Consider the following 902,170-nt stretch of genomic DNA (forward strand, 5'->3'; position numbering starts at 1 on the left):
GGCCTCCCTGTTCACAGTGGGGCTTCCTCATGAGTTCACAGGATGGCTCCCTCTTGACTCCTTCCCAGTAATGCCTTCAGCAGCATCAAGCAAAGCAGTTTCTTCCCCAGCAGAGATGGGGGTGCAGTCGAGGCAGCTGCACATCAGAGGAGAGCAGGGTGGTCTTCCTTTCACCAGAGGTCTTGCACCGGAGATTGGCAGAGTTACCCCCCACCTGCGAGAAGAGGAGACACTGTTAAAATGGGTGTTGATGGTGGCTCTGAAAACCCAGACCAGTGACTCCAACTGGGAGGCAGAAGAGCTTCTGTTGTCAGAGTTCAAATTGCACACAGATGGCCTGTTTTGTAGAGGGTTGGACTAGATGACCCCTTCAGTCCCTCCCAACGCTACAATTCTATTCTATCATTGTAAGAGAGACCTCTGGGGATTTTTTTCATGCACTTGGGGGAATTTGAGTGGGGCTTGACTGCCATACACATTTTTTTCTAATGTGGTTCTTTTTCCTTCTTCTTCTTTTTGTGAACAGCAACCCCAGGAGAGGACACATTTGAGCAGATCATTGTGTTGGTGTGCATTGAACTCTTTCCCTTCCAACTCTGCAATTCTGTGATTCAATAACCACCTGCACAGGGACGTTTCACAGAGGTTTCCTTTGCTATTTGAGGAGGGTCAGTGACTGAGCCCCCACCCCCTCACACCAGGAAGAGCTGTTCTTTGAGCCAAGGGAGGCTAAGGAGAGTTGTGGCTGAGGGGTCAGAGAGCTTTCATGGGGGCAGCAAGGGGAGAGGACAGGGTTGTCACCCTCCAGTGTGCACACTAATATTGTTCACAGTGAATGTAAAGATTAAGAGAGAAGTGGAGTGTGGGGGGGGGGGACAGAGAGATGAGTCACATGCATTGGGGTCATGATACACCGCTGACAAATTTTCGAGGAAAACTAAGATTTGATTTAACTCACCTTAACGGCAACATGCCCAGAGACCACACCGAAAGCGTGGCCTTAGGGGCTGCCGGCACCTAAGAATTTGCAGTATCCCATTCTGCTGTCGACATCTCTGAAAGCAAATAAGTTGTCCTCTGGTGAAATCTGGAGTAGAAAAAAGAAGGCTGTGAAGGCTCTGTCTCTCAGGACTGACCTTCTACACCTTCCACCACTTCTTCCACCATGGCCCTGCTGGCTTGGACACCCGCAGGGCACCAGGTTGGGGAAAGCTGGTGCAAGAAGAATGCAGGGCTGGAGCAGAGAGCCAGTCCCTTCTGCTGCCTCCCTGCACCTCCAGGACAGGGTCTGAGCCAAGGTGGTAGGAAAGGCTGCATCAAAGTCACTGGCTTCACTGGGTGGCCACTGACAAACTGGGAGAGTGATGCCCCCTTGCCAAGGAAACTGGCCCATTCTTTTACCCAACGCAAAGCTGAGTTTGTGGAAGAGCATTATTGCAGATTTGAAAGCAAGAGCTTCCGTGGATCACATGAATGAGGTAATAAGAAGAGCTTGGCTGGTAGATCTGGCCAAAGGGGGCCCATTGAGTCCAGCATCCTCTTCTCCCAGGGTCCAACCTGAAGCCCCATTTGGGAAACTCTCCAGGAGGACAGAGGGGCAAGATCCCACCTTTTTGCCAGTCACAGCAAGTGGTGTTCAGAGTCAGGTTTAAAGTGAATAAAGCTGAGAGTTCTGGAGCATAGAGAAGAAGCATCTGAGAAGAAGGCCATACCTGGAGCCAGCAGCATCAAGAGGAGGATGGCAACTGAGAGGAGGCAGAAGATCTTCATGGCTGGAGGTTGGTGGGAATCCTGGAGGTACCAGAAGCCAAGTGGAAGAGCAATTGCCTGGGGAAGGAAAGATCCCTCTACTTATAGGTGGTTGGAGGACTGATGAAATCTTGTGGGATGCCAACCGTTGTTTGCAGGATGGATGTGGCAAGCTCTGAGTTTTATGTGCCAAGGAGCAGCCAAACACCCCAGAATCATAAACACATAGAGTTACAGCATTGGAATGTACTCCAATAGTCATCTAGTCCAACCCCTGCATTGCAGGAATCTCTGACTGGTGCCCATCCAACCTCTGCTTCAAATCCTCCTGCAAGGGAGAGAGCCCACCATCTTCTGAAGGGGTCTGTTCCACTGTGGAATAACTCAGATATTCCTAATGTTTTGAATCCATTGGTTGGGATTCTCCCCTCTCTCCTCAAGCTTGCTCCATTCTCTACATGGCAGCCTTTGAGATATTGGAAGACAGCTCTCATTTTTCCTCTCAATCTCCCCAATTCCCTCAATCATGTGGGATGTGAAACACAAGAGCAGTCAAGTACAACATTCCTAGAGTGAACATGTTTACACATGGGGAGGAATGTTTGTCCAGCCAGCAGGTAAACTTCCTGTTTCCTTCTGGTCTGGGACAGACTTCCTCTGCATGTGACTAGAGGTGGGCATGGCCTCACCTGTGCAGGTAACGGCAAAAGCACAGGGCAGGGCAGCCATCTCTCTCTCTTTGACTACATGCATTGAAGAAGCAACATCTGCTTAGCCAAAGATGCCCTCTTGGCTTCCAAGAGAGGACAAAGGGACTGCCTCCTTATGAGATAGTTTCCAGGTGTATGTAACTTTTCTAAGCTAAGTCTGCCTTCTGGGATCCGATGAACAGAGTGTGAGTAAACTCTTTTTATACTTTAATAGAAGACTGTGTCGTGTCTTATCTTTTATGAGGGAATAAGGGGAAAATACCAGAACCATTATTATAGAGGCTTTAGCGAGCCTGAGCAAACGCATCCGCTGCGAGTTTTAAAAGGGGAATGTTACTCTGCTAAATTGTGAACTTGTTAACACAAGTTGGAAAGGCTATAACCAAACAATATATCCTCTCCTGCAACCCTGAACATTCCCACAAATCATGCTACTATTACTATTGTTATGTGTTCTTGCCCCTCTGTCTCTTCATCACATTTCCAAAGACATTGTTTCCAACTGCCCCCAAAATTCTGGGACTTTCCCAGAAACCCTTAAGCCACCTTAGCTTCTCACTTTCTCATGATGAGTCCCAAATTCCCACCTTTGTTGAGGTGCGCCAACTTTAAATGTCTTCACGTTGGGGAAAGCAGCAGGAAGAGAAAGGGGGGGTGAGATGGGTGTTGTGTGTCAACAGCATCTGGTGGAGGGTACCACATTGGCTACAGATTCCCCCCCCCTCATTGAATTTGTCTCCCACTGGCCACTGCTGCCCTTTTCTGGTCAATGCTGGTGGCAATACAGAAATATCAGTTAAGGCAACTCCTATCTTCCTGGCAACAAAGGTCCGTATAGTTAAAGCTCTGGTTTTCCCAGTAGTGATGTATGGAAGTGAGAGCTGGACCATCAAGAAGGCTGATCGCCGAAGAATGGATGCTTTTGAATTCTGGTGCTGGAGGAGACTCTGGAGAGTCCCATGGACTGCAAGAAGATCAAACCTCTCCATTCTGAAGGAAATCAGCCCTGAGTGCTCACTGGAAGGACAGATCCTGAAGCTGAGGCTCCAAGACTTTGGCCACCTCACAAGAAGAGAAGACTCCCTGGAAAAGACCCTGATGTTGGGAAAGATGGAGGGCACAAGAAGAAGGGGACAACGGAGGACGAGGTGCTGGGACAGTGTTCTCGAAGCTACGAACATGAGTTTGACCAAACTGCGGGAGGCAGTGGAAGACAGGAGTGCCTGGCATTCTCTGGTCCAGGGGGTCACGAAGAGGCGGACACAACTAAATGACTAAACAACAACAATATCTTCATCTTTTTCTGGACACTGTTTGAGCACTGTACTGCTCTCTATTTGTGTGTTTGTGTTGTGCTGCTTTTGTAGTATTTGTGTTGCTTCCTTGATCCTTCATTTTAATATTGCTAGATGACACTGGTTTAAACGTCTGTGCATTGTAGTGAATATATGGGGGTAACTACAAAAAGTGGGCACCCAAAGGTGAGGGCAAGGCTTTTATATTAAAATTTGGAGATGGGGGAGAAGTATCAGTGCCAGTCGTGAGCTGTTGGTCTGGGCTGTGCCTGTAACATTTGGAAGGCAGTTGCTGGACTTTTGCAATCTCCACAGAGATGGGCCCAGGAGATGTCTTCAGCATCCTTTCCCAAGAGCCTGAAGTGCCAACCCAGCAGGCAAGGTGGGGAACCTGTGGGCACAGGGCTAAGTCCCATTTCCCCACCTGGTCTTGCTTCAAGTTAACGGACAAGCGTTGCTCCATCAGATGCCCACAGGCAGCAAAGTTGGGTGAAGCAACTGCCAGATGCAGCACAGTGAACTTGGGAATGAGCCCAGATCAGAAGGTGATATCGGGGGACAGTGGGTGGGAGTGGGGAGCATCAATGCCAAAGACATCCCTTTCCATGTAAACAGATTCAGGGATGGAGCTGGAGAAAAGGGGCAAACAACACATGTGAGAATTCCTTGAAAATATTCTTACACTGCACCCAAATTGCTGAGCCTGGGGAAAACCCAGGAGTTTCAGTGTTGCCCAGAGCTTGGTTTCCTTGAAGGTGAGTGGAGACTTGGGTGTATTTAGGTGATATGATTTTTAATGAACATATATAGAGAGGCTGAGCATAAAATGGACGAGATCACAACATTAACATCCCCCAAATCATCCTTCTCAGTTTATCAGAGCTTTGGGTCCTCTGCACAGAAAACAGGAATCTGTGTCTCCAGCTTCCAGGCTGCTTCCAACTCAGCTCTCAAACTCCACATGGGCTCAGGACCACAGAATCTCAAGGACAGCCTCTCCCCATATTAGCTGACCTGGACCCTGAGATCATCATCAGAAGCCCTTCTTCGTGTGCCTCCTTCGCAAGAGGTTTGGAGGGTGGAAATGAGAGAAGAGGACTTTTCTCTGGTGGCGCCCTGTTGATATTTGTCCATTGTCTCAAATGTCCCCTCAACTCAGCACACCTTTTCACAACATGAACCAACACAAAGGTTTCCAATGCTTGCATTTATTAAAAAGAAAAAGATAAAGCATTATTGCAGGCAAACCAAATCCAAGCTCCAATCCCGAGCCCACTTTCTAACGAGTCAGGCCCCACTGCCACAGAGGGGCTTACTCATGAGTAGACAGGCAGTCAGGACGGCTCCCTCTTGACTCCTTCCCAGCATCGTCTTCAACAGCATCAAGCAAAGCGGTTTCTTCCCCAGCAGAGATGGGGGTGCAGTCGAGGCAGCTGCACATCAGAGGAGAGCAGGGTGGTCTTCCTTTCACCAGAGGTCTTGCACCGGAGATCTGCAGAGTTACCCGCCCCCTGTGAGAAGAGGAAACACTGTGAAAACGGGTGCTGGTTCTGAAATCCCCAACCAGTGACTCCAACTGGGAGGCAGAAGAGCTGCTGCTATTAGAGTTCAAACTGCACACAGAGGATCTGTTTTGCAGAGGGTTGGACTAGATGACCCATTCAGTCCCTCCCAACGCTACATTTCTATTCTGTGATTGTAAGAGAGAGCTCTGGGCATTTCCTGTATGCACTTTGGGGGAGGTCTGAGTGGGGCATGGCTGCCATACACACTATTTTTCTAATGTGGTTCTTTTCCTCCTTCTTCTTTATGCGAACAGCAACCCCAAGAGAGGACACATTTGAGGAGATCATTGTTTGTGCGCTGGTGTGCCTTTAACCCTTTCCCTCCCAGCCATTGGAATTTCTCTTCCAACTCTACAATTCTGTGATTCAATAACCACCTTCACAGGAACATTTCACACAGGTTGCCTTTGCTATTTGAGGAGGGTCAGCGACTGAGCCCCCACCCTCTCATGCCACGAAGAGGTGTTTTTTGAGCCAAGGGAGGCTAAGGGGAGTTGTAGCTGAGGGGTCAGAGAGCTTTCATGGGGACAGCAAGGGGAGAGGAAAGGGTTTTCAACCCCCTGTGCAGACATTAATATTGTTCCCCTTAAACTGGCTGGAAAGGTTAAGAGAGGGAGGTGGAGGGGGGTACAGAGCGATGAGTCACATGCATTTGGGTTCATGAGACTAATGTTTGGTCACAGCTAAGACTGGATTTAACTCACCTTAACGGCAACACATTAGGACAGATGAACACATAAAAAGTGGCTTCGGGCACCACCTTATGCATTTTCCACCGATACGTTCACATATCGGAACAGCAACTTTGGCTCTGGTGAAATCTGGAGGAGGAAAAGGAAGAGTTTGAAGGCTCTGTCTCTCAGGACTGACCTTCCACAACTTCTTCCACAATGGCCCCGCTGGCTTGGACACCCGGAGGGCACCAGGTTGGGGAAAGCTGGTGCAGGAAGAATGCAGGGCTGGAGCAGAGAGTCAGTCCCTTCTGCAGCCTCCCTGCACCTTCAGGACAGGGTCTGAGCCAAGGTGGTTGGGAAGGCTGCATCAGAGTCACTGGTTTCCCTAGGCGGCCACTGGCAGACTGGGATAGAGAAGCCCCCTTGCCCAGGAAACTGGCCATGTCTTTTACAAAAGGCAAAGCTGAGTGTGCTGAAGCACATTGTATAGTTTGAAAGCTTCTGTGGATCTTATAAAGGATGTAATCAGAAGAGACTGACTGGTGGATCTGCCCAAAGGAGGCCCATCTAGTCCAGTATCCTCTTCTCACAATGTTCAACCTAAAGTCCCATTTGGGATATTCTCCAGGAGGACATAGGGGCAAGATCCCACCACTTTGGGAGTCACAGCAAGTGGTGTTCAGAGTCAGGTTTAAAAGGAATAAAGCTGAGAGCTGTGAAGCGGCTCAGGGAAGAAGCATGCGAGAAGAAGGCCATACCTGGAGCCAGCAGCATCAAGAAGAGGATGGCCACAGAGAGGAGGCAGAAGATCTTCATGGCTGGAGGTTGGTGGGAATCCTGGAGGTACCAGAAGCCAAGTGGACTGGGGAAGGAAGGATGATACAAATTATAGGTGCCTCGAGGACTGTTGAAATCTAGTGGGTTGCCAACCGTCATTTGCAAGATGTATGTGGCAAGCCCTGAGGTTCATGCGCTCTGAGGTTCATGAGGTTCTGAGCTTCAGCATTGGAAGATACCCCAAGTGTCATCTAGTCAAACCCCTGCATTGCAGGAATCTCTGCATCCAACTTCAGCTTCAAAAAGTGGGCATCCAAAGGTGAGGGCAAGGCTTTTATATTTAAATTTGGGGAAGTGGAAGATGTATCAGTGCCAGTTGTGGGCTGTAGGTCTGGGCTGTGCCTGTAACATTTAGAAGGCAGTTGCTGGTCTTTTGCAATCTCCACAGAGATGGGCCCCAGGAGATGTCTTCAGCATCCTTTCCCAAGAGCCTGGAGTGCCAACCCAGCAGGGAAGATGGGGAAACCTGTGGTCACAGAGCTAAGTCCCATTTCCCCACCTGGTCTTGCTTCAAGTTAACGGACAAGCGTTGCTCCATCGGATGCCCACAGGCAGCAGAGTTGGGTGAAGCAACTGCCAGATTCATCACAGTGAATTCGGGAATGAGCCCAGATCAGAAGGTGATATTGGGGGACAGTGGGTGGGATTTGGGAGCAGCAATGCCAAAAGCACCCCTTCCATGCAAACTGATTCAGATATGGAACTGGAGAAAAGGGGGGAATAACACATGTGAGGATTCCTTGATAATATTGTTATGCAACACCCAAATTTCTGAGCATTGAGAAAACCCAGGAGTTCCAGTGTTTGCCCAGAATTCAGTTTTCTTGAAGGTGAGGCGCTCAATTCCTGTTTATGAAACATGCAGTCTTGTATAGGGAAGTTTTAAAAGTTTAATGTTTAATGTGTTTTGATGTTTTTATACATATTTTGAGCCACCCATGGACCTTTCCAACTCTACTATTCCAGGATTCTATGATAAATGCCATTTTGCTCCATTTTGACCTGGCATTGCTGTCCCCAATTCTCACCAACTGTCCCCCCCCCCCACTCCTTCTGATCTGGGCCAATTCCCAATTCCTCTGCATTTCACGGAAGCAGCTGCCTGTTACTTCACACACCTTTTCACCCTGTGGACATTCGCTGATCATGGAGCAATATTTGTCTGCCTTGGAGCCAGACATGGTGAGGAAACAGAACTCAGCCGTGAGACCACAGGCTCCCCACCTTGCCTGCTGCATCTTGCACTTCAGTCTCTTGGGAAAGGATGCTGAAGACATCCCATGTCTGTGTAGGTTGCAAAAGATGAGCAAATGCCCTGGAAGTTTCACAGCACAGACCAACAGCTCACGAACGGCACTAATACTCCTCCCCCAGAATAACATGAGAGTGTGACCCTCACTTTTGAGCCCCATCTCTCTCCCTTGGACCCATAAATTCACAACAGTGCACACAATTTCATACCAATGCCTGCCATTGCCAACAACATCAAAACCAAGTGTTGATTCAGCACTACAAGTAAAATGCAAACAGCACAACACACACATTAAGACCATTTTCTTTGGAAAAATGGATATGGAGTCTGATTGAGGGCTTGGAAGGGCAATGGAACAGTTAGGTGCAGGAATGATTGGGTTGTTTCCAAGGCTGCTGTCCTGTTCAGGAAAGAGATTTCTGCTTGGTATAGGACATTTCCTCCTCTTCCCTGAAGACTCCCCCCAGGCACCTCAAAATCTGCTCTAAAGATTAGAATGACTCTCCAGATCAGATTTTGGTGGTTCCTGGGGCAGAGGTGGGTTTAGGGCAGTGTTTTCCCACATGATGTGTGGGGGGAGGGATGCTGAACATTAGGAAGATTTTTTGATGGAAAGAGATGTTTGACCATGGAATGGACTCCCTCAGAAGGTGGTGGACTCTCCTTCAGTGGAGAATTTTAAGCAGAGAATGGATGGCCATCTGTCTTTAACTTGGACTAGTTGAACCTCAGGGTCCCTTCCAACTCTATACTTGTTGGATTTTATGATGATAATTGCGATTTTGCTCCATTTTGACCTGGAAGGGGATGTGTCTAGCATTGCTTCTCCCCTCTCCCACCAACAGCCCCTCTCAACCTCCTTCGGAACTGGACCAATTCCCAATTCTACTGTGTTGGTGTACAGAAGCACCTGTCAGTTACTCCCAAGTCAAATCAAAGTCACAGTATGGAGATGAAATGGTAGAGCCCCCACCCCAACCCTGCACCCCTTTTCATACAAGGCACCACCACACAGAGGTTTCCAATGCTTGCATTTATTGAAAGGAAAAGCTTAAGCAAATGAGCAAGCAAACCCAATCCTAAACCCAGTTACAAAGATGCCAGCCTCACTGAGCACAGCAGGACTTGCTCTGGAGTAAATGGGCAGAAAGGATTGGGCAGGGATGGATCCTTCCCAGAAGCGCCTTCAGCAGCAGCAGAGAGCAGAGAGGTTTCTGCAGAGGTGCAGTCAAGGTAGCTACATCTCCAGAGATGAAGCGGGGTGGTCTTCCTTTCATCAGAGATGATGTGTGATGGGTCTCCTGTAGAGTTGAACAATAAAGAGAGGAAACACCATGAATACGGGTGGGAGGGTGCTCAAAACAGGCCAGGGACCCCCTGAAGACCAAGGACTGGATGCTATAAGAGTTGGAATTTCATGGGGTTGGAGAGTTGGCTCAGACCTTAGCTCAGCTGGTTAGATTTGGTTAGAGTGTGACTTTCTGAATGTGAAGAGGTTGGGAGAGGTATCCATCCCAAACCCAAATGCCTCGCTGCACTGTCTAGGGCTGATGATAGATATAATCCAAAACATCCAGTCAGCACCTGGTTGACAAAGGCTGCCCTCTAGGCTTCCGAATAACATATTTTACATTGGGCACAGTTCTCTGGCTTCTCTTTTCCAAGTTCCTAGAGTCAAGTAGCTCCAAATGCCATCAGGGAATTCTCAAGATCCCCAAACAGTGAATTTAGCCTTAGGGAGAATCTAGCAAGTGCTGTTAAGGGTCAAAGACAGGGAGAAAAAGCAGATCTGTAACTCTCAGGCCTTTGGGGGTCGTGTCTCTTTGAGATGTCACAGATGTATTTCCAGACACAGGTATGGTTTTGCCTATAACTCACCTTAGCTGCGCTTGCAGCAACGCCTGTCTCCCGAACACTTCCCAATCTCTTTCTCGCCTTTGTTGCAGGTTTTTCTGCAGCTGCCTCCATTGTTCTGGCAATCCTGGGTGGGACGTTGAGCTCCCGTGAAATCTGTAAGGGAAAGCGAAGAGAAAAGCAAACTAAGAGAGGGAGATGCAACTAAGAGCCTGGCTGCTGGAATCAAGTCCATCAACCTGGTCTCACAGTGGCCAACCAGATGCCCCATTTGGGAAGTTCTCAAGGGGGACAGATGGGGAAGAGAATTCCCCACCCATCCCTTTGGGATTCCCTGCAAATGGTATTCAGAGGCAGATTTAAAAGGAATAAAACAGAGAGCTGTGGAGCTCAGAGAAGAATCATCTGAGAAGAAGGCCATACCTGGAGCCACCAGCATCAGGAGAAGGAAGGCGAGAGAGAGGAGGCAGAAGATCTTCATGGCTGGAGGGTGGTGGGAGTCCTGGAGATGCCTGAAGCCAAGTGGAAGAGCAGTTGACAGTGGAAGGAGAGGTCCCTCTACTTATAGGTGGATGGAAGACTGTTGAAACCTTGTGGGAAGCCAAATGTCTTTTACAGGATAGATGTCACAATCCCTGTGGGGCAGAAGAAGATGAGAATTGCCATCTGGATTTAAGTAATGCTCTTGTGCAAAACCACATATGGAAGAATGACCACAAACCAGGCTAGTGTCACTGACTGACAAAGAGAAGCAGAGAGAGTTGTTTCTGAAATTATGGCATTGGAGAATTAATTTCCCAGCTATGCATTGAGTTTACCATGAAGTTAATAGAGGAAAAGCACGTTCTTGGAGGAGAAGGCTATCAGGGCTCCCGGCTCCCAGGGCAATTTTCCTTCCACTGCTTCAGTCTCTGAACTCCAGTTGCTCACAATCACAAGCGAGGGCATGGCTGTTTCTCATATGTGTGTTTCTAGTAGCCTTCTTCCCAACAATGGTTGACTCTTGTAGGCTGCTGGTCTGATCCAGCAGGGATCTCCTTATGCCCTTTGTAGAATTAAGGTTTCTTCAGATAATGCATTTGAAAAAGATCCTTCACAGCACATAGTTAAAGGATGGAGTTTGCGCCTACAGGAGATTGTGGTTGTTTAGTCGTTTAGTCGTGTCTGACTCTTCGTGACCCCATGGACCAGAGCACGCCAGGCACTCCTGTCTTCCACCGCCTCCCACAGTTTGGTCAAACTCATGCTGGTAGCTTTGAGAACACTGTCCCACCATCCCGTCCTCTGTCGTCCCCTTCTCCTTGTGCCCTCCATCTTTCCCAACATCAGGGTCTTTTCCAGGGAGTCTTCTCTTCTCATGTGGTGGCCAAAGTATTGGAGCCTCAGCTTCAGGAACTGTCCTTCCAGTGAGCACTCAGGGCTGATTTCCTTCAAAATGGAGAGGCTTGATCTTCTTGCAGTCCATGGGACTTTCAAAAGTCTCCTCCAGCACCATAATTCAAAAGCATCCATTCTTCGGCGATCAGCCTTCTTGATGGTCCAACTTTCACTTCCATACATCACTACTGGGAAAACCAGAGCTTTAACTATATGGACCTTTGTTGGCAAGGTGATGTCTCTGCTTTTTATGATGCTGTCTAGGTTTGTCCCTACACATAGTGCCACCAAATTAGATGGTTTTGAAAAGCTGTTATTTGTGGGTTATCAATGGCTACTGGTACTCCACTTTATGGGTTTGGGTACCAGTTATGTGACTGGAGAACCGCCTTGGAAAATTCAAAGTTTGGAAGGATAAAGGACTTTAACTGCCAGCTGAATTTAATGTCTCCCATTTACCTGGCAAAAACACAAAGAGGACCCCACTGGCAAGCTATCCATTGAAGAAGAGTGATTTCTTAGCATCCTTTTGAGGTCATGCCTTTTCTTTTCCATATTTGGAGGACAAATAGCAGGAGAAATGAAAGGCATATCTTCTTAGAGATTCTTACAGTTTGCTTCAACATTGCATTTCAATGAGGGCCAAAAAACAATGGGCTTTTTTGTAAATAAATTAATATCCATATGTCGTTCTTCTACTTCCCATTTTTGGTTTATTTTGGATGCTGAAGGTTCTTTGCTATTGCCCCCTCATCAGTGTTGAAGCAATGATTCTCCAACATCAACTTCGTTGGACTGGTCATGAGGTTTAGATGATTATCGTATTCCAAAGCGACTACTCTATTCCCAACCTTATAATGAAAGCGTAATGATGGTGGACAATAAAAGAAATGTCCATTGGGGCATAGAGCAAGAATGCAAGTCTCGCAGTCCTTGTTGGGATGGGGACCAAAGGGGTAAGACGAGAGATCTGGACAGAGGTCGCATCACAGCCTTCACCAACCTAGTGCCCTCCAGATGTTTGGGAAGACTACTCCCATTGCCCTATGCTTGACCATGTGAGGCTGAGGCTGCTGGGAGCTTTTGCCATTCTATGCCGCTTGTTTGTGAAAACAGCCTCTCCTTGGTTTACAAAAGAGAGTGTGAACTTGTGGGAAAGAGCAAGGGGTGCTGGACTAGACAGGCCTTTGGGCTGGTCCGTTTCAGGGCTCATCTCATGCAAAGTCCTTCAGATCCACATCTCATACCATCATTTCCACCTGGGCTTTCTCTCCACCATCTGCAACTCAATGGCTTGTCTCCAAATTCACAAATTGACTCCTGATTCCTCTCCTCTCCCTGGACAGTGGTGGATGTTGGTCTTTCATATTTCAGTGGCGCCAGGTGCAAGGACAAAACTCAGCAGCCTCCATGCACCTCATGTGGGAAAACACTGCCCTAAACCCATCTCTGCCCCAGGAACCACCAAAATCTGATCTGGAGAATCATTCCAAACTTTAGAGCAGATTTTGAGGGTGCCTGGGGGGAGTGTTCAGGGGAGAGGAGGGAAATGTCCTATACCAAGCAGAAATCTCTTCCCTGAACAGGACAGCAGCCTTGGAAACAACCCCATTTTTTCCAGCATCAAACTGTGCCATTTCCCTTCCAAGCCCTCAATCAGACTCCATATCCAATTTTCCAAAGAAAGGGAAGGTTTAACCCTCCTTTTCTGAATTGCCTGAAAGTGTGTGTTGTGCTGTTTGCATTTTATTTGTAGTGCTGAAGCAACACTTGGTTTTGATTGTGTTGGCAATGGCAGGCATTGGTATAAAAATGTGTGCACTGTTGTGAATTTATGTGTCCGTGGGAGAGAGATGGGGGCTCAAAAGTGAGGGTCACGTTCCCATATTATTCTGGGTGAGGAGTATTAGTGCGTCCTGTGAAACTTCCAGGGCATCTGCTCATCTTTTGCAACCTACACAGACATGGGACGTCTTCAGCCCTTTCCCAAGAGACTGAAGTGCAAGATGCAGCAGGCAAGGTGGGGAGCCTGTGGTCTCACCGCTGAGTTCTGTTTCCTCACCATGTCTGGCTCCAAGGCAGACAAATATTGCTCCATGATCAGCGACTGTCCACAGGCAGCAAAGGTGTGTGAAGTAACAGGCAACTGCTGCTGTGAAACACAGAGGAATTGGGAATTGGCCCAGATCAGAAGGAGGTGGGATGGGGGGAGAGGTGGGTGAGAGTTTCGGACAGCAATGCCAGGTCAAAATGGAGCGAAATGGCATTTATCATAGAATCCTGGAATTGTAGAGTTGGAAGGGACCCTGAGAGTCATCTAGTCTAAGCTAAAGAGTCCCTGAGAGGTGGAATCTCTGCTTGATAACCTCCACTGGAGAAGAGTCCACCACCTTTTGATGGAGTCCATTCAACTCTCAGACAATTCTTACCCTCAGAAAGATCTTCCTAATGTTCAATCAGAATCTTCATACATGGAATTTGAATGCATTGGTTTGGGCCCTACCTTCCAGAGCAGGATAAAGCAGGTCTGCTCTATCTTTCATGAGGCATCCCTTGAGATATTTGAAGATGGCTTTCAGATCTCATTTCATCCAAGCTAAGCATGACCTACCCCATTCCTCCATTCCACCATTCCTCATCAGGCTTCACTCCCAGACCCTGGATCCTCTTGGTCACCCTCTTCTGCACACCTTCCAGCTTGACAACATCCTTCTTAAATGGTGATGACCAGAACTGGGCACAGGACTTTAGGTGGGGTCTGAGCAAGTCAGAAGAGAGCGGGACTATGACTTCATTAACACACATGAGGATTACTGATGGAAAACTGGATAGGCCCTCTAGTGTCAACAGAGTTTTGGGGTCCAGTGCCTGCAGGTTCTTGGTGTACCCTCATGGGGTGTGAACTGGTGGTGACTGACTAGCAATGAGACCTTGGAGTCATAGTAAAGAGCTCCAAGAAGATGTGGGCCCCGTGGGCCCAGCTGTGAAAAAGATGGACTTCATGCAAGGGATCATTAGGAAAAGGATAACAGTCTAATATTCCATATACAATTCATTTCACCATATATTCTTGCTTGTCTACGCAGGACTCCCTGCCCCCCCATGTATTTAGCATTACTGCTTTTCAATTGTGCAAATAGTTATTACTCTGTTCTATTTATGTTGCTGCTGTTTAATCGTTTAGTCGTGTCCTCCTCTTCGTGACCCCCTGGACCAGAGCACGCCAGGCACTTCTGTCTTCCACTGCCTCCCGCAGTTTGGTCAAACTCATGCTGGTAGCTTCGAGAACAGTGTCCAACCATCTCGTCCTCTGTCGCCCCCTTCTCCTTGTGCCCTCCATCTTTCCCAATATCAGGGTCTTTTCCAGGGTGTCTTCTCTTCTCATGAGGTGGCCAAAGTATTGGAGCCTCAGCTTCAGGATCGGTCCTTCCAGTGAGCAATCAGGGCTGATTTCCTTCAGAATGGAATGGTTTGATCTTCTTGCAGTCCATGGGACTCTCAAGAGTCTCCTCCAGCACCAGAATTCAAAAGCATCCATTCTTCGGCGATCAGCCTTCTTTATGGTCCAGCTCTCACTTCCATACATCACTACTGAGAAAGCCATAGCTTTAACTATATGGACTTTTGTTGGCAAGGTGATGTCTCTGCTTTTAAGATGCTGTCCAGGTTTCTCATTGCTTTTCTCCCAAGAAGCAGGCGTCTTTTTATTTTGTGACTGCTGCCACCATGTGCAATGATCATGGAGCCCAAGAAAGTAAAATCTCTCACTGTCTATTAAAATCTCTCACTGTTCTATTTATAGTATCTTATATTTTCTTACATCTTTTGTTTCTTGTTACTTTGTTTTGGTTATTAATATACACAAAAATCATTCAAATGCTACCATAGATGGCGCACCAGTGTTATATTCTTGAACATGTCCCATTTTTAAAAATAAAGCTTTGATTTGAGTTGCTTCTCGGTCTGTTTGTCATTTGTGCCATTTCAGCAAACTCTAATAATTTATTCTGCCAGTCTAGTTTCATAATAATCCTCTCCCTAAAAAAGAAAAATTAAAATTAAATTTTAAAAAACAACAACCCGAAACCTGAGGCCTTCTTACTGCGAATTCTAGGCAGTGAGATACCAAAGAACGTAAGAGAAATCTTTTTATATGTAACCACAGCTGCAAAAATTTTGATCGCAATGAACTGAAAAAATATTTGTAATCTCAATACATTCTTGGAAAATTCATTCATCGAGGGCAACATTTTAGAAACAACCCAGTTCCCTCTCTTTGACAGTCAGTGACGCTACCCAGGTTTGTGGTCATTCTTCCGTATGTGGTTTTGCAAAAGAGCATTACTCAAATCCAGAGAGCAATTCTCATCTTCTTCTGCCCCACAGGGATTGTGACATCTATCCTGTAAAAGACATTTAGTTTCCCACAAGGTTTCAACAGTCCTCCATCCACCTATAAGTAGAGGGACCTCTCCTTCCACTGTCAACTGCTCTTCCACTTGGCTTCAGGCATCTCCAGGATTCCCACCAACCTCCAGCCATGAAGATCTTCTGCCTCCTCTCTCTCGCCTTTCTCCTCCTGATGCTGGTGGCTCCAGGTATGGCCTTCTTCTCAGATGCTTCTTCTCTGAGCTCCACAGCTCTCTGTTTTATTCCTTTTAAACCTGCCTCTGAATACCACTTGCAGGGAATCCCAAAGGGATGGGTGGGGAATTCTCTTGCCCCTCTGTCCCCCTTGAGAACTTCGCAAATGGGGCATCTGATTGGCCACTGTGAGACCAGGTTGATGGACTAGATGGGGCCCCTTTGGCCTGATCCCAGCAGGCAAGGTCTTGTGATCTGATTGCCATTCCAATCCTAAAATATGGAATCTTATCCAAAGAAGCTGCTGCTATAGAATTTGTAATGACACATTTCAGTAGATTCAGCTTTGTGGTGGAGAAGAGAGTGGGCCAGTTTCCTGGGCAAGAGAACTTCTCTCTCCCAGGTTTCCAGTGGCCACAAGGACACCAGTGATTGCCTTAGGTCAGCCCTCCTTCTGAAAGTGCAGGGGGAGAGGGAGGGTCTCACTCTCCATCCCAGCCCCTTTCATCCTGCACCAGCCTCCCCCAACCTGGTGCCCTCCAGATGTCCTGGCTAGCAGGATTGTTGAGAAACAAAGGATGGAAGGTGTAGAAGGCCAGTCCTGGGAGATGGAGCAGCCTTCCCAGGTAGATCCTCTCCTTGGTAGTTGCATCTCCCTCTCTTAGTTTGCTTTTCTCTTCTCTTTCCCTTACAGATTTGTCTGTAGCTCAACGTCCCACCCAGGATTGCCAGAACAATGGGGGCAGCTGCAGAAAAACCTGCAACAAAGGCGAGAAAGAGATTGGGAAGTGTTCGGGAGACAGGCGTTGCTGCAAGCGCAGCTAAGGTGAGTTATAGGCAAAACCATACCTGTGCCTGGAAATAAGTCAGTGGCATCTCAAAAAGACACGAACCCAAAGGCCAGAGAGTTACAGCTCTGTTTAATGAAAATGATTTATAGGTGGTACCTGACACCAGTCAAGCTTGCAAAAATTTACAATTTACCTGACAATAAATGTTGGAAATGTAATGAGACGGAAGGAACATTCTTTCACCTTTGGTGGATGTGCCCAAGGATTAAGACATTTCTATAATGAAATGAAAAAGGTATTTAAATATACCTTCCTGAAGAAACCAGAGGCCTTTCTCCTGGGCATGGTCAGCCAATTGGTGCCAAAGAAGGACAGAACTTTTTTAATGTATGCAACAACAGCAGCAAGAATACTCATCGCGAAGTATTGGAAGACACAAGATTTACCCACCCGGGAAGAATGGCAGATGAAGTTGATGGACTATATGGAATTGGCGGAAATGACTGGCAGAATCCGAGACCAGGAAGAAGAGTCGGTGGAAGAAGACTGGAAAAAGTTTAAAGACTATTTACAGAAATACTGTAAAATTAATGAATGTTAGAAAAAGGTTGGAATGAAGTTATATGGCTTTAGTAGAAATGTTATAAGGAATTAAGTATAAATAGATTATTATAGTATTAAAGGAGAAAATAAGGTTAGAATATGTTAAGATCATTATAGGACAGAAAACAGAGGAAGATGGAAAGGAATTGCTGAAACAATTAACAGAAGTGGAATACGAAAAGGGAGGTGTGAGGAGGTCGTTGAAACAAGTGAATGAAAGATAAGATATTGAAATTGTTTGATGTGTTTTAAACTGTCTTTGTTTTGTTTTGTTAGTTTAATGTGTTAGTGTTATGTAGTGTTTTTGTATTGTATTGTTTATTTTTTTGTAGTGTTTAAATTGTTGGAAAAGTAATTATATTATTATTATTATTATTATTATTATTATTATTATTATTATTATTATTATAAAAAAGAGAGTTACAGCTCGGCTTCTTCCCCCTGTCTTTGACCCTTAACAGCCACGGAGTGGAGGGGTGGCACTTGCTAGATTCTCCTGAATGCTAAATTCATTGTTTTGAGTTTGGACCTTGAACATTTCCTGATGACATTTGGAGTCACTTGACTCCATCAGCTTATAAACAGGAGTGGGATAACTGAGCCGCATGTGAAAAAAGGCTTTTAAAAGCCTGGAGGGCACCTTGGTCAACCAGGTGGCCACCAGATGCTTTGGAGTGTATCTCCCATCAGCTCCAGAAAGTGCATGGAGCAGTTTGGGTTTGGGATGGAAACCTCTCCCGACATCCAGCAGAAAGTTTAAGCTGAACCCCACTCCTCCACCATGTGAAATCCCAATTCAGGTAGCATTTGGCTCTTTGGTCTTCAGGGGGTCCCTGGCCTCTTTTGAGCACCCTCCCAAACATATTCACAGTGTTTTCTCTCTTTTTCATTTCACTCTACAGCAGACCCATCACACATCACCTCTGACAAAAGGAGGACCACCCCATTTCTTCTCTGGAGATGCAGCTGCCTTGACTGCACATCTGCAGAAACCTCTTTTGCTCACTGCTGCTGCTGCTGCTGAAGGCGTTTCTGGGAAGGATCCGTCACAGCCCAATCCTTTCTGCCCGTTTACTCCAGAGCAAATCCTGCTGTGCTCAGTGAGGCTGGCATCTTTGTAACTGGGTTTAGGATTGGATTCGCCTGCTTATTTGCTTTAGCTTTTCCTTTCAATAAATGCAAGCATTGGAAACCTCTGTGTGGTGGTGCCTTGTATGAAAAGGGGCGCTGGGTTAGGGCTCTGCCCGTTCCTCTCCATACTGTGACTTTCCTTTGGTTTTGGAGTAACTGACATGTGCTTCAACATCCTATCCTGAGAGGCTGAAGTGCAAGATGCAGCAGGCAAGGTGGGGAGTCTGTGGTCACACAGCTGAGTTCTGTTTCCTCACCATGTCTGGCTCCAAGTCAGACAAATATTGCTCCATGATCATCAAATGTCCACAGGCAGCAAAGGTGTGTGAAGTAACAGGCAGCTGCTTCCATGAAACACACTGGAATTGGGTATTGATCCAGTTCTGAAGAAGGTTCAGGGGAGCAGTTGGTGGGGGAGGGGAGCAATGCTAGACATATCCCCTTTCAGGTCAAAATGGAGCAAAATTGCAATTATCATCATAGAATCCAACAATTATAGAGTTGGAAGAGACCCTGAGGGTCAACTAGTCCAACCAAGGAATCCCTAACAGGTGGCCACCCAATCTCTGATTAACATTCTCCACTGAAGGAGAGTCCACCACCTTCTGAGGGAGTCCATTTCACTGTCAAATAACTCTTTCCTTCAAAAAGATCTTCCTAATGTTCAGTCAGAATCTCCATTCATGGGACTTGAATCCATTGGTTTGGGCCCTACCCCCCAGAGCAGGAGAAAACTAGCTTGATCCATCTTCCACATGACAACCCTTAGGATATTTGAGGGTGGGTATCATATCTCCTCTCAGTCTCCTCTTCTCCAGGCTAAACCTACCCAGCTCCTTCAGCCATTCCTCATATGGCTTCATTTCCAGAACCTTGTTCATCTTGGTCACCCTCAAATTTGCAGATGACAGCAAACTGGGAGGGGTGGCTAACACCCCAGAGGACAGGATCACACTTCAAAACGACCTTGACAGATTAGAGAACTGGGCCAAAGCAAACAAGATGAATTTTAACAGGGAGAAATGTAAAGTATTGCACTTAGGCAAAAAAAATGAGAGGCACAAATACAAGATGGGTGACACCTGGCTTGAGAGCAGGACATGTGAAAAGGATCTAGGAGTCTCGGTTGACCACAAACTTGACATGAGCCAAGAGTGTGACGCGGCAACTAAAAAAGCCAATGCAATTCTGGGCTGCATCAATAGGAGTATAGCATCTAGATCAAGGGAAGTAATAGTGCCACTGTATTCTGCTCTGGTCAGACCTCACCTGGAGTACTGTGTCCAGTTCTGGGCACCACAGTTCAAGAAGAACACTGACAAACTGGAATGTGTCCAGAGGAGGGCAACCAAAATGGTCAAAGGCCTGGAAACGATGCCTTATGAGGAACGGCTAAGGGAGCTGGGCATGTTTAGCCTGGAGAAGAGGAGGTTAAGGGGTGATATGATAGCCATGTTCAAATATATAAAAGGATGTCACATAGAGGAGGGAGAAAGGTTGTTTTCTGCTGCTCCAGAGAAGCGGACACGGAGCAATGGATCCAAACTACAAGAAAGAAGATTCCACCTAAACATTAGGAAGAACTTCCTGACAGTAAGAGCTGTTTGACAGTGGAATTTGCTGCCAAGGAGTGTGGTGGAGTCTCCTTCTTTGGAGGTCTTTAAGCAGAGGCTTGACAACCATTTGTCAGGAGTGCTCTGATGGTGTTTCCTGCTTGGCAGGGGGTTGGACTCGATGGCCCTTGTGGTCTCTTCCAACTCTATGATTCTATGATTCTATGAGTCAACAGTGTGATGCTGCATGGAAAAAAGTGAATGCTATTCTAGGCTTCATCAACAAAAATATAGTGTCTAGATCAAGGGAAGTCATGGTACTGCTCTATTCTTCCTTAGTCAGACCACACCTGGAGTCCTTTGGCCAGTTCTGAGTGCCACCATTTAAGAAGGATGTTGACAAGCTGGAAGGTGTGCAGAGGGGGGGGGGACCAAGATGACCAGGACCATCTTGGACTGTAAACCAAACCTGATGAGGAATGGTTGAAGGAATTGGGTATGTTTAGCCTGGAAAAGAGGAGACTGAAAGGAGATATGAGAGCCATCTCCAAATATCTGAAGTGCTGGCCCACAGAAGAGTGAGCAAGCTTGCTTTCTGCTGCTCCAGGGAGGAGGACCTGAACCAATGGATTTGATTTACAAGAAGGAAGATTCTGAAGAAACATCTGGAAGAACTTTCTGACGGTCAGAGCATTTTGACAGTGGAACGAACTCCCTTAAAAGATGGTGTACTACTTTCTCTGAGGTTTTTAAGCAGAGTTTTGCTGCTATCTTCAAGGCACTGGTGGAGGAACGTGGGGGGGGACGGGGAGGGCACTGCCCCTGGCACCATCGGGGAGGGGGGTACCATCATGGCCGCCCCCCAGACATGCGCCGCACACACACCCCACCACGCCAGCGCCATGCCCCCCCCTGGATGCACGCCAGCCATGCCACACCAGCTCTCCGCCCCCGATGCCAGAGCATGCAGCTTCACCCCTGCTTCCAGGGATTCTTCAGCTGCATTGCAGGGGGTTGGACTGGATGCCCCTTGGAGGTCCCTTCCAACTCTGGAATTGAGGTTGAATCCTGACAAGACTGAAGTACTGTTCTTGTGGGACAGGGGGTGTGGGGGACTCCCTGGTCTTGAATGGGGTAACTGTGTCCCTGAAGGACCAGGTGCGCAGCCTGGGAGTCATTTTGGACTCACAGCTGTCCATGGAGGCACAGGTCAAATCTGTTTCCAGGGCAGCTGTCCACCAGCTCCATCTGGTACGCAGGATGAGACCCTTCCTGCCCGCAGACTGTCTCGCCAGATTGGTGCATGCTCTGGTTATCTCCCGCTTAGACTACTGCCATGCACTCTACGTGGGGCTACCTTTGAAGGTGACCTGGAAATTACAACTAATCCAGAATGCGGAAGCTAGACTGGTGACTGGGAGTGGCTGCCGAGACCACATAACATCAGTCCTGAAAGACCTACATTGGCTTCAGTTTGTTTCCGAGCACAATTCAAAGTGTTGGTGCTGACTTTGAAAGCCCTAAATGGCCTCAGTCCAGTATACCTGAAGGAGCATCTCCACCCCCATCATTCTGCCCGGACACTGAGGTCCAGCTCCGAGGGCCTTCTGGTGGTTCCCTCCCTGCGAGAAGTGAGGTTACAGGGAACCAGGCAGAGGGCCTTCTCAGTGGTGGCACCCACCCTGTGGAACACCCTCCCACCAGATGTCAAAGAGAACAACAACTACCAGACTTTTAGAAGACATCTGAAGGCAGCCCTGTTTAGGGAAGCTTTTAATGTTTGATATATTACGGTATTTTAATATTTTGTTGGAAGCCGCCCAGATGGGCGGGGTAAAAATAATAAATTGTTGTTGTTGTTGTTGTTCTTTAAATTTCCCTGTCCCTTGCTGGGTCACAATTGCTGGAGAGACGAGGAAGAAAACTTCAGAAACACTGACAGCAGCTTAAACTGACCACTAGTCCCTCTAGCTTAGTACTGTCAACCCAGACTGGCAGCAGCCCTCCAGGCTCTCAGGCAAGAGTACCTTCCGCCTGCCAAGCAGATGCCCTACCACTGAGCTATGGCCCTTCCCTAAAACAGAGGAGGCCGAGTCCAAAACACCACCTCTCTATCTCTCCTTCTTCTGCTTCCAAATACCTCCAACGTCACGCCACCCACGGGGACAGCTGGAGAGCGTTGGCTGACAGCATGTCTTCGACGTCCCCTTGTTCTAAGAATAAACCTGCATTCGATATCTTGGATGCTCTGCCTCCCTCTTCCATTTTTTTCTCTGAGCAAGGGAGGCAGCCGGTCTGGAGGAATCGGAGCTGACTCGCCAGCGCCTTTCCCCAAAGTTTACTCCTGGTGCGTGTGTTTGCTTGCCTCTCTTTTCTCCATCGCTGGCAGATGAAGCAGGGGACATGGCCTACTCCCGTTGAACCCCTCTCTCCCCCTGCGGAGCAGAATCCGAGCCTGCGGGAGATGGCCTTCCGCCGTGGATTCACTGCTCGGATGACTGGGTTCCTTGCGTCGCCGAGACCCTGCTGGCACTGACAGCTGCTGCTACCCGTGTCCATGGAAACAGCAGTGGGCAGCCCGCGAGGAAGCAGGTGGGTGTCGGGAGTCTAGGGAGGAACGTGGCTTGACAAAGGAACTCCGTCCACCAGCCTCCTCCCAGCTGGGCACGGTGGCATGCACACTGCCGTGGGCCCAAGAGGCCTCCCACCTCTGCAGCCCAGACTTTTGCACGTGGTACCCTGTTCTTCTGGTTCTCCGTAGTGCCAAAGGAGAAGCGTTTGACCCCCTCAGCAGTGCAGGACACGGGTCTGGCCTGCCACTGAACCAGGTGGCATTTTGCCTTGGTCCTCCGAGGCAAAGCAGATGGGAGACGGGTGTGCCCAGCTAGATCGGTGGCAGATGGGTGCTGCAGTCCACAAACAAGTACCCAGAGGAGCCTGGCAGACTTGAAGAGCGAGTTGAAGAGAGAAAGCAGTCCAGGTTTTCTGAGCAACTTGTTGAAACAGAGCAAGCTGCCGCCTTCTGCCAGCTTTGCCATCTGAGCTTTCCAGGATTTGGCTTCCCAGAAGGTCTCTGAAGCAGAGCAGAGCGAGATCTCTCCCACAAGGCAACAGCAGGAGTCCATCCTGAATCCAACAATGGCAGGTAAGGAGAAGAGGGTGGACCTGGTGGCTGCTGGATGCCAGGGCAGCTGACTCTGAAACCGAGGGGAGAGTCATGTTGGTGATCAATGCATTGACTTGACTTCCTGGGTCTCTTTCTGTGTGAAAGATTCACAGACTAAGGCGACGTCCACAGGTTCAAGGAACCTTCCTCTTTGTGGGAAGTCTGTGGGTGATTTGTGATTTTGCTTAGGCACTGGGTGAGAGCCCAGGTGGATGGATAGAAGGAACTGTAGAGTTGGGAGGAATCCCAAGGGTCATTTAGACCAACCCCTGGAGGAGAAGGAACTGACACTTCTTTTATATGGATTACTGACCTTTGTATCAATGGAGCATTTTTATGTTGTTATTGTTTAGTCGTTTAGTCATGTCCGACTCTTTGTGACCCCCTGGACCAGAGCACGCCAGGCACTCCTGTCTTCCACTGCCTCCCGCAGTTTGGTCAAACTCATGCTGATAGCTTCGAGAACACTGTCCAACCATCTCCTCCTCTGCCATCTGTGCATTTTTATATCAGAGTAGTTTTGCAATGTTTGCTGTCGTACAAGTTGTTTGCTTTAGTTTTCTGTACACCGCCGAGAGATGTTTGTTATGTAGTGTTGTGAGTTTCGGTGGTCGGTCTGGATGGTGCTCTGGGACCAATCCTTGGAGTCCTGTACCCAGCGAGGGAGAGAATCTAAAAGAGGATTCTATTGCTGAACTAGTCAGATGAGTTGCTTTATAAGACAAAGACCTTCCCTGGCCACTTAAGTGTCCCCATCAACGTCTCAAAAGGATGAACCAGGTCACAAGAGTGATGGGGACCTCCAGGATAATGGGGGCTCCACACACACCCTTGTCTACCTGCTAGGTTGAAGAACAAGAGCCAGAGTTCTGCAGGGTGAACAGACCTGGAAGTTGAAGACACAGAGATATATGCTTATCCAAGTTTGGTTTTCTTGGAACAAAGGTTAGCAACAGGTGCACCATCTGGGCCCTCCTGAAAGTGAGCACGCCCCCCCATATTTTCAAGGAAGACCCCAGACCCCCCCTCAGTGGGTGGATGGGGGGTGGCGGGCCAATTCAGCCTGGCCAGGTTGGGGGGGGGTGCACGTGTAATAGCATGCACAAGTGATGCCCCCACGGGGTGCAACTCAGAGTGTCTTGTCAGCAGAGATTGTGCGCAGCTCTGGTCTGCCAGAAGCGGCTTAGTCATGCTGGCCACATGACCTGGAAGCTGTCTGTGGACAAACACCAGCTCCTTCGGCCAGTAAAGCAAGATGAGTGCCACAACCCCAGAGTCGCTCGCGACTGGACCTAGTGGTCAGGGGTCCCTTTACCTTCTTTAAAGACTTCCATATTGATCCTGGCTTTGGGCTAATATTTTTAAGAAGTTTTAAGGAGAGAGCCAGTACAGTGTAGTGGTTAGAGTGTCAGAACTGGGGGACCAGAGTTCAAATCTGCCCCCTCAGCCGTTATGAATCTCAGTGGGTGTGACTTTGGGGCTAGTCCTGCCTCTCCGCCTGGCCTACCCTGCAAGGTTGCTGTGGTGGGTTAAAGGAGGAAGGCAGGAGAGCACCAGAATTCAAAAGCATCCATTCTTTGGGGATCAGCCTTCTTTGTGGTCCAGCTCTCACTTCCATACATCACTACTGGGAAAACCAGAGCTTGAACTATACGGACTTTTGTTGGCAAGCTGATGTCTCTGCTTTTTAAGATGCTGTCTAGGATTGTCATTGCTTTTCTCCCAAGAAGCAGACGTCTTTTACTTTCAAGAGAGTGGGGCCCTAAGCTACAGCTTGTTTAGCTTATACGTAAAACCGGCACTGGTCGGAAGGGACCCCCAGAGTCATCTGGTCCAACCCCCTGCAATGCAGTAATCTCAGCTAGACCATTCATGACAGATGGCCACCTAACCTCTGCTTTACAGCTCCTCCAATCTTGTCCCAATTCTTGCCTCCTGGAGACAAAAACATGAAAGTATTTGTGGGAGGTTTCTCTTATTGCCTTTTTTTATCGCTCCGCTCCTGCCCCATAGTTGAGCCTCTGCCAGGGACGGGGCGTGCGGGCCGGCAAGAGGAGCAGATGCCTCTTCTCTTTCGCACTTGCATATAAATCTGAGCTCGCAAACACCCAGGCACCATGCAGCGCACAGCTTGCCGTTCCAAGTTCTGCAGCTGCCAAGATCTATTTTGAACCTTTGGTGAGGATAATAATAATACACGGTGGGACAATAGTGTTTTGTCACTTATTGTGATCATCTATCTTTAGCCCAAGTAATAAACACTGATACAGGTATTATAAAAAATGCATCTGATTGCAGAACAGATTAATATAGCATCCAGGGCGCCCCCAGACTGCCAGTAATTTTGTGGGAGGAATTAAATCGCAAACCAGTGCAGTTAAAGTGAGAATATAAGAAGCGGCTGCTGAATTAGGCCCAGTGCTAGATTTACATACAGTGGTACCTCTGTCTTCCACTGCCTCCCCCAGTTTGATCAAACTCATGCTAGTAGATTCGAGAACACTGTCCCACCATCTTTCCCAACATCAGGGTCTTTTCCAGGTAGTCTTCTCTTCTCATGAGGTGGCCAAAGTATTGGAGCCAGGTTAGGTTACCAGATTTTTTCCAATGAATCTGGGGACACAATAAATAAATAAACAAACAAAACAAAACAAAACAAAACAAAACAACAAGTTCAGGACATTGATGCTGCAGCGATGGCAGTGGCAGAGAGGCAGTCGTCGCCTTGACCTCAACCGCCATGTTTCCCCTTCCTCCGAGGCTTCTATCTCCTTTCTCCATGAGCCTGGGCAGCCCCTGAGTTGTTGGTTCTTCGGTGGTGGTGGGGAAGTGGTGCGCGGTGGGTCAGGCATGGAAGGCGGAGGAGGGGGGCCGAGAGCAGTAGCAGTGGTGAGACTCAGGCAGCACGATGCCTCCCTTCCCATGGGAGCAGCCCCAATCCCATTCCTACCTGCATGCAAGCAGCAGGGGGCAGGGATCCCTCAGCTGGGAAGGGAGGCTTCCCATTGCCTAACTGAGAGTTCCCTGCCCCCTCCTGCTTGCACGCAAGCTCAGATAGGCAGCGCGAAGCCTCCCTTCACAGCTGAGTTGCTGGGGTCAGGGAAGGTGGAAGCAGCCCAGAAGCTGCATCTTTGAGCCCCTGCTCCACCATCACATGGGGACTTCCAAGCAGCTCCTGAAGCCAGCCAGAGCCAACTGCTCTGGGCTGCTGAGACTGCCGCTGCGGCATTTCCCGGGGACATTAGATGAAATCCAGGGACATTCCGGGGATGGAATTTGTCCAGGGACTTATTTGCAAATCCGGGGACTGTTCCCAGGGAATGGGGACGTCTGGTAACCCTACCCAATGGGAAGCCAGGAAGCAGGATCTGAGCACAAGAGCCCTCTCCCTTCCTGTGGTTTAGAGCAACTTGGATTCAGAAACATAGGTGCCTTCAACTTTGCAAGCACAGCAGAAGCCCTGTGACTAGGAGCCATCGATAGCAGTGGCTTCTTGGTGGTGGCACCCACTCTGTGGCAAGCCATCCCACCAATCTAACTAACTAACTAACTAACTAACTAACTAACTAACTAACAAGCAAACTTTATCTTGGTCACAGAGCAGCATAAGATAAAACATATGGATTAAATGAGCACATAAGACTTAAAACAGGTAAGGGATAAAAACTAGAAGTTAAAAGGTGAATATATCATACACCAGATGTCAAAGAGATGACCTTAGAAGAAATCTGAAGGCAGCCCTGTATAGGGAAGCTCTTTAATGTTTAATTATGTTTTTATATATGTTGGAAGCCACCCAGAGTGGCTGGGGCAACCCAGTCAGATGGACGGGGTATTGGTATTATTATTATTATTATTATTATTATTATTATTATTATTATTATTATTATTATTTCTGTGTCACCCTCATGCAACAAATCCACTTTTTGGAAAAATGGAGGTTTCATAGTGAGGACATTGATGGTAAAATGTAATGTAAGGTGTAGGATGGATGGATTGAAAATGGGAAGACATTCAGGCCTAATTTTCATAGTCATGAAAGCCCATTGCAGACAAACAAGAACAAAAGCTCAGGGGAGGCCAGACATGGTCTAATGTCCACATATGCAAATCAGGATGAATGCTCAATTAAGAGCATCTTCCACATTTGATGGAAACCATGTGATGAGGGTGCCAGTCACACCTCTTCGGGGAGGGACTTCCATCACTTCGGGGCCACCACAGAGAAGCCCCTCTCCTGGGCCACTGCTACCAGAACTTCCAGTGGTGGTATCTTCAAGAGGGCATCTTTCATAGTCCAAAACATTTGGAGGGCACCAAGCTGGGGAAAGCTGTTTTGGATTGACTGATCCATTTGTTTTGCCATGGAAGGTCACCTCTCTCGGGCTTCTCGTTGACTCTGCACCAATGCTACCTTGAGGAGGAAGGGAGAGAGAGAAAAATCCAATTTCTTCTGTGCTCACGTATGTTTGAAGCAGCTTTCATTAACCCCGAATTCTCCCAATTTCTAGGGAAATCAGAGGAAGAAATTTGATCAAAAGCCTGGTTTTAATTAAAGCTTTGAAGTCTCCCAAAGGCAGATTCTGCGTCACTGTGCGATGCTTCACAGACTGCAGCTAAAGAGCAGGACGTTGGTGTGGCATTTGCCTCCTAGGTGGGTCATAAGGAAAGGGTTAAAATAAGGGTGATGTGATTGGCCAGTGGAAACTGATAGGAAGAGTTAGGGTTAGAGGGGGGAGTTGTGTGAAAGTCAGTTGAGAGTTGAGGGTTGGAGAAGGAAGAGGGAGGATATAAGTCTGTGGGTTGGTCGAGTTGTGTGGTGAAAGAGTGAGAGGAACTATTAGGTGGAGTCAGATAGATAGATAGATAGATAGTTGGGATAATCAGTTTGAAGTTGTTTGGAACGATTAGGACAGTTAAGGAACTAAGAATAAGAAAAATTAACTGAAACCATATGCCTGTTCATGCCAATAAAATAAACTTGATTATTCGTTAATGTTAACAATTGTCTGGACTCCGTGTGTACCCAAGAGAAACGGGTTGGTGGCAGCAAAGAAAGCAATTATAGTGGTGGCACAGGGTCAATAGACCGTCAAACATCTGGGGGCCCTGTGTGATTGCCACAGTTGGCATCACGGGAAAGGTTAGAAGCAGAACACCCGTTCCCCAGCACATTTCTCTCCATTCTGCTTTGAGGCTGTAGCTCCCTGGTAGAGCATCTCCCTTGCAGGCATATGGTCACAGGTTCAATCCCCAGTAGCCTCTCTAGATACGACTGGGCTAAGTCTCCTGTTTATAATCCTGAAGGGCCACTTCCAGCCACTCAGACAATATGGGGTTAAGTGGACCAATGGTCTGATGTGGGCAACTTTCTGTGTTGCCATTAGAAGAATAGCTGGTGTGGTTTGTGTGAGAGGGCTGAGCTGGAAGCTGGAGACAGAGAGATCTGATTGCTCAGTTCTGGGTCCAAAGTTGGGACTAACGGAGAAGAAACATTTTTAGTGGGATTTTTCAGGGATCCAACTGTGAACTGAATGTGAGTAAACTTCTTAGTACAGTGGTACCTCGGGTAACGCTTCAGGTTACAGACGCTTCAGGTTACAGACTCTGCTAACGCAGAAATAATGCTTCAGGTTAAGAACTTTGCTTCAGGATGAGAACAGAAATTGTGCTCCGGCGGTGCAGCAGCAGCAGGAGGCCACATTAACTAAAGTGGTGCTTCAGGTTAAGATCAGTTTCAGGTTAAAAACGGACCTCCGGAACGAATCAAGTACTTAACCCGAGGTACCACTGTACTTTTAAAAGAAGCTTCTTGTGTCTTTACAGCCATACCTCAGGTTGAAATAGCTTCAGGTTAAGCATTCTCGGGTTGCACTCTGTGGCGACTTGAAAGTAACAGAGCACGTTACTTCCAGGTTTCACTGCTCGCCCATGCGCAGACACTCAAAATGACGTCACACACATGCATGGAAGTGGTGAATCATGACCCGCGCATGCACAGACGCACGCATGTGGGTTGCGTTCGCTTCAGGATGCGAACGGGGCTCCGGAATGGATCCCGTTCGCATCCAGAGGTACCACTGTATTCTTTTTAGGAGAGATAAAAGGGGGCTTATCAGGAACAGAACCCAATCTGAACAAAGTCAGATTGGATTGCTTAAGTAAAGAGATTCAAACGAATCTACCACCTAGCTTCCTGCTATATACTGGGGAATGTCGCTCTGCCGCTGACTCAAAAGCGTGAGTGAGGAAGGATACTCTACTAGTAGAGGATATATCCTCTACTAGTATCTACAACGTTCCCACATTACTTGCCTTTTCTCTAAACTAAAAAATCCCAAACACTGCAGTCTTTCTTCATAGAAGGAGCATTCCATCCCCTCGATCATTTTGCACGCCTTTTCACAAGCCTTTCCCAACCTTTCAATCCCAGCTTCCGCAGTCTCAGTTGGCTCGCTTGGCCAAACAGGAGTTCCAAAGCAACATCTCTCCTCCCTGGGAACTCTCCATGGTCCTGCAGAGCCTGGCTCTCCCCCCTGGCTCGCTGTCTGCTGCTGGGTGATCCCTGCCTTGCCTCGCTGTCTCTCAATCTGGCTAGATGAGGATTGATTTCCGCTTCCACCAGGAGCTGACATAGTTATGCAAAAATGTCTCATGATGCACTCGACACTCCCAAATTTTCTGCCATTTAAATGTGCCCTCATAAGAGCATAAGAAAAGCCGGCTGGATCAGACCAATGGCCCATCTAGTCCAGCATCCTGTTCTCATTGTGGCTGAACACTTGCCTGTGTGAAACCAGCAAGCAGGGTCCGAGCACAAGAGCAACTCTCCCCTCCTGTGGTTTCCTGTAACTGGTATTCATAGAATAGAATCATAGAATCATAGAGTTGGAAGAGACCACAAGGGCCATCGAGTCCAACCCCCTGCCAAGCAGGAAACACCATCAGAGCACTCCTGACATATGGTTGTCAAGCCTCTGCTTAAAGACCTCCAAAGAAGGAGACTCCACCACGCTCCTTGGCAGCAAATTCCACTGTCAAACAGCTCTTACTGTCAGGAAGTTCTTCCTAATGTTTAGGTGGAATCTTCTTTCTTGTAGTTTGGATCCATTGCCCCGTGTCCGCTTCTCTGGAGCAGCAGAAAACAACCTTTCTCCCTCCTCTATGTGACATCCTTTTATATATTTGAACATGGCTATCATATCACCCCTTAACCTCCTCTTCTCCAGGCTAAACATGCCCAGCTCCCTTAGCCGTTCCTCATAAGGCATCGTTTCCAGGCCTTTGACCATTTTGGTTGCAGAAGCATTGGTAGCCCCCTCCTCCATGAATTTGTCTAATCCTCTTTTCCATGCGACGGTCACCTCCAGGCTTGATTATCGTAACTCGCTCTCTGTGGGGCTGCCCTTGAAGCTGACCCAGAAACTCCAGCTGGTGCAGAATGATGCAGCGAGACTCGTTACGGGGTCACCACTGTGGGATCACATTCATTCCGTGCTTTACCAACTGCACTGGCTCCCGGTGGAGTCCAGGGTCAGGTTTAAGGTGCTGGTTTTGACCTTTAAAGCCCTATGCAGCCTAGGAACCACGTACCTATGGGACCGCCTCTCCTGGTATGCCCCGTGGAGGACCTTAAGGTCCACAAATGACAACATTTTGGAGGTCCCAGGTCGCAAGGTGGTTAGATTGGTCTCAACTAGGGCCAGGGCCTTTTCAGTACTGGCCCCAACATGGTAGAACGCTCTCTCACAAGAGACCAGGGCACTGCAGAACTTGACATCTTTCCGCAGTGTCTGCACAACAGAGCTGTTCTACCTGGCCTTTGGTTTGGACTCGGTCTGGCCCTTATGTTTCCCTCCCCTTATGGTCTTGATTTATCAGCTATTTTAAAACGAGGCTGCATTTTAAATTGCATTTTAACCTGTATTTTAAATTGGTTTGTTTCCCGTTTCCCCCATTTTCTCTCTCCCTCCCCACCCCCCATTATGTTTTTACTTTGATTTTATTGGTGTTAGCCACCCTGAGCCCGACTCTGGCCGGGAAGAGCGGGGTATAAATAAAAATTATTATTATTATTATTTTTATTAAGCCATCTGAAAAGGTGGTTACTCCCTGTCTCCTGTGGGAGTGAGTCCCACAGTTTCCATATCCACTGTGTGAAGGAGTCCTTTCTGTCTTCTGTCCTGAATCACTGGGTGTTGGTTTTTATTTTATTTTAATTTATTTAATCGTTTTTTCAATGCAAACAACGACCACAAAAGACACTACAACATAATAACAACAAAAACACATTTTGACCATTCAGATTTAAATACACTGATATACCTATGACTGCACCCTTTTAACAATATTTCCCCACCTCTCTCTCCTGTCCCCCACTATCCGCCTTATCGCTTAAATATCCATTCCAGGTGTCTTCATATTTATCCAATATTAATTTGTGTCGACATGCAATTCGTTCGTATGTAGCTAATCCGTCCATATTATCAACCCATGTGCTCAGTGGAATCTTTTTGTGGCTCTTCCAATTCATCAAAACAAGTTTTTTTTGCTTCTAATATAGCACGGGATGTTCACAAGTTCTAGTCTTAGGGGAGGGGAAGAAAAACGTTCCTCTCCACCACACCATGCATAATTTTAGAAACCCTATTTTGCTGTCCTGTTTCTCGTTCCTCTCTCCAGTCCGCCTCAGGCTCTTCCATCCTGCTTCAGCACCTCCTGAAAGCTTTCTGGCATCGCTGTCTGTCTTGGAGCAACCTTGCCAGGCGCTTTGACAGCTGCTCAAGGATTTAACGGGTGCCAAATCCTGGCAGGCTGCCCACGCCACCTCCCAGGGGGTGATCTTGGCACATGGAGTTGATCTGCAGCTGAGAACTGAAGCCCAACCAAGGGGGCAGCTGCCCACAGGGGTTTGAGAAGAGAAAGACCTCAGGAGACAGGAGGAAAGGAGAGAGGAGTTGAGGGCTGCTAATGAGAGACGCTCCCAGCGAGATGTAATGCCAGTCCTGTGCCACAGTCCCTGCGCCAGCCTTTGTTGTTATTATTATCTCTCACTCTCACTGTGAGAGGGTGACAGATAATAACAAAGACCCAAAATAGCCTGCAAAGAAGACATCAGGCAGAGCAAGGAAAAGCAAGCCTGATATCATGGACTAGTTCAGGGGTAGGCGACCTGTTATGTACTGAAGTTCTCTCCCTGGGCCAGCAGGGGGATGTTGTTGTTGTTTAGTCGTTTAGTCGTGTCCAACTCTTCTTGACCCCATGGACAAGAGCATGCCAGGCACTCCTGTCTTCCACTGCCTCCCACAGTTGGGTCAAACTCATGCTGGTAGCTTCAAGAACACTGTCCCACCATCTCGTCCTCTGTCGTCCCCTTCTCCTTGTGCCCTCCATCTTTCCCAGCATCAGGGTCTTTTCCAGGGAGTCTTCCCTTCTCATGAGGTGGCCAAAGTCTTGGAGCCTCAGCTTCACGATCTGTCCTTTCGTGCATACATAGATCTAAATTCTAATGGAGAATGCCTTCCCTTCCTCCTGACCTAAGCCCTTTTCGAACATTGTTTGGATTTGTATGTCCAGAAGGCAGTCTCAGTGCCCCTGCGCATGTGCAGAGCCCTTTCCGACAGAGAAGGCAATCAATTGCACCTTCTGCCAGAAAGCCCAGCGAGGAAAGTTCAGGTGTGAGGATTCGACGCAGCTAAATTAAATTGAAGGCAGCTGCCTGGTCACGCAGGAGGAGCCGTCAGAGAAGCATTTGCAATTGCAAATGAGGCCGTGGAGTTAATTAATAAGGGAAGGGCCTGGAAGGGGGAGCAGCGGTGGCAGCAGCAGCAGCAGCAAGGTCACTAAATCACAAAGCTCAAACCTGGATTAATTATTTATTAGCAAGGCACAATTTTCACGGACTTGGCTGGTTTCAGGCTCAAGAAGCACATGCCCAGTAGGTTCTTCTTGCGTCTATCTTTGGGCTAACTCCTAAACACACTTTCTGGAGAGGTGCTGGAGGAGACTCTTGAGTCCCATGGACTGCAAGAAGATCAAACATATCCATTCTGAAGGAAATCAGCCCTGAGTGCTCACTGGAAGGACAGATCCTGAAGCTGAGGCTCCAAGACTTTGGCCACCTCATGAGAAGAGAAGACTCTCTGGAAAAGACCCTGATGTTGGGAAAGATAGAGGGCACAAGGAGAAGGGGACGATGGAGGATGAGATGGTTGGACAGTGTTCTCGAAGCGACCAGCATGAGTTTGACCAAACTGCGGGAGACAGTGGAAGACAGGAGTGCCTGGCGTGCTCTGGTCCAGGGGGTCACGAAGAGTCGGACACGACTAAACAACAACAACAATGCACAGCACCGGGACATGGGTGGTGCTGTGGGTTAAACCACAGAGCCTAGGACTTGCTGATAAGAAGGTCGGCGGTTCAAATTGCCGCAGCGGGGTGAGCTCCCGTTGCTGTCCCTGCTCCTGCCAACCTAGCAGTTCGAAAGCATGTCAAAGTGCAAGTAGATAAATAGGTACCACTCCGGCGGGAAGGTAGACAGTGTTTCCGTGTGCTGCTCTGGTTTGCCAGAAGCGGCTTAGTCCTGCTGGCCACATGACGGCCAGTAAAGCGAAATGAGCGCCGCAACCCCAGAGTCGGTTACGACTGGACCTAATGGTCAGGGGTCCCTTTACCATTACCTATGTACAGCACCACGTTTCAGATCCACATTGTTTGTTTGTTTGTTTTTTTAAAAAAATATTTTTTACTGATTTCTTTTTTTAAGCAGCATACAGAATTTTGCAAAAGGCAGTGTTACCACCAAAGAGGATGTGACGACAAATGTACTCAGTCCTTGCGCAATTATAGATCAATGTGGAAGAAATACAGACATGAAAGGAAGCCAAAATAAGCTGCCGGTATCTGAACGCGAGGAACTATTTTTAGCATAGGTATCATGGTTAAACAAGACAGGGTTACAAAACATGGTATACTCTATTATACCAAGGGAAAAGAATTAAAGATTTCAATTGCCCAGAGTCCCTGTATCAGCCACATTCAATGTTCCTCCTTGCTTATAAATGAAATAAAATCAGGCCAAACAGGTCAAAAGTAATCTTTTTTTCTCTGCTTTGGAATCTCAGCTTATTCACTAGTTTTGCCAGCAGGGCTATATTCCACACCTTAATGTGCTACGTATTAAGATCTGCCCCGTTTTTATAGATACAGTGGTACCTTGCTTCTCTGTTCCGGAAGTCCGTTCCAAAACCAAAGCGTTCCAAAGCCAAGGCACATTTCCCCATAGGAAGCAATGCAAAATGGATTAATCCATTCCAGACTTTTAAAAACAACCCCTAAAACAGCAGTTTAACATGAATTTTACTCTCTAACGAGACCACTGATCCATAAAATGAAAGCAATAAACAATGTACTGCAGTCACATAGTCAATCAGTCAGTAGCTGAACTGGGTTCCACACAGTCACAAAAACATTCGAGGGCTGGAGGGAAAGGCTGTGGGGGTCAGGCTGAGTCCACCCCTCACAGGAAACACTGCTCCATCTGATTCTGTATCGTTGACCTGCTTTTCAGGGGGTTGGGCTAAATGGCCTTTGGGTGTCCCTTCCAACTGTGATTCTATGAATCAGACTGTGGGCCAATATTATGGTGGTGACCAGCAATCGCTCTGCAGGATTTCAGAAAGGGGATCTTCCCCAGCCCTGTTAATTGTGAATTGTTGTTGTTGTTTAGTCATTTAGTCGTGTCCGACTCTTTGTGACCCCATGGACCAGAGCACACCAGGCACTCCTGTCTTCCACTGGCCTTCTGGCGGTTCCCTCGCTGCGAGAAGCCAAGTTACAGGCAACCAAGCAGAGGGCCTCCTTGGTAGTGGCACCCGCCCTGTGGAACGGCCTCCCACCAGATGTCAAAGAGAAAAATAACTACCAAACTTTTAGAAGACATCTGAAGGCAGCCCTGTTTAGGGAAGCTTTTAATGTTTACTAGGTTACTGTATTTTAGTGTTTTGTTGGAAGCTGCCCAGAGTCGCTGGGGAAACCCAACCAGATTGGCGGGGTATAAATAATAAATTATCATCATCATCATCATCATCATCATCATTAATACCTGCGAGGCAGGTTTGGCTGGGAGTCAGCAGCAAGCCCAAGGCCACCCACTGAGCTCCACAGATTTGAACCCTGATCTCTCTCAGGTCCTAGCCCCCAAACACCACACTGCCTATGGAGATGCTTCCATTGAGGGCTGAACCTGGACCCTTCTGCATGCAGAGCACGTGTCCTGCCAGTGATCTCACAGCCCTTCTGCAACCCCCTCCCCTCCAGCTTTCCCTACGCCTCCCATTCACACAGAAAAGACCATTTAGCATTGCTCCGTTTAATTTTTAACACAAGGCAGCCCTGGCGAGCGAGGGGTCCCCTCCTTTCAAGGCTGCCTCCTCCCTCCTGATTTCCTCTCTCGCTCTGATTGACAGCTCTTCAGCCAAGGGTTCAAAAAAGGAGAGGAGATAGAGGAATCCATGCTGATCCATGCTGAGAGATCAAAAGGAAGCCAGCAGGGTGGGGAGCAGGGAGGAAAAGGTTACTAAATCTTTGGCTGAGAAAGCATGTAAACAGAAGCCCTTGAAAAGGGAAGGAGAAAACTGCGAGAAGAAGCTGGAACAGCAGAATCTAGTCCTTGAAGAAGCCGAGGGCTGAGAGCTGCTGATGCCCCAGTTTGCTGTGTCTGGTGCTCCCACCATCATCTCTCCCCCCCTCCCACCCTCCGGCACAGCGCAGCAGTTTTGAGAGGTGCAAGGGAGAGGAAGGAAGGACCACATATTCATTATCCAGGGCAGCTTGCGAGCCTGACAGCGAGCAAGATCTTCTCCTTCGAGGGAGCAGGAGGAGGAGGCACAGCTGCTCTGCCTGCAGGCCAGAGGGAGCATCATGGCCTGCCGGAGAGGCCTGGTGGATTGCACGGCGGCTGTGGACCGACACATTTGCAACGGTAAAGCCGAGAAGCTTGCATGGCCACCGGGGGAGCGTGCAATGAGGGGAGAGCGAGAGGATGGGGTTATGGGGCTGTAGGGGTCTTGGGCTCTGTCGCCGGCCTCTGACACAGGCTCCCTGCGTCAACCTGGGCACTTGTGACGCTGTAGAATTGTAGAGTTGGAAGGGAACCCCCAGAAATCATCTAGTCCAACCTGCTGCAACGTAGATGGCGGCTAACAGATTCAAGTTGAATCCTGACAAGACAGAAGTACTGTTTTTGGGGAACAGAAGGCGGGCGGGTGTGGAGGACTCCTTGGTCCTGAATGGGGTAACTGTGCCCCTGAAGGACCAGGTGCGCAGCCTGGGAGTCATTCTGGACTCACAGATGTCCATGGAGGCGCAGGTCAGTTCTGTTTCCAGGGCGGCTGCCTACCAGCTCCATCTGGTACGCAGGATGAGACCCTATCTGCCTGCAGACTGTCTCACCAGAGTGGTGCATGCTCTAGTTATCTCCAGCTTGGACTACTACAATGCGCCCTACGTGGGGCTACCTTTGAAGGTGACTTGGAAACTACAACTAATCCAGAATGCGGCAGCTAGATTGGTTACTGGGAGCAGCCGCCAAGACAACATAACACCGGTCTTGAAAGACCTACATTGGCTCCCAGTACATTTCCGAGCACAATTCAAAGTGTTGGTGCTGACTTTGAAAGCCCTAAATGGCCTCAGTCCAGTATACCTGAAGGAGCGTCTCCATCCCCATCTTTCTACCCCGACACTGAGGTCCAGCTCCGAGGGCTTTCTGGCGGTTCCCTCCCTGCGAGGTTACAGGGAACCAGGCAGAGGGCCTTCTCGGACCTGCGCATTGTTGGGGTGTTGGGCTAGATGACCGTTGGGGTCCCTTCCAACTCTATGCTTCCATAAGTCTCCTGCATGTCTCTCCCTGCTCTGGAAGCTCTCCTGCTATGGGGACCTCTTGGTCATTTTCTAGTTAGGAGGGGAAGGTGGTGACGCCATGGCAGAGCAGGTGTCTTGCATGCAGAAGGTCCTTGATTCAAGCTGCAGATAAGGCAGGGGCAAGGCCTGTAACCTTGAGAAGCAGCTGCCGGTCAGTGCACCCAGTACTGAGTTAGATGGACCAGTGGTCTAAGTTGGTATCATGCAGTTACACACACACATATATATATACAGTCATACCTCGGGTTACAGACGCTTCAGCTTGCATTTTTTTGGGTTGCGGACTGCCAAAACCCAGAAGTACCGGAACAGGTTACTTCCGGGTTTCAGCAGTTCTGCATGTGCAGAAGCACTGAATTGTGCTTTGCACATGCACAGAAGCACCGAATCGCAACCCGTGCTTGCACAGATGCACAGGGACGGGTTGCAAACGCTGCGGGTTGCAAACGTGCATCCCGCACGGATCACCTTCACAACCAGAGAGTCCACTGTGTGTGTGTATGTGTGTGTTCTAAATTACATTACAAAATATTCATTTAAACATCCTTAAATCAACGCGTTCCCTTCTTCTCTTTCTATGGTTCATTTTGCATACCATACATCCCTGCATATTTTACATGGACTAAACCATTCAGTAATGCATTTTTACATCCATCAAAACTTATTTACACTGTTGAATTTATCTTAATGATGCCACAATTTTCACACACATGTTCAGTAAGCGTTTTGCGGTCTTCTTTAAAGGTGCGTTCTTCTTGTTCTAATATTTTATACTGCAAGCTGTGCGTCAGTTTAAGTTGACTTTCTTCTTTAGCTGGGATCTCGCTCATTTTCCATTTTGGGGCTAACAAAACACGGACCTCAGTAGTAGCATGCATAAATAGTCTTTTTTGACACCTGGGTTGTCATGCAGCTTCCTAAGTTTCCTTCGCCCCCTAGAAACCTTGTGCTTGATGATGATGATGATGATAATTATTCAGCATTGCACCTCTCCGTTCCAGTTAGGACAGCGGTTCTCCTAGTGCAGCAGGAGAGGGTGGCAACTGCAGTGGGAAGGTTTTAGGACAATCGAATAAACATTTAAACATTTCAGTACAGTAGAGTAGAGTACCCAAATAATTTCATTTTTCTTTTCTTTTTTTGGAGGCACAACCAGAAACAGTACCCTCGCCTCTTTTCAAAAGCATTGGCTATTCTTCTACAGTTCTCTACCACATATTGCTGTGAGCGGGAATGTCCAACTCTGACAAATATGACAGATCAGAAAAGAGAAAGGTTTCTTTGTGTTGCTGAGGAGAGGAGAGTTTGTCTCAAATTAGACCTCATACAAATGAGATTATCTGGCAAAAAGCAAGCTCACACCTCTCAGTGAGTTGTTGTTTTTTAATAAGATATTTATTAAAGTTTTAAGAGGTACAAAAAGAAAAAGCAAAAAACATCATTTTAAACAAAAAAACAATACCACACATCCCAATAGGTAAAGAAAAAAGGATAAAATACAAAAGGGGGAAAAAAGAAATATAAAAGAGAAAAAGCAGAGAATTAAAATCCATTAAGCAAAAAAAACAAACAAAGAAAGAAAAATACAGCAAATCTTCCCATTAATTAACTTTCATTTGCTTGTTTCCTTGACCTCCTCACACCTCCCTTTTTTGTATTCTAGATCGATTATCCATTTCAGCAAATCCTTTCCCTCTTTTCAAATTTTTGTCCTGTAATTTATCTTGATATTAATATAGCTTTACTTTCCCCCCTTTCATCAATAAACAGTCTGTTTTTTCCTAAATCTTTATAACATTTCTGCTAAAATCACATAAATTCATTCCAACATCATTCTAACATTCATTAATTTTACAATGTTTCTGTAAATAGTCTTTAAATTTCTTCCAATCTTCCTCCACCGACTCTTCTCCCTGGTCTCGGATTCTGCCAGTCATTTCCGCCAGTTCCATGTAGTCCATCACCTTCATCTGCCATTCTTCCCGGGTGGGTAGATCTTGTGTCTTCCCCTCTCAGTGAGTTTGTATACCTGCTTAAGGTACATATGTAAGAGGCTCGTTTCTAATTATATTTTGGAAAGGATTAGGTAGCTGCATTGTTTCACGCTTTCTGGGTGCCCCATGAGCATATTATAAAGCAGTTGTGCTCTGTGTTAGAAATCAAGCTCTGCCATGAATTGTTTCTTTTTGTTTCCCAATGTATTTCCCAATGAAACATTCAGTGTGGAGCAAGCAGATTTCATTCTGAAAGTGTGGGAAAAGCAGAGGGAAAAGTTTGAGAATCACTGAGTTGGGGAAAAGTTCAGCCAGTGCCAAAGAGGGTGAAAGGAAAGCAGTTGGATTTTTAGCGGTGGGCAACTGCAAACGGGATGTGTGTGTCTTACTTGCTGGGACTTCCAAAACTGGCACAGATTTGTGTAACAGTTTTGCAAGTACCAGTTTATATGCAAAGTTAGACTTTAAGTGTCCTAGAAGGCAAGACAGCTCCTTTCCCACCCAAAGTGCTCCAGATAATAATAATAATATTATAATAATTTATTATTTATACCCTGCCCATCTGGCTGGGCTTCCCCAGCCACTCTGGGTGGCTTCCAAAAAAATATTAAAATACTGTAATACATCAAACATTAAAAGCTTCCCTAAACAGGGCTGCCTTCAGATGTCTTCTAAAAGTCTGGTAGTTGTTGTTCTCTTTGACATCTGGTGGGAGGGAGTTCCACAGGGCGGGTGCCACTACCGAGAAGGCCCTCTGCCTGGTTCCCTATAACTTGGCTTCTCACAGTGAGGGAACCACCAGAAGGCCGGGTAGATCTGTTTGCTTGCCGTTCACCCCACCCCAGGTCATCCCAAACGGGTTCCTCTTCCATTCATTTGCCCCCAGTTAATTTCTCAACTCCAAATCCTCTGAAATTTGCTTTGATTCAGTTTAAGAAGGATGTTGACAAGCTGAAAGGTGTGCAGAGGAGGGCAACCAAGAGGATCAAGGGTCTGGAAACTGAGCCTGATGAGGAACAGTTGAAGGAGCTGGGTACCATTAGCCTGGGAAAGAGGAGACTGAGAGGAGACAGGATAAAAGGTAAAGGGACCCCTGACCGTTAGGTCCAGTCGTGGCCGACTCTGGGGTTGCGGCGCTCATCTTGCTTTACTGGCCGAGGGAGCCGGCGTACAGCTTCCAAGTCATATGGCCTGCATGACTAAGCCGCTTCTGGCAAACCAGAGCAGCGCACGGAAACACCATTTACCTTCCCGCCAGAGCGGTACCTATTTATCTACTTGCACTTTGATGTGTTTTTCGCACTGCTAGGTGGGCAGGAGCAGGGACCGAGCAATGGGAGCTCACCCTGCCGTGGGGATTCGAACCGCCGACCTTCTGATCGGCAAGTCCTAGGCTTTGTGGTTTAACCCACAGTGCCACCCGTGTCCCAGGAGATAGGATAGCCATCTTCAAATATCTCCAGGGCTATCCCATGAAAGATGGAGCAAGCTTGTTTTCTCCTGCTCCGGAGGAGGATTCGAACCCTTGGCTTCAAGTGACAAGCAAAGAGATTCAGACTAAATATCAGGAAGAACTTTCTGACATTAATGGTGGAACAGACTCTCTCAGAAGGTTGTGGACTCTCCTTCCTTGGAGGCTTTTAAGCAGAAGTTGGATAGCCATCTACCAGAAATGCTTTAGTTGAGATTTCTGCATTGCAGGGGGTTGGACTAGATGACCAGTGGTGTCCCATCCAACTCTATGATTCTATGATTTACCCCCATGCATTATCCCGCCTGATCCCCTCTAGATAAAGTCACCTAGGAGTAATTTAGGGCCTAAAATTAATATCACATGCAGTAAGCAATTTTGCAAACACTCCCCTGAAGACCAATTCAATTTCCCTAGAATTTCTTACCCGTCCAGAATCACTCCGACAAAGACTTGTGATGGGGACAAACCTCATGAACTCTCTTTCCCCCGGCCTTTAGCGGGTAGTGTCTACAGAAGCAAAACTGGTCATGGATTTGGGCGAGGACTTCACAAAAGGTTCAGGCAAACTCAAAAAGCAGGAGAGGGCTGCCATGGCTGTTGGCTACGATAGCCAAAATGGAACTTACAAGATCAGAGGCAGTGTATCTCAGACAACCAGTTTGGAGGGGCAAATTCAATGGGGTGGCTGTTGCTGCCATGCTCTTCTTGGGGCTTCCTAGTGTGGGTTCCTGGTGGCCACTGTTGAGAATGGAATGGGGGGCAAGTTAGACCCTTGGTCTGGTCTGATAGGGGAAAGGCTCGGACCGTTCTTGCTTGGCGATTTTGAAAATGCCCTCTGTGCATGCTCAGCGGTGCTCTGGATTTTTGCTCTATGTGGTGCTACAATAAGTTGCTTGTAGGGGGACATGGGGTGGCACTGCAGTCTAAACCACTGAGCCTCTTGGGCTTGTTGATTAGAAGGTCGGCACTTCGAATCCCCGTGAGGGGGTGAGCTCCTGTTGCTCTGTTCCAGCTCCTGCCAACCTAGCAGTTCGAAAGCTCACCAGTGCAAGTAGATAAATAGGTACCATTGTGACAGGAAGGTAAACGGTGTTTTTGTGCGCTCCGGCTTCCGTCACGGTGTCCCGTTGCACCAGAAGCAGTTTAGTCCTGCTGGCCATATGACTCGGAAAGTGGAAAGCTGTCTGTGGACAAACACTGGCTCACTCAGCCTGAAAGCAAGATGAGCGCCACAACCCAATAATCGCCTTTGACTGGACATAACTGTCCAGGGGTCCCCAGAAGCCTGCCCCATGTAATGACCTTTTTAAGGACATTTAAAAAGTTCAACAACTTTGGCTGCCCCCCCAACCAAAATCCTGGTTGTTGTTCTTGAGTCGTTTAGTCATGTCCGCCTCTTCATGACCCCCTGGACCAGAGCACGCCAGGCCCTCCTGTCTTCCACTGCCTCCCGCAGTTTGGTCAAACTCATGCTGGTAGCTTTGAGAACACTGTCCCACCATCTCGTCCTCTGTCGTCCCCTTCTCCTTGTGCCCTCCATCTTTCCCAACATCAGGGTCTTTTCCAGGGAGTCTTCTCTTCTCATGAGGTGGCCAAAGTCTTGGAGCCTCAGCTTCAGGATCTGTCCTTCCAGTGAGCACTCAGGGCTGATTTCCTTCAGAATGGATCGGTTGGATCCAGTGGCGTAGCGTGGGTTGTCAGCACCCGGGGCAAGGCAAGTAATTCGCGCCCCCTAACCTGTGGATTTGCGCCTCCTAACCCTAACCCCCAGATGTTGCGCCCGGTGCGGCCGGCCCCCCCCCTGCACCCCCATGCTACGCCACTGGTTTGATCTTCTTACAGTCCATGGGACTCTCAAGAGTCTCCTCCAGCACCAGAATTCAAAAGCATCCATTCTTCGGCAATCAGCCTTCTTTAGGGTCCAGCTCTCACTTCCATACATCACTACTGGGAAATCCTGGTTACACCCATGCAAAGGAGCATTGCACAACCCCCCCCCCCTTCCTGCTTTGCTCTCACTCGCCCCCCTCGCTCCAGAAGACATCATTTATACATATCATGAGCTGCCCCCCCGCCCGCGCCTTTCCCCCTGCTGTCTTCCAGTTTCTTAGGCTACCTGAGTAAGGAAATCTCTGGTGCGTTTGAACATCCGGCGCAGTCCCTGCTCTCCACCAGCAGATGTATAAATAGCCCTTGCGGTCCGGAGCTGAGGCTGAGCAGATCCTCTCTCCACCCGCCCGCCCCCCAATCTCCCCCCCCCCGCAGCTTTTGCTGACGTCACCCAGTGATGCAGTCTGTCAGTCCCGCCCCCCCCCACCTCGCCTGCAAAGAGAGAGAGAGAATTCTGAAGCAAAAGCCGCAATCCTGCTCCAATTGTAAGTTCCTGTTTCAGATGGGGAATTTCAACAGCAGAGGAAGATGCCATTGAGAAGCAGATCATCCCAATTTATTCAAGGGGGGGGGATACCCCAGGCTGTATAATCTCCAAATTTGAGACCAATTGCAATAATATTTGCTGCTGGATCTGAGCGTTTCAGGAGCAGCAGGAGAGAGGCAATGGATTTTTCAAAATATGATTAACTTAGGAAACATAAGTCGGAAGGTTTAGAGGTGTGGCTTTTGCTTTTTTAAAAAAATCAAGGTTGGTTTTTTTTCAGAAATCCCCCTCAAAATTAAAATTCAGAAGTGATGTATTTTTAAATTATCTGAAATCTGAAATTCCCATTTCACTTTTTAAAATAATAATAAAAAAATAATTTTATTTATCTCCCGCCCTTCCCAGCCGAGGCCAGGCTCAGAGCGGCTAACAACAATAAAAGTAACACAGCATTCCAAAATCAATGCATTGATTTATTAACAAACAAACAAAGTGCAAACATAACAAGAAAAACGAAAACAGAGTCAAAAATGGAAGGACACATGTACAGAGATCCAGGGCAGTTCTGAAGGGATAGTAAGGTATTGACTCATACAAAGGTTCCCTTTACAAAAAAATAAATAATTATAAAAAATAACAGCATTCCCCACCTGTGAGTTACATCACAAAGGAGAATGAAGGTTCAACATAGTCGTGAATGAGTCAGATATTGGCATATCTGCTGATGACGATGAATGAGACTGTGCCATACAAAAAATACATACAAAAACTAATAATAGGCCAATTTCACTTTTTATATCCTGTATATAACGTTTGAGCAGGGGGAGATTTCAGCTGTGCTGCAGTCAATAGAAGAGGAGGGCTTTGAGAGAGATTTCCCACTGTTGATATATGTAATTTTCCCTGACATTTCCTCGAAGTGTAGAGTTGGAAGGGACCCTGGGATCATCCAGTCCAACTCAGCTTGGCAGAAGCCAGGAGGAGAGAGATTTCTTCTGGGCCCAGGAGCCCAATTTCTGAATCAAGGGCTTCTTGAAGGAGCATCTCCACCCCCATCGTTCTGCCCGGACACTGAGGTCCAGCGCTGAGGGCCTTCTGGCGGTTCCCTCGCTACAAGAAGCCAAGTTACAGAGAACCAGGCAGAGGGGCTCCCGCCACGTGGTGGTGGCTCCCGCCACGTGGAACACCATCAGATGTCAAAGAGATAAGCAACTACCTGACATTTAGAAGACATCTGAAGGCAGCCCTGTTTAGGGAAGCTTTTAATGTTTAACAGACCACTGTATTTTAATATTTTGTTGGAAGCTGCCCAGAGCGGTTGGGGAAACCCAGCCAGATGGGTGGGGTATAAATAATAAATTATTATTATTATTATTATTATTATTATTACTTCTTCTTCAAGTCACAAGAAATGAGATTCTCACTAAACATTAGGAAGAACTATCTGATGGTAAGACCTGTTCAGTAGTGGGACGGTCTCCCTCAGGAAGCTGTGGCCTCTTCTAGTTCCTTGAAGGTTTTTAAGCAGAGTTTGGAGGGCCACCTGTCATGGATGCTTCAGCTGAGATGCCTGCATGGCCGGGGGTTGGTCTAGATGACCCCTGGGATCCTTTCGAACCCTACAGTTCAATGATTCTTGGATTTTATAAGATCAACATGGCGATTTCCAGAAATTGCCCCCACCTCTTCCCTCTGGGGGAAGGTCTGGAGGCTGAAGCAGGACAGCAGTTGGGGGGCCATCAGTCAGGGACTCCTGCATCACAGGGGGCTGGACTAGATGACCCCCAGGACCCCTTCCAACGCTTCCACCATCCCTTCCGCCTTCCCTTCTACATGGGGTATCTTTGAAGGCGACACGGAAACTACAACTAATCCAGAAAGCGGCGGCCAGACTGGTGACTGGGAGCGGTCGCCAAGACCACATAACACCGGTCGTGAAAGACCTACAATGGTTCCCAGTACGTTTCCAAGCACAATTCAAACTGTTGGTGTTGACCTTTAAAGCCCTAAACAGCCTTGGTCCAGTATACCTGAAAGAGTGTCTCCACCCCCATCGTTCTGCCTGGACACTGAGGTCCAGCTCCGAGGGCCTTCTGGCGGTTCCCTCCCTGAGAGAAGTCAAGTTACAGGGAACCAGGCGGAGGGCCTTCTCAGTGGTGGCGCCTATCCTGTGGAACACCCTCCCGCCAGATGTCAAAGAGAACAACAACTACAGTGGTACCATGGGTTACATACACTTCAGGTTACATACTCCACTAACCCAGAAATAATACCTTGGGTTAAGAACTTTGCTTCAGGTTGAGAACAGAAATTGTGCTCCAGTGGGGCGGCAGCAGCGGGAGGCCCCATTAGCTAAGAACGGACCTCTGGAACAAATTAAGTATGTAACCAGAGGTACCACTGTACCAGACCTTGAGAAGATATCTGAAGGCAGCTCTGTTTAGGGAAGCTTTTAATGTTTGATGCATTACGGTATTTTAATATTTTGTTGGAAGCCTCCCAGAGTGGCTGGGGAAGCCCAGCCAGATGGGCGGGGTATAAATAATAAATAATAACTTATTATTATTATTATTATTATTATTATTATTATTATTATTATTCCACCATCACTGGAGGTTTTGAATCAGACGTCCACCTGCCAGGGATCCCCTTAGCTGCGATTCTTGCCTTGCAGCCCAGCATTCTCTCCCATCTCAGGGTATCAGAGACCCCCATTCTTCCGACTCCCCCCCCAGAGGAGGGTCTCAAAACGAGGACTCCCCCCCCAGGGGGATGGACTAGATGGCCTCTGGGGATCCCTCCTCCCAAGCCCACCTTTCTTTCCCCGAAGCCCTTCCTCAGGGTACCGGAGACCCCCTCCCCTCTTCCAGAGGGGCGCGTCTAACCGAGGACCCCCACCCACCCCCTCTCCGCCCATGCGCAGAAGACCCCCCCCCGTTCATTCATGCCCGCCTGTCTCCGCCTTCTCCGGGGCTCCGCCGCGGCGGTGAATGAGCGGCGCCGCAGAGCGAGCGGGGGAGCGCGGCGGAGCGGGCGCGGCGAGCCGGGGCTCCGCTGGCGAGCCATGTACGGTAAGGGGGGGCGGTGGGGGGGTACCCGCTTGGCTCTCCCTTTCTCAGACATCACCAGGGACTGGCACCTTGCACCCTCCGTTTGCTGCGGGTTTTGCTTTTTTCTTTCTTTCTGCCTGGTTCTCTCTCTTTTTTTGGAGGGGGGGGGATATTGATCGTGCCATCATGCCCCTGCCCCCCCCCCCCAAATTCCGTCCACGAAGGTCACTTTCCAGCTACACCTCCTAGGGGTCCCCTCGCCCACCGGAGAGATGCTGGGGAACAGGCAAGCATCGCTGCTCCCCCCATCTAAAAAAGAGATGCTCGAGGGATGCGGGGAGCGTTGCGCGGCTGTGTTAGGAAAGAAAAAATAAATAAAGCGGTCTTTCATCAGTTCTGGCCCCAGGAACAAGATCTCCCCAGATCTGCTTGGTTGTTGTTGTTGGGGTGTGTGTGTGTTTTTTTTTTGGGGGGGGGTCTCGCAAAAAAGAGCGTCCCCTCCCAAAAATAATAATCTCCAAGGCCTGATAAATAGGTATCTCGTGGCGTTTCTGCACCATAGCTGCCAACTTTTCCCTTTTCTTATGAGGAATCCTATTCGGAATAAGGGAATTTCCCTTAAAAAGGCGGGGGGGGGGGACGTTGGCAGCTATGTTCTGCACTGAAGCTGCGGGGAGAAGCAGTTCTATGCAAAAGGGGGGGGTCTGGTTGGGAAGGAAAGAGTTAAGGAGCCCCCTCTCCTCCTTGTGCCTCCTCCCCCCCCCCTTCTTAAAATCACAATATCTGCAGCGGCTGTTATTGAAAAAGAAAGAAAGGTGTGTGTGTTTTTTAAAAATGTAACTGGGTAGCGTGGTCCACAGGTCCGGCCTGTGACTGAAATGTGCCCCCCCGCCCCGCCCCCAGCTTCAGATGGCAGTTTGAAATCTGCTCTCCCCAAAAAAGGCATGAAAGGGAATTCCCCGCAGGTAGAAATCAGGCCTGACAGGGGAGCTTCTTTGGTGTTACGGAGCAGGCAGGGTCTTGTTCTCGTGGCTCCACAGGGACACGGAGAAGAAATTGTGGAAATGTAGAGTTGGAAGGGACACCACGGGTCATCTAGTCCAGCCCCCTGCAAGTTGCCTTTTTATGACCGCTCCCCTCCCCCCCCAAAAAAATCAGGGCATTTCCTTTCCTCCAGTTTCCACCCCCCCCCCCCCCAAAAAAAAAAATTCCTGGAACTCCCTAAAGACTACGAAGAACTCCAAGGCTGGAGTCCAGTAGAATAGAGCTCTGCAGAGAATATAAGGGCATCAAAGGGTTAATCTCCCCCCCCCCCCGCGCAGCAAAAAATAAAAATCCCCTGTTGTATTGGCAGCCTATTGAACAAAAGTTGTAGCCTCTGCTGGAGACCAGGGAACGCTTCTGCTGCGCAGGCAACTATATTTTGGCACTGCTCCCTGCACGCCCCCCCCCCAACAAACCCGTGTTGTTACTTAATTCCCTTGGAATGCCATATTCAATGGGTCCCATTCCCCCCCCCCCCCCCAGTTTTGCTTGCAATAACGCAGCCTGGTGTCTGCAGCTGCCTGGGTGCAAATCCAGGAGAGGTTGGTCTGTGGGATTTGGTGTGTGTGTGATCTGTGCAATTGAGGGGGGGGTGTCCTCTATTATCATAGAATCCTGGAACTGTAGTGCTGGAGGGCTCCCAAGGGTCATCTAGTCTAACCCCCCCCCCTGCAATGCAGCATTCGCAGCTGTGAGTCTGTGTTTACAATCTGCTTTGTGTGTGTTTGCAGGGCGTGTGTGTGTGTGAATCTGGGCATGGTTACCCCCCCTCTTGTTCAGGTTTGTCTGGCGAGTAATGCCATCCCAGGGCCCCAATCCTGCAGATAGCAGGTCGGCTCCTGCAGCCCTCTCCGAAAGCCAGCTTCAGTGATGCAACTGGTCTTTCTCCAGAGTTGCAACAGGCAGATGTTTCTGAATCAGGGCTTGCAAAGGCAGTTGTGGGGGTTTTTTTTGGGGGGTGTGATTTGCACAAGGTTCACACACACCGAGCTGCATCAAACTCTGAGATTCCTTGCAAAAGCTGACCCAAGAGAGACTTCTTTTTGAGGCTGATCTCGTCGTTGTTCCCTTGCAACCCAAAAAATAGGAAGGGTCATCTAGTCCAACCCCCGGCGATGCACGAATCTGGTTGGTTGGTGAGCTGAAAATACGTTCTTCTAGGATTGCCACTTCCCCAGTGTTTCGCTGGCTGGTTTTGCCCTGCTGCCCTGAGCCAGGAGCTCTAAAGCCTTAGCTGCTGCATTTCTGCTTGCAGGGCAGTTCTGTCTGTGACCGACTTTTCCTGTTTGAATGTCCATGAATGTTCTGTGCCTGATCCGTGGTGGAGGGAGTAAAGATGAGTTCAACGATTGATGCAAATACCACTGCAACCTTTGGGGTTGTGTTTTCTTCTTCTTCCTTTTTTTGCTTGATCTATTTTGGTTTGCATCCCAGTCATGGGTGAATCATGTTTCGTGAATAAACTGTGATATTGGGGCTGGGCTCGTTTTGGGATTTTGATATGGCTGTGCCTCTCAACTGCAGTACTTGCTTTGTGGAATATTCCATTTCCTTCTGAAGATCAGTCCTTAATATGGAATAGCTACCGAGGAGAGAGATCCCCAGTTAACAAAAGAGACTTGCTGCAGTTTAGCTGGACCAAAGAATCACAGCACTGTAGAGGTGAAAGGGACACCAAAGGGCCATCTAGTCCAACCCCCTGGAATGTGCAGGAACCACGGCTAAGGAATCCCCGACAGATGGGCTTCCAACCTCAGCTCAAAAGTCTTCCTTTAGGATAGTTTGCCATGACAGCAGTGGGCCAGTCCTGTTTCTTAGCCTTGCCTCAGTTCTCCATCTGTAAAATGGGCTCGTTGAGGTTACCCATTTGCCATTTGCCCAGTAAGGGCAGCCGAACCGCCTTGCTGCTTTTCCAGGGAGCATTTGGGAGCCTTCAAGTCGAGCAATGCCCGAGACTTCCTCTTGGCAGTCTCTCTTGGAAGACATCCCATTCATATTTTTAATGCAGTGTGATAGCGACGGTGGGATTAAATTCATTTGAGGGCTTATAAACTTGAGTACGACTTGTCTGCAAGCCTGTGTTTAAAAAGTGCTGCATAAATGAACATTAAAGTTTAACTGGCCTTTTTGTCACCTTATAGACATACTGTATAGCTAGTTGTAAAAAGCTGGCGTGCAATTTGCAAACATGGTATAATTTGCTGGATTCCTTCCCGAATCTGTCTGCTTGACATCTCCGCCGCAGTGACGTCTTTGCGTCCTGTCGAGTGTCGATGGATTGCTGCCTTGTGGACGCTTTGCCAAAATATCTCTCCCTTGTCCTCAGATAATTCAAGGGGAGCTGTGTGCCGACCTCAAATCACAATTTGGAGTGCAATTTACCCAGGAATTTTTTCCTGCACAGCCTCCACTGGAAATGGAAAGCCTCTACGTTCTTGTACAATTCCTACCCATTATTTTCCTTCCCCACTGATCCTGCATTGCAGGGGGTTAGACTAGATGTCCTTTGGGTCCCCTCCATTCTGGAGGAGCAGAACACAAAGCTTTCCGTGTGACAGCGCTCCAGATATCCAAAGATGGCTCTCATGTTTAACATCCCTCATGAGGCCTGGTCTTAAGACCCTTGATCATCCTGGTCAGCCTGCTCTGCACACCTTTCAGCTTCTTAAACTGTGGTGCCCATAGTTGTGTCATCCTTACACAACACCCCTGCGAGGTGGATCAGTGTTGCTAGATTGCGGACGCTGTGTTCGAAACTAGCCAGGCGCATTTTGCACCTAGCTCTCGGCCCTGTGTGACCAAGTGATGGTGCCCAGTTGCCAGGATTGGACACCTGTCGTCTCCACCATCCGGGGATCCTCGAATCTGGGCTGTTTTCGCATACTAATATAATCTCCTTTAGAATTCTATCCGTTATATTTTAACTGCACAAATCACAATGAATTTCAGGAACCCAAACGCTTTTCAGGAACCCAGGAGCAGCAAACAGTGTTATATTGAATTTTTGTCTCTTGCATTCACTTGCCCTGCACACAGTTGGGAAGAATATCCCTACATTATGAATAGTCTGTGTCACCATTAAGAAAAAGAGGTCGGAATTGGCCAGTATATATGTGGACTATCCTTCAATCAAGGGACTTTTCTTCTTTCACTTCTCCAAGTTCTTAACGCAATTCGAGGTCGTCCTCTGAACTGGCCAGATTTATTTATTAATTATTTTTACAATGCAAGTCAAATATATAGATTTATTGATGTAGAGAGATATCTTAAGCCAGAGTAAACACAGAAGCAGAACATCCGTTTAAAGCCGTCAAAGGGGAGGGGGAGAAACTTCTGTAACAATACGTTAAATATACTGGAACCCCTGTAGATCTGGCAGCGAGTGATTTTTTTAAAAAATGTCCTTATTAAGGGTTTTCTTGAGTTACAATAGTACAACCATCGTCTCTATTTTCATATCATAAAGCTCCTTCCATAGATCAGTTATATCCCGTGTGAGACTTTATATATATATATTTCCAAAAGTGGAAATCCGGACAGAAAAGTTGTAGATGTTTTTTTGATTTTGCTAAAAGAAAAAACCCTCAACAACAAAAATAAGACTTTGGAGCCGCCTTGCCCCAAGATGGCAACTAGACATTCCGCTTTGGCGACTCTGACCTTGGATTAAGGAGCCAATGGGCACCTAGCTTATAAACCTGAGTTTCTAACACCGATTGCAGAGTGCCAAGGTCACCCAGAGAGTCTTTGCGGCCCAAGTTCTTTGCCTCTGTTGCTTCCCTTCCTGGCTCATCCCAGCTTGGTGATTTGCAATACCAGCAGGTCTCCCTTTCCTTGGCTCTCATCCTGCAAAACACTTAGTCCGATTGCGTTTTATCCTTTCCTGACCCCGCCGAAAGCCACATTGCTCGCAGAGGCAAATCCCTTACACTTAGAAGGCTGCTAATGTCAAACATCTGGCTGCAGCAGCTGGCGAAAGCCCTCTTTCCCCTGCAGCCTTCGTCGCGCAGGGAGAGATGATTAAATTTGCGCCCGTCCCTTCTGCGTTCTAGAGGGCAGGGGGCATACGCGCCACCAGATCCCGGCCTTCCCGCCCGGGGTGGATTCTCTGCAGAGCGCATTTCAGCTGGGATCCCTTTTACAAGCCGATCCGATCCTGGGGGGGCTCAGATAATTTTCTACCGTGAGCCTTGCAAGGCAGGTACAATTCCAGGTACTGTAGTTATTCCTCGACTTTTCTGCATTTCTGGCCTGGCAATTGCGCATTGATTCATAGAGGTCTGTTTTGTCGCAGCGCATGGCTGGGATGTCTTCAGATCAACCAGGTTTGTGGGTGCAGTCGCCTTAAAGGTAAAGGGACCCCTGACTGTTAGGTCCAGTCGTGGACGATTCTGGGGTTGCGGCGCTCATATCGCTTTACTGGCCAAGGGAGCCAGCGTACAGCTTCTGGGTCATGTGGCCAGTATGACTAAGCCGCTTCTGGCGGACCAGAGCAGCGCACGGAAACACCATTTACCTTCCCGCCAGAGAGGTACCTATTTACGGTATCTACTTGCACTTTGATGTGCTTTCGAACTGCTAGGTTGGCAGGAGCAGGGACCGAGCAATGGGAGCTCACCCCATTGCGGGGATTTGAACCGCTGACCTTCTGATCGGCAAGCCCTAGGCTCAGTGGTTTAACCCACAGCACCAGCCGCGTCCCTTGGGGTGGCACAATTGCCATTCCCTGGAGGTTGCAGGTTTTGCTTCTGGTTTGGCTGTTTGGAACCTTTTGGAGCAGGGCGAATCCCTGCTCCCTGCCATTTCCCTGCCGGGTCAAATTGGGTAGCCCAGCCTTCTCCAGCCAGGTTCCCTCTGGAAGCTTGGCACTACAACTCCCACAGGAGTTGTAGTTCAAAACCACCAGACAGCACCAAGTTGACAAAGACTGGGCCCTATTGGTTTGGTTTCCTAAGTACCGGGGAGACCTTTCTGAGGGCAAGAGCTGTTTGACAGTGGAACCGTTTGCCTCAGGAGGTGGTGAACTCGCCTTCGTTGGAGCTTTTTAAGCAGAAGTTTTATCCTGGATGCTTTCAGCTAAAGATTCCTGCATTTCAGACATTTGGACTAAAGGACTCTTTGGGTCTCTTCCAGCTCTACAGTTCTATTCTCCTAAGGGCTGATATACCCCTGAATATTTGCCTGCAGAGCAAAATAGCTAAAGCAAGTGTCCTCCCAGAGCCACAGATGCAAGAGAACGGAGCCTCGACACAAAATCATAGAATTGTAGAGCTGGAGGGAATGCTGAGCGTCATCTAGTCCAACCCCCTGCAATGCAGGAATCTCAGCTAAAGCACCCATGACAGACGACCATGTTTTTAACATATTAAGTGGTATAGAAATGCTGAAAGTAAATAAATATGGTAGACATCCACCTGCAGTCCAAAGTGTTTGCAGTTCAGACCCAGGTTGACTGAGGTCCAGTGCCAAGGGCCTTCTGGCGGTTCCCTTGCTGCGGGAAGCCAAGTTACAGGGAACCAGGCAGAGGGCCTTCTCGGTGGTGGCACCTGCCCTGTGGAACGCCCTCCCATCAGATGTCAAAGAGAAGAACAACTAACAATCTTTCAGAAGACATCTGAAGGCAGCCCTGTTTAGGGAAGCTTTTAATGTTTAATAGGTTATTGTATTTTAGTGTTTTGTTGGAAGCCGCTCAGAGTGGCTGGGGAATAAATAATATGTTGTTGTTGTTGATGATGATGATGATAGCTTCACCTGCTGATCTCAGAATCAGGACCAACCTTGTGTTTCTTTGTACTGGTAGAGAGAAGCTCAATGCTCCACTTTTGCAAGTGCTCCCCTCGAGGGGGAGATAATTCTTGTTTGCTCCTCTGGTCCATGTTTTGTTTTGTGTGGTTTCAACACCCTTTTAGGTCCACCTTTGAAAAAACGCCTTAAAATGTGCAGTTTGGGGGCTGGGCTTGCAACAGACAACCACCCCTTGTTTTGCCGTTCTGGACTGCGGTGCAGAGAAAACGTCTTGCAGCCAGGATCAGGTGTCGGTGTGTGGTGTGTTTGTGCATTGCAGTCTCTCAGCACTTAGCAGTCCCTTCTGACAATTCCTGGAGAGTGGGGCTGGGGGTGGAAGGCAGGGGGTGGGTCTATGGGGAGATGCTTGCCCCCATGACAGCTGCACCCTGCCTGAGACGCCAGAAGTGAAATGCAATTAAAAACCAGCGATGCTAATTGCTGTGAATCCTGCCAGAATGAATCCCGGCTAAAGAAGTCATTAGCGCAAGGGGATGAGCCACATGTGAACTGCAGAGAGCTTGGTTTGTGTGTTTTTTTAAAACTCCCCTTTTAAAATAATACCACATTCTTTGGGCCAGACAGGCGGAAGAGAGCTAATTTGCCTACGTAGTGCTGCATTCGGCAGAACTGTGTGTCATTGTGCTGCATGTGAAAATAGGCTCACAAAAGCCTAAGAAGAGACTGGGACAGGCCCAGAGGGGGCCCAGATGCTCCAGCACCAATAATAATAATAATAATAATAATAATAATAATAATAATAATGATGTTATTTATATCCCACCCTCCCCAGCTGAAGCACAAGAAGGGAGAGTCGAATCCTGTTTGCTGGTTTCCCACTGGAATCTGGGGCTGAGTGATATCTGGTTTTCAGCATCGCAATGTCTCACCAGCTAAACATCACAATATACCGATATACCGTATTTTTCGCTCCATGAGACGCACCTGACCATAAGACGCACCTAGTTTTTAGAGGAGGAAAACAAGAAAAAAAAATATTCTGAACGAAACAGTGGATGTATGATTTTTGGGGTTCATGCTGTGGCCACAGACATGTGATTTGACGGTGAGTTTGGGGTAGCCCAATGCAAAAATCCTGAGGATCCATGTGGATCCGTGGTTTGTAACCACATTTTTGCGCCACTGCGGCCCCACAAAACAGTGAGTGCATGATTTTTGGGGGGAAGGCTGTAGCCATGGACATGCTACATGATCTGATGGTGAATTTGGGGTGACCCAATGCAAAAATCCTGAGGATCCATGGGCTTTTACATCCCCCCTCCCAGGCAACCTCCTTTATCGCGTCCCTTATCTCTCTCCCGATCGCTTGCCAATTAGCTCCCTTCTCTCTTGTTTGCCTTAGTGTCTTTTCCTTAGCTGGAGCAGTTTTTTGCTCCTCCTTTTCTTCTAATTTCTCTTCTTATAGTCTTCCTGTTTCTGCTTTTTGCCCCCGGGCAATTCAGCTCCAGGGACCACGCATTTGCTCCATAAGACACACAGACATTTCCCCTTACTTTGTAGGAAGAAAAAAGTGCATCTTATGGAGCGAAAAATACGGTATCTGGAAATAACGATGGAGCTGGTTTTCAACTTTACAATATGTCACTAGCTAAACATTGTGATATACTGATAAATCTCAAGGTCTGAAAGAAGGAGGGAGCCTTGTCCACTATTGGGATTGCACTTCGTTTGGAGACAATTGTCCAGAATGCGGCAGCTAGACTGGTGCCTGGGAGCGGCAGCCGAGACCACATAGCACCAGTCCCGAAAGACCTACATTGGCTCCCAGTACGTTTCCAGGCACAATGCAAAGTGTTGGTGCTGACCTTTAAAGCCCTAAACAGCCTTGGTCCAGTATACCTGAAGGAGCATCTTCACCCCATCGTCCAGCCCGGACACTGAGGTCCAGCTCTGAGTGCCTTCTGGCATTTCCTTCCCTGCGAGAAGCGAGGTGACAGGGAACCAGGCAGAGGGCCTTCTTGGTGGTGGCGCCCGCCCTGTGGAATGCCCTCCCACCAGATGTCAAGGAGATAAACAACTACAGTGGTACCTCCAGTTATGAAGTTACCGTAATTCGTTCCAGAGGTCCGTTCTTATTCTGAAACCGTTCTTAACATGAGGCATGCTTTCGCTAATGGGGCCTCCTGCTTCCGCCACGCCAGCGGTGCGCAACTTCCACTCGCATCCTGGGGCGAAGTTCGCTTCCAAGTTAACTTCCAGGTTAGCGGAGCTCGTTACTCAGAGCGTTCACAAGAAGGACGGTACATAACCAGATGTATTACTGTACAGTCATACCTCAGGTTACAGCCGCTTCAGGTTGCGTTTTTTCGGGTTGCGGACCGCCAAAACCCAGAAGTACAGGACGGGTTACTTACAGGTTTCGGCGGTCGCGCATGCGCAGAAGCTCTAAACCATGCTTTGCGCGTGCGCAGAAGTGCCAAATCGCAACCTTTGCATGTGCAGACATGCAGACGCAGGTCGCAAATACTGCAGGTTGCAAACGTGCATCCCGCACGGATCACGTTCGCGACCCGAGCATCCACTGTATCTGACTTTTAGAAGACATTTGAAGGCAGCTCTGTTTGGGAAGTTTTTAATATTTGATGAATTATTGTATTTTAATATTTTGCTGGAAGCCGCCCAGAGTGGCTGGGGAAACCCAGCCAGATGGGCAGGGTATTATTATTATTATTATTATTATTATTATTATTATTATTATTATTACTATTATTATTATTATTATTATTGAAGGTGATTCAAAGTGGACGGTGCTATACGAACCACGGCACCCGTGGTCACAATCGTAAATAAATGGGCAAAAGCTGGCGAGGCAGCGAGTTCCTCTCTGACAGATTCTGGTGCCTTAAAGCCTATCCTCGCTGCCTTTTTAGGATGCCTGTTGGAAAATCCAACGGGTGACAGGCGAGGGGATGAATAGCGCAGAGCTGATTCTCCCTCTTCCACAGATCGCTTGTCATTCTCCACCTCCTCGTGCTATAATTTGAGAGACAGCTTGTCTCATTAACTCCCTGGCAAGCTTGCAGGTGGGCAGGGGCATGATCTGCCTGTCTCGAGGTTGATGGTGGCACCAAGATTTCTGGGTTTGCCTTTCCAGGGGAGTCTAGTCTGAATTACAGGAGGCTGTGATTCACAGCTGCAAGGAAGAGGAAGGGATGGGAGGCTGCAGAGAGACAGTTTTGGCACCCCATCCTTTCTAGCGCTCAGGTTGTCTTTGTTTATTCTCCCCGGAAGGATCACGATCTGCCGCAGCCTGCAAAATCTCTGGAGGAGGGATGAGCCGTCAGGTTAGGAGCACGGAAACCTGCCTTATACCAGAGTCAAACTATTTCTCCATCTAGTTCATAGCTGTCAACGTTTCCCTTCTTTTAACAGAAATTCCCTTATTCCGAATAGGATTCCTCGCAAGAAAAGGGAAAAGTTGACAGCTATGATCTAGTTCCCGACCGTGCACACTTTGCAGGAATGAAAGATCTCCAAGATTTCAGGCAGGTGGTTTCTCCCAGCCCTACCTGTCAGTGTCAGAAATGCATCCCATAATAACAAACAGAAACAATACCCCTCACACAGTATTTTTAAAATTACGTTTCTAAGGGGAGAACTGTGCTCTCGGGAGGAAATTCGGGATAAAAGTGTAAGAGATCCCTGACGCAGGATCTGGCCGACACAAATTACTTCTTAAGCCTCCGGCCATTTGTAATCTAATGAAAACTATCTGTGTGTTTTTAAGAAGCTTATGTGACTGAGATAAATCGTGTGTGTGTGTGGAATGGATCTTCGCCTGTCCATTCGTTCTGGATATATAGTGAAGTTTGCCCAAAATAAACTTGAGCTTCGAAAGGGACTTACGTTCAGTTTGCGTTGCAAAGAACATCACACAAAGATCTCTGACGCCAATTCGGATCGTGACCTCATCTTGCCCAGTTCAGGCTGGTATGTAGTTTTCCTTATTTTCCTGATACCTGGAAGCAGAATACTTTCTTCTGCGTGCAAAATGTTCCTGATTTAATCCCTGGCACATCCAGGGTCTGGAAACCAAGCCTGATGAGGAACGTTTGAAGGTGTTAGAATTCCTGCTCCGTGATTGCAGTCATGGGATTGTTGTCTTTCACATGACGGTGTACGTTTTGGGAAGTGACAGAGACAGGGTGTTTGTGTTACTGTGTTCCGTGAAGTGGGACTATTGTCCTTTCTTCTTTTTTTCTCTTTGCTGTCTGATGCTAGAGAGAGAGGGAGCCATGTTGCAGTGCTCCGTGTGTGTCTATATGTAAACGAAGTATTTTAGCCAAAATGCTGTGCTACTGAGTTCTGTTATGCAAGCTGCGAAGACACTGCTGATCCCTAAGTGTGCCGGTGTCTGTTGACATTGGTGACTGTGATGTTCGGGCTGAAGAAAGCTTTTAAAGCTCCCGAACGATCGGCCAGGAGGGAGAGATATGCCCAGTTGCGCATGTGTATCTGCCAGGGTCCTACTCGAGTGTAGGATGAGGTCCTGACAGAAGGACCAGGGTATGTTTAACCTGGGAAAGAGGAGACACAGGAGATAGATTAGCCATCTTCAAGTATCTCAAGGGCTGTCACATGGAAGAGCAAACAAGCTTATTTTCTCCTGCTCCGGAGGGTAGGACTCGAACCCATGGCTTCAAGTAGCAAGAAAGGAGATTCTGACTAAACATTCAGAAAACTTCCTGACAGACTTCAACAGTGGAATGGTCTCCCTTGGGATGTTGTGGACTCTCCTTCCTTGGAGGTTTTTAAGCAGAGGCTGGGTGGCCGTCTGACAGGGTTGCTTTGGCTGGGACTCCTGCATTGCAGGGGGTTAGGCTAGATGACCTTTGGGGGTCCCTTCCAACTCTACAATTCAATGATTCTATTATTAGCAATGTCCCCAGTCTGAAACTCTATAATGCCACTATTGACAATACTGAGTTGGATAAAAAATGTCATATAAGGCCGCTTCTGAATTAGAATGTATTCATTTTAGAATGTATTTTAATTAATTGATTGTGATTTTATGTAATTGATTGTGATTTTATGTAAAATCACTTATGTGATTTTATTGTTGTTAGCTGCTCTGAGCCCGGTTTCGGCTGGGGAGGGCAGCATATAAATTTGATTATGATTATTCCTAAAATCATAAGAGGAACTTGCAGAGTCAGGCCAATGTCCCATCTAGCCCAGCATCCTGTTCTCACAGCGGCCAACCAGATGCCTGTGGGAGAAACCTGCAGGCAGGACTCGAACACAAGACCAACTCTCCCCTCTTGTGGTTTCCAGTAGCTGGCATTCAGAAGCATCGTTGTCTCTGACTGTGGAGGCAAAGCAGAGCCGGCCTGGCTAGGAGCCCTCGAGAGAGCTCTCTTCCTCCATGAATTTGTCTAATCCTCATTTAAAGCCATCCAAGTTCGTGGCCACCACTGGCTCTTGTGGCAGGGAGTTCCACAGTTTGGCTTCCTTCCAGGGTTCTTATGCCAAGCAGTCAAGTACAACATTCCTAGAGTGAACATGTTTAGACATGGGGAGGAATGTTTGTCCAGCCAACAGGTAAACTTCCTGTTTCCTTCTGGGCTGGGAAAGACGTCCTCTGCATGGGACTAGAGGTAGGCATGGCCTCACCTGTGCAGGTAACAACAAAAGCACAGGGCAGGGCAGCCATCTCTCTCTCTTTGACTACATGCATCGAAGAAGCAACATCTGCTTAGCCAAAGATGCTCTTGGCCTCCAGCCAAGAGAGGACAAAGGGACTGTCTCCTTAAGAGATAGTTTCCAGGTGTATGTTACTTTTCTAAGCTAAGTCTGCCTTCTGAGATCTGATTGTGAACAGAATGTGAGTGAGTAAACTCTTTTAATACTTTTATAGAAGACTGTGTCGTGTCTTATGAGGGAATAAGGGGAAAATACCAGAACAGTTATAGAATCATAGAATCATAGAGTTGGAAGAGACCACAAGGGCCATCGATTCCAACCCCCTGCCAAGCAGGAAACACCATCAGAGCACTCCTGACATATGGTTGTCAAGCCTCTGCTTAAAGACCTCCAAAGAAGGAGACTCCACCACACTCCTTGGCAGCAAATTCCACTGTCAAACAGCTCTTACTGTCAGGAAGTTCTTCCTAATGTTTAGGTGGAATCTTCTTTCTTGTAGTTTGGATCCATTGCTCCGTGTCCGCTTCTCTGGAGCAGCAGAAAACAACCTTTCTCCCTCCTCTATGTGACATCCTTTTATATATTTGAACATGGCTATCATATCACCCCTTAACCTCCTCTTCTCCAGGCTAAACATGCACAGCTCCCTTAGCTGTTCCTCATAAGGCATCGTTTCCAGGCCTTTGACCATTTTGGTTGCCCTCCTCTGGACACGTTCCAGTTTGTCAGTGTCCTTCTTGAACTGTGGTGCCCAGAACTGGACACAGTACTCCAGGTGAGGTCTGACCAGAGCAGAATACAGTGGCACTATTACTTCCCTTGATCTAGATGCTATACTCCTATTGATGCAGCCCAGAATTGCATTGGCTTTTTTAGCTGCCGCGTCACACTGTTGGCTCATGTCAAGTTTGTGGTCAACCAAGACTCCTAGATCCTTTTCGCATATACTGCTCTCAAGCCAGGTGTCACCCATCTCGTATTTGTGCCTCTCATTTTTTTTGCCCAAGTGCAATACTTTACATTTCTCCCTGTTAAAATTCATCTTGTTTGTTTTGGCCCAGTTCTCTAATCTGTCAAGGTCGTTTTGAAGTGTGATCCTGTCCTCTGGGGTGTTAGCCACCCCTCCCAGTTTGGTGTCATCTGCAAATTTGATCAGGATGCCCTTGAGTCCATCATCCAAGTCGTTGATAAAGATGTTGAATAAGACCGGGCCCAAGACAGAACCCTGTGGCACCCCACTAGTCACTCTTCTCCAGGATGAAGAGGAACCATTGATGAGCACCCTTTGGGTTCGGTCAGTCAGCCAGTTACAAACCCACTGAGCGGTAGCATAGTCAAGACTGCATTTTACCAGCTTCTTTACAAGAATATCATGGGCACCTTGTCAAATGCCTTGCTGAAATCAAGGTAGGCTACATCCACTGCGTTCCCTTCATCTACCAGACTTGTAATTCTGTCAAAAAAATTATTATAGAGGCTGAGCAAATGCATTTGCTGTGAGTTTTAAAGGGGGAATGTTACTCTGCTAAAATTGTGAACTTGTTAACACAAGTTGGAAAGGATGTAATCAAACAATATTATCCTCTCCTGCATCCCTGAACATTCCCACACCAGGCTCATCCCAAAAGGAGACATGCCATTCTCCTTCGAAACTTAATTTCAGTAGGGGGATGGGACCCTCTGGGTGCCAGCAAAGGCCTCTGGGGGCACCACGTTGGGGACCCTTGGGCTAAAGTGTGTTGCTGAACTGGGAATCCTTCTTGATTTCTGAGCTCTGCAATTGCCTGGGTTGTCGACTGAGAACTTTGCAGATACAACCTGCCCTTGGGGCCTTCAGAGGCAACACAGAACCTGCTTTTCTATATTTAGAAGTAGTTCTATAAGGCCATATCAGAAAGCATTGGGGTGGTTTACAACATTGCAACATAAAACACCATTAAGAAAAGAACTCGGTTTCCAAAAATGGATGGATATATATATATAACTGGAGCTTCTGGTTCTGTTCTTAGCGATATGATTTACAGTAAACTGCCCTGAATGTTTTGGAAAAAGTGGGAAGGCATAATGAAAATATTTTAAAATAGCATTTTAGTGATTCTTTTTAAGTATGTATTGAGAGCAAGAATAGCACCCAGGCCACCCTTGCTTTGGAAAGAGCCAGCGTGTTGTAGTGGTCAGAGTGTCAGATTAGGATCTGGGTTCAAATCCTCACTCGGCCATGAAGCTCCCTGTCTCTCAGCCCAATCTACCTCACAGGATGGTTGTGGGGATTAAATGTCCTCCACCGTGAGCTTCAAGGTGGGAGGGAAATGAAATAGACAAACGGATTCCAGGGAATCATAGAATTGCAGCATTGTAGGGACCCCACGGGGTCATCTAGTCTTACCCCCTGCAATGCAGGAATCTCTTTTTTTGTCAATATTTTTTTATTATTTTCTCAACACAGTTTCATACAATACATCAAATCACATCTATACTTTTAGCTCTGCCGAGCTTATTACTTCCCTCCTTCCCTTCAACAGGTATCCCTTATTTCTTTAAATCGCGTATTTTAAATACTGAGTCTCTTATTTATTACATTGTAGGAGTTATATCAATCCTGCCAGTGTTTTTAAAGTTTTACAATTATCCTGTAAATACACCATAAATTTACTCCAACTTTCTATGAATCTCTGGTCGTCCTGGTCCTGAATCTTGCCGGTCAGCTTGGCTAACTCCGCATAGTTCATCATTTTCGTCTGCCACTCCGCAATGGTTGGAATTTCTTGTATGGTAGCTTCCAATTTGGGGCCAGCATGGTTCTTGCCTCTGCTGTGGCGTACATGATCAGTCTTTGATACGATTTCTTAATCTCTTTCTCCATCAAACCCAGCAAGAAGGCTTCTGGTTTTGGGGGGAAAGTATATTTAAATACTGGTGTTGGAGGAGACTCTAGAGAGTCCCATAGACTGCAAGAAGATCAAACCTCTCCATTCTGAAGGAAATCAGCCCTGAGTGCTCACTGGAAGGACAGATCCTGAAGCTGAGGCTCCAAGACTTTGGCCACCTCAGGAGAAGAGAAGACTCCCTGGAAAAGACCCTGATGTTGGGAAAGATGGAGGGCACAAGGAGAAGGGGACGACAGAGGACGAGATGGTGGGACAGTGCTCTCGAAGCTACCAGCATGAGTTTGACCAAACTGCGGGAGGCAGTGAAAGACAGGAGGGCCTGGCGTGCTCTGGTCCAGGGGGTCACGAAGAGTCAGACATGACTAAACAACAACAACATACTGTCATCATTGCTCCAAGAAGAAGTGGCCTCTGCATCAACACTTCTGCAGAAACAACGCAAAATGAATTGTAGGTTTTTGTGGGGTTATAGAGGAATAAAGCTCTGGTTTTCCCAGTAGTGATGTATGGAAGTGAGAGCTGGACCATAAAGAAGGCTGATTGCCGAAGAATTGATGCTTTTGAATTGTGGTGCTGGAGGAGACTCTTGAGAGTCCCATAGATTGCAAGAAAATCAAACCTCGAAGCTACCAGCATGAGTTTGACCAAACTGCGGGAGGCAGTGGAAGACAGGAGTGCCTGGCGTGCTCTGGTTCAGGGGGTCACGAAGAGTCAGACACGACTAAATGACTAAACAACAACAACAACAACAAATATTTAAATATTTTCTTTAGTTCGTTATAGATCATCTCCCAAAAGTTATCACAAGTCCGCCACATGTCGCAAAAGTCTCCATCAGCCTTCTTGCACTGAATGCAGGAAACATTTTAGCCAAATCTGGGGCTCGCTGAGATTAAGAGTCTCATGCTTTACTGACTGAGCTATCTGAGTGTCCAGTTCTGCCCCCTTCACTTCAGGTAGTTGGAGGAGAGAAGCAAATAGGCGGAGGGGTGGACTAGATGACTCTATGGGTCCCTTCCAACTTTACAATTCTGTGCGAAAAGGCAAGATTTTAAAAAAGGAAACTCGTTGTAGATCTGCTCCAATCCGGGAAGGCTTAGGGGATTTGCCAGCTTCCGCATCATCTAGGACTTTGGATTCGCAAGCAGGTTTTAACATACGGTCTCTGAGCCAGAATTAATATCCTAGATCAGGAGGGGAAACAGACCCGAGTGCAGAAATGGAGTCTGCTTTTGGCTTTCTGGGATCTGCTAATGTTGCTTCTCAGGGGGCTGCCCTGGATGACAATGCCATGTGACAGCCTGATCTGACAGCTGTCACCCCACTTAGCAAGTCTGCAGGATGTCATGGCTGGTGTGTTTGCACAGCGTCACTCCCCTTTCCCCCCCGCTGTGATGCTAAACAGCACCTAGTGCTAATTCTGGCAGGACAGGACCTTCTGAGATACTTGCCTCTGCTCCGCGAAAGCAAAACACCCTCTTCTCCCTGCCACCTTCCCCTCATTTATTTCTCTTTATTTCCATTATTAACAACCAAAAAGTACAGTAGCGAGCTATTGCATAACAACAACAACAACAACAACAACAACAACAACAACAATTTATTTATACCCTGCCCTTCTGGCTGGGTTTCACCAGCCACTCTAGGCAGCTTCCAACAGAATATTAAAATACAATACAGTGGTACCTCGGATTAAGTACTTAATTTGTTCTGGAGGTCCGTTCTTAACCTGAAACTGTTCTTAACCTGAAGCACCACTTTAGCTAATGGGGCCTCCTGCTGCTGCCGCGCCGCACGGAGCACGATTTCTGTTCTCATCCTGAAGCAAAGTTCTTAAACCAAGGTACTATTTCTGGGTTAGCGGAGTCTGTAACCTGAAGCGTATGTAACCTGAGGTACCACTGTAACCAATTAAACATTAAAAGCTTCCCTAAACAGGGCTGCCTTCAGATGTCTTCTGAAAGCCTGGTAGTTGTTCTTCTCTTTGACATCTGGTGGGAGGACATTCCACACGGTGGGTGCCACCACTGAGAAGGCCCTCTGCCTGGTTCCCTGTAACTTGGCTTCTCACAGCGGGGGAACCGCCAGAAGGCCCTCGGAGCTGGACTTCAGTGTCCGGGCAGAACAATGGGGGTGGAGACACTCCTTCAGGTATACTGGGGCAAGGCCATTTAGGGCTTTAAAGGTCAGCACCAACACTTGTGCTCAGAAACGTATTGTGTTCAGAAATGAATTGTGCTAAGAAACGTATACCATATTGTTGTTGTTTAGTCGTTTAGTCGTGTCCAACTCTTCATGACCCCCTGGACCAGACCACGCCAGGCACTCCTGTCTTCCACTGCCTCCCGCAGTTTGGTCAAACTCATGCTGGTACCTTCGTGAACACTGTCCAACCATCTCATCCTGGAATCAGTTCTTATTCACCATAGGCGAGCGAGCAACCTTCTTAGACTCCTGTATTGATTGCTGCTATAATAGTCTCCGTACAAATTCTCCCGTGTCTCGGTTTCGACTGCTTCATTCCACTTGCTAACCTTCCCTGCCCTTTCACCTTCTCATTAGGAATAATACAAGTTCTCTCATCTGAAAATCCTTTGTGTGTTGTTGGTTCAAGTTGCCCAACCTTATTTTTGCTGCTTGTTGTTGTTGTTTAGTCATTTAGTCATGCCCGCCTCTTTGTGACCGCCTGGACCAGAGCACGCCAGGCACTCCTGTCTTCCACTGCCTCCCGCAGTTTGGTCAAACTCATGCTGGTAGCTTCGAGAACACTGTCCCACCATCTTGTCCTCCGTCGTCCTCTTCTCCTTCTGCCCTCCATCTTTCCCAACATCAGGGTCTTTTCCAGGGAGTCTTCTCTTCTCATGAGGTGGCCAAAGTCTTGGAGCTTCAGCTTCAGGCTCTGTCCTTCCAGTGAGCACTCAGGGCTGATTTCCTTCAGAATGGAGAGGTTTGATCTTCTTGCAGTCCATGGGACTCTCAAGAGTCTCCTCCAGCACCATAATTCAAAAGCATCAATTCTTCAGTGATCAGCCTTCTTTATGGTCCAGCTCTCACTTCCATACATCACTACTGGGAAAACCAGAGCTTTAACTATACGGACCTTTGTTGGCTTGTCGACCCCTTGTTTATCCTCTCCGAGGACACCAGCCTAGCGATTTGCTTTCGCCTCGTGTGCTGATATCATGGTTTGCTGCTGGCTTTGTCACAAATGCCAGTTTCTGCAGGGCCTTGCCTCTCCCACAGCCGCCTCTCTGCGGCATTCCTGTTGCCAATGCCCGTCTCCTTGCTGCGATATTGAAGGCGGCCGCAGGGAGGAGAGACAGCCTTTTTATTTTTTGCTGAGCACTTCTGGGGCGAGCGATAGAGAGGAACCCAGGACTAAAACTTTCTGTTCTGTAATCCTGGCGCTCCGATTCTCCAAGCAGAATGCATTCGCGCAGATTAGTCACATTTCATCGAATCATAGCATTTGAACAAAGATGCTCTAATTGGCGTGCCTGGTGCACATTCAAGCTTCCCTTTTAAACACCCACACTTGCTCACTTCATCCTTGGCTCGGGGGAAACTGCTTTGACTCAGGTTTGGCTCTTTGCAGCACTCTGAAAATCCATCCTCGGTCTACATAAATGCAAAGAACTGTAGAATTGAAAGAGTCATCTGGTCCAACACCTCTTTTCTTTGCCCAGCTGCTGCCAGTTGACTTTGTCTCTTTTACAGCTTCCTTGTTCCAGCCTTGCAAGTGAGTCATTTCTGTTTATAGCTGTCAACTTACAGATTTGATAATAAGGGACCAGCAGCCTCAAAAATAAGGGACCAGCAACCAAAATAAGGGATTTTAGTCAACCAGCTCCCGAGCCAAAGGCAGAAAGCCCATCCAGCAGGCAAACGAAGCCTCATATGGTGGTTCCCACAGCGCAGCAACCCGGCAAAGGGGATGCAGCAAGGGAAACCACCATCACCTCTCCGCTGAGAAGCACTGAGCAAAGGCGAGTTCCCAGGCAACGCGGCCGATTTGATCGGCACAAGGCATGCAGGGTCCACCCCCCAGTCGTTCTTAGACTCCTTATTGGGTGAGCAACGCAACCAAGCAACACAGTTGGAGCCTCCCTCCTCCCTGGCTGGCAGAGGAGCTGCTTCCTTTGAAACCCGGGAAATTTAAGGGACATCATCTATAAGGGACAGGAGCAGGACACGGCGCTGGGATAAGGGATTTTCCCGTAAAATAAGGGACGGTTGACAGCTATGTTTCTGTGGCCTCTGGCTCGTGCAGACTTTTAATATCCAACTGCCCACAAGTCCTTCTGTTCCTCCTCGAGGCCTAAAAATAAATTACCTTTTACACAATTGGCTCAAGTGTTTACCTGGAATCAGTTCTTATTCACCATAGGCGAGCGAGCAACCTTCTTAGACTCCTGTATTGATTGCTGCTATAATAGTCTCCGTACAAATTCTCCCGTGTCTCGGTTTCGACTGCTTCATTCCACTTGCTAACCTTCCCTGCCCTTTCCCCTTCTCATTAGGAATAATAAAAGTTCTCTCATCTGAAAATCCTTTGTGTTTTTTTGGTTCACGTTGCTCAACCTTATTTGTGCTGCTTGTTGTTGTTGTTTAGTCGTGTCCGCCTCTTTGTGACCCCCTGGACCAGAGCACACCAGACACTCCTGTCTTCCACTGCCTCCCCCAGTTTGGTCAAACTCATGCTGGTAGCTTCGAGAACACTGTCCCACCATCTCGTCCTCTGTCAGCCCCTTCTCCTTGTGCCCTCCATCTTTCCCAGCATCAGGGTCTTTTCCAGGGAGTCTTCTCTTCTCATGAGGTGGCCAAAGTCTTGGAGCCTCAGCTTCAGGATCTGTCCTTCCAGTGAGCACTCAGGGCTGATTTCCTTCAGAATTGAGAGGTTTGATCTTCTTGCAGTCCATGGGACTCTCAAGAGTCTCCTCTAGCATCAGAATTCAAAAGCATCAATTCTTCAGCGATCAGCCTTCTTGATGGTCCAGCTCTCACTTCCATACATCACTACTGGGAAAACCAGAGCTTTAACTATACGGACCTTTGTTGGCAAGGTGATGTCTCTACTTTTTGACTACCTAATAGCTAGAGCTGCTTGACAGGGGGACAGACTTTCCCAAAAACCTGGCTGGCTTCCCCTTGCTGGAGGATGCACAGTTTGTGCAAGAGAGATCAAATCAAATATCCTTTATTAAGCATAGCAAAGCACACATTATCAAACAGACACCTTATACAAATCGTGCAAAATACGAACTCAGCATAACAAGGTTTGTCCCAGTCAGATCTTTAACTCCAGTGGAAATCAATTTGCATAAATAATACAACACAACACTGCCACATCACTGATCAGCTAAGAACCACTAAATCTCTTTATAATGGCCCGGTCTTTGGACAGCAATTAAAAATTCAGCCACTATTAAAGTAATTTGATCATTCCTGTCCGAAAGCAGGAACCGTTGGTAGCATAGAAATCAGCCTGTTGAGTTGTAAGGCCTGTAATAATTGTCCATTTTTTATTTTTATTTTTGGTGAAACTACAGCTGGAAGGAAGTCCGGACTGAACTTTCTCAATTCCCTAGGGCTAATATGTCCAATCCTTGTTCAGACATGAATTTGTCTAATTCTCTTTTAGGCCAGGTTGGTGGCCATTTACTCCCTCTTGTGGCAGGGAGTTCCATAGTTGAATGACGCACTGCACAAAGAGGAACTTTACCTGTCTTGAACCTGCCAACTTTTGGATAACCTGGATGAGACGGCAGGTCAGCTTTCTCCCGCCTTGCCGGCAAACAAACAAGACAACGCAAAAACACCGAAGCAGAACTTTTGGAGCTGAGGAAATTGATCTAATAGGGGATAATTACAGTAATTCATCTTTAACTGCTGCCAGTCAGGATTGCAACCTTTATTTAGCCGCTTTGATGCCTGCATGAGCCATTAAGGTATTATAATCAACACCTTAAATGTATTTTCATGTTCTAAATGAGTCTTGGCAGCTCTGCTAGGTGACATATTCAGCTGATATTCAGAACAGATCAGGAGAAGGAGCCAATTTTTTTATTTTTTATTTTTAAAGCCTCTTTAGGGACTGTTTGTTGCCTGGCTGGTACAATTTCAGACTGCAGAGTCAGGGGCAAAGAGGACGGGTCCCGCTTTTGGGTTTCCTCTCCCCAAGAAGAGGCTTGGCTAGGCGTGGATCTTGTTAAAGCAGAAATCAGAAGGCGCAAGGATAGGATGAGGGAGACTGGCTGGGTCGTGATGTGTGTGGAAAGCATCTAGGTGGTCCCATTGGGTCTGCTGCCCCGGCCAATCCTGCCACCCGAGGCAATTGCCTCACCTTGCCTCACGGCCCCAAACCATATCAATTTAAAGCACCATGGCTCCCACCACCATCAAAGAATCTCTGGAAACGTAGTTTATTAAGAGTGTTGCCCATTGTTAAGAGATTCCCTATTCCCCCCCCCCCCACACACACAGAGCTACAATTCCCAGAGTTCTCCAGAAATGGGGATTTTAAGGACATGGCTGGTGCTGGGATGTTTTCATTGTAATTATTAGGGGGGGGTGTGTGTATGAATGTTTAATTGTTTTTAATGTCCCCCCCTCCCCCAGTTTTTAGCTGTCTCTATTTTATCTGCAAGCTGCCTTGAGTCCCTGCCAGGGAAAAGACTGGATATAATTTTATTATTATTATTATTATTATTATTATTATTATTATTATTATTATTATTATTCCCCACCCATCTGGGTGGCTTCCAACAAAAGATTAAAAATACATTAAAATAGGTAAAGGTAAAGGGACCCTTGACCACTAGGTCCAGTCTGACTCTTGGGTTGCAGTGCTCATCTCGCTTTATTGGCCAAGGGAGCCGGCATACAGCTTCCAGGTCATGTGGCCAGCAGGACTAAACCGCTTCTGGTGAACCAGAGCAGCGCACGGAAACACCATTTACCTTCCCACCGGAGCGGTACCAATTTATCTACTTGCACGATGCCTTATGAGAAACGGCTAAGGGAGCCGGGCATGTTTAGCCTGGAGAAGAGGAGGTTAAGCGGTGATATGATAGCCATGTTCAAATATATAAAAGGATGTCACATAGAGGAGAGAGAAAGGTTGTTTTCTGCTGCTCCAGAGAAGCGGACACGGAGCAATGGATCCAAACTACAAGAAAGAAGATTCCACCTAAACATTAGGAAGAACTTCCTGACAGTAAGAGCTGTTCGACAGTGGAATTTGCTGCCAAGGAGTGTGGTGGAGTCTCCTTCTTTGGAGGTCTTTAAGCAGAGGCTTGACAACCATATGTCAGGAGTGCTCTGATGGTGTTTCCTGCTTGGCAGGGGGTTGGACTCGATGGCCCTTGCGGTCTCTTCCAACTCTATGATTCTATGTGCTTTCGAACTGCTAGGTTGGCAGGAGCAGGGACCGAGCAACGGGAGCTCATCCTATCGCAGGCATTCGAACTGCCGACCTTCTGATCGGCAGTTCCTAGGCTCTGTGGTCATTAAAAACTTCCCTAAACAGGGCTGCCTTCAGATGTCTTCTAAAAGTCAGATAGTTGTTTATTTCCTTGACTTCTGATGGGAGGGCGTTCCACAAGTTGGGTGCCACCACCGAGAAGGCCCTCTGCCTGGTTCCCTGTCACCTCACTTCTTGCAGGGAGGGAACTGCTAGAAGGCCCTTGGAGCCGGACCTCTGTGTCCGGGCTGAACGATGGGGGTGCAGACACTTTGCATAATAAGTGATTGTCAAACCTCTTTGAAACGTGTGTCAGTATCCTTAAATCCCTTTCCACAAAGCAGGGTGCTCAACACACAATCCTGGTGGACCTTTATCTTGGTATTGGATGTCGGCTTCACGTTCTTCCATACCCTTTCGGAGAGGAGAGCCATTGCCGTAGGGCCTTGCCAATATGCTGGTCTTAAACTGGGGAGCTCAGAAATGGACACAGCATTCCGGATGTGATCTGTCCAAGGCAGACTAGAGGGGTACCATGACTTTATCTGGACACCAGACTTCTGTGGATGCAGCCTAGAATAGCGTTAGCTTTTTTTGCTGCTGCATCACATTGTTCACTGATGTTCAGCTTGTGGTCCACTAAGACCCCAATATTCTTTTCACACGCACTGCCAGATGTCCTCCATCTTATATTTGTTGTGGGAATGTTCAGGGATGCGGGAGAGGATATATTGTCTGATTATATCCTTTTCCCACTTGTGTTAACAAGTTCCACAATTTAGCAGAGTAACATTCCCCTTTTTAAACTCACAGCGGATGCGTTTGCTCAGGCTCGCTAAAACCTCTATAATAACTGTTCTGGTATTTTCTCCTTATTCCCTCATAAAAGATAAGACACAACACAGTCTTCTATAAAAGTATTAAAAAAGTTTACTCACATATCATTCTGTTCACAATAGGATCCCAGAAGGCAGACTTAGCTTAGAAAAGTAACATACACTTGGAAACTATCTCATAAGGAGACAGTCCCTAGGCAGATGTTGCTTCTTCGATGCATGTAGTCAAAGAGAGGGAGATGGCTGCCCTGCCCTGTGCTTTTGTTACCTGCACAGGTGAGGCCACGCCCACCTCTAGTCCCATGCAGAGAAAGTCTGTCCCAGCCCAGAAGGAAACAGGAAGTTTACCTGCTGGCTGGACAAACATTCCTCCCCATGTGTAAACATGTTCACTCTAGGAATGTTGTACTTGACTGCTCTTGTGTTTCACATCCCACATTTGTGCCTCCGACTTTTTCCCCCTACATAAGTGTAGTCCTGCCAGGGGCCAATGAGAATTACAGTCCAACACATTTGGAGGGCGCCAGGTTGGCAAAGGCTGGCTTCCTCGCCACGCGCTCATCATGCTGTTGAAAGATGCTCCATGTGGTTGGAGCTGCTTTCCATGGGTCTTTGTTTCTGAGGGAGGCTGTTCCGCCCGGCAACCTCCCCCCCCCCCCTGCCCTGCACAGTGCAAGGAGAAGGGAATGTTTGTTAAGTCTGCTTTTTCCTGCCTGCCTTCAATGCAGACCTCAGGTAGAAAGCAGCATCATTCTTCTGCGCTCCCTGCCCTGATCTTGAACATTGCCTGGGTGATTAACCTTAGAGCCCTCCTTGTAACCCCCACCTCGCACCCACAACTCAGCCCCCACTGCCCAAGACACAAAGAGACCCATTTTTCCATCCTGCCTCCTCAGCATCCCTGTGGCTCAGCAGAGGCTCTCTTGCCAGCCTGGCAGAAGCTGTGTTTTATTTCCATCTTCTAGGGAGAGCAGTCCCTGGAGATGACAAAGATATTCTCTCTCTCTCTCTCTCTCTCTTTCCTGGCACAATTCCCAGCAGGTGCAAAAAGCCCTGCTATACACCAAGCCAGGTTTTCTCACACCTGCAATTGCATTTCTTAGCTAGGAGCAGAGCATAGCAGAGAACCGGAAACCCACCCCAATCCCCTGGTCTGTCTCCTCGCATGGGCAAAGAGCATGGCTGATCCTTTTCACGTGGCTGTCTCCATGGCCGACCCTTGCGGCCTCAGGCTGGCATGGTGCTGGAAAGTGGTCCACCTCTCCAGAGGTACATTCCTCCTTCTGTTTTCTGGGTGGATGCTCAAAGTGCGATGCTCTGACGTTTGCAGCGAATGGGGCCGACTTGTTTCTTTCTTTCTTTCTCCCGCTGTTTCAGTTCCCCTGCGGGGGAAAGAGAGAATAATTGTGTGCATTCTTCCCACCTTGGATCAAATCTAAGCTTCCAGGTGCCATAAGAAAGCGGCAGAGATAGCGCAGGATAGTGTGCACCCCAGAAATGATCTCTTTCAGCTTCTGCCTTCTGGAAGAAGGTACAGGGTTATAAAGACTAGGACTAGCCACCTGAGAAACCCTAACCCCAACCCCAACCCTAACCCTAATAATAATAATAATAATAATAATAATAATAATTTATTATTTATACCCCGCCCATCTGGCTGAGTTTCCCCAGCCATTCTGAGTGGCTTCCAATCGAGTGTTAAAAACAATCGAGTGTTAAAAACAATACAGCATTAAATATTAAAAACTTCCCTAAACAGGGCTGCCTTCAGATGTCTTCTGAATGTCAGGTAATTATTTATCTCTTTGACATCTGGTGGGAGGGCGTTCCACAGGATGGGCGCCACTACCGAGAAGGCCCTCTGTCTGGTTCCCTGTATCCTCACTTCTCGTAATGAGGGAATCGCCAGAAGGCCCTCGGCACTGGACCTCAGTGTCCTGGCAGAACGATAGGCGTGGAGCCACTCCTTCAGGTATACAGGACCGAGGCCGTTTAGGGCTTTCAAGGTCAGCACCAACACTTTTTAAATGCAGTGTAAGGAGTCTTTATGGGAGTGTATATTATTTTAAAAATGGAGTATCAGAGTTTTTAGGGGGCTAACCAGGCTGGGATAGCTGGGATAGCAGGCTTGTTGGTTTTGAATGTCTTATGTAGATTTGATTTTTTTTTCAATTCCGTTGTTCTGTATGGGACAATGACAATAAAGATTATCATATCGTATTGTATCGTATCGTAACTCCAAGCCTGCCTTCTCCAGGTGGAGGGGTTACACAGAGCAGGCCCTGCCGGCGAGACCCCAAAATCCTGCTTGCAGGGTTACTCTTTAAAACCAGGGATGGGGACCTGGGATGCTCCAGCTATTGCTGGACTCTTTTCTGTCCCAGTCAACAAGGTCAGAGACCCTTCCATGTGCTGTTCAGGAGGAAAAAACTATGGCGAGCTTCAAACATGTCCTAAAGACCCATCTATTCCCAGGCTTGTAAGATTCACGGTTGAGCTGGATGAGATGTTCTTCAATGGGTCTTGAGTTGGAAACACAAAGCCGTATGCATGGATCAATCACGGGAAGGCAAATCAGAGCCTGGTGAGAATAACACAAGTGGGCAAAGGGAGATCTGTTTCCAACACAAGACCCATTGAAGAACATCTCATCCAGCTCAGTCTTTGAAAAACAGCTTTGAAAAACTTTTTCATATTCTCTGGTGTGCTACCCTTGCCGTTGTGGCGGCACGGGGTTGCCGTCCTGTGACTGGTCTTATGCTACTTGTTGAACGGTTCATTTATCCAGTCTGTATAACATTTACTGCACATGTAACTTAAGATAGAGTTGTACATTTATCCACTCCATGTTTACAGTATCTCCAGGCTTTGTCTCGCACATGGCACCTTAGTAAGTTTGTTGTTTGAATGGTTACAAGTCTATCTCTATTCTAGTTATTACTCTAGTGAATTTGATTTTATACTTATAAGCGTTTGTGGTGGTGGTGTTTTGTTGTATTATTATTACTGTCACCACATTTGATGCTTTGTGTGTATACTTTGTAAGATTCACCACCTTGTCCTGTTTTATCAATATATAACTGAGTGCTTTATCGATGGCTTCTCTGTTTTACTCATCTGTTTCTTTGTATTGTCGGCTTTTAATGTTGTACATGCATCTTGCGTTTTTAAATCGTCTAGCTCCATTTTACGTAAACCGCTATGGGATTTTGCAGGTTAAGTGGTATATAAATGTTATTGATGATGATGATGAAAGTTAGGACAAGGGCTTTGGCACCCAGGAAGCTGGATGGGCTGATAGTAAGGCTTGGTAATATATGGTTTTCAAAATCACAATAGATCACCAGCTAAACATCGTGATATACTGATATAGAATTGTAGAGTTAGAAGGGACCCGAGGGTCATCTAGTCCAACCCCCTGCAATGCAGGAATATATATCACACATAAGGATGGAGCTATGAAGAGGCTATGAGAGTTTTGACTTTCTTGGCCTCCATGATCACTGCAGATGGTGACAGCAGCCATGAAATTAAGACGCCTGCTTCTTGGGAGAAAAGCAATGACAAACCTAGACAGCATCTTAAAAAGCAGAGACATCACCTTGCCAACAAAGGTCCGTATAGTTAAAGCTCTGGCTTTCCCAGCAGTGATGTATGGAAGTGAGAGCTGGACCATAAAGAAGGCTGATCGCCGAAGAATTGATGCTTTTTAATTCTGGTGCTGGAGGAGACTCTTGAGAGTCCCATGGACTGCAAGAAGATCAAACCGATCCATTCTGAAGGAAATCAGCCCTGAGTGCTCACTGGAAGGACAGATCCTGAAGCTGAGGCTCCAAGACTTTGGCCACCTCATGAGAAGAGGACTCCCTGGAAAAGACCCTGATGCTGGGAAAGATGGAGGGCGCAAGGAGAAGGGGACGACAGAGGACGGGATGGTGGGACAGTGTTCTCAAAGCTACCAGCATGAGTCTGACCAAACTGTGGGAGGCAGTGGAAGACAGGAGTGCCTGGCATGCTCTGGTCCAGGGGGTCACGGAGAGTCAGACACGACTAAGCGATTAAACAACAACAACATGGAGAGGCATTGGCAGGCTTCACAGCTTTTCCCACCTTGTGATTTTTGCATAGCACACAGTCATTATGATTCTCAATATATTGCCAGGTCAAAAATTATGAAACTGATAGCACGATATGGACTTCAAACTGGTTTTGGACAATCCATCAATATATCGCAGAACCCTAGTCTGTAGGGTGGGGGTCACTGCCCCCTTTCTGATTCAGTCCAGGAGAGTAACACCCACCTCTTGGCTTGCTTCTGCAAAGCTTCCAGAAGCGCGAAGCCTCTCTAAGCTTCCATTAAGCAAATCATCTAGGAGAAGTTAACTGACGGTAGAGACTCCATCTGTTCCTCACAGAAACCTGTTTGCAGTGTGTGTTCTAAGCCAAACCTGGCTGTGTTTACATCTCTGCCAAAGGGAGAACAAGAAAGAGATTCAGGTTCTGTAGCTAAGTGAGTGCCGTGTTCAGCAGTTCTGCGAGTCTTAAAGGGGAAATTCGCACTCAGGGCCTTTTCCGGTGGCTTTTAAGAATCGACAGATGGTGGGGGCTGCCTCGCTCTGCGGGAGGCCGCTTTCTTTGTCAAAGCAGGGGAGGTAGAAAGATCTGCTTCTGTCTGCAGGGATTTGGGTCTAGATGGGGAAAGCGGGGGGGAGGGGAGTTTGTCATTGGAAGAGAAAAAAACAAAACCAGCCTCTTAATGAGCCCCAATGGGACTGGCGAGGGAGCAATGTATCTTGCCAGGCTGATGGCTTTGTGTGGGGAGAATGGAGGACACCTCCCTCGATAGGTACGAATCCCAACCTGCCTGGGCAGGAAGGACATGAGAAGAGTCTACTGGATCAGGCCAATGCCCCCTCTAGACTAGCTTCCTGGCCAACAAGGTGCCTGTGGGAAACCAGCAATCAGGATTCGAACACACTCCCTTCTGTGATTTCCAGCAACTAATATTCAGAATCGATTGTAATGGGCAGAACAGAGCCATCATACAGGGATAGGCAAGACATCACATCTGGGGGCTAGTTACCCCTCTGTTGAGGGTGTGGGTGGTGTTGTGGTCTAAACTACTGAGCCTCTTGGGCTTTCCGATCAGAAGTTTGGCAGCTCGAATCCCCGCAACGGGGTGAACTCCTGTTGCTCTGTCCCAGCTCCTGCTAACCTAGCAGTTCGAAAGCACACCAGTGCAAGTAGATAAATAGGTACCACTGCGGTGGGAAGGTAAATGGAGTTTCTGTGCGTTCTGGTTTCCGTCACGGTGTCCCGTTGCACCAGAAGCAGTTTAGTCCTGCTGGCCACATGACCCGGGAAGCTGTCTGTGAACAAACACCAGCTCCCTCAGCCTGAAAGTGAGATGAGCACCTCAACCCCATAGTCACCTTTGACTGGGCTTAACAGTCCAGGGGTCCTTCACCTTTTACCTTAAGCTTTGGGTAGCCAAGCACAGACAGACTCACAAATTCATGTGTGTGACAAATTCCAGAGGGGCCATCCTATGAGGATGGAGTAGATTGCAATGGATTATTATTTTTTAAATTTCCAACAAGTTTTTATTATTAAAATAATTCAGCATCAATACACACATGTTACGAATATACAAACATACAAACATTTCATACAGTCCTTAAAAATGTTCATAAATATCCACACTCAATCCCACAGATACTTCCTTTTCCCATCACCATCCTTCACCCCTCACCCCACCCTTGTGTTTGATTGTTTGGGTCACTTCAGCACCAGATAGAAAAATAAAGAAGAGACCCTTATCTGCCCCACCATGTCCTGTCCTGACCTTTCACCTCCCCCCCCTTACAAATACATGCATTTGGAGAGAATCCCTAACTTGGTATCTGAAGAAGTGTGCATGCAAATGAAAACGTATAGCCAGAACAAACTTAAAAGGTAAAGGGAGCTCACCCCATCGCGGGGATTCGAACCACGACCTTCCGATTGGCAAGCCCTAGGCTCAGTGGTTTAGACCCCAGCGCCACCTGCGTCCTAGAACAAACTTAGTTGGTCTCTAAGGTGCTACGGGACCATATTTATTTATTTATTTATTTATTTATTTATTTATTTATTATTTCGACTGCGTCAGACCAACACGGCTACCTACCTAAATCCTGGCAGAGAAAGAGAGAGAGAAGACCTGAAATACAAAACAAAACTAGCATTATCCTGTATTATGCTAGGATTGCATACAGTAGTACCTCGGGTTAAAACTTAATTCGTTCTGGAGCTCTGTTCTCAATCTGAAACTGTTCTTAACCTGAAGCACCACTTTAGCGTATGGGGCCTCCCGCTGCTGCCGCGCTGCCAGAGCACGATTTCTGTTCTCATACTGAAGCAAAGTTCTTAACCCGAGGTACTATTTCTGGGTTAGCGGAGTCTGTAACCTGAAGCGTATGTAACCTGAAACATATGTAACCTGAGATACCACTGTATTATGCTAGGATTGCCATACAGTGGTACCTCGGGTTAAGAACTTAATTCGTTCTGAAGGTCCTTTCTCAACCTGAAACTGTTCTTAACCTGAAGCACCACTTTAGCTAATGGGGGCCTCCTGCTGCCACTGCTGCTGAAGCACAATTTCTGTTCTCATCCTGAAGCAAAGTTCTTAACCCGAGGCACTATTTCTGGGTTAGCGGAGTCTGTAACCTGAAGCGTCTGTAACCCGAGGTACCACTGTATTTCATAAACTGAAAATCTGGACACAAAAGTTTTTTTTTGGGGGGGAGCGGTTTGGCTAAAGTTGTTGAGCTTTGAGATAGGACTGCCGAAGTGTGCATGAGCATGGATAAAAGCTGTCCCCTGCCGGCTGCTGTCGAAAGCAGAGACCTAGCCGGGAGGCGAGAGGTCTTTGCAAGGGAGCATCAGCCGCCGGCTGTGGTCTTGCCGGCCATTGGCACAGCGTATCACAGCCGGGGCTGGGCCGGGCTTGCTGACGGCTCCTCTTCCGTCTCCATCTCGAGTTGGCTCAAGTCTTTGTCGCGGAGACAAAGGGCTGGACTTTGGCTGCCGCCAGATACATGATCCCGGCGGAGCAGATGGAGGCCGCAAGTAAACCGGGGCTGGGAGGTTGGCAATGCTGTGCTGAATTTCTTTCCTTTTGCATAGACTCCCTGCGCCTTTTCCTCCAGGGTTTTGCTTTTTAAAAACTGTCTCCTTGCAGCGCTCAGTGTTGTTTCGCCTCCTTGGTGTCTCTCGCTGGGAGAGCGCACGCCTGCCAGGGGTTGGGGACACTTTTCCTCTCTCGGGCAAGGGATGCAAAAAGGTGCGTGGCGGGCACGATCCGCCGGGGGTACCTCTTGCCCCGCTCCTGTTCATCTGTAACAGACTGGATATGGGTGAATTTCGTCCAGACGGGACCGAGGGGGCTCTGTGTCGTTTGGAAAGCAGAACGGGGATTCGCCTGAAGAAACAGTTTTGTAGTTTGGATGCATAGCTGTCAACTTTTCCCCTTTTTAAAGGGAATTTCCCTTATTCCGAATAGGATTCCTCGCAAGAAAAGGGAAAAGTTGACTGTGATGTGATCCTGGACTCAGCTCTGAGCCTGGTTGCCCAGGTCTCTGCAGTTGCCAGGAGTGCATTTTATAGAATCATAGAATTGTAGAATTGGAAGGGACCCTGCGGGATCATCAAGTCCAACACCCTGCCATGCAGAAATATGCAGCTGTCCCACACGGGGAATCGAACCTGCAACCTTGGCGTTATCAGCATTGTGCTCTTACCAACTGAGCTATCTATTTCCACAATTAAAGCTAGTGTATTATTCCGAAAGGCCTTGGGGAAACTAACTTTTTTTAAAAGGGCTCTTGAATAGTGCAATGCTGTTGTTTATTTTCAATATTTGTTTTTATTATCCTGCATTTTAGAGGGTTGAAATAGAAGACCAACTCTACAAATCTGTGATTTTAATCAAATTGTTTTTATATTGTTTTACCTCTATTACAGTTTCATTACTTTCTGTTTTATATGCTTTTAGCTCTTTGCATTTTGTTGGGCCTTGCTTTAATTTGTGTAAGCCACAATGAGTCCCGGTCCAGGAAGAAGGCAGGATGGAAAATAATAGTTTGAGCAGGGCTTGTGCAAGAAAAGCTCCCAGTGGATGGTGCTTTGCAAACCTAGCAGGTTTCGAGATAGGCACTTAATTTACAAGTGGGTTGTTGCAACAGTGCAAGTGGGGTTCTCTGTGTATGGTTTACAACTTTAATCCAGTTTAAATGAGAAGAGAAAGTATCGACTGGTATTTTGATGTAACCCCCCCCCCCAACTTGTCTGCATGAGGAATAAAGACCTTACAATAAGCAGCTGACTAAAAGGGATGTGGGTGGCGCTGTGGGTTAAACCAGAGCCTAGGGCTTGCCAATCAGAGAGTCGGTGGTTCAAATCCCCATGAAGGGGTGAGCTCCCTTTGCTCGGTCCCTGCTCCTGCCAACCTAGCAGTTCGAACGCACGTCAAAGTGCAAGTAGATAAATAGGTACCGCTCCAGCAGGAAGGTAAACGGCGTTTCCGTGCGCTGCTCTGGTTCGCCAGAAGCGGCTTAGTCCTGCTGGCCACATGACCCGGAAGCTGTACGCCGGCTCCCTCAGCCAGTAAAGCGAGATGAGTGCCGCAACCCCAGAGTTGGCCACGACTGGACCTAATGGTCAGGGGTCCCTTTACCTTTACTAATCCCCATGTTACACTCATACATCACGGTTACATTATGAAAGGGGAGGTCTGGTGGCAATAATCTGAGAATCCTGGACCCTGCCCCACCAAAAACCCATCAAGTGTAACAAAAGAGATACGGTATTTACATTGCCCTATTTCCCAGCCAAGTTCATCACACCCTTTTGTCTTCATCTGGGTTTGGTATTTCTGGAATGAATACCTGTCTGGCACTCAAGTATCAGGATGCCAGGAATTATCCCTCAGGCAGAGGGGCTGCTGAGTAGCTGAGCTCACATGTCTATAAGCATTTCTGAAGTTTTCCCAGTGAGCCAGTACAGAGATACATTATCAGCAAATTCTTACATTTGGTATCGTGCAGCAAAGGCCCTTTGAATAGATAGGAATAAACTGTGATGAAGTGGGGACAAATCACAAAAGTCACAAAAGTGTGCTGGTTTTGGTAGTGGGCTGCATGTGCATGACATCTGCTGGAGGGGCAACCCCCGTCCAACCTATACATAAATTCCTGCAACGGGGAGAGGGGTCTTGTGTTCAAATTCTGCTCGCGGTTTTCCCACCGGCATCCAGTCAGCCACTGTTGGAAGGGGATGCTGATTAGATGGGCCATTGTCCTGACCCGCCAGGCTCTCCTTATGTTCTGTGATCGCTAAGAATGGAACCTCCAGCTTCAGTGGCAGTGCAGCTTGAAAAAATCCTTTGCTCCTGTTACGGTAAAATCTGGGTGCGAGGCTGCTCTGCCACCCAGCTCGTCGGACTAAGTCCGCAGGTCCCTGTGGAGGAAAATGAGCTCAGCCAGAGACAGGAGCAAGCTGCAGAAGATCCAAGTTTATTGCGCAACAGGTTCAAGGCGAGATTGAACAGCGAGAAAGGGGTGACATGAACTTTTGAAACTTCCCTCCATGCCCCAGAATACAGTGCAAAACACATCCCAGTTCCATCATGGATACATTAAGAAGAGGTTGGGTTACACAGGATTAACATATGGAGGAGGGAGGGGGGAATATGCAGAGCTGGAGATATGCGCAGATAAGCACATCCTGAGTACCGGTGATGAGAAGACAATGGTCCATGTACTGGCATTGCCTGGAGGAAAGGCTTGGCAGAGTGATTTGACAGGATTAGGGTCTTGACACCTTGCTTGAGAGATTATGGAGAACAGGGGAGGTGTCATGGAGTCCTAGAGAAATTGAGCAAATTGGCACGTTGATTTTCTATGAATTTTATAGATTTTAGTCCCTTTTGACATTGACAATTGGAAATAAATGGATATATTGTAGCGAAGAAGAAGGTGAAGAAGACATGCCCCCCCTTCCGTATCAGCTCCTCATCGGTGAGTTTCCTGGAAGCCCCTGTTCGGAGATCAGGATGGTGGGCTAGGCAGAACTTTAGTCTGATCTGGCAAAGCGATGGATGGAGCGAAGCTTTTCTTTTTCACCCATCTGTATTTTTTTATTCATTTAAAGAAAGGGGGGATGTTTAGCCCAGAGAGGGGCCGTGTTGTGAAGATTAATCAGTTAATGTTTGCAAAGTGTGCTGAACACAGAGAGGATGAGATGAAAGCCAGGTCTTATTATGCAAATATCCTCCTTGGCAAGGCGCCAGTTTCTTCATTCTCCTTTCTTCCCCCACCTTGGGGGAATCCTTCCCTGCCCCTCGGAGGAAGGAGTAAAGCAATCTCTCAGCCTCCATCACACACACACCCCCCACAGCCTGGCATGTTACCCCACAAGGCAGGGGCCATGGCTCCCTTTTGCCCCCACAGGGGTATCAGCTCGGTGGGTTGCCTATGCTTTGAATGGGGAAGAAGAGGAGAGACATTAAAAGCTGTTGCATCATTCATTTCTGGCGCAAATTTCAGGAAGAGGTCGCAGAGATTTAGGGAGTGAATTGGGGGGGGGAATTTAAAATGAATTTGCCTCTGGTGAGGGGTGGGTGGTGAGTCTTGGCTGCATGTTGTTGTAAACAAAAATTGCCCTTTTCCCTTACGGGGTATCCAAGAGCCCATATAGAGTCCTTATGTAGGTTCCCTATTGGTAGGAGAAAATAACAGAGGCCAACCAGAGAATATTGAGAAGCAAAGCAGCTAGTAAGCCTGATCTTTATTGATCTGTTGCAACAAGGTGCTCCCCTCACATGCAGGAAAGGAGGAGGAACTCAGAACAATGGCGGGCAAGGCCTTATATGGACTTTTGAAATTGCCACCCTGTAGCTCAAGACCACCACCCCAGATACATCATACCTACATCACAGAAAGGGCGGTCTACAGCAGAAATCTGAGTGCTTTGTTTATCTCCTGTCTTGTTTATCTCCTATCTGGCAAGTTACCTGTTAATGCTTACTTGATTGGATTGCCTGGGGAGCCTGGCCAGTCTTTTGTAATGATAAATACTTAGTTCCTGGGCCAGGTCACAGGCTCACACCCTAGTCATATCTTAAATGTGCCCTTGGGATTTGTGAGGAAAGAGACAATTTGTGAGGAAAGAGACAACACTTTGACCTTGCAGAGAAAACATTTATTCAGTTTAGGAATCAAAATGGTTCCACGTCGGTCTTCCTGTGCTGATCTATGTACGTGCTGGGTTGGTACACTTATGAACATTACCATATATCTAAGACCTCAAAATTCCTATCACAAACCACAGAGTTGCAAGGGACCCCTTGCAATGCAGGAATCTCAGGTAAATCATCCATGACAGATGGCCACCCAAACTCTGCTTTAAAATCTCCAGTGGAGGAGAGTCCATATTGGCACGATATCATCCTTCGGCCAGGTAACTCCTCTTCCGTGGTGATCTGGCCCCCTAGAAACTCAGGGACACCCCAGAACAGCATCTGAGGAGAAGCCTGAACCCCCAGGAGAGACTGGCAGGGAACCCTCCCTACAGAAGGGGAACTCTTCATTCTAACAGATTTGGGTTTTGTATTGCTTTAATTCCATTAGAGCTTGATTGCTTTTTAACGACCATCTTCTGTACGTGTTTAGCTCTTTGTGTTCTGTCTGGGTTGTTTTAATCTGCATAAGCTGCCTTGAGTAGTAGTAATAATAATAATCTTTTTGCAGACGGATCTGGGAGTGATTCTGGCTGAATCAGTGGGATTTGTTCTGAGCAAGTAGATCTGAATTGGAGAGTTGGAAGGGACCCCAAGGGTTGTCTAGTCTGACCCCCTGCATGGGGCTCAGACCCACGTCCCTGAGATTAAGAATCTCATGGTCTACCAACTGAGCTATCCCAGCTCAGTGCATCCGGACCTGAAATTCTGGAGCCCTGCAAGAGAGTGTATCATGTTTTCACATTAGAAATGGGATCAACTTAACATTAGTCTGGCATCTGCGATAATGAGGCGGCTTTAAGAGATCATGAGAGGTGAGATTCATTGTGGATAGGAATGGAGAATTCATTAGGAGGTTCGGTGCAAGTCACTTTGTGTTGAAGGAGAAGAATCAATTGCTCACTTTGAGGAAGAAGCCAGAGGCGAGGGGGAGAGGTTTAGAGTAATTGTGCCGATCAATCATGGGAGGGGGAAAATATTGAACCAGGGAACAGCAATTGCAGAGACTGCAATTCAATGCAGAGGACTCAAACCTTCTTGTTGTTGTTGTTTAGTCGTTTAGTCGTGTCCGACTCTTCGTGACCCCCTGGACCAGAGCACACCAGGCACTCCTGTCTTCCACTGCCTCCCGCAGTTTGGTCAAACTCATGCTGGTAGCTTCAAGAACTCTGTCCCACCATCTCGTCCTCTGTCGTCCCCTTCTCCTTGTGCCCTCCATCTTTCCCAACATCAGGGTCTTTTCCAGGGAGTCTTCTCTTCTCCTGAGGTGGCCAAAGTCTTGGAGCCTCAGCTTCAAGATCTGTCTTTCCAGTGAGCACTCAGGGCTGATTTCCTTCAGAATGGAGAGGTTTGTTCTTCTTGCAGTCCACGGGACTCTCAAGAGTCTCCTCCAGCACCAGAATTCAAAAGCATCCATTCTTCGGCGATCAGCCTTCTTTATGGTCCAGCTCTCACTACCATACGTCACGACTGGGAAAACCATACAGACCTCTGTTGGCAAGATGATGTCTCTGCTTTTTAAGATGCTGTCTAGATTTGTCATTGCTTTTCTCCCAAGAAGCAGGCATCTTTTAATTTTGTGACTGTTGTCACCATCTGCAGTGAACATGGAGCCCAAGAAAGTACTGTAAGATCTCTCAATGCCTCCATTTCTTCCTTCTTAAAACCACCCATTTCAATGGACTTAAGCCCACTCTGTGCTATATTAGGCCGTGACCTGAAGGGCAGAGGGAATTAGATCACAGCTTGGAGACCATCTGTGGTCCTCCAGGCTTTGCTGGGACTACAACTCCCATCAGGCCCTGGTGTTAGCTGTGCCAACAGGGGCTGTTGGAATAGCAGCCTGACAAATGTCTGGAAGGGCACAGGCTAGCCACCCCTGAATTAGAGGGGTGCTTTGGGGATTTAAATATGCTGTAAGCTGCCCAGAGTGGCTGGGGAGTCCCAGCCAGATGGGCAGGGTTTAAATAATAAAATTATTATTGAATTATTATTGCCTCAGCTTAACCTGGCCCTCCTTATTTCCTGGGATGTTGCACTGGAGGAACAGGAGGGAAAGGCTAAATTTTGCAGGTGTGGGAAACCTCGGGGTTGGGACCACGTGTGGCCCTCTAGGCTTCTCTGCCTGGCCCCTGGAACTCTCTCCAGGCCATGCCCTGATCTTCATCCTCCTTGAATGTCTTTGCCCGACTGGAATTTGCCCTTGAACTCGGACAACGCCTTTTGCTCGCCTGCATGGAAGATGTGTGTGTTTGTGTGTGTGTGAGTGAGAGAGAGAGAGAGCAGAAGCTACCTTGCTTTTAAACGGCGAATTTTGTGTGTGATGCTCCGCCCACTTTTGCCCCTGGCCCCACCCAGCACTGATGCGTGGCCCCCGCAAGGTCACCCGGAAAAGAATGCTGCCCTCGTTGATGGAAAAAATTCCTCACCCCCGGACTGAAGTTTGCGTGCTTCGAGGAGTGGCTGTTGGACAGTGGCATAGCGCTGGTAGGGGGTTGCAGGGGCGATTGCCCCAGGCGCAAAACTCTTAAGAGTGCAACCCATGGTACTCCACTGGGCTACAGAGGTTCTGAAGGTGTGTCAAGACTGGGAGGGAGTTGGCTCCCTTTCCTGGCCCAGCAACAAGCAGGACGCACGGCTTGAGCATCTCCCAGGGAGCCACAGGTGATGCCCCTTCTTTTGTGCCTTGACCCGGGCACTGCCAACCCATGCTACACCACTGGCGATGGAGCTGCTTATTCGAGAGAACAGAGACCAGCTCAGGCTCTCGTTTCCCCCCCCCCCACCTGCAAGGTTCGGCCATGATTTGGGGAACTCTGCATCTCCCTGGCTGAGCAAGCCAGACTGAATGGGATGGAGCGTGTGGCACAGAGTGCGACCAAGATAGGGTGGGGTGGCACAGTTTGGCAAGGAAAACTTTAGCTTGGGTAGCTCAGGGCTTGCCTGCACCAGGGCTTGAAACACACCGCAGCAAAGAAAAAGAAAAAGCCTCTCTCTGCCGCTGTCAAACGACTCCCTCCAGCCTCTTTTCCTAGGGCTACATCTGGTCCAGTTCTGAGCGATGAAGGCACCATCCCTTTCCTTGCCTACTCGCTCACGAAATTGTTTTTCGCTCGTGTGAGTCATGGCCTCCAACCGATAAAGAGCATTTGTGCTGCCTTGTCTGGAGCGAAACTCGCATTTCTCTGTCCCTGAAATCTTTTCCTCCTCTGCTCCCCACCTCAGCCTAGCCTGGGACTTAAGAACGGGTCAGGCGAGTGGCCCATTTATCCTAGCATCCTGTTCCCCCAACAGCCGGCCAGGTGGCTCTTAGGGGAAACCGGCAAGCAGGAGTCGAAATAAAGTCCTTCTTGAAACATGTAGTTAAACTGTGGAACTCCCTCCCACCGTAATCAAGAGATGGACATTATTTATTTATTTTATTATTATTTATTCTATTTCTATACCACACTATACTAGAAGGTCTCAGGCTATCAACCTAAGGTAAAGGGTAAAGGACCATTAGGTCCAGTCGTGGCCGACTCTGGGGTTGCGGCGCTCATCTCGCTTTACTGGGCGAGGGAGCCGGCGTACAGCTTCTGGGTCATGTGGCCAGCAGGACTAAGCCGCTTCTGGCGAACCAGAGCAGCGCACGGAAACACCGTTTACCTTCCCGCCGGAGCGGTACCTATTCATCTACTTGCACTTTGACATGCTTTCGAACTGCTAGGTTGGCAGGAGCAGGGACTGAGCAACGGGAGCTCACCCTGTCGCGGGGATTCAAACCACTGACCTTCTGATTGGCAAGCCCAAGAGGCTCAACCTAGATGGCATTAAAAGAGAGGTGGAGAAATTCATGGAGGTGGAGAGGGCTATGGATGTCTATGATCTTATTCCACAGTTTGAAGCTGCAACGCTTCTGGAAACTGCAGAGGGCTCTTGTATTCGAATCCTGCTTGCTGGTTCCCCACTGGCATCTGGTTGGCCGCTGTGAGAACAGGAGGCTCTTTCTAACGTCCTCATGGTCTCCTCTTCTCTTCCAGGTGTCTGCGGCTGTTGTGGAGCTTTGCGCCCCCGTTACAAGAGGCTGGTTGACAACATTTTCCCTGAGGATCCAGAGGTAAACATGCCTTCTCTGCTCAGCCCAACTCAGAGTTGTTGTTGTTGTGTGTGTGTGTGTGTGTGTGTGTGTATTGACATCCTTCCCTCCTCGCCCTCCCAGGAATGCAGATTCTGAACAGAGCATCCAAATTATTTAAGTCAAGATCAATACTGCAAAGGACAGCCTGACCGGTGCAAATTTCCTGGGCTGGACCGCAAGTGATGCAAATCTTATGGGAATGTTCAGGGATGCAGGAGAGGATATATTGTTTGATTACATCCTTTCCAACTTGTGTTAACAAGTTCACAATTTTAGCAGAGTAACATTCCCCTTTTTAAACTCGCAGCGGATGCGTTTGCTCAGGCTCGCTAAAGCCTCTATAATAACTGTTCTGGTATTTCCCCCTTATTCCCTCATAAAAGATAAGACACGACACAGTCTATAAAAGTGTAAAAATAATTTACTCACTCACATTCTGTTCACAATCGGATCCCAGAAGGCAGACTTAGCTTAGAAAAGTAACATACACCTGGAAACTATCTCATAAGGAGACAGTCCCTTTGTCCTCTCTTGGCTGGAGGCCAAGAGAGCATCTTTGGCTAAGCAGATGTTGCTTCTTCGACGAAAGTAGTCACAGAGAGAGAGATGGCTGTCCTGCCCTGTGCTTTTGTCGTTACCTGCACAGGTGAGGCCACACCCACCTCTAGTCACATGCAGAGGAAGTCTGTCCCAGCCCAGAAGGAAACAGGAAGTTTACCTGCTGGCTGGACAAACATTCCTCCCCATGTGTAAGCATGTTCACTCTAGGAATGTTGTACTTGACTGCTCTTGTGTTTCACATCCCACAAATCTCATCGCTTCTCCTTGAGGGGCGGATTCTAGTTGCAGTCGTTGCCTGTGTGGAGTAGATGAGGGTACAATCCAGCACAGAATAGAGCCCTGGGGTAGCATTGAAGAGGACTTTATCCTTTTGTCCCCTACTGCGGTCACAGAATCATAGAATTGTAAAGTTGGAAGGGACTCCAAAGGACATCAAGTCCAACCCCCTGCAATGTGGGTCCCAAGCTGGGACCCGCAAGAAACAATTGGCACCTAAGGGCAAACTAACCGATTGATGTTGCCTTGAGTTTGGCCCATGGAAGTAAACCTCATAGGGTTCATCGGGGACTGGCCTCTGATGATGCATGAATAAGGGTGGTTCCCTAAAGCAGAAATCGTCGTGTTCCCCCAACCAAAGCCAGTCAAAGGGTCTGGAATCGAATCCTTACAAGGAACACTTGAGGGAGCTGGTATGCAAACCTGATGAGGAATGGTTGAAGGAGGTGGATATGTTTTCGCCTGGAAAAGAGAAGACTGAGAAGACAGAGGAGAGGCATCTTCCAATATCTCAAGGGATGTCGCATGGAAGAAGGAGCAAGCTTGCTTTCTGATGCTCTGGAGGGTAGGACTCGAACCCATGGCTTCAAGCTACAGTGGTATCTTGGTTCTCAAACTTAATCTGTTCCAGAAGTCTGTTCCAAAGCCAAACTGTTCTAAAACCAAGGCACGCTTTCCCATTGAAAATAATGCAAAATGGATTAATCCATTCCAGACTTTTAAAAACAACCCCTAAAACAGCAATTTAACATGAATTTTACTATCTAACAAGACCGTTGATCCATAAAATGAAAGCAATAATCAATGGTCTGTACTATAAAATAAATAAGACAGTATTGTAGATGATAATAATTAAAAAAAAAAGATAGTTATTGTTTGGATGGGGGGCTTTTATCCATTTCTGCAGCCACACAATCAATCAATCAATCATAAAATGAAAAACAAGCCATAGTAACAAAAATGAAAAAGGCACAGAAACAAAAATGCAAAACATAGCAAAAACAAGAGCACCAAATATCACCTCAGAACACTGTAGTCAGAAACGGAAGGCTTTAATTACGATGGCGGGGAGGGGGGGACTTAAATTAGCTGCACAAGGGTAAAAAATGGGAGGGAAAAAGCCTTAATTACGATGGAGTGGCGGCTTAAATTAGCTGCGCAACAGCAAAAACGGAAGCTCAGGAGCACTTTGGCTTCTGAGCCAAAGTTCGAAAACCGGAACACCTACTTCTGGGTTTGCAGCGTTTAATAATAATAATAATAATAATAATAATAATAACAACAACAACTTTTTATTTATACCCCGCCCATCTGGCTGGATTTCCCCAGCACTCGAGTTCCAAGTTGTTTGAGAACTTACTAAGCTGTCCGAAAACCGAGGTACCACCGTAAAGGAGATTCCAACAATGTTATGGAGAACTTTCTGGTGGTAAGAGTTGTTTGCCAGTGGAATGGACTCTCTCAGAAGGTTATGGACTTGGAGCAGAGGTTGGGTGGCCACCCGCCAGGGATCCTTGCCTGTGAGTCCTGCATTGTAGGGGGTTGGGCTAGATGACCCCGCGGTGTCCCTTCTAATCTACAATTCTATCATCCTACGAAATCTGTGGTGTCAAGAGGCTGCATGCAGCCACACATGGTCTTGCAGTCCTGGCTGGTTCTTCCTGGTGTAGAAGCTTAAAACGGGATAAGTAGGAGTTCAGCCTACACTCGAGTAGGACCCTGGCAGAGACACATGCCTGGCTGGCATGCCTATAGCAGCTTTTTAGAGTTCCAGACTGGGGACACTGCTAATGATAGAATCATAGAATTGTACAGTTGGAAGGGACCCCCAAAGGTCATCCAGCCTAACCCCCTGCAATGCAGGAATCCCAGCCAAAGCAACCCTGTCAGACGGCCACCCAGCCTCTGCCTAAAAACCTCCAAGGAAGGAGAGTCCACCGCCTCCCAAGGGAGACCATTCCACTGTTGAAGTCTTACTGTCAGGAAGTTTTCTGAATGTTTAGTCGGAATCTCCTTTCTTGCTACTTGAAGCCATGGGTTCGAGTCCTACCCTCCGGAGCAGGAGAAAATAAGCTTGTTTGCTCTTCCATGTGACAGCCCTTGAGATACTTGAAGATGGCTATCCTATCTCCTGTGTCTCCTCTTTCCCAGGCTAAACATAAGCCTGCTCCTTCTGTCAGGAGTTCGTCTTACACTCAAGTAGGACCCTGGCAGAGACATATACCTGACTGGCATGTTCCCTCCCTCCTGGTCAATTTTTCGGGAGCTTCAAAAGCTTTCTTCTGCCCGAACATCACAGCGACCGACGCCAACAGACATCGGCACACTTAGAGATCCGCAGAGTGTTCACAGTTTGCATGCCAGACCTCAGCAACTCAGCATTTTGGCTAATCTACTTTGTCTACATATAAACCCACACGGAGCACTGCAACATGGCTCCCCCTCTCTCTAGCATCAGACAGCAAAGATAACAAAGACAAAGGACAATAGTCCCACTTCACGGAACACAGTAACACAAACATCCTGTCTCCATCACTTCCCACTCTGTGAAGCCAAAACATATACCGTCATATAGAATAGAATCCTAGAATCATAGAGTTGGAAGAGACCACAAGGGCCATCGAGTCCAACCCCCTGCTAAGCAGAAAACACCATCAGAGCACTCCTGACATATGGTTGTCAAGCCTCTGCTTAAAGACCTCCAAAGAAGGAGACTCCACCACACTCCTTGGCAGCAAATTCCACTGTCGAACAGCTCTTACTGTCAGGAAGTTCTTCCTAATGTTTAGGTGGAATCTTCTTTCTTGTAGTTTGGATCCATTGCCCCGTGTCCGCTTCTCTGGAGCAGCAGAAAACAACCTTTCTCCCTCCTCTATGTGACATCCTTTTATATATTTGAACATGGCTACCATATCACCCCTTAACCTCCTCTTCTCCAGGCTAAACATGCCCAGCTCCCTTAGCCGTTCCTCATATGAAAGACAACAATCCCATGACTGCAATCACAGAGCAGGAATTCTAACCGGCAGCTCCTTGCCAAATAGGGAGGGCTGTTTTCACACCTCCTTCCATATGTCTTCTCTTCCCTTCCCCCCATCTCCCTGAAACTTTCTTCCTGACTTCCTTCCGAACTGAAAGGCAAAGCACAGAAGGTAGAGATCCGAAAGTGCTGCCAAATTAAGGGTTATGTTTTCCGGGAATGGGGGATGCATCCTGTTTTTTTAAGAGTGAAGGATACGTGATTGCAAAAGGTAGGAGGATAGAGGAATCTGTCAATTCCAATTTCCTCATTTTTGTTATTTTTCTAATCTTCAGTTCAGCTCATCGTGTCCAAACTTTGTGGGGTAGGAGTTTTGGGGGGAAGGGGGAAAAGTCAACAATTTCCTCTAAAGTAATGCATTTATGTACATTATTTTCACAAAGGTGTGCATTTTTATACAAACTCTCTCTCTCCCCCCCCCCCATTTAATGCATTTTGGTTCCCATTGGTTCTCCCTCCAGACTTCTGTCACTTTGGGGGCCAGTATAGATTTAATCAAACAATGAACCACTGACTGCATATTAAGAATGCACTATAATTACAGTTCAATGTACCATATTATTCGCTCCACAAGACGCACCTGACCATAGGACGCACCTAGTTTTTAGAGGAGGAAGACAAGAAGAAAAATATTCTGAACGAAACAGTGGATGTATGATTTTTGTGGTTCATGCTGTAGCCACAAACATGTGATCTGATGGTGAATTTGGGGTGACCCAATGCAAAAAATCCTCCCCCCTCCCAGGCAGCCTCCGCTAGCATCCCTTATCTCTTTTCTGTTTCCTTTCAACACCCCCTTCCCTCTTGTTCGCCTTAGTGTCTTTTCCTTAGCTGGAGCAGTTTTTTGCTCCTCCCTTTCTTCTAATTTCTCTCCTCATTGCTTTAGCCTTCCTGTTTCCCCCCTTTGCAAGTTTGCTGTCTTTACCTCCCCATCCCAGGCAGCCTCCTTTATCTCTAGCGTCCCTTATCTATCTTTCCTCATCGGCAAACAATCAGCGGCTTTGTTTCAATGCCCCCTTCCCTCTTTCAAAGAAACAACAACACGATCTGCTTTTTGCCCCTGGGTAGGCTTCTCTAAACTATAGTGTTTTAGTAGCAGAAGAGTACCATAGAGGCATCTGCCTGATCTCAATAGGCAGGGAGTTCCGAAGGTTAAGTGCTGCTGCACTAAGAGATCAAGTTCTTACAAATGTGGGATTATGAGGCACCGGTAATGGTGCCAGTTTCGCCGATCAAAGTTTGCCCCCAAACTTACAAAAGGTCTGAAGCAGAGAATTTTTATAGGGGCTAGGCTGTACAGTGGTACCGCGCAAGACGAACGCCTCGGAAGACGAAAAACTCGCTAGACGAAGGAGTTTTTCGTTTTCTTAGCCGCTTCGCAAGACGCATTTCCCTATGGGCTTGCTTCGCAAAACGAAGCTTGCCCCGCAAGCTCTGGGGATAGCGGGGAAGCGCAGCGCGTCTTCCCCGCTGTCCCCGGACCTCTTTTGAAGCAAGGGGCGGCGGGGAGAAGATCGCTTCTCCCCGTTGCCAGCCCCGCAATCTCCGGGGACAGAGGGGAAGGCGCGCGCTCCTTCCCTTCTCTCCCCGGACCCCTTTTGAACCAAGCGGCGGCAACGGGGAGAAGCGATTCTCCCCGCTGCCCCTTCCCTTGCTTTAAAACAGGTCTGGCGCTTCCCCTCTGTCCCCGGGCGGTCTCCATAGGAACGCATTGATTGATTTTCAATGCATTCCTATGGGAAACCGTGCTTCGCAAGACGAAAAACTCGCAAGAAGAAAAAACTTGCAGAACGAATTAATTTCGTCTTGCGAGGCACCACTGTACCACGTGAACAGCCAATGGCTCCTCCGTTCCTCCCTAGATCCATCCTTTGAGCAGAGGTCCTTGTCCGACATCCCTCAAGATGGCCGTGCAGACTTGAGTCCTGACACATGTTCCCTTTTTTCCCCAGGATGGGCTGGTGAAAACCAACATGGAGAAGCTGACTTTCTATGCCCTTTCTGCTCCCGAGAAGCTCGACCGCATCGGCGCTTACCTGTCAGAAAAGCTGATCCGAGATGTGAGCAGGCACCGATACGGGTAAGGGAGACGTGTGTGGCAGCGGGTTGGGCTGGATGACCTGGGGAGGGCCCTTCCAACCGCACAGTTCCATGATTCTATAGCCCTGCAGTAGGATGAGAAAAGCTTCTAAAACTGGGAACCCTTTCTAGCCTATATGAAAAGTTGTTGCCCAGGTGCAGAATAATAATAATAATAATAATAATAATAATAATAATAATAATAATAGTTTATTATTTTTACCCCTCCACCTGGCTGGGTTTCCCCAGCCACTCTGGGCAGCTTCCAACAAAGATTAAAAATACATTAAAATGTCACACATTAAAAACTTCCCTGAACAGGGCTGAATTCAGATGTCTTCTAAATGTCAGGTAGTTGTTTACTGTATCTCTTTGACATCTGGTGGGAGGGCGTTCCACAGGGCGGGTGCCACTACCGAGAAGGCCCTCTGCCTGGTTCCTTGTGGCTTTGCTTTTCGCAAAGAGGGAACCGCCAGAAGGCCCTCGGAGCTGGACCTCAGTGTCCGGGCTGAAAGATTGGGATTGAGACACTCCTTCATGTATACTGGACCGAGGCCATTTAGGGCTTTAAAGGTCAGCACCAACACTTTGAAATGTGCTTGGAAACGTACTGGGAGCCAATGTAGGTCTTTCAAGACTGGTGTTATGTGGTCTCGGTGGCCGCTCCCAGTCACCAGTCTAGTTGCCGCATTCTGGATTAGTTGCAGTTTCCAGGTCCCTTCAAAGGTAGACCCACGTAGAGCGCAATGCAGTAGTCCAAGCGGGAGATAACCAGAGCATGCACCACTCTGGCGAGACAGTCTGTGGGCAGGGAGGGTCTCATCCTGCATACCAGATGGAGCTGGTAGACAGCTGCCCTGGACACAGAATTGACCTGCACCTCCACAGACAGCAGGGCTTGAAGTGTAAGAAAGTTGGACAATATACAGTATCAAGAAACACATGAGAGAGGATGGAATTGGATAAGACGAAGCTTTAAAACACAATTATATGCAATTTGGGTTATAAACATTGATGTTTGGGTGAAGTCACTAGTTTTGATGAATTGGTATATAACTGTTGAGAAACAAATGTAACTTTCTATATGGAAAAAACTCCTGCCTCATTCCCCTTCCTTATCAGATTTCTTTGCACATCCAATGAACGCTTGCTCGTCGCTTCTGACTTGGATCTGGTGAAAGTGGCTTCTTAGGAGCCAAGCCATTGTTTCAACGTCAGACGTTGGAAACCCAATCTGTTTCGGAGCCGTTCTGCAGACTACCTGGGAAGGTGGTGGATTTTCCTTCCTTGGTGGTTCCTAAGCAGAGGTTGGAAGGCTAGTTCTGGGGGCCTCTCCTCAAAAAGTACACTGCAGACTTGGGAAAGGTTCGTAACATGCGAGAATGTTCAGGGAGGCAGGGGAGGATATATTGTTTATTAATATCCTTCCTAACTTGCACAAGTAAAACTTAGCAGAGTTTTACCTTCCCCTTTTTAAATGCCCAGCAGGTAGCTGGTTGTGGGCTCCTGTAGGGCCTGTGGAATTAGCGTTGCATGGCTAATTGGATTGGACCCCAATTAGGCGCATCTGCTTGAATGGAAGCCCGGCACGCTTCCTTCGCGCCTCTTCTGCTTCGCGCCTCATCTCACTATTAGGTTCCAGGAAAGTCCCCTTTAGGTAAGTCCCCTGACCGTTAGGTCCAGTCGTGGCCGACTCTGGAGTTGCGGTGCTCATCTCGCTTTACTGGCTGAGGGAGCTGGCATACAGCTTCCGGGTCACGTGGCCAGCATGACTAAGTCGCTTCTGGCGAACCAGAGCAGCGCACGGAAACGCCGTTTACCTTCCCACTGGAACAGTACCTATTTATCTACTTGCACTTTGACCTGCTTTCGAACTGCTAGGTTGGCAGGAGCTGGGACCGAGCAACGGGAGCTCACCCCGTCGCGGAGATTCGAACCGCCAACCTTCTGACCAGCAAGCCCTAGGCTCTGTGGTTTAACCCACAGCGTCCCCCCACGTCCCTATAAAGTCCCCTTTATATCCCTTTTAAAAGAAGGAACACGCCACAATCTTGTGTAAAGTATATAAAAGAAGTTTGCTCACATCATCAGTTCACAGTTGGATCCCTGAAGGCAGACTTAGTTATGAAATATATACATTTGGATCTGATAATCGCAGTGACTGCAGACTAGCAGTCACTGCAGTTCGCAGGCCGAAGATGGAGAAGAGTCGAAAAGAAGAAAATGTGCTGTGTGCCCTGCTCTTTTGTTACCTGAACAGGTAAGGTCACACCCACCTCTAGTCACAGGCAAGAGGAAGGATGCTCCAGGCCAGGAGGAAACAGGAAGTTTCCCCCGCATGTCTTCTCTAGGAAAACAAGGAATGTTGTACTTGACTGCTACCTATATATCACATGCCACATAACAGAGCCGCCAAAACAATCAAAGAAAGGATGGAGCTTTCAGGACTTTTAGCTTAGAGAAAAGAGGAGCCTCACGCACAGCATGTTAAAAGTGGAAGCAGAGCAGAGCCATAGATAGCTTCCTGTCTTTTTCCTTCCCCCCAATTTTCAAATGAGGTCCACAAATTTAGCGTTTTGAGAGACGCCGTAAAGCTTTCCCCCATCTGTTTCTCCGCAATTACTAGCGTTACGAGAAAAGGACAAAAGCATTTCCCTTTCCCCTTTCTCCCTTCTGTGCATAATATCTCTTTGGTGCTAAAGAATTCGGCCTCTGTGCCTCTTTTCTGAAGAAACAGAAGATTCCACCATTCCGCTTGATTTTTCAAATTCTATTTTTGCTGAGCTGCCTGAGTCATTTCTATATCCATCCTCTTTCTGCTCACACCTGACTTTTCGCTTCGCTGGAGCGGCTGCTCCACTTAGTAGGTGGTGTTTGCCGGAGAGATTCTGTCGTGCGTCTTCTGGGGGCGTTGATGTTGCCAATAATAAATTGCTGCTCTGATTTCAAGGTGTCGGGTCGATTCCAGATGAAACAGGGCCTTCAAATACTTCTGGGGTGGCTCTATTATTTATTCCCCCCATCTTGGCGACAAAACCAGGACACACAACTGTCTCTTTGCGCTTCCTGCTCCTCTTTGCCTGTTGTGTTTTGCTTTCATCTGCTGGAGAAAAAAAAGTGGGGGAGGGGTTTGGGGGGGAGAAGTTGGAGAGAAAGAGGGGCGCGGAAGCATCACTTAGAAGCATGGAAAATGGGAGACGTTTCAAAGCTGCAAAGACGTCCGCTTTCATCAGAAATGACAATCCCTTCAAAGGGATTGTCTGAGGTTCTGCATTCAAGGGACGGCTAATGAGGTTTTGCTCGCAATGGAGCCTTTGATGGAGGAGAGTTTGATGTCGGCAGCAAAGGCTGTGGCGGGTGCTGGAGGGCACATGCCGCCTCCTCCGATTTCAGATGTTGAATTGACTTGGAGGCACCGGTTAATTCCCTCCAGAGAATGGGACTCTCGGCTTTGATCTCCGCACACCGTTGAAATGGTGGATTTCAGCGGAACTCGTGGAACTCCTTTATCTGAGATCAAAACGCTTGGCTGTCTAGCTCAATATAGTCTGCTCCATCTGGCAGTGACTCTCTGGCATTTTGGGGCAGAGGAGGATCTTTCGCTTTATTCACCTGATCCTGTAAACTGTCAATACCAGAAGCTCTAACTGGAGCCTTCTGCATTCAAGACATGTGCCCTACTACTGAGTTATTATTATTTTATGAATATTATTACAGTCGTACCTTGGAAGTCAAACGGAATCCGTTCCGGAAGCCCATTCAACTTCCAAAACATTCGGAAACAAAAGCGCAGCTTCTGATTGGCTGCAGGAACCTCCTGCAGCCAATCAGAAGCCCAGTCAGACATTTGGGTTCCAAAAGAACATTCGAGAACCGGAACAGTCACTGTTTGGGAGCCAAAACATCTGAGTTCCAGGGCATTTGGGATCCAAAGTAAGACTGTATTGCTATTTTTCTATAAAAGAAACACCATTAACACCTTCCTTGTTCTCTTATTCTGGCAATGGCGCCCACTTGAGAGGTGCCAGTACTGATTTCTGGTGAGTTCCAGATGGGAAAAAAAGCCCTGTTGCTCCAGATGGGGAAAAAAGCCCTGTTGCTCGGTCCCTGCTCCTGCCAACCTAGCAGTTCGAAAGCATGTCAAAGTGCAAGTAGATAAATAGGTACCACTCCAGCAGGAAGGTAAACTGCGTTTCCGTGCACTGCTCTGGTTCGCCAGAAGCGATCTTAAGGATGAAGAGAGGTATGTAAATCTAACAAATAAACTAAAATAAAAATAACATTTCCCCCCTGGTAGGGACTCAAGGTGGCTTGCAGATGAAATAAGAACAGCTGAAAACATAGAAAGAAAAACAATAATTAAAAACAATTAAACACATACACATACACACATGATTTATTTTAAAAAATACAGATAATCGTTTCTCTAGGCAGGGAGTTCCAAAGTTGCCTGGGAGCCGCCACCGAGAAGGCCCTCTCCCACACCCCCAGCAAATGTGCCTGGGCAGGGGGCAGGACTGAGAGAAGGGCTACCTCGGAAGATATCAAAACCTGGGGAGGGTTATAGGAGGGGATTCTACATCTGTGCAACAAAATATGACCCAGGACAGGTCTTGAAACTGAAGCCTCATTATTGTAAGGCTGTCATACACCTGGGATTTCCCAGACATATCTGGGATCTGTCCGTAGGAAATTGTGTCTGGGTGGAATTTCCGAAAATCACTGAAAATGTCCGGCAAAACCCGGATGTATGGCAACCCCTGTCGGAAGTGTTGATTTTTGGAGAATTGCCATAAAAATAGCTCAAAAACTGTTTTGGGGTTTTGTTTTGTTTTGAGATTTTTCAAAAAAACAAAACCACCCTCAACAACTTGAGTCCGGATTTTCACTTTTTGAAATATGACAACCCTAACTGGGTAGTCTAGGCTTGATGGGGCCTGTGTCTGACAAAGAGAGAGACTCGAGTTCTGAAATGATTGAATAAGTGGGCTTTTTCCACTGCAAAAACATTGCGTTTGCAAACAGCCCAGGCCTGTTTGTCTTCCCCTGACAGGTGATTTATTTTTGCCTTTTGGGCTGGCTGAACCCTGGAGAGACACCCACGTCTTCAAGTCTTTGCTTGACGTCAATTGCGGTGCCTGGGGAGCAAAACTTGTGTCTGCCGTGGCCTTGTTGAGTGGATTTATTTTTTATTTGGTGTGTGTGTTTTAACGGAGCAGGATGTCCTCATTCTCTCTCTTTCTCCACACCTTGCTTTTGATGTTTACCTCCCAGGCAGGTCCCAGGGGAAATCCTGGGCTCAGATTCTGGAACAGGTGAGCTCAGAAGACACATCGCCAGCTCTGAGCCCAGAAATGTGTGCTGGAGAAAGGAAAAGTGACTGAGAAGGGTTCTGCTGCTGGATTAGGACCAGGAGAAGAATGTAGGGAGTTGTTATAAGGAGGGGGGGGGGAACTGCTCCTTTTCCCTTATGGGGTACTCAAGAGCCCATATAGAGTCCTTAAGTGGGTTGCCTATCGGTAGAAGAAAATAACAGAGGCCAACCAGAGAATATTGAGAGGCAAAGCAGCTTGTAAGCCTGATCTTTATTAAACTGTTGCAACAGGGTCCCTACTCACCACATGCCGGAGGGAGGAGGAACCCAGAACAATGGTGTGCAAGCCCTTATATAGACTTTTAAAACTGCCCACCCTGTGGCCCAAGACCACCCCCCAAAACATCATACATACATCACAGAAGGAGGCGGTCTACAGCAGAAATCCTGCCTGCCAGGATACCTGATAATGGTCACTGATTGCATTACCTGGGCAGCCTGGGCATTCTTTTGTGATGGGAAATACTTCAGTTCCTGAGTCCGGGTCACAGGCTCACCCTATTCATACACAAAGATGCCCTTGCAAGCAAAAAGACAATGGGAAGGCTTTCCCCATTTGCCTCCCTTCCTGCAGAGGAATATTTGAGGTCACTGGGAGAGTTGAAATGCCTTCAGGATTGCTCTCCTATACTATTTCAGACACATGGTTTATATATGTGTTTGCCTTGTACATTTATGAACATTTAATTTATATTTGAGACCTTAGAATTCTAACAACAGAGGAATAGAATCATAGAATTGCAGCGTTGGAAGGGACCCTGAGGGTCAACTAGTCTAACCCCCTGCAATGCAGGAATCACAGCTCAAGAATCTCTGGCAGGTGACTACCCAGCCTCCCACAAAGGAGAGCCCACCACCTTCTGAGGGAGTCCGTTCCCCTGTCAAACAAAAGTTTAGTTGGAATCTCCTTCCTTGTTATTTGAAAATTGGTTCTGGTCTCCCCTTGAAGCAGCAGAAAGCAAGCTTGCTCCATCTTCCATGTGACAGCCGGCATTATTCTCCTCCTCCTCCTCCTCCTCCTCCTCCTCCTCCTGCTCCTGCTCCTCCTTCTCCTCCTCCTCAACTTCTTCTTCTTCCTCTTCTTCTTCATCATCATCATCTTCTTCCTCCTCTTCTTCTTCTTCATCAACTTCTTCTTCCTCCTGTTCTTCTTCATCTTCTTCTTCAACATCTTCTTCTTCCTCTTCTTCTTCTTCTTTGGCGATCCCTCGTAGCCCAGTAAGATTGTCTTCCATAAACACGGTTTTAACAGTGACTCCGTAAATGACTGTGTAGGCCAATTCTGGATCCACATGTCCTTCCACAGTGGGGACATTGGTTTCCAGGCGGGAGTTGATCACAGTGAGGGTTTGCCAAGCGTGTCTTCCTCTTAGCACGTTTCTCCCTTTCGTCCTGAGTTCGAGTGTCTTCAAAGTCCATGACACCTTTGGGAAAGGCTGTTCTCCAACTAGAGCGCCCGCAGGCCAGTGTTTGTTGACCACTGGCATTACGCTTTCCATTTTTAAGTTCGGAATAAAGTAGTTGCTTTGGAAGACGATAATCAGGCATCCGCACAACATGACCAGTCCAACGAAGTTGATGTTGAAGAATCATTGCTTCAACATCTTCTGTGTGACAGCCTGCATTGCAGAGGGTTGGACTAGATCAGGGATGTCCAAAAGGTCAATCGGGATCAATTGGTCAATCCCCAGCAGATCACAGTAGATTGCTGGCTCCTCCATCCGGCTCTGCCCCCTTGCCCTGCCCTCTAGATCGCCAGAGCGGAAGTCAGAGTTTTCACAGTGAGGCTGACTGTCTCATTAGGAATCTCTTGGTGAGGGCCATTTTTTTATTTATTTGACTTAAGCTGCTAAATTAATGAATATTTTCTCCCTAGAAAAAGCTCAACAATTCTGACCTGAACCCCCCTAAAAAGGGGTAGATCACTGCCAGATTTTAATCGTGTGAGTAGATCGCAGTCTCTTGGAAGTTGGACGTCCCTGGACTAGGTGACTCTACAATTCTGTGACCCTGTGACTGGATAGCAATCTGCTTCCTGTGTTCCTTTGTATCTTTTGGTGACTTTGAGCATTGCCTTCCCTTGCTCTCCTTCTAACCAATAAGGGATGGAGTCATTCTAAGGGTGGTTTTCCATTTCTCTTTCTCTGCTTGCCACTCCAGGTACGTCTGCATCGCGATGGAAGCCCTGGACCAGCTCCTGATGGCCTGTCACTGCCAGAGCATCAATCTTTTCGTGGAGAGCTTCCTGAAGATGGTGGCCAAGCTGCTGGAGTCAGAGAAGCCGGACCTGCAGATTCTCGGCACAAACTCAGTAAGCGCTGTGAGATTTGCGAAGTGTTGCATCTGAGGAAGAGGTGCAGGTAGCAGAGTTGGCCAGGGCCTTTTCAACACTGGCTCCGGCCTGGTGGAACGCTCTGTCTCATGAGACCAGGGCACTGCGGGATCTGATTTCTTTCTGCAGGGCCTTCGCCTCTTTCCTTTCTCCTTCTGTGATGGAACTCCTATTTGGGGACTTCCCTGGCTTTTTTCTGGCCCACGTAGGACCAGTCTGGATAGTTGGCCTTGGTGAAGATTTGACGTTTTCAACCCCCAAAAGTTTTTGATTTGAGTTTCTACTGAAATGAGGCTGCATTTTAATGTTGTAATTTAATCTTGTTTTTAAGTTGTATTTTAATCAATGGTTTTTACTTGGTGTTAGCCACCCTGAGCCCGGTCTTGGCTGGGGAGGGTGGGGTATAAATAAAAATTATTATTATTATCATTATTATTATTATTATTCCCTCCTCCTCAGAGACATGGCTTGGCAGGGTGGCTAAGCAGCTGAGCAGTGAAGCAGAGAGTCCTTGGGCCCAAACTTTATTCATTTCTTAAAATTTATAAACCACTTAGACCTGTAGAGTTGGGTGGGACCCCCAAGGTTCATCAAGTCTGACCCCCTGTAATGCAGGCTGTCACATGGAAGGTGGAATACTGTGTCCAGTTCTGGGCGCCACAATTTAAGGAGGATGTCGACAAGCTGGGACGTGGGCAGAGGAGGGCGGCCAAGATGATCAAGGGTCTGGAAACCAAGCCTGATGAGGAACGGTTGAAGGAGTTGGATACGTTTAGCCTGAAAAAGTGGAGACAGAGAGGAGATATGAGAGTCATCTTCAAATATCTCAAGGGCTGTCTCATGGAAGATGGAACAAGCTTGTTTTCTCCTGCTCTGGAGAGTAAGACTCAAGCCTATTGATCTCAAGCAGGTCCCTTCAATGTGCTCCTGCTAAAAGCATTCTTGCTTAGATGACCCTGCCCAGAGGCTGAGAAAGTTGATATAACAATAACAATAATAATAATTTATTTGTACCCCGCCCATCTGGCTGAGTTTCCCCAGCCACTCTGGGAGGCTCCCAATCGAGTGTTAAAAATAATACATGAATACATGAATGATATGAATTTCACAACTAAACTTTAAAACATACAAAAGTCAAAATACCAAAGCTAATTTCCCCTTTAATTCCCTCTTTAAAACAAGAACGACACAAGAGTCTTCTTTTAAAAGTAATAAGATTACTTGCATTCAGTTCACAGTATGATCCTGAAGGCAGGCTTTAGCTTGTAGTTACAGATGAGAGTGTGGGTTCATCTCATATGGGGATTGAGCCCACGTGCTGCTCCAGCTCACACAGACAACATCACTCCGTGTGGAAAGGAAGATCTTCCGTATTTCCCTACAGAGTGAGAATTGGGCAAGAGCGTTGCATTTTTAAAATTCATGTCTCCCACCTCTTTCTCTGCCGCCCTGCTCCCTGTTTCCCTGCCTACAGTTTGTGAAATTTGCAAACATTGAGGAGGACACCCCGTCGTATCACAGGAGCTACGACTTCTTCGTCTCTCGCTTCAGCGAAATGTGTCATTCCAGCCATGACGACATGGACACCCGGACAAAGTGAGTACCAGCTGGATTCATCTATCCATCCATCCATCCACTCCATTTTTATCTCACCTTTTCCTCCAAGGAGCTCAAGGTGGTCACATGATTCACCAACTCCCCATTTTATCCCTAAAACTGGCTGTCAGGGTCTTACCTAGTGAGCCTCAATGGCCTAGTCTGAATTTGAACGCTGGTCTCCAAGGCCCTCGAATCAGAAATTTGTAGAGTTAGAGTCATCTAGTCCAAAGGATCATTAGGCGCGAGTGATCATGCTCCTCTGAAGTTTACTATACAGCGGAAAGGAGCAGCCAAGCATACTAGGACTCAATTTCTTGACTTTAAGAAAACCGACTTCATAAAACTTAGGGAAGTGCCGGGTGAGATCCCATGGACAGTAATACTAAAAGGAAAGGGAGTTCATGATGGCTGGGAGTTTGTTAAGAGGGAGATAGTAAAAGCACAACTTCAGGCAATACTAATGAGACGGAAACATGGAAGGTGCCTAAAAAAGCCCGGGTGGCTATCTAAAGAATTTTTGTTACAGATAGGTAGCCGTGTTGGTCTGCCATAGTCAAAACAAAACAAAAATTCCTTCCAGTAGCACCTTAAAGACCAACTAAGTTAGTTCTTGGTATGAGCTTTCGTGTGCATGCACACTTCTTCAGATACACTGAAACAGAAGTTTCCAGACCCTTCTATATAGTGAGAAGGTGGGGAGGGGTATTACTCAGAAGGGTGGTGGGAATGGGTGATTGGCAGATAGCTGTGATGAGCCTGTTGACGACTCTTAACGACTGCAATAGGTCTTACAGGAAAAAGCAAGGGGTGAGAAGCTGAAAAATGAACAAAGACATTGGATTCTTATCTCATTATACATGACAAAGCCATTTTTCACCTTCTCACCCCTTGCTTTTTCCTGTAAGACCTATTGCAGTCGTTAAGAGTCGTCAACAGGCTCATCACAGCTATCTGCCAATCACCCATTCCCACCACCCTTCTGAGTAATACCCCTCCTCACCTTCTCACTATATAGAAGGGTCTGGAAACTTCTGTTTCAGTGTATCTGAAGAGGTGTGCATGCACACGAAAGCTCATACCAAGAACTAACTTAGTTGGTCTTTAAGGTGCTACTGGAAGGAATTTTTTTTTGTTTTAAAGAATTTTTAACTGACTCCTTCCTTGTAACTTGAAGCCATTGGCTTGAGTTCTCCCCTCCAGTTCAGGAGAAAACAAGCTTGTAGAGCGCAAAATATACACAGGCAACCTTACCTCTTAGCGCCCCCTGGAAATCCCACTGCCCCCAAGGGGCTCTACCGCCGCTGCATTAAGCTGAACCAACACCTACTGCCAAGGGGATTTAATTGGGCGCAAACAGGCCATGGCGCTGTGCAGACCCACAAATCCAAGAGGAACCATAGCAGGAAACAAAAGACATGCTAGTTTTGAGGCGGTTAGTCACCAATTGCTCTTAGAGGCCTCCCTGGAGGCACCTTGTTCTGATCCGACTCCCGCGCCCCGACCCCGACTATTCATTATCCCTCTGAAAAGCGGCACCCAGCTTTTGTCGAGGAGGGACAAGGCATTGAAAAGGCATCTTTGGCAGGCTAATTGCAGGGGGAGATTGTGTGCAGAGTTGCGGGGAGCACTGCCTGAATCCGATCCAAGACAGAAGCGCTCCTTGGGTGGCGGAATAGAGGGGTGGGTGGGGAAAGGAAGCCCCTGCTGGGTTTTTTTTCGAAAGCACCAGGAGCGGAGAGATGCTCGGTTCGTGGGAAGCAACATTCATCTGGCTCTGCTCCTCGTAATTAATCCTTTGGGGAGGAAGGAGTCGCCCCCGCTGAAAGGGAAAGGAAGGTGCTCTTTAAATGCTCATGCTAAATGAGGTTGCAGTTGCCTGCCAGGGGTAGGTTCACCTTCAAGGAGTCCAAAAGGGACACTCACACCCAAAACTGGTTTGGCACAGATCTTCCAGCAAAAAAATAGAACCAGAGGGAAGGAAGGACTCGAGTTGGCTTCTTCAAGATGACAGAGGCCACACCTCCTGTGGGTCTTTGCTGCATAGAATTGTAGCGCTGGAAGGGAACCCAGGGCTCATCTAGGCCACCCCCTTGCAACGCAGCTGAAGACTCCCTTGCAGATGGCTGTGCAAGCTCAGCTTAAAAACCTCCAACAACAGAGGGTCTTCCCCCTTCCGATGGAGCCCATTCCACTGTCGAAAAGCTCTTACCACCAGAAAGTTCTTCTTGATGTTGAGTCGGAATTTTCGTTTTCGTAATTTAAATCCATTGGTTTGGGTCTTCCCCTCTGCGCCAGCAGAAAATAGCCTTGTTCCCTCTTGTTCCCAGCAGAAAATAGCCTTGCTCCATCTGGTACGCAGGCTGAGACCCTCCCTGTCCACAGACTGTCTCGCAAGAGTGGTGCATGCTCTAGTTATCTCTCGCTTGGACTACTGCAATGCGCTCTATGTGGGGCTACCTTTGAAGGTGACCCGGAAACTACAATTAATCCAGAATGCGGCAGCTAGACTGGTGACTGTGAGCGGCCGCCGAGACCATATAACACCGGTCCTGAGAGACCTGCATTGGCTCCCAGTACGTTTCCGAGCACAATTCACAGTGTTGGTACTGACCTTTAAAGCCCTAAACGGCCTCGGTTCAGTATATCTGAAGGAGCGTCTCCATCCCCACCGTTCAGCCTGGACACTGAGGTCCAGTGCCGAGGGCCTTCTGGCAGTTCCCTCATTGCGAGAAGCCAAGTTACAGGGAACCAGGCAGAGGGCCTTCTCGGTGGTGGCACCACCCTGTGGAACGCCCTCCCACCAGATGTCAAAGAGAACAACAACTACCAAACTTTTAGAAGACATATGAAGGCAGCCCTGTTTAGGGAAGCTTTTAATGTTTGATGTATTACATTATTTTAATATTTTTTTTGGAAGCCACCCAGAGTGGCTGGGAAACCCAGCCAGATGGGCGGGGTAAAAATAATAAATTACTATGACTATTTCTATTATAGAACCAGAGAATCTTAAGAGTTGGAAGGGACCCAAGGGTCATCTAGTCCAACCCCCTGCAATGCAGGAATCTGTGCTAAAGCATCCCTGACAGATGGCTATCCCACTTCTAACATTACTGATATTAATATTACTGATATTTTCAAGAGGAATATTACTGTTGCAGCTGCTAGACTGGTTTCGCAGTCCCAGGGCTGTGGAAGAGATAAGGAAGTGCTACTGACTTAAGCAAATTATCTTTTTTTAAAAAAAAAAAAAAAACCCAATACAATTCCTTACTTTTATAATAACATGAAAAAGAAAACAAAAAAGTTCATAATCACAAATTTAATTCATACATCTTATTTTTTCCTAATTAATTAATTTATTTTTACCAACAACCAAAACACAACCAGTGAAAACAAACAGTGAAAACCCACAGGGAGCTGATGCATTGGGTATACATAATCAATAATAACATATTCAAATCAACCATATGTACAATTCTATATACCTTAACACTCCTCCCTCCACAAGGTTTATTTAACTTTTAACATTTTAATTGCCCCAAATTGTTCAAACCTGCCCAAATAATTCAATTAGTTTTCTCAAACCAATCCTCCTCCTTCTCACTGACCTTAAACCCTTTCATTTAATGTATCTTCACAGTCAGATATTCTAAGATTGTAATATTTTTCAATTTTTTCCTCCATTGGTTCACCCGTAGCTCTTCTGCATTTTTCCAATTACTCACTATAACCTGTCTGGATACAATTACCATCAATTTAACCCATTAACAATCCTCTTTTGTTTTAATTCCGTGCTACTCAGGCGAATAAGAACCATTAATTTAGATATTTCCACCTTCCTACCCATAATTCCCAATATTTCTATACCAATCTGTTTCCAGAATTCATACATCTTAATTAACTTCCCTCCCCTCCCCCTCCTGGTTCCGTTATTTTATACTTATTCATGCACATCTATAGAATCTTATATTCTTAACAGTCCCATTTTAACATCTTATTCATGTTGTTACAAGCGACCTTTAGAAGTTCAACTAATGTAGAAACCTATACACAAAGCTTGCAATATATGCCTTAAACATTTCCCCTTTTTAAAACAACAATGTCCTTTTCTTTCTTGGGTTTCAAATTTTGTACTATGTCATGCATAGTTCTTTAGTTTGTTTTGCCAATCTTCTTCTTCTTTGGCGGTAGCTTCTGTCAGGAGTTCAGCCTACACTCGAGTAGGACCCTGGCAGAGACACATGCCCGACTGGCATGTTCCCTCCCTCCTGGCCAATCTTTCGGGAGCTTCATTAGCTTTCTTCATCCTGAACATCACAGCGACAGATGCCAACCGACACCAGCACACTTAGGGATCCGCAGAGTCTTCACAACTCAGCATTTTGGCTAATCTACTTTATTTACATATAAACCCACACGGAGCACTGCAACATGGCTCCCTCTCTCTCTAGCATCAGACAGCAAAGAGGAAAAGAACAAAGGACAATAGTCCCACTTCACGAAACACAGTAGCACAAACATCCTGTCTCCGTCACTTCCCACTCTGTGGAGTCAAAACATATACCATCATGTGATAGACAACAATCGCATGACTGAAATCATGGAGCTGGAATTCTAACAGCTTCTTCCTTCTATAGGGATGGGCAACTCAAGCAAATTATCATACCAACCAAACAACAGCCTGATGACTCTTGCAAAGCCCACAAATCCTGCAAGGCAGGAAAATGCAGCTGTCCTCTGTGGTGATTGAACCTGCAAACTGTGGCATTATCAGCACCACACTCTAACCCAGTGTTTCCCAACCTTTGGTTTCTAGCTGTTTTCGGACTACATTTCCCACCATCCCTGACCACTGGTACTGCTAGCTAGGGATGATGGGAGTTGTAGTCCAAAAGCAGCTGGAGACCCAAGGTTGGGAAACACTGCTCTAACCAACAGATGCTTCTAGGTCCAGCTTTTACTTCGGCAGATTTAACATCAGTGAGATGCTGCAAAAGAGCCTTCCCCATATTCCCTGGAGATCTAATAACAGAGAAGTTATTAATCTCTTATGTAAAAAAAAGGAAAACAGATTTTTTTACAACCACCATTTTTAAGCAGAGCTTTGATGGCCACCTGCCATGGATGTTTTAGCTGAGGTTCCTTCCATTTCTGTGATTCTGTGATTCCATTCCCTAGGACTCCCAGGTTAGAAATAGTTATGTAGCTGAGAGCTGGGGGCACATGAGAAGCTGTAGCCCCAAATAATAATAATAATAATAATAATAATAATAATAATAATAATAATAATAATATATACCATGCCCATCTGGCTGGGTTTCCCCAGCCACTCTGGGTGGCTTCCAACCGAATATTAAAAACAATACAGTGTCAGACATTTAAAACTTCCCAAAACATGGCCGCCTTCAGTTGTCTTTTAAAAGTAAAATAGTTGTTTATTGACATCTGCTGGGAGGGTGTTCCACAGGGTGGGTGCCACCACCGAGAAGGCCCTCTCTCTGGTTCCCTGTAACCTCACTTCTTGCAGTGAGGGAACCGCCAGAAGGCCCTCGGCGCTGGACCTCAGTATCCGGGCTGAACGATGGGGGTGGAGACGCTCCTTCAGGTATACTGGGCCTTTGAGGCCATTTAGGGCTTGAAAGGTCAGCACCAACACTTTGAATTGTGCTCGGAAACGTACTGGGAGCCAGTTTGGGAGAGGCTGAGCTAGAGGCCAGAATTCCAGGTAGGCAGCAAAAAAAGTCTCTCTCTCTCTCTTTCAGAATCCGGATGTCTGGGATAAAAGGCCTCCAAGGTGTGGTGCGGAAGACGGTGAACGATGAACTTCAGGCCAACATTTGGGACCCCCAGCACATGGATAAGATTGTCCCTTCCCTGCTCTTCAACCTTCAGCACGCGGAGGAGACTGAAAGGTGAGTAACTTTCCGCCCAGGGGAATCCTGGAGTGGGAATGCTGTTGGAAGAACAGCTAGATCAGGAATGCCCCCAATGGCACTCGAAGGGCAAGTCTGGGCACTCTCACGGAGGCATCTATCAAATAATTGAAGGCCCCTTTAAGGAGAGGAGCATAGCTGACAACCGTCCCTTATTTGGTGGGAAAGTCCCTTATCCCAGCGCCATGTCACACTGCTGTCCCTTACTGATGATGTCCCTTAAATTTCCTGGGTTTCAAAGGAAGCAGCTACTCTGCCAGCCAGGGAGGAGGGAGGCTCCAACTGTGTTGCTTGGCTGCGTTGCTCAACCAATAAGGAGTCTAAGAACGCCTGGGGGGTGGAGCTTGCATGCCTTGTGCCGATCAAATCCGCCGCGTTGCCTGGGGACTCGCCTTTGCTCAGCGCTTCCCAGCGAAGAGGTGACGGTGGTTTTCCTTGCTGCATCCCCTTTGCCGGGTTGCTGCGCTGTGGGAACCACCGCTTGAGGCTTCGTTTGGCTGCTGGCTGGGCTTTCTGCTTTTAGCTCGGAGGGGCTCAGAAGTCGAACATACCTGTGCCCTGAAAATCCCTTATTGTGGCTGCTGATCCCTTATTTTCGAGGCTGCTGGTCCCTTATTTTCAAATCTGTAAGTTGACAGCTATGGGAGAGGGGGCGTGGCTTGTGCTTTGCACATGAAAAGCCCCAGGTATGATCCTCAGCATCACCAGGTATGCCCAGGTAAGGCTGCTGCCCAAAACCTTGGGCAGCTGCTGCCCAAGTAGAAAATAGTGGGCTCTGCGAGCCAGTGGACTGTCTATCTCCAAGGCAGCTTCCTGTGTCCCCGTGAGCCCCAAATTCTCCATCCATCCTGGAGGTGGTCCTCTGCAACTCTGTGTGATTTACTGTTCTGTCTTGCTTCTTTCCGATCAGCTTCCGCTGGGGGCGAGGTGGGAAGTTATCCTTCCGCAACTGTGCCTGGGGTGGGATTGCATTCACCCCCTCATTCCGATTCAGCTGGGTCGCTAAATGACCCAGAGGAGGCTATCCGTTGTGTCTCTGTATGCTGGGTTTGATCCTGCCTCTTTCCTGTGAGGAACCACGACATATGGCTTGTGCAGGGAAATGTCTGCAGCTGGCTGGTTTCTTCCTGCTCCACATTCCCACATATGTCTTTCCTGGTGCTATGTGGCTCTAGGTTTACTTCAGCAGGGTCTGGGTGGGAACCTACCAGTTTACTTGCTTATGACAGATCAGCTTATGACAACTACACCCACTTGACTTCTTCAATCTGTGGAGCTGGCACTGCTATAGGTGCTACCTGATACCGATGGACATTATGTAGGAAATAAATATTTTATTGTGACAGCATTTATCCTCTGGAACTCCCCGCCTCTTGAAATCAGGAAGGCGCCTTCACAGTAAACTTTTCAGTGCCTGCTAAAAACATTTTTTGTTTAGGCAAGTCTACCCAGACGTGCAGAATACAGATGCCTGATTTAATTTGTTTTCAGTTTGGTTGAATAGTGTGTTTGTACTGATAATTTTATTGTTTTATTCTCTTTGGGGCTTTCTGTATTCAGGTGTCCTACATGCCAGGAAATGAAATTCCTGCAAATCTGTTGTCTAAGGTTGTTAACAGAGAATTTAAGGTTTATGTACAGAGGTTCAACCACAGGTACTACAGGTTACATGGAAAGGGAGAGGATGTTAGGATATGGTTCCGTTCCACCTTAAAAGGAACAGGCATGACTGTTGTGTGTCACATGCCTGTTTACATTCCAGCACAGTCTGCTGGGATCTTCCATTGCATATTGCTTTTGCTATATTGCTGTTTTGCTGGACACGAAGGGAAGCAGACATATTTTTTTCCTTTCTTCCTGCACTATGCTGAATAAACGCCTGTAAATAATGCTTATGCATGTCTCTGTCTGCCACTTATGTTGTGAAGATTTATTCACTCTGCTGATAAGAGTGTGCTCAGCTTCTGAACGAATCGGAGGCTCGAGTCATTGATTGATGCTGTTCCGAGTTCTCCCGGCTGCCACCGGTGGCTGGAGCCCCTGTCTCCTCGGCAGCATCCCAACAGGGGTGTATAAATTTTATGAAATTAATGCTCCAGCCATTTGGAGGAAACAAAACTCAGAAAGAGCTGGGGCCTTGCATTTCTGCACTGTGCAGGTGTCCAGACCTGGGTCTGAATTGAATCTGTCTTTGCTCTGTTCTCCTCTAGTCGTTCTCCATCTCCCTTGCAAACAACCGAGAAGGAGAAAGAGAACCCAGCAGAGCTGGCCGAGAGATGCCTGAGGGAACTGCTGGGCCGGGCGGCTTACGGAAACATCAAAAACGCCATCAAACCTGTCCTCATGTAAGTCCCCGATGATCCTGCGTCGCTCCCCGTTGAGCTTGCCTCAGTGGTCCCATCGGGGTGGGGGGTTGGTTTGCCTAACCAGAAGAGCGGGGGTTTGTGGGATGTGATACATAGATAGCAGTCAAGTACAACATTCCTTGTTTTCCTAGAGTGGACATGCCAGGGGATGTTTGGCCCAGCCAGTCGGAACTTCCTGTTTCCTCCTGGGCTGGAGCATCCTTCCTCTTGCATGTGACTAGAGGTGGGCGTGACCTTACCTGTGCAGGTAACAAAAGCACAAGGCACGCAGCCCTTCTCCCTCTTTTTTCCATCTTCCTTTCGCCGTGTGAACTGGAGTGACTGCCAGTCTGCAGTCACTGGGATTAACCCCCGCCCCCATATGGGGTAGATCCACATGTATATCCTTTGTAACTAAGTCTGCCTTCAGGGATCCATCTGTGAACTGAATGTGTGAGTAAACTTCTTATATATACAGTCCTACCTCGGGTTGAAGTAGCTTTGGGTTGCGCTCCGCGGGGACACGGAAGTAACGGAAGGGGTTACTTCTGGGTTTCACCACTCGCGCATGCACAGACGCTCAAAGTGACGTCACGCGCATGTGCAGAGGTGGAGAATCACGACCCCCGCGCCCACAGACGCAGGTTGCGTTCTGCTCTGAATGCGAATGGGGCTCCGGAACAGATCCCGTTCACATCCAAAGGTACCACTGTACTTTAAACAAGATTGTGGCGTGTGCTTTTTCTTTTAAGAGGGACATAATGGGACTTACCAGGAATCTAGTATTAAGGGGCTTAAACAAGCCTGCAACCAGTTATCTGCTGTGTGTTTAAAAGGGGAATGTAAAACTCTGCTAAGTTATAGAACTTGCTAGCGCAAATTAGGAAGGATATTAATAAACAATATATCCTAACCTGCCACCCTGAACATTCCCACAGGCTTTGCATTTGGCAGAAGCAGATGTAACTTCAGGGGCTGAAACCACAGGCTCCATCCAGATTCAACACTTTATGGCTCTACTCATAAAGTACAAAAAAACTAATACTCTCAGCTGCATCAGTGCCAGTTTTTTTGGTAGCCACAGGAGGGGAAAGTCGTGCTCAGATCTCGATTGCTTGTTGTTGTTGTTTGGCGATCAGCCTTCTTTATGGTCCAGCTTTCACTTCCGTACATCACTACTGGGAAAACCAGAGCTTTAACTATACGGACCTTTGTTGGCAAGGTGATGTCTCTGCTTTTTAAGATGCTGCCTAGGTTGGTCATTGCTTTGCTGGTTTCCCACAAATCCAGCTACAGGCCTCCCCTTGTGTTCTTTCTAGGAACAGCTAAATAGAGCCTCCATGTGCAGAGGCAGTTGACACGGGATGCCGCAGGCAGACAGCAAAGGAGAGCAGAAACCTTCATGTCCTGCTCACGGACTCCCCAGACATCTATGACCAGCCACTGTGCAAAGCAACGTGGGGGACCAGGTGGTCCTTTGGTCTGAGCTGGCAGAGTTATATTATAAGGAGTGGGGGATCCTGTTGCCTCCTAAATGTTGGTGGACTACAGTTCCTATCATTCCTGACCACTGGGAGCCTCAAAAGCACCTGGAGGGCTGCAAGTGCTCTCTGTCGCCGCTTGGATATTTGCATGCCCCTCTTTCACTTTCACTGGATCTGCACACAGGGAAAGCATGCTATAAATTAGCCAGAAATTAAATCGTTATAAGAAAAGGAAAAGAACCCTATGGAAAACCGCAAAGAAAATTCCTTTGCTCTCTAGCGCCATCTACTGTTGCATGTTCGTAACACATTCAAAACACTGTTTTCTGACTAATGTAGCTGAGTCCTTTGTCTCTCCCTCCCTCCCTCTCTCTCTGACCAGCTATTATTGGCTGGAATCCTTAAATCAATTTTCACATGAGAAAAGGCTAATCTTGGATACAGAGAAAGGGAGCTAGCAGGTTTTTTAAAAAATTCTCAAACAAAGAAACCGAATCGTTGGTTGAACTTTGAACAAGCGATAGATTTGTTTCTCTAGTTCAGGTGGTGATTTCTAGATTCCCAGGGAGAAGCAGATTTGTTTTCTACTCCAAGAGCTGGCTGTGTGCATTACCTGCCTTCCTGCAACCACCTGCCATGGCCTCTCACCTGACACTCTGGGACCAGGAACTGGCCTGCAGATGCTCTGGCAGGTGTGCAAAAAAGCAGGAAATCCAGATGTTTGTTGGGTGCCTCTGCTAAACGGTGTCCTTTCCCTTCTTTCCCAAAAGCCACCTGGACAACCACACACTGTGGGAGCCGAAGACGTTCGCTATCCGCTGCTTTAAGATCATCATGTACTCGATCCAGGTGAGAGTCGCCGCAGGGAGAGGGTTTCTCTTTCCCACGCTGAAAGGAAAACGGGTTTGGGTTTCGCTTTGCCGAGGGGCAGAGCTCCACTGCACACACAAACATATGTCATTTCAACCCTGTGGGGTCCTGCAAACCCACCTGCTTCCTGGCAGACGTTTATAAAAGGATGCCTGGGTAGAGAAAATTTGCCTCCCTCTTTCGCAACGCTAGAACTCACAGGCATGTGATGCACAGCCGGAGATTTGCTACAGACAAAAGAAACGGCTGCTTCTTCAGTGCACGGTTCAGCTGTGGAACTGCAGAAGGCAGTTGTGGGATGTGATACATAAGAAGCAGTCAAGTACAGCATTCCTTGTTTTCCTAGAGTGGACATGCAGGGGAATGTTTGGCCCAGCCAATTGAAAACTTCCTGTTTCCTCCTGACTGGAGCATCCTTCCTTTGCATGTGACTGAATGTGGGTGTGACCTTACCTGTCCAGGTAACGCAAAAGGACAGGACACACAGCACACTCTCTCATTGATGCCATCCGTCATTGGACCAGCTTTTTAGCTAGAAATGCTCTGTTGCCTTTCAGGGGCACAGTTGTCCCATTCAGGACCAGGGAGTCCCCCACACCTGCCTGCCCCCTGTAAACATGCTTAGGTAAAGGTAAAGGGACCCCTGACCATTAGGTCCAGTCGTGACCGACTCTGGGGTTGCAGCGCTCATCTCGCTTTACTGGCCAAGGGAGCTGGCATACAGCTTCCGGGTCATGTGGCCAGCATGACTAAGCCACTTCTGGCGAACCAGAGCAGCGCACAGAAACGCCGTTGACCTTCCTGCCAGAGCGGTACCTATTTATCTACCTGCACTTTGACGTGCTTTTGAACTGCTAGGTTGGCAGAAGCTGGGACCAAATAATGGGAGCTCACCCCATCGTGGGGATTCGAACCGCCGACCTTCTGATCGGCAAGTCCTAGGCTCTGCCACACTAATATCAACTTATTTACCAAACCATTTGGTCTCAACTATTGCACTCTAACCCCAATTACATTGGCAACCAGGCCTTCTGCAGGGACTGTTGACATTCCATTCCCATATCTTACTCCCATATCTTAGATGCTGGATTTGAACTCTAGCCTTAACTCAAATCAGACAAAGGCCAACATCCCGGCTGGCCATTGGTGCCAGATAAGCATTGGTGCCAGAATCTTAGTAGCCCCAAAATGGAAAACTCAGGAATTGCCAACATTAGAGGAGTGGTAGGCAAAAATGGTAGAATATGTGGAATTAGCAAAACTGACCCCCAGGATCCGAAACCAAGAGGAAACAAAGTTCAGAAGAGAATGGAGTAAATTTATGGAGTATATAAGTAACAACTGTAGAAGTTTAAAGACTGTAGTAGGATTAAAATTAATATTATGATGTGAATAATGTGTTATTAAGAATCTGCAAAAAATGAGAGATTAATATGAAAGCCTGTTGAAGGGAGGGAGGGAAGTCTGTGCTCGATAGAGCGTCGAGAAAATAAGTGGACATACGATGGTAGAATTTTACTGTATTTATTTTGTTTTGTTTATGTTAAAGAAAATTCAATAAAAGCATTTTTTTTTAAAAAAAGAAACCATTAGGACAAGATCGAAATCTGACACCAACATTTCCACATCGTCACGATCTTATGTTCTCTGTCCGTCTGCCCTTCCAGCCCCAGCACTCTCACCTCGTGATCCAGCAGCTTCTAAGCCACTTGGATGCCAACAGCAGGAGCGCGGCCACAGTCCGGGCCGGGATCGTGGAAGTCCTGTCGGAGGCCGCCGTCATCGCGGCCTCCGGATCGGTCGGTAAGGAGCCAGGGTGCGACCCCCGAGACGGTGCTGTCCGAGCGTTGCCCACTCCCGGCAGATAAATCTCTAGCCACCCACCTGGTCCAAAGTATAGCAGGGTCAGAAGAATCGGGACAGGCCAAAGAAAGCCTTTTTTTTTTTTTGCGTGTTTAAACTGTGGAACTCACTGCTGCAGTTTAAAGCCACTATTCTTATGATATTATCACTGGCAAGGCACTGATGAGTCAGAGATCAATCCCAGACAAATCAATGGGAAATACTGGTGGGGAGTTTAGCCTGGAGAGGCATTTAGAGTTATTTTTCCCAGGGAGTCTTCTCTTCTCATGAGGTCACCAAAGTCTTGAAGCCTCAGCTTCAGGATCTGTCCTTCCAGGGAGCACTCAGGGCTGATTTCCTTCAGAATGGAGAGGTTGGATCTTCTTGCAGTCCACGGGACTCTCCAGAGTTTCCTCCAGCACCATAATTCAAAAGCATCCATTCTTTGGCGATCAGCCTTCTTGATGGTCCAGCTCTCACTTCCATACATCACTACTGGGAAAACCAGAGCTTTAACTATACGGACCTTTGTTGGCAAGGTGATGTCTCTACTTTTTAAGATGTTGTCTAGGTTTGTCATTGCTTTTCTCCCAAGAAGCAGGCATCTTTTAATTTCATGACTGCTGTCACCATCTGCAGTGATCATGGAGCCCAAGAAAGTAAAATCTCTCACTGCTTCCATTTCATCCCCTTCTATTTGCCAGGAGGTGATGGGCCCAGTGGCCATGATCTTCATTTTTTTGATGTTGAGCTTCAGACCATATTTTGCGCTCTCCTCTTTCGCCCTCATTAAAAGGTTCTTTAATTCCTCCTCACTTTCTGCCATCAAGGTTGTGTCATCTGCATATCTGAGGTTGTTGATATTCCTTCTGGCAATCTTAATTCCGGCTTGGGATTCATCCAGCCCAGCCTTTCGCATGATGAATTCTGCATATAAATAAGCAGGAAGACAATATACAGCCTTGTCGTACTCCTTTCCCATTTTTGAACCAATTAGTTGTTCCATATCCAGTTCTAACTGCAGCTTCTTGTCCCACATAGAGATTTCTCAGGAGACAGATGAGGTGATCAGGCACTCCCATTTCTTTAAGAACTTGCCATAGTTTGCCGTGGTCGACACAGTCAAAGGCTTTTGCATAGTCAATGAAACAGAAGTAGATGTCTTTCTGGAACTCTCTAGCTTTCTCCATAATACAGTGCATGTTTGCAATTTGGTCTCTGGTTCCTCTGCCTCTTCTAAATCCAGCTTGCACTTCTGGGAGTTCTCGGTCCACATACTGTTTGAGCCTACCTTGTAGAATTTGGGGTAGCCCAATGCAAAAATCCTGAGGACCTGTGCTTTGTAACCATGTTTTTGCACCATTGCGGCCCCACGCAACAGTGATCATGCAGTGATCATGGAGCCCAAGAAAGTAGAATCTCTCACTGCCTCCATTTCACCCCCTTCTATTTGCCAGGAGGTGATGGGCCCAGTGGCCATGATCTTCATTTTTTTGATGTTGAGCTTCAGACCATATTTTGCGCTCTCCTCTTTCGCCCTCATTAAAAGGTTCTTTAATTCCTCCTCACTTTCTGCCATCAAGGTTGTGTCATCTGCATATCTGAGGTTGTTGATATTCCTTCCGGCAATCTTAATTCCGGTTTGGGATTCATCCAGCCCAGCCTTTCACATGATGAATTCTGCATATAAGTCAGGTGTAGAGAAAGCAAATGGCAGAGGCGGAGAGGCTTGTGGGATTTGATCAGAAACTATTGTCAATTAATTAAACCCAGTCAACACCATGCTTTCATTGCTGACACAATGGCTTGCTTCATATTTCATAATTCCTCATAGCAACCCCACCTGACCCCCACACTCTGGATATTTGCACTCCTACAAGGGACCCCTGAAGGTCCTCTAGCCTGACCCCCTGCTCTGCGGGAATCGCAGGGGAGACTCCAATGCTCTGTGCGCTTCTTCCAGGGCCAACCGTGCTGGAGGTCTTCAACACCCTCCTGAGACAGCTACGCCTGAGCATCGATTACGCCCTGACAGGCAGCTACGATTGCGCCATCGCCGGGGGCACCAAGATCATCAAGGAGCACGAAGAAAGGATGTTCCAGGAGGCCGTCATCAAGACCACAGGTAGGCCAAGGCTTTTTCTCCTCCTCCCTTTGAGCCAGAAAGGTCACAGCTCAGGGTCCTTTGCATTCAGGAGACTCCAGGTTCAATTCCCAGCATTGCCAGATATTCCTCTGTCCAAATTCCTAGAGAGTGGCTGCCAGCCAGTGTAGTCAACATTGCTGTGAATGGACCAATGGTCTGGCTCAGGTTCCTATGTGTGCATTTCCCCCTATTTTTGTGCATATCTTTGATCGGGGAACTTCATCAGCACTTTCAGGAAAGTGCAGTGTGAAAGGCCCATGTCTGCGTCTTGTTTCAGGAAGTTTGAATCGGGTAGATCAGGGGTCAGCAAAGATTTTTCAGCAGGGGTCCAGTCCATTGTCCCTCAGACCTTGTGGGGGGGCATAGCTGTCAACTCTCCCCCTTTCCTTGTGAGGAATCCTATTCGGAATAAGGGAATTTCCCTTTAAAAAAGGGAAACGTTGACAGCTATGGGGGCGGACGGCGGACTATATTTTGAAAAAGATAATGAACGAATCCTTATGCCCCACAAATAACCCAGAGATGCATTTTAAATAAAAGCACACATTCTACTCATGTAAAAACATGCTGATTCCCGGACCGTCTACAGGCTGGATTTAGAAGGCGATTGGGCCGGATCCGGCCCCCGGGCCTTAGTTTACCTACTCAGGATGTAGATCTATTGCATTTCTGTGCAAGGAGAACCAGTTTAGGAAGAATAAACATTAGGAAGAGCTTTCTGACAGCGAGAGTTGTTTGACCGCGGGATAGACTCTTTCATGGGAGGTTTCTAAACAGAGGTCAGAGGGCCAACAGTCAGGGGTTCTTTCTTTTTTGTTGTTTAATTTTTTTGTTAAGGTTTTCCCAAATACAGTAAGATGTGGAAAACTTGATATGAATTTAAAAGAAACAGATGTAAACAGCGACAAAAGAGAAAAGGGGAAAGAGAAAAGGAAGAGAAGAACAGGAAAAAGAAACAAAAGGGAGAATGGAAAAAGAAGAAATAAAGAAAAATAAGGACTTCTGATTTTCCATCTATTGGTTACATAGAAAAAGGTTATTTAAGACATTCCGTCCATGATAACATCCCTCTTATACACTTTCTTTTAAATAAAATTTCTTAATATAAAGTCAGGGATTCGTTAGCTAAGCATTTTCATTGCAGGAGGTTGGAGTAGATGGCCACTGGGGATCCCTTCTGAATCTACAATACTGTTATTCTGTTGATTTCTCTGCCATCTGTGCTTATGAGCCACCTGGGGACAGAGGGAGGGGGCTAGCCATAAGATCAAGAGCAATATATTTAAAAAAATATAACAACAACTAAGAACACAGGCAAGGCAAATGAAACAGTCAATGCTTCATTAAGGCTGTAAGGACTTGAGTAAAACTCATCTGAAATCTGGATGAAGAATCAGTGGGGAGACTTGTGCCTCTACTGTAAAGTGAAAATCAGTATTAAACGGTTTGTTAAGCTGCCTGCTTGGAAATCTGGACGGGTTTCCTTTTAGGAATCGCTTATGGAAAAATTAGCTAGTTTGCTCCTCCGAGTTATCGAGAGAGGAATCATTAATCTATCCCCAGAGGCACGAGGGTGAATCAGCTTCGAACTCGTATCTTTCTGGAGACAGAACAATTCCAATCCACGTCAAAGTGCAAGTAGATGAATAGGTACCACTCCAGTGGGAAGGTAAACGGCGTTTTCGTGCGCTGCTCTGGTTCACCAGGAGCAGCTTAGTCATGCTGGCCACATGACCCAGAAGCTGTACGCCGGCTCCCTCGGCCAGTAAAGCGAGATGAGCACCGCAACCCCAGAGTCGGCCACGACTGGCCCTAATGGTCAGGGGTCCCTTTACCTTTAAGCATTAGATAATCCCCGGCACTAGCTGGCTGAATTGGTCCTACTTGGGCCAGTGAGGAGGCCAGGGGAGAATTAGCTGTGGTGTCTCAGAGTGGGTGATCTTCATAAAAAGGGGAAAGGGAGGGGAGAAAAGGGAAATAAAATATCAGGCTGAATTAAAATTAAAGGCCAGGCGGAATAGCTCTGTCTTACAGGCCCTGTGGAAGGAGGTCAAATCCTGAAGGGCCCTAGTCTCAAGGAAACTCTGATGGCCACCAATCCAGATGGCTTTAAAAGAGTATGGAACAAATTCATGGAGAAGAGGGCCATCAAAAGGCAGAAATGCTTCTGTAACCCAGTTCCTGGGAATTCCAGGAAGGGAGATCGCTCAGGTGCTCGAATCCTGCTTGTGGGTTTCCCATAATGGGTGGGTCGCTGTGGGAACAGGATGCTGGACCAGATGGCCTGATCCACCAGACTCTTCTCATGTTCTTAACCCTTCCATATCTCCATAAATCCCTCGGGAGCACATGGGACGGGAGTTTCTAGCGCTGGAGGCAGATAGGAAGGAAGGGAAACAGGTGCCTTCAGAGTTTACCTTCATGCCACCAGCAGAGGTCAGGATAAGCTTGGGAATCGCCAGAGTCAAAGCAGATTGGAGACAATATGATACAATAATCTTTACTGTCACTGTCCCATACAGAACAACGAAATTGAAAAAATCTACATCACACATTCAAAAACCCACAAGCCTGCTATCCCAGCCTGGTTAGCCCCTAAAAACTTTCTAAGCATCTCTAAGCAGATGCCTTTGTTTGTCTCCAGACCAGCTTCCATTACTTCAGACATGGTTGAAATCTAGGCTGGTTCTTGGGGTGACGCAGGGTTGTTGTCCGTTCGGCATACGGAAGTTTGTTTTGGGTGCTCCTACAAACAGCTTCCTTTGCTCCAAAAAATCCCATTCTGATTTTGAATCCTGACAAGACAGAAGTACTGTTTTTGGGGGACGGGGGTGGGTTGGTGTGGGGGACTCCCTGGTCCTGAATGGGGCAGCTGTGCCCCTGAAGGACCAGGTGCACAGCCTGGGAGTTATTTTGGACTCACAGCTGTCCATGGAGGCGCAAGTCAATTCTGTGCCCAGGGCAGCTGTCTACCAGCTCCATCTGGTACGCAGGATGAGACCCTCCCTGTCCGCTGACTGTTTCGCCAGAGTGGTACATGCTCTGGTTATCTCTCGCTTTGACTACTGCAATGCGCTCTATGTGGGGATACCTTTGAAGGTGACCTGGAAACTACAACTAAATGCGGCAGCTAGACTGGTGACTGGGAGTGGCCGCCGAGACCACATAACACCGGTCCTGAAAAACCTACATTGGCTTCCAGTATGTTTCTGAGCACAATTCAAAGTGTTGGTGCTGACCTTGAAAGCACTAAATAGCCTCAAAGGCCCAGTAGACCTGAAGGAGCGTCTCCACCCCCATCGTTCGCCCGGATACTGAGGTCCAGCTCCGAGGGCCTTCTGGCAGTTCCCTCACTGCAAGAAGCCAAGTTACAGGGAACCAGGCAGAGGGCCTTCTTGGTGGTGGTGCCCGCCCTGTGGAATGCCCTCCCACCAGATGTCAAAGAGATAAACAACTACCTGACATTTAGAAGACATCTGAAGGCAGCCCTGTTTAGGGAAGCTTTTAATGTGTGATATTTCAATGTATTTTTAATCTTTGTTGGAAGCTGCCCAGAGTGGCTGGGGAAACCCAACCAGATAGGCAGGGTACAAATAATAAATTATTATTATTATTATTATTATTATTATTATTATTATTATTATTATTATTATTATTCTGCCTCCGGGTTAAACTGCCCCATATGCGAGCTATTTTTCATGGCAAACTTAGCGGCACAAGTTTGGACCGGGACTGTCGCTGTTCCTGCATTGCAGAGGGTTGGACTATAGATGACCCTGGGGCAAGCATCCCCAAACTTGGCCCTCCAGCTGTTTTGGGACTACACTTCCCATCATCCCTGACCACTGGTCCTGTTAGCTAGGGATGATGGGAGTTGTAGTCCCGAAACATCTGGAGGGATGCCTGGACTAGATGACTTTTGGGGTCCCTTCCAACTCTACAATTCAGATTGCAAAGGTTGTGGTGGGAATTAAAATGAGAGAACCACGTACACCACATGTAGCCCCACGATGAAATAAAGGCGGGGTGAAAATGTGTTACATAATACACTTTTGAAGCAATGTGCAGTGCAGGATTGGGCCCCTGCGCATTGGCTGAGGTCAGTAATGCTCAGATTGGGTGCCTGAGAGGGTTCTGTGCACAAGAACCCATCGTCCCTGACCACTGGTCCTGCTAGCTAGGGATGATGGGAGTTGTAGTCCCAAAACAGCTGGAGGGCCAAGTTTGGGGGAGCCTGTCCTGGGGGGAACAGTTCCAAGTCTACAGTTCTGTGATTCTATGATCCTTCCCCCCCCCCGCCATGGCTGGTGGGAGAGCAGGAAAGTAACATCTTCTTGAAATGCTTCTGGCCTGAAAAGAGAGCACCCCCTCCTCTTCTTGCCTCGGGCCTTTGCACCGTCTCTGCCCGCCCATCTGCCTGTCCGTTCACCCCCATCTTCTCTCCCCCCCCCCCCGAATCTGGACCGTCTTGCATGCTCTCTCCCTGCTGTCTTTCTTTAGGTTCGTTTGCCAGCACCCTGCCCACCTATCAGAGGTCGGAGGTCATGCTTTTTATCATGAGCAAAGTCCCTCTTCCTTCTCTGCACCACCCTCTAGACACGGGCAAAGCTGGGTGAGGACACATTTTCTCCTTCTCCCCCCTTTACCCCTTTTCCTTCCGACTGTTTTACTCTCTCCTTTACCTTCCCCCCCACCCCAAATCCTCTTCCCACAGCCTGTAAATCCTCTGTTGGAGCGGGTTGGGCTGGATGACCCCTGGGTGCCCCATCCGAGGCTGCATTTTAACCTGTATTTTAAATTGGGGTTCCCCTCCTCTATTATGTTTTTACTGTAATTCTTACTGTTGTTGGCCTCCCTGAGCCCGGCTCTGGCCGGGGAGGGCAGGGTATAAATAAAATTTATTGTTATTATTATTAATTATTCAACTTGGCAATTCTCTGACTCCTGCCGTTTCTAGCAACTTTTATTTGGGAATTTGCTGCCTCCGACATTGGAGACAGAGCAGAACCCATTATGGCCCATAGCTCCTTAAGGGTGCCGTTTTGTGGGCACTAAAAGACTCCCTTCGGGACAAATTTAGAAGCCCATTTCTCTAAGTGTTTGCAAATACCTGGAGAGATTCTCTGCTCTGTCCAGCAAAATGCTAACTTTTAAATTCCACATTCCTCAAGATGTCTCAGCTCTGTCTGATTCCAGGAAGCACTTAGCAAAATGGTCCCGATTCTGGTTTCTGTTTAAAAATAAACAGCTCTTACCTTGGACTAATAGGAGACGTGTATTTAAATCTCTACCTGGGAGCTGGGAAAACAATAATTAAAGAATTAAAGGCAACAGATATTTTGATGGAAAGCTGGAAAGAACAGCAGCCTCTCTTTATGAGGCTGGAGCCTTAGCAAGTCTTTGGGTTGCTGAACCCAGCCAGGAGAAAAAAAAACTTTCTGCATATCGGAGGGTGGGGAAAGAGAATTATGGGAGACTCAAATTAATTGCAATTGTTTCGGAAAAAAATAACCGGCATTTAAAAATCAAGCCAATTGTTTAGAAACACAGAACAAACCCCTGTGTTGCAAATAAGCAACACAAAGACCAGTATACTAGATAGCACTGCAATTCTTATTGCATAATATACGTAATTTAGTACAGCAAAAACAAAATGTGTACACTTGTAAATTCTCTAATATATTTGAAATCAAATGAACACACGTCTGTCAATCTGTCAGTCTTCTCTTCTCATGAGGTGACCAAAGTCTTGCAGCCTCAGCTTCAGGATCCGTCCTTCCAGTGAGCACTCAGGGCTCATTTCCTTCAGAATGGATTGGTTGGATCTTCTTGCAGTCCATGGGACTCTCAAGAGTCTCCTCCAGCACCAGAATTCAAAAGCATCCATTCTTCGGCCATCAGCCTTCTTGATGGTCCAGCTCTCACTTCCCTACATCACTACTGGGAAAACCATAGCTTTAACTATACGGACCTTTGTTGGCAGGCTGATGTCTCTGCTTTTTAAGATGCTGTCTAGGTTTTTCATCGCTTTTCTCCCAAGAAGCAGGTGTCTTTTAATTTCCCATAGATTAGAAAAATGGACAAGGAGCAGTGGTCATAAGGATATGTTACATAGATTCCATCGCCCAAAATGTTTTACTGCTTAGCCCATAGGATAGCATCTATTGCTTTGTTTCAACTATAGACTTATTATACTTTTACGGACTTTCAAAGATTGACAGACGTGTTTTCATTTGATTTCAAATATATTGAAGAATTCACAAGTGTATACTTTTTTTTTGCTGTACTAAATTATGTATATTATGCAATAAGTATGGCAGTGGTATCTAGTAGACTGGTCTTTGTGTTGCTTGTGTTGTTAATTGTTTAGAAACGGCAGCATAGTTTACCTGCAGACTTTGTGGCCTTAGTTTTAAAGAATTTACTGAAAAGGCTGTTTCTTAATTTGTCCACCAGTGCTGGGAAGTTTCCCTGTAACTGCCGCAGCAGATATGCCGCCTGAGAAATAAAGAAATAAAGTTAGCAAAATTACAGAGGGGTGTGCATGCTTTTCTAGACTGTGTGGCGTAGACAGTATCACTGCAAGAGAGAAAATGAGGAAGGCGCCGCATATTTCTTTTGTTCCCTTGCACCCTTCAGCTAAGGAAATTCTGTTTCCGTCGCTCTGTGATTCTGATTCTGAGTTAGCTTCTCAGTGCGAACATCACCACCGCCGGGCTTTAATCTCAACTTTTGCCTTTTTAGGGAGAATCGGAATCGGCTGACGCAGATCATGCTTCTGAAATCCCTCCTCCAGGTAACCAATATGGTGTATTTTTTCATTAATCCCAGAATCTGGGAGAGTTGCCCTATGGCATGTGTTGCAACCGAGCCGCGGTGATCCAACTCTTGATTCTTTTTTAAAAAATGTTTTGTTTTGTTTTTGTAACAAAAAACAAAAGCACTTTTATTATACACCAATTTACATTAATTTACATATAACTTAGACAATACATACCACAACATAGACACACCATAGATATCATAGACACTAAGTTCCGATTCTTCTCCTTCTGCTATTTTACACTTTGTTAAGCTATTAAAAATTCATTATTTTTGTCTTGGTTTCCCATTTTATATCCGTAAACTTTTACAATGTACATTCTCTATATGTCAGGATTCATTCCACGTCTGTCAGGAGATTAACACTGTCACTGTAATTTTTAAGATATCCTTTAAATATCATCCAATATTTATTAACTTTCTGTACTGAATTTCCTCTTATTCTCCCTGTCGCTTTGGCAAGTTGTGAATATTCTATCGTTTCCGCTTGCCAGTCCATTTTTGTGGGGATGTTATCACCTTTCCAATTACTTGCTATTAAAATCCTAGCCCAGGCATGGGCAAACTCCGGCCCTCCAGATATTTTTGAGACTACAATTCCCATCATCCCTGACCACTGGTCCTGTTAGCTAGGGATGATGGGAATCGTAGTTTCAAAACATCTGGACGCCCTTTCAAGCCCTAAATGGCCCTAAATGGCCTCGGCCCAGTATACCTAAAGGAGCGTCTCCACCCCCATCATTCTACCCGGACGCTGAGGTCCAGCTCCGAAGGCCTTCTGGTGGTTCCCTCATTGCGAGAAGTGAGGTTACAGGGAACCAGACAGAGGACCTTCTCAGTGGTGGCACCGCCCAGTGGAACGCCCTCCCTTCAGATGTGAAGGAAATAAGCAGCTATCTTCTCTTTAAAAGACATCTGAAGGCAGCCCTGTTCAGGGAAGTTTTTACTGTGTATTTTGATGTATTTTTAATCTTTGTTGGAAGCAGCCCAGAGTGGCTGGGGAAACCCAGCCAGATGGGCGGGGTACAAATAAATTATTATTATTATTATTATTATTGGCCGGCGTTTGCCTATGCCTCTCCTAGCCGCTGTGGTTGCATATATAAAGAGGGGTCTATGATTTTCCTTGATGTCCATGGATATAATACCTAACAGGAAGGCTCTGTGATTCTATGAGGTTGGCGCCATTAACGGAGATCTCTGTGGACCCCACAGGTCTCCACCGGCTTCCAGTGCAGCAACATGCTGACAGCTCTGCCTAGCTCCTTCCTGGACCGTCTCCTGTCTGCGGCTCTGATGGAAGACGCAGAGATCCGCCTCTTTGTCCTCCAGATCCTCATCAGCTTCATCGACCGCCACGGGAACAAGCACAAGTTCCAGACCATCAGGTGCGCAGGCCTGCCTTCCGTTTGCAGGCTGGCAGGATGGGGGGCGGTGTTGGGATGCAGCCGAGGAATCGGGGGCAATAGGCAGGCCCCCAGCTGTCCCCAGCCCACCGGCCGGTGTGCCAGGCAATCTCCAGTCCTTGGATCAGCATGAAACTGCGACCCTAGCTTCAGAGGTCTTCAGAAGCTGAGCACGCACACTCAGCTGCGCAACAGAAGTGGCAGGGAGAGGCTGTGTTGAGCATATTTGCAAGCAGTTTATTCAACATGTACAGTGGTACCTCAGGTTAAGTACTTAATTCGTTCCAGAGCTCCGTTCTTAACCTGAAACTGTTCTTAACCTGAAGCACCACTTTAGCTAATGGGGCCTCCTGCTGCTGCATCTCCAGAGCCCGATTTCTGTTCTTATCCTGAAGCAAAGTTCTTAACCTGAAGCACTATTTCTGGGTTAGCGGAGTGTGTAACCTGAAGCGTATGTAACCTGAAGCGTATGTAACCCGAGGTACCACTGTAAAGGTAAAGGGACCCCTGACCATTAGGTCCAGTCGTGACCAACTCTGGGGTTGCGGTGCTCATCTCGCTTTACTGGACGAGGGAGCCGGTGTACAGCTTCCAGGTCATGTGGCCAGCAGGACTAAGCCGCTTCTGGCAAACCAGAGCAGCGCACAGAAACGCTGTTTACCTTCCCGCCGGAGTGGTACCTATTTATCTACTTGCAGTTTGACGTGCTTTCAAACTGCTAGGTTGGCAGGAGCAGGGACCGAGCAACGGGAGCTCACCCCGTCACGGGGATTCGAACCGCTGACCTTTTGATCGGCAAGCCCTAGGCTCTGGGGTTTAACCCACAGCGCCACCCGCGTCCCACTTATTCAGCATACATCAGGACAAAAGGAAAACATGTCTTCTCCCCTTGATGTCCAAAGCAAGCAGCTAAATGCAAAAGCTGTACACAAACGGAAGTTCCCAGCAAGCTGTGCTGGAGTGTAAACAGGCAGGTGACATACAACAATCATGCCTGTCCCTTAAGGTGGAATGGAATATTCTAACAGACGGGAGCCCGGGTCAACTTCATGGGGTTGCAGCAGGACCCTGGAACAGTGGTGGCAAACCTTTTAGAGACCGAGTGCCCAAACTGCAACCCAAAACCCACTTGTTTTTCTCAAAGGGCCAACACAGCAATTTACTGTATTTTTCCGTGTTGTTTTGCTGGGGGTGGTGCGGTTTGCCCATAGCTGTAGAGCTTTTTTGGAGAGGATTACCCAGTGATCTAGGGACACGGGTGGCGCTGTCGGTTAAACCACAGAGCCTAGGACTTGCCGATCAGAAGGTTGGCAGTTCGAATCCCTGTGACGGGGTGAGCTCCCGTTGCTCGGTCCCTGCTCCTGCCAGCCTAGCAGTTCGAAAGCACGTCAAAAGTGCAAGTAGATAAATAGGTACCGCTGTTTATCTCCCAGCAGCTGCAGGTAGATGTTGAAAAGCATGGGGGAGAGGACAGAACCCTGAGGCACCCCACAAGTGAGAGCCCAGGGGTCTGAACACTCATCTCCCACCACCACTTTCTGAACACGGCCCAGGAGCACTGCAACCACTATGCCACGCTGCCTCTCATCCTTTGCCATTTCCCCGCACAGCACCATCAGTGATATCTCCATCCTGAAGCTGAAAGTGGACAAGTGCTCCCGCCAGGATACCGTCTTTATGAAAAAGGTACGGGGGGAAGGCGTTTGTGGGTTTGCAAGACTTGCAGGTGGAAGGATGTGAGCCAGCCAGGTGGACAGGTAGACATCAATGGGGGGGGGCGGAATCATTTCTGGCACTTTCCATGTGCGACATCGTTTATCCACCAGAGCCAGTGTGGTGTGGTGGTTAAGAGCGGTAGTCTCGTAATCTGGAGAACCGGGTTCGAGTCTCTGCTCCTCCACATGCAGCTGCTGGGTGACCTTGGGCCAGTCACACTTCTTTGACGTCTCTCAGCCCCACTCACCTCACAGAGTGTTTGTTGTGGGGGAGGAAGGGAAAGGAGAATGTTAGCCGCTTTGAGACTCCTTAAAGGGAGTGAAAGGCGGGATATCAAATCCAAACTCTTCTAATAATTTATTACTTATACCCCTCCCATCTGGCTGGGCCTCCCCAACCACTCTGGTCGGCTTCCAATAGAATATTAAAAACACAATAAAACATCAAAACTTCCCTAAACATCCTGAATCTTCCGACATTCATTGCATGTTCACAGATGTTAGTGTTATGAGAAGGAGAAAAACTCCTATTATTACTTGGCGGCCCTTTTTGAGGCAACCAGGACTGTGCCGTATTCCAAATGTGGCTGCACCCCAGATTTCTATACCGGAAAACCTACAATGCTGGTGGTTTATTTTTCAGAGGCATGGAAGTATAAAAGTCCTCTGGCGACACCTCTCTCACAAACACTGCCTCTCTGCTTTTCCACAGCACTCGCAACAGCTCTATCGCCACATGTACTTGACGTGCAAGGAGGAGAGCAACGGGCGGGCGCATTACGAGGCCATCTACAGCCTGCTGGCGCTCACCAGCATCGAGCTGGCCAACGAGGAGGTGGTGGTGGACCTCATCCGCCTGGCACTGGCCATGCAGGTAGGGGCTGGGCCAGGGAGGGGGAGTCTGCCAAGACCCACCTGGGAGCCAGCTGATTCCTTTATTTCTTGGGGGGTCAGGAGGAGAGAGAATGGGGTGCCAAAGCAATACAGTCGTGCCTTGCAAGACGAAAAGAATCTGTTCCCTGAGTCTCAGATTAGCGCTATTAGCGGCTTAGCGGCTTAGCGGATCAGCTGTTAAGCAGCTTAGCGGCTTGGGAAAAAGGAAAAAAAAACCGCAGGAACTCGCAAGACATTTTCGTCTTGCGAAGCAAGCCCATAGGAAATTTATTTTGCGACGCACCTCCAAAACGGAAAACCCTTTCATCTAGCGGGTTTTCCGTCTTGCGAGGCATTCATCTTGCGGGGCACCACTGTATTGATATGACTATTGCTAAGGTGGTTTTAATCTGTTTCAGATGGGCTTTCCCTGACATGTGACCCAGCTCTCTATATTTTGGGGGGAATTTTGATTGAAGAAATAGCTTTGCGGTTTTTAAAGAGTTCAGTCTTTGTGATTTATCTTATTTGTAAACCCATTCATTCGTAGCCTTTGGGTTGTGAAGCTGTTTAGAAATCTGTGAAACAAAAAATAAATTTGTTCCGCAAAGAGCTTTTAGAGAATTAATCTGATCCAGCGCCAGCTGTTCTTTCTGTATTTTATTGATTCGATAATGTTATAGTTATGTGATGTTTTGATACTTTTATTTGTCTGAGTTAGAATCATAGAACTGTGGGTTTGAAGGGACCCTGAGGACGCTGCAATAATAATAATTTATTATTTATACCCCGTCCATCTGGCTGGGCTTCCCCAGCCACTCTGGGCGGCTTCCAACAAAATATTAAAATACAGTAATGCAATGCAGAAATATGCAACTGTCTTGTTCAGGGATCAAACCTGCAACCACGCTCTTAACCAATTGAGCTTAGGCAGTTTATACATATTATTATGTAAATGAATATCAGTGAGTTCTGGCATATAGATTCAGAGTATCGTAGTGTTGGAAGGGACCCCAAAGGTCATCCAGTCCAACCCTTTGCAATGCAGAAACTTCAACCAAAGCTTATTTAACAGCTGGCCATGTAACCTCACAGGTACAAGCCATCAGTGCCGGATTTACATATAAGCTAAACAAGCTGTAGCTTAGGGCCCCACTCTCTTGGGGCCCCCAAAAAAATTAAAAGGGGAAAAAACCGGGATGTACATTTCCAAAATATAAGATAACAACCAAATAAAATAAAACCTACATAAACAGTGTTTTGTGTTGTGTAGGCTCCTAGGATGCAAGTCATGGGCCCCGCCTGCTAGCCTGTGCCCTAAAATATCACTGGTTTGCTCCTTTCTATATATAGGGTGCCTACATTCTGCATGGACTAGTTGCAGGGCAACATGTGCAAATGGCTTGAGATACCTATTAGGTCCATCAATTACCACATAGCATATAATAAAGGTAAAGGGACCCCTGACCATTAGGTCCAGTCGTGGCCGACTCTGGGGTTGCGGCGCTCATCTCGCTTTATTGGCCGAGGGAGCCGGCGTACAGCTTCCGGGTCATGTGGCCAGCAGGACTGAGCCGCTTCTGGCGAACCAGTGCAGCACATGGAAACGCCGTTTACCTTCCCGCCGGAGCGGTACCTATTGATCTACTTGCACTTTGACATGCTTTCGAGCTGCTAGGTGGGCAAGAGCAGGGACTGAGCAACGAGAGCTCACCCCGTCGCGGGGATTCGAACCGCCGACCTTCTGATCGGCAAACCCTAGGCTCTGTGGTTCAACCCACAGTGCCACCCGTGTCCTCACATAGCATATATTCAACACAAAGAACAGTGATGATTTGTTGTTGCCAAAGGACAGCTGGACATATAAAGGGCCCCATTACCTTCAGGAGCTTAGGGCCTCATCCAACCTCAATCTGGCCCTGCAAGCGATATAAGATTTCTGCCCTGCCAATGGCTGTCAAAGAGCAGCTTAGAATAACCCAGTTCAACCCAACAAGAAGATGGAGAAGCAGAGCCAGCAGAGGAGAATCAGGCATTTCCCAGGTCTCTCGAGTTTTTCAGTTGGCGTTCATATCAGATTGCCCAGACCCATAACATCCCGACCTTCTTTGCAGGAGCTGGCCCAGGTCAACGAGGACAACCTGCCTTTATACAGTCGCTGTGCCCTCTATGCCCTCGGCGCCGCCTACCTGAACCTGATCAGCCAGCTGACCACCGTGCCCGCCTTCTGCCAGCACATTCACGAGGTCTGTATTGTTACCTGTAAAGGGTAAAGGGACCCCTGACCATTAGGTCCAGTCGTGACCGACTCTGGGGTTGTGGCGCTCATCTCGCTTTATTGGCCAAGGGAGCCGGCGTACAGCTTCCGGGTCATGTGGCCAGCAGGACTAAGCCGCTTCTGGTGAACCAGAGCAGCGCACGGAAACGCCATTTACCTTCCCGCCAGAGCGTTACCTATTTATCTACTTGCACTTTTGACGTGCTTTCGAACTGCTAGGTTGGCAGGAGCAGGGACTGAGCAACGGGAGCTCACCCTGTCACGGGGATTCGAACCGCCGACCTTCTGATTGGCAAGCCCTAGGCTCTGTGATTTAACCCACAGCACCATCCACGTCCCACTCTGATAGAGTAAACCAATCTTAATATCGGGGAACCTAAATGTCAGTGTGTGCCAAGCAGGGCACTCAGAGATGTGGGCGCTGGTGGTGGTCGAAGGTTTCCCCAAGGATCTCAGCTGACTGAGCGAGTCTTGCCTCTGCTTTTTTCCCAGGTCATTGAGATGAGGCAGAAGGAGGCGCCGTACCTGCTCCCCGAAGGCGTGTTTGCAGAGAAGCCCAGGTAAGCCAGCCCAGGAGCCTCTGACTTGGAATCCAAGCCTTGAGGCTTTCCTCATCCGGTGACACGCATACTCCTTTTGTGCTGATGCCTTCCTTGGCCATTCCTCTGCAGGAGGGCATGCTCTAAGCAGCAAGGGGGCAGGCGGGAGAGAGAGAGGCTTTGGCACCCCCTCTCATTTCTCCTCCCAATTCCCTTCCGTAGGCTATCGAGGAACCTGGACCGCCTGGGCCCTGAGATCCTCTTTCGGCAGAGCAAGATCAGCGAGGTGCTGGGGGGCAGCGGATACAATTCAGACCGGCTCAGCACCCCTTATATCCCCCAGCTGACAGGTACGGGGTCTGAGCATGCCCTCCGATGCCAGGGGAGGGAGGGGGAAAGGCAAAGTGGTTGAATTTGCACCTCTAAACCCCCTGCTGCCCTCTTAAAGGTAAAGGTAAAGGGACCCCTGACCATTAGGTCCAGTCGTGGCCGACTCTGGGGTTGCGGCGCTCATGTCGCTCTATTGGCCAAGGGAGCCGGTGTACAGCTTCTGGGTCATGTGGCCAGCATGACTAAGCTGCTTCTGGCGAACCAGAGCAGCGCACGAAAATGCCATTTAACTTCCCGCTGGAGTGGTACCTATTTATCTACTTGCACTTTTGACGTGCTTTCAAACTGCTAGGCTGGCAGGAGCAGAGACCGAGCAACGGGAGCTCACCCCGTTGCGGGGATTTGAACCACCGACCTTCTGATCGGCAAGTCCTAGGCTCTGTGGTCTAACCCACAGTGCCACCTGCGTCCCTGCTACCCTCTTATTACATCCCAATAGGTAGTCCTGCACTTCAGGAAGCACCAATCTAGAACAACTCCACATTCCTCATACCATTTTTAAAGTAATAGTTTTTATTAAGCTTTACAGTGGCTGCTCAGGTTGAGAACCTGATCCATGCAGGATCCACATTCGCAACCCCCATCTGCGCACACGCAGGTTGCAATTCGGGGCTTCTGCTCATGCGCAAAGCGCGATTTAGCACTTCTGCGCATGTGCGACCGCCGAAACCCGGAAGTAACCCGTTCCAGTACTTCTGGGTTTTGGCAGTCCGCAACCCGAAAAAACGCAACCTGAAGCGGCTGTAACCCGAGGTATGACTGTATAGGGGGAAAAATACAAAACATAATATCTTTTCCCTTTTTTATCTAGACTAAGACTTTGGTCTAGATACAATAAAAGCATAAAAGGGAGAGAAAAAAGAAGGAAAGGAAAGGAAAGGAAAGAGGAAAGGAAAGAGGAAAGGAAAAAGGAAAGGAAAGGAAAGGAAAGGAAAGGAAAGGAAAGGAAAGGAAAGGAAAGGAAAGGAAAGGAAAGGAAAGGAAAGGAAAGGAAGGACTAACACCCCAGAGGACAGGATCACACTTCAAAACGACCTTGACAGATTAGAGAACTGGGCCAAAACAAACAAGATGAATTTTAACAGGGAGAAATGTAAAGTATTGCACTTGGGCAAAAAAATGAGAGGCACAAATACAAGATGGGTGACACCTGGCTTGAGAGCAGTACATGTGAAAAGGATCTAGGAGTCTTGGTTGACCACAAACTTGACATGAGTCAACAGTGTGACGCGGCAGCTTAAAAAGCCAATGCAATTCTGGGCTGCATCAATAGGAGTATAGCATCTAGATCAAGGGAAGTAACAGTGCCACTGTATTCTCCTTTGGTCAGACCTCACCTGGAGTACTGTGTCCAGTTCTGGGCACCACAGTTCAAGAAGGACACTGACAAACTGGAACGTGTCCAGAGGAGGGCAACCAAAATGGTCAAAGGCCTGGAAACGATGCCTTATGAGGAACGGCAAAGGGAGCTGGGCATGTTTAGCCTGGAGAAGAGGAGGTTAAGGGGTGATATGATAGCCATGTTCAAATATATAAAAGGATGTCACACAGAGGAGGGAGAAAGGTTGTTTTCTGCTGCTCCAGGGAAGCGGACACGGAGCAATGGATCCAAACTACAAGAAAGAAGATTCCACCTAAACATTAGGAAGAACTTCCTGACAGTAAGAGCTGTTTGACAGTGGAATTTGCTGCCAAGGAGTGTGGTGGAGTCTCCTTCTTTGGAGGTCTCTAAGCAGAGGCTTGACAACCATATGTCAGGAGTGCTCTGATGGTGTTTCCTGCTTGGCAGGGGGTTGGACTCCATGGCCCTTGTGGTCTCTTCCAACTCTATGATTCTATGATTCTAAGGAAGAGTAAAATAGAGGTTAAGAGAGAAAGACAGAAAGATAACACTCAGAAAGTAAAAAAAACTTCCCATTCTTCATTTGTCTGCTATATAAAAGCAATATGCACTTTATCCAGTCCAACACCCAACAAAGTCACTTTCCATAAACAAATCTGATCTCCAATCCTCAAATCCAAATGTCATCATATCTTTTCCACGCAAAATTCTGTAAGAGGTTTCCAGCCTTTAGCAAATGTTAACCATGACTTTTCTCTGATTTAAACATGCCGGTTTCCCCATCTCGGCTAAAAGCCTGCTAGTTTTAACAGCCCTTCCTCCCATGTTGGCAATTTCCCTTCCCTTTCAGATGAAGATCGGCTGTCAAAGAGGAAGAGCATTGGCGAGACCATCTCCCTGCAGGTGGAAGTGGAGTCGAGAAATAGCCCCGAAAAAGAGGAGGTACGCGGTTTGGATGGTGCCCTGCCATGGACCGTTTGTCGCGAGCCGCCGGGAGATTTCGTGGAAGTCGGGGTTGGGAGACGGGACCCAAGAGGCTTTTTAGGGAAGGAGACGGCCTCTCAGCTCTTGGCCCTGAGCTGTTTAGGGCTGATGGGATTATTGGTCCAGGAGATCTTCCCCACCCCAATCTTTTGCTGGCAGCCCCGTTTGCCTCTCAAGTAGGATTTCTGCCCAGACAACAATGACATCTTGAGACTCCTGGTTTCTAACATTTCTGTTCTCTTCTCTCTTCCTTCCACTGTCCACTCAAACCCAAAACAGAGAGCCCCTGCCGAAGAGATCACGTACGAAACCTTGAAGAACGCCATTGGTAAGAGTCTTTGGGGACCAGAGGTGTCCAGCAGGGTCCCCTGCCCCTTTTGCGCCCCACTTTGGGCAAAAAGGAAGGGACCATTGGCAACTCTCTCTCTTTTTAATAATATTTTTATTACATTTTAAACAAAACGTAACAAAAAACAACAACACAGTAACGAATACAAGAACAACCACACACAAAAATTGTTGACATGCAGAGGGGCTGGGATGCCAGCTGGCAAGCCCACCTACACATCACTGCATTCCTTCAGAAGCCTAAGAGAAGCTGCATTCTCCATACCACAAAATCTTCATGCTCCCCAAACCATCAAGGTTTTCCTCAGAAGCTGTCAGCATTTAACTTGGGTGTTAATTTACTACTTGATTTCATACAATTTATTGTACAACAACAACTCAAAGCGGTTTAGGAAAAAAATCGCAAAAGCAATAAAAATACCCCCAAGTAAAATTAACAATATTTGAAAAGATATTGCTGAGCTCACCCCGTCGCGGGGATTCGAACCGCCGAGCTTCTGATCGGCGGGCCCTAGGCTCTGGGGTTTAACCCACAACGCCACCCGCATCCCTTTGTATGCTGGTAGGGACACCTTGAACTTGGTTCTCGCTGTCATGTCCAACGAACGTTCCTGGTCTTCTTCTTTTTTAGTAGACAGCGTTGCGGTGGAGGAACAGGAGCGGGAGAGGAGGAGGCAAGTGGTGGAAAAGTTCCAGAAAGCTCCCTTCGAAGAAATCGCGGCTCACTGTGGCGCCCGGGTGAGTAGTGGATTTGTTCGCTGTGCGTGCGCACTCCTTATGGGATGCCGCACATGCGCATTCCATACGGATGTCGCGTGTGCGTCGCCAGGCGGTGCGTCCTGCCCCGGGTGCCAAAGAGGGTTCCTCCGCCACTGGACACGAGACAAGCATAAACATACTCTCTGTCGGAACTTGCGCTCGACCGAGCTACTCCTCCAGTCGAGTCCTCCAACGGTGATTAACGACCTAAGCCTTTGATGAGGCTCCAGACATGTTCACATTATGCAGAGTATCCAAGCAGCAGAAGGAGAGAAAAATATGAGCTGCATTGCTAAGAGTATTATTTCTAACTACGCAGACAGAAAAGAATATACATCCTCTCTCTGTGAAAGCAGAGAGGCAACTGGTACAAAGAAACCGGAAACCAGTAATATCAACATCCGTCTCCCATGAGACTTCCAACAGTCTGGAATCTCTGGAATGTAAACAGAGTCTTGTGACTCTAAGCAGCTGCACAGTGGCAGAAACTGAAACCTAACACTCTCTACATGAGCGTTAAGCAACGCTGCTGCATTGCGAACCAATCTGCTCCAGTGCAGTTCTCTGGTCTCGGAAGTGAGCCTTGCAAAGATCCAAGATGATCCGCTCACATTTCCCTATGCCAGCTCCCCCTGTGATACTAACACCGGGTAGCATTTTGCCTCCAGTGCTCATCCTTTGCACTGAGCAAAATCTGTCACTTAGTGTGATTTCACCCACTTCCCCCAACAACACTAACACCTTGAACTGGGCTTGATAGCAAAATGGCAACCTCTGAGCGCAGGTTTTCTGTGCTAGCGAGGCCTCCCCCTTGTCAGCAATCGCGCTGCAGCATTCTGCACGGCCAGCAGCCTCAGGATCAAACGCCAGAGAAGCCCCACGTGGATTGCACCGCAGGGCAGCAATTCTACTTTTAATTATAAAATAGATTTGCAAAACAGGAATAAAATAGATTTATTCCTAATAAAATAGGAAGGAAATAGATTTGCTCATCCTTTGCGCTGAGCAAAATCTATACATTCTCAAAAAGCAGAAGGATACAAATATAGCACCATTTCCCAGTTTGCATTCTCTTGAGGTTAAAATTAGGCCCCGCCCCCATTTCCATGCTTCCCTCAAATGATCTATTAGTGCTGCGCATTGGAGTTATCCCATGCCTTCGTTCCTCCCTGTCTGCAATTCCAGTGCTCACAGTCGTCCCCTTCTTGTTGCAGGCCACGCTTCTGCAAAACAAGCTCAACCAGATATTTGAGATCACCATACGGTAAGGGGGTGGAAGGGGGAGAGAGGTTGGGGGACGCTGGGTGGGTGTATTAGGATCGTCCTACTCATGTGTAGGACCCTGGCAGAGACACATGCCCGACTGGCACGTTCTCTCCCTCCTGGTCGGTTGTTCGGGAGCTTCGAAAGCTTTATTCAGCCCGAACATCACAGCAAACGATGCCAGCAGACATCGGCATACTTAGGGATCCGCAGAGTCTTCGCAGCTTGCGTAACAGAACTAAGTAGCACAGCATTTTGGCTAATCTACGTTTATTTACATATAATACACTCGGAGCATTCTGATTTAGCTCCTGCCTCTTTCTCATCAGACAGCAAAGAGAGAAAGAACAAAGGACAAAAGTCCATAGCTGTAAACCTTCCCTTTTTTGCGGGAAATTCCCTTATTCCAGCGCCGTTTCCCACTGCTATCCCAGATTGTTAGATATCCCGTAGACTGTCCCCGGGACAGGTGAGGCTGCTGATCCCTTATTTTTGAAGCTGCTGATCCCTAATTTTCAAATCTGAAAGTTGACAGCTATGATAGTCCCACTTCATAAACACAGTAATACCGAAACATCCCGTCTCGGTCACTTCCCACACTGTGGAATGAAAACATACACCGTCATGTGATAGACAACAATCCCATGACTGCAGACACAGAGCAGAAATCCTAACAGGCAGCAGCGCACGGGAGAAACCCCTCTCCCCGCATGAGCCTTGTGCAGGAGAACTTCTCCCGCTTGCTTCAGGCAGAGCACCTTTCTTTCGTGACACTTTTTCCCCCACCATACTGTCAGTGGCTGGACTGAGGAGGAATGGTGGGAGTCAACCCCCCCCACACACACACACATTCCCAGGAAAAGGAGGAGAGTATAGATATAGAACAGTGGTTTGCCGAAGGGCATGGTTCAGAGGCTGGCGAGGGTAAAACCTGGAATATATTGGGGGGGCCAGCGGGAAGGAGAAGCATTGGGGGAGAGACAGGTAACAGATTCAGTGTCTCTTGAAAGCATTCCTGACCACTCTCCCACCGAACCAGGTGTGTGTCTTGCCAAATGCAAGATGGTTCTTTTAAAATTAGATTCAGAAGCATTATAAACGCAAGTGTAATAAATGGAAATCTGCCCTTATTCCCTTATGGGGGGACACAAGAGCCCTTGTAGAGTCCTTTGCAGGTTCTCTATCCCGTTTTGGTCACTTTCCACACTGTGGAATGAAAACATACACCGTCATGTGATAGACAACAATCCTATGACTGCAAACACGAAGCAAGAATCCTAACGGGGCAGCACACGGGAGAAAATAACAGAGGCCAACCAGAGAATATTATGAAGCAAAGCAGCTAGTAAGCCTGATCTTTGTTGAACTGTTGCAACAGGGTGGCCCCTTCACACGCAGGAAAGGAGGAGGACCCCGAACCAAGGTGTGTCCGCCCTTATAAAGACATTTTAAATTGCCCACCCTGGAGTTCAAGACCACCCCCAGACACATCATACCCACATCGCAGAAAGGGCAGTCTACAGCGGAAATCTGAGTGTGTTGTTTAACCTCCTGTCGTTGTTTATCTCCTGTCTGGCAGGTTACCTGTTAATGCTTACTCGCCTGGGGAGCCTGGCCAGTCTTTTGTAATGATAAATACTTAGTTCCTGAGTCCAGGTCACAGGCTCACCCTATTCATAAACATTTGGTCAGTTTGGGAGCCAATATGGCTTCATGGCTGTTTTCCTGTGCTGCTTTAGACATGTGGTTTATATATTTATGTACGTGTTCTAAGACCTTTCCTTGGCCAACAATCAGCTCAGCAATTGTCTCCTCTGGGCACTTCCTCGAGTCCCTATTTTTCAAGGGCAAAACAGCTTTGGAATGGAGGAAACTGGCAAAGGAGTTGATTTTATATTATTTTTAAAGCTAGGTAACTTCCCTGAGCTGTCAAGTCGAAAGGATATACATTCAGGCATAATATTTGTAACATTTAACAACTTTAAAGATGTGCCGCCACCACCCCTCCCGTAATTTCTGTAACAACACACACACTCCAGAGCGACAAGGGCCAGCTGTGTCTCAAAGTCCTCTTCTCTTGACCACAGACCTCCTCCAAGCCCCTCGGGGACCATCACGGCCACGTACGGCCAGCCTCAGAGCCACTCCATCCCGGTCTACGAGATGAAGTTCCCGGACCTGTGCGTCTACTGAGGGGTCCCGACTGCATGCCAGGATGCGACTTCAGCTTCGAACCATCACCTGGGACCAGGCGGGTCGCGATCCTGCTGCCTCCAGGAGCCCATGGGGGAGGGCATCCCCTTTGGACCACCTTCCAAGCAATGGGGTTGCAGGATGCATCCCCTTACAGTCCCACACACACACCCCAAGGCCCCTTCGTCTTCCTTCCCCTCCTTTGTGCTTGACTCGATTTCCCCGTTATGCGGAAGAGAGCACCCGGGCAGCCTTTGACGGACAGTCGCAAGAGGCGGGGCGCCATTTTCGGCCTCCCTTTTTTAAGAAGATGTTTTAAAAAGTCTTTTTTGATGGGTCGGGTCTTTCCTTTCTCTCTCTCTCCACTGAACGCGTGTGTTGATAATCCATCGCATAAAGTCAATCTATTCTCTGTGGGTCTGTGTCGTTCCTGCTGCTGGTTTCTGGCTCAGAATATTTTCCTGGCCAAAAAATTGCACCTTTCCCCCATCCGCACCCCGTAATGTACATTGGGATCCTTTGGGACAGAGATAGATAAATATATATTCACCGTATTTTTCGCTCTATAAGGCACACCAGACCACAAGACGCACCTAGTTTCTGGAGGAGGAAAACAAGAAAAAAAATATTCTGAATCTCAGAAGCCAGAACAGCAAGAGGGATCTCTGCGCAGTGAAAGCAGCAATCCCTCTTGCTGTTCTGGCTTCTGGGATAGCTGCGCAGCCTGCATTCGCTCCCTAAGACGCATACACATTTCCCCTTACTTTTTAGGAGGGAAAAAGTGAGTCTTATAGAGCAAAAAATACGGTAAATGTAATAACTCCTGCCTAGAGTTATTCTTCAGTGCCATGAGTCTTATCGATAAGGCATAAATCTGCCTAGATATGAATCTATCTGTATAGATAGATAGATTTATGATATGATTCGATAATCTTTATTGTCATTGTCCCATACAGAACAACGAAATTGAAAATATCTACATCAGACATTCAAAAACCAACAAGCCTGCTATCCCAGCTATCCCAGCTATCCCAGCCTGCTTAACTCCCTAAAAATTCTGATACCCCATAATTAAATACAATATACTCCCATAGAGACTACCTTATACTGCGTTTAAAACCAAAATTGCAATTGGATAGAAACTGTTTCTCAGGCGGCTGGTCCTAGTCTTTGTAACCCTGTACCTTCTTCCAGAAGGCAAAAAGCTGAAAGAGATTTAAAGATATGGAACAAAGCAACAACATAATGTTCATATCCCAGTACCCTCTCAGTTTGGGAGTTGGGTATGTTTAGCCTGGAGAGGAGGCTGAGAGGTGATATGAGAGCCACCTTCAAATATCTAAAGGTCTGTCAAATGGAAGATGGAGCAAGCTTGCTTTCTGCTGCTCCAGAGGGCAGGACTCGAACCCATGGCTTCAAATTACAAGAAACGAGATTCCCTTTCTGACACTACAGTGGATTGGTCTCCCTCGGGAGGTGGTGGTCTCTCCTTCCTTGAAGGTTTCTAAGCAGAGTTTGGATGGCCATCTGCCATGGATGCTTTAGCTGAGACTCCTGCATCGCAGTTCTATCGTTCTACGATAACTCTTTATTTGAAAACTGGCTTTTAATTCACAAGTAGATGGGCCTGGATAAAGTCTACGGTATATGAAATATACTGAGAGTCAAGTGTGGATTTCATGCTCTTTATTCAGCTCATAGTGGTGAGGAGGAATGAAAGTTCCCCCAAAATATCTGCTTTATATACATTATTTACACAATGGGCTCCATGTGATTGGCTAATTCCGGGATTCACATATAGGCCAATCAGGTTGCAGATTCCCTTCCACCTGGAGCTGGATTGGGTGGCTCCTGCCGACCAATCATACTGCTGCATTGTTCTAGGACCAATCAGACTGCTGCCTTTTGGATCCTATTGTTCTAGGACCAATCAGACCGCTGCATTTTGGATCCTATTGTTCTAGGACCAATCAGACTGCTGCATTCTGAATCCTATTGTTCTAGGACCAATCAGACTGCTGCATTTTGGATCCTATTGTTCTAGGACCAATCAGACTGCTGTCTTTTGGATCCTATTCAACTCAGTACATAAGACCCCTCCCCTCTAAGTTCCAGTCCTGCCCAGGAGGTCGCATTCATAGTCCTCGAGGTACGCCGGTAGCCTACGTGTGCGTTGCGGCCTGGGGTGTTCCCTGGTCCGGGGTTCAGGTTCTGGCTCGTGTTCCAAGGATGCTGGCTGTGATGGGGCTGTTTGGTCTGGCGCAGCCGGCTCGCTCAGTTGTGGTTCTCGTTCCAGTGTCCTTTCGGCCTCACGGGTCCTCTCTGTATTTACTGATTCTGCCTCTCCTGCTGGCCCCTCCTGCTCTACGGGCCTCACTGCCCCACTGTTCCCTTGGGACTCCTCTGACCTGTCCTCCTCCTGGTTTTCTCCCGGGAATCGTCGCCGTATCTGGTCGCAGTGGCGGCGCCAGCATTGCCCCCCATCCGTTAGCACCTCGTACATAACAGTATATAAAATATATTTCTCCTTGCATTGCATCTGAGGGCATGACTATTCATGGTCTCAAATTCCGTCCTGGTATTTGAGGAACACAACAATGCGCCATGCTGAGGTGCAATGAAGGAGGTAGAAACAAGTCATTGTTGATCTTCAAAAGGTCACATATTGTTGTGGGGTGCTGAGTTGATCTGTGTTTGAATAGTTATCTGGGTGGCCTTTTCAAAGGAGCGTTAATGTCACAGGCTCAGGCCGGACTGTCTTTAAGAAAACATTTTGTTTTTTTGAAAGGGCTTTGTTGTTTGTTTTGCATTTAGCAGGTCAATGGAGCCACCATTGGGACTCTGGTTTCCTCTGCGTTTAAAGCTCATATTGCGCAATTGCTAGCGGAGAGTCCCCAATTTGAATCTCGTCTATGCCGTGCAGTCTTACAAGGAGGACTTAGCGAAGCTGGCCTCCTATGCCTCTGTTCTTCCATCCGCAGATATGATGGGCTCAGAGCCTTAGATCAAAACCATAAGGGGAGGGCAACATAAGGGTCAGACTGAGTCCAAGCCAAAGGCCAGGCGGAACAGCTGTCTCGCAGGCCCTGCGGAAAGATGTCAAGTCCCGCAGGGCCCTAGTCTCTTGTGACAGAGCGTTCCACCAAGTCGGGGCCAGCACCGAAAAGGCCCTGGCCCTTGTTGAGACCAAGCTAACCACCTTGCGACTTGGGACCTCCAAAGCGTTGCCATTCGTGGACCTTAAGGTCCTCCGTGGGGCATACCAGCAAGGAGGTGGTCCCGTAGGTACGTGGGATCTGTGGTCCAACCAAACTTTCAACCATGACGAGACTGACTCTAGAGCAGGGGTCAGCAAACTTTTTCAGCAGGGGGCTGCCCGCCATCCCTTAGACCTTGTGGGGGGGGCCTGGACTATATTGGGGGAATGAACACATTCTTATGCTCCACAAATAACCCAGAGATGCATTTTAGATAAAAGCACACATTCTACTCATGTAAAAATACGCTAATTCCTGGACTGTCTACGGGCCGGATTTAGAAGTCGATTGGGCAGGATCCGGTCCCCGGGCCTTAGTTTGCCTATCCATGCTCTAGAGTAAGCACCCCCAAACTTGGCCCTCCGCATGTTTTGGGACTACAACTCCCATGATCCCTAGCTAACAGGACCAGTGGTCAGGGCTGATGGGAATTGTAGTCCAAAACATCTGGAGGGCCGAAGGTTAGGATGCCTGCTCTAGAGGGCTGTTGCTGGAGATCTCTGAAGTAACTGGAGGTGATAAGGGCCAATAAACAGGGACTCTTAATTCTTTGGCAAAGGGAAGGTTGAATCCTTAGCGTGCGGAGACACAATATTACGGACGGTGGGACACCCGGTACTGGGGATAATAAGTTCCCTCAGAGGGTGGTGGACTGTTATGTACTGAAGTTCTCACCCTGGGCCAGCAGGGGGATACTGTGGATAGTTATGCAAATGAAGGATCGAAAGTGATGTTCAGTGAGTGGATAGTTTTAGAAAGTTGCTACAGTAACGTTGTACTGGAGCTCTATATAATCAGGCTGATTGAGGCCTTCAGTTCAGTTCTGTTCTGGCATCTGAATAAAGAAGAGCTGTTTGAAGAATCGCTGTGTCGTCTGATATGTTCGCCCACAACTTACCATGGACTCTGTGAGCCAGTGTGGTGTAGTGGTTAAGAGTGGTGGACTCATAATCTGGGTAACCGGGTTCGCGTCTCCGCTCCTCCAGATGCAGCTGCTGGGTGACCTTGGGCCAGTCACACTTCTCTGAAGTCTCTCAGCCCCACTCACCTCACAGAGTGTTTGTTGTGGGGCAGGAAGGGAAAGGAGAATGTGAGCCGCTTTGAGACTCCTTCGGGTAGTGATAAAGCGGGATATCAAATCCAAACTCCTCTTCTTCCTTCACTGGAGGTTTTGAAGCAGAGATTAGATGGGCCTCTGTCCGGGGTACTTTAGTTGCCATTCCTGCAATGACCCTTTGGATGCCGTCCAGCTATACAATTCTGCAATAGTTAAAGGTGACTATAACAGATTGTGATATGATTTGTCTCCAGCAACAGTGTTTGGGTACCACGAGCTGAACATGAGAACAGAGTGATGCAGCAGCAAAAAAAGAGGTAACGCTATTCTGGGCTGCAACAACAGAAGTTGAGTTTCTGGGTCAAGGGAAGTCATAAAGGTCAAGGGACCCCTGACCATTAGGTCCAGTCACGGACGACTCTGGGGTTGCGGCGCTCATCTCGCTTTTCTGGCCGAGGGAGCCGGCGTACAGCTTCCGGGTCATGTGGCCAGCATGACTAAGCCGCTTCTGGCGAACCAGAGCAGCGCACGGAAACTGAGTGGTACCTATTTATCTACTTGCACTTTGATGTGCTTTCGAGCTGCTAGGTTGGCAGGAGCAGGGACCGAGCAGCGGGAGCTCACCCTGTCGCGGGGATTCAAACCACTGGCCTTCTGATCAGCAAGTCCTAGGCTCTGTGGTTTAAAACACAGCGCTACCCGCGTACCTTTTAAGGGAAGTCATACTCCCTTTCTATTCATAGAATCATAGAATCATAGAGTTGGAAGAGACCACAAGGGCCATCGAGTCCAACCCCCTGCCAAGCAGGAAACACCATCAGAGCACTCCTGACATATGGTTGTCAAGCCTCTGCTTAAAGACCTCCTAAGAAGGAGACTCCACCACACTCCTTGGCAGCAAATTCCACTGTCAAACAGCTCTTACTGACAGGAAATTCTTCCTAATGTTTAGGTGGAATCTTCTTGTAGTTTGGATCCATTGCTCCGTGTCCGCTTCTCTGGAGCAGCAGAAAACAACCTTTCTCCCTCCTCTATGTGACATCCTTTTATATATTGGAACATGGTTATCATATCACCCCTTAACCTCCTCTTCTCCAGGCTAAACATGCCCAGCTCCCTTAGCCATTCCTCATGAGGCATCGTTTCCAGGCCTTTGACCATTTTGGTTGCCCTCCTCTGGACACGTTCCAGTTTGTCAGTGTCCTTCTTGAACTGTGGTGCCCAGAACTGGACACAGTACTCCAGGTGAGGTCTGACCAGAGCAGAATACAGTGGCACTATTACTTCCCTTGATCTAGATGCTATACTCCTATTGATGCAGCCCAGAATTGCATTGGCTTTTTTAGCTGCCGCGTCACACTGTTGACTCATGTCAAGTTTGTGGTCAACCAAGACTCCTAGATCCTTTTCACATGTACTGCTCTCAAGCCAGGTGTCACCCATCTTGTATTTGTGCCTCTCATTTTTTTTGCCCAAGTGCAATACTTTACATTTCTCCCTGTTAAAATTCATCTTGTTTGTTTTGGCCCAGTTCTCTAATCTGTCAAGGTCGTTTTGAAGTGTGATCCTGTCCTCTGGGGTGTTAGCCACCCACCCCTCCCAGTTTGGTGTCATCTGCAAATTTGATCAGGATGCCCTTGAGTCCATCATCCAAGTCGTTGATAAAGATGTTGAATAAGATCTTCTTCCTTGGTCAGACCACACCTGGAATATGGTGTCCAGTTCGGGGCACCACAATTTAGGAAGGATGTTGACAAGCTGGAAGGTGTTCAGAGGAGGACAACCAGGATGATCAAGGGTCTGGAAACCTAACCTTATGAAGAGCGGTTGAAGGAGCTGGGTATGTTTTGCCTGGAGAAGGCTGAGAGGTCTCGTATCCTGGTGGTCTTATCTGTATGGCTATATCTGCTCCAAAAAAAGGAGATTCCAACTGAACATTAGGAAGAATTTTGTGGTGGTAAGAGTTTGGCAGTGGAATGTTTTCCCTCAGGAAGTTGTGGGTTCCTTCCTTGGAGGTTCTTGAGCATACAAAGGTGGCATATTTCCATCTCCGCTGTATTAAACAGTTGGTCACTTACCTTTCTCACCCTCATCTGGCCACTGTGATCCATGCGACAGTCACCTCCAGGCTTGATTATTGTAACTCTCTCTATGCGGGGCTGCCCTTGAAGCTGACCCAGAAACTCCAGCGGGTGCAGAATGCTGCAGCGAGGCTCCTTACGGGGTCCTCGCTGCGAGATCACATTCACCCAGTGCTATACCAGCTGCACTGGCTCCCGGTGGAGTATAGGGTCAGATTTAAGGTGCTGGTTTTGATCTTTAAAGCTCTTTGTGGCTTAGGAACCTCGTACCTACGGGGCCGCCTCTCCTGGTATGTCCCACGGAGGACCTTAAGGTCCATAAATAACAACACTTCGGAGGTCCCAAGCCTCAAGGAGCTTAGATTGGTCTCAACTAGGGCCAGGGCCTTTTCAGCTTTGGCCCCGACGTGGTGAAACGCTCTGTGCCAAGAGAACAGGGCCCTGCGGGACTTGACATCTTTCTGCAGGGCCTGTAAGACAGAGCTGTTCCACCTGGCTTTTGGTTTGGACTCAGTCTGACCCTTCTGTTTCCCTCCCCTTATGGCTTTGATCTATGGGCTGCTTTTAAAATGAGGCTGCATTTTAAATTGCATTTTAACCTGTATTTTAAATTGGGTTTTTTTTCTCCCCCCTATTATGTTTTTACTGTGATTTTATTGGTGTTAACCGCCCTGAGCCTGGCTCTGGCTGGGGAGGGCGGGTATAAATAAAAGTTATTATTATTATTATTATTATTATTATTATTATTATTATTAAGCAGAGGTTGGATGGCCATGTCTCAGGGATTCTCTAGCTGCGATTCCTGCATTGCAGGGGCTGGACAAGAAGATCCCTTGGGGTCCCTTCCAAATGATTCAATGGTGTGGCTCTAGGGGGTCCGTCTGGGTGATGCCCCAAGTCTCTCCCAATTCTTGGGGTCCTGTGAGGGTTAGAATCTCAGAGAGGAGGTGGCAATGACCTTAGTGGGCCACGAGTGTCCTCATCCTCACCCCCCCAAAATGAGCCAGGTTGAGAGAGCTACAATTAAGGGATGGGTTTCCTCCAGGCTCATGGGGGGGGTTGCCTCCACTTTGTCACCTGCTAGGTAGGAGAACAGTTTCGGGGGGTGGGCTGAGCTGAAGGGCAACCAAAATGGTCAAAGGCCTGGAAACGATGCCTTATGAGGGGCGGCTAAGGGAGCTGGGCATGTTTAGCCTGGAGAAGAGGAGGTTAAGGGGTGATATGATAGCCATGTTCAAATATAGAAAAGGATGTCACACAGAGGAGGGAGAAAGGTTGTTTTCTGCTGCTCCAGAGAAGCGGACACAGAGCAATGGATCCAAACTACAAGAAAGAAGATTCCACCTGAACGTTAGGAAGAACATAACCTAAAGACATCACACTCTCCACTGATCTCCAAGGCAACTGAACTCTGGGTCTGGAGCCTCTCTGGGCTCAGAGATTGCGACTCAACTCTGTCTGGAAGCCTGAGGTAGTCAACTGTGGGTTGTGCAAGCATTGGGCGCAGACACTGGCTATGCAGTAGCTAACAATTGGGAATGCACTTTGCACATGTTCTGAGGCATTGCTTTATTGTTGCTTTGCGTGTTTCCCAAGGGCAGAAATGGAGGAGTGCAGTCTCCCAGCAGAGTCTTGCTTTTGATGCACAAACTCCTTCTACTGTTTCCCTGCACCTTTGCCTAGGTTCACTCCATAAGACGCACCTGACCATAAGGCGCACCTAGTTTTTAGAGGACGAAAACAAGGAAAAAAATATTCTGAACGAAACAGTGGATGTATGATTTTTGTGGTTCATGCTGCGGCCACAGACATGTGATTTGACGGTGAGTTTGGGGTAGCCCAATGCAAAAATCCTGAGAATCCATGTGGATCCGTGCTTTGTAACCACGTTTTTCCGCCATTGCGGCCCCACGCAATAGTAGGTGCATGATTTTTTTGGTGCAGGCTGTAGCCATGGACATGCTGTGTGATCTGATGGTGAATTTGGGGTGACCCAATGCAAAAATCCTGAGGATCCATGGGCCTTTACCTCCCCCCTCCCAGGCAGCCTCCTTTATTGCTAGCGTCCCTTATCTCTCTCCCTGATCACTTGTCGATCAGCTATTTCCTTTCAACACTCCCTTCCCTCTTGTTTGCCTTTGTGTCTTTTCCTTAGCCGGAGCAGTTTTTTGCTCCTCCTTTTCTTCTAATTTCTCTCCTCATTGCTTTAGTCTTCCTGTCTCCTGTCCTTGCAAGTTCGCTGTCTTTACCTTCCTCCTCCCAGGCAGCCTCCTTTATCTCTAGCGTCCCTTATCTCGCTTCCGATTGCTTGCGATTAGCGGCTTTGTTTCAACACCCACTTCCCTCTTTCAAAAAAAAAAAAAAGCATGATCTGCTTTTCGCCCCTGGGCAATTCGGCTCCAGGGACCACGCATTCGCTCCGTAAGATGCACAGACATTTCCCCTTACTTTTTAGGAAGAAAAAGGTGTCTCTTATGGAGCGAAAAATATGGTAATTATTCTTTCCAACTTGCAACTTTAACCAAAGCAAGGGAGGAAGACGCTGAGCTCAGGACGCTGCCCCCACGTGCGCAAAGACGCCTCAGAGACCACGCTTAGTTTGCAAAAAGATGTATTATTGTTATTCTCAGAATTATTATTTTATATCTTTTAACCCTTTCATTTACAGTATTGTACAGCTGGTTCGAAATACGAAAATACTCTGCGCCCCTCCGAAAGATAAGGTTTCCTTCCTGCTTCGTTCCGCAGACACCACAGATGGGAGATTAAGCCAGGCTCGGCCGTCCCTGCGCTGTGCGGAGGTTTCGGACTACAATGCCCATCATCCATGCTGGCTGGAGCTGATGGGACTTGTAGTCCGAAACCTCTGGACAGCACCCGGATTGGCCAATCCTGGCTTAATCTTTCGCCAAACAAACCTTTCCTCCCCGCCCCCCAAAAACACAATAACATGAACACCCAAAAACCAGAATGCAAACACGAATGTTTATCCTATGCGGCGAGTTCCACAGTTACCCAGAGCAAGTGAGGACAACGAAAAGAAATGATTATCATTAACAGGGTCTAAATGAGACATGTGGCAAAGGGATCTAGATCAGAGGTCTCTTTGCCGCCACCGCCACCATATAAGGGGTGCTTTTTTGTCCCTGGTCTCTCTCTCTCCCTTCCCCTCCCCTCTCCTCTCCCCACCCCCTATTGGCCTTTCTTGTAGGCTGTTTTGACAATGGCGTTCTTAAAAAGAGTCACTAGGGGCGTGTGGCTGCGCTCAGGGCTCATGAAGCCGCCATAGCGCTTCTTCTTGGGGGGCGCAGGGACGTTCCACCGAAAATGGCGCATCTTGTAGGCCGTGCCGTCCTTCTTGGCCTCCCAGGGTCGCGGGCCACCACCCTCTTCCTCCTCCTCTTCGGACCGGGTGCCCTCGCCGTTCTCCTCGGGGGAGCCGAATTCGGGGTTCACCTCCCAGGAGAGGTCCCTGCGGAACTCCTGGGGGTAGTTCTCGGCCAGCTCCTCCTCTCCGTCCTCCGCCGTCGGATAGACCTTGACGGGCCTCCTCTTCCGCCCCACCGGCTTCCCCCAGCGGAAGTGCTCCATGGCGTACGACCTCTTGCCTTCCTGCTTCTCGGGGGTCTCCGGGTCGCCCTGCCCAGCGGTTTCCCAGCTGCCTCGAGCCGGAAGGGCATCCATGGCGGGGCCATGAGGAAACTCTTCCCGCTTGTGGCCCGGGTCGGTGCCGTTGCCCTTCCCGAACTCGTTCCAGCGGAAATGGCTCATGACGTACTTGCGGATGCTCTCGGACAGCGGCTGCAGGTGGCCGTTTCCGGGGAAAACGGGGGTTTCTTCCGAGAGGCCGGTTCTGCAGGCCCTGAGGCATTCCTGCAATGAAGAAAGGAGACAGGGGACGGAGACCCTTGTGGTTAGCCATCAGGTAGTTGCTGAGCTTTATTTGGCAAAGTTGTTAACCCCCATCGTTCTACCCGGACACTGAGGTCCAGCACCGAGGGCCTTCTGGCGGTTCCCTCACTGCAAGAAGTCAAGTTACAGGGAACCAGGCAGAGGGCCTTCTCGGTGGTGGCACCTGCCCTGTGGAACGCCCTCCCACCAGATGCCAAAGAGAAGAACAACTACCAGACTTTTAGAAGACAACTGAAGGCAGCCCTGTTTAGGGAAGCTTTTAATGTTTGATGTATTGCAGTATTTTAATATTTATTTGGAAGCCAACCAGAGTGTCTGGGGAAGCCCAGCCAGATGGGCGGGGTATAAATAATAAATTATTATTATTATTCACTGGAAGGACGGATCGTGAAGCTGAGGATCCAAGACTTTGGCCACCTCATGAGAAGAGAAGACTCCCAGGAAAAGACCCTGATGTTGGGAAAGATGGAGGGCACAAGGAGAAGGGGACGACAGAGGATGAGATGGTTGGATAATGTTCGCGAAGCTACCAGCATGAGTTTGACCAAACTGCGGGAGGCAGTGGAAGACAGGAGTGCTTGGCGTGCTCTGGTCCATGGGGCCACGAAGAGGCGGACATGACTAAACGACTAAACAACATTATTATTATTAATTTCTGGAAAATCTGCCAAAACAAAATGAAGTTTTTAGGAAATTTGCCCAGAAAAAAATCATGCGGGCTGCCACTCGCCCAGGTTTCCCCAGGACATTTTTACTGAAAATTCAAACTAGACACCATTTCAAATGTCCTTTCCTACTGCGTCACGGTGTGGCACGCTGGTTTGACACCAACTGATAATAACTACCTACAGAGGGTGGTGAATACAGCGCAAGATATTATGGGCTGTCCCATGAATCCGCTGGATGAAATAGTGGAAGAACGTTGCCTCAGCAGAGTGAGGGAAATTCTCAGGGATGATTCACACCCTGGCCGGCACTTTCTTGATCTCCTGCCCTCTGGCAGAAGATATAGAAGCAGGATTAGTCACGCCAACAGGGTAAAGAATGGCTTCTATCTGTAGGCTGTTAGGCTGCTGAATGAAAAGATAACAACAGGGCAACTGACTTTCGGGTTTGGTGGGTGAACGTCAGTAAACGATGGGAATTAAGACTAAGAGAGCTAAGTGGGGGGTGCTGTGTAATCTCACTGTATACAAGTTGTACAAGTGACAATAAAGTATTTCAATTCAATTTCAATTGTTGATGGATGAATCATGGCAATGCCTGGAAAATTTCAGACATATGGCAGCCCTACTAAGATAAAAAGGTAAAGGACCCCTGGATGATTAATTCCAGTCAAGGGCGACTATGCTCATCTCGCTTCCCAGGCCGACAGAGCCACAGACAGCTTTCTAAATCATGTGGCCAGGATGACTAAACCGCTTCTGGCGCAACGGGAAACCGTGATGGAAGCCAGAGTGAAAGGAAACGCTGTTTACCTTCCTGCCACAGCAGTACCTATTTAGCTACTTTCGCTGGTGTGCTTTCGAGCTGTTAGGTTTAAGCACAGAAATACCGATAAGATGATGCCATGGCCCCCTTCAATCAATGGGGAGAAGATACGACAGCTCTTCCAACATACGAACGGATTGCTTTTAGACACAGATTGCATAGGGATAAATACGACGGTGTTTGGGATGCATTGATAGGAATTATAATGACTTCTTGTTGTTTTTTTGTTAGAGCGTTTATTAATTTTCCAATAAGAACATCCAACTAACATATCAAATCACAATCCAATGCAGTGGTACCTTGGGTTAAGTACTTAATTCGTTTCAGAGGTCTGTTCTTAACCTGAAACTGTTCTTAACCTGAAGCACCACTTTAGCTAATGGGGCTTCCCGCTGCTGCTGCGCCACCGAAGCACGATTTCTGTTCTCATCCTGAAGCAAAGTTCTTAACCCGAGGTACTATTTCTGCGTTAGCGGAGTCTGTAACCTGCAGCGTATATAACCCGAGGTACCACTGTACAAATAAAAAACTTAAATAAAAAACTCCAATTGTCTTCCAAATTATAATCTTAATTTTACGACTTCCCACGGTCTGAATTCCAAAGCATTTTCCAAATCAGAGTTCTGCCTCTCATCTCAGTGTTTTCATAATTCCATATCACGATTTTATCCTCCACATAGGAATTATAATGACTTGTTAATAATCTTTCATTTGTTGGAATGATCTTATTACTGGTACTTACATACAGGAGTCTCTCCATTTACACGGGTGTTGCGTTCTAGCACCCTGCATGCAGGAGCGAAAACGGCAAAAGTAGGGAGCGCCCTCTAAACATTCTTTTAATGCCCTCCCTGCCACTCTCTCTGCGATCTGTACCAAAAAAGACTGTGCCAAAAATATCCACAGCTGGAATTGAAGCTCTGGGGCCGGTAGGAGGTTGGAAGATGAGCAGGAAAGCTGCTGCTGCGCTACCCCATACTTTGGCTGTTAGGTGGTGAGGCTGAGCACCCTAAACAAAGCCCTGCTGTAAGTCGGGTCTCTTTTGAATTCTGGGGCAGAAGACTCTTGAGAGTCCCATGGACTGCAAGAAGATCAAATCTCTTAAGGAAATCAGCCCTGAGTGCTCACTGGAAGGACAGATCCTGAAGCTGAGGCTCCAAGACTTTGGCCACCTCATGAGAAGAGAAGACTCCCTGGAAAAGACCCTGATGCTGGGAAAGATGGAGGGCACAAGGAGAAGGGGACGGCAGAGGATGAGATGGTGGGACAGTGTTCTCAAAGCTGCTAACATGAGTTTGACCCAACTGCGGGAGGCAGTGGAAGACAGGAGTGCCTGGTGTGCTCTGGTCCAGGGGGCCACAAAGAAGCGGACACGACTAAACAACAACAAGGGTTGCCATATGTCTGGAATTTTCCCAGACCTACATGGAATACTGCACTTGGAAGCAGCAGCGCCTGGGCTGACACCGTGAAAATGTATGGGAAAATCTGGACGTATGGCAACCCATGCTGGCAGTGTTGTTCTTGCTGATTTTCCTTCAAAAATAGCTCAAGACCATCATTTTGGGGGCAAAACTAAAAAAAAAAAAAAAACTTTAAAAAAAAGCTCAACCTGTTTTGTGTCCGGATTTTCACTTTTCGAAATTTGGCAAATATGGCCCCTAAAGTAAACTTCTAATTCCAGCTATACAACCCCTCATATATTCAGGGCTGAATTGAGGTTTGATGAGGCCCTAAGCCACTGAAGGTAATGGGGCCCTCTCTGTGTCCAGCTGTCCTTTGTCAACACAAATTGTCGCTGTTTTTTTGTGTTGAATATATGCTATGTGGTAATTGAGGGACCTAATAGGTATCTCAAGCCATATGCACACAACAGGATATGTATTTTATCAAAGTAATTGTTGAACTGAAAAACAATTTAGAAGTATATTAATAGTGAAATAATTATTAAGCTCTAACTTAAAATGATTTTTTATTCATAACAAACTCAGTAATGCAAACACATTGGCATTGGGCAATAACAAAAGTTCCTTTAAAAATGTTGCTGCATATAGGTTTTATTTTATTTCTTTTTTAGCTTATATTTTGAAAATGTACATCCAGGCAGTGGAAGACAGGAGGGCCTGGCGTGCTCTGGTCCAGGGGGTCACAAAGACTCGGACACGACTAAATGACGAAACAACAGCAATCCACTGAGCAGGGAGGCTCCCCTTTGCTATCGCTGCTGATGGGCCTTTCCTCCTCTACAAGTGTGCCTCACCCCCCTTTCAAAGACACCCAAGCCAAGCAGCCATTGCCGTATCTTGTGGAAGGGAGTTCCAAGTGCTTCTCCAAGACCCGCGACGGCCCCCTCCCCTCTGCCCTGCCCACTTACCTCGACCTCTGCTTCCGTCTCCATGTCTCGGCACCAGCCGCTGTCCAGGCAGTTGTTGGGCGCTCCTCCCACCAAGTGAATGAGCAGGATGCCCAGGGCAGCCCAAAGACTGCTTCCTTGGAGTCTCAGCATCTTTGGGGGGGTCTGCCAAGACAGAAAATAGGGGTGCCATATTAAGCATAATAGCAGCTCAATACACCAATGGACTTAATTATGTTTGTTTTAGATTGTAGCCCATGCATGTTACACAGAGGAAAACCATTCAGGCAATATAGCACCATTCTCACAATCCGTAGGAATTTAACTCCCTTCTGTGCTTTGTAATCTCATACTGCAATGAAAAATAAGTATGGCAAAGGTTCATAGATAATGAAATGCATTGGGAGCAAATGTAGAAGTTTGCCTTGAATTGTCCATCTGTAAGAACCAAATACTTCAGTTATATTACACTGATAGATAGCTAATAAAGATGTTCAGTACAGTATTTCTATCAGTATCCTAACCCATAATATGTGGGTTAAATGTGACTCCATAACTGTCCTACAATTACATTAAACACAAGTGTAGACAATTCCCCCCATATATTCAATAAACATTTTCCAACCTTCTCTAAACGTATGTTCTTCTTGTTCGCTTAATTCTATATGTTAAGTCTGCAAGCTGCACGTATTCCATCAGTTTAAGCTGCCATTCTTATTTAGTTGGGAACTCACTCCTTTTCCATTTTTGGACTAACAAAACATGACTGCCATAGTGACACACATAAATACCCTTTTTAACTGGTTTTAATATTTTATGTGTAAATTTCCTTATGACTGATGTTAAAGGCGATTAATAAATGAATTGGAATGACAATTAATAATCCTCGCCTTCTTTGGAAGCCATCCAAATTCTGAAGCCGCTGCTGTTTGCAGTGGGAGGGAGTTCCATAGTTTTGCCATGTGCTTTAAGAACACAAGACTTTAAGAACGTAAGAAGAATCTGCTGGATCCGGCCAAAAGGAAGCCCACCCTCCTGTCTAGTAACCATCAGTAGCCCTCCCCCCAATGAATTTGCCTAATCCTCTTTTTAAAGCCATCAAAGTTGTTGGCCTAACCTGGGGAGAAAACAGCACTTGATGAAAAGTGCTGAGGTTATATTTTCTGAGAATCCTCCCGAAAAACAATCTCTCAAAGGACCTGTTGATGGCATTTTACCATTGTACTGTGGAGAGTGTATTAACTTAGGGTCTGTGTGTGTGGTTTGGGAGCTGCATGGTCAGGGGAAAAACAATGCTGTCCAGGGTTGTAAAGACTGCGGAGAGAATAATTGGGTGCACTCTTCCCACCTTGGATCAAATCTACGCTTCCAGGTGCCATAAGAAAGCTGCAGAGATAGCGCAGGATAGTGCGCACCCCGGAAATGATCTCATTCAGCTTCTGCCTTCTGGAAGAAGGTCCAGGGTTATAAAGACTAGGACAAGCTGCCTGAGAAACAGTTCCTATCCAAATTAGATTTTGGTTTTAAATGCAGTGTAAGGTAGTCTCTATGGGAGTATGTTGTATTTTAAAATGGGGTATCAGAGTGTTTAGGGGGCTAACCAGGCTGGGATAGCAGGCTTGTTGGTTTTGAATGTCTTGTGTAGATTTTTCAATTTCGTTCTGTATGGGACAATGACAAGTTGCAGCCCATCGTGTCGGTTCTGCTGTCCTGAAATCTTCCTGCCTCTGAACAATGCATTCATAGCAGTCTCCTCTCCCACAACAGAGGGAGAAAAGGGTATTATTAAATGCTATTGCAGTATAGAATACATGCAACTATCATGAAGTCATTCATTTCAGTGGGTCTACTCTGAGTAAGAATCATAGAAATTTGAAGTTTTAATGTTGTGTTTTAATCTTGTTTTTAAGTTGTATTCATTCAGCTTTTTATTATTGCTTGTTAGCCGGCCTGAGCCCAGCCTTGCCTGGGGAGGGTGGGGTATAAATAAAATTTATTATTATTATTATTATTATTATGAGGGCCATCTAGTCCAACACTACTGGGTTATCTCCTTTTCCTCAGCGAATTTGATCCCTTTCAATATATCTCACTACAGAACAACAAAAAAGCATCATTACAAAAGTTTTAACCCACACATACAGATTAAAATTATATTATTATTATTATTATTATTATTATTATTATTATTATTCTGCTTTTCCTACCCTGAGCACCTTATGTTCTTAAAATTAGATGTAAAGCTGGAAGGAGGGAAGGGTTAAAGCTGTTCTAATGAGGCATAAACAGGTTTTATCCCTTATAAGTTGTGCCATAGCTTTAAAAAGGTGTACCTAGGAAACAGCAAACTTCTGCCTCCTTTTGTTCCAAATGAATAAATCTGCAATAATAACAACGCCTTCAGGGATCGCATCTGTGACTACAGATGTAGATAAAGGCGATCGTCTTTACTCAACCGTGTTTGTGAGGGAGTGAGAGAAAGAGTAAGCGTGAGAGAGAAAGAATTAAGTCAGGTGGGGAAAGGGCTTTTCGCCTCTTGAGCAACCCGGTTGTGTGGACCGAAAGAAAGGTTTGTGTCAGTGGCGTAGCGTGGGGGGTGCAGGGGGGGCCGGCCGCACCAGGCGCAACATGGGGGGGGGCGCGCTCGCACTCGCAGCTCTCTGCCCCTACTAAAATCCACGGGGTTAGGGGGTGCAAATTACTTGCCTTGCCCCGGGTGCTGACAACCCACGCTACGCCACTGGTTTGTGTGTCTGTGCAGAGGTGTAAATTAATAGGAATTCCCTCTTAAGGAGAGCTCCCTTTCAGCTGAATAGGGGAGTGCAAGAGAGAACTAACTTCCTGGTGGATTGAGCTCCATTGAAAATGCACTCATTCCAAACAATAAAGGGACCATGTGGAGGATGGAGCAATCTTGTTTTCTCCTACTCTGGAGGGTGGGACTCGAACTCACAGCTTCAAGTCACAAGAAAGGAGATGCCGACTTAACATCAAAGATAGCTTTCTGACAGTGAGAGCCAACGGACTCCCTCGGGAGGGGACGGACTCTCCTTCCTTGGAGGTTTTTAAGCAGAGGTTGGGTGGTCATCTGTCATGGGCGCTTTAGCAGAGATTCCTGCATTGCAGCGGGTTGGACTAGATGACCCCAGGAACCCTTCGAACTCTACATTTCTATGCTTTTATACATGTACAAGTTTGCTCCATCTTCCATGCCACACAGCCTGCATAGCAGCGGGGGTTGGGCTCGATGACCCTCGGGGCTCCTTTTCCAGCTCCACAACCCTACAAAACTCAGATTCTGTGATTCTAGTCCTTTTTCCCCCAACTTCCGTCTTAAAACTTCCCCCATCGTGTATTTAATGCCTTGCTCCTCGTCCGTCCCTGTCCCGCTTCGCAGAACAGGCGAACAGAAAGAAAGAAAAAGTCTTCCTTCTGCATAGCTGTCGACGTTCCCCTTTTCTCGCGAGGAATCCTATTCGGAATAAGGGCATTTCCCTTTTTAAAAAAGGGGAAAAGTTGACAGCTATGGTCCTTCTGCCACCTTTGGAGAGATCATCTCCCCACCTGGTCAAGGTGAGTGATGAAAGGTGCGGAGGGGAAGAGCGCACCTGTTGGAGTACCACCTGTCCTGTTTGCAGGCGGGCATCCAAGCGGCTGGGCGGTAGAGGAGCCCCGGGAAGACTTACCTGGCGCTGCGATGCCTCGTGGTCTCCGATTCCTCCTCCTGGCGCCGCGTCTGCGAGGTTTCAGCTGCAGCCCGGACCCCCTTTTATATCACGCCCGCGCGTCTCCGGAGCGCGAGCAGCCTTCCGGAGAGACCTTTTGAAGCCGCAAGGGAAAGGGGGAGGTGGCCTCGAAGCCTCCAGGTGTGCAAGGGAGCAGGGGGTGGGGATTAGCAGGTGCTTGCCAAAGAGAGAGGGGAATTATTTCTGGGCACCGGTGGCAATTGGAGGTGTGGGTGGATTAGCGTCTCCGTGCGAAGAAGATCGCCAGGTGAGGGCGAGGAAAACCGCCGCCCCCTCCATCCTCGACCCTTCTAGCTTCTTAATTGGTTCTGCAAGCTCAGAGGATAGCAGGTGACTTAACAAATAAATAAATAGGGAAATCAGAGACTTTTAGCAAGAAAGGCACGCGGGTCCTCTCCGATTTATCACGCTATCGCTTGCATATGTCAGGCGCCAATTAAACTTTGCGCTTTTGTTTGGCTGCGCGGGGAACAAAACACTGGCAGCTGGTGGTCCAGGTGGCATCATAGGGCAAGGGCATCATCCGTGGTGGGGCTGCGCAACCAGCTTGGCAGGTTCTACAGTAACTCATAGAATGGTAAGGGACCCCATAGGGTCATCCAGCCCAACGCCATGTAAAGACAGAATATGTGGACGTCCTCATGATGTCCAGAGTCTAAAATGTCAGGGGTGTTTGAGCTGGCTCGGTGCTTGAGCTTCCATGATGGGCTCATGTTTCTCACAACCTTTGGGCATCCTTGATTTGAACCCAGCATTTTAAAGATGGCCCTCTTTCAAAAAAGATTCCTTTTCACTGTGTGTTCTTCTACATACGAATGCGCAAGAACGTGAGGAGTGCTAGGGAACACACCAGACTCACATTGAGTTCCCTTCCACCATCAGTCATTTTTCTCCCAGTGTCCGATTGTTCTTTTTAATAATGATATAATAATTTTAATAATGATAATAATTTTGTTGTTGTTGTTGATTAGTCGCTTAATCATGTCCACCTCTTCGTGACCCCCTGGACCAGAGCACACCAGGCACTCCTGTCTTCCACTGCCTCCCGCAGTTTGGTCAAACTCATGCTGGTAGCTTTGAGAACACTGTCCCACCATCTCGTCCTCTGTCATCCCCTTCTCCTTGTGCCCTCCATCTTTCCCAACATCAGGGTCTTTTCCAGGGAGTCTTCTCTTCTCATGAGGTGGCCAAAGTATTGGAGCCTCAGCTTCAGGATCTGTCCTTCCAGTGAGCACTCAGGGCTGATTTCTTTCAGAATGGAGAGGTTTGATCTTCTTGCAGTCCATGGGACTCTCAAGAGTCTCCTCCAGCACCAGAATTCAAAAGCATCCATTCTTCGGCGATCAGCCTTCTTTATGGTCCAGCTCTCACTTCCATACATCACTACTAGGAAAATCATAGCTTTAACTATATGGACCTTTGTTGGCAAGGTGATGTCTCTGCTTTTTAAGATGCTGTCTAGGTTGCCATCGCTTTTCTCCCAAGAAGCAGGTGTCTTTTAATTTCGTGGCTACTGTCACCATCTGCAGTGATCATGGAGCCCATGAAAGTAAAATCTGTCACTGCCTCCATTTCTTCCCCTTCAATTTGCCAGGAGGTGATGGGACCAGTGGCCATGATCTTTGGTTTTTTGATGTTGACCTTCAGACCATATTTTGCACTCTCCTCTTTCACCCTCATTAAAAGGGAATGATAATAACAGGAATATGTGAAAATGTGTTCTCGAACCTACCAGCATGAGTTTGACCAAACTGCAGGAGGCAGTGGAAGACAGGAGTGCCTGGTGTGCTCTGGTCCAGGGGGTCACAAAGAGTCAGACCTGACTAAATGACTAAGCAACAACAACCCCCTTGGTTCCATATAATCCTCTCTAGTGCCCCAAACCCCAGCCTATATCAAGCATTATTTGGAACAGCAGTTTCCATGAATGGGCCTTTTCTGTGCTGGCTTCTATATTTTTAGACTCCAGGCAAAAACGTTCCTCTTGAACGTTTGGGCTGATTAACATCCTACAGCCTTTTAAACGTACCTGTGGGAAGTGGGGCGTGTTATATTTTGTTGTGATTCTTGCAACTGGCGTTTTGTCTTGTATTTTTTTCTGTGAACCCCCCTTGATGAAGGGCGTTATATAAATTGAATAACTATATATATAATAAGATGAACAAGACCCACTAAGGAAGATGATAACGCATTGGAATTCAAAGCGGTGAGAATTAATTGCTCGCATATTCAAAATCCAATTTAAAGTATTCAGCTGCATCAATTCAACACAAGAGAACTAACCGGGTGAACTCCGGGATGTGGGTTGTGCCGTGGGTTAAACCACAGAGCCTAGGACTTGCCAATCAGGAGGTCAGAGGTTCGAATCCCCACGACGGGGTGAGTTCCCGTTGCTTGGTTCCAGCTCCTGCCAACCTAGCAGTTCGAAAGCATGTCAAAGTGCAAGTAGATAAATAGTTACCACTCCGGCGGGAAGGTAAATGGCGTTTCCGTGCGCTGCTCTGGTTCGCCAGAAGCAGCTTAGTCATGGTGGCCACATGACCCGGAAGCTGTACGCCGGCTCCCTCGGCCAGTAAACCGAGATGAGCGCCGCAACCCCAGAGTCGGCCACGACTGGACCTAATGGTCAGGGGTCCCTTTACCTTTACCTTTATTCAGCATCAGGACAAAAGAAAAACATATCTGCTTCCCTTCGTATCCAAGCAAGTAGTATAAGCAAAAGTTCCCAGCAGATTGTGCTGCAAGTAAACAGACATGTGACATACAGCAATCCACACATCTGTTTTAAAGGTGGAATGAAACTACCGGTATATCCTAACATGTACCTGATCGAGTGATGCCAGCTTTTCAAAGTCTTTCCCAGCAACCTCCTGCCGCCGCTGTGCCTCTTAGACCCCACCCCCAGGTAATCCCACTGCCCCATCACCCCCCAACTGGGGAACTGCTTTCGTCCCAAGATTCCAGCTACCCGAAGCAAATCAGGACACCCTTCTGCTACTTGCTATTATGACTTATTGCCAAGCGGTGTAATAATAGCATGAGCTGGCCCTGTTCCCTCATTTCCATGTTATATTTAATTACGATGCTAATTGGTTGAGATGAGCTAAATATTCTTCTCCAGATGCACAGGCACCCCTGTCAAAATGTCACCTGTAATAAGCAAGCTCGGGGGGGAAAGAGCTCCGGCCCTTCCCCGATCCCATTAATCCAGACGCAAGTGCCCTATTGAGCCTGCGAAGATGCGTTTAGCACCGGAATGAAAATGGGCATTCCGACCCTCTGACTAAATCATGTCAAGAGGAGGAGCTGTGCTCATCTCTTGCAGAGAAACCAAGACAGCGTCTTGCAGTATCCTGAAGCCTAAAGAATTGATGATGTCTTAAGCGTGTTTGGACTCCAGTCCTGTCCACTCCCCACCCCTTTTTTTGTATATAATTTTATTTAAGTTTTTTGTTTTACAATTTAAAATACTAATTTTACATCCTTAAGATATCAATGACTTCCCTTCTTTTCTTTCCGTGGTTCATTTTAGATATCATAAATCCATGCATATTTTGCAAAAAAAACCTATACCATTCAGTATCACGTTATTGCATCCATCAAAACACTGTTGGATTTATCTTAATGCTGCCAGTGTTTTCAGTTGTACAAAATTACCGTATTTTCTGCTCTATAAGACGCACCAGACCACAAGACGCACCTAGTTTTTGGAGGAGGAAAACAAGAAAAGAAATATTCTGAATCTCAGAAGCCAGAACAGCAAGAGGGATCGCTGCGCAGCGAAAGCAGCAATCCCTCTTGCTGTTCTGGCTTCTGGGATAGCTGCGCAGCCTGCATTCGCTCCATAAGACACACACACATTTCCCCTTACTTTTTAGGAGGGAAAAAGTGAGTCTTATAGAGCGAAAAATACGGTATTTCCCATATATTCAGCAAACGTTTCCCAACCTTATTTAAATGTGTGCTCTTCTTGTTCTCTTATTATGTTAAGTCTGCTTGTTGCGTACCAGTCCGGTCCACTTCCAGTTGCTGGAAGCCTCAGGCCTGGAGAGGAATCTTGTGTTCGAATCCTGCTTGCAGGTTTCCCATCGGGGAATCTGGCTGGCCCTTGTGGGAAGAGGATGCTGGACTAGATGGGCCACTTTGGGCCTGATCCTGCAGAGCTTTTCTCACGCTCACTTTGCTGGGTGAAGATGGGGTTATTCTAAATTTATGGCTTTATTTATTCCAAAGTTATGGCTTTAGCACCGGTTTGGGGAAAGAGTTGCAAATAGCAAAGTCAGGTGGAAAGGAAATGCAGAAAAATGGACAACAAATGAAGCAGTTGTGTTGACAACAGACATCCTGGCACTGGTAAAACAACTGACACAAAAAATATGAGAATAAAAAAAAATCAATTGTGCCAATTCAATCCAGATTTGGCAGCACTGAACCTCTTGATATATTGAAATCCAGTGGTTTCATCTTGTCATCTTCCTTTTCAATTGCTTTTTTCAAGGACGGCCACCTGACGAGTGTCCTTGAAAGGTTGATATGTTCCCTGCCCCACAGCTTTCTATTTTCCAGTTGCTGATGTCAGATTTCTGCCCGTTTATTCTTTTGCGCAGAGACCAGGGCTGCAGGAGGAAATGTTTGCATTTGAGGACAGACCTGCACAATTTGTGCTTTCTGAAAACATGCACGCAAACCGGAGCACAAAACTCCCTCCTTCGACAGGCACACTCGCCCAGACTTTGCAATGCAGTTCTCCATCTGAGTAATGATGCAAAAAAGATCTGTAGACCGTTATGAAGCGTTTATTAAGTGTGCACGCCAATGCGTATATTCGTGGGGGGAAAGCCATAGAAAAATGAGTTTCACATGGGGAAATTGCTTTGCAGAAGTCAGGTAGAGCTGGGTATTATCTGTATGCGGATGATACCCAGCTCTACCTCTCTTTCAGATCAGAACCAGTGAAGGTGGTGAAGGTCCTGTGTGAGTGCCTGGAGGCGGTTGGAGGATGGATGGCGGCTAACAGATTGAGGTTGAATCCTGACAAGACAGAAGTACTGTTTTTGGGGACAGGGGGCAGGCAGGTGTGGAGGACTCCCTGGTCCTGAATGGGGTAACTGTGCCCCTGAAGGACCAGGTGCGCAGCCTGGGAGTCATTTTGGACTCACAGCTGTCCATTGAGGCACAGGTTAATTCTGTGTCCAGGGCGACTGTCTACCAGCTCCATCTGGTACCCAGGCTGAGACCCTACCTGCCCGCAGACTGTCTCACCAGAGTGGTACATGCTCTGGTTATCTCCTGCTTGGACTACTGCAATGTGCTCTACGTGGGGCTACCTTTGAAGGTGACCCGGAAACACCAACTAATTCAGAATGTGGCAGCTAGACGGGTGACTGGAAGCAGCCGCCCAGACCACATAATACCTGTCTTGAAAGACCTTTGTTGGCTCCCAGTACATTTCCAAGCACAATTCAAAGTCTTGGTGTTGACTGGAAAAATGGGAAACTGGGAAGAACCGAAGTAAACAGATATACCTCTTCCTGCGTGGAGATTATACGATGCCTTTTTTGTCCTGAGAACCAGCAGCTTTGCCCCTGGCATTGCTTGGGAATTCTGAGAAACCCCCAAAACCCAGTGTGGTTTTGAAAGGCTACCCACCCTCTTGATTCGAAATGGTTGTGTCACTATTTACAGAGATATTGTAAAATTAAGGAATTTTAGAATAACGTTGGATTGGAACTAAGTGGTTTCTAGCTGTGATGGGTTAAAAGAATATGAAAAAATGGGTTTATATAAGTTAAAATCTAAGATTGTAATAATTTAAGAATAAGATCTGGGTAGTAAAAAGAGGGAGAGAAATTGTTGAATTAATAATTTGATTTGGAATACAAAAAAGGGTGGTATGAGGAGGTCCGAGAAACAAGTAAATGAAAAATAAGGAGATGGACAGATTGATTGTTTTTAGCAATTTTTGTTTGATATTTTTTCTTTTTTCTGTTGTTTTTTTTCTTCATTTTTTGTTATGTAAAATCCTTAATAAAAATTATTATAAAATGTGTCTACACATAGACCACAACCTGCTCTTTGATCTCAGGAACCACCATGCAAAATGTGGTTAAGACACCCAAATTTTGGTGTCCAAATGCATCGCAAACAAAACAACTTTCCAAAATGTACTAAGTAACTCCGGTAATTCCAGTTTGCTTCCAGGGAGGTTATACAGTAATGAGCGCTCATCTTACTTCCATCCCGATTTATTTGTGCTGATTTGTTTTGCCTCTTCCCATTTCACAATCACTTTTCTTCACTTTTTAGAACACCACTTTCCTGACCAATTTTTGTAGATAACAAAGGAATGAAATTGTTGCACCATAGCAGTAGAGCGTGTTAATTGTGTGATCCTAAATTTCTGGTATGCACAACCGCAACCAGAAAGAAGAGGAACATCAAGAAGATTGGGAGAACTTTAAAGACTATTTGAATAAATATTGTAATATTAAAGATATGTAATCACTTGAAAGAATCAATTAGGCCTAGGATTAAATTGGGATTAAATTTATAAATAAGAAAATGCACGATAAGGATAGTGATGTAATATGATTATGACTGTGATTTGGTTTTTTGAAATATTGATATTGGAAACTGCTACAGATAATTACTAAGAAATTCAGACGGAAGAGACTCGAGGAAGTCAAATACTATGTTTATGAAGATGGATGGTACTGGGTGGCGCTGTGGGTAAAAGCCTCAGCGCCTAGGGCTTGCCGATCGAAAGGTCGGCGGTTCGAATCCCCGCGGCGGGGTGCGCTCCCGTCTTTCGGTCCCAGCGCCTGCCAACCTAGCAGTTCGAAAGCACCCTCGGGTGCAAGTAGATAAATAGGGACCGCTTTCTAGCGGGAAGGTAAACGGCGTTTCCGTGTGCGGCTCTGGCTCGCCAGAGCAGCGATGTCACGCTGGCCACGTGACCCGGAAGTGTCTCCGGACAGCGCTGGCCCCTGGCCTCTTGAGTGAGATGGGCGCACAACCCCAGAGTCTGTCAAGACTGGCCCGTACGGGCAGGGGTACCTTTACCTTTACCTTTTAAGTGGCATTATACTGTATTGTATGTTCTTATTTTTTTCCTTTTTTCTATCTTTTCTTGTTTTATCTTTTGTTTGTTTTTGTTACTGTTAATTCTTTAGTATTATGCTTATTTACAAAAAAAATATATTATTTGGAAAAAAAATAAATTTCTAGTATGCAACTGGATCCCTCTGTTTGCTTTTTTTAAAAAAAAAATCAAGCATGCTTCAAGCATGCTTTTAAAAAGTCAGAGGCAGAATGCCTTTCAAAAGGTAGTTTTGGATCTCTGATTGGCACATTGCTGCTTTTGGTGCTTTCTGAGGAGTTGTTTCAAAGCACAGCAAAGTCAAATAACCCCCCGCAAACAGCAAAATACAGTGGTACTTTGGTTCTCAAACTTAATCCGTTCCGGAAGTCCATTCCAAAACCACAGCGTTCCAAAACCAAGGTGTGCTTTCCCATTGAAAGTAATGCAAAATGGATTAATCCGTTCCAGACTTTTGACAAGAACCCCTAAAACAGCAATTTAATATGAATTTTACTGCCTGACGAGACCATTGATCCATAAAATGAAAGTAATAAACAATGTACTGAAGTCACACAATCAATCAGTAGGTGAACTAGGCTCCACACAGTCACAAAAACAACAAGCCACAAAGGTATAAATGCAAAATAAATAGCAAAAACAGACAGACCTCAGCGTAACACTCAAAACAGAAGCGCTCAAATCAGAAGTGTAACACTCAAAACGGAGCACATTCGGCTCCTGAAAAAAGTTTGCAAACTGAAACACTTACTTCCGGGTTTGCAGTGTTTGGGTTCCAAGTTGTTTGAGTACCAAAGCATTTGAGAACCAAGGTACCACTGTATAGGAACGTTCACGCAGTCAAGTAGCACGATGACTCTTTAAAAAAGGCTCCATTTTCACAGCAATAGGTGGCAGCATCTGGGTGAACAGATCCCAACAATTTAAACAAGTATGTTATGGAGATTGCAACTAAACGCCAGAAAGAACTTTTAGCCAGCTGGAACTGCTTGACATTTGAACGGTCTCCCTCAGGAGGTGTTGGGTTCTCCTTCAATGGAGGTTTAGAAGCAGAGCTTGGTAGGGCCATCTGCCAGGGATGCTTTAGCTGAGATTCCTGCATTGCAGGGGGTTGGACTAGATGGCCTTTGGGGATCCCTCTCAACTCTACACTTCTATGATTCTATAGCCGCTTTTTTGGATTAATTGATGCAGTCATCCAAAACATCTGGAGAGCACCAGGCTGGGAAAGACTGATTTAACCATAGAATTATCGGTAAGAAAACTCAACAACAGTTACAGTTACAGATAGGTAGCCGTGTTGGTCTGCCATAGTCAAAACAAAAAAAATTCCTTCCAGTAGCACCTTAAAGACCAACTAAGTTAGTTCTTGGTATGAGCTTTCGTGTGCATGCACACTTCTTCAGATACCACACTTCTTCAGGTATCTGAAGAAGTGTGCATGCACACGAAAGCTCATACCAAGAACTAACTTAGTTGGTCTTTAAGGTGCTACTGGAAGGAATTTTTTTTGTTTCAACAACAGTTAGTTTCGCTAGGTCAAAATGATGATGTGCTAAAAGCAGACGAAAACTTGAATCAACTTTCTAAATATCCAGGTAGGCTTGTTGTTTAGCAGGGGCCAAAATGAGTACAGTGAATTTATACCCATTTCAACTGTGGTTTAAATGTTGGATTTTTGCCTCTCCTGCTCCTTGCATTGAGATTTCAGCGGGAAAGAGTTCAGCACAGGCTTAACTCTCCTGCAAACTAAATTGGTGCATAAAAGTGCTTCGTTTTGGATGGATCGGGCCAGTTTTCATCCCCTCCCACATTAAAAATAAAATAAAAACCCTTTGGGATAAGGTGGGATTTAAAAATAAAATGCCAGTGGTGGCCATAACTGGCTTTGTGATCTCTACATATAGACACCAGCTTGGGCGGTCTGCCCTTGGGGAGTTCATGCCGGAGGCAATGTACATTAGGAGCATTATTTAGCTCGTATTTCAGCGGCCAGAAGGACCCTGGGACATCCTTTCCTTTGACAGAGAGACGATTCAGAAGGGCTTGATGGGCCCAATCAGAGGCTCCGACCTTCCCTTGAATTTCCCTTCCAAAGCCTCTTCCATCACCATCAAGTCGCTTAGGAGCCTGGAATTGCAGCAAATCACTTGACCTAAGATGATGATGGACACATTTGGAGCCGAGGCAAAGAGATGGAGCGCTGCTGTTTCATTTCAAAACAATATTGACGGAGGGGGCATTTGCTGGTCTCCTCCCCTCCACCTTCCCTACCCCCCCCCAACTTTGTCATCTCATGATCTCATCCTCCCTTCTCACCGTCTGGTCCCCTCCACTCCGAATGTTTGAGAGAGAGCACAACGGCAAAGTCTCACCCTTCGTTTCGGTTATCGCTCTCCCTGGCTTGGTCACAAAGGCACCATCTCGAAAAGGATCTAGGAGTCTTGGTTGACCACAAACTTGACATGAGCCAACAGTGTGACGCGGCAGCTAAAAAAGCCAATGCAATTCTGGGCTGCATCAATAGGAGTATAGCATCTAGATCAAGGGAAGTAATAGTGCCACTGTATTCTGCTCTGGTCAGACCTCACCTGGAGCACTGTGTCCACTTCTGGGCACCACAGTTCAAGAAGGACACTGACAAACTGGAACGTGTCCAGAGGAGGGCAACCAAAATGGTCAAAGGCCTGGAAACGATGCCTTATGAGGAACAGCTAAGGGAGCTGGGCATGTTTAGCCTGGAGAAGAGGAGGTTAAGGGGTGATATGATAGCCATGTTCAAATATATCAAAGGATGTCACATAGAGGAGGGAGAAAGGTTGTTTTCTGCTGCTCCAGAGAAGCGGACACGGAGCAATGGATCCAAACTACAAGAAAGAAGATTCCACCTAAACATTAGGAAGAACTTCCTGACAGTAAGAGCTGTTTGACAGTGGAATTTGCTGCCAAGGAGTGTGGTGGAGTCTCCTTCTTTGGAGGTCTTTAAGCAGAGGCTTGACAACCATATGTCAGGAGTGCTCTGATGGTGTTTCCTGCTTGGCAGGGGGTTGGACTCGATGGCCCTTGTGGTCTCTTCCAACTCTATGATTCTATGATTCTATGATCTCTCTCCTTTGGTTTTCCTCCCTCCTGATGGGTGGCATTTGCCCTGATCGCCAGAGTCCACCAGAGCTCCGCACACAAGCCCTAATTTTACATATACACACCTTGGATTCTGTGCTGGCAGAAGAGGAATGAGACCTCGGGGTCATAGTGGATAGCACTGACGTGCCCTCACTGGACTAGGGGAACTAGGCTGGCACCTTCTCCCCAAAGCCCAGGAAGTTTCTGCCTGTTAGGATATACCGTATTTTTCACTCTATAAGATGCACTTTTCCCCTCCTAAAAAGTAATGGGAAATGTGTGTGCGTCTTATGGAGCGAATGCAGGTGGGAGGCTCTGCTCAGCGCTCCCTTTAAAGAGCCACATGGAGCATGTGTGCGGCTCTTGGGGCTTTTCCCCGAGGAGGGAGAAGGGCTGCCCACCAATTTTTAGGGATTCATCCATTTGTTCTCCATATTGCCAGTATGTAGTTCTGAATAAAAGCTATCGAGAGGATGCAACACATTACAGCTCTCCTAAACCTTTTGTAGTCGTACAAATAATAATAATAATAATAATAATAATAATAATAATAATAATAATAATATTTATACCCCGCCCATCTGGCTGGGTTTCCCCAGCCACTCGGGGCGGCTGCCAACTGAGGACTAAAAACAGAAAAAAAACTTCAAACATTAAAAGCTTCCCTAAACAGGGCTGCCTTCAGATGTCTTCTAAAAGTCAGATAGCTGTTTATTTCCTTGATATCTGATGGGAGGGTGTTCCACAGGGCAGGAGCCATTACTGAGAAGGCCCTCTTGCTTGGTTCCCTGTAACTTGGCTTCCCGCAGAGAGGGAACTGCCAGAAGGCTCTTGGCAATAAATAATAAATAGTACTAATATGCTAAGACTAATATTAATAAATTAATAAATAATACTAATATGCTGAGACAGATGGAGGCCAACAGCAATACTACTACTAATAATAATCTCTCCCCCCCCACACACACAATAAGATGTATGCTGGTAAGATTAAACAATCAAGAGGAATGCAGAATAATTCTAAGTTTGGAAAACACGAGATTAGAAGGATTGGTATGTTTTATAACACGGAGATCCATTAAAAGAAGACTGGGCTGTGATGGAGTTAGCTAGGGACAGGAAATGCAGGTCCAGTTCATAGCTGTCAAGTGTCCCTTATTTGGCGGGACAGTCCCTTATCCCAGCGCTGTGTCCCGCTGCTGTCCCTTATTGATGATGTCCCTTAAATAAGCTACTGAAGGTAATGGGGCCCTTTCTGTGTCCAGCTGTCCTTTGTCAACAACAAACTGTTGCTGTTTTTTTGTGTTGAATATATGCTATTTATGGTAATTGATGGACCTAATAGGTATCTAAAGCCATTTGCATGCAACAAAATATGTATTTTATCAAAGTAACTGTTGATCCCTTATTTTGGCTGCTGATCCCTTATTTTCGAGGCTGCTGGTCCCTTATTTTCAAATCTGTAAGTTGACAGATATGGTCTAGTTCAGGGATGGGGAACCTGGTTCTTGCAACTGTTCTGAGACTACAACTCCCATCAGCCATAGCGTCCAGCATTAGCAATGGTCCAGGAAGACGGGAGATGTAGCCCCAAAACCTCCAGAGCTCCACAGGTCGCCCCATCACAGCTTCAAACATTAAACTCCCCAACTGCATTGTCTTGCCTTGACATCAGAGAGAATGAAGTAGAAATCCGCTGATAAATCCGTATGTGCGACGGGTCTCCATTAATTGCTTCAACACAACAAGCCTCTTTCACTTCCTTGTTGCAAAGCCCAAGAAAAGGAGAGCAGGGTGTGTGTTTTTTAAAATAATATATATATATATATCATTCCTCTGCCAGCCGCAAACCAGGCAAACAAGGCACTTGAGAGGCAGGTTTAATCACAACACTCTCCCAAGCAGATTCAAGGCACAGGGATGGAGCGAGGCTCTTTGCGTTGTCTTGACTTTCAGAAATGAGGTCCTGTTGACCTCAAAGGCTCTGCATCAACCCCCGGGAGATCAAGGCAAAGCAGGGACTAACGGGAACATCTTGTTCAAAGCGGAAGGAAGGCAGTTGAAGAAAACATGGCTCTCAAGGCTAGCATTTCCACATGCTGTTTTGAGACATATCATCGGTCCCAGATGCATGGGAATTTGTGCGCCACGAGATCCCGCAGATCAAGGGATAACAACAACAACAACAATAATAATTTTTATTTATACCCCGCCGCGGGCTCAGGGCGGCTGACAAGCAATAATAAAAACAAGTTGAATGAATACAACTTAAAAACAAGAATAACTACATTAAAATATTGAAACATTAAAATATCAAAATGCAGCCTCATCACAGGAGGAGAAAGGAAAAAGGAAAAAGAAAGAGGGGAAGGGAATCAAATTGGCTCCATGCTAAAGGCCAGGGGGGACAACTCTGTCTTACAGGCCCTGAGGAAAGAAATCAGATCCTGCAGGGCCCTGGTCTCATGAGGCAGAGCGTTCCACCAGGCGGGAGCCATTGCTGAAAAGGCCCTGGCTCTGGTTAAAGCTAATCTAACTTCCCTAGGGCCTGGGACCACTAGGATGTTGCTATTTATGGACCTTGAGGCTCTCCGCGGGGCAGACCGGAAGAGGCGGTCAACCCACAGATCATCTCTGCAACGTGCAAATGGGAAGCAACTAACAGTGCCTCTGAGCATGTTTAGAGTAAATCCCTGCTTCATGGATTAAATGCAGCATGCCACCCCTACCTCTGAGATTAAGAAGCAGGGCCTCTCATTCCTCTTGTTTTACGAAGCGTCCACTGTGGGTGACTCAAGAGAGTGAGCCAAACTGCAAAAGAGAGAGAGACAGCAAATAATGGCACCCAGAGTTTGCAGCCAACTGAACCCAAGGGGAAACATGAAGTGCAATATTTTATCTGAAAAATATCTTGCTGGAATATTTCCAATCTAGAGAGATGTGGTTCCACCTGCCCTCAACAGAGTTACTGGTTACATCACTCCTGCGACATCAGATGGTTGCAGATGTAACCGAGCGCCAAAAGGGTTTTCGAAAATGGTTCGCCAGAAAACTTTAAAACTCCTCCTCTGGTGATGGTTGAATCCTGACAAGGCAGAAGTACTGTTTTGGGGGGACAGGGGACGGGCGGGGGGGGGGTTCCCTGGTCCTGAATGGGGTAACTGTGCCTCTGAAGGACCAGGTGCACAGCCTGGGAGTCATTTTGGACTCACAGCTGTCCATGGAGGTGCAGGTCAATTCTGTGTCCAGGGCATCTGTCGAAGAGCTCCATCTGGTACCCAGGCTGAGACCCTACCTGTCCGTAGACTGTCTCACCAGAGTGGTGCATGCTCTAGTTATCTACCGCTTGGACTAATGCAACACGCTCTACGTGGGGCTACCTTTGAAGGTGACCTGGAAACTGCAACTAATCCAGAATGTGGCAGCTAGAGTGGGGACTGGGAGCAGCCGCCGAGACCACACAACACCGGTTTTGAAAGACCTACATTGGCTCCCAGTATGTTTCCGAGCACAATTCAAAGTGTTGGTGCTGACCTTTAAAGCCCTAAACGGCCTCAGTCCAGTATACCTGAAGGAGCATCTCCACCCCCATCATTCTGCCCGGACACTGAGGTCCAGCATGGAGGGCCTTCTGGCGGTTCCCTCACTGCGAGAAGCCAAGTTACAGGGAACCAGGCAGAGGGCCTTCTCGGTAGTGGCGCCCTCCCTGTGGAATGCCCTGCCACCAGATGTCAAAGAGAACAACCACCACCAGACTTTTAGAAGACATCTGAAGGCAGCCCTGTTCAGGGAAGCTTTTAATGTTTGATGTATTACAGTATTTTAATATTTTTTTGGAAGCCGCCCAGAGTGGCTGGGGAAGCCCAGCCAGATGGGTGGGGTATAAATAATAAATTATTATTATTATTATTATTATTATTATTATTATTATTATTATTTCACATCCAGGTAGATAAGGACCTACTCCTGTGTGTCCCAAATTGGGTGGCAACACCCCGTGTTGGGCAGAGGGGCAACCTAGAGGGGATGCTAAGAAGCAAGGGGGCAGATCCCACAGTGGCTATCCAGATGCCTTCTATGGGAAACCCATAAGAAGCACTGGAGCACAAGAGCATTTCATAGATTCACAGAGTCATAGAATTGCAGAGGGACCCTCAAGGGTCATCTAGTCCAACCCCCTGCGATGCATCCATGACAGCCGGGCATCCAACCTTTATACACCACCCTCTTCTCCAAGGAGCTCAAGATGGCTTGGATAGTCCGTCCCCCTCCACCCACTCCTCATTTAATGCCCATGGCAACCCTGTGAGGCTGAAAGAGGCAAAGTCACCGACACTGAGTTTCATTGCTGAGTGGGGATTTGAACCCAGGTCCTAGTCTGGCTCGCAGGGACACAGGTGGCGCTGTGGGTTAAAGCCTCAGCGCCTAGGACTTGCTGATCGAAAGGTCGGCGGTTCGAATCCCTGCTGCGGGGTGCGCTCCCGCTGCTCGGTCCCAGCGCCTGCCAACCTAGCAGTTCGAAAGCACCTCCGGGTGCAAGTAGATAAATAGGGACCGCTTACCAGCGGGAAGGTAAACGGCGTTTCCGTGTGCAGCTCTGGCTCGCCAGAGCAGCGATGTCACACTGGCCATGTGACCCAGAAGTGTCTCCGGACAGCGCTGGCCCCTGGCCTCTTGAGTGAGATGGGCGCACAACCCCAGAGTCTGTCAAGACTGGCCCGTATGGGCAGGGGTACCTTTACCTTCACCTTACCTAGTCTGGCTCTCAAATGGAAGTGTGCAAATGAATCACTTGAGGCTCCCTGTTGGCTTTCCATGTTGCCAGACTTGCATCTACAATTAGGGTGTGTGTGTGTATAACTTGAATAAAACATTGAGCAGGCAGGTAAACGGCACACACCATTTGAATGGCAATCCCATCAACTTTGGGGGAGCCCCCAATCCCCTCAATTTTAATTTCTTTGGGGGGAGGAAGGGACCTCAGCCCCTAGGGATTGGCTCCCATGTCTCCAACAGTACACACGTTGGATTTCCATTCTCTCTCTAGACAGACAGATAACAGCCAACCTGTTTTCCATTCCCTCTCCCCTTCCCTTTAGCCATTCATTTTGCACCTGCTGGAGTTGAATTACAGGCATCGCGTTCGCACCTGAGTGTGGAGCTCGTCTACCTTGCGGTGTGCGGTTGCGTCCTTCAGATTCGTGCTGCCTTTCTCCCAAAGGCCAACAATTTCACGGGTGACTCATTCCCTCCCCTGCAAATCATAATATACCTGCTATAGCAACACAGGATCTTTGACTCTGACACCCAAACCTGCCTGCCAGCGTCAACCTTTGAGCTGGGGGGGTGGGTGACGGCTGTGGCTTAATCCAAGCTGCACTGGTTGCCAATTTGCTACAGAGCCAAGTTTGAGGTGTTACGCTTAGGATATAAAGCACTGAACAACTTAAGACTGCTTTACCAACAAAATTGTTTTCCTCTACCTTGTTGTTGTTTAGTCGTTTAGTCGTGTCTGACTTTTCATGACCCCCTGGACCAGAGCACGCCAAGCACTCCTGTCTTCCACTGCCTCCCGCAGTTTGGTCAAACTCATGTCCGTAGCATCGCTGTCCCACCATCTCGTCCTCTGTCGTCCCCTTCTCCTTGTGCCCTCCATCTTTCCCAACATCAGGGTCTTTTCCAGGGAGTCTTCTCTTCTCATGAGGTGGCCAAAGTCTTGGAGCCTTAGCTTCAGGATCTGTCCTTCCAGTGAGCACTCAGGGCTGATTTCCTTCAGAATCTTCTTGCAGTCCATGGGACTCTCAAGAGTCTCCTCCAGCACCAGAATTCAAAATCATCCATTCTTCAGCAATCAGCCTTCTTTATGGTCCAGCTCTCACTTCCATACATCACTACTGGGAAAACCATAGCTTTAACGGTACAGACCTTTGTTGGCAAGGTGATGTCTCTGCTTTTTAAGATGCTGTCTAGGTTCGTCATTGCCTTTCTCCCAAGAAGCAGGCGTCTTTTAATTTCAAGGCTGCTGTCACCATCTGCAATGATCATGGAGCCCTATGCCCCCTCAAACCAACTGTTCCAGCAGCCACATAACACCAATTTCACACTTGTAAGAAATTGATCATCAGGAAGAACTTTCTGACAGGAAGAGCTGTTTGATGGTGGAACGGTCTCCCTCGGGAGGCTGTGGGCTCTCCTTCCTTGGAGGTTATTAAGCAGAGGTTGGATGGCCATCTGTCATGGATGCTTTAGCTGAGATTTCTGTATTGCAGGGGGTTGGACTGGATGACCTTTGGGGTCCCTTCCAAATAAAGATATACTAAAACCTGGTGCTCAGGGCCACTACATACATTCTCCTAGGGTTGTGAGATTTGAAACAGTAGGAAGAGGGAATTTCGGAATTTGCTCAAAGTTGATGCTGACCTTTGAATCCCTAAACGCCCTCGGCCCAGTAGACCTGAAGGAGCATCTCCACCCCTATTGTCCAGCCTGGACACTGAGATCAAGCGTCAAGGGCCTTCTGGCAGTTCCCTCCCTGTGAGAAGTGAGCTTACAGGGAACCAGGCAGAGAAAAAGAACTACCTGACTTTTCGATGACATCTGAAGGCAGCCCTGTTTAGGGAAGCTTTTAATGTTTAATAGACTATTGTATTTTAATATTGTGTTGGAAGACACCCAGAGTGGCTTGAGGATCTTTCCACCCTCTGAGTCTCACAGTGATAATAATAATAATAATTTATTATTATTTATTATTTATTATTTATTATTTATTATTTATTATTTATTATTTATTATTTATTATTTATTATTTATTATTTATTATTTATTATTTATTATACAGCGCCCATCTGGCTGTGTGGCAGTTCATTTCCTGGGGTAAAACCTGAAGAAAAACTCAACAACATCAATCCTAAAAAAAGTTCAACAACTCTAGACGGCCCTCACACATGTTCACTTCATCAAATCTGGCCCTCTTTAAAAAGGGTTTGGGCACCCCAGATACACAGAGATGCATCTTGCCATTGTGGGCTGGGACTGTTCAGTCTGCTGCCAGCTCCTCATCGCTGGTGGGCAACTTCATCATCTAGTCCAGCGGTTCTCAACCTGTGGGTCCCCAGGTGTTGTTGGACTACAACTCCCATCATCCCTGAGCTCTGGCCTTGCTAGCTAGGGGTGATGGGAGTTGTAGTCCAACAACATCTGGGGACCCACAGGTTGAGAAAGGCGGATCTAGTCCAACCCACTGAAATGCAGGAATCTCAGGTAAAGAATCCCTGTCAGACGACCAACCTCTGCTTAAAAACCTGCAAGGAAGCAGAGTCCACCACCTCTCATGGGAGTCTGTTCCACTGTCGAACAGCTCTTACTGTCAGAAAGTTCTTCCTGACGTTTAGTCGGAATCTCCTTCCTTGTAACTTGAAGCCATGGGTTCGAGTCCCGCCCTCCAGAGCAGAAGAAAACAAGCTGGCTTCATGAGACAGCCCAGAAGATGGCTGTCATATCTCCTCTGGGCTGTTTGAACTGGATTCTTTAATTGAATAATGGATGTTTATATTTTAACGTTTTAGTAATCAGATCGGGTTCTCTGCTTTGCCCCTAGCCATCAGACCATCACAAAACAAAAGTATGTGAGAGCATGAAAGTAACTCAAGGTGACGTCAACAGACACTGACTCAGACCTGAATGAGCTGCAGCGTTAAACTTAAAATGCGGCCGTTTTTTGTTTGTTGTTTGCCACGGCGCTTGTTGCAGTCTCTGTTTATTCCATCGCCAGGCTACAGAGCATCTTACTTTCTCTCTCTCTCTCTCTCTCTCTCTCTGGTTCACAAAAAGAGCATCTGTTGACATTAAAGATGAAGGGAGTTTATGCAAATGCTCTGAAAGGAGTCTAAGGTTGAAACAGCAATGAAAAGGTCACCGGACGACAAACTTTTTAGCCTTCATCTTTCTCCCAGGACCAAACATCAACAAAACAAGCCTTAATGAGCTTAGAGGACCAAATGACTCCGGCTTGAGCTGGCGGATGCAGGGACTCTGCTCTGGGACACAAATCTCCACACACACACACACACACACACTCCAACCTTCCCCAGCATTGTGCCCTCCAGATGTTTCTGACAACCGGTGGGGACCACTGGGAGTTGTAGTTCGAAGCACCGGGAAAGCACCCCATTGCAGAAGGCTGCTGGCACTCCGAGTGTCCCATGCCCAAATTTAAGGTGAGCTCCAGTTCCCATCCTCTCCTTGCCCTTTAACATGGCCAAGGATCAGGGCCAGATTTAGGTTTGATGAGGCCCTCAGCTCCTGAAGGTAATGGGGCCTTTTCTATGTCCAGCTGTCCTTTGTCAAGAACAAATTGTCACTGTTTTTTGTGTTGAATATATGCTATACAGTAATTTATAGACCTAAAGCCATTTGCACATATTGCCCGGGCAACCAGTCCATGCAGAATGTAGGAACCCTATACAGTGGTACCTCAGGTTAAGTACTTAATTTGTTCCGGAGGTCTGTTTTTAACCTGAAACTATTCTTAACATGAGGTACCACTTTAGCTAATGCGGCCTCCTGCTGCCACCGCGCGATTTCTATTCTCATCCTGAAGCAAAGTTCTTTACCTGAAGCACTATTTCTGGGTTAGCGGAGTCTGTAACCTGAAGCATATGTAACCCGATGTACCATTGTATATAGAAATGAGCAAGCTAGTTATATTTTAGGGAGTAGGCTAGCAGGTGGGGCCCATGACTTACACCATAGGAGCCTACACAACACGAAACACTGTTGCTGTATGTAGGTTTTATTTTATTTGCTTTTTATATCTTATATTTTGGAAATGTACATCTAGGGGTTTTCCCCTTTCATTTTTTGGGGGTCCCCAAGAGAGTGGGGCCCTAAGCTATAGCTTGTATAGCTTATATGTAAATCCGACACTGCCAAGGAGCTCAGTGGCAAAACCTCTGTTCCTCAGTCCCTCCATTGCAAGTTACCCCACTGAGTCTCCCTGCTTGTCTCCAGATCAGCCTTCTTTATGTGGTTCTTCCACTGGGCAGTGATTCCTTCAAAATGGGACATCACCTAACAGTGTGAGAACAGGATGCTGGACCAGATGGGCCATTGGCCTGATCCAGCAGACCCTCCTCCTCCTCCTCCTTCTTCTTCTTCTTCATTAAAAAATCCAGATTGTTACAATAAAAATTGTGTGGCACCAGCTCTTTCATTAAAAGCAGTCAGTTCTCCCAAGCCCATTGGAACAAGAAAGACTTCACCTTTTGGCAGAAGGACAACAAGGAGAGAGCCAATCTAACTTCTCCCAGGAGGGAGTTCCAAATTTGGTGGGAGCGACCACCACCAAAGTGAGAGCTGGACCACCAAGAAGGCTGATCGCCGAAGAATGGACGCTTTTGAATTGAATACTGTATTTTAATATTTTATAATAGTAGTAATAATTTAATAGCAGAGACACCACCTTGCCAACAAAGGTCCGTATAGTTAAAGCTATGGTTTTCCCAGTAGTGATGTATGGAAGTGAGAGCTGGACCATAAAGAAGGCTGATCGCCAAAGAATTGATGCTTTTGAATTCTGGTGCTGGAGGAGACTCTTGAGAGTCCCATGGACTGCAAGAAGATCAAACCTCTCCATTCTGAAGGAAATCAGCCCTGAGTGCTCACTGGAAGGACAGATCCTGAAGCTGAAGCTCCAAGACTTTGGCCACCTCAGGAGAAGAGAATACTCCCTGGGAAAGACCCTGATATTGGGGAAGATGGAGGGCACAAGGAGAAGGGGACGACAGAGGACGAGATGGTGGGACAGTGTTCTGGAAGCTACCAGCATGGGTTTGACCAAACTGTGGAAGCAGTGGAAGACAGGAGTGCCTGGTGTGCTCTAGTCCATGGGGTCACCAGAGTTGGACACAACTAAACAACAACAACAACACTGAAAAGGCCCTCTGATGTGCAGGACTGAGAGAAGGGGTACCATTGAGTTATGATCCCCGAGCTATAGCCTCTTTCCAACAAACTCAACCTGAGAGGGGTTCTGCTGATATTTCAGAGGGGCTCTGGGATCCTGGGGGGGGGGAGGGGGCTCTCTGCCCCCATGAGGGCTAGAGGCTTGCCTGAGCTTTGCGGAGCCTGTTTGTTTTTGATCTGAGCAGCACGTCTCCATGGCAATTAAGTGAGACGCTGGGCCATTAAGTGAAAAGGTGAGGCATTGAGGGGAAAACAACTTATGGTCCTTGACCTTTCTGGAGGACTTTTCCATTTGATTAAAATTCTCAGAGGGCCATTATTGGCCAAAATCGGCCACTCAATTACATCGATTTTCCTTCCCCGCCGAACGCCACCCAAACAACTTAGAGCATAATGGAAGGAAGGAGAAATATCCATTTCTGCCTCACTCAAGAGTTAGATTTGCTGGCTAAATCTAACTGGAGTGGATGGCCAGGTCCACAGAGTGCAGGAGAAGGGCCTTGAAGCCAAAGGAGCATTGTGAACTTTTAATTAAAAATAGGAGCCGACTGGTGGAGGGGGGCTAAGAGCCTCTCCCACCCCATTGCCTTGTTTGTTTCCCATGATCACAATGAAATTTCATGAGTCTAATGGCGGGGAGGATAAAAGCTGGGGAGGGGGCAGGAGTGGAGGAGGTGGAGGAGATGCAAAGCAAGAGGTCAAATCCATTTTGAAGCCCAAATGATGACCCGGCAAATGTATCTCCTGCGTGGGTTCCCATCCAAAGAAATGAGTTTCCTTGAAAGGGGACCGAGTGGCAATTCTAGGGTTTAAGCGAAAGGTGATGGTAATGGATTTCATTATACAAGGAAAACATGTTGACCTCACCACTTGTAGGTAATGGAAGATTATCAGGAGCCAGAAATACCAGAGGTTTTCTGGGCCTGTTAAGAGCGGTGCAGACTGAGGTGTGTGTGTGTGTGTGTGTGTGTGTGTGTATGAGAGAGAGAGAGAGAGAGAGAGAGAGAGAGAGAGAGAGAGAGAGAGAGAGAGAGAGATCAGAGCAGGGTGCAGAGAGAAAAACAGAAACTCTGTTTCAATAGTCAGATATACACCGCTTGAATGTCCAGTGGTACCTCGGGTTAAGTACTTAATTCGTTCCAGAGGTCCGTTCTTAACCTGAAACTGTTCTTAACCTGAAGCACCACTTTAGCTAATGGGGCCTCCCGCAGCTGACACGCCACCGGAGCACGATTTCTGTTCTCATTATCGCTAAGGAAAACGACAACAGTCTGAGACGTTCGAAAGTGTAAAACCAGATGAAAATGCTCACCGGCTTTCTAAATGTCTCCGTAGGCTTGTCTAAGCAGAAATGTTTTTAGCGGGTGCCAGAAAGTGTCCGGTGAATTGCCCGAGCTCAAGTGGCAGGGAGTTCCAAAGTGTTTAGGCGCCAGCACACTAAAACTTTCACAAATGTGGAACGAGAATTGTGGTGAACCAGTAACAGGGTCTGTACCACAGATCAAGGGTTTGCAAGGATCACAGATATGGGTGAGATCCGTATCCTCACTGCAGCTTTCATCAGGTCCCATTGAGCTACCAGGGTGTAACCATGGGTGTGCTGAGTCCTAATTCTGCACCAGAGCTGGACTTGGGCTCCTACACAGACAGCACATTCTGCAAGACAAATGTGTTGACATTTGCACACAAACAGGCAATTTTGGGGGGGAAAGGTCAGAACGATCCATAATGGCAGGAAGAAGCGTGTGAAGTCGGGAGCCCTCTGTTAAAACACAGGGAATCCGAATGAATTCCAAGCATGATGACCGTAACTCAATGCTGGACCCCTTCTTTCGACTTCTTCTTTCTTTGGAGATCCCTCGTAACCAAGGTCCATATAGTTAAAGCTCTGGTTTCCCCAGTAGTGATGTATGGAAGTGAGAGCTGGACCATCAAGAAGGCTGACCGCCAAAGAATGTATGCTTTTGAATTATGGTGCCAGAGGAGACTCTTGAGAGTCCCATGGACTGCAAGAAGATCCAACCTCCCCATTCTGAAGGAAACCAGCCCTGAGTGCTCACTGGAAGGACAGATCCTGAAGCTGAGGCTCCAAGACTTTGGCCACCTCAGGAGAAGACTCCCTGGAAAAGACCCTGATGTTGGGAAAGATGGAGGGCACAAGGAGAAGGGGACGACAGAGGACAAGGTGGTGGGACAGTGTTATCAAAGCTACCAGCATGAGTTTGACCAAACCGTGGGAGGCAGTGAAAGACAGGAGTGCCTGGCGTGCTCTGGTCCAGGGGGTCACGAAGAGTCAGACATCACTAAACGACTAAACAACAACGTAACCTAGTAAGATTGTTTTCCATAAACACAATTTTTACAGTGAGTCCATAAATGACTGTGGAGGCCACTTCTGGATCCACACGTCCTTCCACAGTGGGGACATTGGTTTCTGGGCGGGAGTTGATCACGGTGTGGATTTGCCAAGTGTGCCTTCCTCTTAGCACATTTCTCCCTTTTGTCCTGAGTTTGAGTCTCTTCAAAGCCCATGACACCTTTGGTAAAGGCTGTTCTCCAATTGGAGCACTCACAGGCCAGTGTTTCCCAGTTGTTGATGTTTCTACTACATTTTAAAAAAAGATTTGCCTTGAGAAAGTCTTTAAACCTCTTTTGTTGACCACCAGCATTACGCTTTCCATTTTTAAGTTCGGAATAGAGTAGTTGCTTTGGAAGACTATCATCAGGCATCTGCACAACATGACCAGTCCAACGAAGTTGATGTTGAAGAATCACTGCTTCAACACTGGTGATCTTTGCTTCTTCCAGTACACTGGCATTAGTTTGCCTGTCTTCCCAAGTGATGGTTAAACATTTTTGGAGACACCGTTGATGGAATCTTTCAAGGAGTTGGAGATGGCGTTTATAAGTGCTCCACGTTTCACAAGCATACAGTAAGGTTGGTAGTACAATAGCTTTGTAAACTCAGTGCACCAAACTCAGTGCAACCTGCAAGGGGAAGGTGGCACCAGGTCCTTAAAAGCAGAGGTGGGGAAACCCAGTGGCCACATTCCCTTCTGCGAAATCTTCTGAAGTCCACGTTCAAAAGTGGGTAGAGCAAGAAATAGAGATTTTTTTCCCCTTCGTACAGTAGCAGACGACGTGGGTGGTGCTGTGGGTAAAACCACAGAGCCTAGGACTTGCCAATCAGAAGGTCGGCGGTTCGAATCCCCTCGACGGGGTGAGCTCCCGTTGCTTGGTCCCTGCTCCTGCCAACCTAGCAGTTTGAAAGCACATCAAAGTGCAAGTAGATCAATAGGTACTGCTCCAGTGGGAAGGTAAACGGCGTTTCCGTGCACTGCTCTGGTTCGCCAGAAGTGGCTTAGTCCTGCTGGCCACATGTCCCGGAAGCTGTACGCCGGCTCCCTCGGCCAGTAAAGCGAGATGAGCGCCGCAACCCCAGAGTCGTCCACAACTGGACCTAATGGTCAGGGGTCCCTTTACCTTTACAGTAGCAGAAGCTGAACGTTGGCAGATTCAGGGCAGGTTTTTTAAAAAGCGCTTCTTCACACAGCACATAGGTTAACCTGTGGAACTCCCTCCCACAGGAGGCAGAAATGGCCACCAACCTGAATGTCTTTAAAAGCAGGTGAGGCAAATTCACAAAGCAGAGGGCTATCAATGGCTACTATCTGTGATGACTTACTCTGTCTCCATGAGCAATGCCTCCGGGGTCCCAGCTGCTGGAAGCCACAGGAGGGGAGAGGGGTCTTGCGCTGAAAACCTGTTTGCTGGTTTGGACGCTATGAGAACAGGATGAGGGACCAGATGGGGCCCTTTCTGAACTACTCCCAGTTCTGCAAGATCCTTTTTCTAACTGCATCTTAGGAACCAGAGTCTCTTTGTGTGGCTTCCCAATGTGGACATTGTGGGAATGTTCAGGGATGCAGGAGAGGATATATTGTCTGATTATAACCTTTCCAACTTGTGTAAACAAGTTCACAATTTAGCAGAGTAACATTCCCCTTTTTAAACTCGCAGCGGATGCGTTAGCTCAGGCTCGCTAAAGCCTCTATAATAACTGTTCTGGTAAAGGTAAAGTGACCCCTGACCATTAGATCCAGTTGTGGCTGTCTCTGGGTTTCCGGTGCTCATCTCCCTTTACTGGCCAAGGGAGCCGGCGTACAGCTTCCAGGTCATGTGTCCAGCATGACTAAGCTGCTTCTGGTGAACCAGAGCAGCGCACGGAAACACTGTTTACCTTCCCGCCAGAGCGGTACCTATTTATCTACTTGCACTTTGACGTGCTTTCGAAATGCTAGGTTGGCAGGAGCTGAGACCGAGCAACGAGAGCTCACTCCATCAAGGGGATTCGAACTGCTAACCTTCTGACTGGCAAGTCCTAGGCTCTGTGGTTTAACCCACAGCACCACCCACGTCGTCTGCTACTGTACGAAGGGGGAAAAAATCTCTATTTCCTGCTCTACCCACTTTTGCTCTACCCACCTTTCCCCTTAATCCCTCATAAAAGATAAGACACAACACAGTCTTCTATAAATGTATAAAAAGAGTTTACTCACTCACATTCTGTTCACAATCGGATCCCAGAAGGGAGACTTAGCTTAGTAAAGTAACATACACCTGGAAACTATCTCATAAGGAGACAGTCCTTTTGTCCTCTCTTGGCTGGAAGCATCTTTGGCTAAGCAGATGTTGCTTTTTTGACGCACGTAGTCAAAAAGAGAGGAAGATGGCTGTCCTGCCCTGTGCTTTTATCGTTACCTGCACAGGTGAGGCCACGCCCACCTCTAGCCCCATGCAGAGGAAGTCTGTCCCAGCCCAGAAGGAAACAGGAAGTTTACCTGCTGGCTGGACAAACATTCCTCCCCATGTGTGAACATGTTCACTCTAGGAATGTTGTACTTGACTGCTCTTGCGTTTCACATCCCACAGACATAAATGGATGCTGTCTTCAGTCCGTCAGCAAAGGGCAAAGAAGGAACCACGGGCATCTTCTCATTCACAAATGTGGCCTTGCCTTTAAGGCCCCTCCTTCCCCCACCCCCAGGGAATAAGAACAGCTTGACCCTGGCCAGCCTCCCATGTAATCTCCCGCACGCTGATAAAACTCCTGAAGGTCACGCAGGGCCTCTGCTACTGCCCTCCTTCTTGTGCATCGACTGAGAAGGCCCCTGAATGCTATTTTTAGTGCAGTGATAGGATCAGGTAGAATAAGCCCTGGGAGTCCTCCCTTAAAGCGCACTCTGCGTCCCCAGGCGTGTCGCTTAAGGATCCCGAGAGGCTGGTCCTTTTGCAGGTAAGTCTGGGCTTCTTATTTTCAGGGGTCGTCTTTGTGGGGAATGAATGCTCTCCTCTCCCCGCTGTGCCCCACATTCTCTCTGGGGTCTCTGCATCTGTCCTAACTCTTGGCCTCTTGTCTAAGGTGGCTGCAGGTGGAGAAGAGTTGACTCTAAGCATCCCAGGATATCGTTTTGCTTTTAGGGAGAATCTCATAGGGTTGGAAGGGCACCTCAGCTGTCATCTAGTCCAGCCCCCTCTACAATGCAGGGATCAGAGCTGAAGAATCCCTGACAAATGGCCACCCACCCTCTGTTGAAAAACCACCAAATAAGGAGAGTCCGTTCCACCTTTTGAGAGAGTCCGTTCCACCGTTGAACAGAACTTACCACCAGAAAGTTCTACCTATCTCTTTGGTCTCCTCGCTGGCCCAAGTGGGACTAATTTAGCCTGCCAGCCCTGGTGATCATCTAATGTTTATTGGATGGATTTCCCCCCTAAATTGATTTTTGATTCTTGATTTTATTGTTATTTACGCTTTATACCGTATTTCATGCTGGGGGTTTTTTTGTAGCATCAATTAAGTGTTTTAAATTTGTTGTTAGCCGCCCTAAGCCCAGTTTCCTGAACCGGGAAAGGCGGGGTATAAATAAAAATTTATTATTATTTATTACTATTATAATTTGAAGCCATTGGTTTGGGAGCTGCCATCTGGAGCGGCAGAAAGCAAGCTCTCTCCATCTTCCATGCAACAGCCCTTGAGATATTTGAAGGTGGGTCCCTAAACAATGACAGCGTTTTCTCAGCTGTGGAAAACGCAGGCGAGCTCTTGTCTCAGGGAAGGTGGGGAATCCACAGAGATGTGGTGAAAAGGTCAGAAGGCTTGCAACAACAACGTTTCCTCTAAGGAAATGTGTTTTATCGTGACCCATCCAGCTCCACAAGACAGCTCAGCGTCACAAGTCAATGAAAGAGAATATTAACAATGTGTGTGCATGTGCATCACAGTCACATATACAAAGAAGGAGCAACAGCACAAACAGCTCCCACTCAGTGGGTTTGTAACTGGCTGACTGACCGAACCCAAAGGGTGCTCATCCTGGAGAAGAGTGACTAGTGGGGTGCCACAGGGTTCTGTCTTGGGCCCGGTCTTATTCAACATCTTTATCAACGACTTGGATGATGGACTCAAGGGCATCCTGATCAAATTTGCAGATGACACCAAACTGGGAGGGGGCTAACACCCCAGAGGACAGGATCACACTTCAAAATGACCTTGACAGATTAGAGAACTGTGCCAAAACAAACAAGATGAATTTTAACAGGGAGAAATGTAAAGTATTGCACTTGGGCAAAAAAAATGAGAGGCACAAATACAAGATGGGTGACACCTGGCTTGAGAGCAGTACATGTGAAAAGGATCTAGGAGTCTTGGTTGACCACAAATTTGACATGAGCCAACAGTGTGATGCGGCAGCTAAAAAAGCCAATGCAATTCTGGGCTGCATCAATAGGAGTATAGCATCTAGATCAAGGGAAGTAATAGTGCCACTGTATTCTGCTCTGGTCAGACCTCACCTGGAGTACTGTGTCCAGTTCTGGGCACCACAGTTCAAGAAGGACACTGACAAACTGGAACGTGTCCAGAGGAGGGCAACCAAAATGGTCAAAGGCCTGGAAACGATGCCTTATGAGGAACGGCTAAGGGAGCTGGGCATGTTTAGCCTGGAGAAGAGGAGGTTAAGGGGTGATATGATAGCCATGTTCAAATATATCAAAGGATGTCACATAGAGGAGGGAGAAAGGTTGTTTTCTGCTGCTCCAGAGAAGCGGACACGGAGCAATTGATCCAAACTACAAGAAAGGCAGTTTTGATCTTTGTGGACGCGGAGAAAGCCTTTGACAACATTTCTTGGAAATTTATGAAGAAGAATCTCCATGGGATGGGGGTAGGCCAAGGGTTTGAAAACGGTATAGGTGCAATATACTCCGAACAAAGAGCTAAACTAATTGTGAACAATGTGGTAATGGACGAAATACCAATAGAGAAAGGCACACGACAGGGATGCCCTATATCCCCTTTACTTTTTATATCTGTCCTGGAGGTTTTATTAAATATGATTAGAAAGGACCAGCTGGTAAAAGGAATACAGGTCGGAACCAAACAATACAAATTAAGGGCATTTGCAGATGATTTAGTGTTAACTTTGCAACAGCCAGAAGCTAGTACCAAAAGAGTTTTAGAATTAATGGAGATATTCGGCCAGGTTGCAGGATTTAAATTAAATAAACAGAAAACAAAGGTGTTGGAAAAAAATCTAACAAATGAGGAGAAAGATAGGTTTCAGAGTGAAACTGGGTTGGAAATAGCAAAAAAGGTTAAGTACCTGGGGGTAAATTTAACATCTAAAAATACGAACTTATTTAAAGATAACTATGAAAAATGCTGGTCAGAAGTAAAAAAAGATCTAGATATATGGTCTAGGCTGAAACTTTCCTTGTTAGGCCGAATTGCTGTTATCAAGATGAATGTATTGCCAAGAATGTTGTTTTTATTTCAGACATTGCAGATCCTAGACAAAATGGACTGCTTCAAGAAGTGGCAGAAAGATATATCCAAATTTGTCTGGCAGGGCAAAAAGCCCAGAATAAAATTTAAGATTTTAACTGATGCAAAAGATAGAGGGGGCTTCGCCCTGCCAGACTTAAGACTTTATTATGAATCAGCAGCATTTTGCTGGCTGAAGCAATGGCTACTTCTGGAAGATACAGACATTTTGGATCTGGAAGGATATGACAATAGTTTTGGTTGGCATGCATATTTGTGGTATGACAAGGTAAAGGTGTATAAAAGCTTTAAAAACCATATTGTCAGGAAAGCATTGTATAATGTTTGGAATAGATATAAGGACCTATTGGAAAGTAAAACTCCCAGGTGGTTGTCACCAATGGAAGCGAAGGCAGTGAAAAAACTTAACATGGACTCTAATTGGCCTAAATATTGTGAAATTTTAGAATTTGATGGTGAAAAACTGAAGCTTCAAAGTTTTGAGAAGCTAAAGCATAAAGTTCGAGATTGGCTACATTATCGTCAGATAAATGAGACATTTAAGCAGGACAGGAAACTTGGTTTTCAGAAGGAGAGGTCAAAGTTAGAAACAGAATTGTTAGAATCCAATACTAAGAATTTATCTAAAATGTATAATTTGCTGCTGAAATGGAACACACAGGATGAAATGGTGAAATCAGCTATGATTAAATGGGCACAGGACATCGGTCATGATATTATGTTTGTTGACTGGGAACAGTTATGGACCACCGGTATTAAATTTACGGCATGTAGTGCCTTGAAAGAGAACATAATGAAAATGATCTATAGGTGGTACATGACCCCAGTCAAACTTGCAAAGATCTATCATCTGCCCAATAATAAATGCTGGAAATGTAATGAGACTGAAGGCACTTTTTATCATCTTTGGTGGACCTGCCCAAAGATTAAGGCCTACTGGGAAATGATCTATAATGAAATTAAGAAAGTCCTTAAGTGGACATTTGCAAAGAAACCGGAGGCTTTTCTCTTGGGCATGGTCGGCCAATTGGTACCAAAGAAGGATAAGACATTTTTTATGTATGCAACCACAGCAGCAAGAATTCTGTTGGCAAAGTATTGGAAGATGCAAGAATTACCTACTCTGGAAGAATGGCAGTCGAAGGTGACGGAATATATGGGACTGGCAGAGATGACCGGCAGAATCCGTGACCAGAGGAAAGAGACAGTGGAAGAGGACTGGAGGAAATTCAAAATATATCTTAAAAATTATTGTAAAATTGTGGACTGATAAGATGTCAAGGGGTAAGAAATAAAGAATTACAGCCGTAAATGTTAAACTTTAAGTAAATTTAAAAGGGACTTGATTAAAAATTGACCGAAGAGTTACTTGAAAAAAATGGTAAAATAAGGATGTGGCGAAAGGAAGGTATGGGGAAGTCAAATTTATGTTGTATGTTTTTGATGTTTGTGTTTTGTTCTGTATTGTCTTTTATATGTGTAAAAAACCAATAAAAATTATTTATAAAAAAAAAAAACTACAAGAAAGAAGATTCCACCTAAACATTAGGAAGAACTTCTTGACAGTAAGAGCTGTTCGGCAGTGGAATTTGCTGCCAAGGAGTGTGGTGGAGTCTCCTTCTTTGGAGGTCTTGAAGCAGAGGCTTGACAACCATATGTCAGGAGTGCTCTGATGGTGTTTCCTGCTTGGCAGGGGGTTGGACTCGATGGCCCTTGTGATCTCTTCCAACTCTATGATTCTATGTCAGCTTGATGGGGTCAAGTGGGGGTGAAGCTTGGGACTCATCCAGTTACAAGAAAGGAGATTCTGACTAAACACCCAGAAGACCTTTCTGGTGCTAAGTGCCATTCAATGGTGGAACAGTTTTTAAGCAGAGGTTGGGTGGTTGTCTGTCATGAATTCTTTAGCTATGATTCCTGTATTGCAGGGGTTGGACGACCGCTGGGGTCCCTTTCAACTCAACCATTCTCTGATTATCTGATTAATTGCATGTAGTTTTGGTTGTCTTTTCAAGTCACATTTGCAACAGAATCCTTCTTTGGCTTTTTTCCATGCGTGGGGAGAGAAGTCTTGTTGTTTTAATGTGCTGATATCCTGCCTTTCTCTCAAGTTGGAATTTAAGGCAGCTTACAAAGGTTTGTAACAATGCAAAGTAAAAGTTGAGAACAGTTAAAACCCGCATTTACTCAAATTTTATGCTCACCTTTTTTTGGCCAAATTACGTTGCAAAAATCAAGGTGCGCATTAGATTTGATGGCGCGTTAGACTCGAGTAAACACGGCACACCAGAATGCATTTAGAGGCAGCTGAGTTCACCCCAAGATCTAGCAGCGGAGTGGTCGGCATCATCTGCACCTTAGTCTGAACAAAAAGGTCTTATCCTGCCGGCAGAAGGTTAACAAGGAGGAAACCAGTCGAGTCTCTCTTCAGAGGGAATTCCACAATCATATGAAGTTCCAGGACCCAAGGTCCACCAGGCCTAGGCAAGCAATTAAGAGCACAATGGTGAATGGATGCCTGTCTTTTTAATAGCTTTTATTGTATGATTTTATAGTTTTATTGCTGTAAATCTCGTGTGTGTGTGTGTGTGTGTGTGTGTGTGTGTGTGTGTGTGTGTGTAATGGCATGACAGTATATACATAAATGTTCTTATACATAAGCTAATGGTGGGTTTTGAAGAGTAATTTAGAGGAAGGCAGCAATCTTGGAGGTGGCCATGGTCAATATTTTTGACAGTGAAATTTTGGTATCTCTTCCCACCCTTTGCAAAACTAAGGACGATTTGGCAAGGGTGCATTGAAACCATGCAAAATGTAATTAATTTTTTTGTGGGTGTTCATGGGCCATGTGTTCTGGGACTGATGGGATTTGCTGTCCAAAAACCCAGTTGGGAAAGACTGCCCTAAATGTTAAGAAACTCATTTCCTTTCGTTTTCTGCTCTTTTTTTTCCAACTGAAGGAAAGAGAACTGGGAAATGCCTAAAACAGCCAGCTGTTTGTGATCGATGCATGAACAGCAGTCTCTGTGAGTTGTCTATTGGGTCCTCCTTTGGGGGCAAACGACTTGCTGGAGGACTTGTCCATGGTGCTGAAATCTTGGTGCCAGGAAATCTCTCCTTCTAGCTGTCATCCTCCATGAAAAATGCACCAGTTGCAGGCAATCTGCTCAATTTAATCCAAGGAAACCCTGAGTCTAAGCACACAGCCTCAAGGAGCTTTGGAGAAGACCTTGGGTCCTAGATTGAGCAGGCATTATTCCATACAAAGTGGAATAACAGAGAGGAGTGAAATTCACGCTTGCCATCCTCTGGACCACATTTCCTGGGTTCTCGAATCGACGCACACCTATAACCTTGCAATCCCGATGGCAGCTCCACCTTCAGCCTTAGGCTCTCCCTCTTGGTGGATCCCTTCCTTTCCACGCCAATGCAAAGTTTGGGGTTTGCACCAAGGAGACTTCTCTATGCTGGCCACCCTCTGAACGAGTGGCTGCTCCATTGCCAGCTGGCCTGGGCACCATGAAGCTTGGGGTGCCCTCAGGACCCCAAAGTCTGGTGGCACAAACACTCCTCTTCCTGGCTTTCCTGAACCGCCGCTCCCTGCAGAGACCGCTGGTGGCCGATGGCGAAGGGATGAGCGGAGATGACGGCCACCAAGGGAGCCCTGGACTCATCCAGTGTGGAGAATACAGCAACCAGGTCCTGCCCAATGGCAGGTGCAAGATCATCGCCACCTTGCCGCAACTGGACCAGCAGAGGTGCCCGGACATGTTCCGTTGCACGGACGAAGTCTCCTACTGGCTCCACGAGAACGAGGAGAGGAAACAGCAGATCCTGGAGCTGCGGGAACTCATCTCAGAGCTCCAGGAGGAACTGAGGAACCATCGTCACCGCATCAAGATTTTGGAGCTGCAGGTGAGTTTCTTATTTATTTATTTTAATATATAATTTTTATTGATTTTAACATATAAATTATAAAATGTACCACAAAACATATCACTTATACAATCTTTTTTTAAGACTTCCATCAGCACCTCTGATGATCCACCAGTTTAACCGCTTCTTATGCATTTCTTAACTTTATATTGCCTTTACATCTCTTAACAAATCATCCTCCCCCTTCTCCATTTTTGCAATAGTTCCAATAATACTCCTCACAAAACTTCTTGCAAACCTACAAATGTTGTCTGATCTTCACAAATACTTTTCAAATAGTCTGTAAATTTATTCCAGTCTTCCGTGAATTTCTGGTCCCGCCAGTTTCGAATCCTTCCTGTTAGTTTATCTAGTTCTGCATAGTCCATTAACTTCATCCTCCATTCTTCAATTGTCAGTAATTCTTCTTGCTTCCACTTTTGGGCCAGTAATATTCTTGCTGATTTTTGCATATAAAAAGAGCTTATACTCCTTTCTATTTATATCACTCCCAACAATGCCCAGTAAAAATGCTTCTGGTTTCTTTATAAATGTATATTTCAACATTTTTTTTCATCTCATTATATATCATCTCCCAGAAGCATTTCACCTTTTTACATTCCCACCACATGTGATAAAATGTTCCCTCTTTTTCTTTACATTTCCAACAATTATTACTGACTTTATACATTTTCGCTAACTTGACAGGTGTAATATGCCATCTATACATCATTTTCATCACATTTTCTTTTAGGGCTCAGGTGAGTTTCTTAATGGGGGAAAACATGGGCAGCAACTTACGTCAGGGATAGGGAGACTTTGGGGACCATTGGGCTGGATCTGTCCCCACTCCCACGTTTCAACTTTAGTGCATGGTTGGGCGACCCACCTGTCAGTCACATGATGCCATTGTGACATCAGATTCGTTCATTCATTCATTCATCCATCAATCAAGACATCCCAAGGCAGTTTATGGAATAAAATACAAGATAAAAGACTAGTAAATAATTAAACCAACACAACAACCACCCCACTTCCCACAGATACATTTAAAAGGCTATAGGACAGCCTTTCTCAACCTGTGGGTCCCCAGATGTTGTTGAACTACAACTCCCATCACCCCTAGCTAGCAAGGCCAGAGCTCAGGGGTGACGGGATTTGTAGTCCAACAACATCTGGGGACCCACAGGTTGAGAACTGCCCCTATAGGATATTAATCAGCCAAAGGCAGAATAGAGTGATACTATTACTTCCCTTGACCTGGACCAGGGGTCAGCAAACTTTTTCAGCAGGGGGCCAGTCCACTGTCCCTCAGACCTTGTGGGGGGCCGGACTATATTTGGGGGTTGGGGAATGAACGGATTCCTATACCCCACAAATAACCCAGAGATGCATTTTAAATAAAAGGGCACATTCTACTCACGTAAAAACATGCTGATTCCCGGACCGTCCGCTGGCCGGATTGAGAAGGCGATTGGGCCGGATCTGGCCCCTGGGCCTTAGTTTGCCTACCCATGACCTGGACACTGTACTTCCGTTGATGCAGCCTAGAATAGAATTAGCGTTTTCTGCTGCTGAGTCACGCTACTGGCTTATGCCAAGCTTGTGGTATCCAAACACAGTTCTTAGAAACAAATCATAGAAGAATCTGCTATAGTCAGCTTTTACCATCAAAAAATCATACAGTATAGTTGGAGTGGATCCTAAGAATCTTCTAGCCCAGCAATGCAGGGATCTCAGCTAAAGAGTCTCTAAAAGATGGCCATTTGGCCAAGCTATCATGTCTGTGACAGAACAAATCAGATTTATAAGGTGGCAACAGAATATCACTAGTTAGAGGAGATTGCTTCAGGTATCAGAACCCCAGAGCTGAGACCCCATAAGGCAGGCTTCCATAACCTCGGCCCTCCAGATGTTTTGGGACTACAACTCCCCTGATCCCTAGCTAGCAGGACCAGTGGTCAGGGATGATGGGAATTGTAGTCTCAAAACATCTGGAGGGCCAAGGTTGAGGAAGCCTGCCATAAGGCAAATAGGAAGCCCAGGTAGGATTGAGAGAGCCTTTATCCAGAAAAAGGGGGTTGTTGATTACAATTAAATAATCCTTTTGCTCCTGAGTGGTGGGATTGGACAGAGGAGGAGAGGACAGACTGCCACCCAGTTTATTTGATTAATCATCTGCTTTCTGATTGATTGATTGATTGATTGATTGGTTGGTTGGTTGGTTGGTTGGTTGGTTGATTTATTACAGGTAAATATTTGCACTCTTTCAAAAGCTCGACAGCTTTTGACAGTGTCTGGGATTCTGGGATTCTTTAAAACTAGCCTCTGAAACTAAATACATGGTTAACTCAGTACCATGCCAAATGTAATCGTCTCTCTACAATTTAATCAACTAAAAATGTGGACTTGTATTCAATGTAGCAGTAAGCAACTCGTTGCATTAATGTAAGAATTTCTGCTGGTGGAGTGGAATTTCCCCCCCCCCCCAGCCCTCCATGCACCCTCTAAATCTGTTCTGGGGCTTCCCCAATGCTCTGGAGCAGATTTGGGGGGCAATGGGGAGGGAGGAGTCTCTCAAAACAAATGCATTAGTTGCTCCCCTTAGGCTGTCATCCTCACACCACTTACTTGGGAGCAAGCCCTTTCCAGTTCAACAGGACTTAACTTCCAAGTAGGCATGTTTAGGATTGGGCTGTGAGTTGATTAATCTACCAAATAAAAAATAGCTTCCCTATTTATTTATTTTTTGTTTCGAAGAGAACAGATTGCAATGTGCGCTTTAATATTTGCATAACTGGAGGTTATGTAAATGAAAAATAGAGAATCGAGCACGAGAAAGGATGGCTGTTCTACAGGTACGAATTATAGAAGGAAGGGAGATTTGGCCCCTTAGGAAGAAACAATATTTTCTTATTATTAAGACTCATAAATCTTTGCCATCCGACGGAGCTCAGAATTTGTTTATGGAGATCGCCTGGCTGGAACCATTCTGCAATTTTGCATCCATCACCTGTGCAAATCTGGTTGCTCCTCTCTGAGGATGAGAGCACCTACACTCCTGGTATTAATGAGTTGATCACCATCATGTTTTAACTTTGATTAACATTAGTAGCAACCCAAAAATGTGGCAACAAGGTACTGCATCGTGCAGTTTACAGAACCAACAAGCAGTAAATAGCAAGAGAAAGAAACAGCGACACAGCAATACAAATCAAGACATCCATATTTCCTTAGTTGGCATGAATGGATGGTGAACGTTGAGCATCTAAGTCTGGAGTTTAGTAAATAAAATCCGCACGGCTGATGTAAAAGCATTCTGAGTAGTAGTAGTAATAGTAATAGTAATAGTAATAGTAATAATAATAATAATAATAATAATAATAATAATAATAATAATAATAATTTATTTATTTATACTCCGCCCATCTGGCTGGGTTTCCCCAGCCATTCTGGGCGGCTTCCAACCAAATATTAAAAACAATACAGTGTCAGACATTAAAAACATCTCTAAAGAGGGCAGCCTTCAGTTGTCTTTTAAAAGTAAAATAGTTGTTTATTGCCTTGACATCTGGTGGGAGGGCATTCCACAGGGCGGGTGCCATCACCGAGAAGGCCCTCTGCCTGGTTCCCTGTAACTTCGCTTCTCGCAGGGAGGGAACCGCCAGAAGGCCCTTGGCACTGGACCTCAGTGTCCGAGCAGAACGATGGAGGTGGAGACGCTCCTTCAAGTATACTGGACCGAGGCCGTTTAGGGCTTTCACGGTCAGCACCAACACTTTGAATTGTGCTCGGAAACGTACTGGGAGCCAATGTAGATCTTTCAAGACCATGTTATGTGGTCTCAGCAGCTGCTCCCAATCACCAGTCTAGCTGCCGCATTCTGGATTAGTTGCAGTTTCCAGGTCACCTTCAAAGGTAGCCCCACGAAGAGCACATTGCAGTAGTCCAAGCGGGAGATAACCAGAGCATGCACCACTCTGGCGAGACAGTCTGTGGGCAGATAGGGTCTCATCCTGCATACCAGATGGAGTGGTAAACAGCTGCCCTGGACACAGAATTAACCTGCACCTCCATGGACAGCTGTGAATCCAAAATGACTCCCAGGCTGCACACCTGGTCCTTCGGAGGCACAGTTACCCCATTCAGGCCCAGGGAGTCCTCCACACCTGCCCGCCCCCTGTTCCCCCTAAACAGTCCTTCTGTCTTGTCAGGATTCATCCTCAATCTGTTAACTGCCATCCACCCTCCAACCACCTCCAGTCCTCCACACACACACACACCCTGGAAACACACAGCTTGTGTGCAATTTCCCCTCGCAATAGACAATGTCCAAAAGTTATTATCCCACCAAGCCACATGCAGATTTTGGTTCAAGGTTTTCCATTGTGGGGCTATTGAAATCCCAGCTGCAGCTAAGCACCCACTTCATAAATTCTTCAGCTGTTGTCTTGCTAAACATCAGGAAGAACTTTGTGGTGGCAAGAGCTGTTTGACAGGGAAACGGTCTCCCTCGGGAGGTTGTGGACTCTCCTTCCTTGGAGGTACTTAAGCAGAGGTTGGAGGGCCACCTGTCATGGATGCTTTAGGTGAGATTCCTGCACTGCAGGCGGTTGGACTAGATGACCCCAGGACCCCTTGAACTCTAATAATAATAATAAATTTTATTTATACCCCGCCCTCCCGGGCCAGAGCCAGGCTCAGGGTGGCTAACACCAGTAAAATTACTGTAGAAACATAATAGGGGAGGGAATTTAAAATATTGGTTAAAATGCAATTTAAAATGCAGCCTCGTTTTAAAAGTAGCCCATAGATCAAGACCATAAGGGGAGGGAAACATAAGGGTCAGACTGAGTCCAAACCAAAGGCCAGATGGAACAGCTCTGTCTTTATATATATATAGATATATAAAGGTAAAGGTACCCCTGCCCGTACGGGCCAGTCTTGACAGACTCTGGGGTTGTGCGCCCATCTCACTTAAGAGGCCAGGGGCCAGCGCTGTCCGGAGACACTTCCGGGTCACGTGGCCAGCGTGACGAAGCTGCTCTGGCGAGCCAGAGCCGCACACGGAAACGCCGTTTACCTTCCCACTGGTAAGCGGTCCCTATTTATCTACTTGCACCAGGAGGTGCTTTCGAACTGCTAGGTTGGCAGGCGCTGGGACCAAGCAGCGGGAGCGCACCCCGCCGCAGGGATTCGAACCGCCGACCTTTCGATCGGCAAGTCCTAGGCGCTGAGGCTTTAACCCACAGCGCCACCTGCGTCCCCTTATAGATATATATTACAATACAAAATTATAAAACATAACACAAACTTTATCACAAATACATTCTTTTTGGACTTCCCTCAGATCTTCTGATAATCCTCCGTTTTATTCATTTCTTACACATTTCCTAATTTTATATTAATAACATCTCCTCACTCCTTTTTCATTTTTACAATGTTTCTAATATTAATTCTTCACAGAGCTTCTTGCAAATGGAACAGCTCTGTCTTGCAGGCCCTGCAGAAAGATTTCAAGTCCTGCAGGGCCCTGGTCTCTTGTGACAGAACGTTCCACCAAGTCGGGGCCAGTACTGAAAAGGCCCTGGCCCTAGTTGAGACCAAACTAACCACCTTGCGACTTGGGACCTCCAAAATGTTGTCATTTGTGGACCTTAAGGTCCTCCGCGGGGCATACCAGGAGAGGCAGCCCCGTAGGTACGAGGGTCTTAGGCCATATAGTGCTTTAACGGTCAAAACCAGCACCTTAAACCTGACCCTGGACTCCACCGGAAGCCAATGCAGTTGGTAAAGCACTGGATGAATGTGATCCCACAGCAAGGACCCCATAAGGAGTCCTTACATTTCTATGATTCCATGATTCACATATTCAGGAATGACAGCTGTGGGGAAACCTGAACAGGTGAATTAGTTATTTTGGATATTTATTTTAGATACACCTGGGAAGTATGAAACCTGGGGGCATCCCAGTCAAAAATGGAAGGAAACCCCCTGGAGCCCAGAGCCCCACTTGTGATGACTGTGATGCAGTATGAGAACACCTGCACAGGTGTACCATAACCATAATAGCAGGTGGCGCTGTGGGTTAAACCACAGAGCCTAGGACTTGCCGATCAGAAGGTCGGTGGTTCAAATCCCTGCGACAGGGTGAGCTCCCATTGCTCGGTCCCTGCTCCTGCCAACCTAGCAGTTTGAAAGCACCTCAAAGTGCAAGTAGATAAATAGGTATCGCTCCAGCAGGAAGGTAAACGGCTTTTCCTTGCGCTGCTCTGGTTCACCAGAAGCGGCTTAGTCATGCTGGCCACATGACCCGGAAGCTTTACGCCAGCTCCCTCGGCCAATAAAGTGAGATGAACGTCGCAACTCCAGAGTCGGCCATGACTGGACCTAATGGTCAGGGGTCCCTTTACCTTTACCTAAATAAATTTGAGCTCGGTTTCCTGATGATGTCTCTGCCGCAAGCCCCACTGCCAGGAAAGGGACGCCTTGGCTCCCCTGGTAGCTCAGCTAAGAGATAAATCAATTTCATTTCCTGTTAGTCTGCAGATTGTGGGACCAATGGATTTTAGAAGCAATCCAGTAGGGAGATATCCTGGAAATCACAGGAGGAGAGAGGCCTCTTGTGCGCACTGTGGGCTTCCCACAGGCATCTCGTTGGCCGCTGTGAGACCAGGATGCTGGACTAGATGGGCCATGGGCCTGATCCACCAGGCTTTCCTCATGTTCTTCTCTTCCCACATGAGCCCCACTGCAAAGGGGCTCCTACTCGAGAGGAGCTTCAAGAAGGAGAACCTCACTGAATTGTGTACCCCTGTTGGTTCATACCAAGTGTGCTCTCGTTGGATCATGCCCTTTATCCAACACATGTTGGCTTATTTCTCTGCTGAGCTCCCCGCAGCAACAAAGTGTCTCCGTGCGAGACGAGAGGATCACAAGTTCTCTTCGTTTAATTCTCTACAGAGGGTCCTTGCCCTTTGCCAGATAAGCTTCTCTTGGGGGGTTGGCTAATGACAGATCAGACCGATGAGCCAGAGATCTCAATCACACCAGAGCCATCAGCTCTTAAGGAGTTCGGCCACACAAGTCTTGTACATTTTGTGTGTGTGTGTGTGTGTGTGTGTGTGTGTGTGTGTGTGTGTTAGGAATCTGCAACATGGACCGCCTTATAGTGCAATACAGCCCTGTTCAGGGAAGTTTTTAATGTGTGACATTATAATGTATTTTTAATCTTTGTTGGAAATCACCCAGAGTGGCTGGGGAAACCCAGCCAGATGGGCGGGGTACAAAGAATATATTATTATTATTATTATTATTATTATTATTATTATTATTATTATTAAAACAAAAAAAATTCCTTCCAGTAGCACCTTAAAGACCAACTAAGTTAGTTCTTGGTATGAGCTTTCGTGTGCATGCACACTTCTTCAGATACACTGAAACAGAAGTTTCCAGACCCTTCTATATAGTGAGAAGGTGGGGAGGGGTATTACTCAGAAATAGACTGGAAAGAGAAGCTGCTGAATTGCAACTTATTACCAAACTTAAAACCATGGAGAGACCTGGTCTGAACAAAGACATTGGATTCTTATCTCATTATACATGACAAAGCCATTTTTCATCTTCTCACCCCTTGCTCTTTCCTGTAAGACCTATTGCAGTCGTTAAGAGTCGTCAACAGGCTCATCACAGCTATCTGCCAATCACCCATTCCCACCACCCTTCTGAGTAATACCCCTCCCCACCTTCTCACTATATAGAAGGGTCTGGAAACTTCTGTTTCAGTGTATCTGAAGAAGTGTGCATGCACACGAAAGCTCATACCAAGAACTAACTTAGTTGGTCTTTAAGGTGCTACTGGAAGGAAATTTTTTTTGTTTTGACTATGGCAGACCAACACGGCTACCTATCTGTAACTGGAATTATTATTATTATTATTATTATTATTATTATTATTATTATTATTCCCCAGCACAATGTTTCCTCAGCAAGCTTGCCCACTGCATTTTGCCCAGCCTTTAGCAGAGGTCAGCAAACTTTTTCAGCAGGGGGCTGGTCCACTATCCATCAGACCTTGTGGGGCGCTGGACTATATTTTTGGGGGGCAAATAATGAATGAATTCCTATGCCCCACAAATAACCCAGAGATGCATTTTAAATAAAAGGACACATTCTACTCATGTAAAAACATGCTGATTCCCAGAGCGTCCGTGGGCCGGATTTAGAAGGCAATTGGGCCAGATCCTTAGGTTGCCTACCCATGCTTTAAAGCATCAGTAGAAAAGGGCATTCTTAGAATCCTACTATTGTAGAGTTAGAAGGGACCCAGAGGATCATCTAGACCAACCCCTTGCAATGCAGGAAAATTTAGCCATCCAATATGGGGGTCGAATCTGCACCCTTGGTATTATCAGCTCCACACTCTAACCAACTGACTTATCCAGGCCATTCTTGATTATTTGTTTATTTGGAGCTCTTGAGACCTTGCTTTTCAGCCAGAAAGGCTCCCAGTGCAGGTTGCATACAATAGGGACGGCGCTGTGGTCTAAACCACTGTGCCTCTTGGGCTTGCTGATCAGAAGGTCGGCAGTTCGAATCCCCGCAACAGGGTGAGCTCCCATTGCTCTGTCCCTGCTCCTGCCAACCTAGCAGTTCGAAAGCACACCAGTGCAGTTCGAAAGCACACCAGTGCAAGTAGATAAATAGGTACTGCTGCAGGGGGACAGTATACAGTGTTTCCGAGCACTTTGGTTTCTGTCACGGTGTTCCGTTGCGCCAGAAGCGGTTTTATCATGCTGGCCACATGACCTGGAAAACTGACTGTGGACAAACGCCAGCTCCCTCGACCTGAAAGTGAGATGAGTGCCGCAACCCCAGTCACCTTCGACTGGACTTAAGTGTATAGGGGGCCTTTACCTTTGCCTTCAGCTTCATACAACCAATTAAACAAGGCAGTCACTGCCCCACAGGCTTACAGTCAGGGCGAAAACACAACACAAAAGGGTAAAGCCACAGGGAGGGAAGAGGAACAACAAACCTCAATATTGGGCACCAATTTCTAAAGAGTTGTTCCTCTATTGACCAGTTGACCCAATTCAGGAGGTGGGGAGGGGGCTCTGGAGCATCTCTTGAATGCTTTGTTTGTCCTTTATTCCATACCCCCATCTGGCTGCTGCGAAGCATGAAGAGAAGTCCAGCCGCAATGCCACCGTGGAGCAGCGGGTTCAGGAGCTGGAGCAGCACTACCAGGAGACCAGCACCCTGCAGCACATTCAGGCCACGCTGCTGTACGACATGCAGGCCCAGGTCCACAATGTCTCCCTGCTGATGGACTGGGTGAGGCACAACCCAGGCTGCCTGGTCCCGGTGGAGATGAGGCTCCAGCACGAGATGCATTACCCAGGTGAGTCCCCCGGAAGAGCCAAGATTTGGGTTCGAGTCCCACGTTGGCCAAAAGACTTCTGCCCTGAAATTTAAAGACTATTTACAGAGATATTGTAAAATTAAGGAATTTTAGAATAATGTTGGATTGAAACTAAGTGGTTTCTAGCTATGATGGGTTAAAGGAATATGAAAAAATGGGTTTATATAAGTAAAAATCTAAGATTGTAATAATTTAAGAATAAGATCTGGGTAGCAAAAAAGAGGGAAAGAAATTGTTGAATTAATAATTTGATTTGGAATACAAAAAAAGGGAGGTCCGAGAAACAAGTAAATGAAAAATAAGGAGATGAAAAGATTGATTGCTTTTAACAATTTTTGTTGGATATTTTTTTCTGTTTTTTCTTTTTTATTTCTTGTAATGTAAAATCCTTAATAAAAATTATTATAAAAAAACAAAAACAAAAGACTCCTGCCCTGCAGGGGGTTGGACTAGATGACCCTTGGGGTCAGGGCCGAATTCAGCTTTGAAGGTACTGAAGGTAATGGGGCCCTTTATGTGTCCAGCTGTGCTTTGCCAACAACAAATTGTCGCAGTTTTTGGTGTTGAATATATGCTATATGGGACGCAGGTGGCACTGTGGGTTAAACCACAGAGCCTAGGACTTGCCGATCAGAAGGTTGGCGGTTCGAATCCCCGCGACGGGATGAGCTCCCGTTGCTCGGTCCCTGCTCCTGCCAACCTAGTAGTTTGAAAGAACGTTGAAGTGCAAGTAGATAAATAGGTACCACTCCGGCGGGAAGGTAAACGGCGTTTCCGTGCACTGCTCTGGTTCTCCAGAAGCAGCTTAGTCCTGCTGGCCACATGTCCTGGAAGCTGTATGCTGGCTCCCTCGGCCAGTAAAGCGAGATGAGCGCCGCAACCCCAGAGTCGGCCACGACTGGACCTAATGGTCAGGGGTCCCTTTACCTTTTACTTTTGCTTGATCGTGCATTGATTTCATCACCTCCCCAGTCCCATCCTGAGCCTTCATTTGGCACCCCCTCTGTATTCTGTGGGGCATCCCTGCCCCCTTTTGTCTCCTGGTCCTCTCCCCTGCCTAAGATCCTAAAGGAAATGTCCTTAATGGTGTTTGTGATGCTGTTTCTTCGGTTGAGGGCTTTGACCCCATAACAACAACCAGGTCGACGGAACCCTTCCCATCTATCCTCCAACTGGGATTATCTGATAAAGAGTTTCACCCACTAGCCCAAATCCAGCCTGAGCCCCTGACGTAGGCGAAGGGAAAATCACGCTTCTGGGCTAGCAATCCTTTAAGCCAGCCAGTTCTGGATTCTGTGTGCTCGCTGTCCCCCTGGCTTTAAGCGGGATGTAGACCAGGTCAGTCCACTTCTGATCCCACTGTACACCGAGGCTACGTAAGCAGAGTCACCTCGGTTGCTCCTGGGCCAAAGGGAGAGGCATTCTGCAGCAAAAAGAAGAGGAGAAGAGTTTGGATTTGATATCCCGCTTTATCACTACCCTAAGGCGTCTCAAAGCAGCTAACATTCTCCTTTCCCTTCCTCCCCCACAACAAACACTCTGTGAGGTGAGTGGGGCTGAGAGACTTTAGAAAAGGTGGAGGAGCAGGGATTTGAACCTGGTTCACCAGATTACGAGTCTACCGCTCTTAACCACTACACCACACTGGCTCTAGGAAGAAGAGGACAAGAAGAGGGACTCTGGTCAGTGTGCTTGGGTGGGGTCCAATCACATGCCAGTGTGGAGCTAGGGCTGCCATAAGTCTGGGATTTCCCGGACATATACGGGATTTGTCTGTTGGAAATAGTGTCTTGGTGGAATTTCAGGAAATCAGTAAAAATGTCCGGGGAAACCCAGGTGTATGGCAACCCATGTTGGAAGTGCTGCTTTTTGGGTGAATTTCCTTAAGAATACAGTCATACCACATGTTACGTCCCCTTCATTTTACATTCTTTCATGTTACACCCCGCGGCGACCCAGAAGTATCGGAAAGGGTTACTTCCGGGTTTCACCGCTCGTGCATGCGCAGATGCGCAAAATGATATCGCGGTCATGCTCAGAAGTGGTGAATCGCAAACTGGGCACACGCAGATGCGTTGCTGCGGGTTGAGTTCTTTTCATGTTGCGAATGGGCCTCTGGAAAGGATCCAGAGGAACCAGTGTATATCAAAAACTTCAATTTTTTGGAGATTTCACCAAAAAAAGGAGGGAGGGAGGGAGGGAGGGAGGGAGGGAGGGAGGGAGGGAGGGAGGGAGGGAAGGAAGGAAGGAAGGAAGGAAGGAAGGAAGGAAGGAAGGAAGGAAGGAAGGAAGGAAGGAAGGAAGGAAGGAAGGAAGGAAGGACTCAACAGCTCCCCTCCCCCCCCCCCAAAAAAGCAGCTCAACAACTTTTTGTCAGGATTTTCACTTCTTGAAATATAACAACCCTAGGTGGAGCAATTAAAGTCAGTTTGTTATTATTGGTTTGCGGGCTCAGTCCAGATGATGCCTTGAAATGGTTTTTCTCTCCCCTCCACCCTGGCAGATGTGAAGCATGCCAAGAACTGCCCCATCGATTGTGCCTCCATATACTACAACGGGGTCCGGCGGTCAGGCGTCTATAGCATCATGCCATCCGATGGAGGTCTGCCCATTGAAGTGCTGTGCGAGATGGATGTGGAAGGTATGGAAGAAGGCAATGGGTCCTCCCGGGTGCTTCCTTACACATTGAGATGCTTGGGCCATATGCTGCTTCATGACTGGACTTAACTGTCAGGGGTCCTTTAGGTAAAGGTAAAGGGACCCCTGACCATTAGGTCCAGTCGCGGACGACTCTGGGGTTGTGGCGCTCATCTCGCTTTACTGGCCGAGGGATCCGGCGTACAGCTTCCAGGTCATGTGGCCAGCATGACTAAGCTGCGTCTGGCGAACCAGAGCAGCGCACGGAAACGCCGTTTACCTTCCCACTGGAGTGGTACCTATTTATCTACTTGCACTTCGACGTGCTTTCAAACTACTAGGTTGGCAGGAGCAGGGACCGAGCAATGGGAGCTCACCCTGTCGCAGGGATTCGAACCACCGACCTTCTGATCAGCAAGTCATAGGCTCTGTGGTCAGTGGCGTAGCGTGGGTTGTCAGCACCAGGGGCAAGGCAAGTAATTTGCGCCCCCTAACCCATGGATTTGCACCCCCTAACCCATGGATTTGCGCCCGCTAACCCCCAGATGTTGCGCCCGATGCGGCCAGCCCCCCATGCACCCCCCACGCTACGCCACTGTCTGTGGTTTAACCCACAGCACCACCCATGTCCCTTGGGGTTCCTTTACCTTTAAATCTTCCAAATGGGGTGGGAGAAGTTCAGATCAGGGTGGTTTTTCTTTTCAATTGGATTGTCAGTTCAGTGACATTTTTGGCAGGTGGAGGTTGGACCGTCATTCAGCGGCGTCAGGACGGCACAGTCAATTTCAACCGGACGTGGAACGAGTACAAAGACGGCTTTGGGGAGTTGAGCAGCGAATTCTGGATGGGCAACGAAAACATTCACAAGATCACCAGCCAAGGGGACTACTCTCTCCGCATCGACTTGGAAGATTGGAACAATAAGCACAAGCATGCCTTTTACCAGCTGTTCAGGTAAGTCTTCAGGTGAGAGGGCATCTGGGTTGCTGCCCAGCAAAACACGATAATACGATAATCTTTATTGTCCTTGTCCCATACAGAACAACGAAATTGAAGAAATCTACATAAGACATTCAAAACCCAACAAGCCTGCTATCCCAACCTGGTTGGCCCCCTAAAAACTCTGATACCCCATAATTAAATACAATATACTCCCATACAGACTCCTTACAATGCTTTTTAAAACCAAAATCGCATTTGGATAGAAACTGTTTCTCAGGCGGCCAGTCCTAGTCTTTATAACCCTGCACCTTCTTCCATCTTTCTTCTTGGGAAAGATGGGGGGCACAAGGAGAAGGGGACGACAGAGGACGAGATGGCTGGATAGTGTTTGCGAAGCTACAAACATGAGCCTGACCAAACTGCGGGAGGCAGTGGAAGACAGGAGTGCCTGGCGTGCTCTGGTCCAGGGGGTCACGAAGAGTCGGACACGACTAAACAACAACAATAAACCTTCTTCCAGAAGGCAGAAACTGAAAGAGATCATTTCCGGGGTGCGCTCTATCCTGTGCTAACTCTGCAGCTTTCTCATGGCACCTGGAAGCATATATTTGATCCAAGGTGGGAAGAGTGCACCCAATCATTCTCTCCGCAGTCTTTACAACCCTGGACAGCATTGTTTTTTCCATGACCGTGCAGCTCCCAAACCACACACACAGGCCATAAGTTAATACACTCTCAACAATACACCACCCATATTTTAGAAGTTACCAGCAGGGTTGCTTTCCTCTATCCAAATAACCCTGTGGTTGAACTGCCCCCTCCCATAAGCCCCAAGAGCCAGCATGCCCAATGGTCAGGGATTTGCTTTATTCATTTTTTTCATGCCATTCCTACACTTTATTGTTAAAACAAAAAACCAAGCGGTTTACAAAAAAAGATAAAACCATAAAATTATCAATTGGGGGGGAAATAGCAGGAAAATTTTTAAACTTTCTAAACATCTGCATGGGCGTGTCTAATTATTATTATTTTTTAATGGATAAATAAATAAAATCATTTAAGTTTACATCCCACCCTTCAGGAGCAGGGATTGAGCAATGGGAGCTCACCCTGTCGCGGGGATTCGAACCGCCAACCTTCTGATCGGCAAGTCCTAGGCTCTGTGGTTTAACCCACAACGCCACCTGCGTCCTATACAAATGTTTTACTGAGGAAATAAATAATACACCATCTGCAGGAGGCCCTCGCCTGCAGAGTGCAGAGGTTAGGAAAAAAGCCCACGGACAGCGTTCCTTTCAATTTCCACAAAACCACCTCCCCTCTGAAGTTGCCCCGGCTCAGGAGCGGCGACTTAGAAGCCCACTCTAAGATGAATGAATTTATTAATACGGTCACAGACCAGCGTCAACACACACAATATGACAGATCATAAAAAATATCAGAAATACAAGGGACAATATGAATATAACAAGGCTTTAAATATAAAAATTAAAATTAATTGTTAGCGTGTCCCCTGTAATTAACATTTAGGGGTTTGAACATTATGGGATACCACTTGCTTCCTGCGATTGATTGCAGATGCACAGAATTTAGCTACATTTAATGTAGTCTTGGGATTCTTGTCCTCTAGCAGTAGTTTTAAACTATGGTATTCCGATTCTTTCCTGGACTTTTGCAAAACAGGTGTAATAAAAGTCCAAACGTATATCCTCATAAAGACGACAACGTAATAGTACACCACTCTAAGATGCTCTCAGAAACCTTCCCTGTTGCCTTGCAGCATCGAGAACGAGGCGAATTACTACCGCCTGCATGTGGAGGGCTTCAGTGGGACGGTGGAGGATTCCTTCGCCTGGTACCACAACAAGAGGAGTTTCAGCACGCCCGACTCGGGGAATATCTGCGCCGCCATCTCCCACGGAGGCTGGTGGTACCACCAGTGCTTTTTCTCCAACCTCAACGGCGTTTACTACAAAGTAAGTCAGGACACTGAGGTGGTCTCCACAGCCCGCCTGCCCTCTCGGGTGGGTGTAATATGCTAAAAATTGCTAAATTTATATGCTAAATTTACAGTCATACCTCAGGTTGCGTCCGCTTCAGGTTACGTGTTTTCATGTTGCGGCCCACGGCAACCCGGAAGTACCGGAACGGGCTACTTCTGGGTTTGCCGCTCGCTCATGTGCAGAAGCGCTAAATCGCGCCCCACGGCACTTCGGCTTGTGTCAGTTCCGTGTTATGGACAGGCCTCCGGAACGGATTGTGTGCGTAACACAAGGTTCCACTGTACAGTGGTACCTCGGGTTACATACGCTTCAGGTTACAGACTCCGCTAACCCAGAAATAGTACCTCAGGTTAAGAACTTTGGTTCAGGATGAGAACAGAAATCGTGCTTCGGTGGCGTGGCGGCAGCAGGAGGCCCAATTAGCTAAAGTGGTGCTTCAGGTTAAGAACAGTTTCAGGTTGAGAAAGGACCTCCGGAACGAATTAAGTACTTAACCTGAGGTACCACTGTATATGCGAAAGCTATTTTTGGTCATCAGCATACTATCCCTTGCTTTTTCCTGTAGGGCTAATTGCAGTCGTTAACAGTTGTCAACAGGTTTACCATACTCATTGAGTCAATCACCTATCTCCCACTACCCTTCTGAGAAAAACCCCACCCCACCCTACCTCTATATAATAACAACAACAACAACAACAACAACAACAACAATTTATTATTTATACCCCACCCATCTGGCTGGGTTTCCCCAGACACTCTGGGCAGCTTCCAACAAAACATTAAAATACAGTGGTCTGTTAAAAGTTAAAAGCCTCCCTAAACAGGGCTGCCTTCAGATGTCTTCTAAAAGTCTGGTAGCTGTTTTTCTCTTTGACATCTGGTGGGAGGGCGTTCCACAGGGCGGGTGCCACCACCGAGAAGGCCCTCTGCCTGGTTCCCTGTAACTTGGCTTCTCGCAGGGAGGGAACCACCAGAAGGCCCTCAGCTCTGGACCTCAGTGTCCGGGCAGAAGGATGGGGGTGGAGACGCTCCTTCAGGTATACTGGACCAGGGCCGTTTAGGGTTTTAAAGGTCAGCACCAACACCAGAATGCTCAGGGTTTTCATGGAGATTTTAAAAAAAACTAGTAAGCATAAATGAGAAACAGAGATTGGTAGAATCATCCAACCTTAATTTAGAGGGCCTCCCGTTCTCCCACCCCACATTAAGCTCTAGGTGCCAGACTTCCACATCTGGTTTTAGCGAAAGGGTACAAATTTACCCTCTGTTCTCTTCCCCAACTCTCTCCTCTCCTCCCGTGTTGCCAATATGTGCAGGGTGGAAGATACTCTCTGAAGAACCGCAAGATTCTTGGCCCCGATGGAGTGGTCTGGTACACATGGAAGGACACCGATTATTACTCCCTCAAGAAAGTCACCATGATGATCCGCCCCCGCACGTTCCGCCCCCACCTCTCCCCGTGAAGGAACCCGGGATTTCCTTCTCATCAAATCACAGCTGGGCGATGGATGACCCTGGACAATTGCATCGCAGTCCACCGGCCCGTCCTGAGGCATGGCCCCTCACGCCAGTCGGCCTGTCACGTGGACAATGCAAAGAGCAGTGGACAGAATCTGACCCTCGGGCGCTTTCACCCAGGGGGAGTGTGCATTCTGGCAGCAAGGCTAGCTTGACGAACGAGGGGTGGTTGGTGCTCTCCCTAAATGTGGGCGCTTTGGTAGCTGCAAGCTGTAGAGATGGCAGCTCAGTGGAAGTCATGGCTTCTTGAAGAATGGCTGCATCCAGCTCTTTGTCAGAACAAAATGGGCTACAAAAAGGAAACCAACGAAATGAGCTTGGAATATCACTATATTTTATGAAGACCGATGGGCGCCAGCCAGCTTGGATCGGTGCAGTGCTGCCCTCTGTTGGAAGAAGCTGAGCTTTGCTGGACCTCAAAGTCCCTCTTTCGCTTAATGTTCCCAACATTCAGACATCTTGCCTGTTCAGCCTTGAGGATTTGCCATTGCCACTTGCTGCCAAGGAAAAGGAACCGCTTTGCAAATAGAAGGCTCCTCGTTTTTCTCTGGCAGTTTGCGGACATATTTCCGCAGCATATCACAGAGACCCCTTGCGACAGGGACCTATATCTCCTTGAAGCTGAACTCTTTAGCATAGTTGGAAGAGGAGGAGGAGAAAAGAGACAGCATCGCTTTTGCTTATTTCGTAAAATTTATATACTGCTTGATTTGTGGCGCTGTGGGTTAAACCACAGAGCCTAGGACTTGCCAATCAGAAGGTCGGTGGTTCGAATCCCTGCGATGGGGTGAGCTCCTGTTGCTCGGTCCCTGCTCCTGCCAACCCAGCAATTCGAAAGCATGTCAAAGTGCAAGTAGATAAATAGGTACCACTCCAGTAGGAAGGTAAACGGCATTTCCGTGCACTGCTCTGGTTCGCCAGAAGCGGCTTAGTCATGCTGGCCACAAGACCTGGAAGCTGTACGCCAGCTCCCTCGGCCAGTAAAGTGAGATGAGCGCCGCAACCCCAGAGTCGGCCACGACCGTACCTAATGGTCAGGGGTCCCTTTACCTTTACCTTTGATTTGTAAAAACAAAACCCTCAAGATCTTTAAAATGGGGGAAAGGGCCTTCATGCTTTCCTGACCTGGTGTTAGAGGTGCTTTTCTGCAAAGACTCAGTCCTTCCTTGGAATGGGTTGACTGAAAAATGAGAGACTTGTATTTTCAGAATTCCTGACAGCAGAAGCTGGACTATTATCTATGCCCTGCTTCTGCCCACTGTAGAGAGGACCCTTCAGTTTAGAGTCGGGGGTGGAGGGATAGGATTGGCTACAAAATCATAGCTGCCGGGGCAACTTCAGAAAAGCTTGAGGGAGCTGAGAGCAACATCTGCAGCAGAGATCTGGACCAGGAGGTGCAATTTCTCCAGCCAGGTCTATGGTTGGAATCTCTCTCCCATAAGGTCACACAACTTCTTCAAAGTAGTCTTGCCAACCAACTGCTAACTGCATAGCTGTCAACTGTCCCTTATTTGGCGGGAAACTCCCTTATCCCAGCGCCGTGTCCCGCTGCTGTTCCTTATTGATGATGTCCCTTAAATTTCCCGGGTTTCAAAGGAAGCAGCTCCTCTCCCTCCCTCCCTGACGGCCATGGAGGAGGGAGGCTCCAACTGTGTTGCTTGGCTGCGTTGCTCACCCAATGAGGAATCTAAGAATGACTGGGGGGTGGAGCTTGAATGCCTTGTGCCAATCAAATCGGGGACTCGCCTTTGCTCAGCGCTTCCCAGCAGAGAGGTGATGGTGGTTTTCCTTGCTGCATCCCCTTTGCCAGGTTGCTGCTCTGTGGGAACCACCACTTGAGGCTTCGTTTGGCTGCTGGCTGGGCTTTCTGCCTTTGGCTCTGAGGGGCTCAGAGGTCGAACATACCTGCACCCACAAAATCCCTTATTTTGGCTGCTGGTCCCTTATTTTTGAGGCTGCTGGTCCCTTATTTTCAAATCTGTAAGTTGACAGCTATGGCTAACTGGCAAAAGACCTCGGAGTGGGGTTTGGGGGTAGAGGTGTCAGAAAGAGCATAGGCTTGCAAGGGATGCCAAGTAAATATTTTGTGGTGGGGAGATCAGTGTAGAAGAATTGTTAGGAGCTCAGCAGAACTGATGTCAAAGCTTTGTCCAAATCTTACCTGAATAAACGTCTTATGTGTTTTGAAGAACCTTTGCATGGGATTAACAGCCTGCTTGTGGCCAGATTTCACAGGGAACCTGGCCTGTGCCACAAGCACCACAGCCCTGTGGGAATGTTGTGGGTAGCAGGAGAAGATATACTCATTAAATATTATCCTAGCTAACTCACGCTAGTAAGTTTATTCATACAGCAGAGTACATTCCCCTTTTTACACAGCAGGAAGCTAGTTGCAGATTTGAATATCTTAAGTTCTTTTATTTCTGGTAAGACCCCTTGGATTCCCTCCTAAAAGAATAAAGACACAACAGTCTTCTTTTAAAAGTAGTAAGAAGTTTACTCACATTCAGTTCACAGTTGGATCCTTGAAGGCAAAGAGGCTTTAGCTTAGAGTTACGGAAGAGGGTTTGAGTTCATCCCATATGGGAACTGATCCCACATGCTGCCGGCTGAGAGAAGAAAAGGCATCAAAAGAGAGGAAGGTGGCTGTGTGACTGGACCTTTTGTGAGGTCCGGAAGGGTCATGCCCACCTACCTGGTCACCTGCAAAGGAAGGATGCTCCAGACCAGGTGTGACAGGAAGTTTGACTGGCTGGAGCAACATCCCCTTATCTGTCTCCACTCTAGGCAAACAGGAAATGTTGTATTTGACTGCTTATGTTACATTCCACAAGCGCTCAATGTACGGTTACCAGATTTTTTTCAATGAATCCGGGGACACTTTTTTGGGGGGGGGAAGCTGAGTAGCAACAGGGTGGCGCTGTGGGTTAAACCACAGAGCCTAGGACCTGCTGATCAGAAGGTCAGCAGTTCGAATCCCTGCGACGGGGTGAGCTCCCGTTGCTCGGTCCCTGCTCCTGCCAACCTAGCAGTTCGAAAGCACATCAAAGTGCAAGTAGATAAATAGGTACCTCTCTGGCGGGAAGGTAAACGGCGTTTCTGTGCACTGCTCTGGTTCGCCAGAAGTGGCTTAGTCATGCTGGCCACATGACCTGGAAGCTGTACGCCGGCTTCCTCAGCCAATAAAGCGAGATGAGTGCCGCAACCCCAGAGTCAGACACGACTGGACCTAATGGTCAGGGGTCCCTTTACCTTTACCTAGCAACAGGGAGTCAGTAGTGGGAATGGTGAGGCAAAAGACCCTGGGCCCAAGCACACATGCATATTGTATAAAGGGGCAAAGCCCTTCTTTTGAACCCTGCGAAACATAATTGCACAGAGTTTTTAAAAAACTGGGCAATGGCGCGCTGCCCTCCCGTGACTCCCAAGCCTTCCCCAATCTCCTGCCCCCTTCCCCCTTTGTTTTGACAGATCGGGGGAGGCTCAATGGGCGGTGTGCCGTTCCCCAGTTTTTTTAAATAAACCTCTGCACATTTATGTTTCACAGCATGTGAAATAAGGGATTTGCACCTTGCCCGGCCGAGAAGCTGTGTGCCTTGCACCCCTCCTGGGCAATGGCCCACCACCCCCCATGACTCCCGAGCCTCCCCCAATCAGTCAAAACAAAGGGGGAAGGGGGCAGGAGACCTGTACCACTGGACGTCCCTGGTTCCCCTTTGGCAGTGGTGGCGGCAGTCAGCAGCCCAGAGCCAGCCTGGTAGCACAGTTGGCTCTGGCTGTTTTCAGGAGCTGCTCGCTGCCGTGGCGCACACCATTTTTCTTCTCCAGAAGTCCCCATATGATGTGTTGCACACAAGAAACATCATATGGGGCCTTCCAGCGAGGAAAAATGGCGGACGTCATGGCAGCGAGCAGCTCCTGAAGCCAACCAGAGCCAACTGTGCTACCAGGCTGGCTCCAGGCTGCCAAGGCTGCCGCTGCCACATTTCCCAAGGACAGATTTGCAAATTTAGGGACATTCTGGGGACGGAATTTGTCTTGGGACAGATTTTCAAATCCGGGGACTGTCCCCGGAAACCAGGGATGTCTGGTAACCCTAGCTCAATGCACACTGCCCTAATCCAGGGACCTGAGAGCGCCCCTCATTCATTTTAGCCAAAAGGCAGGTCCCCCTAAGTTGCTTCTCTCAAAGCGTCCAGGAACAAAACTGAACCTCCCAGATTCCATATGAAATTGGTGAGCAGAGGCGTCAGGTTGACCCCCCCCCCAAGACTGAGAGGATGGGGGATGCACATGCAACATCATGTTGTCAAGCGCTCTGGAGGAGCCAGCCACTGAAGCTGTGATGCACAATGAATTATGCGCATGGCATCATGGTGCGCGATGCACGCCGGGCCCCTTCAACATCGAGGAGAAAAGCAGGTTTCCGTTCTGGGAGAATCAAGATGTCACCCCGGACTGTGGAAATGTCTTGTAGTTTTCATTGCCCAAAAAATGAGGAATGAAAAAGCACATGATTTTTGAGACAGTCTGGGTATGTCCCAAATTTCATCACAAAACTGGACCACTTACTGGATTATATTGCCACCTGCTGGTATATTAGGTAGAAAGATGTATGAATGGAAGGATGAGTGATGCTTTAGATCAGGGGTCAGCAAACTTACCACAACTCGGGCCAGTGTCTCCAGCACCAATCACATGGCAGGCCAGAGGTCGGGGGAGCGCGTGCCCATGCGCGTGCGCACATGCTATTTCCAGCGCACATTTGGGTCAGAAGAGCACTGGAAATAGCTTGTGCTCATGTGCACAGGCCTCCTCCGACCCAGATGTCCACAAGAAATAACGCATGCACATGCGCAAATGACACTTGTGCATGCGCACAAACTATTTCTGGTGCTCCTCTGACCCGGAAGTGGGCAGCCACGCAGCACAGCACTGGTAAGAGCGGGCGGTGGCAGCGGGGGTCACCGCAGGCTGGATAAACGAGTCCCTCGGGCCTTATCTGGCCCGTGGGCCTTAGTTTGGGGACCCCTGCTTTAGAACAGGGGTCAACAACTTTTTCAGCCGTGGGCCAGTCCACTGTCCCTCAGACCATGTGGTGGGCCAGACTAAACTTTTTTTGGGGGGGGATGAATGAATTCCTATGCCCCGCAAATAACCCAGAGATGCATTTTAAATAAAAGCACACATTCTATTCATGTAAAAACACCAGGCAGGCCCCACAAATAACCCGGGGTGCATTTTTTTAAAAACGACACATTCCGCTCATGTAAAAGCACGCTGATTCCCGGACCGTCCGCGGGCCGGAGTGAGAAGGTGATTGGGCCGCATCCAGCCCCAGGGCCTTAGGTTGCCTACCCCTGCTTTAGAACAGTGTTTCTCAACCTTTTTCCACTGTGGCCCCCAAACCACCTTGTTTCCTTCCTGTACCCCCCCCTTCCTACCGGTAGAAAGGTAGCTATTTTGTGTGTAAACAGAACATCTTTTATTTATATTTTTATAATCATATTATAAGTGTATTATAAGTGTATAATTTCAACTGCAGCCCCCTTGGAATATCTGGGGGGGGGGTCAGGGGGCCATATAGCCCCTGGTTGAGAAACACTGCTAAAGAGATATATGTGACTGTACTGTACAGGTCCCTGCCAGCGGGAGTTTACAATATAAATTTGACACAGGAAAGCGGTGGCAGAGATAAACAGGGAAGTAGTACGCTGCCCTTAAAGTTGAACATGCTGATTCACAGTGTGCTTCCAGGTGTGGACAATTTTGTTGTTGTTGTTGTTTAGTTGTTTAGTCGTGTCCAACTCTTCGTGACCCCCTGGACCAGAGCACGCCAGGCCCTCCTGTCTTCCACTGCCTCCCGCAGTTTGGTCAAACTCATGCTGGTATCTTCGAGAACACTGTCCCACCATCTTGTCCTCTGTCCAGTGGCGTAGCGTGGGTTGTCAGCACCCGGGGCAAGGCAAGTAATTTGCGCCCCCTAACCCGGAGCAGGGTCCCCATAGATCCCCTTGCAAGTGCGAACACGCCCCCCCAGATGTTGCACCCAGTGCGGACGGCCCCCCTGCACACCCCTTCTCCTTGTGTCCTCCATCTTTCCCAACATCAGGGACTTTTCCAGGGAGTCTTCTCTTCTCATAAGGTGGCCAAAGTATTGGAGCCTCAGCTTCAGGATCTGTCCTTCCAGGGAGCACTCAGGGCTGATTTCCTTCAGAATGGAGAGGTTTGATCTTCTTGCAGTCCATGGGACTCTCAAAAGTCTCCTCCATCACCATAATTCAAAAGCATCAGTTCTTCGGTGATCAGCCTTCTTTATGGTTCAGCTCTCACTTCCATACATCACTACTGGGAAAACCATAGCTTGAACTATACGGACCTTTGTTGGCACGGTGATGTCTCTGCTTTTTAAGATGCTGTCTAGGTTTGTCATTGCTTTTCTCCCAAGAAGCAGGTGTCTTTTAAGGGTGCCTACATTCTGCATGGGCTGGTTGCAGGGCAACATGTACAAGTGGCTTTAGAGACCTATTAGGTCCATAAATTACCATATAGCATAGATTTAACATAAAAAGTGACAATTTGTTGTTGACAAAGGACAGCTGGACATATAAAGGGCCCCATTACCTTCAGTAGCTTAGGGCCTCATCAAACCTAAATCTGGCCCTGTTTGTTTGTGTATTATAAAAATATAAAACCAGATCTTTGGTCATAGAACTGCATTCCTTCCCTGCATCTCCAGTCCATCTCCCTGCTGCTTCAGCCCTCAGGTATCCAGGCTATCAGCCATTGCTAAGCAACGGCCTTAGGCCAATCAGGTTTGATCCGAGCATCTTCCGCTTTGTTTACTGCATCTTGCCGCTCAACATCCCTCAGCGCAAATTTGGGTTTTGCAGCAGAGAGGGAAAGAGATCTTCTGAGCAGGAACAGGGCTGTAGGGGGACGGGGAATTCAACTTGGTTCAAGTGTTAATGTGAACTCAGGTGTTAATGCGAACCTGCCCAATTCAGCCTCAATGGACCAAAACACAGCTATCTTTCAAAATCCACACTTCTCTGAATTTTGCATTGCTATTCTCCAACCGATTCAAGTGTACAGTGTACAGATAGTCTGCAGGGCTGTTTCCAAGGTTGGAATTCTAAGCTCAGAGACCTTGTCTCCAGGAGGAATGCTTGGCTCCTCCTTTCCCTTCTGCATGTTCCATTGTTTGCTGGCCAAGCAAATCTCATCGTTCACAGTCCCTATAAATACAACAGCCTTTTTCCCAGCTGGAGGAGCAAAATGTCCCTTTCCTCTCCTGCCCAGTTTGGACATAATAATGTCCTGGCTGTGTAATGATACATCTTAAATGACAGCAGCTACCTTGTTCGACACCACAGTTAAATCATGGTGCTCACTCCCACAGGGTGGATATCTTTAAAACAATTTGAAAATGCTTATTGGTTCTGACATATCTTTGTCTCCCACTGCCTAGTCTCTTGCTCTGCTTTGGTAAATAACCTTACCTTGTCTGTTGCATTTTCTTTGCTTTTTAAGGAAAGTGTTGATTGCTCTTCAAGTGCAAATGGAAGCTGCAGTGGGCAACTCACACAAGCTGGAAAAGCGGGGTGTGCTTTAAATATCAACACAGAATTTACATTAAAATCCCAACCCCACTAAAGTACCCCCCCCAAAGAATTTGTCCCCCTCAAATACATGTGTGTGCTTTCCATTCCTAGTGAGAATGGACTGGCTCCCTTCTTGCTGTCATTCTACCAGCAGGTGAAGACAGTTTTATTCTGCCAGACCTTTGGGAGCTGACTGGTTTGTTGTTGTGTTTTTTTTAAAGGGCTTTTAATAGTTTTTGCTGATTTGACTAACAGACTTTTAAAATATTTAAAATTCTAGTACAGTCTCTTTTTAATGATTATCGTGTGTGTGTGTGTGTGTGTGTGTGTGTGTGTAAGCTTTCTGTATTTTATCTGCCTTCTTTTAATTTGAATAATCCGCCTTGAGTCCTGGTCTGGCGGGATATAAACAGATATAATAACACCACCACTCAGGAAAACAAACCCTTTGCCCAAATGGTCAGAAAGAAATGCCAACAGTTTTATTTACATCCATTGTGTACAAAAGTTGAGGACAGCCTCTGGCCACAACCGGAACTGCTTCAAAGAGTTCTTTCCCTCCCCCCTCTGCTCTTGGATCAATGTTTCCAGGTGATGGATGGCTCTCCTCATAGCAATCCCCAGAGATGCCATTCTCACTCTGCCCCTCCTTATTTAATCAATAGCCTAAATACCTCATCCGGATGTCAGGGAGCCAAGGGCCCCAGCGGAGTTTTGCAATCAATACAGGATAGAGATTTGCAGCAAGAAGTTAGAAACCTCCTGAAATTCCTCTCTTCGTCTTTCCGCTTGCCAAAAGAGACCCCCTTCCTTTTGTTCCCCCAGCCCTACATTGCTTGCTTACCCTTCTTTCTGCTTTCCTGTTTTCTCGAGAGGCACCCAGGGATTCTGCCGTTTCATAGAATCACAAAACTGCAGAGACGGAAGGTATACCCAAAGGTCATTTAGTCCAACCCCCTGAAATCCAGAAATTGCAGCGAAAGCATCCCTGATAGATGGCCATCTAACCTCTCTTTAAAAACTTTCAGTGATGGAGAGTCCACTGCCGGCCAGCTCTTACCACCATAAAGTTCTTCCTAAGAGTTAGTCGGAGTTTCCTTCCTTGTGATTTGAATCCCCTGGTTCTGCGCCCCTCCCCTGCAGAGCAGCAGAAAACAAACTTTCTCCCTCTTCCACATGACAGCTTTTCAGGTACTGGAAGATGGCTCTCAATGTCACTTCTCCATCTTCTCCCTTCCAAGCTAAAGCAAGCTAAGCTGGGGTCCCTTCACACTGCTTAGGTTTAACATGTATTCAATATTGAGGTGCGAACAAGTAGCATGAGGCAAACATGGTTTCTGCGTATGGTATGGGAGTGATGCTGGCAGACAAAGAAATCCCATTTGCCTCCTGGATCACGCGAGGTGGCCCTGGCTGTGGCAGATGAAGAGATGTGTGGTGCTTAGAAGCTTGCAAATCCCTACCACGCCTCAAGTTTGTATCATCTATTTCATATTTTGGAATCCTCCTTGTCATTCTGCTTCAGTCTCCATCAAGGGACCATAGGAAAGTGCACTCTGCGCATGCATGCAGACACACTCGTTCCGTACCATTACTTCACATGAGCCAGAGCACTGCAAGGTATGTTGCCATCCCCAAGCAACTTGCCATGAACGCTCCAGAACAGAAAAGCAGCCACAGTCAGTTTTGCTGGCCTGTAACTGCTCATCTCAGCTGAGCGAAATTGGCAAAAAGGGACCTGTGTGAACAGGACTGGCTCAACGGCAAAAGCACCCAAGGTGTGCAGACGTCTGGGGGTGGGCTTATGCAGCCCGCAGTCCAACAGGTTGCGTGCTTCAGAATCCCTAGCCACATTTCAGAAGATGACAGGGTGCCACTCTTGGAGAGTGTATGACGGCTGCACACCCTCCAAATGTTGCATCCTGACATCCTCTGCTTGCTGGTGGACAGACATTGGAAACCTCATGGAGACAGTGCAGGGACAGTTTGGAGCGGGAAATGGTAAGCAGTGAAAGGGTTAAACACAGAACACACAAGCGCACACACAAACCCTCACCATTTCTCGGCTCTAAATCATCCCTTCCCAGAGCTGATTTTCTACAATCAAAACAGTGTGTCACAATTTAAAACAACAGCAACAACAACAACAGCAACATGCATTTGTGGGCAATTTAACTCTGTCTTGAAGACAATTTCTAAAGAAATAACCAGGCCAAATCCATTCCAGCTGCCCTGTGTCCCCCTTAAAATCTTTAAACCGAATAGCTCTCTTAACTGGGAACTGCAGCTGGAGAGAGGGTATCTAGCAGACTTTACAAGGGATTTTTAACTTCCAAGTTTTGCTTAACCATGTCCTCCTCCACACCACAAAATTCTTATCTGTCTTTAATACCAGCTCTGCTGGTTTTATCTTCCAAAGTTTGAGGGCCCCTATAAATCAACTTCTCTCTCTATTTTTGATCCCATCGTTTTTGTCCTTTCTCCAGGAGGTGACCTGATCTCTCTCTTGAAGGCGTCCCATTCAAATCAGATGGTCTTAATTGTATTTTTAGTCATCATAAAGTTTGATGCCTCACCCTTCGCCCAGAGCAGTTTCACATCATCATCTCAAGGAGCAGGGCATCAAGCTGAACACCTCAAGAATTCCCAGCTTGACCGTGACCTTGCATGAATTTCCGGATTCATACGGCAATTAGGAAGTTTCCTCTCATCCGCTCAGATTTCAAGGAGGGCAGGAAGCTACAAGGGAACTTTGCCTGTATCTGACAACAGCGAATCTCTGGCAAAATATTTTTTAGGAAGTTATTATTTAAAAACAAAGGTCTGTGCGTTCAAAACCGCAGCCACCTCCAGTTAAAAGACCAGTATAAAGTAAGCAGCACGTGAGCGGCGCACAAAACACTAAAAAACCATTCTACGTTCTAAATCTTATATTAATAATCCAAAAATTGAGAGAGCTATGTACAACACTTCGTTTGATCAAACTTATCTTCGTTGATATCTACAGGAGCCTGGCTAAAGGAACATTTAAAGACTGCATCTTCCTTTTGGACACAATTTGAATGAGTTTTCTGTTTGTGGCTTCTGTAGTAGATCTTGTACATAGCTCTCTCAATTTTTGGATTATTGATATCAGATTTAGAACATAGAATGCTTTTTTTAGTGATTTGTGTGCCGCGCATGTGCTGCTTACTTTATACTGGTCTACCGTGAGAATTGGCAGCATAGGTTCATTTCTTCAGTCCCTCCAGTTAAATGGCTTGCAACACCTGGGAGTTAAGTGACAGGAACGAAGGATTATGCAAGAAACTCAGAAATGGTGATGTTTCGTTTCACAGTGGTGATCGACATTAATGGCAAAACACACAGGAAAACACCCACCCCAGAGGTGACTCCGCTCCCTCTGCTTGCTCTCAGTGGCCTGAGTCACCAGAGTCTACATCTCTTTCCTCTTTACTCCCACCCCACCCACAACCCTGCCTTGACACCCCCCTTATACGACTCTGCCATTCTGACCACCCACCTCCATCAGTTGGGTTCCATATTGGACACTGCAAGTGTGGGACAATGACAGAACATCTGCGCCATTATAAATATTTTTGTGGGGTATGTGTCTCCAGTCATCCATGCCCACCCCCTCCCCTCCCGCCCACCCCCCAAACACCCAGCTCTTCCTCCCAGCTCTTTCTTCCCCTTGCGGTTCCCCCTCCCTCCCTCAAACACACGAGATGCTGTCACCAACCAATTCTTCACATTCACAAACAACGAAAGCAGAGGACAGTCCCGATCCATCAGTCAACACGTTGCACTTGGAGGCAGCCGCCGCTGCCACCATCGCCACCACCACTGCCACGTCAGCCGCCTGCCATCATCATCATCATCTTCATCTTCTTCTTCTTTTGGAGCTGTCAGTCCAAAGTGTCATGTGCCCGCCCCGGCGGGGAGTGGGGCGCCTTTACCTCGAGGCTTCTTCCTTCAGCTCCTTGTTCTTCCGGACCTCCTCAGCGTGCTTGTCCTGTGGAGACACCGCCAAGGTGAGGGGATGGTCACTTGCTCAGGTGGCTTCCAAACTGGGTCAAACATATTTACAGAGGAGGGTGTAGACAGATGCATTATGGTCATATCCGGCCCGCTTTTAACTTGCACAATTTCAAGCATAAGCAGCTGAAGGGGGTTGACATTGCACGAGTTAAACGTGAGAAAGGCAGAGAGGACGAAAGGTTTGTTTGCACCAGGTCTGCTTTGGGTTACTCAGCACATAAAGAGCTTTTACTTTACGATAATCTTTACTGTCATTGTCCTATACAGAACAATGAAATTGAAAAATCTACATAAGACATTCAAAACCCAACAAGCCTGCTATCCCAGCTATCCCAGCCTGGTTAGCCCCCTAAAAACTCTGATACCCCATTTTTAAATACAATATAGTCCCATACAGACTCCTTACAATGCATTTAAAACCAAAATCGCATTTGGGTAGAAACTGTTTCTCAGGCGGCTAGTCCTAGTCTTTATAACCCTGTACCTTCTTCCAGAAGGCAAAACCTGAAAGAGATAATTTCCGGGGTGCACACTATCCTGCACTATCTCTGCAGCTTTCTTATGGCACCCGGAAGCGTAGATTTGATCCAAGGTGGGAAGAGTGCACCCAATTATTCTCTCTGCAGTCTTTACAACCCTGGACAGCATTGTTTTCGCCCTGACTGTGCAGCTCCCAAATCACTCTCGCAAGATCTCACAGTGCCATCTGATGTCCCACGAGCTCTTGTGTGAGCACCCCTAGGCTTCTAGATCCAGTGTACAGAGATGGCCTTGCAGAAAGCTTAAAAACTCTTTCCATGCCAGATCCGTTTGGGTTACCCCACGTGAAGAAAGCTGAGGCTCTCTCCTTTCCTTGCTGGCCAAGACCCACTCAGTGTGCAGGCTCTGGGAATGCTGGATGCAGAACCCTTGGAACCAAAACTCTGATTCCGATACAATTGTACTGTGTAAGTATTTAAAAAATTGTTCTGATATTGCAGCGGTTCTCAACCTGTGGGTCCCCAGATGTTGTTGGACTAGAACTCCCATCATCCCTATCTAGCAAGGCCAGAGCTCAGGGATGATGGGAGTTGTAGTCCACCAACATCTGGGGACCCACAGGTTGAGATCCACTGAATCAGGGTGGTATCCAATAGGTCCGTTCTAGTGCAAGGATTGTCCACCTAGTTCAACATCCTTTTCTCATCGTTGCCAACTAGATGCCTGTGGAAACCAGGAGGAAGGACCCGAGTTCAAGAGCCCTCTCCCCTCCTGAGGTTTCCAGCAGTTGGGATTCAGCAGCAGTGCTGCCTCCATTCTGCAAATCTCTCTGACGTAGCCCAACCCACACCTCTTTTCGTTGCAGCTGGCTCCTCCTCACCTTCTCCTGCAAGCGTTCCAACATAGCAGCTAGATGTGCCTCCCGGTTCTCCTTGTTGGACTCCATCTTCTGCATCAGCCTCTCCTTGGCCGTCTTGATGAAGTTGTTGTTCTCCTCGATGGCTTTCTGAATGACCTCTCTCTCGTGCTCTCGCTTGCCCGCCAGGTGCTTCAGCAGCTCTGCTTCCTGGTACTAAACTCACAAAGCAAGACAAGGCATCAAGGACAGTCATCCTTTGACCCAATCCACACTGTTGGGAGGCGAGTATGGATCTTCCCGGTTTCCCACATGTCAAAGACGCTTCTAAGCCTCTCCCCGGTGCTTAATGTGCATGTGAGGGGCAGGGGGGAAAGAATTAAAGTTCTAATTCTGCTTGCGTCTTGCTTCTAAACTGATTGAGGGCTGCGGAAGGGGGATCTGCAACTGCATTACAGCCTTCCTGCTCTTTTGTTGTTGCCTGTGAAATGGCTTTGGAATCCACCCATCTCTTTCCCCTGCATGGAGTCCTATACATTTCAGAATGGCTCCCCCATATCAAATAGGAAAAGTCTGTTGGATCAGGCCAATGACCCACCTAGTCCAGCCACCTGGCTGACCAAATGCATGTGGGAAACCCACAAGCAGGATTTGAACACAAGACCCCTCTCCCCTCCTGTGGCTTCCAGCAACTTAGATTCTGGAGGCAGAGCAGAGCCAATGTGGCTAGTAGCCATCAATAGTTAAAAAGGGTTAAAAATCTGGGTAAGATTGCTGAGTGGTTACCAAAGTGCATTTGCAGCCAAGTGTGGTGGGATTATAGGAAGCGAGCTACTCTTTACTGCTGAATCTCTTTCCAGACAGGAAGCAGTGGGCAGCTACCACTTCCCACACATATGGAACAGGAAAGGGGTTAATGCTGGATCTGGTTACTCGGACTAGAAGGAAACTGAGCCATGGACGGGAACTCATTCATCTCTGACATCCGGCTGTTGTGGCTGGCAAGGCCCATTCTTGAGTATCTGCCAAGGTCAGGCAGGGAGACGGAGAGATGCCATCTAATGGCTGATCAATAATTGACTGGCTGGCAAACCACACACATTTCCTCATTACGGGAGACCTTCTTTGTATCATCAACACACAGTGCCTTTTTGACCTCACAATGCTTTGGCAGCGTTTTGGAGAGCTGCTTGAGATTTTTCTGGCTCTGACGTCAGCCTCCTCATTTGAAGCACCTCGGTTGGGAAGCTTCTTAAAGCACTTTTGCATACCTCACTTTGCAGGCGTCTTGACCTGCATGCTTATGCAGGCAGCATGAGCAAGGATGAGACCCTCCCTGCCCTCAGAGTGGTGCATGCTCTAGTTATCTCCCACTTGGACTACTGCAATACGCTCTATGTGGGGCTACCTTTGAAGGCAACCCGGAAACTACAACTAAACGGCCTCGGTCCTGTATAACTGAAGGAGCATCTCCACTTCCATCATTCATCCTGGACATCGAGGTCCAGCGCCGAGGACCTTCTGGCGGTTCCCTCGCTGCAAGAAGCCAAGCTACAGGGAACCAGGCAGAGGGCCTTCTTGGTAGTGGCACCCACCCTGTGGAACGCCCTCCCACCAGATGTCAAGGAGATAAAGAACAACACAACTTTTAGAAGACAACTGAAGGCAGCCCTGTGTCTGGAAGTTTTTAATGTTTGACATTTAGTATGTTTTTATATGTACTGTAAGCCGCCCAGAGTGGCTGTGGAAACCCAGCCAGATGGGCAGCGTATAAATAAAATAATAATAATAATTATTATTATTATTATTATTATTATTATTATTATTATTATCAAATTGGGCACAGAGAGGGCAAGTCCTCTGTAGCTAACAAACATTAGTTTCTTTGTTCCCTCCCCTTTCAATGACCACCACACTGCTTTTAAATCCCCCTTTTGTGAGTTTATTTCCAGAGGTTTGTTAGCATAGGCTCCCTTAGTTACATTGCACTCTGTGTAGGCCCAGAGGCTTCCTTCCCTTGCACAAAGGCAGAAACTTTATGACTACATTACAAAACCAAAAGAACAATATGACTATGAAGGTGGTAGAGTCTCCTTCATAGGAGGTTTTACAGCAGAGGTTGGATGCCCATCTATCATATATGATTCAGCTGAGATGCGATTTAGCTGAGATTCCAGCATCACAGGGGATTGGACTAGTCAACCCCGAGGGTCCCTTCTGAGTCTACAATTCTGTGATTCTATGAAGATGGCAGTGTGCATACCACTGACGAAAGGAATGTGCCCGCAGAAGGCCGTGAATGTACTTGATGGCCCTGTCTGTACATACCCTTGAAAAATAAACTCCAGCAACTTATAACATTTCCTGTGTTGCATCATGTTTCATTGATCGGGTGCTTGCTTCCCTTAGGAGTCAAGCTAGAGCCACAAAAGCAGTAGGGTTCTAGGGGGCTCAAGATTCTTCCCTGAATTTTCATTTGTGTCCTTATTTATAAAGGCTTATAGCCTTGTCACAAAGGGACACAGGTGGCACTGTGGGTTAAACCACAGAGCCTAGGACTTGCCAATCAGAAGGTCGGCGGTTCGAATCCCTGCGATGGGGTGAGCTCCCGTTGCTCAGTCCCTGCTCCTGTCAACCTCGCTGTTCGAAAGCACATGAAAGTGCAAGTAGATAAATAGGTACCGCTCCAGCGGGAAGGTAAACGGCGTTTCCGTGCGCTGCTCTGGTTCGCCAGAAGCAGCTTAGTCATGCTGGCCACGTGACCCGGAGATGAGCACCGCAACTCCAGAGTCAGCCACGACTGCACCTAATGGTTAGGGGTCCCTTTACCTTTACCTTAGCCTTGTCACAGCGAGGTAATGGAAAAGGAGGAGGCGGTTAGTCATGAACCAGCTTAATGGGTCTGCTTGCAGATGTTGAGAGCAGACTCATAAACTGCTCACCAATGAAAATGCTGGAAGGATGCAACTGGCCTGATGTGACATTTGAACCACTCCAATTGCCATTTTCTTGGCACATGGGGGAGATGGCAAGTTCCCTTCCCAGTCCCCTGTATTATGACCAAACCATGTCCCGCCCCCTGAAAGGCCTGTCATGTTTGCTAACTGGGTGCTGAGGAAGGGTCTCACCTTGCGTCTCTCCTCAGCTGCTTCCAGCTTCTTCTGGATCTCTTCCAGGGAGGGGTCTCGCCGCCGGGGCAGAGAGGCATTGAATTCTGGGATCCCGTCAAAGGAGGGTGGCTTCAGGATGACCTCAAAGGACTGGCCGGAGGTACGCTTGTTGAGCTCAATGACCTCCATGTCAGAAATGACGCACCAAGTGAGGTCTACAGTGTCTACTGGAAGAGAAGAGGGAGGGAGAGGCTGGGATGTAATCGTGCTAAAGAGCAAATGTGTTAATGGAGGCTGGGAATAACTCAGGGCATCCAGCTAGAGAAAGCACAGGAAGGGGTCTTATTCAGAGTCAGACAACTGCTCCATTGAGCTTAGCACTGACTGGCAGCAGCTCTCCAGTGTTTCAGACAGAAAGTCTCCCCTGGATATGTCACTGAGAACTGAACTTGGGAGCTTCCCTGGTTGCCAAACACCCACCAGACACCCACCAGGCATCTGCTGATATATCCAGTCCCCACATTGGATCTGATTCCAATCAGCAGAGGAGGATTTAGGGCAGTGTGACCGGTTGCCCTGCACTGGGAGCTGAGCCAAGGGGGGAGCTGCAGGGTGTCACATAGTGAATTGAGCAGAACATAAGGTGAGAAGGAAGGGGTGCCAAATTTTGGGCTCAAACACAGAGCACCACTGAAATTTGAAAGAACAAAGTCTGCCCCTGAACCAGGCTGCTATTAATATGAGTTCTGTCTTGTGATAATAGATTGTGCACTCTGGATCATGTTCCCAGAACATGAAAGACCTACACTGGCTCCTAGTACGTTTCCGAGCACAATTCAAAGTGTTGGTGCTGACCTTTAAAGCCCTAAACGGCCTCAGTCCAGTATACCTGAAGGAGAGTCTCCACCCCCATCGTTCTGCCTGAACACTGAGGTCCAGCACCAAGGGCCTTCCGGCGGTTCCCTCCCTGCGAGAAGCGAAGTTACAGGGAACCAGGCAGAGGGCCTTCTCGGTGGTGGTGCCCGCGGTGTGGAACACCCTCCCACCCGATGTCAAAGAGAACAACAACTACCAGACTTTTAGATGACATCTGAAGGCAGCCCTGTTTAGGGAAGCTTTTAATGTTTAACAGACCACTGTATTTTAATACTTTGTTGGAAGCCGCCCAGGGTGGCTGGGGAGACCCACCCAGATGGGTGGAGTATAAATTATTATTATTATTATTATTATTATTATAATTATTAAACCCTTGACAACATCACAGACATGGAGGAGATCTTCACCAAACAAGCAAGTTTGGGAAAGGCTTCCAGACTTCAGAGTAGAAAGCATGAAGCCCACAAGAACAAAGAAAGAGCCCCTCTTCAGCATCTGGGGAGCCTATTCTTCCCTCCACCCCACTATTTTTCATTATCATCATTGTATTTATTAAATTTATATTCTGCCCTTCATCTGAAGATCCCAGGGCAGTTCACTACAGGAAAAGGCTATGCTCCAGCTGCTTCTTTCTCTGGGGTCGCTAAATAAAAATGAAATAGGTGTTTGGAAAGGGAATAGACCATCACGTTTCTGTGGGATGTGAAACACAAGTACAACATTCCTAGAGTGAACATGTTTACACATGGGTAGGAGCGTTTGTCCAGCCAGCAGGTAAACTTCCTGTTTCCTTCTGGGCTGGGACAGACTTCCTCTGCATGTGACTAGAGGTGGGTGTGGCCTCACCTGTGCAGGTAACAAAAGCATAGGACTGGGCACCATCTCTCTCTCTGTGACTACTTTCATCGAAGAAGCAGCATCTGCTTAGCCAAAGATGCCTCAGCCCAGAGAGGACAAAGGGACTGTCTCCTTATGAAAAATTCCTTCCAGTAGCACCTTAAAGACCAACTAAGTTAGTTCTTGGTATGAGCTTTCGTGTGCATGCACACTTCTTCAGATATCTGAAGAAGTGTGCATGCACACGAAAGCTCATACCAAGAACTAACTTAGTTGGTCTTTAAGGTGCTACTGGAAGGAATTTTTCTTGTTTTGACTATGGCAGACCAACACGGCTACCTATCTGTAACTGTCTCCTTATGAGATAGTTTCCAGGTGTATGTTACTTTTTTAAGCTAAGTCTGCCTTCTGGGGTCCTATTGTGAACAGAATGATATGTGAGTAAACCTTTTTATACTTTTGTAAAGGACTGTGTCATGTCTTATCTTTTATGAGGGAATGAGGGGGAAATACCAGAACAGTTATTATAGAGGCTTTAGCGAGCCTGAGCAAACATATCTACTGTGAGTTTAAAAAGGGGAATGTTACTCTGCTAAATTGTGGAACTTGTTAACACAAGTTGGGAAAGGATATAATCAAACAATATATCCTCTCCTGCATCCCTGAACATTCCCACAGTTTCTCACCTTGCCAGGAGCAGGCACAAGGAGCGCCCAGCTGTTGTCAGACCTGAACTACTAACCTAGATTCCATTCCTAACAAGACCAGGGTTGGTAGTGTATGCCTGGCTGCTTTGATCACTTAGGACCATCTCGACTACAGAGCAGCTTAAACCTAAGTGACATGTAAATGTCAAAACAATTCAATTTTTCACAAACTCTGTTTTATAAAAACGTAATTTTTATAAAAGAAAAGAAGTGGAGCCTCTCCTGTGTCACTCGTAGGGTGTGGGCATGCCTGCTGGCATTGTCTAGAGTATAAGAATGCATAATGCATGTCTGTTAGATTCATAATATATCATCATATATAATATATTACCTTCAAGCCTTCTCAGAGCCCATGGGAAAGGGAGGCAGGAGGGAGCGGTGCCATCCACCATTTGTGGAAAAGATCACGGGCAGAAGGAGCTGAGCAAATGGGACACATAGAGCAGCAGCCCCAAACCCACAAGCGTCTGGGAGTTAATGGGTTGGTTGCCTCACTTACCTTCGTATTTATAAGATGGTTTGTTTAAGGGGTCTGAGAGGAAGCAGGAACAGAAGAGAGACACTAAAGGGAGCTCCTTCATTTTTTCTTTGTAGGCTGCAGGGAGGGGAAAAACACTTTGTCAGGCCAAAGTTCATCACTAAACAGGCTCCCATCCATACAACTGCCTGGCCTCTTCCTCCTCATCATTCACTGCTTCCCTTGTAGAACTCAGCAGGGAGGAGAATGGGGACAGGGCTGGCACACCCATAAGGTGGACTGAGAAAGCTGCCTCAGGTGGCAGAAAGCCATGAGGCAGTGCCCCTGCCCATTGGAAGTTGACACTCATCCGTTGGCAGAGAGGTGGTGGTGCTTTCAGACGAGATCTTGTGAGATCTTGCTGAAATCTCACACATTCTGCAAGATCTTACCAAAATATTGGTTTATCTCATGCTCTCTGTGCATAGCTGTCAACGTTTCCTTTTTTTAAAGGGCCTTATTCCGAATAGGATTCCTCGCAAGAAAAGGGAAAAGTTGACAGCTATGCCTCTGTGAGATCTTTCCAAAAACCATTGCCATTTCATGGGTGCTACAGCACAACCCATGTAAGGGAGGTGTGGGTGGGGGCAGTAGCAGGGTGGCTGTCCCTAGATGGGGACAAAACTAGGACAAGCCAGCTCTGCCTGCCATTAGCTGTGGTGGCACCTTCTGATGGTCTCCCTGCCTTCTGACCCACCCGTTCCAAGGGGCAAACACCAGCAGGGGTGCTATAATCCCATGTTTTAGTCATGGGCTTGGTGGAAGCATTTGACCATTGGTTGTGTAATGTGGGAAGGAAGATGCTGGCCTTTTGGACTGATCCAAGACAAGGGTCTTCTTATCTTCTCCATGGACCTGCTTATTGACCAAGCAGTGAGAGCACTCGGGTTTCCATACCTGCCAGCGTCATGGTGCCTGGTGTTCTGGGCCTCCTGCTGTCCGAGTCCGTATCCGAGTAGGCAAAGATCGTGTCCTGCTTGCAATCTGTAGAGACATGAAAGAAAGCAAATGAACAAGGGTGAATTTAGTTACCGGGTTGTACTTTGAACTTTTCCAGAAAAAAAAGGGGAAAACATAATGTCAAGTTGCTACAGTTGGTATGCTGAAGAAAGGAAAAACCAATGGTGGTATCTAGCTTTGGCAGAGCTATTTCACAGTTACCATAACATAGATATTATGTTCAATCCCAGTTAAGAGCCTACCACTCCTCAATAAACTTCTTCACTTGTTTTCCAGAGACCCTTCTATGTAAGGGCTGTTTCGAACAACTGCCTTCCCCTCTACAAATCTACAAATCAAAAAGTGTTGATTTTGTTGATTAGGTCTTGTTTGCAAGAATGCAGCTACTCACAGCACGACTATTACTAACTTGGTGCATTTTTGGTTCAACCTTCGCACCCCCACTGGAGTAAGTAATAATATCGCTGTTCTTCAGAAGTTTAATATCCCCAAATGATTTTCTCCTCCCTTGGAAAAGATACAGGGATAGGGAGAAGGGCCTAACGAGCACTTGGTCTATGTTCAGAGGCTGTGTAAAGATAAGAACGTGGGTTATTGTAGCCAATGCAGGTATCTCTGCTCCATTTGGCAAAGATAGCTTTCTGGAGTTTGAATTATAGAGTTGTAGAGCTGTAAGGGACCCAAAGGGCCATCCAGCCCAACCCCCTACAATGAGAAGGGCACACTAACCAACACAAGACGCCACCTGGCAGTGTGAATCAGCGCTTGGAAGGGAATGGTACCAGGTCTCCGATGACCCCAGTTAACACAGCCCTCACAGCTAGGGAGGGAAAACAGAGTCTAGACAATGGGAGCCATTCGGTACCATACACAGGGTGGGGAAACAGCTGCTCTGCGGAGAAGAGATAGAAGGAATTGTCCTTTAAAAAGTTATCATGGATTTCTGGGCCCTACATTCATGTCTCAAAAGGCGATCAGAGCAAAGCATCTAACCCAAATGTCATGGGACGGGGAGTAGGGGATGAGATATCAAAGAGAAATCATGAGGCTTCATTATTACTTTTTTGTGGTCAGCCAGCCCGGGGTCATGAAGCAGTCTGACTTTTAGTGTGCCATGTAGTCTGACGCTGTTGTTGTTTAGTCGTTTAGTCGTGTCCGACTCTTCGTGACCCCATGGACCAGAGCACACCAGGCCCTCCTGTCTTCCACTGCCTCCCACAGTTTAGTCAATCTCATGCTGGTAGCTTCGAGAACACTGTCCCACCATCTCGTCCTCTGTCGTCCTCTTCTCCTTGTGCCCTCCATCTTTCCCAACATCAGGGTCTTTCCCAGGGAGTCTTCTCTTCTCATGAGGTGGCCAAAGTACTGGAGGCTCAGCTTCAGGATCTGTCCTTCCAGTGAGCACTTAGGGCTGATTTCCTTCAGAATGGAGAGGTTTGATCTTCTTGCAGTCCATAGGACTCTCAAGAGTCTCCTCCAGCACCAGAATTCAAAAGCATCCATTCTTCGGTGATCAGCCTTCTTGATGGTCCAGCTCTCACTTCCATACATCACTACTGGGAAAACCGTAGCTTTCACTATATCGACCTTTGTTGGCAAGGTGATGTCTCTGATGTAGGGGTAGCCAATGTGGTGCCCTATGGAAGTGGCTGGGCCACAACTCCCATCAGCCCCAGCCAGCACAGCCCATGGTAGAGGATGCTGGGAGTTGTAGTCACATATGTCTTGAATGTGCCCTGCTTGCTTGCCCCTGTTCCAGCAAACTACAGCTGGGCTAGGCTTTGTGCTGTGGACTCCTGCAGCAGGCACGATGTGTCTGGGGCATTTGCGTGACCTCCAAACCTACATCCCAGCTGGACAAAATCTGTAGATGCTCTGGCAACAGGCTTCAGAGCAAAATCAGGCTGCTAAGCCTCCATTGCCTTCCCATCTGACACAGCTTCTGTCAAAGTTCTTCCCACTCACTGGTTATATAAGACTCAGCGGGCTGCAGCTGCGGAGAGACCTTCCCAGCCTACAATGAGGGAGGAGTCCCAGTCTGTTCACAAGTGATGCTCAGATCCGGTTTTGTGTCCAAAGGCACATTGGCCATAACCTGTGTTGCATTTGCCCTCTTCCTGCACTGCATTAGCAACACACATGTCCAAAAACCATCATTTCTGCCACACGTGAAAAGGGGCTGGGGACTTCCAGCCAGCTATTGTTGGCTACTAGCCACACTGGCTAGGTTCTGCCTCCTTCAATGCTTCAGAATACCAGTTGCTTGAAAGAGCAGGAGGAGAGAGGGCTCCTGCGCTCAAATCCTGCTTGTGGGGCTCCCAGAAGGGGCATCTGGTTGGCCACTGTGAGAACAGGAGGTTGGACTAGAAGGACCATTGGCCTGATCCTGCATAGTGCAAGTGAGGGAAAGCCACCAGGTGTAGGGTCGGGCACAGAGCACAGAGTCCTTCTGAGAATGAGACCAGAAGCCATCTTTGCAAATGGAAGCTGACACCTTGTTTGCTGTGACGGGGGGTGTGTGTGTGGAATTGGGGGGGGCATTAGCAGCAGGGAGGGGTGCTTCCCCCCCACCTGATCAATTGTGACACTTGGCTACAGCTCATAGTGGTGCCGCTATCACCGGATTGAGGGGTAAGAACTTGCTCAAGACCACGGTTTTCTTTACTCTTGCTTCATCCTATCCTTCCAGGGTTGCATCGTGGCACGTGGCACGGAAAGCAGGCATTGAGGACAAGGTTCTGGTGAGCCCTAGCTTGTTTTCATTCTAAATATATTTTTAATTCTCTTCCTTAGCCACCTCGGATGCATAAAGCCCTGCTCTTAAGCTCCTCCAGGTGTCTGGAAGCTGGCTGGTGGTGAGGAATGGGGCACTCTGCACATGTTCAAAGGAAATCATGCCACCCCACCTTGTCCTACGAGTTCCTCTGGTGAAGCTTCCCACACTTTCTGATGGCAAGAGGTGTTTGAGAGTGGAACCGATTCCCTCAGAAGGTGTGGACTCTCCTTTGAAGGCCTTTAAAGAGAGGCTGGGTGACCATCTGTCATCAGTGATCCCTGCCTTGGAGATCCCTTCCACCTCTACAGTTCTAGGATTCATCCCCACCACCAGACAAGATGCTCAGATGACTTCTTCCTTTCCATGATGCTCAGCACCCACCCCCTCATTCCAGGAGTGCTAATTGTGGCTGGCATCCACCCCTTCCTTTGTCATGACTTCGCAAGGGGCTTTGTCAACAGCTGCGGGGGCTTATGGTTGGCTCTACCAGATGATGTGTATGAAAATCTCCTTTAGGAAAAGGCCAGCTTGGAGGTGTGGGTGGAGTTGGGTGGGAAACGAACTAACTAGGGTGGCCACCTACACAGAATGGGGACAGGAGGAGAAATAGATTCATTGGTGCCAAGAGGTGCAAATTCAGAAACAAGGAGCAGATTTCAGACAGAAAGGGGAAGACTGTGACCAGGTGAGCTTTGTTCTTCCTAATCTGCTGTCCAGCATGTGTTAATTGCTGATGGGCAACTTTCACCCCACGCCTCCCTTCTTCAAACAGAAGATGCCTTCACTGAGAGGACTGCCCTCTGCTAGAACAAGTGGTGCCGATGTGAGAGAGGCAAGGGAGAGAAAGAGAGAGCGAGGACGCTGCCCATCTTTGCAGTGGTTCCGCCGCGGATGCTCCTCCGGAGCTTAATGAATAAGGGAGTGCGGAGGAAACAACAGCCCTGTATAATATAGGATGAGCTCATTCGAGCTGCAAACAGGCAGGGCATGACGGGAGAGACCTCGCTTTGCAGCCACCTACAAAATGGAAGCTCCACAGCACGCCTTTGCATGCATGTGTAAGTATGGGGGGGGGGGTTCCACTGCCTTCTTTTCCCCTCCCATATCCCCCAAAACTCATCGCTCGCAGCACGCAGGCACCCGGCAGAAATTAAGAAAATAGCAATATGCATGCAGTGAGAAGGCATAAAAACTAACACCATTTTTTTCTCATCCAGCAATTATCCTATTTCACCACCACCACCACCCAGAAATAATCGTTTGCACACTTGGCAAAAAAAAGGAATGTGGAAGAATGAGTGGCATAGCTGTCAACTTTTCCCTTTTCTTGCGAGGAATCCTATTCGGAATAAGGGAATTTCCCTTGAAAAAGGAGAAACGTTGACAGCTATGATGAGTGGCTCTTGCCACATGGTCAGCCTCGGTGCTTAGATGTCAGACTCCAGGAGAAGCAAAGATCGCCCTCTGACATTATTCTTATTATTTTTAAATACCCTCCTTTGGCTTCAAACACAGCAGGTTTGCAAAAGCGAGCGAGCGAAATTTCTCCCCTTGGAAGCGTCTTTATCAGGAACTCAGCCCCTCCGCCCCTTTCCAAATAATTCCAGCGCCCACTCCTGCACTGATTTCAGGAAAGGGGTCTCTCTCCCCACCCACCCTTGACAAACAAGGCATTGCAGTTTCCCTTAAATGACAGGCGAGAGAGCAGCTGCCTCCCCTTCCCTTTTGGCATGCCTCGTGGAAACAAAAGTAAGGATTTGGTGACGTAAGGGTGGAAGATGGCTCTGGTGGCAGCCACGAATTCCCCTCTAGCTTGAACACCGCCGTCAGTCACAGAGGAAAAGCCTGGGGAGGGATAAAGGCTATTGTACATGACCCCACCATAGCTGCCAACTTCTCCCTTTTCTTGCGAGGAATCCTATTCGGAATAAGGGAATTCCCCTTAAAAAAGGGAAAACGTTGACAGCTATGGACCCCACCCCCTTTGGACATCACCCCCAACCCCAACTGCTTGCAGACATGGTGCATGTAACACGTTTGTCGGGAAATCCACAGCCAAAAGCACACACACGTGCAATCATTTGCATACTCTCATTTCTCCTCTGGAGCAGAGGGGGGAGCACTCTGCACATGCTCTCTAGTTCAAAGACTCGACAATTACATTTAAAGCTGGTCCTTCTTCCGCTAAACCCCAGAGAGCCCTGACTAATATATATTAAGCCCCGATGTCCCCACTCTTCCCTAGTCAGGTGGTCTTTCTCTGCAGGAAAAGTACCATGCGGAAGTGAACTGAGGCTAGGTTGAATATTACCTGTAGGAGCAAAAAGTAAAGCGAGGGGCCGTGAGCAGGAGTTTGGTTAGAGAGGTCTGCCCCCCTCCTCCAAGAAATTGAACAGTTTTTGGGATCGCCTGTTGCTGCCCAGAAGAACCAGGGGAAGGAGGTTTGTTAAGCAGCGAAGAAAAGATTCTGCCTATCAGCCTGGAGAGCAATGACTAACTGGGATGGGAGGATTACAGTGTCAGGAGCTGAGTGCCAATTCTGTGCTCATTGTTGCGACCATAGGCACTCCACGCTGCTTCCCCCTGAAATTAGGCACCTGGGCAATCCAGATTCTGTACAAGGGAAGCTGGATCCTGCAATCAAGGAATATAATGCAAATGGGGAAAACTGTAGCATTGCTCTTAGGGCTGTTGTTTCGTTCGTTTTCTTTCCTGCATAGTTTTGGTTTTGCTGGGCAAGAGGGAACTCAGCAGGGCACTGAAAGCCCCACCCCTGACCACAGGAAACCTTCTGCAGCCCCTCCTCTGATGTCAGCAAGCAAGTGTTGCTCACCCACTTGCTCGTCTTCGCACCACAGGGACCAGAAACTCACTATTTTTAGGTGAGAGTGGAGAAATTTCCTGCTCTCCCACGAAACTGTGGGAGGCAGGCAGCCCTGCTCATTGTCGCTGGGTCTGTATTATGGTGTGTTAATTGCAAGTGTGGAAGCAGAAGGAGAAGGAAGAGCAGTTAGGAAAAGAGAGAGACATGAATCCCCCCCCCCCCCCGCCAAAAAAAAGTGCTTGACTTCCAATGAAAACTGACCTGACTTGGACTTTCTTTTCTTAAAGCTACTCTTCAGGGATGTCCCTGAAGCCACGAGGCGCCCACCCAGTTTCGTTAATGACAGTCTTTCATATTGCATTGGGAGAAACAAAACCGCGTTGTTGGGGCCACGGACAGGTTATGTTACAGTGACTGCAACAAATGGAAAGCAGCAATTTCTTCTTATATGGGTATATTAGGCATTCTCACTCACACCCATACACACAAACCCCTAAGTGGTGAGATGTAGGAAGGGAAGGAGGGGCTAAGCACGGGGTGGGGGGCAGTTGGATGCCCAATACCAGCACATGGTGACAAAAAGAAAATGTGGTAGATTAAGAGATGGATGAATAATAATGTGGTTGATAAAAGGCGAGCATAGTGTGGCAAGAAAAAGGAATACAGGGTCATTTAAATAGAAATAACAACAAGGTGTACTATAGAAATTTATATTACCCTCTCTCTCTCTCTCTCTCTCTCTCTCTCTCTCTCTCTCTCTCTCTCTATATATATATATATATATATATATAACTGCAGGCAGGCAGGCAGGAAGGAAGGAAGAAAGGAAAGATAGATGATAGATAGATAGATATAGATAGATAGATAAATAGATAAATAGATAGATAGATAGATAGATAGATAGATAGATAGATAGATGATAGATAGATAGTCAGACAGACAGGAGGGTGCAGAAAATTTTACGCTGACTTCCCAAAGCCAGCGGGCATAAGGTGTGCTGGGGTCCTGCCCCATCACAGCCTTTCCCATGCCTACCCCTCCTCCAACTCTAGCCCCTGCTTTTGAGGGTCCAGCATTTGCCCCCCTCCCCTGGGAAATAACTTCAATGCTAGGAAGAAATATTCCCTGGCCTCAGCTGCTTGTGGGGTACCCTCTCCTGAGCCTGATGCTACTCACCCCCTTGCCAGATCGACACCTGGTCCAGCCGCTCCCAGCCTCTCACTCGCTTCCTTCCAGGAAAAGATGCTAAAAGATCCACTTAGCATCCGCCAGGCTGCCAAGCTCTCACCATGACATCACCTCCGAGCCAGCTGATTGGCTGCGCTCATGAGGCCTGCTGATTGGGCAGCATCTTCCTGGGAATATAGAATCGCCTGAGTAACTCCTCGGGTGAGCCAGGTGTGCCGGGATGATGTCACACACAAAAAAAAAGCTATTTCCAAGATGCAGAAGGACAAGACAGGCAGCATGCTTGCTTAGGAAGGAAAAGGTGCTCCAGGGACAATATAGGTCATCTCCATGGATGCCGCGAAGACACGATAAACCCTTCTATAGCAAACCAGCAATTGTTATCCAACTCAGTACAAAGAAGAGGCATATCTGGGCAGTAAATGATCGTTGCCACATCTCTGCCCAGGAACAACCTAAGACTGAGCATCTTTTGGAAGTGGTGTTAGGGGTTTTAAAAAATTGCTTTGGCTGGATTTTATTTCTTCAATCAGAGTGAAGCTGCTAAGTTGTTGAGCAAGGGAAGAACTGTCCTTAGTGCACTTTTTGTATACAGTGGTACCTTGGGTTACATAAACTTCAGGTTATATACGTTTCAGGTCACAGACTCCGCTAACCCAGAAATAGTGCTTCAGGTTAAGAACTTTGCTTCAGGATGAGAACAGAAATCGTGTTATGGCGGCACGGCGGCAGCAGGAGGAAGTGGTGCTTCAGGTTAAGAACAGTTTCAGGTTAAGAATGGACCTCCGGAACGAATTAAATACTTAACCCGAGGTACCACTGTATAACAATGTATTCCTAGGAGCTTTCCTATGACTGTAGAAACCAAGAGATTGTACTGGAAGTCCTCAGGTCAGAGGTGGCCCCAATCTCAGCCTTTAAACATATCAACTCACACTTTCACATGTAGGTAGGTGTGTATTGCATGGTGCGGTATTTTGGAGTGAGGTTGCTTTATTGGTCTTATTGGGTTGAATTATCTTTTTTAGATGCAATCCTCGCTGGGATTGAAGGGTGGATAACAAACAGAATAAAAATAATGAAAGCAAGTGTATTAATACTGCTGCTGTGGATAGGAAGCTGCCTTCTGAGTCAGATCATTGGCCGATCTAGCTCAGTATTGTAAACACCAACTGGTAGCCATGCTTCAGAGATCCAGGCAGGTGACATTACCACCCCTACCTGTAGATGCTGGAGACTGAAATTGGGAACTTAATGCGTTTAAAGCTCTAGGACTGAGCTATAGCCCTTCCTCCTATGCAACATACAAGCATATCTACTTGTGAGTAAGCACCCTACTGTGGCTTCAAAAGGCAGGCTTTCCAGGAGAGGAAATCAGCTCCACCTCATGGGTAAGTTGATTGAAAGTACAGTTGCCAACTGATGGGGGCCTGTGTTGTGACTGTGCATTTAACAGCAGCTGAAATCAATAGGGAGAGGTTCTCCTGGCACATAGATAGCACTGTCACTTCCTTGTTGTTTAAGGGCACAAGAAGATTTTTAAAATAAAATTGGCAACCCTAACTGAAAGAGAATGAAACAAAACAGAAAACAAAAAAAAAACAAGTGACCTGAGGAGGTGGCAAAGGAGTGAGGTTTTCAGTTCCAATTTCTTGAAAGACAGCTCTCTTAGAAATTTGGTGGTTTTTATTTTTGTTGTTAAATGCATCCTGATCATCACCATACCTGGACTAACAAAGAAGTCAAGCAGGAAAGAGAACAAAAGGGCAACACAGGAAGACAATGGATTTGTTAAACTCGACAGCTCCGCTCAGGCTGGTGGTGTGATCTGGCTGACCCAGCTACTGGTTTTCTCCAGAGACGTTTGCACAATTGTGCCTTTGACAAGGCAGCTGAAATAGTGACGACGGCCACCAGCTTGGGTGGCTTTTAAAAAGGATTAGACAAATACAGGGAAGATAAAAGTTGCCAAGGCTTACTATGCGGGAGGGGAGAGTGCTATTGTGCTCCGGTCCTGCTTGTGAGCCTCCCTGTGAGAAAAGAGTGCTGGAGTAGCTAGTCTTTGGCCTGATCCAACAAGGGTTGTCTTATGTTCTTTAAATAGCCAACTGTTTCTGTCACCTAGCACACCAATTTCCAGACGCATGTACAATATTTCTTATACAGTGGTACCTTGGTTTAAAACCATAATCCGTTCCAGAGGTCCAGTTGTAAACCAAAACAGGTTGTAACCCAAGGCGCACTTTTGCCAATGGGGCCTCCCCCCAAAAATTATTGTAATCAAAAAAATGGGTTGTAATCCAAAAAATAGGGACACGCACTTCCGGATTTGACGTGGTTGTAATCCAAAACGGTTGTAATCCAAAGTGTTTGCAAACCAAGGTACTACTGTATCTGAGAAGCAGGCATGTTTATGCACACTCCTAAACATGCCCATGCATTCCTTTGTTTGCATGCTTGAGGCATGACTGAAGTGCCACATGAAAATGTTATCATATGTTGAAATGGGTCAGCCTCCATAGCCTTTCAACTGAGCAGCACACAGCAGATGGAACTGTGGGGTGTGAAACACATAGCAGTCAAGTACAACATTCCTAGAGTGGACATGAAGAGGGATGTTTGTCCAGCCAGTAGAAAACTTCCTGTTTCCTCCTGAGCTGGGACAAACTTCCTCTGCATGTGACTAGAGGTGGGCATGACCTTACCTGCCCAGGTAACAAAAGGGGCAAGGCAGGCAGCACACTTCCTCTTCTCCATCTTGCTTTCGACGTGTGAGCAGCAATGACTACCAGTCTGCAGTCACTGGGACTAACCCCCATATGGGGTAGTTCCACGTGTATATATTTTTGTAACCTAAGTCTGCCTTCAGGGATCCATCTGTGAACTGAATGATTGTGAGTAAACTACTTTTATACTTTTTTATCAAGACTGTGTTGTGTCTATTCTTTGTAATAGGGATATAAGGGATTACCAAGGGACGCGGGTGGCGCTGTGGGTAAAACCTCAGTGCCTAGGACTTGCCGATCGCATGGTCGGCGGTTCGAATCCCCGCGGTGGGGTGAGCTCCCATCGTTCGGTCCCAGCTCCTGCCCACCTAGCAGTTCGAAAACACCCTTAAGTGCAAGTAGATAAATAGGTACTGCTGTATAGCGAGAAGGTAAACGGCATTTCCGTGTGCTGCTCTGGTGCCGGTTCGCCGGAGCAGCTTCGTCACACTGGCCACGTGACCCAGAAGTGTCTGCGGACAGCGCTGGCTCCCGGCCTCTAGAGTGAGATGAACGCACAACCCTAGAGTCTGTCAAGACTGGCCCGTATGGACAGGGGTACCTTTACCTTTAAGGGATTACCAGGAATCTTATATTTAGAGGCCAAAACTAGCCTGCAGCAAGCTAACCACTCTGCAATATAAAAGGGGAATGTTTAAAACTCTGCTAAGTTATAGAACTTGCTAGCACAAGTTAGGAAGGATATTATTAAACAATATATCCTCTCCTGCCTCCCTGAACATTCCCTCAGGAACTTCCATATACAGCAGCAGAATACCCCTGAATAGCCATTTCTGGGACAAACAGCACGAGTTCACATTGTACCGTCTGACTTTGAATGTAGCTTGCCATAAGAACTGGCCATAAATTAGATCAATCCTGCAAACTATCCATGGATAGCAGAGCAAATTCTGTCTAGTCAGATCAATATGATTTGTCAATTTCAAACTCCCCTTTGGCTCTGCTTCAGTTATTCTTAACTGTTCACTTTATATGTTGTGAGCCACTTTGGGCACAACTTTGTGGAAAAGTGGAATACACATAAAAAGATGCTGATGATGTAACAATTGAGTTTGTGTGATATTTATTACTGTGCGGATTAAGCATCTCATGTCCTTAACAGGTTGTTCCTGAGTGAGCTATGAGGTGATGGTGGTGACACATTTTCCATGGTGCTGCTATTAAAAGTAGTTACTTCAGTCCTCCCCATTATTGTTGGTGAGCTCTGCTGGCACATGTGGTCCTGGAGGGAAAAATACAGAAAAATACAGGATGCACACTTCAATTACTAACCCTACTTACTAAACAGTTAATGACAAGAAAACCTTTAGTGACAAATAATGAACTTTAGCATCATATGTGCACTTGGCAATCTTGATTTAGGGAGAAAACTATCTCTGTACAATGAATTAACCCAGCTGACTCTGTGTGGAGGTTTGAGATGTGAGATTGATTGCTGGTTGCTTTATTTAAGCCGGGGGGGGGCAAATTGTGCTCAAAATTAATCTCAACATGAAAAATTATTGTCTTGCAGCCCGAAAACTTTTTTCAAGACTGAAGATTAAAAACGGAGGGTGATGATTTTGTCTCTCTTATCACAAACGTGACTGACAAAGCAGTTTAATTCACTTTAACTGCACAAACCTAAAGTTCTGGCATGCATGTGAAACTTTCCTGCAAAATAATGACAACCTGGAGGTGCATTCCCTCTCACCTGTATGGGGTGCAGCTTCTCAGTGTTGTGATGTTCTGGCATATGGTCCTCCTCCCCCTGATCTGAGGGTCAAAAGCAATAAGGACTTGAACACTGATATAGTTGTAATCTGGGAAAGGACGAACTGTTTGACCTCAGCCTCTTGGACTACATCCTGAGGAGCTAGGCCTGTCCTAAGAGCATAAGAACAGCCTGCTAGATCAGGACAAAGGCCCATATAGTCCAGCATCTTGTCTTCACGGTGGTCAACTAGATGCCTGCGGGATATAGGGCATGAGCCCAAGAGCAACTCTTCCCCTCCTGTGCTTTGTAGCAACTGCTTTTCAGTAGCATCGCTGCCTCTGATCGCGCTTTATTTTGTTTATATGACAGTGAGAAGTGACAATTACACTAATAAGACACCTAAACAGCTGCTATATGATGATGCAGTAGTAGTAGCATCTTGGCGGGGACAAGCACACACCCTACTCTCAGACTCACCTGTGGAATAAGCCTCTAGTGGATGCTGGAGAAGGAGTAGCTGGAAAATAGAATTTAAGGTATTATACATAGTATGAAATGACAGAGAATCTATGAAAAAGTGATATGAGAAGAACAAGGTTTAACTTTAGCGTGTGAGGTCTCATCTTGGGTGACTAATTTAAAGTGACTAACATGGGATAGAGTGATGTAATCAGATTGGTGTAATAACTCCCCACCACCACATTTTCCAGCTTGGCTGCAAAAGTGGTGTCTCGCCCCAGGAGAGGCTATAGCTATACCTGAAATCCTTGGAGAGGAAGAGAGCTCCATTCTGTTCGTCCTAACCCTTTGTTATCATCTTGTCTTCCATACCCATTGCAGCATTAAAACCACTCTACCTTTTTCCTCCATATTTCTTACCATTATTAGGGTTATCTGGAGTCATCCTGCCGTAAGTCATCCAGGTGGTTCCTGTAGCAAGCTGAGGGGGAAAAATGAGACATCCCCATTGTGAGTCTGGAAGGCAAAAATAAGATACCCATCCTCTCTTTTCCATACCTGGGAACGGGAAGATAACAGTGTGGAGACTCACTTGCCAGTTTGGTGGGTGGCTGGCTCTTGAGGAGATGGAATCCATGGAAGAGGAGCGGCTATGAGGCACAGAGGTACAAAAAGTTAAGCGGTCCTTAGTGGGAATAGAAGGCGCAATAGACATCCAGATTTTGTGACTGGACTAAACCAATGTATGCATATTAAGGAAAAATCATACACTACATAAACTTGATTTCTATAGTTGCCAAGTCCGGTTTGGGGAAAACAAGGCAAGGGAATGGTTGAAAAACTTTGAATCTGGATCAAACTTTATGGTTAAGGAACTTGAAAAAAAGAAACAGCAGAGGTCACAGCAGCAAGTGTCCTGAGGCATGATGCAAGCAGCAAAAGGAACCTATGTATAGCAAATCCTCCTTGCATTGACTGAAACAATTCACTCCTTGAATACATATTTCTATTTTTTTCTTTTTCTACAGCCATGTGGATTACAGAACTTTGTTTTTCCCCTTATGTTCTTCTCGAATTTTGAGCAAGTTTACATATTCCCTGCTACTTATCACACCCAAAGAATATTAAGTTTCTTATGTGCCTACCTGATCACTTCACTGGACTTCTGGAAATTAAACGGTAGTGTAACTGCAAAGTATGAGAAAGTAGATTATTGTGAAGAGGAAGCATGAAGCTGAACCTAGTGGTATCAATGACCGCTTTGCATATAGAAGATCCCAGTTCAGTTCCTGACAACTTGGTTTAAAGAATCCTAGGGCAGGAGGAACAGCAGTCTCTGAAGGACACTGACTTCACTAAAAGGTTTTAAATGCTGAAGAACAAAAAAAGGCATGTATGCTCTTAATCTGATTTTCATGCCTCCATATATGTTAGCACAGTATGCAGTATCATGGAAGCACATTTGCTTTCTCTTCCTCAGTCAAGGCTACTTTCATTCATACATGTGCAAACCTGTAACACATGCTCGTGTAACCCCCACGATGGGCTTGATTTAGCCCTGGAGAGCAGAGTCACTCAGCAGAGAACTAGGAGGGGAAGCCTGGTCTGTTGGGGAGCTGAATAACAATTCTGAGTTTTTATCACCTTGTATCTACCTCCTTCAAGCTAAAAAAATTTAAGTCTGCCATTAACTGTGCTAGTCCTGTCACTTGGGGACGAAAGCTGTTTGAAGAATCAACTCTGAATTGTCCAGCCTCTTTGTGGACTAGAGGAATATGCAGATTGGCTGACTTCAAAGCTTGCCGGCAAGAATTGTCTTAATTTTCTATTTGGACTCTTTGGACCATTGCATAATTCGTGTTTTTATTTGTTTTTCCATTTATTTCATAAAATTTATAGACCTCCAAGTGGTTTACAAAAAGATAAAATAATAAAATCAGGGGGGGAAATACAATACATTGAAACATGCTAGAAGTTTAAATACTAAAGAAGATTAAAATTCACATCAGCATTTCTAAGCACCTGGGTAGGCTTGACTAAACAGGAACATTTTTGGCAGGCTCCAAAAAGAATACAGTGAAGGTGCCTGCTTGATATCAAACTTAGCTGTTGTATTGTTTTGTCTAATTATTTGTTCACCTTTACTATTTGCAAGTTCCTCCTCCTAGGTCCACATAGGCAAAGGTTACACACTCATATGCTCATCCACAATAATTTATGCTACCAAATACACATTTGTCCCAAAGCCTCAATTGAAAATTTCCTACCTGGCTGTAAGGGGGGCTTGATGGCAACTGGCCTCGGTGTGCTGTTTCTATAACAATTTAAAAGGAATTTTGTTCAGTCAAGGTTACCTTGCCTGTCTTGCTCAGAATGTTCAGCGTGGGCCTCAAACCCAGCACACCTCTGATATGAAGAGCCTCTAAGGCAAGGGTGAGAAGCCCTTTTCAGCCTGAGAAACAGGCAGGGCCATGCGCAGAAGTGGCTGGGGCAACAGATGCAGAGTAAAAGTCAGGGATCTCTACCTACACCCAGATCTCACCCACATTTCTACCCTCCATCCAGGCAAGCTAGAGGCATTATTACAGTTTGGTGACACATTGAGGGGTATATTGAAGCAATGATTCTTCAACATCAACTTCGTTGGACTGGTCATGTGCGGATGCCTGATTATCGTCTTCCAAAGCAACTACTCTATTCCAAACTTAAAAATGGAAAGCGTAATGCTGGTGGTCAACAAATAATAAAATAATAATAAAACATTATTTATATCCTGCCCTCCCCAGCCGAAGCCGGGCTCAGAACAGCTAACAACAGAGGTTTAAACACTCTCTCAAAGCAATTTTTTAGAAATGTAGTATAAACACCAACAATTGGGAAACACTTGCCTGCGAGCGCTCCAATTGGAGAACAGCCTTTACCAAAGATGTCATGGGCTTTGAAGACACTCGAACTCAGGACGCAAGGGAGAAACGTGCTAAGAGGAAGACACATTTGGAAAACCCTCACCGTGATCAACTCCCACCCAGGAACCTATGCCCCCACTGTAGAAGGACATGTGGATCCAGAATTGGCCTCCACAGTCATTACGGACTCACTGTTAAGACCGTGTTCATGGAAGACAATCTTACTTGGCTACGAGTGATCGCCAAAGAAGAAGAAGAAATGTGGGAATGAGTTTTTTGGCCTTGGAAAAGTCCCCAAGTGCCAGAAAGAGAAGCCCGAATGGCTGCATTCAGCTGCTAGACCTGGGATTCTCCATCCCTGCTCCATTTCATGCACTGCAATTTTTGGCAATTGTCCAAGCAGATCAGAACAGAAACACTCACCTGCTATCCTGGAGTTGATGTGGGGAATCCTGTAGGAAGAGAGTGGGGAATTTGCCCATGGAGAAAATGTTTCCCTCTGTCCTGGCAGAGGGGGTCAGGAAGCAAAACACACAGAGTTGGGTTTGTTCCAAACAAACAGCTCCTACCTCCAATGAGCAGAGATTCTTCATCAGTTCCCTGTTCTCCTTCTGTAATGCCTCCAGCTCCCTAAGCATTTGATGCACAAGATAGATGTCTTGGCAAAGCAGTGAGCAATATCCCATACCTCCCTTCCTCTTATTCCCAACCGTGGCCCTTTAATCACTATTGCAGAATACTTTTGTACTGATTTGTTGTTATTTTATTTCATAAAAATTGTACACTGTATGATTGCAAAAACAAAAACCCTCAAAGTGGTTTAGTAATAGAGAGGGGTTGGTGGGATGGCTCTAGGATCACATAATTTCTGCCCTAACTTTTGTTTAAAAAAAGATGGATAATTTTTAAATTAGGAGGGAGCAGAAGTAAACACTCCTATTCTCAGTCTATTGACTCATGTTAAATGTTCACATTATCATGAGGGCTTGCTGCACTCCTGATCAAGTGCCCTTGTCCACCAAACAGAAAAGAACTGCTTTCTTTCACAAAATAGTAAAAAAATAAATAAATAATGGGATATTTTCTATGGCTTTACGGACATGACTCCTCTTTCAGAAAGGAAGGAAAGGGGAAAGATTATTGTATGTAAAATGTGTAGATGCAGGCCATGCCGTTTTGAATAATCCCTGCTGTTCCCCCAGACCCATTTTTTTCTTTTCTTTTTGCAACCTGCGTGTCTCACTTTTCCTGTGTAGTTAGTTCCTGGTAAACTTGCTGCAGAGCTCCTTCAGCCTTTGAAGCACGGTATTTATAAAAAGAGGCAAGCAGCTCCATCTGGCTTTTCTGGAAAGTCCACACCTAAGAAGAGAACCATGGGAGGGATGAATTATGGGAACTCACAACTATTGATTCTCAGCAGATTGGGAGATTATAGCTCCTTTAGGGAAATGAAGAATGTCATTCAGGCCCTTGCCATTCTAGAGGTTATGGCCACTCATTTCATTCAAACAAATGAAACATTAAAACAGGAGTTGCCATAGATTTTTTTTCTCAGGGGTGGGAGGAAGCTTGCATTATGCAATGCATTATGATTGAAAGTAACTCTGCCTTTTCAATTAAACTTCCATTTCTTGCATTTTCAAAAGGAGTACAATCTTTTATTTTAAGTCATGAACTGCTCCAGGGTAGTGGGGGAAGTTCATCAAATGATAGGCAATCAGTGCTGTCCAAAACTAGCTCCTGATGCAAACTTGCCAAATTAATTTTCAGAAACTGTAGCTGGAAAGAAAAACATTCATTTGCACAGACGGTGATGAAAGCACTTCCACTATTCACATAATGCTTCCACTATTCACATAGTGGAGCAAGCAGCTCCACTATTCACATAATGCTTTCTTTGCAGGAAACTAGAACACCAGCCATAGCTGAAAAGTAATCACCAAATTCCATTATTTGAAATACACATTACGTTCAGCAAGTGACTGTGCATGCAGCAGCTGTTCCCAGAGTTGGCATAAGGTGCCAGAAATGCCAAACACCTGTCAAGACCTACCCACTAAGCAAGAGGCCCAGTCCCAATCCCTTGAACCTCCTGGCTTTGCTGATCCAACTCCTTGCTTTGAATTACTCCTTGAGTAGTATTGGCATGTTTGAAGGCCAGCTGACAGTGTGCAAAATGAAAGTTCTGTTCAGGACTCTAGGGCATCTCAAAGGCAGTCTCCTCGTTGTGTCAATTTATAATCTGTGATAGCCCTAAATGTATTGTGGGCTATGTCTCACAGAGGACTTTCCTGATGGCCTCAAGCATAGATTGAGGTACAAACTGCCCTCACCTCCTTATTCATTTACAGATATATACATATTGGAGCAGAACACTTGACAGTATCTTAAGCCAACATGTAGTGTTGGGCCAGACATGGTGCTAGAGTATCTCACAGAGGACTCTTCTATAAATGTGGCTGCATGATTTGTGGTGACCCAATACTTTGCGTGCATGTCTCCAGTTCAAGAGTCACTTGGGAACACCATGTGTTAAAAAGCATGTTATGCAAAAATCCTTTGACTGGAGAGAATTACATTGGAGACCAAAGGAAACAGTTTCCCAGTCTTGGAGACATATGATGTGGGATAGTCCAAAGCTTATTTTGGGCTACAGGTGCATATAAATTTCAGTTTGTTATTCAGATTTTCTCTATTTTGAACTTTTGAATAAGGAATTAGGAACTAATTGCTAACTTCAGACTCAAGGCTGTTGAGCTTTCCTTCCTTGCATTGTCTTTGGTTTTGACAGTCAGTGCCACACATTATAGAATCCAGGATCAAGAATGAATTTCAGGACCGGTGTCTTGTGTGTTAGGGCTCATCCAACATTCACTTGTCCTGTGCCTAGAAAGCACAAGTCCAAGAAGTTTTCTATTTTTCCTGCCACTTCCCCTGGGAAAACCCCGCTCTTTACTGCTGAATCAGAGCAAACGTTAATCTGCAGAAAACCCAAACTAAGTTTGCTCAGATTCAGTGGTAAATAATGGGTTTTCCCAGGGGAAAGTGGCGGGACAAGTGCAAGTAAGGACAAGCCTTTACTCTTACCTGAGAAATATGGGCAATATGGCCGAGTACAAGTTCAACGGGACTTTTGAAAAACTTTTTTGCTTCTGGCTGCATCTGTTGGGTCAGAAGGAAAAACACAGAAGGGGATATTCACCACTGATTGATACGTTATTAAAGATTTTGGGATCTAAGGAAGGTCATCTCACCATCTTCTGCTTCAAGGTGAGTAGAAGCCACAACTTACATTATCATTAAGAAGCAAATATTTTGTGCTTGTTCCACAAGATGGGCATTTATCTGTCGGGATTCAAATGCAAAAAGTTAGTGCACATACTAAAAATTACTGTGGATAAGAAGTGTTCCAAAAGAACAAAACACTGAAATCCTCTGAAATCACGTCCTTAGATTCAAAGTTCTTTGCTTGTCTTAAAATTGTTCTACTCATTAAAACAGGCCAGAAATGATTAATATAAAAATTGCAGCATTAAGATTAACTCAAATTTATTGAAAATTTAAACATTCAGTTATTTTTGATCCACCATGGAGTTAAGATTCCTAGCATTTCATAGTGTTATCATAGGACTGTGGAATGTAGCAGGGAAATGATATACATAAACAAACAGGAACATAAGCAACAAAGTTATATGTGCAGGAAACTGAAATGAAGGTTTATTGCACATCTGTAGGGGGTTGGGAATCAGTGATTGTTTGAATGTCAATCAAAGGGTCCTGTGACACCGGCTTAAACTTAAAGGATATGATGGCATGTCTGAATGCGTCCCAGACAAGGTAGACCTGACATGCTGCTGCTCTTACCTGAGCCAGCACATTTTTTGCAAAATATGTGTCCACAGCTGGTGACAGAAAAATCAGACCCCTCCTGGCTGAAACACTGGTTGCAATGAAACCAGTCCATACTGCAAAATGGGAGAGCTGAGGCAGAGTTCCTCCGCTGAGATGTTCTTCTTCTATTAATCTTTATTTCCCCAAACTGTTTCTACTATTACTGTTTTAAGTCTGAAAGACAAAAACAAAACAAAATACTGCAGACTGGGCTGCAGGCTTTCTAAACACCCTCACCCCATCTTTAGCAAACAATCCTGTGCCTATCTGTTCAGAAGAAAAACCCATGAAATTAAATGGTCAGACTCCTAGGTCTGTGCGTATAGGATTGCAGCCTAACATTTGACACCTGAGGACAAAAACTGGGAAAGATGGAAAGGATTTGCTGAAATAGCTAACCGAACGAGAATACAAAAAAGGGAGGTGTGAGGAGGTCAAGGAAACAAGCAAATGAAAGATAAGTTATGGGAAGGTTTGTTGTGTTTTTTAATTGTTTCTATTTTTCTGTTTTTTCTTCCTTTTTCTTTTTCCATATTGTGATGTGTTGTCTTGTTTTTGCTTAATTTGGTGTTTTTTCTTTTTTCTTTTTGTAACCTTTAAAACTTTAATAAATATTACTTTAAAAAACAACAACATTTGACACCTGAAGGTATTTGAAGAAGTGTGCATGCACGCGAAAGCTTATACCCAGAACAAACTGAGTTGGTCTCTAAGGTGCTACTGGATATTTATTTTTATTTTTATATATATTTCGAACATTTAACACCCTAAAGGCATTGGGTAACCATAAAGCTGGCACTTTTTTTGTGAACACCACAATACTGGATTTCAGTATTCCCCGCCCCCTCCACTTTTTGGTATGGAAATCTATCACAAACCATTTTCCACACAGTTAAGGAAAACTAATGCTTTTTTAAAAGGCAATGTTTCTTAAGTTTTAGAAAAAGTAAGAATGACAGGGTGTGAAAGCAGATTTTGGATTGGCTGAAAAGTGTAGATGCTTTGGTGTTCTCTTTATTTTACTTCAGTTTTGGGGAAAACTTTAAAAGGAGCCTTCCCTTTTTTTCCCCTGAGGTATCAATGGTTGGTCTTTTCTTTGAGGAGAGAGAAATTTCCCTTCTTCTGGTACCTAAAGAAAATAACCCAGATCAACGCCCAGGTGACAGGGAAATGTGCCTTTTCCAGGCGAATGTTCTGGAAACTGGGAGGGCGCTTTCCTCAATGGCCTCCTTCTCCCTCAGGAGGAGCTGCCGCCATCGCCGTCTCCCTCAGCCGATTACAGCCTGTTATGGCGGGCAACGTAGCTGCTGCCCGTCCAGCATTTACAATTTATCCCTTTCTCTTGTGGCGGGCTCGCTTCTCCCCCTTGAAGCGCCCTGACGCCCTGCCTTTCTTTTCCCCTCACAACAAGCGCGGCGTGACAGCCTCTCCTTTTCCCGCCCTTTTCCTCTAGGCGGCTTTCGCTGAGGGGAGAAAGAGCCCGCGCTGCTGGGGAGGAGGAGGAGGAGGAGGATATATATATATAAATATATTTATATATATATATATAAATGTGTTGAATATTAAAAAATATATTAAAGAACATAAAGGGGAGGGACCCTTTAAGAAATAAGTAAACATTAATAGAACGGAAACTTTATTGGAATTTCAGCTAGAGAGAGAGAGAGAGTTTTAATTCTATGAAAGTATGTGCATATATAAAGTGAAGAAAATATGGTCATTGTAAAAATATATGCTATTTTGTTTGTTTTTTATAATCTATTGAAAAATTCTTAATAAATATTTTTTTAAAAAAAGAAAGAAAGTATGTGCATATATATATATATATATATATATATAAATGCTCCACCTTTTCCCCTGACAAAGGCTCAAATGAGATCAGAACATAAACAGTAAACACTTCCAAATTAAGGGGAAAAAAGTAAAGGTTAAGAAATAACAATATGGAAATAAATGAAATGTAAGATGTAACTTGAAGAATATTCGGTATAAAAATGATAAGAATATAAGAGCATTCAGCTGAAAGATGAAGCATAAGACAAAATTAAGCAGAAGTAGCAAATAAGTTAAAGAAGGGGAAGTGGAGGGAAGTCAACAGGGTGGGGGGAGTTTTGTTTTATTGTATTTTCTTTCATACGATAAATGTGTTGAATATTAAATTGTAAAATTTAAAAGAACATACGGGGGAGGGGAGGGACCCTTTAAGAAACAAGTAGACATTAATAGAACTGAAACTTTATTGGGATTTCAGCTAGAGGGGAGGGGTTAATTCTATGAAAGTATGTGCATATAATCTATTAAAAACATGCGGACACACAATCACAAGGAAAACAGCATGGTGCTAACCGCCCCGCCATTCAAGTCAGGGCCAAGGGGGCTAAAGGAATGGCTGCTGAGGAGAAGCAAGATAGTTCTGGGGGGTGGGGGAAGAAATAGGAACATATTAGTGTATTTTTGGTCTTTGTGGAAGCCGCCCAGAGTGGCTGGGGAAATGCAGCCAGATGGGTGGGGCTACAAATAATAATAATAATAATAATAATAATAATAATAATAATAATAATAATAATTAATATTAGCAGTGCTGGATTTATGTATAAGATAAACAAGCTATAGCTTAGGGCCCCACTCTCTAGGGGGCTCCCAAAAAATCTATAATCAGAGAAAAACTGGATGTACCTTTCCAAAATATAAGCTAAAAAACAAATAAAATAAAACCTACATACAGCAAAAGTGTTTTGTGTTGTGTAGGCTCCTAGGATGTAAGTCATGGGCCCCACCTGCTAGCCTGCTCCCTAAAATATCACGGCTTTGCTCATTTCTAAAGGAACATTTGTTATTGCCAAATGCCAATTATTGCGTTTGTTATAATTAAAAAATCATTTTAAGTTAGAGCTTAATAATTATTTCACTATTAATATACTTCTAAATTGTTTTTCAGTTCAACAGTTACTTTGATAAAATACATATCTTGTTACGTGCAAATGGCTTGAGATAGAGCTGGACCATAAAGAAGGCTGATCGCTGAAGAATTGATGCTTTTGAATTCTGGTGCTGGAGGAGACTCTTGAGAGTCCCATGGACTGCAAGAAGATCAAACCTCTCCATTCTGAAGGAAATCAGCCCTGAGTGCTCACTGGAAGGACAGATCCTGAAGCTGAGGCTCCAGTACTTTGGCCACCTCAGGAGAAGAGAAGACTCCCTGGAAAAGACCCTGAAGTTGGGAAAGATGGAGGGCGCAAGGAGAAGGGGACGACGGAGGACGAGATGGTTGGACAGTGTTCTCAAAGCTACCAGCATGAGTTTGACCAAACTGCGGGAGGCAGTGGAAGACAGAAGTGCCTGGCGTGCTCTGGTCCAGGGGGTCACAAAGAGTTAGACACGACTAAACGACTAAACAACAACAACAACAACGAGCTTTCGTGTGCATGCACACTTCTTCAGATACACACGAAATGCATGCACACGAAAGCTCATACCAAGAACTAACTTAGTTGGTCTTTAAGGTGCTACTGGAAGGAATTTTTTTTGTTTTGACTATGGCAGACCAACACGGCTACCTATCTGTAACAACAACAACAATGTAAAGGCAAAGGGACCCCTGACCATTAGGTCCAGTCGTGGCCGACTCTGGGGTTGCAGCGCTCATCTCACTTTACTGGCCAAGGGAGCCTCCAGGTCATGTGGCCAGCATGACCAAGCCGCTTCTGGTGAACCAGAGCAGCGCATGGAAACACCGTTTACCTTCCCGCCGGAGTGGTACCTATTTATCTACTTGCACTTTGACGTCCTTTCGAACTGCTAGGTTAGCAGGAGTAGGGACCGAGCAACAGGAGCTCACCCCGTCGCGGGAATTCGAACCGCCGACCTTCTGATCGGCAAGTCCTAGGCTCTGTGGTTTAACCCACAGCGCAACCCGCATCCCTACATAGCATGTATTCAACACAAAAAGACAATTTGTTGTTGACAAAGGACAGCTGGACATATAAAGGGCCCCATTACCTTTAGGAACTGAGGGCCTCATCAAACCTCAATCCAGCCCTGAATATATGAGGGGTTGTATAGCTGGAGTTAGAAGTTTGCTTTAGGGGCCATATTTGCCAAATTTCGAAAAGTGAAAATCTGGACACAAAACACGTTGAGCTTTTTTTTTTTTTTTGCCCCACAATCAGCAAGAACAACACAGAACAACACTGCCATACATCCAGATTTTCCCATACATTTTTCCGGTTTCCGCCCAGGCGCTGCTGTTTCCAAGTGCAGTATTCCGTGTAGGTCTGGGAAATTCCAGACATATGGCAACCCTTGCTTTTGTTGTTGTTGTTTAGTCGTGTCCGACTCTTCGTAACCCCCTGGACCAGAGCACGCCAGGCACTCCTGTCTTCCACTGCCTCCCGCAGTTTGGTCAAACTCATGTTCATAGCTTCAAGAACACTGTCCCACCATCTTGTCCTCTGTCATCCCCTTCTCCTTGTGCCCTCCAATTTCCCAACATCAGGGTCTTTTCCAGGGAGTCTTCTCTTCTAATGAGGTGGCCAAAGTCTTGGAGCCTCAGCTTCAGGATCTGTCTTTCCAGTGAGCACTCAGGGCTGATTTCCTTCAGAATGGATCGGTTTGATCTTCTTGCAGTCCATGGGACTCATAGAATCATAGAATCATAGAGTTGGAAGAGACCACAAAGGCCATTGAGTCCAACAGTTACATATTTGCTTGTTAGACTTTGTGTTTATTATTTTAATAATAACACAAAAATATGTATATGCTACCCATCTGACTGGCTTGCCCTGGCCACTCTGGCTCCCAACAAAAAATAGTTAAAACACAACACCAGCATCACATGCTGAAAATTTCCCCAAGCAGGGCTGCCTTCAAATGTGTTTTTAAAAGTCACATAGTTGTTTGTCTGTTTGACATCTGCTGGGATGGCGTTCCACAGGGTGGGTGCAACTACCGAAAAGGCCCTCATCCTGGCTTTAATCAGTTGTGCTTAATATGTCATGCTTAATGACATCATCAGATCCCACCCATCCCCAGTGACATCACTGGAGGCCACCTCCAAGTCTCAGGTTTGGGCCCTGAAATCTTAATGGTTGTTTTTTTTCTGACCTGGCAACCCTGGTTCCCAGTGTCCAACCAGATCAGCTTAAAACTTTTAAATGCCCAGGCAAATAAATAAATGTTGGCGTTGATATGATTGCAACATTAGCATTGGTTGTGCTCCTAGGGACTTGGAACCACTAACAAATGATCAGCCTCTATTCCTTGATAGTACAGAGAGCAAGCATGGACAAGTGTTGGAATAGCATTCAGGGAACCAGCTAAGGAAAGGGCATAAATAAATACTAGGTGTAATTTCTCAAGAACTAGGTCAGGGACTAGATTTGTTCTTTAAAAAATTCACGATTTCTTTAGAGTATCGTTATTATAGATCTACTTTATGGAGTGATCTAACAAGGACCCCTGCCCCAAGGAGCTGACAATCTGAAATTTGCGTGAGAGACATGTGAAAGATGTATGAATACACTCAGCTTTAAATACTATACAGGATTGTTCAGCTGAGGATAAAGAAAAAAACTAAAGGCTTCACAGGGTTGGGTTTTGGAGGAGGGACTTGAATTTTAGAATCAAGGCAGCTGAAGCTTTTATTTTTTAAAAATTGTGTTTCTAAACAGGTGCAGTGCCTTTTCTTCATTAGTGAGATTGCAATCAGTATCCATCCGTCTGAAATGTCCATGCTTTGGACAAAGTACAAAAAAATTCAGGTCCTATTTCCTTCACGGATGTGTAGCAGAAGAAATTCCAGCAGGTGTAGCTTTTTTCCATCCTCAAAGTACAAACTGCAGTTGCCAAGCCCTGCTGCCTCCCTTTTGCAGCTGGTCATCCTCTTCAGGTGGGAGGATGTGTGTGCATGCTTGAGCGCTAATACTTCTGTCAATACAGCAGTGACTGGCCACTGCCCCTTTGCGGTCTTAGTTATGGCTAGCTGCTAGCCAACAGCACGTGGTTCAGTTTCCTTTGTTGGAATTTTATGTGACAGGGTTATTGTGTCACTAAGGGACACAGGGAGCGGCACTGCAGTAAACGACAAGGCAAGGCGCTTTTTCAGAGAAGGAAATGGATTCTCTGATTCAGGGGAGGAAACACACACAACCAACTATAAGTTACATAATTGTTAGAATTTTTGTTTTGCTGCATTTCCCAAACACTGAAAGCATGAATTTGGGTGACACTGACTGCAGAACCATAAAACAGAAAATATTCTGGAACGACAGGAAGGATTGGGATAGCTGGGATAGCAGGCTTGTTGGTTTTTGAATGTCTTATGCAGATTTTTCAATTCCGTTGTTCTGTATGGGACAATGACAATAAAGATCGTATTGTAGGAATACAGAACTGGGAGAGAGGGTACTTAAGTTCCATAAGGTTACAAGAACAAAAACCAACAGCTACACTCTGGTTATTGGCCATCCAACTTCTGCTTAAAAACCAAGGAAGGAGCGTCCACAACCTCCCAAGGGAGTCCAGTGTCAAAACAGTTCTTTCTGGCAAAAATTTCTTCTTGACATTTAGTTGGAATCTCCTTTCTTGTAACTTAAAGCCGTTGGTTCAAGTCCTTTGTTGTTATTACCAGGGAAATTACAGATGGCCTTTCAGAGTTTTACCTGTTGTCATTGGAAAATATAATATGGATATCTAAAGTGTCCTTCTGGTCAGTGGAGAGTGCAGCAGTCCCAACCCAGATGGGACCTTAGGCTTCATGGGGCTACTTCATCTGATCAGTCTAGAACAGGAACTCTCAGAGGCTCCAACTATCTCCCACCGTTAGTCTTATGTTCACAATGTTATTATTGCTAGGTGTTGGACCAGCCTCACCCTCAAAGCTTTTCAAAGACCGGCAGTTCCAGTAAGGTCCCACTTCCCCTACTGGCTGCCCAGCACCACCTGAACCTTCAATCAGTGCTGACTATCTCCAGAAGTTAACTCTTTCTTGTGGGCTCCACTCTATGCTGACCAGAAGGACATTTCATGGTAAGTCCAACCTGCCATTCAAGTATCATTCTGCAGAATGTTTTAAGGCACTTGAGTGTTTGTCAGTTAAAAGTTCTGAATGCATTTGCAACGTGAACTGATCAATTTCAATGTTTCCTTTTGAACAACTTAGCAGGTTACACAAGTGTTTATTTTACTTACATTAAGGACATTTCACGGTAAGTCGAACCTGCCATTCAAGTACAGTGGTACCTCGGGTTAAGTACTTAATTCGTTCCGGAGGTCCGTTCTTAACCTGAAACTGTTCTTAACCTGATGCACCATTTTAACTAATGGAGCCTCCCCCTGCCGCCGCACCGCCGGAGCACGATTTCTGTTCTCATCCTGAAGCAAAGTTCTTAACCCAAGGTACTATTTCTGGGTTAGCGGAGTCTGTAACCTGAAGCGTATGTAACCTGAGGTACCACTGTATCATTCTACAGAATGTTTTAAGGCACTTGAGTGTTTGTCAGTTAAAAGTTCTGAATGCATTTGCAACGTGAACTGATCAATTTCAATGTTTCCTTTTGAACAACTTACCAGGTTACACAAGTGTTTATTTTAATTACAATGTCAATCCATTGTTTAGGAAAACATGCTGTTTTGAATATAAACTTTTTTTGTACAAAGCTCTGGATAATATGCTGAGAGGCAGGAGTATCAATTCCCTGTTAAACAATTCATGCCACAAGAGAGCAGATGAAATGCTTATAGAACTTAAGCCAGCTCACATGAGTGAGCAAAGCTCCATAACAAACAAGGCTGGGAGAGGCAGAGCCATAGCCATAGCCCATCTATCCTGAAATGGCATTCCTTTTACAGCTCCAGATATGGTGAGCAGACCCAGCAAACGAGTGAAACACTTCCACCAGGACAATTCCAAATGGAGCTGCCAACAGATCAGAAAGAAACCTATTTTCCCTGTTCCTGGGCTTTTAAGAGCAGCTTGACAAAAACCTGCCACTTTTCACAGCATGCAGCCCAGCAAAAAAATATGTCGATTAAAAAGCTGCCTACCTATTTCCATGGAGACTACACAGCATGCAGAATTTGTTTAAACCATCTCCATTGTATACCACAGGGAACCTCTGGCCCCTGGGTCAAATTCGGCCAGATATTCCTCCCCAAATGAAACACAGTTTCCCCCAAACCACATCCACGTGCCCAACATCCAGGATCAGATGTGGAGAGCTGGATTGAACTTCCTGGTCCATCAGCTGACAGGCTAGGAGCTCAACCCAGCTTGGTCACTATTTCCCTGCAGGCCAACTTTGACAGATGAGTAGCACCACACACCTGTAGGGCAGGGGTGGGGTGGGCCAGAAAGGTTCCCCATCAGTTATACAGCATCTTCCTCAAGCTCTGGTGCTGCAAACGAAGTGTCACATGTTGTTTTGCTTTTGGGAGGGGCTGCTTTTCCTACTCCAAACGAGCCATCACTCATATTGGGTTGGGTAGGAAACTTCATATGACGAAATACCTGCCTGCCATGCAGCTTTTTTAAAAAAAAGGTACAGTGATGCTTTGGGAGTCAGGTGATAAGGGACAGTTACAGATTTACCCTCTAAACTATGCCAGGAAATATGAAGTAACCAGAAATCTCCAAAGCTGAGAGCCATAAAAGGGTTAATTCCCCGGCTAGACTTCCAACACATGCTCAGTGGGGAGGTGGTATCTTTTGATTGGGTGATGGTGACATCATGCTGACAGATCAGAGCCAATCAGGGCCCGCCTTGTCTATTTCAAGCCCTTTCCCAAGCCCCTATAAATCTTTCGCTGTGCCTGGTGCAGAGTAGGAGATGGTTTGATGATGAGGGCTTAATTACAGCTGCTCTAGAGAGGAGGAACAGGGATAGGCTTCTGCCAGATGGTTAGGCAGCAAGAAAGCCATTCTGCTGTATTCCTCCCTCCACCCCATTAAAATGACAGCCAGCCAGCCTGCCTGCCGCCTCCCTTCTCATAGCTACTACCTCAAAGCGTAGGCAGCAGCATGGTAGATTCATCTCATACATGTGCTGTCATGCTCACGCCAATTTGTTGGGGCGTGGATTGCACTGTGAATAAAACACAGCCCCTTACACAAACACACGTTTTAACTGGGCAGCTCAAGTACCCCCTCCCTCTCCTATTTATCTGCACATAAAGAGGTTTCTCCTTAGCAAGCTGCTCTTGCGCCCTTTTCTGTTCACAAGGAGGATTGTGTAGAACTTCCGGAGTGGATTAAATCTGAATGGCAACCCCAAAACCGCAGCTTAAGACAGCCACTTCTCCTGGCCTTGCTGGGACTGTCTCCATATCATAAACATTGAAGAATAGTCTAAGTTCTCTTTACTGCCTCAGTGTTGGTTAGGTAGGATAGGCAAGCTTTTGCAAGGATGTGTGGGTGCACAGGGAGGGATAAACCGAACACAAGCTCAGTTTGGATAGTCTTTCTTGATATGAATCTGAAGCGGGCAGATCTTGAACGGCTCAGGTGGTGACCCAGCATGTACGCTGCAGATGCAGAAGTACGGAAAGACTTCTCCAAACTTGTCATGGAACGTGTAGATGTGGCTCTTCTGCTCAGTGTCATAGAACGAGAGCTCCCCTTCGTCACAGTCCAGCTCCACTCGCACTCTCTTGAGGTTCTTCCTGCGCCCAGTCTCTGACAGGACGGCCTGGAAGGACTGGCTTTTCTTGCTCTTGGTACCCTGCATGCGGTACATGTAGCCAAGCCCCAATCGGGAATCGCAGCCAAAGCTCCAATAGTGGCCACAGGACTTACTGGCCACCCCAATGTACCAGTACTCAATGCTGCCAATATCAACCTCCCAAATGTGAGTCCCTTTGGAGTAGCTCTTGGAGCCCAGGACACAGGGCATGCCCATGGAGAAGCGTTCAGGGACTTCCACCACCAGCTTGTAGTTGCAGGTGTTAATGCTGGTGAGATCATCCGAAACTTCCAGCCAACTCTCCGCTGTATTGGGATCAAAGCTGAATGGGACTGCAAAAGGAGACAATCGTTAAGTATGAGGAATATGACAAGAGGGAATTTAAAAGACAAACCAAATCAAGTCAAAAACAGACTTGTCTGCTGCAAAATAGCAAGGATGGAAGCCAAATTGGAACTTCCATTTACAAAGGCATAATGTGAGATGCTGGGAACAAATGTACTTGAACGAGACTATAGGCAGTGGGCTGGCAACTTGTTAGAAACCAAATTCTAGACAAGTTGAGCTTGGTACTGATTAGGACCGAACAGAATCCCCTTCCCTTCATTTTCACCGACTCATAAGACATGACCAGTTGAAATGGGGAGGGGCATATTGGCATTTATTGCCTTGGAGGTATAGAGGCAAAACTTAATACAGGCAGGAAGAGGATTGCTACCCCAAAAAGGGTGGCAGCAAAAATAAAATGCTGACCCCTGTATTGCTCTGTCTCTCCCCCTGCAAATTTCAGCTGGGCATTCTCACTGGAGAACTTTTTAATCTAGCAAAGCTATGGGTTGTACCCAAAGTAGTGCTAAATAATGTGTCCCATTAGTGCAAGGATTTTTGCTTGTGCAATGGGACTTTTCCCCTCCTCCTTTGGCCCCTCCCAATGTGTTCTACAGCTCCCCCAATCCTCCAGAGCAGATTTCGGGCAGGCATGGAGCACGTTACGATAGAAGGAGATTGGGGAAGTCCTGTTAAACAAATGGAAATTTTTGTGCCAATGGGATGTGTTCATTGGATACTGCCTCCAGCAGGAGTATTCTCTGGTTCATTGCTTCTCAATATGTGTTCTGGCTCTCTTAGGGAAAGATGTTCAGTCTCTATGCTCATAATTAATTATAGTGACATAATAAATACACATTCACTCTCTGTAAGGTACTGTATTTTTCTGTGTATAAGACTAGGGTGTTTTTTTAACCAAAAAAATTAGGTTTAAAATTGGGGCTTGTATTATACATGGGTAGTGCTGAGGGGTGTTTTCTTAATTTGGAGTCCCCCAAAATAGGGGGCGTCTTATACACGGAAAAATATGGTAATTTGTATGCCTTATTTCCAATTTAGTAGGTTACATATTTATTCATATTTATAACTGCCTTCCAGCAACTGTAAGTTTTTAGGTTAAAAATTAATAGAATAAAAGATTTGTAGAGTTCGAAGGGACTCCGAGGATGATCCAGCCAAACCTCCTGCAATGCAGGAATTTTATATTATTGTAACTCACCCAGGAATCTTAGGATGAAGGGTGGGTAAAAATCCCATTAAGTCAGCATCGACCTCACAGCAGTACTACAGTGATACCTCTGGATACAAACAGGATCCGTTCCGGAGCCCCGTTTGCATCCTGAAGTAAACGTAAGACACGACTGAGCATCTGTGGGTCACGTTTCCCTGCTTCCGCGCCTGCGCACGACGTCATTTTGAGCGTCTGCGCATGCGGCAAAACCCGGAAGTAACACGCTCTGTTACTTCCGGGTCGCCGTGGAGCACTACCGGAAAATACTTAACTTGAAGCTACTTCAACCCGAGGTGTGACTGTATTCCAATTTGTCCCCACCTAGACGCCTCTTGGCACACAAAAGCCAGGAGAGAATAAAACAAGGCAGCAGGCATAGTGAGGACACAAGAATGGATATTTCCTAATGAGAAAACCTGCTCTTGAGAAGCCATGTCAGCCTACTACATAGAATGCAGGCCTGGGACATGTATTGTTTTCAATTCACTTGCAAGCCTCTGCCCACATACAGCGGTACATACACTTCAGGTTACAGACTCCGCTAACGCAGAAATAGTACCTTGGGTTAAGAACTTTGCTTCAGGATGAGAACAGAAATAGTGCTCCGGCGGCGTGGCGACAGCAGAAAGCCCCATTAGCTAAAGTGGTGCTTCAGGTTAAGAACAGTTTCCCCAGAGTGGCTGGGAAAACCCAGCCAGATGGGCGGAGTATAAATAATAAATAATAATAATAATAATAATAATAATAATAATAATAATAATAATAATAGAGAATGGACCTCCGGAATGAATTAAGTACTTAACCCGAGGTACCACTGTACTATGAATAGTGTTGTGAAATGTCAGCATCCTTCTTCAAAATTAAAGAAAAAGACAAATACTGGATGTTTTGAACTCCAAATTCCATTAGCATGGCTGTGCTGGCTGGAACTGATGGGAGTTATCCAAAACATCTGGAGGACACCAGGCTGGTGCAGGCTGATGTGGATTACCCATGCACTGCTGCCCTCTGATGGCTACAAAAAGCTGCTGCTTACCAAACAATACTCAGCACCGTAGAGGAGATTTCGGAGTGGAAATGCAACTTTCCACTGCAGATCACGCCTCTGTGGCTCTTAACATATGCATGTGCCCATATTCCTTGGCACGTCACTGTTTCTTGGCTCCACCCCCCAAAAAAACCTGCTTTTAAAAAAAGACAAAACTCAAACATTGCTTAATTTGTGCCCAATCTGTTATTAATCTCTCCTCGGTGCTGCCCACTGCCTTCTTCTCGATAAAAGAGCAAGAATGAGACTGTTCTCTAGCTCTATTAATCACTGTTATCAGAGATTTCACCCATAAGTATGCACTGAAGGAACAGTGCCTTTTGCCACAATATGCTGGCTGGAATTTAACCGCTTTCAGTTTTAACCTGAGGATTATCACTTGTTCAGTTTTAATTTTAATTTATTTGAATTAATTTTGCATTTTAATCAATTGATTGCTTGTTTTTACGCATATTGTATTATTTATATGATGTTAGCTGCTCTGAGCCCAGCTCCGGCCAGGGAGGACGGGGTACAAATAAAAAAATATATATTATTAAGTGTGACAGAATAATTCATTCAGGAGTCACCCATAGAAACAGGTACAATTCAGGAGTACTTCTGTCACTTGTTATCCTAGGAACCAATTCAAGAGTAAAATATATATCACAGAGCACCACTAAAAAGTAACATACTGACATCCTGTCACAACATTCTGTGCCAGAAGTTGAGGATTTGCTTAGAATAAAGCATGCAAACTGAGCACCTATTAAAACACGCCCAACCAGTTTTCACTGTACCCAAATAAGGATGATTCTCTCCATTTGGAGTTTATATTTCAGTGCAGTCAGGACAAAGCAGGGGTAGAATATTACAGGGGTTTTATTCTATGCATCCTTTCATTACAAAATGAACTTTTTTTTTATAGGAAAGGGCATTATGGAATTATCACCACTACTGTACTTGCAATAAGCCACCTCAATGTGTTCTACAGAAGGGATGAAGTGCTGTTTATTGATCTAGGTATTGCTGACCTACAGCTTCCATCAGCTGGGAGTTGGAGTCGAAAAACATTAGCTGAAGAGTCACAGATTCCTTTTCTCCTGGCATCTAAGAAACCTACCAACTTTGATGATATTCAGCATCTTCTTCCATACGTTATACTGCAAAGAATCCAAATACTTGGTGACTTCTATCAGAGTCCCTGGTGGAATTGCTTCTGGCTGTTCAACTGTCCAGGCAATTCTAGGAAACACAATTCAGACAAATGAAAAGGTGAGCAAGGGGGACCCAGTTTTAGAAAAACCAAGCATCCTACAGACGGACCAATCCCAAGACGTCTAAATGCAAGTGTCTAGGATCACGCAAATGTTCAAAAGACTGCAAATCAACCATCTTCCTATCTCATACCTGCACTCTCCCCCAGTCAGGATTTGTGGGAATCTCAAATCAATTTTATATAAAAAAGATGTGAGCCTTCTTTGTTGCATGTTTAAAAACATACACTTATCACTTCTCCAGGGGTGCTTCAATGCTCAGAAATCTGAGATTTTTCTGGGTGCCTCTGCAATCTTGAGAAGCAGCAGGTGGTGACTGCAGAAAAAGCGTTTTCAGTGCTGACTCCTTACCTATGGGAACGTCCTTCCCAAGGTGGTTTCACTGGCACCCTCATTACTATCATTTATGCATTTCTTTCCCCAGGTTTTAAAGATCCCAGAATCTACAATCTTTGGGTTTTAAAAAACTTTTAACCATGGAGGGAGGGGATGTCCCTAAGTTTTTGCTATTTTAATTTGTGCATTGTTTTTATTACATTTCTGTTAGCTGCCCTTCAGCGGTTCTCAACTTGTGGGTCCCCAGATGTTGTTGGACTACATCTGGCCTTGCTAACTAGGGGTGATGGGAGTTGTAGTTCAACAACATCTGGGGACCCACAGGTTGAGAAAGGCTGCTTAGACCATGATTGTGCAGATTATAAAATAGTCCAAATAAAAACACACAGAGATTTTTCCACTGTGTGTGGTGTTCTAAGAATAGCTTCTGCATTCAGTACAAAAGGAAGATGGAACCCATTCATGCACACAAATGGGTTGTTTTAAAACAATGGAGTTATTGTTGTTGTTATGGGGGGGAGTTAAACATATGACTGATTACATGCATACAGAGCAATTACCCAAACTGAGCAACTAGCGTACAGTAGAATAAAACAGGCTAATTGCATCCTGCTTTCCCTCACACTGAGCTGTCCCTTCTATCTACATATGTTAGATTGGCTGGAAGGCATAAAGAGTGCCAGCCTTGTGTGTTCCTTGTATTCTGAGACCCACCTTGATCTGAGTGTCAATGCAAGTTGTGAACTAATTAAAGCCTTGAAGTTACCTCCTGTTCTGCATTTTAACCCACAAACATCCAAACCTCCGTTAATTAATTTGTGACACCTTTCAACTTGTTTCTCCTGACAGGCAAAACTATGAGGCAACGTATTAATGCCATAATCCCCAAGTCAACCACATACAGGATTTTTAGTTTTAAAAACAGGCTATTTCCTTCACAGTAGGTAAGAAATCTAAATAGCAACAGACCTGCGTTTCCGGTTTTTGTGTTTCTGTAAGAAAAAGAAGAAGGTGGAATCAGAGAAGAAACCATTACTGAGAAACTCTATTAAAAGTTTCAAGGGGGTTTGGGGGAGTGCTGTACACCATCCTACCAAGAGGACATGTCTTCAGAATCAGAGGCATTGTTCAGAGGACTGGGGGGGGGGTACAGAAGGAAGAAATCTTCCCATTTCATTTGGAATATGGAGCCAGATGCCCACCAGCCTCACCTTGAGGAAGGAAACGTCATCCTCCTTCAGGTCAGCATGTAGCTGGCCCACTTCCTGTACCAAGACATTGCTTTCTTCCGATAGCTTCCTGATTTTGTCTTCAATCAGGTCCTGCTTCTTCTGGGCCTCCTCCCGCAACTCTTCCAGCATAGTCTTCTCCTCGTTCTGCAGGAACTTGTGCAGTTGTTCAAACTGCTTTTTAATCTCCTTCTCCAATCTAGCAGTTTCTTCCTGAAGATAGGTAGCAGGGGAGAGTAAGAAAGACAAAATAAAGCAAGGGTGTAGCTTCAAATGCAGGACAGTTCTGCAGAATAAGAGACACAAGCCGTAACAGAGATCTTCTAAGTGGGAATCAATAAGGACTCTTAGGACTTTTATAATTCCTCAGCACAAGGTGCTATACCAGCTGAACTGGCTCCCGGTGGAGTACAGGGTCAGATTTAAGGTGCTGGTTTTAACCTTTAAAGCCCTATACAGCCTAGGACCCTCGTACCTATGGGACCGCCTCTCCAGGGCTTTTTCGGCCATGGCCCCGATCTGGTGGAATGCTCTGTCACAAGAGACTAGGGCCCTGCGGGACTTGACATCTTTCCGCAGGGCCTGCAAGACGGAGCTGTTCCGCAAGGCCTTTGGCCAAGGCACAGTCTGACCCCCCTCCTTCTGTAATCCTCATAAAACTCTAGCCCAATGATTGCCATTAATTTGACTCTGAATTGATTTTAGAATGAATTGATTTTAGAATGCATTTCAATTAATTGATTGTGGTTTTATGTAAACTGTTATTTTTACTGTTATTATTAAATAGTTCTAAGAGTTTGCAAACAAATATAGTTTGCGCTACACACCACTGTAGCGCAACACAACGCAATGTGCAAAAGAGACCTTACACATCAGAGCTTCTCCTGAGCTACTGCGGCAGTGGCAGAAATAGCTTCAGCCAAAGTTGGGGAAGGCCATAGCTCAGTGGTAAAGCACAGGCTTGGTATGCAAAAAGTCCCAGGTTATATTCCCAGCAATTAGGCAAGGTTGGGAATGCCCACTGCCTCAAACCCTGGGGAGCCACTTGTGGGAATGTTCAGGGGTGCAGGAGAGGATATATTGTTTGATTATAGTCTTTCCAACTTTATAAACAAGTTCACAATTTAGCAGAGTGACATTCCCCTTTTTAAACTCACGGCGGATGCATTTGCTCAGGCTCGCTAAAGCCTCTATAATAACTGTTCTGGTAATTTCCCCTTATTCCCTCATAAAAGATAAGACACGACACAGTCTTCTATAAAAGTATAAAAAGAGTTTACTCACTCACATTCTGTTCACAATCGGATCCCAGAAGGCAGACTTAGCTTAGAAAAGTAACATACACCTGGAAACTATCTCATAAGGAGACAGTCCCTTTGTTCTCTGTGAGCTGAAGGACAAGAGAGCATCTTTGGCTAGGCAGATGTCGCTTCTTCAATGTATGTAGTCAAAAAAAGAAGGCTGTCCTGCCCTGTGCTTTAGTCGTTACCTGCACAGGTGAGGCCACACCCACCTCTAGTCCCTTGCAGAGAAAGTCTGTCCAAGCCCAGAAGGAAACAGGAAGTTTACCTGCTGGCTGGACAAACATTCCTCCCCCTGTGCAAACATGTTCACTCTAGGAATGTTGTACTTGACTGCTCTTGTGTTTCAAATCCCACACCACTGCCAGTCATCGATCACAGGGTGGTTCAGAACATAAAAATATAAAATATCTTCACAGTACAGAGCAGGGAAGGCTTGAATACAGAACAGCACACTTGTCCCTCCCAATCCATAGCCACACACAAGCATCGTGGAAGGGAAGGTCTCTCCTGGATACAGAGAGTGCCTGGAGGTGTGCCCTAGAACAGTGCACTGCACAATTGGGAGCTCAGAGTCAGATGCTCACCTTGTTGTGGTTTGCAATGAGCCTGTAATCAGACTTTATTCTTCCAAATTCTTGCACCTTGTCCTGCAGGGAGCTTTCCATGTCTTTGCACTTAGCCTGGAATTAAGGCAGAGAAGAAAGAGCTTAGCATCTTATACAACATGTTTCCTATTTGTAGGGAAAGGGAAAGCTCATCTATTACAATACAGAATTACCGTATTTTTCGCTCTATAAGACTCACTTTTTCCCTCCTAAAAAGTAAGGGGAAATGTGTGTGTGTCTTATGGAGCGAATGCAGGCGGCACAGCTATCCCAAAAGCCAGAACAGCAAGAGGGATTGCTGCTTTCACTGCGCTGTTGTTCTGGCTTCTGAGATTCAGAATATTTTTTTTCTTGTTTTCCTCCTCCAAAAACTAGGTGCGTCTTGTGGTCTGGTGCGTCTTATAGAGCGAAAAATATGGTAACTCTCCTGACATGCCTGAGCAGCAGTCCCTAGCAGTAGTTGGCTGCACTTCTGTCGTAGAACACTCACGAATCTTCAAAAAACAGAACAACTACAAACAGCTCATCTTCAGGCTCCCTCAGAAGTGGTAGACTCATCTTCCTTGGAGGTTTTTAAGCAGAGGTTAGATGGCCATCTGTCATGGATGCTTTAGCTGAGATTCCTCCATCGCAGTGGGTTGGACTATTGAGATGACATGAATGGATGGAGACAGAACAGGAACCCACAAGTGTGGCTTGCAATACAAACTCCCACCACTATGAGTGGTCAGGCATCATCATCACATTGGCCTTAAAGGTAAAGGTAAAGGGACCCTGACCATTAGGTCCAGTCGTGGCCAACTCTGGGGTTGCGGCGCTCATCTCACTTTATTGGCCGAGGGAGCCGGCGTAGAGCTTCCGGGTCATGTGGCCAGCATGACCAAGCCGCTTCTGGTGAACCAGAGCAGCGCACGGAAACGCATTTACCTTCCTGACGGAGTGGTACCTATTTATCTACTTGCACTTTTGACGTGCTTTCGAACTGCTAGGTTGGCAGGAGCAGGGACCGAGCAACGGGAGCTCACCCCGTCACAGGGATTCGAACCGCCGACCTTCTGATCAGCAAGTCCTAGGCTCTGTGGTTTAACCCACAGCGCCACCCGCATCCCTTACAGGAAAGGTGTTGCTGTTTTGAGCACAAGGGGCCAGAGGAAGCACGCACACCAAGCTTTCCCCTACATGCAAAATCTCAAGAAACATGCAATATTTCTAGGACACGTGGAATCAATTTATTAATAGCTCAAGAACAACACTTATATTCTACATGAGTGAAACCGTGGGTGAACCTTTCATTGTGCCTTAGAGGGCTGTCAGGGGACAGATAGAAGTGCTTTGGGGGCAAAACACATCACATGGCCCTGGTGATCTCTGGTTCACACTATTATCTTCAAAACTTGGGGGATGCTCCCTAAAACACAAGCCCAATTTGTCATTCTTACACACTGAATTATATACCATGCAGTTCTCCCTCCTAATCCATAGAGACTGGAATTAGACATGAGGCTGCGTGACTCACAGCAACTCACACTGTGTCAGAGACAGATGGAAACTTTGCCGGGAAAGTGTGACTCAAAATGCACACCGCTTCCTTTAGCCTCCAGCATCCCTTCCCACCACTTCAAAACCCATTTCAAGCTCGCTATCCTTTCTTCCAAGCCACAACAGCCATCTTTCAATACAGCAACCCAATACAACCACCTCAAAGACCCTTGGGACTCAAAATCCATTCGGAGCCTCAGTTCCAAAGCAAAGCTTGACTGCAATACTATCTTGATATACGCCCCAAAATCAGGGCAACCCACTACTGGTGGTTCTGAGGCTCGTTTTCAGTAAACTGCAAAACGTTTTAGGCTACCCACATGGAAAATAGCCAGGAGCCAACAAATTTTGCCAAACTGAAACAAGCAATATTGTTGGCATTTCACACAGCAACTGGAAACTTGGCACAAAATCTGGTTCGCCCCACCCATGGAGGTTTAGCAATTTTGGCACTTTATACTGGATTTCCATCTGGTTTGTAGAGATTTTGAATTTTTATTTTGAAAGTCAGCTTGCAAGCCCTACAACATCCACATGGAGTTTTTCAGAGATAAGTTCTGTGGGTCCACACTGTTGCTCTCGGGCTGGAGTACATCTCCCCATCCCTGGGGCTGATGGCAGTTGTAGTCCAACAACACTTGGAGGGCTATAGGTTCTCTAGAGAAAAAGCTTTAAAATATGCGGTCGTCATCTGCTGAAGAGTCAGCACCCTAAATGGGGACATCAGTGGATCTCCTGATGATCCAGTAGGGCTCTGATTCTATAGTTGAAAACCCTCTCCCTCAGAAACTGCCTGGCTACTTCATTATCTCATTCCATCATCAAGTGGGCATTTTTAATTTTGGGAACATTTCCCCAACTTTTGAATTGGGGGAAGTATTACAGATGGCGAGATACGTTAAGCTGGAAGCAGTTGCAGGATCCAAGTTGCTGCTGTTTTCCATCTAACCAAAGCTCTGTGTTTCTGCAACCACCCTGGAGAATGTTGTGGTGGAAAATGGGGTTATAACATTAAAATATAAACACTTCTGCAAGGTGTTTTTTTTAAGCGCATGTCATTTTAGTGATTGTGGTACTCAGCTTTCGTAAGGGAGCATTTGTGAGTTTGTTTGGGTTTTTAATGCATGTTGCAAAAGTCAAGATGAGTTGTATTTCAACAGCAGGGAAAAGGTATTGGAAATGTTTTCTGGCACCTCAGCAGCCCCTAAATCCTTAAACTCCATCAGTCCAATCCACTGGTCCAGAGAAGAACTGTACTTCAGCGGCAGAACAACTGCTTTATATACAGAAGGTCCCCAGCATCTCTTATTTCCAGGCAGGACTCTTAATCTAGCCCAGCCTTGTCTGCACTGACTGGCAAAGGCTCTCCGACAAAGGTCTTCCTTCCCTAGCCTTAACTGGAGATGCCTGGGATCTTAACTGTTTATCAGCTCCATCTGGTATGCAGGCTGAGACCCTTCCTGCCCGCGGACTGTCTCACCAGAGTGGTGCATGCTCTGGTTATCTCTTGCTTGGACTACTGCAATGTGCTCTACATGGAGCTACCTTTGAAGGTGACCAGGAAACTACAACTAATCCAGAATGTGGCAGCAAGACTGGTGACTGGGAGCGGCCGCCAAGACCACATAATACTGGTCTTGAAAGACCTACATTGGCTCCCAGGATGTTTCCGAGAACAATTCAAAGTGTTGGTGTTGACCTTTAAAGCCCTAAACGGCCTCGGTCCAGTATACCTGAAGGAGTGTCTCCACTTCCATCGTTCTACCCGGACACTGAGGTTCAGTGCCGAGGGCCTTCTGGCAGTTCCCTCCCTGCGAGAAGCCAAGCTACAGGGAACCAGGCAGAGGGCCTTCTCGGTGGTGGCACCCGCCCTGTGGAACACCCTTCCACCAGATGTCAAAGAGAAAATAACTACCAGACTTTTAGAAGACATCTGAAGGCAGCCCTGTTTAGGAAAGCTTTTGATGTTTAATAGGTTATTGTATTTTAGTGCTTTGTTGGAAGCCGCCCAGAGTGGCTGGGGAAACCCAGCCAGATGGGTGGGGTATAAATAATAAATTTATTATTATTATTATTATTATTATTATTATTATTATTATTATTATTAACTTGTATCAAATCACCGAACCTGTGTCTTTCTACATGAAAAGTGGTTGCTCTGTCTCTGAGCTACAGCCCTCCCCATCCCATTTGCTATGAGGGTATCAGAGTTGGGACCCCAAGAGTCATCTAGTCCAACCCCCTGCAATGCAGGAATCGTAACTAGATAATACATGGCAGGTGGCCATCCAGCCTCTGCTTAAAAACCTCCAAGGAAGGACAGTGCGCAATCTCCCGGGGGAGGAACAAACATCACTCATGTCACACGAGGCAGGGTATTCGTGTAACAAATTCCTACAACCCCATTCATTGGCAAGGAGAAGGCTTTGACGTGGGGCAGCCCCAATTTATGCAGCTAGTGGTGTTTGAGAATATTATGGTGGCTGGGAGAGGAACTCGCCAGTGGGTGCCCATCATCACTATGGCAAACTCAATAATAATAATAATACTTTATTATTTATACCCCACCCATCTGGCTGGGTTTTTCCAGCCACTCTGAGTGGCTTCAAACAGAATATTAAAATACAATAACCTATTAATCATTAAAAGCTTCCCGAAACAGGTCTGCCTTCAGACGCAACATGCTCTCTGGCCTAAAATATGGACAAGTGGGGGTACAGAGGCTAGCATTGCTAAATCAGAAGGGGGTTCCAGAGATATAAAGCAGCCTTTGTGTGCAGCCAAGGTAGAACATGATATGCTCCTAATCCATCTATCTTTGGGCCTCCAAGTATTACTGAACTACAGCTCCCACCAACTTCAGCAAGCACAGCCAGGGACAATGGGAATTGTAGCAGGCCAAAGGTTCCCCACATCCAGTCTGGGCTGATCTCAAATCACACACAGCTCCTTCCACTTACAGCATCCGGGAATTGTAGAGTTGGAAGGGACCCCAAACGTTGTCTAGCCCCCTGAAATCACAACTAAAAAAACCCTAATAGGTGGCCATTCAAAGGTCTGCTTAAAGGTAAAGGGACCCTTGACGACTCTGGGGTTGCGGCGCTCATCTCGCTTTACTGGCCATGACTAAGCCGCTTCTGGCAAACCAGAGCAGCGCATGGAAACGCAGTTTACCTTCCCACCGGAGTGGTACCTATTTATCAACTTGCACTTTGATGTGGTTTCAAACTGCTAGGTTGGCAGGAGAAGGGACCGAGCAACGGGAGCTCACCCCGTCGCAGGGATTCGAACCACCAACCTTCTGATTGGCAGGTCCTAGGCTCTGTGGTTTAGATCACAGCGCCACCCGCATCCCTTTAAAGTCTGCTTAGAAACCTCCAATGAAGGAGAGCCGGCCAACTCTCAGAGGACCTTCTCGCACCATCTAGACCCCCAGGGGAGCTTACCCTGTAGTTCTTGGCCATCTCTGCCACGGGCTTCATCCTGTGGTCTGCATGCTGCTTGGAGCTTTGGCACACAAAGCAGACCAGCTCCTTGTCCTCCAGGCAGAAGAGCTTGGCTTCTTCTCCGTGCACAGGACAGCGGGCAGAGGACTCCCCAGCCTCGCCCTGCTGCTGCTGCTGTTTCTTCTCCTGCAAGAGGAACATCTCCACAATGTTGGCCAGGGTGTGGTTGGTGCGGAGCTCCTCAGGGGAGCAGGCTGCCTTGCACACCGGGCAGACATGGTGGGCCTGGTCCTCCCAGGAGCGGCTCACGCAGCCTTTGCAAAAGTTGTGCCCGCAGCGGAGGGTGACGGCGTCTTTGAAGGGCTCGTAGCAGATGGGGCACAGAAGCTCCTCCTTGATGGTGGTAGCAGGAGGCAAGGACCGGGCAAAAGAGGCTTGCTTTGCCATGGGTTTGCTGCAAGAGAAAAAGGAACAACTCAGTTGCAAACAACCAGCTGTTGCTGCTCCCCCAGTTTATGACTCACAGCTGCAGGCTGCTAATAAACTTTCCAAGCCCCACCCTAGTTTATTTTGTCATTTGAATACGGAAACTGATTCTGACTGACAGCGCACGGGGCCAGTGGGAAAAGGAGCGGGTAGCCGCCCATCCAGGGCATCTTTCCAAGCCTCTCGAGCTGGAAATGGGTTTCCTCTCGAGCAGGAATTGACGCAGCGAATAGGAAAGCCCCGGAGGCGGAGAAGTGGATTTTGCGCGCTCCCTTCTGCACCGCCTTGACTCGGGAACAGGCCCTCCTGCTGTTGCAAGCGGCTGGTCAGCAACCCCAGGAGAGCGTTTACTCGGGAGTAACTGCCCCCGGTTTCCTAGGGTCTCTCCAAAGCCCCACACCCTTGAATGCTGAGCGCTCTGGCAAAACTGGACTTCTTAGGGAGCGGCTTTGGGTTTCCGGCGGTCCCCATCCCAAACACGCTTCCGCGGAAGGAGGGGCTTGCGCCCGCGTGTCTAGACACACTCGCTCCGGAGCAAACCTCTTCGAACGTTCCCGATGATCAAAATCCGATTCAAGGGCGTTTCGATTTGAGAAACTTAACAGGGGCTACAAACATGGAATATTTTGCAAACATGGAATCAGTTTGGGGAGTAGGAACTGGGAGAGATCGGGGTTCAAATTCCACCCCACACCCGCCCATGAAGTTTACTGGGTGACCTTTGGCCAGTCACCCTGTAGACAGGGATGCGAGGATAAAATGTACTATGCACGTGGGCCACTTTGAGCTCCAGGGAAGGGATGCAACAAAGAATTTTGGAGCAAATATTGTTGGGCTCCGCTTGCTTTGCTTCGGAGTAAACGCTAACTTGGGCTGGGGCTGCATGTTCTACGCGCGACAAAAAGCAGAAGCGAGCTTTTATTCTAATTTTAAAAACACAACAACACGGGAATAAAAGGCGAGGGGGAAACCAGATGTTTCCCAACTAGAAAGCAGAAGTGAACTGTACTTTTTAAAAACAGGGAATAAATAAAGGGGGGGGGATGTTTCCTAACTAGAGAGCTGAAGCGACCATATTACTTAAAATGGGAATAAAAGAGCGGGGGACGCAACCAGCCGCGGCTTTGCTTTCCAATCCGAGAGGCGCTGGGAAGGGACGAAGGAAAACGCGCGCGCTACTGGTGTAAACCGGCCGTTATTGGCAGGCGACCAGGAGCGACTCCGGAGCAAAGTTTGCCAGGCGCAAAGGACCGAATGGCGAAGCCACCGCTCCGGCCTCGGTGGCTTACCAGGTCGGGCCACGTGGTCCAGGAGGCGCGCGAGCATCCTTGCAGCATCCTCGGGGCAGAGGATACCTCTCCCACCCCGAATCTCCACCCGTCCCTTACCTTGGCTCGTTGCTGGGCAAAGCTGGCAGGCACCTCTGGCAGCAAGTCCTGGTGCTCCTTCGGCGGCGGGGGCTGCGGGCCAGCTCGCCCGCGAACAAGGAAGCCATGGCCACCGTTTGCAGATGACTCCCTCTCTTTTTTGTTTTGCAAAAGTAGCAGGCAACCCCCCGTTGCAGAGCAAAAGAGGTCGCGAGCCTCCTTCTTTCCTTTTATGTCCCGGAGGCGAGTCGGACGGGGCTGCAGGCTCCGCCCAGCTCAAGCTGGGGAAAGGCAGCTGCTCCGAGCCGGTTGAGCGAGCCAGATCTCATACCTGTGCCAAAGAGGCTTCCAAGTTGGCAAGGAAATGAGGTCAAGGTGTTTGGGGCAAGGAGCCAGGGAGGCGGGCGAAACGTCTCCCCACCCCGACCGCGAGCAAGGAAGCGTGTTTGGCAGGCAGAGGGTGCAAAAGGGGGAAGAAATGCAAACTCTCCAGGGAGCAGGATGCAAAACTGTCTTTGATGCATCTCGAACTAGAAAATCTAGTATTAGGGGAAGACACTCTGTCTGGCTTGGCCAAAGGCGGGTCCCGCCTCATCAGGCTTCAGAACTGCAAACTGCTTTGATGTTGCTTTGACATTGTGAGTTTTATTGTATGCATTAAAATTTGGCCCTTGTTTTTGCTGTTAGTGGCCCTGAGAACTTGATTCTGTTGTTGTTGTTTAGTGGTTGAGTCGTGTCCGACTCTTTGTGACCCCCTGGACCAGAGCACGCCTGGCACTCCTGTCTTCCACTGCCTCCCGCAGTTTGGTCAAACTCATGCTGGTCGCTTTGAGAACACTGTCCCACCATCTCGTCCTCTGTCATCCCCTTCTCCTTGTGCCCTCCATCTTTCCCAACATCAGGGTCTTTTCCAGGGAGTCTTCTCTTCTCATGAGGTGGCCAAAGTCTTGGAGCCTCAGCTTCAGGATCTGTCCTTCCCGTGAGCACTCAGGGCTGATTTCCTTCAGAATGGAGAGGTTGGATCTTCTTGCAGTCCATGAGACTCTCAAGAGTCTCCTCCAGCACCATAGTTCAAAAGCATCCATTCTTCAGCGATCAGCCTTCTTGATGGTCCAGCTCTCACTTCCATACATCACTACTGGGAAAACCATGGATTTAACTATACGGGCCTTGATTCCAGGGAGGCTTTTAATTATTCTTATTTTATTATTTGTATCCCGCCCATCTGACTTGGCCCCAGCCACTCTAGGCGGCTTCCAGCATATATAAAAACATGCTAAAACATTAAAAACTTCCCTTTACACGGCTGCCTTCAGGTGTCATCTGAAGGTTGTATTGTTAACTTATCTCCTTGACATCTGATGGGATGTCCTCAGGGTGGTTGCCATGGAGAAAGTCTTCTGCCTGGTTCTTTGTAACCTCACTTCTCGCAGTGAGGGAACTGCCAGAAGGCCCTCGGGGCTGGATGGTGCCTTGTACTCCTCCTTTCGGCAACTTTTGCCACCAAGCTGGTGCCAAACATGTTACTCTGCTTTCCTTTGAACCGCATCCATGAGGCCAGTGAGGTGGGTGCGTCTTGTCATCTCAGCAACCCATGAACCTCCATGCACACTGCCTAGACTTGCATGTGTCACTACTGTTATTTAATGTTACTTAATGCCTAACCTGTTAGGGCGTGGGTGGCGCTGTGGGTTAAACCACAGAGCCTAGGACTTGCCGATCAGAAGGTCAGCGGTTCGAATCCATGCGACGGGGTGATTCGTGTTCGGTCCCTGCTCCTGCCCACCTAGCAGTTCGAAAGCACGTCAAAGCGCAAGTAGATAAATAGGTACCGCTCCGGTGGGAAGGTAAACAGCGTTTCCATGCGCCGCTCTGGTTCACCAGAAGCGGCTTAGTCATGCTGGTCACATGACCCGGAAGCTGTACGCCGGCTCCCTCAGCTAGTAAAACGAGATCAGCGGGCAACCCTAGAGTCGTCAGCGACTGGACCTAATGTTCAGGGGTCCTTCTTTTAAAGCCCAAACTGCCAAGGGACATACCCTAAATGCCAGTACAGTGGCACCTTGGTTCTGAAATGCCTTGGTATTCAAACAACTTGGAAACCAAACACTGCAAACCTGCAAGTAAGTGTTCCGGTTTGTGATATTTTTTTTCTGAAGCTGAATGTGCTCTGTTTTGAGTGCCACACTTCCATTTTGAGTGTTCACTGAGGTCTGTCTGTTTTTGCTGTTTATTTTGCGTTTTTGTTTTTTTAAAAAAATAATATTTATTAACAGTTTAAACACTACAAAAGAAAAAAAAATAACAAAACAATACAGTACAATACAAAAACAAGACACTACATAACATTAACACTAAGACATTAAACTAACAAAACAAAACAAAAACAATTTAAAACACATCAAATAATTTCAATATCTTATATTTCATTCACTTGTTTCAACGACCTCCTCACAACTCCCTTTTTGTATTCCACTTCAGTTAACTGTTTCAGCAATTCCTTTCCATCTTCCTCTGTTTTCTGTCCTGTAATTATCTTAACATATTCTAACCTTATTTTTCCCCTTTAATACATTAATAATCTATTTGTACTTAGTTCCTTATAACATTTCTACTAAAGCCATATAACTTCATTCCATCATTTTTCTAACATTCATTGATTTTACAGTATTTCTGTAAATAGTCTTTAAACTTTTTCCAGTCTTCTTCCCCCCACTCTTCTCCCTGGTCTCGGATTCTGCCAGTCATTTCCGCCAGTTCCATATAGTCCATCAACTTCATCTGCCATTCTTCCCGGGTGGGTAAATCTTGTGTCTTCCAATACTTCGCGATGAGTATTCTTGCTGCTGTTGTTGCATACATAAAAAAAGTTCTGTCCTTCTTTGGCACCAGTTGGCCGACCATACCCAGGAGAAAGGCCTCTATTTTTCGTTTTTGTTTTGGCAGCTCTTTTTTGTTTTGGGACTGTGGCTGTGTGGAACCCAGTTCAGCTACTGATTGATTGATTGATTGATTGTGTGACTGCAGTACAATGGCTGTTCGGATTGCGAACGTGATCCGTGCAGGAAGCACGTTCACAACCCGCAGCGCCGCGATTTGGCACTTCTGTGCATGCTCAAAGTACGATTTAGCTCTTCTGTGCATGCGCAAGCGCCGAAACCCAGAAGTAACCCGTTCGGCACAGTGCGCAACCCAAAATCACACAACGCGAAGCATCTGTAACCCAACGTATGACTATACATTGTTTATTGCTTTCATTTTATGGATCAGTGGTCTTGTTAGATAGTAAAATTCATGTTAAACTGCTGTTTTAGGGGTTGCTTTTTTAATGGAATGGATTAATCCATTTTGCATTACTTTCTATGGGAAAGCATGCCTTGGTTTCGGAACGCTTTGGTTTTGAAACAGACTTCTGGAACAGATTAAGTTTGAGAACCAAGGTACCACTGTACTTTTTTTCAGTGTTCTGTTCCTTCCATTCTCAAGTGAAGTTGGCAAGATCAGAGGAGAGTGCAGGGAAGGAGAGCAGCCAAGGGACATGTCGTATTAACCACCCCCCCAAATGTCATATGGAGCAGCCAGACCATGAGAGCCGGCCCTGTCATCAGGCAGACTGCCTCAGGTGGCAGATTCTGGACAGCGGAGAGCAGCGGCAAAGCGTTGGAGGACAGAGCTGTGAGTGCCAGGAAGGCGAGGTTTAAAAAGTGCATGCAGTTGCGGGATATGTTCCTGAATGTGTGCAGCTATTTGAAAACTGGTGGGCAAAGGACTAAAGAAAGCCACTTTGGATAGGACACATCTGTTGAAAGGTGACACGAATAATGCAGGAAACTTGACATATAATTGTAAATTCATCTTCGTGGCCCTACCCATTAAAAAGCTCGAGACGAGGGCATTTAACTGGTATTTCACACATGCACACCAACAGTTGGAGAGAAGCTTAAAAATTCTTGCAAGTGGCATTTGTAAAACCCATCGTAAAATTTTCTTGCTGTTGCTGCATATATCAGTTGGCAATGAAAATGTACACATCTTTCCATATGAAATTGCATTAAAGGTAAAGGGACCCCTGACCATTAGGTCCAGTCGTGGCCGACTCTAGAGTTACGGCGCTTGTCTTGCTTTATTGGCCGAGGGAGCCAGCGTACAGCTTCTGGGTCATGTGGCCAGCAGGACTAAGCCGCTTCTGGTGAACCAGAGCAGCGCACGGAAACGCCGTTTACCTTCCTGCTGGAGTGGTACCTATTTATCTACTTGCAGTTTGACGTGCTTTCAAACTGCTAGGTTGGCAGGAGCAGGGACCGAGCAACGGGAGCTCCCCCCGTCATTGCGGGGATTTGAACCGCCAACCTTCTGATCGGCAAGTCCTAGGCTCTGTGGTTTAACCCACAGCGCCACCTGCGTCCCATGAAATTGCATTAGGATGAGTCAAACCATTGGCCAAGGGTTTTGTACTGGTGGGGCCCTCTGAGGTGCCAGGAACGGAAGGGGTGTTTCCTATCTGTGATCCTGGGGAGTCCTTTTAGGTCGGGACTAAATCTGAGTCCTGCTGCACACAAGCCGTGTCTTCTGCTGCTGAGCAACAGCCTCAATTCCTATGTTGCAAGGGGTTGGACTAGATGGTCCTCAGGTGTCCCTTCAAATTTTACAATTCTGTGATCTGATCCAAACAAAGTCTTTAAGGTCCACACGTCGGCCAATTGGTGCTAAAGGATAGAACTTTTTTTATGTATGCTACAAGAGCAGCAAGAATACTCATTGCAAAGTACTGGAAGACACAGGATCTACCCACCCTGGAAGAATGGCAGATGAAAGTGATGGACTATATGGAACTGGCGGAAATGACTGGCAGAATCCGAGACCAGGGAGAAGAGTCGGTGGAGGAAGAGTGGAAGAAATTCAAAGACTATTTATAGAAATATTGCAAAATCAATGAATGTTAGAATGATGTCGGATAGAAATTAAGTGGTTTCCAGCTGTAATGTATTAAGAGAATATGGAAAAAAGGTTTAGAAGTAGGTTAAAGTTTATTGATAAGGATTTGCTGAACTTACAATTTGAATTGGAATACAAAAAAGGGAGGTATGAGGAGGTCTGGGAAGTAAGTTAAAGGAAAATAAGTTATGGAGAATTTGCGTGTTTTTAATTATTTGTATTTTTCTATTTTTGTTTTCTTTTTTCTTTTTTTGATTTTTATTGTATTAACATTGAAAATTCTAATAAATATCTTATAAAAAAAAGAAAAGAAAAAAAATAAGGTCCCCACGTTCCTCTAACCAGGCAATGCAGGATTGCCATTCACACCGACAGCTGCCTCTCCTCAGCTTTCTATTCTGCACTGAGAACGATCACACGCCTGCATAAATAAACAGCGAGAGACAGGCAGAGAAAGAAGCTCCAGGGCAAGGTAAACATCGTGCATCGTGCGTGAACAGTAAACACCCAAAGATGTCCCTGTCACTCCAGTTTTCCATCCGTAAACAGAGCTTCATACTACTGACCTACATACCTCACCAGGATGAGGAGATGAGTTAGGAGGCTGTCACAGATTCACCGCCTGAACCTCCCGGAGGGCTCTGAGAAACTTGCCATGAAAGGCAAGGGGGATGGGTCAGAATTTACTCGGTTCTTTTTTAAAAAAAATAATGTTTATCCAGTTTTTCATTCATTGCATACATCTTATATCCATAACATTTCCTATTCATTCCTCCCTCCCTCCCCTCCAGGGCTTCCCCCAACTTCCGCTTCTGGTTTGTTTCTCCTTTCACCCACCTTGCTACCTCCTAAAAGAAAATTGCTAATAGTCATAGCTGTCAACTTACAGATTTGAAAATAAGGGACCAGCAGCTTCGGAAATAAGGGATCAGCAGCCACAATAAGGGATTTTCAGGGCACAGGTATGTTCGACTTCTGAGCCCCTCCGAGCCAAAGGCAGAAAGCCCAGCCAGCAGCCAAACGAAGCCTTAAGCGGTGGTTCCCACAGCGCAGCAACCCAGCAAAAGGGATGCAGCAAGGGAAACCACCGTCACCTCTCCGCTGGGAAGCGCTGAGCAAAGGCGAGTCCCCAGGCAACGCGGCCGATTTGATCGGCACAAGGTATGCAAGCTCCACCCCCAGTCGTTCTTAGACTCCTTACTGGGTGAGCAACGCAGCCAAGCAACACAATTGGAGCCTCCCTCCTCCCTGGCCGGCAGAGGAGCTGCTTCCTTTGAAACCCGGGAAATTTAAGGGACATCATCAATAAGGGACAGCAGCGGGACATGGCGCTGGGATAAGGGACTTTCCCACCAAATAAGGGACGGTTGACAGCTATGCTAATAGTATACTTATACAATAACATCTAACCTAAAAACATAAAAATAAAAAGAAGTCCCCTATATTATTTCCATATCTTCTACACATTTTCTAATACTAATGATGTGAATGTTTATTTAAATCCTGCCATCAAGTCTATAGACTTTCTTTGTTTCTGCAGATATAAATGGTTCCCATTCTTTTTCAAAGTCACTGTTGTCTTTTTCTTGTAGTCATCTGTAATTTTTGCCAAATCTGCATAGTTCATCAACTTGCCATTGTTCTTTAGTTGGTATTTCTCCCGTCTTCCAATTTTGTGCAATCAGCATTCTCGCAGCTGTAGTGGCATACATAAATAGAGTCCTCTTTTCTTTCAGTATATCTTGACCTAAAATGTCTAGTAGAAAGGCTTCTGGGTTTTTTGCAAAAGTTATTTTCAACATTTTCTTCAACTCATTATATATCATTTCCCAGTAGACTTTTACCTTTTTGCAATCCCACCACATATGGTAAAACATACCTTCCACTTCACACCTCCAACACTCACTCTTTTCATTTTTATACATTTTTGCCAGTTTTACCGGTGGTATATACCATCTAAACATCATTTTCATAGAGAGTTTACTTGGTTCTTATTATCCTTCCTGTGCTCCTCCACACTCCCTTCATAGAATTCCAGCTCGGGATAATCAGCTTGAAATTGGCTGGCAGTTATGGTGCTGGAGGAGACTCTTGAGAGTCCCATGGACTGCAAGAAGATCAAACCTCTCCATTCTGAAGGAAATCAGCCCTGAGTGCTCACGGGAAGGACAGATCCTGAAGCTGAGGCTCCAAGACTTTGGCCACCTCATGAGAAGAGAAGACTCCCTGGAAAAGACCCTGATGTTGGGAATGTGGGATGTGAAAAACAAGAGCAGGGTCATGATTCGTCACGTCTGTGCATGCATGTGACGTCATTTTGAGCGTCTGTGCATGCACTAGCGGCAAAACCTGGAAGTAACCCGTTCCATTACTTCCGGGTCGCCACAGAACACAACCTGAAAACGCTCAACCTAAAACTACTTTAACCCGAGGTATGACTGTATGCATCATGCGCTGGATGAATCCCTAGCCAGAATTAAAATTGCCGGAAGAAATATCAACAACCTCAGATATGCAGATGACACAACCTTGATGGCAGAAAGTGAGGAGGAATTAAAGAACCTTTTAATGAGGGTGAAATAGGAGAGCGCAAAATATGGTCTGAAGCTCAACATAAAAAAAAACACGAAGATCATGGCCACTGGTCCCATCACCTCCTGGCAAATAGAAGGGGAAGAAATGGAGGCAGTGAGAGATTTTACTTTCTTGGGCTCCATGATCACTGCAGATGGTGACAGCAGCCACAAAATTAAAAGACGCCTGCTTCTTGGGAGAAGGGCAATGACAGGCCTAGACAGCATCTTGAGAAGTAGAGACATCACCTTGCTAACAAAGGTTTGTATAGTTAAAGCTATGGTTTTCCCAGTAGTGATGTATGGAAGTGAGAGCTGGACCATCAAGAAGGCTGATTGCCAAAGAATTGATGCTTTTGAATTATGGTGCTGGAGGAGACTCTTGAGAGTCCCATGGACTGCAAGAAGATCAAACCTCTTCATTCTGAAGGAAATCAGCCCTGAGTGCTCACTGGAAGGACAGATCGTGAAGCTGAGGCTCCACTACTTTGGCCACCTCATGAGAAGAGAAGACTCCCTGGAAAAGACCCTGATGTTGGGAAAGATGGAGGGCACAAGGAGAAGGGGACGACAGAGGACGAGATGGTTGGATAGTGTTTTCGAGGTTACCAGCATGAGTTTGACCAAACTGCGGGAGGCAGTGGAGGACAGAGGTGCCTGGCGTTCTCTGGTCCATGGGATCATGAAGAGTCGGACACGACTAAACGACTAAACAACAACAATGACTGTATGCCTAACAAAAAGTTTCTGTTTTTTTGACAAATGGATTCTTAAACATTTTCTTTAACTCATTATATATCATTTCCCAGAAAGCTTTTACCACTGCACATGCCCACCACATACAGTAAAGAGTACCCTTCTTCCCTTTATGAAGTAGCCCTGATTCTAACCCAGCCTTCCTTCCCCAATCTTCCTCCAGCTGTTTTAGACTGCAATTCTAGCCAGGACAGCCATATGATACGGGAGTTGGTGGGAACTGTAGTCTAAAGACACCAGGAGGGCGCCAGGCTTAGGGAGGCTACGTTAAGCACCCAGAGTTCCTTACTGAGAAGCCCTTCCTACTGGTAGAGAATATCCGCTTTCAAATGAAGTCTTTCCTCTCCTGGTTTAGCGTCTATCAATATCTTATATTTTATTCTCGTTTTTTCCCCCTCCTTGCCAGATATATCTAGAAATATATCCCACCTTGCCAATCAGCTGAGCTGATTGAAATAAATATAACATCAATAGGTAGAATGTATAAAACTGGTTCAAACATGTGTTGGAAATGTAAGGAAAAAGAAGGGACTTTTTACCATATGTGGTGGGACTGTAGCAAAATTAAGAAATTCTGGGAAATGATATATAATGAGTTGAAGAAAATGTTCCAGCTAACATTTGTTAAAAAACCTGAAGCATTTTTGTTAGGGATTGTAGGAAAAGACCTGCCAAGGAAATTTAAGAACATTTTCATGTATGCAACAACGGTGGCAAGAGTCTTAATAGCACAAGGATGGAAGAATGAAGAAGTCCTGACCAAAGAACTGTGGTAAGGGAAACTGAAGGATTACGCGGAATTGGCAAAATTGACACATAAATTACGTGATGAGGAAAGAAGAATGGGAACCTTTTACAAAGTACTTAAACAAGAAAATGAACTGGACTCCTTGGCAGATTTGGAATAAACATACACAAATTTATTATTAGCAGCATATAGATAGATAAATTAAGGTTCTTTACAATTTTATAACATGCAGAGAATCATATGTATTGAAAGAGCAGAGAGAGGAGCTGAGGGAAATCGGGGTGGGGGAGGGGGGTGGGTTCTTTCTTGGGAGGGGAGGGAAAAATGGATGATATGTCTTTTGATAAAATGTTGAAATTTTTAATAAAAACTTTATTAAAAAAGAAATAAAAATAACATCCTTGGTAAAACATTCATTTTTAAAAAAATTATCTCTCCTGGTTTTTACTTTAGCCTCTAAGCCTGCGGGCCACTGGAATGTGGCCCCTGGGAGGTTCTCTACAACGATATGTGGCCCTTGGACTGAAAAAAAGTTCCTTACCTGGGTTGGAAAATAAGAGTGCCCGGTATTATAGGTGAGGATATCAATAGGCAAGATGTTAAATTGTTTTTATATGCAACAACAGCGGCAAGAGTATTGTTAGCCCAAAAATGGAAGCAAGAAGAAAGTCCGACGAAAGAAGAATGGCAGACGAAATTAATGGACTACGCAGAATTCGATAAAATGACAGGAAGGATTCGAAACCTGCGGGACCAGAGATTTACAGAAGATTGGAAGAAATATACGAACTATTTAAAGAGCAACTGTAATCAACAAACAACGTTAGTAGGACTACAAGAAGTTTTGTAAGGAGAAATATACGAAACATTGTAAAATAGGAAAAGAAGAGAGATATTCGTTATGAGATTTAAACGTAATAGTGAAAGAAATGTATACTAAGTGATTAGATTGGAAAATTTTCAGATGTGATTGATGGAAGTAAAAAAAACTATAAGATGTAAAATTATGTTTAATTACTGTTGAAAATGATATGTTAAAACGATTAAAAATTTATATATTTTTTTTAAAAAGGAAAATAAGAGGAAAATAAGAGTGCCCTCTGCAGTTGCAGAAGGTAGCCAGACTTGCATTAACCACACCCCCATGACTTATCCCGCGTAATTCACTTCCCTGGGTGTCAGGGAACTGCCATCGGAGCTAGAGGCGGAGGCAAAGCTCCAAAGCGATGCTGGAGAAGGGCCCAGCAGGGAGAGAGGCAGCTCATCGGCTGGGGAAGGAAATCAGCGTAACACCAGCGGAGAAGTGGGGCAGAAGGGGGAATCGGCGAGGGGGCTCCAGGACTCCTCGCCGGAGACCAGCGGGGAGAGCACGGGTCCTCCGCTGCCCACACCCTCCCTGCGCAGAAGACTTCCGCGCAGGGAGAGTAGGCGGAGACTTGGCATCAAAGAACTTCTTTGCTGGAAGAGGTTCAAGAAATGCCCACTGACGGATCCTGCCAGCGACTGAGACAGCCACGGAGTGAAGGGCTGTTCAGACAGAAAGGGTTTAACCAGGTAACCTAGCCAGGAGTGGCGGCAACTTACGCACGAGCAACCCCTAGATCCATCACACTTGGCATCATTTAACTGCCAGCCCAAAAGCAGATCGTTCCAAATAATATAGGCAAGCCAGCCTACCTTGTGTGCAAAGGCAAATGGCAAAACAGAAATTGACCCATGGCACATTTAGAGAGCCGTATGATAAGAGCCTGAGTGAATAAGTTGTACTCAAGAGCCGTATCGAAGCCAAATAACCGTTGGTTAGCAAAGATAGACAAAATACAGAGCGATCTTGATAATAAGAGGAGGCCACATGTAAGTATGCAAGGACAAACTTAGGAGCAAGGACAGAAACCAAGGAAATAAATGTGGATAACCATTTACCGTATTTTTTGCTCTATAAGACTCACTTTTTCCCTCCTAAAAAGTAAGGGGAAATGTGTGTGCGTCTTATGGAGCAAATGCAGGCTGCGCAGCTATCCCAGAAGCCAGAACAGCAAGAGGGATCGCTGCTTTCACTACGCAGCGATCCCTCTTGCTGTTCTGGCTTCTGAGATTCAGAATATTTTTTTTCTTGTTTTCCTCTTCCAAAATCTAGGTGCGTCTTGTGGTCTGGTGCGTCTTATAGAGCGAAAAATACGGTAAGTTTTGCCCCTGATCTAGCTGGAGGTTGCTTGAGTTCTGTAGATTTTTTTTGCAGGGCGATGAAATGAATATTGGTTTTCATAAAATCATAGAATTGTAGATTTGGAGGGGACGCAAGAGTCATCTAGTCCAACCCCAATGTGGGGCTCAAATCAACAATCCTGAGATTAAGAGTTTCATGCTTTGCTGATAATAATAATAATAATGTATATATATGTATCTGTGCGGTATAAAGTAATGGATAGATAAAGTACAGTGAGATTAATTGGAAGTCAGTTTTAAATTTCTTCTCTATAAGACAAATTACAGGATAAAAATTGGAAAGATGGAAAGGATTTGCTGAAATGTTATTCGAACTAGAATACAAAAAAGGGAGGTGTGAGGAGGTCAAAGAAATAAGGATATGAAAGATGGGTTATGGAAAGCTGTGTTTTTTCTTTTCTTTTTTAATGGACTATTTTCTTGTTGAATTTTCTCTTTCTTATTTTTTTTGTTGTTTCTTCTGTGTTTTCCTTTTTATTGTGATTTATTGTTCATTGTTGTGTTGTTTTTTTCATATGTATAACTTTTAAACTTCCCCGGCCAGAGCCCAGCTCAGGGTGGCTAACACCAGTAAAATTACAGTAAAAACATAATAGGGGGAAAAAACACAATTTAAAATACAGGTTAAAATGCAATTTAAAATGCAGCCTCATTTTAAAAGTAGCCCATAGATCAAAACCATAAGGAGATGGAAACCTAAGGGTCAGACCGAGTCCAAACCAAAGGCCAGGCGGAACAGCTCCGTCTTGCAGGCCCTGCGGAAAGATGTCAAGTCCTGCAGGGCCCTAGTCTCATGAGACAGAGCATTCCACCAAGTTGGGGCCAGTACTGTAGAATGGTCCAGACTCTGGGATATTGACTTGCTGGACCCTCTGCATGTATCTCAGAAGGGGAACCGACAGCTAAATTTCCGTTACGTTATTTTGGCGATCCCAGGGTGCTTTTTGCCTTTGACAAACTGAACCATCCAAGATATCTGCTGGCATCCAACTGCACAAATGGACCACCTTGTAGAGGAACATCCTGGTGGGTGCGAATAATTCAAGAATCACTGCTCTTCTGTTCAGATTTATGGGGGACATGGACTGTGCCACCTCAGACAGCCAGTAGAGGCTAACACGATGCAAAATCAGAACCAGTGAAGGCGGTGAAGGTCCTGTGTGAGTGTCTGGAGGCGGTTGGAGGATGGATGGCAGCTAACAGATTGAGGTTGAATCCTGACAAGACAGAAGTACTGTTTTTGGGGGACAGGAGGCGGGCAGGTGTGGAGGACTCCTTGGTACTGAATGGGGTAACTGTGCCCCTGAAGGACCAGGTGTGCAGCCTGGGAGTCATTCTGGACTCACAGTTGTCCATGGAGGTGCAGGTCAATTCTGTGTCCAGGGCGGCTGTCTACCAGCTCCATCTGGTACGTAGGCTGAGACCCTATCTGCCTGCAGACTGTCTCGCCAGAGTGGTACATGCTCTGGTTATCTCCTGCTTGGACTACTGCAATGCGCTCTACGTGGGGCTACCTTTGAAGGTGACCCGGAAACTACAACTAATCCAGAATGCGGCAGCTAGACTGGTGCCTGGGAGCGGCCGCCGAGACCATATAACACCGGTCTTGAAAGACCTACATTGGCTCCCAGTACGTTTCCAAGCACAATTCAAAGTGTTGGTGCTGACCTTTAAAGCCCTAAACGGCCTCGGTCCAGTATATCTGAAGGAGCGTCTCCTCCCCCATCGTTCTGCCCGGACACTGAGGTCCAGCTCCGAGGGCCTTCTGGCGGTTCCCTCACTGCGAGAGGCCAGGTTACAGGGAACCAGGCAGAGGGCCTTCTTGGTAGTGGCGCCCGCCCTGTGGAACGCCCTCCCATCAGATGTCAAAGCGATAAACATCTACCTGACATTCAGAAGACATCTGAAGGCAGCCCTGTTCAGGGAAGTTTTTAATATGTGACATTTCAGTGTATCTTTTATCTTTGTTGGAAACCGCCCAGAGTGGCTGGGGAAACCCAACCAGATGGGCGGGGTACAAATAATAAATTATTATTATTATTATTATTATTATTATTATTATTATTATTATTATTATTAAATCTTTCCATATGAAACAGTTCCTCACAGACAGAAAACTAGCCTATCAGGGAGATGGTGAGGCTAGTACCATTGTCCCTGAGAAGCTAGCAGGGACGTGTCAGTACCATCATAATCCTTTTGAAAGGAATTGCATTCAGTCACACAAACCCCCTTGTCCCACTCGCAGCCTGATGCATTGAGAATGAGGCTTTGGTTTTTGGTTTCAGGAAGTTGCCTTCTCATGTAAGTACGCACATTCTCTCATTCTCAGCGCCTACCCTTCAGGGCCACGTGGTGGCAGCACATGCACAGGAACCTGTGGGTGTGTGGGTGTTCTCTGTGCTGTTATTTTTAACTCTGAAATCTTTCCAAGTCCCCCATCACGTCCCTCAGAATTCACCTGCCTCCTTCCATAGGCATCACTTGGAACAGTGGCTTGTTTGAAAGACGGACGGGAACCCTTTAAAAAGTAAGTTCATGCTTTTAAGTGACGGGAAATGAGAATAAACGCTTCCTTGCCCCAGTGCTCTAGGGTTGCTGGATAGCATTCTTCAATATTTCCTAGTTTTGCCTTTTTAGAGGAGGAAGTGGCGATGCGCGGAGCTTTGCTCAGAGGTTTCTCGAGGTCTTGGAGGGGGAAAAGGAAAAATGCTGCGAACTGACTTTTTTGTTCCATTGGGTCCCAGAGGCTGGTTGTCACCAGAGGGCTGTGATGTGGGGGAAGAGAACCTGCTGTTTGCAGTCTCTGCCTTTCCCAGCTTTGCCTGTTAACCTGCTCCGAAGAAGAGGCTGGATTCAGCAGAACTCCCCTGCCCCATGTGGCTTGGCTCGCTTACACGAGTTCTCTAAAAGCCAAGCTGCAGGGGAGATTTTTGCAATGTCAATGCTCCCTTTTAGAGCGAGTTACAGATCCAGCATAACATGGCAAAACCTACAGGGAACAGGCTCTGTTATTCCACCAAAGCCCTTTGGAGAAAACACACCAGCTCAACCCCTTGAGCCATTTGCCCTTCTGGCCAGCTGGGAACACCTAACTTGCAAGGCAGAAAGTCTCATCTCCCACTCTAGGCTTGCAAAAAAAAATCCTGCTGTCAAGGTGGCGTCCTCTGGATTTGAGCATGGTGCTCAGAGCTGGTCTAGGTGTGAAGCTGGTAACTGAGGGGTAGTGGAGGCAGGGAGATAAAAACTGTTCATTTCTAGCACTTTCAAGACACGGAACCCACCAGTTTCTTGTTGGTTGAAGGCTGGAGCCCAACACGTAGGAATATAGGAAGCGAGACCCCTTGATCCATCCAGCTCAGTGACTTTCAGGGGTTTCAGGCAGAGGTTTGAACCCGGGACCTTTTGCATGCAAAAAAGATCCTCCACCGTTGAACTATTGCCTTTTCTCAAAAGTCGTTCAGCTAAAACCACGAGGCGTCTGACGGCCTTGAGCCTACTTTTCTGCAAAGAAGAAAACCCAAACAAAGTGGCCCAGGCACCTCGCTCTTCTTTCCCGAGTCAACATTCTAAACCTTCATGTTTTTCAAAAAAAAGAAGAGCAGGTTTCCATCTACATCTGATTCATTTTGCAAACCATTAAAGCATTCTTTTTTCCTCTGCAACTAAGCTCCTGGTTGGCCGCTGTGAAAAGAGAGTGGCAAGCTAGATGGTATAAGTGTTCTTGTGTTTTTCTATTGCAAAGTGCCCTGTGATCCTCGGATGAGGAGCAGTATAGAAATTTAATAAATACAATATAAATAAAATAAACAATGGGCCGCTGGTCTGGTGGAGCAGCCAAGCTTTCCTTCTGTTCCAGATCTGCTACTCAGTCCTGAGAACGGGGCACACTTATTTTGCAAGTACTTTATCAGAATACCTGCTCCACCCATTGTCAGGGTTGTAAGATGTTAGCTCAGAATGAAACTCCATTCTTTATTTTAAAAAACTGCTAGGGTTTGGTTTTGGTTTTGCTTAAGCTTTAAATCTGGGTCACTGCTAGGAGATCTGTTCAAAGGCACTGTCCTATTGCCATCAGAATGTGCAAACATCAGTATTACGCAGAATTCTTTATGTGGTAGCTGGCAGACTCTTGTGTGACCCGAAAGCTTGCATGCTGCTGCACCCATAGAAGCTGCTTCCACGAAAGAGAACCCATCGCAGACCACATCTCCCTTCTTTTCTGGGACAGGCAGACCCAAGATTTTTGTTTTGTCTGCTTGCCGTTATGACGGAAGTAGTCCCCACTTGTAGAATATTCATGCCCTGGTTTCACACACACTCCTCCTCCTCTGAGCTCTTTAAGGAAGTGGGCAGACAGAAATAGGGGAGTGGTTAGATGTACAAAAAAGAAACCAGAAAAAGAAAGAAAGAAAAAAGTGAGGGGGAGAGAAGGAAAAGCACACCGCCAGGCCGAATCATCCCTCCCACTCAGCTCAAGCAATTTGCCCAGGCAGCCAGCTCAAAAGTTCTGTTCACCTGCTGTGGTTCCTAGGAGGAAAATCTCCCTGGAAGGCAGACAGAGAGAGAGAGAGCCAACTGCAAAAAGATCAACCCGGATCTACCTCAGGTGAGTCTCCCCGACCTTTTTCGAACAAGAGAGCTGTTGCGTAAAGAAAGGGTGGGGGGAGAAGCCTTCGGCTTGCTTGCCAAGGCAGGTTCCCTGCATGCTTGGAGGAATATTACAGCTTTGGCAGTCGGCTGGGGAAGGTCTGACACACTCGCACATAGCTTCAGGGCAGGCGCAACCAGGAAGTAGGAGAGGGGAAGGAGGGTGCGCTTGGTGAATGTGGCCTACAGGGAAAACCAGGCAGCTGTTGCGGCCCTGACCTCTTGCCCCCCGTGCCCAGGAGAAGCGGGACCCTCGCGTGAGAGGCAGCGGTGCTTTGGGACCCTCCAGACAGCCCTGGCTTCCAAGGTGGGCAGAAAGGTAGGAGGCAAAACAGTCAGGGGCAGTGGCAAGGGTGGTTTCCAGCTGTCTCTCCACCCCCAGATGTGCTAGTGCCCAGGTGTGCCAGGCTCCCCCTTTTCAGGCCCAGCCTGGCTGCTGAGAGAAACAGGCAGTGTGGGGATCCGAAGGGCGAGGTGGCCGGCTGGGCGAGGAACAGTGGTTGCTGCCTTGGGGAACATATTTCAAGGTTCCTCCCTCCAAAGTCTCCTGCCTCGTGGGCCGCTGCGTGTTCTGGCTTGCCAACCAGGCTTCAACCCGAAAACCAAGCGCTGCCGGCTTTTAGGAACAATGTTGGGAGATGTCGCAGGCTGCGCATTTGAGCAAGCGCTCTCAAAAGAGCCGTGCGGGTATTTGCGCGAAAGTTGCGATGTCTTGGCGCCTTTGTTTTCATCACATGGCTTCAGCCCAAGTGCGCTTCTGGAAAAGCAGAGACAATGTACGTGTGTGTGTGTGTGTGTGTGTGTGGTGTTGGGTTACAATTCTCTCATGTGGAAAGGATCTTAAATTGTATCACTAGAATGAAAAATGCAAAAAACCTGCTCCTTAGTTAACCTGCAGGCTCACCAAGGAGGACAGCTCTTGCGATGGGTCTAATTGTTTTCAGCAGTATCTGTGTTTCCTCAAAGCTGGTTGTTGTTTTTTGAGCTGGTAGAAATTTAGACTTGATTTAATTTCTTTAATCAGAGCAGTTGCTTTGGAGGTTTGCAGGAAACAACTTAAGCAACAGAGCATCTCCTAGCCAGAAACAGAGAGGCACTGGTGACAGATTTGTGGCTGATGGCTTTGTTTCTCTAGGGTGGCACGGGGTTTTCCAAGGCTTGGCTGGCTGCACTGCCCTAAGTAGAAGTGTGTGTGTGTGTGTGTGTGTGTGTGTGTGTGTTGGGCCTCGCTGGATCAGGCCCCAAACTGCACTGGACCTCCCAGGATCAGGCCCCGCTTTATCATATCGGAATGAAACTTTTAGGCGAAGATAAGAGTCTTGTGGCACTTAAGTATAATGAAAATTACAGCTGCGTAGATAAACATATGCAACTGATCCATCATTTAACAGAAGTACCCAGACTCCCCCTGATGTAATTATAACTCTCTTGATTCCAGGAAAAAACAAAGCTATCAAATACATTGAAAAACAAATCTTAATTTCAATATGTTGTGACACATTTTAGAGACTAAATGAAATTTTCCCGTGGCAACAGCTTTCACGGGCCAGCCTAGTGAAGTAGGCTCTTTCCTAACCATGAAATTATTAGCTTTTAAGGTGGTGCCACAAGACTCTTGGTTGTTTATGCTGCGACAGACAGATTTTAAAAAATCATTTATTTATTTAAGAAGACTTGTATCTTATTTGTAGGGAGGGGCTAAGCAGTGTACAGAAATATAGAATAAAACATTTTTTGTTAAAAAATAGTTAAAGCCAAGTATGTAAAAACATTCAAAAGATTATCAAAATCAACAGTAGCTGAGAAGAGATAGCACATGTGCGGCTTCTACGTCTTTGGATAGGCTTTCCTAAACAGAAACATTTTAACAAAATAATAAAATTCCTTCCAGTAGCAGCTTAGAGACCAAGTAAGTTTGTTATTGGTACGAGCTTTCGTGTGCATGCATGTATCTGAAGAAGTGTGGATGCACACAAAAGCTCATACCAAGAACTAACTTACTTGGTCTCTAAGATACTACTGGAATGAATTTTATTATTTTGTTTCAGCTACGGCAGACCAACACGGCTACGTACAGGTACCTGTAACTAGAAATGTTTTAAGCAGGCACTGGAAAGAATACAGTGAAGGCATTTGTAGATGGTGAGTTCCAGAGTTTCGGTAATGCCACACTCACTAAAAGATGAATTTCTTACCAACATGGATCGAATATTGCGCGGCACCTGGAATGGTGCCAGTTCTGTGGGTCACAAGAGTTGAGTGGGCCTATATGGGTTATGCACTCCTGCAATGAAACTGGCTCCAAGCAGTTAAGGGCTTTATATACTAATAGTAGCACCTTGAACTTTGCCCGGCAGCAACTGGGCAACCGGCACAGGTCTCCGAGCGCAGGTGTTGTATTCCGACAGGGTCTCCCTCCTGTAGGCAACAGCGCTGCAACTTCTGGATTGAGCGCAAGGGAAGCCCCACACAGAGTGCATTGCAGCAATCTGATCCTGAAGCGACGCATTTCTCACTGACGTTAATTTATCCTTAATTGCCTGCCTTCTACTTGGTTGCACAGCCATGCGTGCAGAACAGTGGGTTGGTTTTTTGTTTGCAGATTTGGGAAATATTATTTGTTGATGTTTGAGAGGGGGGATAGTAAAAGGGCTGGGAAAAACAGAGGTGGCTTCTGCGCATGGAGAGCTGGAACTGCATCCTCACACAGCCACACCCCAGGCAGTGAAATATCAGATTTTGCAGTGGTACAGAGGGTGACAGCCACTTGAGGTGCATGCCTTTTGTCTTCTGGAATGGCACTTGTTTTGCTTTTAAACCTGCAGCATCTAGAAACCTGCTTCTCTTTACAGTGGAACCTCGGGTTGCGAACGTGATCCATGCGGGAGGCACGTTCACAACCCGCAGCGCTGTGTCTGCGCATGCGTGGGTCGCGATTTGCCACTTCTGCGCATGCACAAAGAGCAAATTAGCACTTCTGTGCATGCGTGAGTGCTGAAACCTGGAAGTAACCCATTCCGGTACTTCCGGGTTCGGTGCGGTGCGCCGCCGAAAATGCGTAACCCAAAGCATCAGTAACCCAAGATACAGTACCACTGTACTTTTCCACATCCTGGGGGGTGGGGAACAAAACCGTTATTATTATGTGTGTACAGTTATATGGAGAGCGGAAAGCAGGCATTGGGGCAATGCTTGATTCCAAAGGAGAGAAGAAGAAGAAGAAGAAGAAGAAGAAGAAGAAGAAGAAGAGGAGGAGGAGTAGTAGTTTGGATTTGATATCCTGCTTTATCACTCCCCTTCATGAGTCTCAAAGCGGCTCACATTCTCCTTTCCCTTCCTCCCCCACAACAAACACTCTGTGAGGTGAGTGGGGCTGAGAGACATCAGAGAAGTTTGACTAGCCCAAGGTCACCCAGCAGCTGCATGTGGAGGAGAGGAGACGCGAACCCAGTTCACCAGATTACAACTCCACCGCTCTTAACCACTACACCACACTGGCAGCGAGCAGAGCCCTTCCGGGGTAGCCAACAGAGTGCCCCTCAGACATTGCTGGACCATAACTGCCATCATCCCTGCTCATTGGCCAAGCTTACCAGGGCTACATACCATGGTCCTTTGTCCAGGAACCCTTTTCCTCTGTTCCAAACTCAGGGGATGAGCTAGCTGTGCGAAAGGCACTTTACACAGCAAGGGTATCTGAAGGAGCGTCTCCACCTCCCATCGTTCAGCCTGGACACTGAGGTCCAGCTCTGAGGGCCTTCTGGCAGTTCCCTCATTGTGAGAAGTGAGGTTACAGGGAACCAGGCAGAGGGCCTTCTCGGTAGTGGCGCCCTCCCTGTGGAACCCTCCCTTTAGATGTGAAGGAAATAAGCAGCTATCTTCTCTTTAAAAGACATCTGAAGGCAGCCCTGTTTAGGGAAGTTTTTAATATTTAATGCTGGATTGTTTTTGACACTCGTTTGGGAGCCGCCCAGAGTGGCTGGGGAAACTCAGCCAGATGGGCGGGGGATAAATTATTATTATTATTATTATTATTATTATTATTATTATTATTATTATTATTAATTATAGTCCAGATGCAAGTTGACCACTTAAGGGGAAGGTCCATATCTCATTTGCAGAAGAGCATCTGCTTTGCATAAGAATGCAAGAACGTAAATAGAGCCTTTGGCTGCTGCGTCAAACCAGTGGCCCATCTAGTCCACCCGCCTGTGCTCACATCACAGCTGCCGGCCAGATGTCTGTGGTAAACCTGCAAGCCGGTTTCGAGCACTAAGAGCAACTCTCCCCTCCTGTGGCTTCCGGCGAGCTGTTCTTCAGGGTCAGCGGAGATAGAACATGCTCATCACAGATAGTCTTGACCTCTGCAGGTTAGCATTTTAATGCCGAGAATGCCTTGTGGATGTTGCCCGCCCCCCAAAAAAACCCCATGGATAAGGAGTGCCCATCCCAGAATACTCACTTGTTTGGAAGCACCTCTTATCTCACCATAGAGGCCGATCTTGTGCAGATCTAGGTTGGTGTTGCCTAGTGGTTAGAGTGTTGGACCAGGACCTGGGCAACCAGGGTTCAAATTTTCACTTGGCTGCGAAGCTCGACTGCGTGACCTCAGGAGCCGCTCACTGCCTCTCTCAGCCTAAGCTACCTCACAGGGTTGTCGTGAGGATTAAATGAGAAGGAGAACGGCCTCGGTCCAGTATACATGAAGGAGCGTCTCCACCCCCATCATTCTGCCCAGATGCTGCGGTCCAGCACTGAGGGCCTTCTGGCGGTTCCCTCGCTGCGAGAAGCCAAGTTACAGGGAACAAGGCAGAGGGGCTTCTCAGTGGTGGCACCTGCCCTGTGGAACACCCTCCCACCAGATGTCAAAGAGAAAAACAACTACCAGACTTTTAGAAGGCATCTGAAGGCAGCCCTGTTTAGGGAAGCTTTTAATGTTTAATAGGATATTCTATTTTAATATTGCATTGGAAGCCGCCCAGAGTGGCTGGAGAAACCCAGCCAGATGGGAGGGGTATAAATAAATTGTTGTTGTTGTTGTTGTTGTTGTTGTTGTGATTGTGATGTACTGAGTTGAATAGGATCCAAAAGGCAGCAGTCTGATTGGTCCTAGAACAATAGGATTCAGAATGCAGCAGTCTGATTGGCCCTAGAACAATAGGATTCAGAATGCAGCAGTCTGATTGGTCCACAAGAGCCACCCAATCCAGCTCCAGGTGGAAGTGAATCCGCAACCTGATTGGCCTACAGGAGAATCCCGGAATTAGCCAATCACGTGGGGCCCACTGTGTAAATAATGTATATAAAGCAGACATTCTGGGGGAACTTCCATTCCTCCTCCTCACCACTATGAGCTGAATAAAGAGCATGAAATCCACTCTCAACTCATATTTCAATTATTATATATTATTCAATATATTTCCATTATTGTTAATTATTATTATTATTATTATTATTACCATGTTTGCCACCTTGAGCTCCCTAGAGCAGGCTTCCTCAACCTCGGCCCTCCAGATGTTTTTTTGCCTACAACTCCCATGATCCTTAGCTAGCAGGACCAGTGGTCAGGGATGATGGGAATTGTAGTCTCAAAACATCTGGAGGGCTGAGGTTGAGGAAGCCTGCCTTAGAGGGAAAAGGTGAGGCATTAATGCAATCTATCTATCTATCTAGTGACAGAAAGAGACTGAAATGGTCAGCAGCGACCAAGGAGCCTGCCCCAGGCAGGTATGGGTTATATATAAGGGAAAAGAACTTTGCCACATGTGGAAACGTGCCTCTCATGTGGGCTGGTAGTCTGGCTGTGGATTCAAAGGGCAGGGGACCTGTGGCCCTCCAGATGATGATAAAAGGCGGTCATTTGGACCAAACCCCAGCAATGCAGGAATCTCAACACAAGGCCCCCGATCCAATCCAAAACCATGCTTGTTGTTGTCTAGTCGTTTAGTCGTGTCCGTCTCTTCGTGACCCCCTGGACCAGAGCATGCCAGGCACTCCTGTCTTCCCCTGCCTCCCGCAGTTTGGTCAAACTCATGCTGGTAGCTTCGAGAACACTGTCCAACCATTTCGTCCTCTGTCGTCCCCTTCTCCTTGTGCCCTCCATCTTTCCCAACATCAGGGTCTTTTCCAGGGAGTCTTCTCTTCTCATGAGGTGGCCAAAGTCTTGGAGCCTCAGCTTCAGGATCTGTCCTTCCAGTGAGCATTCAGGGCTGATTTCCTTCAGAATGGATCGGTTTGATCTTCTTGCAGTCCATGGGACTCTCAAGAGTCTCCTCCAGCACCATAATTCAAAATGGGACTCTCAAGAGTCTCCTCCAGCACCATAATTCAAAAGCATCCATTCTTCGGCAATCAGCCTTCTTTATGGTCCAGCTCTCACTTCCATACATCACTACTGGGAAAACCAGAGCTTTAACTATACAGGCCTTTGTTGGCAAGGTGATTTCTCTACTTTTTAGCTTTGCACAAGTGCTGGCAGTTTTATTGCTGCACCGCATGGGGTGTGCACGGCGGACTACAACTCCCATCAGCCCCAGCCTGATGGGACTTGTTGTCTGTCAGCATCTGGTATATTCCTATGCTACAAAACGAAAACCCACCACACCTCAGATGTCTGCTGGCTTCTCCAAAGAGTCCTGGGGATTATCATTAGCTCAGACTGAACCCTCCATCGAAATCCTATCCCATAATCCTTTCCACGTGTGTTTCTGAAAGGGCTGGGACATTCGTCTGTGTGACCGTGCTTCAGATTGCCCAAAATATAAGATTAAAAAATAAAATAAAATAAAACTTACACGCAGCCCAGCCTAGCCTGTTGTTGGGCCCAAGAACCTGTGAAATTTCATTGTCTGCAGGTGTCTTTGGTCACAGTGAGAAAGAAGCACGTTGTATTCTGTGACTGAGCATTGATTCCTTTGCAAGACAGAGGAAGACAAAATGAGTGTCTGTGCGGTTTGCATGTGATATATATATATTTATAGCATGTGCCTGTGGTGAGGGAAGTGAGGCACGATGTATATCTTGAACTGATATTAATATATGTCCTGTTCAGTACCAAAGGTAGACATCAGAGCCAGGGATGTACATAGCAGAGACGTATAAATGTCAGCTTAATTCATTCCCCCCCCCCAATTTTTTATTCATTTTATAACACAAATAAAAAACACAAACAGAAAAGACAATACGAACTAATTCTTTCCATAGCCTTATTTTTCTAAACATTGTTAAGTGTGCTTTCCCAAGTCCCCCCTATCTGATTTTCATTTTACTTCATCTTTAGCAGGTTACATATATCATAATTTCTAACCATGTTTGGGGTTTTTTTAATCACACTTAAAATAACTTCACATTTTATCACTTACAAATAATACTATTTTAAAATACCTTATCTTCTACTTCTAACCCTACAGCCTATATCCACTTCCAAAGCTATTCTAAGGTTCAATATTAACATATTTTTCAAATATTCCTTAAACTTCTTCCACCGTCTCTTCTCTCTGGTCTCGGAGTCTCCCTGTCAGTTCGGCAAGTTCCATATAGTCCATCATCATCTTCTGCCATTCTTCATCTTCATCTGTCATTCTCAAAATGACATCGCGCACATGTGCGGAAGCAGCGAAACGGGATCCGCGCATGTGCTGCCATGTGTTACGTTCCTTTCAGGATGCGAACGGGGCTCCGGAATGGATCCCGTTCGCATCCAGATGTACCATCATATTCAACACACAAAAAACAGCGGCAATTTGTTGTTGACAAAGGACAGCTGGACATATAAAGGGCCCCATTACCTTCAGTAGCTTAGGGTCTCATCCAGTCTAAATCAAGCCCTGGACCGGGGGTGCTCCCACAGATTACAGGAATGAAAGTTGGTCCCCCTGGGTATGTGGACAGGCTGGCAGAACACTTCTTTGCATGCGGGTCTAAACCCCCAGCACCTGTGATTTGAAAGGACCTGGTGTGTTATGTACTGAGTTAAATAGGATCCAAATTGCAGCAGTCTGATTGGTCCTAGAACAATAGGATTCAGAATGCAGCAGTCTGATTGGTCCTAGAACAATGCAGCAGTCTGATTGGTTGGCAGGAACCACCCAATCATGCTCCAGATATAAGTGAATCCGCAACCTGATTGGCTTACAGTAGAGTTCCAGAATTAGCCAATCATGTGCAGCCCATTGTGTAAATAATGTATATAAAGCAGATACTTTGAGGGGACTTTCATTCATTCCTCCTCACCACTATGAGCTGAATAAAGAGCATGAAATCACTTTGCGACTCTATTTCATGGTGAAACGGATCTCTCTTTGCCCGAGATTCTGGAGAGCATCTGCCGGTCAAGATGCACTCAGCACTCCTGAGCCAGGGGGACACAGAGCCTGACCTGGCCATCTCTAAGGCAGCTTCATTTCCATGCCTTCTTTAGCAGCATCATGCGCACGAGAGCACCAGGATTTTTTTTGTCTTTGCATCTTGGGCTGGCTCCCGTTCTCCTCAGTGTTCTAGCAGAGCAGCTGCTGCTAGAGAACATCGCGTTCCCTCTTTTCTCTTTCTTCCGAAGAAACTCCTACCTCTTCCTTTCTGCACCGAGTATTTCAGCTTGTGAGCGTCACCACGGGAGCGAGTGAATGGGGTGTGGGGTGTGGAAGGCACATTACTCCCCAACCCTTTCTAGTTCTGAATGGAGGTTATGTTTGGGGGTAGGGCAAATCCATCCATTTCAGGTTTTTCTCAATGTGCATGGCAGGGGCATGTCAACAATCTGTACGAAGGCTTCTGAAAGGTCCAGTTCAGATTTATCTAGCATAGGCTTCCCGCCCCATCCCCACACAAAAAAATCCAGCTGGAGGCAACGAGGTCATCCCTGCATCTGGAGCCAGGGCAGGCTCAGACCCCGGACTCGGCCCAGCTGGTGTTTGTTGCAGGGGAACCTGTGCAGACTGGGACTCTTCAGGATCAGGCCCCAGACTTGGTTCAGATGCCACCTGAGGAAAAGGATCCGGTGTGGACTGAGACTCCTCTGAGTCCGAGCCGGAGTCCCAGGCCACCACAGAGAGCACCAGCTTGCATCAGACGCTGTATGGAGAGACTTCAAGCACTCATGTGCCTGACGCTGTTTCTTCATTGTGTTAACCAAATCCCCCACTTGAGAACATGGACTTGAGAGCTCCAGGCAGTGTCCAGCATGTGGCAAGACCACTGTGCGGTTGCTTCTCCACATGTCCATGTTGCAACACAACCCACAAGTCTCCAAGCCGTAACCAAAGACGCCCTTGCAAGCCCTCACAACCACATCACAGGACGGAACTGAGGAAGGTTTCATATTTGGAGTGAGACCATTGGTCTCTCCCACAGTGCATTGTCCCACTGATCCAGCAGAGCCTTTCTCTCGGGCTGCAGGCAGGAGATTTTCCTAGCACTATGTGGCGACACCAGGGTTGGACCTGAGACCTTTGGCATACAATGCATGTCCTTTACAGCTGAGCTGCATCCCTTTCTTGCTCTGCACCAAGCACAGCTATATGCATCTTGAAAACACGACGAGAACAGCACCGGTTCTGCCCCTTCTCAGGACCACAACATACATAAGCTCCTCTCCAGGGTGCATTTCAATGTGTGCATGCAGCAAAGCGCAATGTGTTCACACAAAACCCACTTGTGTCTCTCCCGCTCCTCAGGAAGCCAGGATTGACGGAGACTCTCTGTTCCCTCGGCATTCTCTGCCCGGTGCTGTTGTCATGTGTGAAGCAGCTCCTGGCCAGAACATGGAGCTGGTGTTGGCTATACTGTCTGCACATGTTCAAACAGAGAATGAAACGATTGCCCAGGATGCAAAAGCCACATCTGGCAGAGCGTTGGGGCTGAGTCATGATGATGGCAGGAGGGCAGGGAGAGGCAAACGAAAGAGGCATCCATGAGAACTCCCAAAAAAGCAGTTCCGGTGTGATTAAACTAGCAGTGTTCCAGCTGGGAGTTAAAATTCTCGGCTGGAAGATTTCCCTCTGTGTTCTCTAGGTCAGAACCACCTTTGTGTGCTCTGCATTATGGGATAATAATAATAATAATAATAATAATAATAATAATAATAATAATAATAATAATATATTATCTATACCCTGCCCATCTGGCTGAGTTTCCCCAGCCACTCTGGGTAGCTCCCAATTGAGTGTTAAAAACAATACAGCATTAAATATTAAAAACTTCCCTAAACAGGGCTGCCTTCAGATGTCTTTTAAAGATAAGATAGCTGCTTATTTCCTTCACATCTGGTGGGAGGGCGTTCCACAGGGCGGGTGCCACCGCCGAGAAGGCCCTCTGTCTGGTTCCCTTGTCACCTCACTTCTCGCAGGGAGGGAACCGCCAGAAGGCCCTCAGCGCTGGACCTCAGATATTTGAAGACGGTTTTCATATCTCCTTTTCCAGGCTAAACACACCCAGCTCCTTCAACAATTCCTCATAAGGCTTACTTTCCAGACGCCTGATCATCTTGGCCGCCCTCCTCTGCACATGGTCCAGCTTGTCAACATCCTTCTTAAATTTTGGTGCCCAGAATTGGACGCAGGATTCTCGGTGGGGCCTAAGCGAGGCAAAATAGAGTGGGGCTATGCCTTGTGGGACATGGGTGGCGCTGTGGGTTAAACCACAGAGCCTAGGGCTTGCCGATCAGAAGGTCAGCGGTTCGAATCCACGCAACGGGGTGAGCTCCCGTTGCTCGGTCCCTGCTCCTGCCAGCCTAGCAGTTCGAAAGCACGTCCAAGTGCAAGTAGATAAATAGGTACCACTCCGGCGGGAAGGTCAACGGCGTTTCCGTGCGCTGCTCTGGTTCGCCAGAAGCGGCTTAGTCATGCTGGCCAGATGACCCGGAGGCTGTACGCCTGCTCCCTCGGCCAATAAAGCGAGATGAGCACCACAACCCCAGAGTCGGCCACAACTGGACCTAATGGTCAGGGGTCCCTTTACCCTTTAGCTTTATGACTTCCCTTGATCTGGACACTAGACGTATGTTGATGCAGCCTAGAAAAGGCTGCTTATGCATCCTTTTATCTGTGTTGTTTTAACTTGGTAAGATGCCTTGAGTCCCAGTTGTTGTTGTTGTTGTTGTTGTTCTTCTTCTTCTTCTTCTTCTTCTTCTTCTTCTTCTTCTTCTTCTTCTTCTTCTTCTTCTTCTTCTTCTTCTTCTTCTTCTTCTTCTTCTTCTTCTTCTTCTTCCAGTCACCCTCTGGTTCTTCCCTCTCATCTCTGAACACAGTCAGCACATATTTCTAGACAGGGCCTTCATGTTGCAAAACGGTCGTGCTGGTTCAATCTCCAACTGGATCTCCAGCCAGACTTGGGAATATCTTCTGTTAGGATATAGTTCCATTCCACCTTAAAAGGGAACAGGCTTGACTATTGTGTGTCACATGCCTGATTACTTCCAGCACTTGCTGGGAACTTCCGTTTGTATATAGCTTTTGTTTTGTTTTGTTTTTAATTTCTTTATATTGAGTTTCACTTAAATCACCAAAAAAAACCAAAAGAAAAAAACAAAACAACAGTTTGTATACAGTGGTGCCCCGCAAGACGAACGCCTCGCAAGACGGAAAACCCGCTAGACGAAAGGGTTTTCCGTTTTGGAGGTGCTTTGCAAAACGAATTTCCTATGGGCTTGCTTCGCAAGACGAAAATGTCTTGCGAGTTCCTGCGGGGTTTTTTTCCCTTCCCCCCCCCTTTTCCCAAGCTGCCAAGCTGCTTATCAGCTGATCCGCTAAGCCACTAAGCCACTTAACAGCTGATCCGCTAAGCCACTAAGCCGCTTAACAGCTGATCCGCTAAGCTGCTTATCAGCTGATCCGCTAAGTCCACTAAGCCACTAATAGCGCCAATCCGCTAAGCCGCTAATGGGCTTGCTTCGCAAGACGAAAAAACCGCAAGACGAAGAGACTCGCGGAATGGATTCTTTTCGTCTTGCGAGGCACCACTGTATAGCTTTTGTGTTACTGCTGTTTTGCCGGAGACGAAGGGAAGCAGACGTGTTCTCCTTTGTTCCTGAACTATGCTGAATAAAAGCTGTAAATATGCTTACACATGGCTCTGTCTGCCTCTTCTGCTGTGAGAAGATCGATTCACTCTGCTGACAGAGCGTGCACGGGTCTCTAAACGTATCTGAGGCTCGTGTCGCTGACTGATGCTGTTCCAAGGGAGACCAGTGATTGTCCGGCTGCCGGCCGGTGGCTGGAGCCAGCGGGGGACCTGCCTGATGGCCCCGTCTCCCCGACAGTATCCTAACATAACATCTCCTACCTGAAATCCTATAGCTCCCCTACCAGTCCGTGCCAACAATGCTGACTCAGGAGAAAGCAGCTTCTTGAGTTCAGAATCTTTCTGTGCACATGATTGGCGTGTGAGTGTCTATGCACTCCCGGATTTTGTGTCTTGGGTTTCTCGTAGGCATTCTGCCTCCCGGGGGCTTTGGGGGGGGTAACCAACACGTTTCCATGCTTTACTTTCTGGCCTCTCCTCTCTATCACAACTGTTCTTGTTCCAAGCGTGCAAACAGTTCATACTCGGAGGGCTGCCTCCAGATTTGTCTTCTTGATTAACTGTGGTTGTTCTACTTTGCAAATAAGTGAATGCATCAAGTTTGCTTATGAATGGTTCCAAACGGCTCCAGTGGTTCCAAACCTTCTTTGTTTTTAGATTATGCATCTTGGGAGATTTTAGTGCAAAAGGATTCTGTTGCTACATTCATTTCTTATCTGTCAATCTATGCAGTGCACCTTTGTGGCTGATAAAATGTTTTAAAAATCAATTCATCAGGTTTTCCTCCCTGCTGTAAAATTCTGGATGATGTCAGCAGAGATTTCTAAATCTGGGTTCCACTTTTCAGAAAATGAAAGCAGAAGCACAGAGACTTTCGCCTGCGGTCTGGTGGTGATCCCAAGTTTTGGGTTACAGCTTCTGGTCACTAGCCTGGTGTAGAGGAGGAGGAGGAGGAATTCGGCCTTGTTCAGATTCCAATGCGCAGCTACCTAATTCACACTTTCTGAGATAATATGCGAGCCAAAAGGAATTCCTACTGTCCCGAATTTTGTAATGCAGCTCTCCAAACAAATCATGCATTTGCAAGTATTTATGTTAGGAAAGAGCATTCACAAAAATGCATACATTCATTAAGATAATACATGCAAATACATAATATGAAGGCAAATAGCTTGCAAAATGTGTGTGTCAGGCAAATTTGCATATAACAAATGTTTAAGAGGACATTTTTAAAAATGACCTTGAGGCTAGAAAAATGAGAAGCTAAGAGAAACCAAAAGTGATAGGGCTTTGCAGGCCTTGTGGCAGAGCGCCAGTCGCCTGCAAGCGTCTCCTGTTTACTTCTGGAGAACTTTCCTGCAAGCTGACAGGAAATGCAAGCTCTGGGCAGAAGTCATTCATTCTTAGCTTGCTGAGGGGTTCAGAAGAAAGGATTATTGGGACGCAGGTGGCGCTGTGGGTTAAACCACAGAGCCTAGGACTTGCCGATCAGAAGGTTGGCAGTTCGAATCCCCGCGGCGGGGTGAGCTCCCGTTGCTCGGTCCCTGCTCTTGCCCACCTAGCAGTTCGAAAGCACGTCAAAGTGCAAGTAGATAAATAGGTACCGCTCTGGCGGGAAGGTAAACGGCATTTCTGTGCACTGCTCTGGTTCGCCAGAAGTGGCTTAGTCATGCTGGCCAGATGACCCGGAAGCTTTACGCCGGCTCCCTCTGCCAATAAAGCGAGATGAGTGCCACAACCCCAGAGTCGGCCACGACTGGACCTAATGGTCAGGGGTCCCTTTACTTTTCCTTTAAACCAGGGGTGGGCAGATTTTGGGCTTGTGGAATCTACTTCATGTTGCTGTGGTTGTTTTTACCAGGAGCCTGAAATCCACCAGCCAGAGCAAAGTGCAAGAGACTTATGCCACAGGCTCCTGCAGACGAATGATGTTTATTATAAGCATTCATCCAGATTTCCTCATACAAAACTTATGTGAAGGTTTGGTCTTTTCTAAGCATTCACTCATCTGTTTCTGGGGTGGGTATCTGACAATGAGCACTCGTTTCATGGAAGAGAAGGCTGCTAGACATGATGGCTGTGCTCTGCTTTCCACGACTGGAGGCATTCATGTTTCTGAATCTTCTTCCTTCTTCCTTAGCAATCACTCGTAGCCCAGTAAGATTGTCTTCCATTAACACAGTTTTAACAATGAGTCCGTAGGTGACTATGGAGGCCAATTTTGGATCCACACGTCGTTCCACAGTGGAGACATTGGTTTCTAGGCAGGAATTGATCACAGTGTGGATTTGCCAAGCATGCCTTCCTCTTAGCACGTTTCTCCCTTTTGTCCTGGGTTCGAGTGTCTTCAAAGCCCATGACACCTTTGTTCAAGGCTGTTCTCCAACTGGAGCGTTCGCAGGCAAGTGTTTTCCAATTTTGGTGTTTATACTACATTTTTAAAATTTGCCTGGAGACAGTGTTTAAACCTCTTTTGTTGACCCACCAACATTACGCTTTCCATTTTTAAGTTCAGAATAGAGTACAGTGGTACCTCGGGTTACAGATGCTTCAGGTTACAGACTCCGCTAACCTAGAAATCGTACCTCGGTTTAAGAACTTTGCTTCAGGGTGAGAACAGAAATCGTGCTCCGGTGGCGCGGCAGCAGCAGGAGGCCCCATTAGCTAAAGTGGTGCTTCAGGTTAAGAACAGTTTCAGGTTAAGAACGGACCTCCAGAACGAATTAAGTTCTTAACCCAAGGTACCACTGTAGTTGCTTTGGAAGACGATAATCAGGCATCCTATAACACAACCAGTCCAACGAAGTTGATGTTGAAGAATCCTTGCTTTGACACCGGTGATCTTTGCTTCTTCCAGTACGCTGGTATTCATTTGCCTGTCTTCCCAAGTGCTGTGTTAAAATTTTTGGAGATGGAATATTTTGAGGAGTTGGAGATGGCGTTTATAAGTGGTCCATGTTTCACAAGCATACTGTACTGTACTGTTTCTGAGTACCCTCTGCTGGAAACCACAGGAGGGGAGATTTGCTCTTGTGCTTGAATCATGCTTGGGGTTTCACATGGGGGCATATAGTTGCCCATTGTGAGAACAGGATTCTGGACTGGACTGGATAGGCCCCTATTGGCCTGATCCAGCAGTCTCTCCTTATGTTCTTCTCCCAATTTGCTTGTCAAGTGTTTGCATGTCTTCCTGTTAGTCATTCGTTCATCCCAGGCTTCTCCTTGCATTTTCCTCAATGCAAAAAAAAATAATAAATCTTGTTTTTTCTCTCTTCTTCAGTGGGTTTGTCATGCTGGGGCAACAGTGTGCATTAATCCACTTTAATATACATAATGTTCCCTTATGCACCTCCTGCGGAATAATAACAGGGTGCAGGGATTTAATTCTGAGGGGGAAGGGGGTGGGGAGCCATTTTGTTGTTTGCCCGTGTTAAACGATTGAGAACCGCAGACCCTTCGCAAATCTACTTCAAATATCCCAGAAATCTACCAGGTGATACTTCTGTTAAGAAACCGAGAGAAATCCGATGCAGCTTGCATTTAAAGGTGAACCTACCTAAACAATATGGGAACCAAAACACAGCCATTTTTTTTGAAATTTGCACGTCTCTGAATTCTGTAGTGCAGTTCTCCAGCCCAGCAATGTAACAGTGTGATAGGAATTTTATGGTCTTAGATATATGGTAATGTTCATAAGTGTACCAACCAAGCACATACATAGATCAGCACAGGAAGGCCAACCTGGAACCATTTTGATTCCTAAACTGAGCAAATATTTTCTCTGCAAGGTCAAACTGGAAAAGCCTCCCCATTGTCTTTTCCTTCACAAATCCTGTCTTAAGGGCATGTCTGTGTTTGAATAGGGTGTGACCTGGCCCAGGAACTAAGTATTTATCACTACAAAAGACTGGCCAGGATCCCCAGGCAATCCAATCAAGTAACCTGCCAGACAGGAGATAAACAACAACAGGAGTAAAACAATATTTAAATTTCTGTTTTAGACTGCCTTTTCTGTGATGTATCTGAGGGGTGGTCTTAGGTTACACCGCTTCTTTGATGTATGTATGATGTTACTGGGGGTGGTCTTGATCTACAGGGTGGCAATTTCAAAAGTCTTCATAAGGCCTTGCACACCATTTTTCTGGGTCCCTCCTCTCTCCTGCAAGTGAGAGGAGCACCCTGTTGCAACAGATCAATAAGGGCTAAGCCTACAGGCTGCTGTTTTGCTCCAAGTTATCCTGGTTGGTGTCTTTGTTTTTGTCCAAGGGAGCCCTCGGATTTTTCCGTTAACAACAGAAATGCATATGCTGAGGGGAAGAGTAAAACTGAAAAGCAAATACTCGTGAACATTAACCACAATAGCTTTGTATTAGGGATAGTGCTTTGCAAAAAAATGTGTGTATTAGAGAAAATGTGTGTGTGTGGAGACACACACACACAGAGAAATTTGCAGCCAAATGCTGCTGAATTTTCACAGAGGCTTTGAAAAAAAAACCTCCACAAACTGATGTAGAAATGTGGAGAACTGAAGACAAGACCGAGAAAATGGAAAAAAAAGAGAGAAATCTGACAGATTCGCCTACCCCCTTCCTTCCTCCCGCCCGCCCACCTCTCCCCCAAGCCAGCCTCACGGTTGCAGTTTGACATGAAGAATGGAGTCCGCTAAAAATAGAAAGCGAAGGAAAGAAAAAGAAAACAGGAATAAGAGATGCAGAACTTCTTGTACTGGATACAGCAAAATACTTTTTTTTATTATTTCATTTGGAGGCTGTGAAATGAGAAATCGGGGACCATCTGTGGCAGCAACTGATCATGACGGCGAGGGAAGGCTGAGGCAGTAAAAGGCGGGAGGCAAGAAGCACAAGGCAGGTCCAGAAGAAGACCCTGATTGGAGGAAATCAGGGGGCGGGGCGGGGCTGTGTGACGTTCTGGTCGCCTCCCCTCAAAATGGATATTGAAAAAGGCTCAGAAAATTCATATTATGAATTTGAAATATGGAATAGACGGGAAGTTGGGTCTTTAGTGTTAAGACCAATAGATGTTTTATTGTTTGCCAAGAAAATTATGTGTCTATGGTTATTTTTGTAATTTGTGTGTAATTTGATATTTGTGTTTTTTTGTGTGTTTTTTTCCTTGTTGTATAAATAAATAAAATTGAAAAAGAAAAGGCTCAGAAAAGGGCAACCTGAATGATCAACGAGCGACTCCCCTGTGAGGAAAGGTTTGCATCGTTTGGGACTTTTTAGTTAGAGAAAAGATGAGTGAGAGGGGACACCGTAGAAGTTTATAGGATTTTTCAAGGCCTGCAGAAAGTGGATGAGGTAAACCTTTTCTCCGTCTCTCCTAACACTAGAATTTGCAGACATCCAATAAAGGTGAATGTTGGAAAATTTGAGGCAGACAAAAGAACACAGCGCATAGCTGAACCACAGGAGGAGGTAATGGATGCAAACTTAGAATTGTACAATTGGAAGGGACCCTGAGTGTCAGGTGTGCCTGCAGGAGCCAGTCCCTGTGACCAGTAGGGCTTCGCAGGACTGGGGCCTTCCTAAGTTTGTTCTGAAGAGGCAAGGCGCGGCCGCACAGGTGATGCCGCTTGGTAACTCACAGCACCTGGTGGCAAGAGCTGGGAAGGGATATAAGGTCAGCATTTCCCTTCGGCTCTTTGCCACAGCAACACTGTTCCTTCTTTGCTGCATTTGGTACCTTGACTCCTTGATCCTCGGACCCCAGCCTTTGGGACTCCTTGCTTCCTGACCCCCAGTCTCTTGGCTTCCCAACTCTTGGCTTCTGGACTCCCATTCCTGCTTCTACCCTGCCATCTTGCCCCCAGTCCTGACGTCACCTGCCTGGACTTTGATGGCCCGTGACACCAAGTGTCATGTAGTCCAACCCTCTGCAAGGCAGGAATCTCAATTAAAGCATCCATGACAGATGATCAACCAACCTTTGCTTTAAAAGCTCCAAGGAAGGAGACTCCACAACCTCCTGAGGGAGACCATTCAACTGCTGAACAGCTCTTACTGTCACAAGGTTCTTCCCAGTGTTTAGACGGAATCTCCTTTCTTGTTCCTTGGATGGCTTTAAACAAGGATGAGACAAATTCCTGGAGGAATTGGGCTGCTAGCCTTGATGGCTAAACTCTGCCTCCCTGGTCAGACGCAGCAATGCTTCTGAAAATTATTATTATTATTATTAATATTATTATTTATATCCAGCCACTCTGGTGTTTCCCCAGCCACTCTGGGCGGCTTCCAACAAAACACTAAAATACAATAACCTATTAAACATTAAAAGCTTCCCTAAACAGGGCTGCCTTCAGATGTCTTCTAAAAGTTTGGTAGTTATTTTTCTCTTTGACATCTGGTGGGAGGGCGTTCCACAGGGTGGGTGCCACCACCGAGAAAGCCCTCTGCCTGGTTCCCTGTAACTTGGCTTCTCTAACCGCCAGAAGGCCCTCGGTGCTGGACCTCAGTGTCCAAGCTGAACGATGGGGGTGGAGACGCTCCTTCAGGTATACTGGGCCGAGGCCGTTTAGGGCTTTAAAGGTCAGCACCAACACTTTGAATTGTGCTCAGAAACGTACTGGGAGCCAGTGTAGGTCTTTCAGGACCGGTGTTATGTGGTCTCGGTGGCCGCTCCCAGTCCCCAGTCTAGCTGCCACATTCTGGATTAGTTGTAGTTTCTGGGTCACCTTCAAAGGTAGCCCCCAAAACCAGTTGCTGGAAACCAGAGAGTTGTTCTTGTGCTCAAATCCTGTTTGTAGGTTTCCCAAAATGGGCATCTGGTTGGCCACTTTGAGAACAGGACGCCGGACTAGACGGGCCACTGGCCCTGATCCTGCAGGCATCTTCTTAGGTCCTTAAAAGAACAGGCTTCAGTGGCAGACGGGAGCTTCAGTTGAAGCCCAATCTTTGAAGGCCTTTCAAGGAAGCTTCAGGTTGTTCCGTCCTTGTTTCTAGGTTGCCTGCCGCTTGCAAACCCATTAATTTCTTTTAAAAGGAAGGCGCACCGCTCCTTAATGGCTGGCGGTGAGTCATCGCCGCCTCCCGCTCAAACCCCTGATGATGTTTTGTGCTGGAGGAACATGGAGCACGTGGTGCTGGTGCTGGTGGGGGTGTAGAAGCACTTCCAACTATGGCTCAGGGTGTTTCTTTGACAGCTTCTTATGCAATCTGTTATGGTTCCAGGTGTGGGAGGGGAAGTGGGATGAGGAAGGGCCGTCTGTGTGTGTGTGTCGGTGTTGCAGGAGAGGAGATGCTGCTGAGATTAATTTAGCCAGCTGGAGTTTCAAAGGCTGTTGTTGTTCTGGATGTTCAGAACAGACAGTTAAAAGGAGAGAAAGTGACGAAAGGAGGCTGAGGATTACAAAAGAGAGGGGGTGGGGAGCGAGAAAACCAGCCCCTCTGCTCCCCCCCCTCCTAAAACACTGCCAGACCACGTGTTATTCCAACTAAATGTATTTTAAGGCTGCCTCCCCTTTTTCCTTCATTTTGCAAAACAGTTGCTCAAATCACCTGGCGTTTAACCCATTCGACTTAAATCACCGTTCGTGCTTGCAAACCTTCAACAGAGAGAAAGACTTATTCGTGCAGCACAGAGTTTATTATTAATTATTATTGTTATATTTTATTTTTTACCAACCACCAAAACACAAACAGTGAAACCCCACCAGGCGGCTGATACATTGGGTATACAATATTCAATAATATACATATTCAACAATATTCAGTAATAACTTATTCAAATCAACCATATTGAAATACACTCGGAGTCGAGAGTGGATTTCATGCTCTTTATTCAGCTCATAGTGGTGAGGAGGAGGAATGGAAGTTCCCCCAGAATGTCTGCTTTATATACAGTATTTACACAATGGGCCCCACGTGATTGGCTAATTCTGGGATTCTCCTGTAGGCCAATCAGGTTGCGGATTCACTTCCACCTGGAGTTGGATTGGGTGGCTCCTGCGGACCAATCAGACTGCTGCATTCTGAATCCTATTGTTCTAGGACCAATCAGACTGCGGCATTCTGGACTCTATTGTTCTAGGACCAATCAGACTGCTGCATTCTGAATCCTATTGTTCTAGGACCAATCAGACTGCTGCATTCTGAATCCTATTGTTCTAGGACCAATCAGACTGCTGCATTCTGAATCCTATTGTTCTAGGACCAATCAGACTGCTGTATTCTGAATCCTATTGTTCTAGAACCAATCAGACTGCTGCATTTTGGATCCCATTCAACTCAGTACATAACACATATGTACACTTTTATATACGTTAACACTCCTCCTTCCACGATGTTTATTTAACTTTTAGCATTTTAATTGCCCCAATTTGTTCAAACCTACTCAAATAATTCAATATCTTCTCAGACCAATCCCCCTCTTTCTCACTGACCTTAAACCCTTTCATTCTATGTATCGTCACAGTTAGGTATTCTAAAATTATAATATTATTCAGTTCTTTTCCTCCATTGGTTCACCCCTAGCTCATCTTGTGCAACCCTTCCCCAGCAGGCAGCGACGTCCACCAGTTTGGATGTCTTAAAAAGATGATTAGACAGATTCATGGAGGATATGGTGCAGATGGACAGGGATACTCCAAAGTTGGAAAGAAGGAACTGTTATGTTCTCAGCACCGCTGATAAAAATCTGAACATCCCACGACTTTAGCAAACTAACGCTCTTAGCCCAGGTGTTCAGAAACCTTTGGCCCTTCAGATGTTGCTGGACTGGTCAGTTAGTAGAACATGAAAATCTTTATCTCAGGGTCAGGGGTTCAAACCCCACATGGGCAGAAAGATTCCTGCACCATGGGGGGTTGGACTAGAACTCTACAATTCTATGATTCTGCTCTTCAAGCTTTCCTGTGGCACAACTGGTCAGTGCGCCTGGCTGTGAACCAGAAGGTTGGTGGTTTGATCTCACCCAGGGGATGGCTACAATTCTCTGGTTCTGTGATCATTGGCCATAGTATCTGGGGCTGATGGAATTGGATGTTTAGTCGTTTAGTTGTGTCCGCCTCTTCGTGACCCCCTGGACCAGAGCACGCCAGGCCCTCCTGTCTTCCACTGCCTCCCACAGTTTGGTCAAACTCATGCTGGTGGCTTCAAGAACACTGTCCCACCATCTCGTCCTCTGTCGTCCCCTTCTCCTTGTGCCCTCCATCTTTCCCAACATCAGGGTCTTTTCCAGGGAGTCTTCTTTTCTCATGAGGTAGCCAAAGTCTTGGAGCCTCAGCTTCAGGATCTGTCCTTCCAGTGAGCACTCAGGGCTGATTTCCTTCCGAATGGAGAGGTTTGATCTTCTTGCAGTCCATGGGGCTCTCAAGAGTCTCCTCCAGCAAGATAATTCAAAAACATCAATTCTTCAGCGATCAGCCTTCTTTATGGTCCAGCTCTCACTTCCATACATCACTACTGGGAAAACCAGAGCTTGAACTATACGGACCTTTGTTGGCAAGGTGATGTCTCTGCTTTTTAAGATGCTGTCTAGGTTATTATTATTATTATTATTATTATTATTATTATTATTATTATTAATTTTTATTATTATTACAAGAGTTTGACCCAGTATATAAGGCAGCTTCCTATCTCCCCCTTTGACGACGTTGTGTCTGCCTGATCGATCTCCAGCTCCCCAGGCCCAATCCAAACCCATAGTCTCCCTTGCCATGGGGGGAAACCCCCCCCCCCAAAGTTCCCTTTCTTTTTCTTGAGAAGCATTAAAGCTTTAAGCCCCCTGCAAAATGCGGCAAGTGCCAGGCTGCTGGGAAACCTCCCCCGCAAGGTGGAGAGTTTGTGTGTTCATGCATGAGTCTGTGCGTTTGTGTCTCTGTGTGTGTGTTTTGCAATGAGCCAGGAGTGGGCATGTTTCCTGGTAACCTTTATCAGCCAGAAGAATGCAAGCAAGCTGGGAAGGAAGTGTTGGGAGAGAGGGGAAGGTCTCTCTGCTGCAGAAAACTCTTTCGAGAGGGAAGGACAGATCACAGGTCCTTCCTCGGTCGCTAAGCACTTTGGTCGCTAGGCACAAGTGTCGCTAAGCAACACGGAATCCACCCCCTCATTCTCATTTTTTCATTTATTTCTTTTTGCTAAAGTTGCATGTGCCATTGCTCCATTTAGAAGGGGGAAAGGGTAAGGAATGGCCTTGGGGGAGGGCGCATGTGCAAGGGCACCCATGTGCTGTGGCTTCAGAGGATGTGGGGAATCAGACCAACAGAGTCCGATAACGGCAAGGAGCTAACCTGAGTGGAAGCAGGGCGGGGCAGAGGGTGCCAGGAAGAAGTTGAGCAGCACGACATGACTCACTCGCCTGTCTAAGTCGCCACATCTTCCCGCAAAGCCGCAACCCCTACGTCCGTGTGCAGACTCGTAGGGTTCTCACGGGACAATCAGTCCCAAAATAGCACCCAAAGTGAAAGCTCGTTCCTGCCTTTGGCAGGTGCACCAGAGTTATCCTTTGCTTTTCTTCCCTGTAAGCTTTAAAACATAACGTGTGAATGCGACCAATGGGTGTATCACACAGGCATGCTCATCTGAAATCCAAAGATTGGCTGAGTACGCTACTGGGGCTCTTCTGGAGGCCTGCTTATTTGAGCATTCGTCCTGATCTGTTTTCAGAAATTGGGACCTGGCACCCGCTGGAGCAAGGCTTTCCCCAGAGCTCTGCGTCCCTCTTTAACTGTGCAACCTCTCTGTGCTGGAATGCAAGTTGAACCCCTCCTGCAAAATTGCAGCCTGTAAGCAGTCCTGGTAGCTGCTCCAGGTTGCCTGCTAAAATATACTCGGAGTCGAGAGTGGATTTCATGCTCTTTATTCAGCTCATAGTGGTGAGGAGGAATGGAAGTTGCCCCAAAGTATCTGCTTTATATACATTATTTACACAATGGGCCCCATGTGATTGGCTAATTCCAGGATTCTCCTGTAGGCCAATCAGGTTGTGGATTCACTTCCATCTGGAGCTGGAGTGGGTGGCTCCTATGGACCAATCAGACTGCTGCATTCTGGGTCCTATTGTTCTAGGGCCAATCAGACTGCTGCATTCTGAATCCTATTGTTCTAGGACCAATCAGACTGCTGCATTCTGAATCCTATTCCACTCGGTACATAACACCTGCTGTGACGTTTGTGCAAAGGCCTTCTTGCATATCAAGAGTCTCCATCTGATGGGTTTGCAGCCGAAGGAGTAAAATACCCCTAAGAGCAGGTTCACACAATCACTGCAAATCCCTCAAAAGTGGGTTGGCCGGAACACAAGTGTGGATCCCATTGGCAGTAAGGCATCTAGACAGAGCTTTTCCACATGCAAAACTCTGTTTGCACGCCCCGCCCCCCCAAACCCCCACGTTTCTTTATGTGTCAGTTTGCTCATCTGCAATACGTAATCTGAAACCTTCACATCTCTCTGCTAAACCCCAGTTTTTTCTTAGTCCTTCTATTGCCACCGGCACCTCAAACGCCTTTCCTCTCCCAACACCCAAAAAAACATAGCTTTGGTGTGTTTGTGTGTCACTCCTGCCATCAACACCTCTGCCTTCCCCGTCACCGGTTTTGTGTAGCATCCAACTGAAGAAGACCTCTGTGGAACCCTGAAGCTCGCTCACTTGCTGCTTTGAGATTGCACGTGGGTGTGAAGAACGACATGGTGTTCCAGGCAGAGTCTGCTTCTATTCTGCCCGTGCATTTCCTTCCTTACCCCAAGCTTTAGGAATAAACAAGCTAGTATTTTTTTATGCCTACGAGGCAGGCAGGGAGGGTGTAAGGAGGGAGTTCAAGCCAGCCAGAAAGATCTGGGTTGTTCGGAGAGGTTCAGGAATGTGCCGGGGCACTGACTGGAGTCTGGAGAGCGTGAATGTCCTGCCTGGATTATTCCAGAGGTAAATTGGAGCAGGCAGGAACCTGTGGGGCCTGGTTGTGTTGAAGGACCTCAGGCCTGGCAGCGGTCAGGTGGCTCTCTGTGGGGTCCCTTGTACCGAAAATCTTCCCCCCAGTCCCCAGTGCTGTGCATAGCGGGTGGCGCTGTGGCCTAAACCACTGAGCCTCTTGAGCTTGCTGATCAGAAGGTTGGCGGTTCGAATCCCTGCGACGGGGTGAGCTCCCGTCGCTCGGTCCCACCTCCTGCCAACCTAGCAGTTCGAAAGCACACCAGTGCAAGTAGATAAAGAGGTACCACTGCGGCGGGAAGGTAAATGGCGTTTCCGTGCACTTTGGTTTCCATCACGGTGTTCCGTTGCGCCAGCAGTTTAGTCCTGCTGGCCACATGACCCAGAAAGCTGTCTGTGGACAAACACTGATTCCCTCGGCCTGAAAGTGAGATGAGCGCTGCAACCCCATAGTTAGCTTTGACTGGACTTAACCGTCCAGGGGTCCTTTACCTTTTACCTTTACCTTGCAGTTCTGATCACCACGCCTCAAAAAGGATATTGTAGAGTCAATTGGAAGAATTTCAGAAAAGGGCAACCAGAAGGATCAAGGGTTTGGAGTGACTCCAAAGTTTGCAGCATTTAGGACTTTTTAGTTTGGAGAAAAGGCAACATGATAGGAGTTCATAAAATTATTCGTGGCATGGAGAAAGTGGATAGAGGAAAGTTTTTCTCACTCTCTCTCATCGCATCAGAACTCACGGATATCCAATGAAGTTGAATTTTGGAAGGTTCAGGACAGATGTAAGAAAGGACTCCTTCATGCAATACAGTGTTAAACTGTGGAACTCTCTGCCACAGGAGGCAGTGAATAAGACAATGGAGGGAAGAAGAGAGGCAAGAGCGACAAGGGGAAGATGTGGCCAAGCGCATTTGCCCAAACTTGTGTTTTGGATCAGTTGGGGGCTGAAGACCAACAAATCAAGGCAAAAACTGCACAGGGCAGGCAGGTTTGAAAGAATCGTGGGTTTCTCCCAGGTTTATGTTAGTTTCACTAACAGACACACACTTTAATATGTTCATTTTTTTCTGCATATACTTTCTGCAAAATTCAGAGAGGTGTGGATTGGGACGGGCAGTCTGTGTTCCGGTGGGCTGGTTGCTTTGGAAGGTGCAAATTCGGAATGTTGGATTTTAAAAGAGAACCGAACCAAATTCTTCCCCCATCCTTAGCTTGGGCTCGAAGAAGCCCACAAGAAGACCTGAGCACAACAGCAGCGCTCTCCCCTCTGGCAATTCCCAGCTAGTCGTATTCAGACACATACTGCCTTGGGCCTTTGTGCCTAGCAGAATTTATAGGTTGTTTTGTGTGTGTTTTTGGAGGGGTGTGTGGAAGGATCCCAATTATCAATCTGTGCTCCTCTGACCCAGTTCCATCCCTCGCAGTTCTGCCTCTAATCCTGTAAGAGCAATAAGAAGAGGTTGCTGGATGAGTCCAATGGCCCACCTAGTCCAGCCTCCCATTCTCAAAGTAGCCAGCCACACGCCTGTGGAAAACCAGCCAGCAGGATTCGAACACAAGACGCCTCTCCCCAAACGGCTGAAGGGGATGGAGGCGCTTGCAGTTGCTCCCTGAGAAGGAAAAGGCACTCTGCTTATGGTTAGAGGATCTCTCGCCTTGCTGCACGCTTGCTGTTGTGGGGGTGGCTAAGCTGGGACTCAGACCCAGCTGGGCAGGGCTTGGGAGGAGAGTGAAATTGATGGAAATTGGGAGGGAGAAAATTCAGCACGCGCCCCTTTGTCCCCACCCAGCTGGGAATATTCAGATCTGGGCATCTCAGTTATGCAACTCTCTGCTCCAGATATGGAGGTTTAATTGGGAGAAGGCAGCTGGTTGGTGCCCAAAATAAACAGAGCTGTGAAAACTGGGTGAGAAGGGATGAATTTCTCTCTTTCTTTCTCTCTCTCTCTCTCCTGCCTCCTCATCTTGCTCTCCAGCAAAGCGGCTGTCCTGTGTTGGTTGTACACACCCATCCTTCACTGGGAGATCCCGTGTAACAGTCTAGAATGAAATATTTGTCCTGGCTCATGTCTGTCTGTACCTCTAACCAGCCTTCCTCCAACCTGGGTGCCCTCCAGCTTTGTGGGACCACAACTCCCATCAGCCCTAGCTAGAGAAGCTTCCCCCCCCCATCAGCCTCACTATCATGTTGTTGTTGTTGTTGTTTAGTCGTTTAGTCGTGTCCGACTCTTTGTGACCCCCTGGACCAGAGCACACCAGGCACTCCTGTCTTCCACTGCCTCCCGCAGTTTGGTCAAACCCATGCTGGTAGCTTCGAGAACACTGCCCAACCATCTCGTCCTCTGTCGTCCCCTTCTCCTTGCGCCCTCCATCTTTCCCAACATCAGGGTCTTTTCCAGGAAGTCTGCTCTTCTCATGAGGTGGCCAAAGTCTTGGAGCCTCAGCTTCAGGATCTGTCCTTCCAGTGAGCACTCAGGGCTGATTTCCTTCAGAATGGATCGGTTTGATCTTCTTGCAGTCCATGGGACTCTCAAGAGTCTCCTCCAGCACCAGAATTCAAAAGCATCCATTCTGTGTTGTAGACAGTCCTGTGGGGTTTAGGGGAAGGGCACTATATACAATTACGCAGACTTGCAGGGAGGGCAGGAGCTAATTTGGACTCAGGTTACAGTGTCAGGGGAGGGGACTTCAGCCCTCCATACTATGACGTTTATATTTTCTGAATTCCCCCTCCTTGGTGGCCTTTTGAAGCTTTCTAAGCAAGCAAAATCTTGTGGCAGAGAGTTCCGCAAGTTATCCATGCTTTTCTATACTGTTGTAGCACGCCCGAGGCAACCCAGCCAAGCCCCGCCATGTGTGAGATGAGTGGTGGAAAAAGTAGCAAAAGGTTGCTTGCTCTTATTCTCAAGATGTGGAAATAGGAGATTAGAAATCTCATGCTTGCCAATGGAAAAAGAGGACGGTCCTTTCTGAGATACGTGAAATATATATGGGGGATTTTATATTTGTGAGTTCCGATACAATCTGATCTAATCTGTACCTGCCAGGGGAATTTGGTTACCTCCCAGCTTTCACACTTCCCAAATGTTGCAACGTAGTTCTTGGCTCAAAAGGAACTACCAAGAATGTGTGTTTTGAGACAGAATATGTTTCGAAAGATATATTTTGATAAACAAGCCCTGTTTTAAATACACGTTCAAGTGCAAATTTTAATGCAGCATTGAATGGAAAGGAATGGATCGAAGAGTGAGCACATGCAAGAGTGATTTGACCTGGAAATACTCTCTTATGAATATTCTGGAAAATTTATACCCACATGATTGATTTTGGAGCATTTGTGCCCCTACTCTTCAGGCGAAAAGGCTCCTAGAGCAGCTTGCATACAGTCAGTTAAAACAAGACAGTCCTTTCCTGCATGCTTACAACGTAAAAGGCATGACATAAAAGGAAAAAGGGATGAGGAGGGAAGAGGAGCAAAAGTAAACTTGAGAGCCACTTTTTAAAGTTAGGTAGGAAATAATGACTATCTAGAATAGAAGCAGATCAAGGGGTACCTGATGCTGCTGGTCTTTCACATTTCACGTTTCATGAATGTCTGCAAATAGCTCAATATAAAAAAAGATTTCAGCCACTGTGCTGTTTGTTTTTCTGATCAAAAGTGTTGCTGACATCTTCTGCATCCCATGGGGGGGGTGAAGACAAACATGAGCAACAGCAACCTCTAAATTCACAGTTGAGAAAACTGCAGAGCGGGGGCGGGGAGAGTGAAAGTTTAAACGGTGCTTCAGCTAAAAATGAGTCAACATTGCGATGCAGCAGCAAAAAAAGCTAATGGAATTCTGTGTTGCATGAACAAGAGTTTAGTGCCCAGATCAGGGGAAGTTACAGTACCTGTTTTATTCCGCCATTGTCAGACGCCTCCTGGAGTACTGTGTCCAGTTCTCGACACCACTGTGTAAGAAAGATACTGGCATATAAAGGTAAAGGGACCCCTGACCATTAGGTCCAGTCGTGGCCAACTCTGGGGTTGTGGCGCTCATCTCGCTTTATTGGTAGAGGGAGCCGGCGTACAGCTTCCGGGTCATGTGGCCAGCAGGACTAAGCCGCTTCTGGCGAACCAGAGCAGCGCACGGAAACGCCGTTTACCTTACCTCCAGAGTGGTACCTATTCATCTACTTGCACTTTGAGGTGCTTTCGAAGTGCTAGGTTGGCAGGAGCAGGGACCGAACAACGGGAGCTCACCCTGTCGCGGGGACTCGAACCGCCGACCTTCTGATCGGCAAGTCCTAGGCTCTGTGGTTTAACCCACAACGCCACCCGCGTCCTTACTGGCATATACTATATGCCAATATTTGGATATAATATACAGCTTAAAGAATGGGAAAGGTTGTGGAATGTAAGGATAAAATTTACAGCCTGTAACGCTTTGAAAGAGAGTATGGTGAAAATGATGTATCAATGGTATATTACACCGGTGAAATTAGCTACAGTGTATAAGACAAATAATAAATGTTGGAAATGTAAAGAAAAAGAAGGAACATTTTATCCTATGTGGTGGGAATGTAATAAAGTAAAGAACTTCTGGGAAATGATATATAAAAAAAGATGTTGAAATATACATTCTTTAAAAAAATCAGAAGCATTTTTACTTGGTATTATAGGTCAGGATATTAATAGGCAAGATGTTAAATTGTTTTTATATGCAACAACAGTGGCAAGAGTATTGTTAGCCCAGAAATGGAAGCAAGAAGAAAGAAGAATGGCAGACGAAATTAATGGACTACGCAGAATTTGATAAAATGACAGGAAGGATTCGAAACCTGCGGGACCAGAGATTTACAGAAGATTGGAAGACGTATATGAACTATTTGAAGAGCAACTGTAAAGAACAAATTACGCTAGTAGGACTACAAAAAGTTTTGTAAAGAGAATTATGTGAAGTGTTACAAAGTAGAAAAAATAGAGATATTGGTTATGAGTTTGAAATGTAATAGGGAAGATAAGAAATGCATACTAAGAGATTAGATTGGAAATTTTTCAGACAGGACTGATGAAAGTCAAAAAATTGAATAAGTTGTAAAAGTATGTTTAATTACTGTTGAAAATGGTATGTTAAAAAACAAATAAAAATGTATATTTTAAAAAAAGAAAGATATTGGCAAGCCGGAAGGTGTGCAGAGGAGGGCAACCAAGCTGATCAATGGTCTGGAAACTAAGCCTGATGAGGAATGGTTGAAGGAGCTGGGTATGTTTAGCCTGGAAAAGGGGAGACTGAGAGGAGATATGAGAGCCATCCTCAAATATCTCAAGGGCTGTCACATGGAAGATGGAATGAGCTTGTTTTCTGTTGCTCTGGAGGGTAGGACTCGAACCCATGGCTTCGAGGAATGAGATTCTGACTAAACATCTGGAAGAATGGTCTCCCTTAGAAGGTGGTGAACTCTCCTTGATTGGAGGATTTAAACAGAGGTTGGTTGGCCCTCTGTCCGGGATTCCGGATTCCTCCATTGCAGTGGGTTGGACTAGATGAACCTCGGGTCCCTTCAACTCTACAATTCTGAGATTCTATGAAACTTAGCCAGGCTGCAGATTAGGATCAAAGCTTTTAGGGGAGATGAAGGTGATACGTCAAGGCAACGTTCCCTATGGCACATGGACATCCTTCGTCCGTTATCTGTACAAACAGGTTCTGCAGCTTTTCAAAACCAGACAGAAACCTGCAAAACATGCAGGCGAAGTGGAATGTGTGCCAGAAACAACGATGACTCTTTTTTACGCAATTTTTTGTCTCAGTCTGAAGCGGAACAAACCCCCCAATCTCCTCTGTGCTTCCAGAGTTACACAAAAACTCAGAATGGCACACAGTCAAAATTCCTAAGACACCGGGGGTGGAAATTCCTGGATGCTGCTGATAAGCTTACCAGTGGCTTGCAGCCACAATATTTATGCTCTTCCTTCTCTGTTGGTGGCAGACCCTACCTGCCTGTGGACTGTCTCACCAGAGTGGTGCACGCTCTAGTTATCTCCTGCTTGGACTACTGCAATGAGCTCTACGTGGGGCTACCTTTGAAGGTGACCCGGAAACTACAACTAATCCAGAATGCGGCAGCTAGACTGTGGACTGGGAGTGGCTGCCGAGACCACATAACACCAGTCCTGAAAGACCTGCATTGGCTCCCAGTGGGTTTCTGAGCACAATTCATAGTGTCGGTGCTGACCTTTAAAGTCCTAAACGGCCTTGGCCCAGTATCCCTGAAGGAACATCTCCACTCCCATCGTTCAGTCCGGACACTGAGATCCAGCGCTGAGGGCCTTCTGGCGGTTCCCTCATTGCGAGAAGTGAGGTTAGAGGGAACCAGGCAGAGGGCCTTCTTGGTGGTGGCACCCGCCAAGTGGAATGCCCTCCCTTCAGATGTCAAGGAAATAAGCATCTATCTTACCTTTAAAAGACATCTGAAGGCAGCCCTGTTTAGGGAAGTTTTTAATATTTTATGCTGCATTGTTTTAAACACTCGATTGGGAGCCGCCCAGAGTAGCTGGGGAAACTCAGCCAGATGGGCGGGGTATAAATAAGAAATCATTATTATTGTATGCCTCTCAGGACCAGTTGCTGGGATTCACAAGTGATGAGAAAACGCTGGTGGACTCAGGCCAGCTTGTGGGCTTTTCCATTTGGTTGGATACCGTGAGAATTAAGTGTTGGACAGGTTAAAGGAACAACTTATTCATGCGGCGCATAGTTAAACTGTGGAACTACCTGCCACAGCAGGTAGTGATGGCCACCAGCTTGGATGGCTTTGAATGAAATTAAGGCAAATCCGTGGAGGAGAGGCTACCAGGCATGATGGCTATGTTCTGCCTCTACAGTTGGAAGCAGCAATACGGCTGAATACCAGTGACTGGAAACCACAGGAGGGGAGAGTTGCTCTTGTGCTCAGATCCTGCTCACAAGTTTCATTTTGGGGCATCTGGCTGGCTGCTGTGAGAACAGGGATGCAGGACGGGGTGGGCCATTGGCCTGATCCAGCAACGCTCTTCTTATGTTCTTAGTAAAAATCAATGTGGATCCTAAAAACACTGGAAGTGAAAGCTGGACCATCAAGAAGGCTGATCGCCGAAGAATTGATGCTTTTGAATTCTGGTGCTGGAGGAGACTCTTGAGAGTCCCATGGACTGCAAGAAGATCCAACCTCTCCATTCTGAAGGAAATCAGCCCTGAGTGCTCACTGGAAGGACAGAGCCTGAAGCTGAGGCTCCAATACTTTGGCCACCTCATGAGAAGAGAAGACTCCCTGGAAAAGACCCTGATGTTGGGGAAGATGGAGGGCACAAGGAGAAGTGGACGCCAGAGGACGAGATGGTTGGACGGTGTTCTCGAAGCTACCAGCATGAGTTTGGCCAAACTGGGGGAGGCAGTGGAAGACAGGAGTGCCTGGCGTGTTCTGGTCCAGGGGGTCACGAAGAGTCGCACACGACTAAACGACTAAACAACAACAACAAACACACCTTGCTCTGACATGCCGCCCCCTCCTTTCTCTTCTCACGAGATCCTTTGGGTGCCTCCAGACTGTCACAATTTTGTGGGAGGGATCTGAGCTGGAAATTGAGGCATTTAAAGTAGAACAAAGCAGCCTTGTTGCTCTAGCACAACAAACCCACCTTTCTGGGAAACCAAACAGACCCCCCCCCCAAAAAAAAGCTTTTTCCGTTTGGAAAATGGGGAAATTCGCTTTAAAGTGTGGGTTGCCTAACTGCTCAATGAGAAGATGTTGTTGTCTTCTTTGGTGATCCCTCGTAGCCGAGTAAGATTGTCTTCCATGAAGCGGTGAATCGTGACCTGCACATACGCAGACGTGCAGTCGCGGGGTGGGTTTGCTTCGGGATGCGAACAGGGCTCCGGAACAGATCCCGTTCTCATCCTGAGGTACTACTGTAAATAGATGGATTCTGTCAGGGTACTGATTTGTAAATCCAGGGACTGTGCCTGGGAAATAGGGATGTCTGGTAACCTTAACCTAAAGGTAAAGGACCCCTGACAGTTAAGTCCAGTCGCAGATGACTCTGGGGTTATGGCGCTCATCTCGCTTTATTGGCTGAGGGAGCCGACGTTTGTCCACAGACAGTTTTTCTGGGTCACGTGGCCAGCATGACTATGCCGCTTCTGGCAAACCAGAGCAGCACACGGAAAAGCCGTTTACCTTCCCGCTGGAGCGGTACCTATTTATCCGCTTGCATTTTTTGGGGTGCTTTCGAACTGCTAGGTTGGCAGGAGCAGGGACCGAGGAACAGGAGCTCACCCAGTCATGGGGATTTGAACCACCGACCTTCTGATCTGGAAGTCCTAGGCTCTGTGGTTTAAACCACAGCGCCACCCACGTCCCCTAACCTTAACCTAGATGGCTTTCCATGGAGGTGCTGGTTGCAGGCACAGCAAAGGTGGCATTTTTCCATCTCTGCCATATCAAGCAGTTGGTCCCTTACCTTTCTTGCCCTGATCTGGCCACAGTGATCCATGCAACAGTTACCTACAGACTGGATTATTGTAACTCTCTCTACGTGGGGCTGCCCTTGAGACTGACCCAGAAACTCCAGCGGGTGCAGAATGCCGCGGCGAGACTCCTTACGGGGTCCTTGCTGCGAGATCACATTCACCCGGTGCTATACCAGCTGCACTGGCTCCCGGTGGAGTACAGGGTCAGGTTGAAGGTCTGGTTTTGACCTTTAAAGCCCTATGCGGCCTAGGACCCACGTACCTACGGGACCGCCTCTCCTGGTATGTCCCACAGAAGACCTTACAGTCTTCAAATAAAAACATCTTGGAGGTCCCAGGTCACAAGGTGGTTAGATTGGTCTCAACTAGGGCCAGGGCCTTTTCAGTACTGGCCCCGACTTGGTGGAACGCTCTGTTGCAAGAGGCTAGTGCCCTGCAGGACTTGACATCTTTCCGCATGGCCTGCAAGACAGAGCTGTTCCACCTGTTCTTTGGTTTGGACTCAGTCTGACCCTTATGTTTCCCTCCCCTTATGGTTTTGATCAATGGGCTACTGTCAGGGAACTGCCATCGGAGCCAGAGGGAGAGGGAGGGCTCCAGAGGGGTTCTGGAGAGCGTCCTGGGAGGGAGAGAAGCAGCCCATCTTCTGGGGAAGGAAATCAGCGTAGCACCAGTGGAGAAGGGGGGCAGATGGGGGAATCGGCGAGGTGGCTCCATGACTCCTCGCCGGAGACCAGCGGGGAGAGCACGGGTCCTCCGCTGCCCACACCCTCCCTGCGCAGAAGGCTTCCGCGCAGGGAGAGTAGGCGGCGACTAGGCGTCAAAGAGCTTCTTTGCTGGAAGAAGTTCAAGAAACGCCCACTGACGGATTCTGCCAGCGATTGAGACAGCTGTCCGGACAGAAAGGGTTCACCCAGGTAACCCAGCCAGGTGTGGCGCCGATTTACGCACGAGCAACCCCTAGAACCATTACAGCTACCATTAAAATGAGGCTGCATTTTAAATTGTATTTTAACACGTATTTTAATAAATTGGTTTGTGTGTGTGTGTGTGTGTGTGTGTGTCTGTATCCATTATGTTTTTACTGTATTTTTACTGGTGTTAGCTGCCCTGAGCCTGGCTCTGGCTGGGGTGGGCAGGGTATAAATAAAAAATTATTTTTAATAATAATAATAATAATAATAATAATAATAATAATAATAATAATAATAATAGATGATTAGACTAATTCATGGAGGAGGAGAGGGCTATTGATGGCTGCCACTCACAATGGCTATGCACTGCCTCCGCAACTGGCACCTGCCATGCTTCAGAATACCAGTTCATGGGAACTGCCGGAGGAGAAAATGTCTTTGTGCTTGGGCCCTGCTCTCCAGTTTCGCCCAGGCATCTGGTCAGCCACTGTGAGAATATGATGCTGGACTAGATGGGCCATGGGCCTGATCCTGCGGGCTGTTCTTACGTTCCTGTGAAGGCTGGAGCTGCGACCAACAGCCCCAACCAGCCCTTTAAAGATTCCTTTCCCGACCCTTCAAGGCAAATTCTTTCAGCTAAGCCAGATCCCTGCACAATCTTCCATCCCAAAACGGAAGAGAATTTGGAGGGCCGTGTAACTATAATTATATATACTTCCAGGCAGCAATTAAGCATCTCCGTTCTGAGAAATAAAAGCCTTACGGCATCCTAACTGAGCCCATGGGCTGTGGGGAACTGGGGTGAGGTGCCGAGAGAATCCTAACACACACACACAAACACCATGTGCTGAGCAATTTAGGATATCTCAGTGCTTCGCAGCAGACAGAGGCAGCCTGTAATTAAAGCTGGGACAGGCCTTTGCGTCAAAAGCTACCCAAACCATGCAGCAAACCAAGAGAAAGGAAACCTTTCCCTTGGGGAACACATTTTTGAAGCAAGACAAGAGTGCTCTCTCGCGCTCATGTCCTGCTTGCAGGCTTTCCTTGAGGGTATCTGGCCGGCAGCCGTGAGAACAAAATAATGGACTTTAGTTTAAAGTCCAGATCAAGTGATATGATCGTGCCTCTTTATTCTGCCATGGTATACCTGAAGGAGTGTCTCCACCCCCATCGTTCAGCCTGAACACGGAGGTCCAGCGCCAAGGGCCTTCTGGCGGTTCCCTCCCTGCGAGAAGGGAGGTTACAGGGAACCAGGCAGAGGGCCTTCTCGGTAGTGGCACCCGCCCTGTGGAACACCCTCCCACCAGATGTCAAGGCAATAAGCATCTACAGTGGTATACCTCGGGTTAAGAACTTAATTCATTCTGGAGGTCCGTTCTTAACCTGAAACTGTTCTTAACCTGAGGTTTAGCTAATTGGGCCTCCTACTGCCGCTGCGTCGCCACTGCACGGTTTCTGTTCTCATCCTGAAGCAAAGTACTTAACTCGAGGTACTATTTCTGGGTTAGCGGAGTCTGTAACCTGAAGTGTATGTAACCTGAAGCGTATGTAACCTGAGGTACCACTGTAGCTTACTTTTAAACAACATCTGAAGGCAGCCCTGTTTAGGGAAGTTTTTAATGTTTGATGTTTTATTGTGTTTTTAATTTTCTGTTGGGAGCCGCCCAGAGTGGCTGGGGAATAAATAACTTCTTCTTCTTCTTCAACCCCACCTGGAGTCGTGTCCAGTTCTGGGCACCCCAGTTTAAGAATCATAGAATCATAGAGTTGGAATAGACCACAAGGGCCATTGAGTCCAACACCCTGCCAAGCAGGAAACACCATCAGAAGCAGTGGCGTAGCGTGGGGGGTGCCAGGGGTGCCGGCCGCACCGGGCGCAACATCTGGGAGGGCGCGAGTCCAGAGGGAAGGGACAAGTTCCTTCCTCCGCCGGCTCCCCGCCGCCGCCGCTGCGCTCCACTCACTGCTCGCAGGAGGAGCAGCCGCTGCAGCAGCGCCGACGCTGCCTGGCCAGGCACGGGCAGCCTCCGCACCCCGCCGCCGCCGCCATCCCCTCGGCCCAGCCACAGGCGGCGGCTGCTTCTGCCGACGGGGAGGGAGGAGAGCTCCAAGGGGCCTCGCTGTGCCCTGCGCTCCCCAAAACCCTCCGAGAGGAAGCCGGCGGGCGGGCGAGGGTCTCCCGGGGGAAGGGGGCGCCGCTGGCTCCGGCTCTCAGCGCAAGTCTCAGCCGGGGGGGGGGGGGCGAGGACGGAGCGCGGCTGGAAGCCCCCGGACCCGGCCGGGAGGAGGAGAGGCGCTCGCCAAGCCCGGATCTGGAGCGCCTCGGAGCGCGGACTCCACCTACAGCCCAAGGAGAGGAGGGGGCTTCGGCTGCCTCAGCTCGCGGGGGCTCCGCAAATAATAAATTTAATAAATTCCTGCTGAGCCTTAAGGGGGGGTCCTTGGCTCCTTCGCACGCCCCCAGCCCCAGGGGCGCGCTGGCACTCGAGTGCTAAAATCCACGGGTTAGGGGGCGCAAATTACTTGCCTTGCCCCGGGTGCTGACAACCCACGCTACGCCACTGATCAGAAGAAGTCTACCCCACCTGGAGTCGTGTCCAGTTCTGGGCACCCCAGTTTAAGAAGTCTACTGGCAACCCTTTTCTTAAGAGCCAGCGCGGTGTAGTGGTTAAGAGCAGTAGACTCATAATCTGGTGAACCGGGTTCGCATCTCCACTCCTCCAGATGCAGCTGCTGGGTGACTTTGGGCCAGTCGCACTTCTCTGAAGTCTCTCAGCCCCACTCACCTCACAGAGTGTTTGTTGTGGGGGAGGAAGGGAAAGGTGAATGTGAGCCGCTTTGAGACTCCTTTGGGTAGTGATAAAGCCGGATATCAAATCCAAACTCCTCTTCTTCTTCTCTTCTTAAACTAAAGAGACCCATATGCTACCACCTTTCTCCATAGGCGAGTTGTTCCTTCCTCTTGATCATTCCGGTATCCTGAACCTTTTCCAACTCTGCACTGAGCACAGAGAGGGATGGATGAAAATGGGTGAAAACTTCAGCTCTGCTCAGTTTCTCAGGTTCCAGCTCTGCGCTCTGTGGTTTCACATCTGCTTATAGCGAGACCCAGGCATCTTTCTCAGCTTTGCTGCCTCAACCCCACAGCTCTTCCCTCCAGGCTCTCATTCACTGATCTGTGCCTTTTCAGTGAGTCTCCCAGGAAACCAATTGCTCCTCTCCCTGCTTCTTAGCTGCAACGGGCTCTGTGTGGGGTGGAGGTGGTGACATTTTTCTGTTCCTTGGCGTTCAGACCGGTGGTAATGTGACGGAGCGTGATTAATGACATTCATCAGGCTTTGGGGGAAATTGCTTCAGGTGCTTCTTTCGCACGGATAATGTGAGGCTGCCTTGGTACTCGGTCAGACTTGGTACCGTTGGACTGGATGCCTGATGATCGCCTTCCAAAGCAACTGCTCTATTCCGAACTTAAAAATGGAAAGCGTAATGCTGGTGGTCAACAAAAGAGGTGCAAAGACTCTCTGAAGGCAAATCTTTAAAAATGTAGTATAAACACCAATAACTGGGAAACACTGGCCTGCGAGCGCTCCAGTTGGAGAACAGCCTTTACCAAAGGTGTCATGGGCTTTGAAGACGCTCAAACTCAGGACGAAAGAGAGAAATGTGCTAAGAGGAAGGCACGCTTGGCAAACCCTCACCGTGATCAACTCCTGCCTGGAAACCAATGTCCCCACTGTGGAAGGATGTGTGGATCCAGAATTGGCCTCCACAGTCACTTATGGACTCAGTGTTAAGACCTTGTTCATGGAAGACCATCTTACTTGGCTATGAGAGATTGCCGAAGAAGAAGAAGAAGAAGAAGAAGAAGAAGAAGAAGAAGAAGAAGAAGAAGAAGAAGAAGAAGAAAGAAGAAGACTCAGTCAGACTCTTGGTCCATCTAGCCCAGTTTTGCCCTCAAATCTTTCATTGCAGAGATTTGATTTCTAGCGGGAACTGAACCAGGGGCCTCTTTCAGACAATTGGGAGGTCATGTGCTATAAAAATCAAGTCAGTAAATACTTTTTGTCACAACCCTGTAAGGCAGAGCAAGCTTGTGATTCTTGCCCTAGTCCTTGATCCAGAATTCTGTATCACACTTTCCTCTGTGCAACAGGTGGGCTGGTTCCCTTTTAAAAAATGTAAAGGCAGGGCATGTAGTCAGCTGAATGTAAATTTGCCCCTAGACACACCCACCCACCCCCACACACACACTATTCTAAAGGTGGAACAAATTTTGTAAATGTTGAAATACTGGAGGAGGGGAGTGACTAGGTGACATCTCCAGTTTCTAGCCAATCAGAACTCTGCTGAACCATAAACTGGCATAATGATGCCTTCCACTTCCAGCCAATCAACTGTGTGAACAGCCAGAAGCTGACTTAGTGACACCTCCAGTTTCTGGCCAATCAGCACCGTGCACAGCCGGAAGCCGCTGTAAACACACAGAATCCGTCTCCACTGAGCTCAGCCCAGGAGACAATATTGCACGTATAATCAAAACACAACAAAGGCATTTCCACAGCAGACTCCAATGCTGTCCTTCTTGCATGTCCATAACACATTTTTATTGTTAGCCGACGTGAGATTATCACTGAAGAGCTGCCTCAAAATAATGCACTAAATAAATGGCAGAAAATGCTTAGGCTGTCACCAAAACACAACCTCCAGGATCTTTGGAGATGGAGGGCAAGGGGAGGCGGGGCATAGCACCTTATAGCCACAGTTTGCAATGTTGTGTTGGCTAAACTGTGGTTGGCTGTTACTGCATTTTAATATTTTATAATAGTAGTAATAATTTAATAGCAGAGACATCACCTTGGCAACAAAGGTCCATATAATTAAAGCTATGGTTTTCCCAGTAGTGATGTATGGAAGTGAGAGCTGGACCATAAAGAAGGCTGATTGCCAAAGAATGGATGCTTTTGAATTATGGTGCTGGAGGAGACTCTTGAGAGTCCCATGGACTGCAAGAAGATCAAACCTCTCCATTCTGAAGGAAATCAGCCCTGAATGCTCACTGGAAGGACAGATCCTGAAGCTGAGGCTCCAGTCCTTTGGCCACCTCAGGAGAAGAGAAGACTCCCTGGAAAAGACCCTGATGCTGGGAAAGATGGAGGGCAGAAGGAGAAGGGGACGACAGAGGACAAGGGGGTTGGACAGTGTTCTCGAAGCTACTAGCATGAGTTTGACCAAACTGCAGGAGGCAGTGGAAGACAGGAGTGCCTGGTGTGCTCTGATCCAGGGGGTCACGAAGAGTCGGACACGACTAAACGACTAAACAACAACAACAACCTGCCCATCTGGCTGGGTTTCCCCAGCCACATTTTATTAATGTGGATCTTACTGCGTTGTGTTTCTGTGTTGTGAGCTCCTCTGCTACAGAAATATTTTAAATGAACAGAGAGCAGAGGACCCGTGCAACTTTGCAATATGCACAAGCTCAGAGCTTGGCGAATGTGGGTCAACCCCCACCTCCCTCCTTAGCACCATTCCTTTTCTTGGCTCTCGGATTCCTTCATCCCAGCAAAGGTCAGGCATCACCCATTTGCACCCGTCTTGGAGGCAACCGTAGTATTGCCCCAGTGAAAGCTGCGAAGGCTGCAGTTTATTCATATGTCGCAGCATGCAAGATGACAGCCAGCTCTGTCTCCATGGGAAGGGGTTTCGAGAAGGGAGGGATGACGTCTATTACTCTCATGCATCACTCATTTGTAAATCTCTGTCCCTGGTAGGAGGATAGCGGAAGGGATGAGGTCAGCCAACTTCTCAGCGGGGCCATTAACGCAGCAAGTCTGTTCTCAGTCATTCAGGATTTGGCCCGCTGTCAAATGATATGTTATTCCTCCCTCCTCCCTCTCTCTTTCTTTGCAACACGTAAGAGATAATAACAGTGAGCCAGAGTAACTTCAAAGCAGGTGGACCAAGTGTAACTTTCAATAAGAGCCTAAGAATTTAAAAAGAGGTATGCAGGATCAGGCCAAGGTTGGCATCCTCTGGTTGCAACTCAAAAATCGAGGAAGGATAATGTAATTTCCTCTATTCTTTTTATTTGCTCCATATATATATTTGCTCCAATAAAAAACATCCAATTAACATATCCAACCATAATCCAATTAAAATGAAAAACTAAAATAAAAAAGACCAAATTATAAGCCAAAGTATAATTGTTGATTTTTCGCTCCCAAATATATTTTAACCTTATGGTGAATGGGAACAACAACAACATACAAATTAGAGCTACTCTTTGATTTCCTGATGAGAGGTGATGTGGTGGACAACTTCAAACATTTCAAGGGCTGTCACATGGAAGAAGGAGCAAGCTTGTTTTTCTCCTGCTCTGGAGGCGAGGACTCGAACCCATGGCTTCAAGTTCCAAGGAAGGAGATTCTGACTCAACATCAGGAAGAACTTTGTCATCTTGTGAACCACCCTGAGATCTTCGGATGAAGAGCGGTATACAAATTTAATAAATAAATAAGAACTTTCTGAGGGTAAGAGCTGTTTGACGGTGGACTCACCTCCATTGGAGATTTTTAAGCAAAAGTTGGACGATCATCAGTCATGGACACTTCCTGCATCGAAGGCGATCGAAGGACTAGATTACCCTCCCGACTCTCCAATTCTGTGATTCTTGTGCAGATACCAAATGAATTAAATTTGTAGAGAAGGCACTAGGAAATGAATTTCAAAACTTTCTGCTGGATCGTGCTCTAACCACTCATGTTGGAGAAACTTCACTCACTCAATCATTCACATCTTTCCTTGGCTTCCAAAATCCCGCCTCTGACCTGTTAAAGAGTTCTATGTAGGGTTGAAAAGAATTCATTTCAAATGAAAGTCGTCTGCCACCTCCCTCGCCTTAATTTTTTTCCAGTTCCTCCCCCCCTTTTTACATTTCTAAAATAGCACATCAAGCAGAATCTGAAAGATGTCTACATAAATAAAGGGTATGTCCAGGTAGAACTGAAACAACAACAACAACAAAAGAGTTTAGGACTTGCCGATCAGAAGGTCGGCAGTTCGAATCCCCATAACGGGGTGAGCTCCCATTGCTCGATCCCTGCTCCTGCCAACCTAGTACTTCGAAAGCACATCAAAGTGCAAGTAGATAAATAGGTACCACTCCGGCGGGAAGGTAAACGGCGTTTCCGTGCGCTGCTCTGGTTCGCCAGAAGCGGCTTAGTCATGCTGGCCACATGACCCGGAAGCTGAATGCCGGCTCCCTCGGCCAGTAAAGCGAGATGAGCGCCGCAACCCCAGAGTTGGCCACGACTGGACCTAATGGTCAGGGGTCCCTTTACCTTTAAAATGCTATAAGGAAGGTGCCTGTGTCATACGTTAACATCACCGGAGGGGAGAGGCCCCTATCCTGGCTCAGATTCCTCCTGATCAGCAGGGAGTAGCATGCATGCCTGAGTTAGGCTACCAGATGGAGAGTTGGAATTGGCAGGGAGCTGCGGGTGGCAGCAGGCTGGAGGAGCCAGCCAGCTCTATCTCCCCCAGGAAGCGCCTGTACTTGTGAGAATCACACTCTCTGCAGATCAAATGTCTCTCCTCTCCCGGGGTGGAAAGCTCAGGCTGTGTTTGCACGGCTCTGTCGCCTCCTCCTGCCCAGTTGGGGCGAGTGCGGCACCAGCAAGGCACGCTTCCTCCTCCGGGCAGAGCTCTTGTGCCTCTTATACTATATTGTTTTACCGTATTTTTCGCACCATAGGGCGCACCGGACCATAGGCCGCACCCAATTTTTTTGGGGGGGGGGGAATAAAGGGGAAAAAATTATTTTCCCCCCAGGCGCGGGGCTGGGGCGGGGGGAAGCTTGAGCTTCCCCTGATCCCAGCCCCCAAACAGGCAAGTCTCCGCAAGCCGAGGGAGCGCTCCCGCTGCTTGCGGAGAGGTGTGCGAAGCCTGGAGAGCGTGAGGGGTCGGTGCGCACCGACCCCTCTCACTCTCCAGGCTTCAGCGAAAGCCTGCATTCGCTCCATAGGACGCACACACATTTCCCCTTCATTTTTGGAGGGGGAAAAGTGCGTCCTATGGTGCAAAAAATTCGGTAATTAGTGTTTTTTATAGTTGTTTTGATTTTGTGTGGAGTGCCCTACCTGGGTGGATGGAGCAGCCAAGTAATTTCGTTGTCCCCGAGAGGCGGCGATGACAATAAAGATATTATTATTATTATTATTATTATTATTATTATTATTATTATTATTTATTTGACAGCTGAGTGTTGGGCAGGAATTCAACTGGTGCAGCTTTCCCCAACTCTAAAAAACGCGCCGGCAGGGAATGTTTCCTATGTACCTTGGTTGGATTGAATTTGTACAACATTCACACATGCATATGGAGGGGGAGACTAGCCTAAGGGCAATAGCATGGGGGGAACCCTTAGTTTTCAGAGACATGCAATGCTTCTTCCTCTGTTGGAATCATAGAATCGTAGATTTGGAACGGGCCACAACGGTCACCTAGACCAACTCCCTGCATTGCAGGAACCTTTTGCTAGTATGAGACTCGAACCCATGGCCAGGAGATTAAGAGTCTCATGCTCTACTGACTGAGCTAACCCTCCCCACTCTGCGTAGCATGAGGCTTCTTTTTGTAGCATGAGGCTTCTTTTTGTGGGAATGTTCAGGGATGCAGGAGAGGATATATTGTTTGGTTATAGCTTTTCCAACTTGTGTTAACAAGTTCACAATTTAGCAGAGTAACATTCCCCTTTTTAAACTTGCAGCGGATGTGTTTGCTCAGGCTCGCCAAAGCCTCTATAATAACTGTTCTGGTATTTCCCCCTTATTCCCTCATAAAAGATAAGGCACGACACAGTCTTCTATAAAAGCCTGGAAGCCAAGAGAGCATCTTAGGCTAAGCAGATGTTGCTTCTTTGATGCATGTAGTCATAGAGAGAGATGATGGCTGCATTGCCCTGTATTCTGCTCTGGTCAGACCTCACCTGGAGTACTGTGTCCAGTTCTGGGCACCACAGTTCAAGAAGGACACTGACAAACTGTGATGTGTCCAGAGGAGGGCAACCAAAATGGTCAAAGGCCTGGAAACGATGCCTTATGAGGAACGGCTAAGGGAGCTGGGCATGTTTAGCCTGGAGAAGAGGAGGTTAAGGGGTGATATGATAGCCATGTTCAAATATATCAAAGGATGTCACCTAGAGGAGGGAGAAAGGTTGTTTTCTGCTGCTGCTCCAGAGAAGCGGACACGGAGCAATGGATCCAAACTACAAGAAAGAAGATTCCACCTAAACATTAGGAAGAACTTCCTGACAGTAAGAGCTGTTCGACAGTGGAATTTGCTGCCAAGGAGTGTGGTGGAGTCTCCTTCTTTGGAGGTCTTTAAGCAGAGGCTTGACAACCATATGTCAGGAGTGCTCTGATGGTGTTTCCTGCTTGGCAGGGGGTTGGACTCGATGGCCCTTGTGGTCCCTTCCAACTCTATGATTCTATGAATTCCTAGGGTTTTTATATGATCTGAGCTGCTTTCCACCTGACCCCTCTCCTCTCGCCTTTCTCTCCAGGGAGTGATGTTCTGGCTTTAGCTACCCCACTGCTGCCGCCACCGCCGCTCCTCAAAATGATGTCCGGACTGCCGGAGGCGCTGAGCCGGCTGAGGGCGAACTCTCTGCGCAGCTGCTTCAGCCTGGCAGGGCCCTCGGAGTCCACCATGGTGGCCGTGCCCATCGACATCGACAAGGACGAGGTCCGGATCCTCAAGGTCTGCTTCCACAGCAACAGCTTCAATATGGGGAAGAACTTCAAGCTGGTGAAATGTACCGTCATGACCGAGATCAGGGTGAGACTGTCACGGGGAGAAAAGGCTTTTGGGGGGGGCGCAGCCTAAGAGTGGAGGGCGGCGGCAGTGATGGGGAGGCAACTCACTTGTTTGTGTTTATTGATTTATTATTAATAACAATAACAATTTATTTATACCTCACCCATCTGGCTGAGTTTCCCCAGCCACTCTGGGCGGCTTCCAATAGAGTGTTAAAAACAGTACAGCATTAAATATTAAAAACTTCCCTAAACAGGGCTGCCTTCAGATGTCTTTTAAAGATAAGATAGCTGCTTATTTCCTTCACATCTGAAGGGAGGGCGTTCCACAGGGCGGGTGCCACCACCGAGAAGGCCCTCTGTCTGGTTCCCTGTAACCTCACTTCTTGCAATGAGATGAACCACCAGAAGGCCCTCGGCACAGGACCTCAGTGTCCGGGCTGAACGATGGAGGTGGAGACACTCCTTCAGGTATACAGGACCGAGGCTGTTTAGGGCTTTAAAGGTCAACACCAACACTTTGAATTGTGCTCGGAAACATACTGGGAGCCAGTGTAGGTCTTTCAAGACCGGTGTTATGTGGTCTCGGCGGCCGCTCCCAGTCACCAGTCTGGCTGCCGCATTCTGGATTAGTTATAGTTTCCGGCTCACCTTCAAAGGTAGCCCCACGTAGAGCGCATGGCAGTAGTCCAAGCAGGAGATAACCAGAGTATGTGTCACTCTGGCGGGACAGTCCGTGGGCAGGTAGGGTCTCATCCTGCGTACCATATGAGCCCTTCTCCTGCACTCCCTGGCCTCCTATTGTCTCTCTCCTGTGCATTGTAACATTTAAGACTAGTTAAAACTCAGGCGCAGCGTTGCATAGTGGTTAGAGAGGACGTGGGAGAGTCCCGGGTTCAAATCCCTACTCACTGGGTGACATTTCTGCAGTCAGTGGAGGAGGGGGGAACTATATAGTCAAGCACCCTGTGATCCCCGGAGGAAGGGTGCTATAGAAATTTAATAAATAGATAAAGGCCTGCCAGTTTGAGCAGCCTTAAGAAGGGATAGAAAAGCAATAAAGAATGAAACAGCTAAAATGAAATGAAAGCAGCTCATGACCGGTATATAACCTCTCCTTATTTACACTTTATTTACACCAAACCTTAGAGGCAGATGTTTCGGACTACAATTCCCATCATCCCTGACCACTGGTCCTGTTAGCTAGGGATGATGGGAGTTGTAGGCCAAAACATCTGGAGGGCTGCATATCCATAATCTGTTTTGGGGTTCCCTGAGGAAAGTCCTAAATCTCAACATGCAGAGAAGGGCTCATTACATGTCCCCAAATGTCAAGCGCCACGGGCCCGGGAAGATCATCTAAGGCGGCTTGCATAAGTGGGAACCCGCAGATGGGCATCTGAAAACATCTTGCGCATAAGAAGTACATGACAGAACATTCCCAGAGCATATGGACCAACGAGGCCACATTTCCCTTTTAAAGAACAAGCAGCAGTTTAAAAAAAAAAAAAACAGTTTCCTCCTTTTTATAGCAATCTAGTGTCCTTTAAGTCTCAGTCTAATTAATATATATTGACACACACACAAATTTTTTTTTTTTAACATCATTTCCAACAAGCACATAACATAACTTCTTATCTTATACAATAATTTAGTCTTCCATCAACACCACTGATGCTTTTCCGTTCTTTATCACTTGTTCTGCATTTCTTAATTTCTCTATTGTTGTTGTTTAGTCGTTTAATCGTGTCCGCCTCTTCGTGACCCCATGGACCAGAGCACGCCAGGCACTCCTGTCTTCCACTGCCTCCCGCACTTTGGTCAAACTCATGCTGGTAGCTTCAAGAACACTGTCCCACCATCTCGTCCTGTGTCCTCCCCTTCTCCTTCTGCCCTCCATCTCCCCCAGCATCAGGGTCTTTTCCAGGGAGTCTTCTCTTCTCATGCGGTGGCCAAAGTACTGGAGCCTCAACTTCAGGATCTGTCCTTCCAGTGAGCACTCAGGGCTGATTTCCTTCCGAATGGAGAGGTTTGATCTTCTTGCAGTCCATGGGACTCTCAAGAGTCTCCTCCAGCACCAGAATTCAAAAGCATCAATTATTCAGCATTCAGCCTTCTTTATGGTCCAGCTCTCACTTCCATACATCACTACTGGGAAAACCATAGCTTTAACTATACGGACCTTGGTCGGCAAGGTGATGTCTCTGCTTTTTAAGATGCTGTCTAGGTTTGTCATTGCTTTTCTCCCAAGAAGCAGGCGTCTCTTAATTTCATGACTGCTGTCACCATCTGCAGTGATCATGGAGCCCAAGAAAGTAAAATCTCTCACTGCCTCCATTTCTTCCCCTTCTATTTGCCAGGAGGTGATGGGACCAGTGGTCATGATCTTCGCAACAGCAAGGCAGTGATCCATTAAGGGGATCTCGGTTACTCTTAATTATCATTAACTAATAATTCTCCTCACAATCTTTCTTGCAATATTTCAAATAATCATCCTTACAAAACTTCTTGCAATCCTACTAGGGTAATTTGTTCATTACAATTACTTTTCAAATAGTTCTTATACTTACTCCAGTCTTCTAAGAATCTCTGGTCCCGCAGGTTTTGAATCCTTCCTTTTAATTTATCCAATTCTGTGTAGTCCATCAGTTTCATCCGCCATTCTTCTTTCGTCGGTCATTCTTCTTGTTTCCATTTTTGTGCCAGTAATATTCTCCTGCTGTAATTGCATATAGAAACAACTTACAATCTTGTCTATTAATATCATCTCCTACAATGCCAAGACAAAGTGCTTCTGGTTTCGTAATAAATGTATATTTCAACATCTTTTTCTTCTCATTATATATCATTTCCCAGAGGTTTTTCACTTTTTTACATTCCCACCACATGTGATAAAAAGTTCCTTCCTTTTCTTTACATTTCCAACATTTATTACTTATTTTATATATTTTAGCTAATTTCACAGGGGTAATATACCACATACATCATTTTCACCACATTTTCTTTCAAAGCATTGCATGCAGTAAATTTTAACCCTTCTTTCCACAGTTTTTCCCAATCTTTTAGCTGTATATTATACCCAAAATCTCTGGCCCAATGTATCATAACCGACTTTACCTCTTCATCTTTCAAGTGCCATTCAAGCAGCAATTTATACATTTGAGACAAAAATTTATACTTATTATTTAATGCATCTGTTTCAAATTTTGAATAAGTCTCAATCTAATCTTTGGGGTGGGGCAAATTGCTTCTAAAGCACAATTTCGTCAAAATGACTGGGTCCCCCCCCCCCCCCGGAATCTGATTTCTCCAATCTGCAGAAGATTGCCACAACTTTTTTCTTTTCTCCCACCCCTTCGTCCTGCACACACACACACACACACACCTGGCCTTTCCTGCTTTCTCACTGCAACTCTGTTCTGCAGGAAGTGATCAAGTCGATCCTACAGAGCGGGAGGATTGGTCCGGACATCCAGCTCGCTGAGTGCTACGGATTACGCCTGAAGCACGTGAAATCGGACGAGATCCACTGGCTCCACCCGGACCTGACGGTGGGGGAAGTCCAGGAGAAGTATGAGTGTCTGCACATTGAAGCCGAGTGGAGGTAGGAAGTCAACGACCATGGCTGGAGGGAGCTGATGGGATTTGTAGTCCAAAAGTGCTGTGTTGGTTGGAGCGGATGGGAGTTGTAGTCCTAAAGGGGCTGCGTTGGCTGGGGCTGATGGGAGTTGTTGTCCAAAAGGGGCTGCGTTGGCTGGAGCTGATGGGAGTTGTAGTCCAAAAGGGGCTGTGTTGGTGGAGCTGATGGGAGTTGTAGTCCAAAAGGGGCTGTGTTTATTGGAGCGGATGGGAGTTGTAGTCCAAAAGGGGCTGCGTTGGCTGGGGCTGATGGGAGTTGTTGTCCAAAAGGGGCTGCGTTGGCTGGAGCTAATGGGAGTTGTAGTCCAAAAGGGGCTGCGTTGGCTGGGGCTGATGGGAGTTGTAGTCCGAAAGGGGCTACGTTGGCTGGGGCTGATGGGAGTTGTAGTCTAAAAGGGGCTACGTTGGCTGGAGCTGATGGGAGTTGTAGTCCAAAAGGGGCTACGTTGGCTGGAGCTGATGGGACTTGTAGTCCGAAAGGGGCTGCATTGGCTGGAGTTGATGGGACTTGTAGTCCAAAAGGGGCTGTGTTGGCTGGAGCTGATGGGACTTGTAGTCCAAAAGGGGCTGTGTTGTCTGTAGCTGATGGGAGTTGTAGTCCAAAAGGGGCTGCGTTGGTGGAGCTGATGGGAGTTGTAGTCCAAAAGGGGCTGCGTTGGTGGAGCTGATGGGACTTGTAGTCCAAAAGGGGCTGTGTTGGCTGGGGCTGATGGGAGTTGTAGTCCAAAAGGGGCTGTGTTGGCTGGGGCTGATGGGAGTTGTAGTCCAAAAGGGGCTGCGTTGGCTGGAGCTGATGGGAGTTGTAGTCCAAAAGGGGCTGCGTTGGCTGGAGCAAAATAAATGCAAAATAAATAGCAAGAACAGGCAGATCTCAGCGTAGCACTCAAAGCGGAGAGGTGTGGCACTCAAATTGGAAGCGTAACCCTCCAAACGGAGTACGTTCGGCTTCCAAAAAACGTTCGCAAACTGGAACACTTACTTCCAGGTTTGCAGTGTTTGGGTTCCAAGTTGTTTGAGTACCAAGGAGTTTGAGAACCAAGGTGCCACTGTACTGCAATCTCGGGGGGCCGATGAGTTCCAAAGATAAGATCCTGCCAGGAAAACCGGAGAGAGGTGTGGAGATGCTGGATGTGATCTTCAGGCAGGTGAAGCGATGGGTATCGTAAGATTAAACTGTCCTGTCCTTTTAAGGTACGACCTCCAGATCCGCTACCTCCCGGAGGACTACGTAGAACGCTTCCAAGAGGACCGGACAACGCTCCTGTACTTCTACCAGCAGGTTGGAGCCTTTGTGTTTATCCCGGGCGCAACTGTGTTGAGCCATGTGGCGCTGTGCTCTCTTTTTGCATGTAGGCGAAAGGGTGATATTTCTGCCATAGATCAGCTGCCTGGCATGCAGAAGGCCGGTGGTTCAATCCCCAGCGTCTCTAGGTATGGCTGAGAAAGATTCGAGCCTGAAACCCTGGAGACCTGCCTGCCTGCAGGACAGTACTGAGGCAGAATCATAGAACTGGAGGGACCCCTGAAGGACATCTAGTCCAACCCCCTGCAATGCAGGAATCTGTTGCCCAACGCAGGATTCGAACCCGCAGCCCTGAGGTTAAGAGTCTTCTGCTGAGCATCTTCTTGTATGATGCATCTTCCTATGCACCTTTGTACATTGAATTTGATGTGTTTCTCAGCGTCTTAAGGGAAACCATTTTTCTGCTGCAATAATAATAATAATAATAATAATAATAATAATAATAATAATAATATATTACCCCGCCCATCTGGCTGAGTTTCCCCAGCCACTCTGGGCAGCTTCCAATCAAGTGTTAAAAACAATACAGCATTAAATAGTAAAAACATCCCTAAACAGGGCTGCCTTCAGATGTCTTTTAAAGAGAAGATAGCTGCTTATTTCCTTCACATCTGAAGGGAGGGTGTTCCACAGGGCGGGCGCCACTACCGAGAAGGCCCTCTGCCTGGTTCCCTGTTAACTTGGCTTCTCGCAGCGAGTGAACCACCGGAACGCCCTCGGTGCTGGACCTTAGTGTCTGGGTAGAATGATGGGGGTGGAGACACTCCTTCAGGTATACTGGACTGAGGCCGTTTAGGGCTTTCAAGGTCAGCACCAACACACTGAATTGTGCTTGGAAACATCCTGGGAGCCAATATAGGTCTTTCAAGACCGGTGTTATGTGGTCTTGGCGGCCGCTCCCAGTCACCAGTCCAGCTGCCGCATTCTGGATTAGTTGTAGTTTCCAGGTCACCTTCAAAGGTAGCCCCACGTGGAGCGCATGGCAGTAGTCCAAGCGGGAGATAACCAGAGCATGCACCACTCTGGGGACAGTCTGCGGGCAGGTGTCTCAGCCTGCATACCAGATGGAGCTGCTAGACAGCTGCCCTGGACCCAGAATTGACCTGCGCCTCCATGGACAGCTGTGAGTCCAAAATGACTCCCAGGCTGCGCACCTGGTCCTTCAGGGGCACAGTTACCCCATTCAGGACCAGGGAGTGGATGGTGTGCAAGGATGGAAGTGAAACCAGATGCTTCACGGCATGCACTTTTCGGCACCCGAGAAGGGGAACCCCAAAAAGGGATTCCCCCCCAGGCAAAGTAAAGCCCCTTTGCACAGTCCACTCAAACCTTGTGCAGCGGAAATGTCTGGTATGTCGTGCCTGCGGCTGAAACCTCACAGACAGCTGTCGCTTTTCATATCACTCAGAATCCGTTACCAGCTAGCGTTCCCCAACCTGGTGCCCTCCAGATGTTTTGGATGACAACTCCCATCAGCCCCAGCTGGGTAGTGGAAAACATCTGAAGGGCACCAGGTTGGGGAACGCTGCAGTACCCAAACCAGATGTGTCACCCTGCCTGTTCAGAAAATATTCTCTTCTTCGTAACAATGGAGGCTCAGTGAGTAGTAAGAGCTTGGTTTGAAGCTGAACAGTTTCAGTCAGGGGTCAGCAAACTTTTTCATCAGGGGGCCGTTCCCCTGTCCCTCAGACCTTGGTGGGGGCCCGGATTATTTTTTGGGGCGGGGAATGAACGAATTCCTATGCCCCACAAATAACTCAGAGATGCATTTTAAATGACTGTTAGAAAAATGGTGGAATGATATTTTATGGATTTAGCAGAAATGCTATAAGAAGTTAAGTATATATAAGTAATTTAGTCTTAATGGGAAATAAAGTTAAAAAATATGTTATTTATAATATGATAGAAAATAGAGAAAGATGGAAAGGATTTACTGAAACAAGTACTAGAAGTGGGATACAAAAAGGGAGGTGTGAGGAAGTCGAGGAAACAAGGGAATGAAGGATAGAGAATGGAAAAGGAGGGATGTTTTTAAATTGTTTTTGTTTTGCTTCATTTATGTGTTTAGTTTAATGGGTTTTGGTTGGGTTTTGTATTGTTTATATATTGTATTGTTTTGTTTTTGCTTTTTTTCCTCTTCTGTTTTTTTCCTTTTTTGTCTTTTTTTCCCCCTCCTTTTTTGTAACTTTAAAAAGTAATAAATATTGTTTTTTTTAAAAAAGAGATGCATTTTAAATACTGTATTTTTCGCTCCATAAGACGCGCCAGACCACAAGACGCACCAAGTTTTTGGAAGAGGAAGACAAGAAAAAAAATATTCTGAATCTCAGAAGCCAGAACAGCAAGAGGGATCGCTGCGCAGCGAAAGCAGCAATCCCTCTTGCTGTTCTGGCTTCTGGGATAGCTGCGCAGCCTGCATTCGCTCCATAAGATGCACACACATTTCCCCTTACTTTTTAGGAGGGAAAAAGTGAGTCTTATAGAGCAAAAAATACGGTAAAAGGTCACATTCTATCCATGTAAAAACACACTGATTCCTGGACCGTCCGCGGGCCGGATTGAGAAGGCGATTGGGCCAGATCCGGGCCCCAGGCCTTAAGTTTTCCTACCCATGATCTCAGTGATGTGTTGGATGCAAACATCTTCATGATTTAGGCTCTAAGGCGTGAGGAACGCTGCCTTTGCATCGGAGGGTTTTGCAAATTGCAAAGCTTCCCAGCTGGCCCTGAACTCCACCCTGCAGCCACGAGTTCCAGGTCTTGCTGTCCATATTCCCCACCCGCAAAGGAAGTTTGGTGTTGCAGAATTTCAGACAGTGTCTGGTACAGTGTGGGAAAGGGCGATTGTGGCCCTTGCCTTGTATGCGGCAGGGCTGACATGGCCAGAAATGGAGCAAAGTTTATTCCTTGCTTTAAGGAGGTCAGGTGGACGATCTCTGGACTCCCTGTAGATTCATGCTGGACAATGGAGAATTAATTTGTGGAATTCACTGTGCGGATCGCTCTTTCGTTTAGATGTCAGTTTGGGCGGAAGGGAATAATAATAATAATAATAATAATAATAATAATAATAATAATAATTTGTTATTTCTACCCCGCCCATCTGGCTGGGTTTCCCCAGCCACTCTGGGCGGCTTCCAACAGAAGGTTAAAAATACATTAAAACATCAGTCATTAAAAGCTTCCCTAAACAGGGCTGCCTTCAGATGTCTTCTAGATGTCAGGTAGTTGTTTATCGCTTTGACATCTGGTGGGAGTGCATTCCACAGGGCGGGTGCCACCACCAAGAATGCCCTCTGCCTGGTTCCCTGTAGCTTGGCTTCTCACAGGGAGGGAACTGCCAGAAGGTCCTCGGAGCTGGACCTCAGTGACCTCCTCTTTAACTGGTCCTCTTCATATTTCTGCTTCTTTCAGCTCCGGAGTGAGTACATGCAGCTGTATGCCAGCAAAGTGAGTGAGGGCATGGCCCTTCAGCTGGGCTGCCTGGAGCTCAGGTAGGTGGGCTTGCTGGGGGGCGAGGGGGGAGGTTACACCGAGCGCATGAGCCTCTGGGTTACACCATCTGCCTGCCTGCCTCTGGGTTACACCATCACAGAAAACTTGTCGCTCCTGCAAAAGCACTGACCTGTCCCCTACTCTGCAACGGAACTGGGCGAGCTGGAGGAAAGGAGCATTTCGTGTCTGCAGGAAGCTCCCAAAATCATGTATGGGAGTTTGAGGGAATCCAAAAGAAAGTCAGAGAGACCGAATAAGTACAGGAGGGATGCAGCGGAAGGAAATTGAGCCCATTTAGGATTGAGTGTCGCCATAGTGGTGCAGAGAGTGATTCCCGTGTGCGTCTCCAGAGCAATTTCAGGAGCAATGCTTGCAAAACCCAGTTGTTGTGGGGCATCTGGTCGGCCCCTGTGAGGACAGTTTGCTGGACTAGATGGGCATCCTTTGGCCTGATCCAGCTAAAGACTCTTCTTATGTTCTTACCATTGGTGCATGGATTACACGGTGCTCTGTTCTCACGTAAGCTTCTTCTTTGGCGATCCCTCGTAGCCGAGTAAGATTGTCTTCCATAAACACAGTTTAACTATGTGTCCGTAATTGACTGTGGAGGCCAATTCTAGACCCACACATCCTTTCACAGTGGGGACATTGATTTCCAGGTGGGACTTGATCCCGGTGTGGATTTGCCAAGCGTGCCTTCCTCCTAGCACGTTTCTCCCTTGCGTCCTGAGTTTGAGTGTCTTCAAAGCCCATGACACCTTTGGTAAAGGCTGTTCTCCAATTGGAGCGATCGCAGGCCAGTGTTTCCCAATTGTCGGTGTTTATACTACATTTTTTAGATTTGCCTTGAGATAGTCTTTAAACCTCTTTTGTTGACCACCAGCACTACGCTTTCCATTTTTAAGTTCGCAGTAGAGTAGTTGCTTTGGAAGATGATCATCAGGCATCTGCACAACATAACCAGTCCAATGAAGTTGGTGTTGAAGAATCATTGCTTCAACACTGGTGATCTTTGCTTCTTCCAGTACATATGTGGGGAGCCACAACATTATTCGGAAATGCGGGGAGGATGCCACTCCTTTTCTTCTCCCAAGCATTGGAGACCTACGTTGCTCACTAGGGAGAATCTGCAAGAGTGGAAAGTTTCAAAATTCACATGTCACAATATTCACCAAAAACTCTTTTTTCCCCAGTGCCAAATTGTGAGCTTTCCCAGCATCTAGCTTGATTTTGGCCACCTTCCACCTCAGTGCTCAAATCCTCCCATTGGGGCAGCCCATCCCTTGAAGACTCAGCCCAGGATTTTGATATTTACCATTTGAGTGTTTCTTAAAATTTGAATATGCAGATGACACATTTGCATGTTTTGTTTCTTGCTTAGATCTAACTTATTTTCCTTCCTGCAGGAAGCCCCATGTGGCAAACAGTAAAAAACAAAACAAACAAACACAAAAAACAAGGTTGTTTTGGGAAATGAGTTAATTCAAAATATCTTTTTTATTATAAAATTTTATAAATTTTCCAATTATTTTTTAACAATCTCTATCAAGTATAATTAACAAAAGAAAAAGACAGATACAAGATTCCAATGCACCCCTAGACCTCCCTCCACCCTTCCATGGTTTCCATATTTAACATTTCTTGCCGCATATTTTATATCCTCCATATTTTCCATTTAACTCTTACAGCTTAGGTCTCTGTCAGCTCACGAGTGTTCTTTAAGTCTTGTTAAAGAGCTCAGCTGTTTACAGCAGTCTTCCAAATGCAAGATAAATTTCTTCCAGTCTTTATTAAAATCTTGGTCTTCCTGGTTTCTGAGTTTCCCAGGCGTTTTTGCCATCTCAATGTAGTCCCATCAGTTTAACTTGCCATTCCTCTCTGGTAGGGACCTTTCCATCTTTCCATCTCTGGACCCACCAGCATTCTGGCGGCTGTCGTTGCATCCAAAAGATCACAATGGGTTTTTGCACTAGATTTGGAATTCTCCTGGATCACAAACACCAAGGGGAGGGAAGGCTTGGCTTCAGGGCCATCAGCAGAGGAATCCCAGTTAGTTATCCCTGCAATCTGAACCCACCTGACTGATGCCACCTGCACGCTCCCCTCCCATCTAATCTGGACCATCTCTCTCTCTCCATCCCAGGAGGTTCTACAAGGACATGCCTCACAACGCTCTGGACAAGAAATCCAACTTCGAGTTCCTAGAGTAAGTAGACAACATTCTTACATGCGTGCAATTTCTCCTTGAGTCTCTTTGATTTTTAGATACAAAGTTGAGCCCTTGGTGCATCTACTCTGTCCAAGTAAGTCTGATAAATGTCATTTGGAACACTGGGCACCTTTCCAGTTAGGCATTTGATCTGGCCTTCCACAAATTGTCATGCAGAACTTTTTTGGTTGGAAGATTAAATAAGAAGAGTTTGTTTTAAGAGCCTCTGTGCGTTCTATGTCGAGCTTAGGGGTCTGCTCTTGTTGTCGCCATTTCACTTTGGTACTTTGGTGTTCTGTTAGTGCCTGCTTGTTATTAACTGATAAACTGTGGACCTCTTTGGATAACTGGGTTATTTGAGAGGCAATACCTCTAATTTAGGGACGCAGGTGGCGCTGTGGGTTAAACTACAGAGCCTAGGGCTTGCCGATCAGAAGGTCGGTGGTTCAAATCCCCGCGACAGGGTGAGCTCCGTTGCTCAGTCCCTGCTCCTGCCAACCTAGCATTTCGAAAGCACGTCAAAGCGCAAGTAGATAAATAGGTGCCGTTCCGGTGGGAAGGTAAACAGCGTTTCCGTGCGCTGCTCTGGTTCGCCAGAAGCTTAGTCATGCTGGCCACATGTCCTGGAAGCTGTATGCCGGCTCCCTCGGCCAATAAAGCGAGATGAGCGCCGCAACCCCAGAGTCAGCCACAATTGGACCTAATGGTCTGGGGTCACTTTACCTTTACCTTTGGTTTGTAAAAATACGTGCACTGTCTCTTTTTTCAAGTTGTGCTTTCTACAGGTCAGTTTCATTTGTTGTGAGACAATAGTGTTGCATACAGCGTTAGGTTAGGAAGAAAAGGGGGAATGGTGAGTGGGTTAGTGTATGTGTGGGGGTTTGTGTCAGCGTCACTTGTGTGGGCTCTCTTACTATTTGCTTGTATTTCCTTGGCGGTGAGAGAGGTTGAGGGTGGCCCAGGGTGTGGTTGGTTGTCTTTGCTTGGCTGTAGTGAAATTTGTTTTTGTGTGTGAGTGGGGTATGTGTGTGTTTTTGGATCAGGTTAGCCATATTGATTTGTATGCTGTCGGCGGCTTCTTGTTGTTGTCTTCTTGGGCTGTGTATGTGATAAAGGAGAACCATACTGGGGTGAAAGCGTCTTCTATTTGTTGCCTCAAATGCATTTCGAGTGAGTATGTAAAGCCCTGAAATATACTCGGAGTCGAGAGTGGATTTCATGCTCTTTATTCAGCTCATAGTGGTGATGAGGAGGAATGGAAGTTCCGCCAGAATGTCTGCTTTATATTTACACAATGGGCCCCACGTGATTGGCTAATTCTGGGATTCTCCTGTAGGCCAATCAGGTTGCGGATTCACTTCTACCCGGAGTTGGATTGGGTGGCTCCTGTGGACCAATCAGACTGCTGCAATCTGAATCCTATTGTTCTAGGACCAATCAGACTGCTGCATTTTGGATCCTATTCAACTCAGTACATAACGAGCCCTCTCTGCTTTCTCTTTCCCAGGAAGGAAGTGGGTCTCGATCTGTTCTTCCCAAGGCAGATGCAGGAGAATCTGAAGGTGAGACGTTCCTTGGATGTCAAAAATGTTCATAGACTCATTGGAAAGGGCCCTGAAGCTCAGCCAGTCCAAGACATCTCAGCCAAAGCATCCATGGCAGATGGCCAGCCAGCCTCTGCTTAAAAACCACCCAAGGAAGGACAGCCCTCAATCTCCCAAGTGTCTGAGATGCATATTAGCTTTTGGGGGAATAAGTGGAGAGGAAACTCCTTGGGATGTTGCATTCTCCTAGTTTCCCCAAGCTTCACATTTCACCCAGCCTTTGCCAAACGGGTGTCTTCCAGGAGTTTGGGACTACATCAGCCCCAGACGACACAGCCGCGGTGCTGCCCATACGTTACTGAGCCATGTTCTTGCCTAAAATTACAAGGCCTGTAACTGCTTGAGTGCAGGATACCTTAGGGACCACCTGACCCCTTAGATCCCAGCCCAGAGCCTAGGGCTTGCCGATCAGAAGGTCGGTGGTTCGAATCCCCGCAATGGGGTGAGCTCCCATTGCTCTGTCCCTGCTCCTGCCAACCTAGCAGTTCAAAAGCACGTCAAAGTGCTAATAGATAAATAGGTACCGCTCCGGCGGGAAGATAAATGGCATTTCCGTGCGCTGCTCTAGTTCGCCAGAAGCGGCTTAGTCATGCTGGCCACATGACCCGGAAGCTGTACGCTGGCTCCCTCGGCCAATAAAGCGAGATGAGCACCGCAACCCCAGAGTTGGCCACGACTGGACCTAATGGTCAGGGGTCCCTTTACCTTTGCCTGCTAGTGGTCTCTATGTGTCCAGCAGAAGCTATGCAGTCAGTCTAGCGGGCTCAATTCTGTGGAATTCCCTCCCATTTGGGATTGGACAGGCCCCCTCCCTGTTGAACATCTGGTACCCAATGAGGAAGACCTTTTCATTTTGGCAGGCTTGTTCCAATTTTCTGAATTTACGGTTGGTTAGTTTTTTTTGAGGTTTTTTTAAACATGTATTTATTTATTTATATCATAACAAAGTATAGTAACAGATGGCAAATGCAAAGTGCTATCTAGAACTGAGTGTATAGGAGCAGAATTCCATACCAATGTCAAAAGTAATAAATTAATATCACATGGTTCGCGGTAATGCAAGCGGGTTTGCATTATCCTGTACGTTATTACTCCAGTACATGATAAAAACCAACAACCCTCAATTTCTTGATACACTATCTTGTGGTCTGCCCTCTCTGGTTCTCACTGTAATAATAATAATAATAATAATAATAATAATAATAATAATAATAATAATAATTTCATTTATACACTGCCCTTCCCAGTTCAAAAACCGGGCTCAGGGCGGCTAAAAACAAATTTAAAACACTTAATTCTAAAAGCAGCATAAAATACAGTATAAAAACATGAATAACAATAAAATTCAAAGTTCAGAAATCAATTGAGGGAAAATCCATCTAATAAGCATTAGATAATCCCCAGGGCTAGCTGGCTGAATTGGTCCTACTTGGTCCAGCAAGGAGGCCAGGGGAGAATTAGCTGTGGGGTCTCAGAGTGGGTAATCTTCATAAAAGGGGAGGGGGAGGGAATAGAGGGGAATAAAAGATCAGGCTGAATTCAAATTGAAAGCTAGGAATAGCTCTGTCTTACAGGCCCGATGGAAGGAGGATAAATCCTGCAGGGCCCTGGTCTCCTGGGACAGAGCATTCCACCAGGTGGGAGCCATCACTGAGAAGGCCCTGGCCCTAGTGGAGGATAATCTAACTCCCTTAGGGCCTGGGACCTCTAAACTATGGTTATTCATGGACCTTAAGGTTCTCTGCGGGGCAGACCACGAGAGGCGGTCCCATAAATGCGAGGGCCCAAAGCCACAAAGGGCTTTAAAGGTCAAAACCAGCACCTTAAACCTGACCCTGTACTCCGGGAGCCAGTGCATATAAACTTCACCATGCATACTATGTCCCACATCCATTCTCTCAGGGATGATGTCCTCTTTTTTCTCCTATTTTTGACAAATAACTCTGGCAGTGGCTAAGAAGCACCACATTAATCCTGTCCTCTGTTAGTGCCGTTTCTTTGTCTTAGGAAAATTAGAAGGTTTCACGGTTCATTTTAACAGGCTTCACCTTTCCTGTATCTCCTTTGCAACCGGGCTGTAGGCTGCTTAGAAACCGTGGGGCGAACTGGTGCAGAGATCCTGAAAAAGAAAAATATTTATCAAAACAACAAACCGTTCTAAATTGTAAATATTAATTTTCCGGACTTCCCATAGTCTGGACCTTGACGCATATCTCCAAATCTCAATCCTGCCTCTCGTCGTGATTTCCAAATCTCGATTTTTCACACTCTAAACATCTTTGTCTCTGGCTCTGCAGTTCTCAATCATGTCAGAAAACATATAATTTATCTTTTTTTATTTTAGCTTTTTGTTTTTATTGGATTATGATTTAATGTGTTAATTGGATGTTTTTTATTGGAAAATTAATAAAAACTATTTAACCAAACAACAACAACAAACCGTTCTCCTCCTCTGCTTTGCTCCCCACAGCCCAAGCAGTTCCGCAAGATGATCCAGCAGACTTTCCAGCAGTACGCCCTCCTGCGGGAAGATGAATGTATCTTGAAGTTCCTCAGCACTCTGTCCACTATTGCCAACATTGACCAGGAGAGCTACCGCTGCGACCTGATTGTGAGTGTCCAGTTGTCTCTTCCCACCTTCCTTCAAGCCGGGCTATGGCTCTGTTTTCTCCCCATGTGTCTTGAAATATACTCGGAGTCGAGAGTGGATTTCATGCTCTTTATTCAGCTCATAGTGGTGAGGAGGAGGAATGGAAGTTCCCCCAGAATGTCTGCTTTATATACATTATTTACACAAAGGGCCCCACGTGATTGGCTAATTCCGGGATTCTCCTGTAGGCCAAACAGGTTGCGGATTCACTTCCACCTGGAGCTAGATTGGGTGGCTCCTGTGGACCAATCAGACTGCTGCATGCTGAATCCTATTGTTCTGGGACCAGTCAGACTGCTGCATGCTGAATCCTATTGTTCTAAGACCAATCAGACTGCTGCCTTTTGGATCCTATTCAACTCGGTACATAACATGTCTCAAATCACATTTGCTCATTGCATCAGTGCAGTTGGATCGGCAAGTCCTAGGCTCTGTGGTTTAACCCACAGCACCACCAGCATCCCATAGTAGCACCTTGGAGACCAGCTAAAATTAGTTGGTCTCTAAGGTGCTACTAGAAGGAATTTTTTATTTTGTTTTGACTACGGCAGACCAACATGGCTACCTACCTATAACTAGGGTATAACAACTTAGAATTGCAAAAAATATTGCTTTTCGGACTAGTCTCATGGTTGTGAACTTACCTTGTTTTTGTATTGTAGTTACCAGCTTATTTCCTTTCTTTTTTACTATTGTTATAAATGTGTTTACAAAAAAAAAAAGTGAAGTATTCACATGCAAAAACCGATTGTTAATGGCCCGGATTTCTGAAACTCCTAAACCTAACAGAACTGTTGAAGGGAATTATGGGAGTCTGAGCCCAAATTCCATTTCGTTATCAATAGGGGACACTTGACCAGGGTTCGAGAGCATCAGGAGAGCACCCCAAAATGACATTCCTCTCTTTTCCCTTTTCCAGCAAGGATGGAGCATCACAGTAGACCTGGTGATCGGCCCAAAGGGAATCCGGCAAATGACCAGCAAAGAAGCAAAGGTAAGGCATTTGAGAGCCAGTGTGGTGTAGTGGTTAAGAGCGGTAGTCTCGTAATCTGGGGAACCGGGTTCGCTTCCCCGCTCTTCCACCTGCAGCTGCTGGGTGACTTTGGGCCAGTCACACTCCTCTGAAGTCTCTCAGCCCCACTCACCTCACAGAGTGTTTGTTGTGGGGGAGGAAGGGAACGGAGAATGTTAGACACTTTGAGACTCCTTAAAGGGAGTAAAAGGAGGGATATCAAATCCAAACTCTTCTTCTTCTTCTTCCATAAATGCACCGAGGAAAAGGCATTTTCACGCACTCTTCAGCATCCTTTTGTGATGCCTCTTTGTGGTTTTGCTTTGTGGCCTGGCTCCGTGAGAGTCAGAATGCATGCTATAAATCAGGCATAGACAAACTCAACCCTCCAGATGTTTTGGGACTACAATTCCCATCATGCCTGACCACTGTTCCTGTTAGCTAGGGATGATGGGAATTAAATGAAAGAAAGAAAAGAAAAGAAAAGAAAAGAAAAGTATAAGTAAAAGAATGCATACTATATGTGACTAGCCTCCAGCAGCACAGATGTGGAAAGCCTTCCTTATTTACCTGACAGGAGCTCAGGTCTTGCAAAGGCACCCCTACGTCATACCCCTGTTGAAATCAACAGATGTTAAGTTATTAACTGATTTGAATGAGTCTTCTCTGAGCGTGCCTTAGTCAATGCGGGTGACGCTGTGGTCTAAACCACTGAGCCTCTCGCGCTTGCCGATCGGAAGGTCGGCGGTCCAAATCCCCGCGATGGAGTGAGCTCCCGTTGCTCTGTCCCAGCTCCTGCCAACCTAGCAGTTCGAAAGCACACCAGTGCAAGTAGATAAATAGGTACCACTGTGGCGGGAAGATAAACGGCATTTCCGTGCGCTCTGGTTTCTGTCAGTGTTCTGTTGTGCCAGAAGTAGTTTAGTCCTGCTGGCCACATGACCCAGAAAGCTGTCTGTGGTCAAACGCCAGCTCCCTCGGCCTGAAAGCAAGATGAGCACCGCAACCCCATAGATGCCTTAGACTGGACGTAACCATCCAGGGGTCCTTGACCTCTTACCTTAAGTTATAAACCGATTTGAATGAGTCTTCTCTGAGCTTGCCTTAGTCAGATACAACCCACTGTATTCCCCTGCAGCTTGATGGAGGTAGAAACTGTCTCTCATGTCTTGTTACACTGCCATTTCTACGGGGATATACGCTTGGTATTTATCACTCCTGTTATACAAAAATCTCCAAATGGGTCTGAACTTCAATGCCTAAAACTCCTGGTAGAGGATGAATCTAGAGATCACACTAAGGGTGGCCAAATTCTGTGTGACTGCCATAAAACTTAGGGAACAAGCTGTACTACCGAAATGATTAATATTTTAAATGATAATTTTAGGTTATATTTTAGTGATCAAGATTTAATATATTTTTTTTAAGTGCCACTATAACTGAATTGTCTCTGTTATACCCAATTTGCAATTCCATGTATTCCTGTTGTGTTTTATGATTTTCCTGATATTGTAAGTGAGCTGGAACTGGTTTGTGACCGTAATGCTAAAAATCTATTCTAACCCACTGCATTTGACCCAGCAGATTGGCTTCTGCCAGAATTAAAGAGCTAGCAAACAAAACACATTCTCAAGTACACTGTGTGGGTTGATTTTGGGGGCTTCACCGCAGAGCCTCAGGCTATCATGCTGTGCCCACTTTTACCTGGGAGTAAGGACCTGTGAATGCAGCAGGCCTTTGTAGACTTATGTAGGATGCACAGTAAATCTGCAGGATTTAGAAGCGAGGATGGGTGGACATGAGTCAGGGTGCTGATGTTCTGCCACGCTCATCCTTTGCACAGCGCCCACCCACCCAGACTTCATTGATCGCTGTTGCAAATGAAAACCTCTTTGTTTGTTTATGACTCACTTCAGCCCACGTGCCTAGCCGAGTTCAAGCACATCAAATCCATAAAGTGTTCAGCCGCAGAGGAAGGAAAAGCTCTCTTGCAGCTGGGACTTACGGGGAACCCCCAGGTAAGGAGGAGACATAGGGGAAATAATGCAGAAATTCATTATATATGGGGAAATCACTTGCGGGGGGGGTGTATTTGGCAAATGTGCTGGTGAAACTGGAGAAATGGGCACTGAAATACTACTGGTGAATTTTGTAGGACTTTAATAATAATAAAAATGCGGGACGCGGGTGGCGCTCTGGGTTAAACCACAGAGCCTAGGACTTGCCGATCAGAAGGTCAGCGGTTCGAATCCCCGCGACGGGGTGAGCTCCCATTGCTCGGTTCCTGCTCCTGCCAACCTAGCAGTTCGAAAGCACGTCAAAGTGCAAGTAGATAAATAGGTATCACTCCGGCAGGAAGGTAAACGGCATTTCCGTGCACTGCTCTGGTTCGCCAGAAGCAGCTTAGTCATGCTGGCCACATGACCTGGAAACTGTATTCTGGCTCCCTCGGCCAATAAAGCAAGATGAGCACCGCAACCCCAGAGTCGGTCACGACTGGTCCTAATGGTCAGGGGTCCCTTTACCTTTAATAATAATAATAATAATAATAATTCATTTATTCCCCAGCAACTCTGGGTGGCTCCCAACAGAATTAAAAGCACAATAAGACATCAGACATTAAAAACTGTTGTGGAAATGTGGCACAACAATGTGTTCTGCCCGGGCACTGAGGTCCAGCACCAAGGGCCTTCTGGTGGTTTCCTCGCTGTGAGAAGCCAAGTTACAGGGAACCAGGCAGAGGGTCTTCTCAGTGGTGGTGCCCTCCCTGTGGAACGCCCTCCCATCAGATGTCAAAGAGAAAAACAACTACCAGACTTTTAGAAGACATCTGAAGGCAGCTCTGTTTAGAGAAACTTTTAATGTTTAATAGGTTATTGTATTTTAGTGTTTTGTTGGAAGCCGCCCAGAGTGACTGGGGAAACCCAGCCAGATGGGCGGAGTATAAGTAATAAATTATTATTATTATTATGACAACAAAAATGGAAGGATGAGAAAGTGAGGACGACAACGTGGGCAGATGTGTCCTTATCTACCTCTCTCTGGAGAGAGAGGGGTGCAATCTGGTGCCCTCTAGCAGTTGCTGGTGTAAAACTCCCACAATTCCTGATTATCAACCATGCCTGGTGCTGGCACTGATCTGGAAAACTCTTGCCACAGTCCTTGGACTCTTTGGGGTTCTCCCCCAGGCTGACAAACAGACACCCTCTCCCTTTTTTTGCTTTGCAGTCCTTGGCGATCAAAACAGCCTCTCTTGCCGAGGCAGAAAACATGGCGGACTTGATCGATGGCTACTGCAGGCTGCAGGGGGGATTGGACACCTCTCTCATCGTCCGTCCCAACAGAGGTGAGAAAGCAACCCCTTGAGCCTGGCCAAGACATACCATCTTCACTTGAAGCCCACCTCCAAGCCCCACCACCGTCTGAGGTTGGGCAGTGCATGTGTGTGTGTGTGTCTGGAGACGGAATCTTCTTGGCTGTGACACCTAGTGGGTGGAATGCCCTTGCCAGCGAAGCTTGCCCAGTGCCCGCTCTGAGATGTTTCTAGTTGCATGTTGAGACCCTGCAACCCCCCCCCCCCGTAAAGAACAAGACACCAGGACACAGATATTAGGTTAATGTTATTGGGCAAATTTTGTTTTGTTTTTTTTACAATAATATTTATTAGTTTTCAATAAACATAACAAACAAACAAAAAAGAATATACAACAACATAACAACAGTATAGAAATAAAAAAAGAAAAAAGAATAACAGACTTGACATACCTAGACAGAAAAAAAGAATCAATTAATTAATTAAAATCCATTTTCATAAACATTTTAGCTGACTTCCTCTAATCTCCTCCATCTATTATAATTTTTTTTCCAGAAGTCCTTTACCTTGGGACAAGTCCACCACATATGATAGAAGGTGCCGCCTTTTTCTTTACATTTCCAACATACATTGTCACAGTTATGGTACATCTTTGCCAATTTGACAGGGGTTAGGTACCATCTATACATCATTTTCATAATATTTTCCTTTAGTACATGCGGTAAACTTAACCCCTTTCTTCCAAAGTCTCTCCCAATATTGGGCAAATTTTGGCCACAACATTATTGATTACAGGCTGTGAGCGGTATTGGCTTAGTTTATAGCAGCAAGCCAAGAGGAAGCCCTCTGGCTCGCTCCAGTGTTTAAATTGTTCCTGGCCATGCCCCCCCCCCCCCAGCCACCGGATTGGCCGGACATGGCCGGGATCCCCTGACCACTTGGTCCACCACAACTCCTCCCCGCAGGTAAGTGGAGCAGATTTCCAGATGACGTGTGCTTGCAGCCCTGATCCAGATTTGTTTGCACAAAGTTTGCGCTTGACAGGCTAGACAACGTCACCATCTAGTGACCCAAATGTCCTATGACAAAAGAAATTTGCACTGGAAAGCGCAGGATAGCAACCGCCAGATGGCAGTGCTGTTGCAAAAATCTTGGACGAACAATTCCTACTTGATCTGAAAGCTCCCTTTTTATCTGCCCAGATATTCCAACATCGCACACAGCTAGGTTTGATGGTCCAGCTGGTTTACTCAGCGGAGACCCTGCTGAATTTTATTGTATTGCTTTGTTCTTATACCTGCCTGTCCTCCTGGGCGGTCGATAAATCCCCTAAATAAATAAATCTTCAGTGAACATGCAGTGACTCCCCAGTGAAGAAAAGTTGCAGCATTTGGGACTTTTTAACTTAGAGGAAAGGCAAGAAAGAGGCGATGTGGTAGAAGTTTATAAAATTGAGCGTAGCGTGAAGAAAGCAGACAATCTTGCCCTCCTTCCGCATAACACTAAACTCATGAATATTCAGTGAAGCTGAATGTTGGAAGATTCAGGACAGATTAAAGGAAGCCCTTCTTCATGCAGCATGTAGTTGGACTATGGAACTCCCTGCCACCAGAGGCAGTGATGGCCAACAACATAGATAGCTTTAAAAGAGGGTTAGATAAATTCATGGAGGAGGAGGGGACTATGGGAGATTCTGACTAAATATCAGGAAGGACTTTCTGACAGTAAGAGCTGTTCGTCAGAGGAACAGACTCCCATGAGACGTGGTGGACTCTCCTTCCTAGGTTTTTAAGCAGAGGTTGGGTGGCCATCTGCCATGGATTATTGAGCTGTGATTCTTGCCTTAGAGGGGGTTGGACTAGATGACCCTCGGGGTCCCTTCCAACTTGACGGTTCTATATCAGTAAGAAGGTGGGCTGGCGTCATCAGGCCATGAATGCTTCCAGGAGGGGGTGCAATTGACTGTTCCAGAATCCAGATCAGAGATGCCTCGTGTTTGTTTGGTGGGGTGGATAATGGAACCGAGCAAACAAACACCTGGGAGAAGAATGGGATGGAATAAGGGAAATCTACTAGTCCCTGGTGATTTGGAGACAAGAAAAGAAGCAAGCAAACCCATTTGTCAGCAGCAACAAGATCGGGAGGCTGAGCCCAAGCTTTGAGTTTCGCATGTGCTCTCTTAATGTTCCTTTCCCTCTTCCTTCCCCCACAGAGAATGATAAAAGGATCAGCCTGCCCCAGGTCCCAGTACAGTAAGTATGAATCCTTCTAACCTATGGTTTTATATACCTGTTGTCTTTGTCCAAGGAGTTTTCATGGCAGGAATACTGGAGTGGCTTGCTGGTTCCTGCTCCAGGTGGATCACGTTTGGTCAAAACTCTCCACTATGACCTGTCCATCTTGGGTGGCCCTGCACAGTGTAGCTCATAGCTTCTCTGAGTTATTCAAGCCCCTTTGCCATGGCAAGGCAGTGATCACCACAGATGGTGACAGCAGCCACGAAATTAAAAGATTGCTTCTTGGGAGAAAAGCAATGACAAACCTAGATAGCATTTTATAAAGCAGAGACATCACCTTGCCAACAAAGGTCCGTATAGTTCAAGCTATGGTTTTCCAAGCAGTGATGTATGGAAGTGAGAGCTGGACCATAAAGAAGGCTGATCGCCGAAGAATTGATGCTTTTGAATTCTGGTGCTGGAGGAGACTCTTGAGAGTCCCATGGACTGCAAGAAGATCCAACCTCTCCATTCTGAAGGAAACTAGCCCTGAGTGCTCACTGGAAGGACAGATCCTGAAGCTGAGGCTCCAAGACTTTGGCCACCTCATGAGAAGAGACGACTCCCTGGGAAAGACCCTGATGTTGGGAAAGATGGAGGGCACAAGGAGAAGGGGACGGTAGAGGACGAGATGGTGGGACAGTGTTCTCGAAGTTACGAGCATGAGTTTGACCAAACTGTGGGAGGCAGTGGAAGACAGGAGTGCCTGGCGTGCTCTGGTCCAGGGGGTCACGAAGAGTCAGACACGCCTAAATGACTAAACAACAACCTATGGATACCAGATTTCTTTCAAGGAATCCGGGGACACTTTCTTTTTCTCTTTTCTTTTTCTTTTTTTGAATTACATGCTTTATTATTTTAGGAAAGGGTTGGCCAGAGTTCTTGAACTTTTTTTGGGGGGGGCAAAGTTTTTGACACCAGGCAGACGGAGAAGCCCATCTGTTTGTTGTTGTTGTTTAGTCATTTAGCTCCGAGGGCCTTCTGGTGGTTCCCTCCCTGTGAGAAGTGAGGTTCCAGGGAACCTTGCAGAGGGCCTTCTCGGTGGTGGCACCTGCCCTGTGGAACTCCCTCCCACCAGATGTCAAGGCAATAAACAACTATTTTACTTTTAAAAGACAACTGAAGGCGGCCCTGTTTAGGGAAGCTTTTAATGTCTGGCGCTGTATTGTTTTTAATATTTGGTTGGAAGCCACCCAGTGTGTGTGGGGAAACCCAGCCAGATGGGCGGGGTATAAATAATAATAATTATTGTATATTATTCACCGGAGACTCTTTCTGCCCTCAGGCACATAGAGGAGAGGAGGTCCACGCTGAGAGAGAGCTTCAGTGGGGGTGAGTTGAATCATGTCTTTCTGCCATCCGATTCATGAGGACTGGCTGCTTCAGGAAAAAATAAAACGAATTGCAAGCTGAGCCAGAGAGAGCTTCAGCAGCTTCGATCCGTCTGAAGCCACTGGAGGAGTCGGTGGAAATTACGGAAGCGTAGTTTGTGCCCACCCAAATCCTGTTGTCCTTCTTCCACCTCTGACCCAATAGGTTGCACAGATTTACAAAGCATTACGAATTCTTGCCAGATCTTGTTTGGCCAGAGGCAATAACAAGGGCAGAAAAACCCACATACACATCAGAGATGATGCCTCTCTCTCTCACCTTCTTCAACATTTTGTTTTGTTTTCCTATTTCTATGCCTTTTTTTATTCAAATAAATCCCAAAGCGGCTTACAAACAAAAGATAAAAAATAGCACAACTCTTTGGGTGTGTTCTTGAGGGGCAGGTGGTTGTGGGGATGCCCTCGTGTTTCCGGCCTGCCTCCAGTTTTATATCAACATGTAATTAAAATACACAGTGGAATAATATTCAAACCATCCACAATTAAATCCTGACCCATTAAAACAGCATAACAATTAAAATGGGCTGCTTTGTTCCAGATTCTGATATTTATGCCGAAATTCCAGACGAAGCATCCCGGCCAAAGTCTGGAGGTAGGTACAACTTCTGGACTACTTGCGAATTAATTCTGCCCTCTTAGGAATGAATTGAGGCACAGGAGAGGTTGATTGGCTCCGGCATCCATTCCAGGGGTGGCCAAGGGGTGCCCTCCAGATGTTTGAGGACTGCAGCTCCTATTGCACCTGGCCATTGGCCAGGCCATCTGCTTTGGCTGATGGGAGAAGGAGTTTGACAGGATAGAGAGGGCAGCATGTTGGCGACCCCTGCTCTCTACCTTTGTGGTTCACAAGAAGAGGCCGTATCACAATGTAAGATGCAAAGCTTCCAATGAATTTTAGTGGCTTCTTACAGGAACAATTTCTATACCGTGGGGACTGGGTAGGGCAGGGGCAGTCCCAGTAGGAAATTTCCATCACTAGGATGCGGGTGGCGCTGTGGATTAACCACAGAGCCTAGTACTTGCCAGTCAGAAGGTCGGCGGTTTGAATCCCCGTGACAGGGTGAGCTCCCGTTGCTCGGTCCCTGCTCCTGCCAAGCTAGCAGTTCGAAAGCACAAAGTGCAAGTAGATAAATAGATACCGCTCCGGCAGGAAGGTAAACAGCGTTTCCGTGCGCTGCTCTGGTTCCCCAGAAGCGGCTTAGTCCTGCTGGCCACATGACCCGGAAGCTGTACGCCGGCTCCCTCGGCCAATAAAGCGAGATGAGCGCCGCAACCCCAGAGTTGGCCACGACTGGACCTAATGCTCAGGGGTCCCTTTACCTTTAGGCTAAATGCAGAAAGCCGTGCAATATTTTTTAAAGCAAAAACTTAGTGCAGAGTCTACTTCAGAGCTCAAAGAAACCGGGATTTTCAGGTTGCTGAGTTCTGAGTCCACTATGGCTACACAGAAACACACATCTGGCAACTGGAGCTAAACAGGTCTTTATGTATTCCTTCATTACAATTACATTCCACCTCCCGCCCCAAAAAAAGATTTAAGTTGTGGCATATTTGGTTCTCCCTCTCCTCATTTAACCTCCACAACAACCCTGTGAGGTAGGTTAGGCTGAGACACAGTGACTGGACCAAGGTCACACAGCGAGCTTCATGGCTAAGTGTGGATTTGAACCCTGGTCTCCCAAGTCCTCGTTTGACACTTTTACTATTACCACACCAGGCCACACTGACACACTGGGGAGATGGCAGTAATGGCCGTTTGCACTATATAGTGGTGATGGTGCTTTGCAGCGACCCTGCTGTGGAATGGGAAACACAAGAGCAGTCAAGTACAACATTCCTAGAGTGAACATGTTTACACATGGGGAGGAATGTTTGTCCAGCCAGCAGGTAAACTTCCTGTTTCCTTCTGGTCTGGGACAGACTTCCTTTGCATGGGACTAGAGGTGGGCGTGGCCTCACCTGTGCAGGTAACGACAAAAGCACAGGGCAGGGCAGCCATCATCTCTCTCTTTTTGACTACAAGCATCGAAGAAGCAACATCTGCTTAGCCAAAGATGCTCTCTTGGCCTCCAACCAAGAGAGGACAAAGGGACTGTCTCCTTATGGGATAGTTTCCAGCTGCATGTTACTTTTCTAAGCTAAGTCTGCCTTCTGGGATCCGACTGTGAACAGAATGTGAGTAAACTCTTTTTATACTTTTATAGAGGACTGTGTCGTGTCTTACCTTTTATGAGGGAATAAGGGGGAAATACCAGAACAGTTATTATAGAGGCTTTAGCGAGCCTGAGCAAACGCATCCGCCGTGAGTTTAAAAGGGGAATGTTACTCTGCTAAAATTGTGAACTTGTTAACACAAGTTGGAAAGGCTATAATAGAACAATATATCCTCCCCTGCATCCCTGAACATTCCCACACCTGCGAGGTTGGCCAGTATGATTATCGCCAAATTGCAAGAGGGCAGTTAAGATTTTGAAAGAGAGTGATTTGCATAAGCCCAATCTAGTGAGTTTGTGGCATTGCAGAGCTGAGATCTGGGTAGAGCATTTTTTCCTGCAGCAGAAGCTTGGCCCTTTAACCACTGCACACTGCCACCAATCTACCGCCTATGCCCCCTATTGGGTTGGCAGCTGCTGGCAGGCAAAACAGTCTCTCCCCCCACCCTTTCTGGTCTATACTGATGGAAGTTGTGCTTTTCCCTTTGTTTAAAACTGGTGTGTTGTTGACGCTTTCTCTTGCACAGCTCAACAGTTCGTGATCTCCCGGGAAGATGTCGTTCTGGGCCGGATTCTCGGAGAGGGTTTCTTTGGCGAGGTCTACGAGGGCATTTACACCAACGAGGTGAGCCATCATACGAGTTGGAAGGGACCACAAGGGTCATCTAGTCCAACCCCCTGCAATGTAACAATCCTTTGCCCAAGGTGGGATTCAAACCCACAACCTTGGGACTAAGAGTCTCATGCTCTACCTAGTCACCTATCCCAGAACTTTGAGAGCAGCAGGCTGCTATACAATATACCATCACTGGAGATCTTCCAGGCCACAGGCCTACCTAGGCTTGCTAAGCCTGTGAATTTGGCTCGCCAGGCCTTCTTGGGCAAACCATGTCCAATTCTAAATCACCTGACATCATTTGAAATCAGGTGCAGAGATCTCTTAATCTTCAATCTTCGCAGCCAATGCTACAGCGCTAAGACTGGAGACGGCGCTGTGACACTTAGAGCTAAGATCAAGAGGTGAGACTCTGCCTGCTCTCTAGCCGTAAACTGAAAGAGCAGGAAGCCTTAGTCTTAGCGCTGTGGAACTGCAGGACTGATTTCAGAGATAATCCTGCGTTTGTGCCTTTTACTATCCAAGAGCAAGTAGGGGCATGTCTCTGATCAGCGCTAAGACGGGAGGCAAGCCTCTGCCTCCTTAAACCACCTGATGGCATTAGAAAGGCGATTGAAAGGTGGGTGTTTGTGCCTACCTTTAAAAATAGGGATTACTCCCCAAAAAATGTTTGCATTGTGAGGAAAGCTCCCCTGCTATGCCTATGGGCAATGGCAGGCTCAATGGAACTTCCATGTTCAGGGGGAGTCTATCTCTTAATATTGGGTTGTGAGGAGGCAGTGTTTATTCCCTGTCCTGCATGTGGGCATTCCTGGTTCCCAGCTCCCATGCATTTGACTGGATTTAAGTCAGCCAGCAAACCCTGCCGTCTGCCCTGCTTAGCTTCAGCCGAGCTTTGAGTCTGCCTCTCGTTCCAGAGCGGAGACCGGGTCAGCGTGGCCGTCAAGACCTGCAAGAAGGACTGTACAGCTGAGAACAAGGAGAAGTTCATGAGCGAAGCAGGTACAAGGGCAGGCAGGCAGGCACCCACTAGGGACAGGTGGAAGGTGTGCAGAGGAGAGCGACCAAGATCAAGGGTTTGGGGAGGCAAGCCGTATGAGGAATGGTTGAGGGATCTGGGGGCATTTAGCTTGGATAAGAGTCCAGTAGACCTGAAGGAGCGTCTCCACCCCCATCGTTCTGCCCGGACACTGAGGTCCAGCCCTGAGGGCCTTCTGGCGGTTCCCTCGCTGTGAGAAACCAAGTTACAGGGAACCAGGCAGAGGGCCTTCTCTGTGGTGGCACCCGCCCTGTGGAACACCCTCCCACCAGATGTCAAAGAGAAAAATAACTACCAAACTTTCAAAAGACATCTGAAGGCAGCCCTGTTTAGGGAAGCTTTTAATGTTTAATAGGTTATTGTATTTTAGTTTTTTGTTGGAAGCTGCCCAGAGTGGCTGGGGAAAACCCAGCCAGATGGGCGGGGTATAAATAAGAAATTATTATTATTATTATTATTAGTATTAGTATTATTAGTATTATTAGTATTATTATTATTATTAGTATTAGTATTAAGAGCCTGCTCCAAATATCACATAAGGTGGAGCAAGCTTGTTCTCTGCAGCTCGAGCAAATTCAACTAGCAAGAAAAGAGATTCCTAAATATCAGGAATAACTTTCTGACAGTGAGAGCTGTTTGACAGTGGAAGGGCTCCCACGGAAAGTGGTGGGCTCCAAGGGTCATCTAGTCCAACCCCCTGCAATGTAGGAATGTCAACTAAAGCATCCATGACAGGTGGCCATCCAACCTCTGCTTAAAAACCTCCAAGGAAGGTTGATAGAAAGGAGTGGGTGGGTGCAGAAACTAGCCCACTGTAAATAACCCCCCACTCCAAGGATTGCCTAGAAGGGAATGTGGGCCTCACTCAGGCTGAAAAGCCCCCTCCCCCATATAGGGAGAGGTGATCCTTTGGGTACCCTGGCCTTGAGTCGGTCGGGGTTTCCATTTGAAGGAGTGAGCATAACGTTAAGTGCGCCTTCAATGCATCCGCAGTGCTGATGAAGAAAATGGACCACCCCCACATTGTGAAGCTCATTGGCATCACCGAGGAGGAGCCCACTTGGATTGTGATGGAGCTCTACCCCTACGGAGAGGTGAGAGGCACGGAGCCGAGAGCTGAGGAGGAAGCAGGTGTGACCCACCCAGGAAGTGGGGCATTGTTGAAAGTGCAGTAGCAGGGATCATTCAGTTTGTAACTCAAGGGTTAACTCTGTTACCTGTAAGTCAGCTGGCCAAGAGGGGTGAGAGGGTTGCTGAGCATCACAGAAAATCGCATGACATTTGGTGGGGCAGCATGTGGTCTGATGGGCTGTCTAGCTACAAGGGAGATTTCTCTCTGGATCTACGTGGGGCTACCTTTGAAGGTGACCCGGAAACTACAACTAATCCAGAATGCGGCAGCTAGACTGGTGACTGGGAGCGGCCACCGAGACCACATAACACCAGTCTTGAAAGACTTACATTGGCTCCCAGTACTTTTCCAAGCACAATTCAAAGTGTTGGTGCTTGAAAGCCCTAAACGGCCTCGGCCCAGTAGACCCGAAGGAGCGTCTCCACCCCCATCGTCCAGCCCAGACACTGAGGTCCAGCACTGAGGGCCTTCTGGCGGTTCCCTCATTGCGAGAAGTGAGGTTACAGGGAACCAGGCAGAGGGCCTTCTCGGTGATGGCACCCGCCCAGTGGAATGCAATCCCAGCAGATTTCAAGGAAATAAACAACTATCTGATTTATAGGAGACACCTGAAGGCACCTCTGTTTAGGGAAGTTTTTAATGTTTGTTTTATCGTGTTTTTAATATTCTGTTGGGAGCCACTCAGACTGGCTGCGGAAACCCAGCCAGATGTGCGGGGTATAAATTATTTATTATTATTATTATTATTATTATTATTATTATTATTATTATTATTATTACAGTAGTACCTCCGTTTATGTAACCCTCTGGTTACATAAACTTCGGGATGCAAAAGCGGCAAACCCGGAAGTATTTTTCCAGCCTTTGCCGCATGCGCAGAAGTAGACCTTCGGTTGTGAAAACCGCGGGATCCAGCCAGACCTCCAGACATAGCTGTCAACTTTTCCCTTTTCTTGCAAGGAATCCTATTTGGAATAAGGGAATTTCCCTTTTAAAAAGGGAAACGTTGACAGCTATGCCACCGGAACAGATCCCGCCCGCAACCAGAGGTACCACTGTTTTATTTTCATTATTTTCATTATTATCTTTAGTTGAATCTAGCCCTGTTCTCAACAAGCCCTGCCCCTAAAAAAGGCAAAATCCCCCTTGTTTCTTTCTCCTCAAGTTACCTGCAGTTCTGTTCCAATTCTTCAGTGAAGTTTATTGTCTCCCTGGACTATTGAAGTGATGGGGAAAGGGGATTGAGGGAGGGGTCTCTCCGAGGGAAGAACATTTTGAAAGTGACTCTTCTCTGCCTCTCCCTTCCTTCTCCCCACTGCAGCTGGGGCACTACCTGGAGCAGAACAAGGTGTCACTGAAGGTGCAGACCCTCATTCTCTACACCTTGCAACTCGGCAAAGCCATGGCCTATTTGGAAGCCATCAACTGTGTGCACAGGTACGAGAAGGGCACTTCGCCCCCACCCCACCCCACGGAGCCAGCCCCACGAGGGCAGCGGGAGGGTGGCATATATCAGAGACACATTTTCACAATGCACACCTGGGCTTCTCCCCAAACAGCCACCCATCATCTCTGAGAAATTGAGAAAGCCCAGACTTCTTATTGGTGCCAGATGGACCCTATCTGTGTTCCTCTGTGAGGCAAGGATGCAGAGCAGCCCTGGGTACCGGAAAAGGCATCTCAGATAGTTCTGCAGTTAGAGAAGGAATGTAGGGGATAAATCAAGAAAATGAATTGGAGACAACTCCCAGTGGAATTGCTAGCAGAGCCTGATTTGCAGGGTGGGTGGGTGTGGAGTGGATTTGATGACATAAACCCCAGTGGGGAGAGCATTGGGGTCATGCTCAAGGAGCTATGCACATGCACAGGTGCGCTGCTCAGGATGGAAGTCTCTCTCCCAGGACCTCCAGACGTGCACCACAGAGAGGTCACTTGCGTCTTCTTCTTGTTTAGCAATCATCCGTAGCTGAGTAAGATTGTCTTCCACAACAGGGTTTTAGCAGTGAGTCCATGAGTGACTGTGGAGGCCGATTCTGGATCCACACATCCTTCCACAGTGGGGACATTGGTTTCTGGGCGGGAGTTGATCATGGTGAGGGTTTGCCACATGTGCCTTCCTCTTAGCATGTTTCTCCCTTGCGTCCTGAGTTCGAGTGTCTTCAAAGTCCAGGACACCTTTGGTAAAGGCTGTTCTCCAACTGGAACGCTCGCAGGCCAGTGTTTCCCAACTGTTAGTGTTTATACTACATTTTTAAAGGTTTGCCTTGAGGCAGTCTTTAAACCTCTTTTGTTGACCACCAACATTACGCTTTCCATTTTTAAGTTCGGAATAGAGTAGCTGCTTTGGAAGACGATCATCAGGCATCCGCACAACATGACCAGTCCAACGAAGTTAAAGAATCATTTCTTCGACACTGGTGATCTTTGCTTCTTCCAGTACACTAGCATTAGTTTGCCTGCCTTCCCAAGTAATGTGTAAGATTTTTTGGAGACAACGGCTTGACTTCACCCCCAAAGGCACACTCTTCTGTTGTCTCCCGAGACAGACAAATGCTAACAACAACATTTGTATCTCACTTTTCCTCCAAGGACCTTTTTAAATAAAATTAAAATTTATAAATGTGATAAGCATATAGACCAGGGGTCTGCAACCTTTAAGACAAAAGGAGCCACTTGGACCCGTTTCCGAAGGAAAAAAAAAACTGGGAGCCGCAAAACCATTGCGACATTTAAAACAAATATATCTCCGGAGCCGCGATCTGACAGCGGGTGGGAAGGTGACGTCGGGACGGTGAGTGACTAACGCACGCACCGCCCCCATGCGACGTCACAGCCAGTACAGCGCCCGCCACAGTGGGGAGTGTCAGGGCGTACAATGCGCCCCCTCCCCTTGCTAGTATCTGCCCCGGAGCCGCAGCAAAGGTGTAAAAGAGCCACATGCGGCTCCGGAGCCGCGGGTTGCAGACCCCTGATATAGACACTTAAAAGATAAACTACCACAGAGAGCTGACCCAGAGTTACCCCTGGAACCGAATTTGGGGATTTTCTTAACAAACTAGTTTGGGTTGGGAGAAGGCCTGTGCCTACAGATCTGTTCACAGAATCTGGCGACTATCCGGGTCGTCTTCTGATCTTTGCCTAACAGGAGAAGGCCAAATTTTTGCTTTTCCGGGAGGTCAGTGAGCCTCACCAGTAGGGGATGAATGGTCTTACTACGTGCCTCTTCATAAAAGGGACATCTAAAGAACAAGTGCTCTGGGCTTCCTATCTCCCTCAATGAACAGGCACAAAGTCTCTGAGCATATGGGACTTTTTAAAAGGCTCCTTCCAGGACCGGCGAGGGCAGAGCCGAGCTTCTGACAAGTGTAAAGGCCCTTCTTGCATTTTTGGATACAAGAAAGAAGAGATATGCTGCCGGTGCAGCTATATATCTCTTGATTTCTCCAATTTTATAGGCGGGGCACCTTGAGCAGTCCTGTTGCCAAGGTCCTTAAGTTGGCTTCCGTAGTTCTCCGTGTTTGACCTACCCTTTGAGGTAGGTCAGGCTGAGAACAAGTGACTGAATGAGGTCATCTCATGAGCTTCATGGCTGAGTGGGGAATCGAACCCTGTTCTCCCAAGTCCTAGTCCAGCGCTCTAACCACTATGCTGGCTGTCTTATCAGTGAGCGGTAGATGACCCGGGGGGTCCCACCATGGCATGTGTGCTCAGGCACTTCTGACCCACCCCTCCATCATACCTATTGCCCCCTCCACCTCCCAGAAAAGGAGTGGCCAATCTCACTTTGTCACCTGCAGGGACATCGCTGTCCGGAATGTACTGGTGGCTTCTCATGAGTGCGTCAAACTGGGAGATTTTGGACTCTCCAGATATATTGAGGATGATGAGTATTACAAAGGTAAGGAGGGTGGGTTGGGGGTGTCCCAGAGCTCCAGGCTGAACGGTTACATTTTCTGAGAATCCTCCGGAAAAACAATCTCTCAAAGGACCTCTTGATGGCATTTTACCATTGTACTGTTGAGAGTGTATTAACTTATGGTCTGTGTGTGTGGTTTGGGAGCTGCACAGCCAGGGGAAAAACAATGCTGTCCAGGGTTGTAAAGACTGCAGAGAGAATAATTGGGTGCACTCTTCCCACCTTGGATCAAATCTATGCTTCCAGGTGCTATAAGAAAGCTGCAGAGATAGCGCAGGATAGTGCGCACCCCGGAATATGATCTCTTTCAGCTTCTGCCTTCTGGAAGAAGGTACAGGGTTGTAAAGACTAGGACTAGCCGCCTGAGAAACAGTTTCTACCCAAATGCGATTTGGGTTTTAAACGCAGCGTAAGGTAGTCTCTGTGGGAGTATATTGTATTTAATTATGGGGGATCAGAGTTTTTAGGGGGTTAACCAGGTTGGAATAGCTGGGATAGCTGGCTTGTTGGTTTTTGAATGTCTGATGTAGATTTTTTCAATTTCGTTGGTCTGTATGGGACAATGACGATAAAGATATTGTATCGTATCATATGAATGGATCAGCGCAAGTCAAATGTGAGTGTATTGTACTACCCAAAAAAAGTCTCAAAGCAATTTGCAGTATATATACAATGCCATTGAATATGACTAAAACAGTGCAGCCGTACCTTGGTTTTTGAATTTAATCTAAGCCGCATCAGACGCTCAGCTTCCAAAAAATGTTTGCAAACTGGAACACTCACTTCCGGGTTTGCAACATTCGGGAGCCGATTTGTTCAACAACTTAGGCATTCGACTACCAAGGTGCGACTGTACGCAATATTCCCCAGAACGCAGTGTAAGGTAGTCTCTTGTGTTTAATTATGGAGGATCAGAGTTTTTAGGGTGTTAACCAGGCTGGGATAGCAGGCTTTTTGGGTTTTGAATGTCTGATGTAGATTTTTTTCAATTTTCTTGATCTGTATGGGACAATGACGATAAAGATTATCGTATCGTATGTTGCATACATGTAATTACAGTCCGCCTGGCCACTGCTTTGTGTTTGCTGCACAAATTGAATTTGACCCTCACTGATACATCAAAAGATGCCCAATTCAAGTGCCCAACATCTTGAGTGCAAAGGATTGGCGCAGTAACACAGGAAGCTGCCACAAAATTATGTACATCTTAGCGCAGTATTTTCTGCGCTCCCTGGCAGAGATTCAGGCAGCTGACAATCACAGCCCCACCTGAAGATGTCATTGGTATGGACGCTGAGACAATCTGAAGGCAAATCTGATGTTCTGCCACTGAGCTACTGGCATTCCCACCAAAAATATTGGGTAACCAGACTGGAAAAGGCCTCCACCCAAGGCCTTGGAATGTCCCTGCCAGCTGGAAGAGGCAGTTTTTCATGAGGCCAGCTCCTCTGGTCATGTCAATGCTGCAGGGCAGCTCTGCTGTGGCCTGCACCCAGGTTCAAAAATGTGGGATTCAGTTTGTTTATTTGGTAGGGCGCTTGCTTCCCATGTGAAGGTTTGGAGATCAGTCTTGAGCATCTCTAGTTAAATGGGTTGGAAGTCCCAGGACCAGAAAGGGTCCCCAAACAACCATTGCTCGTATACACGGGTATTCGGTGGTTGGTATTTGGGGACGCGGGTGGCGCTGTGGGTTAAACCACAGAGCCTAGGGCTTGCCAATCAGAAGGTCGCAGTTCGAATCCCCGTGATGGGGTGAGCTCCTGTTGTTCGGTCCTTGCTCCTGCCAACCTAGCAGTTCGAAAGCACATCAAAGTGCAAGTAGATAAATAGGTACAGCTCTGGCGGGAAAGTAAACGGTGTTTCCGTGCGCTGCTCTGGTTCGCCAGAATCGGCTTAGTCATGCTGGCCACATGACCTGGAAGCTGTACGCCGGCTCCCTCGGCCAATAAAGCGAGATGAGTGCCGCAACCCCACAGTCGTCCGCGACTGGACCTAATGGTTAGGGGTCCCTTTACCTTTACCTTTATTCATAAGCTTGGCCTGAAGCAAGACCTCTGGAACCCAGAACAACAGCGGGCTGGAGGACTTCCACACTGCAAAACCATTTGATTTGGGGAGGGCATGCAAAACGTCTGAGGTCTAAACAAAAAAAATTCCTTCCAGTAGCACCTTAAAGACCAACTAAGTTAGTTCTTGGTATGAGCTTTCGTGTGCATGCATGTGTATCTGAAGAAGTGTGCATGCACACGAAAGCTCATACCAAGAACTAACTTAGTTGGTCTTTAAGGTGCTACTGGAAGGAATTTTTTTTGTTTTGACTATGGCAGACCAACACGGCTACCTATCTGTGTCTGAGGTCTAATTCCTGACATCTCCAGATAGGACTGTGGAAGGTTCCCTGCCTGATACGCTTTAGAGCTGAATGTCGTGTCAAACAATAAAAATGTGTTTTTAAAAGATTGAAAATGCAGCAATCAAAAATATAGCGAATGCAGAAGCCTCCGCTCGGTCGTAACCTTGCTGGCTTGCCTGTGCTTTGGGAATAACTGGCTCTGATCTCTTCCTTCTCCCCACCTCGCCCTTCTCAACCCAGCCTCCGTGACTCGCCTGCCCATCAAGTGGATGGCCCCGGAGTCCATCAACTTCCGCCGATTCACCTCTGCCAGCGACGTGTGGATGTTCGGTGAGTATCTGCTGGGAGACGACAAGAACTCAGGCCAGTATAAGTTCCAATAGTGGGGGTGGTCCCTCCTCGCAAATCAATAGTCAATTGTAACAAAAACCAATCCATTCAAAAGTACGTATTCTGACAAGGATTACAAACTCAAATAGAGATTACAAACTCAAACTCATAAGGGTATGTGTAACACAACAATTTGTCACAGTATTAGAGATTGTGAATAGAGATAAGTTCACGTTATAGTCAGAGAGAAACGTAGAAAATAACAGGATATATTTATACGAGTTCTTCAAACTTACACGACCCCTTAAAAATTAGGTAAGGAACCAAATGTTGTATAATACTGTTTTATAATTTATGATAATTTAGAATTTGAATGTATTTTCATGTAATGTTTGATACTTCCAGCTGATGAAGGTGAATACATCAAAACAGGGTCCTGTCCTGGTTTCTGATCCATAACTGACTTCTGCTCAGTGATTGAAATTAAGAGCTTCACATCAAATCTGACTATTTTTTTAAAAAGATATTTATTAACATTTCGAAAAGTATACAGAAAAATAAAACAAAAAAAAGACATATCAAAAATAAAAAAGTACAAAACTAAAAAACAGTTTAAAAACAAGTAAAGTTTCATTCCCTTATTTTCTTATAACTTACTTCCCTGACCTCCTCATACCTCCCCTTTTTGTATTCCAATTTCTAATTATTAATTCAGCAAATCCTCACCCTTAGTTTTCATTTAATTTTCAACCTTTCTTTTCTTTTTACTTAATCATTACAGCTGAAAACCACTTAATTTCTAAACCAAACATCATTCTAACATTCATTAATTTTACAATATTTCCCAAGATAGTCCTTAAATTTATTCCAATCTTCTTCCACCGTCTCTCTTCCCTGGTCTCGGATTCTGCCAGTCATTTCTGCCAGTCCCATGTAGTCTATCACCTTCATCTGCCATTCTTCCAAAGTGGGTAAATCTTGTGTCTTCCAATACTTTGCGATGAGTATTCTTGCTGCTGTTGTAGCATACATAAAGAATGTTCTGTCCTTCTTTGGCACCAATTGGCCAACCATGCCCGGGAGAAAGGCCTCTGGTTTCTTCAGGAAGGTATATTTAAATACCTTCTTCATTTCATTATATATCACGTCAAATCTGACTATGGACTAACATGAACTTATCTCTACTCATGAGTTTGTAATCCTTGTGTCAGGGTTTCTGGGAGAGAGGAGGAGATGACAGAGGAGACGGAGAGCGAGTGGGAGGAGGGGCAGAAGGATGAGGAAGAAGATGACGGAATTCTGAGGGAATCCACGAGTCTGAGCAGCGAGTCAGAGGATTCTCAAAAGGGGGTTACCTTAATCAAGCAAAGGGGAGGAGAAGGGAGAAGCGGAGAGGAGCCCAGTGGAAGACAGAGGAAGCAAGAGACGTCTCAGCCGGAACGGAGTAAAGGGGGTGGAGTCGTCAGCCTCTCGGAGGGAGCAGGATTAGGAGAGAACAGAGAGAGGGGGTTGGAGCAGGGTGTTCAGCCGGAAAGGGTGGAGAGCAGAGCAGGGGGTGGTGTAGCGGTCGAAAGAAAGGTCAGCAGCAACGTACGCGCGCCAAGTTCAAACGTAGAGGCGCGCGGAAGTGGAGAGAGCTCAGGGGAGGAGCCCGGCCCTAAAGCCAGAAAGAGGGGGGAAGAGGCGGCAGAGGATTCAGCCTCAGGCGAGTCACGGAGAGAGGGAACCCAGGGGGGCAGGAAGACCCTGCGGAAAAGAAAGGAGAGGAAGAGGTGGTCTAGAGCCAGGCTATTAAGTTGGTGCGGAAGAGGGGAGGAGTCAGAGGGGACTTCAGCGGTCTAACGTGGCAGACGTACGGCCACAATGCTGAACTGTATGAGAAGCAGAAATCTTCAATAAACTTTTCCTGTAAATAAGCTGCAACGGAGTGAGGTCTCTTGTGAGCTGGGACCAGACCTGGGTGGCCGTGACAGTAAGTCCCCTCTCTCAAAGCAAAAATTTTTTTTTGCGAAGCTCACGAACGGGAGCAGCCATGAGCGCTGAGGAGCAGCTGGTTGCATTGCGGAATCAGGTTACCGCTCTCACATCGGCAGTCATTGCTTCGCAGAAGAAGAATGACGACGTGGAGAAGACGTGCCAGGATTTGCAGGCAAGGTGGGAGCGCGCGGACAAGGCGGGGGCCCCAGGATCCAGAGCGGAGGGCATTGCGCTTGGACGGAGGGGGGGTGCCCTAGTTCCGCATTTTAATGGCAACTTGCAAGACTATCCCAATTTCAGAGCGGACGTTGTATATGCACTGCACTTACTCCGTCACGATTTTAAAGATGAGGAGGAGAGAGTGGGGTTCATTGTTTCGCACCTGCATGGGGAGGCCAGGGCTTGGCTACGCAATTTGTGGCGCGAAGATGGACCGGCCCGTCGCGATTCAGCTGCGTTCATCAAAGCGATGGATTCTTGTTTTCAATCCTCTGTGGATGTGGACATTGCGCGCCGTCAAATGCACGGGCTGAGGCAGGGGAAAGCGACTGTGCGCCAATACCACTCTAAATTTTTTGCATTGCTCACCGCCTTAGATTGGCCAAAGGACAGTAAACCGGTCAGAGATCTTTTTTGGGAGGGATTGAGCCCCCCCATCAAGGATGAGATCGCTAGGGGGGACAGACCCCAGACCCTAGAAGACGTGGTGCAACGGGCTTTAGCTCTTGGAATTCGACATGAGGGGCGTCCGTGGCATGAGGAGGACGGGCCCCAAGCGCGTGCGCAAGCAAGGACTCTCCCTTTTGGGCACAGGGACTTCAGCCGTGCGCACCCCTCGCCAATGGGGAAGGACAGAGAGGAGCCAATGGAGATTGGTGGTGCTAGGGCTCAGAAGCCATCCCAGAGCCCTGTCCCTGGTGCAGCCAAAGCGAAGCCTCCTAGAGGAACCAGGAAGTGTTACATCTGTGACAGTGCGCACCATATGGCGAAAGAGTGCCCCCAGAGGCTCCAGAAGCACACTGCAGCGCTGGCAACTGTAACAGCAGAGGTGCAACCAGGGGAGCAGCTTCAGGGAAACGACAGTGCCTGGCTGGAAGCAGAGCTACTGGGGCTCAGCCAGGCGGATCTGTAGACAAGCCCCCAGCATCACTGCAGAGCGTGGACCCTTTGCCTCCCAAACCGGCAGTTCTGCTCACAGCAACACTCCAGTTGCCTGATGGGAGACTCCTCGAGGTTCCAATAACGATCGATTCGGGAAGCAACGCCGACTTCATGGGACTGCAGTTCGTTAAGCAGCACAACATGGCGCTCCTGCCTGCAACGACGCCTCTGAACGTGGTCACGGTGGACGGCAGGAAGTTGCTGGGGGGGCAAGTGGTGCAGCAAACCCCTCCCATGATGATGCAGATTGGCAACCATCGAGAGCTTATTAGTTTCAATGTCACCCACTTATCGGACACACCCATCGTGTTAGGCATGAGTTGGCTGGAGAGGCACAGTCCCGCGGTTGCGTGGTACCAGAGGCAGATCAACTTTTGTTCATCGTATTGTGCTCAGCATTGCTTTCAGACCGATCAGGGAGGAGAAGCTGAGCAGCCATTGCATCTGGGTATGGTGCAAACAGTGCCTCACAAGTACCAGGAATTCTTGGAGGTTTTCTGTGAGAAGGAAGCTGACAAGTTGCCGCCTCATAGACCTTACGACTGCGCGATTGATTTAGTGCCAGGGGCGCAATTGCCTGCTGCCAAGCTGTACTCCATGTCGGAGGACGAAATGCAAGAGCTTCGGGAGTTCATAGACCATAACCTCAAGCGCGGTTTCATCCAGGAATCTAAAGCAGCGGGAGGCAGCCCTGTTTTCTTTGTGAAGAAGAAGGACACGCCCCAAAAAAGGCTTATAGTGGATTACAGGTTCATCAACAGCTTGACTAAGCCCAAAGCTTTCCCCATGCCCAAGATTGACGACCTTTTAGCGACCGTCAGGAGGGGCAAGATTTTCACCAAGCTGGACCTACGTGGAGCTTACAATCTCATCCGCATCCGGAAAGGAGATGAGTGGAAGACCGCCATGTTCACCCCTCTGGGCACATACGAATACAGAGTCATGCCTTTCGGCCTCCAAAATGGCAGCCACGTTTTTCAAGCATTTATGCACCACGTGCTAGCAGGTCTCCTCTACAAGAAGTGTGTCTGCTTTCTCGACGATATCCTGATTTTCTCGGAATCGCCGGAGGATCACGATAAGGACGTGAGGGAGGTCCTGCAGAGGCTGAAGGAACACAGGCTGTACGCCAAGTTGGAAAAGTGCCAGTTTGATGTCAGAGAGGTTGATTTCCTTGGCTACAAGTTGTCCGACGAGGGACTGGCCATGGACAGGGCTAAGGTTCAAGCGCTGTTGGACTGGAAAAGCCCTCGAAATCGGAAAGAGGTCCAGAGGTTCATCGGCTTTGCCAATTTTTACCGCAAGTTTATTAAAGGTTTTGCGAACGCGACGGCGGCGATCACTGACACCCTCAGTTCCAAGAAGAAGAAGTTCGTCTGGACCGAACAAGCGGAGCGGTCCTTCCGGACGCTTAAGGGTCTTTTCGCCTCCGAAGAGCAGCTGCTCCACGTGAATCCCGGCAGACCCATGCGGGTAGAGACCGATGCGTCGGATAGAGCGGTTGGGGCCGTTCTTTTGCAAGAGGATTCACAAGGCAACTGGCGACCGGGTGCGTTCTACTCCCGGAAGCTCAGCAAGACGGAGCGCAATTATACCATATGGGACAGGGAGTTGTTGGCCATTCATGCAGCTTTCAAAGCGTGGCGACACTTCTTAATAGGAGCCAAGCACACGGTGCAGGTCCGCACGGATCACAAGAACTTAGAGTATTGGCGGACGGCTAAGTTGCAGACCCAGCGACACATGCGCTGGGCGGAGTTCTTTGCGGACTTCGACTTCAAAATAGAATACATCCCAGGAGACTCCAATGTTATTGCAGACGCGCTGTCCCGAAAGCCGCAATACTTGGAGGAAGCAGCTCCAATCGCAGCAAAGCACATTTTCGCACCGCAGGCGTGGACGTGCGCTACCATCGCAGTCGACCTGGACGCGGTGCGACGCGCGTTGCAAAGGGATCAGTTTGCACAGTCTAAGATGGAGGAGCTACGCGGAGGGTCGCGACACAACGATGAGTTTCAATTACAAGATGGACTTTTGACTCGTAAGGGTGCCCTTTACGTGCCCACCGACGATCTTCGAGCCAAGGTTCTGCAACAGTTGCATGACGCCCCTAGTGCAGGCCATTTCGGCAAAGAAAAGACGATGGAGTTGGTGGCTAGAGACTTTTGGTGGCCCCAGATGAGAGGAGAGGTGGCGGACTACGTCGCCAGGTGTGATATCTGCCAGAGGTCCAAACCAGTGCACCAGAAGCAGGCGGGATTGCTAGAACCGCTGGAGACACCGCAGCAACCATGGGAGAGGGTAGCGTTGGACTTTGTTACAGACCTGCCCAGCTCCAGAGGTAAGACGGCGGTGTTAGTGGTGGTGGACTTGTTCACCAAGATGGCGCACTTCATCCCTTGTGCCAAGGTGGCGACGGCAGAACAGACCGCAAAGCTCTTCATCGATCACGTCTTCAGAGTGCATGGACTTCCGCAGTCCGTCTTGTCCGACAGGGGGCGCCAGTTTGTTTCCACTTTCTGGCGAAAGCTTCTGGGCATCTTGCACGTCAAAATCAACCTGACATCGGCGAGGCATCCACAAACCAACGGTCAAGCGGAGAGGGTCAACGCGATCATGCAGCAGTACCTGCGGTGCTACGCCAACCAGCGACCTGCGGCGTGGGTGGACTATCTGCCGATGGCTGAATTCGCCTACAACAACACGAAACACGCTTCCACCGGGGTGACGCCTTTCTTCGCGAACAATGGCCGTCATCCCAGAACCTTCCCGAGATTTGCGGCACCAGGAGGGGGGGGGCCTCAAGATGCCGACCAGTTTGCAGCGGAGTTGCAAGAGGTGCACGAGGAGCTGCGGAGACATTTGGAGCTGGCAAAACAGGCGTATAAGGTGCAGGCCGATAAGCACAGGAGGGCGGGAGAGGACATCCAGGTTGGGGACTGGGTGTGGTTAGCAGCCCACGCGATGCCGGCCAGGTCATTGGCCAAGAAGAAGTTAGGACACAGGCAGCTAGGGCCATATCAAGTTGAGGCTAAGATCAATCCGGTGGCTTTTCGTATAGCCCTTCCGGAAGGTTCCAGGGTGCACCCGGTCTTTCATAGGTCGGTGCTCACTCCCTACAAAACCCCACACAGGTTTCAAGAGTCAGGAGCACCCCCAGAGCCACGTAGCAGGGCGCCTGAGAGGGGGGAATCGCCAAGACCAGAACCTCTTAACGAGGTCACAGAGATACTGGACTCGAGATGGGGGGAGGAGGGAGTTGAATATTTTCTCGCCAGGGAGGGCACACCAGCCGCTGCTAATAGTTGGGTGCCAGGCTACGAGTTAGACGAACCCCTTTTGAAAGAAGAGTTCCATGCACTTTTCCCACATAGACCCATGCCAGCTGAGTACTTTGATGACTGGCTTTTCACACCCACATTGTCAGATAGCACGTTCAGGGGTTTCTCTTCCCCCGAGGAAAGAACACCAGAATCAAGCCCGCCCAGAGGATCGTGCTCGGGGGTGGACACGGAAACCCCTTATTGGTGGGAGGAGCAGCCAGAGGAGGAATGGCGTAAGAGGTGGCTGATAGGTCCTTGGCGGGCAGCACCGGAGGAAGTAGCGATGGAAGCAGAGACTGAGAAGCATTTGGGGGGAGAACCCGACTTCGAATACACTTACACAGAACTGCCAGCAGAGAACATTGACGTAGACGACCTGTATCCTGAGCCTACCCCCGAAGAGCCGCAGTTTCCACAACCGGTCCCCGGCGAGCGGGAGGGGGGAAGGGGGGGCTTCGAGGGGGGGATGGATGTCAGGGTTTCTGGGAGAGAGGAGGAGATGACAGAGGAGACGGAGAGCGAGTGGGAGGAGGGGCAGAAGGATGAGGAAGAAGATGACGGAATTCTGAGGGAATCCACGAGTCTGAGCAGCGAGTCAGAGGATTCTCAAAAGGGGGTTACCTTAATCAAGCAAAGGGGAGGAGAAGGGAGAAGCGGAGAGGAGCCCAGTGGAAGACAGAGGAAGCAAGAGACGTCTCAGCCGGAACGGAGTAAAGGGGGTGGAGTCGTCAGCCTCTCGGAGGGAGCAGGATTAGGAGAGAACAGAGAGAGGGGGTTGGAGCAGGGTGTTCAGCCGGAAAGGGTGGAGAGCAGAGCAGGGGGTGGTGTAGCGGTCGAAAGAAAGGTCAGCAGCAACGTACGCGCGCCAAGTTCAAACGTAGAGGCGCGCGGAAGTGGAGAGAGCTCAGGGGAGGAGCCCGGCCCTAAAGCCAGAAAGAGGGGGGAAGAGGCGGCAGAGGATTCAGCCTCAGGCGAGTCACGGAGAGAGGGAACCCAGGGGGGCAGGAAGACCCTGCGGAAAAGAAAGGAGAGGAAGAGGTGGTCTAGAGCCAGGCTATTAAGTTGGTGCGGAAGAGGGGAGGAGTCAGAGGGGACTTCAGCGGTCTAACGTGGCAGACGTACGGCCACAATGCTGAACTGTATGAGAAGCAGAAATCTTCAATAAACTTTTCCTGTAAATAAGCTGCAACGGAGTGAGGTCTCTTGTGAGCTGGGACCAGACCTGGGTGGCCGTGACACCTTGTTTTAATACATACTTTTGAATGGATTAGTTTTTGTTACAACTGACTATTGCTTTGCGAGTGGGGACCACTCCCACTACTGAAACTTACATTGGCCAGAGTTCTTGGTGTGCTTTTTTCTTGGTATATTTATATATTTAATAACAAGAACTTATTTAATGATTGGATGCGGCGGCAGCAGGTTCCGTGCCTGCGTGCTCCGCCTCCAGCAGAGGCTGGAAACGGAGGGAACCACATGCAACACACTTAGGAATTGCAAGGGGTGTTTGAAGGCAGGGGTTGCCAACGTGGTGCCCTCCAGATGTGGGGGCAGGGCCTATGACTCCCCTTCTCCCTGCCCATTGGCCATGCCATGTGAGGCTGGTGACAGCTCCAGTCGAAAGCTCCTAGAAGCCACCCCATTGGCTGCCCTGGTTTCAAAGGTAGCCAAGGTGGATGAACCTACTGGGTGTTAGTCTTGCAAGTGGATGATGTGGTGGATTCCTTCAATTAATAAATTATAATAATGCTGCACATCATTGTGATGTTTGAGACAGCTTTAGAACCTCAGTGGGTGATGGGAAGCCCACAAAAAGTGGCACCCACATAGCGGTCAACGTTTCCCTTTTTTAAAGGGAATTTCCCTTATTCCGAATAGGATTCCTCGCAAGAAAAGGGAAAAGCTGACAGCTATGACCCACATGTGCCACACACAGGAGGAATAAGGATATACAGTGGTGCCTCGCAAGACGAAATTAATCCGTTCCGCGAGTCTCTTCGTCTTGCGGTTTTTTCGTCTTGCAAAGCGCGGCTATTAGCGGCTTAGCGGCTATTAACGGCTTAGCGGCTTTAAGAAAAAGGGAAAAAACTCGCAAGCCCATAGGGAAATTCGTCTAGCGAAGCGACGCAAAAATCGAAAAACCCTTCCATCTTGCGCGTTTTTCATTTTGCGAGGCATTCGTCTTGCGGGGCACCACTGTAGTCTGAATGTTTCACCTATGGGTTTATAAATCATTTGATGTGTCAAGACGAATAGATGTTGTTCATATTGCAGTTGTTATTTTGAACGGAATGTAATTCAGACGAATGAGATTTTGGGACGCAGAAACCAAGTAAATAATCAAACCATCAATTCTGGCAACGATATAATTTGGCATTTGAATGATTGGGATTAGTAATTGTATTATAATTTGGCGTTGTTATAGTGTGAGGCTACCAATGGATTATTGTAATTGAAAACTGATAAAAATTATTGTCCAAAAAAACCCCCAGAAGTGGCATCCACAGTACTATAAATTAACACAGGCTTATATAAAAGCATTTCTCCAATTTAGCTTTACACGTGCGTAGAAATTACGTCACATTCTCAGAGGACAAGCATGTCTCCATTATCGGAGCTGGATGCCCGATCCTGTGGGGGGAACAGAGCACCTCCTCTCTTACCAGGCTAGCTCAAGGCCATGTTTTGCAGAAATATTCCCCACATATTCTTAATACAGTCAGAAGTAAGTAGGTTCTCCCACCAGTATCTCTTCACACCCCTTTTGGGGTAAATCTCTTCACATGTAGGGTTAGCCTTCAAACTTCATTCCCACTGCAGCGGAAGTGCTGCTGCGCTGCTATGAACCAAGCGCACCCCACCGTCCCCATAACTTGATTAACTGTCCCCCCCCCCCAATTCCTCCAAAGAAAATATCCTGGGTTGCAACACAGAACACTCTAAACAACGACAAGCGACACGTTGGTTAATAATACACCGACAGTATTTTTATAACACTACATCAGACGCTCAGGTTGCAAACGTGATCCGTGCGGGATGCATGTTCGCAACCCGCAGCATTCACAACCAGCACCTGCGCAGGTGTGGGTTGCGATTTGGCGCTTCTGCGCATGCACAAAGCGCAATTTAGTGCTTCTGCGCATGTGCGACCGCCAAAACCCGGAAGTAACCCGTTCTGGTACTTCTGGGTTTCAGCAGTCCGTAACCCGAAAAAACGCAACCTGAAGCATCTAACCCGAGGTATGACTGTATACTGTTTCAAAATTCATAAACAGAAGAGATCTAATATGTGCATGGAGTCACAAATTAGTAAGAATCAAATAAATGTTCCATGAACAGGAATAGTAGGAGTGGTAAGTCACTGTCAAAGATCACTGAAATGGAGGCAGAATGCCTTTCCACAGTCAACATCCTACCAATGGATTATTGTAATTGAAAACTGATAAAAATTATTGTCCCAAAAAAAACCCAGAAGTTGAGATGATGGGTGCTCTGAGCGTCGCAATAGGGGGCTCCAAGCACAGCAGCAGACAGAACAGTTTTTCCAGGATACTGAACTGTTTCAGTGATGATTCTTCATCAGCTGGCAATAATAGACTATGAAATCCATTACACTCCAATACAAAACAAATTGAAATGACAGTCTTGCTGATAAGCAACCAGTAACAAATACATAGCAAATAAATTGTCCCCAAAGGCACATCAAATGGCCATGGATCAGCCATCACTTAAAAGTGTAGCAAGCTGATGCTGTTGGCAAAACCCCAGGAGCATTATAAAGGCTACCCACAGGTGCCATGAATCACATCGATTTTCAGGACATTTATCCAAAATCCAGAATCTAGCAATGAGAATACAAACAGTAGCCATCTTGTCAGAAAACCGAAATAAAACAATAGAAATCTAATTCAGTATTCAACCCCCTTCCCCCCAGGTGCAGAGATTTAAATAGGCAAATCAGCTTGGTTTCTTGCTGGTGCAATTTCGTGTGTCCCACCAATTCCTGCAGCTCTCTCCCACGCTCTCTTCTCTTCCTGATTTCTCCACCTCAGCTGTCTGCATGTGGGAAATCCTCAGCTACGGGAAGCAGCCCTTCTTCTGGCTGGAAAACAAGGACGTGATCGCAGTGCTTGAGAAGGGTGACCGCCTGCCCAAGCCCGACGCCTGCCCCCCCATCCTCTACGCTCTCATGACCCGCTGCTGGGATTATGACCCCAGCGACAGGCCCAAGTTCAAAGAGCTGGTCTGCAGCTTGAGGTGAGTAGGAGGTTAGCTGTGGTTACCAGATTTTTTTCAATGAATCTGGGGACATTTTTATTTTATTTTTTGAAGCTGAGTAGCAACAGGGAGCTAGGGATGTGGGTGGCGCTGTGGGTTAAACCACAGAGCCTAGGAGCTGCCAATCAGAAGGTCGGCGGTTTGAATCCCCGCCACGGGGTGAGCTCCCGTTGCTCGGTCCCTGCTCCTGCCAACCTAGCAGTTCGAAAGCATGTCAAAGCGCAAGTAGATAAATAGGTACTGCTCCGGCGGGAAGGTAAATGGTGTTTCCGTGCGCTGCTCTGGTTCGCCAGAAGCTGCTTAGTCATGCTGGCCACATGACCCGGAAGCTGTACGCCGGCTCCCTCAGCCAATAAAGCAAGATTGGCACCACAACCCCAGAGTCGGTCACGACTGGACCTAATGGTCAGGGGTCCCTTAGCAACAGGGAGTCAGTGGTGGGGATGGTGAGGCAAAAGACCCTGGGCCCAAGCACACATGCATGTTGTATAAAGGTGCAAAGCCCTTCTTTCGCACCCTGTGAAACAAAAATGCGCAGAGGTTTTTAAAAACTGGGCAATGGCGCACCATGCACCTGCAACTCCTGAGCCTTCCCCGATCTCCTGCCCGCTTCCCCCCTTTTTTTTGACTGAAGGGCTTTGCACTTTGCCTGACAGAGAAACCGCTCACGTTGCACCCCTCCTGGGCAATCCCCGCCCACCCGCAACTCCTGAGCCTCCCCCGAACTGTCAAAACAAAGGGGGAAGGGGGCAGGAGATCTGTACCACCAGACATCCCCAGTTCCCTTCCGGCAGTGGCGGTAGCAGCGAGCAGCTCCCGAAGCCAGCCAGAGCCAACTGCGCTACCAGGGGACAGATTTGCAAATCTGGGGACATTCCAGGGATGGAATTTGTCCAGGGACAGATTTGCAAATCCGAGGACTGTCTCCAGGAACCGGGTACGTCTGGTAAACCTAGGTTAGGCCTCACTGCCTCCCTTGAGACTCCCTGGCCTTACAAATCTGAAATCTGCACTAGGGAAAGCAACATTCTGCAAGCTGAATAAATCACATAAGCAAAGTTGCAGAATTCCCTTGGTTCCGCAGGCTCCATTCCACAAAATAAGTGGTTTACCATAGCATAATTCATTTTCTGAACACTGGAGTAAACTAAGCTTAAGACACACTGAAATTAATGAACACGACTAAGTTATGTCCGTTCATTTCAGTGGGCCTACTCTGAGTATACCTGAATTGAATAGCATCCATTGTTTGGTTAGAGAACTGCCTTACAGAATTTGGATAAGTAGGAATTGCAAATGATGGCAGTGTTTCAGTTTGTGCATTGATTTGAGAAGTGCAAGTTAAGAGTAAAAGGCAAACGAAACCCAATTCCTCCCCCATTCCCATTAAACGAAATGAATGAAACCCCCAGAGAAAACTTTGCAGGCAGTTGTTCTGCCAAGCTGAATGGCTCTCTTCCCTTTCTGATTGCAGTGACGTTTACCAGATGGAGAAAGAGATTGCACGGGAGCAAGAGAGGAACAACCGCCACCGGCCCCCCAAAATCATGGAGCCCCCCTCTTCGCAGGAGCCCCCTCCAAAGGTGAGAAAAGTTCATATGCGCAGAGACAGGCTCCAAGCACAGGCCACTCTTTTGCCATTATTCTTGTTGTTGTTGTTTAGTCGTTTAGTCGTGTCCACCTCTTCATGACCCCCTGGACCAGAGCACGCCAGGCATTCCGGTCTTCCACTGCCTCCCGCAGTTTGGTCAAACTCATGCTGGTAGCTTTGAGAACACTGTCCCACCATCTGGTCCTCTGTTGTCCCCTTCTCCTTGTGCCCTCCATCTTTCCCAACATCAGGGTCTTTTCCAGGGAGTCTTCTCTTCTCATGAGGTGGCCAAAGTCTTGGAGCCTCAGCTTCAGGATCTGTCCTTCCAGTGAGCACTCAGGGCTGATTTCCTTCAGAATGGAGAGGTTGGATCTTCTCGCAGTAAATGCAATGACAAGAGTCTTCTATGTTATGTAAGTCTTCTATGAAGACTCACAACACCTTATAGAAGTGACACCAAAGAAGGATGTTCTTCTCATAAGGTGTTGTAAGTCTCCATAACATAGAAGACTCTTGCCATTGCGTTCCGTCAAATTCTTCCATGGGAAAAGTTCTTCCAAGTGGAAGAGAAAAAGTCATTGGCCTTGGGCACCTCGCCGGAGTTTTCGCTGGATCTAATTTGCTCATCATTTTTTCTTTGTTTGCTTAATTGAACTTCCGACATTTGTGGGGTTCCTCGGGACTCATAGAATTACAGAGTTGGACGCAAATATTTATTTATCTGAAATTCATATAAACCGCTTCATGTTTTTTAAACAAAATTTGTAAGAGGTGTACAACTTTTAAAAAAAAGCAATATAATAAAGACCAGAATAAAACATAAAACCAGGAGGGCACTAGGAAGATGGTCGCTATTGGCTCTTGATTTTGGCCTTAACTTTGGGGCACCGGTTGGCCGCTGTGAGAACAGGACACTGGATTTGGTGGGCCACTGGCCTGATCCTGCAGACCGGGCGTCCCCAGCCTTCAGCCCTCCAGATGTTTTGGACTACAATTCCCATCATCCCTGACCACTGGTCCTGTTAGCTAGGGATCATAGAAAGTGTCCTTTCCTACTGCATCACGGTGTGGTACGCTGGTTTGACATCATCTGATAGGAAGTGCCTACAGAGGGTGGTGAATACAGCACAAGGTATTATGGGCTGTCCCGTGAATCCACTGGATGAAATAGCGGAAGAACGTTGCCTCTGGAGAGTGAGGAAAATTCTCAGGGATGATTCACACCTTGGCCAGTACTTTCTTGATCATCTGCCCTCGGGCAGAAGATATAGAAGGATGATTAGTCGCACCAACAGGGTAAAGAACAGCTTCTATCTGTGGGCTGTTAGGCTGCTGAATGAAAAGATAACAACAGGGCAAGTGATTTTTGGGTTTGGTGGGTGTGCGTCAGTAAACGAGGGAAATTAAGACTAAGAGAGCGGAGTGGGGGGTGCTCCTGTAATCTCACTGCATACAAGTTGTACAAGTGACAATAAAAATAGATAGATATAGACTTTATTTGCGTAGCCATAGCATCAAAGGACAAACACCAACAAAAATACATTACGAATATAGTTACCATAAAATCTTATGACCTATTAAAACCCAATAAAGTATTTCAATTTCAATATATATTTATATATTGGGTGTTTGTTTTTTTAATGGGTGAAAGAGCAAAGTCCATGCTTTGTTTCCCAATATATCTTTGACGCTCACCAAGCCTCCCTTCTTCTCCCCAGCCAAGCAGACCAAAGTACAAGCCGCCCCCCCAGACCAACCTGCTGGCCCCCAAACTGCAATTCCAGGTAAGACCAGGAACTTCTCATTTGTCTCGCCAGACTCCTGTTGACTGTTGCATTTTTGTTCCTGCCAAGCCAAAGATGAGTCCTTTTCCTGCTGATTTTGTAGCAGCTGCTTGATGCTTGTCAGGAGTTCCTGCAGCTGCCAGAACAAGACTTCTGATCTTTCTGTTTATCGCTTCGAATTCCTTCCTTCCCAGAATCTGGTTTTAAACCCTTGCGCTTGCTGCCCAACAAAATGCTGCCAGTGCCAGCCTGCCAGCCAGCCAGCCATGCCCATCTCCTAGAGCAGGCATAGGCAAACTCGGCCCTCCAGTTGTTTTATAATAATAAAAAAATAATAATAAAATTTTATTTATATCCCGCCCTCCCCAGCCGAAGCCGGGTTCAGAGCGGCTAACAACAGTAAAATAATACAGCATTCTAAAATCAATTCATTGTAAAATCAGTTCAAATCAAATTGATGGCAACTATTTTTGGGACTACAACTCCCATCATCCCTAGCTAACAGGACCAGTGGTCAGGGATGATGGGAATTGTAGTCTCAAAACATCTGGAGGGCCGAGTTTGCCTATGCCTGTCCTAGAGACTCTGTTCCATTCCTCTCCCCAACGGATGGACTTTTCAACACCAAATACCCATATACACCCCCTGCCTCCCCCTTGCCTTTTAACAGCCCCCTAGGGAATCTCACTGCTCCAAAGGGGGCAACCCCACCAGCTTTGGGAACCGCTGCTCTAAGTCCGTGGGGCACATCTAGTCTCGGACGTCCAGTGGGCAGATTGGCAAACTGAACTGGCTGCTCGTTTTTGGAGCAAAATAGCAACCATTTGCATCGTCAGCCACCGCTCACATCAAGCTGGTTTCTGGTGCCCCTTGTGGAACAGGATTTCCCAAATTTCTGGTCTGAAAATCTTGAGGGAATGCCCACTACTTCCCCTTACCCAGATGTAAGATGTGTAGGAATAACGGAGGACGACGGGAGGTTGGATGCAAGTGAGTTGTGCGTGAGGAAGCTGGCAAGCATGCTCCAAGCAGGCAGCCGACTAGCTGTGCAGTAAGGTAAAGGTAAAGGGACCCCTGACCATTAGGTCCAGTCGTGGCCGACTCTGGGGTTGTGGCGCTCATCTCACTTTACTGGCTGAGGGAGCCGGCGTACAGCTTCTGGGTCATGTGGCCAGCATGACTAAGCCACTTCTGGCGAACCAGAGCAACGCACGGAAATATCGTTTACCTTCCCGCCGGAGCGGTACCTATTTATCTACTTGCACTTTGACGTGCTTTCGAACTGCTAGGTTGGCAGGAGCAGGGACTGAGCAACGGGAGCTCACCCTGTTGCGGGGATTCGAACCGCCGACCTTCTGATCGGCAAGCCCTAGGCTCTGTGGTTTAACCCACAGCGCCACCCGCGTCCCTCTTAGCCGTGCAGAGGCTCCTTTTATTAGCGGAAGTCAACAATTGTAGACAGTTGTGAAACTGCTCTGAACATGACGAATCTCCATCTAAGCACATTTCCAGCGTTGTCAAATACACGTCTCAGCAGGCGTTTCCCTAAAATGTTTTCCCCGATACTTGATTACGTCTGCGTCCCCACTCACGCTCCAGCCAAGCTAGTAACCAAATCTGTGAGAGGACAAACGGTCAAGGGGAAAACCTTGTTTGCTAGCCAAGAGGCCAACAAGTTCACGGAGCGTGGGCGCAAGGCTCCTTGGCACGCTGTGGCATGCCGGGTGCGAGGTGTGCCTCAGCACAAACGGAGCGTCACTCCCACAAGATGGCATGGCTGCCGCCGTCGCAAACAGACGGCCTCTTTCTCCTTCCTCTGCCTGTTGTTTTTCTCTCCGTGCCAAAGTCTCCTGAGCCCTGTTTGTGCACCTGCCGCCCTTGCTGTGTGTAGAGTTTTGTGCCCGCTGCCTTCTGCTTACGCCTCCCCAGGTGCCCGAGGGTCTGTGTGCCAGCTCGCCAACGCTCACCAGCCCCATCGAGTACCCGTCTCCCGTCAACTCCTTGCACACCCCGCCGCTCAACAGGCACAACGTCTTCAAGCGCCACAGCATGAGGGTAAGACGGGGCTGGTGGGAAGCCTGGCGCCCGTTCTGCACTTGTAAGAACCGAGCCATTTCGTGTGGAAGCACTGTGGAACTCCCTGCCTCTTGATTTCAGGCAGGCGCTTTCAACTGCCCTCTTTTCGGGACTGCTAGCACCATTCTTGTTCAGACAAGCCTGTCCAGACACTTAGAAACCTAGTGCGAGATTTAACCTTTTTTAAAAAAAAACGTGAAAATGTTTTCTTTTAAAACGTTTTGAAAAATAGCTTGGATTTTGCATAGCTCACTGTCTCCACCTAGCACGGCATTTCATATTGCACTTTACAACACATTTAAAACATTTTATTTGCAGCTGTGTAGCTGAGTCCCTGGTTTTGGTTATATTCGCTTCTTGGAATTTTTTAATGATTGCTGATTCATTTTTGGCATCGAGAACATTTTGTTGTTTTGTCTTTTTTGCTTTGAGGTTTCTTTGAGCTATCAAGCCGTGTATAAATTGTATAAAATAAGTTCAAAAATGAAACCTCAAGGATAAGCAGAAGTTGGGGATCGGAAGGCTAGGAAGAAGTGTGTGAAAGAAAGAGAGAGAGAGAGAGAGAGAGAGAGAGAGAGAGAGAGAGACCCGAAGGCCCCTCTGGTCCAGCCCTCTCTTTTCCCAGCATGGCCATCCACACAACCAGCTATCATGGATGCTTTAGCGAAGATTCCCCGCCTTGCAGGGGGCTGGACTAGATGACCCCTGGGGTCCCCTTTCTACGAATCTCAGCATCTGGGAAGCCCATAAGCAGGGACGCAAAGGCAGCAGCCATCTCCCTGTTTGTGATTCCTAGCAGCTGGTGTTCGGAGGGGAAGGGAAGCAGCTCAGCCGCAGGACACCTGCTTTGCATGTAGAACGTCCCAGTGGTTCAGTTCCCAGTGGCAGCTGCCGGTAGGGCTGGGATGAGACTGCTGCTGCCAATCAGTGTGGACTGTGCTGAGTTATATGGGCCCAAGTTCTCACTTGGTTTAAGGCAGATTCCTATGTTGTACACCACCCCCAAGACAAATCTTGGAGGGGCTATGAAGGATAATAATAATAATAATTTATTATTTGTACCCCGCCCATCTGGCTGGGTTTTCCCAGCCACTCTGGGAGGCTTCCAACAAAGATTAAAAATACATTAAAATGTCACACATTAAAAACTTCCCTGAACAGGGCTGCCTTCAGATGTCTTCTAAATGTCAGGTAGTTGTTTATCTCCTTGACATCTGATGGGAGGGCATTCCACAGGGCGGGTGCCACCACCGAGAAGGCCCTCTGCCTGGTTCCCTGTAGCTTTGCTTCTCTCAATGAGGGAACCGCCAGAATGCCCTCGGCACTGGACCTCAGTGGCGGAACGATGGGGGTGGAGACGCTCCTTCAGGTATACTGGGCTGAGGCCGTATACCTCGGCCCGAAGGAGAGCATTTCCCTGTCCCCCTAATTCATTTAACCCCCACCCTGCAAAATGAGCTGTTCCACATTTCTCTCTCTGAATTCACAGTAGAGAAATGGGGGGTGGGACAGGACATGCGTTTCCAAAGCTTTTGATTTCGGGGGCGGTTGAATGCTGAACAATGATTTCGCAGCATTCATGAAAAGGCTTTGGATATCCCAGGTGACGCGCAGTCCAACGGGTGATCGGACTAGGCCTCACCATGTCTGTGTTGTGTTCGCCCCACACATCCCCTTGGTAGCTCTGAGGGGCTAGGGTCCTGAGCGCCCCCTCTCAATCTCATGACAAGCAACACACGGGCAGAGACAGCCTTCTAGCGGTACGGCGGACCAAGCCTTAACGGTGCTGAAATAGATCGCACAGCAAACTAGGCCTGTGCTCCCAATGAGAGCTCTGAAGCAGGCCGCCATTCAACCGGTGCAGCCGCACTCCTTGCTGCAGTGTGAGAGGAGGCACTGCAACTGTTGGAAGGGCACACCCTTGTCGCATAGCCTTTGTCGTTTGTCCTGCCGCCTTCGCCGCTTACGCAAATGCTTTCCCCGATTCACTAATATCGCCCCCCGACTGCCACTCACCCCGTTGCTCCTAGCTCTCCTCCGCCCAGTCCAGACGTCATATTTGTTCTGCAAAGTTCCAGAAGGCTCAGTGGCTCCGTTAACCCGGGACTGCTTCCATGGGAGGTGAGGAGAAAAGAGGAGCAAACGCTGTCCTGTGGTTCTGTGAACCCACTTTCTAGCTGAAACTCCCCAGTAGCTCTGTAAGGACATTTCTGGAGAACTTTCGAGAGGAGGTGCAGAAACCCAGTGCACAACAGTTAGCAGGAAACACCCTATGGGCAAAGCCACTTTGGAGCAGAAATAGTGAGAGAACGTGCTCCTGTGTGCAATTTCAAATCTCTTCGTCTCTGGGGAAGAGATTCCAGCAGTAAAAGAAATGTGAAGCTGTACCCTTAGAGATGAACACGGTTCTTCTGTGAATGGAGGGCTCATCCAAACTTGGCCCTAACCATATTTCAATTGTAAAAAGGTAAAGGGACCCCTGACCATTAGGTCCAGTCGTGGCTGACTCTGGGGTTCCAGCGCTCATCTCGCTTTATTGGCCGAGGGAGCCGGCGTACAGCTTCCAGGTCATGTGGCCAGCATGACTAAGCCGCTTCTGGCGAACCAGAACAGTGCACGGAAATGCCGTTTACCTTCCCGCTGGAGTGGTACCTATTGATCTACTTGAACTTTGACGTGCTTTCAAACTGCTAGGTTGGCAGGAGCAGGGACTGAGCAACGGGAGCTCACCCCATCGCGGGGATTTGAACCACTGACCTTCTGATTGGCAAGCCCTACGCTCTATGGTTTAACCCGCATGCACCCATTATTTCCCCCCAGGTTTGAGAGCTTCCGCTCGCTGTTTTCCGCAGGATTGAAACACAGTTAGACAAAATTCCTCTTCAGATCTTCCACGCATCTGAGAAGATCAAATTTAGCAGGGAATATCAGGTTTTTGCAAGGCACAGTTGCTCCACAATTCTATGATTAATCCCTGGGACTCGCGAGAAATTGGGAGTGAACCTGGGAGTTGCTAGCACAAGAGAAGCGAGGCTTCTGCGAGTTGCTGGCACAAGAGAAGCGAGGCTTCTGGGAGTTGCTAGCACAAGAGAAGCGAGGCTTCTGGGAGTTGCTGGCACAAGAGAAGCGAGGCTTCTGGGAGTTGCTGGCACAAGAGAAGCGAGGCTTCTGGGAGTTGCTAGCACAAGAGAAGTGAGGCTTCTGGTCGCTCACTGTTCTTCTTCCCATGCTTTTGCCTGCAAAGGAGGAGGACTTCCTCCGGCCCAGCAGCCGAGAAGAAGCCCAGAAGCTCTGGGAGATGGAACGGGCCAAGATGAGGCAGATCCTGGACAAACAGCACAAGCAGATGGCAGAGGACTACCAGTGGTTGCGGCAGGAGGAGAAAGCCCTGGTGAGTCCACCTAAGCGGCGATACGGGCGGCCACAGGGATGGCCACTGGCAAACCTGAGATCCGTTTCCTTCTAGCCTGCCCAAAGCAGGCGAAGCCCCCTCTTTCTTTAACACCTGTTAACAATTTATATTGTATTCTCGGTTTCTTCCCCTGCCAGACATATCTTGAAATTCCTTTTTTGCCATTCTTTAAAAATTGCTGCCCCCTTGATTATAGGAATTGATTGAAACAAACATAACATCTTTGGTAGCACATTCATTTTTATAGTTGAAATCCTTCCCCAAAATGACAATTTCATTCTTCCCCATATTTCCATGTCTCTCTTAATTCCATTCCACAGTTATTTTGAAATAAATCTATATTTATAGATTTATATTTATATATAATCTATCTTTATAGATTTATATATTATAATATATTTATAAATCTATTTATAAATCATAAATCTATAAATCATTGTGGTTAACCAGATTCCTAAATACTTAACTTTTTTAACTACTTCTATACCAATTTCCTGCTGCAACATATCAACCAAGTCTTGTTCCATATTTTTAACTAATATTTTAGCCTTGCTTTTAATTTAAAACCTGCTACTTGTCCAAATTGTTCTATTTCTTTAATAACTTCTTTGGCATTATTTAATGGTTCTTCTATAGTTAATACCAAGAAGAATTGATTTCAGACACATGGAGAGGAGCTCAACGTAGTATTAAGCAGATGGTTCTCCTGATAGAATGCTCTGCCCTCTCCTCTCCATGGGGTTCTCCTTACAACCCAAAACCTCCTGACAGCCCCCCCCAGGACTTCCACTGGGGGGACCCGAAATTGCACCCAGCCCATGGATTCGGGATTTGCCAAATAGTGGGGAAAATTAACCTACCAGAGGAAGCTTTTTCGCCTCCTGATCAGGGATGGGGAACAGATTTGGTTCTGTTCGCATTTTAACGCAAATCCGCCCAGTTTGCACTTTCCCGAAACAGCGGCACGTGAGCTCGGATGCAAGCATCCTCTGGAATTTACATTTCTCCGAATTTTGCAGTGAAATTACAGTGGTGCACCGCAAGACAAATGCCTCGCAAAACGAAAAACGCGCAAGACGAAAGGGTTTTTCGGTTTTTGTGTCGCTTCGCTAGACGAATTTCCCTATGGGCTTGCTTTGCAAGACGAAATGTCTTGCGAGTTCTTGCGAGTTTTTTTCCTTTTTCTTAAAGCCGCTAAGCCGCCAAGCTGCTAATAGCCGCTAAGCTGCTAATAGCCGTGCTTCGCAAGACGAAAAAACCGCAAGACTAAGAGACTCGCGGAACGGATTAATTTCGTCTTGCGAGGCACCACTGTATCCAGCCGCAGGGTGTGTAAAAATGCATACGTTACAGGGACACGTGCCTTTAAAATGCACACATTCATGAAAATAAACGTGCAGTGTGTTAGGGAAAACCACTAGCCAAAATGTATTGGTGAAGAGAAACATGCACTAAAAAAATTACAGTATTGTTTTGTTTATTTGTTGAATTTGTACAGCGCCCTTCATCCGCAGTGCTCAGGGTGGCTCGCAACATAAAAATGCAAGATTAAAAACATGAAATACATAATAAAAACAAGGAGAAACAACCAGAAACCAAACCAATGACACCCCCCCTAATCATCAAGGTTTAATGGGGACCCTAATAAAGAGAGAGAGAGAGAGAGAGAGATTGCCAAAAATTAGGCAAACTGAACTTAAGGCGGGGGAAAAGAGAAGCTGCAAGAAATAATAGAAGCCTGGGAGACTAATTCATTCCTGTTTGTGATGCCAACTGAGGAGGTTTGTTAAGAAGAACCGAAGAACCGTGGCCCTAGAACAGTGTTTTTCAACCACTGTTCCGCGGCACACTAGTGTGCCGCGAGATGTTGCCTGGTGTGCCGTGGGAAAAATTGAAAAATTCGAAAGATTTAAAAATAAAGTATTTTATAATTTTTCATATTTCTGTTTACTTACTATTTCATAATAAAGTAATTATAAAATACTTTATTTGTGTTTATTTGATTCCTATTCAAGAGAATTACTTTATATATAGTCAATATAGGCACAGAGTTATTTTTTTTGACATTTTCTAATGGTGGTGTGCCTCGTGATTTTTTTCATGAAACAAGTGTGCCTTTGCCCAAAAAAGGTTGAAAAACACTGCCCTAGAAAACAAGGGACTAGCAGTAATAGAGTACAGTGGTACCTCTGGTTACGTACTTACTTTGTTCCGGAGGTCCATTCTTAACCTGAAGCACCACTTTAGCTAATGGGCCCTCTTGCTGCTGCCGCGCCGCCACTGCGCGATTTCTGTTCTCATCCTGAAGCAAAGTTCTTAACCCGAGGTATTATTTCTGGGTTAGCGGAGTCTGTAACCTGAAGCGTCTGTAACCCGAGGTACCACTGTACAGTGGATGCTCTGTTTGTGAACGTGATCTGTGCGGGATACACGTTCGCAACCCGCAGCGTTCGCAAGCCACTTTTGTGCACGCGTGGGTTGCGATTTGGCGCTTATGCACATGCGCAAAGCGCGATTTAGCACTTCTGCGCATGTGCAACCGCCGAAACCCGGAGGTAACCTGTTCCGGTACTTCATGGTTTTGGAAGTCCGCAGCCCGAAAAAACACAACTTGAAGCATCTGTAACCCGAGGTATGACTGCACAGTGGTACCTCAGGTTAAGTACTGAGGTCTGTACTTAACCTGAAACTGTTCTTAACCTGAAGCACCACTTTTGCTAATGGGGGCCTCCTGCTGCCGCCGTGCCACCGGAGCATGATTTCTGTTCTCATCCTGAAGCAAAGTTCTTAACCTGAAGCACTATTTCTGGGTTAGTGGGGTCTGTAACCTGAAGCGTATGTAACCTGAAGCGTATGTAACCTGAGGTATGACTGTATTAAGTCCCTGTCCAGACACCCCCTCCGAATCATTCATTGCGACTGCTGATGTTTGCTGCTTTCTTCCGCCACAGGACCCCATGGCGTCTATGAACAGCCACACCTACCCCCCAGTAAGTCCATAGGCCACAACTCTCCAGCTGCCCTCTGCTCACTCCCCTAACTTTCCTAACTTCTCCTAGCCAAAAATGATAAAGTGAGGGGGAAATAATGACGGCCACATCACTTGAACAGACACCCTCTGCAGGGGCTTCGGCGCTGCCCTCTTCCCCATGGGCCTCTGACTCTAAGTCTCGGCGCTCCAACAGGGCTCTGTTGCTCTTCTGAACTTCCCTCTTGCCTCTCTGAGCTTCTGGGATCCTTGGCCTTCTGCTTCCCTCGCCTTGCCTCTTTTTCCCAGGGCCACACTCCCTCCTGAGGGCCGCAGGAGCCACAAATGCAATTCCCCCCCCCCTAAAGTGTGCTGGTTTCTACACACCCACCCCTCTCTCTTCCACCGCAAGGGGTAGAGTTCAAGGACATAGTCCATCCAGGCAAAAACACTGAGGGAGGGTGTGAAGTGGGGACAGTGAGAGGTGTGGCCTTGGGAGGGTGGGCAAGAGCCAGACAGGGAGAAGAAGATGAAGATGAAGATGAAGATGAAGAAGAAGAAGAAGAAGAAGAAGAAGAAGAAGAAGAAGAAGAAGAAATAATAATAATTTATTTATACCCCGCCCATCCAATTGGGTTTTCCCAGCCACTCTGGGCAGCTTCCAACGAAAGATTAAAAATACAGTAAAACAGTATTTGGCCCCCACCCCTGAGAGACACCAAAATTGCTTCTTCCCGTATAAGAGGCAGCTCTCAACAATGGTCTCGGAGCATGATCTCTGATCTCTCTGCTTCTGCTTCTCAATTCTAGCTAATTTCTCTCCTTTCTGGATTAAACTCATGCTTACTAAAGCCCCACTGAGCACTGCAGGCTTTACTTCTGAGATAACGCGCATTGGATTTATGCTGCATACGTCAAAACCATGTGACTCAATGCCCCTTTTCTTTTCAGAAACTCCCCGAGAAGGAGGCAGGATACAGTGAGTATCTACCTCAATTTGCCCTTCCGTTGTGCAGCCGTGCGAGGTGTCGTTCTCTGCTCACCATTCCACACGTTTCACGTTTGAGAGAACTTGAGTTCCCTGTCAGTGCGGTCGAGGAAGCTTAACTACCTTCCCTGCACCTAGTGCAGCGTGTCTTGCTATAGAATAAAATTGTAAGGCTGTCGTCACGTCGCGCTGCTCCCACCACCCTCAGGCACCCCTTCCAACCGCAGCGCGATAGCAGAACAGCAGGCCCCTGAGTGAGGCAAGCTGCTGAGGGGGGGGCGTTGAAAGGGGGGTGGGTGTTATTTCAGAGTGCCATTTGACCCCCTGCTTTCCAAAGCACCCCCTGCCTTAAACATGGAGACAGCGCAGGCTTAAGAAGGGCCATTGTTCAAAGGTGGGTTGGAGGGGCTTCAGAGTGCGATTTGAGGGTGAGCTATGGAGGGAGAGGCAGGAAGTGGGTGGGGTGTAAAAGGAGGGGGTTGGTCAAGTGTAAATGGAGGGGGTTCGCCAGGGGTGGAGGAAGGGCTGTGGCAAAGGGTGGAGGGGTCAGCCGGGTTGGTGAGTGGAGTGGGCAGAGGATGGGTGAAAGATACTCAGAGTCAAGAGTGGATTTCATGCTCTTTATTCCGCTCATAGTGGTGAGGAGGAATGCAAGTTCCCCCAGAATGTCTGCTTTATATACATTATTTACACAATGGGCCCCACATGATTGGCTAATTCTGGGATTCTCCTATAGGCCAATCAGGTTGCGGATTCACTTCCACCTGGAGCTGGATTGGGTGGCTCCTGTGGACCAATCAGACTGCTGCATTCTGGATCCTATTGTTCTAGGACCAATCAGACTGCTGCATTTTGGATCCTATTGTTCTAGGACCAATCAGTCTGCTGCATTCTGGATCCTATTGTTCTAGGACCAATCAGACTGCTGCATTTTGGATCCTATTGTTCTAGGACCAATCAGACTGCTGCATTTTGGATCCTATTCAACTCAGTACTTAACAATGGGGAACCTCTGTGGCCCCACCCCACCCAGATGTTTTTGGACACCAGATCCCAACAGTTCCAACCGGGGAGGCCAAAGGACGGAGATTGTTTGAGTTGCAGTCCAATCCCTGCATTGGTTGACAGCTGTTCTAGCAATGTTGTGTCGTCATCAGCAACAACAATAATAACAAACTGTTGTGTTTCCTTTTTATTGATGGCTTAGCTGAGTTCACAGGACCACCCAGGAAGCCGCCCAGACTTGGACCTCAGGTGTGTAGTTGGCCCTCGCCTTTGCCATCCTGTTACTCTCTCCGTTTTGAGCCAATCTCTGTGCCAGTCCGTGGGCCAAGGATCACCCCAAAACTGTATCAGTCAATTGATTTGGGGTGGGGTGGGGGGCGGAATACAGACCTCCGATTGGGGAGGTGTATAGCTATCCTGAACAGCGGAACTCCTTGCAGAAGGAAGAATATGCTGCAACATTTTGTCAGAGGTCCTACTTGTATTATTTTAGGGTTTGTCTAAGCTGGAAGGCAAGGAAGAAATATCCAGTGTTAGTCATATTCTGAGTTGACCCATTAAAAGCAATGTTACTTAAATCCACTGATTTCAGCTTGGGGTCTGCTCTTATAATAATAATAATACATAAATGCATCAAATTTTCATTTAGGAAAAATGTGTGCTCCAGCTATCAGAAACTTGGGGGGCACTTCCCCAGACTAAACCCCTGCCCCCCCTTTGATTTATTTGCTTGTTTATTGTATTTCTATCCCATGTTTACTCCAAGGAGCTCAAAGTGTCATACACAGTTCTCCCCCCACACACACACTTCATTTAACCCCCCTCCCACAAGCCAAGAGACTGTGACTAGCCCAAGGCCAGTGAGTTTTGTGGCTGAGCAAGGCTTCGAACCCTGGTCTCCCACGTCCAACACTAACCACTGTGCCACACTGCCTTTCCAGTTCTCGCTTCAGCCAACCCCCACGGCCAACCTGGACCGGACGGATGACGCTGTGTACGGCGACGTCATGGACCTGGTGAAGGCTGTTCTGAAGCTGAAGAACGAGGTCAGCAACCACCCGCCAGAGCGCTACATCCTGGTTGTGAAGGTATTTATTTCTGTTTTCATTCCTTTGCACCGCCTTGATGCAAACAGGTTGGGCAAAGGCAGGGTGGAATAAGAGCCGCCGGGAGTCTCTGATCATGCTTTGATTTTGGCTCTTTGCAGGATGTGGGCCTCTCCCTTCGGAAGCTCATCGGGAGCGTGGATGAAGTCCTCCCGGCTCTGCCTGCCTCTTCACGCACTGAGGTGGGTCCTCTTTCAGGCAAGCGGGCGACCTAAGGAGATTTCAGAAGGGGAGTGGCTCTCTGTCCCCTTCCATTGTCTTGTGCTCCACTGTGTCAGGTGTGGAGAGTCCTCCCCTCTCTTTGGTGACTTCACAGATCAGAATTAACAAGCAGTTGATAGATCTATAGTCCTTTTTGTCAGTACACCTTTCAACCGATGTCAGCGACTGGGCTCAACAACTGGCTCTGCCCCGACTGGGCTAGGCGACTGGAGCACTTCCAGAGACCTTCCAATCCTGGAAAACAAATATCAGTGCACTGGACCCACAACTCTACATTGTGAGCACCAGACTCGGCAGAGTATAAACAACGCATAAGCTAGCTATGAAACATAACTCCTTTTATTTCTAACAGCTACTACAAACTAAAACTACAGTGGTGCCCCGCAAGACGAATGCCTCGCAAGACGGAACACCCGCTAGACGAAAGGGTTTTCCGTTTTGGAGGTGCTTCGCAAAACGAATTTCCTATGGGCTTGCTTTGCAAGACGAAAATGTCTTGCGAGTTCCTGCGGGGTTTTTTCCCTTTCCCCCCCTTTTTCCCAAGCCGCTAATCCGCTTATCAGCTGATCCACTAAGCTGACAAGCCGCTTAACAGCTGATCCGCTAAGCCGCTAAGCTGCTTATCAGCTGACCCGCTAAGCTGCCAAGCCACTTATGAGCTGATCTGCTAAGCCCGCTAAGCCGCTAATAGCCCTAATCCGCTAAGCTGCTAATGGGCTTGCTTCGCAAGACGAAAAAACCGCAAGACGAAGAGACTCGCGGAACAGATTCTTTTCGTCTTGCGAGGCACCACTGTACTGGCTTGCATGAGTGTTACAGCTCCCACTCAGCCGTCTGATCACTACATACCATATTTTTCGCTCTATAAGATGCACTTTTTCCCTCCTAAAAAGTAAGGGGAAATGTGTGTGCGTCTTATGGAGCGAATGCAGGCTGTGCCGCTATCCCAGAAGCCAGAACAGCAAGGGGGATCACTGCGCAGTGATGGGCTTCCCTTCTCCCTCCTCGGGAAAAAGCCTACAAGCGCCTCACTCCACGCTCCACGCGGCTCCTGAAAGGGAGCGCTGAGCAGAGCCTGGGATGCATACAGACTCTGCTCAGCGCTCCCTTTCAAGAATTTTTTTCCCTTGCGTTCCCCCTCTAAAAACTAGGTGTGTCTTATGGTCAGGTCAAAACAAAGAAAATTCCTTCCAGTAGCACCTTAAAGACCAACTAAGTTAGTTCTTGGTATGAGCTTTCGTGTGCATGCACACTTCTTCAGATACACTGAAACAGAAGTGTGCATGCACACGAAAGCTCATACTAAGAACTAACTTAGTTGGTCTTTAAGGTGCTACTGGAAGGAATTTTTTTTGTTTTGACTATGGCAGACCAACACAGCTACCTATCTGTAACTGGAATTATGGTCAGGTGTGTCTTATGGAGCGAAAAATACGGTAGATAACACAGGCAGGAGTCAGGAAGGAGCAGAAGAAGCAAAGAGCAGCTTCCTCCCCCTCCTTTCCCAAAACATCATATCGGGAGATTCTCACAATGGGAGGGGGTGAAAATATCAACACTTTGATTTGCAGTGTCATGTCGGAAGCACAAATACACAGCTCTCCGCAAGGAGGGCAGGTGGCTGCTCTAAACCCTCCTTCCGACTTCCGCAGCATTTTAGGCACCAACGGAAGTTCCTCCCTCCCTCTGACTACTTTGCTCTCTGATACGTTCGGACCTCCGAGTCCGTGGTGAGGGGGGGTCCCCCAAACTCTCAAGTGACGTCTCAACTAGCTGCCCCTCCCTTCCGGTTCTCTTATCATTATCTCGTAACTGGATAACTGCTGCCTAAGCTGTTCCGCTTCTGTCTCTCTCTTTCTGCTTCTGAACATGCTGTGGACAAGGCGGGGGTGACTCTTCCCCCTCCAGCTGGTCTGCCATAGAGTTCATTCCCCAGTCCTCGTCTTCAGACCATTCCCTTGTCAGGAGCTCAGCCTACACTCAAGTAGGACCCCGGCAAAGAAACATGCCCAACTGGCATGTTCTCTCCCTCCTGGTCTTTCGTTCGGGAGCTTCATAAGCTTTCTTCAGCCTGAACATCACAGTGACCAATGCCAACCAACACTGGCACACTTAGGGATCCGCAGAGTTTGCGCATCATGTGTGGCAGACCTCAGCAACTCAGCATTTTGGCTAATCTACTTTATTTACATATAAACACACAGGGAGCACTGCAACATGGCTCCCTCTCTCTCTAGCATCAGACAGCAAAGAGAGAAAGAACAAAGAACAATAGTCCCACAGTGAGTTTGGGGTTTGTTGTTGTTGTTGTTGTTTAGTCGTTTAGTCATGTCCAACTCTTCGTGACCCCCTGGACCACAGCACGCCAGGCACTCCTGTCTTCCACTGCCTCCCACAGTTTAGTCAAACTCATGCTGGTAGCTTCGAGAACACTATCCAACCATCTCGTCCTCTGTCGTCCCCTTCTCCTTGTGCCCTCCATTTTTCCCAACATCAGGGTCTTTTCCAGGGAGTCTTCTTTTCTCATGAGGTGGCCAAAGTATTGGAGTCTCAGCTTCACGATCTGTCCTTCCAATGAGCACTCAGGGCTGATTTCCTTCAGAATGGAGAGGTTTGATCTTCTTGCAGTCCATGGGACTCTCAAGAGTCTCCTCCAGCACCAGAATTCAAAAGCATCAATTCTTCTGCGATCAGCCTTCTTTATGGTCCAGCTCTCACTTCCATACATCACTCCTGGGAAAACCATAGCTTTAACTATACGGACTTTTGTTGGCAAGGTGATGTCTCTGCTTTTTAAGATGCTGTCTAGGTTTGTCATTGCTTTTCTCCCAAAAAGCAGGCGTCTTTTAATTTCGTGGCTGCTGTCACCATCTTCTGTGATCATGAAGCCCAAGAAAGTAACATCTCTCACTGCCTCCATTTCTTTCCCTTCTATTTGCCAGGAGGTGATGGGACCAGTGGCCATGATCTTTGTTTTTTTGATGCTGAGCTTCAGACCATATTTTGCGCTCTCCTCTTTCACCCTCATTAAAAGGTTCTTTAATTCCTCCTCACTTTCTGCCATCAAGGTTGTGTCATCTGCATATCTGAGGTTGTTGATATTTCTTCCGGCAATCTTAATTCCAGCTAGGGATTCATCCAGCCCAGCCTTTTGCATGATGAATTCTGCATATAAGTTAAATAAGCAGGGGGAGAATATACAGCCTTGTTGTACTCCTTTCCCAATTTTGAACCAATCAGTTGTTCCATATCCAGTTCTAACTGTAGCTTCTTGTCCCACATAGAGATTTCTCAGGAGATAGATGAGGTGATCAGGCACTCCCATTTCTTTAAGAGCTTGCCATAGTTTGCTGTGGTCGACACAGTCAAAGGCTTTTGCTGACCACCAGCATTATGCTTTCCATTCTTAAGTTCAGAATAGAGTAGTTGCTTTGGAAGACGATAATCAAGCATCTGCACAACACGACCAGTCCAACGAAGTTGATGTTGAAGAATCATTGCTTTGACCCTGGTGATCTTTGCTTCTTCCAGTACAGTGGTACCTCGGGTTAAGAACTTAATTCATTCTGGAGGTCTGTTCTTAACCTGAAACTGTTCTTAACCTGAAGCACCACTTTAGCTAATGGGGCCTCCTGCTGCCGCCGTGCCGCCGGAGCACGATTTCTGTTCTCATCCTGAAGCAAAGTTCTTAACCCGAGGTACTATTTCTGAGTTAGCAGAGTCTGTAACCTGAAGCCTCTGTAACCTGAAGCATATGTAACCCAAGGTACCACAGCACACTGGCATTAGTTCACCTGTCTTCCCAAGTGATGTGTACAAATTTTCAGAGACACCATTGATGGAATGTTTCGAGGAGTTGGAGATGGCGTTTATAAGAGGTGTGAACAGTGTTTTCACAAGTTGTTGGAGTTAACCTGCTGCTTATCCATGTCTTTGTCCTTCTGTCTGTCTGTTTGTGTTCTTTCCCGGCAGATTGAAGGCACCCAGAAGCTCCTCAACAAGGACCTTGCCGAACTGATCAACAAGATGCGCTTGGCTCAGCAGAACGCCATGACGTCCCTGAGCGATGAGTGCAAGCGCCAGATGCTGGCCGCCTCGCACACACTGGCCGTGGACGCCAAGAACCTCCTGGACGCTGTGGACCAAGCCAGGATGCGAGCCAACCTAGTGAAGGTCTCCTTTGAGTGACCCAGAGGGCTGGCTTCCTTTTTAAAAGATGAATGAATACGTAGCCCCCTCCAAGCTTCCCTGCGCTGTCTCCACCTCTGCCCTGCCGCAACACGCTCATGTCTTTGATTTCGTCGCGTCTGTCTTCCGAGAACGAAAGAGAAGAGACTCTAGGGGAGAGCCGTCTGCGTGTGAGGCAGGGGAGGGACTTCCTTCCTCTGCCCCATAGATCATGCTGCTAAGGGGGACGCAGGACCCCAGTCCTAGGGGGGCAGTTCAGACCTGTCAAGGGGTCCTGAGCCTGCACCAGTAGGGTCCCATGCCTGTAGGTGTGCAGGAGTCGCTGTGTACAGTCTGATTTCTTTGCCAGTATCTCTGGCGCCAAGGTGTCTCATTGGTGAAGGGGGTCAAAGGCGGGGAGCAGTGGGGCGACCCACGAACCTCACTGCCGCCCTTCTCCGGATAAGCCAGAGGAATGGTGGCAAGCCAGGCCACTTCCAGGTTTCTCCCGAGGGTCCTGAAGACCCAGTCCTGGGAGAAAAAGCTTGCTAGGTCACTTTGGTGAGGGACATTCCCAAGGTGGCCCTTAGAGGAGGCTGTCTCGTGTCTTTGTACATTGTATAGAAACATTTATTTAATGGCCATGTACGAACTGTATGCGCAACCTCCCACCCCGGGGGGGGGGGAAATACCCTCACTTCTCTCTCATAGGCCAAATTCCTTTGAATTTGGGGTGGAGTTTGAACACGTCTCCCTCTGAACGATGGAGATCCAAAAGGGGCTCTTTTTTAAAAAATGGATTTGTCACGAAGGTATGTACCAACCAACACATAACAGTGTAAACCACAACAGAACCGCACATGGCATGATTGCTGTGAAAAGCAAATTGCAGAAAAGCAGTTCCATGTTGTAAAATCTTAAAGATGGTTCTGTGTAACCCCACCTTGTTCTCCCTATTTATATAATCCAGAAATGAAGAGCAATCCTCACGTCTGACCAGACTTTCAGATAAAGCCATATTCCATGCCTTAGTCAACCATGCCTCCTGATAAGGAACTTTTAATGATTTCTATTACAAATCTGGCTGCTGATCTTAACATAAGCGCTAGATTTTTATAAGTGATAGGAGTTGAATTTGGGGTGGAGCTTCAATGTCTCCCCAAATGGAGGAAACTTTAAAAGTTTCCTGTTCCAGCAAAAACAAAAACAAACAAACAGGGAACTTTGAAGGATCTCACGTACTCTGGCTCCAATCCTCTGTGCGCTTACCTGGGAGTAAGTGCTACTGAAGTCACTGGGGCTTCTTAGTAAATTGCATTGTAACAGGCTGATACGGACACCAGCTTTCATGTCTGGAAGTCGCCTATGCCATAATAAATCTGTTAGTCTTAAAAGTTCAGCAAAACTCTCTTGGGGGTGTTTTATATTGAAAGCTCCAATTACAATTCCAAACAACAATGCAGATTATTGACGGGGGAGACAGGTGCAGACTGAACGCCACCTACAAACACAGATTACGGATTTGATGCTGTGAAGACTGAATCTTTGCCACTGGGTCAGAGATTAAATGGGAGGTTTTGGTCCTTCTGTGGCAGGGTTTGAAATTAAACACGCCCTGACAATGTTGGGGCTCAAGTTTTGCTTCTGGGATGGAAGTTTTGCTGGAAACACCCAGGTCTGGGAGGACGAAAAGCCATTAATGTATTTTTTTGAAACTCCCATAATATTGAATCCCTTCCTGGAATTTCGATTCTTGTTTTACTTTTGTACCTAAGAAACAGGCCAGGCCAGCACGGCCAGCCTCAGCTTCTTTGTAATATTATATTTGTGTGTTAAAACGGCAACAGCAGCAGGAATCTCTCTGTTTGATATGTGGTTGTGTTTTTTTTTTGACCTGAAAATTGTACCGTTTTATGGCTTTTGTCATTCATCATAACAAAGCCATTGTTTTGCCTGAGATAAATGAGGTACAACATGTTCTTGTTGATCTGTTTCTTCATCAGAGCTTCTACCCTTGAGGAACTTGGCAAGGTAATGATCCGATGATCTGGGTCCACATTTCAGAAACAGAAGAGAGTTTATTATGTCCTGGAGTCTCCAAACTCAATCCTTGACATTCCCAGCTTGTTTGTTTGTTTGCTTGCTTATTTATTTTATTGCATTCTTACCCGTGAAGGCGTAAGGAACACAGGTGGTGCTGTGGGTTAAACCATGGAGCCTTGGACTTGCTGATCTGAAGGTTGGCGGTTCAAATCCCCGCGACAGGGTGAGCTCCCGTTGCTTGGTCCCTGCTCCTGCCAACCTAGCAGTTCGAAAGCACATCAAAGTGCAAGTAGATAAATAGGTACCGCTCTGGCGGGAAGGTAAACGGTGTTTCCATGCGCTGCTCTGGTTCGCCAGAGGCAGCTTAGTCCTGCTGGCCACATGACCCGGAAGCTGTCTGCGGACAAACGCCGGCTCCCTCGGCCTATAGAGTGAGATAAGCGCGCAACCCCAGAGTCGGTCACAACTGGACCTAATGGTCAGGTGTCCCTTTACCTACCCGTGAAGGCACACTCTTCCATTGTCTTCCAAGACAGACAGATGCCAATCAACCAAATATCCCACTTTTCATCCAAGGAGGTCAAATCTCTCCTCCTCCCCATTTTACCCTCACAAGAGCCCTATGGGGTACGTTAGGCTAACAGCGAGTGACTGGCCCAAAGTCACTCCGGGGAGTGGGGATTTGAACCCGTGTCTCACAGGTCCTTGCCTGGCACTCTAATAATAATAATAATTTATTTGTAGCCTGTCCTCCCCAGCCAAGACCAGGCTCAGGGCGGCTAACACCAGGTATAAAAACAATTCATTATAATACAGCTTAAAAACAAGATTAAAACACAACATTAAAATGACGCCTCGTTTCAGTAGAAACTCAAATCAAAAACTTTTTTGGGATGAAAACGTCAAGTCTTCACAAAGGCCAATTATCCAGACTGGTCCTATGTGGGCTAGAGAAAAGCCAGGGAAGTCCCCAAATAGGAGTTCCATCACAGAAGGAGAAAGGAAAGAGGAAAGGGGGGGGAAGGGGATCAAGTTGATTCCAAGCCAAAGGCCAGGTGGAACAACTCTGTCTTACAGGCCCTGTGCAAAGAAATCAGATCTAACCACTACACCACCCTGCATCTCAGCAGAGGCATACCTAGGCTCTGTTGCGCCTTTGACAAGGAGGTATATGTGCACCTCCAAAGGCCGTGGACCAGAAACTCATAAAGTTTGCTTTCCATCGCTCTGCCAGTGTCTTCACGGCCATCATGGCTGGGGCTCCTCCATGTATCTGCCTGCCTGCCTTTCTACCTTCCTTCCTCCACTCACTGCTTTCCCCTTTTCCTCCTCCTGTAGCTCTTCCCCACTCCCTCCATCTTCTTTCCCTCCAAGCCTCGCGGGGCACACTCCACTCACACTCCTAATAGTACCACCCACTGATCGGGGAGGGGACCCCACAGGGCATCTAATAATAATAATAATAATTTTTATTTATACCCCGCCCTCCCCAGCCAGAGTCGGGCTCAGGGCAGCTAACACCAGTAAAATTACAGTAAAAACATAATAGGGGGGGGGGGACACCAATTTAAAATACAGGTTAAAATGAAATTTAAAATGCAGCCTCATTTTAAAAGTAGCCCATAGATCAAAACCATAAGGGGAGGGAAACATAAGGGTCAGACTGAGTCCAGACCAAAGGCCAGGCGGAACAGCTCTGTCTTGCAGGCCCTGCAGAAAGATGTCAAGTCCCGCAGGGCCCTGGTCTCTTGTGACAGAGCGTTCCACCAAGTCGGGGCCAGTGCTGAAAAGGCCCCGGCCCTAGTTGAGACCAATCTAACCAGCTTGCGACTAGGGACCTCCAAAATGTTGTTACAGAGGTACCTCTGGTTACGTACTTAATTCGTTCCGGAGGCCCGTTCTTAACCTGAAACTGTTCTTAACCTGAAGCACCACTTTAGCGAATGGGACCTCCTGCTGCCGCCGCGCCACTGGAGCGCGATTTCTGTTCTCATCCTGAAGCAAAGTTCTGAACCCGAGGTACTATTTCTGGGTTAGCGGAGTCTGTAACCTGAAGCACATGTAACCTGAAGCGTATGTAACCCAAGGTACCACTGTATTTGTGGACCTTAAGGTCCTCCGCGGGGCATACCAGGAGAGGCGGTCCCATAGATACATGGGTCCTAGGCCGCATAGGGCTTTAAAGGTGAAAACCAGCACCTGAGGTTCTTAGCATCCACCAAGGCACCCAGACACACCTGTGCTCCTCGCCTGACCACAAAGGGTGTCCCAAGGAGCTCATGGATGGGCAGGTAGATTCCTAGCCACTCTGCACCAGGGTTGAAGAGGTGTGATTTTCAAAGATGCCTGGGCCCTTGGTGGGGGCCTAACCAACCCCTAGGTGCTTTAGTCTTTAGAAGATGCCTGGAGCAGCTGGTGGTTGCTGCTTCATGTGCCATGGATTGGTTGGACATAGAGGAATGGTGGGAGGAGCCAGCTGGTGAACCCCACCAGGGAAGGAGGCTTGGAGCCTTGGGGATTAGTGGTGGGTCAACAATGAGCGGCCAGAGGGAGAAGACTGGAAAAGGTGGTGTTGGAAGCTGGAGAGGCAACAGGGCTTAGTGAGCTGGGAGAGTCTGTGGCAGAGAGAAGTTCAGAATCGGAGGCAGAAGATGAAGCAGAAGAGGCAGAAGAGGGAGGCCGAGAAGCAGAGATGAGTCAGGCTGGTGACATAGCTGTCAACCGTCCCTTATTTGGCGGGAAAGTCCCTTATCCCAGCGCCGTGTCCCGCTGCTGTCCGTTATTGATGATGTCCCTTAAATTTCCCGGGTTTCAAAGGAAGCAGCTCCTCTGCCAGCCAGGGAGGAGGGAGGCTCCAACTGTGTTGCTGGGCTGCGTTGCTCACCCAATAAGGAGTCTGAGAACGACTGGGAGGCGGAGCTTGCATGCCTTGTGCCGATCAAATCGGCCGCATTGCCTGGGGACTTGCCTTTGCTCAGCGCTTCCCAGCAGAGAGGTGATGGTGGTTTTCCTTGCTGCATCCCCTTTGCCGGGTTGCTGCGCTGTGGGAGCCACCACTTAAGGCTTCGTTTGGCTGCTGGCTGGGCTTTCTGCCTTTGGCTCGGAGGGGCTCAGAAGCTGAGCATACCTGTGCTCTGAAAATCCCTTATTTTGGCTGCTGATCCCTTATTTTCGAGGCTGCTGGTCCCTTGGGGTTCTCCTTCCTGCTTGTCTCCCAGAACCAGAAGAGGTATGAAGAGGGTGGAGGAAAGGTTGGCGACGCACAGGAATAGTCTTCGATTGCTTGGGAAAACCCCAGGGGACTTAGATGGCTGTGCGGCAGTGAAAAGTTAAGAGTAAAAAGTTAATTCTAACTTGCACGGTGTGATTTACTGCCGGCTCAAACCTAACAGCATCTATGTTGAGGGCTGATGAGAGCCATAACCCAACGGGTCTGGAGGGCACCTTTGGAAACGACCACAGGAAATGTGTTATGTAGAAGGAATGAAAACCCAGCCCCTATGATTTTACACACACACACACACAAGAAAACTCCAAAAGTCGGTTTTAAAAAATTTATTCTGTCTCCAGACCATGCTGCAGCGAACAGGCTGCAAGTTGATTCTGCAGTCAGCAACCTGGCTCACACTCATCCCAGACAGGAGCAAGCTCAGCTGTGGACTCTCCCCGCCACACGTCACCCCAAAGTCCACATTCCTTAGACAAGGGGACTGTCCTGGCAAGCTGCCAAGGCCTGGGGCAGAATGCCTGCAAGGACGCATGGGGAAGGGGGCAAAGTCAAAAAGGAGTATTCACTTCCCGGAAAGAGTGCTTTCCCTCCCCCTTTGCACCCTGAGATAGAACCATAGAATTGCAGAGTCTGAAGGGGTTCCAGGGGTCATCTAGTCTGACCCCCTCAATGCAGGAATTCGGCAAATAGCTAAATCGCAAATGGCAAGGGGAGGCTTTTAGCTCTTCAGTCCAGAGGGGCATTTGAGCTTTATCCTTCCTTGCAAAGCTGACAGGGGAAGTTCCCGCTAGGACTTTTCCTGTCCTGCCCCTCTGAGCTTCATCTACCGGCCGAGTGCTTTGTTGCAAACTGTGATGTGTGCGCTGCATGTCGGACGTCGCCCAGTGTGGCTCCATCCAGTCCAGAAACTGGCACCAAGGTAGGCATAACCGAATTGTCTGGGACTTTTCACAGCACCAGTAGTCAATATGAAAGGGGCTCTCAGGTTGCCACTAGTTTGCAGGTGGGAGTCGATTGCGAACCAGTAAATTCAGGGAGGGCACAGTTAAAGGGGATTTGGGATTCCTGTGCTGCAAACCTGCTTCAAAAAAGGAACAGACTTTTTGCAGTAAGGAAAAAGGCGTGGAAACGCACCGGAACGGGTGAGATGGCCATTGCTTGATGCAAAGTTGGGTCATCTTCCTGCAAACTTTGTGCAAACAAATCGGTCCGAATGCTCGATAAATAGGCCATCTGGAAGCGACCCCCATTTACAATGGATCAATGCCATTAATTTCTATATAAATGCCATTTCTGAATGTTCTGTCACACTCTAGTGTGACCAAGGAACAGAACCCAGAGCAGGTCTATTCAGATGAAGGAGCCGGGGTTAAGCTGATAGAAACAAGGTAGATTATTATTGGTTGCAGCCTCCAGGCGGTGGGGAGAGGGATTTTGCCACTATCCTAACAGCATCCCTGATTTCACGCCTTTGCTATCTTCCCATGCAAAACTCTGCGGTTCTCTCCATTTGCAAAGCCTCGTTTCACACACAGCCTGTCATAACAACAGGCATTTTGCTAAATTGGGCTAACTAAACGCAGCCGTCAGCCCCAAGGATGCTCTCAGCAAAGCCAAAGACAATCTGCGCGTTGTTCCCACCGCAGGAAGTTTTTCGGTGTTACCTCTGGCCTTGCTGAATAATAATGGCAGACGAGTTCAATCTGGAAGAAAGTTCAAGCCCCCAGTCCCTACTGATTTGTAAAAACTGGTTCGGCTAAGAAAGAATGCAATGCTAAGTAAGATTCCTGGGTGGACAGGTGCTTCTGAGTTGAAATTGTCCAGACTCTGGGTGGCGACGCTTTTGCTGGAGCCGCACGGCAGGCGGGTGAGTTTGTAGGGGAATTTCAGGCACACCAACCCTCCTAGATCATCCCCGCCAGGAAAGGTGGGAGGAAGAGGCCAATCGTCCCCAGCAAGCAGACAATGACAAACATCCACAGGAACATGCGGTCAATCACCATGGCAACGTACTTCCAGTCTTCCTTCACCTGCAAGTATAGGAGAAACCATGAAGTCACACCTCCTTGACCAGCAGGTCTCTACAATGCCTGGACATCCCTTTGGGTCCTGAAACAGGACATCTAGCAGATCGTTCAAGGGTTTTCCTACAGGTGTCTCTTTACCTGTATACCTGAAGGAGCGTCTCCACACCCATCGTTCTGCCCGGACGCTGAGGTCCAGCTCCGAGGGCCTTCTGGCTGTTCCCTCATTGTGAGAAGCAAAGCTACAGGGAACCAGGCAGAGGGCCTTTTCAGTGGTGGCACCCTCCCTGGGCCGGGCATCCTGGGCCATAAAAAATAGTGGGCAAGTGTCTTTGATGTAGCCTTTTTGATATGTTAATCTTAGGGCCAGGAAACAGACACATGAAGGTGATAAAGATCCCTATCCTCCTTGCCATATATTGCTTGTTTATGACTTCCGGGGTTGCTGGATGCACTCTTTTGTAGTTCTGTTTTATTTACCCCAGAAGTATGCATGCCTGCTTAATTGGGACACGGGTGGTGCTGTGGGTTAAACCACAGAGCCTAGGACTTGCCGATCGGAAGGTCGGCAGTTCGAATCCCCGCGACGGGGTGAGCTCCCGTTGTTCGGTCCCTGCTCCTGCCCACCTAGCAGTTCGAAAGCACGTCAAAGTGCAAGTAGATAAATAGGTACCTCTCCGGCGGGAAGGTAAATGGCGTTTCCATGCGCTGCTCTGGTTCGCCAGAAGCGGCTTAGTCCTGCTGGCCACAGGACCCGGAAGCTGTACGCTGGCACCCTCGGCCAGTAAAGCGAGATGAGCACCGCAACCCCAGAGTCGGCCACGACTGGACCTGATGGTCAGGGGTCCCTTTACCTTTTATGCATGCTTAATTAGCTTTTGTAGTGTAACTTGGTTTGTTGAAATGCTCAGAGGAAATCTGATTGGTTCTTACGAACACCGTGTAAAAAGTTCTTTTGTGAATAAAACAACCTGGGCCAGAGGGTGGACAGGAATTCTTATTATACGCACCCTTCCCAGAGTCTTGCTGGTTCAAGCCTCTGTGTGTATTCTTATTAATCAGAGTTCATTCCTTCCTTTACTTTGGGAACGCCTCAGGGCGGACGCTGCCGCCGCGAAACCCTGTTTCTGACTTCTAGAGGGAACTGTTTGCTTGTGTTACGAACCTAATAATAATAATAATAATAATAATAATAATAATAATAATAATAATAATTTATTATTTATACCCCGCCCATCTGGCTGAGTCTCCCCAGCCACTCTGGGCGGCTCCCAATCAAGTATTAAAAACAATACAACAATAGTGGGCCTGGGAGGGTGGGATCCCGGGTACTAACCCCACAAGGTAGCTTTTCGGTTCTCAGAGTCAACAACTCACCGAGAAATCGGCATCCTCAGCCCGCAGGTGGTTGGCAATGTAGTGCACGCCTTCCAGGGCTTTCAAGATGCTTGGAGACAGCTGCAGGCCCTGCTCAGAGGATGTTGGGTTCTCCGTTTTCGTGGCCGGGCGCCGGACCAGTTCCACAAAGCCCCTTCCCAGGTGCCGGGCGCAGGTGTACCGGTACTGGAGGCAATGGTGGGGGCAGGTGCCTTGGAGGGGCAGGCGACCGGCCCTCCGCCTCTCCTCGCTGCTGCCACCACCGTCGTCGTCTTCATTCCACTTCTCGTCCACGTCCGTCTCCAGCCAGCACCGGGACGTGCTCAGATTGGCCGGAGGCGCGTCGTACTGCCCGATCACCTCTTCGCTGGCCACCCTGAGCCCCGCCGTCAGCACCGGGGGCCTCTTCATGAAGAGCCACCTGGGGATGAAGTCTAGGAAGACGGCACGGACCCACTGGGGCATCTTGTGGGTGCTGGGTGAGCGGTGGTGGACGTTGAGGACGAAGACCGTGATGACGATGGAGAGCGTCACGAAGATCATGGTGAAGAGGAGGTACTCTCCGATCAGAGGGATGACCAGGGAGGTGGACGGGATGATCTCGGTGATCAGGAGGAGGAAGACAGTGAGGGACAGGAGGACAGAGATACAGAGGGTGATCTTCTCCCCGCAGTCGGAGGGCAGGTAGAAGACCAGGACGGTCAAGCAAGAGATGAGGAGGCAGGGGATGATGAGGTTGATGGTGTAGAAGAGGGGCAGTCGGCGGATGACGAAGCTGTACGTGATGTCGGGGTAGATCTCGGTGCAGCAGTCATACTTCTTGGTGTTGTAGGTGCCCACGGCATGGATGATGGCCCACTCTCCGCTCTCCCAGTAGTCCTTGAGGTCCACCTGCCGCTCCATGCTCTCCAGGTCAATCTTGGCTTTGTCGTACGTCCACGAGCCGAACTTCATCTTGCAGTTCTGCTGGTCAAAGGGGAAGAAGGTGACGTCGATGCTGCAGGAGCTCTTGTAGATGGCCGGAGGGGTCCACTTCACGCTGCCGTTGGAGAAGAGGTGAGCCTTCGTCATGTGTGTCACGGCAAACTCCCCGTCGGCACTGTAGGAACAACAGAGAGGAGAGTGTGGGAATGTTGTGGATAGTAGGAGAAATATGTATTTATAAATTTATATTGGAAATTTTATTTACAATTTTATTTACAACATAACATAAATCCACCCTCATTAAACAAGAACATAACATACAATAAGCATAACATACAACAATACAAACAACCAAATAAAAGACTTCCTTTATCCTGTATCTGGCCTCCTTATTTACTTCTTATAAGCTGTTTCCTTTAGGAATAATTATTAAGATTTTTCCAATTATAACTTAAATATCCACAAAGTCTCCTGCAGACATTAATCGAAACAAGTCCAGGTATGTATTTTAGGGCACTGTTTTGTGAAGAATTCTCTGCGTTTTCCCCATGCTTTTTGAAACTCTTGTCTAGTGTGATCTCTAATTGCCTCTGTTAATCTAGCCAATTCAATATGCTCTAACAGTTTGTCTTGCCATTCATTTTCTGTTTGCACAGTTTCTTTTTTCCAGTTTTTAGCAATTAGGATCCTTGCCGCTCCATAGTAGGAGAAATATATTGATTACGTAAATATTATCCTTCCTCACTCACGCTAGTGACTCAGTAGCATAGTACAGTGGTACCTCGGGTTAAGTACTTAATTCGTTCTGGAGGTCCGTTCTTAACCTGAAACTGTTCTTAACCTGAAGCACCACTTTAGCTAATGGGGCCTCCCGCTGCTGCCGCGCCGCTGGAGCATGATTTCTGTTCTTATCCTGAAGCAAAGTTCTTAACCTGAAGCACTATTTCTGGGTTAGTGGAGTGTGTAACCTAAAGCGTCTGTAACCTGAAGCGTCTGTAACCCGAGGTACCGCTGTACATTCTCCAGTATATTGCAGGAAGCTAGTTGGTAGATTCATTTGAATCTCTTTATTTAAGCAATCCAGTCTGGCTTGTCCAGATTGGGTTTGATCCTGCTAAATTCCCCTTTAATCCCTCTTAAAAAGAATAAAGGCACAACAGTCTTCTTTTTAAAGTAATAAGAAGTTTACTCACATTCAGTTCACAGTTGGATCCCTGAAGGCGGACTTTAGCTTGTAGTTACAGAAGAGAGAGTGTGAGTTTATCCCATGTAGGGAAATGAGCCCATGTGCTGCTGGCTGAGGACCAGCAGACAGCAAAATACATCAAGGTGGAATAAATCGAGGGGGGGGTAGATGGCTGCATGACCAGCCCTTTTATAGGGTCTGCCAGGGTCACACCCATCTACCTGGTCACACGGGGGGGGGTGCTCCAGACCAGGTGTGACAGGAAGTCCTCCTGGCTGGAGCAACATTCCCCTGCATGTCCACTCTAGGAAACAGGAAATGTTGTACTTGACTGCTTATGTTACATCCCACAGAGAGAGGGGTTATGGGGGCGGGAAATCTATTATTTCTAACATGTGATTGCGATTGGTTTTATAAACATAACACAAAATCTAATTTATAAGCTTTTCTAAGCAATTCTACTTCTCCTTAAAATCATGACCCCCCACACACAATCAATTCCCTGCTGCCTTATATACAATACATATTCTGCTCTACATTTCTTTATTTATTTCATTCTTCCTATCTTTTCTTGGCTTATACTTCAGAGCGGTTGCCGAACAGCTTGGTAGGTTTCTGGATGAAACATCGGCTCTGGACCCATTTCAGTCTGGCTTTTAATAATAATAATAATAATAATAATAATAATAATAATAATAATAATAATAATAATTTTTATTTATACCCCGCCCTCCCCAGCCGAGGCCGGGCTCAGGGCAGCTTACAAGCAATAATAAAAACAAGTTGAATTATTACAACTTAAAAACAAAATTAAAATGCAACATTAAAATATTGAAACATTAAAATATTAAAATGTAGCCTCCTTGCAGGAGGAGAAGGAAAAGAAAAAAGAAAGAGAGGGAGGGAGGGAATCAAATTGGCTCCAAGCCAAAGGCCAGGCGGAACAACTCTGTCTTACAGGCCCTGCGGAAAGAAATCAGATCCTTTTGCCCTGGTCATGGGACCAAGACGGCTTTGGTCACCCTAACAGATGATCTCCGCAGACAACTGGATCGAGGCGGGTCGGGACTGCTGATTCTCTTAGATCTGTCAGCAGCCTTCGACATGGTCAATCACAAACTTTTAGACCATTGCCTCGCTTATGTGGGGATTCAGGGCACAGTCCGACAATGGCTGCGCTCCTTTATCTCAGGTCGGGGACAGAGGGTGGCGCTAGGGAGGGAATTGTCGCCATGGCACTCCTTGGTGCGTGGAGTGCCACAGGGCGCAATCCTTTCCCCGATGCTTTTCAATATCTTTATGCGCCCCCTTGCCCAGATTGTCCGGAGCTTTGGGCTGGGTTGTCATCAATATGCTGATGATACTCAGCTCTATCTGTTGATGGATGGCCACACCGACTCGGCCCCAGACACACTGACCAGATGCTTGGAAGCTGTGGCTGGATGGCTGTGTGGGAACCGGTTGAAATTAAATCCTTCGGAACTTTCTTCATGTACGCTACAACAGCAGCAAGAATACTCATCGCAAAGTATTGGAAGACACAAGATCTACCCACCCTGGAAGAATGGCAGATGAAAGTGATAGACTATATGGAACTGACGGAAATAACTGGCAGAATCCGAGACCAGGGAGAAGAGTCGGTGGAAGAAGATTGGAAGAAATTTAAAGACTATTTGCAGAAACATTGTAAAATCAATGAATGTTAAAATGATGTCGGATTGAAATGAAGCGGCCTTAGCAACAAGGTTAATAAGAATATGTAAAAATGGATTGATAATGGATGAAAATATAAAGTTATAATATGTTAAGATTTAGATTTAAGATAAAAACAAAGAGGGTAAGGATTTGCTGAACTAACCATGTGAAGTGGAATACAAAAAAGGGAGGTGTGAGGAGGTCAGGGAAATAAGTAAATGAAATCTAAGATATGAAAGGAATGATTTGTTTTTAACTGTTTTTCATTTATTTTTTCAGTATTTTGTATTCTTTTTCTTTGTATTTTTTGTATTTTTTGCTTTTTCTTCTTTTTTTCTATTCTGTAACCCTTTCCTTTTTGTAAAACTTCAATAAATATCTTTTTTAAAAAAAGAAATTAAATCCTTCGAAGACAGAGGTCCTCTGGCTGGGTCGGGCCGACATGGGGTTGGGGGGCCAACTCCCATCTCTCGCGGGGGCTCAATTAGTGCCAGCGCCTTCTGTCAAGAGCTTGGGTGTAACCTTCGATGCCTCCCTTTCCATGGAGGTGCAAGTTGCAGCCACAGCAAAAGTGGCTTATTATGTTATTATTGGCAACCAGATACCCAGCGATTAACCTCACTTGTTTCTTTGCTAAAGTGATGACTAGCCTAGTAGATACAGAGGGTGCTGTTTATTTAGCTGGCCTTTGCTGGAACTTTTGATGTGGTTTCCCTTTGGATGGAAGACAGATTGAGAAGTCCCCTTTGGCCTGAAATATTTTCATAAGTACCACTGGATGGCAGCAGAACACCAGCCAATGGAACGAAGCCATTATTGGGACACTGTTTGCGCAAGAAGTCATAACAGCAGGTACTTCTTCCATGTGCACAGACTGAGCATCTCCCCACAAGGCAGCCCTTCGACAGAGCATACTGCATTTCTTGCACATTTTTAAAAAGTGGAGTTGCCACACACACACACACACACACACACACACACACACACACACCCTCTACTGCACTTATAGAAGTAAGTGAGTAAACTCTATTATAGAAGACTGTGTCATGTCTATTTCTTTTAAGGAGGGACTAAAGGGGAATTAGGGACGCGGGTGGTTCTGTGGGTTAAATCGCAGAGCCTAGGGCTTGCCGATCAGAAGGTCGGCAGTTCGAATCCCCACGATGGGGTGAGCTCCCGTTGCTCGGTCCCTGCTCCTGCCAACCTAGCAGTTCGAAAGCATGTCAGACTGCAAGTAGATAAATAGGTACCGCTCTGGCGGGAAGGTAAACGGTGTTTCCGTGCACTGGTCAGGGGTCCCTTTACCTTTAAAGGGGAATTACCAAGGAAACTTACTTTAGAGGCTTATACAAGACTGGCAAACGCTATCCGCTGCGCAAGTTTAAAAAGGGGAATGTTACTCTGCTATATTGTAGAACTTGTTAACACAAGTTGGAAAGGATATAATTAAACAATATATCCTCTCCTGCCTCCCTGAACATTCCCACAGTGTTGGGTCCAGCTTGCAGGCTTCCCTTTATGGCATCTGTGTGGCCAATGCAAGAACAGGATGCTTGGCTAGATCTCGCAGGGCTTTTCTCACGTGCTTGACTGGTGCTGAGCTACTCCTACTGAGGTCTCAGATTAATCCCTGTGCGTGAATGCTTAAGAATTGGCTCATCTAGCCCAGAATCCTGTTCTCACAGACCAGATGCCCATTATGGGGAAACCCGCAAGCTGGATTCGAACACGGGACCACTTTCCCCCTCCTGTGGTTTCCAGAAACTGGTCTCCAGAAGCATTTCTCCCTCCAATAGCTATCCATAGCGCTCTCCTCCTCCACGAAATTGGGTCTTCCTCTTTTAAAGCCACCTGGGTTTCTGGCCATCACTAACTCCCTGTGGCAGTGAGTTCCATAGTTTAACGATGTGCTGAATGGACAAGGACTTCCCGCGGCATATTTTTAAGGGGCGTTGTTGAATCAATGAGCTGCTCCCCCGTTCCCCGTTGGCTCAAGCACCTACTTGTTATACAGCACAATGTCTGGGATCCAGATCATCTCAGAAGGCGCTCGGATGGAAGTCACGTTGTCAAAATCCACCGGGTTCCACTGCAGCTTGTAGTCATTCCATTCCTGGCGGCAAGGAAACAATCCTGGGCTCATTGTTCACTTCCGAGATGTGCAAATTCTTCACACTGAAGCACACATTTATCAACTTCCTCACTTTTTTTTTTTGATACACTTATTTTTTTGGTTTTTCAGATTAAAACTTTGCAGTCACATATCGAACGTACAACATAGAAACAAGATTCCAAAGAATCTCTTGGACTTCCCTCCTCCCATTTGTGGGTCCTCTTGCTAATCATTTCCTCTTGCACCTTTTAGGATAATAGGTTATAAATTTCCCCCATTCCTTATTAAAATTTTGGTCTTCCTGATTTCTGATTCTTCCAGTCATTTTAGCCATTTTGGCATAAATCCATCACCTCAATCTGCCATTCTTCTCTGACAGGGACTTTATCTTCTTTCCGTTTATTAACTTTCTTTGTTATTAAAAAATAAGTTAATTAACACTGTTTTAGTGGACTAAGGCTGCAAAGCCTAACTATGTCTACTCAGAACGTCCTGTTGAATTCAGTCTTGCAGCCTTAATGCCGACCTTCATAAGAGGGGCACAGGAGAGGGAGGGAATAATAATAATAATAATAATAATTTTTATTTATACCCCGCCCTCCCCAGCCAAGGCCGGGCCCAGGGCAGCTATCAACCAATAATAAAAACAAGTTGAATGAATACAACTTAAAAACAAGATTAAAATACAGCATTAAAACATTGAAACATTAAAATGCAGCCTCATCACAGGAGGAGAAAGGAAAAAAGAAAGAGGGGGAGGGAATCAAATTGGCTCCAAGCCAAAGGCCAGGCAGAACAGCTCAGTCTTACAGGCTCTGCGGAAAGAAATCAGATCCTGCAGGGCCCTGGTCTTATGAGGCAGAGCGTTCCACCAGGCAGGAGCCAGTGTTGAAAAGGCCCTGGCTCTGGTTGAGGCTAATCTAACATCCTTAGGGCCCAGGACCACTAGGGTGTTGCTGTTTATGGACCTTGAGGCTCTCCGTGGGGCATACCAGGAAAGGCGGTCCCGTAGGTACGAGGGTCCTAGGCCGTGAAGGGCTTTAAAGGTCAAAACCAGCACCTTAAATCTGACCCTGTACTCCACCGGGAGCCAGTGCAGCTGGAAAAGCACTGGGTGAATATGCTCCCATGGCAGAGACCCCGTGAGGAGCCTCACTGCAGCATTCTGCACCCGTTGGAGTTTCTGGGACAGCTTCCAGGGCAGCCCCACGTAGAGCAAATTACAGTAGTCAAGCCTGGAGGTGACCGTCGCATGGATCACTGTGGCCAGGGAGGGGTGGGAAAGGTAAGGATAACAGCTGCTCAGCTTAAGACCCCCAGGCCAATAGTTTTCCATGGCTGGAAGCTTCAAGGTGTGGGGGTCTACTCTAGGGGACCATCTGCACAAGGCTGAAGTCAATCATAGAATTGTTGAACTGTAGAGCTGGCAGGGACAACAAGGGTCATTTAGTCCAGTCTCCTAGAATGCTGGGATCTCTTGCTCAATATGGGAATCGAACCCACAACCCTGTTATTAAGAGTCTCGTGCTTCACTTACAGGGCTTGCTTCCAGCTCCTTATTTGACACCAAGTTGCATTGTGAGAGCCTTGAATAAGACCTGGCAAAAAGTAAAGCCTGTGTTGGGCTCAGTGTTAGAGTACCGTGTCCCAGTATGTGTCCGAGCACAATGCAAAGTATCAGTGCTGACCTTGAAAGCCCTAAACGGTCTCGGTCCTGTATACCTGAAGGAGCGTCTCCACCCCCATCGCAGTGGCGTAGCGTGGGTTGTCAGCACCCGGGGCAAGGCAAGTAATTTGCGCCCCCTAACCCGTGGATTTTAGCACTCAAGTGCGAGCGCGCCCCCCCAGATGTTGCGGCCGGCCCTCCTGCACCCCCCACGCTACGCCACTGGGGCTGGGGGCGAGCGAAGGAGCTAAGGACCCCCCCTTAAGGCTCAGCAGGAATTTATTAAATTTATTATTTGCGGAGCCCCCGCGAGCCGAGGCAGCCGAAGCCCCCTCCTCCCCTTGGGCTGTAAGTGGAGCCCGCGCTCCGAGGCGCTCCAGATCCGGGCTTGGTGAGCGCCTCTCCTCCCCCCCCCCCGCCGGGTCTGGGGGCTTCCAGCCGCGCCTGCGGCTGAGACTTGCGCTGAGAGCCGGAGCCAGCGGCGCCCCCTTCCGCAGGGAGACCCTCACCCGCCCGCCGGCTTCCTCTCGGAGGGTTTTGGGGAGTGCAGGGCGCGGCGAGGCCCCTCGGAGCTCTCCTCCCTCCCCGTCGGCAGAAGCAGCCACCGCCTGTGGCTGGGCCGAGGGGATGGCGTCGGCGGCGGGGTGCGGAGGCTGCCCGTGCCCGGCCAGGCGTTGGTGGCGGCGTCGGCGCTGCTGCAGCGGCTGCTCCTCCTGCGAGCAGTGAGTGGAGCGCGGCGGTGGCGGCGGGGAGCCCGGCGGAGGAAGGAACTTGTCCCTTCCCTCTGGACTCACGCCCCCCCAGATGTTGCGCCCGGTGCGGCCAGCACCCCTGGCACCCCCCACGCTACGCCACTGCCCCATCGTTCAGCCCGGACACAGAGGTCCAGCTCCGAGGGCCTTCTGGCGGTTCCCTCATGGCGAGAAGTGAGGTTACAGGGAACCAGGCAGAGGGCCTTCTCGGTGGTGGCACCCTCCCTGTGGAATGCCCTCCCTTCAGATGTTAAGGCAATAAGCAACTATCCTATCTTTAAAAGACATCTGAAGGCGGCCCTGTTTAGGGAAGTTTTTAATATTTAATGCTGTATTGTTTTTAACACTTGATTGGGAGCTGCCCAGAGTGGCTGGGGAGACTCAGCCAGATGGGCGGGGTATAAATAATAAATTATTAATATTATTACAATGGTACCTCTGGTTGCAAATGGGATCCGTTCCGGAGCCCTGTTCGCAACATGAGCAGAATGCAACCCTCGTCTGCTTGTGCACAGGTTACAATTCACCGCTTCTGGGCATGTGTGTGAGGTCATTTTGAGCGTCTGCGCAAGCAGCGAAACCCAGAAGTAACCCGTTCCGTTCCGTTACTTTCGGGTCACTGCAGGATGTATCCTGAAAGAACGTAACCTGAACCGAACATAACAAGAGGTATGACTGTACTGTATTTTTCCGTGTATAAGACGACTCCTATTTTTTAAAACCCCAAATTCAGAAATTAAGTTGTTTAGCTTTTTTTGGGGGGGGGAGGTCACTTCCACCAATTGCTCACCCGCCTACCTGCCACTGCCAATCACTTGCCACAGCCACTGCCAATCGCACACCTTGCCGCAGCTGCCAATTCTCTGCCTGCTTGCAGCCCACCCGCCCACTTGGCGCAGCCACCAATCGCCTGCCCAATTGCCGCCGCCGCAGCCAATCTCCTGCCTGCTGTTGCCATTAATCTGAAAAGGATATACCAAGAGCTCTGGCCACAAGTTTCATTATAAGGAATAATTCCTACTCGAGAGTTGAAAAGAAAAACGTGTATATTCTGCTAAGAATAACAGTTTTAAACTAATAGTAAATATTAAACACAACGTGTAAGTACGACAGTTTTAAGGTAATAGTAAATTTAGATACAACGTTTAAGTGCAGAAATAATGTAGTTTCAAATATGCAGTGATATAGTATAAAGGTACATAAAATACCAGTACACAACAATTGTTTTATACAAGTCTCAATGGCAGTCAAAAAGAGTCCATATTGTATAAAATCAGAATAAAGAATAAAGAATCAAATAGGGCCAAAAAGAAGTATCCGGAGTGTGAATCAGATGTACGACTCAGTAGTGGTGACCAGGACAGGGCCCTGTTTCGGAGTAAACGCCTTCTTCAGCTCGGTTTTTTGAGGACTATAAATCTGTTGGAAGTCTATATCATTCAATTCTTTTATGTTTCTTTTTCAACATGCGTCTTAGATAATTGAATCCAAGTTTTCTTGCGTTTCTCTGTGCCCAGAGCTCTTGGTATATCCTTTTCAGTGTATTTTCAACAAGAACTCCAATTTCTTTAGCTGCCATTAATCTCGCACCCCCCCTCTGCATTCACTATCCGTGTATAAGACGAGATCCAAGTTTTTAAAGCAAAAAGCACCGTCTTATACACAGAGAAATACAGTATATCTTTATCCCTGCATTGGAAAAGGTTGGAGATAAGGACCTCCTGGGTCCCTTCCGTCTCTACACCCCCCAAAACTTTGCTAGAGTTTGCATTCGCTCCCTGCCTTTAACTCCCATCACACTTTACCTGCTTGAGCCAAACGTTTGTGGTCATCATTTGATTCTTCTCATCCTAGATTTGCAGACAATGAGAGAGAGAGAGAGAGAGAGAGAGAGAGAGAGAGAGAGAGAGAGAGAGAGAGAGAGAGAGAGAAGTTGTTTGAAAGAAACACAAAGGTGCAAACAGAAGCTGTTGTCTCTATTTTGTGGATGGGATTACAGTGGTACCTTGGTTCTCAAACGCCTTGGTTCTCAAACACCTTGGTTCCCAAACACCGAAAACCTGGAAGTAAGTGTTCAAGTTTTCAAATATTTTTCGGAAACCGAACATCTGATGCGGCTGTTGGCTATTATTTCTGAGGCGCCCGCCCCAATCAGAAACTGTGCCTTGGTCAAACGGACTTCCGGAATGGATTAAGTTTGGGGCTTTTGTTTTTGCTATTTATTTTTTGTTTTTGAGGCTTTTTCAGATCATTTGTTTTGTGACTGTGTGGAATCCAGTTCAGCTACTGATTGATTGATTGATTGATTGTGTGACTGTGGAAATGGATAAAAACGCCTCATCCAAACAATGACTATCATCAGTGCAGGTAAAGGGGGGGGGAAATAATTTTAATTTTTATCATCTACAATACGGTCTTATTTATTTTATAATACACTACATTGATTATTGCTTTCATTTTATGGATCAATGGTCTCATTAGATAGTAAAATTCATGTTCAATTGCTGTTTGAGGGGTCATTTTTAGAAGTCTGGAACGGATTAATCGGTTTTGCATTACTTTCTATGGGAAAGTGTGCCTTGGTTTTGGAACGCTTTGGTTTTGGAACGGATTTCTGGAACGGATTAAGTTTGAGAACCAAGGCACCACTGTAAATCACAAACCAGCCAATTCAGGTTGCCTGTTGAAGTGGATTTGGCACCTGTGCATCAAAGCCTGTTCCAAAAAAGGCAAAAATGCCTTTTTAGCAGCAAGGGGAATTATGGGGGAATGTGAGCCACATTATGTAACCTCCCCACAAAGAAATCCAGGTGAATGCTAATTAAAGAGGTCACCTGGGACCAGAGTCCTCTGCTCTCACTGCATCCAGGCCTGAAAAGAGGGAGATTTCCTATTACAATGGTATGGGGACCCTATGCTCAGCCAAAGCTCAGTGGCAGAACAAGTGCTTTCGGTGCAGAAGGACCCAAGTTCTGCCCTCGGGATCTGCAAGAAGACTTGCAAAGACATGTCAGAACAAGTGGAAGACCAGTGATAGATAGATAATTAGATAGATAATTTATTACGGTCAAAGACCAGCTTGAAGACCAGTGAATATATAGTCGATACTAGAATAGAGGGGGCCAAGGGTCTGATTTAGTAGAAGGCAACTCCCTATGTTTGTGTTTGCACATGTACTCCTCTTAAACCAGAGTGAGGAGCTCTACAGCCTGCTACTTGATATCTGAGAACAAGTTTATCACTTCAAACTGGCCTTGCTTTCCATCTGAAGGGCAATCTCTCTCTGTCTACTTCCTGTCAACTGCAGCCAGATGCAGTTTCTTCAATACATATCTATCCCAACACATAATGTTTTTATGCAGCAAAGTGCATAGTCATCTAGGTGGAAAAAAAATAACACATACATCAGATTGGGCTGCATGCCACCACGAAGCCAGTTCAGAGTGAGGGTTTTCCTACCCTCACTCTGAATGGGTAGGTCTTTATTTTTCTCTTCCGCTCACACTCCATTTTCACATTACCTCTTCCAATATCACTATAGGGGAAGCATTTCTCTGCAGCTGCTGTGTGTGTGTGTGTGTGTGTGTGTGTGTGTGTGTGTGTGTGTGTAAAGAGCAGCAAGGTGAGTGAACAGACATGGCTTGGGACACATACCACGTCAATCAGCTGAGCAATGGACAGCCCAAACCTGACAATAACGACATCAGAGGTGTTGGGGACTGGCCGGGACCACTTGTTGTATGCATTGAAAAGATGCTTGAAGAGTCTCTCCTCTGCCTGGGTTTGCGTCCGGCCTTGGACTGAGGCTGAAATGGAAATCAAGATTGGGTTAAATTATGGAAACCTGACTTAAAATTTACAGATTGTTCCCTACTGAAGGAGAATTACATGAAGATGATGTACAGATGGTACATGACACCAGTGCAGTTAGGGAAAATGTACAAAACTAGTTCAAATATATGTTGGAAGTGTAAGGAAAAGGAGGGGACATTTTATCACATGTGGTGGTAAGGCAATTAAAAAATTTTGGGAAATGATATACAACGAATTGAAGAAAATGTTCCATTTAACATTTGTTTAAAAACCCAAAGCATTTTTGTTGGGGATTGTAGGGAAAGATCTGCCAAAAAAGTTGAAAAACATCTTCATGTATGCGACAACGGCCGCGAGAGTTCTGGTAGCACAAGGATGGAAGACTGAAGAAACCCCAACTAAAGAATCATGGCAAGAAAAAATGATGGACTATGCAGAACTGGCAAAACTGACATATAAGCTACGGGACAAGGATAACTGTGACTTTAAAGATGAATGGGAACCCTTTACAAAGTATCTGAAGACACAACAAAGCGAACTGGACTCCTTGGCTGGTTTTGAATAAGCATTCTCAAACTTTTTCTTGATAATAATAATCAGGATGATATGTTTTTGGATAATATGTCTTGTTATAATTTTGAATTAAAAAAAAAGTGGGTGAGCACCACAAAAAAAGAAAAGAAAAGAAATGGAAATCAAATGTTATGAGTTGGCAAGAACCAGCCTTGAATGCTGAGAATCATTGAAGGTCTGTTATCAAATGCCCCAGATATTAACTGCATGTCAACAGTTAAGGACAGACATCAAAGTTCAACTATAACCTGATGCCCAGAATTAATGCCCCACCTTTCAAAGCACTTCACACACATTTCATCTCAAAAACCTTTACAGAAACCATGTAAATGTAAGGTGGCATTATTATACCCATATTGCAGATGTGAAGACTGAGGCTAAGAGAAAGGGTCAGGGAGAGGGAGCATGCCTTGCCTAAGATCAGTTAGTGAGCTTATTTCTGTGGCAAGAGTCAAACTGGGGTCTCTCCAGGCTCCTGCAGGACAGTCTTGACTACTTCACATAGAAGAAGAATTTGGATTTGATATCCCACTTTATCACTACCCTAAGGAGTCTCAAAGCGGCTCACATTCTCCTTTCCCTTCCTCCCCCACAACAAACACTCTGGGAGGTGAGTGAGGCTGGGAGACTTCAAAGAAGTGTGACTGGCCCAAGGTCACCCAGCAGCTGCATGTGGAGGAGCGGGGAAGCGAACCCAGTTCCCCAGATTACGAGTCCACCACTCCGAACCACTACACCACACTGGGCTCTCCAGTACTGAAAGTCTGGCAGATATCCAGGGAATGCCCAAAGCACGAGAAAGTTGTGAGAATTTATGGCGATGCAGGAACCTGGGAAGTCAATTGGCAGGCGCTGGGAGAATCCTGCTGCATGGAGCCTAGAGATGGCCAAATTGCCTGGCAATGCGAGATGAAATAAGACATGCTCGCAGGAGCATCAGACTAATGCGCCTGCAGCAGAGGCAGCCAGAGGCCAACTCCACAATAGAAACCCCCTGGGGAACAGAAGTCCCCGGCCAAATTTCAACCAGCCTCTTTAGCTAATGAGGTTTACCTTCTTCCACTCTTCAAGGCCATAAGCTTTGTGGGCCTTTGCTTATTCCTGCTTTTCACTGCAGAAGAAACTTCTTCTGGGGTGCAGAATGTTAGAATTCCTGCTCCGTGATTGCAGTCATGGGATTGTTGTCTATCACCTGACGGTATATGTTTTGACTCCACAGAGTGGAAAGAGACGGAGACGGGATGTTTGTGGTACCTTGGGTTAAGTATTTAATTCATTCCGGAGGTCCGTTCTTAACCTGAAACTGTTCTTAACCTGAAGCACCACTTTAGCTCATGGGGCCTCCTGCTGCCACCAGAGCACGATTTCTGTTCTCATCCTGAAGCAAAGTTCTTAACCCGAGGTACTATTTCTGTAACCTGAAGCATCTGTAACCTGAAGCGTATGTAACCCAAGGTACCACTGTACTGTGTTCCGTGAAGTGGGACTATCGTCCTTTGTCCTTTATCTCTTTGCTGTCTGATGCTGGAGAGAGAGGGGGCCATGTTGCAGTGCTCTCTGTGTGTTTATATGTAAATAAAGTAGATTAGCCAAAATGCTGAGTTGCTGAGGTCTGTTACGCAAACTGTGAAGACTCTGCGGATCCCTAAGTGTGCCGATGTCTGTTGGCATCGGTCGCTGTGATATTCGGGCTGAAGAAAGCTTTTGAAGCTCCCGAATGAAAGACCAGGAGGGAGAGAACATGCCAGTCGGGCAAGTGTCTCTGCCATGGTCCTACTCGAGTGTAGGCTGAGCTCTTGACACAGAATGCCAATGTCATGGACTGGCAGAGGAATGGCGGGAGGAACCAGTTGGGGAACAAAAGGGGGAAAGGCTCAGAGCCTGGGGCAACGATGAGCAGTCAGAGGGAAAAGACTGCGAAGAGGAGATGTTGGAAGCTGAAGGGGTAAGAGGGCTTGGTGAGCTGGGAGCGTCTGTGCCAGAGAGAAATCAAGAACCAGAAGCTGAAGCAGGACAGTGGGAGGAGGGAAGTCAAAAGGCAGAGGTGAATCAGGCTAGTGAAGAGGCATGGGGGTCTCCTCTTCCTGCTGCGACAAACTCCCCTCCCTCCTGTCTCCCCTCCCAGAACCAGAAGAGGGGTGAAAAGAACAGAGCATAGGCACACTGCATGCAGGCACAGACTCCGATTTCTTGCAAGAAGCCCTGGAGAGGACACAACTTTGATGGCGGTGGGGAGGCTGGGACTTTTAGTCTCGGCCACTGATTTTATGGAGTAAGATCTACAGGGCCTGAGCTGCTGAGCTCATTAGGCCTGGAACTCCGTCTAGTCTGTGAAGCTCGTGTTTCCCTAATAGTTAACTATAGCTTTGAACTGTGTGACTTACTGACACTGGCTTGCCCTGTGACAGCCAAGGTCCTCAATAAGATTAATGGGACCCTCTCTCCCTTTTCAGCCAAGGAGTTAGGAGCCTGTTCAAAGTGTTGGTGCTGACCTTGAAAGCCCTAAATGGCCTCGGTCCAGTATACCTGAAGGAGCGTCTCCACCCCCATCGTTCAGCCCAGACACTGAGTTCCAGCTCCAAGAGCCTTCTGGTGGTTCCCTCGCTGCGAGAAGCGAAGTTACAGGGAACCAGGCAGAGGGTCTTCTTGGTAATGGCACCTGCCCTGCGGAACGCGCTCCCATCAGATGTCAAGGCAATAAGCAACTATCTTTCTTTTAAACGACATTTGAAGGCAGCCTTGTTTAGGGAAGTTTATGTTAAATGCTGTATTGTGACGGCTCAGATTTGTGTGATTTTATTTGCTGATTTTCCACCTCGTTGTTACCTGCCCCTCCTCTAACCTTGACACCTCTCTGTGATTTTTCACTCCCTCCCTTGATTGTCCCTCCCTCTGCTACTTCTTTTTGCCTCCTTGCCTGCTCACTCCCATTGTCCTCGCTTGGACTGTATTCTCCTTGGGGCAGGGACCTGTCTGCCCCTTGCTTGTCATGCGGCTGACGCCCTCCGTGCACTTGTCAGGTGCGATACGCATAAATCATGCTCCTCTCTCTTGATTTGGACTGTTTTACAAATCTGGTTTCCTTCCATTCAAACTGTCCCTCAGTTCTTCAAGATGGGGCAGAAACTGGCTTCGACTAAGAAAATGGGCAAAAGGCTGCAGAGGAAACAATTCATCCCACAAACAAAAGGGGTCAAGGGGTGGAATATTTCGCAAAATAAACAGGCAGCTCCCATCCATTCAGCCCCTCGCAGCCATGCTAGACTACACTGACGGATTGATGGCCTTAAGGACTCGAATGAGCCATTGGTGAGGCCATCTCCATTTCTTTTCATTAGCGCCGCTTGACGAGCAAATTTGGCATGTAAACAGACGTGGCACTTCATCTGCGAGAGCGGATCTGTCTTCGGGAGCAGGGATTGTGGTGTCAGGAGAGAAAGATGGTTCAACCTTGGCTGCCAGAAATGTCCCAAAACAGTGATCTTGCCAGCCACAGTTCTCAGATCCAGTGCCGGATTTACGTCTAAGCTAAACAAGCTATAGCTTAGGGCCCCACTCTCTTGGGGCCCACCCAAAAAATTAAAGGGGAAATGTACATTTCCAAAATATAAGATAAAAACAAATAAAATAAAACATACACACAGAAACAGTGTTTTGTGTTGTGTAGGCTCCTATGATGTAAGTCATGGTCCCGCCTGCTAGCCTGCTCCCTAAAATATCACTGGTTTGCTCATTTCTGTATATAGGGGTGCCTACATTCTGTTATGTGCAAATGGCTTTACATACCTATTAGGCCCATAAATTACCATATAGCATATAAGGTAAAGGTACCCCTGACCATTAGGTCCAGTCGCGGATGACTCTGGGGTTGCGGCGCTCATCTCGCTTTATTGGCAGAGGGAGCTGGTGTTTATCCGCAGACAGCTTCCAGGTCATGTGGCCATCATGACTAAGCCGCTTCTGGCAAACCAGAGCAGTGCATGGAAACACCGTTTACCTTCCCGCCGGAGCGGTACCTATTTATCTACTTGCACTTTGACGTGCTTTCAAACTGCTAGGTGGGCAGGAGCAGGGACCGAGCAACGGGAGCTCACCCCGTCGCGGGGATTCGAACTGCCGACCTTCTGATCGTCAAGCCCTAGGCTCTGTGGTTAGGCCACAGCGCCACCCACATCCCACATATAGCATGTATTCAACACAAAAAACCAGCAACCATTTGTTGTTGACAAAGGACAGCTGGACACAGAAAGGGCCCCATTACCTTCAGGAGCTGAGGGCCTCATCCAACCTAAATCCGGCCCTGCTCAGATCTCATAAGAGAGCAACATAAGAGCCGGCTCGCTCTTGTTTTGTTTTGTTTTATCATTCCTCTTATCTTTTTTTTCTCTTATCACACACACACACACACACACACAAAAGGCCCAGCAACTCCAACCTCCTGTCCTCACAGTGCCCAACCAGTTGTGAAAAGGGAAGCCCATGAGGAGGAGCTGAGCCCAAGAGCAACACTCTCCCTTCCTGCTCTTTCCAGCAACAATAAAGCAACATAAACTACAAAAACAATGATGCAGGTAGAATGCCAGCGGGGCTGCAAGGGCTTTCGAGTGTTTCTCACTGCCTATCACACGTATGGCTTGTGGTGTATAATTGTTTAATTCACACTGAAATGGGAATGCCTGTGTATTGCTGGAAAATCCACTGGTGCTCTCTTAACTCCTTGGTGAATTGATAATTAACTATTGTTGTTTTCTGCTAGCTAACAAATGATGAAATGGAGGCAGTGGGAGATTTTACTTTCTTGGGCTCCATGATCACTGCAGATGGTGACAGCAGTCATGAAATTAAAAGACGCCTGCTTCTTGGGAGAAAAGCAATGACAAACCTAAACAGCATCTTAAAAAGCAGAGACATCACCTTGCCAACAAAGGTCCGTATAGTTCAAGCTCTGGTTTTCCCAGTAGTGATGTATGGAAGTGAGAGCTGGACCATAAAGAAGGCTGATCGCCGAAGAATGGGTGCTTTTGAATTCTGGTGCTGGAGGAGACTCTTGAGAGTCCCATGGACTGCAAGAAGATCAAACCTGAAGGAAATCAGCCCTGAGTGCTCACTGGAAGGACAGATCCTGAAGCTGAGGCTCCAATACTTTGGCCACCTCATGAGAAGAGAAGACTCCCTGGAAAAGACCCTGATGTTGGGAAAGATGGAGGGCACAAGGAGAAGGGGACGACAGAGGACGAGATGGTGGGACAGTGTTCTTGAAGCTACCACCATGAGTTTGACCAAACTGCAGGAGGCAGCGGAAGACAGGAGTGTCTGGCGTGCTCTGGTCCAGGGGGTCACGAAGAGTCGGACTCGACTAAACAACTAAACAACAAAAACAACAAACTGTCACAGAAAGAACTTCCATGCTGTCTACTTGCACCCAAACAGTGTTTGGCGACGGAGCGGCTTTTTTCATGTTATGTTACACATCTAGCTGCAGTTCACTAGGTGTGGAATCATGATGAGCACATGCAAGTGTGGCCCAATTTGACATTTCCAAAAAAACACCCCAAACTGCAACTTCTGGTGCTGTGAAGCAGCAAGTTCAATCCCTTTTCTGCTTCTCTTTCTTATATCCTAATTTGACTCACAATGTACATGCTCCTCTAATTTGCATTGCGGTTTCTGTTGCTCCGCAGTGTATCAAAATTGCACTGCCAATCTTTCTCCAGACTCGAAAGTGGCAATCTTTAATTAAGGCTGCAGACTTTTTGTAACGTTAGCTCAGGCAGGCTTTCATCAAGCCGACTCGGAAGCCCAGATTTGGCACGGAGCCTTCAAGATTGACGTGAAGTCATAAGATTCTGCAAAGTTTCTCTTATTAACCGCTCCCAGCGTCGGAGGCGAGAATTATGGAGTCGTCGAGAACGTGACGTGAATCCGGAGAAAAGGAAGGGCGAAGGAGGTTGATTCCTCTCGCGGTGTCTTTCCAAATCAGGCGGTGATCCTGTCAGAGTGCTTCCAAACACCAAAGGCTGTTGACTAGGAAAGCGCATCTCCTCAGAGCGAGCGATTCTCCCGTCATGTCACAGCCAAAACCATCCCTGGCATTGATGGCCTCCAATGTTCCTTAGGCTTTGTCAAGAGTCATCTGCAGCAGGAAGTATCATCAAGGTAAAAGCTAGTTGTGTGCGCTCTGATGTGCCACTGCAGCTAAGTGCACTCAACTCTCACTTCTAACATAACGTACATTGGCTCCCAGTCCGTTTCTGAGCACAGTTCAAAGTGTTGGTGCTTACCTATAAAGCACTAAACGGCCTCAGTCCAGTATACCTGAAAGAGTGTCTCCACCCCCATCGTTCTACCTGGACACTGAAGTCCAACGCCGAGGGCCTTCTGGCGGTTCTCTAGCTGCGAGAAGTGAGGTTACAGGGAACCAGGCAGAGGGCCTTCTTGGTAGTGGCACCCACCCTGTGGAACGCCCTCCCAGCAGATGTCAAAGAGAAGAACAACTACCAGACTTTTAGAAGACATCTGAAGGCAGCTCTGTTTAGGGAAGCTTTTAATGCTTAATAGGTTATTGTATTTTAATACTTTGTTGGAAGCCGCCCAGTGTGGCTGGGGAGACCCAGCCAGATGGGCGGGGTATAAATAATAAATTATTATAGTAGCCAACAAGATGCCTGTGGGAACCAGCCTGCCCAAGAACATCTCTTCCCTCCTGCGGTTTCCACCAACTGGAATTCAGGCGCATTGCTACTTCCATCTGTGAAAGCAGAGCAGAACCACCCTGGCTAAGTAGCCCTCTCCCTCTCCTCCTCCGTGAATTTGTCTCATCCTCTTTTAAAGCCATCCAAGCTGGTGACCGTCACTGCCTCCTGTGGAAGGGAGTTCCGTAGGTTAACTATGCAGCTTCTACTTCTTTAAAGCCCTTCACGGCCTAGGACCCTCGTACCTATGGGACCACCTCTCCCAGTATGCCCCACGGAGGACCTTAAGGTCCATAAATAGCAGCACCCTAGAGGTCCCGGGCCCTAAGGAAGTCAGATTAGCCTCAACCAGAGGCAGGGCCTTTTCAACACTGGCTCCGGCCTGGTGGAACGCTCTGTCCCATGAGACCAGGGCCCTGCAGGATCTGATTTCTTTCCGCAGGGCCTGTAAGACAGAGTTGTTCTGCCTGGCCTTTGGTTTGGAATCAACTTGACTCACTCCCCCTCTTTCTTTTTCCTTCTGTATAGAACTCCTACTTGGGGACTTCCCTGGCTTTTTTCTGGCCCACCTAGGACCAGTCTGGATAGTCAGCCTTGGTGAAGATTTGACATTTTCATCCCCAAAAAGTTTTTGATTTGAGTTTCTAATGAAATGAGGCTGCATTTTAATGTATTTTAATCTTGTTTTTTAAGTTGTATTTCAATCAAATGTTTTTGTACCTGGTGTTAGCTGCCCTGATCCCAGTCTTATTATTATTATCTATTATAAAAGAGGCACAATAAAACAAAGACAGACAGACAGACCACTCTTCTACATGCAAATGTCACAGGTTCAGCTGAAGAACTTGTGAAGCGCTTTGAAGCTTATTTTGGCATTGAACGCTGTAGAAAGTGTATAAGGATGGTGACGATATTAGGAATTTGGGGTATCAGATTGAATGATGACCTGACTTGCTTCTAAATTTTAGGGATCCTGTATCTGTGTGGGGAGGAGGCTTGCCAAACCAGCCCCTTTGTCTAGAGTGTCTGGAGGCGATTGGAGGATGGATGGCGGCTAACAGATTGAGGCTGAATCCTGACAAGACAGAAGTACTGTTTTGGGGGGACAGAAGGCGGGCAGGTGTTGGGGACTCCCTGGTCCTGAATGGGGTAACTGTGCCCCTGAAGGACCAGGTGTGCAGCCTGGGAGTCATTTTGGACTCACAGCTGTCCATGGAGGTGCAGGTAAACTCTGTGTCCAGGGCAGCTGTTTATCAGCTCCATCTGGTATGCAGGATGAGACCCTCCTTGCCCGCCAGAGTGGTGCATGATCTGGTTATCTCTCGCTTGGACTACTGCCATACGCTCTACGTGGGGCTACCTTTGAAGGTGACTCGGAAACTGCAATTAATCCAGAATGCGGCAGCTAGACTGGTGACTGGGAGCAGCCGCCGAGACCACATAACACCGGTCTTGAAAGACCTACATTGGCTCTCAGTATGTTTCCGAGCAGAATTCAAAGTGTTGGTGCTCACCTTTAAAGCCCTAAACGGCCTCGGTCCAGTATACCTGAAGAAGCGTCTCCACCCCCCATTGTTCAGCCCGGACACTGAGGTCCAGCTTCTGGTGGTTCCCTCATTGCAAGAAGCCAAGTTACAGGGAACCAGGCAGAGGGCCTTCTTGGTGGTGGTGCCCGCCCTGTGGAACGCCCTCCCACCAGATGTCAAAGAGAATAACAACTACCAGACTTTTGGAAGACATCTGAAGGCAGCCCTGTTTAGGGAAGCTTTTAATGTTTAATAGATTATTGTATTTTAATATTGTGTTGGAAGCCGCCCAGAGTGGCTGGGGAAGCCCAGCCAGATTGACGGGGCATAAATAAATTATTATTATTATTATTATTATTATTATTATTATTATTATTATTATTATTATTACTACTACTACTACTATTATTATTGATTTGCCTTGGGTGTCTAGCTAAGCACCATGATTAGTATAACCAAAGACATTTCTCTGTGTCATGCAACACCCCCTCACTTAGCTGCTAGATAGGAGAACATGAGCCAGAGTTTGGGGATGTGAGATGAGTTGGAAGTTGAAGACACAGAGACCTGCTTGCTTAGTGCTGAATCCAAAGCTGAGACTGATGGAGAAGCAATATCTGTTGGGATGCTGGGAGCCCATCCATCCTATGCTCAGGTTGTATATCTGGGTAAATAAGAATGCTGCATCATAAAGGCACTGCAGTCTCCACTGACCTTTATTCCCAGGAAACTGAACCCTGGAGTTTCTCGCCCCTTGGAGACTGGGATGGAGTGAAAAATAACAAAAATATTGATAACTTCCTTGAGCATCCTAGTGCAATTTCACTGGCCCTTAAAAGTGGGTATGCAATGGCTGAGCTCCTGCATAAAGCCAGAGGCTTGTGCATGATGTTAGACATTCATAGAAAGCCACTTCCGCCTGCAGAGGAGGTAGGGTTGGGGGCGTCACAGCCCCACCACGCACGCCGTAGCTGGAGCCCAGCCCCCATGCGATTGGGGGAATACCCAGGCGTGTCACCCCCTGGCCAGCCAATTGGCCGGCTCTGGGGGCGTGGCCTGCCCTATTTAAGGCAGGCACGGCTGGGGATCTGCCTCTTTTGCCGCCTACCAGCTGTTCCTGTTTCCCACCCTCCCGCCCTATAAGGTTTTCATTCCTTGACCTTGCTATGGACCTTGGTTGGTCGCCATTGAGGGGCCAGGTAGGAATTTTCCCACTTGGCAATTTGGCACCAGCCACTTGCGTTTTGCCTACCTCACAGCAAATGGTCACAACTTCCTTGGTATTGGGGGTTAGGCATTGGTATTGTTCTGTAGATGGAAAGAGGGGAGGAAGTGCCATCACCTGCCCCACATATTGAAGGGTAGTCCATTAAAGGATTCCGGGGGGCGTGGCCCTGTCTGAAGTCTAGGGAGGTGAGGGCCTAAGGCACGCCCCCTATCGGTGACCCCGGGACAGTTCCTAGTTGATGTGCATCAGTAGGACTCCCCCGACTGGTGGTTAACCCTTCCTGGACTTCAAGCAGACGGGCTGAAAGTTGGATATAATCGGTTAGGACCAATGCCTAAGCCAATACCGCTCATCGCCTGTAACCAATAAAGTTGTGGCCTTATTTAGCCCATTAACCATAATAATTGTGTCATGTGTCTTTATTTTCACTGGGGGGGGAATCGCCACACAAATGAATTAAGCTTTGCAAGAGCTGAGCAACTGGCTCAAGCCCAGTGCAAGGACGAGGAGTCATGTCTGTCTGCAAGGCTGATGGGCACGCGGAAAATCTGGAGATGAGATCTAGGACATCTGCCCGACCAGTTGCATAACAGAGCACAGGTGGCAGCAAACAAGCATCCGAAACAATTTGCACCTGTGAAGCCACAATGTGAGAAAATTCCCAGAAGGAGTGTGAAAACTACTTCTTCCAGGCTTTTCATGATTAAGCTATATTTAGAGTTTTTAATTTCATTTATTTATTTATTTATTTATTTATTTATTTATTTTTTAAAAACCATTTCTTTCCCACCATATTATTAAAGAAAAATCAAAGAGGTGTATACTGTAAAACAGATTCAGGGGACAGACTAATCAAAAACTGAACAGCTGCAAAGGTCTGCCAGCTCAAAGAGCATTGCTTGTTCCTGATTGTGGTTTTCGAAAGTCCATGTAACTGAATTGTCCCTTGTTCTCAATGGTCTTAATTTTATTATATTCCCCAGTGCATACTCATCAGAGCCCTGCCGCTCCTGACACCACCTCTTGAATAGACGGCCATTTCTCTGCAAATTCTGAGAAGAACAGAGGCCATTGTGGAAAGAACAATCAGTTGTTGCCTCTTGGAGCCTTTCTGCCCTGAAGAACATCAAGCAACCTCCCTTAGCCCTCAACTCCCAGCGTCAAAGAGGGTTGGAGGATGGATGGTGGCTAACAGATTGAGGTTGAATCCTGACAAGACAGGAGTACTGTCTATGTATCTATGTATGTTTATTTTGTTATGGTTTATTTTGGGTTGGGGTGGGGTGACTGTGGAGTGGGGTGGGGATTGGTTTTGTTTTCGTGTTATTGTTTTTTGTTTGTTTGCTTTTATATTCTGTAAATGGAGGCGAATATGAGGCTTGGGATTCCTACTGTGGAGGGGCGAGGGAGGTATGGCGGTGGGGGCAGATGCCATAGGCGAAGGGGATCGAGATACGGATATGCTCGTACCCCTTCCAATCTGCGCCCCATCCCGAGAGACGAGGGTAGGGTGAGCAAAGATTACTCACCTCCGTCACTGGTGTTGTGCAATGCCAGGTCTATAGGCAACAAAACCGCCACCCTGCGAGATTTCTTCACCTCGCAGGGGGTTGACCTGGCTTGTGTGACGGAGACCTGGGTGCGCGAAGGGGATACTGTTACCTTACGAGAGATGGCGCCCCCGGGCTTCTCTGTCCTCCACCAGTCGCGGACTGTGGGCCGGGGGGGAGGGGTGGCGTTATTAATCCGGGAAGATTGTTCTTTCAGGGCTCTACCATCGCCATCAATCCCCGGCATTGAATGTGTTGGCCTAGTGTGGGGCTCCGAGGTGAGCTTGGCTGTCTGGCTGGTGTACCGGCCACCTAGCGCACCAGCAGCCACCCTGTCAGGCCTGCTGGAGGCGGTGGCCGGCTGGGCCTTGGAGTTCCCTAACCTATTGGTATTGGGGGACTTCAACATCCATGCTGATGCCACTCCCTCCTCACAGGCTCTGGACCTGGTGTCTTCCATGCCAACACTAGGGCTCTCCCAGTTTGTTTCGGGCCCCACACATCAAGCAGGCCACACGCTGGATTTGATCTTTGGCATCGGTATAGATGTGATCATGTTCCCTTCGATGAAGGTGCCATGGTCTGATCACTCTGCTCTGAAAGCCAGGATTGACGTTCCACCCCCACCCTGCTTGGGTGGCGAGCCAATTTGGGCTCGCCCGCAGAGGCTGATGGACCCTGATAGATTCCGTCAAGCCTTGCGGGACCTTTCTCCCCCTGGCGACTCATTGACTGAGCTTGTTGAGGCCTGGAATACCCAGCTCCTGGCAGCCATCAATGAAATCGCACCTAAGCGCCCTCTGCGACCCCGCAGAAACCGGGCTCCCTGGTTTACCGAGGAGCTCCAGAAAATGAAGTGGGACCTCAGACGGCTAGAGCGAGTATGGCGGGGTGCCCGTGACGGAGCTTCAAGAACATCTTATAGGGTTTTTATGAAAACCTACAAGATGGCAGTGAAGGCCGCGAAGAAGTCCTACTTCTCGGCCTCCATTGCATCCGCTAGCTCTCGCCCGGCGCAATTATTTAGTATAATTCGGTCTTTAACGTCCCTCGAAGGACAGCCAAATTTAAATAACAATTTGACACACAGCTGTGAGGCATTTGCGAGCTTTTTTGCGGAGAAGGTCTTGTTGCTCCGCCATGACCTCCCTGCCAATTTGGATACAATAAAGGAACAGGAGGCCCCTCGACTGTCCTGGGGTCCAGTATTGGACCACTTTGACTGGATATCCCCAGCCGATGTGGACAGACTCCTCCGAGCTGGAAAGCCCACCACCTGTCCTCTCGACCCGTGCCCGTCCTGGCTGATTAGAGCGTGTCCAGACGAGGTGCGGGCCCCCCTGGGGGATATCATCAATCTGTCCCTTGGCACCAGGACATTCCCAGGGGAACTGAAGGAGGCAGTGGTGCGCCCGCTCTTAAAGAAAACATCATTAGATCCCTTAGATCTATCCAATTACCGCCCGGTTTCGAATCTTCCATTCCTGGGTAAGGTGATTGAGAGAGCGGTTGCTGAACAGCTTGGTAGGTTTCTGGATGAAACATCGGCTCTGGATCCATTCCAGTCCGGCTTCCGCGCTGGTCATGGGACCGAGACGGCTCTGGTCGCCCTAACAGATTATCTCCGCAGGCAGCTGGATTGAGGCGGGTCGGGGCTGCTGATTCTTCTAGACCTGTCAGCAGCCTTCGACATGGTCGATCACGAACTCCTGGACCACCGCCTTGCCGACGTGGGGATCCAGGGCACAGTCCTTCAATGGCTGCGCTCGTTTCTCTCTGGTCAGGGACAGAGGGTGGCGCTTGGGGGGGAATTGTCATCCCGCCACTCCTTGGTGTGTGGTGTGCCCCAGGGTGCAATACTCTCCCCGATGCTTTTTAACATCTTTATGTACCCCCTCGCCCAGCTTGTCCGGAGTTTTGGGCTGGGCTGCCATCAGTATGCTGATGACACCCAACTCTATCTGTTGATGGACAGCCACCCGGACTCGGCCCCAGACACACTGATCAGATGCTTGGAGGCTGTGGCTGGATGGTTACGTGGGAGCCGGTTGAAGTTAAATCCTTCGAAGACAGAGGTCCTCTGGCTGGGACGGGACGACATGGGACTGAGGGGGCAACTCCCATCTCTTGCGGGGGTGCAATTAGTGCCAGCACCGTCCGTTAAGAGTTTGGGTGTAATCTTCAATACCTCCCTCTCCATGGAGGCGGAGATTGCAGCTATAACAAAGGCTGCATTTTTTCATCTCCGCCAAGCTAAGCAGTTGGCTCCTTACCTCTCTCGCCCTGACCTAGCCACTGTGATCCACGCGACGGTCACCTCCAGACTGGATTATTGTAACTCGCTCTACGTGGGGCTGCCCTTGAGACTGACCCAGAAACTCCAGCGGGTGCAGAATGCCGCAGCGAGACTCCTTACGGGGTCTTCGCTGCGAGATCACATTCATCCGGTGCTATACCAGCTGCACTGGCTCCCGGTGGAGTACAGGATCAGGTTTAAGGTGCTGGTTTTAACCTTCAAAGCCCTATACGGCCTAGGGCCCTCGTACCTACGGGACCGCCTCTCCTGGTATGCCCCACAGAGGAACCTACGGTCTTCAAATAAAAACACGTTGAAGGTCCCAAGCCACAGAGAGGTTAGGCTGGCCTCAACTAGAGCCAGGGCTTTTTCGGCTGCGGCTCCAACCTGGTGGAACGCTCTGTCACAAGAGACAAGGGCCCTTCAGGACTTGACATCTTTCCGCAGGGCCTGCAAGACAGAGCTGTTCCACCTGGCCTTTGGTCAGGGCGCAGCCTGACTCCCTCCTTTGGCAATCTTTACAAAACTTTAGTTTATGGTTGCCATCAATTTTGATTTTAATTCATTTTTATAATGTTTTATAATGCTGTACTGTTTTAGTGTTGTTAGCCGCCCTGAGCCCGGCTTCGGCTGGGGAGGGTGGGATATAAATAAAACTTCTTCTTCTTCTTCTTCTTCTTCTTCTTCTTCTTATTATTATTATTATTATTATTATTATTATTATTCTTGGGGAACAAGGGGCAGGCAGGTGTGGAGGACTCCGTGGTCCTGAATGGGGCAACTGTGCCCCTGAAGGACCAGGTGCACAGCCTGGGAGTCATTTTGGACTCACAGCTGTCCATGGAGGCGCAGGTCAATTCTGTATCCAGGGCAGCTGTTTATCAGTTCCATCTGGTACGCAGGATGAGACCCTACCTGCCTGTGGACTAGAGTGGGGCATGCTACAGCTAATCCAGAATGCAGCAGCTAGACTGGTGTCTGGGGGTGGCCGCCGAGACCATGTAACACCGGTCTTGAAAGACCTACATTTGCTCCCAGTATGTTTCTGAGCATAATTCAAAATGTTGGTGTTGACCTTGAAAGCCCTAAACAGCCTCAGGGAGTATACCTGAAGGAGCGTCTCCATCGTTCTGGCAGTTCCCTCATTGTGAGAAGCAAAGCTACAGGGAACCAGGCAGAGGTCCTTCTAGGTAGTGGCGCCTGCCCTGTGGAACGCCCTCCCACCAGATGTCAAAGAGATAACTACCTGACATTTAGAAGACATCTGAAGGCAGCCCTGTTCAGGGAAGTTTTTAATGTGTGACATTTTGATGTATTTTTAATCCTTGTTGGAAGCTGCCCAGAGTGGCTGGGGAAACCCAGCCAGATGGGTGGGGTACAAATAAAAAATTATTATTATTATTATTATTATTATTATTATTATTATTATTATTAAAGACAGCAGGTTCAAAAGGCACTTGCAGCTCATGCACCCAACTGCACAAAGAACTTCAAAAGACAGCCCCAAAGTTGACCACCTTGGACTTATATGGGTCTGTAAGTTTTAGACAGTGATGCCACAAACACACCCTGTTTCCTTTGGAGCACATCCTGTTTTCAGAATGGCTTTCTCCAGGTCAGTGGTTCTCAAATGGTGTTCTGTGGACCCCATGGTGTCTGCGTAACCCACCCAGGGGGTCCGTGGCACCATTCACATAACAAAAACTGCCATAGAGATATCATAAATTTTCAAAAATGGGGAGGGCCAATGGCTTGGCTTTTGAAAAACAGGAGGTCTGCAGTACTTAGGTAATTGGGAACAGCTGTCCTAGAAAAAGAAAAACACACACACACCTCTAACTGATATATAAAAGGAGATATTAAGGCTTCTTTTTCATCCTGTCCTCCATCATTTGCAGAATCACCCTAATTACATTATTGAGGTACTTGGATTCAAGGGAAGAAAGAGGTAAGTAAGCTGAGACTCAGGGAAAAGGCTTCTCTCCTACCTGCCAAGAATACAAGGAAACAGCACGCGATGGGTATCATCTTGGCGACTGGGAATCCACTCGAAAGCTGATCCCGTGCTGAAATTATTTGCCCACAGACAGAATGTGCAGGGTGCCCCTTTTCATCGGCAGAGTCTGGCAACCTGGGGGTGGCAAGCAACTCCAAGTTTACCCTTCACCCTGTGGGCAACCATCTTCCTCATCAGTGAACACATGACTGAGCATTGAGCATTAAAGAAGCATTGCTTGAGAGACCATCCTGGGCGCAATGGACTGGCCTCGCCTCTGGAGGAGCTGTCCGTGGTCCTGAAGTTTCTGCACTAACAAGACCCCTTCAGGGAAGTCCCAAACAGCCTCCTTCTTGGTCACATGCGATGGGAAGCCAGGAAGATGCTTGATTGAAGCCTCCAAGCGGGTCCCCGGAGCTACTCCACAGGGAAGGATTTTGCACGGAAGAATGGGTTCCTACAGGAGAAAGCAAGGAGAATATTGTGAGATGGCATCCCGGGAAGAGTGGTGGTCAAGTGGCCTGAATCTGAGGTTCCAGGAGGGAATATCAGGTGCTTCTTAGAGGAGGGGAAAAGAAGCATGTTAGCACCTGCCCTCTGTAAGCAATATGCACATAAATACATGTATATATACATAAAGGGAAAGGGAACCCTGACCATTAGGTCCAGTTGTGGCTGACTCTGGGGTTGCGGTGCTCATCTCACTTTACTGGCCGAGGGAGCTGGCATACAGCTTCTGGGTCATGTGGTCAGCATGACTAAGCCGCTTCTGGCGAACCAGAGCAGTGCACAGAAACGCTGTTTACCTTCCTGCTTACCTTACCTATTTATCTACTTGCACTTTGACGTGCTTTCGAACTGCTAGGTTGGCAGCAGTAGGGACTGAGCAATGGGAGCTCACCCCGTCGTGGGGATTCGAACCGCCGACCTCCTTTTTTTTATTGATTTTAATTCGTTTTGCTACATCAAACATTAAAACAAACGAAAGAAACATACATAACACATACACACAAAAAAGAAATACATAAAAAAGAGAAATAATAATAAAGAAAACAAAAGAAAAAACATCTCCTAACATAAGATACCAACAAATTAGGTTACATTTACTAAATAATACACAACGCCAACCTCCTGATCAGCAAGTCCTAGGCTCTGTGGTTTAACCCACAGCACCACCCATGTCCCAGGACCTAGAAGAGCCAGGTCCAAATTCCCCACTCAGTGACCTTGGGCCAGTTGCAATCTCTCAGTCGAACCTACCTCACAGGGTTGTTGTGAGGAATAAACAGGGAGGGGAAGAGAACTACAGTATGCTCATCACCTTAAGCTCCTTGGAAGAAAAGGGTGGCGTATTAATAGATCAAAAAAGAAAGAGAGTGTGGTTCTGGGACACATATGAACCCCAGGAAAATGCTTCTTGGTTTTGAAATGAGGAGCTCGGCTCACTGGGTGAAAGGCCCAGCTCTCCCAGGCCCGGAGACGCAGCCAGGAGATCCTGCTTCCCACTCCCTTTGAAGCTGGAGGATTTGATGGACGTCTGGGAGAGGAGGCCAAAGGAAGGAACACAATTTGCATGCAGGTCTGAGCACTTTCAAGTCTATAAATCCTTCGCTATTGGAAACTTAGCTGCTCATCAGACGCCCGGACAGGGAAGACGCTGTATATTTCGTTTTGGCACACCCAGCCCCTCTTGGCTGGCTTTGCTCAATTTAAAATATCAGGTTGCTCGTTGTAGGCAGAGGGCCCAATCCCAGCACACAGCTGGTTTGCGCAAGACCTTGTGCAGGGATTACGCAGGCAAACTTCGAGGGTGACTGCCACAAATCTTCAGACGAGACAGGTCTCAATCACATTCTGGTGATCAGAACTGTGCACGTAAAAAAATAAGGTGAGCCTGTTTTGGGGCTACAACTCCCATCACCCCTAGCTAGCAAGGCCAGAGCTCAGGGATGATGGGAGTTGTAGTCCAACAACATCTGGGGACCCACATCTGGGGACCCACCCTGGCATAGACTCTCCTCCATGACTCTTAATCTCAGGGTCGTAGGTTTGAGCCCTGCGTTAGGTGCACACTTTTGGGTCCCCCAGTGGGTCAGTGCACCTGGCTGTTAACCAGAAGGTTGGTGGTTCAAGCCCAGCCAGGGAAGGTTGTGGCAGGATTCCTGCACTGCAAGTGGTTGGACTAGATGACCCTTGGGGTCCCTTCAACTCTACAATTCTATGATTCTTTAAAGCCATCAAACTTGCTGGAGCAAGCTCTGATTTTTAACTATGTGCTATGTAAAGAAATGCTTTCTTTTCTCTGTCCCTTCAACATTCAGCTTCATTGAATGTCCACAAGAGGTAGAGAAACTTCTCCAGGTTCTCCTTGCCATGCCCAATTTTATAAACTTCTATCATGTTGCATCTTCCTTGCCTTTTGTCTAAACTGCAGCCTTCCTTCGCCACTCCATCCCCTTGATAATCTGAGTTGCCTGTTTCCAACTCTACAATATCCTTGTTGAGGCTTCCACAGGACAGATGATGCTCTCAGGTGTGGATCAGGCTGAGTGTCTAGCTCATCTTCCATGTTTCAGACTGCATCAGCCACAGCCAGGGCTGGGACATGAGCAAAGGCCTCTCTAGCCCAAGCGCTAGAGGTCCGTATAGTTAAAGCTCTGGTTTTCCCAGTAGTGATGTATGGAAGTGAGAGCTGGACCATCAAGAAGGCTGATCGCCAAAGAATTGATACTTTTGAATTATGGTGCTGGAGGAGACTCTGGAGAGTCCCATGGACTGCAAGAAGATCCAACCTCTCCATTCTGAAGGAAATCAGCCCTGAGTGCTCACTGGAAGGACAGATCCTGAAGCTGAGGCTCCAAGACTTTGGCCACCTCATGAGAAGAGAAGACTCCCTGGAAAAGACCCTGATGTTGGGAAAGATGGAGGGCACAAGGAGAAGGGGATGACAGAGGACGAGGTGGTGGGACAGTGTTCTCGAAGCTACAAACATGAGTCTGACCCAACTGCGGGAGGCAGTGGAAGACAGGAGGGCCTGGCGTGCTCTGGTCCAGGGGGTCACAAAGAGGTGGACACGACTAAACAACAACAACAACAGCCCAAGCACTTAGAGGGGAACTGCTCTTGCAGACCAGAATCCTGTGGCCTGGTCTGGCCCTCAATACCAAGGGGTTGGGGGTCTCGCATGGGTTGCACGATCCTCAGCACGATCCTCAGCAAGAAGCAGATATTTGCAAACGATTCCTTCACGAATGCCTCTGTCTCTGCCTGAATACCTCCTCTCTCTGCCACCCCCTTCAAAAAGATGCTTGTTTGGTTTTCATTTTAAACGGGCATTTACTAAGCGCAACTAAGCCCAAATGTTCTGGGCTGCCACTGAGCTGCTTAAAGAGTCAACAGCAGGAGGAACGGTGGAGGCAAGATTTGTGGCTGCGCCTGGCAAACCACCGAAAGGCTCCCAGCTGCAGGACGGAAACCTTGCCGTAATCTCGGCATACGGAGAGCTCTGGGCAACCACCAAACTCTGCCAGCTTGTGCCACATTTTGTGCCAAGGGTAGGGGGGGAATGTGGCACGAGGGCAAAGGGCAAAGTGGAGATGATCAAATCAGTTCCAGTCTCTTCTTTTTCCAGTCTCAAGTTCAGCTCTTCACATCAGCTGATCTTTCCCAGCGTTGATTGTCCTGCTAGGAGTTAATGTTGGAGAACCGCTGAGGGTTTTTTTTCCCTAAGGAATTACCTACAGCTTCCCACCCGCTAACTCTCAACTAGCTCTGTGAAAGGCGCAAGCACATGCACACACACACAACTGCTTTTTCTCCAGTGCAGGAGAAAAAGCATTGCAGTTTCGAAGCCAGGGAAATGCGGTTTGCATGCAAACTGAAGCCCAGTCTGGGTGCTCCATGTCATAAAGATGCTTGGTCTGCATTTTGATCCTTCAGAGCTTCACGTGCCTTCATGAGCCCCGTACAATGACCCTGCAAAGTAGGCTGGGGTGGTTATTCCCCACAGTGCAAATGAAGGAACGCTGGCTTAGTTTGGGCCACTTACAGCACAGCACCTTATAGTTCTACTCGGAAGTAAGTCTCTCACTCAGTTCAGTGAGTCCCTGGTAAATGGGTGCAGGATAGTTGCCTAAGTGAATTTGCAGCCCAAGCTAAGTTCATCCTTTCAGCCCTTCCATTAGACTGGCTCTCAAAGATTAAAAACATCCTAAATTTGCCTTGTATCCTGAGGTCTAGAAAGGGACATTGTCATCCAGGGTTGCCATCCCAGTGATTCCCCCCCCCCTCCCCGAGATAATCCCAGTCTTCCATGTACTTGGAGCATAGGAATAAATCTTAGCCAAGAAATAAATCCTGCATTTTTTAAGAATGCAGGGGGGAAACCACAAAAAGCAACCCCACTCTAGCACAGTTCCCATTCGTTGCAAAGGAGATCTCCCCGGTGGATCATGCCCAGAGGAGGACCGTAGCTTTGCATGCAGAAGCTCTCAGGTTCAACCCCCGAGTAAGGCTGGGAACCGCCCGTGCATGGAACCCTAGAGAGCCGCTGCTGCCGGCCCGTGCAGACACCACTGGGCTAGATCAAGAAGGCGTTGCTTGATCTACGTTGCTAAAACTTTGCTTCTCCCTTCGGCTGTTGCACGGGCCAACTTTGTCACAGGAGGAGAGGGACACGAGCAGCGGTTGCAGAAGGGGTGAGTGGGGTGGGGAAGAGAACAGATCTGACCGAGGATCTGACGGTCAAGCGCTGCGCTCCCTTCCACTGTCTGCTCCGTTGCAAAGAAAAAAGCATCACTCACCTGTCGGGAGGAGAGCTCCTGCTCGATTCCTGGCCAGCCGGACCCTTTAAGGCTCGGAGCGCAACCTTCCCGGCTTATTTCAGGGGCTGCTCGTCTAAGCTCAAACCGCACAGCCAAACACTTCGGCCAAGGCGGCCGGCAGGAGCTCGGGGGAAAACGTGCGCTCACAATGACACCCACATCTCTCTTTGCGCTGCTGCTGGGCGACTGCTGCTGCTCCTTAAGTTGCCAAGCACAGCATCCTCGTTTCTCTGCCCTGCAAAGCGAAGCGGTGCCCGTGATGCTCCTCCCGCGGTGGTCCAGATGCAGAGAGACTGCCTCCTTGCAAACGGAGGAAAAGAGCGAGCTGTTGCAAAGGTTCCCACTCTGGGTGTGACGACAGAGGCTGGGAGAGGGAGCGGACTCGAGTCTCTGGGCTGTGTCCTCCCCCTTTGGGTGACAAGGAGGAAAGGAGGAGGGTCTGGGGTCTTAGCCGCGCCAGGAACTAGGGAGAGGGGAGGCGTTGCACACTGCTCGGGGGCTCCTGCGGACCCACAACAGCCCGGGCTGCTTCGATTTCTCCCTAAGCCTTTTGTTGCTGCAAGCGTTTCTGGAGGCAAGGGCTATGCATCTGTTCGGAACGGGGTTTGTTTTGAGAGAAGGGAGGGGAGGCTGCGAGAGATCCGGCGTGGAATCCGAAATCAGCAGCACCCGTGGGGGCAGGACTTTGGGGTGGACGCACAGGCTCTATGAAAAAAGAGGGGCCGCTCACCCCATCTGGAAGTCAGTGGGGTTCACCCCCAGAATCTAGCATTGCTGGAAAGGACCACTGTTCACAATGGGTTGGTTTGATGGGTAGCCTGAGTCGAAATTTGGTTTGATGGGTAGCTTTGAGCCAGCATTGCATGACGCTTAAGAGCGTCGGGCTAGGACCAGGGAGGGACCCGGGTTCGAAACCCCACTTGATTTCTCGCAGGGTGACATCATGGGGGGCAGTCACTGCCTCTCTCATGCTAACAAGGTTGCGGTGGGGATTATATGAGCAGCGAGGATAAAACCCACGTACGCCACTTTGAGCTTGGAGAGAAAGGTGGGCTGGGAACGCAATAAATGGGCACTGAAATGCTGACAGATAGATCTTGGGGATGCATCGCTGGCTTGTCCAAAGTGTGCCTGGCTTAGAGTGCGGCCTACCTCACAGGTTCATCTTGAGGATACAGTGGTACCTCGGGTTACATACACTTCAGGTTACAGATGCTTCAGGTTACAGACTCCGCTAACCCAGAAATATTACCTCGGGTTAATGTTATGTACTGAAGTTCTCACCCTGGGCCAGCAGGGGGATACTGTAGATAGTTTTCACTCAGGTCCACATATGCAAATAAGGGGTCGAAAGTGACGTTCAGTGATTGGATAGTTACAGAAAGTTGTTACAGTTACGTTGTACTGGAGCTCTATATAAGCAGGCTGGCTGAACCCTTCAGTTCTGTTCTGTTCTGGCCTGTGAATAAACAAGAGCTGTTTGGAGAATCGCTGTGTTGTCTGATATGTTCACCCTCAACTTAACAGTTAAGAACTTTGCTTCAGGATGAGAACAGAAATCGCGCAGCGGCAGCGGGAGGCCGCATTAGCTAAAGTGGTGCTTCAGGTTAAGAACAGTTTCAGGTTAAGTGCGGACCTCTGGAATGAATAAAGTACTTAACCCGAGGTACCACTGTATTTGCATAGTGCACCAAGGGGGTGACCCATGCATGCAAACTGCTGAGCACAAATTCAACCACCATTCTGGCATTTCCTCCATGTGTTTGGTCTGCGTAAAAGTTACGGCATTCGGTAATCTATTGGTCACCTTTTTTTAAAAAAGAAAACTTCCATAAAAATGCAAAACCACTTAGGGTTAGGGTGTGTGTGTCTTACTGATGTCATAAGGGCCAGCTGATCAGAGCCACCACTGTCAACTTTCGCTTCAAATGTTCCAAGTGTAAATCTAGCAAGATTTTTTAATTAAAAAACCCAGCAACAACCTGTTCTCAGTTATGGGTTTGCAATATCTGACGGCCCGTTTGCAATATTCTGCGCCCCATTTAGAAGCACCCTTGGACTTGGTTGAAGTTGGGGGTGGGGGTGGGGTGTCCAAAGGCTTCAGGGAAAGGGTAGGAGCTTTTGAGCTTTTGGAGAGAGATTTATAGAGACATCTCTCTCCATTTAGAGCCCAGCTCAGGACGGCTTAACAACACTGCACAACCACAATGCCTTGGCCATTAAGTTGCTGTGTTCATCCTCAGATCACCATTGTAAGGTGGACCAATTAGTATTTTATTTTTTTTCCCCAGCAGGAGGTTGACAGAGAGTGACGCCTGGGACTGTAAGTGGCAGAAGTAGAAGTGGGTCCCATCTCTCTGGGGGTTTCCGACCGAAATATAATTCTTAGTTTCCATGCAAATGTTGTGGGGTAGCCCTTAATGGATCGTGGCCAATAGCCAGGTTGCTTTGCTTGCTTTCATTAACATTACAGCGCTGAGTTGATTTAGAAGGTTTAACCAGGCAGGCAAGGTGAGACAGATGTGGGGCGTGAGCACTGCTAGATGCAACACTTTGGAGTTATTTTTCGGCAAAAGCCTTTAGTAGGAACAAAATGTGCCGCTAGGGGGCACTGCAGTCAACCAAACACCTCCCCATTCAGGAGGGGAGAGACCCACACGCTACCTCCTGATACCAGATATTGATTCATCTTTATCATTCTGCTCAAGCACAGAGAGAGGGTGTAGGAAGGAAGGATGGTCTGCCGAGTCCCTGGGGAATTAATTGGTGGAGGGGGTGTGTGTTTCAGAGCACCCAGCCTCCCTTAAATTGATTTTCAGAAGTGTGAAAGGAGGGCTTGGAATTCGCGCAAGGGATGGAGGCAGCTTTGAAAAGGGTATAAGCGGAGAATTACAAAGGAGCTTTGAAATAGCCGTGTACACAAGATGCCAATATTTCGGCTGACACCAGCTTCCCCACAGGAGCAGCAGCGCAGATATTGATTAATTTGTGGCAATTATGTTCCACCTTTTCCTCCCCAAGGTGCTCAAGGTGGCATATGTGGCTCACCCCCCCCCTCACCGAACAACAACTCTGCGAGGAAGGCAGGGACCGGCCCCCGAGGTCACCCAGGGAGCTTCGCGATGGCCAAGTAGGGATTCAAACCCTGCTCTCCCGGCTCCTAGTCGGATGCTCTTGTGGGATGTGAAACACAAGAGCAGCCAAGTACAACATTCCTAGAGTGAACATGTTTACACAGGGGGAGGAATGTTTGTCCAGCCAGCAGGTAAACTTCCTGTTTCCTTCTGGGGTGCAACAGACTTCATCTGCATGTGACTGGAGGTGGGCGTGGCCTCACCTGTGCAGGTAACAAAAGCATAGGACTGGCCGCCATCTCTCTCTCTTTGACTACATGCATCAAAGAAGCAACATCTGCTTAGCCAAAGGTGCTCTCTTGGCTTCCAGTCAGGAGAGTATCTTCGGCTAAGCAGATGTTACTTCTTCGATGATTGTAGTTGACTTCCAGCCCAGAGAGGACAAAGGGACTGTCTCCTTATGAGATAGTTTCCAGGTGTATGTTACTTTTCTAAGCTAAGTCTGCCTTCTGGGATTCATCTGTGAACAGAATGTGAGTGAGTAAACTCTTTTTATACTTTTATAGAAGACTGTGTCGTGCCTTATCTTTTAGGAGGGAATAAGGGGGAAATGCCAGAACAGTTATTATAGAGGCTTTAGCGAGCCTGAGCAAACGCATCCGCTGTGAGTTTAAAAAAGGGGAATGTTACTCTGCTAAATTGTGAACTTGTTAACACAAGTTGGAAAGGCTATAATCAAGCAATATATCCTCTCCTGCATCCCTGAACATTCTCACAGCTCTAACTGCTGCACCACACAGGCAGGCAGCCTTCATGGGGTTGTGCCTGGAGCTGTGTGTCGGATGGAGCGCCATGAGCTTCGTCTTAGGTGTCGGGTGGGCAGAGGTGGTGAGGCAATCACAGCTGCCCAAGTCCCTTCTGACTTACCCAGAGTTGGGGCAGTGCTGTGGAGTGGTTAGAGTATCAAACTGGGACCTGGGAGACCTGGATTCAGGTCCTCACTCAGTCACAAAGATCACTGTCAGTCACTTTCTCTCAGCCTAGCCTACCTTGCAAAGTTGTTGTGAGGCTAAAGCAGGGAGGTAGAGAATTATGTACACTGCCAGGAGCGTCTGGGAGGAGAGGATGAATATAAATGCAACAATAGCAACCAGAGGGTTGGGCTAGATGACCGGTGGGGTCCCTTCCAAACCTACCGTTTTATGATTCATGCATAACACGTTGGTCCACATACCTCAGTTTTGCCCCCACTGGCTGGCAGACGCTCTCCATGGTTTCAGAAAGGAAGAGCCCTACCTGAAGATACTGGGTATTATATATAAGTTGCATGTAAGCTACGCTGGCATTCTTAGAATCATAGAGCTGGAAGGGGCTCCAGCGGTCATCTAGTTCAACCCCCTGCGATGCAGGAATCACAGGCATGATTTATGTAAGTTACAGAATTTTGCCACAGGAGGCAGGGAGGCGAATAGCATCACTTTTGGCAGAAGAGGAAATGCAGTAGAATGGAAACAGTGCTGCGTGAGACAGTTATGGGCTGGATTGGAAACGGATGCCTTCTTAAATCCCTAAAATCCCTATTGGATGGATTTCCCCCCTAAATTTATTTTTGAATTCTGAATTTATTGTTATTCACGTCTTATACTGTATTTTATGCTAGTTTTTGTTGCATCAATTAAGTGCTTTAAATTTGTTGTCAGCCACCCTGAGCCTGGGAAGAGCAGGGTACAAATAAAAAATTATTATTATATTTATATTTACCCTCTACCCCTACCCTACGGCCCAGAATTAGCACCTGGTACCGCTTGTAGTGTGGGATTTTCCCGCACTGTGCAGGCAGGTGCGAGAACTGCAAAAGATGAGGCTTCTTTGAGCAGGAGGTGACCCACTCAGTGTCCCCACGAAATGAGGAAAGTACGTGCACCCAGAAAAAACATAAAAAATTACTGGAACCGATTCCACAATGAATGCCGAGACCTTTCTTTTAATGCTTTTGCGGACAGAGAACGGGATGCGCAGCTAAGATGTCTTCAGGGCGCTTCCTTCCACCCGGGTGGCTGGTTTCTCCGAAAGGCTGGTCATCTTGACCAGGAGGTCCTGGGATGCTTGGTCCAGCTGCTCGGCCAGGTGACTGGTCACCCGCAGCATCCTGTCCATTCCCCGCAAGTGTTCGTTTAACCTACGCAGAAAAGGAGGGAGAAAACAAGGAAAACCCTCTTTAGCCAAACGGGATAAAAACAAGAGGAAAGTGTTGTGGGCTTTTATGAGCAATCAGAAGAGGGAACACAAGAGCCTGTACTCTTTCCGCAGACATAACTGTCCGGATCTGCTTTCCAATGTCATAGCCCCCTCTGCAAGTGATGAACAGGAAGACCATTCGAAGGAACAGACTCCTAGCAGCAGCACCAGGGGCAAAGAGGAGCAGTCTAGCTGCGCTGGAGGAGGAGAAGGAAGGGGAGAGGCGCAAGGTTTTTGAATTGTGGTGCTGGAGGAGACTCTTGAGAGTCCCACGGACTGCAAGAAGATCCAACCTCTCCATTCTGAAGGAAATCAGCCCTGAGTGCTCACTGGAAGGACAGATCCTGAAGCTGAGGCTCCAGGACTTTGGCCACCTCATGAGAAGAGAAGACTCCCTGGAAAAGACCCTGATGTTGGGAAAGATGGAGGGCCCAAGGAGAAGGGGACGACAGAGGACGAGATGGTTGGACGGTGTTCTCGAAGCTACCAGCATGAGTTTGACCAAACTGCGGGAGGCAGTGGAAGACAGGAGTGCCTGGCGTGCTCTGAGCGCCACAACTCCAGAGTCAGCCACGACTGGACCTAATGGTCAGGGGTCCCTTTACCTTTACCAGGAATATATAGTGAGAGGCTCACACGAGCCTGCAACCAGCTATCTGCTGTGTGTGTGTTAGAAGGGGAATGTAAACTCTGCTAAGTAAAGGAACGGCTTCTGCTGGGGAGGGCGGGATATAAATAAGATTTATTATATAATAATAATAAACAATATATCCTCTCTTGCCACCCTGAACATGTCGGAAATTCAAGCCCATATCAGTAGAAACTGGCAAACAATCCCAGGCACTCGGCTTGATTCCCTGTTGACCTCCCTGGCTGCATTCCCCAGCAAGCGCAGGCTAGGTCTCGATCGGCGATTCTTCTCAAACGTGAGAAGAACACACACCCTCTTTCCTGCCTCCCTGGCAGGGGAAAGAGATAGACAGAAACGTATTTACATGCCTTTATTTCTGTCTTTGCAGCATTACAAAAAACATGACTGCTCTCTTCAAACTCCAGCAGTGTAGTGACAAACACTTCCTGTACTTCCTATACAGCTCTTATTACACTCTGAGCTAATTCCGGTGCTTCGCACTGTGAATTGACTGTCCCTCTGTTTCCCACGGGCAGTCCCAACATTCCCATCATGTTTACTTTTCAAGCTAGGACTTTGCAGCAGCATTGCTTCAATATTGTAACAGAACATTCCCACAATTCGGAAGTCCACATGGACCAGCAGCAGCTCTACAGAATTTCAAGCAGGGCAGAATTTCAAGCAGGGCGGAGCTGAGAGGGTGCCGCCAGGGGCGCTGCAATAATGGCGAACAACGGAAGGCAAGAGGCAGTGGAGGGGGGACAAATTTTGGCATCGCACAGGGTGCCACTGAAATTTTAAAGCCACTGGGTAGAGGTTCTCTCTGGAGACGCCATTGAGAATTGAAGCCGGGGCATTCAGCAAGCAAAGCCGATGGTGTATCACTAAATTCTGGGCTCCCCTGTGTCTAATGCCCATTCATTCTAGTAAAGGCAAAGGGACCCTTGACCATTAGGTCCAGTCATGGCCGACTCGGGTTGCGGCTCTCCTCTCGCTTTACTGGCCGAGGGAGCCGACGTACAGCTTCCGGGTCATGTAGCCAGCAGGACTAAGAGCCGCTTCTGGCGAACCAGAGCAGCACACGGAAATTCCGTTTACCTTCCCGCCAGAGTGGTACCTATTTATCTACTTGCACTTTGACATGCTTTCAACTTCTAGGTTGGCAGGAGCAGGGACCGAGCAACGAGAGCTCACCCCGTCGCTGGAATTCGAACCGACGACCTTCCGATTGGCAAGTCCTAGGCTCTGTGGTTTAACCCACAGCGCCACCCGCATCCCTCCCATTCATTTTATTGTGGTGCTATTAAGCAGGGAGGGGGGCTTGGGTGTTTTCAAGGGCACAGTGGGTGTGCAGGAGAGTGGGGGGCCAGGAATATGAGGACAGGAGGCAATGGAGACCGAGGAGCAAGATTTTAGCTTCTCTCTCTCTCTCCCCTGTTGGGACATGGCATCCATCGCGCAGGGAGCTGGTGGCTGAGTGAGTTACACAGCCGCAAAACCGCCGGCCAAATTCCAGCTCGGATGTGAAATTGAGCCGGGGCAATGTAAATTCCCCAGGAGAAACCCCTGAGAATCAGCAGAAAAAATATATAAAGAAATTGCTCTCGCTCAGCCAGTCCCAGACTCTCAGCATTGCGGGCTGAATGTACAAGCTTCTCTCCTTGCAACACGTAATGCAAGGCCTGCCGGAGAAGTTTATAAGAGGAGGCATGGCATGGAGAAAACCGAAAGAGAGAAATATTTTCTCCCTCGCTCATAGGACTAGAACTCATGGATGTCCAGAGAAGGTGAAGGTGGGAGGTTCAGGACAGGCAAAAGAAAGTCCTTATTCACACAGAACAGAGTTTACACTGGTCTTGACAGATCTGCATTGGCTCCCAGTACATTTCCGAGCACAATTCAAAGTGTTGGTGCTGACCTTTAAAGCCCTAAACGGTCCTGGTCCTGTACCACCTCCATCGTTCTGCCCAGACACTGAGGTCCAGCACTGAGGGTCTTCTGGCGGTTCCCTCATTGCGAGAAGTGAGGTTACAGGGAACCAGGCAGAGGGCCTTCTCAGTGGTGGCACCTACCCTGTGGAACGCCCTCCCACCAGATGTCAAAGAGAACTACTACCAGACTTTTAGAAGACATCCGAAGGCAGCCCTCTTTAGGGAAGCTTTTAATGTTTAACAGACCACTGTATTTTAATACTTTGTTGGAAGCCGCCCAGGGTGGCTGGGGAGACCCAGCCAGATGGGCAGGGTATAATATAATTATAATTTATTAAACTGTGGAACTCCCTGCCACATGAGGCAGTGCTGGCCACCATCCTAGATGGCTTTAAAAGAGCATTAGACAAATTCATGGAGGAGGAGGAGACTATGGGTGGCTATGAGCCACACGGGTTCTGCTCTGCCCTCCACAGTCAGAGGCAGCGATGCAACTGAATCCCAGTTGCTGGAAACCACAGGTGGTGAGAGTGATGCTCTTGTGCTCAGATCCTGCTTTTGGGTTCCACGCAATGGGCATCTGGTTGGTCACTGCGAAGGCAGGATGCTCAACTAGATGGGCCACTGGCTTAACCCAGCATTGGCCTAATCCGAGCAGATTTGTCCGTTTCAGCTCTCTCAGCTTCTCATAAACTCAACCCTCCACATTTCTGCAGGAATTTTTTGCAATTTTATTTTTTAAAAATAACCGTTGTGAAAATTTGGCAGCATTGCAGTACGAATTCCTCCTGATAGACCTATGTTTATATGTAGTTTTTACTTCCCCCCCCTGCAAATAATTCCCCCCAACATATTGCATTTCTGTATGGTATTTTCATGAATATATTCACTTCTATGCACACTTTGCTCTAGAAAAGTGTGGATTTCAAAGGCTGCATATTGTTTCATATGTTTCATGCTGTCCATGGTGGCGCAGGTCAATTCTGTGTCCAGGGCAGCTGTTTACCAGCTCCATCTGGTATGCAGGCTGACACTCTACCTGCCCGCAGACTGTCTGGTCAGAGTGGTGCATGCTCTGTTTATCTCCCTCTTGGACTACTGCAATGCGCTCTACGTGGGGCTACCTTTGAAGGTGACCTGGAAACTGCAATTAATCCAGAATGCAGCAGCTAGACTGGTGACTGGGAGCCGCTGCGGAGACCATATAACACCGGTCCTGAAAGACCTACATTGGCTCCCAGTACGTTTCCGAGCACAATTCAAAGTGTTGGTGCTGACCTTTAAAGCCCTAAACGGCCTCGGCCCAGTATACCTGAAGGAGCGTCTCCACCCCCATCGTCCAGCCCGGACACTGAGGTCCAGCACCGATGGCCTTCTGGCAGTTCCCTCGCTGCAAGAAGCCAAGTTACAGGGAACCAGGCAGAGGGCCTTCTCGGTAGTGGCACCCACCCTGTGGAATGCCCTTCCATCAGATGTCAAAAGAATAAACAACTATCTTACTTTTAGAAGACATCTGAAGGCATCTGAAGTTCTTAGAAGAACTTAGAAGTTTAGAAGACATCTGAAGTTCTTAATGTTTGATGTTTTATCGTGTTTTTAATATTCTGTTGGGAGCCACCCAGATGGGCAGGGTATAAATAAATAAAATAATAATAATAATTTCAGAAGGCGCAAACCAGGTAACTTTGCCTTTAAGTAGGAGCTGAAATCAATGTGTCCCCTGCCCGAGAAGGAAGGATTTCCTTTCCTCTGCCTGCCGGTTACTGTTGGGAAACTGTGTATGTGCAGCTACTCACACAGAGTCAATTAAGGTTTGGCAGGCAGCCAGAAGGCAATCTGAAGGAGTAAGTCTGCCTGGTGATAACAGAGGAATGGAGACAGCTCCCTGATTGGTCAAGCTCTCTCAAGGGAGTGATAATTAATGGCCTACCAACTGGAATGTGTTAGTTCAGTAGTTCAGGAGTTTAGTAGTTCTGTGTGTCAGTGTAGGAGTTGTGAGTCGTGTCAGAGAGAGCTAGCAAAAGATCGGTGTTCTGTTCCTGTAAATAGTCCACTGTATACAATAAACACCTAACTACAAGTTCCTGGTCCTGCTTCATCTATCCTGTCTGCAGCCAAGTCGCCAATTGCTTCCATGGATTCTGCGTGTACTCTGCTAGGTCAGCTAAGGTCCTGCAACTAGTCGGAAAGTTGCGAAACACCAATAGGTTTTGCCAATAGTTACTTCCTTGGCTGACCCAAGGTTCCAGTTTTACAAGAGATCTCCTTCCTTTCCACTCACCCTCCCGCTAATCCTGCAGAGGATGATATAGGATGTACAAAGCAGCTAGCTCTGTGCTCCATTGCTAAGCTCCGCAAAAAGAGCATCTGTTGTGAAGAAGCACCTACTTCTTTTTCTCGTCCTCTGCATGCAGATGATCATCTGCATGGATGTGTTCCTCCAACTCCTGCAGGAACTTTCCAAGGATCTCATGGAACTCCCCGTTGGCCTCTCTCACATCAGGAAGGGCTTGTGAAATGATGTCCTGGTACCTGGACTGACCAGCCTCCAGAGCTGCAGCCTCCTGAAGACTCTTCAGGTTGCCTCCAAGGTCCTCCAACAAGATCTTGAGATGGTCCAGCTCTTCCTGTGAGGCCGGCGTGGCAGTTGCCTGGGTCATTTGCATGCAAGAGCTCCCAGACCAGGGGATGTGAAATGTGAAGTCACAAAAGTCTGGATTTGGGGACTGATCTCCACGATCTTCTGGAGTTGGTCTCACCGTGGCATTGCCCAGTGATTCCTTTTCCTTGCTCTGAGCGGGTATAAGAAGACTCAGCCCTAGCAGCAGGCTCCAAACCCCGAGTGGTCTTGTTGTGACCTGGAAAACAAGGAAAGGCGAGTCACTATTCTCAGAGATGGGGTGTGGGTGGTTACACCTGAATTCAGTGTTGAGATGCTGCCGGGGAGATTGATGGGCAGCATCAATCAGTGGCATGAGCCTCCGATACGTTTAGAAGCTGTGCCCGCTCTTATCAGTAGAGTGAATAAATCCTCACAACAGAAGTGGCAGACAGAGACATGTGTAAGCATTATTTACAGCGTTTATTCAGCATAGTTCAGGAACAAAGGAAAAGCATGTCTGCTTCCCTTCGTCTCCAAGCAAAACAGAAATAGCAAAAGCAATATACAAACGTTCCCAGCAGACTGTGCTGGAAGTAAACAGTCATGTGACACACAACAGTCATGCCTGTTCCTTTTAAGGTGGAATGGAACTATATCCTTACATTCAGACCTGTTTTTCCAAGCCCAGTGCTTTTTCCCAGTGTGGAAAGAACTCAGTCAAGGGAGTTTGGGGTGTTTAGCCTGGGGGAGAGGAGACAGAGAGGTGATCGGATGGTCCAATTCAAATATCTGAAAGGCTTTCACATGGAAGGTGGAGCAAGTTTGTTTTCTGCTGTTCCAGGGGGTTGGGACCCGAACTAATGACTTCAAGCTACAAGAAAGGAGATTCCGACTAAACGTGAAGAAAAACTTTCTGACAGCAAGAGCTGTTCAACAGTGGAATGGGCTTCCTTGAGAGGTTGTAGACTCTCCTTCCTTGGAGGTTTTAAAGCAGAGGTTAGGTGGACATCTGTCATGGGTACTTTAGCTGTCATGGGCTGCTGCTGCTGCTTACGTGAGTGTGGGGAGGACCGCTCCCTCTCCTGCCAACTCCATCCGGCCTAGGGGGCGGGGCCTGCACTACCACTACAGTTTAGAGGCCTGAGCAGCTACCGGCAGCAATGGACAAAATGGTTTTAAATGTTTTAATCGCTTTTAATTTGCAGCACTTTAAATGGTGGTTGTTGTTTTTTATAATATTATATTATTTCATTATTTTATTTTTGCTTGGGGTGGGATAAGCACTGAGTCAGCACTATTGTTCCTTGCTTTGTTTTGTTTTATTATTATTATTATTCTGTTAAATTATTATATAGTTTGTATTTTGCCTTTTAAGGGGAAGGGTCATGGCTGCCTGGGAGTGGGCCTCAGCCAATAGATTGGGTGGGGCAGGTCCACAGGGGGAGATGTATTGGGACACCCGATCTCAGTGATTACGGGCAGGAGGAGGAGCTATGCTAAGACCAGACCATGTCAGTACCGAGGAGGCAGGTTTAGCCGTTGTTTGAGGACTATCCCTGCCTCCAGGTCTGGTCCTGACCGGAAGGATACAGTAATCAGCAAGGGAAACCCACATGACCTGAAAGTGTTGCTGTGCAATGCCAGGTCAATGATGAATAAAACCACTGCCATCCACGACCTGATTGTGGATGGAGGATTTGACCTGGCATGTGTGACAGAGACCTGGTTGGATGAAGCAGATGGGCCTGTCCTTGCCGCTGCTTGCCCACCAGGTTTCTCTTACGCACAGCAACCCAGGTCATGTGGGCGGGGAGGGGGGGTTGCAGTGATTTTTAGGAAGTCATTAGTCTGCACCAGGCGTCCTATTGGGAAGACCCAGTTTTCTGAGTGCATGTTCTGGAAGTTGGGCAATAGGGGCAGTACAGGATTCCTACTGGTGTACCGACCTCCCCGCTGCACCAAGGATTCCCTGCCCGAGCTGCTTCAGGTCGTGGCGGATATGCTCCTGGAGACACCTAGCTTGGTTGTCCTGGGGGATTTTAACATCCATGCCGACACGACCTTACAAGGGGCCGCTCGGGACTTCGTGGAAAGCATGGCCTCCATGGGGCTGTCCCTGAATAAGTCTGGCCCAACTCATAGCCACGGACATGCCTTAGACTTGGTGTTTACCTCTACGGATGTTGGTGATCTGACATTAGCTAAAAGCGAAACAAAAGAAGTGCCATGGTCAGATCACTTCCTGGTGCAACTAGACTTCTCTGCGACCCATCCCCTCTGCAGGGAGGTGGGACCGATTCGGATGGTCCGCCCCCGCCACTTAATGGATCCAATTGGCTTCCAGAGAGTGGTAGGGGATGCTTTATCCCAAGTTGATGGCCTTTCAGCTGATTCCCTGGTGGCACGCTGGAATGCGGAGCTAACCAGGGCAATTGACTGTCTGGCTCCGAAGCGCCCTCTCCGATTGCATGGAGCCCGGACAGCCCTGTGGTTTTCCCCAGAGCTGAGGGTGATGAAACAATCGTTGAGACGGCTAGAGCGCCGGTGGCGGAAAACTCATTCTGAATCAGACCGGACACGGGTTAGAGCTCAACGTCAAGCCTACAAAGTGGCAATGGCGACGGCGAAGAGGGCCTTCTTCGCCGCCTCCATTGCATCTGCAGAAAACAGCAGCAGGAGACTTTTTCAGGTGGTTCGCAGTTTATCGGAACCACCTGTACCACCGGGGCCTGGTAGGGACCCTAAGATCTCCTGCAATGCTTTTGCAAAGTTTTTTGCAGATAAAATCGCTCAGATTCAGAAGGAGGTAGACTCCACCGTGGGAGCAGGGCCAGGGCGGGAGAGTGCTAGAGTTCTGTCTGGTCCTGTTATATGGGATCAATTCCAATCTGTTACCTCCAAGGATGTGGACAGGCTGCTTGGACGAGTGAAACCGACCACCTGTCTCCTTGATCCTTGCCCATCCTGGCTGATAAAAGCGAGCCGGGAAGCGCTGGGCGATGGGCTCTGCGGGGTGGTGAATGCTTCCCTCTGTGAGGGAGCCTTCCCAGACCCACTGAAAGAGGCGGTCATTAAACCGCTTCTTAAAAAAACATCTTTAGACCCGGCCAATTTGGCCAACTATCGCCCAGTCTCAAATCTGCCATTCTTGGGCAAGGTGATTGAGCGGGTGGTTGCTGAACAACTCCAAGCACGCCTGGAGGAAACGGACCATTTGGATCCCTTCCAATCGGGATTCAGGCCTCACCATGGGACTGAAACTGCCTTGGTCGCGCTGGTTGATGATCTCCGGCGGGCTAGGGACAAAGGTGAGAGCTGTTTCCTAGTTCTGCTGGATCTCTCAGCGGCCTTTGACACCATCGACCATAACATCCTTCTGGACCGTCTTGAGGGGCTGGGAGCTGGGGGCACTGTCATACAGTGGTTCCGCTCCTTCCTCCTGGGCCGTGTCCAGAAAGTGGTGGGGGGGGTGAGTGTTCAGACCCCTGGGCTCTCACTTGTGGGGTGCCTCAGGGTTCTGTCCTCTCCCCCATGCTTTTTAATATCTATATGAAGCCGCTGGGAGAGATCATCAGGGGGTTTGGACTGGGTGTTCATCAGTATGCAGATGACACCCAGCTCTACCTCTCCTTTAAATCAGAACCAGTGAAGGCGGTGAAGGTCCTGTGTGAGTGCCTGGAGGCGGTTGGAGGTTGGATGGCGGCTAACAGATTGAGGTTGAATCCTGACAAGACAGAAGTACTGTTTTTGGGGGACAGGAGGCGGGCAGGTGTGGAGGATTCCCTGGTCCTGAATGTGCAGCCTGGGAGTCATTTTGGACTCACAGCTGTCCATGGAGGCACAGGTTAACTCTGTGTCCAGGGCAGCTGTCTACCAGCTCCACCTGGTACGCAGGCTAAGACCCTACCTCCCCGCGGACTGTCTCGCCAGAGTGGTGCATGCTCTAGTTATCTCACGCTTGGACTACTGCAACGCGCTCTACGTGGGGCTACCTTTGAAGGTGACCCGGAAACTGCAATTAATCCAGAATGCGGCAGCTAGACTGGCGACTGGGAGTGGCCGCCGGGACCACATAACACCGGTTCTGAGAGATCTGCACTGGCTCCCAGTACGTTTCCGAGCACGATTCAAAGTGTTGGTGCTGACCTTTAAAGCCCTAAACGGCCTCGGTCCTGTATACCTGAAGGAACGTCTCCACCCCCATCGTTCAGCCCGGACACTGAGATCCAGCGCCGAGGGCCTTCTGGCGGTTCCCTCATTGCGAGAAGTGAGGCTACAGGGAACCAGACAGAGGGCCTTCTCGGTAGTGGCGCCCGCCCTGTGGAACGCCCTCCCATCAGATGTCAAAGAGATAAAGAATTACCTGACATTCAGAAAACATCTTAAGGCAGCCCTGTTCAGGGAAGTTTTTAATATGTAATGCTGTACTGTTTTTAACACTGATTGGGAGCTGCCCAGAGTGGCTGGGGAAACTCAGCCAGATGGGCGGGGTATAAATAATAAATTATTATTATTATTATTATTATTAGCTGAGATTCCCGCGTTGAAGGGGTTGGACTAGATGATCCCAGGACCCTTCCAACTCTACAATTCTATGAGTCTATGAAAAGGCAGGACAGAGGTTCTCCAATTAACTAACTAACTAACTAACTAACTAACTAACTAACTAACTAACGTAGTTGTGAATTGCCCTGGGCATAGGATGGTATATAAATTTAATTAACAACAACAAGAACTGCTACTACCTTGTAAGCTGATTGGCACAAAAAAGCCCCTCACCTCCATTACCAACCTCCTTTACTTTTTTAATTTTTATTGGAAATTTTATTTGCAACATAACATAAACCCTTACACACACACCCCCGATACAGAAATCCACCCTCATTAAACGTGAACATAACATACAATAAGCATAACATAAAACAATACAAACAACCAAATAAAAGACTTCCTTTATCCTGTATCTGGCCTCCTTATTTACTTCTTAGAAGCTGTTTCCTTTATGAATAGTTATTAAGATTTTTGTAATTAGAACTTAAATATCCACAAAGTCTCCTGCAGACGTTAATCGAAACAAGTCCAGGTATGTATTTTAGGGCACTGTTTTGCGAAGTATTCTCTGCATTTCGCCCATGCTTTTTGAAACTCTTGTCTAGTGTGATCTCTAATTGCCTCAATCTAGCCAGTTCAATGTACTCTAACAGTTTGTCTTGCCATTCATTTTTTGTTGGCACAATTTCTTTTCCCCAGTTTTTAGCAATTAGGATCACCAACCTCCTTTTTGTTCAGCTCGTCCTTGCAATAATTTGCGTCCAGATTCCCTTCCTGCCAGGAAAGCAATCATTACAGCTTTGCTGTTGGCAACCAGCAGCCGTCCCCTGGCAAGAACCACCTGGCCACCTGCCACGGCTGTCTCTTGCCCACCTGTGCCCTGCACAACCCAACAGCCGCACAAAAACGATCTGCCTTGCTAAGGTTTCCCCCTCTTTCCTTCCGGTGTTCAGTCCCGAAAAACCCAGCACTCGGTATTCTCCCCAGAGGCATCCAACATCCCACAAAAGGAGGCACTTATTTATGTAGTGCACGGTTAATCTATGGAACTCCCTGTTGCAGGAAGCAGTGGTGAATACCAACTGAGATGGCTTTCTGAGAAGATTAGACAAACCCAGGGAAGGCTACCCTAATCAGGAGTAACAATGCTTCTGTGGACTCTCCTTCCTTGAAGGTTTGTAAGCAGAGGCTGGAGGGCCATCTGTCATGGATGCTTTAGCTTAGATTCCTGAAATCCAGGGGGTTGGACTTGATGACCCCTGGGGTCCCTTCCAACTCTACCATTCTACGGTTCTGAATACCATTTGCTGGAAACCGCAAGAAGACAGAGGACTTTTGAGCACAAAGAATGACAGAACAGGATGATGGTCTAGATGGGTCATTGGCCTTATCCAACAAACTCTTCTCATGTGCTTAATTACTGCCTTTAATCCTTAATCTCCCAGGACATTCCATACAAGATCTCAAAGTAGCTGTCTTATTACAAAAGAATTTCAGAAATAGACTGGAAAGAGAAGTTGCTGAATGGCAACTCATTACCAAACTTAAAACTATGGAGAGACCTGGTCTGAATAGAGACATTGGATTCTTATCTCATTATACATAATAAAGCTATTTTTGGCCATCTCACCCCTTGCTTTTTCCTGTAAGACCAATTGCAGTCGTTAACAGGCATCAACAGGTTTACCACACCTATCAGCCAATCACCCATTCCCACCCGCCTTCTGAGTAATACCCCTCCACACCCTCTCAAAAAGCAGAGACATCACCTTGCCGACAAAGGTCCGTATAGTTAAAGCTATGGTTTTCCCAGTAGTGATGTATAGAAGTGAGAGCTGGACCATAAAGAAGGCTGATCACTGAAGAATGGATGCTTTTGAATTATGGTGCTGGAGGAGACTCTTGAGGGTTCCGTGGACTGCAAGAAGATCAAACCTATCTATTCTTAAGGAAATTAGCCCTGAGTGCTCACTGGATGGACAGATCCTGAAGCTGAGGCTCCAAGACTTTGGCCACCTCATGAGAAGAGAAGACCCTGATGTTGGGAAAGATGGAGGGCACAAGGAGAACGGGACAACAGAGGACGAGATGGTTGGACAGTGTTCTCAAAGCTACCAGCATGAGTTTGACCAAACTGCAGGAGGCAGTGGAAGACAGGAGGGCCTGGCGTGCTCTGGTCCAGGGGGTCACGACGAGTCGGACACGACTAAACGACTAAACAACAACCCTCTCACTATATTTAAGGGTCTGGTGACTTCTGTTTCAGTATATCTGAAGAAGTGTGCATGCACACAAAAGCTCATACCAAGAACAAACTTAGTTGGTCTCTAAGGTGCTACTGGAAGGAATTTTTTTCTTGGTATGGTTAGGGTTGTTGTTGTTTAGTCGTGTCCGACTCTTCGTTAGGGTTAGGGATTAGCGATAGGGGAAATAGTTTATTTTACGTTTCTGAATGCCAGCTGTTGGAAACCACAGAGAGTGCTCTTGCATTGAAATCCTGTTTGCAAGTTTCCCACAATGATCAGCCATCCATAGGCCCCTGGCCTGATCCGGCAGACTCCTCTGAGGCTCTTAAGGTTTCCAGCAACTCCATTTGGTGCTCAGTGACAGAACCCAGCACACTGGATTTTCCCTAGAGGCATCCAATATCCTGCAAGGGAAATGGAGGAGTTTCTCGTTCTCTCTCTCTCTCCCCCTCTGGCTGGCCTTTAGGGTAGAGTCTTTTTTGGCATTGCTTCCTGCAGAACTTGCTGAGCCCTTCCTGGCTGCCAGAAGCTTCCTCCAGCAAAATACTCAAAGGCAGGTTTTGGTGGCCAAATTAAGTTCGGCTCTAATTAATCCATGAAGCCAGATAGAGATGGAGACAGAATCTGTTGGAAGGAAGCAATGTTTGTTTTTGTTTGTTTGTTTGTTTGTTTGTTTGTTTGTTTCATTGATCTCCCATCTCTCCTCCAAGATGCTCAAGTTGGCCAACACAGTTCTCCCTCTCCCCCACCATTTGATCCTCACAATACAACCCTGTGAGGTATGCCAAGTTGAGAGGCTGTGACTGGTCATTTGAAGCCCTGGTGCGACACCAAGACTCTAACCACTACTCCACTCTGCCTCTGCACTGGAGTATCTCTACACCATCCTTCATGGCAGAAAAAAAGCCTTTCCAAAGTGGCTCTTGTAAAGAAAGGTTGAACTATAAACTCGTAGAATCACAGAAAATATAGGAATCTGGCTTACAACTACCTGAATGCCTTAAAACAAGTAAGACCATTGGTCCATCGAACTGGGTATCATCTAATTTGACTGGCAGGGGTGCCAACTTGAATAAAATATTGAGATAGCAGCATGAGGGCTGAGCAGGGGGTGTCAAAGGTTGCTGAGGGCCACCAATGAAGGCACTGGGGGCCACATACAGCCCTCGGGACCACCCTGGGCTAAACTAAGACTGTTGCCTATTACCTGCCCATACATGCCCTCCAACATTTCTCTGATGAAAATAGGGACATCCTATTCCATCATCATTGGGACACGGGTGGTGCTGTGGGTTAAACCACAGAGCCTAGGACTTGCCAATCAGAAGGTTGGCGGTTCGAATCCCCACGACGGGGTGAGCTCCCATTGCTCAGTCCCTGTTCCTGCCAACCTAGCAGTTCGAAAGCACATCAAAGTGCAAGTAGATAAATAGGTACCGCTCTGGTGGGGAGGTAAACGGCGTTTCCGTGCACTGCTCTGGTTCGCCAGAAGCAGCTTAGTCCTGCTGGCCACATGACCCGGAAGCTGTACGCCAGCTCCCTTGGCCAATAAAGCGAAATGAGCGCTGCAACCCCAGAGTCGGTCACAACTGGACCTAATGGTCAGGGGCCCTTTACCTTTACCTATTCCATCATCATCATCATCATCATCATCATCCCCTACTCATCTGACTGGGGTTGCCCCAGCCACTCTGGATGGCTTCCAACGTATATAAAAGCATAATAAAGCATTAAACATTTTTAAAAACCTTCCCCATACATTGCTGCCTTCAGATGTATTCTAAAGGTTGTATACGTCCTTACCTTCTTGGCTTGGAGTTGCATAACTCCATACCCTCCAACATTTCTCCAATGAAAATAGGGATGTCCCAAGGAAAAGGAGAGGGACATGGGTGGTGCTGTGGGTTAAACCACAAAGCCTAGGACTTGCTGATCAGAAGGTAGGCGGTTCGAATCCCCGCGACGGGGTGAGTTCCCGTTGCTCGGTCCCTGCTCTGCCAACCCAGTAGTTCAAAAGTACGTCAAAGTGCAGGTAGATAAATAGGTACCGCTCCGGCGGGAAGGTAAACGCCATTTCCGTGCGCTGCTCTGGTTCGCCAGAAGCGGCTTAGTCATGCTGGCCACATGACCCGGAAGCTGTATGCCGGCTCCCTCGGCCAAGAAAGCGAGATGAGCGCCGCAACCCCAGAGTCGACCACGACTGGACCTAATGGTCAGGGGCCCCTTTACCTTTACCTAAGGAAAAGTGGGACATTCTGGGATCAAATCAGAAACTGGGATGGCTTCTGTAGATCTGGGACTGTCCCTGGAAAATAGGGACACTTGGAGGGTCTGCCCAGCAGTGGAGGAAGCTGTGAGCCACCCATTGTGCGAACAGGATCTTGAACTAGATGGGCCATTGGCCTGATCTAGCAGGCTCGCCTTTTGTCTGCATGTTCTTCCTGGTACTTTGCAAAAGCGATGAGTGGCATCTGTTCCTACCCGGAATTTTACAGCTGACCCCTCTCTGTCGGGGGTCTTTATGCTTCACCCCACAAATGCATTCCAGGGTGCCTGTTTCCCTGAGCAAAGCTTTCAGCATTTTGGATTTCGTAGCTGTGCGAAGCCCGCCGACTGCTCTCTCCCAATTCATTTCTGATTCCCTCCCTTGCATGATCCAAACCAGCTGCCTATTAAGTGCAGACTACAAAGGCAGGCCTTTTTGTTTCCCGGCAAGTCACAGCCTTGCCTTTTCCAGAGAACCTGCGCTGCTGCCAGATGGCATCCGAACAGACTTCTAATTCTAGATACTTCCTTTGAATCGCAGTCAGGGAGTGAATTAAGGAGTCAGGAACTGTGCTGAATGGCCGTCCCACCTCCCAGGATGAGACCACACCCTGCTCTGTCCCCTCTTCTTGTGGGGCATGGATGACCCAGCCCTAGTTAAGAACAGGAGCAGGGAACAACAGTGGACTTCCAGTTGTTGTGGGTTCACAGACCCTCCAAGTGCTCCTATTTTCCAGGGACAGTTCTGGATTTACAGAAGCCATACTGGTTTCTGATTTGATCCCAGTGTTATTTATTCAGTGGTCTCTGTTTGCCTGAGCTCGAGTCTGGATTAAGGATTCTGAGCTCCTAATTCAACACATGTTGTCCAATCACAGAACGTTTCAGGATTCGGGCCGCTGCCATTGGCCCTTGAACTTGCGATTCGCAGGTTGGAAGTTTAGACAGCCAATCACGTTGGGAGTGGGAGTGGCCCAGGCTTTCAGAAATATATATAAGCAGTTGCTTTGCCCCTGTTTCCCAGTTATGTAGATCAAGAAAGGTTCTTGCTGTTATCGCTGTGTCTTGCCTTGTGGGAACCAACCTACAATTCACTGGTGACCAGGTCCAGACAGAGGGGGGCCATATGGGCCATTTGGCCCAGGCCTCCGATTCCAAAGGGGGACTCGGTCAGCATATTCACAATCAAATAAGAAGACGGATAAGTTTTACCGTAATTATAATTATAATTTAATTATAATTAATAGTCAAATTTGTCTACTTAAAAATGCATTATTGAACTATTAAAAAGCATCTTAAAAAGCAGAGACATCACCTTGCCAACAAAGGTGCTTATAGTTAAAGCCATGGTTTTCCCAGTAGTGATGTATGGAAGTGAGAGCTGGACCATAAAGAAGGCTGATCGCCGAAGAATTGATGCTTTTGAATTATGGTGCTGGAGGAGACTCTTGAGAGTCCCATGGACAGCAAGAAGATCAAACCTCTCCATTCTGAAGGAAATCAGCCCTGAGTGCTCACTGGAAGGACAGATCCTGAAGCTAAGGCTCCAAGACTTTGGCCACCTCATGAGAAGAGAAGACTCCCTGGAAAAGACCCTGATGTTGGGAAAGATGGAGGGCCCAAGGAGAAGGGGACGACAGAGGACGAGATGGTGGGACAGTGTTCTCAAAGCTACCAGCATGAGTTTGACCAAACTGCGGGAGGCAGTGGAAGACAGGAGTGCCTGGCGTGCTCTGGTCCAGGGGGAAATCACTGGCTGAAGCCACAAGGCCGATCACACAGAGCGGCCGTCATGACCACCCAGGGCCACATCAAGGAATTTGACACCACGGTTCCAGGGAAATAGGACTCCTATGCCACCCGGCTGGAGTTCTTCCTCGCAGCCAATAGGGTGACTGACCCCAAACTGAAGTGGGCTACACTGTCAGTGTGTGGGGTCCTGCTACATTCAAGATGGCCCTGGCTCTGGTGGCCACAGCCAAGCTGAGCGATACAACGTTCAATGCAATCATGCTAAAGCTGCAGACCCACTTTGTGTTAGAATTCCTGCTCCATGATTGCAGGACCAGTGGTCAGGGATGATGTAGTCTCAAAAACTTCTGGAGGACCGAGTTTGAGGAAGCCTGCCTTAGAACAGTGATGGCCAAACTTTGCCCTCCAGCTGTTGTGGGACTACAGTTCCCATCTTCCCTGACCACTGGTCCTGTTAGCTAGGGATCATGGGAGTTGTAGTCCCAAAACAGCTGGAGGGCCAAGTTTGGCCATCACTGCCTTAGAACGTCCCTCTTTTCATGAGAGTAATGTTGGAGGGTATGCTTCTGCAAATCCGGGACTGTCTCCCCCAAATAGGGGCACTTGGAGGGTCTTTCATCTGTCTTGATTCTTCCAATATTCAGCTTCATGGTTCTAGCGTTATGAGAGGGGAAGAGAACCATTTCTCTATTCGCTTTCTCCATGCTGTGCATAACTATGCGGAAGGTTAATTATGCTGAAGGATAATTATGGGGCAATGGGAGATGTGGGGAAATGATTGCTTGACGCAATGTTGTACAACCTCCCTGAAAACCAATCAGAATGGATGTTCAGTAAAGAGCTGACACCATCCAACCTTTACCCTGGCTTTTGACAAATTTCCAGGACCAACTTTATTCTCGCAATGTTAAGCTGCTTTAGGCTGTTTTTAATATTGTGCCGTGCTATATTTCAATATGAATGTTGCATGTTAGTTGCAACCTCCCCTGGGGCCCTAGGGTGAAGGGCGGGTAACAAATTTCAATATGAATAAGAACAATGCCATTTAAGCGAGTTGCTGCCGTAACCATATCTGGTGGCCGTGAGCTGTACTGTCCACATCACATGGTTTGGTAATTTTTATTTTTCCAGATATTCTGCGTTCTTTTTCAGGCGTTAAGGGTCTGGTATTCACCAGACAATGAATCCCTTTCAGAGCAGGTTTGGAAAGGCCTGAAAAAACATGATCTCAGACAAGCACAAGAAAGAGGAAAAACATATGATCAGCCCTGGCTTTGAAAGGGCCACCAAATGCCTGGCCCACAAAGGATTTATTTTCGCATCACCAAGTTCTTAACCACACAGCATCGTATTTCCCTGGACTCTGCCTTTCCCATTCAAAGCCTCTTTTCTCTCTCATCTTCTGCAGATGCTTACATACCCTCCAACATTTCTCGGATGAAAACAGGGGTGTCCTATTCCATAATAACATTAACAACAACCATTTTACCGTACTACTTATGCCCTGCCCATCTGACTGAGTTGCCCCAGCCACTCTGGGTGGCTTCCAACAAATATAAAGGTAAAGGAACCCCTGACCATTAGGTCCAGTTATGACCGAATCTGGGGTTGCAGTGTTCATCTCGCTTTACTGGCCGAGGGAGCCGGCATACAGCTTCCGGGTCATGTGGCCAGCATGACTAAGCCGCTTCTGGCAAACCAGAGCAGCGCACGGAAACACCGTTTACCTTCCCGCCGGAGTGGTACCTATTTATCTACTTGCACTTTGACGTGTTTTCGAACTGCTAGGTTGGCAGGAGCAGGGACCGAGCAATGGGAACTCACCCCGTCGCGGGGATTCGAACCGTCGACCTTCTGATCGGCAAGTCCTAGGCTCTGTGGTTTAACCCAAAGCGCCACCCGCGTCCCATATAAAAACATAATAAAACATTTTAAAAAAAACCTTCCCTATATAGGGATTGCCTTTCAATGGCTTGGGTGTCAGATAACTCCATACACTCCGACATTTCTCTGATGAAAATAGAGACGTTCGGGGGGGGAGCTTGGGGGGATAATGATATTTTGTTCTGTTGCTTAAGGTTTGTGCAGGTTTTTTGTGTCAGCGTCACCTTGTATGTGTTATGTCACTGTTGAATTGCTTGGAAAATTCTTATATTTATATCTCTTTCTTTCTTTTTAAATTTTATTCATTTTTCTTTTTCATTCATTACATACATCTCAAATTCTTAACATTTACTATATATTCCTCTCTCCCCTCCAGGGCTTCCCCCAACTTCCGCTTCTGGTTTGTCTCTCTTTTCACCCACTTTGCTATCTCCTAACAGAAAAAGTTGTTAATAGCATAACATCAAGCCTAAAAACCTAAAAATAAACTAAATACACCATAATATTTCACTATTTTTTAAACATTTTCTAATACTAATAATTTCTAATACTTCTAATAATTTCTAATTTCTAATAATAATAATACTAATAATTTCTAATAATGTGAATGTTTATTTAAATCCTGCCATCAAGTCTATTGACCTTCTTTGCTTCTGCAAATATAATATAAATAGTTCCCATTCTTTTTCAAAGTCACGGTTGTCTTTTTCTCTTAATCTATCTGACATTTTTGCCAGTTCTGCAATTTCTCTTGCCATTGTTCTTTAGTTGGCATTTCTCCCGTCTTCCAATTTTGTGCAATCAACATTCTTGCTGCTGTAGTGGCATACATAAATAAAGTCCTTATTTCTTTTGGTATGTCTATCTCTTTCAAGATGCCCCCAATGAAGGAATTTCAGGAAAAAAACCGCTTTGGGCGTTTTAGTAAATTGTTTGTGGCACTCCTGAGAACTCACACACAAGTTATTTGGGGCTGGACTAGATGGCCCTTGGAGTCCCTTCCAACTATACAATTATACGATTCTCTTTTGGTTTTGTGCAGTGCATTCCGTGTTTTTGGTTTCTGTAGTTGTTTACACACACACACACAGCAAAATCTTGGAGACCCAATCTTGGAGAAAGAAAGAAAATAGCAGAGGGAGGATGAATGGATCTGATGAGGTCCATGACACTGGGAGATGTTTTGGATTTTGTTTACCCTTCCCCCCATTACATTTTCCCTAAATGTTTTCCTTAATTTGCATATGCAGATGAAGTAGTCAGTGTTATGACTTATGGTCCTGTGTGCCTGCCCCGCTGGTCTTTTAAGAATCTAGCTTCCCCTCTTTAGAACCACCGCTATTTTTTTCTCACGTGCAATGAATGTTCCTTTAACAGATAAGTTAACTGACTAAATCTCAAATGATCAATTGAGTAAGGTTTTGTTGTTGTTTTTTAGATGACCCTAGCCTGGCTTTTAATGACAATGCAGAGTAGCAAACTCGACCAGCATTAGTGCTGTGAGGTCGCTTTCAGACAACCTGCCCATTGAGCTTCCATCCCAATTTGCTTGTCACACGCTTTGCCGGGAGGTTAGGCAAAATTATTGCACATTTGTTCTGATTTGCTTGTGGGGAGGTTAGACTGAAAAGCATTTGCCACACCTGCCCTGTTCCAGGTACTAATGGTTTCTCAGAATGCAAGTTGGACAACAACTAATTTGAAAGCCGCTTCAAGACAGTAATAGACAGCAGATCAACTCCACCTTCTCCCTTCACACAAAACACCTATTTTTAATATGCTGGGCAGAGATAATATGAACCAAAAAGTCTCCGACTCACCATGGCAGAGATCTGTCCGGTGCAATTCAGTGCGAACTTCAGCAGTGGATCAGAGTGACAGCTGTCCTCCAACGTCAGCGATGCAATGGGCAATTTAAAAACGTCTCTGGGAGACGTCTGCCCTAAGATCTCCTCCAGCGATCTCTCTGGAATTCCCTGTGGGTCAGTTATGGATTCAACCCAAGTCCATCTACCAGTCAAGAGAGCCAGCTCTGTGCATGAGGAGGCTAGACAGACGGACCGTGTCAGCAGAAAGCGTTTGTTGCGAGCGCAGTTTCCTTCCTTCGCTGTGCCGTGGCAGTGTGTGTGTTTTCAATTTACTTAACTTCTGAGGAATGCTAATGACTGACCAAGAGAGAGAGAGAGAGAGAGAGAGAGAGAGAGAGAGAGAGAGAGAGAGTGTGTGTTAGAGATCTGGTTTAAAAGAGGAAAAAGGAGGCCCAACGCTGAGGAAGCAAAAAAGGAACATGCCGTTCTCACCATCAGTAACAACAGGGCTGGATTTTGGCTTTAGGAAGCAGCAAGCCATGATATTGCCATGGACGGGCTGCAGCTCAGTGGAAGAGCACTCATAGAATCATAGAGTTGGAAGAGACCACAAGGGCCATCGAGTCCAACCCCCTGCCAAGCAGGAAACACCATCAGAGCATTCCTGACATATGGTTGTCAAGCCTCTGCTTAAAGACCTCCAAAGAAGGAGACTCCACCACACTCCTTGGCAGCAAATTCCATTGTCAAACAGCTCTTACTGTCAGGAAGTTCTTCCTAATGTTTAGGTGGAATCTTCTTTCTTGTAGTTTGGATCCATTGCTCCGTGTCCGCTTCTCTGGAGCAGCAGAAAACAACCTTTCTCCCTCCTCTATGTGACATCCTTTGATATATTTGAACATGGCTATCGTATCACCCCTTAACCTCCTCTTCTCCAGGCTAAACATGCCCAGCTCCCTTAGCCATAAGGCATCGTTTCCAGGCCTTTGACCATTTGGTTGCCCTCCTCTGGACACGTTCCAGTTTGTCAGTGTCCTTCTTGAACTGTGGTGCCCAGAACTGGACACAGTACTCCAGGTGAGGTCTGACCAGAGCAGAATACAGTGGCACTATTACTTCCCTTGATCTAGATGCTATACTCCTATTGATGCAGCCCAGAATTGCATTGGCTTTTTAAGCTGCTGCGTCACACTGTTGGCTCATGTCAAGTTTGTGGTCAACCAAGACTCCTAGATCCTTTTCACTATTACTTCCCTCAGTGGAAGTGTTACGGAAAAATCTAGGTGCAAGGCTGCTCAGTCCCCCAGCTGGTCAGGCAGAGCCTGCAGGTCCCTGCGGAATAAAGGAAGGAGTCCAGCCACCAACCGGAGCAAATAGCTGTAGACCAAAGTTTATTGCGCAACAGGTTCAAAGAGGAATTTTGAACCCCGAGGATGGGGTGACGAGGACTTTTAAAAGTTTCTATCTTATCCCAGTATGTAGTTCATTAAGCATCATCACTACATCATTGCTACATCAGAAAAGGGGAGGGATATACATGATTAAATAAGGGATGCGAGTGGTTGGCGGTTCGAATCCCCATGACGAGGTGAGCTCCTGTTGCTCGGTCCCTGCTCCTGCCAACCTAGCAGTTCGAAAGCACATCAAAGTGCAAGTAGATAAATAGGAACCGCTTCGGTGGAAAGGTAAACGGCATTTCCGTGCGCTGCTCTGGTTCACCAGAAGCGGCTTAGTCATGCTGCCCACATGACCTGGAAGCTGTACGCCGGCTCCCTCGGCCAGTAAAGTGAGATGAGCGCCGCAACCCCAGAGTCGTCCACAACTGGACCTAATGGTCAGGGGTCCCTTTACCTTTACCTATACATGATTAACTTAGGAGGAATGTGTTGGGGCAACAGGCGGATACATGATATGTATTGGGAAGTACATTCTAAGTACCTACTACAAAGGGACAATAGAACTTTGGTTTGCATAGTCTGCCACCAGGGCGAGTCCGGAGGAGCCCCTTTGCCCAGCGATTGACACCTATGAGTACCTTCCTGTGAGTACCTGACCTCCTGCTTGAGGGATTATGGTGGGGACCGAGTGGTTTCCAAGTCCTTGGCCAATGAAGCAAATTGGCAGTAGAATGAAGGAAAGTGGCAAAGGAGTTAATTTTATATGATTTTTAAAGCTAGGTAACTTCCTTGAGCTGTCAAGTCGAAAGGATACATTTATGAATAATATTTGGAACATTTAACAACTTTAAAGATGTGCCCCCCCCCATAATTTCCGTAACAGAAGGGACCCCAAGCGTCATCCAGTCCAACCCCCTGAAATTCAGGAATCTCAACTAAAGCATCCATGACAGATGCTTAAAAACCTCCAAGGAAGGAGAGTCCACAACTTCCTTAGGGAGCCTGTTCCACTGTCGAACAACTCTTACTGCTATAAAGTTATTCAGATGTTGGTTCGAGTCCTATCCTCCAGAGCATGAGAAAACAAGCTTGCCCCGTCTTTCACGTCAAAGCCCATGAGAGATTTGAAGATGGCAGCACCCTTCCCTCCTGTGGTCTCCAGGAAGTGGTATTCAGAGTAATTTACTGCCTCCAACCAGGGAGGTAGAGCATAGTTATAGGGCTAGCTGTTATTGTTGTTTAGTCGTTTAGTTGTGTCCGACTCTTTGTGACCCCCTGGACCAGAGCACACCAGGCACTCCTGTCTTCCACTGCCTCCCACAGTTTGGTCAAACTCATGCTGGTAGCTTTGAGAACACTGTCCCACCATCTCATCCTCCGTTGTCCCCTTCTCCTTGTGCCCTCCATCTTTCCCAACATCAGGGTCTTTTCCAGGGAGTCTTCTCTTCTCATGAGGTGGCCAAAGTCTTGGAGCCTCAGCTTCAGGATCTGTCCTTCCAGTGAGCACTCAGGGCTGATTTCCTTCAGAATGGAGAGGTTTGATCTTCTTGCAGTCCATGGGACTCTCAAGAGTCTCCTCCAGCACCAGAATTCAAAAGCATCCATTCTTCAGTGATCAGCCTTCTTTATGGTCCAGCTCTCACTTCCATCCATCACTACTGGGAAAACCATAGCTTTAACTATACGGACCTTTGTTGGCAAGGTGATGTCTCTGCTTTTTAAGATGCTGTCTAGGTTTGTCACTGCTTTTCTCCCCAGAAGCAGGCGTCCTCTCTTCATCTATGAATGTGTCCAATACTCTTTTAAAGCCACCCAAGTTGGCCATCCCTGCCTCCTGTGGGAGTGAGTTCCACAGTTCACCTGTGCCGTGTGAATAATTATTATCAACATTGTTGGTGTCAGAAGAGCGCAACAAAAAAAAACTCCGTTCTGTAGCTTTCTGTCATATGTCTGGAGGGAATCTTGATTGTTTTCAGTCTGTGCTACATTGTTAAAATAGCACAATGGATAATCTGCATCTGTTTCCATATAAATATAATGCAAAACTTGTTGCCAAAAACAGAATACAGTGGTACCTCGGGTTAATTACTTAATTCGTTCCGGAGGTCCGTTCTTAACCTGAAACTGTTCTTAACCTGAAGCACCACTTTAGCTAATGGGGCCTCCTGCTGCCGCCGTGCTGCCGGAGCCCAATTTCTGTTCTTAAACTGAAGCAAAGTTCTTAACCTGAAGCACTCTTTTTGGGTTAGCGGAGTCTGTAACCTGAAGCGTATGTAACCTGAAGCGTATGTAACCCGAGGTACCACTGTAGTTAGCAGTTCACCACCACCACCACCACCACCACCACCACCAGCAAAACCTGCCCTGTGTGGAATAACATGTATGTTATTAACTCTACAGGAATGTAACATTTTTATATATGCTGTCTGCTTCATATACCCAGTGCTTTTTCTGGGGGTACACACAGCTCTAAACATTTTGTGAATCTTTATGCTTTTGCCCATTTACTGTATTCATTTCCCCCGATCTGAACTAGAAAATGGTGATTTTATGGAGCCAAAATGAGATGAGCCAATTTATATAGAAAAAAGCACTGTGTACAGTATACCACTTAGAAATATTTCAAATATCTTCACCCATCGTGGGTGAAACTTGCGGCGCTAGGACCTGCCCATCCCCTGCCGGATTGGAGGAGGAGGAGGAGGGCAGCGGGGGGCGTGGCTCGACATGAGGGGCGTGGCTTTTCCCGCGCAGGTGGGAGTAGGCGTGGCCCACTTGTCCCCGGCCGACTTCTTGGAGGAGGGGGCGTGGCCCGCCTGGAGCGTGGGCGTGGCTTCCCTCGGCGGGTGGGCGTGGCCTCGCCTTCTCCTCAGAGTCTCCTCAGAGACTCTTTCCCCTCAGAAGCGTCTCTGGCTCGGGAGGCGATGGCGGCCAAGCGGCGGGCGGTGCTCTTCGACCTGGGCGGCGTCCTCTTCGACAGCGGCCTCCCGGGAGTCTTCCGGCAGCTGGAGCCGTCGCTGGGCCTGCCCGGGTGGGTAGCCGGCCGCGAGGGGAGGAGGACGCGGCGGCGGCGAAGGGGGCGGAGGCAAACCCGCCCGCCCGACTGCGTCTCTTGGCTCGGGGGGCGACGCCAACCGCAAAAAACAACCCCGCCGCCGCCGCCGCGTCTCTCGTGCGTTTGTGTGTTTGTTGGTCGCGCCCGGCCGCGCGCGAGTGAGAGAGAGGCTGCTGCGCTGAATGTCTCGGGAGTCAGAAAGAGAGAGAGATCCACTCGTTGGATATTCGTGATAATTATGATCGCTGTTCTTTAATTGATAATTAAATGATAATTAATTACAGAATCGTGTGTACTCAATGAATGAACAATAATTAATGTTTATGTAATAAAAATAGTTAATAATAATTTATTATTAATTAAACTAAATTAAATTAAATAATTGGGACGTGGGTGGCGCTGTGGGTTAAAGCCTCAGCGCCTAGGACTTGCCGATCGAAAGGTCGGCGGTTCGAATCCCTGCGGCGGGGTGCGCTCCCGCTGCTCGGTCCCAGCGCCTGCCAACCTAGCAGTTCGAAAGCAGTTCGAAATTAAATAGTTAATAATGACTATTTATTTTTAAATAAATTTAATTTATTATTATTATTATTATTATTATTTATACACTGCTCCTCTGGCTGGGTTTCCCCCTACTGTATATAACCACATATACTTAGCTAATTATAGTGGGATAAAGGTAAAGGTACCCCTGCCCGTACGGGCCAGTCTTGCCAGACTCTGGGGTTGTGCGCCCATCTCACTCTATAGGCCAGGGGCCAGCGCTGTCCGGAGACACTTCCGGGTCACGTGGCCAGCGTGACATCGCTGCTCTGGCGAGCCAGAGCTGCACATGGAAACGCCGTTTACCTTCCCGCTGGTAAGCGGTCCCTATTTATCTACTTGCACCCGGAGGTGCTTTCGAACTGCTAGGTTGGCAGGCGCTGGGACCGAGCAGCGGGAGCGCACCCCGCTGCGGGGATTCGAACCGCCGACCTTTCGATCGGCAAGCCCTAGGCGCTGAGGCTTTAACCCACAGCGCCACCCGCGTCCCTTGCAATTATAGTGGGATACTGTAATATTAATTATTATATAATTCCACGTAATCATATAATAGCAAATGACAAATTCTTTATAACTAAATAATTCTTAGCTAAATAATATAACCCTGGAACAGAGGGGCCGGGTGGTGCTGCCTCGCGGTTGCCTTTGGGGTTGGTGGTGGCCTGGGGGAGCTGTTGCGCTCTGCACATGCTTAGTTGTTCATTGCTACACAATGAACAACTGCTTCTGCTGCTTTGCAGAAATGGTACCTGTGGCCTTTTTTGGACCAAGGACCTGCTTTGAACCCAAATGTACATTGGGCGACCTGTTTCTTAATCCTTTACCACATGTTTGTTTGGTTGTAAACTGCCCTGTGATCTTCAGGGGAGTAGTATATCAATCAATCAATCAATCAATTTTAATAGATAGATAGATAGAGGTTCTGCTGAATGTATTGGGCATCCCTGAGAGTAAATTGAGAGAAATCAGTTCATTAAACATATTAAAGCCCTAGGCTTATGTGCCCCCCAGCAGCTGGCAGGGCAGTTGCTGCTCTCTGCACATGCTTAGAGGTGTTTCAAGTCTGTTGTCATGTAGGCAGTGTCCTGAGCATTGGTGTTGGAAGATGGAAGATCAGGGCTCTGTGGTGAACGCCCCACATTTAGGACTCTTGAGATATGTTTGCACCCTGAGGTGTTTACTGGAATTGTTTGTGTACAGGGGAGGGAGATGAGGTCCTATTGCTTTGAGGTTATTAATTGTTAGGTACTGTATTGCTAATTTTGTTATTTATTTAGATATTTATTTTCCATTCATTTTCTCATTTCTCTTTACATTTTTATACAATCTTTCAAGACAAGTTCACAAGAGGTTGAAACAGCAAAGATTGCACATCTTTTAACAACCTGATCCAATGAAAATAAGTCATAGTAATAATTAATAATTATTATTTATACCCCACCCATTTGGCTGGATTTCCCCAGCCATGCTGGGCAGCATCCAACAAACAATAATAATAATTTTTATTTATACCCCGCCCTCCCCAGCCAAGGCCGGGCTCAGAGCAGCTTACAAGCAATAATAAAAACAAGTTGAATGATTACAACTTAAAAACAAAATTAAAAGACAACATTAAAATATTGAAACATTAAAATATTAAATGTAACCTCATCGCAGGAGGAGAAGGAAAAGAAGAAAGAGAGGGAGGGAATCAAATTGGCTCCAAGCCAAAGGCCAGGCAGAACATGGAGGTTGCAGAGTATGGAGAAAATAAAAGACAAAGTGCGAGATTGGCTACACTATGCTCAGATTAAAGAAGTTTTTAAGTTGGACAAAAAGATAGGATTCCAGGTGAAAAAGTCAAAGTTAGAAACGGAATTGTTAGAACCTAAAACTAAGGTACTTTCAAGAATGTATAATTTGCTGCTTAAATGGAATACACAAGATGAAACGGTCAAATCAGCTATGATAAAATGGGCACATTGGGTACAATATTATGTTTGCTGGCTGGGAAAGGTTATGGACCACTGGGTTGAAATTTACGGCATGTAATGCCTTGAAAGAAAATGTTATGAAAATGATATATAGGTGGTACATGACCCCAGTCAAGCTTGCAAAAATATACCATTTGTCTGACAATAAATGTTGGAAGTGTAAAGAAGCTGAAGGAACGTTCTTTCACCTCTGGTGGACTTGCCCTAGGGTCAAGGCTTTCTGGGAAATGATATATAATGAGCTGAAAAAGGTATTTAAGTATACCTTCCCTAAGAAACCAGAGGCCTTTCTTCTGGGTATTGTCAGCCAGAGGCTGTTAAAGAAGGACCGAATATTTTTCATGTATGCAACTACAGCAGCAAGGATACTCGTCGCTAAGCATTGGAAAACTCAAGATTTGCCCACACTGGAAGAATGGCAGATGCAACTGATAGACTATATGGAACTGGCAGAAATGACTGGCAGAATCCGAGACCTGGGAGAAGAGGCCATAGAGGAGGACTGGAAAAAATTTAAGGATTACTTACAAAAGTATTGTAAATTGTATGAATGTTAAGAAAGATGTAAGATTAATAATAATATGGCTCCATTAAACTAGTTAAAGGGAATATGAAGATAAATGGAAAAATTGGATAAGATAAATTTTGGATAAACATGAAGTTAAAGTTTAAATTTTTAAGGTTTGGGTAAAATTATCTGAAATTAGGGATATAAAATTGGGAAACTTTAATATAAGAGTTGATACAAGGTAACAACTTGCTGGGTAAAGCTTGAGAAATTTGGGACGCAGAAACGAGAGATGTGAGGAAGTCCAAAGAAGTGAAGAAAATATGTTTTTGTAAAAGTATGTGTTATTTTGTTTGTTTTTTAATATCTATTGAAAAAATTCTTAATAAATATTTATTAAAAAAAAACCAAGGCCAGGCAGAACAACTCTGTCTTACAGGCAGAAAACAAAGACTGAAAATACATTAAAACATCAGTCATTAAAAACTTCCCTAAACAGGGCTGCCTTCAGATGTCCTCAAAGTGTCAGATAGTTGTTTATCTATTTGACATCTGATAGGAGGGTTCCACAGGGCAGGTGCCACTACCAAGAAGGCCCTCTGCCTTTTTCCCTGCAACTTGGCTGGTGCTGGATCTCAGTGTCCGGGCAGAACCTGACTTTAAAATAAACAACATGTACCAAATAAAGTAAGATGCCACTATGTCATTAAACAAAAAACGGAAGTAGTTTGCAGCAAAAAAACCATAGACAGTGTACAGTAAAACCCATTGAAAAGTTATGAGTTGACCATTGTACAAAGATGTCGTCTTAATTGCCTGCACAGGCCTGGCACAATAGAAAAGTTTTCAGCAGGTGCTTAAAACTTGGCACAAAAGGCACCTGCTGAATCTGTAGTGGCAGAGCACTCCACAGGACTGGGCCGATGACACCAAAGGCTTGGTTTCCTGTTGCTGTCAAATGTGCATGGTGCCTTGCAAGAAAGGGCAGGTGTCTGCACCAAGGAGCCCTGCAAGCTAAAATTTGGCGTGATGGAAATTGAGGCAGCTGGTAAACAGGAGAAGAAGCATGCCTATACACATATATATTTGCACTTCACTGTGATCCTCATGCATAACCATTGCAACAAACCAGTATGGTAGGATGCTATTAACTTTGTAATAATTGCAATTCAACTGTGGAATTTACACCCACAAGGTGTAGTAACCCTGGTGAGGATATGTGAGGAGAGTCTTGATTGCACATTTATTTTTGATGTTTTGCAACATCCCTAGGTAGATACTGACCTCTGCCAAGAAAACCGGGTTGCTTGTAATCCAGCTAGCACAGGCTTTGCCCAGCTCTTATCAAAAGAACAAATCTTTGCCTCTGGTCTTGGAATATAGTAGTTTTCAGGGAACAGAAATGGGGAGAGTGCTCCTATTGCTGGATTAGCCATTGTGAGAATGGGATGATGGATTTAGATGGGCCTTTGGCTTGATCCAGCAGCCAAGCTCTTCAGTCACGTTCTGATTCTTCTTAAGAGTGGGCTTCCAGAAGCTATTTAGCAAGCTCCTGGTAGAAGTTGCACTTGAGCTTGAGGCTTCCTCATTTATAGCTCACTCCCTTAATCACTGTGCAATATCCTGAGTTGAAGGACAGTACCCGGGCAGCCTTTCAACTTGTGCCAGGGCTTCGTATTGGCAGCAGGGGCTCCCATGATGGAATGGGCCCTCTATGCAAAAGTATTCCATGCACGTAGAATGCAAGCTTGTTTAGCTGGCAGGAAAGGTGTCCCTGTGTGTAAGTTGTTGTTGTTTTTTTAACCTCACCTTCCTTTTACAGTGGTACCTCTAGTTACTGACTCGATCCGTTCCAGGGTGCCGTTTGCACCCCGGAAAGTCCGTAACTAGAGCGTTGTTTCTGTGCACGCACGTGGTGTGATAGAGCACTTCTGTGCATGCGTGAAGTTCGCGGAACGCTTCCGCGCAAAGCGCACAGAACATTTCTGCACACACACACGGCTAAACCCAGAAGTATACACTTCCAGGTTTGTAGCTTTCGCAAGCCGGAAAGACGCAACATGAACCTAATGCAACACGAGGTATGACTGTAAGATGTTTTCTGTTCCCTGAGAATTGGGTGCCTGTTTGTGTTTGGCAGGGAGGGGCATTAAGTTCTAGGAGTCTCTTTTTTATATATATAAAATTTTTATTAAGGTTTTTACATTACAAAAAATAAAGAAAAGGAAAAAAGAAAAAATACAAAATAAAAATTGTTAAAAACAATCAATCTTTCCATCACATTATTTTTCATTTACTTGTTTCTCGGACCTCCTCATACCTCCCTTTTTTGTATTCCAAATCAAATTATTAATTCAACAATTTCTTTCCCTCTTTACGCTACCCAAATCTTATTTTTAAATTATTACAATCTTAAATTTTTACTTGTATAAACCCATTTTTTCATACTCTTTTAACCCATTACAGCTAGAAACCACTTAGTTCCAATCCAACATTTTTCTAAAATTCATTAATTTTGCAATGTTTCTGTAAATAGTCTTTAAATTTCTTCCAATCTTCTTCCACTGACTCTTCTCCCTGATCTCGGATCCTGCCGGTCATTTCCGCCAATTCCATGTAGTCCATCACCTTCATCTGCCATTCTTCCAAAGTGGGTAAATCTTGTGTCTTCCAGTATTTTGCGATAAGTATTCTTGCTGCTGTTGTGGCATACATAAAAAAGTTCTATCCTTCTTTAACACCGATTGGTCAACTATGCCCAGAAGAAAGGCCTCTGGTTTCTAAGTTCTAGGAGTCTCTTCCTGTAGAGCAGTGATGGCCAAACTTGACCCTCCAGCTGTTTTGGGACTACAGTTCCCATCATCCCTGACCACTGGTCCTGTTGGCTAGGGATGATGGGAGTTGTAATCCCAAAACAGCTGGAGGGCCAAGTTTGGCCATCACTGCTGTAGAGGGAAAGGGTACACATCCCAGACACAGGCTAAGTGTCTCAGAGAGAGCTAATCTGCACTTGTAAAAGGTAAAGGGACCCCTGACCGTTAGGTCCAGTCATGGATAACTCTGGGGTTGCGGCGCTCATCTCACTTTATTGGCCGAGGGAGCCGGCGTACAGCTTCCAGGTCATGTGGCCAGCATGATTAAGCCACTTCTAGCAAACCAGAGCAGCGCATGGAAACGCCGTTTACCTTCCTGCCGGAGCGGTACCTATTTATCTACTTGCACTTTGTACTTTCGAACTGCTAGGGTGGCAGGAGGTGGGACCAAGCAACAGGAGCTCACCCCGTTGTGGGGGATTCAAACCACCGGCATTCTGATTGGCAAGCCCTAGGCTCTGTGGTTTAGACCACAGCATCACCCAAGCCCTAATCTGCACATGTAGTATATCCCAAAACCTTAATCAATCACAACTAAAGAATTCATGACAGATGGCCATCCAACCTCTGCTATAAACCACCACCACCTTCTGAGGGAGTCTGTTCCACTGTTGAACATTTTGTGAATCCATTGATTCTGGCCCTGCCCTTTGGAGCAGCAGTAAACAAGCTTGGTCCATCTTTCATATGACAGCCCTTTGGGTATTAGCACTGCTTGTGAGCAGTCCTTGATTCCTCCTGCCGTCATTTTAGAAGAGCCAGCCTGCTGGGTTGGGTCCAAAGGCTCATGAGTCCAGCATCCTTTTCTCCCAGATGCCTTTGGGGAGTCCGCAGTAGAGATCTGAGTGCAGCTGCCATCCCCACTTGTGATTGATTCCCTGCAACTGGTGCTCAGGGCATCCTACTTTACCTTCTAGGGAACGGGTGGTGCTGTGGTCTAAACCACGAGCCTCTTGGGCTTGCCGATGCTCTGCCCACGTTTCTGTCAGCCTAGCAGTTCGAAAACATACAGTGTGAGTAGATAAATAGGGACGGTAAATGGCGTTTCCATGCGCTCTGGCTTCTATCACAGTGTCCCATTGCGCCAGAAGTGGTTTAGTCCTGCTGGCCACATGACTTGGAAAGCTGTCTGTGGACAAACACCGGCTCCCTTGGCCTTAAAAGCGAGATGAGTGCTGCAACCCCATAGTCACCTTTGACTGGACTTAACCGCCCAAGGGCCCTTTAACTGACCTGACCTGACCTTCTCTTCCGCTCTCTTCCCATTCTCAGTAAATTATGAATGCTTCTCTCTTCCGTGCTCAGACTTCCGTTGCTGTTCTTTGAGCAGGTTCCAAGACTGGAACCGTCCCAGCTAAGTGGATATGGGAGAGGTTGCAACGTTTGGGGCTTCTTAGTTGAGAGCAAAGGGGAGTAAGAAGATGCAAGACAGAACTGTATAGAATTATTCATGATGTGGAGAAAGTGGATAGAGGAGTTACTTCCCCCTGCCCTTTAATAACAAAAACTCTGGACCACATGTTGAAGCTGAAAGCTGGACAATTCTGGACAGGCAAAAGAAAGTACCTTTTCATACGGCACAAAGCTAAACAATGGAATTTGTTGGCACAAGAGGCTGTGATTTATTCATTTTTTGCATGTATATTGTTGTTTAGTCGCTTAGTGGTGTCCGCCTCTTCGTGACCCCGTGGACCAGAGCATGCCAGGCACTCCTGTCTTCCACTGCCTCCCACAGTTTGGTCAAACTCATGTTTGTAGCTTCGAGAACACTGTCCCACCATCTCGTCCTCTGTCGTCCCCTTCTCCTTGTGCCCTCCATCTTTCCCAACACCAGGGTCTTTTCCAGGGAGTCTTCTCTTCTCATGAGGTGGCCAAAGTCTTGGAGCCTCAGCTTCACGATCTGTGCCTTTATATAGCCCACCTTTTTATCCAAGGAGCTCAGGGTAGCAGTCATGATTCCATCCAGCATTGGGTTGCCAGTGATGTGTGTGCAGCCATGTCAGAGCACCAGCAAATGATAAACGGGGTTCAGGCAATTACACCATCTGTTGATGGGCTTGGAATAGAAGGTGGTGCAGCTGAATAGTGAAGGTTGCAAGATTCAGGGCAGATAGAGGATTTTTTCACGAAGCACATAGTTAAACTATGGAACTTGCTCCCCCAGAAGGCAGCAGTGACCACCAACTCACTACTTGTAGGTACTTGGTATTGTTTTGAGAGATATTGTATTGAGCTTGGCTTTGCTCGGAACAGGTGGCGCTGTGGTCTAAACCCCTGAGCCTCTTGGGCTTGCTGATTGGAAGCTCGGTGATTCAAATCCCCCCGACGGTGGTGAGCTCCTGTTGCTCTGTCCCAGCTTCTGCCAACCTAGCAGTTCAAAAGCACGCCAGTGCAAGTAGATAAATAGGTACCACTGTGGCTTCTGTCACAATGTCCCATTGCGACAGAAGCGGTTTAGTCCTGCTGGCCACACGACCCGGAAACACCGTCTCCCTCGGCCTAAAGCGAGATGAGTGCTGCAACGCCATAGTCGCCTTGGACTGGACTTAACCATACAGGGATCCTTTACCTTACCTTTTGTTTCTACTAGATTTGGGGGAAGATCTCTCCAAGTCAATATGGGGGTTACTTAATGCTATGTCACCTTCAGGCCCTGTTTGCAAAAGTTGGTTGGTGTCTTCCATGCCTGTTTGGGAATAAGTTCAGACCGCTGTGTTCGGTGATGTCTACTCACAGATAAGCATGCACAGGATCTACATCTCTCTCATCTGCTGCTGCTGTCCTCAGAAGGGACAGAAAGCATTTTTTTATAACCGTCTCTTATCTTTGACTTTAGACTTCAGATACACCACAGAGAGGCTAATTTTATAAGGCATTTGGACATGAAAAAAGAAAGCACCTGAGCACGTGTTTCCACTGGGGGAGGGAGAAGGGCGAGACAGCATTTCACTGCACCCTCTTCTTTTATTTTGTGATTTTAATTGTGCCCAGAAAACACCATAAATATCTGTTTATTAAAACAAACAAACCCCATGCCATTTGGTTTTGTCAATTTTGTCATTCTCTTTAGAGGGATATTTTATTGATCTTTGTCAGAAACTACAATCATTTCATCCCACCATTTCCAGCAAATGCACCTTAAGGTTACTTGCGCTGAAACTGAACTTAATACACATTTCAATCACAGAACAGTTAAAAGGCATTTTGTGCTTTAAAAAAAGTGTCGCTAGAATAAATCAATCAATGCAAACAGCAGCAGGAACAGCAGCCCCAGTTCTAGACAGGAACAGAGGAAACTCTTTTCTTTTCCCTATATAACTGGGTTTTGTATTTTTGTATAAATGAGTTTGAGTTTTAGTGTTTAATGGGACTTCCGGAGGCGGCGCGAACGGCAATGGCTGCCAGCTCCTGAACGGGAGAGGGTAGCTCCGTTGAAACGGGTCGCCCGCTACGGCGAAGCGGGGACCCATCCAGAAAAACCACAGGCAGCAGAAGCCTGTGGTCCTGAGACCCGGCGGGCGCCAAAAGCAGCCCCTAAAACGACGAAGGGACCCCGTAAGGGGCTCCGGACCGCGGAGGGGGTAGCGGCGCTGTGGGTCGTTGCGCGATCAACGGAGCGAAGCCGCGTCGCTGTTGCCGGTGAGCGCTGACCTTTCTTCTTGAAACTGCTAACTTTGGAAAGCAACAACCCGTGAGTAATTTGGACACTATACTTCTAAAGCCTCTAAAAATTGTGAATTTGGCTGAAAGCGGAGTGACGAAAAACAGGAAGTCCGTCTTCCGCTGACACTGAACTTGAAAGTAAAGAGCAGGAGGAGTGGAGACAAAGAGTAATTTTTTGCATTGACTGATCTGGCATCTATTTAAACTGTTATTTCTGGCTGATTTAAAGACTTTAAGTGGCTGTTTTTTGGACCTTCATTGAGACAAGGGTACCTGTCTTCTGTTGATCTATTGGATTACAAATAAAAGTAAGAAACCCAGGTACTGGAGCTGCCTGAGTAACTGAGCAGTCAGCCTGCAAGCTTTGGATACTTTGAATCTGAACTTTGGAACATACTGAGTTTGAATTTGTTACTTTGAAACACTTGTGGTCTAAGCACTTTTGGAAACAATGTTTGGCTTTAAGTTTTAACTCTGCTAAAACTTATCTTTGTGAAGATCTTTGGAGATCAATTCAGACTTACTAACTTTAATTGGATTGGACTTCCTCCCCAAAGACATTCTAAGCTCCACCTAGAGGATTTTTGGATTTACAGCAGTGACTTTGTTTTACTTTCTCTTTCCCGGCCTCCTGTTTGAGTGTTACCATCTGGGCTCTTACTTTCTCATGGGAACAATTCAGTTTGACCTTGGCTTTTAGATAACTTTGGAATGAGTGGAACAAGAAAAAGGGGAAGAACCAGACAAACAACGTTAACTTTACCGACAGTCTCACAGCGTAGATCATCTGTGCCTGCTTTGCCTACTACTTTGCCTCCTGAGGCAGAAGCGGCCTCCCTGCTACAATCAGGGGAGGGAGAAACTGAGGAATTACAACTGGAAGATATGGCCTCAGGAGCAAGTGGCACTATTTTGGAGAAAATTTTTGAAAAATTGGAGGCTCTGGACAGAAAGGCTGACCAGCAATCAGCTAAAATTGACTTAAACACAGAAAGTTTAAATAGACTAACTGGACAAGTTGCACAGAATGTTCAATCTATTGGAGAATTGAAGGAGGCTGTAGGTGAAAATCGGAAATTGGCGGAAGACACTAGCCAAAGATTGGGACAGCTTGAAAAAGAAGTAAGACCACTCAGCAAACAAGTAGGAGAACACCAGATCTACTTTTCCATGACAGAACTTCGGAACAGGGAGGCTAATTTAAGGATACGCTCAATTCCAGAAGTGGAAGAAGGTAACTTAACTGAGTTCCTTACCAAGGAATTTTCCAAGTTTTGGAACTTAGAAGAAAAAGACTTTAAAATACTATCTGCTTTTAGGCTTGGAAGACTTATAAAGAAGGAGAAGCCCAGAGACTGTTTGATAATATTGAGATCAAAGGAGGAAAGGGACAAGATTCTAGGCCTGCACTACGGAAAGTCACTGGATATTTTGGACAAAAGAATTGAAATTTATAAGGATATTCCTAAACAGCTGTTGGATCTTCGAGCAGACTACTCGGAATTAGTAAAACTGCTAAGGAGCAACTCAATCATCTTCAGGTGGGAGTTTCCCCAAGGTTTGTCGTTTACTTTCAGAGGGAGGAAGATTAAAATTAGAACGCCGGAGGATAGAGACAAGTTTTTGGTGGCACACGGAGAAGATCTTCATAAGGGACTTGGATTACCCCCAGGGCCTGAACCTCCGGGGGTTCCTGCACCCTCGGACCCCCAAAAATCTGACAATAAGGTACCCCCACAGCAAGAATAACCAGATATATTCAGGATGTCTCTGCAACTTTTGAGCTGGAACATAAATGGCTGTAACATTCCAGGAAAAAGGAGAAAAATCTTTCACATTTTAAAAAAGGAACATTTGGACATTATTTGCTTACAGGAAACACATGTGACCAGGCTCCACAGAAAAGTGTTAATAAATAAAAGACTTGGTCAGGAATTTATATCTTCGGATACAGTTAAAAAGAGAGGTGTGGTAATTTATGCAAAAGAGAGCCTTTCACCTAAATTTCTGTTTAAAGATGAGCATGGAAGAATTTTGGCGATAGAAATACAACATCAAGGGGAAAAAATACTGATATTAGGAATTTATGCTCCAAATGAAGGAAAATCGGAATTCTATAAGAAGTTGCAGGAGACCATGCTGGACTATCTGGACTACAACAACATCATTATGATGGGAGATATGAATGGAGTTGTATCAACCAATATGGATAAGTCACAGAGCCAAAAAATTTCTAAAGATGGGAGACTACCAAAGACCTTCTTTGAAATGACAGACAATATGGACTGGATTGACATTTGGAGAGTGAGAAACCCCTTGGGAAGGGAAGGAACATTTTTCTCTGAAGCCCAACTGACTTGGACAAGAATCGACCAGATATGGATAACTAGAGGTCTGGCACCTAAGATCAGAAAGGTGGAAATCTGCCCAAAGACATGCTCCGACCATAACGCACTGAGAATGGACATGACATTGATTCCAACCGGTTCCTTCAGATGGAAGATGAATGATGGCCTGTTTAGAGATCAGGAGATCACTAAGAAGGCCCAAAAAGCCCTAAAGGATTATTTTGAGATCAATATGAACACCACAGTGGAAAAAAGAACTATCTGGGACGCAAGTAAGGCCGTGATGAGGGGGTTCCTGATACAACAGAACACAGTAAAGAAAAGGAAACAAAACGAAAGGAAAGATAAAATTTTGGAAAAAATCAAGGAGTTGGAGAAGAAGTTAAGACTTAATCCGAAGTCCCAGCCGATTCTGAGAGAAATCAAACTTTACCAAGCACAGTATTGTAAACTGATAAATCAGGAAATAGAATGGAAAATCAAACTAATGAAACAAAAAACTTTTGAGTCGGCTAATAAATGTGGAAAACTGCTAGCTTGGCAGTTGAAGAGGAGACAAAAGTTAAACACAGTGACAAACTTAGAGATTGAAGGAAGATGTATCCAGAACCCCGGAGAGATTAGAAAGTGTTTCCAGAGATATTTCAAAAAATTATACACTCAAGGGCCACAAGATGAAGCAGCGATTAAACAATTTCTAAAGACAAATGGACTGGCAAAGTTGTCAGAAGAAAATAGATCAATTCTGAATGGCAAAATAACACGACAAGAGATTGAGCAGGCCATCCAAAATATGAAACAGGGCAAATCACCAGGACCAGATGGGCTGACCTCCAAGTATTATAAGACATTGAAAGACTATTTGATACAACCACTGATGGAGGTCAGCAATGAAATTTTAGAGGGGAAGAAGGCGCCAGAATCGTGGAAAGAAGCTTTCATCACATTGATACCAAAATCGGAAACTGAAAAGACACAGCTTAAGAACTACCGTCCCATCTCCCTTTTAAATGTGGATTACAAAATATTCGCAGACGTTTTGGCAAGTAGATTCAAGAGGGTTTTAAACAAAGTAATCCATAAAGACCAGGCAGGCTTTCTCCCAGGTAGACATATGTCTGCCAATACAAGGAACATTATAGATATATTGGAGCTTTTACAAACAGACATAAATACTAAAGCTGTTTTAATTTTTATAGACGCGGAGAAGGCCTTTGATAACATATCCTGGAAGTTTATGAAAGGGAATCTAAAAGAAATGGGAGTGGGCCGGGGGTTTGAGAATGGGATTGATGCAATATATTCAGAACAAAAGGCTAAACTGATAGTTAACAATGTGGTTACAGAAGAGTTTAAAATTGAAAAAGGAACACGACAAGGCTGTCCGATTTCCCCGTTACTATTTATCTCGGTCCTGGAGGTGCTCTTGAACACGATTAGAGGGGACAGGTTGGTGGAAGGGATACAGGTCGGAGCGAAACAATACAAACTTAAAGCGTTTGCAGATGACTTAGTTCTGACATTACAGGAGCCAGAATCTAGTACGAAAAGAGTACTACAACTAATCCAGGATTTTGGTCGGGTGGCGGGATTTAAACTAAATAAGCAAAAAACCAAGGTGTTGGGAAAAAACTTGACAGATATTGAGTCGGAACGGTTTCAGAGAGAGACAGAGTTAACTGTGGTTAAGAAAGTTAAATACCTAGGGGTAAACATAACAGCAAAGAATTTGAGTCTGTTTAAAGATAATTATGAAAAATGTTGGTCTGAAATTAAGAGAGACTTGGATAGCTGGTCAAAACTGAAACTTTCATTGTTAGGTCGAATAGCTGCTATTAAGATGAATGTATTGCCAAAAATGTTATTTTTGTTTCAGACATTGCAGATTGTAGATAAAACGGAGTGCTTCCGGAAGTGGCAGAAAGATATCTCCAAATTTGTCTGGCAGGGCAAAAAGCCCAGAATTAAGTTTAAGATATTAACGGACGCAAAAGAAAGAGGGGGCTTTGCCCTGCCAGACTTAAAGTTGTATTATGAAGCCGCAGCTTTCTGCTGGCTAAAAGACTGGCTACTTCTGGAGGACACGGATGTGCTGGATTTGGAAGGTTTTAACAATGCATTTGGATGGCATGCATATTTATGGTATGACAAGGTTAAGATCAACAAGGTCTTTAAGAACCATATTGTCAGAAAAGCAATATTTAATGTCTGGACAAGATACAAAGACTTATTAGAAAACAAAACACCGAGGTGGCTGTCACCTTTGGAGGCCAAGGCCCGAAAAAGACCCAATATGGAGGCCAATTGGCCAAAATATTGGGAAATACTAGAAAGGGATGGAGACAATTGGAAACTGCAGAGTTTAGAGAAAATGAAAGATAAAGTGCGAGACTGGTTACACTATGCTCAGATTAAGGAAGTGTTTAAGATTGATAAAAAGTTAGGATTCCAGGTGGAGAAATCGAAACTGGAGACAGAACTGCTAGAACCTAAGACCAAGGTACTTTCAAAAATGTATAACTTGCTGCTGAAATGGAACACACAAGACGAATTGGTTAAATCGGCTATGATAAAGTGGGCCCAGGATATTGGGCACAACATTATGTTTGAGGACTGGGAAAGGTTATGGACTACCGGGCTGAACTTCACAGCATGTAATGCTCTGAAGGAAAATGTAATGAAAATGATATATAGATGGTACATGACCCCAGTGAAATTGGCTAAAATATACCATTCGTCTGATAACAAATGTTGGAAATGTAAGGAAAATGAAGGAACATTCTTTCACCTCTGGTGGACCTGCCCTAAAGTGAAGGCCTTTTGGGAAATGATATATAATGAGTTAAAAAAGGTATTTAAGTATACCTTCACCAAGAAACCAGAGGCCTTCCTTCTGGGCATGGTCGGCCAGAACGTGTTAAAGAAGGATAGAACATTTTTTATGTACACTACAACGGCGGCAAGGATACTTATTGCTAAGAGTTGGAAAACTCAAGATCTACCAACACTGGAAGAATGGCAGATGCAGCTGATGGACTATATGCAACTGGCTGAGATGACTGGCAGAATCCGCGACCTGGGAGAGGAGAGGGTTGAAGAAGACTGGAAGAAATTTAAGATTTATTTACAAAAGTATTGTAATTTGGTTGAATCCTAACAAGGAAGCCAGAGCAGAAATAACTGTCTACCATTAAATTATAATTTTTTATTTGAGTTTAACCTAAACATTGCACTTAAGAGTATAAACAAGATGATAATTTGCTTGGAAAAATTCGTTTTTAATGATGAGAGTGGAAGCGGGAGACGTGAGGGAGTCCGCAATAGAATGAAAAGATGTTATGAAACCTATTTTGTTTGTTAAATATGTATCTGTAAAAAATCTTAATAAAAATTTTTATAAAAAAAAAAAATAAAAAAGCTTTCAATAAAAATGTTATTGGCAAATAAGGAAACTTATTATATGTAAGTTTGAAAGCACGTCAAAGTGCAAGTAGATAAATAGGTACCGCTCCGGCGGGAAGGTAAACGGCATTTCCGTGCACTGCTCTGGTTCCGTGCGCTGCTCTGTTGGCCACATGACCCAGAAGCTGTACGCCGGCTCCCTCGGCCAAAAAGCGAGATGAGCGCTGCAACCCCAGAGTCAGCCACGACTGGACCTAATGGTCGGGGGTCCCTTTACCTTTACCTTTAAGGCATGCCTAAATCTCTCTTACCTAGGCAACACAGGGACCTCACTTTATTTCCTTCATGTATTTTTCAACACCTTTATCACTCAGTGTTCTCATGCTAACTGCACCCCAGTTTCTTTGAAACCACTCACCCTGTCTAACCCACAGGTTGCAGAATGCATAAAGCAACACCTATGTACTTTATTGCGGCATTTCAGAAGGTATTTTTTGTAAAGTTGTTTGAGTTGATCAGGGATGTAGGCTCCTGTATGTGTTATTAGTGCAGTATCTTCATGTAAGAGATAACATTGAGTTTAGCCCAGTCAGTTGCTGAGCAAGTAGTGTAACTCCCGTTTAATCATAGAATGCAACAGCCTGTTTGCACAAGGCAGCTTTTGCAAGAAGATGAGATGGAGCAATAAGCCAGTTGACTTCTGCTGGGAACTGATTGGCAGCCCGTGAGCTGGTGGTGGATTAAATGCTTGCAGAGTGAAGCAGCTACTAGTCATTCTTGAAAGATGAAGTGGCTGCCTCCCTAGGCTTGAGGCTGGAAGAGAAGAACCTTGCAGCTGAAACTCTCCCAGAGACATTTCATGGGGGTGTGGGAAGGCAGGAGAAATGGGACTGGTTAAGCAGCCCAGACCATTTGTCCATTAATGTTGCTAACCGCAATCACTCTTGCCTGCCTAACTTTTCGCACGTAACCACGCAAGTCATTGCTAGTGCATTAGCAGCCTAAAGAGAGCGAGGCAGATTCATGGAGGAGAGAGCTACCGATGGCTTCTAGCCTTGATGGCTGTGACCAGTTACTGGAAACCTGGATGCTTTAGCTGAGATTCCTGCATTGCAGGGGGTTGGACTAGATGACCCTTGGGTCCCTTCCAACGCTACCATTCTATGATTTAGGAGAGATAGAATTATATACTTCTTCATGCAGTACATAGTCATACTAAGGAAGCAGTGATTTATGAAGGAGAGGGCTGTCAATGACTACTAGCCATGATGCTTCTTGATACCAGTTGCTGCCAACCACGAGATGGGAGAGCGCTCTTGCTCATGTTCTGCTCGCTGGTTTCCCACCAGGCTTATGGTTGGCCATTGTGAGCAGAGAATGCTGGACTCGATAGACCAGATGGGCCATTGGCGTAATCCTGCAGGCAGCAATAATAATAATAATAATAATAATTCTTCCTTGTTGACCTTCAGCAAGACCCACAACTGGATATAATTACTAGGTGGAGAATCTGAGGCTTCTGGGTGCCCTACAGTGGTGCCTCACAAGACGAAATTAATTCGTTCTGCGAATTTTTCGTCTTGCGAAGCACGAAATCCCATAGGCATGCATTGAAAATCAATTACTGCATTCCTATGGTCAAAAAAAGTCCAAACAAAGCCAAATTTGGTACAACAAGAGTTTATTAAGTGCTCTTTAAAGTCACACATGCTGTAAAGAGCATTTCAAAATTCAAACCCAGAATTTTTTTTTAAAAACAGCAGAGTGGCCCAATGGTCACAGAAAATCATAAAAATGCAGAAAAAAAACCCACAAGCTTCCAGATTCTTGAAACCCCCTCCCCAACTGTTCCCCCAGCCACCCAGCACACAGAAATTCAAATCCAGATTTTTTTAAAAAAAACAGCAGAGTGGCCCAATGGTCACAGAAAATCATAAAAATGCAGAAAAAAACTACAAGCTTCCAGATTCTTGCAAACTCCTCCCCAACTGTTCCCCCACCCACCCAGCACACAGAAATTCAAATCCAGAATTTTTAAAAAAAAACAGCAGAGTGCCCCAATGGTCACAGAAAATCATAAAAATGCAGGAAAAAAAACACAAGCTTCCAGATTCTTGCAAACCCCTCCCCAACATCAAGTCCTTGAATTCCAAACACCCCAACCCAAAATCCAACCCCCCCCAAAAAAAGTTTTAAAAGCTTAACTTACCAAATGGCTGCAAAAGAAGTTTTGGAAAAGCTTCAAAAATCACCAAAGTCTTTAAAAACCTCAAAAAAGGCTACTATGTACACTGCGTTCTATGAGTTGCTCCTCAAAGTCAAGTCGCAACTGTATTAACGGTGTTAAGGAAAAGGAAACAAACTTGCAAGATGTTTTCGTCTTGCGAAGCAAGCCCATAGGGAAATTCGTCTTGCGAAGCAGCTCATAAAACGGAAAACCCTTTCGTCTAGCGAGTTTTCTGTCTTGCGAGGCATTCGTCTTGCGGGGCACCACTGTATTCTGCCTTGGTCAGACCCCACCTGGGGTCGTCTGCCCAGTTCCAGGCACTGCAGTTTAAGAAGGATATTGACAAGTTGGAAGGTGTACAGAGGAGGCTGAGCAGGATGATGAAGGGCCTGGAAACCAAACCATATGAGGAATGGTTGAGGGAGTGGAAGATGTTTGGCTTGGAGAAGAGGAGACTGAGAAGTGATAGGATTGCCATCTTCACATATCTGATGGGCTGTCACGTGGAAGATGGAGCAAGGTTGTTTCCTACTGCTCCAGAGGGGAGGGCCTGAACCAATGATTTCAAATTATAAGAAAGGCGGTTCCGACTAAACATTAGGAAGAACTTTCTGACATTAATTGCTGTGTGACAGTAGAAGAGACTCCCTTGGAAGGTGGTAGACTCCTTCCTTGGAGGTTTTTAAGCAGAGGCTGGTTGGCCTATCTGTTACAGAATCTTCAGTGGTGATTTCTGCATTGCAGGGGGTTGAACTAGATAGAAACTGCAATTCTATGATTCTGATTCAGCCTGGAGCCTTCTGCATGCAAAGCAGGTGTTCTGCCGTGGAGCCTTGACCCGTCCTCGTTACCATTGATTTTTGAAGGCCAAGATTGCACTGTTATAATTTGAAATGATAAATAAATGAGACAAAAGCAGAGCTGCCAAACAAAGAAGCCAATTAGCATAAATATGCATTATGTAAGTAAAGGTCATTCCTAATGGAAGCAACTGTGCCAGAACCGTCGGAAACGGATGAGCTTTAAGCGTCCCTCAAGTTGACAGGTAACTCTATCAGAAATGCCGAGCTTTCGGCTGCTCTGGGTTCTCAATGAGCAGAAGAACAGGGTACAAATAAAAATATAGAAAGAGGAGCTCCAGAAATTTGAGTTCCCAAGAGGGATCCTAAGAAGGGAAGCCAAGGGAATCTATTTAGTGCAGAGAAGGAATCAAAGAGAAGAGTGTGAAAGAATGGGAAGTTAGGAAAAACAGGCAAGAGAAATTCAAGTCTGTTCACATCACACCAGAGAGTCACAGCTGAGTGCTGGCCTTGAATACTGAAGCTCCATAAGAACTTAATAAGAGCCTGCGGACCCGGCTGCTGGCCAGTCTCGTCCAGCATCCTTTTCTCGCAATGGCCAACCAGATGCCTGTGAGAAACCAGCAAGAAGGATCTGATCACAAGAGCCCTTTCCCCTCATTCAGCTTCTAGCACCTGGTGTTTCAGAAGCTGCTTCCAACTGGGTGGAGACTGAGCATAGCTAGCAGCCATTCATAGCCTTTTCCTCCATAAACTTGTCTAATCCTCTTTTAAAGCCATCTAGGATGATAGCTGGGATGCGGCTGGTACTGTGGTCTAAACCACAGAGCCTAGGGCTTGCCGATCAGAAGGTTGGAGGTTCGAATCCCCGCAACGGGGTGACCTCCCGTTGCTCGGTCCCTGCTCCTGCCAACCTAGCAGTTCGAAAGCACGTCAAAGTGCAAGTAGATAAATAGGTACCACTCCGGAGGGAAGGTAAACGGCGTTTCCGTGTGCTGCTCTGGTTCGCCAGAAGTGACTTAGTCATGCTGGCCACATGACCCAGAAGCTGTCTGCGGACAAACACTGGCTCCCTCGGCCTATAGAGCAAGATGAACACGCAACCCCAGAGTCATCCGCGACTGGACCTAATGGTCAGGGGTACCTTTACCTTATATGCTATATGGTAATTTATGGACCTAATAGGTCAAGCCATTTGCGCATAACAGAATGTAGGCACCCTATATACAGAAATGAGCAAAGCAGTGATATTTTAGGGAGCCAGTAAAGCGAGATGAGCGCCGCAACCCCAGAGTCGTCCGCGACTGGACCTAACGGTCAGGGGTACCTTTACCTTTACCTTTTAGGATAATAGCTATCATTGCCTCCTGCTGCAGCAATTTGCATAGTTTAACTGTGTGCTGCCATGAAGAAGGCACTTGTTGTTTGTTACATTGCTACTCGCTCTTCTGTCAAGGAACATAGGCTCTTCCACATCAACTCCCTGACAACCGTGTGAGGTAGGTTAAGAGGAGATCGCAACTAGCCCAAGTTTACTCACTAATTTTTGTGGCTCAGAGGAACTCTCATTTAAACTTGGATCTTCCCAAGCCAAAGGCCGCAGCCTTTAAACTACATACCACCACTGGCTGTCAAAAGCGGGTTAAAGTACAGCCTCTGGAACTTCTTTCAAATGAAGGCTACACTTGCGGCCAAGGTAGAACTTGCCATGTGCAGTCAAGAATGGGAGGAGGAAGAACGGGGTATTTATGGGAGACCAGAACATCGTAATTGTAGGTGACTGTGAATGATAACTGAACTCTGTTGCTTTAAACCAGGCAGAGGGCCTTCTCGGTAGTGGTGCCCGCGCTGTGGAACGCCCTCCCATCAGATGTCAAGGGAATAAGCAACTATGTGACTTTTCGAAAACATCTGAAGGCAGCCCTGCTTAGGGCAGTTTTTAATGTTTGATGTTTTATTGTGTTTTTAATATGTTATTGGAAGCCATCCAGAATGGCTGGGGAAACCCAGCCAGATGGGCGGGGTATAAATATATTATTATTATTATTATTAATAATAATAATAAAGCACCAGCAGAATTTCCTGTCCTGCTACAGGAGTGCATGATTTGGGTTCATGTGCAAAGCCTCGCACCCTTCATTAAGAGCAATAACCTTAGGAAAGGGGAAATATGATTGGCTCCCAAGTCCTAGAATGTTTGATTTGCTATGTTTACTACAAGATCAGCATGTTCTTCCTCTGTAAATCTAAAAGAAAATCACTACTGAGGGTTATTTGACACCTTTAGGATTGAGCATGGCTTATGCTGACCACAATGATACGTTTTGGAAATGTAAATATAGTGTCTGCTCCTGGTTTAATATAGGGGAAGAGGGAAGTTAAAAGAGGCTTTTGGATAGAGATCATGAGTTATCCACAAAGTGCCGACCATCCTGAATGCTTTGAGGTTGTATGGCATCTGTGGATGGCTGCATGGGATGGTACCCAACACAAGGCATCTGAGAAAGCTTTGGGTCTCAGATTTATCTGACATTGTCTTCTTGCGCTCTATATTGGGGTGGGGTGCCAGTGGCCCTCCAGATGCTGTTGAACAACCAACTCCTATCAGTCCCAGAAGTCAGCATGGCCAACGGTGAGGGTTGATGGGAGCTGGGACATGACCACGACATCTGGAGGACCACAGGTTCCCCACTTCTGCTGATCTGCTTGTTGTGTGTTGATGATGTGTCTTACCTTTGTTTTTTTGCTTTCTTTTTTTTAAAAAAGGGATGCGACTTAATACATAGACACCATTTGGAGAATGGTACTTGGTGAGACAGGGATGTGGGTTAAACCACAGAGCCTAGGACTTGCCGATCAGAAGGTCAGCGGTTCAAATCCCCGCAACGGAGTGAGCTCCTGTTGCTCGGTCCCTGCTCCTGCCAACCTAGCAGTTCGAAAGCACGTCAAAGTGCAAGTAGATAAATAGGTACCGCTCCGGCGGGAAGGTAAACAGTGTTTCTGTGTGCTGCTCTGGTTTGCCAGAAGCAGCTTAGTCATGCTGGCCACATGACCCGGAAGCTGTATGCCGGCTCCCTCAGCCAGTAGAGCGATATGAGCGTCGCAACCCCAGAGTTGGCCACGACTGGACCTAATGGTCAGGGGTCGCTTTACCTTTTACTTGCTGAGATACCAAGCCCAGGCATGAAGCAGATTGGTGGGACTGCACAGCTGCCAGTAATGACAGTGTGCAGGGCAGAGGGGCTGAGACACAAAGAACTAGGACAGTTCAACAAGGCCCTTCAGTATTCTCTGGAAAGGCTGGGGAAGGGAACGTGAAGGCGAAGCAAACAACAGAATGCAGGAGGACATAAAATAATAATTATCATTATTACCACTACTACTATTTTACTTATTTCCTGACTTTCCAGGTGGCTAGAAAAAACAAATGAAAAAAGGAGAAAAGAGAAAAAGTGTTGCTGAATCTGAGGAAGTGATTGCGCATCAGGGTGGCTTCTGGTTTTGCCCAATGCTGCTTTCCAAATCGTCTTGGCTGCTGAAAAGCAACCCTTTGTTTTTCTCTATATCTCTGCCATCTCAGCCCCCCCCTTTCCCACTCAACACTTGTGCCTTCATTTGCTCATCTCTGCCTCTTTGTTTTCCTTTATTTGTGGGCAGCATAGAGCTGTGAGGAAGGGTTCCCCGGGTGAGAGGCAAACTCCTTTCCCTGGCTGTTTCGTTTTCTGCCGCTGCCCCTTGCAGAATACGGTAAATTGGTTGCAGGCATTAGCAGGGACCTGTCAGCATCGCCCTTGAGCCAGTGCCACCAACTGGACTCACACACTTTAGCCCCGACTGGGCCAGGCGAGCTGGGTAGCACTTCCAGAGACCACCTTCTGGACAGGAACTGGTCAAAGTGCTGTGGACTCACAGCTTAGAGTTGTGAGCACCGGATTCACTTCCACAAGAAGACAGTCGTCACACAGCAGAGTATAGCAGAGCATATAAACGACTCGGAGAGCAGCTCTGTAGAATATCTTCTTTATTCTATCTACAACTATTATCCAACTATATACAGAGCTTAATGAGGTCTAAGCATAAATGAATGCTGCACTACACTGAGTGTCTGCAGCTGCTCTTAGCAGCAACCTTAACTCTACACGATCTGTAACACTCAGTCTCTCTCTCTCCAACACACTGACTGACTGACCCTTTGATGTGGTGCTGGAGTAGAATAAGTAGAGAGCCAACCAGATGTCCCAGTGGGAAGCCTGAAAGCAGAACATGAGTCCAAGAGCCCTCTCAGTGTGGAGCCAGTGTGGTGTAGTGGTTAAGAGCGGTAGTCTCGTAATCTGGTGAACCGGGTTCGCTTCCCCGCTCCTCCACATGCAGCTGCTGGGTGACTTTGGGCCAGTCACACTTTTCTGAAGTCTCTCAGCCCCACTCACTTCACAGAGTGTTTGTTGTGGGGGAGGAAGGGAAAGGAGAATGTTAGCCCTTTTGAGACTCCTTCGGGTAGTGATAAAGCTAATATCAAATCCAAACTCCTCCTCTTCTTCTTCTTCTTCTTCTTCTTCTTCTTCAACACCTGTGATTCTCAGCAATGCATTCAGAGCCATATTCCCTCCAATACACTGGTGGAGTATGTAGCCATCATGGCCTGGGACAGGGTTCTGTTATCATCCATCCATTCATTTCATAATATTTATACACAGTGGAACAGGCTCCCAGTGTGAGATGGTGGACTCTCCTTCCCTGCTGCCAAACATCTTGCTCTGGTTTCTTTTGGACCACATCGGCAAGGCCAAGAGGGGGGGCTTGTCGTCTCGGCACACTTCCCAGGCTTGGGGGTCTGGCGGTCACTAACAACGCAGCCTTTTGGCTTCACCCCCAGAGGCACACTCCATTGTCTCCTGAGATAGACAGATGCCAACAACAACTGGGTCTTAATCTTCCTTCCTCCCTATCGCCTGTTCCATCCTGTAGTAATGAAAGAGCAGCAAAGAGATTAAAACACCAAGCACCGGCTTCCAAGGTATTACGTACATTTCACCTGGAAAGGCTAAAACTCAGTCAGGATACGCCCTTGAGCAGTTCCCCAGAGCAAAGAGATATGGATACTGCCTTAATTACAAAGGTTGGAGATTATCTGATTGAAAAGGAGGCAGATGAAAGAACCTGAGGTTTGGTCCGTTTCCCTTCTTGACATCTTAATACTACAAGGGTATGCTTGGAAAGATTATTATTGCTTTAATTAACAACCCGCCCTTCACCCTAAGGTCCCAGGGCTGGTTGCAACAGTTTTGAATGCAATCGGATTGGTGAAGCCATCACTTTTATAGCTTTGGCGTTCAAACTTAAACCTGCGGTGCTGGCTGGCATTTCCATGGATGCAATTGAATAAGAGTTTGTGCTTGAGCTCTAGTTGACTCCCTTTTGTCAGCAGGTCATAGAATCATAGAATCATAGAGTTGGAAGAGACCACAAGGGCCATTGAGTCCAACCCCCTGCCAAGCAGGAAACACCATCAGAGCACTCCTGACATATGGTTGTCAAGCCTCTGCTTAAAGACCTCCAAAGAAGGAGACCCCACCACACTCCTTGGCAGCAAATTCCACTGTCGAACAGCTCTTACTGTCAGGAAGTTATTCCTAATGTTTAGGTGGAATCTTCTTTCTTGCAGGTCTCCCTCTCTTGCTTGTGAAGCCTTTTTGCCTGCATACCCCCTTCCTTTGAACCCTGCAAGGCCCACCAAAGTCCTTCCTAGAATGATCAAGGGGATGGAGTGGCTCCCCGTGAAGTTAGGCGACATGTGGGGCTTTTCAGTTTTGAGAAAAGGCGAGCAACAGGGGGCATGGTGCAAGTTTTCAAAATTATAAAATGGGGAAGATGGATAGAGAAAAGTTAGAGAAGCCTGCCGGGCCAGATGAGTCACTGGTCTGATCCATGTTCTTTTGCTTCTGGGAAACGTGGCTTGGTTGGGCTTCCTAGGCATGTACCGTATTTTTCACTCTATAAGACGCACCTAGTTTTTGGAGGAGGAAAACAAGGGGGAAAAAATATTCTGAATCTCAGAAGCCAGAACAGCAAGAGGGATCGCTGCGCAGTGAAAGCATCAATCCCTCTTGCTGTTCTGGCTTCTGGGATAGCTGCACAGCCTGCAGTCGCTCCATAAGACGCACACCCATTTCCCCTTACTTTTTAGGAGGGAAAAGGGAGTCTTACAGAGCAAAAAATACGGTATACCTTTTGAACGCTAGGCTGCTTTCTATAGACATGCACAGAAGCTCCCTCCTTCCTTCCGTCCAGGCAAGCAAAATGCATTATCAGAGTTCCAGGACACATTCCAGCCTGGTGCAAATACTCAAGGAGGATGTGAAACAAGCCTGGCAAAAGGGGGCGTGGCTAGGGAGGGGCGTGGCCTGGAGAGTCGCAAGGGCCACTCAGAGAGAACTTGGGGGCCACAGAAGCCCTGAGTTTACCCACCCTTGGTGTAAAGTGGGAAGCCCTGCATGGTCTTCAGGGTGTGTTTGTTTCATATATATGTATTATATTGTAAGCCACTCTGTAATTCGGATGAAAGGTGGAATATTAATATTATTAAAATTAATAAAACTTAGGGAACCTGAAGGAGCGTCTCCACCTCCATCGTTCTGCCTGGACACTGAGGTCCAGCGCCAAGGGCCTTCTGACAGTTCCCTCATTGCGAGAAGTGAGGTTTCAGGGAACCAGACAGAGGGCCTTCTCGGTAGTGGTGCCTGCCCTGTGGAACACCCTCCCTTCAGATGTCAAGGAAATAAGGAGCTATCTTATCTTTAAAAGACATCTGAAGGCAGCCCTGTTTTGGGAAGTTTTTAATATTTAATGTTGTATTGTTTTTAACACTCGATTGGGAGCCACCCAGAGTGGCTGGGGAAACTCAGCCAGATGGGCGGGGTATAAATATTATTATTATTATTATTATTTTATTTTATTTTATTTTATTTTATTTTATTTTATTTTATTTTATTTTATTTTATTTAGCTGTGCTATCATAATGATTAAGGCCTCAAATGATAATTTCAGTTATATGTTAGCGACTAAGTTTTAATTTATATATTTATTAACTGTTGCTATATCTGTATTGTCCCTGTTATACCTAATTTGCAAATTCAAATGTATCCCTATTGTGTTTTATGACTTCCTTGATATTGTATGTGGGGCTGGAACTGGTCTGTGACCGAAATAATCAATTCATCATCATCATCATCATATTATTATTATTATAAATTTACAGTGGAGCAAAGATTCATTTGCCAGTCTTACCGTGGTCTAATTTTGTATGTGTGCATGTGCTTTCATCTTCTAGCGATTTCTTCCAAAATGTTGCCTTGCAAGGAGGCATTGATGGACCCTTCTCCAAAGCGATGACGGGCCAGATGGCACTCACCCGGGTAAGACTGAAGGGCTGCGGGAGGGAGGGGTCTTGGCTTGGGGCAGAGCATGTCATGGGGAAGCACGGGCCCCAATGTTCCATCGCTGGGACCTCTAGACAGCAGGACAGTTCCGTCAGGCCCAGTTTGGTGGGATCCGAAAGACATTTCTCCCTTCTCCATCGTGCTTGCTGGAAAGACCTTGCCTTTTCTTGCACAACTGTTTCAAGATAAATAATGCAATTCTCCCTAAGGTTTGGTGGCAGGGGAGCACACAGGGAAGGTCGTAAATCTGTGGCAGATCATCCGCAGAAGGTCCCAGGTTCATTCCCTGGGTAGAGAACCTATACAGCCTGGAAACCCTGGAGAGCTGCTCTCCATCCATGCAGACAACACTGAGGTGTTGTTGTTGTTGTTTAGTCATTTAGTCGTGTCCGACTCTTTGTGACCCCATGGACCAGAGCATGCCAGGCACTCCTGTCTTCCACTGCCTCCCGCAGTTTGGTCAAACTCATGCTGGTAGCTTCGAGAACACTGTCCAACCATCTCGTCCTCTGTCGTCCCCTTCTCCTTGTGCCCTCCATCTTTCCCAACATCAGGGTCTTTTCCAGGGAGTCTTCTCTTCTCATGAGGTGGCCAAAGTCTTGGAGCCTCAGCTTCAGGATCTGTCCTTCCAGTGAGCACTCAGGGCTGATTTCCTTCCGAATGGAGAGGTTGGATCTTCTTGCAGTCCATGGGACTCTCAAGAGTCTCCTCCAGCACCAGAATTCAAAAGCGTCAATTCTTCGGCGATCAGCCTTCTTTATGGTCCAACTCTCACTTCCATACATCAACACTGAGGTAGTGGGACCCAATGGTCTGACTTGTCATAAAGCAGCCTCCTGTATTCCTGTGTTTCAGATGATGGCCGACTTTGAAGAAGACTGTAAGAAGAGTGCTGGTGCCTCTGGAGCCTCCCTCCCAAAAGAGTTCTCGGTGGCTCAGATCGTTGAGAAATTGATGGAGGAACATTCCTTCAATACCCCTTTCCTGCGGGCAGCTGTGAGGCTCAGGGAGAACGGTAATGGCTCCTTCGTGTGGCAAGGGGTGGCTGTTGCACAACCTGGGTGCCTCTGATGGTTCACGGCTATGTCGGTGTTGTATTTTTGTAGGGTGCTTTTTTATGAGCTCAGGACGCGGGTGGCGCTGTGGGTTAAACCACAGAGCCTAGGGCTTGCCGATCAGAAGGTCGGCGGTTCGAATCCCCATGACAGAGTGACCTCCCGTTGCTCTGTCCCTGCTCCTGCCAATCTAGCAGTTCGAAAGCACGACAAAGTGCAAGTAGATAAATAGCTGCCACTCCAGCGGGAAGGTAAACGGCCTTTTCTGTGCGCTGCTCTGGTTCGCCAGAAGCGGCTTAGTCATGCTGGCCACATGACCCGGAAGCTGTACTCCGGCTCCCTCGTCCAATAAAGCGAGATGAGCGCCGCAACCCAGGTCACGACTGGACCTAATGGTCAGGGGTCCCTTTACATTTACTTTTTATAAGCTTAGAATGAGCCCTATATTTATTCACCCTGTTGATATCCTTCATTTATCGCTTGTATGTTTAAAAGTGTTTCTAAAACATTTAACATTTTAAAAACTCTAAAAGTGGCATAGTCATACCTCGGGTTACAGATGCTTCAGGTTCCGTTTTTTCGGGTTACGGACCACCGAAACCCGGATGTACCGGAACGGGTACATCGCTACATCGCGCTTTGTGCATGCGCAAAAGCCCCATATCACAACCCGCACGTGCACTGACGTGCCACTGCGAGTTGCAAATGTGCATCCCGCACTGATCACGTTCGCAACCCGAGTGTCCACTGTACAGCGATCTAACAGAAAAGCAGTATGACACTATTCCGAAAACAGATGCAGCATGAAAGCTTTTCCCTCTGAATGGGTCATGTCAGGGAACTGCCATCGGAGCTAGAGGTGGAGGGAAGGCTCCGGAGGGATGCCGGAGAGGGTCCCAGTAGGGAGAGAGGCAGCCCATCTGCTGGGGAAGTAAATCAGCGTAGCACCAGTGGAGAAGGGGGGCAGAAGGGGGAATCGGTGAGGGGGCTCCACGACTCCTCGCCAGAGACCAGCGGGGAGAGCACGGGTCCTCCGCTGCCCACACCCTCCCTGCGCAGAAGACTTCCGCGCAGGGAGAGTAGGAGGAGACTAGGCGTCAAAGAACTTCTTTGCTGGAAGAAGTTCAAGAAACGCCCACTGACGGATTCTGCCAGCGATTGAGACAGCCACGGGTGAGAGGCTGTCCGGACAGAAAGGGTTCACCCAGGTAACCCAGCCAGGAGTGGCGACGACTTACGCACGAGCAACCCCTAGAACCATTACAGGTCATTTTTTTATTATTAATTTTCCATGCCACCCTTCACCCGAAGATCGCAGGGCGGTTTACAAAGCACCCAAGCCCTTCTCCCTGCACCCTAATTCTTTATGCTATCTGAATCCACATCTGGAATTAAGACGTATTTCCTAACTATGGTACGGAACGTGGCCTGGGCTTTGGTTCATCTTCTGACTCTCCTGCCTCTCCCCTTCCAGGCTTCAAGACAGCTGTCCTGACCAACAACTGGGTTGATGACAGCCACTTCAGGCACCGTACTGGGCTTGCCCTCTGTCTGCTGAACAGATATTTTGACCGGGTGATTGAGTCATGCCGTGTCGGTCTGCAAAAGCCGGATCCCAAGATCTATGAGTATGCGCTGGATGTGCTGAAGGTGAAACCTGAAGAGGTTGGTGGCACACATCTGTGAACCTGTCTTGTACTTCTGTTGTTCCCTTCAGGATCTCTCTCTCTCCAGATGTGTTTAACATCAGTCCTGAACTGCAGGGGGTTGGACTAGATGACTCTATAACTCTGCAATTCTATGATTCTATTCTCTGGGGCAGGGGTGGTGGTGAGGAACCTTTCACTGTCAGAAAGTTCTCCCTACTGTTTAGCCAGAATCTCCTTCCTTGTAGTTCGAATCCATTGGTTCAGCTCCTCCCCTCTGGAGCAGCAGAAACAAGCTTGTTCCATCTTCCACATGACAGCCCTTCAGATATTTGAAGGTGTCACCTCTCAGTCTCCTCTTCTCCAGGCTAAGATTTGGTTTCCAGACCCTTGATCATCTTGGTTGTTTTCCTCTGTACACTCAGTGCCAGTTGTGTGGCAGGTAAAGACATGGCGGGGCCAAAAAGGGGCTTGTATAAACCACTGATCAGCTGTTTGGCATCACCCACAACTCCCCCCCCCCTTTGCAATTGCCAACAATCAGCTGACTGCACGAGCAAAAAATGGTGCACCTGATGTCGTCGTGATGTCAAGCGAGTATCCTCACCTACCTGTCAAACATGGCCACAGGATGGTGGCGGGAATGGGTCTTGTGGTGAAAAACAAGTATTCAGAGAGCAAGTTGGATGAGGCCTTCGGAGAAAATCCATGATCTGTTCTCCTTTCTCTTTAAATTTAGTTTCAGAAGTAGGTCTGTGTGTATATACATGTAATCTGGACCCCAGTGGTGGTCGATGGGGAGATCAAACCCATACCATTTTCCTGATTTGATCCACACACTCAATGTACTCTTTGCCACATTAGAGGGGATAAGGCCTGTGGTCCCAGTCCAAACAGAGCAAATTGCAGTGTGTGTATGTTTGTTTGGCGCTCTCTCTTTCTCTCTCTCTCTCACACACACACGTGCACACACAGACACACACTCATACTTGGCGTGTTTGTATTCAACTCTTCAGTTAAAAAGGCTCCCTGAATAGCCTACATGCGATCAGTTGAAACAGTCCCTGCCCACAAGCTGCCAATCTAAAAAAAAAAGCACAACACATAAGTGAAAAGGGACAGGGATGGAAGTAGGGGACACGAATCAAACTCAGGCACCCGTTCTTAGGGAGCTGTTCTTACATGTCATCAGCCAGTCCTCCAAAGGAGAGAGAGAAAGAGACTGTGACCTGTCCGGGAAATTGTGGTGGAGAAAGGGTTAACGGCCCCCACTTGGCTGCTCTTTTGATTCAATCTTGCCAGACCACAGTGTTAAAAGTGTGAAGCCCAGGATTGCAGATAATGGATCTCTAGGCTCTTTCCTAGCTTGTCCACCAGCATTCTGCTGCAGATTGTGGGTCTTCCCCAGTAGCTATGGGGTTATGCTTGGGGTTGGCTAGAGGGTCAGAGGGGTGAATAGATCAGATCCCTTGAGGGTTTTGGGGGCAGGGGGTGGTGTCATGAATGCCTAGCCTCTTGAGATTATGCCACTTCCCTAGGCAAATCAGGACAGTCCTGTTTTCCTTGCTGCAGAATTAGGACTGGCTGGGTGCAGAATAAGTTTTTAAAAAAGAAAATTGTGGTGTACAGTGGTGCCCCGCAAGACGAATGCCTCGCAAGATGGAAAACCCGCTAGACGAAAGGGTTTTCCGTTTTGGAGGTGCTTCACAAAACGAATTTCCTATGGGCTTGCTTCGCAAGACGAAAATGTCTTGCGAGTTCCTGCGGGTTTTTCCCCTCCCCCCTTTTTCCCAAGCCGCTAAGCCGCTTAACAGCTGATCCGCTAAGCCGCTAAGCCGCTTAACAGCTAAGCCGCTAAGCCGCTTAACAGCTGATCCTCTAAGCCGCTTAACAGCTGATCCGCTAAGCCGCTTATCAGCTGATCCGCTAAGCCGCTTAACAGCTGATCCGCTAAGCCTGCTAAGCCACTAATAGCGCTAAGCCGCTAAGCCGCTAATGGGCTTGCTTCACAAGACGAAAAAACCGCAAGACGAAGAGACTCGCGGAATGGATTCTTTTCGTCTTGCGAGGCAGCACTGTATATCCACAAGGCATTCCATGCAGCCACGAGGTAGTCAGAGGCCCACTAGATCTAACAATGGCAGAACAGGATAGGTGCATTCGTTCTTTCCTTTCAGCTGACTCTGGCTTTTGCTTCTTCCTCCGCCAGGTTATTTTTCTGGATGACACCGGCGCAAACTTGAAGCCCGCTCGGGAGATGGGCATGACCACCATCCTTGTGAAAGATTTTGACTCTGCTCTGAAGGAGCTGCAGGACCTGACGGGAGTTCAGGTGAGGAGCTTTTTTGTATGCAGACATTGAGTGGAAATGACTTTCTGTCTGTAGGTTGGTTCCTGGGTTTTAGCAATTGCACCTGTGGATTGCATTGCAACCCTAATGAGTAATGGACATAAGAAGGAGGCTGCTGGATCAGGCCACCGTGCTGTCTAAATAATAAATTATTATTGGATCTTTAGAAGAAGGCAGCCCTGTGTGGGGAAGTTTTTAATGCTTGATGTTTTACTGCGTTTGCTGTTTTAATTCGTTGGAAGCTGCCCAGAGTGGCATATAAATTATTATTATTATTATTATTATTTTAATAAATTTTTATTGAGTTTTCGAATTTTTTATAAACAAACACACCCACGCAAACACCAAACACAAAAACAATACATATATAATTTTCATTACCCTCTTTCCTTGACTTCCCCACATCTCTCCTTCCCACATTCCAATTTTAATAGTTAATTCAGCAAGTTATTTCCTCCTCTCTCTATTATATTGTTATCCTCTATTCTTAATATTTAGCATCTCTTGTTAGACTCAAATTTACTTATAAGTTATTACACATTAACTCCTTTCTCTAAGGTCGGCCTATCTTCTCTCACACGAATCCTCCCATTTTAAACAAAACATTTCCAAATTAAAAAAATCATAACTCAAAAATTCTTACTATTCTACTCTCCCCCTCCCTCCCTGGCCCAGTTTCTGTCCCTTTCCACATTTCTATTCTGAAAATCAGTTTCAGCCCGGATTTCTCACATCCGAGGCCCTCAAGCCCCAGTTAGTCTCTCTCCATCTATTTTGTTGCTTGTTGGCCTTCAATTCTCGAAGGAGTTGTATCCCAAGCTCCCTTTTCTTTCCTTCCGCCAAAGTCGATAGCAGTTGCTGCCAAGGATCTGCCAATCTCCCATGCTCAAACTCAAAGAAAGGGTCCCAGTCATACTTGTTCTTTCCTTCCGAATCAGTCCATAGCAATTGCTGCCAAGGGTCTGCCAGTCTCCCATACTCAAACTTGAGGAAGAAGTCCCAATCATGCTTGTTTATTCTTTTATATTCCAGTATTTCAGATGTTCCAGGGGCTTCTTCCTTTGTCCTTCTCTCCTTTTGCAAATTTACGGTACACTGGTCCTGTTCTTCAAGTCCTTTATTTTCTGAAGCTGCAGGCTTTTGGTTGATACTTTCCATCTGAACATCCTCTCCTTCTTCTTCTTCCTTTCCCCCTATTTCCAAAACTATCTCTTCTGTTCCGGCTGCCGGGTTATTTTCCAGCTTTTTGTCATCAGCAGAGTTACACAATTTCAGATTCAAGGTCACAAGTTGTTTGCTCATATCTGCAGTCTGTTCTTGTAGAATTCCCACGAGAAAAAACATCCTTTCAATCTCTGCCAGTAATTTTCCTTCTGCAGCCATTGCAGTATCTTTTGTTCCCTCCAGGGGGATTGCCAGTCCAATCGTTCCTTTCCAACAGTTCGTTACTTTGTTATTCACAAATACTTTGTTTCCAATCAATTCAGATACAATATGTCCCCTTTAATCCAAAAGAAATTTTCTAAGTCTCTCAATTCCAGCCTTTAGTTGCCCGTCTGACAGCTCTTTTGACATCTGTCAAACTTTCTTTCTCCTTTTCCTCGGGCTCACACACAGGACCCTCCCGGGTCCAGAATGAGGGGGGGGGGGGAAATTACACAAAAACTTCTAAAGTTCCTCTCTCCTCTCCAGCACAATAGCTTTTTAATCCAATTCGTGCAAGTTGTTTTTCTAAGCACAAAAGTCTTTCCACCTCAGTGCTCTTCTCCTTGCTTAAGTCTTTTTGTGGGGGGGGGAGTGTGGACTTCCTTTTAGCACATCCCCCGGTCGTACTCCAATCCAAGGTAAAATTTTAATATCAAATTTCCATTCTACTCACGGGTTCTTTATTTCAGTCCGAATTTCAGGAAGGAAGACAGCGCTCTCCAGCCATGGCTCGCGGCTTCGCTCCGCCGAGGTAGCGATGGACTCTCAGCACCGCGCCGCACCCCAGTCCACTCCGCAGCCTTTAAAAAGGCTCTTCGCGGGTCGGGGAGGGCGTTTAAGGTGCCCACCGAGTCACCAAGTCCGCAGGCTTCAGCGCCTGCGGTTTTTAAGGGTCCCCGTGTCGCCGGCACAGCAAGACCCGTCCTCAGCGGAGCCGATTCCCTCCGGAGCTCGGAGGGAATCCGCCATTACCGGATCGCGCTATCCCGGAAGTCCTATTATTATTTTTTTAAAAGATTTTTATTAAAGTTTCAAACATTTTATAAAAACAAAACAAAACAATACAATACAATAATACAAACAAACAAAAATAAAAACAAGTATAATTTCAATCCCTTATTTTCTTATAACTTACTTCCCCGACTTCCTCATACCTCCCCTTTCTGTATTCCCATTTCTAATTTATTAATTCAGCAAATCCTTTCCCTTATTTTTCATTTAATTTTTAGTCTCTCTTTTCTTTTTTACTTATCCATTACAGCTGGAAACCACATAATTTCTAAACCAACGTCATTCTAACATTCATTAATTTTGCAGTATTTCTTAAGATAGTCCTTGAATTTCTTCCAATCTTCTTCCCCTGTCTCTCTCCCCCGATCTCGGATTCTGCCAGTCATCTCTGCCAGTCCCATATAAATTATTATTATTATTACTAATCCAGGATCCTGTTTGCACAGTGGCTAACCAGAGGCTGCAAATTGAAACCTACAAGTAGGATTTGAGCATGAGAGCACTATCCTCTCATCTCCTGTGGTTTCCAGCGACTTCTGTTCAGAAGTTGTTGCTGCCTCCAGTTCCTTAGTCTGGATGCTGTGCCTCTGTTGATGCAGCCTTGAATAGCATCAGCTTTTTTGCTGCTTCATCAAATTGTTGACTCGTGTTTATTTATTTTATTTTATTTATTTATTTAATTATATATATATACCCCGCCCTCCCTGGCCAAGACCGGGCTCAGGGCTGCTAACATCAGGTATAAAAACAATTGATTAAAATACAACTGAAAAACAAGATTATAATACTACTTAAAATGCAGCCTCGTTTGAGTGGGAGCCCAGATCAAAAACTGTTGCGGGGGGCAGGGGGAAACGTCAAATCTTCACCAAGGCCAACTATCCAGACTGGTCCTACGTGGGCCAGAAAAGCCAGGGAAGTCCCCAAATAGGAGTTCCATCGCAGAAGGAGAAAGGAAAGAGGGGAAGGGGATCAAGTTGATTCCAAGCCAAAGGCCAGGCAGAACAACTCTGTCTTACAGGCCCTGCAGAAAGAAATCAGATCCTTCAGGGCCCTGGTCTCATGAGACAGAGCATTCCACCAGGCTGGAGCCAGTGTTGAAAAGGCCCTGGCTCTGGTTGAGGCGAATCTGACTTCCTTAGGGCCTGGGACCTCTAGAGTGTTGCTATTTATGGACCTTAAGGTCCTCTGCGGGGCATACCAGGAGAGGCGGTCCTGTAGGTACGAGGGACCTAGGCCGCTTGTGGTTTCCTAAGAACCCTAGATCCTTTTCAAATTTACATGTTACATTCGTGCAGCTGGCCATTCCTGCCTATGTGCATTTATCCTTGCATTTATCCCCATTGAATTTCAGTTTGTTAGTTTGGTCCCAGTTGTTTGATCTGTTAAGGCCATGTTGTTGTTGTTGTTGTTGTTGTTTTTCATCATGATTTTTATTGTTTTTAAACCATAACAAACAAAAAATAAAACAGTTTACATCTTATTATCATGGATTCCTTTCTTTGAGACTTCCTTCAACTTCCCCTCAAATCATCCATGCCCTTATTTAACAAATTTACGCAAATCCTAGTTTGTACTGACATTATTTTCTCTTTTCATCTTTTTCTCTTTAGACAATATTCCTACTTTTTTCACAGAGCCTTTTTGGACCCAACTAGCGTTATCTGACCTTCACTTATATTTTCCAGATACTCCACAAATTTCCCCCAGTCATCAATGAACCTTTGGTCTTTTATATATCTAATTTTCCCCGTCAATCTGTCCATCTCCGCGTAATCTAACAATTTTGCTCTCCATTCCTCAACCGTCGGTATGTTCTGTTGTTTCCAATTTTGAGCTAGTAGGACTCTTGCGGCCGTTGTCGCATATTGAAAAAATTTGCCGTCATTGTTCTTAATATCCCTTCCTGCTAGTCCTAACAGAAAAGCCTCCGTTTTTTTTCCAAAGGTGTATTTTAGTATACTCTTCATTTCATTATAAACACTTTCCCCAAAACCTTTGACCTTTCTGCATTCCCACCACATATGGAAAAAGGATCCCTCTTTTTCCCTGCATTTCCAGCATTTGTTACAGGTTTTATATATTTTTGCTAACTTTGCAGGTGTTATATACCATCGGTAAATGTTAAGGCCATGTTGAACACCGATTCTGTCTTCTGCAGTTTGGTTCATCTGCAAATTTGACGAGCGTTCCTTCAATTCCTTCATCCAAGTTGTTTATAAATATGTTGAACAACAACGGGCCCAGGGTAGAACCCTGCATCTCCCAGGATGATGAGGAACCAGCAGTGAGCACTCCTTTGGGTTTGGTTGGCCAACCAGCTGCACATAACAGAATAGCCTGTTCGCATAATATAGCTTTCGCAAGAAGATGAAAGATGTGACAAGCCAGTTGGCTTCTGCCAGAAACTGGTTGGCAGCCCGTGAGCTGAAGGCTTAAGTGCTTGCAGAGTGAAGCAACTTCTAGTCACGTTAGAAAGGCGGAGTGGCTGCTTCACCAGGCTTGATGCTGGAAGGGAAGAACCTTTCAGTTGCAGCTCTGCAGGGAACATTTCTGACATTTTGTGGGTGTAGGAAGGCAGTGATAACAATAACAACCATTTATTTTTGATACCCCGCCCATCAGACTGGGATTCCCTGCCGCTCTGGGCGGCTCCCAACAAATTACTGTATTTTTCGCACCATTGGACGCACCGGACAATAGGACGCACCTTGTTTTAGAGGGGGGAGAACAAGGAAAAAAATTCTTCCGCTCTCTGCCCAGCACCCCTTCAGCGAAGCGGCAGGAAGCGCTGCGCAGAGAGTGGGAGAATTTCCCCCCTCTAAAACAAGGTGCCGTTTAAGGTGCGTTCAGGCGGCTACCTTGGAAGCCTGGAGAGCTAGAGGGGCAGTGCGCACCGACCCCTCTCGCTCTCCAGGCTTCAGGTTCCTTTCGACCTGCTCTTTGGGACTGGCGGGGGGAAGCCCACCACCAGCCCCAAAGAGCAGGTCAGGGAGCAGCGAAAGGCGCAGCGGAGAGGCTGCTGCCATAGTCACGCGTCACTTCTCCAGCCGGGAGAGGGTCGCGGGGGGCTGCTTTAGCTCCGTGCGCGCTCTCCCGGCTGGAGAGGTGACGCGCGGCTATGGAGGCTCCTGCCATAGCCACACGTTACCTCTCCAGCCGGGAGATGGCCGCGGGGCTATGGTGTCTTCGCTCCATAGGACGCACACACATTTCCCCTTCATTTTTGAAGGGGAAAAAGTGCGTCCTATCGAGCAAAAAATACGGTATACCACAACACAAATGTCAGGTCTATTGGGATAATGCCAGGGAGACGGGGGCATCAGGCAGGCCCCCAGCTGGCTCCAGCCACCGGCCGGCAGCCGGACAATCACCGGTCTCCCTTGGAACAGCATCAATCAGTGACACGAGCCTCAGATACGTTTAGAGACCCGTGCACGCTCTGTCAGCAGAGTGAATAAATCTTCTCATAGCAGAAGAGGCTGACAGAGCCATGTGTAAGCAGTATATTACAGCATTTTATTCAGCAGCAGGAACAAAGGGGGGGGGGATCTCTGCTTTCCTTAGTCTCCAGGCAAAACACCAGCAATGCAAAACGGAAGTTCCCAGCAGATCTGTGCTGAAAGTAAACAGGCATGTGACACACAACAGTCATGCCTGTACTCTTTTAAGGTGGAACGGAACTATATCCTAACAAGGTCTTCCTCAGCCTTCTGGAAATACCAACTGATGGCTCATGTCTTATTGCACTTCCATATTTAATAATCTAACGAAGATCATGGCCACTGGGCCCATCACCTCCTGGCAAATAGAAGGGGAAGAAATGGAGGCAGTGAGAGATTTTACTTTCTTGGGTTCCATGATCACTGCAGATGGTGACAGCAGTCACGAAATTAAAAGACGCCTGCTTCTTGGGAGTAAAGCAATGACAAACCTAGACAGCATCTTTAAAAGCAGAGACGTCACCTTGCCAACAAAGGTCCGTATAGTTAAAGCTATGGTTTTCCCAGTAGTGATGTATGGAAGTGAGAGCTGGACCATAAAGAAGGCTGATCGCTGAAGAATTGATGCTTTTGAATTCTGGTCTGGAGGAGACTCTTGAGAGTCCCATGGACTGCAAGAAGATCAAACCTATGCATTCTGAATGAAATCAGCCCTGAGTGCTCACTGGAAGGACAGATCCTGAAGCTGAGGCTCCAAGACTTTGGCCACCTCATGAGAAGAGAAGACTCCCTGGAAAAGACCTTGATGTTGGGAAAGATGGAGGGCACAAGGAGAAGGGGATGACAGAGGACAAGATGGTTGGATATTGTTCTCGAAGCTACCAGCATGAGTTTGATCAAACTGCGGGAGGCAGTGAAAGACAGGAGGGCCTGGCATGCTCTGGTCCAGGGGGGCACGAAGAGTCGGACACGACTAAAGGACTAAACAACAATTTAGTCATCTAGCTTAGTATCGTTTGCACTGACTGCCAACAACTCTCCAGGCTTCCAGGCAGGGACTGGAGATGCTGGGAGTGTCTTCATGCAGCGCAGATCCTCGCCCACTGAGCTATGGCCCTTCCCTAAATGACACCTCAGATTATCTCTGCCACTAACATCCCCTCCACCAACAAGGAATGAAATGAACCTGGGGAAAGAGGTTAACAGCAGAGCATCCTGAGGCTGCGAAGGAGGCAGCTGCGTCAAGGGTTATGCAGGACTGCTGATTTCAGCAGTGTTGGGCATATTAACCTTGTAAACCTTCCTCCGTGACTGGCCCAGCAGGATCTCGTTACTCGGTGCCGGAGCAGAGTGCCTCTCCGTAGTGCTTCCGTCGCTCCTAGTTCTAACAAGCTGCTGCATTTTCCCTCCCGTCTACAAAGGTAGCTCACGTACCAGCTGATTCTTTGAAAGTGGATCCCCTCCATCCTTTGGAAGGTTCCTTTCTTCTGCTCTCTAGAGAGGCCTCTGCTGAGTGAACTATTAACCGCAGAAGCGTAGAAACTTTCTCTTCTGCACTAACTGAGCCAGGCTTGTACTTTTGCACTCACTGAATTGCCAGGTTTTGTGGTAAAGAAAATACAAAGGGCGCTTTTAGATGGCAAGATTGTTTCAGAGCAGGAAAAATCTAAACCTTTGGATCATCTTAATTGCACTTCATTTACATCTCAATATGGGTATTTGTGTGTGTGTGTGTGTGTGTGTGTGTGGCATTGAGCAGAACTTTGCATTTTTGCTTGCTTTTTTAAACGCAGTATTTAATATTTAAAAAGCAAGTTTCCAGACCTCATGGTTGTAGATATTAGAAAGGTTGCTATTTATCTAGGCCTCCCGTGTGTATGGGAGCTAAGCATATTTGCTGTGCATGAAAAACACCTTTGCCTCTTTAATGCACAAGCATTTTGGGATATTTCCCAGGCTTCCTGACAATTCACTGAATCAGTTGTCATTTTCTTGGGTTGGCATTTGGGGACTGAGGTTTGCAGGACTTTGCTTTATATAATATATAACCATAATAATTTATTATTTATACCCCACCCATCTGGCTGAGTTTCCCCAGCCACTCTGGGTGGCTCCCAATCAAGTGTTAAAAACAGTACAGCGTTAAATATTAAAAACTTCCCTAAACAGGGCTGCCTTCAGAGGTCTTCTAAAAGTCTGGTAGGTGTTTTTCTCTTTGACATCTGGTGGGAGGCCTTTCCACAGGACGGGTGCCACTACCTGGTTCCCTGTAACCTCACTTCTCGCAATGAGGGAACCACCAGAAGGCCCTCGGCGCTGGACCTCAGTGTCTGGGCTGAACGATGGGGGTGGAGACGCTCCTTCAGGTATCCTGGACCGAGGCTGTTTAGGGCTTTAAAGGTCAGCACCAACACTTTGAATTGTGCTCGGAAATGTACTGGGAGCCAATGCAGATCTTTCAGAACCGGTGTTATGTGGTCCCGGTGGCCACTCCCAGTCACCAGTCTAGCTGCCGCATTCTGGATGAATTGCAGTTTCCAGGTCACCTTCAAAGGTAGCCCCATGTAGAGCATGTTGCAGTAGTCCAAGAGGGAGTACTCAGTGTCCGCTTGCTCCTCAGTCTGAAAAACAGCCCCCCAAAACCACCACCAAACGATTCCTTCACCACCACCACACATAAGCACCATGCATGGGACGCTACAGTGAACAAGAGGTTCTGAGTGCCAAACAAGTGACCAAAGAGGAAGCGAGAAAAACCAAAATAAAGAGAACCTTCCAGCCAGCTTGACGAGATGCCAGAATGTCATTGTGGGTGGAGTGCTAGACCCTGGCTTCATTCCCGTCTCTGATAAACCTTGAAGTTCCTCAAATGCTTTTAGGACAGTCTTTCTCTGCCTCTTTGCCTCGCCACAGGATCAGGATGGGGGTAGAAATTTGGTTCAGCTTGCAGCCTAGGACCCTCGTACCTACGGGACCACCTCTCCTGGTATGCCCCACGGAGGACCTTAAGGTCCACAAATGACAACACTTTGGAGGTCCCAAGCCGCAAGGTGGTTAGATTGGTCTCAAATAGGGCCAGGGCCTTTTTAGCACTGGCCCCGACTTGTTGAAACGCTCTGTCACAAGAGGCTAGGGCCCTGAGGGACTTGACATCTTTCTGCAGGGGCCTGCAAGACAAAGCTGTTCTGCCTGGCTTGTTCCAGTCTGACCCTTATGTCTCCCCCCCCCCTTATGGTTTTGATTTATGGGCTACTAATAAAATGAGGCTGCTTTTTAAATTGTATTTTAATCTGTATTTTAAATTGGGTTTTGGGGTTTTTTTGTTTTGTTTGGCCCCCTATTATGTTTCTATTGTAATTTTACTGGTGTTAGCTGCCCTGAACCCGGCTCTGGCTGGGGAGGGGAGGGTATAAATAAAAATTGTTGTTGTTATTTCAAAACAGACCTCCCTGCTTTGCGCTTTCCCAAACAATATGTGAACTGCAACGCATCAATTCTTTGAAATCCTCACTTTCCCGAATTTTTTGGTGCAGTTCTCCAGCTAAGTAACGTGCACATAAATGCATAAAAAACCCCACATGCGGTGAAAACTTGAATGTTCGCTTTAAAGCAGTGGTTCCCAAAGTGGGCAGTGGAATCACCTAGTGGGGCGCTAAGAGGCAAGGAGGAGGCAGGGAACCAAACTTGAGACTGGAAAAATTGAGAAACCCAAAGATGAACATATTGGTCCATTTCGATTTCTTTCGGGTTTCTCATTTGGCCACATTTCTGAATCGGTTTGCTGATTTCTTTGGGCAGCATCCAACTAACTTGCTCCCGTCAGTTCAAAGATTTCCACTTCTGCGGTAGCGCTTTTCCTGCCTCTTAAAGGGTAAAGGGACCCCTGACCATTAGGTCCAGTCGCGGACGACTCTGGGGTTGCGGCGCTCATCTCGCTTTATTGGCCGAAGGAGCCGGCGTACAGCTTCCAGGTCATGTGGCCAGCATGACTAAGCGAACCAGAGCAGTTCACGGAAATGCCGTTTACCTTCCCGTTAGAGCGGGACCTATTGATCTACTTGCACTTTGACGTGCTTTTGAACTGCTAGGTTAGCAGGAGCAGGGACCGAGCAACGGGAGCTCACCCCGTCACGGGGATCCGAATCGCCGACCTTCTGACCGGCAAGTCCTAGGCTCTGTGGTTTAACCCACAGCGCCACCCGTGTCCCTTCCTGCCTCTTATGCTCCCCTAAGTGTGGGTTCCCCTGACCCCTCAGTAAAAGGTTTGGGAAGGTTGGAGGGTGTGCACCAAAAAGAGTTTAGCTCCGCAAGTGGAAGTCCTTCCGCTAACAGAATGAGTTAGTTGGATGTCTCCCATTAAAAAGAAGTACTTGTCAAAATTCATCTGTGCTTTACTGCCCATGTCTCCTAATTACACACCTTGTGTATTAGGCAGCTTGCTGCTATTCCTGTATCTGCAAAAGGTGTTTGAAATCTCTCTCCTTCCTTAAATTATCTACTTCCCAGCTTCTTGAGCAGGAGGAATGCCTTCCGCCCACCTGCGAACCAGAGAGTGTGGTCCACGGCTATGTGACAATCAAGGTAAGAGCAGATGGGCTGCTTTGGGGGTTAGGGTCCTATAAGTGCTTTTTATGGGGAAAAGAATCCTGTGAGTTGTTCCTTGAAAACTGCCAGGAGAAGTTTCGTTGCTGGGAGGCTGACATATATATATATTGCAGACAATTAAAGCGAGTCCCATAGCTGCTACTTTGCATTTGTCAAATCTGCTCTGCAGATTGACGCATGAGAGTTCAGTGGTGGCTTCCCGGACTGCAGCAATCTTGACTTTCTGGCAACTTGGAACTTATTTATTGTATTTTTATTCACCTGCAGATTTGTAAACCACTTCACAACCCAAATTCCCCAAAGTGGGGTACAATAAACCGAGATAAAATAGAAAACACAAAAGAAATTTCTTCATTTTATAACACAAATAAAGAACACAAACAGAAAAACTAACAATACAAACAAATTATTGCCATATCCTTATTTTTCTAAACATTGTTAAGTGGGCTTCCCCAAGTCCCACCTATCTGATTTTCATTTTACTTCATCTTTAGCAGTTTATATACATCATAATTTCTAACCATCTTTTTTCTTCTTTCAATCACACTTAAAATAACTTCACATTTTATCACTTACAAATAATACTATTTTGAAATACACTATCTTCTACTTCTAACCCTACAGCCTATATCCACTTCCAAAGCTACTCTAAGATTTAAATATTAACATATTTTTTCAGATATCCCTTAAACTTCTTCCAGTCTTCTTCCACCGTCTCTTCTCAGTCTTGCTCTCTCTTCTATGTGACAGTGCTTCAGATAGTTGAAGGTGGCTCTGATGTCACCTCTTCTCCAGCCTTGATGTTCTTTGTCATGGTGGGCTTTGTCCTGCGATTTGGACGTGATGTTGCTTCCAGCTCCATTTGCGAATCTGACTCATGTCTTACACTGTCTCCTCTTTTAGCCTGGTACCCGTCTGCACTTTGTGGAGCTGGGTAGTGGCCCGGTCGTTCTCCTGTGCCACGGCTTCCCAGAGTCCTGGTTATCTTGGAGGTACCAGGTAAGAGATATTTCGTGCAGGTGGAGAGAAGGGTGACCTCCATCCCTTATGTTTGCAATAGGGCCCCATTAGTGCCCACTGCCCCCTAGATGCTTTGGACTACAACTCCCATCAGCCCCAGCCAACACACCTGGGATTCGTAGTGCGGAATGGCAATGAGGGAGGCAGGTCTTGGGCAGGCAGGCTGTGTGCATTGGTTTCTCCTGTGCACAGGGAGCTTTAACTCAGCCTTCTCCTGGTGTTTTGGAGTACAACCCCTATCCAAGCCCATCTTGGGACTCACCCAAGACCTGAGAAATGCACGGAGGACCCAGTAAAAGGTGGAGAGGTATGAAACGCATGGGCTGGAAAACGAATTCAGCTGCTGCTCTGGTTTGCGTGAACGGGCGGAGTCCCCCAAACCCTGGGCGGCCCCGGTGAGGAATAACAACTCAAGACAACGTGCTATGGGATTAAAATTGGCCACAACTTTATTATGTTTCAGATGTGGGTAGACCTTGGCTCAGGCATTGGGCGTTTATCCCTCCCAGTCTCCTGCTGGGGATCTGGGGAACATCAGGGTTATCCAGTGGGGGGGGGCTGGCTCTGGGGAACATATGTTCAAGCAGAGAGAGCCCACCCCCATTGCGCTGCCATCACAGGGGAGAGCAATGACGACCTCTTGGCGTATGGCCAGAGCCTCCACTCAAGCAACCCCTTTTACGGGGAATCCTGGTGTCGCCACCGCAAAGAGGAGGGGGGCGTGGGTCACCACTGCAAACCCCCCCCCCCCAATTCAGGGAAGATAGACTAAAGGATTCCGCCCAAGGCCTGATACTGCCAAAGTTGTAATGTTTTGCTATGGGAAAGGCAAACCTGCCAACGCAGGGGAATTACTTTCTGGCCGTTCAACAGTGACCTTGACGTAGCAGCGCCCGCGTACCTGTGGAGAAAAGGTTAACCTGCAAAAGAAGTCTGAACTGAGGGTGGGTAGGGTGGGAGAAGCTCTGGAGCCAACTGACGATTCCCAGGTAAGATCCTCCCCCTATTGTGTGGGCAGGTAGTCCTTCCCCCTACCTGGTGCGATCACCTTGGCAACGCCTCCCCAGGTGGAATTGAGCAACTCACTGAGGTAGGCGGAGACCTCCAGGTATCCCACCTGGGGGGAGGCAAAGCCAAGCCTGTGTTAATGGTGCCGCATAGGGTCCAGGGGGCTGCACACAACCACGCAAAGGGCACCCCCCATTTAATGTGGGGAGCGGTCATTCCAAAATCTCACCAAGTGTTGCCTATGTGTCTTCCTCTTTCTTTCCACTTGAGTTCATGCCTTTCCCCCATTCCTTCCTTTGCCTGTTCACACAGTAAGCCTGTGGTTTTTTAAAAACAAAAAAATTCCTTCCAGTAGCACCTTAAAGACCAACTAAGTTAGTTCTTGGTATGAGCTTTCGTGTGCATGCACACTTCTTCAGATACACTGAAACAGAAGTCACCAGACCCTTCTATATAGTGAGAAGGTGGGGAGGGGTATTACTCAGAAGGGTGGTGGGAATGGGTGATTGGCAGATAGCTGTGATGAGCCTGTTGACGACTCTTAACGACTGCAATAGGTCTTACAGGAAAAAGCAAGGGGTGAGAAGGTGAAAAATGGCTTTGTCATGTATAATGAGATAAGAATCCAATGTCTTTGTTCAGACCAGGTCTCTCCATGGTTTTAAGTTTGGTGATAAGTTGCAATTCAGCAGCTTCTCTTTCCAGTCTATTTCTGAAATTCCTTTGTAGTAAAACAGCTACTTTGAGATCTTGTATAGAATGTCCTGGGAGATTGAAGTGTTCTCCTACTGGTTTCTCTGTCTTGTGATTCCTGATGTCAGATTTATGTCCGTTTATCTGACATCAGGAATCACAAGACAGAGAAACCCTTCTGAGAAATACCCCTCCCCACCTTCTCACTATATAGAAGGGTCTGGTGACTTCTGTTTCAATGTATCTGAAGAAGTGTGCATGCACACGAAAGCTCATACCAAGAACTAACTTAGTTGGTCTTTAAGGTGCTACTGGAAGGAAATTTTTTTGTTTTGACTATGGCAGACCAACACGGCTACCTATCTGTAACTGGAACTGTGGTTTTTAAATGATTCATACCAAACCCAGTTTCTTCACAATTCCTATCCGTACTTCGCTACAATGCCCACCTTGATAGCGGTGACTGTGTGTTGCTTAGAGCCTGTTTCCACTCCTAATCCCTTGGAAAGAGACTCCTAAGCTCTTTGCGCGCAGCAAGTGTTGACAGGCCGGATGGTGCAGGATGAAAGCAAAGGAGCCCTTTGTGGCCTGGGGGCAGACCTGGATGGAGAAAAGAAATAATCGTTCCAGTAATCCGAGTTAATTCTCACCCCACTGCCTTCCAGTTCACTCTTGTTTTTCCGTCCCAGATCCCAGCTCTAGCTGACGCTGGCTTCCGTGTCATTGCCGTGGAAATGAAAGGATACGGAGACTCCACGGCTCCCCCAGGTGAGCTAGCTTTCAGCCCTTGTCTTGAACATATGGGTTGGGCTGGATGACCCTTGGGGTCCCTTCCAGAACTCTACAATTATGTGAAGCTGCTTTCCACCACATCAGGCCTTAGTTCCGCCCAGCTCAGTACTATTCACCTGTTGAGGTAGCCAAATGGCACCCTCCAAAGGTTGTTGGGTGACAACTTCCATCACCCGTTAGATCTGCCTTTGCTGCAGAACACCAGCTGCCCACTGGACGGTGTGAGCCTTGAAAGGCAAAGGCCTTGCAAAGCCGCCCTGCTTCTTTTGCGCCCGCAGTAATAATAATAATTTATTATTTATACCCTGCCCATCTGGCTGGGTTTCCCCAGCCACTCTGGGCGGCTTCCAACACAATATTAAAATACAGTAATGCCTCAAACATTAAAAGCTTCCCTAAACAGGGCTGCCTTCAGATGTCGTCTAAAAGTCTGGTAGTTGTTGTTCTCTTTGACATCTGGTGGGAGGGCGTTCCGCAGGGCAGGTGCCACTACTGAGAAGGCCCTCTGCGTGGTTCCCTGTAACTTGGCTTCTCGCAGCAAGGGAACCACCAGAAGGCCCGCAGAGCTGGACCTCAGTGGTCTCCGGGTAGAATGATGAAGGTGGAGACACTCCTTCAGGTATACTGGACTGAGGCTGTTTAGGGCTTTAAAGGTCAACACCAACACATTGAATTGTGTTCAGAAACATACTGGGAGCCAGTGTAGGTCTTTCAAGACCGGTGTTATGTGGTCTTGGCGGCCACTCCCAGTCACCAGTCTAGCTCCCGCATTCTGGATTAGTTGCAGTTTCCAGGTCACCTTCAAAGGTAGCCCCACATAGAGCGCATTGCAGTAGTCCAAGCGGGAGATAACCAGAGCATGCACCACTATGGCAAGGTAGTCCATGGCCAGATAGGGTCTCAGCCTGCATACCAGATAGAGCTGATAAACAGCTGCCCTGGACACAGAATTGACCTGTGCCTCCATGGACACCTGTGAGTCCAAAATGACTCCCAGGCTGCACACCTGGTCCTTCAGGGGCACAGTTACCCCATTCAGGACCAGGGAGTCCCCCACACCCGCCCGCCTCCTGTCCCCCAAGAACAGTACTTCCGTCTTGTCAGGATTCAACCTCAATCTGTTAGCCGCCATGCATCCTCCAACCGCCTCCAGGCACTCACACAGGACCTTCACCGCCTACACTGGTTCTGATTTGAGAGAGAGGTAGAGCTGGGTATCATCCGCATACTGATGGGCACCCAGCCCTAACCCCCTGATGATCTCTCCCAGCGGCTGCATGTAAGGGCTCCTCTCCTCTTCCTTTGCTCTCGTTAATGCCAGATACATTCCTGGGAGCAGCTCATAAGATCCCAAGGGCTTTTCATCCACATGTGAGGAACCTCTGGCCCAAAGCATAGCTGGAGATTAGCATGATGAAAGAGTGGGTGGGAAGGAAGAGAGAGGCTGGGACACACTCCCTTCTTGATCTGCTTAAAGCTCGGCTGCCCTCAGCTGCCCTCTCCTACCTTCCATCAGCTCCCCCCCCCCCTTTTAAGCTCCCATTGCCTTCCAGCTTTGAGGAAATGAGCGCAGGAACCTAGAATCATAAAACTGTAGGGTTGGAAGGGACCCTACAGGTTCATCTAGTCCAACCCCCCGCAGGGCAGGAATAAGAGTCTCAGACCCTTGTGTAATCTAGTTCAGTATCGTCTGCTCTGACTGGCAGCAGCGCTCCGGGGTTTCGGGCAGGAGTGTCTCCCAGCCTTGCCTGGTGACACCAAGGAGTGTGACATGCAAGGCAGATGCTCTAAGCGCCGAAGGTGTGCTGAGCCTTGTGAATCCAGCACTTTGGGTCTGTCCAGCTATCCTTTTTCTTCTGCGTTCATGACAATTTGTGCTCTTAATGGTATTTTTTTTGGGGGGGGGGAGTTACAGGAGATTCTGCTTTCATTGCTGCCGTTGCCTGCAAGAGTTTTGGGGTAAACAGATAGCTTCGTTTGCAATCATTGTGTGCCCCGAAACTTCCAGCTAACTTTTCAAACCACAAATGGCAATTTGTTTAAGTTTATATCTGTATAGTTAAAGCCATGGTTTTCCCAGTAGAGATGTATGGAAGTGAGAGCTGGACCATAAAGAAGGCTGATCGCCGAAGAATAGCCAGGTGTTCCCAGTTGCACCGCTGGTTCTTTCTGCTTAAGTGTAGGGCCCTACAATTGTCCCTGCTGAAATTCATTTTGTTAGTTTTGGCCCGGTTCTCTCTTTAGACTCATCTTGAATCCCAATTCTGTCTTTGTGGCATTAGCTGCCCCTCCCAGTTTGGAGCCATCTGCAAATTTGATGAGGGCCCCCTCAATTCTTTTATCCAAGTCATTCCAAGACCTGTTGCTGAATGCTCCAGTACAATGCTTATTCATCCTTCTCCAAAAAGCAGCTTCTCTTTATGTACCGAGTCCAAAGAGGCAGACACTTGCGGAGATTGGAAGGGGCGTTGCTCACGAGGAGAGGCGCATGGCAGCTTTGGAACATTAAAAATGAATTTTGAGGGCACTAAAATGGCTTTAATAATTGATTTTGTTTTTGCAGAGATAGAGGAATATTCCCAGGAAGAAATATGCAAGGTAGGTCACAGCATTCAGGAGCGTGCGCTCCCTTGAATCGATCCCGTGCAAACGCTTAAAACGAAAGTTGGATCAAGACTGTATTAGAAAGGAGAAAACATAGCCTAGACTTCGTTAATGGGCTTGGGGGGGAAGGTACAGAGTTCAGCCAAAAACCAGGGAGCTGCTATATACCGAGTCCATCTAGCTAATTACTGTCTATATAGAGGAATCATAGAGTTGGAAGGGACCCTGAGGGTCATCTAGTCCAGCCCCCTGCAATGCAGGAATATGCAGCTGTCACATGCAGGGGTCAGACCCACAACACTTTAACCAGCTGAGCTGTGAGCTATTTATTTATTTATTTATTTATTTACTGCTTACTAACCGGTAAGAAAAAAATAACAGCAATCGTTTAGGACTTTCAGAAAGTTAAAATAACAACAGACTAAGTAAAGGTAAAGGATAAAGGGAACCCTGGCCGTTAGGTCCAGTCACGGACAACTTTGGGGTTGCGGCGCTCATCTTGCTTTACTGGCCGAGGGAGCCGGTGGACAGCTTCCGGGTCATGTGGCCAGCAGGACTAAGCCGCTTCTGGAGAACCAGAGCAGCGCACGGAAACGCCGTTTACCTTCCCACCGGAGTGGTACCTATTTATCTACTTGCACTCTGACGTGCTTTCAAACTGCTAAGTTGGCAGGAGCAGGGACAGAGCAACGGGAGCTCACCCCATCGCAGGGATTCGAACCGCCGACCTTCTGATCAGCAAGTCCTAGGCTTTGTGGTTTAAAACTCACATCAGCTTTCTGGACATCTGGACAGGCTTGTCTGAACAAGGATGTTTTTAGGAGGCACTGAAATGAGCACAGTGCAAGTGGCTGGCTGATATCAGTAGGGAGTTCCAAAGTGTAGTCACTGGGACACTGAAAGATTGAGTTCTTACAAATGCAGAACGGGTAATTTAACCCTGCTGGGGCAGGCAGCGCTGGTCTACATCCGGGGTAGGCAACCTAAGGCCCGGGTGCCGGATGCGACCCAATCGCCTTCTGAATCCAGCCCATGGTCTGGGAATCAGCGTGTTTTCACATGAGTAGAATGTGTCCTTTTATTTAAAATGCATCTCTGGGTTATTTGTGGAGCATAGGAATTTGTTCATATTTTTTTTCAAAATATAGTCCAGCCCACCACATGGTCTGAGGGACGGTGGACGGGCCCACGGCTGAAAAAGGTTGCTGACCCCTGGGCTATGTGATCAAATTTGCCATGTGGTGCTTGATCATGCAGCCAATCGCTAGGGAAAACAGATTTCAAGTCACCGCCCATCAGCTGTTAGGTGGAGACTTCAAGCCTGCTGATCATTGGCTCTTCACCTGACATCGTTGTGATAGCAGGTGATTGACAGGTGGGCAGCCCCTCCCATCCGTCAGATTTGGCCTGCGACAGGTCAGAGAGATTATGAAGTTCGGCTGATTCGAGTGGTCATGCTCTTAAGTTTGCTGCTGAAGTTGTGCAAGCTGTTGAAAATAAAACAGGTTTCCTAACAGCTTTATATCAGACCACAGTTGAAATTGAGTTCCAACTCTGTGATTCTACAAAAAATACATAAGATTATGAATGGAGAGGGGATAGTGAGTTTTCCTCCTCCTTTCGTAATACGTGAACTAAGGGACATCCAGTGAGTGAAGCTGAATTTTGGAAGAATCAGGGCAGACAAAAAGTACTTCTTCCCACCACACACTGTTAACCTATGGAATTCACTGCCACAATATGCAGCGGTGGCCTCTAAGTTGGATACATTTAAAAGAGGTTTAGGCAGCTTCATGGAGGATAAGAAGCAATAGGTGTGTACCACCGTCTCCAGACATCATCATCATCATCATCATCATTATTATTATTATTATTATTTGAGTATGCCTCAAAATCCCAGCTGCTGGAATATTGCTGATTGGTCAGACTCTGAGCAAGGGAGCAGATCCTGCCCCAAAAGTCTGGGCAATGGAGATTGGGTTGGTTACACATCCCCTTTTAGTGCAGCCTTGTGAGCTGCCAGTCAGACATCCACAAAACGCCTGGGCATGTCCAGAGTTGATAGGTGTGTGTGTTGCAGTGTAGACTGAGCACATTTGCAGCTGCTTACGATCAACATCATTTTAACAGCTAGCGTGGGTTCAGTAGCAACAAGATACAGTGGTACCCCGCAAGACGAACGCCTCGCGAGACGAAAAACTCGCAAAACGAAAGGTTTTTTCGTTTTCGAGTTGCCTCGCAAGACGAATTTCCCTATGGGCTTGCTTCGCAAAACGAAGCTTGCCCCGGGGACAGCGGGTCTTCTCTTTTGAAGCAAGGGACACCTGGCTGCCCCCGGACCTCATTTGAAGCAAGCGGCTGCGGGGAGATCGCGTCTCTCCGCAGCCGCTTGCTTCAAAAGAGATCCCGGACACCTGCCCCAGCCGCCGGGCTTCGTAGCGCTGCTGCGAAGCCGGGCGGGGGGGCGGGAACACCTGCCCCAGCCACCCCGCTTCGGAACGCTGCTCCGAAGCGGGGTGGGGGGGCGGGAACACCTGCCCCAGCCGCCGGGCTTCGTAGCGCTGCTGCGAAGCCGGGCGGGGGGCGGGAACACCTGCCCCAGCCACCCCGCTTCGGAACGCTGCTCCGAAGCGGGGTGGGGGGGCGGGAACACCTGCCCCAGCCACCCCGCTTCGGAACGCTGCTCCGAAGCGGGGTGGGGGGGCGGGAACACCTGCCCCAGCCGCCGGGCTTCGTAGCGCTGCTGCGAAGCCGGGCGGGGGGCGGGAACACCTGCCCCAGCCACCCCGCTTCGGAACGCTGCTCCGAAGCAGGGTGGGGGGGCGGGAACACCTGCCCCAGCCGCCGGGCTTCGTAGCGCTGCTGCGAAGCCGGGCGGGGGGCGGGAACACCTTCTGAAGGCGGGCGGGGGGCGAAAGTCTTTGTCCCCCCTGCCTGCCTTCCCAGGGGCTTTTAAATCGCCCCGGACAGCGGAGAAGTCCTCCGCTGTCCCAGGTTTTTTAAAATGCTGGGGGTGGGAAGAAAAGCCCTTGTCCCCGCCCCCCAGCCTTCAGAAGAGGTCCGGGGACAGACTGTCCCCGGACCTGGTCTGAAGGCGGTTTCCCTAGGAACGCATTAATTGATTTTCAATGCATTCCTATGGGAAACCGTGCATCGCAAGACGAAAAAACCGCAAGACGAAGAGACTTGCGGAACGAATTAATTTCGTCTTGCGAGGCACCACTGTACTCTCGGAATAAAATGCTGGAGGCTTGACTTCCGTATTTACGGGACCGCCTCTCCTGGTCTGCCCCTCAGAGGACCCTAAGGTCCATGAAGAAGCATAGTTTAGAGGTCCCGGGCCCTAAGGAAGTCAGACTATCCTCCACCAGAGCCAGGGCCTTCTCAGTGATGACTCCGACCTGGTGGAATGCTCTGTCCCAGGAGACCAGGGCCCTGCAGGATTTAAACACCTTCCGTCGGGCCTGTAAGACAGAGCTATTCCGCGTGGCCTTTAATTTGAATTCAGCCTGATCTTTTATTTCCCTTCTCTTCCCTCCCCCTCCCCTTTTATGAAGATCACCCGCTCTGAGACCCCACAGCTAATTCTCCCCTGGCCTCCTCACTGGCCCAAGTAGGACCAATTCAGCCACCTAGCCCTGGGGATTATCTAATTGATTTTTGATTTTTGAATTTTATTGTTATTCATGTTTTTAATGCTGCTTTTATAATTAAGTGTTTTAAAGTGTTTTACATTTGTTGTTAGCCGCCCTGAGCTCGGTTTTTGAACTGGGAAGGGCGGGGTATAAATAAAAAATTATTATTATAAAAATTTATTATTGACTTCTCATTTGATCTTTGCTTCCTTAGGATCTGCTGGTCTTCCTGGACAAAATGGTAAGTTTCAAAAAATATTCAGACTTGAAACCTTTTCATGGCTGTCCGTCTCTTGCGACGTGGCGTATCTGTAAGACTCCTCTGTGTGTCCCAGTGGATTCTTCTTCCTTTTCCTGTTCTTATGATGTCGTTTTACTATTTTTATGTTGACTTGCACTGCATGTATGTTTTGGTTTTTTTAATTAAGTGACTTAGAAATACATCAAAATAACTAAAAAATTATTATCTCCAGCATATTTGAGTCATGCATGTTCTGTTGGCCCACCTGCACCTGCTCACATTTCCTCATCTGCACAGTATAAATGGGATTCTAAAGGGATCCGTGGGACTCCTAATGTTTCGTGTGGAAGTTAGTCCACACAAAAGGACTGCCTCCACCCCCATCGTTCTGCCCGGTCACTAAGGTCCAGCGCCGAGGGCCTTCTGGCAGTTCCCTCAATGCGAGAAGTGAGGTTACAGGGAACCAGGCAGAGGGCCTTCTTGGTGGTGGCACCCGCCCTGTGGAACACCTCCCATCAGATGTCAAGGAAATAAACAACTATCTGAATTTTAAAAGACATCTGAAGGCAGCCCTGTTTAGGGAAGTTTTTAATGTTTGATGTTTTATTGTGTTTTTAATATTCTGTTGGGAGCCGCCCAGAGTGGCTGGGGAAACCCAGCCAGATGGTTGGGGTATAAATAAAATAATAATAATAATAATAATAATAATAATAATAATAATAATAATAATAATAATAATAATAATAATTTATTTAGAGTTGGCTTTCGCTGGTCCTTTTGAGGCGTGGGGATTGTCTTGTGGCTAGATTCCTGGCTTGGTACTAAATCAGGGATGGGAATACTGTGTCTCTCTGGGTGTTGCTAGACTTCAATTCCCACCGTCCCTGCTGGCTGCTGGGAGTTGTAGTCCAATAGCACCTATAGTCCTCCAGGTGTGTTCCCCCTCCTTGCACGAGATCTTCAGATTCCTGCCCAAGCGCTTTCAGGTTAGCTCTCCTCTCCAAACCGATTCCTCTGTTGTTGCCTGCATCCTTTTCCTCTTCCTGTGACATGTCCTTCCTTTATCCCTCTGATTATAACCGACCGACGGAAAAAGACGGTTAATGGAAGTGCTCTTAAAGTTCAGCCGTGTCGTTTTTTGAGCCTCGCTGGGAGAGAGTAGTAAAGGAAGATCCCCCCGTGGCTTGGGAAGCAGCTGGAGTGAAGGTTCTAATCAATTTCTCTCTCTTGGCTAAAGTACAGCCTCTCGTATCAGTTTAACAGCGGATGCATCCTCTGTCAAGAGACTGATGCTTCGGGGCGGGAGAGGCGGGTGCTGGTTAGCCGTCCGAAAAAAACACACAAGCATGCTGTTGCCCTGTGCAGTGTCATATTCCAGCTAGCCCCTGGACTTGTTTGGGGTCATTCGTTTCGGTTGCCTCTGAGGCTCCTTCTGATCATCCCAGCATGCAGGATGACTTGATCCAGTGTGGGTAGGGGAGATAAACTGTCCCTCCTTCAGCCCTTGGCATCAGTGGTGGTTTTTCAGAGCAGGCTGGTTTCCAAATGCACCAGCTCTGAAGTTGTGTGCATTAGGACTGTGCTCAGTGTTCCTGCAGCAAAGGAAAAGAGCCTAATGGGGGTTCAAACATATACAGTGGTACCTCAGGTTAAGTACTTAATTCATTCCGGAGGTCTGTTCTTTACCTGAAACTGTTCTAGAAGAGGAAGATTTCTGCTTTCTGCAGAACTGTTTTTGGCATTGAAAGAGGGGTGCTTGCAGACAACTCTTGTTCTTGTTGCTAACTAAATGCAGTACTGAGCCCAGAGCTCAGAAAGTGTGCATTCTAATGAAATTCCCTGATGCAAAATGCACCTAGAACAATGGGAGTTTTGAACACTGGATGGAATCCTTTCCACGCTGGGCTGTAACTTCCCTGACCCACAGTCATTGGGACAGAAAAAGGGTACTTCCATTCCCACAAAACCCTGAATGCCCCCCCCCACACATATTGAAAACACTCCACAGACAGTGCTACCTCGGGTTAAGTACTTAATTCGTTCCGGAGGTCCGTTCTTAACCTGAAACTGTTCTTAACCTGAAGCACCACTTTAGCTAATGGGGCCTCCTGCTGCTGCCGCGCCACCGGAGCACGATTTCTGTTCTCATCCTGAAGCAAAGTTCTTAACCCAAGGTAATGTTTCTGGGTTAGCGGAGTCTGTAACCTGAAGCGTATTTAACCTGAAGAGTATGTAACCCGAGGTACCACTGTATTCACTACCAACCAATTATGGCAATTGGTGTCAAAGGGCATAAGAAAATAAGAATAGCTTGCAGGATCATGCCAATGGCCCTTCTGGTCTGTTGAGTCCAGCATCCCATGCTCACAGTGGCCACCCAGATGCCTGTTGGGAAACCAACGAGCAGAACATGAGAAAGAGCGCTCTCCCATCTCGTGGTTGGCAGCAACTGGTATCAAGAAGCATCATGGCTAGTAGTCATTGACAGCCCTCTCCTTCATAAATCACTGCTTCCCTAGTATGACTATGTACTGCATGAAGAAGTTTATATCCTCATTTTCCACCAGTAACACACAAGACTACTGACAATAGTGATAATAATACAGCAGTAATAAAATGTGCATATTTTATGTGGGTCTGTTTTCCCTCCTTAGAAGCTGCTTGGGTGGATTTTTTCCCGCAAGCTTCCTCGCAGCACAATCCAGCCGATCGGGGATTGTTCTATAGGCGTGATGATGTCACAGTGCGAAATAGCCAGGGACAGGGAAAGCAAGCATAGCCCATTTAGAGCGAGGGCAAGGCTGCTGGTGCTGCGTTGCCCTCACTTGGGATGGGCAGGGGAGGGAATGTGTGTCCCAAGGCATCTCTAGGTGCCATTACCGCCTGAGTGGGTTCCTGGTTTGCTGACGGACATCCATCTGTCTCGGGAGACAGTGGAGAAGTGTGCCTTTGAGGGTGAGCTGTTGGAAGGTTGCAGCCAGAGCTAGAAACTGAGATATGAAAGCTAGGAGCTAAATGGCACCTTAAACCTAGGTTATGAGTGCAACAACAGAATGCCTAGGCTGGACATTGCTAGTATGGATTGTGGCTAACAGATTGAGGTTGAATCCTGACAAGACAGAAGTACTGTTTTTGGGGGACAGGGGGCGGGCGAGAGTAGAGGACTCCCTGGTCCTGAATGGGGTAACAGTGTCCCTGAAGGACCAGGTGCGCAGCCTGGGAGTCATTCTGGACTCACAGCTGTCCATGGAGGCGCAGGTCAATTCTGTGTCCAGGGCAGCTGTCTACCAGCTCCATCTGGGACGCAGGCTGAGACCCTCCCTGCCTGCAGACTGTCTCGCCAGAGTGGTGCATCCATGGAGATCCTGCCATCTTCCATTCTGTGCAGGCCACCTAGAAATTGCTGAAATTCTAGATCGAAGCCTCAGGCTCCTTTTCAACCTGATGAGCTCTCTCTGGGGTGATTCTTCCATGCCATTTAAATCTGGTTGTGTTTTTATTTTTGAGATATGCTGCTTCAGTGCTTAAGCTGCCGGTGCTTAAGCTGCATTCCCTTCGTGAAAATACGACTTCTTTTTTAATATATCTCTTGCAACGTTCTTGAGTAATGTCTACGTAAGGGAGCATGTTGACCGAGCCAGTTGTAGATTTCATCCAAGGCTTGGTCCTGGTGCATTTTTGCCGACGAAGCGGATTAATTATTGCACGTCGTTTTGGTTGAAATATGCCAATCCTGCTTCTCTGACCTTCCTGGAGAAAACGGCTTCCCTTTTGGTTTTTTGCTTTTGATAAACGGCCAGGTCTCGAACACAGAGAGAGGTCACCCGAACCCCCGCCTCCGAAGTTAAATAACGATTCCTCCTTTTAACCTCTTTGGAGACATTAATCTGTTTTGACAATATAATTAGGATTGTAGTTCTGATTGCTGGCCCTGTTGGAAGGAAGGAATCAATTCAGGATTTATTAAAATGAGGTAGGTGCGTATATCTTGAGAGAGTGTGTTTGAAGTGTTGGTGGGGGTGTTAAGCTGAATTGTTGACCTAGGCAGGTTTTGCGTTTTCCTGCGGATATCTTGCAGAAGATTTAGGACAGGTTTTATTTTTTGGACAGGCTGTTCTACCAAAGAATTCCATTTTTCTAAAATAATAATAAATAAAGATATCCTCTCTGCACTTTCCTACAGGGGCTCACTATAGTTCTCTTAAAGAACTGGTGGGTCAAATAAGCTATTAGTCTTGTTCCTTTTGGTTGCTGAGTTGTTCTCAAAGGAGACTTCCCAGTATTTGAGGTCTTCTGCTGAGAAACTTGCACCCGCTGCCGCTGCCTTCAAAGATGGAGTGGAGAGCAAATATGACAAAAGGTACTCCCATGTCGTGGCACTCCAAATTGGTTGACATTCAGGCAACAAGTTAGGATGTTTTTATATCATCTTATGTCTTTTAAATTTAATTCTACAGTGGTACCTTGCATCCCGAACGGCTTGGCTCCTGAACAAATCGGCTTCCGCACATCGCAAATGAGTGTTCCGGTTTGCAAATGTTTTTTTGAAGCTGAATGTCCATTTCGGCTGTTGGCATTGTTTCCGGAGCCAATCAGAAGCCGCGCCTTGGTTTACGAACGTTTTGGAAGTCAAACGGACTTCAAGAACAGATTGAGTTTGGGAACCAAGGTTCCACTGTATTTATTAAATATTTTTTATAATGCTTTTCATTAAAAAATGAATTAATTCCAAGGCAATTTACTATGGTAAAGGTAAAGGTAGGTCCAGTCGTGGCCGACTCTGGGGTTGCAGCGCTCATCTCGCTTTATTGGCTGAGGGAGCCGGCGTACAGTTTCCGGGTCATGTGGCCAGCAGGACTAAGTCACTTCTGGCGAACCAGAGCAGCGCACGGAAACGCCGTTTAGCTTCCCGCTGGAGTGGTACCTAGTGATCTACTTGCACTTCGATGTCCTTTCAAACTGCTATGTTGGCAGGAGGCAATTTACTATAGTAGAAAAATGCAACTCAGTAAAGCAACACAGTTTGAATAAAACACAACAGGAATACAATATAGTAAAGATAAGGGCTGTAAAATTCAGCAGAACTGAAATAAGTCTGTTTCTCAGGCCCATTTGGTACCAATGCCCATGCAGCTTATGCCACCTGGCAACTTACGGTATATTTGGTGCCTGCATCTACGTGTAGGTTTTGCTCAGCACCTGCATGTTGCCACCTTCATCAGAATGAAATCACATACCCCACAATTTTATCTAGATTTATACTTTTCTTTCCCCTGCTGAAAATTAGCTGTAGTCACTACAGACACTCTGGTTTGCGGTGTTGACAGATTCTCTCTCCTTCTATGGAAAAGGCCCGCTGTCATCTGTTTGCACACCTCCTTTCTAAGGTCAGTAACTGTTCGGTGCCCTCAGAAGAGCGAGATTTGCTGGCATGGCTGCAGCCTGAATAATTTGTTTGCAGGAGTGAAAGTTCAGCAGTTGGTGGAGCAAGGACTTTGGAATGACATTAGATAAAGCAGTGCGGGGTAGCAGGGGAGAAAGCAGCATTAACAGAATTAGCGAAAGCGAAGGAACGTACGCTGGTGGTTTAAATGTTTAATTCATGCAGTGACCTTGATCTGCCGCGGAGCGATGTCGCTGCTCTTGTGTGTGGCTTTGTGGAGAGCGTTTGTGTGTCTACAAAGGGGCAAGGAGCGACTTTCCTTTTCCCATTGTGGTTCCCTCCTGCCTTTGGACATCCATTGAAACTGAATGTTGGAAGATCCAGGGTAGATAAAAGGAAGCGTTTCTTCATGCAGCACACAATTAAACTGTGGAACTCACTGCCACAGGAAGCAGCGAGGGCCACCAACCTAGACTGGTGTTGTAAACCGCCCTGTGGGCTCTTGAAGAAGGGCAGTGTATATATTTAATAAATACCGGTAATTGTTGTTGTTTAGTCGTTTAGTCGTGTCCGACTCTTCGTGACCCCCTGGACCAGAGCACGCCAGGCCCTCCTGTCTTCCACTGCCTCCCGCAGTTTGGTCAAACTCATGCTGGTAGCTTTGAGAACACTGTCCCACCATCTCGTCCTCTGTCGTCCCCTTCTCCTTGCGCCCTCCATCTTTCCCAACATCAGGGTCTTCTCTTCTCATGAGGTGGCCAAAGTTTTGGAGCCTCAGCTTCACGATCTGTCCTTCCAGTGAGCACTCAGGGCTCGTTTCCTTCAGAATGGAGAGGTTTGATCTTCTTGCAGTCCATGGGACTCTCAAGAGTCTCCTCCAGCACCAGAATTCAAAAGCATCCGTTCTTCGGCGATCAGCCTTCTTTATGGTCCAGCTCTCACTTCCATAAATCACTACTGGGAAAACCAGAGCTATAACTATACGGACCTTACTTTTTCTGTTTGGAGGTAGCAAAGTGGGTGAAAGGAGAAACAAACCAGAAGCTTTAACTATATGGACCTTTGTCGGCAAGGTCCGCAGGCTATAAAAGAAGATTAGATAAATTCACAGAGGAGAGGGCTATCTGTGGCTACTAGCCATGGTGTCTGCTCTGCCTACGCAGCTGGACGCAATGATGCCTCTGAATGCTAGCTCCTGGAAACCACAAGTGGGGAAAGGGATTTTGTGCTTGGGTCCTTCTTGCCGGTTTCCCAATGGAAGCATTTGATTGGCCACCAGGATTGTACCTAGCAGATGGTGCCAAGAGCACAGGCCAAGTGAGGGTGAGAGCCAGTGTGGTGTAGTGGTTAAGAGCGGTGGACTCGTAATCTGGTGAACCGGCTTCGATTCCCTGCTCCTCCACATGCAGCTACTGGGTGACCTTGTGTCAGGAGTTCAACCTACACTCGAGTAGGACCCCGGCAGAGACACATGCCCGACTGGCATGTTCTCTCCCTCCTGGTTGTTCGTTTGGGAGCTTCATAAGCTTTCTTCAGCCCGAACATCACAGCGACCGATGCCAACAGACACCGGCACACTTAGGGATCCACAGAGTTTGCGCACCTTGTATGACAGACCTCAGCAACTCAGCATTTTGGCTAATCTTCTTTATTTACATATAAACACGCACAGAGCACCGCAACATGGCTCCCTCTCTCTCTAGCATCAGACAGCAAAGAGAAAAAGGACAATAGTCGCGCTTCACGGAACACAGTAACACAAACATCCTGTCTCTGTCACTTCCCACTCTGTGGAGTCAAAACATACACCGTCGTGGGATAGACAAAAATCCCATGACTGCAATCATGGAGCAGAAATTCTAACAGTCAGTACAGTGGAACCTTGGTTCCAGAACAGCTTAGTTGCTGAACAAATCGGCTCCCGAACGCCGCAAACCCGGAAGTAACGTGTTCCGGTTTGCAAACCTTTTTCGGAAGCCGAATGTCCAACCTGGCTTCCACTTGAGTGCAGGAAGCTCCTGCAGCCAGTTAGAAGCCGCGCCTTGGTTTTCGGATGGTTTTGGGAGTCAAATGGACTCTCGGAACGGATTAAGTTCGAGAGCCAAGGTACCAAAGTCTCCTCCTTAAGGATTTCAAGAGAGTTCTAGTCTCCTTCCTGCTCTGTTCTTTTCTTCACCTTTGAATGCAGCTGCTGCCCAACTCCTGCTGCCCACCCAAACCCCGTCGCTGCCTTTCCTGAGGTTATTTGAATTTCCTCCGCCGCAAACAGGAATAAAATTGCCGAGGCGCTTTTGTTCTCGGCCCCCTGACCCCAATTCTGATGGTCTTTGTTTGCCCAATCAATAGCTGCTTAATATGCTCTCTTTCGGTGCTGGGCTGGGCTGCCTGCTTTCCTAAGGATGGTTCATAGTTTGCAGGAGGAAAAAAAACCAGTGCTTCATTGCTTTCCTGAAGGCCTAAAGCACAGACCCAGGCAGCTCTGAAAAGCCTAGACCAACTTTAAATTGCTTTTTGCCCTCTCCGTGAAATGCCAAGCTCTGAGCAGTGAGGAAGCATCCTGGAAAGTTGAAGGAGGAGATGATTTTACAAGCCTTCAGGTCTCTGATCATTATTGCTTGTGTTGTGTAAAATGAAACAGGAGGTGGGGGCAGTTTCTTTGGCTACATTTTTCTCCGCAGGAAAAGGCAGCAATGCTTCTGAACACCAGTTGCTGGAAAACATAGGAGGGGAGAGTTGCTCTTGTTTTCGAATCCTCCTTGTGGGCTTCCCTTTGGGGCATCTGGTTACGTTTCCGAGCACAATTCAAAATGTTGGTGCTTACCTTTAAAGCCCTAAACGGCCTCAGTCCAGTATACCTGAAGGAGCATCTCCACCCCCATCGTTCAGCCCAGACACAGAGGTCCAGCTCCAAGGGCCTTCTGGCAGTTCCCTCACTGCGAGAAGCTAAGCTACAGGGAACCAGGCAGAGAGCCTTCTCGGTGGTGGCACACGCCCTGTGGAACGCCCTCCCACCAGATATCAAAGAGAACAACAACTACCAGACTTTTAGAAGACATCTGAAGGCAGCCCTGTTTAGGGAAGTTTTTAATGTCTGGTGTTTTATTGTATTTTTAATCTTTGTTGGAAGCCACCAAGAGTGGCTGGGGAAATTCAGCCAGATGGGTGGGGTATAAGTAATAAATTATTATTATTATTATTATTATTATTAGCCACTGTGAGAACAGGATGCTGGACTAGGTGGGCCATTGGCTGATTCAGCAGGGCTCTTCGTTTCCTCCCCCCACCCATTTCACTTTTAATTTGCATACAGTGGACCCTCTGGATACAAACTTAATTCGTTCCAGGGGTCCGTACATACCCCGAAAAGTCTGCAACATGAGGAATTGCTTTTGCGCATGTGCGCAGCAAAACCCGGAAGTATACACTTCCAGGTTTTTCGCGTTCACAACCCGAAAGTTACATTACCTGAAGGGTAATGTACAGGGTGGTTTCCCCAGCCACTCTGGGCAACTTCCAACCGAATATTAAAAACAATACAGCATCAAAAATTAAAAACTTCACTAAACAGGGCCGCCTTCAGTTGTCTTTTAAAAGTAAAACAGTTGTGTAAAATAGTAAAAATAGTAGCGTGTGCCACAGGGCGGGTGCCACCACGGAGAAGGCCCTCTGCCTGGTTCCCTGTAACCTCACTTCTCGCAGCGAGGAAACCGCCAGAAGGCCCTCGGCGCTGGACCTCAGTGTCCGGGCTGGACGATGGGGGTGGAGACACTCCTTCAGGTATACAGGACTGAGGCTGTTTAGGGCTTTAAAGGTCAGCACCAACACTTTGAATTGTGCTCGGAAACGTCCTGGGAGCCAATGTAGGTCTTTCAAGACCCGTGTTATGTGGTCTCGGCGGCTGCTCCCAGTCCCCACTCTAGCTGCCGCCTTCTGGATTAATTGCAATTTCCGGGTCACCTTCAAAGGTGGCCCCACATAGAGCGCATTGCAGTAGTCCAAGCGGGAGATAACCAGAGCATGCACCACTCTGGCGAGACAGTCCGCGGGCAGGTAGGGTCTCAGCATCCATGGCAGATGGCCCTCTAACCTCTGCTGAAAACCCTCTGAATGAAGGAGAGTCCAGCACCTTCCAAGGGAGTCCATTGCACTGCTGAACATCTTTTACCGTCAGAAAGTTCTTCCTGGTGTTTGGTCAGACTCTCCTTCAGCATGCTCCATCCGACCATAGCTGCCCCACTCTGGAGGCTCCTGCATGCTCCGACATGCGCTACAGGAAGTGTCCCGTCTTGATGCTGGTGTGCTGCGCTCCCCGCTGCACAAATAGGACCAACATTTCTCTCGAACTTTCTTTCCTTATCTTTGCTAACCCCCTTGCCTCCTCCGTCAAGCAATATTTCTCTGGCAGGAGCCAGCTTTAGATTTAATTAACTTTCCAGGGCAGGGCTTTGAACATGTAAGTACTCCATAAGCGCTAACTATGAAAATCGGCATGAGCGACCTGCTTGCGGGGTGGTGCTTGCTTAAATTGCTTGCTGATTAAACGTCCCTCGTGCCATCTGCTGCACGGAAATAATTACGGAGGAAAGTTAAGACCCGTGACTTTGATCCCGGGAGGGGAGTAATCTAGAACAATGCACTCCTGGTAAACTCCTTTTTTATTTTAATCTGTCCATCCTGTGAGATGCACGATGCTAAAAAAATATTTGGATATGTGGGATCTGCCCCCAACAAGCCGAGTTTGTCTAAAACATTTATATGCTGCCTTTCAACGTTGTAAAGGTTGTCCATTAAGCTAAACGCCAGTCGAGAGAGTTTCTCCTTGCTTTGCTTCCTAAGATAGCACACATTAGATAAGAAAAATCTTTCTTTAGTCTTCTAATAATTAGCCCGCTAATTAATGTGGCTTGTTTGTTCAACTCCCTGAGCTGGGAGAGCAAATCCCTCGCCTTTTCTGAGCAGCTCTCAGCTGTTTGCAAATGCATTTGTGGCTTTTAATTAATATTGTGTGATGCATCTCTGGGGGTTCGAAGCCTTGGCTGCAAGAGCAAGAACTATCGCAACCAGAACGCCACTCGCATTCTTGTTTATTTTACTGATTTAGTTATTTATTTATATTTGTGTGCCACCCTTCTTCTGCAAATCTCAGAGTGTTGGAAGCCGCCCAGAGTGGCTGGGGAAACCCAGCCAGATGGGCGGGGTACAAATAACAAATTATTAATATTATTATTATCAGAGTGGTCCACAACATAAAAAATATTAAAGAAAAGTACAAAACACATGCTAAAAACATTCTTCTCTTCAGATAGTTTCTTGGAGCAGCTTAATAGCCATCATCATAATTTTATTCATGGCCTGCCCATCCAACTATGTTGCCCCAGTCACTCTGGGCAGCTTCCAACATAATAAAAACACAGCATCAAACATCAAAACCTTTGTTCTTCCTTCCTGCAATCCCAGTTTGGAGTGTTGCCCAGATGCAGAGACCTCTGTTTATAACAGTAGGGCCCTACCTGGGGCGAGTGGAGTTAGCATGCGTTTATTACTATTATTTAAATGAAGCATAAAATAACCTCAAATTAGAGGCTCAGGCTATGTCCTGGAGGCACCAACTAGAAACAGCAGGAGGGGAGAATGTTGTGCTCAGGTCCTACTCACAGATTTCCCATTGAGGGTGTTATAAGATAATCCATGACCAGAGAGGGGATCCCGAAATAAATTTATGAACCCTGCTTGGTGTGCCTATTGCCTTTTAACCATTGCCCTTCAAACGGAAACATTCCTTGGTAACCGGCTGGCTGGCTCGCCAATTGAAATTCTTATTTCAAGGGAACCTGGTTGGCCACTGTGAGAACAGGATTCTGAACTACATGGGCCACTGGCCTGATTCAGCAAGCTCTGTTTGCATTCTTACATAACCCTTTGGCTGACTCTGTGCAACAGAAGGCATAGCCTTTTGCTGTACAGGGGACGCTCGGCTTGTGAACGTGATCCGTGTGGGATGCATGTTCGCAATCCGCAGCGTTTGCAACCTGCAGTGGTGTATCTGCGCACGCGCGGATTATGATTGGGCACTCATGCGCAAAGTGCGATTTAGCGCTTCTGCGCATGTGCGGCCCCCGAAACCCGGAAGTAACCCGTTCTGGTCCGGGTTTCGGCGGGTCCATAACTCGAAAAAATGCAACCTGAAGCTTCTGTAACCCAGGAATGACTATCTTCTTACGCGTTGTAAGCCAGATTTCATGGGGCTCATCTCTTCCACTGATGCCTCTGAATATGTACCAACAACAACAATAATTTATTATTTGTACCCCGCCTATCTGACTGGGTTTCCCCAGCCACTCTGGGCGGCTTCCAACAAAGATTAAAAATACATCAAAATGTCACACATTAAAACTTCCCTAAACAGGGCTGTCTTTTAAAATCAGATAGTTGTTTATTTCCCTGACACCTGGTGGGAGGGCATTCCACCAGGCAGGTGCCACTACCGAGAAGGCCCTCTGCCTGGTTCCCTGTAACCTCACTTCTCACAGGGAGGGAACCGCCAGAAGGCCCTCGGCGCTGGACCTCAGTGATCGGGCAGAACGATGGGGGTGGAGACGCTCCTTCAGGTATACTGGGCCGAGGCCATTTAGGGCTCCAGTTTTTGGAAGCCACGGGATGGGAGCATGCTATCGTCCTGTTTGCAGATTTCCCACAGGGATGTGACTGGCCATACTCGGGATAGGATGCTTAGACTAGATGGACCACTGCCTTGATCCAGCAGGGCTGTTGTTCTGTTCTTGTGATGGGGAAAGCAGAGCTTTGAGTGCGCAGCAGCTTCTGCGCTGGGGAGAGAATCAGCGTTGGCTGCCCCGGCTGGTCCCTTATTCTCTGAACTTGGCTTTGTGCAATTTGTTAATTTTCCATCCATCTGAATATTCTTTAGATCCACGACTCTGGAGGTGGCAGGGGGCGTGTGGCAGAAAAACGGTCCTGTGTGTGTGTTTGTGTGTGTGTTGGGTGTGTGAGTGGTGTTTTTTGCCTGCCAGAGTCTGAAATGGAGAAATGGTCACATAATTGATGCAGAGACTAAGCCACGGAGCAGAGGATCCCGGACTGATAAGAGAGCTTAGATTTCAGTCTTTTCTGTGACACTACAGAAGCCCATGAGAAATCCAATTAACACTGCCTTTCAGCTGCTGCGGCGATGGCAGCGTAAGAAGCCTCATGAAAGGTTTTTGAAACCAAAATGCCAGAAGGAGATTGTCTCTTACATTCCTTTTTTAAAAAATGGTATTGAGTTTCCACTGTTCTTCACAGGGTCAGCCCCACTGCTGCAGAACATCAGTCTGCTAGCTGAGGTTTTGTAGATCTGGGGGGCTGCTGTTCCCCAACCACCCTTATTTTAAAAATAATAATTGCAAATTTGGGTCCCTATGTGCGTAGCCAATAGCCTGTCCAGTATTGGGAGCTATGTCTACAAGGCTCAGTGCCCTCCTGTCTTTTGACACAAGGGGGAGAACTGTGACTCAACAGGGGAGCATCTTCCTTGCATGCAGAACATCCCTGGTTCAATCCCTGTGGTATCCCCAAGTAGCGCTACTGCTTGAATCCCTGCAACCTAGTGCCCATCAGTGTGGATCAGTGGCTCCCAGAAAATCAGTGGTACCAACCCTGGAGGGGGGGCAGTATTTGGAAAAGTGGTGTCAGGGAACTGACATCGGAGCCAGGAGTGGAGGCAGGGCTCCCAAGCGATGCCGGAGAAGGGCCCAGCAGGGAGAGAGGAGACTCAGCAGCTGGGGAAGGAAATCAGCGTAACACCAGGGATAAAGGGGGGCGGATGGGGGAATCGGAGAGAGGGCTCCAGGACTCTTCACCGGAGACCAGCGGGGAGAGCACAGGTCCTCTGCTACCCACACCCACCCTGCGCAGAAGACTTCCGCGCCGGGAAAGTAGGCGTAGACTTGGCGTCAAAGAACTTCTTTGCTGGAAGAAATTCAAGAAATGCCCACTGACGGATTCTGCTAGCGACTGAACAGCCACGAAGTGAAGGGCTGTCCAGCCAGGAAAGGTTTAACCAGGCCACCTAGCCAGGAGTGGCGGCAACATACGCACGAGCAACCCCCATATAACCATTACAAGTGGGGTTCGAGTTCTTCAAATTTTCAGGACTGATTGTAAAAATTGGCAGGTTTGAGGGCTTGCAATGGGCTGCATGCAGGCAACATATCAGATCACATATGGAAATGTCCCCTTAGGCATGTGGGAATAGCCCTGCAGAACGAAACCACCCAAAGTGTCCGTGCTTTGCATTTCTCTCTCTCTTTTTATACATTTTTATTAATTTTTTAACCTATCATTTCCAACAGTCATTTAACATACATTCTTATCTTATACAATATTTTAGACTTCCGTCAACTACTTCTGAAGATTTTCCATTCCTTATCACTTAATCTGCATTTCTTAATTTCTCTATTAATTTCTCTATTGCTTTTAATTGTCCTTAACTCCTAATTTTCTTCATAGTCTTCCTTGCAATATTTCACCTAATCCTCTCCTCCTTACAGAACTTCTTGCGGTCCTACTAATGTAATCTGTTTATTACAATTGCTTTTCAAATAGTTCAAATATTTACTCCAGTCCTCTAAGAGTCTCTGGCCCTGCAGGTTTCGAATCCTTCCTGTCAGTTTGTCTAATTCTGCATAGTCCATTAATTTCATTTGCCACTTTTCTTTCGTCGGTAATTCTTTCTGTTTCCATTTTTGTGCCGATAATATTCTTGCTGCCATTGTTGCATCTAAAAACAATTTACAATCCTATCTGTTAATATCCTCCCCTGCAATGCCAAGTACTTTAAGGCATTGCTTCTGTGATTATTACTATGGCTGCCCTTGGTCCTGGCCTGTGGTTGCGCAAACCCTCCATCTTCCAGGCCAGACCTCTGTGCTGCTGCTGCTGCTGCTGCTTCCCCCAACAAGCCATGATTTTCCTTCCTTTTTCTGCTGCTGCAGCAGAAGCCGCTGCCATCTCATTAACCGGCTGCCTGTGTGGTTCGTGCAGGAGGCTGAGCAAAGGAGCCTGCTCAATCAAACGGAATTTGCCACGCCAGGCTGGGACAGCGGCTGCTGATGAGGCAGAAGCAAGGAGCCTTGGCTTGCAGGGAGAGACCGAGAACCCAAAGCAGGCTGATAGAAGCTGCTGGAATGACAGGACAGGGGACCCTTTGCTCCTTCCGTTGTTCTTTGCTGGGGGGTGCACTGGACGCCTATCCTACAGCTGACATGCATGTGTGAAGGGTTGTGTGTGTCCTTGTGCAGGGTGTCAGGTACTAGCTGTTTGTCAGCTCCTAGGCGTTTGTCTCTCTTCCGAACTCCCAGTTGCTAATCCAGCGCAGGTTGGATTAATGTGGTTCCTTAATTTATAAGGAACACATGCTCACACGTCCTGTTGCTTCAGACAAAGGTAAGGGATGCGGGTAGCGCTGTGGTCTAAACCACTGAGCCTCTTTCGTTTGCCAATCGGAAGGTCGGGGGTTCGAATCCCCACGACGGGGTGAACTCCCGTTGCTCTGTCCCAGCTACTGCCAACCTAGCAGTTCGAAAGCACGTCAAAGTGTAGATAAATAGGTAGCGCTCCGGTGGGAAGGTAAACGGCGTTTCCGTGTGCTGCTCTGGTTCATCAGAAGCGGCTTAGTCATGCTGGCCACATGACCTGGAAGCTGTACACCGGCTCCCTCGGCCAATAAAGCGAGATGAGCGCCGCAACCCCAGAGTCGGCCACAAATGGACCAAATGGTCAGGGGTCCCTTTACCTTTACCTTTAGGATGATATCTGGGACACGGGTGGTGCTGTGGGTTAAACCACAGAGCCTAGGGCTTGCTGATCAGAAGGTCGGCAGTTTGAATCCCCACGAAGGGGTGAGCTCCCATTGCTCGGTCCCTGCTCCTGCCAACCTAGCAGTTCAAAAGCACGTCAAAAGTGCAAGTAGATAAATAGGTACCGCTCCAGCAGGAAGGTAAACGGTGTTTCCGTGCGCTGCTCTGGTTTGCCAGAAGCGGTTTAGTCCTGCTGGCCATATGACCCGGAAAGCTGTCTGCGGACAAACAGTGGCTCCCTCGGCCTGAAGCAAGAAGAACACCACAACCCCATAGTCACCTTTGACTGCACTTAACCGTCCAGGGGTCCTTTTTTTTTTTTTTGCTTCAGTCAAAGGCATGCATTTATAAAGGCAAAGCCGATTGCGTGTCTGGTTTATCTCACTGCGTCATTCAAATGTCTGCTTGCTAAAAGGTTGCTTGCTGCTGCAATGGGAAGAGAACCAGGACTTGAACGATCAAGGGAGGCGCTGTGATTTGGTGGCAGCCCATATGCTTTTTGTGCAGAAGGTTCAGCTTTCAGCATCTCTTGTTTTTTGAAAAGTAACAAGTAGATGATTGCCGGTGGGGAGGGAACTTCCCTCTGTTCAAGTCTTTGGAAAATGGCTGCCAGTCAGAGTAGACCAGCTTGCCTCGCCCGCCCGCCCCACCCCCACCCCCATGTCTTGGACTACAACTCCCATCATCCCTGACCATTGTCCTTGCCTGCCAGGGCTGATGGGATTTGCAGTCCCAAGCTTTTGGAGAACTTCAGGCTAGGGAAGGTGGAAATAGACAATGCTAGGTTAGGTGGCCAAATAGTTTGGCCCAGGATAAAGCAACCGCCTTTGATTCTATGCTGGATTAGCTACCTTGGCAACTACCTAAGTACAGAGAAGGAACTGCCAGCATCAGAACAAGGATGAATAATAATAATAATAAAATTTTATTTATACCCCACCCTTCCCGGTTCAGAAAAACAGGCTCAGGGCGGCTAACAACAGATTTAAAACACTTAATTGATGCAACAGTATAAAACATGAATAATAAGGAAGAGCCCTGGGCCAACATCTTCAAAAAGTTATTCACTGCAATCCCAAGGTTTCTTTCCTTGTGAGTTGCTACCAGTTATGACTCCATTAATGTACATGTGAAGTTAAGATTTATTTATTTTTTTGCCCCACTTTGCAACACTTGACATGTGCTTACACAGAACCACACTTGCCATTTTATTGCCCGGTTTAGAGGCAGCCTTTCGCAATCCCTTTCTACCGCCCCAAACGATGTTGTAGCACCAGCAAATTTGGACACCACCCTGACTCCGGGTCATTTAAGAAAAAGTTGAAAAGCACAGTCACCCCACTCCCGAGGGCTTGAAAAACTTAGATTAGCAAGGCAGGCATTGGCAGGCTCTGTTTGGGATCAGATCTGGGGTGAGGGAGAAAGGACTGTTTCCATGAAAGACGCAACCCTTTGCGGACGGTGGGGGCCTCCCTGGGCAGCCGCTGAGGCTGAGCCAACCTACTCCAAAGGAGCTTGCCTCTTGCCAGGGCTAATTTAGGACTTAAAGAGCAAGCAAGGTGAGTCTCCTTTCCACGGGCTTTCGGAATAAGCGAGGAAAAGGGTTGGTGGATGCAAGCTGTGTCTCGAATGAAGCCGTATCTTGAGCAAACAGATGGCTCTTAAAAGCCAGAATGGCCCTTTCAAGTTAAGAGAGGGCTTGGATGCTTGGAATTTGGAGTTTAGCTTTTTTTTCCCCTCGCCCCACTCCCTTTTCAAGATAATTTGGCAAGGCATCCCCTCTGAGTTGGCCTGGCTCTGGGCCAGCGTAAAAAGACAAACTGGTCTGGAGCCTCAACCCAGGGCAGAGTTTGTTTTTCTGGAAGCCATGTTTTACAGGGCTGAGCACTCCTTAGGTGTATCTCCCCTTCTCTCTTTCGTAGTGGGCTGGTCGAAGCAAAAGGGCTCATCACATGCTGGTAGACTCTTGGACTGTACCATGACAAACTTTGGGGCAGGGGGTGGGGGCTATAGGACTGAATGCTGCCTTGTACTATAAATAAAAGACATTATCATGGCACATAGTTGTCCAAGAGAGACATTCCAGTCAAGGGACTGGGGGGAGATTTGATCCAGTTTGCATTCAAAGGTGAGCTTAAGTAATTCACACTTAATGAATAACCCACGTGAACTGCCATGAGACCTGTGGCTATAGGGTGGTATACAGAGGTACCTCAGGTTACATATGCTTCAGGTTACATACGCTTCAGGTTACAGACTCCGCTAACCCATAAATAGTACCTTGGGTTAAGAACTTTGCTTCAGGATGAGAACAGAAATCGTGCTCCGGTGGCGTGGCGGCAGCGGGAGGCCCCACTAGCTAAAGTGGTGCTTCAGGTTAAGAACAGTTTCAGGTTAAGAACGGACCTCAGGAACGATTTAAGTATTTAACCCGAAGTACCACTGTATACAAATTTAAACAACTACTGAAACAAAGCCATCTTGCAAAGTTTGCCCTTCTCCGAATTTTGCGATTCAGTTCTCCAGCCCAGGTAATGTGTACCGAAAATGCGTATAATGTGCATTTACATGCAGATTAGTGGAAGTTATGTGGAAAAATGCAATACAATGGGGGGAACGTCTTGCAAAAATCTGTACAACAGGCAAAGCTGCATACCAAGATGTGCATATTGGCATGAATTTTCACGAGCACTTAAAAACAAAACACATTCACAAACTGATGCGGAAATGCGGAGAACTGCTCTTAAGGCAGGAAAAATGAGAAACTGAAACTGATAAATCCACCCACCCCGTTCTATGCTCAGAGCTTAAATTTCAGTGTTTAAGGGAGCTCTTCCATGCAGATTCAGGCCCGCACTTCCCCGCCTGAAGTGGTGCAGTCCAGAAACAGCTTTACCAGGTGACGATGAACTGTTTTTAATCTGTGCCTAAGACTCATGAGCCTTTCCTTTTGCAAAAGATAATTGTGCTGCCACAGCACAGGCAATTCCAAGATTGTTTTTGTTGTTGTTTAGTTGTTTAGTCATGTCTGACTCTCCGTGACCCCCTGGACCAGAGCACGCCAGGCACTCCTGTCTTCCACTGCCTCCCGCAGTTTGGTCAAACTCATGCTGGTAGCTTTGAGAACACTGTCCAACCATCTCGTCCTCTGTTGTCCCCTTCTCCTTGTGCCCTCCATCTTTCCCAACATCAGGGTCTTTTCCAGGGAGTCTTCTCTTCTCATGAGATGGCCAAAGTCTTGGAGCCTCAGCTTCAGGCTCTGTCCTTCCAGTGAGCACTCAGGGCTGATTTCCTTCAGAATGGAGAGGTTTGGTCTTCTTGCAGTCCATGGGACTCTCAAGAGTCTCCTCCAGCACCAGAATTCAAAAGCATCCATTCTTTGGCGATCAGCCTTCTTTATGGTCCAGCTCTCACTTCCATACATCACTACTGGGAAAACCAGAGCTTTAACTATACGGACCTTTGTTGGCAAGCTGATGTCTCTGCTTTTTAAGATGCTGTCTAGGTTTGTCATTGCTTTTCTTCCAAGAAGCAGGTGTCTTTTAATTTTGTGACTGCTGTCCCTATCTGCAGTGATCATGGAGCCCAAGAAAGTAAATTTTTGATATTAAGTGCGTCCAAATGACATGTGATTGCATGCACGGAGCTGAGGCTGGAAGTAGCCCCAAAAGATCACATAAAGGGGCAGAGCAGAATGGGCTTATGTATGCGGGGAACCCCCAGACAAAATGAGAATATTCCATATATAAAGCACCTTCCGTTAAGTTCCACCTCGCTGCTTGAAGAGCAGGAGCGCAGGAAACATGCCTTGCGCTTTTGGGAGGGGGAGCTTCTGAACCCTGCGTCAGCTCACTGCTTTTTCCGTTCTCCTTCAGGGCATCGCCCAAGCTACCTTCATCGGCCACGACTGGGGCGGTGTCACGGTGTGGCACATGGCTCTTCTTTACCCAGAGCGAGTCAGGTGAGTTGAATTAGCATTTGTGCAGCATTTTTAATTCTAAGGGAAATCAACATATTTAGCAGTTCCTCTCAACCTCCACCATTCACACATCTTAACACAAAAAAACAAGTCAGCATTGGGAAGGTAAGGGCCATCGCTCAGCAGGGAAGCCTCTGCCTTGCAAGCAGAAGGTCTTGGGTTCCTTCCCCAATGGCACTTCCATGTAGGGCTGGAAAACTCCTGCCTAGAATCCTGGAGAGCTGCTGCTGGTCCATGTGGACAGTACCAAGCTTGATGGACCAATGGGGTGAGAAAACTTCCTGTGTGTGATGGCCTGGGACTGAGGCTCGGACTCGGAACCGGAGGAGTCTCGGTCCGCACCAGATCCTCTGCCTCAGGCAGCATCTGAACCAAGTCTGGGACCTGATCCTGAAGAGCCCCATTCTGCCCAGGTTCCCCTGCAACAAGCACCAGCTGGGCCGAGTCAGGGGCCTGAGCCTGTCCTGGCTCCAGATGCGGGGATTCCCTCGTTGCCTCCAACTGGGCCATCACTTACAGCTGCTCCACTACCGGTTGGGTCAGGGGAGGCTGAGGCGGCCTCTGGGTCTAGTAACCCACCGACGTTTCCCGAGCTGCAGAGACTGAGGTCTGAGAGAAGGAGAGACCTGAGTACTCGCAGGAGGAGTGCTCGCCTTTGGGCGAGACAGGGAGGTGAGTCACCGGGGGATCAGGACCGGCCGTTACCCCGACAGAAATAAAAGGCTGCCGGACCCTGACCCAGGTTGCGGGAACAACATTGCTGCTTGATGGAACCTGCCTGTTACCATGTGTCTGACCTTGCCTGGTTTCCTGCCTTGGCCCTGTTGGACTGACTGCTCATGGAATCCTTGGATTCGGGACCGGACCTGGACCGCGTTGCTTGGGTTAACCCCTGGGCCCAGCACACTGTGTTCCTAACAAAATAGCATTAGTATCTTGAACTTACCTGGGCAGTGGTGTTAGCAAATGATTCCCATGGTGCTATGTGCAAACCTCTGTGCTTTGCTCGGAATAAACATGTAAAGTAGGGCAACCTGGCCTTATTTATTTATTCATTCATTCATTCATTCATACATACATACATACCCCGCCCATCTGGCTGGGTTTCCCCCTGCCTCTCTGGGCGGCTCCCAACAGAATTAAAATCACAATAAAACATCAAACATTTAAAACTTCCTGATACAGGGCTGCCTTCAGAATTCTTCTAAAAAAGTTAGGTAGTTGTTTATTTCCTTGACATCTGGTGGGATGGTGTTCCACAGGGCGGGCGCCATCACCGAGAAAGCCCTCTGCCTGGGTCCCTGTAACTTGACTTCTCACAGGGAGGGAACCTCCAGAAAGCCCTCGGAGCTGGACCTCTGTGTCCGGGCTGAATGATGGAGGTGGAGTCGTTCCTTCAGGTATCCAGGGGCGAGGCCATTTAGGGCTTTCAAGGTCAGCACCAACACTTTGATTTGTGCTCGGAAACGTACTGGGAGCCACTGTAGGTCTTTCAAGACTGGTGTTATGTGGTCTCGGTGGCCACTCCCAGTCACCAGTCTGGCAGCCGCATTCTGGGTTAATTGTAGTTTGACTTGTTATGCTTGTGACCAGTCCTTGATGCATCAAGCCAAAGCTTTGTGTCCAAAGTCAAGAGCAGGGTTATTAATGAGCAAACGCCTAGATTTGATTTCATCGGAACTGAGAGAAGATGGCGTCTGCCAGCAGTGATATGACTTTTGGATTGATTCGGCACAAACACCAGCGTGTGAGGAGATACTTCAACAACAGAGGAGAATCATACACATAAAATCCACACAGAAACACATCATGGCTTACTTCAACTCGCTTGTGGAAACAACCCAGAGGTCATGAAAGAAGGAAGGTTAACAACAGGAACTATTGGAAAGACTATCCAAGGGAGCAGAGATATGAGATCATCAGAGCCCCAACCGAACTTGAAGCATGGGAAGTCCCAACAAAAAATTTATAATTCAGGCAGAATATTTGGACTATTTGACATTTATTTGTATAATTTGGAACATTTAATGTGGTGATTGGATTGGATTGTTAAAATGGGAAACTTAATAAAAATTATTTTTTTTAAAAAAAGAAGATGATAAAGGAATTGGATAAGTAACAAGAAAAGAAAGGTTAAAAATTTAAATGAAATTAAGGGGAAGAATTTGCTGAATTAACATAATTGAAACTGGAATACAGAGCGGGGAGGTATGGGGAAGTCGGGAAAGTAAGGTATAAGAAAAAAGGGAATGAAATTATACCTGTTCTTTTTTGTTTCGTTTTTCTTTTGTCTGTGTTTTATATTGTCCTATTTTGCTTTTATATAACTATTGAAAAACTATTGAAAAGAAGAAGAAGAAGATAAAGGAGAGCAAATAAAAAATCAAGAGCAGGATTTCTTGGCCAGAGCAGTGATCTGTCTCATTTGGGAGGGGTGGTACCTAAATTTATTTAAAATGTTTAAGATGCCGGAAGACTGTTGCTTTTTGCAGCCACAGACTAACACTGCCCTCTGGCTTCTTTCTGAAATGTTTCAGGGCAGTGGCTGGGCTGAATACGCCCTACAAGCCTTCAGATCCCACAGTAGATGTAATGAAAAAGATTGAATCCATACCTGTCTTTGATTATCAGCTCTACTTCCAGGAGCCAGTAAGTATCATAAGATCAAGATTGTAGAGTTGAAAAGGGTCATCTAGTCCAACCCCCTGCAAGGAAGTGTAAGAGTATGGAAGTTGGTGACGTGTACCGTGTTGGTGTCCAGCTGAGGCTGTGCCAGAATCTAGACTTGGGGTAGGTATTCTGTTTTTAATCCAAGGTGTCTGGAACTGGACCCTGAACTGGACCATATGGAGGATCCTGGTCTGTAGTGGACCACACAAGGGCAGAAGGCCAGTCCAATCTAGAGGCTTCGCTTCGCCGACAAATTACAGGAGCTGAGGTTGCACTCCTATCCATGCCTACCTGAAGAGGGCTCTGAGACCTGAGCACGCAGAGCCTCCATTCACACATCGTGCTACACACTAAACCATGGTTTGGTGTTCATTTTCTGCTCTTCGCTAAACCATGGTTTGGTTTCATTTTTTGCTGTTCACTAAACCATGGTTTGCTGTTCATTTTCTGCTGTTCGCTAAACCATGGTTTAGTGTGGCACTGCAATTGTGTTCGTTCTCAAGGAGGAGGAGGAGTTTGCAGCCGTTCTGCTCCTCTCCAGGCCTGTAAGGTCAGTTCAGGGCAGCCACTAACCCAGGTTTGGCTTAGTGTGCCATCCGAACCCGCAGTTAAGGTTTTCGGATAGCTCAGTTGGTTAGAACGTGGTGCTGATAATGCCAGGGTCCTAGGTTCGATTCCCTTGTGGGACAACTGCATATTCCAGCTCTACAATTCTGTGGTTCTATTACATCCTAAGCCCAACCTGCGCTGACCTAAAAAGTCTACAGAAAACCAAAGTGGGTAGACTCCTCTCTGGCACCCCTTTTAGGCTGCAAGACTCCCAGCTCAGACCTGAGAGCTAGAGTGTTGGTTGATTCCTCTTTCCCACCCTGGAAGATATGCAGCACAGACAGTTTGGGCTTCAGCTGCTGCCAGTTTCCTGCATTTAGTGTGCTCAGGGCACTGCAATGGTTCAAAGGAAGCAAAACTCTTGTGCAAGCCCAAATTGTAGCTCTTGGTTCCATGTTAACCATTTGTTTTGTCACCTTTGATCTTGGGAGTTTTATCACGCTTTTCTGGTGCCCTGCCATGAGTTGATTGCTTATGAATAGTCTTAGGGATGAGTTTTTTGTCTGCAGATTGTTTCAGGCCTGCAAGAATACGTTACGATATGATAATCTTTATAGTCATTGCCCCATACAGAACAATGAAATTGAAAAAAATCTACATCAGACATTCAAAAACCAACAAGCCTGCTATCCCAGCCTGGTTAGCCCCCTAAAAACTCTGATACCCCATAATTAAATACAATATACTCCCATAGAGACTACCTTACACTGCGTTTAAAACCAAAATCGCATTTGGATAGAAACTGTTTCTCAGGCGGCTAGTCCTAGTCTTTATAACCCTGGACCTTCTTCCAGAAGGCAGAAGCTGAAAGAGATCATTTCTGGGGTGCGCACTATCCTGCGCTATCTCTGCAGCTTTCTTATGGCACCTGGAAGCATAGATTTGACCCAAGGTGGGAAGAGTGCACCCAATTATTCTCTCCACAGTCTTTACAACCCGGGACAGCGTTGTTTTTCCCCTGACCATGCAGCTCCCAAACCACACACACAGACCATAAGTTAATACACTCTCCACAGTACAATGGTAAAATGCCATCAACAGGTCCTTTGAGAGATTATTTTCCCGGAGGATTCTCAGAAAATATAACCTTTGCTGAATGCCCTCCATTCAGTCTTTTCCGCGTGATGTGATGTTGCATGCTGGGACACAGAAGCAAAGGGAGGGACCTCAGTAGCAGCTCCTGTCTAATATTCAAGGGGAGGGAGTTCCAAAGTTTTAATGCCACTAGCACTAAGAGCCCAAATCCTGCGTTGAATTTGATTTGAATTAATTTTATAATGAAATGATTTTAGAATCTTGTACTATTTTATTGTTGTTAGCCGCCCTGAGCCCGGCTTTGGCTGGGGAGGGCAGGATATAAATAAAAATTATTATTATTATTATTATTATTATTATTATTATTATTATTATTGTTATTATTATTATTATTTGGAATGGACCTCCTGATAGGATGGTTTCTGCAGCAGGCCCCCCACTGGGTATCTAAGGGAGTGAGATGATCTCTCAGAAACCAAGATAGTCTTCCTAGCACGACCCAGAACTCCAAATCCATTTTTAAGGCTGAGAAGAGGAATAAAGGGAAAATTCATAGTCCTTGTATTAGCAAGGCTGGAAGTGAATTTGAGAGAGAGAAGGCGCTCTGTAGAGCAGCCTTTACAAAGCTGGTGCCCTCCCCCCCCAAAAAAAATGATTTGGACTACAACTCCCATCAGCCTTTCCAGCATGTTGCTCTCCCTACTGAACTACTTCCCCCCCACCCTCAGTCGGCCCTCTGACCACTAGGCATCCTGTTTTGCAACCTTCGAGTTTTCCTAAGGCTTTTTTTCTTTATGTGAGGTTTTGGTTTTGTGTTGGCTCTGGAGCGAGAGATTTGTTTTGGCCTCAGAACCCGCTGCGATAAACTATTCCCTTGCCAGAAAAGATCTATTTCTCACATCTGTGGCAAGCTGCAGTTTTGCCTTCGCCAGCATGAAGCAGACGGCCCTGGTTCTGGCTGAGCCCGTGCTGGCAGCTTCTGGGGAAAAGCTTCACTGAGTGGGAAGAAGAGGTCCTAAGCTTTTTTCCACATTGGACTGAGTTCAGCCTCTGCCTCCTCTCCTCTCCTCTCTCTGTGTGTTTGGAGGCAGGGTGAGGGAGGCAACCCAGCTGGAAGTGATTTCTGGGCGCCCGAAGTGCATTTCCTTGTCGTCGCCCTGCTTCGCTCGCAGTTTTGATTAAAGGGATGAATTATTGAAATCGCCCAATTGCCGCTCAAGGTTATTGCTTTCCAGGGTTGTTTTAGCTGGCGTTTATTATGCAAATGCTCTTCTTCTCCCCCAAATTGTCCTCTTCCCTAACGCTTTGCACTGATTTTTTGTGTGTGTGTGTTCACGCATGCACGCTCAGTTTTGCACCCTTAGGAAAGTTTGCGTCCGTGGGAAGCATTTTTCTTTTTCATTCATTACATACAGTGGTGCCCCGCAAGACGAATGCCTCGCAAGATGAAAAACCCGCTAGACGAAAGGGTTTTCTGTTTTTCGATGCGCTTCGCAAGACGAATTTCCCTATGGGCTTGCTTCGCAAGACGAAAACGTCTTGCGAGTCTTGCGATTTTTTTTTTGCTTTCCCCCCCTTTTTCTATGCCGCTAAGCCTTTAATAGCCTTTAAGCCGCTAAGCCTTTAATAGCCGCTAAACCGCTAATAGTGCTAAGCCGCTAAGCCGCTAATAGGGTTGCTTCGCAAGACGAGAAAACCGCTGGACGAAGAGACTCGCAGAACGGATTATTTTCGTCTTGCGAGGCACCACTGTACATCTCAAATTCTTAACATTTACTATGTATTCCTTCCTCCCTCCCCTCCTAGGCTTTCCCCAACTTCTGCTTCTGGTTTGTTTCTCCTTTCACCCACTTTGCTACCTCCAAACAGAAAAAGTAAGGTCCGTATAGTTAAAGCTATGGTTTTCCCAGCAGTGAAGCATGGAAGTGAGAGCTGGACTATCAAGAAGGCTGATCGCCGAAGAATTGATGCTTTTGAATTATGGTGCTGGAGGAGACTCTTGAGAATCCCATGGACTGCAAGAAGATCAAACCTCTCCATTCTGAAGGAAATCAGCCCTGAGTGCTCACTGGAAGGACAGATCCTGAAGCTGAGGCTCCAAGACTTTGGCCACCTCATGGGAAGAGAAGACGCCCCGGAAAAGACCCTGATGCTGGGAAAGATGGAGGGCACAAGGAGAAGGGGACGACAGAGGACGAGATGGTGGGACAGTGTTCTCGAAGCTACCAGCATGAGTTTGACCAAACTGTGGGAGGCAGTGGAAGACAGGAGTGCCTGGCGTGCTGTGGTCCATGGGGTCATGAAGAGTCGGACACGACTAAATGACTAAACAACAACAACAAAGCCAAAATAGAGAAGCCATTCCTTTTCCTATAGCAACAGCTTTGGTCTCAGTGCAGAGCAAGCAGGTTTCTGTGTCTCAGCTTCCAGTCTGCTTCCAGATCAGCTCACACCCCAAAACTCAGGCTCTTGTTCTCTCACCTCAAAGCTAAGTAAGTGTGATGTTGGAAAGCCCCCCAATTTGCCTGGAGGGCCCCATCTCTTAGTGATAGCTCTTTCCACCTAGTTTATTCTTTCGGGATGCTGACGAGGAGACTCAAGCAGCCAGATAAGGTTGTTCTCTTACAAAGAAGCTTGTCTGGGAAACAACCTCCTCTCTTAGATGCCACCACACCCAGGGTGTAGGACCCCAAGAATGGGAAGGGACTCAGGGCATCATCCAGACTGGCCCATCCCCCCCCTCAAATCCACAACATCAATAATAATAAATATTGCCGCTTGCTGTGGATAGGGGCACTGGAGAAAAATCCTGCCTGGTTCACCATCTTCTTTCCCTTAGTGTCCAGCTAGATATGTACATACAGTGGTACCTCGGGTTACAGATGCTTCAGATTACTGACGCTTCAGGTTACAGACTCCGCTAACCCAGAAATAGTACCTCAGGTTAAGAACTTTGCTTCAGGATGAGAACAAAAACCGTGCTCCGGTGGCGTGGCGGCAGCAGGAGGCCCCATTAGCTAAAGTGGTACCTCAGGTTAAGAACAGTTTCAGGTTAAGAACGGACTTCCAGAATGAATTAAGTTTTTAACCCGAGGTACTACTGTACATATATAATTGGCCTGTCGCTCAATATCTAAGAAACCAAAGTGCTGCACCAACAAGCACCACAAAACTCCTCCGAAGTGCCACAAATCCAACTTAATGGTGTAAAATTGGAGAATGTCAATCATTTTTCCTACTTAGGTAGTTATCTTTCCACAAGGGCCAACATTGATGCCGAAATCCAGCATCGCCTGAGCTCTGTGAGTGCAGCTTTCTCCCGATTGAAGCACAGAGCATTTGAGAACCAGGACATTCACAGGGAACCCAAAATGCTTGTTTACAAAGCTACTGTACTACACAACTATGCTTGTGAAACATGGACCACTTATAAACGCCATCTCCAACTCCTCGAAAGATTCCCTCAGCGGTGTCCTCAAATTTTTTTACACATCACTTGGGAAGGCAGGCAAACTAATGGCAATGTACTAGAAGAAGCAAAGATCACCAGTGTCAAAGCAATGATTCTTCAACATCAGTTTCATTGGACTGGTCATGTTGTTTGGATGCCTGATTATCAACTTCCAAAGCGGCTCTATTCCTACCTTAAGAATGGAAAGCGACATACTGGTGGACAGCAAAAGAGGTCTAAAGACTCTCTCAAGACAAATATTTAAAAATGTTGTATAAATACCAACAACTGGGAAACACTGGCCTGTGAGCTCTCCAATTGGAGAATACCTTCTACCAAAGGTGTCATTAACTTTGAAGAAACACAAACTCACAACGAAAGGGAGAAACGTGCTAAGAGGAAGGCACATTTGACGAACCCTCACCATGATCAACTCCCACCCAGAAACCAATGTCCCCACTGTGGAAGGACGTGTGGATCCAGAATTGGCCTCCACAGTCACTTACAGACTCACTGTTAAAACCGTATTCATGGGAGACAATCTTACTCGGCTATGAGTGATCGCCAAAGTAGAAAAAAAGACATACATAATTTTATCTGTATGCCACATTTCTATAGTTAAAACCATCCTCAAGGCAGGTTACAACATGGGGAAAAAAACCCACACATTTACAAACCTAGCAAAATTAGTCATAAACAATAAATATAATGCAAGAACGGACTGGACCCCCTTCACCCTTTCCCACAGTTTTGCTCCTTTCCCACAGTTTTGCTCCCCACCGTGCCTGCAGTGGGGCAAGTAATCTTGGCTCATCTGGCCAGCATCAAAAGGAGGAAAAATCTCCTGGGCTGGCAAGTGTGCGTCTCAAGAAGCAGAGCTGGTAGATCTGGCCACGGCCTTGAAGAATTCTTTCCTGTTTCCCGGTGCCCATCCAAGCTCTATATGGCCAGCAATCCCACCTCATCAGCAGTTTGGCTTGTGGGGTTGGGAAGAATTAGTGCTGAGGTTGGGCTCTGAATCACAGCTGGGCTAGTCTACAGCAGTAATCCAATTTAGCTTTGCAAGGAAAGAACCCATCATTCACCGAGAACAGAGAGTGGATGACAATCCAGCCACATTCAGGCAATTGGAAATTGGAGCCGACTGGCACTGTCAGCCCAGAGTGATGAGGGGCTATAAAATCTGCTGCTGGCACCATCTGACTTTTATTGATTTCCTGGTTATCTCAAATGTCAGGAGGGTGCTTTGTGTGTGCCCCCCCTTTTTTTCTTTCAGTGTTGTCGTTAACCAGTTCTTTAAAAGCAAACTGCATTAAACCGACTTTAATCCTTTCTTTAACATGTTCGGTAGATAAAGGGAACACTCTGAATGTAAAATACCTGGATCTGCAGGAACGTTTCTTTCACACAATGCTGCTATGGTTCAGTCTGAGGTCTCTGGGCCAGGAGCGCAGTCTGTTTCGAACAGCGCACTCCAAGAAGCACAGGGACAGAATTTGCAGGCCTTTGCAGGGCTGCCGGATCTCTGGAGACTTGGGGTCTGAGCGCCCAGGGTTGGCAACTGAGCCTGAGACTGTAAGAAGAGCCTGCTGCATCATGCCAGTGGTCCATCTATTCCTGCATCTTGTTCTCACAGTGTCCACCCAGATAACTCCACGGGAAACTTGCAAGCAGGATTTGAGCACAAGAACCTTCTCCCCTCCAGCGGTTTCCAGCAACTGGGATTCAGAGACATCTCTGCCTCAGGCAGTGGAGGCAGAGCAGAGCCATCCTGACTAGGAGCTGGGCTTTTTTTCCAGCAGGAACTCAGTTCTGGCACCTTTCAGGCCGGCGCCATTGCCATTTTAAGAGAACAAAGGTTCCTGGTGCGTTCCAGCACCTCTTTTTATAGAAAAATAGCACTGGCTAGGAGCCTCTCCTCCAGAGTCTTCTCTTATCCTCTTGTAGAGCCATTTATTTATTTATCTTGACTACCATATTTTTTTCGCTCCATAAGACGCACAGACATTTCCCCTTACTTTTTAAGTGCATCTTATGCAGCGAAAAATATGGTATATTCACATAACCAAGAGACCACAGGGCGGTTTCCAACGCCCATCTAAGCTTGGTGCACCTGTGTCAGCAAGTTCCATAGTTGAACTGTGTGATGTGTGAAAAAAGACTTTCTTTTATCTTTCATCTGTTCTGAACATTCCAACAGTCTCCTTTGGATGGTCCCGGAGTTCTGGTTCCGTTTTTTCATGTTACCAAACGCTTGCAAATTTTCAGAACTGCATAGCTCAGAAAAAAAAGTTTTTGAAGGCCCTTTTGTGGAGGGGTGGGGAGAGAGAGAAGGCACCTGTTCACAAACCTCCCCACGGCAATCTTGCATTTCCCCAAACTGACATGCCAAATGAGGCCAGACTTGTGGCGCTCTCTTGCCCTGAAAACAGAAGCATCTCCCGTGTGAGAGACAGACTGAAAAGTGGAGCTCTGTTGACTTCTGGGCTGCCTTGTGGAGACATTTGCCTCTCTGGAAATGCATGTTTCCCCTCTTTTGTTTCATTGGCTCCATGTTTGCTTAAACAAAATGGAATCAACAGAGCACTTTAAATTACAGGAAGACAAACCACCCCCTTTTTCTCAGGCGGCAGCTGTACAAAGCTCAAGCGAGCCTGATGCTGTTCAAACAGAGGGCCCTGCCAGCCCTTCCTCCTGGCAAGAGGCGAGGAGGCAAAGAGAGTGGATGGTGCTGATAGGAAACGCAGGTCCTAAACGCAGGCACTTAGTTGGACTTTCAGAGAATCATAGGATTGTGGAGTGGGAAGGGGGACCCCAGAGGTCATTCAATCCAACCCCCTGTAATGCAGGCATCTCAGCTAAAGCATCCGTGGCAGATGGCCACCCAACCTCTGCTTGAGAACCTCCAATGAAGGAGATGCCTCAGCCACCTTCTGGGGTAGAGCAGTGGAAGCAGCTACCATCTGAATAAGCATGATTGACTGCCAAAAGCCAGAAATTGATATATGCCACATATTCCTGTGTATAAGACAATTTTGGGGCCCAAGGGGCAGAGTGCAATTCGCTCCCCTGGATATTTGAGAGTGGAGCAGGAAAAAAAGCAATTTGACTTCTGCAGCATACAAATTCCCTCTTAAAGGGTTCTTTATGATTATAAAGCTATGGTTTTCCCAGATGTGATGTATGGAAATGGGAGCTGGACCATAAAGAAGGCTGATTGCCAAAGAATTGATGCTTTTGAATTATGGTGCTGGAGGAGACTCTTGAGAGTCCCGTGGACTGCAAGAAGATCAAACCTATCCATTCTCAAGGAAATCAGCCCAGAGTGCTCACTGGAAGGACAGATGTTGAAGCTGAGGCTCCAAGACTTTGGCCACTCATGAGAAGAGAAGACTCCCTGGAAAAGACCCTGATGCTGAGAAAGATGGAGGGCACAAGGAGAAGGGGACGTCAGAGTATGAGATGGTGGGACAGTGTTCTCGAAGCTATGAACATGAGGGAGGCAGTGGAAGACAGGAGTGTCTGGCGTGCTCTGGTCCAGTGGGTCACGAAGAGTCGGACACGACTAAATTACTAAACAACAACAACAATTATCACAGATGAAAGAAGAAACAAGCGAATAGTAGAATTGGAAGGGACCCCAGAGGTCATTTGGTCCAGCTCCCTGAAATGCAGGAATCTCAGCTAAAGCATCCATGACAGATGGCCACCCAACCTCTGCTTGAAAACCCCAAACAAAGGAGAGTCTGCCATCTTGCGAAGGGAGTCTGTTCCACTGGCAAACAGCCCTTACTCTCAGAAAGTTCTTCCTAAGGTTTTGTCAGAATCTGCCTTTTTGATATGTGAATCCCTTTGTACAGATCTTACCCTCCAGAACAGGAGAAAACAAGCTTGCTCCTTGAGATATTTGGAACTCCCTCAGCCATTCCTCATAAGGCTTGGTTTCCAGACCTTTGACCATCTTGATTGCTGTTCCAGGTCCAGGGGGTCACAAAGAGGTGGACACAACTAAACAACAACAGCAACAATGATTCTTGCATTGCAACACCAACCAGTTCCTGGCCGTCGGGGACATGCTCTCGTTCCAGCTCAACTGACCGGCTTTGCTCCAACGCCGCCGGCGCTCCAGTTCTTATATTGCATATTATAATAATGCTGACTAGCCCAAAAAAATATATATAATTACCTACCATAATTACGATACTAAATAGATCAGTAAAGTTGTTCTGCTTGATGTTTAAAATATTTATTTCTTAATTTTGGGCTCAAAAAAACAGGGGTCGTCTTATACACGGGAAAATACGGTAAATATGGTTGTGGGTTTGCGGGGGAGGGCTGAATCCCTGAGTCCCTTCCAGTTCTAAGAGGCCTGTGCCCACTGAGGGTTAGAACATAAGAGAGGAAGAAGTTGCTGAAGTAGTCAGACAAGTTTCTTTGCAAGACGACAGCCTTCTCTGGCCACTGGAGTAACCTCAGCAGCATTCCGAAAGAATGAGCCAGGTTGCGAGAGTTTCAACTAAGTGACGGGGCCCTCTTAGCTAACGGGGGGGGGGTGGCTTTCTTCCACCCCCTCCCCTAGCTGCTAGGTAGGAGACCGTGAGCCAGAGTTTTGGGGTATCAGCCGAGCTGGAAGCTGGAGACACAGAGACCTGCTTGCTCTGTGTTGGACCCAAAACTGGGACTAATGAAGATCTGTTGGGGTGATAATGCTGGGAGCCGCTATGTCTTAGCCCAGAGTTGTCTTATTTGTGCAAATGGATCAAATCTATGCTTCCAGGTGCCATAAGAAAGCTGCAAAGATAGTGCGGAACAGTGTGCACCCCGGAAATGACCTCTTTCAGCTTCTGGAAGAAGGTACAGGGTTATAAAGACTAGGACTAGCCGCCTGAGAAACAGTTTCTATTCAAATGCGATGTTGGTTTTAAACGCAGTATTTGGTAGTTTCTAGGGACACGGGTGGCGCTGTGGGTTAAACTACAGAGCCTAGGACTTGCTGATCAGAAGGTCAGTGGTTCGAATCCCCGCTATGGGGTGAGCTCCCGTTGCTCGGTCCCTGCTCCTGCCCACCTAGCAGTTCGAAAGCATGTCAAAGTCCAAGTAGATAAATAGGTACCGCCTATTTATGCGCCGGTGTTTCCGTGCACTGCTCTGGTTCACCAGAAGCGGCTTAGTCATGCTGGCCACATGACCCGGAAAATGTACGCCGGCTCCCTCGGCCAGTAAAGCAAGATGAGTGCTGCAACCCCAGAGTCGGCCTCGACTGGACTTAATGGTCAGGGGTCCCTTTACCTTTAAGGTAGTTTCTATGGGAGTATATTGTATTTAATTATGGGGTATCAGAGTTTTTAGGGGGCTAACCAGGCTGGGATAGCTGGGATAGCAGGCTTGTTGGTTTTTGAATGTCTGATGTAGATTTTTTCAATTTCGTTGTCCTGTATGGGACCATGACAATAAAGATTATCGTATCGTAAAACCACATATCCTAAAGACACCACAGTCTCCACTGAACCCCTGAACTCTCCCCGAGATAGGAGTGGCATGTGACAATACTCTAATAAATAAGATCTTGAAAATCCAGTGGCTGGTTGTAGCCAAAAGAGATATTCTTCCTCCGACAGTGCCTCCTGGCATGTCTTGCATCCACACTTCAGTGTTTCACCTTTTTCCTCTGCAGGGAGTTGCGGAGGCTGAACTGGAGAAGGACATCAGCAGGACCCTGAAGTTCATGATCCGGTCGATTCGGAAGGAGGTTGGTGTCTCCTGCGTGTAGGGTGTTGGGGCAGGAGAGGCTGTCCTGGGATGTCAGAGGCACTGCTATTCATGTCTGGGCTCAGGTTGCCCTCCTGTTTATTTTTATTTTTATAATTTTTATAAGATTTTCTATTTTACAATTTTAAATACTCAAACATCCTTGCATTATCAGTGACTTCCCTTCTTCTCTTTCCATGGTTCGTTTTGCATAGCATAAATCTCTGCATATTTAACATAGATGAAACCATTCAGTATCCCATTATTACATCCATCAAAACTTATTTACATGGTTGAATTTATCTTAATGCCGCCAGTGTTTTCAGCTGTACACAATTATTTCCAATATATTCAGCAAACATTTTCTAATCTTCTTTAAATGTATGTTCTTCTTGTTCTCTTATGTTAATAAGCTGCGCATATTCCGTCAGCTTAAGTTTGCCATTCTTCTTTAGTTGGGACCGCACTCGTTTTCCATTTGGGGGCCAACAAAACACAGGCCACAGTAGTGGCATACATAAATAACCTTTTTTGACACCTGGGAATTTCTGTGTGAATTATCCCCAACAGAAAGGACTCTGGGGTTGTTGGGAAAGTACTTTTAAACATCTTTTTCAATTCATTATGGATCGTTTCCCAATACTATTTTACTCTTTTACAAGTCCACCGCATATGAAAAAACATTCCCTCGACCTCCTTGCATCTCCAGTTTAATAGGTGCGTTTAGTTTAATGGTGGGCTGTGCCTTACGAGCTTTTGAATTTTTATCTCTTTATAACATTCCTAGATAATGAATTTTTATCTCTTTATAACATTCCTAGATAATGTTGTGCTTTCCGCTTTACTCCTTTAATCTAAACATATCATTGTATCATTTTTATTTGGGCTGAAATATCCAGCCTTCAAATGGCTTAAAAGCTGGGTTACGTTTGCTCAGATTCATTTATTTTTTTGACTCTCTCTTGAGAATGCTGAGCTAAGTGGCCCATCAGTTCTGACTCTAGCACGGGGGTAGGCAGCCTAAGGCCTGGGGGCCGGATGTGGCCCAATCGCCTTCTAATTCCGACTCGCCTACAGTCCGGGAATCAGCGTGTTTTTACATGAGTAGAATGTGCCCTTTTATTTAAAATGCATCTCTGGCTTATTTGTGGAGCATAGGACTTCGTTCAGTTTTTCCCCCCAAAATAAAGTCTGGCCCCCCACAAGGTCTGAGGGACGGTGGACCAGCCTACAGCTGAAAAAGGTTGCTGACCCCTCTTCTAGCAGATCCCTTTCTCTCTCCCAGCTCCTCTCCACCTCACCTCTTTGCCTCTTCACCAACAGCAGCCTACTGGCCTGACTTCTGATCATTCATTCAAAATGCTTTCCTTGCAGGACAAGATAAACGGCCCTTCGCTTGATATCAGGAAATGCCGAGAGCGAGGTGAGAGAACACAGCAGCCGGGCAGGCGCTACAGCAGTTCCCACGTGATATGGGGTGCATGCATTTGGGTGTGGGGTGCAAAAGGGGAGAAGGAAAACCTTTTGCTCCCTCCCTCATCATGTGCTGGTCCCGTGGGTTAACCGTGAGGCAAGGTCCGAGTCCAGGTCAAGGGTGCAGTCCGTCAAAGCTGAAGCTGGGTCCAAGGCAGGGAGTCGGGTGAGGTCAGGAGCTCCAGCAGGACAGGGTTCAGGCAGGAAGTAGCTACCAACAATGTTGTTCCCGCAACTTGGGACTGGGGCTGGCTGGCTTTTATCTGCCCCGAGGCATAGGGCAGCCCCAGTCTACAGGTGACTTGCCTCTCCTGGCCTGGAGGCGAGCACTCCTCCTGCAGGAACTTAGTTCCCTCCACCTCTCTGCCCTGAGCCTCTGAAGCTCAGAAGAGGCTGGAGGGTTACCGGACCCAGAGGCAACCCCAGCTTCCTCTGACGGGGCTGAGAGTGGAGCAACTGCAGGCAGTGGGTCCTCCATCACCTCAGGAGCCAGAGCAGACTCAGCTGGTGCCTGCACCTGAGGATCAAGCACAGGTGAGGACCCATCAGGCTCAGGCCCCAGCCATGGCTCAGCTGGTTCTGGAGGCGGGGACTCCTGTGCAGGCTGGGATTCCTCAGGTTCAGCCTCCGAGTCCGAATCGGACTGTGCGGTGGGAGATTCAGGGCAGACAAAATAATAAACTTGCCAAGTGCCTATGGCACCCAAAGGGTGACCCCTTAATGACTGTTGCAGCTGGCTCCTATAGCACGTTGTTTATTATCGTTATTATCGTTATTATTGTTATTATCGTTAATTGAACCATGGGTCTCAGGGTGGTTCACAGAATAAAATCAAGATATAAAAACCACAAATTACCTAATATATGGTTACCAGATGTCCCCGTTTCCCGGGGACAGTCCCCGGATTTACAGATTTGTCCCCGGACAAAATCCGTCAACGGTATGTCCCCGGATTTCATTTGATGTCCCCGGACTTATATTTTAAGTGTTGTAGATTTATTAGTAGGGAAAGAGCGCTGCATGATTGGTTCAACAGCACAAGACACATCACATGGGGACTTCCAGCGAGGCAAAATGGCGGGCGTCACGGCAGCGAGCAGCTCCTGAAGCCAGCCAGAGCCAACTGCGCTACCAGACTGGCTCCAGGCTGCTGAGACTGCTGCTGCCGAGGGGGAACCGGGGACGCCCGGCGCGTCAACAGAGGGAACCGCTCACACACACACACACACCGCAACCCAAATCGAGCCAGGAGCAAGAGTACCCGGTTGACTGCCCAGCGACGCACCAGGGCCAGGAAAATCCTGGAGCTGATGCAGGGAGAAGGAGAGGAGAAGGAAGAGACAGAAAGAGAAAGTTAAGAAAAAAAGGGGGAGCCCTGAACTTGTCGCGCCATTCTGTTCTTCCTCAACAACATAGGGGCGCTTTCAGCTTGCAAGTTCCCAGCTTAATTTTCCTGCTCAACAAGTACGAGTGTTCAGTGAATTTAAACTCCTGGTGGGAGAGTCCGTTCCAGCCCTTGCAAGTGTTGACTGTGTCTCCTTTGTCCATTTTGGCGATCCCAGAGCGCAGCCTGCTTTGCGCTGACACAATGCCTTAGATCTCAAATCACACATTTGCAGAGTGTGATTTGAGAATTATTCGGGGGAGAGAAAACAGTTTGCATGTCGCGCCACGCTTGATGGTTTGCAGACGGATGCAAATGAAGTGTAGGAACCGAGAGAGAGGCTCCTTGTGCAAAGGTATTTGCTGTGCAGAAACTTTGGGTGCTTCTAGATGATCTGCTTGTTGAGTATTCAGCCTGATTTGTTAGCAGGGAGATTAGATGTTGTTGGTTGTTTAATGAGCATGCATTCCGATTTGTTTGTGGGGAGGTTATATGCCATTGCCTCAAGCAAGTCTTATCCCAGGGCGTTTCTCCATTACTGCAAAGCCCAATCTCTAGGGAAAGTGGGTTTCTTGTGCAAGACCCTCCAGTCAATTCTAATTATGCAGCCTGAATCTGTTGTTTATATGTGATTGAATCAGAAAAGGGCAACCAAAATCATAAGACGATGGAGCAACTCTCCTCTGAAGAAACATTGTAGCATTCGAGATATTTTAGTTTAGAGAAAAGGCGAGTGAGATAGAATTTTAGAAAATGATACATGGCATGGCTAGAGAGACGCCCTCTCTCATAGCACTAGAATTTGGGAACATCTGATGAAGCTGAATGTCAGGAGATTTAGGAAAGATTTTTTGTGGTTTTTTAAAGGACATATTCATGCAGCGCATAGTTAAATTACGGAACTCAATCCCACAGAAGGCAAAGATGGCCATCAACCTAGATGATGATGATGATGATGATTTATTTATACCCCACCCATCTGTCTGGGTTTCCCCAGCCACTCTGGGCAGCTCCCAACAGAATATTAAAAACGCAATAAAACATCAAACATTAAAAACTTCTCTATACAGGGCTGCCTTCCGATGTCTTCTAAAAGTCAGATAATTGTTTATCTCCTTGACATCTGCTGGGAGGGCGTTCCACAGAGCGGGCACCACCACCGAGAAGGCCCTCTGCCTCGTTCCCTGTAAGCTCATTTCTCATAGTGAGGGAACCGCCAGAAGGCCCTTGGAGCTGGACCTCAGTGTCCGAGCTGGACGATGGGAGTGGAGACACTTCTTCAGGTCCGCTGGGCGGAGGCTGCTTAGAGCTTTAAAAGAAGATGAGATGAATTCATAAAGGAGAGGGCCATCAATGGCTGCCAGCCGTGATGGCTATGCTGCACCTCCACAGTTGGAGGCAACAGTGCTTCCAAATACCAGTGCCAGAAAGCACAGGAGGGGAGAGGGCTTTTGGGTTTGAATCCTGCTTGCTGGTTTCCCAGAAGAAGCATCTGGGTGGCCACTGTGAGAGCAGGATACTGGACGCTCTAGGCCATTGGCCTGGTCCAACAGGCTCCTCTTGTCGGACTTGCATTCACTACGACCGAGCTACTACTCTCCGGTCAAGTCCTTCGGAATCGCCTCCGACGATAATTAACGACCTGAGCCTCTGATAAGCCTCCAGGCATGTTCCCCATTCAGCAGAGTTTCAAAGCGGCAGAAGTGACGAGATTGAAGAGCTACATTGCAAAGACTTTTATTTCTCGCTATGCAGACAGAAAAGAAATAAACATGCTCTCTCTGTGAAAGCAGAGAGCAACTGAAAAACAAAGGAACAGGAAACCAGTAACATCACATCCGTCTCCTGTCTTCCATGAGACTTCCAACAGTCTGGAATCCCTGGAATGTAAACAGAGTCTTGTGACTCCAAGAGCATTGCACAGTGGAAACACACAGGAACCAACACCTCTTACGCTCTTATAAATCCCACCCACAAAATAGGGACTGTCTGGAAATGCCATTTTTTGCTCAGGCCCCGCCATTTGCAATTAATTATGGCCACGAAAGCATTACTTTCATTCTGATCTTCCTTCATTTGCACCGCAGGAGGACTGCTGAAAGGACTTTCCGAAGACGCACCCTCAAGTTCTCTCCTGCCAGAGCCTGTGCTGCAGTACTATCTCCAACAGTTTCAAAAATCTGGATTTAGGTGAGTGGCAGGGAGGGGGTGAAGCAGGAGTAACTGTGGCTCTCATTTGTGTAGGAATAGATTTAGACAGTAGGAGAGGATTTATTGTTTAGTTCTTGTCCTTCCTTGTGAGATCAGCAGAGTACCATCCTTTGCATCTTGGGAACTAAGACAAGGTTGACTTAACCATCTAGCAACAATAATCCAAGATGCTTTAAGACAGACTGTGTTTTCCTGGTATTGCCTGTTTTCTCCCCCTTAAAAATAGCAATCACACTCCCATTGTTTTGTGAAGAAATAAAAGTAATATTTACTTACATAATCCAAGTCTTGAAGTAGTACAAAATATACAGTGGTACCTTGGTTGTCGAATGGCTTGGCTCCCGAACAAATCAGCTCCCAAACACTGAAAACCCGGAAGTGAGTGTTCCAGTTTGCAAACGTCTTTCAAAAGCCGTACATCCGACATGGCTTCCGCAGCTTCCCATTGAGTGCAGGAAGCTCCTGCAACCAATTGGAAGTTGCCCCTTGGTTTCTGAATGGTTCCGGGAGTCGAATGGACTCCCGGAATGGATTAAGTTTGGTAACCAAGGTACCACTGTATGTTCAAAAATAGTGCCTGAGCTGCAGAGAGAGTTCTGTGAGCAGCAGAGCTCGGACATGCATGTGGGGCCAGCTCAGAAGCAGGATGAAGAAAGAAGAGGCTGACCGGGCAGGAAAGGAAGTATGTAGTGTTACAGCTTCCTGCCAAGGCAGGCAAAGGAAGCCATCTCACAAGGTTCTCTCTAGCAAATTTAAAGGAAAGCTGTGTGACCCTCAGCCCCTTCATGTGCCTGTCTGGCACAATGTGAATTGTTGGTTTGACCAGGGCCATCTGACCCATAGTCTCTAGGGGTGTTGGGCACCTGGGCGCCAGGCTCTCAGAGGCGCCAGGCCGAGAGTCCGGTGCCCGGGAGTTGAGCCCACCCATTGGTTGGAGCATCGCGTCAGGCTCTTCTGCGGGCAGCTCTGCACCGCAGGTTCAGGGGCAACTGAGCCAGCGAAACACTGAGGCGGTCGGCTGGCTGGGGGACTGGGCAACCGCCAGCTGGATCTTTGCACCCCAGAGCCACATATTCTTAAGATAGCCCTGGGTTTGATGGCAATATGGTCCCATAATTAGGTCTGGAGGGCGCTTTGCCTTGGCACGGCATGCTCTCCCATTCTTCTGCGCAAGGACTGCAATGCAGCTTGTACTTTGGAGTGCAGGCATTGTTAGGATATAGTTCCGTTCCACCGTAAAAGAGTACAGGCCTGACTGTTGTGTGCCACATGCCTGTTTACTTTCAGCGAAGATCTGCTGGGAACTTCCGTTTGTATAGAGCTTTTGCTTTTTGCTGTTTTGCTGGAGACGAAGGGAAGCAGATATGTTTTTTCCTTTGTTCCTGCTGCTGAATAAAAGCTGTAAATATGCTTACACATTTCTCTGTCTGCCTCTTCTGCTGTGAGAAGATTTATTCACTCTGCTGATAGAGCGTGCACGGGTCTCTAAACGTATCTGAGGCTTGTGTTGCTGATTGATGCTGTTCCAAGGGAGACCGGTGATTGTCCGGCTGTCAGCCGGTGGCTAGAGCCAGCTTGGGACCAGATGGCCCCGTCTCCCCGGCAGTATCCCAACAGGCATTGCATGTGATGGGGCTCTGTGGGGCTCAAGGATTTCTGATTCTTTTGCGGTGGTTTGCACACTGCAAGGGGTTGAACCAGATGGTCTTTGGGGTCCCTTCCAACTCTACGATTCTGTGACTGGCCTCTTATGAGCCTCCTTCTCTTCTCCCCTTCGCCTCTTTCAGAGGACCACTGAACTGGTACCGAAACATGCAGGCGAACGTGCGCTGGGGATCCCGTGCAAGGAGCTGGAAGGTAAGGGATGGAGAAGAAGTGACTCCCTTGATTTTCCCACCCTCTTGCCCTGGAACAAAGCTCCAAAAGGTCACCGTAAACCTCTAGCTGGCCAAATGCAGTAGATCTTCATCGAAAGGTTTATCTCCAGCACAGATTTTGCCAACCTGGCAAAACCTTGAGCGAGCAACTTGGCATGGGCAGCCTTCCATTCAGGAGAGGAAAACGCACATGAAAACAAGGAGGGAGTTGCTCTCCTAAGTCATTTTCACAGCTAAAATCTGAGATTTCTTGGCCAAAATCCCTCTTGTGTGCTTACTATATGAGGATATTACTTCATGCATCTGACAGAGCAGGCCGTTCCTGTCCACAAAACCTTATTCCCCCCCCCCCAAACAACCTATTAGTCTTTCAAGGCACCACGTAACAAACCCAGAAAGCACAACCACTACTCTGGAATTTCCACCGTATAACCCAAAATATTGGGGTGGGGGGAGACTGCACCTCCCAAGGGATTTGGCAGCTGCACACAAGCCAACACTCCCCTGCCCATTTCTGCAGCACGTGAAATCATGCCTGGCTAATCACTGCTTCAAACTGGCCTCCATTCCTTTTGCATCTTTGAATCTACAGATCAGAGTTCCTGCTTTGATGGTCACTGCTGGGGGGGACGTAGTCCTGTCCCCGAAATTGAGCAAAGGCATGGAAGAATGGGTGAGTGACTAGTGCTGCCAACCTCGGCAACAGGTGGGTGATGTTTGCCCGCAGATGCACAGAAGTTGCAGGTTGCTGCAGCCAAGCCGTCCTTCTGAAACATCCTTTCTGTTTTGTGGCCTCCCGGGTTGGATTGCTGTAGTGCTCTTTACGTGGGGCTGTCCGCGAAAGACAAAAGTCAGCTGCCAAAGTTATTCGAAACTGAGCTCAAATGAAGTCAAAGGCGTTGAACCACACAATGCCCCTTCCTCTTGCCATCTGTAGCAGCTTCCAGTTCGTTTGATCTTCTGTAGCCCTAAATAATAATAATAATAATAATAATAATAATAATAATAATAATAATAAAAAATATTTATATCCCGCCCTTCCCATCCAAAGCCAGGCTCAGAGCAGCTAACAACAGTAAAATAATACAGCATTCCAAAATCAATTCATTATAAATTCAGTCCAAATCAAATTAATGGCAACCATTGGGTTAGAGTTCTGTGAGGATTACCAAAGGAGGGGGGTCAGACTGTGCCTTGGCCGAAGGCCTGGTGGAACAGCTCTATCTTGCAGGCCCTGCGGAAAGATGTCAAGTCCTGCAGGGCCCTCGTCTCTTGGGACAGAGCATTCCACCAGATCGGGGCCATGACCGAAAAAGCCCTGGCTCTGGCTGAGGCCAGCCTAACCTCCCTGTGGCCCGGGATCTCCAAGATGTTTTTGTTTGAAGACTGTAAGGTCCTCTGTGGGACATACCAGGAGAGGCGGTCCTGTAGGTACGAGGGTCCTAGGCCGTATAGGGCTTTAAAGGTTAAAACCATGGATGGCTCCTCCGTGGTGAGAAATCACGAGCAGAGAGGGGTCGGCAGTGGCAATTGGAAGCTGGGAGGGCAGTCCAGTGCTCCTCGGTTAAGAAGCCGAGGAAGAAAACGGAGATGGCTCCAGCAAAGCCAGTGCAGGGTGATGAAACGAGGGAGAAGGACCACGGTTCTGACTCTGGCGCAACTGCCTTGAAAGGCGGGAAGTGACAGGCCTGACCCCCAGACTGCCTCATCACTTGCTTGCCAGTTAAATAGCCCCTCTCCCCGCAACTTACTTTCTTATTTCATGATTTCGTAAAATTTATACACCGCTCGATTGTAACAAAGACCTCAAAGCGGTTTACAAAAAAAAGATAAAGGAATAAAATTATCACTAAGAGAAACGAACAAGAATCTAGGATTTTCAGAAAGCTAAAATAACAATGGACTGAAAACTGATTAAAACTCACACCTACTTTCTAAGCATCCGGACAGGCTTGTCTGAACGAATATGCTTTTAGTAGGTATTTTTTATTATTATTATTATTATTATTATTATTATTATTATTATTATTATTATTACTATTATTACTACTACTACTACTATCCTACGGCTGGCCTGGGTTGTAACCCGAGTCTTGTCTTTTCAGATTCCACATCTGAGCCGTGCGCACATTGAGGAGTGCGGACACTTCACGCAGATGGAGAGGTAAACATGGAGCCCGCCTCCCCTCCTGCGGTTTCCAGCAACTGCCATTCAGAAGCAATTCTGCCTCACAACTATGGAAGCGGAACGTAACCACTGTGTCTAGCAACCATTGGTAGCCTTTCCTTCCTCTGTGAAGTTGCTCGGTCCTCTTTTAAAGCCCTCCAAGTTGGTGGCCCTCGCTGCCGCCGTTTGTGCTGTGTAAAGAAGGACTATTTTCTCAGTCCCAAATCTCCCAACATTCAGCTTTGTTGGCTGCCCATGAGTTCTGGCGCTAGGAGGGAGGGGAGAGAATCTTCTCCTGTATCCACTTTCTGTTGTGAGTTACGGAGGTGCTGTGCCTCTCAGGGAGAAACCAAAATTGACAGCTGCACATCCCTATTCTTCCCAGTACAGTGGTGCCCCGCAAGACGAATGCCTCGCAAGACGGAAAACTCGCTAGACGAAAGAGTTTTCCGTTTTGGAGGTGCTTCGCAAAACGAATTTCCTATGGGCTTGCTTTGCAAGATGAAAATGTCTTGCGAGTTCCTGCGGGGGTTTTTCCTTCCCCCCCCCTTTTTCCAAGCCGCTTATCCGCTAAGCTGATAAGCCGCTAGAAGCCGCTAAACCGCTAATAGCGCTAATCCGCTAAGCCGTCAATGGGCTTGCTTCGCAAGACGAACAAACCGCTAGACGAAGAGACTCTTGGACCGGATTATTTTCGTCTTGCGAGGCACCACTGTAGAGCGACGTGTGCCTGCAGACCTCTGGGCCACTGTACTGATGGTGCCCTCTAAACCAAGCCTCAGTCCCCAGTTCCCCTCACCAAAGTTTCTTTTGCACCAAGTTCTTCCATGCCTCTGTCTGTGTGTATGTGTGCAAAGAGGTGTTTTATTTCTTCCATGAACACCCACCCTGCCTCATCCCCTTCCTGCCCCCATTGTTCATCCGCAACTCATAAACCTCCATCTCATCCTAATGTCGCAGCAGCTGTAAAAAAATAACCCAACTATCAGCGCTGTCTAGAAGACCATTAAATGAGCCGCTGGGTGGAATTGCCTTTCGGCAGAGACATCCCCCCACTGATGGAACAATAAATTCCGGCGCAGGATGAATAAATCGGGGCGGGAAGTGGGGACAGCTCAGCTCTCAGTAAGGGTCAGAGTCGTCTTTCTTTCTTGCCCGCTCCCAACCCCCACATCAAACTTTACAAGGAGGTATAACATCTTGCCAATTTAAACGACATGGTGGAATATTCTCCTGGATTTATGGGGCGGGAATTAGAGTGGTGGGGGGTGAACACAGTTGTAAAGGGCACATGGTATCTAATCTGCAGGCGGATGCAGCACCTGGGCAGAAAGACCGCTGTGTGCATGTGCAGAGGAGAGAGTATTTCTTAATGCAGCACACGGTTAAACTGTGGCACTCCCTGCCACAGGAAGCAACCTGTTGTTGTTTAGTCGTTGACTCAAGTCCGACTCTTCATGACCCCATGGACCAGGCACTCCTGTCTTCCACTGCCTCCCGCAGTTTGGTCAAACTCCTGCTGGTAGCTTCGAGAACACTGTCCCACCATCTCGTCCTCTGTCGTCCCCTTCTCCTTGTGCCCTCCATCTTTCCCAACATCAGGGTCTTTTCCAGGGAGTCTTCTCATGAGGTGGCCAAAGTCTTGGAGCCTCAGCTTCAGGATCTGTCCTTCCATTGAGCACTCAGGGCTGATTTCCTTCAGAATGGAGAGGTTTGATCTTCTTGCAGTCCATGGGACTCTCAAGAGTCTCCTCCAGCACCAGAATTCAAAAGCATCCATTCTTCGGCGATCAGCCTTCTTGATGGTCCAGCTCTCACTTCCATACCTCACTGGGAAGCAACCTAGATGGCTTTAAAAGAGGACTGTGCAAAGAGGAGGAGAGGGCTATCGATGGCTCCTCGCTACAATGGCTGCGCTCTTCATCCACCATTGGAGGCAGCGACGCTTCTTAGTACCAGTTGCCGGAAACCGGAGAAGCAGAGACTTCTCTTGTGCTCAGATCCTGCTTGCGTGTTTCCCAGGGGAGGCATCTGGGTGGCCACTGAAAACAGGAGGCTGGATTAGGTGGAGACCTCAGTTGCCCTTCTCTGCAGCCTCCTGTATGCCAAGCCAGGATGTGTGCCGGCAGTGTGTCAATGCCCCTTGCTTGTCTGGGTTGAAGATGGCAAAGTGTGTGTGTGTGTGTGTGTGTGTGTGTGTAGAGTCGTACCTTGGTTCTCAAACACCTTGTGACTCGAACATTTTGGCTCCCGAATGCCGCAAACCTGGAAGTAAGTGTTCCAGTTTGTGAACTTTTTTCGGAAGCTGAACGGACTTACGGAACAGATTCCTTTCGAGAACCAGGGTACGACTGTATAAACCTCTGGAATGTACCCTGCTGTTCAAATATATGAATCACATCCATTGCTCCTCTCACTTTGCCCCTGGCCACACGCACTACTGGCGAGGGACTCACAAAAGGCTTGCCCATGAAGGCAGGCAGCCCTCTGTCGTAAAAGGTTTCCCCACCCTGGTGTGAAGAGTTAGCCTTGCTGGCTAGTCTTAGCCATTCCCTCAGTTGCCCAGCGCTGGATTGTGGTGCAAGGCTTTTATCCCTGCCTAATGCCTAAAGGACGCGGGTGGCGCTATGGGTTAAACCACAGAGCCTAAGACTTGCCAATCAGAAGGTCGGCGGTTCGAATCCCCGCAATGACGGGGTGAGCTCCCGTTGCTCGGTCCCTGCTCCTGCCAACCTAGCAGTTCGAAAGCACGTCAAAGTGCAAGTAGATAAATAGGTACCACTCTGGCGGGAAGGTAAACAGCGTTTCCGTGTGCTGCTCTGCTTCGCCAGAAGCGGCTTAGTCATGCTGGCCACATGACCCGGAAGCTGTACGCCGGCTCCCTCGGTCAATAAAGCGAGATGAGTGCCGCAACCCCAGAGTCGGCCACGACTGGACCTAATGGTCGGGGGTCCCTTGACCTTTAATGCCTTTCCCAGGTCACCAGTGCAGGACTTGGAGGGATACAAAGGGGTGAAGCCGCTCTTAAGAGTTGCAGGCTGGACGTTCAGAAAGGCTGGGGCCATTTGCAGGCACCTGGTTGAAACATTCCCCACAAAACTTTAAGTCTACCCACCAAGTACCTGCTGTCCCTCCCAACTGAACCAAGGGCCCGGTAACTTACCTTAAGACAGAGCAGGGGAATATACAGAGTCTCCGAGCCCCACAGGCTCATCTGCACCCCCATCCCTGCTGGAGAAGGGACTGGAACTTCCAGGATCTCTGGCAGGCAACCGGAGAGGATGCAGAATGGGACCTTTTTGCTCCTGTTTCACAGTGAGCTTAGCCAGTGACTTGGTGTGTCATTCAGACTGGGACTCACATTTAAGCTTCCACACCAACAGCGAGATACAGCTCATAAGGAGAGAGGCTTGTCAGGAGGTCCTACACACGAGTAGGAGTCCGGCAGAGACACAAACCCGACTGGCAGGTTCTCTGCCTCCTGATCAGTCGTTTGGGAGATTCAATAACTTTTTCCAGTCCGAACATCACAGCCTCAAAGGCATCGGCACACTTCAGGACCAGCAGAGTATAGGCAGTCAGCGTTCAGACTCAGTAGCGCAGCATTTTGGCTAAACTATGTTTATTTACATATATACACTCGGAGCATCGTAACTCAGCTCCTCCTTCTTCAGCATCAGACCAGCAAAGAGAAAGGACAAAGGACAAAAGTCCTACATCACGGAAACACAGTAATATAAACATCCTGTCTCCGTCACTTCCCACAATGTGGAATGAAAACATATACCGTCATATGATAAAAACAATCCCATGACTGCAACACGGGAAATGAATCCTAACAAGGCTAACCAAAAATTCTGCTTCCTATGGCATGGTAAACCACATGTTGACTTAGCTATGTAAGGCACATGGCTAAGGAAGGCGGAAGAGCAAAGCAGCTTCTGGGTCTGCAGGACAGGACAGGACAGGACAGAACAGAACAGAACAGAACAGAACAGAACAGAACAGAACAGAACAGAATAGAATAGAATAGAATAGAATAGAATAGAATAGAATAATATTCTATTATTGAGCAATCTAGCTCAACCTCCTACAATACATGAATCACAGCAAAAGAATCCCTGACAGATGGACATCCAACTGCTCTGTAAAAACCTCCAGTTGAAGGATTCCACCACCATCCGAGGGAGTGCCTTTCACCGTCAAACAGCTCTTGCCACCAGAAGGTTCTTCCTCAGGTTTAGCAAGAATCTCCTTGTCACTTGAACCCGTTGGTTTGGGTCCGACCCTCCAGGTCAGGAGAAAGCAAGCTTGCTCCATCTCCCAGTTGACGGCCCTTCAGATATTTGAAGACGGCTCTCACGCCTCCTTTCTCCGTCTTATCTTCTCCATGTTTGTGTGATCCCTGTAAAGCCACAGTTTACTGTGTCGTGCAAACTCAGCCATTCTCACTGTGGTTTGCAAAAGGGCAGCTCTAGTGTGCTCATGGCGAAAGTGAGATGGAGTCCAGCTCCGTTGCAGCTCCTGTTCCCAGGGAGCGCGCCAGAACAGCTCCCTTCCACCCTGTGCATTGTCTGCATGTTCTCTCCCCGGTCACACTCCTCCACACATGAAAAGGAGCATGGAAAAGCTATGCCGCGTGGAAAAAAAATGCAGAATGTGGCTTGGCAGCAGTTTAGTTCCTGTGGGCACCGGGTTGAGGTCTTTGTTTTTCGTACCTGTTTCCTCTCAGGCCTGCGGCTCTGAACAAGATCCTCATCGAGTGGTTGCAGGGCGTTCACAAGGATGTGCCACTGCAGTCGATGGCCAAGCTCTAAGCAGGACCCGAGCAACGAACCTGGCTCAAGCGCTGGCGGTTGGCTTTGGGAAGAAGCCATTGCGGATTTGCTCTGAACGGCTGTGGGTGCTTTCGGAAACAAAATGGATTTTCACGTTGGTGGCATGGAAAAAATGTGTTACAGTGGTACCTTGGTTTTCGAACGTCTCCGTTGACGAACGTTTCGGTTTTCAAATGCCATAAACCCAGAAGTAAATGCTTTGGTTTTCAAACACTTTTCGGAAGTCAAACATGCCACGTGGCTTCCATATTGAGTTTTCCATTCTGAGGCTTCCATATTGAGATTTCCATTTTCAAACGTTTCGGAACTCAAACGGTCTTCCAGAACGGATTACGTTCCAAAGCCGAGGTACCACTGTATAATGTAATTCGTTCTTAACAACAGAAAATGGACTAACAATCATGTTTTAATAGCGCAAAGCCCCAAACACCAGAAATAGCCCCTTCCCCACAAGTTTTCAGCTCATATTGATTCTGCTGAAAGTTCGTAAGTGAAAGAATGGTTATATTTTTAAGAAAACTGTCCAAGATAATTCACCTGGCTTAAGAGTTTCAGGTCCAACACACCATGGTTTATTGGACTGAGAATAAGCACTTCCTCCTCCTCCTCCTTGAATCAAAGAATTGTAGAGTTGGAAGAGACCCAAAGAACCATCTAGTCCAATCCAGGCACCTACCTGAAGAGGAGGTCTGCTAGTTTGTTGAAGTGCAGGAGCTTATGGCTCTTAAGCACGTCCTACAAAAATGGGGGGAGGGGGTCAAACCACAATCAAACCATGGCTTGCAATTTGGGTCAGTCGGCAGCACTTAAACTACTGTTTATAATATAATCATTATAACACCATATAACACCGGTCTTGAAAGACCTACATTGGCTCCCAGTATGTTTCCGAGCACAATTCAAAGTGTTGGTGCTGACCTTTAAAACCCTAAACGGCCTCGGTCCAGTATACCTGAAGGAGCGTCTCCACCCCCATCATTCTGCCCGGACGCTGAGGTCCAGCGCCGAGGGCCTTCTGGCGGTTCCCTCATTGCGAGAAGCAAAGCTACAGGGAACCAGGCAGAGGGCCTTCTCGGTAGTGGCGCCCGCCCTGTGGAACGCCCTTCCAGCAGATGTCAAAGCGATAAACAACTACCTGACATTCAGAAGACATCTGAAGGCAGCCCTGTTCAGAGAAGTTTTTAACGTGTGATATTTTACTGTATTTTTGGTTTTTATGGAAGCCGCCCAGAGTGGCTGGGGAGGCCCAGCCAGATGGGCGGGGTATAAATAAAAATTTATTATTATTATTATTATTATTATTATTATTATTATTATTATTATTACTACTGTTTAAGCATCAGAGGGAAACCAGCTTAGCAAACCCAGGGTGATGATTGTTGTAGAGCAGCAACATTTGCAAGGCCACAGGTTCTCCACCCCTCCTGTAAGATTTTGAAGATTTGGTTGCAATTGTGTAAGCCAATAATAATAATAATAATAATAATAATAATAATAATAATAATTTATTATTTGTACCCCGCCCATCTGGCTGGGTTTCCCCAGCCACTCTGAGCGGCTTCCACAAAGACCAAAAATACACAAATATGTCATACATTAAAAACTTCCCTGAAACCCCCAAAGCCAGAGAATCTGTTCACGAAGATTTCCACCAAGTGAGGGTGAGGTTTCTGTGCCCCTTGGCCTTAACCAGGAAAATCAGGACAAATCGTGGAGACTAGGGGAGAGTATTATGCAAATTCTGTGCTCAGAAGTTGGCGTCAGGATTCTAACACAGAGCTGTGCCTAACCGGAGGTCCCAGGAACTGAGTCTTGGGCCTTCCATGTTCCCTGAAAAACATGTGCCTTACTGCTGAACAAAAAAACCCAGCCCTGCCTTAAGCTTCTGCAGCTTCAGAGTGCCTTAGGAATCTCTTTACTGGGATAGTGAATTATTGGCTTACGTTGATTAGAGGAAAGGTCTTCCTCTCTGCTCCTTTTATTGCTGCAAGAACTACTTGTAGAAAATCAGTAACTGGAATAAAAAAAGAAGTTTACAAACTGTGTTTCCTCTTCCTAATTTATTTTAATACAGTTTTCATTATTGCCATTTCCAAAAATCACGTTCACGTTCAAATGTACATTTCCACCGTTAATATCCTTCTTTTAATAAAAACATTCGACAACTTCCCTTCTTCCTTTAATTTCCCCACCACCCCTGCATATTTATACATATCCATTTAAATAACTTTCTCGCCTTGTTCTTCAGGTTACAGACTCCGCTAACCCAGAAATAGTACCTCGGGTTAAGAATTTTGCTTCAGGTTAAGAACAGAAATCGTGTTCCGGTGGCGTGGCGGCAGCAGGAGGCCCCATTAGCTGAAGTGGTGCTTCAGGTTAAGAACAATTTCAGGTTAAGAACGGACCTCCGGAACAAATTAAGTACTTAACCCGAGGTACCACTGTAGAAGCCAAGAAGAAACTGAGCCAGAATCGACACACTCCTGAGCTTTTAGAGTTGGCGATTCCAGCCCCGGTTTTCCATTTTGCAAGCCAGCCTCTTGTCTGAGGCAGATAGGGACAGGCAGGGTGTGAGGCCTGCCCCACAATTTCACACTGCGATTGAAAGGGACAGTCCGGGTGGCAGCAGGCGGCCTTCTCCATCCCTGAGTTTTCAGTTTAGAGAGGTCCTGCCTCGCCCTGCAGCCGGCCGAGGTGTTGGCAACCACTGAGCAGGGCAGAGACGATGGAACCCAAATCATCAGTTGCGTTGCAAAATGCGGTGAGGCTGGCAGCTTCACCTCTTCCGACTCCAGAGCGCCCTGTTCACACATACGTGCTCGATTGGTTTTCGGTGGAAAGCGAGGAGCTGCCTCCAGGGTCTTCGCACTTTCAGAGCACTAAAGGCTGAAGTTTGCTAGTGCCGGACGTCACATTGAACACAATGCTTTTTCAGGGAGCGGCGAGCAAAGAGACATCAAAGGAGGCGCATGTGTCAGTCGATCTCGCTCTTTATAGACAAAGCACCAGGCTTCGTTGCAAGTTTAAAGTCCTGTATGACCACCCTGTTCAAAGCATTGACAGCCTTTGCTGCGAGCCTTCTCCATTTCCTTCCCTAAATGCCCTACTCCAAAAGAGAAGAGTAAAGATAAGCTACTCAGCATTAGACTGCAGGCAGGCAGAGAGTTTTAAAAAGCCCTCTCCTTTTAAATCACAGTTCTGCTTCTCATGAAAAAGGAATTGAATTAATAAAGAGAGAGAAACTGCTCAGGAGCTAATTCTCGCCACCGCCACCGCAACTCCCCAGCCCGGCTGCCAAAGCTATAAAGCGGTTGGTGGCAGGTTTATGCAGACTAAATCACGTTTGACAGAGCTGGTGGCCTTTTATTTTTATAGGATTACACACAAAACGGGGCGCCGTAAGGTGGGATTTATTTGGGAGGGCGTGAACGAAAGCGTTTGATACAACCGTTAGCGGGATCCGTCTTGGGGAATGAATTCAAATTGGCTCGGACCGAAGCACACAGCCTCTGAGGGGTGGGAAAGAAGCAGGAGACTTGGGGATTTAGTTAGTGGGTCTGCTCCATCGAGTGTCACAAGAGGGAGAGAAGCTTTGCTCTTTCCACTTCATATTTGCTGTGCATCATTTTTGAACCTTCCTACCACGTCACCCGATGGTGACAGCAGCCACGAAATTAAAAGACGCCTGCTTCTTGGGAGAAAAGCAATGACAAATCTAGACAGCATCTTAAAAAGTAGAGACATCACCTTGCCAACAAAGGTCCGTACAGTTAAAGCTATGGTTTTCCCAGTAGTGATGTATGGAAGTGAGAGCTGGACCATTAAGAAGGCTGATCGCCAAAGAATGGATGCGTTTGAATTCTGGTGCTGGAGGAGACTCTTGAGAGTCCCATGGACTGCAAGAAGATCAAACCTCTCCATTCTGAGGCTCCAGGACTTTGGCCACCTCAGGAGAAGAGAAGACTCCCTGGAAAAGACCCTGATGTTGGGAAAGATGGAGGGCACAAGGAGAAGGGGACGACAGAGGACAAGATGGTTGGATAGTGTTCTCGAAGCTACCAGCATGAGTCGGACTGCGGGAGGCAGTGGAAGACAGGAGTGCCTGGTGTGCTCTGGTCCAGGGGGTCACGAAGAGGCGGACACGACTAAATGACTAAACAACAACACCACCACGTCACCCTCTCACCTGCCTTTTCTCTGAACTTCCAGGAGGCAAGAAAGAACGGCCGCTTCATTGGGTTGGGGTTGGATTTCCTAGCAAGACGGCGAGGCTGTAAAGGGGAGGTGAAACTGGAGCAGAGAGTCCATTTGAGGCCAGTAAGAGAGGGGCACGTCCATTTTTATGCTCGTGAAAACCTAGCAAGAAGCCCCTGAGTACATAAGAATGGCCTGCTGGGTCAGGCCAATGGTCCGTCTCGTCCAGCATCCTTTTCTCCCAGGGGAATCCCAGAAGCAGGATTTGAGCACAAAGCCCTTTCCCCTCCTGTGGTTTCCAGCAACTGGTTTTGAGAAACATCACTGCCTCCAACCGTAGAGGCAGAGCCTAGCCATCAAGGCTAGTAGCCAGCGATAGCCCTCTTGTCCAGAAATTTCTCTGATCCTCTTTTAACACCATCCAAGTCGTCGGCTGTCACTGCCTCCTGTGGGAGGGAGTTCTGTAATAATGTTGTTGTTGTTTAGTCGTTTAGTCGCATCCGACTCTTTGTGACCCCCTAGACCAGAGCACACCAGGCACTCCTGTCTTCCACTGCCTCCCGCAGTGTGCATGTGCAGAAAACACGCTTGTGCAGAAAACAGTGCTTCATGCAGCACACGGTTAAACTGTGGAACTCCCTGCCGCAGGAAGCAACCTGTTGTTGTTTAGTCGTTGAGTCGTGTCCAACTCTTCATGACCCCATGGACCAGGCACTCCTGTCTTCCCCTGCCTCCCGCAGTTTGGTCAAACTCATGCTGGTAGCTTCAAGAACACTGTCCCACCATCTCGTCCTCTGTTGTCCCCTTCTCCTTGTGCCCTCCATCTTTCCCAACATCGGGGTCTTTTCCAGGGAGTCTTCTCTTCTCATGAGGTGGCCAAAGTCTTGGAGCCTCAGCTTCAGGATCTGTCCTTCCAGTGAGCACTCAGGGCTGATTTCCTTCAGAATGGAGAGGTTTGATCTTCTTGCAGTCCATGGGACTCTCAAGAGTCTCCTCCAGCACCATAATTCAAAAGCGTCAATTCTTCGGCGATCAGCCTTCTTTATGGTCCAGCTCTCAATAATAAGAATAAATAATAAATTTTATTTATACCCCACCCTCCCCGGCCAGATCCGGGCTCAGGGTGGCTAACAACAGTACAATTACAGTAAAAACCTTATTGGGGGGACCAATTTCAAATACAGAATAAAATGCAATTTAAAATGCAGCCTCATCAAAACCATAAGGGGAGGGAAACATAAGGGTCAGACTGAGTCCAAACCAAAGGCCAGGTGGAGCAGCTCTGTCTTGCAGGCCCTGCAGAAAGATGTCAAGTCCTGCAGGGCCCTAGTCTCTTGGGACAGAGCGTTCCACCAAGTCGGGGCCAGTACTGAAAAGGCCCTGGCCCTCGTTGAGACTGACCTAAGCACCTTGCAACTTGGGACCTCCAAAGTGTTGTCATTTGTGGACCTTAAGGTAGTTTCATGTGCTGCATGAAGGACTTCCTTTTATTTGCCCTACCGTTTTGTGGGTGGGTGTTCTGTGTGTATATATTCGCAGGGGTTATGGAAGTGTGGAATCACAGAATCGTAACGCTGGAAGGGACCCCCAAGGTTCATCTATTCCACCCCCCTGCAGAGCAGGAATCACAGCTATCCTGCCCTTGCCCTCTGCTTGCCCACTTTCACTGCCCTTGAATCCACCCCCTTCCCCACTTCAGCAGTTCTCCACCCCCCACCCCACCCCCCACTTCTCTAGGTCACATTCCCTTCCGTCTCATGCTAGGCCTTGATAAAGAAGATAATTTGAGCTCATTTCCCCCTTTGTAAATCTGACGTACAGTCAGCGACTTCACTGAGGCTGTGGTTTTCAAATTTTATATCTGTGGGGATGTGATTGAAACAGATGACAGTCCTTCATAAAATTTGCCTTTTGTGCACTGGCCTGGGATAGCCATAAAAGAAAAAGGAAAAAAAACCCAACTCTTTCATCTGATGTATCTCAAAAGGCCTCGTCTCCAACCGTTCCCTCCTCTATCTTTGTAGAGTTTAAATAAGATGAAGGGTAATAAATCTGAAGTCAGTTCCTGGAAAAATGGAGCAATTTAATGAGCCTCGGAACCTGTTGTAACGTCATGCTGTATCATTGATTCAGCCCGGACTTTTCACAGAGGATAAGCCTGTCAATGGCTATTGGCCACAATTATTATGTCCAGTGAGCCTCTGAATACTGGGAATCTCAAGTGCAGAAAGTTGCAGTTGACCTCAGGTGTGGCCAGTGTGAAAACAAGTGTGAGGTTCTGCACTTAAGCAGGAATAAACAGATGCACAAATATAATATGGGGGACACCTGGTTTATTAGCAGTACATGTGAAAAGGACCTAGGGGTCTTGGTGGACCACAAGTTGAACATGAGTCAAGAGTGTGATGCAGCAGCAAAAAAGGCTAATGCTATTCTGGACTGTATCAACAGAAGTATAGTGTCTGGATCACTGTTCTGCCCTGGTCAGACCTGACCTGGAATACTGTGTCCGATTCTGAACACCACAATTTAAGAAGGAGCGCGACCAAGATGATCAAGGGTCTGGAACCCAAGCCTGATGAGGAATGGTTGAAGGAGCTGGGAATGTTTAGCCTGGAAAAGAGGAGACTGAGAGGAGATATGAGAGCCATCTTCAAATATCTCAAGGGCTGTCCTATGAAAGATGCAGCAAGCTTGTTTTCTCCTGCTCTGGAGGGGAGGACCTGAGAGGGCACTTCAAAACCTGGTTAACTCAACATTCCAGTGAGCCACCAGGGAATCTTCTGAGAGGCCATCAACATGGGATAAGACGTCCCCTACGACTCTCTGGAAGCCATTTGGATCCATTAAGTGGCAGGGGGAGACCATTTGAATCGGTCCCACCTCCCTGCAGAGGGGAAGGGTCACAGAGAAGTCTAGTTGTACCAGGAAGTGATCTGACCATGGCACTTGGTTTCACTGGAACTTAGTGTCAAATCACCCACATCCGTAGAGGTAAACACCAGGTCTAAGACATGTCCATGAGTCAAGCCAAACTTATTCAGGGACAGCCCCATGGAGGCCATGCTTTCTATGAAGTCCCAAGCAGCCCCTTGTAAGGTTGTGTCATCATGGGTGTTAAAATCCCCTAGGACCACCAAACTAGGTGTCTCCAGGAGAACATCTGCCATGACCTGAAGCAGCTTGGGCAGGGAATCCTTGGTGCAGCGGGGAGGTCGGTACACCCAGTGGCGTGGCGTGGGTTGTCAGCACCTGGGGCAAGGCAAGTAATTTGCACCCCCTAACCCGTGGATTTGCACCCCCTAACCTGTGGATTTGCGCCCCCTAACCCTAAGCCCCAGATGTTGCGCCCGGTGCGGCCGGCCCCCCCTGCACCCCCCACGCTACTCCACTGGGTACACCCAAAGGAATCCTGTACTGCCCCTATTGCCCAACTTCCAGAACTTGCACTCAGAAAACTGGGTCTCCCCCATAGGACACCTGGTGAAATCTAATGTTTTCCCTTGTTATGGAAAAATCTAGGTGTGCGGGTACTCAATCACCCAGCTGGTCGGGCAGAGCCCGCGGGTCCCTGCAGAATAAAGGAAGGAGTCAAGCCACCAACCGGAGCAAATGGATGTAGACCAAAGTTTATTGCACAGCAGGTTCAAAGAGGAATTTTGAACCCCAAGGATGGGGTGACGAGGACTTTTAAAAGTTTCTATCTTATCCCAGCGTACAGTTCATTAAGCATCATCACTACATCATTGCTACATCAGAAAGGGGAGAGTTATAAATGATTAACATAGGAGGAATGTGTTGGAGCAACAAGCGGATACAGGATATGTATTGGGAAGTATATTCTAAGCACCTACTAAAGGTAAAGGGACCCCTGACCATTAGGTCCATTCGTGGCCGACTCTGGGGTTGCGGCGCTCATCTCGCTTTATTGGCCAAGGGAGCCGGCGTACAGCTTCCGGGTCATGTGGCCAGCATGACTAAGCCGCTTCTGGCAAACCAGAGCAGCGCATGGAAACGCCGTTTACCTTCCCGCCGGAGTGGTACCTATTCATCTACATGCACTTTGAAGCACCTACTACAAAGGGACAATAGAACTTTGGTTTGCATAGTCTGCCACCTGGGCAAGTCCGGAGGAGTGCCTTTGCCCAGCGATTGACACCTATGAGTACCTTCCTGTGAATACGTGACCTCCCGCTTGAGGGATTATGACGGGGACCGAGTGGTTTCCAAGTCCTTGGCCAATGAAGCAAATTGGCGGTGGAATGAAGGAAACTGGCAAAGGAGTTTATTTTATATGGTTTTTAAAGCTAGGTAACTTCCCTGAGCAGTCAAGTCGAAAGGATACATTTATGCATAATATTTGGAACATTAAACAACTTTAAAGATGTGCCCCCCCCATAATTTCTGTAACACCTTAAACCCCCACCCCCATGCCCTGGGTATAAGAGAAACCTGGCGGACAAGCAGCGGCAAGAACAGGCCGAATGTGTCCTTCGGCTCTGATCTCCCTCTTGTTAGGTTTTTGACAAGGTAAATTCATCCAAACACAGACCCTTTCTCCTCTTTTGCTAGGGATATCTTTGAGCCACTTTCCTTCCTGCCCTCATTACATTCCCGTTCGCTGTGGATATCCTCCGTCAGCCAACTGGGGCTCCAGGTTTAACATAATTATTTTTCACTGATGGGTGGGCAAGGAACAAAAGACTCTGAGCACGGGCGAATGATTGAATCTGTCCGGTGAGAATGCAGAAGAGTCCATTAGACACCTGTTTGACTGGCTGCCAGCCAGAACCTCCTCGGAGCTAACCTGGATGATGGAAGCAGCCTGTGGGAAGCCAGGAGATAACCTTGCTTTTGGCTTTTAATCACATTAGAAGCTAATGCCCTGGCCCAGCATGCTTTCCATCTGTTTTACAAGGAGAGAAAATTAAGCAAACATGATGGGGAGGAAAGGATTGTCTGCCCTCCGGTCTGACACAGCAAGGTGTGAAGGAGGGGAGGGGAAAAAACAGGGTGAATTCTCTGCTCTGTGGAAGGGAAGGACTGACTGCAATGCTGACTCCGCTTACCTGGGTGTTTTCTGCAGTCATTAATCCAGGACAACTACTGCACCCCCTGATTCTGCACTCGGGGTCACAAGCATTCGCAGAAGTTTGTGCTGCACAAAAAGGACAGTAGCAGTTGACATTTGTGCCATCCCGAAACAGGAGGGAGGTTAATAGGAATCTATGTTGGAAGATTTAGGACAGAGAAAAGGAAGGGCGTTTTCGCGCAGTGCAGTGTTAATCTGTGGAACTCACTGCCACAGGAAGCAGGGATGGCCACCAGCCTGGATGGCTTTGAAAGAGGGTTAGACAGAGTCATGGAGGAGGAGAAGGCAATCAGTGGTGCGATAGGAATCTTAGATATATGTTCATAAGTGTACCAACCAAGCACGTACATAGATCAGCACAGGAAGACCGACCTGAAACCATTTTGATTCCCAAACTCAGCAAATGTTTTCTCTGCAAGGTCAAAGGAAAATGGAAAAGCCTCCCCCTTGTCTTTTCCTTCACAAATCCTGTCTTAAGGGCACATTTAAGATATGAATAGGGTGTGAGCCTGTGACCTGGCTCAGGAACTAAGTATTTATGATTACAAAAGACTGGCCAGGCTCCCCAGGCAATCCAATTAAGTGACCATTAAACAGGTAACCTGTTAGATGAGATAAACAACGCACTCAGATTTCTGCTGTAGACCGCCTTTTCTGAGATGTAGGTATGTTATATCAGGGGTGTGGTCTTAGGTTACACCCCTTCTGTGATGTATGTATGATGTATGGAGGGGTGGTCTGGAGCTCCAGGGCAAAGAATTTAAAATGTCTATACAAGGCCTTGGACGCCATTGTCCTCCTTTCCTGTGGGTGTGGGGAGCACCCTGTTGCAACAGATCAATAAAGATCAAGCTTACTAGCTGCTTTGCTTCTCAATATTCTCTGGTTGGCCTCTGTTATTTTCTCCTGCCAATAGGGAACCTATGTAAGGACTCTATATGGGCTCTTGGATACCCCATAAGGGAAAAGGGCAGATTTTTTTGTTTACCACAACGGCTACTAGCCAGGATGTCTATGCCTCCACTGTCACAGGCTGTGATGCTTCAGGATCTCAGTTTCTGGAAACCACAGGTGGGGAGAGTGCTGGCCTTGTGCTCTGGTCCTGCTCATTGGTTTCCCACAGGCATCTGGTGGGCCACTGTGAGAAGAGGATGGTGGTCTAGCTGGGCCCACTGGTGGACTGGTCCTGCAGCAGAAATTAGGAGTGGAGTGTTCCAACCAAAGTCCTTGCAGGTCATTTCTGCTGATTCCAAGCATAGAGAAATGAGACCTTCTGCCTGCTTTCCCCAGGGCCATTTTTCAGGATGGGCGAGGAAGGAGAAACTCTGTCCATCTCAATGTGGGTTTGTTTTTTTTAGCTCAAAGCATATAAACCATCCTTTTGTGGCTGAGTCCTGATAATGGAATCTGTTGACCAAAACAGCTGGAGGGAATGGCAACAGATTGGGGAAAACTCATCAGGCTTGTTGTTGTTGTTTAGTCATTTAGTCGTGTCCGCCTCTTCGTGACCCCCTGGACCAGAGCACGCCAGGCCTTCCTGTCTTCCACTGCCTCCTTCAGTTTGGTCAAACTCATGCTGGGAGCTTCGAGAACACTGTCCCACCATCTCGTCCTCTGTCATCCCCTTCTCCTTGAGCCCTCCGTCTTTCCCAACATCAGGGTCTTTTCCAGGGAGTCTTCTCTTCTCATGAGGTGGCCAAAGTCTTGGAGCCTCAGCTTCACGATCTGTCCTTCCAGTGAGCACTCAGGGCTGATTTCCTTAAGAATGGATATGTTTGATCTTCTTGCAGTCCATGGGACTCTCAAGAGTCTCCTCCAGCACCAGAATTCAAAAGCATCCATTCTTTGGCGATCAGCCTTCTTTATGGTCCAGCTCTCACTTCCATACATCATTACTGGGAAAACCCTGGCTTTAACTATCATCAGGCTACCTCTTTTCAAATAACATTCTGGTTATTCTCTCCCCAACGTGTATGTTTTCCCAGAAGAAAAAGGGGGTAGGCACGTAATTTCTGCCCTTCCACCCTCTCAAATTTCTGAGAATTGCATATCTCTTTCCCGGAGAATGGGAGCGTCGCTGCCGTGTCGTTTGTTGGGTGTCGCGCTCCAGCTCTTCGTTGCTCCGTTTGTTCAGCTCATTTGCATACAATTTCTCAAAGGTCATTGAGGCATAAATTGAGGAGGTTTGATCTCTTCTCTCCCGTTTAAATAGGCCGCAATTGCAGGAAACAGCTGGCAGTGAGCGCCTGGCAGTTAATTCTCCCAGCGTGGAGGTGGAACTCGGGCGACGGCGCGGAGCGGAACGGAAGATTTATCCTGGCACTAAACCTCGTATGCGGGAATAAACAGCTCCATTTGCCCCTTTATTCATTCTCCAATTTAGTTCATTGTTTAAAGCAGGGCAGAGCGCGGGAGCTGGAAGCAGCCAGGCTGCCATTCTCACTTGCAAAGAAAAGCAGTAAAAAGACCGAGCCCACCCCACCGGTTTCATAATTGGGTGGGTTTCTCCATCCCATATAGTAAAAGCCATGGTTTTCCCAGTATTGATGTATGGAAGTGAGAGCTGGACCATCAAGAAGGCTGATCGCCGAAGAATTGATGCTTTTGAATTCTGGTGCTGGAGGAGACTCTTGAGAGTCCCATGGACTGCAAGAAGATCAAACCTCTCCCTTCTTAAGGAAATCAGGCCTGAGTGCTCACTGGAAGGACAGATCCTGAAGCTGAGGCTCCAAAACTCTGGCCACCTCATGAGAAGAGAAGACTCCCTGGAAAAGACCCTGATGTTGGGAAAGATGGAGGGCACAAGGAGAAGGGGACGACAGAGGAGGAGATGGTGGGACAGTGTTCTCGAAGCTACCAGCATAAGTTTGACCAAACTGCGGGAGGCAGTGGAAGACAGGAGTGCCTGGCGTGCTCTGGTCCAGGGGGTAACGAAGAGGCGGACACGACTAAATGACTAAACAACAACTCCATCCCCTTGCTTGCAAAATGCCTGCAGGCTGGAGGTTACATAAGGCAGCTGCCGGGTCTCATGGGCAAATGGGACACTCAGATTTCGGATTGGTTGTCTCCAGGATATTTATCATTTTTAAGACTCTTTCACTCCCCTAACAAAAAACCCCAAAAAAGTTACACTGGTAATCAACAGCCCTTGCACCGGAGACCTAAATCTCCCTTGGAGTAGGGCAAAGAACTCCCAAGGAATCTCCCTGAAGGACTAACTGCCAAAAAACCATAAATGTGAATGCGGAAAGGAGCTGTAAACATAGATGGCAGACACTGCCTTTTCAGTGGTGGCCCCCTGTTTGTGGAAGGCTCTCTCCAGGCAGCCTCACTTGGCACCATCTCTAGGCATCAGGCAAAATCTTTCCACCTTAAGCAGGCCTTGGGCCTTTAACTATCTGTGACCTTTCAGAAGTGCTTGGGATGGTATAATGTATTCCCTTCACCCAGGGCCGTCTTTACCCGGGGGTGCAAGGGGTGCGGTACACCCAGGTGCCGAATTCTGAGGGGGTGCCTGCCGCTGAAGCCACCTAAGCTCTTAACCATGATCCTGGGGTGATTGCGGTCAATGGGCCATTTCTGCAGAATCAACCTATCTGGCAGTGGCGCCGAGTGGTGTCTCATTTTCGCATGATTGCAAAACGGAATGATTACTGCCATTTTTTTCCCCCATTCTCCCCTGCTTAGAAGCTCAACAACTTTGTTGTCGTTGTTGTTGTTTAGTCGTTTAGTTGTGTTCGACTCTTCGTGACCCCATGGAACAGAGCATGCCAGGCGCTCCTGTCTTCCACTGCCTCCCGCAATTTGGTCAAACCTTTGAGAACACTGTCCCACCATCTCGTCCTCTGTCGTCCCCGTCTCCTTGTGCCCTCCATCTTTCCCAACATCAGGGTCTTTTCCAGAGAGTCTTCTCTTCTCATGAGGTGGCCAAAGTCTTGGAGCCTCAGCTTCAGGATCTGTCCTTCCAGTGAGCACTCAGGGCTGATTTCCTTCAGAATGGAGAGGTTTGATCTTCTTGCAGTCCATGGGACTCTCAAGAGTCTCCTCCAGCACCAGAATTCAAAAGCATCAATTCTTCGGCGATCAGCCTTCTTGATGGTCCAGCTCTCACTTCCATACATCACTACTGGGTCCTCCCCCCAAAAAATTTGGGGGTGCTGCGCGGATCTTAGCACACTGGTGCCTCATTTGCTAAAGACAACCTTGCCCTTACCCCCTGGTTTTAATGTCTCTATGGGGGGAGGTTGGGGGGTGTAAGTTTCTTTGGGTTGCCCTGGGCAACTAACATATTTAATACATAATAATATATTGGTTGTGAGTCGTGGAAGACCTGCTCCCTGCCTTGCAGGCTTTTCCTTCCTGGCGTATAGGGGTGGAGCCCGGACTGACTCCAGCTACAAAAACTGTCCAGCAGGCTCTTGGGGTATTGTTTAGGGAAGGTTGCTGGGAGTGGGGTTGTCGCCGTTACTAATATTATTATTTTTTGCATTCCTAACCACCTTGGTGTCCTAGATTTAAAACCGGGCTGCATCTGGCTTCATTCCTCAACAAAAACAAGACTTTTATAGGCTGCTCCTGGCGAGCCAGAACTGGCCTTATTTTTACAATGATGATGCCTCTTTAAATTCTGGGCTACTCTCTCCACAATTCATTAAGATGCCTTTTGAGGGGAGGGGGGGCTGGGTAAGGAGGACACAGTTTGTCAAGGGAGAGAAGGCAGGTGAAGATGAACCCAATGTATTCTGACAGGCGGGAGCCTCCAATCAGCGGAAGAGCCCATTCGCAATTACTCCAATTTGTTCGAGCGCCGCTGGCCATGCTTCGTCCCCTTGTTTGTGTTTACTCTCCAGCAAACAATGTTCAAATCCACAAAAGGAATTGGGGAACCTTGGAACTACTCTGGTCATGAGATGATCAAAGCAATTAAGCACATCAGAAGCTCCTGCTGGAATCAACCAGCTCAAATGGGTGAGGTCCAAATAATAAAAATATTATTATAAAAATATCATCATTGTTAGGTAAAGTAAAGGAGCCCTGGGCGATTAAGTCCAGTCCAAGGTGACTATGGGGTTGCAGCGCTCACCTTGCTTTCAGGCCAAGGCATAGCTGCCAACATTTCCCTTTTTTTAAGAGAAATCCCTTTATTCCGAATAAGATTCCTCGCAAGAAAAGGGGAAAGTTGACAGCTATGGGCCAGGGGAGCCGGCATTTGTCCACAGTTTCCCAGGTCGTGGCCAGCAGGATTGAACCGCTTCTGGCGCAAGAGAGGACCGTGACAAGTGCCAGAACGCATGGAAAAGCTGCTTACCTTCCCGCTGCAGTGGTACCTATTTATCTACTTGCACTGGCATGCTTTCGAACTGCTAGGTTGGCAGGAGCAGGGACAGAGCAAAGGGAGCTCACTCTGTCGCGGGGATTCAAACCACCAACCTTCCGATCAGCAAGCCCAGGAGGCTCAGAGGTTTAGACCACAGCGCCACCTGCTTCCGCTATCATTGTCATCATTATTATTATCTAGTTATCGCAGTGGCCTACCTGATGCCCCCAATGTAACATGAAGAAGTCCTTCTTTTTGATTACCCTTCCAGCGTTCCACTACATTGCATGTCCACAAGTTCTAGTGTTAGAGAAAAACTTTTCTCTAGCCATTCTCTCCTTACCATGCATGATTTTATTTTTTATTTTTAAATAATATTTATTAAGGTTTTGAAAGGTTACAAAATTTAAAAAGAAGAAGAAAAAAGAGCAAAAACACAGAAAAATAAAAACAATTAAGAAAAAAAATCAATCCTTCCATAACTTATCTTTCATTTGCTTGTTTCCTTGACCTCCTCACACCTCCCTTTTTTGTATTCTAGTTCAATTAGCTATTTCAGCAAATCCTTTCCATCTTTGTTTTTGTCCTAATAATTTATCTTATTATAATGTAACTTTACATTCTCACCACATAACAATCTAATTTTACTTAATCTTTTATAATATTTCTGCTAAAACCACGGAACTTCATTCCAACATTTAAATTTCTTCCAATCTTCTTCCACCGACTCTTCTCCCTGGTCTCGGATTCTGCCAGTCATTTCCGCCAGTTCCATGTAGTTCATCACCTTCATCTGCCAGTTACCATGCATGATTTTAAACACTTCTCTCATATCGCCTCTTCCTCACCTTGTTTCTAAATTAAAAAGCCAAAAATGTTGCGACCTTCCTTCAGAGAAGAACCACTCCATCCCCTTGGTCATTTGAAATCATTTTATTCAGTTTTACAAATTAGTGTTTGCATTCAAAATCACAAATGATAACAAATACACAAGATTCTTCTGAATCTCTAGACTTTCCTCCACCGCTCCATGGGTTCTTTACTTAACCTTTTCAGCTGAATAGTACAAGTCGCTCTAATTTTTCAGTTCTCTGTTATGTCCAAAGTCTTTGTTACATTACAAGAGATATTTAAGACCTGCTAAAGAGTTCAAACATTTACAGTGGTCTCTCAGATCAGTTTCCTCCATTCTTTATTGAAGTTTTGGTCCTCCTGATTTCTAGTTTTCCCGGTCATTTCTGCCATCTCTGCATAGTCCAACAGCTTAGCCTGCCATTCCACTCTGATAGGGACTGTCTAGCTCTGGGCTACCAGCATCCTTGCAGCTGTCATATCTGTTACAGCTAAAAATTGGCCGCTGTTTCTTTGATGCTAAAAGAACTAAGTCAACATGAGTCAGTGGCCTACAATGACGCATGCAAGTTTCACCAAATTGTACCTGTATATATAGAGTGATCAATGTTAGTGTTGGGTTGGTTGGATGGTAGAAAGCTGGTTGCGTTTGGTGTGTGTAAAAGCTGTCGGTCGTGGTTGGAGAAGAATACTTTTTAAGAATAAAACCAGCAATACTCTGCAAGAATACTCTTTCTCAAAGACTCTTTTGTGCCAACTAAGGTCTGAGGAAACCTCTCCATTCTGAAGGAAATCAGCCCTGAGTGCTCACTGGAAGGACAGATCCTGAAGCTGAGGCTCCAATACTTTGGCCACCTCATGAGAAGAGAAGACTTCCTGGAAAAGACCCTGATGCTGGGAAAGATGGAGGGCACAAGGAGAAGGGGACGATGGAGGACGAGATGGTGGGACAGTGTTCTCAAAGCTACCAGCATGAGTTTGACCAAACTGCGGGAGGCAGTGGAAGACAGGAGGGCCTGGCGTGCTCTGGTCCAGGGGGTCACGAAGAGGCGGACACGACTAAATGACTAAATAACAACAACAACAACAAGGTCTAAGGACTAGGCAAAGGAGTAAAAAGGAGGTCAGAACCTTTTCTTTTTCAAACACTGGCAGTATCCCCTCCATCTTTGGGTTCCCTGAACCTTTTCCAAGTCTGCAATATCCTTTTTGAGGCAAGGTGACCAGAGATGGACACAGTGTCCATTCCATTCTTATCACCCCAGTTTCTTACTCCGTGCTACAGCTATAGACTTTTATCCGCAGATTGGACAGATTAATTTGGTCTCGCCTAACAAGGACAAACTGGCCTGACAGTCAGCCAGAGCTATTGCCTGTTTCCCTGCAGAGATAGAAGGGGCTTCCTTTGCAACAGAGTATTTAGCAAATGGTCCTTTGGCTATGATAGCAATCACTGCGTTCAAGCGACAAAAGCCTGCGAGGTCTGAGGAGGCTCCAAGTTCAGACAAACAGCAGATTACTCTTGACCAACAGGTCATTCGTAAGCTAATCTTCCACTATGTGAAAGCCCCTGCTATTGAAATTTCCGATATTGAAAGACACACACACAGAGACACACATTAGCGGCAAACGTAATAGGCTGTTTGCAAAGATGCAAGACTTGGTTTCAGTTTGCTTTCTGAAGATGGTTTATTTAAGCACCTTTGCTGCTCTGAAAACACAGGCACAATGGGACAAGCTCTAGAAAGATGGCGGGGAGAGTTTCTATTCCTTTTCAGCCTTTTGAACAAAAGCTGGGTGTGGTTGGTACCTACTGGATAGTGCCTGTGTCACCACCCACCTCTCCTCTTCACTCCCACCTCTCATTTCCATTAGAAGCAGCTACAGTGCTTTTTTCCTTTTAAAAAAACAACGTTTAGGAGTACTCTCATTTTCCTACTCATTTTGAAATACTGCCCCTGAATGAGGCCAAACTTAGATTCTCAAAATGTTTAGGGGTATGCGTACCCCTGCATCACACCAGGAAAAAAGCACTGAGCACCTACATGTTAGCAACAACAATAAAGTGTAGAATTGAGTCAGCCCATTGCATCCTGACTCAGACGCAGAGGCCTCAGCATTCAATGTGAATAGCATGACTGGAATTTCTACAGGTGGAGGCAAGGGTGCTCAGGAGGGGCTAGATTGTGTCCCAGAATTCACAGCTAGGGATTCATCATCATCATCATGCAAGGGGGGTGGAGTAGATGACCCCTTGGGGTCCCTTCCAGTTCTACAGTTCTAGGATTCTATCATCATCTTATGCTCCCATCACTGGTGTGAGTGGCTGAACCTGCTGCTAACGTGTTTTATTGGTTGCAGGTCCTTATTAGCTGATAATGTTGTAGCCCATTTCTCCTATATTGGGGTCAGCAAATTTTTGTAGCTGCGGACCTTGTGGTGGGCCACAGAAGCGGCACCGGGGGGGGGAGCTGGAAGAAGAGGCGAGGGGGGCAAGTAGTCCTCCTTCACACACGCCAGCCCCAGCCACTGTGCTTACCTTCCCAGGGGCTGCCACCACCACCGCTGCTGCTGCGAGTTCATCCACTCCGCTCTCTGGCCCACAGGAGCACCAGGGCAGCGGTGGTGGAGGGAAGATGAGCGGCACAAAAGGGCTGGTTCCGGAGAGGAGTTGCTTAAAATGGCGCTCAGCCAGCTCAGCCCAGCCCCCTTCCTCCTCTAGGCAGGGCGGGGAGAAGCCAGGAGGAGGGAGGAAGGAGGCGCCACCGCAGGGGGGGGGAATGGAATGGTGCAGGGGGGGAAATGGCACAGCCCAAATAAACAGAAGCCTGGTACATGACACCAGACACCTGGTACATGACACCAGGTGGTACATGACACCAGTCAAGCTAGCAAAAATCTACCATGTGTCTGATAATAAATGTTGGAAATGTAAGGAAAATGAAGGTACATTCTTTCACCTCTGGTGGACGTGCCCAAAGATTAAGGCTTTCTGGGAGATGATCTATAATGAAATGAAAAAGGTATTTAAATATACCTTCCTGAAGAAACCAGAGGCCTTTCTCCTGGGCATTGTCGGCCAATTGGTGCCAAAGAAGGACAGAACATTCTTTATGTATGCAACAACAGCAGCAAGAATACTTATCGCAAAGTATTGGAAGACACAAGATTTACCCACCCTGGAAGAATGGCAGATGAAGGTGATGGACTATATTGAATTGGCGGAAATGACTGGCAGAATCCGAGACCAGGGAGAAGAGTTGGTGGAAGAAGATTGGAAGAAATTTAAAGACTATTTGCAGAAATATTGTAAAATTAATGAATGTTAAAATGATGTTGGATTGAAAATAAGTGGTATTAATGACAAAATTAATAAGAAATGTAAAAATGAATAGATATTAGATGAAATTATAGAGTCATAAATGTTAAGAAATAGAGTGAAGGTAAAGGAAAGAGGGTAAGGATTTGCTGACTTGATTATGTAAATGGGAATACAAAAAGGAGTTGTGAGGAGGTCCAAGAAACAAGTTAAGGAGTTTAAAGTTATGAAAAATGGTATTGTTTTTAATTTTTTCTTATTTTTTCTTTATTTTTTGTATGTAGTTTTTTTTTTAATATTATCTTTGTAAGTTGCATTTCTTTATATATTCCTACTTTTTCTTTTTTGATGTCTTTTCTTTTCTTTCTATTTATGTGGTTTTGTACTGATGTTTTTGTAAAACTTAATAAATATTTTACAAAAAAAAAAAACCCAAATAAACAGAATCCTCACGCCGATCCACAGACAGTCCGCGGGCTGGATCCTGAAGGCAGTTGGGCCTGATCTGGCCCCCAGGCCTTAGTTTGCCAACCCCTGTCCTATATCCATCTGTTGCTCCTATATTTATCCCACATTCATGGCCGTTCAGTGGGCTGCTTTTGTCCCTCTCAGGAAAGCTCCCCTGGTGAAGATAGCAAAGGCCATCCCATTTGCTGATGGATGAACACCTGCAAAGTGGCGTGGGTCCTTCTCGTGATGTTAGTCATCAGCCTTAGGCAATATTTCTCTTGTATTACCATGAAATCACCTTTACTTAACGCTGTGGCATCTCTGAGCCCCCTTGTCCCCGAGTTGATGCACAATGTTACATGTCTCTGTGTGCATCCATGTATCAAATTGTGCATAGTTTAGTTTTTAATCTGAACAAACAAGGCATTGTGTCGCTTGCATCTTCTTATGGGGACAGAGATAAGCCCGCTTGGTGTGCAATTAACACGTAATTTGTTGCAAGTAACAAGAGCGATAACCCGAAGGTGCTCTGCAATTAGCGGGTTTAATTTCATCCCCTCCAACGAAAGCAGCACTTCTGGCATCTGTGTGTTTATGCGTGTGTGATTGAGACAATTTGAGCCTTAGATGATCCAGAAGGGGAAAATGGACAGACAACATGGGAAATGTTATTATGTGATGTGCAAAGTCTCAATCACACAATGTGATGAAGCTACCTTGGCATCGCCAAATCCCTTGTTGAATAAAGGAAGCTTGTTCCAAGTTGTAATCACAGTGCTGAGCCAAAATGGGGTGTATGTGTGCAGTTTGCAGAGATGCTTATCAATGTATGGAAGTGAGAGCTGGACCATAAAGAAGGCTGATCTCCGAAGAATGGATGCTTTTGAATTATGGTGCTGGAGGAGACTCTTGAGAGTCCCATGGACTGCAAGAAGATCCAACCGATCCATTCTGAAGGAAATCAGCCCTGAGTGCTCACTGGAAGGACAGATCCTGAAGCTGAGGCTCCAAGACTTTGGTCACCTCATGAGAAGAGAAGACTCCCTAGAAAAGATGGAGGGCACAAAGAGAAGGAGACGACAGGGGACAAGATGGTTGGACAGTGTTCTCAAAGCTACCAACATGAGTTTGACCAAACTGCGGGAGGCAGTGGAAGACAGAAGTGCCTGGCATGCTCTGGTCCAGGGGGTCACGAAGAGTCGGACACGACTAAACAACTAAACAACAACAATTATCACAGATGAAGGAAGAAACGAGAATAGTAGAGTTGGAAGGTACCCCAGAGGTCATTTGGTCCCTGAAATGCAGGAATCTCAACTAAAGGATCCATGACAGGTGGCCACCCAACCTCTGCTTGAAAACCCCAAACAAAGGAGAGTCGGCCATCTTGCAAAGGGAGTCTGTTCCACTGGCAAACAGCTCTTACTGTCAGAAAGTTCTTCCTAAGGTTTTGTCAGAATCTGCTTTCTTGACATGCAAATCCATTGGTTCAGATCTTACTCTCCAGAGCAGGAGAAAACAAGCTTGCTCCATCCTCCGTGAGATAGCCCTTGAGATATTTGGAACTCCCTCAGCCATTCCTCATAAGGCTTGGTTTCCAGACCTTTGACCATCTTTGATCACTGTTCCCAGCTTGTCAATATCCTTCCTAAACGGTGGTGCCCAGAACTGGACGCAGGACTCCAGTTACCCCACTACTAGTGCTACCTTGGTTTAAGAACATCTTAGTTTATGAACAACTTGGATTAACAACACTGCAAACCCGGAAGTAGGTGTTTTCGTTTGTGAACTTTGACTTGGTAGCAGAGCACGTTCCGCTTCTCGTTGAGTGTAACTTGAGTTCCTATGGGATAGCACGCCTTGGTTTAAGAACACTTTGGTTTAAGAACGGACTTCCGGAATGGATTAAGTTCCCAAACCAAGGTACCAGTGTACTAATTAGATGCCATGGAACATGGGTGGCGCTGTGTTAAAAACCACTGAGCCTCTTGGGCTTGCTGATCAGAAGGTGGGTGGTTCGAATCCCTGTGAAGGAGTAAGCTCCTGTTGCTCTGTCCCAGCTCCTGCCCACCTAGCAGTTTGAAAGCACGCCAGTGCAAGTAGATAAATAGGTACCACTGTGGTGGGAAGGTAAACGGCTTTTGCGTGTGCTCTGGTTTCCATTACAGTGTACCATTGCCCCAAAGGCGGTTTAGTCATGCTGGCCACATGACCCAGAAAGTTGTCTGTGGACAGACGTCGGCTCCCTTGGCCTGAAAGCGAGATGAGTGCCGCACCCCATAGTTGCCTTTGACTGGACTAAACTGTCCAGGGGTCCTTTACCTTTACCTTTTACTAATTAGATGACTAGTGCAAGTTCTGTCCCGTCCATGCATTCAAAACTACCAGCATCAAACTATCCTCTCTCTAAACAGACACCTGCCTTTCTCTGCCTCTAGAGGGGAAAGTCTTCAAAATTAATTGAAAAAGTTGTTTAAAACAGTCTTCCCCCCACACAAAAATATTGAAGCATTTCTTTGGGGAATAGGGGCAGAAGTCCCCCCCACAAAAGTTGGTTAAATTGTTTATGGATGCTACCAGGCAGAATATTGAATGTAGAGAAATCAAAAGCTGTTCCAACGAAAGAGGAGTAGACTTCAAAGCTATTGGAATATGTGGAGATAGTGAAAAGAAGAGACCCAAAGGACGAAATGTTTGTGGGAGAGTGGAGACCCTTTCCAGGTTATTTGAGAAAATATTATAGGCAAATGAAATTGCAGGCAGGGCTGGAAATATAAACAAAGGAATGTGAATGATAAAGGCATGTAGTGTAGTATATATGTTATAGAAATACGTATTAAAAGGTTTTTGAAAAACGCTGGATGGTTAAGTCCAGTCAAATTCGCCTATGGGGTGTGGCGCTCATCTCCGCTTTCATGCTGAGGGCGTCAGAAATAAGTATTATATTTAAGGCAGTCGATAAAAGGTTTTGCACAGAAACATCATGGAAGTAAGGACGGGAAGTCGAAATGCTAAGGGAGTTTTGTATGGAAACTGACTTGGATTTGTTAAATTGTATGAAAATCAATTACAAAATTATGAGGCTGATTCATTTTTCAGGTATCCGGTGGAAATCCCATTCATTTTTTATTTTTAAAGAGAAAAATTAACAGCTCATCAAAGAGGGGTGTGTGTGCCCTTCTTTGCACAAAAGGTTCAGACGTGTGGACCTGGCACACACACACACACACACACACACACACACACACACATATATCCCTTTTTGAAATTGGGAGCGGAAGGGGACCAGGCCTCCAAAGAGATGTGCCATTTCAGAAGAACACACAGAGGTTCTGCCGCCTCCTCCTTGTACTGCGCACACAGCGGGGGCACCGTGACATTTCCTTATCTTCAAGGCCGCTCTATCCCAGAGCAAATCATGTTTGCTTTATTTATTTATTTTCCCTGAGAGTGAGATGCTGAGAACGCCAAGCGAGATAAAAGGAGGAGGATGTTGCAAGGGGGAGAGAGAGGAGGGGGAACAAGAACACAGCAGTCAGAAGACTTGGAGGGGGGGAGTTGGCGGCTTTCAATGCAATAAAAGTCTTCCAGTGGAAATGCTTTGTGATAGGAACGGGTTCCTCCGCTTCGGGTTAGCTAATAAATCCAGGGTGCCATCCACGGAGCACGATGCCCTTTTGTGCTGCCTCTTATCTGACGGATGGCGACACTCCTTAATTATGTGGGGGGGGGCGGTCCACCAGAGCCCTTTTCGTTAGCCCGACAGCTCTGCTGCTGCAGGGGACAAAAATAAAATAAAATTATACCCACTGACATTTGTCTCCCAAGTCTTTTGCAATATGATCGGTGGCCTGGTTTAATAAGACGCCTCCTTTGTTAGCAAAACCAGGGCCATAAAAGAGAGATGGCGTGGTCCAGTTTTCCAGGTGGCATTGCCTTCAACAAAGAAGCAGCGTGAACAGATTCTCAGAGTTCAGAATCTCTCTCTCTCTATTTCTGCCAGTTAATTTCATTGATTTCGTTTGTTCGTTTACTAAATTTGTATGCAACTCTATACCACCATCAAGAGATGGTAAGGTGAAAGGACCCCTGACCATTATGTCCAGTCGTGGCTGACTCTGGGGTTGCGGTGCTCATCTCGCTTTATTGGCCGAGGGAGCCGGCGTACGGCTTCCGGGTCATGTGGCCAGCATGACTAAGCCGCTTCTGGCGAAGCAGAGCAGCGCACGGAAACACCGTTTACCTTCCCGCCGGAGTGGTACCTATTTATCTACTTGCACTTTGATGTGCTTTCGAACTGCTAGGTTGGCAGAAGCAGGGGCAGAGCAACGGGAGCTCTCCCCGTCACAGGGATTCAAACTGCCGACCTTCTGATTGGCAAGCCCTAGGCTCTGTGGTTTAACCCACAGCACCATCTGCATCCCTTGATTCAAGAGATGGTACCTCACTCTAAACCACTGAGCCTCTTGGGTTTGCCAATTGGAAGGTTCGCGGTTCGAATCCCCGCGGCGGGGTGAGCTCCCGTTGCTCAGTTCCAGCTCCTGCCAACCTAGCAGTTCGAAAGCACGTCAAAGTGCAAGTAGATAAATAGGTACCGCTGTGGCAGAAAGATAAAGGGTGTTTCCGTGCGCTCTGGTTTCCGTCACGGTGTCCCGTTGCACCAGAAGCAGTTTAGTCCTGCTGGCCACAAAGATGAGTGCCGCAACCCCATAGTTGCCTTGGACTGGACTTAACCATCCAGGGGTCCTTTACCTTTTACCTTTTTGACCTAGAGATGGCTGTGCAAACCTCCACACGATGACTGCCTGTCTGAATACCAGCTGCTGCAAATCGCAGGAGGGGAGAGTTGCTCTGGTGCCCTTGGTGTCTACTGTGAACCCAGGACGCTGAGCCAGGTGGGCCTCTGGCTTGATCCAGTAGGCTGTTTTCCTGTTCTTATTTACAAGACACATTGCCTTCCCGTTGTGGTGGATTTGCCTTAAGATAATCATGAAATAAAATCTTGCATTCGTTGGCTAAATGAGGAGTTTTAGAAAACCTCACAAAGTTGTCATGTCCCTCGTCTGGTACAGAAAGGACAGTGACAATCATGTCTACTGTCTCCCTGGAATAATAATAATAATAATAATAATAATAATAATAATAATAATGTAAACGGCGATTCTATGCGCTGCTCTGGTTTTGCCAGAAGAGGCTTAGTCATGCTGGCCACAAGACCCGGAAAAACTGTCTGCGGACAAACATCGGCTCCCTCGGCCTGTAAAGCGAGATGAGCACTACAATCCCAGAGTCGTTCGCGACTTAATTGTCAAGGTTCCCTTTACCTTTAACCTTAAATATATACTCTTATGAAACTGCAGGTTATTACAATAATCTTGCTAATGTTTTCATCTTTTTGCAAATTATCTGTAAATATTCAATAAAACTATTTCCATTCTTAGATTAAAATTTCTGTTATCTTGATTTCTCATTCTTCCGGTAAATTTTGCCATTTCTGCATATTCCATAAGTTTTTGTATCCATTCTTCCTTTGCTGGTTCTGCATCTTTCTGCTTTGGGGCAAAAAGTGCCCAAGAGATTCTGTTCTCCTTGGTGCCTGTGGGCTGCCCTCGCTTCAAGCCGATAGAAGACACGTCTGACATCTGAGGACTGTATGAATATTCAGCAGCAGTCGCGGCCCTCCCCAAATCTATGCAAGTTGCCCACTTTGCATTGATTCAATCAGTGTCTCGTGCTTCTAATTGCCATACGCATTCAAAACTCGCAGCCATCAGATCACTGACATCACTCTGCAGTCGCAATCAATTGGCTGCGATCGCAACTGCCTCCTCAAAATTCCCGTGTATTCTCATGCAAATTTGCATTTGCAGCCTGCGCCATGCATTATTCAGCTGCATAAATGCACCGCATTTGCATGCTCCTGACCTAAACCGATCATGGCAGGCCTGTCGGCTGTACCTGTTTAGCAGACACAATGGCCTTACAGATGCTGAACGCCATCCTCAGTTAAAGCAGATTGCTTCCTATTAGTCCAAGGTGATTGGTGGTGTCTCATCATTGAGGGCTAGTGATAGAAGACAGGCTCCTGGTAGCTGGGATTCTATCCAGAAACTTTGGAATGAGACACCCAGCATAGTTTGGAGTTCATACTGCTTCAGTGGGGTGAGATGGGGAGAGAGGGAGCAAAAGATGATTAAAGTGGATCACAAGAGCTAAGGGTTTTCTAGCTGGAGTTGACTGGAAAGTAGATGGAGCCTTGGAAGATGCTAATATAATATAAAATAATAAGTATAATCAAAGGAGGATTCCCTGGATGGCAAGATCCAGGTTTGGGGCAAGAACTCTTTGCTGAGAGCACCCCAGCAGAAATTTAAAATCGCAAAATAGGCATCAAAGTAAAGCATGGAAATATAGACTGTAAAACCTTTAAAATACAGTCATACCTCATGTTACGTCCACTTCATGTTACGTTCTTTCAGGTTACTTCTGGGTTTCGCCACTCGCGCATGTGCAGAAGCGCAAAATGACATTATGCGCAGAAGCGGCGAATCACAACCCGTGTGTGCGCAGACACGCCGCTGTGGGTTGCACTCTTTTCATGTTGCAAACGGGCCTCCAGAACGGACCCCGTTCGCAACCAGAGGTACCACTGTATCCCCTTCTAAGTTGCTTCCAAAGTTCCCCACTCTCCTTAGCATAGAAAAATACCACTCGTTTGGTGAGTTAAACATGGTTTACTTACAAACTCTTCAAAGGTCAGGTTCATGTGCTTTTCCATACAGCAGTCAGAAAACACAGGCCGTAAAACTTAGGTTCCAAAGTGGTGAGTATTTCATTTGTATAGTAGTACAGCTTACTCTATGACCTTAACCCCTTTCATGCATTAATGAGACTTAAGCATGTTGGTTATATGAGGCTGCTTATCCCACGGCTTCTGAACCCCAGTTGCTGGAAACCACAGGAGTGGTGGAAGAGGACCCTTGAGCTCAAATCCTGCTTGAGAGCTTCCCATTGAGGCATCTGGTTGGCCACTGTGAGAACAGGATGCTGGACTAGATGGGCTGTTGCCCTGGTTCCTATGCTTGTTAAGACACTTGTAGCCCTTTGGCATTTCCCAGTAAGCCTCTTGTAAGCACTGATGTACAGAAGTGAGAGCTGGACCATCAAGAAGGCTGATCACCGAAGAACTGATGCTTTTGAATTCTGGTGCTGGAGGAGACTCTTGAGAGTCCCATGGACTGCAAGAAGATCAAACCTCTCCATTCTGAAGGGTATCAGCCATGAGTGCTCACTGGAAGGACAGATCCTGAAGCTGAGGCTCCAGTACTTTTGCCACCTCATGAGAAGAGAAGACTCCCTGGAAAAGACCCTGATGCTGGGAAAGATGGAGGGCACAAGGAGAAGGAGACAACAAAGGACGAGATGGTGGGACAGTGTTCTTGAAGCGACCAGCATGAGTTTGACCAAACTGCGGGAGGCAGTGGAAGACAGGAGGGCCTGGCGTGCTCTGGTCCAGGGGGTCACAAAGAGTCGGACACGACTAAATGACTAAACAACAACAAAAGTCCTTGGGGGGCAAAATCTTGTTCTACCTAAGGAGAACTGCCAGTGAGCTGTGTGCATAACACAGAGGGCCACACACACATAACAGAGCTACAAAATTAATCATCACAAAGTCTGCTCCATAGCTAGATTAGCCTTCTCTTCTCCAATGTCTCCTGAGCACTATATTTTGATGACTAGCAGTAAATTCTTTTAAAAGGAAAATACTCAAATGTGCCCAGAAGCGTTTTGGGGGAATTTATGGGGACTCTGATTCAGTCCAGGCAATGGTTAACTTATTGGCTGCCACATGTTAACCATTCTGTGATTAACAGGACAATTATCTTAGCTGAACTTTGGCCTGCAGCTGGAGAAAGGGGACAAAATGCATTTTTCCCCGACTGCTTCTTAAGAGTCTGGGATTTAAGATTTGGGGAGGGGATGCCTGCCCCACCGATGCAGACACTACTGCAGTGGTACCTTGGGTTACATACACTTCAGGTTACAAACTCCGCTAACCCAGAAATATTACCGCCCACCTTTGCTTCAAGATGAGAACAGAAATCATGCCCCAGCGGTGCGGTGGCAGCAGGAGGCCCCTTTAGCTAAAGTGGTGCTTCAGGTTAAGAACAGTTTCAGGTTAAGAACAGACCTCCAGAACGAATTAAGTACTTAACCCGAGGTACCACTGTATTTACTTATTTGAAGTACCATTGTGGTGGTATTCACTCGCCCAAGTCCCATGGTTATTTGCACCAGTTAGTATAGGTAAAGGGACCCCTGGCTGTTAGGTCCAATTGTGGCTGACTCTGGGGTTGCAGCGCTCATCTCGCTTTATTGGCCGAGGGAGCCGGCATACAGCTTCCGGATCATGTGGCCAGCAGGACTAAGCCACTTCTGGCGAACCAGAGCAGCACAAGTGTAGCAGGAAACACACACCCCCATCATTCAGTTTCTACAAACTTCACACACACACACACTCACACTCACACACTACATACGCTACGCTTCTGTTATAAATTCATAGAAAATCAACCATGAATCGGATTTGCACTGTTCTACTTTTATTTTACTCCATGAAGGAAGGACTACTAAATGGGGAAGGTTTGATACAGGGCAGCCATAATCCCTCGAGCATACCAGCACATCCACAGGAGCCCTGCCCAGTTGCTATGCCAACCCTGATGGTCCCAGACAGAAGACCATCAAGATCACAAAGAACTTGCATATGGGAGTGGGTTCAGCATGGACTGGAACAAAGGACAATGATCAGATCTTCCCTCAGGAGGCAGGAAACTGTGACTACCTTTTGTCTTCAGAAAATAACTCATGGGGAGGAGGAGAAGGGAACCAGCCAGGTGACAGGACACTCAGGTTACCACCACAACTCCTCCCTCAACCCCCCCCCCCTTCTGTAATGTATGCATGATGTTTCTGGGGGTGGGCTTGACCTAGAGGATGGGAATTTCAAAAGTTTTTATAAGGTCTTGCACACCATTTTTCTGTGTCTTTCCTCTCACCTGCAAGTGAGGGGAGCACCCTATTGCAACAGTCAATAAAGGCCAAGCCTACAGGCTGCTGATTTGCTCCAATTTACTCTGGTTGGTGTCTTTACTTTTTGTCCAAGGGAGCCCTTGGATTTTTCCGGTAACACAAGGAAACATTGTTTACCTTCCCGCCACAGCGGTACCTATTTATCTACTTGCACTCTGATGTGCTTTCGAACTGCTAGGTTGGCAGGAGCAGGGGCCGAGCAATGGGAGCTCACCCCGTTGTGGGGATTCAAACCGCCAACCTTCTGATCGGCAAGTCCTAAGCTCTGTGGTTTAACCCACAGCGCCACCCGCGTCCCGATGCACCAATTAGAAGAGCAATAGAAGCAACAGTAAGGGGGTGGGACCCAAATATACAAAGAGCAAGGCTGCAAACAACATGAGAAAGAGCAGCGGTTGGTTCTAAGAAGCTGTCCGAAACTTCTCTTCTGCAGAAAGTGGGCAGGAGGTGATTGAATATTAGGAATGAAGCACCTATAGGAAAATGTCTGCTCCGGCATGCTAATGGGGAAAGGGTGTGGCTCAGGGGAGAACATTTGCCTTGCACTCAGAATGTCTTAGGTCCAAACCTCAACATCAGCATTTAGGGCCTGAAAAAGTCTCCCTGCCTGAAACATTTTCCTCTGGTCCTGCCCACCGCTAGCAAGCTGTCCCTGGAAAGTTATTTTCTTTTAAAAAACAGATGGTAATAATAATAATAATAATAATAATAATAATAATAATAATAATAATAATTTATTTATACCCCACCCACTCTGGGCGGCTTCCAACAAAATATTAAAATACCATAATGCATCAAACGTTAAAAGCTTCCCTAAACAGGGCTGCCTTGAGATGTCTTCTAAAAGTCTGATAGTTGTTTATCTCTTTCACATCTGGTGGGAGGGCGTTCCACAGGGTGGGCGCCACCACCGAGAAGACCCTCTGCCTGGTTCCCTGTAACTTGGCTTCTCGCAGTGAGGGAACCACCAGAAGGCCCTTGGCGCTGGACCTCAGTGTCCGGGCAGAACGATGGGGGTGGAGATGCTCCTTCAGGTATACTGCACTGAGGCCGTTTAGGGCTTTAAAGGTCAGCACCAACACTTTGAATTGTGCTCGGAAACATACTGGGAGCCAGTGTAGGTCTTTCAAGACCGGTGTTATGTGGTCTTGGCGGCCGCTCCCAGTCACCAGTCTGGCTGCCGCATTCTGGATTAGTTGTAGTTTCCGGGTCACCTTCAAAGGTAGCCCCACGTAGAGCGCATTGCAGTAGTCCAAGCGGGAGATAACCAGAGCATGCACCACTCTGGCAAGACAGTCTGTGGGCAGATAGGGTCTCAGCCTGCGTACCAGATGGATCTGAAATTATGGAGATTAAAACACTCCCCCACATTCTACATATCTGGATAGGATAGGTTATGTTTTTTTTGCATCTGCCGGATACAATACAGTGAAGGCGCCTGCCTGTTATCAATAGGCAGGGAGTTCCGCAGTGCAGGTGGTGCCGCAGAATGTGGAATTATGTGGCACTTTTTAACAGTGCCCCTTCCATAGATGGCCAAGTGGGCCTATAAGGGGTAAGGCGATCTCGCGGTTAACCAGAATGCGGCTCTCTGGATTTAGAAAACTCGCTGTCCTTCTAGAACGCTATCCAGGCTCGTTTGTTCTGCTGCCCCGACTTTCAGCCAAGGAGGTGTGTCAGCAGCAAACAGGTGAAGAGGGGAAAGGGATGGAGTTGCAGTTTGAGGAGGATCGAAAAGCAGATTCTCGTGGAGAATCTGAGCTGTGATACTCATCTCAAGGACATCGGAAGGAAGATCTCCAGCTCAGCTGATGGGAAAGAGAGATATGGGGACAGTGTTTGGTGCAGAAAGGGACTGTCCTGACCCTTTCATTCCAGAGACAACAATATCATTTCTTGGCGAAAGCCCCAGAGTGGGTGCCCAGAAACTATCTGGGCGTCATTCCGGAAGCTGCCTCCTTCCCTGGAGATGCTGGTTCTGGAACCAGTGGGCTCTGCCAACTTTTGATTTCACAAATACCAACAATCTGGTATTTTTAAGTTGAACCTGGCAAGGACTCTGCTAGAGAATATAGAACTGTACAGTTGGAAAGGACCCCCAGGGTCATCTAGTCCAACCCCCTGCAATGCTGAAATCTCAACTAAAGCATCCATGACAGGTGGCCAGCCAACCTCAGCTTAAAAACCCCCAAGGAAGGAGAGTCCAGCACCTTCCAAGGGAGTCTGTTTCAGCATCAAAGGGCTCTTTCTCATGTTTAGTTGGAATCTCCTTTATTATTACTTGAAGCCATGGGTTCGAGTCCTACCCTCCGGAGCAGGAGAAAACAAGCATGCTCCACATTCCATGGGGCAGCCCTTGAGATATTTGGAGATGGCTCTCCTATCTCCTCTCAGTCTCTTCTTTTCCAGGCTAAACATACCCAGCTCCTTCAACCATTCCTCATCAGGCTTGGTTTCTAGACCCCTCGTCGTCTACAATTCCCCTCCTCTGTGCATTCTCCAGCTTGTCACTATCCTTCTTAAATTGTGGGGCCCGGAACTGGACACTGGATTCCAGGTGTGGTCTGACCAAGGCAGAATAGGGTGGGACTATTACTTCCCTTAGGGACGCGGGTGGCGCTGTGGGTTAAACCACAGAGCCTAGGGCTTGCCGATCAGAAGGTTGGTGGTTTAAATCCCCGCGACGGGGTGAGCTCCCGTTGCTCGGTCCCTGCTCCTGCCAACCTAGCAGTTCGAAAGCACGTCAAAGTGCAAGTAGATAAATAGGTGCCGCTCCAGCGGGCAGGTAAAAGGTGTTTCACCAGAACTGTTCACCAGAAGTGGCTTAGTCATGCTGGCCACATGACCCGGAAGCTGTACGCCAGCTAAATCGGCCGATAAAGCGATATGAGTGTCGCAACCCCAGAGTCAGTCACGACTGGACCGAACAATCAGGGGTCCCTTTACCTTTGTGACTTCCCTTGATCAGTGGCAAAACCTACCCCAGACCCAGTTTAGAAACCCCATTGTTTTGGGGCCCTTCCCCAATACATGTCAAGTTTCCTCTGCTTTCAACGCCTCATCCTTCCTTCAGCACAAATTGCCAGGATCATCATTAAAGTTTGCTTTAAAGAATCTCTACCTGTTGTCTGTCAACTATCTCAAACTGTCTCAAATTAACCACAAGCCAGCCTTGCAGAGGTTACTCATTAACGCTTTTTTTCCTGGAAAGTGGCCCTCCTTGCCTTCTCCCAATTCCAGCAGCTGTTCTCCTGAGATCTGCTGTAGACCACACCCGCCTTGTCTCGGAGGAAGACCCTCAGTCTCCGGCTAAGCTTTCCTTTGGATATTCAAAGAAGCCACAAACACAATGGTAAGAAAACTCTCTTTTTAATAGAGTTTGTGGGTTCTATTGTGAATCATTTCCTCCTGCGTCTTTTATGATAATCCAAATCTTTTATCTCTCCATTGGGTCCAAAATTCACATTAAACTACAAGTGATATTCCAATCCAATTTACAATTTCAGCTGTTTACAATGGATTTTAAGATAAGTTATAAAATTTTGGTCTTCCTGACTTCTGATTCTTCCGGTCATTTTAGCCGTTTCGGCATAATCCATCAACTTGATCTGCTATTCTTCTCTGGTCGGGACAGCATCTTCTTTCCATCTCTGGGCCAATAACATCTGCACAGCTGTGGTCACGTATTTAAATAGTATTTTCTGCTCCCTTGGGATTTCTGCACCTGAATGTCAAAGGGTTTTCACTTCACCCGATGTAAATGCCTATCCAGTACTTTGTGGTGGAAGAAATCCACACCTTGGAGCAAAATCATCAGCAAGACCATATGTGGCCATATAATGGGCATGTATATAATGGGCCATAGGGATGTGGGTGGCGCTGTGAGTTAAACCACAGAGCCTAGGGCTTGCCGATCAGAAGGTCGGCGGTTCGAATCCCTGCGACGGGGTGAGCTCCCATTCCTCAGTCCCTGCTCCTGCCAACCTAGCGGTTCAAAAGCACGTCAAAGTGCAAGTAGATAAATAGGTACCACTCCGGCGGGAAGGTAAGAGGCATTTCCATGCGCTGCTCTAGTTCTCCAGAAGTGGCTTAGTCATGCTGGCCACATGACCCGGAAGCTGTACGCCAGCTCCCTCAGCCAGTAAAGCGAGATGAGCGCCGCAACCCCAGAGTCGGTCACGACTGGGCCTAATGGTCGGGGGGTCCCGTTACCTTTTATATAATGGGCCATATAATGGGCACTAGGTTTACTGTGTCCAAAAAACCATCCTGAATGGTGATGTAAACAAAACCTTCTCCTTTTCCCTTATGGGGCATCCAAGAGCCTGCCTAGAGTCCTTAAGTGGGTTCCCTATTGGTAGGAGAAAATAACAGAGGCCAAGCAGCTAGTAAGCCTGATCTTTATTAAACTGTTGCAACAGGGTCCTCACTCCCCACACGCAGGAGGGAGGAGGAACCCAGAACAATGGTGTGCAAGCCTTTATTTAGACTTTTAAAACTGCCCACCCTGTAGCCCAAGGTAAAGGGTAAAGGTAAAGGGACCCCTGACCATTAGGTCCAGTTGTGGCCGACTCTGGGGTTGCGGCGCTCATCTCGCTTTATTGGCTGAGGGAGCTGGCATACAGCTTCCGGGTCATGTGGCCAGCAGGACTAAGCTGCTTCTGGCGAAACCAGAGCAGTGCACGGAAACGCCGTTTACCTTCCCGCCGGAGCGGTACCTATTTATCTACTTGCACTTTGACGTGCTTTCGAACTGCTAGGTTGGCAGGAGCAGGGACCGAGCAACGGGAGCTTACCCCATTGTGGGAATTCAAACCGCCGACCTTCTGATCGGCAAGTCCTAGGCTCTGTGGTTTAACCCACAGCGCCACCCGCGTCTTGTAGCCCAAGACCACCTCCCAAAACATCATACATACATTCCAGAAGGAGGCAGTCTACAGCAGAGGAGACGGTCTACAGCAGAAGTCCTGCCTGCCAGGGTACCTGATAATGGTCACTGATTGCATTACCTGGACAGCCTGGCCATTCTTTTGTGATGGTAAATACTTTAGTTCCTGAACCCAGGTCACAGGCTCACCCTATTCATACACAGATACGCCCTCAGGACATGTAAGCAAAAGACAATGGAGAGGCTTTGCCATTTCCTTCCTCCTTGCAGAGAAACATTTGAAGTCAATTTGGGAGCGTCAAAATGGTTTCAGGATTGTTCTCCTGTGCTATTTCAGACACGCGGTCTACATACTTATGTGTTTGCCTTGTAAATTTATGAACATTTATAACAATGGTATTTGTTTTGTGTCTCTGGGCGTTAGGTCCATGGCCAAGGTGGTGTCAGATTCCAGAACTGGGCTAAGACTTATGGCTCCACCCCGGAGATGTATTTTCAGCCAACTACGGTGGATGAGATCAAGGAGGTAAGTGGAGGCGGTTCCAGTCAGTGTGACTTCCCCAACTTTCCCTAGATATCAGGTGTAGGACAGACAAACAAAGCTCACCCTTCTAGCCTTCCATCTTTATGGTCTTGGAAGACCAGGAGAAGGATGCCATAGCCACAAGCTCAGTGGGGAGCCAGGGTCAGCAAGGGTTAAAGTCACATGGGAAAAGTCAACAACACATCTCTGAGATATGACTCCAAAATGATAGAGCAAGTACAAAAAGAACGATGATTTTGGCCAAGGCCTTTGTCAGCGACCTTTGTTTTTTCCTACAATTTACCCAATGTGAGAACCAGAAAACCATGCACAATTGAAATCTCATCTGAATAATCTCCATTAGTTCAATCGGCGTGACATCAAGGATTTCGAAACGGGGCCTTGTGACTAGAATATGCAAACACTTGTTTTTAACTTGGGTTCATCAGAGGGGGCATCGTTGCGTGGCGAGTTCCCACCTCCCCCCACTGGAAATAAAGACACATCACACAATTAATTATGTTAAGGGGCTAAAAATGGCCACAGCTTTATTGGTTACAGGTGATGAGCGGTATTGGCTTAGGCATTGGTCCTAACCAACTATATCCGACTCCAGCCCGTCCGCTTGAAGTCCGGGAAGTGTTAACCACCACTAGGGGGAGTCCTGCTGATGCACATCAACTAGGAACTCCCCTGGGTCACCGATAGGGGGCGTGCCTTGGGCCCTCACCTCCGTAGGCTTCGAACAGGGCCACGCCCCCCCGAATCCTTTACCTGACTACCCTTCAATATGTGGGGCAGGTGATGGCGCTTCCTCTCCCCTCTCATCTACATAACAATACCCTTACCAATGCCTAACCGCCAATGCCGAGGAAGTTGTGGCGATTTGCTACGAGGTAGGCGGAAAACCAAGTGGCTGGAGCCAATTTGCCAAGTGGAAAAAATTCCTACCAGGCCCCTCAACGGCGACCAGCCAAGGTCCATAGCAGTGTCAGAAAGAAAAACCTAACAGGTGGGAGGGTGGGAAACCGGAGCAGCTGAAGCGGTCAAAAGAGGGAGATCCCCAGCCGCGCCAGTGCTAAATAGCGCAGGCCACGCCCCCCAGGCCAGCCGATTGGCTGGCCAGGGGATGACGCGGCTGGGGATTCTTTCAATCACGCGGAGGCTGAGGCCAGCCCCCACGCATGAAGCCCGCAACCCCACCTCCTCTCCAGCTTGGAAGTGGCTTTGCCAGTGGGGCTGGTACAGCAGAAAGTGGGAGGCCACTGGTGGGTGGGGCCAACTCATGCTAGGCTGGTCCCCATCCTCCTGCCCCCTGTTCAATCCTACATCTATATATGCTGGCTGGACCTGTGGGAGTTGTAGTTCGAAACATATGGAGGGCGCCAAGTGAAGGATGAGCCTTCAGAGATCGTGGAGGGGATGGGAAGTGGAAAGGTGGGGTGAAATATCAGTGCACCTCAAGGCCTCAGGGTATGGATGTGGAAACTGTGACCCTCAAGACTCCAACTCCCATCATCCCTGACCATTGGCCATTTTGGCTGGGGCTGTTGAGAGTTGGAATTCAGCAACACTCAGAGGACCACAGCTTCCACTTCCTTGAGCTCGGGGGTCACCTCTGTCTGGTCGCCCTCTCTGCAGATCTTGGATCTGGCCAGGCAGAAGAGTAAGAAGGTGAAAGTGGTCGGAGGTGGACATTCCCCCTCGGACATTGCCTGCACAGATGACTACATGATCGAGATGGGAAGGATGAACAAGGTACTCAAGGTAAGAGAACAGGATTCTCCCTTTCTGGGTCCTTCTCATGGCCCACCTAGCTCAGATTCCACTTCACACTACCTGGCCAGAGAGATGACCTGGAGCGGAGCTCAGCCATAGGGTGACCTCCAGAACGTATTAGGAGACATACTGGGAGAGGATGAAATTAAATAAGTCAAACCTTAAACCGCAATTGTGTGCAATTTGGGTTATAAACAACAAAATTGGGTGAGCAGGAAGCCACTATGTCAGGTGTGCATGCAGGAGCCGGGCCCTGTGACCAGTAGGGCTTCGCAGGACTGGGGCCTTCCTAAGTTTGTTCTGAAGAGGCAAGGCGCGGCCGCACAGGTGAGGCTGCTTGGTAACTCACTGCACCTGGTGGCAAGAGCTGGGAAGGAATATAAGGTCAGCATTTCCTTTCGGCTCTTTGCCACAGCAACACGCTTCCTGCCTTGCTGTGTTTGACTCCTTGCTTCTTGATCCTTGGACCCCTGACTTCGTAACTCCTTGATTCTCGGACCCTTGGCTTCCTGACTTGTGCCTTCTGGACTCCCGTTCCTGCTCTCACCCCACCATCTTGTCCCCGGTCCCGACGTCCCCAGCTGGGACTTTGATCACCCGTGAACCAGACCATGACACACTAGTTTTGTTGAATTGGGATATAATTGTCAAGTAACAAAGGTAACTTCCTATATGGTACAAAAGAATAAAATATTATTATATATAGGTAAAGGTAAAGGGGCCCCTGACCATTAGGTCCAGTTGTGGACGACTCTGGGGTTGCGGCACTCATCTCGGTTTATTGACCGAGGGAGCCGGTGTACAGCTTCCGGGTCATGTGGCCAGCATGACTAAGCCGCTTCTGGTGAACCAGAGCAGCGCACGGAAATGCTGTTTACCTTCCCGCCAGAGTGGTACCTATTGATCTACTTGCACTTGACGTGCTTTCGAATTGCTAGGTTGACAGGAGCAGGGACCGAGCAACGGGAGCTCGCCCTGTCACAGAGATTCGAACCGCCAACCTTCTGATCAGCAAGTCCTAGGCTCTGTGGTTTAACCCAGAGCGCCACCCGCGTCCCATTATTATATATAGATACAGATAAAAGAGCCAATCTTATCACTTGCAGGTGGACATAGAGAAGAAGCAAGTAACAGCAGAGGCTGGCATCCTTCTCTCTGATTTGAACACCGAGTTGAGCAAACACGGCTTGGCTTTGCCTATGTAAGTAAGACAACTTTGCACGTGCTGAAATGCCACCGATATTGGCGCTTGGGGGGCACCGGGTTGGCAAAGGCCGCTGTGAGTCAAAGGCCCCAGCTGGGATCTTTCACCCCCGATGCCCTCTCTTTAGCCGAGACGGCACTCAGAAGCCTTTGTGGCAAATGAGTTCTTTTGAGGAGTGACCTGCGGGCTCGCAGCATCGCATGCAAATTTGCTCAGATGCCCTGACATCGGGGCCAAAGGAGCCTTTTAATCACAGAAGGGCTTAATAAGATTGACTCCTCTTCTTTTGTCCTTCCATCTGCAGAATAATTGCAGGCTCTCTGCAATTCAGGACTGTTTGGGTGAAACTATTAGTTGGAAGGAAAGGTTCGCGTTGGAGGGGAAATGTCGGAAAGACAGGTTTGCCCGCTAATTTGGGGCAGGCTGGAGTTCTATTTCAGTCGCACCAAGCTGCACACATCTCAAAGGAATATCTGTATTTTCAGAAATGCAGATCAACAGCCAAGGCTCCTTCCTATTTCAATGCGCTTGTTCTGCGGCTTGATGTGCCGTGACATGCGTGTCTCATTTCATTTTGGTGTGTTCGGGATCCGGAGCAGGTGGCAATTAATTACCTTTTGTGCCAAACGTCACGTTCGCTAATATCATTGTCTCAGGAGCCGCCTTGGGGAATAAACAATAGAGAAAGCCTCTTCCTTCTTGCCTACAGCTCACATTCCCCCATTTTCCCCAACTTCAGTCTAGGAGCCGTTTCGGATGTGACAGCCGCCGGCGTCGTTGGCACCGGAACACACAACACGGGGCTCAAGCACGGCATTTTGGCGACGCAGGTAAGAACCACACAGGCGTTAGCCAGAGGAGTCCAGGTGAGACTGGCAAGCGAGCAGGTCACACGGCAACTTGTCAGGTAGCACAAAACTGATGGTGCAGCTGAGCAGGACTTGAAGAGTAAAAGCTTTAGTGGTGCTGTGGTCTAAACCGGGTGGTGCTGTGGTCTAAACCACAGAGCCTGGGGCTTGCTGATCAGAAGGTTCGCAGTTCGAATCCCCGCAACGGAGAGAGCTCCCGTTGCTTGGTCCCTGCTCCTGCCCACCTAGCAGTTCGAAAGCACGTCAAAGTGCAAGTAGATCAATAGGTACCACTTCGGCGGGAAGGTAAACGGTGTTTCCATGCGCTGCTCTGGTTTGCCAGAAGTGGCTTAGCCATGCTGGCCACATCACCCAGAAGCTGTACGCCAGCTCCCTCGGCCAGTAAAGCTACGCAACCCCAGAGTCGTCTGCGACTGGACCTAACGCTCAGGGGTCCCTTTACCCTTTACCTTTAAAATTATCCAAAAAAGAGAGCTTATAAGGAGAGCCTGCTGGATCAGCCCCAAAAGTCCACATATCCTAAGACATATCTCAGTAAAAGGTAAAGGAGCCCTGGACGGTTAAGTCCAGTCAAACTATAGGGTTGCGCTGCTCATCTCGCTTTCAGGCCGAGGGAGCCAGCGTTTGTCCACAGACAGCTTTCTGGGTCATGTGTCCAGCATGACTAAAATGCTTCTGGCGCAACGGGACACTGACGGAAACCAGAGCGCATGGAAACACCGTTTACCTTCCCGCTGCAGCGGTACCCATTTATCTACTTGTGCTGGTGTGCTTTCGAACTGCTAGGTTGGCAGGAGCTGGGACAGAACAATGGGAGCTCACCTCCGTTCCGGAGGCCCATTCGCAACCTGAAAAGTACGCAACCCGCACCAGCGCGTCTGTGCATGCGCAGGTCGCGATTTGCCACTTCTGCGCATGTGCATGATGTAATTTTGCACGTCTGCGCATGTGTGAGCGAGAAAACCTGGAAGTAACCCTTTCCGGTACTTCCGGGTCGCTGCGGGACGCAACCTGAAAACCTGCAACGTGAAGCAAACATAACATGAGGTATGACTGTACATATATACCTAGGTATTACTGAAATGTATACAGTGGTACCTCGGGTTACAGACGCTTCAGGTTACATATGCTTCAGATTACAGACTCCGCTAACCCAGAAATAGTACCTCGGGTTAAGAACTTTGCTTCAGGATGAGAACAGAATCGTGCTCCGGTGGTGCAGCGGCAGCGGGAGGCCCCATTAGCTATAGTGGTGCTTCAGGTTAAGAACAGTTTCAGGTTAAGAACAGACCTCCAGAACTGTGGTAACCCGAGGTACCACAGTACCTACTGTTTCACTAATGGACTTTCAAATTTGTGCACTCATTTACCAAAGATGCGTCACGCCAGCTGCGGCACTTGTCATTCACAACGGTGGCGCTTTTCAGACTTGGGGGCTCTGGGCGGATCTTTGCACCCTGGCGGCGCCTATGCTAAAGACTCCCCTGGTTAGAAGGGACCCCAAGGGTCATCTAGTCCAACCACCTGCAGTGCAGGAATCTTTTTGCCCAACGTAGGACTTGAACCCGCGACCCAGAGATCGAGTCTCATGCTCTACCGAGTGGGCCATCCCAGTGACTAGATGTGCTACTGGTCTCATCCACCAGGCTAGTCTTACGTTCTTACTTTCATTTCTCTGATCTGAATCTTCCAACTTTCAGATGTCCACAAAATCTTGAGTTATGAGAGAGAAAGAGAAACATTCCTCTATCTACTTTCTCTTACGTTGCCTTTTCGTTAAACTGAAAAGTCCCAAACCTCGCAATATTTCCTCGTATGGGAGTCACTTCCAGTTTAGGAAAACATTTTCCTAAACAGATTTGTCCCGTGGGCAGATGTATCCTTCTAGCTTTAATAATAAAACATAGGAGAGGGATTGCTATAAGATCAATGATGTGAGAACAGGAATGGAACCAAACCAGATGGCAATTTGACAGGCAGTGAGATCATTAGAAGTTTCCCCCTAGATTTAAGGTGGCAGGAAACGCCGAGGAAAATTGGGCATTTTAAAAATTGTTTGTGCCAAGCACCCACAGCAAATCGCTTCCTCAAGATATGCAGAGGGAGCCCCCATATTTCACACAGCAGCAGTCAGGGCTCCCCAGAAAGCCTGGAAAAGAGATTATTATTAATTCAAAGAATGTGATTATTTATAGCCCACTGTTTAGCCAAGACCAGCCCCCAAAGCAGATTACAATTAAGCTGCAATAAAAAAGCTGCAATAAGTTTGGGATATATTATGGGGAAAGAACAGTCTTTTCTGGCCCCTGGCTGTTACCACTGAGTTATTTACTGGCTTGGAGCAAAAAATCACTGATAAAACTCCCACAAATATCGTGCATCACTTTTAAGCTCAGCTCAGTATGCTGTCTTCCAGCCTCCGATAGCCAAGTGCTCTCTGAAGGTTTTGGACTACAAATCCCATCAGCCACAACCAGCACGGCTGATAGGAGTTGTAGTCCACAACAACTGCAGGGTGCCAGGATGACGAAGGCTGCTGTAGTCCTTTATTTTGCAGCCATCTGTCGTCTATTGATTTAGAAGCCAGGAGGGTCTTTGCCCATCAGATTATCTATTTTATTTGTTTATCTGTAACATTTATATGCCACCTTTCTTTCCAAGGAGTCCAAAGTGGTGTGCATGGTTCTCTTTCTCCCTCATTCATCCTCACAACATCCCTGTGAGGTAGGTTAAGAGATAGGGACTGGCCCAAGGTCCCCCCAGTGAGCTTCAGGTCTGAGCGGGGATTCGAACCCTGGTCTCTCAGGTCCAACACTCTAACCGTTAATGCCACACTGGTTTATATACACATGAGAAAGATGTAAGAAGTGACATGATAGCTGTCTTCAAGTATCTGAAGGGCTATTGTCACGTGGAAGATGGAGCAAGCTTGCTCAAGGGTCTGGAAACTAAGCCTGATGAGGAACGGTTGAAGGAGCTCGGTATGCTTAGCCTGGAAAAAAGGAGACAGAGAGGAGATAGGATTTGTAGTTGTTGTTTAGTCGTGTCTGCCTCTTCGTGACCCCATGGACCAGAGCACACCAGGCCCTCCTGTCTTCCACTGCCTCCCGCAGTTTGGTCAAACTCATGCTGGTAGCTTCGAGAACACTGTCCAACCATCTTGTCCTCTGTCGTCCCCTTCTCCTTGGGCCCTCCATCTTTCCCAACATCAGGGTCTTTTCCAGGGAGTCTTCTCTTCTCATGAGGTGGCCAAAGTCTTGGAACCTCAGCTTCACTATCTGTCCTTCCAGTGAGCACTCAGGGCTGATTTCCTTCAGAATGGAGAGGTTTGATCTTCTTGCAGTCCATGGGACTCTCAAGAGTCTCCTCCAGCACCATAATTCAAAAGCATCCATTCTTCGGCGATCAGCCTTCTTGATGGTCCAGCTCTCACTTCCATACATCACTACTGGGAAAACAATAGCTTTAACTATTTGGACCTTTGTCGGCAAGGTGATGTCTATCTTCAAATATCTCAAGAGATGTCTATCTTCAAATATCTCAAGAGATGTCTATCTTCAAATATCTCAAGGGCTGTCACATGGAGGAGGGAACAAGCTTGTTTGCTCTGGAGAGAAGGACCCAAACCAATGGCTTCAAGTTATGAGAAAGGAGATTCTGACTCAATATCAGGAAGAACTTTCTGCCAACAAGAGCTGCTCGACAGTGGAAGTCTCTTTCTGGAGGTGGTCGACTCTCCAAATTACAAGGAAGAAGTTCCTAGCTAAAACCTTAGGCAGAACTTTCTAATGGTGAGAGCTGTTCAGTGGTGGAATGGACTCCCTAAGAAGGCAATGGACTCTCCAAGGTGATCTTCATTGTCTAGTGAGGACTTGAACCCTGATCTCTCAGCTCCTAGTCTGACACTCACTAACCACTTTACCACACAAGCTCTCATCGGCACGTGCCAGCAAAATCAAGGAAGAACCTTGCTGCACCTTGGAGACAAACACATTATTATTATTTTAAAAATGGCATCATAAGCTTTTGTGCGCTTGAATCCGCGTCATCAGGTGCAGGAGAAAAACGATGCCAGCAACTCACCCTAACAAAATTAATTGGCATTTATTTCCAAGAGGCAATAACAGGGACACTGATTTATCAGGGATTGGCAGGTAATGTGAAACTCTCAATGATTTACGAATACCACCCAGCCCCCTTCTCTCTCACACACACAGAAAAGCAAATTCACCTGATCTGTGAATGAAGTATTTACCAATTTACCAATCTCATACTTCTCATAGCTTGTTTGTGGGGGAGTTATGTGGGAGCTGTGGGCTTGCGTTTTTGGGGAACACAGAGCTCCCCCACTTCCACGTTATTTGTGATATCATTACCAGCATCCCAAGGCTCTTTGCAAGATGAATGGCTGTTCCCGGTTCGGATTTTGCAGCGGCGGGATGGATTATCCGGCTTCCAACGCAATTGATAGATTCCATGCACCTTGCAAAAAACCAGTGACTTATAAGAAATGACGGATAGGCGGGGGGCGGGGGAAGGAGAAGGGGGGGAGGAGAGAGGAAGCTAATAAAAGGGGGCAGGTGATCGATAGGAAGACAAAAGAGGCAGGGCAGCGGCTGCCGTTCGGGAATCGGCATTAGTTAAAATTCATGAGCAGCCGTCAAAAACAAGTCCATAAAATAACTAAAGGAGAAAATTCTAAGACATGAGAGAAGGGTTGGTGGTTTGGCAGTGGGAAGAGGAGGCTGTCAATCTGCAGTTGCCAGCAGAGACCCCAGAAATCTTGCAAAGGTCCTCATTTCCCGCACAGCCTGAAATTTCTCCTTTGCAATTGGCCCTTGAGTGCATGAAGACTAGCTCCTGCAGCGCTCCCTTCAAAATGTCCTACTTTCAGCCACGGTAACTATAGTAAAGGTAAAGGGATCCCTGACCGTTAGGTCCAGTCGTGGCCAACTCTGGGGTTGCGGCGCTCATCTCACTTTACTGGCCGAGGGAGCCGGCGTACAGCTTCCGGGTTATGTGGCCAGCATGAACAAGCCGCTTCTGGTGAACCAGAGCAGCGCACGGAAACGCTGTTTACCTTCCTGCTGGAGCGGTACCTATTTATCTACTTGCGCTTTGATGTGCTTTTGAACTGCTAGGTTGGCAGGAGCAGGAACCGAGCAACGGGAAGCTCACCCCCTCGCAGGGATTCAGACCTTCTGATCGGCAAGTCCTAGGCTCTGTGGTTTAACCCACAGCGCCAACTGTGTCCCAGGTGCATTCCTCCGGTAACTATAGAGGCCCTATAACTCTTGTACCCCATATAAGCGTGCAAGAAGCACCTGCTGAATCAGGGCAAAGGTTCAGCATCCTGTTCTTGCAGTGGCCAACCAGATGCCAGAATGGAAACCCCCAGCAGGATTTGAGCACAAGAGCAAGTCTCCTCTCCTGTGGTTTCCAGCAAGTGGGATTCAGAAACATTATTCACTCTGAATATGGAGGAAAACTAAGATTCGATTTAACTCACTTTAACGGCAACACACCAAGCGACCACACTTAAAAATCAGCCTTCGGGGCGGAATGCACCTGAATTGCAGTATCCCTCTCTGCTGTCGACATCTCTGAATTCAAGAAAGTTGGGCTCTGGTGAAATCTGGAGGAGGAAAAAGAAGGCTTTGAAGGCTCTGTCTCTCAGGACTGACCTTCTACACCTTCCGCAACTTCTTCCACAATGGCCCTGCTGGCTTGGACACCCGGAGGGCACCAGGTTGGGGAAATCTGGTGCAGGAAGAATGCAGGGCTGGAGCAGAGAGTCAGTCCCTTCTGCTGCCTCCCTGCACCTCCAGGACAGGGTCTGAGCCAAGGTGGTAGGGAAGGCTGCATCAGAGTCGCTGGCTTCCCTGGGAGGCCACTGGCAAACTGGGAGAGAGAAGCCCCCTTGCCCAGGAAACTGGCCCATTCTTTTGTCCACTGCAAAGCTGAGTTTACTGAAGCGCATTATTGCAGATTTGAAAGGAAGAGCTTCCGTGGATCACAGAAATGAGGTAATGAGAAGAGACTGGCTGGTGGATCTGGCCAAAGGGGGCCCATCGAGTCCAGCATCCTGTTCTCACAGTGGCCGATGTCCCACTGGGAAACTTGCAAGCAGGACCCGGGCACAAGAGACCCTCTGATTCTCAGTCCCTTGGTCGCTTTGGGGCAACAGCATCCGGCGAAGCAACTCTGATTCTTTGGCGCCCTCGGCCTCTCTCCCAGGAAGTAGTCAAGCTCAGAACTGTCGCTGCCTCCCCTCTCGGACTCTTGCTTTCTCAGCGCTCCAGGATTCAAATAGATTTGCAGTAATTGGTGTCTCACATCCGCCTCTAACGAGTCCCATTTTTCGGGGCTTTAGGCTGCATTTGCTAGGATTAAGACGGCGCAGGCAAGAGCCTGGGCTCCCTGGATGATTCGGGATAACCGAGACGTCCTCTTTTGGGCAGCTACCAAGATGTGTGCCGTTCAAGGAATCTGTAATGTGGCCACAAGTGTGTATAGTTCAGATTGCACCTTATCTGTCAAAGCAAAGAAAATCAATGGGGAGAGGGGTATAGGGGAATTTGAAATATTATTCATAATTTAAAAGCTTTAATATACAATTTCTAACTGTGTTGTATTTGTATACAACAAAGAGAAGTTTAGAGTAATTAAAGGTAAAGGGACCCCTAACCATTAGGTCCAGTCGTGACCGACTCTGGGGTTGCGGTGCTCATCTCGCTTTACTGACCGAGGGAGCTGGCGTACAGCTTCTGGGTCATGTGGCCAGCAGGACTAAGCTGCTTCTGGCAAACCAGAGCAGCGCACGGAAATGCCATTTACCTTCCCGCCAGAGCGGTACCTATTTATCTACTTGCACTTTGACGTGCTTTTGAACTGCTAGGTTGGCAGGAGCTGGGGAGCAATGGGAGCTCACCCCGTCGCAGGGATTCGAATCGCCAACCTTCTGATCGGCAAGTCCTAGGCTCTGTGGTTTAACCCACAGTGCCACCCGCGTCCCTTTTAGAGTAATTGGGTATATTTTAATTTAGTTAATTATGTAATAGGTTTATGTTAGAAAATGAATATGGATGTTGAATTTGATGTTTGTAATTTTTCTTTTTTCGGTTTTGGAAATAAAAAAGAAAGAAAATCAATGAGTGGCAGGAGTAACTGTGACTCTCATATGACCTGTTATCTGTGGGTATTATAATTAATAAAGATATAACATTTTCTCTCCCCCCCACCTTACAAGACTAGAACTCAGGGGCACCCAATGAAACTGAATGCTAAACGTATTAACCTGTGGAACTCCCTCCCACAAGGGGCAGTGATGGTCACCAACTTGGATGGCTTTAAAAGGGAATGGGACAGGTTCCTGAAGGAAGAGGAGGTTAGAAATGGCTAGTGCCAGTGTGGTGTAGTGGTTAAGAGCGGTAGTCTCGTAATCTGGGGAACCGAGTTCGCGTCTCCGCTCCTCCACCTGCAGCTGCTGGGTGACCTTGGGCCAGTCACCTTCTCGGAAGTCTCTCAGCCCCACTCACTTCACAGAGTGTTTGTTGTGGGGGAGGAAGGGAAAGGAGAATGTTAGCCGCTTTGAGACTCCTTCGGGTAGTGATAAAGCAGGATATCATATCCAAACTCTTCTTCTTCTATTAGCCAGGATGGCTGTGTTCTGCCTCCACGGTCAGAGGCAGTGATGCTTTTGAATATCAAGTGTTGGAAACCAGAGGAGGTTGAGAGTTTTGCTGTTGTGCTTACGTCCTGATTGCGGGTTTTATACAGGCAGCTGGTTGGTCACTGTGAGAACAGGAGGCTAGACTAGATGGGCCAGGGGCCTGATCCGGCAGACTTTTCTTGAGTCCTAGCGTTGAGAGTACTGAACACGATGGACCAATGGTCTAACTCTAGCTCAGCATAAGGCAGCTTCCTATGGGAGCAGCACAATTGGCAAAGTCACATTGCATATTAATAAAAATAGGCAAGCCTCTGAGTTATGCAGGACTCCGTAGCGAGCAGAAATCGTGATCCGAAACACTGCCACAGAAAGGTTAACAGAATTTGCCACCTGGTTTGACTCTTGAGTACAAACAGGCAAAGGGACACCTGCAGAGAGCTTACCGTAAATATCGGACCTCTAGGTCGCCTCTCTTATTTACTGCATACATCTCTCTTAGACGGAAGTAAAGGTAAAGGTAAAGGGACCCCTGACCATTAGGTCCAGTCGTGGCCGACTCTGGGGTTGCGGCGCTCATCTCGCTTTACTGGCCAAGGGAGCCGGCGTACAGCTTCTGGGTCATGTGGCCAGCATGACCAAGCCGCTTCTGGTGAACCAGAGCAGCGCACAGAAATGCCGTTTACCTTCCCGCTGGAGCGGTACCTATTTATCTACTTGCACTTTGATGTGCTTTTGAACTGCTAGGTTGGCAGGAGCAGGGACCGAGCAACAGGAGCTCACCCCGTCGCAGGGATTTGAACCGCCAACCTTCTAATCGGCAAGTCCGAGGCTCTGTGGTTTAACCCACAGTGCCACCCGCGTCTCTAGATGAAGGTACAAACAACTAATTAAATGGAAAAGACAGAGAGCCGAAAGAAACGCCTGGTACAGCCTAATAGGACCAGGATGCCAGCTTAATCACCCAACAGTATCTCCAGAAAACCTACCAGCTTGGCCCCCAGTGTCCACGACTGGAATGAGGATATTGGCTTACCAGTTTTGCTGCTCTCTCTCTTTTTAACAAAAAAAACAAAATATCGTAGCAAACAGCATGATGTGGAAATGACAAAACCTCAGCTGCAAAACTTTGCAGAGTGATAGGCAGACCGCTTTCAATTGCTTTTCCGTGTGATTTCCCTGGAGCATGTTTTCTCCTCCGGACCTCTTTGACCTAACAAAATTACCTATACGGAGAAAAGGCTGAGCGGTAGAGCGGTGCTTTCCTCAAGGTCCCTCTGGGGCTCTTAATTCTACACTCCTCTCATTCTGCGGCTTCCCTGTGCGAGGTTAAGCACAGTCGGAGTTGTCATTGTTAAGGAGGAATTCAGTCAAACTGACAGTTCTGCGGTTTCACCTTGAGCAGGCAAACTCTGCAATCAGGACAGCAGAAAACAATTGCCAGCCTAGCTGGTCCATGAAGGAAGAGAGCGAACAGGAGCCAGGAGGAAATTTGCTGTGCAGAGAGGTTGGGACGAAGGCTGGCGCTTAAAGGCAGCTCGCTTGCACCGCCTGCTGGCGCAAAGGCTCAAGAGCTCGGAGGAGAGTTAAAGGGATGAGCTTTGGGTTCCCAGAAGTGGCTGAACTACACAGCTTATCATTCCCAGCCACCTTAGCCAATGCAGAAAGGTTGCAGCGTTTGGGGCTTTTCCGTTTTAAAGAAAAGGCGAGCTAGCGGCAAGATGGTAAAGGTAAAGGTAAAGGGACCTCTGACCATTAGGTCCAGACGTGGCCGACTCTGGAGTTGCGGCACTCATCTCGCTTTATTGGCCGAGGGAGCCGGCATACAGCTTCCGGGTCATGTGGCCAGCATGACTAAGTCGCTTCTGGCGAACTAGAGCAGCGCACGGAAACCCCATTTACCTTCCTGCCAGAGTGGTACCTATTTATCTACTTGCACTTTGACATGCTTTCGAACTGTTAGGTTGGCAGGAGCAGGGACCGAGCAACGGGAGCTCACCCCGTCACGGGGATTCGAACCACCGACCTTCTGATCGGCAAGCCCTAGGCTCTGTAGTTTAAACCACAGCACCACCCGCATCCCTTTGGCAAGATGGTAGTAGTTTATAAATTACACACGGCGTGGAGATAGTTTACTGTGTCCAGTTCTGGGTGCCACCATTTAAGAAGGATGTTGACAAGCTGGAAGATGTGCAGAAGAGGGCAACTAAGATGATCAAAGGTCTGGAAACCAAGCCTGATGAGGAATGGTTGAAGGAGCTGGGAATGTTTAGCCTGGAAAAGAGGAGACTGAGAAACAGGGCTAAGATGCAGAGATATGCTCCAGAGATCCAGACTGTGGGGAGCCCTAAGAAATTAATAAATACAATTTGGACTATAATTTGATCTTTTTATTATTGTTTTTTGTTTTTTAATTGAAGTATTATGGTTGGATATTTAATTGGATTTTTTTATTGGGAAATCAATAAAAATGATTTTTTTAAAAAAGTAAAAGAGGAGACTGAGAGGTGATAGGATAGCTATTTTCAAATATCTCAAGGGCTGTCACATGGAAGAGGGAGAAGGCTTGTTTTTTCCTGCTCTGGAGGGTAAGAATTGAATCAGCGGCTTCAAGTTACAAGAAAGGAGATTCTATCTAAAGACCAGGAAGAACCTTATGACAGTAAGAGTTGTTCAACAGTTGAATGGTCTCCCATTGTGGACTCTCCTTCCTTGGGGGGTTTTAAGCAGAGGTTGAATGACCATCTGTCATGGATGCGTTTGTCGAGATTCCTGCATTGTAGAGGGTTGGACTAGAGCAGCCTTTCTCAACCTGTGGGTCCCCAGATGTTGTTGAACTACAACTCCCATCACACCTACCTAGCAAGGCCAGAGCTCAGGGGTGATGGGAGTTGTAGTCCAACAACATCTGGGGACCCACAGGTTGAGAACCGCTGGACTAGAGGGTACCAAGAGCTCCCTTCCAATTCTATGATTCTGTGAACTGGAACACTTCTTCCAAGCAAATTCTCAGCTGCGGGGGATGGATGGAGAGGGGGCCCTTCAGGCACGGGGAAAGATCTCTGTAGGGAGATGTGCACCCGTGCGTCCCACCTGCCAGACCTGACTACAGGCAATTGAATGTGAGAACCAACTCCAGCAGAGAGTGCCCTGTTTGTGTCACTATGAAGACTCCCCTCAGTGTTGCGCCTGGGACACGCCATTCACCAACACTGCAGACGATCCCACAGCTGAAACCAAATATCACCTGAGATAGAAGATGTCATGGCTTGATAAAGGTAAAGGGACACGTGACCATTAGGTCCAGTCGCGGCCGACTCTGGGGTTGCGGTGCTCATCTCGCTTTACTGGCCGAGGGAGCCGGCGTACAGCTTCCAGGTCATGTGGCCAGCATGACTAAGCCGCTTCTGGGGAACTAGAGCAGCGCACGGAAACGCCATTTACCTTCCCGCCGGAGTGGTACCTATTTATCTACTTGCACTGGTGTGCTTTCGAACTACTACGTTGGCAGGAGCAGAGACCGAACAACGGGAGCTCACCCCGTCATGGAGATTCGAACCGTCGACCTTCTGATTGGCAAGACCTAGGCTCTGTGGTTTAACCCACAGCACCACCCGCATCCCTCCATGGCTTGATAGACCCCAAACTAAAGCTTATCTCCCTTTCCTCTTCCTTCCCCTTGCAGGTGGTCGCTTTGACGCTGTTGACGGCTTCTGGGGAAACACTGGAGTGCTCCGAATCTGTGAATACTGAGCTGTACAGGGCAGCCTGCGTCCACCTGGGCTGCTTGGGCATCATCCTGACCATCACCTTCCAGTGCGTGCCAGAGTTCTACCTGCAAGAGACGACCTTCCCATCAACGCTCAAAGAGGTAAAATAACAGCGTCGGGGAAATATTTTGTTGTTGTTGTTGTTTAGTCATATCCGACTCTTTGTGACCCCCTGGACCAGAGCACGCCAGGGACTCCTGTCTTCTACTGCCTCCCGCAGTTTGGTCAAACTCATGCTGGTAGCTTCGAGAACACTGTCTCACCATCTCGTCCTCTGTCGCCCCCTTCTCCTTGTGCCCTCCATCTTTCCCAACATCAGGGTCTTTTCCAGGGAGTCTTCTCTTCTCATGAGGTGGCCAAAGTCTTGGAGCCTCAGTTCAGGATCTGTCCTTCCAGTGAACACTCAGGGCTGATTTCCTTCAGAATGGAGAGGTTTGATCTTCTTGCAGTCCATGGGACTCTCAAGTCTCCTCCAGTACCAGAATTCAAAAGCATAAATTCTTTGGCGATCAGCCTTCTTGATGGTCCAGCTCTCACTTCCATACATCACTGCTGGGAAAACCATAGCTTTTACTATATGGACCTTTGTTGGCAAGGTGATGTCTCTGCTTTTTAAGATGCTGTCTAAGTAAACATTAGGAAACATTAGGAATAACTTTTTCTGGTAGGAGCCTTTGGACAGTGGAAAGGACTCCATTGGAAGGTGATGGGCTCTCCTTCATTGGAGGTTTTTAAGCAGGGATTGGGTGGCCTTCAATCACGGATGCTTTAGCTGAGATTCCTGCATTGCAGGGGGTTGGACTAGATGACCCCTGGGGATCCCTTAGCGCTCTACAATTTTACGAGTCTATGAATCAAACTAACACTTTTTTGAGGTGTGTGTGTTTTATATAAATGCAGACTCCAAGAACATCTCTTGGCAGGACAAATGATCCTAGAACAGTTCAGCCAGCCTGCAGTTGCAATTAGTTAATGAATATTCTTCCCACACGCCCAGCGTCTTCGAGTGTCTCATTTGTTAGAAAATCTTTTAAGCTGAGGACTTTAACTAGGAAGATTAAGTGACTTGCAAGGAGTATCTGTTCTTTGGAAATAGATTTTTCATTGTCTGCTGTGTTTGTGTGCCTTTTCCCATCAACCTGAATTCTTAACCATTTGTTTGCTACACGTAAGCCTGGGAAAATATTTCTGCTTTAAAAATAAAGGTAAAGGGACCCCTGACCATTAAGTCCAGTCCTGACCGACTCTGGGGTTGCGGCGCTCATCTCGCTTTATTGGCCGAGGGAGCCGGCGTACAGCTTCCAGGTCATGTGGCCAGCATGACTAAGCCGCTTCTGGCGAACCAGAGCAGCGCACGGAAACGCTGTTTACCTTCCCGCTGGAGCAGTACCTAGTTATCTACTTGCACTTTGACGTGCTTTCAAACTGCTAGGTTGGCAGGAGCAGGGACCGAGCAATGGGAGCTCACCCCGTTGCAGGGATTCAAACTGCCAACCTTCTGATTGACAAGTCCTAGGTTCTGTGGTTTAACCCACAGCACCACCTGTGTCCCGCTATTTCTGTATTAGCCTGCACCAATTCCCCCCCTTTTTTTGTCTTTTAAAATTCTCCTAAACAATTTTGTGTATCATTTTGCAAGCCGTTTTGCAAAGCATTTTGAAATCCCGTTCTCACTAAAATACAGTGGTACCTCTGGTTACATATGTTTCAGGTTACAGATGCTTCAGGTTACAGACTCCGCTAACCCAGAAATAGTACCTCGGGTTAGGAACTTTGCTTCAGGATGAGAACATAAATTGTGCTCTGGTGGTGCAGTGGCGACAGCGGGAGCCCCCATTGGATAAAGTGGTGCTTCAGGTTAAGAACAGTTTCAGGTTAAGAACGGACCTCCGGAACGAATTAAGTACTTAACCCGAGGTACCACTGTATCCGTTTTTGTGCACATTTTCTCCTAATGCAGTCATTTTTTGTGAACATTGCCTTTGGCTAAAGAGCCCTATCACAAAAATCAGGGAAGGGGTGATTTCTCAAGGGATAGCTGGGCGCATGATTTGTGCATGATTTCCGGAAGTAAGGATTAGAATCATAGTCACAGAATTGTAGAGTTGGGTTAGGTGGGGCTTGCATTAAAATGTGACGCGGACCAGATTTTGCAACGTAGCCTCTCTCCAAGGTCTGAGGCTGAAATAAGCCTTTTCTTTTCCTCACCTTCCTAGCTGAGGTCTCTTTGAGCTGCACTGAGGCCAGGACATTTTGCATGCACTCTGCTGCTTTGCTAGGGACACCGCCGCACACTCACTACAGCGGCACAGAAGGGACACCTTCGGGTTGACAGTAATGAATTGGGTTTGCTTTGCAGTTAACCTCTGGGGGTTCACGGCCAGGCAGTGCAGGATGGGAGCATCCAGAAGCCTGCAGGCAGTGGCTGTGAGGGAAATGGAGCGAGGGATCTGAAGGGGCATCAGTCATGGTCAGGAGGACTGAGGTTAGCACAGTGAGTGTATGCCGGGGCAAGGGAGCTCCTCCCCAGCCAGCCCGTCTCAAAAAGGATATTGCAGAGCTCAGAAAGGTGCCGGAAAGGAACACCCAAACCAGCCAAGGAGCTGGAGCACAAGGAAGCAGAGGCAGCTGCCTTTATACCAAGTCCATCTAGGCTAGTATTGCCAGCACTGACTGGCATCAGCTCTCCGGGGATTCCGGAAAAGGACTGAAAAATACTCGGAGTCGAGAGTGGATTTCATGCGCTTTATTCAGCTCATAGTAGTGAGGAATGGAAGTTCCCCCGAAATGTCTGCTTTATATACATTATTTACACAAAGGGCCCCACGTGATCGGCTAATTCCGGGATTCTCCTGTAGGCCAATCAGGTTGCCGATTCACTTCCACATGTAAGGTGTAAGTTGTTAAAATGACCACACAGGAAGCGTCCCTCTGCCAAGAAGTGGTGAAGTTGTGAAGAGATTGTCTCTTCCAGTCCTATATCTAGATAGGCAGAGACCAAAATAAATATAAAATAGAGCTGTGTTTAATTATGTAATCAGATAATCAAGTTAATTTGCTGAATTTATTGAGAGGTCGTGTCTTGAGAGCAAAAGCACAGAGCATCAAGGCTTCTAAATATTTCTCGTGTTTGGAACAAGGGTGATTTCTGAAGATGGCAAAAGTCAGGGGGAAATCTGTATATTGGGGACAAAGAGATGAACCATTAAGATAACCAAAAGTCTGCTTTTAAAGTCACAGTCTAAAGCGCTCAGAGGTTTGGCGATTTCTGTCGGTGGTTCCTAGCCACAATGCCTCCACGTTTGGAGAGGAGCATTGGTCTTGTGTTCAAATCCTGCTTCTTGGTTTCCCATAATGGACATCTGGTTGGCCATTGTGAGAGCAGAGAGAAGGCTCTTCTGACATTCATACTCCCTGTGCCTGTGCCTCGCCTGGCTCTTTGGGTCAACCTCAGTTCAAAGGTAAAAAAACAGCCGACTCTCTTCCCTGGGCGTTGTGCTGCAAGGCGGATTGCCTCCATCGGCCAGAGAAACAAGCCAACCTCAGCCGTGATCGATGTTCAAGCAGGCGTTTGACGAAGGCAGCATCTGCCCAGGAAGGGTCTATTTTGGGGGCCAGCCTGTCCTCTGAAATCAAGCTCTCTCATAAACAGGGCAGCAGGACTGACAAAACGCAACCCAAACCCCCCCAAGGAAATGCAGATCGTGCATGATATGTGGCCCCCGCAAATCTTATTAAGAAGAGCTGCAGAGCTGCACTCTTGTGGCATTTTGACATCTCTGGGCTTCCATTTGCATCCCAGTAGGAAATTTGGATGGAAGAAGAAATTCCGACAAAAGAAGAATGGCAGACGAAATGAATGGACTACGCAGAATTGGACAAAATGACAGGAAGGATTCGAAACCTGCGGGACCAGAGATTTAGGGAAGATTGGAAGAAGTATATGAATTATTTGAAGGGCAACTGTAATCAACAAATTACGCTAGTAGGACTACAAGAAGTTTTGTAAGGAGAAATATACAATGTGTTACAAAGTAGAAAAAGATAGAGATATTGGTCATGAAGAGTTGGACACGACTAAACAACTGAACAACAACAACAACAACCAGCTTGCCCCCCCGGTTTGCTTTGCCTGCTTCCCACCAGTTGCATAAATGCTCTTAGATATTAAATCGCTTTCCCCCAAAGCTTTGCCTCTTCTTCAGCGCAGCTTAATGGCGCAGAGTTAGGAGAAGGGTGGTGCCGGCTGTTTGTTCCGTCGTGCTTCCCGCTGCTGCCATGAACAGTTCCCTTTGGCCCTCGCGCATTATGCGTCTCATTGCTCCTGGATTTGCCCCTGAGACGCAGCAATGGGCTGTGCAAGCAGATGTGGCTTTTATGTCCAGCAGAACTGCCTGGCTGTGCCATTGAGCCATTGAAGTCCCGTGTCGTCGTCTCCTCATTTGCTATGTCCAATTTGTGCTCATTAGCTCTCCTATTCTCTTTGCCTCGAGCACATCATCATGAGGGCAGTAATGAGGTTTCATGGAACTCCCTCTGGCTTATCGCATCCTTCAGCTGATACCCTCCTTCCCTTTATTTTTAAATAAAAAGCTACTGTGAGAGCGAGTTACAAAAGCCAACCCAAAGAGTTTTTGGAGGTTACATTTTTATTTTTATTTCCTTTTTATTAAAGTTTCCACTTTAACAATCCAATCAAATCACATTAAATAGTCAAATTATACATTGTTGTTGTTTAGTCGTGGACCCCCTGGACCAGAGCACGTCAGGCATTCCTGTCTTCCACTGCCTCCCGCAGTTTGGTCAGACTCATGCTGGTAGCTTCGAGAACACTGTCCCACCATCTCGTCCTCTGTCGTCCCCTTCTCCTTGTGCCCTCCATCTTTCCCAACATCAGGGTCTTTTCCAGGGAGTCTTCTCTTCTCATGAGGTGGCCAAAGTCTTGGAGCCTCAGCTTCAGGATCTGTCCTTCCCGTGAGCACTCAGGGCTGATTTCCTTCAGAATGGAGAGGTTAGGGTGACGAGTGCCAGAGTCCATGGAAATGCCGTTTACCTTCCCGCCACAGCGGTACCTATTTATCTACTTGCACTCAATAGGAGTATAGCATCTAGATCAAGGGAAGTAATAGTGCCACTGTATTCTGTTCTGGTCAGACCTCACCTGGAGTACTGTGTCCAGTTCTGGGCACCACAGTTCAAGAAGGACACTGACAAACTGGAACGTGTCCAGAGGAGGGCAACCAAAATGGTCAAAGGCCTGGAAACGATGCCTTATGAGGAACGGCTAAGGGAGCTGGGCATGTTTAGCCTGGAGAAGAGGAGGTTAAGGGGTGATATGATAGCCATGTTCAAATATATAAAAGGATGTCACATAGAGGAGGGAGAAAGGTTGTTTTCTGCTGCTCCAGAGAAGTGGACACGGAGCAATGGATCCAAACTACAAGAAAGAAGATTCCACCTAAACATTAGGAAGAACTTCCTGACAGTAAGAGCTGTTTGACAGTGGAATTTGCTGCCAAGGAGTGTGGTGGAGTCTCCTTCTTTGGAGGTCTTTAAGCAGAGGCTTGACAACCATATGTCAGGAGTGCTCTGGTGGTGTTTCCTGCTTGGCAGGGGGTTGGACTCGAAGGCCCTTGTGGTCTCTTCCAACTCTATGATTCTATGATTCTTTGATTCTATGATTCACTGGCGTGCTTTTGAACTGCTAGGTTGGCAGGAGCAGGGACCGAGCAACAGGAGCTCACCCCGTCACAGTGATTCGAACTGCCAACTTTCCAATCAGCAAGCCCAAGAGGCTCAGTGGTTTAGACCACAGTGCCACCGGTGTCCCTCCAGTTGCTGTAAACCGCAGGAGGGGAGAGTTGCTCTTGAACTCAGGCCATGCTTCAGGGTTTGTCCGAAGAGGCATCTGGTTGGCCACTCTGAAAGGTAGACTAGATGGGTCCCTATTGCCTGATCCGTCTTCTTATGTTCCTAAGCTTTGGAGGGATTTACGCTAGAGAGTTGGAGCTGAGCCAAACAATTAAGCACCCTCTCCTCCTTACCCAAAATGCATCGCCCAAATTACTTGGGCTGTTTCAGTCATGCAACTTGGTTATAACATGTAGTTCAGCTCTTAGGCAGATAGTCTGGTTTCTTACTAATGAAATTAATTTGACGCTGACAGTTCAGGGAGATCCCTGCTGCATCACCATTAGAAGAGCCAGCTGGATCAAGCCAGTAGCCCATCCTGTTCTCTCATTAGCCAGACAGATGTCCCAATGGGAAACCAGCAAGCAGGATTCGAACACAGGAACTGCCTCCGACCACAGAGTGAAAACATAGCCATCAGAGCCAATCGCCATGGGTAGCCTTTTCCTCCGTTACTTTGACTAAGCACTTTGTGATGGTATCCAAGTTGGTGGCTGTAATACAATGCCTAGTTTTATGGGATTACCAGCAGCAATGGAATAACTATGCACAGTCATTACAAAACATCCAGCATACCTGAAATAGTTGTGTGGCAGACAATAAATATCCAGATAAGCGAGAAGCAGTTTCTCAACGCTACTTCATCCTGGCCTCTGACCTCTTCAGTGTTGCACTAAGACCGACATTGCCTTTGCTTTCAAAACATTGTTATGTGCTAAGAATGGATAACTTTGAGGAATGCGCCTTGTCTGCAAACGGTGCCCAGACCTTTGTTTTCCAAGTCATCAGAATTTATTCTTGTCCTCCTCGTGGTCAAAGTCCTCTTCGCCTCACCACCAAGACTCAGCAACCCGGCTTACATTCCTGGCAGGAGCGCCTTTCTTTAATCTCTTTATTTATTTCGAAATCCGCCACAAAACGATCCCGGGACAGTTTCCAGTGTTTGTTGTTGGCATCTGTCTGTCTCAATGGAGTGAGCCTCCAGGGGTGAAGTCCAACCACTGTGTTTACAGCAGTGAAGTGACCTCCCTGAAGCACAAGCCTGGGCCGTGAATCTGGAGGTCCTGGGCTGCTCAGACAAGAAGACTCCCCTCTCAGCCTCACTGTTGTGGTCCAAAGGAAAGGAGAGCAAGATGTATGGGGGGGCGGCACATTATCTACCTGGCCTGGGCTTCTGCCTGGCTCTGCAAGGCCCTGTCCCCCGGGTTCGCTTCTAACCGTACACTTCTATGATTCTATTCTATGTGCGCCGGCAAATAACCATCAAGGCTTGTTATTTTTTAAAAAAACAACAACACCATTGTTCTTCCTGGGGAGGTGAAAACCATTAGTCCCATGGCCTCAGCCAAATTGCCACTCCACCCACTTGCCATAACCCTGGACGAATCTGTTTGGACTTCTGTGCTGGACCCAGAGGAGAAAACGGAAGCCAGGCTGGTCATGTGACTCATGCCCATCTTGGGAGGCTGCTATGAGGCAAGTCAACAACTGGCACCACTGCTTCTTCATGTTCACTGCTGCTTTCCTTTTCAACCTTCAACCAGAGAAGGAACATCCCTTACCAGAGATAGCGTCCGCATGATAAATGGGCACAGTACTTGTCCAATTCGTCTTCTTTAGGAGCGGTTTAGCTCTCAAGCGTTCTGTGTCGTCAGGGACATCCCTGACTCAAACCTTCCTTTCTTCTTAAACTTCATTATCTTTGCAACGCCGATAGCTCCAGGACTCTCTGTTTGCAACCAGCAGCCTTCAGTTGCTTCGTACTTCCTCTTATATTCAAGGCGTCTTCCCAAACCCCAGCGTCAAAGTGGCTGCAGAGAATGCAGGCCTCTCTGGCTCAGGAGAGGGATGTGTAAACACCAAGGAGCAGATCCAGATTTGTTCGGAGATGGGAAGTGCCGTGTAAATGCTAATCTCCCCATTAATCCTGCCTGTCAGGGCCCATTTCCCAGTCTCTGTGTCGGTGGGCCCAGCGAAGTGGAAGGGAAGCGAGCAAGCGCGGAGAGACTTGAAATATTCATGCCAAGGGAGGAGATGTCCTCAGCTCTGGCAGCGGATATACGTTGTGGAAAGAAGCCTCGGTCTAGTCTCTGCCACAGATTAGTGCTTATGTAAGGCTACTCTCCTTCTCTCTCTCTCTCTCTCTCTCTCTCTCTCTCTCTCTCTCTCTCTCTCTCTCTCTCTCTCCCGTGGCTGCTTTTTTCTTGTTGTTGTTTGTTGTTTAGTTGTTTAGTCATGTCCGCCTCTTTGTGACCCCCTGGACCAGAGCACGCCAGGCACTCCTGTCTTCCACTGCCTCCCGCAGTTTAGTCAAACTCATGTTCGCAGCTTCGAGAACACTGTCCCACCATCTCCTCCTCTGTCGTCCCCTTCTCCTTGGGCCCTCCATCTTTCCCAACATCAGGGTCTTTTCCAGGGACTCCTCTTCTCATGAGGTGGCCAAAGTCTTGGAGCCTCAGCTTCAGGATCTGTCCTTCCAGTGAGCACTTAGGGCTGATTTCCTTCAGAATGGAGAGGTTTGATCTTCTTGCAGTCCATGGGACTCCCAAGAGTCTCCTCCAGCACCACAATTCAAAAGCACCAATTCTTCGGCGATCAGCCTTCTTTATGGTCCAGCTCTCACTTCCATACATCACTACTGGGAAAACCAGAGCTTTAACTATACAGACCTTTGTCAGCAAGGTGATGTCTCTGCTTTTTAAGATGCTGTCTCCTTGCCATGTTGAAGGGGCTTGAATAATTCAGAGAGCTATGAGCTATGCCGTGCCGGGCCACCCAAGGTGGACAGGTCATAGTGGAGAGTTTTGACCAAACGTGATCCACCTGGAGCAGGAACCGGCAAGCCACTCCAGTATCCCTGCCAAGAAAACTCCATGGACAAAGACAACAGGCTTTTTTCTTAGAGGTTACCAAAGCAATATTTGGCAGTGAAAGATCCTGCCGGCTGCAAGGGCAAAAGCCTTTTTCCTGGAAGGATTTCTGCATCCGGTCAGAGGCAGGTGGTTCTCACAGTGGCCACAGTGCCTGTTCTCACAGTGGCCACAGTGCCTGTGGGCAGGATTCTCACACAAAGCCAATCTCCCCTCCTGTGGTTTCCAGAGACTGAAATTCAGAAGCATTTCTGCCTCCAGCCGTGGTTTTGCTTTCAAAGGGCACACCTGGAGCAGAACGACTCCTGGAACCTCAAGACAACCCCCATCTTTTACTCAACAGCCTTCGCTCGTATGTTCCAGCCTGAGAATCATGGCAACGATTCTTTTTGGCGCTCAGCCCCTGTGCCAGCACCTGTGGTTTTTCAAAATCGTTATTTCTGCTTTCCTTCCAAAGCACTTTTCTTGAAAAGGTGCAAATCAATGGTGGCACGGGGTTTAGATGGTACATTTCATTGCGCCAATTGCATTTCATAATCCCGCTATTCACTGCCGGAGGAGCTGTGTAGGCGAGCAAGGACAGCCATTGGTGTCCTTTCCCCCCAAAAAACTCGTTCAGAGCCACCCCCGAGGTATGTTAGGCTCAGAAGGAATGTTTGTGATTTTTCAAAACATACATTTAAAGCGGCAGAGGGTTGTGTGTGCAGCAATTACTGTTGGTTTGATGCACCTGGTGGGAATGTAAACCACAGCTGCTAGAACAGCTGCGGAGCCTGCGATCCAATTTTAATCCACTTAACCGCAGGACAATTTGTGCCTCTCCTCTTCCTTCCTTCCCATTCTGACGGCCAAGTTCCATCTGAGCAGGTCTCAATTCCTTACCAACTTCTCCATGCAATTTGGTGGCCAAAGGTTTCCTCGCTTTCCGCCCCCTTTAAATAAGAAACACAGATTTACATAAGAACACAAGAATAATAGCCCTGCTGTGGCCGCCTCTCCTGAGATGCCCCATGGAGGACCTTACGGTCCACAAATAATAACATCTTGGAGGTCCTGGGCCTCAAGGAGATTAGACTGGCCTCGACCAGGGCCAGGGCCTTTTCGGCTGTGGCCCCATCCTAGTGGAACACTCTGTCACAAGAGACTAGGGCCCTGTGGGATCTGACATCTTTCTGCAGAGCCTGCAAGATGGAGCTGTTCTGCCAGGCCTTTGGCCGTGGTCCAGTCTGACTCCCCCAGTCTGACTCCCCCTTTCTCCTTATAAGAACTTGCATGAAAATGACCCCCCCAACTTTTCTCACAGGCTTATAAGATCAGTATAAACAGTTAGGCCTGGTGAGCACTTATGGTCCCCATCCCTAATTTGCAGGTTGCCATCTGATTGCATTTCACTTTGATTCTGATTTGATTTTAGGATGTATTTTAATTGATTGCTTGGTTTTATGGTAATATGTTATATATTTGATGTTAGCCACTCTGAGCCCGGTTCTGGCTGGGGAGGGCGGGATAGAAATAATTTTTTTATATTATTATTATGTTGATGACATTTTACCATTGTACTTTTGAGAGTGTATTAACTTATGGTCTGTGTGTGTGGTTTGGGAGCTGCACGGTCAGGGGAAAAACAATGCTGTCCAGGGTTGTCAAGACTGCGGAGAGAATAATTGGGTGCACTCTTCCCACCTTGGATCAAATCTACGCTTCCAGGTGCCATAAGAAAGCTGCAGAGATAGCGCAGGATAGTGCGTACCCCGGAAATGATCTCTTTCAGCTTCTGCCTTCTGGAAGAAGGTACAGGGTTATAAAGACTAGGACCAGCCGCCTGAGAAAGTTTCTACCCAAATGCGATTTTGGTTTTAAACGCAGTGTAAGGTAGTCTCTGTGGCAGTATATTGTATTTAAAAATGGGGTATCAGAGTTTTTAGGGAGCTCACCAGGCTTGTTGGTTTTTGAATGTCTGGTGTAGATTTTTTTCAATTTCGTTGTTCTGTATGGGACAATGACAATAAAGATTAATGTATCATATCGTATTGTTATTATGTCCTTCATCCTGTCCTCACAGGGGCCAAACAGATTCCCCAAAGGTAAACCCACAAGCAGGATTCAAGCAGAAGAGCTCTTTGTCCTCTTGTGGTTCCCAGAAACTGGGATTCAGAAGCACAGCTGCCTCCAACTGTGGAGCCAGAACATAGTCATTGTGGCTAGTAACCATCAATAGCCTCCCCTCCATGGCTTTGTCTAACCCTCTTTCAAAGCTATATAGGTTGGTGAGCATCCCTGCCTCCTGTAGCAGTGAGTTCCACAGTCCAACTGTGCGCTGCATGAAGAAGTCTAACGTCCAGCTTTGCTGCATGCCCTCAAGTCTTAGTGATATGAGGAGAGGGACAAACGCTCCACCTAAATCTCATCCAAAATGGGGGGGGGGTTGAGACATGTACTCTGCACCACCAGCAAAAGCGAAGCCATAATTGGCACGTGTCGATCCATTAGTTCTTCAGAGGACAGAGCGTGGCTGCGAAGGGGCCTGGATAATGAAGTAACTGGGAGCAGGGGCGACGTTGGCCTTCTTAAATTAGGTGGATCTGCTGCTAATTTGCCGCATTTAACTGCATTAAATTCATTAGCATGGACCATTGCACCGACGTGCACTGATGTTTTGCTTTCTTCCCTGAACATAACTTTTTAAGATGGAGCCAGTATATACAGCTGCTCAGTGCTGAGAGAGAGAAATGGCTTCACAATCGGCAAAGTGAGAGCAATTCTGGACTCGGGACTCCAGGCACCAGTCAGCTGTTGCTCTTCCGCAAAGCTTAGGGCTGGATCAGGCGATGCCTTCATTGCTTACGACATGCACCTTCTGTGAACTTTCCTGGCAATGCCCAAATATACAGATGAATGTCATGCGAGAAATGAGTGATGATGGAGGATGAATTGCAGCAGCTGGCATGGCTTCTGGGTGCTTTTCATTCAATTCCGTGTCCAGTCAATTCTGTTTCAGTCAATTCTGTGTCCAGGGCAGCTGCCTCCCAGCTCCATCTGGTACGCAGACTAAGACCCTACCTGCCCACGGACTGTCTCGCCAGAGTGGTGCATGCTCTGGTTATCTCCCGCTTGGACTACTGCAATGTGCTCTACGTGGGGCTACCTTTGAAGGTGACCCGGAAACTACAACTAATCCAGAACGCGGCAGCTAGACTGGTGACTGGGAGCAGCCGCCGAGACCATATAACACCGGTCTTGAAAGACCTACATTGGCTCCCAGTACGTTTCCAAGCACAATTCAAAGTGTTGGTGCTGACCTTTAAAGCCCTAAACGGCCTCGGTCCTGTATACTGAAGAAGCGTCTCCACCCCCATCGTTCAGCCCGGACACTGAGGTCCAGTGCCGAGGGTCTTCTGGCGGTTCCCTCATTGCGAGAAGCCAAGTTACAGGGAACCAGGTCTTATCAGTAGTGGCCCCTGCCCTGTGGAATGCCCTCCCACCAGATGTCAAAGAGAAAAATAACTACCAAACTTTTAGAAGACATCTGAAGGCAGCCCTGTTTAGGGAAGCTTTTAATGATTAATAGGTTATTGTATTTTAGTGTTTTGTTGGAAGCCGCCCAGAGTGGCTGGGGAAACCCAGCCAGATGGGCAGGGTATAAATAATAAAATTAGTAGTAGCAGTAGTAGTAGTAGTAGTAGTAGTAGTAGTATTCAGAGCCGCAGATCTTGCTGTTCCCCACCCCCCACCCCAATAAAAGACAGGGCTGGACTTCTGCCTTCTGAGAGCGCTCAAGGCACCAGGTTGGGCAAGGCTGAGTGAGAGAGCTGAGCAGTAAAGCCTTTGGATCACAACAAAAGCAGCTGATCCACCAGAAGCCTGCAGGCTGCGTCTCAAGTTGGTGCTTGGAAGATGGAGAGAGCAAGCTTTAAGCAGTTCCATCTTCTTAATGATGCTGCTAAATCAGGCAGTGGCAGCTGAGAATAACCATCACCATCCCGCAAGGGATAATTCCTCAGAATGAAAAAGCTCCATTGCCTCTACCAAACCTGTCCTCCCCCAACCAATAAATGGAGGATAGAAATCAGAACGCTGGACTTTGGGACTCTGCAAGGCGAGAACCTGGAAGGAAACGTTCCATAATAAGATGCCGTCATGTTGCCGAATTTTGGGTCCCCACCTGTAACCTATGAAAAGCTAGGAGGGTTGTGTTGTACCTCCAATCACTGCTACTCTGAATTCTGAATTGCTGAAGATTTTGCATTTTGTGACCGTTTGGCCCCATTGTCTGCCGTTGCCATACCTGTCAGCTGAGTATAATGTGCCGTGCATCTGTTGAAATGGATGTTAGTTCGCAAAGGTCTGCGCAACGATAAATCAGAAAGGTGTTTTCGCTGCATCGGGTTTCTTCTTCAAACTTCCCCCCTCCTTCATCTTCCTTCTCCTTGTTATGTTACCACCGTTCACATAAATTTCAAGGTCATAACCTAAAAACAACTAAAAATAGGTATAACCAGAATTCCCCCCCCCCAAAAAAAACCCCTGAAGATAGATTTAAACAGGGGCAGACTTTGTCCTTTCAAATTTAAGCGGCACTCCTTGCAAGGTGAAAATTTAGCTGCTCTCTACTTCTCGCCTTCTGTTCTGCTCAGTTTACTATGTCATCATTGCCCAGGGCGGGGGAACCAGTCGTGCTGCCCTAAATCCACTTCTGGTTTAAAAACAATACAAATAAAAAGGCCCAAAGCCTCAGAGATCTAACTTTCTCTTTTCATCCTGCTGGAAAAGCTTGCCAAACAAAGGCGTCTTCCATTGTTTCTGTTATGTTACTAAGCTTGGATCCTAGAACAATAGACAAGTAGGATCCTAGAATGCAGCAACTGATTGGCTTGCAGGAAAAGACCAATCAGGCTCCAGGAGGAAGTTGATCAGCCTATTAAGCTGGTAGGATCATAGAATGCAACAACTGATTGGCCTGAAGGAAAAGACCAATCAGGCTCCGGGAGGGAAGCAGAATCAGCCAATCAGACGGGACTCATTGTGTAAATAATGTACAGTGGTACCTCTGGTTGCGAACGGGATCCGTTCCGGAGGCCCCTTCGCAACATGAAAAGAGCGCAACCCGCAGCGGCACGTGTGCGCACGTGTGGGTTGCGATTCACCGCTTCTGCGCATGCGTGTGACGTCATTTTGCACTTTGCGCATGTGCGAGTGGCGAAACCCGGAAGTAACCCTTTCCGGTACTTCCGGGTCGCCACGGGATGTAACCTGAAAGAACGTAACATGAAGCGAACGTAACATAAGGTATGACTGTATATAAAAACTTGAGGTTTGGGGGGGGGGGGATTCAATCACTGTTTTACAAGCTGCAATGTTGTTGTTGTTTAGTCATTTAGTCGTGTCCACCTCTTTGTGACCCCCTGGACCGGAGCACGCCAAGCACTTCTGTCTTCCACTGCCTCCCGCAGTTTGGTCAAACTCACGCTGGTAGCTTCGAGAACACTGTCCCACCATCTCGTCCTCTGTCGTCCCCTTCTCCTTGTGCCCTCCATCTTTCTCAACATTAGGGTCTTTTCCAAAGAGTCTTCTCTTCTCATGAGGTGGCCAAAGTCTTGGAGCCTCAGCTTCACGATCTGTCCTTCCAGTGAGCACTCAGGGCTGATTTCCTTAAGAATGGAGAGGTTTGATCTTTTTGCAGTCCATGGGACTCTCAAGAGTCTCCTCCAGCACTATAATTCAAAAGCATCCATTCTTCGGCGATCAGCCTTCTTTATGGTCCAGCTCTCACTTTCATACATCACTACTGGGAAAACCATAGCTTTAACTATATGGACCTTTGTTGGCAAGGTGATGTCTCTACTTTTTAAGATGCTGTCTAGGTTTGTCATTGCTTTTCTCCCAAGGAGCAGGAGTCTTTTAATTTCATGACTGCTGTCACCATCTGCAGTGATCATGGAGCCCAAAAAAGTTAAATCTCTCACTGCCTCCATTTCTTCCCCTTCTATTCACCAGGAGGTGATGGGCCCAGTGGCCATGATCTTAATATTTTGATGTTGAGCTTTAGACACTCTCCACTTTCACCCTCATTAAAAGGTTCTTCAACAAGCTGCAATAAAGAGCATGAAATCACTACAGGACTCCGGATATATTTCAGTTTCCCAAAACCACACCAAGCGGGGCACCTCTCGTATTTTGGCATGGATGCTGTTCTGCAGAACGGGGTCAGCCAGACTGAAAGCCCCCGATGTGGCCATTACACTGGAAATCATTTTCTCTCGAGGTGCTGCAAGTTTTTCACCCGGGACTGAGTTTTTCAACACACCTGACTTTCCCTAGGGATGCTCCCTTATGCTGAGTCAGATCTTTGGTTCATCTAGGTCAGGCATGGCCAAACCCGGCCCTCCAAATGTTTTGGGACTACAACTCCCATCATCCCTAGCTAACAGGACCAGCGGTCAGGGATGATGGGAATTGTAGTCCCAAAACATCTGGAGGGAAGCAGATGCTGTTCTGTTGACCAACAGGCCTGGAGAGGAAACCTGAGCAGTGTTTTCCTCCATTCAGCTTCCAGCCCATCTACTCTTCTCTTCTTTTCCCTCTGCTAGGTCCTGGACAACCTAGACAGCCACCTGAAGAAATCTGAGTATTTCCGTTTCCTTTGGTTCCCTCACACTGAGAATGTGAGCGTCATCTACCAAGACCACACCAACAAGGTAAGTCGATCCTCGGGTGGCCAGGGGAAAGGGTGTAAAGTCTTCTTTATTTCTTTTTTGTTCTTTTTTTGGGGGGGTGAAAGGAATTGGAAGAAGGCATTATGACTCCACCGGTCGCTATGCTCCATAAGATGTCAAGGAGATACAGTGGTGCCCCGCAAGACGAATGCCTTGCAAGACGGAAAACCCGCTAGACGAAAGGGTTTTCCGTTTTGGAGGTGCTTCGCAAAACAAATTTCCTATGGGCTTGCTTTGCAAGACGAAAATGTCTTGCGAGTTCCTGCGGGGGTTTTTTCCTCCCCCCCTTTTTTCCCAAGCCGCTAAGCCGCTTAACAGCTGATCCGCTAAGCCACTAAGCCACTTAACAGCTGATCCGCTAAGCCGCTTATCAGCTGATCCACTAAGCCGCTAAACAGCTGATCCGCTAAGCCGCTAAACAGCTGATCCGCTAAGCCGCTTATCAGCTGATCCGCTAAGCCGCTTATCAGCTGATCCGCTAAGTCGCTAATAGCGCTAATCCGCTTATCCGCTAATGGGCTTGCTTCGCAAGACGAAAATACGCAAGACAAAGAAACTCGCGGAACGGATTCTTTTCGTCTTGCGAGGCACCACTGTAAAGGACTACACAACTTTTAGAAGACATCTGAAGGCAGCCCTGTATCTGGAAGTTGTTTTTTTTTTAATGTTTGACATTTTATTATGCACTATATTCTGCTGGAAGCTGCCCAGAGTGGCTGGGGTATAATAATAATAATAATAACAACAACAACAACAACAACAACAACAACAACAACAACAATGGCATAAACTGAGCAACCTCCAGCCCACAGGCCGAAATTGCCTCACCAGGCCTCTCCACTATTTAAAATAATATTTTTATTAATTTTCCATCTCATAACATTTAAATACATCTTTGTTAATCACATTTATTTTCACTCATATGAGCTGATCGGTTTCCCTCCCTCCTGCCTCATGGTTTCTGCAATTCAATTCCATATATCATTTGTACCTCTCCCAATTTACAATTAATTCATTCCCATTTTCATAAATTTTAAAATAAATTTTAAAAGGTATTGATTGTTGACATTGCAAGCCTGTTTAAATCAATCCTGTTAGTGTTGTTGTTTTCAGTTTTCCTTCAAATATTATACAAATTTACTCCAATCTTTTTGGAAAGCTTGATCACACTGCTTTCGGATTTTCCTGGTCAGCTTCGGCAGTTCTGCATATTCCATCATCTTCGTCTGCCACTCTTCTTAATGTTTGGAATTCCTGCTGCTTCCATTTTGGGGCTAAAAGAATCCTTGCTGCCGTTGTTGCATACATAAACAATTTTTGATCTTTTTTTTAAATTTCTTCACCTACTATACCCAATAAAAATGCTTCTGGTTTTTTGAACATATTGTACATTTTCTTCAACTCATTATATATCATTTCCCAGTAAGCTTTTAATTTACTGCAAGTCCACCACATGTGATAGAATTTCCCCTTCTTCCAGGTCTCTCCATTTGGCCTGCAAGGCTGTTTTGCCCAGACTATGCCCACCTGCCCTGCACCTTACATTATATTTCACGCCAGGTGTTTGGTGGGCAGAGAGGTGGCTGCTTTCTCTGCAGAAATCAGGATTGAAACATGCACAGCCATCTAACATTTGTTAAAAAACCTGAAGCATTTTTGTTAGGGATTGTAGGAAAAGACCTGCCAAAAAAGCTGACAAACATCTTCATGTATGCGACAACGGCCGCAAGAGTCCTAATAGCACAAGGATGGAAGACTGAAGAAATTCCAATGAAAGAATCTGGCAAGACTGACACATAAATTACGGGACAAGGATAACTGTGACTTTATAGATGAATGGGAACCCTTTACAAAGTATTTGAAAAGGCAACAAAGTGAATTGGACTCCTTGGCAGGTTTTGAATAAACAAAGGAGGAAAGGGGGGGGGGATTAAGGATGATAGGTTTTTGGATAATATGTTTTGTTTAAATTTTCAATAAAAATTATTTAAAAAAGAAACATGCACAGCCGTCCATCAGGCGACGTGTAGGAGTTGAACCCTGCTCAGTGAGCGTCTTCCTGCCAAACCTGAGACACAGCTTTAACAGCTGGACGGGATGGTATCAGGTGATCAACAGGTGGATAGGACCACCCACCTGTCAAGCCGCTGATGTCATAGTGATGCCAGGTGACAGACAGGTCATTGGTCCAAGGGATGGAGGGAAGTAAATATCTGCCCCCCCCCAACTCCCAGGGCTTAAGAAGGATCCCTACTCCTGACATAGGGGGTCTTCCTGGAGCTGCCTAACAGTGGTGGGTGTGATCGCCCCCACATGGACACACACAAGCACAGCATCCGACACAATTGATCCATGCAGATCATCCCTGCTCATCAAAGGATCAATCTGCTGACCAGAGAGGGGAAGATCTGGTTCCTCATCAGGACCCAGGGCTGACCAGAGAGCAGTTTTAAGCTCACCGCTTTGCCCTCTATGGGAATCTTCAGGGTGGCAGGAGAGGATATATTGTTTATTAATATACTTCCTAACTTGCACTAGCTGCATCTTAATGTTTTAATGTTGTATTTTAATCTTGTTTTTTAAGTTGTATTTTAATCAACTTGTTTTTATTATTGGTTGTTAGCCGCCCTGAGCCCGGTCTTGGCTGGGGAGGGCAGGGTATAAATAAAAATTATTATTATTATTATTATTATTATTTTATTATTACTTAGCAGAGTTACATTCCCCTTTTTACATGCACAGCAGATAGCTGGTTGCAGGCTCGTGTGAGCCTCTCACTATTACACAATTCAGTCTGTCTCAGATTGAATTGTATGTTCCTGGTAAGTTCCCTTGAATCCCTCTTAAAAAATAAAAATGTCACAATCTTATTCAAAGTCAATAAAAGGAGTTTACTCACATCAGTTCACAGCTGGATTCCTGAAGGCAGACTTAGTTACAGATATGTACATGTGGATCTACCCCATATGGAGGGATAATCCCAGCGATTCTGCTAGCTGAGAGTTGGTCCAACGAAGGAGGAAGTCAAAAAGAGAGAGAGGTGTGCTGTGTGACTCATCCTTTTGTTACCTGGACAGGTTAGGTCACGCCCACCTTCTATCACATGCAAAAGGAAGGATGCTCCAGCCAGGAGGAACAGGAAGTTTCGACTGGCTGGACCAAACATTCCCAAGCATGTCCACTCTAGGAAAACAAGGAATGTTGTACTTGACTGCCTCTCATGGGTCACATCCCACACCCTCCCCATTGCTGTGTTTTGTGTGTGTGTTTCACTGTCACCACCCAAATCAGTGGAGTCTCAGGGCAGGGGGTGATGTAAACTACATGGCTGGGGGCTGATCTAGGCCAAGGTTTTGAAGGCCACATCTTCCCTGCTGGGCAATGTCTGTAGCCCGTCTCTCTCCCGTCTTGCATGTGTTTGCAGCCTCCCACTTCCTCTGCCAGCTGGTTTTGGGACTACGTGGTCGGATACTACCTGCTAGAGTTCCTCCTTTGGGTCAGGTGAGATTCAGCGTGCCTTGGCAAGGCATTCGTGTGGGAAGGACCGCAGATTTCAAAGAAGCTGCTTGGTGGGAGGTGGAAGGTCAAAGGCTGGCCAATGAAGCTTGCTGACTTACAAGCACACCCTACGTTCAGAATCTCACCCTTGGTCTGAAACTCTTTTCTGGTCCTTCCATCATTCCAGAGCAAATTAGTGGGGCAATGTGTGCAGTTGTTCTGCCATCTTGTGGGCAGCAGCTGAAAGGACACACTCTCTGGCGTTGGTTTGGCAGAGAAAGCCACAAATCGAGAAGCCATTGACCCCAGGGGCCTTATAACTGTTGGCTGGTGGTGGTTTCTGCAAGATGCACCCACAGATTGGCTTAATAGGAAGGGGCACCAGGAGCCAGCACGTCAAACTCCTGTGGCGTTTTATTTTATGCAATAAATGTGGGCTGTTTAAAGACGGGTGCTTCAAGCAGTGTACTGAGGCAAGAAGGAGCAAGAAGGAGAAGTGTCATTGTTTTGAAAACATTGATTTTTATGCATTACTCTGTCGGGGGTCTTTGAACGTAATAATAGAAGAGCTGCATCAGGCCAATGGCCCATCTAATCCACCACCCTGTTCTCACCAGCAAACAGGATCCGAGCACTAGAGCAACTCTCCCTCCTGTGGTTTCCAGCAACTTGGATTCAGAAACATTGTTCCCTCCTGTGGGAGGGAGTTCCATAGGTTAACTATGCTAGATGGTCCAAGATTATTGCAGTACAGTGTGCGCAAAATCTACAGTGGTGCCCCGCAAGACGAACGCCTCGCAAGATGGAAAACCCGCTAGACGAAAGGGTTTTCCGTTTTGGAGGCGATTCACAAAACGAATTTCCCTATGGGCTTGCTTCGTAAGACGAAAATGTCTTGCGAGTTCCTTCGGGTTTTTTCCCCTTTCCTCCCCCCTTTCCTAAACCGCTAAACCGCTTATCAGCTGATCCGCTGATAAGCCGCTTAACAGCTGATCGCTAAAAGCCGCTAAGCCGCTAATAGCGCTAATCCGCTAAGCTGTCAATGGGCTTGCTTCGCAAGACGAAAAAAACGCTATACGAAGAGCCTCACGGAACGAATTAATTACGTCTTGCGAGGCACCACTGTACTAGATAAGCAATTAAAAGCATCCGTCTCTGAGCTGCAGCAGCAGCAGCAACAGCATAGAATTCATTCTGCTGGAGAAGCTGTGTGCGAGCAAAGGCCTTGCTTTGGTATCAACAGCGTCTTAGCTGCGCCGTCTGTATCCATGCAAAGAGGCTGCTGCTTGTAGCTGACTCACCTCCCTAGTTGCTGAGGGAAAAGCTGCCCTTGGTCTCGTCCTTGCCAGATGCACTTGAGGCCCCTCCTCATCCTAGAGGGCACTGCTCCCATCTAAGCACATAGTTAAACTATGGAACTCCCTGCCACAGGAGTCAGTGATGGCCATCAACTTAGATGGCTTTAAAAGAGGATAGGGCAAATTCACGGAGGAGGAGAGGGCTATTGGTGGCCACTAGCCATTCTGGCTATGCTCTGCCTGCCTCCACGGTCAGAGACAGAAATGCTTTTGAATACCAGTTGCGGAAAACTACAGGAGGGGAGAGGGTTCTTGTGCATGAATCCTGTGTTGTAAACAAAAAATCTGCCCTTTTCCCCCTTGTGGGGTATCCAAGAGTCCATATAGAGTCCTTATGTAGTTCCCTATTGGTAGGAGAAAATAACAGAGACCAACCAGAGAGTATTGAGAAGCAAAGCAGCTAGTAAACCTGATCTTTATTGATCAGTTGCAACAGGGTCCTCACTCACCACATGCAGGAGGGAGGAGGAACCCAGAACCAAGGTGTGCCTGCCCTTATATAGACATTTTAAATTCCTTGCCCTGGAGCTCAAGAGCACCCCTCCATACATCATACATACATCACAGAAAGGGGTGTAGCTCAAGACCAACCCCCAGACACATCATACCTACATCACAGAAAAGGTGGTCTACAGCAGAAATCTGAGTGTGTTGTTTATCTCCTGTCGTTTATCTCCTGTCTGGCAGGTTACCTGTTAATGCTTACTTGATTGGATACCCTGGGGAGCCTGGCCAGTCTTTTGTAATGATAAATACTTAGTTCCTGAGCCAGATCACAGGCTCACACCCTAGTGATACACAGACAGACATACCCTTAAGACAGGATTTGTGAAGGAAAAGAATGATGAGGATTTTCCATTTTCCTTTGACCTCGCAGAGAAAACATTTGCTCAGTTTGGGAATCAAAAATGGTTCCAGGTCAGTCTTCCTGTGCTGATCTATATATGTGCTTGGTTGGTACACTTATGAACATTGAACATATACTGTATTTTTTGCCCTATAGTACGTACTTTCCCCCCTCCAAAAATGAAGAGGAAATGTATGTGCATCCTATGGGGCAAATGCAGGCTTTCGCTGAAGCCTGGAGAGCGAGAGGCGTCGGTGCGCACCGACACCTCTCGCTCTCCAGGCTCCAGGAAGCTATCCGCAAGCCTTGCACGCCCGGGGGTAGTTCCCCCGGGAGCGCAAGGCTTGCAGGCAGCAGCCTGCAGCGCGGAGCACGGGGCGCCCTTCGGAGGACACCCGTGCTTCGCGCATGTGTCGGCAAGCCTTGCGCACCCGGGGGATCTCCCCCCGGGAGCGCAAGGCTTGCGGGTGGCAGCCTGCAGCGCGGAGCACACGGCGCCCTTTGGAGGACGCCCCGTGCTTTGCACAGGTGTCGGCAAGCCTTGCGCACCGGGGGGCGCGTGGGGCACCCTGAAGCAGAGCGCCCCTGGCGCCGGGCAGACATCCGCAGCGTGGGGAGCCCTATGGGAGTTCCCGCAGGGCTCCCCATGCTGCGGATAGCAGCCTGCCGCCCGACGCGCAGGGCGCCCTGAAGCAGAACACCCCTCGCGCCGGGCAGACATCGGCCAGCCCCACGAGCTCGGGGGACAGCGGGGAGGTGCAGCACCGCCACCCCACTGTTCCCCAACCTGTTTTTTTTGGGGGGGGGGAAATAAAGGGAAAAAATTTCCTTTATTTCCCCCCCCCCCAAAAAAGTAGGTGCGTCCTATGGGACGGAGCATCCTATGGGACGAAAAATACGGTATCTAAGACCTCAAAATTCCTATCACACCTGCTTGTGGGTTTCCCACGAACATCTGGCTGACCAATGGCCTGATCCAGGAAGCTCATCTTAGTTTCTTATATTCAGGCACAATCCATAGCCTACCATCCCAGCTACTCTCAAAGGGAGAGAAGGAAGGGTCAGCCCATGTTCCCTGTATCCGAATTCCCAACCTCGGATTTCTGCCCATCTGACTTCCACTTTGTCCTCTCCTCCTTCTCCTCCCCCATCAGCACATTCCTGCCCTGCCTGGTTCCCTGGATCAACCGCTTCTTCTTCTGGCTCCTCTTCACCCGCAAAGTGGAGAACGTCAACTTGAGCTACAAGATATTCAACTACGAGTGCCGCTTCAAGCAGCATGTGCAGGATTGGGCCATCCCCATGTAAGCTGATTTGACCTCGTGTACAGAGGGTTGGAAGACTAGGGCTGATTCCAGGATGATCGGGGGTGGGGTGGGTTTGAAATTCAGGTTGTAGTCACCTCTCCAATTTGAATGATGTTGTGGGTTTGGGGTGCCAGTCTGGATGATGCCCCGAGTGTCTTCAAATCCCTGGGGTCCTGTACCCAGGGAGTATTAGAATCTAAGAAAGGAGGTTGCTGGGCAAGTTTCTTTGTTAGGCAACGACCTTAGCTGGCCACTCAAATATCCTCATCAGCATCCCAAAAGGATGGGCTAGGTTGCTATAACTAAGTGATGGGGCCCTTTTGGATAATGGGGGGGTGGCTTCCCTCCACCCCTCACCTAGCTGCTAGGTAGGAGAACATGAGTTTGGGGGTGTGAGATGAACTGGAAGCTGGAAACACAGAGATTTGCTTGCTTAGGGTTGGAGTCATAGCTGTGTCCAATGGAGAAGCAAGATCTGTTGGGGTGTCAATGCTCTGAGCCCCTCCATCTTTGGCTCAGGTGGGTAAAGGTAAAGATAAAGGGACCCCGACCGTTAGGTCCAGTCGTAACCGACTCTGGGGTTGCGGCGCTCATCTCGCTTTACTGGCCAAAGGAGCCGACGTACAGCTTCCGGATCATGTGGCCAGCAGGACTAAGCCACTTCTGGCGGACCAGAGCAGTGCACGGAAACACCGTTTACCTTCCCGCCAGAGCAGTACCTATTTATTTACTTGCACTTTGACGTGCTTTCGAACTGCTAGGTTGGCAAGAGCAGGGACCGAGCAACGGGCACCCTTTCACAGGGATTCGAACCGCTGACCTTCTGATCAGCAAGTCCTAGGCTCTGTGGTTTAACCCACAGTGCCACCCGCTTCTCAATGTATGGGTAGATAAAACCAAACATCCTAAAGACACCACAGTCTGTGCTGACCAAGGAAACAGAACCTGTGTAAGCGCCGGGAACCCCTGGAGTCTCTTACCGCTTGGAGATCGGGGTTGGCTTGCAACAATATATTTAACTAACTCGGTAGTTAGGGTCTTGCTCTTAATATACGGCAGGCAAGATAGTGAGCAATGCTGGAATAATAATAATATAATAATAATAATAATTTATTATTTATACGCTGCCCATCTGGTTGGGTTTCCCCAGCCACTCTGGGCGGCTTCCAACAAAACACTAAAATACAATCACCTATTAAACATTAAAAGCTTCCCTAAAGAGGGCTGCCTTCAGATGTCTTCTAAAAGTTTGGTAGTTATTTTTCTCTTTGACATCTGGTGGGAGGGTGTTCCACAGGGCGGGTGCCACCACCGAGAAGACCGAGAAGGAAGTGGGCTGATCTGGAGCGAGGAAAGGGGCTCATCTCTGGTTCTGATGGGAAGACCAGGGCATGGTTCCTTCAGAACCTTGGAGAGTTCCCAAGGGAAGAAACTGATGTTCCAAAAAATGATCAAAGCTCATTTGAGTGTCTTAAGTCAGGGATGGGGAACCTTCATCCTGGGCACCACAAATCTCCAGGCCGGCAGTTTACCGCAGTTCCTTGTGAAAGGGAGGGAGGCATTGACCGTTACACCCATTTGGGTGTAATCCCTTTGCACGAGATCTCCTCGACGTTGGGTCTTTTTGTACAATCTCCTCACAGTGAGAAAACGAAGGAGGCTCTCCTGGAGCTGAAGGGGGTTCTGGAAAGCAACCCCAAACTGGTGGCCCACTACCCAGTGGAAGTGCGCTTCACCCGGGGAGACAACATCTTGCTGAGCCCCTGCTTCCGAAGGGACAGTTGCTACATGAACATCATCATGTACAGGTAAGAGGAGTTGGGTCCAGGTGGGTCCATTTGGGTTGCCTGATGGGTATTGGAGGATAAGCCTACTGGTGGCCTCTAGTGGTGATGGCTCTGCCTTCACATTCAGAGGCAATAGCGGTTCTGAATACCAGCAGCAAGAGGAGAGAGGTGTCTTGTGCCTGGATTCTGCTTGTGGGCATCCCACGGGCATCTGGTTGGTGGCTGTGAGGACCAGCTGCTGGACTAGAGGAGCCTAACAGTGGATCAATGAGGCAGAAGCTAAATATTAGTGATGGGGCAGCCGGCGTCCTCAGGCTTAACATCTAAAAGGCACGATCCCAAAAGGAAAAGGGCTTGGCAAGGAGGAGGAAAAACTGTTCAGGCACTGTTCTTTGGTTGCCATTCCTGTAATGGCCAGCTAGAATGGAAGCACTTGGAGACAAACTATGGAACTCCCATCCAGCGCCCATCAGAACTGAAATAATGAATTGAAAAAGGTATTTAAATATACCTTTCTGAAGAAACCAGAGGCCTTTCTCTTGGGTATTGTGGACCAAACGGTGCTAAAGAAGGATAGAACATTCTTTATGTATGCTACAACAGCAGCAAGAATACTCATCGCAAAGTATTGGAAGACACAAGACCTACCCACCTTGGAAGAATGGCAGATGAAGGTGATAGACTACATGGGACTGGCAGAAATGACTGGCAGAATCCGAGACCAGGGGAGAGAGACAGCGGAAGAAGATTGGAATAATTTTAAGGACTATCTTAAGAAATACTGCAAAACTAATGAATGCTAGAATGACGATGGTTTAGAAAATATGTGGTTTCCAGCTGGATTGGATAAGTAGTAAGAAAAGAAAGGGTTAAAAACTAAATGAAATTAAGGGAAAGGATTTCCTGAATTAATAAAATAGAAATTGGAATACAGAGAGGAGAGGTATGGGGAAGTCGGGAAAGTAAGGCATAAGGAAAAAAAGGGAATGAAATTATACTTGTTTATTCTTTCTTTTTTGTCTTGTTTTTCTCTGTTTGTTTTTTATTATTGTCTTGTTTTGTTTTTGTATAATTTTTGAAAAACTTAATAAAATCTTTTTTTAAAAAAAAAAAAACAGAACTGAAACTCAGCTATGTTGTTCCACAACGGAGAGTAAAGTTCAGCTTATTTTTTTATCCCGTTCAGGCCCTATGGGAAAGACGTCCCGCGCCTTGACTACTGGCTCGCCTACGAGAGCATCATGAAGAAGGTTGGAGGGAGACCTCACTGGGCAAAGGTACGAAGGTGGGGGCAGTGTTCATAGAACTGTAGAGTTGGAAGGGATACCCAAAGGTCATCCAGTCCAACCCGCTGCAGTGCAGGAATCACAGCTAAAGAATCCCTGGCAGATGGCCATCCGATTTCTGTTTAGAAAGCTCCCAGTAATTTAATAATAATAATAATAATAATAATATATTTTTTTAAAAAAATAAATATTTCTACTCCGCCCATCGGGCTGGGTTTCCCCAGCCACTCTGGGCGGCTTTCAACAGAACATTAAAAACAGAATAAAACATCAAACATTAAAAACTTCCCTAAACAGGGCTACCTTCAGATGTCTTCTAAAAGTCAGATAGTTGTTTATTTCCTTGACATCTGATGGGAGGGCGTGCCACCACCGAGAAGGCCCTCTGCCTGGTTCCCTGTAACTTCGCTTCTCGCAGGGAGGGAACCTCCAGAAGGCCCTTTAAGGTGGACTTCAGTGTCCGGGCAGAACGATGGGGGTGGAGACGCTCCTTCAGATATACTGGGTCAAGGCCGTTTAGGGCTTTAAAGGTCAGCACCAACACTTTGAATTGTGCTCAGAAACTTACTGGGAGCCAATGAAGGTCTTTCAAGACCGGTGTTATGTGGTCTTGGCGGCCGCTCCCAGTCACCAGCCTAGCTGCCGCATTCTGGATTAGTTGTAGTTTCCAGGTCACCTTCAAAGGCAGCCCCACGTAGAGCGCATTGCAGTAGTCCAAGAGGTGAAGGAGGGTCCACCACCTTCTGAGGGAGTCTGTTCCACCATTGAACAGAAGTTCCCATCAGAAAGTTCTTCCTAATGTTTAGTCAAAAATCTCCTTTCTTGTATTTTGAATCTGTTGCAAGAAAGGAGGTTCTGACTAAATATTAGGAATAAGTCCCGTCGGTTCAAGGATTTCCACCCGCAATGGGGGTTTCTCTCCCTCACCCTGAGCACATCCTACACCCTCCCCAAATCTGCTCTGGAGGGACGGGGGAACCACTTGGACCTGCCCCACTAGTCCTGATCTGGGGAAAAGGAGGGATATAATGATAATAATAATTACTATTATTATATATAAGGATGGGGGCAGGAGAAGATTGTGTGCCTTTTTATTTTTGCAAATTTCTTCAGTGAGGTGTCTTAATTTTGGAATGCGAGGAATTCAAATCAGCTATTTTTGTGCTTGGGCAACATTTAGTTCGGTACATTTACGTTTGATGAAGAAGCATCCTAAACATTTCAGGCGATTCTAAATAATAACAATATTAATAAACACCACGACTGCAAGTACTTGGCCATCGTTTTTAATGATTTCTATGCAATTTCACACACATTTTACTTACTGAGCAATACTTAATTATATTAATTTAACCGAAATATCCTTTTTATTCCCAAGTCATGTTACAACTTTTTAGCACCCCTCATTTCAGGAAGTTGAAAGTTGCGAAATTCAACACTCCCTAGAGGAGATTGCAGCTGGGGAAGGAATAGTGAAACGTCCTTGTTTGCTGTGGCTACAAACACAGACCAAAAATAAAAAAACACCATCCCACAGGAACTAGGCTTTGTAATAAAGCTCTGTGGATGTCAATGGGATTCTTTTTTACGCTCCATTGGTGTATGGGACGCAGGACAAAAGAGGGGAGGCAGATGGGCAGAGGAGGGAGTTGAGAGCATGGAATAAACACAACCCAGGTGGTTAAGAAAGCCCAACAGAGACTCCATCTCCTCAGAATATTGCAAAAGAACAATGTCAATCAACATCTTATGATCTCCTTCTACCGGTCAACAATAGAAAGTGTCCTTTCCTACTGCATCACGGTGTGGTACGCTGGTTTGACATCATCTGATAGGAAGTGCCTACAGAAGGTGGTGAATACAGCACAAGATACTATGGGCTGTCCCGTGAATCCACTGGATGAAATACAGTAGTACCTTGGGTTAAGTACTTAATTCGTTCTGGAGGTCCGTTCTTAACCTGAAACTGTTCTTAACCTGAAGCACCACTTTAGCTAATGGGGCCTCCTGCTGCTGCCGCGCTGCCGGAGCATGATTTCTGTTCTCATCCTGAAGTAAAGTTCTTAACCCAAGGCACTATTTCTGGGTTAGCAGAGTCTGTAACCTGAAGCGTCTGTAACCCGAGGTACCGCTGTAGCAGAAGAACGTTGCCTCAGGAGAGTGAGGAAAATTCTCAGGGATGATTATTCACACTCTGGCTGGCACTTTCTTGATCTCCTGCCCTCGGGCAGAAGATATAGAAGCATGATTAGTCGCACCAACAGGGTAAAGAACATCTTCTCTCCTGGGCTGTTAGGCTGCTGAATGAAAAGATAACAACAGGGCAACTGACTTTCGGGTTTGGTGGGTGTGCGTCAGTAAACGAGGGGAATTAAGAGTAAGAGAGCTGAGTGGGGGGTGCTGTGTAATCTCACTGCATACAAGTTGTACAAGTGACAATAAAGTACCGGGGTTTTTTGCTCTGTAAAACTCCCTTTTTCCTCCTAAAAAGTAAGGGGAAATGTGTGTGCGTCTTATGGAGCGAATGCAGGCTGTGCAGCTATCCCAGAAGCCAGAACAGCAAGAGGGATTGCTGCTTTCACTGCGCAGCGATCCCTCTTGCTGTTCTGGCTTCGGAGATTCAGAATATTTTTTTTCTTGTTTTCCTCCTCCAAAAACTAGGTGCGTCTTGTGGTCTGGTGCGTCTTATAGAGCAAAAAATACGGCATTTCATATTTTTTTTAAAGTAATATTTATTAAAGATTTAAGGATTACAGAAAGAAAAAAAAAGAAAACACAAAATTAAACAAAACAAAACAACACATCACAATAAAGAAAAAAAAACAGAAAACATTACTTATCTTAACAAAACAAAAACAAAAACAGAAACAATTAAAAACACAACGAATATTCCCATAACTTATCTTTCATTTGCTTGTTTCATTGACCTCCTCACACCTCCCTTTTTTGTATTCTAGTTCAGTTAGCTATTTCAGCAAATCCTTTCCATCTTTCTCAGTTTTTACCCTATAGTTTGTCTTGACATAATCTAACTTTACTTTTCCTCCTTTAGCCAATTAATAATCTAATTTTACTTAATCCTTTATAACATTTCTGCTAAAGCCATATAACTTCATTCCAACATCCTTCTAACATTCATTAATTTTACAATGTTTCTGTAAATAATCTTTAAATTTCTTCCAATCTTCCGCCACCGACTCTTCTCCCTGGTCTCAGATTCTGCCAGTCATTTCCGCCAATTCCATGTAGTCCATCAACTTCATCTGCCATTCTTCCCGGGTGGGTAGATCTTGTGTCTTCCAATACTTTGCAATAAGTATTCTTGCTGCTGTTGTAGCATACATAAAGAAAGTTCTATCCTTCTTTGACACCAATTGGCCGACCATGCCCAGGAGAAAGGCCTCTGGTTTCTTCAGGAAGGTATATTTAAATACCTTTTTCATTTCATTATAGATCATCTCCCAGAGAGTCTTAATCCTTGGGCACGTCCACCAAAGGTGAAAGAATGTACCTTCAGTCTCATTACATTTCCAACATTTATTATCGGGCAAATGATAAATTTTTGCAAGCTTGACTGGTGTCATGTACCACCTGTAGATCATTTTCATTATATTCGCTTTTAAGGCATTACATGCTGTAAACTTCATACCTTTGAAACTGAAATACCGTATGAAGGTATGAAGAAAATACGGTATTTCAATTTCAATTGGCGTGTCTGTGAAGTGGCTCTGCCCCACCCACTCCTGATATAGGCCCCACCCACTCCTGATATAGGCCCCGCCCACCACTAACATGCTGGCCCTGCAAGGTTTCCAACCGGGGAACATGCCTCTCAGCCTGAAAAGTCTCCACCCACCCAATACAGACCCACATAGAGGAAGGGCACTTTCGTAAAACTGGTTCTGTGCCCGCAGGCTCACACATGCACTCGGAAGGACTTTGAGAAGATGTACCCTGGCTTCCAGGAGTTCTGCTCCATCCGGGAGAAGCTGGACCCCAGAGGGATGTTCCTGAATGCCTACCTGGAGAAGGTGTTCTACTGAGAGGCGACGTGGAGAAGTTGGTGGCAGTGGAGGAGCCTCTCATGTGGCCAGTGGCTCCCAAAGTGGGTGGCAGTAGCGCCCTCTTGGGGGTGGTGGGGGGCACTAAGAGGTAAGGGGGCAGAAGGGGGGCACTGGAGGTGACTAACTGGAAAGCTGGCATCGCTGGATCAAGTCCATCCATTTCATTGTATTCATTATTTTCAATTGGATTTTGAATAAATGCACAGCTGTTACTGTTTGGAATTTTATTGCCTTATCATCTTCCTTAGAAGGTCATGCAAACCACTATTCTGAATAATGCGGTCTAGGGGGTAGGGGGCCTTGGGGTCTATGGAACCAAGGAGGCAGTGACCCCAAAAAGTTTGGGAATCGCTGCACCAGGGGATTCTCCAGTGGTTGGTTTCATGATGGATGGGGGAACGCTCCTTCCCCGAGATTCTGGCAGCCAAACGAAGCTACCCAAAAGGCGAATTATTTTCAGGGCTGCCGAATGCATTTAAATGTTTTTTCGTTTCCCAGATTAGAAGGCTTAATTACACAGCACAGTCCCACACCTGCTCAGAAGCTTTGAGTCATGGTGAATTCAATGGGGCCAACTTCCAGGTAGAGTTAGGACTGCAGTCTAAGAGAGGAAATAAAATCCAAATGTAACAGCAGGGAAATTGATTTATTAGGACCAACTGAAAGGCTACAAAGAAGTGAGCAAGCCTTGGAGACCTCACCATCTGGCTATGCAGCAAGCTTAAAGGGGGTGGAAAGAAACAGATGTTGCCGAGCGCATACAGAATAATAGAATTTTAGAAGTGGAATGGACCACCAAAGGTCATCTATTCTAACCCCCTACAATGCAGGAATCACAGCTCAAGGATCCCTGGCTGATGGCCATTCAACCTCTGCTTAAAAACCTCCAAGGAAGGAGAGTCCACCATTTTCTGGGAAGTCTGCTCCACAGCTGAGCAGCTCTTATTTTCAGAACAGTATTTCTATTTAGTTGGAATCTCCTTTCTTGTAACTTGAATCCTTCAGGATCAGGTCCCACAGCAGCAGAAAACAGGCTGAAGTTGCGTGATCCCAGGTTGCACCAATGGCAAGAGGACAAAGAAGCAGGGCTGCTTTTTCCCTCCGGGAAGATAAAAGCCAAGGAAGTAAAATGTGTGAACGTTTCTTTACAGTGCTAATTGGATTTGTTAATTTTGGATTTCTCTGTCTCCCCACTCCCCCCCCCCCCAGTGCGCCAGCATAGTTACCTGCAAACTTTCCCTAAACGCTCCATTGAAGGGTGGAGGTGAGGGGTCACCTAAAATGTGTGGTTAAGCTTGGAGACTCCCCCAAGCACACAGAAACTACTACCCTTCTTTTTCTTTTAAGGTGGGCCCAGTTGGCTGCCAAACTGATAGGCCTGGGACCATCCATCCATAGAATCATAGAATCATAGAGTTGGAAGAGACCACAAGGGCCATCGAGTCCAACCCCCTGCCAAGCAGGAAACACCATCAGAGCACTCCTGACATATGGTTGTCAAGCCTCTGCTTAAAGACCTCCAAAGAAGGAGACTCCACCACACTCCTGGGCAGCAAATTCCACTGTCGAGCAGCTCTTACTGTCAGGAAGTTCTTCCTAATGTTTAGGTGGAATCTTCTTTCTTGTAGTTTGGATCCATTGCTCCGTGTCCGCTTCTCTGGAGCAGCAGAAAACAACCTTTCTCCCTCCTCTATGTGACATCCTTTTATATATTTGAACATGGCTATCATATCACCCCTTAACCTCCTCTTCTCCAGGCTAAACATGCCCAGCTCCCTTAGCCGTTCCTCATAAGGCATCGTTTCCAGGCCTTTGACCATTTTGGTTGCCCTCCTCTGGACACGTTCCAGTTTGTCAGTGTCCTTCTTGAACTGTGGTGCCCAGAAATGGACACAGTACTCCAGGTGAGGTCTGACCAGAGCAGAATACAGTGGCACTATTACTTCCCTTGATCTAGATGCTATACTCCTATTGATGCAGCCCAGAATTGCATTGGCTTTTTTAGCTGCCACCTCACATTGTTGGCTCATGTCAAGTTTGTGGTCAACCAAGACATCATCACAGTGTACAGGGTTTATAAAGTCTGCTTACAGTCTCAACGTTGATAATAGGGGAAATAAGAAAGGGTGTTTATGGAAAGAAGGGAGAGGGACAAGCCATCACATTTGCTACTTTGGAATGGGCCATTTTGTTTAATCATGTTCTTACCGTTGATTATGTTGCAGCCACCTACTGGAACGAAATCCTTCCTTTGAGTTCTTTTCCTCTTTATGTAATAACTCAAAGTTGCTAGTAACCATTACGAAAACCGAGTCTGCCTGATGCTGCAATCCTATAAATGCTTACCAAGGGAGTAAGTCCCCTTGAATTCAGTGGAACTTACTTCTGAGTAGATATGCATAGCACTGCAACGTTGCTGACCACCAATTCCACAACAACTCGATGAGGTAGACCACCACCATTCCCATTCTACAGCTTGGAAACTAAGGCTGAGAAATAGGGCCTTGTCTAAGGCCACGTGCAAAGTTCCTATCTGAACAGTATTTTCTTTTTTTTAAAAAAAAAATCCAGGTTGTCCCAACAGTCCATTGGTTAGTCATTGGTTAGTCTACCATGGAAATGAAGACATGATAAATCCACATGATTCTTAATCCCCGTCCAAAGAGCCCCTTTTCAGAAAGCTGGGCTCTAGGAACACGATCGTAGCCTGCAATGACATCTGTCTTTCCCTTGGGGAGATTAATTCAAGTGTGTAACTTTGAACTGTCTCTTTTCTCCATCCTCCTGTTCTGCATCAGATCCCGTGTCTGACAGGGGAAGTTCCCAGGGCTGGCTTTTGAAGAGTGGAGATGCTGGAACAGGTAGAGAAGATGAAGCAGTTAACGTCAACAGCGAGAAACTAAAAGGAAACAGCCCCTTGCAAAATTAAACCTGACATTGACATTCTTTCAACCTATCTGTATTGCAAGAGAGGTTTGTCTTAAGATACGGGGATAGAGGTGGGGGCACCTGAGTACATCCAGCAGTGCCTTCTCTCCCCCCAAACATGTTCAGATGATAGCAATAATAATAATAATAATAATGACTTTGTAATGTTTGCTAGTGTCCCAGAACATCAGCAATCTGCTCCAAAAGCACATAGCAGAATTTGGCTAGCCTGTTGCTCCAGTCTTTTAAACAAACCCTCTAACCTATGATACAAAAAGAGAAGGAAATATATTAGCCTTGTTTCTTACCAATTAATCCAGAATGCAGCAGCTAGACTGGTGACGGAGTGGCCGCCGGGACCACATAACACCGGTCCTAAGAGATCTGCATTGGCTCCCAGTACATTTATGAGCACAATTCAAAGTGTTGGTGTTGACCTTTAAAGCCCTAAATGGCCTTGGTCCTGTATACCTGAAGGAGGGTCTCCACCCCCATCGTCCAGCCCGGACACAGAGGTCCAGCGCCGAGGGCCTTCTGGCGGTTCCCTCCTTGTCAGAAGTGAAGTTACAGGGAACCAGGCAGAGGGCCTTCTCGGTAGTGGTGCCCACCCTGTGGAACGCCCTCCCTTCAGATGTGAAGGAAATAAGCAGCTATCTTATCTTTAAAAGACACCTGTTTAGGGAAGTTTTTAATATTTAATGCTGTCTTATTTTTAACCCTCGATATTACCATCTACATTGGCTATCAGTAGTAAGTTACAGATGCCAATGTAGTTGCCAAGTCTTGCTGTCGTTTTTAATTCTAATTTTGCTTTGCCTATGGTTAAGACTGCAGCTTGCCACTGCTTTCTTATTTCATCCAACTTGTGAGGGATGTAATTTTGGGGGCCTTTTTCGTTGAAAAGCTCTCTTTAAAATCACTTAGGCTTAGCTAGCGTTCTTGTAACGGCCCAATTTGTGCATGGCGAGAGTGATATTGAACTTTTGTCTACAATTTCAAAAACTCAGTAATAATAATAATGATAATGATAATGATAATAATTTATTATTTATACCCTGCCCATCTGGCTGGGCTTCCCGAGCCACTCTGGGCGGCTTCCAACAAAATATCAAAATACAGTAATACATCAAACATTAAAAGCTTCCCTAAACAGGGCTTTTATAATAATAAAACAACAAAATGGTGATGTGAGTGGAAAAGGGGCTGAAATTTTCAATGCTCACCCCACCACCACCCCTTATGTGAAATGACCGGGTTTACTGACTTGGAGAGCTTCTGCTTGTCCGTGCAAAGGCCTTCTTCCCCTTCTGGCTCAGCTGTGGGACTGGACCCTGTGCTGGCGCCGGCCGTATCCCAGCGTTCCACTGGGCACTCTGGGCAAGGATCTTGGCCATTGCTTTGGTGGCAGGATAGCCCGCAGGGTGGTAAGTAGCCCAGTTGGGGCGAGCGGGGGCTTTTGGCTGTGAACCGAGGTCTGCAGAGAGGGACACCTGGGGAGCGAGGCAGGAAAAAAAGCAAGAAATGTAGTTTCTCGTGGAGCTTGTGGACATCCGATGGAGGTGAATGGTGGAAGATTCAAGGCAGGCGAAAGAAAGTCATTCACACAGACAGAAGTAGTCATTTGCACAGAAGCAGTTAAACTATGGGACTATGGGACTCGCTCCTCCTGGATGGCTTAGGCAAAATGATGGAGGAGAGGGCCCTTGATGGCTCCGAGCCATGATGGCTGTGCTGTGCCTTCACAGTTTGAGGCAGCAACACTACCAGCGACCGGAAACTGCAGGACGGGAGAGTTGCTCTTGTGCTTGGATCCTGATCGCGGGTTTCCCACAGGCAAGGAGCTGGCCACTGTGAGAACAGGGAGCTTAACTAGATGGTCCAGCAGGCTTTTCTCATGCTCTTAGGAGATTTAGAGGGAAACAAATCTCCTGCAGTTTTGAATCTGTCAACAGAACCAGGAATTGCGATTACAGTCCCTGACCTAAAACCACACACACACACACACACACGACTCAAGTCATAACTTGAGTCACCACCCAAACTTTGCTGTTATCCAAATTCTGAGCAGGTAGGAAATGTGCAGGAAGACAAAGGCCATGAAACTCCAATGGGGGACTCGCTTTCAGGTAAGGGTCTTTTTTCTGTTTGGTTTATGCAATTACAGTCAAACCTCGGTTTTTGAACGTCTCGGCTTCCGAGCCCCGAAAACCCAGAAGTGAACGCTTCTGTTTTCGAACGCGCCTCAGATGTCGAACGGCTCTCGAAGCGCGTTTCTCAATTTTCCCTGTTGAACTTGCTGACAGCCCTTTGATCCTCGGTTTTCGAACGTTTTGGAAATTGAACAGACTTCCGGAACGGATTACGTTCGAAAACCGAGGTTCAGCTGTACTTTTTTGGCAAATTATTTATTACCTGCATTGTGATAACACTCCCAGGGTGGCATTCAATTAGGAGAATTCAAACAAAGCAATAAAATACAGCAAATTGAACTTATAAAAGCACATAGAAAGCAGCAATATGGATTGACGACCACTAAAAGCAGTATATGAGATGATGGAATGTCTGTGTGGTTTGTTTGTGGTTTGTTTTTTAACAAAACAGTATTTGCCTGTTTCAAGGAGATATCAGAGGAGGCACCAGGCAGGCTTCTTTGGGAAGGAGAAGCCAAACACAGGACGCCCCAATCCCAAAGGCAGGTGGAATCAAGTAGCCTTTTGTTTTTAGTTGCAGAAACTGAGTTTATTTAGGAAAGGAGCAGTGTGTGAGCAGGCCTGCCAGCCAGCCGGGAGACACACACACAGACACTGGCCAGCTCTTTCAGCTGCCTTGGGTTAGCTGCAAGTGAACAATTTTAGAGCTATTTTCTTGCCACAGCTGAGCAATAAATAACATACCTGCAAGTGAGAGGGTGAGGACTTTTTACCCTGGAAAAAGGATTAGGGCTTGCATTTTAACCAAGCCCTACTCAAGAGTAGACCCAATGAAAGCATGTGGGGGATATTTTTGCGTGCCAGAGCACTTTCATGGTGTGCTGAGCCCACACCCAAAATCCAAACGGAGTGATAACTAGGCCTTTGTTCTTTAACATAGAAAAACAGCTCTTCAAGCTTACTCAGAAATAAGTCCCACCATGTCTATTTCCAGAACTTATAGTCAGCTTAATAATAAACATTTTCTGAAGACGTGTACAACAAATAGAAAAGGAAAAAAATGAACAGTAAAATACGAATACTGTTTTGGAAGTAATAGAACATTGGGGTGCCTGTTCAAAACTATGGCTAGGTCACTAACCCAGAAATGACTTGGGAAAATAAGGAAGTATTTGAACATGTGTTTAAAAATCAAAATGGAGAACTGCTCCAGATCACGGCAGAACAGAACCTGGGAGCACATGGCATCACCAGGAAGGCTTCATCAGATGACCACAATGATCTTGCCGGTCTATAAGGGACCAGCTCCCATCCTGGTCCATGTTAATGGGCCATTGCCAGGAAGCCAAATCCAGTGTGTTGTCTCTCCCCCAACCCAGGTACTTACTCCCAGGAAGTGTGCATAAGAGTACAGCTTCAATCTGTTTGTTTAATCTCTTGTTTAGGGTGTTGGGAAAAGCCAGGAGCAATAAAACACTTACTCAGAAATCCATTCAGGCAATAAAGGCAGATAAGGGCACAGCAGTCAACACTTCAACTGCTGAGTGTGAAAAGAATTTGTTTATTGGCTACAGTCTCCAAAATTAAAACTAAAGAAGAAAGTCTGGTCCCTCTGGCATGTGAAGAAGCACTGTTGCTTAAGGCAGTAGTAGACCCTCTATTTATGCAAAACTTCCATTAAAATCAAGCTTCTGCACAAAGAGCAACAAACTCTTTGTTTTTTTAGGACAAGCCATAATCATGAATCTTTAAGTGCTACCTTCACATAATTTTTTTTAAGGGGTGTGTTTGAAAAGAGTAATACGGGCATTTCTCATTTCGCTAGCATCCGAATTATGAGACCGGGACGGGAGACACAGACAGTGTGTGAAAGGCAGACATTAATTTTAAGCGGCTTAAAAAGAAGCAACGTAATGATTGGCAGGGATCAACCTAAAGAGAAGCAGGTGAGCATGCAAGGGCTTAAGATGTTAGGGTCGCGGATGCCGTGTGACGGGACAGGCAGGGTCAGAGTCTCCCACCCCACCAGGAATGAGTGCAGCACACAAAGCAAGGCTTTGACAGGCTCCGTATACCTGATTCCTGCACTCCTGGGTCCTTGGCAGCTCAGCCCCAGGCTGCTGGAGGACAAGGAAGCAAAGCACGTTGAGTCACAAAGTCCTTCCCAAAGGGGCAGAAATATGCAGCCGGAGACGCTCAGTCTGCAGTCGGATGTACCCTCGAGCAGTGGCGTAGCGTGGGTTGTCAGCACCCGGGGCAAGGCAAGTAATTTGCGCCCCCTAACCCGTGGATTTGTGCCCCCTAACCCTAACCCCCAGATGTTGCGCCCAGTGCAGCCGGCCCCCCCTGCACCCCCCACACTACGCCACTGCCCTCGAGGCAAGCAAGGGAGCTCAAACGCAGCGACCCACCTAAATAACTGCTGGGAAGCTGCCTAGGACCAGGTCGGGACACTACTGCCTGTTCTGACTGGTGGTGCCTCTTTGCATGCAAAGTGTGAGCTCTGCATCTTGGCTGCACAGCAGGGCTGCAGAAGCACGAGGGCAACAACCATAACTGATGCTCCAAGACTGAACACCAGCTTTGCTCAAGTTGCAGCCCTTAAGTGGTGGACTTAGGGAGCGAAGGACTCAAAAGGCAACGCAAGGCTGAGGGGCTTTGGGGAGGGGGCCACCACCACCAAGGCTGCTCCCTTCCTCACCAAAGGCTTCGCACCTCACCAAGTTTGCTGCTTAGCCCAGAAGGCTGACCATTTGGGATACTTGCCAGGGACTTTGCTTTTCGGAGTTTGTACGATGCACTGCTTGGTTTCCTTTTCTTCTGGAAGGCCGACTGGCTGAGGTCTGGGGTGAGCCCTCCTCCTTTCTTCCTACTGCAATAATAATAATAATAATAATAATAATAATAATAATAATAAATTATTTATATCCCGCCCTCCCCAGCCGAAGCCAGGCTCAGAACGGCTAACAGCAATAAAAGTAACACAGCATTCTAAAATCAATTCATTCTAAATTCAATTCAAAATCAAATTAATGGCAACCACTGGGCTAGAGTTCTGTGAGGATTGCCAAAGGAGGGGGTCAGACTGTGCCTTGGCCAAAGGCCTGGTGGAACAGCTCTGTCTTGCAGGCCCTGCAGAAAGATGTCATGTCCCGCAGGGCCCTAGTCTCTTGGGACAGAGCGAATGGGGGAGAAAGATGTATTAAATGAAGTTAAAAGGATTTCCCGGGACAGGGCGGGGAGAGGCAAATACCTTTTTGAAACACAAAAAAAATGTATGGGCCTGAAGCTTGTTCTGCCACTTCTCATTTCAGAGACCGGAGCTGCAACCCTAAGCACAGCTACCTGGGAGTGAGTCCCGGGGGCTTAAGGACTGAAGTCCCAGGCTCTGATACAAGAGTGGCCTGGACTCAGAGGAATATATTTCTGAATCAATATGCATGATTGTGCTTCAGTGGGGCCAGTGCCCAGATATGCAGATATTTCAGCACTCAAAGAACCACAGAACTGTTGAGTTGGGAACCCAAGGGCCATCTAGTCCAACCCCCTGCAATGCAGGAATCACAGCTAAATCACTCAAAGGTTTCTGTAGATTTGCATCACTGTTTCTCAAACATTTGGACTACAACTCCCAGCATCCCTAGCTAGCAGGACCAGTGGTCAGGGATGATGGGGGTTGTAGTCCAACCACAGCTGGAGACCCAAGTTTGAGAAACACTGGTTTACATGAAAGCCACTATGGTATCATGGCTAGAGTGTTGGGGTAGAACCAGTGAGACGGGGTTCGATTCTCCTTTCTGCCACCAAACTCAATGGGTGGCCTCGGGCCAGTAGCTCGCTTAGCCTAACGTATCTCACAGGCAGGTTTTTGTGACAAAAAAGTGTGAGAAGGAGAACTACAGACACTACCCTAAGATTCCTGGAGGAAGAGTAAGCTAATTCTACCCAGGCAGCTCCCTATGCACATCACATCAGTCTTGTGAAAAGTGAATGTCTTTCTGCTTGGGATCTGATCTGTGCTCCTGGCAACAAGTTACTTTCCCAGAACAAGAAGACAGAAAAATGCTTGGCACTGTCATCTGCTCTCGTGAAAAATAATCTTCCTCCCTTCAGCCCACAAAACTCGCCCCCACGCCCCTCTAATGCAGCTGAACTGTTGCTCCGGGCTACGTTTGGTGGGCTGGGTTTTGAAAGACATTCTGCTATTAAGGAAGAAACTGGGACTACTGAACACGTAGACTGCAGGAGAGTTGGCATGTGTGTTAGATCTGTTCCCAAGATGTTATGCCAAGGGTAAGAGCAACAACCTGACATCCTGCCAGCAAGGCGTTTAAACTAAGGGTGGACACATTTACTGTAACTGCTAGAAAACATCCTGATCTAGATTACAAGAGCAATGAGAAAAGAACCAAGCATCTAAAGATGTCATGGAAGTGTAAGGTGGTAGGAAGACTTCTCTGGGGGACTGTGATGGAAGAGGGTATGGGTTGCAGCAGATGAACCTCTTAAGTAGCTTTATACCAAGTCAGGTAACCTTGGTCAACGGAGCTCAGTACAGTCTAAACTGACTGGGAACGGCTTCCCTAGGTCTTAAGAAGAGGGAGAAAGCTTTCCCCCATGATCGGCTTTCTTGGCATTATGCCTCTGAACACCTGTTGATGGGTATCCCAGATGGGCAGAGTGCTGCTGCACCCAGGTCCACCTTGTGGGTTTCCCAAAATGTGTGGGATGTAAAACACAGGAGCAGTCAATTACAACATTCCTACAGTGTACATGTTTAGACATGGGGAGGGATGTTTGTCCAGCCAGCAGGTAAACTTCATGGGACAGACTTCCTCCGCATGTGACCAGAGGTGGGTGTGGCCTCACCTGTGCAGGTCATGATAAAAGCACAGGGCAGGGGCAGCCATCTCTCTCTCTCTCTCTCTCATCTTCCTTTGAAGAAGCAACATCTGCTAAAGATGCCCTCTTGGCTCCCAGCCAAGAGAGGAGAAAGGGGCTATCTTCTTATAAGATAGATTCTAAATGTATATTACTTTATTAAGCTGTCTGCCTTCTGGGATCCGATTGTGAACAGAATGTGAGTAAACTCTTTTTATACTTGTATAAAGGGCTGTGTCGTGTCTTGTATTTTAAGAGGGAATAAAGGGGAAATTACCAGAGAAATTATTATAGAGGTTCTAGCGAACCTGAGCACACGTTACCGTTGCGAACTTAAAAAGGGGAATGTCTTACTCTGCTGATATTTTGGGAACTTGTTAGCACAAGTTGGATAAGGATATAATCAGTCAATATACCCTCTCCTGCATCCCTGAACATTCCCACAAAATGGGCATCTGGGTGGCCACTGTGAGAACAGGATACTCTGCTTGATGGACCATTGGCTTGATCCAGTAGGAGGATCTTATGTTCTTACATTCTTAGCAAGGATTGAACATGGAGCCTTTTGAATGCAAAATAAGGCATTCTACCATTAGAAGTGGGATACCTCTCTCACTCTCTGGATCATCACCTTTTCATGGTGAGTGGGCTTGCATGTCCCTATGACCCTTGTGAGCGAAGCCGCCGGGAGTCTCGTACTCCCAGCAGGGTGACCCAACGCGGTAAGGTCAAAGGGAAGGAGCTAGACAAAGAATGATCCAAGAAGTCCTCAATGGCAGAACAGGCGGATGATAACAAGCGGTATGTTACAACGGCTGTGAAGGTGGATGAAGGTTACCAAAGGTGTCCTGGGCTTTGAAGACACTCAAACTCAGGATGCAAGGGAGAAACGTGCTAGGAGGAAAGAATGCTTGGCAAATCCACACCGTGATCAACTCCTGCCTGGAAACCAATGTCACCACTGTGGAAGGACGTGTGGATCCAGAATTGGCCTCCACAGTAACTTACAGACTCACTGTTAAGATTGTGTTCATGGAAGACAATCTTACTCAGCTAGGAGGGATCGCCAGAGAAAGAGAGAAAGAAAGGAAAGATCTCTACTTCTGGAAGCGAATGGTAAGGAACAGAATGTTTAATCAGCATCCTGTATGCTGCCGAGATGCTACTTCAAATATCCAAACACAGAAATAGTTGAAGGCATGGCATTCCAAAGAGAATTTGAGCTGGCAATCCAATCATTGTAGAATGATTTTTGGACCACACCTGATGTTAGGACTTTTATCTCACCAGCTGCTCAGCGAGCAGCGGATGGTTGTTCACATCATGTGGGTGTCTGAGAGCGTGGGACAGGAAGTCTCAGCACAGTCTCAGTACTGCGAAAAGTTACTTTCGCTTCTGTGCAAAGTGTGCTCTTCTGTACTGCTGCTCAGAGAGCAGACACGCTCATGGAGTGTCTGTGGATAGAAAATTAATAAAGTAGTATGTAGCTACTGATTGTCTCTTTCTTCTGCAATGGGATGCCAGAAGACGAGTGTGCTCCTCTCAGGAGGGAGGGGTCGCTTATTACCGGTCTCTCTGGACTGAGGAAGATTTACAGCCAGAGGAAGATTTACACCGGAGAGACGCCTCGGTGTCTTGGGAAGGTGGAAGCCTTCCTGGGGGTTTTCCCAACACCCAGGCCTACTGCATTTCAGCTGGTCTGGAAATAATTTGGAAAGAGAAGCTTAGCAGTTCTTGGGGACACCCCTGGGCTGTTCTACACCTTGTTCCACACACATTGTTGACCCTTTCCCACACTGGGCACCAGAGGCATGTACAGAGACGGCTAACATTGCCTGGGGTTCCTCCTGCGTCTTCTGACATGCTCTGGGTGTGCCTACAATGGACTGCAGAATCAACCCCACCACCCACTCCAGAATTCTGCTGGGGTGGGGTCAATCCATTCTGGGCTTGGTCCAAACTTTATGGAGCAGAACCAAGAGGCCCTATTAATTTCCTGCCTGCCTGAAGTCGGAATCCATCCTGGATGCACCATTAATTAGGAAGAGATTCACAAAGAGGCTTTAAACTTGTAGCCTCAGCACTCCCCTACAAAAATTAGAAAACTTGAGAGCAATAACTCCTCTCCTGAATATGGCAGGGTTGTCACCTACCCCAGGGGGAGAGGGTGCAGCTGAACATCAAATTAGTTTTGTTTGACCGAGAAAAGAAGAAGACAGACATGAGGGTGTGCCTTACGCCTGCCTCGCTTGCTCGATGGGATCAAAGTTGTCCAGGTAATTGAATCTGATGGTGTCTGTAGGATGCTTATCTGAAGAACGCCAGGGAGGGAGATCTTGCTTTTCCTTGCTCATCTTCTTTCCGAGAGGAGATGCTGACTGGAGGACTGACGGTGACAGGGACTGTTTCACCTCCAGACCCTCTTTTGTTATAGGCTGAACATCAACCACCACAAAGTCCTCTTTTGGAGGGGTCTAAAGGGATGGAAAACAAGAAGGCAAAATCAATTGTGTGCTGTTGGGGAGGATATTGGATATTATTACAGTCAAACCTCGGTTGTCGAACGTAATCCGTTCCGGAAGCCCGTTCGGCTTCCAAAATGTTCGACAACCGAGGCGCGGCTTCTGACTGGTTGCAGGAGTTTCCTGCACTCAAGCAGAAGCCGCGTCGGACATTCAGCTTCCAAAAAATGTTTGAAAACTGGAGCATTTACTTCCGGGTTTTTGGCGTTTGGTAACCGAGGTTGGAGTGTATTATTATTTACATTCCTATACCACCCTTCATCTGAGGATCTTGGGGCAGTTTGCAATATAAAGAAACAAAAACATCAACATAGTAACAAACAAAAACAATACCCCCACCCCCAATGTAAGAGGATGTGGATTGTTTAATCCATGGGTAGGCAAACTAAGGCCTGGGAGCCAGATGCGGCCCAATCGCCTTCTAAATCTGGCCCGTGGACGGTCCAGGAATCAGCGTGTTTTTACATGAATAGAATGTGTCCTTTTATTTAAATGCATCTCTGGGTTATTTGTGGGGTATAGGAATTCGTTCATTTCCCTCCCAAAAAATATAGTCCAGCCCCCCACAAGGTCTGAGGGACAGGGGACCGGCCCCCTGCTGAAAAAGTTTGCTAACCCCTGATTAGCTAAAGGTTTAGTTAAAATGTTTTTGGCTGGCACCTAAACATGTGCAACGATGGCACCAGGCAAGATTCCCTAGGGAGAGCACACCACAAGCAGGGAGTCACTGCAGAAAATGCGCATTCTTGTGTTGTCGCTCTCCAGACCTCATGCGGAGGAAGCACACAAAGAAGGGCCTCAGGTGATGATCACAGGGTCCTGTTTGGTTCTATGGGGACAGGCAGTCTTTGAGGTATCACGGTGCTGAGCCATTTAAGACTTCACAGGTCAAAATCAGCACTTTGAATTGGGCCCATAAACCAATCGACAGTCTGTATAACACATTTCAGCAATAGATGACAGAATTAGGCTATCTCTGCCCAGATAGGTATTCAGCTGTCAGGTGTGCATGCAGGAGCCAAGCCCTGTGACCAATAGGACTTTGCAGGACTGGGGCCTTCCTAAGTTTGTTCTGAAGAGGCAATGTGCAGCCTCACAGGTGAGGCCGATTGGTAACTCACAGCACCTGGCGGCTAGAGCCAGGAAGGGATATAAGGTCAGCATTTCCCTTCGGTTCTTTGCCACAGCAACACGTTCCCTGCCTTGCTGCGTTTGACTCCTTGCTTCTTGATCCTTGGACACTTGACTTCGTGACCCCTGACCCTAGCCTTCTTAACTCCCTGCTCTCTGACCCTTGGCTCTTGGCTTCGTGACTCCTGGCTTCTGGACTCCCGTTCCTGCTCCCACCCCGCCATCTTGCCCCCAGTCCCGATGTCCCCAGCCGGGACTTCGATCGCCCGTGAACCGGACCGTGACAGCAGCCAGGCCACCTGCTGAAGCTGATGGAAGGCACACCACGCCAAGGCCACCTGAGCTTCAAGCGACAAGAGGATGACAGACTGTGCTGGGTCTTTTCATCACAGGCCACTACTGAGCTGGAAAACTGGAGGAGTGGCTTAAGAACATGAGAAGAGTCTGCTGGATCAGACCCATGGCCCACCTGCATCCTCTTCTAACAGGGGCCTTTATATGGACTCTTTGAAGGTACGTATCAGAAGGAAGGCATGTGTGCACTAGGCTTTTAGGGAATCTAGGTACCTCAAGAGCCAACTCACACTTACAGGGAAAGCCCATGGTACAATTCTACTGGGACTGCTCCACTTCAGAATCCAGGTCAGTTTACAAGGCTAAATGTCAAAAAGTTCCTGCAAAGGGAAAAGGCAGCACATCCAAGACGAGGCTAAACTAGAGGTTTCAGCTCAGCTCCAAAAACCGTCTCTCAAGGACTGCAGAGGTACCTTAGGGCTGGTGACCCAGAACTCATTCACCACCTCAATGTAGTGTCTCTTCCAGATTCCTTGCTCAAACGGGGTTGGAGAGAAATTGAGATACCACCCAAAGCGCAGACATTTTGGCATCCAGAGCTGATCTAGTTCTGCCAAGTTCTTCCAGTGCCAGCTCACCTGAGAATGAAAAAGGCGCCATTATTATTGTTCTGAGGGACCTATCGGGGCAAAAATCAGAAACGGAGGAGGACACATAATCCAGACACAAAAACTATTTCAATATATTCAGAAAGCAACAGAGTTCTTTTTTAAAAAAAAACCACTGAGTTGGCAACTGCAGTTTTTCCTTGTCTAACCCAGATGGAGGCCTGGTTCACGCATGCAGGAGTGGAGTTGAATTTCAAACAGGTATATCCCTCAGGCATGTGCTTTCCCTCATTTGAATGGGCAAAACTGCAACTCCAACTGCTGAGCTTGTGCTGCTCAAAAGAGGGAGGCTGGCACTACAGGAAGAGGAACAACTGCATTTTGCTGGGCTCCAAACTTTTCTGGTTCATATGCTGCATCAACAGACCACTAGTGGAGTTCTGTGTCCAGTCCTGGACGCCACCATTTAAGGAGGATATTGACAAGCTGGAAGGTGTGCAGAGGAGGGTGACCAAAATGATCAAGTGTCCGGAAGCCAGATGAAATATGCTCAGAGTCCTGTAGTGATTTCATGCTCTTTATTGCAGCTTGTAAAGCAGTGACTGAATTTCCCCCCAAACCTCGGGCTTTTATATACATTATTTACACAACGAGTCCCGTCTGATTGGCTGATTCTGCTTCCCTCCTGGAGCCTGATTGGTCTTTTCCTGCAAGCCAATCAGTTGTTGCATTCTAGGATCCTACTTGCCTATTGTTCTAGGAGCCAAGCTTAGTACAGTGGTGCCCCGCAAGACGAACACCTCGCAAGACGGAAAACCCGCTAGACGAAAGGGTTTTCCGTTTTGGAGGCGCTTCGCAAAACGAATTTCCCTATGGGCTTGCTTCGCAAGACGAAAATGTCTTGCGAGTTCCTGCGGGTTTTTTCCCCTTCCCCCCCCTTTTCCTAAGCCGCTAAGCCGCTTATCAGCTGATCCACTGATAAGCCGCTTAACAGCTGATCGCTAAAAGCCGCTAAACCGCTAATAGCGCTAATCCGCTAAGCTGTCAATGGGATTGCTTCGCAAGACGAAAAAACCGCTATACGAAGAGCCTCACAGAACGAATTAATTTCGTCTTGTGAGGCACCACTGTACATAACACCAAACCTAATGAGCATGTGACGTTAACATATGAGAGTTCTGGAGGTGAAATAGTTAAACAGGTTACCCAATCAGGACCCAGGGGGGTGGAGTCAGAGGGACTATAAAACCAGCTCTGGGAGGGGCGAAGGGAGGAGTTCATTGGGAGGTTGATTGGAGTGGGAGTGAATTGGGATAGAGTTTGTGGGTAGGCTGAGTTAGTGTAGCAAAATAAGCTGAGTCAGGAATAGTTAGGGGCTAGGAAGACAAGTAAATATCTGAGAGGTGGTTTAGTGAGTGAGAGCAGATAGCGGAAGTTATAGGTCTGGATAGGCACCCCATGATTGTAACTGACTGATACCGTTCGTGAAACCACACGCTTGTTAAACTGCAATAAACAAAAGTTTATGTTCCAAATGAAACCCTGACGGGGCTCCGTATTGTCCCAGGTAGGGCCTGGGTGGTGGCAGTGAGAAATCAAGTGGTGGCACAGGGATCAATAGACGGTGAAACGTCCGGAGACCCTGTGTGATTGCCACAGAACGCTTGAAGGAGCTGGGCACGTTTAGCCTGAGGAGACTGAGAGGTGACATGGTAACCATCTTCAAATATCAAAAGGACAGTCACATGGAAGATGGAGCAAGAGTGTTTTCTCCTGCCCCAGAGGGTAGTACTCGAACCCATGGCTTTAAGTTACAAGAAAGGAGATTCCAACTAAACATCGGGAAGGACTTTCTGAAGGCAAGAGCTGTTCCACAGTGAAACGGTCTCCCTCAGGAGGTGGGGGAGTCTCCTTCCCTGGAGGTTTTTAAGCAGAGGCTGGGTGGCCCTCTGTCATGGATGTTTTAGTTGAGATTCCTGCAGTGCAGGGGGTTGGACTAGATGAGCCTTTTGGGTCCCATTCCATGATTCTACACTCTATGATTATGGGCTAAACATATCCAGCACCTCAAACTTTGCTCTCTCTCTCCTCTGCATCCTTCCCAACACACTGAGCTTTACCTGAGCACATCGGGAGAGACTACGAGGGTCCAGGAAAGAAAAGATGTAGAGGGACAAAACCCTGGGGAGCTTGGCGGTGAAATCCAGGGCCTCCACTGGAACTCGAGCCTGCAGCTGCTTGACGCAGAACCTGAGCTGCAAGAGGGAGCAGCGCTCTAGGAAGTCCAGCAGGACTCTCCGCCTCTGGTTGTCTGTCCATTTGTCAAACTGCGGAGGAGAGAAGGGAGAAGAGGTGAGTTGAGGGTTTTGTGGCACCTAGACATGGCGCCACAGAAGTGACTTTCCCACCATGAAGCACTTTGCAAACTAACACATGGACCACAAGGCCCATATTGCACTTTACTTTTGTGATGAGGACGCCCCAACCCCCAGGTATTCTGTCTTCTGGCTGCTAAAAAGTACAGGAACGGTTGGCTCTGGTCCATCTTCTAGACCAGTGTCCTGTCTCCATTAGGGAGTGGTCTCCAGCATGGCTTGAAAGGGGTGAAGGCCTACTTCTGCCTGATAAGGAAAGACATTCTACTGTATCTGCTCACAGAGACAGAAATCTGTTCCATTCAAGTAGAAGAGTTAACTACCATTGATATATACTGTATAAGGTGCTGTGGGTTAAACCACAGAGCCTAGGACTTGCCGAGCAGAAGGTCGGCGGTTCGAATCCCCGTGACGGGGTGAGTTCCTGTTGTTCGGTCCCTGCTCCTGCCAACCTAGCAGTTCAAAAGCACCTCAAAGTGTAAGTAGATAAACAGGTACCACTCCGGGGGGGGGGGTAAATGACGTTTCCGTGCGCTGCTCTGGTTTGCCAGAAGCGGCTTATTCATGCTGGCCACATGACCCGGAAGCTGTACGCCGGCTCCCTCGGCCAGTAAAGCGAGATGAGCAACGCAACCCCAGAGTCGGCCACGACTGGACCTAATGGTCAGGGATCCCTTTACCTATAATTATAATATTAATTTTATCATTTGTACCCTGCCCATCTGACTGGTTTGCCCCAGCTACTCTGAGAGACTTCCAACAAATATACAAGCCTTCTCCAACCAGATGCCCTCCAGATGTTTTGGACTTTGGTACCCAACTTCCCAACTTCTCCAGCTGGCACAGCCATCTAGCACTGACAGGAGCTGTCATCCAAAACATCTGTAAAGCACCAGATTGGAGAAGGGTAAAATAAATAGCTTGCTTGCTGGATTCCAGATCCAACTATTGCAAATCCTGTTTCCAGCAGCAGTCAGTGGCCTCTGGGGATCTGGCAGAAAGGACGTGATGTCATCCACTAGGGGACACGACCACAGATGGGCAAACTGTCCTTTTTGGGAAGAGGCACATACTTGACATAAGGTAAAGGTAAAGGTACCCCTGCCCGCACGGGCCAGTCTTGCCAGACTCTAGGGTTGTGCGCTCATCTCACTCTATAGGCCGGGAGCCAGCGCTGTCCGCAGACACTTCCAGGTTACGTGGCCAGCGTGACAAGCTGCATCTGGCGAGCCAGCGCAGCACACGGAACGCCGTTTACCTTCCCGCTGGTAAGCGGTCCCTATTTATCTACTTGCACCCGGGGGTGCTTTCGAACTGCTAGGTTGGCAGGCGCTGGGACCGAACGACGGGAGCGCACCCCGCCGCGGGGATTCGAACCACCGACCATGCGATCGGCAAGTCCTAGGTGCTGAGGTTTTACCCACAGCGCCACCCGCGTGGGTACTTGACATACTCTGGGACAAAACATACCTCTCCAAACAGATTAATTTCATGCAGACTTCCACCATTTTTCCCCCTTACATTTTCAACTACAAGTTTTTAAAAATCCAAACATTGCATGGAGGACAGTGCCTTCATAACCCTCACAAGGACTGTGTACATCACACAAGGTTGACTCTGTGCTTACATGTCCTACTACAGCCTGATCATCTCAAAATAAGCAGTGAAGCACTCGGATTTGCGGATGAGGGAAGAAAATGTCATTACCCATTTCCCCAACAGATTTCTTCTTTCTTCAAATACCTTAAAAACAAAAACATTTAAATAAAACACAGTTCAGTACAGAGTGAACACAAGACTGAACGAGAAATGAGCAATCAAACCATTAGGCATGACCCAATAAGTGACTCCCCAGACTACTAAAGGGCATGAGAGACATAAGAAGAAATTCTAACTTAGAAGTTCTGAAAACAGTCATATTCACTAGGGGGGTGGGGTATGTTCTGGGGCTGGCACATGTGTATACGCAAACTACCTCCTTAGATCTGCCCCACACTTAAATAAATAAATAAATAAATAAATATTTATATCCCGCCCTTCCCGGTTCAAAAACCGGGCTCAGGGCAGCTAACAACAAATTTAAAACCATTTAAAACACTTAATTATAAAAGCAGAATAAAATAAAGTATAAAAACATGAATAACAATAAAAATCAAAAATCAATTAGATAATCCCCAGGGCTAGCTGGCTGAATTGGTCCTACTTGGGACAGCGAGGAGGCCACCCGCTGTGGGGTCTCAGAGCGGGTGATCTTCATAAAAAGGGGAGGGGGAGGGAAGAGAAATAAAAGATCAGGCTGAATTCAAATTAAAGGCCAGGCAGAATAGCTCTGTCTTACAGGCCCTGCGGAAGGAGGTTAAATCCTGAAGGGCCCTAATCTCATGGGACAGAGCATTCCACCAGGTCGGAGCCATTGCTGAAAAGGCCCTGGCCCTTAGGGCCTGGGACCTCTAAACTATGGTTATTCACTTAGCTATCCTTGCCTTCCGGAACTTGAGCCCTGCGTGGGTCTTACCCCCCAAGCAAGGCAGAGAGTTTTTAAGCTCTCTGCCATGCTTACTGGCCTCTGGGAGGCTCTCACAGAGCCATCCAAGATCGCGCAAGAGCCTCCAAGAATTCAGCAAGGAGGCAGAGAGCTTTAAAGCTATTTCCACACTGGGAAAACCCTGCGCTAAAAGAGCTTTTAAGCTCCCTGCCTTCTGTGCATTTAATTTGTGGGATTTCAACCGGCCAGCCGCCAAGCCCGTAAAGTTGAAATCACACATCACTCACAACTTGGACGCATTTTGTCATCTGTGTACCATTCAACGCAAGGCCTTGTTTGAAGGGCCACTTGCACCCATTATCAACTGGTCTAGAACTTGAAACTAAACTCAGGGGACCTGCCTGTGGCCCCTTCACTGAGATCCAAGAGACTGGCAGGCACAAGAGAGAGGACCAGTTGGGAGTTGCTCCCTGCTTGTACAGCTCCTGCCCTAGAGTATTCCCTATTCTACTGTCTTTAGTATGTAGTGTTTTAACTGCTGCTGATTAAATGTTGTTTTATTTTTCAATCCCTTTCTTAATGACCCATGGCATGGAATTTGACATTTTCACAGCTGCCGCACACTGGGTCAGCACCTTGATCAAGCTACAAGCCCAAGGTCTCGTTTTGGGTCAGATGCCACCAGTTCAGACCCCATGAACTGTGAAATTAAGATTTTCTTGTCTTGACATGAATCACTTTACCCTCGTTTACACTGAATTGCATTTGCCACTTTACCATCCGTTTGGAGAGATCCTTTGGAGCTCATCATCATCTCTCTCTGTTTTAAACAATTCTAAACAGTTTAGTATTGTCAGTAAACCTGGCCACTTCACTGGTCACCCCCAGATTGTTTATGGACAAGTTAAAAAGCATAGGTCCTACCACAGTGGTACCTCGGTTTTAAAGAGTCTCGGAAGCCGAGCGTTTCGGTTTTTGAACGCAGAAAACACGGAATTGCTTCCGTGTTCGAACGTGCCTTGGAAGTCAAACAGCTTCTGCGGCATGTTTTTCTTTTTTCTCCATGTACTTTGCTGACCGCCCGGAAGTTGAATAGTCTTCCAGAACAGATTATGTTCAACAAATGAGGTACCAATGTACCAAACTTGTGGGGGGCTCTGCTTTTTCTGTCTCTACATCAGGAGAACTGTCTGTTCATTCCTACTCCCTGCTCCCTGTTACTTAACCAGTGTGGATCCACAAGAGGATCTTGCCTCTTATTTGACTGACTGACTTCATGCATCAGGCCTGTTGGCAGACCAAGATGTCTGCAGTTGTGACATGAAGGCTGGCGACATCAATCCTGCCATGTGGGAATCCATAGCTGTCAACGTTTTCCCTTTTTTAAGGGAAATTCCTTTATTCTGAACAGGATTCCTCACAAGAAAAGGGAAAAGTTGACAGCTACGGGGAATCCCCAGCAGACAGTCGCAGTGCCTGGAGGCAGATAGTCAGGTTATGCATCCATACCAGTGACCAGAGGAGGAAAGACCGCTGGGAGGAGAAGAAGCGCCACATTACTTATTACTGCAGCATCTGCGACAGCACAACCAGACACCCTCATCTGCCTCTGCTGCAATAAAACATATCTTTCCCAAAATTGTCTCTACAGCCACAGCAAGCGCTGTAATTCTCCAACAGTTTGACTTCACCCCCTGCATTGTCTCCTGAGACAGATGGGAGCAACGATCTTACTTAGGAATCTTTGGTAAGTTCCAGTGGTACCTCAGGTTAAGAACTTAATTCGTTCCGGAGGTCCATACTTAACCTGAAACTGTTCTTAACCTGAAGCACCACTTTAGCTAATGGGGCCTCCTGCTGCCGCCGCACCGCCGGAGCACGATTTCTGTTCTCATCCTGAAGCAAAGTTCTTAGCCTGAAGCACTATTTCTGGGTTAGCAGAGTCTGTAACCTGAAGCGTATGTAACCTGAAGCATATGTAACCCAAGGTACCACTGTACTAGGTTTCAGTAGCAATTAGTGTTCAGAAGCACACTCCCTTGGAATATGGAGGTTCCACTGTGGCCAATGATCTCTGGTATCTTCAATGAATTTGTCTAATTCTCCTTTAGAGACACCTCTGGCCACTGCCATCACCACAACCTATTGGTTCATAAGGTTTTGTGCGAAAGAGGATTCTGAACCCAGGGTCAATCTGTTTCATCTGGTTCCAGCATTCTAAGTGAAAAGACTGCTTACTGGAACAGTCCAGGCAAAGGATTTCTATAAATGCTCTGGGGTTGCTGAAGAGAAACGAGTCATTACAACAAATGTAACTCTGGATTACATTTCTGGAAACCACAGGAAGCAAGAGTGCTTTAGTGATCGGATCCTGCTTGCAGGTTTCCCACAGGCATCTGGTTGGCCACTGTGAAAACAGGATGCTGAGCTAGATGGGCCACTGGCCGGATCCAGCAGGATCTTCTAACATTCTTATGTTCTATCCTTGCTCACTTTGTTGTTTCCAAGGTGTCTACAGATATATGGTTGGCTTCATTTAAGATGAAGCAAGAAGCACCTGCCCTGGGGGTGTTTCATTATTGTCACAAGGAAATGATAAACTGATCTGGGATCACATTTTGGTTTAGGGGCCTAAAGGGGGAGGACAGGAGAGCTGTTTGCATTACTCAGTGAGCCTTATAGGCTTTGATCACAAAAACATACAATGTTTGCTTTCCAAGCTCTTATGTGTCCACCTTAGCCGCCTCTTGACACGCTCCATTAGAAAACAAAGCATGTATTTGTTAATCCCTTTTGAAATCACCAGACGCCAGTGTGACCATCCCAACGCTTCTTTTTTTCTCATAATAGCCCGGTTCAGGGAAGTTTTTAACGTGTGACATTTTAATGTATTTTTAATCTTTGTTGAAAGCCGCCCAGAGTGGCTGGAGAAACCCAGCCAGATGGGCGGGGTACAAATAATAAATTATTATTATTATTATTATTATTATTATTATTATTATTATTATTATTATTATTATTCTGAGCATTCAAGTACTGCCAGGTTAGAGGAGGGTCAAGGCTGGCCGACTGAGGGCTTAGCTGCTTTTTATGGAGAATTTGTTGTTACTGCTCACCCAAAGGTCCCCTCTGATTGTGTCTCCAACGTAATGTCTGGGGGAAGGCCCATACTTAAATTGACTGAATGATACTCACCTTGTCATTCATCAACTGGTGATTCAGGGGTGTCCATGTGCTCATCTTGGTTTGCATCTTCGGGCCATCCAGGTTCCTGGGAGCTGCAAATGCCATTGCTTTCCTGAAGGAAGACGCAAAACAATTATTTGAGGCATTTCTGCAAATGCTACAGCTGTGTACAAAGGCAAAAGTACTACTGCCCTAGACTTGGCTCTTTGGCCAATCCCACTGATATTAGAAACACAAACATTATTTTTACAGTTGTGCTTTTTCTGAACACAGAGCAGCCTTGGCCAACCCAATGCCCTTCCAGATGTTTTGGACTGTAATTCCCATCAGCCCCAGCAGAGCATAGCCATAGAATCATAGAATTGGAAGAGACCACAAGGGCCATCGAGTCCCACCCCCTGCCAAGCAGGAAACACCATCAGAGCACTCCTGACATATGGTTGTCAAGCCTCTGCTTAAAGACCTCCAAAGAAGGAGACTCCACCACACTCCTTGGCAGCAAATTCCACTGTCGAACAGCTCTTACTGTCAGGAAGTTCTTCCTAATGTTTAGGTGGAAACTTCTTTCTTGTAGTTTGGATCCATTGCTCTGTGTCCGCTTCTCTGGAGCAGCAGAAAACAACCTTTCTCCCTCCTCTATGTGACATCCTTTTATATATTTGAACATGGCTATCATATCACCCCTTAACCTCCTCTTCTCCAGGCTAAACATGCCCAGCTCCCTTAGCCGTTCCTCATGGGGCATCGTTTCCAGGCCTTTGACCATTGTGGTTGCCCTCCTCTGGACACGTTCCAGTTTGTCAGTGTCCTCCTCCAATCAGCAGCATCATGCTAGCTTGGACTGATGGGAGATGTAGTCCAAAGTACCTGGAGGGCACTAGATTGAGGAAGGCCAGGCTATGACTATTCAAAATTGTGAGGTACAGTATGACACAGTTGGACTTGCTGGTCTCAAAGGATGTGATTGTTCAGTGCAGGCAACAAATGTGGTTCATGCCAGAGACCGTGACTAAATCACAGTGTGGTGTCAGAATGCCCACACTAGGGTGGCACCCTGCATCATTTGTTGTGGGTTCTTTTGGCCTCACCCACCACCCAATGAGTAAGCTATACTATTGCTAAATAAGAGGGTGCAGGGTGCCAGGGTTGCCTCAATGTTTTTTCAGAGGCACTGCTTGCCTATGGCAAAAGACTTAGATTCATAGTATGTCCCAATTCCTAACAAATCCTGTGAAAGGAAAGGCAGAAGAACAGGCCAGCTGTTAACTCAAAAGCCATAATTTGATAATGTTTAAGAAAGATTAATGCACTGTAATGCTCATATCATATTAGCTAAGGGCATTAGACTGATTTCCTGGATTGTGTTAATCCCGGTTTAACCCTGCAAAAATGCTAAACCAAAGGCCGTCAACAAAAGCAGGCCTGTTTTGTGAATGCCTTGTGTCAACATTACTAGGAATATAAATTCAATTAGGTATTGTCTGGTAAAGCTTTTTTATCTCACTCACTCATTCACGCCCACACACTTAGCCTAGAGACCACAATCCACTACATGTTGACTTGATCATGGTGTTGAATTTTCCTTCTCTAGGGAGGGGGAAATGCTGCATCTCAGATTACAGAAATGTTAACTCAACGGAAATTAATAAAAACACATGTCTAGAGCATCTGTGCACCAGGACTTGAAACTAAGGTCACCTGTAAAGCTACCGTACTCTTGGCAGTTGCCCTGCAACCTATGGAAGCCTCTTCCACTAGACATTTATGAGTATATTCAGTAAGAATTTAAGGAGAAATAATAATAATAATTTATTTATACCCCACCCATCTCGCTGGGCTTCCCCAGCCACTCTGGGAGGCTTCCAACAAAATATTAAAATACAGTAATGCATCAAACATTAAAAGCTTCCCTAAACAGGGCTGCCTTCAGATGTCTTCTAAAAGTCTGGTAGTTGTTGTTCTCTTTGACATCTGGTGGGAGGGTGTTCCACAGGGCGGGTGCCAATACCGAGAAGGCCTCTGCCTGGTTCCCTGTAACTTGGCTTCTCGCAGTGAGGGAACTGCCAAAAAGCCCTCGGTGCTGGACCTCAGTGTCCGGACAGAACGATGGGGGTGAAGATGCTCCTTCAGATATACTGCACCGAGGCCATTTAGGGCTTTAAAGGTCAGCACTTTGAATTGTGCTCGGAAACGTGCTGGGAGCCAATGTAGGTCTTTCAAGACCAGTTATGTGGTCTCGGCGGCTGCTCCCAGTTACCAGTCTAGCTGCCGCATTCTGGATTAGTTGTAGTTTCCGGGTCACCTTCAAAGGTAGCCACACATAGAGCGCATTGCAGTAGTCCAAGCGGGAGATAACCAGAGCATGCACCACTCTGGCGAGACAGTCCGCAGGCAGGGAGGGTCTCACCCTGCGTACCAGATGGAGCTGGTAAACAGCTGCCCTGGACACAGAATTGACCTGTGCCTCCATGGACAGCTGTGAGTCCAAAATGACTCCCAGGCTGCGCACCTGGTCCTTCAGGGGCACAGTTACCCCATTCAGGACCAGGGAGTTCTCCACGCCCGTCCACCTCCTGTCCCCAAAAAACAGTACTTCTGTGTTCTCAGAAAGTTCTGGATCAGGCCAACGGCTCACCCAATCCAGCATGCCCTTCTCACAGTAGCCAATCAGTATGCTTATGGGAAACCTGCAAGGAGGATTTGAGCACAAGAACAACTCTACCTTCCTGTGGTTTCCAGGAACTGGTATTCAGAAACATTGAACAGCCCTCCTGGTTAGTAGCCATCGAGAGCCCTTTCCGCCATTAATTTGTCTGCAATATTCTTTTTTTAACCCCCACACTTGGCTCAGTGGCCACATTCCTTTTGTTGGGGTGTTGGTGGGGAAACTTTAAATTACTGGATTCTAAATGTTAAGTGGCTGGAAATTAATCAAGGGACCTGTCTGGACTGCAGCACCTGTACAAGCACCAGGTAAAAGGTAAAGGTAAGGGATGCAGGTGGCGTTGTGGTCTAAACCACTGAGCCTCTTGGGCTTGCCAATCAGAAGGTTGGCAGTTCGAATCCACACAGCGGGGTGAGCTCCTGTTGTTCTGTCCTAGCTCCTGCCTACCTAGCAGTTTGAAAGCAAGCCAGTGCAAGTAGATAAATAGGTACTGCTATGGCGGGAAGGGACGCGGGTGGCGCTGTGGGTTAAAGCCTCAGTGCCTAGGGCTTGCCGATCGAAAGGTCAGCGGTTCGAATCCCCGCGGCGGGGTGCGCTCCCGCTGCTCGGTCCCAGCGCCTGCCAACCTAGCAGTTCGAAAGCACCCTCGGGTGCAAGTAGATAAATAGGGACCGCTTTCTAGCGGGAAGGTAAACGGCGTTTCCGTGTGCAGCTCTGGCTCGCCAGAGCAGCGATGTCACGCTGGCCACGTGACCCGGAAGTGTCTTCGGACAGCGCTGGCCCCTGGCCTCTTGAGTGAGATGGGCGCACAACCCCAGAGTCTGGCAAGACTGGCCCGTATGGACAGGGGTACCTTTACCTTTACCTTTATGGCGGGAAGGTAAACGGCGTTTCTGTGCGCTCTGGTTTCCGTCACGGTGTCCCATTGAGCCAGAAGCGGTTTAGTCCTGCGGGCCACAAGACCCAGAAAACTGTCTGTGGACAAATGCCATTCCTGCGGCCTGAAAACGAGATGAGTGCCGCAACCCCATAGTCGCCTTTTACTGGACTTAACCATCCAGGGGTCCTTTACCTTTTACCTTTTACAGGTACCAGGTTTGGGCACTAAGGGTGCCTAAAGAGCTTCTCCAACTCTTGGCAGTTGCTCGGCAGGTTATGGAAGCCTCTTCCACTAGTCATCCATGAGCATTTTCAGTGGGTCTGCAATGTTCTTTTTAAAATCCATTTTAGGAGGTGGTACTTCATTCTAGGGGACGCGGGTGGCGCTGTGGGTAAAACCTCAGCGCCTAGGGCTTGCCGATCGCATGGTTGGTGGTTCGAATCCCCGCAGCGGGGTGAGCTCCCGTCTTTCGGTCCCAGCTCCTGCCCACCTAGCAGTTCAAAAGCACCCCTAAGTGCAAATAGATCAATAGGTACCGCTTTCTAGCGGGAAGGTAAACAGCGTTTCCGTGTGCTGCGCTGGTGCCGGCTTGCCAGAGAAGCTTTGTCACACTGGCCACGTGACCCGGAAGTGTCTCCGGACAGCGCTGACCCCCGGCCTCTTAAGTGAGATGGGCGCACAACCCCAGAGTCGGACACGACTGGCCCGTACGGGCAGGGGTACCTTTACCTTACTTCATTCTAATGGGACACGGGTGGCGCTGTGGGTTAAACCACATAGCCTAGGACTTGCCGATCAGAAGGTCGGTGGTTCGAAAGCATGTGAAAGTGCAAATAGATAAATAGGTACCGCTCCGGCAGGAAGGTAAACGGCGTTTCCGTGCGCTGCTCTGGTTCGCCAGAAGCGGCTTAGTCATGCTGGCCACATGACCTGGAAGCTGTATGCTGGCTCCCTCGGCCAATAAAGCGAGATGAGCGCCACAACCCCAGAGTCAGTCACGACTGGACCTAATGGTCAGGGGTCCCTTTACTTTTACCTTTACTTCATTCTAGGAAAGTCGCAGGTGTGTCATATTCATATACATACAAACACACACAAAATCACACACATACAGAGAGAGAGAGAGGGATAGAACATAAGAACATAGGTAGGCCATGGAGGGAGAAAGGCAGCATTTGAATGCAATAAATAAATTCAAATTTTCCTTTCCAAAAGCTAAAAATGAAATTGCACGCGCATTTCCAAGTCCCCGAAAGCTGCTTCTTCAAGCCAGCTTGACAAGCGCCTCGAAAAGCCCGAGCGCTATTGGACCCGTGAATTAAAATGATTATTATTACTATTATTATCACCAATGGCTAGTCTGCTAGTCGTTTTACCTTGCCCAGGAGCCACCCTGAAGCTCCTCACAGCTAACGAAGGCACCTCCCCGCCTGCTCCTCCTTGCCGGGCCTCAAGGGCCGCAGCGACACGCGCACACGCATTCACACGTGCCTCCCCCCCCCCCCACTCCCGACCCGCGTGCGCCGCGCAGGCCCCTCACCTGAGCTCTCGCCGCTTCTCTCCGCCCACCTTGCCCCCCCCCGGCCGGCGAGCTCGACACGTGTCTGCCCGCTTGCTGCTTCTTCTTCCCACCTGAGGCGACGCGAGTTGACCAGGCCGCCGCCGCCCCCTGCGAGTCGGTCCCGTTCGCCATGGAAACCGTTGCCTGGCTGCGGCGACGGCGGCGGCCAATCGGAATCCGCCGTCCCGCTCTGGCGTTCACCTTCTACCTAGCAACCGGGCGGGGGCGGCGTCGGAGGCTGGCGCGCAATTGGCTGGCTTTTTTCTCGGCGCCCCGCCCTCCCCGCGAGGGGGCGGGGCGGAAGGCGGCGGCGGCGGCGGCCTGGGAGGCGGAGGCTCCTTCATTCGGGCCCCTTCAGCCGCCGCGCCGAGGAAAGGCCGGCCAACGCCGCCTGAGGGACGCACTCAGGTAACGGGAGGGGGGGGGCAAAGAAAGGGCCGGGGTTACAGCTAACAACCACCCCCCCGCCTTCGCCACAGAGAAATAATAGATCACCTCAGTGAAGGGGGGAGGGGCGCGCCTCACACTTCTTTTCTGGGGGGGGTTTTAAAATTCCTGTCAGGGACCGACCTCCCCCCCCCCACGAGAGGATTGGCTTCCTTACACCTGCGCGCGCACGCGCGACCCCTTCACCTCCCACCCACATTAAAAGACAATGAAGGGGGGGGGGACGTTTCATGGCAGGATTTCCTTATAGGAGCGCCCCCCCCCAGTCCTCCTTTTTTCTTATTTTTTCCTCAAACGCGACGAGGTTTATTATTATTTTTTATGGGGGTGGGATTCGCATCCCCACCACCATAGGAACCGACTCCCAAGGGCCAAGGTCCCTTCGGCCTCCCCCCCCCAATAAAATATTTGAGGGGTCTGCCCCCTCCAAGGTTGAGGGCCATCGCCATTCAAATTGTGCGTGTGTGTCATGTCACGTGATCAATTCTATTTTACTGCTTTTATTGGAAATTTTATTTACAACATATGTGATCAGTTATGGGGGGCTGTGCTTACCTGCCCCCCCACAATATTTTATTCAAGTTGGCAGCCCTCCCTCCCTCCTGGTATTGTGTCCAGGTCAAAGTGGGGGGGGGGTGGTTGGGTGGGCAGGCTTTGAGGGTTGGAAAGGGTTAAAACAGAGGAACTGGGTGGTTTTTTTTCAGGCCATGTCTTTTTAGGAGGGGGAAGGGGGTTGGTGTGTAGGAGGGAGACCCCCCCTCACCCAAAGAAGGATTAGGGAAGGGAGGGTCTCCTCCTCCTCCTCTCTTGCATTGTGCCCCCTTCCCCCTGCATTGCATAGGTTGGGGCCGGGTAGGTGGCCTCCTGAAACTGCAGCTGATAATTATGTTATAATTAAACATTATTTATATCCTGCTTCTCCACCCCCCCCTTTTCTTCTTCTGTCTGATCGAGGGCCTGCAAGGCAGCTTTGCCGCAAGTTAATATAGACTAATGAGCATAATAAGGTTGAAACAAAACAAAAAGGTTGTGGTGACTGATGAAGACTCAGGCCCTCCTTATTAGTAATTAATGCGCTTTAGCTTGCCCTGCTGCTTCCTCATCAGCCAGAGAGAGAGAGAAGAGAGGTGTTTTGATAATTTCCTCCTTATTTTCTGACCGATCCCCCCCCCAAACACATGTACAGGCACTGAAATACTAGTTATGCGGGGCTTGCTTTCATAGCCATGGCGTTGTGTTTTGTGGGGTAAGCCGGGGAGGTTCCCAGCCTTCAAGGGAGGTGTTACTTCGGAGAAAGTGTTGGCAATTAAAGGACCCTGTTGAGAAGTAGGGGTTTTAAACCACCTTCATGTCTGAGGGGGGAAACCAGAATAAATGAATGAACGAATGCTAAGGGGACACTGTTTTCCACCTTCTTCCCCCAAAAGAAAGGAGATGGGTGGTGGGAGCAGAGGAGAGCCTCTACTGCCTTCATTGCATCCTGGACTTCCCTTTGAGCGGATTACTACTGCAAACTGAATGCTGGTCTAGGCAGAAACCTAACCTTTCCGCCAACCATGCACCCTCCAGATATGTGGGATTGCAACACCTATTATGTCTGAGGCTGGCGGAAGTTATAGTCTCTAAAACATTCATTAGTATATTGAGAAAGATGCGTAAAGTTGCTTAATCAAAGAGCTGTGTACATAATAACATTGTAATAAAACACAGCTAAAATCTGCAATACCATTGAACAATAAAATAGTTATCATTAAGGCACAGAAAATGTCAGCCAAAAATGTAAAATGTATACAGGTAACTAAAGGATATTTATTTGCTGAGGTAAGTGTTCAGAAAGTGCCTAAAACAATAGAGTTAAGGTGCCTGTCAAGTGTCAATAGGCAGAGAGTTCCAAAGCACAGGTACTTCCAGTGGCGTAGCGTGGGGGGTGCAGGGGGGGGCGGCCACACCGGGCGCAACATCGGGGGGGGGGGCGCGCTCGCCGCCTCCGGAGTCGCCGAAGAGCCTCGGGCGCAGGCTGTAGCAGAGCCCCATGTCTCGCAGAAGCGACGAGCTGTGCGCGCGTCCGGGCTGAAGGCGTCCGGCAGGCAGCGGCTCTCAGCGCTCGCCGCGGAGGGTGCGCCAGGCAGCCCCTCCTCACAGCCCCGCTGCTGCTGCTGCAGCTGCTGGGCCATGTTGCATTTTCCTCGCCTCTCTGCCCTCCTCCTCTGGGCAAACGGCGTCGTTTGGGTGGCAGCGCCAGCGGCAACTCGCCTCAGATCACCTGACATGGACCCGCCGCCGCCATGGCTACCTTACCGTAAATACCCCAGCCCAGGCAGCAGCAAGAAGAAGCTGGCAGCGGCGGCAGGTTAGGGGTTAGGGGGCGCAAATTACTTGCCTTGCCCCGGGTTAGGGGGCGCAAATTACTTGCCTTGCCCCGGGTGCTGACAACCCACGCTACGCCGCTGGGTACTTCCATACTAGAAGTTGAGTTCACAAATGCAGAACTGACATTACAGTACATAGCATTTGTGAAAGTTCCAAGGAGTAAAGTGGTCAGAGGGACACCAATGGGGCAAGGCTGTCCCTTAAGTAAAGGAGGGCACTGAGTTGAGAAAGGCTAGGATAGTCTGATCCAGGAGGGCAGTTTTTATATTTTTAAGACTCCTTAAAAGGTGTGTCAATTTTGCAGATCTCAGCCCTGCCTTCTTTGCATCCTCCCTGCTCCCTCAGAGGGCCCCAGAAGCAAATGAGTTTTGTTAATGTGTTCTCGCCATGCTTCACCACCTCCCCTGCAACAATTGAGGCAAAATGTTTCTCTCTAAGGAAACTGAAGTACTAAATATCCAGAGCTGAGTAAAGTTACTGGAGGTCTCCTTGCGGAGTGGGCACTGAATGTAGTGTGGTCAAACCTTTTGTGTTTCTTATAATTTGTAGGAGCTGTTGTGTTGATGGGGGGGGATGATGGAGAACCTCTCCACTTCAATACATGGCAGTATAGGGAGTGACTCCCCTCCCAGTATAGGGGACACATATTTCCCTGGAGAGGTAAGAGAAGTCTACTCCGTTGCAGCAATGACAGTTTAGTCTGGATTTCTTTTTCCCTTGTTGGTGCAGTTGGGGTGAAAAAAATGCCTACCACCTGCATTCCTTGCAAAAGATTATCCTCTCCTTGCTTCCATGTGCCATGCTTTTCTTTCCTCTTTAGAATTAAGACAAGGGCCCAAAGGACAGATTAAAGTCTGCAGTTGTTGTGTTACCCCTCCCTGGACATAGTGGGGATCAGAAGGATGGGGTGGGGACAGTATGAATCTTCAGGGTAGGATGGTTTAAAAATTAGAAATCTGACTATAATCATTGGAATAGATTCAGAGGGATTGTTTTCTTTTGTACCGAAACAGCCGTTGGAATAATTACTGCAGATAGCACTTTGCCATTGAGCTGCTAAAATCTTGCAGCAGTTAAGGATTGTGTTGGGTGAGCACATCTTTCTGGGAGGTAAATAAATTCTCTTCAAAAATTCTAGAAATTTATCATGATTGTTATTCATTTTTGTTAGTCACCTCTGTTTACACTTGCAATAATTCTTTTTGTAAGTTTAGGAAAGCGGCAGGCTTGCATTCAGTTGGTTGAAAATGCAAGTGTATAGTAACTGGTTTGCTTTTTCTCTTGTTATGATTTAAGTGCTATAAATGATCTAGGTTAGTATATAGAGGATGATTAAGATTTTGGTATGGTAAATCTTTATTTGCATAAGATGGTTTGTTCATGGTTGCTATATTGTGTTTAAAAACAGTACAAAAGTCAAGTGAGAAGAAACCGAGTTAACACCCAAGGAAACTAAAATTTGGGGGGTACCCATGGACCACCAGCATTTATTAATCGTAGTTAAGATATCTGTGTGGTCAGACTCAATCCAAATATTTATTGGATTGCCTCCGTATTGCCATTGCCTCCTGTGTTCTTTTCTTCTTGGCAAACTACTTTTAATATGGGTTTTTAAAATCTTTGACAGTGATGAATTGTTTGTGTTGTCCAAAATAGCCAAACTTTGCCAAAATAATCAAGTCTTGAAAGCCCTTGAAGCTTGGAAACCCAGTCCCACGAGGTATTGGTTGAAAGAGCTGGCTTTGTTTAGCTGGAGAAGAAGAGGTTAAGGGGAGGCGTTATAGCTGTCTTCATATATCTGAAGGGCAGCCATGCGAAAAAAGAAGCAGACTTGTTCCCAGTTGCTTCAGAAGGCACAACTGGAGCCCATGGGTGGAAGCAGCAGGGAAGTAGATTTTGGCTAAACGTTAGGAGAAACTGCCCAGTAGTAAAAGCTGGAGGTGATGGGCTTTCCTTTTCTAAAAGGGTTTAAGCAGAGGCTGTGTAGCTATCTGTCAGGGATGTTGTAGTTTCATCCTGCATTGCAGATCTGCATTGAGCAGAGGGCTGAACTTCAAGGTCTCTTTATAGCTACAGTACAGAATATGATTCTATTAAATACTCTTTTCTCCTGAATCAGCTGCCATTTGTTTCATAAGGAAACGTTTTCACAGTCTGTGACCCTGGTGATATGAGTCCTTTGCCTTCTATAGACTGCAGCTATCAACTAGAGATTTTGCTTTGAAATAGCCGTATAGTAATCTACCCTAAGTGTAATCCATAAATCATAAGCTATTTAGAAAAAATGGAGGTAGTAGTAAAGCTAAAGCGAAAAACATCAAGCCTCATAAATCTTGAGACATGATGAGCAGTTGCAGCTTCAGACTACATGTTTGGAATGATTGAAAGCTTGGCAATATCTGGTAAATGTCTGGTGTACTTGCACACATGATTAGTAGAAAACTCTCTGTCAGTGGGGTTTGCCTTTGGATTTTAATATTTGTTTACTATATTTATGCAGTGCCTTTCTCCTTGGGAGAGGAGAAGCCAAGTGCTGGTTGATCAGGCTGTGGTAGTCTCTTGCTATCATTTTTCAGTTGTGCTTTGCACTTTTCTCCCAAAGTTATATGAGAGCCCATGAGTCATAACTAATAACTTTCTTTGAATGGTTAGCAATACAGTTTTAACACTTTTATTATTTTGCCTTTAGAGTGCTTAATGAAAGAAGAGAGCCTGTCAACATGGGGTCTGTTTGGGAGTGCGGTTAGACGGCCAACTTTGATGACCTAATACAACTTGCATGGCAATATGAAACAAAAGGCCAAGATGAAGTACCTTATTAGTGCTTTGGGAATGAAAGCCTTCTGTGGGACTCGGCTAAGTTGCATCAATGCAAACAAACAGCCTGAAGAATCTTAAAATGAAGACCTGAAATGAGGATGAATCAAAGAGTCTTTCGGTCTCTGAAGAACCTGACAGTGGTGCACAGATACCCAGCAAAGTCTACTAAATAATCTGGAGAATCTCATGATTGCTGCAGAAAGATGGCTGCAAGCTGGGTCTTCCATTGTCTGTGGCTTTTGGCTGTTCTGATAGGATGCACAAGTGGCCACAGCCAGTTCTCATGTGAGCCCATCATCTTGAGGATGTGCCAGGATCTTCCTTACAACACCACTTTTATGCCTAACCTTTTGAACCATTATGATCAGCAAACAGCAGCTCTAGCAATGGAGGTAAGAGTTAACTTCCGCCTAAATGTACGATAGCATTCACAGTGGTGGGATTGCCTTTGGTACTGGAGAGTTGCCAAAAATAATTGAAGAGCTTCCCTACATCTGCTTGCAGGAATAATGCACAAAACAACAGAGGTGCATTGGTGCTCTTGAGGATTCTTTACACATTATGAAGAACCTACATGGCATAAAACCTGCATTTAAAGTGGTATTAGGTGGCTATATGCATATGCAGTTTGAGATGCTGTTCTTTTACACAGAAGTGCTTTCCATTTAAAATAAATGGCATTTGAAGCAGTTCCTTGAGATAAAAAAGCGAGTGCTTTGCATGGTATAGATAAATACAGCTATCATGGCATCATCATAGCAGCCCTGAGTCTGGGACGAGTTTTGTGGCATGTTTATATCTGGGGGTCTTTGTCCATGGAGTTTTCTTGGCAGGGATACTGGAGTGGCTTGCCGGTTCCTGCTCCAGGTGGATCACATTTGGTCAAAACTCTCCACTATGACCTGTCCATCTTGGGTGGCCCTGCACGGCATAGCTCATAGCTTTTCTGAGTTATTCAAGCCCCTTTGCCACGGCAAGGCAGTGATCCATGAAGGGGTTATATGCCTGTTGTCTTTGAGAACGAGATGGTGGGACAGTGTTCTCGAAGCTACAAACATGAGCCTGACCAAACTGCGGGAAGCGGTGGAAGACAGGAGTGCCTGGCGTGCTCTGGTCCATGGGGTCACGAAGAGTCGGAAACGACTAAACAACAACAATATATCTGGGGGGCATTCAGAAAAAATTGTGCTGAGGTGGTAGTTCATCCTGGATTTTTTGATCCTGAAAATTGGTGGTGGCTTGATTGAGAAGCGATTTCCCGTGCTTTTGTGTGCAAAGTGTAGTGGCAAAATCTGTTCTCCTCCCTGCTTGGCAGGGTTGCAATCAAGGCAAACAGGAGTGTCCGTTTATGAAGAGTGGATGATTCTGCTGCAGTGGAATCATTGCCTCTTGTTTTTGGCCAAGTGTCTGAGCTCTCCTTAGCTTTAGGGCAGGATTGCCTAATGTATGGCTCTCCAGCTGCTGTTGTACTGCAGTTTCCATCATCCCTGACCTTTGGCCATGCTGGCTGGGACTTGCAGGAGTTGGAATCGAATAACACCTAAAGGGTCACAGGTTAGCCAACCTGTACTTTAGAGCGACTTCGGTAGCAGGGGGTTCCCCTTCCAAGTACACCAAGAGAAAAAAACCAGTGAGGAGAGTGCTCCTACCATGAAGTCCTTGCCCCTCGTTTGCCCACATGTCAGCTTGCATCTCAGTGCAGTGGCTGCCCCTCTTATCATTGTTGTGAGCGTTGCATCTCCTTTTGCCTGCAACATGCTTCTTATTAGCAGGGCTCACCTGTATGACGAGTCCAGGAGGCACTGCCTTCATTCGTACTTGGCTTTGTCTGCTCTTGGTGACTTCAGCATGTAGCCAAACTTTATTTCACTGTAGTGTCATGATTTCATCATGCTCACTGCAACAGATCAAACGTAAACATAGACGAGGTTTTAATTTGTGTGTCCCTGTTGCACAAACACAAAAACTGTGTACAAAATAACAGTTCATTTGAATAACACTTTTCCTCTTGGGGTCAAGAAGTTGTGATTGCCTTCTGATTTATTTAGGGGAGCACTAGGTAAACTGGAAAAAGGTGATTATAAATTACTTCCAGTAATTTTGAACATGCTTTTTAAGCTCCCCAACTTTAGGAGCATTCCCAAAGGGGAAGATTTCTTCAAAGGAAATTGGCATTGCAAGATACATGTTCCTGCTAGTGATCCTGCTGTTGCATTGCAGACACTGCTATGATCAAGACTCTAGCTGCTTCATATTCCTGCACTTTGTGTTCCAGATTAGATTTGCCACATTTCTCCAAATATATTCCATTTCCAATATAGTCTTACCTAGCGACAAGTGTACGTTATTACAAATTAAAGTTCCCCAAATTCTATTTTGAATTAAACAGAACAATATCCTTGTTATGTTGGCCTTCTAAGCATGAGAATTACCTTCTGTTCTACAGTATAATTTTAGTAGTTAAAATGTGGGTCTAGTCTACACCCAATAGCCTCTTTTGCTCCACCAAGCATTGCTGAGAATGACACAGTTTTTCTTCAGCTTCTGTAAGCAATCTTATATGGTGGGCAGATATTTTTAATCATACTTCCTCAGAACTTCTTAACTATTGAAATGGCTCCCTCATCCAGACTATTATAGAATCATAGAATTGTAGAGTTGGAAAGTATTGCACTGGTCATCTATTCCAACCCTCTAGTAGGCCTTGGCATTTTTCAAAGTACATTATTTGTATCTTAAAGGTAAAGGTAAAGGTACCCCTGCCCGTACGGGCCAGTCTTGACAGACTCTGGGGTTGTGCGCCCATCTCACTTAAGAGGCCAGGGGCCAGCGCTGTCCAGAGACACTTCCGGGTCACGTGGCCAGCGTGACATCGCTGCTCTGGCGAGCCAGAGCTGCACACGGAAACGCCGTTTACCTTCCCGCTAGTAAGCGGTCCCTATTTATCTACTTGCACCCGGGGGTGCTTTCGAACTGCTAGGTTGGCAGGCGCTGGGACCGAGCAGCGGGAGCGCACCCCGCCGCAGGGATTCGAACCGCCGACCTTTCGATCGGCAAGTCCTAGGCACTGAGGCTTTAACCCACAGCGCCACCTGCGTCCCCATATTTGTATCTTACAGAGACCTAATTTGTATATACTAACAATACTGTGACGATATCTCTCCACATCTTTGTAATTTCTCTCTGGTTTAAAGTCTGTGCTGTCTCCTTATTTTGCTCAAAAGTTACTAAAGTCCCTGTAAAGGTTGGACAGGCCTTTATTCTCTATTCTTTTGATTCCCACTCTGTGTGGCATCCGTCCTAATAGTTGGATGAGCTGTTGTGATACCGTAATTAGGGAGGTTTCCTTTCCAGGATAAAATAGCTAGCATCAGTTAACTTAGTTTGGGAGGTAAGGTGTGTCGCATTTATCCTTCTTTTCTGCCCTTGAATTTCTGTCTGCATAGGATGCATTATTTCTTATGGAGTATGGCTTACAGTAACAGTATCATCTTCTTACTCTCAAGAGAGTTACCAAAAGCTGCTGTGGTGAAACCTGGTTATCAGTGGAATGTTGAAAATCACAAAGGCCTCCCATCCACCTCGTTTCTTTGTCCATTTTGTTGTTCTGTCATCATATTAAAAGTGGTATTTCATTGTTTAACCAGTGTTCCCGTATAATGTATTGGCAGCTTCAAATAGTTTCAGATGATTCCTGCATTGCAAGGGGTTGGACTAGATGACCCTTGGGTCCCTTCCAACTCAACGATTTTATGATTCAGATGTGGGCTTAAGCTTGTACTATATAAACACCAAATAGGGTTTGCTGGAGAATTTGAGGTGGGGACCCCCCCCACCCCGTGCACCTCCAAGTCTGACCCTGAGGCACACAGAGTAACACTGTCTCTTGGAGCTACTGAAAGCAACTCTTTCCTAAGGAGAGGAACAGTTCTGTTTGACTAGTTTCTTTAAATTCTGGTGTATTGGTCAGATTGAGCTGTCCAAATTGTAGAAGCAGAGCAACTAGGAGCTGTCCAACATTGATCAGGGTGCTAAGAAGATACGCATTGACTTAAAAATAAAATAAAAAACCCTTGTATGTTTCAGCATTCAGTCGTCTCTTGAAATATGTGATAAATTTACTGATGGTCTCACTGAATATTGCCCTGCTCCACCATGATCCCTCTGTGGAAGAGCTTATCATACAGAAAAACCTCATCTAACTAACTTTGTACCTATGTCATTGAATTAAGTTTATCTTTCTAACTACCTAGTCAGCTGTTGACAAAAATATGGAGAGGGGAGCTGTGATAGAGTTCAATGAAAGTTTGTAGTAGGGACCAGGGTTTAACCTAGAGAAAAGAAAATATGTGTATGTTTTTTCTGTTTTCAAATATTTACAGAGCTATCCATTTAAAAGTAATAGCTCAGTATTAAGTAGCTATGGATTTGAACATTTAAGCAGAATGATCAACATCAAGAGCAGACAAGCTGTGGAAAAGGTTGTTTAGTGAGGTAGATTCTCCCTGCACATTTTGAGGGAAAGACAGAAACGTATCTTCTTATGAAGCTCTCCTTGCTTCAGTTGGAGGGTCTTCCTCCCCCCAGTTGACAAACCAGCAGCTACACTCTGTCTGCTCCCACTTGTGTCCTGCATTTTCCTTGATGTTAGAAGTTAGTCTCTCTTTCATAATCTTGGCTCAGTCCTTCTCTCCCACCCTCACATTGCAAGGAATTAAAGAGGCTATTCTCGCTCTTGCTTTGTGCCCATTTAGTAAAATGGCACTTGAGAAATGCAGTAAACAGTATTGCATGCAAGCATAGCAGGTAAATAATGTACAATAAAACAATTAGACATTTTGCTAAACATTTTTAAAGACTGTGCTTTGGGGGATTTTAATTCTAGAATGTGGTGGGTTTGTTGCCATTTTTGCCTTTTAATTTATGCATACTGACTTTGTTTTTTGGGGTCACCCAGGCAGATGGCTTGGAATTATGGCTAATTCAAATGTCTAGGAGAGGCTTAACAGCAGGGAAATTATGCTGTGTTAGAAAAGATGAACTTAAGAGCCTGCTGAATCAGGCCAGTGGCCCGTCCAGTCCACCATCTTGTTCTCACAGTGAGCAACCTTTACAAAACCCACAAAGAGGGCCTAAGCGTAGGAGCACTGTTGCGGTTTCACAGACTATAAATGCACCAGTAAAAAAACTTCCATGGATGAATGGAGGCAATGCAAGACTTTCTTTTTGGTTGCGACCAGGCTTCCTCTTTCTTTCTTTCTTTCTTTCTTTCTTTCTTTCTTTCTTTCTTTCTTTCTCTCTCCCTTTGCAGCATTGGCAGTTTTGCATTTTGAAATATATAGTTATTTCCACTGTGACAGGTGGAGAGAGCTGTATTCCATGCCAGGTGAAGCATCCAAGTTTTCATTAGCCCCAGGTAGAGCTGGACTCTAGTCTTCGGCTGACAAAAACCACTTACTATTATTGTTCTTCATAATGGCCTTTCAGTTTTTCTGAGCTACTCCTTGATTAGGAAGTGAGCTGAATGCAGAGGGTGTGGGCAGCTCCCCCACCACCATTAAACTTAGATCTTTTAGAAGACATCTGAAGGCAGCCCTGTTTAGGGAAGCTTTTAATGTTTAATAGACTATTGTATTTTAATATTTTGTTGGAAGCCACCCAGAGTGGCTGGGGAAACCTAGCCAGATGGATGGGGTATAAATAATAAATTATTTATTTATTTGTTTATTTATTTATTTATTTATTATTATTATTATTACATCCCACTCCACCGTTCAGCCCAACAGTGATCCTTGCTTTGCTTCCAAACAGCTTACCTCTCCAGTAGCTGGTTGATTTACATAAAGCGTGCACGCGTGCTCTCTCTCTCTCTCTCTATATATATGATTTGCTGAAATGGCAGAAAAAGCAGTGGTCTCCTAGAATAAAATTCTTGGGACGTGCGTATCTGCACGCCTTTGCCTTCTCTGGCACCTTTGCGTCTGTTTCCCATATCATGTCTCTGGCCATGATATTAGCAAACCCCTTTCTCTGGTGGCAAAGGACTGTTCCTATGGATTCCAGCCTTTTGTGCTGGGACAAAGGTTGGCATTCTGATTCCCCGGAGCCAAATGGTGCCCTTTGACTCTCTCCCCTTTTCACACTCCTCGCTGAGCTTGGCCTGTTGCTATGCTTCAAAGCCTGTGGGTGTAGGGTTACCATGGCAATGGGGATGAAACTCCCGAGAGAGGAGGGGCCACATTGTGAATAGAACACACAGGCCTTGTTAATCTGAATGTGAATGAAGGAGGAAGGCTCCTTTATACTTCATCTCCATGTTGCCCAAACCTACAATTTATCAGCAGGGAAGCAACTTTCTCCTTTGCTAACTTGTTTATATTTGCTGTTTCTTGAGGCTTATGGAACAAAAGTGGTCGTGTCAGAGGCAGCGAACAGCAAACGCCTTGGGTTTTAATAAAAATTGTTTCTTTGACTTTATAGAGGCTTTTGTTCCTTTTACAGCCAGAACGCTGCTCCCCAGATACTACTCCATAGCTTTCCTTTTTAGATCACAGCTCACCCTTCTGTGTTTACAAAGAGGTTTCCCCCTGAAGTTCAGAATCCATAGATCCATTGTGACAGGGGGCCGTGGGTGGGTGAAGGACCAGATTTAGGGTGGTTCAGGCAGTTCCGCTGCACAGGATGCTAAGCCAAGGGGGTGCAAAATCCATAACTGAGAAGATCCATTGTGTGGTGCCAAATTTTGGCCTTGCACATGGCACCATATTACGAAAGGTTACTGAAGTCTGTCCCTGGTAGATAGATGCAGGGGGGAAATCCTCTTTAATCTATATCCCCTAATTCCTTGCTATCTATCCGCTCTGCATGTCTAGACATGAGCAGTTGTGTGTAGATCAACTTAATGTTGACCACATATACTGTATTTAAGCCTAAACAAATAGGTTCATGCCATGAGAAAAATAGGTGGTAGGGGGTTCCTGGACGCTTGACTTGTATCTCCTGAGGCTTTTTCTTCACTCTGGAAGGAAATATGAAGGCCGGCGAAAGGTGGCGGCTATATACAACCTCCGGAGACCATCATAGTTCTGTCGTAGAGTGGAAGACAAAGGAATGCTAGGCTCAGCTCCTGATCAGAACTCTTTTCCCTCCCCCCTTTACAAATTCAAATAGTTACTAGGGTAACGTGGAGGCAACAGTCCTGTTCTAAAGTGCAGGCACCATGTTCATTAGAATAACAAAATGAGACATGAATTCCACCCTGTCACTAATAGTAAGGGAGAATGAATTAAAAATGTAGGAGGAAAGCTCTTTTGCATGGCTCAATCCCATCAGTAGAGACGTATGCTTTTCCTGTTTGCTGCTTTTGTAGCTATGCTTGCATGATGTCTGCTTTTAAGTCTCTTTAAGCTAATAGAAGACTATTCTGTCTTTCTTTCTCTTCACCCAGCTCCCAGCCTTGCATGGTACCCCCCCCCCCCACACACATGACAGAGGAATCTTGGGGGTTATGGACCAAGGCTATTTCAGTATAAGCATGTCTGCCATAGTTGCAAGGGTTAGCACCACATGGCACCTGACTTACAAATGGCCATTCATTTGTCATCTCTGACAAGTAGAATTTCCCCATCCGTGCTGAAAAAGTTTCTGGTTCTTGAAGATTTAATAGCGGGAGGAAGCTCCGTCCAGGGCCTCCATAATGCAGCTCTGTTTAATACAGTGTTTTTGCCAACTCAGAGAGGAATTCAAGGTTGTTTTCTTTCAACAGAAGCATTTCGGCTTGTTCAGTGGAGTGACCTGCCCATCTCCTCCTGCACACTGCTTTGGGTTTTTCCCTGATTCCCTAGAGCCAATTGGGGGGGGGCGCATGGAGGAGAGCGCAGGAGTCTGCTTGCGCTAGTACAAGTCCTTGTGCTGGCTGCAGCTAATGGAAGTACGTAATTGAGCTTGGACTACAATTTCCATCACCCCAGCCAGGACTGCTCTCTGATGCTGTGGCTGATGGGAGTTGTAGTCCGGATCTGTAGAAAGGCTGTTCTAGAGGCTATGTGTGAAACTTTCCCTCTTCCAGCTTTGGAGCTGGAATGACATTAAGTGGAAGAGCACTTGCCGTCAGAGATTTCAGAGGGGATGTTGTCCCCTCCCCCCCTTCTCCAAAGGGAGAGAGTGATCAAATGGTTTCCTGGTGCTTGCTTTCATAGGTGACTGCCAGCTAAAAATCTGCATACACTAATATCATGTGCTCATTTGCATATGTTCACTTCCTCTGGGGACACTGGCAATCGTAGCAGTCGCTGACGGCATGTGTGCCTCATTACTTTTTATGTCTAGACAGCTTATTGTAATATTGGGGTGCGGGGAACTGACTTATCGCATCGTATTTGTATCACACCCTTCCTTCAAGAAGTTCAGGGTGGTATACATTGGCGTATCTCATCACATCCTTCTATCCACTCCTTGAGGAGGTAGGATAGGATTAATGTAGGAGATAGTGACTTGCTCAAGGCCACCCTGTGATTTCCTTGACTGAGTGGGAATTTTAACCTAAGTCTTTCCCAATCCAAACCAAACACACTATTTATCTTCTACAGCACTCCAACTATGTATTACTTAGAATCTTAGAGTTGGAAGGGTAGTCTAACCCCCTGCAATACAGGAATCTCAACTAAGGCATCCATGGCAGACGGCCATCCAGCTCTGTTTAAAAACATTCTTTATAGCATCTGTTTCTTTATAGTATTGTATCTGGTTTTTATACAGCAAATTGTAGCATAGCAGTGTTAACTTCAACAAGCATGTATTGTTGATTTGGTCTCTTTTTACACCCCTGCTCTCATCTCTTTAATTCATAAGGAATGTGCCATATTTTTCTGCTCCTATCTAAAAATTGAATACTTGGCAGCTTAATGTCTAGGATAGCCTCAGGGTGAATTCAGATTTACTACCTACATTGTACCACCAAGGAAGGGTAGCATCTTAGAAAATACTTTAACATATAAGAACTGATCTATAGAGGTAAATTTCTAGCTGCCTGGATGTGTATGTCTGGCACGACATACCGAACAGTTTTGTGTGTCTGTGGTGCTTTTGCCATGGAAATAGGTCAGGGATCACCAAAACAGTGCCCATGGGCACCAGTGTACCTACCAGATCTGCCCTGTGAATGGACATTTCTTATTAAACTAGGCCTGTATAATTTGTGCCTTGCTAAACAAAATGCAGCTCATCAGCCATGTCTGGTGGCCATCAGGGGCTTAATAAATTCTAGGTTTTGCCACATGCAGAGGGCTACTAATGGGTGGGATGAGGATGTGGGTTCAAGCAATTGTCTGGTGGGCTTATTCAGCTCAGTGGCCCATGATTTGTGTGGTGACCTCTGAAGGTGCAAGTCCACCAAGCAAAGGGAAGGTGTGTTATGATGGCATTGAGCAAATATTTATGTTGGCATTCCATGCAGTCTGTTGCCAGAATTATCTGTTGTATTTGATCTGCTCCTCCCCACCCTGAAAAAGCTGGGCAGAGATTCTGAGATCTTAGATTATGATAACCACCCAGGCTGTTTCACAAGACGGAATCTGAAACGGTGGCTTGGAGCTATTTAATTTTGTTTTCTCTTCATAGCCATTCCACCCAATGGTGAACCTTGAATGTTCCCGGGACTTCCGGCCATTCCTGTGTGCTCTCTATGCTCCTGTTTGCATGGAGTATGGCAGAGTCTCCCTCCCGTGTCGCAGAATTTGCCAGCGAGCGTACAGTGAGTGTTCAAAACTCATGGAGATGTTTGGTGTGTCTTGGTCAGAGGATATGGAGTGCAGCAGGTGAGAAATCCTCTGGATTTATGTGTGTTTTTAAACGGCCACCTACAGATTTTAACACATTCCAGGAATTATAAAACTACTTTTTTTTCAGCCTTAGTGCTATACCCCCCCTTCCCTCCCTTTTCTGGACACTAAACCAACTTAGTGACCCATAGTAACTCTCCTGCTTTGACTGGGTTCCTACCCAGCAGGCAGAGGCTACTACATTTCAGAGTCTTGTCAAACACTTGAAAATCCCTCCCTTTTCATATATATTTTTCTCCCCACAAACCAACTTGCCCCTTTCAGACAAAAAGGTGGCGGCATGGTGAATGACAAAACAATTGTTCAGTCTTCAAACCAGCTGAGCGTGTACCCCACTTTAATTGAGTAATCTCAAATCTTTTTTTGCTTTCGTTCAAAAGGAGAATGTGCCAAGTGAAGGCGCCATGGCACATAAAGAACACAAAACTGCATACACAGGGCAGCTGAGACAGACTAGAAAGGCTTTACTAGCTTAATAAAGGCATTAGAGTGAGAATAATCACTCTGGCCACAAGGACAACTTGGCTTCTTGTGTTATTTTTGCATCTCTCCTTTTTCTCTTTCCTCATAAGCTACAAGAAAAGGCTCATAGTTTGTGTTCAAAAAGTCAAGAAAGCTGGTCATAATCTACAGGAGACCAGCCAACCAATGTTCTGTTCTGCTTTGCAATGAACTTGAGTCACCTTTTGTCATTTGCCCTAAGCATGGCTCCAGTTTCTTAAGAGAAACCTTCTCAGTCATAAAGCCATAGAGACGTAAAGCCTCTCAGTCCATTCTGCCCACTTCTCTTCAGCATGAAGTTTCACTGTCCATCTGCTGTCCTACACTCTTCCTCTTGTTCACATGCAGGCTGGTGCCGTCCAGTGGGCAAAGTGCTGGTCTAAGGCCCAGGAAACCTGACGGAGACCATCTAATAGATAGGAGAGATACTTGTAGTAAGAAGTCAGAGGATTGAAGGTCATATGTATTGGTAAAAACAACCAAGTGTGCTAAATAAAAGTTGGTCATTTGATTTATTTTAATTAACAAAATGTATATACTGCTTAATTTTAAATAAGACCTCTAAGCAGTTTGCCAAGAATACAAACATTAACATGATCAATAGAAATCAAAGTTTAAAAACAAGTTCAAAAGCGATGGTCTAAAACTCCCAGACCACAGTGTCAGGATGTTACTTTGATTTTTAGGTATACAGCCTGTCTCAAAACCTTGAGGCAACAACATCTCCTCCTCTCCATTCAACATTTTGTTACTCCTCCAAGGCTATTCTGGTTTAGGGCCAAGGAAACCGTATGATTGTTTTGTTGACATTAGTAAAATGTGTGTGTCCAACAGCAGGTTCTCCTTTCTTGCCATTCTAGGTTCCCAGATTGTGACGAGCCTTACCCTCGCCTTGTCGATCTCAATGTAGTTGGAGAAGCGACGGAAGAAGCGCCAGTGGCAGTGCAAAGAGATTACGGCTTCTGGTGCCCCCGAGAGTTGAAAATCGACCCGGATCTGGGCTACACATTCCTGCGGGTACGGGACTGTTCCCCTCCTTGCCCGAATATGTATTTCAGGCGCGAAGAGCTCTCTTTCGCACGATACTTCATTGGTGTGATCTCCATCGTCTGCCTTTCGGCCACCTTGTTTACTTTCTTGACTTTCTTGATAGACGTCACGAGGTTTCGCTACCCAGAAAGGCCCATCATCTTTTATGCCGTCTGTTACATGATGGTATCGCTCATTTTCTTCATTGGCTTTCTGCTAGAGGACCGGGTGGCCTGCAATGCCTCCAGCCCCACCACTTACAAGGCTTCCACGGTGACTCAGGGCTCCCACAACAAAGCGTGCACGATGCTTTTCATGGTGCTCTATTTCTTTACCATGGCTGGCAGCGTCTGGTGGGTGATCCTTACCATTACTTGGTTCCTGGCAGCTGTGCCAAAGTGGGGCAGCGAAGCCATTGAGAAGAAAGCCCTCCTCTTCCACGCCAGTGCGTGGGGCATCCCAGGGACCCTCACCATCATCCTCCTAGCGATGAACAAAATTGAAGGCGACAACATCAGCGGCGTGTGCTTTGTTGGCCTCTATGACGTGGATGCCTTGAGGTACTTTGTCCTTGCTCCCCTCTGCCTGTATGTGGTGGTTGGGGTTTCTCTGCTACTCGCCGGCATCATCTCTTTAAATCGGGTTCGTATTGAAATTCCTCTAGAGAAGGAGAACCAGGACAAGCTGGTGAAATTCATGATCCGGATCGGTGTCTTCAGCGTCCTCTACCTCGTGCCACTCTTGGTTGTGATTGGCTGCTATTTTTATGAGCAAGCTTACCGAGGTGTGTGGGAGACGACGTGGATACAGGAACGGTGCAAAGAGTATCACATACCCTGCCCTTATCAGGTGAGCAAGCATCTATCTCTCTGCAAGGTATTTGCACATGGTCCACTCCCATTTATTCCCAGGTTTATAAATCAGGCGTCGCTCTCCTGCTGCCTTGTAGGAGCATGCTGCAACAGCATAATCATATAGACAACTGGAAAGTATGAGTTAGGGAAGAATGCTGGTGAAAAAATGAAATAGTAACAGGAGTTGGAACCATCAGAACCTTTTTGCCGGTGGAATATTTTTGTCCATGAAGGTAGAAAGGCCTGCTGTTAAGGAAATGAAGGTTTATAATTTACAAAGCACATAAAACTGAGTAAGATAACCAAGACAATCCCTGCAGGTTTACAGTCTAAGGATGACATGGCACAGAAGAGAAAAGGGAGCAAGCTTGCGTGAGGGATAGTTTTAGAAAGAACAGATACAGCCCGTTGGAAAGAGGCCATCTCTCCTCTAAGTTTTCAGGGGAATTTTGGTTAATAAGTAGACTTTTGAGGTTGGATGGAGGTGACACATGGCTTTTTCTTTGCCAAAGTCAACAACAGGCTTATAAAGGCAATAGGAGGACAGGAGAAATTGGGTTGGTGTTTGGGTGAGATAAATAAGGCAGGCAAGTGTGCAGTCACTCCTATCTCTGTTGCCAAAAGCACAAAGGAACAACAAGGCAGTCCCTCCTCTTTCACCCCAAAGCAGCCCCCAAGTCCTCACTGCTAATATTACAACTGCCATAAAGCAGCTGAGCTGACACACACACACACACACCCCGTCCAAAACTACCTACTCCATAACAGGGCACAAAATCGAAGGACCAACTGGCCTGGCATTCCTTCTGCTGCATCCTTCACGAAGCAAGCAAACAGCTTAGAAATCCAACCTCCATTGCCCTGATGGGACCAACTGGCCCATTCTGTTCATTAATATTGCTGTGCTTGAACGATGGGGTTTTCTTTAAGCAAGTAGGGCTGAAATATAAGAGATTCTCAAGTGTTTCGGCAGTTGTGCTTGGCATAATGCAGCGGGCTTCACATATTTCACCTGTCCCTGGGTCTTTTCTGCTTTCTTCCTCCAGTAACTTGTTCTAGCACAACGAGATTAAAATCTTTCTCATTACTGTGACATATACCTGCACCAGCAAATATCACATTTCTTTCAGTAATATTAAGGGTGGGTGTGATTAGCAGGCATAGCTGTGCAACAATATGCAGAATGGCTGCTTCCCAACTGCTCAGAGCTTAGAATTTAATCAGTAAGCTTATCTTGAAAAGAACAGATTAATTATGTTTATTGGGCTACTGAAAGCTTAATGAGGAGAACATAAAATTCACAATGCTGCTTGATAGTTAAAAGGGGGCGTGTATGAAGGAAAAGTGTAAATCTGCCAACTGCTATTTTGATATGAGAATGGAAAATACGCCATTTTCTAGTGACAGGCTTTATACCTTTTGCATCCTATGCTTAAGATGCTTGAAAAGGCTCCACAGTTTTAACATCCATGTACAACCTTCTAGGAACTCTAACCCAATCAGAGGTTCTTGGACCTCCATGTTGCATGCCTGTTGCGTCCTCCTCACGCACGGGCTGGAAGGGCGAACATGAGGACGACACAGCTGTGCAGGCATGCACCCTTCCAATCAGCCTTTTGCATCCTCCTGACGCCTTGCCAGCCCCACGTGGCTTTGCCAGGCTGGGATCAGACTCGCAAAGCAGCTTGGGACTGGCAGGGGCGGCATGAGGAGCAAAATGCACCCTCGACAAAAACTGTGCCTGGGGTGCCTCTGCTAAAATCTCATGTAGTGGGAGTGAGCCAGTTGGGTTGGACTTTAGGACCCACCAGCAGAGAAGGCAGGGCAAACATCTTAGGAAGGAGGCAGAACTCCAGGCATTCCTCGGTCTGTCCTGCCTTCACAGCAAGCAGCACACATCTTCCTTCAGCTCCTGTGTTTGTCACTGGAGGTCTGTTGCCCTGCCAGCTTTCCACCTCCCTTCTGTGGCTTCTACCCATGAACCGTGTACACACTTTGGTTGTAGCGCCAAAGGTTGTTGGCAGACTCCTTTCCGTCTGTGGAGTTTCCCCAGCAGGAGCTGGTGCCGTCCATTTCTGCTTCCCAGCTTAGCCGAGATGGGAGCAGATCAGTTATCTGTCTTTCAAATCACCACAACCCTGTTTTATTTTTGGAGTTCTGTTCCAAGGAAAGTGCTCTTCTGCTCCCCAGGTATCCGCAGGCCTAACTCTGAGCAGTGACTGGAAGTAATTTGTTATATAAAGGGAGCAAGAGTGTGCTAGCTCTTAATTGCAGCTGGCAGTTCTCCAGAGTCAAACCTAATCTATGTGATCAAATGGCAGGAAAGGAAAGATGTGCACAGCTCTTAGTTTTGTCCAAAGTTGGACCTGTCCACTGCCAGACCAGGAGTGAGATGCCACGTCCTCTGAAGCTGTGAACAGCTGGTTGAGGATCCTGCAGCTATTTGAAATCTCATTTCAGAGAGAAATTCTCAAGTGTTCAGCTAATCGGAGGATCTCCCAGTTTGGATTCTTTATTTCACCTTGTGATGAGGGGGACAGGCAGTGCTGACAGTGTGAGCCAAAGACCCGCACCTGGTCTCTCCTTGAGGGGTAGTCCCAGGGGTGAAATGTTGAAAAAGCTTTGGGCTGTTCTTAGCTTTCCCTCAGGATTGAAATTGCCCAGACCAGAAGCTACTTGCCATCTGGTCTAGTCAGATACGCTATCTGAATTATAGCTTTGAGACTAGCAGAAGCAGCTGCTGTTTGGAATTGGGAAGATCTTGAATTCTCAACACCCTGTCCTAGTTGTTCTTTGCCCTGTGCTCAGTATCAATTAAGGGAGTACAGGGTACAGACTGAGACTGCAGCTCCATGCACTTTTTTTTCCAGCTTTGTGTCGCTTCCTGTCAAGTGGGATCAACTGCCACTTCATTGTCCAGCCACCGCTTGGCATCTCTCATAATACGTTTTTCTGCCTCAGAGCCATAACAGAAGTTGATGGCATTTGACAGGCACTATAAATGCCTCCAGATTCAGCTGCTCTGAAAGTGTCCTGGGTGGCATTTGCAGGGGCTTCAACTCCACTCTATTTCAAGAATAGGATTGATACTTGTTGAGAAACAGCCAGCATTGGAGAAGCAGAAGAGCAGTGCTTTGTAAGTTAGCTTTTCAGTGAGTGTATGCAGGCAGTCCTTTCTGAATCTGCAATGGAACAACTGCTTTCTCGGCCCTGTTGTGCTATCAGCCCCAATCAGCTATGGTAGCTTTATAGCTCTACAAATTAATGGAGTATATGTGTGAGCCCCATTGCAGGAGCAGAAAAGGACTTTTCCCTTGTGCCGAGCTAGAGATGATGCTAAACATGCTTTGTTGTTGTTTAGTCGTTTAGTCGTGTCCGACTCTTCGTGACCCCATGGACCAGGCACTCCTGTCTTCCACTGCCTCCCACAGTTTGGTCAAATTCATATTAGTAGCTTCGAGAACACCGTCCAACCATCTCGTCCTCTGTCGCCAGGTAGTGTGGTTGCTGACCTTGAGCCAGATATCCTGGAGAGTGAAGTCAAATGGGCCTTAGAAAGCACTGCTAATAAGAAGGCCAGTGGAAGTGATGACATTCCAGCTAACTATTTAAAATTTTAAAAGATGATGCTGTTAAGCTACTACACTCAATATGCCAGCAAGTTTGGAAAACTCAGCAGTGGCCAGAGGATTGGAGAAGATCAGTCTGCATCCCAATCCCAAAGAAGGGCAGTGCCAAAGAATGCTCCAACTACCACACAATTGCACTCATTTCACACGCTAGCAAGGTTATGCTCAAAATGCAGCTACTGCCAAAAGCAGCACCCCAACATTTTGCTCTCCCATAATCCTCCTAGCAGAGTTTACAGACCTTGTGGGGTTTGGCCTTTCCCTGCCCCTTGCCAGCTGTTAGCCGATGGAAGGTTGTAAAATCAGGATGCTTACAAATTACACTGGATACTATGGAGGAGGACCTGGATGGTTTTCATTGCTATCTGCCCTGGCTCATAGCTGTCCCATGTGTGATTGAGCCTGATTCTCCACAACTCATTACACTTTTGTTTACAAAATTTCATATATGCAAGTAAGAGACAGTTGCTGTCTTGGGGCTGTTAATCTGAGACGGTGACTCTCCACATTTAGTGAGGATTTTCAAAGCATTTCCACCAAATACAGTGGTGCCCCGCAAGACGAATGCCTCGCAAGACGGAAAACCCGCAACACGAAAGGGTTTTCCGTTTGCGAGTTGCTTCGCAAGACAAATTTCCCTATGGGCTTGCTTTGCAAGAAGAAAACCCATAGGGAAATCTCCGGGGACCTCTTTTAAATGCTGGCGGTGGGGAGCAAAGCCTTTCACACCCCTCCGGCCTTCAGAAGAGGTCCAGGAAGGCCGGCGGGGGCGAAAGGCTTTGCTCCCCACCGCCAGCATTTTAAAAGCGGTCCGGGATAGCAGGGAAGCGCTTCCCGCTATCCCAGACGGCTTTTGAAGGCAGATGGGGGGGAACAAAAACCTTTGCCCCCCGCCGGCCTTCAGAAGAGGTCCTGGACCTCTTCTGAAGGCCGGCAGGGGGCAAAAGTCTTTGCTCCCCCCTGCCTGCCTTCCCGGGAGAGCGGAGAAATGCAGCGCGTTTCTCCGCTATCCCGAACGGCTTTTGAAGGCAGGCGGGGGGGAGCAAAGACTTTCGCCCCCCGCCGGCCTTCAGAAGAGGTCCTGGTCCTCTTCTGAAGACTGGCGGAGGGCGAAAGTCTTTGCTCCCCCCCGCCTGCCTTCCCGGGGGCTTTAAAATCGCCCCGGGACAGCGGAGAAGTCCGCTGTCCCGGGGCGATTTTAAAATGCTGGCGGGCGGCAGCGCTGCCGCCCACCAGCATTTTAAGATCGCCCCGGACAGCGGAGAAGTCCTCTGCTGTCCCGGGGTTTTTTAAAATGCTGGGGGTGGGAAGAAAAGCCCTTGTCCCCCCCCCCCCAGCCTTCAGAAGAGGTCGGGGGACAGACTGTCCCCGGACCTGGTCTGAAGGCGGTTTCCATAGGAACGCACTGATTGATTTTCAGTGCATTCCTATGGGAAACCGTGCTTCGCAAGACGAAAAACTCGCAAGAGGAAAAAACTTGCGGAACGAATTAATTTCGTCTTGCGAGGCACCACTGTAGTTGGTCAGCAAAGGGGATATTTTGTGGTGCTCACATGTCAGAGTGCTTTCCCACCATAGTCTTGTGAATTCATCCATACGTACTTCAGCTAAACAGAGCGGGAGTTAATTCCATGTGAATACTTCACACGCTTCTCCAGGAAATTCTATTGAAATCAGTTGTTTGGGTGTGATTTGTGGTTATTTTCCTTGCCAATGTTGCCTCTCTGTTTTAATGGTTATGCACTGACATGTTCTCTGGCTTTGGAAATACTTAAGGTACATGAGGAATTGAAATTGGAGTTTTGATTGAAATGATTTTCTGTGTGACTGAAATACTTCAGATAAATTGCCTTGATCTATCTGGATTCTGTGGGCCCATTCTGTAGATGGGAAATGGAGGGACTCGGCTGATCTTTGTTTTCTGCTAGTGAGTTAGAGAGATGGAGTTGTGGATCTGCAGCAGTGTCTCATGTTTGCCCTTGTCTGCTCCTTCCAGGTCACGCAGATGAGTCGTCCAGACTTGATCCTCTTTCTGATGAAGTATCTGATGGCTCTGGTGGTTGGGATTCCATCTGTCTTCTGGGTTGGAAGTAAAAAGACCTGCTTTGAATGGGCCAGCTTCTTCCATGGGCGCAAGAAAAAAGAGTGAGTTGTGATACATAAAAGGTGGCATGGAACAGGTTCTGCTATAACTCAGATTTTACTCAAAGCAGTTCTTAAGCAAGAGGCAGATTTTCTTCCCTCATTTTTCCCTGCTTGCCTTTTTTCAAGCTTTCTTTGACAGGGGTAAAACAACAACTCCAAACTGTTGTTTTCATTTCATTTCATTTTCTCAAAGGAGAATATGGAAAGAGTTGATTAGGCAATCTCCACACCCCCTCCCACAAACTCTTAAACTCCTTTCCCCAAATATACATGGCAATGGGGGGAGCAAAGTCCCCAACCACTCTTAATACCTCTCACTCCCCATGCAGCATTCTGCATGCCAGAAAGAGGGAGGGAAGGGCTTGCTGGGTAGCAGGGAAGAGACTTTGCTTCCACCATTGCTCCTGTCTTGCTGCTGGGGCAGAATGAGGCCACCAAATTGCTGACAGTTTCAATCTTCATCTGAGACCCTTCGCTTTTCTCCATCCCTCTTGACAAAGGTCATCCGTTAGGCCAGCCAACACTAAGTCTGTGCCAAACTGTGCTGAACCTGGATTGAAATGGACCCAGATAATCTGCTTAATTCAGCCGTGTTTGTTGTTGAGCCGCCGCCACCTTCTCAAGCATTTTGCCCCCTATGGGGATACTGGCAACTGGGCGATGGTTGTTAGTAGTTGCTGGGTCCAAAAAAAAGGCTTGTTAAGGAGAAGCCACAGTTCCTTCAAGGCAGGCAGCACCACTGCCTCACACAATAGAGAGTTCACCTTAGTCAGGGGTGCAGAATAGGATGTGGCCAGCAGGTTTCTTTACCTCTGAGGGAGGCGTCTTACAAGGCCACCTTCTATAGAGTCAGATCAGCTACACTGACTGGGAGTGGCTGTCCAGCATTTCACAGATGGGTCATTCGTTCCCAGCTTTAGCTTGAAATGCCAAGGGTTGAACCTGGAACCTTCTGTGCTCTGATACTGAGCTGTGGCCCAGCCAGACTGTCTTAACCTATGCAGCATAGATGCTGAAGGTAAGACATGCTGAGAGGAGTCACCGGTGGGAAGGGGGCTGTTGCACTGAGGCCCTGCTTCTACAGCAGCGGTTCTCAACCTGTGGGTCCCCAGATTTTGTTGGACTACGACTCCCATCATTCCTGAGCTCTGGCCTTGCTAGCTATGGGTGATGGGAGTTGTAATTCAACAACATCTGGGGACCCACAGGTTGAGAAAGGCTGTTCTACAGGTTTCTCAGAGGCTTCTGGCTGACAATTTTTTTAAAAAAGGATGCAGGATTAGGTTGCTCCCCTTCGGCCTGGTCCAGGAGCGGGACTCTGCAGCTACTGGTAAAAAACGATGCTTGCCCCCCTCCAAAAATTATTGCTGGCTTGTATTTCTACAACAGTGAACACCATTTCTAGGTCTGAATGATCCAGATACAGTAAGAACAGACACCTCCCATTCGCACTGGGTATTCAGTAGATTTTTTCGCCACCTAACCTCTGCATGCTCTTGCCTATTGCCATCTGTCTCTCTGGAGTCAAACTGACCGGGCTTTACTGTTGTAAACAGGGTTGTGAACGAGAGCCGGCAAGTGCTTCAGGAGCCTGATTTTGCTCAGTCGCTCTTGAGAGACCCCAACACACCCATAATCCGCAAGTCCAGAGGCACCTCCACCCAAGGGACATCCACCCACGCTTCCTCTACCCAGCTGGCTATGATGGACGACCAGCGAAGCAAAGCAGGCAGTGTCCATAGCAAAGTCAGTAGCTACCACGGCAGCTTGCATAGGTCACGGGATGGCAGGTGAGACGATTGAAATGGCTGTGTGAACGCAACACACCTAGGCAGAGAACACGTCGCCATTTAAACGGGGGGGTTGCCAGTTGCTGGATGAATTTGTGGGAGCTGATAGCCTTTCCCCCACCCTTTAGTGGTCTGTTTCAAGTTCTGTCAATAGAGCTGTGAGCTCTTTTCTCTCTCCCACATTGTCCACATAAAAACAGCATTAAATGGAGTTAGATCCTGGCCGTTCTTGCCTACCTGGGCTGGCAGCAGTTCTCCAGGGTTTCAGAGTGGGTTTTCTCCTGGCTATCGAATCACAGAGCTGGGTCATATGCATAGCTGTCAACTTTTCCCTTTTGTAGAGGGAAATTCCCTTATTCCGAATAGGATTCCTTGCAAGGAAAGGGAAAAGTTGACAGCTATGCATATGGTCTAGCCCCCTGCAATGCAGGAATCACAACTAAAGAATCCCTAACAGATGAGCATCCAAACTCTGTTTAAACACCTGCTACAAAGAAAAGCCTGCCTTTGTCTAAATTTTCAGACTTAGGGAGGCCTGGGACTGGGACTGAGCTCTGCTGAATCCAATCTGCGTTATGCATTGTGTAGGGTGGGAGGGGAGGTGCTGCAGCTGTCTGAATGGGAAACCCATTCTTGTCTGTGTTTCTGAAACCGATGAGTCTTTATGAATTAGGTATACCCCCTGCAGTTACCGCGGGATTGAAGAGCGACTACCTCACGGCAGCATGTCCCGACTGACGGACCACTCCAGGCACAGCAGTTCCCACCGGCTCAACGACCAGTCGCGTCACAGCAGCACCAGGGACCTCAGTGGCAATCCAGTGACCCACATCACGCACGGCACCAGCATGAACCGGGTGATCGAAGAGGACGGTACTAGCGCTTGAGCCGCGCTTCTCTCTGTTCCATGAGCAGGGCTCGTTCCATTTCAGTTCAACAGAACTCAGTGTTAGCTCTTTCTCTTAGGTGCTCAGCTTGCCCCGGTGGAACCTAACCAGCTGCTGCCTTTTCCCCCTAGCCAGCAATTTCTCAGAAACATTTTCTCCCAGCAAAGGTATGCTGCTTGATTGAGTCTACAAGCTAAACGGTTTCTGGTACTTGACTCCTCAATACAAACTTTATTTATTATGCTTGACAACTGGAATTTCTTAGCGCTGTTTTTTAATTGTCCGTATGCTTCTCTAAGAGATATCTACTATGAAGATCCTGTGGAAGGGGGACAAAAAAAAACCCCAAGCAGAAGACTGGGTTTTTGTTTGAAAAAAAATCCACCCCTGCAATCTTTTTGTTGCTGTCTCTGATTAGATAATAAACTGGTTAGCTGTTCTCATGCAGCGCAGAGGGTGGGCTGCATGTTTTTTAAAAACTGCACAAAGGACATCTGTAGGGGATCAGCAGGAGATTTTAAGCGGTTACACTGGAAATGCAGCAGAAGGATAATGAGCAGAGAAGGCTCCGCATAAGGGTGTCTGCTCTTAACTGAAATTGCTAGTCTCTGGGAGGGAGGGTGGGTGGGTGGGTATGAACAATTGGTACTTAGCTTCTTGTATCGTCTGTGCTTTTGTAGAAAATGTTCCAATTTCCTACTTGTTTACAGTTTTTACGCAGGGAAGAAGGGAAGTGGGCGTTAGTTCCCAAACTGTATCCGTCGCCTCCCAAGCCCAACATGGATGCGAGAGGGAAATGGATTTTGACAATTTAGCTACCTTTTGTTCTCCTGACGAATATTGTGTAAATACCCCCATCCCTGACCCCTTTCAGCCTCAGTGCCTTGAACAGCTCCTGCTGTATCTAGGGCATTCTATGGGGAGGGGGGTTAATGACCTCTATTAAGACATAATGGGAACTGGGGTGCTGTTTGAGAGGGGAAGGGCAAGTGGACCCATTCATACACTTGCTAAACTGTTGGCTTGTTTAATGAAGTGTGTTTTGGCCGAGGCCTGAGAACAGTCATTAAGGAGAAAAGTTTGAATTTGCTCGTCGCTTCGCATGCCAGGCTCAAGTGGAAGACACGCAGATCAAATGAGGCTTCCTCCACCCGGTTCCTTAAATCAGGTTCAGAATAGGGCTGAGGGAATTCTTTGTGGAGTGCGCTTAGCTTCCTTTTTCAAATGTTATTGTTAGGAGAACTTGGACAGGGCAGGTGCTGAAGGCAGGCACATTTGAACCCTGCATTTAGTTCAGGGGTAGCTGACGACAGCCTAAGCACTTCTGAGTCGGGACTTCCACGTGGGTTATTTGAGGGAGCAGGAGGGTTCTTAGGTCGGACCTTAGTCCATACAGCTGTGGCCATGGTGACCTTCCTGGATTCAAGACGCCACCAGTGCACCAAATACTCTTGATGTGAGAAACAGATCGCAGGGGCTGAGAGCCCAAAACTTGCACTTCCCTGCAGCCAAGGGGACCTGGGGCTTGTTCTTCCTGCTAGAAGCAGCCCTCCCGCAGGGCATGCCAAACAGCTCTGGAAAATAAGGGAACTTTCTCACAGCAATTTGGGATACAGCTAGGGGGGCTGCTGTTAAGGGGCAAAGGTCCTCAGTCCTGTGGGTGAACCTCAAGTGGCGTTTTTGAATCCCAGCCCAAATGTGAAGCTGGCCTCAACTCCCTCCCCCCCCTTTATTTGAAAAATTCAGGATTCAAGGGGCAGCTTAAGGTTCCCAACCTTGGGGTTTGCGCTTTCAAAACAGGGATATCTGATTAAGATTGCCATCTTAAACATACAAGCTAGTAAATCTCATTGGACAGAGTGGGCCTTGTTTCTGAGTAAATGTACATGGGGTCTGGTTTTAAGTATGACTTGTCCACCAGCTTTGGCCATGTACTTGTGCACTCCTGTGAATGATATGCAAATGAGTAATTCATATATGCAAATTAACAGTCCTTGCTGAAAACGTTGCCCACACCGCTTTTGGGAAGTAGACTTGATTTTTCTAAGGCAGCTATTGGCAAGTGTTTGAATTGTTGCCACAAGGAAGCACTGGCTTGTGTTCGAACCTACCTCACCTATTGCTCTGTAACACTATTGCTGGGAAATGTACAGTTGCTTTCTCTTAATATGCTTTCACCCATCTGATCTGTGTCTGCTATATGATGTGCAGGAAACATGCCAAACACCTACACTTGGATGCTAGTGCTTAAGGATTGTGACAAAGCATTGTTTCATTTTTATAGAATTTGTGGTTCCTAACATTTGATAGTATTGCAAGAAAGCGGATGTTGGGTGGAAGGTGAGGGGACCTCATTCCCTGCAGCGACTCCACACGAGGGGGGGGGGATTGGAGAACCTGGAATTTAAATGCTACTCCATAAGAAACAACCCCATGGCTACCTTTGGAAAATCTGAAATTGCTTGAGATTTTCATTTCCTCAAATGAAATGGGTAGCCCAGCTAAGGCTGGATGCTGGGCGACCTGGCAAACAGCGGCTGGTGCAAGTTTTATCTGATGTAATGAGACTTCTTTGCTTCTCCATTTCTCCTCCTCAAATAACACACATACTCTCCAAATCAAATACTAGTTTTCTCAGCTTCTCTATGCGCGCCCCCCCACCCCCGTTATTCTACTAATAGTTTAACCTATTTCAACAAAATAAGTTGCTAATCCAGTATCTTTCAAAAAAGAAAAGCATACTCTGGTGAGCATGGAGGTAGATAATGTGGTGTTACAAGCCCCTAACCCATGGATAGGCAAGCTAAGGCCTGGGGGCTGGATCCAGCCCAATTGCCTTCTAAATTCAGCCCCCAGACGGTCTAGGAATCAGCGTGTTTTAATATGAGATAGATGGATAAACTTTATTCGCATTAGCCAACAGCCATAAAACAAGCAATATATACAATTAAAAAGACAACAATGGCTAAAAAGGAGTAGAATGTGTCCTTTTTATTTAAAATGCATCTCTGGGTATTTTGTGGGGCATAGGAATTCGATCATTCCACACACACCCCAAAAAAAGTATAGTCCGGCCCCCCCACAAGGTCCAAGGGACAGTGCACCGGCCCCCTGCTGGAAAAGTTTGCTGACCCTGCCCTAACCTGTCTTAGCTTCCCACCCCCTCTTCTGCCCTTCTCCACTTCCACAGTTGCTGCACCCCTCTACCTAAATGCACATCTGGGGTGCAACCTAAGCTCGGGCCAGTATACCTGAAGGAGCGTCTCCACCCCCATCGTTCTACCCAGAAACTGAGGTCCAGCGCCGAGGGCCTTCTGGCAGTTCCCTCACTGCAAGAAGCAAAGTTACAGGGAACCAGGGAGAGGGCCTTCTCAGTGGTGGCACTCGTCCTGTGGAACGCCCTCCCACCAGATGTCAAAGAGAAGAACAACTACCCGACTTTTATAAGACATCTGAAGGCAGCCCTGTTTAGGGAAGCTTTTAATGTCTGATGCATTACTGTATTTTAATATTTTGTTGGAAGCCGCCCAGAGGGGCTGGGGAAGCCCAGCCAGATAGGCGGGGAATAAATAATAAATTATTGCTATTATTATAAGCTTGCACCAGCTCCCAAATAAATTTGGGATGCTGCTCTGTTTATATCTCAGTGCACATAGAGGCTTGGATTCCTGCGGCATTCACTGCAGAAATGGCCTCTACACGCATATTAAAAATGTTTTGAAAATGCTGCTTTTTTTAAAAAGCGTTTTTTAGAAATACAATGGATTTTCCATAAGGCTTACTATCGCCATCTAGTGTCACATTGTATATTTGAAACACACTTCAAACGTTTTATTTGCGGCTGTATAGTTGAGTCCTTGGACTGCATGCATGCCTAAAATACTAGGGAAAAGCCACCAATTGCTTGAAATGCCTCTGCCACATTGTTCTGCTCTGGCTGTGGGGAAGTGGATAGATTGCTAGGCCAGCTCTGCAGCATGTACCGCTTCCTGGTTCACCAGAAAAGCTGCTTTGCTTTAGCTACACAGGCTCATAAAAAGCCAAACCCTCTACTGCTTGGGGCAGGGATTAAAGTAAATCAGAATAGGAGAGGAGGTTTTTTTTTGTAACAGCAAAGGGATTATGTTTATTGATACTTAGTTTTGCAAAGGGTCCCCCCTTCCCGCTCCCCTTGGCTTTTGCAAAATGCCATTGGAGTGTAACTAGATTTGGCTTAAATGGGTATAGCTTCAGGCATCAGCAATAATTCTTCTGTCAAGTGTGATGAGGTACAACAGAGCAGGGTTTTTAATGTAAGCTCTGTTATTTTCAATCCTTGGCTGTAGTCCTGGATATAAAAGGGGCACACGGATGTGAAGAAAATTGCTGTTGTTTTTCTTACCTCCCCTAAAATCAAAGAATCGTATACTTGGAAGGGACTCCAAAAGTCATCTGTCCAGCTCCCTGAAATACAGGAATCACAGCTAAAGAATCCCTGACAGATGGCCATCCAACCTCTGCTTAAAAACCTCCAATGAAGGAGAGAGCCCACCACTTCCAAGGTAGCCAAAAATATATTCCTAATGCTTAGTCGGAATCTCCCTTCTTGCAATTTGAAATCAATTTGAAGGAGCGTCTCCACCCCCATCGTCCAGCCCCAGACACTGAGATCCAGTGCCGAGGGCCTTATGGCGGTTCCCTCATTGCGAGAAGTGAGGTTATAGGAAACCAGGCAGAGGGCCTTCTCAGTAGTGGCGCCCACCCTGTGGAACACCCTCCCATCAGATGTCAAGGAAATAAGCAGCTATCTTATCTTTAAAAGACATCTGAAGCCAGGTCTGTTTAGGGAAGTTTTTAATATTTAATGCTATATTGTTTTTAACACTCGATTGGGAGCCGCCCAGAGTGGCTGGGGAAACTCAGCCAGATGGGCGGGGTATAAATAATAAATTATTGTTATTATTATCTTAGTCGCCCTCCTCCACACACATTCCAGCTTTTCGATATCCTTAAATTGTGGTGCCCAGAACTGGACACAGGACTCTAGGTGTGGTCTGACCAAGGCAGAATAGAATTGGTACTATTAATTCCCTTGATTGGGACACTAGGTTTCTGTTGATGCAGCCTAGAATAGCATTAGATTTATGCTATTTTTTCTGCTGCATCACACTGTTGACTCGTGTTAACCTTGTGATCTGCTAAGACCCCTGGATCCTTCTCACATGTACTGCTGTCAAGCCAGGTGTCCCCCATCCTATATTTGTGCATCTGATCATTCATGCCTGAATGGAGAACCTTACATTTGTCCCTATTGAAAGTCCAGTTCTCGAACTATAGGATGATAGAACTGTAATCTGTTGAGGTCTTCCTGGATCCTAATTTCTATTTATTTCAGAAGAATGGCACCATTTTTCCCCTCCATTGCCACCAGGGTGGCCGAGAGAGCCTCTAATCCCATATTATTATGAATTCATTCAATTTTGTGGAGGGCACAGTTCGTTCTTCCTAGCAGACTTTAAAATCGCCTTGCTTCAGCTCCCATGGAGTTCAGAACCATGTAGCCAAGCCATCTTGAACAGTCTTCCCCGACCCTGTTGACCTCCAGATATTGGACCACAGCTTCCATCATCCCTGACCACTGGCCATTCTGGGTGGAGCTGATGGGAGCTGTTGCCAAAGCATCTGAAAAGCACCATGTTGGGGATTCCTTCTTATATCCCATGCAGGTAGTAAAATCCATCCACTGTATGCCTCAAAGAAAACTAGATCTGACCTCTAAGCAAGTTGACCCTTCAGAAGAAGAAGAGTTTGGATTTGATATCCCTCATTTCACTCCCTTTAAGGAGTCTCAAAGCGGCTAACATTCTCCTTTCCCTTCCTCCCCCACAACAAACACTCTGTGAGGTGAGTGAGGCTGAGAGATTTCAGAGAAGTGTGACTAGCCCAAGGTCACCCAGCAGCTGCATGTGGAAGAGCGGGGAAGCGAACCCAGTTCACCAGATTACGAGACTACCGCTCTTAACCACTACACCACACTGGCTCACAGTGCTGTATTTTTCAGTACTGCCTTAGATGTCGCAAGCAACTGGATGTGGGCTCTCTCCTTGTCAGTAAAGGATCCAGCTGAGGGGTAAGAGGTCAAAATGGCAGGAAATCCCGACAGATGTGGGCTGGTTCCCCTTTCCTCTTTCATATTAATGGAATTTTCTGCTCTTAACAGCTGTATTTAGGGAACCAGAACCTCTGGTCATCTCCATCCCTCCCTTTCCCCTTATTGCTTGGATTGATTCATGTCTCTTTCAGGTTTTCTGGTTTGCTGTCTCTCTGAAATATGAAAAACACTTCTGTGTTTGTGCAGGGTTCACCTGTAGCAGAAACACTTGCATTGCTAGCATGGTTCCTGACCTCTACTGCTAACTGGTTCAACTTGCACTAAGCTCCTCGTATATTTGATCTCCTCGTTTACAGTGCCCCCGTGTCCTCCTTGGTTTTGTTGTTTTAGCACCTTAACTGTGAGTGTACAAATGGATTACATAGCATCAATTTAAGTATTTTGGGGTATGTTTCTGTTTTGTTTTTTAATTTTTAATAAAACTGCCAAAACGAAAACTTAACCGTTTCCTGTGCTTCTTCTTTTGGTTACTACTACTACTTTTTTAAAACAGAAAGAATAAATTACAAAAAGTAAGCTTATAGAAGAGAATATAGCCTCACTGGACTGTCCAAGGACACACATAAGTTGGTCGGCTGGAGCTGCACAGCCCACCATCTTGCCTGCTTCATTAGAAGTTGTGTTCAATAAAATTTGAAAATTTGGGTTCATCCCACAACCAGAGAAAGACAATTTCCCCTCCAGTGCTTGGGAGACATGTCTCCAGTGACTTCGCCTACAGCAATGATTCTCAACCTGTGGGTCCCCAGCTAGCCAGCTAGTCCTGGTGATCATCTAATGTTTATTGGATGGGTTTTCCCCCTAAATTGATTTTTGAATTCTGAATTTATTTGTATTCCCGTTTTATACTGTATTCTATGCTGTTTTTTTGTTGCCACCCTGAGCCTGGTTTTCTGAACTGGGAAAGGTGGGGTATAAATAAATTATTATTATTATTTTTATTATTATTTTTATTATTATTATTATTATTATTATTATTATTATTATTATTATTATTATTATTATTGGTTCATAGAACGCCTGGTCCCAGCTGTTGCCATATTTTCCATCACCTGCTGTTTCTGAACCATCTCTCCAAGGCAGGCTCACTTGTAAAGCATGATGGTAACCCAAGGCAGAGGCTGCTCTAGCATGAACCATTGCAGCTTGATTTTCCACCTTGTGGCCTTGGTCTGGCTGGACGAGGAGTGGTGCAAGACACCAGCCAGGGAACCCCAAGGGAAATTCCAGAGGAGAAAGGCTCAGAGCCCAGGGATTGGTGGTGGGTCACAGAGGAGAGGTCAGAGGGGGAAGACTGGGAGGAGGGACTGGATATTGAAGCAACAACAGGGTTTGGTGAGCAGGAGGAACCTGTGACGGAGCAGTTCAGACTCCTAGGCTGAAGCAGAGGACGGAGGTCAAGAGACTGCGGAAGAATCCTGGGAATCTCCCTCTCCAGCTCCAAGATAATGAGAGCCGAATAGAGGCCAAAGGTGTGCAGGCACAGTTTGTAGCTGCTTGGGAAACATCGAGGAGAGGATAGAGCCTTGGAAGGGGTGGGAGGCAGGGTCCTTCAGTCCTGGCAACTGCTCCATAAGGGCAAGACCTGCTAGGAAGCGTTGCTGAGTTGTATGCCGTTTCCTTCAATAAAGAGTGAACTGCGGTCGTACCTTGGATCCCAAACACCTTGGTACTCGGACATTTTGGCTCCCGAACGCTGCAAACCCGGAAGTGACTGTTCCGGTTTGCAAACATTCGTCCGACGGGGCTTCTGCGGCTTCCGATTGGTTGCAGGAGCTTCCTGCATCCAATCAGAAGCAGTGCTTTGGTTTTCAAATGTTTTTGGAAGTCGAACGGACTTCTGGAATGGATTCCGTTTGACTTCCTTTTTTTAATATAATTTTTATTAATTTTCACTTTAAACAATGAAAAAACAATGAATTTCAACAATCATTCACAATCTTTTCCACCGCTCTGCCGAGCGAAGACTTCCCTCCCTCCGCCAACCGGTTTTCCTATTACAGTCCATATCTCTCAGTTTCCTTATGTTTTGTCAAGTCCACATTGTAAGACTTATTTCAGTCCTGCTAATGTCTTCAGACTTCTACAGTTATTATTTATATAGTTATAAATTTACTCCAATCTCTTTGGAATTTTGATTCCTCCTGATTTCGGATTCTGCAGGTCAGTTTTGCTAATTCCGTGTAATCCATCATTTTCGTCTGCCACTCCTCCACCTTTGGTAGATCCTGTAATTTCCACTTTTGGGCTAATAACATTCTGGCAGCAGTTGTTGCATACATAAACAATCTTTGGCCCCCCTTTGCAATTTCCTTTCCCATCAAGCCCAGCAAAAAAAGCTTCCGGCTTTTTGGGAAAGGTATATTTAAACATCTTTTTCAATTCGTTGTGGATCCAATCAGAAGCAGCTCTTTGGTTTTCGAACGTTTTTGGAAGTCGAACGGACTTCTGGAATGGATTCCGTTTGACTTCCAAGGTACGACTGTACATTGACAACTGAATTTGGCCTCTTCGTTCTGACCCACATCTAACTCCAACCCTGACAACTGGCTGACAACTGGGATACCAGCCTAGGCGGCTAAAATATGCTTTATGGCATGCCACTTGAACTTCTGGTGACAATGATGGAAGCCAAGAACTCGCCTGAGCTTATCCTTCGGTGGTCTGCCAAAAAAAACCAACCCTGGATTTCCGCCCCCCGCCCCTTCATTTGCTGCTCTTGTATTTCTTGCTCCCACCCACCAAGCACTTGTTGTTTATTTTGCTTTCTCTCCCCTGGCTTCATTCTTCATGAGTACCCCCACCCCGTAAATCCCTTAAGGCCTTAAACTGCAGCATAATCCAGCTACAAATCCCACCTGGAGCTGCCAGACCCAACGAGTCCAGACATCCCTCTTGTGCATTCCTCCGATGCCTTCGCAAATCCTCCAAGCCTCTCCTTTGGAAATACTCCGATTGGAGAAAAAAATATGCACCCAAACTTCTGGCTGCTTTAACTGAAACAGGATTAGCTAAAGCTAAATTAACTGCTTTTATGCAGAAACTAGGGGCTGTGACTCGACCCCACCCCTCAGCCTCAACACCCCCAGAGCTCTCCCTTCCCACCCCATCCAGTGCTATTTTTCTAGAAAATGAGATGCAGCAATTTGTCATCAACATCATCATCATTTTTTATTTGTACCCTGCCCATCTGGCTGGGTTTCCACAGCCACTCTGGGCAGCTTCCAACAAAGATTAAAAATACATTATAATGTGAGGTGGTGGGAAAATGAAGTATTTGTGGGATTGAGTGTGGGTATGTATGAATATTTTTAAGGATTATATGAAATGTATGTTTGTATGTTCGTAACATATATGTATTAATGTTAAATAATTTTAATAATAAAAATTTAATATTTAAAAATAAAAAAATCACACACTAAAAACTTCCCTGAACAGGGCTGCCTTCAGATGTCTTCTAAATGTCAGGTAGTTGTTTATCTCTTTGACATCTGATGGGAGGGCGTTCCACAGGGAGGGCGCCACTACAGTGGTACCTCAGGTTACAGACCCTTCAGGTTACAGACTCTGCTAACCCAGAAATAAGACCTCGGGTTAAGAACTTTGCTTCAGGATGAGAACAGAAATTGTGCTCCAGTGGCGCGGTGGCAGCTAAAGTGGTACCTCGGGTTAAGAACAGTTTCAGGTTAAGAACGGACTGAGAAGGCCCTCTGCCTGGTTCCCTGTAGCTTTGCGTCTCACAGTGAGGGAACCCTCGGCGCTGAACCTCAGTGTCCGGGCAGAACGATGGGGTGGAGACGCTCCTTTATCTCTCTTGTTATCTTATAATGCCGACGGCGCCCACCTAAGAGGTGCCCGGAATTCAGTTTCAGAGAGTTCCTGCTGGGGAAAAAAGCCCTGCATGGAGCTGCTAAGCTTGCTTTTCACTTTCCTAACTCCATTTGTGAAGCCACTTCTGTTTTGCAGGCCTGCTTTGCACCCATTTTCACCTTCATGCCCATGTCTCCCCCCCAATTAGAAACCTGTATCTTTGTCCTTCCACAAAGGTAAAGGGACCCCTGACCGTTAAGTCCAGCCGTGGCTGACTCTGGGGTTGCTGCACTCATCTCACTTTATTGGCCGAGGGAGCCGGCGTACAGCTTCCGGGTCATGTGGCCAGCATGACTAAGACGCTTCTGGCGAACCAGAGCAGCGCACGGAAACGCCGTTTACCTTCCCGCTGGAGCGGTGCCTATTTATCTACTTGCACTTTGACGTGCTTTCAAACTGCGAGGTTGGCAGGAGCAGGGACCGAGCAACCCCTGTCGCGGGTATTCGACCCGCCGACCTTCTGGTCTGGAAGTCCTATGCTCTGTGGTTTAACCCACAGCGCCACACCGTGTCCCTCTCTTCTTCCATACAGTGCAACTAATAAACACATTTTCCACCTCCCAGCCAATTACAAATCCACCATCCCCAGCGGATCTTCAGGCCCTTTCGTGCCCCTGATTTCATCTTCACCCCTATTCCTATGCCTCCTACTCCCTCCTTTTTTGCAACCCCCTTTGTACCCCGACATTCACCTTCACCCTTATTATCTCCCCCTCCTCACTTTCCTCAACTCTCTCTTGCACACAAACTACCCCCATTTCCATGCATGATCCTCTTTCCTATTCCGCAGCCCCCTTTGCACACATATCATGACTATATACATATCTTACTATATATATTTTTAAGAGGAACAGACTCTTAAGCACAAGCCTGTAAATTAAGTGTTCTATTATGGAATGCTAATTAGAATTAGACATGTGGGTGTTATACGCATAGGGGCGTTTGCTTATTAATAAAACAAATCTAAATTACTACTTTGAATGTGGAACTTCGCGTTGAAGACACCACATGGTCTTCAGGATCATAGCTGTCAACGTTTCCCTTTTCTGAAGGGAAATTCCCTTATTCCGAATAGGATTCCTCGCAAGAAAAGGGGAAAGTTGACAGCTATGTTCAGGAACGCGTGCGAGTTTTTGACAGCTGAAATCCAGTTTTAAATTGTTGCCAGATCAAAGGGGCCGGGATGGAACGCTCTCGTCCAATCCCTTTGGCTGGGAGGCGGGGCCAAAGTCAGAGCAAAAGGGCCGGAATGGAACGCTCTCGACCAATCCCTTTGGTGGGGAGGCGGAGCCAAAGTCAGATCAAAAGGGCCGGAATAGAACGCTCTCGACCAATCCCTTTGGCTGGGAGGCGGAGCAAAAGTCAGAGCAAAAGGGCCGGGATGGAACGCTCTCGACCAATCCCTTTGGCTGGGAGGCGGGGCCAAAGTCAGATCAAAAGGGCCGGGATGGAACGCTCTCGACCAATCCCTTTGGCTGGGAGGCGGGGCCAAAGTCAGATCAAAAGGGCCGGGATGGAACGCTCTCGACCAATCCCTTTGGCTGGGAGGCGGGGCCAAAGTCAGATCAAAAGGGCCGGGATGGAACGCTCTCGACCAATCCCTTTGGCTGGGAGGCGGAGCCAAAGTCAGATCAAAAGGGCCGGAATGGAACGCTCTCGACCAATCCCTTTGGCTGGGAGGCGGGGCCAAAGTCAGATCAAAAGGGCCGGGATGGAACGCTCTCGACCAATCCCTTTGGCTGGGAGGCGGAGCAAAAGTCAGAGCAAAAGGGCCGGGATGGAACGCTCTCGACCAATCCCTTTGGCTGGGAGGCGTAACCAATGTCGGATTGGCTCAAAAGCTCGGCAAGGCAAGGCCAGGCAAAGCAGGTCTACGCGTGCGCGGAGCGCTTTACGGCAGCGAGGCGGGCGGTTGCCCGTCAGTGCCTCCTCCTTCCGCCCTTCTCCTTTCGCGACGGCGTCGTGAAGACGGAGGGCGCTTGACGGCCAGCCGGAGAGGCAACTTGTGGGGAGCCGTGAGGGGGGCAGCGTCGCCATGAGGCAGAAGAAGAAAGGTAAAGGCGGAGGGGGGGGGCGTCACGTGTTGACGTGGAGGGGCCGGTTTCTCCTCTCAGCCCCCCTTTCTGTGGGGATTTTGGGGGTTGGGGTCTTTCTCTGAGGCCCCCTCCCCCCCTCAGTTCAGGCAGAAATCCTTCAGGTGCTGCTGGGGGGCGGGGAGAAGGGAAAGAGGGGGAGAACTGCGGGACTCCCTGCCTCATGATATTATTTTTTAATTTTATTTATTTATTAAAGTTCTTATGTTACATCGGTACACGTTATCGTATTACATGACAAGGCTTATTATACTACAATTTTCAACATGTATACAAAGTTTATATACTAAAAGAAAAGAAAAAAACCAAGGACAATAAACTATTCAAAAATAATATATGTACTAAAACTTCCGACTTCCTGTCTATCCCATTGTATATTCCTTTTTTCTGTATACAGTATTCCTTTGTCTGAGGCCCCCGCCCCCCCCAACAGTTCCAGGATCAGGCAGAAATCCTTCAGGTGCTGCTGGGGGGGGGGAGAAGGGAAAGAGGGGGGGAGAACTGCGGGATTCCCTGCCTCATGATATTATTATTTATTGAATTTTATTTATTAAAGTTCTTATGTTACATCGGTAAACGTTATCATATTACATCGCAAGGCTTATTATACTATAATTTTCAACATGTATAGAAATCCTTCAGGTGCAGCTTGGGGGAGAACTTCGGGACTCCCTGCCTCATGATATTATTATTTTTTAAATTTTATTTATTAAAGTTATTATGTCACACCGGTACACATTATCATATTACTTCACAAGGCTTATTATACCATAATTTTCAACATGTATGCAAAGTTTATATACTAAAAGGGAAAAAAACAAGGACAGAAATCTATTCCAAAATCATATATGTACCAACACTTCAGACTTCCTGTCTATCCCATTGTATATTCCTTTTTTACAAATGAATGTACTCTTATTATTGTATATTTCTTTACATTTTATCTAATACATTCCTATATCAATAATGTACCCTTGGTCTTATTTCTCAACTCAGTCTCTCTCCAACAACAATCGGATGGTAGCATAGATAGTGAACCTTTACTGTATTTTTGAACATACATCTTATATCTATCCCACTTTTCCATAAAATGTTGTTTTGAGTTGCCTCTCAGGCTATTTGTCAACTGCGCCATTTCAGCAAATTCTTGTAGCTTGTAATGCCAGTCCATTATTGTCGGGACTTCTTCCTTCCACCCCTTTGCCACCCAAGTCCGAGCTGCAGCCCTAAAGGCATTTGAGATGGGACTCCCTGCCTCATGATAAGGGGGCGGGCGCCTTCGTTGTGCCCTTTTTTGGTTAGGCTTGGGGCTGCCTCTGAAAAGCAAAAACATCAGGCGGCCCCTAAGAGGTTGCTGACCCCAGGGCTGGTTATAGGGAGCAGGATTCATAGATCTATATATGACAGAAGAGGAGAGCTGGAAGGGACCCAGACGGTCATCTAGTCCAGCCCCTTGTGATGCTGCTGTGAAGAAGGGGGCTCCATTCTGCTGGCTATGGGTCTGTTTCTGGGCAGAGGTCAAAGTGCTGGCGCCTATTGTGGGAAGCTCCCAGGCAGGACCCGAGTGCGAATGCAGCAACCGGCAGCCTTTTGCTTCTTGTTGCAACGGCCTCAGCCCAGTATAACTGAAAGAGCGTCTCCACCCCCATCATTCTGCCCGGACGCTGAGGTCCAGCGCTGAGGGCCTTCTGGCGGTTCCCTCATTGCGAGAAGCAAAGCTACAGGGAACCAGGCAGAGGGCCTTCTCGGTAGTGGCACCCGCCCTGTGGAACGCCCTCCCACCAGATGTCAAAGAGAACAACAACTACCTGACATTCAGAAGACATCTTAAGGCAGCCCTGTATAGGGAAGTTTTTAATGTGTGACATCTTAGTGTATTTTTGATGTTTGTGGAAGCCGCCCAGAGTGGGAAACCCAGCCAGATGGGCGGGGTACAAATAATAAATTTTTATTGATTGATTGATTGTTTCAGGAGACCTCAGCCGGGCAGAACTGATGATGATGACCATCTCAGACGTCATCAAGCAGCTCATTGAAGCTCACGACCAGGGCAAAGATGTCAACTTGAACAAGTAAGTTTGGCCGGCCAGCCACCATCTCCTGCTCTTCTCTTTGTTTTTTAATACATTTTTATTGGTTTTTTAACATATTAATTCTAGCATTCATACAACATAACTTCTCATCTTATACAACATTTTAGGACTTCCGTCAACACCTCTGATGATTTTCTGTTCTTTCTCACGTATTATGCATTTTTAAATTTCCTATTACCTTTAATTATCCTTAACTAATAATTCTCCTCATTATCTTTTTTGCTATATTTCAAATAATACACCTTACAAAACTTCTTGCAAACCTACTAGCATAATTTGTTCATCACGGTTGCTTTTCAACTAATCTGTATATTTACTCCAGTCTTCTGAGAATTTCTGGTCCTGCAGGTTTCGAATCCTACCTGTTAGTTTATCTAATTCTGCATAGTCCATCAGTTTCATCCTCCATTCTTCTTTCATCAGTAGTTCTTCTTGCTTCCTTTTTGGTGCCAGTAATATTCTTGCTGCCGGTCTCCTGCTCTTCTCTGCCCTCTGCCGTTTGTGCATGTCCTTTATCCTCCCTGTATAGTACCTCACTAAATCACACTCTTTTATTTTCAAGGATAAAGACCAAGACAGCTGCAAAGTATGGGCTTTCGGCACAGCCCCGCCTAGTGGACATCATTGCTGCGGTGCCTCCCCAGTATCGCAGAGTGCTAGTTCCCAAGCTGAAGGCGAAGCCCATCCGCACTGCTAGTGGGGTAGGCCTGTTCGTTGTTTGAAAAGGGGGCTTCCTGGTGTTTTAGACTGCAGTGTCCATCAGCCTCAGCTAGCATGGTCAGTGGTCGGGGATGATGGGAATTGTAGTCCAAAACATCTGGAGGCCACGTTGATTATCCCCCGTGTTGTGATCTAGTGGTCTAGTTGTGGGGTGTGAACCCAGGTGCCTCAAGTTTATACCATCAATCAGGAGAGGTCTTCACAACAACCAACCCAGACCCTGTGATCATCATCTGAGGGCCTCCTATAAGGAGATTCTGCCCATGGTATGTTCATTTTCCACCTCTCCATTTTGATTCTCTGGCCCCATATCTGTGCAAACTTCTTATCCCAAAATACAGACGTGCTTTTACACTTGCAAGACTGGGTGTTTTGCCATCTGTGGTTCTTGAGGGTCGATTCCAAAAGATCCCGCCTGAGAAACGTCTTTGCCCCTGTGGAGACGGTAGCACCGAAACAGCGGCACACGTCCTCCTGTCTTGCACTCTCTACAAAGACCTGAGGAACGAGATCATCACCCCATTCATACTAACCATCCCAGGGCACTCAACCACTGCCGCAATGTCCTTTCTTCTGTCAGATCAAAATGAGCAGACAACAGCAAAGGTTGCTAGGTTCATAGCAGGGGCAATCAGAATGAGGGCCACTAACTAGCTTCTGATTCAGGACTTTAAATTGTGCTCTTATATCATATTTCCTTTTCTGTGTATACTGTGATGTTTTACTGTTGCTATGGCCATTGGCTAATGTGAATAAAGTTTTATCTATCTCTGTCTGAGGGCCTTCTTCATGTGCCTCCACCATGAGAGGTCCAGAGGGTGGCAACATGGGAACGGACCTTTTCTGCCATGTCTCCCCATGTGTGGCATGCTCTCCCCCAAGGAGACTCGTCCAGGACCTTCATTGCCTATCTTCGCATAGGCAGCTTCCCATGTTCCTAAAAATGACTCAGTTGGACACTCATTTTGGTATAGGGTATTCTGCACAAGGCAGGCGGTTGTTGAAGTATAGTGGTACCTCGGGTTACAGATGCTTCAGGTTACAGATGCTTCAGGTTACAGACTCCGCTAACCCAGAAATAGTACCTCAGGTTTAGAACTTTGCTGCAGGATGAGAACAGAAATCGTGCTCCGGCATCGCGGCGGCAGTAGGAGGCCCCATTAGCTAAAGTGGTGCTTCAGGTTAAGAACAGTTTCAGGTTAAGAACGGACCTCCAGAACGAATTACATACTTAACCCGAGGTACCACTGTACGTACATCTTTCCATTCCTTTAAATGTAATAGTTTTGTTATTTTCTTCTCAAGGGAACTGTGATAACTTCTCTGCAATGCTTCTCTCCTTTTTTTCAGATTGCTGTTGTGGCAGTGATGTGTAAGCCGCACAGATGTCCACACATTAACTTCACAGGAAACATTTGTGTGTAAGTAGAGCCTTGGAATATTCAGAAATGTTGCCAGGTTGGGTTGTAGACAACTGAAATGTAAGAAGCTAGGAAGAACCCTGAACTGGATCAGGCCCATAGGGACCCATCTAGTCCAGCATCGTGTTTTCACAGTGACCAACCAAATCCACCAATGGGAAGTGCTCAAGTAGGATCTAAGTGCAATAGCAGTGCTCTCTGCTTGTGATTCCCACTGCCTCCCGCAGAGGAGGTATATGTCATACAACAGACATAGGCAAACTCGGCCCTCCAGATGTTTTGGGACTACAACTCCTATCATCCCTGACCACTGGTCCTGTTAGCTAGGGATGATGGGAGTTGTAGTCCCAAAACATCTGGAGGGCAGAGTTTGCTTATGCCTGTCATAGACTCACAGAACAGTCGCATTGGAAGGGACCCAAAGGATCATCCAGTCCAACCCCTTTCAGTGCAGCAATCGCAGCTAAATAACGTTCTGGTCTACTGCTCATCTCCCTTGCTTAAAAGTGGGGCGGGAAGTAAATCTTCATGAATAACTAACTGTTTAAGGAAAGATCTGTATTCATTACTTCAAAGAGAAAGATACAGTGGTACCTTGGGTTAAGTACTTAATTCGTTCTGGAGGTCTGTTCTTAACCTGAAGCACCACTTTAGCTAATGGGGCCTCTTGCTTCCGCTGCACCGCCAGAGCACGATTTCTGTTCTCATCCTGAAACAAAGTTCTTAACCCGAGGTACTATTCCTGGGTTAGCGAAGTCTATAACCTAAAGCATATGTAAGCCCAAGGTACCACTGTATTTGAATGGCCCCTGACCCCAGTTGTGCAATAATGCACAGTAATTAACTGGAGGTTTCATCCAAGACTAACTAGGGTTGTCCGGTCAACACTCGCTTAGTGGCTTCAGAATCTCTGACTAGGACCTAGGAGACGGGGTTTCAAATCCCCACTCTACCATGAAGTTCACTGAGTGACCTAAGGCCAGTCACTGCTTCTCAGCCTAACCTTCCTCACAGGGTTGTTGTGGGGATTAAATGTGAGAAGGGGGAGAACTAGGTACCCCACCTCAGAGGAAAAGTGAGATATAAATGGAATAATGCAAATAGGTAGGTAACACAAGCACCTTTCAGTGGGGGGTGCCCACCTTGTGGGTTTTCCCTCACTGCTTTTGGGCCCTACAAATGGGCAGAATCTCCTGCTGCCTCCAGATTGTGGAAGAGCACGTCAGCTTTAAACCAGCTGCCCCCCACCCAACCCTGGGTGCTCTCTGGACGTTGCTGGTTCCCATCATGCCCCAGCCAGCAGAGATTTCCGTGGTCGGCGATTATGAGACACATCGCCCAAATATTTGGAGAGCACCAAGGTGGGGGAAGGCTAGCCTAAACTGTCTGCCTCTGCTTGACTCTGTTTATCTCTTGAAAATGCAGGTACTGTCCAGGGGGTCCCGATTCTGACTTTGAATATTCAACACAGTCTTACACAGGATACGAGGTACTGCTTTAAGAGTCTGTGGGCCCTTCTTCAGGGAATGTATGTTTACTCAGTGATGGGCGTGATGTCAGGAATTTTACTGGGTGTGATGCCAGAAATTTTTATGTGGCACTGGTGGTTTGTATGTGATGTCATGTGTGACGCTAGGTGAGAGGCAGGTAAATATTTGGTTTTTAAAGAGGTTGAATTGCCCTAAGCTATTCAGCATCTACATAGGCTTCATCTCATGATGATCTTGCAAGTCCTCTCTCACCCTACCTCCCCCAAACTAAATTTCATCAAATATGGACTTAAATTATAAAGGGGTAGCCTTGTTTATCTGTTGCAGCAAAAGCATGAAGAGTCTCAGAGTATCTAGGTAAAGGGACCCCTGACCATTAGGTCCAGTCGTGGCTGACTCCTGGCTTGCGGCGCTCATCTCACTTTACTGGCCGAGGAAACTGGCGTACAGCTTCCGGGTCATGTGGCCAGCATGACTAAACTGCTTCTGGTGAACCAGATCAACACACGGAAACGCTGTTTACCTTCCCGCCGGAGCGGTACCTATTTATCTACTTGCACTTTGACATGCTTTGGAACTGCTAGATTGGCAGAAGCAGGGACCAAGCAACAGGAGCTCACCCCATCGTGGGGATTCGAACCGCCAACCTTCTGATCGGCAAGTCATAGGCTCTGTGGTTTAGCCCACAGCGCCACCCAAGTCCCTCCTCAGAGTATCTAGAGACCTAGAAAATGCATTATGGCATAGGCTTTTAAATATGGACCTTGCTCTATTTCTAGCTGAAATTGTTAAACTTGTACAGTGGTGCCCCGCAAGACGAATGCCTCGCAAGACGAAAAACCCGCTAGACGAAAGGGTTTTCCGTTTTTTGATGCGCTTCACAAGACGAATTTCCCTATGGGCTTGCTTCGCAGCGATATTTTTCGCTTCCCCCCTTTTTTCTAAGCTGCTAATAGCCTTTTAGCCGCTAATCCGCTAATAGCGCTAATCTGCTAAGCCACTAATAGGGTTGCTTCGCAAGACGGAAAAAAACGCTAGACGAAGAGACTCGCGGAACGGATTATTTTCGTCTTGCGAGGCACCACTGTAGATGCTCCCCAGTGTCCAAAAGGGCAGTCAACATGATTGATGGGGTGGAGCAACTTTGAGCTCAATGTCATTGCACCATAATGCCATTGCCACCCCAGCCAACCCCCATTATAAAACATTCAGCTGGCTTGAAAGGGTGTGCGGAGCCTCTCCTAATCACTTGCGTTTCTACCCATAACAAAGCTTTTTCCTTGCAAGATCATACTGACCACTCACATTATACAGGCTTATAACCCCCCTCCTCTCAACAGCCAGAAGCCTCATAGCCAGACACTGGAGCAGCGGTTCTCAACCTGTGGGTCCCCTGATGTTGTTGGACTACAACTCCCATCATCACTGAGCTCTGGCCTTGCTAGCTAGGGGTGATGGGTGTTGTAGTTCAACAACATCTGGGGACCCACAGGTTGAGAAAAGGTGCAGTGGAGAGACCTGTCAGGAGTGAACAGGGACCAGTGATACCAAATTGTAGGGGAAACAGCATTACTAGAAAAGCTAACCAATAAACTGAAACTGACATGAGGTCAAATAGAAGAGGACTTCTTCACCCGAGTAAGTCTCCCCTTTATCACAGCCCAACAAGACAACAACAAGAACCCACCAACAGCATACAAATCCATCTGGGTTACTTGACCCAACAAGCCCTCCCTGCCCCCTCACTAATGCAGACAAACCTCACTGCAACCAACCACACTCTGGGCTCTCCCAATCCCTCTCACTACCAAAGAAATGTAACAAGCGAATAGAAAGAGAGCCTACCCAGTTGACGCTGACACAAATCCCCACATGTACGCTATATAAAAGAATATAAGTTTAACCACCCCTCCTCTCCCCCAACCTTATACAGTACTCAGCACTAAAGTCTCATAACAAATGTAACTGATCTGTAGAAAAAAACCTTACAACCCGCAAAGAGAGTCAATGCACACATTTTTGTAAACCAAGGAAAAATAATAATTAAAGGCCTTTGATAAATTGATTGGCCACTAGGTGGAGACTTGCTTATGATGAAAGCCAAAATCGTATTGGAATGGTCATCGTGAATCGGGGACCCTGATGGGAGCATGGCCTCAATTCGCTGCTTTGAAATTAATTCATTGTCTACTCTTTTTAAGCCCTCAATCATTATGGTGTCAGGGCGGCATTGAGAGTTTGAGGAGCAGGCCTTTCTAAGTGGCCTTGTCTGTTTCTTGCATACAGTCAGCCTGCTGCTTACGCCAGGGTGATTTTTCTGGTGATTGCACCTAAGCTAAATTCTTGCAGTCAGAACTCAATTGGTTCAATGGTGGCCAGGATTGCCAAAGTTATTTTCTCCAGAAACCCTGCTCCCTTTCTGACTCCTGACATTTTATTTTTATGCTATGCATGCAAAGCTGAATGTACGTAACTTGTGGGTTTATCGTATTGATGAATGCTTTTTAAATAACTTTGAATTCTTCTGGCTTTATTGAATCATTTTGATGAATTTGTTGTAGTTTGCTTTATTTATATGCTACTATGTTTGATAATCTAGTGATTGCAATGTTTGTTTTTTAATGCTGTTGTGCGATTATTCTGAGCTTTCTTGAGCTCAGCCGTCGTTGTTGCAAAAGCAGATTACAAACATTAAATCAAAATAATGCACTTTTCCTTGTTTCCGGCAGCCAACTTCCATGAGAGCCATCCGTGCCAGGTACGACCCGTATCTCCAGACCAGGCACCGCGTTGAGCAGGTAAATATTTGCTAGGATGGGAAGAATGTGTCAATGTCTCCTTGATCATAAAGACGGTCATGCTCTTGTTTGCCATAATTTTTTTTTTTAAATTATTTATTTGGTTTTCCAAATTAACGTTTTAAACTCACATATCCAACATACAACATAAAGACAAGATTCCAAAGAATCTCTTGGACTTCCCTCCTCCCTTTTGTGGGTCCTATTGTTAGTCATTTCCTCCTGCATCTTTTATAAGAATCCAAATCTTTTACATCTCCATTATATCCAAAATTCACCATTAAACTACAAGTGTTAGTCCATTCCTGCTAACTTCGTTTGCCATAATTCTGTTTTCTTTTCAAAAAAAGATATCTATTTGTTTCTTTAAAGCTTTTTGTTAGCCACATTTTGAGCATCCAAGTTAGTACATGGGACAAGTTTGGTAGCTCTGTTACCCCGAAGCCCCAGGGAGGCCAGTAGAGAGAGGAACATTTGAACCTCGGGGGACAAAGGTCATTCCATAGCATTGGGGAAACACTGCTTCTTTCTTTGGGTGAATTTGAGACTTGGAGCTGGATGTGGGAATATTGCCTCCCGTAATGCTAGCTTTAGTGTAAGGGTAGGTGGTGGTTGAGATATGTGACTGTCCTGAAGGTGTTCATAGCAAAGCATGAACTGAACTGAACCTGCAAGCACATTGGCATTCAGTGCAGTTGGAATAAATTGGCTGACTAAGATCATAGAATAGAATCATAGAATCATAGAGTTGGAAGAGACCACAAGGGCCATCGAGTCCAACCCCCTGCCAAGCAGGAAACACCATCAGAGCACTCCTGACATATGGTTGTCAAGCCTCTGCTTAAAGACCTCCAAAGAAGGAGACTCCACCACACTCCTTGGCAGCAAATTCCACTGTCAAACAGCTCTTACTGTCAGGAAGTTCTTCCTAATGATTAGGTGGAATCTTCTTTCTTGTAGTTTGGATCCATTGCTCCGTGTCCGCTTCTCTGGAGCAGCAGAAAACAACCTTTCTCCCTCCTCTATGTGACATCCTTTTATATATTTGAACATGGCTATCATATCACCCCTTAACCTCCTCTGGCCCACATCCACATGACGGGATCAGTTTTCTAGTCACTGAATCTTCTGAGTTGTTTTCCAGAGCAGCCCCAAGTTGTTGTTTTTTCAAAAAGTTTTTATTAATTTTCCAATATTGTAACAAACACAACAACAAACAAACAAAAATTACAGTATCAAAAACAAACAAACAGAGAAACATTTATCTTAACTGCTATAATCCCACTTTTTTATCATTGTTAAGTGGCTTCCTCAAATCCCTCTGGCTGAGTTTCCAACAGAAATCGTGCTCCGGCGGCGTGGCAGCAGCAGGAGGCCCCATTAGCTAAAGTGGTGCCTCAGGTTAAGAACGGACCTCCGGAACGAATTAAGTACTTAACCCGAGGCACCACTGTAGCTCATTGTAGCAGTTTTCCAACACTATTTTCATATAAAATTTACTTATTCAATTAGCATCTTTCTTTATTTTCATTTTGACTTCTATCCATGATATTATACAATTTCACATATTTAAATCCTAGGCCAACCTGTTACTCACAAGTCTTTCTATTTATGTTATCTTAGCATATTTAACTAAATAGTCTTTAAATTTCTTCCACTCCTCTTGATACTCCTCCTTCTTCTGGTTGTGGATTCTTCCGGTCAGGTCGGCTAGCTCCAAAAAGTCCATCATCTTCATCTGCCATTCCTCCACTGTTGGTACTTCTTGTGATTTCCAATTTTTGGCCAGTAAAATTCTAGTTGCGGTTGTGGCATACGAAAACAATCTGACACCTTTCTTGGGCAATTCCAATCCTATTATTCCAAGTAGAAAGGCTTCTGGTTTCTTAATAAAGGTATATTTCAACATTTTTTTCAATTCATTATAAATCTTTTCCCAGAAGTCTTTCACCTTGGGACACGTCCACCACAAGAGCAGCCCCAGGTTGAGGCCATAGTAGAAGTCAAGCTGGAAGACGTAGAAGAGCATGGCTTAGTGTTACAAGTTCCTATCTGACCCAAGAAGCGAGGGAGACTTTTTGGCAAATGGAGCTGATAAAAGGGACTCCTATCCACTGCATCAACCTGCTTATAAAAAAATCAGAGCTAGAGCAAACACAGCTTCAGAAAAAGGACATAAATGTTTTGTACTATAAAAAATGCACATTGTGCCAATAACGGGATACTCACAGTGATTCCGTAACATTCTCCCATGGTGAGGCTGCTCTTAGAGGTGTTGTTCAAAGCAGCATACGAAAAAGGAAGCCTTTATTTTTAAAAAATATCTCACCAGGGTGGAACAAGGAGACTGGAATGTGAGAAGGAGCCAGACGCTTCTGGTGAAATCTTGGGATTCCCTTGTCAGCCTTTCGTATTCTTCTCTGTGCAGCTGGATCTCCCTTGCAGGCTAAGTTTGACATATGGATGGGGCCGGCCACACCTGTCAATCCATCTGACAGGTGGCTTCTCTTTCTTGCAGGGGTTTTGCCAAAACATACGATAGTGCTTTGCAAGGGACTTAGCGAGAATGATAGAATTGTAGAGTAGAAAGGGAACCCGAGGGTTATCTTAGCTTCAGGACTAGCAGCTAAGGAATCCCTGACAGATGGCCTTCCAACCTCTGTTTAAAAGCTTCCAATGAAAGAGAGTCCAGCACCTTCCAGGGTTGTCCTGATTTCCAGATCTTCTGAAGCCCCTTTCAAAGAGTTTCGATTTCTGTGAATGGAGTTGAGAGACGACCTAACCTGGGGAGAAAACAGTAAACACCTGATGAAGAGAGCACAGCAGAGGTTATATTTTCTGAGAATCCTCCGGAAAAACAATCTCTCAAAGGACCTGTTGATGGCATTTTACCACTGTACTGTTGAGAGTGTATTAACTTATGGTCTGTGTGTGTGGTTTGGGAGCTGCACGGCCAGGGAAAAAACAATGCTGTCCAGGGTTGTCAAGACTGCGGAGAGAATAATTGGGTGCACTCTTCCCACCTTGGATAAAATCTATGCTTCCAGGTGCCATAAGAAAGCTGCAGAGATAGCGCAGGATAGTGTGCACCCCGGAAATGATCTCTTTCAGCTTCTGCCTTCTGGAAGAAGGTACAGGGTTATGAAGACTAGGATTAGCCGCCTGAGAAACAGTTTCTATCCAAATGCAATTTTGGTTTTAAATGCAGTGTAAGGTAGTCTTTATGGGAGTATATGGTATTTAATTATGGGGTATCAGAGTTTTTAGGGGGTCAACCAGGCTGGGATAGCAGGCTTGTTCATTTCTGAATGTCTGGTGTAGATTTTCAATTTCGTTGTTCTGTATGGGACAATGACAATAAAGATTATCGTATCATATCCTATGAAGTGCTTTTCAGGCACCCCTCATGGATGACAGTCCCTGCAAAAACACCCTTTCAGCTGAGCCAGGTTTTTACTTGCCCCATACCTGTCGTAATGAAGGAATGGGTTTCCAAAACCCCAAAACTGACTGTGCAGGCAGTTTTTAAACTGCACCAAAATCCCCATTTCTCCTTAGCTAAAATGCATAAACGTCAGCCGTTGAGCAAATGCAAAACAAGTACACAGCTATCTCCCTTATCAGTTTGACGGCAAGACTGGCCTTGACTCTACCAGTAGAACAGACACAGACATATCTTATGTTCTGAACACAAATGATGCAGAGGCCCAAGTCTGGGACTAACGCCAGAGCATGTTCTCGGAAGTAGTGACCTCTTGCTCCAAGATAGGAGTAGGAACGGGAATATCCTTTTATGGTCAGGAGTGCAGGAAGGAAGATCCCTTTATGGTTAAGAGTACCAGAGCAGGAACATATGTGATGTCAACCTGTGTACGTACGCCGACGTGGTTGGGCTCCTAGGGGAGGAGTGAGAGGGTGCCTGGAGGATATATAAACTGCATGAAACCTGTCATTTCTTTGTACTTGCTGTGGACTCACCACGCAAGTGCCTTCTGCTATCCGGAGAGCAGAATAAACTCTTTCTTTGAAACAACCTCGGTGTCATTTTGACGTCCTTCCTCCTGTCCCGGAGCAACGCAGACCCAATCGGTGAACTCCAATAAGGCTACATTTCTTGGTGCATTGGCCGGGAACCCGCGTTCTCTGAGGACAAGGACGAAGGACCGGGGCGTCACTGCTCAGCGAACAGCTCGGTCGGCGTTGGTGGCTCCAAGCGCGCACCCTACATTTTCTAGGGGGAGCCCCCCACACCGTACCTGAGTGGAGACGCAGCAGAGACGGAAGAAAGACAGCAGCTGCACGGGGAAAAGGGTGCCCAAGGGAAGGGAAAGGTAGGCTCCACAGCTTGTTTTGTGGGAGTCAGGGGTTTGATCAGCCCCGCCCAGTAGGAGCAGTAGAGTGCCGCTGGGTTTAGCCAGTAGAGAGCAGTAGTGTGCCGCTGGTTTGCCGGTAGAAGAGCAGTAAAGTGCCACCGGTCTTGGGAAGTTTGTGGGTAAAGGGGTTGGGGAGGTCCATGGGGTTCGTATGTGTATGGGGTTTGTATGTATGTCTATTTATTTGTGTATGGGGACACTCCAGTGAATGTTTTGAGTGGATGAGACGTCGAGGCTCAGAGCCGCTGACGAAGCGAAGTGTGGTCCTTGTAAGGTGCGGTTCTTAGCAACATGAGTCCGTCTAGGCCACTAACAGGACGCGGAGAAAGGTGACTGAGTGAGAAACAATGTTAGGTGGTGAAGTGTCCCAGGGTTTAAGGAAGAGGGGGAAAAAAAAAAAAGGAAACCAACCCACACAGTGTTTTATTTTGGGGACAATTGGAAATGTCAAGCTACTGTTGAAAACCCTTGTAAGCTCCTTTTTGTATTCTGGCAGTGACCAGCATAGTTGCGTCCAGTTGGCTTGTATTGTATTGCCAACACGTGGAGTCCGGGAAAAAAAAATATGGGCTCTGCCGATGCGCAGAGACAACAGGAATAGAACCCTGCATGAAGGGGTTCCCGATTCTGCCACATCTACTGTGCTGCATCTTAGGGGGTTGGGAAACAGACCTTAAAACACCCAGAATCTTGCAGAGTACAAGTATTATTTTTTTTAAAAAAAAGGGTAGGATTATTTGGTCTTTAACATTAAAAGTGACATGAGTTGTTAATGAGGTCAAATTTTATATTTTCATGATAAAGGTGGGAAGGTTTCAATTACTAATATAATCATGTACTGGTTTCAGAATTTGAATGTCATCAATTCACTGTGCTTTGAGCTACCTGGTATGTTAAGATGTTTTTGTTAATAAGATTGTTTCTTATTGACTCTGTTGCATAAGGTACCCTGGTGGATTTAGAAACCACTTGTTAAATGTTGATCAAAAGTAAAAATGTACAAATGTATGAAAAAAGGTAGTGTTGTCAAAAGGGATGGGGTTTTAACTCCCCCATCCCATGTTCAGACAGATGAGAAGAGAAGTAAGAGGGTTACGGGGACAAAGCAGTAAATCATCCCCCTTGCAGTGTCTGTGTTTATAACACAGAAACAAAGACGCCATGCAGCCCTTGGTGGAGTCTGGAAACCAGGTTAAAATGGGGACAGAGAACACTAAGGAAAATTACAAATCACCAAATATTGCATAGCAATATTTAAATTCAACCAAAATTGATTTTTGCACTACCTTTATATTTTTGAAATGCGTATAATATTTTTATTTGTAAAAGGGATGAACAATTGTATGAAGGTGAAGTAGTGGTCTGTCGGAGAAGGCTCTTCTTTTGAAGTGAGATGTATGCAGAAGGTGAAGTAGTGGTCTGGGCTGGAGAAGGTAGAGGGAAGTAGAAAAGGTGAGAGGTAGAGGGTAGAGAAGTGAGAATGTTGGAACAGGAGAAAGGTTGGGTAATGGGTTGTAAAGACAATTGAGTGTTTTATGCTGATTAGTATCACTGAAATTAATATATTCATATGCTATTATTGAGAGTAATTAATACAGCTAATTATATGAGCAATAATATGCTATTATTGAGAGAGTAAATTCTTTTTATTCAGAGAGAATTTACTAAACATAGTAAAAGCCGAATAGTTAGAGGCTGTGTGACCAGCAACACACCTTAGTCACAGCCCTACATGGATATGTGGAGTGATCCACACTAAGATTCTTGGTTGAGGTTTTCATGAGTAAAACCAGCTTTTAAAGAATTCTGAATTAAGAACTAAGAATATAATATATTATGGAACAGCCCTCTTTTTGACTGGCTGGACAGCTAACCATCCATAAATTAACAGCAAGAGTAGGGACCTGGAATGTTGTTTGTGCTTTTTTTTAGTATGTCCCTCCCATGAAAGATACTCCTTGGATATCTATTAATTGAAAATTGAGATGGGCCTTTTTGATTTCTAAGTGTACATGCCAGAAGAGGTCTTAGGCAAAATAACTTTTATTTCCCTGTTCACATTTGGCTGTGGAAAGTGTTCCAAAACAAACATCTTATACGAGAAAAGGAGATACTGAAGCTCTTCGTGTTGATTGAACCTCCAAAGTTGTCAAATGCATTAGTGACAGCAGAATCAAGATGTTGATAGACAAATACCTCAATGCTTATTGATACAATTACCCCCCCAGAGGACTAGTGGGTAGATCCGACCCAATATTTTTGTGTTAATAATTTCTAAAGCTTCAAAAGCAAACAAAAGCTCTATTAGAGGCCCTTTCCTTCAACTATACAATCTTGCAGGAAGTGCAGAGAGTGTTGGGGTGTTGGGGTGAATAGCAAGTGTGTGTATTGAGAAACTGGGACTTAATTCATAAAGCAAATAACACCAAGCAAGAGGCCCCACTGCCTGTATTCGTTTGTTTGTGGCTTGTGCCTTTCTTTGTGGTTTCAAATATGGAAGTTATCAGGCACTTCTTATCAGGGCTGCTTGTATGCTGTCATAGCCTTCTACGTGGTGTTCTCTAAAATGTTCCTAGTGCTCTAGGTCAAATATTTAGTTCCACATTATGAAAAGGAAAAAGCAGGAACCTTTCCCCCCAAACAGTGTCTTGGTACCTGCTATCTCAACCCCCCCGACCCCCCCATCTGCTCTACCTGGGATTGAATTAAATAGATATGCCAAAAAAAGAGGGTGGTGTTAAAGAGTTGAGTTGCACTCTGTCTCCTTCTGTGTGTAATATACAGATGCAGAAATGAGTTTATATTTAGTCAGCATGAGTTGCTTATTCCTCCTGTTTAATAGGAATACCCTTTCTGACTGTCATCAGATGTTTTCTTATAAGAAAATTCAGCCATACAGCAGGTAGCACTTAACTTTTTCTAACTGAACCATAATTCTAACTGAACCACTGTCCCAAGCCAATTAAGTACGTGAATATGTATATCAAGGATTAAATTATTTGCAGATAAATAATAAATAATAAGAGGGGGAAACTAGGAAGGACTGTCCTACAGTTTATTTAAAAGGTCAATCAACTTCCAAATGCAGCCCAACAGAACCCCCTTTCACTGTGAATATTCTGCAGAAAGAATTTTAAACAGAAGCATATCTTAAAAGGAAAAGGTAGGATAATCATGGTAATAGGCTACCTTCCAAGAGGATCTCATTCTTTTGTGGTTTAATTTCTTCTTTTAATTTGTGTGTGTGTATGCTACAATCATATTTAGCTCTGGAAAAGAGCCAGCATCTGGTACATGTTTTTTAATGTGTTTTTAAGCTTTCTGTTTGTGTGAATGATTTCAGATGCCAGATCACCACCTGTGTTACCTTGTTAACGTACTTCATCTTTGTGTAAAAAGAGAGAGAGAGAGAGAGAGAGAGAGAGAGAGAGAGAGAGAGAGAGAGAGAGGATGAGAAGGGAAAATAATAATGATGATGATGATGATGATGGGATTGAATAATTTAGAAAGGACTTAAGAAAAGGAGGTGAAGTAGACAAAAGGACAGTACAAAAGGGTGTTTCAGTATATAAGATCATATAGCGATAAAGTGGGATAAAGCCTTTGGTCCTGAGGGCAGCAGAGTACAGGGATGGGAATTGGCTGAAGAAACAGAAGGCATTAATGAGGTAATGCGGCCCTTTGGATGTCCAGCAGTCCTTTGTTGGGCTCAAATTGTCGTTTTTGTGTGTGTAATGAATATATGCTATATGGTGATTTGTGGACCTAGTAGGTATCCAAAGCCATTTGCACATGGCAAAATATGTTTTTATCAAGGAAATTTTATCAAGGTAATTGTTAGACCCTGATGATGACCAACCTATAGCCTATTTGTCTGAAAAATTAACCACTACGGAACAAGGTTTGCCTCCCTGCATGTGAGCAGTAGTGGCGGCTGCCACTGACTAAAAGAGAACTGACAGGTTCACCTTTGGACAAGAAACTACGTGCGTCACTCCTCATGCTGTGCCAGCATTGGTGGACATGAAAGGAACTTATTTTTCTATCCCAAGCAGAGATGATGAAACGCCTAGCAGCTGACTTATATTGCCCATGCACCCACGGTTGCAGCTGCAAATTACTGAGACTCTTAACCTGGTTACCTAGGGGAAAGGATGGGCCTCCAACACCTGACTGCATATATTACAGCAGGCCTGATTTGAAGGATGAAGCAAACCCCAGGCAGTATGAGATTGGACATCTTCGACTCATCATCTCTCGGTGCCCTACAGACATCGCCTCATGCTTCTCCTCACTGCATCGGCTCAGCGCCCACCAAACGACCACCCTGCTGGAAGCTGGCATCTCTACACACGGCAAGAGAAGAATCCAGCGTGAACTAAAAGAGGACATTTTCTTTTCTTTCCCCTTGAATGAATATGTAGCTTTGTATATTGCTTTGTGGGAGGTACCCCAGGTATTAGAAGAAGGAAGGTATTAGGAAATAGATATATATCCCTGTGCCCAAATGATGCAGGTAGGGCTGAGGGGGGACATGGTTTTGGCCGGGATGGCGATCTTCTTATTTCTAGCCATCACCGCGCCCATACCACTTAAGGTAACCCAGCGGCTAATGAGAGAATGGGGTGCCCGCAACACGAAGAAATGGAAGCCTATTCTGCAAAACCGAACCAATTGCACGGTCTGCACCTGGAACCTCTTGCACTCTGTGACTTACAGATGCTTTGGGAGGAGTACCCCTCCTCCCTGTGCCTCGGAATGAGTCCTCAGCTACGGCCCCGATTTTGGGTTCTGCCGGATTTTGGGCTGCGTTAAATTTGACAGGAGGAGCCTGTGGCTTTAACACTTCTGACCATGGTGTAGCTATTCGACACCTGGCAACAGAAAGAGAGAAAGTAGCCCATGTTCCTGTCCCAACCTGGAACGGATGGGACATGTCTTGGTTGTCTGAGTGGCTTCCAAACCTTGGGTGGCTTAGAGGACTTGTAATGATGTTAATAGACTAATCTTGCTTCTTTTCTGCTCCTGTACACCCTGCTTAACGCAATGCCTGCAAAATATGATGCATAAAACGATGTTACGAATGATTCGGCCCCAGATTACAGCACTGACACGAGAATACCGGCCAGTACCGTGGGACGAGCTGAAAGGCTGTCCAAAAGAAGAGTAGGGAATGAAGGAATGGGTTTCCAAAACCCCAAAACTGACTGTGCAGGCAGTTTTTAAACTGCACCAAAATCCCCATTTCTCCTTAGCTAAAATGCATAAACGTCAGCCGTTGAGCAAATGCAAAACAAGTACACAGCTATCTCCCTTATCAGTTTGACGGCAAGACTGGCCTTGACTCTACCAGTAGAACAGACACAGACATATCTTATGTTCTGAACACAAATGATGCAGAGGCCCAAGTCTGGGACTAACGCCAGAGCATGTTCTCGGAAGTAGTGACCTCTTGCTCCAAGATAGGAGTAGGAACGGGAATATCCTTTTATGGTCAGGAGTGCAGGAAGGAAGATCCCTTTATGGTTAAGAGTACCAGAGCAGGAACATATGTGATGTCAACCTGTGTACGTACGCCGACGTGGTTGGGCTCCTAGGGGAGGAGTGAGAGGGTGCCTGGAGGATATATAAACTGCATGAAACCTGTCATTTCTTTGTACTTGCTGTGGACTCACCACGCAAGTGCCTTCTGCTATCCGGAGAGCAGAATAAACTCTTTCTTTGAAACAACCTCGGTGTCATTTTGACGTCCTTCCTCCTGTCCCGGAGCAACGCAGACCCAATCGGTGAACTCCAATAAGGCTACAGTATATGTCATATATGATGTTAGCTGTAGAGTGTGTCTTGGCCAAAATGGCCTCAGGAGCCAAATGGAGAGACCTGGATGCCCAATGATCATTTTTCAGGAGTTGCCCAGAGTGGCAGGAGCAACGCAGTCAGATGGGCGGGGCAGAAATAATAAATAAAAATTATTATTTTAGCTTCTGCATCTCCCCATCTCCTTAAAGCCATGGTGTCTCATATGTTCATCTTACTTTTCGCAGCTGAAGCAGCTGGGTCACAGTGTGGACAAAGTGGAGTTCATTGTGATGGGCGGGACGTTCATGGCACTTCCCGAAGAATACCGGGATTATTTTATCCGCAACTTGCACGACGCTTTATCGGGCCATACGTCCAACAACGTGGCAGAGGCTGTCAGGTAAGGTGCCCCCTCGGTTGCAGGTTCTGAATGGCTGTTCTCGTTTTTTTTGTGTGGTTGGCTTGGTTTTCTTGCATCGAGAAGCTACACAGCGTAAGGAACTGCGTACGGCAGCCTTCGTCAGCCTGGTGTCCTTTCAGTGTTTCGGGGCTGGACTTCCAATCCCATCAGCCTTGGCCAGCATGGCCAATGGTGAGGGATGATGGGAGTTGTAGTCCAGAACATCTGGAGAAGCAGACTGGATGTGTGCTAAGTCCTTACCTGTATTCATTGTAAACATACGATTGTGTATCATCTGACCCGTCTACTGCAATTATTAAGTTTGCCGATGACACCACAACAGTGGGTTTAATAACAGGTGGAGACGAATCAGCGTACAGAGGGGAGGTCCAAAAAATATCTACATGGTGTCTAGGGAACAACTTGCACCTTAATATCAGCAAGACAAAGGAGATGTTGTTGGACTTTTGGAGGAAGAGAGGAGAACTAGCCCCGCTATACATCGGGGAGGGCTGTGTGGAGAGAGTCTCTTCCTTTAAATTCCTAGGAGTTTTTCTCAGTGAAGACCTTACTTGGAAAATAAATACAACCCAAGTGGTTAAGAGAGCCCAACAGAGACTCCATCTCCTCAGAGTATTGCGGAAGAACGATGTCAATCAACATGTGATGATCTCCTTCTACCGGTCCACAATAGAAAGTGTCCTTTCATACTGCATCACCGTGTGGTACGCTGGTTTGACCTCATCTGATAGGAAGTGCCTACAGAGGGTGGTGAATACAGCACAAGATATTATGGGCTGTCCTGTGAATCCACTGGATGAAATAGCGGAAGAACGTTGCCTCAGGAGAGTGAGGAAAATTCTCAATGATGATTCACACCCTGGCCGCCACTTTCTTGATCTCCTGCCGAAGATATAGAAGATATAGAAGCAGGATTAGTCGCCCCAACAGGGTAAAGAACAGCTTCTGTCCTGGGTAGTTAGGCTGCTGAATGAAAAGATAACAACAGGGCAACTGATGTTCGGGTCTGGTGGGTGTGCGTCAGTAAATGAGGGGAATTAAGGCTAAGAGAGCTGAGTGGGGGGTGCTGGTGTAATCTCACTGTATACAAGTTCCAGTTACAGATAGGTAACCGTGTTGGTCTGCCATAGTCAAAACAATTTTTTTTTTCCTTTCCTGAAGAAGGTATCTGAAGTAGTGTGCATGCACACGAAAGCTCATACCAAGAACTAACTTAGTTGGTCTTTAAGGTGCTACTGGAAGGAATTTTTTTTTGTTTTGTATACAAGTTGTACAAGTGACAACAAAGTATTTCAATTTCAATTTCACTAGGCTGGTGAAGGCTGGCCAAAAAGGTTCATTGGCAAAGATTTATCAAGCTGTTTGGAATGAATCTTCCGGTACTGAATTGGTTTTTCTCTGAGATGATTTTTCGGAAGCTTAATGGATAGTGGAAGTTGGGGTTACCTGGTACAGAGGACCATGCCTCTCTGATAGTTGTGCAGGGGTTGGATTTGGACACATGTGGAAGAAGCGTTTGAGGAGTGTATCGTTAAAGCTCTGGGTTGCATCCAGCATTAGTCCTACTTAAGAGTAGACCCATTGAAATGAGCCCAGCTGTCTACTCACTGAACCAGCCAGGCGTCCGTAGCCACAAATCTTTCTGCGCAATGGTAAAGATCAAGAAAAATCAGGCACAGTGTTCAGCCTAAGTTTTTGATAGGGTTCTTCCTCTGGAGGGCAGCAAATACTTAAAATATCCCTTTACATATTTTCGTGTTCCGTTCACTGATGTTGCTTGCTTGAGGCGCCTCCTCATATTACACTACTGTTCAGGAGTGAGATGGCACCCCCGCACCCCCCATTAGTCATTTCAGTGTCTGCAAGCATGCAGCAAAAGTATTGTCTGGTGAGTAGTCCACGCCACTGGCTGTGTGGTGCTGCACTGAACTGACATGTTGCAGGCTGGTCTCTCCCATTCACAGGTCTAATTCACCGGCAACCTCTGGCCCTAATTGGCCGCACCAGGCCTCTCTGTTTAGCCCACGAGGCCATTTTGGCCAAGCCACGTCCACCTGCCCTACACCTGACATCACATTGAGTGTGGGGAAAGTACAGGTGCGGCTGGCCTGCTCCAAAAACATGGTTGTGGGCGCTGCTGACCACCTGACTGGTGGCATCTGCCCAAGCTGGATCTTGCATAGAACGCTGCGCGGTGCTTTGAAGCCCCAGCTGACTGTTGGGGCTTCAAAGCACCGCATGGGGGGAAAACAGCTCCTGGAAGATGTCACTGTGATGTGTGATGATTGGCAGGAGGTTGGCCCTACCCATCTGTCACGCTTGGCCCTCAGGAGGGTAAGGAGAATCAGGATCCAGCCGGGGGGGGGGGCTGATCAAGTGGAACATGCCTATTAATTTCAGTGGGTCTGTGCAATGATTAATGTTGGATTCAGCCTCAAATAAAAATGTCCCTTGCTTTGGACATTTGCTTTCCACATTTGGAATTTGGAATCAGTAGCCTGGATCCACCCCACCTCCACTGCTCAACAGGTAGTCTGGCAGGTGGGTGAGGGTTTCCACCTGTCAATCAGCTCATGCCATCACAGCTTCAGAGGAGCCCACCTTGTACTTTTGGTGTTTCGCTTCTGCTTTTTCTTACTGATTTTATTTATTCATTTATATATAAAAAATTATGTACCGCTATGTCTTAAGAAACAGACAAAGCGATAAAACACAAAGGCCCTGCGACAAAAACCACAAAAAGGTTAAAAACAGGCATCACTCAACCATTGTGGGAGAACGTACCCCTAATTGCCTGCATATGCCTGGTAGAAAAGAAAAGCTTAACCGTTTAAAAGTTGGAGCGGAAGGTGCCTGCAGAATCTCTAGTGGCAGGGAGTTCCACAGGACTGGGTCGGTGACAAGTTTCTTGTTGTTGAATGAGCCTCGCCAATTCAGGGAATGCCAGACGATGCTCCTGCCTATGATCACAGTGATGGAGCTCTGACATAAGGTTTAAGGTGACCCCTATTCGACACTGCTTTAATGGCTTCAGGCTGGGAAGGACTTTATTGTTTGTAAAATAAATTTAAAAGCACCCAGCTGGTGGAGAGTGCGAAAGCAGGTCCCTGCCCCCTTGTAAATCCTGCCCAGCCCCACACCCTGGTCAGTATGTGTGTGTGTGGGGACTTCATTTGTCACCATCTGCAGGCTGCCAAGTTGTTGTTAATCTCTTTGTGGAAATGCAGAATCTCCTGGCTGCCATGATCCATGGCTGGAATGGGTTCCTGCGCTCACAGAGTGATCTTGCTGCTCTGTGGGCTTTCTGACCAGGTAGCAGGTAGCCAGAGCCAGTGGAAAGTTCCAGCAGGAGCTCTTTCTCCCAGGCAACATCAATACCTGGAGGAGCTGGCAGGGGTGTGTGTGTGTGTGTGTTGCAGGATTCGCTCACCCAACCGCAAGGGATTTTCCTTTTGTCAAGAGCGCCTGTCACTGCTGATGAACGAAGTTTTAATTTTATCTCTTGAGAACACAAGGCATTAAGGGGATTTCAGTACATTTCCTGGATCTCTATCAAACAAGGAGGGGGGGGGACTTGGCGATAAGGCAGAGAGCAGCCCTTCGTGGGAGGACAGCTGTCTGTATGGCAGAAGAGCCATTATTCTGCTGTCGGCTCCCCCCCCCCCTTCGTTCTTCTGGAGAAAGGCTTTCACCTGTAGGCATCAAAATGCAAAATTGCGCTGGGGAATTGTGAAGGTTGGGGGGGGGGAGAGATGTTTGAGCCCAGAGAGGGGCTTAAATCCTAGGTGCAAATTCTCTTTATCTCGCTTTCCCCCTCTGACTCATTTCTGGCGAGGGGAGGAGACTCTGATCCCGTTGTGTGACTCACCCTCTGCAAAAACGGAGCAAAGTGAAGTTGAACTTGCTAGGAAGTTGCCGGCAACTTTTGGCAAGGGAAAGGGAGAAAAGATAAAGCTGCGTTCCAATCTGGTGCTGTTCAAAGAGGCTTAAGAGGCTTCCAAACGAATTGGAAAATGGAGGGCAAATCTTTCAGCTGTGCTGGGCTTATTTTGCCGATGGGAAAGAGGCTAGAGCATGGATCGGCAAACTAAGGCCTGGGGGCCGGATCCGGCCCAGTCGCCATCTCAATCCGGCCTGCGGACGGTCCGGGAATCAGCGTGTTTTTACATGGGTAGAATGTGTCCTTTTATTTAAAATACATCTCATAAAAAGGCATATTTGTGGAGCCTTCCTGGTGTTTTTACATGAGTAGAATGTGTGCTTTTATTTAAAATGCATCTCTGGGTTATTTGTGGGGCCTGCCTGGTGTTTTTACATGAGTAGAACGTGTGCTTTTATTTAAAATGCATCTCATAAAAAGGCATATTTGTGGAGCCTTCCTGGTGTTTTTACATAAGTAGAATGTGTGCTTTTATTTAAAATGCATCTCTGGGTTATTTGTGGGGCATAGGAATTCGTTCATTCCCCCCCCCCAAAAAAATATAGTCTGGCCCCCCACAATGTCTGAGGGACAGTGGACCGGCCCCCTGCTGAAAAAGTTTGCTAACCCCTGGGCTAGACGACTCGCTTGTCGAAAGCTTACTTCTACGGTGTCCAACATATATATGTGTCCCCCCGCTTCTGTAATTCGGAGGTGTGGCAAGGTGGACCCTCCTTCCTTGGAGGCTTTTAAGCAGAGGTTGGATGACCATCAGTTAGGGACCCTTTGGCTGTGATTCCAAGGGTTCCAGGGGGTTGGGCTAGATGATCTCTGGGGGTCCCTTCCAACTCGACAGTTCTGTGATTCTATTCTACCTACAGTCTTCTTGTACTTTATTTATTGCATTTATATCATGCTTTCAAAGGAGCTCAAGGTGGGGCACATAGTTCTCCCCTCTCCTCCATCCTGTCCTCACAACAGCCCTGTGAGGTGGGTCAGGCTGAGAGGCTAACTGGCCCAAGGTCACCCAGGGAGCTTCATGGCTGAGTAAGGGGGATCTGAACCTTGGTCGCCCAGCTCCAACCACTACGCCACGCTGTCTCTCTTGGACCGCCTTTTCCGTGCCACTTCTTGCATCACTGTTCCCTTGACGCAACTGCTGTGCTGATGGCATCTTGAAACAATATTCACTCTTCTAGCTCCGCCGCTTTCGTTTTATTATAGGTGTTAAATGGAAATGAGATGCTGCTGCTGCATTGTAATATCGTCACAAGATCCAGTATCTCCCAAGCAATTTCTTCTTATTATTTTTTAAGGAGATGCAGGGTGTTATTTTACATCTTAATATTTCCTGAACTCTTGGTAACTTGGCCAGAATGCATCCCCCACCGCCATATTTAGATTGGGGAAGCTCTTCCACTGTTGCGCTTCAAAGATGTGTGTCTGTGTCTTGTCTCTGAGTTTCCAGATCGGTATTCTGTCTTCAGGATTGCCCCAGTTGGTGTTTATTTATTTGCTGTTTGGTTTTATAGCCCCACCTTTTCACCACATGACCCTAGGGCGGGCTACAAAAATATTACAACTGAAATTGTTAAATGAAAATACAAAAGCAACCAACATCGGAATAAGAAAGATAGCTGTGCAGGAGGAAGGGAGATGTCATCTCAACCAAAGAGAGCCAGTGGTAAGATCACGGTGGTCCAGTACGTGGCCAAAGGGCGCATGTGGCCCTTGAGACCTTTTTTGGTGGCCATCGGCAACCTTTGACATCTCCCCCAAGTCTTCTTGCTGCCTTCTCAAAACTGTGTGTAAATCAGGTACTGGGTTCGGACAGGGTCCTAGGGTAGGGTTACCAGACGTCCCCGTTTCCCGGAGACAGTCCCCGGATTTGCTAATAAGCCCCCGGACAAATTCCATCCCTGGATTTCATCTAATGTCCCCGGGAAACGCAGCAGTGGCAGTCTCAGCAGCCCGGAGCAGTTGGCTCTTGGCTGGCTTCAGGAGCTACTCGGAAGTCCCCATATGATGGTGGTGCAGGGGCTCTCGGATGCAGCTTCCAAGCTGCCTCCACCTTCCCTGACCCCAGCAACTAAGCTGCAAAGGGAGGCTTCATGCTGCCTGTCAGAGCAGCCTCCCAACTCCTACTTGCGTGCAAGCAGGGCGGGGTGGGGATCTCTCAGCTGTAAAGGGAGGCTTCAGGCTGCCTATCAGAGCTTGCGTGCAAGCAGGAGGGGACGGGGATCTCTCAGTTAGGCAATAGGAAGCCTCCCTTCCCAGCTGAGGGATCCCTGCCCCCTTCTGCTTGCACGCAAGTAGGAATGGGATTGGGGCTGCTCCGATGGGAAGGGAGGCATTGCGCTTCCTGAGAGATTCCTGCCCCCTCCTGCTTGCACGCAAGTAGGAGTTGGGACGGGGCTGCTCCGAAAGGCAGTGTGAAGCCTCCCTTCCCAACTGAGGAATTCCTGCCCCCTCCTGCTTGCATGCAAGTAGGAATGGGATTGGGGCTGCTCCAATGGGAAGGGAGGCATTATGCTGCCCGAGCCTTGCTTCCGCCACCACTCTTGGCCCTCCTTCTCCGCCTTCCATGCCTGACCCACCGCGCACCACTTCCCCACCACCACCAAAGAACCAACAACTCAGAGGCTGCCCAGGCTCATGGAGAAAGGAGATAGAAGCTTCGGAGGAAGGGGAAACATGGCGGTTGAGGTCAAGGCGGTAGCCACCCTCTGCCACCGCCATCGCTGCAGCATCAACGTCCCGAACATGTAGTATTTATTTATTTAAAGTGTCCCCGGATTCATTGAAAAAAATCTGGTGAACTTATCCTAGGGACCTCCATCCTCCTATCAGAGCCTTGTGCCACCTTCCCAAAACCCTGCACCTCGCTTACCTGGCTTTGGGAAGGCAGCACAAGGTGTGGCAGGGGCGGCATCATATTTTGGCCTTGCTCCCCCCTGCGACAAGGCACTGTGTCCACCAGGTTCCGTGTCAAAGTCCTCTTGCAGCACACTTAGCATGAAAGGTTGGTCTGCCTGGGTTGGAGTGTTGGACTAGGACCTGGGTGAGTGCCGGGATCAAATCCCCACTGAACTGTGAACTGGGTGACCTTGGACCTCTCACCCTCACCTGCCTTGAAGGGTTGTTGTGGGATTAAATGAGGAGGGGGAGAACCAGGTATGTCACCTTGGGCTCCTTGTGGAAAAGGTGTGTTCGTAATGCACTGGAAGCAGCTGATGGGCATTGTAGTCCAGAACATCTGGAGGGCACCAGGTTGGTGAATTCTGATTGTAAGCAACCTGTCATCCTGGAGCAACTCATTTCTAGTTCTGAAATCCATCTTCAGTGGGATGACTTAGGAGTAAGTTGAAAGAGGATGAACTAACTGCCAGCAAGATTAAAAGCTATTGATTTGTCTCTCCCCTTTACGCATTTCTTTTTGTTGTGTTTAACAATAAACCATGTTTTGAACAATAAGAGAGCTGCTGTTAATGGATGCAGTTCAGTTCTTGAGAAGAAGACGGGAGTGGCTTAATCGAGAACTTCGGCAAAGGCATGTGAAGACCCAAAGAAGCTGAGATTCCTTTATACATATATATATGGCTCATCCAGTGTTGGTATCAAGGTAGCTGTCTCTGTGTACTTAATGGATGCAGTTATGCTTAGACTCTCCTCCCCATTATGAAATATAGAGACGTAGTCAAACTAGGGAACTATCCCTCGGGAGGCAAGGATGGCCACCAACTTTGTTGTTGTTATTGTTGTTTAGTCGTGTCCGACTCTTCGTGACCCCCTGGACCAGAGCACGCCAGGCACTTCTGTCTTCCACTGCCTCCCGCAGTTTGGTCAAACTCATGCTGGTAGCTTTGAGAACACTGTCCAGCCATCTCGATGTCTCTGCTTTTTAAGATGCTGTCTAGGTTTCTCATTGCTTTTCTCCCAAGAAGCAGGCGTCTTTTAATTTCGTGACTGCTGTCACCATCTGCAGTAATCATGGAGCCCAAGAAAGTACAATCTCTCACTGCCTCCATTTCTTCCCCTTCTATTTGCCAGGAGGTGATGGACCCAGTGGCCATGATCTTCGTTTTTTTGATGTTGAGCTTCAGACCATATTTTGCGCTCTCCTCTTTCACCCTCATTAAAAGGTTCTTTAATTCCTCCTCACTTTCTGCCATCAAGGTTGTGTCATCTGCATATCTGAGGTTGTTGATATTTCTTCCGGCAATCTTAATTCCGGCTAGGGATTCATTGTGGATTGAACTTGGGACCGACTTCCTGCAAAATAGATGCTCTGGCGCTGAGAATCTGTGGCCCTCCAGGTGTTGCTGGACTCCTGTTCTTGGCCTTTGGCGATGTTGTCAGGGTGTGTGTGGCCGCAGGCTCCCCATCCCTGGTTAACACTGACAGACAGAAGTTCCCCAGGGTGTCATGCAGGCATCTCGCCTTAGCCCTACCTGAAGAGACCATCAGGGACTGAGCCTGGCACCTCCCGCATGCCGTGCCGATGCTCTAACCACTGAGCTACAGCCTCACCACCATGCAAGAATAATAGTCCACTTGCCAAAATTGGTCTCTTCATTGTCGTCTGTGCCGCATTGGAGCAGCTCACTGCAAATATTTGCACCTGGTAAACATTTGTTCATGTGCAGCTGGCGAAACAAAGATAGGGAAGGTGTGAGTCACCAGGAGAGGTGATGCTGAAATGGAGGGCTGACCTCTGACCATTCAGCGCCTGGGTTTGCTCTTGACATTTTGATGGAGCAAAAGCAATTCTCTTACCTTTCAACAGAGGTGTGTTGGATTGAATTGCCTTTCCCCGTGATTTTAGGCACACATTTACATTTCTTTCAGTGTACTACATCCTTTCTCAAGCCCATTATGAGCATTTTAAAATATAAATTCTTCAAGATGTGAATTGAATCATGGTCCAGTATGTTGTTTGCAACAGCAGGTGGATGGAGTTCTTGAGCTGACTGTTGGAAAACTCAGGACAGAGAAAATAAAGTCCTCCTTCACGCATAGTGTGGTTAAACTGTGGAACTCCCTCCCCACAGGAGCCAGTGATGGGTGGCTATGCTCTGTCCACACAGTTGGAAGCAGCAATGCTACTGAATGCCAGTTTCTGGAAACCACCGCAGGGGCAAGTGCTCTTGTGCTCAAATCCTCTTGTGGGTTTTCCACAATGGGCATCTGGTTGACCATTGTGAGAAGAGGATGTTGAACTACATGGCTGCTGGCCTGACTCTTCAGGCTCTTCTTAAGAACCTTAAGGATTCTTATGAACATGTGTGTTCATACGAACACTAAGGAATGGGCTGTGAAAAAGCCAGTGTCTATGCCATGTGATCTCTCTTGGAATCTGTTATGCAAGGAGGCTTCTTTTTCTTTGGCGATCCCTCGTAGCCGAGTAAGATTGTCTTCCATAAACATGGTCTTAACAATGAGTCCGTAAGTGACTATGGAGGTCAATTCTGGATCCACACGTCCTTCCACAGTGGGGACATAGGTTTCCGGGCAGGAGCTGATCACGGAGTGGATTTGCCAAGCGTACTTTCCTCTTAGCACGTTTCTCCCTTGCATCCTGAGTTTGAGGGTCTTCAAAGCCCATGACGCCTTTGGTAAAGGCCATTCTCCAACTGGAGCACTCGCAGGCCGGTGTTTCCCAGTTGTCGGTGTCCGTACTACATTTTTTTTAGATTTGCCTTGAGACAGTCTTTAAACCTCTTTTGCTGACCACAAGCATTACACTTTCCATTTTTAAGTTGGGAATATAGTAGTTGTTTTGGAAGACGATCATCAGGCATCTGCACAACATGTCCAGTCCAAGGAAGTTGATGTTGAAGAAACATTGCTTCAACACTGGTGATCTTTGCTTCTTCCAGTACACTGGCATTAGTTCGCCTGTCTTCCCAAGTGATGCAAGGAGGCCCCATTGGTCACCAATGGAACACCTGCCTCTCATGCAGGAGACCCCTGGACTCAATGATCTTGGGGTGCCAAAGGGCTGCTCTCAAGCCCTGGGCTAGTCGTATAAGAAGAGCCTGCTGGATCAGGCCAATAGCCCATCTAATCCAGCATCCTGTTATCACAGTGGCCAACCTGATACCCAAATGGGAAGTCCACAAGCAGGACCTGAGTACAAGAACACTTTCTCCCCCTGTCATTTCCAGCAACTAGTATTCAGAAGCATTGCTGCCTCTGACAGTGGAGACAGAGCAGAGCCATCATGACTTGTTATTGTTTAGTCATTTAGTCGTGTCCGACTCTTCGTGATCCCACGGACCAGAGCACGCCAGGCACTCCTGTCTTCCACTGCCTCCCGCAGTTTGGTCAGACTCATGCTGGTAGCTTCGAGAACACTGTCCCACCATCTCGTCCTCTGTTGTCCCCTTCTCTTTGTGCCCTCCATCTTTCCCAACATCAGGGTCTTTTCCAGGGAGTCTTCTCTTCTCATGAGGTGGCCAAAGTCTTGGAGCCTCAGCTTCACGCTCCGTCCTTCCAGTGAGCACTCAGGGCTGATTTCCTTCAGAATGGAGAGGTTTGATCTTCTTGCAGTCCATGGGACTCTCAAGAGTCTCCTCCAGCACCAGAATTCAAAAGCATCCATTCTTCGGCGATCAGCCTTCTTTATGGTCCAGCTCTCACTTCCACACATCACTACTGGGAAAACCATAGCTTGAACTATACGGACCGTTGTTGGCAAGGTGAAGACTAGCTTCCCTGAATTGGTCTCGTTTTCTTTTTAAGCCATTAGGGCATCGGGCTGGCCACTGTGTGAAAAGGGATGTTAGGCTCTGTTTGGCCTGATCTGGCCATTGCAGAGCTCTGCTTATCTTCTTACTTAACACCCACCTCAAGTTGTCCATGCCAGCCCCCATCATGCAGACAGCAGGTTAAACTTCCTACATCTGCAGGGGATTGCCGGGTGGGAGGTACTCGTGGAATGTGATCAAGCCTGTTTTTGCACTGTGCTAAGAACATGCAGTCCCGTGCCAAAGGCAGCTGATTGTAGCACAGATCATTTTATAAGACTCTGCTGCAGCAGCTGTGAAGAAATTATTCTTAGCTGCTCTTGCATCTGCCTGTCTTGGCTGGTCAAAGCCACTTGAGAGGAAAAGCAGAGTCCTTTCCTGGTTACACTTATTAATGGGATAAAACCCTGAATAAATTGGCAATGATTCCAGTTCTTAACTCCAAAAAACATGTAACTGGGTGGTGTTGTATTTGCAGGGAGATGATCAGGCAGGCAAAAACTCAGAATGAGCTCAGGCTTGTGAGAGGGGTTGCAAATAATTTTTAAAAGTTTATTTGGCTCTGCTTGAAGCAAGAAGCGAGAGGAAGAACAAGCAAGTGGTAGGTCCTCTGCATGGAGAAGATGGATAAATACTATTGGGTGACAGAGAGAAGGTGGAACTGCTCAACACCTACCGTATTTTTCACCCTATAGGACGCACTTTTCCCCCTCCAAAAATGAAGGGGAAATGTGTGTGCGTCCTATGGGGCAAATGCAGGCACTCCATGCTTCAGGAAGCTATCTGCAAGCCTTGCGAGCAGCAGCCTGCAGCCCGAAGCACGGTGCGCGCTCCGGAGCGCACCCTGGGTTTTGGGCAGATGTCCGCAAGCCTTGCGAGCCCAACAGGAGTTCCCGCCGGGCTCCCAAGGCTTGCGGATAGCAGCCTGCTCTGGGGGCTGGGGACGGGGGAAGCTCGGGCTTCCCTCGCCCCAGCCCCGCAGCTGGGGGGGGGGGAATAAATTTTTATTTATTTATTTCCCCCCAAAAAAACTAGGTGCGCCCTATGGGCCAGTGCGCCCTATAGGGCAAAAAATACGGTACTTTGCCTCTGTCTTTACCCAAAAGAAAAGTGATGCCCAACCTGGTGTTAACGTGGTGTAAGGAGGGAGCTGCAGCCCAAGATAGGGAAAGAGGTAGTGATGGAAAACCTAGTTACTTTTAAATGAGTTCAAATCTCCAGGGCCTGATGAGCTGCATCCAGGCTTACTAAAGGAGCCTCTGGATGTAATCTCAGAGCCTCTGTCTATAATCTTGGAGGATTCTTGGAGAACAGATGAGGTTCCTGCAGACTGGAGGTGGGCAAATGTTGTCAAAGGGGGGGGGGGAGAGAAGACCCAGGTAGCTAGTGACTGGTCAGCTTGACACTGATACCAGGAAAAGTCCTACAACAGATAAACAATTGCTCTGCAAGCGCTTAGAAAAGGACCCAGCATAGGTTTCTCAAAAACAAGTCATGCCAGTCAAATCACATTTCTTTTTTGGGTGGAGTTACAAGTTTGGTGGATCAGGGAGAGGCTGTGGACATAGTGTATCTTTAAAGCCCTAAACGGCCTCGGTCCAGTATACCTGATGGAGCGTCCCCACCTCTGTCATTCTGCCCGGACACTGAGGTCCAGCGCCGAGGGCCTTCTGGCAGTTCCCTCGCTGCGAGAAGCCAAGTTACAGGGAACCAGGCAGAGGGCCTTCTCGGTGGTGGCACCCTCCCTGTGGAATGCCCTCCCACCAGATGTCAAAGAGAAGAACAACTACCAGACTTTTAGGAGACACCTGAAGGCAGCCCTGTTTAGGGAAGCTTTTAATGTTTAATAGGTTATTGTATTTTAGTGTTTTGTTGGAAGCCGCCCAGAGTGGCTGGGGAAACCCAGCCAGATGGGCGGGGTATAAATAAATTATTATTATTATTCATCATCATCATTATCATCTTGATTTTAGTAAGGCAGTCTGGCCCTGAAGATGGATGACGGAGGACACAGGGGTACCTGTTTTACCTTGTCAGCACAAGCGTTGATTTTACTTAATGCCAAACTCACAAAGGTCTTGCTTGGCAAGACCTGCCAAGTCCTGAAGTTGCATCTGCAACGTGACTTGAGTAGTTTTGTTTAATTGCTAGTGAAGAGGTTGCTGAGGATGGTAATGGGCAGGTGCATATAATCGGGTCCTGTTTTGACCTGCGGGTGCTGGACGAGGTCCTCTGAAGCCTGGCTGTGACATGAGTGGGTGGTTGGATGGCAGCCAGCAGCAGCAGGTGGCACTTAAGCTGGCAGTCTGTAGCCAGAGAGGATGGCAGAGTGCTCTGGAGCCACCTCCACAGAGAAGGGGTTGGGAGGGGGGCAGACAGACAGACAAGCTTGGGTCAAACACAGATCTACCAGACCATGGATAGTTCCAACAGGCTGTGAAGATTCCTGGCTCCAGCTCTGCTTCAGAGCTCCAGGCACTGAAAGCAAAGCTAACGCAATTCTAGGCTGCATCAACAGAAGTTGAGTGTCTAGAGTAAGGGAAGCAATGGTCCTACTCTATTCTGCCTTGGTCAGACCACACCTGTGTCCAGTTCTGGGCACCACAATTTAAGAAGGATATTGGCAAGCTGGAAGCTGTGCAGATGACAAGACAGCTGTAAGAAGTGTTTGACAGTGGAATGGGCTACTATGGGAGGTGGTGGGTTCTCTTTCCTTGGTGGTTTTTAAGCAGAGGTTGGGTGGCCATCTGTCAGGGATGCTTCAGCTGTGATTTCTGTATTGCAGACTTGATGACCCTTGGGGCAAGCCTGCGCTGGTCTACCTAAGGACATTGTTCTAAGACAGGCATGTTTAAGCCAGGCCGGTTTAATCGGGCCCCTGTGGTAGTTTATTTCCTGGGGGGGAAATCCGAAGGTCAACAGCTTCATTCTTAAAAAAAGGTCAACAACTTTGGTCGGCCCTCATGCATATTCACTTCATTTGACCCTCTTTGAAAAAAGTTTGGCCCCGCTGTTCTAAGCCTAACTGTGATAAACCTATGGGCCCTTCAGATATATTATAGGATTATTAAGCACGGTGACAGCACTCAGACCTGGTACATAGGGCAGGTGCTTAAGCGGCAACATCCTTGCTGCGCTTCTGCAAGAGAACGACCTTCCCAGCTGTTGTGTTAGCTCCACTTACCGTGACTCGCTGGGATCAAGGTAGGAGTGGGAATTCTCCCTCTCCGCTTAGCTGCTGCATTTTCAGTGCACACCTTGTCTTGGGTCTTTGTCACTGAGCGGCACATTTGTGTCACTGGGCATTAGGTACAGCGTGACATTTCAGCCAAGCAGGCTGGTTCTGCTAATCCTGAAACAGATGGCGATTGCAGAGTTCTTTGCCGAGATCAGCCAAACGATAGCTTCAATCAATAATGTGGGCTTTTTTGTTGTGCTGCAGCTGCCTCGGGGTTTGGAAATGGCTGCTTTTAGGGAGCCAGAATCATCTTCTGTGCCTCTCAGAAAGGGTGTTGCGTGGCGAGTTCCCGCCCCCCACCAGGATAAATAAAGACACGAGACACCATAATTTAAGGTTAATTGGGCGAATTAGGCCACAACTTTATTGAATTCAGGAATGAGAGGCATTGGCTTAGGCATTGGTCCTAACGACTATCCGGCTCCAGCCCATTTGCTGGAGACACGGGGAAGGGTTAACACTATATTGGGGGAGTCTCCTGCCGAGGCACGTCGACTAGGAGCTCCCCCGGGTCACCGCTCTGGGGCGTGCCTTTGGCCCCCACCTCCATAGGCTTCGGACAGGGCCACGCCCCCCGGAGTCCTTTAACGGACCACCCTTTGGTCGCTGGGGGGAGGTGATGGCGTTCCTCCCCCACACACATCCTCTTAACCCCTTCTTACCAATGCCTACTGCCAATGCCGAGAAGTTGTGACGAGTTGCTACGAGGTAGGCAAAAAACCAAAAGGCTACAAATTGCCAATTGGGAAAAATTCCTACCATGCCCCTTGCGGCGACAGACCAAAGTCCATAGCAAAGTCAAAAACCTACCTAGAGCCTACCTAAAGGGAGGGAGGGTGGGAAAACGTGGGGGCGAGCCGGCGAAAAGAGGGCGAGCCCCCTCCGTGCCGGCCCTAAACAGGGCAGGCCATGCCCCTCCAGCCAGCCAGCTGATTGGCTGGCTGGGGGGGCAGACCCGACCGGGATTCCCCTGCTCTCGCGTTTCATACTTCTTCTGTCATGGATGCCTTAGCTGAGATTCCTGCATTGCCAGGAGTTGGACTAGATGAACCCCGGGGTGTTGGGATGCGTCCGGGGAGATGGGGGCAGTTGTCAGGCCCCCAGCTGGCTCCAGCCCTCTGCCCAGCAGCCAAGCGAACTCTGGTTCTCGGAAGAGCATCAAAAATAGCGACTCAAGCCTCTGAGACCTTTAGAGACTGAGCACGCAAGCCAGCGGAGATAAGAACTCTTTGCAACAGAAGGGCAGACAGAGGCATATGTAAGCGTATTTACAAGCATTTTATTCAGCATCAGGACAAAGGAAGAACATGTCTGCTTCCCTTCGTGTCCAAACAAACAACAGAAGCAAAAGCTACGGTATATACAACTGAAGTTCCCAGCAGGCTGTGCTGGAAGTAAACAGACATGTGACATACAACACCTCCACGTTCCTGTTCTAAAGGTGGAAGGGAAAAATATCCTAACATAGGGTCCCTTCCAGCTCTACAACTCTGTGATTCTATGCAGCAAATAGTTAAACTATGGAACTCCCTGCCACAGGAGGCAGTGATGGCCACCAACTTGGATGGCTTTGAAAGAGGATCAGAGACATTCATGGAGGAGGAGAGGGCTGTCAAAGGCTAGTCGCCATGACTGCTATGTTCTACCTCCACAGTTAAGAGGCAGCAGTGCCACAATACTGGAAACCACAATGGCAGAAAGGTTGGTCTTGTGCTTGAACCCTGCTTGCTGGGGCATCTGGTTGGCCGCTATGAGAGCAGGATGCCAGACTAGATGGGCCATTTTCCAGCAGGGCTGTTCTTCTGCTGGCAGATCTGTGTGCCCTTTGGTGCTGTCAACCCTTATTTAAGGAGTCGAGGTTGCAATTCTGCATTTGCTGCAAACCAGCCTTCTTTAAAACATTTTCCTCCATCAGCTACATCCCCCCTGTGGCGGATAAACTGTGTTGTATCTGTAATAAGCTTTGACCATACAGTGGTGCCCCGCAAGACGAATGCCTCGCAAGACAGAAAACCCCCTAGACGAAAGGGTTTTCCGTTTTGGAGGTGCTTCGCAAACGAATTTCCTATGGGCTTACTTCGCAAGACGAAAATGTCTTGCGAGTTCCTGCGGGTTTTTTTCCCTCCCCCCCTTTTCCCCAAGCCGCTAAGCCGCTTATCAGCTAATCCGCTAAGCCGCTTAACAGCTGAGCCGCTAAGCCGCTAAACAGCTGATCCGCTAAGCCGCTTAACAGCTGAGCCGCTAAGCCGCTTAACAGCTGAGCCGCTAAGCCGCTTAACAGCTGAGCCGCTAAGCCGCTAAACAGCTGATCCGCTAAGCCGCTTAACAGCTGATCCGCTAAGCCCGCTAAGCCGCTGATAGCGCTAATCCGCTAAGCCGCTAATGGGCTTGCTTCGCAAGACGAAAAAACCGCAAGACGAAGAGACTCGCGGAACGGATTCTTTTCGTCTTGTGAGGCACCACTGTAGATGCCAAATGTTTGTGGTACAGTCATAGCTCAGGTTAAATGTGCTTCAGGTTGAGCGTTTTCAGGTTACGCTCCACGGCCACTTGGAAGTAACGGAATGCGTTACTTCCAGGTTTTGCCGCTCACGCATGCGCCGATGCTCAAAAGGACGTCACGCGCAGAAGCAGCGAATCTCCGCATGCGCAGATGCGGGTTGCGTTCACTTCAGGATGTGAACAGGGCTCCGAAACGGATCCCGATCGCATCCAGAGGTACCACTGTACATTCTTTTACTTGAGGGGTGGGCAACCTCAGGACCATGGGCCAAATGTGCCCTTCCAGGGCTCTCCAGGCCACAGCTCCTCTCCAGTCCTGCTTTGCATGGTACCTTAAACATTTATGCCTGCCTGGGAAGTGTGTCCTTGGACTCTGATAATGCTGGTGCCTTATGGCTTTGGGAAGCCCACCAGAATCCTTTCTTTTACTTCTCTGTCGATTGCCTGCATGACAAAAGCGAGTTCAGCTATTCTGTCAGCCGTCCCTCCTTTGTCCAATTCAGTCATTAACCAGCTAACCTTAAGAGCGGCTTTCTGTATTCATAGTTCTGGCAGCTCCTTTCAGCGCCGGAAAGATCTTTTCGATTTCTTTATCTTCACAAGAACACCCTGAGATGCAGACAAAGCTGCCAAAGGGAGAGGAGGGGGCCGGTTCAGCAGAGGCGTGTGTCACCGTAAATACACTACATTCAGCCTAAGTCGCCTGACAAATGCTTACACGGCAATACATTTGTTAGCCTCTATGGGTCCTTGTGTTCCAGCCCCGGGCAGTGGCATCACCACAGATTCCCAGTGTCCTGGCTTGGCCAGCCATACTACATATTGAGTAGGTAAAGGTAAAGGGTAAAGGGAACCCTGACCATTAGGTCCAGTCGTGTCCGAGTCTGGTGTTGCGCCGCTCATCTCGCTTTATTGGCCGAGGGAGCTGGCGTACAGCTTCCAGGTCATGTGGCCAGCATGACTAAGCCGCTTCTGGCGAACCAGAGCAGCACACGGAAACGCCGTTTACCTTCCCGTTGGAGTGGTACCTATTTATCTACTTGCACTTTGACGTGCTTTCGAACTGCTAGGTTGGCAGGAGCAGGGACCGAGCGATGGGAGCTCATTCCGTCGTGGGGATTCGAACCGCCGACCCTCTGATCGGCAAGTCCTAGGCTCTGTGGTTTAACCCACAGCGCCACCCATGTTCCTACATATCGAGTGTTGGTACTCAACTGTGTGAAGTAATGTAGGACATTGTTCTTCAACCTTAGCTCCCCAGATGTTGTTGGGACTACAACTCCCATCATCCTGTCCCATTGGCTAATCTAGCTGTGGACGATGGGAGTTGTAGTCCACATTGTCTGGAGGGCAGCAGGTGAAGGAAGCTTATTCCTCAACTTGAGAGTCCCCAGATGTTGTTGGACTATAACTCTCATCATCTTGTCTCATTCGTTGTGGGAGATGGGGTTGTAGTCTGACACCACCTGGGAACCCAAAGTTGAAGAACACAGCTTTAGGATGTCAGGATACCTAGAAGAACCTTTGGAAACTTTGCTAGGAATGTGCTCACTGTGGGAGCTGTTCAGTGGCCACGTTTTGACTCATGCTTGTTAACAGTCGTTGCCTGAGCAGTGGGGGTGATGCTTCAAACTCCTTGGGCTGCATTCAGCCAACCCACTGCGCTGGCAGAAGTCACCACAAAGATTCCCACGGGTGCAACAGGAATTCCTCTCCTCCCTCTGCCCACACTATTCCCAAATCTGTGCTGGAGGGTTGGGGGAAAACCCAAAACCATGGTCTTTCAGGTCATAGCACAGCATAGTACACCATACTGACTCTCCAATTTCCTGTCTGGAGTCAAAGGGATAGAGTGGGATACCAGTCCAAACGTGCCCCTCAAAAACAGATCTGGTTGGTAGTCCAAGTCTAGGAAAACATCAAAGGTACGCAACAGCTTATTTGGGGTGGGGGCAGCCCAGCAGTAATATCCACCAGTGCAGTCCTGCTAAGTTAATTTCTTCCAGCTGTAACCTGCTGCATAGCGTTATTCCGACAAACCAGTTACTGCAATGCAGTGTTTCAGCGGCGAGTAGATGGATGCCTGAAAGTGGTATTATGATTAATGCATGAATAATAATATATATATAAAAAACATTTTGTGTCGTTTTGGAGCCCTTAATTGTGTTCTTCCTCCTAAAGTACCTCTCCTACAACTTCAAAGTAATATGATTAGACTCGAATCCAATAACATTACCCTTTGCCTCCAGCCGCCTAGTTGGGGTGTGTGCACGCACGGTGTATTAGTCATCGGTTGAAGGTTAGCGCTCAATCATTCATTCGCTGAAAACAGAAAGACATCTGGAACCTGCTTCTGTCTTGCAAGGCTGGATCTTGGCTGAAGCTGAAAGCCTGTGTTTTGGATCTCATGGAGGAGAAAGAGTAGGCAGCGGGTGGCGGTGGCTGTGGAAAAGAGAGAAAGGATGGGATGGGGCTATCTGGAGTGTTGAATAGAATCATAGTTGGAAGGGCCCTCCAAAGATCATCTAGTCCAACCCCCTGCAGTGCAGGAATCACAGCTAAAGTTGCCCTCATAGGTGGCCATCCTACCTCTCCAAGCATCCATGTAGTCTCTGAGCCCTTGGTCTTGAGCTGGTTACCTTTCTCTCCCTTGGAAAAAGTACACAGAGCTGAAGTTGGAAGAGCAATACTCTTCCCCACTTCCTCTTCCAACTCTCTGACATTTACCCAGATCCTTTGGAAACGTGAAGTATGTGTGTTCATCCTTTTCACTCTTGGGAGTAGCGATCTACGGGAGGGGATCAAAAGTGACCGGAGGAGGCTTTGCATTCTCACAACAAATGTGCCCAGGATCTAAAAATGTTGGGTGATCCCTGCCACAAAAAATACTATTCAGCATCCCCAGATGTTGTTGGACTACAACTCCCATCACCCCCAGCTAGCAAGGCCAGAGCTCAGGGATGATGGGAGTTGTAGTCCAACAACATCTGGGGACCCACAGGTTGAGAAGCACTGCCCTAGGTCTCACGACCTCAGACAATTGCTGGAGATGTGGTGCTGTAGGGGGAGGCCTGTTCTGGGGGGGGATGCAGGATGCTTGCAAAATTCTGGGAGGTTTTAGTTCTTATGAGTACAGTCCTCAATCTGAAGTGGATCCGGAGTTCTAACCCAGTGCTTCTGGACTGTGTACCCCTTGGATACGGAGACTGAGCAAGAATTGAGCTTCCTAGTTTCAAAGGTGGCTGGGAGGCTGAGCTGGGAAAAATGAGTGACCCAGGTATAGATGGCTGGTCTGTTGGCTTCTTGTTCCTTGGAGCCGCTGAGAAAGGGGCATATGAAAAGAGAAAATGCAGAGAAGTCTGAAGACACCTGGTAAAGAGACGCAGGTGGCGCTGTGGTCTAAACCACAGAGCCTAGGGCTTGCTGATCAGAAAGTTGGCGGTTCGAATCCCCGTGATGAGGTGAGCTCCCAGCTCCTGCCAACCTAGGAGTTTGAAAGCACACCCAAAAGTGCAAGTACAGTGGTACCTCTGGATGCGAACGGGATCCGTTCCAGAGCCCCGTTTGCATCCTGAAGTGAACGCAAGCTGCGTGGGTCGTGATTCGCCACTTCTGCACATGCGCGTACGTCATTTTGAGCATCTGCACATGCACAAGCAGCGAAACCCCGAAGTAACACTCAACCCAAAGCTACTTCAACCCGAGGTATGACTGTAAATAAATAGGTACCACTCCAGCGGGAAGGTAAACGGCATTTCTGTGTGCTGCTCTGGTTTTGCCAGAAGCAGCTTAGTCATGCTGGCCACATGACCCGGATAAACTGTCTGTGGACAGACGCCGGTTCCCTCAGCCTGTAAAGCGAGATGAGCGCCGCAACCCCAGAGTTGTTTGCGACTGGACTTAACTGTCAGGGGTTCCTTTACCTTTACCTTTAAGATGTTTTGGGGATCTGCAGAGTTGGGTGGGTAGCCAAAGAGGAAGACTGCTTATTCTGTACCCAGGGGCTACTAGGATGCAAGTTATGTATTGTTATCTTTCAAACATAGAAAACTGTGCATTTAGAAAAGACATTCCAGCAGGATCTTAGCATTTGCTTCTAGTAGATCCCAGCAGCGGATTCCTTTCCAGGCGGCCAAACAGCACACGATCTTCTGCAGTGGGGTTTCATGGGGATTTGTAGCACTTGGAGCTTGCTATTCAAATGAAGATTCACCTGGCAGCATCGGAGCAGGGTTTGGGGGTGCAAGGAAGGCCCCTCCCCTATGGATCTCATGCGTGTGACTCCACTTTTCCTCCTACACAGCTAGAGGCAGACTTCGAAACTTATAGAAGGCAATATAAAAACCAATTAAAAGCGTAAGAGTACAATATGAACTCACTCGGCTGAAATAGCAAAATTACGAGTCTGATAAGAGCAGGCCTGTTCCCCCAAAGCCACTGCAAAATGATGGGCTTTGTGCCTCTCCCTTAAAAAGAGATGTCTGTAGAGCACCTCTATTACTGATTGTTCTCATGGAGGTAATCCTGGCAAGTTTATGAGGAATATCGGAGTTCCCTGGGTTGCAATTTTAAAAATGATTTACAGTGAGCTAAACCATACGTGGGTCATATTCCCAAAATTGTCGCGAAGTGGTTGCATGTTCCTAATAGTTCAGTTTGCACATATAATGACAAACCTCCTGGTATGTTCCAGCCTTTTTGGGCGACAGTTCTCAGCAGCCCTGGCCGATAAGGCTGTGTGATGCTGATGGGAGTTGTAGTCCAAAACAGCTGGATGGCACTCGGTGGGGGTTGTTATTACCCGCCCTTCACCCTAAAGTCCCTGGGTAGGTTACAGTGATTCAAAACACAGCATTAAAACAATTTAAAACAACTGTGTGGTTGCTGGACTGCCTCTCCTGGTATGCCCTATGGAGGACCTTAAGGTCCATAAATAAAACAACACTCTAGAAGCCCGGGGCCCTAAGGAAGTCAGATTAGCTTCAACCAGAGTCAGGGCCTTTTCAACACTGGCCCCAGCCTGGTGGAACGCTCTGTCTCATGAGACCAGGGCCCTGCGGGATCTGATTCTCTCCGCGGGGCCTGCAAGACAGAGCTGTTCCGCCTGGCCTTTGGTTTGGACTCAGTCTGACCCTTATGTTTCCTTCCCTTCATGTGATCTATGAGCTATTTTTTAAAATGAGGCTGCATTTTAAATAGCATTTTAACTTGCATTTTCCCCCATTATGTTTTTACTGTAATTTTCCTTGTGTTAGCTGCCCTGAGCCCGGCTCTGGCTGGGGAGGGTGGGGTATAAGTAAATTATTATTATTATTATTATTATTTTATTAGTTACAAGTAGGTAGCCGTGTTGGTCTGCCGTAGTCGAAAGAAAATAAAAAAATCCCTTCCAGTAGCACCTTAGTGACCAACTAAGTTTGTTATTGGTATGAGTTTTCGTGTGCATGCACACTTCTTGCTGCTTGTTGTCGCATTAGCAGCACCAAAGTGGAGGTCCTGGGCTTCCCCCTCTCGGCCTCTCTGATGTGTTCCAAAGGAAAGCAGAGCGAGACATTTGACACCAGTTTGGCTGCAGGAGTTGCTGGAAGGAGGCGTACAAGGCTCCATCCAACCCCCTTAGGGACTCGACCCTGGATTTGTGTTGGGTTCACTCCTGAGCCTTTCCTCCCCCTAAAGATATTTAGAGGTTTAGGAAAGAGCTTTCCTTCTCCCAGATGGGCTGCCTTCCCAGGCACAAAAACAGGGTTGCTTCTAACATTATCGGGGGGGGAACAATGCTGTCCAGGGTTGTAAAGACTGCGGAGAGAATACTTGGGTGCACTCTTCCCACCTTGCATCAAATCTACATTTCCAGGTGCCATAAGAAAGCTGAAGAGATAGCGCATGATAGTGCGCACCCTGGAAATGATCTATTTCAGCTTCTGCCTTCTGGAAGAAGGTACAGGGTTATAAAGACTAGGACTAGCCCCCCGAGAAACAGTTTCTACCCAAATGCGATTTTGGTTTTAAACGCAGTGTAAGGAGTCTCTATGGGAGTATATTGTATTTAAAAATGGGGTATCAGAGTTTTTAGGGGATAACCAGGCTGGGATAGCTGGGATAGCAGGCTTGTTGGTTTGTGAATGTTTGATGTAGATTTTTAAATATCGTTGTTCTGTATGGGACAATGACAATAAGGATGATCGTATCTCATCGTATACATGTCAGGTGATAAAGGCCAGGCTAAAGAGCTGTGTCTTCAGCTTTCACCAAAAGCTGTAGAGTGATGGTGTCGGGTACTGTGAGGGGGGAAAGTATTTGATCCCCTGCTAAATTTGCCCATTTGCCCTCTGACGAAGAAATGACCAGTCCATACTTTTAATGGTAGGTTTATTGTAGCTGTGAGAGACAGAATAACAGGAAAAACCTCAGAAACCCAAAAGACAGAGAATGCCCATTCCTGGCCATCGGCACCCTGAACTTCTGAGCACAGCGGAACTGCCAAGAGGGCCCCTTCTGCTGAACTTAACACCCAAGAGGATCTCTAGGTTGGTGAAGGCTGCACTGAACCATGTGGGACTTCCCCTCCCCTCTTCCACAAAATCTGTTCTTTCCCCAGCCCTCTGGAGCAGATATTACAACAACAACAACAACAACAACAACAACAACAACAACAACAACAACAACAACAACAACAACAACAACAATAATTTATTATTTATACCCCACCCATCTAGCTGAGTTTCCCCAGCTACTCTGGGCGGCTCCCAATCGAGTGTTAAAAACAATACAGCATTAAATATTAAAAACTTCCCTAAACAGAGCTGCCTTCAGATGTCTTTTAAAGATAAGATAGCTGCTTATTTTCTTCACATCTGAAGGGAGGGTGTTCCACAGGGCGGGTGCCACCACCGAGAAGGCCCTCTGCTTGGTTCCCTGTAACCTCACTTCTTGCAATGAGGGAACCGCCAGAAGGTCCTCAGAGCTGGACCTCAGTGTCCGGGCTGAATGAATGGAGGTGGAGACGCTCCTTCAGGTATACAGGACTGTGGCCATTTAGGGCATGAAAGGTCAGCCCCAACACTTTGAATTGTGCTCGGAAACATACTGGGAGCTAATGCAGATCTCTGAGGACCGGTGTTATGTGGTCCCAGCAGCCACTCCCAGTCACCAGTCTAGCTGCCGTATTCTGGATTAATTGCAGTTTCTGGGTCACCTTCAAAGTTAGCCCCACGTAGAGAGCATTGCAGTAGTCCAAGCGGGAGATAACCAGAGCATGCACCACTCTGGTGAGACAGACTGAGGGCAGGTAGGGTCTCATACTGCGTACCAGATGGAGCTGGTAGACAGCTGCCCTGGACACAGAATTGACCTGCGCCTCCATGGACAGCTGTGAGTCCAAAATGACTCCCAAGCTGCGCACCTGGTCCTTCAGGGGCACAGTTGCCCCATTCAGGACCAGGGAGTCCCCCACACCTGCCCACCCTGTCCCCCAAAAACAGTACATGGAGAGGATGTGGTAGTCCCACTGTGCAGGTGGAAGTCTTTGCACTAACTGTCAGTATCTTGTTTTGTACGTCCAAAATGAAAAAAATAGACCTGCGGAGTACGTTTAATTCTTCTGCGGAACAGGATGTACAAAGCAGCCTCGGCAAACGTAGGGGCATCTTTTTCAAAAAGAAAAATGCCCAAGAAGATACCCTCCCTCTCCACAGCCTTTCCATGAGATCGAATTTCAAAACGTTCTCCGAAGCCACAGCCATCTGCTGGTGAGATCGGCTGCCAGCCTGTCCGTCAGCGAAAGCTGTCTGCTTACAGGGCGCCAAGATGATGGGGGATTTGTATTGTAATCAGGCGGTTCTGAACGCGGATCCGTCACAATTGTCATAAACACAATTTGCCAACCATATGCTGCGAACCCAACCGTTAACAACGAGCGCCAGCCTTGCCAGTTGTGACACGTCTCCTGTTTGGGGGCTCTTTGTTTTTTGGACTGTAATATTAACCACCTTGGCTTAATGTAGCAGAGACCTCACTTATATTTTTCTCTTCTGCATCCCTTCCTAACCCCAACCCCAACCCCTGTCTCTAATCCACAGATACTCTGAGCGAAGCCTTACAAAGTGCATTGGCATAACTATAGAGACCCGGCCAGATTACTGCCTGAAACGGCACTTGAGCGATATGTTGTCCTATGGCTGCACAAGGCTGGAGATTGGCGTGCAGAGTGTCTATGAGGATGTGGCCAGAGACACCAACAGGTAAGGAGAGGGGGCTTGCAAAGGGGGCTTTCAAAGGGGACATCATTGCTCCTTCTCGCTGAACTTGAGATCGGGTAGCAGGGTCTACCAGAAGCTTTTTAATACTCACATTGGTGTGATACCCAAGCAAAACACAGTTCAAAGGCACAGCAAATGCTACACATGGCTGCACCAGTGATCCCACAAAAAATCATAGAGTAGGAAGGGGTCCCAAGGGTCATTCAGCCCAACCCCTATCAATGCAGGAATCACAGCTAAAGAGTCCCTGACAGATGGCCATCCAATCTCTGCTTGGAAACTTCCAGTGAAGGAGAGTCCACAGCTCTTACCCGCAGAAAGTTCTATTAGGGAAAAAAAATATTCATTTTTCTTTTTCATTCATTACATACATCTCAATTTCTTAATATTTACTATATATTCCTCCCTCCCTCCCCTCCAGGGCTTCCCCCAACTTCCGCTTCTGGTTTGTCTCTCTTTTCACCCACTTTGCTACCTCCTAACAGAAAAAGTTGTTAATGGCATAACACCAAGCCTAAAAAGATAAAAATAAAAGTGAATACACCACCCTATTTCACAATTTTCTAAACATTTTCTAATACTAGTAATGTGAATGTTTATTTAAATCCTGCCATCAAGTCTATTGGCTTTCTTTGTTTCTGCAAATATAATATAAATAGTTCCCATTCTTTTTCAAAGTCTCTCTTGTCTTTTTCTCTTTGTCTGTCGGTCGTTTTTGCCAGTTCTGCATAGTTCATCAACTTCTCTTGCCATTGTCCTTTAGTTGGTATTTCTCCAGTCTTCCAATTTTGTGCAGTCAACATTATTGCTGCTATAGTGGCATACAGTGGTGCCTCGCAAGACGAAAATAATCCGTTCTGCGAGTCTCTTCGTCTAGCGGTTTTTTCGTCTTGCGAAGCAACCCTATTAGCGGCTTAGCGCTATTGGCGGCTTAGCGGCTATTAAAGGCTTAGCGGCTAAAAGGCTATTAGCGGCTTAGAAAAAGGGGGGGGCGAAAAACATCGCAAGATTCGCAAGACGTTTTCGTCTTGCGAAGCAAGCCCATAGGGAAATTCGTCTTGCAAAGCGCATCGAAAAACGGAAAACCCTTTCGTCTAGCGGGTTTTTCGTCTTGCGAGGCGTTCGTCTTGCGGGGCACCACTGTACATAAATAAAGTCCTCATTTCTTTTGGTATGTTTTGGCCTAAAATACCTCGCAAAAAGGCTTCTGGGTTTTTTTACAAAAGTTATTTTCAACATTTTCTTCAATTCATTGTATATCATTTCCCAGTAGGCTTTTACCTTTTTACAATCCCACCACGTATGATAAAACGTACCTTCTGTTTCACATCTCCAACACTCTTTCTTTTCGTTTTTATACATTTTTGCAAATTTAACCGGTGATAGATAGAAAGTTCTTTTTAAGTTTTAGTCGGAATCTCCTTTCTTGTAACTTGAAGCCATTGCTTCGGGTCCTACCCTTTGGAACAGCAGGATACAAGCTTCCATGTGACAGCCTTCCAGAGATCTCTCTAACCTGAAAAACCCAAATATTGCAACCTTTCCTCATAACAGGAGCTGGTCCAGCCACATGGTGATTTTGGCTGCCCTTTTCTGAAGCTTTTTTCCACCACAGAGCCCCCAAAAGTAAAGGAAATAAGGATTATAAAACGTACGCAGGAAGGCGTTAGTCATAATAACACTGAATTAATTAACGATAAGGTAGCTTGGTTTGTTTTTTTGCTGCACATTGACCAAATTCCTGGGCTAAAACTCTCCGCGGAATGGCAACGGACAAGATTAGTTCTGCCACGCCACGGAGGGTGGAATTGGCATGTGTCCGCCGCGTCCTTTGTATTCCGGGAAGATGCAGTTCAGAAAAACGGAAGCGGATTTGTTCACTTTCTCAGAGTCCAAGAAAGAGATAAAGTGTGTTTGATGAAGTGGAAACACTCCCTCCTCTTGGATAATAGCCTGTTGATTGGGAAAGAAAGGAGTCCTTGCTAGAAAAGCTGATTGAGCGGCCATCAGTGGGCCAAAGGCAGCATTGAAGAAGGAGCTCACCCCTAGTGACGGAACTGGCCTACATTGTGTGCCACAAGCTATGAGGCAGGAGTGGAGAACCTCAGCCCCAGGGATCAGATGCGGCCCTCCAGGCATCTCTTTCCGGCCCCAGGCTGCCCCCTGCCCCCATCCCTGCTCAGGCGCTTTTGCCAGGACAGGACATGCAGGACGTGTAAAGATGCACGCAGGTAAATTCTGGAACTCGCTCCCAAAGGTGGCACTGGAGGGCACCAACATAGAGGATTGGGCAAATTCTTGGAGGAGGAAAGGTCTGTCTATGCCATGGGTAGGCAAACTAAGGCCCAGCCGGGGGCTGGATCCAGCCCAGTCGCCTTCTAAATCCGTCCTGCGGACAGTCTGGGAATCAGCATGTTTTTACATGAGTAGAATGTGCCCTTTTATTTAAAATGCATCTCTGGGTTATTTGTGGGGTCTGCCTGCTGTTTTCACATGAGTTGAATGTGTGCTTTTATTTAAAACGCATCTCTGGGTTATTTGTGGGGCATTGGAATTCGTTCTTCTTCTTTCCCCCCAAAATATAGTCCGGCCCCCCCACAAGGTCTGAGGGACAGTGGACCGGCCCCCTGCTGAAAAAGTTTTGCTGACCTCTGGTCTATGACCACGAATCTTCTGCAGCTTCCAGCAACTGGTGTTGTGGATCATTGCAGCTTCCAATTGTGGAGGCAGAACATAGCCATTATGGTTTTGGGGAACTCAATAGAGTTAAATTCTGTCAATGGAGCAGTATTACAGTGAGAAGGACAAAGGCATTCATTCCCACCAGCGTGGAATGGAACAAGCCCCATCACCCACACGTGTCCATCCGGGGGCGGGGTATGAAAGTGTGAAAGTATGAAAGAGGCCCCAAACAGGAGACGTGTCACTACCTGCCCGCGGACTGTCTCGCCAGAGTGGTGCAGGCTCTAGTTATCTCCCGCTTGGACTACTGCAATGCGCTCTACGTGGGGCTGCCTTTGAAGGTGACTCGGAAACTACAGCTAATCCAGAATGCGGCAGCTAGACTGGTGACTGGGGGCGGCCGCCGAGACCACATAACACCGGTCTTGAAAGACCTACATTGGCTCCCAGTACGTTTCCGAGCACAATTCAAAGTGTTGGTGTTGACCTTTAAAGCCCTAAACGGCCTCGGCCCAGTATACCTGAAGGAGCGTCTCCACGCCCATCGTTCTGCCTGGACGCTGAGGTCCAGTGCCGAGGGCCTTCTGGCGGTTCCCTCATTGCGAGCAGCAAAGCTACAGGGAACCAGGCAGAGGGCCTTTTCGGTAGTGGCGCCCGCCCTGTGGAACGCCCTCCCATCAGATGTCAAAGCGATAAACAACTACTTGACATTCAGAGGACATCTTAAGGCAGCCCTGTTCAGGGAAGTTTTTAATGTATGATATTTTTGTGTTTTCTGGTTTCTATGGAAGCCGCCCAGAGTGGCTGGGGAAACCCAGCCAGATGGGCGGGGTACAAATAAATTATTATTATTATTATTATTATTATTATTATTATTATTATTATTATTATTGGCCTTCACACAGTGACTGGCACACCATCTCTCAGTTGTGCTGTTAGTCCCCTAACTCTCCCCTCAAGCTTACCCCCCTGCCGCTGGTTCCCTCAACCAGTGGGCATAGCTGTCAACTTTTTCCTTTTTTTAAAGGGAAATTCCCTTATTCCGAATAGGATTCCTCGCAAGCAAAGGAAAAAGTTGACAGCTATGCCAGTGGGATGTTTAGCCTCACACTCTTCTTGCCCTGATGGGACAACCCCCTTCAAAAGGAGAATAATTTTTCTTTATGTAAATTTAAGTGAGTGTATGGATTTAGTTTTGTTTATTTATTGCATTTATATGCCCCCTTTTCCTCCAGAGAGCTCAACATGGTTCCCTTCCTCCCCATTTTACTCCCACAACATCCTGTGAGGTATGTTGGCCTGAGGGACAGCAACCTTAATCCTAGGTTGCTTTGTGGGGATTCAAACCCTGGTCTCCCTCCCAGTTCCTAGCCTAACACTCCCAGCTGTTAAATCACACAGGATTTAGTTTGGATATTTCCACTGAAGAGCATATTTTTATTTATGAAGCTGCCGTGCCTTTTCTGCCTACGCAAGATTGCCGAATAACAACTTTATCATAATTCAGGCATATAAAATGCAGCACCTTTGAAAAACCAGTTAAGCATGGAAATATTGAGAAATGGCAAGGCATAAAATGGAAATGGGAAGAATATACAGAGCTGAAGAGAATGTCTTAAGGGAGAACTCGGGGAAGGTGGGCCGGGACAGCTTTGATAAGCCCCCCAAGTTGTTGACAGCAGGTAGAGGTCCCTCCTGACCCATGTTGTTGTTGTTTAGTCGTGTCCAACTCTTCGTGACCCCCTGGACCAGAGCACGCCAGGCACTCCTATCTTCCACTGCCTCCCGCAGTTTGGTCAAACTCATGCTGGTAGCTTCAAGAGCACTGTCCCACCATCTCGTCCTCTGTCGTCCCCTTCTCCTTGTGCCCTCCATCTTTCCCAACATCAGGGTCTTTTCCAGGGAGTCTTCTCTTCTCATGAGGTGGCCAAAGTCTTGGAGCCTCAGCTTCAGGATCTGTCCTTCCAGTGAGCACTCAGGGCTGATTTCCTTCAGAATGGAGAGGTTTGATCTTCTTGCAGTCCATGGGGCTCTCAAGAGTCTCCTCCAGCACTAGAATTCAAAAGCATCAATTCTTCGGCGATCAGCCTTCTTTATGGTCCAGCTCTAGCTCTCTCCAATAATAAAAATCTCAAGGTTAGATTACTCCTTCACATTATACCTGGGGCTGCCTCTGAAGACAGCTAGGAAACTTCAGCTGATACAGAATTCAGCGACCAGGTTCCTCACAGGACAAGACAGTTCAAGCATACAACACAATGATGCCACAACTGAACTGCACCAGCTGCCATTTAATTTCCAGGCCCAATTCAAAGTGCTTTTTTTTAAACCTATAAAGCCTTAAACGGTACCGCAGTACCCCAAAGACTGCTTCTCCCCATATGAACTGACCTGGTCCTGTGATCATTATTCTTTGTGACTGCCTCTGCAAGATGTCTGGAGGGTGGCAACATGAGGTCCAGCGCCGAGGGCCTTCTGGCAGTTCCCTCATTTCGAGAAGCAAAGCTACAGGGAACCAGGCAGAGGGTCTTCTCGGTGGTGGCACCCGCCCTGTGGAACGCCCTCCCACCAGATGTCAAGGAGATAAACAACTACCTGACATTTAGAAGACATCTGAAGGCAGCCCTGTTCAGGGAAGTTTTTTATGTGTGACATTTTAATGTATTTTTAATCTTTGTTGGTAGCCACCCAGAGTGGCTGGGGAAGCCCAGCCAGATGGGCAGGGTATAAATTTATTATTATTATATTTATTTATTTATTTATTATTTATTATTATTATTATCCCCACTTCCCCATCTTGTACCCGGGCCTTTATCTATCTGCCTCTTTCATATGACTGCAGTCGCTGACCCCCACCCCTTGTGGTTCGCCCCACTGACCATCACTGGGCAGCCCCATGCCTGCAGAGTGCCTGGCTTCTCTCTCCCCATCCCCAAACACTCCCTCAGGGTGGGTAGAATCTTCTTGGCCTGCCTTGTTGGGCTAATTCGCACATGTCACCTATACCAAATCACCAGCAAATGAGTGTTCATAATTAGTCTTGGAGAGAAGAAGCCTCAGCTCAGAAGGGTAAGGAGCAAACGAGCTCACATCCTTTTTCTTTCCCTGCTATTCTGGCACCCGTCATTGCTGCTAAGATTTTCCTTCATTGCTGCCCACACCGTATCCAGCTTTGTCTCCCACCACCACCACAGAAACTCGCTCTCAGGACAGATGAGGTCAGTGGCAGCCAATTCACACTGTCCCGCCTGCGCCAAATTGCTGCTAAGTCTGTCCAAAGAAACAGAAGCCTTGTGCAGGATCCGCAGCTGCGAAGGGCAAGGGAGCAAGATGTTTGCGTCTCACTTCTGTGCCTTTGATGGCCAGGCTTCTGGCACCTCTGCTGCTGCGAAAAAGGCGTTTCTTCTTGCCGGTATGAAAAGCCTCCGTTCCTGCCTTTGTTTACTTAACAACCTGTGCACTTACCATTTTGTGAGTGTTTCCATTTGAACAGGTACCTTCCCCTTTCCTTTTTTAAACACCCCTAAGGCTGCAGGCGCCAACGAGTGAGCAGAGAACTTTGCTCAGGAAGGCACAGTCATTTCCAAGCGCTGCATTGTCCCGTGCATTGCTTGTGTATTGTAACAATACAGTAGGGGAAGGGTAATAGCTCAGTGGTGGAACATCTAGCGTAAGGCAGTTTCCTATTTTTATTTTTAAAAACCCTCTTGCATCACAATCACTGCCCTCTGGAAGGTTCAGAATACGGGGAGCAAAGAACTCCAGGTGGAAAGATGTTGTTGATGGTCTCCGTCTGGCTCAAGAGACAATGGAGAGTGCCTCCAGGGGTGAATTCAAGCCGCTGGAGAATCGCATCACCTGCTGTAGCTGCAGAGACCTGTATCTCATGACTGCTGCCTCCCACATTGTTTTTGCTGCATTAGCAACACTGAAGTGACCTCCCCAGGGTGCAAGCTGGGCAGTGTGGATGGCTCCCCAGACGGCAAGCCCCCCCCATAGGGTCTAAAGGAATTATTTTTATTTATGTTTATCTAAAAATAATTCTGAACCTCTTTGTGTACAGAACCTCTCTTAAGTGGTGTACTGAAATATAGGATTTAGACCTTTAAAATACCTCCTTTAAAGTCAGTTCCAAAAGTGTCCCCTAGCACAGAAAAAGAACACACATTTGGTAAGTTAAAAATGGTTTACAGTGGTACCTCAGGTTACATACGCTTCAGGTTACAGACTCCGCTAACACAGAAATAGTACCTCGGGTTAAGAACTTTGCTTCAGGATGAGAACAGAAATCGTGCTCCGGTGGCGCGGCGGCAGCAGGAGGCCCCATTAGCTAAAGCGGTGCTTAACCCGAGGTACCACTGTATTTACAAACTCTCCAAATGTCAGATTCTTGTGCTTTTCCATGCAGCATTCAGAAAAATTGCGCAGGAGGTAAAACTTGGTTTAGTTCCAAAGTGGTGGAAGTGTTTAAATTATTTGTATGGGAACTCAAGAGTAGCTTGTGAGAGCCATGCGGTCTAAACTGGAGCAGCCCCCTCAGGCCTCCTCACATGGTGAGCTTGTCAGGTAGACTGAGAGAGAACATTCCCCGCAAGGTATGGGGAAGTGGACATAGCTAAGTCTAGCAGAGCAACTTAGTAAAAGGTAAAGGGACCCCTGACCATTGTCAGCTTTGCCTTTGAGCCAGTGCCACTGACTGGGCTCAACCTCTTCAGCCCCGACTGGCCCAGGCGAGCTGGAAAGCACTTCCAGAGACCTTCCACGCAGGAAGCAGGTCTAAGTGCTGTGGACTCACAACTCAGAGCTGTGAGCACCAAACTCACTTCCAGTAGTCAGCGGAGCACAGCAGAGCATGAACCACACGAACAACAGCTTCTGTAGAAGAACTTATTTTATTCTCTACAGCTACTACACAAACTAACTACAGACAAAATGGAGACGCTGGATTGCACTGAGTGTTACAGCTGCATGAGCAGCGACCTTATCTACACACAGATAACACTCAGACTCCCCCTTTGAAGTCAGGCTGGAGCGGAATAAGTAATGAGCAAAATCTGCCCCCTCCTTTCTGAAACATCAGCAGATTCTTGCAATGGGAGGGGTGAAATATCTTCAACCATTAGGTTCATTCGTGACCGACTCTGAGGTTGCGCTGCTCATCTCGCTTTACTGGCCGGCGTACAGCTTCCGGGTCATGTGGCCAGCATGACTAAACCGCTTCTGGCGAACCAGAGCAGCGCACGGAAACGCCGTTTACCTTCCCGCCGGAGTGGTACCTATTTATCTACTTGCACTTTGACGTGCTTTCGAACTGCTAGGTTGGCAGGAGCAGTATTTTTAGTTCCAAAGTGGTGGAAGTGCAACGGGAGCTCGCCCCATCTATGGTAATTCAATCCTTCATGCGTTAATTAGGCTTAAGCACATTGGTTCTATGAGGCTGGCTATCCCACAGAATTTGGGGTAGGTGGGAATTGTAACAATGCGAATGGGAGACGGCCTTTCTATTCATTCTGCAAAGCCTGCCAAGGCATTTTATCCGAGGGGCAATGATGATGCTTCAATCGTTCAAGGAAATGAAAGCCTTTAGGGTATGAGGTTTGGTACCTGCTTTCAAATGGTGCAAAATACAAGTCCCAGCTGTTCAGTTTTGGTTAGAGTGTTCTGCTTCTTTTCGTGGCTTTATATAGATATGAATTGGGGGGGAGGGATGAGAAGCGAGGTCCCTGCTGCCAAGATGCCAACAAATCTTTAAAAATACGCAGAGGAGAAAACTGTTGGAGGCAGGAGCGGAACCTGTGGCTTCATTTATATGGTGCCTCGGGCTTAAGACTTGCTTATAGTACATAAGAACATTAAGAGGAGTCTTTGCTGGATCAGCCCCAAAAAGAAAAGCGATGCTTCTGTATCCCAGTTGTTGCAAACCACAGGAGGGAAGAGTTGCTCTTGTGCTTGAATCCTGCTTACTGGTTTCCCATAGGCATCTGAATGGCCACTGTGTGGCTTTTTCTTTTTGGCGGGCACACCACTGATGCCCGCTAGTAATGTTTTTATTGCCGCAGCCGCCCTTAGGTTGGTTTGGTTGCTGTGAGTCTGCCTCTCAGTCCAAAGCAGGCTGACTGAGAAGCTAGCGATGGTGAAGCTGAAGTTGGGGGTGGAATACAAAGGCTACCTCATCTCCATCGATGGCTACATGAACATGCAGCTTGCAAATGCAGAATAATATATTGACGGTGCATTATCAGGACACCTTGGTGAAGTTCTGATAAGGTGCAATGTTCTTGTTGTTTAGTCATTTAGTCGTGTCCAACTCTTCATGACCCTCTGGACCAGAGCACGCCAGGCCCTCCTGTCTCCCACTGCCTCCCACAGTTTGGTCAAACTCATGTCCGTAGCTTCGAGAACACTGTCCAACCATCTCGTCCTCTGTTGTCCCCTTCTCCTTGTGCCCTCCATCTTTCCCAACATCAGGGTCTTTTCCAGGGAGTCTTCTCTTCTCATGAGGTGGCCAAAGTCTTGGAGCCACAGCTTCAGGATCTGTCCTTCCAGTGAGCACTTAGGGCTGATTTCCTTCAGAATGGAGAGGTTTGATCTTCTTGCAGTCCATGGGACTCTCAAGAGTCTCCTCCAGCACCATAATTCAAAAGCATTCATTCTTTGGTGATCAGCCTTCTTTATGGTCCAGCTCTCACTTCCATACATCATTACTGGGAAAACCATAGCTTTAACTATATGGATCTTTGTTGGCAAGGTGATGTCTCTGCTTTTTAAGATGCTGCCAAGGTTTGTCATTGCTTTTCTCCCAAGAAGCAGGTGTCTTTTAATTTCGTGACAGCTGTTACCATCTGCAGTGATCATGGAACCCAAGAAAGTAAAATCTCTCACTGCCTCCATTTCTTCCCCTTCTGTTTCCCAGGAGGTGATGGGACCAGTGGCCATGATCTTAGTTTGTTAGATGTTGAGCTTCAGACCATATTTTGCGCTCTCCTCTTTCTGAATTTCTGAATTCTGGCTTGGGATTCATCCAGCCCAGCCTTTCGCATGATGAATTCTGCAAATAAGTTAAATAAGCAATAATGTCCTTTATATTAGGGGTGTGGAAGAAGAAGATGGAGAAATGAGAGAATAACTATTTTGGGAGGAAAGTTGTTTTTGAACTGTGCTAAGAAATTTAGTTGTCCGGTTTTGCTTTTTAAAGGTTTTGTCAAGTGACATTTTTTAATGGCCAAAAAAATAAACATTGTCATTGAAGCAAAATTGCCACTATGGGAGAAAAAAATGAAAAAGAAATGGATGGCCACTGTGAGAACAGGATGCTGGACTAGATGGGCCATTGGCCTGATCCAGCGGGCTCTTTTTATGTTCTTATGAGATGCTTGCTTCTGTGTGTGTACCCACGTTTCTTTTTATTATTATTATTTTTTATTAAATTTTGCATAGATATTGTGATGGGACGATGAGCTGCTTGTGCGTAAAATGCAAGTCCCTCAGAGTTTGATCAGGCTTTCAAACCTCTGCCTGTGACGGAGCCCCTCCAGCATGGCTGCGTCAATCACTAGTAGAATCCGAAAGTGGCTGCTTTCGGAAACGTTTCCAACATAAAAGCTCCTTAACGGAAACACGTCGTCTGGCCTCTCGGCGTGACAGTTTCCGTCGAGGTGTGGGTGTCCCTATAGGAGGTCCTGAGACCTCCCCACTGGTTTCGCTTGAAGCGTCTCTGAGCCATCCCTCCGACTCACTTTCCCTTGGAGTTCTTGCTCGCCCTCTACTGGTTCCCTCTTCCGCTGCTACTGCTCTCTCACCCTCAGTGAGCCTTTGCGCCTCCGGCGCTTTAGATGTCAGTTCCCTGACATCCACCTCCCCTCCAGGGCCCCCTTCACCCCCTCCCGTCTCCTCTCCTACTGGCGGTGAGGAGGTAAAACCCTTGAAAGAACCTCCCTCATCTTCCGACGTCGCGAACACTTCCTTCCACTTGTTGCTGTTCCTACTCTCTAGGTACTCTTCGTCATCAGAGTCCACTCCCTCTTCCAACTCCGACTCCGCGAACCCTTCCATTTCCTCTTCCTCATCGGTGGTGCCGAAATACTCCCTCCTAAACCTTGCTATCGGCTGAGGTTTCCTCGGGAACCTTTGATGGAACGTTTCTGTTAAAACCTCGTCATTGACTTCCTGCGCACTTACCCAGGTGTTTTCTGACTCCGGTTCCCCTTCCCACGCCACTAAATACTCCACCTGATTTCCCTTCCACCTGGAATCGAGGATTTCCGCTACATGGTTGCGGCGTTCCCTCTCTTCCAAGGCTGGTCCCCTGACGTGCTCCCCTTCACCTCCTCCCCTGTATGGTGACAGTAACGACCTGTGGAACACTGGGTGCAATTTCATGTGATTGGGTAATCGGAGTTTGAAAGCTACCGGGTTGACCTGCTGAATCACCTCAAAGGGTCCCAATCTTCTGGGCCTCAGTTTCTTACAACCCCCTTTGAACGGCAACCCTTGGGTTGACAACCACACTTGATCCCCCACCCTTATGGTTTCACCTTCCCTTCTGTTCTTGTCTGCCTGCTTCTTATATTGTGCCTTAGCCCTTTCTAAGTTGAGCTGGAGCTGCTGATGGATGGCTTCCATCTCTTCTACAAAATGTTCAGCCGCTGGGACGCTCCATCTCTCCCCTCCTTCCCCTGGAAATGCCCTGGGGTGACACCCGTAATTAGCCAAAAAGGGACTCATCCCTGTGGACACATTCTCCGCATTATTGTAGGCAAATTCTGCCAACGCCAACTTTTCGACCCAATCGTTCTCTCTGTCATTGACATAACACCTAAGATATTGTTGAAGAATGCCATTTGCCCTTTCCGCCTGCCCGTTGGTTTCAGGGTGCCGGGCAGTTGAAAAATTGACTTCCACGTGTAACAAGCTCATGAGCTTCCTCCAGAACCTGGAAGTAAATTGTTTGCCTCGATCTGAGATCACCCTCGAGGGAGCCCCGTGCAACCTAAAGATATGTTCCACAAACAACTTCGCCGTTTCTTCCGCTGTGACTGCATGTGAGCATGCTACAAAGTGGCACATCTTAGTTAACAGGTCTACTACTACCATGATGGCTGTTTTCCCCTTGGACCTTGGCAGATCCGTCATAAAATCTATTGATATCGCTTCCCAAGGCCGTTCTGGTGTGGGTAAAGGTTCTAATAACCCTGCCGGCGCCCTTCTTTCCCCTGTGGCTCGCTGACATTGGTCACACCCTCTTACATACTCCCTTACATCTTCCCTCACCTTAGGCCACCAAAATTCCCTGGTAACCAACCACATGGTCTTGTGTTGCCCAAAATGTCCCGCCGTGGGGCTATCATGCAACTGCTTGAGTACTCTCCCCCTCAATTCACCTTCGGGTATATACAGTGCCCCTTTGTAATACAATGCCCCATTTCTTTCCTCAAAACCTCCGGGGCTCTCGCCCTCCCCCCTGAGACCTCTGAGCTTATCCTGGGCATATTCATCATTTTCCGTTTCCTCCACCAGTTCTCGTTGCCCCACCATCGCCGCCCCACACACCCAGCGGTCCTCCGGGATGACATGTCTCTCTTCGATCACCCCCTCCCCTTCCCAATATTCTGGTTTGCGTGAGAGCGCGTCCGCCCTGACGTTTTCTGGGCCTGGCACATAACAAATCTCAAAGTTAAATTTGGAGAATTCCTGTGCCCATCTCACTTGTCGTTGGTTGAGCACTCGAGCTGTTCTCCAATACTCTAAATTTTTGTGGTCGGTGCACACTTGCACCTTGTGTTGTGCCCCAATTAATAAATGTCTCCACCTCCGGAATGCTTCGTGAATGGCAAGTAGTTCCCTGTCATACACCGTGTAATTCCTCTCGGACTTATTCAGCTTCCGCGAGAAGAAGGCACACGGTCTCCACTCCGACGCAATCCTCCCCGGTTGAAGAAGGACCGCCCCTACCGCCCGGTCGGATGCATCTGTTTCCACTCTCATGGGTTTTCGTAAATCCACATGCAGAAGTTGTTCTTCCGAGGCGAAAGCCCTTTTCAGTTCTTCAAAGGCTCGATCCGCCTCTGCCGTCCAAACAAATTTCTTCTTGCTGCTGAGACAGTCGGTGATGGGCGCCGTCAAGTGGGCAAAGTTCTTGATGAACTTCCGATAAAAGTTCCCAAATCCCAAGAATCTTTGCACGTCCTTCTTGGTCTTCGGTGTCTTCCATTCCAGTACCGCTTGGACCTTGCCTGGATCCATGGCCAATCCCTTGTCTGACAAGCGGTACCCCAGGAATTCCACCTCCTTGGTATGAAACTGGCACTTCTCCAGTTTCACCCACAGCTGGTTGGCTTGCAGCCTGCCCAACACTTCTCGAACGTCCCTCACATGCTGTTCCTCATTTTCCGAATACACCAACACGTCGTCTAAAAAGGCCACACAATTCTTGTAGAGCAAAGGTCCCAGAACGTGGTTTATAAAAGCTTGAAACCACGCGGAGCCCCCTTGTAGACCGAAGGGCATAACGAGGTATTCAAAGGCTCCCAACGGGGTAAACATGGTGGTCTTCCATTCATCTCCCTTCCTTATGCGTATCAGATTGTACGCCCCCCGCAGGTCCAGTTTTGTAAAAATCTTTCCCTTCCTTACTCTGGTCAAAATGTCATCAATTCGGGGCATAGGGAAAGCCAGGGGCTCCGACACTGCATTGAGGGCCCTGAAGTCACACACCAGTCTCGGTTTGTCTGTGTTCTTTTTGTCCACAAAGAACACTGGGCTGCCCCCCACCGCTCGGGACTCTCTGATGAAACCTCGCTTCAAGTTTTTGTCAATGAACTCCCTCAGCTCCTGCATCTCCCTGTCTGACATGGCGTACAGCTTGCCTACTGGGAGTTGGGCCCCTGGGAGTAGGTTGATTTGACAGTCAAAGGGTCTATGCGGTGGCAGTTTGTCTGCTTCCCTTTCGCTGAATACGTTGCTCAGATCTGCGTATTGCGGGGGCACCTTCCCTTTGTCCATCACTTCCATCCCCGCTAGGGTGACTCTGTCTCCTCCCGAAACCTTCCCCTCCTTGCAGTGTTCTAGGCAATGCGCTGACCCAAAGGAGACCACCCTCTGATGCCAGCCCACTAGCGGATCGTGTAGCGCCAGCCAGCTCATCCCCAAAATGATGGGCGCTCCTCCCAGGATGGCCACATTAAACGCTATCTGTTCGGTGTGCCTTGCCACTCTCATTATCATCGGGACAGTCTGTTGGCTAACTTCTCCCCCCAACAGCTCTCTGCCGTCAATCGTAGTCACCTGCAAGGGGTTACTTAAAGGGATAGTCTGTATCTGGTGCTCAGCTGCAAACTCCTTACTCATGAAATTACAGGAGCTGCCTGAATCCAAAAGCGCCTTGACCTTTAGTGGGTGTCCGTTTGGCAGTTCTAGTAACACCTCTATCACTAAAGCGGGTCTGGGGGGTTCTGGCATGGGCACTTTCATTGCTCTTTGGCCTGGCTGCTGTGCCCCAACGGTGGCAGCCAGGCGTTGGCTTTTACTTGCTCCTTGCCTTCCTCTTCCTTTCCCCCAACAGCTCCTGCCATCCCTTGCCATTCCTTTCTTTGTGGGCAAACTCTGGCAAAGTGCCCTGGCTGTTGGCAGAGATAACATCTCTTGGCGCTCTTTCCCTCCTTTTTCCGCCCTTCACTGGGATTTGAAACTGCGCGCGCCCGCGCTGTTCCAACTTCCATCGGCTCTGCCGGCGGGAAAGGTGGCTCTGGAATGTCTGGAATGCGGAACTCCCTCCAACGGTCTCCTTTCCCTTCCCGCTTTTCCATAGCCCTCGCCTCCTGGCGCGCTCCTATGGCCAGCGCAGATTTGGTTAACTGGTCCATAGACTCCGCCCTGGGGCCCCGGGAAAGCTCATCTTTGACGGTTGAAGAAAGCCCCTCTTCGAAAAGCATTTGGATGGGCTCCGCCGATAGGTCCCACCCCAATTTGTGAATCAACATGGTAAATTCAGTCCAGTACTCACGGACAGATCTGCTTCCTTGCTGGCAAGCCATTAACTGCCTTCGCACCACCCCCTGCTCAATATCGCTGGAAAACATCAGGTCCATGGCACGAAAAAACTTCCTCGTGTCCTTTAAGATCTCATTATTCGCTGCCATCAGGGGTCTAACCCAATCTTTCGCCCCGGATTCGAGATGGCCAATCACATACGCCACTCGCGATTCCTCATCGGGGAAGTCATCAAACTGCAAGTTTAGAGCGTATTGCATCTCTGTTCTAAAGGCATGATAGTTCCTGGGATCCCCCCCGAATTTCTGCACCAATCCTGGCACCTTTCTGGCGAGCGGGGTGGTTTTCTCCTTTCCCTTTTCTGCATCCTGAGCCCTCCTCTCCTCAAGCCTCGCCGTTTGCAGCGCCAACTGGATCTCCAACGCCCTGTACCTTTCTTCCAGGCTTGGACCTCCTCCAGCTGCTCCTGCTTCCCCGGTTCCGGCTGGATTGCTCATGATGCTTCTCCCTGCACAAGCTGGCTTTCGGAGACTTTCGGATTGCTGTGATGGGACGATGAGCTGCTTGTGCGTAAAATGCAAGTCCCTCAGAGTTTGATCAGGCTTTCAAACCTCTGCCTGTGACGGAGCCCCTCCAGCATGGCTGCGTCAATCACTAGTAGAATCCGAAAGTGGCTGCTTTCGGAAACGTTTCCAACATAAAAGCTCCTTAACGGAAACACGTCGTCTGGCCTCTCGGCGTGACAGTTTCCGTCGAGGTGTGGGTGTCCCTATAGGAGGTCCTGAGACCTCCCCACTGGTTTCGCTTGAAGCGTCTCTGAGCCATCCCTCCGACTCACTTTCCCTTGGAGTTCTTGCTCGCCCTCTACTGGTTCCCTCTTCCGCTGCTACTGCTCTCTCACCCTCAGTGAGCCTTTGCGCCTCCGGCGCTTTAGATGTCAGTTCCCTGACAGATATACTTCACAAAACATACAGAAGACAGGAACAAACAAAACAAAACAAAAAAAAGAAAAAGAAAAAGAAAAACATTAAATACATACAACATAAACAACTCGACTTACATTGATTTTACAACAACATTAATCGACTTCCTTTTATCTCGATTTTGGATAATGTTATCTTAATTATCTATCTGCTGTATCTATTCCAAAATAAAATTTTTACATAGTAAGCGCTATCTCGTGCCTACTGTGATTTTTTGAATACATATATATTACTGATTAACATTTTGTTTTTCCCCTTGTCTCTGTTTCCATATATGTCCTAAATTTATCCCACTCACAGCTAAATTTTGTGCTTTTTTGGTTTCTTATTTTCTGTGTCAATTTTGCCAGTTCTAAATAATCAGATAATTTTAATTGCCATTCCTGTAGAGTTGGGATTTTTGATGTTTTCCAGTGCTGTGCTATGAGGGTTCTGGCGGCCGCTGTTGCATATTGAAAAAAGGTTCTATCTTCTTCTTTGATGTCCTTACCAATTATCCCCAGCAGGAAAGCTTCAGGTTTTTTAGCAAACCTGTATTTAAGAATTTTTTTTAGCTCATTATAGATGGATTCCCAAATTTTTTTAAGAATCTCGCACGTCCACCACATGTGAATGAATTCGCCCTCCTTATTCTTACATTTCCAGCACAATTTATCTCCCGTTCTATAAATTTTATGCAATTTTATCGGCGTTATGTACCATCTGTACATCATCTTGTACATATTTTCCTTGAGTGTCGTGCATGCAGAAAAATTCATATCTTTACACCATAGTGCCTTCCATTTGTCAAACTCTATATTGTACCCAAGACCCACTTTTCTAACCCCCATTTCCTCCCCTCTCCCCCCCAGGGGCCATACGGTGAAGGCTGTTTGCGAATCATTCCACCTAGCCAAAGACGCCGGGTTCAAAGTGGTGGCACACATGATGCCAGACCTGCCCAACATGGGACTCGAGAGAGACATCGATCAGTTTGTGGTAAGAGTGGCTCAAGGGCACAGGTTGCTTCTGTTTGAACTCGTTTTGGCTGCTGTTCCGTTGGCCTCTGATTGTGGTCCTTTCTCGGGGATTTAGGGAAGACACAGTTCAGAGTCAAGGTTGAAGGGCTGAAAGGGTAACCAAGGTCCCTTCCCCATGAACCCCCAGATTCCCTTTTCTATCAGGATCCTGGCTAACTTGCAATAATAATAATAAATTTTATTTATACCCCGCTTTCCCTGGCCGGAGTCGGGCTCAGGGCGGCTAACACCAGTAAAATTACAATAAAAATATAATAGGGGAGGGGGGGACCAATTTAAAATACAGGTTAAAATGCAACTTAAAATGCAGCCTCATTTTAATAGTAGCCCATAGATCAAAACCATAAGGGGAGGGAAACATAAGGGTCAGGCTGAGTCCAAACCAAAGGCCAGGCAGAACAGCTCTGTCTTGCAGGCCCTGCGGAAAGACATCAAATCCCGCAGGGCCCTAGTCTCTTGTGACAGAGCGTTGCACCAAGTCGGGGCCAGTACTGAAAAGGCCCTGGCCCTAGTTGAAACCAATCTAACCACCTTGCGACCTGGGACCTCCAAAGTGTTGTCATTTGCGGACCTTAAGGTCCTCCGCGGGGCATACCAGGAGAGGCGGTCCTGTAGATACGAGGGTCCTAGGCCGCATAGGGCTTTAAAGGTCAAAACCAGCACCTTAAACCTGACCCTGTACTCTACCGGGAGCCAGTGCAATTGGAAAAGCTACAGTGTGGACACTGATCCCAGTTCAGGCAAAAAGTCCATGTTCAAGGAGGTACCATGAACATTTGAAGAGCCTGGCTGCTGGATCAAGCCAAAAGGGCCCCATCTAGTGGCCAGCCAGATTCTCCAAAGGGAAACCCACAAGCAGGGCACCCTCTTCACTTGCGATTTCCATCAACTGATACCCAGAATCATTGCTACATTTGTCCATGCAGGCAGGGCACAGTCTTGATGGGCAGCAACCAATGCTGTTCTGCCATGGAGGGAAGCTGAACGTTAGCTGAAGCAGGCTCAGGTTCAGAGACAAGAGTGGTGGAGTAGTACTGGGGCCTATACAAATGCAATATAACAACCGCCTGTTGTTGTCCTCCATCTGTCTCGAGAGACAATGGAGTGTGCCTCTGGGGGTGAAGTCAAACTGCTGTGCCAGCAGAACCAAAGTCACCTCTCCAGGGCAGTGTGTCTGGAGGTCCTGGGCTGGCCAGACGACAAGACCCACCTCTCAGCCTCGCTGATGTGGTCCAAAGGAAAGCAGAACAGGACATTTGGCACCAGTTTGGCTGCAGGAGTTGCCGGAAGGAGGCGTACAAGGTGCCATCCAACCGCCTTAGGAACTCCACTCTGGATTTGCGTAGAGTTTCCTCCTGAGCCTTTTCTTCTCCCAAAGATACCCCATAAGGCAGCAGAATTTTAGGGTCAGAGTTTCCCATCTAGTAGATGGGTTACTAGATTAGATTCCACCTAAACATTAGGAAGAACTTCCTGACAGTAAGAGCTGTTTGACAGTGGAATTTGCTGCCAAGGAGTGTGGTGGAGTCTCCTTCTTTGGAGGTCTTTAAGCAGAGGCTTGACAACCATATGTCAGGAGTGCTCTGATGGTGTTTCCTGCTTGGCAGGGGGTTGGACTCTATGGCCCTTGTGGTCTCTTCCAACTCTATGATTCTATGATTCTACCTTCCCAGGTTGACGAGCCCCATCTGCCCCTAATATTAAAACAATCAAACAGTATCATAAGAACATACTGGAGAGTATTATACAAAAAAAGAGAGATAAGAGCAGGGATTAAGTAAAAACAAGATCCAAACTTTATGAGTCAGGGAAACCATGGGCAAAAGAGGTTGTTTGTTTGCTTGCTTGTTGCATTTATATCTCGCCTTCTTCTCCAATGAGCTCAAGGTGGCACTTATGGTTCTTCTCCTCCTTATTTAATCCTCACAACAACCCTGTTAGGAAGTTAGGCTGTGAGGCTGCAACAGGCTCAAGGTTACCCAGATAGCTTTGTGGCCAAGTGGGAGTTTGAACCTTGGTCTCCCAGGTCCTAGTCCGTTACTCTAACCTCTACACCACAGAGGTTGTATCATTAGAAGTCCTTTGAAACCACCAATGGGTGTTGCATAGATATTTTTTATCTATGTCATTTTAAATTGTTAATGATATTGATGTTGTATTTTTAGTTTCAGATTTTATGATTTATGTGGAAATTGTTTTCCATTTGGTTTTGCATCTTTTGATGTGTATTATTTGTTGTTTATGACTTTTGTTCTGTTGGTAATTATGTAAATCTTGTCATGTTGTAAGCCGTCTTGAGCATAGTTTCAACTATGGAAAGGCGGCAGACAAATAAAACGACAAGTTCTCCTGGTACGTCCCACGGAGGACCTTACGGTCTTCAAACAAGAACATCCTGAAGGTCCTGAGCCACAGGGAGGTTAGGCTTGCCTCAACCAGAGCCAGGGCTTTTTCGGCTGTGGCCCCGATCTGGTGGAACGCTCTGTCACAAGAGACTAGGGCCCTGTGGGACTTGACATCTTTCTGCAGGGCCTGCAAGACAGAGCTGTTCCACCTGGCCTTTGGCCAAGGCACAGTCTGACCCTCTCTCTCCTGTAATCCTCACAGAACTCTAGCCCAATGGTTGCCATTAATTTGATTTGAACTGATTTTATAATGAAATGATTTTAGAATGTTGTGTTATTTTACTGTTGTTAGCTGCTCTGAGCCCGGCTTCGGCTGGGGAGGGGGGGCTATAAATAAAATTATTATTATTATTATTATTATTATTATTATTATTATGCTTCCCATATGGCAGAGGGAAGGGCATTCCAGAATGCCAGGGGCGATGCTCCGTAGGGTGCACAACTGCAAGTAATATTTCCCCAGGTAATCTAAGCCAGAAAGGTGGCGCTGTGGGTTAAGCCACAGAGCCTAGGACTTGCCAATCGGAAGGTCGGTGATTCGAATCCCCACGACGGGGTGAGCTCCCGTTGCTCAGTCCCTGCTCTTGCCAACCTAACAATTCGAAAGCACGTCAAAGTGCATGTAGATAAATAGGTACCGCTCCGGCGGGAAGGTAGACGGCATTTCCGTGCGCTGCTCTGGTTCGCCAGAAGCAGCTTAGTCATTCTGGCCACATGACCCGGAAGCTGTATGCCGGCTCCCTTGGCCAGTAAAGCGAGATGAGTGCTGCAATCCTAGGGTCGGTCACAACTGGACCTAATGGTCAGGGGTCCCTTTAATCTAAGCCAGGGAGGGGGAACATCTGTGGCTGCCCAGTTGCTGTTGAACTCCCAGTTCCTGTCATCCACTGCCTTCATGGACAATGCCCAGGGATGATAGGAGTTACAGACTTACATCACCTGTTGTATCTCTGGTTCTCCATCCCTGATCTGAGTGATGCTATATATGCTATGACAAGGACTGGTGGTCTTTCAGTTAACGGTCCCTGCTGAGAATCGGCGGAGAGGTCCCATTGCTTCCAAGATCTTCATTGTTAAATAGATTAGACGGATTATAAATCTTCCAATAATAGCACCGGCTGCCTGAATGCTTCCTGTCTTGTGTGAGGCTTCATTTAGTTCATCATCTATCTCTGCGATAATGAGAATCTGAAGATGGAGCGCCTTGGTAATCTCTCTCCCTGGAATTGCCAAGCAGATCAATAGCCATGTCCGGGGGTTTTTGGTTCTTTGTGCACCGCTTGAAGGATGTGAGATTGAGAATACAGCAACGTCAACAGTTACCCTGAGCAGAGGGGAAATGCTGCTTTCCTGACAATGTTAGAAGTTGTGTTTTTTTTCTAGAAGTTGGAGTTTTCCACTGCGCTGGAGGCGGCTTATTCCTTCAGCCTGGTGTACTTGGACCTCTTAGGAGTTAAGATAAACCTTTCCACAGTAGAAGGCAGCTTCTGAATGCCAGTTGCTGGAAGCCACTCTTCCTCATGCCCCAGAATTTATTTTTTTAATTTAATCAAAGTATATATATGCCATTAAAGCCATGGTTTCCCAGTAGTGATGTATGGGAGTGAGAGCTAAACCATAAAGAGGAGACTCTTGAGAGTCCCATGGACTGCAAGAAGATCAAACCTCTCCATTCTGAAGGAAATCAGCCCTGAGTGCTCACTGGAAGGACAGATCCTGAAGCTGAGGCTCCAAGACTTTGGCCACCTCATGAGAAGAGAAGACTCCCTGGAAAAGACCCTGATGCTGGGAAAGATGGAGGGCACAAGGTGAAGACGATGACGGAGGACAAGATGGTTGGACAGTGTTCTCGAAGCTACGAACATGAGTTCGACCAAACTGCGGGAGGCAGTGGAAGACAGGAGTGCCTGGCGTGCTCTGGTCCAGGGGGTCATGAAGAGACGGACATGACTAAACAACAACAGCAATATATATGCCACCAACTCACATAAAATACCCAGGCACTGTAATAATAATACAAACAATTCTATTAATAGAAAAATTAAAATCCGTCTAATCTATCTAACAACGAAGATCTCAGAAGTGTAGGGTACATATGGCAAGACACCCATAAAAATAAAGCAGAACGATCATTAAAATGATGGAAGAAGAGTAAACAGCTGCATAGGCCTGTCTGCATGAAAAGGGCTTCGGGAGGCGCCTGACACCGGAATGTAGCAAAAAGGGGGGATTCCCGAACGCATCTTTTCCTGCGTTCGTCTATCCTCTCAGTTTTGTTCCGAACAACAAGTGTGATTCATGGATCATCCCGCCCCCACCCCCTTCCTCCCCCCATCCGTCTACCCCCTGGGTCGCCTCATTTTTCATCTGTGACGACAACTCACAAGTGCGCCTTTTTATTGCCTGATGCGGTCTTGAGGTGCAGGCTCTGTTAAAAACCTCATTAATCCTGCCGAGCACTTGATTTATGCCAGCTATTAATCTGATCGTTTTATAAACTCCCCTGCTGGCCCGTCAAAGCGAATTGCCTCGGCCAGCCATTGCCAACCCGAGGCCCCCTCCACTTGTCTTGGACTGCCGCTCCCTAACCATTGGCCATGCTGGCTGCGACTGAGTGGGAGTCCAGCAGCACCTGAAGGACACCATGTTAGCAAAGGCCAACCTAAACCTTTAAGTAAGGGGGTGGACGACCAGAACTGATGGATGTCCAACAAAGATGAATGTTGGAGGATTGAAGACAGATAAAAAAGTCCTTCTTCACACAGCAGACGGTTAAACTGTTGTTATTATTATTATTATTATTATTATTATTATTATTATTATTATTACTACTACTACTACTACCCCACCCATCTGGCTGGGATTCCCCAGCCACTCGGGGCGGCTTCCAACCAAATAGTAAAAACACAATACAGCCTTAAATATTAAAAACTTCCCTAAACAGGGCTGCCTTCAGGTGTCTCCTAAAAGTCAGGTTCCTCGGGTTACAGACGCTTCAGGTTACAGACTCCGCTAACCCAGAAATAGTACCTTGGGTGAAGAACTTTGCTTCAGGATGAGAACAAAAATTGCGTGGCAGCAGGAGGCCCCATTAGCTAAAGTGGTACCGCAGGTTAAGAACAGTTTCAGGTTAAGAATGGACCTCCAGAACGTATTAAGTTCTTAACACGAGGTACAACTGTAATTGTTTGTTTCCTTGACATCTGATGGGAGGGCGTTCCACAGAGCGGGCACCACCACCGAGAAGGCCATCTGCCTGGTTCTCTGTAATTTCGTTTCTTGCAGTGAAGAAACCTCCAGAAGGTCCTCGGCGCTGGACCTCTGTGTTCGGGCTGAACGATGGGGAAGGAGACGCTCCTTCAGGTATAGGTATAGGACGCCTCTCCTTTGTCCAGTACCTCTGGCAGAGATAACTGAACTCATTTCCCCAGAAAGCAGTGATGGCCACCAACTTGGATGGTTTCAAAGAGGATTAGACAAATTCATGGCATAGGAGAGGTCTAGCCATGGCTACTAGTCACAAAGACTGTGCTTTGCCTCCACAATTGGAGGTACCAGTTGTTGGAAACCTCAGGAGGGGAGAGATGCTCTTGTGCTCGGGTCCTGCTTGCATCTGAGAAGAGGATGCTGGACTAGATGGACCATGGTCCGGATCCAGCAGGCTCTCCTCATGTTCTCACAGGCCAGGACTGCAGTTTCGGGCTGTATCCCCATCCCCAACATAAATCTGTGCAGGGGAGCTGCTGGGCAGGCTGCAGAAAAGGAACAGGGCATAGGAGATCAAGGGAGACGAGCGTCAGGGAAAGGAGAGCTTTGGGAAATGGGTGGCTGGAGAAAAGAAAAGATCTGAAGCAGAGGCAGTGTGGAGAGGGCTGTTTCTCTTTGTAATGGGTTAGGAGGGATGTTCCCAGTGGTTTTCCCAGTAGTGATGTATGGAAGTGAGAGCTGGGCCATAAAGAAGGCTGATCGCTGAAGAATGGTTGCTTTTGAATTATGGTGCTGGAGGAGACTCTTGAGAGTCCCATGGACTGCAAGGAGATCAAACATCTCCATTCTGAAGGAAATCAGCCCTGAGTGCTCACTGGAAGGACAGATCCTGAAGCTGAGGCTCCAGTACTTTCGCCACCTCATAAGAAGAGAAGACTCCCTGGAAAAGACCCTGATGTTGGGGAAGATGGAGGGCACAAGGAGAAGGGGACAACAGAGGACAAGATGGTGGGACAGTGTTCTGGAAGCTACCAGCATGAGTTTGACCAAACTGCGGGAGGCAGTGGAAGACAGGAGTGCCTGGCGTGTTCTGGTCCAGGGGGTCAGAGTTGGACACGACTAAACAACAACAACAACAAGGAGGGATGTGGGACTAGAAGGGCATCTGGCCAGTAAGGCAGGATGTGCCTGAACGTCTCATACTGGCTAAAACTGGCCAACGAACCCTTCAGGCCTCTGGCGCTTCTGCTGCAGCAGGGTGGGGAACCTCAAGCCGGGGGCCAGATGCAGTCCTCGCTGGCCCCCAGGATCCTCCACAGGCCCCACCCCCTCAATGATCCTGCCTGGCACCATGTTCTTGCCCTGGCTGTGGGGTGTGTCTGCTGTGGTCTGCCTAGGATGGAGGAGAGGGAGTGTGCGTAGATACTAGCCTCCTGCACAAAGGTAAGATTTACATTTGTTGCCCTACTTCTGCCTCTGGCCCTGCCCACCGCTGGCGTGTGGCCCCCAGAAAGCTGCGCAAAAGGGAATCAGGCCCTCGGGCTGAGAAATGTCGCCCACCCCTGTGCTGTAGATCTGTAGATGTGGATTTAAAAACTTGAAATAAAAGGGAAGGAAGGAAGGTGCCTTCTCTCCATCCTTGCATGAACAAGGCAACTTGATCCTGAGTCGTTCTTAAACCGGCGCCGTGAAATCTCCCGTCCCTCGAAAACCTGCCCTTTTTGGCAGGCAGCATCGACTGTGTGCCAAATCCGTCCTGTGACTTCCCCGCAGGCACATTATCAAGGTCAGGCCAGAAGGTGTTGAGGTGATCAGGCCTCTGAAAATGCTTTCTAGAGCTCTGTTCAACGCTCCCTAAGTGCCTGAAATAATCGCTTTCAATTGCAGACAAATTGCAGTCAGCTGAACTATGGACAACTTAATGGCTGATCTCTCTGTCTCTCTCTCTCTCTCTCTCTCTCTCTCTCTCTCTCACACACACACACACACACACACACACACACACACCTTCTCCTTTTGATAAATAAGCATCTTGGCAGCAGGCACTAAATATTTTTAGACTGTTTTCCTAGATCTCGGTGCTCGTGTGTTGCTCACACTGTACAGCCCCAAGCACAATGTGTGTGCATGAGCTATGGACTGTGTGATGAAGGCTTATCCCCCCCGCCCCAAACACCAAAACTTCCTGGCCATTCTATGAATAGTTGACAAACTTCTGTTGCTGTTTCTTTCTTTCTTTCTTTCTTTCTTTCTTTCTTTCTTTCTAACTCAAAATCAGCAAAACTCCCCAACCCTCACTCTGCCGGCAAGGACTGCTTATGAATCATGAATCCATAGTTCACAGGGCAACTTAGAGGTCTGAGCGATGAACCTTTGCAGCCCTCGCCTCCATTCTGCCTATAGATTAATTGTTTCTGTTGCATCCCTGACATTTCAAAGATGTTAAATAACTGCAAGAGGAAAAGTCAACGGTGTTCGTTTAATTGTGGCCCTCTCACCTGTGAACCCAACTGCAAATGGCCAAATTCCAATATAATGTTGATTCCCAAGCCGGAAGCCTCCTGCTCTCACAGGCCATCACTCACCGAGAGCATCCTCATGCATGAGCAGTTCTTGTGTCTCTGGAGAGAGGCAACGGTGCCTGCAAATCATATTGCCCTAACCTTGCCACAATAGCTGATATTCCTTTTCTAGCTGCATCCTAGACTTTGTTGTTGTTTAGTCGTTTAGTCGTGTCCGACTCTTTGTGGCCCCCTGGACCAGAGCACACCAGGCACTCCTGTCTTCCACTGCCTCCCGCAGTTTGGTCAAACTCATGCTGGTAACTTCGAGAACACTGTCCACCATCTCGTCCTCTGTTGTCCCCTTCTCCTTGTGCCCTTCATCTTTCCCATCATCAGGGTCTTTTCCAGGGAGTCTTCTCTTCTCATGAGGTGGCCAAAGTATTGGAGCCTCAGTTTAAGGATCTGTCCTTCCAGTGAGCACTCAGGGCTGATTTCCTTCAGAATGGAGAGGTTTGATCTTCTTGCAGTCCATGGGACTCTCAAGAGTCTCCTCCAGTACCAGAATTCAAAAGCATCCATTCTTTGGCAATCAGCCTTCTTTATGGTCCAGCTCTCACTTCCACACATCACTACTGGGAAAACCATAGCTTTAACTATACAGCCTTGGTTGGCAAGGTGATGTCTCTACTTTTTAAGATGCTGTCTAGGTTTGTCATTGCCATCCTAGACTAGACTAAACGACTAAACAACAACAACAACAAGCCTCCTTGAGCATTGTTTTAACTGTGGAAAGGCAGCGTACAAATAAAATGATGGTGATGATGATATTCAGAATACAGCCCCAGCCTCAGCAGATCTCCGCGCTCAGCCTGAGGTGGCAACCCCCACCCCACATTTAAGAGACGGAGCTCAAAGGGGGTACCCAAAGAAAGGGAGGGGGTACCCAAAGAAGGGAGGTTGTCTATGCCTGGCACAGACCCCCTCCGCCGAGAGCTTTGCCTCACCCATGCCTGTGGGCTGCAATATGGCAGGAGGTGCCAGTGGCAGGAGGCAGAAGCCAGGGATGAAAAGGAAGCCGACGGTGGCCAAAGCAGGACAGAAAGTCTAGTGACGAACACACAAAAACAGAAAACCAAAAAAAAGCCCTAGGTTGCCATACGTGTGGGAAATTCCGGACATCTCTTAAAATCCCCCCTGGCCACCACTTTAAGCATCCGATTTCCGTACATGTCCAGAATTTTCCGGACATATGGCAAACCTATTCCAGTTTCATTTTTTGCATGCTAAAACTGCTGGCACAGAATGTCCCTTCTGTTTGCTGCTATTGCAAAATGTTGTCCTTGGTGCGTGTGTGTGTGTGTATTCTTTGCAAATATTACCGAAAGGAAAAAGAAAAGCAACATCAGCTCACATTAGCAATAAGAATAATCCCTGAAGGTCAGCACCCACCTGTGTACTAAAATTCTCATCATCCAAGAGTGAGATATTTAAACACCACATGCCAGAGGTTTTTACCTTATCAGATAACTGCCTAGCAAGATAGTGCATGATCTGAAATAGCAATTGTACCAATTTGACGTGTTGTAACATGCTGTAATAATGGAGAAGGGGCCAGAAAATATTCTATTCATATTCTATTCCCAAACAGTTGTGATGAACTGATTATATATGTATAGCCACCTTTTCTAGAATGTGATATGCGCCAAACATCAACCAATCCAAATTCAGTCATGTATTCTTTCAATGTAGACCTCACCAAGGATTGAAATTTATGGGGAACAAATGCCTAAATTGTTTTTGGCATCCATCTGTCTCGGGGGACAATGGAGGGCTGTGCCTTTGTGGGTGAAGTCCAACTATTGGAAGGTTACAACGCCTGCTGTGGCTGTAGAGACTGATACACCGCTTGATTGTAAAGAAACCAACAAAAACCAACAAACCTCAAAGCAGTTTACAAAATGCTACAACAAAAATTAAAACAGCATACAAAAAGTTAGAATACTGAAACAGGCTGAAATACACATCAACTTTTCTAAACATCTGGGTAGGCTTGCCTAAACGAGAATGTTTTTAGCAGGCGCCAAAAAGAATGCAGTGAAGGCGCCTGCTTGTGATCAATAGGCGGGGAGTTCCGAAGGTTAGGTGCTGCCACAGTAAACAAGTTCTTACAACTTCAGAATGGGAATTGCTTGGCACCTGTAGCTGTGCCAGGTCTGCGGATCAAAGCAGTCGAGTGAGCATTTGTGGGGTAAAGCGATCTTGAGTTGGGATGACGGTGGCACTGTGGTCTAAACCACTCAGCCTCTTGGGCTTGCCGATCGGAAGGTCAGCAGTTCGAATCCCTGTGACGGAGTGAGCTCCCGCTGCTCTGTCCCAGCTCCTGCCAACTTACCAGTTCGAAAGCATGCCAGCACAAGTAGATAAATAGGTACCGCTGTGGCATTAAGGGACACGGTGTTTCCGTGCACTCTGGCTTCTGTCACGGTGTCCTGTTGCACCAGAAGCGGTTTAGTCCTGCTGGCCACAGGTCCTGGAAAGCTGTCTGTGGACAAACTCCGGCTCCCTCGGCCTGAAAGTGAGATGAGCACCGCAACCTTATAGTCTCCTTTGACTGGACTTAACCATCCAGCGGTCCTTTTACCGAAGGTGATCTCGTAGGTGAACCTAAGTTGTTAAGGGCTTTATATACTAACAGTAACACCTTGAACTTAGCCTGATCGCAAATTGGCAACCAGTGCAGATCTCCGAAAGGGACAAGGCGGTCTCTTAAGTAACCAGTGTCCTCCAGTTGGTGGGAGTTTTGTCCAAAACATCTGAAGGGCTCTGGGTTAGTGACAGCTGTTCTGCGCACTCCCTCTTTTTACATGTTGTATTTGTTGTGCTAGTATAAGCAATCCCTTTGGTGTGGGGTGTTATGCTCCCAAAACCTCTCCATGATCCTTGCTGCTCTCGGTAGCTCATAATCTTTCACACCCAGACTTGGGAGTTGTTTTGTGGCAATAGGCTGTGTGTTGTTCACACGTGCTGAGCAGATGATTACGGCACTCTTGAAACATATTTGTCCCCCTCTTTCCCAACAGTTCTTATGCTGATCTTCAGGGTTCATCACACAGTCCAGATCGGCACAAAGGAGAGCGACCGTTTGTATGATTTGGGGGTGGGATGGGGAGGGGAGAGAGAAAATCTAATCCCCTGTAGACTTTTTTAATTCTGGAGCCTCATAGGAAAGCGAGAGAAATTATTGCATTTGTATGTGTCAACAGCCAAGGGACTGTTTTATGCCCTGCAGATTTGGAAACAATCGGCAAAAGCAGTCATGGCTTTGAAGTGTTAATCTTAGCTGCTGCTATTCATTACCCTCCTAAGAATGCAGGAGTGAACAAGGAAGCCAGTACTGCAGAGTTTAAATCTGCTCTGTGCACTCCTAGATTTGTTGTTTAGTTGTTTAGTTGTTTAGTCGTGTCCGCCTCTTCGTGACCCCCTGGACCAGAGAACGCCAGGCACTCCTGTCTTCCACTGCCTCCCGCAGTTGGGTCAAACTCATGCTGGTAGCTTCCAGAACACTGTCTCACCATCTCGTCCTCTGTCGTCCCCTTCTCCTTGTGCCCTCCATCTTTCCCAACATCAGGGTCTTTTCCAGGGAGTCTTCTCTTCTCATGAGGTGGCCAAAGTACTGGAGCCTCAGCTTCAGGATCTGTCCTTCCAGTGAGCACTCAGGGCTGATTTCCTTCAGAATGGAGAGGTTGGATCTTCTTGCAGTCCATGGGACTCTCCAGAGTCTCCTCCAGCACCAGAATTCAAAAGCATCCATTCTTCGGCGATCAGCCTTCTTTATGGTCCAGCTCTCACTTCCATACATCACTACCGGAAAAACCATGGCTTTAACTATAAGCACCTTTGTTGGCAAGGTGATGTCTCTGCTTTTTAAGATGCTGTCTAGGTTTGCCATCGCTTTTCTCCTGGATTAGGAACGCAAAATTGATCTCCTGTCTGTTGTGGGTAACCTGTGCAACGAGAAGGTGGCCCCTGGTTCCCCTCTCTCTGGCCTTTGGGATCATGCCCATGACCTTCTCTGAGAGCATGTCCTTGAACTAGAGGGTCTGTGTGCATCTATTGGTGCAAATGTCTGACTTTCGTTGTGCCTCAGATGCAGCCTACTTGGCATAGGTAAGAGTTGCGCCCGTTGCTGGACCCCTTGTCGCCTCTGGCAACATTCAGCAGCCCAAATGACAACAAAATGTAGCCTTGCAGATCTCTTCCACAATGTAGGCGCCACCACTAAAAAGGTCCTGCCTCTTGCTCCAGCCTGTCTCATCTCACACAATGATGTGGGTGGACAGCAGGAGCTGAACCATATGAAAAGAGCAGTCATATGAAAGAAGCAGATAAAGGCCCGGGTATGAGATGGGGAAGTGGAAATATAATAATAATAATAATAATAATAATAATAATAATAATAATAATAATAATTTATTTGTACCCCGCCCATCTGGCTGGTTTCCCCAGCCACTCTGGGCAGCTTCCACAAAGACCAAAAATATGCTAATATGTCACACATTAAAAACTCCCCTGAACGGGGCAGCCTTAAGATGTCTTCTGAATGTCAGGTAGTTGTTTATCTCTTTCATCTGCTGGGAGGGTGTTCCACAGGGCGGGCGCCACCCCTGAGAAGGCCCTCTGCCTGGTTCCCTGTAGCTTTGCTTCTCGCAATGAGGGAACTGCCAGAAGGCCCTCGTGCTGGATCTCAGCGTCCAGGCAGAACGATGGGGGTGGAGACACTCCTTCAGGTATAGGTATAGGGCGCCTCTCCTTTCTCCAGTACCTCTGGCACAGATAACCAATTCCGAGGATGTTTCTCCCTCTTAAGGCGAGATAATCTACCTGTTTGCCAGGCCACTGATTTGCAGGGGAGGAGAGGCAGCTGTTACACAGCTGAGTAACTGCCCCTTCTACCTTGATGAAAAAGCAGCAGTTTCCTGGCACCGAAATGACTAATTTATACCAATCACCTCCCGATTATTTATGCCAGCCCGCAGGTTTACAAGGGCGTGAATGAATGGGAACCTGTCAGCGCCATTAGTGTTAATAACAGCAAGGCATGTCTCCCCCTTCTCCCTTTTCTGAGGCAGACTTCTGCTGGCGAAATCAATTATTGTTCCTATAAAATGCGTGTCGTGGCTGGCGTGTCTGACTGCTGCACTGACAACGTGCACTGCTGGGTTTTTAATTGACATTTTGTTGTTTTGCAATTCGTAGAGCAGCGGTTGCCCGCTGGAATAAAGCGAGGCGTGCACCCTGCCCCACTTCAGACTCCGCCAGAGCTGCGGCGTTTTGAGCAGCAGGCGGCCCTTGATGGCTTTGGTTTTTGTTCTGCGGCGGAAAGTCGCGCTCTGTTGTGGGAGGCCTGCCGTCTTGGCAAACAAAGGCAATTGCTACCCCTCTCCAAGTGCTACTGTAAGGCTTGACCTAGAGCAGCCTTCGCCACCCCGATGCTGGGCTGGCTGGGGCTGAATTGAGCTGCAGCCCAAGACATCTGCAAGGGACACAGGGTTGGGGAAGGTGGATAAAAGGAAAACAGTGAAGGTACATTCTTTCACCTTTGGTGGACGTGCCCAAGGATTAAGACTTTCTGGGAAATGATTTATAATGAAATGAAAAAGGTATTTAAATATACCTTCCTGAAGAAACCAGAGGCCTTTCTCCTGGGCATGGTCGGCCAATTGGTGCCAAAGAAGGATAGAACTTTCTTTATGTATGCCACAACAGCAGCAAGAATACTCATTGCAAAGTACTGGAAGACACAGGATCTACCCACTCTGGAAGAATGGCAGATGAAGGTGATGGACTACATGGGACTGGCAGAAATGACTGGCTGAATCCGAGACCAGGGAGAAGAGTCGGCGGAAGACGATTGGAAGAAATTTAAAGACTATTTACAGAAATATTGCAAAATTAATGAATGTTAGAATGATGTTGGATAGAAATTAAGTGGTTTCCAGCTGTAATGTTTTAAGAGAATATGGAAAAAAAAGGTTTAGAAATAGGTTAAAATTTATTGATAAGGATTTGCTGAACTAACAATTTGAATTGGAACACAAAAAAGGGAGGTATGAGGAGGTCTGGGAAATAAGTTAATGAAAAATAAGCAATAGAAACTTTATGTGTTTTTTAAATATTTTTATTTTTGTATTTTTGTATTTGTTTTTTTGTTTTTCTTCTTTTTTCTATTTTCTTTTTATTGTATTACTACTGAAAACTTTAATAAATATTCTTTAAAAAATAAATAAATAAAAGGAAAACAGAAAGTACTTCTTCACGAAGCGCCTATTTAGGCTGCGGAACTCCCTGCCACAGGACACAGTGGTGGCTCTAAAAGAGGATTAGACAAATTTGCAGAGGGCTATCGGTGGCTGCTAGCCAGGATGTCCTGCTCTGCCTCCACAGTCAGAGGCAGCAAGGCTTCTGAACACCAGTTGCTGGAAACCACAGGAAGGGAGAGAGTTGGGTTCGAATCCTGCTTGAGAGTTTTTTCCTTTGGGGCATCCGGTCAGCCACTGTGAGAACAGGATGCTGGACTAGGTGGGCCACTGGCCTGATCCAGCAGCAGCCTAGGACCCTGGTACCTACGAGACCACCTCTCCTGGTATGCTGCGCGGAGGACCTTAAGGTCCACAAATGACAACACTTTGGAGGTCCCAAGTCCCAAGGTGGTTAGATTGGTCTCAACTAGGGCCGGGGCCTTTTCAGTACTGGCCCCGACTTGGTGGAACGCTCTGTCACAAGAGACCAGGGCCCTGCGGGACTTGACATCTTTCTGCAGGGCCTGCAAGACAGAGCTGTTCCGCCTGGCATTTGGTTTGGACTCAGTCTCACTTTCCCTCCCCTTACGGTTTTGATTTATGGGCTACTATTAAAATGAGGCTGCATTTTAAATTGTATTTTAACCCGTATTTTAAATTGTTTCCCCCCCCCCCATTATGTTTTTATTGTAATTATACTGGTGTTAGCTGCCCTGAGCTTTCAGCCTCAGTTATATCCCTGCGCCATCGTGCACCTTTTGCATTCTGATCTCGAGTCTCTCCTTTTTTCCCGCCCCACAGGAGTTTTTCGAGAATCCCGCCTTTCGCCCCGATGGCATGAAGCTCTACCCGACCCTCGTGATCCGTGGCACCGGCTTGTACGAGCTCTGGAAGACGGGGAGGTACAAGAGCTACCCTCCGAGCACCCTTGTGGATTTGGTGGCAAGGATACTGGCTCTCGTGCCCCCGTGGACGCGAGTATACCGTGTGCAGAGGTAAAGTTGCTTGCAGTTAGATGGTGTTTTGGGGGCGGAGGGCACTCAAGGGTACGTAGTACTGGCACCTCCCCTCCTCCAGTGTTAAAAGTGTGGCCCTTACTATAACAAATTCATGGTGAGTACGGGCCTCGATGTTTCCTTTTTTTAAATCGCTGGTGCCACTTACTGTGAAACAGAAACTTTCTGAAGGTTTGAAGTTCAGAATCACTGGAGTCGCTCCTGTATGTCCCCATCCCCCCAGTCGTAATGCCCTTATACAAATCTATGGCATGGCCATGTTTTGAATACTCTGCACAGTTCCAGTCACCAAACTTCAAAAAGGGTATTTGAGAGTTGGGAAAGGTTACCCAGAAACTACAACTAATCCAGAATGCGGCAGCTAGACTGGTGACTGGGAGCGGCCGCCGAGACTGTATAACACCGGTCTTGAAAGACCTACACTGGCTCCCAGTACGTTTCCAAGCACAATTCAAAGTGTTGGTGCTGACCTTGAAAGCCCTAAATGGCCTCGGCCCAGTATATCTGAAGGAGCGTCTCCACCCCCATCATTCTGCCCGGACACTGAGGTCCAGTTCCGAGGGCCTTCTGGCAGTTCCCTCCCTGCAAGAAGTGAGGTTACAGGGAACCAGGCAGAGGGCCTTCTCGGTGGTGGCACCTGCCCTGTGGAACGCCCTCCCATCAGATGCCTCCAGCAGTTGCTGAGTCCCAGTTGCTGGAAACCACAGACTTGGGTCCTGCCTTTGGGGCCATCTTGTTGGGCATTGTGAGAGTAGGATGCTGGATGAGATAAGCCTTTTTTTTTTTTGGCCCGCCCCCCCACCCCCCAGCCAACTCACTTCCTTCCATTCTCTTGACAATCCTCGTTTGCCTGCTTGGCTCAGCCCAGCCTGCTGTGTTGTCATCCACTTCTAATTCTCATTAGGAACGTGGAGCTATTTCATGTGATTCAGGGTGCGCTCACAGGCCAGGCTAATCACATGGTAATTGCAGATGCTGTTTGATGATTCAGTAATGTGCTGCTCCTAGACTCCGTTGCCACTTGGTGAATCACCGTAGATCGTGACCTCTTGACTCTTGGGCAGGTGCTTCCCCACTGGGGAGCCAAACTAGGGAGAGGTGATAAAAAGTGGCAGTGTTGCCGTAATTCACCTTTTCGATTATATTGACCCAAGAAAAGGTATTACAATAAGATGTGGGGGATGTGCTCACAATGACACACACACAGCGTCATTAAAAGGAGGGGCTCTGGGCAGGCAGAGTGGGTAGCCTTGGTGCTTGCCACTTTGGGGAAGGGACGTGGTCTAAACCACTGAGACTCTTGGGCTTGCTGATCAGAAGGTCGGCAGTTCGAATCCCCGCAATGGAGTGAGCTCCCATTGCTCTGTCTCAGCTTCTGCTAGCCTAGCAGTTTGAAAGCACACCAGTGCAAGTAGATAAATAGGTACTGCGGCAGCGGGAAGGTAAACAGCGTTTCCGTGCGCTCTGGTTTCTGCCATGGTGTCCCATTGCTCCAGAAGCGGTTTAGTCCTGCTGGCCACATGACCCAGAAAGCTGTCTGTGGACAAACACCAGCTCCCTGGGCCTTAAGCGAGATGAGCGCCGCAACCCCTTAGTCGTCCTGAACTGGACTTAACTGTCCAGGGGTCCTTTAGTAAAGGTAAAGGGATCTCTGACCATTAGGTCCAGTCGTGGACGACTCTGGGGTTGCAGTGCTCATCTCGCTTTATTGGGCAAGGGAGTCGGTGTACAGCTTCCGGGTCATGTGGCCAGCATGACTAAGCCACTCCTGGCGAACCAGAGCAGCACACGGAAACGCCGTTTACCTTCCCTCTGGAGTGGTACCTACTTATCTACTTGCACTTTGATGTGCTTTCGAATTGCTAGCTGGGCAGGAGCAGGGACCGAGCAACGGGAGCTCACCCGTCACGGGGATTCGAACCGCCGACCTTCTGATCGGCAAGTCTTAGGCTCTGTGGTTTAACCCACAGCGCCACCCGCATCCCTTTACCTTTTACTAAACATGTGCATACAAAGCAAAGGGTGCAATCCAGAATATCTGGAGGGCACCAGATGGCCAAGTCTGCTCTGGAATATAGAGGGGACCATCCCCTGTCCTGTTGCATCACAGGTATGAAGCAACTCCCATATGAGGAAAGGTTGCAACATTTGGGACTTTTTAGTTTAGAGAAAACGCGAGCGAGAGGCAACTTGACAGGAGTTTATAAAATTCTTCATTGGGGAAAGTGGACAGAGAAAAGTCGCCGCCTCTTCTTTCATAACTGTTGAACTTATGGCCATCCGATGAAACTGAGTGTTTGAGGTTTCAGTACATTTGTTTGTTTTAAGAGAGTTGATCTTGTGTTTAATAATAATAATAATAATAATATTTATATCCCGCTTTCCCTGGCCAGAGCCAGGCTCAGAGCGGCTAACACCAGTAAAATTACAATAAAAACATATTAGGAGGAGGGAAACCAATTTAAAATACAGATTAAAACGCAATTTAAAATGCAGCCACATTTTAAAAGTAGCCCATAGATCAAAACCATAAGGGGAGGGAAACATAAGGGTCAGAGTGAGTCCAAACCAAAGGCCAGGCGGAACAGCTCTGTCTTGCAGGCCCTGCGGAAAGACGTCAAGTCCCTCAGGGCCCTAGTCTCTTGTGGGCAGAGCGTTCCACCAGATCGGGGCCAGTACTGAAAAGGCCCTGGCCCTAGTTGAGACCAGTCTAACCACCTTGCGACCTGGGACCTCCAAAATGTTGTCATTTGCGGACCTTAAGGTCCTCCGCAGGGCATAGCAGGAGAGGCCGTCCCGCAGGTACGTTTGTCCTAGGCCGTATAGGGCTTCAAAGGTCAAAACCAGGACCTGCATGTAGGCTTCCCTTTGGGGCATCTGCCTGGCAAGAGTGAGAACAGGATGGTGGACTTGATAGGCCTTTGGCCTGATCCACCAGGCTATTATTATGTTCTTGTGTAATGTCCCAAATGCACCTGTGGCGTTCTTATATCTTCTCATATCCCACCCACCTTTTAACAGATAACAACTTTCATTAGCCAGAAAAACAATTCGTTGCCCTACTTTAGCAAAGGCGCCAGTGGCCGGCCGATAACATTGCACAATATTAAACCTCGCATTTATCACCAACCCGTTTCTACCCAGCGAGGGAAGAATATCCAATTTGTAATTGTCACAGCCAAACGTTTCTAATAACAGCTGGCCTGCTTGAGGGTGGCAGTTAATCAAAAGAAAGGGATGTCATTACCTAGTAATTCATCTTTGCCCATCAGGTGACTAGAATCAAAGAAAACAGTTTTTAGGAGAGCGCTGTGCAAGTCTGAACAGGTATGATCCTCCAAGATTGGCCTCTACACTTGAGACAGAGAAGAGCTGTCTGCCCGGACACTGAGGTCCAACGCCGAGGGCCTTCTGGCAGTTCCCTCACTGCGAGAAGCCAAGTTACAGGGAACCAGGCAGAGGGCCTTCTCGGTGGTGGCACCCGCCCTGTGGAACGCCCTCCCACCAGATGTCAAGGAGAACAACAACTACCAAACTTTTAGAAGACATCTGAAGGCAGCCCTGTTTAGGGAGGCTTTTAGTGTTTGATGCATTTCTGTATTTTAATATTTTGTTGGAAGCCGCCCAGAGTGGCTGGGGAAGCCCAGCCAGATGGGCAGGGTATAAATAATAAATTATTATTATTATAAACACTTAAGGAGACCCTGCAGGATCAGACCAGTGGCCCATCTAGTCCAACGTCCTGTTCTCACAATGGTCCACCAGATGCCCATTATCGGAAACCAGCAAGAAGGATTTGAGGCCATGAACAGCTCCCGCCTCCTGGAGTTTCCAGAAGGATTGCTGAGTTCTAGTCTTAGGAGAGAGGGAGAACAGCTTTTCTCTGTCTGCCTTTTTCCATGCCACAAATAATTTTTAAAACATCTGTCATGTCGCTGCTTGCTCATCAGGCAGAGGGCCTTCTCGGTGGTGGCGCCCACCCTGTGGAACACCCTCCCAGCAGATGTCAAAGAAATAAACAGCTATCTGACGTTTAGAATACATCTGAAGGCAACCCTCTTTAGGAGAGTTTTTAATGACTGATGTTTTAATGTTTAATAATAATAATAATAATAATAATAATTTATACCCCGCCCATCTGGCTGAGTTTCCCCAGCCACTCTGGGCAGCTGCTAATCAAGTGTTAAAAACAATACAGCATTAAATATTAAAAACTTCCCTAAACAGGCTTGGCTCTTAACAGAAGGAAATTAATAGAAGAAAAGTCCTAGATGTCCTGCTCCCTGCCCTATAGATTTTTTTCCACCCGGCTTGGGAGGGCGGGCCTTGACTGACTCCAGCTACAAAAAGCTGAGGCTTTTGGTTTTTTTAATCTTTAAGATTTTCAATCTTTTGTTGGAAGCCACCCAGAGTGGCTGGGGAAACCCAGCCAAATGGGCGGGGTATAAATAAATAAATTGTTGTTGTTGTTTTTCCCTAAACTAAAACGTCTCACGCTTTCTGCATAGGGGAGCTGCTCCCTCCCTTTGATCAGTTTGGTTGCTGTTTCTGAACCTTTTCCAACTCTACAATATCCTCTGTGAGATGAAGCAACCAGAACTGTCCATTTCCACTTGGCCATGAAGCTCCTTGGCCGGTCGCACTGCCCCTCAGCCTAAGACTACCTCACAAGGTTGTTGTGGGGATTAAGTGAGGAGACCCATATACACCCCCTTGAGCTGCTTGGAGGAAAAGGGTGGGATATACAAGCAATGAACTAATAAAATAGATATATAACGACCAGCTAAGCATCTTAACTTGTCGCGTTCTAAGCTTCACATGACCTTGCAGGGAGACAGGACTCCCAAAGAGCATCTTGAAACATTCGCCTTTAGCTCAATTGGATGTGGGGAGAACAGGTTTTCCTCTGTCTTGAGTCATGCCTGCAAAACTGCCCAAATTTGCATCCCTCTGTGCTGTCAGCACAGGGCAGGTGATCCTGCTGCCATGTCCTTGGGTACCCTAGTGCCCTGTGTTGCTGTTCCAAAAATGGCAATATGTGCCCAACTGGATATCGCAATGTATTCTTTCCAAGGAGGCAGAGAGCTCTTGCTGGTTTCTTCATTGCGACTGATCCAGCCGCCTCTGGACCCTCTGGAAGTCTCTGGTAATTGGGACGAAGCAGGGTTCTCCTCCGACAGCCTCGCTCCTGACGTGCCTAGACGACGGAGAGATCGCGTTCCCCTCCGGTGTCTCCTATTTTAGGCTGAGCAGAGAAACGATGATTGCCTCTAATTGCTTCTGTTCGGAGACCTGTTAACGGCTTGATGATGTTGTATTTACTCTCGGAAACGGGCTGAATAAATTAGCGAGGGAGAGGGTAGTTATTGTGGTTTGGGTGGGCGGTGGAGTTGATACAGGAGAATGCAGGGTGTTGGTGTTGTTGTTGTTTAGTCATTTAGTCGTGTCTTGACTCTTTGTGACCCCCTGGACCATAGCACGTCAGGCACTCCTGTTTTCCACTGCCTCCCACAGTTTGGTCAAACTCATGCTGGTAGCTTCGAGAACACTGTCCCACCATCTCATCCTCTGTCGTCCCCTTCTCCTTGTGCCCTCCATCTTTCCCAGCATCAGGGTGTTTTCCAGGGAGTCTTCTCTTCTTGTGAGGTGGCCAAAGTCTTGGAGGCTCAGCTTCAGGATCTGTCCTTCCAGTGAGCACTCAGGGCTGATTTCCTTCAGAATGGAGAGGTTTGATCTTTTTGCAGTCCATGGGACTCTCAAGAGTCTCCTCCGGCACCATAATTCAAAAGTATCAATTCTTCGGCGATCCCGAACAGACAGACCCGCAAATTGTGGAGCATTGGTCTAGCTGGCTGGCATTGATGAGAGACCCACGTTTGGGAAACACTGATACGTATCTTAGAGTAGCATAGATGCAATTAGCCCATCTTATCCACACTGGAAGGACAGATCCTGAAGCTGAGGCTCCAAGACTTTGGCCACCTCATGAGAAGAGAAGATCCCCTGGAAAAGACCCTGATGCTGGGAAAGATGGAGGGCACAAAGAGAAGGGGAAGACAGAGGACAAGATGGTGGGACGGTGTTCTCTAAGCTACCAGCATGAGTTTGACCAAACTGCGGGAGGCAGTGGAAGACAGAAGTGCCTGGCATGCTCTGGTCCAGGGGGACATGAAGAGGCGGACACCACTAAACAACTAAACAACAACAACCTCACAACAACCCTGTGAGGTAGGTTAATGTGCGTGTGTAAGTAGCTGAAGGAAAAGCCAGGGTTTGAACCCAGGTTTCCTCAAATCAAGGCTAGTGCTCTGTATCTGCCTCCCCCAACCGCAGTCTCTCAGGAGTCATTCGACTCCAACCCCCATCATCCGTGACTGGGTGGGCTGGGGATGAGGGAAGTCGTAGTCTGGCAGCAGCTGGATACCCCAGGCTGTGGCAGGCCGCTCTGCCAGTGACTCCGGGCTGACGTTGTCATTGGGACCTGCGCTTTTTACCTTCTCCCCAAATGGCCTGGAGTCAGGGGCGAGCAGGAGAGTAGCCAAGCCTGCCGACAACATCACATCGTTCAGCACGGTTGAAATTAAAAGGCTCGCAAGGAGCTCCGAAAGGACCCATCTGCATGGAGCGAATGGGCAGTAAAACAGCAAATGCGACTTCAAGCGAAATCTTAATTTCACATATTACGTTCACGGGGTCTGAGCCGGGGGTGGAAAATCTGGAGTGAGCCGTTGAGGCCGAGGCGCAGAGCTCGATGGAGATGTCGACCCGGTGTGCGGCATCTCTGCGAAGAAGGTGAATTGCATGTCAGGGATCATTAGGAAAGGAATTGGAAACAAAACTGCCAATACCGTCATGCCGTTATACAAATCACGGTGTGACCACGTTTGGAATACTGTTAACAGTTCCACCTGCGTCGCCTCGAAAAGGATGCTGCAGAGACGGAAAAGGTTCAGAAAAGGGCGAGACAAAAAAATCAATTCTCTTCTGCAACTAAGGGCTACAACAGTTGGAACTTCATAGAGGGGTTTTTTGTTGCGGGCAGGGGAATATGTGAGTAAGAAGGGTATGTGACAGAAGATTATAAAATTATTTCTGGCGTGGAGAAATAGGAAAAGGAGACATTCTTTCTCCCTCTCTCATAGCACTGGAATTTGTGGGCACCCAATGAAGTTGAATGTTGGAAATTTTCAAATGAGAATAAAAAAAGTAAGGGCTTCACACAGTTCATAGTTAAACCGTGGAACTCTCTTCCTCAGGAGACGGCAATCACCGCCAACCTAGAAGAGGATTATAATAATAATAATAAATTTTATGTATACCCCGCCCTCCCCAGCCAAGACCAGGCTCATGGCGGCTAACAACTGATATAAAAACAAATTGATTGAAATACAACTTAAAAACAAGATTAAAATACAGCATTAAAACATTAAAATGCAACCTCATTTCAATGGAAACCCAAATAAAAAACCTTGTTTGGGGGGGGGGGGATGAAAACATCAAGTCTTCACCAAGGCTAAATTTCCAGACTGGTCCTACATGGGCCAGAAAAAAGCCAGGGAAGTCCCCAAATAGGAGTTCCAACACAAGAGGAGAAAGGAAAAAAGAAAGAGGGGAAGGGAATCAAATTGACTCCAAGCCAAAGGCCAGGCGGAACAGCTCAGGCTTACAGGCCCTGCGGAAAGAAATTAGATCCTGCAGGGCCCTGGTCTCATGAGGCAGAGCGTTCCACCAGGCCAGGGCCAGTGTTGAAAAGGCCCTGGCTCTGGTTCCGGCTAATCTAACTTCCTTAGGGCCCGGGACCACTAGGGTGTTGCTGTTTATAGACCTTGAGGCTCTCCGTGGGGCAGACCGGGAGAGGCGGTCCTGTAGGTACAAGGGTCCTAGGCCGTGAAGGGCTTTAAAGGTCAAAACCAGCACCTTAAACCTGACCCTGTACTCCACCGGGAGCCAGTGCAGCTGGAAAAGCACTGGGTGAATATTCTCCCATGGCAGAGACCCCGTTAGGAGCCTTGCTGCAGCATTCTGCACCCGCTGGAGTTTCTGGGACAGCTTCAAGGGCAGCCCCACGTTGAGCGAATTACAGTAGTCAAGCCTGGAGGTGACCATCGCATGGATCACTGTGGCCAGGTCGGGGCGGGAAAGGTAAGGGACCAACTGCTTGATGCGGCGAAGGTGGAAAAATGTCGCCTTGGCTGTTGCTGTAACCTGTGCCTCTATGGAAAGGGAGGCGTCAAGGATTACACCCAAACTCTTAACGGAAGGCAATGGCACTAATTGGGCCCCCGCAAGAGAAGGGAGTTGGATTAGACAGATTCCTGGAGGAGGAGAGGAATGGCTCTGTCCTGCCTCCCTTGTATGCACACAGACAGGTTTCCCCGCAGGCACAATGCCTCTGAAGTCACTCGGGAGCACCTTGCTTCACAATGATCCACTTAAGAGAACTTTATAAGTACGGAGAAAAGAGAACAGCCACAGGTTTGGATAACAAGTGGAAGGCTGTGTCTGTCTTGATTCTAGAGTGCCATAGATCTGTACCTTTCTTCCACGGAGTCTGGTGTGAATCAGAAGTAAAATCGACTTACCCCAAGCCAAGGCTGTATCGAGAGAGAACATAGGAATTAGTTCAGGCTTCCTCAACCTCGCCCTCCAGGTGTTTTTGGCCTACAACTCCCATGATCCCTAGCTAGCAGGACCAGTGGTCAGGGATGATGGGAATTGTAGTCTCAAAACATCTGGAGGGCTGAGGAAGCCTGAATTACCGTATTTTTTGCTCCATAAGACGCACCTGACCATAAGACGCACCTAGTTTTTAGAAGAGGAAATCAAGAAAAAAATATATTCTGAATGAAACAGTGGGTGTATTTGTGGTTCATGCTGTGGCCGCAGTCATGTGATCTGATGTTGAATTTGGGGTGACCCAGTGCAAAAATCCTGAGGATCCTTCCAGGCAGCCTCTGCTAGCATCCCTTATCTCTCTTCCGATCCCACCGATCAGCTGTTTCCTTTCAACACCCCCTTCCCTCTTGTTTGCCTTAGTGTCTTTTCCTTAGCTGGAGCAGTTTTTTGCTCCTCCTTTTCTTCTAATTTCTCTCCTGGTTGCTTTAGTCTTGCTATTTCCCCCCTTTGCAGGTTTGCTGTCTTTACCTCCCCCCTCCCAGGCAGCCTCCTTTATCTCTAGCATCCCTTATCTCTCTCCCCGACTGGCAAACGATCAGTGGCTTCGTTTCAACACCCATTTTCCGCTTTAAAAAAAGGAGCATGATCTGCTTTTTGCCCCTGGGCAATTTGGCTCCAGGGACCACACATTCGCTCCATAAGACGCACAGACATTTCTCCTTACTTTTTAGGAAGAAAAAAGTGTGTCTTATGGAGTGATAAATACCGTAGATAATTCGTCCTTGGGACGGAACGAGGCATGCAACAAGTTGAAGGAGACCCCAGCAAGCTTAGGAAGTTGTTGGCCTTTCACAACTGACTTCCCCCAGATCTTTTCACAATTATTTGCCGCTGTGAGAGTCACTCGTGCAGTGGCTCAGAAGGAAGGATGGAGACTTGGGGATATCATAGAAGCACAGAATTGTAGAGCCAGAAGGGACCCTGAGGGTCATCCAGGCTAACCCCCTGCAATGCAGGAATCGAAGCTAAAGCATCCCTGGCAGATGGCACCTGTTTACAAACCTCCAGTGGATGAGAGCCTTTCCAAGGGAGTCCGTTCCACTGTCAGACAGCTCTTGACAGTCACAAAGTTCGCCCTAAGATTTAGTTAGAATCTCCATTCTTGTTACTTGAATCCACTGGTTCGAGTCCCACCCTCCAGAGCAGAAGAAAACAAGCTTGCTCCCTCTTCCAGCCCTTGAGATATTTGAAGCTGGCTCTCATAACCCCTCTCAGCCTCCCCTTTTCCAGGCTAAACATACCCAGCTCCTTCAACCGCTCCTCATCAGGCTTAGTTTCCAGATTCTTTGATCCTCTTGGTCGCCCTCCTCTCAACACTTTCCAGCTTGTCAATATCCTCCTTAAATTGCAGTGCCCAGAGCTGGACACGGGATTCCAGGTGGGGTCTGGCCAAGACAGAATAGAGCGGGACTATGACTTCCCTTGATCCTGACACTGTACTTCTGTTGATGGAGCCTAGAGTCCATCAGGCCCAGTGGTCAACCAGATGGCTCAAAGGGGGGCTTGCAAGCAGGACCCAAGTATAACCTAAATGCCCTCAAACCACTTGTATTGCTCAGCACCTTTAAAGCCCTAGATGGCCTGGGACCCTCGGACCTACAGGACCGCCTCTCCTGGTATGTCCTACAGAGGACCTTACAGTCTTCAAACAAAAACATCTTGGAGGTCCCGGGCCAAGAGACTAGGGCCCTGTGGGACTTGACATCTTTCCGCAGGGCCTGCAAGACAGAGCTGTTCCACCAGGCCTTTGGCCAGGGCACAGTCTGCCCCCCTCCTTCTGTGATCCTCACAGAACTCTATCCCAATGGTTGCCATTAATTTGACTCTGAATTGATTTTAGAATGAATTGATTTTAGAATGCTGTGTTACTTTTATTGTGTTTAGCCGCTCTGAGCCCGGCTTCGGCTGGGGAGGGCGGGATATAAATTTATTATTATTATTATTATTATTATTATTATTATTATTATTCATTGGCATACTTCCATTGCCAGTGGAAAACGTGTCAATGATTTGTGGGTATATCCCTGTTTGTAATCCTTTTCTTCATGTCTTGCTTTCAGAGATATTCCAATGCCCCTCGTCAGTTCTGGAGTAGAGCACGGTAACTTGAGGGAACTCGCTCTGGCCAGGATGAAAGACCTGGGGACGGAGGTAAAATGTGATGTTCCAATCGAGCTTCTCTGATTTCTCCTTCCTGTCTGTTCCAGAGATGAACTGACTCCCGTGTAAAGTCTGCTTTGTTCCCAGGAATGGCCCAAGAGTAGGGCCGCAAGCCACAGCCCCCCACCCAACAAGAGCTTGTGGACAGGGGGCAGGGAAACATTTCCAAATTTTGCATGGTCTTTTGGGCGCTACACCATCTTTCCCTCCCTCCTCAAACTCAGCCGGGGCACCCGATGGCTCGTTGCTCTTACGATTGGAAGAGAAGTCTCTACGGTCCAAATCCAGACATGCACGTCTGCTCATTTCTTAAAATTTATACAACACTCAATTATAAAAACAAAACAAAAAAAACCTCAAAGCAATATAGAAAAAAATGAAACAATAAAATTGTCATTAAGAAAAAATAACAGTTAAAGATACTTTGAGAATTTAAAATAACAGTAGACTAAAAGCAGAATAGGGGACACGGGAGGCGCTGTGGGTTAAACCACAGAGCCTAGGGCTTGCCAATCAGAAGGTTGGTGCTTCGAATCCCCGCGACGGGGTGAGCTCCCATTGCTCGGTCCCTGCTCCCACCAACCTAGCAGTTTGAAAGCACATCAAAGTGCAAGTAGATAAATAGGTACCGCTCTGGCGGGAAGGTAAACGGCGTTTCCATGCACTGCTCTGATTCACCAGAAGTGGCTTAGTCCTGCTGGCCACATGACCCAGAAGCTGTACGCCGGCTCCCTCGGCCAGTAAAGCGAGATGAGCGCTGCAACCCCAGAGTTGGCCACGACTGGACCTAATGGTCGGGTCCCCTTACCTAAGAGCAGAATACAACTCGCACCAGCTTTCTAAAACATTTGGGCAGGCTTGTCTAGACGAGGATGTTTTTTGCAGGCACCGAGAAGAGTACACTGAAGGCGCCTGCCTAGGTTTCAAGTGGCAGGGAGTTCCCAAGTGTAGGTGCTGCCACACTAAAAGATCAAGTTGTTGCAAACGCAGAACGGGTCTTGCGTGGTACCTGTAACTGCGCCAGTTCTGCAGATAAATGAAGGGTTTGAAAGGGTGCATGTGGAGCAAGAGGATCTCGCAGGTGATCTGGTCTCAGGTTGCTATGGGCTTTGCATACTCATAGTAACACCTCGAACCTGGCCCAGTAGCAAATCGGCAGCCGGCGCAGACCTTTGAGCACAGGCATTGTATGCTGACATTGCCCCACTCCCATCAGCAATTGCGCTGCATTCTGCACTCGCTGCAGCTTCCAGATCAAGAACGCAGAACTGGTGTGTGAGTGCAGAGGAGATCTTAATCAGAGTCTGCCCTGGGGCCCTGACACAGCTCCGGTGGCTGGGGCTGATGGGAATTGTAGCCCAAAACCTCTGGAGGGCACCCGGTTGGGGAAGACCCCCTTAGATCACAGATCCCGTCCTCACACTGGTTTCACTCCATCTGCTTTTCTGGAGGCAAAGACATTTTCTCCCGCTTCCTCATTCATTTATGTACGTATGAAGATTAATATCCTGCCCACCGGCTCACAGTCAAGCTCTCGGAATGGCTTGCAATTAGAAACAAAACAACAAGAGCGTCATCAGATTATAATGGCGCAGCTGAAAACGGCAGCGGCCATCAACAAAAAAGCAGATAACAAATTCGGATAAATAGGAAAAAGGTTTTTTTGCCTGGCGTTGGACGGATAAAAGGCTTGCCCCATGCGTAGCTCTCCAAGTTCAACAGCCAATCCTTCCCATGGGGTGAAATGGGTGGTGACCAAGAGACAGCAGCGCCTGAGCCATGTGGGGACAGATAATGCTGGGTTAAACCAACCCTTTGACCTGCTCCAGACCTTCAGGTAGCCCACGTAGGTTGTTAGGAAACTGGCCCGATATGTTATGACCCTTTGGACCAGTCCCAATCAAGTCTCTTGCAGCGAAGTTCTGGACCACCAGAAACTTCTAGGCAGTCTTCAAGGGCAGCTCAACATACAGAGCACTGCAGCAGTCTTATTCAAGTTCTGCATTCAAGATATCTGAAGAAGTGTGCGTGCACACAAAAGCTTACACCAAGAACAAACTTAGTTGGTCTCTAAGGTGCTACTAAGGGACTCTAAGGTGCTAAGGGATGCGGGTGGAGCTGTGGGTTAAACCACAGAGCCTAGGGCTTGCCGATCAGAAGGTCGGCGGTTCGAATCCCCGCGACGGGGTGAGTTCCTGTTGTTTGGTCCCAGCTCCCGCCAACCTAGCAGTTCGAAAGCACGTCAAAGTGCGAGTAGATAAATAGGCACCGCTCCAGCGGGAAGGTAAACAGCGTTTCCGTGTGCTGCTCTGGTTCACCAGAAGCGGCTTAGTCATGCTGGCCACATGACCTGGAAGCTGTACGCCGGCTCCCTCGGCCAATAAAGCGAGATGAGCGCCGCAACCCCAGAGTTGGTCACGACTGGACCTAATGGTCAGGGGTCCCTTTACCTTTAACGTGCTACTGGATAATTTTTATCTATCTATCTATAGACTGCATATATATATATATATATATGCTTTCGTAGATTTTCACGGGTACAGGAATGCAGGTTTTGGTGTCCTCGGGTGTCTTCCCGTGTAAAAGTTGGGGTGTCTAGGCGACGTTTCGACGAGGTCTCACTCGTCATCTTCAGGCTGGTGCTTTCGGCTTCTTGTTACTGGAACAGAGCAGGATCTCAGTGTTTGAGTTCCTATAAATACTGTTGAGGGGGTGTGGTGTATAGCCTCCAATGTTCTGGGCAGAGAGGAAGTTCCCAGGCTAGTGTGCCTTTTCTTCTTTTGTTCCTTAATTACTTGAGGGATATCTTGAGTGATTTCTTGAGTGATATCCTGAGTACCACTTAGGTGGGTCATTAGGGGTGGATTAGTTGCTAAAGTCTTTGTGTCTTGACCTCTTGAACTTTGTGAAGAGTTTTTCTGAGAAGATGGCTGTACTGCACTTAGTTGTGCTCTGGCTTGGCTTCGTGTATAGGGGCGAGCTGTGGTTTTGTGGCCTGTGTCAGCCAGATCTGTGTAGGGATTGCAGGGGGGTGCAGCATCCGGAGGTGCCACCATGGTTTGGCTACTGGATGGTGTCTGTAATTTATCTGTGGAGAGGGTCTGGGTTTGGGTCTGGTGTGGTTGATTGGTGATGGCGTTCTGTGTGCCTCTGGATCTGGTGTCAGTTTTTGTGGGGAGGGCTAATTTCCAGATGTCTGGCAAGCGGGATGTGTCGTCACGCTTGTTCATGTTGTGAGGGTGTTTTTCTATCTCGATGGCTTCCATGATTATTCTCTTGTGGTGATGTTCGTCTGTTTGTTTGTCCAATGTACGTGGCTGGGCAGACTTTGCAGGGTATTTCATCTATTGGACAAACAAACAGACGGATAAATGCACGTATCGCAGAACACAAGAATGCCGTCAAAAAAGAAGAAAAAACTTCCTCTCTTTTCCAACACATGAAAGAAACAGGACACGAAATTAATTTTGCAGATTCCAAATTGCTCTTTAACATGGAACATCACCACAAGAGAATAATCATGGAAGCCATCGAGATAGAAAAACACCCTCACAACATGAACAAGCGTGACGACACATCCCGCTTGCCAGACATCTGGAAATTAGCCCTCCCCACAAAAACTGACACCAGATCCAGAGGCACACAGAACGCCATCACCAATCAACCACACCAGACCCAAACCCAGACCCTCTCCACAGATAAATTACAGACACCATCCAGTAGCCAAACCATGGTGGCACCTCCGGATGCTGCACCCCCCTGCAATCCCTACACAGATCTGGCTGACACAGGCCACAAAACCACAGCTCGCCCCTATACACGAAGCCAAGCCAGAGCACAACTAAGTGCAGTACAGCCATCTTCTCAGAAAAACTCTTCACAAAGTTCAAGAGGTCAAGACACAAAGACTTTAGCAACTAATCCACCCCTAATGACCCACCTAAGTGGTACTCAGGATATCACTCAAGAAATCACTCAAGATATCCCTCAAGTAATTAAGGAACAAAAGAAGAAAAGGCACACTAGCCTGGGAACTTCCTCTCTGCCCAGAACATTGGAGGCTATACACCACACCCCCTCAACAGTATTTATAGGAACTCAAACACTGAGATCCTGCTCTGTTCCAGTAACAAGAAGCCGAAAGCACCAGCCTGAAGATGACGAGTGAGACCTCGTCGAAACGTCGCCTAGACACCCCAACTTTTACACGGGAAGACACCCGAGGACACCAAAACCTGCATTCCTGTACCCGTGAAAATCTACGAAAGCATATATATATATATATATATATATATATCTCGACTGCATCAGACTAACACGGTTGCCTACCTGAATCAAGTTCTGCAAACCTGCAGGTTACAAGTGGCCAGACTTCCTCTCTCCCAGAAGGGTCACAGCTGGTGTCACCAGGATAAGCTGGTGGTTTGTGGCCCAGATCTATCACCTGAAAAGCCAGAACTAAGAGCATTCCCAAGCTGTGAACTTTATCTTTTAGGGCAGGATGGCTAGCATGTGGCCTTCCAGATGTTTCCGGACACAAACTGCCATCAGTGCCAGGCTGTATGGCCAGTAGTTTGGGCTGGTGAGAGTTGTCCATGCCTGTCTAGAATAGTTTGAAGGTGTCACAGGTCAAGGTACCACGGACAGGTGGTTTGCCTTGCCTGATAGGTCAAGGTCAAGGTGTTCTAGATAGGGGACTCTTTTGATGTCCTCCCTATTACAGTGGTACCTCGGGTTAAGTACTTAATTTGTTCCGGAGGTCCGTACTTAACCTGAAACTGTTCTTAACCTGAAGCACCACTTTAGCTAATGGGGCCTCCTGCTGCTGCCGCGCCGCCGGAGCACGATTTCTGTTCTCATCCTGAAGCAAAGTTCTTAACCTGAAGCACTTTTTCTGGGTTAGCGGAGTCTGTAACCTGAAGCGTATGTAACCCGAGGTACCACTGTACTCACATCAGATTTCTGCGCCTAGAAGTTGTCATTAATAGCCTCCTCCTGCATTCCGAAGGAACTTGCTCAAGAGTTTCTCTGCAGAACATTATATTACTACTCCCCCTTCCAATTCCATATCTCTCCAGCATGGAACACAGTGAGAGTTAGCACCTCATTCTGTGCCTTGGCGCTTTACATCAAATGGCACATTTCCTCCTGAGATGCATATTTGCTCAGTGAAACCGATGCCAATCAGTATGTCCTTTTTTGCATCTTAAAACGCCATGGATTGGGCTTTTGTTTTTCCCAGAGATTCATTAGGGACGGATCGGTGAGCATTTTTATTTTGAAGCCTCCCCGTTTGAAATGATCGGGTTAAGAACTCTATCCCAACTTCATTTTAACTCTGGGGGTGATTATGGGGAAGGCAGTGTCCCTTGTCCTGTCTGTCTCTCCCTTGCATAATTGCCACCTTCCTCTCCCCTTTCCCCCCACCTAGTGTCGCGATGTGAGGACAAGAGAGGTCGGAATTCAAGAGATTCATCACAAAGTCAGACCTTATCAGGTAAGACTTGTTCCTTCTCAGCGGGCCTCGCTCCATGTGTGTGTATATGTGTGATTTTTCATAAAACCACATCAATTTTTTTTTTTTGTGAACACTGAGACAGGGAGACCAAGAGAGGAAGAATCATAAAATTGTAGAGTTGGAAGGGACCCCGAGGGTCATCTAGTCCAGCCCCCTGCAATGCAGGAATCGCAGCTAAAGTCTCCCTGATAGATGGACCATCCAGCCTCTGCTTAAAAACCGCCAATGCAGGAGAGTCCCCCGCCTCCTGAGAAAGTGCGTCCCCACCACCAAACAGCTCCTACCACCAGAAAGTACCGTATTTTTTGCTCTATAAGACTCACTTTTCCCCTCCTAAAAAGTAAGGGGAAATGTGTGTGCATCCTCTGGAGCGAATGCAGGCTGCGCAGCTATCCCAGAAGCCAGAATAGCAAGAGGGATTGCTGCTTTCACTGTGCAGCGATCCCTCTTGCTGTTCTGGCTTCTGAGACTCAGAATATTTTTTTCCTTGTTTTCCTCCTACAAAAACTAGGTGCGTCTTGTGGTCTGGTGCGTCTTACAGAGCGAAAAATACGGTACTTCCAAAAGTTTAGTCATGTTCTTCTTTCTTGTCATTTGAATCCATTCACCTACCCCTGGAGCAGGAAAAAACAAATTTGTGCCATCTTCCACGTGACAGCCCTTCAGATATTAGTAGATTAATAACAACAACAACAACAACAACAACAACAACAACAACAACAACAACAATTTATTTATATCCCGCCCTCCCCAGCCGACGCCGGGCTCAGGGCGGCTAACAACAATAAAATAATACAGCATTCTAAAATCATTTCATTAAAATTAATTCAACTCAAATTGATGGCAACCATTAGGCTAAAGTTCTGTGAAGATTGCCAAAGGAGGGAGTCAGGCTGTGCCCTGGCCAAAGGCCTGGTGGAACAGCTCTGTCTTGCAGGCCCTGTGGAAAGATGTCATGTCCCGCAGGGCCCTAGTCTCTTGTGACAGAGCGTTCCACCAAGTCGGGGCCAGTAGTGAAAAGGCCCTGGCCCTAGTTGAGGCCAGCCTAACCTCTCTGTGGCCTGGTACCTTCAGGATGTTTTTGTTTGAAGACCGTAAGTTCCTCTGTAGGACATACCAGGAGAGGCGGTCCCGTAGGTACAAGGGTCCTCGGCCGTGTAGGGCTTTAAAGGTTAAAACCAGCATCTTAAACCTGATCCTGTACCCCATCGGGAGCCAGTGCAGCTGGTATAGCACCGGGTGAATGTGATCTCGCAGCGAGGACCCCGTAAGGAGTCTCACCGCGGCATTCTGCACCCGCTGGAGTTTCTGGGTCAGTCTCAAGGGCAGCCCCACGTAGAGCGAGTTACAATAATCCAGTCTGGAGGTGACCGTCGCGTGGGTCACATAAAATCATAATCATTTAATTGAAATACATTCTAAAATCAGTTCATTCTAAAATCAGTTCAGAGTCAAATTAATGGCAACCATTGGGCTAGAGCTCTATGAGGATTGCCAAAAGAGGGGGTCAGGCTGTGCCGCAGTTTAAGAAAGGTCTTGACAAGCTAGAAAGTGTTCAGAGAGTGGAGACCAACTGGATCAAAGGTCTGGAAACCAAGCCTTGTGAGGAACAGTTGAGGGAGTTGGGTGTGTTTAGCCTGGAGCAGTGACATAAGAGGTTCGGCTGGCCTCAACCAGAGCCAGGGCTTTTTCGGCCGTGGCCCCGATCTGGTGGAACGCCCTTGTCAAAAGAGACTAGGGCCCTGCAGGACTTGACATGTGGAGAGGGGCTGCTTAAAATGGTGCTCAGCCAACTGCGGCTCAACAAAGCCCAGCCCCCTTCCTCCTCTAGGCAGGGCGGAGACAAGCCAGGAGGAGAGAGGAAGGAGCCGCCGCCGCCGCGGTGTGTGTGTGTGGGGGGGGAATAGAATGGCGCAGGGGGAAAAAGGCGCAGCCCGAACGAACAGAATCCCCACGTCTATCCACACAGCGATTCCCGGACCGTCTGCAGGCCGGATCCAGAAGGCAGTTGGGCCGGATCCGGCCCCCGGGCCTTAGTTTGCCAACCCATGATTTAGGCTGTACTTGGGATGTCTCATTATATTGCTGCTGATCATTGATTGTAATAATAAGAATAATTTATTATTTATACCCCGCCCATCTGGCTGGGCTTCCCCAGACACTCTGGGCAGCTTCCAACAAAATATTAAAATACGGTAAGCTGCTTTGGGATTCGTCTGAGTAGAAAGTGGCATAGAAACAGGTGAAATAAATTCAGATCAATCAGTCAAAACATCTGGAGGGTACAGAGTTGTGCAAGATTGATCGAGTGTAAGTGATCCTGGCAGGCCATGAAGGGTCTTATGGTCTGGACCCTTCTGTTGTTGTTTTTCCTTCTCCCTTAATGTTTGCAATGTTCAGGACATTTTTCCTTGTACGCCTGACCTGCCAAGGGTCTTTGGGAAGCCTGGGTGTGTGATTTCTACAAATGCTTTCTCATTTAAAGTCCCAACACCAGCTTCCCTTGTGTGAAAATACAATAATCTCACCTTCAGCTCTTATCTGATGCTGCTGAAAATCCATCTGCAGCGAGGCGGATGAACGTGAAGCGATTTCACACAAACACAGACACACACACACACAAACGCTCTGCTCAAAGCCCCACGCAGACAATTGCCTTCATGGCCGTGAAATTGACTTTGGGCTCCTTCGTGGGCTGCGCAATTATGATCACCCCCATGGTTGCTGTCTCAATTTTTTATTTTTTTAAGTCAGCTTCTCACGCCTTTCTCCTCCTCTTCCTCTCTTTCGAACAGGTTGAACTGATCCGGAGAGACTACGTGGCCAACGGCGGCTGGGAGACCTTCCTATCCTATGAAGACCCTGAGCAGGACATCCTGATCGGCCTGCTGCGCTTGCGGAAGTGCTCGGAGGAGACGTTCCGGGCGGAGCTGAAGGGGGGCGTCTCCATTGTCCGAGAGCTCCACGTCTACGGGAGCGTGGTCCCCGTCAGCAGCCGTGACCCCTTGAAATTCCAGCATCAGGTACCTGAAGCCTGCCTATATATATAACTTTTTATTATTAATTTTCTGTTTACAATTTAAAATACAGTACTCATTTTAACATCCTTAAAATATCGGTGACTTCCCTTCTTCTCTTTCCGTGGTTCATTTTGCGTATTATAAATCCCTGCATATTTTACAAAGACTAAACCAATTAGTAGTCCCTTATTGCAGGCATGTCCAACAGGTAGATCGTGATCTACTGGTAGATCACCGGACATCTGCAGTAGATCACTGGTAGATCACTGGCTCCTCTCCAAAGAAGGTGAACAACTGTGGCTCCCCTTAAAAAAGCTCAACATTTTACCTCCTCCCTGGAAAAACTCAACAACTTTGACCCGAACCCCCAAAAAAGGGGTCAATCACTGCCAGTTTTTAACTTTGTGAGTAGATCGCAGTCTCTTGGGAGTTGGCCAACCCTGCCTTATTGCATCCATCAAAACATATTAACACTGTTGAATTTATCTTAATGCTGCCAAGCTTTTCAGGTGTACACAGTTATTTCCCATACAGTGGTACCTCGGTTTAAGAACAGTCCAGTTTAGGAACAATTTTGGTTTACAAACTCCGCAAAACCAGAAATGGTGTCTTGGTTTGAGAACCTTACCTCGGTCTAAGAACGGAATCCAAACGGTGGAAGGGCACTGGCAGCGGGAGGCCTCATTAGGGAAAGCACGCCTCAGTTTAAGATTGGTTTTGGTTTAAGAACGGACTTCCAGAGCAGATTAAGTTTGCAAACCGAGGTACCACTGTATATTCAAGAAATGTTTTCCAATCTTCTCTAAACGTATGTTCTTTTTTGTCTATGTTAAGTCTGCAAGCTCTGCATATTCTGTCGGCTTAAGTTGCCATTCTTCTCGCTTGTTTTCCACTTTTGAGCTAACAAAACACGGGCTGCAGTAGTAGCAAAAACATAACCTTTTTTGACACCTGGGAATTTCAGTCTGAATTATCTCCACCAGAAAGGACTCTGATTTTTTTTTTTGGGGGGGGGAGTATTTTAAAACATTTTTTCAATTCATTAGGGATTGTTTCCCAATACTCTTTTACCCTTTTACAAGTTCACCATATATGAAAGAACGTTCCCTCTGCCTCTTTGCATCTCCAGCGCTTACCTGATTCAGTCTTGTACATTTTGGCAAGCCTACTCGGAGTTAAATACCACCTGTGAATCATTTTCAAGTAGTTTTCCTTCAAGGAATAACATGCTGTGAACTTCAAATCGCTTTCCCAAGGTTTTTCCCAGAGGTTAAACTTCTATATTGTGTCCTATATCCATATAGTTATATAGGTCCGTATAGTTAAAGCTATGGTTTTCGCAGTAGTGATGTATGGAAGTGAGAGCTGGACCATAAAGGTGGTTGATGGCCAAAGAATAGATGCTTTTGAATTATGGTGCTGGAGGAGACTCTTGAGAGTCCCATGGACTGCAAGAAGATCAAACCTCTCCATTCTGAAGGAAATCAGCCCTGAGTGCTCACTGGAAGGACAGATCCTGAAGCTGAGGCTCCAAGACTTTGGCCACCTCATGAGAAGAGAAGACTCCCTGGAAACGACCCTGATGTTGGGAAAGATGGAGGGCACAAGGAGAAGGGGACGACAGAGGACGAGATGGTGGGACAGTGTTCTCGAAGCTACCAGCATGAGTTTGACCAAACTGCGGGAGGCAGTGGAAGACAGGAGGGCCTGGCGTGCTCTGGTCCAGGGGGTCACGAAGAGGCGGACACGACTAAACAACAAATACCTATTGCCCAGTGTGTCTTAGAGTCTTTGACAAGCTCGACTTCAGGTACCTGAAGCAGCAGTGTTTCTGTATGCTAATTGCTGGAAACCACAGGAGGGGAGAGAGCTGCTCTTGTCTTCGAATCCTGCCTGCTGTATTCCCATGTGCAGCTGGGTGGCCACTGTGAGAACAGGATGCTGGGCCAGCTGGGCCATAGGCCTGATCCAGCTAAAGGCTCTCCTTACATTCTTGCGCAATGCATTATACGTCTTTGAAGAATATTCAGAAATGGCGGCACGGCAGCTAGGTAGTTAATTGGCCTTTTTCAGGATTCAGGTCTTCACTAGCTTCCAGTTATTTATTTTACACCAGATTCCTTTTAACAACACTTTTCAGCCCTTGGGAGCAGTGGGCGATAAAAATCTTACTGTTTTTCAAAGAAGAGAGGACACGTGCGAACAGAGAAATAAAGCAATTTAAAAGCAGGGCAGATAAAAAAATTCAGCGGCAGAAACTACATTGGAGCCAAGATCTGGGCGCATGCGAAGGCCAGGAAAAACCCAAGTGAATGTATTAGGTGGAGATTCCAGAGATGCGGCACCACAACACCCAAGGGCAGCTAGGCTGGAGACTAGGAGCGGCCACCGAGAACATAGCACTGGTCTTGAAATACCTACACTGACTCCCTGTACATTTCAGAGCACAAAGTGTTGGTGCAGACCTTGAAAGCCCCAAACAGCCTCGGTCCAGTATACCTGAAGGAGCGCCTCCACCCCCATCGTTCTGCCCGGATACTGAGGTCCAGCTCCGAGGGCCTTCTGGCGGTTCCCTCACTGCGAGAAGCAAAGTTACAGGTAACCAGGCAGAGGGCCTTCTTGGTGGTGGCACCTGCCCTGTGGAACGCCCTCCCAAAGAGATGTCAAAGAGATAAACAACTACCTGACATTCAGAAGGCATCTGAAGGCAGCCCTGTTCAGGGACGTTTTTAATGTGTGACATTTTAATGTACAGTGGTACCTCGGGTTAAGTACTTAATTCATTCCGGAGGTCTGTTCTTAACCTGAAACTGTTCTTAACCTGAAGCACCACTTTAGCTAATGGGGCCTCCTGCTGCCATTGCGCTGCTGGAGCACAATTTCTGTTCTCATCCTGAAGCAAAGTTCTTAACCTGAAGCACTATTTCTTTGTTAGCAGAGTGTGTAACTTGAAGCGTATGTAACCTGAAGCGTATGTAACCTGAGGTACCACTGTATTTTTAATCCTTGTTGGAAGCTGCCCAGAGTGGCTGGGGAAACTCAGCCCGATGGGTGGGGTACAAATAGTAAATTATTATTATTATTATTATTATTATTATTATTATTATTATTATCTGGGGTCAATCTCTGCCTCATTGGCAGCAGGGGGGACTCAGAGAACCCTAACCCCACAAATAATCATAACCCACAAGGCACAGTGCGCCCCATAAGGAATCAGCCTCAGATTGTCCTCTGAGACGTGGCCCCAGGTATCTCCTAGGCTCCGGAAAGGGTTGGATATTCATTTATTCATTCATTTACATCCTGCCCTCCCTCCCAAAGGAGCCCACGTGGATAGCATGTTAGCGATAAAAATCATTGTTATATTCATTATATCCTGCCTTTTCCGCAGTGGGGACTCAAGGCAGGTTACACAAATAAATAAATAAAAACCCAGGTAGAATCCATATAAAATGGTTTAAAAAGGAATCAAACACCAATAGAATAAAAACAATATTTCAAAAATTGTTAAAATGCAGATATGGACCACAAATGAGTTAATATGCCACAATGAACATCCCAAAGCACAGGTACTGCTTGAATATGATCCTCAGTGGCCAGGCTTTGAGCTTTTAGGGCCAGGCTGTGATTCCGGCATTGTGATTACCCTCGGGTCCCCTTCAAACTCCACAGTTCTATGATTGTATCCATATTCTTCCGTATGAACCTGCCCAGGCTTTGAGGGAGGGGACCTTACGATGCGATAATCTTTATTGCCATTGTCCCATACAGAACAATGAAATTGGGGGCAGGGGGGAAATCTACATAAGACATTCAAAGCCAACAAGCCTGCTATCCCAGCCTGGTTAGCCCCCTAAAAACTCTGATACCCCATTGTTAAATACAATATATTCCCATATAGAATCTTTACACTGCGTTTAAAAAGGGCTCAGAAACTTCATCTGGGTCAAAGAGCTGCAGCCAGAAGCTGTCTTAGACGGAGCCAGTCACTTCCGGCCTTATCTGGAGATACAATATATAATAATAATAATAATAATAATAATAATAATAATAATAATAATAATAATAATTTATTATTTGCACCCCGCCCATCTGGCTGAGTTTCCCCAGCCACTCTGGACGGCTTCCAACAAAGATAAAAGATACACTGAAATGTCACACATTAAAAACTTCCCTGAACAGGGCTGCCTTCAGATGTCTTCTGAATGTCAGGTAGATGTTTATCACTTGGACATCTGGTGGGAGGGTGTTCCACAGGGTGGGTGCCACCACCGAGAAGGCCCTCTGCCTGGTACCCTGTAACTTGGCCTCTCGCAGTGAGGGAACCGCCAGAAGGCCCTCGGAGCTGGACCTCAGTGTCCGGGCAGAACGATGGGGGAGGAGACGCCCCCTCAGATATACTGGACCGAGGCAATACAATACAATACAATACAATACAATACAATACAATACAATACAATACAATACAATACAATACAATACAATACAATACAATACAATACTCTTTATTGTCATTGTCCTATATAGAACAATAAAACTGAAAATCTACATCAGACATTCAGAAACCAACAAGCCTGCTATCCCAGCTATCCCCCTAAAAACTCTGACACCCCATAATTAAATACAACATACTCCCATAGAGACTACCTTACAATGAGTTTAAAACCAAAATCGCCTTTGGCTAGAAACTGTTTCTCAGGCGGCTAGTCCTTGTCTTTATAACCCTGTAACTTCTTACAGAAGGCAGAAGCTGAAAGAGATCATTTCCAGGGTGCGCACTATCCTGCGCTATCTCTGCAGCTTTCTTATGGCACCTGGAAGCGTAGATTTGATCCAAGGTGGGAAGAGTGCACCCAATTATTCTCTCCGCAGTCTTGACACCCTGGACAACATTGTTTTTTCCCAGTCCCACCCACCCTTACAGATCTGCTTGGCTGCGACACGGGAGAGGGCCTTCTCTGTGGTGGCTTCTTCCAAGGAACTTTGGAACTCCCTTCTTAGAGAAGCTAGACTGGCTCCCTCTTTGCTGTACTTGAAATGGGCAGGTGGAGACAGTCTTATTCCGACAGGCCTTTGGGAACTGACTGTATCGTTAAGGGAAGGTCTCTTAACAGCGCTGCCCTGTTTTTATTATCTGTATTTTAATAAATTTGGGGGGGGGGTTATATTATTTTAACTCCATTAGAGTTCAATTGCTTTTTTGACTGCAGTCTTTTCTATGCTTTCTGCATTTTATCTGCATTGTTTTAATTTGTGCAAGCTGCCTTGCGTCTGAGGCAGGGAAGGCAAGATATAAATAAATTCATAATCATAATTTTAGATGGTATAGTAGAAGAATGGTCCTTGTTTCCTTTCCACCTGAATCCTCCGGGGCTGATGTTTTAATTTCGCTATTGTCTTCCTGTGGGTCTTTTTTTTTAATAAAAAAATTATTTTGTTTTAAATTAAGCGTTCTCCGTCAGCTGCATGTGCATTAAGATGTAACTTCTGTTTGATAGTAATGTCCCCGGGCAACAAGGCAGAAGTGGTAAAATGGAATTTGCAGGTTGAGGGGGGCGGTATGGAGAAGAGAGAGAGAGAGCAGAAAATGAATGCTTACCTCCTGAAAGCGAAATTTCAAAAGCCGGGAGCGGAAAAATGGTTGACGCACGTGGAAGGTGGAAGGGGGAGGAAAATCAATTGACTGGAGCCCAGCGCTAACAAATTGAAATAGATTGGAAATGGAGACTCGGGCGCGTGACGCACAAATGTGGGCTGAAGGAATGTTTATTGGGGAGAGGGGCAGCCATCAGGACCCTAAAAATGAATAATCCCCACACAAATAAACACACACTCACTTCTCCCCAAAGCGGCATGCTAGGGAAGGGTATGTTTAGCTTAAGAGATATCCCTGTTGTGCGAGAATAATGCTCTTGTTCCTTGCAGGTGGGTCCTTTTTTCGTTTGAGGCAGGATTGCACCCCCTTCAGAAACCCTCTCCCACCGGCCTTGTGGGAAGCAAAGCCAGGCATTGCAAATCGTCCCCCCTCTGCGGCTTGCAGGATTTCCTGGGCCGATTCGCACGGCCGGTTTTTGCAGGGTGTGTGTGTGTGTGTATGCAGCGGCAAAGGCATCAGGAACCGAGTGCCTCCAGATTTTAAGAAAGCTATCCAAATTGTGCAAACAGCCCAGGCGGTAGTTTGCAAACGCCAGACTCTCCTGAAAGCGAGGTTTACGGCGAGTCCCGTTCGGGATGCCTTTTCATTTATTTTATTTTTATTTTGCAAGGCTTGACGGAGAAAGGGGGAGAAACCTCAAAGCAGTTTGCAAAACAAAAGAAAAAAAAGAGGCTCAAACGAAAAAATTATCAACGAGAATTGTTAATAATGACCTAAGACTTTCAAAAAGTTAATAGTCTGAAAACGGGTTAAAACTTGCACCATGGGCAAAGCTGCCTCGGTTGAAGCTGGGCAGGGAATGTTTCTCGAACCTGAGGGCCATATTTACTTTTGGCCAACCTCCCAAGGGCCACATGTCAGGGGTGGGTGGAGCCAGAGGTGAAAGTGGGCGGAGCCACAGGTGCTAATGTTATGTCTGCGCCGCAGGCTGGTTTCTGCACACACCTTTCTCTGTCCCCTATCCAGACAAGCGAGGAGCAATATGGGAATTTAAGGGCAGGGAAGGGAGTGGCCTGGGGAGGGTTCTGGGGGCCAGGGGGCGTGGCCCTTGGAAGGTTATCCAACCCTTGTTGATTTTTATTTTTTTAATCCAAACTCCCATTTGTACATTCAGCAGTTTCCTGCGCTGCAAGCTGGAGTGTCTCAGCAAAACCACCTCTAGATTACTCGGGAAACAAAAGAGAAATGTTTGGAGTGGTTTTTTAAAATTCATCTCTGCCTTTTTCACGCCCGCAAGTACTTCTGTGACCTCCGTCCCCCATTCCACCAGCAAGAGCTTTTTTAAGCAAACTCCCTGCTAATCCCTAAATTACAAGTGCCTTGTAATCTCGAAGACACACTCACTTGTCTTCCTTCCTCTTCTCCAGGGATTTGGGATGCTGCTGATGGAGGAGGCGGAGAGAATCGCGAAGGAAGAGCATGGGTCGTGGAAGATCGCCGTCATTTCAGGTACGCCGGACAAATTTGCCTCCCACATTTAACAGCGGGGGGGCGGCTGCAGCAAAATCGTGCGAGGTGTCGCGCCCTGGCTCAACACTTCCCCCTTGCAGCACACTCCATTCCTTCTCCCTCCCATATGGTTCCCTTGCCCGTCCTCAGGTTTTCCAAAGACTTTCTCCTACTCATGTAAACTTTTGGGTTCTCCAAGACTGCTTGTACCAGGCTTCCTCAACCTCCGCCCTCCAGATGTTTTGAGACTACAATTCCCAGCATCCCTGACCACTGGTCCTAGCTAGGGATCATGGGAGTTGTAGTCCCAAAACATCTGGAGGGCAGAAGTTGAGGAAGCCTGGCTCATACCTCCCTCTTGATTATTTTATTTTCTGAACACTATTGATATCAGTCAGGTGCTGTTGCTGTACAGACAACCCTCAATTTGCACAGGACCTGCGTTCCAGGTCATCGCGTGCAACGGCAGAGCACACATAACCCCCTCCGAACCCTTTTCCAGCCACTTCCGGGTCACTGCCATGCACGCATGCTCAGTCAATCGCCAATTGGGTGTGTGCAAATCAGTCATTAACCTGTACTGTCCGGCACATTCCTGTTTAGGAAAGTCTACCCAGGTGGCGCTGTGGTCTAAACGACAGAGCCTAGGACTTGCCGATCAGAAGGTCGGCGGTTTGAATCCCCCCAACGGGGTGAGCTCCTGTTGCTCAGTCCCTGCTCCTGCCAACCTAGCAGTTCGAAAGCACGTCAAAGTGCAAGTAGATAAATAGGTACCGCTCCAGCGGGAAGGTAAACGGCGTTTCCGTGCACTGCTCTGGTTCGCCAGAAGCGGCTTCGTCATACTGGCCACATGACCCAGAAGCTGTACGCTGGCTCCATCGGCCAGTAAAGCGAGATGAACGCAGCAACCCCAGAGTCAGCCACGACTGGACCTAATGGCCAGGGGTCCCTGTACCTTTTACATGTGTAGATTAGCTCTCTCTGAGGCACTTAGCCTGTGTCTGGGATGTGTACCCTTTCCCTCTACAGCAGTGATGGCCAAACCTGGCCCTCCAGCTGTTTTGGGACTACATCATCCCTAACTAACAGGACCGGTGGTCAGGGATAATGGGAATTGTAGTCCCAAAACAGCTGGAGGGCCAATTTTGGCCATCACTGCTCTACAGGAAAATACTCCCAGAATGTAATGCCCCTCCCTGCCAAACACAAACATCCACCCAATTTTCAGGGAACAGAAAACATCTTACAGTCATACCTCGTGTTGCATTAGGTTCATGTTGCGTCTTTTCAGCTTGCGAACACAACAAACCCAGAAGTAGAACGTGTCCTTTTATTTAAAATGCATGCCTGGGTTATTTGTAGGGCATAGGAATTCGTTCATTTTCCCCCCTTCAAAATATAGTCCGGCCCCCCACAAGGTCTGAGGGACAGTGGACCGGCCCCCTGTTGGAGAATCCCGACCAGAGGTTGCCTGAAGCTTTCCTCAAAGGCGTGTTCTGATCCTTCCCCTGAGTTTCAGACTTGCGGGGTGACACTTGTTGAAGACGAAATGAGCAGGGAGTCTCCCTCCCTCCTAACCCGGCCACTGCGCTCGATGAGTTCTATTGGGGATGAGAACGCTCCGTTTGGCTAAAAAGCACACCGTGACAGAAAGTAGAGAGGAGCTGTTAAGCGAAAGGGCTCGTTTCTCTGCTGACGCCAATTTGAGACTGTATCTGAATGAACCGGGAGTAAATTGAGTAACCGTTCTCTCCTTGTGAGGTTATAGGCTTGGCAAGGGTCTCGTTCTAATATCGCCAACCTGAGCATGCATCAGAGGGAAATGTTAAAAGGGGAACGTTGCTCTTCCCCAGTCGGGGGAGCAGGGACATACAGCCGCAGTGTGAGCTCTGTTGAGCGGGCTGCTTTAGCTGCCTGCTTCTTTGTGCAAACACAATATTCCCAACCAGACGTTTGCGTGTCTCTTCCTCCCCGAAGCGATCAGGATTCAGAACTGGGCTCTAAGAACGAAAAGGGAAAGAGAGTTGGTCAAAGAGCCTTCAAATAATAGAGGCTTTCCAGCTGTTACCTGGGAAATGCAATCTAAAACGCTCAACTTCCTCCGTGGGGTTTTATCATAAATAAAAATACAGGCAGGGTTGCGCTGGCGGAGATTATCTGGCTTTGTTAATTTCAGGGTTGCATGGGACATTTTCTTTTCTTTCCTTCCTTTCTCCAAACCGCCTTTCTGAGCATTCACAACGCAGCAGCGAAATTATCGTGGCCTCCCTCGCTGGCCAGCGGGAGCGGAAGTCTCGATTCAAACATAGACATATGCATATACAGAGAGGAACGGAGCCTTCATCTGCAGCCTGCCTTTGAAAAACAGCCAAATCTGCTTGGCCAGGGGCATGGCGCTGGTCTCCCCTGCAGAGAGTTTGCTTTGCCTGTTGGATTCCTTGGCGCGAGCTACAAACAATGCAAATTGTCAGCTATTTAATTTGTAGGCTGGATGGGTGGTGATCTGCAGGGAGCATTGGAGGGACCGCAGATCATTGTATTTTATGCATCGGGACTCAGATGTTAAGAACACAAGAACATGACAGTTGCTGAAAACCTTAGGCAGGGAGAAAGTACTCTTGTTCTCGGGTCCTGCTTCCGGGTTTCCCACAAGCGGCATCTGGGTGGCCACTGTGAAAAAAGGATGCTAGACTAGGTGGGCCATTGGCCTGATCCAGCAGGCTCCTCTTGTGTGCTTGTAGGTCCGCCTTCCCCGACTTGGGGACCTCCAGATGTTTTGGACTACCACTCTCATGAGCCTGAGACAAGGATGGTGGGTCTCCAAAACTCCTGGAGGGCACCGGGTTGGAGAAGGATGAGACGCGATGCGAGCTGAGGGATCTCCATTGCCCATTTGGACTAGCTGTTCGTGAACGGAGCTGAAAACGGAGTAAATCTTTCCCCGCCAATGTTTTTTCTCCCATTTGGACTTCGGAGACCGTCTTCCCGAAGTGCCCTTTTTTTGGGAAACTTGTGTTTTTCTTCTCAACTTCTTTCAGAGATGCCGAAGAACTGGTTATCCTCCGTAATTGTATCTCATTTGCTCCATAAAAGAAGCAAATAAGAGGAAGCTCTTGAGAGCTTAAGAGCCCATATTGAGCCAGCGTGACACCTGCGTGGGCTGGCTTTGTGATAGAGACCCCCGTGAAGTCTTTTAAGTTCTTAACTTAGCCACACATCAGGGATGGAAGTTCTCTCTCTCTCAGCCGGTGATCGTTCTGATTTGCCGAATTGGTGGATCTTGTGGGAGGAGAGAGGGGGCACTTAGCACTTAGTGCTGGGCTGGAAAGGGGGCTGGCTTTCCCCCTTGAGTGCTTGTTAAAAGCTGCATTCTTTTGCCGAAGCAGCTTCGGTTGTTTGGGGGGGGCGGCGCTGTGACGTTTAGCATCGTTTGAAGAGACCCTCTAATCCCACCTCTGCCCTAAGACAAAGCTATCCCACCGACACATCTCCATCTACCCTTTCCCAGGCATTCTCCAAAAAAGAGGAGATTAAGGAGGCTATAGAAATTGTGCTTTTATAGCAGGGAAGAGAAGGCTTGGATGGAAACCCAGAGGAGAAATCTCTGTGAGTAGGAAGTTCGATCTAAAACGAGGGCGGGGGCAAACCTTTGGGGTAACTTGCCGGCTCCGAATGTTTCCCCCCAACCTGTGGCGAGTGCCTCCCCTTCTGTGGTTTCCAGCCACTGGTATTCAGAAGCATTGCTGGTGCCAGTGTGGTGCAGTGGTTAAGAGCGGTAGTCTCGTAATCTGGGGAACCGGGTTCGCGTCTCCGCTCCTCCACATGCAGCTGCTGGGTGACCTTGGGCCAGTCACACTTCTCTGAAGTCTCTCAGCCCCACTCACCTCACAGAGTGTTTGTTGTGGGGGAGGAAGGGAAAGGAGAATTTGAGCCGCTTTGAGACTCCTTAAAGGGAGTGAAAGGCGGGATATCAAATCCAAACTCTTCTTCTTCTTCTTCTACCTCCTGCCATGGAGCCAAAACAGAGCCATCCTTCATGTTGTTGTTGTTGTGGGTATTTGTATGTCTTGATAGACAATGGAGTTCACCTCCAGGGGTGAAGTCAAACAACTGCGTTAGCAGCAGCAGACTGGCCTCCTGCAAGCCTGGGCAGTGTGCCTGGAGGTCCTGGGCTTCCCAAATGACCCCCCCTCTCAGCCTGGCTGATGTGGTCCATAGGAAAGCAGAACAAGAAGGTTGGCACCAGCTTGGCTGCCGGAAGGAGGTTTACAAGGCGCCATCCAACCCCCTTAAGGACTCCATTCCGGATTTGTGTAGGTTTTACTCCTTAGCCTTTTCCTCTCCTGAAGATGTCCTGAGTTTTCCTTCTCCCAGGTGGACGATCCCCAACTTCCCCTCCCATTCTCACTAATAGTCGTTCATCCCTGCAGTTGCCTAATCCTGGCCCCCCTTGCCTAATGCTGCTCTAGATCTTTGCCCCCTGACTCCCACAGGCTTCTTCTGCAACTCCCCAGCCCCTGGGACTCCCCAGCTGAAAGGACGACCCAAAGGACTGCCCTTTGCCCCCTATCTCTCCCCCTTCCCCGTTGGAAAAAAAAATGCTTTGTGCATGCCATCACTCCCTGATCAGAGACTTGGGTCCAGCAATGTTTGCAACATGCTCCTTAGTCATTTCGAAGATGTTTAATGCCTTCCTATTTTATGTTGGGTCTGTGCGTGAGCCGGTGGTGGTGGGGAAGGGAGATAAAAATATCCTTCCCCCCCCCCCCGCTCGCCGTCATTTCAATGACGTCCCACCTCTCCTGTGGGGCAGCATTGGGGAAGGGGGGCCCGCCTTGCCAGCGTTGCGCTTCTGCGCCGCGAATTAATTACCACGTAGCGGGGCTGATCAGCTTTCCCCCAGACCAGATTTCGATTTGTGTGCCGTCAAGTAGAAAATTAACATGGACACAGGCCAGAAATGCTGAATGCCTGAGTGGGCACTGCAGCCGCCGGGTCTGGGAAGGAGGGGAGGACTCCAGGAAGCGATGACGTCCGAGCCGGCTGTCCCTTCGTTGGCCAGCTCCTTTGAGAAACAAAAGGGGGAAATTGAGCTGCGGCAGGACTGAGGACTCAGCTCTCCTCTCCTGCCATTGAACCTCGGAATATCTGTAGCTCGGTCGGCCGAGCATGAGCCTCTTAATCTCAAGGGTTGTGGGTTTGAGCCCCACGCAGGGCAAAGGATTCCTGCAGGGCAAGGGGTTGGACTAGATGACCCTTGCAGCCCCTTCCAGCACGGCAATTCTATGGTTCTGTGTTCCCTTTTGGGGGGCAGGGGGCAGAGGGAGGCATGCTGCGCACACACAAGTCCTGTTGGAAGAAATACAGTGGTACCTCGGGTTAAGTACTTAATTCGTTCCGGAGGTCTGTTCTTAACCTGAAACTGTTCTTAACCTGAAGCACCACTTTAGCTAATGGGGCCTCCCGCTGCTGCCACCCCGCCGGAGCACGATTTCTGTTCTCATCCTGAAGCAACGTTCTTAACCCAAGGTACTATTTCTGGGTTAAAGGAGTCTGTAACCTGAAGCGTGTGTAACCTGAAGCGTATGTAACCCGAGGTACCACTGTATGCCTCATGTTGTTGTTTAGTCGTGTCCGACTCTTTGTGACCCCCAGGTCCAGAGCACGCCAGGCACTCCTGTCTTCCACTGCCTCCTGCAGTTTGGTCAAACTCATGCTGGTAGCTTCGAGAACACTGTCCCACCATCTCGTCCTCTGTCGTCCCCTTCTCCTTGGGCCCTCCATCTTTCCCAGCATCAGGGTCTTTTCCGGGGCGTCTTCTCTTCTCATGAGGTGGCCAAAGTCTTGGAGCCTCAGCTTCAGGATCTGTCCTTCCAGTGAGCACTCAGGGCTGATTTCCTTAAGAAGGGAGAGGTTTGATCTTCTTGCAGTCCATGGGCCTCTCAAGAGTCTCCTCCAGCACCAGAATTCAAAAGCATCAATTCTTCGGCCGATCAGCCTTCTTTATGGTCCAGCTCTCCCTTCCATACATCACTACTGGGAAAACCGTAGCTTTAACTATACGGACCTTTGTCAGCAAGGTGATGTCTCTTATGCCTCATAAGAACATGCAAAGACCCCTCCTGGATCTGGCCAGTGGGAGCCCATCTAGGCCAGCATGCTGTTCTCACGGTGGCCAACCACAGGCCTCTGGGGAACCTGGGGGCAGGATTCGAATCCAAGAGCAACCCTCCCCTCCTGTGCTTTCTAGCAACTGGGATTCAGAAGCATCGCCGACACTGGCCATGAAAGTGGAGCATAGCCACTGTGGCTCGGAGCCATTGATAGCCTTAACTTCCAGTCCTCTTTTTAAAGCCATCCAGCACTGGCTCCTGTGGCAGGGAGTTCCATAGTTCAACTATGCATTGTGTAAAGGAGCGTTGCCTGAAACCCTGGAGAGACATTGCTGTCTTTTTTTTTTCCAATATAATTTTTATTATTTTCCAATACAAAAAATACAATTAAATTTTCACAGATTTTCACAAATTTGTTACTTTTTAGACTTCCTTCAGATTCTCTGACAACCATCCATATTTACTTCTCAGTTTACGCATTTCTCTGTTTATATTGCCATTGAACTTCCCTCCCACTCCTGTTTGTTTGTTTTTTAACAATATATCTCTGTTTTCACAGTGCTTCTTGAAATCCCACCAGTGTTGTTTGCACATCACATGTTCTTTTCAGATATTCAACAAATTTCCCCCAGTCCTCGATGAACTTTTGGTCTTGAAGATATCTAATTTTTCCGGTTAATCTGTCCAGTTCTGCATAGTCAGTCAGCTTCATTCTCCAGTCTTCTATTGTCGGTATCTCCTCTTGTTTCCAATAGACATTGCTGTCTATCAGGGTTGACTATCTGCGAGGCTTCCTTCCTGCTGAGCCCGTCCCCGTGACTCCGCATGGAATGACAAAGCACCCATGTAGTTGCCTCACTCCTCACTGTCCCTTCTTCCCCTATTATTATTATTATTATTATTATTTTAAAATTATTAATTTTATTAGTATTCTTCACACAACAACAAAAAATAACAATACACAAAACACAAAAACAAGCATACAAAAAAATCCAAATCTTACAAATTAATAATATGAACACTAAAAAGAAAAACAAACATTGACTTCCACCAATCCCACAGCACCGCCTTTACCTCTCATGGTGTCTTCCTGTTTTCCTTGTCATCTCTATCCTAGCATCTAGGTATAAATCCCTCTTTCTTATCTTTTGACTTCACAAGGTTATTCCAGACTCAGCCAGATTTCTGTCCTCGAACCTTGGCTTTTAAGGTATTCATTTAGGCACTCCCATTCCTTTTTCGCTTCGCTTTTGGGCTTTCGTCGTCTTATATCTGTCAATTTGGCTAATTCTGAATACAGCGGTACCTCGCAAGATGAAATTAATTCGTTCCACGAATTTTTTCGTCTAGCGAATTTTTCGTCTTGCGAAGCACGAAATCCCATAGGAATGCATTGAAAATCAATTAATGCGTTCCTATGGTCAAAAAAAGTCCAAACAAAGCCTAATTTGGTACAACAAGAGTTTATTAAGTGCTCTTTAAAGTCACACATACTGTAAAGAGCATTTCAAAATTCAAACCCAGAATTTTTTTAAAAAAACAGCAGAGTGGCCCAATGGTCACAGAAAATCATAAAAATGCAGGAAAAAAATCACAAGCTTCCAGATTCTTGCAAACCCCTCCCCAACTGTTCCCCAGCCACCCAACACACAGAAATTCAAATCCAAAATTTTTTAAAAAAACAGCAGAGTGGCCCAATGGTCACAGAAAATCATAAAAATGCAGGGGAAAAAACAAGTTTCCAGATTCTTGCAAACCCCTCCCCAACACCAAGTCCTTGAATTCCAAACACCCCAACCCAAAATCCAACCCCCCCAAAAAAAAAGTTTTAAAAGCTTAACTTACCAAATGGCTGCAAAAGAAGTTTTGGAAAAGCTTCAAAAATCACCAAAGTCTTTAAAAACCTCAAAAAAGGCTACTATGTACACTGCGTTCTATGAGTTGCTCCTCAAAGTCAAGTCGCAACTGTATTAATGGTGTTAAGAAAAAGGAAACAAACTTGCAAGACGTTTTCGTCTTGCGAAGCAAGCCAATAGGGAAATTCGTCTTGGGAAGCAGCTCAAAAAACGGAAAACCCTTTCGTCTAGCGGGTTTTTCGTCTTGCGAGGCATTCGTCTTGCGGGGCACCACTGTATTCTGAAAGCTTACATAACCATTCTCCCCTAGTGGGTAACTGATTCCCTTTCCAGTACTAAGCCACCAGGATTCTTGCTGCAGGTGTCGTGTATAAGAAAAATTAAGTTTTAAAATGGGGGATCAAACCCGGGGTCTTCTGCATGCAGAGCAGATGTCCTGCTATCACACCCCTTTTCCTCTCGTAGACCTGCCGTGTGGTGTACTGGTTAGAGTGTTAGGCTAGCGCCTGGGGGGACATGGGTTCAAATCCCCGCACGGCCAAAAAGCTCACTGGGTGAGCTTGGGCCAGTCACTGCCTCTCTTAACCTGGCCTACCTCACTGGTGTGGGGATTAAATGGGGGCGGGGGGAGGACCATATACTCTAGGCCAGCAGTTCTCAACCTGTGGGTCCCCAGAAGTTGTTGGACTACAGCTCCCATCATCCCTGAGCTCTGGCCTTGCTAGCTAGGGGTGATGGGAGTTGTAGTTCAACAACATCTGGGGACCCACTGGTTGAGAAAGGCTGCTCTAGGCTTTCCCAAACTTGGCTCCCCTGATGTTTTCGGACTACAACTCCCATCATCCCTAGCTAGCAGGACCAGTGGTCAGGGATGATGGGACTTGTAGTCCGAAAACAGCAGGAGAACCAAGTTTGGGAGACCCTGATATTCGCCATCTTGAGCCTCTTTGAAGTGGACTAAAGGTAAAGGGACCCCTGACCATTAGGTCCAGTCGTGGCCGACTCTGGGGTTGCGGCGCTCATCTCACTTTATTGGCCGAGGGAGCCGGCGTACAGCTTCCGGGTCATGTGGCCAGCAGGACTAAGCCGCTTCTGGCGAACCAGAGCAGCTCACAGAAACACTGTTTACCTTCCCACCGGAGTGGTACCTATTTATCTACTTGCACTTTGACGTGCTTTTGAACTGCTAGGTTGGCAGGAGCTGGGACCGAACAACGGGAGCTCACCCTGTTGTGGGGATTTGAACCGTCGACCTTCTGATTGGCAAGCCCTAGGCTCTGTGGTTTAACCCACAGCGCCAGCCGCGTCCCTTGAAGTGGACTAGAAATGCAATTAATAAAAGGCAAATAAATAGAAATAAACTCCCTCTGTAAGAAAGAAGAGCTAACGATGGAAACGTATGGTATGGATTTTGAAATGGCAAACAGTTTACGCTCGAATTTTCTACTTCATTAAAAGGGAGCTTAGCTATCAGCATTCTGACATTAATATTTGGGCGTCGGGGAGGCTGGGCGCTCTGCCCATCTGCAGGCTAATTCCATCTCACTTAGGCTTTTTGTTTTATTTTGGTGGGGGTGGGGGGGCCTGCCATCAGCGCCGCTCCGGACGCATCCATTAGGTTTCCTTTTGTACCATTGGAAACAATCTCGGAGCCACCACAGAGCTCCAGATGGAGCGATTACATCTCATTGGTCTCCTAGAGAGACGGCGATATTTCATTAATGACTCCGCAGCCGCTCCGCCTCACCCCGGCTGCATCGGTTGGGTGGTGGGAGTTGCTGCTGCAGTAGGGAAAAAAGGAAGAGGAGGATAAGGGAGGCTAGAATCATAGAACTGTAGAGTTGGAAGGGACCCCAAGGGTCATCCAGTCCACCCCCTGCAACCAGGAATCACAACTAAAGCATCCATGACAGATGGCAATCCAAGCTCTGCTTAAAAACGGCCTCGGCCCAGTATACCTGAAGGAGCGTCTCCTCCCCCATCGTTCTGCCCAGACGCTGAGGTCCAGCGCCGAGGGCCTTCTGGCGGTTCCCTCATTGCGAGAAGCAAAGCTACAGGGAACCAGACAGAGGGCCTTCTCAGTGGTGGCGCCCACCCTGTGGAACGCCCTCCCACCAGATGTCAAGGAAATAAACAACTACCTGACATGCAGAAGACATCTTAAGGCAGCCCTGTCCCCCCCCCCCCCCACGGCTGGAGACTGGCCTCCTCTCCGTCGAAACCCGGACCTGGTTAAGAACATTCAACTATTGGCTTCGCTTAAATTTAAACCCATCCGGACTACTACCTCTAGCAGTACGAGATGCTCATAGAAGTCGGTGGTCCAAAGTAGTGCATCAAAAACTACTTACATGTGGCCTCCAAGCACAGCATCTCCTGAAAATGAGTCTCCCCAAGGCAAAAATCTTTATTGACCAGCGCATGAAGGATATTGAGCAGCAGAATAACCTGGCCTATATTAAGAAATTTAGTGCTTGGTACGCTTATCTGCCCCCCTCCCACTTTGATTTTCGGGCACCTTATTTGTCTACCTTAACCATTCCAAAACTCAGACGGGCCTTTATACTGGCCAGACTAAATATGTTACCCTCAGCTGTTCTTGAAGGTAGTTATCAAAAAATAGCATTTGAGAACCGGCTCTGCCCCTGTGGAGCTGGCTACGTAGAGACTGTGTCACACGTTCTCTTGTCTTGCTCCCTATATAAAGATCTCAGGGACGAGACCATCACGCCGCTCCTATCTGCCATCCCGGGCCGCTCTTGTGAAGCCAAATTGTTCTCACTCCTAGCCGACCAGAACAGCTTGACAACAGAGAAGGTTGCCAAATTTATTGAGAGAGCAATGAGACTGAGAGCTGCTATCTGAGTGACATCAGTGTCGTCACCCGGATTCCTCCCCTAAGATATTATTATTATTATTATTATTATTATTATTATTATTATTATTATTACGTTTTATTATTATTATTTTATTACCTCTGCCAAGTTTTATTTTTGTTGGTGTTTGTCCTGTGATGCTATGGCCTGTCGGCTATGCAAATAAAGTCTATTCATTCATTCAGCCCTGTTCAGGGAAGTTTTTAATGTGTGACATCTTAGTGTATTTTTGGTCTTTGTGGAAGCCACCCAGAGTGGCTGGGGAAACCCAGCCAGATGGGCAGGGTACAAATAATATATTATTATTATTATTATTATTATTATTATTATTATTATTATTATTATTAAAAACCTCCAAGGAAGAAGAGCCCACAACCTCCCGAAGAGACACCGTTCCTCAGTCGAACAGCTCTTACTGTCAGAAAGTTTTTCCATATACAGTGGTACCTCTGGATGCGAACGAGATCCGTTCCGTAGCCCCGTTCACATCCAGAGCAGAACTCAACCCGCGCCTGCGCATGCACAGGTCGCGATTCACCGCTTCCGCGCATGCGTGTGACGTGGTTTTGAGTTTCCCCCCCAAAAAAAAATTATTCATTTTATAACACAAATAAACAACACAAACAGAAAAACAAACAATACAGATTGTTGTCTTATCCTTATTTTTTCTAAACATTGTTAGGTGGGCTTCCCCAAGTCCCCTCTATCTGATTTTCATTTTACCTCATCTTTAGCAGTTTACATATCATACAACAAACAATCTGTGAGGTGAGTGAGGCTGAGAGACTTCAGAGAAGTGTGACTAGCCTAAGGTCACCCAGCATGTGGAGCTGCATGTGGAGGAGCGAGGAAGCGAACCTGGTTCACCAGATTACGAGTCCACCACTCTTAACCACTACACCATGCTGGCTCTTGCCAAGGAGAAAACAAGCTTGCTCCATCTTCCATGCGACAGCCCTTCAGATATTTGAAGATGGCTCTCCTATTGCCTGTCTTCTCCAGACTAAATATACGCAACAACCTCAACCTCCTGCGATGCAAGATTCACAGCTGAAAAATCTCTGGTGGCCCACCTTAAGCTTTCACCTGCATGCAAATAACAGCATCTGTTATGACCTCCCTTTTCTTTAGAATCTGAAAATGATCGAGTCCTTTTTAGCACTGAAATGATTGAGTGTGGCTTAATTTGAACCAAGGGTGGCTTATTTCAGCTACAAATGAGAGGAGGAATGAAAGGAAATGTCAGGTGTCAGAGGTGGTTGCTCGTGAGTAACCAGGCAGGACTCCGACCTGTCTTTTAAAGGCTTTATTTTGGTGCAAAAACTATTTACAGTGCAGAACCATCAGTTCATGTCTGCCTCAATTGCTAGCAGAATCCAGGAGTGGTTCTTTCCGGGTCCTCCCCCAACATAGGAACTTAGTCACCGCCAGTCGTTTCTTTCCTTCTTTGTGTATTACTCCTCTGCGCAAGGTGGGTGACAGAAGAGGCGTGTTTCCCTCCTGGCTGGCTTGGCCAGGAGCAGTGCTGAGGCTCCCTGCAGCCTCCTCTAGCCCTTTCCCCTCCTGTACCCTGGAGGGGTGGCTTTCCCCCACCCTCAGAGGGGCTCCCAGCAGCATTCTCTGGTCCCCTCCCCTCTTCCCCACTGGAGGTGTGGCTTTCCCCACTGAAGGAAGAGGAAGTGCTTCGCAAGATTTTCAGAACCTCCCTGTATCCCAACGGCCCCTCTGCCTGCCTCCCCTTTTCTGATGGCAGTTCCCTGACAGGAAACCTTCACGCAGCGCATAGTTAAACTATGGAACTCCCTGCTGCAGGAGGCAATGATGGCCACCAACTTGGAGACGTTTATAAGAGGATTGGGCAAATTCATGGAGGAGGAGAGGGCTACCGATGGCTCCTAGCCAGGGCGGCTCGGCTCTGCCTCCACAGTCAGAGGCAGTGATGCGTCTGAATGCCAGCTACTGGAAACCACAAGAGGGGAGAGTTGGTCTTGTGTTCGAGTCCTGCCTGCAGGTTTCTCCCACCAGCATCTGGTTATCTGGTTGGCCACTGTGAGAACAGGACACTGGACCAGATCCGCCCCACTGGCCGGACCCAGCAGGCCCTCCTTGCGTTCTTAGGAATGCCTCTGAGCATGTTCCGATAGACTTTTTCTCATCGCTGAATAATGAAAACCCCGCACGAGCACACATCCAGGGCAGCGGGAGCCAGGAGAGAAGCTTTTGCATCTCCTACGTACTTGATGCTGACGAAATATAAGTACGTAGGCAAACCGGAGAGTAATCTGACTTCTGTAATGAAGTCTTTCCTGCTAAGAGGATTAGACAAGGTCGGGGAGGAGAAGGCGATGTGCTCCCTCCCATGTCACAGGCAGGATATTCCTGTGAATACAAGTCGCTGTGAATCGCATGCAGAGAGAGCACTCAGTTTCCCTTTGGGACATCTGGTTTGGCCACTGTGAGAACCAGGGGTCAGCAAACTTTTTCAGCAGGGGGCCGGTCCACTGTCCCTCAGACCTTGTGGGGGGCCAGACTATATTTTTTGGGGGGGGAATAAACAAATAACTATGCCCCACAAATAACCCAGAGGTGCATTCTAAATAAAAGGGCACATTCTACTCATGTAAAAACACGCTGACTCCTAGACCAGACCATCCGCGAGCCAGATTGAGAAGGTAATTGGGCAGGATCCAGCCCCCGGTCTTATAATGATAATAAAATAAAAAATTATTATTTATACCCCACCCTCCCCAGCCAAGGCGGGCTCAGGGCAGCTAACAGCTGATATAAAAACAAATTGATTGAAATACAACTTAAAAACAGGATTAAAATACAACGTTGAATTAAAATTAGTTTGCCTCTCCACAGAGTCTTGAGACACAAGACTCAAAGGCAGGGGTCAGCAAACGTTTTCAGCATGGGGCTGGTCCACTGTCCCTCAGACCTTGTGGGGGGTGGACTATATTTTGGGGTGGAAATGAAAGAATTCCTATGCCCCACAAATAACCCAGAGATGCATTTTAAATAAAAGCACATATTCTACTCATGTAAAAACACCAGGCAGGCCCCACAAATAACCCAGAGATGTATTTTAATAAAAGCACACGTTCTACTCATGTAGAAACACGCTGATTCCCGGACCATCCGCAGGCTGGATTGAGAAGGCGATTGGGCCGGATCCTGCCCCCAGGCCTCAGTTTGCCTACCCATGGTGAGAACAAGATGCTGGACTAGTTGGGCCCTTGGCCCGATCCAGCAGACACTTCTTACGTTCTCATCCACCAACCCTCAGACTAAACATGATCCGTTCTTAAAAGAGAACGAGAGAGGTGTCTCTGTTTTGGAATGATTAAGGGTGTTAGAATCAGAGAATTCTAGGGTTGGGAGACCAAAGGGCCATCCAGTCTAGCCCCCTGCAATGCAGGAATCTCAACTAAGGCACCCATGACTGAAGGCCATACAACCCCTGTTTAAAAACCTCAAAGGAAGGAGAGTCTACAACCTCCTAAGGAAATCCGTTCCAGTGTCAAGTAGCTCTTACCGTCAGAAGGTTCTTCCTGATGTTGAGTCAGAATCTCCTTGAAGCCATTGGTTCGAGTCATATCCTCCAGAGGAGAAAACAAGCTTGCTCCACCTTCCATGCAGCAGCCCTTTCAATATGTTGTTGTTTAGTTGTTCAGTTGTGTCCGACTCTTCATAACCCCACAGACCAGAGCAGGCCAGGCACTCCTGTCTTCCACTGCCTCCCGCAGTTTGGTCAAACTCATGTCCGTAGCTTCACTGTCAACCATCTCGTCCTCTGTCGTCCCCTTCTCCTTGTGCCCTCCATCTTTCCCAACATCAAGGTCTTTTCCAGGGAGTCTTCTCTTCTCATGAGGTGGCCAAAGTCTTGGAGCCTGAGCTTCAGGATCTGTCCTTCCAGTGAGCACTCAGGGCTGATTTCCTTCAGAATCGAGAGGTTTGATCTTCTTGCAATCCATGGGAGTCTCAAGAGTCTCCTCCAGCACCATAATTCAAAAGCATCAATTCTTCGGCAATCAGCCTTCTTTATGGCCCAGCTCTCCCTTCCATATATCACTACTTGGAAAACCATAGCTTTAACTATACGGACCTTTGTCGGCAAGGTGATACCTTTCAGTATAATGGAAGATAAATAAACTGTTGGATTCTGGCAGTCAACCCTGCATATTATTTGAAATCTCAGCGGGGCTGCGTGCTTAGACCTTGGGCAAACCATCTTCAGATGGTTGTGATTGTTCCACACAGTTCTCTGGCTGGACCCTGAGTTTCTCACTGCCTAACAGCCCTAAACCTCAGTGGGGTTGTTAGGGTAAGATGAGTTGCCCAGTGCGCACAGCACTTTGTATGCTGACATGATAGAGAATAAGTTCCCAATGTGGTGACTGCAGTGTGCATGTGCCAGATTTGGTAGGACTTGGACCTGTTCTGTCCTCTCCTGTAGGGTAAGAAAATTCCCGCATTGCAGGGGGTTGGACTAAATGATGCTTGGGATCTCTTTCGACTCCACAGTTCCATGATTCTATTAAAAGCATCCTCTTCCACATATTGAATGAGAATTCCACAGGAGCGGCAAGGATCCTAATTGCTAAAAATTGGGGGAAAAGAAACTGTGCCAGCAAAAAAGGAATGGCAAGATAAACTGTTAGAGTATATTGAACTGGCTAGATTAACAGAGGCAATTAGAGATCACACCAGACAAGAGTTTCAAAAAGCAGGGGGGAAATGCAGAGAATACTTCACAAAACAGAGCCCTAAAATACATACCTGGACTTGTTTCGATTAATGTCTGCAGCAGACTTTGTTATAATTAGAAAAAGCTTAATAATTATTCATAAAGGAAACAGTTTATAAGAAGTAAACAAGGAGACCAGATACAGAATAAAAGAAGTCTTTTATTTGGTTGTTTGTATTTTTGTATGTTATGCTCACTGTATGTTATGTTCATTTTTAATGAGGGTGGATTTGTGTATTGGGGGGTTGTGTTATGTTGTAAATAAAATTCCGATAAAAATTATTTTGAGAGAGAGAGAGAATTGCAGCAGCAAAGGCACAGAAAAGGGTAATAGGATGCCCTTTTCATTGACCGCCACTTTTTGCCTGATGCTCGAGTGTGCGTCACTCAGAGAGGCGAATATACCTAACTCTCAGCTAAGTCTGCATTTTGCTGAGCCGCAAGATTCTGAGACCTTGGATGAGCAGTGCATGAACGCAACTCAAGGCAGGCATAGCTTGAGCCTCCCCAGGAGCGATGGTTTGCTTGGAGGGTTTGTCGTGACCCAGCAGGGACCCTGAAATTTTGGCGGCTGTACTTTGCAGAGGCAGCCTGACCGACGGGAGTGCAGTCCAGTGGTCAACATTGCAGTGCCCGTTCTCCTTCCTGCATAAAAACCCCAGGGAATGGATTTCAGGGCATATGATACAAATGAGGAACCTGCAGCCTTTTCCTCTTCCAGAGCTACAATGCCCAGAGCTCCCTGGGAAAAGAGATGAATTGCTCAACATCTCTAGGAATTGTAGCTCTGGGAAGAGAATGGGTGGTGGTGGTAATCTCCTAACAACTCTTAATGAACTACAGCTCCCCGATGAGGTTGAGTGTTGGAAAATCCAGTATGGACAAAAGGAAGTACTTCACACAAGCCTGGGCAGTGTGTGTGGAGGTCCTGGGCTGCCCAGAAGAGAATACAGTGGTACCTCAGGTTAAGTACTTAATTCGTTCCGGAGGTCCGTTCTTAACCTGAAACTGTTCTTAACCTGAAGCACCACTTTAGCTAATGGGGCCTCCCGCTGCTGCCGCGCCACCAGAGCCTGATTTCTGTTCTCATCCTGAAGCAAAGTTCTTAACCTAAAGCACTATTTCTGAGTTAGCAGAGTTTGTAACCTGAAGCGTATGTAACCTGAGGTACCACTGTACAGCCCGCCCACCCCCAGCCTCGCTGGTGTGGTCCAAAGGAAAGCAGAGCAATACATTGGGCACCAGCTTGGCTGCAGGAGTTGCCAGAAGGAGGCCATCCAACCGCCTTAGGGACTACACTCCAGATTTGTGTAGGGTTTACTCCTTAGCAACAACAAACAAACCTATGGTCACGTAAAGCATACTCAATAAACACATGAGACGTAACCGGCTGTCTTCTTAGATAAATAAGATATACTATTCATAGTATCAAATGGTAAGTTTCAGCAGAAGTAACTCATAAAGTCCAACAAACGGACAAAGCAGAAGACCCAGTGGATCAGATCATTCTATCATCAGTTCATGCATAAGGTCCATCCGTGTAATGGTGTCTGTTCCACCTGCCTGTTCATAAAGTCCAAACCATCCACATGAAAGGTTGGTAAAGGTAAAGGGACGCCTGACCATTAGGTCCAGTCGTGGCCAACTTTGGGGTTGCGGTGCTCATCTTACTTTATTGACCGAGGGAGCCGGCGTACAGCTTCCGAGTCATGTGGCCAGCATGACTAAGCCGCTTCTGGCAAACCAGAGCAGCGCACGGAAACGCCGTTTACCTTCCCTCCAGAGCGTTACCTATTTATCTACTCGCACTTTGACGTGCTTTCGAACTGCTAGGTTGGCAGGAGCATGGACTGAGCAACAGGAGCTCACCCCGTTGCAGGGATTCGAACCGCCGACCTTCTGATCGGCAAGTCCTAGGCTCTGTGGTTTAACCCACAGCGCCACCCGCATCCCTTTTGAAAGGTTGTTACAGTCCCACAAAACCCTTTCACAAAGCCTTCTGCTTTGTTCGTTTGTCGAACTTTATGAGTTACTTCTGTTGAAATTTACCATTTGATACTATGAATAGTATATCTTATTTATCTAAGAACACAGCCAGTTACGTCTCATGTGTTTATTGGGTTTACTCCTTAACCTTTTCTCCTCTCAAATATATCCCTCAAGGCAGTGGGTACAGATTGTTCGTCAGGGTTTACTCCTGAAGCCTTTCTCACTGACGCAAGGCAGTGGAAGCTTAACCCCAGAGTTTTCCTTTCCCTAGATGGGCTCCCTTTCCAGGTGGACATGCCCCACCTGCCCCTCGCTTCCCTGTACAGTGCAGGTGCAGAAACCACCTCCTTGACTATTGTACCCACTCTCGGTCTCATCCACTCAACCTGGCGTAGCCTGTCTTTGCACGCAGGCAAAGCCCCCAACTCACCAAGGGCTTCAGATCCATCGGTTGCGTGCACCTGGTTTAGCCAGCCAGTCGAAGCCGTAGTACTGTATTTTTCGCTCTATAAGAAGCACTTTTTCCCTCCTAAAAAGTAAGGGGAAATGTGTGTGCGTCTTATGGAGCGAATGCAGGCTGCGCGGCTAAGCCAGAAGCCAGAACAGCTAGAGTTTGGATTTGATATCCTGCTTTATCACTCCCCTTCAGGAGTCTCAAAGCGGCTAACATTCTCCTTTCCCTTCCTCACCCACAACAAACACTCTGTGAGGTGAGTGGGGCTGAGAGACTTCAGAGAAGTGTGACTGGCCCAAGGTCACCCAGCAGCTGCATGTGGAGGAGCGAGGAATCAAACCTGGTTCACCAGATTACGAGTCTACCGCTTCTTTACCACTACACCACGCTGCTCTTCTGGCTTCGGAGATAGCCACGCAAAGCCTCTTGAATGCAGCAGGAGCACTCCTGCCTCTTCGCTCAAGAGGCTTTGCATTGCTTTCTTGTTTCTTGTTTTCCTCCTCTAAAAACTAGGTGCGTCTTAAAGTCGGGTGCATCTTATAGAGCGAAAAATACAGTAAACTATGGAGGAGGCAGTGATGGCCACCAACTTGGATGACTTTAGAAGAGGATTAGACAGATTCACGGAGGAGGAGGAGACTATGGGTGGCTGCTAGCCAGGATGAAAACTACAGGAGGGGAGAGCTGGCCATGAGGTCAAATCCTTCCTGCCGTGGGCCTGATCCTTCTAATGTTCTTAGAATTCTTTGGTGGGAATGCATTTGCTGTAATGGGTGTTGTGAATGCGGCCTAAGAGGGAGGAAGCCGAGAGTTCATTGCCACACCTTGGGCTTGTAACTAAGATGGAAGTTCGGGGCTGGCTGAAGGTGGGCCGAGTTTGGCGAGGCAGCGCCCTCTCTGCCCTGACCGATCGGCCTCCGCCGGGATAAAGCTGTCGAACAAACTTCCCGCGAGTGGTCCTGGAAGCCTCTGTGCTGCTTTCAGCCCGGCAGGGGGGTGTGCAGCTGTTGTTTATCCTGTAATGGTTCTGCCTCTCCGCTGGACGCTAACGGAGAGCCGCCGTTCCTCGCAAGCGGGGCTTAGCCAAGATTTGAGCGCGGCAGGATCTGATTAAGGAGCAGAGGAGGGGAATAGGAGGGAGGGAAGGAGCCTTTGTGGGAGACAATTGTGTTTTGCAAATCCCCTTCCTACGCAAGGAGTGGGGGGAGAAATTAATTGTGGCCTCCGAATGCAGAAGTGCTTCTGGAGTGGAGATAAAGGATGAGCTGTGTGGGCTCCGGAGAGGCCAGCCCGCGCTCGGGACTGCGACCGAGCCTCTTCAGTCCTCCGTAATGATCTGGGCTCCTTCCACAGATTTACCACTCCTTCGCTTTTGTTCAAAAAACGAGAGGTGAATCCGGGTTCAAGTCTCTCCCTCTCCCCCCGCCCGGTTCATTTCATTTCCCCTAGCCTCAGTGGAAGCCTGGAATGTGCATTCGGATGTTTTGAAGTTAAAAAAGAGGGCACCTTTTCTTGCAAACGGAAGGCGGGTGGGTGTTTTTGCATGTGGAAGCCTGAGCTGTGGTAGGGCGCGTTTTTCTAGGCACAGAAAGCCACAGGTTCAGTTCCCAGTTTTAAAAGATCTCGGGGGGCAGGGCAGATCTGGGGAGCGCCTCTGCCAGTCAGAGTAGAGCTGCGTGCACCCCCACTTGGCACCTTCCAGCTGTTTGGCACTACAACTCCCATCAGCCCCAGCCAGCCCTGTTGTGGTCCGAAACAGCTGGAAGGCAGCAGGCTAGAGAAGACTGGAGTGCCGTAGAATCGTTGCAAGGGACCCCGTGGGTCATCTAATCCAACCCCCTGCTATGCAGTAGGCATTACTAAGTTGGATTTGCACATTGAGAGCAGCAATGGAAGAGGTCAGATGGGCCAGATGCCATGTTGATTCCAAACTGGCTTATCTTCAGCTTGAGGAAATAATCTCAAGTAAGTTGGAATGGTCTCTATCAGGCATAAGAAATTCGGCCCTCCAGATGTTTTGGGACCACAAGTCCCATCATCCCTGACCACTGGTCTTGCTAGCTAGGGGTGATGGGAGTTGTAGTCCCAAAACATCTCGAGGGCTGAGTTTGCCTATGCCTGGTCTTTGTGGAACATCTCTTGGGACACCCTCTATGCAAGTTGGGATACTGTCACAGAGCATGCCTGTTAGTACACCACACAGTTCAAAGTTGGAATTACCTCTTTATTGGCAAAAACACCATCTCCGCAGACTCGGCTAAGGGTCAGACCTAATGAGCACAGCAGCTCATTCCCTGTGGGTCTTGCTCCCTGAAATCAGTTGCCGAGACTGAATGTCCCCTCCTCCCCACAGCCGTCTAAGTCTCCTCCTCTCCAGGGCTTTTTCCAAGCAAGTGGAGACTGGGCCTGCATGAAGCCAACCCCTCCTCTGCCCTTTTCATGCCTCTTCTGGCACTGGGAGATGGGTGCAAGGGAGCTTGTTGCGGAAGGAGGGGGAGACCCCTGTGACTCTTTCCCCGCCTGACTCATCTCTTCCCCTTCGTCTGCCTCCTCTCCTGCTTCTTCTTCTGCCTCTGATTCTGAACTTCTCTCTGCCACCGACTCTCCCAGCTCACTAAGCCCTGTTACTGTCGGAATCTGCGTTCGACCGAGCTGATAAAGCTCATCCTTCTCCGGCCGAGTCCTTCGGAATCGCCCTCCGACGATAATTAACGACCTGAGCCTTTGATAGGGCTCCAGGCACATCCCCCATTCAGCAGAGAATCAAAGCAGCACGCGGAAGCGATGAGATTTATGGCTACATCGCTGTGGTTTATTTCTTACTACGCAGACAGAAAACACATCCTCTCTCTGTGAAAGGCAGAGAGCAACTGAACAACAAAGGAACAGGAAACCAGTACGTCACATCCGCCTCCCGTGAGACTTCCAACAGTATGGAATGTCTCTGGAATGTAAACAGAGTCTTGTGACTCTAAGCAAACAGTGGCAAACAGAAACTAACAGTTACCCCTTCTGCTTCCGACATCTCCTTTCCCCAGTCTTCTCCCTCTGACTGCTCATCACTGTCCCGCCACCACTCCCCGGGCTCTGATCCTTCTTCCCTTGGTGCTTCCCCCACCAGCTCCTCCCACCATTCCTCTGCGTCCAACCAGTCCATGACGGATACCCTCCGTGGAGCATCTTTTCTTCCACAGACTCCTTGCACTGACCCATTTCCCCACTTTTGCTTACAGGTGTGGGCACCAGGGACTACTACAGGAAGATCGGCTACGAACTGGAGGGGCCCTACATGGTGAAAAGGCTGGACTGAGAGAGACGGGCGGAGCTAGGAGCATTCAAGGCTGTGTCTTTGAACCTCGGTCCTCTTGAGGCCTCCAGGCAGAAGGGGAACGGCAACCTCCTGCTGCAAAAGCCTAGTCTCCGGGAATACAGCCGCCTGCAATTTGAAACCTGCCTTTTTGCACTCAGCGGTGTCCCATTTTACACCGGGACTGTCCCCCCCCCCCCAATTTCTAATGAACAATCACCCTTTTTAAAACGATTCTATGGTTTGTATTGGTTTTCATACACCAGCACCTGCTTTTATCAGCAGGGGCCTTCAAGAGGACTAGAACCTTGAGGTGGAGATCTTTTATCAACTTGCCTTGGGCTGAAGAGTGCGTACATTCGCCTTTTTTTTTTTCCTCTGCCAGGGAGGACTTAAGAGGATAATTTTGCTTGCGGGCACCTTGCTCTCTTGAAGCTGTTTGCATCTGATTGGCTTTCAACCCTGCCTCTTGTCCAAAACTCCAGGTTGCAAAACTCATCTGCCCTCTCTGCATTGTGGGAGCTTAAGACCACTCTGGGTTGTTGATTTTCGAGGATTCTGCCCAGTTTTAGCAGTTTGGCTTCTTTTGTTTCAACACGCTTGTCAGTGGCACATCTTTGCCTTGCAAGGAGAGAAAGAGGCAGCAATTGTAACATGTGCTGCTTTCAGAATCCCACAGTGCAGAAAATACGCAAACAGTGCCAATGTCGGTCGTGGTGTCAATATCTGCAGCCTCTTCCATCAGAGGAGAGTCAGCATTATTTTACATATGTCCCCCCCCCCTCCTCAGGGGGCAGGGACACCAAAGAGGAGGGGATCCTAGATCCAAATGCAATAGCCTCTCCTGGGTGATGTAAGCTATATTTTTTTCATGTTTGCAAAAGAGCAGGACTGCTTTGTCCTCGTGCACTTAGAGCAGAGGCAGGGCCCCTCCAGATTTTGTTGGGCTCAAACTCCCATCAATTACGGCTGGTGGGAGTTGTAGTGCAGCAGGTCTCTCCCCCGCCGCCCTTGGGTTGACGCTAAGGTTCTCTGTGGTTTGCATTCATAGACGCCACCAAAGATGGAGATCGGAGAGCCAGCTTGTGAAAGATCTGCAACCTCTGCAGCGCTCCTGCTAATAAATACCTAGGTGTTTGTTTTTTGCTGTTTGGCTGTGTCTTTACAAACTGGGAGTTGGGGATTTCATCTACAGGGGCCAGGATTTCACCCCAATCTCTGTGCACGAGGCAAAAACGGGTGTGCTTTTTCCTACTTTCGCTGGGGAGAGGGGCATTTCACAAGATGCTGTGCCTCTGTGTTAAAGGGCCTTTTGCAACATCTGTTAAAGCTTCATGAACTAAGAAGAAAAAGAAGAAGTTTTATTTATAACCCGCCTTCCCCAGCCAAGACCGGGCTCAGGGCAGCTAACACCAGGTATAAAAACAATTGATTAAAATACAACTTAAAAACAAGATTAAAATACAACATTAAAATGCAGCCTCATTTCAGTAGGAACGCAAATCAAAAACTTTTGGGGGATGAAAACGTCAAATCTTTACCAAGGCCAACTATCCAGACTGGTCCTAGGTGGGCCAGAAAAAAGCCAGGGAAGTCCCCAAATTGGGGTTCCATCACAGAAGGAGAAAGGAAAGAGAGGAAGGGGATCAAGTTGATTCCAAGCCAAAGGCCAGGTGGAACAACTCTGTCTTACAGGCCCTGCGGAAAGAAATCAGATCCTGCAGGGCCCTGGTCTCATGAGACAGAGCATTCCACCAGGCTGGAGCCAGTGTTGAAAAGGCCTGGCTCTGGTTGAGGCTAATCTGACTTCCTTAGGGCCCGGGACCTCTAGGATGTTGCTATTTATGGACCTTGAGGCTCTCCGTGGGGCATATCGGGAGAGGCGGTCCCGTAGGTACGAGGGTCCTAGGCCCTCCACTGAACTGCCTCCACTGAAAGCACAGCTTGGTTGGAACCAAGACATCGGGAGAGGTGGGTGAGGAAGCCGGGGGGGGGGGGAGTTACTGGAAGCCACAGGACAGGAGAGGAGAGATTCTCTTGTGCTCAGGTCCTGTGTCCTGGTTCCCCTCATGCATCTGGTTAGCCACTGTGAGAACAGCATGCTGGACAAGAGGGACCGTTGACCTGACCTGGCGGAGTCATTTTATGTACTCATGTCCAGCATCTGGCTTGCACGGAAAAACGTCCTGCTCCCATTCCAGCTGGCAACACTAGAGAAAGCCTTGTCTCTCTGTGCATGGGGCATCGGGAGAGATCTTTCCAATTGGAGGGAGACAACGGACAGCTCAAAGGTCTGATTTGATCCGAGTCAAACTTGAACCCGCACAATACTTGCTGTATCGAAGTGCCTCGCAACCCCGAGCCCTGTTCTTGAAAGGGTCGTGGGGTGGATAATGCTTTTAGTGGCCACCGGGTCCCTAAAATTATTGCCTTCCCTCTTAAAGACTAATCCCCGGTCACACATTGCATCTTTGCCTCTACCTGCACCGCCCCCTTTCTTTAGGGGTGATCCCCCTCCTCGTGCCCCCTTAACCCCCCATAGCTGCCTCTTAACAAAGGAAAGAGCTTTGTTTGAGCAGCAACAAACGCGGAGGCCTTGACCTGTTTGACTTGGAGAAGGAAACAGCAGCAGGGAAACGGTCCCCTTCCTTCTCCGCAAAATGTCAAGGTTGCTGTTTCGGGCCGCCAGGGCAATGGAGCGTGGTATCTCATTTGAGGGGGGGTCAGAGGTGGCTCTCTCTGCCTCTTGCTCTGCTTTGATGGAATCAAACACATGGAAACAAAGCAGTTGCCCTCAGCACAAGCACAAAAGAGAGAGCACGAGACGCGCCCCACTAGATCACGCCATTGTCCCATCTAGGCCACCGTCTCTTCCTATCAGTGGCCAACCGGGTGCCCCCAAGCAAATCCTGCAAGCAGGTTCTGAGGGCAACATCCACTCTCTCCCCTTGTGGTTCCCAGCAAGTGGCTTTCAGAAGCGTATTGCCACTGTGGCTGGTTGCCATAGATAGCCTTCTCAGGCCAGGTTGGAGCCTGGGCTGGGCCAGTTGTTGACCTCAGGTTCTCCACCCATGATATAAATCTTAATTTTGGGTTGAGTCCCAGGTTTTCTGTGAATGCAACTCCACTGAAGTGTTCCTTCAACTGCAGGGAGTGTGGTGGTTATTTATAGCTTTGTTGTTGTTTAGTCATGTCCGTCTCTTCGTGACCCCCTGGACCAGAGCACGCCAGGCACTCCTGTTTTCCACTGCCTCCCGCAGTTTGGTCAAACTCATGTTCATAGCTTTGAGAACACTGTCCCACCATCTCGTCCTCTGTCGTCCCCTTCTCCTTCTGCCCTCCATCTTTCCCAACATCAGGGTCTTTGCCAGGGAGCCTTCTCTTCTCATGAGGTGGCCAAAGTCTTGGAGCCTCAGCTTCAGGATCTGTCTTTCCAGTGAGCACTCAGGGCTGATTTCCTTCAGAATGGAGAGGTTTGATCTTCTTGCAGTCCATGGGACTCTCAAGAGTCTCCTCCAGCACCATAACTCAAAAGCATCAATTCTTCGGCGATCATTCTCATCCCAAAAACTGTTGGGATACTGCCAGGGAGACAAAGGCCATCACTGCCTCCACGTCGTCTCCGGACGATCTGTTGATGTCCCGTAGTCATGCAGTATCAGCAAATTAGCGGCACCAAGCCTCAGAAATAGAATGCCACATTCCTGGGCTGGTGCACACTCTTTCAGCAGAATTCACACAGCAAAAGTTGCACTCAGGAGAGTATCATTTAGAATGTTTATTCAGCGTTGGTCAGAACAAAGAAAAACATGACCGACTGCTATCGTGTTCTGGCGCAGAGAGAGAAAACAAAAGCAATAGCAAACTTAAACATCCTGAGAAACAGGAAACACGCAGACTCTGACTCATACAGCCTGCTCCCTTTTAAGGTGGAACGGAAATATCCTAACATCCTCCCCCTTTCCGTGTAACCTGTAGTACCTGTGGTTCACCCAATTGCAACTTCTGTACGTAAACCTTAAGTTGTTCTCTGTTAACAACCTTAGACAATAGATCAGCAGGAATTTCATTTCCTGGCATGTAGGACACCTGAATCAGTCCTTTCTGAATACACTCTCTTGCACGGTGTAGCTTAATCTGCAAGTACTTGGTTCTTTGCTTGCAACTCTCTGAGTTCAGCAAAGCCAAACTGGATCTATTGTCTTGATATACCTGTATAGGACATTTCACAGAAACCCCAATGTCCTTAAACAGTTGCATCAACCATTCACAATCCATGAGTGAAAAGGACAGAGCATTGAGTTCTGCTTCACAGGAACTTAGGCTCACTGTTGTCTGCTTTTTGCACAACCAGTCAAACAGACAGTGGTTGTACATGTAGCACACTCCAGAAGTGCTTGTACCATCTGTGGTGTCACTTCCAAAACTTGCATCTGCAGAGATTTCAAGACCTCCAGTCTTCTGACTGGTGAACCTCAGCCTGTAGTGCATAGTCCCTTTCAGATAGCGGGCTATGCGCTTCAGAGCTTTCCAATCCTGAACAGTAGGATTGTTAGCATGTCTGCTAAGCAGGTTAGTGCTTACAGCAATGTCAGGTCTTGAGCATCTAGCAATGAAATTCAACTTGCCTAGAATGCATCTGTACAGCGTAGTGTCAGAGAACGCTTCAGCAGTACTATCTACCTGGTAGCCTGTCACCATCGGTGTGTCTGCTGGGTTTGCATCAACCAAATTCAACCTGGTTAATACATCAGCAATTTTCTGTGTTTGGTGCACCAGAAAATTACCTGCTTGGTCCCTCTCCACCTGCAGAGAAAGATAGTTGGATACCTCACCAAGATCCTTCATGTCAAAGTGCTCCTTCAGCTGAGCTAGGGTGCTTTGGTAAAAAGCCTGATTCTTCCAAAACATCAGAAGATCATCAACAAAACATAAACAATACAGTTTGTTTTGTCCCTCCTCCTTGACAAACACACATGGATCAGCTTTGCCCTGGTGAAAACCTAGAGAAAGCAACGTTTCAGTGAGTTTTGTGTTCCAACACCTGGCACTCTGCTTGAGACCATATAAGGATTTCCGCAGTTTACAGACCATTCCCTTCTGTATCTGCATTCCATCAGGTGGAAGCATATACAGCTCCTCCCCCAAAATCCCGTACAAAAAAGCTGTATTAATATCATGGTGAGAAACATGCAGTTTCTCCTCTGCAGCTATCTTGAGCATCAGCCGAATGCTCTCATACTTGACGGTGGGTGAGTAGGTCTCGTGGTAATCCTGTCCTGGTACCTGTGAAAAACCTCTGGCAACCAACCTGGCTTTGTGTCTGACAACCTTGCCATTCTGGTCTGTCTTGGCCTTGAAGACCCATTTGCTGCCAACCAGTCTCATTCCTGGGACTACCGGTACCAATTTCCAAGTTTGGTTCCTGTTCAAGGAATCAACTTCAGCCTTCATGGCATTAAGCCAAGGCTCAGCATCTTTAGAGGTCAACTCCTGAACCTCTTTGAAGCTTGAAGGTTCCCACACCTTCTCTGAGCTACTAAGAACAGCAGTTGCCATCTTAGCAAACTCATCAGCAAACCTCTTTGGAGGTCTGCCTTTGGTGGCCCTCTCAGATCTGCGAACCAGACGTAAGTCTTCTGGACTCATCTCCTCCTTCTTAGGAGAAAAGTGACCAATGGTGAACAGTGGTTCTTCCAGTTCATTGTCAGACGCATCAGATGGTCTGACTGAGGCCTTTGCGCTCTTGTAGTCTGCTGTGTCATCACTGTCACTGACAGCAGCAGCAGCGCCACCAACTGAACTGGAATCCGAACTCTGATCATCATCATCATCCTCATCCTCAGCTTTCTCAACATCATCTGTCTTTTTCCCATCACCTTCATCCTCCTCTGGGTAACTCTGGAAAATTCCCACATTTTCCCCCCACTTAGGATTGTACTCAACACTCTTGGTGAACTTAATGGACTTAGAGTTAGTCATCCACACCCTGTATGCACCTTTCTCGTACCCCATGAACAAACCATGTGCCCCACGCTTCCCAAGCTTGTTGTTTTGTGGGGAGTGTACCCACATGTCAGAACCGAAGATTCTCATGTGCTTGACGTTCGGTTTCTTACCAAACATCTTTTCGTACGGAGTGCAACCTATGGGTGATGACAGTCTGCGATTAACGGTATAAACTACCGTCGACAGAGCTTCCCCCCAAAACTTCTCAGGGAGGTTGGCATCATGCAACAAGGTTTTTAGGCCTTGAAGCAACGTTTGATTTGCTCGCTCCGCAAGTCCATTCATCCATGGCGATCTAGGCGTTGACAAATCATGCTGGATTCCCTTCTCAGTCAGAAAAGCTTCAAACTGCTGAGAAGTGAACTCCCCGCCCCGATCGGTAAAAAGACAACCGATACTTTCACCACGAACATTCTGCAACCAAGCACAGAATGCCTTGAACTTAGGGAATGCTTGCGATTTCTGCTCAAGCATAAACACATGAATGTACCTAGAAAAAGAATCAATTAGAACCATGAAGTACCTTGCTCCTCCCAAAGAGGGCGCAAGTGGCCCTACCAGGTCTGCATGCACTAGCTGGTAGGGTTTGGAAGCCTGCCTGCTAGACTCCTTGCCTTTTGGAGCAACCTTCACCTTGTTCTCTGCACAAGATATACATTTCATGTGGTACTTACAAGGTTTGATGCTCAAACCTTCAACCAACCCTGGCATCTTGGCTAGCGCTTGCCAAGACATGTGACAAAATCTTCGATGTGCTTCATGAATACAACCTGCATGAAGAACCTTGTTAGTTTGGGCAACACAACAAGAATCAGCATTAGACACAACAGCATTGTCATCATAAGTTATACAGAATAAACCATCCATAAATTTTGCATGCAAAATGTCCTCTTTGCCTTTCCTGATGACACAGACGCTCCTCTTGAAGGAAATCTCAAAACCACGCCCAGTCAGCTGTGGGACGCTCAGCAGATTGTCCTTAGCTCCAGGTACATAAAGCACATTACTTATGGTTGTATGCAAACTTGCAAGTTTAACAGTCCCTTCTCCTGCAATTTGCAACGTCCTTCCATCAGCCAGGTGGATCTCTCCTTCTTGAGGTGTAAAGGAGATAAACAGGTGCCTATCCTTTGTTAAATGGCGCGTGCACCCTGAGTCCACAACAAACTTGGCTTTAGCCCTTGGAGTAGTCTTTGCAGCAACAAAACCTTGTTTTCCACCAGCGTGGGCTTTTGCAGCTTGCCCCCCTGCTCCTGGCCATGAGGCTTGCCTTTAGCCTTTGGTGAAGCTGTGCCAGCTAACAACGCTTTGTTTTCCACTGGCGTGGGCTCTTCACCCTCCCTCTGCTTCGGGCCATCTGCAGGCATCTGTCTTTGTTTACCTCTGGCCTTCCGGCCTCTGCAAAGACGATGACCTTGGCTCCCACGAGAAACAGAGCTCTCAGCTGCCGACTCCTTGGCTCCCCCTGGAGGCTGGAATGCTGCCTGGGCTGACATCACAGTCTGCTCCCCCTGCAGCTTGCAACTGGTGCCCTCAGCATCCCTGCATTCATTCGCATTCTGGGAAACAGCCAGGACCTCCGATGCATTCACACTCTGGGCATTCAGACTCTCAGCTGGGATGACTGGCAGATGAGCTCTCTTTAAAGCATTCCACATCTTACGTGCCGTCACGTTGCCAGCAAGCGTTTTTATTTCCTCCAGAGAGACGGACAAGACGATTATGTCAATGGCCCTCGAATTCTGGGCCTCCCATTTCTCTGTCAGAGGAACTGGGGGGGCTTGAGACACGGTTTGCCACACTCCGTACTGACGCAGCAAGCTCTCACACCATTTTGCCCAGGTCTGATAATTTCCCCCATTTAACTTAGGGCATTCAGCAGCTTCAGACACTTGGAAAAACTCCATTCCAGGTCTTTACGTGAGCCCGAGTCTCTTTCTTTACTTCAAAGACTCCTTATCTTGGCTCCCATTAATCACGAAGCCTCTTTGGCTTGGCTCCCAGGCTAATTAAGCCTTGCCGCGCGGCCCAACAGAAAAGCCTCCTCATTTTGCTTTTCACATACCTCAGCAGCAGTCTGTTGCATTTTCATTCTTACTCTCCTTTAAGTGCCGTGAATCTGGGCCCGAAACCTGTTGTTGGGATACTGCCAGGGAGACAAAGGCCATCACTGCCTCCACGTCGTCTCCGGACGATCTGTTGATGTCCCGTAGTCACGCAGTATCAGCAAATTAGCGGCACCAAGCCTCAGAAATAGAATGCCACATTCCTGGGCTGGTGCACACTCTTTCAGCAGAATTCACACAGCAAAAGTTGCACTCAGGAGAGTATCATTTAGAATGTTTATTCAGCGTTGGTCAGAACAAAGAAAAACATGACCGACTGCTATCGTGTTCTGGCGCAGAGAGAGAAAACGAAAGCAATAGCAAACTTAAACATCCTGAGAAACAGGAAACACGCAGACTCTGACTCATACAGCCTGCTCCCTTTTAAGGTGGAACGGAAATATCCTAACAAAAACGTGGTCAGACTTTCCAGAAAAGTGGTAAAGTGGTTGGTTGGGATCATGGGGGGGGGGGCGAATCACTTCCTGTTTTTTCTCTTGGGGTCCCTGCCAGGTCTCAATCGCACCAAGGGAAAGAGGTCTCTCGTTCTGAGGAAGGCAAGGCTTGATCTGATCTAGTGGTTCTCAAGCTTTTGCCCCACTTTCAGAATGAGAATCTGCTCACTCCACACGGAATGTTTCATTGATAAGAAATACATTGGGAAACAGAAACAGTGCACTGCAGCGCTTGATTTCTAACACAGAGCACAATTGCTTTATAATAGGCTCATGGGGCACCCAGAGAGCATGAAACAATGCAGCTATGTAATCCCTCCCAAAATACAATTAGAAACGAGCCTCTTACAAATGTACCTTAAGCAGGTATGCAAACTCACTGAGAGGTGTGAGCTTGCTTTGCCAGATAATCTCATTTGCATTAGGTCTCATATGAAAGTCAGCACAAAGAAGCCTTTCTCTTTTCTGATCTTTAGACTAGAATATACTGCACTGAAATGTTTAGATGTTTCTTCGATTGTCCTTGATTCTCCCCATCACACTTGCCGTCCTCTCCTGACCCACCTGTGTGGCGCGCTGCTCCCTTTGAGAACTACTGATCTAACCTTACAAATTTGACAGCTTGCACTTGGAAATTTTTTCTTGCATGTCTAGAATTTGTTCCTTGTGGTCTTTAAAGCACCCTGCAAACCAGCACAACAATTTTAAACAGGTGACTTCCAAGATGCTTGTCAAATTCTCTTGACCCTGCAGCTGCTGAGGGATTGCCATGAACACACACACACACACACACACACACACCCCTGCTTGCTGTTTCTTTTCTCCTATCAGGCCAGTCATTTGTTCTGGTGTCAGTAAACAGCAGGACCTGCCTCGGCTCTGCCACATAATAAGCAACCCTGAAGTGTAGAAAGGAGAAAATTAGCGTGAGCTCCTACTGGCCCAGTGGTACCCAGCTCTTGAAAACAGCAGCAGGGATCAGTCCCTGCACATCAGGCCCCCACAGAAGCAAGAAAAAAGGATGCCTGTCTGGACCATTGCAAGCGCCACCTGCCAGGTTTCACAAAACAGAAAGAGGTGTTTTCTGCCGGGTTTCTCTCTGGGTTGCCTCGCAGAGCTGTGAATGAAAAAGCCTCAGACAAGCCAGCGCTTGCCCATACCAACATTCTGGGCAATTTTGAAAGCAAGCAGGGCAGCTGAGATCTAAAACAAAAGGGCTTTGTGGGGGGGGAATTCCCTTGCGGGGTTCAAGCGCCAAAATCCCAGTTAGACTTTATTCCATGATTTAAAGAGTATGCAAGAGCTTTTCCATTAGGACACACACAATATGGAAAATTGTTGTTGTTGTCGTTTAGTCATGTCCGACTCTTCATGACCCCATGGACCACGCCAGGCACTCCAGTCTTCCACTGCCTCCCCCAGTTTGGTCAAACTCATGCTGGTAGCTTTGAGAACACTGTCCCACCATCTCGTCCTCTGTCGTCCCCTTCTCCTTGCGCCCTCCATCTTTCCCAACATCAGGGTCTTTTCCAGGGAGTCTTCTCTTCTCATGAGGTGGCCAAAGTCTTGGTCGCCTGGCCAGTGACACAGCAGGGAACCCCCCAATCGCAAGGGGCTGAGCGCGTAGAGGGGTCGTGAGAGCCTGCAGCCCCACCTCCTCCTTAAGGCGGAAGTGGCTCTTTGAAAAGCTACCAGCCAGTGGTGTAGCGTGGGTTGTCAGCACCCGGGGCAAGGCAAGTAATTTGCGCCCCCTAACCCGAGTGAGCCAGGTAGGGGCAGAGAGCTGCGAGTGCGAGCGCGCCCAGTGCGGCAGGCCCCCCCTGCACCCCCCACGCTACGCCACTGCTACCAGCCACAATGGCTCTGCTCTGCCTCTGCTGGCAAAGCCAGCAGTGCTTCTGAATATCTGTTGCTGGAAACAACAGGAGCGCAGAGATGCTCTTGTGCTCAAGTCCTGTTTGCAGGTTTCATTATACAGTGGAACCTCGGTTTTCGAACGTAATCCATTCCGGAAGGCCGTCCAACTTCTGAAACATTCGAAAACTGAAAGCGGGAACCTCAATTCAATAGGGAAACTCAAAACGGAAGCCGCGTAGGATGTTCAAGTTCTGAAAATTGGAGCATTTACTTCTGGGTTTTCGGCGTCCGGGAGCCAAAACGTTTGGAAACTGAGCCAGCTGTTCGAGAACCGGTGTTTGTATTCTGTTCTTAATTCATTATTATCTCCTTCCATGGTCAATCTGCCATTCCCCTCTTATCACTTGTACATTAAAATCTAAGCATCAAGTGCCATTTGGAACTGCTAAGCCGAGATGCGGGGGTCACTAGAAAGGTCACTTCTTCCTTCTCCTTCCCCCACAACAACAAATCGATAACTGAGGAACTTTTCTCCAAGAGAAGGACTCTTTTCTCCAACGGTACTTGCTGAGGTTGTGATTTGTGACGCTCAAACCACCTCCACCCTCTGCTTGCAGTCGCCAGGAGTGATGGTCTCACTGCCCAAGCAGCTTCCCACACCAGCCCTGTCCCCAAGTGGTGCAATATTCCAGGCGCTCACTCAGGTTTCGTTTCCTTGCAGCAAAGGTCAGCAGAGACTGTGGCGTCTTCGTGATATAATGGCACAGGTTCTCCCGTTTGTGCATGCTCCTGGAATTGCCCCTAAGCATGAAACGAATGCCCAGGTCTCTCTGCTGGCGCAGAGTGCATTTGCACAGTGAAAGCCAGTGCGCCATCTGCGCCCGTTCCTTGAGATGCCTAATTTGGTCACAGCCCCCCATCCTTTGGTTGCACTCCACTTGAATTACTGCAACACGCCCTACATAGGGCTGTGTTACAAGAAAATGATGTTGTTGTTGTTTAGTCGTTTAGTCATGTCTGACTCTTCGTGACCCCCTGGACCAGAGCACGCCAGGCACTCCTGTCTTCCACTGCCTCCCGCAGTTTGGTCATACTCATGCTGGTAGCTTCGAGAACACTGTCCCACCATCTCGTCCTCTGTCGTCCCCTTCATCGTTCTGCCCTCCATCTTTCCCAACCTCAGGGTCTTTTCCAGGGAGTCTTCTCTTCTCTTTTTTTTTTTAAAATAATTTTTTATTAAGGTTTTCACAAATTTTTAAGATAACAGACAAAACATAAAACATAAAAACATACATCGCATATAGTTTCAAATCTTAATTTCTTATAACTTACTTTCTCGACTTCCTCATGCCTCCCCTTTTTGTATTCTCATGTCTAATTAATTAATCAGCAAATCCCTCCCTTACTTTCAACTTAATTTCGTTAACCCTCATTTTCTTTTATCATAACCATTATCGCTATTTAACCCCTAATTTTCTCATCCAGTGTCAATCTAACATTCACTAATTTTTGAGTATTTCTTTAGATAGTCTTTAAATTTTTTCCAATCCTCTTCCGCCGTTTCTCTTCCCTGGTCTCAGATTCTGCTCATCATCTCCGCCAAAGCCATATAGTCCATCACCTTCATCTGCCATTCTTCCACGGTGGGTAGATCTTGTGTCTTCCAGTACTTTGCAATAAGTATTCTTGCTGCTGTTGTAGCATACATAAAGAATGTTCTATCCTTCTTTGACACCAATTGGCCGACTATGCCCAGGAGAAAGGCCTCTGGTTTCTCATGGAAAGTATACTTAAGTATCTTTTTTAGTTCATTATAGATCATTTCCCAGAAAGCCTTAATCCTTGGGCACGTCCACCAAAGATGAAAGAATGTTCCTTCAGTTTCTTTGCATTTCCAACATTTATTATCGGGCAAATGATAGATTTTTGCAAGTTTGACTGGGGTCATGTACCACCTGTAAATCATTTTCATTATATTTTATATTACATGCTGTAAATTTCATCCCGGTGGTCCATAACTTTTCCCAGTCAACAAACATAATGTCATGACCAATGTCTTGTGCCCACTTAATCATTGCAGACTTAACCGTTTCGTCTTGTGTATTCCATTTCAACAGCAAATTATACATTCTTGACAAATTCTTAGTACTGGGCTCTAACAATTCAGTCTCTAGTTTTGATTTTTCCACCTGGAAGCCAATTTTCCTGTCCATTTTAAAGACTTCCATTATCTGGCAATAATGAAGCCAATCTCTCACTTTCCCTTTTAACTTCTCAAAACTTTGCAATTTCAATCTGTCTCCCTCTTGCTCCAAAATTTCCCAATATCTCGGCCAGTTAACTTCCATATTAAGTTTTTTAACAGCTTTTGCTTCCATTGACGACAACCACCTTGGAGTTTTACTTTCCAACAAGTCTTTATATCTAGTCCAGACATTAAATAATGCTTTCCTGACAATGTGGTTTTTAAAACCCTTATGAGCTTTAACCTTGTCATACCACAAATAAGCATGCCACCCATAAAAGTTGTTAAAACCTTCTAAATCCAAAATGTCTGTGTTCTCAAGAAGTAGCCAGTCTTTCAACCAGCAGAAAGCTGCTGATTCATAATAAAGTTTAAGGTCTGGCAGGGCAAATCCACCCCTTTCTTTAGCATCAGTTAAAATCTTAAATTTAATTCTAGGCTTCTTGCCCTGCCAGACAAATTTGGAAATATCTTTCTGCCACTTCTTGAAACAGTCCATCTTATCCAGTATCTGTAATGTTTGAAACAAAAACAACATTCTAGGCAATACATTCATTTTTATAACTGCAATTCAACCCAACAAGGAAAGCTTCATATTTGACCAAATTTCTAAATCTTTTTTTACTTCCATCCAAGTTTTCTCATAATTATCTTTAAATAAATTCAAATTTTTAGATGTCATATTTATCCCCAAATATTTTACTTTCTTAACCACATTTAACCCTGTCTCATTCTGTAGCCTTTCTATTTCCACTGTTGTTAAATTTTTCTCCAAAACCTTCGTTTTAAACTTATTCAATTTGAATCCTGCTACATGACCAAATTCTTGAATTAATTCTAAAACTCTTTTAGTACTAGATTCAGGCTCTTGTAGTGTAAGTACTAAGTCATCCGCAAATGCTCTCAATTTATATTGTTTCACTCCAACCTGTATTCCTTTAACCAACTGGTCCTTCCTAATCATGTTCAACAAAACCTCCAGGACCGATATAAAAAGTAATGGAGAGATTGGGCATCCCTGACGTGTCCCTTTTTCTATAGTAAATTCTTCTGTAACTACATTATTTACAATTAGTTTTGCTTTTTGTTCAGAATATATCGCACCTATACCATTTTCAAATCCTTGACCTACCCCCATCCCCCGGAGATTTTTCATCATAAAACTCCAAGAAATATTATCAAAGGCTTTCTCAGCGTCCACAAATATCAATACTGCTTTAGTAGTGATGTTCACTTCTAGCATTTCCAAAATATCAATTATGTTCCTTACATTCTCTGATAGATGTCTTCTCGGGAGAAAGCCTGCTTGGTCCCTATGAATCACCTCCGTCAGAACAACTTTCAGCCTTTTAGCCAAAATGTCAGCAAAAATTTTGTAATCCACATTTAATAAGGAGATAGGGCGGTCTTCTCTTCTCATGAGGTGGCCAAAGTCTTGGAGCCTCAGCTTCACGATCTGTCCTTCCAGTGAGCACTCAGGGCTGATTTCCTTAAGGATGGAGAGGTTTGATCTTCTTGCAGCCCATGGGACTCTCAAGAGTCTCCTCCAGCACCACAATTCAAATACCTGCTCCTTTTCCCTTGTGGGGTATCCAAGAGTCCTTTTGTAGGTTCTCTATCGGTAGGAGAAAATAACAGAGGCCAACCAGAGAATATTGAGAAGCAAAGCAGCTAGTAAGCCTGCTTTGCAAAGCAGTTATTAAACTGTTGCAACAGGGTCCCCCACTCACCCCATGCAGGAGGGAGGAGGAACCCAGAACAACTGGTGCGCAAGCCCTTATATAAGCTTTTGAAATTGCCCACCCTGTAGCCCAAGACCACCCCCAAAAACATCATACATACATCACAGAAGGAGACAGTCTACAGCAGAAATCCTGCCTGCCAGGATACCTGATAATGGTCACTGATTGCATTACCTGGGCAGCCTGGTCATTCTTTTGTGATGGTAAATTCCTGAATCCAGGTCACAGGCTCACTCTATTCATACACAAAAATGCCCGTAAGACAGGTAAGGAAAAGGAAATGGAGAGGCTTTCTCATTTCCTTCCTCCTTGCAGAGAAATATTTAAGGTCAATTTGGGAGAGTCAAAATGGTTTCAGGATTGTTCTCCTGTACTATTTCAAACACGCGTTTTATGTACTTATGTATGTGTTTGCCTTGTAAATTTATGAACATTTAATTTATATATTTGAGACCTTAAATTCTTACAACAGATGCTTTTGGAAAGGGCTCAGAACCTTCAGCTGGCTCAAACAGCTGCAGCCAGAAGCTGCCTTAGACCAAACCATCCCATTGAGAGAGAACTATATGAAAATGATGTACAGGTGGTATTTATCACCAGTTAAATTGGCAAAAATTTATAAAAACGAAAAGAACGAGTTTTGGAGATGTGAAACAGAAGGTACGTTCTATCATATGTGGTGGTATTGTAAGAAGTTAAAATCCTACTGGGAAATGATTTACAATGAATTGAAGAAAATGTTAAAAATAACTTTTGTAAAAAAAAAAACCAGAAGCCTTTTTGTTAGGTATTTTAGGTCAAGACATACCAAAAGAAATGAGGACTTTAAGAATGTTGATTGCACAAAATTGGAAGACTGGAGAAATACCAACTAAAGAACAATGGCAACAGAAGTTGATGAACTATGCAGAGTTGGCAAAAACGACAGACAGACTAAGAGAAAAAGACAATAGATTGGGAACCATTCATATTATATTTGCAGAAACAAAGAAAGGCAATAGACTTGATGGCAGGATTTAAATAAACATTCACATTATTAGCATCAGAAAATGTTTGGAAGATAGTGAAATAAGATGATGTATTTAATTTTATTTTTATGTTTTTAAGGTTTGATGTTATGTTATTAATAACTTTTTATGTTGAGAGATAGCAAAGCGGGTGAAAATAGAAGCAAACCAGAAACGCAAGTTGGGGGAAGTCTTGGAGGGGAGGGAGGCAGGAATATATAGCAAATGTTAGAATTTGAGATGTATGTAATGAATGAAAATGAAAAAAAATTTAAAAGACCAAGCCATCCCTTCCATTCATCAAAATCAGTATTGTCAACCCCAACTGGCAGCAGTGACTCTTCCAGGGTTTCAGACGTGTCACTTCTGGCCTTATCTGGAGACATCAGGAATTGAACCTGGTGTGTTCTTCATGCACAGCAGATGTTCCACCACCGAACCTCAGTCATTTTCTCGTCTAAAACAGCTCGGGGAACCTGCTATAAACCTTTATTTGCACAGGTGCTTTAAACTGATGTTTGGTCCCATTTCCCTGTCAGCTAACGGTTCCATCACAGGAAGGGAAGGAAATGCAAATTCACTCCTGCTAATCAAAGTACGAATGTGCACTGGGGTCGTACGAATCCCTTAGAACAGCCCAGATAATTGGGGAATGTTCAGTGCATCCAAATTGATGCTCCATCCCAGAGAGGAATCATTTTTTTTTTTTTGTCGGAGGAAGTGACTGATCGGTCCCTGGGAAACGGTTGAGGATGTGCGTGGAGCCCTTATCTCAAGACCACAGGTGTTGACTGAATTATCTCTTTAATGAAGTCGGCTCACCTCACAGTGTCCGGGGCAGAATGCGCCTTCCTGTGTGTCCCTCTAAGAATTAACCCCCCTTTGTTCGTTGAGCAGTGAGCGGCTGGTATTTTTAAACGCAGCGTTTCTGAACCTTTGCATTTAAACACACAAATATCCCTGAAGTGCCATCGGTAAAATGACGAATGCAGCTCAGTGAAAAACATACATAAAGTGACGCGAAAAATCTGAATTGCACATGGAATTGCAGAGCTTTCGAGTTGGAAGGGGACCCCCAAAGGCCATTTAGTCCAACCCTCTGCAATGCAACAACCACAACTATTTAAAAGCTTTCAGTGAAGGAAAGACCGTCTGCTCCACCCTTCATAATTCAGGGATGGGGGGTTGAAGTGTAGGGCATGAAAGCAGAGCCGGATTTACGTATAAGCTAAACAAACTGTAGCTTAGGGCCCTGCTCTCTTGGGGGGCCCCAAAAATGTAAAAGAAAAATTGAAAACTTGAAGTCGCTAAAGGATGGAAGGGAGTCAAAATGTATGTATGGTTATGTTTTGTTATAGTTGATGTTTTTCTTTCCTTCTTTTTCTTTTTCTTTGTATTGGTTTTCTGTTTAATGTTTTATCTTATTTGTATTTTACGCTGTAATTTTCATTGAACAACAACAACATGCCCTCACCGGGGCGCAAGCCGGACCAGTATGCATGGAGGTCCTGGGCTGCCTGGATAGCAAGACCCTCAGCCTGGTTGATGGGATCCAAAAGAAAGGAGAGCAACAGGTTTGGCCCCAGCCAGGCTGCAGGAGTTGCGGGAAGGAGGCGAACGTGGAGCCAACCAACTGCCTTAGGGACTCCACTCCGGATTTTTACAGGGTCTTCTCCTTAACCCAAAGATTTAGGATCAGAGTTTTTCTTCTCCAACCTTCCCAGTTGGACACGCTCCACTTGCCTCTCAGCTTGTGGAGAAATAGCCTTCTTGACTGCTGGACCCACTCTTGGTCTCGTTCGCTCAATCCTCCAGAGCCTACCTTTGCAGGGGAAGTCCCTAATTTATCTAGCGTTTGAGACCTGTAAGCTCCCCTCACCTGGTTTAGCCAGCCAGTCGAAGCCGTTTCCCAGGGTATGGCTGCTGTCGCCTGCTGGCAGCTTCTAGGTGCCACAGGTGAGAGCTACCTTTGAAGGTGACCCTCCCCAACAAAATATTAAAAATACGATAAAACATTAGAAACTTCTCTATACAGGGCTGCCTTCTGATGTCTTCTAAATTTTGTGTCGTTCTTTATCTCCTTGACATCTGCCGGGAGAGCGCTCCACAGGGCGGGTGCCACTGCCGAGAAGGCCCTCTGCCTGGTTCCCTGTAATCTCACTTCTCGCAGTGAGAGAAGGGCCAGAAGGTCCCCAGCGCTGGACCTCAGTGTCTGGGCAGAATGATGGGGGTGGAGATGCTCCATCAGGTATACTAGGCCTTTGAGGCTGTTTAGGGCTTTAAAGGTCAGCACCAGCACTTTGAATTGTGCTCAGAAACGTACTGGGAGCCAATGTAGGTCTTTTAAGACCAGTGTTATGTAGGGTCTCAGCCTGCGTACCAGGTGGAGCTGGTAAACACCTGCCCTGGACACACAATTGACCTGCGCCTCCATGGACATCTGTGAGTCCAGAATGACAGTTACCCCATTCAGGACCAGGGAGTCCTCCACACTCACCCGCCTCCTCTCCCCCCAAAACAGTACTTCTGTCTTGTCAGGATTCAACCTCAATCTGTTAGCTGCCATCCATCCTCCAACCACCTCCAGACACTCACACGGGATAGCAATAAGACTTGTGCCACATTGCCAGGGCTGACCATTTTCATTCTGAAAACAAAACTCGGACATTTTTAGCCCTTTCTGCAGACTTTCCTTTGCTGCTCAACTTTGGCCAGCATCGGACCTGCTTCATTGCCCTTGGGTCAGCACAGCTGCATGGAGCCATTCAAGGGACCAGGATGCTGAGTGCATTAACCACCAGGAGGGCAGGTGGCAGCTGTGCCCTTTCCAGGGGAAGAAAAGAGAGGAGTCGGGGGTGTTCCCTACATGGTGAGTTCTTCCATTTAGCTGGGTAAGGGCACAGAGAGCCGCCCCGAGTGCAGAATCATGAAAAGCGCTTCTGGGAAGAAAGGCACAAGCGTGACTCAGGGAGGTGACACTCTGTGGCACCGTCAAACTGGGTGCTTTGCAAATGGCAAATGGATGGGAAAGTTCACCTTGGGTTGCATATATAAATCTTACATACACAATTGCCTCTCCAGCCTGGATGTGCAGATATATTTTGCAACATGTCATTGGTGCATTATTATTTATTTGTTTGTTTGTTTATTGCATTGCTATCTGCCCTGTCTTTAAGTTAACACCTTACATTAAAAACCTGACAGTACCAAATTATCGAAGGTTATTCACCAAAGCCAGACTAAACGTCTTTCCTTCTGCAGTGTTGGCTGGCAGGGTGAGAGGAGTTCCCTACCAGGACAGACTTTGCTCGTGTGCTCAAGACATCGATTCTATAAAACATACTTTGCTGCACTGTGCAAAATATGAGCAAGCCAGGGCTGAACTGATATTACCCTTGCTGGTACCTTTCCCGGGAAAATCAGAGGCTCGCTATGTCAGGTTCCTATTGGAAGACTGGACAAACGCTAGAACATTAGCAGTGGTGAAGTTTTTATCGGTGGTTGCAAGAACCAATGATCCCTATCTTTAAGTCTGAACAAAACACTTGTTTAACCTGGAGGTAGGCTGTCTGAATTGAGCACTGCTTTGTAACGATTTGTTGGATCTCTGGACTGTAATAAAGATTGATTGATTGATTGATTGATTGATTGATTGATATCTGCCCTCTTTTCTTCCGAGGAATTCAGAGATTCGTTTTTTTAAAAATAATTTTTTATTAATTTACGTCAGAAAACAAAAAAACATATTAGTTTCACATCAATTTTTTCACAACTTATTCCTTTTCAGGACTTCCTTCAGCTTTTCTGTAAATCATCCATAGTTATTATTTAAATTACGCATTTCTTAATTTTGTATTGACATTATTTATATCTTTCTTTCTATTACCTTTAGACAATATTTCTTAATTTTTCACAGTGCTTCTTTAAATCCCATTAGCGTTATCTGTCCCTCACTTATATGTTCCAGATATTCCACAAATTTCCCCCAGTCCTCAATGAACTTTTGGTCTCTTAAGTATCTGATCTTTCCTGTCAATTTATCCAGCTCCGCATAGTCTAACAGCTTCATTCTCCATTCTTCCACGGTCGGTATTTCCTGTTGTTTCCATTTCTGGGCCAGTAACACTCTGAGGAATTCAGAGATTCAAACAGCTCTGTGAGGTAGGCCAGGTGGAGAGGCAGTGAGTGCCACAGGGTCCCTGACGTGGCTTCTTTTCCTCTGGCTGATGGAGGGGGCCAGACTGGTTCACACACACACACCCCCAATCTCACCACCTTGGTTTTCTTCCAGGGAGACTGTTTCCAGAGTCTGCTTCCCTTTCCTACAGATGCAGAAACTCTGCAAACATTTCATTGTTTTGCACAGCTCCCCGAGGGCCGGCTTCTGGAAGAGGGCGCCGAATTGATTAATTAAATAAAGAAAGAATGGATGCTTTATTATTTCTGATTGCCGCAAATCAAAGCTATGCAACTGCAATTTGCATAACTAGCCAGGGGTCCCCAAGTTCAGCTCTCCTTGGAGCGAGATTTGGGTTACCATGGTGCATAATAGAGATTTTCCTTTCTTTTCCGGGGCTAAGTGGCTCGCTGTTCGCTGTGTCCTAGTGACCCACTTTTCAGGGTCGTCGTGAGAATGTCAGAAATGGGGGGGGGGTGTTCTTATTCGTCACTTCCCTCCCTCCAGAGCTTTTGGAAAAAATACCGGTTCTAAATCCTAAATATAATTATGGATCCCGCTGTTGTGCAAGAGCGAAGCCAGATGCTCCCGTAAGCGATCCTTTAAATTCTGCCACTTTCCCCAGCTAGAGGCGAAGGCAGGGGCCTGTCAGGTGGGCTGATGAGAATGTCAAGCACTCAGCCCAAAGAGGCAAAAATGGTTTTAAAGGGATCTCCAAGGAAGAGGCAAACAAGGCAACCCATGAGGAATCCGGACAAGGCGTTAGATGAGGACTCACTGTGGCACAAAATGTGCCCCTTTGAATTAAAATTTACAGGAGGTAAATGGAATAAAAAGTGTTGTCCCCACCCCCATTCCTTCCATGCAGGGCCGGATTGAGGTTTGATGAGGCCCTAAGCTAGGTTAAGGTCAAGGTAAAGGTAAAGGGACCCCTGGCCGTTAGGTCCAGTCGTGGCCGACTCTGGAGTTGCGGCGTCCATCTCGCTTCCCTGGCCAAGGGAGCCAGCGTACAGCTTCCGGGTCATGTGGCCAGCATGACTAAGCTGCTTCTGGCGAACCAGAGCAGCGCATGGAAACACCGTTTACCTTCCCGCCAGAGTGGTACCTATTTATCTACTTGCACTTTGATGTGCTTTCGAACTGCTAGGTTGGCAGGAGCAGGGACTGAGCAACGGGAGCTCACCCCGTTGCGGGGATTCGAACCACCGACGTTCTGATCGGCAAGTCCTAGGCTGTGTGGTTTAGACCACAGTGCCACCCGCACCCCATTGTGTTATATATATATATGTATATTTATTACTTCCAGTTTTGTGCCTTTCATAACCATTGCTTCCTTTCTTTAGGCCTACAAACTTCATTCATCACATATTTATTCCAGAACAATGTTTTTTCATATGCTCTTTAACACAGTCCCATTCTTCTATTCATTTTTGGTCTGACTGTCCTCTTAAGAGTGCCATTAACCTTGCTGAATCTATGTATTCACAGAGTTTGATTTGCCACTCTCTTACTGAGGGCATTTTGGTGCTGCTAACAAAGCAGTTTGACTTCACCCCTAGAGGCACACTCCATTGTCTTTCAAGACAGACGTTGCCAACAATAATTGGGAGTAGATGGCTTTATCTGAGAATTACTTTGGAGCAACGTCAGTATCTAAGGAGAGGTAAAGGGACCCCTGACCATTAGGTCCCGTCATGACCGACTCTGGGGTTGCGGAGCTCATCTCGCTTTACTGGCTGAGGGAGCCGGCGTACAGCCAGTCATGTGGCCAGCATGACTAAGCCACTTCTGGCAAACCAGAGCAGTGCACGGAAATTGTATCAAATTGTAAATTTCAGCAGAAGTAACTCATAAAGTTCAACAAACGGACACAGCAGAAGACCCAGTGGATCAGATCATTCTGCCATCAGTTCATGCATAAGGTCCATCCATGTAATGGTGTCTGTTCCACCTGTCTGTTCATAAAGCCCAAACCATCCACATGAAAGGTTGGTAAAGGGACACCTGACCATTAGGTCCAGTCGCAAACAACTCTGGGGTTGTGGTGCTCATCTCACTTTACTGGCTGAGGGAGCCGGCGTACAGCTTCCGGGTCATGTGGCCAGCATGACTAAGCCGCTTCTGGCGAACCAGAGCAGCGCACGGAAACGCCGTTTACCTTCCCGCTGGAGTGGTACCTATTTATCTACTTGCACTTTAACGTGCTTTTGAATTGCTAGGTTGGCAGGAGCAGGGACCGAGCAACGGGAGCTCACCCCGTTGCAGGGATTCAAACCGCCACCTTCTGATCGGCACGTCCTAGGCTCTGTGGTTTAGACCCCAGCACAGCATCAAATCTCGTCCACACCAGTTGCATGTGGGAATCTCAGCGCAGAATGTTAAGAATCCCCTCAATTTTGAATTATTTCAGGGAAGTTTCATTTCTGGCCTGAGACGGGTCTCATTTTATTCCTGCTGGAACTCGGAGAAAACTTCTCCTCTTTTTAAAGAGCACTCAGAATAGCGAGGTGTTGACAAGTTTAATTTAACGCTCAGATGAGGCCATTTCCCAAGGAATGTCTTGGGCTCTGCAAGCCTGTCAAAGACCACCCGTCCCCGTGACACGAGGCAAGGCTAATGAGTAGCTGCGCCGTGACAGGTAAATGAGCCCAATCTGTTCTTTCAATGAAACCACAATTTGTAAGGAGAGATAAAGGCTTCTTGGCGGCCTCATGTGACACACACACCCTTTAACGTGTTCTGAGGGCGCCCTGGTGTTCAATACGTCATGTGGCGGGGGGGCTTCTTAGGGCAGGCAGAGATGACGAGTCAGAGGGGATGTTAGGGCTTGGGAAACCAAAGTCTCAAATCTGATCGGCAAGTCCTAGGCTCTGTGGTTTAACTCACAGCGCCACCCGTGTCCCTGACCCTGGAGCTAGGACACAGCAAATCTCTACCAGGGCAAATCTCTGAGCACAGGGGCAGTACGCTGCCAGGGCCTTGCTCCAAACAGCGATCGTGCTGCAGGATTTTTTTTACAGAATACTGCAGCTTGTGACTGGCACGCGGGAAACCCCACACAGGTACAGAAGCAAAGCCTTTGATTTAAATGCAAAAATCCCAGGTTTTAGGTATATCGCTGAGTGAAACCTCTCCTCCTCCCAGAGGGGAGGGGTTGTGAGCAGGAGCAGCTTCCCACGGGGTCCCTACTCCTGATTGGTTCTGCTGCCGCGGCCAAGACTCCCAGCCGACCAATAGAGCCGGCTGGTGGGTGGGGCTAGCCGCATTTAAACGGCCGCAACAGCGCTCTGCTCCCAGTCTGTTCCTGCTTTCTTTGGATCTCCCTCCCTTCCTCTTAGGTCAGCTTCTTTTGTGTATTGACCTTGCTTTGGACTTCAGTTGGTTGCCTTGGTTGCCCAAGGGGCCTGGTAGGACTTTTTTATCCATTTGGCAAATTGGCACCAGCCTCTTGGTTTTTCCACCTACCTCGTAGCAATTCGTCACAACTTTCTGGTATTGGCGGTTAGGCATTGGAATGTGTGTGCTGTGTTGGAGGACGGGGTATGGGCCATCATCTATCCCTCCTCTTTTGGGTATTCCGTTAAAGGAATCTGGCGGTCGTGGATCCTGTCCGATGCCCTGCTGGTGGCTAGGGCCATGGCACGACCCCCGGTGACGTCATGGGGTTGCTTCCAGTTGTATTTCCATCAACAAGCTCCTCCCATTGGTTGTTAACCCTGATATGACTCCCATGGAGTCTTGTATTGCTGTTTCATCCAATGCCTAAGCCAATACTACTCACATGCCGTAACCAATAAAAGTTGTGGCCTAATTTTGCCCATTAACCTAAAATAACGTGTCTGTGTGTCTTATTATAATCCTCTTTTTTTTTTAATTATTTTTTATTCATTTTACAATACAAAAATATAAAAACACATAACATAATTTTTCACAAATACATTTTTTTTGGAGTTCCCTCAGCTCTTCTGCAAATCCTCCGTTTTAGTCCTTCTTCCGCATTTCTTAATCTAATATTGCCTTTTATTAAAAACCTCCTCCCTCTTACTCCCTTTTTTACAATATTTCTAATATTATTTTCACAGAGCCTCTTGCAAACCTACAAACGTTAATTTTTCATCGCAAATACTTTTCAAATAGTCTAGAAATTTACTCCAGTCTTCAGTGAATCTGTGGTCTCTAGGCCTTGGATCCTTCCTGTTAATTCATCAAGTTCTGCGTATTCCATTAACTTCATTCTCCATTCTTCCATTGACGGTAGTTCTTCTTGTTTCCCTTTTTGGGCTAGGTGTCTTATTATAATCCTATGCAGGTGGCGGGTCCTCGACTCACAAAGGACCTTTGCACATCAGCTGTGATTCAGAAGGATAGTGCTGAAGTGGCGGAGGAGGAGGAGGAGGAATAAGCCTAGAAAGGAGGGTTTGGGCTGAACTCTGAAAGTCTGAGAAAACTTGCCTTAGCAGATCTGGCAAACGGGGTATTTGGGATGCATTTTGTCCCCGTAGGTCTCTGTCCCTGTGCCAGCAGGAGAGTCATCATGCCCCCGCCTTTGCACTGGGAGATCATCAGGATTTCTCCAGAGCAAGTGATTGGCGCCCTGCTGAGCACCTTAGAGGTGGCCTGGAAACCTGCCTCTCTTGGAGGAGAAAGCCGGGGTGAGGGGGAGCCAGGTGCTTCTCCAGGCGGCTGCAAGAAATTAGAGCTGCAGAGCTCGATGTCAGGTTGCTGTGGACTCCTGCGAGGAAGCCAGAGTCCAACCAGAAGGGCAGGTGGCTTAGATCGAGCGCTGCTAATCGAGAGAGCAGAGGAGACCTGGTTTCTCAGGCAGGAGGGAGAGGGAGTCCGAAATGAATGCATTGCACAGAAACTCTTAAAAGCAACCACTTGTTTTTATTCACATGAATATTTCTATTTTCTTTTTTCTATTTATTTATTTATTCCCATTTTTTAAAAAATGGTGCCAAATAACATCAAATTTAAAACAGTATTTCCAAAAAGTTCACTTCTCTCTCTCAGTCCCAGAAAAATCCCTGTCTCTCTCCCCACCACCAAATTGCTGTACATATCTACTGTATTTTTTGCCCCATAGGACACACCGCCCTATAGGACGCACCTAGTTTTTTGGGGGGGGGATAAAGAAAAAAAAATATTTCCCCCCGCCAGGCATGGGGCTAGCGTGGGGGAAGCCCAAGCTTTTCCCAACCCCAGCCCCCAGAAGAGCCTGCTATCCGCAAGCCTAGGGAGCCACGCCGGAGAATGAAGGGGAAATGTGTGTGCGTCCTATGGGGCGAATACAGGCTTTCGCTGAAGCCTGGAGAGTGAGAGAGGTCGGTGCGCAACGACCCTTCTCGCTCTCCAGGCTTCAGGAAACTCTGCGCAACCCTCGGGAGCCCGGCGCAAAGCTTCGCGCCAAGCTCCCGAGGGTTGCGCAGAACTGCGCTGAGCCCGTGAGGGCAGGCAGCTCAGTGCAACCCTCCGGAGCCTGGCGCGGCTTTGCGCCAGGCTCCCGAGGGTTGCGCAGAGCTGCCTGAAGCCTGGAGAGCGAGGCCCTTTCTCTCCAGGCTTCAGCAAAAGCCTGTATTCGCCCCATAGGACGCATACACATTTCCCCTTCATTTTTGGAGGGGGAAAAGTGCGTCCTATAGGGCGAAAAATACGGTACCTCTGACTCACAATTCATTCTCTTTATATTCAATTCCCTTTACCCAACAGCTGCCGGTTCCTACTCTCCATCCTAGATGCATCCCTATTTTAGTTATGGGAATATTTCCAAGCACCATCCCGTTGGCCTGCCCGTGGCTGTAGCTCAGTATGGTCCACAGTCCAGGGGTCAGCAAACTTTTTCAGCAGGGGGCTGGTCTACTGTCCCTCAGACCTTGTGAGGGGCCGAACTATATTTTTTTTGGGGGGGAGAACGAATTCCTATGCCCCACAAATAACCCAGAGATGCATTTTAAATAAAAGGACAAATTCTACTCATGTAAAATACGCTGATTCCCAGACCGTCCGTGGGTCGGATTGAGAAGGCGTTAGTTTGCCTACCCATTGTCCACACTGGGTGGCAGCAATGGCTGTTTCAAGCAGGGAAATTATACCAGCCCCACCTGAAGATGCCACTGGGATTGAACCTGGTGGCTTTGGCAAGCTCTACCCCTGGGCTAGGGACGCGGGTGGTGCTGTGGTCTAAATCCGAGCCTAGGAGTTGCCGATCAGAAGGTCGGCAGTTCAAATTCCCGCGACGGAGTGAGCTCCCGTTGCTCAGTCCCTGCTCCTGCCAACCTAGCAGTTCGAAAGCACATCAAAGTGCAAGTAGACAAATAGGTACCACTCTGGCGGGAAGGTAAACGGTGTTTCCGTGGCCAGAAGCAGCTTAATCATGCTGGCCACATGACCCGGAAGTTGTACGCCGGCTCCCTTGGCCAATAAAGCAAGATGAGCGCCACAACCCCAGAGTCGGCCACGACTGGACCTAATGGTCAGGGGTCCCTTTACCTTTAGCCGTGCAGCCTGTTGGCTTGCAGGGCCCCCCCCCAGCTGCGCTACTTAGTTCGCCAGTGCAGCAGAATGGTCTTGCTCAATAGAAACTGCTTCCATGCAGCTGGGAAGCTGTCAAGTCGTCGTGACACTCAAAACCCAGGAACTTTCTGGGCGCTTCTGCTCAGCTGGAGATCATCCTTTGCTCCACACACCCCGTGACCCCGCAGTGTGCCAAGACCCCCCCGCCTGCTCTCCTGCGGCGACATCAGCAGGACGGCAGAAGAGCAAATAAGGGCTGTGATTGTCATCTAATCAGCCCCTCAAATACTAATGGAAAACGGGGAGAGAGAGACAGAGAAAAATCCAACCCTCTAATAAGAGGGTTGATTTATTTTCTTTAGCAGGTTATTCTAATCATTGGCTCCCATTAACAGCAGCCCCTGATGCTTATCGAGATGGATATGACTCACCCAGCTATTGGGGAAGGGGGATGAAGATTAATGGGAAATAAATAAGATTGGGAGGCAATTAGGGACCCGAGAGGGATCTGGGGAGAGTACCGGAATTAAGCTTTGCTTGGCGCTGGGGCTGATCCCTTGGCCTTGTCTGTTTGGGGGAGGATTTTCAGCTGGGTTGCAATTTTTAAAAATTATGCAAAGAAAAAACGGGACTGGTTACCACTAGGACTGGGCAATAGAGCAAAGACCTTTTGCTCAAAGAATGTCCAATGACGGAAGAAGCTAAAAGGAGCCTGGCTGCAGGATCTGGCCACAAGGATCTAGTCCAGCCCCCTGCTCTCATGGTGGCCAACCAGATCCATAAAAAAATGAGAACATGTGGAGTGCCGAGAGACAAAATGCCCTGGTGCATCTGCAGCAGCACAACCGGACACCTTCATTTGCGCCGGCTGACAAAACATGTCTCTCCTGCCACAGCAGGCGCTGTAACCTTTCAGCCGTTTGACTTCACCCACAAAGGCGTACTCTTTCATTGTCTCCCAAGACAGACAGATGCCATCCAGTGGGAGGCCATCAGAACTTACTGTGGGAGGGAGTTCCATAGTTTAACTATGAATAAGTCTTTCGTTTGATCTGTCCTAAATCTTCCCACATTTGCTGGATGCCCACAAATTCTAGTCTTAAGAGAGAGGTAGAAAATATTTTCTGTCTGCCCCTTTCTCCACGCCACACAAAAATCTCTAAACTTCCATCATGCCTCTTCTTACTTGCCTTCTCTCTAAATTAAAAAGACCTACAAATTGCAACTGCTCATCGCAAGGGAGCTGTTCCATCATCCCCTTGGTCATTGCAGTTTCCTGTTTCTGAAACTTTTATATATATATTTATTAGATTTTTTAACATTTATTAGATTTTATATATTTATTAGATTTTTTAACATACCATTTTCAACAGGAATTAAACATATCTTTACATCTTATTCAATATTTTGACTTCCATCAGTCCAGTCTGAAAATTTTCCAATCTAATCTCTTAGTATGCATTTCTTATCTTCCCTGTTACATTTCAAAATCATAACCAATATCTCTATTCTTTATCTACTTCGTAACACTTCGTATATTTCTCCTTACAAAACTTCTTGTAGTCCTACTAGCGTTATTTGTTGATTACAGTTGCTCTTCAGATAGTTTGTATATTTCTTCCAATCTTCTGTAAATCTCTGGTTCCGCAGGTTTCGAATCCTTCCTGTCACTGTGTCCAATTCTGTGTAGTCCATTAAATTTGTCTGCCATTCTTCTTTTGTCAGAATTTCTTCTTGTTTCCATTTCTGGGCTAGCAATACTCTTGCCGCTGTTGTTGCATATAAGAACAGTTTGACATCTTGTCTATTAATATCCTGACCTATAATACCAAGTAAAAATGCTTCTGGTTTTTTTAAGAATGTATATTTCAACATCTTTTTCATCTCATTATGTATCATTTCCCAGAAGTTCTTTATTTTCTTACATTCCCACCACATATGATAAAATGTTCCTTCTTTTTCTTTACATTTCCAACATTTGTTATTTGTCTTATACATTTTAGCTAATTTCACTGGTGTAATATACCATCTATACATCTTTTCCATCATATTCTTTTTCAATGCATTACAGGCAAGATTTCTTTAAAATCTTGTTTATACATTTCATTGACTTGGTGACAGTGCAACCAATCATTCACATACTCTTTAACCTCCTCATAGGGTTTCATTTTCCATTTATTTCCTTTCCCCCCTAACAATTTCTCATAGGTAACCCAGTTTTTACTCATATTTCTGAACCTTTTCCAACTCCCTTTTTGAGGCGAAGTGACTGGCCCTGTACAAAATAACCCAAATGAGGTTGCACAATAAAGGTAAAGGTAAAGGGACCCTGACCATTAGGTCCAGTCGTGGCTGACTGGGGTTGCGGCGCTCATCTCACTTTACTGGCCGAGGGAGCCGGAGTACAGCTTCCGGGTCATGTGGCCAGCATGACTAAGCTGCTTCTGGTGAACCAGAGCAGCGCACGGAAACGGCGTTTACCTTCCCGCCGGAGTGGTACCTATTTATCTACTTGCACTGCGTGCTTTTGAACTGCTAGATTGGCAGGGACTGAGCAAGGGGAGCTCACCCCGTCGCGGGGATTCGAACCGCCAACCTTCTGATCAGCAAGTCCTAGGCTCTGTGGTTTAACCCACAGGGCCCCCACGTCCCTAGGTTGCACAATAGATATGTATAAAGTCGTCGTGTCATCTCCAGCCTCTGTCTCCTGCCCATCACTTTCTTCCCCACAACTTTTCACCCACAGCTTCAACAGAAGTCATTTAGTTAGTTTGATCTTCTTGGAGAAAGATTTATTGGGCAGCAATCATTCAAAGCATAAAATCCCAATTATGTTGCCAGCAAAACAATGTACCTCTTGCAAGAGGCTTCTGCTTCTTGCAAATCTATATACCTTCACTTTTCCTGGGTATTGTTCTAAGAAATGGTAGAGATAAAAATCTCTCCGCTGGCAGGGATTTTATTGTCCAATTTCACATACTGAGCTGAAGAAGCCATTTCCTAACCATCTGCTCCTTTCTTTTCGGACCAAATCTTGGGCACTTTGGAACAAATGAGTGTTTTGACATTGATGTATTGGCGAAAGGGCTGGGGGCTTTTAATAGGCAGCTAATTCATAGCCGCCCTTTGTGAACTCCAAAGAGGCTGCGGCTTCGGCTGTTGTTGTTGACAGGAGTGAGCAAGGAAGCCACAACCACACGCATGCCTTTCCTTGCCTCCAAAAGACTCCGGGTTGCAAGATCTGTGAGGCCTGGCCTTTCCAAAACTTGGGAATACACAGAGATCTGGACTTGTTTAGTTGTTTAGTTGTGTCTGACTCTTCGTGGCCCCCTGGACCAGAGCACGCCAGGCACTTCTGTCTTCCACTGCCTCCTGCAGTTTGGTCAAACTCATGCTGGTAGCTTCGAGAACACTGTCCAACCATCTCGTCCTCTGTCGTCCCCGTCTCCTTGTGCCCTCCATCTTTCCCAACATCAGGGTCTTTCCCAGGGAGTCTTCTCTTCTCATGAGGTGGCCAAAGTACTGGAGCCTCAGCTTCGGGATCTGTCCTTCCAGTGAGCACTCAGGGCTGATTTCCTTCAGCATGGAGAGGTTGGATCTTCTTGCAGTCCATGGGACTCTCAAGAGTCTCCTCCAGCACCAGAATTCAAAAGCATCCATTCTTTGGCGATCAGCCTTCTTGATGGTCCAGCTCTCACTTCCACACATCACTACTGGGGAAACCATAGCTTTAACTATACGGACTGCAAGAAGATTAAAATGACCATATAAGGGTGGGCACACCTTTGTTCTCTGTGGCCCTCCTTTCTCCTGCGTCTGGGGGGAGCACCCTGTTGCAACAGTTAATAAAGATCAGGCTTACTAGCTGCTTTGCTTCTCAATATTCTCTGGTTGTTCTCTGTTATTTTTCTCCTACCGATAGAGAACCTACAAAATGGGCTCTATATGGGCTCTTGGGTACACAATAAGGGAAAAGGAGCAGGTGTTTTTTTTTCTTATATCAAAGGAATCGGGGATGTTTAGCCTGGAAAAGAGGAGACTGAGAGGAGATACGACAGCCATCTTCAAATATGTCAAGGGCTGTCACATGGAAGATGGAGCAAGCTTGTTTTCTCCTGCTCCAGAGGCTAAGACCCAAATTTATGGATTCCATTTACAAGAAATTGTCACAGGGTACAAAACTTAGGCCTGGGATACCAAGACAATCTCTGAGATCAACTGGGGGAGTGGTCCCTCCATGGACTCCTGCCAGTCAGGATTTGTGCCATCCCTGCAGTGGGTCCAGCCCTACACTTGCTAGGGTATGGGAGATGGCCTTCTTGGTGGTGGCTCCCAGGCAACTTTGGAATTCCTTTCTTAGTGAGGCTGAAATGCCTCCCTCCTTGCTGTCTTCCCACCGGCAGGTGAGAACTGCTGTAGCCCAACAGGCCTTTGGGAGCTGACTGGGTTTTTAAAATTTATTTAAGGAAAGGGCTTTTAATAATGCTGCGCTGTCTTCATTATTCGTATTTTAATAGATTTCTTAAAATAAAAAAACATTGTTTTAATTGTATCTGAATCCAATTACTTTCTAACTGCTGTCATTCATAGGTTTTAAGCTTTCTTTGTTTTATCTGTGCCGTTTTCATTTGGTGAAGATGCCTTGAGACCCCATCCAGGAAAAAGGAGGGATATGAAATAAATATAAATATAGCAATAATGATGATTAATAATGCAAATATCGGAAGCCAGGTTTGGGTGGTTTTATTTCATTAGGCCTTTGCAACATAAATGCGGCTTGTTTTATGCTTTGGTGTTTTGCCTTTTGCACATTTTTGTTTTTTGTAAGGCCCAGATGTGGTGAAAAACATGACCTTTTTTTGGGGGGGGAACAACCCTAAGCAAACTGCAGCTGGGGCCTTCTGCATGGTCCTCTCCCGCTGAGCTGTGGATCTTCCCTGAACCACGGGCTGAATGGTGCCCTTAATGGTGTGTGATTATTTCCCTCTTTAGCCATCTGCTCCTGGAGACTTTGACCTTCTCCTCCTCCCAAGTCACATTTCCACTGGACCAAATTGATAATATCTGCAGTTCCCTTCATTTGGACTTTTTCCCCTTTTTTATTTTATTTTTTTAAAATAGCCATTTTCATTTTAATTACTTCTTTATCGCCACCACTTAGCCCGCTCCACATTTAGTTAACTTTCTGCAAGGTTACCGTGCATTGATCTCGAGCCATAATTACAGCGTGGTTTAAGGTTTCCATAAACCCACAACGCTTTTTAAAAGCTTATTAACCTCTGTTTAAAAGGAAAAAGAAAGAAAAAAGAACACCATCCCTTTAATTTTCTGTTCTCAGTTTTGTGCTAGGCTTGAAGTGTGCGATGGGCGCCCCAGAGGTCATCTGGCCCAACCCCAAACCCAGCGCAGGAAATCTCTTTGATTTTAAATGGAAGATGTGAGGCTCAATAGGCAGCAAACAACCAACAAAAACAAGCAGAAATAAGCCCATATATCATAGAACGGTGAGAGCCAGTGAGGGGCAGTGAGGAACCTTTTCCAGCCCAAGGGCCATATTTCCTTCTGGGTGACCTTCCAGGGGCCACATAGCAGCAGTGGGTGGGGCCAGAGCAAATGTGGGTAGAGCTACAGTTGTCAATCAACACACTCACCGACCCAACTCTTCATCCTTCAGTCAGGCAGACAAAGGGCATTATCAGTGTCAGGGCCAGAAGTGGGTGTGCCAAGAGAAGGTCATGGCCTGGGGAGAATTCAGAGGGCCGCACAGAGATGCTTGAAGGACCACATATAGGTCTGGAGTTCCCCAACCCTGGAGTGGAGGCTGAGTGTTGTATGACGGCCAGGACAATTAGCATTTAAATCTCGCCTCAGCCACAAAGATTTCTGAGTGAGCCAAAGCCAGCTGCTCTCTTTCAGCCCTTCTGCAAAGGATTGTTGTTGCTTAGTCGTTTAGTCGTCTCCGACTCTTAGTGACCCCCTGGACCAGAGCACGCCAGGCACTCCTGTCTTCCACTGCCTCCCGCAGTTTGATCAAACTCATGCTGGTAGCTTGAAGAATACCGTCCAACCATCTCGTCCTCTGTCGTCTCCTTCTCCTTGTGCCCTCCATCTTTCCCAACATCAGGGTCTTTTCCAGGGAGTCTTCTCTTCTCATGAGGTGGCCAAAGTCTTGGAGCCTCAGCTTCAGGATCTGTCCTTCCAGTGAGCACTCAGGGCTGATTTCCTTCAAAATGGAGAGGTTTGATCTTCTTGCAGTCCATGGGGCTCTCAAGAGTCTCCTCCAGCACCAGAATTCAAAAGACCAAGGAGAATAGAGAGGTTCTATGTCTTCCCTTGATCCAGACACTGTATTCCTGTTGATGCAGCCTAGAATAGAATTAGCATTACCTAGAATAGTTTTTGTTGCTGCACCACACTGTTGACCACACTTAGCTTGTGGCCTGCTAAGACCCCTAGATCTGATTCACGTGAGCCGCTGTCAAGGTTTGTTAGCAGGAGATGCTGGCGGTAGAGACTGCAAAGTCTCCGCTCAGACTCCAGCTTTCCAAGAACATGGCAAAGTCAGTCCTACAGCGATAGCTGTTGCTCAGAAGGAAAGATTAAGGGCTGTATGTAGCCATCCATCATTGTATCCAAGTAAACACAGGCAGAACAGCATGTGATATTGGCATCCCTCGCTGCAAAATTTGAGAGTTAAAGTATTGCACCCGAGGGGTCAACGTGCTTGGCTGCTAAATTCACCTCCTGAAAAGACTCAACGGCATGCAATTGGTACACTAATCACTGCAAATTGATTCCGCAAGTCAGCTTCAGGGCCCTATAGCATAAGCTGTGTCTCTTGAGTTTTCCTTGGCCCTAAAATTTTTGCTTCCTGGCATTGCTAGGATACACAAACAGTCAATTCATCTATATACTCCATTTTCCACAATTGTCTTTTGTGCTCAAAGAGGTTCGTGGAAAATAAGCTGTCTAAATGCATCCATGCCATAACCAGGGTGGTATAATATCATTGCGGTTAACTAGTCAGCAACTAGCAATTCGTCTTAAAATATATCGAAAAATTAAGGGGCACAAAGCTCTCTCATAATACTAGAAGTCATCAACATCCAAGAATGCTGGAAGAGTCAGGGTGGATTAAAGGAACTTCACATAGCACATGGTTAAACTATGGAACTCCCTGCCACAGTAGGCAGTGATGGCCAACAATTTGGATGGCTTTAAAAGAGGATTAGGCAAATTCTTGGAGGAGAACACTTCTGATGGCTACTAGCCAGGATGGCCGTGCTCCTCCTCCACATTCTACCAGTCACTGGAAAGCACCGGAGAAAGGGGTCCTGTGTTCGAATCCCGCTTTCAGGTTTCCCACAGCCATCTGGTTGGCCACTGTGAGAACAAGGATGCTGGACTAGTTGTGCCATGGACCTCATCCAGCAGTTCTTATGTCCTTATGCATAAATCATCCTATAATTTCACGTCCAAAAGTAGTCCCAGTGCGGATGTAATGAGTGATTAACAAACAGCAACCATCGGCCACACGAACATTGATAGCCCAATGTTGGAAAGAGGGGGGAAATACCCACAAAAAAAGATTGGCAAATGAAGTTAATGGAATATGCAGAAATGGCAAAGTTAACAGGAAGACTCAGAAAACAGGACAATAACCACTTTAAAGATGAATGGGAAATATATATTGCATATATATATATCAAAGCATTGTATACAGGTTGATACATCAGCAGGATTAAAAAAAATGCAGTATTTTAATGAAAGACAGAGTTAGGTACGAATAGATGGATAATTGAATTTGGACATGCATGAATTAATAATGAAAATAATGGAACCATGGAGGGAAGTCAGGGATTTGAAAAACCCCACACTTTGAGGTTGTATTGATCGTATAAACAGCATGGAAAGTGTTACAGTTGTATTTAAACTTTTCCTTTTTCAGTGTTTAATTTAAATGAAGTTTGTTATAAACAAAATTAATAAAAAAAATTTAAAAACAACAACAACCAGCAACCATCCACATTAAAAACAAGTCTCAGCACCAAAGTGACCATTGATGACCGTGACCTTCTGCTGTGCCCCATCTCTCTCTTGGGGGCTATTAATGGCTTCAGTTGCCCCCAGCCAGAATTGGTGGGTTAGCGCCTCTCTGTCTTGGGAGACAATGGAGGAGTGCGCATTCAGGGGTGAAGTCAAACTATTGGAAGCTTACAGTGTCTGCTGTGGCTGTAGAGACCGAGACGGGAGAGACATGTTTTGTTGCAGCCGGGCAGAGGAAGACGTCTAGTTGTGCTGCTACAGATGCACCATGGCATTTATTCTCTCTGCACTCCTCCCAGCGGTCATTTCTCCTTTGGTCACTGCTGACCAGGCGCTGTGGCAGTCCAGATCCAGGATCCAGGTCTTGCAATGTCCTGTCCATGGTCCTGAGGGGTTGCCTTTGTCTCTATATAAGCAACAGAATGGGGATCATTTGGTCCATGGGGTGGTGCTGAACTACAACTCCCAGCAACCCCAGCATGCATGGCCAATGGGCAGGGGTGCTGGGAACTGTAGCATCCAGAGGGGTCAAAGGTTCCTGGTGCCTGGCTCTTAACCTGATTGCCACTCACGGTGCAGATTTTGTAAATTGCTGGGTGGAAATAAATAAAGACACGCCTAATCCCACCATTGCAGATGGCGACAGCAGCCACGAAATTAAAAGATGCCTGCTTCGTCAGAGAAAAGCAATGACAAAACCAGACAGCATCTTAAAAAGTAGAGACATCACCTTGCCAACAAAGGTCTGTATAGTAAAAGCTATGGTTTTCCCAGTAGTGATGTATGGAAGTGAGAGCTGGACCATCAAGAAGGCTGATCGCCAAAGAACGGATGCTTTTGAATTCTGGTGCTGGAGGAGACTCTTGAGAGTGCCATGGACTGCAAGAAGATCAAACCTCTCCATTCTGAAGGAAATCAGCCCTGAGTGCTCACTGGAAGGACAGATCCTGAAGCTGAGGCTCCAATACTTTGGCCACCTCATGAGAAGAGAAGACTCCCTGGAAAAGATCCTGATGTTGGGAAAGATGGAGGGTACAAGGAGAAGGGGACGACAGAGGACGAGATGGTGGGACAGTGTTCTCGAAGCTACCAGCAAGAGTTTGACCCAACTGTGGGAGGCAGTGGAAGACAGGAGGGTCTGGCGTGCTCTGGTCCAGGGGGCCACGAAGAATCGGACTCTCAAGAGTCTCCTCCAGCACCAGAATTCAAAAGCATCAATTCTTCAGTGATCAGCCTTCTTTATGGTCCAGCTCTCACTTCCATACATCACTACTGGATATACAATAGTACTTTTTAAAAACACATAGGGAAAAGGACTGTTTTAAGTATTTACATTTAAAAATGCTTTCCTAGTGATTGTGAATATGCTGACCTAGGCCCCCTTTGGAATCGGAGGCCCAGGCCAAGTGGCCCATAGGCCCCCCTCTGTCTGGGCCTGCAAGTTGCGCCATGCCAGGAATAATGTATAAACTTCTGCCATGTCACCTCTTATTTCTCAAATTCTGCACCCTTTCCTCATAGCAGAGATGTTCCATCTCCTTGGTAATCTTAGTTGCCCTTTTCCAAACCTTTTAACAGTTGTTGGCACCTGTTTGACTTGGGAGGCAATGGAGTGTGCCTCTGGGGGTGAAGCCAAACTGCTGTGCCAGCAGAACCAAAGTGACCTCTCCAGGGCGCAAGCCTCGGCAGTGTGTCTGGAGGTCCTGGGCTGGCCAGACGACAAGACCCCCCTCTCAGCCTCGCTGATGTGGTCCAAAGGAAAGGAGAGCAAGACGTTTGGCACCAGTTTGGCTGCGCCATCCAACCGCCTTAGGGACTCCACTCTGGATTTGTGTAGAGTTTCCTCCTTTTTATGATTTTTATTAATTTACCACAAAAACAAAAACACATATTAATTTCACATCCAATTTTCACAAATTATTCCTTTTCTGGACTTCCTTCAGCTTTTCCGTAAATCGTCCATAGTCATTATTTAAATTACGCATTCCTTAGGTTTATATTGACATTATTTATATCTTTCTTTTCTATTCCCTTTAGACAATACTTCTCAATTTTTCACAGTGCTTCTTTAAATCCCTCTAGCGTTATCTGTCCCTCACTTATACTTTCCAGATATTCCACAAATTTCCCCCAGTCCTCGATGAATATTTGGTCTCTTAAATATCTAATCTTCCCTGTCAATTTGTCCAACTCTGCATAGTCTCCATTCTCCAAGTTTCCTCCTGAGCCTTTTCTTCTCCCAAAGATGTCCCACAAGGTGGTGGAGGTTTGGGATGAGAGTTTTCCTACTCCTAGATGGGCTTCCTTCCCAGGTTGATGAGCCCCACCTGCACCTCACGCACGTGCAGAAACCAACTTCTTGATCGGTTTCTTGAGCGGATACCTGAAGGAGCATCTCCAACCCCATCATTCTGACCGGACACTGAGGTCCAGCTCTGAGGGCCTTCTGGTGGTTCCCTCGCTGCGAGAAGCCAAGTTACAGGGAACCAGGCAGAGTGCCTTCTCGGTGGTGGCGCCCACCCTGAGGAACGCCCTTCCACCAGATGTCAAGGAAATAAACAACTACCTGACTTTTAGAAGACATCTGAAGGCAGCCCTATTTAGGGAAGCTTTTAATGTTTGATGCATTACTGTATTTTAATATTGTGGGATGTGAAACACAAGAGCAGTCAAGTACAACATTCCTAGAGTGAACATGTTTACACATGGGGAGGAATGTTTGTCCAGCCAGCAGGTAAACTTCCTGTTTCCTTCTGGGCTGGGACAGACTTCCTCTGCATGTGACTAGAGGTGGGTGTGGCCTCACCTGTGCAGGTAACGACAAAAGCACAGGGCAGGCAAGAGAGGACAAAGGGACTGTCTCCTTATGAGATAGTTTCTAGATATATGTTACTTTTCTAGGCTAAGTCTGCCTTCTGGGAGACTTCCTATTGTGAACAGAATGATGTGTGAGTAAACCTTTTTATACTTTTATAGAAGACTGTGTCGTGTCTTATCTTTTATGAGGGAATAAGGGGGAAATACCAGAACAGTTATTATAGAGGCTTTAGCGAGCCTGAGCTAACGCATCCACTGCAAATTTAAAAAGGGGAATGTTACTCTGCTAAATTGTGAACTTGTTAACACAAGTTGGAAAGGTTATAACCAAACAATATATCCTCTCCTGGATCCCTGAACATTCCCACAGATATTTTGTTGGAAGCCGCCCAGTGTGGGCGGGGTATAAATAATAAATTAATAATCATTAATCGTAATTGGACCCACTCTTGGTCTCATTTGTTCATCTGCTGAGCCTGTCTTCACAAGCAGGGAAAGTCCAAAACTCACCTGGTTTAGCCGGCCAGTCAAAGCCGTTTCCCGGGATTGTGGCCACTGGAACAAGAGAGTCTTGACAGCTGGATCAGGCCAATGGCCCATCTAGTCCAGTAGCCCATTCTCACAGTGGCCAACCAGGTGGCTATGGCAAGGCCTCAAGCAGGACCTCAAGACCTTGATTGCTGGCATCAGGCAGCTGTGGGCCCCCAGATATTTCAGGACTACAACACCCATAATCCCTGACCATTTGCCATGCTGATGGGAGGTGGAGTCCAAAGGCACGTGGAGAGCCACAGGTTTCCCCCCCCCCACACCTTTGCTTTATATGGGAAGCACTGAGTCACAGAATCTTGTTTGAGGCCACCTTGTAAATTGGTGGCAGAAGTGGGATTTGAACTCAGGGCTTCCCACCACACACCCCTAACAACTCCACCCTGTTGGCTCTTAGGCAGGGGACAGGAGCTAAGTGGCAGAACCTATGCTTTGAATGCAGAAGCCTCCAGCTTTCTGTCCTTAGTGTGTCCCAGTCAGAAGGCTCAGGAGGCAGGCGATGGAGGGCAGCGGGTGCCTCAGATGCTGGAGAGAGGGACAGAAGAAGCTTCCATTGACTGCATCAGACTATTCGCCTATCTGCATGGTGTTGTCTACACCAACCGGCAGCAGCTGTCCAGAATTTCAGTCGAGGAGTCTCTCGCAGCCCGACCTGGAGACACCAGAATTGACTCTGGGACCCTCCTCTGCAGCCCTCCTCCCGCAGCTGCTGCCAGCCTGAGCAGGCAACTCTGGCCCCAATGGGCAAATAACCAGAGCGCCCGGTGAGGTCTGGAAGCACGGGACTCCCAGGGAACCTCACCAGCGATGCCCGAGCGAGCAGCATTGCAGAGCCAGGGAAGCCCGAGCCCATCAGAAGCCTCACTTTTAGGGCTGCCGGTGATGCCCCTGTGCCATTGTCCCAGCTTCCTGGAGTGTGACAAACACTTTCCGGGAAGGTTTCTCCGGTGGGTGCCGAGGGGCGCACAGCTGCTAAGCCAGTGGATCAGTCAGGTGGCTCCTTCAGAGGGTTGGACTCACCGATCCACATGTTAATGGGCTGGCAAGCTTTGTGCGTGTGTGTGTGTGCCTGCGTGTACATATAGAGGGGGCCACTCCGGCAGAGAACACAGTGCAAGGCTCGAACATCAGACGGAACACAGTGCAAGGCTCGAACATCAGACGGGCAGGTAGGCGTCTACTAGCGCTGATTTGCCAGCCTCTCCTCTTTGTCTTGGCGGGGCTTTGCATGCTCTCGAAACCAACCCAGAGCTTTGGAACTGGCAGGTTTGGGGTGGGAAGGACCTGGGGGGGGGGTTCGGAACTGGGGAGGGAGGGGGGCTTTATGGTTCTCCGGTGTCGAACCTCCTTCTCCGCCTTAACCTCTCCTTCAAGGAGATCAGCCGCTTAAACATTTGTTTTTGGTCCGCCAGCAGAGTCGAAAGCACGCCTTCTCTTTGAACAGGGATTTATTGGAACCGGGTTCGTTGGAGGAGGATTTGTCTTTTGATAAACTAGCTACTTTTTGTTCCCTTTTAAAGAAAAAACGCTTTTGGGTGGTGGGGGACGCAGAAAAAATCACCCAATTTGAGAGAGAAGGGCGGGTGGAAATTCCTCTATGTATTGAAATGTATTAGCCGGAACAAGGTGGCATTTTGCAAATAATGCATATTATAAAAAAAAAGATAGAAAGAAAGAAAATATTTGTCGCAATGTTTGCTTTCCCCCCCTTTTCCTTCCTGTGGATATTTCTCAGCAGCCAGCTCTGAAAGGTTTGTTTTAGAACTATTTCGTTAACAGGAGACCTGCCCCTCTCGATTTTTCTGCTCTCCCCCCATTGTCTTGCAAAGGGAATAATCCCTTCAAAGATAACTGCGCATTTCCTACGGAAATCTCCAACTTAGAATCCAAGTTCCTTTAGGCTTCAGTTCTATGCGCGCTTACCTGGGAGCAAGCTGCGGTGAAGGGCGCAGGACTTACTTCCGAGTAGCCATACATAGGATTCCGCGCTCAGTCCTCCAGAATCCCCACAGCAGGTATTTTAAAACTCCATTTCTGAACAAAAAGAAAAAGGATTTTTTTAAAAAAAACCCTGAAAAACTTTGGAACTTTATCTTAAAGCTTTATTCCCAGAAGCGACTGTTGGAAGAACAATGCTTTTGGGGCTACACGCACAGAGATAAATGTTCTAAGCTGTGTCCTGAGGACAAATTTGAACCCCCAAAACAAACTTCTTCCCCTTCTGCTCGGCAGCTTCTCCGGGTTTGCATTTCTGCGGCTGAATGTTTGGAGTCTTTGTCTGCCACCTTCTCTGCACCGTATAATTCAGCCGATTATAGTCAATTTTACGATAGGATGCACATTGCGCCACTTGCGCCTCTGCAGGCATCCAGTAGACCAGGGAGATCTGTAGCAAATGCAGCTCCACTGTGAGGGGTTTTTTTTTTGAGGGGGAGCAGTTCTTGCAAAGAATAGGCAGGTAGATCTATGGACAGACTGTGGTGCGCCTGCCACGTTGACAAAGGAGCGCGCCGTCTCCTATCTCAGAACTGCATTAAAATACTATCAAAGTTCCAGATGCCCTCATGATGAGATGCAACGCGCACATGATTACAGTTTGCTCTGGGGGTTTTTTAGAAAGAGGTTAATGTGCTTTGCCATTACGAGTATCTCAGTTAAATCGGCGGCACCTGCTTTCCACTAGATGTGTTGACATTTGGCGCCGGTTCTCTGACATGCAGGAAAGCTAATTGCTAATTCCGAAAGACAGAGGAGGGGGGTGAAAGACAAGGAGGGTTTAAGTGTATCCAAAGAACACTGCTGGTCAGCGGTTCCCTGCTCCCAGGCTTCTCCTTCGTGTCCGTTGTTGTTTAGTCGTTTAGTCGTGTCCGACTCTTCGTGACCCCCTGGACCAGAGCACGCCAGGCACTCCTATCTTCCACTGCCTCCCGCAGTTGGGTCAAACTCATGCTGGTAGCTTCGAGAACCCTGTCCCACCATCTCATCCTCTGTCGTCCCCTTCTCCTTGTGCCCTCCATCTTTCCCAATATCAGGGTCTTTTCCAGGGAGTCTTCTCTTCTCATGAGGTGGCCAAAGTCTTGGAGCCTCAGCTTCAGGATCTGTCCTTCCAGTGAGCACTCAGGGCTGAGTTCCTTAAGAATGGAAAGGTTTGATCTTCTTGCAGTCCATGGGACTCTCAAGAGTCTCCTCCAGCACCAGAATTCAAAAGCAACCATTCTTCAGCGATCAGCCTTCTTTATGGTCCAGCTCTCACATCCATACATCACTACTGGGAAAACCATGGCTTTAACTATATGGACCTTTGTTGGCAAGGTGATGTCTCTGCTTTTTAAGATGCTGTCTAGGTTTGTCATTGCTTTTCTCCCAAGACCTTCGTGTCCACCACATGCTTTATCTGCTAGTTAACCTGGTGTTGACAGCAGAAAGCAAAATCTTTGCAATGTTTTGGATCATTAAAAAAAAGAAAGACAAACACATATATATGCATTTGATGTGCAATTTTAGGTTTAGGAATCCTTCGCTAAAGATGCAGTTCCTCTCTCCCATCGCTAAAATCACAAAACCCGGCTACAGCTGGGCAAGAGATGCCCACATCCTTAACTCTTCCGTCAGAGAAGGTGTGTTTGCTCAGACCACAGTTAGAGGCAGCAACACTTCTGAATCCCAGTTCCTGGAAACCACAGGAGGAGAGAATTGTTCCGATCCTGTTCGCGGGTTTCCCAATAGAGGCATTTGGTTGGAAGGTGCTGGACTGATCCAGCATCTGCTTGGGTTATCTGAGAAGCCCACAAACAGGAATGGAGTGTAATGGGACTCTCCCACTTGTGGTGTCCAGCAGCAGGTGTTTGTTGTTTAGTCATATAGCCGTGTCCAACTCTTCGTGACCCCCTGGACCAGAGCACGCCAGGCACTCCTGTCTTCCACTGCGTCCCGCAGTTCGGTCAAAGTCATGCTGGTAGCTTCGAGAACACTGTCCCACCATCTCATCCTCTGTTGTCCCCTTCTCCTTGTGCCCTCTGTCTTTCCCAATATCAGGGTCTTTTCCAGGAAGTCTTCTCTTCTCATGAGGTGGCCAAAGTATTGGAGCCTCAGCTTCACGCTCTGTCCTTCCAGTGAGCACTCAGGGCTGATTTCCTTCAGAATGGAGAGGTTGGATCTTCTTGCAGTCCATGGGACTCTCAAGAGTCTCCTCCAGCACCAGAATTCAAAAGCATCCATTCAACCTTCTTTATGGTCCAGCTCTCACTTCCATACATCACTACTGGCAGGTGTTTAGAGGTAGACTATTCCTGACCCTGGAGGCTCCGCAAATGCATTACAACTGATAGTCGTTGTTCGCCTTATCTCCCAGTGAAGTTGCTGATGACTACCTTGTGGTCTCCCATGCTGTAACTTAGCTGAAGGAGTCCTTCTATTTGTTTCTTCCAGCCTTCAGCTTTTCTGGATGTTCCCTGCCTTTTAGTGTTCTGGTCTGGAGGTGGAGATAAGCTTTTCTCCATCCACAATGTGCATAATTTCCTGCGCCTCTGTTGCATCTTCTCTCAGTCATATTTCTTCCAAATGAAAATGCTCCAAACCGTTGCCTTCTCTTTTGGAAGCTGCTCTGGTCTCTGGATCATTCTAGTTGCTGCTTCTATGCTCTTAGGGACACAGGGAACTGCCTTATGGCTTCAGGCCTGTGGGCCAATGACCTCAGCATCATCTACACCAGGGGTAGGCAACCTAAGGCCCAGGGGCCGGATGCGGCCCAATCGCCTTCTCAATCCGGCCCGCGGATGGTCCAGGAATCAGTGTGTTTTTGAATGAGTAGAATGTGTGCTTTTATTTAAAATGCATCTCTGAGTTATTTGTGGGGCATAGGAATTCGTTCATTCCCCCCCCCCCCAAATATAGTCCGGCCCCCCACAAGGTCTGAGGGATGGTGGCCCAGCTCCCTGCTGAAAAAGGTTGCTGACCCCTGGTCTACACTGGCTGGCAGCTGCTCTCCAGGAATTCAGCCAGGAGGGGGTCTTCCCCAACCATACCCAGAGATGCCTTGGGGATTTGAACCCATGACCCTCTGTGCGCAAGGCAGATGCTCTACCATGGAGCTACAGAACTCCCCTCGTTTCCCTCTGTCTGCTTGCAGGAGTCCCCGCTTGCCTGCCCAACGCTCTCTCTCAGGACCCGAAATGTGCAAATGGCTGGGCCCACCCAACCCTCCAAAATGAGACAGAGGGCTGAGGTCAGGCGCTGAGACAGAGGGCAGAGCATACGGCAGTGGCAGACCGTGGGGTCTCAGATTTCAGCGGTGCCCCAGGCAACATCAAAATTTGGCTCCCTCACTTCTCTTGTTGTTGTTGTTTAGTCATTTAATTGTGTCCGACTCTTCGTGACCCCCTGGACCAGAGCACGCCAGGCACTCCCGTCTTCCACTGCCTCCCGCAGTTGGGTCAAACTCATGCTGGTATCTTCGAGAACACTATCCCACCATCTCGCCCTCTGTCGTCCCCTTCTCCTTGTGCCCTCCATCTTTCCCAGCATCAGGGTCTTTTCCAGGGAGTCTTCTCTTCTCATGAGGTGGCCAAAGTCTTGGAGCCTCAGCTTCAGGATCTGTCCTTCCAGTGAGCACTCAGGGCTAATTTCCTTCAGAATGGATCAGTTTGATCTTCTTGCAGTCCATGGGACTCTCAAGAGTCTCCTCCAGCACCAGAATTCAAAAGCATCCATTCTTCGGCGATCAGCCTTCTATATGGTCCAGCTCTCACTTCAATACATCACTACTGGGGAAACCAGAGCTTTAACTATATGGACCATTGTTGGCAAGGTGATGTCTCTGCTTTTTAAGATGCTCTCTAGGTCTTACTCCACTCTAAGTAATACTTGTTGCACCCCCAGGACTCCATGCCCAGTGTGACTGAACCGGTTGCACTCCCTTAAGAGCTGCACATTTAAAGTGCACAACTCCCCCGCCCCACAAATACTGGGAACTGTAGTTTCTTGAAGGCGCTGGGAACTTTAGTTCTTTGCAGCAGAAACTATGGTTCCTGGGATGCTTTAGAGAAGCCATGTGCAGAGTGCAAAGAGCTAAAGTTCCCGGCGCCTTCAAGAAACTACAGTTCGCATGACTAGGGGTTGGGGGGCAGTTTTGTGCTTTAAATGCGCGGCTCTGCCCATAGACTTAGTTTGTGCCTACCATCTTATCATAGAAGGGGATTATCTGGCCCTGCTGTGGTCAAACTTAGAGCTCTCTTCTGAACCACAGGATTGTGTAACCTGCAGCTTGGTCCATGTTGAGGTTGCACAGTGGTTTTTGGAACAAAAGCTTCAGCACTTAGCGAGCCACGAGCCTGACACCAGTACTGTCTACACTGATTGGCACTGGGGATGGAACGCAAGACCCTCTCCTTGCAACAAGAGGGGCTACAGCTGAAGAATGGCCTTTGCCATCTTCCCCCCACCTTACCTTTCCCGCCCCTCCCTGGCCACAGTGATCCATGCGACGGTCATCTCCAGGCTTGACTACTGTAATTCGCTCTATGCGGGGCTGCCCTTGAAGCTGTCCCAGAAACTCCAGCGGGTGCAGAATGCTGCAGTGAGGCTCCTCACGGGGTCCCTGCCATGGGAGCATATTCACCCAGTGCTTTTCCAGCTGCACTGGCTCCCGGTGGAGTACAGGGTCAGATTTAAGGTGCCGCTTTTGACCTTTCAAGCCCTTCACAGCCTGGGACCCTCGTACCTACGGGACCACCTCTCCCGGTCTGCCCCACGGAGAGCCTCAAGGTCCATAAATAGCAGCACCCTAGAGGTACCGGGCCCTAAGGAAGTCAGATTAGCCTCAACCAGAGCCCAGGGCCTTTTCAACACTGGCCCCGGCCTGGTGGAACACTCTGCCTCATGAGACCAGGGCCCTGCAGGATCTGATTTCTTTCCGCAGGGCCTGTAAGACAGAGTTGTTCCACCTGGCCTTTGGCTTGGAGCCAATTTGATTCCCTCCCTCCCTCTCTTTCTTTTTTCTTTTCCTTCTCCTCCTGCAATGAGGCTACATTTTAACATTTTAATGTTGTATTTTATTTTTGTTTTTAAGTTGTAATCATTCATCTTGTTTTTATTATTGCTTGTAAGCCGCTCTGAGCCAGGCCTTGGCTGGGGAGGGCGGGGTATAAATATAAAATTATTATTATTATTATTATTATTATTATTATTGAATTGTAAAGTTGGAAGGGACCCTGAGGGTTTTATAATTAAGTATTTTAAAGTGCTTTAAATTTGTTGTTAGCCACCCTGAGACCGGTTTTTGAACCAGGAAGGGCGGGGTATAAATAAAATATTATTATTATTATTATTATTATTATTATTATTATTATTATCATCATCATCATCATCATCTAGTCCAACACCTTGTTGAGGTAGAATCCATTTTGCAGGACTCAAATGATCATATTTTATATTTATTTTATTACTATTATTACTATTATTATTATTTAAAAAAACAGGAATTTTTGGGTAAGGAAAGTCATAGGAAAATGTAATTGGAAAATGTGGAATAGCAACTGTTTGCTGCTTCGTTGCATAACCCCCCTGCCTGCCTCGCACAAAAAAATCAGAACAAATTGTGAATCAAGTGGTTGTCTGGATGCAACCTCAGGGAAGGCCAACCCTAAGGGAAGCCCACAAGCAGAACCCAAGCACAAGAGCATTCACCACTCCTGGGCTTCCCAGCTACTGGTTTTCAGAAGCATTTCTTCCTCCAACTACGGCTAGTAGGAGCCACCCATAGCCCTGTCCTTCAAGAATTTCTCCAGTCCTCTTTTAAAGCCATCTAGGTCAGTGGCCATCACTGCCTCCTGTGGCAAGGAGTTCCATAGTTAAATTATGCACTGTGTGGAGGATAAAGGACTTTAATTTGCCGTCTCCGACTCTTCCAGCATTCAGCTTCATGAGATGCCCACATGTTGAGAAGACGAGGAAAACCTTTATCTCTCAACTTTCTCTTTTTAGAAAACTCCCAGCAGGTTACCTTGCCTTCTCTCTGAACTAAAATAAAGGAAAAGGGACCCCTGACCATTAGGTCCAGTTGTGGATGACTCTGGGGTTGCGCACTCATCTCGCTCTGTAGGCCAAGGGAGCTGACGTTTGTCCACAGACAGTTTTTCTGGGTCATGTGGCTAGCATGACTAAGCCGCTTCTGGCAAACCAGAGCAGCGCACGGAAACACCGTTTACCTTCCCGCTGGAGTGGTACCTATTTATCTACTTGCACGATACGATAATCTTTATTGTCATTGTCCCATACAGAACAACGAAATTGAAAAATCTACATAAGACATTCAAAACCCAACAAGCCTGCTATCCCAACCTGGTTAGCCCCCTAAAAACTCTGATACCCCATAATTAAACACAATATACTCCCATACAGACTCCTTACACTGCGTTTAAAACCAAAATCGCATTTGGATAGAAACTGTTTCTCAGGCAGCTAGTCCTAGTCTTTATAACCCTGGACCTTCTTCCAGAAGGCAGAAGCTGAAAGAGATCATTTCTGGGGTACGCACTATCCTGCGCTATCTCTGCAGCTTTCTTATGGCACCTAGAAGCGTAGATTTGATGCAAGGTGGGAAGAGGGCACCCAATTATTCTCTCCGCAGTCTTTACAACCCTGGACAGCATTGTTTTTCCCCTGACCGTGCAGCTCCCAAACCACACACAGAGACTGCTAGGTTGGCAGGAGCAGGGACTGAGCAACGGGAGCTCAGAACCGCCGACCTTCTGATCAGCAAGCCCCAGGCTCAGTGGTTTAGACCACAGCGCCACCCAAATGCTCCAGACTCCCTTCTTAAGAGGCTTGCTCCATCTCCTGGCTCGCTTTGGTGAACCTGATCTGCCCACTCAGCATCTGCTACAAGTAACACGCAAAGGCCAGTCAATTTAGTCACCTCCCTCCCTCATAAAAGCTCCCTGGTGGCAAAACCTGACTGTACTCAGGCCATGCAATTCATTAACAGGAGGCATTTGGTCCACAGGGGCATCTTCAGAGCTGTTTGGAAACTTGGAAATCCATTCCCAGGCAGTGCAGGGAATACCAGACCTTCCAAGTGTCCTTATTTCGCAGGGACAGTCCTGGAATCACAGATGCCGTCCCGGTTTTTGCTTTGATCCCAGAATGTCCCACTTTTCCTTAGGATATCACTATTATTATCCTCATGGTAGAAGTTTGTAACATGAAGCACAGCGTGGAGAAAGTTGACAGAGCAAAGTTTTCACCCCTCTCTCTATGTGGAATGGGTTTTACTGGATAGGAGGGGGTATATTCGTTGCAATTTCTCTCTCTGGGCGCCCACCTGTGTGGGCTAAACAGTTTTTCAAACTCCCATCCTGGGCAGCAAAATTAAAAGCGAAGCAATCAGGCTGCAAAACCTTGTTTTCAGAAAGTGCAGCTACAAAGTAAGCTGGCTTTCTCCTTCTTGCCCTGCTTAACAAAGAATCAGGCAGCAGCTTGGGAAGCAAGTTTAAAAATATAATTTAATTGCTTACATTCTTGCATTGGTTCGCAGCAATGGCAGCAGTAAAATCCATGCAGGCAATATATATATATTTGCAGTATGACCAGCTTCAGGCATGCGCCTGAAGCAAGAACAGGGCACAGCTGCCCTCAGGATCAGGGCCGGATTTAGGTCTGATGAGGCCCCAAGCTCCTGAAGGTAATGGGGCCCTTTATATGTTCAGCTGTCCTTTGTCAACAACCAATTGTCACTGTTTTTTGTGTTGAATACGGTATATGCTATATGCACTCTATATATAGAAATGAGCAAACCAGTGATATTTTAGGGAGCAGGCTAGCAGACGGGGCCCATTACTTACATCACAGGAGCCTACACAACACAAAACACTTTTGCTGTATGTAGGTTTTATTTTATTTGTTTTTTATCTTATATTTTGGAAATGTACATCCAGCGTTTTTCCCCTTTAAATTTTTTTGGGGCCCCCAAGAGAGTGGGGCCCTAAGCTATAGCTTGTTTAGCTTAGACGTAAATCCGGCATTGCTCAGGATTGGTCAAATGAAGAGAGAGGAAGAGGAAGTACCATACGCTCCTTCCTCTCCAGGAGAGGGGAAATGACATCACACAGAGCCCTCTCTAGCACTTGAATCTCTCTGGTCTGTGTATCTGCCTATCAGCAATGCAGCTCTGTGGGCGTGGCTCCTTCTCATGAGAACTAGCAAGTATATAAATGTAAACGAATGTTGGAAGGTTCAGAACAGGTAAAAAAGACAACTTCATCCAGCACAAAGTTGAACTATGGAACTCCCTGCCACACTGTTAATGGAGAAATCTGAGAGCTCCCTTGGGCAAAAAACAAGGACACCAGCCAGGAATACCAGAGCAAAACAGCAGCCAATAGGCTTGGTCTTTATTGAAGACTGTCGCGACAGGACTCCCACCTGCCACCAGGTGGAACAAGATGGAAGCCCCGAACAAAAGAGAATCCAAACTTTTATTAGCTGCTAATCCCCATGTTACACCCCCCAAAAACTACATCACTCATACATCATGGTTAAATCATGAAAGGGGAGGTCTGGTGGCAGGAATCTGAGCATCCTGGATCCTGCCCCATGGTTCCCCTTGCCCTCCACCAAACACCCCTCAAGTGTAACAAAAGAGATCTTTACATTTCCCTGTTTCCCAGCCAAGTTCATCACACCCTTTTGTCTCCATCTGGGTTTGTCATTTCTGGAATGGCTACCTGTCTGACACTCAGGTATCGGGATGCCAGGGATTATCCCTCAGGCAGAGGGGCTGCTGAGTAGCTGAGCTCACATGTCTATAGGAATTTCTGAAGTTCTTCCTGTGAGCCAGTACACAGATACATTGATCAGTGAATTCTTACATTTGGTATCGTGCAGCAGAGGCCCTTTGAATAGATAGGAAGAAACTGTGATGAAGTGTTTTGTGGGGACTGATTTTGGTAGAGGGGCTGCATGTGCATGATATCTGCTGGAGGGGCAACCCCCCCCCAACACTATACATAAATTCCTGCGACAACAAGAAGCAGTGGGTTCAGCAACCTAGGATTAGACAAATTCATGTCTTCACGATTGAAGGCAGTCATGCTTCTGAACAGCCGTTGCTGCAAGAAGACAGAGGGCTCGTGTGTTGGGATCCTGACTGTGGGCTTCCCTTGGGGGCATTAGATTAGATGGGACATTGGCCTGATCCTGCGTGTTCTCCATCTGTTCTTATAATCTGCATTTTTCCAGAGCAAGATTCAAACCGAAACACAGCCAGCCTTTGAGATTTGCGCCTCTCTGAATTTTGCAGCCAAGTAATGCGTGTATGAAAAAAGCTCATTTACTAGGCTAGAGGGTGCATATGAATTTATTTTCGTTATTTGGTTAAAAGCGATGTTTGTCAACCATTTAATTGTTTTTTAAAAAAATCTCAGTGATACAAAAACAATGCAAAAAGCAAACATTGCCATTGAAACGAAAAGGCACCCAGACACCGATAAAACAGCAGTAGAGAAACATGTAAAAGCCTCTGAGAGCATATAAAACCGTCAGTGTCTTATGTTTGAAATGCATCTATTAGTGAAAATGTGCATTCTGTTAGGGGGAAAGTGCTTTGCAAAAGCATATCAATTAGGCGAGATTGCACACCAAAGTGTGTAGCGTCTGAAATTCTGATGGATTTCCACAAGGGCTTCAGAGATGAAAAAAATCACAAGCTAATGTCAGAATGTGAAGCATTAAACTTAAGGCTGAGGGTGGAGAATGAGAAACAGAGAAATGGACAGGTTTGTCTGTCCCTTCTCCCGAGTAAAACTCCGCAAAGGTTGCAGGATGCTGCTCAACAGAAAAGGCCTGTTGACCCCCTCCCCACATGCTCAATGGGATTTGTTGTTGTTTAGTTGTTTAGTCGTGTCCAACTCTTCGTGACCCCCTGGACCAGAGCACGCCAGGCACTCCTGTCTTCCACTGCCTCCCACAGTTTGGTCAACCTCATATTTGTAGCTTTGAGAACACTGTCTAACCATCTCGTCCTCCGTCGTCCCCTTCTCCTTGTGCCCTCCATCTTTCCCAACATCAGGGTCTTTTCCAGGGAGTCTTCTCTTCTCATGAGGTGGCCAAAGTCTTGGAGCCTCAGCTTCTGGATCTGTCCTTCCAGTGAGCACTCAGGGCTGGTTTCCTTCAGAATGGATCAGTTTGATCTTCTTGCAGTCCATGGGACTCTCAAGAGTCTCCTCCAGCACCTCTCCAGAAAGTGTGTTTAGGAGTTAGCCCAAAGATAGAAGCAAGAAGAACTACCAACAAAAGAAGCGTGGCTGATGAAATTATTGGATTGTGCCAAATTGGGAAAATTTACTGGGAAAATACGGAACCAGCAGGACCAGACTATTCTGAAAGATTGGAATAAATTTATGTTGTTTTTGAAAGGCGACTGCCAGCAACCGACATCGTTAGCAGGGTTACAAAACGTTTTGCAAGGATAAAAGGATAATTTGTTATTAAGAGTGATTTAAAAAATAATGGTTTTTTTTAAAAGGATTGGATTTAATAAGAAGAAAATATAATCAAATGCAGGAGCAGAGAATAAGTTTGAAAACCATTAGCTGGTGTGTGGAGGGAAGTATCAGGCTTATTAGCCAAATGTTGTTTATTTTGTTATACAACACTGTTATCATTTTGGGGGGGGGGAATGTAAAAACCAATAAAAATAATTCTGTATATATAAAAAAAGAAAGTTTAGAACAAGCTTAGAGCACCCTCCTCTAGGCTGAGCCTCCAGGAGTTTTTGTACTTCTCAACATACCTATTTACTACATGGATACTCCATCACTCCCTTCCTCCAAATTCTTCCTGATTTGCTGCCCTTTGGGGCTTGTGGGAGCTGGGAAGAAGTCTGCCCATTTCAGCCCAGTTCCTGTGCCTCAGTTTCTCCTTTCCAAGTCCTAAGTAGCTTGTGGATGCTGCAAATAAACCACCCAGGTGCTCCCAGCTATCCTTCCTTGGTCCGGCTGAATCCCTGCATGCTTTCCCTATTATTATTATTATTATTATTATTATTATTATTATTATTATTATTATTATTATTATTATTATTACCCCCAAAAGCGGAGAGCAAGAGAACAAGCTGTCTGCTTGCTGCGTTCGCTCTGCCTGCATCAGGTTGGCTGATGAGATGTATTTAAAATACAGGCTGTGACCGCAGCCGCGCTCCGTCTCTTGGTAACTAGGGGTGGGGGAGAGAACATTACATTTCACAGCGCATTATCCCCCCAAAATGCTGTCTTTTCCCGCGACCGGTCATGAAATATTTATGAACGTTGGGAGGAGAGGGGAGCGTTCTTTGCGCCGTTCCGACAGCTTTGCATGGAAAACGGGAAACAGGACGGACTGGCTGGGAGGGGGGAAGTTCTCTTGCACAAGCTCCGTTGAATGGAATGGGAACGGGCGAAGGAGAATCTCCCAGGAGGACTGCCTCCTCTTTTGTTTGACGTCGGCCGTCCTTACAGGGAAATTATGCTTTGAAGTACATTTCCATCCATGTGGCCTTCAACCCAGCCCTAACAGTGAGATGCCAAGCGAATGTTCAGCATATCCACTGCCTACCCTCTGGGCCACGACTTGCACTGCATGGTTCAGGGGAATGTTTTCCTGAAGTGGTGTCTCCTGCAAAAAACCAAAAACACCTTCGTGTATCAGCTCAGCCTATGACATGAGCTCCAGGATTAAACAGCTTGCTTCGCCACATGCACCTCCCGCAATGCACCAGAATTATGATGGCTAGAGCATAAAAGCCATTGTGGTCAGAGCCCTATAGGGGAGCCAGGGGTCGTGGCAGCAACGAGGGATGCGGGTTGCATGTGGCCTAAACCACTGAGCCTCTTGGACTTGCCGATCAGAAGGTTGCGGTTCGAATCCCGCAGCAGAGTGAACTCCCGTTGCTCTGTCCCAGCTCCTGCCAACCTAGCAGTTTGAAAGCACACTGGTGCAAGTAGATAAATAGGTACAACTGTGGCAGGAAGGTAAACAGCATTTCCATGCGCTCTGGCTTCTGTCATGGTGTCCCGTTGCACCAGAAGTGGTTTAGTCCTGCTGGCCACATGACCCAGAAAGCTGACAAATGCTAGCTCCCTTGGTCTGAAAGTGAGATGAGTGCCACAACCCACAGTCGCCTTTGACTGGACTTAACTGTCCAGGGGTCCTTTACCTTTACCTTAGCAATGAGATTCCATCATCTTGATCTGACGATCTCCATCAAAATGAGTGTCCCTCAAATTGCATGTCCCCATAGGAAAGGCATGGTACAATGTGATAGGATAGCCGTTTTAGAGCATGGTGCTGATGACACCAAGGTTGCAGGTTCGATCCCCATGTGGGATGGCTGCATATTCCTAGACGGTCCCTTCCAACTCTACATGTCTATAATTCTATGATTCTGTGGTTCACATATCTGAAGGGCTGTCACATGGAAGATGGAGCAAGCTTGTTTCCTGATATTCCAGAGGAACCAATAGATTCAAGTTAAAAGAAGGGAGATTTTGGCAAAACATTAGGAAGAACTTTCTGATGGCAAGAGTTGTTTGACTGTGGAACAGAAGGTTCCCATCATGGGAGACGTTGGGTGGCCATCTGTCAGGGATTCTTGAGCTGTGATTCCTGCTTTGCAGGGGGTTGGACTAGATGACCCCAATGGGTCCCTTGTTGTTGTTTGTTGTTGTTTAGTAGTGTCCGACTCTTCGTGACCCCATGGACCAGATCACGCCAGGCACTCCTCTCTTCCACTGCCTCCCGCAGTTTGGTCAAATGGGTCCTTTAAAGCCTAAAGGTAAAGGGACCCTGACCATTAAGTCCAGTCGTGACCGATTCTGGGATTGCGGTGCTCATCTTGCTTTATTGGCCGAGGGAGCTTCCAGGTCATGTGGCCAGCATGACTAAGCCGCTTCTGGCGAACCAGAGCAGTGCACAGAAACGCTGTTTACCTTCCCGCTGGAGCGGTACCTAGTTATCAACTTGCACTTTGACGTGCTTTCAAACTGCTAGGTTGGCAGGAGCAGGGACCGAGCAACGGGAGCTCATCCCATTGCAGGGATTCAAACCACCGACCTTCTGATCGGCAAGTCCTAGGCTCTGTGGTTTAACCCACAGCGCCACCCGCGTCCCCCTAATGGGTCCCTTACAACTCTACAATTCTGTGATTTTATGAACGACTAAATAGGCCATCTGGGACGCGGGTGGCACTGTGGGTAAAACCTCAGTGCCTAGGACTTGCCGATCGCATGGTCGGCGGTTCGAATCTCCGTGGTGGGGTGAGCTCCCGTCTTTCGGTCCCAGCTCCTGCCCACCTAGCAGTTCGAAAGCATCCCTAAGTGCAAGTAAATAAATAGGTACCGCTTTATAGCGGGAAGGTAAACGGTGTTTCCGTGTGCTGCTCTGGTGCCGGCTCGCCAGAGCAGCTTCGTCACGCTGGCCAAGTGACGCAGAAGTGTCTCCGGACAGCGCTGGCCCCCGGCCTCTTAAGTGAGATGGGCGCACAACCCTAGAGTCGGACACGACTGGCCCGTACGGGCAGGGGTACCTTTACCTTTACCTTTTACAATAGGCCATCAGAGAAGAGGGCTAAGTCTGACACATGGAACTGTTTGATATAGCTCACTGCCAGAACATCTGAAGAAGCCCACCTGCCCCCAGGTCAGACCCAGATAGGGCTGAGTAAAACACGAATCCGGAATCTGGATAGTAGCAGCCAATCAGTGTAGTTAATACTGAGGCCACTTCTTCTGTTTATGATGTGCAGGGGCAGAGAATTCATTAGAAAGCGTCAAGGAGAAAGAGAAGGATAAAAAGGGAAGAGATCCAAGCCTGTCTGAGATGGGATTTCCCTTTTAGCCTCCGGGAGAAAAACAGTCCTTTAAATACTTAATTAAACTAAACTAAATACTTAATTAATTGAAGTGCTGCATAGGCAGTAAAGTCTGCCCTACTGGAACAAATACCTCGTCAGCAAGACATGGCTACCTGGTGTATTCTCTGTCTTGCTGGGAAAAGGATGACAGAGTTGTGGCTTTGGAGTGGTTATTGTGTCTTGGATTTGCCGATAGGAAGGCTGGTGGTTCGAATCCCCACAATGGTGGTGAGCTCCTGTTGCTCGGTCCCTGCTCCTGCCAACCTAGCAGTTTGAAAGCACACCAGTGCAAGTAGATAAATAGGTACCTCTGCGACGGGAAGATAAACGGTGTTTCCATGCGCTCTGACTTCCGTCACGATGTTCCATTGAGCCAGAAGTGGTTTAGTCCTGCTGGTCACATGACCCAGAAAACAGTCTGTGGATAAACGCCGGCTCCCTCGACCTGAAAAGCGAGATGAGCACTGCAACCCCATAGTAGCCTTGGACTGGACTTAACCATCTGGCGTCTTTCACCTTTTTTTTACCTTTATCACTGAATTAGTTCATCCTTACAGCCTCATAGGGACGCTGGTGGTGCTGTGGGTTAAACCACAAAGCCTAGGACTTGCCAATCAGAAGGTTGGCAGTTCAAATCCCCGCGACGGGGTGAGCTCCCGTTGCTCGGTCCCAGCTCCTGCCAACCTAGCAATTCAAAAGCACGTTAAAGTGCAAGTAGATAAATAGGTACTGCTCCGGCGGGAAGGTAAAACGCGTTTCTGTGTGCTGCTCTGGTTCGCCAGAAGCGGCCTAGTCCTGCTGGCCACATGACCCAGAAGCTTTACTCCGGCTTCCTTGGCCAATAAAGCGAGATGAATGCCGCAACCCCAGAGTCAGTCACGACTGGACCTAATGGTCAGCATCATAGAGTAGGTGGAACAGGAAACTCTTACTCTCTGGGTCGTGGGTTTGAATCCCACTTTGGACAAAAAGATTCCTGCATTGCAGGGGGTTGGACTAGATGACCCTGGGGGTCCCTTGCAACACTACAATTCCCTGATTCTGGGGTTCTAGGATTCTAAGACATGGGAAGACTCGGCCAGTGTACTCCACGCTCTGGTAGCTTCCAGGATAGAATATTGCAATTTGCTCTATGCTGGGCTGTCCTTGAAGACAACCTGGAAACGTCAGTTGGTCCAAAATGGAGCAGCCAGATTCCGTTTAATCATAGAATCATAGTGTTGGAAGTGACCACAAGGGCCATCGAGTCCAACCCCCTGCCAAGCAGGAAACACCATCAGAGCACTCCTGACATATGGTTGTCAAGCCTCTGCTTAAAGACCTCCAAAGAAGGAGACTCCACCACACTCCTTGGCAGCAAATTCCACTGTCGAACAGCTCTTACTGTCAGGAAGTTCTTCCTAATGTTTAGGTGGAATCTTCTTTCTTGTAGTTTGGATCCATTGCTCCGTGTCCGCTTCTCTGGAGCAGCAGAAAACAACCTTTCTCCCTCCTCTAGGTAACATCCTTAGATCTCACATGACCCATGTTTTAAAACAGCTGTGCTGGTTGCCAGTTGGTGTCTGAGCCCAGCAGCCTAAATAGCTAAAAAGAGCTCAAAAACCGTCTCCTTCCCTACAGATCCTCTCATGTGCTGAGATCAGAGAAGGGAGACTTTTCCAGACTTAGCTGGAAATGTTGCAGGAGATTGGACCTGGGTTATCTATTACATCAACTATCTATTACATTCAAAATAAAATAAAAAATTGTCCAGTAGCCCCTTAAAAAGGTAAAGGGACCCCTGGCCATTAGGTCCAGTCACAGATGACTCTGGGGTTGCTGCGCCCATCTTGCTTTATTGGCCGAGGGAGCCGGCGTACAGCTTCCAGGTCATGTGGCTGGCATGACTAAGCCGCTTCTGGTGAACCAGAGCAGTGCACGGAAACGCCGCTTACCTTCCCACCAGAGCGGTACCTATTTATCTAGTTGCACTTTGATGTGCTCTCGAACTGCTAGGTTGGCAGGAGCAGGGACCGAGCAACGGGAGCTCACCCCGTCGTGGGGATTCGAACCGCCGACCTTCTGATCAGCAAGTCCTAGGCTCTGTGGTTTAGCCCACAGCGCCACCTGCGTCCCAGTCCAGTAGTACTTTAGAGACCAACTAAATTTGTTCTGGGTATGAGCTTTCATGTGCATGCACACTTCTTCAAATACACTGAAGCAGAAGTCATCAGACCCCCTTATATATAGTGGGAGGGTGGGGTGGGGTTTTTCTCAGAAGGGTAGTGGGATATGGGTGAGTGACTCAATGGGTGATTGACTCAATGAGTATGGTAAAATTGTGGAGGACAGGGTCAGGTTTAAGGTGCTGGTTTTGACCTTTAAAGCCCTATGCAGCCTAGGACCCACGTACCTACGGAGCCGCCTCTCCTGGTATGCCCCATGGAGGACTTTTAGGTCCACAAATGACAACACTTTGGAGGTCACAAGTCGCAAGGTGGTTAGATTGGTCTCAACTAGGGCCAGGGCCTTTTCAGCACTGGCCCCGACTTGATGGAACGCTCTGTCACAAGAGACCAGGGCCCTGCAGGACTTGATATCTTTTCGCAGGGCCTGCAAGATGGAGCTGTTCCGCCTGGCCTTTGGTTTGGACTCAGTCTGACCCTTCTGTTTCCCTCCCCTTATGGTCTTGATTTATCTCCTACTTTTAAAATGAGGCTGCATTTTAAATTGTATTTAACCTGTATTTTAAATGGGAACACACACACACACCCATTATGTTTTTCACTGTGATTTTATTGGTGTTAGCCGCCCTGATCCCAGCTCTGGCCGGGGAGGGCGGGGTATAAATAAAATGTATTATTCTTATAATTATTCTTATTATTATTATTGACGACGGGTAACGACAGCCATTAGTCCTACAGGAAAAAAGCAAGGGAAGTACGTATATCTATTACATTGTTGGACTCCTTCAGGAAGTGACAGACACTCCTTCCTTTGAGGTGTTTAAGCAGAGGTTGAATGGATGCTTTAGCTGAGATTCCTGCATTCCAGGGGGTTGGACTAGTTGACCTCAGGGTTCCTCCCAGCTCTACAATTCCATTATTCTTCCCAGAGTCTTGGCACGGGTGGTGATGTGTTAGTCATGCCAGTGATTCAACGTCACAATTAGCCCACTGGTGCACTGGAGCAGGGCCAGGCAGGGACAAAGCGTTGACTCTCATTTCCCAGCAGCTGTTTGTCAAACCTCAGGATGCTGAATAAATAAAATTTCCTCGGAGAGGAACCCGTCGAAAATGCTGAGCAGAGGAAGCAGCAGGTTAAATTGGCATCTGGGAGGGCTAAGGGTTCCATTGCCACTTTCATTTTGAAATTATGACAGCCACCCAAGATGTCAACAAGCCCAAGAATTGCTTAGCAAGCTTTTGAGTAAACGAGAGCTCTTCACTAGGCTAGTCTCTAAGCGAAGTAGTGAATGCAAAGGCTTATGTTTATTGCACATAAGCCTTCGCCAACAGGCAACAACTGTACGCTGGGGACTACAACTCCCATCATTCCCAGCCAGGACAGGTGAGCTGCAGAGCTGAAGCCTGGATACATGGTGAGAGGCAGTGGTGCTGCGGTCAGCTCAGCGGGATCCCACCTTCGTCGCCAGTGAAATATACTCGGAGCCGAGCGTGGATTTCATGCTCTTTATTCAGCTCATAGTGGTGAGGAGGAATGGAAGTTCCCCCAGAATGTCTGCTTTATATACATTATTTACACAATGGGCCCCTCGTGATTGGCTAATTCCAGGATTCACTTGTAGGCCAATCAGCTTGCGGATTCACTTCCACCTGGAGCTGGATTGGGTGGCTCCTGTGGACCAATCAGACTGCTGCATTCTGGGTCCTATTGTTCTAGGACCAATCAGACTGCTGCATTCTGAATCCTATTGTTCTAGGACCAATCAGACTGCTGCATTCTGAATCCTATTGTTCTAGGACCAATCAGACTGCTGCATTCTGGATCGTATTGCTCTAGGATCAATCAGACAGCTGCATTCTGGATCCTATTGCTCTAGGACCAATCAGATGGCTGCATTCTGGATCCTATTGTTCTAGGACCAATCAGACTGCTGCATTCTGGGTTCTATTGTTCTAGGACCAATCAGACTGCTGCATTTTGGATCCTATTCAACTCAGTACATAACAATTGAAGGCAATTGCAGTTCAAAGCATTTGAAGGCTGTCACATTGACAAAGGAGTGTAGTCGAAGAGTTGTGTGGCTGTGGGGATTGCCTTCCTATTTCCTTAACGAAACTTCAAAAGGGGGTTAGGCAAATTCATGGGATTAAGGTTATCCAATCATCAGCTACTATCTACTGTAGATATTATTATTGTGCAGTCTGAAGCGACTGGAAACAGAAGCACTGACTCCTTTTCGGACCCATAGAAATATTGTCCAAACTTTTACTTGCAGGACAAGTATCAAAACAAAATCAAAACATCACACGAAAAATCCAAAATTATCCATACAATTTCTTGTGCTGTCCAGCACAAGATCAGCATCTTAGAAAATATGAAAAAACCCAAACAGACCTATAACATTACGCCTGGAGCTCTTGAGAGCTTCTTTTACATATTCTCCCCACAGAGTCTTGAGACAGAAGACTCAAAGGCAAGGGTCAGCAAACTTTTTCAGCAGGGGGCCGGTCCACTGTCCCTCAGACCTTGTGGGGGGCCGGACTATATATATTTTTTGGGTGGGATGAAGGAGTTCCTATGCCCCACAAATAACCCAGAGATGCATTTTAAATAAAAACGCACATTCTACTCATGTAAGGTAAAGGGACCCCTGACCATTAGGTCCAGTCGTGGCCGACTCTGGGGTTGCGGCGTTCATCTCGCTTTATTGGCCAAGGGAGCCGGCATACAGCTTCCGGATTATGTGACCAGCATGACTAAGCTGCTTCTGGCGAACCAGAGCAGCGCATGGAAACGCCGTTTACCTTCCCACCGGAGCGGTACCTATTTATCTACTTGCACTTTGACGTGGCAGGAGCAGAGACCGAGCAACGGGAGCTCACCTGGTCGCAGGGATTCGAACCGCTGACCTTCTGATCAGCAAGTCCTAGGCTCTGTGGTTTAACCCACAACGCCACCCGTGTCCCTCTACTCATGTAAAAACATGCTAATTCCCGGACCATCCACGGGCCGCATTTAGAAGGCGATCGGGCCGGATCCGGCCCCCAGGCCTTAGTTTGCCTACCCATGCTCAAAGGCAACTCCAAAGCAAATTTGCAACCAAATACCTTTGCCACCTGAACTAAGGCTACAAAACCCACCTGTTAGCTAGCAAGAAGCAACAATAGTTAACTGTCAACTAGTTAAAGCTCAGAGAGAGCTCTTCTTGTTGTTCTCCAGCTTCAATGGAATCTCCCCATGCTAAACCTTTCCACCGATACACATTGAGCCATTCCCATTTCAGTGTCAATTAAACCAATTATACTTAACACTAGCCACAATGGTAGGGCCGGCCCACCCATGAGGCAAGGTGAGGCAACCGTTTCAGGCAGCAGGCTCCACCGGGGCAGCAGATCCCGATGGAGATCTTTATTCCCTCTTTGTTCCTGATGTAGATCTTCACCCATCCCTTCTTCCCCGGTGGGGAGGGAAGGGTGCCATATTTTTTGGCTGGCTTCAGGTGTCAAAATGTCTTGGGCAGGTCCTGCGCGACAGCTGTGTTTTCCCTCCATTGTCCAAGGCAGTCTGCTCCTAAATACCAGGTGCTGGGAATCACAAGGTGAAAGAGGGCTGCTCTTGTGTTCGAATCCTGCACGCTGGCTTCCCATAATGGCCACCTGCTCTGGCCACTGTGAGAACAGGATTCTGGACTAAATGGGCCATTGGCCTGGTCCAGAAAGCCTCTTCTTTTTCACTTCTGCTCAGATGATTTCAGGCTTAGTTGAAGCCTCTGCTAACGCAGGTGTTGGCGGTTCTTTGGACCTGTAAGATTTCTGGTCTTTCAAGCTTATCATAGACCCTTGAACATTTACAATTCCGAGAATCCGCTTGGAACTATTATTTTGTTTATTCATTTATTGGTGTATAATATGCCTGTTTATTGGTTTCTCTCTGCATTTTTTGCAGTTAAAGAGAATTGTGGGGGCTTTTAGCCCTTTTTTATTGCTCCCCATTAAAAAAAATTCCACATTTGCTAAAAATTAGGAGTTGCAGCAATTGTTGTTTTAATGACCTAGATTTAAACTCATAACCATTTTACGGTGTTGAGCAGCACAAATTGTCAATATTGTCATGTACAAATTTCCTTGACTTGATGCACCATTCTTCCTTTATTGGGTTTTAGGAATTGTTTTGCCCCTCTCTTCAATACAGTCGTTGCCAAAACAATTACAATTACAATTTTTTTCTCTCTCTTTTTTTAAGGGGGTTGAATCTATGAGTAATTCTGAGAATTGAGAGTGGTGGAATGAGAGACAGGAAACACAATAAAAGTTTACGAAATTAAAATATATTAGGGAAAAAGTAGATAGAAATTCATTCTTTTCCCACTCTCTCAAATAACCTCAAGACAAGAAATGGTTGTTTGTTCAATTTATACCCCCACCCTCCCTCCACATGGAGTCCAGGTTGGCAAACAGATAGACAATGAAATAAACAGCAAAAACATCCTTGCTGAAATTATCAATTTGTCCCTTGGCACAGGGACATTCCCAGGGGAGCTGAAGGAAGCAGTGGTGTGTCCGCTCTTAAAGAAAACTTCATTAGATCCTTTAGATCTATCCCATTACTGCCCAGTTTCGAATCTTCCGTATCTGGGTAAGGTAATTGAGAGAGCGTTGCTGAACAGCTTGGTAGGTTTCTGGAGGAAACATTGGGTTTAGATCCATTTCAGTCCGGTTTCCGTCCTGGTTTTGGGACCAAGACAGCTCTGGTCGCCCTAACAGTTGATCTCTGTAGACAACTGGATCGAAGCGGGTTGGGACTGCTGATTCTCTTAGATTTGTCAGCAGCCTTTGACATGGTCGATCATGATCTTCTGGACCACCGCCTCGCCGACGTGGGAATACAGGGCGTAGCCCGTAACTGGTTGTGCTCTTTTATCTCTGGTCGGGGACAGAGGGTGGCGCTAGGGAGGGAAATGTCGTCGTGCCACTCCTTGGTGTGTGAAGTGCCACAGGGCGCAATCCTCTCCCCGATGCTTTTTAATATCTTTATGTGCCCCCTTGTCTAGATTGTCTGGAGCTTTGGGCTAGGCTGTCACCAAAATGCTGATGACACTCAGCTCTATCTGCTGATGGATGGCCACACCGGCTCAGCCCTGGACACACTGACCAGATGCTTGGAAGCTGTGGCTGGATGGTTTCATGGGTAACCATCCAGGAGTCCTTTACCTTTCTTTTTTACCTATACAGTCATACCTCGGGTTGAATACACTTCAGGTTGAGCATTTCTGGGTTGCGCTCCATGGCGACCTGGAACTAATGGAACGTGTTACTACTGGGTTTCGCCGCTCGTACATGTGCAGACACTCAAAATGACATCACACGCATGTGCGGAAGTGGCGAAACGCAACCCACACACACACAGACGGACAGTCGCGTGTTTGTGTCAGGATGTGAACGGGGCTCCAGAACGGATCCCGTTCGCATCCAGAGGTACCACTGTAACAGTTCAGTTTGGATTGAGAATGGTTTAAGAAACCTCCACTGCAGCTGCCCCAGGGAAGGAAAACATGATTCTAGCACAACCACTCTAAAACTCGCCATAAGCACTGAGTACAGCCATTCCTGGACCTCACATACACTGTGTGGGCTCATGTCTATGGCTCCTTCATCCAAGCAATGGACCAAATGTGGAACTGCACAGCTGACCGGCCCCTTGCCTCACCAACTCCATTGTTGAATATCATTATCACACCTCATTTTGCTGCCGGCTGCAGATCCACAAATGGTATTCAGGAGAGATGGATGTAAGGAATTATCTAGGAAATGAAGGAGACTCACACATACGAGCGTAATATCATTTGGGGGTTAATTGTCCGGGACCGAAGCATTTGGGACGGCAGCGGTTCATAAACTCTGCCTGAGTCACTGATGCGACCCTCTGACTCAAAACAAGGAGGGGGAGGCCACTGGCGTTTTCGGGTTGCGGCAGCATTTTATTTAAAATTCAGCGGAAAACAGAACTCCTCTCCTTCAAATGGCAGTGTCCTGTTTCAGGGAGAGCAGGTAGTGTTACTGTGAATAAACAGCCTTTATTTTGGGGTTTAAAAAGTTGCCTGAGCATCCCTAGATCAGTGTCATAGAATTGTAGGGTTGGGAGGGATCTCCAAAGGTCCTCTAGTCTAGCCCCTTGCAGTGCAGGAACCACAGCTAAAGAATCTCTGGCAGGTTGGCACCCAACTCTTCCAAGGGAGGAGGGTCCAGCACTTTCGAAGTGAGTCCCTCCTACTGTTGAACAGCTGCTACCATCAGAAAACTCTTCCTAATGTTTACAGTAGTACCTTGGGTTAAGTACTTACCGTATTTTTTGCTCTATAAGACTCACTTTTTCCCTTCTAAAAAGAAGGGGAAATGTATGTGCGTCTTATGGAGAGAATGCAGGCTGCGCAGCTATCCCAGAAGCCAGAACAGCAAGAGGGATCGCTGCTTTCACTGCACAGTGATCCCTCTTGCTGTTCTGGCTTCTGAGACTCAGAATATTTTTTTTCTTGTTTTCCTCCTCCAAAAACTAGGTGCGTTTTATGGTCTGGTGCGTCTTATAAAGCGAAAAATACGGTAATTCGTTCCGGAGGTCCGTACTTAACCTGAAACTGTTCTTAATCTGAAGCACCACTTTAGCTAATGGGGCCTCCCGCTGCTGCTACCGTGCCGCCGGAGCACGATTTCTGTTCTCATCCTGAAGCAAATTTCTTAACCTGAAGCACTATTTCTGTGTTAGCAGAGTGTGTAACCTGAAGCGTATGTAACCTGAAATGTATGTAACCCGAGGTACCACTGTAGTTGGAACCTCCTTCCTTTCACCATGTTAATGCCTCTATCCCCGGTGAGGCCCTGTATTGGAAAGAAATCTTAGCCTGTGCTACCCCACTGACCTCCAGTCTTCCCTTCAACACTCCAAATAATCAAAATCCAACCATTTATTAATTTCTAGAGTTTGGGGAAGGGGTCCCCACCCCAAATCTATAACAGTACAGTGGACTCTCGGATTGCGATCGTGATCCGTGCGGGAAGCACGTTCGCAACCCGCAGCGACCGCAACCCGCAGCACTGCGTCTGCGCACGCGTGGGTTGCATTTCGGTGCTTCTGCACATGCGCAAAGCACGATTTAGCGCTTCTGCACATGCACAAGCACCGAAACCCGGAAGTAACCCATTCCAGTACTTCCAGGTTCGGCACGGTGCACAACCTGAAATCGCGGAACCCCAAGTGTCTGTAACCCGCGGTATGACTGTATTCACGATCAGTTTGCTCACATGCTCAATTCTAAAGCCAGAGTAGGAAGTCCTTCTACACACAGCACAAAGTTGAACAGCGGAACTCCCTGCCACAGGAGGCAGTGATGTCCACCAACTCAGATGGCTTTAAAAGAGGATGGAGGAGGAGGAGGGCTATCAATGGCTACTACTAGGCATGGTGGCTGAGCCCTGCTTCCGCGGTCAGTTTCAAGAAACCACAGGAGAGGAGAGAGGGCTCTTGGGGTCGGATCCTGCTTGGAGGTTTCCCACGGGGGCATCTAGTTGGCCACTGTGGGAACAGGATGCTGGACTAGTTGGGTCACTGGCGTGATCCTGCAGGCTCTCCTTATTGATAGGATATACAGTGGTGCCTCGCAAGACGAAAAGAATCCGTTCCGCGATTCTCTTCGTCTAGCGGTTTTTTCGTCTTGCGAAGCAAGCCCATTGACAGCTTAGCGGATTAGCGCTATTAGCGGTCTAGCGGCTTTTAGCGATCAGCTGTTAAGCGGCTTATCAGCGGATCAGCTGTTAAGCGGCTTAGCGGCTTAGGAAAAGGGGGGGAAAGCAAAAAAACCCGTGGGAACTCACAAGATTTTTTTTCGTCTTGTGAAGCAACCCCATAGGGAAATTCATTTTGCGAAGCGCCTCCAAAACGGAAAACCCTTTCGTCTAGCGGGTTTTCCATCTTGCGAGGTGTTCGTCTTGCGGGGCACCACTGTAGTTCCATTCCACCTTTAGAACAGGCTTGTGGAATTGCTGTATGTCACATGTCTGTTTACTTCCAGCACAGTCTGCTGGGAACTTCTGGTGTATATTGCTTCTGCTATACTCCTGTTTTTGCTTGGACATGAAGGGAAGCAGACATGTTTTTCCTTTGTTCCTGATGCTGAATAAATGCCTGTAAATATGCTTACATCTGCCTCTGTCTGCAGTGGCGTAGTGTGGGTTGTCAGCACCCGGGGCAAGGCAAGTAATTTGTGCCCCCTAGCCTGTGGATTTGCGCCCCCTAACCCTAACCCCCAGATGTTGCGCCCGATGCGGCTGCCCCCCCCTGCACCCCCCACGCTATTCCACTGTCTGTCTGCCACTTAGGTTGTGAAAAGTTATTCACTCTGCTGATAAGAGCGTGCTCAGCTTCTGAAGGCTTCTGAGGCTCGAGTCGCTGATTGATGCTGTTGCAAGAACGAACCGGAAGTCACCCGGCTGCCGGCCGGTGGCTGGAGCAAGCCAGGGGCTAGCCAAATGCCCCCGTCTCCCCGGACGCAGCCCAACAAAATGAACATTTCATATGGGAGCAGTGAGGGTGCAAGCAGTGGCGGAGAAGCCCTCTCCATCACCGGTGGTGGGATGCCGAGGGGCGGGGCTAACCGCCTCGTGACACATACACGGCGTCCGTACGGACTGTGCATGCGCGGCAGCTGATACAGACTGCGCACACACAGCAGCCCGTACGGTCGCCACGCTAGTGGCAGCCCATATGGACACCGTGTGGACATGCCACAAGCGGCGCCCACACTGACTGTGTGCACGCCCTCCGCCCCTCTACAGCTGGGGGGAGGCGGCGGGCCATCTTGTCACCACCCCTGGCTGGTGCCCGGGGCGCCCTCCCTCTGCTCCCCCTTTGTACGCCCATGGGTGTGAGGGAATGTTGTCTTTTCCTTCACAAATCCTGTCTTAAGGGCACATTTAACATATGAATAGGGTGTGAGCCTGACCTGGCTCAGGAACTAAGTATTCATCATTACAAAAGACTGGCCAGGCTCCCCAGGCAATCCAATCAAGTGACCATTAAACAGGTAACCTGGCAGAGAGGAGGTAAACAACGCACTCAGATTTCTGCTGTAGACCGCCTTTTCTGTGATGTAAGTATGATGTATCTGGGGGGTGGTCTTAGGTTACACCCCTTCTGTGATGTATGTATGATATATAGAGGGGTGGTCTTGAGCTCCACGGCAGGGAATTTAAAATGTCTATATAAGGGCAGGCACACCTTTGTTCTGGGTTCCTCCTCCCTCCTGCATGTGGTGAATAATAATAATAATAATAATAATAATAATAATAATAATAATAATAATAATTTTTATTTATATCCCGCCCTCCCCAGCCTTAGCCGGGCTCAGGGCGGCTAACAACAGTAAAACAGTACAAAAGTACAGCATGAACAACACTCTAAAATAATTCATTATAAAATTGATTAATTCAAGCCACTGGCAGCCACTGGGCCAGAGCTCCGCGAAGATTGCTGAGGGAGGGAGTCAGGCTGTGCCCTTGCCAAAGGCCTGGTGGAACAGCTCTGTTTTGCAGGCCCTGCGGAAAGATGAGGACCCTGTTGCAACAGATCAATAAAGATCAGGCTTACTAGCTGCTTTGCTTCTCAATATTCTCTGGCTGGCCTCTGTTATTTTCTCCTAACAATAGGGAACCTACGTAAGGACTCAATATGGGTTCTTGGGTACCCCATAAGGGGGGAAAGGGCAGATTTTTGTTCACAACAGGTGCAAGGGAAAGGCAGATGTCTTGGGAGATGCTAAGGTCTTCAGAAAAAGGAGCCTTCAAAACGGAGGTCTAGAATCTCTTTGAACCAACACCTTGAACTTACCTCAGTAGCTGGTTGGCAGCCCATGCTATTGACTCCCTGAGCTTTCCACATAAAAACCACCGTATCACATGGGCTCCTTGCGCGCTTGATAAGAGACATTTACAGCGCCTCATCATTTCTGAGTCCGGCCAAATTCCCACTGCGGTGATTGACTCGAGAATCAGCGCTTCAATCACACACCCACTTCTTTGATTGCACATCGCATCCATCCCAGACTCATCGCTTCCCATAAACTCCTCAGCCCCTCTCCAAAACAAAGGCAGTTTCTCCCCCTCTTCCTCCTGCTATCATTTGCCCATCGCCTGTCACCCTAATCAAATTGTAAATTAATCCCCCAACTCTGGCTAAGAGATTTCTGACCAGAGAGATATTTTTAGCCCTTCCTTTCATGACATGGTATGGTATCTTTGTTGTCGCTTTTAAGGGAGAAGAGAAGAAAATGCTTGAGTGGCGTTAAAGGACTGATGGTGCTTGACTCCTAATCAGACATGAGGAATGGCTTTTATTCTGACTTGTCTCCCACAAGCCCTCTTCTCAGAAGTTGCTTAAATGATTGCTAAGGGGCTGCAAAGATATGTCTGTGTGGGCATTTCCAGATCCATGGGATCATAGAACTGTAGAGGGACCCGAGGGTCATCTAGTCCAGCCCCCCTGCAACACATCTACATTGGATAAGTTTCCATTATTGTGGTCTGAGGATGTGGACAAACTGCATCAAGAAGTGCAGCCGGCCACTTCTTCGCTTGACCTCTCTCCATCATGGCTTCTTAGAGCTAGCCATAGTGGCCGGACTGGGCGCAACCAGAGAGTAAGCAATGCTTCACTGGAAGAGGACGAAGTGCTTTCCCCTTTGAAGGAGGTGGTGGTGTGTCACTTCCTTAAGAAGTCCATGAAGGAGAGTGTGCTGGGCTTGGGGGTAACCCGAGAAACGTGGTCCAGGTCCAGTTCAGAATCCAAAGGTTCCGCTAGGAGTCAGTCCTACAGGGACAAGGCAGGACATGAAGGCAGGAATCCAGGCAAGGGCAGGTACAGGATCTCAGGCAGGATCTAGCAAACAGCAACATTGCTCCCGCAACCTGGGGCAGGGTCCGACAGCCTTTTATCTTTGTCAGGGTAACGGCCGGTCCTGATCCCCCGGCGACTCACCTCCCTGTCTCGCCCGAAGGCGAGCACTCCTCCTGCGAGTACTCAGGTCTCTCCTTCTCTCAGAGCTTACTCTTTGCAGCTCTGGAGATGTTGGTGGTTTACTAGACCCAGAGGCCGACTCAGCCTCCCCTGACCCAACCGGTAGTGGAGCAGCTGTAAGTGATGGCCCAGCTGGAGACAAGGAGGTCATCCCCGCATCTGGAGCCAGGGCAGGCTCAGGCCCCTGACTCAGCCCAGCTGGTGCTTGTTGCAGGGGAACCTGGGCAGACTGGGACTCTTCAGGATCAGGCCCCAGACTAGGTTCAGATGATGCCTGAGGCAAAGGATCCGGTGCGAACTGAGACTCCTCTGGTTCCGAGTCTGAGCCCGAGTCCCAGGCCATCACAGAGAAGGCCACAGTGGCTATGCTCTGCGCCGCCACAATCGGGGGCAGCAACACATCTGAATCCCAGTTGCTAGAAACCACAGGAGGGGAGAGTATTGCTCCTGTGTTCGAATCCTGCTTGCAGGTTCCCCATAATGGGCTTCTGGCTGGCCACTGTGAGAACAGGATGCTGGACTATTTTGTGAACTGCCCTGAGATCTTCGGATGAAGGACAGTATACAAAATAAAACTCTGTGATGTCTTCTTCTTTGGTGATCCCTCGTAGCCGAGTAAGATTGTCTTCCATAAACACGGTTTTAACAATAAGTCCCTAAGTGACTGTGGAGGCCAATTCTGGAACCACACATCCTTCCACAGTGAGGACATTGGTTTCCAGGCGGGAGTTGATCACGGTGCGGATTTGCCAAGTGTGCCTTCCTCTTAGCACGTTTCTCCCTTGCGTCCTGAGTTCGAGTGTCTTCAAAGCCCATGACACCTTTGGTCAAGGCTGTTCTCCAATTGGAGCGCTCGCAGGCCAGTGTTTCCCAATTGTTGGTGTTTATACTACATTCTTTTAGATTTGCCTTGAGACAGTCTTTGAACCTCTTTTGTTGACCACCAGCATTACTCTTTCAGGGAAACCTCAAAGTCAGTACTTCCCATGGCACCCAGTCTAACTGATCTTCAGGTCCCTAGTAAAAACATTTTACTGTCATGAGTGTTTGAGGGCTCTGCTTTTTCATAGAATCATCGAGTTGGAAGAGACCACAAGGGCCATCGAGTCCAACCCCCTGCCAAGCAGGAAACACCATCAGAGCACTCCTGACATATGGTTGTCAAGCCTCTGCTTAAAGACCTCCAAAGAAGAAGACTCCACCACACTCCTTGGCAGCAAATTCCACTGTCGAACAGCGCCTCTCAGCAGCTTGTAGAATTTAAAAGGGCCTGGGGGCCTTGTTGCTACTGAACTGCTTTTGTTTCCCCTTTTTATTTTGCTGTTTTAATTGTTTTGCCATTGGTGTTTCTTAAAACAAGCTATGAATTGCTTTGAGAGTTGTCTGTTGAAAGGCAGGGTGGAGTTCTTTAAAAAAAAATACAGCTGTAGCCCTAAGCACACTTTTGGGCACTGTGGGGAGTAAGGTTTGTTGAGTAAAGAGGAGCTTACTTCTAAGGAAACATGCAGAGGACAGAGGAAAGAAAGTACTTCTTTCCACAAGGGCCAACATTGATGCTAAAATCCAGCAGGGCTTTTTCCTGATTGAAGTGCAGGGAGTTTGAGGACCGGGACATTCGCAGGGAAACCAAAATGCTTTTTTACAAAGCTATTGTACTACCAACCTTACTATACGCTTGTGAAACATGGACCACTTATAAACGCCATCTCCAACTCCTCGAAAGATTCCATCAATGGTGTCTCCGAAAAATTTTATACATCACTTGGGAAGACAGGCAAACTAATACCAGTGTACTGGAAGAAGCAAAGATCACCAGTGTTGAAGCAATGATTCTTCAACATCAACTTCGTTGGACTGGTCATGTTGTGCGGATGCCTGATTGTTGTCTTCCAAAGCAACTACTCTATTCCGAACTTAAAAATGGAAAGCGTAGTGCTGGTGGTCAACAAAAAAAGGTTTAAAGACTGTCTCAAGGCAAATCTTAAATGTTTTTTAAAAATTTGGGCTCTGAAGACGTTCAGACTCAGGACGCAAGGGGAAAATGTGCTAAGAGGAAGGCACGCTTGGCAAATCCACACCGTGATCAACTCTTGCCCGGGAACCAATGTCCCCACTGTGGAAGAACGTGTGGATCCAGAATTGACCTCCACAGTCACTTACGGACTCCTTGTTAAAACCGTGTTTATGGAAGTCAATGTCTTCCAACTCTACAATGTGTCTCTTCCAACTCTACAATTCTTTGATTCTGTGATTCTCAAATGCTGCACTAGATGAGACATTGGCTTGACCCAGCAGAACTGTTCTTGTGTACACATCCAAGCCAGGCAAGAGAGCTCAAGGAGGACACAGAGCTGCAGCCTTGGGAAAGGGGTGTGGCCATGGGAGGGGTCCAAGGGCCAGATAGGGATGTCTGGAGAGCCACACTTGGCCTCCAGGCCTGAAGTTCCCCACTCTACTCTATCGCTTGCTTTATTTCCCATTCCCCCAAAAATTTATTTTCGTAGAATCATGGTTTTATTGAAGCCAAACAAGGCAAATGCAAAAGAGCAGCAAAATAGATCAGGCAGATACTTAAATCAGGTAAGTAGAGTACTTGAGACCATGAGGAAAACCAGATTTCACCTTGTACTGTTGTGGAGAGAGAGTCCTGCATATCTGCATTTGTTGTATGGAAGATAAAATCCCACCAAACAGAACAGAATCTTTCATGATCCTCCAAGCCTTTGGCAACACTTAACATAGGAGTTGTTGTTTTTTTCTGACAGTGTTAAACTCCACATAATTTAATACCAGAGCGGGAGTCGCAAGTTCTGGGAAGCTTTCCGTTTGGGGGAAATTGAGGTTTCAGCATCCATGGGCACATTCCACTTGTTCCATGTCTAGAAAGCACAGATCTGAGAGGTTTTGCATTCATCCTGCTGCTTTCTCTGGGAAAAGCCACTGTTCACTGCTCAATCAGAACAAACGTCAACCCGCAGAAAAACCAACTGATGTGTGTTCTGATTCAGCAGAAAAGTTTCCTGGGAGAAAGCAGCTGGACAAGCAGAAGTGTGCTGGTCCCGGGGGGGGGGGGTTTACCGTGCGGCGTGGTCTGAGTCCGGTCCTAGGTTGAGGGTATGGAGGCTGTCCGTCAAGGGCAAAGCGGGGTCTAAGGCAAGGAGCCGGGCGTGGTCAGGAACTCTGGAAGAGCAGGACAGGGTGCGGGCAGGAACTAGCTACCAACGATGTTGCTCCCACAACCTGGGACTGGGCTGGCTGGCTTTTATCTGCCCCAAGGCATAGGGCAGCCCCAGTCCACAGGTGACTCGCCTCTCCTGGCCTGGAGGCGAGAACTCCTCCTGTGGGAACTTAGTTCCCTCCGCCTCTCTGCCCTGAGCCTCTGCAGCTCAGGAGAGGCTGGAGGGTTACCAGACCCAGCGGCAACCTCCTTTTCCCCTGACGGGGCTGAAAGTGGAGCACCTGCAGGCAATGGGTCCTCAACCCCCTCCGGAGCCAGAGTGGATTCACCTGGTGCTTGCTCCTGAGGATCCGGCACAGGTGCAGGCGCTTCAGAATCAAGGCCCTGCCCCAGTTCAGCCGGCCCTGGAGGCGGGGACACCTGTGCAGGCTGGGATTCCTCCGGTTCAGCCTCTGAATCAGACTCCCAGGCCATCACAAGAAGCTTGTATGAGCCTCGTGTCAAGAAAGTTCCTGAGAGTTGAACCCTCTCAGCAGATCTCCTCATAGCTTGATTTCTTGCATCAATCAGGGTGTTTGGACTTGAGGGCTTGCATGGTCAGTTCCTGCCCCCCCCCCAGTGGAAATAAAGACACGTGACACAATTATTAAGGTTAATGGCCTAAATAAGGCCACAACTTTATTGGTTACAGGTGATGAGCAGTATTGGCTTAGGCATTGGTCCTAACTGACTATATCTGACTTCAACCCATACGCTTGAAGTCCAGGAAGGGTTAACCACCAATAGGGGGAGTTCTGCTGATGCACATCAACTAAGAACTCCCCCGGGGTCACCGCTCGGGGGCATGCCTTAGGCCCTCACCTCCGTAGGCTTCGGACAGGGCCATGCCCCCTGGAATCCTTTACCGGACTGCCCTTCAATATGTGGGGCAGGTGATGGCGCTTCCTCCCCTCTTCCATCTAAAGAGCAATACCAATGCCTAACCCCCAATACCCAGAAAGTTGTGATGATTTGCTATGAGGTAGGCAAAACCCACTGGTGCCAATTTGCCAAGTGGGAAAATTCCTACCAGGCCCCTCAACGGTGGCCAACCGAGGTCCATAGCAAGGTCAAGGAACGGAAACCTTATAGGGCGGGAGGGTGGGGAAAGCAGGAACAGCTGGCAGGCGGGGAAAGAGGGAGATTCCCGGGCCGCGTCCTGCATTAAATAGGGCAGGCCACGCCCCCAGAGCCAGCCGATTGGCTGGCCAGGGTGTGACGGGGCCGGGAATCCCCCCAATCACGCGGGGCTGGGCCGTGAAGCCCGCAACCCCACCTCCTCTGTAGGGCAGAAGTGGCTTTGCAAGGCCTGCTGCAACATTTAACCTACCAACGACCACAATCTCTAGCCTCCCCAGGGTCAGGGATGGCCTTTCCTTTTCCTTTTCCTTTCCTCCTTGGGGTGAGCAAGCCACATTGCTTTCCAAAGCATGACAAATGTACGCAATGCTTACATTGCTTTCCCGGCACCGGCGAGGTAGACGAGGGTTGCAAGCGCGTCACAAATAGAGCTCCCCTCCAGCCAGGAAGCATAATTCTTCGTTCCATCTGCCAGCAAACCTTGGAGCCGGTCAGGAGCTATCTCGCCCTGCGTGAGATGAAACGCAGATCAGGAATTTCGCAAACCGAGGCACGAAGGAGGTGGGGAAACAAGCATATCCCTGGCTGCATTTAGCCTGACTCGCCGCATTGTGACAGGCTTTGAGTACCCTCCTGCCTCGGGGTCCGATTCTCTTAATTTACTTAATGAGTAACTGCACCGTCACAGGTTCTGCTTGAGCCGTCACACCAGTGAGCAATGCTAGGGTTTGTTTCAGCATGGAGAGAAGGACGTCATCAGAGCTTCCAGTGAGCAATGCTCATAAAATCATATAATCATAGAGTTGGAAGAGACCACAAGGGCCATCGAGTCCAACCCCCTGCCAAGCAGGAAACACCATCAGAGCACTCCTGACATATGGTTGTCAAGCCTCTGCTTAAAGACCTCCAAAGAAGGAGACTCCACCACACTCCTTGGCAGCAAATTCCCCTGTCAAACAGCTCTTACTGTCAGGAAGTTCTTCCTAATGTTTAGGTGGAATCTTCTTTCTTGTAGTTTGGATCCATTGCTCCGTGTCTGCTTCTCTGGAGCAGCAGAAAACAACCTTTCTCCCTCCTCTATGTGACATCCTTTTATATATTTGAACATGGCTATCATATCACCCCTTAACCTCCTCTTCTCCAGGCTAAACATGCCCAGCTCCCTTAGCCGTTCCTCCTCTGGACACGTTCCAGTTTGTCAGTGTCCTTCTTGAACTGTGGTGCCCAGAACTGGACACAGTACTCCAGGTGAGGTCTGACCAGAGCAGTTCCAGCACCTTTCAGGTGGGCGCCATTGCCATTCTAAGACAACAAAGGAGAAGTTCATACTGAGCTCTGGCACCCCTTTTTCTAGAAAAGTGACACTTGACGTCACCTTCATAAGTCAGGTGCAAGAGACCTTTCTGCACAACTTGTGAAAGCCGCCCATGTTCCCTTTTCATTTGTTTATTTGTTTATATTTAAAAAATTATATACCGCTGTGTCACTTTAATAATAATAATAATAATAATAATAATAATAATAATAATAATAATAATAATAATTCATTTATATCCCGCCCTCGCCAGCCGAAGCCCAGCTCAGAGCGGCTAACAACAGTAAAAGTAACAGTTTACGTAAAATCACAATCAATTAATTAAAATACATTCTAAAATCAATTCATTCTAAAATCAATTCTTCTAAAGTCAGGCAGTCAGGCAGGAGCGGAAGACTAGAAGAGCAGTTCCCGCCCTCTCCTTTCTCAAATCATCAGATCAGGAGATTCTTGCAAGGGGAGTGGGTGAAAATATCAACACACCCTCCACGCCACACACCCCTCAGGAGTGCGCCTGTCCTAGGCAGTGTGGGCATATGCTCTGCTGCTACCGGGATGTAAGGGTTCAGACGACCCCTGGGTACCCTGGACCTAAGTTATTCAGGGCTTTGTAAATGAATGCAAGAGCCTTGAACTTGGCTCAGTAGGAAGTGGGCATGTTCTTGGACCCGTGGCCCTGCTGTCACCTGTGTTGTCCTTCCAATCCCTCTTCAGAACCCACCTTATCTGCAAATCCTTTGAATATATATACTCCTTGATTGTAAGCATATGCCTGTTTACAGATTAGCCTCAACCAGAGGCAGGGCCTTTTCAACACTGGCCCCGGCCTGGTGGAACGCTCTGTCTCATGAGACCAGGGCCCTGCAGGATCTGATTTCTTTCCGCAGGGCCTGTAAGATAGAGTTGTTCTGTCTGGCCTTTGGCTTAGAATCAACTTGATCCCCTCCCCATTCTTCCCTTTTCCTTTCTCCTTCTGTGTTGGAACTCCTATTTGGGGACTTTTCTGGCCCACGTAGGACCAGTCTGGGTAGTTAGCCCTGGTGACGATCTGACGTTTTTATCCCCCAAAAAGTTTTTGATTGAGTTTCAGTGGTTGCATTTTAATGTTTTAATGTTGTATTTTAATCTTGTTTTTTTAAGCTGTATTTCAATCAATTGTTTTTATATTTGCTGTTAGCTGCCCTGAGCCCGGTCTTGGCTGGGGAGGGCGGGGTATAAATAAAATTTATTATTATTATTATTATTATTATTATTATTATTATTATTATTATTAAGCATGAACCTCTGTGGGGAGGCAATCCCGCAGGACTGGTGAGAATGACAAAAAACCTTCTGGGTTGGAGTTTTCTTCTACTTCTAGTGACCCAGAGTCAGAAAACAGTTCCATCTCTTGACCATTCCACTCTCCCCGGTTCCTTTTTGCAGGTTTTTGAGAGCTGACACCATGAGGCTCCTGCTTTGGAACGTCTTGTCGTTCTGCCTGCTCGCTTACGCCCTCAGCGACTGCCGGAGAGACTGCCTGAACTGCCACAGACATTTGTACAGTCACCAGCAGGATGACTTCAGCCTTCTGGTGAGTAGTCCAAGCAGCGGTGGGCTTGGGTCCTATGGCACACAGTGCGAGGCAAACCTACCCATCATTTGTGAACCAATGCGCATCCTTTGAAATTTGCACTTCTCTGAATTTTGCAACGAGGTTCTCCAGCCAAGTAGTGTGTACAGAAGTGCAACGAAGATCAAATTAGGGGAGATTGCTTTGCAAAAACGCATACATTAGGCAGAATTGCATGCATTTGCACTGACATGCTAGTGAATTTTTAGTAACGGTAAAGGTAAAGGGACCCCTGACCATTAGGTCCAGTCGTGACCGACTCGGGGGTTGCAGCGCTCATCTCGCTTTACTGGCCGAGGGAGCCGGCGTACAGCTTACGGGTCATGTGGCCAGCATGACTAAGCCGCTTCTGGCGAACCAGAGCAGCGCACGGGAACGCCGTTTACCTTCCCAGGCCAGCCTGTTCTTGATATGCCAGCAATGATTTTGGGCCACCTTCCAAGCTCCAGTCCTGCAGCTCAAACACCAAGTTTCAAAGGAAGAGGTAAACACCGTTCTCATCTTCACACTTTTCCTTCCTCAATGGCTGATCGACAGTGACACTTTTTGCAATGGGCTTTTTCTCCTTCCCTCTCCCTCTCCCACTTCTGGCGCTTGCTCCTTCCCATTTGATGAGAATTTATGTCCCAGCCATTCCCTGCCCAGGCTCCATTTCTCATTGAGGGGACCCTAAAGAAAGATCGCCGCCAAGGCATCTGTCTGCATTCATCTAGGTCACCATCTGACAGTGGCGTAGCGTGGGTTGTCAGCACCCGGGGCAAGGCAAGTAATTTGCGCCCCCCAACCCGTGGATTTGCGCCCCCTAACCCGTGGATTTGCGCCCCCTAACCCGTGGATTTGCGCCCCCTAATGCTACCCCCCAGATGTTGTGCCTGGTGCGGCCGGCCCCCCCTGCACCCCCCACACTACGCCACTGCCATCTGACCCTATCTTGGAAGCGTGTTCCAGCCCGGCCGATTTGCACCTGCCTGCACAATAAGCTTATTTTAGGATAACTCCCCCCCAAACTACTGAGAAGCATCTCTGAAACAGAAAGTGAATCCAGAAGAGGTCTTTGCCCATCTGGTCCCTTCCAGATATCCTGGTGCCATGTGGTCCTGTGCCCCAAGCCAGCCCTTGGGGGCTGGCCTAGATGACTCTAGAGGACTCTGCAATTCTCTGATTCTACAATTCTCTGATTCTATAAAGAAGTCCTTTCTTCTACTGTATCTGTCATGAATCGTCCAATATTCCGCTTCATCAAATGTCCACGACTTCCAGTGTTATGAGAAAGGGAGGGGGGGAAATCCACTTTCTCAATGCCATGCATGATTTTATAAAACTCCTATGATGTAAATTAGGGATGCGGGTGGCACTGTGGTCTAAACCACAGAGCCTCTTGGGTTTGCAGATCGGAAGGTCGGCGGTTCGAATCCCTGTGAGGGGATGAGCTCCCATTGCTCTGTCCCTGCTCCTGACAACCTAGCAGTTCGAAAGCACATCAAAGTGCAAGTAGATAAATAGGTACCGCTCCGGCGGGAAGGTAAACGGCGTTTCCGTGCGCTGCTCTGGTTTGCCAGAAGCGCCTTAGTCATGCTGGCCACATGACCCAGAAGCTGTAGGCCGGCTCCTTCGGCCAGTAAAGCAAGATGAGCACCGCAACCCCAGAGTCGGTCACGACTGGACCTAATTGTCAGGGGTCCCTTTACATTTTTATGATGTAAATTAAAAAGTCCCAAATGCTGCAATCTTTTATTCCCCCATAGAGGAGTCCCTCCATCTCCTTGATCTTTCTGGTTGCCAAAGACGGCTTCTCTGAAATTAAGGCACGGACAGGATCCTTCGCCTCAAAATTATAGGAAGTTCAATGCACTCTTCTGCCCTTGACCTTGGAGGCTTCCTTTCCACAGCTGATACTGTCATGGCCGGACGGTTTGTGGATTGGAATGAATGAATGAAAGCAAGCATGCATGAATGAATGAATTAGCAAACCAAGGAGCGAAGCCAGCTTCAGCTGTCTGGGCTGGACTCCGCATGGTGCTGGCAAACCATCTCCTGCCCATTAAGAAAATGCAGTGGACAGGTCATTAAGATTCATTTAGTCAGCCGCCTCATTTCAGGGAAATGCCAATTTCGCCACCAGCCACACACACACACACACACACACACACACACACACACACACAATGGGTGCAACCTTGAATCTCACTCCAAGGGCACTGCAGAAGGCAGAGGCTCTCTGATAGCATGGTGCAGTGGTTAGAGCAGGGGTCAGCAGGGGGCTGGACTATATACTGTCCCTCAGACCTTGTGGGGGGCCGGACTATATTTTTTTTTGGGGGGGGGGGAATGAATGAATTCCTATGCGCCACAAATAACCCAGAGATGCATTTTAAATAAAAGGACACATTCTACTCATGTAAAAACACGCTGATTCCCAGACCGTCCGCAGGCCGGATTGAGAAGGCAATTGGGCCGCATCCAGCCCCCGGGCTTAGTTTGCCTACCCCTGCCCTGGGAGCTTCCCCTGCATTAATTTGCCTGGTCAGTGGGCTCTCAGCACGCTAGTTCCCACACAGTTCAGCCCCCACATGAGATCAGCTATCACCAGCAATGTCTCTTGAAGCCGTATGGTCAGGCCACGTGGTGGAGCTGAACAGATATCTCTTTTTTTAAAAAAAATATTTTTTATTCATTTTCCAAACAATTTTATACAGTCAACAAATAACACTCATTCTTCGATTTTTGACTTCCCTCAGTTTCTCTGTCAATCTTTCATAAAGTTTCTATTTGTTAACGCATTTCTAAACATAATATTGCCTTTTAGAACTCCTTTTCCTCTTACTCTCCCCCAGTCCTCGATAAACTTTTGGTCTTTCTGATATCGAATCTTCCCAGTCACTTTGTCCAATTCTGCATATTCAGTCAATTTCCTTCTCCATTCTTCCACTGTTGGAATTTCTTCCTGCTTCCATCTTTGGGCCAGAAGTATCCTTGCAGCAGTCACTGCTTATTGAAACAGTTTACAGTCTCTCTTATTAATTTCGTTTCCT

General features: G+C 47.4%; 14 protein-coding genes and 4 long non-coding RNA genes across 41 annotated transcripts in view; 8 read left to right on the forward strand and 10 right to left on the reverse strand.

Annotated features, from left to right (window-relative positions):
* Window positions 1–9,152: 9,152 nt before the first annotated feature.
* LOC309366223 lies at window positions 9,153–10,866 on the reverse strand. Its single transcript, XR_014166590.1, has 3 exons — window positions 10,360–10,866; window positions 9,961–10,092; window positions 9,153–9,383 (listed from the first exon to the last, which is right to left on the reverse strand). It is a non-coding gene; the product is annotated as an uncharacterized lncRNA (long non-coding RNA).
* A 4,815-nt stretch (window positions 10,867–15,681) lies between these two features.
* Window positions 15,682–18,483, forward strand: LOC309366047. The gene is made up of 3 exons (XR_014166440.1): window positions 15,682–15,911; window positions 16,592–16,723; window positions 18,194–18,483. It is a non-coding gene; the product is annotated as an uncharacterized lncRNA (long non-coding RNA).
* Window positions 18,484–22,208: 3,725 nt separating this feature from the next.
* Window positions 22,209–136,244, forward strand: EFR3B (EFR3 homolog B). 6 transcript variants are annotated; one of them, XM_081903889.1, is made up of 23 exons: window positions 22,209–23,120; window positions 84,938–85,014; window positions 90,865–90,992; window positions 98,526–98,676; window positions 100,172–100,293; window positions 106,059–106,208; window positions 108,440–108,574; window positions 110,829–110,907; window positions 112,596–112,731; window positions 114,734–114,895; window positions 119,417–119,528; window positions 121,661–121,712; window positions 122,954–123,126; window positions 124,755–124,830; window positions 125,572–125,733; window positions 127,847–127,978; window positions 128,503–128,570; window positions 128,772–128,899; window positions 131,132–131,223; window positions 131,545–131,593; window positions 132,245–132,351; window positions 133,587–133,636; window positions 135,723–136,244. In XM_081903889.1, the coding sequence occupies exons 1-23, from the start codon at window positions 23,114–23,116 to the stop codon at window positions 135,826–135,828; spliced, it is 2,454 nt and encodes an 817-aa protein (XP_081760015.1). In that variant the 5' UTR covers window positions 22,209–23,113; the 3' UTR covers window positions 135,829–136,244. The 6 variants fall into 6 exon arrangements, with proteins under 6 accessions (XP_081760015.1, XP_081760017.1, XP_081760013.1 ...); XM_081903891.1 differs by having other exon boundaries at window positions 22,209–22,567; XM_081903887.1 differs by lacking the exon at window positions 22,209–23,120 and adding an exon at window positions 35,807–36,123 and having other exon boundaries at window positions 132,248–132,351.
* Window positions 136,245–141,644: 5,400 nt separating this feature from the next.
* Window positions 141,645–388,803, forward strand: PTK2B (protein tyrosine kinase 2 beta). 7 transcript variants are annotated; one of them, XM_081903795.1, is made up of 32 exons: window positions 141,645–141,649; window positions 280,333–280,407; window positions 323,320–323,594; window positions 326,998–327,176; window positions 328,403–328,490; window positions 331,928–332,007; window positions 334,152–334,214; window positions 335,725–335,779; window positions 338,292–338,432; window positions 339,391–339,465; window positions 341,400–341,501; window positions 342,712–342,829; window positions 345,009–345,048; window positions 346,358–346,404; window positions 347,002–347,055; window positions 349,204–349,301; window positions 350,210–350,294; window positions 351,325–351,425; window positions 352,785–352,900; window positions 355,261–355,361; window positions 357,973–358,062; window positions 368,576–368,780; window positions 370,276–370,384; window positions 372,111–372,176; window positions 374,106–374,231; window positions 377,497–377,643; window positions 380,616–380,654; window positions 381,584–381,611; window positions 382,819–382,874; window positions 383,567–383,713; window positions 383,833–383,913; window positions 387,926–388,803. In XM_081903795.1, exons 3-32 carry the CDS (start codon window positions 323,376–323,378, stop codon window positions 388,139–388,141), a joined length of 3,072 nt encoding a protein of 1,023 aa, XP_081759921.1. In that variant the 5' UTR covers window positions 141,645–141,649; window positions 280,333–280,407; window positions 323,320–323,375; the 3' UTR covers window positions 388,142–388,803. The 7 variants fall into 7 exon arrangements, with proteins under 7 accessions (XP_081759921.1, XP_081759915.1, XP_081759917.1 ...); XM_081903789.1 differs by lacking the exon at window positions 141,645–141,649 and adding an exon at window positions 278,182–278,328; XM_081903791.1 differs by lacking the exons at window positions 141,645–141,649; window positions 280,333–280,407 and adding an exon at window positions 278,258–278,328.
* Window positions 145,361–153,756, reverse strand: POMC (proopiomelanocortin). The gene is made up of 3 exons (XM_081904404.1): window positions 153,666–153,756; window positions 150,001–150,144; window positions 145,361–146,096 (listed from the first exon to the last, which is right to left on the reverse strand). Exons 2-3 carry the CDS (start codon window positions 150,130–150,132, stop codon window positions 145,416–145,418), a joined length of 813 nt encoding a protein of 270 aa, XP_081760530.1. The 5' UTR covers window positions 150,133–150,144; window positions 153,666–153,756; the 3' UTR covers window positions 145,361–145,415.
* On the forward strand, window positions 185,184–202,380 carry LOC309365762 (angiopoietin-4-like; the record flags this gene model as incomplete). The annotated part of the gene is given in 7 exon segments (XM_081904215.1): window positions 185,184–185,268; window positions 185,271–185,671; window positions 194,852–195,074; window positions 197,599–197,736; window positions 198,470–198,686; window positions 200,455–200,650; window positions 201,994–202,380. Coding segments are annotated over 7 exon segments (1,407 nt in total). The 3' UTR covers window positions 202,141–202,380.
* Window positions 210,260–229,101, reverse strand: STMN4 (stathmin 4). Of its 2 annotated transcripts, none has more exons than XM_081904499.1 (6): window positions 228,960–229,101; window positions 222,121–222,207; window positions 221,206–221,301; window positions 218,305–218,510; window positions 215,201–215,392; window positions 210,260–213,814 (listed from the first exon to the last, which is right to left on the reverse strand). In XM_081904499.1, exons 2-6 carry the CDS (start codon window positions 222,131–222,133, stop codon window positions 213,755–213,757), a joined length of 567 nt encoding a protein of 188 aa, XP_081760625.1. In that variant the 5' UTR covers window positions 222,134–222,207; window positions 228,960–229,101; the 3' UTR covers window positions 210,260–213,754. The 2 variants fall into 2 exon arrangements, with proteins under 2 accessions (XP_081760625.1, XP_081760624.1); XM_081904498.1 differs by having other exon boundaries at window positions 218,305–218,513.
* Window positions 232,804–241,917, reverse strand: LOC309365862 (E3 ubiquitin-protein ligase RNF212B-like). Of its 3 annotated transcripts, none has more exons than XR_014166253.1 (14): window positions 241,353–241,917; window positions 240,683–241,058; window positions 240,111–240,163; window positions 239,906–239,980; window positions 238,062–238,177; window positions 237,388–237,448; window positions 237,242–237,270; window positions 236,180–236,226; window positions 235,058–235,100; window positions 234,471–234,562; window positions 234,333–234,393; window positions 233,931–233,970; window positions 233,451–233,512; window positions 232,804–232,979 (listed from the first exon to the last, which is right to left on the reverse strand). XR_014166253.1 is itself a non-coding variant. In XM_081904410.1 (14 exons), the coding sequence occupies exons 2-13, from the start codon at window positions 240,780–240,782 to the stop codon at window positions 233,470–233,472; spliced, it is 795 nt and encodes a 264-aa protein (XP_081760536.1). In that variant the 5' UTR covers window positions 240,783–241,058; window positions 241,353–241,917; the 3' UTR covers window positions 232,804–232,979; window positions 233,451–233,469. The 3 variants fall into 3 exon arrangements, 2 of the variants coding, with proteins under 2 accessions (XP_081760536.1, XP_081760537.1); XM_081904410.1 differs by having other exon boundaries at window positions 234,333–234,428; XM_081904411.1 differs by having other exon boundaries at window positions 234,505–234,562; window positions 241,353–241,541.
* TRIM35 (tripartite motif containing 35) lies at window positions 248,276–264,879 on the reverse strand. The gene is made up of 7 exons (XM_081904115.1): window positions 264,582–264,879; window positions 262,708–263,161; window positions 257,702–257,797; window positions 255,796–256,026; window positions 255,554–255,576; window positions 254,095–254,216; window positions 248,276–250,718 (listed from the first exon to the last, which is right to left on the reverse strand). The coding sequence occupies exons 1-7, from the start codon at window positions 264,686–264,688 to the stop codon at window positions 250,150–250,152; spliced, it is 1,602 nt and encodes a 533-aa protein (XP_081760241.1). The 5' UTR covers window positions 264,689–264,879; the 3' UTR covers window positions 248,276–250,149.
* Window positions 388,804–393,760: 4,957 nt separating the features above from the next.
* CHRNA2 (cholinergic receptor nicotinic alpha 2 subunit) lies at window positions 393,761–425,003 on the reverse strand. Its single transcript, XM_081904123.1, has 6 exons — window positions 424,796–425,003; window positions 408,784–408,935; window positions 406,935–406,979; window positions 402,602–402,711; window positions 396,794–397,892; window positions 393,761–395,422 (listed from the first exon to the last, which is right to left on the reverse strand). The coding sequence occupies exons 1-6, from the start codon at window positions 424,833–424,835 to the stop codon at window positions 395,297–395,299; spliced, it is 1,572 nt and encodes a 523-aa protein (XP_081760249.1). The 5' UTR covers window positions 424,836–425,003; the 3' UTR covers window positions 393,761–395,296.
* Window positions 425,004–434,664: 9,661 nt separating this feature from the next.
* LOC309365884 (uncharacterized protein) lies at window positions 434,665–454,989 on the reverse strand. The gene is made up of 3 exons (XM_081904478.1): window positions 454,621–454,989; window positions 439,889–440,358; window positions 434,665–434,879 (listed from the first exon to the last, which is right to left on the reverse strand). The coding sequence occupies exons 1-3, from the start codon at window positions 454,621–454,623 to the stop codon at window positions 434,720–434,722; spliced, it is 633 nt and encodes a 210-aa protein (XP_081760604.1). The 5' UTR covers window positions 454,624–454,989; the 3' UTR covers window positions 434,665–434,719.
* A 3,821-nt stretch (window positions 454,990–458,810) lies between these two features.
* EPHX2 (epoxide hydrolase 2) lies at window positions 458,811–557,523 on the forward strand. Its single transcript, XM_081904092.1, has 19 exons — window positions 458,811–459,036; window positions 484,722–484,806; window positions 485,686–485,845; window positions 487,360–487,550; window positions 489,741–489,863; window positions 500,048–500,122; window positions 501,050–501,145; window positions 503,557–503,635; window positions 506,223–506,257; window positions 510,113–510,139; window positions 529,252–529,337; window positions 531,893–532,004; window positions 542,795–542,869; window positions 544,243–544,291; window positions 547,813–547,915; window positions 549,724–549,793; window positions 550,406–550,486; window positions 551,919–551,977; window positions 556,713–557,523. Exons 1-19 carry the CDS (start codon window positions 458,930–458,932, stop codon window positions 556,795–556,797), a joined length of 1,698 nt encoding a protein of 565 aa, XP_081760218.1. The 5' UTR covers window positions 458,811–458,929; the 3' UTR covers window positions 556,798–557,523.
* Window positions 557,524–588,215: 30,692 nt separating this feature from the next.
* LOC309365767 (L-gulonolactone oxidase) lies at window positions 588,216–635,553 on the forward strand. Of its 2 annotated transcripts, XM_081904222.1 has the most exons (12): window positions 588,216–588,493; window positions 590,454–590,555; window positions 592,194–592,319; window positions 593,438–593,532; window positions 594,275–594,365; window positions 605,759–605,944; window positions 621,211–621,318; window positions 624,761–624,837; window positions 628,194–628,343; window positions 629,990–630,154; window positions 631,320–631,410; window positions 635,334–635,553. In XM_081904222.1, exons 1-12 carry the CDS (start codon window positions 588,491–588,493, stop codon window positions 635,460–635,462), a joined length of 1,323 nt encoding a protein of 440 aa, XP_081760348.1. In that variant the 5' UTR covers window positions 588,216–588,490; the 3' UTR covers window positions 635,463–635,553. The 2 variants fall into 2 exon arrangements, with proteins under 2 accessions (XP_081760348.1, XP_081760349.1); XM_081904223.1 differs by lacking the exons at window positions 588,216–588,493; window positions 590,454–590,555 and adding an exon at window positions 591,353–591,542.
* A 2,124-nt stretch (window positions 635,554–637,677) lies between these two features.
* On the reverse strand, window positions 637,678–663,331 carry FBXO16 (F-box protein 16). Of its 5 annotated transcripts, XM_081904250.1 has the most exons (10): window positions 663,129–663,291; window positions 658,053–658,155; window positions 654,080–654,115; window positions 652,118–652,324; window positions 649,863–650,027; window positions 647,681–647,916; window positions 643,328–643,433; window positions 642,637–642,681; window positions 639,676–639,901; window positions 637,678–638,335 (listed from the first exon to the last, which is right to left on the reverse strand). In XM_081904250.1, exons 2-10 carry the CDS (start codon window positions 658,146–658,148, stop codon window positions 638,223–638,225), a joined length of 1,230 nt encoding a protein of 409 aa, XP_081760376.1. In that variant the 5' UTR covers window positions 658,149–658,155; window positions 663,129–663,291; the 3' UTR covers window positions 637,678–638,222. The 5 variants fall into 5 exon arrangements, with proteins under 5 accessions (XP_081760376.1, XP_081760375.1, XP_081760378.1 ...); XM_081904249.1 differs by lacking the exon at window positions 642,637–642,681 and having other exon boundaries at window positions 643,277–643,433; window positions 663,221–663,331; XM_081904252.1 differs by lacking the exon at window positions 642,637–642,681.
* Window positions 663,332–663,418: 87 nt separating this feature from the next.
* On the forward strand, window positions 663,419–692,243 carry FZD3 (frizzled class receptor 3). Of its 5 annotated transcripts, none has more exons than XM_081904013.1 (8): window positions 663,441–663,557; window positions 666,980–667,076; window positions 668,656–669,178; window positions 678,405–678,601; window positions 679,987–681,004; window positions 686,635–686,783; window positions 688,340–688,573; window positions 689,247–692,243. In XM_081904013.1, the coding sequence occupies exons 3-8, from the start codon at window positions 668,990–668,992 to the stop codon at window positions 689,458–689,460; spliced, it is 2,001 nt and encodes a 666-aa protein (XP_081760139.1). In that variant the 5' UTR covers window positions 663,441–663,557; window positions 666,980–667,076; window positions 668,656–668,989; the 3' UTR covers window positions 689,461–692,243. The 5 variants fall into 5 exon arrangements, with proteins under 5 accessions (XP_081760137.1, XP_081760140.1, XP_081760139.1 ...); XM_081904012.1 differs by lacking the exon at window positions 666,980–667,076 and adding an exon at window positions 666,516–666,626 and having other exon boundaries at window positions 663,442–663,557; XM_081904011.1 differs by lacking the exon at window positions 666,980–667,076 and having other exon boundaries at window positions 663,419–663,557.
* Window positions 692,244–693,200: 957 nt separating this feature from the next.
* On the reverse strand, window positions 693,201–695,229 carry LOC309365997. The gene is made up of 2 exons (XR_014166374.1): window positions 693,969–695,229; window positions 693,201–693,836 (listed from the first exon to the last, which is right to left on the reverse strand). It is a non-coding gene; the product is annotated as an uncharacterized lncRNA (long non-coding RNA).
* A 6,160-nt stretch (window positions 695,230–701,389) lies between these two features.
* On the forward strand, window positions 701,390–826,424 carry ELP3 (elongator acetyltransferase complex subunit 3). Its single transcript, XM_081904108.1, has 15 exons — window positions 701,390–701,535; window positions 703,547–703,646; window positions 704,230–704,368; window positions 705,738–705,808; window positions 707,234–707,297; window positions 710,028–710,096; window positions 720,514–720,668; window positions 745,176–745,337; window positions 761,860–761,986; window positions 777,244–777,437; window positions 788,195–788,285; window positions 793,726–793,791; window positions 796,608–796,835; window positions 803,856–803,937; window positions 825,209–826,424. Exons 1-15 carry the CDS (start codon window positions 701,517–701,519, stop codon window positions 825,283–825,285), a joined length of 1,644 nt encoding a protein of 547 aa, XP_081760234.1. The 5' UTR covers window positions 701,390–701,516; the 3' UTR covers window positions 825,286–826,424.
* The window catches only part of LOC309366014, a 343,316-nt gene continuing 242,696 nt past the window's right edge, over window positions 801,551–902,170 (reverse strand). The window contains exons 2-3 of the long non-coding RNA XR_014166398.1: window positions 871,441–871,498; window positions 801,551–801,705 (exon numbers count right to left, since the gene is read on the reverse strand). This is a non-coding gene — a long non-coding RNA (uncharacterized lncRNA). The remainder of the gene's footprint in view (window positions 801,706–871,440; window positions 871,499–902,170) is intronic.

This window comes from Podarcis melisellensis, assembly GCF_964234715.1.
Source record: "Podarcis melisellensis genome assembly, chromosome: 3".
In the NCBI taxonomy this organism is placed as follows: domain Eukaryota; kingdom Metazoa; phylum Chordata; class Lepidosauria; order Squamata; family Lacertidae; genus Podarcis; species Podarcis melisellensis.

Excerpts from the sequence above, each read along its gene's own strand:
- ELP3 (XM_081904108.1), top strand. Across the intron at positions 707,298-710,027 it reads AGTCTTACACAGGATACGAG|CCAACTTCCATGAGAGCCAT; the intron begins GTACTGCTTTAA and ends TGTTTCCGGCAG. Across the intron at positions 745,338-761,859 it reads GTGGCCAGAGACACCAACAG|GGGCCATACGGTGAAGGCTG; the intron begins GTAAGGAGAGGG and ends TCTCCCCCCCAG.
- LOC309365862 (XM_081904410.1), bottom strand. The coding sequence starts at position 240,782 with ATGGACTGGTTTCATTGCAACCAGTGTTTCAGCCAGGAGGGGTCTGAT. Across the intron at positions 233,971-234,332 it reads TCCAGATAACCCTAATAATG|CTACTCCTTCTCCAGCATCC; the intron begins GTAAGAAATATG and ends TCTATTTTCCAG. Across the intron at positions 233,513-233,930 it reads ACTAGAGGCTTATTCCACAG|ATCAGGGGGAGGAGGACCAT; the intron begins GTGAGTCTGAGA and ends TTTGACCCTCAG.
- EFR3B (XM_081903886.1), top strand. The coding sequence starts at position 36,063 with ATGGCCTGCCGGAGAGGCCTGGTGGATTGCACGGCGGCTGTGGACCGA. Across the intron at positions 114,896-119,416 it reads GGCCGTCATCAAGACCACAG|GTTCGTTTGCCAGCACCCTG; the intron begins GTAGGCCAAGGC and ends GTCTTTCTTTAG. Across the intron at positions 121,713-122,953 it reads TTCTGAAATCCCTCCTCCAG|GTCTCCACCGGCTTCCAGTG; the intron begins GTAACCAATATG and ends TGGACCCCACAG.
- PTK2B (XM_081903795.1), top strand. The coding sequence starts at position 323,376 with ATGATGTCCGGACTGCCGGAGGCGCTGAGCCGGCTGAGGGCGAACTCT. Across the intron at positions 351,426-352,784 it reads AGCTCTACCCCTACGGAGAG|CTGGGGCACTACCTGGAGCA; the intron begins GTGAGAGGCACG and ends TCCCCACTGCAG. Across the intron at positions 352,901-355,260 it reads GCCATCAACTGTGTGCACAG|GGACATCGCTGTCCGGAATG; the intron begins GTACGAGAAGGG and ends TGTCACCTGCAG.
- POMC (XM_081904404.1), bottom strand. The coding sequence starts at position 150,132 with ATGCTGAGACTCCAAGGAAGCAGTCTTTGGGCTGCCCTGGGCATCCTG. Across the intron at positions 146,097-150,000 it reads AGACGGAAGCAGAGGTCGAG|GAATGCCTCAGGGCCTGCAG; the intron begins GTAAGTGGGCAG and ends TCTTCATTGCAG.
- TRIM35 (XM_081904115.1), bottom strand. The coding sequence starts at position 264,688 with ATGGCTTCCTTGTTCGCGGGCGAGCTGGCCCGCAGCCCCCGCCGCCGA. Across the intron at positions 254,217-255,553 it reads CACAAAAACCGGAAACGCAG|AATTGCCTGGACAGTTGAAC; the intron begins GTCTGTTGCTAT and ends TGTGTTTCCTAG. Across the intron at positions 250,719-254,094 it reads GCTGAATATCATCAAAGTTG|TCCCATTCAGCTTTGATCCC; the intron begins GTAGGTTTCTTA and ends CTCCTTTTGCAG.
- FBXO16 (XM_081904249.1), bottom strand. The coding sequence starts at position 658,148 with ATGGCATTTGCAGCTCCCAGGAACCTGGATGGCCCGAAGATGCAAACC. Across the intron at positions 654,116-658,052 it reads ACCAGTTGATGAATGACAAG|GTATTTGAAGAAAGAAGAAA; the intron begins GTGAGTATCATT and ends TTTGTTTTTAAG. Across the intron at positions 638,336-639,675 it reads GACAAGCAGAAGCTCTCCAA|CATCTCCACTCTTCAAAAGC; the intron begins GTCAGTAAACCC and ends TACCTGTTCCAG.
- LOC309365767 (XM_081904222.1), top strand. Across the intron at positions 593,533-594,274 it reads CACGGCTTGGCTTTGCCTAT|TCTAGGAGCCGTTTCGGATG; the intron begins GTAAGTAAGACA and ends CCCCAACTTCAG. Across the intron at positions 624,838-628,193 it reads GAGTTCCTCCTTTGGGTCAG|CACATTCCTGCCCTGCCTGG; the intron begins GTGAGATTCAGC and ends CTCCCCCATCAG.
- EPHX2 (XM_081904092.1), top strand. The coding sequence starts at position 458,930 with ATGGCGGCCAAGCGGCGGGCGGTGCTCTTCGACCTGGGCGGCGTCCTC. Across the intron at positions 485,846-487,359 it reads TGTGAGGCTCAGGGAGAACG|GCTTCAAGACAGCTGTCCTG; the intron begins GTAATGGCTCCT and ends CTCCCCTTCCAG. Across the intron at positions 532,005-542,794 it reads AGCTCTACTTCCAGGAGCCA|GGAGTTGCGGAGGCTGAACT; the intron begins GTAAGTATCATA and ends TTTCCTCTGCAG.
- CHRNA2 (XM_081904123.1), bottom strand. The coding sequence starts at position 424,835 with ATGATACCCATCGCGTGCTGTTTCCTTGTATTCTTGGCAG. Across the intron at positions 402,712-406,934 it reads CAAACGTTTGGCTCAAGCAG|GAATGGAATGACTACAAGCT; the intron begins GTAAAGTGTGAT and ends CCTTGCCGCCAG. Across the intron at positions 397,893-402,601 it reads GACATTGTGCTGTATAACAA|TGCCGACGGGGAGTTTGCCG; the intron begins GTAGGTGCTTGA and ends TTGTTCCTACAG.
- STMN4 (XM_081904498.1), bottom strand. Across the intron at positions 215,393-218,304 it reads CAGCTGAGGAGAGACGCAAG|TACCAGGAAGCAGAGCTGCT; the intron begins GTGAGACCCTTC and ends TTGTGAGTTTAG. Across the intron at positions 213,815-215,200 it reads TGGAACGCTTGCAGGAGAAG|GACAAGCACGCTGAGGAGGT; the intron begins GTGAGGAGGAGC and ends GTGTCTCCACAG.
- FZD3 (XM_081904011.1), top strand. The coding sequence starts at position 668,990 with ATGGCTGCAAGCTGGGTCTTCCATTGTCTGTGGCTTTTGGCTGTTCTG. Across the intron at positions 669,179-678,404 it reads CAGCAGCTCTAGCAATGGAG|CCATTCCACCCAATGGTGAA; the intron begins GTAAGAGTTAAC and ends TTCTCTTCATAG. Across the intron at positions 686,784-688,339 it reads CATGGGCGCAAGAAAAAAGA|GGTTGTGAACGAGAGCCGGC; the intron begins GTGAGTTGTGAT and ends TGTTGTAAACAG.
- LOC309365884 (XM_081904478.1), bottom strand. Across the intron at positions 434,880-439,888 it reads GCAGAGGACGAGAAAAAGAA|GTTAAACGAACACTTGCGGG; the intron begins GTAGGTGCTTCT and ends TTTTCTGCGTAG.